Genomic DNA, 1024556 nt, shown 5'->3' with positions numbered 1-1024556 from the left:
TAATTAAATCACAAATCCGAATCGTGCCTCTAGGCTTATATTCTCTTATTTTACGTCCGTGCTACAGCTTCTCTGCTTTGATCTGCCTTCTTCTTTTAGCCGAGCCGAGCGCACAGATCTCATTGTGAAAAAATCATGTACGTTTGCATGTTCTTTCTCTCTTCCACAAAGTCAGGTACAAGGACAAGGAGCGAGCAAGAGTCACTTTGGATCAGCAAACTCGGCCAATCAATCTCTCTTTCCCAGACCTGTCTTTCGCTCTTCCAACTTACGAGGCAGCTTTATTTCAAGCTTGTGCCAGTGGAAATCAAGAAAACAGTAAATTTTATCATGACTTTAATAATTAATTACCAATCCTATAAAAGGTTAATTAACTCTTAACTTTTGAAGCTGTAAAAAAATGTTTTATGTATGTTATTAACAGGTAAATTATGTTTTTAACTTGTATTTATTATGTTAATTTTTAATTATTTTAAAAATTATTATATTTTTATTTTTTGCACAATTTATGTTTTAATCTAAATTTTAAATTTAAGATATTTGTTTTCAAACTTATTTATTAACCATTTAAATGAATAAATTTCAAAATTCGTGTTTTTTTTTTTAAATTTTAGTCTTATTGTTAATATAAAACGATTTCAGTAAGGAAATTTACATGGAATGTAGTTCATAAATTCATAATTGCTTCTGCTCCCGGTGACTGTTTAAAGATAAATTAAATAACACTAGGGAAATAAATATTTACAAATTAACTTAGTTCTCCTAACTAAATTGTTTTTTATTGCAAAGTTTTTTTTATATCTTCTATTTAAAAAAATTTACATTATTTTATCATTACTTTAAATATAGATCCATCTATTATAAAAAGATTGGTTGAAAAACGATGCTTTTGGAAAATAATTAAACAAATAAGTTTTCTTAACAACGCGCAATTAGAGTAAAATAATCGACTGGCGTCTGCAAGACGCGCCAATAAATCGAGCCGGATGACAAAGTGCCTGTCTCTGGTATGCATGCACATAGTAGGCAAGAGAGAAAAACGCGGAAATATGCAAATGAACGTCATTCAATCTGCCGGCACAATGGCGACGTTGCGAAGAAGAGCGTGTGTTGTTTTCGATTGTTATCAAAATGCATCTCTTGGCCAAGGGTGAGAGCGTTTTAATTGCAGCTTTTAATTACACGTAGATGCAGGACTTGGCATCAAAGGGAATAGTCGAGCGCAATTAAACTATTAGCCGTCGACAAGGCTGAGAGACTTCGCGCTGCTCATTTGAATATAAATATATATCGCACGCACCAGCTGATTTATCTGTCGCTTTGATTTGCGACTCGCGCGCTAGGAATGCCACTTGCGAGTACATTTTGTATTGAATCGGTGCCAATTGAACGAACTCGCTGTTTCCAGAAAAGTCGGCCTTTGCTTTTAATTACCTGTGCTGAAAGCAAAGTATAGGAAAATTCCTGCTTGTTTTTAGCTCGTTGTTGTTATTAATTGCGTTTTTCCGCGGTATTGAATTTCAATCGCGCTACACGCATTGTAATTAAAAAGCGACCGGCCGCTGCTTCTCTCGCGTGCTTGACAGGCGTATCGTGTGTGTATGTAAAACTGCTGCTGGCACATGCACATATTAGCTTCATACACGAGTAAATACACACAACATTATTTTCACTCTCTCTGCAATAAGCAGTGAGTCTCTTCTGCTAATACTCATTAAGAGCGAATCGTCGACGCGGCGAATGCGCGAGCAAAAAGCAACAGCGCGCTTACGCAAAGGAGATCAGCTCGCGGCGCGGCGGCTCGCAGTAATGTGCGCTTTCTCATTACCGGCTGTGCTGACTGGCTAATTGACGATTGTACACTTTGTGTGCATTACCTGTTGCTTTTTGCTTCCTCCTTAAATACGACGAGCACTCCCATGTCAAACTTAAATTTGTAAAATCAAAAATAAATTATTAAAAAAAATCTGCACCATATTTTGTAATTTGAATTAGTGGAATTTTCTTTAATATTTTATGTAAAATACTTTGATTTTGAATCTTATTTTAATAAATTTATTTGGCTAGAGATTACCTGTTGATATTTTGCATTTAAAAGTAAAATCACCATCATCGCTTAAAAAAAAAAAAATAATATTATTTAATAATATTGAGATTGCGGTCATGAATTTTGTATTAAAGCTTTTAATATTTGGAGAATTAATAGAATATAATTGGACTGAAAAATTAAAATAATCATCTTTTCTTAATTTTCTTTTATGCACCTAGCTCATGTTTTCCTAAACAAAAATCTTTGGGGAATCAATGCTCAAATACATAAATTTTAGTTATTCAAAAGGACAAAGAATAAACAAAAACTATAAAGAGAGCAAAACTAAATAAAAAATGACAATAACATAATATAAAATTTGTATACAGCTATATTTATAACATTGAAATTTTTTGGAAGTTAATAATTTATTTCAATCTGTTTTGTGGAGTTTTTCCAATGTCCTCTCATATAACCGTTCAAAAAAAAAAAAAAAAAAAAAATTGGAAACTTCTGTCATTTTATTTATTTATTTTTAAATTGCCCTGTGGTAAGGGTCATGAGCTGAAAATGGGAAATTATGGTGCCGATTTGCCGAACGTTAAAGCATCGAGAGAAGTGTGGATGTGTTCAACTCATTACTAGACAAGCAAACGACTTTTGCGTAAATGTCGCGCACACTTCCTCCATCCAATTAAATGGCAAAGCCTGATCTCGCTGCAGCTTGATTAAAATGAATTAGCAACGCAATTAATCAGACGAGAAGTGGTGCTCCTCTTCAGCAATCCCCGACGGCTTTTCGCCGCGCGTGACGAAATAGCAGACGCGCATAATTGCGAAACAGAACACGCGCACAGACTGATTAAATTCAATCGCAATTGCTCCTATTGTACCGCACAGATTGAATTATGTTTCCTTAATTAGAAAAAAGGAATGTACCGTGTCTCGTTTCTCACACACGCTCTATTGAGTTCGGACGAATAATAATAAAAAAATGATTTATTTGGGAACCATTTGTGTCTGGCGGTGAAAAATATTTGCAATTATTTGCATGGTCACCGACCCACATGTAACTGTACAGAGACGAGTAAAAAATGTGCATTTTGACAATGCGAATCGCCAGTCACTATAGGAATATGGAGGTGCTGCCCCTGCCTCACCTCTTCCTGCTCTCTTACTCATTTTCCCATCGAATATTTTCGGCCTGAGACTCTCTGTGTTATATTGTTGCTGGGCGATGAATAGACCTCGACTCATTCCGCACTTATTTACCGCCGCCGCGCATTATTCAGCGCCGTGATTCATGCCGCGCGAGCTGCATAAATGTAATTACACAGGTACCGTCTCTCGCGGGATTGATATGCACCTGAAATGTGATGTGCAACAGCAATCCTAACACAAAACGCATTCTTATTTTTCTACACAAGCTGGTTATTTTCCGCGTGTGCATAAAACTGATTTGATGCTGTTAACTGAGAGGCGTGAATATGGCGAGTGGTGCTCATCATCAATTTCCATTCGACCGAAAGCAATTTTCATTCCGCAGAATCATCTGAGCTCAACACGTTCGATTTGCTAAGCCTTTTGATTTTTGAAAGGAAGCTTATTTATTGGCAATCTTATATTTCATAATATGATTTAATAATTTATAATAGGCTGAATTAAATAAAAGTCAAAGAACACACGCTTATTTTAATATAAATATTTATAAATAATAATATTAATGTGATGAAATATGGAGTTAAAGATTAAATTCTCATTTAGTCCGCCTATTTAATTTTACATTTCAATGGTGTTACTCGTTCCCATCACAATTTAACTTTTGAACTTTAAAGTGTTTCAAGAGCACTTTGTCACTTTTTATTCAATGTCTAAATTATTTTATAGCCATGTTAGCTGCCATATTATTGCTAAGGTCAATAACGACTAACGACAAAGAATCAAAATCATTTGAGAATCAATTGGTTAATCCGTATCTCCAACGTATTTAAATCTTTAAATGATAATATAAAATATGTTTAAATCCAATTGGAAAAATAGGTGAAAATAAAATTAAATATTAGTAATATAAATTATGTAAAATAAATAATATTTTTATTTAAATTTAAACATTGAATTTCAATACATTTAATAAAAGTAAAAATTAATAAGTAATAAGTGCAAAATATATAATATGCATTTATTTAAGTTAATGTTCCTTGGTGTTTGAAATTCTTGTGTGTGGGAACTTTTAAGTGAACTTAATTCTTGCCTTTAGTCAAACTACCTTAAAATTGGTTTTAACTGCTATAATATATGCCTGTATGTTGAGTATACAAAATTATTGAGAAAGCTACGAAGCGAGACGATTTCGGAATACAGCAAAAGCCAATCTGTCAAGATTCACTTTCCTGCCAAATTACGGTGCAAAATTGTTTGCAAGCATGATTGGCCTCGCGGTAAAAGCGCTCATTACACATTACGGACACGTCCGCTTCTGCAAAAATATGACGATGAACATTATTTGCAAAAATTGGCAACTTGGCCAATCATACTTCGCCTCTTTCACTCTCATTTGATGGGAAGACGAATTTGTCAGCTGCGCTCATGAGGCTGTTGCACTTTTCTGATATTTCATTACTTGCACTTGCAAAAGCGAGAATTCCACGTTCAGTCAAGTCATCAATTTGGAAAGCGAATTCCACTGTTGTTAATCCTATAGCGGTTGATTTAAGTTTTTCACTTGCACTACGATGAAAATCAAAAGAGGGAAGTAATAAAATTTAAGCCGTATTCGCCTCCAAGGACCCGCACCGTGAATTTAATGATAATTTTTATGCCCATGCGTAAAAGTCCTCACACCCGTACGTACTGTGCGAAAAAAAAACAAGGAAATTAATCCCATCTTGCGATTCAAAATTGACATTGAGTTTTTTTTAAATTTACAGACAAAATTTTTCTTGGGAAATATCTTGAAATTGCTTTTTAAATTTTTATTTTCAAATATTTTTGCCTGCGGTTTTATTGCACTGCTGTAAAAGTGGCATTTTAATGTGGATTTTGATTGCGTGTTCAAAACGCGCCGTGCTGTTGGACTGATGTTTAATTTCCACGCCATGAATTATAAGAAATGATGCAAAACAGGATGTGTTTAAAAGTGAGAATATGTATGTTTTATCTATACTGATATTTTGAGAATAAAAATAATGATTTCCAAAATACAATGAAAACTTATATTGTAGATTTAATTATTCATACTTATACCATTTTTTTCTTTATAAATTTACTAAAATTAAAAAAGCGGTGACGGTGATTATAAATTTACCATATTAATGGAAATAAATCAAGTTTATAGCAAAAATTGAATTTTCTTCTACAAACACCAAAAGCACACCAAGCTTTTAAAATGCAAAATTCAGTAATTTCAATTTATTTTGCAGCTTCAATAATTCTTTTTCACATTCTAATACAACATGTGAAATGAAAATTTAATTTTAAATGCACATTTCATACTATTTATTCGTTCGATTGTGTTCAATTCCACGCAAGTCCATTTCCATTTCGTGAAATCGAGAGTCGTCTGTTTCGATTTCAGACAAGTCAGCGCAGCTTTCAAGCCAAGGAACAAAAGCGTAGATTCGGGGTCCGGGTGGAGTCGCCGGGCAGAATTTCATCGCGGAGACGCTGTGAGCTGCATGCTGATGCGTTCCATCGTCTGCTGCCGTGTCGCGGCTTTTTCTCGGCGGCCCCACAGGCTTTTAGGTCGTTGGCCGCGCCTCGGATTATTTTATTTTGCAGTGACGAGAGGAACAATGGACGCCCTGTCAGTCCATTTCTCCGCTCTCGTCATGGGTGTCCCATCGGACCGGCGGCACCTGCGCGCGCGACAATTAAAACAAATACACGCTCGCGCGCTTTCGCGGCTTCGCGCCCAACAATCCATGCAGCGGGCGCATTGTTGGGCTCGAAGAATCGCGCGCGAGCCTCGAGACTTTTCATGTCCAGTGACTGGAACAAAATCCAAAATCATTTAATGCAATGGAGAAAAATTAAATTATTATCAATTTCTTTCTTATACAATAGCCAATTATTTAAATTATCTAAATTTTTTTAGTCTGATGTTCAAAAATTATTAAAATAAACATGGCTTATACGATTTTACAAATTTTTCTCTTTTTTATATTGACTAAAAGAGTTACAATTGCGCATACGCATTTTTATAAAACCAGTTTACAGTAAATTGAGAGTCAAAAATAAAAAAAATTACGATTTAAAAAAACGCATAATTAGAGATTTTATTAATAAATTTTAATTTTTTTTTAAAGAAGATTTTGGAAAAGAATTGATTTGTTTTGAAAATAAAGTAAAAAAAATCAACAAACAGTCACAATAATGTGCTAAACTCTGTCGTACTATGCATTACACTTTACTGAATAAGAAGTAAAAAAAAACCATTTGACAATAAAAACAATAACATTTTGCTGAAAAAAATAAAACGACTCTTCCTCCTTCAGATAATAAGCACGAAAATCAAATTGAATTTATGATCATCTATATCAAATAAAATGTAATTCTATCAAATAAATATATAATTCTCTAACTTTTCTTGGGAAAATATTTTGTCATTTAACTCAACTAAAAATCACATTAATTAAAAAAAATTCAACATCATTTATGTTGCAATTTTCATTTTATGTCCATTAACCCAATCATTTTCCGCCTTTTTCACCAACATTCTCTAATTTCACTCTCAAGTAATAACACCTCTCTTGCGAAACCAAAAGTACATTTTCGCACAAAATTCCGCACTTTTGAGAGCCCTCAGTCAGCTGGATCGAGTTTCACGCCGAACTTATCTCTTTCTTTGTCGTTCTGCTCACCGTGAAAACGCGACACAAACAAAACGCGCTCTTCATGCCTGTCCGTTCTCCAGGCCGACTCCTTTGTTTGCTCTCTCGCGAGTTTGGTGCTCGCTCGCGTTGTCTGTCTCTTTTATTGTTATTTCGGGCGACGCTGCTCTTCCAGTGGCTTGGATTACTAAACAGGTTTTTGTCTCTCGCTAACAGTGACATTAAGCACGTGAATTGCGCTCGCTGGCCGCGGCGAGTGCATCTCTCCTTGATGCTCATATAATTTCATTTTTTCAGCCGGTGTTATGATCACCGCGTTGGGTCAGAGACCGAAAGTGAAACCGGAGAACTCCGCACGGGTTTCTCAGCAATGCGCTTTGTTTTTACAAGAGTGTGGCGTTGAAACTTGACTTTGTGTTTTAAAATTTCTGGCATTATTTTAGCTCTACTCAATGTTAAATTAGATTTTCATTTCATTTACTCGTGATCATATCGCAGGCGTCGATGAATTATTTTGATGTTATCCAAACAATTAATAATGGATAGTTTAAAATTCAGTTTTAATTTTAAGGATCTATCCTATATACATTTCTTTATGAAATTATAAACTTTTGAATAATTTGATTCCTATATTTAACCCAATATTTAATACTTGATCACCTTCCATAGAGAATTAGTATTAATCTATGATACACTCATAATTCAGAGTGTAATACTCAATATTTTATTGCTGACGTCAGTTGCATCTAATTTTACATTAGTTTGAAAGTGTTTTAAAAATTTGCTATAACATTTTTCATTTTTATTCTTTTTATTTTGTCAGATTGATGATGGTTGTGGACCGTGTTGCATGATCGACATTCTGTCCAAGCTTGATCACGATTCGGAATGACAAAAAAGTGGCGTCACCGGCTCGGCAGCAGTTATGCGGAATGATCTTGAACGGGTGTGAAGAAAAATCAGCTCGCGGCCGTTACGTCAGCGCATTGTTAAAATATAACACTCTCGCTGGTGGTGGTGCTGCTGGCCGGTACTCTCGCGGTGGTAATGATGCTGCGAGTTGTTTTCATTTTATTATAATGTGCAACCTGTTATTCGTCGGCAACTCTAACTGTATTGCAACGGACAAAAGAGATTGAGGCCCCGAAATGTCTGAGTCACTTTTGCTTCGAGAGTTCGCTTCTTATTTTCGATCGAGCGAGCCGCGTGGTGCGCCCGATAATGAACTCATTATGCCAATCACCTCTGACTTTCAATTATTTGCACCAACACACACACCGCGCCGCGTCCGCATGACTCACGATTTCGTTTCGACGGATGCAAAGATCCTCTCAAAGCGCACGTTGGCGGCTGCAGTAATTAATCTCCGGGCCTTTATCCCTTTTTATCATCTCTTGATTGAATGGGCGGCTAGTATTTTGTTCTGGCAAGGGAAACAGCAAAGGAGTAGAAAAATAGCTGCATGAAATTACTCAATAAAGCGTAAAATTGATTTGAAATCATTTATATATCATTTTATAATAAAGATTTTCTTAACACATTTTAATTGCAAAATTTAATTTTTGCAGACTGATCATAACGAAGTTCAATCCAGTTTTTTTTTGCAGCAAATATAATGGTACTCAAATATTTGCACATAATAATTATTTGTCACTTATTTACCAATCATAAATTTACCAACAACGACAACTGAAAACATTTGTGATATTATGAAGCACATGGATAATCCGAGATTCAACTTCAATTTTCTGCATTACCATTTTTAAAATTTTATTTATTTTTATTACATTTTATACTCTTTTTAAATTTTCATTTGTTTAGGAATGTGGCATTATATCTTCTGATAGGTTTGTTTATTTACGTTATTACATCTGAACAACATTGTATTTTGCCGTTGAAAGTTCAAAGAGAACTGATAAAGCTAATTAATTTTCCAGAGCACAATGCAATCGCACGCTTCACCAACCGAAAAATTGTGTACAACCATGCATCGAGCGAGTACACACATTTAGCAAACGCGGCCTGCGAGGCATAAAATATTAAAACAACGGCGCGCCGCAAAGGGCTGGGTCTTCAGCTGCACTTGCACGGTCTTTCTTTCTTTCTTGCGTACGGACCAACTATAATAAAAGCGAAAAATCCGTGTACATATTTCAGACGTGTACTCCTTTAATATGTGAGCTCATTCTAATTGAACGCCGCGGCGAAATAACACGATATTGCTCTTCCCTCATGACTTGTTAGTCGTGACCTTTGCGGCGACCCTTCCACCTGATCGAGCCGAAGCGTCACTTTTTCGCTTTTATTTTCGCCACACACGAACGAACCGAGGGGCAAAAACTTTATTAGCATTTTCGCGCTTCAAACACACATTTTAAAAACGCGGCACGCACTTTTTGCAGGCGCAAAAATTGCTCCAACCTTGCAGAAGCGTCTTCCTCGGATGTACCAACTTTGAGATTGCGCGTTGTGCGGGACGGGGTGCTCGCGACGACCTTTGCCCGCGTCACGTTTTCGCAATATTCTCTCTTATGGGCTTCGTGTTTTTCCACAGGAATTTGCATTTTCTGCCTTTAATTGCTGCTCGATTAGCATAATGAGAGACGAGGTATATTATTATGGGAATCCGATTTGCTGCTGCCTTCCCAACGGACGGACAAACATAAAATACAAAACACCGACGATTAAATTTAATTTTAAACTCTTTATTTTGACCACGATTCTAGAAATAAGTGGGTTGTTTCTCTATATATTTTCAAAAAGGGCGAGAATATTAAATTTTTATTGCTAATGGTTGAAAAAAGGTCTTGCAAACAGATCGTTATTCTCAAATTAAAATTTCTACTGCACAAATCCCTCTACTCATGAGACGCTTTCCTCTCAGAATAGTCATGCAAAAAATCACAAATATTATCAGGGTTATACTAATTCCAAGGGTTCAAATTTGTTGTATTAATATAACACAAATTAATAAATAATAGCTGCTGCATGTTCAAAAAATTTAAGACGTTAATATCTGACATAAGGCATAAATTTGAAAAAAAAAAAATTATATCGTTATTATTATTTTGTTTCATTTAAATCTATAATCCGCTATATTCTTCATCTTATGTAAATTTGAATTTATTTCACTGATTTAAATTATCAATTCAGATTTGTAGAGAGAACCCGCAATAAAATGTGTTGTTGATGCAACTTTTGGATCATTATTTATTGCAAAGAGCGAAAACTGCGCGCAGTGAGTTTGAAAATTCCACTGAAAAGAAATATCGGCACGAGAGCGCTGCTCCAGCCGGTGCATTTATGCAAATCAATTATCGTCCGTAATGATCTACAGCACTGAAAGCGCCGCTCAACTACAAGCAAATATTTTATGCATAATAAAGAACCTCACCGAGATAAAATAATTCATCTTATAAGCATTCAGTGGCGTGACCAGGAAACACGACGAACACGTCGGAGAGCGATTTGCGTTGTGCAACATTTCAAAATAGGAGCGCGAGAAGGTTGAAATCTGCATCAAGAATTAGGAAACGACCTCCACAATTTTACTTTGCTAAAAATAAAAATCCGTACTTGAGAGAAACCTAAAAATTTAATCTCGATCGCCACTGTTTCATCTAATCTCTAGTCTGTGTGCTCTTGCATGATCAATACATTGTGTACGGCGACAAGACAGAGTATTTAATCGTGAATAAATAACGATCAAAAGAAAAGTTTGTGCACCGGTTGTGCTTGAAATTTCACTCTGCCGATAGGTCTCCCTTTGAAAACGCCGCGTGCTTCATTTTTAATGTTTTTCTCTATGACGAGTGAGCTTGCTGAATATGACCATTTACGTGTGTGCGCCAGTCTGGCGGCAAGGCTAACGCGTCGGTTAACTCTAATGGGTGATAAAATCTTTGTAACAATTCCACGGAAGCTGCGTATTCTGTGTAAATACTGCGTTAGAAGAAACGGACCACTGTTGGAATTTTGACAAAGTTGTTATATTCTCTTTTTGTACATCTGAAGTGACGGATATGGTTAAGATGATTATGAAATAATAATTTAAAATAAAACATAATCCAATTTCTGTAAAAATTCACTAAAATATAAATCTTTATGGAAGAAAATTTTAGGAGCGAATCAAGATGAAATATAAACTGGACTTGTTTTCGCTGAATTTTTTATTATATAAAAGTAAACAGCACAACTAGTTTCGGCCACCCATTTTAAGCCTCAAATCTGGAGTGAAAATAAAATCTACATTTAATTATGACTAACTAAATATTTTGACAGTTAAACCGTGTTCTTTTTTAAATTTGAGAAAATTTCAAAATTTCAAACATAAAATTTCAATTATGGTAAAAGCTCTGTTATTCGCTAAAAAAAAAAACTCTAATTTCAGAAGAATAAATTGTGGAACTATTGCAAAAATTAGTCAGCTGTTCCATTATAACATAACATAATAAAGTGTTTGTTTTTTGCGGTATTTAAACGTCAAAGATTTAAGATTACCAATAAGGTCAGTAATAATTCTTTCCAGAGTAGGCAGTTGTGTCCCTGGACCTGTAAAAGCAGCGACAATAAATAATGCATCTGATCAGGAGATTAACCAAATCAATTAATAGCCCACGTGGTTATTTATGTGTTATAGTGAGTTAAAGCGGCGTGTCCATGCCAAAATATTTTGTAAACCGACCTAGCTGGAGCGCCACCGGCCGTCATTTCAAATGGAAATATTTCACAATCGAACGCTTTTCTCGGAATCTGCTCTGCTCTGGTCAACCACTGGAGTCATATTTTTTGTTTGATGTGTTTAGCCCCGAGACTGCTATTTTCTTCTCATCAGGGCCGCCGCTTTTGATCATTAGAAACTCGCGATATTCTTATAATGGTCATTCTGTTCTAAGCGCGTTAATTGCATCATCACAGAAGTGCATTAATTGGCAGTTAAAAGGCGCGCTTCGAAACGGACCTTCTGATAGATGGCCTCAACAGATGTATTGATTCAAATCGAAGGAATTTCACCACACACCTTTTATTTTTATGTTTATGCGTCCGACTTCTCTAATTTAATTGTGAAACCGTTTAACGCATTAGGCATTTGGTGCTAATGAGTCAAATTACCTTGGGCATCGGTGGCCTAATGACTTTTGTTGTGATTAATCAAAATTTATTTCATGCACAGCATTTGAAGAACTTTTTGTCTTTAGAGAAATGCCAGTAAATGTTTTGGTCACTAAATAAATGAAAACGACAAGAATTTAAACTCTAACAATTCCAAACATTAAAATCTCAAGTGAAGAAAACAAAATTAATTATTTTATACAAAATAAAGAGGAATTTTATTCACAAAAAGGAAAATGTAGTATTTTTGGATAACTTTTATATCATTTTTGTTTGTTAAATAATAAGAAGCGAAGTGGTTTTAATATACTTGCAGAAAAATGAATATAATATATACGAATTATTACCAACCATATTTTTCTTTAAAATAAATAAATAAATTCTTTCAGGGATGACAAAAATCTTTTCCAACATCCTGCAAGTCCATAAAAGTAACCAAAGACTGTGATGCATAAAACCCCTCACTTCTTTCACGCACTGCCCATTTTCTCCCCATAATTTAGTGACTATTTAGAAGGCTTCTCACAAATTCAGCCGCTTAGCAAAGCAATTCTCTTTAACAAGCTTATAAATTTCACAAACAAGATTAAGGGATTTTCCCTTCGACCGAGCAGCAGTCAGAAATAATCAAGAACAAATAAGCTCCTTAAAAAAAACAGCACAAATCAAGTTGATTCGATCTTGTGTAATATTAAATAATCTCTCGCATCTACATAATTTCGCAGCTTATAGGCCAAGAGGATTCCCGTTTTTTTCTTTTGGAATGAAGATTTACACCATTTACGAGAGTGCAGAAGTTTATTCGATCAGCCGTTTTTTTTATTTTTTTTTTTTATTTTGGAAACGAATTTCATTTCAGAGGTCGGCTTTGACATTTTAACTGTATCAATGCTGCAGACGTAAATTTTTTTTTTGCGGTGGGCAAAAAGTTGTTTTGGCAGCGATAACGGTGCCAAATAGACGAGTTGTGCGCATATTTCTCATTTTTTACAGCCGCCGCTGCGTGGTGTCGCAAATTAGATTTAATGATAATTGACACCGGCAGCCAAGTGCCCGCTCGACCAGAAGATTCGTTATCGCTCTTGTGTCGTTCCGAACAGAAAGCGATGCACAAAGTAGTAAAAACTTTAATGCGTGCCCTGGAAGAGTTGTCGTTTCCTGAAAATCAACTTTTCGGTCGGCAATTTAACAACCTGTGTGCTTGTCTCGTGGAAATTACGTAATTCTGCAATATGTTCCCACGGAACGTTTCGGGCAGTAAAACCTTAAATTTATTTACTCTCAAAAAATTACCAAATGAAATTTGGCATAATTTTCGATGTTGAGTAATGACCCTTTCCAATTGCCTCGCACTGTGATTTGCAGGATATTTTTCTTCGAGAGAGAGCATTGTTGTCCTCATATATATATAATTGTGCGGGAAAATAAACAAACCTGTGGTGCGGACAATGGCCAATTGATTGGCGTTGAAATTCAAGCGGCATCCTCTTTGTCGCTGCGATTCCTTACATGGGCCGCGTGTATCACTCTTGATTTGGCTCTCGCTGATTTGTTTTCAGTGCGTCGGAATCAAGGATGGAATGACCGGAGGTGGATTCATTCACGTTCACTCTCGCCGAACATTATATAAAAATGAGCTTGCAGATTTGCCCAAATCTAATAAAGTAATTTATCATATTGCCTTGGAAGTGAGTGAATGAACAGGCCAGGTGCATATATGGTTTTGAAAGAGAATTTATGCTTGATTGGCACACATTTTGGATTAGTCAGGGCCTAGTAATAATTATAATTCTCATAAGGTGGGGTTTCTGCTAATAAAACGGACCCATCAATTTTTATGATAATTTATCTCTATACATTACCATTATTTAATTTATATTTGTAACTTTTAAGATGAAAATAATAAAAATTTAGATCAATGGGAGAACTGATTTTGTTGTTTGAATTAACTTTTATCATGGGATTTGTAGAATAATTTATTTTTAAAATTGGGCCCGATTAAAATGGATCAAAATTTTTTACCACCCCATATTTCTTATCACCCCAATTAAGTTCCAGTAGTTAAAACCATAGGTAGGCTGACATCTACATTCATTTTTATTGGAAATTTCAGTAAATTTATTTTCAGTTAAGATCCCCGAACTCCATTTGTTATGAAAGGTACAATTTATTTTCATTTTTAAGTAAATATAATTTCACGATTGAGGGTTGATTCATGGTGATTTGAATTTAAAGTCAGCTTTTCCTCGATGGGTTTTGTGAGTTTTTTCTTAAACAATAAACAACTTACAAAACCCATCGAGGAAAAGCTGACCTTAAATTCAAATCATACAAAAAAAAATCATATTCATCAATATTCACAAGAGATAAAATAAATCTTTGATATTCAATATAAATGGACATTTCTGAGAAATAAACTGCAGATTCACAGTTATCTTCTTGTCCACTGCCAAAGAATCAGTGAGAGATGATTTTGCTCATTAGGAAAGCATTTTCCAGCACAATTCCAGAATACCCCCCATTGATCACAACACGGCCACGGAGAATTCGCAGCATCCTCGTTTGCATGTCGTTTCGCCTGTGTACAAAAATATACATAAATGTACCGAGCGTGTGTAGAATTTGTTTGACGCTGCGTGCGATGACAGGGATATTGTCGCGATGCTAAAAGGATGTTTAATTTGTTCCACGCGTGATTAACTACACGTCCGAACAGACGCCTCTCACCAGGACACATACGGCTGCTGCCAATGCCTTCACTACACTCGCACTTTTCGCGGAAATCGCGAAGAATTATCTATGTGGAATGCTAATTTGAATTCCAAAATTAAATTTTACATATTGCGAGAAATTTAAATGGTATATTATTTTACTGGCAACCTGCTGGCAACTTTCATTTTTTTTCGCCTTTATACAGGTTTAAATATTGCGCTGCAACAATTTATTCCTCAGTGAATTAATAATTAATATTTTCACAAAAAAACCAACTGTGAGGCAGAGAATTCCGAAATTTAACTTTATTTACTTTTTACTTTTATACACCACACAACATTACGTTGGCTAAGCTAGTGAATGTTACTGTAATTTAAGATTTGTTTCGCTTGCACCACTACTGATTTGTATAGAAAAACAAATTATTGCTAATTAAACTTGTGATTTGTTGTTATTCGCATGTGTGAGTTACGATGATTGCGCCTTGTGTGCGTTCATAAGTTTGTGTCTCCTTGAGGCTCCGAAGTCCCTGACGCGCACTCACTCAGACGCTTGTCAGCAAAATAATTATTCGCTGCCACATGCAGTTTGAAGAATGTGCCGACTCACACTCGCCCCATTGTTTCTGAAATATGTGTGTGGCGCTTTTAATTATTCGCCCCTGCAGCTAGCTGGAGAGCTTATTTTGCAATCAGAGTATGAAAAAACATAAATAACCCAGCACGTGCCTGCAAAATGGTTGAAAAATCCTCAGCACAAGATGAAAAGTAAGCAAAAATTTTACAGTGACATGCTCCATTTTGCACCAAAACGTTTCTATGCTGTTTGGTCGTGGACAAAAGCAAAAATCCGCTTAATTAAAAACGCTACTTGGAGAGACTGTTTCTTTCTGTCCAATGGCATAATCAAATGAATATAAACACACGCCGACTGACTGAACAAACATAATATAAATAACAAGAGAGCCAATCTATAACAAGTATATGAAAAGACGCGCTCTGCGGCGAAATAAATAAGTAAACATCATTATGAAAGTGAGTTAGTGCATTAAATCGAGCGCACCCGCCAGCGAAATGTTTAATAGAGATTGTTCATTGGTCGCAATGTGCCGTACGTTTATTTATTCCTATGAACGTCTCTGCATAAAACACACGATGAGAGCTGGAAGTGACCGCGGATTGACGACTTTAAACCTCTTTAATTAAAAGCGTTAAATATATAAAAAAAATAATTTATAAAACTCAATTTCTAATTTTACTAATAACTCATCTCATTTTTAAATTTTTTCATTGTTCATTGTAAATTTTATCCCATTTTTTCTAGGCTACTAGGTATTGGGGCCAATGTTTTAGACCTTTACACATTTTACAGATTAAAATGTTTTGTTTATTATTTTAATTGTTGTGAAATGCCAATTTGCTTTTCACTATTCATCGCTCAACGTCATTGGTTTTTCTTCAGAATTTATAATTTACTAAAAATTGATGATAATAAATAAATAGATAATTATCATTAGAGAAATAATAAAAAGATCTTAAAATTTCGACAGTATTTCCTAACAGAAGTTTTTATAATAAATAATAAGATACACAAAAAAGAAAATAATTCCCAAAGAACTACTTTGCACTTTCAGGGGTTGAATGCAATACAGCACGTCAGACCACAAAGGGGAGTACTTTTTTCCTTTCTTGGATTAAAATGAATAAGATACACATTTATATCATGTAATTTGTGTTAAAATTGAAGAATTAAGTGATGTGAAAAATTTTGAGTTTTAAAATATGAAAATTTTTATACAAAGCTATTTAAAAACTTAAACAGTTTGGAAAAAAAATATGGTCGACTTGTTCTTATACAGGTCGCACAAAATCCACAAACCAGGGAATATTTTCCGACGAGAGGTCTCTCGACGGCGGATTATAAATGGTGTGCATTTATTTATTCCGGTGCTCGTAAAGTACACACACCCTCTTCGTGTTGTCGGCGCGGCAGTGCAGCGTGAATGCGCTTCTCGATCGCACAAATATTAATTCAATCAAATTACAAGCATGTAAAGCGAGCGACCGGAGCAGAAAAGTCTCTGCTCTCTCGCGGCGGTGGTGGCGGCGGCGGCCACATCGCAAGTCATTGACCAGCCACGCAGGCTCGCGTATACATTTTTAATTTAATTTATTAACTCGGCGTCGCGCGTCCGTTTAATTTTTTACAACTTCTTCGTAAACACACTCTGTGTCGAGCCGAAAAAGGAGCAAAAACGATGCACCTCGGCTGGAATGGGACGCTGAGAAAGAGAGAAATATATTTCTTTGTCCCTGGCGCTGCAAATAGCTGCTGGCGTGTAAACAAAAGGTCGCTTCGTGGAAAGGAAAATCTGTGGTCAGAAAGTTGCTGACAGCTTGAAAACGAGAGTATAAGAAATGCCAAGCAGGACAAATTAAATTTATTTCACGGTGTTTTTTCTGTAAAATACCTTTTAACAGAAAAATAACAAATAAAATTAAAAAACAGACAGTTTCCTGTAAAAAAATGTGCAAATATTTAAAATAATTTTAAGCTCCTTGTCTTAGCAAAATTTTCTTATTGTTAGAGGTGCTGCCGTTTCTTTAAATATTGTATCTTTTCTTTTTTCATTTTTCAATTTGATTTACGAAGAATAAAAATAATAAAATACTATTTTGAGTATATTGCAATCTCGGTTTAACCAACTTTTTACATTTTTGGGGTTTATATCATGTTTGTCGATTTGGTCACCAGGCTATCGTTGTAACAACTAAAATTTAAAAAAAAAATTGTATTATCTCTGATAATGTGATAATTATTGTTTTGTAAACAAATTAAAAATATTAAAAGGAATTAAAGTTTCTACAAGAATTTTATACAATGTTCTCATATTTAATAATTCTTGGAGCTTATTTGCATATTAATAAATTTAATGTTTCTCCCAACAAACCTACGAGAACGTCCTGCTTTACAAAGGAAATGTTTTAGAAACGCCCGCGACGGACGAGGTATAAGGATAGCTCATTAAACCGCAGATCGATCATAAAACAAACGATCGGTTTAAAAATCAATTACAACCGCCAATTAAGTCATAAAAAGATCAGCTCGGCGATTTATGTAAGAAAACAGCGAAACTGCAATTTATGCGCAGAAACGATCACGACGCAAGAGATGTTTTAATAATGCAAATAAACAAAGCGCGCGATATTCATCCTTGACTATATTATTATATCGAGAGTCTGACAAAGGGAGGAGAGTGGATGCAAATAAATAAATTTTGATGAATGCAACGACTGCGTCTCGCGCTTGTCGTGAGCTGTTATACAAGTGAATTGCATCGGCCGCAAGCGGAATCAAATTAAATTATTATAACAGAGGCCAGGCCTAAACGCTTGTCAATAATATTCATAATATCTTATTTCTAAAAGAATGAAGGAAATTGAATTATTATTCTAATAATTCAGATACAGATTAAAAAAAGCAAGTTTTTGAACAATTCTTCAGACAAAATTTAAATTCGCGTGCATAAAAATATTGGCCAATAATTCAAACTGAAGCATAATCAATAACCAAAATCGCATCGTAAATCTTCAAGTTTTGCCAGACTCTATTTTTATTGAGTATTCCTGACGGGCATTCTGCCCGTTTTGATTTCTTTTGTTCACCAAAGAAGATGCGCCAACGCTACATTCTTGGGATATTTATTGCCGCTGCGTGCGTGATTTACGGTCAGGCGTGTTGACAAAAATAAATCAAAATTATCGCCGGTCAAGAAGCCTCTTCCACGCACTCGGCGTGTCTATCCAATTCATCTTCAGGTAATTATCCAGAATTTGATTCATGGCTAGCTAGAGCTGGCCGAGAAAATATCATGCGAAACCAAACGCACAATCGTTACAGTCTTGGTGCACCTCTACAGTGGTATTTATGATCACGAGCTATAGGAAGTTGAGAGATTGTTTTACTTTTTGGCAAGAATTAAAAAAAAAAATAATACAAAAGGTAAAAATAAACAATTAATTTTGAAAATTTTAAATATACTGAAATAAATAAAACTGCATTACATGTTTGAACTAGTTTGCTAAATTGTTAATTTTCAAAATGTCAATAAGCAAATATTAAAGATAAATAAATAAAATAAATTAATGAAACAGATATTTGAAGTTTGAAATTTTATCCCTAAGAGCATTAATTATCAAGCAGATCAATAATTATTACATACTGCTAAATGTAGTGAAGGGACACATTCTATATAATATATGTCGGCAAAAGTAAGTTTTGGAAGGTGATTTTGAATTGATAATGCTTGTTACTTTAAATAATTAATAAATAATATAGATTGCAAATGAAATGAGAAATTACTAAAATTAAACTTTTTTGTGGCCACCATTTTATGTAAAGTCTATTACTTATATTAACTTATGGCGGTGGTTTTATTTATTTATATTTTGTTTAAAAAATGTACTTTTCTAGACGTGCAATTTCATATTATTTATTACATAGAATTGCAAATTAAATAATAATAATAAATCGCTCTTAAATATTTTAAATGATAAAGTTTTAAATTAATTTAATAAGTATGATAAATTGAAAGTTATATTTACAGTAAAGCTAATTAAGAAATTATTGAAATTTTTCAAGGTTAGTATTTTTGGATGTTTTTGTTTAAAGATTGTACAAGATCATCTGAGCATAGTGACAAGGCGACCTTCGCAAAAATGCTGCAATTCATTTTCGCAAACATCTAGTTCGGCGGCAGCAAAGCCCACACGACATTTCCTCTTTTGTCTTTCGCCTTGCAGAGGTGACAGAAAAATGTCACACACATACCTCGCTAACAACAACTTGTTTGACAATAAAAAAGCAACAATCGTTCGTGGTATATATGGCATGCGCAATTTGCATAACCGCGAAGTTGAATTCGCGACCTTAATTCCGCCCCCAATCAATCTTTTGCACGCAGTAATGAGCAGATCGGCCGAGAATACGTGCAAATACGTGGAGTGCGCTGAGCCCACGTAGCAAATCGCCTTTGTTTGTGCTTGTGCACTTGCAGAACAGAAAAAAATAATAATAAAAAACAATATCACAATAATTACATGTAAAATAAATAAATCTCTAAAGAGCCGGCCGCGTAATAAATAAGAGCCGACTTCTTTTATTTATAATCCGCACAATGTAATTATGTATCTCGCTTCCAGTGCACGTTATGAGTAATGTACACTTTCTATTCTCTCGCCCAGCTCGTTGCTGCATTTGCGGAAAAATATGGATTATAATACTCGTTGGTGTATAAAATATAAAGGTCGTAATTTATCGTCACTTCTGCATCATAATGGTATTTTGTCGAGGCGCGTATTTAAGTGGATACGTGTACGTTTGCGCAGCTTAATAAATAAATAAATCTGCACGTCGAGTGCGCAAATTAATGCCACCTCAATGGGGCGATAAATTATGCGCGCAAATGAGTGCTCGATTTTCCCCTGCCGTCGTGGCCGATTTTGAAACGTGCTGATTGTCTAGGTCTTGTAGTAGAACAAGTGCTAGCGACGAGGATAGGCGTCACTTAATACTCCATAAATTTCAATTATTATGCGGGGTGACGGCGCGAGAGCCTCGGGTTTGATCGGACGCACCTTTTCAACCGGCAACAGATTATTTGCATAATCTTTGCGAGCACATCTGAATATTATCGTTTTAATAATTCTCGACCGTGTTATTGTAATGATATAGGTACGTACATGTGAAATCGCATGTTGTGCGTACGCACTGTTATTACTGTTATTAGGAAACGCGGCGTTTGTTTGCAGATGCATTATGAGTAAATAAATTGCGTTGATTGAGATGTAGATAAGCAACACAATTGCCCGGACAGAATGTCCCACTCGTGCTGGATTGCGACAATTGAAAGCGCACATTAAATGACAGAAAAGAGTTGAAAGAGTTCCATAAATGGAGATATAATGAAGGTTGAAGCACTTTTAATCAAGATATGCGCATAGTATTAAAATAATTATTATTTTGCATTGGGTTTGATTGGGAGAGACTGTAAATTTAAATCAGTAAATAAAAGAGCAGCTACGGTTTTCCAAATTACTGCTGTTGTACATAAATGCTTCACCAATTCAGCTTTGAAATTTTAAAATCTTCCATTCCACACCATGAAAATATATTTCATTCTCTCACAATCAAATGAAGACTGAAAAGATTATCAAAGATATAAATACGCTACTATGCGAGAAACACGAAAAATTTAAACAATGAAGGTTTTAGAACACAAATAATTTATCATTTATCATGAAAAAAAAATGAAAAATTGTGTAAAATTTTCATGAATTTCCGGTGAAAATTAATCTAAAATTTACATTGAGCACATAGTAAATTTCTCCTGAACTAAAAACCAGCATTTTTTATGAAAACTATAATATCTGCTTTAAATTAATAACTAAAAAATAAACACTTTTCCCATGAAATGACTAATTTATTCTCATCAAGAGCAAAATGCACTGCGAGTTTCAAAAGTACATGATTATCATATTCACGTATTTTAATTTTAATAACTTGCTAAGAGCACATTTTAAAGCTATTTTCCTCTTCCTGGCTCGACGTTGCTATGACTGAAAGCAGGCTCGGAGCGACGAGCGCGAGAGATGATCCCCGTTTGCCAAAAGATGGTATCGATTTGCCCACAGTAATAATAATAATCACAGCACAGTCTGGCAGGCATAAAATAATGCGCGTCGCATGCAAAGCAGCCGTGTTGTTGCTCGTCGTTTCCCTCTCGCTCCTTATTATAAATTTTTCTCTCGGCCGAGCAGCAGCACAAAAGAGCAACTCGGGAAGAAATACGTGTGTGTGCATCGCGAGACGAGCAAAAAATTTTGAGAAATGTTAAACATGCTCATGTAGAGTATAAATAACTGCAGCTCCTTTAATTATTGCACGCTGCTTTTTGCGGTGCAATCAAGTGGAATAAATCAACGCACGCACTCCGCAGCTGCTCAACCTTTTTATTCGCCCTTTGATTTTGAGTTGCGATGCTGCTGGAATCAGACCTGCTACTTTTTGTCTTTATTAAATTGTGCTAAATTGGAATCGGTATATCATTCCAAGCGAAGGCTGTGGCTGGACTACGACAGTAAGTGGTGCAGAAAAAAATTCATCACTTCTGCAGTGAAATTCACAACTTTTCTTGAATTAATTTTTTTTGTGAATGAAAATTCCTGGAATCTATAAAAATAAAATTAAATTAATTAAAAAGCCTTTTCTTCATATTCTTTAACTTAAAAGTATTGAAATCAATTTCATGTGGATTTGCCTGTTAAACAGAAATTGTAAAGGTTGCCATCTGTAATTTAATTTTTATTTCTGCATTGAGTTACAGACAATTTATGTTGTTTTCTTCTAACCGAGGAGTGAGAAAACGACCGCACATGCACACCACATTATTTGATGCATTTTCTCCTTATAAGCCACATGAATTCACGCACAAGTGCAACTAACATCAGGTATCGCATTCGAGGATACGAAACTATCGCGGCGAGCACAAAACGCACGAGCGCAATCATAATTCAAAATGACGTCAGGGTCATTTAATAATATAATTCACAATCACTCACAGCATCTCTCAGCAAGAAGGGGCAGCAGGTAAGATTTATCTTCTTGCATTTATCAAAAATTTATCGCGAGCCCGCGATTTATTCAAATGAATTAAACTGCTCTTGATGATTTTTATTTTTCGGAGAGTGCAATCTCATTTTTTGCGCCGCGGGCGGTCGCGCCTTCCTCCACTCGCTTGTGCACTTTATCCTATCCTATATACACGCGCAGACACGCCTTTTAAAAGTTTTGCCCGATTTTTACTCCTCACGCAAAAACCATTAATATCGTCCGGCTCCATCAAAGACCACCTCGAAAAGGAACCTTCTTGCTTCCTAATTCAAGTCGGTTTTGATTCGTGATATTCAAATCCATGAATCGTCTTATCTGTGTATTAAATTAAATTGATTTGAATACCAGTTGAGTACTTTATATTAATTTGTTAAATTGTTAAATAATTATTGCCAAATAAAAAATAATTAATGAAACTACAATTTTTTTAATAAACAATTAATTGTTTTTTTGTATTAATATGCTTTTAACATTTTTTAATTACATTAAGTTTTTGAACTATAAAATTAATAAATTGTTGCCTAAACCATACATTATTTGCAGAATTATATTTTTAATTTTTTTTTTTATACTTTAAGTGCGCAATAAAGGAATTTAAAAATTGAATAAATCTGTGTCTTGAGTCAACGTTCATTAACTTTGTTCCAAATTAATTACATCATTAAAGCATGTTAATACTATAATTTTAAAACTGAAATCCTCAAAGCAATTTTTGGCCATAACGAATTAAGTGCTTTAAGAGGAATTACTTGTCCGTGTACTCAGGGCTTTAATTTACGCCACGGCAGACCTTTCACCCAATTAATTCCCTCCACGTTCATCCACATAAATTAACACTAAACCCATCTTTTTTTTGCTCAAGAGCACTTGAACGCTCTCGTCCAGCTGCCTGCGGTTTGTAGCCTCGTTCATTATATTATACTTTTGGCGTGAAAAGCGCGTGATCTGGTTTGGGTGAACGCGATGTGCTGCTGCGATATTTTAGCCACCTTTAATAGGAACGTACGACTCCTCCAAGCGTATTCACGCACATTTTATTCATATTCATAAATGGTCAGCCCTGGAGGACTGTTGTGTCACATAATTACCACGGACCGGCTGTAAAAAGTTGTATTTCATTATGCACGGTTAGAGCTGACTGGACGAAACACCAACTCATAACACAAAGCAGCTGGGTGGTCTAGAAATGTGAGCCCACCAAGCCGAAAATCATCGTCCACACTAAATCAGTGAAATTCGGACAAAAGTGGTGAACAAAAGCAAAAATTTAGAATGGAAAAAAAATGCTAACATGTTATATAATAAAGGCATAGACTCCAGAAGTTGGCTCATTGTCGGTGCAGCCGTAGGGCGTTCATGCGAAAATAGCAGTAGCCGCACCCTATGCTAGAAGTTACCTGATGATGGGCTAAAAGGTTGTCCGCGTGCGTGCAAATTATCCCACCTGTGGTACCAGAGATTGATTCATTTCTCAGATAAACCGGCAAGCCGACTGTAAAAATGTTTGAGTGACTTTTATTGTGTCTAACTTCTAAAGAGTGCTGCCTCGCTGCGTGATACTATGTTCTCACTGGTGTTCCATCGTTGTTAATAGTTGTTATTTAGCCCATCGATCGATATTATACAGATTATAAAAGGATTTATAATTCAAAAGGTTCAATACAATATTTTTTTTATAGATGTACTTTTAGAAAAGAAAAGAAAAATTCAATAAAATTTTACATTTCTCTTCTTTTTGTGAATGAATATTTTTTATTTTTTAATACAATAATAATCAGAAAATTTACAAATTATAATTAAATTATACTTGTCGCCCTCACAGCTTCTACTTTAAAGTCGTCTTTGGCGCTGGTGGGTAGTGGATCGTGCTTGTATGTTAATTCTCCGCTGCAGCCTTGGATGTAGAGAGGATAAAAGAATAGACAATTTTCAATAATGTGGCACTGTCAGTTTGAGTGTGTCACAATGTTGAAGAATAAAACAATCGACGTGTATGCGTCACTTGGTGATGTAAAGATCGAAGGGAGAAAAAAAACGATCAAATCACGCTTAGTTAGACAATGAGGGAGAAAATTGAATCTGTTTTACATTGAAAATAGACGTAGCTTTCCACATCTAGTTTTCAATGCACGAATCACATTGCTTGAAGAGAGTTAAACTTTGCTTTGTATATGAAAAAAAAAACAAGCTTTATGTAATCGAGCATTGTACTTTAATATTTTGTGACCTACATTTCATCGAAAATCTTTTAAATTGGCTTTTATGTTGACACTGTAATAATGGTATTGTTTTCTATCTTCAAATTGTTTTACTTCCTTGTATGTGCACATAACATGGTGACAAACAAACATGTCATTTGAAAGTTTATAAAAATTTAACTTCATCCAAGAGCAAGAGGTTTATAAATTTAAACTGAAATTATAGCTCGATGATTTTAGTTTTAAAAGATAAATTTGAATCATTTTCATTCTCTCCAAATAATTTTCCTGTTTCAATTTAGTATATTCATTAAAATTGAAAGAAAAGCTAAAATTGAAAAATTTTAAAGTCACGACACTTTTCTTTATTTCTTTTGAACTCTTTTCAGAAGCTTGTTTATTTTCAAAGCTCCTCCAAATTACACAAACTTATCACGCAATAAACCTAAATTAAGACTGAGCATTAATGAAAACAGAAATATCCTGTGCGCTTCCTCTTCCTTCGTACACTTTAAATGAGCCGGGGTCCAGCAGCTGCATCTTTGCTGCTTTCACTCCCTGGAAAGGGAAGAGGCGGCGATTTTATTTTTTGTTGTGTCTGCTGCAGCATCTGCGCAGCCCTCGCGAGCGAAAGGGCGGCTGCTATGGGAAGAAGGAAATGCAAGAATAGACGACGCTCTATCATCTCATCGCCATGCACAAATCCGGCTTCCGTCCCTGCTCCATTCAGCAAACTGGATGTGCAAGAAACAAAAAAAAGCAGCAGAAGCAGTTGCATATGCTCTATAAGAGGTGTTCGTGCCTAATCGAGGTCTGTCTCGCGGGAGAAATGGGTTTTGTAAAGCGCGGGGCGTGTCGCTGACGCGATGCAGATCTCCGACAGTCACAGCTTGTCACCGAAAGGACACGCGGATAATGCGAGTTGCGAGGGCGAGATTTATTCACACGCGTGGAGAACCAAGTTTCATAAAAGGCTGCTCAATAACTGGCCCGCCGGTCACTTGTAACAAGATTAATATCGATTCTTGAGGTTTTTATTTATTGATGCTTGTCTTAAAATTTGCACAATTTGGGAGATTTTTAATGGTTCCTTGTATTTATAAAAAGGTAGCTAAAATCTCCCAAATTTTATATTTTATCAGTTATGTAATGTCAGTTTTATTTTTCATTTTGATGTTTTGATTAAATTGATTTGATGTAATAATTGGTAAATTTTTTTATTTTAATTTATCTGAATGGAGACTAAACAAATAATTATAAATATTTGAAACAATTAAAATATAATTTTTACATTGAATTTCAAATTTTATAAGAGCTGTTAATTATTTTAGGCACAATAAATGCAAACATTTGCACTCAAGAAAAAAACAGACTGTTTTTTTTTTATTAATATGGTTTTTGAAATTTTTCATTTATTTTGATTTCAGGCTCAAACGAATATGTGCCCAGCAATGTCCAGATCCAGATCAAAACCTCTGACTGAGAGCAGACCTCACAAATAAAAGAATACATGCTCACAAGCACTCACACAATAATCAAAGGTGTGGCGGTTGCTTTTCAGACTACATTCGTACCTATAAGCGGTTTGGAATCAGTCAGGGCGGTGTCAAAACACCAGTATCGCCAGCACATTTAGAATGCGAGCTCGCGTTGTCTAATTCCTCGCTCTCTGCGTTTAAAAACGACGCGATGTGCGCGTTTATCTGGATCGATCTGATGGGAAAAAAGGAAAACCTGAATTGCCGCGGCCGCCGGCGCGCTTTGAGCAACGCGAGGGTTCTTTCGGCCGACAAAGACTTTGCAGAACCGAAAGGAAACATCTGCCTGCGTGTCACACAGATAATTATGTACATATTCACTTGTGGGGCGCGTGCTGTTTGAGACGACTTGGATTAAGTATTGAATCGGTACATATGGAAATGGCTTGTCTTTTCCTTAAAGGGGCCGTGAAAGAATCAAACTATATTTTTTTCAATAAATTATTATACTTTTTATAATCACAAACTTAATTTATGTTAGAATGTATCAGTTAAAATAAAAAACTAAATAACTGCTTTATTTTTATTAATTATATTATTTAAGGTATTTAAGCTTTTTGTTATAATTAAATTATATACAATTATTTAAAAAATTTGTTTTTCAGTCAAAGTTTTTTTAATAATAAATAAATTAAGCTTATTTTGCTTCAATTTTTTAATTAAAATAATTGCATGCGTGGTACTTATTTTTCATAATTTTCCTACTGGATGTTAAGATTTATACGTTGAGCTGCTGTTGATCTTAAATTACTTGCTTACTGATTGATTAGAATTTAGAATGGCACTTATTAATTTATCACTGCCCCTATAATGTTATACATTTTTAAATCTGCTGCGTTACAAACGAGAAATCGAAAGTGGTCCATCCCAAAAGGCAGGGAGACCACCGTCTGAAAGAAACAGGTCTATATAGACGCTGCTTTTTTTCTGTCCCACATTATTTACGAAACAACGCAGCACCAAACGCAATCATAGGGGGCATCGCTAGCCAACATTAGTTACAATGGGGCTCCGAATTAAATTAACAATGGACTCCAAAAGTGGACCTGCTAGTCGCATAATATGCATAAACGTTAATCCACACATGCACCCTCCCTTTGTGTCTTTCTATACCTGCGAGCGCTGTGAATTCTGGTTCAAATATTAATGCACCTCTCAAGAAGTCAAAGCCGGTGTGGGAAATAGAAGGGTTGAGCTGAAAGGGGTTGCTCTTTCAATTCCAATCCAACCTGATTTACAAAATTTTGCTATTTGTAAGCGGTGGGACAAATAATGTGTGATTTGATTTCCAATTGGCGCTCAAAGACCGTACAAGCCGCAGATGCTATTGATGTTATCTCGTCAACTTGCATTCATAAAGCTCGCCGTAGATTATAAAAATAGTTTTGAATATTTTTTTTGCGTTACACAACAATAAAGTGTCTAACGGTTTATTTGCTGGCGTGTGTCATGTTTTCGCTCAAAAATTAAAATAGTTAACATAAAAAATATCCAAAGAAAATATTTTTACTATTATTTTTTTTCTAATTTATCTATATTAAAAACACAGAGGGTTAACAGATTTTTGGAAGACTTAAAAAAGCTTTGAAAAATTAATTAATGTTAAGCTTCATGTTATATTTAATGAAGTGAAATAAATTAATATTTAAAACATTCAATTTTTTTTGTTTAAATGTAAACTCATTCAATTTGTTAGAAGATCTAAAAATTAATAATATTGTTTAAATTTTTGTGTTTTGTGTTTTTTATAAATTAAACTGAACACATCATTTCCATGTTTTCACGGTTATTTCTAGTGCATGTTGGTGAAAGAAAAAAATCACGTTTCATAACTTTCTGCTTTGTTGAAGCGACGCAAAAACATACATCACTATCTATCATCTCCAGCCGATAAGAAGAGGAACATCCGGATGCGGGTACCGCTTTATTATCAACCCTTTTAGCAACCCCGCAGCTGCACGTCCAGCATGAAAGGTAAATCGAAAATATAAAGTCGACCGGCCGCCTGTTGGTTTCAAATTGTTATGCCAGCGAATTTCTCGAGTGCAGCTGCTGCTCCGCGACGATGTTGCGGGTGGCTTACTGATATGGCATTTCGCTTTTCGCTCTGCAGTGGAGGAACGGTACACGGTACTGTGTTAATGTGTTTTTACACGCGCTACTCGGTTACAGAGGGGGTGGAAATAAGGGGCTGCTGATTACGGCACGCGACTGCTGTTGTTATTCGCAGGGCGAGCACCCACACGTCGCTCCCAGCTCACGCACCTGGTGTGCGCTTCAGAAAAGGTTCACAACGATCTGCGTAAATAAAGTGCATCTGCCTATAATTCAATTTACAGATATTTGTTCGTGCCGTGCAGATTCGTTATACAAAATACAATATATGAATGAAGAAAAATAATAGTGCTCAATATTTATATAATTTAAAATAGTAATTACATGTATTTATTTATTGGAGTTATAAAAATTTAAAAATGACCTTAATAAATCGAAAGTCAAAATTTTTTTTACAAAATTTCAAGTTACATTATTTAATTTTTACACGTTTCTTTTATAATAATATATTTTTATACATATAGCTATTTTATTTATAATAATTTTAAATGATTTAAAAAAAATAAACCTTGTCCTGGCCAAATTGCAATTCAACTTCTCTGCCTATTTGGAAATATTTTGTAGTTTGTAGTTATTCATATGCTTTCTTATTATATTGCAGATTCCAAGCAATTAAGGATCATTAATTATATTTACGTTTTTTCAGCTAATTAAAAAATTGAACACAAACATTGATAAAAAAAAAGTATTTAAATGATATTTGTTTAGGTCAAAACAAGCATTTGAGCTCTGATGCATTTTATATAAAGCTCTTTCAATGACAAACGGTCAATACTGGCTGTCGTATACATAACTTGATCATGATCAAAAACCATGCCTCTTTCTTGCAGCTCAAGAGCGTCAGCTGCTCACACTCCCTGCATGCATTATTTATGTACAAAAACCACGATTTGTGATTTATCCCGATTATATATTATTCCCATTCTCTTCTCTCGCCGCGCCAGAAAATGCATTAAACATTTCTCACACGCTGCAGAGAGTTGCATTGAAACCCGCCGGGTGATTATTGTGGCCTCTTTGAATAAAACGGCCAGAATTCCAGCACTCGACGTGTTTTACAATTCTCTGTACATGTGCTATATTAAATAACTGCAACCGAGCTTTTTCCTGCGGTCGCGGGCACCACATCTAATTCACCGCCAACGCAACCGTAGCTCTTTTTCCGCTGCTCCCAGCAACGAATAGCGGCGCAAAGGGCCATTTATATTATGGAGGCCGACCTTTGGCCCTTGAATGCTCGCTTCCCGGCAAATGAGCCGCACAAAATGACAATAAATTACAGCTAAAGGCGGCAAATTTGGGCTTGATTTATTCACACTATTTGTCAATTGTCCCAGTGGAGCAAACCGCACTTCGTGGATCGTGACTCAATTTTGGAGTATATCAAATTTCTTTTGATTGAATGGACTTAAAGATATCCTATGTATCAGTTTTTGCGATCTAGGAATCTATTTTGCAACTCCCCTTCAGCGAAAAGAAACAATAAAATATTAAAAAAATTAAATATTTTATTTTTTATAGCGTCATTTTCTAATTATGATGATATTTATGATGAGTAAATTTCTGAAACACTATCGCAGGTAAAAAATGTTTTTGAAAGGTATTTTGTGTTTAGAAATATTTTAATTATTATACCCACTTAAAATATTTATCTGGCAATTTATTTCCTTACAAAAGAATAAAGTTGTATAATTATGAGTTTAGTACGGAGGTTTTATTATCCTCATTGGCATTATACTAAATGTTCTTGAATATTTAATTTCTCATATTCAATTCATTGAGAGATCGAATGCTTTGATAAATCATTTGCGCTAGTCAGTGTTGATTGTAATCGATCGCTGTTTATTATTGAATTACGACCGTGAGCATTTCTGTAATAGATCATGTAATTAATTTAATGGCTCCACTTGTGAAGCAAGAAAATCTCAATGGGCAGTGCTGAAACCAGAGCCGCTTTAGTTTCCAATTGTGTAGGCCATTATCTTGACAGTTTTAATGCAAATAGAAAAAATAATCAGCTCCATTTCTCAGACGTGTCGAATGAAGAACGTTTTTAACCTATTTAAAATTTCTATCAAATAATAAACAATAAAAAAAAATGGTGTAAATTTTTAGAAATCGTGGAGCTGTGCAAATGTTTTCCTCGAGTGTTTGCCAAAGAAGTCCTGAAGAGGATGTGCAAACACCTGATGCTGTTGGCGATTTTGGCTCGAGTCCTTTTGCAGCTGCTTTATTTGACGGGCGGAATCCCACTGCACTCGCATTGAATTGAATTGAATTGAGCTATTTAACAAAATGCTGAGCACCAGCGATGTTTGCATTAAAATTCTCGTCACCGGGCAAAAGCCAATATTATTTCTAATTTGCAAGCGAAACACGCACACACGATGTTCCTCCACCATGCACCTCTTTGAGATTAAAAGGAAAGGAATTCCTCTCTCCGCGTGCATTTTTCCTCGCTTCGTTTCATGTGTGCTGACCCTTAATTTATGTATTATCTGCGAGTATGTGTGTTCGTTCCTCGCCAATTAACTTTCATCCTTTGGAACGAAAGCGAAAATCGCCTTTGTGCCGTGATCTCAGCATCTCTTTGCGGGCAAAATTGTAATTAAAAAAGCAACTCTCTTGATCGTTTGTTAAATTTATCGCCCCGACTAATTACTTTCGGCAGCAAACATAACACCGTTTGATTAATCTGTCAGCCTTTCGCTTTCTTTAATTATTTCAATCTCGTCTCAACACAAAGGCGGATGTGCATAAGAGCCGTGTGTGTGAGTTGGTCCTTGAAACATTCAATATTGAAAGCTTTTTAATCTTTTTATTCATCGCATACAATAATAAAAACCATATTTAATCAATATTAAAAAAAAATCACATGAAACCTAAAGAATACTAATTGTAAGTTAGCAAGCTTTGTAATATCCCTTCATCACCCGAGGGAAATTATTAATTTCGATGAAAAAAAAATATTATTTCAAAATTAATAGGCTGAAATTTGCTGCATAAACGCAGATTTCATCTTCAGAGCTTCAGAGAATTTGTGGAATATTAAATAATTAAGGGCAAAATAACCGAGCACAACGCTTTCAAATTTATAAATTTCAGGTCTTGTAATTCCAGAATTTGCATTTTTTTTCCTTTACTAGACCACATAGTTGTAAACTGATCAAAGTAGGTTTTTCATGAAAACTAAATTTTCGTCAAAATTCGGCTCATTAATTTTGCAGCAGCCTGAAATGTAGCGCTCTATTATAAACTTGTAAAATTTTTATGATTTTAAATAACAGTTTCGAAAAATTTTGTGATATTTTTTCTTTCAAAAGCTTTATTTTGTTAAAATTGTTGAATTAACTAAAAAAAAGAATAATTGAAACTTAATTACAAAATCAAAATAAATTTTTTTTGAGAAATGTTTTACTGAAATAAAGTAAGTAAATTTGTACATTTAATTAAAATAAAACGTGTCTTTAAAGAACGCGGCGGGGTTAAAAGAAAAATGATTATAAACTTATAATTTTTTTTATGTAATGTGAAGCTTCAATAAGTAAGAAGCGAGAAAATGACATAATACTAAACCGTAAATTGGGCACGGATTAATTTATCCGCCTGTTGCACACAGCTGTTCCTGTAATTCTATTAATAAAGAACTTGCACAAAAAGTCTGGCGGTACCATTTGATGCACTAATAATCGGTGACAAAACCAACGTTTCACATTCGACCGGGCTCACGAATGGTCCGAAAAAGGCGACTTTGCACAAAAGCTGACCGGCACAATATCGATTACTCGATGAGCGGTAATTGAACCATTATCAGAGGTGTCTTCTCGTCGCTCCCGTGCATAAAATAATGATCAGCTAAAAAGTCTCTGTTACTTTTTATTGCCGCTCTCCGTTGTGTGCGTGTCGTGGCGCGCCATTGAGAAGAAAGAAAAGGTAACTGGATTAGCAAACTGCTCCATTAGCAGACACAAAGGACCGTAGTAAACAATGAGATGCTTTTTCAATCCTGCAGGTCCGGTGTCGTCCAGCAGCGACGACAAGGCGGTTGCAGGTCGATGACCAAACCCAAAGTACCGCCTTAATTTTGATGAATAACCGTGTGCTAATTAAAACTCGGCCTCGTCGGATTAATTGGGTTCGTTTGTTAACCTCCCGACTGAAGGATCAGTCTTGAAACAAAAGTCGTAGACACGGCGGCGAGCTTTGTTATGGTGAATAATTATGCACCTGTGTATAAGGAGGTGAAGCTCGAAATTCAAAACCAACCCTGATTGATGAAGCGGAAACATGCGTGGGTTCATTAATCGCTTGTGCACTGCAATCATTATCTTCCTTGCTCACAACACATTATTGTAAGTTTAAAAAATGTGCAATTGCTCAACATAAAAAAGCAAAATTTAGTTTTCTAATTTGTACTGAAAAAAATATTAACGAGGATGAACTCAGTTTTTTAAACGGAAATTCACATCTAAGAACTTTGTACTTTTTATAAAAATTTTAAAACACGTCATTTTCTATATAAACGTAATCTAATCTGCAGCCCACCGCGCCAATAATAAATTTTATATTTTATGAAAGTGATTTTCGTAATATTCTATGTACGACCTGTAACGTATTAGGTCAACTTAAATAAGAAGTTAAATTAATGAAATTGAAGAGAAATTTTGTGTTGAGCAGCGGCTATACAATTAAAAAAATAAAACAATTAAAGTTATAATGATTGAAAGGCTGAATGAAAATGATTTTTTTAGCTCATTGAAGCAAATTACTTGATTCTTGCTGTCATCGCTTCAATCAAGCGGTTGAACGAGATAAATATTCAATTTGCATGCAGCAAGTGATCGTGATCCGTCCGCAGCCAATGATCCCAAACAGAGGATAAATTACCAATCAGCAGCCTGCCTCTTACACCACGACAGATAAATACTTCACCGAGAAGTAATTGAAAAAGCTCGGTGCACTAATAGTCGAGCAAAGTTATGGGCTTGAGAGAGCTTGATGCGTGTGCAATCGAGAAAAACGACGCAAGATAAAAGTTGGCATAAAGCGCTAATTTATTCGAGTAGCCTTGCCGAGGGACTAATTAAAAAGCGAATAAGAGTGGCTTCATATTTTTACTACCCGCCGTGATTGTTTCTTACGAGCGGTTTTATCGCGGTGCTAATTAAAGAGGAAAGTGATTTTCCGCGATTTTATTGAGGCCGTGCGTAATCTCCAATGATGGGTTAAGGCCGATCGCTGCTGTTTGCAGAAAATAGAGTTTTTTATAGACTTTGTGCCATTGTGTTGCTCTTGAGTGCGTAGGAGCTGAATGGCTTCTTAGGTAAATGGCCACCATCATTCTTGAGATTTGCAAAAGATGCGAAATATGTGTCATCCGCGAAATGACTTTGCTAAAAGCGCATTAAACTCATTCGTCATTACATTATAAGCCGTAAAAGTTTAAACACATAATATTTTCATTCAAATAAATTTAAAGACCGCTGGTGACGTCACTGAATTAACAAAGAGACGTTTCAAGTTGTTAAGCCTCTTCTCTTAAATTACAAAATTAGCTAGCAATTATTTTTAAAAACAAACACATACAATAAAATTATTGAAGTTTCTGAAAGAAGATAAGTATTTTACAAGGATACTTCTTAAAAGATTTTAATTTTAAATAAATAAAATAGAATTAATTTATTCTTGGGAACATCAGCTTTGATAAATTTCTCTTCACTCAGAGAGTTTCAAAGGGCGTCCACATAATCAAATCAAGGAAGTAATAAGTGCAAGTCTCAGGTTACATTTTTCTCTCACAGCACTGTAGGTGTCAAGTCTTGAAGGGGCAGAGAACCATATACGAATGCAATTTGCAAGCGCAGATTATACTCGCCGGGATCTCTTTATTTCTGTTTCTTTTCATTCATCGAGGGAGCGCAGATTGTGTTTCCCTGGCGAGTGCCGTTAACAGGGCACCATAATATTCACCATTGAAAAAGCGGCAGCGGTTTTTGCTAACTTACGTGTTGCCCCGTTCTGTAGGTAATTACTTGCTGATGTCAAACTACATACACACTGTAGTGTATGGGGAAAATACCTTATAGTCTATGTCAATGCGAATTGAATAGATTATAGAAGTGGCGGACTGCTTACATTTTCTAGCTCTTATTCTAAATAGAAATCTGAAATGTAAATACACTAAAATTGGAATTCATGATTGTATTTATGCAATATTTATTTGATATTTCGATATATTAAGTTCTCATTGATATGAAAAGATAAATTATTTGATTCTAACATTACAGCACAAATAATTTTTTGTTTGACTTGAAAAGAATATTTTTTGAATAAAACTAATTAATTAATTGCAAAAATGAAAAATTTGTAATATGTTGAAAAAGTTTTTAAATTTATATCAATTTACACAATTAATTTACAAAAATATATACTGAATAAAACGAAAAGCTACTTTTGCAAAATGGGAAAATATTTTAATTTATTTGTGGTTTACGGTACTGCATAATTATGTGTTCAAGAAATTTAAGATTTCTTGACTTTGAGAGTATAATTACACGTTCGGTGACATTCTTGAAATAATAAATAATGAGAATTGGGACAGCAAAAAGTAAACTTTGGTAAAAAAAAAATGGTACTGGTTCCGCCACTGCTGCAAAGACTAGCAAATTTTTGCCGCTGCGGTGGTGCTGGCAAAACCAGGGATAATCTTGCAAAACGTTTCATTCTTCTCGGAAAGCTTTTGTATTTCCCTGACTCACCACACGACATCAGATAATTACATCTCCGCAATGTGGACCTTTAGCGTGTCAGCATGAGGCGGCTTTGGCCCGCTATAAAATATGGTTTATATCAAGGCAGATCATCAACAATAAACACTAAACAACCTATATTTTCGTACTAAGAGCATTAATTTAAATGGAATTTTCAAAATTCAATTTACATTAATGTTATACAAACGTTATCCATGAAAAGATTTGAGGGCCAAATAAAAATTATATTATGTGCGCAAATAATAATCAAATTTAGCCAAGCTGATAATATAATTTTTGTGTCGAAAGTCAGAAATGGAAAAAAAAGTGTTGAAGTGAATTTGGATTCTATAATACAGCAACAAAGTTTTAGATTATAATTATGTAATGAATAAATATGCAAGCTGACAAGAATTAGGCCCAATAATCATTATTTCATGGTAAATGAGACCAGTTTCCTTCTCCTTCTCCACTCCTTTCTCCTCCTACCCTCACCCCCAATGCCTCACCCCCTTTCCCCGCCACTCGCCAGTTCCAATGTTTTTGTTTGCAAGTGCCAACATAAACCACGTGTTTTCCCGTTGTTTTTAAACTTTTTACCGTGAAAATCGACTTAAAAGTGCCTGAAGTGGGATATTTACTTAGTTAAAGTGCTTTTGAACAATAACTTGTGTGTTTCCAGGTGGAAATTAAATGCGGAGGGACCGAATTCGAGGGAAACTGCAGGCCTGGCCGTGGCCGCGACTGTGATCAACATGTAAGGTAGGTGATTTTATTAGATTTTTCCGATCGTTGCGTACAGACAGTTAGTCTTTTTATATCAGACAACATTAGACACCCTGCTGGAAAGATTGCGTAGTCCCCTAGCTAAATTACAGTTATAGAGAAATGACAAAAAGAGCCGCGCGCGAGGCCAAGACAAAAACACCCACACTGTCAACATCATTATCTGGCATGAGGCGCGTCGTGTTTGTGTCATTCATTCACACACCGAGACGAATATTACTGAGAAAAAGAGTCTTTTGATAGTCACCGAATTCCTGGCGCATCATCACGCAAATGAGGCGTGCGTAATTGGGCGAATCTCGCGAGAGCAGTCAGTGGGCCAAAGACACGAATTGACCTTTACGACACCTCACTTATTTTCTCCACACACGTATTTTTATGAACGAAAATTGAGAAAAATTTGCTATGTTGCAATTTCTCTTGGCAAATTATTAGTTTGATTAGTTCAAAGTTTTTTTTTTAAACTCTGAAGTTAAAAAAAAAAAAATTAATTTTACTTTTCTCGTTATTTCAGTAATATTAATTTCTAATTCATTCTATTATTTAAATCCTGCGCGTTTCTTAAAAATTTAATTTTGATGTCTGATATTGAAAATCTACTTTTGAATTTTATATTTCACCAAAATAGAATTAAAAAAATTAATAACTCTATGGATTGCTATAGTTAAATTTTACCAGTTAATTTGGTTTATTTTAAATTCTGGAAATTGTGGTATTTAAATATTATTGATGTATACAGAGGTAAAATTTATGATAAAGTGAACTGAATGTGGTGAAACCAGAAGTTAATTAAATCAATTTTTCTAAGGATTGAAGTTTTTCTGCTCAAGAAAAATTATTGTGCTTTATTTGAGCTTCGTCTCGATGGCAATATCCAACAAATTGCAAGCACCCAAATTCCCAGCATCTATTTCCTATTGTTCGAGAGAGGCACCAGAACAAATGGCAGTCCATTAATAACACGATCAGATGAGAAATGAAATAAATAGTAACGCCTCCACTTCCGCGTTATCCATCAGCGATCAGGCGGTTTAAAGAGGCGCGTCAAAAATTTCCTACGGATTCCCGCAGTCAGGGTGGGCCTGGCACGCTATAATAGAGTGACACGGAGAAAAGTCTGATATTATATGATGGACGCCGGTTGATACGATAGGCCAAGGACTGCGACACAATAAGTCACCACCTTCGCACTCCGGCGTAATGATGTCCTTTGTTCCAATTGTTGTCCTCTCCTGACATCAAGCCTTAACTACGTGACTTTGCTGGGTTGCGGAAATTAATCTTCCGAGCTCTACTTTCTTTCTTAAAATTTTGTGAACAAATTTGCACAGTGTTTAAAAATAGCTTTAAAATTTTTTTTGCTTCTGATTTTCTTTTATTAATTTCATATTGTTTTAATTATAATTATTATTATAGAATTGAAAAGTTAAAAAATTCATGGAAAGTTAAAAGATTTGAAATAATTAAGCCTTCTTTATACTTACCTAAATTCATGATTGAGGTGTTTGCTTTTAAATTTGGTATGATCATATTTTTTTTTAGCTTATTTAAATCCATTAAGGAAAAGCCAAATTTTAGTTCCGACACCAAAACAAAAATTTTGTTTCAAGGGATTTCCAGAAAATTTAAACTATTCAAGTTATAAGTCTAATTTAAAATTCAAATTAATAATAATGAGATTTAAATTTATGTTAAGACTATAATTAACCTTAAAATTATTCAAGTTTTTTTTTTACTTAAAAACTAATTTACACAACCCGTTAAAAATGAGGCATACAGTGGATTTAGTGCGAGTTTTGCCCTTTGGTCTATTTTTTGCCCAGCTCTTGGCGCGGAACGCGGACACGCCCCTCAGGAATTATCATTCCGGGTGTAACTGGGTAGCGGCGCGATTTGCATGTCACTAAAACGCCGGCCGCGTTATTTTTTCCTCCAGATCCTCTCTACTGTCCATCCAGTCGGCGCGTGACGGGTTATTTATGAATGCATTGCGCTCTCAACAAAATGTTTTATGGCTCTATTTGTGCTCCCGCGCAAACTACAATTATGCTCTGGCACTTTGCAACTTGTCATAAGTCCCAGCCCACCATATGTATTGTACGATAAAGAAAGACTTATCTAACAATAAGTTTTAATTGTTCTCATAACATTAATTATTCAAGCAAAAGATTTAAATGAAGCAAAACAAATTAATTAATCTCATTGTGCAATGAGCTAATTAAATAAAATAAATTTTATAAAAAAATACAGCAGAGTCGATATTAGGAGTATACATTAGAAATATCAAATTTAATTTGAGTTAAAGTATTTCATTTAAAATAATTAGATTTTTATTTATCTCGGCCAGATAAAATGAAAGCTTTAGGAAGAATTGAAGAATCAATGAAAAGAGAACAGGAAACAATTATTTTTCACCTGAACATAATCAAGATATCTCTCCAAATTGATAATTGCCGAAATCCACGTTTCTATCTCTCTCGTTGGCAAACGTAGAATTATTAAAATGATCAAATCTTGGCTTCTCTTGCCTTTTTAATTCCTCCGCTGATTTTGTTTCCCTTTTCATTTGATGCTGTGCGGTTGTAAAATTTTAGAAAACGCGTGCAACACGCATCTCTCTTAGCAGGAACTAATTTAATTATCGCCAAGCCAAGGCCTTTCTCTTTTCGGTGGAATCAATCAAAGAAAGAAAAGGCAATGAATGGAATAGCGATTTTTATCTCTCTCGCTGATCCACAAACACGAAGTTTGGAGAGCGAAAATGCGCTAATTATAGCGGCTAATGGCGCAGAAATTGGATAATTTTGGTCGAAGAAAGCTGACATGTTTCGCGTGATGTTTTCCGCTCAAACGCACCTCGATATTTTTTGCTCCATTGATAACTAATTATTAACCTCATTTAAGTGAGAAATAGATTAGATAGAAATCTAAAAAAAAAACCGTCGAAGATTCTACAAAAGTTAAAAACCACTTAGCATAATATTTCTATTATCAAGCTATACATATTTTTACTAAGGAAATAAAAAATTAAGAATTTTATTGTTTGTTGATTTCAGTTAATTTCACAACTTAAACAAACATTGCAGAGAATAGAGAATATTCATGCTCAGATAATTTTAACAATTTGAATTATAATATTGTGTTATTTATATTGTATTTATTTCGTAATTTTATTTCTTTTTATTTATTTATTTCTTAAAATTACTTGCAACGCCTGCGGGCATTGCTGAAAAAATTATGAAAAATTAATGAAAATGAAAAAGTAATCAGATGTTTTTTATGATTAGCTTATGTCATGAAAGTAGTTGATTTGTTCCAAAGAAGTGTATTTTAGTAAATTGTGCATAAATAATTATAGTGCCACATCAAGGTCTTACCCTCTTATTTTGATTAATTATGATATTTTTTTAAAATTTCATAGTCATCATCCAATAAAGCAAACTTGAATTTAATAATAGGAGCATAATTTTCGCATTATTTACGAAAATATGGTAAATAATTATAACACAAGCTTCCATTAAACCATTATCGAAAATTTGAAAAGAGAAAAAAGTGAAACCCGCCATGCAACCGCATTATAGATTTCAATGTGGTAAGTCTGGACCTGCGTCATAATCCATTTACAACCGAAAACCATAGACGGCCAAAATAATAACGCCTCTCTCTCCACACTATAATGTTACATCATCAATGAGGAAGTTAATAATCTCTCGTTATTAACCAGATCAGCAATCAGTCCGCAGTCATTTTCATAAGAAAAGCCTGGCACAACAATGCAATTAATTATGGTAATGCCGGCAGAGAGAGAAGCCTATTGTTGCGGTGCCGTTTGAAAAAGGCCGCGCCTTCTTTCTCAAAGCAAATTTTGAACCCGAGCCAAGCGGCGGCAGTTTCACAGTCCTTCAATGAAAACGATCGCATTATAATCCGTCCGGGAATTTTCCTTTATTTATTATTGTTGCCGTACGCGATCGTTTCAAAGTTACAAAATAAAATAATCATTCAGCAGCGCCGCCCGACTCAGAGAATGCCTCTCCGATATATTTATTTATGCATTTTCGTATTGGGAAACAGGTTGTCGTCGGCGGCGTGTTGTTGTGTGTGTGCAAGTTGCTGGCAGGCGCGTGTTATAACAATCTAATTACACGTTCGAGGCGCGCATCTCGAAAAAGGAAAGGAGCACCCGAATCGTGACCCCGCACGCAGCTGAGATGCTGCGCTGATCTAGTTTTGGTGATCAAGCACTCTCATAGTTTCGGTGGCCCCCAATTATTTTTTCTCTTTTCTCTTTGCCACATTTTTGTTTAGTCTTGGAACTTACCCGTCGGCGGCTCAGAGATTTTTTAACAATTAACACCAATAACTCCTGGAAAAAAATGAAAGCACGAAAAAGAAGAAACAACGTCTAGAAAGAATTATAACTTTAGTTGTTAGATATTCAAACTAATACATTAAAACCCAAGATGATTTTGATTAAAATTTTAAAATTTCAAATATATATTAAAATTCCTGGCAACGTTCACATAATGTTAATAAACTGTAATTAATAGAAATAAAAAATAAAATCAAGTTTTCATAATGGCAAAACGGATCATAATTTTTTATTAAAGGTTGTTTAAGCAGTTTATAATTTATAATTTTATATTACCTTGATAGGATTTTAAGTTTTACCTTTAACCTCTCACACATATAAAATTAATTATGGAAAATAAAAATTTAACTATGGTGACATGTATGAATTTAACAAAAACCTAATTATTCAATTATATTTAATTAGAAGGAAGTAAGCAGCATTTTCAATTATTAAAGCAATTTTATTTAAACATATCAAAAGTAAACTAGTTTTATCAAGATAATTATTACGAATTTTTTTTCCAAACAAATCGCAAACTTTTTTAATTTGAAAGTAAGTTAACATTATTTAAAGCAAACATGAGCTCATCACATCAAACATAAAAACAGTGAGCGGAGTGAGAGCTATTAACAAACAAAAACAGACACTCCAATGCTTTGAGAGAGAGAGAGAGTTTCGATTAGTTTAATTCTCGCAGATGCGCTTGCACGAAAGGTTCGGAGAGAAAAAAGCAAGGATGAGCAGCACCGATTAAATAATTACGCAAAGCGAAAACAAGGGCATCGCCGTCTCTCCTGTTCGCGTCGAGAGATGCGAGTTGTTTTGACTGATTGGGGATTTGCGTTTTGAACGAGCAGCGTGAATTTTCCAACACGTCTGCGGCTGTCGTTCTCGATTTCTCAGTCAGTGAAAGAGAAGAAAGAGGGATAATTAATTCACGAGAGAAGGCTAAAAAGAAAACGCGTGCATTCCGAAAGATGTTGAAAATCAAATGTGAGCAAGAGAGATTATTTATTGCCGTCGGAGCAAAAGTGCATAAAAGAGGTCGGGCATCATTTAAATTCAAGACAGGTCGGACAGGTGTAAGCAGCCTTAAGCAGCGATTTAACTTCAGGACAAAATTGAAGATTCTGAATAAAATTAAACAAAAAAAAATTATTTTTTGCATTGTATTATCTTAACCAAATCAAATGAAATTGTATCTAACAATGAAAAATATATAATATAAATATTATTTCTTACTTACGAGCAAGATTTATGATTATGACAAAGCTTTTCATTAATTTGTATAAATTATTATAAAAGGTTCATTTAGGATATTATTATTTATATTTAAACGTCAAATTTCTGACATAATTAAAAAATAATAATAATTAATCTAACTTTCATTTTATTTTGATTGAAGTTCGTTGGAATCATGAATAAAATTCAATAAAAGTTTACAACTCACAATCAGTTGATTTTCATAAACAGCAGAAGCCTTATTTGGCAGATCAATATAAGCCTCCTCTTTCCTTGGAATTATTAATTGATTTTAAATAAATTCCTCCGTCTTTTCTCTTGGCAATATTAATTAGGCATCTGTTCGAGATAACAATCTAACGCATTACAAACCCTGCTCCAGTTGCAAGTAAAGTGCAACATTTGAGCAAGTCGCCGATCAGAGTGACCAGCAATAAATCATCGCGTATTTATGCAAGCGAGTAATTAAAATTAATGCAAGCCATCTGCGAAAACAAGTTGTTGATTGCTCGTAAAACGTCAGCCTCGCAGCAAAAATTATTAATAAAGTGCGACGTCCACCCAGGCTGAAACAATAATAAATTTATAATGCCTGCCGCGGCGCGAGAAGAAAAAGTGTGACACAAACTGTTTCTGCGCTCGCTCATAACAAAGTCGTAAAATCGCGTAAAATGTATCTCAATATTAGAGCGGCTCAAGTGGCAATAAAACTGGTGCTCATGTACTTATGTGTAATCTTCCCACTGCACATCGCAATTATGCACTCGAATATAATATGCAATGTTTGCGTGCGCCAGAGGAAAACTAATCACCTGCAAGCGCTTGGTGCTAATAAAGGAACGGCCATTTTTTAAACTTATTTTTAGCTCCGTAAACTAATATGGATTATTGCAATGAATGTACCAAAGGCAACGATTCAACCTGTGGTTGTGTCGCAAATGAGAGGAATCAAGTCAAACTGAAACAAACAATAATCTGGGATTTAAAAATTTCAGGTATGAATTGTCTTATGAGCATTACAATCGAATGGAATTACCAAATTAACTTATGTTTTTAAATTAAATTTATAGAGATCTTTGTTGAATTTTTAGTAAAAATAATTATTTCATTGTGCAATATTAAATTAAGTTGTTTAATTTTTTTATATAAAATTTGCTCACTAAAAATTACTTTGCTTATATTTTGTTTTGCAAATTTTTAAATACAGACTGCAGTATGAGCTGCTTTTTTAAATCCTAAAAACATAAATATTTTTAACAGTTAAGAAATACAGTAAATGAATACTGCTCTTACAAAAAATATAAATATTATTTAATTCACGAATAGTAACCACTAGTGTAAATATCAAATCTTATAATATAGGCCATTATTCCACTTTTTTTTTTTAACTGACCACAATTTTCTTTCTCACACTACAAGGGACCGGTATTCTTTATTTGCACCGTTCTTTATTCCCACTTTCCCTCTACCTGTCACTAGTTTTGTGGGAATGCGATTTAAAGAGTGTCACATTATTTTTCTGGCACCTCTCTTTCTTCTTTCGAGTTTTATTATTGTGTGCTGCTCCCCTTCAATTGGCGCATGCACAACTCAATACACACATTCATTGGCAATAATTTCCCTCCATCATCATTTGTCTCGCGGTTACTTGAAGAACGTAACCCAACACTAGCCGTCGCGAGTTGCAACGCATTTGATCCGCTAATTAGCATATATGCGGACCTTGGCGTAGGAGTCGCCAGTTTGATCAATTAATTTGCAATGTTTACTCTTGAACTTTTACTGGAAATGGAACATCCTAACACGATCAAAGGAATATCCCAATTAGAGAGCTGCCGATTAGTGTCTAAAGATAGAACGAAAGTGCAACTCCTTCAGACTTTCATCAACTAACTTAACAGACAAGAGATGAGTCTCAAGATATTTTTGGAGAACAGCCGCATCGTCACGTTCTAGACTGATTGTCGAACTGATTAAACGGGCTCAACGATTACTTTTTAGAGACAGGAAAGAAAGAAATAAAGTTCAGAATATGATTAGAAATCAGTTTTAATTAAGAAAATATTTTACAGAGACTTAAAAATAAATGAGTTCGTTTGTGTTAGCAAGAAAAAAAATGAAATTTCGAGCAAGAAATATCAAATTTTTGTTAGTTCAATTGAAGAGGAAAATTAAAATTAACATTACATAAAAATTGTATCATTGATTTTGCATTGTTTCTTTATATATAAGAAATTTGGCAGCATTAAAATTTATGAGCAGCCTCAATATGACCTCATATTGTGCTGACAAATGTCCGTCCCTGGACCGTATGCGCCACTCAACACTCCTTTCAAACGTCTCTATAGAATTAATTTGCAGCGTTGGTCATTCGATCCGATCGGCGTTTTCCTCCGCCAAAACAGTGCGGCCGCTTTTTCTGTCGCAACTCTATGACCGCGTGCGGTGACAAATTTCTCTACACGCAACGACCCTTCTGTTTCTCGCTGATCGCCTGTCGCTGCGAATCACCTTCTTAACACAAGCTCAAGATCTTTCTCACAATCCGAGAGATTAGTTGTAATTTAATCCAGAAGAGCATTTCGAAGACGACCTTTTGGCCTAGAAACGTTCACGAACAGGACGGAGAGCTCCTGTCTTGCCATGGAATGCAAATTTTTTAGCTTACTGGTGCGTGAAAAGCAAAGCAGATATTTCAAAAGCTTCGAATAGTTTTGCTAACAAGTCCAGTGGTTCTGTCAAATAACGGCCCTGATCTGATAAACGATCTGATAAAGTTAATAAATTCCTCTTGACGCATCATTTATTTCGAAACGAATGAAAGTCCGATAAATTTAAACTAAAATAATAATTATTGTTCAAAATGCATTTAAAAAAAGGAATAAGCACCTTTTTTTTACAAACAATTCAAATTATTTTTTGCGTTTATTAATTCCAATGACGAAATATATTCATTATTTAAAAAAAAAATTAACAAAATTTCAAGCTTCCGAGTTTCTAAATATTTTTATACAGTATTTTTGTATTGAACTTTAAGTAAGATTTCTGAAAAGCGATTGCTCTCGAGACAGAGACTGTAAACATTTCGTTGAACTGCACACGTTCCGGTGAAAACCAGATCAAAATAATAAAATCCAAACTCTGTGGGAAACCGCCCACGCCAATTAAGCTCTGTGTGCCGCGCATTTCGATCACTCTCAATTGCGAAAGTTGTTTTTTCCAGTTGCAGGTCAGTGCCTTTGCAAGAACAGCAGAACTTTGGATTTTTATATATATATATATACTTGTCATTTTTCCCTGCATTTTTAGTGCACGTGTGATTATGACTTGCATTATTAATCGGAGCGCATGTTGTCGTGGCGCCAATTGACCCATTACATTTGAATACTCGCGAGAAATGTCCCACTCGTAGCTTATTTGCATGTGCTTATGTGTGAATCGAGAACTTACACGGCGTGTACTGCGCAGCACTCGCCGCCGCTCAATATGCAATTATTTAAAGTTGCTTTTTTGCGCCGCGACTCGCTTGTTGCGACACTTTTTATGCTCGCGTTGGGTGAGTTACGCGCCCAAGCGGATTGGGTTTCGAATCGCAAACAGAGATGAGCTCTTTCCAACTGCGTATAAACATTTGCCCATAAAATAAACAATGCCCACCAGAGCAGAGTTACTCAAATAAGTATCTTATTATTAAAACAAAAAAATAGCTATTATTTTTTTCATAGTAAAAACCGTCTTATGAAAAAATTAATTTTTGCAAAAAGAGAAATTGATTGAAAAAGATTGTTCATTTTTTAATTATTTTTGTTATGTGAAAATGTCAATGATGATTGTTGATGGAAAAGGGAAAAAATGTAGAAATGTATGTGAAAATAGGTATGATTTAAGGGCAATCTACGAACCCAACTTTTCGTTGCGATTTCATTTTGTCTTTTTCTGGCTAAAGGTTTTCTTCACATGATCACTATTAATTATGTTATCCCTTTGTAAAATTCATTTATTAGTAACCAATATTTCAAGTTTTATCAATCCCATCCAGCACCTCTTCTTACTTGCACTGGTTTTTTTTTATCCTTTTCGTCTGTTAGAGTTAACTAATTAAAAGTTTAACCTAAAATCGATCATAAAATTAAGTGTATATGGTATTGAAAACTTGAATTAGATAAAAAAAAAAATAACTTCACAAACTTTGTTTTCAATAAAATTAAAAATCAACTAAATAATTTTGAAAAATGCAGAACTTAAAATAAGAGTAAAATTTATTTTTTGAATCATGAAATAAATTTAACAAATATGCGCATGGTAAAGACATTTTTTTTGTCCGATCTCAATTGATCATCTATTATCCCAAAGTGTTACTAATTGTAAAAGGCGTCTGCAGCATTATCAACCTTCACACGCGCACTCTCAAACTTATAAAGCATCCAAAGGAAAGGCGCGACTTTTCCATTCCAATTAAAATCACATGCATTTAGGTCAGCACGAGAGGCTGCTTTTGATTTCCCAACCCGCTCAAAGATATACACGTCGTTTTTTTTTCTCAAGAAACAACATCGAAAGTGTGTAACGCGCGTCATCGTTTAATTTCGATTTTTATTGAGCGGCGAGGTGTCCGTGTGTGCCTCGCTCTGCTCGACCTCCGACCTCGACGCTGCTTCCATTGCAAATTACAACAAGCGTTCATGAGAGAATCGCGGCCGACTACATTAATTCTGGCCGCGCCGCTCGTTCCTCTCTGGTTTCCAATAATTTACTGCCTAAGTCTCCAACCATTGTTAATTCTGTTGTACTTTTTGCCTTCCATTAAGAAGCCTAGAGATTGTAAATCGTCAGAGGCAAAAAATAAAACTATATATAATAAAAAAGGTTATAATGTAAGAGGGACAATTTTATTTAAAAACAATAAATTTATTAATTAATAAAACTTAACACTGGAGGTAGATTATTCATGAGATGATTATTTTAATATAATATAGCCTAGTCCACCTTTGATTTTGTCCTCCAATTTTATCTCAAAATTAAATGATTCCGCTATAAAATGTTAAAATTCTCGATTAAAACAAAGTGTACCAGACACTCTTAATATTATAGCGGAGCGCTATATTTCAGGTTCCGAAAAAGAAGAGCTGAATTTTTCAAATTCATTTTCCATTAGACGTGGTTTTTTTTAAACCTACACTTTTAGGATCAAAAAATCTATGACTGTGCAATGATGTTGCAAAATTTAGGATTAACGCCTAGTGACGCAAATTATGAAATATTATTGCCTAGTCCACCTTTGATTTTGTCCTCAAATTTTATCTAAAAATTAATTGATTCCGCTACAAAATGTTAAAATTCTCGATTAAAACAAAGTGTACCAGACACTCTTAATATTATAGCGGAGCGCTATATTTCAGGTTCCGAAAAAGAAGAGCTGAATTTTGCAAGTGCATTTTCCATTAGACGTGGTTTTTTTTACACCTACACTTTTAGGATCAAAAAATCTATGACTGTGCAATGATGTTGCAAAATTTAGGATTAACGCCTAGTGACGCAAATTATGAAATATTATTGCCTAGTCCACCTTTGATTTTGTCCTCAAATTTTATCTAAAAATTAATTGATTCCGCTATAAAATGTTAAAATTCTCGATTAAAACAAAGTGCACCAGACACTCTTAATATTATAGCGGAGCGCTATATTTCAGGTTCCGAAAAAGAAGAGCTGAATTTTGCAAGTGCATTTTCCATTAGACGTGGTTTTTTTTACACCTACACTTTTAGGATCAAAAAATCTACGACTGTGCAATGATGTTGCAAAATTTAGGATTAACGCCTAGTGACGCGAATTATGAAATATTATAGCCTAGTCCACCTTTGATTTTGTCCTCCAATTTTATCTCAAAATTAAATGATTCCGCTATAAAATGTTAAAATTCTCGATTAAAACAAAGTGTACCAGACACCCATGATATTAAAGCGGAGCAGCTACATTTCAGGTTCCGAAAAAGAAGATCTGAATTTTTGAAATTCATTTTCCATTCGTTTTTTTCCCATACCACATCTTTAATATGTTTCAAAAGAAACTTTTACATGGATTCATAAACTGATAGAGAAAAACCAATGCTTGGAAATCGAATTAAAATGTCCAATGTATTGACTTTGCTTTGAATTTTTAAAATTCATGTTTCAAAGTAAGTATAAAAGAAAATCCCATGTAATAACTAACGGTTATGGAATGTGATTTTTTCTTAGAAATTGTTGAAATTGTTAGATATAAAAAGTTTTTTAAGAAAAATTGGTGTTCATAATTCTGTAAACTCTCTCGAAATAAAAATTTACGTACAGGATCAGGTGCCAATATGCGGGCTGAGGGGCTCTGATCAATGTTTGTGACTCCCAGAAAAATCTGAAACTAGAAAGTTCTCCCAAGAGGCAGTTGAGCGTCCAATACTGTACACTTGCAGAGCCCCTTTTTTCAAATATATCTCCTTGTTTGCGCAACACCACCAGCAGTTTATAAATTTATATGAAAACCTTTTCATTAGACTCAAAAAATAAAATAAAAAATTGCTGATTTTTATCAGCCTATTTTTCTTGCTTCATTTCCGAGTTTCCGCGAGCTATCAAAGCCAGGCATTCTGTATTAAAAGTCACATTTATTCTCCGGTACGGAGAACACAAGTAATAGAACGCTAGCTAATAATTCTCCTTCATTTCTCTACACTTACGCATCGTCAAAATAACGACAGAGCAAGTGTAGACTGAATCAGAACGCTCGACAACTATAAAAATTTGCTCAGTATTGTCTATTGTTGTAATGCGCAGACCTTGATACAAAATAAAATTTAATATCTAATTGTAAGCAACACAATTTTATTGAACGGTACAACTTAAAATTTGTAACCTAATAGATAAGAAATTCTGAAGCAAAATAAAAAATCCTAAAACAAATTAATTAAATATTTTTGTGAACTACAAATTTTCAAAATGAAATAAAATAGAACTTAAATCATTAAACCTGAATAAATTCTCTTACTAATAAATTATGTTGTAACTAGTTTTTGCTGCCTTGTTTTCTTCTTTCCATTTTCATAATTTTTATTAATTTAAATCTAGCATAATTAAATGTCATTTAATAATTTATGAATATTTTATTATAATATTCCTGTTGTTATCAAGACTTCAATTCGGCTCAAAATTTCCATCAAAATTGCCATAATTATCAAAATTTTGAAGATACGCCTGTGCAGCCAGATGCAGTGCTTCATATTGTTTCTGTAAAAATTAAAAAAAAAACTCATAAATTTCAATTTACTTTACATGAATTCTTACCAGCGAAGCTATAAACTTTGGTCTGGATTTTCTTAGAATACGCACGGCCAATGCAACGTCCACTTCATGCTCCATTTTTATCTTTTCAACAACAAATCCTGCGCTGATGAAGAGTCCACAAGCAGTAATTCCATCACTTTTATTATAAATAACAATTTATTTACTAGATTGTTGTATTGAAAAAATCCACTACTCACTTGCAAACTACAATACTGATAGAGTTTCGACGTGCCAACTCAGTTTCTTCCCAAAGTTCAATCAATTCGCTAGGTTTTGGTCCTTGAATTTGAGTCGGGGCCCATTTATTGAAACACAGGACATTCACCATGAACGAATTTTGAGCCCCCTAGTTGTAAAATTTTTAATTTGGTCGGACTCTTTACATTTATGCTATATGTAAAATACCGATTCAATTGTATATTTTTTTATCGCGCAATTCTGTAGCTTAAATTGAGTGTTGAAGACCACTGAGAAACCTTCAAATTTTTGGCGTGAATGGGTTAGGAAAGATTCCTGCAAACAAATTAATAGTTAGCATGCAACCTGCTTTACTTTGGTGCTTGCCGCGGTGCCTATCCTCAATTTTAATTTATCTGTCAGTACCTGTTCCTTCAGCAAATTATTCAAAATAAATATCTGCTCAGATTTGTGTTGTTGCACCATTTTCCAGAAAATTTCTACATCCTCGGCTTTGGGCATTTTCGTCGCGATAAACTGCTTGTTTTTCTTGAATCCATCAACGTATACTGCACTAGTGACCGTCGCTCGTGTGTTCATTTCTTGTTGATAAATTTGCACTAATTGAGCAGGCGCTGATGAGGAAAATTAGAAGACAGATTAAACATGAAAAATATTTATATAAATTTTTTTTATAAATTTACTGCTGACTACATCCTGGTAATCGTTCATGTCATTTTCCAAGCCAATCCGCTTCGACCTCTTCCATTCTCTTTCGCAGATTTCGTTAAGTGTGTTGTACTGTTTTGACAGGCGTGTGTAATTCTGGCTCTGTTTACAATCAAACCAAATTAAAACAATGAGTTAAATTAAAATTAGTTGATAATTAACATACAAACAAGTCCTTGAGTTCCGTCTGAAAATTTTCACAGGCAATAGAAAAGTGTGGCATTACTAGGGCTTCCAAGAGGACCAGATGCGCAAATTCGTATTGACACTAAACATAAGAAATTATTATTATTTATTTTTTTTTAAAAGGTCTCCAAAAAAAGTTTCCAACTCTGGAAAAAATATATGATATATAATATTGATGCTTTGTACCTGTTTGTCTAAAAAATTCACTCTTTGGCTTCGCATTTCACCAAAGGTCTTCGCAATATCCAAAGAACCTTCCGCTCTTGCCATTCGAATACACACATCAACCAAAACAATTACGCCGGTTCTACTAATTCCAGAACTGAAAAGTCATAATTAAGTATCTCAATGAGTAGAATAGAGCAAATGATGCAGTTTTACTTGATTGATACTCTATAATTACACCAAAATACTTTTAATTAACACAGATTTAGTGACTAATGCAATAACAATACAATACCAGCAATGAACTACAATTGGCAGGCCATTTGTGATGTTTGCGATTTTTGCTGCAAAAGTTGCTACAGATTGCGGATAGAATGGTACACCTTCTTCGGGCCACCCTGTGTAATGCATCTGCACAACCTTTAATTTGGGCGAAAATGTGATTTTTCGTTTCACTAACAATGATTATTACACGAACCGTTCTTGAGGCGGAACCTTGGGATACGTTGAGAGTACGAACGATGAAATCGCTGAAAATCTCTTCAATGTCGTTTTGAATTTCCAGTGAGCCATGGATAATACTTTTTTGCAAATCTGGCCAATACTTTTCACATTTCACCTAAATTTACAATCGCATCATAATTATTATTATTGATCTGAAACACATCAATAATTTTTGTTGCTGTTGATTTTTTTCAATATTACCTTGTTGCTTTCAATGAGATTCGTTAGCATGACAATTACGGGCACGTTTTCCTGCCAAATCATCTGCCAAAAGTCCACAACGGTCTGCTTTTTTGGGGCTTGAGTTGCGATGTATGCGCGTGGCTTCTTGTACCCCTGAACGAAGCTTTAAGAATTTTTTCTAGGTTCAAAATTTTCATACGTCAATGTAACTGGCGTTTATGTAGTCTGAAGATCCACCTTGAAATTGCTCCAACACAACCCTTGTTGCGTCATATGCCATCAGATTGTTATATCTGTTCTTTTTCTTGTTTGTTGGGTCATTTCCGACCAACCAGGGCAACGTTTGGCCACGTGGAGCGAGCTTTTATGTAATTAAACAGATTTAATGTCTACGCCCCATAATATTTTAATAATTATTTTGAAACCTCGTGTTGCCTTTTCAGTAAATCTGTTTTTGTTGCTTTTTCCACATATTCCTCGAAGTCGGATACTTTGATGATTTTGCTTAAGGCGACGGGCTCATTTATTTCCACTTTAGGACTTTGCGTCACTACCAGAGTAAAAACTAAATATATTCTCAGGAAATTCAATTTCAATAAGTCGCAACAATTTTATCCGATCGGATTTCCCAGCAAAATTTTTTTGATTATTTAATATCAGGAAAAACAACCGCTATAGTTGAGCATAATTGGGACTTTCCTGTTTTCCCATTTAATCTGTTGCCGCATTTTAATTGGAATTTTCTAAAAGTAGCCCACAGTTATCTTTCCTCATGTATGACTAATACTGTTTCAAACAACAGAATTTCATGTATTGAATGTCGTCCTTTTTATAAATAATTTTATTCTTTTAGAGTTCAAATTAACTCAAAACAAGATTAAATTACAACCATTACCTAATATCCCGCAATTTTTAATTATCATGTAAAACATATTATAAATGAATAAATAAATAATTAGTAATAACGACAAAAAAGGAAATAAAATTATAATATACTCACTCTCAAGAAGGTTGTTGGCAGTACCTTCATTACGATTCTTGTATTTTTTGAAGGCAAAAAATGACAGAGCCAAAACGCAAAATACACATAGAGCGCCACTCGCATTGATGAAGTACGTAATGAATATATGAGAAGTATCAGAACCTAATTATAAAAATTCAAATAATTACTAAAATACCTTATTTTTAAAGACTTACTTATTTTGAAAGACTGTAATTTTGTGACAGTTTGTCCTTCAGAATCGACAACTGAGATGATGTAGCTCATATCGGCTTCAAATTTAAAATCCTCACTTATTACCTTTTTACCATCAAGACTTATCACGTGCTTTGTGCCGTTAGGAAATTGTATTTCTAAAGCATCCAGGTGACACAATTCTGAGTCTTCTGATGCTGTCACATTTATGGTTGACCAACTCACCCATATGTTCACATTTGAACCGTCTGAAAAAATTTCAAATGATTGAGGCTTTTGATAGGCAATTGTAATGAGAGTACTTATGGATTTGCATTTTTGCGTAATGAAACTGCCAAAGCCCAGCAGGCTGTTGAATCTTTTATACAGAATTCTATCTTTGTGTATTTTCATTTCATAGACATATTCTGCTTTTGGCTCCAATTTGTCTATTTCAATTACAGGCCTTGCTCTTGATAAATTAACGCTTATCCAGTTAGCATAGTCATACATCTTAAATCATGTGAAATAAATTAGTTGAACACTGAAAAGTCGTGGCAAAAGTTCACCTTTCCATATTTAACGATGAGATCTATTCCCCCAAATGCGTCATTACATCTTGATGAGAAGTTTAGTTGAGCGCTGTGTGCTTTGGAAACTACTTTGATAAGATCTTGGCATTGACAATAATATCCTCTGCAATCTGAGAAAGGGTCATAGTAATTTAATTATCATTATTCTATCAAATAATGTTTTTGAATCCCGATTAATATTATTTCTTTAATTTAAAAAATGATAATAACTGTGTAGAACTAAGAAATTTTTGATTGATTTTACTTACTGCTCTTGCAAATATCAGAATTTTGTTGTATTAACCCAAACATGCAAATACAACCCTTGGAGTCGCAAATGTCAACATTTTGGCAGACTTCTTCACCAACATTACTGCATAAACTTAATAACTCTGACGCTAAACATTTTTAATTGAATTAGAGGAAGGTATAAAAATTTAAGTAGATAGACGGATAAATCACCTCCAAGTTGATCGGGAAATTTCATAATATTTGAATTATTTTTTGCTGTTGAAATATTAGAAAGACTTAGATCTTGACATATTTCTGATTTTCCTTTTGATGATATTACAGGGCCTGTAAAATTGTAATATTTGCATAATTGAATTTCAACAAGATTGTTTAAAAATGTGAACAAATGATTAAAACAATGATTTTTTTAAATTATAATATTCTTCTGAAACAAAATACCTTCGTCACAAAAGAAAACTCCTCCAATATATGTACTAGCAGTCGTCGTCTCTATAATAATCGTCAAATTGCCTGTCCAATCAATTTGGTAGCTCATCCTGTGTGTTGACCATTTTTTTCTGCCTTCGCTACTTGGTATTGTGAAGTTCTTGAGATTGACTTTCTCTTTCACCAACCTCACACTGATTACTTCGTTTGAGATGTAAATCACATCAAAGCATAACATCTCTTGCAATTTTGAAACCTGGAGGGAAACAGACATGCTCCCTTTATCGCGAATCGGTTGCAAATATTTGTCTGTAAAATTTGTGCTCTTTTATCGTATTTCACCTGAAATAAAAAATCATTTTCTGCTTACATTCATGTATTCTAAAGAGGCCTCTTATGCTGTCGAATGATGTCACAGCAACATTCCAATGACCACTTTTAATTGGTACTCTGGAGTTTGTGCTATTGAAACACATTTAAATAGTTATAAAATTAACTTGGTTTTGATCAAATTGAGTAAGAAACCTTGGTGAAGTAAGTAATGTATTGCTGCTGGGTAAAGAAACATAGATTTTGGCAGAGTCCCTTGCCATTGTGTATTTTAGTTTTATCAGGACCCACTGCCTTCCTCTATCCAAAATCGGTTGAGACTAATAATTGGAATGTAGAAATATTTCAGAAATTTATTTTTTTATTAAATAATGATAGAAGACATCTTACAATACTCTTATAGTGAACGATAGTTTCACAATTTGGAGTTTCAGATGATAAAATTTCATTGCAATACGCAATCCTGGACTCTAAACTATTGTTCCATCCATCAAAAGAGATTCTGTACCCACTTTTCAAAGAATCATCTTGAGTAATCAGTATCGACGCGCTAGAGTTTGCAAGGATCGATAATTGGAATATTCCATTATTTCCAGGTAATCTGCTTAGCCTTGTAAAGTCAAATTGTCCGTGTGTAAGAGCCACAGGTAAATCTAAATTGGTAGTTAATAAAATTTAAAATAAATATTTAGTTGTTTTTTTTTTGCGATTTAAAACAGGTCATTTTGAAAAAAAAAAATTATGACTTCATGAGGATATTATAATTTTCTATTAAAAAATTTTATGTATTGATAATGAGTTGACCAATTTGGCAACAAATAATTTTTAAAGAGATAGCAAAGTTTATTGTTGCCAATCACCTTTTCCCCTATAAAATATCAGCATTTTCCTTTAATCTCTAGAATTTTCAATTTTGAGAGCAAAATTTGTCATTTAAAATTTGAAAAATCAATTTTTCAATTGTTGGGATATCATGTCTCTTTTTGGTATACAAAAATTGAATTTAAAAAATAGCAAGGAATAATTAAAAATTATAATTATTTTTAATACCCTTCCACCTGATGTCTGTTATTGGTTCAAATTGATCTTGGCCATTTTTCAAATTGCTAACAACTTCAAAATCATTATTGTAACTCCAAGTTTTACAAATGGGGCTCTTCGACAAATCACAATTGAAATCCTTCAGTAGCTGAGACGTTTGTCTGATACTTTTCCAATCTGGTTTTGCATGCTCCTCTTGCAAATCTGCTTAAAATAGTACATAACTACCTTCAATTGATTGCTTCATACAAATCAAACCGTTCAAAGATGGCACCAAAACGACAGCAGATTCACTATTGTTTGTGTAACAAACACTTTCCTTGCTCAGTCTATTCGAGACTCGATACAAAAAAGCATCTGTACAGAATTAAGGAAAATACTTCGGACGAATTTCCTGAGTGTTTCCACTTACCCGTTTGCTGAGCCCATATTACCACACATGCCATGAGATGAAAGCAAGTCCATTTCATCTTACAATTCAAAAATTTAAGACTTAGGCAGCCCATATTGCCTAGTAAGTTGTTAGAAGTGAACAAGAGGAGTTTATTCTCCTTGGTAAACTTCCTCCTCTACACCACAACAACTTGATAGTACATAAAAAAAATATGATTATTATTTATAGATTGGCTTTCTAACTATTTTACTTCCTGATTTGTAGTTTTAGTTTGTGTATAAACGCTACCTCTCCTAAAACGATAAAATAAGGATTTAAATTATCATGTAAACCCTGGCTCATATTTCCTCTTACTATTTTGTTTAGAAAAAATTAAAGGAGAAGTTTCAATTATTTAAAACAACAAATTTCATTATTTTTACACTTTTATTGAAAGCATAAAGTTTTGCTGTGATTACAAATTTAATATATGATTAATTATAAAATGCATAATTATTTAATTAAACCTACACTGAAGCAAAACGATAACAATATAAGCATGATTATAAATAACTTATATTCCAATTCACGTTAAAAAAAAACATACGTACACATTTTTGTGCATTAAACAATTGTAAGATACTTGGTAATTTTTCATTTCACTTGTCCAGAGGATTTATCATTGGAAGTTTCCGTAAGTCTCAAATGACTGCAAATAGGTTATTGCAGATTTAAAAAGAAACTGGTACTGCTCCTATTGAATTTAAAACTTAGAACCAATTTATAATATCTTTTTTGTTGAATACCACAGTTGAAATGAAATTTGGCCTGGAATGCCGCAGCGTCCGCAGAGCCAGTGCAACGTCCACCTGTTGCTCCAGTTTGATTTTTTCCAAAACAAATCCTACGCCAAGGAAAAGTCCAGATGAAGTGACTCCGTCACTAAAATTTAAATAATACCTTCATAATATTTTATTATGTAATTTTATCAATAACATCACCAATAGAAATTTCATTTCGAGTTTCGACACTCAAAATGGCGTTTGATACTATTGAAATAAAAAAAAAAACTAAAGAAGGTTAAAATAGTGTAAAATGTCTTACTGGCAAACTACGACGCTCACACCGCTACCCCTTGACCGCTCTGTTTCTTCCCACAATTCAACCAAACTGCTCGCACCAATGCCACACAGTTGTCCCACAGCCCAATTGCGGGTGCATAGAACGTTTGTAATCACGGGACTTTTACCATTCTAAGTGCCATTAAATATTACATGTAAAATTGCGGGCAACTATAAAAATTAACTTGACTTGCCTCTGAAATTACAATTGTTTTCGATAAACCATATTTTAGCTCAATTTCATTTTGCAGAGAAATATTGAGATCATCACCCAAGTTCAACGCCTCGTCACCTTCTGGCAAATATTGACCCTGTTGAAATATTGAAAATTTTATTTAATGAAGTTTGAAAAATTTATAATATTCTCTCCATTGATATTTTCATTTTAATTTCATGATTTTATAAAAAAAAAAAGCGTTACGATGATTTAATAATATTTTAAAACTTTTCATTAAAATCTCTAATGAATTCTGAAAAATTGTCTGTTGAAATATCAACATTTTAGTGTACTTATTTTCAAAGGCGGATCACATTTTATCAACAAAGGCCAGATTAAATTGTAAATTCAAACTTTTTTTTATAAAATACCTCCATTGGTCCGAACTCATTTAAAACAATTATTTGCCCCACTTTGTGCTGCTGCACCGTACGCCAGAAGTGCTCAACGGTGTTCGAAAGAGGCACCTGAGTAGCAATGAATGGTCTCTTTTTCCGAAAACCGTCCACATAGACTCCGTTGAGGAAAGTTGTCTGAGTCACAGAGCCATATGGAAAAATTTTAACCAGTTGATTGGATGCTGAAAATTTTTAAAATTAAAAAAAGTTATCAAGTTAAAATTATTTTTTTTTTACACGCCACAATATCTGGATATCTGCATATTTTTGCTGGTATATCTGCTTTTTTATTGGCCCGGTTCCACTCTTTGTCGCAAATACTATTAATTTTCTTAAACTGCTTTATAATTTTTGAACCTTTAAACGCCTTCAAAAAAAAAAGGATCATGGTATTGAATGTGGTGTGGCAATAAAAAATCTTAATTGAAATAATTACTGTGAGGGATTCATATTCTGAATGGAAATCTTTGCAGGGAACAGCAAACTGCGGCACAACAAGTGCCTCCAACAGTACCAAGTGCACAAACTCGTATTGTTGCTGACAATGATTTTGAAATTAAACTTTTTGCGAATTAATGCAGCTTTTAACTTTCTCACATGATTATCGACCATATTCGCTCTCTGGCTTCTCATTTTTGTCAAAAGGGCGAGGACGTCGACAATTCCCTCGGCCAAAGCCATGCGGAGACTGGCGTCAATCAAAATTATGGTTCCGGTGCGACCAACGCCAGAACTGATGAATACATTAATTTTTAATTTTATGCCACCAGTTAAATTTTCCAAATAATTATTTGCCTGCAATGGACGACAATTGGAGTCTCTGTTTTCATTTTGATCAGTTTGTGCGCAAATTGAGCGACTGATTGAGTATAAATTGGAACGCCATGGTCAGGCCAGGTGGTGTAATGCATTTGAGTGATCTAGTAATAATTTAATTAATCCTTATTCGATAAATTTTATTTTCTATTTTTACTGTTCGATTAGCATTTTCAGACGAAATAATGAAAGTGCGCACGACGAAATCGGAAAATACTTCTTCCTGGGTGTTATTTATATCAACATTTCCGTGTTTCGTTGTTTGTTTCACATCCGGCCAGTATTTTACGCATTTGGACTAATTAAAAATTTAATTAAGCAGCATTTGAAAAAAATATGGGGAAAAACCTTTTCATTTTCAACAAGATTTGCAACCATTACGATAACGCTCACGTTTTCCTGCCAGACCATCCGCCAGAAATCGTTCACGGTTTGCGGTTTCGATCCTTGCGTTGCAATGTACGCATGAGGTCGCTTGTAACCCTTTTTTATATAAGCCAAAGTTTTATTAAAATAATTATTCAGGAATATTTCAAAAATTTACGTCAATATAGTTTGCATTTATGTAGTCTGAATGGTCATCTCCTGGCAGAAAAGAGAGTTGAACACGGGTAGCATCGTAGGCGGCCAAATTTGCGTACCGATTCTTTTTCTTGTTGGCAGGATCAACGCCAACTGACCATGTCTGTGTTTGACCCTGTGGGAATTGCTAAAAAAGAAAATCAGTGAAATAAAAATTTAAATAATAACAAATATCTCCGACTTCATGCTGTTTTTTCAGCAGATCCGTTGTTATGGCATTTTCAATGTATTTTTCAAGTTCGGCAACTCCCACAATTTTACTGAAAGGGTCATTCTGGCGTGCGAAATATGACTTTCGAGTTGCTGACCTTTCAGGCATAGGCAACAAGTCGAGCTCAACAGCTTTTCCTGTATGGAAAAAATTATATTTAAATGCATTAATTTTAAATTATTTTAATTGTGCGGTGGGAAAATGACGTAAGATTTAATTGTAAAATGCATTTTTCAATATTGCCATTTTTATTAGTTTGTTTCACCAATTTAAATATCTGAAAATGCTGCTAGGCTCTTGATAAGATAATTTTTCGCTGAGAAAATTTACACAAACTTTACCTTCTGGTGGTGAGTTCTGGTTTATAAGCACTTGATTTGTATTTTTTGCATGTTTACGTCGTCTCCAGAAAAACACCGTTGCAAGCACAGCAATTAAAACCACAGACGCACTTACTGCGCCAATCACAAAGTGACCTCCAGCTTCTAATCATCAAAAATTATTGTCAAATGCACTTAACAATTTAATTCACTCACGTTCCAAAGGCCCAGGATTGCTAAATTCAATCAAAAAGACACTGTCGTCTTCTCCAGATAACTTAATTGCGTAGCTTGTTTTTATTTTGAATTCAAAAGATTGAAAGTGGGTATGCATCAAGTCCAAACCGATGCTTTCTTCTAATAATTTTGTCTCGCCAGTAGAAATAATTAAGCTCTGCACGCGGCACACATTTTCCTGGTTCGGTCCAATTTTCTTCCAACTGATCACTGAATCATTCACTGTAATGCTGAGACTCTGATTGCCTAATAAATTACACCGTTTGATCATAATTTTTGAAATAAATTTGAATATTACTCAAAGGAATACAACTCTTGGTGGTGAAATTTGTAAAATAGGTGTTCGGCAAATATTGACCATCTTGTTCAATGATTTCCACTGTATAAGTATAAATTGAACTTGGATCTAGACCTTTTATCCACACCTCAGCTGGATTATTTTTAGAGATGTTCAGTGTAAGGAATTCCTCGGGAGCATTGGCCTGAAACGAAAAGCTTTTTTAGAGTTACTAAGTAAACTTTGTACATATACCTTCTTATATTTGATCTTGGCATAGCCAAATTCATCTCCTAGTAAGTTAAAGCTCTCTTCAAAATTCAGTGCAACTTTGAACGCCTCGATTTGCATTGGTGTAGGGAATTTTTTCAACGTTAGTAGTTCTAAAATAAAATTGCGTTATGAATTATTATTTTGAAGCAGGAAATGAAAGAAATCCACATGCAAAAGTTACAATTTTATTCAGTTTTTAAAAATTCATGCTTTTAAATTTGCAGATTATAACACCTCTCTACCTTTCTCTGATTCACACTGAATGATAATAATTTTTACCTGATTTATATGCAAGTGCTATGTGGATTTATTTAAAAAAAATTTAGTACACATTAAATAAAGAAATTATCAAACTTTTTAAGCAAAATGGTCTTTTATATCCCGACTTGCAGCCTTCTGGACATTCTGCCGAATGCACACTGTAACTGCCGTTTTTGCATTTTCCTTCATTATACAAATTGCAATCAGATCCGTAGTACTTTCGCATGCACCCTAAATTGAATTGGGTCACTAAATATCTTAATAATTTTTTAGAAATTTACTTGACTCGCATTTTGTACCATTATGACCAGATGTGCAAAAGCACCCAATGCTGTCGCAGGTCTTTATTCCAGAGCATTCACTACTTCCTACAACTCTGCACAAGTCCAATGTTGCTGGGATTTCAGGATTATAAAAACGTAAAAAATTATAAAAATATTGATTAATTTGAAAAAAAAAAGTACTCTTTGAATCATAAGTGAGTGGGCCAGGAGATTTAATCTTATCATTTATGACACTAACAGTTTTAGATTCAGTTTTCAGCATCATACACGAGACTGAAGATTTACTGTTAGATTTCCAGAGCACAGGGCCTGGAAAATAAATGTTGATTGAGGTTAAAATCTATTTTGATTTTTCTTTACCTGGTGTGCAAAAATAGATACCTCCAATCAAAGACAACTGATCGCCGGATTTAATTTCTATTAGGTGTTCTCCAATATCCAAAATTTTAGTTTGGATTCGATAAGTCTTCCAGATGACGTTGCTAATTAACTCGTACTTTGTGTCATTTACTCTCACCGTAAGAGGGATGTTGCCTGTTTTGTATATTACATCAAAGCAGATCGATTGACTTTGATTGAGATGAACAATTTTTGACATGATCGCTGTTTGATGTTGCATTTTTTGCTTTAAATAAGAATCTGAAATTTAAAATTATATCTTTTTCTTTTTAAAATAAATAATTCATCCCTACACTCATGCAGCTTGTAAATCCCGCGGTCTGCGTATGTACGCGCTGCTATATATGAAACGCTTTGACTTAGTCGTCTTTTTAGATTATATCATGTAATGAAATTTTAAAAATCATAAAAAAAACGCAATGAATGAAATAATACCCATTGCTATTCCATTTCATGATAACATCGCTAAGTGACTTGACTTCAATTGCATGTGCTGAATCGTTTTCCAAGTTGTAGTCTATTGTAATGTGTAACCACTGTTCGCCTTTCCTTGTGAAGTCATAGTTTAGACCGATGTCAGTTAAAATTTCACATTCTGAAGGATTTTTCTTTGGTATTTTTGAGCAGTATCGCAAACGTGATTGGTAAGGATTCCAACCGTCCAGCACAATACTGTATCCAGTTTCTAAATTTTCATTTCCAGAGATCAACAACTGGGCGGTATGTAATGCTAAAATTGATAAGTTGATCTTGCCGGAGGACTTAATTTTGTTTGGGAAACGTCTATGGGTAAAAGAGCCATCTGTGAAAACTGCTGGCAAACCTGTAAACAGTTAATTTTTTTTTTTAAATCTGCCTCAGAGAACTAATTTGTTTTAAATATTCCCCACTGACCTATTGTGAATTTTCAACATTCTGTTTAATTTTTCAATGCTTCTTTTTATTTAAAAATAACAGAGGTGCTTTGATAAGGGATTCTCAAACGAAATGGTATTTTAATGTTAAAGAGTTCTTTTGTTTGCATAATCAGTAAAAAGTCCTTCTTTTAAAACGAGCTATTATACAAAATATGCAAAATATAAAACATTTTTTCATAGTAGCTTTAAGAATCAATGTAGATCTGCTACGTTAATTTTATAAATTTAAAACTCACGGTTCCATCTTAAATCGGATATTGCCTCAAAGGTATCTGTCGAGTCGATGTTGTTCAGTAACTGAAATTCCTCTTTACTCCACGTATTGCATCCTTCAGTAATGACAAGGTCACAGTCATATTGTTGCAAATTTGAATGCTGACCTAGAGAGTCAAGCCTTTCCACATTGAGGTTAAGTTCCTCTAATTTGATTATATTATTAGATCAAAAAAACTGTAAACCATTTTGGATTTATTTATTACCATTTTTGCTTATTTTTTTAAGTTCCTGAATGAAAGCTACTGTGCTATTCGTGTCATTTGTATAGCATGCACTAGTACCACTTTTATGATTCTTGATAAAATACAAATCAGCTGGTAGGGAAAATAATTTTATAATTATTATGAGGTACATGGTTAGAAAATACCTTGTGCTCCAGCTTCCAATATGAAAAAGAGCAAAACTAAGCAGCATCCAAGCATGCTAGTCAGCTTCATATTTCTCCTGCTTCTCAAAGTACATGAATAAATGTGGCGAATGGAATTATACTGACCAATAATAATACTCTCGTCTGTGCTAGCAGGAACTTATTTAACCGCAATCAACTTTGATATCAACGAAAAAACAGTAGGAAAATGGACATAACAAATTTTCAATTTTTTTTATGCATAATTTAATTATTCATTTAATTTTTACAATAATTCATGTAAAATTATTATCAATCAATTTTTAATTGTGGAAATAAGTTGGAAAATGAGCAAAATAATAAAATATTCAAGGTGGAACTTAACAAACTCATACATATTGTTTATGCCACGTACATGGAAAACAAATAACAATAAATTATACTTCCTATTTCAGAGCTTTAAATTGCAGGTTTTAAACGTTCTTGAATTTATTTTTTTTTATGAAATAAGTGATTAATCAATCAATTTGCACACTTTTGCCACCGTAAAAGATAGGGGTTGTCAAATTTGTTGGTTTTATTTTTTTATTGATATTTACAATATATTTACACACTGTTCCTCTAACAATAAGATAAACGGCAGAATAAAATGGTGTTGGTGGTTTATGATTCACAATGATTCATTGGAAATTCCCATATGTATCGAACGCCTGCAGATAGGTTATCGCCGCTTTCAAAAGTAGCTCGTACTGCTCCTGAAAAAATCATTACATTAACTTTTTATTTAAAATACGCAAACGTTATGGTATACAAGCGTTGCTATAAATTTTGGCCGCGACTGCCGCAGAGTACGCAGGGCCAAGGCAGCATCCACGTGTTGTTCCAGTTTAATTTTTTCCAAAACAAAACCCAGTCCAAGGAAAAGACCGCTCGAAGAAACCCCGTCACTAAAGCATAAATTTAATTAAAATTTTTTATTTATCTTACAATATATTAGTAATAATAATAATGAGAAATTATAATATTAATATAAATTAAAATTCACTCACTGGCAAACGACTACATTCACACCAAAGCCTCTGCGACGCTCGGTTTCCTCCCATAACTCCACAAGTCCAGTCACACCAAGGCCGCAAAGTTGACCTACAGCCCAGTTACTGCAGCATATGGCGTGTGTAATTGTTGGTGAGCCTCCACACTGATTTAAATTTTGATTGTTTAAGCCATATTTTTCGCTACTTCGTCTTCATACCACAGACAAGGCTATTTTCTTGACCCAGCAGTCCTTTAGCTCATATTGCGATTGCAGATAAATTGTGAGGTCACCAAAAGCCAATGTCTCGCCAGTTTCAGGAAGATAGTGTCCCTTTTTCAGTGGTAAAAATTTTATGAATATCTTATGTCAAAATAGTTTACATAATTTTAAAACGTTTTTTGAATGAACTTTTGTTGAAATGATTAAATAAAAATCGCGAATTTCGTGTCAATGAAATAAAAAATGATTCAAAAGGGAAGAAAAATTAATTTAAAACCATCCATGATACCTCGATTGGTCCTAGTTCGTTGAGAACGATTATTTGCTCCGCTTTGTGCTGCTGCACCGTCCGCCAGAAGTGCTCAACAGTGCCCGGAAGAGGCACTTGGGTTGCAATGAATTGTCTCTTTTTCCGAAAACCGTCCACATAGACTCCGTTTAAGAAAGTGGTCTTAGTCACGGAACCGTACGGGAAAATTTTAACCAGTTGATTGGAAGCTAACAAACGTTTGACAGAAATTAAAATTTAAAAAAAAAAATTTAATTACATGCTACAATGTCTGGGTATCTGCACACGTCTTCCTCTATTTCGGCATTCTTGTTCGCCCGGTTCCATTCTTTTTCGCATATTTCATTCAGCTTCTCAAACTCTCTTGCAATTTGCTTGCTGATGAGCGCCTATGGGATCAATTTTTCAAAACTTTGAATAAAAATAAAATTTTAATTATTTTATATACATTTTGAGATTGGAAGATTTTGCACGGAATAGAAAACTGCGGCACAATGAGGGTCTCCAAAAGCACCAAGTGCACAAACTCATATTGTTGCTGAAAATATTATTAAAAATTCACATTTTTTATAATGGCACGCGAATTTGTCGTCTTACTTGGTTGTCGACCATATTGGCTCGCTGGTTTCTCATTTTGGTCAAAAGGGCGAGCACGTCGACAATTCCCTCGGCCGCTGCCATGCGGAGACTGGCGTCAATCAAAATTATAGTCCCAGTGCGACCAACGCCAGCACTTCATCCAAAAAAATTGAAATCAACAAACAATAAAAGCATAAACTGGAAATAATTTTACCTGCAGTGAACTGTAATCGGCGATTCGGTTTTTATTTCTAACAGTTTTCTAGCATATGCGGCGACCGATTGGGGATAAAGAGGGACGCCGTGGTCAGGCCAGGTCGTGTAGTGCATCTGAGTGACCTGTAATTTATTCAAAGTAAAATTTCAAAAATCTGCATAAGAAATTCCACTAATTATCTATTTACAATTCGGCTGGTGTCATCGGACGATATTGCCAAGGTACGAATAACAAAGTCGGCAAACATCTCTTCATGAGTGTTATTAATCAAAATATTCCCATACTTCGAAGACTGCTTAATATCAGGCCAATACTTTTCACATTTTGACTAAAAAAGATGTTCTTTTTTAATGAAAAAAAAAAAAAAAACATTTAATGATTGAGGCAATACCTTTCCGTTTTCGATGAGATTAGCGACCATTATGATAACACTGGTCTTTTCCTTCCAAACCATCCGCCAGAAATCGGCCACAGTTTGAGGTTTTGGTCCTTGTGTTGCAATGTACGCTCGCGGTCGTTTGTAGCCCTGAATAACATATTTTTTCTTAACTTTGAAAGAAGAATTTTTTTAAATTTTTACATCAATGTAGTTTGCATTGATATAATCTGAATGCTCATCTCCCGGTAGCAAAGGCAGTTGAACTCTGGTCGAATCGTAGGCGGCCAAATTTGCGTACCGATTCTTTTTCTTGTTGGCAGGATCAACGCCAACTGTCCACGGCTGCGTTTGGCCTCGTGGAAAGAGCTACCAATAATTTGAGGATAGAAAAATAATATATTATTAAAGTCATTCTGACCTCATGTTGCTTCTTTAGTAGATCCAATTTTTTTGCATTTTCAATGTAGTCCTCGAGCTCTGTAACTCGCACAACTCTACTAAAAGGATCATCTGTGCTTGCGAAAAACGATTTTCGCGCAGAAGATCTCTCAGGTGCGGGCAATAAGTCCAATTCGACGGCAGTGTTCGCTGCGAAATAATTGAATATAATTTACTATTTTTATCATTTTTTTTTTAATGCTATCGGAGGTTATGAATTTGATTTCATCTTTACTTTCAGGTTGTAAGCACTCTTCAACCAGTCTTTGGTTGGCACTGTTGACCCTCCTCTTGCCCCGTCTCCACATTAATAGAAGGGCGATCAAAATAATCAAAAGAATCATAACCACTAGAGCGCTGATTGCAATTACCATAAAGTCAGTGTCCTCAACCTCTGCTTAAAAATAGGAAATAAATCAAATTATGAAATTTGACTTTCCTGCATTCGCTCACGCTCTTGTGGAGAAGGGTCGAAATATTCAAACTGAAATGAGCTACCGTCGTACCCTTCCAGCTGAATGAAATAATTTTTGTCTTTATCAAACGCAAACGTGACTTGGTTCATGGCAGAATCAAGATTTCGACCGCCAACGAGTTCAGTCAACAAATTTTCGTGGCCAGAAGAAATTTTCAGTAATTTTAAGTGACACAAATCATCTTTTCGTGAGTCGATTATTTTCCAGGTAACTGTTGAACTCTTAACATCAATAAGAAAGCTATCATTACCTGTAAGAATAAGTTTGAACATTTTTCATAATCTCATTGGGGCATATTATTTACCCAAAGGAACGCATTTTTCTGTTTTGAAAGTCCCTTTTTGAACTTCAGGATTGAACTGTCCATCTTTTTCCATGACGATAACTTCGTAAATATATTCCGTGTTATCTTGCAAGTTCTCTATCCACACCTCTTGTGGAACTTCTTTGGTCACATTCACTTTGATAAAAATGTTTGCAGAATCAGCCTAGAGTAAGAGTCAAAGCTAAATAAATGTTGCGGATATCATTTCGTATCACTTTTCTATAGTTGAGCTCGGCGTGGCCAAAGAAATCATTTTTCATGGTCAAAATGCTGTCTTCAAAATCCAGCAAAACTTTATATGTTTTTACTTCTTTTGGGCTTGGAAGGTTGTGCAAAGACAGGAGCACTGGAAAGAGTAAAGATGGAAATTCAATTTCAAAATTGACAAAATTGTATTTTATTAATTCTGTCTTAAATAGTTCCAGGCAAAACTGATATGTAATAATTATTTGTTCATGCACAGCGTATTTTTCTTTTAAATTTAAAAGTTATAAAAAAATATAAATAATTATTCTCATATTTAAAGTTGCTGATGCATAGTTGTAAATTTTGTTATTTGAACTCTGAAACACACCATCGGTGCAATATGGAGCTCTATACTTGCTCTCGCAGCCCTGTAGACAGCCTGGAGAATGTGTGTTGTAATCTTCATTTTTGCAATGCCTTACAGTATAGTAGAAGCAATTTGGGCCATAGAAGTTTGTTGAGCACTCTATATAATTCATTCATGATTATTAGCCTAATAAAAGGTAAATATACTTACTCTTTGTGCATGTTTCCTTATCACCCAATTCAGTTTTGTAGCCAGACAAGCAAAAACATGTTTTTGAATTGCAAGCCCCAGTTTTGTAACAATCAAGATCACCAAAAGCATTACACAAAACCCGAGGATCTATTTGAGTGATTTAAAATTTGAAACGATTGGAAAATAGATATTACCTTGGTAAATAGCACTCAAAGCTCTCGACTCTGTACTCGCCGACCCATAGTATGAGCCAGAGTCACTGCCACTCTTGGTTTTCAAATCACTTCCTACTACCTGGCAAGCCCTAGAAATGCCACCATTTAATTTCCAAAGCGTGGGTCCTGGAAAAATCCATTATTTTCCCTAAATATCTCAATAATGTGCATTACCTGGATTGCAAAAATAAACGCCGCCGATTAAATTATCTTGACCTCCGACCTGTATTACAATTTTGTGCGTTCCTACGTCAAGATGTTGTGTTTCTATCCGCCAGGACAGCCATGTTTTTCCGTCTATGGAATTTTCAAATGATTTGTATTCAGCATCATCTACCTTTACTATTAATGGCTGAAGAGTAGCGATGTAAATAATGTCAAAACAAATGGTTTGAGCCTCATGAATTTGAAAACTGCTCTCCATTGTGGCTGCATTATGATTTGGCTGTAAATATTGGTCTGAAAAAGGGCGATGCATCGATTTAAAATGAATTGCCTCTTGGAGGTGAATTAAGTTGATAATTACAGGAGTGGATCTTATAGATTGCATTCATGTCATTGTGTGATCGCAATGCTAAATATCCATTATTAATTATTGGAGTTGAATATGATGCGCTGAAATGCAAACATAAAAATGATTTGTTTAAGCGACACAAAACGATTAAAAATACCTTGTATCTTCCCATTGTAAAATCACTCTATCTTCATGCATGACACGAATATACTTGGATCTAAGACTTAAATTGTATTCAATTGTCACTAATGCCCACTGCTGCCCTTCTTTTGTGACATTCAAGTAATCGGCAGTTTTTGACAAATTTCTACAAGTTGGGTACGTATTTTCGAAGACTTGGGGGCAGTAGCGAATACATGCTCTCCTAACTGGTAGCCATCCATCTAGCACAATATTGTATCCTTTCTTCAAGTCTTTGTCATCAGAAATCAACAACTGGATATTATCTGTGGCCAAAACTGCTAGATGAAACTTGGAACTTTGACCCATTATGTACTCCAATAGTTGATAGGTGTAACTATAACCATTTGTGATGATGCTCTGCAAACCTTAAAGTATTTTTTTCTTTAGTGAATATTTAAAATACCTATTGTTAACATTATTTTATGGTCTTCAATGAAAATAAAATTTCATAAAAATTAGAAAAGTCAATTTAAATTGAAGCAAGAATTTAATCGCACCGCGTGGCCTAAATAATGATAATAATTAGTAATCCGTTTTAATTTTTAATTGCTGCTTAATTTTGATAGCGCAGTTTACTGAAGAATGAAGAGAGTCTAATAATTAACTGTTTCGGAAATAATATACCCAAAAAAGAAGGAACAAAATTGTAGCTTACGGTTCCATCTGATGTCTGTTATTGGCTTAAAGTCATCTCTTGGTAGATTATATTTTTTAAATAACCAGTTTAATTTCCACTTATTGCACTTATCATTTACTAGGTCGCAGTCATTATTAATCTGCTTGATTGGGTTTCCTTGCATGTCCAAACTTTCCAGTCGTTGGTTTTTTAGCCAATTGTAGGCTAGAACGGCATCATATGGATCAACTTTAAGTTTGGTGCTTTTAAAAATGAAATTTAAATTTTACTCATGTTTCCGTTTAGTTGTTGAACAAAAGCGACTGCTTCGTTTGTAGTATTTGTCAAGCATGATGCTTGTTTAGGATGTTGGTAATTCTTGACAAAATATAAGTAACCTATAATTAAGTAATAAAAAGGTTGAAAAACATTAATGTTTTTAAACGTACCTCTTGCTTGTGCGCTCAGTAGAACCAGAGTTGTTAAGAAACACCCAAGCGACTTCATTTCTTAACCACCTCACACACTATGACAATAATTAGAGCTCTGACCAAGAGATTCAAAGCCGCAATTTTTACCACACATCATCTGCGGATGCCACAACGTGCGTCCTGTGACCTAATCATATCATAATAATTGAGCCGCCACTTTTTAACATAAATTAAGTCATTACTTAAAACTTTTCTGGAACCTTTGAATTCGTATTTATTTTATTATATACTATTTTTACTTTAAAATATATAAGAAATAAGACTTTTGATATAAACATAAGTTGAGTAAATTTTAATTATTTTTTATTTATAATAGAAGATGCGTATAATATTATTATAATAAAGATATAATTATATTTTACCATCTTTATTTGTATTACAATATTATAATAATTTACATTTTATTAAATACTGCAGAGAATTGGTTCAAAATTAATAACCATAATTACAATTCGTGTCTATTACATTTCTTTGATAGTTTTTTAAATATTGGTAATACATACACAGCAGGATAGCAAAATTTATCTTGATAACTAAATAATAGTTCCTTAGTTACACTGTTTTAAAATAAAAATGCACATTTGGGCAGATTTAACTGAAAACAAAAGAGCATTTTTTTTTTTCATTTAAAGTTAATAAGAAAATTAAAAAACTAGCACTAATCCTGTTTGAATTATCATTATTAAGACAATTTAAAATTCCCATATGTGTCAAAAGATAAAAGGTACATGTAGGCCGCGTTGTAGAGAGCTTCAAACTGGAGCTGAAATATTAGAGAAAATTGTGACAAATTTTAGTGACTCCTTGTTTTTATTTTCGGAAATTCTCTCCCAATGTGACTTTTGCGGGTTTTTTTTGTATGACTTAATTGTTGCGAGAGAATAAATTAATTTAATTGAATTACTAATTGAATTAAAGAAAGTTACAAAGATATGTAGATTGAAAATATTGTATCGAATCGGTTCAAAATAATTTTACATTCGAAAGAGGGGGAATTTGAAAGCATTTTTCGTCTCATTGATGTGTGGCATGAAATAAATTAATAGCAATTTACTTGGTTCAATATGAACAGTGGCCTGGACTTTCTCAGTGTTCTCACTGCCAAGGCAACATCCACTTGTTGTTCCAGTTTGATTTTCTCAATGACAAAGCCGATTCCAAGAAATAATCCACACGCCGTCACGCCATCACTGCAAAAGAGGCAGTTAATTACCAAAAACAAATTTAAGCGTTGCCAATATTTGAACTTCAAAATCATTCAAAATATTCAAATTAACCAAAATTGACACATTATTTTACGTTTTTCGTGAGCAAAGGTGTTAAAAAAAATAGGGGCGTAGATACTGAAAATGCTTTAAAGAATAATATATTCTGAAGAAAATTACTTACCTGCAAACTACTGCAGTCAATTCACCACGTTTAGAAGTTTTCAATTCAGCCCAAAGATTTATCAGTAAATTGACCTTTGGCGCAACACACTCTTGAGCGTCCCAACCAAACAAGCTAATCACAGAGACGACTTTGCTGCTCCCGTGAGCCTACATAGATAATTACTTTTAATTTTTATTTACTGAGCAGACTGATTTCTTTTACCCCGAATGTTTTTATTGTGTTTATTTGGAAATTATCATCTTCCTGAGTGCGATCGAAGACAACCTCGAGGTCACCAAACACAAATTTTCGGTCAACAGTTGGTAGAAAAACTCCCTGCAATATTGTTAATTTAAAAATTAATAATATATTATTATAATTTTGATCAAAATGAGATAGTAAAAGAAATTAAGTGTTTGAATGTTCTAGCTTGTAAATTTGGTAAATTTATATTTTTTATCACTTCTTGTTCTTACGTCCGAGATATGTGGCTCGTTCAAAATGATGATTTGCTCCACGTTGTACTGATGGATCATTCGCCAAAAATGGGCCACCGTGTTCTCCATTGGCACCTGCGTGGCGATGAACTGCTTTTTTTGTTGGTAACCGTCTACGAAAACGGCGTTCACAAAACTCATTTCTGTAACGTGTCCGTACGGAAAGAGACGGACTAGGTATGCTGACGCTGAATCATTTTTATTTATTAAAATATAAACTTTTTTTGAAAGAAAAAAAATGCAGTACAGCTAATTATGTCAGGGTATCTACACTTTTCGGCTTGAATTTCCGCCTGCTTTTCAGCTCTCATCCAATCTCTCTGACAAACTGCGCCTAACCGTTCGTAATACTCTTGCAGCTTGTCAAAATCCTGCTTGTAAAAAAAGAATACTCTAGAATTAAAATTTTTTTAATTAATGAGAAAAGTACCATCAAAAATGAATATTCTGTGGCGAATTGAGAGCAAGGGATGGTGAGTTTTGGAATTGCAATTGCTTCCAACAAAACCAGATGGACGAACTCGTATTGGTTCTGCAAATTTAATGAAACTCTTTTTATTTAATTTTTAATTCATATTTCAATTACGAGATTGTCCACCAAGTTGGCCCTTTGAGATCGCATTTTTGCAAAAATTTTGACCACATCAACGAAACCCTCCTGCAAGGCCATTCGCAAACACGCGTCAATCAAAATGACTGCGCCTGTGCGCCCAACTCCAGCACTGCAATGGACCGTGACGGGCCCCTTAGATTTGTGCTGCATCATTTTTTCAACAAAAATTAGCATCGATTGCGGATACAGAGGTACGTCGTGGTCAGGCCAATTTGTAAAATGCAAATGCTGGATCTGGAATTTAAAAACATATTATTTTAATTTTATTTCTCTTCAAGCTGCACTGTGCGATAAGAGTTTCTGTTTTAAAACTCGCGGTTTCTTACCAATCTGTTTTCTTGACCGCTGGAAATAGATAAAGTTCGAACAACAAACTCGGCATGTATTTCCTCCTCGGCGTTGTTCACCACAACACCAGCAAATTGCTTGCTTTGGAACACGTCCGGCCAGTACTTCTCGCATTTTATCTAAACCGCAAAGCTCGATTGTTAATTTTTAATTAAAAAATAATTTTTAAATAAAATTTTCAAATTTCTATATGTAATGAGAATATTAGATAAGAATTAAAATTAAAAAAAAAAATACTTTTCCGTCTTCCTCTAAATTGGTGACCATGACGATTTGCGTCACTTTCTCTTGCCAGATCATTCGCCAAAAATCGTTAACCGTCTGCGCCTTTGGACCTTGCGTGGCAATGTAGGCTTTGGGCCGGCGGTGGTCCTGATATAAAATTTTATTCCACTACCTTATTAAATTTACATGTTATTTTACGTCAATGAAGTTTGCGTTAATATAATCCGAGTATTCATCGCCAGGCAGCAGTGAAAGAACAACGCGTGAGGTGTCATAGGCTGCTAAATTTCCATAACGGTTCTTCTTCCTATTTTGAGCACTTGTTCCAATGGTCCAAGCTTGTGTTTGACCTCTTGGGAAACGCTTTAAAAGATGGAATAAATTTTTTATAGGGAGATTGCTGTCAGTCATTAAACTACTATTAAATAAAATTAATGTGTGAATAATTTATTTAATGAATTAATAAGAGTTTATTTAAAATGTAAGTTATTTTTACCTCAAACTGACTTTTCAAAAGACCAGATGACAAAGCAGATTCAAAATAAAAATCAAATTCAGTAACAGCAACTGCAGAATTGTCTTGATGATCTAATTGTCTTTCAACTGAAACATTTCGACTTGAAATTATCGATCGGTGTTGTTCAGAGACTTCGTCAAGTTGATGCTCATCAAGTGCTTCCATTGCAAATGCTAAATCTTTTCCAAGAAAGAAAAACGGTCAGAATATTCTAAAAAAGTCGCCTCCATAGCAACACCAACCCTGGTCGCTAGTTTGAGTTTCGATTTCCTCTTTGGTCATCCTACGACGTCTTAATTTAGCGTAAGCGAAGAAAACGACAATTCCAAGAAGTATAATGAGTGTAATAGGCATCATATATGAAAACACGCTGTAATCTGTGAAATGAACACCTTCACTATAATATATTGCCTGTATATTGGTCACAGAAATTTCATTACTATTGATGCATTCTGGTTCTTTGTATCCATCCATGCAGCCATTAATACATTTCCCATAGGTTTTGTCAACTTCGTCATCCTTGCAAAATCTTTCAACGACATTTTCGCAATTGAGTCCATATTTCTTTTTGACGCATTCTGAATGAAATATTAATATTATTTTAAGGGGTTATTACGTGGTTTTACTGAAACTGTGTGAGCAAAACTTGGCTTCATAATGAATGGAATACATACCAAAATTTGGACTTTTAATTGAGATATTATTTTTCAATGATGCAATAATTTATCTTTTTGTGTCTCAAAAAATCAAAAACATTATTAAAACCCGGAAATTAGGGCAAACAGAGCAACATAATTGGTCTGGATCGCTATTTCGCCCAATAAGATGAAATTTTGACTCATTGAAAATTAACTTCCTAATTAACAGTAAAAATTTTGGTATGTATTCCATCTTTTAAAGCCAAGTTTTTGCAGTGCCAATAAAACCATATAAAAACCTTTAAAAAAATGAACCCTGAAACTGCCATACGTTTTACAACACAAAAACAAAGACACTACTCTAAAATAATTAGAATAGAAAAACTCACGCACACTATCAAAAATTTGCAAAATATTGATAGTTTAAAATAAAACTATTATACTGTAGTATTTATAAAAACAATAATAACTTTCATTACATATTTATAAATGACTCAAACCTTTGCACTCTGGCTCCATGAAACCAACCTTACAGCCTTCCAAACACGTTCCATCTGTTCTATTTATTTTATTGTCTTTGCAAAAGCTCATTGTCACAAAGGAGCAGTTTTCTCCATAATATTTTCCAGTACATTCTGAAAAACAAATTTTGTTTCAGCTGCGGTAGAAATGTTTTTGAAATCATAACATTTTAAAATAACCTGAATAATTAAATTTCCATAATCAGATTGTTTGTTTCTGTAAATGCACATTTTGAGTCTCTCGCAATCCCTTTAGCCTGAATCTTTGTCTTTCTTATTTCAAGTTAAATGTGTGTAATGTATTTTATACATTTCTGGTTTTAATTATAGTAGTTTATTTGAAATTATTCAGTCCGTTGTGTTTCCAAAATTAGTTTAGCAAGCAAATGTTTCAATTCGTAGCTCACCGTGAGTGCAATCAGGTGGCAAGTACCCAATGTCACAGCCGTCTGAGCAATAGCCATTTGCTCCATTCACGTTATTTTCCTTGCAAAATCGGTTTGACTCTGATGTGCAATTTGGTCCATAAGATTTGCCGCTGCATACTAAAAATAAAGAAAATTGTATCAATAAAGTGAACAGAAATTGCCTGCAAACTTTCGCATCTGAATATTTTGGCTCAGGTCGAGTGTCTCATTTAAGAACGGAACATGTTCCAGGGAGGTGCATAATATAAAAATTTCAAAGACCCATAAAAATTTATTCCTTTTTGTACTGATTTTGTTGGATTTGCAAAATATCAAATTGAATAATAATGAATTTTAAATAAGTAGTTTAGTCACAATTTTACTAGTATAAATGAAGATCTTATGTTGTTTGAACGTTTGTAAATACTAACCCTGATTGCAGTCAGTGCCACTGTACCCTGGCAAGCATGACCAACTGCTGTCAGAAAAAGCTTTCAGTCCAGAACAGCTTTTATTGATCAAATTCGTGCAAAACGATTCACTCAATTTTGCTAATTCTGGAACAAATAATAATAGTGAAACACAATTGTATCGTAATAGCATTTTCTATTATGAAATAAAAAGTTATACATACTTTTCTCTAGAAAATAATGGGCTTGATTGAAATTTCCATTATTGTACGTGGAGAGCGATAACTGTTGACAAAAAGTGAATTTTGTGCTATTTGGTTTGACAACCAAATCACCTGGAAAGAAAATTTATTTCACAATTTGAATTTAAAGTTAAATTTATTCCAAACTTCTCACCAGTTGAGCAAAACCTGATTCCCCCAATTACTAGGCCCTTTTTGAGCGCAGTGATTGTCAAGTTGTATGTCCCTGGCAGCGTGTTGTTCCACATAAATTTTCCAACTTTCCATTCGCTCATTAAGGCACTTTTAATCGTTTGGTTGAAGAAAATTGCAGTTTGTTTGCTAATTTCAAGTTTAAAAATTTCATTCGTCTCATCATGATCAAGATCTTTTATAAAGTAGACAACATCAACACAAAGATCTTCTGTGGCATTTATTAACCTCCTTAATTGAGAGCCTTGATTGCTTTGAAGTGTTTGATCTGTAAAGATGAAAAGTTTTTTTTGCTATTAATTTTTACCTGTGAAGATTGGACAAAATTACATTTTTGTAGCCGAAATACGCCATTTACTTGTGTTGTTTTTACTCCAAAATACCAACCATTGGTATTGCTATAAATTCCCAAAATGTTTTTTTATTATTATTTAATGATACAGTTTCCGTTTCCATACCCATCATTTATTCCATTAGCTTTCATCAAAACAGATTTGTTACTTTCAACCGAAATATTAATTATTTTACTGAATGAAAGGAAGTGCACTGCAAATAAAGCCCAATTCTTGCCCTTGAACAAAAAGCTTTTGTCCTGTTTAAACAGAGATCAAAATCTTACTTTGAGCAACCAGAAATTTATATGACTTTTACCGTAACTTTTTTATATTGTACATTGCAAGTGGAATGATCTTCGTTATCCTTTGGTGACAAATGGGAGCAATATCTTATTGAACTTTTTTTTCCTTTCCACCCATCTATAACAATGCTGTAACCTTCATCAAATGTCGGTGTTTTTGAAAATCCAAATTGTACACTTTCGCTGGCTAAAATTGAGAAATGGGCTGAGAAATTACTAGATTTTCCAAAACTCTTGATTTCAGAAAAACTTTTATTTTTGGTGTAGATTGGCTGAAAATCTGCAATCATATTGAATCAGCAAAAATTAGGAGTAGTGTGGAATAGTGTTTTAATAAAAACAAAGGGTACCATGCCAGCGGTAGTCAATAACAGGAGGGAGCTCGTCTTGACCATTTTGTAGGTTACTCTTATTTTCGAATGTTCCAATATCCCAATTTTTGCATCCATTGCTTTTTACCAAATTGCAGTCATATAATTTCATATCAGGTTGCTTTCCACGTGAATCCAAAAATTCAACATTTGGTTCAAAGTCTGAAAATTCGAACACGAATTTTTTCACATATTATAATTTATTTTCATCAAAATCGTCGTTAATTAATCAACATGTTATTTATTATAATATATAAAGCTTGAATGTTGAAGAACACAACCAAATACCTGCTGGATTGGATGCAACAAACGCAACCGTTTCGTCCGTTCTGTCTGTTATGCAGGCGAGAATTCTTTCATTAGACTTCAGAGTAATTACCAGAGCATCTGCAAAAAAATATAAACGGATGCCTTTTTTAGATTGGTACTCACTACCTTGCATCGACGAGAGGTAAAGTAAAATGAAGAGGGTTTTAAACATTGTGTATCTTGCGAGATGTATCAATTTCAGAATTCAACTTGTATGCCTGCTGGAGAACGTTGATATTTCAAATGCCATTTTTCCTGGTTTAGCGATAGGTCTTATCGGTGAAAAAAGTAACTTTAGAAGTGATTCGTCATTACCATAAAAAACACTTTGCTCAACAATTTGTAAGCCAAGTAAAATGGATAAAATATCTCTATTTGATATTTGATCCCAAATTTATTTTCATAGTTTTATTTTATATATAAAAAAATATTAAAAATGTGGTTCTCTTTTTAAAACTTTGACGATTTTTTTCCTTTTTTTTTTATTTCAAAGTGGGAAACACAACATTGAAAATATTCTCTAGACAACTAATCTAATTAGATAATGCGTGATTCTGTAAATCCTTAGATAATTAATGTTTGCCACCCGCTGCACCTCACTGTATTGCACGTTGCATAATGTTTCTTAAAAGGCAGACAGTGTTACTGACAACGAGAATCAAAATTCAGTGCTTCAAAATTTTACTTTATTGTTTTTTATTCCTGATTACAAAGCTAAAACATAACGGAGACATTTTCCCTTGCTTTGATTTCGTCTGAAATCGAATTGGGGAATAAAACAATTAATATTTGAATGTTTATAAAGTTCGTCTAAAATTTTGAAATTTTACCTATTTGTATAGTAAAAACATCAAAATTTAAATTCAGAAAAATATGCAATATTGAAAACTCAATTGTGTAGAACTTTCAACTTACATCTTACAATTAAAAGGTTAATTAAAATCAAGATTCACAAGTTATAAAAATATTATTTCGCTTAGTATAGTGGTATTTAATAATGCTATATACAATTCTTTAAGCTATAACAAGAGTGATAATTTTAAGCGTTATTATTATTTTGTTTTTAAAATTATCTTTCCTTTACCAAATAATGTGAATCTGCATTTGCACTCAAATTGAACATTATTACTAGAACACTATGATAGCAAAGCTCGAAAGTGTATAATTCAGAGTCTTAATTACTAGTTAAAATTCCCGTATGTGTCAAATGTTTGAAGGTAGGCTCGCGCAGCTTCAAAAAGCATCTCATACTGAACCTAAAAAAAGTTAAATTGTATTTGAAAATAAATTTTAAAAAAGCGAAATTATTGTTACAATATTTGATATAAACGCGGGTCTTGATTTTCGCAGCGTACGTAGAGCAAGTGCAGCATCTACTTGGTGCTCCAGTTTCATCTTCTCCAGCAAAAATCCAATGCCAAGATAGATTCCGCACGCAGTCGCGCCATCACTTTAAATTTAAAATTAGAAGTAATTTGTTCCAAATTTCAACTCACTGGCACATGATGAGCGTCATGCTTGTGGTGGCTCTGCTCATTTCTTCCCACAACTCAACAAGTGTCTCCGTACTTGGGCATTTCAAAGCGCCTACATTCCAATCTTTGCAAAAATGCATGTATACCATTTTTTCCTCCTGTTGACCCTGGAGATATCATTTTTGTATATCCCGTGATTTTTATCTTATTATGTTTACCGCATGAATTTTAATAGACTGCAGGCATCCATTATTTCTTTCTTCTGCCGCTACTGATATTATTTTCAGCTCATCAAAAGTTAAACTTGTTTGTTCTGTTGGTATGTATGATCCCTGAAATACAAATTATTTTAGCTACTCAAAATTTTAACATAAATATTGCATTCTTAAAACACTGTAATAAGGCTTTAACTGGAATAATGAAGTTTACATTAATTCTAATAATGCTCAATTTAAATGTTCTTTTTCCAAGATTTTGTTTTGCTTTTTCCTTTATGATTTATTAATTTTTTATATTGACATTAATCGTGAGATTCAGAAAATTCAGAGCTTTAAGATGAAATTACTGAATTTGATACAAGCGGCAAAAACTACAATTTAAGCGATTATTGAAGGTTGCTATTTTAATGAATTCATACGTCCGTGGCGTGTGACTCGTTGAGCACGACTATCTGCTGAACGTTGAATTGATGCACCATGCGCCAAAAATCCGCCACCGTGTCCTGCATGGGCACCTGCGTGGCAATGAACTGCTTTTCTTTCTGATAGCCGTCCACAAACACGGCATTCACAAAACTCATTTTGGTAACGCTTCCGTAGGGAAAGAGACGCACATACCTTGATGGAGCTGCTTGCAAAATAAAAGCCACAATATATTTAAAGATACAAATAAAATTAACACTACAGCCTAATATTTGTGGTTGACGACATTTTTCCATTTCAACTGCGGCGACCTGTTTCTCCGCTCGTTTCCAATCATTGTTACAAATTTCGTTCAGTTTTGTAAAACTTTCAGTGAGCTTCTGTTTGTTGGATTTCTTAAGATAGGATTTTTTTATTTATGTAATTTATTTTGGCTATTTGAAAATTTACCATGAGAACGGCGAATTCAGCTTCAAATTCGGAGCATGGAAAATCCAACTTAGGAAAAGCGATCGCTTCCAAAAGAACCAAATGCGCAAATTCATATTGCTTCTGTGTTAGTGAAATGAGAATTTAAAAAAAAATTTCTTTGAATAAAATCATTTTCTACCAAATTATCAACTAAATTAGCACGCTGTGAGCGCATTTGGCCAAAAATTTTGAAGACGTCAACGAAACCATGTTTGCGAGCCATTAGAAGAGAAGCATGGATCAAAATCACTGTGCCCGTTCGACCAACACCGGCACTGCAGTGAACTGCGATCGGACCTTGCGATTGGTGTTGTATCATTTTCTCAACAAAAATTGCCATGGTTTGCGGATAGAGAGGCACGTCGTGATCAGGCCAGGTTGTGAAATGCAATTGTTGCACCTTGCGAATGATTCATTTATTTTTATTTATAAAATTTTATTTTATTTGGGTTTTACCAGTTTGTTTTTATCGCTGTAAGAAACAGAAAGCGTTCGAACCACAAAGTGCGCGTGAATTTTTTCCTCCAGATTGTTAACGCTAAATCCGGCGAATTTTTTGCTTTTTCCGGGGTCTGGCCAGTATTTCTCGCACTTTATCTAACCACAGATTTCCGTCGATTCGTTAGTGTGATTATTATTATTGTAAATACTTTTCCGCTCTCCTCAATATTCGTCACCATTACGATCTGAGTAACTTTTTCTTGCCAAATCATGCACCAAAAGTCATTAACAGTTTGAGTTTTTGGCCCCTGCGTAGCTATGTAAGCATTGGGTCGCTGAAAACCCTAAAAAAATACATAAGTTTGAGAGAAAAAGTAGTCAATGCAGTTACAAAATTTGGATATTTCAAATTAAATATTACATCAACGTAATTAGCATTTATATAATCTGCATTTTCGTCATGAGGATCGTGTTTAAGAATGATTCTGGTGGAGTCGTATGCGGCCAAATTTGCGTATCGGTTCTTTTTCTTATTAGCCGGTTTTGTACCAACAACCCAGGACTGCGTTTGACCTCGAGGATGATGCTATCAAACCATTTTTTTTTTTAATAACTAGATAAATATAAATTTAAGATTTACCTCAAATTGTTGCTTCAGAGTTCCAGAATCAATAGTGGACTCCAAATACTGCTCAAACTCTGTAATTTTTATCGCGGAGGAATTGAATGGTGTCGTTTCATTACATTTTGGCCCCTCTTGAGGGCAGTTTTCAATTAAATCGGGATTGGTTTGTGATTCGTGAGTTGAAGCTGTAAAAATAATTAATATAGTGAAAAATCTAGTTACTGTATTATTGAATTGAAATCTTACAAACGCTTGGAATGACATTCGATCTTTTCATTTTATTCCTCACTGCACAGAGAGCAAGTAAAGTTCCCGTTAATACTAAAACTCCGATTGTGATTGGCCACCAGATTTCACTGGCTTTTGATAACCGCAAGTCAAGAGCTGTCAAAAGTTGTAGTTTGACTATCAAAATTAAATATTCAAAATGAAATTGGGTTTCTTGCCTGTATTTGGGATATAAGTATAATTTATTACGCTTGAATCTTCTGCAAAAATTGATATTTGGTATTCAGCATTTGCTGTTAAATTCTTAATATCTCTTTTAAGCTCATAGTTAGTGATAATTTCTGTCCACGCTACTTCTGAATTATTTCTGGTGATCTTCAGGTGAGTCAATTTACACGGATCAGCCAAAGTCTGATTATCAGCTTTGAATCTAACGTGGACAGTGAACGGTTCGGCAACTTTAATTTCCACGCTTCTGTTATCTAGAAATATTAATGATAGTTTAACATTTTATTTCCTTCTCTCAATTGAACCAATTGGCTGGCAGAGCTTGGTGGTAAACTGAATGTCTTTCAAATTTTTGTCATTAAACTGTTCATCCATTTCGTAGAGCACAAGTCTTAAATTGTATACGGTATTTTTCTCCAAGCCATCAATATAGACTAACTGAACCAAGGGATTTTTGTAGTCAACAGAAGTGTGCCAAGATTCCGACTGAGGGTTTTAATAACATGAATTAAAAAAAATTGAAATTGGATGGAATAAATTGTCTTGCTTTGTTTCTCTTAATTTGTATTGCAATTCTGCTGAAGGAAGAGTCATTTTTTGTAAGTTTCCACATATCAAGACTAATTTTAGTAGGTCCAATATCAATGGCAGATAGCTCTGGATTTATTTGACGAATTCCTACAATACAAAAATTTATATGCAGGATTATGAAATAATTAATGAAACTCACTGTCAAGGCAATGCAGCCTTCTGTACCCAGGCAAACAACCTCTGCTGCACGATCCATTATAATTGATTTCATCTCCCTCGCAGGACTTATTTGATTTAAATGAACAATTCCAACCGTACTTTTTGGCTGCACAACCTAAAATTATTCTTTAGTTCCTTTAAAAAAATAAACAATTAGCGACCAACCATTTTTACAAAAATGACCGCTGAATGAGGGGAAACATGCGCATTCTTCGTTGCCGTCGCACGCCTTGAGACCAACGCAAGATGCAAAACCAATATATTGGCAAATCTTATTATTCGATGTTACTGAATGGGAAATTTTTAGTAAAAATTGCAAAAAGCTAGACCACATTATTTAAGTAGAAGATTTGTTCTTGATTTACCTTCCACCAGTTTTTTGTGACTTCCTTCCCTGCTTTTGGAGGTTCCCATGGGAGAGAAAATGTCACAGGACTGAATATCATGCTTAGGCTTGATATTAAGATCACCTTTTAAGAATAATGTTGGTTAAATGCAACGCGAATGAATAATAAATTATACCCTTTGTATCTTTCGCACAAAATCTGATCCCGCCAATCGTCAGTTTAGTGTCGAGAAATGTTAATTCAATGACGTCCCCACTCTGAATACGATTTTCAGATGTGAATCTTACTTTTTTCCATTCATTCTTTTTGCCGTTGAACTTTCCGTTTCCTATAAATATTGGAGAGTTTTGGCGCGATACTGTCATTGAAAACACTTCTTTGTTGCGTATGAATTTTTCATCACTGGACAACCAGAAAATAACGTCCACGCAAATGGGCAAAGTGCCTCTGATATTTTTTACTGATGTTCTAATTTTTGAAAACTTTTTACTCGGCATTAGAACTTTATCTATTTAAAAATATAATTTAATTTGGCGTGAATTAAATTTTGAATTAATATTACATTGGTGAAACTTAAGTTTTCCATTTCCTTGAAAAATCCCAGCTGCTAAGTTCAAAGTCACGGCATATTCGTAGTTCTTAGCTTCGACATTTAGATAGCTGAAAAAATATTCATTAACAAATATGTTTATAAATATTAGTGCCAAAGTATTTAAAAAGATACATAATTGCACAAAGCATCCGTCGAATTACTTTTAATTCCTGATAAATACTCAGTAAAAGTGAACATACTCTTTTTGCGTTATTTTTGCTTGGAAAAAACTTGTCAGGTTGCCTACGTTCACCGAGACCATTTGTTGTGTCTTCCGATATTCCAATGTGACAGGAATCCACACATTTCCATTTTTCAATAAAGGCATATTGTCAATGTTTGTTAATTCTTCACATTGTCCACTTCCGGTGACTGGAAACGGTTTGCAATATCGAATTGACGATCTGTGTCGGTCGCCCCATCCATCCAACACGATGATGTATCCCTCTTCGTGTTTTTCGCTGTTCGACATTAGAAATTGGGCACTAGACGATGCCAAAACGGAAAAACGAAGTCGTGCGTCCTCTGAACTTTTAAATGAGGCGGCCCTTATGAGTTCATCTTTATTGTTAGTAATGATAGGAATATCTACCAATTGGAAAATATTTTTAAATTATTGATAAAATTAATTCTTATTTGTATATTCATTGATTTTTACCGATTAGGCGGAAATCATCAACTGGTGGGTATAAATCATATCCATTCTGTATATTTGGGGTCAAGTACGTCCCTTCGATATTCCAAGATTCGCAGCCGTTTTCGACAACCAGATTACAATCGTGCCCTGCTAGTATAAGGGGATATCCATTGGAATCCAAAAGATCTTTATCAGAGCCTGTCCAGTGAAAATTAAATAATATTTAATCTTTAAACTTCGCAAAGAAGGCGATAGTGGACAAGACCTTTACCGTTAATTTCATCAGTAAGACAAACTTCTACATATTGGCCGTTTTTTATTGCAATCAAATATCCCTGAGCGCCTATTAGTTGGGTAAAATGAAAAGCCGTCATCAAAATTTGCAAAAGTGAAAATTTCATACCATTTTTCGAACCACACGTGAAGAAAACCAACAAGAAAATTATCTTCCCCAATTTCATCATGTTCACTACTTAAATATTTGTGTCGGAATGCTCAATTTATAATACTTGCTGGAAATTTGTTACTTTTGATAGCGCTTATCTGCTTACGTTCAACTCATTTCCTTTCTTAGCTGCTTTAATACATTTATTCAAATGCTTTTTACCATATGATAAAAAATTATTTTAACTAACAAGATAAATAGTCCGATAGTAAATGTTTTTGGCAGAATACTATAATTCAAACTGCAAACTATTGCCAAGTTATTTTTTACAGACTCAAAATCTAGTCCATAACAATTTACTGAAATACAATAAAAAAATTATCTTAAGATAATTTTTTAAGTCAAGTAACTGTTTGTTTATTGTACATTATACAATATCCTTCAGCAACAATTACAATTGCACATTTTTTCGTACAACAGTTTAAACAAAAATTTTTAATATGCAAAAATATGGAATCCTTGCTCCATAATTGTAAATATGGCATAAAAATTAAAATTAAATTACTTACAAAATTCTACCCATAATTCACAGCATTCATGTTAGAAGTCTTGCTTTTAAATTTGCAATCAATAAATTTATTATAAAAAATGTAGTTTCATCTCACTTTATTTTTACAACCTCTAGTTGTTTTTACTTTCTAACAACAGAAAAATGTATAGCGATTGAAGATATTTATGAGGATAAAAAATTTATTACAGTTCATACTACACTCGAACCATAATAAAATATTTGAAATTGTGCAAAAAGCATGTTAAAAAAATTTATTTTTTTCCTCCGAAGTGCGGCGAGTAGTCGGGAATCGCCTGCGCTCTTGTTAAATAATCGGCTATGAGCTTCAGTCAGTTATTCACTAGCATATGTGTGCCTACTTTTCTACTAACCAATTTTTTACAAGTGATTGTTCTTACTTGATCGGAGGAAAATAAATTAATTGAAATTTAAATAAAGTTTTAAATAGAAATAATGTTCATTTATGATGAAAAAAAATGTTGATTTACTTATTCAAATATAAAACTTCAAGCATAATATCATTATTCTTTAAAAAATGTAATTATATTGGGTAAAAAACAATCAAGTCACTGTAATGTTACTAAGTCATGTTATACCATGTCCCTAGGAAGTATTCTATTTAATATTGTAAGTAGTAAATCTATTAAATTTCAATCGTTGAAATTTTTATATGTGTCAAACAACTGCAAGTACACCTTGGCAGCTTCAAAAAGCATTTCAAACTGGTCCTGAAAGTAAATTTTAAGAAAATTGCCCTCAAAGAAATGCAAAATTTCTTACAAATAGAGCCAGAAATGCAGGTCTGGATTTCCGCAAACAGCGCATTGCAAATGCGACATCCACCTGTTGCTCCAACTTCATTTTCTCCACTAAAATACCAATGCCAAGGAAAAGACCACTTTCAGTCACGCCGTCCCTAGATTAAATTTGGAAAAATGAGTTGGCAAATTTCATTTTAATTTTCAAAATATTTTTATCAAACGCGATTCTCTAACAGTGTTTCTCATTAGAAGTGAAAAAAAACATTCAGTTAATGAGTCCAATAAAAATAATTATATTATTTTCATTTTGCAGCACACATCATCAAAAAGTTTCTTCAAAAATATTAAAATACAATTAGTTCTTTCTGTTAACACGTTTTCAATAAATATTTTATCACGTTTTGAAGGGGTTTTCTATGCAAATTATGATGAAATTATTATAAATTGCAACAAATGTTCACATGTAAAAAAGCAGTAGACGTAGCTTGTCAATACTTATTTATATCCTCTTTTTAATTTTGTACTCACTGGCAAACAACTGCAGTCGTCCTCATGATCGCATTGCTCATTTTTTGCTCCCACAACTTGAGGAGAGCTTCAGCGCCTGGTCCAGTCACATTTCCTTTTTTCCAACCATGCAGAATTGTCATTTTCAAAAGTCTTTTCACTTTGTCTTCCTGAAAATCGGGTTTAAATGTAAGGAAACTAAAAATTGGATTGAAAATTTTGACCACAAGTATCCTAAACGAATGCTCGTTTCCAAATTCTGTTTCTTGTTCCATAACAGACATAATTTGTAGATTGTCATAAACAAACTTTCTTTTCAGAGATGGAAAGAAAACCACCTGAAATTATTAAATAAAAAATTTAAGAGGTGATGTTCTCATTTTTTGTTATACATTTCTTTTCGTCATATGAGAAGAACTAATCAAATTTTATAAAAGTGCTATCCGCGCATAGCTGTGCGCATGATATTAATTATTAGTCCAGAAGTGAACATAAATTTAAATTTTATTCGGTTAAAATAAATATCATTCATAATTTATAATAATGCTGCTTGAGACAATTTTTGTGCATTTTTTTACACTAAAAATTCTTAGAAGAACAAAAAATAAGTTACAGTTCTTTGTAATATCCATACCTGCGTTACTTTAACAGCGGGTAGGAAGAAGGAAAGAAGTATTAAAAATAATAAATGGGTTATAATTATGTAGAACTTAATTTTTAGGCCGCTCCAAAACCAGAAATCAAATTAACTCTTTTTCTTATGCAATGAATGAGCAGTCAAATTGATTTGAAAGTTCCAAAAAATTTTACTATCCTTTTCTATTTCTAAAGCATATTTCAACATTTTTTTGTTTTTAAATTGAATACTCAGCCGTACGTTTGAGGATTTTGACTCCGTCAGAACAATGATTTGATCCACGTTGTGCTGTATTATCATTTGCCAAAAATCCGCCAACGTATTTTCCACCGGCAATTGAGTAGAGATGAACTGATTTTTACGCTTGTAACCGTCAACAAACACCGCGTCCATTTCAGAAAATCGTCCGAGAGGAAATAGAGGAACAATGCTAGAAGATGCTTAAATAAAAAAAAAAAATACATCATGTTGTATTGAAAACATAAAAATATTCTTATTTTACATGCAATGGGATTCTTGCTTTTGTCATTGTACTTTGCAGATTCCTTCTCTGCTCTCTGCCAATCTTTGTCGCAAATTTTGGACAATCTGTCAAATACCAAAGTCATTTTCCTTTTATTTTGGTCCTGAAAAGGAAAACCACACAGTTATTCAATAATTTTAGTATCCTTAAGAAATACCAAAAGATTTTCGTGTTCAAGAGCAAACGCAGAACAAGGGATCTGGAATTTGGGAATCGTGATCGCCTCAAGCAGCACGAAATGAACAAATTCGTACTGTTCCTGGATATATTAAAAATCGATTTACTTTAGAAAAAGTAGAAAAACCTTAATAATAACTTGCAAAAATTACCAAGCTTTCCACTAGATAGGCTCTTTGTGATCGCATTTGTCTAAACAATTTAAAGACGTCAATAAATCCATACTTGCATGCCATTCTAAGGCACGAATGGATCAGAATGATTGTGCCAGTTCGACCGTCTCCAGCACCACAGTGCACAGTGATTGGCCCTCGAGATTTGAACTGCTTTATTTTTTCAACAAACGCAGAGACTGTTTGCGGGTAGCTTGGAACGTCATTTAATGGCCAACTTGTGAATTGCAAATGTTGAACCTATATTCATTCACATAAATTGGGATTTTCCACTTCTTGTATTATAAAATCAAACCAATTTGCTTTCTTGGGAAACGGAAATATACATCGAGCGAACAATATAGTCGGCGTGTATTTCCTCGTCCAGATTTCTAACGCAAACAATTCCACAATTAACTTCTTGGCCTGCATCCGGCCAATACTTCGAACACATTATCTAACCGCAAATTTCCCCAGTTGAATAAATAAAAATAGAAGTAAAAACTTAAAACCTTTCCGTCTTCCTCCAGATTTGTTACCATAACGATTTGAGTAACTTTTTCCTGCCAAATCATGCGCCAAAAATCGTCCACGGTGTGCTCCAATGGCCCTTGAGTAGCAATGTACGCCTTAGAATGCTGATAGCCCTGTACTCGGAATAAATTTATTAGGAGACAAAGAAGCAAAAATTAGAAAATACGTCAATGAAATTAGCGTTAATATAATCGGAGTTTTGTTCGCCTGGCAGCTCTTTCAGAATGACTCTTGTAAGATCGTATGCGGCCACATTTAATTTTCTATTCTTTTTTTCGTTTGCTGGATCAGCCCCAACACTCCATGACTGCGTTTGGCCATTAAGTTGATGCTGGTTAAGACAAATAAAGATAATTTGAAAAAAATATACCTAATGTTTTAATTTTACCTGAAACTGCTGCTTCAAAAGCCCAGAAGAAATTGCAGTTTCAATGTATTTTTCAAGCTCCATTACTTTCACCGCAGAGTCTGGTATAGTTTCAGTTTCGTCATTTGGGGTTTGTAATTCTGGCTGAATTTCCAAATATTCTTGCGTTTCCCTGAGAAGCTCCTGCATTGTTACAGGAGCGCTCGCTGAATAAGTTTCATTTCATTTTGCATTAAAGATTGGGCAAAAAATTAATTTTCTTACAGAACTTTTTCACGCGATTTTTGCAAAAAAGTTTTGTCCCGGCTGCAGCAAGCAGAACTCCAATTGTTGGAATAAAAATGGCCAAAATAATTGTTAACCAAGGTCTGCATAATAATCCACCGATACCTAGAATAATTAATAAATTGGACCGCTCAAACTTGTTTAACCTGAAATATTGTTAGGCTTTACTTCTCTGAGAGCAAGGTTGAAACTGAAAACCAACACTACTCATATCCTCGCCATAAACAATGATGCTGTACTTTGTGTGACAGGAATATTCATTAAAATTCCTGATTAGAGGGGTGTCAATAATGTCTTCTTCAAAAACCAATTGATTTTCAGAGTCTAAAATGTCAAGTCGTGCCAATTTACAAAAATCCTGTAATGTCTCATTGTCAGCTACATATCTAATGAGGATAGAAAACGGTTGGTCAACTTTAACTTCCACGCTTCTATTATCTAGAAATATTTATGATATTTTAACAGTTTATTTCCATCTCTCAATTGAACCAATTGGCTGGCAGAGCTTGGTGGTAAACTGAATGTCTTTCAAATTTTTGTCATTAAACTGTCCATCCATGTCGTAGAGCACAAGTCGTAAATTATATGCGGTATTTTTCTTCAAGCCATCAATAGAGACAAACTGAGCCAAGGGATTTTTGTAGTCAACAGAAGTGTGCCAAGATTCCGACTGAAGGTTTTAATAACATGAATTAAAAAAAAAATTGAAATTGGATGGAATAAATTGTCTTGCTTTGTTTCTCTTAATTTGTATTGCAATTCTGCTGAAGGAAGAGTCATTTTTTGTAAGTTTCCACATATCAAGACTAATTTTAGTAGGTCCAATATCAATGGCAGATAGCTCTGGATTTATTTGACGAATTCCTACAATACAAAAATTTATATGCAGGATTATGAAATAATTAATGAAACTCACTGTCAAGGCAATCCAGCCTTCTGTACCCAGGCAAACAACCTCTGCTGCACGATCCATTATAATTGATTTCATCTCCCTCGCAGGACTTATCGGATTTTAAAGTACAATTCCAACCGTACGTTTTGGCTGCACAACCTAAAATTATTCTTTAGTTCCTTTAAAAAAATAAGCAATTAGCGACCAACCATTTTCACAAAAATGACCGCTGAATGAGGGGAAACATGCGCATTCTTCGTTGCTGTCACATGCCTTGAGACCAACGCAAGATACAAGACCAATATTTTGGCAAATCTTATTATTCGATGTTACTGAATGGGAAATTTTTAGTAAAAATTGCAAAAAGCTAGACCACATTATTTAAGTAGAAGATTTGTTCTTGATTTACCTTCCACCAGTTTTTTGTGACTTCCTTCCCTGCTTTTGGGGGTTCCCATGTGAGAGTAAATGTCACAGGACTGAATCCTTTGCTTAGGCTTGATAATAAGATCACCTTTTAAGAATAATGTTGGTTAAATGCAACGCGAATGAATAATAAATTATACCCTTTGTATCTTTCGCACAAAATCTAATCCCACCGATCGTCAGTTCAGTGTCGAGAAATGTTAATTCAATGACGTCCCCGTTCTGAATACGATTTTCAGAGGTGAATCTTTCTTTTTTCCATTCATTCTTTTTGCCGTTGAACTTCCCGTTTCCTATAAAAATTGAAGACTTTTGGCGCGATACTGTCATTGAAAACACTTCTTTGTTGCGTATTAATTTTTCATCACTGAACAACCAGAAAATAACGTCCACGCAAATGGGCAAATTGCCTCTGATATTTTTTACTGAAGTCCTAATTTTTGAAAACTTTTGCCTCGGCATTAGAACTTCATCTATTTAAAGATAATAATTTAATTTGGAGTGAATTAAATTTTTAAGTTATATTACATTGGTGAAACTTAAGTTTTCCTTTTCCTCGATAAATCCCAGCTGCTATGTTCAAGGTCACGGCATATTCGTTGTTCTTAGCTTTTACAATTAGATAGCTGAAAAAATATTCATTAACAAATATGTTTATAAATATTAGTGTCAAAGTATTTAAAAAGATACGTAATTGCATCCGTCGAATTACTTTTAATTCCTGATAAATACTCAGTAAAAGTGAACATACTCTTTTTGCGTTATTTCTGCTTGTAAAAAACTTGTCAGGTTGCCTACGTTCACCGAGACCATTTTTTGTGTCTTCTGATATTCCAATGTGACAGGAATCCACTCATTGCCATTTTTCAATATAGGATTGTTATCAATTGATTTTTTTTCTTCACACGAGTATCTGGTTAGTGGAAACGGTTTGCAATATCGAATTGACGATCTGTGTAGGTCGCCCCATCCATCCAACACGATGATGTATCCCTCGTCGTGTTTTTCGCTTTTCGATACTAGAAATTGTGCACTAGACGATGCCAAAACGGAAAAAAGGAGTCGTACGTCTTCCGAACTATTAAATGAGGCAGCCCTTTTCAGCTTTCCTTGATTGTTAGTAAAGTTGGGAATATCTACCAATTGGAAAATATTTTTAAATTATTGATAAAATTTATTCTGATTTGTATATTCATTGATTTTTACCGATTAGGCGGAAATCATCAACTGGTGGGTATAAATCATATCCATTCTGTATATTTGGGGTCAAGTACGTCCCTTCGATATTCCAAGATTCGCAGCCGTTTTCGACAACCAGATTACAATCGTGCCCTGCTAGTATTAGTGGATTTCCGTTGAAATCCAAAAGATCTTTATCAGAGCCTGTCCAGTGAAAATTAAATAATATTAAATTTTTAAACTTCCATGAGAAGGCGACAGTGGAGAAGACCCTTACCGACAAATTCATCAGTAAGACAAGCTTCAACATAGTAACCTTTTTTTACTGCAATCAAATATCCCTGTGCGCCTATTAGTTGGGGAAAATGAAAGCCGTCAACAAAATTTGCAAAAATTTAAAATTTCCTACCATTTTTCATACCACACGTGAAGAAAACCAACAAGAAAATTATCTTCCCCAATTTCATCATGTTCACTACATAAATATTTGTGTCGGAATGCTCAATTTATAATACTTGCTGGAAATTTGTTACTTTTGATAGCGCTTATCTGCTTATGTTCAACTCATTTCCTTTCTTAGCTGCTTTAATGCATTTATTCAAATGCTTTTTACCGTCTGATAAAAATTATTTTAACTAACAAGATAAATATTCTGACATTAAATTTTATTTTGGAAAAATACTATAATTCAAACTGCTATTTCAAAGCTATCTTTTTACAAACTCAAAAGTCCAGTTTATTACAATTAAAAGTGAATTAGAATAATATTTTATTTTTGAATGTTTTTAAGTGTTTGTTTATTATTATATTGACTATACAATTTATTTTTTCCCTACAGCAACTATTCGTTCATTTTTATGTTTAACAATATTTTAAAGCAAAATGTTAAAAGGGCAAAAAATGTAATTTTTGCCCCATAATTTGTAGTTGTATTTATTTTCTATAGAGGTTTTGTAGTTGTTGTTGTGGAACCTATTCTGTATTATGCAGAAACAACAAAGTTGCTCATCTTCACAGAGCACACCGAGGAAGCTGGATATAATCAGATTTAATGTTATTTTTTTTAGCATTCCTCTCTAGTTAAGTTATTCAAAAATATTAGATAGTAACAAATAAAATTGAAGCAAATTATTTATTAAAAAATAATTAGCTTTAGCTAGCCTGCTGAACAGCAATTAAAGATTTTCCTTGAGCAAGTCAGGAATTTTCATTAACCTTTTTAAAAATTTTCCGAGGCAACAACCGAATTGAATGAAAAATGCTGTGGGCACAAGTCCAAATTTTTTTTTTTTATATATATATATTTTAGGTTTCAAATTATTTTTTTAGTTCCTTTTATTTAGAAAATAGAATCCCAATTTCAAAGCTTAAAACTTAATTAACCTCCGCTTGAATCATAGATAGATAGACAGTATCAGGACAGTTTGACTTTCCAGTCTGCGTTGGTGAGCCTGTGGAGCCTGTGAGCTGTGATAATCCGCTTTCATTGCTATTTTGCACCGCGCTGCCCGCTGAAAAATTAATTGTGGCTTTGCCCGTCGTCGCTAGAGGCAGCACTGCTCTCGCTCTCACGACACGAGAATACGTACTACGAAAGTCAAATGTACTAACACACGTTATTAAAAATTTTGATTTTTGATTAAATGAAAAATTTGCAATTAATTTTTCGACTCAAATATTTAAGATTCAGAAAGGAAGAATAAAATCATTTATTTGATTTGTGTAAATAATTTGAAATAATATTTTTACTCTTTATTGACCAGAGTAGTGTTTCCTCTACACGCGGCCATTCAGCAAAGATGAACGCAAAGGTACAACACCTCGCTAGTTTGTTTTAATTTCACTCCACGATTTGTCTGAAATAGAAATCTTTACTCATTTTAAAATTTACAATTTGCAGAAGGAGCCCATCCAAGCCGTGCAGGTCTTCGGCCGCAAGGTGAGTCGAAATTCGGCATTTCTAAGTTGTTGTTTACGTACCGGGGCCATGTGGACCCAACTCCGTCTGTCATGCCGACACCCTATTTTCTTGAATTTTACTCGATCCTTGTAGCGTAAATCAATTTTTAAGTTTACTTATTATTATTTAGTCTGATCCTACAAACTGCTGCAGTGTTTTTCTAACCTGAATGAACTTAAATTCAAAAGAAAAGAGATCAAAGAAAAAACCTGGCTTGTTTGAGCAAAAGAAATTTGCAGTGATGAGAAAATAAAATATATTTTTGGTTTTGCTTTCCTCATCTTCAATTGGGCGTAGTTATGTTGCCACATTTTGGATCAATTAAGTTCTAAAATATAATTTAAATATGAAATATATTAAAATATATGTATCCAATAAAAAATAAAAAAATTCCGCAAGGTTTTTTTTAAAAAATGTCATTCATTCGCTAATTTTACTAATTGTCTTTCAATTTCAGAAAAGTGCTACCGCCGTGGCCTATTGCAAGCTCGGCCAAGGTGTGCTGAAGGTGAACGGACGGCCACTGGAGCTTGTGGAGCCCAAAATCCTCCAATACAAACTCCAGGAACCAATCCTTCTCCTAGGAAAAGCAAGTTCTAAATTTGGTTTAAAGAGACAATTTTATTTATTTTCTTTTATTCAACAGGAAAGATTCGCGAATGTTGACATCCGAGTTCGTGTGAATGGTGGTGGTCATGTAGCTCAGGTCTACGCCATCCGTCAGGCTATTTCCAAGGCCCTCGTAGCTTACTATCAAAAGTGTAAGTAAAATAATATTATCCTATTGTTGCACCAGGCCTCCGGAAATCAACAACCTGCTTTTTACTAGGAGCAGTTTTAACCAGTTAAAGATTTCTAAATTAACTTAGGAAATTGAAATAACCAAGTGGTAAAAACTTCCCAGTTAAAATAAATAATTTGTTCTATAAAATTATAAATTATCAACCTTTCGGTGAAATAAATTTTTCCTTAAAAACTGAAGATTATAAGTTCATTTTAAAAATGCTGGTTTTCCTGAACAAAGTTTTGCACGGAAACTTAATTGAGGAATTGATTTTTATTCTTGCAGTATTTTATAAACTGATACACTTATCATGTCTATTGATTTTATATTAAGATATTTAAATTTTTTTATACCGTTGTTAGATGATCTACCTTAGGGATAAATTTCAAATTTTTGCTGTTATTGAGTTATAATTGTTGAATAAATGTTATCTTACCTAGAATTTTTGTAAATAATTGCAGATGTTGATGAGGCATCTAAGAAGGAAATCAAGGACATTCTGATTCAGTACGACCGTACTCTGCTTGTTGCCGACCCTCGTCGGTGCGAGCCCAAGAAGTTTGGAGGTCCTGGCGCTCGTGCGAGATACCAGAAATCTTATCGTTAATTTCTTTCTTTATATTCCAATAATAAAAATGTGAAATTGATTTGAAGTTAGTTTGTATTCTATAATAATATCATCTTATTCTGGGACTGATGCATTTTAAAGACAAAAATTATTTTCTTATTTTGTTATATTGAAAATTTACTTATGGAATTCACTGATATACCTATTTTATTTGAAAATATTTAAAAAATTGATCATTGAATTTGCCCTTTAGAAGAGCAACTTAGAGAGGCGCCTATTTAGACTTTACAAACTAAACAAGGGCTTGAGCAGAGTGATAGAACATCATTTTTATGATGGCTTTAATCGAAAGTACTTTCAAGTAGTGAAGGTTGAAACATTGACAGCCAGGGGGCGCGCGAATGAGTGGTCAGCGCAAAAGCGAGCGGCCGATAGCTTGGCCAGCGTCCAACACGTTAGCGGTGGCCGTCGGAGGGAAGCGGCCCTCGTGCTAAATGCGTCTGCGTGAGCAACGTGACTGCGAGTTTTGGTCCTTCGGGAGAAGATCACTGCCAGTCACTCGCTAGTCTCAGTTGCAAATAAACTGCGATTGTGTCGCGTGGCCTGCGAAAATTAGGCGCCCGGCACCATCACCGCCTTCGAGACCTCAACACAGCCGGGGGCTGTTTCAAACTACTATTTTAACTTTGTTAGGTAAATACTTTAATTTGATATTATGTGCTTCTAAAAATTAAAAAAAAATATAATGCAGCTTTTTTCATTGTAATTTTTATGTTTGAAAAAAATACAAAGATTGAACAGTTTTATATTATTTATAATGGTATGGTTTGGAATTAAATTTTTTTGCAAAATAGAGATTGGGCATGGGTTGATTGTTTGTAATGAGAATCAAATGACACGTGGGAAGTTATTAATTTTTAATAAATCGAATTTTAAAATTAGCCATCAAATAAGTTAAATCAAGTCCGACTAATGGTCAACCAACAACCCGGTTTTTACTCTTCTTGGCACGAGAACCCCTTCAAAATATCAACTTCCTTTGTCAGCGCCTTAAAACTAATAATTTTATTGTCACGCAGAACAGAATAATTTTTAACAAATCTTGACAGTTCTGAAATATCACATTACAACTCTTTACTTTTTACATAGTCAATAATAAGTAAAATAATAATTTTCATTAAAGTTGTAGATGAGAAAAATGTTAAATATTTTAATCAATTAATTTCCTTACTTTCTTATTTATCCACTTTAATATAATTGCTGAAATGAACGATAAAAGAAATCTAAATTACATTGTTTCCTAAGATTATATCGATTATATGAAATGATATTTAATATGGAAAATAAAGGATATTTATTTATTTATTTATTTATGTGTTAATTGCTTTCAAAATATATTATAATAATATTAATCGTATAATAATTAACAAACTTAATCAAAGTAGTTTCTTAATGAAAATAATTATATGATTTTAATATGTAGTGTGCTTTTTATTACAAATGCTACGCAATACAAATTCTATGAGAAAGAATAATGTGAAGAAAAGCGTAATGATTGTTTATTTTAAGTTAGTGCTACATCCTTGGAAATAATTTGCTTGTGGACGTTTTGAAGGAACAATATTTTTGGCTCCGAGAGCAGGGCCATTGAGGCGAATGACCACTCCACAAAAATACTGAGATTTTTGGCACATTGTTTGGTTTTTGGCAAACTCTTGATTTCGCATCACGCGCCAACAACAATACAATAATAATACGTCTGTTGGTAAAAATATATTTGACATCCAGTGAATTATTATACAGAAAAACTCATGTCCCCGAGATTGAATTTATTTTATAATTTTTACATCAGCCAAAACCACCTAGGTGTCAACTTCATTGACGAAGTGCTGCTATTTTTCAGCACCAAATTTCAGACAAGTCTGTCACTGGACTTAAAAGTTTCGCCGCTGCTTTGATGATATTTTGACTTCAGCTCTCTAAATTTTTGTCCCACGCCGCTTGTTGTTTACACAGCATTTTTTTGCGCTCCAGTCGGCGCGCGGACGTCAAAATCTGCGTCACTCGGTGCACATTTGAATATGGTGCCGTGAGCGAAATTCCATCATATATTTATTTAAAACGCGTTCGTCTGCTGCGCGGGGGTGTGTCGAATGCTGCTTTTACGCTTTTTCATTCAGGATGTGGAATGGAATTATTGCTGAGAAAACATAACCCAGTGTCGAGCTCTAAATTTAGCATTGTGTGCGCTGTTGGATGGTGCGGTGACTAAACTTTAAAAGCTTTTTTATTTGGTCCGGCAATAAAACGAGAGGTTTGAAATGGAGTTTTGTAGAATTATTAACTCGCGGTTCAGCTGCTTCTAAATTTATTTCTAGAGAAAGTCGTAATATCGCATAGTTTACAATTTATGAGACATGAGAATGCGAAAGGAATTTGGTTTAAAAAAATATTGCCAATTTCTAAAATAATTGATTGAATATTGATACGCAGTGAGGACTTTTCAGAATATTTCTTAAAATTTGTTCATTTAATTAATTTATTTCTCGCATGTTAATAGTTTCAAATAAAAATCTATAGTACTTATTTTAGTACTAAACTTTTTTGAAAAAATAATATGTAAAAAAATTTGTTCCTAAAGCGATGGGTCAAATATTTTTATTATAAAAATTAAACCATTTTTATCTTAATTTTAGCATTTTTTTTTTAATTCAGGACAATTTTTTTAGAAAAATTTTTTGTTCATCAATCAATGTGCTGGAGAGTCATTTAACTCGAACTAGATTTGAAATGTCAACCGTTCACAAATGATTTATTTGATTTCAGTTGCTGGTCGGCGGCTGTAGGATGATCAAAGTGGACGAGACTGACCCAGTAGGAGGTAAATAATTAAAAGTCTATTACACTCGCATTGGCATGCTGCGAGAAACAACGCTCTCGGCTGTATTTCCAACGGAGATAGAGGCCTAGGTGTCTCTGCACTTTGCTTTTCCACACACGCGGCATAAATATGCGAACATATTATCGCGCGTTGTAGTATTTACTAATGGCAGTGGCGGAATAATGAATGTAACCGCGCCGCAAAAGGGATTGCCTCACTGCGCGCTGTTGTCTTGGCCCGCGGCCAGCCCAGCTGAATTCCTCCTGCTCTCGGGCAAAATCACTCTAAATCTCGCGCCTTTGTTTACGCTCGCTGAATTCGCTTTTTACGCGTTTCATATGCATTTGACCCGCGACAAAATCACTGAATCTTTTATTTTTTGCGCGACCCTCTTCGAGAGTGGTCGCGTGTTTGCATTTTCTATAAATATTTGCGCCAATTGGCACTGCTATCTGGATGTTGGCTGCTCTGATTAAAAAACATCTCATCGCCACCTCGGTCGGGGCAGACAGAGGCGGCGGGTAAACTGAGAAAAGCGCGGCGTGAAAAATAAATTCACACTTCGGCACGACCTGCTTTTTCATTCAGGCGATAATATGAGAAGGCGAGCGAGCGAGTGGCGCACCATATTATTTTCCGCTGTTTTTATTGCGCCGACAGCTGCACCGTGTATTAGAAAATGCCGAGAGAGATAAATTCAAACGTGAGAGGCTAAACAGTCGTAGGTTTGTCTGTCTGCATTAGTGCCTCTGGAGCTAGATCGCGATAACTTTTCACTTCAACCTGTTCATACTTCAAAGTTGCGCTCTGCATTCAGTAGGAAACGAACGGTAGCAAAATAAGTAAACGTTTGAAACAAGAAACTTGGAAATTTTTTATGTTCAGGAAATTAAATGTTGAGATGCGAATTTTATTACACTTGGTTAAATGGTTTTCCAGAAATAATTTAAAATTCATAAAATTCCAGATAAAAATTTAAAAAAAAAAAACGAAGATTATGTCAACCTTCAATTTTAAAAACAGATTTTGCTGGTTTTTTAACTACAATTCAAATAATTATATTTAGTGAGAATTTTTGAAAAAAAATCCTCCTAAATCAAAAGAACAATTTCCGTTCATAAATTTCAATTTTTGGGTGGTCTTCCCGTTTATAATAACATTTGCTCAGATTTGCAAACAGGATGTAATTTTGACTGGAGGAATCGCGATTCTCAAGAGCAATTATTAGCTTTGCGCAAAAACCCAGTGTTGATCTCACTCCTCCCACTCTCGTTTTAGCCCCAAATGAATTAGCTTGAGTGGCTAATGCTCGCCTCATTAGTATATTATGCTCTCGGGTACACAACATTAATCAGTGACGAATTTATTTTGGCGAGCCTGGCGTGAGTCACCATCGCGGCTGCTAAAATGACACGAGTCTCCTCGTCGCACCTCTAGCGCATACACGTGACCGCATTCCGCATTGACGAGCTCCCAAAACTGCACTGTACCTCATCATTACCCATGGTCACACGATTATAATCAATTAAAAAACCGTTTAAGCTTTAAGAAACTTTCAGAGTAAAGTAAGCTACATATTACGTAAAAAAAAAACAAGACAAAGGAAAATTTTTAAGGAAAATCAATTTAGCAGCAAATAGTAAAAAAAAAAAAAAATTAATAAAATAATTTTTTTAAATCCTAAATAACATTTCACATGGTATAATTTCGCTTTGAAAATTAGGAAATAAATATTTAAAATTATGCTTAACGAATGACGTTCAATATTGATTACAATTTTGAAAATCTTTTACAAACATTGACAATCTAATTTCATTATTATTATATAAACATATGATTTTTCTTCTTATCATTGATGTTTCTCAGGTCATTGCAAATCGAGTGTAGCAAAATTCAAATTTGAAACTGACCTTTGTTTAGTTGCGACACAAATATAACTAGAAATAGACTGACTTTGGAAAAATCAGCTACACAAATTGATTCGCAATTAGTTCTGATCACTTTCCCGTGTTGTTGCAGAGTTGGAGCCAAGCTTCCCCTACCGAGAGGTCATCTGCAGGCGGAATGTCGACATGAAGGAGTTCTACGATCTCGAGACTGAAGTTGGCAGGTACGATTTTGATTGGGTGGCCAAGGTCTCCAATGTCAATCGTCGACGAACATTAATTGAGAAAAGATGCTCTGGCGCCGGCCGATTTGGTTATTTATCAATCCTTGGCTCGCGATCGACGCTCTCTTTAATTGGCAAACGACTTAAGCACGGGCGAATGTAGGACGCGGATTTAATGAGGCGTGACCAAAAACAAAAGCGCCAGAAGGAACGCGATAAATAATTTCGATGCACGAAGAGGACCAGTGAAGTAATCTCGATCTAATTGGCTCCGGTGACACAAAATTTCGCAAAAATTCTGATTTGATGAGTCACAAAAAGTTTTTCGGAAATAAATTTCAGTTGCGAAACGAAAACTTGAAACTTTTGCTTTGAAAGTGATCCGCGTTGGACTCTCATTCTGCGATGTTTTTATTTCACAATCAAAAGCGGGTGACGGCGAAAGTTATTAATTATGTTCGTTACTCAGTTTTAAAGAAGAAGAAGTGTTTTGAAGTCCTTGGGTTTGATACGCGGCTCGTGGCAGGAGCATAACATTATATTATGATGAGGGAAAAGCCAGACGGGAGCAAAGGCACGGGGCCGGCGCCAAACTTTTTCACGCTTTTGAGTAACACAATTTGGCGATTATTCAAGCCGTTTGCGTGCGAAATAAAAAGAACAACGCAGATGTTCCGACCAACACGGCCGCGATTGTCTCATCTCCCTGATCTTGAGCCTCGCACAATGATTCTTTCCCTCCTACCGCTCGCGCCCGCCATCAAGGCTTTTATTTACGACCGCTTTTTTTGACCAGCGCCAGTTTTTCGGTTGCAAAACTTAATTGCATGAGAAGAACCACGACGTGCGCGTATATTATAATCTCTCTTTGTGGACAATTAGTCATTGTACAGCCCTTTCCGTTCGTCATAAAAGCACCAAAATAGTCCTTCGTGTCAACCTGAGTTGCATAATGGAGGTCAATCTAAATGAAAAACAAGGTGATTTGTTCAATCATAATTCATAATTAATTTAAATTATTATTACTCAATGCTGCTCAATAACGTTGCTTCAATAAAATATCAGAAATGATGTGATAAAAAATAATTAACTATAATCTGAGTTAATATTTTATATTAAATAAAATAATAAAACTTTATATTCTATTAAAATTAGTTTCAAAATTATGAGTAGGTAGAAAATAAAAAATTGATTTTTAAATTTAGGAATTGAAATTTTGTATAAGTTTTATATAATTTTCTAACAAAATCCCACTAAAACAAAATTATTTAAATAATAATTTTATGTACAAATATATGAAAATGTTACTTTAGAAAATTATGATTTTCAATTTTCAAATTTTCTGCATTTTTTTCGAAGAGCTCATAGATAAATCAATTGATTATTATTTCTAGAAATTTTTTGGCAATAAAGCTGCAATAAACACATATGCCTCTATAGAAAATATCAGAAGAGGAAGCGGTTTGCAAACGCGATCGGCGGCGCCGCGCTTCAGCGTGCTCAGCCGCGCCTGGGCTGAAGCCGAAAATAGCGCATCGAACGGCAGACATTCCGCTTGCTCAAAGTCATTCATGGACCTTTGCGCGTTCGAAAAACACCACTCGCAGATGATTAATCGGACTGGGGCGACCCCTGAACCCTCACCCGCAAATTGGTCAGATGCATCGCGCGCGCTCGCGACCAGATTGAGACATCTGGCCGCGCTCGAGTGTCAAATGAAAACAGTTTTATCATCAGAGAGAAATAACGCACTGCAATGAGGCGCAATTGGTTATTATTAATCTTTTGCAACATTGTTGGTTTCTGTTTCGCATCACACTCATGGAAGGTCAATTGCCTAGACTTTGAGAGAAATAAAAATTAATAAAAATGGTCATGTTTATACTAATTATGATGCGAGACACAATGAATCAAGTCTAGCACATGATGATTAAAATAAATTATTTCCATTTGATGACAATAACAAAAATAACAATGGTCGCTTATTTAAAACTAGAGTAACAACTGCTGGAGATGATTAAATGAAACAGCAAAAGATTTCTGAAGTCAAAATTATGATTTTTGATTAATCTTTAGCTGGATTTTTTCCATTGCTAGCCACTTTTGGCAAATATATTGAAACTCCAGCGCCTTCTGAAGGTCGCGAGGCAACCCGTTGCTCCTCGCCATGGCGCGGGATGCCTACATTTGAAAGTCGCAGGCGACTGGTCTAAAATTTTGAGGTCGTCCTCCCGGCCTTTATTGTTTTAAATGAGCTCATTAAAGCGTTCATTAAACTTAACCATCCGCGATGGACAACAACAAAGTCAAGTTGGCATTTTGTTGAAAGCCTTCAAAGCAAACTCTTTGACTTTCGGCAATCGAAGCGCGATTCGCCTTGGCATTTCGCGCATTGCCGCGTCCGTTTGACAGTTCGCGAGATTGAGAAAAATGAGTGTCAGAAGGTCACCGATGATTTTTATTTCCGTCGCAAAATCAATCCGTCTTCGTTTGCAGCGGTGCTTAATCAACGTCGATTTGTTTGTTTTGCAGAGGGAAATTCGGCACCGTGTACAAGTGCAAAGAAAAGGCCACTGGACTCGGCCTGGCTGCGAAATTCGTGCTGACCCCGCGCAAGGAAGACAGGCGAAATGTGGAGAGGGAGGTGGATATCATGAAGGTCCTCCAGCATCCCAGACTGATTCAGCTCTACGACGCCTTTGATAATGGAAAAACTATGTGTCTCGTTTTAGAGCTGTAAGTACTCATTTTTTAACCTGCTTAAAAATTATAAAGTACTTTAAGTAAAAATTAATTTTACATGAATTTTTTCAAAGAGTTATATAAAATTATTAAGAAGCTAAAAAAATTTGGTTATGTATCGATTTCCCAAATTTAATTCAAAATTTTAAATTCATTTGTAATTTTTTTTCTTTTCTAAAGAATAATTTGAAGTCAGCTCTCTACTCTCGAGCTGGCCAGAAACAATCAATCAGTTCCACTAAGTGAAACATAATCGTAGCAATTCGGTCGGACAAATTCTTGAAGTGAATCCAAATTTTCAAAAAAGCGGTGGCCGTTGAACCCGACCGGAATCGGCTGCAAATAATGGTCGAACAGGATTTAAGCAGGCACGCAATAAAGTGACGTCACTTTGTATGTACGAAGATGGGTTTATTTTTGGTCGGTCCAGCCAGCGCGGCTTCACTCAGCGGTCAGCAAATATTCGGCAGTCCATTTTCTGCCAGCGTTGTTCATAGCCGGAGAGAAAAAACAAAGACCACTGTCGTTTCCGCTGGCTGCTTGTTTGTTGTCCTGCCGTCGCGGGTTGGAAAATAATCCGCGATGGAATGCACATGGTGATTCGCTCCGCTGGAAAGTTGCCAGTGCTTTGGTCTGAACCGAAAACCGCCGCTTTTTCTCAACAGGTTTCCTTTGCACTGGAATTCCGGCCTTTTTTAAGCGTATTATTTTGAGCCTGCAGCCAAAAGGAATTCCTTTCGTCCAGTTTCGCTTCATTTATCAAACTTTGAACTTTTTAATAAGGAAAAAAATAAACTGCAAATATTAAAAGTGCATTCTAAAAATATGTCTTGTGTTTCTTTGCCTGTGGTGAAAAATGTTGATGAAGAGCAAGAGAAAAGAAATTACTGAGAAGCACTTGGCTGACGCAGAATAAGTGGTTTACAACTTGAAAATTAATTGGACATTCAAAGCGACTCTCTGTGAAAAGTGGGTCTTTGCGCCGCAAATTCTGTCACTCTCGTAAGCGACGACTAATTCGTCCCACTTGTCCAGCGGCCGACGAGCGTGTTTTTATTTAGCGCCGGAGATGCGGCGCCGCTTGGCTGAGAAACGCATTTTTTCCCAAAATACTTTCCATTTGTCAAATTTGATAGATTTTGCGACATTTCAAAGGAATTCAAGTAAATTTATGTTTTTCTATTTCGGTTGAATGTTTTCAAATATAAGCCCTGATAAATTATTTCTATTGAACTAGCTATATAGGTCACTATTTTTTTTTATCCATCATGTTTGTCAATATTGTTTTCACGATTTTTGTAAATAATTTAGGTATAAAAGTCATAATTTAAATTAATAAAACACCTGAGTGAGAGCATTAAATAGGCACTCGAGCGCATCGTCAAGAAAATAGCCAAGCGTACTACAAAGTATGCAATGCATGGCAGATAAAACAAATAAAGACGCTCATTGTTCAACAAGCGTTTCAATTTCACTCAACCGGTACATATTCGCGTAAGCATCTCGCTTTTGCTGCTTGGACATTGAAGTTTGAACAGCGCCGATGAAGAGAATGGGACGCGAGAGGCGAGGCAAAGTGAAGGCCGACGGCCAAAATCACTCGCGAGAGAACACAGGGGTGTTTATTTTGGGGCCGAGTAGCCAAAGTCAGAGTCAGATGGCGATGCGCTTGGTCAAACGTGCGCACCACTCGGCTGTTTATCTCGCCCGTTTTGCAATCGACGCATTTTATTTTCGCCTCGAATCATCTGTAGAGAGAGAGACAAAGCCAGTGCGAACAAGGCAAACAAGTGCGACGTTCTTGCACTTTGTTTTGAAAGTCTATTCTCTACTATTTTAAAATGCTGAATAATTATATCAAAAATTCTTTCTTATTGTTAGTTCAATGGTTAGAGGTATTTTAAATTTGATCAATTTTTGTTTGCTCAATTACATTCAGTCTCTCTCCAATATTTTTTGAAATTATTTAGATTTAATTGAAGAGAATAATAGTAATAAAATGAACGTAAATAATGAAAAAATATTATTTTACTATTCTTTCACCTGGATGATAAAGATTGATTTTTTATTTAATTATTAGCGTAATTGTTTATAATTTATCAATTATTTTGGAACATGGAAGAACCTGGGAGATGAATAAATTGTAATTTATTATTTGTTTAGAATGTTTTGAATGGCGATTGTTTGAAAAACTATTATTTCGATCATTGTTTTAAAATTTGGTTGAACAAAGAACTGGTAGTGTGAAAGTTTCTAGGATCTAAAACAAAACTATTAGCGGCTAATTCTGTCCTCGAGGGCCAATTACGAGAGCCTCAGGCCATCTGCTGTCAAGGTCCTGCGGCCGAATTTTCACATTTATTAGAATCGCAGGCCTCTGTTATAAGTGTATAGTGGGTGGCGACGACAGCGCAGGGGAGAAAGGCGGCGGGCCGGCGGCAGTTTACTTACTCATCTTGGCATTGGCCTTGTTGTTTATTTAAAATCCGGGCGAAAGAGTTATTTTTCGCGACTTGAACGACTTTGCTCCAGAGCGAGAAATATGTTCTGTTTTTGCGCGTGAAGAGCAATTTGCGCGTACGTCTGCGAGAGCGAAATAATGTTTGGCCAGCAAAATGAAACGGGTCGACGTGTGTGATTTAATGATTTCGGGGGTAATTTTGGTCAGACGAGCAGAAATGTGTAATATTTCTTACGAAATGAGACGACTGGCGAAATTAAACCGCGCGTGCCTGGCAATTGCAATAATATGCGCCCACTAATGGCCTGCATTAATGGACCAATGTGCTAATTATTTCACACTCTCTGCATTATTTCTTCTGGCCTTTCAACCCACGCCGGGGAAACGGAAAGTTGCACATGTTGAAACTCGACAAGGCGCAGTTGTTGTTTACAAGAATTAAATAATGGCAATTGTCAGCACTTTGAGCAGACCGAGAGCATGTTTATTTCATTTCACTTTCATGACACTTGGAAATTTCCAACAAAATTGACAGAACTGTCACGACTGAAGCATAAACAAGTGGCGGAAATGACAGCAATAAAAAGTGGAATGAAAATTCACCACTATTATATTGTGTGACATTTCTTTAATTAAACACGATGTGAACAACATGAACTTAATTGTTTGCGTTGCCAGTGTAAAAAAATTCTTCAGAAATGTACTAATTTAAAATTTGAAATAATTTAAAACTTCTTTAAACAAACATAATATTTTTTATACAACTATTTTACTTTGGCTTTTTTGTTTCAGAATCACTGGTGGCGAATTGTTTGAGCGAGTCATCGACGACGACTTTGTACTGACGGAAAAAGCGTGTGCGGTGTTCATGAGACAAATATGCGAGGGCGTCGAATTCGTCCACAAACAAAACATTCTACACCTCGACATGAAGGTTAGCACTGCTAAATTCGCACTCTCGCCAAATTAACTCGCGATCTAGTCGAATAATCTCTCGTCGCATGCTTGGAGCCAAATGCTCGGCAAACCATTAACCTCATTACGTGCATGTATTGCTTTCAGCCGGAGAACATTTTGTGTCTGACGAGGACGGGGAACAGAATCAAAATCATCGACTTCGGTCTGGCGCGGAAGTTCGACCCGGAAAAAAAGCTGCAGGTTTTGTTTGGCACGCCCGAATTCGTCGCCCCCGAAGTAGTGAATTTCGACAAAATTGGCTTCGGCACGGACATGTGGTCTGTGGGAGTCATTTGCTATGTGCTGTAAGTACATTTTTTGCACTTGTTCGTTAATTTTATATTATTATCTTGAATTAATATAATTATGGTTGTTTGAGCAACAAGCTGTCCAGAGTTATTAGCAATAAATTTATAACTTGCTCTGTGTCTAGCCACAATTATTGCAATATTTCGTGGTGCCAAAAATTTTGCAATTTGCTCTGCTATTTTTGGTTGAATTGTTTTAATGATTAACATTATTAATAGTTGAGCTTACATTTTTGTTTTTAAATAAAACACTCACTAATTGTAAATGTAAGCAAAAAAGGAAATCAAGTTATGAGATGCAACTTTTAATTGTATATGTGTTAATAAATTATAAAATTTAATTTGTTTGAACGAACTATTTTTGCACCTAGAAGATTCTGGTCTGATAGATAAATTTGGCAAATTGATTCGTTTGCCAATTAACAGTAGGATCCGTAAATAATTGTTCCGTTTCAGCCTATCCTAATGATTTATCTTAAGCAAGTGGCATTTTAATTAAAGTGCCTTAAGTTTTCGCAGTAATGAAGATCATTTATCAATCTATTCCCATGCGCAGGCTGTCTGGACTGTCGCCATTCATGGGCGAGACTGATATCGAAACCATGGCCAACGTTACCATTGCCAACTACGACTTCGACGACGAGGCGTTCAACGAGATTTCCTCTGAGGCCAAAGACTTCATTCAGAAACTCCTTGTCAAGGACCAAAGGTATGCGAATATATTTGGTATACACTATTAAAAAAAAAAAAAAAATTAAGACGTCCGCATGGATGAGGCACTACTTCTTTATATAGATGCAATCTCTGAGCTGGAAGGCTTTTAATTAGACAGCAGTAAAAATGAATCCGTATCTTCTTCTATTTTTGAAGTCGGATTTTTAGTGATTTTGTCGTAGACAGAAGATGGACAAAAGCCCACGCATGATTTTGCTGATGCTTTTTAACCCTCTCTGCCAATTTTGAAAACTATACGCAGAGAGCACTTTTTGTTACACTGGTTTTGTTTTGTCCATTTACTTTATAAATTTTTGAAAAAAAAAAAAAAATTAACTCGCATAATAAATTTGAAAAAAAAAATTAAGGTAACAAAATAAATCTCACGCAAGAAATTTAAATTCAATGCTAATAAACAATAATGAATTTGCATTTGCACATTATTGAAAACAAGATAGATAGATCGATTGATTTTTTTTATAAATTTTACTACTAACAGCTTAGCACATTAATGGCAAATGCTTCATGTAGAGATAGAGACGTCTACATAGAATATTGCCTCATCCATTCATGGATCATTATTAACTCTGAAATGTTGATACACAAAATCTTTACTCAAATATAGCTCTCATTAAATAATTCTATTTTGTAACTTTTCTAAAATTGAATATATTGGGGGAACAATATAAATTTAAGGTTTAAGAACACGATATTTTAATTAATTCTAAAAATAAATGATTTTCTTTCATTTGAAATTAAATAGAAAATAATAAAAATAATCTTTTTGAGAATAAAAATTTACAAATAAAAAAAATATGACAATTTGACAGTTACTGAACCTGATAAAAGTATTTTCAATCAGGTTTTCTGAAGTTATTTGAAGAGAGAGCATTATTTGAGTTCTCAGAACACACAGCATGTACAAATCGCTTCTCATTTTTCTTGTCTCTAACCTGGGCTGTTTGTCTGTCCGGTGAGCAGCGCCCGTTTGACAGCGTCTGAGTGTCTGAAGCATCCGTGGTTGCGGAGGCGGTCGCCACCGGCCAATAACGCCGCCACCACCATCAAAATCCCCCCGCCCGTGGTGGTGGAGGAGCCACCCTCACCACCCCCTCTCGAGGTCACCAAGGACAACCTCCGCGGCTTCGTTGAGCGGTGGGGCGAACACCCCAACAGCCCCTACGTGTTTGACCCCACGTGTCACTCCATCTCGTTGTCCAACTGCGCCGGCATGGTCGGACAGTCCGCCCACTCAATGCGTGCGGGTTCGCCGTCGCCACATAGCTCACTTCCCAGCTCGCCAGACTCCGTGCTCGAGTTCGGTGAAGAATTCACGCACTACAGTTTCCAGGACGCACCCACCGTCGTCCACAGCCGCTTCCTGGACAAGATCATTTCGGAAAGACGCGCATCTGACAGTTGCTGTCTGGCGTCCCGGTTGTCCAGACAGCCAACCACAAATCTCGCCGATGAAATAAAACGCCTGTCTGACAGGCTATGTCGGTTGATAGCTCACGATTTGGCCAACAATAACAATAGTGCCAGTGGGCCCAAATTCCGTTTGTCGGAAATTAGTCGGGACGTTCCGAGAGCCAAACCGGACAGTCCGTTGCGTTCTCTTAGCTCTTCGTCGAGTCAGTCGGCGCCATCGTCACCAACCAGACTGTCGCCCGAACCGCAGGGGGTTGAAAACAGAAAGAGCATGCGATGGGGCCAGATTGAGATCAACATCGACAACCACAGCATCCGCAACATTCGGACAATTTTCGAGTCTTCCAGCTCAGAGTGCAAGAGTAGCAAAAAAGTTTTAGCCACAAATCAAAAGCAGTCGGTGCCTCTTAAGTCCCTCTGATTTTCGCGTTTCAATTTTCCAGTGCGCGCATGACCGCGGCCGAGTCACTGGAGCACACGTTCCTCCGCCACCCGGTTGCTGACGGGGCACTCCAGCTCAGCAAGCGCAAGCTGAAGCGCTACGTGATCAAGAAGCGATGGGCCAAAGCGGTCAACATGATAGTCGCCTTGCAACGCATGGGCGCAAAACTCGACCTGTGACCTCCTCTCGAGTGCTCTTGACTGTGCCAAAAGACAGGACTTCTTCCTTCTTATCATTGATGTAAATAAAAGTAACTCTTGATTTTGGAATTTCACTTCTAAGTAAGTCCCTGCTGACAAATAGTTATTTGTTTCTTTTCTATAAATAAATTTGCCTTCGCAGCATTTTTGCTTATTCCATATTGGACTATTTTCAGGCAAAGCGCAAAATAAGAAATACCTAATTGAAATTTTGAAACCCTTTGGTGATACTGTAAATTTTTTAAATGATTAAATTTTATGTGTAAAAATGTAAATTGTCAATAAATAATAGTATTTAAAAACATTATGTTTTTATTCTCAAAATTTGTCACCTTTTTAAACACATAGGCATTTATAACTTGTCCACAGATTTACAAAGTCTCCGCAAGTATGCAGTGTGTGCATAACATTTAGTAGTTCATACAAAATGCAACTGATATAGAAAAATGTCGAATAAATCTAGCTGTCCTTTGGACAACTGATAGAAAATTAAAATTCAAATATTACGTGCCAGAAGAACTTTTTACCTAAAAGAAGTGCTGGTCGCCTTTGAAGCCCTTGGGAATGGAGTGACCCTGAGCCTTCAACTTTGCCTGCAGTTTCTTTGACTTGTTGACTGGAGAATTTTAAAGCTTACTAATTAGAACTTGATTGCAACAGATATTTATAATTTACCATCAATTTTAGTATTCTTGCCAATGCTAAACTGCTGTTTCCATTTTCTTGCTTCCTTGGCACTGACGAATCCTCTCATTGAGGACTCATCGAGAGGCACCAGACCAAAGTTGGTGGGACCTTCTACTTCCAGAGGGATGAAATCCTCAGAAAACTTAGTTTCTGAAAATAATTTGAATTATTTGCATTACATAAATTTTTGGAAAGTTTTATGAACAATAAATTATGATTCAAATACATCAATAAGGTCATCTTACTTTTAGGCTTCACTTGCTCCTCTTCATGTACTTTGTATTTGTTCTTTTTCTTCTTTTTGGTTTTCTTCTTGCTTTCTCCCAACTTGTCTAAAGTTTCCAGCTCCTCCAAAATACTGTCAGGAATTTTCTTTTGTGCAGCCCACTCTGCATGCAAGTATAACATTTAAGATTTTTTCTCGAACAATTGAACAACATACCTGTCTCATTTTCTTCTACTTTCTTCTCCTCCTCTTTTTTCTGCAACTCGTCTTGTATCTTTCCCTCCCTTGCCAATTTGTCTCTCTTCTTCTTCTTCTTTGCCTTAAGGACAATTTCTTCTTCACCTAGCTCTCCTGCTTTGGCAGCCTTTGATTCTAGTTTCCTTTTTTCCTTTCTCTTCTTATTCTTTTCTTTTTTGGCCAATTTAATAAGCTGAATAGCTTCAATTTCTTTCTGAATCAATTGCTCAACAGATATCTTAGACGTCTGGACGCTGACCTCTTCAGGTGCGTCTTCTGAATCATCACTTTCATGTCCTTTTGACTCCTGCACTTTGATAGGTTTTTCATTTTCCTTAACATCCATCAGCATCACATTATCTTCATCTTTTTCTACTTCTTTCTTACTTTTAGCTTTCCTTTTCTTAGGACTTCCACATTCATCTACTTCTTGTGGTTTAGTATCTGCAGCTACATCAACCTCCATGATGGAATCAGACCTCTCCTCCTCTTCACCTTCCATTAGTTCAGCATCACCAACAATGCTCTTCTTTTCTTTGCGCCTTTTCTTCGGAGATTTGCTTGGAGAGGTAAATTTCTCTGCTTCAATGCGTTTTTCAGGAGATTTTACAGGTACTCCTTTGCCAAAAACCTCATCACTCTTTTGACCCTTCTTAAGAGACTTGCTTGGCGAGGAAGGTTCTTGAATTTTGGTTTCAGCATTTTTCCTAGGAGAGTCTACTTCAATGTCTTCCACTTTCTGTTTTATTCTCTTCAACTTGGTTGGAGAGGAAGGGTTTTCTCTTTCTTCCAAAGTTGACTCGTCGGGCAACTTTACAGGCGATTCCCTTCCATGTTTCTTTTCTTTCTGCACTGACGTCTTCACTTTGCCCAACTTGGATTCATCAAAGCTTTCCGACTCATCAGTATCTGTTACACTCCAGTTAAACATGGCTTTCTGCTGCTTTTGTTTCCTTTCAGTGCTCGACAGTAGCTTCTTCTCAGAAATAGGTGATGCTTTGGTGAGGCTAAGTCTCATTGGGCTCGCAACAGCTCCACCTCTTTTAATCTTGATATTGGCCACCCTCTGGTCTTCTGTTCCAACGACAGCATTGATTTCCATAGATATTATCTTCAGACTGTTGTCCATCAAGTTTTTCAAATAATTTTTCTTGGCTGCAGAACTGGGAGTCAAAGATTTGCTTCTTCTTTTTTTGAGCTGCCTTGGTGTATTCTGTCTTGTTTCGCAACTAGAGGAACTTTCTGGTATCTGTAATCAGACAATTAAAAAAATTAACTGTGTTTACAAAAGTATTTATTACAATAAATACTTTTAGAATAGATAAAAAAGGTAACCTAAAGCCTGATTTGTATGTCAATGGTATTTGAAAATTAAATTAATAAATTAACCTAAAGCCAGCCCATTCAATAAAAATAATGTGTAAGTGGTTTAAAGAACATCATACCTTAATTTTCTCTAACATTACCCTTGGGCATGATGAGCTGAGCTTTTCATCATCTTTCATGTCTTCAACATATTGATCGAAACTTTGATCACTTCCCTCCTTGAAAAAAAAACAGATCCAGATTGAACAAAATATGATTCAAATTTTAAGAAGTCCCATGTGCAATTAAAAGTGACTTGAACATCAAGCAAAATAGGAAAACAGTTGCAAATTAAGAGCATATCCCTCACAATGCTAGATGGCAACTGAATTCTCATGCATTTTATTACACGCTTTATACTCTCAACTTCAAGCTCGTTTAATGCACTGATGCACTTTTTTGTAAATATGAAAGAAATTTGATATCATTAAACTATTTTAAGTTTGAGAGGATTAAATATGCTTGACATTGGATAAAAAATTGCTTACCTCATCAGCACTTTCAGGGACAAGTGTTTTATTTTGAGACCCTCCAGCATTGTCCTGTTGATTTAAAAATAATAAATTATATAACTTGATTTTTATTTTTAACTTACATCGGAACAATAGTAGTCTGCTCCACCATCATTTAAATCCCAATCCTTCTCTACTGTGCATTCATCAGAAGCTGTGTCATCAGCTCCTTTCTCTTGGTGCTTTTCCTGGCTTAATACAGCAAGACCACTGCTAAGGAGGTCATCTTCTTCTTCTTCCTGACTTTCCTCATTTTCCACATTTGTGTTGATGTCTTCTGTTGTTAAACTACCAAGATAACCTTTTTCATTCAGAGTCCTAGCATTTTCTTCAGCAGGATCATCTGCAGAGCCTTTTTCCAATTCTATGTCATCATTAACCTGCTTCATATGCGAAAAAATATTGATGAAAATGCAATGAATTCAAATTTAACTAACCATTAAATTGGGGACATCCTTATCCTCTCCATCTGTTGGTTTAGAACTCTCGTCCTTGGGCTCATCAGCATTTTCTGTGCTTATCAATTCTTTACACAATATTAAAGCATTATTTGGTGACATCATTAGCATTGGCTCTTGGCTCGATGGCAGAGGCTCGGCCAACTACTCAGGATTTTTTCTACTTGTAAAAATATGCCATTTTTATTTTAAATTATTTACCAAAGATTGCTGGGACATGACATCCTGCTTCTGAGCATCCTCTTCTTCATCATCTTCAGTTTCAATGTCTGTATCCTAAAAAAATGTACGAAGGTTACTTTTTCAAACATTCTTCTTTTCCACTTGAAAGACTAAGGCACCTTGGAATTTGTTTGCTTAGATGGTTTCTTGGTACTGGTCTTAAACTTTTTCTTAGCGCTTAACAACTGATCAGTAAGCTTTAAAACACTTTCATCAATTTTGACCCTTGATCTGGTAGCAAAGGCTGGGCTCTGCGGGGCTGGTGATGCTGCAATGGTCTTCAGCGGAGTCTGCACTACGTGTATTGTGACGTTTGCTGGAAAAAATGAAGCACAAGATAAATAATTAAAAAATGTGTCCCATTATGTGATCATATCAGGCTATTGGAAAAAAATCAACAGAAAACTCACGCTTAAAGTCAAGATCAAGATTGCGGTTGGATTTCCTAGAAGCTCGAGATCTTGTCGGTGTTTCACTCATTTTGAAACTTTGAAAGCCACTTAAATTCAATTTATTTTATATCTTCATTTAGCTCTTTGATGCTATGCTTAAAATTATTGTAAGCACGGCGAAACTTAAGGAATATACTGAAAAATGTGAAATTAATATTCACAAAAACAAACAACCCGCAAGCCGACGGCGGAGCACATGGTTGAAATCAAAAAGGCGGTAGATTTGCGATTAATCGTAATTTAGAAACTAACCGGTTGTTCTTTCCTCAAAAAGCTCAGGTTTTTCTCCGGTTCTTTGAAAAATCTACATATTACCGGTTATTTTTTGCCGGTATTGAGTAAACCACGTGGGACGAACGAGAAGGAAACAAAAACAAAAAGGACCTGAGAAGGCTTGTTACCGCATCCATACAATTTTCATTAAATTTTTCCGTTTTGAAAGCTTTCCGGAGTGAAATTTCTGAGCTCCAAAAATGGTTCGTAAAAAGATTGACAACAGAATTCGACTTCTGATTGAAAATGGAGTCAAACTTGGGCACAGAACAATGTTCGCCATCGTCGGCGACAAGGGCCGTGACCAGGTATGTATTATCATCTCATCGCATCACCCATTCACCCAATTTTTTTTAATTATCTGACTTAAAAAATAAATCTTCAGGTCGTTATTCTCCATCACATGCTGTCCAAAGCAGCGATCAAAGCGAGGCCGAGTGTTTTGTGGTGCTACAAAAAAGAGTTGGGATTCAGCAGGTTGGTTGGAAAATTTTAAAGCAAATGTTTTCGTTATTATTAAAATACATAAATGACATACATACAATAAATTTTATTCTATTGCAGCAACCGAAAGAAAAGAATGAAGCAGCTCCAAAAGAAAATCAAAACTGGAAAACTGAATGTTAACGAGGACGACCCTTTTGAGCTTTTTATATCATCAACAGACATCAGATATTGTTATTACTCTGAAACGCACAAAATCTTAGGCCAGACTTATGGAATGTGCATTTTACAAGTAATATTTATTTTTCTATTTCAAATAAGAAATTAAAATAAAAAATATTCAAGGACTTCGAAGCACTTACGCCAAATCTGCTGGCACGAACGGTAGAGACGGTTGAAGGTGGTGGCCTGGTCATTCTACTTTTGAAAAGTGTCGAATCATTGCGACAGCTTTACACTATGTCCATGGACGTTCACGAGCGATTCCGTACAGAGGCTCACCAAGATGTGGTTTGCCGATTTAACGAAAGGTTTGATTATTTTCAAATTATAACGGATATTTGACTGTAACATTTTAGATTTTTGCTCTCTCTTTCTTCAAATAAGAGGTGCTTAGTTGTTGATGACCAACTCTCAGTTCTGCCACTGTCCTCACACGTCCTGAATCTAGAACCTGTGGGAGAAGTTCCCATTCCCGAAAGCGAGAATGAATTGCTGACCCTGAAAGAAAGTCTACAAGACACTCAACCTGTAGGAGCGCTGGCCAACATTTGCCAAACCCTAGACCAAGCCAGTGCTCTTTTAAAATTCATCGAAGCAATTTCGGAAAAGTCGCTCAGGTCAACTGTGTCCTTGACCGCAGCAAGAGGTCGGGGAAAGTCCGCAGCCCTCGGGCTTGCAATCGCTGGCGCTGTTGGTTTTGGCTATTCTAACATTTTTGTGACAAGTCCCAGCCCTGAAAACTTGAAGACACTCTTTGAATTTGTTTTCAAAGGTAATTTTGGAATATTTGAATTATTATAATTTTTTAACTTATTTTTTTTGCAGGACTGGATGCTTTAGAGTATCAGGAGCACTTGGATTATGATTTGGTCCAGTCTTCAAACCCCGAGTTTAACAAAGCTGTAGTGCGAGTCAATATTTTCCGAGACCACAGACAAACCATCCAATACATTCATCCCACGGATGCCCAAAAACTCGGCCAAGCTGAGCTTTTGGTCATTGACGAAGCAGCTGCAATTCCACTGCCCTATGTCAAAAGCTTGTTAGGGCCATACCTAGTATTCCTTTCGTCTACCATCAATGGGTTTGTTTTTCAAAACTCCTTAAATTTAAATGCCTTATAATTTTTTTTCTCAAATTTTAGGTATGAAGGGACTGGACGGTCATTGTCTCTGAAACTTATAAAACAGCTTCGAGTGCAGGCAGCACCGATCGGAGAAAACATGAACAAGCAAAAATCCACTAGTGCTGCTACAGGAAGAGTTCTTCAGGAGGTGGTCTTGAACGAATCAATTCGCTACAAGCCAGGAGATGAAGTGGAAAAGTGGCTCACAGAAGTTCTCTGCCTTGATGTGACATCCATTGCTCCGGTGATGTCAGGTTGCCCACCACCTGAGAATTGCGAACTTTACTATATCAACAGGTATTGTGTAGAATGATTTTATGGTTTTGTTTTTATTAAATTTCTGCCCAAATAGGGACACCCTCTTCTGCTACCACAAAGCATCTGAAGCTTTCCTGCACAGGATCATGGCACTCTACGTTGCCTCTCATTACAAGGTAAATTTTTGTTAATAATGAAATCCAAATAATCACAATTATTCCGCAGAATACACCAAATGACCTCCAAATGTTGTCTGATGCGCCTGCTCATCACTTGTTCTGTTTGCTTGGACCAGTCGACCCTAACCAAAAGAAGCTACCTGAAGTTCTGGTCGTGGTTCAGGTTTGCCTCGAAGGTGTCATTTCCAAAGAGACAATTGCTAGTGGTCTCCAGAGAGGGAAAAAGGCGGCTGGTGACTTGATCCCTTGGACTGTTGCCCAGCAATACCAAGATAAGGAATTCCCTAATTTGAGTGGCGCTCGTATTGTGCGAATCGCCACTAATCCAGACTACCAGGGAATGGGCTACGGGACTCGAGCTCTTGAAATTTTGAAGCAGTACTACAATATGAAGATTCCAAGTATTGATGAAGAGAGCAGACCTATTTGCGCAATTGAAGCCGTTGAATCCGAAAGTGTGGGACTCCTTGATGAAGTTATTGGTATTTTCTATTTTTATTAAAAAAATTTATGTTCCGTTAATTTTAATTTCGAATAAATATTAGAACCACGTAAAAGTCTTCCCCCGCTTCTGCTGAAACTGAGTGAAAGGCCTCCTGAGCGTCTTGACTACATTGGTGTGTCATTTGGCTTGACTGAGGAGCTTTTGAAGTTTTGGAAAAAGAGCCAGTTTGTGCCTGTGTATCTCAGGTAGTCACTCCAAGCAAATGTTGGAACCATTATTAATTATTTCAACAGGCAAACTCCAAATGAGCTTACTGGAGAACATTCTTGCATTATGCTTCATGTGATGGAGGAAGAAAATAGCCAGGGGTTGTCCTGGCTAAAAGAATTCTGGACAGATTTCCGGCGCCGTTTCATTTCCCTTTTGGGATATCAATTCCGAACATTCACCCCTTCCTTTGCTCTTAGCGTCCTCCAAAATAAGTTGTGGAAAGATGACCACAGAAGTAAGTAATTCAAACTTTTATCTGGCCTTAACTAACAATTAAAAATAGATCTTTCCTCTTCCGAGATGGACGTCCACTTGACACAGTACGACATGAAAAGGCTGGAGATGTATTGTAATAACATGGTAGATTATCACCTCATTATGGACTTGATGCCAACATTGTCCCGACTTTACTTTCAAAAATGGCTTGGAGATACACACCTCTCTGCTGTTCAAGCTGTAAAATTTATTTGCCTTTCCTATAAAGATTGTTTTTATACGGTTCATGTTTAGGCAATTTTACTTGGAGTTGGCCTTCAGCATAGAACAGTTGACGACATTTCCGGTGAACTTGATGTGCCATCTTCCCAGCTGCTTGGTCTCTTCAATCGAACCATTAGGAAGTTATTGACATACCTCAGGGGTATTGTCGAACAGTCTGCCGAGGCTCAGTTGATGCCTGTTCCAGTCAGAAGTGATGAAAAATCAATGAGACCAGTAGAAAAGACGCTTGAAAATGAATTGGACGAAGTGGCTAAGGTGATTAAATATTTTACTTATTAAATTCTTAAAATTAAATTGGACTTTTGTTTAAAGGATCTCAAAGCTAAGCAGATGAAGCAGCTTGAGGCTCTGAAGAAAGAAAATCTTGCCCAATACGCCATTAAAGGCTCTGAACAGGAGTGGGATAAAGCCCTGACAGGATCAGTCACCAAGAGCATGATCACAGTCAAAAGGTGAGATAAAGAAAAATTCTGGTTTTGCTGTAATTTTTCATTGATTGATGCATTTTTAGTGGACAAAAACGGATCAACGATGAATCTGGATCCATCCTTGAAAAGGCAGTAGAACTTTCATACAAGAAGAAGAAGAAGAAATTTGTCAAAAAATAAGGCCCCCATCAAAATAGATGAGTACAATATTTGTCTTTAAATAAAAACTTCATTTTCTGGTTAATTTAATATCGAAGTATAATTTGAAATCAACATTAGTCACTTCTTCTATTTTTACCCATGAACTGGGCAGGGTTCCATTAATACAATTTCATTAACCTTAAAATTATTCATTATAAAAATGTGGTTTGAATTTAAATTGGCAGATATTTGCATTTCATATTATATATTATACAAAGTTAGTACAAGAAATTTGAGAATTTCCCATAAGATAACATAAACAGCATGTCAATTTCCTCCAGTATTTATTAGGTCGGACTTTTAATTACTTTGAATCTTTTGCATTAAAAGAATTTAATGAATCATTCCAATTATTTAATTTAATTCATTTCTTAGTTTACGATCAGTAAACGGCGAGACTAGTGTAGACTTTATTTTAACAATCGCATGCTTTTTATCATGCATAACGCATAACTGATAAAATGCTGGCCATATACAGGATATATGGCTTTATCAAAGTTGCTACCGAAAGAGTGTAAAGCATTTCCCCTAAGGAGCAGTTTGCAGGAGATTTTTTTTTAAGAAATATGCTACAATTTGATAACTAAAGAAAATCTCGCTCAGATCTTTCCTAGTAAATTTCAAATATACTTGGTTTCAGAGTTTTTTTACTGACTTTATTATCTCGTTAAACTTAATTTTAAACACAGTAAAAGGAAATTTTTGAAACAGATTTTTAATATTTAATTGGAGATAACTTAGAATATTAAAAAAATATTAATATCCCTTCATATTTTTTTAATTATTCTTTGAAATGTTTAAGAATATAATATTAAAAAAAAAAAATCATAAAACTAAACTTTTTCTTATTTGATCCTGAACGTCTTCGAGAGTACCCATTTCTTCAATTGAGTTTTATTTCAATCAATTATATGGTAACTATTTTGTGCAATAGAAGAACCAACATGCAACTATAGAAAAGTATCAAAATTAAAAAAAAATGATAAAATAATTTATTTACTCTTAAACCAAAAGAAACTATTTTTTAGAGGCAGGTGGCTGTTCTTCTGTTTATTTCCAAGACGATCCTGTGCTTTTCCTTTAGTTTGCACATGGTTAACTTCCGTGAGAGTAAAATCTGCAAGCTGCAGTTTAAGCTTTTCGTTGCAGCAGCCGCGTGTGCCGCGAAAACAAAACAATCGGCAATCTCAACACCTTTTGTTTTTGTCTGCGCGATTTCCTCGAATTGTGCGGTTTGGCGGGCACCTGTTGCAGCGCCCCTTGCCAGGTTTTTGCACCCGAAAAATTAGCATGGCACCTTTGCGGCGGCCCCTTGCGAGAACAATGCCGCACACCTTGCAATAATTAGGGGACAGCAGGTGGCGGGGCGGCAACGGAGCGTGACCAGATTCTGAGACGATCGTCTCCGTATTATCTCTCGCGCGCAGGTGAGAGAAAGAGCTGCGGTTCATCTCGAACAACAATGACGCAATGAATGACGTGTTCGCGGCATGACTCACCGCTGCTTTTTTCTGGCGGGCCATAAACGTTCTCTGACGCCAAGTGACGTCACTGGTGCCCACCCAGCCCAATTTCTCTCTGCCGGTCGCGCGATGCATATTATTTTATTTTCGGGTCAAGGCGCGCCGAAATATTATGCAGCTTGGATGCATTTCGGATTTTGGAAATGTCGCGGTCACGGGTTTTGCAAGGGTCCTTTGGGCTCTTGTTATTTTCAAGTGCAACCGATCCGAATAAACAAGAGTCAAAATACCGTGCGGCTGGCCTTGAAAGCGAACTTGCTCCTGGCACGTAGATGCAACCTCCGAATTGATAGGCGCACCTTTTTTTCGCTGGCCTTATAGTTTCAAACGTACCTAATTATTTAAAATGCCTATTGAATTAAAGCACATCAAATCTTTCGTATAAAAATATAAATTAATGAAGTTCAATCACTGTAAAGGAAGATATTTTCTTCAGTTTTCTGCTGGCTATGAAATTTATATTAAAATTTAAAATATGATTGGAAAATAATAATTTCTTAATATTAATTTCAATCAAACGTCAAATGATCAAAGTATCAAAACCTGTGGTTAACCATATAAGTGGTTTCCGGGAAACACTTATCAATTCTGGAATAAAGAGTTGATTTTTTTTTGTCCAAAAATGTATTATCAGACAATCAATGCGCATTGTGAGTAACAGTGTAAATTGGTGCTCTGGATTTTCCATGTTTTCTGTTTAAAGCGATAAATAAAAGAAACAATATTCAATATCTTACAGTAAATTTAAATAAAAAATTTATGTTTACAACAATTCGCGGTGACTGTTGAGTTATGATAATTATGGGTCTCTGGTTTCAGTTCTGGCTCTCTGAGTACAGGACCGGAACTGAAAGCATGCGTTTTATTAAATTCAAAGAAAGCTAGGATTTGAATTAAAAATTTTCATAGATTTTGCTATAACGGAAAATTAAAAATATTTTATCAGAACATCACTCAACCTCTTTAAATTTTAGGTGCGGACCAATATAATTTCAGCGGCTCAAATTTGAAAGTTGAAATCGACCATAATAATTAATAAATAAGTTTAATTTCTATCAAAAGGTAAAAATTGTTCTGCTCCTATTTACTTTTAACTTTACAAAATTGGCATCCTCTGCACTTAAAGCTACAAGTAAAGCAGCTACCTTACCACAAGGGGACAAGGTCAGCAGTCCGCGGCTTTCTCATTTTATCGCACTTTTTGGTTTGGCGCAATCAAAACTTTTCTGCGGTTTCAATTTAAAATTCATTGTACTGAGTAATTTACTATCAATCTTATATAATCTACTTGTAATAAGGCCAACCATTTACCCTACTAAATGCGACACAAGTTTTGCCATGTAAATCATTTAATTTTTCACACTATAGTGTTAATAATCAAGACGCTGCTCAGTTTTGCTACTCTTTTGAAGATTACGTTCGTTTTGAACATATTTCCACCATGGGGTGGGAAGCCTTCATGAAAAACAGGGTGGGCACGTGTATATGTCATTGAGGGTGGTCTGCGCGATTAGCCTGTAGAACGTCTTAACGCAGCCACTTTTCTCACACTATGCCAGAGGGCAATAAATAATCCGCTTATCGCAGACACGAATTGGCTACACATGGTCATTTGAATAGTGCGTTTGGCGTGGTGTGTTTTTGCTGATTGAGATAAACACACTTGGAACGCAGATTGCAGCTTTTGTAGTTGGACGGGGGGAAACCATGGGACTTTTCAAGTCATGCTTGAACTCGCGACAAAACAGCCCCCGTATCACTAAACTTCCGCGCGTAGAGATTAAAGAAATGTTCCACGTGCCTGCGGAAAACTATAAATCACAACAGATGTTGAGAGTTTTATATATATACTGAACAATCTAACACTTACATTGTTGCCGTTTGATTGCTAAATGTTTGCTTAGTTTGCTAACAAAATACCATTAATCTCTTTCAATTAGGCGCACAAACCTTGCTTCTCAATTAACTATACAGACAAGCATGGCAAGTTGGGGAGTTGGAACTATGAATGCTTAGAAAAAAAAATACCGTTACTCATCTCCTCTTCTTAAAAGGGAGAAAAATAAGAGAAAAAATCGATCCTTATATAAATAACATAATACTCATGCCGGATTTTTTTTTATCAAGTTACAAGTTGCCTTTCAAAACAAGCCGCATTGTGTATTTTTATTTTGTCTGGAATTTCGTAGGGAATGCAATATTTATAATAATATTATATTAGTATCGCACAACCACAAGATAATAAATATTTTATCAAAACATGATATTAAATAAAACAAGATAAATTAAATTCATTATTCAACTGGGGCCGCACTGGGGGAAAAAATTTTTATTTTATGAAGTTTTGACGGAGTGCGTTTCCACAGGGTTTTAAATGAAGCACCTAGAAAATAATTTCCCTCTTAATAATATACTTCTCCAACTTCAATTTTTTTATTTAATTTAGCGAAATGCATTATGTTTGGGTATTAGATAGAGTATTTATTGAACACAACTAGGTGTACAACGGGTGTCTAAAGCTAATTTGTCTTCCTAAAATTAATTTTACAATTAAGCTTGTTTCGATAATTATTACAAAGTACAAAATTAGTTAATTTTGATTTTTGCAGCCTCTCTTAGGCTTAGTTTTCGTTCATTACATTCAAGAATATGATATTGTGAACATTTCTTACCGCAGTGCTTGCATTCACAATCTATTGTCGCTTGAGAATGAAAATTTTTATTCTTACAAAATAAATAGTGGTACCCGTGACAGGCAAATCTCGTAAACACTTGGCGATCACTGAACATTGCACATTGCCAATTTTTATTCTTCATAGTTTCTGTCTCGTAGAACTCATCACATATCTCAAGTTTGTTTAAATATTTAGACACACAAAATTTCTGGAATGCTTCAGTTTCAGTTAGAGAATATTTTACCTGTAAGTCCGATACAAAGAGATCAGTGTCAACTAATTCATACACAAATCTAGATCTAATATACTTGGACAGTCCTAAAACTCTTTTTAAATATCTTGTTTTGACTTTTTCAAGATTTTCAAAATCAGTCTTTGTTAGGAAAGGCCATATTTCTTCAATGCCGTAGGACGCAATTGGGGAAATTTTTAGATCAAATAGCTTGTGTGCTGTTTCAATGGATAATTGTTTTAGTTCTCGTATATTATAAGTGGCCAGCAATGCAGCTCTTGTTCTTTTTTCAATGTGCTTTCCAAAAGAGATTCCTGATGGTTGAAAAGTAACTCCTAAATATGTAAACTCAGCAACTCTCTCTATTTCAATTCCACCTAAATCTAGGCGGTCACTTAATGCATATTTTCCTAGACCCTTATTTCTAAATTTCATGAATTTGCACTTTTCCAAGTTAAGTTTCAAACTGCGTTTTAACAAAAATTCTTTCATTCTGGCTAAAGCAATTTTCAAGTCACTTAATTTTTCTGAGGTTAAAACAATATCATCTGCATAATAAATGGCTTTCACGTTTGGCAAATCTCGTAGAATATTATTTATATCAGCTAAAGAGTAATTGAACAGAAATGGGGACGTGCATCCCCCCTGTCTTACCCCATTTGATTGTGTAATAAGTTTTGATACTGTTACTCCATCTACTATTCTCAAGAAATTTAAGTCTAAGTTGTGAGCTAAATAATTTAACTCCGTGAACGTTAGCTTCTTGCTTTCTATTAACTTCTTAAAAATAAACGCCCTATCTATTGAGTCAAAAGCTTTACTTACATCCAAAAATAAGGCATATAAGGGTGATTTCTTCTTATAAACTGTCTCTTGAATGTTATTAACTAAGGACTTAATTGCCTGTAAAGTGGATTTTCCTTTCACAAAACCATATTGATTGCCTGGAATCTCGTGAATCAAAGATGAGTAGATACGTGCATGCAGTACACGATCTAACAGATTGTAAAAAGCCGAACTAATACATATTCCTCTATATGAATTTGTATTTTCCGCGTCCCCTTTTCCCTTATACAAGAGTTTTAGATTTGACTGCCTCCATTCCTCTGGACATGTTCCTAGCTCCAAGCATTTGGTGAAAAATTGCGTTATTTCGGGGAGTAAGGATTCAACAAGTAGTTTAATATTTTCATTCTTCACTTTGTCAGGTCCAGGGGATTTCCCGTTTTTCATTTTCTTTAATGCTAACAAAACTTCTTCTTCCATAATAGGTGAAAAATTTATATCATTTCTGTAATCTACTATCATCTCTTTCAGATTTAAAGATTCATTTTCACTCAATTTTTTCTCGTTGAAAATTTTTTCAAAATTGCACTCCCATTCATCCATCATTATATTGTTTGTATTGTAAAAACTTTTGCTCAACTTGAGAATTTTATAGCACTTATTCTGCTCCGCCTCTTTTAAAATGTCCAACTCCTTCATTTGCACAAAAGCGTTCTTCTTCATTTCACACACATTTTTGTAATTTCTTTTTATTGCGGTATAGTGCGGTAATAGAATCTTGATTATACTAGTTACATTTAAACTTTCAGCCACTTCCAAGCACTCTCTCCATTCGTTCAATTTCTGTTTTAATTCGTAGCATTCAGAATCAAACCACGGTTGACTAATCCGTTCAGTTTGCCTACGAGGAATGTCGGCCTCTTTCATAATATTTATCATATTTTTATAAAACTCTTCAACGTCCCCCTTTTCCAGATTTGTTCTTAGAATATTTTTATATTTAGTCTCAATAAGCTCTTTAAGTATGTTTTCATCTAATTTAAAATTTTTCTTATTCAAAGACATGTCCCCATTTCTGTTCTTTTGTTTTGTGAAATTAAATTCTATTGAAATAAAATTATGTTTTCTTATGGTTGGGCAAATTTTAAAATTTTCGGTGTAAATTTTTGGCCCTTTGAAGATTAAATCAACCACACTATGACCATTACTACAGTCGTAGGTACTTTTATATGGATATTCATTTACTATTGTCAGACTGTTTTCCTCAGCAAAATCAAGCAGCGAGTCAATTTTTCTGTTTTTAGTATCCAGTCGGCAATTAAAGTCTCCAGCCAAAATGAAATTTTCAAAATTTTCAACATATTTAAGGATTGAGAGAAGTTCATTAGTCACTGTTGTAGAACGTATCTTCGGATTTAAATAGCATGTTACTACTGTAATGTCATCAAAATTTAGAATTATGAAGTTTTCCAAATATTTCACATTTAGTAAATTTCCTAACCTAGAATTAAAATACACGGAAATTCCCCTCATCGGTCGCCCTGCCTCCTTTTGTGAAGCTAAAACTTGCCTTGAATAAAAATGTTATGTTTGGGTATTGCAAAATATTTACCGCAAAATAAACCAATAATAATTATTCGAAGTAGAGTTAAAAAAATAGAGCATTGATTGTTATAATTATTTTTTTTTCTACGGCTAAAAATTAATTGATATAATGTATTTAACAATAATTTGTGATAATATTATAGCCAATAGTATGTGCTTGTATAGCGAATTTTAAAATTTTCATTAAAAATTCACTTGAAATGAAATTGCTATGCCATGTGTTATTGCAAGTTGCATACTAACTTCCATCAAGTTGGAATCTATCATCTCAAAAATGTAGATTGGAAGATTTATTTTACTTGAAAGTAAATTATTATTTATCAAGTAATCAGCAACAATTATCAATTATCTTAATCTTATTATCTTCTAAATTTTTTTCTTACAAGTTTTGGGACAAATTATTAAATAATCACAATTTTTTTTATTATGAGAAATTTTCTTTAGGAAATCTGAAAAGTAAATATTATAACGCCAAATTTGTATACGGCGCAAAATACTGTCAACAATTTCTGGAACCCACTTCCGAATTCACGGAAGCTGATCCAAAAAAGCGCCGTATCAAAAATTCAACTCGTCGGAGGAGGAGGAGATAATTGAGTGAATCACCACCTGTAACCGGCTCGGCTCTCACCTATGAAAAAACGACATAAGCACGCGAGCCGCGTGTTTTCATTGCGTTGTAAACATTCTCTCTCTTCCAAGAACCGGCTCGGCGATAACGCGGCTATTGGCTATCAGAACCACTGACGTCAGTGGCGGCAGCCAGTGGGAGCAGGCGCGACTCGGGAAGGCCCCGGCAGCGCCAAACACAGCACCGCTGCACTCCACATGGCCCGCGAGCTCGCCAGCTATAATCAGTACACAGCGCGCGATAGAACACATTTGACTCATGCCGCCCGTAGAGTGCACGTCTTTGGTCAACGGTGCCCAGGCACCCCAACTCCAAGCCCTCTCACCCCTCGTGGATGAGTTCAACTACAACCCCTTTTTCATGGATCATCAGCAACAGGTTTTCCTGTCCAGTGCAGCCCTGCCAGAGCACTACCTCCACCATGTAAGTACAAATTTACAAAATTTATTTATTTATTTGTTTTCATTTTAAGGGTTCAATTATTTAGGAAAAATTTTAGTGTCAAAATTATCTCTATATGAATTAAGAGCTTTAAATTTAAGTTTGAGATTTTAGATTAGGTTTTTTTTTCATTTTCCTTGTTTCGGTTGCTATTTTTATTCAAAAACTCTTGGTGGTCATGAGAGGTCAAGTTTTTCAGTTAACCATTTTCCTTTGCCACATTAGAGTTTTGTTATCTCGCTCGCGACAGACGGTCTCGTGTGCTTTATTTTCGTTTTCCTTGTCTTTCGCTGCCCTCTTCCCTTGTCGTCATTAAGTTTTAATCAGCACGTCGCCCAATTTTATTTTTTTTTTTATCGCGGTAGCGACGTGGTCATTCATGAACTCAATTATTATTTGCCACGGCGGTGGGCTCCATGCTGCGGTACAAGGAAAATGCGCGTTTATCTCGGCACGGCGGCGCCTTTTCCAAGCTTCAGGCTGTGTGGGGGCGCTGGATCGGTCGGACGCGCGGTCAGCTATTGCGGCCTTTCAATGCCAAGCTCGGGTTCCGGTCTTTAAAATTCCGCAGCAGGTACACAAATCTGGACCAAACCGAAAATGCTCAGATACTTCTCACGGACTTTTCAGGTAATCTTATCTAATGAATTGGCGAATTTAAGTTACTTGGTACTAAAAAAAAATTGTTATTTCCAACCCTCGTCGAAAGGGGGTAGTTGATTGTTATTATTATTATTTAAATTTATTATATTATATTTTTTCGCTATTTTATTCAATTTTATTACAATCGCAAATTTCTCGCTGCGAGGTCATTGGCTAATTGCGCGTCATTGGCGTTTATTTGAATAATTAGTATGTGCGATCAGATTCTGCCGTTCACCTTTTCTCGCTCCGGGTAAGTGTTCGGTTCGAGGCGGCAGCCTCGTCTTAAAGGTCCTACGTCACCAGTTCGGGGAAACGCGGTGGCGCGACGGCCAATCAGCGGCGCGCTTTATTTGCAACACTTTCCTCGTTGAGCACCATCGTGAGTCAGTGAGGTAGTAGGGCAGTATAGATTTTATACGTAGCGCCGCGTTGCCATGGCGACGCTCGCGAACGGCGCCGCTGATTGGCCGCGCCGCTCGCTGGAAAGTCCCGGCAGATATGAAATTTAGAGCCCGACTTTCCTCCTCCGATGATGGATGAGTGGGATACTACCTAATGTTATATCCCCGCACATTTTTACCTGATTCACCGGGACAAATGATTGGCACCATGCAGGCAGGTAGGAACGTCCCGGCCCGGCGCCCCAAGAGCCGCCAATTCGGTCTCGACACCGATCGCATTTAGTTCTTTTTATTTTTTTAACACGCCGCGGTTATACATATTATTTCGCAATCTGCATGTGTGAAGCACGCTGCGTTGAAAAACTTTCTTGGACGCTACCTGTTTTCTTTTATTCTTTGGCTCTATGGAGGTAATTTTGACACGTTTTTACTGCGCATTTCGACTTTTGTGGGGTTATTTTATTTATTTAATTTGTTTTTTGTGATATATACAAATTTAACCATCTTTCGTTAATCATGATGTGTTTAAAAAACGTTATAACTAGCCACGTGAATTTAATTTTTCATTAGAAATATCGACTATTATTCTATTTTTCTTAATTTCATTATTATATTTGTTTAAAATGCAATAAAAATGTTCTATTACTTTTGCTAAAGTTTATTGCAGCAACAATTAACTTGGCTTTTTATTATTAATGTGTAAGATTTTAGCCATTTTCCTGACACGTTTGGCTATATTTTTGCCCTCAACTTTCGGCCAATTATTATAATTGTACACTCGTATGGTGATAACAGTCCCCCCTGCAAAATTTCAAGTCTGATGTTTTTAAGAAATTAAAATTTATCGCCATTTTTTATGCACGAAGTAAGTGAAATTCAGTTGCACTGCACACGCCAGCAGCGGCGACGGTCTTTTCTTCTTGTGTCGCGCAACGTTGGCCAATTGTGCACTTTATAATACTCGCTCAAATTATTTAACCGCGCGCAATTTGACTAACGCATTTCGCCTGCTTTTGTTGCAGAATTTGAATATGAATTTCAACTCTGCTGATTCGTACGACTTCAGTTTTGATCAAAACTACCCAACTTCCAACGACAACTTTCACCCAAATGTAAGTATAATATAAAATTCCTGGAAGCACTCTTTTATTGCCCCCCTTGCACTCGCCGCCGCCAGTTCACTTGCGGCCGTGCATATTTTATAAAGCGCCGCCATGCACAAGGAAAGAGCGCGCGCCTTCTTATTATTCTCTAATTGAAATCAGCCCCCCGCTAAAAAAAAGAAAAGATTTCGGAGAAGTGAAATGTGTTTCTCAAATTGTTACAGAGTTTCGAAACAGAAACTTCTAGCATTTTCAAGAGTTCATGTGACGTGCTTGAGGGAAAGGACACCAGCAGCATGTCGATGCCATCCACCGCCAACTGCAAAGAAATTCCACTCTCGTCACTAGGTAAAGCCTCATTTACATTTTTTTAATTTACCTTGAAATAGGCTATAAAACTAAATAAATAATTAATTAATAAACTTTTCTTGTTTGTTTTTTAATTCATTTTATTAAAGAAATTGCAAAACCAATTTTGTATATTTGCTTTAAAAAAGTAAAAAATTAACATAATTTTACTTCTTTTATTCATATTAAAATATATCTTGTTTTGTCCGCAGAAATCGACACGTCAGAATATGATAAGAAACCAGACACGAACAACCTGTGGAACAAAAAGGCTGTCGTCGACTGGTTCGTCCAGTATGGTGCGGACACCGCAAGGTTGCAGGAGCTGCAGTTCTCCAATGTGTCCGACCTGTACCGAATGCTCACCAACGACATTGAAATGTTTGCCGAGAAACTCGGCATCTCGGCGCCAACCCTTCAAAAGGCCTGCGACGAGCTCTACTCGTACAACCCTCACTCGTCCGGTTACATTCCAGACGGACACGTTTTCAATAATGGTGAGTTTGGTTTTCCTCATTCGCTCCTATTGGCTCTTGCCACGTCTGTTGGGAGGCTTTTTACGAGAAGTTAGTCAGCAAACGGCTATGAGGAAACTCGAATTTGTTTGCTTAAAGTGATACTACCCAGATAGCTTTCAAATGAATCATCCTCGCTCATTCATAAAGCCGATTATTACTCTCTGATGAATGAAATTTTCACCATTGGTGTTTTGGTTTATCAACAGGTAACCACGAGATGTTGCACGAAGTCAAGCAGGAAAGCAGTTCACAAATGGACTACCCGTGGGCACAACAGGGCTACAGCTACAAGGATGATGAATACACATCAGAAGACGATGCTGAAGATTTTGAGCAGGAAAAACCAGCAGTGCAAGTGCCCCGTCGCACCGGCAAGAGAGGAAGGCCGCCCAGCATTATGAGCAAGGCAAAACGCAGAGGTGTGTAATTATATTGTCGGTGAATCGGTTCTCGGAACTAATTTTTTTTTGCTTGATCCACAGAAAAGAGCCACGGAAAACTTTGGGAATTCATCCGCGATCTCCTGAAGGAACCCAAGTACTGCCCTAGTCTCATCTGCTGGGAGAACCACGAAGAGGGTGTCTTCCGATTCGTCAGCAGCGAAAAAGTTGCCAAGCTGTGGGGTGACAAGAGGAAAAACTCCAACATGACTTACGAGAAGCTGAGCCGAGCCATGAGGTGAGATTTGAGAGCAATAATTTAAACTAAAAATCATGCAAATCCAAAAATTAACACCTGAACCTGATCCTCAATAACCTGCTTGTTATCCAGGACCTACTACATCCGACAAATCCTTGTACCCGTTCCTAAAACCGGTAGATATCCCAAGAAGTTAGTCTACAAATTTGGTCCCAATGCACATGGCTGGAAAAGCCAAGACTATTCGACTTCGTACACATATTATTGATCTCATACGTAAGGTTACAGATGCTTTGAGTTTGGCTTCTGTATCTTGCTTTTCTGAGAGAAATTTCTTCTTTTTTGCTGTGTAAATAATGACAGCTGACTGACTTTACTTTTTAAAAAGATTTTGTGGCAAGAAAACTAATTTAAATTTCTTATTGTTTCAGGTATTACTACAAGAGCAAAATTCTCCAACCAGTAACTCACAGAAGGTTAGTCTACAAATTTGGGCCCAACGCCGTCAACTGGAGGTGTGAAAACCCAAATTTCGCACGGCTGTCTTGAACACCAAAATCAGCGGAGTTCTCCGACCCCACTCAATTGATCTCTAAGCGAGATGCGACTGATCTAAAAACAAGAATGCTCATTTAGAATATCAAACCATTGGCCCAGCCAAATGGAATCCCAAAGTATGTTGTTTCAACACAAGAAGCAACGCCACCCGTCAAAAACGACAGCCGTTGCTCTTCCTGCGGAGTTGCTGTTTGGATGTATTTGTTGCTCTCTTACATAATGCGAGATGTCTCTTCCATCAACTTTGATATAATTAATTTATAAATCACTTGTGTAATTTGTAAATGTTTCTCAATAGTGTTTCCTTCATCCTCATTGTCATGAATTTATGTTCCTGAGTATATGTTCTTAAAAGACACAAGAATCGTTGAATGTATTATAATATTAAATTATATTGTCCGATCCTCCTTCTAAGTGTTTAAGTTGTGTGAGCAGCAATGCTGCCGATTTCATCGAACTACATTCCATGAGTTGGAATATTATATCGTACTGTCTTCTACTCTACAACGTTTTCTGTCAAACTTATTATTTAATGCTGAAGGAATCAAAGTTTGACAAAGAGCTTGGAATTTTTGCAAGTACTTATTAAATATAAGAGGATTCACAGCGTGTTGCGTGGCCTCAATGCCAAAGGCCAACATATTCCAATTGAAGCAAGAGTTTCTTGTATTTTTGATTATTCATGTAATAAAATGTTGCTAATTTGACCATAATAATTCTGTATTTTTCAATAACACAATACAATTTTCTCAAATCCGTAATGCAAGAAAAAAAGTTTTAAATAAAAGTGTAAATTAGTGCTTGGAGCAGAGTACGATTTATAAAAAAAAAAATTTAAGCAGCAGCAAACTGTTGATGTTAAGTAGCATAAAAAAAATGGATGCTGTCTGTGAGGAAATATTAAAAAGAAGTTGCAAAATGAAAAAAGTGGGTTCAAACCTTGTTGTGCAATAAAACTAGATTAAGCTTAAAATTCAATTTTCAATATTAAAATTTAATTTGTAATAATATAAACATTCTAGCTTCTAACTTACACAATTTTTTAACATATTGATTTGGAAAATAACTCTTCGGTTATTCTAAAAGCGGTCAAAGTGAATGTGGCTTTTCCCAGGCATGAATAACCGCACAAAAATAAATTATAATGAAATAAACCATTTTAGAATGGAATACCAATTAATGTATGACCAGAGAAGCAATTTACTCCCGGCGCAGATTGTCCAGCCTTGCCTGCAAGTCTGCGTCAGCATCTGAAACTGGACCAGCTGCAGCAGGAACAGCAGTTTTTCCTTTCGGGGCCACCAGCGAACCAGACGCCTCAGGTAGTCCAGAAAGTTGGTCACCAAGTTGGAGACCAAGTTCGTCTAGCACTTGAGAGACGACAGCATCACTGTAATTAATTCATAGTAAAAACCACGCAAGGAGTGACAATTAAAAATTTACCTCTCCTCCTCGTCCCCTTCATCTTCCATTGCGTCATCAATAGCTTCATTCATCATCTCCTCTTTCATGTCCATAATTTCCGACTGCTTTTCAAATTCTTGCAGGATTTTTTGGATCTGAGGCAAATTCAGCTGTCTGTTCATGTTCTGCATCGCCTTGGTAACTCCCTTCATGGCCTCGGCCATCGCGTTTTGTGACCGGAGGGTCTGCACTTTGAGAGACACGGCCTGGATGTTTGCCTTCATCAGCATGAACTTCTTCACATAGCGCCTGGTCCTGACCAAATCTTTGGCCATAATTTTCACAGATTCCTATGAATTCCATCTTATAAGCAAAATGTTTTCTTTTTAAATTTTAATCACAAACCATTTGACCTTCTTTAGCCATCTTCTTGATGTCCATGATTATCTTTTTTTCTTGTTGTTCCATCCTAACCTTTTCTCTGTCTAGGTCTCTCATGGCTTTGTTTAAGGCTCTCTGATTTTTCCTCAGCATCTCTTCAGGAGACATTCGCCGTCCGAATAACCACTCCATCGTTGAATTCTGGAAACGATTTGAATTTTTAAACATGTTGATAGACAAGACAATTTATGAACCAAAGCAAAAGCGTTGTTTACAACCCAATAACAACACGGAAAATTATTTTGATTTTCGCACGAAATAATAAATGTACGCACTTTTAACGGTTGGTTGTTGATGGAGAGTATCAAAAATGAAAGTTTTGAGCGTTTAATAAGCTTAAAAGACTATTTTTAAGTGTAGGAATCCAATTTTATGACACTTTGTGACACTTGTGAATCATATCCCTATCTTAACTTTCGCTGTCAGAAGGTAAATAAATCGACTGCGGCGCCATCTACCAACAATGAAACGGATTAATTACAGTAAATCAAAAATTGGCCGAATTGGCGGGATGCTCACTTTTCTGGCATGCTTTTAATTTTAAATTTTTCTCTTTGCTTAATTAATATTTAGGGATAATAAATAATAATATTAAGTGCAATTAGGTGAATAATGGAGAATATAAATTTTTTGTAAATTATTATCAAAGATTTAAGATTCTGTTTAAAATAAAAGGATTTTGTATTAAACGCTTTTGCGTACAACTAGGGTGCAATGCAAACACCCTTCTCAACACGAAATCCTGGGGCCCCCGGCCGACTTTCAACCCTTTACTCGCAGTCCCAGCATGAGAAATCACTCAGGTTCCCCCGAGGAAAATCCGCCTGGAGTGGGAATCGAACCCACAATCTCCGGGATGGAGGGCAAGAGCATACTCCACTTAGCCACTAATAACGATATAGCTAAATTTATAAGCTTTGCTCTAACAAATTGGGTTGCAAAATAAATTTAAGCAGTGTACTTCGTTTAATATCAATTTATTCTCAAAGCTATTTGTTGACAGAGGAAATAATTTCTCCAAAGTTTCCTTTAGTTGTATTTTACATGGTACGTCATTCAAATTTTGATGTGACTTCAATATAGACAATAAGTAGTGCAAGCAGTAAAAGGAGAGTGAGTTTATTTTTAATTTTCAACAGCTGATTAAATTCCAAACAACTCTTCCATCAACAAGAGGTCAAAAGAGACACACCTGGCCACTAAAAATTCAAAGATAATACATTAAATGTGCTCATCATCATAATATCAATGCTGCTATCAAAGTGGTATGATCAAATATTGATAACGGACAATGGGTCAAAGAGGTAATAATTAGTGTATGTGTAAAAGGACTATAAGGGTTAACATAGCAACAAGAAGTATCTCTCTTGATCTTGCCAGCACTTCAACCTTAAACCAGCTAATTTTCTACAAGCCAACAAATTCTACTACAGGCAATTTGAGTTTCAATTTTAAGAACAATAAAAAAAATTAAAAACTTCCAAAAAGTGAAGCATAAAAATAGAAAAAAAATTAAGTAGAATGATTTCCACGATGAATAGGAATGTCAGGTTCATCACGAGACGATCACAATTTTGCACGAGCTTTGCAGGCCACAGGCATGAGACCAATCTTAGCCAAGAATGCTGCTACTTCAGCGATGTACTCCTCTGGGTACTTTCTGAAGTGGCCCACATGGTGTGAGTCATTCCAAACTTTGAAGCGAACCTGAAGAAATAACCAAATCAAATCAAGGTTCTAAAATAAAATTTAAAAAAAAACTTACATCAATGCCCAACGCTTCCCAGTTTTCAGCCACCTTCAGGTTGCTCTCTGGTTTCCCAATAGGATCTCTCTTGGATACCAAGAATAAGGCAGGGGTTCGAACCATCGAACTGTGATACATTTGACTAGAACGGATGTAATGACATGTAGCTCCGTCATAGAAAGTTCTCATGTGGTATCTGGAAAGTAAATTATAATAATTTCAATTTTTAAAAAAAAAATGCAATTACACACTTGACATATTTTCGAAATGCGTTTTGCAGCATCATATTTCTAGGAAACACTGCAGCAGGCAGACCATCGGGAATATCCTGCATATCAGCCGCGCTGTCCCAAATGTGACCCACGATGTTGTTCATGACTGGCTTGAATCTAGCCTCATCGGCCTGGGCTATAGAGAGCACCTCACCCCAAAGATAGCCTCCCACCGAGAAGCCGTGAATCAGAATTGGACGATCCCGCGTGTTGACGTCCAGAAAATGAAGCAAATCATTTGCTACGACCTGTAACATAATTTTTGAAGAATTTTATTTTTTTTTATCGATTTAATTTTTTCCATACCTGGCTGCCTTTAGCAGGCCATAGAAGCTGCCAGGGTGTAAGGCGACAGGTGAGGACTTCAAAACCAATCTTCAGGTAGAAGTTGGCGTACTTTGCAATGTGCTTGTTTTGACTCATGAGCCACGGCAACATGACGACCAACGGCTGCTGAGAATTGTCACCCTCCTTTAGTTTAAGGGATTTCGAAGTTCCTGCCTCTGCCGGAGTCGATCCACCGTTCTCCAATGATCGTTTGGAACTTGAAGCCGTGAACTAACAATCAAACAAATCATAACTAACTATTTAAAATAATAAAATCTTATAAAATTATGGATTGTATATTTTAATGAAAATATTGTGTGCAAATACTTAAAATTTGCAAGAAAATTTCAAAATAATTAAAATAGAAATTTATAATAATTCCTCCTCAAGATAAAAAAAATGAGATAGAAATTTGGACGCACAATTTTGTAACTAGAAAAAAATTATTTAATAAAAAGAACCAATTAAATTTAATTTTCATAAAATAAATAAAAAATTTCATAATACTTTTTATTCAAAGTCGTACGCTTTCATAATTTGAGAGAATAAAAAAATAATAATAATAATTTCAAGGTCATTTTCTTATTTTGATGCAAAAACGTCAAATTAAGCTTACCAGATCGAGATTTTTGGTGAGCTTGTTGATGTGAAGGTCCCTGATGCGGTCGCCCTGCTTGCCGCTGGCATACCTGATTCCGATGTTTCTGTTCATCAGCATGCTCGAGGCAGGCATCGGCTGAAAAATGAAACAAACAACTTTTGATCAGCCCATTCCGCAGCTACGCTAGGAGAAGTGCAATTTGATTTGACCTTGGTGGCGCCGAATCAAAAATATAATTTTTTTCCACTTCCTACCTTGAGGCTGATGGGCTGTCGCACGACGGCTGGTCTAACTACGCCCAGAGTAGTCAATGACTTTGAAAAATTGAACAGTGCCATTTTTTTGCAACCGGCTATCTCAGAAGCTGGGACAGAGTGACAAGCAAAAGGGAGTCTGAAACACAAAAGAGATACAAATTTGATTGGAAAAATTCATGATCAGAGAATCGCAATACACTAAAATTTAATAAAGAAATACGTTTTGGAAAATTGGAAGTAAATTTGGTGTTGCAGGCGTTGATTTTTAACATACCAAGCTTGTGAAATATGCCAGTTATGTTAATTCGGCAAAATATATCAATTTCTAAGACTCAATTAAAAATAAAAAATTATAAGTACAATTTTAATGAATTAGTTGTACAAGGCAAATTTTATTGTACTTTTTTTTAGTCATTTTTTTCCAATTAGTGATTCAGATATTACAATTTATTTTGAAATAGTTTCAAATGCTATTCAATGCTTTTTAAATTTTCATTTTGTATAAAAATATAAATACATATTATATTTCATTTTCCTAAGTTTCTTAGGGCTTAACAATAGACAACTCTTAAACTTAATGATTATTTATAATTAATTTCTAAAATAAAAAATATTTTGTACCATCCATATGATGTTCAGTAAAAAATATCCAAGCGTTTTTTAAAATAATATCATAAGAAAATAACGGAAAACTATCAAAATTGAACTTTGAATGGTCTGACCCTGTCAATCTTGTTCCCTCTAATCACCCAACATTCTATAAGTTGAGCAATAATTTCACCCAATTATCAAAATTGATAATTTTTAAGTGTGAAATCATTCTGCATGACTGAACGTGTCAACAATGGTTGGTGAAATGGCGAGACAATTATTTGAATGAACAATAAACAATCGCAGGTTTATTGAAGTGGCAGGAGATTGGAGACTGATGATGGTGGACCCCAGCATGTTCTGCACATGATGTGATAAGTAATAGTGGGTCATTAACATGCTACCGCCGACTACACAACTTGCTGCTTCAGTGCATGAGCAGAATAGTGAACAAGCGTAACAGCAAAAAATGCATTTCAGTTGAAGAATCAGAGACGGGTCTCACCAAATGAAAAGTCTGAAACTTTATCTATTACAGCTTCAAATTAAAAAAAAATTTCTTTATTTTGCTATAAAAGAGTAAAATTTATATTTATTTTGAAAGGAAGAAATTAAGAAATAAAATATAATATTTATTAAATATTTCAATGAATAATTTCTCTATTTAATTTATAAAAATATTTGTCCATAGTTGTTTAAGTTTAGAATAATTTTTTTATTAATATATTGCAACATATACACTACTGAAATTCAAATGAAGAAAAAAATCACATTAAAAATAAATTGTTGCTCAAATTTGGAGAAACAATGCATTAAAAAACAAGCTTTCATTTTTTTAAAATAAAAGTGGGAAGATTAATTTCTAAGTAATTAATTAATTGTAATTAACACGATAAAATTATTATAAATAATATGAATTATTAAAACAATATTTTAATAAAGATGATTTGACCAAAGTTTCAATTGCAATCACCAGCAGAGCACGTATTTCAAGATTAAACTTGTAAAATAGGATTAACATATTTTTGAAGCAAACTTACTTTAGTACCTTCAGCTAAGTGGCAGTACCGAAACAAGACTGACCAAGATCAAAATAAAGAGCTGCTGCTTGTGCGCCAAAAAAACGTGTGCCGGCCCACCAACAACGACATTAACCACAATTGTTTGGCAACGGAGAAAGCAACACGATCAATATATTATAAAAAAGCTGAATCGAAAGTGCAGTGGTTGAATAATAAGGTAATTGCATAAAAGTTGGCCACACCAAAAACATTCGAGCATTTTTTAATACTTATTTCGCAGCGGAGGAAAGCAACGATCGATAGAGAAGCACTACAAATCAGCCAAGTTCATATATATGCAAATTAGTGCAATATTATCGAGCATGTGCGAGTTTTATTCTCACCTGCAAATTTTTATTCTCCGTGTCCAGTTCAGAGCGGCCCAAAGACTGAAGACCACGGTCGTGTCGTGAGTATCAAAAAGATAATTCTTCGCAAATCTCGAGACTCGGACTGGGCTTATCAGAATCTTGGTCGATCAATCACAAATAGGCTGATGTGAGTGAGCACAGCTCATCACAGAGTCGAAGCCGCCCGCACTCGCTGCACTGCAAAGAGACCGCAGACGTCACGCCAGCGAGCATAGCAAGCAGGACGGACAGACAGGACAGGGGAATCGACAAACTGAAGTGCAAAAAAGTGGTGTGACTCTTGGAGGGGGCGTGGTCGCCGGTTTGCAGAAAATTCGCAACACGGTGAACCGGTTCCTCTAACACTTCAAAAGCACCGCAAAGATGGCAGCACTGTTACTGATTTCTTCAATTTTATGAGTACGTGTTCTGCGAGTTGCATACCACTCATGGCTGCAGGCGCTTCATATTTTTTAATATAATTTTTCTATTTTCAGATCAGAACTTCTCTTATTTCTTTTCCTTTTGCTTTTTATTCATAAGAGAATTTATTTTGTGGTGAAAATTAATTTCAAAAATTGTGATAACAATTTGCTAAATTAAACACATTTAATTTTCTCAAAAAGTTTGTACAATTTTTATTTAATGACAAAAATTACAAATTATTCGAGCATGACATAACAATGAATCTTCTCGCATTCAGAAGTGTCGGCGTGTGTGGCTGCAAGAAGAAGAAAACAACATTTTTCTTTCTTTTTTCGTGAATTTCCAGTGTTTCTGTTCAGTTTCAACATTATTCTGTTACAGATAATACGACTATCAGATAACATTTTTTTTGTATTAATTAAATATTTATTTGTATGATCACTATTGTTCAATATGAAGGAGGTCATTATAATTTACTCTGAGTAAACAGAGCTGCTGCAACCAAAAAGGTGGATCACTATGGTTCAGATATGGATTTCATACATTTGATATTTCTCGATTTATAATTCTTATACGAAAATACAGCGAGAGGAGCAATCAGTCAGACTATTGCTGGACGCGTGAGGTATAGAAAACATTGGCAAGCGCGCTTAGCGAATCTGCATAGTAAGTTTTAGAAAATCCAAACACGCGCTTGCCAAGTTTTTAAAAATACATTTACACGTGAGGAATAACAATTATTTTGTTTTGACGACACATTTATTTCGATAGAAAACACGATTTTTTTTGTTTCATTCACTCATTCTTGCTTTTCACAGCATATCCCACGATAAAAATATTTACTTTGCTCTAGTGGTGCTTAAAAAATGTGTGTTACTTGTGGTTAATTTATTCTATGTCTATTTTCTCGACTTGGTTAAGATTTGACCCTGTTTTCGAGATTTGTGTGGTTATTGACTATTTTCGCGTCAAAAGGCTTTTGATCTGTTGTACTTTCGACAAATACAATGTGACTTAGAATTATTGGACTCTATTTGCGGGGAAATTGTTTGAGGAATTCGCTTGCAGATTGAATTTTTTATAGGATAAAAATATTCCAGTTTGTCTGCAACTGAAGGAATGCTATGTTTTATATAAGAGAGGTAGTGAAAGGCACGTCTTTTGACATGTATCGAGTCAGTGTGATTTGCAGATTGTGGAAAAACATCCTGATTATAACCTTTTGGAATATGCAGAGGTGATTATTATTGAATTTTTATTGAAACTCAATTCAGAGTAATTACTATTTCATTTGGAAAATAGTTTTTTTTTCTCTTTTATACAGGTTTTGTGTCAATTAAACGGTGTGAAAAAATCGATTGCACCTTTTTACAAGAAGTGAGTGGTGGTGTGGCAATTCAATTATATATTAGGAACCAATGAATCAATCCATCCTTTTTATATATTATGCGACAAATGATCATTTTACGGATTAGGAACCTTGCTGTGCTTCTTCTTCGTCTTCAGTTAAATTGTATTTCCGCTAATTAGCTAATTTACATACACCCAGTTACTCTGTTTTCATCTACAAAAATAATCAAATGTTTACAAACACTTCTGAAAATGACTTTTTATGAAAGAGGATTTTGAAATCTGTAAGGACAAAAGACCGCACGCGAATATTTACAAAACAGTCAGTTTATATATTATACAAAATTGAAATCAAGTTGCGCATATCAATTAAGAAACTCAACAAAATCACGTCTTATAAATTATTCAATTATCTAAGTATTTTGATTATTTTATGCACATCTTTGAAAATTGGTGCTGCGCATTACAACTAAATATCAGTTAATCAGCGCAGTTTATCACCAAATTATTCAATAGTAAACATCCCGTGGTTTCATTAATTATTTTAAATAATATTCTATCCGTGCTCAAAACCAAACCTGACTTAAACTAAATCCTCATTTTCAGTTCTTCTGATATGTAGAAACACTTAATAATTTTTTACACTATTTTATAATTTCCACGATCACGAAACTAATGCTGAATTTCAAAAAATTAAAGTTCATTTTCTCTCCAGACAATCAGCACGACAACATCAAAGTTCGTTTTTCAAGCAACCAAAAAACGAATATGTAAACCTAGCAACAACTAGCGTCATCGATTAATTGTTATTTTCAACACCGTCTCAGCACATTTCGCTCAATTAATTCAATAATAAATATATTTAATTTTAATACTTATAGCGAGTACCTCTAATAGGAATCAAATATGTATTTTTCGAATGACGCATGGAACTTCTTACCATTAATTTCAGTTGCACGCAATTTCCGTTCATTGCGTGTTGTTGCAATTCCACACACAGTTAAATACACAAAGAATTGAATTCCTCTCCTTGATTTTTTTTTACCATAGCACAATATTACCAAAAAATTGCAACAGCAGTACACAAAAATATTATTATTATATGTCTCTCATATATATTTCTTCTCGTCACGTCGATGATATTAAAAAATAATCTGATATTTGAGAGAAAAAGTCGTTCGTTCTTCAACTGGATGGGCGTGAATGCAAAAACGGATGGAAACGTTGGGAATCGAGAAAGAACTTCATGAGCTCGAGGGGTTTCGAATTTATTTAAATATGCGCCGAGAAAGAAAAATCAAGAGAAGCTACACAAAAAAAGTCGAGTTTCCGGGGAAAAGTAGTGTAACGTCTCTTTCGCCCGCCGCTCTTGTTAATAATGATCAGCGCAGCCGCTTGATTTCCATGCATACATGATTGACATTATGCATTCAGTGGAGCGCGCACGAGGGTGAAAATATTTTGATGAAGTCAGCCACTCTGCATTTTTATTTGACTAACAATGGATTTTCTTTCCAATTTATGCACTCGCCAGGATAAAATTATTTGTGACAATAATCGAGAGCAATGAAAACGCGCCCGGTGCGAAAAATGTTAAGAATTATATAGAACTTGTGTATACAATTCAAATGCGCGCCGGTCTCTCATTGTGAAGAGTTGATTTGTCTCGAGAGTCGTTACGGAGAATTCGCCGAAAATTGACAAGTCGCAAAGCTGTGACAGAGTATAACGATTTTTCTCCGACAAAAATATATAAATTTATCCAAGGGGTAATTCCTGGAGTTGATTGCGCCGTAGCCCTTTTAACGACCCTCTCTTTTTCTTTTTTCATTTATAAATTTCCAAAAAAAAGGAGGAAGCGCTCATGGGAAGTTTTAACTGATTTTTAAGCCACAAAATGACGCGCAGCACGCCGAATCGCCCGCAGCATATTATATACATTGTTTAAATTAATGAAGGACTGACAAAATGGGCGCCTACGGGGGATGCAGCAGCAGCAGTTAAACACACCTGCCCCACCCTCGATTAAATACGGGGGATGCTGCTTCGCTATATCGCTTCGTTTTTTTTAATGCATCCAGGACTGGGTATATTTTTAAGCACGCGCCCGTTGCGGAAAGTTTTTGAAGGAAAAAAGCGGCGAATTTGGAAGCGGCTCTGATTTGACACGCCACGGTTTCGATTTACATCATATCGCTTGGTATATAGCAAGTTTTTTTTTTACTAAAATGCGATGTGAGGAATGAACAGCTGGAACTGATTTTAATATATTGCATTTTGGGGAGTGCAGAAATAGAGTTTAATTTGATTGAAAGAATGAGTAGAAACATTTATTTCTTGCATTAATTTTATAATATTCAAATATTAATTTATAAGCACCTTGTAAATGAAGGAAATTTAGTAGTATTCATCTCAAATATGTTTTGTTCAAAGTACTTGAGATAAACACAATTTAAGTTAACTTTATTTTTTTTCGATATGATTTGAGGTGTGAGAAAAAATTTAAATAAATATAGTTCAAATTTATAAATTAAAACAATGATAAAAACAAAATTAAAGTGATTTAAAAAAACTTTTAAAGACAAATAATTAATAATTTATTTAATAACTAAGAAAAAATGTAAATTATAAAGTAGCATATCAAAAATTATCTGATATTTACAAACTACGATACTTTTCAGAAGAGATTTAATACTGTATGCGTGGCCGTTTTTCTCCAAATGCAATATTTACTCTCCAGCGAGTTCAAAGTATTAAATTTTGCACATCCATCATGCACCAAAGCCACCCCCGCGCGCGCAATGGACTGCTGCCGGAGAGTGGCCACCCCTCGCAGAAAACCGGCCCTTCCTCCTCTCCTGCCCGGCCAAAGACGCGCGCTAAGGGAAGAAAAAGTTTGCTCGCAATCTTTCTCTCTCGCTTGATGATGATAGGGGAAGGAATAAAAGTTGAAACACAAGCGAGAGGGTGAAGGAAGGCAGATAGAGGAAACTTTTTGAGTGGCAAATTCTGCGCTCGTCGTTGCACCGGCGCATGATATTCCCTCTCTCGAAGACCCGGCCGAGGGGCAACGGGGCGCGGGTTTGATTGGTCTCGAGGAGGCAGGCAGTCCATGAAATCCATTAAAAAGTTATTCTCTTTCGGGCCATAGACTCGCAGGAGTTGTGTGAGTTGGGTTCGATTTGTTCTTGATTGCGATGTGAGAGTGGCGCAGATCGATTTGGGAATGACTAATGACCATGAAAATTTATTTGAGGTCAAAAATCCGTCAAAAAGTAATAATCTGATTTGGCAATGTCCACAACACGCTTTCGCTAAACACAGAAAATTAATTTTATTCACAACTAGTACTAGTTTTGATTTTCCTTTTATACATCTCGAAGGACTACATTCAGGCCAAAATTAAAACCATTCCAAATTTAAAAAAAAAATATATATAATCGGCGTCGGCGCCAACTTATCAACGGTTAGATTATGCAACCTGCGAAACACAAATTGTTCACCAAGGAAGTACCGAACCGATCTTTTAATTTCTTGTAAAACATACTCTAAATGCAAACCCTGAAGGTGTATAAGAAAATCAGAAATCCAAATATTGCGTATCTATTGGATTTTCTGTGTTCACTATGGAGGCTGCTTATTAAATTTAGTTGATTGACAGAAAGAGTGTGTATTTATTTTGAATATTCATTTACTAATAATTCTGTTTTAATAATTAAACTAAAGAGAAAATAATAAGCCACACAGTTTGAAAATAATTTAAATTCAATCATTATATTTAAAATGTTTTAGAAAAAAAATTATAAGTAACAAATTATAAACAGGCAAATTGAAACTTCATTGTTTTCACCAATGGGGAGATAATAACATAATCTTCCTTGTAAACAAATTTAATATTTAAAATAGCCTTTTGTAATTTTATTCAAAAAGAGATATTTTTTTCGAACTGCCCGAATTGCTATAATCAAAGAAAAAAGGAATTTAACTTTAAGATGGACCCATAATCATATAGTTTTCAACCGATCCCCAAAAGACAAAAACATTTTTTTCATCTTGACGCGACTCGAGACGTCGGGTGGCTCAACGTATATATAAATTTGATTCAAATCGGCGGTAGCATTTTTCCCTTTTTCGGTTACATATGCATCATGCGATCTTGGCCGCCGATACATTTTGGCTCCCCCCGCTGGACGTGCGCTCTTTTTTGATGCTGCGACGGAATATACATCCATTTCCTATTTATCAAGCGTGCGCCGACACATAAAACATCCGAGTGCAAATCCCTGTAGATAAAAAGTGCATCTCGGATGGAGAGAAAAAAAAAAGGAGAGCGTTTTTTTGGCCTGGGGAAGAGTTAGAAGCGATTTCGTCGGCGGCTAGTTTGCGTGGGAGTGCAATGGAAGATGTGAGTCATACTGCACTCGGGGCGACCACTCCCTCAAGTGCAGAGTATGCAGCCAGCGCAATTTGTTCCTGCGCTGCCTGGTGTTGATATTTTCGCCCTCGGAAAAATTGCTTCTTTAACTGCGTCTTGATCGCCCCATCTTGGCAGCAGTCATTTGGGATGGGCGCCTCTCTCAACTCGATTGAACATTTGGGAAATTTTTATAATAAAAAAGGCACGAAAAAAAAAAACGCCGGCGCCGTCCCTGCTAAGGGGATTTTGTGCACTAAACATGGCTGCGGGGTGAGATATTCTAAATGATGATTTTCGCCAGAGGGACGCACTTTGCACTGCCCTTGATATTAAAAAATCGTGTATGCGGAAAGAAACCCTTGGAGAAATGTGACAAGAAAAGCTGCGGAAGTTTTAAAGTAAAAAACATTTGAAATATTTTTAACTGCTCTTCATTATTTCAACTTCTGATAAATTAAATTTCCAAACAAAAGAGAGTTTAAAAAGCACCCTCTTAAAACTTTAACTTTTGTCTCTTTTTACGGAAGCGAAAATTAATTTGCTTTGGCGCAGGAAAAGTGTGCGCGCCATTAAAAGCGTCATTTTTTTCAAGAGATGGTTTTCATTAAAATCTCCTCGGCAGTGGCGGAAAAAAGTGAGAGAGCCTCTTTCGTCTCATTTTCTAATCTCAGTAATAACTCCTTTGTTTGGCTGTGCAAAGTGTCCTCCGCTATCCAACTCTCTCCGCCCTCTCTCGTTTCATTACATCGGGCACGTTAATTTATTTGAAAAATCCACTCTGCATAACAAAGGCGACTGGCTGAGCAAAGTATAGTAGAAAGAAAATCTCATCCCTTTTTTTCACTCGGCGGATAATAAATTACTTTTTTATCTTTCATTAGACCGGGACATTGCACAAATTTATTCCATTAATTTCCCAGAGCAGCAGCGCTGGCGCTTTTTTTAATGCGTTTTTTTCTCTCGCTCAGCCCGGGTGGAAATTAATGGCGAGCATAAAAAAGCGCGGGCTCAATTGTCTTTATCTTCGCTACACACACAAAAAGAGTTTTTTCATAATAACCCCACGCGTTAGCCACCCCACGCGCGCGGGAGGGTGGATGATGATATAAAAAAGTTTTACAAGAGGAGCCGGCGGGGTGGCGCGGCGCAGGGGACGACGGAAAAAATAACCACATGAATAATAAGACCGCGCGCCGGTGCTGCAAGAAGGCAATTTTTCATTGACTTTCCTTTCGCACTTTGAGAGAGCAGCTCGCGATGCCAACGGTTAGATTTTTCCTCTCTTTTGGAAGGACCAAATTAATTTATACAGCCAAAATATTTTTAAAAGGAGCCGACGTTCCCGGGGGACCCGAGGCTCTTCCTGCTTTTTGCCTTCTTTTGCGCTCGTAATTAAGCCTCGTAATGGAAACTGCTGCGGAGAAATTTCGGGCCTCCGTCGTTACCATGGTGATCGCGAAGAGAGAAAGGGCTCGCAGCAGCACCCTTTTTTTATTTTAGCCGGAGCTGCTGCCTGCTTAAAAAAATGAAGGGGGTGACTACACGGTATGAAAAAAAAATCGTGCAGTGCGTGGGGTGGATGGAAAAAAATATATACGCGGCGTGCGTCTCCCCAGCAATAGCCACCCCAAGGCATTAGACTTGCAGCGCACAAAGAGAAAGAGCGACTCATTTTTTGTGCAGCCGGTTGAGGGTGGAAAAAAGAAAGAAAGAAAGTAAAGAGAGTGGAAACCTCCCCAAAGGATTGCGAGCGGAGAGCGAAAAGACGGCGCGGCGCCGGTGCAATTTATTATTTCGCCGAAACAGCAACCGGGACGCGACATGCAACCGATTTAATTAGAAATGTAGACGCGGAGAAAATTATGAATTCGTAATTAAGTTGTGCGTCGACGAGATTAAACTTTGAAAATTCAAGTGGTGATTAAGTAATTAATTTTCGGTGGCGTTCTGCTCTGCGGGTGCCTCTTTTTTTTATACAACACCCTCGTACGTATTTGCATTTTTGGCGAATTTGCATTGGAAATTTCAATCAATTCGAAACTTGAGAGTTCTTTCTCGATTGGAACGCGCAGAAACGGGGATGATGCTAATTTTCCGTTCAGTCTCTGCGGGAGGAAAGTGAAGTGGTGTGGGTTGAAAATCAAGCTCTTTGAGTTATGTCTCTCCTTCTAACTAATCAGTCTTCACTGGCGAATATATAATCCACGTGTGTAAATATACATTGAATGTGTGCACACAGTGTATGCTAATAATCGCTACTTTGCATGAATAATTTGCTTCAATTTTTTCTTATTCAGGGCGGATTGATTTCGCGAGGTGTTTCGCTTTGCTATATAATATTTTCCCTTGCGTCTCTATAAAAGAAAAAAGAAAGTAAAAATAAATCAAACAAAAGAAATTATAAACTGAAAATGGTTTTTATTTTCGCTCGGAAATAAAGAAGAATGAACATAACTAACGTCTTCATGCTTATAGACTAAAAACTAACACATAAAAAAATCATATTTCATAATAAGCGAGATGCACCTTGAGGTTTTGGCACAAAAACAAAAATAGTAATCCTCTCGGAAGGGCGGAAGATCACTGCACGCATTATCGGAACTCAATAATAGTGGAGGGAGCATCACAGGGTCAGGGTGAGCGACCTTTTGATTGTTTCGTTGGTTGCATAACAGGGCTAACAAAACACTTTGAGAGCTAAAGCGTGAGAACCCAGGGTTGTTTACCCCGGCCGACCGGACCTCTCGCTAGGCAAATGAAACGAGATCCTTTCTCGGGCCGATCATCACAACAAAATATAATTGCGGCGGCAGAAATATTTTTTTAAATCCACCAGGGGAGAGTGAGAGAGAAGACGCAACAAGGAAAGGAAGGTCGACGAACTTGTACCTTCGCCGTCCCCCCTCTAGTGTTGCAGCATCTTTCTCACCCCCACCCTGCTGCAAAAGGCTGTTGCTCTCGCACATACTTTCTGCCTGCCGCGGTAAACAACCCTCGGCTTTGTGCGTCAGGGGATGAAAATTTTGCCTGAGCTCATCATCGGCCGGCTCGATCTTTTATATTCGATTGAAAAATGCGCGCCCACTTGAGAGGCGCGAAATTATTTTTTATACAAAGATATTCTACCTGGGGTGGTTCAACGACCTACGGAAGGTTTTTTCTTTTTGATAAAAAGTAGCTCTCAAACGTTTTGTGTCGATTATATAATCCGCGCGGATAAAAATGTATGTGTTAATAATGCGTGCACTTTTCTCGCCCCCGAGAGCGCGTCTCTTTTTTCTCTCTGAGGTAACCAACACAGGAAGTAGTGCAAGATATAATAGTAATACAATCAATCATCATATAAGCGCGAGTCCGAGCCGGCCAAGCGTCACGCTTGCCGACGTTTTCCAAAATTGTTCAAAAACCTAGGGAAAAAAAACTATATATGCGTCGCATGAGGAACGAAAAACACAATCATTGAGAATTGAATCGAATCAATCAACCAACGCGAGGAACTTTGAGTGAACAAACAATTATACACATCATATAATATATATATCGTATGCGATATAAAAAACGTTAAGCTGGGACTATATCATCATAGTTATACACGTGTTAATCATATATCCATCTGAGAGAGTGTGAGTTTTGAGCACGTTCGTGGTCAAAATCCCTGTATAAAGTCTCCTGAGTTTTGTTTTTATATATAATTAGCTATGGTCTCTCTTTTGAATATTTTTCTTCAGATATTAATTTATCTCGATAAATTTCTTGGTAGTCTCTGAGCGGTCTTTTGTATAATTTCTTGCTTACAATAAGCTACTTACAATCTACATAGCAACCTCTGCGGATGTTACGAAATGGGCGAAATGGGCGCGTCCGATAGTTGCTGGTGGCGGAATTTGGGGTGTCCCATGAAGGCGGCCGGCGGCGACGACGGCGACAACAGCTTACCGTGGATGGCGTCGTCGTCGTCCGACGAGCTGAACAAGCTGCTGACGCTGACACTGGACGCGATGCGCCGCGCCGCGACGTGGATTGTGTTGTTGTTGGTGCTGAGCAACGTGCTCATGGACAGGTCCTCAGGCTCCGTCTGTTCGGGAATCTGGCAGTTTCCAGTCTCAGTCGGCACCTGAAGCACAAAAGGGAAACAATGGAAAATTAGTTTTTAATTCAAATTGCTTTTCAGCAAGTTGGAAAAAAGACCTCAATAATGTAGTTCTAATTTTACTAAAAACTATTTGTAATAATGTATATATTAATTTTAAATATTACACAAATATTTTTAAATTTAAACTTGAAACTATTTTTCTTAATAAATGAAATATTTTTTACATATTTTTGTTTACAATGTATATTTAAAATTTAAAAAGCAATACAGCAAGTAAAGAAGAGACAATATTATTTAATAAACATAAAAGATCATATAATAAAACAAATATATCTTTTGCTGAACACCTATAAATTATTTCTTTGATTATACAATATTTGAATTGTCAATTACATCGTCACCTCAAATTTAAATTATTAGTTAATTAATGTCGCAATAAAATTATCTACAAAAATTACTTAATCAGCTTGCTTTTTAGGTTAATTTTAACTTGTGTATCCTAAAATAATAAGTTAGTGCTTTGAATAGGCTAGCGTCAAAGGAACTGTATATCTGCTAGACAATTTGCATCATTGTAAATTTTTAAATCATAACACAAGCTGTATGGGTAAAACAAATCTGAAATTACTTTAAAATAAATTCTTCATGTATGTGATAAGGGTTTTATATTTCATTAGGATTAATTCAATTTAAATAAATTATCAGCTTCTGCATAATTATTTAAAATTTTTGGAATGAAAAGTGTAATTTGTACTGACCTCAGTGGTGGCAGCGACGCGCACCAGGCGCTGCTTGGGGAAGAGGGGTTCGTCGAACTCCATGCTGTTGCCCGAGTCGTCCTCGTCCATGGGCGGCGAGGAGCCGGCCGTGCTGGAGGCGACGGCGTCGGGACACTTGTGGTGCATGAGGTGGTGGCGGCGGCGGAAGCGGCCGCCGCACCGGCTGCACCCGAAGGGCTTCTCGCCCTTGTGGATGAGCATGTGCGCCTTGAGCTGGTTCGAGTCGGAGAAGCGCGACGTGCACAGTTGACACGCGTACGGCCGCTCGCCGGTGTGCACCCTGAGGTGGCGCCGCAGGTTGGCCACCTGCACGAACTGCCGCTCGCAGTGCGTGCAGTGGTAGGGCTTCTCGCCGGTGTGCAGCCGCATGTGCGTCTTCAGGTGGTGGTCCCTGGTGAAGCGTTTGTTGCACTCGGGACACGCGAACGGTTTCTCGCCGGTGTGGGTGCGTTCGTGGTTCTGCAGCACGTGTTTGTAGCCGAAGCAGCGGTGACACACGCGGCACTCGAACACCTTGTCGCGGCCGCCGGCGCCGCCCTCGGTGCCGCCGCTGCTGCTGCCGCCCGAGCTAAGCGCCTTTGGCGCCTCGGGCGGCGTCGCTGGGGAGGACATCAGCGAGGGCTCCGTCCGACTGACCTCGGGACTCGGTTCTTTAGCGTTTCGCGCCTTCCGCTTCTTGGGCGCCTTGGCCGCCGGTGCCGGCGAACTCGAGGTCGGCGCCAGTTTTGACCAGTTGAAGAGGGCGCCGTTTTGGAAGAGGCCGGGGCTGGAGGCGAGGGTGGCGTGCAGGTGCACGGGCATGCCCGCGGAAGCGCCGCCGGCCGCCAGGCTGGCCGGCAGGAGGCCCATCAGGGCGGCCGTTTGAGAGGCGGCCGCTGAGGCTCGCAGGAGGGCGGCCGCGTGTGCGGGCGAGCTGAGCAGGGGGTGTGCGAGGCCGGAGAAGGCGGCCGCCGCGGCGGCCATCGCGGCCGCGTGCGAGTCGGGCGACGGTGAGTCCATCAGCGGCGGCGAGATGGTCGAGTCGGGGATGGTTCCGCCCTCAGTCTTCATTTCGCCACGGCGTCTCGTGGCTGGACCTGGAACAAAGCAAAAAAATTGTATTGTCCTTGTGTCATTAAAAGATTAGTTAAAAATGATATTGTTTAATATGTAAGATTATCAAAAGAAAAATATTGATTTAAAAGAAGAGTCTCGAATAAGAAATTTAATGATGATGATAATGTTCTTTTACTTGGATATACGCAATAGTTTTAAATACCAAATCTGCGTTAGTAAGAAATTATATATAATATTTTATAAAACAATTTTTTTTCTATTTTATTCTTATAGAATTGCTTTTTTTAACATATAAACAAGATTATTTTAATTATTTTTGAATGTATCATGAGATTTAATTAATAACGAACTTAAAAATATTATCATCTGATTATATTAATAGAAGTATGAAGTATTACATGTTTTCATGTAAAATATTAATAATTTGTAGGTAATCATCACTTTACCATTGCAAATTAAAAAGTTGATTTTTTTCAGAGATTGTGTGATTCTTATTATCAATGTCTTAAATAAAACTAGAACCAGTCGCAAATAACGTTATTGAGTTACCACAAACCAATATCTGCCCAATTGGAGGTGCAGCAGACACAAAATCAGAAATTTATAACAAAAAAAAGTGAGAGGGATAAAGCACAGACATATAATTAAATTAAGAACAAAATATTTTAAAGCTCCGAGTATACAGATTTTATTGGCTTATAGAAATTCAGACAGGAAATTAATCTTAGTTTTTGAAAATTTATTGTTCATTAAGCGTAAAGTTTGAGAAGTGGATGAGATAAATTTTATAATGATAATTAGTATTCAAACTGAATTAAAAATTTTATTCCTGCTCCACTTGTTCCAGTGTACCACAAAAGTGAATGTAAAAAGTATTTCCTATTTGAAGGTCTGCGTGCATTTTTTATTTTTTAACAAAAACTCTATACTTTTATTATAATAAAGATTCTTATTTCAGTTCACTATTTTTAATGAGAAAAAAATACGTAAATAAGCCTAACAATAAAAGGACATTTTTATTGAACTTGCGTATTGATAGTAAAATCACCGCCTCATTTAAAAATATTTTTTTTTTCATGTGGAAATTTAAAAAATTTATTTATTTTGACGATATCCTAATAGCATTGATAATGAAGTGAGTGTCAAATGAAATTTAAATATAGCGGTATAAACCTAAAAACATTCATTTAAGGAAATTGACTAAATAAATTATCATCAAACTTGAAGTTTGAACAAGAGCACCATACATAATAATCTGATGTCAATATAAAAATAAGGGCAGTGATTGCCTCTGTCATATATCAATAAATATTAATTGCAACTAAAAATGAAAGTATACCCAACAAAATTGTGAAGTATTTTAAAAACAAAAACGGAGCTGCGCAGTTAATCGGAAAGCGAGCCTTTTCCAGAACGCCGAGTCTCCGTCATCAACACCCGCGACGGCGGCAATAATTTGTTCCGTCAAAAATCGCAAGGCAGAAGCCTCCGTAATTGAAATAAAATGCAGCAGCGAGACTGCGAGTGAAGCCTACCTCGAAGGAGTTGAGTCGAGAAAGAGTTGATCTAGGCAACCCTTTAGAGCAGGCGTACCCAACCGGTTGCATACACCATAGGCACTGAGCGGCGAGCGAGCGCTGCTCTCGAGGCGCACAGGAGGAGATCGTGTCGAGCACTGACTGAGAGAGTCGAGCGAGCGGGCGAGAGAGCGCGGCGAGCGGACGACGGGCGAGGGAGAGAGAAGAGAGAGAGAGAGAGTGATATCATCTGAGAGTATGGCACGGCGCCAAAGGGAGACCCAAGACGAGCTAGCGCGAGCAGAGGTAGTTCCCCCTACGTCACGGACTGACCTACCCCAAAGGAGCCTATGATGTGGCTCCAGAGTGAACGAGTAGGAGGTGCTTCTGCAACATCCCTTTGGCCTTGCCAGAGGCCCTTGAACCCGAGGAATTTTCCTCCCAACCACGACGCAACGTTGGTTTTAATTAGAAGCGAAATTGTGAGGCTGCTGGCGGAAATCGGGACGCGGCTTAATTGGGGTCTCTGTCATAGGGATGCGACAAGGAGATGCTGAGGATGTGCACGAAATATGAAGAGGAAAGAGTTGCTTAGGCTGGCATGACAAAATTTTAAAGACAGATTGTGTCTTTAAAGGGAGAAATATTTGCTCGCATGCGCTTAAATTAAATGCAACTAAATTTTGGTTGGTAATTAATTATAAAAATATGTAATTCGGTTTTTTGAGGTAAATGAAAATAATAAAAACTGCATAAAATTTCTGAAAATTGAAAATCATACCTCTTTTAATCGCTGCTGTAAGAAAATATTTGGGTTGCACTTAAAATTTAACAAAAAGTTTCTTTGAATAAAAAATGATAATTGAACATGGAATTCTTAGTAACGTAAATATACTAAAATATAAAACTTTTAATTTATTACATGTGTTCATTTTAAGTTTCTCCTCTCTGTATTCCAGCTGCGAATCACTCGCCAAGTTGAGCCTGGCCGCATCTTCAAAGTGCCAATTTCCATGCAAATTTTCCATTTCATTCTCGAGCAGTTCCCCTGCGGCTCAAAGCGCCCAAAAACAGAGCCGCGAGTCGCAACATAATCGGCTCCACACACACAAGGTATATTTTCCAAGTGTGAGAATGGCGCCATATGTGCGTTGAGCGCGCGGCCTGCTGCTGGATGCTGCGTTGCCGAGAAAGAGAAGAAAGAAAATTGTATGTAAGAAGAGGGTGGGTGTGGGAGGAGGGTGGTTTTCAGAATTTAATGATGAAGACGCAGGCCTAGGCGAGGCACATGGTCCATCGGCCGACCGACCTACCCCCCATCTCCACCCTAAGAAACGCTCCCCCTCTCTTCCTCCGAGTTCAAAGACCCCAAGCTGAGGCTAAAAGACGCTTCACGAAATGAACAGAGACAAGAAACAGTCCTTCGCGCACTTTTGAAAGAAGAAAAAATAAGCACGAGGTCGAGTGCAGGGGAAATGAACCCAAATACATATATAAGGGCTGAATAAATGGCACGGGTGTTAAGAAGGGCTGTTTTATGGCCGTGTAGCTGAGTGCTGAGTGAGGAAGGTTCGGGCCACTTTTTTCACAAGTGTTTTTTCTCGCCAATATCCAACTGCAGGGTATAAAAGGCATATCAGAACATGACCTGAGACAATAAAGAAGTATTGTCAGCAGCAGAGGCTTTTTTACGAATTTTAGGGGTGAAGAACCGCGGCACAAAGGCGCCGAAAATTGTATATTTCGGGCAGATTTATAATGGCAAAAAGTGGTTGAGAAAAGGAATAGAGATGTGAAAGGATGAGGGAGATGTGCGCATTTGACCGAAAATTATTTTTGAACGCGTTTGTTCCCATATAAAAAATTAATTCCTAAAAACCCCAAAAAAAATTTTTGAAACTCAACCTTTAAATCAGTGTACACGAGAATCTGAAGAAGGGAAATTTTTTATTCTTACACAGAATTTTAAAATAAATTCTAATTGAAGAAAATAAAATTATTTGAAATAAATGATTGAATAATTTTAATAATGAATCAAAAATTCCATTTGAGATTAAAAAAGTTGTTGAAATTACAAATTGTTGGGAACAAAATATTTTCACACAATATTTAATTAATAATTAAGCAAAAAATAAATTAAATTTTTTATCAATATAGGCATAGAAATAAATTTTTAAACATATTTTTGTGATTTTAATCTCAAGAGGTGACATGTGGCCTGACGCAATTTGGACAATTTTACACCTCTCAAGCATCTTGACGTGCAACTGCATCAGCCTCTTGTAACGCGATTCACTGCATTCACAAATCTATTCAACCATTTTTATTTCCATCATAAAAGATATGGGGTGGGTGCGTCTGGCCGATCAATCGGCGGCAATAAGAAAAATCTGCAGCTTTCGGGGAAAAGGTGCACGCGGCCACGTGCATGTTTACGCCAAAAGATATTTTATTGTAATCAGCGCGCAGAGGCAAGATTGCTAAGAAAAGTTCCTCTTTCAGGGGAAAAGCAGTGATGCGTGCGTCGTGCAAGGTGACAGATTCTCCAAGACGTGCTGCGCTCGGGGACAGCACACGAACCCACACACAATGCCGACAAAACACTCGGCAAACAACTTTTCTATTGATAGTGTTGCAGCAGCACAACACACACATAAGCATCTCCTTTTTTTCTGAATAATGCTCCGAAATAAAGATTCGACGAGCTTCACTAATAAATATCGCCGACGACGAGCAAAATAACAATTTCGGACCGTGAAATAGCCGGCCGGCGATTCAATTATATCTCCAGCAGCATCTAAGATCGTGATTCTCGGGTTCTTTAAAGGAGTTTTGGGATAAAGAAGAGCGATACTAAAATGTTTCTATGCAATCTGAAATGTGGCCATCTATAAAGACCACAACTTATTGTTAAATTTGGACGTCTACTTTTATTTTAAAAAGTAAAATAAAACTTGTGGGCAGGGAGGTTGGGTTAGTAAATATTTTAAATTATTGTATTAGTTTAACTATTTTAATTAAATTAGGTGGTGCTTTTTTCAACTTATAAAGGGTTGACAAAAATAAATTATCTTGACCTGACCCAAAATTGATTATAACAAATTATTATGATTTAATGAATTTTTTATTTATTTATTTATTTTATTTTCTGTGGAAAATAAATAGCCACAAATTATTGAATTTTCCGAATTTTCGTTATAATTTTTCACAATACCTTTATATTTAAATTTGAAAATTTCTTCATTTACTAGAAATTATTGTCAGCCTTCATTTTTAACACCTGATGCTTGAAATTTCCTTGCAACCCCCAATGGCGTCTCATGGTTCCTTAAACTCTAACTAGGCCACGCATGTCCAATCAGCCAGCGAAACTCGTTTTTAACATCCCCGTTCTATTATTTCCAAACCGCACCGCAGCAGCAGCGAATTTTTCCCTTTTATGTTGAGAAAATGAACCCTAACTGCGCATCCTTTCACCCTGTTTTTTGTGGCCTGAAAATCGGAGGAATCCAGGACAACCTTTCGCATCTCTCTCTCCTTACCCGCTCTCTCCTCTCTATAATATACGCGATTTTCATAGAGCAGCAGACTAACGGGAATGTGTATTCCGAAAAATAGGTAACCCCCTCTTGAACAAAGAAAGAGAGGGCGGAAAAAGCAGCCTTTTACCTGAATTACTAAAAAATAACACACCCTTCGCTGGCTCTCTCTTTCGCCAATAATAGCACCTCCTTCGCAGATGCTTTTTCCTTCCAATTTCGAGTGCAGCTGCTTTTTTCCTTCTTTTTATTCGAGATATCACCTCTTTTCTCCTCGTTATGCCGTCACAAGTTCGATTGATTTTAGAATTTTCAGAAACGCGCGCCTCGTTATCGAGCTTATCGGACAGGCGCGTTTTGTACTTGATTTTATCAGGACCTGCAATTAAGTGTTAAAATCATGTGTGTGGCTGCTGCGTGGATTAGATAATTACTATAATAACTTCATTAGTGCGTAATGAGTTTATAACCCTCATTCGTCGTTTGAAAATGAAAAAAATTACTCGTTGGAACCTCAGAAGAAAGAGAAGTCATGGTTATGCTTTATTTTCTCAAAATTTTCAGATAGTTATTATTTCAAAAGAGTATTCATTGTCATAGTAAAAGGGCTGGGTTGAAAAAGAGATTAAATTTTTATTTTTGTATAATATACATTTAGTATTTAATTGAGCTAAAGCATCCTAAGCATAACTCTGCCAAAGAAGATTATTTTCATATATTCATTGCAGTTTGGGACCTGTTTGTCTTTATAAAACGGATAAAATAAAAAAAGTTTATAGTTTATAGTTTTTTTTAAACTAATTATGATTCAAAATTAATTCCAACTATCACAAATAATCTTTTTAATGTAATTAAAAAAATAAAAAGTAAAATAACTTGTTATCTTTTTTAAGTTAAAAAATTGCATTTAAAAAAAATAATAAAGTTATTAAATATATATAAAATATAGTTATTTATTAAGTAAATTTAAATAAGAAGCTTCTGTTGTCTTTGTTTTAATTACAACCTCGTAAAAAAGATTTTGATGAATTTACCATACAATAAATATGGCGTGCGCGTGCATTCAAAAGGTATTGAAAGACAATAGCATGCATGCACGACGATCGGTAAAAAATAAAAATTGCTAACTTTACCTCTTTGCTTTCTGCCCTTCCTCAGTTCCACAGTGTCAAGCATACTGGCCAAGCGGTGATTTGCACCACATCGGCAAATTAGCAAATTTGATGTATAAGACCTTCTCTTACAATTAGATTTGAAAAAGCAATTATGTCGGTCTCGAATACCAAGGAAAAGCGATACACAAACAGAATGGGAGCCGCGAAAGTGCAGAATCGCAACGTGTGTGTTATCTCGAGGCACGCGCTGCGATCACTGACTGAGTTGTGCTTCGACTCGCGTGCCGTTGATGATTACAGACCTTGGCAAAAACTGACAAACCCCGATGGCTGCTGCACCACTTTTTTCCTCTATTTCGACCCCTGAACGAAAACTAAAAATACGGATATAGAGAGAGAGAGACACACACAACACACCCTCCACACACACATCAGATTTTTCCGTGGCAATTCCCCTCTTTCCGAGCCAAAAAACCGGGTCCCACCTGCCCTTGGCTCGCCGAATAAATGATGCACACACGCCAGCCAACGAGAGTAAAAAAGCTGCCGGCGCAGCATCACTTTTCTCTATGCTCGTGCGTCATGGATAAAAAACGCACTTCTCATTATTCAAACAAGACACCTCCCGGAAGTGCAGAGAATCTCGACCGTCTCAAGTGCACCTTTGTGACACTCAAATTCCAAAATAAGCAAAAACGTTCACATAAAAATAATATTTAAATCTTCAAAGAAAACTATAAAACTTTTGAAATTTTAAAATCTTGATATAATTAAATGATAAACAGATCCATCAATAACAAACTTTAAAAATAAAAAAATTATACCTTTTTTAATAGTTTTGCTTGGTCTGGACGACGTTTTTAATTATTTACCTAATGAAAATGAAAATAAGCTTTGAATCTTATTTACCAGCAGTTTTAGGTATTTATTTTTACATTTTTGTTTATCATAAGATAATTTCAATTCATTTTTAATGCAGCAATCATCACTAATTAAATTTAAGTTTTTTTCATCCTACAAAGCTGCTATAAATTGTTTAAAACGACCTTCGTCCATATCAAATCGCCTTCTGTCGCCTCCTCTCTTTTTTATTTTATACTTTTTTTTCAATTTTCCAAGAACCGTCTCTCTCGCATCAAAAGCGCCGGCTCGCCGCCCGCCCGTTTCTCACAAATTATCGCCCGGCCGCTATCAGGCCCCGCGAATAGTTTAATTTGAAGGAAGGTCCACCTCTCGCACGAGCCATGCTTTCTAACAGAGCGACCATCTGATATGGCCTAGCATTGTCTACTTGTATATAAAATAATAATAACGATCGCATCTGGCGCTGACCTGGCCACTGACCCATCTAAGCGCAATAAAAATAGCCGACCGTCTGCCTCCGTATTGGGAAAAAATTGGCGTCACGTGTTTTTTATGCGAGAGAGCTTCGTTTTTTCTCTCTCAGCCGACCCTTTAGATATAAAAAGCGGCCGAAATAACAACAAAAATAATTGTGTTCCTTTTCCACAAATGCGCCAGAGATGCATGTGGACTGATAAGACTTGTATTATTTATTTCCGAGCAATTTGTGCAGCTTTGTAGCAATGTTTTATTTACGTATTATATACCTGCATTTTTTTCCCGCTGTGGAGAGCGAGTGCTTGAATTGTATGTCATTCGAATAAAGACTAACCCAGCGTGCAACCCCTTCATGGTTTCCAGCTTTTCGTGCAATCGAAATGATAGGGGTAAAAGTTTGATGGAGCGGGAAATAATGATCGATTCGATTGCAATCATCTGCTGCTTTGGAAGCGTGCCCAGCAAATAAGCACTTATCAATTTATAAATTTAAATTCGTTTTAGAACATTGAATAATAACTTTTTTTTCAATTTTTAAGATGAAATCACACAAGTTTTATCATCATGACTTTGTCGATTTAATTTCCGTTAATCTCTTAAAATTATTATCAATTATTTATGTATATCAAAATTTATGGCGGTTAATTATATCTGTTTTTTATCTAAAATCAACACGTATTTCATGTTCCCTGCGGCAATGTTTAAAGATATTTTACACAATATATTATAAATTATATAAAAGCGCAATGTCACAACGTCAAGAGGAAAATGATGGACTCGCATCATATGTAAATAATGAAATTTCAGTAAAGCTACGTGTATACTAAAAATGATATAAACAATGTAAAGTGCGTTAAAACAAGGAATTATTTGTTGATTATACAGTTGTTAATATATCTATTAAAAAAAATCTAAAAATGAATTAAATAACACTAAAAAAATACTGTAAAATGTAACATTAAATTATAATATTAAATTTAAACTTTAATTTATTTTAAAGTAGGCTTACTTTTTTTCAATGACAATGAATGGACCTAATTAGAGGTTTTTGCCGTTGCTGTTGTGGAACCTTTTGACACACGAGCTGCTCATTTTTTGATGAATTTCTGATTTTCTGTATATCATGCAGAAACAATAAGGTTTTGCTCATCTTCAGCGAGTAAGATGGATTTTATTTCAACAAAAAACAATGAAAGGGTAGGCTCAAGCTATAAACTGGAGTTGAAACGAAAAAAGCACATGAAGACTTAAAAATGAATAAATATTTAAGATTAGATTGATCTCCGAGTGACCAAACCCCTAGACATCATGTGCTGCCTCAATTCTCCAAATTCACCCCTTGGCAGACCAGCACAAACTTTGTATTATCTCGGTCGTCTAATCAGCAACGCAAAGGCGGCCAGACAGAGCCGTCGAATAATAATACATTATTTTCACTCGGAAAAGAAAGTAATAAAGGAGGGCTGCGTATAGAGTCGGACAGCAAAGCGCATTTAATAGTCGACCACTGCAACACGCTATGCACACACCATGGAGGCAGTTAGGTGTGTTTACATGAGTGATCGCGGAGGTATAAAATTGCATGAGTAAGCGCGCCCTTGGAGAGAAGAGCGGCCGAGCAGGGACGGGTACGGTTTTTAATAAAAGGGATAGAGAGAGAGGAGTGGCCAGCAACTGTGTGTGTGCATGTCCATCAGTCAATATCGCCATCATGGAAAACGCGCCCGGTCCGCAAGGGGTGCAAGCAGGACAGGCAGGGGTTGGCTTCAACCCTCCCTTTCACCTTCGGCCGATCGACGCGCAGCTGCCATTATTGTTATTATTGGCCGGCCGTTACCCATTCTAATATGCAAAACTTATTTTCCTTTCATGCATCTCGGCGCATGGGAACAAAAAAGCTAAATGGATACAATTTTGTCCGCGCGGCGAGGATCGGATTTCCAGCTGTAAATTATTAAGTGCGTAAATGTTGTTACGGGGATTATGCATGATTGGATATATATTCGCGATTCAGTTGCTCATTATCGGCGCTGCCTCTCGACACTGGACCGTTTTTCAGCGAGTGGACAATGGGCGACGTAACAGATGCAATCGTAATTCTCTGCGGGCTGTTCAATCAAAAGCGGTTTTGTTCGACAAAGTTCCCGACAAAGGGCGAATTCTTTATTATTTTTGGTCTGATGCTCATGTGATTGGGGGCAGTTTGGATTATTTTACTAAATTTGGCTAACAAGCATTTCTCTTGAATTATTATTAAATTCAATCAGACAAATTTATGCATGGCAATTAAGTTAGATAAAGTTAAATAATTATGATGCCTTATTTTTTGCAAAAAAATTATAAATATTTTTCAATTTTAACACAGAGTTTCTTAATTTAAAATAAAAATATTGCTTGGTTCTCAGATAGAATAATAATTCATTAAATATGTATTCAAAAATTTTGCTTTCTTATAAAATTTCTTGAATGATTTTGTGTATTTTTAAAACTTCACATCCATATAAATAGAGCCAATAACGTTGCACAATATTGAAATGATTGCCCGCTTGTATAGGGATGATTTCAATGTCCAAAGCATGATTCATTGATAGCATCATCTTGAAAATCGCATCCACCCTGCAGCGAAAATCGCCTAAAATATATATTAGGGGTGCACTGAGATTTTTCGAGCGGAATTGGAGATACGGGAAGAAAGTGGTGCTGGACGTGAGGGAAATTCATGCAGATGTGAAAGTGTATATTTATTAGGGAGGAAGCGAGAAAAGAAATCGAATTTGCGTCCCCAGCAGCAGCGATGCATTTCTTTCACCCCTAACGCAGAGCACAGACGCGTCCAGTGCAGATGAGCTGGTCAGTGAAATGCACCCCATGCAACCCCTAACAACTCGGCACCCCTTGCGACCAACTCCTTGTTCGGCTGGCGTTGAGAATCGATCGCAATTTAAAATTGCGTAGTCCGTCGCTGGCTGTCACTCAAATGCATGATAAAAAAAGGGTCTTTTTTCTCTCACACACACACAAAACAGCCATGCCGAGCGTTCGGGTCATCCATCGATTGTGAATTTTGGAGCAGAAAATGCGTCAAAATAACGTCGGCTTTGTACTCGCGTTCCCCGAAAGTCCGGCGCACCTGGTTGATATAAAGGGAGTGACCATTGTCGCCCGTGTTCCTTGTGAATTGCTTCAGATTAACGCGCGCCCCAGCTCCTCAAGACCTTTTGCTCTTCGCAGCAGCAGATGAAACAAATTTTTTGAGAGAGAGAAAATAAGCAGCAGGCCGCCTTACATATTGAAAGGAATTATGTTCGCAACACAAGTTTTCGGCCCAAACCGCAATTTACATTTTTTATATCGCTCGCATGCACAAGAGTGGTTTGATGAGAGGGTCAAATCGAACGTTTTTTCCTCGCTGCCCGTTGTTAACCGAAAATATTGAAATTCGTTTTTATTATTTGTATGCAGCACTCTGATTTTCGTATTCAGCTCGATGGTTGTTTTGTATAAACCTGGCCACCCATCGTCGCAGAGGGTTTTTTCATACGAGCGACAATTAATTGAAAAGGAGAGCTGCGTCATCATTTCGGCCGGCGACGTTTCTGCCTTTTGATTTGTACAAACGTCGAATTGCATCTCGAGCTGAATTGCATCGGTCTTCTTGTGTGGATTGATGAATCGAGCTGCTGATTCTCAGGAACTGCAACGAGGAGCAGTTGCAGTTAATGAGCTTCGGCGTGGGATTTTCTTTCAGGCCGGGAAATTACGAAAATGAGTGTCCGCACAAACGGCCATTGCGCTCAGAGGCGTTAAGAACAAATGATGGTTTGAGATCATTAGGTGCAATTTAGCAGAGTTTGTCATTCCTTAGATGAGGAGAAACAAAGTTGATTACTGATCAGGGAAAAATTCCCAGCAACTTCCAATTTCAAAGCGCAAAATTGACGGATTATTTTTAAAGAGGCTTTTTTCTTGAGCATTTTTGGTGATAACACTAAAAACCTGCTGCTATTAGCTCAAGTTGGAGAGGAAGATTTATTTGTAAAAAGTTGCTTGCATCTCTCGGCCGTGGTGCAGCCAGTTATTATTATTATTACCTTTTGTGTGCATCAGGCTGCCTATTCATTGGAAACGCTTTTTCAATATTTTCGGCCTGCATGATTGGAGCCCCCGCTCTCTCATCCATCCATTATTGCGTCTTTGTATAACGCACAGGCACATATTTTCTCGAGACGCAACTCGATTCCAGGAACCGCCACCGCCGGACGCCATTATTGTAAATGAGAATTTTTGTGAAGAAGGGAGAGAAGGGCGAAAAATGCATCTCAGAGAGGGCTGCGCGCTCTCGCAGGTCGTTGAACCTTTTTTCTCTCGGACGACCGGCGCCATGGAAAAGAAACCTGACCCTCACAATGCGATAAGGAATGAGCTGCAGCCATAAGAAATATATATTTTTCCTTTGCTTTGAGCGGCGAAGAACACAAATCGAGTTGAGTAAACATAATGCGGCGGGTTTGGGCGGATGAGCAATGCGACGTCTTTTGCCGATAATTATATCTATTGGCGCGGCCTTTTCAGACGACACTTTTCTTGGCGTTTTTTACGACTTTGAAACCACACAGGGCAGCTGGCCGAGATGCCAAATGGAGACGTATGAAAAGAAAGAGAAATCTCAGCTTAGCGGGGGTTCCACTTGGAGCAAGGCGTCTTGTGCACTTGCATTATTATTTTATGGTGCAACATGTTCCTCGCGCAGTCTGCGTCTTTTCAATTTCCCAAAAGTCAAACGTGCGAGAGAGGAATTTAAGACAACCAATGTCCTGTTTTCCAAAGCCCACTTCCTCTCTGAAGCAAAGAGAATAGAGACCCCACAGTTAAGGTTATTGACCTATATACATATTTACTGGGATAGCAATTAAAACCGAATCAAAATTATATGGGTTTAATTTATACATATTGAAAGTTAAAATTTATAATTATTATTTAATAACATTTATTGAAGGAACTCAAGGAACATCTAAATTGTATTAGGAGCTTATGTCGTTAAAGCTCGCATAAAGATATAGTAATATATTTATTTTTAATTCCGAATTATTCACTGCTACAATTTATATTTACGTTTAAAAAAAAATTAATTCTAGTTGATATTCAATTTTTGACACTTCAATTTTATGTCATGCAGAAGAATTAAATTATAGATACAAAAATAGTGAAATAAAACAATGGAAAGTTTCTAGTCATTCTTTTAAACTTAATGATTATAAAACATTATAGCAAACTTTAAATCTGATTAAATTAAAAAAATGTTCAAAAATTTTAAATCTAATTTAACACAATAAACAATTGGGGATTTTAAATATATAAAGTTAATTTAAAACTTTATAAATTGTAAAACTTAATTAAAACAAAATAAATGTTTGATTCCATCTTCAGATCTCTCCTCTTCAAAATTTAAGCCGGCGTATATTCTTCAATCAAAAATGTTCAACTCGCCCTCATGGATAAAAAAAAAAATGTCGCAGGTGCTACCCTGCAGTTTTCGATTCATCAGCCAGCTCTTCTTTTCTTTTTCATTTGTAAGGCGCTTAACCACCTACTTAATATTAAATCTCCTTAGAGGGCCGGCCGCACGTATTGAGCACAAAACATCACTCTCGATGCAACTCATATTATGAAGAATTTATATTCCAAAAGCGGGCTGCAACCCCTATAATATGCAACATATTCCATCACCAGATGATGGCTATTTTTCTCCTCTGATAGAAAAATAAAAAAATAAATCGAGAAGGGAGAGCCGTTTTTTACATACTTTTTGCCGGCTGACCAACCGTCCGTCGGATGCCCTTGTTCCTTTTCGACGCGCAGGCAGGCGGAATTTATTTTTTATTGGCAAGCGTGCTCAGCGGCGGTGAAAAAAACTCGCAGCTTGAATGGCACGCGCTTTTTATCATCAACAGGATATAAATTTTTTTGTGGCTATTTTTTAACTAACAAGTAGCCGAAAATTGCGCGCATACGCGGATGCTGTTCAGAAAATTATACAAAAGGGGGCTTTTGAATATGCAGTTTTTTTTTGTCGGCGGACGCTGCAGCATTTGTGCACTCAGAAAAATGTTTAGTTGATACAACTAATATTTAGTTTTAGTGAATAAATGTTTTAGTCCATTTTGGTATAACTCAACTCGTTCTTCCTTATGACTAAATTATTTAGTTGAATTTTAACTCATACATTTAGTTGCCTTAACTAAACCTTTTAGTCGCTTTTAGTTGTTATAACTAAACATTTTTGTATCTTTTAGTTGGATTTAATATTATATTTAGTTATTTTTAATAATCCTCATTACTTCATTTAAGTGATTCTTTTATTTGGAATATGGAGCAAGGGTTCGATTTTTCTAGAAAAACACCAATTGCTGAGTAAAAAAGAACAACTTTATTTCAGAAAAGATCAACTATCAGATATAATAGGGAAAAATGTTTTTGACTCACAGCTTTTAATATGTCCTTCCAGATATGGCGCAAGGTTGGCTTATTCAATTTTATATGAACGCAGTGAAAAAAAAACAGTCACAAAACCAATGTCTTCTTCACTTAACACATTCTCACAGATCTTCCGAGTTGAGCTTGTACTCCCAAAATCATAGTTTAGCTGGCGAATTTCCATACTGAAAAAAAATATCAGATTATTTTTAGGTAAAATATAAAGGCAAAAAAATTAAAAATTACCATTTGATTAAATTTTTACTCCATTTCCAATTGCTTTTGAAATTCGTCCCCTGCATTATGTATATCCCCTGCAGTCTGCACCCAGTACTCTGGTCATCAAAATCCCTTTTTCGCTTTTCATGATCCATCCAAGCGGTCAGTCGTCTGAAAATAATTTTAAGCCATTTTTATTAAGCCTTCACTTCTTCCCAAAATTTAGCAAAAATGATGAAGCTTCCCCAGCCAATAAAAAAATGGCAAAATTTGAGAATAATTACACTCACCTTCAAAATTGAATGCGCTCTACGGACACGTCCATACTTTAAGGAGGTCTCGGACAGTGATTCTTATGCTGATGGCTTGATTATAAGGCGATAATTCTTGATAAATCCAGGAGCCTATCGTTTCACCAACAAGTACCATAAACGTGGACTGGAAGCTTGACCGATGCTTCCGACAGGAGGCGTTATGATCTCTTTTACTTATATGAACTAAAAGATAAGTCACTAGAACAAAACTTTTTAGTTGCTGGTGGTTGATTCTTGAAACGGTCAAAATACCCTAGTTTTAGTTCCATCGACTAAAACATTAGTCATATGAAATAATGTTTTATTCAATATTAATAAACCGACGAGTTTCAGCAACTAAATAATTTATTTCTATGAAGTCACAGGATTTCTTGGCTTTAGTTGCATCAAGTGTTAAGTTTATTTCATATAACTAAAAATCAACTAAAACGCATTAGTTGAAGCTCTAATAAATTTTTTAGTTAACAGTCAACTAAACATTTCTCTGAGTGTGTATAAAAATATAAAGGTAAGAAGTGCTCTGGTGGCCAACACGGGCCGATATGCAATCAGAGAGCCCTCGCAGGGTGATATACATTTTTTTCCAACACATCATCACTGAATGGATATTGGAGAAAAATAGGCTCGCTTGTTGAGGAAAACTGTCACGAACACTTGGAAAATGTCACTCAAATCAGCAGCCGTCTTATTAAGTTGTGATGTGTGTGCAGCGAGAGCGAAACGGTCATCGAGCAGGAAAACTGTTGGACATGCGGCACAAATAACGAGCCGATTTTTGCATCTTGACTTTGACATGACCATTGAAAAATATTTATAGTGTAACAAAAACAAGCATTTCATATGCGAAAATATATGCGCAGAATCAAAAAGGAATCATAAAAATTTGTGCGGCTGGATTCAGAAAAAAATTTAGGGTCCACGATTTTGACATGAGGTTTCCGTTAAATTTAATTAACTTATTTACTGGATTCAAATCTCAGCTCAAAGGTTAAATTAAGATTTATTAAAAAATTAAAAAATTTCCTTCTCTATGTAACCATAATTTAAACTATTGGGAACATTTCAGCTCTGCTCTCCAAATTTTGTTAAGCAAATTTAATAATATCAAATGTCTAATTAAAAAGTAATGGCGTATCCAACAAGCAAAGTTTGCCGAGCTGATTAAAATTTGCTCAAGATCGCCTCGAAGAAAAACTCGAGACTTTTCCGAGCGTTGATTGGACGGGCGCCTTTTCTATAAAGTTTGGAGTGCGCCGCTGCTGATTGCACTCATTACGCCGTCGGCACAGTTAAAGGGGTTAGCGAAGGAGAAGCAAAGGGGTTCGTGATTAACGCGCACGCAGGCGCTCGTCGCCCCGCCCCGCTCAACCCGTTGCTCACCAGAGCAGCTCGTTGCCGACCAACCAGCAGCAACCCTTTCACTAAAAAAGGGGAGAGGTACACACCGGTATGCTGTGCATGTGGAGGCAACTCTTTTTTCCCTCGACCATAGCGGCGGATTACGAAAAACTCCCGTGGGTTTTGATTGCGAGAAAGCTTTTCGCGTGCTGTCTTCCAATCTTTCTTTTTTATGTATTTTCTCCCAGCAGTGTTGGCAGACAGGAAATTAACACTGCGAGCTATATATGCAAAAACTCGCGGGAATCAATGTTACTTTTCCCAATAATTCTCGCCCTCTCTGTATATAAATAGAGGGCGTTAAATAATGTAATTTGACGGCTGTCACGCATTTCTTGAAAGGCAGTTTGTTCGCGGTTTGTTTCCGCGCGTGTTGTGCATTAAAGAGCTGTCCGTCGTCATAGAGCAAATTAGCTCAACTCTTGCAAAGCCACTTCCTTCTCTTTCTCGACAAATTGTTATTCCTATGCGCTTGTTTATCGCCGACTCCTTGGCAACGGGCGCGATTCACCAACCATTTATCGGCCGATTATGTTTATTTTTGCAGCGCCGCTTTTTTGTATGGCTGCTATTGTAACTTTTGTGCGAAAGTAGGCACAGCTCTTTTATTCCCGCCGCGTGTAAGCTCCTTATGTGCGTTATATATTTCTACAAAAAAAGTTTATTTTTTATGGAAGAGATTTTCGTGTGCCAAAAGGCAAGAAATTTCTGCACGAGTTCATGTTTTGTTGCCATGTCGTGCAAATAACCATTACTTTCACTTATTGGCAACAAATTTAAGCCAAAAGAGGGAAAATTTGCATTTCCATGTTCATTTTTAAGTAAAAAGCCAAGTTCTATCAAATATGAACAATATTTTTTGTATACCTCTTAAATTATTCTTTTTTCCATCAAACTTCAGTTTCTATTTTTAAACAATTTTTATTAGAAAGCACAAATATTTGAATCTGAATGCATTTGACAATTGATGATTTTTATTGCAATGTTGTTTTTTAAGAATAAACGTGTTTACAATTGTATAATTGTGCGAATCAAAATGTAAAAAATATTTCTGCAATTTATTTTGACATTTTCCCTTTATAAATTTTTCTTATCAAAAACTCTCTCTGCTGACGAACCTTAATTCCACGGCGGCTTTGCCAGCACACAAACCCGACAAATCATACATCAAAAGCAAAAAGTTTCTCACAACTTTTGTACCTGTTTTGATGTTATTTCCCTTTTCACTCGCAAAAACCCCTACTTAGACCGCTGTGAGTTTTTCACAGGAATCGGAAGTTATGCCTCTCGCTTATGGAACAGCTAAGGAGCGGCGCAGCATCCACTGGTCATAATCAATCATGCGAGAGGCCGAGGGCCGAAAATAAGAAAAAGAAACCCTCCTTCTCTTTCGTCGGGGAGAGAGATGGTGCAAAACGCAATATAAGTGCAGAGACAGCCCTTGCTGTCGGTTCGGAAAACTCTCTCTCACACACACACGGCAGAAATGCTATATAAGGGAAGCGCCTCGTCATAATGAAAAAGGAAAAGGGGGAAAAGCTTTTGCTGGCTGCTGGGAAATAACCCTAGCAGAAATGCATGCAGGCGCGTATTTTATTGATTGGTCCCTTTTGCAACTGGCCGCGTTCATCCTCTCATTGGTCAGCAGAGGCAAAGCAACCCTCGCGGCTGTACATGGATGCAACCCCTGCGTATGAGAAACAGCATCCTTTCGACCCCCGTGTGAAAAGTAATAACATTGCTGGACGAGAGCTTTTGCTCCTTCTCTCTATATCGGAGATGAGGAGCGAGAATTCTGGGAAAGCCAGAAAACGAAATACGCGCTTTGCAAAATAATGTGCCTTTGTGTCTTTATTAAAGGCGCGAGCATTGCGTCTTTCATTTGCACAACAGGGGAACAAAACGGTCTGAGTTTTTCCTGCTAAGATCACTTGCCGCTGGCATCGGCAGGCGAAGAACCTTTCTCTTCTTTTTTTAAGCAGAGAGAGCAGAACGTGAACTATGTCTTTGCGAGCTCCCACATGGGTTAGGTCAAGAGTATTGAGAGAGAAAAGAGGAGCAAAAAATCTAGAAAAATATATAACTGTCTTGTATATACTTTACTTGTCTCAAAAGGTTCTTTCATTGTAATCTCAAGGTTTGGAACTTCATTCCAGCAGCAGCATGAGTTTTAAAGTTAAATGGACTATAAATTTAACATTTTTTTTTTTATAATAGAAAAATGATTTTGCTGTGGATGCTGCGGAAAAATTAAAATTATTCTTTAGTGGAGATAACAAATGAATACTGATATTTATGAATCTCATTTTCAGTTTTATTTTTTTTTTTTAAATTATTTAGAATAAATTAAATAATATTTAATTAATCTGATGTAAAAGATGTTCATTGAAGAATAAATTATACCATGTATTTTTATGTGTTTTTTTTTTAATATCGCCATAATAGGAGACTAATTATTTTATTTTGCGTTCTATAAAGTTTATAATGAAACAATTTTCTCTTGAAAGGAGAAACTTTTAGCAGATGGTACAAATTTTCTTGAATAAATAATGGTTGGCGAGTGAAAGAGACGCCCCTGGAATAGGCAATATGCTCTCGCACATGGAAATCCTCAACCGATCAAGCAAATTCATGACCCGCACTTTTGTGTGCGTCTCAAGAGAGGGTGGAAAATATGAAAAATACACAAACCACCAGCAAAAAGGAGCTGCACAGATTGCTGCTGCGGTATTGCATGTACGCGCCGTTTTATGCGTGCCGGCATCATGATTGATAGTTAGATTCATCACCCGCGAGAATGGATGGCGCGTCCATTGATGCAACTCGCCTGGAATACCTCCCACTAGAGAGTTATTCACGGTACATTATGAAATGTGCTGATATAATTCCCGCAGCAGTTGCTGCAGGAAAAGCGAGAGAGACGCAAATAATAATCAGCAAATAAAAATATAAGAGATCGCGGGCGAAGGAAAAATAGAGAAGATGCAACAATGAATGCAGAGCGGCGGCGGCGGGTTCGAGGAGAATAAGAAGAAGGAGCGCTCTGGAATAATAAAAGGAACCTTTTTACTTTATTAGAGTGCAGCTGAATTGCGTCTTAGGCGGCACGTGAGATGCTATTTGCTGGGGAAATGTCAAACTCATCAGCCTCGATTCTGTATTAAAAAGGCGCAGGCGGCCGAATAAATAAATGCGGATCAAATAATAAAGAAGCGAACGGCGAGTTTTGTATTGATGGTCTATCGACAAAAGGGGAAGCTGTTTTTCATCAGATTCCTGACATTTGGCCAAAAAATTCATGCAGTAGTTGTAAAACATGGGCATATATCACCTATGGCTAACAATATGTATAAGTTATTGATATGGAAATAAATATCAATTATAATTATACAAGATAAATTATTTTCCACAGGCCGACAAGACTTTGTCTGGCCTGACCCTAAAAAAAAACATATTTTCTATTTACATAACTACAGCTCATACATGAAAGTGTGAAAATTTAATTTATGAAAGCTTTTTAAGTATACAACTGCTGTTGATGATTTTAGTTATATTATTTTATAAAACATGGCACGTTAGTCTTTTCAAATGAGATCAAAAGAGAGTTAATCCACAATAAAAAAATAAAAAGCTTGTAAATTAAGAATAACATAAAAAAGATTATACTAAAATAAATAATAAATAAATAAAATGAGAAAACATCAATTTACTTAATTAAAAATAATAAAATATATACAATTTTTTTTATTGTGATTTGTTTTTGTTTAATTACATTTTCTTATACCCAGGAGGCCCTGCGTTGATAAATTAGAAGACATAATTGGCTACATTTTAAGTGAGTGTGCCCCTTCCACCTTTCGGTCCCTCCGCTTAATTGATTAACATGCCAAACCGCTACCTGCGCGAGAAACAAAGAGAGCACGTGCTGTCGAAAACCCTTCCACGCGTGTAGCGGCGCCAATAAGACAAAATCATTCCGAGAAGGCCCCATTGTGAAGAGAGGGACCTCCCCGAGGCAGAAAATTACACACACACACAAAATAAACGGCAGCGTCGAAATATATAAAAGGGTCGGGCGAGATAAAAACCCTTTTTTATAAAAGGAAAAAAGCAAGATGCTCCCCGTCGATGAGCAGGTAAACACACATCTCGCTTTTTTATGTAGTTTGATTATGACGCCGGCACGCGCGCTCGTCCGGGCCCAAATAATAATCAACCGGCACTCCATAAAGAAGGAAAAAAAATAAGAAGCGCTCACCCTTTATCAGATTTCCGCGTTCCGTCGCGAGCAGGGAGAAAAAAAAGATAAATAAAAGCAGCAACCCTTCTCACAAAATTCAATATTAAAAATTTTTATACCTGCCGCTGCGAGGACGCAAAAAATAAAACTACCCCTTTGCACAGAGCGACACGTGGCGTAACCCTTACACAAGTTCGCACCCTATCCGCGGCCAAATCTACCCCTTGCGTTTTTTATGTTTCTTTTTTATTTCAACCCCTTCAATAAACGGGGTCCTGTGTAAAAAAAAAGAAATTCGCAGGTGAATTCCTGCAGCGTTCGGTGGTGCACTTGCCGCGCGCCCAGAGAGAAAAAACAACCCCTTTCCCGACCCCCGGCGCGAGTGTGATTCCAACCCTTTCTAATGGGATAAATTATTGCTGCCCGTCGATATATATTGACACTTTTTACGAGCGTCGCACAAAAGGCCGGAGACCCTAATTTTACCCCTTTTGTGGAAATACACGAAAAATACAATTAACTCTTTGTGGAAACCCATTATCCGCCGTTACGCACGTATCGGTTTTTTATGCATTTGTCTGATAAGTGGTTGGAATGGGTTAACTAGCTGCATTATGTATTTATTAAGGCGCTACCTTGACGTGTTTATCAGCGCTACTCTCTTTCTATCCACCGGTCCGAAAAGGGGTTGACTCTCTGCGAGCACATCAGGTGCCGCGGCTTAATGGAACGAAATGCATCAGACAGGTGCGTATATAAAAGAAAGTTGTAAACTCTGCTCTGCTGCTGTGCATTAAGGATGAGTTTTTCGTTATTAAAATAATAAGCTCCGGTTAAGTGAATTTATAATCATTGTATTATATTTTGGCGAGAGCGGTCTGGTAAATTATAATCAGGCTCCAGATGCTGTCCGGGCTGCTGCTTTGTTCCGGCTAATAATGTAATATATGCGCATATGCGCGCTGCTAATAAATCATCGGCGGCAACGAGCTCGCGAGCAGGGGGAGGAACGGCAATTAAAATGATTTAGATTTTTGTTCGATCGCGTGGGTTCCCATGGCGATTGATTTAAATAAATTTTCGTAATTGTTATCAGTTAATTAATGTAAAAACATAATAAAATGGTTAGAAAATATTTTTTACGGAAATAATAATATTTGTGAATCATATTTTTACTAATTGGTCATTTCTGTAATTTTGTAAAATAATTTTAAATAGAAAAAATATAAAATTCGTTTTCATTTATTAATCCCTTGACAATCAGATTTTAAAACTTGATCAAGAACCCCAATGGCCAATACGCGCCGGCGACTTTGAATTCACCGGCTATTGTTGGAATTATTATTTTAATTAACATATTTGTTTTAAGTACGGAAGATACAAAATTTCTTGAAAATTTTACGAATTTTTCAGCATGCATAGCTTTAGATGTTAAAAATTTTAGTTGCTTTATCTATTTATTTTTTATAAATTTCTTTTAATATTTATTACTTTTAAATTAATTAATTGAAATGTCGCAAATAAACTCTTTAATCAATTTCAAAGCTTGCAAGTTTATTGATATAAAATATTATTAACAATATATGTTTACATTATATTGTTTTATTTATTTTTAGGTCTTTGCTTTTGGAAACTAATGCAAGACATGATCAGAATCATGAGCTGGGCTACTATATAGACTTGGTGGTCCCAATTAAGACCCGCAGCTGCATCACCCTAGCTCAACGCTCTTGTCGGTCTTTGATTGACTCGGCGACCAGTAACGAGGCAGCTTCACTTGAATGCGTTTATTATTATTATATGAATCAAGAATGAACCTCCATGCTGGAGGGACCTGCCAAAATGGGAGACGTTTGATATAAAAAAAATTAATGCTTTTCCAATGCATAACTATAATTCAAAGTAACTGAATTACATCAGATTTCTGCTGCGCTATAGAAGTCTGATTCAAATATACATAACAGACCTTTCGATTTTGTGGGAACGGTCAGATATTGTTATACTATAAGTTGTCGACGCAAATTATATTATGTTTCTGTTCTGACAGTATTATCTGATAGATTATTAAGCCACATAAATTTAACAAGTTTATTTAATTTTCAAAATATATTTTGTTTCTGATTGTTATCAAAATAATCCAACCGATTATTAATGATTTTTGCTTGAAATTAATTTTTCTAAAAAATAATATTAAAAAATAAACAATAAATTCATCAACAAGTTCATCAATTTACTTTTGATTTGTAAGTTTTTTAAATAAAATTAATTTTACAAATGAACAAATATTAGAAATTTTAATATTCGTTTTGGGTTTTGAGTTAATAATTTTATGACAAGCAATGAGCAATCAATTGGTTACGATTTTTATGCTTGGAGAGACCTGAATTTTGATTTTATACTCACAAAGCAGTGGCAGAAACGTCATCTTACAGGTTTCAAACCCTTTGGGTCCTCTCGATCGGGGCTTGGCCAGAATATCGCAGCGAGTAATAGATTTTGAGATGCTTTCCGCCTGGCCGCCGAGCGCAAACTAAACGAGCACAGCGGCAGAGATGCTCCAGTTGTTGGGCTCGATAAATAAGCCTTTCCTATTATGTTCCGCATGTGTTCGGGGGAAAAAGGTTTCACCCTTTGGGTCGCAAAGCGCAGCAGGTAAACAACCGCGATCGCTGAACTCGCGCAGAAAAGAGTTGTAGAATGAGAGGAGCATTGTGTTGTTTGTTCGTTTCAAAACTGCATCTGGAGAAAAACACGGGTTTGAAAGCGTTGACCTCGTGACCGACCGTTGCATCACGGCAGTCTCTTGATAAAAAGGGCTGTTTTCGGGGGTTAATGACACTGGGTTTGGAAACGCTCGGGTAAAATATCAACAGGCGAAACGATTCGGATTGAGAAACAATTGTTGAAACATAAAAACACGGGTGCCTTTTGATATGTGAAAAAGGTGTTGTACCGTTAAAAAAAAAAAACGATTTCAAAGGCTTGCTCTAACTGTGGAGAAAACACGTTTATAGTTTTTCCCAAATAAATGTTGCATCGGAAACTTTGATACGTCATTCAAAAATGCAGTAAACAAAAAAAAATTCAATTTAAAAAATTCAAAATTTTCACATAATTTCTTTTCACATGGAAAAATTTGATCCGAAATAATGAGAAAAAGCTATTCATCATGAATTATTTCACCGAACTGACCTCACTTTCCGAGCTGAAATATTTTCGTGGAACAGGGCCCGGTTGTCTAATTTGGGGTTTTCCTGTACCTCTGCCATCGCTGTGTGTGCGTAACACAAACTGCTCCGATCAATCTACCGCATCCATTATTATTTCCACTTCCTGGGCGGATTTGACAGAAGCGACGGCAGCAGTTACGCTATTGGGCTCGTGCTGCTTTTTTATTTTCATCTGCGCGCCGACAATGAGTTTGCTTTAGCGACCGGTTATTTAATGAACGGGTAGACACACCGCGCAGAAAGAAAATTCGATCCCAAACCATTGTTTTGCTGACGAAAGGATTGTTCGATCCGCTGAGCAAACCCTTCAAACTTGCCATTTTAATTGCAACCCTTCATTTTTATAGGAAGATCATCAGACTTTTTTACACGATCAATCGCTTGATGTAAAATACTTATTACTGAGACAACAAATTTTGAAATTTTATATTATGAAATAATTCTTTAATACTTAATAACTGCAAAACAAAAAATAGCAGCGGATATTCATGGAGAGTTATAACAATTTAAAAATTAAAAAGAACTATAACAGAAGTTATTAAAATTTATTAATTTAAATTATTAACTCAAAATTTTTATTATTTTTCCGTAGAATAATATAAGTTATTATCTCATAAAACATATAAATCATAATAATTATTTTAATTAAAATTACTTGAATAAAAAAAATGATCAAATTGTAAAAAAAAATATTTTATTAACTTTATTATAGCCTTTATTTTTATAAAAAAATTTAAAGCAAGAATTATATAATTCAATTAATGGTTTTGTTAATGATATTTTTTTTTAAATGGTTTTCAGTTGTGGCGGTTATGAAATTTTGCGAAGCTCAGCGCTTTTTTATAATACCAAAAAGGTATTATTGCCTCTTCTATTGTGCCCTTGTTCAACAAACTGCATGCTTAATTCATATGGGCGAATATGCTTTTTTCCTCAGCAAGACTTGCGTTATCATAACGTGCGTACACACTTTCCCATTGTGCTCGCCAGGCAAAAAAGAATATAAGAAGACATCTAATATTCATACGCGCGGAGTCATAGGGGATGGATGCGCCGCGATGATGATGATACCTCGTCCGCTCTATTATTGCGCGCGCTGTGCACATGAAAGAGAATGAAGGCGCATTAGGCCTTTCATATAATATTTATGAGGGCGTGCAAAATTTATTATGATTTACGAAAAGTTCTCGCTTCAGGGAAGGAGGACAGAAGATTCGCTGCCCATATTAATTTTTCATAAGGTTGGAAACTTTTTCCGTTAGACCATATAATAGAGACAGGAAATTTTATTAATTTATTTTTTGTGGCAAAAGACTTGATTGAATTTAAAAATTAAAAAAAAAAAATACTTGCATATTAGGAGAAAATTAAATTTTTAAATAATTGAAACAGACTATTTATCTTATGCATTTAGTTTTCAAAATGCCGTTGGATTGTTTTTACTTGCATATATGTAAGGGTTATAAAGATTTTTATGCCAGCAAAATCACGTTTTCCACTCTTCCCTCACAAAAACTTTTGTATACTCTCAAAAAAGGGGAAATTTGAACAGACGTCCAGCAGTGGAAGCTTCAAAAGCAGAGCGTCAATTTTCAAATCAATAAATTTGTTTCGAGTGCATCTCTCTCGCCTGCAGCGCGAAATAATTCACTACTTTTTTTACTCGCAGATTCCGCCAAAGTATTTTTTCTCGCACCCCTTGTAAAACATATTATATTCGGACGTGCGAGCGCGCGCGCGGTTAGATGTGACGACTCCTCTCATATCTCTCTATTGTTGAGCTAACAGATTGGTAAAAAAGCGCGTGCCCCTTTTTTCAATGAAGGTGATTATGATTTGCAGAAGAGTGCACGCTCAGATATAGATTCGCGTGCTGCCGCTTTTCTCCCTATTTTTGTAAAGGACGTAAAAAACGGCGTGTGCTCTGCGCTTAAAAAAATGCATGCGCTCCTGTGCATTTCGGGGGTTTTGAGCTGCAGCGTATAACGTTTTCAAGTAAGGGGGTCGGCGGTGGTTTACCTCCGTCGCGAGCGACGCATAAAAGCTTTTTTAGCCATTTATTAGACGCGTAAATAAAAAATCACCGCGCCGTGCACATTGCATTTATGCCAGCAGAGAGGATATAACAAACTGACGGCGCGTTATTCTTTTCTTTTTGTCTCGTGCCTGCGTGGCTGTGTAACGAAAACATTCATCACAGAAAACCTCAAGATGCTATTTATAAAATACAGCCTATGGCACGCGTAAATCGTTATTGATATAAGGGGGATGAATTGACCAAAAAGATTATTTAAATTAATATTTATTATCAAGTGAAACAATTGATTATTAATTCATAGTTCTAAGACTTCTTAAATGGTAAATTGATTTTTAAAAGTTTAACAAAACCACTAATTTTATTGTGATGGAGCTCAATTTAAGTATTTTAAAATCAAATTACACATAAAAATACATTTAATTATTATCTTTTTAATTTATGTATTCTTTTCTTCTTTTTTTTTTAATTTCCAAAACAATATGAATATTATCATGAATAAATATTGTGTGACGCTAAAAATTATTAAATATCTCAAATCTGCTATCGTGGTTAAGCGTTCATTGTGCATATCTATAACTAAAGAGCAACTATAGAGCTTATTATTTATTTATTTATTTTATTAGTACAAAAACTTAGTATTTTTCGAAAAAGTAAAAATAAATTAAAAAATTCATCTATGCAATATTCTGAGTTCTCCAACTGCACATCCTGTTCTGCAGAACATCAAGGGAAATGACAAATTATTAAGAAATCGCATCAAATCATACAGAGCATTTATGATCAAAAGCGTGGTGACCAATGGGATTAGTGAAAATGACCATGAAAGAGATGTAGACGCGAGAGTGAGTAATCGCCACACCCTCTCTTCTTCTATATATATTTTCGTTCAGAGTAGGGAACATTAGTTTTGATTGTAATTATCCCTGATCGTCGCATCGTATGGAAGAGAGGAAGAGACTTTGCTGCAGAGCCCCAATCTATAATAATAATAACAGCACGCCCATCATATTGTCGGCGGCCGTATATATGAAAAGCGTCGTGGAGGAAGTGGTGGAAATTTATTTTCATTAGCACTTGATGTTTTATCAATAAAAAAGCAGGAGGAGAAAGCTTCGGCCGATGGGCAATTTGGGGGCCGATTTGACACCCACGCTATTGTAATGCACATTCCCGCCCTATGGTGAATTATTTATCTTGTGTGTGCCATGGAGAGTTGAGTCGCGCAATCGACTGGCAAAAATGGCCTCGTTGTGTCGTCGGCAATCGATGATTTGTTATTCGCTTATCTCGATTTCGCCGAAGAGGGGATATATAATTTTGTCAGAAAAGTTTCCGAAACGCCGGCATATAAAAAAGTTTATTTTTTCCAATTTTATTACACTCTTATTTTCTTCAAGTGTATGGGACAGAAATTATGCAAATGGTGTTTACAAGTAGCGTGATAGTAAAACATCAGTTTTCACTACAGCAAGTGCTGTTCCCTTTGCCTTTGGCGGCACCGACGCTTTTTTATTTCAGACCTCTTGTGTGACGCCGCGCGAGAGGAGAATAAAAGTTAATTTACATTTTCGAACGATATTTCAAAACTCTTTCCGACCACCCTTTCAGCCAAAAGTGTGTATTGTATGAATAATGCGAAACGTCGACTTTTCTTTTACGTTCCAATTCGAATTTATAATTCATGCAGCAATTAAAGTGTGCGCCAAATGTTGTTCGGTTTTGTTAGGCACCACAGCGGGAGTCCCTGCGGCCGAAACACACATGTCCGCGTGTCTCGAGCCCATCGTTTTTATTGTTATTTTGATTTGTTTGCATTATTACGCGCCGGCGATGGGACCAAATAATATTTATTAGCGTCCAAAAGTGGAAATAGCACGCAACAAACTTGCGCGAGATCTCGGTCGGCCGATAGGAGCGCAGTTCGCGTGGGAAAAATTCAAATTAAATTTTCGCTAATTGCTTATTTATTTTAACAACCATATTATTTGTTATTATTTTTCCGCATTTCTTTGGGGCGCAACGGATTCTCGTGTTGTGGTGTAAGTTGATACCGGTGGAAACCCTTCAAATAATCAGGCACATGCACTCGCTATAAACAATGCGCGCGGTGATATTAATGGGGGGATGGTTGGACGGACGGATCTATAAATGCATCGAGAGGGCTTTCTATGCTTTTCTTTTGTTCTCTCGTGGGCGAAAACAAAAAATATCATACCTTTCGGATATAATATCGACTAGGAAAAAATGTGAGCTGCCGAGTATTATTTGTTTGTGGGACTTCCTCTTTCTATTTCCTATAACATGCATCACGCGGATATGCCATAAGTCGGCTCAAAAAACTTAACTAATTCGTTCTAAAAATATAAACTGCCTGGGACAGGACATGATATGCGTGCATGCTAAAAAATGCAAATATTTATTTCAAACTATAAAAAAATTGATTAAAAAAGTTTTACCAAAACCCATGCTGTTGCCAATAAAGACTTTAATAGAAATAATATTATAGCACTGAATTGAAGTGAATTTTTATTTGATTATTTTACTTTTGTTTACTTTTAAATAAGCTCTATGAATGGTCAATTATAAAAAGTGCTGCAAAAAAAAATTAGTTTTATAACAATCAATTGAATTTCTTATTTATAGTAGATATGCGATTATGAGATAAATCGGTAACTTATTCAACAATTTTTCATATATTTTAAATAACAGTTTGCACTAAAAATGCTCATGGAATGAAAATTTCACATAAAAGAGAAAAAAAAGACTTTTTTGAACCCCTGATTTTAATTTCATATTATATTAAGAAAAATGGTATAGAACCTGAAGATATTTTAATTGATTTTAATTTAAAACTTTAAATTTAATGTCCGACAAGTTGTTATAAATTTAATTCAGTGTTTATTATGGATTTTAATCCAAATTTTGAAATATCATCTCAATAACACCCGCTTGCCTGAATATTTATGTACAGAAAGCAATTTTGGCCCGGATGCTAATCTTCGCCAGCCCATTTACCAAACGTAAAATGCAAAAACTTTTCTAAATTGAAGCGCAGGCAAAAATTAATTTAGGAAGCGACGGCGTCGGAGAGGCGAAATTGCAATTTATGGTTTGGAATAAAGTTAAGTGTATGCATTAAGGCGGGAGGACGGTTTTATTCATCCCAGGAGATGAGACTAATGACAAACGCTGCTTGCAAGAGAAAAATTTCCAAAGTGCAACGAGAAAGAGAGACGCGCACCCTCAAGCAACTCGCTCGCGCGCCAAACTCATTTCTCTCTTTCTTTCGTTTGCACCCCACGCGGAAAATCCACCCCACGCGACATAAAAAAAACTCGTTGCTTGCATAATAGACAGCGAGAGAGTAAAAGTGCAGTTGCAGTCGGTGCAGCGCGCTGCCTTCATCAATGCTAAATTAAAGCCGGCGGAAAAAAAGGGTAGCACATAGAAGGGGTCCGGGGGAATATGCAATTTACTTTTTTTACTCTCTCTCGAGGGGTGAGGCGCGCGGGGTAAGAGCGGAGGAAAAAATGAGACTGACTGAAAAGCGGCGCAGCAGGCAAGGGAGGAAGGGGTGCATATCAGAGAGAGATGTGCGTACAGAATAAAGATTCTCGATTTTTTTTATACCCATCCCTTGAGCAGCCACTTTTGCAAAAAGCAAAGACACACGAGAGAGGGAAAGAGGGTGGAAAAGACACTCAGCTTGCAATTTTCTAAAATATTTTCTTAGTTTATACAAAGCGAGTTGCCCTCCCCACTCTGCACTTTGCTCTCGAGTGGAATACGATTTTCTTCTGCTCGCTGGACAGAGAATGAAAAAAATGCCAAACAAACCAGATAAAAAAAAAAAAAAACGCGTGGAGAGAAAGAAAATATATGCGGCTCTCTGTACCGACTCTGTATGTGTGCGCGTGGGGTAGGGAAAGCTAAGCTCTGAAAAAATCTTTCTCCGGGGTCCCTTGTGAGTGAAGGGGTGACGCGTGGGACGATTTTTTTTAAAACGAAGGGGTGGCTGCCCCAAGCCGAAGGTATTGATCAAGAGTTTGAAGATGATGATGACTCACGGTCGAGGGTGGCCGCTCGTGTTTTTTTTATACAACTTTCCGATCTCGGAGGGAAAAATAAAACTAACTGAAATTGTTCTGATGATATTTGAAAATAAATTAATCAAAACAACTCTTAATACTTCAACTTTGGTACTTATTTGAGCTTAATGCATATGAAGCAAGAATATATTGAAATATAAAAATTTTATAATTATTATACTGAAACTATTTTTTTAAATTCAGTAGAAATGGCAGAAGTTCCTTATTTGACTTTTTATTAATTCTGTTTTTAACGAAAAATTTTATAAAATGTAATAATTTTCTATTTTTGTATACGGGCCACTTAAATAAAATACACTTTTAATTGCACTTGATATTTGTTTTTCAAACGTGCTGGCGTTAAAATTTCTATATACTGCACTTTAACGTACTCACCTCTTAAGAAAGGGTTGGTCGAGTTGAGCAAAAAGAGAAGCGGTTGTCAGCACAAAAGGGTTGTCGCCTTTGGCATGGGCCGTTTCTGCTTTCTGCGAATCAAAGAGCGAAAACAACTTTTAACGCAAGAGTTAAGTAGTGTTGATGAAAGATGAAAAGCCCGCGAGAATTAATTTATTCAGCACCCGACTTTTCAGCGTGTGCAAATTCGTTAATGAATCAATTAGCGCTAATTGCGGCTGCCTCGAGCCGAGTGAGAGAAAAACGTCGCTGGGAAAGAGAGAGATGAAAGCGGCACTTCATGTTAATGAATACGCACGCGACGAGGGGAGAATTCTCTTTTTAATAATAATTGTGTTTGCTGTGTGATTAACTTTGGCTTAAAAATGTAAAGTGTGTCGCCAAAAGCGTTGTCGCCACCACACAGCGCGCGCATTTTGCAGGGGAGAAAATAGCACTTGTCAGAAGCAGTCAAAATTTTTGGATATAATAAAATGAATTTATCATTCATTTTATGAATTATAAATATTTTTTATAAGACGCCTGGAAATTAAAATTTTTAAATTGAAAACAGTTATATGATCGGATATTCCTCAAAAGTAGCTTAATTTTTTCCGAAGAATTTTTTAAGTCAAAATTCAATTTTTTTTTTAAGTCTGGCTCTTAAAAAACTGTGCTGTCAAACCAATTTTTCATCGACCAATTTTTTAATTTCACACACCCTGAAGATGATGAAAACAGTTAAAAGATTGGATGTACCTTATAGAAATAGCTTAATATTTTTTTCTGAAGCAACATTTTTTGCAAAAATCAATTATTTAATTCTGGCTCTTAAAACTGAAAAGGAAAAACATTATTATGTTGAATGTCTGATAAAAATAATTTTAATAGTTTCTTCTTTTTTTTTTAATTACGTAATGATACCGCTCCAGCAGAGCAGCTTAATAATGCAAACAGAATGAAATTAATTTTTTATTTTTTATTTTTTTTTTTTTTACAATTCAGTATGTCAATGGTATAGAATTTTCAAACTTACGGTATGGACGCAACTCTTTTATACTCTCGGAGGTCGCATTTCGCGTATAATGTGCGGAAGAATTAAGCGACTAGAAATGCACCCTCTCAATTGTCGCCAAAGTCCCCATTTGGCACGTGATGCGGCCGAAACGATCACATAAAATGACGTCATAGCGTCCAGTCGGGGTGAGTTTTATGGCGTGCACCACGCCTTTCCAGATTACAGGGGGTCGCCGGCCATCGCTTTATGGCCGGTTTGCAATGCATTCTGCGGCGTCTAGACCAAGGGCAGACCCTTTTGCTTCGCGTGATGCATGCCCGGAGTGTGTACACGTCGCTTATTGGAGAGAGAGAAAGGGAAGAAAAGGCAAGGGTGCGAAATATATATTAGCTTTTCCCTTGCTGTATAAATTATGCGCGCAGAGCTCTTGAATGTGCCGCTGGACGCTTGGTGTTTGTGATCTGTCTCGGGGTTATAGATCATTTTGAGCTTGGTGTGTGAGAAAATCTTGCAAAGGGGGACTTTTATAGCATAAAATCAAGAAACAGTTTTTCAAAAAGATGCTGTAAACTGATGTGGGCATAAAATGAACCATTCCTGAATATTTTTGATAAACTTTGTAAGGAATTTAACAAAAATGAACTTTGAATTTCATATATTTTTTTTTAATACTTTAAAAATAACCATAACAATTTTGTAATGAAGCGTTTATCGAAATTACAGATTTATTATAATAGAGAAATATATTAATGGAAATTCACATCCCCCCATAAAAATGCACGGTAACACCAAATTTCATGTGACTAATAATTTGTAAGCCTCGCAACGTAATTTCTACTTCTCAGGCAAGAAACCTACCCTCGTCAGAAAACAAACAGAGTAATTATGTTTGCTCGCGTTTAATGCTGTGTCCCGTGAGTGCATCTGCGCTAATACGATGAGATTAATAATGCAAGCGGCGGCGGTGGCGGCAGAACAAAAACATGACCTACCCCCATTAAGTTTATACGCCTGCTTTACATTATCTACATCCATCTCCTCACTATCCAGCTGTCCATCTAATCACGTTTGCCGAGGTAATAAATTTATATATACCCTGGCCGGCTCATGCAATAATAATCAAACGAAATCAGCTTGCATTATTTTTTCCTGGATATATAATCGAACGGGGTATCACAAAAAGTTACCCTTTTCGCCTGTCAGGAGCGCGTGTGCGATATTTTTTCCTCTCTCCTTACTTGGTAAAACCGACCTACAGCAACCTTCGTCGGTCCGTTTAATAATAATAAATTATGTTTTTCTGATGCGCACAGCAGATGAATGGGTTATGCTGGCTCATCCCGCGAGCCGCCCACGATGAGTTATTCCATTATGCTTTGATCGCAACATGCCAATAACAGCAGCTTACCAAAATTTAACGCCGACCGCTTTCAAAACATCTCGTCGGCAGCAATAAATTAAAAAAAGTGTGGAATCAGCGTCTGACCGTAAATATTAAAATTTCCTACAGAGAGGCAGATGAAAAAGTGAAGAGTTCTTATAATACGCAATTTTTTAATTCAGAATGCTTTTAAATATAAAAAGTAAAGGCGGGAATGGAAAATAAATAAATTTTACTCAGTAAAAAATAAACGAATATAGAAATAAGAAAAAAGGCTATAACATTTGTTCAACCTTCGTAACTTTCGGCACGGCAGCTTTGAAGTTTCCAAGGCTTTTGCAATTTCTTATTGCTGCAATATAATGTGGACTGTGAAATCTGACCAATGTACCAAAGAGCACGAATTGTTTACTGATGGCCCCTTTTATTTGCGGCTCCTTTTTGTGTTGGAGTTTCACGCATTTTAAAACAAGATCCTCAACCCCTTCCAAGACCTTGCAGCGTGCTATTTTTATACTTCTGCGTGTTGCAGGTATGGGTGAACAAAGAGCGAAAACATGCGCCCGATTCACGTTTTCAATAATAAAAGGGGACGAAAATAAGAATTTCTACTTTATTTTGGGTGCAGCAATAAAATTTATCCGCAGCACACGAAAAACAGAATTATTGCATCAATACATTTTCAAGGCAAGAGATATTCCTTCATTGGAAGTGTAATAAAAATTGACGCTAGTTTAGAAATGTGTCTGGCTCTTGAAATTGTCATTATTGAAAAGGCAGATGAAAAACAATTTGGTAAAATTTTAATTTTTAGCCATCAAAATTTAAACTGAATCATTTTAACTCTGTGGGTGGTTGCTTATGAAAAATCTAACCCCCTGAACAAGCGTGACAATAGGATTCAATTTGCGCTCAAAGCAAATAACCAAAATCATTCCGAAATATGTGCAGGCAAAAAAAGGAACGAGCAACAAATCGCAATAATACGCTTTGGAAAGGGCCGGGGGATGATAAACCGCACCGAGTATAATAAATGATGCTGGCTGACTGATCAAAAGGCGAACCCCTTCACTCTCTCGCGCACTCAGCAGGTATATAACGAGAGAGAAGAACGAGTTATATTATTATATTGAAAGCGAGAGTGAGCGAAGGGGTTCGCGGCGAGGGCACAAAAAAGCAGCAGGGGAAATAATAAGTGAGCGAAGGCTTACAAGCACAACAACAACTCTTTTCAGCGGCAGGTAACAGGTTCACATTACTCATGTGGGCCTGACCTAGCGCAATACGAGCCGAGCAGTGCACGTGCGTACATTCGCGCTGATGGACAAACAAAACGGACGGGGTAATTGCCTCGGACGCCCTGCAAAGCTTTTTGGTCCAGCGCCAAAAGGATGAAAAACATCTTTTGCTTGCGACGGTGACACTGAAAACGGTCGAAAATAAATTATGGCCTGTAATGCGTTTCTAATGCGCCCTTTAGAAACAGGGAAGAATTCGGTTTGTTGACAAAAGCAGGATGCACGTGTTCCTTGGAAAATCATTTAAAAATTGCATTTTGGAAAGAAAAAATTAATCTATTAGTTTTTTTTTTTATTTTAATTAAAATAAATATTGTTTAAAATTATGTTTGTACTTGGAACACCGCGAGAATTTCAAGTCAATAAATGAAATGGAATGATATCTTATATTTTATAAAATTCCAATGTTTTAAAACAAAAATATCAAATAAAATCTGGCATTTTTCTTGGGAATAAAAACACCTCAATCGTTCATCTAAAGTAAGGTCAGTCCAAACAAGAATTTGTGTCCCACAAGTTTATCTACCACGATGATCTCCCTTTATCTGTTTTTGGCCGCTTCAAAGGGCTCTCCGAGGCAAAATAAAATCCAACGTTCCTTCTCGACGAATACAGGCCGGACTATTCCAAGTCTCGCTAGCTCTACTTGCTTGTTGTGTGTTTACTCTGTCGTGTCCACTCGCTATTATGTCCACCTTTACAAAAAGGGGTGGATCGAAGGGTTGCTGCAGCCGAATCCCCATTTGTGCATTATTTTCTGTTTACGTTTGTCCCCGTGTGCAAGCAAGCGTGAATCGCGTTGCATGTAATGATGGGATTAAAATCGGCATCTTTTCTTGACAGAGGTATGCCTAAATCCGGGTTCGGGGCAAACAAAGGTCGGGTCACTAACCTGGCAAACACGCGGGTCAAAGTCCTCGGCGCCCTGACAAACAAGTGCCTGGGATATATATTATTTTCGGCCGATGCTTTTCAATAACAAATATTTTCAGACCCACGTCAATGACATACAAGATTTTCCTTTCCTCGACGCAATTTCACACAGCTCTTGACCTGCCACAATGTCGACGATGATCCAACCCAGCGCACCAGCACAATAACTCTTTTTCAACCAACAAAACACCGGCGGTGCAGGGGATAATGGGAAAAATAAAATTTCGCCGCGCAAGAAAAACAGACTGACCGTGGGAATCTTTCGATGTGTTCACTTTTCGACGCGGATATAGGCCGGCGCGAACACATACGCAATCGTGAGTGCGTAACAAACAAAATTCAATACCGGCGCGCCCGCCCGCCCTCGCCGAAAAGGGATGGATGTACCTTTGTTATTCGCGTGTGCAGAGGAAATGATGAGAAAATTTCTGCTCTTTTGCCCCGACAGGTCGTCAACCTCGTCACGTATCCGCCCCAAAATATGGCAAAGCGGAACATAGGAAAATAAGGCAAATGCTTTTTACTCTTGAACAAGTCTTGTTACGTGAGACCCCAAAAAAGCATTTCACATAGGGCAATGAACCGATGTAATGATGGACGTGTGGGAAATAAAATAAAATATTGGATTATAATACCATCAGAAGATTATAAATTTATTGAATTAAGAAATTGTATATAAGCAAAATAATTTCCAGTAAATGGTTAAGCCAAGATGTGATCAAAATTGTTAGTAAAACAGCACCTTCTCTAAACAATGTTTTTGAATTTGTAATTAATTAAATTTTTATTAAGGCAACCAAGTTCTAATTACCAATGACCAAGCATAGCATTATAAATCATTTTTTATATTTTATTTTTCTCATTTCTTTAATAAAAAAATACAGATCTAATACGGTTTATTGACTATTTTAATTTAATTAAAAACTAATATTTAATTAAACTAAGTAAATAAATAAAATATGTTAAATTTTTTTCTAAATAAATAAACTATAAATATACAATAAAAATAAAATAAGTTTTATAAATTATTATTAGTTTATACTTTTTTACCCAGTTTTACAAACTTTATAGAAAAGCTAATTTTAAATAATTTTCTGCAAACATTATTTCTTTACTGTCAGTCAAAAGCCCTATGTTGAGCGAATGTTTCTGATTCAATTTGTCACCGGCACCTCGTCTGCGCGCGGACCCCGAACGACGGTGAGAGACGAACCGATTGAGACGCGGTTGCGAGGCAAAAAACAAATTGCGGCCGCCGCGTGCCAAAAAAGAGGTCGCATATTGGAAATGTTTTAATCGGCGGTGTTGTATAAGAGACAATTAGTTGGGGCATTTACATTTTGATCGAGTAACAAGGCCCAGGCCGCGCCGGCGGCGAGAGTGAGTCGCTGGCAAACGTCCTAATGGCATCGCCGGCTCTAATAATATTGATTAGGGTCCGCATTATAAGAAAAGGTTTTCGTCGTGCTCCTCTATTCTTGTGTTACAAATATATAGATTTAAATATGCGTGTGCTGGCGAAAAACGCGAACCGGTGGACCAACTACATAATCTCGAGAGAAAGAGACGGCGGACGAATGTTTCAAAATTCCTGCCGTCGACCTCGTTGCCGAGCATCTCACAAAAGAAGCGGCGCTCGCATATATATGCGACCGGGAAAGAGGTTGAAATAAAAAACACGGCGTGACAATACGCGATAAAATAAAAAGCGGCGCCCGATGATGATCATCAAAGCGCTATATTGGATTGGCAAGGGTTAAAAATAAAGCGTGCCACTCGAGCTGCTGCCACCGTCGGCCCGAATTTCTTTTGCTCTGGCTCAGCATCCGTTAAAACTGCGCCGTTCCCAAAGGGTCTGGTTCTTTGTTCACAATGGAAATTGGAAATAGATTCCAACATTGAGCTTATAAGTTTTTGTTATATTTAGTTACTGGTATATTGTGTGCATTGTCGGATTTAAATAATCACAGCGGCGTCATTCTTTATTTTCATTTTGCAGAATATATAATAAACTCCGCTGATAAGTTCTTCTCATATAAACTTTTTTATTTTAAATATTTTTTATTTGGCTCAAGCAAATGTGTACGCTTCTGAAGAATGATTTGGATGCTGGATAATGTTCCAAAACATTTCATAATTTCATATTCTAAAATTTATAAAAAAAAAAATAGCACCATCTGCGACGATGCAAGATTCAGATTAGTCAATGTAACTTCTTAAAAATGTACCCATGTACCAGCATATATATTTAATTTTTAAATTGAACACATTTAATTCTGGCGATAAAAAGAGCACAAATCCTGATAAAACTTGGGATAAATTTTTTAAATACAAAAATAAAATAATGAAAACAAAAATAAAATCAATAATTAAACACAATTTTCAAATAAATTATACATGAGAATGCGTTTCAATTATAGTTTTACAAATTATACAGTCTTTCCCTCAAAATAACAGAGAGTGAATTAAGAGAATTTCTGCTAGTTTTTATAGCTAACATGCTTTTTTTATTTAAAATTAAACAACCGCAGCTCTGATATATATTTTCCAACGCACAAATTGAGTCATCACCATAAAAAAGCGAGCGTGTTGATTAGATATGCACTCGCGATTAACATTTTCACCGACGCGCACCCGTTCTCCCTCTCTTCATAAGCGCACCCTATCATCACCTTTATTACTACATGCGACGCCTTCCGAGAAAAATTTATGAATTTTTCATGAAAAAAAGCATCTAATGAAGATTGCCCATCACACGCTCTCACTTTTACGCACGGCACGCGGGAGGAAAGTTTTATAAATAAAAATATGGCAGACTGCATGCGCGATGTCAAAATTTTTTAAGAGAGGGATTATTTTTTCCTCCGAAGGTGGTGGTTAATATCGAGGGTGGTTTTCCAGGCAAGTTGATTTATACTTCTTGAAATACCAGGCGCCACCTGGCGTGGAATTAACTTTGAGCAAAAGGGAGAGTTTTCGGCTAGTCAGTCAGGGGTGCACAAAAAGGTATTGCTAATCTCCATCCAATAAACGCCGCGCGCCGATGATGATGCTGGCGCGCGGTGCAGCTGATAGATTTTTTATTATTTGACTTTTTTCCATCACCTGCGCGTGCTTTTGTGATATCCTAGGTCAGGACAACACACGCGCGGCGCATCGTAAAAAACGAAGCACTTTCAACGGCGCGCAGAGAGCAGCAGCCGCCGCCGCCTTGCGGGATCAAAAAAGCTGCAGCCCAACAAACAGAAAAAGTGTGCGCGATCGAGATCGACAAGAGCCGCCCCCGAGGATAAACCCTGCGTAAATTTACGACGTGTGACGATGCATAAAATTTTTTGCTGGTTAATTTAAATGCGATTTCTCAATTAAAAGAGGGTGAGATTTTTTTATTTTAATGAAAATTTATTTTTTAAATCTTCAATTTTTTTTACTGATATTGTAGACTGCATTATTTTCCCTTTTATATTTTTAACTTTTTACTGCAACATGATAATTATCCTGGTGTGGAAGTAATTAATTATTCCTGGCAAACAATTTCTGCATCTCCCAAATGAGCAGCACGAGCCACGTTTTTAATTACAATGATTTTTTGTTCGTCTCTAAAATAACACACAGCTGAGCGTGAACAATATTATCATCAGAGTGGGGCGCATTTTCTAAAAATATTCTAAAAAACAAGGAAGTGCTTTGCATCAGCCTGAAAATTCTATCCGCGAGGGAGTAAAATGCTACTCTGCATGTGTGTCGTTTTGGGACTATATTTGTATTATTTTATTTTTTATTTCGTCTGCGCCTGGTGCAGCCTGCAGTCTCCTCAATATGATGCTGGGTCAGTAATATTAGAAAATAAAAGGGGGAAACGGGTAAAAAAAGAAACTGCAGCCCTTTAAGCAACACCCGTTTCTGCTCTCGCGCGGCGCCGAAATTACTAACGAGGGTGGAATTCCGAGAGCAGCCGCGCGATATTTTTTCCTGCTTTTCGTGCTGCTGGGGTTTACTATTTTTGGGATTCCGCGCCGCACTTACAATTACACACATATGTTGAGGTCATATCCGAGTGCCAGCCAGATAATGATGTTTTAGCTGCCTGGCTTTTTGAAACGCGGAAGCTGCGAAATCTTAAAATTTATATTTACCCGCGCACTCCTTTACCGCCAGGCGACACTTTTTCTCCATTTCTGGAACGGAAGAAAAAACTCGCAGCTGCCAAAGAACACTCTAATTAAAATCATCAGGTTAATGTGAAAGAATAGGGAAAAATTAAATGTTGATAATAATTTAGATATTAAATTAAACCTTCAACTCTCTGAAAAGAAATGTTCACAGCAGAATTTATATATGGAATTTGTCCAATTTTGGCCTGGAAATATTATTAAAAAAGTAAATTTTTAGCTGCTGAATTGCTAAAAAAAAATAACTACACAAGAAAATGAGCTTCATAATTAAATCTTCATTAATTAATTTTTAAAATCTCGTGTTTAATAAATTTCTTCCTTTCGTTGTTAAATAAAATTTCATTTTTTTTCTTTTTAATGTATACCAAAATTGTCCTTGCAGTTGCAGCCGTTTCATGTTTACCCCTTTTTGTTGGGATGATTTTCAAAAATTTAGGACCTCACGCATCATGATGCGTTAAATATTTTTATAAAAACCATTTCCAATTTCTCAAGGGAATAATTTTTGTCAAAGCCATCCTGTTTACTAAAATTCAGCATAGAAGTCCATTTAGCTTGAGATCTCTGCGAGTGCAAAATAAATTCAATTATAATGCTGCATGACTGTTCGAAAAACCTTTTCTCCGCACATCCCTTTTGTCACCACGAGCAGAAGGAGTTTCTTTTGCAATTGAATCTGGAGGAGCCAAAGCTAATAAAATGTCACGGGCGATGGAATTCCGGATGATAAATGGCCACATGATCATTTTTGTAAGTGCGCAACATTGATCGTGGACGCAACGTAATCGGCGTTTATATTTATTCAAGACGATTGTGTTTGGCAAAAGGACGAGAGGAAAAAGGGAAAAGCGAGTTTCGGTCGCCGCGCGTTTTCTCCCCTTTTCAATGTGAAAACTCCTAAATTTTAACCAACGACAGATGGGACTCAAAGGATGCGGATGGGGATGCAAGATCGCGTGCTAGGAAATAGTAGCGCGATAAGCTATGACGTGCGACGCCGTTGCATAAAAGCGACACCCTCAAAGCCCGTTGCTGGAAATGCATCAAGAGCGAGATATTTATGTGCACGCGGGCGGGCTGCTGATTAGCAGCTCTTTTTTATTTATGTCTCAACAGCCCAGCACGCTCACCAGTTTCCGACTTGCCTCTGGAATTTTGTCCTAGGTCAGTGTTCGAAAATAAAAATAAAAATGTTAGGCTCTGTGGGTTCAAGATGAAAGTTGCCAGAAAAAAGTTAAAAATGTAAAATAAAATAAAATTAAAAATTATATAATATTTAGCAAATCAATTTTCCATAACAAATAAAAAAATTTCATCTGGACAAACCGAGGCCAAATAAAAATTCCTTAAAAAAAATGGATGCTAAAAACTCAAATTGATATAAATTAAGAAGCAATTATATATATAATGAAAATAAAAATTTGAATTTTTTTCTCGCCTTAAAAAAGCCTCTGCCAAATTTTAAAATTTGCAAAGTTCCTTCTTTCGATATGATGCAAAAATATTGTGTTGTGCTTCACATAACTTTACCAACTATAAAGCCGTACATAAAGACATGTGGAGTTGCCGATCGAGATGCACCCTTTCCCTCTATAAAGACACATCCCCGTCGTTTCCACCCGATTAAATTTCCTTTTCCAACTTTGTGCACCGGAGAATAAGATTTCCTCTCTTTTTCTCTCTCGTGCACATGCTGCAGTGACACGTCTTTTAAGTGAGTGCGCGCGTGCATTTCAAGTTACGCAAGATTGCCCTTGAATTCAATCAGCCCAGCGTGCATACGCGGGGGTTGCACATTAGCGCTCTTTACCCGTCGCGCATATAGATAAAAAAAAAACGCGTCGAGATATTCGCGCGATCTTTGTGCCGGTGTCACAACATTCGCCCCTTTTATCAAAACACCTTCCTTTCAGCCTCCTCTAATTTTTATAACCGGCGCAATGAAAGGAGGCGGCATTGTGTATGAGCTAAACTTTTTACCCGCCGCGTCACAAAGAATGGCTGATTGTGCGCGGGCGAAAACGCAGCCAGCAGCACATCAGGGTTCAAACGGTTGAGCAGCAAATCTTTTGATCGACGAGATTAAGTTTTTTATGATTCACAGCTCGGTGAATTAATCATAAAAGATGCAACATATTATGCAAAAATTTAACATGTCTCAGATCAGAAATGCATTTTTTTTTTTATTTGTGCATTTATATATTATATTTGATTTTTAAATTTTTTCGTTATTTCATTTAAATTCGTTTTCAAGTAAAGTATTTTTATGTGAGCCAATTTATAGAAGCTGATTTTCTCCAGTAAAATTTAAGAAAAAAAATTATAATAATAAATGGTTAGTTTAAAACTTTTAATTTAACAATTTTAAAAATAATTTTAATCAATATTTGTGAAAATATCAATCTAAATTATTCCCTAAATAGCGTCTTCACCACGATGAAAAAGTTAATAAAAAGCAAAATATAGTTCAGTCTGGCCTGAGTCTGGCAGAGATAATTAATAATTTTTAAATTTAAATTTCATTCTTAAAGCCCAAATACATTATTCAAGAAGTAAATGAAATATCTTCAATACCTAAAAAAAAATACATCATTGATATTATTATTATTTTTAAATTGGGAACAACTTTTTTCCACGTGTATATAATGTCAGTGTAAAATCAAACAACCTCCGCAACCTAATGCTAAACTTAATTCCACTCTGTCAAGATTAACGGTTTGGCCCGCGTGCCAAGGGCAGCTGATTTTATTTGAGGCAACAGAATAAAAGGCTTAAATCAACTCATTCGACTGTGCTGCGAATGCGCCCATAACTCTCTCGCTCACGCAACAAATGAAACGAAATGAAATGCACAATAAAAGTTGAACAAATCCGGCTGCGGCTGCAGTGAAAAGCCAAAAAGCAGCAGAGGGATGTGCGTGCAGCTTTCGTTTTCAGCATAAGAGATGACCTTTTAACCCAGGCGCATCTGTTAATTCTCTCTCTGAAATGTGCAGTGCGCGAAGATGCGAGAGGAAAAGAGTTGCCTTGGGGCTCTTTTGGAGACGCGCGGCGAGATTTATGACCACGGCTGGTCCGCTCTCATGCCCAGGCGGCGTCGCACAAAAGGCATCAGGGATGCAACCCCCAGTAATGATGAATAAATGAAAGCAAGAGTTTTCCTTGTCGGACCCCCTGCCGACGCACCAAGCGACTCACTAATCACTGTCCTTCCGGTCAATGAGCACGGCTTCTGCCTAACCCATTGTCTAAAATAATCCACATAATTTCCAAAGGACCATGTGCAGGCCACCGCTGGAAAACGAGCCGATTGAATAGGGCGATAAATTACGCCTGTAGGTGGTCAAGCTCTGAACAGGGTTATGTAAGAGAAGCGGCACAAAAGTTTGAGGGTTTCGTATTTAATGAGTGTGACACCGGCTGCCTTTTTTACTTTTTTAGGACACATATACAAAAGATGAGCGCGGCGTGAGATAATGTGCGAGCGCTCAGTGACATAAAATCGGGTCGGAATTTTTTTTCCGAAGAAAAGGCGGCCGGCGATTTTCCTTTGGTGCGGCTATTACGAGGACGGATGCAATATTTCACGGGCCGAATTGCGCTCTGTGCGACTTCAAAAGGAGTAATAACGAGCTGCCTTTGCTCTTTAACGCGTTTCAAGTCGTTAAAACTCTCGGGCTTTGTCGATTGAATTTATTGCAGATGGAAAATGTCGAGGACATTTCGACACAGATAAACAGCTTCAACTATTTCTTTGAACAAACTACTGACCCACTGAAAATTATCAGCACAGAAACGTTGAAGAGATTTATTTTTATTTGAAGAAATTGCAGAAAAACAAAATATTAAATACAATTATTTAAAAAATACTAATTATGGCGTTACAAAAGACTATAAAAAATATTAAAACCGTCATTCGGGAGAATTAATAATTTTCGGAAACATTTTCTCAAAATAAATTTAAGAGTTTTCCCATTATAATTAATCTATTCATATCTTTCCTGATTTAAATTAAATTTTACTTTCCTCAAACAAAGTTTTAACATCATTGTTTTCCAAGTCTCGCTCTATACAGTAATACTTTGAGTATTTTCCTCGTTCGCCACAGGTACAACAGGTTGATGACCTACCCCAATGGAAAAACAGGCGAGACCTTTCAATAAAAATTCTTCTCTGCACGAGCGGACAAACAGGCGTGAATTTGAGAGGCAGACGGAGAGCAATTAAGCCTCTCTTGAAAAATATAATTTTCATCCCTAATACTCTGCCATGCCTATTGTGAGTTGAAATTGGAAGCATCCATCTTGATAATGCGGCTGTCACTGGACACTCAGGCCCCGCATATTATATAGACTGGGCCTGCCAAAGGAGGGAAAATAATAAAAAGCTCGCGATCATCATCTTTCGACTGCGGCGCAACAGCAGGTAGCAGGTCAAAAATGCACGCATCACTTCTTCTTCTTCTTCTCAGGGCTCAGCCGGGGAGTTCAACAACCCCCGAAACACCCCCATACAGCCAATGTGCATTCGTAGTTTGGAACCCTCTTCCTGTTCTGCTATATATGCTGCAAAAGGTTGGTTTTCATTTCTGCTGAAAAGACGCCGCTCACTACTCAAATGAAAAAAAGAGCGTCTCTCATTCTCGCGCACACGTGAAAGGCAGATTTTCGTCTCAAAAAGATGCTCAGCAGAGAGGAGCAAAGTTTCCGTCCGCTTGACATCTTCGCAGAGCCTTATTCGTTAATGTAACGCTGCGTGTGCACGCAGAAGTTATGACACATTCTGACAGCCAGAGAAAGGGGTGTTTTTACGTTTGAACTCTGTTCGCCTGTTTTCAACATGACTTGTTTCTTTTGTTGCCCAATGTGATGTTCCACAATCGTTGATGTCAAAATACTCGCATTCCGTTGCAAATCATAAGCCTTTCTCAAAGGATGAGGTTGTTTAAATCATTAAAAAAAAAAATAAAAAAAAAATTAAAGAAACTATGTTGATTATATCAATTAGAAAAATAATAAAGAAACAAATAATGGATGCATAGGAATTACATCTATAACATTACTTAAACAAAACTGAACTTTTTACTTAAATATAAAAAATTTTTTAATACTGTGCTATAATATGTCAGTCAATTAAATATTTTCATATGGTTCCAAATTTGAAAAATTTAAGCTAATATATAAATCATAGTAAAACTAAATCCGTTACATTTTATTTCCTTTTTTCCTCCTCAAAATGAATGAATCATAAAATTGTACATTTTTTATGATTCTGGAAAGCAGGCAGAAATTCTTTCAAGTCCAGCTTGTATCTCTTCCTTTCAAATTGAAAGGGGCCATAAATAATATATTGAGTTTGGACACATTTCGTCTGCGATGCGAAACAATGTATAGGCCAGGCGGAAACACAATTATTCCATTTTTAGCCTGCCAGGACAGCAACACATGTGCGCTCACAGAGGCAAAAAGCATTGAACCCGAAATGATCAAACGAAACGCGCCCCAGGTCAACGACTGGCCCAAATCCCTTCGCTGAATGCAAAACATTGTAAATTTCTTTCTTCCCTTTCTTGTTCTGCTGCTAACTGACCCAAAAGGGGATTGGGTCGGTCGGGCATGACTTATGTGTTATGCACAGCTTTTTTATATTTGCCTTCTGAATCAACCGCGAGCGAGACGATTTCTAACCCGGCGGCAAGTGCAGCGCGTACACAATCAGAGAAAAGAGGAATTCGCGGCATGAAAAAGGAATCATTTCGGGGGTGGGTTTTTTCCTTTCTTGTTCGTTTCAAAAAGGAGTCAACGAACCCTGCCTGCTCAGTCCAAGATATACAGTGGAGAGAGAGAAAAAACGGACGCACAATACCGTCGAGCCAAGGTTATGCCGAATGGTATCTAATATTTCTCTGGGTAAATGACAACAACAAGAAAGGAATTAAGGAGCGAGAAAGAAGAAACCTACCCCCTGAGCAAGAAGAGTTTCTTCACCCCGCCGGTCGGATAAATGGACGCTCGGCCCTTTTCAACATACGAGACAAAGAATTGCCCAAGTCAGAGATGAACGCGCTGAGGAGAAAATGTCTACAAGCCCCCACGGAGCACAATAGGGAAGCGGAGTTGAAAAATTCGTTCAAATTTTTTACTGTCACCAATCGCACGCAGGTGAAAAAGTGACCGCCACCAGATGCCCAATTGTTTTTCAAGGGGGTTGCATGTGAACTTTCTAAATTGAGGCATCCAAAAGGAAGTCCACAACTTTCCATGCAGCTGCGCACTTAAGTTTATGATATAAATCAGAGATATGCAAATGTAAATAAAATTAAGATTTTCTACAAATTTCATAAATTATATTTAAAGAAACTATTTTAAAATTAATTTTGATTAGTATTTCTTTTATTCTACTCCGATTTTTGTTTAAAAAAAAAGGTCAAATTGAAAGGGGGAAAAGGCAATACTTATTGCTTCCAATTTTTTCTTTTCGCATAAGTTATGAGCAGAAGTGATTAAAATAATTAGAGATTTAAAAAATGAGTCATTGATTAATATTTTGCATTAACTAGACCGCAAGAAATCAGCTTTAGTTAATGGATGCAAAAGCGACGCCACAATTACGGCGCACGAAAAAAATCATCCCTCTCAACGACGAAATACATCATCTCTCATCACAGCGCATATTAAAGTGGCATCAGCGCGCCACCGCCCGAAAGAAATTCCCATTCCATCTGATACTTTTTTTAAGGTGCTCTGATCGCTCTCGAATTTTTTTCCACCCTAAATTAATCCGCGTAAAAGTAGACTCGGCGCGTGCAAGGTGATGGGGTGGGTTTTTCCGCTGAGAAGGCAGGGGGCCGAGAAAAAATCTATTTCGCCAGTCCAATTTCCAACCCTTCTTTTTTACAATCAATACCCGCTGCTGCTCTTCGCCATAATATGAGAGCGCATCAGTGCCGCCGATAATCATGCACCCTTTTCAGACGATTTTTTCCTCCTTCGCCCCTCTTGATGTCTATATGCTATATAAATCAGCGGCGCAAAATTATTATGAGATGCTGAGTGTCGTGTTGCCATCAAAAATTTATACACATCGCTCCTTTGCGCAGAAATTTTTAATTGGAACATCAAGAGTTTGGAGCGGCTAAAAAGAGCGAGCTTTTTCTTTTCTTATTTTGGAACGTTTTGTTATCTCCGATTTTACGCACAGCTGCACCCAGAGATTTTTAAAGAGATAAATCAGCAGGGATTTTAAATACCTGGTATATCTCAATGTGATAATTATATTAATAAAAATTGTATTCAAATTAAATATTATTGATGACTTTAACGCAAATTATTCATTAATGGAGAATTAGAAAATTACAGTTTATTTAAGCTTTTGAAATTTACTGTGGGTTATAAATTTTTATATATTAAGTATAATTGCGCATATGAAAAGAATTAAATAACTTACAGTAATTAATAATAGAAAATCGTGATAAATTCTTTCATTAAATAGTTCACGGCGCAAATGGTGTTAAATGAGATAATTATATTGTTCACGTCGCACAATAATGTCAATTAAAAGCGGTCAGACCCCTATTCTTTTGTATATTTAAATAGATTAAGGGACGATGGAAATTAGTCGTTACCGACAATTTTTGTTCCTGCAGACGGGAGACCTTGAAAAGCCCATGACAAAAATGGCAAAACCTTGTAAAGCTTTTGTGTATATTAAAAATAAAATGAGCTGCGGATAAAATTAAACGAATGGTCTTTTGCAGACCAAAAATTCAATAAGTAATTCCTTTAAAAATTTGATATGTAAAAGGTTTTTTCATAGCAAAGGAAATGAATCGTATTTTAACAAAAAATTGTTTGTTTTCGCAGCAGACTAGAGACATTTATTTTACTGAAATTTATAGGAATGACCACGAAGAATAACGACGATATTAATGATGTTCAAGAAAAACAAAAGTTTGCCATGCGATCCTCTGCAAGTACAGATTTTGCTTTAAAGTTCCAAAATCATTGGCTTGATATATAGAGAAGGACGAAAAAGATTCCTTCAGTAGCAGATTTCGCGTTTCTCACGCGTGTGCTGCTGGGGACGTGAAGCGAACTGCCAGCACACTGGTCAAAAATACACAAACGTCCGTGGCACTTGTCCACTTTCATTTGTACACGCTTTCCTTATTTGCCGAATAACAAACAGCTGCCCCCGGGGGTGGCATCGCCGGCCGTCCGCCCCCGCAAAGGTCTCTGGCGGGTTTCTATAGAAACACCCTTTTCTGTCGTGTCAACATTTGACGATGATTCGTGCTGGACCAACGGAGAGACCGAACTTTCGCACCAGCGAACTCTTTTTGGGCTAGCGAAAAACACCAACGCGTTTTTCAACCCAGCATGCTTTTATTACTCAGCTCTTGCCGAAAAGCAAAGAGAGGGATGTTTTTATCCTCAAGAGGTGTGATACTCCGTTCCCCCGAAACGTCGAGTGCTACGAAAACACGCAGAATTACATCAATCGAAAATTAACTGCGTTAAATAATGACGGGACAATTTGGCTCCGCGAACAAGATGTCTCTAAAACACGCGATGACGGTTTTCCCTTTGGCCGCGCATTTAAACGAGCCGCGCGTGAGGATTTTCTTTATACATGAGAGAGAAACGGCTCATGATAAAAGGTCATTAAATTATACTAAGAAGAAAATGATAGATCTTTATTGGAGAGGGCCTTGTGTGTATTCTAATAGCTGCGTTTTGAGGTTCGCCGACGGGATTTTTTATTCACCTTAATGGAGTCGTTTATATTCACTTTCGCTCTTTTATTTGATTGTTTTACAAATTACTTTCCTTTTTCTTGCGACTTAACTCTTCCCCGCCCTTAACCCTCTGCAATCACGCCAAGAATATAATACGGACGTTCCAATTATTTGTAATTTTTCTTCTGATTGTGCGCGCACCAAGTACTTCCGCAAACGTCTTGATAAAGAGCGAGTCGTTCCGAGAAAAAGTGTCGACCATAGTCACTGCAGAGTCACTGCATCAAGACCAGATGCATTGACAAATTTATCGCCAAGAGCCGGAAATCCAACACTTTTCGCTCGTTTCACTTCACGCCACGTTAGAACCGAATTCGCTGGTCCTATTGTCCGAACAGGAGAGAAAATATATCCTCAATGAAAAAGGCGTTGTGAAAAGCAGAGGAAAAATGTTTTTAAACGTAATATTATGACGATATAACGTTCTTAAAAAAGTTAATTTGTTTCGTTTGTCCGCGACATAAATTTAATATGAAAGGTTTCCACTTCTTCTTCTTCTTTTTCCTCAGCTTTTCTCGTCTTCTCGCATTTTTATCTCAAAGGAAAAGGGGAAAGCAAGCAAGTCGCCTTGATGTGCCAGAAGAGAGAGATGAATTCGCCGGGCCTTTTTCATCCCCCTGTTGCCCTAGCAACCGGCAACACGCGCCTGTATCCGAAATACGTGTGGATACAGGAAAAAAAGAGTCGCCGCGATGATGCAATGGTTACTTCTGCCGGACACAAATATAAAAGAAGGGGATGGAGTTTATAAGGAAAAGGGTGCCGGCTTTCGAGGGAGCGGCCAGATGAATAAAATGATACAAAACAGCAGCCTGAGGTATACACGGGGAGCGGAAAAAGAATAAAATTCACCACGCTGGACGGTGAAAATGATTACGTTTTTATCGGAAACGGCCGGAAAGGGATGAAATAAAAGTTTTGAGGAAATGCAAGTTGGCGCAGAACGAATTTCGATTTTAGCTCTCTCGTCACGCTGGATTTTCGCCGGCAACTGTCCAGCTGAAATTTATATTAATAAAATGCAGAAAAAATTCAAACGTATATAAATAATCTGTAAATGTGATTGGAGCACACGAACGTTTTTAATAAAATGCTGAAACGGACGGCGCGTTTTGCGCGCGTGGAAAGAGCGCTTTGGCGTTACTAATTGCGGCGAGAGCACATTAATCCTGATGCAGTGCAGATGAAACTGCCAAGCTTTGTATAAAACAAATTCTAAAGCGTGCATACACTAAATAAACGTAGAACAGTCAAGCATTATAGTTTAAGATTAAAAGGAAGAATTAATTAAATAGATGTAAAAATATATGGAAACTTTTTTTTTAAATAATAAATATTTATAAATATTTCAAGATTTAATTGTTACAGAATTAAAAGATATTCTTTCATGAGTCGTTTTTTGGATCACAGTTTAGGCTGGTTTAGGCAGAAATGTTTAAAATAAATAATATTTTAATTAATATAATTATATAATTTTTGTTGTTCAAAACTATTTTTGAATATCTTATTCAAACTATATATTTTACACTTACAATTGAGAAAAATATACCATTATTTCTGATTATTTCACTAAATTAATTCAATCCTGAACCTAATGCAATTCAATGACGAAAAGTGCTAAATATTTTATTTGTATTAATATTTATATCTGATCTATATTACATCTGTTTCAACAGACTAAAAGCCCTTAAGCGAAATTTCTCCCTCTAAGCTGATATAACTTTTGGGGGTTGTTGCATGTGTGCCACGGATCAACCCTTATCAGCAAACCTGCAGGAATTATTTTATCACCTTGGTGTAGTCGTGGCCAATTCCCTCCGCATTTTCTAACCCAAGCACGAGAGCAAGGGCCTAATTCAATATTTGCGGCCGCATGTTGGAGGAGCGAATCGCAATTTCCAGACTAATCAGCGCCATAAATCACGCGCCCGGCGAAAGGTGTGTTTGCCCAAAAAGGAAAAGAGGAGCGCACGATATCAAAAATCGGTTCACGCCGAATAGCGTCGCAAGGCAAATAGCGTTACCCTAGGTCATATTTGAATAAGGCTCTCTTAGGAAAATGCCGCCGCCGGCAGCGAGATCAGAGATGCGAGGCGGCAGCCTACGCGACAGTGAGAATACTGTGAATGAGAGATAAATTTAGAGAGTTATCACGGGATATGCGCGCCTAAACTCACAAAAACGGCACAAACACCCCCATGCGACAGAACAGCCTACAAAGTGTTATTATCCTGTGTGAGAGAGAGCCGTGTGTGTGTGTGTGTGTGTGTGTGTGTGTGTGTGTGTGTGTGTGTGTGTGTGTGTGTGTGTGTGTGTGTGTGTGTGTGTGTGTGTGTGTGTGTGTGTGTGTGTGTGTGTGTGTGTGTGTGTGTGTGTGTGTGTGTGTGTGTGTGTGTGTGTGTGTGTGTGTGTGTGTGTGTGTGTGTGTGTGTGTGTGTGTGTGTGTGTGTGTGTGTAAACGACTTGGCACTCGCGTTTATCAACTTCCACACATTTGTTTGAGGGCTTTGTGCCGAGGCGGCAAATTGAACCGCTTCTAATTTATCAAGCTGCTGCTCTCGGTTTCGCCTGCTTGAACTCAAAAATCCTTTTAAACTTCTTGTTGTCAGCAACTTTGAACGCAGTAAAAGAATTTCAATTTAACTCAACAGCTGATATCAATGAGTTGTTCTTCGGAGGTATATAATTTTAACTTTTGTCATTGCACATACTTTTTGATGTCTTAAATCACTGAAAAATTGCCCTTCTCCTTAAAAGTGATTTCTAAGAAAGACATAAAACATCATAATAAGAAAAAAACTCCAATAAAATTATCAAAATTTAAAAAAACTCTGGAATTTGGATTTTTTAGGAAATTAATTAATATATATTAAACATTTTATATTTATATTAAATTCTGTAATTAAAAAATAAATTTCAGCTTATTTACAATTAAATACGTTTTTCTTTATAAACAAAAGGTAAATTAATTTTTGTTAATTTCTATCTTCAATGATTTCCTCTCACTCAATCTTTTTGAACTTATTCTGGACGTAATTCAAAAATTTAAATTACCTCTTCACTTTTATTTCAATCCCAGACCGATTGGAATTTGCAACACCTGCATAACAAAATAGATACGCTCTGCAAAACCCTTCAAAACAACATTCTAAAACCAAGTCCTTCAAAAAATAACACTCGAGGGAATTTAGTTTTGCGGGTGAGATGAAGTTTTATAACATCCGCAGGAATTTGCAGATTCGCCCCCGAAACCGAACGGTGCGCGTGCCAAATCACCGCGAGCACTCTCCGCTCTTTCTTTCAACTGGCAATAATTCGCGCGCGGCCGTCAAGGCGACCGACAAGACGGGCATTTAGCACGGCGTGGTGAACCCTTGCTGCCAGAACTCTTTTTCGACGGCCGCGCAATTAACTCAGTAATGAAACTGCCGGCGCGCGAATTGCCCTGTTTTCTTTTGTGTGAGCCGCGCGCGAAACGGGGCGAGGGCATACTTGAAATCGGCTAATCGGTGGCGGCGTCACTTTTTATCCCTTTGTCAATGACGGAACTAAAAACAAAGTTGAGAAAGAATCCGCCGCGGGCGAAGAAACAAACCGACCTCGGAGAGCACGGGTTTAATCAAATTAATCGTGCCGCGGTTAGAGATCGGACAGCATTGCTAATTCTGAACCGATTTAAATGTCTCTTGGATCGAGCCGAGAACAAAAGGCAAAAGAAGACAAAAGTTTGAGCAGTTGATCTGTGAGATAAGTTACACGCATGTTACACTGATAGGGGCGGGTATATTCAGGGATGGAGACTGGATACAGGTTTAAACTTAAAAGTAGGCAACCTGCGTCACTTTCAAGCACTCGCGGTTGCCTCTGCAGGCGTTAATTAAAATTTTTTTTCTGAAAATGGCAAAAGTACTGCAGATCATTTAAGCTTTGATTGAAAAAATAAAAAATTTAATAAATATTGACTATTTAAATTGTGGCACTGAAAGATTGATTTGAATGATTGTTAGAATTATATATTTTTGTTAAATATTTTTTTTTCGGGAGTTCAATTTAATATAAAAAATGTATTATTCGGGTATACATTAATAAGACTCTGCATCTCCTCAGGAATGAATAATAAGAAATGACGAATCTATTTTTCACCTTTGAAACTTCTCGGCGCTCCTGCAAGTCGATTTTGTAACGCACTTTGGAGTTATTTTGTCACGACGGTGTTCTCACTCGAATTATAACCAACCGAACGGGCGCATTCCGGCGGGTTCACAACCCGACGACGGCAGACAAATGAAGACGACGACCTTTCAACTTTGGGTGACCACTTGATGCGTTTTGAACAATAACCGGCGGAGCACATAACGTGTCGTAATAATTGATTTGTTGGCTGATTAGTGGCGAGTCGCGCACTCATTCCGTACATGCGCTCGCAATGTGATGTGTGGTGAAGTAAAAGGTTGTTTGTCTTTAATGGAGACGTTTATTTTTTCAATCATGTTTTTCCACACATTGTTTGAGCACGCTTTGCGCAACTAGTCTGGATTTTGTGTGTGATCGACTTTTGATATCTATTGATTACGTTATTATGTAATAATACAAATTATTTTTTTTAACCGTGAAATTTTTAATAAAAAAGTTGAAGCAAATTTTTCTCCTTTTTATTTTGAATGTTTTAACAATGAACTTGTCAATTAATTTGGGAATATAGAGAAAATAATGTGATCCCAATTTGATTTATTCGGGCTATCAGCAGTTCATCGTCGGAATGGCTGCCAAAACGAATTCGGCGCGGCCAAATGAGGCAGGAAGGAAGAGCTGTCGTTCAGCATTTTTCATCGAAAGCATGGCGGCGAGAAAATAAGCGAAAGGTACGGACGGAATTCATTCGCTGCTATTGCTATACATAAATAAAAAGGTTGCGAACGCACATGGCGCTGCCCGTCCGCCTGTCAGGAACGAGGTGCATCCCCTTTGTTTCACACGTGACCATAAATTTCGGGCCAATACACAATAATTCATATTTCCCCGCACATGACAGGTAAATGCATGTGAAGAATCTCCTGCTGATGATTACTCACTCACTCGGTGGCGGCAAAACTTTTCCCCCTAACATACACGCACACACGTTTTTCGCATTTTCCGAGACGCGCAGACTTTTCCCTTTTGCTTTTCCCGTTATTGTGATGTGCAGAGAGAAAGAAACAAAAGGAGCGAGGAAGGGCTTCAGTGGACCTCATAAATATAATCCATCTTATATGTTGCCCTCTCTGCTGCTGGATATTTTTGCCCTCTCGTTGCTATGACAACCCTCCCGGCAAATTTTCAGAAACTACTTTTCTCGCACTTTTATATACACTCACTCTCGCATTGCGACGGTCTATCTTAAGTCTGATGTCTGATCCTCTCAGCACATTTATTTGGCAATAAAAAGAATGACGAAGTGGAAAGAAATAAACAATGCATCATCTCACCACCCACAGTGGCAACTCTATGCAGTTGCGTGTGCCTTTTCAAAAAAAAAAAACTAAAAATCTCATATTTCATATTGAATTGTGTAAATATTGAAATGAAAAATTTCAAATTAATTATGTCGTCTTTGAATTCAGATCATATTTTGTTTGGCACCAGTAATAAATTACAGACATAAAAAATTAGACAGGTTTTAATCAATAAATTAATATACTTGATAGCGCAGGGAAGAGCTAAAGAAATCCAGCAAACCAGTCATACAATTAATTTAGTATCAAAAAATAATGATACCATTTCAAGACTCCTGTAAAAAAGGAAAATTTATTTCTTAAAAACTTTTGGTTGTCTGTTTTATAATTCATAGCCTTCATTAATATTTATCAATACTAACCATCAACACGCCAATTTTTTTCCTAATTTTGGCAGCTGGTATTTTTACCAATGATTCTAACAATAAGATTTTAATTTTTAGTTTATTTTCATTATCGCTGTTATTATTTTCAGCTTTTTCAGTCCTTTTCATGTTTATTTTTTGCCATGTATATTTTCATGGTTGTATCAAATGGAGAATAAAAAATAGATAGACTTAATTCTATAATCTAATATAAATAACTTGTGTGGACGTGATCTGGTAGGACGCAAAAAATGGCGAATTCCTGGTAATTGGCTAAATAAAGTGCGCGCAACTCGATCACAGATAAGATTACTTGAAAAAAAAGGGTTCAGCCAAACTCCGTCACTCACACATGAAATTGTTTTGCACGTCTGCTCACAAATAGATAAAGATTGAGCAGCCATAATGTCACTTGCACCAAAAAAATAATATATTCGAAGCAACAGACAGATTAGTTAAAATCAAGAATTTTATTTAATTGCAAATTATTAAATAATAAGTTTTGGTCACGTGTCAAACGCGAGACCACGGAAGCTGAGACTGAAAGAACAAAAGTGGCAAAGGTCGTTCAAGGCTGCCTTTTCACACCCTCTCAGCACTTTTGTTTAGGCGCGCGACGACGCAACATCCCGCTTTTCACCCTACGGGCCCAATCCACCCACCAGATCCGACCAGACGCTGCTGTTTTATGGACTCGCGCAAGCAGCCTCTTTGTTTGTTTTATAACTGCTGAACGGACCTAAACTCTTTTTCTCTCTATAAAAAACACACAACACGCGACCAACTCTTTTGTAAACAATATTTCGCGGTCGCTAAAAGGGTCGTAAAAGGGATGCGTGCGGCCCCATAAGCATGTGACAAGTGACAATAACGAAGCGGCCGGCCGCAAATTATTTAACAAAAAACCTAACAAAAGATTGTGTGCGTTTTTTTTTAATACAATTTTGAAAAAGAAAATCGCAGAAATAATGGCCAAACAAAATTAATCACCCTAATAGTTTAAATGAGCAATACTACCCTTCGAAAAAATTCGAAAGGGTTGTAAGAAAAGCTCTTACCTCTCGTGCCAAGTTGACTCCGAGCCGGGTGAAAGTGCCGAGAAGTGCGGTTGCAGGCTTTTTTAATGCCAAATGTTTTAGCCAAAGAAGGTCGCGGGCCACCCTTGTGACACGCGGTGGCTCCTCCCAATTTCAACCCCTCCTTTCCAACAATGAGAAATGTAACAGGGAATCGCTCGCGGCAGCCGGCGCTCGATCAAAAATAGCGTGACTCCATCTCTGTTCTCGCCTTTAAACTGGCCGCACATAGACTTTTTGCAGATAACTATGTATAATATTTTAGAAGGAGCAGTGACGTGAAATTTTCTCAATGATATCAGGTGTCACATTGAATTAAGGACTGCTAATCGCGAGCCGCCGGAGATGCCCCTTTGAATTCAGACTTTCTACGAAAGCGGCTTTTAAGAGCAATAGATGTTGTATAAGTGATGTCATTATTACTAGTTTTTCTTGTGATAACAATAATTATGGCTAATTTTTTTATGCTATATACAATATAAATTATGAAATATTTGCCGTAGCACTAGGATAATAAAGTATTTAAAGTATTCTTTAGATATTAAAATTATTAATTATACTAATTTGTTTACGAAATAAAAAAATATCTAAACGTCACGTTTTTTTGTTGCAAAACGTATATATAAAAAACATGCTTATTTCAACGTAATAAAAATCTTTTAAAGTCTTAAAACAATTCAAACCAAACAATTAAGAGGATTTATTTATGATTTTAATTATTTTGTCATTTAGCAATTTTATCTTTAAATCTTTTCTTAGCATATTAACTCGACATGAAATTTATATAATTTTCAATTGCTGTCAGTAAAAATAATTAATTAATAATATTCAGAGTGGTTGCAGTGTGGAAAGTTTGCAACGGAAACATTACGCGCGTGTTTCTTGCTTTTTTAACGCTGTTGTGAAGCTTTAATACTTAATTCATAGACATTGAGGAAAATAAGTAATTTAATTTGGTATCATAAATTGATTGTAATTAAAAATTAGTGTTATCAAAACCCATTATTTCTGTGGCATGTTTAATGAATAAGCTTTAATAATTATATAATTTATACTATTTAAGTTAAAAGTCATAATCATGAACTTTTTTTTTTAAATTCGATAAAATTTAAGTACACAATATTAGAATTCAGAATTCATGTACATACCTGCGCTTCAGCAATTTATATGCAGCCTCATGACAGTCAGGTGGAATCAGTGAACAAACTCATTTTCCCAGCATCAAAACAAACTGCAGATCGCTGTAGAATCACTTCCAGTCCAACTTTCCTTGCGATTATATGTCCACGAAGTCTTACACGCAAATACTGCATTTAAAGCACTCGAACGACGAATCGGTCAATCGGGCGAATGAGGAAAGATGGAAAGAGTTGAGTGCAGAGTGGTGCGCTGGACTCGCTGGAGAGCGCGAGAAAGGTGAGGGAAGGGTGATAAAAAAAATTATACTATGGATGTGTTTATGGAGGAGTTGCTGGAAAAACCCCCTCCGCTTTTAGCCCCTTCTTTCTGTTCGTTGCGAGGCAGGCAGGAGGAATTTTGTTTTGAGGAATGTCTAAATTACTTTTGGACTTTTGGTCTTACAATGAAACATTTCAATAACGAAATCGGTCGGTATATTGCAGAGTGCATGTGAGGCGCGTTTACTAGGAAGCTGGAGATGGTGTTTGAACAAGTCAGAACAAGAGTGAAAAGTGATAGACCTCATGCGGTGCGAGAGGAAGTGACCGGCAATCAGCCAGGGTTGGAATTTATTCAGCTCTCTGCGCACACACGTGGAAATTGGATACTGGTCGCAGAAAAGTGTTAAAATGGAGTTGGGCACCTTCTTTTATTTTTGTGCAGTGTTGTTAAAAGAAATGCAGCGTGTATTCGTGAGATGTTTGTTATGAAGAAGAAAAGAACGAAAAAAAACATAATGTGACTGTGCCTAGTGGCCTCAGGCTTTTTGGATTATACATTATTTCGCCTCAGGAAAGTTGCCTGTGGGAAAGCGTTCATTTTACCTTCAGAAATTATGTGAGTACATTTTTTAAATTTTCATTTCAGATTCTGAGAAATTTTCCGAATGAAATATCATACAATTAACCGTAATAATGTAATAATATAATATAAAAGAAATTCAAAAGCACACGCATACACAGATTACCAAAAATAGCGTATTGCAGATTATGAATTTGAATTTGTAATGAGATAATTTAACATCCATTTAAGTTCCCTCTTTTACAATTCTTTTTTCTTTTTACCTTCAACCATTAGCCACCATGGTTAAAACCGGTTAAAGCAATAAGAAATAAAAATATACATTATAATTAACTCGGAAACCTCATTTCTCCATCTTCCACAATGCATGCACATAATAATAATAATATAATGATGAAATTACTTAAAGAAAAAAAAGCATCATTATCTAGCTATTTTAAAAAGAACACATGTCCATATTATATTTTTCTTGACTCATAAGTTTAATTTGTCCTTCATTACAGTATTTATCAACAGCATGCTTAAAAATTTCTTACATTTTAAAATATCAAATGTGTCACAACATGGCCTCAGAATTTCATTTGAAGTAATAATAATATAATTATACTCTCACTTTATAATCATTATAATTAATTTGGACACTGTTAGTATTAGTAATGTAATGTTTTACAGCAAGTGCAATTATGTTTTGATTGGTGTAGAGTAAATCCATTGATTTATTAGTAAATCTAATAATTCCACATTGAAAAAGCTCATTCTTAGCTGTAGTTTTTGGTTGAGTTTTAAATGTAGAAAGCCAGCTTTAATTTACTTGGAAATTTCATACAAATACATTTAGAAAGGACCTGCAAATATTTTTCGAAATTCAAAATTGGAAATATATGAACATTATTTGAGAATACAACGGTTTGAATATATCCTTAAACGGATGTTTAGAGAGTGAAAAGGGCTGCTTACAGATTACATATTACTGATTCTTAAAAATGCTTCGCCTTGTGGGATTTTAAATTTTCACCTTTACAGAGAAATTTCAAATAACAAGATTTGAAAGATAACAATTAGCAACTCCCAGAATAATTAAAAATCGAGATAGACTTTTAAAACAGACAATTTAACAAACTTCCTGACCACATTCAACCCAGCTTAAAACTTAATTTAACTATAATTTGGAATTATTTAAAATTAAGTTCAATTGTGCCTCTCACAAAAAAAAAAAATCATTAAGGCTGGATCTCTAAATAATATGCTCCTAGTAAATGCTGTGGCGAAATGAATTATCAGATCGTACTCGTCCAGATCCAGTTTTAAGTACTAGGAATGCTAAAAATGACAAGAACTTATTCTCAATGCATGCGTTAACAAAATAAAATGACTCGAGGGCTGCAAAAGAGTACAATAATTTCATGGGTGACTAACATATAACATGAAAAGGTTCTGCTTAGACAAAACAAAGTCACAAAGTGACTCATATTGGCCCCAGTATGCTCACTTCATGGCGAGAAATTGGTCCTTTCTCTTGAAATATTCATTGAGCCGATCGGATGCGTACCTAGAATAATTAGATTTATAAATAAATTTTTTTATTAATCTACTTCGAATTTGAAACTGACTTTAGATAATCAAAGTCAATGGTTGAGTGTTCTGCTTGTACGAAGGCCCATGTTGCCCAAAGAAAATGAGACGTCAGGGCAAATTTGTTGACCAGAATGTAAAGCTCTTGAATTTCTTCCTCCTTCACCTCCGCTGATGAGTTGAACTCGCTCAGGTACACTTTGATCCAGGCCCGCTGGAAGTCTTCGTCAGGGTATAGGTTGTAGTCAACATTGCTCAGTCCTGAAAAGGCAAAATTTTACTAACAAAAATTAATCACTCATATCAAAATTTTTATATTTGCCTGCAAACTCGTTAAAATGGTTGCCGATATCAAAAGCCTGGTGGTTGTAAGCTGCGTACTCGTAGTCAATGAAAGTAACTGCCTTTTTCCCGTCATTGTAAATCATGTTTCCAAGCAACAAATCATTGTGGCAAAAGACAACAGGACTTTTGAGCTGTTTCAGATTTTCCTCCAGGCTTGAAAATTCCTTGAACAATTCAGCTTTGCTTGGCAACTTCAATTGGATGAACCTGAGAAGTGATTTTAATATTAAGAAACCTAATTGAATCAATTTAAAAATTATTAAATTTTAATATATAGCTACACAGACATTTTATTATTAAAAAAAATCTAAAATTGTGTGTTTTAAAAAATTAGCAACATTATTATTTTTTTCTTCAGATAGGGGGAGGATAGTGACAATTATTATTCCACATGGGCTTATAGTAAGAATTTCACAATTGAGGACATATTCATTGGGTTTGAATTATTCGGCTTTTCCTCTATGGTTATTGACATGTAGAGGAAGAAATGGTTTTATTCCTACAATATCATAGAGGAATATGTAGAGGACTAAAAAAACCATCAGGGTAAGTGGAATATAAATTCAAACACAATTGAAAGATCTTGTTTGATTTGAAAAAGTCTTTTTGATTTTTACCTCCTCTGTTTGGCTGCATCCATGAAAACGTCGGGCGCCAGTTGTATGAACTGTCGGCACTTGGTCCACACCATGGCCTCCTTTGGCATTTCACCACACTCCAGTCTGTGCATTCTGGCCAACATGGACGCAACCAGCGGGTAGATGGACAGGGATCTGCAGGTGTCCGTGTTGAGGGTCACACCGGGAACATACTCGTAGGCTAAACCATTCTCAAAAGTGGCATAAAGCCGAGGAGCGTAGCCGGCGTTGTGCATGACCTGCGGAATTAAAAGTTATAAATACAAAATCATATTTTGAGTAAACGCCGGCTTATTCCTGATTTAGGTTGCCTTGTTTAGAAATTCGTTAACCGTTACAGTAATTACTTTGAGATTCCTTGTCTCAGCTTGTCTGTCGATAAGCAGGTCAGTTTTGGCACCGTAAACTCTAACCAGAACCACGTCGTCTGTGTTTTGCAGGTCGTCTCCATTCTTGTAACTGCAGGCAACTAACTTGTTTGTAATTCCGTCCGTAAACATCTGAAGCAAAAAAACAAACAAATGTTTTAAATTATTCAATTTTTGTCCAAATAATTTTGCTTATTTTTATTTTTACTTTCAACTAAATCAAAATCTAATTCATCTTAAAATAGAAACTCAACCTAACTTCTCACAACCCCTTGTTGAATAAAAGTACTTTTCCTTCATTTATTTTTATTTTTTTCAACATGGTTTAGACCAGATTCAATTTTTATGATTATTCACTTTAAGTTCAAATTTTCAATTTAACTATTTCACAGTTAATATTTTATTGGCAGTGAATGTTTAACAAAATTAAAAAAGAAATCGTTTCTTTAAGGAACTGAAATCAAGGGACTTCTGACTGATTAATTATAATTAAGTGAAGCCTTTGTTTGATTGTTAAATTCTGGGGTCAAATCTTCTCCTTTAACACGGAATTGATCGGTCCATTTTTTCTGCATAAAAAATTCATTGCATCAAATCGATTAATTTTGTATAGTTTCTGGGTCCATTTTTAATCTGCTCTTGTTTCTTTTTTAACTTAACCTTGTTTGACCTATAAGATTAATTTGTGAATACAAGTGTAGCAAAGGGATGAGTAAGGTCATGAGGTCGAACGAAGTCCATTTCATCTGACTCCGCTTTTTCTAATTCATCCGGCAAAGCGCCGAGATTTCGCAAGGCTCTGGGAGCTCGTGAGTGGTCGTGCTAAGTGATCCAAATTCCCGCGCTCTGACTGACTAATTAGTGTGGTTGTCCAGCACTTGCAAACACTCGATTAGCAGATTCGCTTCCACTTGCAATACGCCGCGCTAAAATGCGTGCGTCACGTGGTGATGTTTGATGCTGCGCAGACACGGTTTTGCATTTTTATCAGCAAATTCCGTGATGTGTGCAAATATCTTCAATTTGCATCACTAGAGTGGTGTGAGTAATATGGGTTCATATATACAAGTATTATTAATCTTGTTTTGTGCTTCCCAGCCGGTATCGATTGAATTTGTCAATGATTGCGAATCACCAGACAATTTGGTGATAAAATCTATCCACATGTGTAAACCACAGCTGAATCTTTCTCATTTTATAATTTTATTTTATTTTCTTTTTTTTCACAAAACCTTGAACTAAAAAAAGCTTAAGTAATACAAAGCGTTAAATATTCTTGTAATTAATTTGATATGAAAAAATAAATGAAAAAACAATTAATTGTATCAGGATAGCTCAAAAGAGCTTAAAGCTTCTTCTAATCGAAACGCCTTCCTTATCTGCGTCATAAAAAAAGGAAGAGCTTAACATTTTTATTGCCATCTCTGCTAGAGCTTATTTTTGCACCTCAGAGGTCAAATCGACTCAAACTACTCGACCAGCCAAGGCTCAAAAAATGTTTTTCCCAGAGCTAGGTGGCGACCTTGCACGCTGGAGGTCGGGCAGCTAACGCAGTGCACTCTCGCAAATGCACGCAAAACACTCTTGCTGAATGAATGCACGAAGTTGCAGCAAAAAATATATACAAACTAATTAAGCTTGCTGCGATAATTATTTTTAAAATAAAACACTCAATGAGTCATTTGCGTGATATTACAATTATTATTATTACTTTGTAGTTTTATAGTTTAATGAGAGTTGCAATATTAGAAAAAATATTTTTTCAATAATTAGCAACTTTGGCAAATTTTTGAGACTGAAAATATTTATTAACTTTGAGTAAATTAATCGTTTAAAAAAAATATCATACCTTATAATTAATTTGATCCTTTTCCCATTTTGGTCGGATGAACTTGAGCACCTCGGCAGCTCCATTTTTGATTTCATTTTCTTCAATGGTCACTGGACAGTGGGGCAATTCTTGGACACCTCGCATTATTCGCGGATCCTGGTTGTTACTTCCGTACGATTGTGCGCTACAACGCAGGTTCGAGAAGCGACTGACGATCCTCACTGCTCGCTCATGGTCACTTGGTCCGACTCTTCTGCGCTGCTTTGGTAGTCTGCAACGTGCACCACTTGCGGGTCGGGCCAGTTGTCTATGTTGCAGGCAAATTCTTCGATCGATTTCTGGCGGCTGGATTTCAAAGCAATCCTTTCATGCGACGGCGCCACGCTTTTGATTTTGCCAGCTGGCGAATAAATTTAATTTAGAAGAATTAGCAAATAAATGTTTAGGGTTTCTTTGAAGACGAACCTGTCTTGTTGTTTGTGTGGGTGGATATGGAAAATGTCAAGTGGAGAACACGGCGATTGGCAGATGTGGAGATTTTCGAGAATTTTCTCTGGAGATATCTTACAAGGGTCACTTATTACGGAATTAGAGGTTTTGGACTTTGGACTAGTTTAAATCACAGTCTCTTAATTAGGGAATAAATTGCAAATTTTGGAGAAAACACGATCAACGTGATTTTTCCGTGGTTGTTTTTATTCGGCACTACTGCAGCGCTGACTGCAACGTCTTTTTTTGGAACTTATAACTTCACGCCCCATAACTAGATGTCACTGTAATTGCCCTACAATAAATTATTTTAATTTTTGTGCTACAATTTTCATTTCTTTTTAAATTAATGAATGTAATTTTAAAAAAATTTAAATTTTTCGCTCTTGTTTGAATATTTTTGTATAACTCGATACAGAAAACATAATTTAAGAGGACGAAAGAGAATTTAAACCGGTTGTTTCAATCTCGCGCCGAGCACCGAAATCCAAACCGTCCGCCTTGTTGACGAATGACAAAAGGGTCATCTGTCTGTCAGGGTCGGCTGCGATGGCCGCTGCATTAACAGGCCGTCTTGGCCGTCAGGTCACAAACAAGTTGATTCCGACACTTTTGCAGCCGAAAATCAGGTTTAGGATCAAACTCGAGCATGGTTTCCGCCACTCCCCTGCCCTGTTTGGTAAGTTTCATAATTCCTTTGGTTTAAAATTATGTTTTGTTCAATGCCCTTCTGCACTTTAGCAGAGGGCAACTGATATGATTGACCAGAAACTTACTCTTATGCATAATTTTTGCAGTGGTTGGCGCTGAAATCAAGATGCCCTCTCTGTCACCGACCATGGCCGAGGGTACAATTGTCAAATGGATGAAAAAGGAGGGCGACCCGATTGCAGCCGGCGACGTTTTGTGTGACATCCAGACAGACAAGGCAATTGTTTCTTTTGAAACTGAGGAAGAAGGAATTCTGGCCAAAATTTTGGTATGATGTGTTTGTTTTTTTTTTTAAGTTGGCTTGATTTTTATAAGCGATTGTTTTATTAGATTGGTGATGATGCTAAAGACATCAAAGTAGGAACTTTGATTGCTTTGATGGTGGCTGAAGGTGAAAACTGGAAGGACGTTGAAATGCCAGCTGCAGATGCTGCACCTTCTTCATCTTCAGAAACACAACCAGCTGCTAGTCAAAGTTCTCAGACTGCCAGTTCAGCCACAAAACACTCTGTCGGTCATGCTGGGTAAAAATAATATAATATAATTAAAAAGAAATATTAATCAATTTAACCCTCTTTAAAACAGTATTCAAGGCCCAGCTGTCCATCGACTTCTTCAGCAATTTGGGCTTGATGCATCGGACGTCCCTGCCACAGGACCAAAAGGCAATCTTTTGAAAGGAGACATTTTAAATTTAGTTAACCAGAAAGGCCTGAAACCTAAGCCACCTCAAACAGGTTTAAAATAATCAAAAATCCTAAACTAAAGTTATTGACCAATATATTGACTTGAAAAATTAGTTTCTTTGCCTGCTGCTGCCAAACCGACAGCAGCTGCTGTGTCCGTGGCTCCTGCTTCAAAAGCCAGACAACCTGCTAAGAGCGGAAGCAAATTTGTTGATGTAGAATTGACCAGCATGCGAAAAACTATTGCTAAGAGATTATCACAATCAAAGGTAATCACACATCTAATATTATTATAAACAATTTCATACCTTGTATTGATGGTTTTGTAGTCGACAATTCCACACTCATACGGAAGCATTGACTGTGACATCTCCGAGGTGCTCAGATTGCGAAAGGTTTTAAAATCTGAGGGCATCGCCACATCTGTCAATGATTTTATCATCAAAGGCGTCGCTACTGCACTCAGACAATATCCTAACATTAATTGCATTTGGAACGGAGAGCAGGTAATAATTAAATAAATTGAATATTCATGAATTATTTAATTTAATTCATGTGATAAATTTGTATCCCAGGCTGTTCCGGTACCCGACGTTGATGTCTCGATTGCGGTTGCCACTGACACAGGCCTCATAACACCCATAGTAAAAAAAGCCAGTGATAAAGGCGTGCAGGAAATCTCAGCCGTTGTCCGAGATTTAGCAGCAAGAGCAAAGCAAGGAAAACTCCAGCTTAACGAATTCCAGGGCGGCAGTTTTACGTAAAGCAATACATGTGAATTTAATTATTTTAATTAATAAAATTATCTACAGCATTTCTAACCTGGGAATGTTTGGAATAAATTTCTTCAGTGCCATCATAAACCCTCCTCAGTGCAGCATTTTGGCAGTCGGCGCTGGTCGTCTGATATTAGGTATTCCTAAATTTTGTTCTATTAATGTTTACTTATATAATATCTTGAATGTAAAAGGTTCTGATGGAAAACCAGTGCAAAGCATGTGTGTGACTTTGAGCTACGACAGAAGGGCGATTGACGAAGAACAAGCAGCAGAGTTCCTTGCTGGCCTAAGAGATATCTTAGAAGACCCATCTCGCATGATATTAGGAGGAGTTCCATCTTCAATAAAAGCTAGAGTTGGCATTTGAGACTTCCTTAGGAAGTCATCACAACCCTCTAGTTAGTCAATCAAGCCATTCAAATGAAATTTAATTTGGCTAGTTGATAAATATTGGATGTATATCAATGCCAGCGGACAAATAATGGTTGTAGATGAAAAAAGCACAATTTTGATTAGTGGGCCATTCTTTTGAAACTTCTCTTGCCTATCTTCATGAGGTGCCCTTTGTTTCATTTAAATCCGTAACTTGCCCTTTGTAGCATGCTTTGCAACATCCGATGGTTTTGTTGAATGTTATTTATTTGGTCAAATGTGCTGATAACCAATAAACTCCCGTTACTCGTTAATCAAGTTTCTTATTTAATTAAATATTCAAAACATCATTTTATCATGGTTTTCAAATTCAAATTGCTCCAAGTATTAAATATTTTGTTTATTTAGATAATATTATGTTGTACACGAAATACAAAGTTAATAAATATTGGTACACTCAACGTGAAATCAACAGAGAACGGAGCACTGGTTAAAAACAAATAACGATATTTAGATCATGTATGTGAAAAATTTGTTAATACCAACAATTATCAATATTAATATATTTGTGGGGAAGCTTTGGAATGACTTGATGGACACCATCTTAGCTGTACCTTGGCGTCCTCGGAGGGGGTGTCCTACCCTCCCTGACCACTCTGAGCACCTGCAGTATTGCAATAGTATCTAATTCCTTCTGATTTGGCTTCTCATTGTCTAGACAAATGTCAGCAGCCCTATTTCCAAACCGCTCCAAAACACGCGTCCTGTAGTCTACAGTCGTAGACACAGGATTTCCAGTCAGGGTTAAGTACTCAAGATTTGGAAGGGCGCTTAGGTGGCGTGCTTCCGACACGTCCGAAACCGCATTGCTGGCGAGTTCAAGTCTCTCCAACGAGTATAGCTTCGAAAATCCTCCCAAGGTACTTATGTGGTTCTCCGACAAGTCGAGGTGAACCACGTTGCCCAAAGAGGTGTGCAGGTCTTTGATCGAGTAGAAGGCGTTCGCAGAAAGGTTCAGTTCTGAGAGCTGGGGCAAGTGGGTCAGACCTGTGACTTGGTTGAGCTTGTTGTGGCTGAGCTTCAGCTTCTTAATATGGGGCATTATACGAAACGACTCGTCGATTTCTTCTAGATAATTAAAACTCAGGTCCAACTCTGTCAATCTGTAAAAAAATTCAAACACTCTTTAATAAATTTTATTATTATTTACAAATTCTTTACTAAAATCCATTGCTAAGCTTTCATTTAATTTGAGTTTAAGTTAAAAGTAATTAATTAAGAACTTTTATCTTAATTCATAACTTTTGACTTTTAACTTAAATAAAAATATATTTAAAAAAAAAATGCTTTTAAATAAAAGCTGAACTAACCTATGCCAAATATAATTCTCTCCGGCCGAGCAGATATCTTTGTGAAGGGCGTCGCACATTGCTATTGTGGCCACGGATCTCAATTGCGAGTGGTGCACAGCAAGGGAGTGGACGTGCGCCCTGATGTTCTGCGCTTCTTTGATCTGCGTGACGTCCACCTCGCCCATGACAAGGTGACGCACACTCTTGAAGGCGCTCAGGTTGAAGGGCAGTTTATTTGGTATGAGACTGCTGTTGTTCAGTGGATAATTGCTGCCCTCAACTTCAACCATAGTGAGCTGGCAGCAAAAATCCAGAACATGGCTGAAGTCAAGTCTTTTGTCCGGAACGTCCACTGGCGGACAAGGTTGGCGCAGTCTTTCACTGATAGCGTGTAACTAAAAAAATTTAAATGACGATTTAATTAATCCAAATTTTAAATGGTTAATCTTGTACCTGAAGTGGTGTAAATTTAAAAGAGGTGCTGTTTTGCAAGAGAAGGTCGCCCTCGTTGAAGAACTGGAGGGCCAAGCTCTGCAGCAAATAGAGCACCTCGTACTGGTGGAAGTGCAGAAAGTATGCCAACTCCTGAGGCATTGCGATTTTCAAGAAGTTGGTCACGGACTGCAGATAGGTTTCGAGGGCTGCTCGTCTCTTCTCGATGAAAACAGGGTCCTGGTTCCCGATCACCTTTTTTGGTGGAAGGAGTTCTTTGGACACGCCATGGTCCGCAACAAGGATGTCATGGAGGGCTGCGAAAGCACTATATCTGTGCTTTACCTAAAAGTAGGATACATTTTTTTAAAGTTATTTTCATTGAGAGAAAATTAAATACATTGATATAAAAAATATAATTTTAAACTATTTAAAAAATGAATTTAAAATTTTTTTATTCTAATTACTAAGGAGGCCTTATATTGCTTTATATGAGATTTAATGGTCAAACTAATCTTTGTTTTAATGTGATGTCTTTTTTTTTAATATATCACTTCTAGCTATGCGATACGCCTTTTTTTATTCTTTGACTTTTTAAATATTCCGAAGTTGCATGCAATTTTAATTTCATTTAATTGTATCGTTCATTACTCCACGTCTATTTAGAATGATGAAATTTTATGACGTGTGAACAAGAGTTGCTAATTGCAATAGCTTAATAGCAGCTTAACGTTTCCAACAGGTTTAAATCCAAAGTTTGAGCTTGGGCCATTGCCCTTTCAAAGTCACCAACCTGCCATCTGACTGGTCCCATAGTTACGTGGATCACGTAAATGGTCACTTTGTTGTCTCTCTCGACGTACGGGATCTGCAGCCCGATTTCATTTCGGTGCTGCAGAAAATTGGCCATGGCACGACGTGCTAATCTCAAATCACATCATGTGAACCAACAACTCAATGCAGATTTTGTTGACACCCAGCTCAACTCTGCTTATGTCTGCAAAAGGGTAAACATTGCGCAGTTCCCTAGGTGAGCAGACGTGCAATAGATGGCGCACAGTAAGCTATTTTCTCATTAGGATATTCAACTCATCAACTCTACCAGTGAGGAAAATTTTTTATTATTTCTTACATTAGAGATTTGGAATATTATTAATGTTTATAATTTTTTATGATTATTATTTTCTAGGGTTAGAAAAAATAACATATTAAGTAGCAATAAGATCATTAAGTTCATTTCACGGCTAAAAACACTTTATAAAATTGAAATAAATGTGTAACCAAAACAGGCAACAATATTTTTAAATTATAAATAACTGAAAATTGAAGATATATTTTTAAATTTTAATCTACTAAAGCAAATCAATGAAAAAAAAATATGTTTTAAAGGAAAATTTTACGTATACAAACAAATATACGTTATTCTTTTTTACTTATCTCTAAAAAATAAAAAGGCTTATTTTTATGCTATTGGTCATAATGTACGCTACTTTTTTACATTCAATTATATAATCACAATTTTTCTTATTATTTGAAGACATAATAACAAATTTGAATTCTTTGTGAACATTTAATTTTTAATTTTTATTTCATATTATAAATCCTAAAAACTAAAAATTTCACACATTTATCAAAGGGTTGATCCGTCTCTTTCTGAAATAAAATACTTTTAAGACCAAACGTCTGACGTGAGCTGCGGGGAGAATAAACAAGTCTGTGAGAAAAAGATGATGAATGGCGATATTGATTTACCAAAATATTCCCCCGCCCCTACAGACAGGTGTAATTTCAAAGAGGCCGATCTTTCCATTTCCGATTCCCATGACCCTCAATAATGAATCACCAGAATCATCCAGGAAGGTATAGGAAAAAGGGCCACATCATAAAAATCTGTGTAAATTCAAGATCACAAGCAGGCTAGCTGGACCAAGGGGGCAACAGGGGAGTCGTCGAGAGAAGACAGAGCGCGATGTCACTTGGGCAGTGCAAAAGTGTTTATTGCTTCTGCTAAATTGAAAATTATTAGTATGCTTCTTCCTAAGTTAATTTGGGATTTATATTATTTTAAACTGAATTTAAATAGTAAGAGCAATAAAAATTAACACTCAGGCATTAAAGCTGGAACGTGAAGAAGTTCAAATTTTAAAGCGAAAAAACTTAAAGAGAGTGTGTTCTTTTATTAAAGTTTTCCACGTTTTTATATTTTTAATTAAAATTAAAAATAAACGCAATTGAATATTTAATAGGGACTGTGATAAGCCTCAATTTTTGAATTACAAGACTAAGCTTCTATTGAATACAAATATGTTAGAGCAAGATAGAATAATAACTTTTAAATTTTATATTATATAATAATATGAAGAAATTAATTGAACAATGTGTTTAAAAATTTAGGAAATTTTGCTACAAAAATGTTTACCTTTTAAGATGTAACAAGTTTAAAACTCTCTTAATTTACTGCAATAATAAAATTTTCCATAATTTTTGCTTCAGGTTCTTCGTCTGGCACAGCACCTGACGCACTGCCCTGAGAGAGCAGCAATAAAAAGGATAATGGGCGGCCGAGAGGCCGCGCGGCTGGCTGGCGTGGTGGTGGGAAGGAATCTCTCGTGAGAAGATAATGGCCCGGGGCGACGGGGAGGCGGCGCACTCACTGGAACAGACTCTCAGGTCTCAGGTACTCACTCACAGGTGGACGCCAGGCAGTCAGTTTTCCAGCCTGCGTCCCCTCGCAACCAGCTCCGTTTGCTCCGCGTGTGTTTTTGTGCTTGTCCCTTTCGCGGCTCACCCGGCCCAACGGCCACTATGTGAGCGGCCCCGAAGAACGGCCCCGACCTCGGATAATCGGCCGAAATGCGTCCGGCGTTGAAATCTCCAGCGGAGGAGCGGCGTCGGCAGCAGCAGCCCGGATCCTCGGCCACAGGTACGCGCGCCAAGGAGCATTGCTGTTTATCATTACTGTACACGCCGAGCGCGGGTTAGAGACCAGAGACGCGGCTCGCCACTTGAAAAGCTCAAACTCTTAAATAATCTTGCAGTGGATAATAGTTTCAACGGTTTCAACAATCAGATTTGAAAAAAATCCGTTTTGAAATACTAATTTTTTGTATCATTCACAGGCGATTCTTAGGTTATTTTTCAACGAATTTCAAAAGTATTTGAGATAAGATTTTCATGCAGTAACTGAAATTGTGTGAGAAATGGAATTTAAATATCGAAATTTTAAAATTAAGCTATCAATTCAATTATCAAGATAATGTTAATTGTGTTTGTTACAAGTTACAAGGCAACTATGCTTCATATAAGAGCTCATACTAAATGCAATGAAAGAAAAAAAATTAAAATCAGATGGAGAAGAAAAACATAATTATTGCTAGAATAATTTCAGCTTTGCTTTAAAAGCATTAATATTTTCATTTTAAGACACAAATTCACTCAATTTTACTCAAATGGTGTAAGCACTACCACAAATTAACTAAATTTAAATTAAAATAAAAATTGAATAAGACAATTGTGTAAATTATCTAATAGTTCTGATGAATTACTACTTATAATTATTATAGTAAACCTTTCAATAGAAAGGCTGCTTGACTCATGTCGTTTAATCTCTTCCAATGATCAGTCTCGGTTGATATGAAAATGAGTGAAGTATGGCTTTTGAATCAAGTTGTTGAACAGCTGACAGGACATGATGTAGATACGATAAATAGCGTAAATATCTAAAATCTGCTCCATTTCTTTTGAATTTTGACTCCCTGATTTGGCATCACTTTCACCACAAATTATTGTGTTCGCACCAGATGGGCTGCACCTGATCCGACTAACTCAATCAATCGCTCCTAATGGTGTCGGGTTACATAAAGAACCACCTTTCGTCACGCGACACGACTTTTGCTCAATTTCGGCTGCACTGATTTGCGAGAAAGTGAAAAAAAATGCTTAAAACCTGGCGCATTAAAGAGCCTATAATTAATGCCGTAAGAATTAAAATGCTCACCTGTTGCGATTTAATTGTTTTTTATTTTTTTAGTGGGGTAATTTTCAATGAGCGAGAAAGTTAAGTGCACCAAAACAAAACAGAGTTTAATAACTGCATGACGACAAAAAGTTTTTATATCAAAAGCTGCAGATGCGAGATGCACCAATTAAGAAAATGTCGAGATTTCGTTTTGAGCGCGCGGTGCGTTGAAAAAATCTTATTACCGAGCATGACCAAATTCGTTGACACCACAGATTCCAGTGAGAAATTTTTGATGCGGGAAGACAAGATAATTAAGCAATAATTGCATCCCAAGCAACTACGCGGCACGATGATGATTAGGCTCTTTCTGTCGCATCCATTCAGAAAGTGAAAACGCACATTAAAAGACAATTGAATAATAGCGCGGCTTCCTTTGACTCCACAGAATGTGTGAAAAAGACCAAAATGCCTCAAAATAGAGTAGCTCCGTTTTAATCATACACCGGATTATTAATTGGAAAGTTAGATCTTGACAAATTATTGGTTTTAATAAATACATAGGCGAAAAACGCACCTTATCAAAAGATTGAATGCTGAATTAAATTAAATTTAAACAAAACAATCTGCTTGTTATGGAAATAAGAAAAACTGTAGAGTTAATGTAGAAAATCAAATTTTTTAACTTCATTTTTTTTTTCAAAAATTTGGAAACATGCAAATTAATTTTATTTAATAAGAAATTGACAGTCACAAGGAAACAATCATGGAGGTGAAGAAAACGGTCTCTGATATTGTTGGAAAAAATTCTTTATTTATTTTTTAATTATCTTATTTTTTACTCTTTCTTCCTAATGAATTATAGGGTGACCAAAACTAGTAGAGCCATTTTTTTAATAAAAAGCAATTTTTTTCAGCGAGTTTTAAGCTCGTTTTCACTTCCATGCATATGAATTTACAATGCAGTTAAAGTTTTTTTGTAATGCATTGCATATGAATTTACAATACAGTAAAAGTTTTTTGTATGTAAAAAGGTTCCATAAATCGCCTTAAACACAAATTAAGAATTTTAGTCCGTTATAGAAATACGCATTAATTTTCCGACCAAGCTAATAAAATATAAAATAAATTCAGAACTGTGGAAATGAATAAGTCCTCGTTGCAGAAATTGTTTTTTATTCCAAAACAAAGTAATAAACAATTTTTGCAACGAGCAACAGCCCGACTTCTTCATTTCCATGATCATCTTCTTAAGTGTCAACTTCTTCAAATAAATTCAGAACATTTTCATTTGCAGTTATTATTATTGTTGTTTATTTTTTTTTTAATAAAATTTTTACTTCAATTGATGAAAACAATTTATTTGAAAAGAAAAAGATTTGTTGGTCAAAACGGCATCGTCTCTAGCAAGAATTTTGCTAAAACTTCAATCAAAAAGAACTCATCCGTCGCAGTGAACCTCGCGGTCGACTTGATTTTTGTTCTTATCAGCTATGTAGTTTGTAGACAAAGGTTTTTAAATAATGGTTGAACTGCAAAAATCTTTAAAGACAAGGGCATAAGTTACGCCACTTTCTGCTTGACTGCCAGGAATGGCTCAGTGCGCGGCTGTCATTCGATACGCGAGTGTCACGGAGCGGGTTTTCTCGAGAGTGACCAACGACGTCGGAGCTCTTGAGGTTTTGCATCTCTCGGTGTGTGGGAGGCGCCGCGCGCACAAGACCGAATTTACTGTTATGTCAAATATCAACTCGTTTCATGTGCTCGTCGGCACTTTTTGCTCATTTCCCGCTGCCTCCTTTTTTGTTTCGCACCTGGCTGGACGCGGTGACAAAGCTGCACATTTCCACTATATACATGGAAGGGCAAAAAATGCACAATAAACGGCAAAGGCAACCTTTGGGAAGGTGTAAAACGAATTCTCGCGTGATGACTCATTCGCTTGGCAACTTTTATTTTATTAACGCTCACATTTATATCGTGGAGCCGCTTTTTATCCGCAGCCAAATAATATACGGCTGAGCGAACGAACACTCCTCTTACATAAGTATTGTCTCTGTCGAACACGCAGCAGATGTCCAAACACACGGCCCGTTGCTCACTCTAATGGCATTTCGACCTATAAGAAGTGGCCGCGAGAGGTCAAGTTGAAAAGAACACATTTTTATTGAACACTTTTGAACTATAGGGGTCAGTGATGTAAAAAGTGCATCGAATTAAATAAACACACCAAGAGAACAGAAATGAAATTAATCAAGAACATTAAAGATTTAATTATGCAATTATTTTTGTTATTTGTGACACGTTGAATTACATTATAAATTGCACTAAGAAAATTCAAAAAGTAATAATTTCTTATTTCTAATCAGCGGTTATTAAATTCAAAGTAATATTTTTTAACTTTGTACAAAATATACAAATTTCTGCTTGTATCGCTCATGAATGAATTGTGAATGGATTTCCTGTCGCTAGAGTTTCTCAGTTTTGAAAGTAGCAATCCATTCTGGCCGCCGAAGTCGAAAGTTCCCTTCAGAAAATCGATTCTTCTCGGAACATGATACACAATGCATTCCTCAGCCGAGGGGAAAGAAGAACCCCATCCGTGTATAGCAGGTCTTAAGAGCGAGGACGCATGACCACAAAAAGCTCCAGTTTTGAATACACCTACCTATATATAAGTGAATAGATTTGACGAGGAGCCCCTCTCCTGCCCGACCTCCCAAAATGCCCCTCGCGTTATTGTTACAAATAATCGTACCAGCTGCAACATCCACTTGTTCCCAACGAGCATCTCTCGATTTTTATTGCTGTCTCGGGCAAAGTGCGGCACCGTGACGATCTGTACCAAACCCCAGGCACATGTTTAGCCCTGCCGAGACTAAGGGGTGGGTGGAAATGACTGCACCTGAGCCTGAACCCACAGCATCGCTTTGAATCAAAGTGACGGAGAAATAAATTGCTGCTTGATAACGGAATTTTTGTCACAACTCACTTGACAATCACGGTGCAGAACAGGGAAGTTGATAACATCGTTCTGCATTGGAAACTTTTCCAACAGACCGAACGATTCTTTGTACTGTTCAAAGAAAATTTCCAAAAAGGACTTTTTTTAAATTTACATTATTTGAAAATAATTTAATTTAATTTTGACGGTAGCAAAGAGGTTCTCGACTTACTGTTTTCTGAATTAACTTAATTGATGCATGACTTTACTCATCTAATACTTGGAAGGCCACATTATACCACTTTTTGTGCATGCACAATCCGAGCAACCACCGAGAAATCCAAGAATTTTCTGGACCGAAACCAAACTTAATGCTGACGAGCAGCCTCCCAAGAAGCAGAAAAAACCGAGATAATATCTTTCGTATGTACGATGGCAGCCGCAAGTGGCCGAAAAATCGAAATGAAAAGGTGGAAGTGTGTAATTGTGTGTACAAAAATATCACGAGCGCTGGTGCAGAGGGACTGTAAGCGACTCACTCTCGAAAAGCTGATCTCCAACACGGTATCCATAGTCACGGGCTCGTAATAATAAAAGATACATAGTATTATACCTTCCAAGGTCGCGTCCATTATAACTCACACACTCACTCTCGAGAGAGATGAAAAATTTTTGATGGGTGCGGCCGCGATGTGTGTAGTTTTGTATAATACAACAAAGCGGTTTGAAATTCAGCTCTTGGTGCGTGGCGCTTTGGCAATAAAATTTTATTATTTTTGCGATATGTTTGTTCGAATCGGTTTCTAAGAAGGCGGCGAATCAGCAGAATAATCTGTGCCAAAAATATAATTATCACGTGGGGAGGTTGTTTATCATCGAATTTTTCTAGAATATTTTCAGTAGATAACCAAACTTTATAGGTCGTCAAACTCCTCTTTTCATTGAGAGAAATTTTTCTACCAGGAAACAGCCTCAATTTATACAATATCAGTAAAAGGTTCTTTTTATTTAAACTCAATTTCTTCAATTCAATCAATTCAAATCTTCCAAATCTAAATGGCTTTTACTCAATTTAGCGGAGATTGCATTTCCTTGAGTTGTAACAAGAAATCGCCATTAACTTTCCCTTTTCTTTATTTTGTAAATAATAAAATTGCGATGACACGAACCCCGCAACTGATTATGCAGCGTCTCTACCGCAAAATTACATAATTTGGCTCCTAGACCATATACATTTGAGGAAATTAACGAGGCGGCAGCAATAAAAGCAGCACTAATGCGGTGTGTAAATTTTCCCACAGGTTGAGCCGGCGTCAGCGAAACAAGAAATCCGCGCACTAATTGCCTCAGCAGTGCCATTTGCGGCCGGCGAATCGAAGGTAAGTGCCACCCAGCGAAATAATTATTTTGGGGGATTTAATATATAACGATTGCGGATCGCAAGCGTCGTCACTTTCGGTTTCCGTCCCGAGAAGCGCTCTCTCGAGTGTGCAAAAGCGTAACACCGTGCAATATAAATGGGCGCTCTGAACCCACCAGACTGTTTCTCACAGTGACCGAAGATATTTTGCGGCCGCTGCAGACCCGCGTGCTTGGCCTTGACTCGTCGCTTTGCGGCTTTCCGAGAGATGAGTCAAAAATATGACGCGGTTCCTATACACGTTTCCTCCAAACTTTTTAAACAATTGTCTGTTTTGAAATATAGTTTTCGCAGGTTGACACAACCTTGGCTTCACCAGGTTATACCATTTCTGTACGAGTGTCAAAAAATAATGTACTCATCAATCGCTTTGTCTACAGTCAATGCAAAATCTATAATAAATATGCAGCCTTGATATGGCAGGATGTTAGCAATTAAAATTAATTTTTTCCTTCAAAATATTTAAAACAGAAGTTATAAAGCATAGAAAATATATAAATACTTTATTTCTACTAGTTTATTAGTGTCCATCAACACAAATTTAAAAAGTTTGGGAGAGAAAACGCTTTGAAAAAGCTTTAAAATAAACATGAAATGAAATTTTAAAATTCTTAGTGGATGTCTGGGACGTCAAAAATAATTTGCAAAACTCAAATTATTTTCAGCTTTAAGCAAGGGAAGGAATACGGCGATGACTTAAATTGATTTAATTGCTATTTAAATTAGCTTGAATTTACAATTTAATGCGTATTAAAAATGCATTCTGATATTTCTTGTAACAAAAATTCACCTTTTCATTCTTAAAAAAAATCAGTTTATTGACGAGAGATGAATAAATGAAATATTTTACTCCTCGCATAAAATAGCTTTTCGGATTCAAAGTCGCACATCTCATAGTTTTAGTTGAATTGAAAATTGCGTCGTCGCAGATTTTTGCCCAAACCGCACGCCTCTTTCCTTTTGCTTCTCTTCACAATCGCTGACAAAGCATCGCATCTCGCGGATTTAATATCATTCCCATTCCACCCCAATTCGTCGGAAAAGATATTTGCGCGCATTTCAATATATATTAATTCGGCTGCGGCGGCGGATGTGCTCACACGTGCGATAATGCGCATATTTATGTGTGTGTGCGAGAGAAGCTTAGCAGATTAGAAGCTGCACACGTGGAGACATTCATTAGAACCGCCGTCGGTGATTATTCGAGCTGAGAGAGCAGTTCCTGCTGCTGCTGCTGCTGATCACCCCATTCTCCATCGTTCGAAATCAACCCCTTTGCCGCCATTTACATTAATTGCTGCCTTAATTGCAGCTCTCACTTCGACAAACCTTTTATTTTCCCAAAGTGTGCGCCCGACGAAAGCAATTTGATACTTTGTTTGAATGCCTAACCGTGAAAAAGTTTATAGGTGCTGAGAAATTTACGGTGCCAAATTTTTTTCCTAATGAAGCTCTGCGCTCGTTTTTGGAGCGACACCAAAAATTGCCTCATAAAAACACGGATGAATCGCGGTTCGCCGCCAGATTTATGTATAAATCTCATTGTGAAACGACTCTTTCAAACCGAGATAATACTGGAGAGCGCTGAAAGCTGAAAACGAGTGGGCAACGAAATGTGGAGAAATGGAAAAGAAAACTATGTTGGCAAAGCCACCCGAGACAACTTTTCTCCTTTTATAGAGCGATGGAATTATCATTATTATGCATACGCGCGAAGAACGTTGACGTCGAGGAGAGTCCCAGTTTTGTTCTTAAGCAGTTAATCAACTTAGTAATCGCTTTTGTGTGCAGCGCCAGCCTCAGGGCTTGTTGCGTCACTCTCATCTAACTTTCCTCGACAGAACATAATGGTTGGTTGTTGCCGAAGAGCAACTTGAGAGCTGAAAATCCAGAGGCTCTGTTTCGATTAACATTCAATAATCAAGAGCTTCTGGCGCTGTTTTGATCACAAAGTTGCCAAATTTTGCGTAGCAATTTCAATATACAAATGGGATTTTTTTTCTTGCCAATGTAATAAAAATTAAGTTTTATTGTATTTTTAATTAATTCATTTTGAAGTGGCTAACCTTTAGAGGTAGAAGAAATTTCATAATTCATAATAACAAAAGAACAATGGAGCCATTCACAAATCTATATAAACATTCAACATTTTTGTCAGCAGTTGAACTCACAGAAATTATTTGGGACCCGTTCGAGCATTGAATTCATAAAAATAGATAAATATCAAGTTGAGTATATTCCCTTGAGCTATATTTTTATATTCAATCACGAAAAGAAATTCCAATTTTTTTTTCTGAATAGAGAACCATAAAATCTCTGAAATAAATACATCAAAAATAAAAAATTTCTTTCGTTACAACTTACAACGCCTTTTGTGAGAGGAATCGTTTTGACCGAGAATTGCCGAGCTCCAGACGCGATAAGCCTGGCTGCAATAAAATATTAATTGCGCGACACATATACAATGGAATTAACTTTCGTAGCGCATGCAAGGTGGCCATAAAGGCGCCGGGGCAAGTTAACTGCGGGCCGCAGCGGCGGAAGATAAAACCGGGTCGTTATTCCGATCTGAGAATTATGTATCATTGGCATGGAAAGAGTAGTGCGGTTAGAATATCCCGCCCTCGCTTTTCCTTCTGGATTCAGGCCCTATAATCGTCTGCCAGGCTAAAAATTCGAGAAAGCTTTTAACGCCTGGAATGCTGCGTCGGAAACAATACAAAAAGTCGCCTCGTGGTAAATTGACGGTGTGTGTGTGGGTTGGAAAAGATGTGTCAATGAATGTGTCTCGTTTGGTGCCGAGTGATCCAAATTACACGGCCGCTTGCCGCTAGAAGGCTTTCCATGTTGAAAATAGATATGCATCTAATGGTGCTTGATGACTTCTTGTTCTCCACCCTATGCACGTCTCTCCTTCCCGAGTGCACCTGTTATGAGAAAGTGACATGCCAACGGGTTGGTTTGCTCGGCGACTTTTTAAAAATTCATTTGAGACATTTTTCTCCAGTATACCTGCGTGGCCGAGGCTATTTTCAGACTTTTTGGAGTGAGAGTATAACGGGGAGGGCAGACGAACATTTAGTTTTATTTGAAAAGTTTTACGTGGGACCAAATTGTTTTGAATAATACAAAAGGTGTTGTGTTACAATGAATTGTTGCGTCCTCTGAAAAATGCAAAATATTTCATCACAGAAAATTCAAGAACTATTTGAATATAAATTATAATCCAAAGATTTATGTAACAAGTTTGTTCTTGAGAGTTTCAACGTTATTTTCATCAAATTCACTGTCAAAAATTAATTATCTTGACAAACTTTATTGAGTTTAGAAAAAAAGAATGGTTCATGACTTTTTATTTTACTTTTTTATTGCCATCATAAATTTTGTCAAGTTCATGTATATGAGAACTTGCCTTTATTTTAGTTATGCTCGTTTGCCAAACCAGACAAGATTATCCCTCTAGTGTGGCAATTGACTTAAATATCGGGTTACTTTTGCAGCCCAGGCGGTCCCATAAACATTCAGCGCACTAATTTGTGCGAAAACAGAGCGATCCTTTGTGCACGTGTGGCCACGCAAAGAGCAACGCCGTGCGAACGAACGGAGGCTAATTAAAAAAGTGCAGCACAAGGCGCCAGACTAATTACAAATCCTTTCTGCAAACGCGACGGCACCAAAGGAGTCTTGTTCGCGAGCACCAAGGTGGAAAAGAACAAGCTGCGCACATTATCGCACATGCAGAATCTTGGCAGTAATCGAAAAACGAATATAAGCGCATAAAGTATTCGCTCACATGATTTTATACATTTAAAAAAGTTGTAACTCTTTTTATCCGACGTGTTCTGAGCCGCATGGATTTTTTGCAGTTGCAAGTCGTAAATTTTAATTCGCTTTATGGCGCAGGAAGGCATTACATCCATAATGTTTGATTTCGAGCTGCAGTAATCCGAACGGCCGCTCTTTATATATTATTGCTCAACCCGTTCTTTTTTTCTTCGTCTGCTCCAGCTATTTTTATACGCAAAACAAATGTTTATGTGCGTGTGTAGTTAGTGAGAGGTCGACTTTTTGTCTTTGATATGCGCCACGGCTATTTTTCTCTGTTTCTCGGTGGAAATGTTTTGCCTGCGCAAATAATACATCAACTCGCGCGCTGTGTTTCGTGGACCGCGCGCGGCAAAATAAAAGATAGAGCTCTCTCGCGCCTTCTGTATATAAATTTTATGGCGTTCGTAATCAAATGAAAGAGTGCTTGTGCTTATTTTTATACGGCTGCAGACACCCCCGCGAATTTTGCAGTGGCAAACAGCACACGCATGCACAAAGTTTATCGTTCACTGGAATTTATAGCTCATGCGTCCTGGAAATGGAGAAACTATTTTGATTCCTGCATGTCTGGAGCAGAAAAATTAAAAAATTAACTGCAAGTCTTTTTTGCTTATATAATTTATGAAGAAGTGGTGTCTATTATACATTTGCAGCTCACCTTGTCAAGTCGGAAAAAATAATATTGCCGTTAATATTAAAATTTAATTCTTGAAAATTTATTTTGCCCATTCACTCTTTAATATTGTTGGCGCGTTAATATAATTTGAAACTTTATAAAACTCTAACGGTATGAATCTGTTAAGTCTAAATTACCATACGACGAGTCTTCTCTCAGCCGCAGCACTCAAATGAAGATTTTCTCTCTCCCCGTAATCCAATTAACGCGTGCTTTATTTATAAAATAGAATGCAAAAAAAAAAACGTCACATATAAACCAAACTCTTGCAGGGCACAGGTTGTAGAGTCTTGTTGACCCCATTGCTGGCTGCTGTTTCAATAACCTTTGCATTCGCAAGGAAAAACTCTACGTTTCGCTAATTGGAACGGAGCTTATAATGCATGCAGAAGTTCTCAAGTGCGCACCATTTCCACAATTAAGTGCACTGTAAAGGTAAATTACGAATTTTTCCATTGCTTTATAAACTTATTTATATCAAGAGAAATTAAATTTGCACGTGCCCCTTATCCAGAGCAGAATTTTATATATACTTCTGCAATCTAAATAGAGATAAGGCGCAGCGATGATGATCATATCATGCGCGCACACACACAAGTAGCTTCTTTGAAGTACTTTTTTAGTGCCCGTACTTTGCTCTTTAAAGTTTCACACTTTCACGAAGGGCTGATTTCAGTGTGCAAAAAGCGTGCATAAAAAAGCACGCAGGAAATCCTCTGGAATTGTCTGATGCGAGGTGCGTCTTTGAAGCGGAGGGACGTTATCACAGGCAATAATAAGGCTCAACCCTTCAGCAGCGGCGAGAGCAAATATTAATTTACGAGATAAATCGGCTTCGACGACGCTGTGCCGCTTATCGTGCGCGCACGCCTGCCTCCTGCGAGTGCAGAGCCACAGGGCGGCGGGCGAAATCCCCTCGTGGGCCGCTCCATGCACAGCCACTCCAACCACCAGTGATCCTGCATCCGCTGCTCGCAGTCAGTCATGCTCGCGATGCGCTGGGGTTCGAACAAGAGACGCTCCTCTCGCAGGAGTTCCTCGCTCGAGTTGAGGGACTCGTTGCTGCAGGCGCCGCCGGCCAGAAGGGACGAGTGTCCCAGTTGGAACTGCCTCAAGTGCGCGTCCAGCGCCGACAGGGCGTCCGAAAGGATCTACACGCCACTCTGGGAACTGTCCAGCACGCCTAGGGACAAGAGGCGTCTTGGCTACGATGTCATCAGACCGGCCACCACGCAGAAAATCCCTAAGTACTAAAAATTAATTTTTATTAAAGTAAATAAATATTATTATTTATTATTTACTAGTTTTAAGTAAACATTAATTTATTATTTATTATTATAATCTTTTTAGTATATTAATTTTTTCCTAAATTTTCCACGAACTTTTTAGCAATTAATCTACCATACTTTAGCCGATTTTTCAGTTTTTTTTATTTGATTTTATATTTATTTGTTGTGATTTCAACATATAATGAAAATTGATTACATCTGTGTAAACCCTAATGTCTGGTTAGCTTTTCTGTGATTAGTATCAAAGTTAATTATTGCAATGTTATTCACACTTAACTTGAAATTTTGTGCTTCATTTGTCTTGTTGACAAGTTGAAGTTTAGATTACTATTTAATCTTTAATCATTATATAATTATTTATATATAAAATTATAACACTCATGCAACAAATAGCTCCACTCCTCATTTCAATTTATATTTTTGTGATCATGAAGCCATTTAAAAACGTCTTCCCAGTCTCTGCATATCACCAGTCTCTCTTAGAGCATTTTAGAATCTCAAATGAATGCTGCTTGAATATAGAGTTGATGGAAAGCATCTCATTCAAATGGCCGGCAATTGAATTTAATTGAGTCGTTAACATGCGGTCCAATAACTACATTTCAAGCTAAATCGGCTACTATGGCTTTATATTTGGCCTGAATGTGCTCCAGAGATAAAATCGTTTTCTTGTTTACTTTTGCTGCATGCATATCTATTTGTTTCCAAATATTTGCTAAGGAAGATTTCCCATTGATTTACAGAACCTTTTCCAAATAATGTAAAATTCAAAAGGCAGTTATATATAAGCCTATAAATTCGGAAGGGGTGATTGAAAGTCTTTTCTAACGGAAACGTCATAAAAAGATTTAATTAAAAATAATCAATCTTTTTTAGTGGAAATTTTTACATAAAAGGGATGAGTGATGGAAAGACTTCGCAGGGTCTTATGAATAATTAATACGCTGTGAACAAAAGTCCCATAAATCTTGCAGAGAGCCAGGAAATTAGGAGACCCGCGCCGTGGTGGTGCTCTAAAGCGCGAGACTCAATTAGAATATTAAAAGATAGTTAACTCGAGTCTGCACCGTCGGCGCATGGGTGACTAATATTTCAATTATTGCCCGTCGTCAGAAGAGGATGCCAATTTCCTCGTGGCATCAAGGAAAGGGTTCGCTGATGGCAATCGGCCCTTTCTCTCTGCATGAGAAAAGCAAACCCCCCTGCTCGTCATTATTTTATTCATGGTTGTAAGTCTGTTTGACGTCATGGTACAGTCTGAAGGAGCAGCAAATCGCTTCGGCAAACTTGAGTGCAAATCTTCGGAATCAATTACTATTCCGTCGCAATTGAACGGGCCAGACTCATTTGCGGGCGCAATCACACAGAAAATGAGAGCAACAACAACTCTGCGGAAAATTCACTTTTGCTCCGCCGATGTAAATTATTATTATTTATTTTTTGCTTTCTGCCTCGTTGCGATTCGTTTTCAATGCTAATTGCACAGCGATTTGTGTGCTTCGTGAGGTCTTCACTCTTCAGAGTACATGCGATGCAATATAACTTTTTGTGAGGTTTGTATTATAAAGACGGTGCTTATTGAAATGCTCCCCCGCCGAGCAAGCAATACAAACTTTCAACCCGTTGGAAAAAAATTGAGCCGGATGGAAATAGGTTGTCTGAAAGAAAATATTTATACGTTCGAGCGTGGTTGAACTTTCAGGGAAGTGGAAGTTCAAATCGCGCGGCGCACCCAAAACATTTTTAAAAGGAATGAATGCTGGAGATACGAAAGAAATCAAACAGCCCGCGTCTGCTGCCGTGAAAGAAAAGTATTCACGTCCGATTTGAGTGAGTTAAGCCAAAACATAAGGCGTCAAAACAGCCACAGAAACGCTGAATGTTCATTTAAAAAATTCCACACCCGCCGCGTGAGAACTGATTAAATGTGCGTGGATATGGGTGCAGTCAAAGGAAAGGGTTGTGGATTGTAGGTACAATCTTTTTCAGCATCAAATATTTCATAATGTATTCCAATTAATTATAAATTTTAATCCTTAAATATAAAAATAAATTAATTTTTTAAATTTATTTAAAAACTCCCTTAAATTTTATCAATTTATTTCCTATTTTTTATGAATTAAATAAAATTAAAATTACAATAGTAAGAATTCAACATTTATCACATTTTTTTTTCACATGCAATTTCAATGACAAATTTTAATTACAACAGGCTCATGTTTCATAATAATGAAGGTAATGTGAGTAATTAAATTGTCCTTATTCTATCGTTTTCCTATATTGGTTTATAATTTTTTTTAAATTTTAATAAAAACATTATTCAAAACTATCTCTTCAATGGTTGTCTAAAATCTACACCCAAACCGTGGCCACGGCAACAGTTCACGGACAACAAGCGGCGTCTTTTTCCATCTCCACCCTCATAAACGAAGCACCGGGAGACCCACCGAAGACAAGGGGGTGTAAAAAACACAGCCGGCGTGCACATGGCGTGACGTCACGGGCGCCGGAAATAGGGGCGAATCGCGCTTTTCGGGAGTTATTGTCCGTGCGCCCTCATTAAGGTGTGTGCATGTGTTTTGCCTACCTAATGAGCAACAAACTGCACAGAGAGCGAACTGTTGATTTATTCGCTCGACGGACAGACTCTTTTCATTTGCATGCTCCGCCCGCAATTGAACTTCGCGGATTGTTAATATGCTGCTGCTGGAGGATTGTGAAAGCAAATCGGCGTTTGATCGCGTCAGCGTGGGCGACCAGAGGTAAAATGTCAATTCTTTTTTATCCTATAATATTCCCACCGTGTGTATTATAGTTTTGACGGGTGGATTAATTCACTCGATCAAACACACAACTCGTGGGCCGAACGGAGATGGCTTTTAATTTTTTTGCTCAGTGTTTGTCTCTCTTGACGGCAGAGAGAAATTTTTCCAACTCGGTATATTATATCGATTTTTCTGCGGCCGCAAGCACCTGGCCTTGAGGCCGACAGGATGGATTTCTGTCTGCAGAGACTGCATTTTGCAGCTGCACTTTCATTTGGCGTCAACTTTGTTTTAAAAAGCACTGCAGATGGAAAATGCCAAGATTATTCCCTCAGGATCGCGATGCTCAAGTGGCCTTAATTTTGAGAAAATTGATAGCATGCAATCTGCCTAGCAAAGTGCCATTAAGGAGCTCTGCCTCTGCAAAAAGTTGTTTCAACGGCGCGCTTTAATATAGAAGTTGTAAAAGTGGCCTTTTTGCGAGGCTCCATCCTAAGTTAGATTAGACTAAAATTAAGCGAGAGATGAGAGCAAAAAATTAAGGTAATTCGAATTTCTCAGCAAAGAGAAATTATATTTGTTTATGGGTTTTCGTATGGCAAGGTCTGGAGCAATTTAGAGAGATTAAATTATTTAAAAAAAAGCATGATGTTTTCCATTAATCACAAAAATTTTATAGCAAAGGTAATCATTGTAATAGGGATTTTCAAATATTTTTTTCATTCAAAGTAGTTAAGTTTCATATTGCATTTTAATAAGGTTTTAAGTTTCCTGCTTGTTTGTTGTTGTATTTAGTCTACCTCCTATAATTTATTAGTAAGTCCTGAGTTCGCCAAACAAGTTCTCCTTTGTCTCTCTCAAAAGTTAATTTCCTCTCCCAAATGCGAATGAAAACTGACTCCAATTAGTCTCTCGTATTTTCCTTTCGTTTTTTTGAATAATCCTTTGAGGTTGCGCTCGGCTTTCCTCGATAAAGCGGCATTCACTCCGCGAGCTAAAATTAAAGCCGCGCTCAGCAACAGAGCTGCAGATGAGCACGAAGTACACGCACACGTTCCCTCTCCCTCCCGGACGAAGCAGCGAAATAAAAAAACGCACAACTTCACGTCGCTGAGAGGGATATTGGCATAATGCGAGTAAACGCAAGCAGCCTCATCGCTCATGTGTGCTAGGCAGACAGACGCGATCTTGTAATTATTGCAGGCGTATTACTCGAGCGCGAAAGTGCTCCGGCAGACTGGCTGCCGCTCGCTCAATATTTTTATTTTTTATTTAGTCGTGCTTAATGAGAGAGCGAATTTTATTTTTATTCCGGCCCGTGTTTCATCGGAGTAATTAATATTCAGTCGGAGCCGCCACCGCAAATGAATTAATATGTATATGAATGTGTGTTCTGGGAGTTGGAATGCATTTTTTTTTTAATTCGTCCATTCAATCCGCCCTTCTCGACGGGCATGCAAGCGTGCGGGATTATTGGTTTTTACGAGCAAGAGTGTGTTGTGTGTGTGTTTATTTTTGCCACGCTGAGCCATCGCTGATGAATTAGTCTGGAAATTTTTGTTGCACGGTGCGGTCGTGTATTACAAAATACCCCAACGTGAAATTCGATACAGCCACGTGGATGAATTTAAATATTGAAGGGCCCTTTGCTGCTCAACAATTCGCTTGTTATGATGATGATTAGCCGATTTCGCAATCATGGGTTAATCTTGAAAAGCAATGAATTGTTATTATTTTTTTATTTATCGTATTTTGTTAATTAAATGGGACTTGTATTCAATGTATTCATGTCCAGCATAAAGATTTGTTCAAGATTCCTTACAAAAAGATTGAGAGGGTAAATGCGTACAGTTTAATTAATTATTATAAAAATAAATATAACGTTTTAAGAGAAATAGAATTTTTTAGTTTATAGGAAATTTAGTTTTAATTCAATCTTCTCAATTTTCTAATTTCTAACCTATTTAATTGCTTATTTTTTTGTTTCACTTTTAAATTTTTTTAATTTGTTCACGAGTTTTATTATTGCGAAGCAGGAAATTGAAAGACGTTGAAAACCAACCGTCGTATGTATGCATCTTGAGAAAGCTGGTAATGCGACAAAAAGTGCAACGCGTATCAAAACTCGAGACTAGGTGTGTGATTATCGAGGTTATCCTGTGCAGCTCTCCGAATGCATCAAGAAAAGTTTCTCGAGGTGCATATTTCGCGCAAGGCAAGGGAGTTCATTGTAGAGAACTAGTTTGAAGTTTGTTGATCGCTGCAGAACCAAGTTTGAAACCTTAGCCGGGGTATATCCTTTCAAAATCTCGTATGCACTGCATTCACAGCCACGGGCTCTCAGATGCTGCACACACAGCACTACTTCATTGTGCTTACAAAATAATCATCATCTTTTTTGTGCGGCGTGCACCTCCGGGGTTCCCATGGTGAAATCAGACGCGTCCCCGCCGCTTTTGTTTTGTTTCCTGCTCGCAATTTTCGCCGCACCGGCGTCTTCTCCAAAGAGGGATTAAAAAGACGTTCGTTTTGTATGGGCAGCTGCGAAAGGCACATTCATCTCTTTAGGAGGAAAATCATTTCGGGTGCACGCGATCTTCGTCATGCGAGCCCCCAGGGTGGTGCTGCACTTTTTTCCTCAATCTTGCGGTGGATTTAGAGAACTATTTCGAATATTAGTTTCCGTGCCGCGACCACTTGTTGAGTCCGGCCGGACAGTGGCGGCTCCACGCACCCTAACCGCATCTCCTGCTACTGTTTCACCCCGGCGGTTTGAAATTGATCGGCTCGGCTATGGAGCGCGTGCACAACATCTACTTGATCACGAAATGTGGAGTGCACCGACCATTATTCATTCTTGTAACGTGAAAGTGAAAAATGATGAGGCACAGAAAGCACGCCAACGAAAATAGGACTGTTTATTTTAGGGGCGAATCGAGATAGGGTTGAATGGCGTAAACTTTTGAGCATGAGAGATGCGAACTGAATTTTAGTTTAAAAGAAAGTTTGTTTAGTTCATGAATCAAGGGAGCCACAATATGCCTCTTCAAGAACATTATGCAAAAATATACAACAAAAAAGTAGGGTAGTTTTATATAAATTTTATTTTATTTCCACCTACACTTTTCTTTTTATATTACAAGTATAAAAATAACAAATAATCAAGTTTTATCGTCTATACTCCTTAACAATTATTTCTGTCCCTATTTTTATGTCGCAAAATTTTCACCGTGGGCATTTGAATGACATTTTGCCAGTTCAAATTTTCATTAGGGCGATTTCTTCTAGGGGCGCAAATATTTTCAAATGTTTCGGAATCTGAAATCAAAATTAAATAGCGTAAAAGAGAGTAACAAGATTTATCGTCTACTCGCTAAAAATTATTTCTGGCCCTATTTTTATGTCGCAAAATTTTCACCGTGGGCATTTGAATGACATTTTGCCAGTTCAAATTTTCATTAAGGCGATTTCGTCTAGGGGCGCAAATATTATCAAATGTTTCGGAATCTGAAATCAAAATTAAATAGCGTAAAAGAGAGTAACAAGATTTATCGTCTACTAGCTAAAAATTATTTCTGGCCCTATTTTTATGTCGCAAAATTTTCACCGTGGGCATTTGAATGACATTTTGCCAGTTCAAATTTTCATTAAGGCGATTTCGTCTAGGGGCGCAAATATTATCAAATGTTTCGGAATCTGAAATCAAAATTAAATAGCGTAAAAGAGAGTAACAAGATTTATCGTCTACTCGCTAAAAATTATTTCTGGCCCTATTTTTATGTCGCAAAATTTTCACCGTGGGCATTTGAATGACATTTTGCCAGTTCAAATTTTCATTAAGGCGATTTCGTCTAGGGGCGCAAATATTTTCAAATGTTTCGGAATCTGAAATCAAAATTAAATAGCGTAAAAGAGAGTAACAAGATTTATCGTCTACTAGCTAAAAATTATTTCTGGCCCTATTTTTATGTCGCAAAATTTTCACCGTGGGCATTTGAATGACATTTTGCCAGTTCAAATTTTTATTAAGGCGATTTCGTCTAGGGGCGCAAATATTATCAAATGTTTCGGAATCTGAAATCAAAATTAAATAGCGTAAAAGAGAGTAACAAGATTTATCGTCTACTCGCTAAAAATTATTTCTGGCCCTATTTTTATGTCGCAAAATTTTCACCGTGGGCATTTGAATGACATTTTGCCAGTTCAAATTTTCATTAAGGCGATTTCGTCTAGGGGCGCAAATATTATCAAATGTTTCGGAATCTGAAATCAAAATTAAATAGCGTAAAAGAGAGTAACAAGATTTATCGTCTACTAGCTAAAAATTATTTCTGGCCCTATTTTTATGTCGCAAAATTTTCACCGTGGGCATTTGAATGACATTTTGCCAGTTCAAATTTTCATTAAGGCGATTTCGTCTAGGGGCGCAAATATTATCAAATGTTTCGGAATCTGAAATCAAAATTAAATAGCGTAAAAGAGAGTAACAAGATTTATCGTCTACTCGCTAAAAATTATTTCTGGCCCTATTTTTATGTCGCAAAATTTTCACCGTGGGCATTTGAATGACATTTTGCCAGTTCAAATTTTCATTAAGGCGATTTCGTCTAGGGGCGCAAATATTTTCAAATGTTTCGGAATCTGAAATCAAAATTAAATAGCGTAAAAGAGAGTAACAAGATTTATCGTCTACTAGCTAAAAATTATTTCTGGCCCTATTTTTATGTCGCAAAATTTTCACCGTGGGCATTTGAATGACATTTTGCCAGTTCAAATTTTTATTAAGGCGATTTCGTCTAGGGGCGCAAATATTATCAAATGTTTCGGAATCTGAAATCAAAATTAAATAGCGTAAAAGAGAGTAACAAGATTTATCGTCTACTCGCTAAAAATTATTTCTGGCCCTATTTTTATGTCGCAAAATTTTCACCGTGGGCATTTGAATGACATTTTGCCAGTTCAAATTTTCACTAAGGCGATTTCGTCGAGGGGCGCAAATATTTTCAAATGTTTCGGAATCTGAAAAAAAAAATAGCGTAAAAGAGAAAAACAAGATTTATCGTCTAATTTCTAATCCTGTGACACCAGATCCATAATATGATGTCTGTTGAAAAAAAAATTGTAATTTGTTACTTTTATTTTTCATTATTATTATATTATTTTTTATTCCAGGCTTTATATAAAAATAGTCAGTGAACAATTTCTATTTTACAAGACACAAAGAAAATATAAAAAATATTATCGGAATAAAGGAATGATGATGAATTGTGAAAATTGATGAGCATGAAGAGCTTTGCATCACGAAAATCCGTGCGACAATGTAGTAACGTCATCACTTTGAGGTTGGAGCCGCTCGGCGGCATCCCACTACTTAAAAGCCATAAATTTCAATGGAATTCAAACGTGGCTCGTAAAACGAAGATCAATACTCTGCATGCAAACTGCTAGATAAAGTGTGCATATAATACACCTTAACACCGCACTGGTGCTGCATAATTCATACACATAATACACAGGCCTCTAAAACAAACAAAAGGCTTTTGTTGAGCAGAAAATGACGCTCGAGCAGCGCAAACTCTTTTATTTCCAATGTGTTTTACGTCCACGAGCCTCCGAAACAATGATGCTGCCTGGCTTATGTTTTTGATGGCGTTTGCACATGCATACGCACGCCGTGACATTTCGCGAATCTGATCACGAGACGGCTTTCCCAAACGACGAGAGGGGTGTACGCGTGTAAATAATGACGGCGAAAATTACATTTTCCGCGCCGAGTGCTCCGAATGGGCGCGCACGCATAATTATTTTAAGTGCTCTGGCAGCGCCGAATTGCAAAATCGACCCGAACGCTCTCGCCGATTAATTCATTCGCCAATTGAATCGACCGTACATGCTGGACAATGGTATGGTGCGCGGAGAACAAAAGTAATGCACGCCATCTGCGTCGGGCCACTATTGTGATGATGTCTTTCTTTCTTTCAGCACTGCAAAAGGCTCTCAAATGAAAGGGAAACTACCACTAGAAGCTCTTTAAAGGGCCTTTAAGCAGCGCCGATGAAAGTGAATGAAAAGTCAAGCGTGCATGTGGCCTATTTGCGCAAGGCTTTTTGTTCATTCCGACTCGCACGATTTTTATATTATACACAATCGGCTCAAACAAAAAAGTCAAAACATTCCACTACGCCCTGCCTTGTGTATTGAAAATGTAAACAAAAGTTTTAATTGAAAGGATTCGAATTCCCATAGAGACGCCATGTGTGTTGCAGAGTGACTCATTACTGCGTTCACTAATGTTTGTTATTATTATGCAACGAACACGTGGGACCCCACTAGCACTTTATCACACGCAAAGTATGTACTTGCTTCTTGTGCTAAGCCGCACAAGAGTTGTTTGAAGATGGAACAACGGCCGGAAGTGGAACACAATCGGTGTGCGTTATGATGAGAAATTAATAAACACGTATTATAAGTTTGGATCGAACTCATCTGATAATAATGATGATGTTTCATGAGTGGTGTCTATTGTGCGGAGAGAGTCAATTAGCGAATTCTCACACTTGCGTGTAATGGTTTAATGTATGCATGTTTGCTTTGTCGAATGTTAATTAGATGCGGATGTGCATGCAAATTGCGCCGAGCCGCCGCCACCGCGTCTGGTTAGTTTCTTCATTTTGGCTTGTGTGGGAAAGTTTCAGTTTTGAACTTATAAATTAAGCTTGTTGCTCCGAACTCATCTGCTTGAGCTAAGTGAAAATTAGTATGTTCTGGTAGGCTGTGCAGGATGTAACACCGTTTTGTTGCTATTAATTATACAATTTAAGGAAAGAGGAAAGATAATAAGTGAAGAGTATGTATTAATAATGTTATCATGAATATAAGAGAATGATTTTCATTATTTGTATTATTTCATGAACACTTGCATGAAAATACGTACATTACTGAAGATTACAAATCATTTGCCAATTAACTTTTCCATCGACTTTTATTGGAAGAATAAATAATGAAAATAAATAAATAATGGTATTCATATAAAATATATAAAACATATAATATGAAAAAAAAATGGCTTAATATTACTTAATAAATAATAGTTTTGTCTTAAAAGTTAATGTAAAGTTATAATTTGATTTGTTATTTTTGCTTTATGCTCCTTCAAGAGTAATTTTAAGACCCTTCAGCAATTCAGCAAGCACCGCTTTGAACATAAAATTATAACGAAAGCGAAAGTCTGCCTGCCCTTTGAAAAATTATTTGCACTCGTCGGCTTCAAAGGACACGAAATTTAATATCGCCATCGCGACGACGCCTAAACTACATTCCGGTCTCGGCTGCTTTTGACAAACAAAGTTCGGCTAAGCGCAGTTTCTCGCAGGCATTGGAAACTAATTTGCGCCGCAAACCCGTTCTCCAAAATGGCACTCGGCGTCAAATTTTGCGATGAAAGGTGCCCCTGTGGATAGTCGAGTGCATGCAGATCAAACATTCAGAGCAGGTTTCGCATATACATATAAATGTATTGTGCTGCTAGTCGTGCACACGAAAAGGAGCCAAGGCGCCTCGAGCAGGCGAAGGCAAAAGTGGCCACCGCGATATTCCTCTCTCACCTCAAAGCAGCCCTTTTCCACGTAATATTTATTTTGGCTCGCATTTGCATAACCGACCATTCCTCTGCCACTCGTAGATGACAGAGCATAAATATAAATTTCGCCTAGGCTCCTAGGCCCATTCAATCTGAATGCTTTTAAAATTCAAATTTTACTGCCTCCATCTAATGGCTGGAGTATAATTAATGGAACTTCTGAAAAAACCTATATAAAATGAAAACCTTTGCAATATGTTAGCTAATTGAAGCTTAAATTGCTTTTTTTTTAGTAAAATTTTAATTTACAAAACCGTGAATTAAAATATTCTGCTTTATTCTTTTTTTGTAGCGATATTATCGATTTTTTTTTTTTTGTAGACAGTTTGTGTAGACTTATGAATAAATGAGAATCTGTCGATTTGCCAATAAATTAAATATTGATTTCGTCAGTTTGAAAGTGTGACTTGGTTGTAGATATATCCGGTTGATTATAGACCTGAATCACCTCTGCATTGCCTAAACACCCGAGTTTGGAAAAGCCACTCCGGTGGGCGTTTGCCCAAATTGAAATGAGGCGCGCTACTTTCACTTGATTCACAATTTTCGGCGCGTGTACGCCAAGGTTTGCTCCCAAAATTGATCCACGCGGGCCTGCGGCTCAAAAATAATTCATATGCAAATCGAGGCAGCGACGCTTCGAGCGCGGCTCGCAATAACACCACGTTTTCCGCCGTTGATTTTCTTATTATACGCGCATGCAAAGCATTTCGAGTGCTGCAACAACATTTGCGTCTTTTTTCCAAGGTCTCGCTGTATATTAAGATGCTCACAATGAGAACACGTTTCAGCAGCAACTTCGGAATCAAATGTGTATAATGCATTTTTAATGTTTCATTGGCAGGAAGAGGCGGAGAGAGATTTGATTTTTACCTTTGCTCAATTTGCCCGCGATGGTCTGCTGCTTTTGAAGAATCGAACTCATTGCTTTGAATTATGGATTAAAACACACCTACCGTCTCGGAACACACGGAGCCGGTTCATTTTCTTTTGTACCAAAGAAAGAAAGAAAGAAAGAAAGACCTTTGGCTACCTGAACTCGAGAGATCGTAAAACAAAATCTTTATCTACTGTTGATTCGTTATTTCTCCTCCGCACGGTCAAAGAACTCGAGGCCGGAACTTTTCATTGTCATTCATGGCAGCGTAATCAACTTAATTATCACATATTAACTCATTTTATTATAATTTTTCAAGGGAAAATAAAATACAAGGAGAAATGGAAAAAATGATCATTTTTACTCATGGATGAAAAATTGAAAGAAATAAAATATCTCATTTCAATTTTGTATTAAAATAATCTCTCAAGCGCTTAGCATCTTTTAATTAACAAATTTAACTTCCCACGGTCCAAATTACAACAAGATGCACCACTATGATAAAGAAGACGTAATTTGCGCGCACAACAATTTTCGCCCTGTTGAATATGCAAGCAGTTTGTGCAAATCGCGCGGAATTTGAATTCTGCCGGCCGACCGGTCGCGCGAGTGTGTGCGTCTAGCATAATTAAGGATGGAAATTCTTCTTCGTGAAAGGTGGAGGGACTGAGGAGAGGGGCCTCTCACTCTCTCAGCTACCCAGGGGTCAAGGCAGGCCAACGCTCTGATGCTGCGGCTTAGCGGCGTCTTTTAGCACCACTCGCGTTCTCCGCTTGCCAAACGCTCACTTTATTATACAAATCGCGCGCGCGTTCACCGGTAAAATCCAAGAGGGCGTAATTAATTTTATGAAGACATTCGCCTTGAAAAAAAATCAGAAGTATTCTGGCAAAAATTTCGTCCGTCGGAGAAAATAATTTGCCCGTCATTTTCTCATAATATGAAATTTATAGAAAATTGTTTTGGTCGCTAATTAAAATGCGAGCCGGCGCCTCAGTCCAATAAAACTGCGGAGCGACACACCGGCGTCTCTCGCTTGATATTAATTTTGTCATAATTGACGCCGGCCATAAAAACGTTAAATAATAGCCAGCAATTATTTTCTTTCATCTGACGCTGTTCTCCGAAAACCTGTGAGTGGAAATCTAAATATTTCAATAGACGCTAAGCTTTTTTGCATTATTTTTTTTTTTATCTAAATTTATCAATTTATATTTGTCCAGGGCCAATTTCGAGGCGGATGTTGATTTTTTTTTCTTGCCAAGCAGGGTAAACTGGAGACGCTGGCTAATTTTGGTCCAGTATTTTTCGTTTTATGGGCTCCTGTTGGTGCCATTAAGTGATAAAAAAACGCAGATCCTCTATAGATGCGCAGCCCGTCGAGCAGGCGAATGGTACGACCGTGAAATGTATGCAGCAGCGTCGCGGTCGGTCACGTTCCGAAAGGGAAGGGAATTATTTATTTGCGATTGAATTGGAATTCCGTTAATTCACATGTGTAAGCCGGCGAGCGATGCAGTAATTTTTGCTGCCTATCCTGTGCCAGCAGCTGTTGCATCTTGGAATTTTGCTTTTTATCAAGTCTCGCCAGAAGGGAAATGCATCTCGCTGGACCTCTTGAATACAAATGTAATAATTTAGAGAGTTGCTGATGCATAATTTATCCATTTGACTCTTAGAGTTGCCCAAGCTTCACAATTCGGTGTCAGTAATAATAATAACAACAGTGAATATAAATTTTTCTTTGACATTTTGAGACTTTATATTTTAGTGTTGCTCAAAAACCTCTAATTTTTTCACTCTGAAAAAAACGTACAAAGTTCATAAATAAAACTGATAAAATACTAAAAATAAAAAATTTAATGATAATATGAATTATAAATTTAAAAAAAATAACATTAAATTGGAAATATTAATTTTACATCAACTTCTATACCTTTTCCTTTCATTAAACCAAATGAATTCTTTAAGGGTTTTCCTTTAGTTAAAGTGTTTTTATTTACGCTACAACTTTATACAGCACCATTACACAATGAATTAATGGTAAATAGAATTTTGGTCCTTTATATAGTTCATACGTTGCATCCATAAACTTCCTCCTTGCGCAAAAAGCAATTTCACGTTAGCTTATTGTCCAAATTTATAGCGAACTATCGGCGTGCACAAAATTAATCTGCAGGCGTGTAAAACAGCGTTATTTAAACATTCTATCATATCTACGGAACGCAAATTTGAACGTTCAGGCTCGTAAATCGGCATTTGTGGCCGCAGGCGAAAGCAAAATGGGCTTTGAACATATTATATGAATTTTGTGGCAAGCAAATATTTAAGCTGCTGATTTGCGATTTACGGGCCTGGAAGAAAGGTAAACACCAGCCGACATCAATTAGCGGCCACATGTTCACTTGGCTTTGATTCCGCTCGCAGAGCACCAGATTGCATAAGCGATAGGGGCCACTTCTGGCGGATAGACGGACGGGCTTACTCGCAGAGTGAGCGCAGGGCTCCAGTATTGATCCCTCAATTAGCCTCTCAAAGTTTGCGAAATTGCGCCACCGAGCAATTTGTTCCGCCCTCAGCACTCGGCAGGTGCGTGAAAAATCCGAGACGTGCTCATCCTTTTAATGACCTGCGAGGGATTAGGTATAATGATATGCCTGAACACCTTGTTGGATAGATTTTTTTTTTTAAATCCATAAATTAGATGAGCTTTAATAATTTCATACATTTCTGGTAACAAATAATTTTTTTTAAATATTTACACGTATTTTATTTTTCTTTCGTGCGGTTCATGAGAATTAATATCATATTATTCTGGTCATAAAATGAGAAGCTTTTAAAGGCTCACACCCGACAGGGCAGATAAAATGATTAAAAGCCACAAAAACGCCACAGCAGCTCCGGCGTAAAATCACGATTCCCAATCTGCGATAAAGCTCGCAATTAAATCGTCAAACACCGGCTAGTTGAGCGTGAAAACGCTGCTCCAACAAAAAGTCGATTCGATTTCAAAGAGCACTTTCATCGTTGCTCTGATAATTCGGCTCAATCGTCATTCCGCTGCACCGGTGCCCTCCTCCAACGTGCACAAATAATTTTTATGTTGCTAATTGTACTTTGAAAGTGCTTTTCCGGTTGAGAATATATTTCCACGAGGGCCTAAATACGCCGAGGCAAACAATCAAGTACTCTCATAATAACAAAACGCTGCATTTATTACCACAAGGACCGGATGGGAGTGTGGGAATTGCTGGTCAGCGTTTTGCTCTTTACATTAACATTGAGTCATGAATGCAAGCTCCTGGTGTGCACTCAATTATAATGTGAATTATTTATTTGATTGCAACTCAGATGACGATTTTTACAATTTAATTTTACTCTGTTTTTATATCAAGGGCAATTTTGTCGCTGCAATTTAGTAATGTAATATATAATTTGTCCATATATTGTATGTTAAGAATCTAATCAAAAATGATGGTATTTTAAAAATTTTACAAATAATTTTTTTCAATGACAAAGCAGTTGATTTATTTAATTTTTTTAAATTATCATAAAATGACAAATATTAATGGATCTCAATTAAGTTTTCCAAAATTTAATAGCTATAGTTGTAATTTAATTGTCTTTTCTCAAAACAAAAGAATCAAAATATAAACAAAAATTATCTAGAATGAAATTTTTGCAACTTTATGTATTATAAGACTATAGAAAACCCTCAAATAATACTAAGCGGCTTTTGCTGCTGGATGAGAACTGAGATTTCCGGCTGACGTTGCCGACTGATCCGCGGCGGCTTTCTGCTCGAAAGAGTTGAAAAATGCCCGGCTAGATGTTCCTGATCGTCGGCACGTCGTTTTTGCACCGCGTCCACGTCGCCGCTTTTTGCCGCCGCCGTTCTGCGGAGTCGCTCTGCGGCTGGCATAAATATTGTTACGCTCCACGAATTCCGCCGGCAATAAAAATATCATTATGGATAGGTAGGAGCGAAAGAGAGGCGGTTTGGATAAGAAATTGGAAATGTTTTTCGGCTCGATGCGAGCCAAAGCCGATCTGAATGAATAAATCGGCGTGATGAATGCGTGGGAAGATTGGTTCATTTGCGCGTGTGCCTATGACTTGCCAAAATTTTCAGTTCAAAGAGTCATTACCTTCTTGGTTTAAACCCTTTTTTCATACAGTGTGGAAAAAGGAAAATGGATCTCTCTGAAGCAAAAAGTAAACCTGATTCTCAAAGTGGATTTACGAGAGAGAAAAAATGTAATCTCGTTCTGCAGTCATCAATCATGCTCCACAATATAATATTATGAAGAGGGATACAAAAAAAAAAACAGGCATAAATTATAGCTTTCAAAAATCAACTCCCCCTCCAGTTAGTAATTTGAAAACAAACTGCAATTACAGTGGCATTTGGAAAATGATTAGCGCAGCTTTTAATTATGCTGTAATTGCTGCCCTTTCAGAGTCAATTTTTTTGCACATGTTCAGTGGCGTCTCCTCTCACTCATCTGCGAAGGTGGAGAGGTATCATGCTCGGATGCAGGAATGTGGCCTTGCCCGCGGTGCTGGTGAAAAAGAAGCACCTGCCTGCCTGCCTGCCAGTCACTCGCTTCAATTGTAGAGAAGCATCTCTCGCTCTATGGAAAGCTCATCTTTTGCGCTGCCCCCACACTTTTATGGCTCTTTGATGATGACTCAAATTGCCTCATTTCTTGCGAGCCGCACACAACGACCATGATTTATTAGGCGGATCCGGGAAAGAAGACTAAATTATCTTTCAAATCATGGCGCTCCTATATTGCTACCAGCATCCATGAACAACAGAGATGTGATGCATTAATGCCTATAATGAGCGCGAAGGGTTTTTTCAAATTTGTTGACATTAATATTTATTTTATCTTTTAATTAAACTAAATTATGGATAATACAAATACATCAATAAATAACTGACTTATTTCAATAATTTCATAAAAATTATTATATTTATATGAGTTGCGGAATTTTATTTCATTTTTTTTTTTTTTTAAGTAAGAATGTATAAAAAATGTCTCTTTTGATCACAAATTTAAAGGAAGAATTTATAATAAATTTCTTTTTACTAGAGAGAGTTCAAATAAAATAATAAAAAAACTGTTTTGTTTGAACTCGAAATTAATTTAATTTTATTAAAGCACATCTCATTTATGTTTGAACTTTATAAAATTTATTAAGAATTTACAAAAAAAAGTTCTTCCAATTTTGTAAGCTGCATTATTTTTTTTGTTCTACCTCAAGTTCAATGGCCCCTGGATTCCCTCTCTACACTTACGCACGGGTGCTGTGCCGTGCTGCATAACTTGTCAGGCGCCTCGCTCCGGAGCGCCGCAATAACACTTTGCGTCCGCTTTTTGCTTGCATTTTCGCGGTTTTGTGTTAAAACTTGACGTTGCAAAAGCAGCCCTTGAAACTCTCGTTGCTAGGCCAAAGTTGCTCTTAAACCTGCCGAATTAGTATAATTCAAATTGCAACGGCGAAATAAACCATACGTTTTACAGCTTGTTTCCGAGACGAGTGCAACCGGTCCCTGGACGCGAATTTCCTCAAAGTGCATAAAACGCGTGGGCTGCATGAAAAGCCACCCTTTGCAGCCGTTTTTACGTCGCGCCATTTTATTGCTCAGTGCCTGGAACTTTTCAATTACATATTCTGCCGCCGCGAACCTACTCTCTCATGTGAAATATACTTTGCGAACGCGCAACATGGCAAAGGTAATGCGAATTTTTGCCAGACGTATTTTCGCCGAGAGTACGTGTGCGGTACTCCACCCACTCTCCAGAGTGATGCATTTAATATGCTGATGGGCTGCGCGAATACGACCGGCATTTTGAGCGAGTGTCACACACGCCATTACACACATTGCAAACCGAACGCTGCGGATAAAATTTTTGAATTCAAACCGACGAATTTACGACGCGGATGGGTTATTGCGCAATTGGCCAGCGAAACAATAGATTTCGCGCAGCTGTTCCTGCTCGCAACGTTTTGATGAAATATGCTGTTGCACTGCAGTGTGTGGTTCGTGGCCTCTCCACACGGTAGCCAACAACAAGCTGCTTGCTTTTTTATTTTTACATAGAAATTTGTTAAAATAATTATACGAATTTCAAAACAAATATTCAAAAATTTGTTTAATAAAAATTAAATTCAATATGAAACAATATTCTCAAGCATTACTTTTCTTAAAGCTAGAAAAACTTGAGGATTTCATTTGTATTTTTTTTTTTTTTTTTTTTTTTAATAAAACAAATTGTGCTTTGATATTTTTATATCGAACAACTGGAATAACTTTTCCCCGGCCCTAGTGGACAATTTTGCATTAAAAAGCTCTGAACAAAAGAGGCACCCAACCCCATTTATCACAGATTCAATATGGGTCGGCGCGCCGTGTATTGAAATTCCTGACGCCCAGAGCGGAGCAAAAGAGAGGCGGAAAACCAATAAAATTTTAAGACCGTCGTTCTGTATAGAAAAGGCTCATTTCAGAGGCAGTTGGGAAAAAACCGAAACAAAACGGGCGGCACTATATAATTCCGCCAGCACTTGGAAGATCACGTTTCGGACCGGCAGGAGGTGTTCGGGGAAAGTGGCGCGCATCATTTCAGTGTCACATTCAGTGACTTTGGCTGTTGTCCTAGGTCGCGGCGCGCACAAATCGATCTCATCTCGCTCAGCCTCCCCCGCCGGCACGCTCGCCGGGATAGATTAAATGTGCTGAACCAACGGTCTTACATTTAATTTATTTCCTGATTGCTTCGCATATACTCGCACATGTCCCGGTTGAAAATTAATTTTGCGACCTCACTCGGTGGAATATAAAGCCGAAAGTACATCGTTAGTTCCAAACTTGCCATGGCCAGCTTTCCCGTTTTGAGTTTTGTGATATGAGCATCTTCACAAATGAATTATTTATAATGTATCATTTGATTTTGCGTCAGTTTATACCAGTTGAATGTTGGATTTCATGTATAAAACGATGTTATCTTTAAATTCAAAATTTTATTTCATGAAATTAATTATTACCTATTAAAATGACGCGGCAACGAGAGAAACTTATTGAGCAATGTAATTTTACTTTTGTTATGAATGATCTATTCTCAAATTGTGCTGTTATTAAAAATAGGAAAAGTGAGAAAGAAAACTTAACATTTTAATTTTAAATCATCAATTAATTAAAAATAAACGGCAAATCTAATGTAAATTTAAATATAGAATTTATTTAAAATAATAAAAATTGTTTATTTAAAATTATGTAAAAATTATTTTTAATGAAATACTTATTAATAATTTTAAACTTTATTTAAAGTATGTGAATATAAATTTTTTTTACACTAGTAAAAAACGTTTGGTCACCTTTAAATTATCTAATAGTTGAAGCACCATTTGTTATCTATTGGGTCTCCGAGGAATGCGTCGGGCCTGCAGTGGGACCCATTTCGACAGCGGCGGAGGGCAGAGCGGGCGCACTCGGCTGCGTGCGCCCCCCACTAGCGCACCTACCTCTCTGCTCACTCGCTCGTTCGTCTCTGCGGCCGCGAGAAAAGGCTCAGTCGGTCGGTGGAATGGTGCTCGAGTGCCGCGACCAGGACAGTCTCAACAACAACACCAGCAGCGCGACCGGGCCGCACTTGTCGGTGTCACTATGCTGCATTTGGGAGCAGCCGGCCCCCGCCGTCCTTGCGCCGCCCCCTCCGCCTCCGGTCATGGTGCGGCCGCCCGGACGTCCCAAACGCTGTCTCGCCGACCGGGCCTCGTGGGCCGGCTTCTCGGCCCGCGGACGCAGTCACGTGCTCATGGGCACTCAAGTGCTGCCCCACCACCTCAAGTAGGTGTCATCTCCGAGTGTCTTTCAGTTTTGGTGCCGCCTCCACAGCCGGTCGATTAGCAATTCGCAGTGCTCAATTTGATCTGGAATTTGAAAGTTGTCAATTTCAAAAGTTGGCTGGTTTGATTTAAAAATTTTTATTATAAAGGGAAAGTTTATTTTCTTAAAAATTTGTGGAATGTTAAGGATGAAAGAGCTACAGAGGAATTCTTAAAATTTTTATTCCTTAAATAATAACTGTTTTCGTCGGACTTGTCTTTCATATTGTCAACTTTAATTAAAGCTCATGAGCCATACTCGGACACGCGTCAGAATTCCTTGACAATGAGTGGCATCCCATTCAATTACAAAACTCAAAATCAGGCGCGTCCTTCTCATTTCGAGCAACTTTGTTTGATTAAATCGAAAAAAGCTGCGGCCTAAAAAGTTCCCAGAAGTGTTTAATTGCAGCTTCCAAGAGCTCGGAGCAATTTCCACTGCATTCGAAATTCGCGTTCTCAGATAGGCTCTTTTTCTTCATTCACTCTTCGCTCGCGGTGTCATTAAGCGTAATTATTTGGATTGGTCTGACGGTGCGGCCTCCGAGGATGCTCTTTAATTGCCGGCTCTACTTTTCGGGTCATTATAACACTATCTCCTATTTCGAGTCGTTCTCTCGTCTGTTTATTTGTTTGCCCGTCGCTTTTGTTTGCTTTTCCGCTTCGAACGCGCGCTTTCTGCGGAGTTTATACCTCCTGCCCGAATTCAATCTCTTTCAAGATGAAAGCTGTGAAATTGCAGCTTTTGTCTCCCTCAGGTACCTCTCGGAGAACGATTCTCTCTCGCAGACGAATCTTGACACGTTTTTATCGCGCCTTTGCACGCGGGACTTTGTTTATTTTTGGGCTTGTTTTCGTCATTCCGTTTAACTGTTAACTGATTATGGTTTTGTTCGCTGATAACTGTCGAAAAGCATTTTTTATGTCTTTATCTTTAGTGCCTGTTTTACTAAATATTAAATTGATTTTTCTACACGAAATGAGCGGTAAAGGTTTAAAAAAAATCGTACGTATATATTTTCCACCTCTGGCATTTATAAAAGTTTGACAGCTTTGTATTATTAATAATTTATCTCTGCATTAACTCAATTCGTGCATTTATGAAATCACCCCCGAGCAAATCCGGTTTCATTGATACAAAAATGAGGTTTGCTTCCAATTTTGTGGTCGAAAAACGCGAGACCGCATTCGCATTGTCCATCCATTCCGACTGATTAATTTGACACGTTTTTGGCGGGCTCGCGGGAGTGGAGAAAAGAGGCTGCGTAAATTGTCTTTCTCGAAGACAATTTCTATCACAATAAAATGCAATAAACGATCGCGCCCGCGGGGATCGTCAACAATGGTTTGGATGCGTGCGTGTGATCAGGGAAACGTGTTAAAACTGCTAAAAATCGATGCGGATATGTTTGTGTGAACTCTATTTTTGCTGGCACAGAAATAAAGGAGGCGTGCAGCCGTGGCAAATAATCATTTCCCACCTCAAATATTTGCCTTTTGACAGATTTAGAGTTGAGCGAGGCAGGCATCTGTGCGGATGAAAAACGAGGGATTTCCTCTCGGCCAAAATAATCCAGAGGATGTTGATCGAATAGAAAAATGCACCAGGCGATTTTGAATTTTATGGTGGATCGAAATAGGCTCCGCCACTTTTACTTTGATTGTGTTGTAAAAATGAGATGCAGGTTAATTTGACGCTCACGGTTCTTCCATCAACAAGAGAGAGAAAGAAAATAAATTTTTATATACCTCAGTCCTAATTTAACAAATAAAAACTACAGTGAAGAAACTGCAGAAAAATTTGAAAGTTGGTTAAAAACAACCATTTTTGCGCTCGTAAGCAAATTTTTATTGTCAAACAGGGAAATTTGCGCAAGGTGTACCCACGCATTTTTGTATAGAGCAATTTAAACTGAGCTTCCACAAACATAACTCACGCTCGAAGCTGTTTTTGTTGTCCGCAGAGCACATTATTAATATAGTGGAGCGTTTTTTCGCACAAAAAAACAAAAGCACTCTCAATCTAATTTTTATTTTTAATTCTGGTCTGTATTTTTTTTTTTTTTTGCGCAATTTCAAGTTACTATCAAGGCCCATCGCTCTCGACGGTGGTGCGGCCGCCGCAAATAAATTAATGCACCTCGTGCCGCTTTTAATTATAAAATTTGCTCGGTTTCGCACCCTCTCGACGTCTGCCCTTCGTTGTTGCTGGTTTTGCTCGAGTGATTTAAAGGGCAGCCGCCGCGGCCGTAAATAATAAATACACGAGAGAGCTGCTCCGACGCAAGCCGAGTTCAAGTGTAATGGTGCTCTTGTGATGGTGCACAGAATGTGGATCCGTCGAAGAGCGGGCGGAGGATCGATCTTCGTAGTTCGCACTCGATTGAAAATTTAATGCACGCGATCTCGCTAATTGGTTGTAAAGTCTGCTGCTCCGTCTGAACTTGTTGCTCTCTGTAATGAACGATCACTGTGAGTAACTAGCGTCTACAGAAACGTGCAATTTTTTTCATTAATTTTCTTTAGTATCAAAGTTTTATTTTCAACAGTTTGGGGTAGAATAAAGTTTTCTTTTATCAAAAAAGTCAAGAAACTTTTCAACAGAAGCGAAATTTGAATACGCACGATAAAAAGAAACTGCTTTTCCTTTTGTTCAAAACAAACCTAATTTGCATACTTTTCCTTCACCAAATCAAACTAAACCGGAAAAGTTGCTGCTGGAAAAGTCCCAAAACCCATCAAATATCTAAATAATTATCCTCCAGCCTAAAAAAACCACCCCGCCTTTTTATTTGCGGCCTCTTGCATATAAAAAAGCAGCGCCCCGGATTTACGATCGTCCTCTCTCGGTTTCCTTTGATGCAGAGATGGCTGTGCAAATAAAAATCATAAAAAAGCGCCACCTTGCGAGCTTCACCCTTTTCAGGCGACCTGGCGTCCCCCGGCGTTGGCATAAAAAGAGAGGCGCAGTCAATCAATGCTGCTGCGGCCGCTTTCAAATGATAAACCCTTACGGATTTGCCTCCCAAACGATGAGCAGCGTCCGTTCGCCGTCATGTGATGGGCATGAACAATGACCCGAGCTGAATTCGCCTTCATTTGCATTCATTTGAGTGGAGCAAAGACAGAGACAAAGCCATATAGTGCTATTCGGCCAGCAACTGTAAAATTCAATTGTAATTCGCAATTCGCGGAACTCGTCCTCTTGGCCAGCGTTGTTGGATTATGGTGCATAATTTATTATAGGCTTGTTTTGCCAGCTGCACCTCAGCGACGCTTTTGTGTCAAACACCAGCACCGCTCTACCATTCATCGTTTATGGAAATTATAATGCTATGCTACAGCTAGGGTTTCCGTAACTTGTGAATAGTCAAATTGAACGGAAATTTATCAAAGTTAATGAGAATTTTTGGTGCGTGCAGCAGCCTTATTACATGATCTGTATGACTTAAATTGCAAAAAGAATTTATTCACACAAATGGAAAATAGAATAACTTATAAAAATTATTTTAATAAAAAAATTTCTTTCAAAGGTCTATCATAAATATTCAATAAATTGCATGAAAAGTGATGAAGATTAGACATATTTTGAGGCATAATTTAACTTTTCCTCTTTATTTTTATAGTGTGAATTTTATTTGATTCTGATCTCGCAATATAAATCAACCCACAATAAGATTTTTTAAATAAAATCTTGCATTTATTACTATATTTAAAACTATATTATTATTGTTGTTTATTTGTACACATTTTTATATCAGTTTATTATAAATGTTTGTTATTATAAATATTACTTAATTATTATTTTTTGCTTAAATTTATATAATTTTAGCCTATTCTTCATATTGTTCATTTTAATGTTTGATGTTATCTAATTTTAGTTACAAAATTATTTGATTCACACTAACTACTTAAATTTTTTATTTATATTTCGGTGAGATTGTAAGAGGATTAATAGGAAAAATTTTAATTATTTAATATAAGTCTCCGCTTAAGAGGACTGGCCGTGTGGTATTATTATATGTGAATTTAAAAATAGCTTAACTCAAATTAATTTATTTATTGCATAGTGCAAGCATAATCTATCTTCAAATTCTCATAAATTAAATTTTAATTTTAGCAACCAAATTCAGTATACTTAAGCACACTTTAGCAGAAACGCCTTTTTCTACAACAATGAATGACGTAAATCTTCTTGCTCTCAGCCCTTAAAATCGGCCTCGGCGCCTAAACGACTCATTTTCCACAACATTACCCCCCGAACAAAGACCATTAATGCTCTCGCGCCCGAAAAGTAAGCTGCTGTTCATTTCTCCGTCTCTTTAAAGAGGTCTGAATCGCCTTGAACAAATAACGCACGTATTTGCCCGCAGCCCAAATCGGGTCCGCGAGAAATGTGGAGAACGTGCCCAAATGTGGCCGAGCCAGTGAGCAGACTGGGCGCGCAAAAAGCGGCATTACATAATGGGTCTGGCCACCGAAAAAAAACCAGTTGCTCGACGACGTATCACAATCTGGCCAAAGCATAGCGCCCATAACAAAGCGGCACACTTGCTTTTTGTTGCGACAACATATAAGAGTGCGGCGAGTTTATCTTTTTGAAGGATGCGAGTGACATTATAACAACTCTCTCTGCAGATATCACTCCCCCTTTAAGCAGATTTCTTGCATGTGCAGGAAATGACCGCACACATTTTTCAGCCGCAGAGATGCATCTTTCCCACGCACCTGATGCCTTCGCCGCCGAAATTGGCTCTCGGCCGGGAAAATTATGGCCCGAGTGCATTTTACTTTTCATTACGACGGCAGTTTCGCTCTCTCGAATTCCTCTGCAGCGAAGGAGCCGCTTTATCGTCAGCATGTGGCTCGAAATTGGCCTTTAAAGAAAATGGTACCCGTTTTGGAGCTCGTTTTCCAGCTTGATTTAACTGCATGCTAATGTACTGTACATGCCTGAAAATGGAAAGAGCGAAAATAATGTATCGATTTTGTATTGAAAAAAAAATCGTATGCACGCCGTCGAGGGTCGCTTTTCAATTATCTGTGAAAGGCTGATTGAGATTCAATGTCGTGCGTGCGCCGTCGCTTTTGCTATTTTCGGCCATTATCGCAGTGAAACAAGGCAAAGCTCTTTTGCCTTATTTAAAATGTCAAGCCGTATTCGGCAGATGAGTTGCGGTGATTGGAATGGAATGGAAGGCTGAAGCATATAGACCGATCTTTGTGACATCAATGGAATAGCGCTGGGCTCAAAATTTGCATAACAGCTATTATAACATTTGACAAAAATTACAAACTAAAAGAAATTTTTAAAACTGTATCTATTATTGCTTATTAATTGTTAAAATGTTATTTTAATAATATAATTATTAGCTTTTTACTATATAAATTTACCGAATTTTAATTTATTCAAATTATATCGTTATTTTAATATTTTTGTTGCTTTTAATTTCAGGTGCTTACATACTTATTATATTTTTTTCTTTTACTTATTTATAACCATCCATCAAAATGAACAATTTTTTAGAACAATCTCTCATAGGTTTATTTTGATATGATCTTTTTACTTATACTTGCAGATTAATAAACATTAATGTCACTTTGCAAATATTGAGTTTACCCGCTCATAATTACAAACTTTAACACACTTTTGAAAGATCTACTTCCAAAATATATTTATAATAATATTGATTTTCAGCGCATTATTTTCCTCCTAAAAACTCTAATAGTAATTGGAAATTAAATTTTATTTGTATTAAGTGATTTCAGTGTTGATTCAGGTGGAAAGCAAAATGCAAAAGCTCAACTCATTATTCCGTCACTCGCTTCTCTTTTACAAAACGCTTCTCTTCACTCTCAGGCTACTGTAATTTTTGCACAAAGCCCAAATTCGCAGCCACACGCACACTCGCTTAATTAAACTTTCCTTCAGGTATAAGCTAGAGAGAGAGAAAGAGAGACGCGCGCGTCTAAACAAACGCTTTAAATAAAACGTGTGTTCGAGAGCAGGAAAATAATTATTCCTTCCGACTCGGCTTCTCTTTCTCTGGAGAGAAAAATTGTTAATTCAGCAGCTTTTCACGGGAGCAAAACGGAATCGATTTTCGCAACGCCCGCCAGATAAAAAGCAGGATTAATAAAGAAAAAAGAAAAAACGCGGGCGGGAAATTTTCAAGGACCTCTCTTGACTTGCTGAGCGCAAAGGCCGTGCGATTTTTCATTTTTATTTTATCTCGAGCGAGCGAAGGATGCTGCGCCGGGTCGAGCATTCGGCCGGATAATGGACTCTCGAAAATGTGATTGTGCTGAGTGCAGAGACGAGAATCTGTGAATCGAAATCGGGGCCACTGCGTTGTGCGTGCACTTGCTCGAAACCTGTCGTGATTTACCAGAGAAGCACTTTTTTCTCCGAGCGCGTGCTGAATGCACTTACGCCCAAAGTGGGCCACATCTGGTTCTGTATACGCTCTTGATTAAAAGAGAGGCGTGCGGAATGAAGATATCTCGGCGAGGATATTTGCATAATTTTATCTTGGGTGATGATACTTTGAGTGGGTCGGCTCATTTCAATTGAATGGAATGATGGGAAGTTAGGAGTCTTTTGTTTGGATTTTATATCTGCATCGAATTTGCAATGCATGGTTAGAAACAATATAGCGTCCCGTATGCAGGCAAAATATAATCTTATTTAGTTCACTTCAATTTTTTAATTTGTAATCACTATATTTCATGCACAATGATCATTACTCCAAATATCTAATAAAAATTAACCCCAATTAACCCAGACAGAAGAAATGTCAATTTTTTTTCACTTGTAATAACTAATAAAATGTCAGATGTCAAAGATATTTAATATCTAAAATAATAAAAATTTCAAAATCAAAGTTATCTCGACACGAAAATATATTTTAAATAAATTAAATTTTATTTTATTAATAAAATAAAATAATAAAATCATTATCAAATTAATATAATAAAATTTATAACATTGAAAAGATTTTTACAAAGGTTATAAAATATTTATAATAAAATTTTATTTTGATATTATACAAAAGATAAATGTATAATTAATTGTTAGTGTCACTTGAGCCATGAATGGGGCGTGTGCTGGTTTTAACTGTTGTCATCGAGCGAGCACGAGAGCGAATGTGTCGCTTGTGCGAGCTGGCAAGACACACACGCCGAGTAGGAAAAGTAGACGTTTAACCCCTTGACAGCATCTTTCTTCTCGCTTGCAAAACAAATAGGATCGTGTGTGCGTTTTGCGTTTCGTGAGACCTAAGCCGTAAAAAGGAAACGTTGGCTGCTTTTATTTTTAACCAGGTTCAGGCACGAGGTCGTCGCGGCGGCGAAACCATAATAACTCTTTAAATGCTGAATGAACGACTTGGTATGTTTAAGAAAAGAGAAACAGGCACACTTTGTTTTGTGGTGTTTTGTGCAATGCGTGAAATTTTGCCTTGATTTTTCTCGTTCATTAAGCTTTTTCCTGTTTGTCAAAAATGTTGCTGAGCAAGCTGTGTGTTGACACAGAAAAAGTCTTTGAACTTTTATGAAATTAAAAATATTTAAGGAAAAAACTTATTTGTAAGAAACTAAATTTATTTTCCATCCCTTTTCTTACACAATTTTTAATACCTTTTTCCTGCTATTATTTGACGAAGAGGAAAGTTTGAAAAATATTTCATTTTTAATAAAGTTGCTTATTTTTTTTCATGCGAAAAGTTTTCCTGCAAACTCCTTATAAGGGAAACCTTTTTCAGGCGCTCTCCAAATAAAATTACGAGCGGCCCAGTTTGCTAATGAAAAACAAGTGGCAATTTAATTTTTTCTGGCGGGTGTACGCGGTCAGTATGTCTGCTCCTTTCCTTCTTTGTGCCCAGCTCTCACTGCATTCAAGGCGACAGGCACTGCCGCGACCAGCGAACGTGACCTGAACAAAAACACGCGCTGGATTTGCTAAAAACAGAGTCGCTCTCGCATCAATGAAACGCGCGGCAGCTGTTTTTTTTTCACCGCAATTCGGTTGCCCCGTCACACTCGCACACAAATTTCCGTAGAACGGGGGCGCAATTCCAAACATAAATGCGTGCGACGTCACGAGCATGAAATTGAAATTAGTCATCGGCCGGCAGGAGCTGAAAAATGGGCCTGAAAATCGTCATTATTCAGACGTGCTCTTTTGCATTCTCTTGCGCTTTACTCTTTCTCCGCTTTTTTTCCCCAAACTAAATTATATGCTCTTCCTCTGCTGCTCTGAGAATCGCGTTTCTCCTTTTCTTTTTTTAAATGCTTCGTTAGGAAACTATGCATAGAGATTATGATTATATGCATGCAGGCTGGAAAGTTTCGTCATTATAAAATCGCAGACTTGTATAATTGCATTTTCGTTTGAGCCACATTAATTTTATAATCAAACTTGGAGGCGGAAAAGTTCACTCGTGGCTGCCGGGAGTTTCAAATAAATTGTTATTTGCATGTCATGTTGGAGTTGGCGAGTAACGAGCAAAAGCGCGGTTCTCGTCGCGGCGCAATTTCACAAAATACACAAGGAGAGTTAGCGTGCTTTGCTGTTCTTGCAACTTTTGACGTGGATAGGAATTTCTCACAGAGAGGATAAGTCAAACCATGCAAGCTTTAGAGGTTATCTTATTGGAATTCATCATAAGTTTTGACAGACCTTTTCAAATTAATTTATTACTTCTGGCACCCTCAAAAATAGCCCTACGATATTATAATAATTCCAAATTATTTTAAATTTAATATTTTAATGAGGAGTACAAAAATATTTGATATAGAAAATATAAAAATGGTAGAAATTTTAATTAAATACGGAAATAAAAACTTTTTGGCATAAATGTTGATGAATGTGCCAAAGTAACACTTTTATTATCTTTGTAAATAAGCTCGTCTCGATTTATAAGAGCTTTCAAAAACTTTCTGTTTTGCTCCTTTCAACTCTTTACAATACACATCAAAGTGGACTTTGAGAATTATTGTATACCATTCACTTGTATGCCTCTCTACCCAAAGAACGGCAACTTCTTTTTCGGCCGAGGGAACACAAATTTCGCAAACGCACAAAAATTCGCACCATCTCATTTGAATTTCCGAGCGAGGATCAAAGAGACCCGGGGCGTGCGCTCGGTACTCTTTTCATGTGTACGCACGGATGTAACTTTGGAGGAGCGTGCGAGACTTTTTAAGAGGCAATTAAGCCGAAAATCCGCAAGCATTGGGCAAAGCAAAAATCAATAGCTGGGCGAGCCGCAGCCAGCAAAAGTTCGCGGAAACGCCGGCCGCGACAGGTGTGCATGTGCGGCAGGTACTTGACAAACATTCTTCCGTACTTTGAGAGCGCACTTGTGTCCGCCCCGTTATCAAGAAGTCGAGCTATGGCGATAACAGCGGCATGGGTAGGCAGTGTTTCCGTGATAACGACGGCGAGCGTGTCACTTTGCCTGTCCTCGGCCTTTGCTGCACAACTCGGAGCGCTTTTTGCACCTGCGGAAGAAAGTGTGAGACTTTTGTGGATGGTTTGCTATTTAGATTAGCACGTTTGCGATTTCATGGAAAGGTATGCCTAAAAAATTTGAAAGGGAATGTGAAATCGTCAGAACAATAACTTGAAAAATATTTTTTCCCAAACATGAAATTAATTTGCAATTCATTTACTTTTAAATTAACTAAATAATTGTTTGCAGATTGTTCTGAATATTTCTGCTATTTTAAGGTGTGCCTCACTTCTAAAATATTTAATTTCTCAGTATTTTAAGATAAGCTCGACATACGATTAGGAGATTAGGATGACATTTTACTCATTGTCAATACACGTCACAAATTGTATGAAAGATGAAAGTCACCGCCGGTGTATGTAATGCAAACGTTGCAAAATGACGTCCCACTTGCAGCAATTTATAGTTTTGTGATTCACCGGCCCTTTTTGACATTTCTCTTTTCAAGCATCAGAATTGATCGTTTCGCATGACCGGTTGCATCACCATATATTTCTTTTCTCATTCGTTCTCCTCTAACAATTTCTCATTTTTGTGTTGCAGTGCCCGCGAGTTTTTGCCGGCTGGAGTGGCCACCTCGACTCCTCTGCGGCCCAAATCATTCGCGGCTCCGACAGATAGCGAGGATTGGTGAGTTCATCTTTCATTTTTTCACTCGCCACCACATGACGTGTGAAATGATAATTTTCCACGGTTCCGCTGTGTAAATATTTCATGTTTGTTGATCTGCTGCTCTCTGAAAAGAGCGGCAAGGAAATTGCGATTCCGTCCGCCGCGAGAAACAGCATGGAAAGCTGATTAATTTTGAGCTTCTGAAACCGTTAGGCGCGTTTGTGGGTACGAAAATAGGCACCGGCGCGGTTTTGAGGGAAATTGAAAACGGTGTGTTTACATCATGCTCCGTATTCATTTTAAAAGTCAAATGACTCGAAATTTAAGGCGATTTTTTTATCCATATTCTTTTCTCATATTACTATAACAATTTGTAATTCAATAAGTAAAAAATATGCCCAATCATGGTTAACAATCAACATCGTATTACTGTAAAAAGAATATCAAATTAAAGTCTACTTATAGAAAAAATCCGAGTGATATGAAAAAAAAATGCCAATACCAATAATATAATTAAGTTATGTACTGAACTGTTCATGTAATCCTTCACTTCATTCAATTGGAATCGCTTTTAACCATTTTTTTAACGAAAGTTCAGCAAATTTAAAAAAAATTGATGAAATAAAACTAAATTTCTAACTAATATTCAAGTTCAGTAAACATTATTTTAACCAATTTTGGCTATTGTAGCGAGCTTGTAGTTTCAGTAAACTTTTTTAGATGAATAAAAAATATTCAATTCCACATTTTCTTCAGAAAAAAGTCAAATCAGACGAATTCTTCCATCAAATTTACATTAGGATATCAACAAGCGAAAATTTAATTTCGCCCTATAGCAAAAAACCAGCTCTCGAAAGTCCAATATTGGATTTTCCGTCGTTCTCTCTCCGTGCAAACAAGAGTCCCGCGCGCCGAGCAAGCAAAAAAGAGTCGGAATTTATTGACAGACGGATCTGTTATGCGCCTCATGTTGTACAGCACGGATTTCTGATTGTCAAATCGTACTACGCACAAAAGAACTCGATATCAAAACCGGCAGCCGGGAGATTAAAACGTATGTGATTCAATATTCAAATAACATGTTATACGCCCACGGTCGCAGCAGGTGAGTCCGGCTTGTTATCTCAAGAGCAAACAGCGGAGGGGCTCAGACGGTCGACGCAGAGGTCAGTGGGCACCGCGGGTCAAATATTTGCTCCGTGGGTGCACCTCTCAAGAGGAAAATCTCTACTTCCGCCGTCGTGAGCTCAGCCAGAAATTGTTGTTTGAAGCAAGCTACGGAGTGGGTAATTAAAAAGAGATAACTTTGGAGGAAATAAACAGCTGCGAGGGATTGTTATATTTTTTAGTTCTCTTATTCTTTAGAGATTGAATTTTTGTTAAAATGATCAAACAAACGGGATGAAAATTTTTTATTAAGAACGTTAAGAGATTCTGGACTATTTTCATGATTGCAGGAACAAAAAAAAAGGTGATTTTTTATGTCTCAATTTTCTCGTAGATTAAGCTGCAACACAGTGATCATCGTCAAAGAAACAATAACATTGTCCACTTTAATTTTTTTTCTGCAAAAACATCCAATGCCGCTGTGGGAACCTGATGGTTTTGGTCCACGATCACCAGCAGCATCTCTGGAATTAATTTTTATCTCTTTGTCAAAAACTCGTGCCTCCTCGTAAAAAGTGAAAAAGGTCGTCGTCGAGTCTCTCACGCATTCCTTCCGCTCGGAATGCACCTTTTTCGACTCTTTTCTCTTTCCTTTTGCCGTCGACTAATTAATTTGGAATTTCACGTGGAATCCGCGAGTGAGCGAGCAAGATATTCTCGTGACGCAACAGACCGTTCGCTCCGCACTTTTGTGTTGTATTAATTTAAAAAGCGAATTTATTATCCGGCTGCTGGCGCACAAGCCTACCGTGCGTATTTCGCAACCGTGGCGTGCCCCTGCTAGTTATGCATTCTGGTGTACAGATGGCGGCTGACCCGAGTTTTGCCACTGGAGCGATTTTCCGCAGAAAATTTTTATGTAGTATTTTTTCTGTAGAGTGTTGCAAAGTTTATTGATTTAATGTTGTTTTTTAAATAAACATGAATCAAACTTATTTTTATAATTTATTTTGAAAAAAATCACTTAAAATAAATAGGAATTTTTAATAACATCATTAAAACTTATATTTTTTTGTTATTTATTATAATTTCAATAATAATGGTTTTGAAATAATTTCGAATATAAACTTTTTATGTGATATATTTTAAGTTTAAGAATGGAATAATTATTCATAGGTTTTGCAATTTTATAATATCTGATTTATTTAATAATTATTTGGTCGATCAGCGAATCTATTTTAACGACAGCTTTGATCCAAAGTATTCATCACTATCTAAGCTCTTTGTGTTGATGCGTGATTTGCAAATGATGAAAATGATTCATATTATTCATATTATGAAAAAACATTTTAATTTTGTTATTCAACAACTGAATGAAATTTCAAAAATTAATTAATCTAAATACTTTTTTTACTTAATTTTCTTATTTTGGTTTTTATTGTATCACAATTATCAATGTTACTTCTGGTTTATTTGTCACAATTCAAGAATTGAAGTTAAGAGAAAGAGAAGCTATAATTAATAAAACAGAATGAAATATGTAAAGAGATTAATAAATATCAACCATGCATAAATGTCGCCAAAGAGGCGTATTATACATGAGAGTAATGCTAATGAGGCAAAGCAAAACGCAAACGCGCATTCTTTCTTCCGCATGGCGCTTAAACGCTGCTTAATTAAATTTACGGCATTTGAAACAATAACCGTCACTTGAAGTGTGTTTTATGACGACGTTTGAAGAGGCCGCATTTGAGTGCCTATAGATAAGCAGACGGAAAGGTGTTCATGCGACGCGTAACCGGCGCTGCACCCACAGTGAAAGTGCAAAATTGCCATAATAGTGGGATGGATCTTCAAGGAAAGGCCGATCGCGAGGCACGCTCAAGTCACTGACCTGGCTCAACCGGCGTCTTTCAATAAATCTGTCACTAGACGCGCCGCAAGTAACTGTAGTTCATTAAGTAATGGGCAGACAAAATGGGTTGGCGCAATTGCCGAGATGGCATTTTAGCATAATCGTGCACAAATAACGTGATTAAGTGGAATTTATTGGACAGCAATTTCAAATTAAATGTTAAAACATGGATGTGGTTAATGAAGTAAAATTACTTGTTAAACCTTATTTTTTATTTAGAAAAAAAATTTAAATATCAATGTGAAATATTTATTATCGAGTTTCAAAATAAAATGATAATACTTCAGAAAAATTTAATGAAAATAAAAGAATGCTTCGAAAAATAATTTATTCCATAATATTTTAAAGCGAATATTTTGAGCCTGAAATTTTTATTTGTTTTTGTCATATGTTGGTATTATTATTAATTATTGTTGTTTAATTGTACAAATTGTTACATTCAATTGTTGAAAACAATTTATTTGAAAAGAAAAGGAATTGTTGGTCAAAACGAACCACCAATAGCAAGTATAATAATTTCTATAAGATAAATTCGGTTTTTATTTTATAAATTATTAACGTCAAATCGATCGTTTTCGCAAAAAAATTAATTCCCTAAGTGAAGCACGTCTGGCGCGGCATAAAACATAGACGTGGCCGAGGGGGTTGATTCGATCGGCGGGGTGGTTGGCCCTCTCCGTGGACCGCACATTCAACACGAGAGAGATCCGCAATGATAATTTTGGCGAAGGAAGTCGAGGCTTTTTGCGAAGTTGTCCGATAGTCGGAGCAAAACACGGCTGGGTGTGCGAGCGCCGCCAGTCGGTGCTCCAGACTTGCTCCAGCAGCCGCGCTCCGTGCACGTGATCCCGGCAACCGGCGAGATGTTCACCTGTCTCTGGCACTGCTGGTCGTGGTACAAACTTTTTTCCACCCTTTATTCGACTTTAAATTAAATTCCAAACAATTCTTGATTTCATAATTTTTTTTATTTAAAATATTTTTCCATTTCTTTTTATACCTTTTTGTAATTTTTAAGTCTTTAACACGCTGGCAGACCGTTCTAGAGTGTTGTTATTCCGGGTGGTTGTGATTCAGAAAGTGAAATTAGCACAACAGCACAGTACTCGGTGCCAAATTCCGCACGGTCGATAGGTATAAAGCTGTGTTGTGTTTCTTGCCTCTGTTTTTGTGCGATTAGCGCGAATTTCGAAGCCACTTTGCGCATCGCAATTCATCCTCGGGGGATGAGCTGATAAGACCCACCACCTTAATGGTCACTCGAGGGGCTTCTTCCTCGAACCCTGCGAGGCTTCCCTTGGCCGTTGCGCGTTCAGTGTTGTTTCAAAGCGGCCGCCGAGCGAGCGATGAGTCTCCCGGAGCACTGCAGTATTTGGGAACGCACGCTGCCGCCGCCGCCGCCGCCGACTGATGCACGGTCCTTGCCAATCAATCGCCCTCTCTTTTCTTCTTGCGTGTGCAGTGACGATGACAAAAATAGGTCACTTGGGGACAAAATCCGTTCGAAATTTTACTTTCATCTGTAAATTTTGTGGAAAATATTTGATCATTTGCAAGTAGATTTTTAATTTAAAAATTTGTTAATGGTAGTATTTTTTTTATGAATTTTCAGATTGATTTAGAACACAATAAGAACTTAACAAAAAAATTTATGAGTTTTGTTAAAAATTAGCTTAGAATTTGTTAATTCTTAAAATTCTGCAGTTTTATTAATGTTAGAAGTATCAAAAGAAAAATAACAAGATAGTAAATAATTTGATGTATAGAAAGTTAATTAAGCAAATTAGAATTATAAATATCCAATTTTCCTTCATAATAAAAAAAAATTAGAGTAAATCAAGTTTTATGTGTCCGCACACACCTAACACGATGAAGGCAGTTAAATACTCCTTACAATTAGAAATAATGTAATTTAAAATTGAAAGTTAATTTTATATAAGCAAAAATTGAAAGGATTAGGAAGAAACAAATTCTGGGGAAAGTTTTGTTTTTAATGGTTTAAATTAACAATATTTATATTATTGCGCTAAGTAAGAAAATTTAAAAGATTGTTAAAAACATAAAATAACTTCCACCCAATCATCTCATGCAAGTTCTATTTAAGTAATTTAATCATTGCTTGTTTCTTTTTCTTTTTAAAGGAAGTGACAATTAATGTTTGTTTGTTTGTTTGTTTTGTTTCAGGCTCGACCCTCCTGTGGGCCAAACACCTCATCACACAGCGTTCGCCATGGACGTCATGAAGGTAATTAACCTCATTGCTTGGCACTTATTTATCTCCATTAGTGCTAAAAGCAATTAAACGCGTTTTCAGTCCCACGTATTTTGCATGAAACGATCTCTAAAGTTTGCGAAATCGAAGACAAATTGCTCTTTGCTAGAAAATTATTTATTACCGACTTGATTGAAAAGGGTAAACTTCTTTGGCAAGCGATCCGTCAAGTGTCAAAGCGCAATTGCGGCACCGAGAGTGGGAAACGCATTTGTTGGAAAAGGAAAACTTTTTAAATTTCGCTCTTTCTGAGAAATCTCGCGCAGCATTTTATTGATTTGGCGCACGAGACAAAAGCAGAAATTCTCTACAATGTGTCTCGTTTAAGACGCCTTTTGCTTGAGAGCCAGATCGATGTTCATTCAATTGCCGGCGCAAAGAGCGAGCGGCCGCCGCACCATGTGCAAAAAGCCGACGCTGCGGAGAGAGAAGAAGAAGAAGACGGACTCTGCAAGCCATCTTCTCATCTCCGGCACGTTTTCCATAACGCTGGAAATTACGCGTACCTGCGTCGGAATTTATTATCAGACAAGCGAAAGACGCGCGCACGGCAGAGAGGAGCCTGCACGGAATATTTTCGCACTATGCGCAAAATTCTGCCGGCATCGTCTCATTTTTCAAAGAGGGCGTGCGTTCGCTTTGCCGAAAACAAGTTTGCCGCGGCACCTTTTTGTTATTGAGATGACAAGCACTTTCAGCTCACTTATATTCCGGGGCTAATGTACTCGCATTTTATTGCTCTTGGGGAGGATTGTGTTCTGTTTGCTCATTCAGAGTGTCTGAGATTGAATCCGGCTGAAAATGAGATCTTTTAAATTCGAAGTTGAAGCACAGTGAATTTGAAACCTTTCACAATAAAACGAATAATAATGTAAATTATTAGAATTTCAAATTTTTTACAAATAAAGTTGAATTAATTTCAATCACTGTAAAACTTAGTGAAAGCCAAAATAGAAAAAGCTATTTTATTTGTTTCGTCTGTATTTTTCTTTTGCTCGTTGTTGCTGATGCATGAATTACAAAGCAAATATAAAAAAAAAAAAAAAAAAAAAAATTATCTCTGTTCAATTCAACTGGGCGAATAATTTTGTTGGAAGTAAGAATATGAAAAAGTGCCAAACTTAGATTTTTAAAAGCCTTTTGATACTTCATCATATTTCATTAATTAAACTGAGTTTTACAGTTTCAGAGTTTTAGTTAGTAACACATTTTAAACATTAAGGAAAAAATATAAGTTTGCTGAAATTAATATAGATAATTATTTTACATTTAAAACAAAAGACACAGAAACAATTGTAATAACCTCTAACACTAAAAAAATAAATTTTAAATAAAACGTTCAATATTGCTTTTTTTATCAACACTCTGTATTTTTATTTTAATAAATTATTCAATTTTCAATTTTATAAAGAATGTCTAGTATTTTCAATTGAATTTTGTTGTCAAAATTTCATTTTCCTCTTGTTTTTCGCGTTGACGTGCTGCCTTCGTCACTTTTATCTGCGCACGGTTGGTCGGTTGGCTTTTTCAGCCAATGCAAAATTAAGTAGCGAGCCAAAGTGGCGAGTGCAGAGTGTGTGCGTTTGTCACCCAAGCGGCGGCGGCAATCGATTCGCCGCCGCCACCTCTCTTGACTCTCTGTGCCGGGTGCACTTTCGCAAAAACAAACGCGCCGCCTAATTGACACACAGCCGGCGTACAAGTGGGCAGCGTGAATTTTTCAACAACTCTTACGTACACACAGAAGCAGTTGATTTATTTTCCAACTTCAAGAGCTCGAATCTTGCTCTATAAATATAAGTGCTTTGCGAAATTTATCGATGACTCGGTGCGCGTTTTATTGGATTCATAAAACTCCGTAATGGCTCTGCAACCTGTTGGAAAAACTTTATTTTACACAAGACGATTAGTTACAAAGTCAATTAGCCGTGTATAGATTTTTCATTATGCACCCGAAGCCCCGATTCTCTTGATGATGTGAGCAAAGCTTTAAAAGTGCTCCGGTTGCATAACTCGCTATCAGGATTTCTGCTTCATTTCTTCAAGCTGCGGCGGCGCCGTCTTTGATTCTGCAACAGATTCATTAAAAACACGTCCTTGGTCTCTGTCATAGTCAGCTATGGGGCGACGAAACAGCTTTTCAAAGGATAGAATGAAAAAAAAAATATAAGAGAGATAAAAAAAAATACAGCAGACACAACATGGAACGAAAGTGCATTTCAATTATCTTGCAGACAGCCGGCGTTATTTGCAACCCAGCGCACATTGCACACATTCTCAGTCAGTCAGTCGGGCTCTGGCTTTAAAGCAGGTTCGCCGGGGGGATCGATAGTTTGCAACTATAAACACAAAACCTGGGTCACACCTCTCGGGATTGGTGTATGTAAAATGTGCCCGGGTTCATAGAACTCTCTATGCATAAATTAGATTTTCAACGTCAGTCAAAAATTTGTCCGAAGCAGCGTTATATGTATGATTAATCAAAAAGTTGGTCTTGAATTATTCACCTGCCGTCCCTACAGACACGGTGCATGTTTGAATTTTTCATTTAAAAAAAGGTCGCATGCATGGTCGAGCTCAAATATTTATGCCCGCAGCTGAATGGAGCAATCAAAGCCAGACTCACAATGAGCCGAATTCGGCGAGTTTTTAATGCCATTGTCGGAGCCGAAATCAGCCAATTCTCTTTCTTTCCGCGCGGACAAACTCCCGGCCAGCCCAATGCGATGAATGATAACAATGGAAGCCTCTTTCACCGCGAGCCAATTTGTATTTCAACGAGCACTCAGTCTCGCTCGCCCGCGGACCGGACGGGTGGAGAGGACGAGAGAGGTCGTGATTCATTTAGGGGTGCCGCGCCGTGGGCCTTGCTTTTCACTTGCACCGGTGTTCATGGCGAGAGGGTGTTTAATTAGCTGCCGTTGTCGGGCCGCGCTGAAAGACGAGCCACGCTAATTCGTGTTTGCCAACTGTGCTAAATCCTCAGCGGATCCTTTTGTGGAGCACTGAATAAAAGCCCGTGCTAAAAGTGTATAGACAAACTGGATTCCATTGCAAACTCATCTTGCCAAGTGGGTCGAAATTCCAACAAAATTATTTAATACAAAAATGCTTTCAATTGAAATATGATTTCATTTCAAAATGAAATATTATTAAGTGTCTTTAAATTAAATTAACCATAAAAATTGAATAATAACACTTTAAAAATAATGAACAGATTTTAAGAGTTTCAATAATATTATTTGAAAAATGTATCCAGTAATATTGTATAATAATTAAAATTTCATCCAACATTTTAAGCGAGGGAATAATTTAATCACAAAAGTGTTTTTACAATTGAAAATTTGTACTCTTTCATTTAATTAAAAATTGATGAAAATCCTCTTTCCTCTGCGGACAAATTGTTTAAAAAAAATCCAGACCATTTGGCTACAGAACTCAGCGGCTTTTTTTGCCTTTTCTATCTCTCTGTAGCGAGATCAAAAAGAGTTGGTAATAAGCGGCAATCAGTGGAGAGTACCCATACATATGTAGAAAAAAAAACAATTTATTCGTACAAACGGAAGAGCAAAAGGCGAAAAAAGAGAGTGCCGCAGTATGCTAATGTGCTGAAATGCAAATACATACCGCATGTCTGTGTTTGTACCTGTGATTTTAAAACTCTTTCTCTGTTTGCAGCACGGGAGGAGACGGAGCAGAGACAGCAGTGGAGGTCGTCAGACCCAATTGCGTTCTCCAATGGTCCAGAGACCGTCCGCGGCCAAGGTCACCCTGCAGGGGTGGCTCTACAAACAGGGCAGTGAGGGTCTGATGCTGTGGAAACGCCGCTGGTTCGTGCTTTCCGAGTACTGCCTTTTCTACTACAAAGGTTTGCAACCTCTAATATTAAATTAATTATTTTATAACTCATTTTTCCATTTGCAGGACCTGAGGAAGAAAAACTTTTAGGCTCAATTCTGCTGCCGTCGTACAAAATTAGCCCCTGTGCTCCGGACGACAGGGTCTTCCGCAAGTTCTCATTTAAAGCTGAGCACCACAACATGCGCACATATTTTTTTGCTGCTGATTCACGGGAAATGATGGTGCGATGGATGAATGCCATGAGCCTAGCATCAATTTTGCAAACAGCGGTGCCTTCGTAAGTTTATTTAACTTTATATCTGATAATTTTGATCAGATAAATGAAATATTATTATTTTTTATTTTAAATATTGCTTTTTTTAAATAAACTTTTTTTTTACTTTTAACTATACATTTTTTTAATCTTGTTTAAATTCAAAGTTGGCTTTTCCTCGTTGGGTTTTGCGAGTTGTTCATTGTTTAAGAAAAAAGTGAAAAACCAATTGTTTATATTTATAAAATTTTAATTATTATAAAATATCAATTTTTCTTTTTGTTCCATTCCATTTCTGAATTAAAATATTTATTCATTTTTAAAATTATCCAATATTTAATATTATTAGACAAAAAATGCTCTATCAAAATTTTATGTGAGATTATCTAAAATCCTTACTGTTTTAAGCTTTTTAAATCGTTGAAGTTTTTAAGTAATATTTTTATTCTGTGACTGAAAACTGTAATTAAATTAATTTCAAATTTTTTTTATATAGATGGGAAGAACCTGCGTCATCCAGTAGACCAAGCGTGTCGTCCGTCTCGCAAAGCGCTGATGACAGTGATTCCGGATTCCACGGTTACCGCTCACCTCGAGGAAACACCACCCCCAGACAGGGTGGTGACGGCGCCAGTGCTAAGGAAGGCGTTGAAACCAATGGCTGGGGCCCTCCCAACATGCAACCCCTCTACGCCAACGCACCCCCGAAACCCAAACGCCTACCTCAGGGTGACTCGCCGGAGCCGAGTCCAGAACGGCCCCCGCATCCCCAACAACTCACCCCTCGAGGAGGAATTTACGGCGTTTCTCCAAGGTCTCACACTGAGGGGCGCACACCTGACCCTTACGGCCGGCCTCTTGACTACGAGGACGTTTACGGGCGCAAAGGTGCGTGGCCGCCGCCACCGCCGCAGGCGTACATGAATGAGCCAAAACTGGACAACCACAAATCATCCCCTCATGATAATAATAACTACGCAAAGCCGCCTCCTGATGTTACAAAAACTTACGTCAAACCTGTTGGACCTCAGCGACCTCTGGAGCCACCCACAAAACAGCCCCCGCCAGCCACCCTGCCAAAACAGGCCTTCAGGATGACCAGTCCTGCACCCCCAGTCAAACCCCGGCCCAAACCTCCAGCCGGCCATCCACCTCGGCCGCACAGTGCAGACTTTTTAGAAACTGACATTAGGGATGTGCCACCGAGTGTTGTTCCTCGGAGAGAAAAGAACTCGCGCCCGGTTGAGCGCCCAAAGTCCAGTATCGAAGTTCACAACGACGATTACTGGTCGGAGGAGAGTTACGCGCGAAAAATGAGACAGTCGCTCTACATGCACGCCCAAGCCCATTCAGGAAGAACAACTCCTATGCAGAAACACCCCGGAGAAACCAAGGTTAAGCCACCGACCCACGCAAGACCTGGAGTGGCTCAACCTGACGGACGAGTGGCCGAGGAACAGCAGATCGTTGGCCCCTCCAGGAGGTACAGTGAGCAAATGGACAGACATGGTAATCAATTTATGAGAAGTGCCAGTGCCAGATTGCCGAGACATAAGTCAAGGCATGAACAACATGAACAAACGGAAGCTCCAGGAAGTGAAAAGAAAATCCAACAGGTAAAGTGAAAAATTAAATTAATAATTTGCTTATTTATATAAATATTTTTAAAACTTATATTTCCAAATTGGAACAAGTTTTAATCAAATTTTTTCTAATAAATTCTCTTTTTAGACATGAAAACTGATAATCTTGAAGAATAAAATAATCTAAGATTTTAAAATTATTTTTAAATGTCTTATCTAATTTTTTATTCAAATGATTCGAACCATCTAAGGCTAATGGTTTATATTTTTAAAATGGCGAGGAAAATAATTTAATGACAAGAAGCTTTATAAAAAATGTAAACTCGGAATCTTATTAAATCACACTTGATTAGATTTACAAAAGATTTTCATTTCTTAAACTTGTATTGCGAATACTGTTTTTAATTTTTACTGCACATATATCAATTTCATTTTCACTTTCATTGCAGAGAGAGGAATCAATGCAACGTCTGTTGGAGTGGAAGCAGCGAATGCTTCAGTCCCCTTTGACAAGAAAATCCTCTCCACGACCCCATGACAACTCGATCGCCCATTCGCCCTTGTCGCACCTTCTGCTGAGGACCCCTGACGCTCCTGCCACCCCTGGCAGCGATGCCGGTTCAGTGACCTTCAGACCAAGGCGGCAGCCCACCAGAGGTCCAAATTCGTCGACCTCCAGTCGGAGTCGAAGTCAGGACCCTGGTAGACGGTCTGCGCCTCCCATCCAAAGAAGAAACTCGTACTCTTCGGACGATGAGGGTGAGTAAACCTTTCTATCAACCCTTCCTTTTGCTCGTGGTTTAGGCGGATCCAAAACTGTGGTACTAAAAGGCATTACATTTTCTATTCAAACATATATACAATATCTGCTGGCATGAACTAGACAAATCTCGCTGGTGCGCATGTAATGGCTGCATAACTCTTGGTAAGTCTGTTGTCGGCTGCCTCCTGTGGAATACACTTTAAATCAAATTAAAAAATAACAAAACTCGCCCGGAAGGTGTGAAATCTGTCTGCTTGCTGGCATCTAAATCAAACATTTTCAACTAACTTCAGGGCAGTAAAATGAATCTACTGCGCGGCCTCCTAAAATTTCTATAAATTTCATGACAAAGAGAGAAAAAATTAAAAAAAAATTACTCCTTTAAATTCTGTAGCTAGAACTGATTACAATAAACGTCTTAAGCATGGGCATCGGGCACTTTAAACACTTATATAAAATAAAATTAAACCAAAACATCTCTTCCTTTCTCAAATAAAATTGCATGCTCTAACAAAAATTTAAAATTTCTGCCGGAGAAACGCTTTCATCTTGCTGCAATAATATTCTCCGTTGATGCATTTTTCTAAGCGTTTAGAGTGCCCATTATTGTTTATCTAGATGTCCAGCGGGAGGCCCGCAGTAATCGACGCCCGAGAAAGTCGGCAACTTCCAGCCAGCAAGCAGGCAGAGTCGACACTGTGGACGAAAGACGAAGGGTGCACACCCCGTCAGGTAGTGCCGTGCTTCCCTTCACCCCTGATTATGTGAACATAAACGCTTTCGGCGAGAAAAAGCAGCACCGAATCCCACCCGACGTCCACTACTCGCACGATGCGTACGGCGTCAAGAAAAGCAGCGACACCCTGACTAGGTACGCGCCTCAACAAACCTCCCCAAGCAAGTCTGAGCAGCCAACCCCCATCCCCACTCATCTGCACCCGGCGATTGGTAAAACGACACCCACGACTGCGTCCATCCAGCGTCTCATTCCGATGGAGGACAGAAATGGCAAACATTCCGACAGTGGTTACGACTCTCTGAGAGTGCAAGGCGCTGGCGCCGAAATCAAGAGAACCGTCCCGCCAAAGTCGAGCATTTTGAGCCAGCCGACAGACGAATCGCAGTTGATTAAAGAGTTTTCCTATCAGTACATTCACAGTAGCATATTTGAAGCCTCTCCGCCGAAAGTAAAAAACAGTCCTGAAGGCGGACAAGAAAGGTCTCCCAGCAGAGTGAAATTTCAAATGCAGGAGTCTCCTTCAAATTACCAAAATATAGAGCCACTTTCATCCCCTGGCAGCAAATCAACCATCGAAACCAAAGAGGAGGAGGAAATTGCGAGTTTGAGAAAATCACGGCAAATCAACTTACGCAGTTTTGCCCTTGGTGAGCCGGGCGAGACTGAGAGCGCCCAGCGAGTATCAAAGTCGCCTCCGAAAAGTGGCTCCAGCAACAATAATAAATCTGTGCGAGATCTGCTGGCCGATTTTGAGAGAAAGTCGGCTGCTTTGGCCAGGGAACAGGAAATTATTTCCGCCAAAGAGGCGAAAAGATGCGTTTTTAGCGACACGGAGACTTTGCTTTACGACACTTCAAGCGATGCGGAAATTAACTACGTGGACGAGAGCAAGCTGAGGAAGAACGTGAGCGAGATGAAGCAGCAGCGGAGGTGCGTTTCACGCGCCGGCGAACGCAGTGAGGACGACGACGAGGAAATCGCAGCCGCCCTCGGCATCAAAGATGGTTTTGTCAGCTCTGGCAGAGAACTTCACGCGAAAAGAAAGGAGTTGCAAAATAGAAAGAGAAAGCAGCCTTCAAAGAAGCTGCAGATGGAAGACTTGCCGGCGCCGGGCTATACGAGGCTGAGTTTAGCCGAATCAATGGTGGCGCACGAAGACAGTGCGTCATCCAGGAGTTCGCCAAGTCCGAATCCGCCAGTTTCGGAGAGAATAAAAACGCCGGAAATTTCCGTTGCTGCTGCCGAGGAACACTACCTGCCAATGACTCCATCCAAAAAGTCAATACTGGAGCAAAACGGACCCGTTTTACAGTTGGAGGAGTGCTCGTATGTTGAAATGGGTGAGGATGGTGTTAAAACGCTTAATTCAGTTTTTGAGAGAAACGATAGCGCAATTTGCCAGGAGATGAAATACTTTGAAATCGATACCAGCAAAAAATCAGAAGAGGAAGATTCGCACTATGAGTTCCTTTATAAGGCGACTACAAAATACGAACCTGTCTACATGGAGGTGCCACCGATCGATCCCTTGAAGCCTTTGAGTCTTTCCCTGCCAAAGATGGACAGTTTGCACATCGAGCACAGCAAAACTTCCAGCACTTCGTCCAGCAGCAGAACAGTCGTCTACAATGAAGGCGCCAGCGATACTCTGCGCGCCCTGCCGGACATTTTGAACTCCACTTCAAGTCAGAAGGACAAGTCGGACAGTGATGACGCCGATGATGAGGCTTCTAAAGACTTGGAAAACCTGGACACGCCTCACCACCCGCGTTTCAGCCTCTCGGACACCTTCCGTCCAGCTTCCTATTATTTAGGCGTTGGTAGTCGCAACAATGACCCCCACGACTCGTCGGACAGTGATTTGGTGTCTCCACCTCCGATACCATCCACTTTGCCGCCGCTGGATGACGAAGACGAAGATTTTTCCCTCGACCTGAGCAGACATTCTCACGGTTCTCAAGATGTTCAAAAGTGGCCAGAAAATAATTCTTTCAGCAGCCTCCGTTCAGCTCCTGGAAGGTCCTCGATGGACGGCAGTGAAGCAGACAGACTGAAACGCAGACCAGTATCTGAGGAGCTGTTGGACAGTTTTGAAGAGAGCAGTTTTCTGACTGATTATACCAAATATGGAATTTCCGAAAGTGCTTACCACAAAGATATAATTGCGCAGGACGAGAATATGTACGCCACAAACAAACCTCTGCCCAAAGACCTGAAGTCAGACCTTCTATTCAGGGAGATATTTCCACCCAGTGTTAGTCAGCCAGTGACGTCTGTTGTGGTCGAGGACGAAAATCAAAATGGAGCTCGGAGCAGAAGTCGGGCTGAAACTTCGCCAGGTAAAAATGAGGCTGCCGGTGGGGCGCCCTATTATTACTCTGACCTGCTAAAAGTAATGGACGAGGAGACTAACTCGATGTACGACAGGTACCAACAGCACGCTGTTAATCAGTTGCGCCCAAGCTCGAGGCTGAACAACCAAAGGAACGACGGCCTCGAAGGAAAACGCAGCGACGTCGGCCGTCACGTCAACCCCATTCCTTTGCTAAACGGAATTTTAGATCTGAACGACCCCAATTTAATAGCTGAAGAAATCAGAAATACAACTGCAGGGCTCGTCTCTAAAAGCGTTCCGGTTGACGAGCGAAATATTTACGAGGCGGACACGCTGAGAAAAATGGCTCAAAAGCGGCACCTGCAGAGGCGCAGGTCAAAAACACCTGACCCTGATATTGCAACGAGAAACCTCTACCCTGCAGGCCTGCGAGATAAATTTGAGTCTTCGTTTGAGGCGCGCCGCCGCAGCCGCTCGTTGGAAGGACTTGTTGATGTTGAAGAAGGTCTTCAGCAGCCCTTGGAATTGGAGCCAACCAACGAAGGCGCCGACCCGTGGGAAGAAGACACCCTTTGGAGGGAGTCCCTGAGACGAGTTAGTATTAGGCACACCCGATCTCTGGATGACCTCGATGAAAACGAATCGCCACCGGCGCCGGCACCAGGCCCTTCAGGTCGCAGAAGCGTTGACCACCTTGCCGGTGCTCAGAGGCCGGCTAAAGTGACCCGGGACGTGACCTACGTGAACGACGTGGCTGTCAGACCACGGATGATTCGTTCCAAAGAATTGTACGAGAGCGACTACAGGGAGGGACGCAGGAGCGCGTCCAGGCAAAATCAAGTGCCGCCACCGCCGCCACCTGAGGAGGACTCGGGCCTCTACGAACGGCTGCTGCCGACGGAAAGCATGGAGCGAAACCGCCGCGGCCAGACCTACGTGGACAGATACGAGTTCGACGTGGACAACGAGATGTTCCGGCCACCAGCGGCACAAAACGGCAGCCAACAGCCGCATTTTTTAGAGGAAAGCCTTCCTCCCTCTTTCGAGATCGACCGCGAGAAACTGCGCCAGTGGGACCTTCTGTCGAGCGCCCCTCTGGAGGACGGCGCCACCCCAGCAGCAGCAGCAGCTCAACCGCGAGTCCATCCAACCGAGGGGGGCCCCGTGGGCCTCAGCAATGGCCCTCAGAGTCCGCAAACCAACAGACAGGGGGGAGGGAGGCAACCTACGGTAACTACCAAACAGCCAATTACCAAAAGCAAAGTCCAGAGCGACCAGCAGTCATTAGGAGGTAAAATATCATTTTTGCTTTCCAATTAAAAAAAAAAGAGTTCAAGCATGCCATTTCAACTTTTTTGTTAGTGTTTATTTTTGGAGTTTTGCATGGGTGTCGGTCGCTATTTTTTTTTTTGTTCTTCAGCAGTGCCTTTTGTCAGTCGGTACACACGAGGGTTGAGAATTGTTTCCAAACGAAAAGAGCCGTATCATTTATCATTTAAATGCAGGCGATGCGGCCTCTGCGTGTGCCAGCCGTATTTTTTTGCCATCAAATCGCAATTAAGTGCGCGCTCCAGTCTGCTCGAAACAAAAAGGGCCTCTCGTCATAAATAAGAATCAATCTGGTACGAAAAGGGCACACGTGCCTCCACATTGCGCGCCCTCCCGCTCTATATCGATTCGACTATTAAAAAAGCGAGCCGATTTATGCTGACAGAAAATGATCAACCGGCTGCATGCTCATTTTTTTACCGTCTTCCTATTCACCCCGCCCCGGAATGACAAGATTAATCCGGTTAAGCACGGCCGCAGTCTATTTATTGTTTTATGCAAACAAGCAGGAAGCGCTGCTCCGTGCGGGCCAATAAATGTCTCCACACACACTCTCACATTCTTGTATGTATCATCGATTTTGCTCAACCACCGCGCGCGTACCGCTTGCTCTCAACTACCGACCGGCCGACCAACCCCCGTCATCTCTTTCATCCCCCAGCAGTAGTACACACTCGGTTCCCCTATCCTATCAGCGAGTGCGCGGCTAAGCGCCGCGATAACTCTCTCGCATCTCGGCCGCCCGGCCCGTAGTAGTAGCTCTAGTGAGTCGGTTCAGTCAGTGGCAGCTCAATCTGCGGACGGACGAGGTCGCGATCGCCGGGCACCCACCATGGGCGGCCAGGTTGCTCTCATTTGCGCCAGCTGCTGGCCAGGTACGCATCAATCGCTCAAATTAGCTTGTTGGGGCTGCCGATGGGGGTGCGTTTTGACGAGTTTGTGTCAGAAATTTCTCGGAAATCCGCTCTTCCGAACGTAGCAAGCGTATAATCGATTAGAACGCCAGCAGCTTGCCCTACTTTGAATTTAATAGATTTGAATAATTTATTATCAAAATTAAATATGGGGTTGAAATGAAATTTGCATTTGAAAAAAAGTAATATTGATCGAATTCTTCGCCCATTTGAATTACGGGAGAGGAAAATTATGTAGTCATTCCTCCGGCGAGTGCCTCTGTCTTCCTGGAAGTGCAGTTGTAATAATTGCTGTACGCACACGAAGCTATAATTCGCTTAATGTATTCAATAATTTTTTTGTCGTGCAGAAAAACGAGTGAATCGTGTCGAAGAAGCCCGGCGCGATTGTTCGCTCTCCTTCTCACACACCGTTCGTTGCTCGGCGGCCAAATCGCCGCGCCATAAATATTTGATGCTTTGCCTCTATCGCGCGGCGTCAACCTGCCGGTCCCGAGGAAATTCTCGGAAATGCAGATAGTCATAAAGTGGGTTAGCGGAGTACTCTCTTCGACCGCATTCGAGTCGTTATTTTATAGAAAATGCAGCTAACTGATTTTCGCCGCTTCCTGGCACAGTACTTATCTGCTTGGAATGTCGCCACCCGATAAACTAGTTCTCTTGCTGATGCAGATGTCTTGTAGCGCGTTTTACCTGCAAAGCAGGTTTGGCCGTCCACGATGTTTCTTTCACACGGTGCCTATTGATTTTCGGCTCTGTGTATTGTCATACACAGAGTACGTGTGTGCCAAGCATGCATAAATATTTTGGCCGGCTGATTGTTGTCTCCGCGTCTGTCCCCATATTACACTTGACTCTCTCTCTTTGGAGAAAAAGCAGCGCCCACCCCATCATTTGGAACCCCCTCGCGCAAGGACCCGTTGCTTCCTTCTTTGCCGGCCTCTGTTTTCTCTGGCATCATTTTCCTCTTCCTCTTTTCCTTCCACCCTTGAAAGGGGGAGCGCATCATTTTTGGATGCATCAGCTAACTACACATGCGGCGAATTCAGAAGTCACCCTTGCTTGTTCTTGCTCCCTTGCGCCAAAAATGCCTTCTTTACACTCGAGTGCAGAGTAAATGAAACTTAAGATTTACGTCTCTTGAGCGGCTCGATCGTTCTCTTGAAAAAGGATGTTTAGCTGAAACTCGATATGCTCCGTCCTGGCGCCGAATATTGAATTGTTTTGACAGCGACCGGCACTTTGACGCCGCGCTGCTTATTTTAATTTATTCAGGCAAAGACACCTTTTGATTAAACAATAGATCAAGTTACCACATCATCACTTCTATTTTCATCTTCCAAAAGGCATACTAGCATTTTTTTGTTTACAAATTTTTTTCTGACCTTTTCGTGCCCAGAATAAAATCGCCTAATTTTCATGCAAATCGGAGCGCGGCAGACGGGTCGAAAATGAGCCTCTCCGCTCGGCTGATTAGAGAAAAAATATGAAGCACCTCCGAAAGGCCAAGTTGTCCGCATGATAATAATGTGGACACTCGAAAATCTCATCATAATTCACCAGTGTCGCCGCTTATTAAATCATTCTGCCCCGCATGTACAAATGAGGGGTGTTTTGGGGCCGACTTTTACAACTTCCCTCGTGATAACACGGACTGTCGCATTTTGGCGTCGTGCCATCGGATCGTGCTCCACACAACCCTCACGAGTGAAATAAAAATTCAAACATCACGACGTGTGTGTGTTGGTGCACTTCTGCCCGGTGAACTTTTTCCGTTTGCTCTCCGGCAGGGCAGGCAGGAAATCAAAAGTTTTAATGGAGTCGAAAGAAGGAGGAAATAATAGACTGCCTAAACGACCGCGCGCGTTATTGATGGTCACGCAACTATTTGTCGGCTCGCCCTTATTAGAATTTATCGCGGCGAAGATTGGCCTCCTGCATTCCGCGCGCTTGTGTGTTGTAATTCGACACCGGTGCTACCCACCTTTAATTATGCCTTGGCGTGTAATTGTGGCATTTTCGCCGTGGTGTCAACCACCGTGTACCGAGAGCAATTAAAACATGTGCCTATGTACTTGAAATCACGCTCGAACGTGCCTTTAATTCCAAATGCGCCGCCAAGCGGGGTGATTTTTATTGTTCTCCGTCTGCCAGCGGAACTAATAAGTCGGGGCTAATAATTAAAGAAGTCGCTCGATGGAAATGCGTGATAAGAATTTCTCTGGATTTATTCGGGGGGGGGGGGGGCTTGTTCTGCTGCTTTGTTATTCACATTTATCTTGATGGACTAGAAATAGAGTTGGAGAACGTGACTTTACAAGGCAGTGTGTTTTCACGAGGGTGTTTTCTTCATTGAAAAGGGTGTGGGCCAAGCTTTTGATTGTTTATCATTGTCAACGGAACTTCCAACTCTTTGAAAGAATAATATTTATTTCAGATTTTGTATGCATAGTTTTAAACAGTCCAAATGTTTAAAAAAAAACCAACTTTGTAATTTTATTATTTTTCACCAAATGATTTTGAACGATATTTCTGCCAAGTGCCAGGATCCAACGACCACAATTTATGCGACAAACTACCCAACCAACCAAAGTCATTTTATATCCAAAGCATTAATCACGTTAAGCTGAAGCTAGCAAGCTTTAAGCTGGACTTAATGGTCATACGCTTTCCTTGCACTGAGTGCGCCGTGGTTGAGAAAAATATTCTGCCTTTATATGTTCACAAGAAAAGTGCTTTCATAAAGGGCCTTAGATTAATCTGGCAATATTTTGGCCGTTTCTCCACGGGAAATGACATTGATGGATTTTTCAAAAGAGCACGCTTCGTTTTTGTAAAGGCCGATAAAAGTGCGTTCAAATGGAAATAACTTGCATGAATATTGAATGGGCAGACTGTGCGCGAAATGTTTCTCGAAGGAGTAACAATGAAGGCGGCTGTAGATTTGCAAAATAAATATAATACCAAATGCCCACTTGCCGTTTTTTAGGGCGCGCGCCTTGGCGTGCGCGTCTGGCGCCGATTTGGGCCCAAAAGCCGTCTCGTCTGGCGCCTTTTTACTCTTATTTGATGGAATAAAACAAGTGCTCAGTGGCTGGGCCAAAAGGGCGCTGGAAAAGCAGTCGTTTTATTCAACTATCCGCCTTTGTGATATATTCACAAATTTCCTCTTGCTGCCTTTCGCCCGAGTTTACGAGTTTACTCGTACTTTTGTCTAATAAATTCTTTTTGCTGTTTCCAGGCTCAGGTTCGGGGTCGATTCAGGACAGCATTCCAGCTGTGCGGAGCCACCGCCAGCAGCAGCGGCCGTCACCAACGACCGTGCAGCCAGTAGCAGCCGCACCGACCCAGGAGGATATGGGCGGCGGAGGTCACGCCGTGTTTAAGCATGGGGCAGGTCTCGGCAGCCGGGGAGCCTCGCCCAAACTAAATCCGGCTGCTGGACTTTCACCCTTGCCGCCAGGACTTTACGGTCCTGAAGATGGCCACAACACCTCCGACTCGGAACTGGCACGCAGGCCGGTCAGTTTCTTTTCCTTTCACTTTTCTCTTCTAAATTGATTTTTTTTTAATTTAAAATTTATTATTTCACATTTTTAGAATTTATTGAATTGGATAGAATTAATTAATAGTTTGCATTTTTTATTTGAGTGAAAATCTATTTTGAAAACGATTTTGGATTTTTTGGCATTTTCTCTGTAGTTTGCAAAAGCCGGAATTTCGCCGCTGAACAAAGTGTCTGCTGGCGCCCTTCTTGGTAGAACGCACGAGGAATTGGTTTTACTACTGATCCAACTTAGAAGAGAAAGTTCTTCGTTGAGTCGGGCGGCAGAGTTGTGTCGAACAGAGATCCTTAGCCAGGTGCTGATATTAGCGGAGATGTTGGCTAACTTTAACTTTTGGTTGAATGGGCTGTTTGTAACATTACTACTACATAACCAGAGCAAAAAATGCTGTAATTTGTGAAAGATTATGCATTAGAGCTCAAGTTAATATGATTTTATTTATGAATGAGTGCCTCAGCTGGCGTTTGATTGCGCGGTTTTGCCAAGTCTGAGGCTTTTTCTAACTGCAAGAACGTTGGTGCGATGCGGTTTCTGCTGGCGGGGCTATTTCTACTCCTATTTAACTCGTAACCAAAACAGCTAATCCGTCGTTTGCTTGCGAAAATAAAAAATCTCTGGTTAATTGCTTAACTAATTTTGTCCAGCCCAATTAAGAAACGACTATCTAATCCTTTCTCGATCATCAGGCACGTTTGGCTGAGCTTGACGCAGCAAGGAGGGCTGAGCACTTGAGGCGCCTTGAGGATCTCAAGAGGCACTTGCAGGAGATTGAGAAACAAGTACGGCGCTCACTTCACTTTTTCTCTCCATCGCAGATGCTTAACGCCTTAATTTTGCAGTATGAAAAGGGGAAGCCGTTGGTGAACTTGGTGGACAACATGGTCAAACTGGGCTCCATGTACAGAGGCTCTTCAATCAATTCACTGCCAAGAAATTCTGCAATTACGCCACCACCCATGCAGCGGTACGATTTCAACCTTCATGATCAAAGGTTGATGGCCGACGATAGGAGAGACTGGAACAGACTCAGCCCACCTGAACACGCAGAACTCCAGGTAAATTATTTTTTTATTAAGTTATAACATTCCGACTGATATGATAAAATTTTTTAGGCCAAAATGCAACAATTCTACCACATGGAGCGGCAACTGCAAGAGCAAACGCTCATTCTCCAAAACCTTCAGCAGGACAAGACCCTTCTGCAAAGGGCGTTGGGAGGGTTGAGGCACAAATTGGCCACAAGCACCGGTGCTGAGGCTGACAGGTTCATCCATCAGCAAAGGTTGCTGGAAAGAGAGTTTAGCAGAGTCAGACATCTTTTAGCCATGCACTCGAAGGTATAGGTTTAAAACAACAACAAATAATTTTATAAATTTATTTTTCCTGTCTTAGAAAATGGAGGACATTGTGGTGGATAATGCCAGGATAGAGCATGACATAATGATGCTGCGCCAGAAGCAGATGCAAGCGTCCAGAATGATGGAGCGCTCAGCCACACCAACTATGATGGTGCAGGGCACGTCAGCTGCAGCATTGGAGTTGGAGCTCAGGAGGGTCCAGACTCTGGTTGGTGACCTGCAGAGGCAAAGACACGACCTCAGTGCCCAGGTTTGTATTTTGTTTCTATGAACCCGAGGGAAAAATAATTATTGCAACTCATCAGGTGAAGCAGTTGACGGAAAAGAGACACAGCTTAACGCAAACACCAGAGCTCAGGGGCAAAATCCGTTCATCAACTTCTCCCAATAATTCTCCAGCCTCGTTGCCATCCACCCCTAGACTACGGAGGCCATCTTCCTCTTGGCTGGAGACTGACCTTGACTCGATGCACACCGAGGACCTGGGAATCAACACCGACTCTCCGCTTTCACCTCTTACGGATCCGAGAGCACCTTTATACGTCAACACAGAAATTATGGACTATTCTCCAAATGGCAAAGATCCAATCACCCCTGACGATTTGTCCCCGCCACCCCCTCCAGCCCCAGAAGATCCCTCTCTATACAATGGATCTGCAACCACTTATTACGAGCCCCAGGACATCAGTGAGGCTGACGACAGAATGAAGAGATTCTATGGTTCGAGTGTCTTTTAACAATGATTTAACAAAATTTATTAATTCAACCTTTTATTAGGCATAATTCCGAAAACTGAAAAGGCTGAAATAAAAACAGTGAGAATCGTGAAGCGCGAGTCTGAGCGCCGCAACAGGGTAAAGCAACGTCCCAGTATGGAAATGGACCTCAGTCGAGTGACTGAGGAAGACCATCCCCCTCCTCCCTCCGAGTTGGAATTATCCCTGCTGATGGAACTGCAGGCCCAACAAGACCAGCAGGCCATTGACCCTCATGTCTTCCAACGTTCTCTTTCACTGCCACGGGGCTTTGGAAAACAACCGCCACCACCACCTTCGAGGACAATGTCACCGAGAAGTGACAACATTAATTTACGAGCAAGCAGGACAATGGTAAGTCAAGATTATTATTTTTGTTTCATTCGTGTAAAATTATCATCCTGTGAATTCTGATTGAATGTTATGTGTTTATTCATTCATTCATTTTTCAATCAGTCATTTGTATTTTTTTAAGCACACACATTTTTCTAAATGTTCACCCCTAACCTATAAAAAACAGAGCCCTCAAGGCGAGCGCCCGTTGTCCGCGCACGCCCAGCTCTTCGGCAGCACAGACGAAGAGAGCCCTCGCCTTGTTGACGAAGGGGTGTTCGTCGAAGGTAGCTCCAGTTCCGGCCCCGTTTCCCCAGTGTACCAAAGTGAAGCGGCCAGAGCCATTGTGCAGGAGATGACGAGGAGGCGGGCGGTGCCGAAAACCAAAAGGCGGCACCACACTGTGACCGGCGGTGGCCAGCAGCAGGACAAAGCAGAGGCCAACATGGTAGCCCTCTCACCACTCAACACTATGCACCCTCTGCATGACTAATCACACTAATATGCAAATATCTTTCTCTTATTAATGTTTGTTGCATCATGTTGGGGACTTTACCTGTATCTTCAGGGTGATGGAGAGAATTTAATCTCTTGTGTTGTTTTAATTAAAAAAATGAGATGACAAGAAAAAAACGGCTTAAGCACTAAACCCTCGGTTTCTTACAAAAGTTTTGTAAAAAAAAAAGGGAACACATTTAACGTATCTTTTAATGTGCTTTTTTGTATTGCAAAGCAAACAGCAAACTGAAAAAAAATGTTACATTTCACTAATATTGCAGTAATAGGTGTATCTGTTGAACTTCTTTTCTCGCAGCCTTCGTAAATTTGTGATTGTCTTGAACTTTTACTTTCTCAAAGGCTTTTGATTGAAAACCCTTTCCGCAGTGCATTGAGCGTCTCTAAAATCCTAAATTTTCATTCACAGGGCTCAGGTGCTAGGGCAAGAGATGACTTGGACATGGAACGCGCCCTGAGGAGGAGGGTGGCTGGAGCTCCTGATGTGGTGCGCTCAACTCTCAGCCAGAGAGAGCTCAAGTACAATGAAACCACCATTGACAATCTTCTAGGCACTCCTAATAAAATTGTGATCCCAGAGAGATATGTACCAGAAAAGGTGAATTATTGTCTTAATTATTATATCATTTGAAATATTTGAATTTCTTGCTTTTGTTCAGGAGCCAGAATTGTCTGCCGAAGAACAGCTCCAGAGGCTACGCAAAGCAGAATCCATTAGAAAAATGCTCTCAGAAACTACCCCACATACCTCAGAAAGCCAAGGTAAATGAATTTTGCTTTTCACAATTCATGTTTTATCGAAATATAATATATTTCTTTTAGCACAATCTCCTAACAATGATGGGAGCGGAGAAGAAGTCAATTCCACCATGAAGCTCAAACTGGCGGCCGAGAAGAAGCAGCGCGAGCACCTTTTGCAGCTGAACCAGATTTTGGCCCAGCAAGTTATGGAAAAGAGCAAAATGGTTGCAGGTAAATATAAATAACGTTTTAGGCCCCCGTCATTCAAATGCATGCACTTTTTTGTTACCGTGTGTTGGTTTTCAATTTTTCTCTAGCCTAGCACGTTTTTGCATGCACTTTTTTTACTTTCCCATATTTTGGCCAGATCTCCCTAGCTTTTATTTGACTTGATCAATATTTGATTCAAAATCCAAATTGCGATTGGCCAATTTTGAGACCTGAAAGTCGCCTGTAGCCCTGCTTGCTGACAGTATTATGTGCGTGTGTTTTGTGTAGGCTCGTCTCAGGGAAACGGCAGAATGTGAGCTGGAGACGCCGATGACCTTCCCTTTATAGGTATGTATACCCTTACACGCTAGTTTGTTTGGTTGAGCCCTTGCATGTCCCTAGCAAAATTTTTACTCCACCCCCTGAATCTTGCAGTTGCACTTTTTAAGTTCACCAATGCTGCACTGCTGGAAAAATAATGAAGCATTACCAAAAATTGTAATTTCATATAATTCTTCCTTTCTTTTTCATTTTATAAATGTAAAAATGTTAGTTAGGTTGAGTGATTTTATAGTTATTTTTTTTAGACTTAAATGTAGTTTAAAAAAATTGATAATGAAGTTTTTTAAAGGTCATTTTTAATTAATTATACTGCTCACTCCCAATTGAATTTTACGCTTTACTGTGGCACCACATTTTCTAAATTGCACTGAATTCGCAAATTTTAAAAATTTATTTTTGCAAGATATAAAAATTTTAAATGAATACTTTATTAAGTAGCACAATTTGTTTATAAAGTCTTATTTTCAGCTCGAGCACTAGAAATTACTCCAAACAAGGAGACAAGCACAGAGGAGGACGATTCGTCGCCTATATCTGAACTGCCGTTTGTCCAGCACAGGGACAATTTTTTCTCCTGAGTTCACCAGTTCCAAACAGAACAAAATGTGCACTGAATAGATCATCAATTGTTATACACCATCTCCAACTCACAGGCTACTAAAATGATTTGTTCATCAAGTGCCTACATGTGCCATTTCATCAGTTAAATTCAATGAATTAGGAAACTACTTAAATTACTCAATCATCGACACAGTAGTTGCTCACTTTTGAACGCACAACAAAAGACGTCAATTAAAACTAGATTATTATCATTATTATTATTGTTACTCTCTGCGTTTAGCTCATGTACACGAGGAAAAATCAGGCATTTATGTTGAAGCAGCGTTGTTTTGAGCAAGCTATGATGTGTATAATATTATATATAGGCCATAAATTATTGATTGCGATAAAAAAATTCCCATTCAATCTGATAGAGTCTACAGGTTTTATTGTATTTTAATTTTAACTTGCGTATAAAACTGTTGTTAAACAAAGAAATTGATGTATGAATTAATATAACAAAATCTACCTAAGGGAAATTTATTGTTCTACCGTTAATGTGAGACGTGATCATTAAGTGAAAAAATATACGGGGAGGTTGTAAATTGCGGTAAACTGTATAATTCAATGTTTGGGGCAATAAAAGATCAATAAAAAAATGTGAACGAAATAACCAAAATAATTAATTAGCTGCTTTTCATTTCTAATTTCTAATACAATTATAATTTAATTTAATCCACCAAAATAAAAAGAAGTTTTTTTTTATAATAACTATACTTGTTTTAAATTTATTTTTATACATAACGCAAAGAATTTAATAAAATACAAATGTGCAGGAAAAAATCGTTACTGCACGTCATGCACGTGGCACTTAATGGACTTTTTAAAATTTCGAGTATAGTATGTAAGCTCCTTTCTTTCACCCCACTAAACGTGACGTCACTTTTGCCGCGCATTCTGGCAAATTGACGTCAGTCACGACTGTTCCTGTTGTCCTTTTTAATTTTCACTCGATTTTTACAATTTTTTTCCGCTCGCTGACGCTTTTTAGCGGTCTTAGTAGACATGAGGACTACCGGAAAATTTTCAATCCTACCCGACACCACCGTAGCCTCAGCAACTCAGGTAAACTTCATCTTTTCTTCGCCAAAACAAAGCAGGCTCTGCAATGCCGGCGTGGAATATGAGACGCGCATTTTTTTATCCCCGTTTTTATCTTCTCCAAACACTGATGAGATAGCCATATTCTAAAACCCACGTTCTTCTACATGTGGCTGCACAATTCCTCACTGAATCGAAAATTTGCCCTGTATTTTTGCAGACTGAAGTTGCGTTTTCTCCAAGGAAACCGTTGCAAAATGTGGAAATCAACCTGCACCGAGAAGTGACCACCCTATCAACTCCAAAAGAGGCTTTGTAAGTCTAAAATATTTTACAATCCTCAGTGTATTTAATTTTTTTTTCAAAATATACACACAGGCTCAATAGAAAAATGGCCAAACCGCGCAAGAGAACGCAAGAAACTTCAACCCAAACGGACGTAGAGGTTGAGAGATGTGATAATGTTATCACTGCCGACGATTTGACCAAAGGTATGTAATTAACAAATCACAAAATGCATTGGCCTGTTTTTATTATCATGTGTTTGCTCAGATGCTCCCAGTGAGAGCTACTGGAAAAAGCTGGCTGAGACAAGAGGGACCGCGTTGAACAATGCTTTAGAACTCAATGGTCTGCTCAAAGAGAAAATCAAGGAACTCGAGGAGCAACTTAAAATAAAAGAAGAAATGTTGCAAGAGGCCAGAGCGATGGCCGACGTTATCAGGGTATTATTCTTTCTTAAAAATAATTTTTTATTTTTCCTAATTTTTCATATTTGTTTTTAGGAACTTGTCGGCGAGGACAACTGATATGTTATAATGAGACTGTTATTGTACACTGACTGAGAATTGATGGGTGGTTCTACCCTTTTGTAATTCGTTGAAGGATGAAATTATTAATCATTCTAACCAGTTTTAGAAATTAATATAACCAAGCTGTAACTCCCAGCATCTTTTGTGTTTAATGTAAACCGTAGTGTGTACACAACGATCAAATCGATCAGCTATAATTTGCGATAAATGACAAGGGAATGTGAGATTGCCATTAATTTAAATATTTTAATAAATAGTGTGCTGTCAATTGCAGTGTTTTCAATACTATGAATTCCAGTAATATTGGTTAATTTTTTACCAATTTTTATTTTTGCTATTTAATTGATAAACATTATTATTCTAATGATGAAGATTTGACACACAAATACTTAGGTGTTCATTATGCTATATTAAAATATCAATTTGATTACCATACATTACCATATTTAAATGATGGACAAAAATATTATTTTGGCAACATCAATATTTATTCATTCTCCATAAAAAAATCGTACCGTTGGTCTAGAAATCTTGTCTTGTTTATGAAGCAAGAAACTCAACATAGAGCTAATAAGCCTTTACCAACAAATTCTTGCATATACAGACAAGCCTTCTAAAACTTCTCTACCATCTTTCAAACCAATCATTGAAATTTAAATTCGATTACAAAAATTACTTTCAAAAATTAATCACTCTTTTCCTCTTCCCTGTGATTGTTTCCATTTCGCTTAAACCTGTATCGTAACTTGGATCGCTCTTGTAGTTTTTGAGGAATCACCATGGATGTGGTAACCAAATTTCCCATGAAGAGCATGAAGAATAGGGCACTTAGCATTGGAACCTTTCAAATAAATAGTCGGTGACTTTGCACACCCTTTAAAAAATTTAATCATACCTGCCAGGTGGCGTCCTCTTGGTAGCTGAGGAAGAAGAGAACGTAGGCATTGTAGAACTGGAAGGCGTAGCCTATGTAAAGGAAAGGCAGGAGGAAACTGAGTCCCTTCCACATCCAGGAGTGGAACCCCTCAATGGTAATGTCCATGTTGTGCCTCTCACCAAGAGTGCGCAGTCTGTAGAGAACACCTTGCTGGTAACGAAACTGGAGGTACTGCACAACACCTAAAAATGATTTTCATGCACCTAATTCAATTTAAAAAAAAAAAAAATGTATTAACTGATGTAAAGGTTAAACCACATAAATTGGGTGCGGAATTGGAACCAGGTAGACGTGTTGGGCCAAATGAGCAAGACGCCGGCAGCAACTGTCGAAATGAAGTGGTGTATCCGCCACCAGCCTTTAATTCGAGAGCCGTTCACCTTCAGAATGCTCTCTCGAATGGTCAGGGTGCAGTAGTACCAGACCAAGAGAAAAATAAATGCCAGCTCCAGAGCTCTATAAAGAATCAAGGTTCATAATTTTGGTTTTCAACATGAATATCTCACAACATACCTTGCATTAACCAGAAGATTGAAAACAGAAAAAACAAACCCAATGACACTTAGAACTAATTTAAACTTCTCGTATTCCTCCTTATATTTATACCTGGAAATAGTTCAGACATTATTAAACGGATTAACTCGGGATCATTTTCTTCTACTTGTTTTCTTTGTTCAAAATAGAGACATTGACATTTCCAAGGATTATCTTCAAGTACAGGCTATTTGACTTTGGAAGTGATTCTTCCATATCATAAAGTTGAGCCTTTCTGATCATAATATTTTTCTCCAGTTGCTCGACAGCTGCCTTATTGCTTGGATCATCATCCAATCTGTTGGAATGAAATCAATATTTAGTAAAATATTAGCTTAAAAGAATTGGAAAATTTTATACTTTTTCAGGGTATTTTTCATGACACCGATGCGGTATCGTTGGTGACTGATCTCCTTCATGCATTTTCCCTGCAGTTCTCCGACTTCCTCGAGTTTGGCAACGTATTGCTTATTCAGCGTCTGAGGGCAAAATTAAATCACTGTCGGCAGAGTTCAAAGTGGGAGGCTAGGGTTCAAGTTGAAAGGTCATGACAACAAAAAGAGCCGGATCAGCTGAGTGCCGTCGGACGGCCGCTCACCTCAAGGTTTTTGTATTCGGCGAAAAGGTCATCCCAGTCCTTAATACACGAATCAACGTCGGTCAGTTCCATGGTGTCGATTGCGTCGGCGAATCGAGCATTCGGCTAAGTGGGCCGCCGCGCTACTTGTTGCTGCTCGTCGCAACGATGACAGGCCAGATTTCCATCGACCTCCTTCGATTAGGCGACGAAATTGAGTTGGTCAGGTCGTCAGCCGACTCATGGGGTGCCGAAAAAGTTCAGTTGTGCCGGCACAAGGTCATCCGGCGGCACCGTAAGGACGTGTCGACCAACACACACCGCTTAGAAAATAAACGAAACGCAAACTTGTGATGCTTGCTTGATCTTTTATTTCTTTTGCCAGGTGTTCATGATTTTGAAAACCGGTTACCGGTATTTTGAAAACAATCGCAATTAAATTTAATTTAAATCATAAACAAATAGAAAATATAAGATACTTTTATGTTGAAAAAATTAAAAAATTATAGAATTTAATGAAGAATCACTGATTTAAGCGTTTTTAATTCACAAGAAATTCTTAATTATACCGGTTAGACACTCTAAAAACCGGTATAATTACGATGCTCGTTACGTCACTTGAGCCGCGGTGTGATTGGCCAACACGGCTCACCTCATTCTGCTCGCCCGGGTTTTATGCTGAGCTTGGACCGATAATCGGCATTAAATTGTTATCAAAATTCAAAATTAATACAATTATCTTAAGTATGATTAAGTAACAAAAATTATTCATCAGTTATATAAAATCAGCTCTCTGGTTTTTTTATCGTGGTACTCAGTGATAAAAAATGATAACGGCATCTCAATTCATCAAAAATAAGCAAAGTCCTCTTTGATCAGAAATGAACTTGATATGAGTTGCATAACATTTTAAATTAATTATTAGAGAAATTTAATAAAAATAAAATCGATTGATTAGGTTTGCGATATCTTACACAGTGAAAAATATCTCAGATAATATTCAAATTAATTAAAAATAATTTATTTTTATTTTCAACCTCCCCCTTGCTATATATTTGGTTGCCATGGTATCTTATTTATTTCAAGTTGTTTTTTAATAAACTCAGGTATCACTAGAGTCTAACCATTTTGTTGGCACTCTAGCTATTCTATTTCAAAGGAAAAAAATATTAATTTACTTAAAAAATGGCACCAAAAAAGAAAGGGAAGCAAAATAAGCTGGCGAAAATGAGCGATGAAGAGCGGCTGCGATATTTGCAGCATAAGGCAACCCAAGAAGAGGAGGCGAGGAGAAGAAAACAGCAATTAGTGGCCAACTTTGTTAAGGTTCGCTTTATTTTTAATTTAAAATGCGAGAAAAGTACTACTTTTAAAAATTGACTTTTTTGTACAGATTAAATTGAATCGAGAGGACGCGTTTACAAGAATAAATCAGGCAAAGCTCCACGAGCACTGGAGACACGTTTTGCGAAAGGCAAAGTGCAAAGAGATCAAACAAGAATTAGAGGTGCGTTAATTGTTTTATGGAGAAAAATATTTAATTTAATTCAATTTCAAAATAAAAAATGAAGCGCTCAAAACAAATTTTTGGGTACATGTTGGAGAGGAAGGAGAGAAAAATCAACTCGCTGATGAAAGAATTAGAGGAAACAGAAAAGCAGCACCTCATTGTAATTCAGGCGCACATCGAGGATGTCGATAAAAAGATTTGTGAATATATTTTTCAGAATTCTTAATATACTGTATATATTTTTTTTTTTAATTTCATTGTGAATTATATTATGCATTATTTCAGTATTTGGAGCAAAAAGAGTGGCTGACAAATTCAAGCACTATGAAGAGCAGAGAGAAATTTTGCTCCAAATTTCAAAAACAGATGCAGAAGAGGAAAAGAGGCGAAGCGATAAAGCTCTAGAATTTTTAAACGCGGTTCTCTTCGCGACAGAGCAGAACGCGGAGAAAATCAAACAGGGAATCGTCAATAAGGCCAGCAATAGAAGAACGGACACAATTCACTCTGTAAGCCACAGATAGCACAAAATTATCAATTCTAGTTTTAAAATCCACTCAATAAGTTAAGCATATTGTAAAAATTGTTCATAACTACGCCCACCCTTTAAAATATAATATAAGAACGATTAAAAACCAGAACAAACGAAACAAAATATTTATAAAAATTTAATTAAAAATTCAATTCAGCAAAATATAAAAAATTTACTACAATTATTTTATACTTATTAGGCAACCTGCGCTACTTGCATGCGGAGCAGGTTGCATACGTTTTTTGCCTAGTTTTTTCTGTCAAATGACTTAATGATCTAAATTTTGAATATTGATATAGAGTGATTTTAGTTTTATTAAACTGACATAATTGTTTGGTTTGCACAGTACATGGAGGAGATTCAATCGTTGCAACTACACTTGCAAAACCACCACGATACAATGAAAGAGCAGCTACAAAGCGTTTTTGCAGTCTACAATGCTGCCACTCTAGACCAAAGACGAATGTACGAGGAAATGAAAGAAAGGGATGCCGAGAACCTCAGGGTCATTGGCGCTCAGTCAAGTGTCATCAGCAGTCTTCAAGTTGGTCTACACCTTTATATATTTAATTTTAATTAAAGGAGATATTTTTTTTCTTTAAAATTTTATCTGAAGTCGGAAATTGAAAAACTGCAAAAGGCACTGGCGAACACCGAGTTAACACCGCGAACACAGAAACTGCAAAACCAGGAAAAGGATTTTGCGGTGGAGTGTTGGAGGCACCGGAAAAGACAACAGAACGCGACGAAAATAGACGAGATGGCAATGAGAAGCGTTACTGTGACGGGCCAAAAAGTTGTAGAGGTAAAACAAACAGATATATTTCCGGAGCAAAAAAACAAAATGAAATTCCGGCAGCATTTAGAAAAAATTGCGCAAAAAGGTGAAAATATAATAAAATTGGCAAGTATGTGCTACAAGTTTGAAACTGACGAAGAAAAGACAATTGTGGGCCTGAAACCAAACGTGCTCTCCAACGGGCAAGAGATGGAAACACTTGAGCATGAAACTGAAAGAAATTTGGTAAAATAATTTTCAATTATACCTTTAAAAATTAAAACCAAAATTATCTAGCTCAGTGATATGAACCCTGCAATGGAACATTTTTGGCGGCGACACTGCCAGGCGCTGTTGAGCAGGGTGGCTTTGAGAATGCACCAAGACGCCCTGCTTGCAGAGAATAATAAAATGAGAAATTCACTGAAACATTACTTGACAGGAGCTTCACTTGCTTCGTCAAGTAATCTTTCCTCCAGTCAGCTCATGCTGTCTAAGCAAATAAGGGGACGCAGAATATCAGTGCTGCCTCAATAGATAAAAAAGATTACAAAAAGGTTTGTTTTTGTTCCGTCATTTATTTGGATGAGTTCATGTATGGGGCTTATATAGTTGCCCTCAATTTGAATCTAATAAACATTATTTTAAACTAAAAGGAATAAAAGGCAATAAAAAATAAAAAAAGTACAATAATTTGAAATTACTGTAAATAGCACTCTCATAGCTATAGCCGCACGAGTTAAGCAAGCCGCACGAGTAAAGTGAGCCGTATGAGTTGCGTGGACAGAAAATTTTTCACAGCTTTCCCATTGGTTGGTTGTTTCTCACTACGTTTCCCATAGATGGCGTTGAGGATGAGGAGCAGGAGGAGGCAAGGAGGAGGGCTGCTGTGACATGTGAATGTCAACGTCATTTTACTCAACAAAACAAAAACAACAAGACGCAAAGTGGTCTACGGCCTCTGGCCTATATTCAATCATCAATTAAATCTGTCTCATTCATATATTTTGGTTAAAAGTGAATAATTATGGACATTCCTCTCTCAAAACTTCCCAATGTGCCATTTGGAAAAATTTTGGTCAATGAGACGTGGAGCAAAACGGAACTCGGCGTTGAACTCTCTAGTAATTATATTTAAATTTTATTTGCCAAGTTAATACATTTTAGTTATTGTTTCCATATATGCTATTACACGTTCATAGTAAATTTTGATATGTAATTTATATATTTTATTGAAATAAACCAATAAATTAATAGTTTATAAAATTATTTGTAAATTAATTTCAGGACATCACGGTGGACTTCAATTCTCTCTTGCAGGAGCCTTTGTAGATTTTGTCCCAGCCCAAAATTTGCCTGTAATTTTATTTTACACTGGAAACTATCCATCAAATGATGCCGACATTATTGCAAAATTAAAAAATTTCAAGAAGGTAAAAATTTTAGTTTTATATATATTTTGTTCAGAAGTTAATTAAAATTCTATTCTCACAGTGTTGGAAAGGTGCCGGGGTGATAATGGCTGAGAGAAATTCATCTACCTGTCAGCTGTACAATTCTGTCCAGAGTTTAGCAACCCTAAAGCTGGCTAAGAATGTTGTGCCAGTTTCGAACCTACAGGAAGTGCCTGACCTTCTGAAAGACTTGGCTCAAGCTGCCAAAAACAAGAATAATAATCCATTCCTAGTGAAAATTCCGTTGCAAGTCGATCTCGCCTCTAAACAAATTAGTTTGCTCACAAAAATTCCCAACGTAGGACGAAACAAAGCGCAAATTTTGGTGGAACATTTTTTTACAATCAGAAGAATCTCTTATGCTACTGAGGATGAACTTTCAGTGCACATAGGGAAGTCATCCGCTGAAAGTGTATACAAGTTTTTTCACTAATAACACCTTTTTTTTAGAAGCATAAACGATTTTGTGTTTGTGAAAATTAACCAAGTGGAAACTAACTATTTCTTTTTTTTCAATACACAATGATTAATTAAATATAAAACTACTATAAAATATATAATTTTTTAATTTATTTTGCTTGCATAATTTTAGACAATAGCTCATATCAGTACAATTATTTTATGACAAATTTTAGTGGAAAAATAATTTCATCTCTAACCTGAATTGATGAGTAATACTTTTTCATTGTAATTTGAGAATTCAAGTTTCACAATCTAAAAAGGCACAACTGGCACAAGACTTTTCCGTTACAAAAGCACAGACTGGTTCAGGGTTCTGTTAGGAGACTGGCTGAAGCTTTCTAGAAGTTGTTCTTTCATAGACCCAAAAACTATTTCTGCCTCTTCTCGCAAGGACTCGGCCTTCTCCATGAGCAGCATCTGCAATTTTAACTATAATTAAATTTTCGAAATGTCACCTGATGACAACCTTAGCAGATGAGACAAGTTGATTGGCAACCTTCCCTGGCAAATGCTCAATCTTGCTGGCCATTTCTTTAGGATTTGCAGATGCCACTTCGAGAAGCGTTTTGTATCCAGCTTTGTAAAGCTGCTGAGCTCGGCCCTGAGGAATTAAAGTTTAAAAGTTAATAATATTATTATCAAGCAGAGTTTAGAAAATAAAGACCGTAAAGAATATATTTTTAAATTGTAAAACTTTGGCAATTAATACCGAGACCACAGGACTAACTGGGTTTATAAAAGAGCCAAAATTTATTGCTGTAGGTGCTAACTTAATCACAATGGAGAAACTTTGCATAATCATTGTGCTCTGATTTAGCACCGAATGTAATGATTAAAATAATTATTTTAATTTGATATTTTATAATGTCAAGAAAGGGATCAGACCTTTTTCACAGCCGGCAGATCCATCAACTCCATAATCTCGGCAGAGCCACAATGAGAGAGCCTATCACAAATCTTGGACAGTAAGGAATGGAAGCACCACAGAGAGCCTTCATATTCCTACAGAAATTATGTCCATTAGAAGTTCAGAATTCAGAATAATTAAAATATAATTATACTTGGCAAAATAGTTTGACGTTAGAGGCTTGACTAGCAGAGGCAACCATCAGTGACTGAATATCTCCCCTAGGTAGTTCAAACTTATCGGAAACATCCCAAATCATTTGGCCATCCCACATGGCACTCAGAAGAAGAGCAAGGTAAAAACGAATCAGGCTTGTTTCTGGAACAGACTAACAATTCCAGTTTAAGTTTTCTTCCTTAAATTAAAATAAAGAATAATTACTTTTGGTTTGCAGCCCCTCAAAAGTGTGGCAATGACACCCTCATTGATTCCAATAAGATCTGCAGTCTTCTTGTCATTGGCAGATACTTTGCTGAACTAAATATTAAATGTTAGAATTTAGAGTTTTACCCTTGTCGGATGTGAGATTCATCAAGACCGGCCGAAACCTAACTGATACCAATGGTCTCGATGGTTCTCACATCCGACAAGGGTAACAAGTATTTTTACAACTTACGACATTAGCAAAAACCGAAGGCATAAATCTTGTGCAAGCAGCTCTTTCAGGAGAGACAACTAGATAAAGAAGATGGAGCGGGGACAAGAGGTTAAGGGCACCTTGGGCCTGGCTCAGATCTTCAAGGATATTTTTTGCATTCTCCATAGTCAGATTAGCTATTTACAAATAATGTTAAAAATAATGAAATTTGTGATGGTTTATAAGAGACTAACATTTCATAGCTGCCCTTCCAAGTGGGCTAACTTTCAGCTCGCTGTCCTCTTCAAGCAGAGGTAGGTCGACTTTCAAGGTAAGGACTTGGTTTTTGTACAAACCAGAAATGACGCTCTCCACCAGCTTTCGAACTTGCGATTTGTTGTTGGTCTGTTTTCCAAAGAGGGTGAACTCTTCCATGAAGTGGCAAAGCTGCTCGCAAGAGGTTGCAAGTCCCAGTCCAATGAGACTTAGGACAAGACCCTCAACTATGTTGGGATTTTCCTTCAGTTGACTGTAGCACAACGTCATGCCTGATCCCAAAAAATTGCGCACCTAAAACAACCATTAATTTCTGCAATACATGTCAAAGTTTTATTAGAAATACAGTTTCAAGCTCTGATTCCTGGCAAATCATGATACTCTCTCCACAATCGTCCATTCCTGCACGTCCGGCTCGCCCAACCATTTGCTTGTAACGGCTCAAATTCAAGAACTCTGTTCCTATCTTAGGGGTTCTCAGGATGACCTATTAATAATTATGATAATTATCATAAAATTTGAACAAAGAAAAATTAAATATTTTACTCTTTTAGCAGGAAGGTTCACTCCAGCAGCCAAAGTTGAAGTGCAGCAGAGACAGCAAATAACACCAGCTCGAAAACCCTCTTCCAAAAGGTTTCGTTCGTTCATGGTTAGCCCTAAATAATATTTAAAACCAAATTTTATAAAAAAAATCTATTTAAATTTTGTTTCCTTGCCTGAATGGTGGTAAGCAACCCCATAGGGGAGGGTCCTCTTTAAAACGTCGCAAACGACACCATTGCCTTCTTCCTTCAAAGCATTATAGAGCTCAAGTTTTTCTTTTCCCTTGAAATTCTTCAAACTTCTAATTATTTTTAACTATGATTAAGGACATTTTCATTTGAAATAAATAAATTTACTTATCCATTCCTCTGGCCAGGAGCAGAGCGACATTTTCACAATTCTTCTTCGTAGCACAAAAAATCAGGCACGACTTTTCAGGTGCTACTTCCATCAACAACTGTTTCAAGCAATCAGGATCATTTTTCTTGTCCTAAAGAAACATAATCAATTATACAGAAATATGAAATTATTCCTTTACAAGCATAACTTACATCACTTTCAAGAACTCTTTTAGGGCAGAACAAATTATCAGACTTATCATTGATTTGAAGCAGCCTATCGTTGATCTTGATGAACTCTTTCAGGACCACAGGTCTAAACTCCTTCGAGTAAGTGTCAGCTCTTAGGAAAGAGGCCAATTCAGGCAAATTTCCAACTGTGGCACTCATTCCAACGATCTGAGTCTCGGCTATAAAATTAATTAAAAACGGTTTATTTTATAGACGCACTTAAAAAATACAACATACGTGACGCATACATAAACTTGGCTATAAGAGTTTCCAAAGTAGCACCTCTTCCAGGCTCTCCGACCATATGAATCTCATCAACAACTACCAGTCCAATTTCATGTAGCCGCTTTTCCTCAGCCAAGCAATTGAATAAGCTAAGCGCTTTCTCGATGGTGGCCACAAACACCACATTCTTCCACAACCTTTTCTTCGGAGGCAAAACTCCTCTTCCAGCAGCATACTCTTCAACCAGAAAGTTTAGATCCAGAGCAAAGGGAGACAAAGACCTGACCTGCAGACAGTAAATGTTGAGAGTTAAATTTTATTGAATATTTTGTAATGTACACACTATGGCCATATCTGCAGTTTACCTTTTCTTGCACAATAGAGACGTACGGAAGCACCAGGATTGCATTCTTCTTCCTACACAGAAGCTCGCGAAACAGCAGAATCTCTGCAACGAGAGTTTTACCACCACTTGTTGAGATGGAGTAAATCAGATTTCTTCTCTCTTGAACAGCTTTCAAGGCAAGACACTCCGTCTGCCAGTCTATAAATATTTAGACCATTAATGCTTGCAAATATTATAAATTATAATTTTTTTCTTTAAACCTACCATATAACTTCTCAACTCCTTTGTGCTCCTTGAGCAGCTCTGGCACTCTTTGTGGAAGCCCATAGAATGGTCCTAAAAATTCAAAGCCCAATGTGCATTCTTGAGTGGCCAAGGAAGGTACTATCCCTAATAAACTGCCTCGCTTGGGAGTCTCAAATATGGATTTGTTTGCATTGGATATCAATATTTGCTGCAAATCTTGACCGAAGGCAAACACGCTTAGCTGGCTTTGAGAGATTTCCTCCTGGGATGTCTTGCCACTGTTTGACGAGCTTCCCGACTGGCTGTTCAACTCAGTCAGGGGCTTTTTGCACTTGGCAGATGAACGGACAGGTGTTTCTGGAGTCCTAATTGGCGAGTTGCTTTTCCTCTTTAGGGAATTTGAGGCCTGATGGACATGACAAGTGGTATCCTCGACAGGCGGTGACAAATTGATCGCGGCCTCTAGTTTCTCTTTCTGGCTCTTTAATATGATGCGGTCAATTTCGAGAAATTCACCCTCGTCAAAAATGATCGAGTCGTTGTCAGTTTGGCTTTGGCTCATTTTATTAAAGCGGTTTGTTTATAGGCTCTGTAGATTAGGATTATTCAAGGTGATCCAACTTATTCCAGGCGTTTTACATCAACCCCTAAAAATGTATGCAGTTAGAACTTCTGAATAAAATCATTTTTATGAAACAAAGCGAAGGGAGATAAATGTAATTATTTTCAGATGGTATAATATTAATGGATTATAAATTTGTGCTAAACTTGCAACCAAAACTAAGCAACTTACATTTCACCGTTTGAAGCAAATTTCCGGGCGACTTGTCTCTCAGGCAGGATTCCACCACTTGCGAAAATTAATGGACGACAACATTCAACCAAAATTCGCAAAAGCTACGGCAACAAAGTTCAGAATTTTTAGCTTTCAGCCGGTCCAGCGCGCAATGCGAAAATATTGCCAGCCACTCCCATTTGCGCGCCAATCCCGAGGAGCCCATGATTGGTGCGGCCCGACTGTTTTATTATGCGGTATTATGTATGTATGTACTAAATTTATTCAAAGAACTCTTTTTTTCATACTTATGTATTATTATTTATCTTATGTTGTAAAAAAAATGTACCACGGGAGAGAACGTCAAAAAAAGGAAGCATTTTAATTAAACGTTTGCATATTATCAGTATAATTATTATATTAGGTAAAAAAGTTGGATTAAAATAATTTGTGTATTTTTGATATAATTATGTACATATCTGTGCAAAAATAAAAACAAGTAAATTTGCTCATATCCAGCAAAATTAAATTATTGTAGTTTTTAATTCATCAAATTGCTACAATAAATAAAATTATGATAAATTTTACTAAATTTATATTTCAAGATTATTTCCTACGTTTGGCATGTTCTAACAATAAGCTATTTTGTTTTGCCATTCAGAAAATATGTTTTCTCAAAAACCTATAATAAATATTTGAAGCCCATTTTAAATAGCATTGTTTCACTTTTCCTTCTATTATTATATAATGCAGGTTGAAATCACAGAGAGTATTTTATTTTTTGTATGTCTAATTTAATTAAATTAATATTCTAAAAATTGTTTTAAATCTTTTTCTTCTCATTTCCAATCAGTATTAATGGTGTTATAAGAATGTCATTTTCTAAAACACACTTAATTAATAAAATTGTTTAAATTAACAGCCACTTTTTATAAACAATAAATTTTTTAACATTTTTTCATTTGCTTGTTATTCCAATCCATCTGGCCGCCTTTCTGCACTTAAAAATGACCTCTTCCTGGACAAGTGAAAAGGCAGTTGCGATGAGAACCAAGCCCATCAGTAAATACGCGCAGCAAACCACTAACTGCATCTGGCCCCCTTGCGGATCAGCCGCCCTTTGAAACGACTTGCCAGGCACCAAGTCCCCAAATCCGATTGTAGAGAGGGTGATGAAGCAAAAATAAGCGCCGTCCAAAAGCGACCAGTCCTCCCAGGCTGCGAAAACTGTCGCGCCTAAACAGATATAGCCACTGAGGATGACAAGAACCAAAGTGACTGGCACTCTCGTCTTTCCAACATTTCCATCCAAAGACCTATTTGAGGTTGTGGAACAAGGAGAAGGTGGTGCAAGGTCCAACGAGCAGGACGGGTGGTGTTGCAAACTGGACATGGTTGTCGATGGAAGTGAAAGTGGTGGAGAGCATTGAATAAGGGGCTGCTTCGATGGAGTGTTCAGCTGCGGCTCAAATGAGCTAAAATTAAAGTTCAATAAAAAAAATTAAATATCAAATTTTTAAAATACTTATGGTATCTAGGGGCAGGGTCCAAGTCTTCCTCTTCTGTGCCAAGATCCTGAGTCTCCGGCTGCTGAAGGTCTCGTAAGAACTTTTGCGCGCCTGGCTCGCCACTTTGTGCAACTGAGTACTCGGCGCATTCCATTAGCAGTTGGCGTACGTCGTGCGCCATAATCTTTGGCTTCAAAGGGGTCAGCCGTGGTGGCGGAGGGGGTGGCTTTTTCTTAAATTGCTCTGGTGGAGGAATAGTTGTGGTCAGGGATATTCCAGGTAAGTGTGTGCATATTTGAGAGCCATCGAACTGGTGGTGCAGTGGTGAAGTTGGGAGCTGATGCTTGGTTTGCCGACGAGAGTTTCTATTTTGTTGCTTTTTTGACGAGCGGCTTTTGCGTCGGTTGCAGCAGACGTGGGAGTAAGCAAATTGGATTGTGTTGGCTAATAATTGCCCAAGATTTGAAAGGCAGAGAAGCATCAAAGGCACGCCAAACACCGCATAAATCATAGTGAGAATTTTTCCAGCTGGAGTTTTTGGTGCCAAGTTACCGTAACCTATGGTGTAAAATTAATTATTTATTATTCGTTTCTTAACCAAATGATTACTAAAACACATGTACCTATAGTAGTAATTACTGTCACCGAGTATAAAAGAGCACCACTGAATGACCACTGTCTTTCTGAATCCAAAAGGTCTTTTCCGTCATAACCCTCCAGTTTTGCTGCCGCCACAACATTGGTTTCAAATCTGCGTAGTTGCTCGTGCACAAGTTGCGTCCAATTTTTCTCATAGAGGACGTTGAGCCTCTCTGTGGACATTCAGAATACTTACAATCCGTTCTTGTTCTGATTTATAAATATTTATTTAGAAAAAGAAATAATAAAAACACAATAAAAATTGCAAATATTCATCTCAAATTAGGAAAATGTTTCAGAAAAGATTTAGACAACCTGCGCTACGCCCATGGCGAGCAAGTTGCCTAGACAATAAAATGCTCCGAAGCAATTTTTTTGTTTTAATTTTCTACTCGACACACAAATATAAATCCTGTGCCGCATAAAATCATGGTGGTAGAATATTAAATAATGGAGATTAAAAATAGTAAATTGTTTAAAGTGTCTCTAGCCTCTGCGTCTCATCCTATAATTTTCCTGCTTCCAGAATATTTCTCAGAATTCTTATTCATTTATCTAGAGCTTGACGCAAATAGAATATTACATCAAGAAAATGCGTACCCGCCTGTGGAACCCAGGAGCGAAGGAAAAAAGCCCGCCGTCTGCTCGTTCGCAGTGACACGTGAAAATAAACAATCGTTTTGGCAATGAATATATACTATACATATAGTGAAAATAAAATAACAACTTGGCATATGCAAAGTTATATTAGATTGTCATTCTAAAACTGGATACTTTTATACGATTTCTTGGCTTATCTTTCAATTTCGAATACAAATTTAACCCTCATTTTAAATATCACTAAATGATATATTATTGTTATTGTGAATATAATTATTGCGCCGCGTCCTCAAAAATAAAAATCATTTTGTATTCAACCGTTTATTTTTAGCAAAGAAATTGGCTGTGAAAGAACCAGTTCTTTGAAATACAAGCAGTAAAATTTGCTTACGTTTTATTATTATTTTGGAGCTACCAAAATTAACACAAATATTGATGAACGGAGGGGCTAAAAAGTGGGTCTGATCGGTCGTATACACCTCCGCGGCGCCAATTGCATCGGAAGTTGAGTTTGTTGCGTTCTGCATTCTGGCGGTCGGCGTCCAGCAAATGCACTCTGGTGCATTTCCTGCGGCCAAGTGACCAGCTAAACGACGCTGCTCGCGGCTATTAAGGCAGACACATTCATTCACACTCTCGCAGCACGTGTGAGTTTAAGGCAAAGGCGGTTGCGTCAGCAAATTCAAGCACACCACCAGACCATATACTCTCAGTTATACAAACCAACATTCGGACATCTGAAAGTTATATTTCTGACACTTTTCGGTTTTATTTTTGACACCTCTCATCGACGTGAATTTAATGTCTGCCGTGACGTCCATAGCCCCGATGTTTTAGGGATTTTAAACGCAATTTTAGTTTACAACTTGTATTAAATTAGGTAGTCATTTTTTTTTTTTTAATTTAAATTTCTTTTAAGAATAAGTAGATTGATAATTTTATTTAGATTTTTATATATAATATTATATTTCAAAATCTATAAAGTTTTCAGTTCTTTGAATTAAAATTTCAACTGCCTTTTGCTAAAGAAAGCTACACAAATTTTGCGCGCGGCACCATATTAATGAATCTCCCTTTCCCATGGTGAAGTTTCCGCACTGAAACAGACCCCTAAAGACGTAAAATATACAGGCAGCGAGAACGCTACCAACCGACTACATTATATTCTTTACATGCTTAATTAAGTACGCAAAGTTGGGCCTGGTTTGACAGCAAGGGCGGCGGAATTGATGCTATATAACTGCAATCAGCGCCGAGCCAAGGGCCTCTTTGGGAATTAATAAGGCGCACGGATTTTAAATTACGCCGGCCCAGAAGACGACCGTGCCAAGCTCTTGATTAGCGCCGGAGTAATGCCGTCTAGCGTGTCAGATGAAAACTCGACTTTAACATGGGCCTAACTTGCTCGAGAGAATTCCTCCAGTACGCTTGGTAAACATGCAGCCAGGTTGACGTTTATTTTATTCTCGCTTCGCAAATGAAACTCTGACATTTAAGAGTGGCTGGCTGTTGCAGAGTTGCTTCCCTTCTCTTGGCACTCGTTAGGAAAGGGTTGAAAATAAATTAAATAAAATATAAGGAAAAAAAATTTATAAAAGCATATTCATATTTGCAAATTTAAATATTTGCAACCCTCCTCAAATAAAATTAGAAGCTTGCAGGGTTTTAATATAATATAATGCCTGGGATAGTTTTTGTGCGCGTGCAGAAAAGGTGGGCGCGCGCGGGTTTTCTCATAAAGCAGAGTGCAGAGTAAACGTCAGGCCTCGCTGGCCACGCTCAGGGGACAAATCAAGCAGATTGATTGCAACGTAATTCAAGGGGTGTAAAAACCACTAATCTCTTTTATGCGCGCATAAAGGTTCGACTTTACGGTCTTCGCATTCCTGCTTGACGATGTATGGACGAAAAACGACACCGTGGCGAGCAAACACAAGTGGATAAAGGGATGTCAGTATATTAGCATGCAAAATTTTAAAAATATTTTCATTTCATTTGGACTATTGTAAAATAATAAAAGATGATTGTTAGTTATAAAATAAAAAACATATTTAATACCTGTTATTTGCCAAAGTTCTTTTAAGCAGTCGTCCCTGTATCTCTTGATGTTACCCCTCTGCTCCAACTCGTACTCAGCCTCCAAATGCTCAAACATGAGTGCGCCCAAAAGTACGTAGCCCACAACAATAGCAAACAATCCAAGGTTGGAAAAAAGGTGACCAAAAAACACCCTAATGCACCTGCAGGCCCTTGATGCATTGCATCCCGTCGTCTTTTTGCTGTGCCTCTGGCACGAGTGCTGGCTGCTCGAAGAGGCCATCAATAGCAACTGACCGGTGGGTACCTTGCTGGAGCCAACGCGAGAGCTACGGTGCACGCGCAAATTCAACGCGCCTGTGCGAAAAACACTGCTTATTTATTACACTTGCAATTAAAAATATAATAAGTATAAATTATAACTTGTAATTAAAATACCGTCGTAAATGTATTATAAATTTTTCAAGATCAAATAAAAAATAATTTGAGCTTCACCTTATTCAACCTTATGAAAATGCAATATTCTATATTTAAATTTTGATTGATTTTTAAAATTGGTGCAATTTTTGCACGTCCGTGGTATTTTTGTAAAAATAACATTCAAAATCTTATCCTTTCATAGGAACATAATTTTACATATTTATTATTTTTCAAAATAAAAAGTGTTTGTGCATAAACACAGGAATTACAAATAAAAGCCCTTTCATCAATTTTACTCACATTTTCAACATCAGCTTTTCACAGCACTACAGTTAAATATTGTTGAGCACCTAAGTGGAATAGTGCTAGTGATTAGTATCTACTCATCCTCATAACTTTTCATTGCTTTGATGGACTGATTGCTCAGGTACAGGTCACGTCTTTGCAACTCACCTTGCCGAGCCTCCCGCACGCTGAACGCCTGCAGCCTGGTGCGAGCCATCGAACGGCCAACAACTCGTACCACTTGACCACAGGACAGGTCAGGGAGTTGCTGTTGGTCCATCTTGTAGAAAAGTGTTTGCAGCAGAGGTCCTGACCGGTCTCTCAGGAGCAACTCAAAGTAGGTTTCGTGCTCCCTAACACGCTGCAGAATAGCTAAAATAAAAATAAACTAAAATAGTCAGAAATTTGTCAATAACATTCAAATTTTAATTTACCATAAATTTCAAAAAGAACTAAGTACTTTTTGAATTTGCTGATCTGGCTAAACCACTCGACGCAGCATTTCACATTTGCTGTCAGAATTACTGTTTCTGAAGGGCCTGAATTCTGAGTTATCTTTGGCACTTCCTTAAAAAAAGTAACACACTGAAAAATAGGGTTTGTTTACTTAATCAAATCACCTTTTTTTCTGGAGCCTCATTAACTTCTGCTTCTTTGAAAATAAGTTGCTGTCTTGATTCTCCAGCCAAAGACTTGAGTTTATTTTCAAAAGATTTCAAAGGTGCATTTACAGCAGCAGTTGGTGTGTCACTGTGCATTCGACCTTTTCTTGGGGTGAACTCTCGGTGGTTCATCTCTGTGACCTTTGATGTACTTGGCGTATAGTAATGCCTCCTGTCATAGGCAGCGTCTATTTCTATTTTAAATAATATATTATATTTATTTTTAGCACCAAGAATATTCGTTTAATTTTTCATACCCATTGGAGTCTCAGTTTGATACAGCACTGATGAGTCTGCCAGAGGATTTTCAAATACAACACAGGATTGCCTTGGATAAACGTATCCATACTGGAAATTCTATAGAAAAAAGGTGAAAACCTTTTTTATAATTAAAATAATTTGCTTGTATTACTTGATTCAATCTTGGACGCTTTTCCTCGTCCATCACAGGGACACAAGCACGTTCAGAGGGCAATTTTTGGTAGCTTGATGATCGCTGTCGAACGTTTGAATGGCTCGAGTCACGTGGAAGTGAGGGATATAGAACTTGAGGGTTCTGTCTGTAAATGTCAGTGCCGTCGTCATCACCCATGTACTGTATGAAATTGTTCGCTGGAAAATAGAATTGCTTTTAATCCAAGCGTGTGCGAAACAAAATCCAAATAATTACCTCTGTAATTAGAATTTCTTGGCGGAAGGCTCTGGCGTGGATCTTGATTGTGCATATTTGGGTCGAAGAGAGCCACATGACTTTTGAAACCAACATTTTGCCGACGCTCCATCATTTATAGTCTAAAAATGAATTCAATAAAATTTATAAATAAACTTGTGAAAAAATCATATTTTGGAAAGATTATAATTTACAATATTTCCCAATAAAAAATTGAAGTTACCAGATATACATAAATACTAATCAAATTCAATGATTTGAATAATTTTGTTATTATTTATGAGAGGAAACATTTTTATGTATGTAATATGCAAAACTAACCAACACAATTTAAAATTATGGATACGTAAATTTTCGATTTTAAATTCATCCCGTATTCGACGTTCGACGCAATTCTTATGTAATTTGATGATTGATTTAAATTCTGACAAATTTTAATACATTATAAGTGTACAAAAAAAAAATACTGAGGAATGCTTGGCGCTTATTGTACCTTCAAGATGTGCTGCTGCTGCCAATGTTAAAAGAGACAATGACGACGCTAAAATGCAAAAGAAATGTTTGTGAGCAATCTTTCAAAATTATCCTTGTTGCCTTTACTGGTCTGCAGGGTCTGTCCACCCTTGGTAACGCTTCACAATTCAATTCGCATTAGCAAAAGGTTGTCCGGTCGTCTCACTGCGCGCCAAACCCAAAATGTAAACATGGCCGTTCGGAGCCACTGCTGCCACCTGTGGTCAGAAGCTTGAAGTAAAAACTAGCGAAATAAACAAACCCACGTGTTGAAACAACTTTTTGTTGAAGTTTTTGCGAATTTCAATTTCTACACCTCAAACGAAATGGTTACCGTCAAAGTATTAGAAGATGATCAAGATCTTGAATCTGAGTCCGAATCTGAGATGAGCCTAGGGGAAGAGGAAGAAGAAGACTCTGAGACGGAAAGCGACGAGGAAATGTTGAACTTAGATTCCGACTCTGAAGTAAGTCTTGGCACGTTTTCAGAAGATTCCGTCCATTTTAAAACAAAATTCCCTTTATCATGTATTATACTGTATTATTTACCTTTGCAATTCGAAGTCTTGTAATACTTCTTGTATATTTTCAGCTTCAAGAAGCTTTTGAAAAGGGAGTTTTGAAGCCTGGAACTGTTTTGAAGGACCCCAAGTTGGCTAAACCACCGAAAGTCAACACAAATAATGTGGTGTGTTTGATAAAATGCAAAAAAATTATTTTAGCCGTTTTTAAGTGATTCAAAAAATTAATTAAAATTGTTTCATAGCAAGGGCTCAAGAGGAAGCTGGATGAATTCAAACTAAAAGAGAAATGGATAGAGCGACTTGACATAGTCTCAGGCCAAGCGCCTTTGGCTCCTGAGCTTGCTGAAAAACTTGAAAACCAGCAGCTCATTACTGACAAAAATGAATTGGCTACCAGTGACTTTCAGCGTGAGCTTTATTTCTACCGTCAGGCACAGGCCACAGTTCTTGAAGCGATACCTCGTCTCAAGTCTATGAACATTCCGACTAGGAGGCCGGAAGATTATTTTGCAGAAATGGCCAAAACTGATGAGCACATGCAAAAGGTATGCATTTTTCTGATGATTAAAAACGTTTTAATAACAATGATTTTAGGTCAGAGCTAATTTGACAAAGAAAAAGACGGAAGAAGAGCGTAGAGAAAAAGTCCGCAATTTTAGGCAGCAAAAGAAATTTGGTAAAAAGGTCGAGGCTGAGGCTAGAGTGGCAAAGCAAATGCAGAAGAAGGCAATGCTTGATGAGGTATGGTTATTTGGCATTTTGTTTGAGATTAGAAATTTATTTTACTTGTTTACTTGCCATAGGTCCGAAAGTTTAGAAAAGGTCAAAGAAAAGATCTTGATTTCCTTGATGATGACAAACCTACGAAAAAGAAAAATGAGAACACTCCCAATGAAAAAGGCCAGGGAAAATCTAAAATTAAAAGGTGAGCTTATTATTTATAAATGATAGTGAATAAATATTTTAACAAATCTTTTTGCTTTTTTACAGATCTCAGTTCAGAAGAGAAGCCAAGGATAAAAAGTATGGGTTCGGTGGCCGCAAACGAGGAAAAAAGACCAACACTAGAGATAGTGCATCTGATGTCTTCAACACTGGGAAGCCATCTGGCAGACCTGGTGGCTTCAAGTCTAAGGGAAAGAATCAACAACAGAGGCCTGGAAAGAACCGGAGGCAGAAAATGAAGGGCGGTAGAAAGTGAAAATTTTTAAGTGGGTATCTTTTGATTCTTTGGTGGAAAAAATAAATATGCATAAATTGGACTATTTGACTATTTCTACTAAAAAAAAAAAAAAAAAAACAAATAAATAATGTTCATTCCTTTTCAATTTTTGAAATTTGAAAACATAGAAGTTTGAAAAGTTCATAAACCAATGGAGGCATCTATAACAGTGAGGTTATTAAATCTCTTTGGTAAACAAAATCTTAAGGCACAAAACCTTTCAGGAAAACTGATAAGCCTGAATCAAGATTTCCTACCCTTCATTTAAGTTTTATCAAAAAGAAAGCACTGCTCATTTATTACCTTAGTGTAAAATATCAAAATTTTAAGACCGGTTAAGTATTGCCATAATTGAATATCTTCATTAAATTCTCAGAAATTTCTTGTGCTACTATGCATCTCTGAAATCCGATACTTTTGAATAGATTTATATAAAAATATATAAATAGCTGGAAAAATTTTTTTGCACAGCAAAACATTTAAAAAAATATATATAATTTCCATAGTAGATAATATTCTGAATTTTGCTCACTCAAGATTAGTGCCGTTAGGAAAACCTAGAAATTAATTTTTGTCTAAAAACAGCCTTCCTCTTTGATCAGGATTTTTTTTATCAGATTTTCATTGATCATAAGTCCTTTTATTTTTATTCTTACTTTTGTAAAAATATTTTTAGTTGTCAGTTTTCTGCTCAACGAGGAATTCCCGCTAAACGGTCATTAGTAATTTTAATTTAGATGCATTTTCAATATTGAATTTTAATTTTCTTTGAAATTCCTATAATAGTATAAGCTTAATAATTATTCTGCGTTATTTTCAATTTTTGTAATAATTATCCGATCCTTAATAATCAGTTCAAGTGTATATCCCAGCTTTGCAACTATTTTTGGGTAATTATTTAGAGGTCCAGGAGTGTCAAAGAATATCCTTATCTTTGCCAAAAATTGGGTCATCAATCAAACCTTTCAACACAAAATGTATAATAAGTTGGAAAGTGAGAGTAAAATGGACCTGCAAATGATAAACGCCTAAAAGATTCATAAAAAAATGACATTGAACTGTCATATGGAACGCTCGGTACTCATCTCGCTCCAATTTTTGTTACAATTATTGCCGATTTTTAACACATAAAATTTTAAGTCCCTAAAAGCTTCCATTTTAACTGATAATAGTTTGTTCATAAACCTTCGCAATTGCAGGGCCATGCCGTGCTTGCTCGCAATATATAAAGCGGCAAATTCGGGTGTGCGCCATACATTTATCACCCTCCTTGGAAGCAACAAGTGTGTACAGAATAAGGTGAGCAGAATTTATTTATTTCATAAAATAGATTTATTTCTCAAATGCCTTATTTGAAATGGCACAATACTTTGTAGTAGAGTTTTGCAATCAATGGTTGATTTATGATGAGTTGAAGTTGACTTTTCCTTGATGGGGTTTCTTGAATCTTGAATAGTTGTTTTATAGACTTCTCTCAATTAATTTACAACAGTTGAAACAGTTGGATATCGTTTTTCTGAAACAATAAACGGCTAAACAAACCCAAAGCCAACTTAAAATTCAACCCACCAGTCACATAATATTTTTATTTCTTTATTATTTACATTTAAGAAGTATTAGTTTTTAATTTATATATATCTATGATTTTTAAAGGAAACTAATTTTAATTATCTATTATATCTAATTTTTTAGGCCTAAATGATGTGCCTGCTGATTTTTGCGTTGTTGCTCCTTTTGACGGCAGATGTAAAAGGTGGCACCCAGAACGCTCTACTTCAAGAGCCCATAAGCTTTTTCCCAAACAACATCCCTCACATGGTTGCTGGCTTTAGACCTCCGAACATTCCTGGTATACATAAATTGCCATTCCATACACCAGTTCTGCCGCCCCTTCCTCCATTGCTCCCCGCAATGCCAATCGATACTCGTATTTACCTACTGAGTTTGCCATTGTGTAAGTTGTATTTTATTAGACTAAAACTATATTGTATTGATCCTTTCATATTTAAATTTTTTAGCAAAAAACTCCACATATTTCTTGGATCTCAGTTCAAAATGCAACATTTCTCAAACTGTGACTGCTGTCAAGGGATGTTCCTCGGTGCTTGTCTGTTTAACATTCAAGGGAAACAGTCTTGCTCTACACGTTGATTGCCTGCCTGGCCAATCTTTTGATTTTGTTCGCAAATCTTGCGGGCTTTATGATTTGGATAGTAGTTGCTTCCCTAGGCAACCTGTTTCTCAACAATGTCCTAGCGGAGAGGGTCTATATCCATCAAAAACAAGCTGTTCAGAATTCTACAAATGTGTAGATTCTGAATTTAATGGCATCTATACAACGTGAGTTTTCTATTATATATTAATATTTATTTATTACTCTTTCCATAAATCAAACAATTTTTTTCCTACACTTACATATATTTTCTTTTAACTGACAGGTACCAATTCGAGTGTGCAAGTGGAATGTACTTTGACCAAAAGAAGAAAACCTGTCTGCCAGATGTTGCTACCCTCTGCAATAAAACCATAAATGCTAGCCCTTTAACAACGACAACTCCTTCTCCACTTTTAGTTCCACTGCCTTCTAACTGCTCACTGGCACCACCAAATCCGCAAGCTGTGAACTGCACCAGTCAGGGTCTGTTCTCTGACCCATCAGATTGCTCTGCGTTTTACAGATGCCAGTCCTGGCAAGCTTCAACAACAGCCACTTCCTTGGCGTTTATTGTATACTTTTTCCGCTGTCCTGTGGGGAATATTTTTCATCCCGTGGCCAAAGTTTGCGTACTGCCTGAGCTTATCAAACCAGCACCACCCTGTTTGAGTGGGGTAAACCTAACTACGACAACTATGAAGCCCTCTATTATGACAACTTCAACAATGAGTCCATCCATAACCACCACTCCATCCTCAGGTTTGACAACATCCTCTACCAAGGCTCCGATTACAACAATGAGTCCATCCGTAACCACCACTCCATCCTCTACGAAGGCTCCGGCCTCAACAATGAGTCCATCCGCAACCACTACTCCATCCTCAAGCTCATCCTCTACCAAGGCTCCGTCCTCAACAATGATTCCATCCATAACCACCATTCCATCCGTAACCACCACTCTATCCTCTACGAAGGCTCCGATTACAACAGTGAGCCCATCCGTAACCACCACTCCATCCTCTACAAAGGCTCCGGCCTCAACAATGAGTCCATCCGCAACCACTACTCCATCCTCAAGCTCATCCTCTACCAAGGCTCCGATTACAACAATGAGTCCATCCGTAACCACCACTCCATCCTCTACGAAGGCTCCGGCCTCAACAATGAGTCCATCCGCAACCACTACTCCATCCTCAAGCTCATCCTCTACCAAGGCTCCGTCCTCAACAATGAGTCCATCCATAACCACCATTCCATCCGTAACCACCACTCCATCATCTACGAAGGCTCCGATTACAACAATGAGTCCATCCGTAACCACCACTCCATCCTCTACGAAGGCTCCGGCCTCAACAATGAGTCCATCCGCAACCACTACTCCATCCTCAAGCTCATCCTCTACCAAGGCTCCGTCCTCAACAATGAGTCCATCCATAACCACCATTCCATCCGTAACCACCACTCCATCATCTACGAAGGCTCCGATTACAACAATGAGTCCATCCGTAACCACCACTCTATCCTCTACGAAGGCTCCGATTACAACAGTGAGTCCATCCGTAACCACTACTCCATCCTCAAGCTCATCCTCTACCAAGGCTCCGTCCTCAACAATGAGTCCATCCATAACCACCATTCCATCCGTAACCACCACTCCATCCTCTACGAAAGCTCCATCCTCAACAATGAGTCCATCCGTAACCACCACTCCATCCTCAGGCTTGACAACATCCTCAACCACGGCTTCTGCAACTACAGCATCCTCCTTCACAACCAAAGTGCCTCCGACTGTGGCTCTCCCCTCGACCACTGCACCTGTGACTCCAGCCTCTGTGAATGTCTGCGCTGCACTTTCTTCGGGACAGCACCTGTTTGCCTGCCCATCTGGATTTAGGAGGCACCCTAAGTACTGTGATCGCTTCTACCAATGCACCGAGAACTCTAATGGACAACTTCAAGTCCTTGTTCTTCGCTGTGTTCAGGGCTTTGTCTTTGATGGTGCCCACCAAGCCTGTCGATCAAGAGGTATTACTTACGCTTGCATTCATTTCTTAAATTAACTAAAAAAAATTATTTCACTAGGTCCCTTGGATAATAATTGCACCTATTCTAACCCAGCAAATCAATCATTTTATGTCAACAGGCAGCTACCCGAAAAGCAACATCCTGTAAGTTTTGCTACTTTTGCGTACATCTAACCATAAAATTGTTTTATTAAAATAAATTCTGTCATAGGAGGTGGAAGGCGGCAAGAAACTTTGCACGGCTGAAGGCACATTTGCTTTTCCTTCAGATTGCCTACACTTTGTTAAATGCACCTATGACGACTTTGGGGTTCTTAGAGGTAACAACTTTTGCCAAAAAATATTTTACATTATATCTTAAGTTTCTTTTGAAATTATGCTTTTTCAAGTTAAATCAATAATAATAAACATGTATTTTTTTTTCAGGAACGTTGAAGCGCTGCCCAGATGGCTTCATCTTTTGGACAGTCTCTCGTCGCTGTGAACTGGAATTGAAGGTGGAGCAGCGTTGTCATGATAAGGATCCTGCCCTCGAAGCTGCAGCCATCAGCGTTGATTACAGTAACATTGGACAGCGCAGCTACAAAATGATGCTCTCTTTTGTCTAAACAGTCTAAACTTTAAGTACTCGCTAAGCTATGCTTTACAAAAGTAGTTTAACAGGTGCATTTACATTTTTTTTTTAATTTCACATAAAAACATATATGGTGACTGGTGTGGGATGTAATAAATAATTCATATTGATATTGATTTCTAAAAGGGATTGCTAAAATTAGTAGAGCTAGATTTTTTTTTAGTTAATTAGTGCAGCATGATACGGAAATATTTTTTAGAATACTTCAGGTATACTTGGATAATATGTTTCTCAAAATTTGTAATTGGCATTACTTAAAAATCTTCATTACTAATTAACTTGTGAGCATAACTTTCCCTAATTGTATCATTTAAAGAATTCAATAAAAATATCAATTATTTTGTAACAGCATTTTTGTGCAATATTTTATTCAATAATTACACCGCAAAAATAGAATTGCGATTATTTTTTTCTCCAAATGTGTATGGTACAGTAGCTCTGAGCACTTTTCGGAATGTGCATTTCATTTCTACCTCATTTTAATTGCGTAAACAAGCAAGACTGATATATTATTTATTTAGTGCTATGAAATATGCAATATATTTCACAATCAGACTTTTTAACAAAAGTTTTAAGAGCTTTATCGTTTACGTTTGCTGATATTCTTGCTAAATTTTATAAGATAGCAATTTTCTATTTTATTAAGATGAGGCTGTTTGATTGAATTATAATAAAACTAAATTATGTTTAGTGTGTGCCAGGTGTGTGCATGATTTTTTTTTTTATTGTGTTGGAATTTGTGGGGTAGGTATCTCATGTTTGTTTTTGTGCTAAAAATTATTTAAAGTAGCACTGCTTGTTATAATTCTAGTTTAGGGTTCATATTTTAAGAACGATTTATATGTAATTTTTTATTAGTGAAACTGCGCAAGAGACACAAAGAAAACGTTCAATTTTCGTGATCAGACTTTTAATGCCAAATTATTTTTTAAAAATTAATTAAAAATCATTTCTCTGATGCCAGCAGATTTTTCCCCTATTCCCAGATTTCCACTTCCAGAAAGTCGTAACTTTAATTAAAACCTCGCAATTAATGTAAAACCGCATCACATAATTCAATATATTTTTTGCAAAATTTTGAAAGCTTTTGCTAGAGAAATCGCTCTTCAGTGTTTTGCTTTCTGGGAGTTTTAATTAAATTCAATGTTCTTATAGTAAGCAGATAGTAAGGAAAAAGATTCTGCTGGCAGAGATTTTTTTAGTTGAAAAGTCCAAATTTTGACATTATTGTGATCACAAAAATTGTCATTATTTTCGCACGGTTTTTTGTGGCCGTTGGCCGTAGCCCATAATCAATGTACAAATCGTTCTTGTAGCATAAGAAATGAGCCGCTGGCACGCACTTGATGAATTATTATGATCAGTGCGCACATTGGTGATACTAGTTAATTTTTATGTAAAGAGGCCAATAATATTTTCCCCCTTAAAAAAAAAAAAAAATGAGAATTTTGCTTTATTATAAAATTTTCATTAAATATTGTAGAATTTATAATAAGAACTTTTTTGCTTACTTAATTCATTTAAATATTTTTCTTACCAAACAATTTTTATTTAAAATTAAAATTTAATTTGATAATAATAATGAGCACACGGCTAGGGCACAACAAACAGAAATGATAAATTTTAGTTGAACTTGACCATGAACTTCCCTCCTATTGCGAAACATAAAAATCCGCTTTTTATTTTATAATATTCTTCTCCCAAAATTATTGAGGAGTGTGTACATGCGGTAATGCAGATTAAAATAATAGCAAAAATTAATCTTCAAAAATTTACTCATCAATCATTAGAGTTGCCGAAAAGGCCGGTTGACGGTGACAGCATTCACAGCACTTAGGTATTCATTCAGAATGGACCTAAGCGATAAGCGTTAAAAGCCCTACCATTATAGTGACATATTCGGCTGACAGGCTCCATACGTTGGTCCTCTTGTTTTTAATTTTTGACACTATTGCAAATTTTTTACCTTATCATGATATTGCAAGTAATTTTAAGTAGTTGAGCGTACTCGCGTGTATAAAGGGTCTTCACCCCGAAAGCTTTCAACTTGACAGATTAGGGTGGTCAAGCACCTTTGAAACCTGTAGGGCCATGCCTATTTTGCTCGCAATATATAACGCCATGACTTCAAGTGCGCGTCGTCATACATTCTTCATCTCCGCAGCAAGCAGCACGACAAGTGCAAAGAAGTAAGCAGAGCATTATTTTTGTTTTCACTATTATTTTATTTTATTAAGCTGATATTCTCTTGATGTGAACAATTTTAATTTTGATTCTCTTGTTATACATTTTAATTTTAGTGTTGAAAAATTTAATCAAAATTATTTTATTACTATTCATTCTTCTCAGTCTATACAAAAATTTAAAATTAGAGAAAGAGAAGAAAAGGTTTACGACCATAGCAGATGGCTGCTAAATTGCCTATAAATTCAACCTACCTTTCATAACTAATGTCTTGATTATTTTTAACGATTAAAATATAATTTTTTTTAATTTAGATCTGCAAAATGCGCCCTTGGGCTTTTACTTGGTTGCTTGTCTTTTTGACATCAATTGGGGCCATAGTCGACGCTCAGGAAAACTTGCCAATCATCACGGAGGAAATTCAAGAATACTTAAAGGCTTTTAACTTTAGTGAGTTAATTATTATTTCATTTTAAAATTTTCCACGTATTGATTTTCATTTTAATTCCACAGCAAGCAACTCCCATTACGTCCGGTATCCCGATCACAAATGTAACAACTTCCAGTCTGTGACTGCCGTCAAAGGATGTTCTTCTGTGCTTCTCTGTTTAACTTTCAGAAAAAAGCCCCTGGCTCTACAAGTCACTTGCCGAGATGGCCATTCTTTTGATTTTAATAGCCAAACCTGCGTCCCATCATATAAGTTGAACGACTCTTGCCTTCCTCGCAAGTCTCGTTTTACATTGTCTCGGAAATGTCCTAATGGAGAGGGTCTATATCCATCACATGCAAGCTGCTCAAAGTTCTACAGATGCATCGATACTGGGTTCAACAATGGCAGTTTTACCATGTAAGCATGCTTATTAATTTAGCTTCATGAATTTAAATATATATTCTTAAAAATTGATTATTTCAAGTCTCACAAATAATTATGGTTATTTTTAACTGTTGCAGATACGAGTTTGACTGCGCTGATGGCACCTACTTTGATTCAGAGCTTCAAAGTTGCCAACAAGATATTTCCGCCCGCTGTACAAGGCCTAGTCTAATAATAAGAACCACTCCTACTCCCATGGAAGTATTACCACTTCCATCAAACTGCTCGCTGGCACCACCAAATCCGCAAGCTGTGAACTGCACCAGTCAGGGTCTCTACCCTGACTCATCAGACTGCGCGGCTTTTTACAGGTGCCAATCCTGGCAAGCTTCGACACCAGTCACTTATACTTTAGCGTTCATTGTCTACTTCTTCCGTTGTCCTGCAGGGACTATTTTTTACCCCCAGGCCTTAGGTTGCGTCCAACCTGATCTTATCACAACTGGACTGTCCTGCTCAAACTCGTCAGCCTCGTTGGTAACCCAGATTCCTCCAGCGCCTCCAACTAAGGTGCCAGAGACTGATGGGACTCCTACTCCAAATGCACCTCCCTCAGTGCCGACCGGAACAGCGACCCCCTCAGTGCCGACCGGAACAGCGACCCCCTCAGTGCCGACCGGAACAGCGACCCCCTCAATGCCGACTGGAACAGCGACCCCGTCTCCCTCAGTGCCGACCGGAACAGCAACCCCGTCTCCTGCAGCGCCTGATCCAACTGGAATGACTCCCTCGGGACCCCCGAGGCCTCCGACTGAAGCGACCCCGTCTCCTACAGCGCCTCCAACAAAGGTACCAGAGACTGATGGAATCCCAACAAAGGTGCCCCCAACTGGAAAACCAGATACACCGGCGACTCCGACTCCAGCAACCCCGACTGTGCCAGCCAATACTCAGGCGCCTCCAGGTCCAGGTACCGATGTTGTTTGCACCCAAATTTCTTCGGGACAGCACCTGTTTGTTTGCCCATCTGGATTTAGGAGGCACCCTGAGTTCTGTGATCGCTTCTACCAATGCGCAGAGAACTCGATTGAGCAAATTGAACTTCTTGTTCTTAGCTGCGCTCAGCAGGGCTTTGTCTTTGATGATGCCGGCCAACGCTGTCGTATAAGAAGTATGGTCTTGCTTTTTGGCGACAATTTTATAATTTTACTTTTTCTATAGCAGGCCCCTATGATCAACACTGTGCTTTTTCCAAACCAGCAAATCGATCATCGCCTCATCATGATTACATCACTAGACAGCAGTATACAAAGACACATCCGGTTAGTTTTGTATTATTTTTAAACATATTATTATATTAATGAATTTATTGTTTTACTATTTCTGTTTTAGGAGGTAGATGGTGGCAAGGCCCTTTGCATGGCGGAAGGTACATTCTCCTTCCCGTCAGACTGCCAACACTTTGTCAAGTGCACTTTCGACGAATTCGGAATTCTCAGAGGTGAGGAAGTTTATTAAAATTAAAAATTAATTATCTTATATATTATATTCATTATTTTTTATAGCTATAATACGAGTAAATATGAACAATATTTATCTATAATTATGTGTCTCTCATTTTCCAGGAACTCTTAAGCGCTGCCCAGAGGGCTTCATCTTCTGGGCAGTCTCCCGTCGCTGCGAGTTGGAACTGAAGGTGGCGCAGCGTTGTCCTGCTAAGGATCCTGCCCTCGAAGCTGCAAACGTCAGCGTTGATTACAGTAACATTGGACAGCGTAGCCACAGGATGATGCTCTCTATGGCCTGAATTTTGTGATGAATTGTCATGAAAATCTTTTTGGGGAATGGGAAATAAGGTAAAAAAAACCTTGCAAAATCTCTATAATTTTGCAGGTGTTTTATGGTTGGTGAGAGGGAAACAGTTTATATCAATTTTTTATTTGTTTGTTGTTATACAATGAATAAAATCTATGCATTATTAAATTTTAAAAATCTGTTTTTTCTTTTACACTGTTCCACAAATAAATCAATAGAGTTATTCTAAATAATATAAATTATAATAATTAACTCCCATTTTAATTTGAGAAGTAAATCAAATAGTTGAGTAAATCCACGAATCTGATAGAAATTATATCATAAATTATACTCGTCATGTTGAAGATCTCCTTATATGACTTGCCATCCATATATGTATTTGATATTGGATAATTAAAATGAGATTATCATTATCAAAAAGTAAATTAATTTAAATTTATACATTAATCTAGCTGAAAAAATAATAATTATTTTTCGAATGCTTTTGCGGATAACAAAATACATTATATTTTTACTAATGTAATTTTAATAATTCTTTAATCGCGTTTGCGTACAACATGCACTGCTTGGAGCAGCAATTACATTGAACGCGCTGATCCAAGATTTGCGCCGTTTAGTATCAAAATGTATTTCCATGGATTATGATTGAGGGCGTTGCGGTCTTCCAGACACGCCCCCATCTGTTGTTTTTTGTTAGCGATAACATAATCAAAACATAATGTTGTACTGCAAATGATGGTATTCTCTCACAGATTGCTGGCATTTCTCTCTGAAATTTACGGATATTGATACGTGTTGTTTAAAGCACTTTTAAAAAAAAAATTATAAGTGATAAAATTTTGTCAAAATGGGGAAGAGACAGCATCAAAAGGATAAAATGTAAAGACAAATTTTTTTTTTCAAATTGTAATTTTGATTATTGACGGCACATCACCTAGAAATTTATTTTCTGATTGTTTCTAATATCACTTCTGTTTTAGCCATTGTTAATAAATTCCACTCGTATTTTTAAAGGTACTTAACGTACACAGAGTGGTCAACTCTGTATGGAGGGAAGCGTCCTGGGCGTCCAACAAGCGAGAAGGCTAATTTTCGACGTTTGCCATTTGATCACTGCTGCATCACTTTGCAACCTTTTGAACACCCCTATTGTGATTTGAAAGGAAATATTTACGAGCTCCAGGCAATCATTGACTTCATCAAGAAATTCCGCAAGAATCCTTGCACTGGGGAGGTGAAGTTGCAGATTAAGTTTTTAACTTTCCGGAGTATACTTAAAAATTATTTATCTTTTAGCCCATCGACGCCAAATCCCTTATCAAGCTGAACTTCCACAAAAATGCAGAGGGAAAGTATCATTGTCCTGTTCTGTACAAAACGTTCACAAACAATTCCCACGTTGTTGTTGTTAAGAACACAGGAAACGTCTTTTCTTTTGAGGTTTGTCAATTTTCAATTAATTTAACTCCTAAAAAATGTAATTCATACCCCAGGCTATTGAACAACTAAACATTAAGACAAAAAGCTTCAAGGATTTGCTGACGGATGAACCATACCAGCGTAAAGATCTCATTACCCTTCAGGACCCGTCGAACGTTGACAAATTTAACCTCTCAACCTTCTACCATCTGAAGCATGATTTGAAACTGGTGGATGACGGTAATATAAATATTTAATTCTGTTTCTAAATATATAATTTTAATTTATTACTGTAGAACCCGAGGAAGACCCTAATGCCAGGCTTAAGTCTGTCAATGTTGAAACTAGAGAGACCTTGGCCCAACTGGAGCGAGACTATAAGCCTTCAACCTCGGAAGTACCAAAAGCTAGCAAAAAGGCAGACAAATTTAATGCTGTGGGTTTTTCAGATTTTTATAGAGACTTGATTTTTAAAATAATTTATCTTCAGGCTCACTATTCCACTGGAATGGTTGCTGCTGGGTTTACATCCACAGTAATGGCCCCAGTCTTGGAGCACGAAGATGCTATTATCGACGAAGACCTTGTGCGATATGAACGAGTGAAGAAGAAGGGCTATGTACGGCTCATGACCAACAAGGGACCTCTAAATTTAGAGCTGTACTGTGACGTACTGCCCAAAACCTGTGAAAATTTTATGAAGCTCAGCGCCAGTGGCTATTACAATGGCACAAAGTTTCATAGATCGATTAGGAATTTTATGGTTGGAGCATAAATAGATTTCTTATATATCTGGTAATGTTACTTTTGCAAATAGATCCAAGGTGGAGATCCAACTGGGACAGGTTTTGGTGGAAAATCAATCTGGGGAAAACCATTCGAAGATGAATTCAAACCTAATCTGACTCATACTGGCAGGGGAGTCCTGTCCATGGCAAACAGCGGACCAAATACAAATAAATCCCAGTTGTATGATGGCATCAGTTCAATGCTTTATAATACTTCACTGAAATTATCAAATTTCTTTCAGCTTCATCACATACCGCTCATGTCGTCAGCTCGACAACAAGCATACAGTGTTTGGAAAAGTTGTTGGTGGTTTGGACACGATGAACAAAATGGAAATGATTGAGGTTGACAACAAAGACAGGCCGATCGAAGACATTGTTATTATATCCGCACAAGTTTTTGTTGATCCCTTCCAAGAAGCCGAAGAGCAAGTATGTTTTTGGAAACAAAAATTATATTAAGGTGATGTTGATTTTAAATTATTTTAGCTTGCTGCTGAGCGTGAGGCGGAGGAAAAGAGGAAGGCTGATGAAAAAGCAGCTGAAAAGAACAAGGCAGCCATTGCAAAAGCCAACGCACCTTTAACTGTTTATAGGAGTGGCGTTGGAAAATACTTGAGCTTGCCAAGCACCTCTCAGTAAGTTACGATTTTTAAAACTTTTAATTAATTACATATGAAAAAAAAAACAGAATGTTGAAAGGGGATGACGCAACTACTTCGGAGCCTGCGCCCAAGAAAAAGAAGGAACTGCCTGGTTATAAATTTGGTGCTTTTAATAATTGGTAAAAATTGTGGAAATAGTAATCTTGTGTGCATCATTATTTTTACTGTATTATATTATAAACAATTAGCAATAACTACAAAATAAAATAAAAATAACTTTCTTAATATTTTCCCATCTTTTTTTAACTTGTTAAAAAAATTTAAAATTAAAAAAATAAAGGAGTTTGAAGTCTCTCCAGATAAAGTGGTGCTAAAAGAATTTGCGGATTGTTAAAGTGCAAAAGTTTTAAACTATTTCCCTTTTCCCGCCGCTAATGACGTCACAGGTGTGAAAAACGCAGCCATACTAGGAAATTTTGTGCTGCACCAACACCTTTTGCAAATATCTGTCCGTTCAGGGTTGACGTCGGACGGAAATTGGATTGGAGTCAGCGCGACAGGGTCAATAGACTCTTGGCCCAGGCAGCTACACCTTCGAACGGCAGCTCAAAGGCAGCCGGGAGCAATGGACGAGCTCGGTGAGTGAAGCGATTTGACACTGTCTGATTTGTTTACATTCTTTCGCGAGATAAGCGATCTGGTGCGGCGTTTTGTTGGGCTTTCCATAGGCTACGGTACTATTTAAGAACGCCAATTTTGCTCAAAAGACCGACTTACAACAGAAATTATCATTGCTTAACTTATTTTTGCTGTGGTAAAATATTATAAAATCGAAATCAATGCAATTTTAGCTGTGTTTGCAAATTTACATAACATTTTGTTCAGATGATTCACGATTATCTTGAGCCTCTCATTCAATTACGAACGGGAATTTCCACTCTGAAATTATTGAAGAGGCTGCAGAATATTTTTCCTTGTGCTACATGATTATTATTTAAATTTAATTGGCTGAAATGTTATAATAGAGTTTAAATTAAAATGATAATATTCAGATCGACTTAAATGTTAAAAGAAATTAAAAAAAAAATGAATTATCATGTGTAAGGAGTGTCGATGCAACCAAAATAATTAACTCGCCAACCAATAGACTCGAAGTACGTGATTGATTGTCATTTAACTTTCACTTGGAGGGTCGCGACCTTCCACACAGGTAGCTAATTAAGTGTGTGACTATCATCAGGGTGATGACCCGCATGGCAAACTGCTTCATTATGCGTCGAAAAAAAATCCCTTTCTAATGAAAAGTAGCTAACTAAGCACTGCTTTGAAATTCAGTTCCAATAGAGTCTGAATTGTCTGGTCATGTCTCACCTTCAAAGGTGACAAATCACAAATGATCCAGCACCTTATTCAGGCAAACTGAGTGACGTGTGTTGTTCAGAAATGGCAAATGGCTCGTTAAAAATGAGATATTTTTTTTATGGAATAATTTCGTAACAATTTAAATAATTAATAAACATGTTAACATACAAGAATAAAAATGGAAAGTATTATAAAAGAAGTTGTAAAATAATTATATCATCCAAAGTGGCACAAATTATGTGATTATATTTAGTGCATCAAGTAATAAACGATTAAATGATTTGATATTTTAATTTTATTCTTTTTGATTATTGTTTAAACAAATATTGTTAATTTATGAATTTATTTTTATCTTTTGGTTATAACTATAAAAAAGACGAAAAAAGTATTTACTTGACTCTGTCAGAGTCCACCTGGAGCATTCAAATGGACGTGTATGACTTTTCCTGACCAAAATCAAAAAGCAAATTTGAAAATCTCGTGCTGGCCATGTGTCTCGGAGCAGAAGCCATCATCTCTGGGTGTTTTTGTGCGAGGAAAGCTGGCGAACAAGGCCGTCCCGAATTATCTCTCGCTCAGCTGCTGTTGGTCGGTCCGTGTAACCCTTCACCACCGTCGAACACTCCTCGCACTGGAAGGAAGGGCCGCGCGCGCTCGGTGAATTAATGCACGCGTCTGGCGTAAACGCCCCACCGCTCTCGGCACAACAACGCCGAAGAACCCTCGCTAGGCCAGTCGATCATCGCAACTCGAGGGATTGTGCCGCCTGCTGGATGGTGGTGATTTTTCGCCATGGACCGAACCATGTACGGCAAGATTGAGCCGGGCACCCTGCACCCCTTCCGCTGCGCCAAAAAGGGACTTGAACCGCCAGGATGTGAGTTTTTTTTTATAGCTGTATAATTTTTTTTTAATAATATTTAAATTAAAAAACATATTGGTTGTGGCAACCAATTTTTTTTGCTATTATATTTTGTATAGATAATGAAAGGAGAACAAAAAGGAATTTTTTTATTCCTTTAAATGTTTGGAATATTTTAAATCAACTTGATTTTAGGCGTACAAAAAGTGTTTAGTAGAGATCGGTGTTGACAGAAGTTACAAACTCGACTTGAATGTCAGCCGGGAGTGACAAACGCTGCAATTACTTTCAATTAGTACTCCGTGTGGCACTACGCATGTACTTGGTGGCAAATTGTCAAAACATCAGATTTAAGTTCTTCACGCTGCATTTAAAAATAAATTCTCGGCGCAAACCAGCTCAGGCCGGCGATTGTCAAAACTTTAAACGGCGCTCAAGAGGCTTCTGTAGCGACCACTCGAGTGTGCTTTCAAGGCACAGACCAAACATAATACTTGTTCATAAAGGGGTGTTTTCAAATTTAGAATAGCGCCGCTGTTGTGTGTATTTATTGCTTCCTTTGGAGCCTCCGCGGGGCTGCCGAAAGTATTTTTAGTTCATGAATCAAACGGAGAATCCGTCGGCGCCAAATAACAAACATTTCATATTTTCATCACTTGTCAGGAAGCAGTTGCAATGTTTCAAAAAGTGTTGTTTTTTCGGTTTTTTTGTCCAAAGGAACGGAGATCTTACAATTGTGATCGCGTTTTTTTTTATTTAAGGAAAGCTTTTTGCTCAATAAAATAGCTCTTGAATTTTTTTGAATGGAAATTTTTCTTTGCATTAGCATTCGGTTTTAGATGTCAATTCAAAGGAGAAATAATAAGACAAATTGAATTCGTGGGGGAGTTGATTTTTTTTATTTAAAATTGGTTCTTAGGGGAATTTTCCTAAATGTTTTTTCCCAAAAATTGGCCCAACCAAAATTGATAAAAAAAAAATCACCAAATTACGTTCATATCAACCCAATCAAGTTTGAAAAATAAAATCAGAAGGTAGTTCGACATTAAATAAGTAAATTAATTTTCATTTAACTTTGAATATTTAACCAAGTGAAAATGTCAACCTCATCACTATAGCCGGGCAAAATATTTCACCACATTTTTCCGGTCAAATGAATGAATTGATAGCGCCTCTTGTGGTTTTATGAGATGGCAAATAATTATCTCACGTCTATTTTTAACCGGTCAGCTCAATGACCATTAAAATGCACTATTTGTCGGTGTTGGCGCAGCGGCCGCTGGAAATAACTCCGAGGCCTGCTCTGTTATTCCCATCCGAAACCGGCCAAACCAATAAAACGCCCGATTGAGTGCATTAGACAAGAATGTTTCTTCCCTCGTTTTCTCCTCTTGCGGTTAATTTGCGTCTGGCATATCGCTGCAGGAATAACAAGTTTTTGCTGGCCCGCAAGTGACCACAGAGGCGTCCCATTTCAGGGTAATGGGGCCGTATAATGAGCTCGAATAATGACATCACTCCCACGAGCGGCCACAACTCGAGCCCTTGTTCTTCTTCGCATTCCCGCGGCCATTTGATGCCTGCACCGTCGTGTGCGTTTTTATTTTTATTCCCGACGGGAATGCCGTCATGGACACGCCTCACTTTCATTTTCGTTTAGTTTTTTCTTTGATCAATTGGCACCGATGACCAATCAGGGCCAGTTGGGGTTTGTTTGCCGCCGATAAGTTTGGTGGTTTATTGCACTTTTATTGGTACATGTTTGTGTGTGCTGTGGGTTCCACCTAAGGCGTTGTGCAACAGGCGGTTTTATTATTTGACTCTTGATCTCAATTGAAATAAATAATTAGAAGTCAGCTATGTTTTTTAATCATGACAGAGATTTAAATTTGATTAATATTATACAGCTGATATTAAAATGGGCCAAAATAATCGAAAGCAACGAAAAATTCATTTTTAAAATTTGAGCAAATTATATAACATTATACGATTTTTTATATTAATTCTATAAGCAAATGCCATCAGCGTACAACACTTCATGCTAGATGTACAAAAACTTTAAATGCACCTCATTATTTATATCATAATGTTTTAATAACTCTTGTGCACTTTCAATTTCTATCATATCTATGATAAATAACTTATAAAAACCGATTTTTCTTTTAATTGCTGATTTTTTTATGGCGGTCAATAAATTCATTATTTTTATCTTTTAAAACCACGTTCCTTATATTTAAAAATTATTAAAATTTTGTGAGCAGATTGCATAATATTGAATTTAATTAGGATTCATTATTTTGATGAATTTATTTAGGGAAAATTTTAGGCAATTTTAATTAAATATTTTTCAACATTTTATCCCATAATTTTATGTATTAATTTTTGGCATATAATGCAGAAATCTCTCCGATATATATTTCGCTTGTTTCCATTCAAATCTATTGCGGCAGATGTAGAAAACAATTTTACTATAATCCGCACTAATGCGAGAGAAACCAAGTTTGGGACAGAGTGAGGGCGACGTCATTATGCGATCGAAACAGCTGGTGCGATGATCTCAGCCTGCGAGCGAGGTTTTCCTTGCGCCTTCCTTATAAGGCATCAAATCACCGTGAAATATGCCCAGCACATGCCGGCCTTGACCGATAAAATCGAGCGTTAGTTTACTTTTGCTTTCGATCAGCCCAGAGGCGCCCTTTGTCTTGACACGTTTGATGGCTGCGTATGATCAACACCGACAGCTAATTTGCTCGCGGGCGATATTGTCTCGGAAGAGATGTATAGTCGGATTTCATGCGTCGGCCGAAAATATCTCGAGACTCCCTCGCGCGCGGGAGGAAACACGCATTTTTTAACGCTTTTTACATTTATTTATAATGCGCTCAAAAGCAGCTTCGTCGTCTGAAGATGTCATCTGCGGCGTCCTTTCAGTCATCGCCAGACTTGTGCGTCTCACTTGTTTTATTTAGCGCCCAACTCATCAGTTCTAACTTAAAGTTGTATCTAGCTAATATAATTTTTTAAATTAGAGCTTCATTGAAATTAAATTGAAAAACACAACGAAAAAAAGTAATAAATCCAATAAATCGTGGTGCAAAAATAATTTTTATACAATAATATATTACACAAAATTATTATTTTTGGAATCTTTGATGATTTAAAATATTTTTTTTAACTTTTCTTTCCGTTTCTTTTTGTTAAAAATAAAAATAAAATTTCTTCCTTGTTATTTTTAATATTTTTCTCAAAGTGAACCAACAATAAAATAAAAATCTCTCTAAGGAAAAAAGCCCTCTTTTTAACATTTTTTTTTACTTCCCCCCACTGGGCCCTCTGTTTGATCAAGATTTTGTTCTATAATTTTCATTGACATAATTCACAAATAACCACAACTTGAACCAACAGTAAAATTTGTTTCCTTGGTTGGGACGCTCTCAGCGTGTTATGAAAATGAAATGCAAATCGAGGCAGAATGAGATCAAAAGCAGCGGTGACGGGTTTGGCCAAACAAGTTGTGAGCAATCTCCACAATTACGCAGCAATTGAGCAGCTGGCCAGAAAATTGCTCGAATTGCGGTTTGATTGGGTCAATTAATTTTAATTAAAGCCGCTCCAACTGCTCTGCGTATGGGAGTGGACAAATTTCAGGGTTGACAAAAGAGTTTCGTCCCAACACAATTTATTTCGAAATCTAACAATGGAGCCGCTCATTTGAAAGCGCCAAGAGATGTTATTTGTGCGCACAAAGCCTCAGGGTATGATTGCGGCACCTGTCAAATTCCAGATGGTCGCGGTGATTTGCAAATTTTGCACCTGAAACAGAGAACAATTTTTGAAGATCTATATTATTTACTGGCAGGGCGGGAAGAATTTTTTTTTCTACTTTTTCTTGCTGGCGCAATTTTAAAACTGGTGAAAAGTGATGTGCACATGTTTTTTCGCAGCACAATCGGGCGTGAAATCTGCAAGGATTCCGCGCCGCAAGGCACTCAAATATTTACTGCTTGGGCTGCACACTTGCCAAGCTAATGCGAATGATTTGTCAGTTGGGTTGGGTGTTGGCAGAGAGTGAGCGACGACGTCACACTCACTCTGCAGCTCCCATTAGAGCTGAATGAGTGCCGCAATGCGAAACAAGTAAAGTGCTTTTGCGATTAAAGAATAAATATTTGGGCACTTAAAAAGAGGCGGATAAGACAAAAGTAAAGAGAAGATGCTTCTGGAAGTTGTAGTTCTATGGTTGATAATTTGAAAATTTGATAATTGGAAACAAACCTTATAATGTTATAGCTTAACACACTTGGCTTAATGAACAATGAACAATACTTGTAGCCAAATTTATTTTTGCTAATCATTATTATTTTGCTGACAAAAAGTTTTTTTGGCATTTCTTGTATGGGATAAATTGTTTCCAGCAAATATTCTGCTAAATATATTAGGTGCATAATATAAGTTAGATGGTGGTTTTGTTAACTTATATTCCATTGGGTAGAAAAAAAGGGACTTAAAAATCATCAAAAATCATCAGAAAAAGTTGCTTTTGTGGACATGTCTCGCCATTTAAAAAATTAAATTTTATTATATCAGCATGGTGTAAACTACTATAAAAATTATTGTTTGTACTTTCTGTGGTAATATTTTATTGTCTTGTTTATTTAGTATCAATACATGCAGAGTCACAGAAAAATGTACTGTCTTTAGTAATTTTGTCATTTCAGTAGAAAATAATCACCAGAAAATAAAATTTGATTTTTTAATGATTAGTGTATCCAAATTACAACATATTATATTTCTCGGTTCCCTTAATATTTGTTGTTGTTGATGATTCTTAAAACTACAATTCTCACACATGTGTATTAATTTGATTTATTTGTTTACCAAGCCTTTCTCTGGCTCCGGTAGATACCACTAGCAGCAGTGCGCAAGAATTAAATAATTCTTTTAAGTCGCAAGCTCATTTTTTTTCTCTTTTACTACTTGTTGTACGAAACGACCTTCACTGGAAAGCGCACATAATTATTTGTTTTCTTTGAAGAGATAAAACAGCGCGCCCGCTCTTTCCTTTGTGCTAGCGCAAGTATTTTAATGCGCGTATTTCAGCCAAATAAGGATCACACGCCCGGGATTTATAGCTCAACTTTTTTATGCCAAGCTAAAGAAAGAAGCGGCCACTGTGTACGCCATAATGGCACTTCCTTGTCGCAAAACCAGAATTACCTAAAAGCTACACACACCTCGAATCTCTAAAAGGTCCACATTTTGTCATTTGTCCGAAGGGCCTGAATTTAATCCCAACTTGGATTAAAACGAAACGGTGGACTAAAATGAAAGGCAGTTGAAAAAGAGCAAGCCTTGCGAGTGGACACAGTTTCAAAGTATTAAGTTGAGATTCGAATTTATAACTAAAAAATAATGACAATTTTCCAAGACAAATTCAACTATTAGAAGACGATGGAGGAAAACGGAGGTAATTTAATCTATAATTTTTTTTATTTCATCTTTAAAAAGCTTTGAATTTAAAATTTAAATTTACAAATTTATTCAAAAGCACTAAAGTTAATAGGTGGAAAGAACGATCATGAAATTTTACATGAAAATTATTCTGATCGCGCAAATTACATGTTAAACTGTCGCTGCAAGTGCCATTATTCTGACAGGTGGGAGTTGCAAACAACACGTTTCTGAATTGAGGCGCCAATTTGTGACCCCGTAGTGCCCTGCATCTTTTTATGACCGCGGCCGTAAATGTGTCCAATTATGGCGAGAACCACAATTCATGCTTGTCTCTTCGGCTCGTTGGCCCGATGACGCTGCGCCCACGCGGCGCTTGAGACGCGTGGGTTCGCACTTGTATTTATTAGCAACTTCACGAATGCACATGTCGGTGTTTTAAATTGCTCCTTCATTGGCATGCAGAGTGAGATAAATGTCTGCTTTAGACTGTTAAACTGCGAAAGGAAGGGAACGGCCGGCGACGAGTTTAATTCTTTCGTGCCGAATGAATTAACTCTCGACTTCAGCGTGAGATGTGTTGAGAGTTAGTCTCTCAACCTGTCCGTCTTCAATTTTCTCTTCTTCGGTCAGCAGAGTCTCTATTCTGTGAATGATTGCTTATCCAAGATGAGAAGACAGATTTTTATAATTAATTTGAAGAAAAATTTTTTTTTTATTATTTGACACAATATCTAATCTAAAATCAAGAAAATAAATTTGAATTTTTAGTGATTTGATACATTTTTCTATTGATTAAAATGGTAGAAATCCCCAATTAATTTCAATCTAATTATTACTTATTTGCAAGTAGAAATAAAATTTCAATTTTAAAATTATATAGAGATATGAAAATTTCAAATAATTTTGATTTGCCATAAATTTATAAATAAAAAGTTTGTCATTTTTATTTAAGAACATTGTTTATGAAAATTACAAATATGGGCGCCGAAGGCATTTCTTTAAAACAATATATAACTAATAAGGACTTCAAAGTCAGTTCAAAGCAATCAATTTTGCAAATTGTTTTGAATAACAAAAAAAAATATTGTTCACAATTTTCAATAATTCAAATACAAATAAATTAAAACATTTTGCTTGTAAACTTCTCCCGCAATTATTACAAGATTTCTTCCTCTTGGTTTCTTTTGAACTGCTCCTCCCTGAGTCTATTTGCAAGTCTCTCCTAAGCAAATCCAATTTCCTTTGAATTTCCTCAAAAAATTCCAAACCGCCCACGTACTGCTCTCCGTCTCTCAGGTCTCGAAAGCAGCTGTTGGTTTCGCCACGATTTTCGTCATCAAATCGCACAACATTCGAAGCAAGGTCGTGGGCGTCAGGGCCTGCGTGGGCCCGGCCAGGAGGTCCGCCCTTGCTCGTCGGCCCACGCTCGGCAACCTGCAGGCGACCAGCGAGAATTCCTTTTCATTCGCACTCCGCGATCCTACAGGTGCGTGCGTCCGACATTGGCCGTCCCGGCCCGCCGCCCGTGCCGGAGTAGGGGAGTTATTTCTGTGTGTGGACAGTGCGCGCCGCTGCGGCTCTTCGTCGTCGGCGTGGTACGTCGGTTTGTTAGTAGTTGACCGTTGGCAGCGTGAGCAGCAGCAACTTTGTTAAGTGCAACGATGAGCAGTTCCGTGGTGCAGAGGCGGCCCTTCGTGGCCAACGGCGGGCCCTCGCCGCCGCCCCGCAGCCACCGCCACCACAGCTGGGACAACCACCTTGGTGAGAAACGCACCACCGTGTACAAACGGGTCACCCGCGACGGGGTCATCACCACGCACACCACCTACGACGACGCCAAGCACTTCACCAAGAGCAAGTATCGGGGGGTTCGGGGGCCTCGGAGCACCTGGAGCGGCTTTCTGACCTGCGGTGGTGGTTGCTGGTGATGGTTCGACATCGGAACGGGGTCTTTGCATGAGTTTAACTTGAAACTGGAAGAATCATATTTATTTTATTAACTGAATTTAATATTTTTTTTAAATAATTTTACTCTTAATCGTTGATATCGGATAGAGATAGAAAGTGTGTATTTTTTGTTTTTTAATATGCAGCGTTTTTCTTAATCAATTAGTAATGGAAGAATTTTCTTCAAACTAGATTTGGGATAAAAAATTATAAAATTATTCATTAATAATCACATTGAATTTCACAAAAATAGAGACAGCAAATATAACGTTTTTTGCATTTTTCAATGTAAATTGCAGAAAATTATTTATGAACTCTAGAGTTTATCACTAAATATAAATTTATAATTATATAAATGTATCTAATTATTGAACCTGTCAGTACAGCAATTATTAATATGAATTCAATCCAATCAGAAAAACGTGGTAAGAATTAAGAAATCTACGTGCGCATAGATGGGCTTTATTTTGAAATTTATTTTTAGATTTTGATAAAAGGAATTCTTGAAGTCACGCAGCTCAAAAGCAGTGCATGTTAGCACACCGTTACCAACTGACATTGAAGCCCAAAACTATAGCTTCATTAGAGCGTGACGTTGGTATGATCCCATAAACTAGGCGATTATTCCAAATTTGGACATCTTGCGTCAAAACACAGCCATTAAAGAGTCGCAAACATAAGCAAAAAATAAGCAAGTCGTGAAATTCCCATGATACACAAAGATACAAAAATGTTTCTAATTGCTTGCCTTGTGTAATGTAATGAAACAACTGTTCGTTTGATTAATTGGAATCTGTAATTAACCGATTTTTTTTTATTGAAAGCACTTTCGACCTTTTTGGTGTTAAAATCCTTGGGTCGCATTCAAAAGCGATAAAATCTCTCGCGCTTCTTGTCGAATTGAAACCTTGGCCATTGATTTTGTATATTTTTAACTCGTGCAAATCAGGTCGTCAAAAGTGACCCTTTCTGCGTCTGACTATAAGTGCTAATTAGCTGGCCCCGCGAGTTGCGCGTCTTTTTAATGTGCACACATAATACCGCTCCACTGGCACGCTCGAAAATAGATCCTCTCATCGTGTTGCGGAATTCGTCCTTGTGTCCGGAGTGTATCTATTCGCCGCTTTTTCAAGGATAAATTCGTTGAGGTAGTCTCGACCCAAATATTTTCTTTTCAATTTCATGTATCAACTGCTTATCATGCCAAACTTCCGAACATCTTCATTTCATTCAAACGAAGAAACTAATATGGAAATGACGTAGATTTTCGCAAAGATACATAGAAAGCCCCCGTATAATTCAAGTATAACAGAACTTCTCAGCTCCCACACACTTTTCTCGTGGAAAACCGAACGCCCATCTACTAATATGGCCTTTGCAGCTGGAGGAGAGTTGCGCGATTAAGAAACGCGATATTTACACACGCCGCGCTGCAAAACCCACGCTCAAGACAATTCCTATTATTGTAGAAGGAACTCGCGCCAACTTGATTGTCAGTGAACTGTACGTTTACATGTGGGTGCCCAAGACAAGTTTATTGCCGCTGTAAAGTGTTTCAAAAATTTAATCAAGAGAACCTGTATTTTTGGCCAAGTTTCAAAAGTTGCTATCTTTAGGCTCTTTCAATTCATCGGGTCTTCGTTTAAAAGGGCTAAATTTAAATAAGTTTTTAATAATTTATAGATCTCTGAAATAATTTTCAAATGAAATAAACTTCTTTGTTAGTATAAAAAATATGTCAGCTTTTAAGTGCTGAGCAAGTGAGAAATTTTTGAAATGCCTCTTTACCAGACTGTTTTATTGTCCCCCTGGTGCGCTGCCTCATTTGTCATTTGTGCGAGGAGCAACACTTTTTATAAATAGCTCGTAGGCTTCCGACATTCTCTTGTCTGATTGTTCTCGAAACTCGTTCCGCGCCCCAATTATCGAATCATCCTTCAGTCTGCTACGCAATGCACTCTCGCACTTGAAAATAAAAAGCGGCGGGAACGAAACGTCCAATTGAGTCGTCTCGATGAAAGAAGATTTGGCATGATGACAATTTCTGCGGATTAATTAAAATCCATGCGAACAATCGGCTGCTTGTCTCTATGTAAAAAGTTCCCAATCGTTTGGTAGTGAGGGTGGACGGCAATTTGGCCTTTTCTCATAATTCACCTGTTTGACGTTTCGGGCCCGCGACGTCAAAAGAGGCACAATGGTCGGCGCCGCGGTCTGACTCATTCGCTCGTTGCAAAGCCGAAGGATAAACACGGCCGCTATTTTCGGCTGCCCCCGCCACTGTAATATGCAAAACAGCCGCCCTCTACAACGAGACTTTCGGCCGGTTTCACTCGGATTTAGAAAGAGGCAGTAATTATTGGAAATCGACGCAATGGGCGATAGAAAGGGCGCCAGAGAGAAAATAAATAAACGCGAGTCACGGTGTTAGAAAAAGAGGCTGTGGTGCCAATGTAAATACGATCATCTGCTCCTCAGGAATCTCTTCCTTCACGGGTGTTTTGTTTGAGAGTTGGAAAGTGGTGCAAAGGCGAAAACCGGTATTTGCCCGCGTCAAACAAATATACAACTGCTTGAAGTAACTGTTTAATTGTGGTTTGTATAAATTGTTTTCATAAAGGATTCCTTCTTGCTGGAATTTCATTTGTCAGGGATTTAACATTTTTTTGCCACTCTTTATTATTTCAATTGAAATTTTACGCAGTGAATATGATATTTTTTCTTGATTTTCTGATCCTGTTTTTACGATTGTGCAATAACGTGAATATTGCAAAACCTTTCAAACAAATCAGACCGAGCGAGTTTCTTATCTTAAAACTCCGCTAGGGTACACGCATAGTGTGTCGCTGTAAAATTTACGCAACCAAATCTGCCACCTGTCTTAGAAATTCTGGTTGATTGTTTGATTGATCGCGAAGGAAAAGTAGCTGGTCATTTGAATGGACATGTGCCGCACGCCTGATTTTTTGCTCCGTCGGTGGCCTGCCTGAAATGGCAATTGTTTTGATCCGCCAAGGCTGTTTACTGCTTTCCATTTTCCCTGACGAATCTCATTGAGAGCTAATCCCGGCAAAGTTCAACCACCTGACAGAATGGATTTAATAAATGGGCTGACATCCTTGTCAATCTCTCGCTGGGAATGAGAGTTATTGCCTTTTGTGAACTATGCTCAATTGATTTCTCCGAGAAGCACTCATAAATTTCGCCGTTGGTTGCCGAGGTTTCATAAACAATTTACTGAGGATAAATTTAAAAACTCTATTGATGGGAAAAAATTTCTGAATGGATTAGTAGATTACACGAGAAAACTTTTCTAAAGTGGTGATTATTATGAAAAGCAAAATGTTTCTACGATTTCATATTTTTGTTTTGTAACAGAAATTTAGTGTTTAAAATCGTGCCTCGCGGCAAACAAAATTTGCAGCAAAACAAACACACAGGGCCATCTTTCAAGCGCCGGAAACTCGATCTAGAGCTTGTTTGTATATTTACTTAATTTGAAAATAAATCAAGTCACTCCTGTCGCCCTCTGGGAAAGAGGTGTAAGAATTTGTTATTTCGGGTGCGTGTCTAGTTCGAGTTCAGGTTGCTAATTCGATTTCGGCTGCCAAAACCGAGTATTTCTGTATCCGCCGCGCACCCAAGGGACGCTTCAAACACCCCCCGACCGCCGCATTAATGATGCGCGAAAAATATTTCAGGGCATGGGAAGGTCATTTGGCGTGACGTATTCGCACTCGGAAGGCTCGCAGAGTGCAAATGAGCCGCGACTCTTGGCTTTTGCGGCGCCACCTAATTGGTAGAGTTGCGAATTTGTCTTGGCCACCCACGAATTGATACCCCTGAAAAAGTTATATTTAAAATTTGATATCAAAATTGAATATTTTTAATTTTATTTTTATTATAATTTTTAAATATAAACGAGAATTTTATTTCTTTCATAGTATTTCCGTATTCCAGTAAGAATTATTTAAAATGTTCAGTAAGTGGGTTACTAAAGTGGCTGCTAACGCCGTGTGTACAAACACGCCGCGTGCACGTCGTCCAAAAATGTGGCGCGTGCACGTGTGTTTCGGGCCAAAAGCGCGCGTCGGCAAGATGCAGTCGGTCCCAGTCGGTCGGGTGGATTTTGATCTTGTCTGCCGCGGGTGTTGCACCATCGGTCCGCTGGCTCCGGTCCAGCAGACTTCTCGAAAAACTCCCACTGGCAATCGAGGTCTGATCTGAGACCTCGAGCACATGCCAAGTGTCACGCGGATTTACCTCCGACTTCAACAATCGCAACGTCGGCTCACTTTCGTTTTATGAAGGATTTTTTTCTCAAAATGCTTTGAAGGAATCAAAGGCCGCGGATTGATTGCTGATCATCTTCACGTAGCTTTCATTGCTGACATTAGTCTGAAATTGCTGCTCTTGAAGGTTGATGAAAGTGGGCTTTAAAAAAATCTACTTAACTCAAAACAGAACATAAATTTCATTTTAATACAATATTATAATTTTTTCTTTGTGTTTTTAATTTCTATATTTACTATTATTTTTTTCGTGAATTAATATATAATACTTTTAACTCATGAAATAATAATTATAATGAAAAATAATGACAGCAATATTAATTTATTTTTAAGAAGTTTAAAAAGCTAAGTTGTAATCTATTAACATGCGTAACTTAATAATGATTATTATGATAATCTCTGGATAAGCTGATTTTCTTTCTTGTTCCATTATCAGATAATTTAAACAAGAAAAATTTATATGAAAGAGGATTTCTTTGCCTCAGCCGGCTTAACAGTCACGTCAAGCCGGTTGCATACTTTCAACTTACAGCAGGCGCCAATAAGAAAAGCTAAGAAAAGCGTCTTAATTTTTTTTGTCATATCGGCCTGTTTATTTTAATTTAATATTTATTTTAACGCCATACAAAAAATTAAAAATACAATTCGGCGCACCAGATCAATAAAATAGGTTGTAATTGAAGAAAATTAACAACGAGTTTAGATTTTCTCAATTCATCTTTAAAAGTTATATTTTTTATCTTGCATCTTGAATTTAAAAAACAAAATTGAAATGAATTTAACATTTCAGCTGAAAGCTCCGTCTAATCGCAATTTTCACGTATTTCAGATGCTCTGCTGGCTGATCTGCAGAATACCGTGAATCCTGGCAACGCAGGCAGTGGCTACGGATCTCTCAACGTCAATGGAGTTAGCAAGACGCTGTATGACCGTCATGGCCACTCGGTAAGACCCATTCAATTTTTACAACCAGTGCCAAAAATTTCATTCATGGAAAAAAATGTTATTCACTCTAACATCAAATTAATTTTTCTACCATTTTATTTAAAATAAAAATATTCAAGTATAAAAGTTTTCAAACTCTTTTGTGTGGAACTCAAGCATATACTTATTCATTATTTTATTTTTGAAGCGACGAAAATATTAACTCGAACGTAATATAAGATGACATCATTCATCACAGTTGTCATCCCGAAATTACCAAAGTCATAAATTTTGTTTTGACTCACTGATTGTCTCCGGGTTAAAAAGAAGCTTCATTTGTTGACAAGAGACGCTTTCGGCTGTCGTTTTCGCGTGAATCAGCCGCTCCCATGCCGCGTCTATAATTAAGTCGTGATGTAACAAAGGTGACGTAATTGGCGCACAATGCGAGTGCCGGCGAGATCCGCGAGATCGAGACACCACAGGGATAATTCTGCTGGTCGATCCCTCGACGCCGAGTCGCTAGATGGCTTGTCGAGTCCAAGCGCCGAGCCACACTAACTCTTTCGCTCGCTCCTCCCTTGGCCTGTCCGCGTTTCAAAAATACGGCATGACATCAAACACGCCGAGAAAGATAAACTCAGAGCTCCAATTCTGCTGTGCGAGCTGAAAAAATAAATAATCAAGTATAAGAAAATTTTTAAATTTTCCCAAAAAAACTTCTTTATTTTATATTTTTGGAATAGGAGCAAATGAAATTTGATTGATTTTTATTATTCCCATTTGAATGACCTTAAATCTTTTCACTGGGTCGTGCCAGTCGCGAACTTCGTCTATTTTATGGAGCACGAACAGCTGGAAGCGTTTGAAAAGTCGTTTCGTGGAGCGATGCGGGGAGCTCATTACCGACGGGAAGCCGAAAAATTAGCACGCGATGAGAGCGGCAGGGTGGCGAAAATAGCCCAAAAAGCACACAGCTTGTCAGAGGTCACGCTCGCCAATGGGGCTGGCGGCGCCCTCAAAAGCCGATATGCAATTCCGCCCACGTCGCCATAAATTGCTACTCGGTCTTTTTTCCGTCTGACCCATATTTATTTAAGCGGCACGCAACATTAGCACGACACCCCAAACAATATTTTGTGCTGTCGGGTGGCTTTCGCGCCGGAATTAATGACGTGTCGCGCCGCTTTTCGGCGTTTTTGACATCAATGGTGGAGCAGAGATCCAGAAATAGATCCGCCGAGAGTGTTGAGATGCATCACTGGCTGGTTGAATGATTGCTGTCGAATGGGTCATTGAGGATGAGAGGGAAATCGTTCAACGGGATAATATCTAAAAAAATCTATGCATTTGACAGCGGAAAATGTTCAGTTAAAGAATATATCGCTTCTTTTTCACGACTGTTTACAAGATCCGGTATGGTCTAGTGGCTAGGATACCTGGCTCTCACCCAGGAGGCTCGGGTTCGATTCCCGGTACCGGAAGCTTTTTGCGTTCATTTCTATCCGTCTTAGGTTTAATTAATAATAGAAAACTTGTTTGCGTTAAACTTTTGATTAATTTTTTTGTATTAATTATTTTTCTTCAATTTTTTTATATAAAACTTAATTTTTGGATTCCGATATTTTTAATTTTTTTTTTTTTTTTCAATAATTTTGCTACTAAATTGTAATGGTTTTTCTTTTTGGTAGAATAATAATTACAAAATTTTAATTAACTGTGTTACATCAATTAAAATGTGTTCAGTAGGGACATTTAATACCCCTTTAAGTATCTTATTTAGGTTTTTTTTGGCATTATTGTTTTCGTCACATTTTTTCTCTCTTTAATTTTTGACTTGATTCGTGAAGAATGTAAAAATGTGCAATTAGTACCAACAATAGTAAATGTTTAATAAATTTAGTAAAATATTTATTAAAATTTATAAATTAATATTATTAAAAATAGTAAATTAAATTTAAATATCCCTTTACTGTCCTGATCAATTTCAGTTTCTAATTTCTTTTGTTGCATAATCTGTTTTTAGACGCTTCCATCGCAGCAGAGGATCATCAAAGAGACGCTCACGACGTCGCAGGCAGCGAAAAACAACAACAACCTCTCAGAATTAGACACCCTGCTGCAGGACCTGAGCAACGCCCACTACGCAGGTGAGCGCGCCAATTTGGCACTCCGAGGTGTCACGTCACACCATTAATTATGACACCGCGTGTGATCTCCGGCATCCCTCACGCGTTAATGGTGATCACCCGTTTAAGATTTATTTTTTATTTGCGGATTTTCACCTTTGCCCAGCAGTTTCAGTCACCGAGAACGCTTCATATTTCTGTCGCCAAAAGGCATAAATTTTTCTAACTGTCAAGACACCTCCACTATTTTTTAATGAGGGGTTAAAAACTGTAAATTTTGAGACATTTTACATATTTAGGTTTTAGCATAGCCCAAAACAAAAATAAAAATTTTAATTTCTATGCAAGTTTGTTATAAGAAAATTATTGAAATATAATATTATATCTTTTTCTCCAAACCTGCAATTGAATAAAACGAAATAGGAAAGTCTAAAAATATCAAGTTTGGTGGTTGGTTATATTATTTTTTGATAGTTTCGATGAACATCCGTTTCCTGATTGATAAAAACGCTTTGAATTTCAGAAGGAGTGAATGGAGGCCAACGACCGCCTTCGACAGACTCGCTGAACCGGCCGACGATGGACAGTCTGCTGGACGAATTGAGTGCCGTGCCCAATGGGTGAGTTCTTTTAAATTCCTCTTGAAAAGCCCCAAGGGGTTTTCACAAGACACAAAATTTTCCACGCAGCCAAGAATATTGTTTTGGCCGCTCGAAAAAGGCCGCGCGCGTTGCCAACCAAAACATGAGTCTCGCAAGAATAGACTTTCACGGGACAGAATTAAAAGGACGCCTCATTTTCGCCGGATATTTGTTTTTTATTTATTTTGGGCCAAGTGATTGTTGCCGACGTTATCAGCGATTTTATAGCGCAATTTTATGGCGGGCAACGTGAGTCAGTCCGCGCTGATGTCACGTCGGCGGGGCCTCTTTTTTTATTTGGTGCTCAAATTGCGGGAGGGGCCGATGGAGCTAAACGAATTTCTCCCCTATTGTTTGGAACGTCACTTTTTATGCTCCGTGATTTTTCTGATTATTTTTACGCCTGCCGCTATGATAAAGGTAGTGTGATTCGCCCAGGATGTATAAAAGTTAGCACATAAACATGACCTAAATTAGTTTTAAAATATTAATTATTTTATTGAATTTCTTTATATTATAAGCACCAATTGTTTTTACAATTCAATAATAAATAAACCAATTTGAATTTGGAAATAATTCCATTGTCAATAGTCAATAGTTGATCTTCGGCAATAGAATTAACAATGTTTGCAAGACTTTTCATCACCAAAAGAGTGATGTCACTTGTTAACACGCGAATCCATCTTTCGCAATCGTTTCTGATTCCTTTTTGTTTCGCGAAATATTAGACTCATAGAATTTCATATTTAAAACCACCAAACTTTATCTGTGGTTTGGATTTTCCGTCTTGCACTGACCATGCGGATTTCCTTTCCTGTTTTTGATACATAAATAAAACCACTCCTTATTTGCGGTCAACCAGGCAGTCCACCTCAGAATTTCAAAGTGCCACTTTCAATAACATATTTTTTTACTTAAACCTTCCCTTGCTGCAGCCAAAAATCCACCCCTCGCCATTTGACCACCACAATCACCATCCAAGAGACGCGAACGCGTGAGGGTGGTCCTGTTGCCTCTACTGCAACCAGGGAACTGGACGATTTGATGGCATCTCTATCCGACTTCAAGGTAGGAACCGTTTCCATTTATTACACACATAATTATAATTATGAACGTGAACATACATATATTGTATAAAAACTTATCCTTTTGAAATTTTGGTAAAGTTTTATTAACCAGCGAGCGTTTGAACAAGGGTTGGCAACACAGATCAAACTAAAATTATGGAGGAGAAGAACTAATTTTAGATCAAACACTGACACTGTTCCAAAACTATTAAAATTTTTGCTCTCGCACGGACAAACGACTCACTATGTTAATCTTGTTGCACGTATCACACACAACACGATTCGCGAAGCACCAAAATTAATGCAGCGGTTAATACGTAAACACGGGGAACATAATAATTTAGGACGCGGTTGGCAGGACAGCGTAAAACAAAATTAAAATTTGGCATGCAAGCCGTGCAGCGTGCGGCCAGGCCGGTGTTGATAATTTGGAGTATTTTTGGAATGTGTGTTTGGTGGAGAGTTTCTCGAGGTGGCAGCTTTTCAACCTCAGAAATATGGCCCAAAATTAATAAATAATGTTGAAACAAAATTGTATTTTTTTGTGATAACTAATTCAATGTTTTTCTTTTTGTCCCTAAAAAGAAAATAATTTCCCCCTCGAGAAAGCTCAATTTCGTATTTTTATTAATCAAACCTGATGAGTGACGTGCGTGTGCAATTAACTTGCGGTCATTACAAACGTCCAGCAGACTTTCTTCGAACAAGCTACTCACTCAATTAGCATGTGAGTGACGAATGCACATGTTGAGCTGGCAGGAAGCCCAGGTCATTGGCAATTTGAAAAATGGTCCCTTTGTCGTGTGCAAAATTTTAATACGTCGTTGCGGCTCGCGAGTGTTTTGTGTGCGGCGAATTCGTCTCGGGCGGCCGCTCAAATCCGACACGGAAAAGGTGGACTTTTAAGATGTCAAGCTTTAATTAGGCGCCGTTTACTATTTCGGCTCGGACGTGTTTCGAACGCACAAAGAGCGCTTTCGAAATTATTAAGTGTCCGCTATAAATAACTCGGGTGGACAAAAATTAGCTTAAAACTTATTTGTGGACCAAAATAAATTAATCGCAGCAAATTGGGTGGGATTTTTTTCCAATCTGCAATAAAATATCGTGCCAGGATTGCAGCTGCTTCTCGATTGCATGGCCAAAGTCAATAAATTGCCGTCGACAAATTGAAGCATCAAGAGATAATGTGCACGATTTTCGCCAACGTGGATCTCGGAGCTGCTAGACTTAATTAAAGTTAATGCCGCCGAGCAGAGTTTGTGCGGCGTTGGGCGTTTGTTGCTCTTCCTTTGACTGGCGCAAAAATAAGTGGCTCAAGCCGCGCTCGGAAATCATTTGTTTTTGTCGCTCGGCCCGCTCGTAAAGTGTTGAACAAGATTTAAGATGAGTTTAAAAGCTGTGAGGAAACTCGCCGTTTTCACGTGCCCCGCGAAAATGGGTCACTTTTTCATTCAGTACTAAATTAAATTCTCCTAATTTTTGTCCAGTAGCGTGTCGGATACGTGACACTTGGTGACTCATTCATTTCGAGCATTTTTATACATACCATTCCATTTAAGTGGCTCTTTCGTAAACGGTCAGACGGAAAGTGCCGCATGTTATTATTATTCCTAATGGTTCCATGCATGCAAACAATGCGTCGCATGACTCAATATTCTGTGTGATTGTTATCATCCGACGGGCATAAGTGCAGCAACGAATTAAAAGCCGTCGCGATCGACGTGCCTCGCCATAAAAAGACAAACAAGCGGCCTTTGAGCTAGGCCTTCCTGCGCGCACTTTGCTCATCTCTTTCGTCGTGCCGATGCGAAAATTCCGCGTTTAATCGGCTGTAAAAAGGCGATAATTGCAACTCGAAACATCCGTCCCACTTCAATGAACAAACAAATGAATAAAACTTTTATTTTCGATTTCATATTTTGATATAAGCTAAACGTTTTTTTTACTACAAATTTTGCCATTCTGATTTTTAGGATAAAATGAAATTTGCGTGAAGCAATAATTTTCAGCCCAAGAGAAACAATCCGAGGGCGTGTTTATACAAATGTAGTCTCGCGGCCCGCCAAAACATCGGCGAATCCGAAAAATGATAAATCGAAATTTTGCCCCGGTGCCAAAGCCCTTTCAACGCGTCGCGCCGACGAAATCCAAATAAGTGAAAATCTGCGCGGGGCCGAAAAGTGACCCAATTGGCGGTTTTCGAGTACGGCGGCCCTCTCCTCTCTTCTTATTTGGGTCTGGAGAGAGCGCGGGGTGCAAAACGTGCGCGGCCGCAAGATTAGTTTCTGGGAATAGATGCCACCTCCGGAGCTCTGGAGGGAGGTAGGGCGCACCGCCGCAGACGACACCCGAGGCAGCGCCGAGCCGCCGCTCACAAGCCGTCCGACCCTCCCGGCGAACGCACCGACCTCACCGCCTGTACAATTTTAACTCTTTTTTTTTTAATCCGATTTCGTAGTTCATAGTCCCTTCTTTGAACGCTCGTTTGGTCCCTTTGCTAATTTCGGCAAAAATATTTATTCTTCCTAACTTAATCTTGTAGTCTTGAGTTTGCAGTATATTTTGTGGTATTTTGATTGTGTGGAGACTAATCGAGGACACCCGTCTAATCGACAGATTAACGCAAGCACTCATCAACACCAAACAGTAACCGACTCACCTTACGCTAAACCAAACAAAGCGTCCGCTAAAAACCAATTGGACTCGATGCTTGGTAATTTGCAGGCCGACATGAGCAGGCAAGGAGTGAACACCACCCAGAAGGGATGCTGCAACGCGTGCGAGAAGCCGATCGTGGGCCAGGTATACGATTGGGGAGAATAATTTTTTCTTGAATTCTAATTCGGAGAGAATCGAATTTATTGAAAATTATTGACAGGTCATCACCGCCCTGGGCAAGACCTGGCACCCTGAGCACTTCACATGCAAACACTGCAACCAGGAGTTGGGCACGCGCAACTTCTTCGAGCGCGACGGCGCCCCGTACTGCGAGCCCGACTACCACAACCTCTTCTCGCCGAGATGCGCCTACTGCAACGGCCCCATTCTTGATGTACTAATTTATTTTTTTTCCCATGAAAAAACCCCTTCAGCAAGCCTCTTTTTTAGAAATGCGTGACGGCGCTGGACAAAACCTGGCACACCGAGCACTTTTTCTGCGCCCAGTGTGGCAAGCAGTTCGGCGACGACGGATTCCATGAGAAGGACGGCAAGGCGTACTGCAAGGACGACTACTTTGACATGTTCGCGCCCAAGTGCGGAGGCTGCAGCCGCGCCATCATGGAGAATTACATTTCGGCGCTCAACACCCAGTGGCACCCAGACTGCTTCGTCTGCAGGGTAAGTTTCTTCCGGCGCAGGTTGGTCTCTCTGTTTCTGTTGTTTGTCTTCCCTTCCCCTTTCCACTTTGCAGCTCTTGCGAATTTTTTTTACCTTTTCGCATTAAAGGACTGCAAGAAGGCGGTTTCGGGCAAGTCTTTCTACGCCATGGAAGGCAAGCCTGTGTGCCCAAAATGCGCCGGCGTCGAGGACGACGAGTGAATGGAAATGACGAGCCCCCCAAACTAAAATGATGCCCCCGACCCCCCCAGACGAATAAAGAGTTCGACCCCCTGAATCAGCACCTTGAGAAAAATAAATATTTATGCTCTTCGAAGGCGAAATTTATTCACGACGTTGTTGATATAATTTTAAGATTTTGTTGAACGTCAGCAGAGGTTATGGATTTTTTTGATAAATACACTTTTTGGTGGCGGAACTTTTTTTGCCGTGCAGTTGGCAGTGTGCGAGGCTATATGTGTCATGTTATGTAAATCAATAAAGAATAAAAAAAAGGAAAAAGAAAAAAAAACAAAACAAAAATACTAAAGCAAAAATCAGCCAGGCGTACTAGGAGACACGTGCGCACGTTGCGTGTCTCGCTGTCAGACGCCTAGGCCTGCTGACAAATTTATGAATTTATGGGCTTAAAAATGATACATTTTGCTATTAAATTCCAAATAAATATAATTTTATGAATTATTTACATTTTTTTAAATTATCCACACTTAAAAATCATTCTAATTATTTAATGGAAATATTAAAAAAAAAGTTAAATAACATGACACAATGTAAAACTTTCCAAATAATTTTCATGAAGAATTTTAAAATTTACTCTGTATAATTTTGTAGTATCTTTCTTTCGAGCCTCATCCAACTGCAAGCAATCAAGCATTAGTCAGGACAAAGTTATGAAAGAAACTGGATCTGTTGTTCCCATTAGCGCGCTTTCAGCGCCTCGCCTTTCCAAAAGGGAGAGTGTTATCTCACTTTCGAGCCAGCTGCACCGCGTGCAATAATTTTGCATGTTAATTTTCCGCCCCAAAAGTTGAGCGGACGCCAACTAGGCACAAATATCATGCGTTCATTGCGGCCCGATAATATACACAGAGCGGCTGACGGACTGAGAGCAAGTGTGGTCGGTTGCATCATAGCCAAAACACATGCCAGCAGGCTGGGGCCGCGCTTTTTTCACACTTTATGGCCGATATTTTGAAACCGTATCAACAAGATGAGTCAGTCGTGTGGCCAAAGACGTTCACTAAAATGATTTGCAGATAATTCCCTTCTGGAGAGAAGGAATGGTCGTAAAGTTTTTACGGCTGCAAATTAGTTTTGGAAGAAGGTGAAGCAATGAGGCCACTCGAAAATGAATATCATTTCTATTTTTTATCTTCATCCATGTGAAAAATGAGCATAACATTTTACTCTTGAGGTGCATCGAACTTTACTTTTGACCCCTTTCTGATGTATTTGGCATTACAATTTTAAAGCCGAGTTTTCTAGATTGACAAATTATGTGTTTATCTTACAGGACTGTCGGCAACCGTTCCACGGAGGATCATTCTTTGACCATGAAGGTCAACCTTACTGCGAAACACATTACCACGCAAAGAGGGGATCACTATGTGCTGGATGTCATAAACCCATTACAGGTGAAAAGCCTTTTAATTTATTTTTTTTTTTTAATGACGCGTTTTTAAATTTTCAGGACGTTGCATTACTGCAATGTTCCGAAAGTTCCACCCTGAGCATTTTGTGTGCGCCTTCTGCCTGAAGCAGCTCAACAAGGGAACTTTCAAGGAGCAAAATGACAAACCGTACTGCCACTGCTGTTTTGAAAAATTATTTGGGTAGGCCTTAACAATGAGAAAAGCAACGATTACGCAAATTTTTATCTTATTTGAGGATTTTTCTCTCTTGCATAGCCAGTCCTGTCAAAACGCACCTTTTGTTTTCATGTTCGTTCTTTAACTCTCTTTTTTTCCAAATTGCCTCGCAGGGGTTTTGCAATCCTGATCACGCCCGAACAACAAAAATATGTCTAAATTCCCACGGCAGATTGATGAAAAGTGTAAGTCTGGATGCACTTTTTTTTCCATTTTGGCTAACAGTTTGGATCAACACACCCATAAATTAATTCATTAAATTTTTAATGCACCCACGATTAGAATAAACAGGCTTTTGAATGACTAGTTCTCTTGGACAACCTTTTATAGCGAGTAACTCCTGACACTTCATTACATATTTTATAAATTGTGTGATCATCGCAAGATACAAATTGACATCTTTAGTATAATGCTTTTTAATCAAATAATATTTTTATAGTTGCATAGTTAATATTTCTAATTCTGTTCACAAATATTTAAGATGCCACTTTGTATCTTGCAGTGTAAATACCTCATACAGCAATGTGCACAAACCAATATCGTCCGTCTTCCTTATTGTATCGTCCTGTTTTTTCTTGGTTTTGTTTTTGCCTCCTTATTTTTGGGAGGCAGCAAAATTAATCTCAAACTGAAACCGACTAAAACCAGATTAATTTTGCTGACTCTATAACGGTTGTGGATATTGTAAAAAGTCTGCTAGTCTGGATGAGTTTGTCTCACTTGCAGGTCTCCTAGAAATGTTGTACTTTTTTAATTTGAAAGCACAAACAACGCCTACTGTGTGTCGTACTTTGGTGAAAGTGGCAAAACTGATACAAATATATAATACACATTTTGTAATCCTTGATTTCTGGGTAATGGCCTCTTAACTTTCTAATTGTGTTATGAATTTGAAGAAAAAATTAATGTTGCGTTGCTTGTATAAAAATCTGGTCTGTACAAAGTATAAATCTATTCGGATGAAGTGACCGAAAGAATGGTAAATCAAGTGGAATGCATCGGTTTGTTCTGATTTTACAGCCGCCAATGCAGCCCTCTGCAAGCAGGCAACCAACCAGGCTCGACTTAAGCTGACAGATCAAAAGATAGAAGCGCTGTTATAATGTTTATCAGTTCTTTATGCCATACATACATTTTATTTTCCTGTTATAAATATTTTAACGCCGACCAACTAGCAGCGTATACCTTTTTCAATAATATATTATTTTAATGGTTTAACAATTTAATTCAAGTCGCACACGATTTTGATGAAACTTGGATTTATGAAAGAACTGTGCACAATAATGACCCTGGCTGTTCAGCCGCTATAAGCTCGAATTTTGTTGCCAGTGCCATGAGAAATTTGAAAGTCAAAGAAAGGGCAGATTATAATATGTTTATGTCAATTTTAATTTTATTTTGTTTATCAACTCAAAACATATTAATTATGCTGTTGTATCAAGATGAGAGCAGATGGTGCAAAGAAAGTGCAAATTGGCGCGAGAGTAAAACTTAAATTAAAATAAGAAATTTTACGAAGGTGAAAATGCTATCCTGTTTAAGGGTTATTTTTAGATCACTAATAAAATCATCAAAGTAGCTCGCGTTTGATTAGCGACCCCCCTCTGCACTTTTTGAATGAATGGACGAGAGAGTACACAATTTTGATTAGAACTGCAAAACTTTTAAGAAGAGCAAGAAAATTTATGTCTGTAGTCAATCAGAGGTAACAATAAAACTGGATGTACATTTTGAAGTATATATTTTAAGATAATATTGAATGGGACTAAAGAAATATTTACATTTTGTCCTCTCTTCCTTGATGTCCACTCCGCTGCGAAACTTTTCAAAGTTTTGAATTAAATATTATAGCTGCTGAGAGCGATGTAAAAACTATATACCTGTCTTCAATTGCAAAATTTTCAGTGCCATTGTTATGAGCCTAGTTAAATTTTTTCTTGATAAATTTTGCTTATGTAAAGTTTGGTCGATTCTGAATGACTCTTCATGAACTAATTATGGATTAAGATTATAATGATTGAAAAATAAATTTTTATCGTTTAACAGTTAAAGTTAGTAATTTTATTTCTATGTGAATACCTAATTGGATCCATTGGGTAAAAGAAAAGTACATATTTTAATTGAAATAATTATTATTTTATTCACAGAAAAGGCAATTTATCATTAATCGTGTGTTTTTACAATATTTTTCAATTTTAGAGAGCAAATTGTATTCATTTCAATAGACCATGAACCCAAAAAGCGGAAGGACACTGTTTACCAATTCGTCCAAAAGATGCAAAATTGCCATTTTCAATGCGCACATCGATATATAATCACGAGAAACATTTCCATTTTCTTTTTAATTATTACTTCGTACACCTTTGATCTAAAAAATAAAAATCTTAAACCATTCAACACTTTTTCTCATGAAAATCATTAGCTCGTGTGAGTGTTGATTTAACTCGGTAAAAGGTGCCTATATTTGGATATTGAAAGACTGGGCCGGCGCACAACTTACATACGCGCGGCCGCTTTCGCGAAAGGTAAATGGTCTATTTGAATAAATTTCGCTACCACCCAAGTGTGAATCGTGTGATTTCGAAGGGATATATAATTTTTTTTTTCATGTCGGTAAGATGCATTTCCAAGCGCAAAACAACAACAACAATTAACAACAACTCTCTGCTGATCGTCGGAACACACTTTTGTACCACTTGCATAGCAAATGCAACCAATGCGAAAGGTCGACGGACCGATCAGTGGCGTGCCTGGAACATTATAATACGCAACCGACAACTTCTATATAGGGCAGGCACACCACCGTGTCTCTTCAAGGAAAATCGAGGTTATGTAGCAAGGTGCAGGAACCGAGTTCGGAACAAAGCTGGCTGACCCTGCTCTCGACTGCTGGAAAAATTTGTTTCCACTTCGCAGAGCAGCCGAGGAAGGTCATTTCCAAAAATAAAGAGAAACAGAGTAGAAAAATCTTTGGACTCTTTTTGCAGTGTCGTTTTTTTGTTTTAAATATGTGAGGTTTTTGCTGTACTGCATGCAATTTTTGCGACCTACTGCCTGTACATACTTGAGACGCTAATTATCCGATTACAATTGTGTTTTGCTGCCTTAAGAGTAGTTTTACACATTCAAACTGATTATTTGCTCTATTTTCTGCTGGGGGATGAGACAAAATTTCCCTTACACTTTCTTGCCGTTCTTCCACTTTTCTCTCTTCTCGAAATAAGAGAAGAATCTTGCTGCTTATTTGCAAATTACAAATTTATTCTCTGCTCGTTTTCTTTGATTAATTTTCTCTCTTCCTCTCTCGTTAACTGCGGAGGATGCACTTGCTATTTTTGGACAAGTAACGATTTATTCGCGTGGGTGATTAATTCTCACTTAGTTAGCTCGTCTGTTTATGAGACAGATATTCAGGGGACCAATGAGATTAAGCTCTGTAAAATGAAAAAGAAAGAATAACAGCCAGGGCACGTTAACAATTACGTTTGTTAGTCGAGAGGCACATTTATATTATTTGAACAAATATACATTGCTATATAATTAAAGAGGTGGGAGCAGATTTGGCTGATGCGTTTGGCAAACTTTGGGAGATTACGCGTACAAATGGTTATTTTAAGTTTGACATTTAAGTATTGTCATGCAGTGTTAAATTGCCAAGGCAATCACAAATCAGTCAAATCTCCACCACTTTTGAAAGGAATAGTTTTTGGCAAGAAATCGACTTTTGCAGAGCTGCACGTCAAAGCTGCTCATTAATTTTTGCCAAAAGTTCTGCTGACTGAAATAAAACAGTTTTAGTTTCAGCCAAAAGAAAACGTTAGCATTTTAAAAATATCACGCCTATTCTAACCTCAGGTTAAAGGAGATTCTATCGAACTTAATTGTAACTAATAATTATTTATTGGCATTGTAAAATAATAAAAGTCTTGACTTGCCCTGGTTCAAAATAAAAACGCGTTTTTAAGTAATTAAAATTAATAAAAAATCAGATCAAGAGCACACGACAAAGCCTGTTGAAGAGATGAGCAGACTTGTTTAAAGAGAGAGTATGCAATGCTCGGGCGGGATTTACACTCATACAGTGTGTGTCAGTTTTGTGATTATAGTTTTTAGCTGCTGCCGGGACGCGCTACACGGAATAACGAGACACTCGGCTCTCGTCGCACACAAGAGCACCGAGACGAGCGTTCATCAATAATGGACCCACAAATATGCTACCACTAGAACTTTGATTCTTCCCCGTTTTCATTTGCGAAAAGCTGCTGACTCTGGCGTCTCGCACTGACAAGCAGCTCTTTCCATTCTCAATTTTACGAGTTGCTTCTTTTTATATTATTAAATAGGTTTGGTGTGCTGGCCTCGTGCTTGCTCAATCCAGTTTGTACACAATATACATGATTTTTGTTACATAGTGTGGCCGCCGGGTTTCGAAATTGCTGGCCGGCGCATCGTCGGCTGCCGTCGCGCCTCAAAATGCAAAATAAAAAATGCACAATAAGAGCGGTTGAAAATGAGTTTTTGAGTAAAAAATGGGAAGAAATGCAAATCAAAAACTTGTTTGAGATCCAAAGGTTGAGGAAAATAAATGGAGCTGAGAACGGAGGCGCGCGGTGATCGAGTCGGGCCAAAGAAAAAAACCGGGCGGCCGAATCTGCGTTAAATGTGGTGAAACTCTCCTTTCTATATCCACACTAGTACAAAGCTGTTTAGCGGTTATTCAACTTGAGAGAGATGAAGCGCACTCGGCAATGACCACACATGGCACAGTCTAATCGTCTGTCCTTCACTTCTTCATTCTAATACCAGGATTCTTTGCGCTGAGGGGTTGGCGCTGAGGTGTCGATTTCCTCCTCATTTTCCTCGTCCTCGGACTCACTGTTGGCGGCCTCGTCGGCGGCGCCGCTGAACATTTCACACGTCATTGGCGACTGCAAGTGTCTGTGTGGGATTACCTCGCGCTCTACAGGCGGACTCCAAGAGCCGTCCTAAAATAACAAAGACAATTTTATAATTTAATTTGAATGAAAAGATAATTCAAGTCGATTCTTATTAAGAAAAAATTAAAATCCAATTTTAAAATAATTTAGAAAAGTTTTATTTCAATAAAAGGCTCCTCACCTGTAAAGCCGAGGCCTCATCTCAGGATTCTAACGAGCCACCTTTGCCTTTACGTCCCGTGAGCGAGCCGACCAAAGACTTGAGGGTGGCGCCGAGACCCTTTCCCGTCGTGTTGGCGGCTTCGGCCAAACCCTGACCCAGTCCGCTGGGGTGTGCATCAAGACACTTTTGATACCTCAACTGAAAGTGTCACACAAATTAAAATCTTGACACCTTTGAGCAGTATTTTTTCTTGTATACTTTGCATGCAGCCTCTATTGTTTTGCACAGAGCGCCAGACGACGGCTCACAGTGGAACACGTGAGCAATGAATAAGTCTTGTGCTGTGTGCATTATGAAGGCACACTGCTTCACATCTTTGCCGATGCCCAGGAAAGACAAGTAGCGCACGCGGCACTCGGTGACAATCTGCTCATCGTCCTGAATAATTTTTTTTGCCTTAGTTTTTAAGATCAAAGGGTGAAGTATTTTTTTACCCCAGGCATGGAGATGGAGATCATCGAGGGGGCGACGGCGACGTTGACGCTTTTCCACTGCTCCTTTGGGTTGGTGGTCACCATTTTTTCAATGGCGTCGTTCAGGATTTCCATTCCTGTGGACTTGGTGACCTGCAACGCGCCCAGGTAAAACGCCTTCAGCACCTTTTTCGGCTCTTCCATCGGCGTGGGAAAAGATTGAGCTAGATTTTTTGTTCAATTAAAATATCATTCAAAATTTACAAGGCGAGTGAAACTTACTGACGATATTCTGACCATTCCTCGGGTGGAAGCGCCGGTGCTCAGTGGGCAGGTTGGTCGGTCTGACTGCGAGACCAGCTCGTCCAGGCCCAACTGCGCTGATATCGATGGGTTTGGCCAGATTCTGCTGAAGGGAACGTTCGATCATGATCTTCTTGCAGATGTCCCGCAGCGTGTTGGCGATCGTCCGCGCGGGGATGTCGCAACGGAAAACATGGCACATGTGCTTCCGTGTGCCTCTGTCGCGGGCCACGTACGCAAAATCCCTGAAAATATCCAAATTTAGAAATATTCCACAAATATATAGAAATAAAAACAAAAATTCCATGCGGATTATATTATTGTAAAATAATTCAAATATCATTGATAATACAAAGCAAAATCTTTTACTTCTTTCAACAAAGGTGCTGCACCCTATTCTAATTTGAGAGGGTGGTGCTTGAACCTTGGTTAACAAAAAGCACTGCTGGTGCCAAGAATTAATTAAAGTGTTCGTCCAAGGTTAATAACACACATCTGCATTCGCGTGCAATCGGAATTTGCAAAGTCATATATCTAGTTCCGCTGCAAATCCACGCGGCACGCGAGTCGGATCACGAAATGCAAAATCTTCATTTGCATGATGAATAGCCATAACAATAGGCGGCCACTAATAGCAACGCACTAAAGGTTAACGAGAAGGTGGTCAACGTCAGCGTGGTTGGATTTTGCTTGGTGCACACTAACTACACAATCTCGCGATTCCGTGCAGAAAAGCGGAAAGTCAACGAACTGGTGCGCATGCAAATTGAGAGAAAAATGCAAGATATGCACGATCCAATTTTCTTTTACCTTTCTCTGTAGATCCAAACGGTACCAGAGATAAGAGGACACGAAAGCAATTGCATTAGATATAAAGATAAAGTCATTGTAAACGTTTTTCTTAAAAATTTCAATTGCAAAAATATGGCAAGGATTTAATAAAAATGAAATATTCCTACCTTCCATTGTCCCGTCCAACGCCCCACACCCTGATTGTGTGAATGGGCTGTGTGTTGAGGACAGTCAGGTTCTCAGGGTCAATCAGCTTCAGGGCTCCTTCGTCGAGGTCCATGAACAAATCTTTGCCCTGATAAAAAAAAATTGATATTAAAAATTGATCCTGATTAAAAATAAAAATATTCTTACATCTCCCCATCGTCCCACAACGTCCAGCAGGTCATTCCTGCCGAGGGACAAGTCGACGATGCACTTGTTGACTGCCCGGCTGCTCCTTTCAGGGGTGAGATCTTCCTCGGCAATTTCCACCCAACCCAGGGAGCGAACTGCGAATCTGATTGACCTCTCTTTGGTCTCTGGCTCAATTCGGGCAGGGTAGCTACGACGTCTGAAAGAAAATTGCATTCAATTTTACGTAACTCTCAATTCTTTTGCAGATTTAAATTTTTTAATTATAAATAAATGAATGCACTCACTTGTATGCCATTTCTTCTCTTCTGTCCTCTTTCCTTTTTCCGCCGTCCTGCAGATCCTCCAGGGCGGAGCTGGTGCTGCTGCGAGTCACCCCGGTGGGAAATGGCATCATCTGAGGAGGGTAATTTTAATTAAATTCGCGGCGTGTGCGACATGAAAGCAATCTCACGTTCTCGGAGTCGCGCAGAGTGACTTTCTTGCCGTCCACCTTCTTGTCGCTCTGAGGAGGTTCTCTCTGAATTGTGCCGCTTTTGATATGCCAGAAGTACGGACCGTCATTATCTGAAAAGCGACGAGTGTTTGCAATGAAGCCTCTTTTCGCTCTGAGAGCGTGTTAAATAAATACATTCAAATATTTACTTGGTTTTATCATTCTAAACGACCTGGATAAAATTTAACTCGAGTAAAAAAAATTAAGAGAAAAATTTAAAAAATAATGTCATCCTTTTCTTGAAATGAATTTAAAATAGTTTTATTTATAGCAATAATTTTGCTCTTTTGGATTTTTGTTTGTTAATTGCTAATTAGTTTCATTTTTAAATGTAAAAATGCTGACCTTCGTGTTTTTCCCAGCCAGAAGGAAGGGTCTCTTCAGTCTCGTCTTCGTCCTCGGCGTTCAGCAAGGGCCTCTGCTCGGCGGGCTCCTCGTTCTTCCAGTTGCGCTCGCGCCTCTTCACCGGCACGGCGTACAGCTCGTCGGCGTTGATCTGTCCGGGCATGTGCGGAATCTCGCCCTGCTCCTCCGGCGAGCTGAGGTCCATCGACTTCTCCGAGATGCTGTCGCACGCCCGCTGCGAATCGAGCACGTTCTCGATGAGGTCGGGCCGCGGACTCGAGCGCCGCTTCTCCTCGGCCCCGGGGTACTGCTGCGGCCGGCGGCCCATGTTGTCCAGTCCGGCCTCGCTATTTGTCCTGGGAACAAAGCGCAACAGGCGTGTGTAATAAAAACAGTTATCGAATTTTGACAAAAGACAATGCGACCGGCTGGGAATGGGAGAAGGGGAAATTTATTATTGTTCTGACCGCGGATTATTGTCGTAAAACTGTTTTCAGTTGCCTGGGAAATTTTGAAATTTGCATATTTATTTGATCATAATTGCAGTCATTTTTATGTGCAAGGAATTTATTTCATCTACGTCATGTGTGAAACAAAGAGGGAAACCTCATACAGAAATCATAAACTTTTCAATCCCATAAACAAACTTGCAATCTACCAATATAAATATCAATATTTTGAAAGCAAAACCGATTTAAACAGGAACTTTTAACCAAAAGAAAACATAGTGATATTTTATATTAAAAATAAATATAAAAATAAAATAATAAATTTAAAGAATATCAATTAATATGGCTGCAAGTTAAATAACTTGAATTTTTATCATAAATTTAAAAGCATGCGTGTGTTTTTAAATTTGTTATGTGAATTACAATTTAGCAGTGTGAATAAGTTAGTGAATCAAAAAGTTAGCCGCTTAATGAACGAGTCTGACGCAGCTAACACTGCATCAAGCGGAATCCACACACCTCTGAGAGAGTTACACAAAAGAGCGGATGAACGAATATTCATTTCATTTCGTTATCCATCAGGTAAGCAAATCTCGGTCGGATTTCCAGCGGCAAAAGGGCGAGAAAAACTATAGCCGAGGTGAGCTCGAGGAAAAGCCTTGGCAAAATGATGATTTTCATTTCCTTTTTACACCACCGGCACCACCGCAACGCATTAAACGCGTTAATTAAAAATGAGCAACGAGCGACGCATCCATTTGATGCGCGACAACGTTAAAACTATACATTAACGCGCTAAATGGGATCAGGCTGCAGCTTTTTTGTGTGCGCCGCGAGGACGCTTTTGTGTATGTTTAATGCACAATGCTATACGTACACTTGTATTACCGCAAAGTGACCTCCTATGGCTTTTGTGCCGAACCGTACGCAAACAGCCGTTTGTTTCATTTAATTCCCAGACTTGCTCGGCGGCTTTTGAATTCTCGCTCATTTATCGTCGTCCGGCACACGCGACGGGCGGCGTTTTTGTAATTAATATTTTGACACCGACCCGCAACAACAACTCTATTAAACCAGGACGGATATGTTTCATTTATTTAAATTATTTTAACAACTTCTTTTGCTTTCCATTATTCTATTTGAAAGTAAATAAGTATTCGCACTTGGTGACGAAATTCATCAGAGCATGTAAAAATTCAATAAATATTTTATTTATATTTAGGCGCAACGGAGAGAGCACATTTGAATATTTCTGAAGGCTTTTGTCTAGAGTCCACATGACAAGTTTTGCATATTAACACGCGACTTTTACACATACTTGGCCCCAAATACAGCTTGAGATATCTTTATGATGGTCTGTGTCCTCACGAAAGTAGGTTAAGTTGCAATAGAGCACATCATTGAAAATTATAGGAATCTATTTAGCAGTGTCTAGCTCAAAAAAGTGTCAATGATGGCTCTGCTAATGGTGGTTAATAAATCTTGTATAATTATATTCATCTGTAAGGATTAAGGATCTACTAAAAAAGGGGTTTAGCTAAATTTTAGCAATAGAGAGGTTTTCGCTATTCCGACAGGATTTTTTTCAAAAAAATTTACAGATGAACAAATATAAATTGCTCTAATTTGAACCCAAATACAAAATAATTTATACTCCGCATAATTATACTTTTAAATTAAAATTGCTTAAAAAAAAAAATAAAATAAAACAATAGCAATTTTATTTTTAAATAAACTAAAAAACATATTCAACATTTTTGTTTTAACCACAGAAGCAGTGTCAGAAGTCAGAATTAACTCATCTGCACCCTCTTTCCCTAGACCATAATCGAGTTGGCAGGAGAGAGGACAAAAGTTAGATGCAATCCGCCGGGACCGAAAAGTTTCTCGGTTGCATCAACTCTTTTTTTTTTCTTTCATTCCAGACCTCACTCTTCTGGCCCACTTTTCATCTCGACGCGTCTTCATTTTGCTGAGCTCTGAAGGGAACAAAGTGCTTCGATTTTAAAAAGCAGCTTACACACACTGATGCGTGCAAAAAGCGTATGTGTTCAACATCCTGTCTCTGCCGGCAGAAAAAGCTGCATTTAGGGAGGTGTCCTTTTGAAAAATAACACCCAATCTGCGCGCGAAACGAGCTACAAACGCACGATTTTCGCAGACTTGTATCAATTTTGGCTGGCAGAGAAGCGAAAGGTCGAAAACGACGGTGCGAAATTGCGACGCGACGTAATAGAGCGGGCGGTCTGTAGAGCAGCGTGTGCCATTCAACCTTTCCGTATTGATCGCCTGGTCTAAATGCACACACACGAGGGCGGCCATTGCCGGCTGCGAAAAGAGCGTTTGCTGCCCACGGACGTACGCCCTGTTCGAATATATAAATCTCACTGCCGTCGGCATTCGGCGGCCGAGTGCGGTTTGCCTTTTGGCGAAATAGGTACGGAGCTCGCCGAGAATGTGTTTGTGCTCTCGGGCGAGCGTTGGAGCGCGGTGGTTTTATTGATTCGTTGCCGCGGCACATTTTATTGACCCTTCCAGACGGCCGAGTTTTGCTTTTACAACCGACAGACAACACAGGCAAGGCTAGTTTTCGCGAAATTTGCCACCGTTGAGCGCTGACGTACGCAACTGGAAATAATAAAAAAAAAGAGCAAAACAATTTTCCCAGCTGTGCATAGTGTTCCCAGTTCCATGAATATAAAGTAGCTGCTCTTTCTCGACACCCTTCCAATGCACGCATCTTATTATCTCATTTTTTTATACACCTCAACGTATATAAATTGAATTCTAATGCGTTCTAATGTTTGAGAATTTTACCCATAAAAAATAACTTACATTTAGAAATTTATTATAAAATTTTATGCAACGAATATCCGGATTTGTCATTGCCACACAGATCAGATGTCATGTGGCCCCTGTTAGAATGGGACATATTTACATGCAAACAAAAACAAACCCTTTACCAGAAGCATCGCCAAAATTGGCGCACCATTATTATTAAAAAAACAGCAGTGGAAACGAAATCGAGCAGAACACCGCAGAATTTACATGCACGAGAGACGCCCCTTAGGAGAATTGAGCTAAGGAACGCCCGAATCAAATATTAAAACCGCCAGTGGCGTCAAAGAGCGGAGGTCAAAGGTCGTCAATGTTGCGCCACAATTGCAAATTCCGCCAATCCACCGATCGATAATTTGCACAAATTTATTATTTAAGAAAGAAAATAAAACTCACGAGAGTCATCTGGATTTTCCTTTTCGGTCCTTTTTCCCGCTGGATTTTTCGTCGGCCCTCATCAGGGCGTCCCTGTGGCCGAAAGCGACCCGCAGGTTCCTCTCACAGGACCGAATCAAAATTGGCCATCTCGTGGCAGATTGCGGAAGTTTGAAAAACGAAAAGTATCCCCGGTGGCCTTCTCAAGGACTTCAGGGTTGGTTTTTTGAGGTGAACGTTCGAGGCGCGAGCGGCGAACGAAGGTGATCGCGAGATCCTCGGGCGGAGACTGGGCCTCATCCGAGGAAGAAAGAACGAGCGCTGCGTCCGTCGGGCCTGCTCGGAACACTCCGCCGCCGCCGCCGCGTTACAAGAGAGACTCGGCGGAGAACGGCGGGGACGGAAATATTATTCAATTCTCGCCCACTCGCCACATTCCGCCGCACTTTTTGTTCTGCCCGACCTTTGTTAATTCCCACCTTGGGTGAATTAATTAGACATCTGCTGTGTGTCGTGTGCGGGTGGGGTCGAGACGCTTTTTATGGCGTTCTCTCTGCAGCCGTAAAAGGCAAGGCCCGACAGGGATAAATAATAATAGCACCGGCCTATGCACGAGTTTGTTTCATATTTGATGCTTTGTGGGTGGAATTGGTCGGCGTGTAAATCAAATCAGATCGATATGGGTCTTTTTGTCTGGCAAATAGCAAAATGGGAGAGAGTGAATTATGAAAATACAAGATTATTCAGATTGATTTCTTCTGAGGAATGTGTTGGAGCGAAGAGATGTGGAAACCGCGTTGAATTGATTGTTATTGTGATATTGTGCGCGCGTTTTAATATTATACCGAGAGAGGCGGGGAGCATTTGTGCAGTGCCGCGAGAGAGATAAAAACCGACTCTATGTATGAAGTTATTTAACCATGAAAAGTGAAGGGCATTTGGGAGTTCCTCCTAATCAGTTTTGCATTGTGGACCTCACCGGGACACGGTACATACAAAATTATTTATTTGTATCCTGTCTGCGTGTGAGTGCGAAACTGGACTGACAAAGCCTTTCAAAGTCAGCGTTTTAAGGCGCGCAATTAGTTGCTGTTTTGTTTATTATCCAATGCAAAATCCCGCAATTAGAGTGAATTAAGGCGTACTCCTTTCTTGAAGGACGAGGCATAGAATTCGTGCAAAAAGCACAATGCCCACGTGGGTGGCCTTTACAATTTTGGTTTTTCTATTTAAAACAAATATTTAAAATTATACGCGTACAATTGTAACTAAAAAGTTTCAATACATTTAAGATTTGAAAGATATATTATTTTTTTTAAATAAATTTAATTATAAGATTTTTAGATTAAAAAATATTATGAAAATATTAAATTATTTTGAAGCCTAATATTTTGTTATAAATAATTACTAATTTTACTGTATAAATGCGTAAAAATAAATTTAATAGTGGCAAATGCTCTCCATAAAATGTATCAAATTATGATTGGGTTACTCCTTACTCCAGAAAACGTATGAAGAGTTGTATTGGATGTATTAATTTATATATTAATAATTATATGATTCAATAAATAAAACATTTATTGCATGAGATCTCTTGAGGTTCTGAATACATTTTAATTGAAGGCATTTTAAAAAGTAACAGATGTTTCTAAGTAAATATAATGAAAAAACAATTTCAATAAATTATTTTAATTAATTAGGTATTTAAATATTTGTTATTAATTTATTATTTATTAATCAAAAACTAGTTAACAAGACATGTAAGAGAAATATTAATATGATTTTTTAACGGAGAAACTATAAAAATGAAAATTTTTCATGAGAAGCAAATCAAATTGGCGCAACACGATACGCGGAAAAAATTTTGCTTAAGCCGTGCAATGGAAGGTGCGTAACTCACCGTGCTCTTCTTGTGATTGAATAATAATTCGAGCGAGGAAACAATATCAGTTTCATATAACACGCGCCGGGAGCCTTGACTTTGCACCAGTTTGAGAGAGCTACATTATTATACACGGCTGAATATTTAGCGAGGGCGTGTTCGCATCTTTGACGCCCGCCGAGAATGAGGCAATAATTCTCGGGCACAATACGGCTCACGGTGTAACTAATACACAAGGCACCGAGAATAACAAATTCGCCTGCTTGGCAAGGCGGCGGCGTCGGAGAGAGCTGCTCTCGTTATCGATTGCTCTGAATGCAGCAGCAGCACCGTCGTAGAGCAGTCGTCGTCGGCACTTCTTGTTCGTCAGCCCCGAGAGCTAATTTAATTTGCGCCGCTTGCAGATAAACAGCAGAAGCGGCTTCTTCTTCTTCTTCGTCTTATGTTTGCTGGCAATTAGCACTGCGAATAAATGCATTCTCTAAGAGCTTCTGGCAAACACGCTTGCCCCGAAATCGCTCCCATGAAAGTTGGTGTTTACGACCCGCGGCCAGACGGTTTGATTAGCGTCAACGCCAGTTTAATTATTGCACCCGCGGAAACGCAGAGAGTTTTGATAGGCGCCGCTTTTTAATAAACTTTAGGAAATAATCAGCAGCAATTGGGGCGGACTGCTCTGTTGTTCCAAATTGGAGTTGCTCAGAAGTTTTTAGAGATTATTGTTTAGAAAACTTTTAATACTCTAAACTCACGGTACTGCACGGTAAATGATATTAAAGTGCTTCCCGTTGTTGAAAATTCTGTCTCACAAACTTTTTAATTTTGTTAGCTTCAATTTCAAATTCTGTAAATCTCCCTGACTGTCCATTTTTTGTTTTTAGATAACTCTTATAAAAAAGTTGAATGTCGCTTAAAAAAGAAAAATATAATGCAAAACTAAATTTATAAAAATAAATAAATTTATATTCCTGAAATATTGAAGTAAAAAGAATGAAAATATTTTTGAAGTTTAAATAATTGGCCGAGTCTGCAGAATTAAATAGAGTCAGGATTCTGCAAATATTACTAAGAATGTAGCAATAAAGCTGTTTTGATCACTTTTAATTAAGGAAATTGAATATAAAATTTCAAATTATAAACGATTTTATCTTGAAACTTTATCCATATTTTGTTTCTATTCAGAACACCGTTGCGTGGAACCTAATTCCAGTAATTAAAATGGTGATAACAATACTTCAGCTTCAGTAGCCGCATGGTGTCGAGTTGCCCTTTTGTTTTATTTTTATATTTTGAGCGTCGCTGCAGAGGCAAACTTTATCGGTTTTCAGCGCATGGCTAACGAGAGAGTGCCGGGTGGATTTTTCATCCCCGAGCCGCGAGGGCCGACGCAAATAAAGCAAGTAGAGGCGCGCACGGCCAAGTATCAGCTAGCGTAAGTATGCAAGAGTCGTCGAGGGGTTGTTTATCAACCTACATAGCGTACGTACACACGTATGTATTTACATAAGACAAAATATACGCGAGAAAAGTAAGGTTTCCTTTCTTGGCTGAGTGTCAGCGCCGCCGGCAGCCTTTTCCTCGGGCAAAAATGTCTAGGGCGGCAGCTGGAGAGTGGATTTGCATAACGCGTTGTTTTGCAGCTTTTTGCAAACGAAGAAAAGGTCCGAAAATTGGCACGACTGATTTTTTTCCGGGCGTGAAACTTGGGGCTCGTTACGCTAACGAGGTCGGGAGGAGTTTCTGGGTTAATTTCCTTTTAAAAATCTCAGAGAGAATTAATTTTCCCAGGGTTATTTTGCAGTTTCCGTGCACAAGTGCATACTAAGAGCTTTTTTATGCCGTCAGGAGTTTCGAGTTTCTTTTCTCTGCAGTCAGGATTGAGTTTATGCTGATTGTGCTGCGCCTTTTCTCTTTTTTCTTGCGGACCTACTCTGCTCGACGTGCTCCTCTCCTACCAATATTAATAAAAAACTTTTCATGCATGCCGGATGGGACGGCGGGTGCGGAAAATATTGTTGCAAAAGGAAAAATGGCCCGTGCGAGTGGGCGAACTTTGCTCTAGGGGATCGTTCGACTCTGTCAAAAGTTTGGAATTTTGCTTGGTGACGGATAAAATTTTGGATCCACAAAAGTTTGAATATTTTTAATTCAGCCGTGTCGGCTATTTTTCCCAAAACAAGAAAGAAAAACTCCTACTCGCTGCAATAGAGATAGCACTATGGTGCATTCATGATAAATTAACTCTGATGATGCATTGAACTGGTAGAATTTATTTTTATTTATAAACTTTCTAAATATAGAATTAAATGATTGATAACAATTCAATTAATTTAAGTACAAAAAAAACATTGAAAATGAATTTTAATTGTTAATCAAAATATTTAAAAATGTATTTAAATAAAGAAATTATGTTGTATAAGTTATACAATTTGAATAAATGTTTAAAAATTTTTGTTTGTAAAAAAACTGTTCAATTTTAAAACAAACTTTATTTTGTTTCATCTTCAGGGTACACATTAAATGCCAGCAATCGATTTTCCATTGCAGAACAACTTTACTGCCATTTCTCATCTCGACCGCGAGCAAGAGGCCGCACAAACAAACGCGCGCGGTGAATTTTTCTTTTTTTCAAGATGCAAAGATTCAACGTCAGAGAACGTTGGAGAATCCGGTGCACGTGTCGCGCGGCACGTTTCCCATCGGCCGCAATATGAGCACAATGTATAATACGGCCATATTTTTCCACACAATCGAGTCAGCTGCAGTCCTAAAGTGGGAATAATAACGACAGAGTATAATATAAAATATTGTCTCAAGCCGCCGAAGAATTTCATGATTTTTCTCACCGACACTTTTTAAACTGTATAATCTCTGATGAAAGCGAATACTCTCATTTGAACGCGCAGCGGAAACGTCTAAATAATGCACGCATTATGTGCCTGCGAGAGAGATGAATAACCCATTCAGATCCACCCGGTGAGAATCGCCGGCGTTTCCTATCAAAGCGGCGCCACTTGAATAATTCAATGAGTTCGTTTCCAGGCCGTCCAATAAAATTCCATGCAGGCGAAAAATGACGCCCATTTCATCAGTGATTGATCGGCCGCGATTTCACTGAAAGGGTTAACGCAATTTGAAGCGATTGCATCTTTTGAATGGAATCCATACCGCGCCACCTTTTTAAAAGAGATTTGGCGAAAGTGTTTCCGCCCCGCTGGGAAAATCCATCCTTGCAAAGAAAGTCGAGATTAGATTTTTCCTCGCGACTGCTCTTTTGCAATGTTAATTCGATTTATTTCCGTCGCACATTGATCGATTTCGGACTCTGCATGCATAAAGCTCACACGTGCGTGACGTGAGCAAATGATAAAAAAAAATTGTCTCCAATATTGACTTGTAAATAAACAACAATCTCTTACAAAATAATTTCTTTGCATGCAAATTTACACCCCTTGACCTAAATAAAGAACGAAATCGGAAATTCCTCTAGACAAAATTAGAAAAATCTCTGACTGTGAGCGGTGGAATGAAGGAGAATGTTTGAAGCCCCAAATCCATAATAATACATAATTTTTCGCACTAGCACGGCTTCCTCGTCACTGCTCGACCAAACTCGGTCTGAACTCTCTCGCTGTGTGGAAAAGTTCAGCATTCCCCTGTTGAATTATTATATCATTCTTATAAGGTAAAATTGCGGAGGATAACTTTTCCTCTTTGTGCTCCGCAACTTTTCTCGTTAGCCCCGCTTAAATATTTCTACGGGAAATTCGCGACCGAGCGCTTTGTGCTTGAAATTTTACGACGAGCCGAGCAATTTCAAATGGAAAATAAACAGCAACATTCCGCTCATGCACGCTATGCGCTCGCGGAATAAAAGCGTTTCCTCTTTCAACTTTTCTGCCTCGTATATCAAAGTGACTCGCGAAATTGGGTTAACAGTCGACTTTCCGAACAAGCCGCGATTGCAGCATGAATGGTGGTAAACACTGCCTTCCAAGATTGTAGAGATGCAAGTTTGCTTCCACCAGCCATTCTCAGTTAAATGATAATTTAAAAGTTAAAAAGTCACTTACATATTAAATAATAACAGAGTGCAAAACTTTCCGATTTTCAATTAAATTAAATTGCTACGTCCATTATTTATACAAAAGTTTATTAACTCAAATTTACTTGAGACTAGGTTTGTAAGAAATTCAAAAATTAAAAATTCATGATGTATAAAAAGAAATAAAGAATTGTAGAATTTTAAAATATGAAAAAAAATTTCCTTGTTATTTCAATTAAAAAAAACCAATTATTTAATTTATTAAAATATGTAAGTTCAAAACTTAAATAAGTTTATCAATAGTATTAATTTAAATCTAAACTTTATTTTAATCCATTTTTCACCAATAAAGTTACAATCTTCAGAATCCGCTGGCAGCAATTAATCTTTTTTAATTAAAAAATTTCTTTGTGAGTGGATATTTAAACAATATCAGAATTTAACTTTACATTCTCCCATTCTTTTTGATAATTTGCATTACAGTTGAAGATAAAACAATAATGAACTGACCTGTTATTTTCACTGTCCGGCGACTGTTCAGCGCCAAGCAAGACGCACTTTAGGGTGGGCCCAGCGCTGACGTCGACGCCCATGGCGCCGATGTCAAGGGCGGCGTAGTGGCGCCGCGCTCCGGCGCTGCCACTGCCGCCGCGGCTCTTCAGGTTGCAAACCGCGTCTAACTCGTGGTAGAGTTCCTTGTAAAGGGCGGCCGCCGCCTCGGGGTCGTTCGAGTTGAGCGCGTCGTCCAGACGCGCTGGGTCCAGGTGGTAGTTGGGGTTTTCATAGCTCAGCAGACCGTTTTCTGCAAAATAGATCAACTACTTTAGTGTATCGTAAATCAGGACGAATGTGCTAAAAAATAATTAGTTGAGGTCCGTTCTGCTCCGGTGAATTTTAAAAGGCGGTGCATTTGTGCGCTCCGGCGGATTTCTCGTCTAATTTGGAGATTATGTAGAAACGCGTTGTTAATTATAACTGTGGAATTTATGAATAGTAAAAATAGCAACGAGTTTCCGCACTTTTATGATGATGAAAAGACCTAAAGTTAACCATTTCGGCTCATTAATTATATCTATTTGGAATTTTTAATTACAGGGTAAATTCCAAACATTCTATCAAAAATTCTTCAAAGAAGAACGTTGATTGATATAAATTTACAACAATTAAAAAGCGGGCTTAAAATACAAGATCTACTTGATTAAATAATTTTGCATAGCTTGGAGATTGACTTTGGTAATACAACTTTCACTTTAAGTAAACTCTCTAGCTTTTTAATTTGTTAATTACTGCGAAAAATATTATTTTGCAACGTTAAAAAATATAAAAACGCTTTCTGTATAATTAATAGCACTGCATGAAATTTGAGACTCGCAATCTGTGGTGCTTTACCTGAACCATCTGCCACCCCGAAAGGGAGATCAAGTGAGGGGTCAGATAGCAAGCGATTCAAGTTGGATTCTCGCCCCCGTCGAAGCACGAGAGAGTGTTTAGCAGTTTTATGCCGGGGATAATATAAACTAATACTTGGCCGAGGGTTGGGAAATTACTGAGGTAGCAGCGGCGGCGGCGCGAGCGCTGCATTATGGCTCTCAACGTGCGTGTCTTAGAAGCCTAAAAACCAGCCGCGGATCAATGAAACGGGCGCCGGATAGTCTGCACAGATAAAACCTGACGCCAAACACCACCACTTCCAGTCTGGCTCGATTTATTTATCGCCGCTCCGTCGTTTCCACTTTTCCGACGAATGACGAGAGTGCCTGAGAAAAACTCGCCCATTTTCCCGCAACTTTTTTTTCGTCGGACGTTCAACGTTATTAAATTTCAAGCAAACTTTTCGTTTTCACCTCGGCGTGCAGATGCGAATATGGTTTTTCCGCGTGCGGCCGAGCGATCGATTCTCGCGGAAAGTACCTTGCACGGACGAACGAACGAACGCTTTTATTTCACCCTATGTTTGCACCGTAATATGACTGCAAACTATACAAGTTCATTACGCCTCGCTGCAATAAACATTGGCTGGGCAATCCCAGGCGGAAATTGAATCACTCGGGGGCGGCTTTTCCACCCGTGAAAATTGAATTGGCGAATTCAAGTGGCTTCCTGCGAGAGCCTCTTATTCAGAATATTTATTTATATTTTCAAGGTAGATTTTTATTCATGATTTTTGATAAAATGTCGTTTGAATGCTTTTTTGAAAAGCTTTAAATGTCACAGACCAATGGAAGAATAGCATCTTTATGAGCGATGAAAAAAATCCAAAGATTTCAGAGCAAGATTAATTTAAATTGTGTAAACATTATAAACTAAGTTGTCAATTAATAAGTTCAGAGTTAAAATTACTTTAGCTGTATTTTTCTTGTGCTATAGACATAATCTCAAATTTTAAGAACAATTTTCCTAGTTTCAAGATGATTCAACTTTTGTTTCGATTGAAATATTTTTTATTAAGTTGACTATAACTTCTTACAGATTAAAATGAAATGAAATAGATTATTAGATTATGAAATCACAATAATGATCCATTAAAGTAAGCATTCTATTTAACTTTTTGTTAATTTGTCAATAATTTGTTTCTATAGTTTCACATAATAAAATTATTTAATATTAAATAAATACGTTCAGCCAAATTCAAACGATAAATATTTAAATAATATAATTGATGAAAATATTAAATAATATATAATTTTATAATATCAATTATGGATAATATAAAATTGTACATAATAATAATTAAAATAATATTTTTATAATAAATTAAAGACCAATTTAAATAACACATGAAACAAATATGTATTAAAATGCTGACAAAACAGCAATTTTGATCACTTAAGTTTGTTTTGCACATACTTGACGATTTTATTCTGCTGTACAATTGGGTGATTTTCTCACTAGCTTAGAATGCGGTGTACTTTCACGTGCACATAAACTCTTCTTGGCAATTAATCTCAAGCATGATCCGCGTTTCAAAATGCAGCAAACATTGGCGTCTGTGCAAGAGAGAATTATGGGTGACCTGTGCCAAGAGCCACCTTTCCCATGCAGCTCTGTTGAATGGCGCCGAAGTTGCGAAACGCGGATGATAACCGAGTATCAAATGGGCAGCGTCCCAAAAACAAAACGGGCCGCTGAATCAAACATGAAACCGGAATGGACGTCTGCCAACGTGTCTGAATTACTGCGAGACACGTTTTAATTTGGACTGTTTATTCCGCAACAACACAATTTCTCGCGAAAAAAAAATTAAAAAATGCGCGTTAAAAACTTTTATTTGCCGACAAGAGCTTTTAAACGAAACGCGCAGTTGGAGAGAAAAAACCAACAGCAGAGAGCAGCAAGGCAGATATTATCTGCTGAAAAATTCATTTTAACGCCGCTTGCATAATGGAGTTGTGCAGACATTTGTCTTTTTGCGCCGCCGGAATAAATTGAAAACGAGCACGGCGCGAAAAAAATGAGAGGAGCAGCGCACTTTTCTTTCTTTCTCTCTCTCGTCGTCGTTTTGTATGACAAATTCCGGCGCCGAGTAGCGCGGATGCGTCAGGTAATCGATTTCCAATAGCGACGTGACACGATTTAAAAGCTGCCGCCGCTTTTATTGCGGGGAAAATTCGAAAACGCGTCGAGATAGAAAAGGCGGCCGAGCGGAAATTTGATCTTCATTCAAATTTCGAGGCAGAACAAAAGAGCAGGAGATTGGCACCGCAATAATCATACACGGGACGTGCGTTCACAGGCTCCGTCCGCGATAAGCGCCTGCTTTTTTATTCGGCCGTATGTGCAGCGTCGCCCTTTGTGCAATTCGCACCACATTTTTCATCGCGAAACTTTCCCAGTGACTGGAAATCGCCCCAGGCAAAATATACGTTTCTTTTTTTAGGGAAAAAAACGCTCGGCCAGATATCGTGAAATTTTTAAGCTTCAACAATGCACCCTTAAAAAGTAACTGACGCACCGCTCTTTACAGTCTGTTGATGGGGTCATTTTGAAAGACGAGAATTACTTTATCAAAAATAATATGATATTTATTTAGAACAAAATCTGATGTAATATTCTATAATTTATTTTTAAAATTTACGTTTGGGAAGTAAAAATATACAACTTTTAACTTTTGAGAATCCTTTGAATTAGAACTGCTATCAATTTTTTTTGGTTCTTCTGAATTTTATAAAAATCCGCGAATGTTTTTATTCTTGAATTTTTCTTACAAAGGTTAACCAAGTTTAAAAAGAAATTTATGTGCGACATGATTTAACTTTTTTTGCAAATTAATCAATTATCTAGATATTCATTCCAGATACATTTCTTGCATAATCAATTAATATAATTAAGAGAGCCAAAGTGGCTGGTACAAATGTCTATTATCTGTAATGAATTTGCTATCTGATAATTGAAGAGCACGTCATTTTAAATAGCATTTTAAACATTTTCATTTGAGCCATGTTTGTAACTAAAGGTTTTGTAATTATTAGCTGAAAATAATTAATAACAAAATTGTAACTATCAATTTAATATAAATTGCCACAAATATCCATATATTTTTGACTAAAATAAAGTTAAGAAAAACAGTTTTTAAATATTTAAAATGCTAATACAAATTAAATATTTAACATTAATTTTAAATTATCAACCTAAATTCCTCTGATTAGCGGATCAAGCGTTAACGTATGACCTGCAAAAGTCCTAAAATTCACTACGTTTTTTTCTCGGGATAGCCACGTCTATATAGTCCTGGCGGAATGACGCACAAAGGCGCGCCACCCTCTTGCGAAATACGTTTTGAAAAGACGCGCACGTTTGTCTCGGGGTGCTCGCTCGGTCTCGTCGCGGGGCGTCGAGAAGAAAATAAAGAGGGCAAGAGAGGACTTCATAATATAAAAAATGTACATAATCGTAGTCGTAAAAGTGAAGAGGAGCAGCGTGGGCCGATGTGTGTTTTTGTATGTGTGTGCGAACGAACGAACGAAGAAAAGGGGTGTGCATGCTTCTGGTTGTAAAAACGTAGAAGGTATGAAAAAAAAAAGAAGTCGGGGGTGCTCTTACCGAGAAAGACCTCCTCATTGTCTGGCTGTGCCGGAGGGTTTGCCATGCCCAGGGACAAAAGGGAGCAGAAAGGGTTCTGCGTTTCACTGATGCCCAGGCGCAGGCTGAGGGGCGACCTTAAGCCACTGCCTTGCAGCATCTAAGCGACACCGGCCGCCGACCAGCTGCCGAACGACCCTCGCGATGACGCACCCTCCGCTCACCACCACCGTCCTACAGAGCAAACCAGCACCTGCTTTAGCCTACAACGAGCCGCGTGCACAAAATGTTAGGGGGATTAGGGGGCACAAGTTCTAAATTAGAAAGAAAATTGCATAAAAAAATAATCACATTTTTAATTCCAGTGTGCAATAATTTCCATCATTTTGAGTGGAACTCAAATTCAACCATAATTTGGATTGTAAGACCGAAAGTTATTAAGATAAGGTCTTTGTTATTTCTACTTGAGTTTCACTGTAATGATAACACAGTGCTGAGGTAATGCAATTCATTCTTACAAAGATAAGAAGGGAGCTCGGAAGGCATTTGTGCTACATGGACTGCAATAATTATTGTAAAGCATGCAAGGCGGTGCAAAATAAAACACACTGAAAAGTATTTTAATGAATAAAATAAGAGAAATATTTTTAAAAAGGCTGATGTTTTTAACGTGCAAAAATGAGCGAGTATAATTATAGCAACTTATGTTTTTTTTTTTTAAATTACATAACTGAGAATGACAAAAAAAGCTGTAACGTGGTCATCTTTAAATTTCCCACAGTTTTAAGCAGTTTATTTGCCATCCTAAATTTAATAATGTCTTCATTGATTTTAACATCCTATTTTTAATAATTACCCGATCCTTACTTATTATTGCCGAATTTGAATTTTTACAAGCAAAAAAACGTTTGATCCATGAAATTTTAATTAAAAGTAATTTTAAGTTGCATAATAAGATATTTTATTTAATTCTTAATTCCAAATTTAAATTTACTTCTTCCAATAAGCGTTGAGTAGCATCTTTGTCATTGCATTTAGAACAAGTTTTTATCCATTTCTCTAATCAATTCCCCAATCATGACCTTCATTTCGCGGCTGAACAATTCGTCCTCCCTAAAGGCCTTGATCGACCTCGCACGCTTTTCCGCCACGTTTTCCTCGCTACCCAGCAGCTTGAGCACGTGTTCCTCGGAAAGTTCGCCGTCGTCGGGTGGCGCCGTGTCCTCAACGAACGCCACCGCGATGGGACACATGGCCATCCCGACCAGCAGGCCGGACATTCTAGTTTCGTCGTATCCGGTCATAAACTGCTCAAAATTGGTCGCGTCGGGAGTGACATTGTTGAACGTGTTGAAAGCGTCGAAATACGTTCGCAAAAGAGACTCTTCGTGGACGCTGCGGAAGTGGCCTTTGGTGCTGATGTAGAAAAGGAGTTGCAGGTCAAAGTACACGGGGGCGTAGCGCATTACTTGGAAGTCGAGGAGTCGCAGGTCGAGGGGGGCTTGCGTTTTGGGGTCTGAGCGAAGCATGAAGTTGTTCGCCCAAAAATCGCCATGACACACTGCATTGATGTATCTAGTGCAAAGTATTATTATAGGTGAAAAGCTTTTTATTCTAAATCTTTAAAATTGTTTTTGAAAACAGTTTATGATATAGGTTATGCAACACATTTTATCTTTTATCTAACCATCTTTTTTTATCAAAGAATTAATTCAGTCAATGAACAATTTTTTTATCTCTTCAATTGAAGCACTTCAAATATTTAAAGTTTTAATTTTTACCTGGGATTTGCTTTATAAAATTTAACCAAAAACGGCCACACGTTTCCCTCGAGATCATTCAGCCAATCAGTATATTTTTTTATGCACTTCGGGTCATTCTTGTACATGCACTCCATTATAGGGACAATGCTATTCAGCAAACTGCCGCCGACCATATTCTGGTAAGCGGTGGTCCCCTCGATTTCCAGACGAATGTCCTTTAAAAAACATTCCGGCGCCACCTTGAGCCAATCAAAACCCTGCGAAGAAGCGTGGAATTTGGCCAGCTCACGCATCACCATCTTTGCTTGCGCCAGGGTCATGACCTTTTTTATATATTTTTATTTTAAATCGGATGTAATTAAAAAAAAAAATGCTTCTTACTTGCTCTCTGTACTCGGAGAGATTTTTCGTAAGGTTTTCGAAACCTTGCAGAGCCAAGTCTTCCATCACTATTGTCCCACTTTCGTGTGCAAAGAAGCAGTTGACGACCTTCACATCAGGAAATCTGCGTTTCATGAGGGGTAGGCATTTGCGATAAAAAGCCACCTCCTGGTCGAAAATCTTCATATTTTCAACGATTTTCTTCTGGATGTCCAACAGAGGCAATTTTTTCACTACGAAATTGGCCTCCTTTTCTTCACCATCGACTTCGCACGTGGCCCGTACCCTGAGGACGCACGAAAGGAAGCCCTGGACGGCTTCAGTACCTTTGACAATGTCAAAGTCAATCATGTTGGCTTTGGGGCCGTGGATCGACTTCAGGGCGGCAATAACGTCACCAGGGTAGAGTTGGTCGCGCAGAGACATTTTGCAGTGGAAAGAATTGTCGCAAGTAGAGAAAGAGAACGAGTGGTGCTAAAAAGTATGTAATCTTTTATGCCCCCATCGTATCTTATCAGTGGGGTTTTCGATCGCGCCAGACACTCTTAAATTGGTCTGGTAGGTCTAGACTGGGACTGGGGTCAAGTTTGATGATTGTGTAATTTTGTTTATATTTTTATTTAGACAATGACTTGCTTAGAAACAATATTTAGAAAACTGAACAAATAAAACTTTTCTTTTTTTTAGAATTTATAGCCACAAATTTAGAGCAGATTTAAATTTATTATGTGATGGAGATAAGAAATTGCGCGAGTGATCGCATTATTTTGAGTGGTAAAATTTTATTTGCGATAAAAGTAATTATTTATCGCTCTAGATGATGTTGTTATTAAAAAAATCAATTGATCTGAAGGATTTTCAAATCCACCTTTCAAGAAAACAATTCCAAAAACCATTATCTCGTGGCTCCCAGCGGCTTGTATAATTTAATTCGCTCTCATCCCCAAATGCAGTTAAGGCCAATTCCCACTCTCCCCGAGCAGCCTTGAAAAATAAAAGCCTGCCTTATCAGGCCAACACTAAATTCGAGCAGCCACTTTCTCCCTTTGATCTAGGAATTTTCAAAGACCTAATTTCCAGCTCACACTCTCGGCGTTGGCGCCGCTGGATATCATCATTAATTATTCATGGGTATGCAACTAGCGGGGCCGGCGCGATGGGCAGGTTGCATACCCGGAGATGTACCCTTGCAAGTACACGAGAAAGTGCGGTTGCGGCGAAGACGAACAACTGGGTCGGGCGGACGGGAACAAATCGCTCTGTTGGTGCAATAAAAAATTGCTGGGCATTTCGGCGCAGTAATTGTAAAAGTTTCAAGAAGGAAAGAGCACGAAGAGTATTGATCCGGCATCTGGTGACGGCGGAAATACCAAATGCTGGCGAGAAAAGAAAGATAGCAGAGAGAATGGAGTGGAGCGTCTCATTGTAAAACTTGGCGCATTCGGGTCTGAGGAATTTAAATATTTAAATAATGGAAAGATCTCAACCTGTATTAGTAGTTTCAATCTAACAAAGGGCATCAACAAAATTTAATTTCTTATCACTATTGTGTACATGAAGGCCCAGAACTATATAAAATAATATGTTTACTTATTTATAAACCCTTTCTAATTTGTAAAAATATTTCTTAAATATTAAATATCAAAGAAAATTATTATTTTTTAAAGATAATTAATATTTATCATAACTATATAATAATACCTTATATAATTCTAACGATAAAGAATACAAACTTTTTTAAAATTAAATTTAAAATAATAATGTTATTGCTTTTAAAATCAATGTTGATGATTGAAACTTAAGTAGCGTGATTGCATAAAAATAAGGTAAAGAAAGAATTTGTATTGCCAGATTCCTTTTAACGCAGTCTTGAGGAGCAATCGCTTTAGGTCCAACAATCAAATAAATCCTGATTTTTTTTTTTAAATAGAACAAAAATTATTCCCATGTGAATAAGACTGAATAAATTCAACTTGAATTGAATGCGTCACTTTCCTCGCTTTCCCACAGATCAATCTGTGCGGAAAAATCACTGGGGCAGTCACCAGATCGGTGAGGTTAAAGCCGGCCGAAGTGGAGCAAACAGCAATCCATCAGGATCCTGTCAAAGCGTGGGTTGTTCTCCAGTCACGAAACCCTTTTTCAGCTTTCCATTTTATCGTGTAAATTTTGGAATCGAGGCGATTACAAAGTAAAATGCAGCGTTATTATTCGCTGCTGTCGCGGGGTTGACGTGCGCCGCGGGGGCTGCCGTTTTCCGTCCCTTGGAGTGGTCGGGGCTGGTATCGACAGGGCGGCCGTCGGCCTTGGCCACCAGCCGACGTCACAGCAGCGATGGCGCACATGCTTGAACTTTTCCAGTCGCAACACCGGGGAAATAAATGGATCCAACCGACCCGGGTGAGACGCCGACCCGGCCGGCTGTTCGCTCGCTTGCCAATTGAAACAACCGCTTGACCTGTTTGCCAGCATTTTTTGTTTCATCATTTTTCTAGCAATAACTTTTAAATTGACAAAAGTTTGTTGATTCTCTGATGAAGGTGCACTAACAATTACTGAGTGTCAACAGAATTTCAATCATTTCTTTTCTTTATAATTTTTTCATTTTAAGCCACTTTTGCATAAATGAGACAAAATTAAACACGAATGTGTTATTTTTTTTTTAATTTTCAAAAAATTATCAATTTGAAACAATTATTTCTATTTCCTATAATTATTATTATTGCAATTTGATGTAAAAATTAAAAATTTCATGAAAGATAAAATAGCTTAATATATTATTTTCTTATAACAAAATTGTATTCTCTAATTAATCCGCTTTTAAACGAGTTTATTAATTCCCGAGTAAATTAATGGCTAGTTCAAGTAAGCTATGTAGACAAAAGATTTTACGGTACAACCAAGATTTAATCGCAGTTTAAGCCGAGCTGCATTAAGCAGCCGATTACTCAAGAGGCAAACGATGCAGTAACGAGCGCCGTAAAATATCTCGCGGAATGCGCGCACCTGACTAAACACCGCGGGCTCAAATTTATGCAACGACACGAGCAAGAAATGAATTTGCCACGCGCGCGCGTTATTTCTGGATCTAATTATTTTAATAGAACTGTCATCTGCATATTAATGGGCTCGTTTCAGAGATATTTCGGTCATTTGCATAATTTATTGCTATATCTGGCGCAGGCACACGGTCTGCGAAAGGCAAACTTTTGCACGACGCCTTTGATAAATTGCAGTTAAAAAGAGTCGTAAGTTTTTCAAACCGTTGTTTTTCCAACGACTGCGAGCAATCGGCGATTCTTTGTGAAATGCTTTGATTAATTGGGCACAATTTTGCCAGAATAATACATATCTTCTTCAGGCGTAACTTTACAAAACTTATGTACTAAATTTACCTAAATGTTACTCTTCTGATATTGAGGTCAATATTAATCAGCTTGCTTTCTTTATTGGCCATGATATTATTTTTTTTGTGCTTATGTAAGAAAATTTTAATATAATTTCATTTTATCAATGGACATATTAAAAAAAATAATATAATTTGTACATTTTATAATTTTTAATTTTTTTTAAATTTTATATAATTTTTAATAAAAAATTTTTAAAGTTAGTCAGATTAACTTGAAAATCTGACTACGTTTGAAATATATTTTCAATATTATTGAGAAAAATAAAAATATAATAAGTAAACAAAGAATCAGATACATTATAATCACTTTTAAGGCTTGCACCAGTTCATCTAAGTCCATCTTCATTTTATATATTATTCAATTTTAGCTCAATGTTTATTCTACTCAAGTTAACACAAAAAATTTGAAAGGAAATAAATTAACAGAAATGGTAACACAACTACATAGCAGATGTCTGCTAAAACGCCCGACATCAAAAGAGACACAGTGGCCGCGGTGAACCCACTTTGAATTGTTATTGAAATTAATAATGAATTAACTATTAAATATGTAATAATAAAAGTAACAAATAATAGGGCTTTTTCATTTTCATCATACGAAGCTTCTAATAGCAATTGTTGGTCATTTCGCACCAATCAAGTGAATAGGGCAGGCGATCAAATCTCAATCAGGTGGTGGAAAACCAAATGTTTGGGTTGTCCCAATTTCAGCCTGCCAGCCTTCCTTCCATGCAGCCTAATGAGACGGCGCGCAAACACACATCGCAGGCGGCCGTTTTCTTTTACGACTCATTTTTGTCACCCTTTTATGAACCCGAGACTGCCCATCACTGCGCCCCGGCCGCCCTTGCACACAGCGCCGAGGGGATGAGCTCGATTATTTAGAAGGTCTCCTCTCCGTTTATCGGGTTACGCAAGCGAGCAAGACTAGTCAGTCGTGGGGCCTGTATCCGTGCAACGCGGGTTGCATACACTTGCTGTTGTGTGCATCGACCCGTGCGATTTGTGTCGCACAACGACACACTGCCATTACTTGGCGGTGTTCGTTCGTACAGCTTTGCCCCCGGCTGCTTGGTTGGATTTTTTTTTTGTTTTTTTTGTTTTTTTTTTTTTTGCTTGAGTGACTTTTTCCTCCGGCAATATCAATTTTGTAACATTTCATGTTTGGCTAAAATAAGTTATGAATTTACAAAATTTAAAATCAGGCTTTATATAAATATTTGACGAAAATAACATGTCAAACTAAAAATTTTAATATTTTTCAGGTAAAAAAAAAAAAATAATTTTGCATTAAATGATAAATAGTTGCACGCATTTAGCTTTTAATTAAAAAAACCTCTCTAATTCTAAAGTTTTTTTTTTATTAATTTCATGGTTTAATTCTAGTTTAATTAATATATTTCATGAAAATGATTTAAAAATTTAAAAATTATAAATCCCAGAGCAGATGATTAAAAAAAGAGGAGAGATAAAAAATGACGCTACGATGACAAATTGAATTCGTCCCATTGAACGCAAAATAACAAAACTCTGCTCCAACCATTTTTCATTAATCTGCTGATCGACGCAAAAAAAGGCAGAGTGGATGAGCGCACCCCACGTACTTTTTTTCACTTTTTCGCTGCCATCGTTGGCAAAAACTGCGCCACAAATTTCCACCCTCCGTTCTAATTTGTCAGAGGCGCGCTTCAGTGAAATAAATCCGGCCTGGGAAATTTGGAAAGGTGCCACGCCGAGGACAAATAGCCCTTAAGTGATAAACCGGCCGCTTTTCCGTGGGCCGATTTGGAAATGCATTCGGATCAATCTTCTATTCAGGGCGATCTAATTGGCGGATAATGAGGCTGGCGACCGCATGGAAATCTGCTTTTCAAATGAGCTGGAGTCGTCGCGGCGCCGAGCCAACCTGGCGCCCGATTAGCGCTCGATATTCTTGCAGCGCGCACGAGAGAACAAAGTGCTTTTCTTTCTTTCTCGCTTCCTCGTTCCAAATTGAGCCGCATGAATTCGTTTTCCCGGCCGAGCAGGAAAATGAAATTCTGTCACGAGACGTCTCTCTTTACTTTTGCATTTGTGCTCGGGTGAATCACCGTCATCAAAAGAAGAGAGGAAAGTCAGCCGGCGAGCGACGTCACCGAACGAACGGGGTTGGTTGTTATTACTTCAAGGACCGCGCTGCATGCTCTTTTCAAGGGAAGTTGCTTCATTAAGTCTGGTGCACGCGCGTTCGTCAAAATCGAGTGTATGCTTGAAGGGGTGGAAAATTAACCCTTCGGTGGTTGACGTGGTGGAATTTATTCAGCGAATAATACAAGGGAAAATGTCTAATTTTTAATTGTTCCCCTTTTTTACTTCATTAAAAACTTAATTTTGTCCGCTTCGATTTCCTGGATTAAAAGGAGCATATTTTTTTGGTTTTTTAAAATTTAAAAAATATTTATTATGAACTTTTTTAAATAATTTCCTTTTTGCTTCTTTCACGTCTAATACTTAAAAATTTTTATATATTTTTTGGATTCAAAAGGGGCATTTCCAAGCCTGAAAATGGCAAGAAGATAATCTAATTTGGGAATTAAATACATGTTTAATCAATTTTTTTGTGTAATTAGTTTCTCTAAGAGCTGCACTTGCTCTGCTATTTCTTTTCCTTACATATTTGACAATTTTTTTTTAGATTTTATTAATTTAATTTGTCCACATAAACTATTACTTCAATAATCCTTTGCAAAATTGGCGAATTTGAGTAATTTTAACATATTTGCTTTTTTATTCAAAAATAAATAATATTCCAGGTCAAAAGGATTAGCAGAAATGATTTACAATCCCCTGGAGTATTCAAAAAGCTTGTTTGCACAACGGCAAAATCTCTGCGTGAAGAAGCAACAAAAGCCTTAAAACGCCTCCTCGTTAACTCCGCAAATGATACTTTCGTCCAATTAGCACAAGAGACACATAAATTCAAGAGGGGGGGTTGCATAAGAGGAAGCGAAATCGCGCTCACGAAAGACGAAAAGCGGCGCACGACGAGTAAACACATAATAGTCACAATAAAAATAAAAATTGCTAAGAGCCGAAATGATTGACGATCTTGGTCAAAAATGAGGCGAAAATATATCTAATAATAAATCATAGCTAAAAAATAAAAGTGCGTTCGGATGCGGGTGGAATATTTCGCGTCGGTGATTTGTATGAAAAGCGCACACACGTGGGGGTGTAAATCAAACGGCAACACGCAAAAAGGTCCATTAATCTCTTTGTTTGGCACCGAGAGAGGTGGAAAATATAATAAATTAATTTGTGCAAACTCACTCAGTTCAGCTGCGAGTTGCTGTGTTTTGGCGAGACGCTCTGCACTGCTGCTGCTGCTTTCCCACTCCATCACTTGGTAAATCCAACATGAACGTTCTGCAAAATCAAGAGAGAAAAAAACGCAAAATTAGCGCAAGGCAAAAAGTTTTGCCGAACAGTCACACGCATTCAACAGTTTGCCGCAGTTTGGCTCGACGCGTCGTAAAATTTGGTGTCGCCCGAGCGAATCCTCCCCGCCTGCGGCCCGCGGGGTTTCGAGTTCATTTTCGTGATTAAGGACAGTTCATCACGTTTTTGCTCAAAAGTGCGATTTTATTTTATTTTCTCGTGTGACAACTCTGCTTTTTTTGGTTTTTTGCTGGGGGCACTTATAGTTTTTGCTTATAACTGTTGCAGACGCTTCTGTCTCTATAAAGAGCAAATTTTTATTCAACAAATAAAAATTATATTCTGCTGTTTAAATAAACTCAAAACTCAAAGTCATTTAAATTTTAACTTTATTTTTTAAATTATATTTTTATTGTAGTATTTTAGAAATATTAATACTTATTATAATTTTACTTTTATTTTTTACAATATACTATTTTAAAATTCTCACTCATTGGAATAATTGCTTATATATTAAATTTATTAATGTGATAATAAATTGCATAAATTATATATAATTTTATCTCATCGTCAAGAGATGAAGAAGTAATTAAAGAAATTATAGTGTCGATTGTGCCACGATTTGCACTAAAATTGCACATTTATTATAGATATGTTGTTATGATAATTTATTTAATATTTTAAAATTTATGTTTAACTGTACAATCAGGTAACGAATATGATATATCTAAATTAGAATTAGGAATTACGTTACACATAGGATTTCTTGAAATTTAATAGTCATAAGATTTATGGCCAAACGGTGGCAATAAACAACAAAAATATTAATACAAACTACGTCCTTTTAAATCAATGCATAATTTTTCACCCAACTCTACAGCGCACAATTTCAAGAATCCAATTTTCCACTTGTACAAAGGTGCAGCAATAAATTCAATTTCCAGCACGGCCTTCTCCTTCTCGTCTCTCTCTTTCTCGGTATCAATGCATAATCTTGTAAATATTTTATCAGTCGACGTTGGTTGCGAGCACAAAATGGTGCTGGAACACGATCTCTCTCTCTCGCGCGCGCACAACCAGAGAGCGGCGCACGTAAATCATTCGGGCGCGAGGAGTGCGTTTGATGCGATTCTGTTAACTTTTTCAATTTACTCTCCGCGCCGCCATATTTCACTTCGAGAGGGCATTTTTATGTCCTTCTGCTTTTATTGACGAACTAGTCGTTCGGGACGAGAGCGCTAATAACGTGGCGAACATGCAAATAGGAGCAAACCAAAAGTGGGACAATCGAAACGGTCCAAGAGATAAATAAATCAATAGTGCGCACACAATGTGGCGGGATAGATAATTCGCGAGTGAAAGGCTTTTGTGTATCACGCCGCCGATGTTTATGACACACCGTCGTCAAATTTATTGTTATTGTGCAGCTCAGGTATATAATCGATTGCTATTGTCTCCCTCCCTCGATCAGGGCAAACACACCGAGTAATGAGCGGCGTAATTGTTTCAGACTCGGTTTTGCCGCAGGCCCTGATTGATAGGGTGGATCAACCTACATTGTGTATTGACAGTGTTCACGACGAGAACTGTAAAAACTTGTCACAAACTTATCAAAATGATTATAACTTTAGGAAAGGAACTTTTAAAAAATTCAAAGATTAATTTTAATTATTATTGATTAGTGACAATTAAAATATTGCAATAATTTTTTTCTAATTTACTGAAAGGGGCCGAAAAACAGGCGGGATATTTTCAAGTGCACGTCATTTTAAGACCCTCAGTAGGTTAAGGAGGTGAAAAATATTATTCCTTTTTTTATTAAAAAATTTAAACCGGGCTTACCCTCATTGAAAATGATAAAACTTGTAGAAAAAACTATTGCTGGAAAATTTGCAGAATGAAAGATGTTGCTCAACTTTCAATTGATAAAAGATTTTCTGAAATTTATGTTTAAATATTCCTAAAGTAAAAAAAAAAATTAAGTTATTTTTTTAATTTTTTCAACAAGGTTTCAATTGTTTATGAAATCCACCACAGGAGTTTAATTTCTATTATTTGCCTTTTTCTTGTTACTAACCTATAGACTGCGGTATAAATTTTCAACAATATTTTACCGTATGTTCATTGCACCGCAAACTCAGATCACGTTCAACCATTCAACTTTTCTTCTAAATTTAAAAAAAAATCTCTATTTAAACTAATGCGGAAAAATTTTATGCCTATATTTGCACGCTACGGGCGAAACAGGGTTGTTTAAAATACGTCAATTGTTCGATAATCAGATGAGTGAAATGAAAACACAGAAGCAATCACCAATAGACATTATCTATGACACAAATAAAAAGCAATCGTTCAATTACAGAAGTGCAATTCTAATTTAATCTATTTAGGTTATTTCTCGACGGGCGTGTTATCGTGCACGATCAGTGATCAGGAGCAGACCTTGGGCGAAGGTGTGCGATTTGCGCTTTATTGTTGCCGTGAACTGCAGTGTACCATTGTGTTTTACTGTTGCTGGCCGGGTGACAGGAGTCGCGTCTGGATTGCTCCTCGAGGAGTGATTTTTATTGATTGATAGGCGTTGCCGCAAAAACAATTTTCCGTGCACCGCAGCATAGTTTGCGTCCATTTATATGGTTCGGTCCATTGTTGCGGAACGGTTCTGTGACAAAACTCGATGATTTGCGGCTGACGCCGAGCTTTCCTAGCCCTGGAGGTCACGTTTCGTCGTAGGCCAATTACGCGCAGCGACCTTGTTTCTAGCGACGGGGCCTGGACGGTGGGTGATGCGGCAAAATCCTCTGGCGCATCAAACGAATTTGGGGGGAAATCCAAACCCCACAAATGCGGTAAAACTAGGATCAAGTTAGAATTGAAAAATATAAATTTTGAATTAATTTTGGACATTAATTAGAGTTTAATTAGAACTTTCTACTTCATGAGTTTATAACCTTAAATTCTTAATATGATTTTGTGAAATAAACGTTACCAAAAATTGATATTCTTTGATTTGCAGTAGATTTTTTTCCACCCAATCAGTAAATATCTTTGAATAATCTAAATGACGTGTTGGGGCAGTGATTGCCTAATTATTAGACAGTAAACTAATGTTTGAAAGTTTAAATAAAAATCAGATATGTAGCATCAAAAATCCAATTGCGATTATATAATTTTTAAATTCTTAATGGAATATAAAGCCAATTTCAGGTTAAATTTGAATTCCAAGGCATAAAATACTAATAATTCAGAGAGCACTGTGGATATTTCAATATTAACCAGGCGGATTAAAAAGCAAAGAAAATCCTCTTGTTGGCAGCACAAAAATTGCATCGAGTTTTCACAAACAACCTTTCAATATCTATGGAATGCAATTAATGAGAAAAACTAAGCCAATGAAGCATAATATTGAGAATTTTAACAAAACCAACTATTCCGTCTTTGGTGATTTTTGCTAAATACTCGTTGCAACTGGAAAGGATTTGTATCCTACAAAGTTTTTACCCAGGGAATCGATTCTGGGGGTTAATTTTCACTTTAAAATGGCTTTTTTCAACACAATTTATAATTTTTGTTTGAATTTAAAATTTTGAAAAAAATTACCAGACAAAATCCGAAATATCCCGAAATTATTGGATTTTCGCATATTTTGCTGCTATATGCAGAGGTTTTTGGTAGGAAATCGATACGTCGTATCATAGGGAGAAAGTAAAAGTTCCTGTAGAGTGTCGGAATTAATCCAATTAAGCGAGTGCCGCAGTCGGATGCTATTGTGAAGGGGGCGCGTGTGAAAAATGCAGCGCGTGGCGGCGGCGACGATTTGGCGCGGCAATTACGTGGCGCAACAATTTGCAAATAAAATATGCATATTCATATACGCGGCGGCCATTTACGCGAAATCCACAGGCCGCAAAAATATCGGCAGCACTTTTTCGCCGCGTGGCAAAACCGAAAACGCGCCCCCAGAGTCGTTTTTGGTCGTGCTGTACTGCAGAAATGCCTCTGCATATCCACAGATAGTCGGGCACGCTCGAGGGGGGCTCCGAATCCGAGCCACTTCGCAGCCTGAAATCGCGCCTCCGCGACGCCCAGAGTCGAAAATTCCTCGCGTGCGGTTTTCCGCAAGGGTTATTACCTGAATCGAGGGCGAAACGACGATCTGGATTCGGCCTGCAGCAACTTTTCAGCACAAATTAAGTGAGAGTAAGTCCAAGAAGGGCTGGCTAACTCCTCTCGGCGATGCACTGGCTGCGAAGGGGTGCTTTTTCAGCCACCACCACGGATGCCACCCCTGCGCACGCGCCCCTCGCGCGACCCCACCCCGGAAAAATCAGCATTGCCAATTCCACGACAATTAACTCCACTGCAATTGGGCCGCGAATCGTGAAAATCGCACAAAACATTTTTTTTCGTTAAAATTGATTTCTCAAAATTGATTGCTGCAGATGTTTTATTTCTTTTAAACGCTTTGTTCCCCTTGCGTGCGGCAAGCAATTAAAAGTTATATTATTTTGCGCCGCTAGATAATGGTGCAAGTACGAAAAAATCAACTGACAAGTGCCAAGTTGAAGCGGTGCCCGCTTGTTTTTGGCTGGACCGTTTTTTGCACGCCTCATTTGCATACGGGCTTTGCTCTTTTGACGAAACGCGTCGGATTTAATATTGTGCCTGTCGTACATATGCACAGTTTCATGCTCTGCACACATGCACACGACTAAGGGATTACCTACGTTGTAGATGGGAATCGGCTTAAGAATTTTAGGCTGACGTAAGTGCTATTTCATTATCCATCTTGGAAAATGCAAAAAACAGAGGGTTTCTAAGATAATTCTTTTTTTAATGATGATATTTTTAAATTATGATTTTATTCAAATGGATGAACACACAGCAATGGTAGTTGGTTGATAATAAAAAAAATTAAGAAGTTGTTCACGGAAAATAATTTTGTTGAATTTTGGTAAAGAGTTTTAAGCAATAGAAATTTTAAAAAAATATTGTCTTTGTGTACCATTTCTTTTTTAAATATTCACCCAATTAATTAAGAAAAAAACACTTAAGTATATAAATTTTAAAGAAACAACACATTTTGAAAGCAAAAAATTACATACACCTAAACCTATCATTTTATTTTTTGCTGTAATTACAAACTGTTTGTTTAATAATAATTGAAATTCAAAAACACTTTTTACAGACATTAAAATTACTTCAATTCAAAATATTTTCCTGGAGGTGAAATTTATTTTTCATCATTTTTTCATAAAATAAGTCATTTCATCACAAATTGAATGGGGGAGTGAAAAGGTAGATTTATTTCAGGTGTGGAAATACGGATTTTCAGCTCGTTTGCAGGGATTCCATGATCCGACGTGCACACACGATTTTCCACTGCACTGAAAATCACGTGATTGGCCTATTTCCCAGCTGACGTCACTAATCCCGCATTTGCCGCACAATGCACTCGCAAATGCGAAATCGTCTCTTTTTTGCCGGAAAGAGCAGAGAAAGAAAAAGCTCTCGCAGATTTCCACTCCACCTTTTGCAGCCACCGACTGCACCCCCACAAAGAGCTAATCGAGTTTGCAATTCAGACTCTCGTCGTCAAATTAATGCGGAGTTGAAATAAATTCCATCGAATTAGCGTCAGCGGCGGCAACTCATCTGATTGCGGGTGGTGAAAAGCAGTCGCACGCTTTCGCGCGCGCCCGCCCGACTGGCTCTGGTCGGCTGAGTGAGTGAGCGAGCGGGTGAGATACGCAATTATAAGCAGCCGGCGAGGCTTTCGGCGAATGAGCGGATTAATTAATTTGCATATGAGTTTCAGACAAGCACATCTGCGTCTCGTTCATTGACAGAGCCTATGGTGCAGTGGCAAGTTGCTAATATGTTACTATTAAAGTTAAAAACAATTAAAGATTATATTAATACATTAATATACATTTTACGTAATGATAAATATATTTTTTTTAAATAAATTTTTCATTTTACTTTATATAATTTATTTGTTAATAAGTGTTTTAAATTTTCTTATTAAATTTTTCTTTAATTTTTTGGAAACGTTTTTTTCAGAGGTTCAATATTAATTTATAAATTTTCAAGCGATTGACCTTACATCATAATGATTCATCAACATACATGTGTGTCAATATTAGTTAGAGTTCAACGAGTAATACAAAAAAAAATATAATTTTTCCAATCATTTTATAATAATAACACAGATAATTTGCATTAAAATTGAAGGTTGATAAACTATTTATATAAATAAATAAATGAAATAGATAATTCATTTACTTAATATTATTTTGAAATTTCTTCAGTTTAACATAAATCAAATTAACTAAGTACTAAAAAAAACTTCGACTATGATTAATAATTGGTGACGTTTGCACTAACTTCCTTATCACATTATAGACTTAAAAATGACATTATTTTTACTTTTTCTTCCTTAACAGAATTTTATTTTAAATCAACCGTTGAATTAAGGACAAAATACCCTTCAATTTCGTTTGCCACTGCACTGATTTTGGATTTCAAACTACGAAATTTGAAGTAAAAAATATTGCATGGTTAATTAAGTTGGCTGCTACAAGTCATCTGTAAATTAAATTAATTAAATAAGTTTTGACTAGAATAATTGAAAATTGAAATGCATGTATTGAGTGGGTTGCGTATGTATTTATTTTTATGTTGTGCAAGTCGCACTCTCTCATTGCGCGAGCTCGGAGCCTCCTAAATTAAGTATTGATTTTCTTGACCCACACTTGCTTCAATTCAAGAGTTGGTTCAAGAGGCGGGCGTGCAGTTCGCAGTCGAAAAGGCCCCCAGTCGAGTACATAGAGTTTTTCCCTCAAGGATTTTCCGACACTGGCAATTAAGCCTGCATTGGAGACACATGAAGGAGTCGTCGGCGTTTTCCGGCTGGCTCCGCGCAGTCGGACACGACACGGAGCTCTAATGAGGCCAGTAAAGTGAGCCCCTGCGCGAGGGATTTGTTGCGGCGGATTTTTACGGCCTTTTGATGAGCCCGCCGATGGCCGGAAAATTGCCCTCGTTCGGCACCGCTTCGACCGCACTTTGCATTTTCGCCGCGCGGCCTGTCGGGTTAAATGATTTTTGGTTCGGGGCTTAAAAAAGTTTCGAGCCGAGCGGCTGAATGGGCGCTAATGGCCAAAGTTCAAAGGAGCAACTCGTCGGAAATTTGCTAAAGAAAAATGTGCCACTCGAGCCGGCGACAAAGATTTATGATTAACTTGGCGGGAAATTCGCTCCCAGCATAATCTAGTTGAGCTATTGGTGGTACTTTATGTCCCTCGTGCCTTTAGAAATTGCCTGGAAAGAGCAGTTGCTAAAATTTATAAGTTTGCCAGAGTTTCATTTTTCCCTCTTCATTACATAGTTCAAGATGAAAAAAATCTTATAAATAAGAAGATAAAAACTGTCTAAAATATCTCCATAAATATTTGAAATAGCTTTTTATTAAAAATTTAAATTACCTGCACCCCGCACAACAAGACTAAAACGTTTATATATGCATGACTGATAATTGCATAATATTTTTTATATTTTGATTAAGAATTTTTTGCCTACTTCCACTTGTCTATCAAATGTTTCTATTTTTAAGAATACCAGCATGACGATGTTTTATTTTTAATAATTATTCCATTCTTCAATACAAACATTTGGTTCTATTATTATAAATCTTTCTTCGCTTATCTAAGCAACTTGAATTTGGTTTACTGTTTGATAAATAATGAATAAATGTATCAAGTTTCATTTCTGATTTCAAAAAACTAAAAGCAATTTGAAAAACATTGTAATTTTATTTTTCGGGCTGCGTTTATTTATTTATCTGTGCAAAAAACCCAATTTCAAATTCATTTTTATTCTCAGGGCGTGTTCCATGCATACGAAAAAAGACCAAATTTGATTTTGTTAGACCAAACCACCTTAGTGCGAAACCTTTTATTCCGATTGCAAGAGCAGGTAGCACCGATGTGCATCCCTCCCCAGAGATAAACAATGTTGTAAAAGGAAAAATTCCAAACAAAATGAAACCGTTTACTCCCGGATGCATCTTCCCTTTTTTTTCTCTCTCGCCACTTTCCCCAATACACTCACACTGCCCCATAAAACTTTATTCCCCGAAATAAAAGCTTGACAGCGGACAAGTTGTTTTCCGTTTGGGAGCGGCTTGAAAAATGCCGGGCAATTTGGCCAGCTTCACCCGAGCCACCCGGAGAAGGACGGCTGGGGTTTAATTTGGATCACCCCAATAATGGGTCGTCTGGTGGTGGTCGGCCGTGGGATCGCATTGACCAGGCTGCCCAACAGTTGGTCCAGGGCGCTGAAAACGCTCGACGTTTGTTGCCGCGGCAGCAGACCCACGATCTGGTCAACCTAGACATTTTATTTAAAAATGAATGAATCGATATGGCCACAATCTATCCGAGCGCGGCTGCCGCTGCGACCCAAAACGGCCGACGTGCCATTTGCATAATTCTCAAATATCCTGCCACGGCCCTTTTTAGATTGGCTCATTGATATTCGTCCTCTGGCAAAATGTCTTTGCCTTGTGAAATTTGGCTTTTTTTTCAAATTGAACCGAGGAAAGTGATTGTGTAGCTTTAAAGTTGTCTCAAACGTTTTAATTCCACCGCAGTTTAAGCATGTAGGCTTTTTTGTAAGTAGCGAAAAGTAGATTACACTGTTTTCCCAAGAGATTAATTTCGCAATCCATTGGCAACGGAAACACTCTGCGCAGTAATAATGCGGCGGTTTTTAAGCCATAAAGTTCTTGAGACTAGATAGACTCCTCTTTCTTTATTTAGAAGTAAAATGCGCAATTAAAAATTTAATTCCAGTCTCCTCAGATCAGGACGAAATTTTTACCAACCAAAAGGGCACTCCAACTTAATTAATATACGAGCATTTGAACTGTCTCACTTTTAAGTGTTCTAAAAAATCTTGGAGAAATTAAATCAGTCATAGGAATATCAGAGCTACCAAAAGCTAAATTGGTTATAAATATAAGTAGTGAAATATTTACATGGAACTGTGAATAATTATATTACAAATAATCCTACTTTGACAAGAGGCGGTGAAGCATAATTAAACATTTTCGTTTTGTTCATTTTAAATTACAGGATCCTCCGTGCAAAAAAAAATTTTGTCTCACAAGTTTTCACTTATTTGATTTGAACTTTGAAATAATTTCGAAAATTATGGTCTAAAATTTTATTGGTATATTAAATGAAAAAGTTACTTTTATAATTATTTCAGTGCATACATGCAAAAATTAAGCACCCGAGCAGTAGGCCAGGCAAAACACGCGTTCTCAGGGGATAATCGGTCGTTATGCAAATGAGGCGCGAGAGAAACGCGTGTACTCAGTCCGTCATTAAGCAATTAGGCTGCCGGGCTTTTGTGCTTTTCGCGAAATTCATCCCAGAAAAGCCGGGTAGGGCCTATTGTAGACGACGGCCACGATGGGCTTTCGGGTGGTGCTCGGCCGGGGGATCGCGTGAATCAAGTCGGCCAGCAGTTTGTCCAGGGCGCTCACGAGGCCGACCGACTGCTGCCGCGGCAAAGTCAAAACCAACAAGTCCACCTAGAATAATTTTTTTCCAAATAAAACTTCTTTTGGTGTTTCGGTTGCATTGAAAAGCGAGATTATTTAGTTCAAAAATCCGCAAATTTATTCCTAATTAAGATGGCGCGGTACAAACATTGGTCGCAGCTGATAAAACAAGGAGCTCCTCGAAATTTTCCGCCCGTCGGTATGCAAATGAGCGCGAGCGTAATTAGCGAGATTCTATACTGAAGAGAGAGAGAACGAAATTAGATGGGTGAAAACGTAATTCCTCCGCACACAAGCGCCGTTTTAAAGCAGGGCGGAGGGTTTCGCAGTAGTGGTGGTGGTGGTGGTGGTGCTCGTCGGCCGAGGAATTGCGTTTATCAGACTGGCCAACAAGTTGTCCAGCGACGACAAAAAATTGGACGCCTGCTGCTTGGGCAAATTTCTTATCAGATCGACCTAGAAACGCGAGGAGCAAAAACTGGGCATGAGCTGCTGGCGGCACACAAGTGGATTTTTGATTGCATTTCAAGTTTTGTTTTTATTCAGATACTTTGATTTCAGGCCAATGTTTGTACGACGGAGTTTGGTAAAAAATATTATTACAAAAGCGGAATGGCAACTGTACTCTTTTTCAGAACGAAACCTGGAAAATTGCCAAAGGCTTTTTTATATAAATTTTAGCCAGGCTTAAAAACTGCATTCCGAAAAAATTATTTTCGTCTAGTTTTTAAATCTTAATAAACATTCCTCGGCTCATTTGTAAAAAAAAAATCAAAAATTGACTTCAGCTTGTTTTGTATTCCAAAATATTTTAAATAACTCATAGTTATTTATAAATTTAACAATCCAAGACAATTTGGCATTTCCAGTTCCAAAAAACTTTTTTGATTGATGCTTTGAAATCTTTATAGGCATAGAATGTTTTAACCAATAACTTAATTTGGAAATAAAATGATAAACTAAATATCGGCCTTTGATTGAAATTTTTTCGGATAAATCAATTAAATCAAAATAGATTTTAGAAATTCTATTTACCTGGCTTTTGATGTTTTCTACCCTTTTGTGCAAAACCAAGTCCTCCTCCTCGGTGTTCGCCAACACTGCTCAAACCAATTTGAAAATCAGCCAATGGAAACGCAATTCAACGAGTGCTACTCATACCCAGGGCGAGCGAAACGCAAGCCAAGATCAGCAGCCGCAGCATCGTCGTCGCCATTGTATTCGGTTGCCTTTGCTTTGCTCTCGGTCGCCGCCTTTGAAAAAGTGCAACCGCCAATTTTTCCCGGGCAACATTTATAGTCTGACAACCGAGATAAAATCTCAATTACAGTTTTCAAATCCTGCAGGTTTGTTTTTGTGCGGTTTTGGCGCTCCCAAATGTACTCAGCCCTTATTGCAAAGCCACTCGTCATATTGATTTCTCTTGCGGTGACAAAAAGTCAGATTCAAAAATGCAGGTGCCATCAGAAAATATGTCGATTGATTTTAAACGGGACGATCGAGATAGCACGTGATGATTATTTTGGTAGAAATTCGTTTCTAGAAGTACTTGGAATTTTTTATTGCCATATAGCCAAGCAATCATTACTGCTGCAATATTTCAGTATCTATCTTTTCAATCGAAAGAAAAAGAAATTTTATATATATAGGAGTATAAATTTATAAGTTGAGGCTTTTCCGGCTAAAATCAAATCAATTTTCAAAAGCAGCCTAGAAACCAGAGGCAAATTTCATCCCACACTTTTTAGATGTTTCGCTTTACGTCTGGATGGAAAATCCGATTTCTCTGCCAGAGCACGACAGGCCAATTTTTTTCACGCGTAATTCAATTTTTTCCTCTTTTTCCGCTTCTGGAGCAGCGCTTGCTTTGGCCGCTCTGCCACCGAGTTGCGAGAAGCGAGTTGCGGAGGCAATTATGTTATGTACCGGCGAAAATTCGCGGCTAACCAGGCAGCAAAGTAACGACCAGCGTTGGTCCGTCTATCGCCGATTGACGTGAATAGCCGCAATTTATCGACGCAAACTAAACGTGCGAGCAGAAAACACAACTTGCTCTTGTTAGCGCGGATCGTGATGCAATTTCCATCAAGTTCAACCGCGAATAGGATTTTACTTTTTTGCTGAGTCGAAAATTAACATCTCGGCGATGTTAATAATTAATTTCCAGTAAACCATGTGAATTATTCGATCACTGTCACTTCGAAATAATAAGCAATCAGCAGAAAGTTTTTTTTTATAAATCTACTAAATAGATCATTAACTCTATGAATTTTATGATAACATCAAACATAGACATAAATTTTGTTGTATTACATTTGAACTAAAATTAATTATATCTATAAATGATACAAAGATAAATATAATAGAATTAAACAAAAAAATATGATTATATTTTTTAAGTAACAAAAAATAATAAAAATATTGGAATATTGTTATTTTTTCCGTGTCTTTCATTGCCTTTGCCAATATGCAGCGATTAATTAGTCACATTTAAAAAAAAAACAAATATAAGTTACCAACGCTAACACGAGGTATTGAATGTTCTGAAAAACCAGATATAACAGTTTATTGTGATTTCAATTATATATAAAATAATGTTTTTTATTGTAATTTTAGCATGAAAAGAATTTTGAACATTATTCGAGATTTATAAATAGACAATTATTTAAAATGACACAATTTAATATATAACAAAATTTTTAAAAATAAATTATGTAGTAAAATTACTAAATATTAAGAAATATCTTTAAATCTTTTAATAACAACAATAATTTTATTTAAAATATAATTAAAAGAATTGTATTTGTTTTTTTCATTTCCTTTTTTATGTACAGCGTTTAACGTGGCATATTTAAAACAAATTACAAAGAAACGAAATGAAACATTTAAAAAGAAATAAAATAATAAGTATATTTATCTCTTCCTCTTATTGCATTAGTTTATATCAAGCAGTTTGCTTAAGCAAAATTCATAACCATTAAATGATAATTGCTAAGAATTTGGTGCAGAAATAAAACGAAAGCGTTTTGCGCCGAAGGGGTGGTGGGAACGTTTGGCCGTGAAATCAAAGCGACGAGTGTTTTTCGCCCTGCTCTCTTTCGCGCTCATCATTCATTTCCGGGCACGCCGTTTTTCTCTTTCTCGCAACTTTGATTGGGTTGTGGTGCCGTCGGCCGAAATTCTGCAGCTTCTTCTCCGGTGGCGGGGCGAGTTGTGAACAGCACACTAATATCGCCGCGGCGCAGTCTGGAGAGAGCGTTCGTTTTTCCGTACGTGGAGAGCCCTCGAAAAGAGCTGGCTGGAAAGTGTAGTGGGACGGGCGCGCGCACCAGATCAATAGATTCGCGGCGCCTTCAAAGGGAAGCAACGCCAACAACCGCACGGCGGCCGAACCAGAAGAATAGCCTTAGCACGCCTCAATCAGTTCACGGCGCTATCGCGAGAATCAGCAAACTGGCAATCTGCATATTCTGACACGTCATCACCTTTTAATAAAGCTGCTTATTAGGCCAGTCGCCCTGTTTTTTTCTAGTCAATAAGAAGAAGAAGAAGAAGATATCGGAGGAATAACCCAATATGCGCTCCGACCGACGAGCACGGTCTGCCGCAGAGATCGTTAACCTGAATTTATTCGATACCGCTGGCAATGACATCGTGTTTTTGTTAAGAGCTGTTTTTTAATGGAAAAGTTCAAGACGAAAATTTACTGGCAATTTACAAGATAGAAGCACAAAAAACTGGAGGGTGAAATATTTTCTACCTTAATTAAATTTCAGTCCGTGTTTTGAAAATATCTTTCATATTTTAATTTTTATATTGAAGCAGATTATGGAGCCTATGGAGGTGATCAGAAGAGCGGATGCTGTTTAAAAATGAATTATTCTACAAAAAAAAATTTTGTTTTTTATTAAGCGAGCCTAGAAATGATTAAATTTGCAACAAATTTAAATCACTACGGTCTATGTTTTTTACCCTGCCAGATGCAATGGTGGTAATTTTAAGTATGAATACAGAAAAAAACACACGCACACTTAACAATTATCTGAGAAGCTAAACTTTGAATTTATTTAATTTAATTTTTAATTTAAATAGCGTAAACGTTCGGCAATATTCCTATATTTCAATGTTGATCAGGTTACCTTATTATGTACTATCCGGTAATTTAGTAATAAAAATCTTAATAACTGCCCAAACACATCATTCAAATTTACAATAAACAATAAAGAAAAACAGTGTATGATCAAATTATTACATTTTTTAACATCATTTCTGATTAATCTGATCTATTTTATTTATTTCACAGTGGGAAAGGAAATTATTATTCAATTTTTCAATCTTGCTAGTTTTATAATGAATAAAACATAAGTAAATGCTTAGCGTTTTATGTTTAATTATTCTAAAAAAATTAAACACGCTCAAATTTCGCTTTGCATTCCAAAACAACTCGTTTTGCAGCTGAACAAGAGCGCACCTTTAAGGCTAGGCCGACGGCACGCACGCACGCATTAAGAAATTAAAATTTTTAAGACGACCCCGTAAAAAAGGAAATTTGCTCTGCGCCTGGAGGAAAATAAAAAAGACGAGACGGGCGCAAACAAGGGCCTAAAGGGGCGCGCCTGTGCATGCTGCGAATGCTGTGAAAATCCCACGACATGACATTATTATTTCTGGGCCGGCGCAGCACAAAAGCCAAGAAAATGCTTATTTATGTAATTTGCAGCATAATGCGCGCCGGCCGCTAAATAAAAGCGGCCTGGCTGCGGCGTTTAACGTCCCGGCCACTTTATGGGCACGGGTCGGAGGGAGGGAGGCCCATGAAAAATTCAGCCATTACGGCGGCCGAATACGGAACGGCCGAATTATTTGGCCCGGCTAAATTTGTACACTCGGAATTAAGTGCTCTCGCACCCCGGGTGGCCGGCAAACGGCCAATTGCAAATTGCGCCCGGGAGCGTATTCATTAGCCGGACAGAAGCACTTTGCTCAACTTCTATGTAAACTGCGACGCCAGGGAGTTTCTAGCCGGAATTGAAATTTTAGTGCTGGCCTGCAATTACGCTCCGAATTATTTGCAAATCCAACATAATTTGCATTTTCCATTTTAAGAAGTGTGGTGCATTCCAGAAAAGTTACTAAATATTTCAGCGGCAGTTTTTCAATGTTAGTATCAAATATTGCCATTTAAAAAGTTTATTTTTAAATTTGTTATTGTTTATGAGCGGTGTTGACATGCGCTAATTTTAATTTAAAAAATGCTTTAATAATAAACAGTAGATTTATAAAATTATTTACTTGTATATAAATATCTGAAACTCCATTCATTTCTGCTAATATAAAATTAAAATTAAAAAATTACACAATAGGTACGAGAAAAAATTGTAATTATTATTTAATACAGTAATAACATATCCTTAAATAATTTAAATCTTCCATGCTTAATTTTTAACAGCCATGCTCATTTGTTATTAATAACGTCATAAAATTAAAATTTTTAATTATTTTATTGCTTTATTATAGAAGATTTAACAATTTAGATATTTTATAAATTTATTTCAATTTTTTTAATTTAATAATTTACTTTTCATAATTTATTTTCACTTATTTATTAACTCAAATTAACATAATTTTAATTAACATTTTTTCCCATTGATTTTAACATGAACAGTGTCCCATGTCCCATGTATGGAAATAATTAACTAATGCAAATTAAAACAGTTTAAAGTATCAATAAATCTGGCCAAGAATTTGTAATTTTGAGGTCTATGTTTTCAAAAAGTAGCGTGGCCAATGTCAGAAGCGACAAAAAGTCGCAAATCGTAAGAAATTTGCTCAAAAATGATCAAAGTTTGATGAATGGCCTCAAGGTCTTTTGTGACTCACCCTTTTGTCCTCGAAGACGCCTCTCTCGAGCTCTCGACGCCTTGACGCAGCCTCTCGATCTCGATCTGAATTGCACTCGATCGTTTTCAGTGTCTCTCAAAAATCACGTCACAATCGGCAAATCGAAATCGGCAAGTCTGCAAACTTCGAAATTAGCCGGGTTTTAAGCGATTCGCGGAAAAGGAAGCGGCTCCGCAGATACACCCACTTGTGAACCAAACAAACATGTGTTTTTAGGTTTTTCGTTTTTCTCACCGGTGTTTGCACTGAACGATAGTCAGTTTTTAATATTGAGAACCGGTTCTTATAAAATCCAAGTGCACTGCCTTATGGGCTGAGCTGAAGTTGAAAATTAATAATTTTTACTCTTAAACTTTTTTGCTCAAAATCAATAGAAAAAAATAAAAATATATAAATATGAGATCGAAATTCAGTATTATTGTCTCTTGAACTAGACAAAATTTGTTGCTAGCATAAATTAGCAAACTTAATTAATTTACATAGTCAATTTCAAAATTTTGTGCTTATTGATTATTCAATTTATATTATTTACATTTAATTTTCAATAACTTTCTGCCTAACACTTCAATTGCTGATTTTTAAATTATGGTTTTATTTTTCTAATTTTTTCAATTTTTATTTAAATTGTTTGAAGAAGATTATCTTATTATATCAAGCATTATTTATATAGTGCCTCTTCTTTCTTTATAAACGTAGTAATGTTTTAGTCAATTAAAATGCGATTAATTTCAATTTCTCTTACGTCTTATTTTCATCTTTATTACAGAGAGAAGTGTACGTAGCAAATTATACATTATTATACAGCATTACATTTTGTGTTGAATAAAGAAATTTTCCTCTGCTCATCTTGCATGGAGAGAAAATCAAAATATTGGTTAAAAATTACAATACAAAAAATTGAAATAACAAAAAGGTTTTGCTTTGCAATTTAATTATTCATGCACGCTCCTTTAGAAATTGAAATACTTAACCCTCCACATCAGACGCAAATTGAGTACACGATTTTAAAACAAAAAATGCAACTTTGACACAATTCAGGCATCATATTTAAAATAGGCAACTGACTAGAGACCTAAAACACAATTTTTTTTGCTTAGTTTCCTTTCTACCCAGCGGATACTGTTAATAATTTTTACATTATTAAAACTCACATTAAAATCGTTTGAAAAAATTGGTTACCATTATTTGTTTCAGCTTTTTTGCGGGTTACAGATAACTTAACCCTAAGATACAAAAGAACCAGTAGAGCAATTTTAAGGCCAGCAATCTAATTGCGGCATGCACAAAACTTTGGATTCATTTATATCACTCCCGGTCATGATCCCGATTCAACAAGAATAATTTCCTAGCAAAAAATATATAATTCACGGTATTAATTTGTTAGATATGTTATGTTTTTCTCCAATAAATTTTGAAAAATCCACAAGCCAGCTATCGATGCATTTAGGTTTTCTACAACTGGGTCAACCAATTTTTTTTTCTCTCATGGTCCTCTGAGTGATTATCAATTTTAAGGGCCTGCAATAAAGCTCTCCAAAAAACAATCTCGTGCCAACAAACAGCTTCAGTGATTTTTCTGCTAACAAAGATCACATCTTGACACAATCTGCCCTTAGGAATGCTTATGTTATTTTGAGAGTAACATGCGTCATATAATATATTATGTACCTTTGCTCAGTTTCAAATTGGTTACAATTTTCTCTACTATTTACAAATCAAGCCGATCACTCATCATCAAAAAGAGGAGGAAAAGTAAGGCATGTAAGTATTCACATTCAACTACACAGTGCTATTTCCACATGAGTTGACTCAATAAATTGTACAAATATTATCTTGTCTCCTCTTTTGGAATCTAAAAATTGAATAAAAAATATTATCAGGCAATGCAGACTTGCTATGTGAGGGTTGATATATAATACGCAACTTGGAACTTGCAATTTTAGTGACACAATTTTTTGCTCTTCTAGTATGTGGGTTTTATATAATACTCTTGACAATGTTCTCAATACTGTTTTGGATGTGAACCCGATTATATTTTTGCTTGCGTCTCCAATGTTCATTATTGTTATCATTAAAAATCACAGGAAATTACATTTTTGTGTAAAGTGGTGTGTCCAAGCTTTTGCATTCCAACAATAAATTGTTATTCGCTTTCTTATTCTTATAACTCGCTATATACTTTAGTACAAAAATCATTAATGGGTAGCTGTGTGATATCCCTCAATAATAAAATCTGATTAATCCGTAACTGCGGCCACCAGTGCCAATAAATCCAGCTTGACTTTGCTCAACATAAATACTTTGACGAAAGCAGCTCTTGTCAGTTTTGACGAGAGCTATCTGTGGGTGCAAACAACGTCTATGCTCTCAGCGCCACGAAACCATCTTCAAACTGCGTGATTTGCCTGAAAATGAGACCAATTTTTAAAATTTGTTTGAAACGTTTGTTTATCTGAAAATGCTGAAAATATTTGTTAAGTATATTATTTACTACATATTATGGAGAAAATTTATCTTAACCATTGCCCCTCAATTGTAAAGATTTGATTATATTTTGAGCACCTCAAACACGTGAAGCGCAGTTGGTGGCTCATTGAATTTCATTATCTTTTGACTGCATGTGCTCCTGATAAGATATTGGTTAATTCTCAGCTATTAACAGCTCTTGATAATATTCTTCATATAATTTTAAAAAAACGTTTAAGCAATCAATCAAAGTCAAAAGCCTTTAAAATGATCTTGCATGCTAGATTTTTGCGCAAAAAGCTAAGAGAGAAACATCAAATTCCTTACCACTCAAGGGCACTAGTCGGTTTTTCCGCCTTGCTGCGCCCATCGCTCCCATTGGTTCAACTTCTTCTTGACTGTCGGGGTCATGGTCTTGATGGTTGCCTTTTCCAGCGAGACGTTTGGTGGCAGTGAAGCCATTCCGGAGTTGGAGTTGCTGCCATTGACCAGCTCGATTTCCTTGTCCTTTATGCCCCACGAAAAACTCTTCGGTCTAGGGGCCTTATTATCTTGCACTGGTCTCTCCAGCCTGTGCTCCGGACTTTTGCTGATGAAGGTCTGCGGTCGTCGGTTGAGGCTGTTGTTGTTGTTGGCCATGCTGGTTGGGACAGTGTTGTTATTTATCGAGTTGAGAGTTTTCTCCATGGTCGTGGGTTTGGCCTCTTCGTCATTCTCTTTGTCACTGTCCCTCGACTTCTGCGCGCCAAGGGTCTCCCAGTTGTTGTCCGAGTCCTTTGTGACCTTCAGCGACCGACGGGCAAACACTTTGAAGAGCTCGCACTCATCGGACTTTGCTTCTACCGCTGATGGTTTCCTCCTGAGCACCACCTCTTGTATGCTTCCGTTCTGATTCGGTTTACTTTGCGGAGCCTCTTCGAATGCCTTTGTTTTATTCTGGTGTCCGTTCTGAACTTTCGGCTCCTCTACAAGTTTAAGCTTGCTGGGCAGAATTTGCAATGGCGGCGCTTCCTCCTGTGGCTTCACTCTCTGGTTGACAATTTGAGGTTTGGCCACTTCGATATCAATTGACTTGGATTTGAACATCGATCCTCTCTCTTCTGTGCTCTTTCCATTGACAGCCAAACTCTTGACAACCTTCGGCGCCTCGAATAGTTTGACTTCGGGGCTCTTGGGCAAAACTTCAACTGCCTTGGTTTCGGCTGCTTTCTTTTCCACAGCTTTGACTTCCACCGCAGTAGGGTTGGTGAAAAGTCGAAGCCGTTGAGGGGAAGAGTTTTGCTTCAGCAACTTCGGTTTGTCCAACTCTTCGACAGAGCTGCTGCTGCTTCTCCTACTCGGCTCCACTTTAGCCACGGGCGTTTCCTGCTTGCTCTCCACAGGGTTCAGCTGCAAACGGAGGAACTCGGGGGTGCTCGGCTTGGCTGATTTTTCCACCCTAACCGGCCACTCGTTGTCTTTGAGTCGCTTTCTGATCTCGCTTGGCCGCAAATTGACTTCCTCAGTGCTGCTGATACTGTCATTTGAGGAGGTTTTTCTGTGAGAGCCACTCGAATTATTGTTGTCACTGAGCATGCTGTCCACTGAGGAAGACTTCCTGATGAAATTATCCGGCGGAGCGATTGACACCGGAGGGTCCGAATGTCTGCTCTTGACAACGCGCAATTTTACAGGCCGCACTTCGATTTTATCTTCAGAGGAGTCACTTGTCGGTAGCCAGGATTGCCTGAATCGAGGTGTGGGCCGCACGTCGTCACTCGTGCTGGAGAGTTCGGTACCGGAACTCAGGGAGTCGGAGGAAATCTTGAGATTGCGCTCCAGACTGTCCATCTGCGACTGACTCGGACTTCGAATTCTGCGGAAATCTTCGAGACTGTCCAATGAGCTGGGCGACTGGGCGCTGAACTCGGAGCCCCTGTGGGTGTCCAGGGAATCGTCTGTGTAAGAAACAAGAACAAAATTTGAAGGAGAAACCGGCGTTACAGGTGACACAGGTGAAGGCGGCGGGATTTCTGCCTTTTGGTGCACCAGCACAGGTTCAACTCTCTGCCGAGAGCTTGCGGAGGAAATTCGCCTTGGCTCTGGCTTAGGAGCCAAAATTGGAGGCGATCGGGCATCTTTCCTGGTCGGTGACTCTGCCTTTTCTTCCTTTTTCAAAATCGACTTAATTTCCTTGACAGGAGAGGTTGCTTCCTCCACCTTCTTGATAGGAGACACCCTTGGTAGAGGTACGGGTCTGTCTGGTTTGATGTCCAGTTTATCTGGTTTGACGATTTCCCTCTTTTCCGGTCTGGGCGCCTCAATTTTCTCGGGCTTGACGTCAATTTCCAACTTTTCGGGTTTTTCGTCTTCCGTGGATTCTCCAAACATGGCACTGAATTTTGAGGCTGCGGCGCTGGCTAGGGCGGCCTGCTCGATGCGCACGGCCGACACTGCCCTGCGGTAGGCCGGCTTGACAAGCGCAGGGTTGGGCTGCTCCGTGCTTGAGTGGCTGCGGGAAAGCTTGACCTCGGTGGCGGGCGCGTTGGAGGCGGCGGCTAGAGCAAGGCCAGGCGGCAGTGAGGCTGATTTTAGTTGGCGCTCAAGCATGGCTTCGAAAGAAAGAGGCGCGTGCCCTGTTGGCGAAGAGACAGTGATTTCAGCTGGCTGCGGGGTAATTTCAGGGCTGGGAGAACAGGGAGGCAAGCAGACGTCATCTGAAAGGGCACAGTAAGCTCAGATTTAGAAAGCACAAGCAAGAAGAGAAAATATATATTTATAAAATATTTGAGACAATGATATCATTTCAGCGTTGGGAAGACAAAAAGATTGCAAAAAGTATAGGCGACGGCACAACATATGCATAATTTTACAAGTATGATAAAAAAAGAAGCAGAGATAATATTCAAAACAACTAGACCACTTTGCAAAGATTTTTTATCAGGTTAGACGTTTTAAAGGGCAAAAAGGCAATGTTTATCAACTTGCTGAAGAGTAGAAGACTTTTTAAAGTGGAAAGAAAGTTCAATGGCAATTGCACTGAATATATTCTATAACATTGTAATTATTTAAAGCCTCTCTCTAATTCATACAATAATAGTAAATATAAAAAGCAGTTTTTGTCATTGCAAAAAATCATTTTGGCAAAGGATCATAATAGTTCAAACAATCTAACAAATTATACATTGTACACCCCAAGCACAAAATTGGTATAAACTGTAACATTAATATGAAAATGTTATGCAAAAATTGTAATTTTTTATTTTCTATAGAGTTAATTTTTGCAGACGTTTTTGCATTATTCTGATATAATTTTCAATTTATCTCATTAAAATAATGATTTGTTTAAGGAGTGTTTTTTTTTTTTCAAATAATCAAAAATTAATTTTAATAATGCATTTTTAATACCAAAAGCGTCAAATGTGCAATGGAATATAAATTATTATACAATTTTTGACATAAAAAGTGCATCAATGTTGCAGTTATGGCTTAAAACTGCGGTTCATTCTAGGATAGATCGGTCCACAGCTGGGGTCGCGCCACCGAGAAATCTCTGCTGGCTTTGGACCAAGGGGCGCAGTTTGAGCAACTCCAAATTCAAACTGTTCCAGTCTCGAAATGAATAATTTTCTAGAAAAAACTGGTCCAAGATTGGGGTCATTTTGCTTAGAATTCTCCACTGGTTTTGGGCCAGGAGCTGAGATTTGGCCAACCCTGAATTCTGACTTTGACCGTTCCAATCTAGGAATGGTAACTTTCCTAGAATAGACCGATCCAAGACTGGGGTCCCTCAGCCTAGAAATCTCCGCTGGTTTTGAACCAGTCGTTGAGATACGGCCGACCCCGAATTCAGACTTTGGCCGCTCCAATTTAGGAATGAACACATTTCTAGAAATGACTGGTCCACGGTTGGGGTCATTTTGCCTAGAAATCTCCGCCAGTTTTGGATCAGGAGTTGAGATTGGGCCAATCCTGAATTCCGACTTGGACCGTTCCAATCTAGGTATAAACACATTTTTAGAATAGACTGGTCCACGGCTGGGGTCACTTCGCCTTGCAATCTCCGTTGGTTTCAGACCAGAGGCTGCGCTTTGGCCAACCCCGTATACTGACTTAGACCGTTCCAATCTAGGAATGAACACGTTTTTGCCTGGGGGCGGCGCAATAGCGTTAACCGACACACTCCTGATACCTTTTTTGAAGTCCACAGGAAGAGCGCCGGTTTCCTCGGCCGCCTCTGGGGTAGATGGCAACACAGAAGGGGTCTGAAAAAATAAGGAAAGCAATAAATTCAAAACTATCAGACAAAATCTCAGCAGCGCATACGGTTTGAAGCCGTCTGAGCCGTGGAGGGCCGTGCGTCCTCTTCGGTCTAACTGCTATCTTGTGCTTTGCTGCAATGTGGCTTAGCGGGGGGATTTTGTCCCCATTTTCCGACTCCATGTCTCTCACGCCTGAAAACAACGAGATTTACTCGCAAAGTCGTAATTTGAGGCCAAAGCCCTACCGTCGGAATGGGACCTGTCGGCAGCAAACAACTGAACTGAGCCTCCCGAGATTTGGAAGTCCTGAAAGCAGAAGGCGTTGTTACTCTGTGCAAGTTGCTACTCATCTGCCCAAAATTGGTCTGATTAGCTAGAGACAATAATATGCCCTATCTTTGCATCATATTATCTTTTTACACTCGGCCTCGCACACACTGAACTTTATCTGCATGATAAGTGCGCCAACAGAGGACCAAATGTGTGTTTGCGGAGTGCAAATTCTGGGCGCGTGGGTGCGGTAATTTTTTTTTCAAATAACCTTTGAACTCACCTCGTCCATCTCGGTGCTGCCCATGCTGAGGAGAGACCCGTCACTGCAAGTACTGTGAGCTCCCTGCAACATAAAAGAAAGGAAATTTAGGTTGATTTACAATTAATGTTAATTAAATTATGTATCAACGTTAAAAGAAAATAAAAATTACATGCAACTTAATCAAGGCGACACGCTACACAATGTAATCGTAGAACGGATTGTCCAGCCGCTTTGAAAATTTGATTGCCGAAGATAAATAACGTCAATCAAACTTAATTTTTGTTTGATATTCGCCTTGACTCTGAATTAGACGTTTATCTGCTCAGAAATCTCCATGGCAGGAGTGTAGTGAGACAGAAAGGTGCGCGCAACTAGATTTGCAATCTTTCGTACAAAAGCACTTGGCTCAATCGCCGCTGCCGAATGAGCTAAAAGAGATTTTTATCGACTACTGGCCGGTGATTTCAGACTTTTTATTAATGCAGCCACGTGAATTTCAAGTTGATTGCAAGATAACTAGCTTTACAATGGTGTCTGGATTGGGATACCAAAAAGGGGATGTGAAAATTTTCTTGTTTGACTCGCTTGCCCCAGGATAAGACGGTCTAAACTAATTATTTCAAAATGTTAACGAATTCTATTTTATTTTTGAACAAAGAAGTAATAAAATTTAACTATTCAAACCCTTTGCAAAAATATTGTGTCGTTCTTAGATTTTAATAAAACTTCTGAATTAGAAAAAAAAATACTTTTAAAAGAAAATTTTTTGCAATGAACCCATGCAAAAGGTTTAAAATTCTAATCTTTTATTTTTAATTTTCTGGTATAAAATTTTCTTTCGACGAGATCAGTTTCTATTGTTTCTATGCCTATAATACAATATTATAAAAGCAGCGAAAGCTTTGCATTTTTTTCCAAAGCAGATAATCAGAGCTTTGAATTAAAAGCATTTTTCTTTTAATAACTCTTGGATCAAAGGCCGTGAAATTCCCAGCATTGCTTTTATCTGATTCACTGAAGCCGTAAAGCAGCTTACGCGCTGCAATCTCGATGAAATGTTCCTACTGCAGTTTCGCAGCAGGGCGAGAGCAATTAAAATTCTCCCACCTCTCGGCAATAAAATAATTCTGATAGCTTTCTGATACAGCCGATTAGAAATTACGGCATTTGGCAAAGTTCAACTTGAGGTGATGGGCAGCAGCATCGCGTAACATTATCGCGCGCAATCGCTACTTTCCCTTCCTTCATTGAAAAAACGGCAGTCAGGAAGAGAAATCACGTAATGCGCGCTTTTGTCCTCGCAATCCAGTTATTCAACAATTCACGCCGGTGAGCCTTTTATCTGCCGCCGCTTGTCTCTTAAACCAAAGTTTATGGTCGCAGTTTGTTCAGTGAATTTTGCGTTCCCCGACAACAGGTTTCCCTCGTCCAGCTAGGTTCGCTCTCAAATAATGCATATGCGAATCTCGAGCACCGTCCATCAACGTCATCCGCCTCTCCAACTGCGTAATGAGAGACGGACGGCATTTATCTTATTTCAATTAAGGAGGCTACGTACTCTCGCCGATTCGCATGCGAGATGATGTCTATTTTACTTAACCAGGCATATATAAAGAATAATGACGCTTCTTTCAACTCTCGTCAATGCATTAGGCCTGTCGATTTTTATCTGCCTTAAATGAAGCTTCACGACGAGAAAAATTAGTGCCTTAAATTAGTTAAATTTGTTCTTGTGGTTTATTTTTTAAAAGCGTTCAAACAGTAAGATTTTATCTTGACATTCTTCGATTTAATTTTGCTGCTTGATGATTAATAAAAACTTTTTAAGAGTATAATTTCCCATTGATAGATTTCCATATAAGGAAAAGATTGATAATATGTTTACACAATCAAATAGAATCAAAGTCTCAAGTCAGTAGAGCATGATTTTTTTTGCATTTAAGATGATAATTCTTCTTTAAAATGTCGGAAATTCATTTAATTCACACACATAAACCCAACAAGCAGAAATGTTGAAAGTTTATTTTTAAATGTTTTTTGTTAATAATTTCAATATGTGAAGTCCTAAGCTATATTGAAATCTTCGTATAATGTTTCCAGATGATGTTCAAAACGTTTCGGCCCAAAAACGACCCACAGAAAACCAATAATACACGACAAAATTGATTTTATTGCAATTTAAATTAATTAATAAATTCAAATTATTTTAAGGCGAATAAACTTTAAACGAAAAAATATGTTTATAATAAATGATTAATGAATATAAAAATAATCATTGCCGTAAAATAAAACTATTTATCACACTCAATAAAAAAAAACTCTTTAATTATAAATCTCATTGTAAGTGGCTTCTTTATTGTACCAGAAGAATAATTAAAAAGCATCCGTTTACGTCTTTAACTAATTGTAGGGTTTGCTCGTCGGAGTTCAATCCCGATAATCGCTGGTGCGTAGAGCGGTGTGGACCAAATAAACGCCGTGGCCTCGCGCGAACGGTATAAATAAAAATGTGCTCCTCATGACAATTGCCCGGCGCGTCCCGCCGTCCCGTTACTTTTATCTTCATGTGTGTGCGTTTACATTTGAAAAACACGCCGGCCAGCTCATGCACGCAGCCAATAAAGAGCAGGTTTTTCGTGTTTTTCACTTGCCGAAACTTCATTTCAAGTTGTCCAGGCCACTTTTTTGCCCAAACCGCGTCCCGCAAGTGGATGCTGGTCGGGTACTGAACGGGTTAGTGACAGGGCTTGCAGATCTCATTATTTCCAAGCCGAAGCAGCCTATCAATTAATTTTAACTGGCGAAATTGCGACTGCAATTATATTTAACGACCTTTTAAAAATTTGCAAAACGGTCTGCGGAAATTGGCCAATCCGCGAGGTCGTATTAAACAAATTTTCCAGCTAATTTTTGCACTGCGTTTCGCTTCTCGGAATATTGAACCCGAGAGCAGAGACGTTTCCTGTTCAACAACGCGGGTGCAGACTATCGCATTGTTTTTCCCTCTGTGGTGCATTTCAATAGCGTGATTGTTTGATCCAGTGCACTTTGAGCCGCGATTTGCATGATTTGCATCTTCATGCGAGTCGCGTTTCCGCTTTTGTCCACACCAACCATCACCTTTCAACCGTTCCTTTGTTGATTTAGCGTTTCGCATGCTAAGCTTTTTTAAATTGAAAAAAAAAACGACAAAACTGGACACCAAAATTAATATCTTATAATTATTCTTTTGGCATAAATTGTATTTTTCACCATGGGTAGAAGAAAATTTTGGCAATACTTTACAATTGCTTAATTTTTGAAAATTTAAATTTCAGTCGTAAATAAAAATTACACTACAATGTTATATTCATGGCATTGGATAGTGAAATTAAGTTTCAGATTTTTTGTCAGGTATTTATCTAAATACGCAATTGTTTGGTATTGTCGGTACGACTGTTTTTATTTAATATGCATGTTCATGCACACATGCATTTTGCTACTCATCAAATAAAATTATAATGCTGCACAGCATAATTATTTGTATTCAAATCCAGCAAGTAAAAATAGAAAAGAAAAATAATATAAAAATGCATAATTGCAAGATTATTAGAAACTTGCCATTTCAAACAATATTCAGGAATTGAAAATCAGGCGCTCACATATTATAAAATGATGTCAAAACGCCCCACAAAGCTTATTTGTCAAAATAAATTTAAAATTAAAGATTTTAAATCATATGAAATTTGCTTTAAAAAAAAATGATCATAGTATTTGAAATGTTAGTTGAAATTTTTACACACCATATTTTTTATAATATTCGCAGCCAAAATCCCACAGGGGATAATTTCTCTCTCCCGAAAAGAGCCATATTTGTTCTGTAAAAAACGTCATTTAAAAAATCTTTTATCTTTCTTATAAAAAAATCCTTCCCAATTACCAATCTTATGTGCCCTTGATTAGTCGTATAAATTGGAAATGCTGATTCAACTAAATTATAAACCATCTAGAGATGTGTCTGATTATAAAATTAACCGCTTAATTTATTTTTTAGTGTTATAAGCTCATAAACTCAAGGTTGAAGTATGTATGAGTTTACAACAAGTCCGAATCAGCTCAAGGTGCGTTGTGCTCGAGTTGAATTTCACGCCTTTATATAATGCGGAATAAAATTGTTTTCTGAGAACTGAAGAGGACCCACACAAACTGACTGAACAGCAAAACCTTGACTGTTCCAGCCGAGCACACCTAACAATGCAAGGCAACAGCCGGACGGTGCTGGGCATCCGAAAGAAAATTAAAACAACGGATTTGTGCAACGCACATTTAGGTCCTCGCGTTGGCTCATAATGCTAATTGGCGAACCACGGACACTGATTGTGTGCGCTGCCGTCTGTGCTCACTCTGCAGTGCACACGCATTTGCTCCACATTCCCGCGAGGGGACCGAATTTCTCACGCGCAGAACAATCGCAATGCAAAATAATAAAAAAAGACACAATGCGGCGTGAGTGTGTGGATACCTCAAACAGAGACCTAATGATGGAGATGAAAACGAAATAATAACACGCTCGTAAGTGGAACTAACACTTTTGTAGTTAATGGCACGTCGGCGTGAATAGGGGTCAGAAATTATGTATGATGGATCGGAGAGATCGCTTCGAAAGACAATTGATGGGAACATTTTTATTCGCGGACTGTTTTTCTGCAGCTATAAAGCCAAGGAAGAGATGATACTACAGATCAAACAAATGTTTCTGAAGATATGAATTATACCATTCCTGACCAAAAACAATAAAAAATGTTTTGAATGATAAATAAAGAGGTATATTTTAATGAGCTGCACAATTTATTTGTTGATTAAAAGCTTTATTTTTCTATTTAAATCTAAGCCATGTGCAAACATAAAGAAAAAAATTAAACATTTTGTGACTGAAAAGAATAAAAAAAATGATAAAATTATGGTTAAAATAAATATCAAAATATATGAAAAAATTGTGATAATCATAAATATAATGAACTGAAAAAAATTATTTATTATTTTTTGCTGTAGTATTATAAACAATAGCCCTTAAATTTATAAAATTATATAAATTTTTATAATTTCCAGAATTTATGGTTTTGTACTTTTTTTAAACTGCGGCGAATGGGGTCTTTTTAGTATTGAAAGTTTTAGCAAAATTCTTGCTAATGGTGGTCCCGTTTTTACCAACAATTTCTTTATTTAAATGAATTTTTTTCAACAATTGCATGTAAAAATGTACTGCAGCAACGAGTAAAAATAAACAACAATAATAATAACAACTAACGACGCAGTGGGTGTTAAAAAGGAAAAAGCTTCTTTTGCTTCCAAGAATCAATGGAATCAAAAAGGTCAAATAAGACTTGCTCACTTTTGCGATGATGTGTCAGCGGCATCGCTCTCTCGTCGAACGGCGGAACACACTAGCTTGGCTCCAACATGGCCGGAGAGCACCCAGGATGAGTGAATGACTAGCGAGCTCGGTGCCCACGTTAACGACTAACAAAGCTGTGTGTGACCGTGATGCAGCCGCGCACGCCGTAATGCATTCGCCCGCTCTGCCGCTAATTAAAGCCGCGGTCTGCCAACGCCATTCGGCGATTTTATCAAGCCTCATTTACCCATGAATAGTGGACAGAGCGCAGCCGAATGTTGTTCGTTTTTTGCGAAGTTCAAACTCTTATCAATGTTTGCCAAACGTGCCGGTGATAACGAACCCATTCTCTGTTGGGATAGTCTAGATACTAGGATAATTGTTACATAAATAGAAAAGGAAAAGCTGTTTGCATTTGGTTTTATTGCGAGTTATTCAGGTTTATATTGTTTTCCACGCTCAGATTGTGTGTTTTGATTTCTACGCCGGCGAAGCAGGAAAGCAGCGATTACAATGATAAAATTTTAAAATTCACAACGGCGAGAAAGTGAATTGAATTACTTTATGGACGCAATGGCACACGCTATCAGCAAAACTAAAATTCACTTTCTAAAATTATATATTTTCGGCCGAGTTTACGATATTATACTCGCACACAAAACACACAGCTCGAGTAATTAGGAAACGCTTTTTATGTGTAGTCTTACGACACACAAATACACCGCACGATGCCTTTGTTTGCAAATGCGCGCCTCTTTTAATTCGTACAAACAACCGACGAGAAGTATAAAATGTACTTTTAAGGAGTGCGAATGAAAATGTCACCTCCGCACGGCTCTTTACCGGCAACAAGGAAACTTTCCTGAGCGCACAGTAAGTTGTTCATACACTTGCTACTCCAAAACATAATTAGGCTTCCTGTCTGCTTGCGCTCGCCGGCAAAGGGCCAGTTTCATTATAGGTATCCCGTTTCCTTTTACTTGTGGAGATTCAACTAACTAAGTTTCAGGAAGCACCTGTCTCGATTCTTTAATTAATAACTTAAAAGGAATGCACGTATTTGAGAAAAGAACAGATTGGAAGCCAAACAAACTTCTTTACACAGACCTGATTTAAAGTTTGAACCAAACTTCCTTCCTATTTTATAACACATACACTGCATCAGAATTATTTTTCAAATTTGATTATGAAATATTTGTTGTTTAATATTTAAAATTGGAACGTTTTGATTGACTGGTCATTGAATATTTCATTTCATTATTTTTGTTTTCAATTCAAAATACAAAATATAATTTTTAATTTTTATTCCTGACTCTTATATTAAGTTTGGACGCGAGAAATCCTAGGTTTTCTAACAAAGTACCAGCAGACCTAGCATAAAAAAATATTTAAGCGATTTTCAGCTGTAACATTATTTATGTGCATGTTGACAGAAAAAGATACAATAATTTTATTGCGCATGGCCATAATTGGGACGTCACTATATATGTTTTTCGGTTTTGTTTGGTGTTCCAACGCAAAAAACAAAATTGAACAATCGAGATGAGTCACCGCCGCGCTCATCGTTTGTTCATTTCACGTGGGCTCCATCGCGGAGGATGCAAAAGTGAAACGCGCTGCCTATGCTTGATGCGCGAAACACAATACAAAATAATAGCAGATGATAAAATATAATCCTCTTTGAGAATGGAGGTTACGGAAATGGAGATGCTCTTTTGCACTCTCCAATGCAAGCGGATGGAAAAAAAGAAAAACGCGCGGTTCAATCGGTGTCACGTGGGTGGACGAAAGTCACGCAACCCGCGTGACCATATAACACACAATGGGACTGACTGACTGTGTCAAGAGACGCATTGTGATGCAGACCAACAGTCACTAATTTGGGCCCCCCAGTCGCCCGCTTCCTCCGCCACCTCTGAGGAACTGTTATTCTCATTCTTTTTCAAACCTACTTGTTTTAGTTTGAGAGAGAAAAAAATACAGCGACGAGCTTTCGTTTTTTTTTTTCTGAGCTGTAAATCGTTTTCCTACTCCAGGCGTTACATTATTATGAGTGTTCTGAGTAACGAAAAATCGGCTTTCATTAGCCAAAATTATCATTTTCACTCGGACGTGCTTTCTAATGATTAATTAGCCGCTTGTTGTTGTTTTTCACGTTATTTGCGGCTCCTGCCTATAATTAGAGGATAATCAAAATTTAATCGCAAGCTCTTCGATGCAAATAGTTTTTAATTGAGACCAAACGTTGTAAAAAAACTCAACTCTGGCTTGTTTTGGGCGTTCGTTCTAGAATATAGAATTTTAACGAGACACACCAACTCCGATGACTGTGTCGATAAATTTCACGAGCGTGCAGGTTTCAACATCGCCTAAGTGCTTCACATTTTAGATGGTAATTTTCGACTCTGATGAGTTCAATTTTACGGAGGAGCATAGTAGCGGTACTTTTGGGCGAAATGGAAACCGGCCGTGTGGACCAAACGGAGCCAACACGTCATCTGTGCGAGAGGGATAAAGTTTTCTCCAGAATTTGGCAATTTTGCAATTCAAACCATCGATCATTCAACTTGCAATCCATAACTGTTTCCTGTCGCGAATTATCGCTTAACGTTGATAGCACCATTGAGGAGAGGTCCATCGCCCGCAGCATCAACAACACACGCATCTCCGAAAGAAGCCTCTCAGGCCATAGGCCCCGGACATGTGCGTGGAAGAAATTAATTCATAAAAAGGGGCCATAAAAGACGCTGGGTCGGAATGCTTGTATCCGATTTCACGTTATAAAACGCGCTTCGTTTCGTGATAAAACGGAATAATATCTAAATAAGCCAAAACTTTTTATCACACGCTCAAACGTTTTCCTGAAACTAATAATTAAAGTTTAAAGCTTTTTTAAACTGAATTATTTCAATTTATATATGAGAATCTTTTGGAACAAATTTAATTTAAATTTTAAATTTTTTCATAAACAATTAGCTAGAATAAAATCTTAGTTTATTAAAAATATCATATATAGATTTCACTAAATTATTCCTCATCTCGATCAGATTTTGGATAAAAATATATCATTCTGATCACCTAAATTCTCAGATATCTTGAATAACTTTTGCATAAAAACGAAAATGCTGAACATTAACAAAAAGTTTGATGTTTGGCTTGAAATGAATTAAAAAAAAAAAAACATTCAAATAATCCTTGATTAGGTAGTCGCCTATTGCGTAAATGACATTCACCAAGTCCAAATAAGCAAATCGAGGTCAGTTTGCAAAAAAGGTGTCACTTACTTCGGGGCTCACCTCCTCCTCAGGCATGTTGACAACGGACAAAAACAAAACACAGAGAGAACGAAGGAACACGTCACGTATGCAACAATGTAAAATGCTTATCGCGAGCGGCACTGCACAACACGGGCCATGGTTTCGGCAGGACTGACTGCAAAGCTCGAAGCAAGCCTGGCTGCCCGCAGGTAGGAACACAGAAAACTCGCACGCCAGACCAAGAAGACGCGCGGCGCGAGATAACGGTAGCACTACGCTATAGCTTATTAAAAGAGAAACCAATGGCTGTCAGTCACAATCTGTTGCAGGTACGGTGGAGGAGGCGAATTTCGCGATCTATCTCGCCCATCTGTCAGCAAGCTGATTCAAATTGCGTAGCTAATTATGATGCACAGACTTGGCGATTTTCGTAATAATATATTTATCAAAAGTGAAACTGCGCGCTTGGTTAATTATTAAATTTATTGCGCTTTATCGTTGGTTGTGAAGTGTTTTGTAATTCGCGCGAGCTTCGGCAATCCGATATTGTTGCGCTGCAATTTTATATCGATGGATAGGCAAGGAGGGCAATGCCAAAAGAAAGAAATCTCGAGGCATCGTTTAATTGATTGGAGAATTGTTTGTATATTTTTCTACAATTTTCCAGCAGTTGTATTGATCGCTTCAAATAAAGCTTTCAAAAATCGAAGATTTAATTTACAAATTCCCTGTATTTTTGTAAATATTACAAATGAATTTTAAATATAAAAAAGTCAAAGCATCTTAACTCTAATGAAAACAATTTAAATTATTTTTTATTTAAAAAAACAAACATGTTTGTATAATTACTTTTTAATTTTAAATATATCTTTTCAAGACATTTTTTTTTCATCTTATTAAATAATTTGATTTAAGTTTCTATTGTTTTCTTCAACCAAAATGCATTATTTACATTTTAAGAGTTTCGCTGCAAACTTTAATACGATCGAAATGAAAACTGGCTCACTGGCTGTTAGAATCGCGATCGGTTTTCACTGCGCGTTAGGCAAGTTCTAAGCACCAGCGTTGCGAGGGAAGTCTAACCTGCTGCAATTTTATTATACGGTTTATTTGCACAGCAAAATAAGGGAAGCTCGTAAAAATATCTACTGTTCCAATTTTACTGGGTTAAAATTAATAAATAAATTCCAAATGAATGCTTCTAGCAAAATATGAAATTTCTGAGGATAAAACATGGGCGAATATTGTAAACTGCCTTTTATTTCACTCACGAGATTTTTTTTCTTCTTTATCTTTCTTTATCACGACTTCCGTTTTTATTACGTGTACACACTATCGATTGTGTGGCCAATTTAGGACTTTGTGGAAACAGCCGGTTGGTGCACACGACACATGTGATTGATCTCACACGCTAATTTTCCTACCAGTGCACATAGGCAAATTGCACCAATTTATCTAGAGCACCGGTGGAATGATAAAATAAGTAAACAGACAGAGAAAAATTGCACTCACCGTGTTGTTGTGCTCATCAGCAGTGGTCGGCGAAACGCCATATGGGGAGCTCGGCAAACCCAAATCCTCCTCCTCGTCCTCGCTTCGGCTGCGGCCCCGTCGGCGGCGCACCGCTTCGAACAGCTCGGCCTGCAGCAAAATTCGCCAGTTGCTTTTGAAAAATTCACAACACACATATCCATGCCAACTGGAGGCAAGCAATACATACGGGCAAAATCAATACCCTTCGGTGCTCGAGTTGTGTAAAAGATATCGAGGTGAGCACGCGGCGTTATTTATTTTGTATGTAAGTTTTGTTCACACTCTTATTTTATCTGAAACGGTGCCAACTGTTGTGTGGCGTGTGCATATTATTCCGTGTGTATTGCCCACACTTGCATGTTGGCATAATTCGGTTTTATTGTGTTTAGAAAGGAACGACTTGCACTTTCCAATTCATTGCCTGCATTTTAAGTTTTAAAAAGTTTGGTGCTCTCTTGGGCAATCACACACGGAAGGATCGTTAATATTTTGGCTATTGTTCTCCCGCGTGATTTAAATAGCACAGGTTAATCAAAACTACCCACCAGACAATCTCTACTAACAGTTTTATAATTTATTAAAAAAAACGTATTAAAATATGGTATAGCAGTTAATAAATCAAAGATAATTGTGCCATTAACATTGGCAGAAGTAGCTTCGTGCATTCTAGGCAAATAAACTTCATGATTATGCAAATTGAAATCAGTTCTTCATTCCCAGCGCCATTAATCTTTCCGTCAAGAACATCAAGCATATTTTTTTTTCTTTTTAACGCGACAAACATCATTATTTTCCTTTAAAAACTAATGAACTTCATAAAACTATCCAAGAAAAAATATGAATCTGGCATGACGAATGCCCATAATTATTGCACACGAGAACTCTCTCTCCGGGGCCCAGATTCCCTATAAGGCTCATTTACCCATATTTTGCAAAAAGTCACGTAAATGGCGACGGCCGGCTTGGAGATGATTGACCCCCAAGAAGCGCCGGAGCGTCGTTCATCCACTTCGGCCTCCTTGCTGCTAGCACGGGGGTTGATTGTGTATTTGACTTTCTCCGGGTTCTTCTCCAAGGGCATCATCATTGTGGCTCAAGTGTTATTTACGGACGCCGCCGTTTCTAAGCCAATTTTCTCAAATGCCCTCTTGACCACACACGCACGCTGATGACACTGTCCCAGAAACGCTAACACCGTGTGGGTGTCGCGCATTAACCAAAATTACAAATTTGTTCAAATATTTTCCAGTCCGCTTTTGTCGAGCACTTCAAGCCTTTGACTGGCTCTTTATGAGGAAATGAGCATCGGAGAGGAAGTGGCTTGTGGCTTATCGCTGGGTGTTTAGCTTTTTAAAAAGCAGAAATGTTTCATAGTATTGTGTGTGCCCTCAGCTTATCAAACAGAGAAAATTGAGGTCTGATACCCGAGGAAAAAATGCGGTGATTCACTTGTACTTTCGGTGTACTTAAAGAGTATGAATTATCGCCCTGCATACAAAATCCACTCCTTTTATGAGCACCTTTGAACGAGAAATTCAACTCGGCACAATGCAAACACACCGAGAATTAAATAATACCACGGTGCCCGGCCAGAACCAGTCAGGTAAGTATTATGCTTGATTTCAAGTGTGCAGCAAGTGGCTACAGGAGAATTGGCGATTATCAAACTGGAGCCTGAAGGCCAACAAGCCAAATGGGGAATTTGCAGCATATAAATGCTCAATTTAGTGCCAGCAATTCAAAGGGAAGCGAGTCGCGGCAGAAACCCAGCCCAGTCATTACAAATACAACAACCAAGGCAATTTAAATCACATTAGTTGTTGTACACCGCGTTGCCAACCAAGAAGAGCCTTTTGCAGCTTCTATATTGTAAACATTTTATTTTAATTTTAATCTCTATCTAAATTGAAGTATTGTTTTCTCTGCAGGTCCAATGTTAGTTGATGTTTTCTCTAGCTAAAAAAAAAAAAACGCTGCTCACCCGAACTCCTGCATGTGAAGCAATCGGCCCGTTTGGATGCACACCAATGAGTGGAGAAACTGCTCCATTCAGTTTATGGTGGAGGCTGAATGACTCGGGAATATCCATGGCACTGCCTCCTCTGGGTGAAGAAGAACCAGCTCTTGACTCAGAGGTAAAAATCGAGTCGTGGGACAGGCTGAGCCCTCCTGACAAGACCCCAGCGCTGCCTCCATGACTACTGCCAGACAGACCACCAGCACTTCTGAAATTAATAAAATCTTATTAAATAATATAAAAAAGAAAAGCAATAAACAAAAAATTCACACTTGAAGTACAATTGGGAATTTAACAAATTATTACATAAAACACTTTTAAATACTTAATGCAATTAGTTCATCTAGGAAACACTAAAAATAAAATATTTCTCTGGTATAAATTGAAGAAAAATTAAATTGGCTTGGAGTTTAAAGCGCAGATTGCACAGGTTGGTCAGGTGACAGTCAAATTATTTGAGATAACATCATGTGATGTAAGGTGCAAATAAGACTTGCAAAATTCAACAATGATTTCACCCCATGCCCATACATGATTCATCTAGAACGTTATCTCTCCGAGATTTCAGATCAAACAAAAACAAGATCAAAAGAAGCCCATAAAAATACATTGTTATATTTTTAGCAGCACATCATTCTTTTTGCTGCCGTTTTTCCTGGTCTTGTTATCTGCATAAACGTCAAAGGCTAAAAATAGCTGGTGGGCTGAATTGGCAGGCAAACTATTACATCCACTTGGCTATTGATTGATTGGTTTTGCCTACGGTGGAGTGAGTGACGGTTAATTTGATTAAAGTCACCTTTTCCGCAGTTCCTGCGTGCTGTCCATCAGCTCGCTGGCCGACCGTGATCGCAAATGCACTTCTGGTACCATCAGGTGATCGCCGCCATTGGGGTTGCAAGACTCGCCCATCTGCTCAGGTAGGTCTTGAGGCGCCTCGGGCACCCTGGGGGCGCGCCGGAACATTCTCTTGAGGCCGCGCAGTGGGTGAAATCGGCGCTTCTTGGGCTCTGGCTGATGGGTTGTTGACCCTGCAATTAAAATGCAAACATCAGCACCTGATTCAAGTGTGCGGTCGCCTACTGAATAATGGAAAAGTGCAAAAAGTTGGCGAAAAAAAGTCGCTTCATTTGCACGTTGTTTAAAAGGGGGCTGTCTATTTTTCTTGAATGTGAAAAGAGAGGAGTCTGGATCAATAAAAGAATCACTTTGCATTGAAAAATGGCAAAGGTTTATTTGACCTCAATAAAAAGCAGGAAAAAAACTAGCAAATGACAAAGAGTGAGATTTTTTATCCTGAATAAACAGTTTGATTTGTAATTATTGCTCGTTAATCTGCATGAAAAATGCAGGCAGATCGGCGTGGAAAATGGGGGCAAACCAAAGGTGCGTGCAAACAAGAGAAAATGTGTGTGCACAAGGAATTACTTGATCGGGAAACCAATCGATGCCGTAATTAGCCGCCCGACTCGACGAGTGAGAAAACAATTTCATAGACCAATTACGTGCCTGCACGTCGGGGTCTTGGAACCTCTGCAGTGCAGAATGATGAATTTTTGTCCACGCTCCACCGGTTCCAGAAGAGAAACAATTCAAAACAACGCAGCAGCAGAAATCGGAAATAGCACGCGGTGCGCACTGCCTAGCGTGCAACTGAGCACTAAATGCAAATAAGTTGTGGCGTGGAGGCATGAAAGCCCGCAAGTTTTTTAGTTAAAGTCCTTGTCAATATTATCGATCCTAGTCGTGCTCTTCTTTCCTTTTCTTACGGCAGAGAGACTAATTGGATTTGCAGCTGTTTGGAAACTCCGAGTTATACAAGTTAATCAGCTTGCAATTGCTCAATTGACCAAAATGTGCGTGTGCTAAATTCAAAAGTTTAAACGCAAGCACTTGCTGTGCAGAGTAAACCACGGGGTCTGAAGGACTTGAATTGGGTGCTGGCGAAGCCTTAATAAGGTTTTATTCGTCTGTCGGAGCAAGCGTGGCTGGAAAACCCGATTTATGGGGGCAGAAAGGCCAAATCTGGAAGACAGAAACCATCCATTGAGATATGCGGCGCCTTGATTAATGTCCCTCTGCTTCGGCTGAATAAATAACTCGTGACTTGCAACGAGACGCAGATGGCATTAATCAATTTGTGGAGTTAATTTTCCATAGGGATCACTTTTTGTCATTCTCACGCCCGCCCGAGTTATAAATAGAGAGAGTGCTCTCTGTGCGCCGCGCACGTTTCAAGACTTCCTCTCCACTCAGTTTGGACTAAAGTGTCGTTATTATTCTTTCCAGTGATTCAAGGTCTAGAGCGCAGCATCTGACAAAGGGCATTTTTTGCTCCTGCTGACTCGCAAAAGCCAAAAAGTCCATTATGTTATTTCGGGAGAAAATTAGTCGCATTTCCAGTCGGAATTTCCCACACCGCATGTGAGGGGCAAGGCCCCTATTGTAAAATGGAGTCGGACGTAATTACGGCAGAAAATTTATTTATCTCACGTCGTACGCTTTAACAGCGAGTGCTAGTGGCATAGTAGTATTACCATTTTTGACGGAGTCACCAGCAGCAGGAGCCTCGTCGCCGGGGTCAGATGGAGGTGATGATTCCCGCACACAGGCTAATAGGCTCGATGAATGCCGAGAGGTCGGAGCTCCGGCTGGAGCGCCCCTGCTCGCTGCCTGCACGCTCATTGTTCTGAAAAAGCGAATCATCTCAGTAAAGAGGAGTAACGATCCAGATGAAAATCTACAGAATAATACCAATTTCACTTATAAAACTGTTTAAAAGTCACAAGAACTACTATTAACTATTGTTGAACGCTTTTGCTAATGTAGTTGTGCAATTGAAAGTTTACGTTCCTGTTTAACCTCACTCAGCCCTAAAATATTTATTAATCTGCTTTATAATATTAGTGTATTGAAATAAAATATTAACACAGTAAGTCTTAGTAAATTTGAATTTAAGAATAATTGTCTTATTCTTAAATTCATGTAGTTTTGCTAATAATTAATCAGTATTTTGTTTTTTTAATATGAAATTTTTTGTTTTTACATTTTCATTTGTTTTAACGTCGGCATTGACTGGAAAAGTCAACAAAGGATAAAACTAAAATAAATAAATATGTGGCTGTTCTATTAATTTCATTAGCAAAAAAATTGTATTGACATCACACCAGCATTGGCATTTTGTCAATGAAGAAGAAATGTTCCCACACGACTTTCGCTTTTTAATGCAAATTTGATTACCCTCATTAAAGCAAACTAGCGCACCCAGCAAACTGCGTCGAAATTATATCTTCCTGAACGTAAAAAGTAATGATCACCTCATTTGCGGGAAAATTTTCTAGTGCAATGCGGCGGTGATTGCGCGGACTTTCAATTTCACTTAACTCCATGCATGTGCGCATGTAAACGAAAATTTCTAAATTAAAAATAATACATACATATACAAACCACGCGCACGACACCAAATAGAAATCAATAATTACGCCGGTGGCGCTGGCGTATTAAAAGACGACGTTCTTTCTTTCTCGTGTCGGCGATAAAACAGCAAATAAAAGTGCGCGCCATAAGTGATCTCGAGGGCGATTAAATTAAAAAAAGAGCACAATGTGGGGGTGACGGTTGCCGAGAGATAAATTATTATACAGGCCACCTCTCTCTGCATTTGGAGAGAAATGCAAAGCCGGCGAAAACAATCCACCCAGCCACTCGGTGCCCCAGATATGTACCCTCGAAAAGTGCACGGCTCTCTTGAGCGTGCACACTCACAGGCAAAACCTGTTTGGGTGAAGGAAAAAAGTGTTGAGGGCGACGCCCAAGAGACGAACGGCGTAGTGAAGCGCACCAAAGAGAAACTAACTAAGTAAGAAGTTGGTTGGTTGGTGCTCTGCTCTCGACTTTATTTCGGTCCTTACCCGACTTGGATGTAATTGCCTATTTCCAATCACACTGCAGCATCGTCCACGTTAGTCCAATTAGACATCATTACTGGCAGTTTCTTATCCAAGCGGCGCCTCTCGATCGATCTGGAACACATGCACAAACATCGATTAGCTTTTTTTTTTAAGTTGTTGCTGCTTCTGGCGATTCGCCATCTCATTGTCGGAAAGTAATGAATGTGAGAGAGACAATGTGATCGTGTGGTTTCGAGTCTCATGGCGAGCGCAGATATCGCGAAAATCTGTATCATTAAGGACGTGCCCCTGATAAAATCGGGACATATAAGCGGCCCTGCTGAATCGCAAATTATGTGCTCCGGTCCAATGCCCGACGTTGTTTTGCAAAATGAAAAACTGTTCAGTTTCTAAAAGATGATTAGATTTTTTAGGTTAAAAAAGTCTAATAATACTTAATGAATTACCGCTCTCATGAAGGAAATGAAATGAAAAGAAGTTGAATTTGTATTAAATTGCTAGCTGTTGCGGTTTTTTCCTTGCATTAGCTTTTAAGGGAATTGGTGTCAGCCATCGGTAGTGTATCTCACAAAGAGCAGAAGTATGCACTTCCAGCGGGTATTGTGCTTTGGGTGAGCACGGCGGACAAAGGTTAATTATTCGATGTTAGAGGTCAGCGTTTCGAGCCATCAACTTCACGCTCGAGGAGATACAAATGCAAATCTTTATGGTTGATCGCCCTCATTTGAGATCACGGACAAAGGGGGCAATGAGAGGTAAAAAAATCACGTCATGAAAGTGATGCGTCACATTTTGAACCGCAGTCACTTTCAAAGCTTGAGTTATAAATCAGAGTCTTGTTCACTATTACAAAAATTTAAAGACAAAATATTTAAAATATAATTAAATTTAAAAAATAATTACACCAAAAACAGTTTTTTACCAGCGAACTTGCTCCGTTTGGCGGTGTCTTGTGACAAGAAAAGTGGCGGCAAACAATTTCAGCCCTTGCCTGACGCCTCACTCACGTGATGCAAATTTAGGGCACACCCCTCTCATTCTCATTTTCCCTATACTCGCCAACTCTCCAATTAACCGCGTTCGAGCACCTGCTCCCTTCTTTCCTAAAAGCACCGCGCTCAGCACCAATAAATTAGGACATTACATTAATTCGATCGATTTCCCGGCTCGCAAAGGCAACTCATTTCGGCGCCAACACACACATTTCCTACTGATCGCACTCCTTGATCCGCAATTTATTGGTTTCCATTGAGAGCACCGCTGAGGAAGAGCAGGATTGCAAACAAATTCCGTCTGAAAAGTCGGTGCTTGGCACGGACGGCGCCTCGGGCGGCGCGAAAAGCACATTGGCAGAGAGCGAGGGCGAAAAGCAGGTCGATATTGCAGCCTAGGCTTGAGTGTCGGTTTATCCGCCCTTCTCCGCAGCATCTATGCAGCCCGCCGTTGCCGAGCGGCAGAGCAACAAGTCCAGTGACCCTGACCTTGCCCTTGCAATTTGCATCCCCGTTGCTTTTCTCCGCGGCCCAGCCAACTCTCAGCTGGCGAGAGCAATGATAATTGCTGGCAAGCAAAGATGAACATATAATGTATAATGACCTCGTCTCCTTGTGCATTTTTCATCGGCAGCTCCTTTTTGCGCGGCGCAGATGATTGTAATTTATGTGGGAAAAGCGGCGAGCAACTTCTTCAAGTGCAAGATTAATTAGGAAATTGTTGCGGCGCCGCTTATGGCTCGGCAGCCGATGGATTGGTCAATAAAAATAGATGAGTGAGCGGCTCTTCAAGTTGCAATTCTCGAGTGTGTGAAGAGAAATGAGTGCGCAAGTGCCCACTTGAGCAGTGCCTCGTAAATACTTTCAAGGAAAAAATTGTGTTACTGTATCACTTGTCGCTAAAAGTTATACAGTCATATTATTGTATTATTGGAAATCGTTATTGATTAATGTTTCAAGGGAGGTGCAAAAGTTTATCCACACATATTTTTTTTTTAAGATATTTATTGATTCTAATAGCACTAGTCCAGCCAAGCCAGAAGACTTATCGGCTGGTGCTATAGGTATTGACGTATAATGCTGATTTCATATCTCGTTTTTATGAATTATTAATAATAATTTTAAACTGTTGTTAATAGCAACAACGAAATATATTTTAATTTTATATATCTGACTGGTCTATTCTGGATGTCATCTACAATTTATACCATTATTTGACAAAAATTTTAATATAGAATCTATTCATAACAAATTAAATTGAAATTAGTCAAATAATATTAGGATAGGATAAAAGCAAAAAATTTATTTAAGTGAAATAATTAAATAATATAAGAATTAAAAAATTAAAAGTGGTAAACACATTTGAACGTTTAAAATTAAAATTTAATTTTGAATAGAAGCATGCTTTTTTAGTTATGATATTATTTATTCTCCTGCTAAGTTGAACACTTGATGTATTTAATAAAATTTTCCATCTAATATTTTTTGAAATTTACCAGATTATAAATAATTCGCATTAATTTAAATTCTCTAAAGAAGCGCCTACAGTTTATGAGCATTTGGATATTATAATGCTTAACAATGATTTTATTTTCAATGTATTTATCCAATTTATTTTATTAACTTGATCCATCTTTGGTCTAAGTAATAAACCATCTGCGTTTCATAAGCAATTTAACATTAAATGAAATTTGTGTCTTTCCAATGTTAAATCTGTAGGCGGCTAATCCGCCAGCGTCTACGAACAAAAGCGTCATTACTGTGCAAACGCAGAGACAAAACGTCGCGATTCTTATCAAGAGCTTGAACAAAGAAAGTTTTTTTATTTCACTTCCAACAAAACGCAACTGTCCGAGGAAAATAGATCAAACAACTCGAGATGCGTAGAAAAGAAATCTCGAACGCAGCTTTTCCCCAAAAACAATGGCACATTACGGCCATGCCGACAATTTGAATATAAAAACCAATCTCGCCCGCTGCGTGACGCCTTCGCAAACAGAACCATCTGTCAAAGGGCGCACGAGACGCGAAAGATCAAAAGAGGTTGCGATATTAGAAATTTCTCATTAGCCAGATAACCTATTTGCATCGTGATTTTTTTTCTGTAAATAAACGCTTGGTTGACAGCGCGGAATAGAGATATGCGGGGATGGATCTCCACCTTGTGCGCGCGTCTCTCGGTTGCGCAAATGCACACAGACGGAGTCAGCGCCTTTGTGTTCCGTGAGACAAATTAAATCACCAAAAGGTTCACCATTTCATTTCAGGCGTGAAAAGCAAGCTAGCTGCTAGTTGGTTGGCCGGTCGAAAAGTCTTTCAAAAAATACCACGATTTTCTCGCCGAGGAAACGGATCGGACAAACAGAGAGGAAATGAAGTTAGAACGAAAAAATAAATACTCTGAAGCTCACTGCTTGTACACGGCTAATTGAGTTTAATTAGGTAATTGCACTTTTCCTCCAAGAATTTCTTTGAAATGAGCGACGCTAAGAATTAAACCAATTTAAATTCACAATAAAATTAGAGCAATAGTATATTTTATCTAATAAATATCGCGCTCTGAAATTGATTTGAGTATAAAAACCGAGGCCAAACCACATGCCTCTTTCCCCCAAGGATCATTTTTCATCAAATCAATTTGTGAGTTTCGTTTATGGACCATTATGAAAGCTTTCTTTCAATTTCCTCAATAAATTTAATCAAATGAAATTTTCATGCTAATTTAGTGAAACCCATCAGCTATTATTTTTTGCCCATTAAAAAGCGAATGGGCACGATGCAAAAAATTAGTATGACTCACTCTCTGCCCCGCATGCTGGATAGCTCGCAGGCCAATCTGTGGGCAACTAAAATCGACTACTGGAAAGGGCCGTGAATCACAGGCGCGCTCACACCGCACCGAGGCAAATACAACAAACGCAGCAGCACACATTTTCATCGTTTCGCAAGTCGACAGGGGATTGCAGCTATGCGTTCACGTGACAATTAAAAAGTAAACGTTCCGTTGCTAAATGCCTTGTAAAGAAACCTTTGCGTGGTCGAGTTTAATATTATAATTCACGCCGGAGAATGTGATATAGCGGGTGGAGTCTCACTGTTCTTTTTCTCTGTGCGGATTATTAAAAGTAGATCTTGGTCAGAAGTGTTGAATAAGGATTTCCCTAGTTTGCTACACTTTCTGTGCAGCTAGTCAAGGTCGGTGGGAACAGGTTGCAATTAACTGCGTGCATCTTAATCAACAAAAGAAAAAGTTTTATTTGCAAAAAAAAAAATCGTTTTTAATAAACTCTTGTCTGTCATTTTCTAAATTTAAAAATAGAGTTGTATTAATTAAAAAAAAGTTAAAGATTTCAAGGAAGTCGCGGATTTGAAATAAAAATTTTTTAAAAGAATATTAAGAAATAAGAATAAAAATTATAAGAAATAGGCAAATAAATTGTATGAGTGCAGGATTTAAAAATGATTTAGAACAATAAGTGATTACCCTATCAAACACTGAGATCCTTGATGTGTGGGTGAATAATTTTAAAAATTAAAATTCAATGATGGTGGATATTAATGAAGACAAAACAAAGAACAGGAAGTCGGACCAGTATCAGTTAAATAATAAACTCTACAGGCCGTTAATGTTCTCCATTTAATAGAATAAATTTAAATAATTTAAGAACTTAAAAATCAGCAAATTAAGACATTTAAAAATTCTAAAAAATTGATTAATTCTGTCCATCATAAATTTAGCCATACCACATAATAAATATAATCTGCTCTGACCTCCATTCTCAAATTATTATGGCCACGTCCAAACAAAAACCGCGCTTTGCCAGAGTCACTCAAAGTAATCGTAATTAGCCAACTGCTATTTGTGCCGAGCAGCAAATATTACAATAATCATCTGCAGGACGTGCTCGCAGTGTAAAATACACACGCTTTCCTGCTTGCCACGCGCACGCTGACGTACGGATCCTATACACATGTTTATTTTCTTTGTTCCGGTTCGCGTCTAAAAGTTCTCATGGGTCTCTGGCTAAGTCTGCCGCGGCAAAGGCATCTGCAGCCGTTTCTGCACTACAAATTGGCGCGATACACATATTCGGCGCCGGCGATGCACTTCTTTTCGTATTTTTAGTCTGGAGCGATGCAGATAGTCTGCACACGTGTCGCCCAACCAAAATACATTTTACACATTAGCAAGCCGACTTTCGTATGTGTTTACACATTCCGAGATGGAGAAAAAAAAACATTCGGAGATATTTCATGAAATTTGCGTTTCACTAGGGAAAATAAACGCAACGCCTCATATCGTCTGAAAATTGTAAACAATCTCTCCGTTTGAATATTATATAAATTTTCCATTTTCTCGCATTACGAAAAAGTTTCCATATCACCGCGCATTATTAGGCCAAGGTGCCATTCATTTCCATCCGTTTCATATCGAGAATCATTGCGATACCGCGTGAAATTGGTGCTGTGCTCAAGACACCCAGCTGTCTGTGTCGGTCATGCCTTTCAAAGTGTGTAATACAGCGCGAGTTGATCGGTTGCAGCAGAGAGAAATTCAAAACCATAGGTTGCGTTTTTCGCGGAAGTGCAACATCATCGACTCTGCAGATTTGACGTGGCGAAAAACCGGCGAAACGATGCAGGTTTTCGTCATCTTTGTGCCGCTAACCCATCTGATGGCACTGCACATGGCTGACTTGTTGGTCTTTAGCATGCACACCGAAGAAGAAAGTCGACTGACTCGCAGACCATGCAGGCGGATGGTGGATTTGAACGAGGGCCAATTTTGCGCTGAACTCGGGAGTTCTTTGATGGGCGCATTTGGAGACGCGCTGCGAAAGCATGTATAAACGTCTGCGGCTGCTAAAAGCTACAGAAAAAGGACGGAAATAGCACCAAAGTCCATTCTGTGTCACCACGCTTATTATCTCTATATATCGAAGGGGGACACATCAAAGGCCTGTGTTTTCAATTTAGAACGGAAATGTAAATGTTTCCATCAACTGGAGCTATTTTTTACATTTGAATATATACAAAAACTAAATTAAATTTATATACTCTCACAAATTAAAACAAATGCTTTAGATTTTTTTAACCAATAGAGACAACACAACGAAAGCAATAAAATATTTTCAATAACATGCATATAATTCTCTACATAGGTTCTTGTAGTTGTTGTTGTGGAACCTTTTGGCACTGGAGGTGTGTTCATTTGTAAAAAAATTGTTTTTAAATAAAATCCAGCTTCCTCGGTGAAGATGAGAAACTGTTTCTGCATGATTCAGAAAATCCCTAATCTACTATATTCTGTAATTTATAAGTGAAATATTGTAATTTAATTTTAATTTTTGTATAATTTGCAAGCTAATTTTTCAAAATGTACTAAAAATTGTTTAAATGTCAGCTTATTCCTTTTCAACAGCTCATAAATTAGGGTTGCAACCCGCAACTGAAACTAGTAGAGCAGGGATTTTCTGTGTCATGCAGAAACAATAAAGTTGCTCATCTTCACTGAAGAAGCCGCATTTTATTTCATAAAAAAACATGAATATTTTTTGTCTTAATAACATTTAAAGGTATTATTATAATTAAGATCGATCTAAATTTTATTATCATGTTTTTTATATTATTCCAGTTATTTCTTTTCTTTTGAAGGAAATTTAATTTAAATTACTTAAAGAAAAACAATGAGCTAACTTATTTGTTTATGATTACAATACAGATTTGTACGCATTTTTATTCCTCTTTCTGTTAATGCTTGCAAAAGGGATTCAAATTTATCTAGTTTCCTTACAAAAGTAAATTGACAAAAATTCCACTTCCGAAAATAGAACCATTTTCGCCACTCCCCTTGATAAAATAACAACACCGAGAATCGCACCATTATTCAGCGGATTACATTGTGCCCAGGACGGAACGATTCGATCGGTCGAAAAGCGGCTTTGTGTGTGCAAATTCAAAGCCGGTGTGCTTTGCACGTTTGCAGCACTGGCGGTCGAAAACCAACAATAAAATGCGCAGCATCACACATCCAGACACGCGAAATCGGCCGCAAATGAAAAAAAAAGGATGAAGCGTCCCTGCCCCGAGAACAATGAATACGTAATTTGCAGCGTCTCTTTTAAGCCGACGGAGAGCAAACAAAGCAGAAAAGTCGGCCGCGAATGCAAAGTCTGCGCCATATTCATTTTCCGACAGAAAAGCTGGTAATTAAAAGCGTGCGCTGGCGAAGAAGACTGCGCTAATATCTAATGCAGCTCATCTCAGGCAAGACCTTGATCTCTGGGCGAAGAACTCTTTCTTTGTTTGTGTTTATTTTGCGGTGCAGACGACACTTTTGAGAGGGCACTCGGCTTTTCAGGTGCGCGCCGACTGCTTGGTGCACGTACTACGCTCTCGGCCTTGCCTCCTCTTTGTTCGCCGTAAATTAAGTACATACGCCTTTCACGAGCAATCACGCCGCACAATGGACCACAATAGTAGTGCTGGCAACAGTGTGTGTGTGTGTATGCCCTGGCTGGCTGGCTGGATCCTATCCATCCATCTCATCCTGCTGCTTCGTGTTTTTTTCCTCCTCCAACAACCGCTGGCTTGCTTACTTGCTCGGCTCGGTACGCAGCTCGGATCCTCAGGCCGAGGTGCGCTCAGAGTTCAGCCGAGAGGTGGCTTTTTGGCCACAGACGCAGCGGTTTCGCTCAAAAGAAAAGAAGCGAGGCCGCATTTCAAAGCTGCGGGCTTTTGATCTGATTTTGATCTCAAGAGCTGGAGTTTTAAATGTCAATGAATTACTGAAGGGGTACTTTATCCTTTCATTTGAGCCAAATGTTTGCTTTGTTCTGAAAATTTTAACAAACTTAAAAAATTTGAAATAATTGAAATATAAAAACTAATGTTGGTTAGCGAATTTTTAACTTCTCATAATGTCGCAAAATTATTGGTGTTGTCCTAATTAAAAACTGTAATATTTTTATTTTATCATTAAGACTTTATTAATTTTATTGGAAGAAATTTAGTGAAAATTTATATACTGAGAAAAAATTCTTAGATACGAATTGAAATGCCACAATTTAAAGCTTTAAACATGCCTTTTTAATTTTTTTAAATTAAAAACAATAAATTTGTTTCATATTGGTATATAATTCAAATATTATAAGAGCAAACGGCAGCTAGCGAAGGTGACAAGGTAATTTTACTTAAATATGTATATATCAAATGAATACTATATTATTCCTAAAATGAACTGTTCTTTTAGTAGTTAGAAACCTTATTCATTTAACAATTCATCACTTTTGAAAAGTTGAAATGACTGTACATTACCTCAACGCTTTCCAGACTTTTCTCGACATCGGTAACCGCTCTGGGAAAGTTTGAAAATCGCCTGGATCTTGTCAATAGAGCCTCGCGGGCACCTTTTTACCACCATCGTGGTGGAAACTTTTAACTGCCAAAAAGTAGTAGCGAACTCTCGTGACGCGACGAAAAGCCGGCAGCTTTTCTCTCGTCGCAAAAGATCTCGGCACCTTCCTCGCAACCACACCAGAGCGTACGAATTGCGGCGTGAAAATGCAGAATAATGATATCACGTCCACGGCGAGAGGAGGAAAAATTGCCGCTTCACCCTTGAATGATGGAGCAGCAGGCTGATGATGATGGCGTGCTGTTGTACTTTAATAATTGACTCCTGTTGTTTCGTCTCCCGAGCTTTGCTGCCGGCGTAAACAGCCAACTAAGCGCCCGTTTAAGTTTCCCAGAACGCGGAGCACCGAGGCGCTTTTTATGGTTTGTGTGTCTGCTTTTGCATTAATTTGCATTCCATAACACCATTTGTTTGCTGCCACCAGACGAATATATTTGGCTCGATTCTTGAACTTTTTTGCTTTTGTCGTCTAGCGTGGGTAGACGAAGGCGCTTTTCCATTATTTTCCTATTTTCCGCGCCATCCACGTCGGCTTCGGCAGCAAATTGTTTGGATCCATAAAAGGTCTGCTCTTGGCACAAGAGAGAAGTGGGCTGAGTAAAATTCGCTATTTTGTCTGTGTCTTGTATTTCTAAAAATAACTTGTTACTTCTCAGAAAAAATTAACAACGTCACAGTCGGCGAACGACTTCTTTTTTGTGTTTGCACTCATCTTTCCATGAAATTAAAAAAAAAAATGGAATAAAATGTCATTGAAATTTAACTGGAAAAAATGAAAGTATATTTAGTGCTTTATTAATATTTTGAATTAAAACGAGAAAACCGTTTCCGTTTCACGGATGACCTCTTAAATTATTCTTAAGGCTTCGTCATATTTGCTTTTTTGAAACACTAATAGCATCATTAATAACGACCTTCATTGTTTCGTCCTCCTATAATTAGATTAATTTTGATGATACCCAAACCACAAGGCGAAACAATGAGGAAAACCGGCCCAGGATTTAGCTTTTTTATAATCCCGTACAAGGAAAATCGGGCAATTAACTAAATGGATTAAATCATATGAAAAATGCCATCAGCACGAATCACGACTAGAATATGGGGAGCACTTTGGTAGCAGCAGCAAAAATGACAGACCAATTTTTATCAATCCAAAGTGGACAATTGGAAGAAAAAGCAGCACGCTCGTGGAGACTTTTGCGTGGATTCGCAACACAGAGAAGTCGCTTGGGATGAAAGTGCCGGCGGAGGGATTGACAAGTTATTCGTCGTGTCAATCACGAATCCAATTTTACGGATCTGATGAAAATTGATGGCCTTCCCGCCAAAACTTGCCTCCAATTTGTACGGCTTGGACGTCAAGGCCGCAATGAAAGGAAAGGAAAAAGGCTACGTATAGAATCTATTTTACTTTATATCAAATCGCTGCTTTCATCCAAGCTTTTTTCCAGTCAATAAACCTCCGTCTCTGCTCACCAATTATATATGAAAAAGAGTGACAAAAGAACTAAAAGCCGCTGCTTTTCTTCTATCATCCGCCCGACCAAGTGCAAAATAATGCCATAAATTGCTGACTGCCGTTGTCGTTGGAAAATTTATACAGCCTGCACAGGAGCAACTTTTTACTCCATGGCAGACGTCAAAAAGTCGTTGTTGTTTCTTCCGAGGCGTGTGAGCAAAACTAACGCGATTCGCCACTTTTTCTCTCTCTATCTCAATCACTGACGCGCTCATCTCGGCAGGTTTTACTCTATTTTGTCTCGCAATTAGCTACCAACGCAGAACTACAATGGACGTATTCATTTTGCCCGTAATGCGAGGAGAAAGATGGTGACAGTCGGTGATTATGCGGTGCGACGTTTGAATTGCGAATCCGTTTGTTAGTCTCGACGTCTCTAGACGTGGATGATGGATTGCGGCGAATTAAAAGTTAATAAAGTTCATATTTTCTGCTAATTTTTACGACAACGAGACGGATTAATAGAATAATAACTACTTAAAAGATTGTCATCTTTCAACTATGTTTCGTTTAGAAACTTTGTCTTAATTACCCGTTATCAGAGAATTAATTGTGTATTAATCGCATTACTAAAGATTCTTTTATATATTCCCTGATAAGTTTAGAAAATTATTTTTAACGGTTTTTACCTAGAGTCTACCTTGGAGCGATAAAATGCTAGAAATTAAATACAAAATAAAGCATTGAAAATCAAAATTATTAAAATTTTCTGTATTTAAAAACTAATACAAAGAATAATTTTTTAATGCTTATTTTTATTGAATGTAAACAAACACTCTTGATGTCTCGTCATATCAATTTTTATTCACAGTATCAACAAGCAAAGTGAAAACAAACAAAAGGCAGGCAAGCGTGCGTTTTTTGAGTCCAAAATCGTTATCTAGAGGGCCATCCATTTAAATCTCACGCCCAATTAAGCGGCCCTCCCAGAATTAGCATGAATTATTGCTGCACTTCGCGTGGCCGACAACGCGAAAAGGAACCCCGCCTTCCTGCCTCTTTGCAACATTCGTTTTACTCTTTCATGCACGATTTTGCGCTGGTGGCTGATAAACAGGGTTAGTGTGTATGTAATATCAGCACGAGAGTCATGCTTTCAGAAAAGGTGGCGAAACAGCTCGTGAAAGTGATTTAATTAAAAGCGCTTATGTACGCGACGACGAACCGTCCGACCGACGCTCAAACCGCAACCAACAGCAGCCCGAGTATAATATTTTATAAATGTTGTTATCTTGCTCAGCGAGCAGTGCAACCAGCAAACGTCTGTAGAGTGAAAGAGAGAGAGACGAATGTAAATGCACTTCATCAGTGGGAGGCTGCGAAATGAATGTCCGCGTGCGAAATCGCTGCATCATGTCCGTACCTATACATACACGACGTGTGCGCATTTCACGATTCAGCCTGCCTACGGGGCGATTTTTGCCAAAAAGGGCGCTTCCTCAACGTCAGCTGCACCGTCTTTTTGAGTGGGTGTTCGAAAGCACTAACGATCCAATTATTCAGATCTCGCTGCGTTGGTGGCATCGCAAAAGGTTGAAGATTTATGTCGCAGGATTCCACTGGTGCAAATTTGCTAGCGGTACTTTAATGGCCTCTGAATAGGGTTTGAATCGCGTGTTTAACAACAGAAATCACGAGTTTTGAAGTTTCGAAATGTAAGAAAATCTTTTCTATAGTTTTTGTTAGACAAATTGCTACGTCTATAAATTTTCGCAGTCCACGGAAATATATTTTTACGACTGATTAAAAATACCCAACTTTGTAAACCTTTAAAAAAAAATAATTACTTTAAAATTATTTGCTCTAATTCAAAATAAAATATTTGCACACATTTGTAGCAACAATAATTATTAACATATAATTGACAATTATAATTGCATTTAAAATTCCTCTGCAGAAATTCTTACAGCATATTTAATTATTTATATCTCCACAAAACTCTTTACTGATGGGCAAAGTTGAACCACCGCAGAAGTTTGTTAATTGCTGGTCGTTACATCCGATTTGCCAAACGAGCCAGAAACAAACTCAAATTTCATCCCACGATATTCCGCTTCAATGGCTGCATCCTCGACTTATCTCGCTGGTAATTGATTACCAAATGCAGGCAGCGGATGAAAGTGTTAATTTTACGAAATTCTGCGGTCATTAACGTCATATGCGCACGAAACAAAAAAACCTGATGCCTTTTAAGGAAAAACCAACTTTTTTATTTTTCCTCTTTGTGCATTTTTTTATTACAAACTAGGTGTTTTGACCTCTTAATTGAACGTGGTCGTCGTCAACTGCTGAGCACGAACACATCCAAATTCTAGTTTGGCACACGCATAGATTATACATATTAACGCCCATAAAGGAAAAATTTGCCGCAGCAACTTTTCGAAAGCCGGTTTCGAGCGGCGAACACTCGCGTGCAGATTAAGCGCACTTGAAGTACTAAAATCATGCATGTGAAATATGGCCGGGCTTTTTATGGCGCGCCGAGAATTAGCACCGAGAATGATGATGCTTGAGAGTGACATACGCCAAAAACAAGCGAAATCTGTTTACTGAAGTTTTTTATTGGGAATCAAACAAACACAGAAAAGTGCTACTGCTGCTGTTTATTATCCCACTTTTAGTTTGTTTAACAATAATAAAAGAAAAATACTTACAATACAAAAATAGTGCTCAAGAATTTCTCGGCCAAATCACGGAGGTTATTTCCAGCATGAGCAATGCGTCACTGACTAGCGAGCCGTGTTCGCATATAATATATGCTTTCCGAGTGAAATTTTTCAATTATTGTACGGCTTCGGGAAACGTCACACAAAATTACGAAACAAACGAAAAAATGGCAGAGGCATTCGGTTGGCATTAAACATCCATCAAAGTGCTCGTAAAAAGCGGCTCTACTTCCAGCAAGGCGAGCGAGCAGCCAGCGATCCGCGCCGTGCCTCAGCCGAAAAAGCTGCTGCATCACAGAACGGCGGGCACAATTTTTTTTATTACTATTTCAGCCCGATCTGCGGTTTTCCACGCGATGAATTCGCAGCGAGAGCCACGTTTGGTTAAAAAATAATATCGGTCCAAAATGAACCGGGTAAATATTTAAACGACTCACGTAGACCAACACAAATTATCGCCAACACTTTTCATGCTGGGTAGTGGAATCTTAATTTTTGGACCTTCTATGATATGCTATGATGTTTATTACATATTTATTAATTAATTCAGGAAATCCATGTATGAAAACAATTTAACTTAAGAAACAATTCTGCGAGCACAAAGTATTTATAGAAATACAATTTTAACACGTAATTTTCTTCTCCTTGAGGTCAAACCAAATAATTTAAAATTTTCAGAAATTTAATGCTATAATACTTACAATTAATAAATTCATGTTTCTTACATAAAACCCATTTATAAATAAAAAATAAAAATTTTGATTTATGAAAATGAGACAAAATTTTTTAAAATTTTTTTATTGAATTAAACATTAATATATTTATGAAATAATGGAAATAATATTTGATAAAAACACAGTTAAAATGAATTTTTATATAAAGTGAACATTTTATCACAAAAGCATAAAATCATACACATTGTTTTTTTTAATTTATTTAAAAATAATTATAACCCCCAAATAAATTTTGAATTAGACGTAACAATAATTTGTATTTTTGCCTTGCCAAAGGCGTTGTAATTGGCAAGCTGGCAACAGTTTCCCGTTTTTATTGCTCTGCTCAGCATGTCTCCTCTAAAAAGAGCAAAGATCCATTCCCAGGGCCGAGCCGGTGCACGAAACAAGCGTGCCAACAACAAAGCAGCAAGAGGAGCCAGAAAATATAATGAAAAAGGGCAAAACATTATCGCGCAATCGCATGGGAGCAGCGATTACAAGACTCTTGTGTGTCTGTCTGCGCGTTTTATTTTATTGTCGGCCGCGGTACACAGATCATTCGTGCGTGCGAAGTCACGAGAAAAGAGCGACTTTGTGAGTTAGTGACCTAGCCAGGCAGCGAGCGAGCGAACCAGACCGAAAGCCTATGCCGATCATCCGTGGCGCCGATGGGTGACACTCCAGCCCATCCGACCGACCTGATTTCCCAAAACAAGAGCAGCGGAAAAAAATAAATGCAAATGCAGTGCGGAGGCGCCGGATTTTACGCTTGGCTATTAAAAATTTACGGCTCCGCGACTGGCTTCTGTGTGCGCTCTTTGTTTTCGGTGCTCTCGTTTGCTCTGCCGCCGGAGAAATGCATAAAAATCGGCCTGTTTTATTGTGTTTGAGGTATTTTACGGGCGGATCTGTAAAAACAGTTTTTACTACGAGGAGGATAAATTCCTCAAAAGCTTCATTTTAATATAATTCGCATCATTGCACTTTCAATCATTAAAATGTTCTCCAAGCAAATTATATATTTCTCAAAAGAAACTTTTTTAATTTCATTTTAGATGGGGACATTGTTACTTGAAGAGGAAACTTCTTTAAATAAATTCAAAATTTTATATTAATTGTTTTCGTCGAATCTTATATGAAAATTTTGAACACAAACATAATGCATGATAATTATATTTCGATCTCCAAATGATGTGTTACAGTTCAAAGTAAAAGCAAGTGAAATGGTTGAATACGTTGGTCAGCAAAGAGACTAGAAGTTAGCATAGATACCAAAACCTTGAACGCTCGAGCAAATCTCAAGGTTGTGCAAAAAAAAAATATTGGAAGGAGTCCATTAATTGTGTTACCGTATTAATTAAAATTGTCCGTGACGGTTTTCTTCCAGCATAGATAATTGAATGAAAGCCCTAATTTAAACTGCGAGTCGTTCATTAAAGTCGCTATGAATCTATGAACTGATTTCAAGTGCAAATATCACAGATTGGATTCTAAAAAAGTAAGTTTGATAATTTTGGGCATGATTAGAGAATTTTATTAATACTTTTTATCTCAATCCATGTTTAAAATATATGTAAAATTATTTTGTTTTTGCTATAAACCTTGAAAAAAATAGAACTTCTATAAATATTTATACGTATAGGATAAGAATATTTATATTTCAATCAATAATTATTTAAATTTAAACATTTGAACTAAAATCGAAAAAAAATATTTTTATGAAATAAAAAGCAATATAATAATAACAAACTAAATTGCCGTCATTCTTAATGTCAGCTCGTTTGTTTGAAACCAGCAATTTCAAGTTCGAAAAATTACTCAGCTAGTTAGAAGTGCACTAGTCAGCAGAATGGCTGAGTGCATGATTGTATCTTTGCTGAAGGCAACAAACGCTTCGAAAGGTGGGTTGCTGCACGACCCAGGGCTTGACCTTTTACTTTTAACGAGCGGCAACTTTTGTTATTTGTGCAACCAAACTCTGCTCATTTCCAACATTCGCTACGTTTTGCAATTTTATTTCAATATAATATACGACACGAAATATACATTTTAGCAAGTTAGCGACGGTCGGCTAAAAAATAAGCGCAGGTGAAAATTGAAGTCACGTCTCGCGGGAGGAATAAAAACGTTGGCCGTGCATCTGCTAATTTATCACAATTTGCAAACTCAAGTAGACTGAAGCTGAATTTCGCAAACAATTCTGCAGCTGCACGCTCGAGAGCAAATTAAAACTCCGAGGGCCATTCCGACGAGAGTTTTGTCTATTTTTTTCTTCCTCTCCGCGCCCGACAGCTAAATATAAAAAGCAACAAAAAATTGCCCGCCAGGTACTTACAGATCAAGTTTCCCGAAGCTCTTATTCTTGTCGCGAGTAAATGACTTGATTCGTCCTTGACGGATAATCCACTGGTTTGTCCCTCGTCACCACCTGAATACGGAGTCGCCCCTGTTTAAAAACAGGGTGTCTACAACCGCTTACTGAACTTGGGATCCGTCGGGCGCGGATTCATAAACGAAACCTGTGCCTGCACTCGAGGCGGCGTCAAAACAACAAACTGTGCATTCAATAAGCGAGGCATGCGGCTGCTACAGAGGGAGGGAGACGATTTTCCAGCATCCCAACCGGTTTAACCGGTTTGACGGATTCGTCACCAAAGGGTTAATCATTTGATTTCGGCTTTCCGGGGACAATAACAGGAATACGGGATCCAAACCATACGGAAAGCAAACAATTCTCAACGATATGCAAATTTTCATAACCGTAATTATCACAAACGCTGTTGGAATGTAGAAAATTCAATTTATTTGAATTTCGGTAAATATACTAAAATACCGGTCTTGTTTTCATAACAAACCGAGTAAAAAAACCTTTCGTTAAATTATTTTTTGAATCCTGCTTTGCCAGAAGCAGCGCCATCTGCGAGTCAAGACTCGATTTTCTTCAACATCCTTTTCTGTTTCTGTTTTCATAACATCATGCCGTGACTTAAGCACTCATTCGATCGACTTTTTCCAACGGGTTTAGAGGAGAAATTTCCCTCTGAATGGACACCAGCTCACCCTAGCCCGCATTGGTAAGAAAGCTCAATAATTTTTAACAGTTTTTCCGCAGACCCATCGTCTCTTTGGGACTGGCAAACCCGAAAATACCAAGGACCGGTTTTGCATAATTTTTGGGGGTCCAAGGCCATGATGTGTGTTTTGCAACTAAAAAGTGTCGAAATTTCATGGTTGGCAAGTTTTTCAAGGCTGTCTGTGGTAAGGTGGTTGGTTTTTTTCATTCGTCAATTAAATAGCAGGAAAAGTACATGACTGAAATCTATGCAATTTCCTAATAGAAAATTACGCACAGACACCAACTTCACTTGCACCGAGCTTTCTCTCCGGAAGATGGCATTGAAAGTGGACACAATTTTATTGCGATTGGATTAGGTTAAAATTTTAATTTCCGAAGGCTTTTATTAGGCTATTAAATGGTTAATAGAGAGTTTAAGATTATTTTCACCAATTTGAGATTTTTAGATATTAATTAATAATTCTACGAATTAAAACAAGCGATTATAAATAATTTTTGCAAAATTTTGATTTGTCTGGCAGTCGTGGCCGAGTGGTTAAGGCGTCTGACTAGAAATCAGATTCCCTCTGGGAGCGTAGGTTCGAATCCTACCGACTGCGAACATTTTGCCTGATTTGAAAAATTAATCAATATTTGAACACGCAATTTGAATTTTGAGCAAATTCCTTTGTCTTGAACTAATTTCAACAATTTCAATGTGATTCGATGTCCATTATGAATTTATAAAAAGACATTTTTCATGTTTTAACTGGAAAGAAAAATTTGATATAACATTTTATTTAGTTTTTTTTTCTTTTCAACAGTAATAATATTCAATAGTATAAAACAAAAGTGGCTGCGGGTTTTTTTAAGAAGGAATAATTTTATATTCCGTTCCACCAAGATGAGTAATCTGCATTTTCGGACTCCGGTGCTAGCTGGTATAGATCCACTGGCATAAACTTTTGGTACACCTTCATGTTCCAGTCAAAGGCGATGGGGTAGTTGTACAGACGGTAATAAGTGTAGTATTTGTCACCACCCTCCCTGGTGGGGTCAACGACCACGGCGTGGGCCGAGGTTGTTTGGGCTGGAAGTGCATTGGCCGGCACAATAACGGTCATCGCGTACTTGTCAGAGCCCACAGAGAGGCCCACAATGTCTACCGTCACGTCGTCCCTGAGCATTTTATAGGGGCGCGCCCATAAGCGTCCCAAATACTGCTGGAACCTAAAAAAGTCAATTTTTTATTTCAAATAAATCTTTTCGTTTATTTGAATTTAAGTATAATATTATTTGATTTAACATTAAATATTATTTTAAAAGATATTTAAATTAAATTATAAATTAAAATATAGTAGTTTCAACTGATTGAAACATTTCATCTTCACTTGTTTATCAATTCAATACCTGTTGAAACGAACTTCCAAAATTCTCCCATCAGCATTGGCAAAATAAACTTGGATGTCTGCAAAATAATGATAATTAGTATAATATTAACAATGGAAGTGATATTATTTTGAATTCTAAAAAATTGGTAATTTAATTTAATTGAATAATTAGTGGAATGTTGCTTTAAATCATTATGTAATAATTGACAATCAGTAAATAATAGGGAAATAAATTTAATTCAAGCAATTACTTTCAATTTCATCATTGTCGGGAATGCGGGTTTGGCCCTCCTGAGGCGGTACAGCTGTTGGCACAAAAATAGGAATGTCGGTGACCGTAATGTTGACATAGTAATTCTGGTTGCTTGTGTCCTGCCATCCTTGCAATTTAACTTTAAAGCCCGGACCCGGAAAATAAGGGGGAACTCCTTCTGTGTTGACTGTCATTCTAGGGTTTACATTAGCCACACCTCTAAGAGTATATTTTTAAGGATACATATTTTATTAATTTAGTACAATTTTACCCAAATTCTGCCAACAAATTAGGATCATCATGTGCTTTAGGTTCCGTAGGTAGACAGGTGGCAAGGGCGCAGAGCCCAAGAAAAACTAGCAGCTTATCACTTGCCCTGAAATATATTTAAATAATTCAACGTGAATGGAAAATTTCAGGCAGATATACTCACATCTTGGTGCAAATGTAACCTGCACAGGCAGTGGTATGATAATTGTTTTTGTCAGGGATATGCACTCAGCACTACTTATCTTATCCTTGTGCTGTCTCTGATAATGCTAAGTTGATCTGATTGATTATTTTTTAGGGACAAGAGTAACGCATGACACGTCGAGAAAAAGGTTATTAGGAACATTTAAATTGTTAATGCTGGAGATTAATTTTAATTCGGCAAAAAACGTAGGCTCAAATTTCAATCATGATTAATTTTGAGTTCAGATATCTTGTGAAATAACTTATGCAAATATATTGGTTTAAATATTAAATTTGCTTGTTTTCAAAATCTGAAAATAAAATTTTTTAAATAGCTATTGATATTCTTGACGTTCTAGAATTTACAATAAAAAATAAAAAAAAATGTACTGGTTTTATTTTCAAATTTTAATTTTCAATGAATAAAATTGATAGAAACTAATTTTTGTTTTGTGCAATTTTTTCATTTGTACCGGTCACAAGTCAGTCATTCGGAACATGATCGCCCCTTTTTATCAATTCGTAAGCACCACATCTACTTTTTTATCTTTGCAGGTGTTTGCTTGTCTCTGCCAATAGATGCAATTCTCTGTTCATATAAAATAATCGCCATTCCATCACTATTTCTTTTTGCAGTGCTTCAATCTTTTGAGAACCATCGGAGGTCAAAGTCTTCAAGATGGGCCAGAGCGACCAGTTGCTGGAGCACATTTTGATCAACTACCGCTGGTTTTTTGTGTGCTTTTTCCTGCTCCCGGCCTCCTTCTTTTATGAAGTCTGGAATTACTTCAGAAACAGCATCGTATTTAAGCTGAGCAGTGCGCCTGGCAAACATGCTGCCAAAGTGCAAAAAGTTCAAAAACAGGTATCAAGAACTTATTTTAATTTATTTAATCATACGATTATGATCTTTTATAGAAACATAAATAAAGAAAAAATACTTTTTTTGCAGGTTCGAGAGTGGAACAGAAATGGTCAGAAAGGCCATATGTGTACGGCTCGACCAGGCTGGCAGACCATGAGCTTTCGACAAGGAGTTTATAAAAAAAGCTTTCATCAAGTTGAAGTCAACCTGGTTGATGTTTTAGAAGTTGATACAAAAAACAAGGTTGTTTTTATCAGTCGGTTTTGATTTTGCTGGTTTTAACTTGAATTTTTTAAGACTGTCCGAGTAGAACCTTTGGTTTCAATGGGTCAGTTAAGTGCTGCATTGTCGCCCTTGGGCTGGACTATTCCTATTGTTCCTGAAATTGATGATTTGACTGTTGGTAAATTAATAGATTTTTATGTTTGCTTGGCTTATTAAATTAGAAGCACAGGCGGTCTAATCATGGGCACTGGAATAGAGTCTTCGTCACACAAGTATGGTCTTTTTCAACACATCTGTGTTGAATATGAACTTGTCTTAGCTGATGGCAGCCTTGTTACTGTGACTAAGGTACAAATTTAATTAAAAATTTTAAATAACATTAACATAAGTATTAGGAATCAGACCCTGACTTGTTTTATGCTGTTCCATGGTCTTACGGTACTCTTGGTTTTCTCACAGCTGCCAAAATCAAGATCGTGCCATGTACCAAGTAAGAATTGCAATACATTTATATTACCTTTTTTTTTGTAAATTGCAACACTATTTTTCTCAATCAGGTATATCAAATTGAACTACAAGCCAGTGTATTCACTAGATGATGCTGTGAAAGAGTTTTCCGATGCCTCAATGAGCAACAATCAATTTGTCGAGGGTATTATGTTCACCTTAAATAAAGGTGTTGTCATGACAGGAAACATGGTTGAAGCACCGCAGCACAGCGACAAGGTCAATAATCAACCCATGAAATCTAATTCTTTATTTTTTTAAAAGCAAAATTTGTTTGGATAGGTCAACAAAATTGGGAAGTGGTACAAACCTTGGTTTTTTAAGCACGTGGAGAGCTACCTGGTCACAGGAAAAACTGGGAGCGAGGTCATTCCTTTGAGAGACTATTACCATCGACACACAAGATCTATTTTTTGGGAACTGCAGGTTACATAAATTGATAATTTTTGTTTTTCTTGTATCATCATTTTATGCTTAAATCTAATTTGAAAATTGACAAGATTGTAAATAATTTTATTGCCAGGATATTGTTCCATTTGGAAACAATAGGCTGTTTCGTTTACTGCTTGGCTGGATCATGCCACCAAAAATCTCGTTCCTTAAACTAACACAGACAGATGCTGTGAAAAGGCTGTATGAAAATAACCACATTATTCAAGATATGCTTGTACCTGTAACCAACCTCAAGGAATCGCTGCAAGTTTTTAATAAAGAAGTGAAGGTACAGTAAAATATAGTTTACTATTGTTGGATATTTATCAAATTTTTACTAGGTGTATCCTGTTTGGCTTTGCCCTTTCAAACTCTGTGCTGATCCAGGAATGCTGAAAACACCAAAAGAAAGGATGTTTGTGGACATTGGAGTTTATGGCGTACCTGATCCCAATACAGACTTTCAGCCTCGAGAGACTACAAGGAGGATAGAAAACTTTGTTAAAAAATGCCAAGGGTGTGTGGTAAAATGTTTTCATAGTAAAATATTCATTTCATCAATTTTTAAGCTTTCAAATGCTTTATGCTGACACTTACACCACCAAAGAAGAATTCCGACAAATGTTTGATCATACTCTCTATGACCGAGTCAGGAGACGACTTAACTGTGGCAAAGCATTCCCGGAGGTATATGATAAGGTCAGCAAAGCAGCCAGATATTAATTGGCCTCTACAATGTGATACATTTTTTACTTTGATTTTTTTTTATTGTTTATAATTACCAATTCCTATTTCTTTGATGTATTATTGACCTTTTATAATGCACACACATACTGCCTCCAGGTATATTCAAAAATAAAATTCTTTTTTTCAATTTGATACTATATTCATGCTCCATTTATTATATACAACACAAATTTCAACACGTGCAGAATATTCAGTTTTAGAACATTTAGATACGACCAAGCAAAATTTTACAGTATAAGTCGTTCCAAATTGCAATTTTTCATTTATTGAAGAACAGACCACTTTCTTGAACGTTGCTTCAGTCTGTCAACATTGATCCGAAAGGACTCGACAAGGAATATTGGTATTAAAATAGGTGAAGGACATGGTAAAATTTTGAAATGAATCAGTCTTCGCAAGATGACTTTCTGAATAAGCTTGGTGAATGGGTCCCTTTAAAAACTAAAATGTAAAATTTGAGGTTTTGAGCAAACTTATGAATCAAGAGTATATAAGGAGCAGGCTTTGTTTGATAAGTATCAAATGCAAATAAACTAATCAAATAGTCTTTGCTCAACTAAAATTATACACGACTCAACATTCAAATAATAAACTGCTTTCAAGTTCCAAAATGAAACCAACATTATAGGAACCTAGTAGCTTGCTAATTTTGCTGCTAGCAATGATGTGATGATAAATAATGCATTATTATGTACACAAAAGACGATACATATAGGCACCTGCATGAAATTGAAAACAACCGTAATTGAATTGAACAGCCTTACGAAACAGCACATCTGTGCTTCCACCTCATTCGGGCACAGCAACTTTTAACAGAGAACAACAGTCTTTGCAAGTACTGCTTCAACTGTGTAATGAACAGCTGCCGAGCACAAACTATGTAAGATCAAAATCAGTCAAAACTACACAGCCCTGTTCCTAGCTGAGGTTGTTTATTCTCTGTTGTGTTGTTTCTGCTTCGTCAGCATAAATGTTAGTTATTCCTTGCTCAGTTCTTTCGACTGAAAAAGAATAGAAATAATTAGCTAATTGTTAAGCATAAAAAAATCATATGTTTGTGGGAAGGTTGTGGATAAGGCATGTTATTTTTCTTTTGTTAGAATTTTTAAAAGTTGATTGATGCTATTAATGTTATTTAAATCTTACACAGCCACTCAGATGATATCCAATATGAGCCTTTGATGTTTATCTGATATAATATCATTCAAAAATTAATTAATTGGTCATGTTTAACCAACTCAGTTTATCATTATTCACGATTGTATAAAAAATTGCAATAATATAATTCAAACGGCCAATTAAATAAAAACTTCAGAATCCGAAAATTCATAATAGGATTAAGGAAATAAGAAAATGTTTACATCAAAGGATGTGGGCGCGTGAGATGGACTTGCCTGTCGCTGCAACATCTGCTTTCCGTTTGTCGGCTACAATGTAGAGAGCCGTCAGAACAAAGAAGAGCCCACCAATGATCTCCACAAAATTAGTCGTAAAAAGGGCATATTGTAGACTGTGGAACTTTACTTCAGGGCTGACTTCGTCAATTAAACCAGCAGCCGCAGTGACGTTTGCGGCTATAATGCCAGAGTCTACTGTGTTAGGTAGAACTGTCTTTAGGTACTCAGACAGCTGCAAACAGTTTTAAGTCAAGATTCCTTCCTTAATAGCAATTTAAGTAAATACTCACAAGACCAACAAGATATGGACTGCCTGCGTCACCCAGTGCATGAGAAAGCAGGATCTGGAATGCTTCGGCGGTTGATCTTCTAGTTGGCACGACAACATACTGAACAAAATTATTTTAGCAACTGGCTGATTTTAGACAGGTCTGATAACTTACCAATAAAATATCGGCCACGATGGACCAGTTTAAGTTGAGCGCAACCTCTCCAAGGAAGATGAGAATGTAGCAAAGGACAGCGTTTTTAGTGACAGTGATGGAAGCAAAGAAGAGGAGAGGAGCGCTGATCAGCAGACCAGCTGCGCAGATCAATGGGTCTGCTCTAGGATAGTTGACTCGAAGTTTCTGGGCCAGTGTTGCACCTAAGGGTACTCCCACGATACCCGACACCATGGTTATTATACCAAACTTGAGGGAAACACTGAAATGAGAAACATCAATCATTAAGTAAAAGTTCATTATCTGAGAAAAACTTTCTTTATAATTAAATGAAACATGAGGCTCCTATTGTTCCTAAGTGGAAGAGAATCCATTAAATTTTTTAAATCATATTAAAAGCGATTAAGAGCTCTGAAAAAACATTCACTTTCCCATCTACGTCCATGGTCAATGAAACATTAGCTGTATACTTGTACTTAATTAACAAGGAAAGCCAATCTGGGATTCACTCTATTTGTCATGAGAATGAAAGCCAATTGAGGCATTACCTTGCATTCCACTGATTTTGTAGTGGAAAGGCAAAAAGTGATCAGAGGGCTTTGCCCTGAGCTGCAATACTTACTCTGCCAACTTTAAGTTCTCCATTCCAGGCTGGAGTTGCAATCCGTTGAGGATGAAAATTGGTCCCCACCATGAAAGAGCGCCGGCCACAAATGCAACACAGGTGAAACCAAGAGTGGACCACATAAAACTGCGACTGAAATGGCAAAAAAAATATTTGTGGTTTAAAAAAATGTGCCCCTGTCGTCATTGGTTAGGATAATAAGTTTAGGTATGAAAAGTTTTAACTTGTCAATCAATGGACTTTGAAAGTTGGTTCTTGTATATTGTGAAGAAATATCACATGATTCTGATAGTGATAATTATTATAAATATGGAGTCAAAATAGTAAATCATAAAACACCAAGTTACTCACTTGCTCAAGAGATCTTTGACATCGGTTGCGTAGTCGGTGTGTTGGAGCTGAGTGTGACCTTCAGCCTCACCTCGTTCAGGGTCGTGCATTACAAAGAGAATGAGAAGAACTGCAATTATTCCCAGCACAGGGGTCACTCGAAGGCCCCAGTGCCAGCTTCCACCAAAACGGGCAGTCTCCGATCCAATGATGTAGCCCAGCCCGCTAAAAGAATAAAATTAAATATCAGCCCATATTATTCACCAACCATGCTCTAGAAAAGTTCCAAAGTCGCCAGACAATCAAAACCGTCTATATTAACTTTTGATGGTCTTTTTGCCTTTGAGATCAACCAAGGCAGCCGAGCCTTGGCGACATGCCAACAGGTTTTGTTTTCTTTTTTATTGTCTTGACTTCTCTTACCTGCCTACAGGGATGGCAAAGTAGAAAAGAGCGAGCATTTTCGACCGCATGTCATTGACGAAGAGGTCACTGATGATGGTGGGTGCAATGGTCGAGTAGCTGGCCTCGCCTATGCCCACTAAACCTCGCATCAGCAGGAACCAATGATAGTCCTGAAAATATAAGGCAATTGACCGTAAATACCCTTTTCCCTTAAGAAAACTTATCAGACAGGGATTAGAGCAAATTTAATAAGCATGAAAAAAAATCCTTCCGCTCTCATCAGAAGCCAGTCAAGTGGTTTTTATATACATATATGTATATTATAAGTGGTACACACCTGCATGAACGAACCCAAAAGCGTGGTGAGGCCCCACAAGAAGACCCCAAATGCCATGATGGCTCGGCGGCTGTAGCGGTCACCATAGTAGCCGAAGAGAGGCGCGAACACCATGTAGCTGATGACAAAGACTGTCTGCAGTAGGCCTCCTTTGTCGTCACCGATGCCAAAGTCTTTTTGGATGTCCTCCAGCACACCTGCGAAAAAAACGGCCGTTTGAACTTTAAATATTTGGCTCATGCCACAAAACGACAAGACAAAATAAACAAAAAATGGTAGAGCTTGGAAATTTGGCAAGGGATAGAATTTTAATATCCAAGTGGCGTGATCACCAAAATACAACTTGAGGCTAAATTTGAATTGGGTTAAAAATTCATCCGGAGTCAACTTGAGATTAACCCCAATTGTTTTTCACCAATCATATTTAATGATAAATAATAGACAATTAAATTTTATATATAATTTTGATTTGCTTTTTGCAAGTGGAAATATATAATTTCAAAATAATTGTGGACTTCTCAAGGTTTTGGTTCTTGTGAGGCGTATCACGCAATTTTACGGAAGTTCATTTCGGGTTGCCATATTCATGCAGGGCCTGTTGGCAACAATTATGTCGTGATAAACTGAGGCGGATATTGCAGCCGTCTAGCTCTGAACGCCAACTCCGCAGTTTGCCTTCCAAGGAATTAGCAGTTAAAACCACGGGATTCACGACTGCCTAATGGCAAAGCTTTTTAATTCATGTGACTTTTCTCAAAGAACATAATCTGGCCGCCAAATGCAATTAACTCCGTGTACTACTTTTTTATTTTTAAAATTAAATTGCAATTTATAAACCGGCTAACATTAGGCGATTGTTTTAATTTTTACAGCGCAACTTTTCTATCAGATCTATTGCGGGAAAAGTTCATCTCATGATTTTCCTTTCTTACGATTGGAAAGGAATTCCACCTGCTACGTGTGCTTATAATAAAACTAAACACGTAACCTCTCTGTATAAGGACTTGCGAACCGGTTTCTTCAGTCGTCAGCCACGGGCCGTTTATCGTTCGCACCGCGAAATATTTTCATCCTATACGCCGGGATAAAAAAACCCATAAAACAGTTTCTTGTTAAGCAAAGCGCGTCGGTAATTTGGGATTATTCACGCTTGACCAAAAAGTGATTTCTTCAGATATTCTTTTCAGCCATTTCAGTAAAAAGAGGTGGCTGCAAGTAAAATTTCAAATTAAGTGAAGAGAAAAATAGCAGCAAAAAATAATTGTGGTGCAAGACTTTCTCTTATTTTACTGGAAGCTATGCCATTATATAATTTCTCAATCGGGTGATCGACGAAAGAACGCTACTTTCGCAAACCTGCGGCATCATCAAGACAGCTCAAGAGGAGAGCTGGTGTTTACTGAGGGGCCTTTAAGGAATAGGTTAATGCATTGACGGGAAACTTTGCGATGATTGAAAGAGGAAATTGAAAAGATAAAGCGGTGACATTTTGCGGCTGACGATGCTATTAATAATTAAATGAATTATTCATACATGATGACAATGGTTTACAAGCTTGTGATTGAAAGTTTTGATTTGATTAATTTTTAGCTACAAAAGGGAGCATTCATTAAGGTTTGAATTATTTTCTAATTACATTTTTATAATTGTTTATCCCCTTGGGAACGGCACCAGCGGTAGCAGTCGAGCCTGCTAATCTCAAAAAGAGTTACATTGTCATTAGAATTAAACACAGCTTGCATCGCATTTATTTAAAATCATAATCTTGAATAATATTTATTTGTATCTGCTCATCCATCAAGTAATTTGAGTGAGCTGGCCTTGTCTTGTTTGAAAACAAAGTGCGCAGTAAACTATAATTTCATTGTCACTTAAAGTTTGCCTTATCAAGGTAAGGATTTTGAAATGAAGTTGACGGCAAAATGTAAAACAGCGGAACTATTTAAGATTACTGTAACTGATAAAAAAAGTTTGAAGTGCAATTTCTAAAACATTTTTAACTCCAATGAACTTGAATTTACACCCAAGTAAATAAAAATTGAAAACTAAAACTTGGATATTAACAATATCAATGTTTGGGTTGAAAAATAAAATTTTGAATATTAGCCAATAAAAGCAACTGGTTTCGTCTCTTGCATCATTCAAATTCATCATTTCTTTGCGCGTAATAAAAATGTGAGTAACATAAAAAAGATAAAGATTTTTATCTAAGAAAATCGGCCCACTAGCGCACGCAATCAATAACCACGCCAGACATCACACCACTTTTTTTTTTATCTATTTCTCATTTTCCTGGTATACGCAAGGGAAAATACGTGGCGTGCGACCGACTGCGTAGGGTGTGTCCCGCCGTTTCTTTTCCACAACGAGCATGAATGGAGGAAAGATCGAGTCGGAAATGCATAAACACGTTTATTAGGCGCTCTCGACTATTTTTATCCCTCTCATATGAATATCACGCCATGCCCGAGGACTAAAAATAAGAAAATCATTCTCAGGGTCAGCGACGAGTCAAACGTAATTGATGATAACAATAATTTATTATACATAGACCGGCGCCACCCCGATGTGCAATAAAGCACGTGTTCCTTGGATGCATCATTCGATGTATGTATAAAAAATAAAATATGCAGCCAAGCAGTGCATTGGCTATGTAGGCCGGGCCCACGGTCGGCCGAGCGGCCTCTCATTGGCTGAAACGCATCGTACGAGGCATGTGAGCAGCAGCGCCAGAATAAACCGTCGCACGTCACGATTCGCGCGTCAGACAACGGCATGATGCACCACGTAACTCCAGGAAAATAAATAAATATTAGCAATACCAGGCCCAAAGCAAATTTTGCCGATTCGAATGACGCAAACTGCGTCGTAGACGAATTTCTCAAAAAATCCTAGTAGAACCTTCGCGAAATAATGCGGTCGGACAGAAAAAGCTCCAAGGCCGAGTGAAATGTAATTTCGCCAATTAGGCCGCCGCAAAATGCTATTTTCGCCAATTGCTGATGTAAAACTGGACTGACCGGCGCCCTCGATCCACCTGTTTGCCCACTTTAACCCTTTCGTGAGGCACGTAGTGGAAATTTGGGTCAATGGGTGCTGCTTTTCCGGGAAAATCTGAGACTAACAAGAAGCAAAAATCAATCTTTCTGCAATAGTTACGCAATAAAATCAATGAAATAAACGCCTCAAAAGTGAAATTTTCTAATAAAAAAATTCAGGAAAATTGAGCGAGGAAAATAGCAAGAGGGTGACCGCACCCCTCACCCTCCTCTGACCCCTGGCATGCAACCGGTCTTCTAGAATCACGTGCACATTTCAAATCACCTGCCACGGTGAATCTGTCCATGTAATTGATGAGGTTGACGAAGCACAGGATGGCCACGGTGACCCATTCTGTCCGGGAAACTCTGATTTGCAGACGGGGCGAAGGGCTGCTGTCGCTCGGGTAACCGTCGCTCTCGTCGCCGCTGACGAGTTGCTGGTTCGAACTGTTCGATGGGATCCCTTTGGGCTCCATTTGGAGAATCTGCAATGAGTGCTTAGTGTCCAAGGGGTTCCTCTGCGTGGGCATTGCAGCTGTGAGACGAAACACCGACTGGCGAGCCGGATAAGACAAACATTTTCAAGTGTGAAACCCGTCGGCTGGGACGGCTGGTGAGACGGCGAAAGGAGAAGGAGATTTTACGTGTTCGGACGTGGAAACACACCCACCGCTGGCACAGCTACCGCTCTACTTCAGATCAGCAGCGGCTCGTTAAAAAAACAGTTGCAGACCCCGCCCCACAGTTAGTTGCAATAGTACGGTTTGGCGGCAGCACCGCGCTGTTTATGAATTAACCATCAACCCACACACCCCATCTTCAATCTTCATTCTGTCTTGCCACTGTTTCCTGTTCAATTTTCATTGAGTCAGGTGCTAATTTTGAATCAATAATAACTCGATCAGACTCGCGTATGTACCTGCGACTAGCAAATCAAAGATTTTCTCGTCTATTCAAGCATTGAAAAAGCGCTGGTTTTTTGCTTTCGATTGACTGCACGCCCGAAAAAATTCAGAAGAGCAGCGTGCTAGATTGCTCGACAATGTCGGGTGATCACAAAACAGTCATCAAAGGCAACCCTTCGCAGTATGTGAAGCTCAACATAGGCGGATCACTGCATTACACCACGATTGGCACCCTCACCAAACATGATACTATGTTGAGAGCGATGTTCAGCGGCCGGATGGAAGTTCTCACGGATTCGGAAGGTTGAAAATTGATCATTTTTGTCAGATTTTTTTTTTATTTTTTTTTTTTTAATTTCAGGCTGGATTTTGATTGATCGATGTGGAAAACACTTTGGCACAATCCTCAATTATCTGAGAGATGGCAGCGTCCCACTCCCAGACAACTGCAAAGAAGTTGCCGAGCTTTTGGCGGAGGTCAAGTACTACTGCATCGCTGATCTCATCGAGTCATGCGAACTCGCCCTAATGAAACGAGAGCGCGAGGCTGAGCCCATTTGCAGGGTGCCGCTGATTACCTCTCAAAAAGAGGAGCAGTTGCTGATCAACTCAACTGCTAAAGTATGATTTGAATCACACTTCTTGATTAACAGTGCTCATGCGATCATAAACATTTTCCAGCCTATTGTGAAACTCTTGATAAACCGCCACAACAACAAGTACTCCTACACAAGCACATCTGATGACAACCTGTTGAAAAACATTGAGCTCTTTGACAAGCTGTCTTTGAGATTCAGTGGCCGAGTTCTGTTCATCAAAGATGTCATCGGTTCAACTGAAATTTGCTGCTGGGGGTTTTACGGACATGGCAAGAAAGTTGCTGAAGTTTGCTGCACCTCCATAGTGTATGCCACGGACCGAAAACACACAAAAGTAAATTACACAACAAAAAAATTATGCAGACTTAAATACGTCTATAAACTTTCAGGTTGAATTCCCGGAGGCAAGGATATACGAGGAGACTTTGAATATTTTACTGTACGAGAATCGCACAGGACCTGATCAGGAGTTAATGCAAGCAACCTCGTCCAGGGGAGCGGTTGCTGCAGGCATGACTTCGTACACAAGTGATGAAGAAGAGGAGCGCTCAGGCTTGGCCCGGTTGCGTTCGAACAAGCAGAATAACCCCTAGCGCAATTGCCTCCCCCCTCAATCGGGGAGGCCAATGCAGAGCTTATTTCGCTTGTGAGAAACTCACTAATTTCAAAACCTCGACGGTTTTTGCTGCATTGTATTGAATGTTGCCTCCCATACAGATAAATTCCCCACACCACCTTGGGTATGTTTTGTAAATTGCACGTTATGCAAGTTCCTAATTTGTATTTACTAGTGATTGTTGTTGATTCTTTTGGATTTTTATTGCTTCTGCACATCTTAAATTATTCTATCACTCCACCCCCCAAAAACTAGGCCCTGAATGAATGAAAATGGGAACAATTGTTTTTGCCCTAAAATTAATCAATGGATAATCACAATAATAGCTCTTTTGAGGATCGAATTTGAGGCAAATCGGTATTGTGCTTGCTATATTGTGATCTGTATTATCAAGCAGACTGTAATCAAGGATAGTAGTATAACACAGTAAAACAATTACATTATTGATGTGTATTTATTAAGAGCCAAAAAAAATCTGAGACTGCTTGAAACGAATAGCATCTGAAACATCAAGGCTTGTCTTAAAGCTGAAACGACTTAATTGAATTTGCATCAAAAATGCACAGGGCTTCAATGTGATAATGAGTGGAATGATTTAGGGTTTCCAGATGGCATGGAATCATAATCAAGTACTTCACAAAGATCACTAACTAAGTAACCTAAAACTAAAACAAGCTGCACTCGGCCAAAAAAATTATTCGATGTTCAAACTGTTTTCATATTAAAATTTAATCATTCAATGGATTCAGCGCAATTAAGTGCCAAAGAGAAATTTTAAGGCATAATCAGGTGTAATGGCATTAAATTAAAAGTATTTATATTCATATTTTATAATTATATATTAGTTGTGAACAGTATGCTTCTCAGCAACATTGTTCAGAAGTTAGTAACAAGTAACAAAATGTTGAAACATTCCTCTTTTCTGCCGAGAGATAGAATAAGTTTTTGAAAAATTGAAATTAATTTTCATGGTTTGTAAGGAATACAAAATTTTATTATTACTTGAATCCTAATCTGTTCAATTGCAAACACCAAGTAAAATTATGACAATTATGTTATTAAGATCAAGATCTAAGAAAGATCTAAGATAGAGAACATAAAAAAGTGATTAGCTGTGGTATTGTTGCTGTGGCTATTCATACCAGCAGCAGCCAGCAACCATATTTAAATGGATTGTTACTACATAGACAGATCAAACTGTATAATTATCATGATATGATGTAAGAGATTCATATTGAAAATGTTTTAGATTGTCTTAACTTTACAATGTTGGGAACTTCACTCATTATAAAAATTAATAAATATAATACCTGAAACAATGATGATTTTTATTGAAACTTTTAGCATATTCTTTGTTATTAGATTATCAAAAGAAAAATCAAACTAATTACCATAAGAAAATTAAAGTACTATAACTTTATTGTTATTAAAAAATCATGTCACTTTTCAGCCTCTTTGAGGTAATCATTGTATTTCTTTTCTTGTGCTTGGTAGGCTTTAAGCAATTTCTTCTGCTGACCCTTGGTTATCTCATTCCCATCTTTGTCGTGGGTAGGCAAGCCCTAACACAATATTTTTATATTATATGGTTGTGGAAAAGGGGCAAACTACCTTTTCGTCAAACTTCGAGTATTTTTCCGTTTCTTTCAAGAACATTTCTGATGGCTTGATCTTTCTCTGTGCCAGCAAAGCTGCCTGTTCAGCTTTCTTTCGCTCTTTTTCCAACTGCTTGGCTTCCTCCTGTTTCTTTTTAAGTTCTCGCTCTCTCAAAAGCTCTTCTCTTCCAACCAATTTGATCCCAGCAGGATGGCCAGCTGTTAAGAACTCAAATGTACTGAACGAAGACAATTTCAAACAAGCAAACCTTCTTTGTCCTCTAATCTAACTCCAACATTGGGCAAAGCATCGTCTCGCAGACTGTCACACTCTTTTAAAATTGAACGAGCATTCAAAGTTCTGGCCTCTGCTCTCACATTTTCTCTGAAGTTGGCAAGGATTTGAAGATAAGGCATTACCAGTTCTTCCATCTTTAAAAAAAAACATTATTTTAACAAAATATTACAGATTTTGTGATAAGTCAAAATGTACATTAGCTGTTCCAGAGCTCGAGATGGGAAAGCCAATACTTGTGTCACTAGTGATAACGCCAAACACCTTCATGATGCGAGTGATGTATTCTGCAACATTTTTAAGCAGCAATTTGTTTGGAGCCTCCTGGCTAATCTTCTTCGATTGAAGGTAGTTATTGCAAGTGTTGACCATCTCTCGAATTTCATCCAAAACTCTTCTTGTATCAATGTTATCTAATCAAGCAGTTGGTTAATATTAGGATTTAATTAAGACCAGTTGGGACCCACTGATACCAATGATCTCAACAAGTCCCGAGTACGGTCTCGATAGGTCTTACGTCCGACAAAGGATATAAATGCTTACCACACAAAGCAGCGTGGATGGCTGACTTCGCATCACGGAATTTGGAGTCAAGCTTGAGTTCTGTCTCACCCCACTTATCAAAAGAATCCAGAGTTGTTCCTCCAGAACAGCGAGTCAAATCTTTTACATTGAGAAAGAATTCCTGAAGAAGAAATGTAAAGAATTGAAATTTATTTATTAAAATAAGTATCTTACACTCAAATATTTCTCAAATGACGTGGCTAACTCCATAGTGCTTGCGCTGTAGTCTAAAGTGTCTTTCCAAGAGTGAAGTAAAAACGCAATCCTCAATTGCCGTGCAGTGTTTATGCTCAGAGCATCACGGATGGTGATGAAATTCTTCAGGCTCTTGGACATTTTGCAGCCTGCAATGGTTAAATGTCCGGAGTGCAAAAAGTAACGCACCCAGTGATCATTGTCGAAGTAGGCCTATTTAATAAATTAATTTTAAATTTTCTATCACCACAGCAATAAATTGCAAACCTCAGCCTGGGCCAACTCATTGTCATGGTGAGGAAATTTAAGGTCAACACCTCCAGTGTGGATATCCAGCGACTCTCCACAAATTGCAGAGGCCATTACGGAGCACTCGATATGCCAACCAGGCCGCCCTAGACCCCAAGGCGAATCCCAAGATGGCTCACCAGGCTTTGAGTTTTTCCACAGAGCAAAATCAACTGGAGACCTTTTTTCTTGCAGCTTTTCCTTAGAAACACTCAAATCACCTAACAAAAAACGTTTGAAATATATTATTAAGGGAGCATATTATTATCTTTAATTATTTACCTTCTCCCTCCTGCAAACTCTTCTCATCTCCATAGGCTTCAGGGACAAGTTTGGCATAATGATGGCCATTTTTCTTGTCGAAGGCCAAAACATCAAAATATACAGAACCATTTGACTCGTAAGCAAAGCCATTGTCCATCACTTTCTTAGTGTACTCGATGATCTCTGGAACATATTCGCTGACTCGAGTCAGAACATGGGGAGGTTGCACCTGTAGCAAAAGATTATTTTTAAATTAAATAAGGAAATGCAAAAAAAACTTACATTTAAAGCATCCATGTCTTTGTGGAATTCTGCCTCCCAATACCTAGGCAGCTCAGCAAAAATTGAGTTGTCTTTCACAGATGCCCCAAACTGCTTGTCCAGCCAGTTAGACAAAGGATCTTTAGCTTCAGTTAGGAAGGCCTATGAAAATTCCAATACTTGCAATGTCAGAATTTTTAATTTACTATGTTACGGATTGGTTCTCCTTTAATGAATTTTCGTCCTTGCTGACATATGCTGCTTCCAAATTTTTCAGGGCAGCACTGACCCTCTCTAGCATGCCCTCCAACATAGTCCTCTTGTCCTGATCATCAGTCTCTTTGATATTGTCTTTCAAAGCCTTTTTGATAGATATTATTATTTACAAAAATAATTTTCATAAATTATTTATAAATAACTTACGTCCAACACTTCGCTGGCATCGTCCAGGATTTTCTGCAGCGAATGTCCTCGCTGAATGTACTGGTCATACAAGTAATTTTGTCTGGCTCGTTTGATGATTTTGTCGTCAATATCCGTTATGTTCATAACATACATCACATCATAATTGAAGTAGTCCGACAGCACTCTTCTCATTATGTCAAACGAGATGTATGACCTGGCGTGTCCCATGTGCGAGGCGTCGTACACTGTTGGGCCACAGCTGTACCACAAAACCCTTCTGCCATTTTGAGGAACAAAGACTTCTTTTTGTCTAGTAAGACTGTTGAACAGTTTCAGTTGAGGCTCGTCTGAACTGCTTTTTGGTGGGAGCCAATTGGGCTGGGTTCTCTTTGCCATCTTCGAACTGTGTGCTCTCACGATCTTAAATAATTTGTAAATAATATTATAAAAATAATCTAATATAAGACAAGAAGGTATGCATTTGGTTGGAAAATCACAGCATATAATTTAATACATAATTACCAATGAAAAATTTGTAAGTGTCTCTTTTGGCTTGATGGTGACTAAAATTCTACTTCTCGCTACAAGCTTGTAGAGCATTAAGTTAAGAACCGAAATTCCACAGAAAGCGTCCTAATCAGCGTATTTTCCTGTTGATAATGCACACTAAAGTCAGCAACAATGTTTCATCATCTGAAAAAAGTTGTGCATTTTTATACGGTGATTGTATAATACAACATAAAATGCATGAAAAAAAATTCGTTTATTTCTCAAAATCAACACAACAGGCTAGATTCATTAGCATGTTTAAACGTTTAAATTGATTGAATCTGATCCAAATTCGAATAAAACTTACGTTCATTCACACGTCGCCGCAAGCCGGAGATAAACACAAAATTTCCACATGTACAATGGCCCCGGCCACTCCCACTCCCCTCTTTCCTATTGGTATTTTTATCATTTTTTGTTAGAAGAAAACGTATTAAGGCTTTCAATAAACGGTTAATGGGGCTATTTTTTAGAAACTTGTTGTCGCTGGAAATTTTTCCCAATTTTTTTATTCACACAATTGAAGTAAAAAAATTGAGGAGGCTATTATCACAATATTTTTTTACTTTTATTGACATTTTAAATTTACCGCCGCATGATCACCTTCAAATAGTTGATCTTTTTAACGAAGGCGGCGTTTTCCAGCGCTGCGATTGGTCAAAATGCGGTGCGCGACGTAATGTTTACAAATATTGCCTGCACAGTGGCGACATCACACGTGATATCCATGTTGACTTACATGTGCTTCCGTGGGACGCCATCGCGTTGTTTTCGCGCCTATTTTTCATGATTATCGCCGGTTTTGGCCAAATTTAGCTCAGATTTTAGGTTTTCGTCTTGCGAAAGGACCAAATTTCGATCAGGGGAATTTCCAACTAGCCTGGAAAACTGCAACTTTACGTCCTTGAACGTGATCACCTGATCCCGAGGGGAACGAAGCCAACGCCGCTTGCAAATTCATTTCTGACGCTCAGTCGAAAGTTGCCGCGATAATGGGTGAAGTCTGGAAAGTTGGTGATTTGGTGTGGTAAGTGTCGATTTGCAGACAACCTGAGGCCCTAAGCCAGCGACAGGGCAAACCAAGAGCTCGTCCTTATTGTTATTCTCCTTGTTTCAGGGCTAAGATGAAGGGTTTCGCACCATGGCCTGCAAAGGTGAGTCGACTCGAAGAGGCCGCCAAACTTGTTTTGCATCTGCCTAAACAAGAATTTCACACATCTTCCTCTAAGGGCGGCATGCCGATCCGAATATCATACCTTGTCTATTACCCATGAGTACCGTACACGAAATTGTCAAAATTTGTCAAATTTTTAACTTCTTATTCACTAAATAAGTGGTAGAACTTTTGTATCAAGCTCAAAATTGCATTTTTAAATGACAAATTTTGGTTTAAAATCACTTATAGCGTAACTTTATATTCTGTCAATGATTTTAGTCATTTTACATGGATTAAGAATCCAATTAATCATATTTCAAATCTTGCATCTAATTCTCTTCATTTGTGTGTCTTTTCTCGATTGGCCTAAATAACTTGAGTAACTTTTTGCAGATTGCTGAGCACGACCCTGAACAGCAGAAAAGGCCTGCAGCTAAGAAGGGGGGGAACCAATGGATATTCTTCTTTGGCTCCAATAATTAGTGAGTTTTGCTAAAGTAAAAATGATTAAAAAAATACCCCATCTTATTTGCATCTTCCAGTGCATGGATCGAAGAATCAAATCTGAAGCCATACTTCCAGTTCAAGGACACCTTGTCGAAGACGAGCAAGGCTGCTCCTTTCAGGGAGGCTGTCGAAGCCATCGAAGAATACGTGGAGAACCAGCGAAAAGGTGGTGGAAATGTAAGTATATTTTATATTTATTATAGCCACTGATTGTTAGTAGTTGTGCTTGGTGGAATTCTTGCTGCCCTAGGTTTTTTTTTTTTTTTTTGAGGTTGTATTAATGATGGTAAATGATTACCGAGATCTCGGCTTGAATATATCTCAAAAGTAAGGGAAATTGATATTTTGCCAATTGATACTTAATTTATATTAAATGTCACGGAATACTAGAAGTCATTTTATTTTAATTAAAAAAGATGAAAATAAAAATGTTGACCTTCTGCTTGATTTGAAATGTAAATTGTTTACATTTTAATTTTTAAATTATACACCAAATTGGTCAATTAGACACATTATGTTCACATTTTAAGTACAATTATAATTGAATAATTATAATATCCATAAAATATAAGCAAGTGTTTGTAATTCTTTTTACTGGTATTACATTAAAATTTATTCAGATAAATAAAGTAAAATATAACATTAATTTTATTTGTTTGGAGAAGTTGACACTGGAGGAGAAGATCATGGAAATGAAGAGATCAGGATTTTTCCTCATTGCAGATTTTTTTTTTTTAAACAGATGGCTCCATTTGTTTTTGAATAAAATCATTTTCTGCAACGAGGAATAGGCCCGATCTCTTCATTTCCACTATTTTTATTCTTTGATATTCGGTTTTTACTTTTTATTGTAGACTAAAGGGATGTGTAGATATTTAATTTAAAAATTTCTCAAAATAAAAAGCAATTTTGCTTTCTTTGCTTCGAAGTCCAAAATTTCCAAATAATGCTGTCTGCTAAGAACACAGGAAGGTTAATAGGCCATTTACTTTGAGGATTATAATTTATCTTTCTCTCTGCACTTTCTATTTATAATTTCAATGCCATTTTCTCATGAGGGTTCAATGTTCTAAATTAGGTTGTTATGAATAATTGAATATGTATCCTAAAATTTTAATAGAAATAGAGAAAGGTGTTCTCAATGAGATTTTACTATCACGCCACATTGAACATTTTTAAAACTCGCAGAGAATTATCAAAGTTTCTCGACAATCAAATATTGAATCCCTCATAGGAAGATTTTTTTTTAAATCTTTATCCACAAACAGCCCAGAGTCCCAGACTAAAGATTTTATTGTTGGCATAAAAAGACATAGCGCTTCTTTGGTTATCCCAGATATTTATTTCAGGATGCATATTTCAAAGAGGCAGAAAATTAACTAGAAAGTTTCAATGTGGGTTAAAATATTTGAAGGATTCTTAGATGGTTAAGAACTTTGACCATGATGTTTGTTGTCTTATTTTTAATATACTTGTTGCAGATCGGTGAAAGTGCTTCTGATGCAGAATTCAATCGCCTGCGTGAGTCGTTTTTGGACGACGACAAAGGTCGCACACCTGCCAAGGGCGAAGGACCAGCCGTGACGCCAAAGCAAAAAATCAAGAAGGTATGTTGATTTTTTGTAATATTTTTATATCATCCAAATTTTATGCCAATATATTTTTTAATATCTGTTTTAAACGTCGGATTAACTTGTATAATTATTGTGTTAATAGAAAGTCAGATTATCTTTACGTTGTTAGTAAAAATCTTTGATTTTTTTGTTCGATGAATTTTTTTTTTTCATTTTGACTTTAATTCTTAATTCCTAGTAGTAAAACGTGCTCCAGATATATCTCTGGTGTGTACTTATGCTCGTGTTAGTAAAGCTAATAATATGGCAGCTTGCAGTTCACATAGTTTTCTATGGCACTGACACCCCTTTTTAACCAAACTGAGCTTTTGCACTCTGAAAAACCAATTGATTTTTTTTTTAATATTTACATTAAATCATTATTCTAATAAGCTTTATTTATGATATACTAATGTTTTTCTAGGATATAAAGAAAAGTCGTCTATCGGAGTCTGCAAGTAATGGTTCGTCTGCCAAGAGACCTCGCAAAGGCTCACAAGGACCCGAGGAAGACGCTGATCTCGACTCAACTGGTTCTGTGAACCATGCGTACCGCAAGCCTGCAGCAACAACCAGTCTGCTTGATCGACCTTCTAATGTTGTTAGACCTGTGAGTTTTCAGTGGCAAAATTTAAAACTATAGATTTGAATTTAGTTTTTATTTTTATTTTATTTTTATGATTTCTAAATCACTACTTTCTACCTTAATTTCAGGACACTCCTCCACTTGACATAGAGGGTGTGACCCAGACGTTGAAAGAGAAAAACATAATGCCTTCGATGCTAAAGTTTGGTTTTCTTGGACTGGGCATAATGGGATCCGGCATAGTCAAGAACCTCTTGAACTCGGGTCACTCTGTCATCGTTTGGAATCGTACACCAGATAAGGTAAGTCAAGCTGGCGACTTTTCTTTTGGGGAATTTTCATATAATGAAAACTGTGCTGATTTTGCTGTAAGTTGAGGTCAGTTTATTTTGTATAGCTACAATCAGTGAATAGGGCAGGTTGATCCTCTCACTAGCAGCGAGTGACAAAATATAAACCCTGGCAAAAGCTTTGATACAATTAGAATATTTTTGGTACCTATGCCGTTTTTCACTGCGTCAATTTTTCCGCAATTTATTAAACTAAGTTGTAAAAATTCGTAGATCGTGAGAAAACCAAGATGCGTTTCAGAATTCAGCCTTTTTAGTCCTTATCTTTTATTTTTTTTCTGACAAGTTTTTCAGACATTCAAATATAACAGATAGCAGGAACATATATTTTTCCTATTCAACAAAATATATAATCCTTACTGTAGTTGGTTAGTAACCTAAAATGCTTCAAATGGGTCCTACTGTAAATTGTCTTAACATTAAATTGAAAAAAATGCTCAAATCGACATAAGTAACCTAATCCATCAGCGTATATTATGTTAACAACTCTTAGCGTACATGAGCAGTTACTGATATATAAAAACATCAGATTAATCAGATTAGACATAAAACAAAAGTGACTTTAAGAAGGTTTTCAATTAATGGGAAATTCAATGATATTTTACCACCAAATATCAACACATCAGTGCCATCAGTTGCACATTTAAACTTTTTTACAATTTAATTTTTATAATTATCTGATATATATTCATTTGGAAAAAATATTATTTTTTTCTTCACTATTGACCATGACATTTAGTCTTTTCACTCTGGATATTCCTGCATGGAAATTTATTAATCTGTATAGACAATCATGTTATGTAAATGTATGTTATAGGTCGGAACTATTTAAATGTTGTATAATTATACGGCCTGTAAAAATTCTTAAAACTGGTGCTCATTTATGTGTTCTCTGACACCTTTTAAATCGGCACGCGCAGGGTCTCAAAATCTTTGTGTAGATGGCTCAGGTAACATATTTTGTCACCTGAAAGGGTAGCCTTTTTTCAGAATATGGTTTCAAAGCTTTATAGACAACTTGCAAAAACAACAGCAAAATTATTTTGAGACTAATTATTATTAATGCAGAATAATATAATACTTGGACATGATCTACGATATTATAAGGAGTGAAAACATGAATATCAACAACACGAGTAAATCGAAGGACAGAGGAAATATGCACGACGTTGCTCACTACAGTGTAAACCGTGATCGAAATGATACGTAGAAAAAAAATATATACCGGTCTTGCGAAATGTCACTGTTGCTTTCGTACGCGGCTCTTTCCAATACCGCCCAGCGGCGCACGCGTGATAATTTTAACTACTCAATTTAATGAATTAATTGCTCCGCGCACCCACGTGTCACGATATCACAGAAATCAAATGTTAATTTTCGCTCGCCGGACTCACAGAGGCGTCTCGTCTCTGCGTCGAGAGCCGCTCCGTTCACGAACCACAACGCCTTTGTCTTGCGGGTCCACTTGGATGGTTGTGTCTTCTAGGGATGCCAACCTGAGCAGGTTGGTCACCTCCTCGGCGCTTGCTTGCTCCTGCCGGGAGTGTCCAGCCACGGCAGATGAAAAATATGGCGAGTTTTGTGGCTCAGCCGTTTCTTCGTCGTCGTCGTCGTCTGATTGCTCGTCCGTGAGTTTTTGCAGACAAGCCTGCAGCCGGAGAGCCAACTCGGCATTGTCCATTGGCGGGACGTAGTGGCGCGGCCTCGGAGGCACGCAAGGGCTCAAAAGTTCGGTAGGGGTGTAGTAGACGGACTGGCGGCTGTGGCACCACAGGTGGTCTTCGGTGCCGATGGCCACATGTCGGAACTCCTCGTCCTCGCAGAACATGGACGAGTCAAAATTGATGGAGTCGGTGCGGCCGCACGCGCCCGACCGGCAGTTCTCCAGGTACAAACTTGGCAGGTTCTCAAGCAGCTTATTGAGCGTCTGCTGCTGGTACTTGTAGGTCTCGCGCAATCGGAATGCCTGATGAGCACTGAATTTCTTGATTCGGTTTCGTTGGAAGACGTAGTTCTCGCGCACCCAGTTGAGCTGATTTGTTGAATAGTCGCGGACGCGCTTCACCTGAAACAAACGTAGATGACACCCGTGTTACATAAGCACAGAAAATCAATAAATTTTCAATTGTTTTCACCGAGCTATATTTTAAATATAGATACTTTTTAATATTTTTGTTTCTATTCAATTTTCAAAAGATAGCATTTGGTCAAAAAAATTGTTTTTAGAAAAAAAGCATATTTTTTTTGCAAACAGAATTAAATTAAATTTTAAATTAATTTGTATTTATAGCTTTATTTGAAACTTCTCGGTCTTTTTAACCATCAGTTTTTCGCACGTAATTCCCTTCACATCTTAACCAACTACGCAATAATCTGTTCGGTCGACAACCCTAAGCTCGGCAAAATTCCTTGTAATTAAATTCAGACCGCGCGTGCACGATAGTGGCCGACCGCCTAATGTAGAGTACAAAAATACACGATCAAAGAATGGCCTACCTGCTCGTAGTATTGACCTCTAATGGAGGTGATGTGCGTCGTGCCAAAGTCTCTGAAGTCTTTTAGATGCTTGATTTGCCCCGTATAGCTCTCGCGTATCCAATCCACCTGCTGAGTGCAGTTTTCCTTGATGCGGTGCACCTGTCGACAAAAACACTAGTCTCAAAACCTCTCCCTCTTGCGGCACGTGCGTTCCCCGCTCAATTTTTTTTTTTTATTTTTCTCACCTGCTGTGTGTAGTTGTCGCGAAGCCTTTCCAGTTGCTGCTTCTTGTACTGCTCGATGGTCTCGAGCACTTGATTGACCTGCCTTGAGCGTGGCGACCGCGGGCTATCCTCTTCGTCACAACAAGGACAGCAGTTTGTACCACAAAACCTGCAAAATAATTGAATTGTTCATTAGGAGACTGACGAAAAAGAGGCGATTATACACGTGATTCATGATTTTTATCGAGCCGGCTTATTTTGGAACCGTGCATTATGTAACACTTTCTCGCGCACCCCAGCGCACCCAAAAGCTCATGGGTGCCAGAAGCAAAAAAAATTTAATAAAATTAAATACATATAAGTAAACACTTTGAATGCGCATGCTAGCTGAAAACCGACTTAATATTTATCTAGTTTAAAATGCTACTTTCTGCGGAAAATATCCACGCTTATTTTAGAAAAGGAAAACATGTTTATGCCGTTTTTATTTCGCTAAGACCACTCGCCAAGCGCAGTGCCAGTTGAACGAGTGCAGTGGCCGTTTCACAAGTAAATGTCTAATTGGCACGCTCTACTTAACCAGCTGCCTTATACAAATCGGGCCCCGACAAGAGAACAAATTACAATAATACAATGCATGCAATTATTTCAATAATCATGGTATTATAAGACATTGCAATTTTCCTTTCTAAGCTTCTGAACTTTGTTTTAATTGTTTGTCCCTCTTTAAGTTTTGCAAGAAATTTATTTCAAAATTAGCTTACCTTTTTACAAGCTTCCGAATTCCTTGCACGATCAGGGTGACTATGAAGAATGCAAGAGCGCAAAGACCACCAAATGCAAGGCTGATATATTGAATCTGGTGCATCGTGATCGGATCCAGCCTCATTATCACAGTCATACTAGCGTTGGCCAGGGCGTTCGAGGCAAAGCATGTATACCTTCCAGCGTCTTCTCTCAATACCCTTGCGATGAGCAGCTCGCCCGCCGGCGAAACTAGAACTCTGCCATTGTCCAGGGGTGTCAGTCCTGCACTGTGCGAGTTTGGGTGGTCGCGGAACAGTGGCGGGCCCTCTCGAGGGTCTTCAGGTGGCGACCAGTGATATGTTTTTCGTTCTGGGGTGAGCCACGTGATCGAAGGGGTCGGATGGCCTGAGAACTTGCATTTGAGTTTGGCCGTGCCACCAAAGCGGAATTGGACGACGGAAGTTTCTTCGATCGGTTCGGGCTGCGTGGCAGTGCAGTTCAAGGCAAGCACCTCGGTCACGAAATCGTTCTCTGCTTTTGGCGAGCACTGCAATTGTTGTAATCCAGGTTGCATTCGAATATTGGAACCAAGGTCTTGCATCCATGAAATAAACCACAAAGATCGACAACCGCAAGCCCACGGGTTGTCTGCAACCATCAGTTCTCGCAGGTCTTTAAGTGACCCGAGTGAGAAGGGGAGCTGCGTAAGATTGTTCCTCCTCAGGTCGAGGTAACGCATTCGAGCCGTGTGCACCAGGGCGTAGTCTTCTATTTCTTGAAGCAATGGGTTGTTTGATAATTGGAGGTGCTTTAAGCTCCTCAAATTTTTAAAGTCTGTGTCTTTCAGCCTGGTAAGACGCGTGTTGGTCAAGTACAGCGACTTTAAGAGGGCGCAGGGTGCAAGGACATCTTTGCTCAACGTAATCAATGGGTTGAAGCTAAGGTTAAGTTGCAGCAACCTCTCCATGTCTTTGAAGATACGCGGCGGCAAGAGTTCTAGATTATTATTTCCCAAGTCGAGGTATGTCAGATCATGAAGCCCATGGAAAAGGGTCGTCGAGACATTTTGTAACTTGTTGTTGGAAAGGTCAAGAGTCTGCAAGTCTTGCAGACTGCTGAAGGACTCCGGTTTTATTTCTTCTATTCTGTTGTCGCTGACCAAAAGGTTGATTAGTTTATTTTGAGGAGGGAGGAAAACGTCCACTAACATCATCAGCAGGTTACCATTGAGGTCGAGTGTTTGCAGCTCTTTCAGGGGCTCGAACGCTCTATATGGTAGCGTGGTGAACTTGTTGTGGGCGAGACTGAGAGTTTCAAGATTTTCTAAACCTTGAAATACCAACTGAGGTAAAATTGAAAGTTCATTTGACGTCAGGTTTAGCAGGCGGAGTGCTTCTTGACGTTCAAACATACGATCGGCCAGTTCGCTCAGGGAGTTTTCGCTGAGATCCAAGTAGACTAGCCCTGTCAGGTTAGCGAACGCATCGCTCGAGACCCTCTGGAGGCCGCCGTCTCGCCAGGATAGAAACGCTAGAGGCATTTTATCAAGCGTACCTTTGACGATTTTGTCCGCTTTGACCCCCTCGAGGGTGAGTCTTTGCGTGGATGGAGGGAGCCGGAGATCTTGCATAAGCCCACCGTGGCACATGGTCTGGTCGGCCGTGCAGTAGTAGCATTGCTTGGAACATGACGCCGGGGGTGCATTTCGGGGCGAGAAGGCATGAACGGATTGCTGGTAAGGCAAGAAGTGTTTGGGCACCTGGGCATCCCCAGACGCAAGCGAGGGAAGCAGCAACACTACGGCCAAAAGCAACCCTGCCGCCACCCCCGCGTCGCTGCGCTTTCGCCTTCGGTTGCGCATATTTTTCTCGATGATTCGTTAGCTGGAATGAGAAAAATGAATTAATATGGTATCGTAATAGAATTTCACAATCGAGAGTTGGTTCATAGTGATTTTAATTAAAGTCAGCTTTTCCTCGATGGGTTTTGTGAGCTCTACACATGTTTCAGCTGCAGCCATAATTTAATAATTCATGAGCTGCGAAATTATTTAGACAAAAATTATTACAAATTAATTTTAATAAAATATTTTCATCAATAAATCAATTTGTTAGAAAAATCCTTTTTAGCTACAATATTTTCACCAGTTATATTAATAATATTTTATTTTAATTTGAAAATTATTCTGGGACATATTTTTACAAACTTAATTTTTATATTAATTGAGGTCAGAATAGAGAAACATGTGGTTTATGAAATATTGGCATTATGGCTGCAGCCCGCAGCCGACACATGTGGAGCAGGATATTGTTTTCGTTAAACAATAAACAACTCGCAAAACCAATCGAGGAAAAGCTGACTTTAGATTAAAATCACCATAATATGGTTTCGATCGTAAGCCGAGCAACTGCGAAACACGCGCTAAATTATATTACTGACTTCATGCGATTAAAATTTCCGGCGACAAATTTCGATTGGTTTTCTATTCCCCGGTCGCTAACCTCAACACAGACAGTGATCGCTGCAAGTGATACAATAATCACAGAGGCTCGCGAACATATTGGATAATGCATTATTGATATTTACCGCTCGGTATTTACGTGGTACGTGTCCTCTGACTGCATTCGGAGATGGTTGGTCGCGAATCGGCACCTTGCTATAACCCGAGAAGCTGTGCACATGGCTCTATTTTCTTTCTAATTGACAAATATTTGTGACCGAACGAAAAGGCAGAAAAGCGCAATGCCATGACCCCTTTAAGCTGACTACCTCAAGCACGTCAACACAATTTACTGAGGCTCGTTTTTTGAATCTAACATGGCCGTCTACGCAATCGCCGTGCTTGAATCGCGGTCGATTCCATTCGAGCTCTGAGGGGTGTTAGCTCGGCAAGGCTGCTCAGCTCACTCGCGCACTCTGCTCTCGGCTCGGCTGCTGCTGCTTTCTTGCTTCAAATGCGCCACGAACGCAGCGACTCATTTTTTAGAGCGGAGGGCGGTGGGAGGGGAACAGAGCCACCACCTAGAGTTGCGCTCGCCGCCGCTACCATGAAATATTGACCGAAGATCCTATATTTACTGATCGTATTGTCGATGCAAGAAACGTCCCTAATCATTGTCGGTCGACAACACAACGATTTTTACTAAATAATGAAATTTTTCATGCGCGAGAAAATAAATTTATAATTCTAATTTTTTTGCTGGGTACCGGCTTTTTTGATCCAGCTGTTAGTATGAAGAGCCAATGCGCAGATGTCTTAAATTGGATTAATTGAATGACGCACATAATAACTTTGCTAACCAATGGCAAAGTTCATGGCTTGGGGCAATGAGAAAAACATTATTGAGGTTGCATGTTTCAGCAATTAAATAAATAAAATTCAACTGCATAATTGCGCTTCAAAGGACTAGAAAGTTTTGATTATGTAATACAATTTTACTTGGATTTATTCGATTGTGACTACTGTGAAAAAGGCTGTCTAATCTATTTTTTTCTTGCTTTCATTTCCTTGATAAAAAGTAGATAATTAAATGGTTAATTTAAATTATATTTGAAAATCCGTGGGACTGAGAAACATTCTCGGCTATTTCAAAGGCTTTTTTTGTTATAATTGCGAGCGTAAAAAGCAAGCACAGAACATTCTAGAAAAAGAGAATGTATTCAAAAGCAAATATTAAAGACACTTAATTTCCTAGCTTCAATGCAGCCAATTTCAATTCTAATGTGAAGCTGTAATGTAAAATTTCCCTTCGATTTTTTTATTATTTACAAAATTTAAAATAAAATAACAAAATTAAAAAAAAAAACATTTTAATATATTCATTTGAATTTTAAATCCTCCAAACTTAATTTTGCATACTCTTGTTTCAGTGCAAAGATTTTGTGAAAGCAGGAGCTGAAGAGTGCTTGACTCCCTCAGATGTTGTCGCCGCAGCAGATATCATCTTCTCCTGTGTTGCCGACCCGAAAGCAGCAAAAGAGGTAAAAACACGCAGTCTCATGATTATTCAGATGGCGCGAGTGATTATAAAATATGAATTTTAATCAAGCGTGTACACTAATCCAATGAGGCTGCAATTAGCATTTGATAATTGCCTTTATTCTTGTGTGGCTGAGTGGATTGAGAAATTGCTGAATCTATTTCTGACTTGCCTTACCCCACCTTTTTGAATGTATCATAATGTCCAAGGTTTTGCAAAAATTAACCATTACAGATGCGCCCAAGAATTCGTTGCCAAATCTTGATATTAACCACCCCTATAAATATATCACTAGAGCCAGGCTGTTTAAAATTTATCTTCCGCTTAGCAAACTTGAAATTTTTACAATTACCCTTGCAGATGGTGTTCGGAAATTGCGGAGTCCTGCTCGAAATCACCCCCAACAAGGGCTACGTTGAGATGACCGGCGTCGATGCTGACACATCACACGACATTGCCGAGGTAATGATTGTATCATTCTAATAAAAGTGACGCTTCTAATGTTGATCTCTTTTGCTTCAGGCGGTTCAAGCCAAGGGAGGTCGGTTCCTCGAGGCTCAGATCCAAGGCAGCAAAAACCAGGCTGAGGAGGGAAGTTTAGTAATCCTGGCCGCTGGTGACAGGTCCTTGTTTGACGAGTGCCAAACGTGCTTCCAAGCTATGGGGCGCAATTCATTTTATTTTGGTAAATATCAGAATTATGTAATTTATTAACTAACCACTTTTTTATGCTGATAAGATACCTGAACAGTTGCACTGGTGGGTGGAAAATTTGCAAAGTCAGGTTTGCACCCTGGCTCTCAATTTGACAAAAATTCATAGCATGGGGAACTACAAAAACAAAAGCGCTCGCAGGCTTTGTAATGTTCACTATGTTGTAAACAGTGATAACAAAGAGGCGCTATCAACTATATTTTTATCTGCATTGCTAAACAGCTTAGCGCACTGTTTAATCTTCCAACAAGAGTGATAGCGCTCCTGTTGGTTGATTTTTTGTCTGTGAAGAGTTTCTTCTAAATAAAATTTTGATCTGTATAATGATGCAAAATAAAATAATGAACCAACTTTAAATATAATTTAATACTTTCAGGCGATGTTGGCAATGCGTCCAAGATGAACCTTGTGCTTCAGCTTATGGCTGGAGTGACCATGGCAGGTCTGGCCGAAGGCATGGCTCTTGCTGACAGGGCTGGACTTCAGCAGAAGGATGTGCTCGAAGTCTTAGAGCTCACCTCCTTAGCGTGCCCCATGATGATAGAGAAGAGCAAAGGTCAGGATCTTAGAAGATATAATTTTTTTAACAATTTAAACTTGGATCGAAATTTGAATTTTTTTTTATTCCAGCAATCATTGACGGAGGCTTCCAGACAAACCTCCCACTGCAGCACTTGCAGAAGGACATGAAGCTCTCCCTGATGATGGGAGACTCTTTGGAGCAGCCACTGCCCCTAACAGCCACAGCCAACGAGGTCTTCAAACACGCCAAGCGACTCGGCTATGGTGACCACGACGCCTCAGCTGTTTACATTAGAGCACGGTTCTGAAGAGGATCTCACTGCACTGCCGCAATTTTCTGTTAAGAGAAACAACCAATCTTGCAAATAACACAAACAGACTCGGCAACATGGCACTGTTTTAAATGTGTCCCAATGACTCTAAAAAAAATACCGAAAGGAGCGACCTCTTCTGTCAATTTCTTTTTTTTTTACTAAGCATTTGTTATATATTGGGATCTATGAATTTTGAAAGCCCTGAGTTTTGTTTTTGAGGTGGGGCCGATCTGCTGAAATGTCACTTTCTAGACTGATGTGTTTTTGAAAAGACCTGCATCCAAAGGTGTGGAACCACAAACAATTTTCAGCTGATTGGCCTTACGCAATTATTTGCATATTTAACTAGGAGATCGATTACGACTTAATCAAGAATTTTGTGTATGATTTATAAATTAAGCTTTAATCGATGTATGTTAGCATTGTACACAAAATGCCAGTTACATTTTTGTTTGATCCCCAATTAATATTATAAATGAAGTCGCGTTTTCAGACCATGTAAATTAACAAATTTTAAATAATTATCTCAAAACTCACAATGACATCAGATTGAGTTTGTTGGTGGACATTAGGAAGAATTTTGTTGAAAGTCTAATTCAAATGTTGAATTTCAGACTAAACGAACATAATTTCTTTTTTGAAAGTGCCGCTCGCTAACTATGAGTAACATTTTGGAGGATTTGATTATTTTTGTACTAGTGGCAGGAACTTGCTGGTGTGTAATTTTAACCCTTTTATGTTGAGCAGTACTACAATACGAAGCTGCTGTTATTTTAAATGTATTTTGTAGCGTATCTTTGTACACAGGAGGTGTGTTTTTAAACACTCATTTATTTTAACTAAAGAAATATTTAGATACATCTGTATGCTCCTGTTTACAACCAACAAAAATTTTGGTTAGAACTATTAATTCTTAAACATCTCGGGTTGGAGATTTAGTAACTTTCATTTGCAATTAAAAATTTGAGGCAACAAAATATTAATTGAAATAATTATATAATATATCTTTGAAATCATGCACTGTTCGTTTAAAATATTAAATGTAAAGTACAAGAATCTAGTAGCTTTTATTCTTCATTTCCCACAAGCAGACTTTGGAATAGTGTTTTAAATCAAATCCCTAATTTTTCACTCGTCTGTTTTATATTTTGCATGCAAGATTAGGAAGCAGCGAGTTATCATGCATAATACACTATGACCTAACACAAAACTTCAGATTATCTGGAGTGAGCGTTGCAAGTGATAAAGCTTTTCAGAAGCTTTTTGCCAAAACAAGGAGACCAGACAAATTAAACAACTAAATCAAAATGCTAAATATAAAGGGACATGGTAAATTACATTCATTTTCAAAGAACTTCGCAGTCAACAATTCAAATCAATTCACAATTTCACACCAATTAAAATTGGTATTATGTCGTTACAGTTAAAAGCACTTGGTAGGTAATATATTATATTCGAAAGGGGAAAAAATCTGCGTTTTTTTTTTTTTAAATATAATGATACCGCTTTTTTCGGAATTAATACAATCCTCAAATGTTCAAAATTTCAGTGTAATCTTCTGATTAATTACGGTGTGAGCAGAGTATAAGAAAGTGTCGAAAGTGTTACGACAAAAAAAAAAGACAGAAAAACATTTTTTTTGCATGGTGAAGGAAACGAATGTGAATGTCACTTAAATAGTGAGTCAGCAATGATTATGAAAGAGCAAAGAATTAAAAGAGCGGTATGTAATCTGAAAAATTGAGAAGCGATGATGGAAATTTTGTGCTGCAAAGCAGCAGAAGTCGCGCCAAAACAAATGACTGACAACTAGCGCCGCCCGTCAGTAAACTACATAGGCATAGGCACTTGACTGAGGCGACTGAGCTGTGACGTTCGTTCGTCCTAAATTCGGCTCGCGTTGAACAAGTGCGTTTCGCCAGCTTGTCTCGGATTTTTCGGCCAACTTTGCCAGGCCAGGTGTCCACGACGAGCCTAGTGATGTTGCTGCCCACCCATCGGCTGACCAGCCTCTGATTCCAGGCCAATCAAGCCGAGCTTTGGTGGCCGAACCGCAGGCCGAGAGCATCGGGAGCAGCGAGTGCGTCCTTTGTGTCACCGTCTAAGCATCCATCCTACAGCCCCAAAGACACTCGTGTGCCCGCAGAATGTGCCCCGCGTCGTGCCGCAGGTTGGTATCAAGACAAAGGTCGCCGTCTGGGCGGACGAGACCTTCTCACAACGTTTTTTGACGCGCCTGACCCTGAAATCCACCCCACTCGGGTGACCCTGGAGGCTGTTTGTTTTGCCGTCGCGGCCTCCGTAGGTCGATTTTACCCTTAACAAAGGCCTCTTGGGCTCCAGCTGGGTAGTTTGAACCCCTGCTGGGGTCTTGGGTTGTCGCTTGAAGACCCCAAGCTTTGATCATTTGAGTGACCTTTGTTTTAATTGCATTTGTGCAATTGTTGCATGCGCGCTGAGAGCCAGGTTGCTGCTCAGGGTTACGTTAGTACGTGCAGGTCGAGGAAAACCAACAATAAGAGCGATCGCCAATTTCGCAACTAATTTTTCTCGAATATCGTTCTTAATTTTCGGGAATATGCGCCTGAGTTTTGGCTCGCGGCCGCCTTCGAGTGCTGAGTGCACCTGTCAGAGCGGCATTTAAACATGGCCCGTGGGGCGGAAATTCGCTTGTTTTGCAAAAAACGACGCTTTTCGGGCACGCTTCACGCAATCAAATCGGAAATTCGTTAATTTGATGAGGCCACTCTGGAATTTCACGCGATTTTTATCTATTTTTACTTCAGTATTTTCCTAAATTTCCAACTGTAGATGTAACAAATTAATTTTAAGCGATCGGAGATTTACTGTTTTGTATTAATTTTTATTGTCAGGATTGATATCCAGTGTTTACAGATTTAAAAAGCTTATTCCATAAATTTGACGTCGGCCTACGTGACCATGCAAATTATGCACCTGTCGGAGTGCACCGGTCACTTTGAAATTTGCTAATGGATTATGATTTCAGTTTTCATTCCCCCCCCCCCTAAGGATTCATAATTGCCATAAATAAATAAAGCCTCTACAACAATAGACGAATATTTTTTTTTTTAATTTTGAAGGAAAGCGGAAACTTTGACTTGATTTATTTTACTTTGCCAACAAGAAGTTCTTTATTGCCAATTTTAAATCAAATTTTTCTCTCAACAATATAAACTAGATTTGGGAAATTGAAATTCATTGTTGAGCAGAAAATAAGAGATCGCCAAGTTCATTTGTCTTTATCAATTTGGCTCTTCAGACGCAACACATCTTCTGAAAAACAAATCTGTAAGAATTACTATTAATTTAATTTTTCAAACAAATTTTGATACAAAGCACAAATTCATAATAAAATGTTCAACTAAATGCCTACGTTGCAAGTAATGTGACGAAATGCAAACAAAAACACTAATAACAATTGTCAGGACAAGCGATCTGACTTGGAGCGACAAGTTTTCCCGTGAGCGCTTTTCGTCATGAAAATTAAATATCAATTTTCGCCTGTTTTTCAAACCGGACGCTGAGCAATTATAAAGGAATTTTATCGTTACGTTCTTACACGCGAATTACAAAATTATCAGTGGAACCGATAATACTGATTTTAGCAACCCCGATCGTTAATGAATTCGCTGTTAACGCAATTATCAACTTCTTTGCAAACAACACTTTAACCCCTCTTGTGCGACGATCGTTTCGGACTTTGGGGGGAAATAAAAACAGTCCCAACTTTCTTTGGGTTTTATCATCAGAGAGGCGTCGGCGCTCAACACACTTTTTATTATTTTATCTCAACAACGCGGCTAGTGGCGATTTTACGAGTCGAAAGGGCAGCGACACCGAATAAAATGGAAACGTGCATGCGCGAAAACGAGAAAAATAGATTCTTCTCTCGTATGAGAAAAGAAGGTCGGACAGCGAGCGAGCAACCATTGCGGTGCTGCAGTGGAAACCTGCGAGAGAGCAAACAAAAGAGAGGGTTAATGTTGTTCGCCGACCGATTTAATTAAGCGGATGAATGAAATTTAAAAATAAACCGCCGCGGGGGAAAGTTGGTCGCCTTTTAAGATCGGAGCAAATTTTTGACGCTGAAATTTGGCTTTTCACCAAAAATGCTAACTGGTTGTGGTTCTCTTTTGTTAAAAAATTCATATATCAAAGTGACAAGTCACGAAAATTAAATGACAGTTTGTCAGTATTGATTTTTCAGATGGAATGCGAAAACGATTGGTCTAATTTTTGTTTTTGTTTTAATATGTAGAAACAATTTTATTGCAAAATTTCTTTTTTTGCTAACTGAAGGGATTCACGGAAATTGATTGTGATTTGATAATTAAAATTTTAGGGGTTCAAGTAAATAACAAATAATCCATCAATCAAAATTTTGCATGGAAAATCAGGATAAAATCAAAACTTTTTTTTACGAATTAAATTTTATAAACTCTTTTTCTCTAAATAAGGCAAATAATTAAAATACTGTTCATTTTATCCACACAAAAGTTAATTAAAATTTAATTTGGTAATATAGAAAAAAAATAAACAAGATTGTTTTGAGTAGTTTTATATTTAATACTTAATTAAATTTTAAGTAAAAATTTTACTATTTGTGCCATCACCTAATTGTTTAACTTATAAATTTTGCATGCAAATAGCATTAACAAGAAGCGAAAGGGCAAAGAAATCCGCCCTCTGTTTGCACAGCCTTTTTCACGGCAGAATAACGCACACGATATTTATGCAATTAAAATCACGCCGGTGCCACGACCAAGTGGTTTTCTTTGCACGCTCATACATTTCTAAAAATATTTCCTGACATGCAAAGTGCGCTGATTCACGCCAGTCGGGCGTCGTGATCGTTTTCGGACCTTCCGAACGGCTGGCGATTTTTCCCAGAAATCCCGGAAATCGCGGCGTCGAATTTTCAGCTGGCGGCAAAAAAAAAACGAAAGAAGTAAAATAGGGGAGACGCGTGCGTCGGGGATGGCGGCGGCGATCGCGTCGCCGCCGTTGGTTTATTTGTCAAAGCGGCGGCGACGTCGGTGTTGACTCTTCCTTTGTTCACTCGCTGTGAAATATTCGGTTTCTTTTGCATTGCAGCGCCGATTTAAATATAACCCGGCTGCACGTTACTTACTCAAATTTGTGCCGTGTATACATACGCAGATGTGGATGCGATAAACGACGCGTAGGAGAGTGCAGGTTTCCGCTCTGCATATTTTTACAAATGCGACCACGCCGATGTGTGTCGCCGTGATTTCCGTCATCGACTCGTTTTCCGCGATTTCGCCTCGACACTGGAGAAAAAGGGCAGAGTGGAGGCGGAAGGATTCGCGGAAATATGACGATGAATTCACAGAAGGGAGGAAAGGCTTTTTACAATGTCAAACAATGAATGGTCAAAATTACTCTCAAATTCATTACATCCTATCAAATTATTTTATAGCTTACTTTTTACTTACCTCAGTATTGATAAATGTTAAGTTTGCTAAAATTCATTTCTCGTTTTTAATAATATTTTTGCTGAAAAATTACTGAAGATTGATTAATTTTTTTTTTATATAATTATTTAACAATTTTTTCATAAGTTGTTTTTAATGATTCAAATATTTTCAACCTTTAATTATTGGAAGTAAACAAAAGGTTTCAAATTAAAGCTGGGCTTAACGTTATTGAAGAAAAAGAATATGAAAAAAAAAATGAAAATTGACCCTAAAAGGTGACCTGCGGTCTGCTGATACTTAGAAAACCTAGGGTTTCTTGTGTCCTTGCTAAGTACTTTTAATGGAATTCTTAAAAAATAAACGATACTAAGAAAACTAAAATTAGTTATAAAATTATAAATATATTTTTTATGCTTTAGAAAATTACACAAAATATTTATTTAACGCTCAGGAAACAACTCAGCCAAATAATAAGCATTCATGTGTTCAAGAAATTAACTAGGCTAGGACACTCATTTTCAATCTTTTCGCACAAACATTGCGTCACTGCCAAGACAAACACAATTTTCCCAGTGAGTCATGATTTCAATCGCGTCGCGATTATCAATCAGGCCATTCCATACAAAGGTTTACTCCTTCGCCAGGAAATCGCTGCATTGCTGGAAAATCACTGAGCAATATAATTATTAGCCATTGCGCGGTGGAGGGTGACTCACGGTCCAAACATTTAGAAGAAGAAGAAGCACCGCGCAGATTTTACATGCCGTATAATATAATGAAGCCTCGCATAAACGAACTGCTTGTGTTTTGAGTGAGAAATATTTTCGCTTCTCCCGTTTCCCTCGACTGGTTCGACTTGCACGCCGCGACCCGCGAACTTAATACACCGAGGCGTTGGTGACTCTCGCGGTGTCCAATTCAAGTTTCATGCCTCAAATTGATATTTTCTTCAAAATGTTATGAATTGTTGTGGCTAGCCGTTCATAAATACAAAATATATTATCGTGGAAGAAAATTATTTTTGTTACTTCATTTTTATAATTCAAATAAGTTTATTTATCTAATCCTTTTAAGTTTCATTGCCAATTGTTATTATTTTTATCAGCGTCAAAAATTCTGGGTAATTTTTTTTTAACCAACGATAAATTTGCTTTAGAACACAAAAAGTTTGATTAGATTTTATCTTATTTTCACTCTGTTTTCATTATCTTCTGATATTAGGCAAACCGCAATTTTGACCAAATTTGGATGTGCAAATTCGCACGTTGACCGCGACGCGTGTCGCTAATTGCCGTCCACCCATTTAAGCCACTGAGTCGGAGTCCGAAAATAGCGTAGCCCATCTGCATATGTAAATAAAAAGAAAGGAAGCCCGCGGTGTCGCCGAACGATAGAATGCACATTCTGACGTCGCGGTTGCCTATCAAAATTTTAGATAGTGAGTCTCTTTCTCGCTCTTTACCCATTCCAAGTCGCTGTTTTCACAAGCCGATTTGTCGCTCCGGCAGAGGTGCCAACGAAAAAAAATTGTGTCGCGCGAATCGAAACAAAGAGTGAGCTGCTGGGAAAATGAGCCCAAATCGCGCGATCACGCTCCAGATATCAAGCGCTCTCCTTCTCTGTAAACGCCTAAAATTTTTCGCCGGTGAACACGAAAATTCGTTTTCTTGAAAAGCAATGCAGCAGCCACTCTGGACGGAAATGTTTTTGTAGGTCATCAAAACACAGACATGTTTCTCTCCAATACAACCGAGCTGCTCTTGCTGAATAAAGAAATTAATTTTAAAATTGAAAGGTCACTGGAATGGTTGAGCTTTCAAAATTTTTCTTGCCATAAGTACATAGTGTTTAAATTAGCTTATCTCAATTTTTTATAAATAAGGAAAAAGTATAATCATTTAGCTGCTATTTAGCTGTAAGTTTTTTTTTTTGTTAGGTTCGAAAAAGTTTTTTGTGCACTCAAGGCAAATCAACTTCGCCACTAATTCTCCCCATCAGGTCAATTTAACTCACTCTCTTCTTATCAAACTTAGGCCGCTTGAGCTGCGATCGCGTGCAACAATAGCCGCAATCAATGAAACAAGTTACGAAAACAAGAAGAAGCGAGTGAGCGCGCACCAGTCATTTGTATAAAATGCGCGTCTGCCCCGATGTGCATCTCCATTTAAGCTGCGGGATGCACATGTTCTTTACCTGCCTTCGCAGTGCACATTTACAACATGGATTGGGCTCGAGAGAGCGCAGAGTGGATAGAAAAAGAAAGAAAAAATAAATCGACCGACAAACGAACGAGCTGCCATTGTCCTTAATATTGACCTGGTGATTTTGTTGATTGTTTTCAGTTGGCAAGCGGTGATATTGCTCGCATATTAATTGATCGGCACGATCATGGACGCCGCTGGATTTGTAAGCCGCAGGCAACACCAATCCGGTGGACAGTAAGTGGACTCTTCCTCTCCTCTTTTCTGCGTAATTTCCATTCAGCTCGCTCACTGCGCGCTCTGCGTTCGCGTTGTTGTTATGATTGATTGACGTCCAGATTCCGAATTGATGCATGGGACGCAACGTGCCTGTGGTGGAAGTTATGCGAGCGAGTGACTTGACGTCCTGTGTCTGTTTGTACAGCACCCGGATTTGAATTGTTTCAAAGATCAACACCGAGTTTTTACTGTATTTTACCATGGAAATCATACAACTTAAAGTAGTACAAGTAGTGGTAAGAAAATAATTTTTTTCAGAAAAAATGGGGAATTTTTTTTAAATAATTTGTCTATTCAGTAATATTTGTGAGAGCCTTTTTGAAATTTCTTTTGAATATTGTTTTTGCGCTAACTGGCGGTAATAAATTTTAATATTTGTCTCAAAGTAACATAAAATAAAATAAAAACAATTTGATTAAAATAAATTGATAATTCTAGAATCCAAGTGGCAAAATAGAGCCAGAAAATGGCAAGAGTAAGCGCTTCATTGAGAATAGATAAACCAGGAGTAAAATTATGATGACAAGCATTATTAGAGCAAGCACAAAGAAAAATAATGATTGAATTTTCAACTTTCATGGAAGTATAATTACCTTCGTAAGTGTAACTGAATTTAATTACCTCTCAGTTCTTGCACTGAAAAATAATTAAACCAATTACTGCTGGAATCAAATTAAATTAAGATATACAAATAATTGTAAAAATTTATTTAACTCTTTGGAAGCTGTAATTAGTTAGTTTTAATTCCATCACCGCAATTTAATTAGCAACTTTTGTTCAGCCAGAGCTTCAGTTTTTTTTTTAGTTTTTTTGTCTGTTTTCGGTCGAACCGCAATCAACCGTTGGTAAAACCAGCGTATTCCGACAAATGCCTCCTTTTCCACCTCTCTCTATTGAGGCCACGCCGTTGTCGGAGCGATTTAAATAAAAACGTCACTATTATTATTTAAATGGCAGCGACAAAAACAAAGCCCAGCAGCATAGCACGTCGTAATAAAAAATGATCCGTCGGCGCGCACTTTGTCAGAGGATGAACTCGTGGCCCATTTTTTATGTACACACTCTTTACACGCTCGTGTCCGTCTGGGGAAAAAATAAAAGCGGCAATTTTTTGGATTGATGGCGCCGCCGATTTTGAAAAAAAGGCGCTTCAATATTTTTAAGAGAGCGGCGAACAAGACCGATTGTTGAGCAGCAGCGGCGCGGCGTGTGTGTTATTCCCCTAATTTTCCTGGCCGTGTATATTGTGTCCCCCTCCTGCTCCCCTGCCAACCAAGTGAGCACCGTCGCTCAAGAAAGTTCCGTTACCAAACTACAGAGGAGAGTGCTGCGCGCCTCACTTATGGTGCTTTCTGTTGCAATCGCTGCAATCCGAGCGAGTATGCAGCGGGCCGATTTTCGCTGAGGCCGCCGACTGGCGACGTGAGGCCGCCGACGCCGACGTCACCGCGTCCCAGTGATTCGCAGTGCGTGCGCCGACAGATGTGGTGCGATCAACATATGGTTGATATCACTTGAGTTTTGTTTTTTCTCCGAGTGAAGATGTCACTGTCGTATGGCCGATTATTTTTAAAGCGATCGGCAATTAGCAGCACGGTGTGCGCGTGAACGCAGCAGAATGATCATGATTGGAGGCTATCATGACAGTCCCAATCCTTTGCTCAAGGGAACCTTGACGAGGTATGTTGTGTGTATATTTTCTCGAGAGCTTGCCGCCGCCGAGCGCTTGAATGTCGAATTTGAAAGTAATGCAAGAGAAAGTAACTCACGAATGGGAAACAAATCGCGAGGTGCGTCAGCAAGTGGAGCTGAATGAGGATTCGCCGATAATTGGGACGTCACGTTTTGCCTCAAAATATTAAATTCAAATTCGGTGGCAAATTTCGAAATTTTTGAGCAGGTCACTTCTTTTCCGATCGGTGAATTCAAACGGAACAAATCAAGGATGCATGCAAGCAGTTTGCACTAATGTATGTGCATATTTATCTCTGTGTCTCTTTTAAATGTGCCTGCTTGCTTATTACTTTTATTCAGCTGAGCAGTAGCAGCTTGTTGTGCGCGGTACGCGATTCGTCTCTTTTGCAACCTGATTAACCCGTGGGAATCCGTCCGTCGCTTTCCTCTGCCGCCGCAGCCTCGATTCGGACCGAAAACGATTTTATTTCACTCCTTTGCCCGCCGCCTGCTTTCATTAAAAATGCGTGCGATTTTTTTGTCATTGCCCGCTTGCGTCACACCGCACTAAACTTGCCAAAGTTCAAAACGCGGCTCGCGCTTTCGAACGGGATTTTTCCCTTAATTCGCGCCGTTCTCGCCCGCGCCGCCGTAGCCGTATTCCTTGATGCGTTTTTGGTTTGTTTTGGTTTGCTGGCACTTGGCTGGAAATTTGCTGTTAATTAGACAAGCGACGAGCGCGGCTTTGTTTCATTTCGCGTGCCGATAAGTTTATTTGCATCAGCAGCAAGATTCTCTTAACGATGTCCTTGACCTGGTCTGCGCTGCCACAATTTTAATTACATGAATAAATTTCTAACGGACGCTTAGCGCTGTTCGCGAAATTTATTTGCAAAAGGTGCTCAGCACGTGAAAAATATTTAGCACTTAATGGTTTTATATTGTTAATTAAAAACTTTACTCTGGCCACCAAAATGGCACACTATCAAATCACTGGTTTTGATTATAATCTCTTTCTCTCTCTAGGCTTGAGATAATACAGTTTGAGACACATAAAAAAAAGAATTATGCAATAGTGTGTATGTTCTGAAATCAAATAATTTGGTTTAATCATAAGTAAATGGTAAAGGAAAATTAAAATAGTATCGAAACAAAGTCTTGGAACTAAAAGTCTTATTCATAATTATTCCAGATTTACAGCTCCAACCACCGACTACTAGTGTAGTCATTGGGTCCAATAGAAAAACTGTTGAAAATTTAAAGATCCACTTATATCCTCTTATAACATTTAACTCATTTAAATCTCCCTGCAAAAAATGGTTTTTCTAAATTTTAAAAGCAAATGGGCGTCAACATTCTCATTCATTGAAGTGACTAAATGCGGAAATGGGGTGACGTGAGTTGTTCAAAATGGAAATCACGCGTTTTTTTCTTCTTCTGTTTCTCCAAATGTTATCAGCAAAATTAACTCTTTTCTTCTTTTTCCAGCGTTGAGCGCGAGAAGCTGCGCGAAAAGGAGCGTTTGGTGAGGCTGCAGATCAGCTCGCAAGCCGTGGAACGAGATGACTCCCTGCCGTCTGCTCCCGTCAGTGGTGCTCCTCTCTTCTCACTCCCTGTCCGGGTAAGCCTGAATTATGTACACATACAGATCACTCGGTCGCGAAACACCAGCGTGCGTCTGGGAAAGATAAATTTGACCCGAAACCTCCGGTGCATTGTGTGCGTGGAGCGTTTCCCTGGCAGTGACGAAATTTGATTTTTATTGCACCCATGAGCCCAAAATTTAATTGACACGATCAAGTTAACATTTGAAAAGAGTTGTAAATCCATTAATTTAGAAAACGACTTGTGGAATTTTTCCATCAAAACAATGATAAAAAAGCTTCTGATCGTTGATTTTACCCACGTAATTCCTCCTTTTTTCTGCATCAAACGAGACCACACTGCAGCGTTCGCATATAAAACTTTCTCCTCGGTACGTGGCAGTGACAATCGCGTTTGCTGCTATTTACCCACATAACACCAGACGTTAGACACATACTAACGCATATTTCTATATATATATTTTTTCACAACTCGACTAACAGCTCTTTCAATTCATTCACAGCCTAAGTCGACCGACAGGGTCACCCAGCAGATCCAGAGCAAGCTCGGCAACTTCAGCAACGTGCGTGAGCTGCTCGAAGAGCCAAAACGGCTGATTGGCCTCGATGCCGCAATGAGCGCCCCTTCGCCGGCACCTCTGGACGTCAAGAAGCAGAGTCTGATGTCAGGGGTGCCGCACCATCACTCGAGTTCACGCTACTCTTCAAGCAGCGTCAAGGCCGAGCCACCCTCAGCCAGTGGCCACTCCGTGCCATCCAGGCACTCGGCGGGCAGCCTCATGCCCCCAGCCCCTGTGGCCCACCAGCAGTCACCCGGTTCCAGCGCCAAACTCAACGGCAGTTTGGCACCCAAATCTTCCTTCAACTCTTTTAGTCGACCAGCTTCCAAGAACCTTCCGAAACTGGAAGGTTTAGGGGTGAGTGATTTTTCATAAAATTTGTTAAACTCCGCCAGTCAGATTATAGTTCATATGCATTTTAATCATTTTTATAACTTATACTTAAAAGCACCGGTCAACAAAAAATTAATTTATCAATTTTTGAATTAATTTTTTTTTATTTTCAAAATTCATCTTTTATTTGAAAAAATCAATTATCGTTAATTTTGTATATTTTGTACAATTTCTGCTTTTTACACGTTAATATATTGTTAATGACAGTTTTCACCATATTATATTTATTCCTCTCCTTTTCTGCACAGAAGATCATTTTTATAGAATTCCCATGTTTTGCAGGACAAAAATCTTTGAGCTTAACAGTTTTATAACATTTTCATAATTTTTTTTGGATACTTGTTTCAGAAAAATCAGGAGCTGGATGTGATTTTTAAGGTTAGAAATTTGCAAATTTTATTCATGACTTTTTTCTTGTATTAATTTTTAACTGTGTTCTCAGGAGATGACTGATCTCCCCTCCATGATGGAAGGCATCCAGACGCCACGAAAGGAGCCCTCCGAATCCAGATTCAGTTTTGATCACCATCACCGACCACCAGCCAAGGTATGTGCTCACAACGAGTGTGTCAATGAATGCGCCACCTTATGAGGCTTCTTTATTGTAACTAATCATGAAATCAATTCATGAAAAATATAAGTCTCCACAGTGTAATCCCATATATCGCTTTGAAGCATGATATTTGTACACTGATGCAACTGCATTTCCATGGCAAACGTGGAGAAAATAATAATGTGGCACACATTTTTATTTAGTGCACACACTTGCCATACGTCAATCTCGAAACAAAGAGACTGTCGCATGGCAAAGTGTTGTGAGTGTTGCTGATTATTTAGGATGCAACTCATGATCTGAACTATTTTTACAGGTGAAAGAACCTCTCTCCTTGCCGCCGCCTGGTCCTTTAACTGCACTTGTAACGCCTGAACCCAAACCCCCTCAACAGGGTTTGTCAACCAACACTAGAGGTGAGTCTCTGATCTTTCAACATTGATTACGTTACTTGCATATATTATACTGTGGGCTTTATTTTAATTAATAGACATGTAGGCGGTCCAGTTTGAAGTAATCAATTAAAATGCACTGAATTCTATTTTCATTTTCATACGCTTCAGTTGTGATTTTTTTTATGTTTATTTATCAGGCATCTGAATTGTAATGCTTGACAAAAGGGTAGGCTTTTAACGCGGATGCAGATAGGCATCTACATGCGCGCACATCAGATTAAAGTAGTGAGAAAATGAAAAAAAAAAATGATCTCCCCCAACAGAGTAATTTACAAAGCTATAAAAATCAAGCGAGCAGAATTCGAAGCGTATTAATACTGGCTAGGGCATTTTTTTATTTTTTTATATTCCTCATTCGATTCGCGAGCAAACTAAGCAAGTGGTCGGCGAGGAACGCGAAATGATTTCATGGTCTGTTCATTTTGTTGATGCGGCGGCCGCGTTTTGAGCCGTCGACTCTGTGAGGTGTGATTTTCGTCTTCGTTATTGCCTCATAACGTAGCTTCGAGCGAGCGAGCGAGCGAGAAGAGAGAGAGACATCCTTCATGTATAATATTGTGAATTACGGGCTGTTGTCGGTGCATCGTGGAAGCCACACACACGAAAGGGAACTCGGCCGACCGACGTTTCGCTAGAGACTCGTCGGTGTAGCAGCTGCTGCCACCACGCTCTAGCCGAGCACTTCTTCCCTCTCATCAATTGCTCGCTCGCTTGCTCGCTGCTTTTTTATACACACACTCACGTACACAGTCATTTCTCGCGGCGTTCAGCTGTGTGCGCGGCGGCATTACGGACACACAGCCCGCTCGCGTACGCCCGATCAAAACACGCAGCGGCGCGGCGAGAACAGTGACGCTTGATTGAGTTGGGCTCTCGTGAGGCATTTTAACGCCGTTGCCAATGTATGGACTTGCGCTCGGAATAGTGGTCAACTCGTTTTGTGTGCTCTGCATGGCCGACTGTGCCGAAAAGTGGCCGAATCACTCCACTTCCGGAGGTACTCGTTGCAGCATCTTTTATACAACTCCTCTTTCTTCCTTTCTATCTCCGCCTTCGCCGATTTTGCGCGCGCCCGTACACGCTTTCGCTCCCAACTTTGCGCTCTCGGCGCTCGTAGGAAATCTGCCTTTTCGTCGCGTATTGGAAAATCGATCCGTGATTTTTCCTTCCACGGCGCAAAAACAAAAGTTTGTGTGCGAATTTTCGGCTTTTTCGCAGCACTCGCATGCGTACACTCTCATGCATCCGAAATTTACAACCGCCGCCGTCGCCGTTTTTATTAATAAAACGCTCCACTTTTGACATTGCGAATAAGACGCGGCCTTGCGAATTCCTCTCTCGCAAACAAGTGGGAAGCAAGAAGCAGCGATCTCCGTGGAAGATGCGCTCGTTCATTTCGCATTACGTAAAGCGTGCACTCGCAATTCCATCGACTCATGCACCTATTTGCGTGTAAGTGAATTCCCTTGAATTAACTCTCTTGTTTTTTACAACTCTCGCAAAAAATTATCTCTAGAAACTTTTTTTGTCTTTTATTTTTGCTACAAACTGTTACGCCGACGATAGTGAATAATATTTGAGTGTTTTGTTGAATTGCAACATCCGAACAAGATCTGTCGAATTTCCGCCGCCGGCACGAATTTCATATCGAATGACCTAGAGGAAGGAACACGCCGACGACGTTACCGCCCCCACCTCGGCAATTATATTACACTCCTTTTATTTTTTGCCTCGCCGACAGAGTGCCATGTGCACACTCTTTTCTCTTACAACACAAATCGAGCAGAAACACGGCCGCCGCAGCCGGATGATGCGATGTTCGCTCGCCCCCGATCGATAATTACGTTCGCGGTTATATTAGTTTAATTGAAAGCATTAAACGCCCCGAGCGACGTCACCGCGCGTCGGCTGGCGTCGCGGTGTGTTGTCTTTGCTGAAAAGTTGATCGCGTGTTCGCCGCCACCGCCGAATGCTCTCCTCTCCAATAATCATTAGCCAGCGGCCGGCTGCTTTTGAAACCCGAGTCGTCGAGCGACTCACCCTCTCTCGTGGCCCATTAAGAGGGTAAATCAGTTTGGGCGGAAAATGGATCTTGCTTTAATGACCGCAGGACACTCGTCGGTAATGAGATAGCACTGCATGCGCGAAAGCTGCTCCATTGTTATATTCCCGATCGATTTTTTTCCTCTGATGACAACTGACTGAACTTTCGTCTCTGCAAGTCTTTGTATAAAAGCAACTCTTGAACGTCGCAATATTAAATTAACGTTTCGCTCCTTTGAATTCAAATGTTTGAGGCCAATTCTTTGCTTTAATTAATAAACGCGCGAGAGTTTATTTTAGCCTACTTTAACTGCCCAAAATCGTGCATATCTGTATAGCAGCGGCTTAACCGCCTTTTCTCCAAGTATTGTATGTTAGCTCGGACGCCTTAATTTTGTGTGGAACATGCAAACTGCCAGCTTTTGTTACAAATCATGCTAATAAGAAAACCTTAATACCAACGTTGAGCGGTCGGTATGGAAATGAGAGACAAAGGTCATCTTTATGCATAATTTTTTTATTATTGCCGCTGATCAAGACGCAGAAGGAAAAGAAAAGTCCTCACTATATAATCAGCTACACCTCAGCACGTTTGTTTTTTTCGTTCCTCGCGACAGCAGGCGCTTTAATTAAAACTGTCAAGGCTGCTGGCGAAATGTTTCAAGTTGTGTGTCTCTTCCTTCAGGGCAAAGTATTCTCCAAAGAAAGAAAGAAAGAATGCCCTCAGCTGCATAAAGATATGAACGTTACAAAAATCGGCCTTAAAAATCTCTGCAAATGCCAGCAAAATCGCAGCCCAACTATAAAATTGGTAGAAAAACAATCGACCCACATGAAACAGAAATTGGTGGCGCGCATCTCAAACTCTCCCAAAGCTCTTGAAGCACAGCTCAATTTTCGACCGTGCCAAGAAGAAAATCGTGACTCGTGCTTTTCATTTTGTTTTATTACAAGAGACGAAATTCTCACGGATGAATCAGCGAGTGCGGTCCTTATTTGTGTACTCGCGTCCGTCAAGTGGGCAATCGGGTGCGCACCGACTGCTTCTTTTTTTTCGCGTGAAAGTGGCAGAATTATTTTCGGCGTCTGTTTATTAATAGCGTTCCGCCGCGCCCAATCGGATTTGACAAAACATTTCAGGGTGAATAATATAAAATATATATATTTTTCGACTCACGTGGATGAGCCGCATAAATATACTATCGATTGATCGCGCACGAAATTAGCCGCCGTTGAAATTCGCACACTGACTTTGGTTGGGTTGGTCGACCCATACGGCAGGCAAACGGACGTATTGATATTGACGGTCGCCTTGGCACACAAGAGAGCGCCGAGAGCGAGCGAGAGAACGAGTGCTCAGTGAGTGACGTCGGCTGGTGCCACCAGCAACAAATGACCTTGGTTTTTGCAACGGCTCGAGGTGCTATTGCCATAATCATCTGAGATGCTGGAAAGTGATTTGCTCACTTGCTAACCGCGTGCTAATTCGCATAAAAAAATTCTGCAGTTCTGCACCCTCGCGTGTTATCTGCAGAAGGAAACAAAACGTTGAATTCATAACCACGGAAACCGTTCTGATTGGTGTTAAGGAGTTAAGAGCCGGTGTTTATTGACCGACCGAGGCAGCCGCGATTTAGAAAGTCGATTTGACTCCTCGGCTACTTTAATTTCCACAAATGAAGAGCGGCTGGCCGCTCGCTGCGCCGGACGCCTTCGATTTTCACGCTTTGAATTGAGATGGACGAGGAAAATTCTTTCATTCCTCCGCATGACTGTGTTAAAAGCTGCATGATGAGCATGTAGCTGATTGAGATAAAAATAATATTCTGTGCATCTGCAGCAGCCTCTTAAGTTGTTTGGCTTAAAATGAATTTTTGATGAACGCAGGAAGTGCAATGTTTTGTTTATAAACTTTAAACAGGAAATTCTTTATCGATTCATTGAGAAAGCTTTAAAAGTTTTAATTTAGTTTTAGGAAAATGGCAAAAGCGGACAAAAGTTTGAACATTTTTATGGGCTTATTGACACAGACAAGTATCAAAATCAATATAATATCATGTTGACAGAAAGGCTTGAATCGGCCGTAAGGCTTAAAATAGAGCGGCCAGTTAGTCCCATGTTAAGTGGCACTACTTGTGCCTCCTTGTGGCGCTATTTTTTTTACGAGGTAATAACTGGAGAGCATCTGGTTGGTGCAATAGTAGCACCTTTGCTATGGATGGCGCGCGCTGCCTCGCAGGGAAAGCACCTGCCCAAAGGGCAGCTGCCTCAGTTAATTTGTAAAAAGTAAGAAAACTTATGCTCAATGCACAGATGGACGGGGTGCCGCGCCACACCAAGCTCTTGACTTTTGCGTAACGCGATTGTAGTAAACATTCCGGCAAAAGTTCTGAACTGAAGTGAAATGGTAGTTTGCTCGCGTAAACAGCGTGACAGTGCTTTGTTTATTGACGGAATACACGATAAAAATTTATTTTCAGATTCTCTAAAGGTTATATAATTTCTTCTGTTTCAGAGCATAAAACGTCGCATGCGGGGAGCTTAACGAGTCCGTCGGAGTCTTGCACGTAAGTGGCCCCCACTTTTTATCTTCCACTGAAAAAAGCTTCTTAAAATTCAGTTTGTTTAGTTTTGGTTCTTCTTTTTTCCTTTATCATTTTCCCTCGCTCGTATCCCTCCAACATCCTTTCGTTTTCAACACTGATAACATTTTGACGATTGCCGGAAGTGAATTGCGATAACGCACGCGCTTGAGACACAAGCCTCTTAAATTAGCAAATTCGTGTGTACCAAATTTAATATGTGTTACTTTTCATCAATCGCGACAAGTATTTCCAGTAAAAAAGAATCTAATTGATTATTAACTTCCATTTCAGTGAATTAGAAAAAGACTTGGACATTTCTGAGGATTCGTCTGAATCTGACTCTGATGTCCGCAACAAGTACTCAAAAGCGCATGTAAGAAGCATAAATCTTGCAACGACTGAAAAATTGCACAATTAATTTTACCACTCTTTCAGGTGAAAGGAACGAGCAGTAACTCTAATTCGTAAGTGTCTATCACACTAATAAAATCGCGATTCTGCGCAAGCCAACACTTAAACATTCAATTCTGCCCCCGCAATTGAATATGAACCAATTGAATACCATTTCATAAATATTTTGATAAAATTGGAATGTTAATTTGCAGGCTTTCATTTACTTGACCGAATCCTAAAATTTTATTTGTTTTTATCAATTTATTTATTACTTTTTGAATCATTTTATTTATCCAAAAGAAGCATTTTAAAATTTGGAATCTTAAGAAAATCCATTATTTTTTTTGTTCTCCAAATTAATGTCAATAATTTTCTCCAGCACTCGAGGCGCGCCATTGGCAATCACAACTCCGAGACCTTCGGTGCCTCCACCGCTGCTGAGTCCTTTACCTTCGACCAGCGTCCGTATGGAGGACGCCTCACCTATTGCACCAATGCCTATCAATGCGTCTGAAAGTGGTGGCACCTCGTCAGAAGAATCTTCTTCTACTTCTGGCTCAGAGTCGAGCACTGAGGAAGAGGAGTCAGCAGCGCAGGAAAAGGTGCCGCCTGCCTCCAGACCTTCTCCTCCAAGACCGCCGTCACCAAAGGTCAGTATTTTGATAAATTTTTATTTAAAAAAATTAAATTTCTATTTTAAATCTCAGACCAACGAAGCTCCAGAATTGGAGAGAAGCTGGAAACTTGCATCTTTCATTGATGCAGAGCGAGCCAAGGAAGAGGATTCCAATAAGAAGTCACAGGTAATGACCATCTTGTTATAATTTTTTAAATTGCTAATTTTTCTTTTTTTAGGGTTTGTCCCCAAAGAGAGGTTCTTTGCAGGACGACTGCAGCGATGATGATCGCATTCCCCTTTCAGAGCCAGTTCCTCCGACTCCTTTGCAGCCTATGCTCTCTGATTCAGAAGAACTGGACACAAGAAAATCTAGTGAGGCAGTCAAGAGGAAGCAACCTAAGAAGAAGCGGTCATCGACAAGAAGTATTGAGGAAAAGAAAAAGGACTCCGACTCTGATGAGGACACTGAGCCCAGCAAGGCTATTCGACTGCCTAGGAAGAGCAAGGTGAAAGGCGAAGAGTCGCGCAGGAGTAGTACTGTGATACCCGTGAAGAAGCAGCGACGAACTGTTTCTCGGGATGAAACTCCAGCGCCTAAGCCAAAGAAGGTGCCACGTCCCTATGTGGTAACAAAGGCGCCTGTCACCTCTGGCGGCAAAGGAAAGCAACGTAGCAATTTAAAGATGAAAAGTGTTGAAGAATGTCCAACAGACAGCAGCAGCAACAGTGGTAGCGACTCTGACACAAAAACCACCAAGAAGCCAACAAGTGCCCCTTTACAAAGTCTCCATCCACCTTCAAGCCTAGTCAAAACACCGTGGAGCGCAAGCACTGCAATTCCAAAGCCGTCAGCCACAGTTGCGCCAAGGAAGAGGGTCAGCGGCAAAGGGGTAGCCAGGAGGCACCACAGTTCAGACAGCAGCTCTGACTCTGATAATGATGTTGCAGACACAAGACAAAAGAGTGGAGCTGGCCTGGGGAAGAAGGATGAAAGTCCTCCAAAGCTAGAGGTGGACGAAAAAATCATTCAGGACAAAAAGAAGAATGATACTTTGAGGAGACTGTTTTCTAAATCTGGCCAGGGCGATGGTGGGAAGGGTGGTAAGGGAGTGAAGGCCAGGTCAGGCCGATCTGAAAGGACTGAGGAAGAGATTCCCGCGAGCCCAGCTGTTGCGCTGAGAAGCCCATTTGTGGCTACACGGGAGTCTTCGCCACCACCAAGAGTGATGTTGCGCCTTGTGTGCCGCATACCACTCAATAGACTGTCTGACGGTCAAGTTAGGAGGTTGACTGATGTGAAACCCAAGGTGGCTGAGGTCATTACCGAAGACTTGGAAGTGCCTAAAGCACAGGTCCTTTCGAGACTTTTTGACTCTAGTAAGACTGGCTCACAATCCCCAAGCCAGCCAATCTTGGGTGAAAGTTCGTCCGACAGCAAGTCTGACAAGAAGAAAAAGAGTTCCAGCAAGGGAGAAAGTAAGAGCCACGGAAAGAAGACTAAACCTGATCGCGAGAGACGCATGAGTAGTAGTTCTGTGTCATCGATCTCAACGGTCAGCAGTAGGATCTCAGCCACTAGCGTGCCTCAGGAGCACAAAAGACCCAGCAAAAGGAGTCGCAAGCACAGCCTGGAGGACGAAGAAGTGGCCGAAAAGAAGCGTCGGAAAGATGAAATACGAAACAGCATCATGAAGTCAGTGCCTAGTCAGGTGAGTTCTTTCTATTGAAAAACTCTTTTGAATTTCTAAAAAGATTATTTATTCACTTGCAATCAGAAATTATAGATTCTAATAAACAAATTACATTAATTTTTATTACATCTTAGAGGGTTGAATTATTATTATTATTTAATCTTCTTGTCGGTTCAAATTTTGTTTATTGTAAATTTTGGTAAGGGACTTGTTTTTCACTTGTATATTGTATTGTAGAATGAGGAGTCTCTGTGGGTTTCCCCCTCTTCTCCCACCAACCACGACAGGGTACCTTCACAGGGTCCAGGCCCATCCTTTGATGACCCGGACACACACCTTGTGAACCCTAGCAAGGCACTGTCACCCTTAAGCTCACCACCAGCAATTTACTCTCCCACTGTGGCCAACCAGGGAAATTCATCCGGCAGCAGCAGCTGGAGAGGCGCCGATTGGGCAAGTCAGCAACCTGGATCCTCAAGCAGTAAGATGTACTACTCTTACCTGGAGCACCCAGACGATGACATCATGGAGGAGGACAAGTACGAGAAATTTTTGATTAAATAATATTCCTTATCACGTCGAGCTTTATTTTTATGGTTCAAATTCAAATAAATTCTTTCAATGACTTGTATTTGTAAAATTTTAAGTTACGGAAAAATCAACTTTTTAGGTTGTATTGGTGTAGAGATCAAACCCGTTACCTGATGGAAGCAAAGCGACTGAAGCATACGGCAGACAAGGAAAAAGATCACACCGCTCAGGCCATGCTGTACCTGGAAGCTGCTCTTTATTTCATACTTACCGGGAAGGCAATGGAGACAGATAATTACGATTCAGAAATGGCAGCCTTTACCATGTATGATGACACCCTTAAGTTAATCAAGTGAGTCTTGGCAAAGGTGGTTGATTCGCATCATATTAAAAAAAAAATTGTGAATGACGTAGGTACATATCATCGAAGTATCGCAATCAGCAACAGTATAACTCAGCGCCTGGCAGCATCGACAACAAACTAGCAGTTTTAAGGTAATTACACCACCTCTTAACCCCTTGTTATGGTTTGATCAACTTGTACTTTTTGCTTCTTTATAGTTTACGTTGCCAGTCATTGATTTACCTCAAGCTGTTCAAAATGCGAAGACACGAAGCTCGAGAACTGCAAAAAGTTCTCACCTCCTATTTTACAAAGGTATATTATTTACCATCTAAAAGTTGTAACTGGAGACTTATTATTTATTACATTTGCAGTTCCATCAAACTCCTCCAATTCTGGTGAACAGTGAAGCGTGGAGTGTTGCTCGAACGTCGGAGACGCCGTCTCCACAGTCACCTGGGTCAGTCGGCTCGGTGAACAGCCAAAGTTCGGGCTACAGCAGTGGCGAATTGCGGCCCAAAGCCCCTGGTAGTGCCAACCCCTCCTCCACTTTGACTGCTGGTCAGCAAACACCCCTCAACCAGTGCATCGCCATTCCCTTACCAGCTCACCAGGCTTTCCAGAAGCAGAACAAACAGTACATCTACCTGTCCACGTGCCATGACTTGTGGGATCAGGCGGACACGCTCATCACTAAGGGTAGATCTAAAGGTACGTATTCAATCGACCGTGGTACAGCAACAACTGAGGATATTGATGTTTCAGATTTCTTTATCCAAATGGACAGAAATGTTGGCCCTCTGACACTGCACAGTTCGTTGAGCCACTTAGTGAGATATATCAGATACGGGATTAAAGTACTGAAGGAGTCGCATTGATGTTTGTGAATAATGTTGTAATTGCGATGCATTTTCCCTACAAATTTGCTAACCAAACAAGCAACCCACAAGTTGCCTACGAGTGAAAAATTTGCCCCTTTTTTCGGCAAAGTTCAACCAGCCAAGGCTTACTTACGAAAGTAAGGATTTTATTTTTAGCTATTTTATTATTATTTATTTTTTGAAGACAATCTGAAAATATTTATTTTTCTTTCGAATCTTTACTGACATACATTTTTTCCATACTTTCTGCCAGTCAAAGAGTTGGCTGCAATCAGCAATTTGAGGCTGTCCATGTAATCAGTCTTTATTGTGTAGTTTTCAATAACTCTTTCTGCTTTGAGCTCTCTGAATCAATTATTAGGTGTTTGAAGGAATTCATAATGTTCCTAGAGAGCTTTAAAATGAATATGGGATTGTCAATTTCTCTTCATCACAATGGAAGTGCTTTTTGTCTGAGGAAAATTCAAATCAACAAGTTTTTTTGTTTTCTCTGTGCATTTTGCAATTTACATGCGTTTTATTACCTTTAAATTAAGAAAAATTTTCAAAATCCTAAATTATTTGTCATTGTTTTATTGCAAGCTTGTGAAGTTATAAAAATTGATACCTGCAAAGAGCCTTGAAATTTCTTGAAAACAAAAAAGCATTTTTGTGTGTTGTCATATTATTGTTTGTTACCATTTTAATAGCAGAGAGCTGAAATGTAAAGAAAAGAGATATGTTACTTTCTTCTACGGTTGCACTACATGTTGCTGCATTGTAGCCTGGAAAACAAAATATTCTATATTTTGAACACGGAAAGAAAAAACCTCAATCCACAGATGTAATTTTTTATTGACAAGACTTGCTACTTGATCAAGATGCAGATGAAATGCCCGATATGATATATTTTTACATACAATACGATCAGAGACCATGAAAACAAAATGGCACCAGAAACAAAACAAAAACTATGTCTAACTGATTAAAAGCCTTTTTATTGCGCAAAAATGTGGAAATTAGCAATGAAATTTATTGATGCGTAGATAAAATTAACTGATTAAATGTGTGTTTTTCAAAATGACCTCTTGTCAAGCTAAAAGGGCAACAATTATATGCATATAAAGTAATAATTATAAATAAACTTCTATACCATACAGCAGTGACAATTACCTAACGAATGAAGTGTCTGTTGCCTGATTTTGCTGATTATAAGTTACATGCGAGCAGTATTTTTTTTTCGAGTAGCTTATCTCTCTTCTGTTTTGTGAGTCTTCTCCAAGTTGTCGCCAACAATCAGAATTTGTTGAGTGCTGGAGAGGCGCTTTTTCATCAAGAAGTGCCCTTTGTGTCGATGCAGTACTTTGCTAACAAATGAAGATATTCTCTATTGATAATAAATCCTTTCTGTTAAGTTTTAGTAAATTAATAGCATGTGTAAGGAGATCTAAAAATTTACCAAACTGTAGAAATCCTTGAAAAGGAGCCAAAAAGTTATTTTAAAATTACCTTTTAATCATAAATTATATATTAAATAAATTGATTAAGATACAAAACGAAAAAATTTATTTTTTGTTACTCTACAAACACCATTTTATATTTTATATTATTTAAAATGCGTTAAAATTGAAATTTCCTCAAAAGAATTAACTTTTTTGTTACATTGAAAAAAATGAGAGTGACAGATAATAATAAAAATACGATACGAAAAAAAATCATCTATAGAGACTTCTGGAGCAATTTCTAAAGTTGCACTCCGAACCAAGGCTCCGAACCCTCTACCACGTGACCCAGATGCGCAGCAAATCAGAACATCAGAAGGACCAAGGCTTGACGCCATTGGTCTTGGTCTGTCAACCAAAACAATCTTGTTTATGAAAATAAAATTCAAAACGTCTGCACCAAAATGCCTTCAAATTCGTATTTAGGCTCAGATTTGAAAGAATTTTTGAGCTCTGTTGGCTCACAGGTAAACGCCAGTAACAGAGATAAGTTGAATTTATTATTGGACGAGTTGGGTAGCACGAATTTCAAGAAAATTTCAGCAGAATCATGTCAGGTGAGACCGGCAAATTGAACACCTGTTATCAAATTTTAATGTTATTTTTGTTTGCCATAATTTTAGGACTTTTTAAAAATCTTGGCAACTGCAATGAAGGTTGTCGCTCCAAGGGATGTGACCATCGCGGCTAAATTGTGCCACATTCTGTCCAATGCAGCGCAACCTCACTCGGCAAAAATTTTCACATCCGACGCGCGGCTGACCGGTTTGGCTGAGGATTGGTGTCTCAGGGTCTTCCAGTTGGGCAGCGAAATGTCACTGCTTCAGGCCATGTCAGCTTTGGAGGTGGTTCTAAGAGGTCGAGCAGTCACAGTAGACCCTAAAGTATGTAAACTGCACAATACAATTTTGTTTTTAAATTTTTAATTAAAAAAAAAATAATACATAATTATAATTATGAAATTGACTACATTTGTGAAATTCAACTCAGATCTTGACTGCACTTTTGGCTGAGAACGAATTGACCTCACTTCCTAACTGGCTGAAGAAAGGACAACTGGATAAGCTTAAAGTTTTGCCTGCAGAAGAAGTTAAGCTGGCAGCTTTGAGGGTGATAAAAGCAATTGCTAGTCCTACGGAAGTAGGTGTCATCATTAGTGGGAATTCTTGTCCACCTGCCCGAGTGCGCAAACTGGAAGCCTGTGCCTCAATCTTCATAGAACAGTTATCCAGCAACCAGCCATCAAAAGAAATTCATTATTTAAAGGTTGCCGTTAGATTTAAAATAAATGTATTTTTTTTTTATTTACATACTTTCCCAGACTGCATCAACCTGCTTGAGAGGACTTCAAGCAATTCTCCTCCAAAGACCATCAGCTTTAAACTTTGTTGACGGGTTTGGTTATGTCCGAGCTTTTTGGCTTTTAGGACTCCCGGAGCATGACACTTCTAGTTTCCCTCCCGTTCCCGCAGAACCTGGCCCTCCTCCACCAACAGCTCATTCTGCACCCAAGGTAAAAAATTCAACTTTTTGGATATTTGAAATATTAATTTATTTTTTATTTTTAGCAGGGACAAAAGCGGGGGCCAATCCGGTCTAATAACGCAAAGCAAGTTCGACGTCTGCGGACTGCCCTTGTGAAAGAGACTGAAGACGACAGTGGAGCCGGAGCTCCGAGGCAAAGACATCATCAAGGATTTCCAGAGGAAAATGCAGCTCTGTGGGCCAACACCAGTGATTCGGAGGATTTTTCTGACTCGGGCGTCGGAAGTGGAAAGGGAAGTCGAGAGACGGCCACTGCTTTTGCGTCCATTCGATTTGCAGCAATCAGACTTTTGCTTCTCTTGATCAAAGTAAGTTATTTTAAGTGAGAGCGGATTGATTGATTGAATAAAAAACCTAAGAATGGAGAACCCCAAACGTTGATGTCATTTTGGGATCAGCTTGTGCCGTATTTTCCGCCCGGAGCTCCTCCGCCAGCAAAACCAAGTCTACCCTGTTGCCTTTTACGAGATCCTAACACGGGAAGCAAAATTGCTGCTGCCCAGTGTTTCGGGGACATTCTCAACAGATGCCAGATGTACTTTGCTATGGCCGAGGCAAGGTAAGATTTATGTAAATTTTTTATTATCTTATTTGTAAATATTTGTCATAAAATTCCTGCAGACCTAAATTTAAGTTAAACTACAAAAATGTCAGTTTGTGATTTATTTTGTAATTCTAGCTCTGGCCAGTTGGCATTTACGCCGTGGTCGCACACAATGGCTCAGTCTCTTGAATCCTGCCAGCGTTACCTGATGTTGTCCCTCAGCTCAGACAGAGTTGTTCAGTGCCTTGCAGCGACCTTAAACGCACTGAACTTGCTGGTTTCTGTTACGCCTTACCACCGCCTTCCTTCGGGATTAATGACTCGACTTTCGCGCTCTGTGCGACCGTTCCTGATAAACAAAAGTGAGAAAACTGCACTAAGAATATTCTTTTAGTTTTTTTCTTTACTGAAATTTTTTAGATGTTGACGTTAAATCCGCCGCACTCTCTGTATTCACTGCTTTGGTGTCCTCGTCAGCTGCCAGTCACCAAATGGCAGAACTTAGCACCATTTTGCAAAAACCAGAGCCTGCCTCTTTCTTTGCCTCTGTGGATAACTCGTCTGCCAACTTGGTAATCTTGATTAAATAAATTAAATTTGAAATTGTCTAAATGTTCAATATTTGATTAAGACTAGTGAAGATGAACGACTTGAAATTTGTGGTTTGGATAACAGTGACGAGCTTGTAGATTTTATTGAGGATGACTATTCAGATATTGGCAAGACTTGGCTCACAGAATATTGTCTCAGTCATTTCCAGGTCAGCGGCGCTACTTTCAATTAATATCAAATTGTTAGTAAATGGCTTTTATAGAGATCTGATGCTGGTTTAAAATTGAAATTGGAGGTCTGTCGCACACTTGCTGCTATCTCAAGATGTTACTTTTCTCTTCTGCTCTCTGACAATGGAAATACCTTGATCATCACCAGCAGCCTATTTGTAAACACAATGGTTGATGGAGAAAATGACATAAAGTTACTCCTTGCTGCTGGGAGAGGCATAGTTGATTTGGGTGCTGCTTTGGCTAAGCACTTGGAAGAACCTGGTATATATTTTTTTAAATAATATTTTATTGTTTCCGATTTTTATTAACTTTTTTAGACCACAGCCACAATTTGAAAGACGGGCTAAACATGTGGAATAATATTATACAGAGCTCTATTAGAACCCTTTCAACAGATGCCAATCCAGTGGTTCGATCTCTTGTTTGTGATATCATTTCATCTATTGGGCCTTTGATTTATGAAAATATTGATGTATGTAAAATTTATCAATTTTATTCTCTATTATTATAAGCATTTGAATTGCAGAGGTCATCGAGGCTTTTGATAGCATTTACTTTATTTGCCCTGTGCAGAGACCAGTCGGTGAGTGTCAAAGTTCAGGCTGTCAGAGCACTAGGAATGTGCGCAAATTGGCCGATTGAGATGGAGGTAATTTATATAATTTTTTACTTGATAATGGAATAATTAATTTGTTCTATTCACTAGGATGGTCAATTTTTACTTGATGCAGCTGAGTATGTTTCAAGTGCCATTTCCAACGAGGAAGACGAAGGCCTGAAAATTAAAGTCACTTGGGCTTTGGGGAACATTTCCGATGAACTTGTTGCCAAGAAGTAATGCCAGAAATGTGTGTCTTGCGGAATATGATTAATTTAATGATTTTAGGGAAAAAGGATTTCCCGAGACTTTGCCAGATCTGCTTCTTATCAAGCTTATTCAAGATTCAAGGAGATCCTGCCAAGAGGAGAAGGTACTTGCAAAAATTGTTTATAAAGTGGTGAAATAAATAAAATTTCCAATCTAGCTTAAAATGAATGCTGTAAGATCATTGGGAAATTTGATTCGATTGCTTTCCTCGGAGCAACTTCGACTTCCAGCAAATCGAGAGTTGGTTTTTCAGTCTATATCTGCAATAATAAATTGCGCCACTTCATCTGTCACAACCTTGATGAAGGTAAAAATATTTCACGAATTAATCATTTTTTAATCAAATTGGTATTTATTTTATAGGTTAAATGGAACGCTTGCTATGCATTGGCTTGCCTTCTCCGTGGAACAGAATTGCATGATGATGTACCAAATTGGCAGGCAAGGCACTTTGATTTTTACGCTGGTTTTTTTTTTACAATTTTGAATGAAACATTTGAATTTTAGGCTAACATTTTCCCTGCCCTCTGCGAAATTGTTGTCAATTCTCCAAATTTCAAAGTGAGAATCAGCGCCGCCGTTGCACTGGCTGCTCCCAAGACCAGGGTGCACTATCAGAGTTTTTACCTCCCTGCCTGGAATGCATTGTTGGAAGCTCTTTCCTCTGCCGACAATGTGCAGGACTTCAAAGAATTCCAACATAGAGATAACCTCGTTGATCAGGTAAATTAAAAAATATTCTCATTGAATGGAGCAATTACTTAAATTTCATACATTAACAGATCTGCCTATCAATTTGCCACCTTGTGTCCTGTCTCACCCCTGATGATCTCTCAGGGGGTCTGAATGGCTCACTTATTCAGATGGTCATGGCCTACGAAGAACAGCTAATTACTCAATTGCAAAGAGTGCGCCTAAGAATTGTCCCCGAAAAAGCTCAACCTTTCAGCGAAGCAGTTGATCATGTTAAGAAATTGGTGGAGATAAATTCTGGGATGAAGGCAGTTTGTGAACACCTAACAGGTATTTTCAATGCGGGCCAAGTCTCATTTGATGAAGTTTGTTAATTGAAATAAAAGTTTAACCACTAATTTTTCTAATGTTAAAAACATTAATTCTCATTTGCAATGCAGAACTCCCATTATTGCTTTCATATGATAGGAATTTTTATTTTTTAAAATCATGTTAACGATTTTTTAATCAAGAACACTGATTTGTACTGATTAATCAGATTTTTCTCTCTGTACATCCTCTTGTCCTTTCTCAGCTTTCTCACTCCCTTCTTCACTTTCACTTTTTTCTTCGTCATCGTTTGTGTCTGATTCACTGTCATCATCCTTTTTCTGCTCTGCTGTCTTGGGTTTTTTATTTTTCTGCTTGCCTTTCTTCTTCAACCTCTTTGCTCTTTTCTTGGCAGTCTTTTCATCTGCTTTCATTTTATTATCATCCAATTTCTTCTGATAGTTGTCATCAAGTTGCTCCTATTTTTATTTTATTGAACGAGATTAAATAACGTGAACCCAGTTGACAATAATATATCTTGTTTTTACCCTCTTTGCTTTTTCTTGAATTGCTCTTTGCCTGGCGTACTCCTTTCTTCTCAAATGCCTGTACACGTGAAACTCTCCACTGCCAGCACCAGCACTGGAGCCCATCACGTTTCTGACAAAATCCGGAGCGTCTGGCGCTTGTCGTTCCTTTGGCCTTTCAGGAATTATAATTGGCTTGTCCTGAAATTTTAAGGTTAAAAAATATTATGTTGGAATAAATGACAGCATAAGTATTTTAATTTAAACAAATCCATAGTGCTTAAAAATTAAACGTTTTCTAGAAAACTCACCGGGTTTTGCATTAACCTCTCCAGTCGAATCCTCTGCACGTCGTACATGGTTTTGGCAAAAACCAATTTCTTCTTTTCCTCATTTTCCTCCTTTTTATCGTCCATTTTGCCTTTCAAGTTATTTAATACGTTTTTCAAGCTATTCAAAAATTTCAAAACTAAATTAAAATTTTACAGAGTTTGTATTGTAAACAAGACGGACGAGCTTCATTTGTTCGTCTGGCCACGCCCCCTCGCATAATTTGCATTGCGCTGGCGCGCTGTACTTTTCCGTGGGGTCGCACGTTCGGCGCGTTGTGTAGCGAGGGGGAGCTCATGCTTTTCGTGCAGCAGCAGACGCCCCGAAAATCGATCGAGTACTACAGGGGGTGCATTGTTTGTGTCGGCAAACGTACACACACACGTAAATCGCAACCGCGTCCTAGCTGTGCCAGAAGTTCACGCCGAAAATGTCATCCGCACCATAAAAAAGCAACGGCAGCCGAGGAGTAATTTGGTCGGATAAATCGTCGTGTTGCCAGTGACATTTTTACAAATCGGCCGTCTCTGCGCTCATCAGCTTTTGTAATCAGCGCGCAAATGTCAACGCCAGGTTTGTTTTTTCTCTCACGCCGGCCGATATCGGCTAACCTTTGCTTTCAGTCGAGCGAGCCGGTTTGCCCGAGGAAATGATAATGGTCTTTTTCCTGTTGGGTGCTTTTTCTGTTTACGGAAGTGGCGGTTTTCATTCAGCATTTTGCTAATTTTGCTATCTGCAATGATTAAAGATTAAGTGCGTTGATTAAAGTTTTCATACTTCAGACGGCTCAATTCTATACCTCTGTTTTGCTTATAATGAGTTTTCTTGTTCTGGGCTCAAACATGTCAAGATTCTAAATTTAAAAATCAAAATACTCCATATAATTGAATTATCCACTTGATTGTGAAATAATATAAATTTAATCCGTTTATATGTTACTATCTAAAAAGAAAAATTTACACACTTGAGACTGCTTGAGAGAAATTTCAACACAACTATGTTAAATGTTCGTCCCTTTAAGTAACGATCCTAATATATCTCTATTAAACACTAATACGTCTAAAAAAAGCTGAATTTAATTTTATAAATTGTAATAAAAATTATAATTGCTACATGTTGCATGGCAATCTGAACAGTTAATTATTAGCTCGGAAAATTTATTATTGTCTTCTAGCTAAAAAAAAATATAATATATACGGTTAGTACCATAATAATTAATTTGAATAGAAATTTATTGAATTTATTTATAAATTGTTTACTCTTTTTAAAAATCGTTTTCATTCACACCTGTACTAATTAGAGCAGTGCACTCAACAATTCTTGCACCAGGTCTGTGACAGTAAATCTATTCATGCAGAGAGTCTGCTGCTCACAACCAATTCCATTTTTTTCCCACAACATGAGATATTCAACAGGAGAGTCTGTTTATAAAATTATACGATTTCCCTTCTCCGCGCCCAACACGTTTTCATCCGAGCCGACTCTTCCTCTCTTGCATGTTTTATAACAACTCATGCATTTTCCCTCCGCTTTTAAATAACAAACACAAAAATTTGGTGCGTAGGTCTAGAAATAAAACCCGGTGCACGTTCGTTTCACGACCCACTCGCGGGCCGACCCTGCCCTTTTGCCGGGAGAATGCGTGTTTTCTAATATGGGCAGCAGATCCATCGTGCGTAACAATGGGCCAGAGTTGGTTCTGTTTGATGCCGCCCAGATACAGTATCAAATTAAGATGGGCCCTATTATTTCTGATTTGATTCCTTGCGTTCGGTTCCCCTTTATGGCATTTGGTTTCATTTCGAACAGATTTCAAAGGCATTAATTGTCTGTGTCCAATCTCAATGCGCGGGCAGTAATTGTAAATGTTTGCTCGTTTTCCTCCGGTAATATGTCAGCTTATTGGAAAAAAATTATTTTTTAAATTATAGAGTTCACGGCATATTTTGGTATATTTGACTGATTGTGAGACGAGCCTTTTGGTTGTGATTAAGCTAGAAGTTTAAGCATAAATTATAAAAAAGTTATATAATTAAAAAGCAAAACGTGTTGAAATAATTTAAAAAAATTCATTAAACCAAGAAATAATTTTAAATTTAGTTTTTCAATAAATTAACATGATTTATGCTTATAGTAGTGATAAAAATTTAAATATCATTTTATCTAAAAAGTGCTAAAAAATTGATTTAATTAGATTAATTTTTATTAATTTTAAAATAAATAATTTTCACTGAAATTAATTAGTAGAAGTATTAAAATTCATAACTTCTATCCAATATTATATTAATGTGTGCAAGAGTTTTTTTTTATATATATATATAATCAAGAATGGTTCCACGTTCAAGAATTTCATATGTATTTCGTTGCCAAAAATTAAATTTAAACGCACCATATTCATCCAATACATAAAAAGTAGTGCAAAAAATGGTGGAGCGAATCAAATTTTTTTGGCACTTTGTCCCGTTTGAGACCAAGACGAGAGCCAAATATTTGCACCCCGCGTGATATTTTGCCGTTTAAAAGGTCATCCTCGACCAATGCTGAGCGCAGCCTCGCGCACCCTAGCGTGGAAAAACGAGGGTGAAGAATTTTCTCAGACCCTGTCAGTTTGCCTCAGACCGGCGATTGCGTCGCATTAAAAATGGAAGCGTGAAAAAACTTGTCTAGTTTTGGCTGTTCTGCGAGGTGTGAAATCCGAAAAGCGTGAAAATGAGGCGCTCGCCCAGTCCTACCGGTGACCAAGGCAGGGTTCCCATTCCTCCCCCAAGGAGCCCAGTCGGCTCTTACGGCCAGTACAAAGCTATCCAGCCCAGACTGGGGCCATTGTCGTCTACTTATTTGCCTGCAGCGACTCTGGTAAATTCGTTTTAAATTATTAACTTTAAAAATTTTCTTACTTTTCAAACTCAATAATATGGACTAATTTTTTTTGTCTTTGAAGACAAAATTCTCATTCTTCAGTTAAATTTAAAGTCAAATGTAAAATTCCAAAGATTTTTCAATAATAAATTTATATAAATATAATATGAATTAATAATTTATAGAATTTATAGATGAAATAAAATCCAGCTTTCTTGGTGAAGATAATCAAATTTATTGTTTGTAAAATGCATTATTTAGAAAATCCCTGCTCTTTTTGATTTTATTATCATTTGGAATTCTTTCAATTCTAAAATAAATAATTTTGAAATTGGCTATTTGTCAAGCTAATTTAATATCGCAGCAGCTCCAAGAATTAGGGAAGCAACCTGCATCCAAAACTATAAGTATAGGAGCAGGGATTTTCTGTATCCGGATTTTATTTCATCTAAAAAAAAGTGAACATCTCGAGTGCCAAAAGGGTCAACTCTTTTCAAAATTAATAATTTATCGTTTTTGAAAATGCCAAAAATGTAGTTGAAACTTTTTCATCACATATGAATTATTGTTGATCTATAAAGATTATATAAATCAGAATTGGAAAAAAATATTGAAAGTTAAAAAATGCTGAATGAAATGCCACTTGAAGCCGAGGCAGACGTACTCGACTGCCCTTTCGGCGCCCTTCCAGCCGTTGGGCCGCCCCATCCAATACAGCAAGCCGCCTCGCTCGACCCCCCTGCCGGCGTTGGATGGGCCCTTGCGGCCCACCAGCCTGCAGCCGCCACAGGAGGCGCCCGAAAACCGCGTTCTCACGCCTGGCCATCGCGCCCTTTCTCCTTCTTTCATGGACCTCAACTACTGCCTCTGCTGTCCGCCGAACGACATGCGTTTCTCGGACGCGCTGCTCGCCAAACCGCGCTTGCCTCTGCGGCGGCCCTTCGTCGTAGGAGGAGACGTGAGTGGTTTTTTAAATCTCATCTTTTCAATTTTACTTTGGAGCGCGTGAGTGTGTGTGATGGAATGTTGGATGCGTGCGGTGCCTTTATTTTGTCGCTCGGAGTGCGAATGCGTGGGAATCTTTCGGGAACGTGCCGTTTTGTTGGCAATATATTAAATCCCTATTTGGTTTTCTCAATCACAGTTTTATGGCCACCGACGGTGCTTTTATTATGTTTTTATACTATTGGGGAATTTTTTGGCCTACTTGTAAGCCCTTATTGTTGAATATAATTATGCGAGTCAAATTTATGAAAAAAATTAAATAAAGAATTTAAATCAAAAGCTCCCATTTTATTAATTTTGTAGCATGGAATATATAAAAAAAAAACATTTTTGTTATGTCAAAAGAATTTTAACGTGGATTCAGAAACTGAGCGAGAAAAAAACCAATGCTCGGAAAAAACCTCCTTGACCCATCTGAGATCTCGCTTGCTTCTCATTTGAGAGGTAAGTGCAGGTCGAGGAACACGTTGGAAAAGGCTAGCTGATGAGCTTTCAATAAGCGAAATCATGATCCTAGTCATGTTCAGGGTGTTGCCGCTTGTCTTAATTTTTGAGTTTTAAGTGGAAATATTAATTATTTTTAAAACAGAAATTTAAATCTGTTTTAAAAATAATTAAATTTCCAATTAAAAGTTAAAATTTGGACATTTTAATTCGTTTTCCGAGCATTGGTTTTTTCTCGCTCAGTTTCTGAATCCACGTTAAAATTCTTTTGAAATTTAAAACAGAAACTGGAATACACTTAACAACGCAAACACGACACAACTCTACACTAAAATTTACAAAAAACACACACTCACACTAACAAATTAACAACATTTTTGTTATGTATTGGATGTATTGATCCTTTAATTTTACATTCTATTATACTCAAATATCAAATAACTAATTGAAATTAATTATTATGAAAAATTGAAACTCAATATTAGATTTCGCTATTTGTGTTTGATATCGATTTTAACATGATTTACTATTACGTGAGCAAGAACAGTTAAGAACCTTATATAATTATTAATATCAATTCTTGTTTAATTTTAGTGCAAAAGCTCTGCAAATATTTTGTAATTGAGCTATTTGTGCAATAACTATAATTTTGAAGGATATAGTTTTTGAATAAAAGTAGCACCACTTGATAATAAACCGCTGCTTTAATCTGCCGTTTAATTTTAAGTCTGCTAAAAATATATTTTTCAACAACACAGAAGTTAAAGCGGTCTTTTTTACGACAGGATATTTAATTTAGCGATAATATGGCTTTATCGATTCTCCGTTTATTCAACACAAAGAGGTGGCGCAAAACGTTTCTTTGGGCTGCTTTCAAAGCCCACACCGCCTGTATAATACACAAAGGTGCCGTTAAGAATTCCGTCTGAAGAGGGAGAACACCAATCAACACCCATTTCCGACCACTCTTTTCTCTTAATTAAGTCGATTCTCTTTTGAAAGGCGCGAACTCGTCATATACATTATTAACAATGAGATAATCGCGTGTCTTGTTCTATCCCGCAAGCAAGCATTTGGCTGCGTGGCAATTTGAATATAAAACAGTCGCTACCAATGTTGGATGGTGATAACAGTGCAATAAAACGGACCACCCCATAGCAAGCAGAGAGCGAAAACCGATCTTGCGCCGACGAGAGTGAGAAGGGCCCTCGGTTAAATTGTGCAGCGGTCGATTATTCCAAATTGTTATATTGGCGGTGACGTCACGACTTTTAACAATAATAACACACACACACTGCTCTGGCCTGAATCCAAATAATTTGACGGTGCGTGTGAGCGAGAGGAGCTTCTTCTCATTTAATATGCGGCTCATTTGCCGACAACTCGCAGTTGTCGGTCGACGTTCCCCGTGAAAGGTCCGATCTTTCTCTGCTCTCGCGATGGATACGACCGCTTTCAGCAGGATGGGCAGCAGGAGGAGCGACCGCCGCATCGCCTCGATCAGGAAGAAAAAGGGCAGGCTGGTGGTGAGATTGATTGAGATAAATAAATACTGGATAATCCTTTGAAGAAAAGCCGCGCATAAAAATATTTTTCGTTTCTCTCAAGGCGCCGCGCGGCTCCTTTTTTTCAAGGAGTCCAATGGATGCTTGACTTATTATTAATTCAGAGATTAGAATACGGACGAGTTGCTCCCTCATCCGTACAACCGTATAAGGAAGTAATTATACACTATCGCGTTTCGCCTATAATACTCGTGAGGATAATTAATTTTTGGAGCTTTTCATTTTGATAATCACAACGTTTCAAAAATAACAGAACTTGTCTGATTTACGGATTTTTTCTCTAACCTTAAGGAATAGGAAACTTAATTATGATTATTATTAATTGTGATTGAACATATAAGTCAAATGCAACAAAGTGTATTTTTTTTTAAGCCTGTGTGATTGGTTTTATTTTTTATTGCTCCATTATAATTTGTAGTTTTTTATTATGATTATTTTTTAGTGTTTTTTGAGATTTCTAAATAATTTTTTTTAATATAATCATTATTTTGCTGCAATTCGTTTTAATTCTTAAATATTAAAATTTGTTGGAACAGAGTGATCGAGACTACATCGGCTTTGCAACGCTGCCAGAGCAAGTACATCGCAAATCTGTGAAGCGCGGCTTCGAATTCACGCTGATGGTAGTTGGCGAATCGGGTCTGGGAAAGTCGACCCTGGTCAACAGCCTCTTCCTCAGTGACCTCTACAATGACCGGGTCATTCCTGACGTCAGCGGTGCGTGTTTTGCAAATATTAGAATAAACCCAAAAGACCATTTTTAAAAATTCAGAGCTCGTCTCACGCACAACCGCGATTTCGAAGCAGACCATGGACATCGAAGAGCGAGGTGTCCGTCTGCGGTTGAGCGTCGTGGACACGCCTGGTTTTGGCGACGCCCTGGATGGCGAAGACAGCTGGAGGGCCGTTTGCACATACGTTGAGCAGCAGTTCAGCCAGTATTTCCAGGTAAACGTCCTCATTTAAAAATGCCGGTTTTGTCTTCGGCGCTGCCGCGCGCGTTTGTGTGTGCGAGGAGTAATAAATAACAATTTTGTTGTCTGCCCTCAGGACGAAAGCGGACTGCACAGAAAGAACATTCAAGATAACCGCATCCATTGCTGTCTCTACTTTGTTCCGCCCTACGGCCATGGGTAATTGCACCGAAACTGCCATAAAAGCGCCTCATCAGCCACCGGCTTTTACATTTTCAACAACGTGGCTGCGGAAATTTCTATTATTGACGGCTAATTTAAATTCCTGCTTGAATATCTCCAAATATGAACAAAACCGCGCAAAAAGATAATTGTGAAATAAAAGAGTCCCTTTATTTATTTTTATTTTTTTACCAATGCAAGTTAATAATTCTAGAAAACATCAATAATATAACTTCATTTTTTTCCCATGGATGAGTTAAAATAATTTTTCAATCTGCTTCCATTCTCAATTGGTCCAGCATTCAGCAACAAACTTGTAAATTAATTAAGATTTTATTTTCTCCACAGCTTACGGCAGCTTGACGTGGAATTCATGAAGCGGCTTCAGAACAAAGTTAATCTGGTCCCAGTGATAGCCAAAGCCGACACACTAACCCACGCAGAACTGAAGAAGCTTAAAGATCGTGTTTTGGCTGATTTGGAGGAAAATAATGTCCAGGTATTTGTTTATTTAAAATTTTCAAATTAATGCACATAATCATAACAAACTTTCTTGTAGATTTACCAATTCCCTGACTGCGACTCCGATGAAGATGATGAGTTTAAAAAACAGGACGAAGAGCTGAAAAAATGTGTTCCATTTGCAGTTATTGCCAGTAATACAACCCTAGAAGTTAATGGCAAGAAAGTACGAGGCCGTCAGTACCCCTGGGGAGTAGTTGAAGGTAAATATTTAAAATTACTCATTATAATTTATCTAAGCTGATAAATAAATTTCATTGATTTTTTTTTTTTTTTTTTTTTGAAAAATCGAGATTAAATATTAAATTTTAAATTGGTTTTTAGTGGACAACCCTCAGCATAGTGACTTTGCTCGCCTGCGTAGCTTCCTTGTTTCCACTCACATGCAAGACTTAAAGGACGTCACGCACGACCTGCACTACGAAGCTTTCCGCGCACATTGCATCGCGCAAATATCACAGCAAGCAATGAAAGATAGAGGGTATAACAGAAAACAATTATAAAAATTATATTTCTACAATTGAATTTTACTATCGTAGAAAGAGCAAGAGAGACTCAACTGGACCGCACCTTGACATTGGCACAGAGACAGATCGATTGTTATTGCAAAAAGACGAAGAGGTATAATTGTAGAAACTGTAATACACCATTATCTGAAAACAAAATTTCAAACTCTTACAGATTCGTCGAATGCAAGATATGCTGGTTCAAATGCAACAGAAGCTGCACAAGCAAAGCTCTACAGGCTCACAAGGCAACTTGCTCGATGAGCTCACTGTTCCTGCCAATCCGAATCAACGGGACAGCGTCGTAGACGTGTAACGTTTTGTGTGCAGAGCTCGAAACCTGAGGTTTTTATTTCTGCATTGCCAGCCCTTAATTGTTATTATTTAATTTTGCACAATTTAAATATTTATTGGAATTTAATATCCACTAATCTAAGGATTTTTAACTATGAATTATTACAAAGTTTAATTCAAAATAATTTGCGAAAACTCCCATGGTGAGGTTCTTTTCTAAATCATCGAATGATCATGACACTTTGCAAGAGAAAAAATTCAATGCAAGTGTTTTAAAAATATTTTGCATGATCTCAACTGAGTGTGACTAATCAGATGATGAAACAACCATAACCCCAGACATACATTAGATAAATGTCAGCTATCTAGTCATGAAATGTTTGTATTAATAATATTGCATGTAATTTCTTCAAATGATTATTCTTGAATTTAGGTAATTTATTGAGAAAAAAGTATAGTATGTGAAAAAGTAAGCAAATATAAGTAATTTTACTTATGTATATTGGAATAAAATGGAGATAAATCAATAAAATATGGAAATGGATACATGCACAAAGGTGATATCCTTTCACAAGAATTGTAATGTGGTTAAATTCTAGATGGAATTTTATTTGAGGCCTAAGCGCTAAAAATTTAACAAGCCTATACTAGTCAGTTCGTTGGGGGTCTCAGGTGTCTAGTCGTTCATCAAACCCCCCAAGTGCTTGGCATCCTATTCTTTTTTCGCACAATTTGAAGGTCATTCACCATGATACATAAGAAAATCCATTTAAAAAAAATAATTAAATAATTTATTTAACACAATTAGTCAATTAAGTATAAAAAATGCGCATTGATTAAATTGTGATGGGATCAAATAATTTTGAAATGGTAATTTAACAAAAAAAAAAACTTTTGTTTAAGCTTTAGAAATTTACGAATAAATAATTATAGTTTATAATAATATGCACATAAATATAGATTGCGTTTACTAAAGACTGCCGAGAGTGCAAACCGTAGAGTATTTTAATGCTTTGGATTAGGCAACCTGCTTGGCTAGCTTGAACAGCGGGTTGCATACTTTGTAAGTTCATTCTTAAAACTTCCCATAAAACTAATTTTCGAATGAATAAATTTATGGCCGTATTTGGTTGAAACAAACATATAACGCCATTAAATGGGGAAATCCGAAATAAATTGATTTTTTTTATAAAAGCTATGATGAGAATAACTTGGATGTGCTAATTTGCATTATTCTAATGGGGGTCTGCTAATTGAGTCTTCCTTCCATTCTCTCAGCTGCGCACGACGTCGCCTCGGCAGCGAATTGGTCGCTTGATATTCAAGTGACAGCTCCTATTTGTATTCAGCGCAAGGCGGACAATAAAAATTTGAGATTGCCTTATCCTTGATTTTGATCGTCACGTGTCTCCTGCTGGAGCAAACAAGATGAGCATGCAGACCACTCGGAATAACAAACAGACAGCAAGCAGCATGGAATATAATAAATGATGCTGTCCTCATCAATCACATATGAATCACTCATTTCACAGGCTTCCTTTGGGCTTTGCATTCGCACGCTCAAATATGCCACTTTGTGTTTGACACGCTAAACAATTGCTTACAGTACAATAAATGTAACAAAAATGATAAAGCATCTTTAATAAATCTTTTCAGGTTTTAATTGGTGGAAACGTTTCGAATAATTTTTAAATAAATTCTCAAGTTAATTTACGAAGCATGAACATTTTAGCATAAAATGTGCATTTTATTGATTTTTAATTTTTTTAAAACATAAAAACGTGGTATAGAAAATAGTTTTTTTTAATTAAAATAAATAAATATAGATTCAAAGCAGATAGCATAGTAGGTTGATTGCATTCATAGGATTATCCTCATCTCCTGAAATGTTAATGGCTCTGAAGCCGGACAAAAGTTTTTAAAATAAAACTCTATGGATTTTTAAACGTTAGATTAATAAAGGAGAATTGTTCAATTTTATTAAATATAAATTAAAGATAAATATCTTATCAAACAAAAATATTAACACTGCTATGCCAGTGGCGGTCGTGGTGGGAATTCGTCATGCAGGACAATAAAAAAACAAACAGCCCAAGTGACAAGCAACTTGACACGAGGATAGTGGTAAATTTATCTGATACGTGATAGTTTTGGCGACGAGGAGCGAAAAGCGACGGACAAGTATTTTCCACTCCTCTCACACTTGTTTTTGCTGTGTGGGTAATTTGATAGCATTTCTTACGCACCCTTGGTGTGATATACAATGCTTTTATAATACATATGAAAATTTGAGCCCTTCATGTTCACAATTATTATTATAGTTTAGATTATCTTAAATATTATTTATTCCATTCTTCATTTTTTTTTTTAAATTTCATTTGTAAGTTGTGTGCAATTGAATTTTAAGCTGGCTTTTTGTAAGTTATTATTAACGACCTTTTGATATAGTTATAATTTCAACACACAATATATATGCATATTTCATTCTAAAAGCCAAGAACAAGAAGACCAAAAACTCTTATTAAGAAATTCAATTAGCCTAATTACAATAGTTGATTCCATGACTTCCATGATTCTTTGTGCCTTGTGGTGCACTTAATTTATTTTCCAAAAATTATTAAAATTATCTTAGAGTTAAAATTTGCACTCTATTAAATAAAGTTTATGAAAAAATGTATTCAGCACAAAAGATCATAAAATTACATATTTATTTTTATAATTATCCGGAAATTTTATTTGATGAAAATCATGAAAATATTGAAAGACTTAAATAATTATTGAACATAAAATTTAAATTATCATTAAAATACAAAATATTTACAATGTTTTTTATCTTAAAAATTTGACTGCTTTAAAAATAGTCTTACCTTGGAGTTTTTTTCCTAAGCAAGGCGCGTGTGTAAGTGATACTTTGATTCTCACTTGCTGGCTTTTTTGGTGTGCACGTTGTAATAAACAAGTCGCGCACGTACAAAAAAAGAAACAAGACACTTTTTTTTCAAAGATATTCACTCCGCGGGGAGTGATATATTTAGAAAAAGAAAATGATATGACAGGGAATTGTTGCAGTGGTATCGATTATCAAAGGCTTATTTTTTTATATAAGTTGCTCTTCGGTGCCAGCACTATATGTTTTAACAAAATGACACCAAAATAAATAAAATACAAGGCCAAAAAATTGCATAAATATGATTTATAAAATTAATTTAATGCTTTCTTTAGCATATTTATTTAATCAACCTCCTTAAAAAAAATAAATGAAATCTCCACCTTGAGAAATAAATTAATAATTTTAATTTAGAAACTAAATATCGCTCCTGTCATTCATATTTTCAAAATGGCTTAAAAAATGACGTATGTGTCAATTCATTGTAATAATAGATGGTTAAAGTAGCCCATCGTTGAAAAAGGCACAATAGGCATACTCACATAATTCTTTGCCGTTTTTCAAGAGGTTTTCTTTTTATACATGCATAGGCCACAAACGAGACACCTTCAAACACACATAGATATCCCCTTATAACACATTCTAATTCACACTTCGGGGGCTAGGATTTCACAAGACAGAAGCTGCTCGTTGTTTCAAATTCCTCTCGCGTGGTGCATTGAAATGACGAGTCAACCAGTGAAATAATAATATAATGTGTCTCTGGCATGGATCAAGTTGAGCTGAAGAAAAACTCCCCTTCTTACCAGCTCTTCCGTTTGCCATTAAAACTATGTAGTATTTCTGGGAGGAATTAAATCCGAAACTCACCCATGCACCCTCTGCACCCCTCCTGTATCGTCTACGAAAACACATTTTCGCCTCTTTACCAAAAACCGCCGGCTCATAAGGATGCCTAATTTTACAACCCCTTGGGAATGCCAGTTGGCAAGGATTATGGAGCAGGAAATTCCCACAAAATTCGGCATGCAAGGAGCTCACAAAATATATTTGAATAAAAATCTATTTATATTCTTTTTGTCACTTCCATTTAGATTTTACTAACTTCCATTATTGAATTATTCTACATGCAAAATTAAACTAAGCTATCATAGAACACAGCAAAAAACTGCAATAGCGCATCGTACTGAAAAAGCTGAAAAATACAAATGCATTTTAATAAACTATTATATTTTTTAATGCAAAATTAAATAAATTATAAGAAATTAACAATTAATTACCTAAACGTTGAAGGAGAGTTTTTGAGCATTTAATAATTATGCACTACAGGAGAAAAAGTTAAATTTACCAAACACACTTTTTGAGAGCCATATTTTCCCACCTCAACACAAGGAATTAAAATGACTCGCACTTCAATTTATTATTATCCAAATTACCGCGCGATATTTACCAAGCCTAATTGTACAAACAACCATTATGCATATACAGGGGAATATGCGAGCTGAGAGATAATCATTTTCCACTTGACATAAAATAATGTTCTTCTTGCTTGGCATCTGCCCACACGCCCGCAAAACATGAATCCACAGCATGCAGTTGAACATTGCCATTTTGCAAAAAAATGTGTGGATGATGTGGAACACACTCTGCTGCTTCTAATCAAATTCTAGTTTGAAAATTTCTCAGAAATCCAATTCGCATCTAGAGATTGCGAGTATAATAAAAACGGTATGTAATTTGTATTACATGCGGCTATCGCTTTTCTTTATCTTAACATTGTTTCGGTCTTTTGTCTTCCAGCCTGGAACGCAAATTGGTGACGATGCAAATTTTGAAGGGTCAATTTATTTCTCTCCAAGGTTGATAAATGACAGGGACTGAATTTATTTTAGAAAATGAAAGATTTTTGCTGGAATTATTTAGAATAACCAAATAATAACAATCGATTTTTTCAATAGAAAATCTAATAACTATAGTTTATTATTGTTTATAAATTTGAAAATAAAAATAGAGCTTGATTTTTATTTGAATCCACTGCTTGTTTCCGTTGTAGCCACGACACATTAGACATTCGCCATACTTTTACCGAGCGGAAATTATAAGTTTCGATGAGAGTCCCACTACTATCAGAACAAAAGCAGGAGACAGACGTCAATCTGTTGTGAAATATGGCGTTATAGTTCTAAACACAACCCAGCAGTGCCTCATTGTGTCGACAAGGTATTCTCAGAACATTAAAAATCAATAAAACGCAGCAATTATAATTAATTTATTGATAAAATTTCGTTTTGAGTTTGACCAATGTATTTGAACATTGCTTTTCTCAATTGAAGGAAAGTAAAATTTTCAATACCTACTTAATTTCATTAGACACGTGTAAAAATTCAAAATTTAGCAGAATTTTCAAAAAAGTGGAGCAAGGCAATAAATCATCATGAACATGTCAGATTTTCCAACTGGGCCAGTTCTTATTTTGAAAGCAGTGTAAAATATTCCAAACGATAGAAAAATAATATAAAATTTTCAGCAGATTTTCAGGCATGGCTGCAGGAAAACATTTTCAATTCCGGTTTTGCTTCATTCTGAATGATTGTGGGACCCCATATTTCTATATAAAATAAAAACACATGAACACACGTATGCAGGAAATGAATCGTATGAAACATTACAAAATCTCAATGTTTTAGCATAAAAAACTTCATTTCATCATGATGAGAGGCCTCGCTATATGTGTGCTATCATCGCAGGTATAATAAATTGTTACATTACATTTCTTATATTTAATTTTTGAAAACAATTTTATGTTTGAGAAAAAGGTATAACACACCACTGGGGTTCAATAAATATACGTTTTGAATATAATAAATTATTTTTCTTGAAAATTTTAAGCTGATAATGCTGCTTCATGGTGTTGCTGCATCTGCCAAAAATACTGCAAATAACGAGTGGTGGGCATATAAAACTATTGTGCCCGGTGCGAGGAATGCCAGGAGACCTATTCACTGTAAATAAAATATATAATATAACGAAACTTTAACATTTTTTATTAATTAAAATTAGCAAATGCCAAGAGCCTGTTGAATCCGCAAATCATTGGTGGCTCCGTTGCTACCCTTGGTCAGTTCCCATGGCACGGCTGGCTCGACGTTTCTGATGCGACCGGGGCTGGTTTCCTATGTGGCTGCTCCCTGATAGCAGACAAATGGGCTATGTCTGCTGGTCACTGCATAGAGTGAGATTTTGATCGTACTCGATAAAGAATGGTGGATTTCAATAAATAATGAAATAATGCAAATTTCAGGTTAGGTACTAAATATACGCATACTGTTTTTCTCGGCACGATTGCGCGAAGTTCGCCTTCCTCTGGCTACGTTTCAAAAATTTCTACTGCGATTCGGCACGAAAAATACGACAGCGCTGCGGGTTTTAATGACATTTCACTTCTGAAATTTCAAACAGCCGTCACTTTTACTGGTTACAATAAGATTTAATATTTTCCAGGACAATAAGCTAACGATTTTCTTGCGATAAAATGCAGATAACATTAAGCCGATCGCACTTCCGTCAGCTTCGCTAGTCGTCAGTACAGGCACCGTTGGCACCGTCAGTGGATTTGGCCGTATTTCAGATTCAAGTGAAAATGCGTTTATTAGCAAATCTAAATAATATGTAAGCTAATTGTAAAAAATAGACCAAGACGTAAGCGATGACTTAAAATACGCTGATCTTCAGATTGTTGCTGCCCAAACTTGCATCAATGAATACAAAGCTTGGTTTGAAACCGCAAATATGATTTGTGCAAGAGCAGCTAATAAAGATCAAGCTGATTGCCAGGTAAATTTTTACGTAATTTTTTCCATTTTTGATGAAATAAACATGCAGTTAGTGTATATAATTATATTTCTTTTTGTATTGATTTATAAAAAAAAATATTTATACTAAAAAAAAAAAACAGTAATAAACAATGTTTTAATGCATGTAAATAATATTTACTAAATGCTACCCTTTCTTCTCCCTTTTTTCCAATTCAAATTTTTTTTGTAATAACCGAGGAGAATAAATAATCATAGTTCATGAAACAGTATAAATTTTCATAATTAGTAAAAATCAATGAAGGAAATAATATTTTATTGTTCTTTATGTCATTTTTGATCTTGAAAAATTAATTCAGGGTACCAACTACTTTAAACTGAATATAAATGTGATAAATTCCGTGCAATGACTAATTACGTTATTTTTGCAATTTAACTTTGCTAAATCAAAGGGAGACAGCGGCGGCCCATTTGTTATAAATGCTGCAGCAGCAGATGTGACTCAGGTTGGCATTGTTTCTTTTGGAGGAGAAAGCTGCCTTGGAACTCCCTCTGTTTATACCAAAGTTAGTGCTTACGTGGGCTGGATTGCGACTAAGATGGCAGGTACATCAATGGACATCAAGATTCAAATTTAATGAGAAATTTCTAATTGGTCAAAATATCTTGATGAATTTTGTGCAGGAGATACATCAACTACAAAATCTACAACAACCAAAAAACCAACTACATCAAAGACCACCAAAAGACCAACCACTCCCAAACCCGCGAATTGTCTTTCAGGAAATTACAAAGTAAATTTACACCTGGATCAATTTTTTCTTTCAAAATACCAAACCTTTATGTTTAAGAATATGAAAACTTGTTGCTCACCTGCATCAAATGACCTGGTTGCACCAATCAAAGGATATAAAACATGCAAGAATAGTGCCGGATTTGTAGCATTCAATGTTTTTGGTCTGAACAAGGTGCAAAATGTAAAAATCAACAACAATGTTGACTTCACCAACACCGAAGCTCTATTGAAAGCAGTTTGGAAAGAGGGCGTATATTTTTTTTTTCAATTTCAATTATAGCTTAATAGTTATTAAGAAAATTTTCAGAGTTTTGTTGATTGTTATCTAAATGAAAAAGAAGTGGTAAATTTAAAAAAAGTTAATATAAATTATAAATTTATATTGATTTTTTTTTCATTAATTTATGTGTTGTCTTGTTTAAAATTTATTACCTTTAGATTGTCAATGGAGAAATAGATACTGATGCTTTAACATCTCTTCTAACACAAAATCAAGATACAAGTGGTCCCTGGGTTGAAATAATCACAGAGGCAGTGACAAGCTGCAGTGATTTCATTTCTGGTATAAATTTAATATGGCATTCACTCTGCTTAAAATAAGTGCCAATCATTTTAGCTTACAATATTCCAACCGAAATCACCTACAACAAGGTTACTTTTGATATTCGAGGCTACTTAACAGTGCAATGTGTGGTCTTTACAACAATTGAAGTAATTAAACTTATCTTATTTTAAAATAATGTAACGCAACGACATTAATTTCTCTTCCATCACAGGCATGCCCAACGCGAGGTAATGAATTTTATTAAATGCATTGCGGCATAATTATTTCATTTATTTAAATTTTTTAAATTTATAGTTGCGTCAAAAAATCCATGCTTGAAAGACTATAATTTATTCGACAGTTGCAAAAGTTGGTTCATTGACCAGTTTGCAGGGGCAGCTAGTAGCAAAAAACGCATGGTCGGATCAAAGACCAACCATAACAATGGCAAGCGACACTAACAATAAGCCTGACCCACAGATTATGTTTTAGTCTGTGACCATATAGTTCAATGTAACATAATATGGATTTGTATATTGGGATTTTATTTGAAATAAAAATTTGACGATTATCACATTAAATATTGATCATTGTGTCTTGTTAAAAATCCTTCAAATTTTATATTGTACTTAAATGTCTTAAATATTGATTTATTAAACAAAGTTGTGCGCAAACTTCATGTCAGCAAAAGATAAGTGTATGGTCTAGTTGATATACATTTTTTTTCTTTTTGAATCTCAAAAATAAAATTTAAAATATTAATTATTATATAATTCACTTAAAATATTGTTATATGTGACAAAAATTTTTCTCCATATGCGTCCATATACCTCATAACGTTTTGTTTGAATCACGTCAAAACTAATAAATCAACTTTGGCCAAAAACTTGACAGATATTATAGCCTTTAATTATACACCGAATCGCATAATTTAAAATTTCCATCGAAAGAGGTGCGTCAGAAAGTAGAAATATATGGGCGGTAAAAATATGATTTTTGTATTTTTCCCAATTCCTGTTTTACAGTTGAGAATAACAGGAAACTGAAAAACCTTGGCTGATCAATATAAAAGGGCCCAACGTTTTGATATCAGCACCATTCTATAAGTTCCACGTCAGTCTGATCAACGGAACTTCACTGATGAAGGGCCTAACATTATTTTTGCTATCAGCGCAGGTAAAATTGTTTGATGAATTTTGCATTTTCTGTTGTTTTTTTAAAAAAAAATTTGATCAAATGAGACACTCGAAAATATTTTAAAGAAGTTCTCTCAATCCAACATAAAATCTTTGTATTGTATGAAAAATGATATGCACCAGCAGATAGCAGGTCGTCTTTTTGGGTCAATTGTCTTTCTATTCATTCCCTCTAAGGGCAGTTTTCAATTTTTCATGCAATCCACTTTCAGCGTTAATTTTCAATTTATCATATTACGATAATACTTATTACTTGTTGAAAAATCCAAAAAATTTATTTCATGGAGAATATTTGCATCCGAATCTCAGAATATACGTGTTAAATTGCAACTAAAAACTCTTTGATGCGGTAAAATGTTCAATATGCATTATTGATAAACGTTAAGATTCTATGGTATTTTATATAAAAATATAGGTATATATAAAAATATAAAATCACTATTTTCGCAACCCTTTAATAATGATATTTGTAAATTTAAGTTATTTGAAAATTTGACTTCAATTCTCATAATTTTCCTTGACAATTTGAAGCTGGTGATGATTGCTTTTGCTGCGTCTGTAAAGAATCAGCAAGTCGCAAATACCGAATGGTGGGCTGAAAAGGTTAATGTCCGCGGCGAAAGTAAAGCCAGGAGAACTATCCATTGTAAAGAATAACATCATATAAAATAATTATTCTAAAAATTTAACCGAAATTAATTATGTGTTAGCTCTCGCTATAAAGCAGACTGCACTGAATCCTCAAATTATTGGAGGCTCCGTTGCCACCCTTGGGCAGTTTCCATGGCACGGCTGGCTGAAAATTTACGATGCAACCGGGTCTGGTTTTTTGTGTGGCTGCTCGCTGATTGCAGATAGATGGGCATTGACTGCAGGTCACTGCATTGCGTTAGTTTTTTTCCTTAAAACTTAATAATTCAACCCTACATATTTTTTCTTTTTAAATCATCAGGCTTGATACTGCAACTAAAAAATATACCCACGATGTCGTTCTTGGCACAATAGCACGGTCTTCGCCATCCACTGGCTTTGTCACGAAGACCTCAACTCCATATCGGCACGAGCAATACGAGACAACTAATTTTAATGACATTGCACTACTGTATTTAGCATCAGCTGTAACATTTACTGGTTAGTAAAATATTTTTTAACTCTCTCAATGACAATTAATAACTCCCATGGCAGACAACATCAAGGCGATTGCACTTCCGACAGCCTCAGTGGTTACTGATGCTGGCACTATTGGAATTGTCAGTGGTTTCGGTCGCACTTCCGATTCCAGTAAATAAAAATTTATTCAAAACACTCCAACCAATTTTATAAAATACTGTGGAATAGCCCAAACTACAAGCAACGTCCTAAAGTATGCTGAGCTTCCAATTGTTTCTAATGACGTTTGCACCACTGCATATACTTCTTCTTATGAGCCCGAAAACATGATTTGTGCTAGAGCAACACAACAGGATCAAGCGGATTGCCAGGTTAATTTTTTTAAAGAAATAAGAAAGGGGTGTAGCGTGCACTTCTATTATTTAAGTTCTCCAGTTTCCCAAAACTATCAAAAACTTTGAAATTATTGATTTAATCTGGTTCCAAAAATTATTATCAACGTTAAAATATATTTTTTAATAATATACAATTACAAACGCTGCATCGTAAATAGTTCTTGTTTGTATCGACAATGGAAAATTCAATAAGGTGTTAAAAACAAGTATTTTATATTTTTTGAAGAATATTATAACCTTTTATGAGAGATGGAATAATTTTTTAAATTATCTGAAAAAAAGTTCTTTTTTACGTAATGGATGTAATGCTAATAATCGAATATAATTTTGATTGTTTGGAAAATATATCATTTATATTTTAGAGCGTTTTTTTAAAAACCATCTTGAAAAATTCAAATTTATTGTAAAATGTTTTTTAAAGGGAGACAGTGGTGGCCCTTATGTTTTGAATGCTGCAGCTGCAGATGCGACTCAGGTTGGAATTGTTTCTTTTGGAGGAGAAAGCTGCCTTGGAACTCCCTCTGTTTATACTAGAGTCAGTGCATACCTTAACTGGATTTCAACCAAGAAAACGGAAGGTAGAGCAAAATATTATCAATCTTTAAAGTAATACTTAATAACGGAATTGATCACAATAATTATGCGGATGAGCAGTTGAGTCAGCAACAACAACTACATCTACATCAACTACAAAAGGCACAACCACAAAAAGTACAACAACCAAAAAACCCACCACAACAAAGACTACGACCACCAAAAAACCAACCACTCCAAAACCTGCAAATTGTTTATCAGCAAATTACAAAGTAAACGCATTATCTATACCATAGCTTTACAGCACCAATTATAAATGTTTAATTCGGTAGGATATGAAAACTTGTTGCTCTCCTGCAGGAGCCGATCTGGTTGCACCCATCAAAGGATATAAATCATGCACAAACAGCGCCGGATTTGTTGCATTCAATACCTTTGGTTTGAACAAGTTGCAGAACACAAAATCGAACAACAGTATCAGCTTGAGTAGCATAAATGAAACTATTTTGAAAATAGTTTGGAAAGAAAGCGTACATGATGTTCTTTGTTTCATCTGATCATGCTGTTAAGGAATTTTATTTTTCAGAGTTTTGTTTCTTGCTTCCTTAACGAAAGTGGAGTGGTAAACTTTTTGGGACTTAGATCATTTAAAATTTTTTTGAAAATCATTTATAACATTAGTTTGTTGATGGAGAAATAGACACTGATGCTCTGACAACACTTCTGACAAAGAATCAAGATACGAGTGGTCCTTGGGTTGACATAATCACAGAGGCAGTTACAACCTGCAGCGATATCATTTCTGGTAAACCATTCAATAAATGGCATCATATCTCGTTTAAATTGACTATTATTTTAGCATATGATATTCCGACTTCAATAACATACAACAAGGTTACTTTTGATATTAGAGGCTACCTAATGGTGCAGTGTGTGCTCTTAGGAACAATTGAAGTAATTATTACTATTTTTTTTTTTTACTATAACAAAATTCATTTCACTTCCTCCAAAGGGATGCCCAACGCGAGGTGAAAAAATTTTATCTTTAAATAATACAATTTAAATTATTCCATTTTTTACTCAATATCCAGTTACGTCTAAAACTCCGTGCGTGAACAACTACAAACTCTTTGACCAATGCAAAGGTTGGTTCTTTGCCCAGTCTACTGAGATAACTAGTAGCGCAAAACGCAAGGCCGCACCTAAGCCCCGGCGTTTCAAGACCAAGGGAAACTAAAAGTTTCACAAAATGGGCCAGAGAGGCCAAAAATGGGATAATCAGTCAGATTATTACAATGATTTTCCTTTCAAATAAAAAGTTTTGGTGATGGCAGCATGCAAATGTGCCTTTTATTCTACTCTTTAATACCCTGCAGTGCGTTACACATTGATTTTTTTAGCTGCACGATCAAAACCAGAAGGCACCGAACTATGTTTGAAATGCACCGCAGACAAGACAACGAATGCGGTCGTGGATTAAAAGTGTCATAGCGCAACGCCATCAGCTCGTCAGCACACAATATTTCAGTCGGCCAAAGCAAAATAAACCGAGCGCTAATGTTTGTGTGCCCGCAATAAATACATCAGGCGCATTATTTTGAGTATGACCAGCAGCAGCCGCGTTTTCCATTTAGCCCCAGCAGCATGTGCTCTTCTTCTGCTGCAGCTCACAAATTGTGCCGTGCTGGATTTCCACGTGTAGCAAGCAGTCTGAATAGTCTGATGCGTTGCTACACGCACCAAAGTTTATTTGTATTTTCAGTCAATGTTTGTTTGAATTTGCAGCGGCCCCTGCGCCTTTCCGAGGCAGTGGCGCGCTTGTGCTAGGGCTAGGGGTTTGGGCGAGAAGAGAAAAAAATTTAGTTATTTCTTTTTGTATTTAAAGAAAAAAAAAAGAAATAATATGAAGCAGTTATGAAGAATAAAAATAATTATAATGGCAATAAAAACGTTAGTGATTTTGCAATTTTTTTTTTTTAATTTTCAGGTGTTTAAAAGTGAATGTATAAAATTTATTAAAAGAGTAATAGGTGCACAATTTTCATAATTACATTTTATATCTAAAGAAATATTACAAATAAAAATGAAATAACCTGTAATTAGAAAATAAAATTGTCCGAGTTAACTTTTATTGTTGCTTGTTCCTAAATTAAATTTAAATAATAAATTGAATCTTAAACATAGGAATTGCAATAAGTTAATAGAATTTTAAAAATCAATTTATTTATATTAATAAAAAAATAACGTTTTTATACTTAGAAGTATCAAGAACTTTATAAAAATTTCAGTACCTTAATCCGCCCCTACTAAACGGCAAACAAGCGAGGCACAGATCGAACCATGTCCGTAAACACAAGTCTGTTGGTTGCACAGTTTATGTAGCCGGTTTGAAATTTAAGTGCGAAAGGTGGTCGTAATGAATCTCACGCAGAGCCAGCGTGCCCGGACAGAGTTACACAAATTTATGAACACCAGAAACACACTCGCAAACACGAGCGAATAAAAATTGTATCAAATGACACGCTGGCTGCATAATCAGCATCTCGCTCTGGGGCTGCGCGCCGATGGGATTTATTGTGCTCACAGCGTCCCTTGTTACTGCTTGAATAAGAAGAGGCAGTGCCGGTTGATATTGGTCTTCAAGTCTTTTATTTTATGTCCGCTTGATGACGAGAACATAAAATGAGCGTTAAAAATCGTCCTTTTCACTTTACTGCCGCCATTATCTTTTTTAATGAGCACCACAGTTTTGACTCCGAAGCAACACCACGATATTTAATTTCATGACTCGCTGTGCTAATAATGCTAATCGTTTTGACGAGACAGGGCTTCGTTTTATAGGCCATACATTATGTCTTGTTTTCTAGTTATTTTAAGATATGATGCAATCTCAGTTTTAATCCATTTTAAAATAAATTCTGAGGGATCAAGAATGAAATTAAGAATTTTAAAATTAAATTTTCGTTTAAAAAAAAATTAATATGGGGGATTTGAAGTAAATTAATTTTGAGGGCTAAATTAACTTTATTATTTGTTTTTATTTTGACGGATTTATATTTATGATAATCGACGATATTATCTTAATCGACGTCTATAGGTTTATTCCCTCTGCAAAAATTTGGAAACAATGCTTTCATTTGACTTGTCTTGTAGCAAATCACGAGGTTGCAGACATTATAAATTACCCGGTAATTATGGCAATTTCGTTTGAAAACAAAGAGTTAGGAGAGCGGCTTTATTCGGAACAAAATAAATAATAGGAAGAGATGATCTGTGCGCAGAAAAAAAGAGCAACGCCAATAAGAGGAGACGGCCGTTCTCAAGTCTCACGAAATTATATGTAATTTTTGTTTGTTTAAAAATTATATCAGGCCAATTCAACCCAGACAGTTCGGGGGAGGGCACCTTATTTCTTCTTTATTTATTCTCGTTCACATGGACTGGTGTGTAATTTTCATTTCGGAGCCTTGCTTCATTGGATCAGCATTGAGCTTTTTGGTTCCAAAGTAATTGGTTAAATTTACAAAACACTATCAGGCAAAGTTTTTTTTATAACACACTTTACTTTTATCACTCTACAGAAAATTAACACGTTTTCATTGAAGATTTCTTTTGTTAAAAAAAACCTTTTATTATATTTCTGGCTTTCGTTTGAATTACAACCAAGCAACTTCTAGTTGTTCATTGCAATACATTTTGTATGATGAGTAAAAAATAAAAGTGTTTGTTTTCCAGGATCCTTTAAGCACACAAAAAATTCCACACGTAATTAGATTTTCAGAACGCTGACTCACATGGCATTCACATAAGTGTTTTCCTGCAGTACTTCAGCCGGCCAAATGGCGAACGAAATGCTGCAAAAAGCGAGATGTGCTGCTGGTTTGTGCATTTGATCTTGATGGTCTTGCGGCCGAGAGTAATTTTGCACTCGTCAGCGTGCGGTTGAGTGAAGGAGACGAGAGAGGTTGCGAGTTGATTGACCCTCAATTGTTTTATTTGATCAGCCCGGTGGCGAACATACACAGACTGAAATTAACAAAATTGCCCGCAAATAGCGATTTTATCGACAAATAATAAACCGCACATGCAGACTCCAACCTCAATAAAAAGAGCATGATCTGGTACTTAAAAATGTATTGCTATAGTTGAAGCTTATAAAACTTACAAAAAGAAATTATATTTTTGCGGACTGAATTTTGTTTTTAATACCTTGGGATGAAAGGTGAAATAAAAATTTTTATTTATTCCCTTCCAGTAAAATATTTTGCGTATGAGGCTGAGGCTATTTTTGCTAACAATGAGATATAATTATATTTGTTAAAATATAAGTTATAATTGATTTATAGATAATACATTAAACAAAATTTTTTTTTAATATTTAAAGGGAAATTGACTTAAATTATTGTGATTTTTGGTTTTTAAACTAAAAAAAAATGTAAAATTCAACTTACTTTTATTGTGCTTATTAGAAATTTTTCTTTTTAGATTGTATAGTCATTTTGGACATCGATTTGACATGTAACTATATAGAAAGAAACATATTCCTATACAAACGCTTCATCAACTAAAATCACCATTTTTAAAGCAATTTTGTAAAAATTATTTTCAAAATGAAAAACTACATTTATGAAAAAAAACCTTTCTCACCATCTAGATTTTTATCAATGAGAATTCTGCATAAAAATGACATTTCTTATGCCTATAATATAATTATATGAAATTATATATTTGCAAATCTTAACCCACCCACAATACGTACGGAATAGGAAGTCTTATTGTTAAATGAGTGTGAAGGTAAGGCAAAATCACTGACTGAGACGCTATTGTTGCCTATACATTTAATAAATTAATGTTGGAATAGAATATAAACTACAATCCAGTGATTGTGAGACAAATCGCTATCCAATTTACTTCTCAAATTGGATACCACATAACATTTAAAAAAAACTACAGCCAGTATAGCCAAAATTAAAATTATTTAAAACTCCTTTTTCAACGCCCCCCCCCCCACGATTCTAAGAAATTTGTTTTTCACGAGAGAAGCACCAAATTTTAAATTAAGAAATTATGCAAATCAGGCGCCACTATAGCTGGCCAAAACCACGTCGTTTTGAGCAAAAGTGGTGTGTCAGGCGCGGGCTCATTGGGAGCGCACGATGCCTATAACAAGACACGGCCCAAGGCTTTAACGTTAATGCTAGCATATTTAAGAAGGCCCAAGATGGGAAGAGGCTGGAAAAAATAGTAACGAGGATTGTGGAGAGAAGAACGCGCGCGATCTGCGCGAGATATACAAGCCGTGCATGAACACCTCACTCTGCTGGCCGCGGCCATGCAAGCCAGGTAAACTCGTTTACAGCACATCATAAAATCTTATTTCTTATATATTATTTGCTTTGGTCACGACAAGAGAGCCAGCCAGCCCGACCAGACGTTTTATTGCTCTCTGCATGCTGTGCAGCCATTATTTGCATAAATTGTTAATTTTTCTCCTGCGCCCCCACCCCTGCTGCGCATGTATGTGCTTAAGGTTTTTTTCTCGGCAGTCGTGGCCAGGCTAGTTAGCGCATGGTTAAGGTAAATAAAGATTTCTTCGACGCAAACAAGACCTGGCGCAATAAAAAGTTTATTTTTATATGGTCCTGGGCAGCCTGTCAAAATACGCCACATAAATTGCTCATTGTGGATCAAGATTCGCTGGTTGTGCGCGCGCAAATTAATTTCGCATGAAATCGCGGCGCTGCGTGAAGCTGGAATCTCCTTCGCTCCTGCGGGTTATTTTGTCTTTCTTTATTTTTAATTTAGCTGCTCGGAGTTGTCTGGTGTTTTGTGCCTGACGTTATTTATTTTCGCGTCTGTTTGCGTTGTGGCAGGACGATTTTTGCGCGTGATTAATCGCGGACGCTTAGCGATTTTAACTCCAGTGTTTTATGTGCTGTCAAGTTGAATCAATTGCCACCTGTTTGAGGTAAAATATGGAATGGGATAAAAAGGCGGAGTTCTTAAAGTTTCGACACCGAAAATTTGTTGCGCTATAAAAGATGCTGAAACGGGGGTTGATTTAAAAATTATATTTTATAATATATTATAATTATAAATACAAGTTTGAGAACAAACGATGTATTTTTGTTAATAAAAACTTTCATGACGTTGAAATTAAGTTTTTTTTATATTGTTAATTTTTTTATTCGCTGCTTGAACTGTCTAAATTTTCAAGATATTATATTTTATTCTTCAATAGAAATATATACCAATTTAGCTTTTATAACAACTCAAAAAAACCATTATTATATATTCTAGCATTCCGATATGTTAATGAAGTTCCATTATATATATATATTCAAAATAAACATCCCAGAAAAATACTAAATTGTTTATTTTTACCGACTTTTAAAACATTTAATGTTTTTAATATAAGGGTCGAAGTAAAATAATCAATTGTTTGACGTAATGATTATCTCATTTTCCAATAGTATTGCCATTGACATTTATAATTCAATAATTCGCAAGAATAATATGTAATAATACTTTGCCATTCATTGAGCATTGTGTGCCACTCAAACTATAAATAATTTTTTGTTTTAAATGAATAGGAACAAATTAATAATATTTGTGAAAGAAAATTTGGCTAATTTTGTTATAAGTAGCAAAATTATATAGAATAATATATACACACAAATATAAATATAAGTAATAAAATAAAACAAAAAAACTTTTAACTTACAATATCGTTTGATTCTGTTAATACACAAGTTTTATGTAATATATTTTTTTATCTCTTATCAAAACTGAATTTTTAAGCTATAGTTTTCCAAAACTGTCTGTTAGTTGCAAATGAAGTTTGTTGACTACGAAATTAATACAAAAATCGGTATATATCGTCCAAATCTTCAAAAATAAAAAATTAAAACTACAGAAATTTGCGAGATACAACGCGCATAACGATCTGAAAACATTTTCCGAAAAATTTTTATTTACATTAATATCTTATACATATTGTGAAAATTTTAATATCAAAATTTAATTACTTTTACTATAATGTGTCATGACGTACAAAGTGAAAGGATTAAGTTAATTAAATAAGTATACGTAGTTAATAGAAGAAAATAAGTGGTGCATTAAATACATGCATATGTAGTTTGAAAAACAAAAACTAAAATCAACATTAATTCACAAAATTATTTTAAATGCATAAAAAAATTTAACTTTTATTTCCTCAAACACGTTGCACCTGAAATGTTCGTTGTGAACGGTGCACCGCCGAAAATATCCTGTGTGACGTCTCCGCGTGGCAGCGGCGATTATCAATTAAACGGCAGAAACAAAAACAACAAACGGACCGAAAATAGCAACGCACCACCTCGTTAAAGGGCCCAATCTCCACTCGCTTGCTATAAAGCGATTATCGCCCCGGCCAGCAGCGAGAGAGGCAAACAAGCAGCATCCAACAATAATCATCGCCGTCTCTCTCAATCCTTTCGTATAATAATATATATTTCTTTGCCAAGCAGGCAGGCAGGCAGGCAGGCGAGTCGAGGTAGGAGAACGAGAGTACCACGAACTGGATGCTGGTTAACAACTGCGTGCCTCTCCTCCTTCTAATCAGCATGCCATCATCGGTCGGTCGTCGCTCGGCCGTTCGCGCCGCCTCGGAGCCTTTTTCCACCGCCACCGCGACCGGCTGGCGTGCTGCTCCGCGGTCTCACCGCGCTCCGCACTCCGCAGAGAGATCAGTCGTGTGTTGAGCGTCGAGAGAGCAACCCGCACTACACTCGCGCTCGCCTCTGACCGCGTTAGCGCGTGTGACATTCGGTCACACCGTCCCTCGAGCGTCCTCAGGGTCTCCCAGCGACCGCTCCGTCCGCCGAGCAACCCGCAGGAGCCCTTCGGAGTCTCGTCCGCCGCCAAATTCCGACCTACCTGCCCGTGTGTACCTGCCAGGTACACACACCTGAGCCGGCTCACCTGCCGCCACTACATCCTTCGTGGAATTCGGACCGAATTCAGTTCTTCACACTCCAAATCTGAGTTCTTCGAGTTGCCACAAAAGTTTCCACCTGTCAGATGTCCAGGTGACCAGACACGATGTGGAAGCACGTGATCGTGGTACTGACCGCGTACAGCCTGATGGGCTGTCACGGCAACCTCAACATTTACATCAGCAGGCAGGAGACCATGCGACTTTTAGGTGAGTTCAAAAATTGATTTTATTCCAAATTAATTAATTAATTAAGTGCTTTGCAATTTATGTCTTTCTTATGTGAATGTAAATGAGCGCGAGAGGTGTGCGGAATTTTTCGCGTAGGAGAGAAAAGTATAATGGAGGCGCTGGTTGTTTTGCAACAAAACGATCGCATGAAATACTCGCGGCTCGTTAACGAGTTGGACTTGTTGATGTTCAATCACGGGGTACTGACAATAGCAATTACCGGCGAGCCTCTCTTGTTTTGGCCTTGCGCCCGCCGCCCGAATGATTGAGGAGGAAAATTGCATGCTTGATTTATTTTATTGCCGCGCCGATTGGAAACGGTCCAGCCTGTTGGACTTCTGTGCAAGCGCCGGCCGAAAACAAAGCGTTCCGAGTTAACAAACTGTGAACCTACTTATCCGGTGGTTAAAATTAAAAAGGCATAATTTCCGCGTGTTATATTTATTGCTGGCTTGTAAGTGTGTTTCTGACCGTAATCGTCGTGAGAATCCCGAAAGTAATAAATTCCGGCGTGATTCCGTCATAAATCAGACCAAATTAAGACATGAGAGCTTATTAACATTTTTAATAAATTAATCTTGCTTTACAATCACGAACTTAAAATTTGGCCAAATTTAATAAGAAATTAAAAATCTTCTGTGAAGTTAGAAAATAAAAATACAATTAATTTTTTGATCTTGAATTTGATAAATTTAATTAATTTAACCTGAGGCTTTTGTGCTTTTCTCCACCCAGCGATTATCCTCGCGCACAAAGAGGCTTGTTGCAGCTGCGAAATTTCGAGCCACCATGCATCTCTCTCGCGCACATGAATGTATGTGTGAGCAAGCGAGCGAGCATGCAGCGATGTTAAGTTATTCAACCAGTTTTTTAGCAGCATATTGAATATCACGATGACAGCCTCCATTCATGCCACCTCGCTAGTTAAATATTTTTACTTGCTCCATCACTCAAGCAGCTCGCAAAAGTGCGTGCCTTGCGCTGCTGCTGATTGTTCTTCTTTTCCAGCATCCTTTTTTTTTTTGCTCGCCAGCATTCCCTCTCGTCTCTTTTTTCGCGCGCGCGTTTGTTCTCTTGGGCGATTACAGCGGCGACAGTGAGAAATTCCTGCTTTTTGACAAGCTCTTTCGCATTGAGCCATCAAAGTCAATCACACACAAACGCACTGCCACTTGCGTCCCGCTGAAATGTTGTCCACTTGTGTGGTGGAGTTGGTCGCGCAAAAAGCAGCCAGCGAGACGTTTCTGTGATCGAGAGCGTGTGCCAAAAGCGAGACAGTTTATGCTATAAAAAGTAAAATTCTTTGCACTGACAAATCCTTTGAAAAGAAGTAAACCTCAAGAATTTAAAATTTATTCTATAAAAAATCTCAAATTTTTTTTGTATCGACTAAGAAGAATAAGTAATGATAATAAAAAGCGAGAGGAAATATATATGTTAATAATTTATAAATTAGATTTTTTTTTATAATTTGGAATTTTTCTTTTATTTATTTATTAAACCCATTTGGGTTTAATCTTGATACATTTATACAGATATAAATTTAATGTAATCAATTTTTCTTTCAGTAAATATTAATTACTACAGAGCAAAAATGTAATTTAAATTTCATTTTATTCCTGTTCCATTTTTGTTTAATTAAAAAAAAATTGAAAAAACCCAATGAAATTGAAAAATTATAGAAAATTTTCCTAAATGTAATAAATTTTGTTTGACAATGCTTCCTTATTCAGTCGAATAAGTTAATTTTAAAATTTGTGCAGCAGATTGAGTCAACTAATGAAACTGTTCCTGTTTTCCTGCACGTCCAAATTCCTTCTTCCTCTTCCACTTGGCGGTGAAATGTGTCAAGCGCGAGATCCTTTATCTTGAAAAATCCCTTTGGGTAGGTCTGAAATGTCACACTAGTCCGCAGACGTTCATCATTCCAATAACTAAGCCTCGTTGGGAAGCCTATCTTTGCTGCAGGGGGGTGGAAACCCTCTTAAGAACTGGCAGCACCTGAAGATAAATAATCTCCCCAGCCATCTCGGGCACAGAAATCGCCTTTTGAACGCCTCGTGTTGTTTTTTGCCCCGACACAAGTCCGCTTTGAAATTTATTTGCCCAGCTAGAGAGAGAATCGTGACTGCTGCCTTTTGCGATTGGATAAGAAAGACAGTTATTTTACAGCGAGAGACTCACCTACGGGTCTCTCGAGGAGTCAGCAACGCGAGGGTGTTCGGATGCAAACTGCTTGCACGCGGGTAAATTTATACTGGCAGCCCGAGAGACAGGGACAGAAAAAGCTGAATTAATGCTGCGACCGACCAGTTAGCCAGTTATGGAGATGAGGCCAGCACGGAGCGAATTGTCCTTCCTGCTGCACAATATACAAATAAATTATGTCTGCCGAGTGGAAAGAAAGAAAGACGCGGCGGCGGCACCCATATTGCTTGCGCGACCGGCCTCTGCGATCGCGCTGCACTGATACTTTTTGTACAATTTACAAAACTGGCTGTCGGCAGCTGGCTGCCGACGATTTGGCTTTTCCTCGCGCAATCTGCGGTGCTTTATCAGATTTGGTGCGGTCCGAGGAGGAGGATGTGCAGCACAAAGGTGGAGGAGGAGAGTCAAAAATCAAGATTCTGTCAGAGGAACATTTTATTTGTGCACGCGGGAATGGCTAGGGACTTAAATCCTGACGCTGCTGGCATTTTTCTCAGACGTTATCAAAGGAAAGAAAAAGGCAAAACAATTTATCTTTACATATTTAAAAAAATAAGTCTTCATAAAATTAAAAATCATGATTTGAAAAAAGAAATAATATAAAATAGAGAATACTTCTGAGGTTGCACCGCTTTTTGTGTAATTAATGGACTCAAAATCTTGCAATTATATTTTTAATTTTTTCCCATTTTGTTTACTAAATGAAATAATTTTTGTGATAAATTATTCAATTTATTTTTCTTCACAAAAGAATCAAAGTATTTATTGTTGGTTTCAACTCATAATTTTTGTTGTTGTCAAATTTCGTCATTTCCGCACACATCCCTCGGTTCAGGTGACAAACGAGAAAGAAACCTACCTACACACTTTCCTTTTGAACAAGCAGAGCCCCATTCTATATTTGCCCAGCAATAATTGCCGATGCATTAGTCCGGAGCTCAAATTACTCCTAGACCAACTGTGCGCGCGCTCCTTGGCGGCCCCTCGAGCTGCAGGGTGGCAAATCTCGCACCATAATATTTTCACAAATGCATCCGCCTCTGTCAACAATGAAATTCATATTGTGAAAATAGCGAGCGTGTCGCCGACGCCTGGCGGGAGACAAAAAACAATCTAGGGGCTGCCGTCTTGTGTGTTTACTTTTGTCATAATTTATCTTTCGCACTAGATAATAATGCAAGATGGCCTACTGTGTGTGTGTGTTTTTCTCAGCAAGGGTGCATCAGAATTTCGTCCGTCATCGTTTGGGCGAGCATGAGAACAACTCGATGGAGAGAGAGAGAGCGCGGGGGTGGCAAAAAACCGAATGTGTCCCAAGCCAAGCTCCCTAGAGGCCTTTGGGAAAACGGCTGCTAATCTTTTTGTGCTGCTCTCTCGACCGTGTAGGGGAGAGAATTTCATAAGGATGACTCTGGTGGTGGTTGTTTCTTATTTTCGTGCCCCCTGCCTGCACGCTTGTTAGGAGAATTCTCCATGCGTGTGCACTGTCCCATTGTGCAACCCAAAAAGGTGCCTTTCTATTTACCTAGAAGTGTCAGTCAAAAATTTCTCTGACCATAGCAGCGTGGCCTTTCTGTAAACTTTAGTTTTCCTCACAAAAGCTGCTATGCCAGGAACCTGTTGAATAGATTAAATTGGACAATGCACTTCTTCTTCTTCATCTTTGCCTTGTAAAGCAAATGAGGAGGAATTCACGCAGACGAAATTTGGCGAGAATTCCCTGAAGAAGCAAAACTAACTGATTTAATCAGCTCGTTTTCAGTCGCGATTTACAACTGGTTTTTATTTATTTATGCTCTCTGGCGCGGTTTTTAGTGATAATAAAAGTCGAGATAAAAAGGCTCAAATTGCCCGGAGCGTCACTCGCGGGCCGTGTATTTTTGGTGGAAAAAACTGGCCGCACTGCTTGTTAAAATATTTACATGTAATCCGACATTATAAAGCAATCATGTTTTATAATCAGGAATTAAAATAGAGGAGGTGCATGTCTGCTTATTAAACGTTGGTGGTCCCTCCTTTTTTAATGTAATCAGCAGTTGTTGACCGAGCCACCGCCGTATAATTTACAATTCCAACTGACTGGCCAGAGTGCTGCTGAGAAATTCAGTCTCGAGCACAAGAGAGAGCAGAGAAACGTTTCATCCTACATCAAAACAAACACAAAAAGCGGAGAATTATTATACTAAAGGATGAAAAGTGAGCGAGTCAGTCGAAGAAAGAACGGCCGCCGCTGCGGCAGCATTCCTTTCCTTTCTTCTCTTAATCCTGCAGCAGACAATTAATCAGTTTCCTTAAGTCTCGAGGACCCGAGGCGACTCTCGGATGATTTCAATTCTGCTTCTCTCGACTTCTGCAGTTGGTCTATTTTCAAAGCTCGTCTCGTTAATTAAAACTTCATCCCTCTTTTATCTAGAATAAATTTTTTTCTTTCAAATAATTTTCTAACAGTCACGCCGAGTTCAATGTTTTACATGTACTCAAATTTCTGTATAATTGGCCTGTTTGTCAAAAAGCGAGCAAGCTGACGTGGGTATCAATTAGCCTGTCTTCGGCAAATCGTTGCCGCTCGGACAATTATCAGTCTGAAAATTCGACCTGATCACGTGTGTGCATGTAAAAAGTCGGCAGGGCCATAAAATTCTCCGCACACAATCGCATAGCAGTCACTCATCAGCATCATCAAATAATCTATTTGCTCGCTATTGCTGGTGTAATTAGGCCCCTTTATGTGTACAACAGATGCAAAACAAATTTTCCCACACACGCGCTCGCAGGAGCTGCTTTTTCGTCCGGCGTAAATAAAATATTCAAAATACGGCCGGGGACCTAACGAGAATAATTATCTCTGGCTTTTATTACGGCGAGTTATTTTTAAGGAAAGAAGTTCTGCTCGTTGTTGTTTAATAAGCACCTTGTAAAATTATACCCCGATCCATCAGCAGCAAACGAGCTGGAGAGAGAGACTCTGTTTGTTTAAGCTTTTAATTTTTTCTCTCTCGCCGGTGCGGAGTGAGGGAAGTGTATATAAATTGGGTGTGTGTTTATTCTGCGGCGAAAAGCAATTTAAATTTGAATTAAAAACAATTAAGATTTCAATAAAGATTTTCCTCCTCTCGGTGAGTTAGCAAAGGTATAATGAAATTACACTGCGGTGCGCACTCTCTGCTCTCTCGTCTCGATAATTCCAGCCTGCCTTGTGCGTGCAATACATCAGCACGGCTACAAATTATAATTTTAATCCTCAGCGTCTCTCTCACAATCGACTCCGCCCCTTGCGCCTCTCAGGCCTTTTCGTCGGACGTAATTTCGCAATTTATGCAGTAAACCATCGCAAGCAGATATCAACAAGTCTTGTTAATCATTAGTCAAGAAGGAATTTGGCCCGCGGAGGACCCGCTTTATTTCTTTGACATCCGAACGAGTTAATCTCATTTTTGGCAGGTCGGCCAGGGGCGTATGCACTAATCCCGGTGGGGCCAAGAGAAATCGGACGGCAAATAATAATAATCAGAGAGCGACCGGGATTAGGGCAGCGAGCAAAATTACTCTCCTAATCCCACTTGACGCACGAAATTGACCAGAAAATCCACAGAGCTTGGCACAAACTTCTTTGCTCGCCATTAATTTGTTTTGCAAATGAGCAAATTCGCAGCACAATTTCGCTCTCTGCGTCCATTGTTCGAAAGTCAAGGCCGGTGCGCGCAACGATTAAGCTTTCAGCAGGAAATTTTGCGGGACTGCACGCAAAAGGCCAAATTAAATTGAAGTGGCCTCTCTCATCGCTGGAATGGTAACCCGACCGAAATCTCACTCAAATCTTTCAAGAGGCCGTTTATCCAAATAAAAAAATAATAACAAACTTCGGCACTGAGCGCGATGAGATGCTGAATAAACACCGAAATTATTATTTATCTTGATCAATGTCCAAACACAAAATACACTTAAGTCAAAAAGCGCCTTACACGCACGGCCGCGCGCTCTTCTTATTAATAAATTTTATTTTCAATGGCCGCCGTTCGGAATTCAGCGTTTGGAACTCTCCTCAATAAATAAATTACATACGAGTGGACACGATAATTACTTTTGACATGCTTAATCGCCCCCGACCGGAGAGCTCTCGGATCAAAATTTATTGTATGGAATCATAAAATATACGCAGCACTACCGGGCTTGGGTTGCAGGTGGGCCTGTTTCGTCTGACGCGCCGGAGCAAAAAGGACTAATCACTTATCGTGCCCTGAGTCCAGCCTGCAACAGTTTGGTTCTTTTTTACTCGCCTGTTTTTGTGTTTGCTCGCGAGCTTTTTATGTGCGTTTGACGGGTTATTAAATGGGCGGGAGGGAAAATATTACTCTCGGCAGGCAACGAGAGAATGCCCTCGCATTTTGGATTTGTTTTTTATCACCTCGCGTCCATCATCAAAAGTAAACAAACCTTATTTGTGTTCAGAGAGGTAACACATCACTTCTTGTAATTATTTATTACAACACAGAAAATAAATAAATAAAAAAAAGTTAAAGTAATTTTTAAATTATTAATAAAACAATAATATTTTATTTATTTAATTTTTTCTATTAGTAACAGTTTTTTTTTGTTTTGCATTTTTTTCCCAATCAAATTATTTGATTATTTATTTTGAATAATATAACTGTTTGCTTAAATATCTAATAACGTAATTTAAATTATTACAATATTTATTATATTGATGAAATAAATAGTATTGAGCACCACAGAGATATTAATTATGTATTAAAAGAAACTTACTAACGGTGTAGATGTCATCTTGTATAACAATTTTTGTTTAATCTATTATAAAGAGAAAAGTAAAATTAGGAAACTTATTTGCATTATTATATAAATGCAAATATTGATATTATTAAAGCAAAACAAGTATGCGTTGCGAATCGAGCATGAAATTCGAGCAGCAATTTGCCCATGATTGATATGATCCGTCGAATATGTAGTGGACAGCGATAATTGCAGAGACGAGATGGTGCTCAGGCAAATCGTGCAGTGCAGGCCTTCAATTTCGGACCAGGGTGTAATTGGCGCGCAATCATGCCCCTCTCGGGTCCCATTTTCCAACTTGCTTGGTATATAAACACGTCCTGCTCAAAATACATACAACGCAAACGAGTCTGCTCGTAATGGCCCTTTCGTCTCGCCCGAGGTTTTGATGAATCTCCGGTCCGCAAGTTGTGGAAATTGCCAATTGTTTCCCACTCGGATTTATGCAAAACGAGACGCCTTGTAATTACACCAGCGGAGCCGCGCGTGATTGTTTATTTATGCGGCAAATGTGCCCTCGGGATATTTGATCAAAATTAAAATATACAACCAAAGTAAAAAAAAAAAATGCCTCTTTCCTCGGGTCAGACGAGATATGCGGGAAAATTTCTCGGTGGACCTCCCTGGTCGCCGAGCTCTTTCATTGTTTATTTATCGGCGACGAGGCGAACCTGTAATTATGGCCGACGGATCAATGGGCTGGGGTGAGTTGAAAAATCATCCGCGCTGCTTCCAATGAAATTTATGGCCGTCTGTTTGTTTAATGGAAATTGTGGAGTTTGTGACACGATGATTAATTTGATTGCTGAAAACCACCTGTGCGAACTTGTTGACCTTAAAATTGCGCATGGAGATAATTACTGTGTCAGAAAAGTAATTTTATTGAAGGATTCAAAATTATTTAAGTCAGTTAACCGGAAAAAATCATTAAATTAGTATGGATTTTACTAACTATATTTTGGTACTTTTTATTAAATTATAATAAATTATATAGTATTTTAAATTAATATTTTTATTAAATAATTTTTTTTTCTCAAATATTTATTTATTTATTATCTTAAATATTTAGCTGCATTATTTATAAATTAAATAATAAACAATAACAAAGAATTTTTTTTTTAATGTACCAAAAGGCTATCAATTTGAGGTTTGAGCATAATTCAATTTGAATAATATTCCCAACTTGTGTCAGAATATCTAGCTTTATCTTGAAATTAATGGCGAAAAATTATAAAAATTACATAGTGAGATTATTTTAAATGAAATAATAGAAATAAATAATTTTGAAAGTGCTGGAATTAAAATAATTAAAATTTAACTATGAAAGACTAATAATATGTATATATGAAAGAACTTACTATAATTATGAAAGATGCAATCAGTAAATCGTGTAACACTTAAAACAGCACCAGTCGTCCCCCTAATTAAAAAGTTGGTCGAGCAGGTGAATAATTTACAGCACCCGCAGCATATACGCGCAATAATAATCTCCGGGATAATAAATTTTTATTTTAGTAGCAGTCATGTTAATGACAATTTATTACATGATAACGCTCCGCCGCGATTAGCTCTAGTGTGTGCCTGGTAGTACAGCAGTGAAAACACAGGTCCCTTTTTATCAAACCACCACACAGCAGGGGTGCCATCTTTTAAGACAATACACCTCGGATATGCAACACCATAACTATCTCTTCTCAGGAGACAAACTCGCCTCATTTAGTGCGCGCACGTGATAAAAACTGAGTAAAAATCTCTTCCTGCACGCGAGAAGTTTGTTTTAGACGCTGACAGCGAAGATCCTGCTGAAAATAGAAGGGTCGTAAATTTATTTTGGAAACGGCAGCACACTCGCTTTATCAGAGAGCGGCCGTTTCCTCCCTTATCAGAGACGCACCGATAATCACGCACACAAGTAGGTCCCTCGCGTCTGTGCAGCGAAAAAATTCGCACTTTTATCTGCGGCTGGAAATTCGCACGTGCACTGCTCGACCGGTCGATAATCATTTCTCGCTTGTTTGAACTCGCTGATGATGGAAGGGTGCGAGAAGTTTTCGCCTGCTGCTGACGGGAGCACCCACGAATAATTAGCACACATTGCAATCTCTCTCCGCTCGCGCGTCTTATCTTTCTATCGACACTTGTTGATAATTATTTAAGTCAATACGCTTCTGACAGCGACACAGAGATAAGCAACTAACTAGTTTTCACTTCAAAAATATATATAAAAACTATTTTTGGCATGAAATTATTTCAAATATTTTAGCAAATATAATCCATCAAATTTGTAACAAACAATAATGAATTCGTCAAATTGACAAACCGGAAAAAAATTCGATTTTTGTGTGTGTGTAAAATGATTGAAGGACAAAGGAATGTCGACTCGGTCAGATTCCATCTGCGGATCGAATTCGGCCATCAATCAAGATCGATCATTCGTGCGTCGCTTTCAATCCCCATCGGACGATTCCCGACCCTCTGTCTCTCTCTTCGGAATTTAGAAAAAAATCATGATGATCATTATGAACGTATCGGATTTTCTTTCTCCTGGCATAATTTGGTGTTCAAACAATGCATCGTGTGAACTGTGAGATGGATTTTTATTGGGACGGTATTATATAAAATATGAGGAGAGACTAGATGATCTGTTGGTCGGATTTTTTACGGCCTGCCACACTCGCTTTGTACGATTGTCGGGCCATAACTCGTATTATTGGTGCTGTACAGGTGGCAACAAAAATAATCACCGCGGCCCAGCAGCAGCAACAAGGTATCTTTACGCGGCAGCAGCAACAAGTGTGCGCCGAGTTTTCGAGCCTGATAAACTTTATAAAAGGTGATCTCGCTTCAGCGAATCCAATAATCAGCAGGCACGTCACGGACAAAACGGAAATCGGAGCAAAAATCACGCCAAGGAGTTAAAATTGAGTGAGAAAAAGTCATTGTTACTTTTTAATTTGACTACAAATTAAACATATTTAGCTTATATATAAATACAAAAATTATTTTAAACATATTATTTTGAGCTTATTTTATTTTATTTATTTAAAATTAATTACATATTTAAATATGAATATTAAAATTTTAAAAACGAATTAGTTAACATTATATTTTGAATTTTTTATCAACTCTTTATAACTTCTGTTACAATTAAAAAAAAAATTAAACAAAAATAATTTATTTAGATACATTTCCATTCATCTACATAAATTAAAAATCTTGAATTATAAAATTGTTCTACGTTGTTCTCCCGAAAGAGACTGTTATTTTGTTATAATAAATTCTTGCAAGATTTACTGAAACTATCATATCACATTTTATGTACAATTTTAAGATTTGAGCTTTGTTAGTTTGTTGCTCATTCTTGTGTTGTGGGAAATTCCTGCAAAAGCGCAAATTCAATTTACTTTGCCCTTTAAGGTTGCCATCCCACTCTCTCGTTAAAATAATTGAATCTGCAATTTGAGGAGTCACGCACGCCACTCTTTGAGTGACAGCCAATCAAGCGGCGACAGAGCGAAAAATCCTTCGGCCCAACGTCTGCGCGAATTATAAAAAGGCCACCAACCAATTTGCGCGGTGAATCAGACCGTCCTGGCTGGCGTTGTTTTGCCCATTACCGAGCGTTTTGAATGGCATAGCCGAAATAATAACAATTATCCTCGCAGCAGAAAAGAGCGTCCCGGGTATGATTGTGCGTTTTCCTATGCTGCAGCCTAAAGAAAGAAAGAAAGCTTTTAGTCTGAGCAGGCTGGCGGCGCCGCGAGACACGCTGATGGAAACGATGTTTATTTAATGCCAAATATAACCAGAGGCGGTAAACCCTCCATTAAATTATTTATAAACAGCGCGCATTTAATGCCGGCTGCGGCTGCCGTACCTGCTGATAAATAAACAAAGCAGATTGGAAAATAAATTGACTGAATAAATTATCCCTCGCGCGCAAGGCGGATACATCACGAAAAAAATGGTCCCTTTACGAATCTCGGACTGGCCAACAGAAAAATCAACTCGGCGAACCGGAACATGGGTTTAAATTGTTTTCCAAAATAGGACCAGCGTTGAAAGGGTTCATTCATTAATGGCAGCAGGTGCGTCTGTAACACGTCGATGATTTATTATTATTGGATTTTTTAAATTTGATTTGGGAGTAAGAAACCTTGTTATGTTTTACCCAATGCCAAAGTCAAAATATTATCGTATTTGAGAAACAAAACGCGGTGTGAAAATAAATTTGAAAAAAAAAAATCAAACTTTAAGAGCATGACAGGCCCCCCATGTGGAAAGTATGATCGATCGCGGCACTCCTCTCCGAAAAAATCGCCATTCCGCCATATGTGTCGGAAATTGCGATTAAATTTTCACACAGCGCAAAATCATCACGGCACTTTTTGCGCCTTTGTGATTTTTCTCACGAAACGCTGTCAGAGATTATTGATGGGACGCGTCAGATGAAGGATCAGGTTTTTGTCCAGAGGAGACTCGGCTGAAGGCTGGTGTCGCCCGGCGTGCATGGGCAGAGGCGTCCGCGTCACTATTTTACCCGCGCGCACCACACCTGCCCCAGCAGGACTCCGCAGAACGACATGGAGAGGAACTGTTGCCTTGCAGCGGGGGGTCGCAGCCTGCATGAATTATTATCGTGCTTACCTGTGGCTGCCCAGGACCATCCGAATATCAAATATTTTTACCCGAGAAAAACCCAAGATTACAATTTTTTCCTACCCGCCGCCGGGATAAATATTGATGTCATTTTTGAGCGGAGAATTTTCATAATTTCTCAATTTGTTTGGCCGCCTGCGTCGAATTTGGAATTCCTCTGTCTTAACTCGTGGGTTTCTCTCTCTCTTTGTTTTTCTCGGGATGATTAATTGATCCTCTGGAAAAAAATACCGTTTACCCTGCGGAATGAGATGATAAGTCACAAGCAAGGTCACATAATTTATATAATAAAATGAAAAAACCGTTTTTAAAAAGAGCTTTGTTGAAATGAAATATTAAACAATGCTCGTTTTTTACCCTCCACTTGTTTTTTTTTCTGATGGGTTCAGATAAAATACAAAGTCTGAACCTGTTTGTTCTTGCGGGGATGATTGATAAGTCAATTTGGCGTGACACGGCCACACCATCTTCTCCCGCAGAGCGCCGATTTATTTTTTACTGGCACGTCCCTTGCTTGGTCAAACAATTGACAGCGGAATCAAAATAAATATATAAAAAAAACGAACATGCAGCAATTCAAAGATGGAAGGAATTATTATGCTAATTTTTCAAATAACTCTCACGGGGCGTCCGGGCAGTTGTATTTTGTTTGTACACATTAAATCATGTAGCCGTTTATTAAAAACACACACACAGTCGGAAACGGTGAGATTTTCTCCATGATGACTCGTCATCCTTGAGAGGTGGAATTTAAGTGATTCTCTCTCTCACTCGAATCTGTCATATTTTACTCGTGATTTCCACGCCGAGATAAAGAAATCCGAGCGTGTAATAAATTGTCCAAACAGAGACGCAAACTCATAAAAAAGAAGCAAGGTGACTGTGCGCAGGCAGCCGATCGTAATTCATCCCAATGTGTGTCTCCTCAGCCGTTTTATATTTTATTTGTCCAGACCGGTATGGTGCCCTTTTCTGAATAAATTGGCCTCCACGCACACGCCTCGCCGCGCGCGTAAATTGTTATTGCGGACGATGTGTTTTGAGCGGCGAGCGAAAGATGTTTAAATTAAATTTAAATCAGGTGCCATTGTTTGAGCGAATGTCGGCCTGGTGTGGAGGATCGGGCGTCAAAAAGTTGGCAATCGCCCGAAAACGCCCATAGACAAATCTCAGATTAAACAAAAGAAGCTGTTTCTTTATTTCTTTCAATTATATAAGATACAGACAAAAATGTTGAGTTCCGAAAAGTCTGGGGGAAACTCTTCTTCCCACAGTTCATTCAGTCGTGCATTATTTGTTATTTTTTCTGGACGGTTTCCAATTTACTGTCCTGTTAGCTGTTATTCTTTCTTGGCATTTTCTCGAGACCATTGTCTGGTCAACATAGAAGAAAATTCCCTAAAGTGCGCACTGGTCGAGATAATGTCACTTTTCCGTCACTGGGGGGAGGCCTATTTATTTTGCTGCCACACATTTCCAGGTAAAGCGCTTTTCTTCCTCATCTCTCTCCATCCAGCCAAGGGTCACTCTCCTGCATAACTCATTAACAATGGGTTAGCCTTTAAGCAAAATTGACATCCACACACTAGCCAGGCGCACAATGGCCGGCGCAGACAATATAATACACCTTCTGCCTCACCCACGAATGGGAATAATGAGAAAAAAGCAAGCAGCAGGTTTCTTTTTTCCCTCCACCTTATATATATATATTCTGACCAGAATTCCAGTTTGCCATCAGGCGCGCAACAGGTAACGGCCGAGAGGCGAGAGAGTAGTTGAGCAAACAAAAGTGGGTTTATGGCCCCCGAAAGAAGCCCAAGCAAAGATTGGGGCGGCTGATTTTCATGCAAATTACACGCCCAGGGGGCAAAAAATTACTAAGCTTGTTATTGAAAACTGGACCGCGGAGGTGGCTACTTTTATTCACATCGGAATGCTGAACTAAATAAACTTTGAATAAATGTTTTGAAAATTCTCGCTGGAAATAAAATTTGATCTTTCCACCAGTTAATATAGACAGCTGTCTCTCAAATTCGCCGATCCTATCGCTCGTTTCCCCGATTTTTAATGTCCAAACAATAAATTTTTACGACAATCAACCGGCAGCATTCTATTTAGTAAACGGACGGATTTTACGATTCTGGATCGGCGCAGTTGTACCAAACTGATTTTTAATAACCCCGCACCGGTACATATATAAAATGTTTATTGCACACGTCGTATTTTCCTGATAAAACAACACTCTCGCTGCACGACGGTCAAAGCAAAAAAATCCATCTCTCTCTAACTAAATGTGTATAAAATTTAACAAGGTACAAAAGTACGTGTGTGCATGCGAGAGGAGTCGTAAAACGCCGACTTAATTGTCTCGTAAAGTTAAGAAAATTCTCATTTTCGGCCCTGGCCATTATTCTCGCAATTTTATTTTGCATTCCTGCGTGTCGAAAAATGACCAACAAAGGCCTCGTTTCGGCCAAGCCGAGATCAAGATCTCGTCCGGGATTTTATTTCACGCGCTTGTTTTTTTTTTGTGAGTGTCCTGCTGGCCATCTGCAAAGCGTCATCCTAGAAGAAATCCTAGCCACAGAACGAGACGCTGCCGAGTAACAGGAGCTTTTTGTTGCAGGCCGTGCTCACTGAATCTCAAATTTCATATCTCCTCCATTCGCTTTGTGGCGTGCGTTAGACGAAAATATGACAATCTCGATTAAATCAATTCGCCCCGACCGGGCACGAGCAGGGCCTCTTTTTTGCACTCGAATTTATATAATACAAAACGGCCCCGGCAGTTTAATTAAGAGTGCTATTCCGACATCGTAAATTCGAGCCCGGCGAAACGAGTTTTCACACTGATTAAACTATAAAATTGCGAGTAAATTATTATACGCGCGCTGCCGGTCTGCTTTCACTCTAATTTTTCCCTTTAATATATGATAACGAGGTTTGATTTACACCTCTTCGCATTGCGTGCGCGAAACCTGACTCCTCAAATGGCGTATACGCTGATTTTGCTCTCGGCAAAAATTTTCAAGTTGTAAAATGTTTTTTTTTTATTGCACGCACCTGATTTGAAAACGAAATGACGGATCTTCAACTTAAAGGAGGATACAAACTTCCTCTTTAAAACCTGGCCTCGAACTTAATTTAATTAAAATCAAATTTTGTTTTTCAATGTTGATTTTCGTTTCTCCTGTGCCTGAAACTGGTCACTGCAAAACACACTACCAATCGAGGCTTATTGAAATCCCCGGGCATTTTAGGCCCTCTTATTTGATTTTCGTTCTCAGCCGTCCATGTTGGTCCAGCAGCTTATAGCATCGGGCAATTTATATCTGTCAGGCGGCATTGTATACACTGAGAAATCCAAACAAGTTCGCCAGCTTCGATACACCATCAGCAGGACTCCACCGCGTAGCTTTTGCTGCCAGCAGAGTTATTTTCATTATTCACCCAAAATAAACAGCAATTTGGAGAGAAAGAACCTAAAAGCGGCTGCTGAGGATTCCAGTGACCCCCTCGCCAAGATTATTTCCAAACACAAACGCACACACACTCTTTGTTACAAAATTGAAAGGTCAAGTGACACAAGACGATTGTGCATGAATATTGTCCCCGAGAAAACTCTCCGCTGTGAGCTCATCGTTCAGTTTTGGCATTTTTATGACCGTGGCCATTATTTTGACCCCCGACGTACTTCTTGGAGAAAGAGAGGTGTGAGGTATAATGGTTAAATAAAACGCAGTGGTTGGGGTGGTGTAAAATAATCTGGTTATGAGCACACGGAAAGCCCCATGAAGTAAAAATTTCAAAAATACGAAACATTACGGTTAATACTAAAATGTTTTAAATGATTAAAACTAAAATTTTGATTGTTTAAAAATAGAAAAGTAAATTGTATTAATTTTATAGTATTTACCATCAAACGCCTGACATAATTTTTTCTTCAACCTGCTACTTTTTTAGATTTTTTTTATTAATTACATACACATAAATTTAACAGAAACAAGTTACTTTTGAAATTAATTTGCTTTTTAATTTAGGAATGGGAAAATTATTTATTGCTGAAGCCATTTTTCTCTGATAAGATTCAAGTTTGCAACCCCAGGCGATCCCCCAGTCTTGCGTGAAAGAAAAGTCCCCCAGCAGCTCTCCTATTATTACAACTCTCCCATTGTTCACTTGGAGGTTCTTGGCGAGGGTTTTGTCACCTCCCGTGCAAGGCCCCAGCACCATTTAATTTTTATACACATCCCTGCAGAGCCGTGGCTCACTCAGGAACAGGAAAAAGACCCTTGTTATTAGTTGGGAGCTGCTGCCGTTCAGAGGGATTATTCTATATGTGTGCATTTTATTGTCAGCACGCACACAGCCTCCAATTATTATTTAATAAGAATCTTATACAGAGCTTTAATTTCCCCGTTATTATCGCCGGATTCCAGGGGCTGTCGCACACATTGTGCTGTAATAGTTACAATGGAGGCTGAATTTGATCGCGTGAAAGACGAGTCGCCGCTTTATTCAATTTGATATATAAAAATGCAAACTTGATTTGCAGGGAATTTCCTCCGAGAGGGGTGGTCTCGCGTTTTCTTTTATTCGAGACGTGTGACTGAAATTTGAATTCACGCTGCGTGGCCCTCGAGACCAGTTTCCAAGAGAGGAATTCCGCTGACGGAATGCCATACAGAGCATATTATTAATATACAAAAGTTGTCGGCACATAATTTCCAGGTTGAGTTATGCGGCCCATTAAAATTTTGATGCTCGCCTCAGAAAATTAACTCGTTCTGATTTCCTCACTGCGGCGATAAAAATCTTCAAAATTTGGAAATCTCTGGGGCCGATATCAGCTGACACCTTGTTAACACATTTCAGCTTGTTTAATATGTAAACAAACGGCACGCATTCACTTATAAAACGGCTGCAGATAAAAAAGAAAGAAAGAGTTGTCCACGAATTTCCTCCTCATCAAGTATTTGTTTTTGTTTAATCGCCGCTTCGGAATTTAATCGGAGACGAGACCATTTTGGTCGTCAGGAGCGACTCTCCATCTCGTTAGTTTCTTTCCTGCCTTTGACGAGATGCACTTTGCCTTTTCTAGCGGCTGTAAAACATCAATATCGAGTCGCCCGATCTCTCAAAGGCTGGCCGGACGGACGGACAGGAGATTGGAAAACAAGCGCTGCGCTCAAAAGCGAGGCGATAAATAATTTGACCTGTGCTGACGCCGCGCTCTTGTGTATTTCCAGTTCTTCTCTGCGCGCTCGCTAACTAGCGCCGGCTTTAATAAGCGGAGATACAAACAAGTCAAATAACGGCTTCTCATTTGTCTTGAACAAGCCGAATGGGAAAAACAAAACGAGGTGCCGAGATGATTAGACGCGTTATATATGTGATGGAAAGACCCTTTTCCCAGCCCCTTTCATCTCCGTGCAAAACTCCCGCACCGCTTTTGTCGGCAGCAGACTTTGCTTTGCTGAATTATTACTCTCAGGCTGCACTGACTTGGGGTAATTAAAAATCACAGAGGAAGGGCCTTTGCACATGTCAACGTTGAGAGCATTCAATTCAAAACCTTTCAAAACTGATCTGCCATATAGTGAAGAAATTGTAAAATATAATAATATATTGTAGCAATATATAATTTTAAATATTGCAATTATAAAGTTAATTTTATACTATTTTAATTTTAATACTAAATGTGATTATTTTTTTCAATATATTATGATTTTAATAATTAATGTTTAAAGCTAATTTTGCTTTATTATCTTTATCATTAATTTTTAGCAAATTGAATAATTGCAAAATATTATTAACTAAATTTTAAGAAAATAATTATTTATAAATTGTGTCAACAACAAGGTTTAACATCTTTAACAATTGATATAAATTATCTGTGATAGAGTTTGCCTCAGTCGTCTTCTTGTGACTGTTAATTGATAATTATTCTATCATTATTGAATTGTTTAATGCATACATTCATGCATATAATTAGATTAAAGATAATAATTTTGAATTTGTTAATAAATACACGATTAGATTTGTGTATAACACTTCCGTCATTTTTTGTTAAATGCTGAAATTAAACAGTTTGAAATCACGATAGGAAAAATTTTCTTAACATTTAAACTTAACATAATTAAATTTATTCGCCACATTGGCCACAGCAAGAGTGTCATCTGGTCAGCGGGATGAGCAACCCGGCGAAAAAAATAAAAAGCGAAATGAGGCGCTGCTGTCAATTTATTCTGCCCATTCGATGACATTGAACGATATAAATTGAAATAAGGCCGGCCGATTCGCATCTTTTGCTCATTAGCGCGCTCGTCGTCGTCGTGGCTCGGCGGCAAGGAAAAAGAAAGAATATTTTGCTCCTCACCGGCTTGTTAACTAACTTTGAGCAAAAGCAAGCAGCGTCGCCAGGACCGGATTGAACAAAATGTATTATATCGCCTCGGTAAATATAAATTGACATGGAAATTTATTCCCGCTCTGCACGGACGGCCGTGTGTGAAATTTAATTTGATACTATCAACGCCGTGTGTGCTGTTGAAATCAAGCTTACACTGGTAGTTAGTTTGGCTATATAGTTTACGACGAGACGCTCTGCCCCGTGTGCATAATTTACAAGGGCAGACAGCAATGGGATCACGATTTTATAGAATAGGGCCGGGAAATTGTCACGAAACGGCGAGCACAGGAAGAAAGGTGGCAAGGGCGAGGGACGCGGAGGAGTTGTTAATTGGACAAAAGCGGGCTTGTTAATTCCGAGATTCCAATCTCCAGGGCAGTAAAATGAGAAAAAAGTTCACTCCCTGCTTGACTTTTGGATCAACTCAGGTTCACTTCATTGACTTTTTTAAAAGAGACAAAATTGTCCTTTCTAATTCAGCATTTATAAAATATATTTTTTTTTTAAGTATTTTATTTCGGACAATTTAAATAAATTTTTCAAAGCTCTTCCATTCATGTCAGTTTTTTACAGGAAACTCTGTCTCTGTTCTGAAAACTCTTTTCATGCAATAAAAAAAAACGACCGTCGCTTGTCACTTCTCAAACGTCCCTTTGCCCGCATGAAATGATATCATATTGAATATCAAGAAACTCCTTGGCACTGCTCTCTTTTCACATTTCAATTTCAATTTGCGATCGCAAATCACGCGAGCGAGACCAACTCACAAAACAACAACAACTTGATCAAATAAAGCATCAATCAAGAGAGGTGAAATGAAAAATGCTGCCAGCTGTGCGATAATTTTTCATCTGCCCACCGTGAGCGAACTTTCGAGTTTTTTTCCTCCTCAGTCTTGCAAGCAAATAAAAGCAAGCAGCAGCAGCCTGATTAAGATTCCAGTCGATATTTTCACACCTCTCTCGATTCTTTTCAGCTCGCGAATTCTCTCTCGCAACGCGTTTTGTTTTGTTAATTGTGCATAGTGTTTGGAGAATTATTTGAGATATTCGCTCGTTCGCTCTCACGACTCAAAACACAGCATGCGGCATCTCACCTCGGCTCCATTGTCGATTCCACCCCTTTTCCTATTATTTTCCGCTCTGCTCTCTTTTCATCCGAGAATGGCACAAAAGCGTTCGCCAGTGACATATCAAACGGCGGTGCGGCTCCGAGCTTCAAAGGGATTCAAAAGAAGTGTAAAAAATGCAGAATTCACGCGGATGCTGCAGCAGCCGTAGCAAACTTCAAATTGTTGTTTTTTTCCCTTTAATTGAGTATGACTGATACGCCGTTGAGACACAGGAATTCACAATTCACTGCATAATTTTCTAATCGTAAAATTGAGATTATGAAGTTGCTAATTTTTATTTTAGACATTAATTGACAAACTGAATTCCTCAAATTCTCTACATCATTATTATAATTTTCTTTTAATAAATTATCAGGATATACACATAATAAGAGAAAAAAACAATTTCTAAACTTCAATAAGTTTAATAAAATTATTAAAAAATAATAATTTAAGAAATAATAAAAAAAATTTAAATTTTAAACAGTTTTATATTTTTTTTTAATTATATCTAAAAACTTAATAAATTTTAATTGATTGAAATGTTAAAAAATGCCTGGTCGTTTTCCTTTCCAACTTTCGACCCTTCAATAAATTGCTGCTCGCTTTGATCAATTTCAATTTATGGTGCACAAATCACATGGGCGTCTGAGGTTTCATTATCAGAGAGGAGCTCCTGTGCAACTTGCTCCGTTCTCTCGATACTAACCTTTCAAGATTTATTCTGGTCAACTTGCCAGCCGACTGCATCTCGGGAGCCAGTCAGGAATGCAAATCGGCATTAGCATAAGGCTAAACAAGAAGTATCTCTTGCGCGCGCATGAAAAAAAAGAGAGCGACCCTGAGCGGGCAGATTAGATTATTTATTTTACAAAAAGTAAATAAGGAAAAAAATCATAACCAGTCTTATTAATAATTTAATCTGCTTAACGCAAGCTGCATTCCTTTTTATTACTAAGGTGCTCTCGTTTTCGTCTTGAAAGTCGAATATTATTCTGTTCACTGGAGGTGCGTAGGCTCTCCTTACACTATACCACATGCGTTTATAATATTCTAGATATTCTACATACGGCTCTCGCCGAACGTACGCGGTCTCTTTGATTTCGCCGCCCGGCACTGGATTTATTCTGAATACACAAAGAGATGCTGTGCCTTGTATGAAATAATGATATTCAAAATAAATGTATGCCAGTGGAGTACCTACAAGGGGCTTGCTCGATGTGTATAATAATTCATACACACATATTTATTCCTCTGTGTGAGGAGGAGGAGGAGGAGGATCTTTTGAGAGTCTCCGAAAAAAGAGATCGTGATTGATGGCGCCGATGAAAGGGAAGACGCGAGATGCACTCGGAGAGAGAAAGAAAATGGGCTTCGTGCACTTCTGACAGCAGCACTTGAAACAGCTGGGCTATATTAAAGGGATTATTGGAATTTGTTAAGAAAAAATTGAACTAATAATTCAATGGAATTCTTGAAGGATGAATAGAGAATTAGAAAAAAATAATTTGAGCTGTCAAGTTGGTGATTGCGGCTAAACGGTTTTGTTTTCCTTTCTAAACTTTTAATTTAACGGTGGCTCCTCGTCGGCATCTCAAAATACTTTCCTTATCACTTTGGCGCTGTTTAAGTAGCCGGAGCATTTAATTAAGCGGCGGCGCGCCAGATCCACAATAAAAATCTAAGTTGGGAGTGTGACAAAGGAGGCGAAAAATAAACAGCCATAAATCACGGAATTAACGATGCAGGTTTGTTGTGAGTGTGTGTTGTGAAAAAGCAGCGCACATATAAATTTATCCTCTAACTCTCGAGCGTAGTACCTGTATATGTATTTATGGCCGCGACTCGCCGTTTTATATTCCCGCCTGCAATAATTTACTCCCTTGGCCTTTTTTATTCTCTCCTGCTTGTCTTGCGGGCCGATCTTTCTCTGCTCTCGCCAGAGAGGAGAAGACGAAAACATACCTGAGAAACATCCTTTCCTTGTAACGAGAAGAAGTCCAGTTTAACGAGCCTCGCTTTTCTAATCTCGACTCCCTCATCATCCACATTTTATTCCGTCCGTTCTTGGGGAACCTTTATCGCGAAAAGCATCTCTGCTCTATCCGCTTTGGTCTTGTGTGTTTTGGTTTTTCGGATATTTCTAATATTATTTTTATCGCGAAATCTTCTATTTGGAATTCCAATTTGTTAATTTGCGTTCAACCGGTTTCCTCGGTTTTTCTCTTTTCAAATTCGGAAGCAATTGGCGCGTTGAAGCGACTCTAGATTTGCGTGGATCCAGCTGCCGATACGTGTGCATATGCTAAACAGTTTAGGCGCACAAAAAGCACTCGCCCATTATGCGTAATCTTCGGGCGCTTTTTATAGCCCAATAAAATCACATGTGTAAAAAATATCATCTCTGTCTCTAGTTAGAAGAAGTCGCGGCCGGATGAAATATTATCCATGGCTGGGCTAAATTGGGTGATAAAAATTCACATGGCCCATATATTTTATTAAATAAGCACAGCAGTAGCGTTTATTTAATTTTTTTTGTGCGGCCCGACGTAATTACCGCTATGGAGGAAAAAAATGAAAGGAGCGTCCCTTTTTGTGCTCCAGCAACTGCCCCTGGTGGTGGAAATTTAATTTATAACACATGTGTGATTTATATCATCAAATGCACGACGTTATTATTATCATTTTCATTCGCATGTGTCTGTGTTCCCAGCCGGCGGGAAACGGTTTTAATTCAACTCGTCGACACTGCAATTATCCTCCAATTAAAAAACGCACGCTTCCAATTAACGCCGAGTTTCCTCGAAGGAAATAATTGTCTTGCCAGTGGAGGAAACTGTGTTGACAAAAATCGCTCTATTTAAATCGACAGCACGGGCTGTTTTAATCACCGACGTGTCGCGGTGGCTCCATTATAAATCAAAACAAACATCAAAAGAATTACGGGGAGACAAATTTTTTGTCGCCGACGCGGACGGAGTGATCTTGCGAGTCAAATATTTTAATCATATCTGATGGGTAACATCTGTTTTGGGGAAGGGCGATGAGAAATTGAAGTGAGCTGCGCGGTCCTTGGCAGAAGCGAGAGGAGATCATTCTGTTCAGAAATGTGGTCAAAAATAGACGAGACCAAGAATGAGGAAAATTGAGAGCTTAAAAATTAAACGCAGATCAGAAAAAAGTTGAAATAAAATTAAGAAATGGGTCATGATAATTGTACCAAATTGAAATTTGTTATAATAATATAATAAGAAATCATTTTGAAATCAGAAGAAATTTCTGTTGAGTTTGAAGTGTTATAGTGATAAAATAAATAATCATAAAATACTTCTGCGATTTGAAGGTGTGCAAATTGGCTCATACTTCTTACCACTTATCACTGTGCCAAGCCAAATTGAAATCTAATCTGCGCCGATGGAATGCTTCAGATAGAATTATGTGGACCAGTGTAAATTTAAATATATAGAGAGAAGTTTAAGGTGTTGGGCGCTGCCGACCGTGGGCTCGTCTCAAATAAAATAATCCGAAAACGAATGCGAGCAGACAGTCGTAAACGAATCGGCGGGCGTCAAGTCAAAACAGCACCTCTCTCTGTGATATGGTGCGAGGTGGCCGCGCTTCAAACAATTTTATATCTCATTCAATTGGAGGGAATAAAATGTGCGAGCCGAGTGACAGCGACAAGTCTGTCGGCCGCGTGACAGATCGCTCGACTTCTGCTTGTGCCGGCTGGCGGTCCTGCTGATTGATCACCGGTCGCAGCCTCATGCCCAGCGTGGTGCCCGCTGCATACCTGTTGTGCTGGAATGAATTTTAAGTACATGCGCGGACGATGGATTTATATTATATCGGAGGCGAGCATCTCGTTTTTTTAAGCCCGGCAAGGTTATATGCGCTTGTTTCTTCATCCCGGCGAGGGTTGCTCTTTATTTATTTCTCGCGCGCGCGTGGATTTATTTTTATTTGTCGAGATGGAGCAGATTAATGAGAAAGACTGCAGGGTGTGACCGAACGGGTGGAATTTTTTGTTTTACACACGGGAAAAGTGAATATAAATATAGTCGTTCTGCTGCATCAATCCTCTCTTGTAGAACCTGAGAGACACTAACCAACTAAGAGGATTGGAAGATGCTGATTTTTATCCTCCTGCTTGTACAAACATTTGGTTTTTGTTCACACAAATGCATCAGGTTGTAGAAAAGGAAATTGTTTATTTGAAGAAAAATATCCTACAAGTTAATTAATCAGTTATAACAAAATCTATCAATAAAATAATTCTTTAGCAATTTTGTAGATTATTACTGTCAAAATTTTATATTTAAAAAAAAACCATATATATTTTATTTAAAATTAAAATTAAAAATATCTAGTATTTTTATACATTTATAACTTTTTTTGTATTTTTCTTATTAAAGCTAGAGTTAAGTGAAGTTTTAATTTAAAATAAACTAACAAACAAATTTTTGTGGGATAAAAACAAATATTATTTGCACACTTTCAGTGTTCAATTGTCTACATTATTAATAAATCTGTACTTGGCCTTGGATTTTCATGCTTCATTGTAATTATATTATATCAAACATAATTGATATTCCTAATATTGATCACTAGACCTTTGAACACTCTAACGCAGTCATAAAATTCATTCAATAAATCTGCAAAATTTTACTTACATAAATGAAACAAAACGCAGTTTGAAAAGGAAGTTTTAGTCAATGTCATATAATATGTCATTATAACAAAGAATCTTATAAAACATGATCGATTATAATACATACTGAACTAGAAATAATCTAATATTCTAGTAAAAAAAATTAATTTTACAATATTTATTTGTCTTTTTCTAGGTCTGCAAGCCGAGCTGTACTACATTCGAGACGGTGTCCTGAACCAGTACGCGTTGAAATTCAACGTGCCCATCCCGGCCAACATCTCCGAGCTGAACTTCACGTGGCGCAGCTTGGCGCCGAGACCGGTGAGTTTCGTTTGTCGTCGTCCCTGCCGCACGGCAGCTCCTCAGTCTTATCTCGAAATTTATTCATTAAACCTCCCCCGTTTGCGGGCTCGTCATCTCGCTTATCACACAATGCGCAGCTATTTTTCAAGCGTGGAGATAACGACAGGCAATACATACATAACCACGCGCGTCTCTTTTGTTACACTGTGATGGCTGAAATTTATATATCACGGCGCCGAGGGTGGAACAAAGAGCAGAGGAATTTCGTCCGTTATTGTATATGAAACGCGTTTTATCGAAGTTTTTGGTTTTGAATTTTACACTGCGTCTTCGGGGAGTGACTTGAGATTTTAAATGACAAAAGACGGTGCATTCCCCTCTCTATAGAACGGAAAAGGAAGGAGAAACTCTCACAGGAATTTTACTCCCTTGGGAAAAATTGCACTTTTCCTGTGTGATATAGCGGATGCAAATCCGCTCGATAGACTTCTGCGGGGAGAAAATTAAAAAATGGAGTTTTTTTTTAAATCTACTCTCGCAGGAAATCAAAATTGGAGAGGCCTGTCTCTCATATCTGCATATATGCAAAGCTCCACTGGTGTTAAATTTGAGCGCCCCGTCGACGTTTTAATTAATGAAAGTGACACCACCCTCGCTCTCGCAACTGACTCTCTCATTAAAACTGATGATTCTCAAAATCCAGCTGCCCGGCGTTCAATTCATCCCACATTGTCTCCGAGCGATTCCGGAATTAATCTCAGCGCCGATGACATCACCGACGCTCGTTAGCCGCCCCGAATCCGAGAGGAAAAAAACCACCCCCATCAAATAGATGGTTGCAACAAACGAGCCGATTCTTCTGCGTTCTGTTTGATCGCGCGTCGGGGCGGAGTAAATGATGCTGGTTTATTGGAAAGTGTGTACTTTTGCACCCCTGAGGCGGGGGTGCATTCTAATTGCACGGAAAGTGCTTTTCGAGTGTATAAGAAACGCCTCTGGCTGGAAAAGATACCAAACTCCCTTTCACTTTCTGCGTCTTTGTGCCGGAAAATTTGTTGCCAAATGCTGCGTTTCGAGAAAAGCTGTAGGAATTTCCATCCGAGCGCGCCTGTTTTTGCGAGACAAAGTTCGAGGAATAAATTGCACAGTGTCGACTCCCCTGCGTGCGCCTTTTAACTTCTAACAAGGTGCTGCGGGAGAGTCACCTTATCGCGTCAAATTCTGAATTGAATTAGTTCCGCTCGAGTTGCGCGCCTCGCGGCTCAAGCCGGTGGAAAAAGTTGATGCATCGAAGAGCAATATTTGATGCTCCGCGGCCGTGAGTCGCTTTTTGCCGCGGTAATTGCTTTGGTGGAAGCCGCCTGTGAAAATTGGACCCCATTCAATAGCGCTCTTCATACCAAAGAATAAGAGAGCTCAATACGTGCGTTGCGAGCCGTGCGGGTTTCCACTTCTTGTGGGAAAACTACAAAAGTGCACAGTGAGTCACTTTTTTTAATTTGCTTCGTTAGCAGAAATTTAATTCGCGAGGAGGGTGACAATTAATTAATTCCTGTTGTTTTGACCAATAATAAAATCGTGCTGATGGAAATAATAGCTTTTTATTAAATTATGAGCCGCACATTAATTTCTTTAATTTATTTTTTCCAATTAAATTCACAGTCGAACTCACTAATTACAATTTTTAATTACTTCTTGCCTGTTTAAGAATTTTCAAAGTGGAAGTAATTTGCCATTGTTGACCTCCGTTGTAATATGTGCATAAAAATTTTAACGTGGGGGAATTTGATTTATTTCTTACAGGAACTTTTTAATTAACGATCAGAGTTCTCGAAAATCAATTTTTAAAATATCTGAAACGCTTGAAGCAATAACCAAATTGGTCACACAGCGCTGCAAAATTGCGCAACGACACCCCGAAGACACTTCGCTGAACAACAAATCCATTAATCCAACATCAGTCCTCTTGAGAATCAACAGCTACTCCAAATGACGCTCGCAAGCAGTTCATTTTCCCAAAAGTTCGCCTCTTTGCAGCCGGGGGGTGGAAATTTCTATAATGGCCGCGATTTCCCAAGGGGTGCACCCAAATTTTGAGGGGTGGCAGCGGGCGGTGCGGATAATCAACACATACATACATGCTTGATCCCCGGCCGGCACCTTCTTTCCACATTTATCACCAAGTCTATTGTCGCAGAGAAAAATATTAACAATGCGCGACGCGAAATCCCCCGGCAGCAATAACGACGATTATTTTCCGGGATGAAGCCGTAAAAAGTTGCGCTCATAAAACCACCACCAAAGCTGCTGGACGTGTAAGAATAAATTATACATATATTCGGTACCCTTGTCGATTGTCAGTCCGTCAAAACATATTCATGACTTCACACGAACGAACAAGCCAAGTGATTTTCGTTTTTTGCTCCTCTCGCGCACAGGATGAATCATTTTTCTAATTTATTTTTACGCCCATGCGAGCCGCCGCGTGGAGGCAAAAAACATATTGAATTATTATTATTATGAGTGCCATTATCGGCGCTCGTATCTCGGCCGCGGTATGAAAATGAAAAACGGGCCAGAGCTGCGTACAGAGGCTTTATTTTGACTTGTGCCGCTGCCGAGCTAGATAATTTTATTCATTAAAATCTGGTGTATGAACGTGTTGATGTTTGACAGCTTTCCATCATCCGCTCTTTGTTGCCGCGTCAGTGTTGTTGTCCATTTTGGGAATGGCAAAAAATTTATAATAAAATTCATGATTTATCTTTCATTTCATTGGCCTTTTGCAGCTAAAAATTAACTTACATAAAAGTCGTAATATAGTTTAAAATTTAATAAATCTTGTTTTTTAATAATATAAATAAAATACTTTAAAATTATTATTGAACACATTCTGTTATTTTTTTCATTTAAGTTAGAATTCTGATATGTTTTAATAAAAAATTAATATTTTCCTTATCTCATCAAATTTATTTAAAGCGATTTAAGGAAAAATTAAAAAAATATATAATTAATTCTATCGCATTTACCCCTCAACATTGCATTTATCAACAATGATAATAAGTATTCGTCGCCTGGGAGTAAATTTATAGAATGTTAGTATTCGGTATCATTAAAAATCATAAATTTAGTCATATAATTATCCTTTATAATTACAAGAAAATGAATCAAGGATAAAGCGTGAATAACTATAACTTTCTGGCTTAATGAAATGTAAGGCATTCATTAGTAAAAGCGAACACTGTCCCATCAAGTGGCTGAATTACTTTCAATTTATTTTATGGAATAGCAATGGACTCAATTTTAAATAAATAAATAAAACAACTGCAAAGCCATTTTTCGCACACTGGCAAAATACTATGTAAGCGCCAATTTCCATAAACAAGCTGATAAAACGGTGTCGAGCAGCGGAATGTGTTGGGCCTCCTCGGCTGGCCGCATAATAACTTGATTGTCGGTCTGCTCCAGGATAGCGAAATACGAAATACCGCGCGGCTCGTTTCTTTCTCTCACAATGGCCGGCGCGAATTAAAGCCGGCGATCGGCTCTATCGGAGCGGCGTCTTTTCGCAAATAACGCGCAGACCCCCAACGGCGAGAGCAAACGTGTTGCCGCCGCCGCCACTCGCATTGTATCAATCATCGTCGCGTCCGCAAAGATGCTACTGCAGTTGCCAATTATTTCCATTGCGCTGTCACTTGTGATTAGCGCCAGCTTCGCCCTTTCAATTAACGCGAACGCGATAAGAGAGGCGCGAGATTTCGCTCGGCGAGCCGGATGGCGCAAAAAATTATCGCCTTTTCACCGAGTGCTGCTGGAATCTGGTTTCGCTCAGCGTATATATTCAAATCTGCTGGCCGAGCGGAGGTAATGAGTTTTATATTTATTTTTCAGCCTCATTAGCAACGTAATAAATTGCGCGCGCCTCATCCTCCTGCTACCTCTTTAGCGAGAATGGAATTCGCGAAATGTACTTTTGCGGCGTGTTTTATAAACTCGTCATATACCGACCAACTCATCGCCTTTGATGGTGGAGCTCGTGGGGCGCGAGCTTGTGATTTAATTAGTTTCAGCGAGTGCTCCGTTCTTTTTTGTAAAGAGGAGAGAGCGGAATTCATTTTTCGCACTTTTATGGATGTTGTTGCGAGTGTGGCATGTTGGGGAGTCAAGTGGAGGCAATCAACCTTGAAGTGGAAAAATTTAATGGAAATTTACTCATCAGAGACTTTTAATTTCATCAAAGGAGTTTTATGCAAATAAATATAATTATCAAATAAATTAAAAAAGAGCAAACATATACCTAATTTAATTTTTATTTAATTATTGGTACACATGGATAATATCTGAAATTTTCAAATCGCATTTTTGTCTCTTGGAAAAAATTGGGAATCTCGTTATCAGCTGAAGAATAAGAAAGGCTCGTGACTCATGTTGCCAAACAAAACCGGAGATCAGATCTGCCACATTTCTACACGATTTTCCTTCCAAATTGCATGCACCCCGCACATCAACCAAAGAATACTTCCGTGTCAGCACAAACGTGTACTTTTGGCCACGCTGCGATCGCAATCACCGCTCTTTCGTCGGCCGGTCGAAAAGTTGTGTCGGTCGCACATCAATCAAGCCGCAATCTAACACCACCCCTCGACACACCCCTCCTCCCGCGAGAGAGCCACCCCTGAACCGTATTAAAAATGTAGAGGCCAAATGAAAGCTCGCAGGGGATGCTGCGTATACAATAATCATAATAATTGCAGCAGCGCGCTACTTTCTATACTTCATCCTTTCGCCCCGACACCCTGGCAAATAGAAGTAAATTTCATTCGCCTCATCTTTTGTGTGCGAGGCATTTTCCTTCCAATTGAATGGAGTGAATTGAGAGCAGCCAGCCAACTCATTACGCTCGGCTGGGGGATAAACAATCCAGCTTGTATTTAACAGGCATCCCTGCCCTTGTGTGCCACGGCTGCCTCCCCGTGTTATATTATTCGGATTTCTTTTTTTTTATTTGCATTCGCCGTGTTTGCTGAAGTGCGTATATGTGTGCACACTACACGCACTGCAGCTCAGGCAGGCTTTTTAACACCTTTTGTGCCAACCGGTCGCGCAACGACTTCATCAGCTAATGCAAATAGGGGGTGCCGAAGGGGTGGTTTTTCGCACGGCCCTTTCTTTTTGTTAGCACCGGCGATTTGCATGCGAGTGAGTCGAGATGGGCGTGAAAACCGCGAGTGTCGACAGGAAGTTGGTGCTTTTTGACTGCTGCTTACATTCGTCCTGGTTGCATGAATTGCAAACGTGCCAGACGATTTTATTATTCAGCGGGGAGCAGTTAAAAATGGTAACTTTTACATTCACTGGCGCTTATAGAAGTGCTGAAATTGCTGGCGTTGAAATTTTTATACATTGTCCTTTTGTATATGCATCATTTCCATGGTGTAAAAAAATTGAATATATCATAAATTTTAAATTTATTTAGGATTTTACTAGCAATTTGATTTTCTATCACAAATTCCTATATCTATACAGACTGTGATTTGCAATCAACGAGAAAAATGAAGTTCATATATAATTTATTCGTTATTTAGTGAAGAAAGAAAAATGTTAAGAATTATCTAGGCTTACTATCTATTTGAATTTATTCATAAAAATGTTATACCAATTTGAATACTGTGCTGGCAAAACAAAACAAAAAAGCAATGAATTTTTCCCCAGCTTTAATTTATTAAAACGACGAAGGGGTGCTTAAGCCATAAATAAGTCTCACCACTCATCCTTCCTTCTCGACTCACTCGCGCAAAAGATGCAGCCGACAATGGGCGCGTCACACGATTTCCTGTAATTGAAAGATTTATTTGCCTAATCTTACCGGTGGCCATATAATTCGGAGGCACGGATGCGTGACACCCTCTATTCGGTGCCATTAAGCAGCGCCGCTTTTAAATAACACGCTCGCAGCCCTTTTATTTTGAATTAGTTCGGTGCTGCAGGCCTCGTTTCACCCTCCTCTTGGGGCACCGAGCACAATGCGCGCACGTAGCACATATTGAAAGTACGCGTGTCCATTGCACTCTGCAAATATATATGTACGTGCGTGAGTGTAGAGAAGATGGCAATTTTGAAATGCTAAGGGAGCACCCATGCATGTGCACTGCCCCAATATTAAGCTTCGTTGTCGACTACAAAACTCAGAGGCCCTACGCAGGGGCGAAATCAGACACGTGTAAAATTATTGCATAATTAAAATTTATAATTTTTTACTTCCAACATTTTTACACTAAAATATTAAAATTCATGTTTTTCAAAAGCTTGATTAAAATTTGAAAACTTTTTTTGATATTAAAATTCATCTAGCGAGCTTTTATTTTCTATTTCATTTTATTAAAAAAATTGAAGATATTAAAAGAGGGTGCGGGTCCCTCATCCATGGATTCCAAATTTAATCCAATCAGCTCAAAATTAAGCACCCTTATTCAAAAGCAGCAGTTTTATGAGTTTCGTATGCAATCAATCCTCACACTCAGCAAAGATATGGTAGCAAGTCAACTTTGTTGACTTAATGAAAAATGAATACACAATCCCCATGCAGAAGTTGATGGATTTTTCGCATAACATTGGCACCCCAGCTCTCATTCCCCGCTGGGCGCTTGTCAAAATACGCCACTGACTCAGCCGGCTGAAGGAAAATAATAACGCATGCATGCGGAGCAGGGCAGTTTAATACGCGCTTCCAAGAGACGCGACGCGTGTCTTTGTTTGCTTAAAGTGCTGTTTGCCAAACACACACCATTTGTGAGAAGTGCGCGCCGCCCAGAGTAATCCGCAGCGAACTGTTACTCCGCACCGAGAGAAGCTGCACGTCTTCATAATATTCACGCGAGAAATGTTTGTGCAGAGTCTGCGGTATTATTATTATCGTCATCTTCATTCCAAACTGTTTTGAGTGCACAAGCCAGGGATTATTATTGTTGCAGCAGAGAGCAAACTAACTAACTGGATGGGAGGAAATGCCACTGCGGAGTTTAGGGTGCAGATGTAATTAAATTTTGATTATTTCGTTACAGTAAGAGAAGCTCTCGAGCTTTATTGCTTTGCTAATAATGTTGAAAATTTAACCAAGTTTTAATAATCTTATCAAGAGTTTGGTAAAATTTGTTTCCAAATATGTTTTTGGCACCTATTTATTTTAAATAATTTGAAAACAAATCGGTTATGATCTTAATTATCTTTTAATTTTTTTTATTCCTAGTCTACCTGAAAATTAACAAACGACCGCAATTTAACGAATTCTAAAAAATTGTTCTAAATTTAAAAATATTTTACAATTTTTTTGTTATGAAAACAATTTTTACAATTTATTTACAAAGTTGGTTAGGATTTTGTAATTTAATTAAATTAATCTAAATTATTCATTTCTTGTTGGAAATTAAAAAAAAAACAAGTGTTAAATTTCTGTTAGACAAGTTTTAGAACGATAAACATTTATTACTACGTCCACCTATTTTTAAACTACGGCGTGGCAAGGCCCTGCATTAGCTTCAAAATGAATCGTCTACCGAAACGCAATAATTTTGGACATACATACAAAAGAGACAATTTACGTCGAAGGCACTGCTGGAGAAGTGACGTGAGCGTGCTTTGAGGTTAAAAAGCTTGAGGTGGAAAAAAGTTGTGACTCTCTCGCATTGCTGCTTTCACAAAAGCGGCAGTCTGGTATTCCGTTTAACGAGCCTCGCTCATTCCCTCTCTTTATTAGCCATAAATATCACCAACGAATTTTATAGGATTAATAAAAAAGCAGCAGACATGCAGCGCGCCGAGCTCTGCGTTTGCGGCTTGGAAAAACAGGTGCTCCTAACGACCGGCGCGCACCCCTCGCGCTTCACCCCGTCTGCGGCAAATGAATCATTCACTCGCCTATATAATTAATCCCTTCGCCGGACAATATTCCGCTGATTTCGGTCAGAATAGTAATGAGAGTGGCCATCACAACTTATAAGTCGGCGCACCCCCATGCACATTAAGTGGAAAGTAATAACATTTGCCGAGAGGCCGCATTCGCACTTCGTCCGAAGTAATTCCTTTCTGAGCCGGACATACCAAAATTCCTCTCAAAATCAAGCACGAATAGGGGAAGATCATGTGTTTGATGTCAGCAACCCGACGATTAACGGCAGACTCGAGGGTTGCATCCCTTAAAAATTCTGGAATTTGAGCTCGAAATTTACATTCAACTCGCAGCTGCCGGTTTTTTCCCGCCGCTTTAATTATAATTTAAAGCTCAATAACCCTGTGTGTGCAGTGAGGGGTGCGCCTTTTGATTCAATTACGCACACCTCGCGTGACGTTTTCAGGCCGAAGATTAAAATTTAATTGGCGAAAGCGGGGGTTGTTCCCCAAAAAAGAGGCTTTGTAGTCTGCCGCCGCACCGATCTGCAGGCGACGCGTGCAATATTTCAACTTATGTCTGCAATTTTCGAGTGTGTGCACGCCACGCACTCGAATAAATTGCACAAAAAGCCAAGCACACGCGGTTGGAAATGCACCCCTTTGTAGTTTCGTGTACCGCAGACGCACATATTCTATTACCCTCTCGCATTTAGCAAAAATATGAGCGAGATATGAATAAATAAAAGCATTAGGCGATAATAACTCATCCTGTTTTGCCGCGTGTGCCGGGTGACACAATAAAATAGCGTACAGATGAATTACTACGCCAGCTTTTATGTCTCGTGTCTGCCGGTATAGGGTGGTGCTGCAAAACGCGCGGTGAGAGATAAAATGCATTATTAGTGTTTGACAAAGAGAAATTTCCTGAGCCTGCTCACGTAGAAAAATACGTGAGCTTTTTGTAAGCAGCTGCAATTTTTTTTTTTTAAATTTAAAACAGAATAAAATTTTAATTGTAAATTAATGCGCAAAAAGTCAAAACTTGGCGGGGCGAAGTGATGAAGACACATCTCTGGCGAAAATCCAAACCCGCATGATGTGCCAAGCATGTATGAAAATCATAAAAACGTCGCCCAATTAATATTAATCAAACTTCTTCATGACGGCAGCTGCCGAATTTCAATAAGCACCACAGCTGCAATAAATTTCAATCGTCATAACTGTCTCCATATGTATGCGAATCTACATTTCAATTGCAAAACCAACAGAAAAAAATTACTGTCAAAAAAGGCCTTTTGATGGATGTGCCGGAATCGCCATAATTTATACAGCGCGTATCTACGAGTGTCCATCAGAGTGGGACAGGCAATTTTTTTCAGCGCTGCTGGCAGCCAACGTACTTGGCAAGTTCAATGACAACTTGATGTAGAGCTTTATTAAAAACAATGCGCCGCCTATTCTCCGAAAGGCCCACTGCTTGCCGGTCAACGTAAATTACCGTGAAAAAGGGCATGCCATGTGCGCTATTATAACGTGACAGATTGTTATTGATAGGTCGGAGTCAACTGGAATGAGCACCGGCATTATGCAGATGAAGTAATTACTCAATTAAAATGCACGCGATACTTAAAGTTGAAAGTTAAACGAAACGGAAAACTCGGGTGACACGCGTGCACCTCTGTCAAATTTACATTTTTTTTTATATATATACTGATACTTCCTGTTTGTTATTTCTGTTGATAAACATTTTGATATTCCCCTGTTTGAATTTAAATGAGTCAATTTTTCATTTTGTTTAATTTAAAGTTTGAAGCGAGACATTTGTTGTAAATTTTTATATTTATTTTTTTCCCGAAGGAGGCAAATCAATCTTGACGGCGTCTTGTATGTTGTTTTTCAAGTGTCGTGTTCTCGTTTGAATTTAAAAATGAGAGACGTCAGACTTACAAGCACGCGGCGTATTTCAAAACTGCCATATCAATAAACCCTTGCATCTTTTTCGAACAAGCTCGTTTCATTGTGTTCGGAAATGCAGAGTGCTTAAACACTTACATGGCGGACCAGCGGGGAGGATCATCAATGTCTGTCACACTTGAATTTGTCTATTTGTAAATGTTGTTTCTGCGGCGAAATAATGGACCGATCGTGCTGGCTTCATTATTGTCAAACGCCGGCTGCGCGAATTTCTCGCCCAGGGAAAAATTGCGCGACGTGAAAAGCGGGTTCTTTTCTTCGCTGCAGGAAGAGCTGAACAATAATGGCGCATAAAGGGTTGAGAAAGCGATCCTGATGGCCGAACAATGGCCGAGAGGCGTGAATACTTGACACGCAGCAGTCCTTCAGCCGGATAATTTACCCGCCAACATGAGGGTAGTCAAGTGAGAATTCCTGCACGCCAAAAATTTAAGATGAAGCTCTTTGAATGAATTCTGACAACATGCGGACAAAAGCAAATCTTTAACCACAATTTCTATGAAATTTCCACGCCATTTGTTGCTGTATTTATTTATTTTATTTTTATCCAAACAGAATTCTAGAATTTTCAAGAGAACTGCAAATTTATTCTTCTCTGACGCAAGCCCACGACGTTATTTTTTTATCTTTTTATTCATGGCACATCAAATGACGCGGGGTTTTTGTCCCCATTTGTCCGCATGATCAGCGTAAAAATGCAATTATTTTGCTTTTTCATCCATGCAGATGTTAGATAAACTCGTCTCGCCACTTATATGTTAAAATTTATTTACTTTTCTCACCATTTTTTGTGAGCTCAAGTCGCTCGGACGGCAGGCCAAGGGCTCTCGAGCAGGTGTCCGAGAGGAGCCTCGCCTGTCTGTCACCTCCAGAAAGTCTCACAATTTCCTCAAGTACTTTTCAGCACACGGCAAAAGGGAACAAGAGCTGCTTGTTTTCTCTCACGTATATTTTTCCTATTGCTGAGTCATGATAAAATATGAAATAGCAGCGCAGCAGACTCTTCAGGAGCTTCTCCTTTCCAAGAGGAGTGCGTGCGCGTTTTGATAATGAGAAAAATCTAACCAGCGTTTTTCCTCCGTTTATAATGGGGGTCGTGCTGATCCATAAAATAAATACAATATTCCACGCTCGATGATGCAATAACAACAACACGCCGGCAATCAACCTCTTCTCGCAAGAAGTGCACCACAAAAGCCGGCGATTCTTGGGCAGTGTAATCACCCAGAGCTGGGCCGCTTTTGTGAGCAAATATAAATAAATATGTGCGCGCAACGTCGGAAAATTATTTTCTGCTGCGTCAGTTCGCGGCTCGTGATCGCCGCCGTGATGGAGGCGATTTTGATGAAAATGCTAATTCCGGCGGTGTGAGAGAGAACGCCGTTCCACCAGGCTGCCTTGGCGATTGTCCGGTCGCTTCTCGGAACTGCGATTGTGCGAAAATGAGCCCAGCACACGGCTCTTGTTATCGTGGCGGCGTTAATTACCGCAGAGGATTGAGCGATGGCTCTATTTTGCTCAAACTGACACTTGCCTGCCAACTGCTATGGTGACACAATGGATGCGATAAGTGGGTGCCACTGAGGCTTGGCATTCAAAGAAAACAGAGAACATGACCGATATGAATGAGTTTGCTAATAATTTCTAGGAAACATTTAGGCGAAATTGTCTGATGAGTGACGCATTTTCTTTTTTTTAATACTCAAAAATTGATAAAATAAAATTATATTCTAATAAAAAAATAGATTTTCTGCTGATTTAAAGTAAAAAATTATTGATAATGATTACTGTACTAAAAAGTTAGAAATATTAATTCTGCTGAAGCATCTTTTGGATTTTTCTAAATAATTAAAAAAATTTTTAAAAAAAAATTAACTTTTGGAACTTCTTTCTCACGCTTGTAATTTGTTCTCAAAATTTGCATCGTTATCTTTAATTTCTTCAGCTTTCAAAATTATTATTATTTATCTTATCTTTTTCCCGTCTAAAAGAGAATCTCGAATCCCTGACGCCGCAATGATGAATATTCCATGCGCTTTTTATGCCTAGAAATAAAAAGTAACAGTTCTAGGGTATAGTTAAAGTGTTCCGAGAGGCAATAAAGAGCAAATTCCTTTTTGTTTAATGGCTCATTCAAAGCGAAGATGTATGCGCATTTAATTAGAAACACAAACCGCGCCGGCATTAATTCCGAATCAGCTCTTTTGTTTATGCTATTACGGTCTGTCAAACGACGCACGAGCCGCGTGATAATAAATAAAATTTTCCCATCGGTGCAGCAACCGACGCGTCCGAATAACACAAATGACTCCGCCGGGTAGTGAGCGGGGAGTGCATCACGACGAGAAGGAAATAAAATTCCACGCACGCTGTGCGGCCCGGCGTTTGTTGTTTATTAATTGTTGGGAACCGAAGGGTTGAGAAAAAAGAGCGTGCGGAATTCAAATAGAAAAACAGAAACCCAACACTTGACAGTTTTACGCAATGACGTTTATTAATTTTACAAGCAGAATTTCTCGGCGGCGGACATAAATTTCGCAGTAAAAAGATCAGAAACACTGATCTCTCGGCGGCTAACAAGAACCTCACCTGCGCATCTCGGGTTACTCGCCTGCGCGCCTTCAAGGTTGTGGCTCAACATTGGAGAAAAATATCGAATGTAAAAAAAACGAGTAATAATCTCAAGTAACATATACGCGTCTTTCTCTTTCCTCTCTCTCACTCGACCACAAATCAAAAAGTACAAAAAAAGGGCTGAGAAACAACAACAGCAATCGGTCTTTGTGGCTTTTCCGTCGAAAAAAGTCGGGTCCAGCTTTTCGCCTCAAAGTCTGGCTGACACAAAACATATACAAAAGCCACGAGAGACGTTTCAAATTCCAGACCGACCGCAGAGGAAAGAAAGTGGTAAAAATTTGGTTTAGGGATTGAGTGATACCCAGACCTGTCGAACGAACTTTGGGTTGAGTGCCTGAAATGGAGACATTTCGCGGTCGAAAGGGTGAAAGGAGATTTGAATTCGAGTCACATACGAAAAATTGTGCTTCTGCGAAGAGCACTTTTCTCCTGAGCACCCACCTTTTTTCAGAGATTCCGTGAGTAAAATACATTTATTTCTGGTGATTTACGGCCGTGCTTGGAATGGTAAAAAATGAAGTCATTCTTTTTTCCTCTCATATTTACACAGCGCTTGTGTCACAAAAGCACGATTACCATAATTTTCCACCGTCGCGCTACCCGGAATGAAAGGACCATGTTGAGAAAGAAGAGTCTCTCCTTTGAAAAATATTGAAAAAAGCAGCAGGTCGAGATGTTTGCCTTTAGGAAAATGCGATATTGAGTCGAGATATTTTTGGTTGTTTGCTCTGTGGAGGCAGCGAGAAACCCTCGACGTCTCTTCAGCGCTCCCACACCTAGCGTGTATCGATTGTTGCGCCCATTTATCTTGTCACTTCGAATTACGAGGGTCATCTCTTCGTCGTGAGGTGTTCCTCCTGAGAGTAAATACACACGAGGAGATTTCCCGTACATTTCATTGTCACGCTCCGGCTGCTGATGAAAATCGCCCACTTTTATTTCAAACTGCTTGACACCTCTACGAGATAAACCTGTTGCTTGCTGGAGAGGTGAAAGATGCCAATCATTATTATAAAACGCAAACAATTATTATTTAAAGTTTCAGTTTAACTATATTTCTTTTTTCATAATAAAAATTGTAATTTTGTATATACTTAATATAATATTTCTTTACAAACTTTACTTCATTTAAAAAAAAGTAATTATTTCTTTTATTTATTGCTGCCATGTTATCGCCTTAGCTATCTATATTAAACAACATTATTTGTATTTTAATGAAAGTCAAAGTATAAAATTGTTCACTTTAGATATATAGGAAGGTATTAACTTTTAATTTAAATATTATAAATATACAGTCGATTGTATTTTCCTCCATATTAATGCCAAGTTTTAGTAGAAATGCATCTGCACGAGCTCCTTCTAGTTTTTTTTATTTATTTATTAATTTTTTACAAATTTAATTTAGTCTGTAGAAAAATCAGTCTTTCCATCTACTGTTGAATTCTTTACTATCATATTTACTTTTCAAAATATTGATTGATTTGAAAAATTGATTAAATTTTGCTTGAATATTTTTTTTTTGTGGGATGAGAGAAACTGCTAAAACACATTTCATTTATACGATTGTGTTGCTTCACATTGAGTGTACGTATTACCACCCGACACCAGATGTGCTGAATAAAAGTATGCATCAAAACGAATAATACATTGTATTGGACCGAGAAAGGAATCTCATTACAATTTAACACACATACACGCGCGAAGGAATGCCTAGTCAGAGAGAGAGAAAGAAAGAAAGAAAAAGATAAAAGGCGTGCATAGTGTGGTCCAGAACTCCAGAGCAGCCAGCGCTATTCATCGAGCTGCGGTAGCCCAAGGAGGAAAAAATGTATCAAAATCTAATTTAAACTGAAATAAATTGTGTTCCATCGGAAAGAAAGGGGCCCAGGGGGAAAAAAGAGTTGTCTCACGACGAAAAGGATTCCGTGGTGCTGCAGCTTTTTAGTGCACGTTGTTAGCGACACAATGTGTGTGGATAAGAGACGTGCCGCTCTGTTGGGCCCGCGATAAGATGCACCGTCACTGTGCCGCCGCAGCACGGCCAGCCAGGCCCTTTTCCGATGATAATTAAACATGCTGCCGGTACTGCCAGAGGCTCAATCACCGCATGGCCGAAAAATCGCTCAGCGGAACTGACAGGGCGACACTGCCGCCTCGTCGTTCGATACAAATACATTGGCAAGGAAAATCCCGAATCAGTCGCGCGTGTCGACAAAAAAGTCAACTCGATGGCGACAAAAATTCAGGATATCCTTCAAGCAGGAAGATGAAAAAAAATGAATTACTTGTACTTGTTATAATCATTTAAATTAATTTTTTTTTTGCAAGCAAAAAAAACTATAATGATTTAAGAAAACATAATTTAAAAAAATTCAAATTAAACAATCCTTTTTTTTTTAAATATTACAGTATTTTTTACTCCAACTACTAATTTAAAGAACACGGAAATATGAATTTTTTAAATTCTGATTTACTTTTAAAATTCAAAGGAAATTTCTATAATTTAATTTATTTTAATTCCATTTTTTAAATAGTTATTTATCCTCTCCAGCACTCTCCAGCAGTACAAAGAAAAAAACTAATCTAATTACTTCACTTTTTGTTCGCCGTGGGAAGGAAAGGGTTGAGCCTCTGCCGTCGATCGACTTATTTTATCTGATGTGCAGGTGGATCTTGATGGTCTCTATGCTGCATCTTGAAATTGAGTTCCCATTCCAGCAGCACAAAATCACGCCTTTTTTCTTCTAATCCCAAGCCTTCGGGAAAAAAGTGCCCGATGGGAAACTCGCGAGTAAAAAGAAGTGATATGTTTGTCATTGCTGAAGATTTCCGAACATATAATTTGGTGTGGCAAAGGAGTAAAAAATAAATCACACCTGTGCGATCGAAGACAAGCATGATCCGTTTCGGATTTTTCGTTTTTACGCCGGGTGGCAAAAAAAAAGAGACGAGCCGTCAATGCACTATGCAAAGTAGCTGGAATGATAATGAGATCAACTAACAAGCAGGCAAAACAAATTTCAAAACCGGTCAGTCGATAATTCTCAGAAGAATGGAGAGTTGAGTGAAGAAAAAAAATCGTCTGCCTAATAATTCCAAAGTCAAACATCGAGCCAGCAAGGAGCGATAATGAAAATAAAGCTCAACATTTTGACACGTTTGACACCTCTCAAGAGTCTGCCGTGATAAAACGGCGCGTAATCTTTGCCAGACAAAAACGACGGACGTTTTCCTCCGATTTCTCAGCACCTTTGAGAAGTGATAAAAATCCGAAAAGCTTCCTGTATTAAAAATTGCTGCCTCGCACTTCTTTCATATAAAAAAGGGCTGTCATTTCTGATGTGTCAATATATAAATAAATTCTGAGCAACACAGCGACCAAACAAGAAGCTCCACGTTTGTGATAAGTGCTCCGAGATAAGCGCTGAGTTTTTTTAGAAACTGCTTTTTCGCCGGAGCTATGGAGTTGGTTAACGGGCAGGCCAACAGTCGGACGGTTGGTTGGGTTTTCTTCTCCTGAGTAAATATGTACATACACGAATATAAATTAATTCGACAAGCGCGCGGTGTGACAGGGCGGGTAGAAATTTCGTGTTTGACACTAGTTCTCGATAACCTACTTTAATGGATTCGTGCTCTGCTCAAGTGGAAAATTGCTGTTGAATATTTAAAAACACGTACCCCTTTATCTATGTACTGGACATAAAACCGCGCGTCTTAATTAATTTAAAATTTATATTCATTGTATATATTTACTTTTTTGTCCCTATCAACTAGCTATTTAATTAGCACCAGACGAGTCTTTAAGCTCAACCAGCGTCGTGTCTTTGATTTGGAAATTGATTATGTGCGTCGTTGGCCGAATGCGGAATAAATTTATAATAATTTAATCCGGCGTCGCTTGTGTGTGCTGTTGGGATTATAATTTAAGAGCAAGTGTCGTGTTTTGAGCAGGAAGGCCGACGAGAGGGCACCCAAGTACCATAAAGTATTCGCGTGGAATCGCATTCGCCTCGGCCGGGGCACTTGATTAGCATTCCGGGGAGGATTAAATAATTGAATATAAAAAAGCGTACACCCGGCGGATCTCCGTTGGGCTAATTGACAGCTGCGGCGAAAAAGTGGCTGTGCCATTTTGCATTATTTTTTTTTGGGGCAGTGAACAAAACTGGCCGCATGTAACTCGCGCGGCACAGAAATGATGGAATCGATAAGTTTTTAATTTATTTGGCTACAAGTCGAGTTAACACCCGGTGGTGTTCTCGTTAAAAAGCAGCAGCCGAGAGTAGGCGGTTTATCTCCAATCTTAGGACGGACATTCTCTCTGTCCCTGCGCGCCGAGACTTCTTTTTATGTAAAGAGAGGTGGTTGTGGTTACTTTTGTCACCCACCGGCTATACATCACCAAGCGTGTCAGATAGTGGGAGTCTGATAAGCATGCTTTTTTTACATGTGCGGTCAAGACCAAAAAAATGGAGGTTTAGATAAATTCTATATATATATTTTCTATAATCAACTTAAAATTGGCTTTTATGAATATCACCTATTTATTAAAATTAACATAATGTAATTAAAGCGATATTTCTTTTCTTATTTAAATTTTTAAAACACATTTTAGTAATATGAACAAGAAGTAAAACATGTGTTTCTTTTATAAATATAAAACTGCATAATGTTTTTTGAATTTGTCCAATTTTTATAATTATTAATTTATTATTTATTACCAAGGCTCATTGCAGTATTATTAATTAATGAGATTCACTTATTAGACTTAAGTAGACATTACTCATCATTAGTTATACATTTGTCATTGATGATAACTTTTCCTATGCAAAGTAAAGAAGCAATGAATTTTAACAATAGTAATACAAAATTTTAAAAACAATTATTGTACTGCAGTGACAACAATGAAGCATCGTTAATTCTGTAAAGTCAGTTACTTGTCTTTAAGAATTAAAAAATTAGATTTATTATAAATTGATATAGCTCCTTAAAATTGAAAAACTACTGTGCCAATCGTGACTCCATATTAACAAGAATGATCATTAATTTTTTATGTCATAATAATGCGGTAAAAATAATAATTTATGAAATTAAAAGCTTAATAAGTAAAATTTAATGCTCTTTTTCATAATTTTGTCTGCGTACATATATATGCAGTTCTCAAGACTCGTAAATTACTCTTGCTAATGACGACCAACTGAGTGATGGCCGCAGTTTTTTCTGCTGGCCCCGCACACGAAATTCAACCTGCCGCCGTTGTTGCAGTAATAATGGCTGGTGAATGATGAGTTATTAAACGACGCTTAATGTTTATTTTATGGTTCACGTGTATAGCTTATACGTATACGTGCACCTTGACAGATCGCTCAAATGAGTCGGGGGTTTTGTGCCGCCGCGCATTTCATCTCTCGCTCGCTTTGACTTTACTCCACGCCGTGCGCACACAAAGGGGCATTCATTACGTCTATTTGAGAATGGACCGAGAAAGGAAAAAAAATCATCATCTGTGCGACATCAGCGCAAATCTGCCGGCACACCACAATTGATAATGGCCCAGGGAGATGGTTAAAAAGCAGTTTGCGTCGAAGGAAAATTGATACTAATAAGCGAATTCTGTGAAATGTCCGCCACGAAATTATGACAGCACTTTTTCGCTAATTTTTTCCTCCAACAAAAAAAAATATAAATTCTGATGTTTAATTTGTTTCACATTTGACGAGGCAGTTTTTCAACTCAAAAACAACGAAATCTCATAAATCTCAAATACATGACGCATAATTGAATTTTTATTAATCAAACACATCAGATTTCCATTTTGACCTTTCCGCGCGATGAACCCCGGCGGAGATTCAATTTTTCCAAGCCGTCCCACGCATCTCGAATCAGAATAATATCACACAGTCGTGACCGTCAAGCACCTTTGCCTGCCTGCGTCCAAACAAACCGGCCCCTTGCGCTGAACAAACAGCCCACATAACATATTCAAATGAATATATGCAGCTCTCGGCGGGCCGCTGCGTGTGAATAAAGTGTGAGTGGACCGGCAGCATTTAAAATATACAGCAGCAGAACAGGGACTGTATTTTTATTCAGCAGTCACAAAATAAATGCGGCTGTCCAAACATCACACCCCACGAGGGTCTCCATCACACCTCCGCTTATTTTTTCAGATCGGCGCGCACCTGGATCTTTTCACGAACGAGAGCCCGCTTCTTGAAAATCCGAGCGAATTGAATTAAATCGTGACGTCACCCTCGCGATCCACAGTCATGCTGCACTTCGGAGAACTATTTTTTCTTTTTTCAATAATCGCTCGAGCTGAATGAGTAATTATATGCGCAAAGGCTCGAAGTGACGAGGCGTGAAATATAGACTCGAAAGCAATTGTGCTCGTTTTTCGAGGGCGGCGGGTGGTAATTGTGATTGATCGAGTGCACACTCACACTATATTATATTTGACGTCTCGATTCGTGATTTGCGCGTCTATGACGAGTCCCAGGGTGGTCCCCTTTTTGACATCTGCTTCCTTCTTTGAGAGTTCTCGCCAATTGAGCCGGGTCACAGAGTCAAATAGATGGCTCGAAGTTTATTCCCAAGTGCTCTGCCAAAACAAAGTGCTTAATTTAAGATGATTTATGCGGGCGAGTTTCTCTCATTATTCTCTCCATCGTCACATTAATTCCAACATAAATATTTTTTATTTTACAACCGACGAAGTAAAATTTATATTCAATGTATTTGTTTTACGATGTTTCAGCTGCCGTATGTGATTTCCGTTGATGTGTCCAACCAGTCGGCGCTGCTTCCTCCGCAGTCCAACATTTCAATGGTCGGCTTTGTGCCTACCCAGATTCAGACTTTCAAAATTGTGCTGCCCTGCAATGGACTCATGGACGCTGAAGTTGACGTCAACATTTCCATCAACGTCACTCTGGAGAGGAGAAATGTCACCGCTGTCACCCTCAAGAGGCGGAAAATTTGCCTGAAACGTAAGCCTAGACTTTTTTTTAATAAAAGCTCAGTGAACTTTTTAAGAAGGTTTCCTAAAAGAGAAAGCTTTAAATTATCCTTCTAAAAATAAACTTTTTAAAATTATTAAAAAATAATCATGCTAAATAAATTTATTGTAAATTCATTTTTTATGTTTTTGTGCAGGTCCATCGGCCGTCATTCCAGACAGCGACTCTTCAAAACGAACCCCTCAGGTCTTCTCTGTGCACCAGAGTGGTGTCATGGTGGACACCACGCCAGAGGTGTCCGAGTCTGAGAGCGACAGCGCCCTGTACGCCGCCGTTGGGTGTGCTTGTGCCCTGCTGGCCATTCTGGCGCTGCTTTCGTCCGCCTGCTGCGCCAGGAACAGACACAAGGCCAGACGACAGGATGTCATTCAGTAAGCACTGAAATGCTGAAACAACACTTAATTTACTGCGCGGTCCAATTCCATGCGCTTCCTGCCTTTTGCAGGAATTTTTATTCATTAAAGTCTGACGCGAATTTCCCGTCAAAAATCTAAATGAAAATAAATCACAAAACTTTGTGTTCAAAAATAAAAAAATTGAAAATGAAATTTGTAACTTATCTGATTATTTTCTTCTTAATTGTTGCAGTGATTCACGCATGGTTGCAAATTCCCAACTGACCGGCCCCCTGCTGCACCCCAACGCCTACATGCTGCCGCCCCCTGTGATGCCGACACCTACCCCCAACAACTTCCACCACGGCGCCCCTATCATCGCCCCAGCAGGATCCAGCTCTGCCAAGTCGGCCGCCAGCAGCTACGCTAGTTTTTCTTCCCGACGGCAACCTTCAAGGCACCACGAATCTGCACACTCTGTCCTTGGTGGCGCTGCCTCGGCCGCATCGGTCTGCCAGGCGCCATCCATCATTACGAGCAGGGATGACCGGACGCATGATTTGCATGAGAGAATCGTAGAACTCACAATCCAAAGGTAAATTGTATTGCATTAGAATAATTAATAAAAATAAATGCATAAAAATTTATATATTTTAGAAATATGATATATAATTTCTTAACTTTTTTTTAAATCAGCGATTTAAATATTAAATATTTGCAGGTGTCGAGTTCGACTGCAAAGTGTGGTGCAAGAAGGAACCTTTGGCCGGGTGTACCTGGGCTCTTATGCTGACTCTCATACCATGGAGGAGGAAGAGGTCATTGTAAAGACAGTGGCTGACCATGCGTCACAAGTTCAAGTGTCCTTGCTCCTGCAGGAGGGCATGTCAATGTACGCCCTGATGCACCCCAATCTCCTTGCAGTCAGAGGGGTGTCCATCGAGGACCACACAGCTCCCTTCCTCATATACCCTTACAAGGGTTACACAAATCTCAAGAGGTAAAATCAAAATTTAATTTTTTAAATTTGTCTAAAAAAAATTCTGTTTTTCAGGTTCCTACTTCAGTGTCGGCAGTGCAATGGCGAGGGCGGCATGTCCCACTCGCTGACCACTCAGCAGCTGGTAGACATGGCTCTCCAAATCAACGCTGGTCTGCACTATCTGCACAGAAAGCAGATCATCCACAAGGATATTGCCGCGCGAAACTGCGTGGTTGATAGCAGCCTAAGAATTCAAATAGCAGACAACGCTCTGGCCAGAGATCTCTTCCCCATGGATTACCACTGTTTGGGCGACAACGAGAACCGGCCCGTCAAGTGGATGGCCCCGGAGGCCTTGACTCATCATGAGTTCACAACCAAGTCTGATGTGGTAAGAATATAATTTTTTATAATAATGTCCAAAATGTATTTAAATAATTAATTTTTTTTGCGGATTTTTTTTTAATTAAACAGAATTAAATTAATTCAAAACTTTATCTTCAGTGGGCGTATGGAGTTTTGCTATGGGAACTTGCCACACTAGCGCAGCAACCCTATGCAGAGGTTGATCCCTTTGAGATGGCTGATTATCTGAGAAACGGCTACAGACTCATCCAACCGGTGAATTGTCCAGATGAACTGTAAGTTTGTCATTAAAATCTCGTTGAAGCAATAATGTAATTATTTTTTGCTCTTAAGGTTTGGAACAATGGCCTACTGCTGGTCAACTAGTCCGAAGGAAAGACCAACAGCTCCTCAGCTTGACTACTGCTTGCAGACCTTGTACAATCAACTCAACAGATTTGTGTAATCTTTGAACTCTTCTTTGACTTTGCAATTAGCAAAAAGCTGTCCTACACTGAAGTCATAGTTCTGTGAAATGTGTGCGCATCTCTGACGACTGCTCTTTTACATCACGGAAGAAGAAGAGACAAAGAGAAACCCTCAGCGCGCATTTATTGTAAGATAGTTCACACAAACAATTATGTTTAATCAAAAGTCGATATTATCAGAGTTATTTATTGTGTCAATAATGAGAGCTTGTGTACATATACCCTTGTAAAAAATGTATTTTCATGTTGGTATTCAGAGTGATGATGATTTTTGTACGGCTCTATACGAATCTACCAAGAGAGATAAAATAAACAAATGGATTTAAAGAAAACGAATAAAAAGGTCTTTGATTAAAAATTAAATGCACACAAAAAGTCGTAAATTATTTCACAACTAGTTTAATTTATTTGCCACGCCTACAATCACACTTATCAAAACCTCATTTAATAGAAGAAAAACAATGTGTATTTAGGCTTGTATTTGATTGCCACACACATTTTCCAAACATAACGCCATCAACTAAAAATCAAAAGTATACATTTAATGGACGCGATTATATTAGCCCTTGTTCATTTTGTTTTACTACGCAAAAATTATTTCCATGAACTGAAATTCATTTTTCCCAACATCTTCCATAACTTCAAATTATCAATAAGGGGCAAGCACATAGATTACAACATTATTTTTTACAATTTCAGAGATTGCTCTAAAGACAGCAAGCATAGAAAAGTTAGATGGAGAGGAAAAAGTATTTTATTTACAATAAGCGCACTGCAGACTGCCTCACTCAGTACATATCCTGAATGTACAAGAAATTAGACAACGTGCATCTTGACCAGGCAGCCCGAGAGCTTGAAATCTAGCTACGGTGAGTGCAATTTGGTGCGTCACAGCGAGTGGATTGAAAATGGTGCACAATCAAGAGAGAGTAACTGGAACCAAAGCAAGGGCCACCTCCGTCGGCCTCGCGGGTCGCGTCACTGAGGGGCTCTTCTACAAACTACGGATCAAGCAGATACCGAGTAGAGAAAGTCCAGTCTATCATACAACAACAGGCAGTCATGGCTGGTCACTGACCCGGCGCCGCTCATGGCTGTCGGCGCCAGGGATGTCACTCTCCTACTACAAGAGTTTTGGTTTAAAAGTATTTTAAATACGTTGCTACTGATTATATGCAAAAGTCTCTCTGGGCTTGATGACGTCTCAAAGATGAGCCAATGTTGAAAAAAGACGTTAATTTTGTATTGGCAGAATTTCTGCGAAACTGGTCAAACTCTCTTTTACAAAAATTCTTATGTAAACACTTCTTTGCTGGTCGCATAGTTACAATTACATTTATTTTGCTTGTTCTTAAAAGAGAGCTGAATTTGTAAATTAATTTGAAATTTGAATACACCCATGTTTTGCAAAAACAAATAGATTAAAGACTCAATTTTATATTTTATTTTTTTCAAGTCTATTCAATCATGCAGGGCAGCAATTTGCTGACCTTGCTGAAATTTTTGTTTTAAATCATTGCATATCAAATGATCATCATTAAAATCTAGTTGCACAAAAATATCCTTTTCACAGCTTTGCTTGGCAGTTTTCATTCCTCCCTTCCCTATCCTGTTTGGTATTATGATTGTTATGTGTTTTTTTTTATGGCGAGGTGCTTTAAAATACTTTTAAAAGTGGCTACTTTTTTAATCCGTCACCTCATTATTTTTCCATTTTTTTTTTTCAACAATTCATAAAATAATGGTTTTAAAAAGATGTCAATGTGAATTTTTGTTTTGCATATGCGCATGGCCAATTCAAGTCGTGTAGTGATTTGTGTTTTAAAAACAAAAAGCTTAAAAGTTTAAAATCAAGTTTATCCAGCAGTTTGCTAGGCAATGTCTGCTGCCTTCCCTTATCAAATTACTAAAGAGATATTTAATTGTTAGCTGAAAATCTGCAGACATTGGCGAAATTCGCAATATTTACAATTAAGCATTTGATTGCAAAAAAAACCTAAAATAATTGATTGCGGAGATAATATTTAAGCAATAGTTAATGAATAAATTCTTTGTGCTTGTCCCTTACAATCCAAAAATATCTATTCCAATACAAAAATGAATTTCAGTTCATTGGCGCTCACGAACATTAGACAAATTTATAGAACTTGTGGCATGGATACGATACATCAAAAGTATTTGAAACAACAAGTGAAAATGAAATAACTTATTTTGCTTATTTCTAATATTTAAGACTTTCTTATTATCATCTTAACCAACCACCATATTCTAAGAAATTTTCTATTTTGTAGTTAAGTTAATCATTTTTTTCTCACAATGCTACAAGTGCATATTATACTACTGTAAAAAATATTGATCGTGGAGAGGAAAACTTAAATGAGAGGAGGTAGAATTTGAGAAGGATTGCTTGGATTACATGAAGGTAACAGTGAGATAAATTTATCGACACGGTGAAGAGTTAGTTATTATACTTTTAAGAAGAGTGATTGTAACCTTACAAACCATTACAACTATTTCTTACCTCTAAATTTTGACAAGAAAGCATGGCACAAATCAATCAAGTACTCACAACACTGATTACGTGATGACGGTTGGTTTTGAGCGGCCCGTGAAGTGCTCAAGACGAGAAAGCTGCAACGCAATTTCAACTAGAGGACCCAGCATTACCTATAAATTTATATAAATTTGTGCCATTTTGAAAAGCTTCTTACTAAGAAAATTCCTACCTCAGCAGCCAATGAGTGTTTTGAGCTGTCCGACTCGTAACTGTCGATGTAAAGACGAACGGTGGCACCAGCACTGCCGGTTCCACTCAGGCGATAGATCACCCTTGAGCCATCTGAGAACAGCACTCGGATTCCCTAAAATATTTAATTAGTTTCATTTTCTATCTAAAGAATTTTTTATCTACCTGGCCCTTTGCAACGCTTTTGTCAATGGGGTCGGTATACTCGAAGTTGTCCCCTGTGGCCACAGTGTAGATTTTGCCGGAGGAAGGGGCTGTGAGTTGAGTTCCAATAAATGAGGCTTCTTTCACTTTTGCCTCCAACTCGGACATCATTTTATTGCAGGGGTCCGACTCACAACCTTCGTAGTCATATCTAAACGGAAGTTGCTTTATAATTAAAGTGATAATTCCTTTTGAGAAATTATTACCTGGTAAAGAAATTTCTGCCGAACTTGGCCCAGTGTTGATTTAAGAGTTGTTCGACACCAAGACTAGTGTGCGCCAAAACTGAGAGCCAAGCAAGCACAGCCCAAATACCGTCTTTTTCTCGGATGTGATCAGAACCGGTACTAAAAAAGCAAATTAAATTTTAATTTCAGAAATTTACAAATTAAGGTAAAAAAATATACCCAAAGCTTTCTTCTCCACAGAGGGACAACCTGCCAGCATCCATTAAATTACCAAAATACTTCCAGCCAGTTGGAACTTCGAAGAATTCTTTTCCAGTTTCCTTTGCAACCCTAAATTGATATTTAATAAGTTATGGATTAAATAAATTAGATTTGTCCAAATACCTGTCAACTGCTGCAGCTGTGGGCATACTTCTAGCATAGCCTCGGACTCCTGTCTTCTTGAAGTATGGAATGCATTCAAGGTTTGCTGCCAGGACTGCCAAAGAGTCAGATGGAGTGACAAAGAACGCCTTTTCTCCCAAGATCATGTTTCGATCCTGAAAATAATTTGCATTTAAAAAAACTATTTTTTTTTAAAAAAGTTTGCTTTTCTCACTCCGTCTCCATCAAATGCAGCACCTAAGTGATGGTTTCCTTCGGCCATTGCCTTTACCAAATCTGCAGCATAGGTCAAGTTGGGGTCAGGGTGATGACCCCCAAAATCTTCCAGCGGGGTGGTGTTGACGCAACAGTCGTCGCCAGCACCTAACTCGTCAACAAAGATGCGTCGAACATAGGGGCCAGTTACTGAAAAACGTTTACAAGTTTAATATCCGCAATATTCAGAATTTAAAATGTTTCAATTTTTTTTTACCTCCATGCATTGAATTCAGCAGCAGTTTAAAAGGTTTTCCTGAGGAGCCACTGAGCAAACTTTTTATTGAAGCAAAGTCAAAGATCTCTTTCATCAGCTGAAGGTAGTCGGCTACAGAGTCAATGACTTCGACTGTGAATTGCTTGCTGCTGTCGATGGTGAATGTGTTGGTCCCAATCTTGGACAAGTCAACAGCCACAGGTGTATCAGTGATGAGGAACTCGGTTATTTTTGTGGTTAGAGAGTAAATCTGATTGGTGACAGCATCAGGAGCAGGGCCTGGAAAATTAAAAAGGCTAAGTAAAGAAGAAAAAAAAGCATTTTGAAATCCTAAACCTCCATTGGAAGTGTTAAATTTAATGCCAAAGTCTGCGTCAGGGCCTCCAGGGTTGTGACTTGCAGTCAGGATTATACCCCCTGCTGTCTGGTGTTTGCGGATCAAACAAGAGGCAGCAGGGGTTGAAAGGATCCCATTTTGGCCGACCAAGAGTTTACCGACCTGTCGACAAAAAATAGAAATGTAAAATTAAATATTTTTCAGGAAAAAATTAAACAAAATTTCACAAAAATTTAGGATGGGGAAAAATGCAGGTGAGTACACATGACCGTACTCGTGGCAATAAAACAATTCCATTCTCTATAAGCTGTTGTTTTTAATAAAAATTTTGATTATTAGATATTTTCAAAAAATTAAATAAATAAAAATCAAAGCACACCCCATTCGCAGCACACATGTTGATGATGATCTTGACAGCATCTTTGCCAAAGAAACGACCGTCACCACCGACAACAAGAGTACAGCCGGCTAATTTGTCTCCGAGCACATTCAAAGTGCTCTGGACAAAATTTTCAGTGTAATTAGGCTGTTGGAAGACTTTGACCGCCTTTCGAAGGCCGCTGGTGCCGGGTTTCTGACCGTCGAAGACGGTAGTTGGCACTTTCTTGGACGAGTAAGCCATTACGAAGCGGGGTCACTTCACTCTGATACGGCGGACGCGACTGCGGGCGAAATTAGGTGACCCGAAAGTGTTCGCCAGTCCTTGCAGCCGGCTGCCGGTGCTGCCATATGACCTTCAAGGGCACTCGCATCGCGCCTCAAGGTGACTCGTGCGCCTTCATCATTGGGCCCGCTACTGAGGGCGTGGATGCGCCGACAGGGCTCCACTGTGCTACCGGAAGCGCTTTTCCGAGCCGGGCATCCACGGAAAAGCAGGCAATTCAAGATTATTTGCTTACTTTTCCACAAATTACAAGTTTAGCGCCATTGCCGGATTCCCTTTCGCAATTGTTTCTTGCAGAATTCGCCATCTCGCCTCTGATTGGTCAACACGACATCACGTGACCACGTGATGGCAACTTGATGCCTCCTCCCCCTTTATTTACGTAAAATAGCAATGGGGCAGCTGGGCGAAATGTGCAAAAATACATAAGCCATAAAAGCGATTTGCTCGCAAGCCGGTGGTCTTGCAGTTTGGTGACTGACTCTGGAGGGTTCCAAGCACCTGCCAGCCAACGAATTTTCGCCGTGGATTTCTTGTCGGTTGGTGCTGAATAACTAATCCGTCATTCACTTTTCCCTCGGCAGCTTTCTCACTTCAAAGGCGTCTCTCGCTGAGCCCTCTTTTATGCAAAAGCAGCTGCCAAACATTCTTCCTCAGGATTTAATTTTTTTTCAAATCGAATTTTAGAAAGTTGTGAGCCAAATAATCCTCGAGAACAATGTCGGAGCGACCGCGTTTGCCGCGAAGACATCCTTCGCGTTATCCACCCAACAATTTCGAAGACCAAACGACCGACTCTGGAGGAGAGTCCCAGCCACTTCTGTCATCAGACACCAGCAGGACCAGCAATAACAGCTACACGTGCGTTGATCTAACCCCTCAGATCTTTTGTTATTTTGATTTATACTATCTTGTTGATCTAACCTTTGCTCCTGATTTGTGATCAAATTCCTCGGCACTTCCTTTATTTTCTGTAGAACGTTGACCCTAATTCAGTTTGGTTTTGGCTTCTTGACAGTATGCCTGTGTGTATGTTTCCCGACTCGGAAACAAGTGACATGGAGTATGTCGCTAATTACCAAAGGACTAGAGAGCTCCTACGAAAAACCTATACTAACAAGTGAGCGACTAACAAAATTAAAAATTAAATAACAAAATAACCGAAAATAACATAAATTTTTCTCCTTGTATAGTTAAAAGATTTTTTGTTAAATAATTTTAATTTGGAATCTTCTTTTAAACAAGCATGTCTGTATTTACTTGCTAAAATAGAGTTAACTCAATTGTATGCAAACATAATTTTAGAAAAATTAAAATTATTCTTAAGATTAATTTTAATATCAATCTTCAAATTTCTTAATGACATGTATTTGGTATTAAATAGTCAGCAAAAATCCATCTTTCTACTTGCAGTCGCCGCCCGTTTCATTACCAAACCCAGAGGCGAATATCGGGGCAGATAGATGAATCGTCGTCAGCAACTTACAACAGGTTCCAGTACTACAATAAATTACGAAGCACAGTAACAGAAGAGGAACCCGCTTTGGTATGAAATATTATTCCTTTTCTGAACCATTTTTTTGCACCTGTCAAATGTTTACATTCTATGAGCAACGCCAAAGTCATAAACAGGTTATTATTTTCTTTTTCAAGGCCTTTTTTAGTCAGTCTCTGTGCCTCATGTGACTATTGATTATGCCAGTCGTGCTCTGCCGTGATATCCGTTGGCAGAGCCGAGAAAAATTTGTAATTTCTAATTTCACGTACGGCTGTAAAAAAATTGTGTGAAAAAAAATGCAAATGATCTTGTTTGTCATAATTACTTTTTAGGCCGCTTGTTTTATAACCAGTATGTAAATTCAGCAACAAGTGGCAATGGAAAACCAAGCCAATATCTGACATGCTCAACTGCTATTAAATTTTACTGCCCGAGCTGTCTTGTTAATTTAATTTCTATTTTCTTCTGTGCAGATAATCCCCGACCATGTTATTCCGCCGACGTTTTTTCTGCCGTACATTCCTGGCGCTGACCGGCCTTCTGGCAAGCAGAGCAGCATTGTCACAATGTGAGTTGAATTTTGATTGTATTAAGACTTTGAATTCAATAAGTATTAATAGAACTGATGTCATGTTCTTTGGGCGTAAATATATTTTTTCGCTGCAACATCGCAATGACATGATTAGGCGTCTCTTGACCTTGTGGTGGGGTTATCTCCGAGCAGACACTTGCGAGCGGTCGGCCATGGCTATTTTTGCAACCATTCAATTTGCCCATGATCTTTTTGCCTCGCGATTTTTCCGCACTTTCAGTTGCGCGACACATTGACCCATTTCTTATGAGAGCATATTGATTTGAAAATTATGTGAGTGCATACGGATGCGAGATTTTTATTAGTACGACAAACAATTGTCTTCATTGCTCATGTGTCACGCTTAGCACTTATGACTTGGTCTGCACGCTTTTATTGAATCATACTTGACCGGCGTGATAACCCTGACTTAATCTCCTCTATTTAACTGAATTTATGGCTCACTTTGTCAAAATTGTAATAATTTTTTTGTTGATTTATTATTTTAAATTTTTTTAATATCTGACCAAAGGTTTTTACACGTTTTTGTATTTTAATGGCAAAGTTTTATTTATACAAAAAAATGGAGGGATACGTTTAAGGACATACTTGTGAAATGAGAAAATGAGAACCAAGTTCAAAGTATTAGATAAATTAAAGAATATTCCGCAGGCAATGTTATGTTGGGACTTAGGGAGGTAAAGTATCGTTTAAAGATTGCAAAGATTGCATTGAAAATTTCAAAATAATTATAAATATTTTGAATCAATTATTTATCTAAAAAATTAAAAATCCAAGCTATATTTTCAGCAATCATCTTTCGATTTTCCTTGATTTTCTAAATTTAAATTTTTAGTTGCCAAAAATTTTTAAATTGATTGTAAAACATTGGTAATTAAAATGCGTCCGACTGCCTCACTCATTAAAGTAATTTGATATAAAAAATTGTGTCGACGCTAATCCAACACAAAAGGGGAACACACAAATTTGATACATATGTGACAAGCACGAGCCCGTATCAAGTTATCACGCGGGAACGAATGTATCAAATTGCGCAAAACGTCGTTTCTTTTTATCATTTGCAGTGGAGCGAATATAGGGTTTGCTCAGTCGGCAACAGCGAACGCCAAGTTTTGTTCTCCCACTCCGGCTGCCGGCGAGGGTTGAATGCCCCTCGTCGCAAGGGGCGCCGCGTAACGGCGGCACAATCATGGCAGCGGGGGTGGGTGGCCCCGCGGAGTGGAGATGATTCTGGTGTCTAGACCAAGTCGGTGCACTCGCACACACCAGACGCATGCAGCCCAGATCGATCAATTTGAGGTCGTCTGCAGGTCGCACTCGTCTCTGCGCTTTGCTAATAAATGCGGTTTTCTTTTGCAAGCTCACGTTGATTGATTTTTTGCACGAGAGAAAAAAATTATAGGTTCCTATGGCTTGCTTGCTTCAATTTAAAAACTAATTAATTTTATTAAGATTTTGTCATTATAACTTTATTTGGTAATTTTTCATTATCTGTGGAAGGACAGTTATTTTTATCTCAGCAGAAACTTTCAAATATTCAGACTTATTTTTCACCGATAATTTGCAAGGTTGCCTTTCACCTTTTAAATTATTGTCTGAATTTCAATTCCGAGCAATAAATGACTGCCAAAGTACATATCCTGCAAGCCACTGTCCTTGAACGCAGCTGCACTCTTTGCAATTTTTTATTTTCACTCTGCAGACTGTTATTTCAAAACGCACTTACCTTGAAAAAATAAAAGCAACAGGCAGCCCATATACTAATAAAAGAACAAAACATCACAAAAACTGGTTTGCATTCAGTTTAAATATGGAACGAAATTAACCCAGAAATTTTGCACGTATTTGAGTCTGAAAGAAAGTGTCTGGCAAATGAAAGTGTCTAAAAATAATCACCCCTTTTGGTGGATTAAAATTTAAAATAGATTGACGGCGCTCCAATTAAAACGACCTAATACTAGGTCTTGTGAAGGGAAATTGAAAACTTGATTGACAAGTAGGTTGGTAAAAAGTGTGATTCCGTACATGTGATTGCGTTCATGAGGAGTAATAATAATTGTAACTTACCTGGCCTGCCTGACTGCAGCAAGCGTCGGCCTAGGTCATGGTTTCGTGGACGACTGGAGCCTCCGCTCGGAAGTTGCAGGGCTCTGGTGGGTGTTTTCAGCATCAGTGCATGCGCGTACCTTGGCCACATTCAAAATTGCAATTGGCGTGCACCGTCTGTGCTTAGCGCGCAATAAATCTTGACCTTGGCTTGTGTAATTTGCACCTGAAACGAGAGGATAATGACAGGCTATTCTTCAAAATTACTTGAAGTCTTATTTCAATATCATGAAATGCCTGTTTCTGCTATTATAATATAATATACAATTTGGTTTGGATAAAATCAAATTTGAAATATTTGAGGTAATTAATGATAAAAAGTATATTCATTTTGCGGTTCTTCACCCCAGTCGTTTGAGGAAAATCGATCAAACTTAAAATAGCTGCGCACTTGAGGTCAGATCGTCGCCGTGCAATTTGTGCACAACTTTTTTGCCTTATGCACATTGGGTTCAGTGACCTATTTGGTTGCTATGACAACGAGACAGTCGCCAAGAGCAATGCATGCATCTCCCCGCCGTGATTATTTTTGCATGTCGCTAATATTTTATTCGAATATTGTTAACCAACCACATTGAAAATAGATTTAAGTTGACTTATTTTAATATGAATTTAATTTTCAGATTTGCGATATGGAATACTATTATGGGCTCCTCCCTGCTTTCCATGCCATGGGGTGTTTCCCAAGCGGGGCTCGGTGGAGGCCTCATACTGATGCTTTTCATGAGTACCATTTGTCTTTACACCACATGGCGCCTACTTAAAATCAACCAGTTGCATGGTAATAAAATTAGTAATCAACAGTTGAGCTTCAACAGTAATTATTTATTTGATTTTACAGGCGGTGAACATACTGAAGTACCAGACCTGTCGAAAAAATTGATTGGATGGCCGGCAGAAATAGCAGCTAAAATCTTTTCACTTGTGGTGCTTCTCGGGGCCACTATTGTGTACTGGGTTCTCATGTCAAATTTCTTGTACTACTCTGTAGATTATTTTTACAGTAAGAACTAAAAACTAATGATAATAAATTGCCATATTAAATGAATGATATTTTTAAATTTTAGCAAAGTTCACTGGAGAATTGAATGTCACTGCCAATAGCTCAACAAGTAAGGATCAAATTTTATTGTTTTCTTTACTTAAATTTTGATTTCATTTTCTAGTTTTGTGTCCAAAAGTTCCTCTGCCACCCAACAATGACAGCTCCAGCCTGTTTTCATTTCTGCAGGCCTCTCCGGAAGACTCGTACCACAAGTGGTGGAACATGTATACGACTGTGCCTTTGGTCCTGATTCCCTTCATTGGGCCTCTGATTTGTTGCAGAGATGCGACATTTTTCACCAAATTCAATTCAGTTGGTAATGCAAAACTGCATCTTTGTGGCAAAAAACATACTGATTAATTTTTGTTGTTGCAGGAACTCTTTCGGTGTTTTATCTGCTCATATTTATTGGGATCAAGGGATTCCAGTGGGGAATAAATGCTGACATCCATGACTCAAACAGCCCTTCTTTTACGCCGATATTTGAATCTTCATTCCCTGCATTATCTGGACTTCTTGCGCTCTCTTTTTTTATCCACAACATTGTAATCACAGTGATGAAAAACAACCAAAACCAAGAAAATAATGTGAGTGGATAATATTATTTGCAGTTCATATATAAAAATTAAATTTTCAGGGTCGAGATTTGTCGATTGCGTATGTGCTAGTCACCATGACCTACATTATCATTGGTTTCGTTTTCTATGTAACATTCCCGCTGGCCAAATCGTGCATTGAAGATGTAAGACAACATTAAATTTTTTTACAAATAATTTAATTTCTGATGCAATGAATTATTTAGAATATTTTAAATAATTTTCCTGGATGGGACCTGATGGCTGTAACTGCAAGAATATTTTTGCTTTTTCAACTGGTTACCGTTTTTCCTCTGGTTGCCTACATGATTCGAGTGCAGGTTTTTGCAGCACTGAAACTCCCAGCAACCTCTCTACAAGCCAGGGGGCCAATTTTTGCCCTGAACACCTTAATTATCTGCCTTTGTGTTGTATTTGCGATCTTTCTGCCTAAAATTGGCACTATTGCAAGGTATGTGTTTCATCGGAAGTAAGAGAACCCTTAACCTTATTTAATTTATCTTTTGTTATGTAGATTTACTGGAGCTATATCAGGAATGGTGTATGTTTTCACATTGCCATGTTTGCTGCACATGATTTCTCTCTACTGGGAAAACAGGCTCACTTGTTTTCAAGTCCTCATTCACACCATCATACCTCTCATTGGTGGAATTAATTTACTTGCGCAGTTCTTTGTATTGTAAAATATGAACTTTTACTTTTGGCCATAGTTTAATTGTCTTGATGTGATATATCTATATCTATAGGGAAATTTAAAACGCTGCCTTGTAACGACATCATTATTTAAGACTGAAAAATCATTTTCGATGAAGTTTAATCTGGATATTTATATTGTATTATTAAGATGAGGCTACCATACATGTTTAAACTGTAGAACTGAAATATTATAATAAATGGAAACTGGAAGCTTTTTTAATAAGATCGAAGACATTTTTTTACGGTATTACATTCATTATTCATTTGCATCAATCCAACCACACTTATAACATTTTAAATATGAACACTGGAATAAGAACATCACTTTGTGTCTTTTGTATCTTCTGGAATTGGCTCAAATCCATGCTCAACCATATTTTTCTTAAATACTTCAAATTTCCTTTTTCGCTCAAAATGCTTCACCTACAAGATAAATAAAATTAGGGATTGCTGATTAAGAAAATTTTTAACAAAACTCATTACCCATTGACTAGGACATTTTGATTCAAATATTTTTTGAAGTTCTTTACAAGCTTTTTCTGGTTCTAAATGCTTTTTTGCCTCGGCATCGCCTAGGCAGGCCCAATATTGGTCTCTTGCTGCCCAGCAATCAGCTCTTTCCTCTTTGTTCAATGGCATAATTATCTAAACTGAAATAGGAAAAATAACAAATAATACTAAACTTACAAAATTTACAGTAAATAATTTTGATGTTTTTTAAGACAAAAAAGGAATAAAAATTTGAAATCTGCCAATTATGTTACGTAATGCTGAAAAGATCATTTTAATGTGATAAGCTTATGAATATTTGGAATATTTTAAGCTCACTTACAACCTGTATTCAAATGAATGGCCAAAGATTCGATGATCGCCTCTTATTTGTCAAAATTATTGGAAAACTTGATTTTTCCAAAACTTGCTAAATGTTTTTCAAAGCAGCTGATCATGCTGGAAATTTTGAATTTCGCGCTTTGGCCGCCGCTGTCTCTGCTCGTTTGTCCGACCAATATGGTGGTCATCGCTGAAGTTCTGTAAGACTTCTGTTATTTTTCATGAGTCGCCCAAGCTTTTGGGGGCGAGCGATGACAAGAGCGTCCTGAAAATGAGCGCTCCGATGCCCTCGAGTGTCCAGCAGCGCCGCACGATTCAATTCTTCCACCGTTAGACCCGTCAAAGGCGCCGATGGACACGCAGAGGCCCGCTCAGCACGGGCCCTGTCCCGAGTCTTCGCATGGCTCAGGGCGCTGCCCTGGTGGCCCAGACACAGTTAAGGAACAGCAGATGGACAAAAGCATTTCTACACAACTCAAGGACAGACTGAGTCTGAAGGGTGCGGTTAACGGGGTGGTGATTAACGGGGTGGACAGCACACCACACTGCTGTCCGGACGTCCAGCCTTGCTCTAGTCAAAGTGCAGACTGTGTGAGTGAACCTGTCCCATGCCATAGTGAGGAGTCGAGTGGATACAGTTCAAGCCACGAGGAGAGTCGCCAAAAGTCTGCAAAGGAGGAAAACCCAGCATCAGACATACGTTATGTCTCTTATGAGTCCGAGCTGCAGATGCCGGACATCATGCGCCTCATACAGAAAGATCTGTCCGAGCCCTACTCTATATACACCTACCGATACTTCATTCATAACTGGCCGAAATTGTGCTTCTTGGTAAAAAAAAATTTCAAAAATTTTTATTTTTAGCATCATACATGCTTGGTGACTGGACAAAAAAAATCATCCCTCATTTATTGCTGACCCAAATTAATTTTCCATTCCTTTTGCAGGCAATGTGTGGCGAAGAGTGTGTTGGAGCCATTGTCTGCAAGTTAGATTTACATCGAAAAGTCTTGAAGAGGGGCTACATTGCCATGCTGGCCGTAGATGAGAAGCACAGAAAAAAGCGGATAGGTAAAAATATAAAATTAAAAAATAACTCAGTACTGTCACCATTATGTACAATTAAATTAAAATCACAATTCACAGTAAATTACTGCACTACATTTGGGCTGGCCTAAAGGATGTGCGTTCTAATGCAAATGTCTTCAGTTCTTTATATTAGCTCATCTGCTTTCTCTTAAATAATTAATAGCATACTTGATCTAAAATTGAGTTGTTTTGATTTATTTTTAGGCTCTAACCTAGTTCTGATGGCAATTCGGGCAATGATTGCAGATGACGCTGATGAGGTAAATTATTTCAATGTTTAATTATTTGAAGCATGCTAATTGTTAAATGCTATTAGGTGGTCCTTGAAACTGAAATCACCAACAAACCAGCACTTCGACTGTATGAAAACCTGGGGTTCGTTCGGGATAAACGCCTCTTTCGATACTACTTGAATGGCGTGGACGCTCTCAGGCTTAAACTGTGGCTACGCTGAAGAAACAAAAAAATATGAACTCTTGCTATTTATGTAGAGTAACCCTGTCTAACTGCAAATCAAATTAATTATTGAACGAGTGGATCGGAACGTGTTGGCCACGGTGTGTCGAAGAGCGGCCGAACAGACTGTCGGGTGTTGTTTCTGGTTCAGCTGTTGAATGTGAGATTTGCTGTCATCATTTATTTCTGTCGCCACATTATCTTCACTTCAGGCAACTAACCTGCTTTTTAAAGTGACAACGCCTTTTTGTATAGGACCAGGAGACAGATTAAGTGTTAATTAAGTTAACTTGCTGTTGAAAAAAATGACACTCGTCCTGGAAACCCTGCCCTCTTGTTTTGCGTTCTTCTGTGTTTGTTAAAACCAATGCAACCGTGACTAGAATATTATAATTTCATTTAATAAAAATTAGTAATCGAAATTGTTTGCAAACAAAGTTTTCTGATTTGGTAGCGCCATACAAAATTGAAAATAAATCAAAACCAAATTTTTATCTCTTAAAATTTTTTATTGCAAAATGTCTTGCTTGAAAATATATTCTGCTTTGTATGTGTCACCAGACGAGCAGCTATTCTTGCAAGTGAACACCGCCAAAGTGCCCCAATCAATACTCTTTCCAACTTGATCAAGGGAAAGGTAATTTAACATCTGAGGCAAAACCTGAGAAATAGTTTTTCAATGCACAAAAATAACTACATACAATTTAATTATTTACCTGGAATTCGAAAGTCCTCTCATTACCGCAATATTCACACGGAGGAATAGACGTTGGCTGGTTAATTCCACAAACCCACAGAGGCGTTCCATCCTTCTCATACCGCAAAATTTGCTTTGGCATTTCAGAAATTCTCTTTTTGAATTTCTTGAAAATTTGGTCTTCCTTTTCTCCGGCCATGGCATTCAGGTCAGCATCCACAGAAGTATCTATTGATATATTATCCTCACATTAAAAATTGGTTCATAATTTACTGAGTCAAATCTACCATGCAAAGTTCCGGCTTTTCCAGCATTTACAAGACTTTCATATTCCTTAAGCTTCTCTTCATCTGATCTCTCCACTTTCCCACCTCGTAGATCATCAATGTCGGGCTCGGGTTCCGTTTCAATTTCCCATTCAGGCAGCAACAGAGGCAGCGGTCTTTGAGGATTAACTTTAATAAATAAATTATGAATTGAACAAACTAGATAGATTTCTATCCAACCTTCATTAGCAGCACACTCCAGTTTATGTCCGGCTCTCCAGTCAGCAACTTGATGCTCACGGCTGCAGTAGTTTACATTGCGGCACTTGCCACAATGTGACGTTCCTTTCAAGTTACAAACCCTGCAGACCTTTGTCAGCTCTTCAACTCTCCTCTCTGGTAAGGTGTGCGGAGACTCCACTGGAGGGTTGACTGAGAAAAAATCATTCCGCCGACTGAGTTGGCATCGGAGAACTTTGAAATTGTCACTTTGGTTGGGTAGACAGCAATCCACGTTAGGACAGATGAAAATAAATATCGTCCTGTGGAAACACTCGTCCTGGCTCTCAATGGGAGCGTAGACCTGGCACAGGAAGATGCAGGGACCCTGGCAAACCCTACACTGGACGCGGTCAGCAGAGGGGATGTCCTGCAGGTTCAACCAGGCTGGTTTGCCGCCGATTTTGCTTGGGAAGAAGTGACTCTGAAGCTTCCAAGGTTCGCATTTTTCAGCAAATCCCAAATCAACCGTGCCTAATTCTAGCTCCTCTTCGATCATTTTCAGATTTTATTGTATTGTATTTATATAGCTGGAAAGGCAAAAATTAGGTAAAATTAATTGTTCTTCTAGAGCAAAAAAAAAGCATGGCAAAAATATGTTTACATACATAGTTATGTATGTATGCAAATTAATTAACAAAGAGTATGCGTTATCCACAAGTTATGTAAAAGGTAAAAAAGTAAAAACAACCCACCGACCAACAGATCCACACTTTTCAACAATTCCAAACCACATGGGGCATGGGCCATATGGGGCCTTGCATGGGGCTTTGTTTAGTTTGTTTTTGATTTTATTTTTATCTTTAGGGTTTTAATGCTATAGAGGACTCTCTTTCAGCAGCCATCTTGCATAAAATTGCCGCGAGATTTTGAAAACTGCAAGGCGGATGTGCTTGGCAGGCTGATTGTGAGACAGTCGCTTATACATACATACAATTCTATCATTTCTATCATTTTAAGATTTTTGTGTTGCAATTGCATTTATGTGTATGTATTGAATGGAAATAATAAAATATGCATAAATTCTAAATTTACAATGTTATCATTTTGAATTAGTTTTATTAATTTGCTAATTTTTATTATTTTTGTTTTTATCTCGAAATATTAATTTTGCAGCAAGCTTGAATAGAGAAATGATTCAAATGAGAGATCTGCATGAAATATTAAAAGATGCTGAAAGATACATTTCACAATATTTTTCATTTTAATATTATAAATCACAGCATAAAATAAAATATTTGTGAACATAACATAAACATTTGGATTTAAGTAAGCTCATAAATTAAATCAATTAATTAACAATAGGCTTCTGGGTCTTTTGTCCTGCCCTAGCTCGACGTTTTTCTCTTTCCAATTTTTTGGCAGAAAAAAAAAACAGTGAACTAACATAATATAGCCATATCTAAAAACATTTTTACATTATTAAATATCATTAAATATTAATTATTTTGCTATACAGTATGTAGTTATTTTCACGACAGTTTAATCTATTTTTGTAATTTTGGAGCTTCAAAAAATAAAAGATTTTCCAACTATTAAAATTCGTAAATTCTTAGATTAATCTTTCAAAGCTTGTAAATCAAAATTCACTTATTTTGCTTTGTTCTCAAATCTTGAATTTTTCAGGATTAAATTTTTTTCGGCTTTTTTTTAAATTAGGCTCAACGTGCAAATAGCGGATGAGTTACATAAAAAAAATTATCGTCATTTTTTTTCATTTCTTATAATTTTTGTTATTAACCCAATTATAACTTACTAAGGAAATAAATGTTTCCCCTCCTTTGCCTGCTAAATTTAGTTCAGTTTATCGCAAATTTCCTACTCTCCTCCCCTACCGCACCACCGTCTCCATCCGCGTGTTAGCAATATAACAAAACTGTTTAGCGATGCAGGCACGCGATTATATCGACTTCACATTCTTAAGGCTCTGGCCCAGCACCGTACGTGCAGGGCAGATCGAAGCCGTCCGCGCAGCAGCATGCACGTCGCACGACCACTTCCTTTGACTGCTGACTGAGTTTGTTTTGAAAACAATCTCTAGGTCGCGGGGACTCGCTATAGTTATAGTGGGCTTTTCTGCGACGGCCAGCAGGCCTCGCTCAGAGCTCGAAGGACTTTATGTGCCGCAGCGGACACCATGGGCTGCAACTCGAGCAAGGATGCTGTTATGCCCGTGCAGCCGAGCAACTTTGCAGATCCGCTCATGGTCAAGCCGTCGGCGCCCACGGAGGGCTTCAGGGACGCGATGGGCCACGAGGCCAACGCCATGCTCGCAAACGGCACCGGCGCTGCAATGCGGATGGCCGACCATGCCAGGATGCAGGCCATGGAGGAGGTCGAAGAAGTCGTGGGTGAGTAATGCAACAAAATCGAGATAAATTTCATTCCAACCCAGAAAGAACAAAACTCAAACGTTTCAATTTGTCATTAAAATTTTATACGTGCTTCACTAAACTTGCAAAACAAGGATCCTGAAAATTTTTAATAATTTTGTTTGCCATGGAATCAAGTTTGGTGTGAATGAATTCAAGGAAAATTTTAATTTATTAAATTGAGATGATCAATACAACACATAATTTATTGATTTTTTTTTTAATTCAAAGATAGTAAATTTTTTTGAGAGGAATGAATTTTTTAAATTGAAAACTTTTTAATTTTATGTTCCTTATTACGATTACTCTATCAGATTTATTATTATGTAAATTTGCCGTCGAATATTATTATTCCTTCTAACCCTATAGTGAGAGACATGAATGGCTGATAGTTTCAAATCAGTTCATTGACAAATGGAACCATTCAGAGATAGGATTTATTTATCATAAAAAAAGCAGCAGATTTTTTTAAAGAAGCACAAAACTAAAACTTTTAATAATATTAAAACCCTCCCTTTTGTTTTGTTGAATAAACAACGAGGAAAAAGCCCGATTTCTTCACTTCCATGATCATTTCTTTGAGTGTCAACTTCTTCATACAAACCTCCCTTTTCTATGATCATTATCATAAAAAGCCTTTTTTTATATTTTAAACGAGTCAGTTTTTTCTTAAAAGATGAATTTGAATGCGTATAAAATTCAATTCAATTTGTTTATTATCTCACACAACAGGTCAAACACGATGCATGATATTAAATAGTCTTGCTTGTCAAAATTTTTGTTGTGCTCTGTTACAGTCGGATTGAATATTTTCAAAGACTTGATGCGGTTTGTTTTGGGTGTTTTTGCTGCATTTTTCACCAAATTTATTTATATTTTAAAATTATTTTTGCGAGTTATATAATTTTTAAAATACAATTATAATAATCTGATGATATTTGAATTTTTACTTGTTAACATTGATCGTTCATATTTTATGCAATCGCGAAACCAACAGTTTTTTTTTTTTTTTTTAAATAAACTTCCGTCTTTTTGGAGTACCAAAATAATATATTAATTCACTTTTGGCGAGCCGGAAGCAATCCACTTTCACCATTTATTTGCTTATGTCACGGAAAGTGTTTGTATTGGCGCATCGCATCCATCACGGCCGCGGTGATGACCTGTACATTATTAATGCCGCAAAATTACACCGCCAAAGCAAAGTAAATTGCCAGTCGCAATACATATTGATTCCGCACCAGACGGGTCGCACCCTTGGAATAAATAATACGGAAAAAAAATAAAAACAACCGGCAAATAAGGCGGCAGGGTGAATAAACTTTGGCATTATTGATTGGTGATGTGGCAAATAACTTTCGCCAATCCACCGGCCCGCTGTTATCTGAATGGAGATTTCCGTTGTCGCTGAACCAAGTAATAATGATTGCTGTTGACTCTGCAATAACAAGTGAGCACTACAATGAATATAAAAAGAGAAGGAAACAAGCCACTCCGACACAACAAAACAACCCTGCGAATAATTTGTATTCCACTCGTGCCTGATTAAAGTTCTCTATATATTTTGGGTTCATATTTCTATGACAAAAGTAGGTCTGTCCGCTCTTGTAATGAGTCGTGACGAGAAAGAATGATAATAAAATTCGAGGGTCCGAGAGGGACTACGTGAAATATGGCATGCCCTAATGGCCCATACACTACCCTAGCGCACGGCTTTACTTTTTATATATATATCTCTTCTGCTGCTTTTTCCCCTTTTCTTTCCTCCCCACGGTCACCGCGAAGACGAAGAGTAAAAAAAAAACATTAATTCACTCGGGCAGACTGACCCGGTGCCCTAAGCATAATGATCGTGCAGGCGGCTTGCTCTATTTTTAACACTTAATTCGGGCGCCCCGCGTCAGAATGTTGGCGAAGGGGCCGCTCCGAATTACAAGGCTCGCTCTCTCGATAAAGGCGTCTCTTAAATTCAAATGAGTCCCCAGGGCTGCGCGCACGGAGCCTTTTTGTGGCGTGCGTGACACTTGGCTTTATATGTGCCGGGAGCGGGGCTCACGTGCTCTGATTTCCAGTCTGCCAACCGTTTTTCTCGCTGACGAGAGTAATAATAAAAAATAAGCCGCCGATTGCACCCTTTGATAAATCCGTGGGCGCTTTGTAATTACGACAAGTCTCAAGGCGCATTGTTTTTACCTCCCACCAGCATGTTCGCACGGATCTGTCGTGTTTCGTGTTTCAACTGTCGTGTGTTTTGCTTATGGAAATTCGGAGGAGTTAAACGTTTATGGTGTCTACATTATTTTTTGTACTTCTAAGAGACAAAATGATGTCACCAACGTTTGAATATGAAGATTCAAACAAACCGATATAATTGTAAAATGAACTGCCATTTTATCTGTTTTTGCATCTGTAAGAACATCACTTTTTTTAGTTTTCATTTCAAAAACTTCTTTGAAAATTTTTTTAAAAAGTATTAGAGGCATATTTCTAATTCTCTAAATTAATTTTTAAATTTAGCTTTTGCAATAAATGTTTATGCAGTTTTATGTAGCTTACGTCATGCATTAATAATGTTTTTAAATAGCTTTGAGTCTAAAATGTCCATTATCATTTGTATCTGTAGCAATTTTGCTTATTACGTCAACAAAAACGAAGTGAGCGAAACATAGCAAAATTCCAGAAATAATTATTCAAAGACCTAATAATGATATAATTTCAAGGAAGCTTTAAACAAAAACGTTTGTGCTTTTGTCAAAATTAAATTTCCTTAAAGCATAAATTAATGTCAAAGGAAAAAGCAAAATGCCTTTTGGCATGTATTTCCCTCTTGAGACTTAAATATGGATGCCTTCTGCTTTTCAGAAACTAATTTTTTTGAGATGGAGCCAAGAGAGACGTATAGAATGAAGCGGTGGGCTTTCATGAAAAATAAAAAGAAAATTCTTTGCGTGTAGCGCTCAAGATTCTTTAAAAAACAAAAAAATCACCGGGCTCTTCTCCGCCCAAAAATATTACGTAAGAGCGGCAGAGCTTCAAAAAAAGAGATATTATTTAAATTTAATGCTGTTCTGGTGAATATGTTCGCACATGCTGAAAATTGCTGCGCAAAATTAAACTTGGCCGAGTGAACATTAATGGCTACGAACAAAAAGGCTGATTAATTAACGAGATGTGAGAGGAAGCTATGGATTAATTAATATGCATACGAAGTTCGTTACTATGGCGCTGATTAGCCACGTAGAGAGGTGCATAATGCACGCGCTTGGAAATTGCCAAATCGATCGGTCGGCTGACCTGGCCGTGTGTTTGTTTCACAGCGTAAATATTGTTGCCGCGTACGCACGATAAATTGGCAGACGCCACATTAAATTGCACTCGGCTCATGCTCGCTATTATTAATGAAATCCATTCAATTGTGCAAAAGCAAACGCAAGCACTTTGCGAGCACAAACAGAATAAATTTGTTTTGTTTGCGTAAAGCTATTAAATTTCATTATAAAGAGCTTAATTTTCAATATTACACTGTGAACTACAACGCACCATTAATTCCAAATTTATGGCACAAGTCAATGCGCATCAAAACCGTGCTCTATTTGAATAATATTTGGGGTAATCAGAATCACTAGCCTGATCAAAATTATTCCGGTGCTCGAGTCTAAAGAAAAGGGTCATTTGCTTTAGCATAGCAACAGGCAGTCGCTTTTATTCGGGTCAATAAAAATAGTTTTTTCTCACTTGCAAAATGATACTAAAACTATTGAATTTTATCTGGAACCATCGGCCGCTTAAAAGTAATAAATAAAATTATTTTTATAAAACCAACAAACCTTGGATAATGGAAAGCAAAGAAATTTATCACAAATTTTTACCCACATGTGTCGTTTTAGATTTCTTGCCTTTGTTTAGCAAAGACTTTGTAGCACGCGAGACAGATAATGCAAGAACTCACTAAAGATTTATGCCTTGACCAAGCTAGTGTGATAATTAATTGGCTTGTGGATTTTTCTTTTGATAATATTTCTCGAAAAATATGCAATGAGCTTGCCGACTAAAATATGAAAATATAATGTAATATTTTTCCTATGCCTGTATGATAAGATTATTTACTTCTTGAAAATAATTTTTTCTTTTCAATTCCACAAAGGATCTCACCATTAACACGCAATTTTTCTTTGCCGGCCCACATTTTTGTATAAATTTGTGAACTTCTCCATACACATGCAAATGAAAACCTCTTTTCGTTGAAAGGAAAAGAAACGCTTTTGAAAAGGTCGGGAGCAAAATTGGACCGTTTCGTGGCAGAACGCACAGTAAAAAAGGGCATTCATTTCTCCCGCATCTGCTCCGGAAAACGTCTACTGGCAGCAGCAGAAACTGTTGAAGAGGAACGACCTCGTTAGCTCTGCTGGCGCAACGAAAACAGCCCATTCACCTGTGCAGCGCCAACAAACCATTTATTTTCATACTTCCTAATTTGAATTGCAAATCAAACACGTACGTCAAGACGGTTTAACCGCTAAGTGAAGTACTCGCTCCAGAAATAGTGACCGAGTGGACGCGATCGATTTTATTCTAATGTCTGGTGCGCCAGAAAAAAATTTAAAGTGTGCTCTATATTCAAATAAGAATTCAATTATATCCCACTTACATACAAATTTGAATAATTAGTATGTGGAAAACGGAAAATTATAAAGACAATAAAAACCTGATTGCACGTATTATTTTTACAAACGCAGCTAATCTTCATGAATAGTTTCCTAGCTTGTAATAACTTAGATATTTTCATTATATTTGAAAAATATACAGTTTTTAACAAAAGGTAATGAGAAAATAAAATTAACCAAAATATACATAAGCAGAGGAAGAAATTTGAACATATTTTTTTTAAACATTAATTGCTTTTTAATTTTTACTGCGAATATTTTTTGCGTGTATTCAGCAGCAGCCAGAACACCTGGAGCACTTTCCAGTGATCCGATTTTGCACTCGATGCACGTCGTTCATAAATCACAAGGTCCGTCCACTGGCTGGATAGTGATGCCGGCTGCGTGCGAAAAATGGTCCCCTGCACAACACTTTCACATCGAATACGTAATTAGGGCACGCGGCCAATCCATCACCGGTTCCTTTTCATATTTATGGCCGGCTCAGGAAAGTGTAGCACTCTCAAGTTTCGCGAACGACGTACAGGGATAAAAGCAGCACTCTTTGTTATTATAAATGGCCCTCGATCGGTTGCTGGAAATTGAGAGCTGTTTGGTATATAGGAATATAGGCAATTTGCTTGTCACTCGTGCCGGGATGTTTGCATACCTAAAAGCTTGCAGGCGCTATAACCACAAAACCGCGTGCTTTACATCCGCTGCGTATCTTCAAAAATATTGGTCCCTTTTATTTAAAACTAAACTTCGCCGTTCCTGTAAACTCTTGTTACGTGTAGTGTTGGTTAATCCATAAAGCAATTTAAAATTTTGTTTACTTTTTTTTATCAATTTCTGCTGTTGCATGTGTAACAAGAAATAATTTTAAATTATTAATATCACCAGATTCAGATTCTTGCGGCAAAACTTTTTCCATAAATGAAACTTCGCTCGGGTAAAAGTTTTAAACTGTGCTACGGAACTTGTTCTTCAGGGTATTGATCGATACATACCACAAGACATTGTCATGGTCCGTGGCTGACAAAAGTGGCGAAAAATGCTGGAGATATTCGCTGAGTAAGAGGAGCTGGGGAAAGTCGATAATTTGGCCCAATTCGCTACACTCGCTTTCCGCCTGAGCGCTTCTCCACTTGGCAATTTACAACCCCATCGGATGCAGATATGTGGAAACATCTTGCACAATGCGAAATTGCGAACAATGGTATCGCCTCACGCGATGATGCACCCGTTTCTAATCTCGTAATCACTTTATGGCACATCCAATGCGCTACTTGTGTTATTGCCCAGTTGAATCTTGTGCGTTTAATGCTAGATAATTAATTGCTTTGCGTGGTTAATCTTTGTTGATTTATGGCTGCACTTAAGAACTGCTTTCGTGTCTGCGATGCTTTATTGTGAATGTATAGGCTATTTAGTTATTGCTCACTATAGCCCTGCCAGCCCTGGTCTTAAAAAAAACGAGCGACCAGGTGCAAATATTGCGTACCCTTGTCCAAATAAATGGCTTAAGCGGCCCCGGCAAAACACTTGGTACCTCCCATGAATTTTAAAAAGTTGACAATTTTCTTCAAATTTTAAATAATTAACTTTGGGTCCATTTTCAGCTCTTATAACAAATGTTTACTTATTTATTTTTATTATATAAATTATTTCAAATTTTTAATTCACTCCATTATGTGTTTGTAAAAGTAATCTAGTCTGGCTTTTTCAACGACAGAGAATCTCATTAGAGTTTCAGTCTCGCGCTCTTACACACGCGCATGGATGTGTCCCCAAGGACTACCTGAAATTTGCATGATGGCAGCGAATATTGCCTTGACTTGTCATTGGAACTCTCGCGCGACTCATGCATCGTAATGATTATTATCTCAGTCAACCAGCCCTTAGAATGTCACGGACTGAATTTCTTTTGTTAAAGGAGGGCATCAGTAAATACAGATTAAACTTCCAGTCGTGCTTACTCCTGCGGAGGCAATTTTGAAGATGAATATTCATAATGTGAGGTAAATGTTAGTTCTAGAAGAACTTTGATAAGTATGAAATTTAATGTTCAAGTTCCAATTAAAGTTTTCCTAAAGTTATAAATAAAAAAAGGTTCTTCGCCAACTTTTATCCTTCAGTCATCAAAAATATACATCAAATATTTTTTTGCTATTTTTGGTCTTGTGCAAGTGTTAAAATACATTTTTGTTACCAACCTTTCCTGTAGATCGTTTGTATTTCCATGTTATCTTGATCTTTATGATTTCAATTGCACGTTGCTTTCAAGAAAAACAACATGGGCAATATACTCATTTAGATGGTCGGTTAGAGATAACCGCCGCTGTTGAAAAAGCAGTTGGGCACTCGGCGCGGAATACTAATTACTTGTAGACCTTGCTGGCTTATAAAAAAAATCTGTGTGTAAGCTTTTTGATAATGAAAACATATAAACACTTGCAACGTTTAGGGGCACGTAATTATTCTAAAGTATGCAAAAGAACACGGCTTCAGTAATTTCATTCATTTTATTTGTGCTTTTTTTGAGGAGCTTTAAAAAAGCAATTATGGAGTAAAAATTAGAATTTGAATTTTCAGTTTTAACCTTCAAAATAAACTTGCACAACAGAAACTAAATTTTCATTAAATTCGATACGGTGTTATTTATGGAAGGTGCAAAAGCCATTTTAGATGAGCTCCAATAGGGAGAGGATGACGAGAAACGATTTATTTTATCTGCAAAAGTATAAATTACAGTTATCAGCCATATTGCTGTTTTGTTTACTAACAGCAGATTAAAGGGAGAAACGCCGAGTGCATGGGGGGGATAAAGCTCGGCCATAGGTGATTAATATGCCCTGGCGCGCAGTTCACTACTCGGAAAAATCATCGATCTGTGACTCTATGACCAACGCGTGCTTTTCTGCCCTCTCACGACTATTCATTCAACTTTCATGACCTTTTAACTTGCACGAAGGTGCTATTGTTTGCCTGTTTGAACTTTGAGAGTTCCACAGGATTAAAATCAAGGAAAACAATGATTTGAAATGACGAGAACATTGAACTTTTGGACGAAAATTATTAATTTAAAACCTGACAAAAAAAAAACAGAACCGAAGAAATTGAATCAAACTGTAATTTTTCTATTTGAAATTAAGTAAATAGATGGTTTATTTTGATTTATGTAATATTTTTCAACTAAAAGGAAGAAAGTCAGTGTACTTGAAACAAATATTAAGCTACTTTATTAACAATATTCACACCATATCGGAAGCCAAACAAGTTTTATGGGCAAAAGGGTTCTGAAAGTGACCTTTGTACCGCTCGTAGATAAGTTGAAGAAAAAATCTCCGTCTCCAATTCAGCGGAAAAGGCATGGAACACGCAAAGTTATATCTCGCCCGCTGTCGAAAGCCGCGTTTCACAACACAACAATTGAATATTTATTGTTCTCCAACTTCACCAGAATGCCGTGGTTGAACATCATTCGCGTTTAGCGCACGAGCTGAGATACGATTCACTCGTAGGCGAACATGATGCGTGCTATCTATTCCACTATATGGCTGCTGCTCTAGTTTGTCTGGCTCACATCAACACGGGGCAGACGAGCAAAGCCACATCGTCAGCCTTTGTCAGATGCGGTTTCCATGCCGATTTCACCCCGACGTGTTACTTCTACTACTCGAGCCAACCACTGCCAAATCCTAAGCGAGTTCTGATGTTTTAGTACCCAGTTAGCAAAATCACAGTAACTAAACTGTTAGATTTTTTTTCATAATTAAGAGAAATAAAACAAAAGAAAATTAATAATTATATTTATGTAATAATTTTTTTTCCTTTAAGTTTTTAATTTTCTTTATGGTGTCAATCAAGGTCATAAAAATTAAGGAAGTAGGAAAAAAATATTTTTAAATTTATAATAAAAAAAATACTTAAATATTACGACATTTTTTGAGATTGCGATTATTTTGTTTTGATTATTACAAAATAATGAATGCCAGTTTTGATTTGGAAAATTTTACTTTTAACCCTGATTATAATTTATATTCAGATGGAAACGTTTTTGCTGACTTTTAACGTTGCACGCATTGCAAAAATCAATGAAGCCTGGGAAGCAAAAATAAATAAAGTTGTGCGGCACGGCGAAAATTCTTGGACCGTTCATAAGTCGGGCCGGATAGAGGATTTTTCAAGCGAAAACACGCCAAACGACAGCCTAGGCCGTGGAATTTGTTCCTCGCCCAAAGGAAAATAACTGCTTGTGTGCGTTTTAGCAAGCAAGGGACGAGATTTTTAGCAAGCACAGTCTCAGCGGAAACTTTATTGAATTATTTACGGATTACTTGATAATGTTTGGGAAGCGAACGCATATTATCACGCAGCAGTTTTGTACCCTATGAAAAATAAACGCGCCCCAGGGCCGCCTCTCGGCCAGAGAGACGCCGCCGGAATCACAAATATTTTCACCCACTAGTGCACCATTTTTCTTCTTATTTAATAAACCGCGTGTTGGCGACAGTTGCGAAAGATATTCGACGTGAGGTGATTTGAACTTGAGAGCAAACGCGACCGGCATCCGTTCTGCAGGTTGCGGAATTGATTTTATTCCTATTCAAATGTTGAGCTCAATATAAACGCCAGGCTTTTGAATAAACGGAAGCCGTTTATTCAATTCTCCTCTGCATCAAAAAAATTAGTTTTCAAGCTCATTTGTATTTCATTAATCTCGCTTTAATCCTGCTTCGCTTTGCACTTTTAAATAAATTAAATCTTTCTGATAATGTGAAGAAAACTTTCCTACTTGAATTTTAAATGCATAAATTAATTTGCGTCGTGCGCTGCGACTGTAACACTTCTTGCTAAATGGGTTGACTCGCTGGTGCGTGAATCACAGCAGCTCCTGAGAGCTCGTAGATAATGATATCAGCAGCCTAATTAGTAATTACCCAGCGAGTGTTGGTGAGAGCGTTGTTTGCAAATGATACTGCAGACAACTCGAGTGCAATAACCAGTCATCCGAGTGTAATAATGCATATTCCATCTTGTAAAGAATGCCAGATCAGCAGTTTGCATAATTAAAATTGGCTTTCAAAGAGAATGAGTTACGTTTTGATTAAGGCCAGTGTTTCAAATGCAGATGGAGATAATGATATATTTCCTGTTCTCCTTTTGTGTCAAGGGGTGTTTAAGTTTCGCCATTATTAGTGACCAAATGAGATAGGAATTCCATTAGTGTGTCGCGCTGAGGGTCAATTTCGCTGTGTGCACGACGAGGCGTTGAAAACTGCAAGAGGGCCTAAAACACGGCGAGAGATGTATGTATGTATCGATCTGGAGGAAAACCCGCGCTCCTCTGGTGCTCCTGCTTTCGGTTTGGGCTCTACCCTCATGGTATGGAGTGCGAGCGAGCGAGCTGCACCGACTCTGACCGACCGGTTGAGCGCGCAAGAGAGAGATAAAACCCGGGACACAATTGCTCTGCAGCCTCCTTTCTAGAAGCACCGCGCGTTCCTGGAAGAAGCACCTGCTGCTCCTATCGTGAGTAAATGGGGCTTCCGACACCCAATTTGCTTGATCCTTTCTCCTTTGTTTCTTTTAATCAAGCTTTTTTATTTGTGAAGAAAGAATTTATTTAAGTAAACATTCTTCTTCTTTAAGAATAAAATAATCCTGCTTATTTTAAGAATAGGCATGTATGGATAAGAAAATTTTCACGTAAAATACTGAAAATTTTATATCTTACGTCACGAATGCGTCAATTTTTTAGTAAATCGTTAAAGGTGATAAACTTTATTACAGGCGAATTAATAAATTGAATCCTTACACTCGAGGTGGATATCATGAAAAATTGAAAACGGGCAAACCTCGTTGCAAAGAAAAAAAAAATGAAAAAAAAAAATCAATTCTCCTCGTTTTATATATTTATTTAAGAAGTTCTCTTAAGAAGTATGATGTTGTGAAATAAATGGAAGATTCCAATATTGGTCCTATACGCCAACTGCCTGTTATCTTATATTTGCAAAACGCAAATAGAAGATAAAACGCTGAATGTTCAGACCTATATATTAATGCTCTTTCAAAAGTATCTCAGGTGGACAGAGTTCAGATGCTGCATCTTTGTACAAACTTTATTTCCTTGAAAATTGCTTTTCTTTTCCGAACAAACCAGCTTTTTTCTTACCACATACGGAACTCATCCTCTTATATTTGCCCTCCTCTAAAATTGGATGCAGCGTGTTTACTTTGTTAAATCCCTGGGTGGTGCGCGAAAGTTGCCCTAATCTAATAACAATAATTGCTTTTGGCAAGACGCGTACACTTGATAAGATTCCCTTTTTCTGAGAGACAAGCGTGGGTTTACTTCCATTACCTGCGACTTGAGCCTTTGAACCCTAACAAAGTCGTGACAAATCCTTGTTTAAATGTATCAAGGAAGCAGCCCAAAATACCTTTAATCGCATTTTATTTTGGCGGCAAATAAGTCCCTAGCTGGCAAGAGCAATCAAGGGTATTATGGAGCCACCACCTCCGTGCGACGTCTCCGAGACCAGCAGCGTGGTCATTTTTCTTATCGCTCTCAACGCTGAGGACGTTCTCCATCATTTTGCAGTCGGCAGAGCGGAGGGAGTCGATTGATTGATCATTGAAAGTAGCTTTCAAAAGGCGGCGCAAAGCAAAAGTCGTCGAACGAGTCCCATCGGCAAGCGATTGCAATCCGCCCTAAAACAGTGTCAACAAAAACTTTTTAGATTAAACACTGGCGGAGACGCGCACTAAAGTTGTATATCTGAGAGTGCCGCGAACAAGAAGAGTTTGGGGGACAAAACTTGCGACACGCATATCGACTTTTCCGCAGCCCCAAAACTTGTGTGTCAAACCATCCTAGCCAGTGGCAAAACGTAGAATGAAAGGGAGAGCCTCAAAGAAAACTTTTCACTTTTGCGTGCAGGATTTTTGTGGCATGTCTGTTAAGAAGAAAAATATGTTATAATTAATTATAGATTTAAATGTGTATACCCTGTGCTAACTTGTTAAGTAATTTAATCTTTAGTTTAAAATAGAGTTTATTCAAATTAATTTTTTCATGACCCTACTCAAATTATTATTAGATTATTCCAACTTCAGTTTTTTGTTTGGATTGAGTACCATATAAAAAAATCTTAATAATTTTCTCAAAGTTATTAATCCTAAAATATGGAGAGCATGATCAAGTAAAATTCAATTAACTATTTACTCTTTGGTTGATTTACTTAATTAAGCTCCTTATTTAAATTGGGCGTTCGGGAAATTTTGCGTGTTTTACTCTTGTGTGTTGAGTGTTTCAATGGCAGTTAAGATCCTCACTGCAAGTTTGTTTTTCAAAATTAAAGTTGTGAAAGTGATGAATTTCTCTGAAGAGCCTGAAGCCACATTTCATCCCGACGAGAGCCATCTAAGTCATGCCTTAAAAATGGATATTAATTGCTAAACTTTGCTAAGCAGACGCACTGCGCGTGTAAGGAATGCCAACCACTTCCAGAATACCCGCCCAAGGGGAATTGCAAGTCCGGAAACAGCTCCTGAAATATAGCGCTGGAAAAAATCAAACGTGCAGCAGTTTCTAGAAAGGGGACTTTGCTTTTGTGGCCCTAACCATGATTTACAGAGACGAGCTTTGCTTTTACCAGAGGCGCCTCTTCTTGGTTGAGATATCTCTTTGGGATTCATTTACACAAGCGAAGGAGCAGCAAGCGAGCTACGCAAATAAAGTTGAGGAGACCGAAAAAACGCTTGACACATTTGCGCAGCAGGGCAAAAAGTTTTTATATTAAAGTTGATGAGCAAACTTTACGGCTCCCAGTTGGGCATTCTTTGCAAGCGCGTGCATATGCACACTCGACCTACTAGGCAAAATATCAGTTAAGGGCGTCGCTTATCACAATTATTTTATTTCTTTTCTCTTATAAACTTACTTGAGCAAAGTTCTATAATATATTGATTCTACCTGACATTTTTTGGCTTATTTATCCCCGAAATATATGAAAAATGTGAATATTTTTATAAAAATTTGCACTTTAAATGAGATTCGGCTTCAGATGCAAACCATGAAATGTGCATTAAGTCGTTTCGTGTGTTGCCAACGAAAAACTTTGCAATTCAAAAAGCATAACCAGATAAATATTCAAGCGCCAAGGGCCGATAAAAAATGTTTCCAACCGTGCGGTGGAGGTGGCAGCACACAATAAAAAAGGCGAATATTTTATGAGCTTCGCAAGACGAAAAAGTTGCCACGAGTTTGTGCTTTTAGTTGGTTGTTAATTTTTTTCCAGGCGTGGAAAATCAATAGCACAGAGAGCGGCCAAAGACAAAAGAATGTTTCAGTTGAACTGCTCGGGGTTTTGTTTCTTAACAAAAAGAAGAGAAAAACGTTTCTCCCACAGCCCTTGCAATGCTTATATGTATCCATTATGCTACTGTTACCCTCGACCGCCAGCACAAAGGGCCAATTTCTCCTTGTGTTTCCTATTAACTGTTTGCTGAGGCCATGAACCTCAAAATATAAAATATTTGACTCTATAACTCGCCCACTGTTAAGAGTTCATTTTTCTTACAAACGTTTGTAAATAAGCATAGAAAAGTTGCTAAAATTTTGAGATTTTCTTCGTCCATTTTCAAAACTTGATGAATAGCGCGATTGGATTATTCTACTAGAATAACTAATTTCGAAGTCTAAAACGAGCGACGTGCTTTAAATATTCCGTATAATTTCCGAGCATGAACACACAAAAGCAGCTTTCGAACAAAGGCCCCTGGAAATAGATTTTCGTAATATTCCCCGACAAAAGCCAATCAGCTTTGCCTCTCAAAAGAGCTGTAATTGCATAATAGCGGGTCGTATCCGCCCGAATCCTCCTTTCAGTGCGCACGCTAAAGATTTGCGCATTTTGCGCACTATAAGGGCTTCTCTGCGTTTGATCTCATTAAATCAACGCACTGTAGATCAAAATAGCGCACCAGGGACTGCATATTGTTTTGCACAAAGAGAGGACACAATGCTGCACGGCCTCTTGTTTCCAAGCAGTGCTCAGGGAATATTCCGTAACTTGTTCTCTTGTATATGTGCTGAAATCCATTTTGACAAACAAGGTCGCGCTCGTCGTTGCTGCATATATTATGTTTACAGAAAACACTAATATAGTGTGTTACAAGACATGTTATACAGTCTGAAAAAAGCTGAAAAAATTTTTTATTTATTTTTATTCAATGCTATTGAAGAACTAAAAGTTCGCATGATTCATGTCAATTCAAAATATACACAATGCAAAATTTAATATCGTAAAACCAATTTAATGTATAAAAAAACTAATGTACATGTAGACTTTTTGTTTATTTTTTTGGTCTTGTCGGCCTGTGCCTATCATTGAAGGAGCTGTGTGATTTGTTTGTGATTAAAATTTAAGTTTAAATATTTTCACAAACCAAAAAAATGGTTAGGTTTTTAATATTTTGTTATTTCTTTCAATGAAAAAGGGATTTTAAAAGGGATTTTTTCACTTAAGTATTTATTTTATTTTCAGAGTAAAAAGGTAGTTCTTCAATAGTATAATTGAAAACAAATAAATAAAAATGCTATTTCGGTCTTTATAACATGTCTTGTAACAAACACCATATTAGTGTTTGACACAATTTGTTTTGATTGTTGAGAATAATTGATGGCCTGTTCATGTGCATAATCAAATACACTGGTTTATTTTTGGATTCTAAAAAGCCCATTCTTGAAGCAAGATTTTTTCGCTTTTTGTTATTCACCATGGTATTTCTGTCCGAGAGATGAAATATTTTTACTCCATAATAAAGTAGGGTTGTCGGAAACATGTAAACTAGCTATTTTTTTTAAACGCAATATTTAAAAAAAAAATGCGCGTATGTACTTGGCATTGAGTGAATGAGTGGTCCTGTTGTGTCACTATGTAGATGAGTCGGTAAGAAACATGCACTAATCAACCTAATGGTGCCGCAGATATCGACTTGGACGACCCGGAAGTTCAAGGGGCCGCCACCAAAATCCAGGCAGCGTTCAGGGGCCACAAGACTCGCAAGGAGACGAAGCAGCAGACCGCCGAGAGCAGCGCTCGTGACGCCGGCAACCCGCCAGCCGCTGCTCAACCGCCCCACTCGCAGCCCAGTGCGCCTCTGAGCCAAACGCACAACACACTGGCCGACGATCAGCTCGCAGAGTTAGAAAAGGAATTCAGTCCCGAGGATCCAGGTTGGTGCTTAAATTTTTTAATTTTTAATAATTCAAAAATTTTCTCCAAAAATAGTTATTTGTTCTCTTGTTAAGTTTTTGCTTTTAATTATTACAAATATTTTTAATATTTTATTGTAAATTTTGGAGTACCTGCTGGTTTGACTGGCAATTCATGTTGAATCCTTTCATGACTTTACTCATTTTCCCACCTTTTACGGATCTATTTTGAAACAATCATGTAAATTTGGTAAGGAACAGCATTCAACATAACCTCTCCAGTGAGAGTGCGGAACCGCAAAAGGCCAGAAAACCGCAGCATAAGTTGAATTTCCAGCCCTGTTAAGTGCTCATTTATATTAATGCTGAGAGTGGCGTTCTCGGGAGGTGGGTCTTGAATATGCCGCGGCCAAAACAGGTTACACGCTCAAAGAGACGACGAGGGTCGTATGCCGGTGAAATATTAATGCTGGGCCAGATTGTTGATGCACTCAAGTGAGGGTTGATACCGTTCGCATTTCTAAGCAGTCACATCTGACGTGGTCTCCGAACCCTTTTTACTCGCATGCCTTTCGATGACTTGCAGAAGAGTTCGGCCCTTAAAAAGAGAGAGGTCGACGCTTGGCTGCAAAGAAATCGGAAAATTTATGGAAAATATATTTGAATAGCAAATGATTTCTCTAGAAGGAAAAAGATAAAAGGGTTTCAGACCGACTTTTCTTCCAATGGTGCTTTTGAATTAAATTTCCTCCTGGAACTAAAACGAATCAGAATTATAGGGTTTTTAAATATTAAAATATTATTCATAAATTTAAGTATATTATGCAGAATAAAGCTTTTTTATGTCCGGGACGACTAATTAGCATTTCTTGATGGCAAACTTAACTCGGCCAACAAAAAACTCTTAATTAGCAAAACATTCAACCATTTGCATAAAATATAACGCAGAACCATCCTTGACGTGCGTTTTTTTTCAGTTCCTGACTAAGTCGATGGAAACGTTTCAAAGGGTAGAAGCCTTTTCAAGACTCCTCTTTTATAAATGAGATCGTGAATTTTATTCTTAATGAGGTGCAAGTTTCGTTCGCAAAGAGCTCAATCATTATTTTTTTCCTCTGCTCGCCCAAATTCAGCCGTTAAGCTGGCGGGCACAAACGAGGCACACGAACTGAAGATTACACTTTAATCCCCGATCACTGCAAGAGTCGGCTAGTTGAAGCCAATTTCCGACGGTGGCTGCTGCCCTGTGAGAATACTTGTTAAAATTTGATGCACACTGAGGCGAATTCAATTTAAACTTTTCCCATCACGTTAAAAAAATGCCACTCTGCTGGCTAATTAATTAACAGGCTCCGAGATGGATGGGCTTGTAATTGGAGCTTCGATTGGTTTGCTTTTTGCTGTTTTTTTCTAATCGGGACGGTCAGTGGTGGCGAGGCGCTGGTGGATGGGCGGAAAGAAAAACCCGCTGCGCCGCTGGAGTGGTTTTACGTGAGTTTCCAAGCGCGAACTTTTATGGGCTCCTTTTAAGGCGAGCACTCACTCTCCTCCGCTCGTCCCGACTGTCGGTGTCACATCCACACCACCGAGGATTATTATTTTTTCCTGCGTATCGCTGGCGGACACGTGTTAACTGCGGAAAAACGAATTGCGCAATGCAATAAAGTGTTGCCGTTTACATTAATGGTATGCCTCATTTGAATTCAATTGGATGGAAAATTAAAATTAGTCTTTGAACTGGAAAGAAACTTCTAAATAATTTTTTTACCCTTATAAAGAGATGCAAGATAAAAATAAACTCATTCATTATTTCCAAATGAAATAACAAATAACTGTTTTTAACTATAAATAAATGTTTTTATTTTAAGATTCTTTTACGTCCACAAGAGTTGGTGAAACTCTAAGCTACGTAACTATAACTTTGATTCATTAGTCCCAGTAGGACACAGATTCAACGAGCCGTGTATGAAAACAGTCCCAAAAGATTTACCTTGCAGGTGTTTCCCCGCGGTGCTTAAGTTTAGAACGTGATCTTGCTGGCCTTCATAGTAAATTAAGAGTTAGACAATATCTTTTCACGGAAGCCGCACAGGTTGCATAGCTTAACAAACAGGAGTGACCCTTCGCCATGGAGATTAACGGTTTCAACTTGGCGGTCTCTTATTTCAGAACACCACGTGGGAGTTTGAATAATGTTTTTTTTTTTCAATTAAATTAAAAAAAAAATAATTATTTCCAATTTCCATATCTGTAAAAAGAAAGAAGTGATGGCAGTGACAGATTTAGTGACAAAATAAGATCATTAAATTTATAAATACATTTGTGTGACAAATTATTTGATTCGTAGTAAAAATTTGTTCCATAAACAGACGAAATAAAAATTGATTTGCGTTATGTAGTTTTAAAAGTAAAAAATAAGCTCTTTTCTCGCATAGAAGGTATTTATGGATCACCTATTTTGACTAAAATCCAATTCTGCAAATCCAGAGTGGAGAGCATTATTTACAAATATTAAATATTTGCAGAGACAACGACGAAATTCTGTCGAAAGCTCTCATCCATTAGCCGCGTGGTCAGGGTGGGCGATTTTGTTTTTATCTCGTTCCACCAGCGTTTAGCAAGCCGTAAACACAAATTGTAGATTCAGCGTTTCGCCGGAATATTCAAATATCCTGGCACATTTGCACGATTACGCCGTCTGAAATAACTAAAACAAACGTTTGCTCACTGCCCGTTAGCTGAGCGGCACTACAATATTTTGCTTGGTAAGTGGTCAAAATTTTGCGCACCCGTCCGTAAACCCAGCGGCAGCCACATTTCGGCCGCATATTAAATTTCATGCACCATGTGGGAATAGAGAGGCCGACTTTGCCCGCAAACGGCGCGAAATGATAGACGCCAAAGCGGCACAATCCTATCACGAAGAGGGCGAATTCGCGAGTTTAGGCCTTTTGCCTTTCGGTCGACGCGTGTCAAAGGCAGTTTTAAACCGAGGGAGCCGTTTTTGCCTGCAATCCGCTCGCGTGGAATGCGAAGTTGGGAAATTCATGCTTGTCACGGCCAACTTTTCACAATAGATCGTTTCGGAAAAACACGACTGTTCTCGTGATAATGCAAAACGGGCGTGTTTTTTGCCGATTTCATCGTAGTCGCGCGGGGGGAGGCGAGGGCGTAATTGAATTGGATTCGTTCGTTTGATGTGCTTTGAGCAAACAACACTCCCGTTGTCCCAAAACTTTGCCTCCGGAGTTTGCGGCTCAAGTCTTTTCCACCAAACTTTGCTGCCCTGTTTCCTTTAATGAGATTTTTTGCACGGAGATAAAATTCCGGATTTTCCGACGGCTCTCTGAGTAAAAGTGAATCAGTTCTCGCAGTTCATACTTCTCGCTTTGCTCTTATTGCGTTGTAACACACATCCGACACAAACTTCCACCGAAACTTTGCGCTAAGCTCAGCTTTATTTACAAGCTAATAGTATTACTACTGCGAAGACAAATACAAGTCTGCCGCAGTTCTCAGGGGAAATTTTGTATGCGGCTTATCCGCTCCAGTTCCACCGCGCACACATTAATATTATGCAAATTTTCTGCAACTCTGCGAAGAATGACGTGCACTATTATTTCTCGAAGAATTTCCTTAATTGGAATTCCATGATTGTTTTCCTGGTTACAATTGCAGCCAGATAATGGATTCTCCCACTTTGATTTGGCGATTAACAATAAGTGGATTGGTAGGCACGCGAGAATCGAGGACGTGCTTGGCGCGGAATTCCATCGGAATGGAAAATTAGTGCGCCGTGTTGTACAAGGCGAGGGGAATATCGAGCCGAATCTGGTGTGAGAAATTTATTCGCTGCACAACAAATCGCTGCTTGAGACTGCTGCCGGAAAATTTGGAGACACGTGCACGGATAACTTCGGGGAAAAGCAATCAGGCTTGGGAAATTACTTTTTGTCTCAACCTATGAGAGCATTCTAGGATAAGAGAGATTACCGTTTGTTTTCAGAAGCAATTTTCCCCGTCGGAAGATTAATTTACTTCTGCTGGCGGCACCCACCTGTCTAATCAAATAATATGCCAAAATTAACCCAAAGACTTAATGAAAACGAAAACTAAATTTGAGTTTATTAATAATTAATTTTTTATCTATTATCTCCCAAGACATTAAAATTAAAAACTCGCATTATTAAGTAAAATTTTTAATATTTAAGAAAAAATATTATATTTTGAACTTCATGGATGTCTGTGATTTCCATATTTACGAGCTGAATTGGTTACGGACATAAAGCAGATTGAAAATAATGAGAATACCAGAGTTGATTAATAATTCAATTTGCCCAACGCAAACATGCGTAATCAATTTATGGGTGTGCTTGCTTTACCAGCGACCCAGATGGATCCGCAGGGCTGGGTCACGGGACGGCAGTGGGGTGACATGGGTGTAAATTTTATTTTTTCCAAACACACAAACACCCTGGGATAAAAGGCTCGCGTGAGAGCGCAATTGGGAATACTCGGCTGACAAAAAATAGCCATCAAAGCTCTCTCTCTTTCTCTCGCCCTCAGTCACACATACACACTCTCGTTGCCGTCGTTTTGTCTGATTCAGCCCGAGAATCAATACGAACGTAGAAACAAAAATGGATGTTGGTCGCCGGTTTGCTAGGTCGACCGAATTTATATTCACTCTCCTCATGGCCGGTCGGTCGGTGCTCTTCCTCCAACAGTAGTGACGTCACTCCCGTATTTGTGATTCCGATTATGGCCCGGAATCAATAGTGCGGCGGCATCAATTAAAAATTCAGTTTTTGTTCTGGATTTGCGCCAGAAGCGGATCGAACGTGGCGAACATTAATATTTATTCAGTGGCCCTGGCGCTGATATTTCGGCAGCTGGAAAAACAAGATAGCCATGCAGTGGAAGCTCCCAAACATTTCACGCTTGATACTTTATTGATGAAGAACTATAAAAATGCTCTTATCAAAAAATACTCACCGGAATGGACGTGCTATTTAATGGCTTTTTTGGCCAACATCAAACGTGAAGGGGTGAGTTTGCGTCTTCAGTGCTTTTGTTAATCCCGTTCTCTCTCTCTCTCTGCTCCAATATTTTCTGAAAATCGACCTAGCGTAGCTAAAGGGGAAAAACGCTCCACCGGACAAAATTAAGCAATTTCGCCTCCGCTCTGCTTGAAACCGCTTTTTTCGCACGCTGCCGTAATTTCAGAGCTCGCAAATTCGGCCGCTGAAAATTTAATATAGGCAGCCATGCGCACCAGAACAAAATTAAAATCAGGTTTTGTGCGCGCCTAAATGCGCGTGTGGCCCGGCCGTTTGTGTTCAGCTTTATGGAGGCTTGCCAAGTGCAAAATTCGGGCGCACATGCTGCCACACACATTCACCATACTGTCCCAAATTTATATTATAATAAATTACGGCAGCGAGGCGGCGCGGCACTCTCACACAATCAGAAAGTTATAATTAAGCCCGGCCGGCGAAATGGATCCGTCTCGTCAAACTTTGCCTCCGACAAATAAGTCAAGTTTGGATTATTCGAATCCGTTCAGCTTGGCGCATGAAAGCAAATCGGAAAATCGTTCCAGCCTCTTTGCGAACGGCAAGAACAGGTGCAGATGGAGAGAAAACCAAGTTTGAAATAAAAATTAATGGGAAATATCAAGTAAGAAGTAAGTGCTGAACTTTGTAATGCTCCTCAAAGTTTAATCCATTCCCTGCGCCAAATAAACTTCTTGGGTGATTTGTTTTTATTTATTTTGTTTAGAAAAGTTTGCTATAGGAAAATTCAATGTTTTGCGTCTAAAAATCTTAATAGAAAATAGCTATGGCTCCGCATGCAAATGAGGACGTAACGAGCAGATCTTTTGATCCCCAGTGACTTATCATGTTTTTTGTCGTATAATGCATGAAAAATTTGGGCCTTTGGCACTGTCTTTTACTCTCACATTATTTTTTTACAACGGTAATAATAAAAAGAAAGAAAAAACACACCCGTCATTAAATATATATACGAGTTTGTGTGCACGTAAAAAGCCAAGCGGAAAGACGTCATTCGCAGCAGGAAATCTGCAGACGAGTTCAAATAATAATGTAATACGTGCGCCCCAGGAGGACGGAAAAAACTACGACGTTATTTTCCGTCACCAACGCCTTTTTCGCCAACGTTATTATTATTATTATGCACACTCGCGCAGCCACAAACACCAGTTCGATCGGATGTAAATGGAACGATTCATGAGGCACCAATGATTTAATTAGCCAGTTGGCAATCAGCGTTACGTATGCAAATTGCGCACGCTCGGCAAATTTGCAACCAAGGCGGAATTATGCAGCCGCATTAACGTCAGCGCGGAAGCCGTACAGGCAAGTTTTTATACAAAAGAGCAGGCTTTCCTGTTTAATTTTTTTTTGTTCATTTCCATGATAATTATTTTTCCACCCTTTTCCGGTGAATTAACATTTAAAAGTCGCGGTGCTACGGGTGGAAGAGTTTGCTCTTTGCAGCGTTAAAGAGCAACTTTTACAAACATCAACAAAAACGCAAAATTTCAGTTGGAGCATCAACGCTTCAAACCCAGCGTGCTCACCGAGCCACTTGAGCAGACACACATCTTTTTTTCTTTCTTTCCATCCTCTGCTGCTTCGCAGAGGCACCACCGTTGGTTTCCCTTTCCTCTCCGCGAGGAAAAGCCAAAAGAGCTGGTTTTCTTTGAATAGGAAATCTGGTCATAAAATATACGCTCAGATGTTCCTCGCAGATTGTGCGAGCGCTTTCGAAATGCACGCGGTAAAACAGCGTCAAAGGGATTTTTGACGCATCTCGCTCGGCAAAAAGCTAATCAATTTGCGGGGGACTGTTCAAAAGTGTGCGTAGAATGCTTTGGAATTGAAAAGGAATCCTTTTTTTCGATTTCGCTCTCCTGCGGAGAAAGTGGATTGGATTAAATCGGACGCTTCTTTTCTCTGACGCATTCCGTTCGCGGTGATTGATCTGGCAAAAAAAAAAAAGAAAAAATTGAGCTTTTGTGTGAGGGAAGAGCAGAAACTCCTTTATTTTTCCTGCTTCTCTCAGGTGTCAGTTTTTTGGAATTTAATTAACTCGGGCTGAAAATTAGCTTACCTTGTGAAAATATGAGAACGATATTGAATTTCGAACCAGCCTCTGCGTGGTTGAGACGAAAATAGACCCTAAGAGCCATATAAAGCAAAGGCATCGCTGCCGGTGCTTCCCTAAATTTAATTAAAAATACAAACTGATATGGTTCTTTCTCTCCGTTTCTCACAAAGGGTTGCCGTTTCTCTGAATATAAAGTCGCTTTGTGAGAGAGCACAATGGTCGCCGGCAAATTGAATTTCTCAACTTTCTTTTCCTTACCTTCGGATGGAGGCAGGAGGAGACAGTCACCGTCAGCATGAACGGGTGAGACCATTTCGCTCAGCCGGCGCCGGAACATGCAAAATTGACGGTGCCTTTTTGCGGTCCGGCTCGGCACGGTCACACCCATCAGATAACTGATTCACAGAACCGCAGAATGAGCTGGCAATTCCTTTTGGCACTCAATTTCCTCTCGTGATTGCAGAAAAAAGATATTAAGTCTAAAATCTAAAGATGATTCCTAATTTAAGCTGAATTTTGAATGTCAAAGGGTTTCGTTGTAAAGCGGCATGAAGGGTCTCAACAGAAAATTTCGCTTATCTTTTAAAAGCCTGCTGATGCCGCTTTTATACCTTGGTCCTATCCGTGTGTGTGCTTGTATATTTTATAGCCGACGCATCTCTCGTAAAATATCCGCTGGAATAAAACGTTCTCTCTCTCACTCATCTCGAAATAGAGCACTTTGAGAGCATTGTTACTACTTGATTATGCCTCAGACATGATCAAAGTGTTTCCGACGGGAGGCTCGCTCTTTTTCGCGCGCCACACGTATTGATCTGAATGTGCGCCCGGCCCGCGGAGGCTTACAGGTGCAAAGTCGGAAATATACCAACGGGACCACTTTGCTGCGGGTTATGTATGAATAACACATCAAACGAATGCGAATTGCAAAATAACCAACCTGGCAAATGGCGTACTGTGCGGGGCGCGATCCGCGACTGCTCTGTGGGATGCTCGCATATCCACTTTGATAATTTTACATCTTGTGAAGGGAAATGGAAAAAATACAATAAAAACTACTCTTTGTCTTTGTTAGCATTGGAAAAACGATGCGCTTCGAAGATAGAGTTTTTCTTTTATTTTCTCCCGGGATTCGCTTTAATTGATCCTCGTGGAGCATTGCAATATTTAACTTTTCCACGGCGAACAAGTTGCTCGGGTGTTTTATCAGCTGCACACATTGCCGGCTGGGTGCATGAATAAAGTATTTATGCAAAGCAAGCCACACTTTTCCTCGGGCCAAATGTGCTATTCTCGTCGTCTCTCTTTCGCCGCTTGAAACCAACTGCATTACCTCCTTTTGTGTCTTCGCTCGGCTGCTTCTGACAATGAAGATGGTGACGACGCGATGCCGGAGGAAAACACGACTCGCCCTCTTGACACAGGTGAAATTGAATAACCCGCTCGACTGACTTTGAAAGATATTAATTTGCCACGCGAAATCTGGAGAAAAACAAGTCGGGATTTCCACAACATTCCCAGAGGCTTTTTCTGCCGCGTGGAGCTGAAAAGTTTTGAGAGTGATTGATGGTGCTTAAAATGCACTTTATATAAATACGTAAACCAATCTCGTTCTTGACAACTCGAGAAGTTGCTATTAGGTTTTTGATAAGAAACGTCTGATCGATTCAGCCATTATATTTTCATCATACTTGCCAAAAATGCGCTTGGCTGCTTCAATATTGTCCAATTTACGTCATCATCAGCCATTATGATGGAATGTGAGCGTTGAAAATTGCCGTAATTTGACCGATTTTGTTCCAAAAATTTTCTCTTAGCTCATTTGCCGTATAGATATAAATTTGTGCATTTAAATTTTTTATTATGGCTAAACATAACGGAATTCCAGAAATTCAATTACGATCGCACCTGGCGAAATTTATCGACCCTTTCCAACGACAAAAGTTAAGCTACCTTAATAAAGAAGAGAAAGTGGCAGCTACGAAATTACTTCCTTAGCTTCCAAGTCACTCTCTCCTGAGAAACGCTGGCACGCAATGTATTATTTATAAGAAAGCTAAAGACGGCGAGCAGCTAAGAAAAGTCGGCCGAGCGCACTTTGCTCATTTCGAAGCTCCCTGTGTTGGCGAACGCGCAATTTCACGGGCAATCCGTTGCTAAATGCTTGCTCACGACACATGCACTCGCTCTTTACTTTTGCATGCAACCTCTTGAAAGAAGAAAGAGCGAGGATGTGAAGTGCCTAGTGGTAAATTCAGGTCAAACGGTGCGGTCTGGAAACACTGGTCGCCTCATAACGAGAGGGAGAAGCTGGGCTCGCTGTGCTTCATCATTTATGAAACCTGACTCGGGCCGTCGGTGCTTTCTGTATTAAAGGCATTATGCGCTGCTCCGGTGGCAGCGAATAATTAATGCCATTTTGCAAAGCCTCTTTTAGCACAACGCCTGGCCCTTTGAACCCAGCGAATATAATTTTTGCTCACCTTTGTGTCGGACAATTTGCCACGAGGGCCCAACCAAAACATTTGGCCAACTCGTTTGTTGTTTTGGCCTCGAGTTCAACTCCACGTATCGCGTTCCTCAAACTAAAAGCACCACTGGCCTGTATAATATGCATAATATATAACTCACATTTCCGGCTTCGTTTGTTTTGGGATTTCCTCGTTTTAATGACATGCTCATGAAAACCGAACGTAGATTGTAGATTACAAAATAATTTGAGAATTTTATGAATTTATAATATATAACCATAAAAAGAATTTTGGAATTTAATATATCATTTTGCGATATAACTAAATTAAGCAAATGTTTTATTTAACTTTTGAAAAATTTGTTTTGCTTTTTGATTAATGAAAAAAAAATCCTGACGTTTCATTTTATTAATGACCACACAGGCGGAAAGCTACCCACAGAGTGCAAAAGAACGGATTCATTTTTATACAAACTTGTTAACTTTTATGATGCGTGAAACTCATGTCACAATTCACAAAGCAGCACCTGATGCTGGCTGGCGTCATGAGAATATCACGTTGCCTAAATTGCTGTCAAAATTGTTGATGCGAGATTTCAAGCCCGCTTTTCCTCATCGCGCTTCTCTTTTTTTTGTACGACATTTTAGCGCCACTGGGAAATTTTTCCGCATTTCAAAGCTGAAATCCATAACTTTTGAAAAGGCATCAGAACAAAAAAAGGATGCACGCGAGCCCTCCCGAAAATTATACATAACATTTTCCATCCATAAAAGGGATGTTATTAAAAGAAGGAGGGAAGCATTTTATGGGCGAGCCAGCGAATAACAATTTTGGAGCCGAATCGCTGCAGGAAACAGAAAATAATAATACATAAAAAGCGGGTCCCTGTCTGCATTTCGCTGCCATAAAAATGCTGAAAAAAGCGCATACTTGGCAGCATATCAAAAAATGAAATCAGCGTTGCGCTGTCACGGCTGCGGAATATATAAGGATGAATTGCCGCTGATGGCTGAACGTGTAGCTGGTTTGTTTACAAAACACCACGATAAATTACTCACTTTCAACGGTCCGCTCAAGAAAACCGAAATATGTATTCCGAGCTTCATTTTTCCTGCTGTTCAATTAATGACACTGTCTGCCCCACGCTCGAAAGGGCGTGCGATTGTCGAGATTAATGACTTTCGCAGGAAAATACAAAAACCCTGTTAAATAATGAAACCGCTCCGTCAGTGCACATAAACGAGACCGAATTCGGAATGACATTTTTCCGTCGGACAAAAAAGGAACTGTCACCACCGAATTTTGCCAGCAGGTTTCCCGCTTTTGACGTGTGCGGTGGGGCCCGTTTCGGAAACGCACAGCCCGCGCGGTGTCATTGTCAAGGAAGGTAGCTGCCGAGATCGATACGTGGAGGCAGCATGTGCCCCAGTGATGAGGTCACCTCCAACCTCCTTGCTGCTTTTTATTTTAGTTTTTTACTCGGCTCGGCTCATCTTTCCATCATTGCGCACCTAGAGGGGTGGCTGGCTGGCCCACCCTGCAAACAGTTGGATCCACACGCCAAATTGGCTATTCAATTTACGGCTCACGTCGCACGCGTTTTATGTGTTGAGCACCACTTTTATGGCCGCGGCCGAGCCCAACAATGTCGGATGATCAGCAACACCCAGTCGGCCAGTTGTATAATGTTGCAAACGATTATTTATTTTCAAACCATGAAAAGCCGGCTTTCATCGTGATACCAAAACTGCAAAAGGTATCAAGGAAAGTTAAAAAATTGATTTTTTTTACATATCAATGTAATCTGAAAGGACTATTTAAAAACTCAATTTAGTTTATTATTTTACAATAAGGAAATGGATTAAATAAAGCAAATGGGTGGGAGAAAGGTGTCCTTCAGGTTTTACAAACCTAGTGATTATTAAAAATGTAATAATCTGAATTTTCAATCTCTTGTAAACTCTACGAATGAGAAAAAAATTGGCATGCGGAATGCGAAATTCTTTTTAATTTCATAAAAATTGTCTGCAGTTTTCATTGCTTTTATATCTACAGATAAAAGCAAGTTAAAAAATAAAAAAATTAAACAGCGTAAATTTTATTTTATCTGATTCAAATAAAAACAATCCACATTCATAGTCACAGAGAGCTTTTCTTTTTTGCGCCTCATGTGAAGGTACAGAGAATTCTCTTTTTGAAATTACTTTCAGAGTCTAAAATTGTAAAGCGGAAAAAACAAAATTGAATTAATACGTTACTTTAATGCACTCTGTGGAAAGAGTAAAAAAGTTGTGCGGCACAAAAATAATTCTGAGTAATTCTCCACACAGTGGATTGTCAGCAGAAAGCTCTGGCGTGCACCGCGCAGTAACGAAGCCCCTAATGGAGCACGACATAAATCACTTTGGGCCAAACAATCAACTCAGTGGATTATAGAAATGTGTGTTTTACACACTTGCCTATCGCCCCGCGAGCCGACTTCCAGCATGCAAATGTCACTCATTCGGTTTCGCACACATGCGACCAGTGTGTGCGTTAACAGTCGGTGCATCTGGTCTCTGCTCGTCACGCGATAGTACCATTACGATAATTACTTTTCTCGGCCCGAGATATAACCAATACCTCGTCGCGAGGTCGCATTTTATAGGTCTCGGCAAAAGCACGACCGGCAACGTGAATCAATCATATAAATTTTCCCTTTGCGAACTTTTCCCGGCGGCTGCGCGCGCGATATCGCCCTGTCAGATTTGCATATTATTTTCCCTTACAGCTTTATCTCTTGGGAGAATTTTTGTGTTCGTGCAAAGATGGGCCGTAATCTTCAATTCACCCTATTAATCTTAGCATTAATTTCGTGTCTAGAAATAGAATCCCAAACCTATCATTTATGCATACTTTTTCTGATCCAAAAATAAAAAATGCTTTACAAAATTTTGATATAAAAAATCATTTCAAATTATTCAAAAGCTTTCTTTTGATTAATTGATCCATTATATTCTTTAATATATTTTATTTTACTTAACATTTGTCATAAAATATCTCCAATAGATTTTTTTAGGTAAACTAAAAACTGAAAATCGCATGCAAAAGGTCTTGTCTTTTGATTATTCAAAAGAATAATTTGATCAAAGTTAAACCGTCTCTTATTTCCATTTTCTTTATTCAAAAAAGCCAAGAAAGGCAAAAGGAATTTGAATAAAAGAAAACCCACAATCACGATCGAGAGCTTGGAACAAAAAGCCGAATTCCGTTTCCTAATGCTGACTCTTTGTGGTGCGGCATTGCAGATGACGAGCGTTTTATTAAAAATGTACTCATTAGCATAGTGAAGCCCCTGCGGATCTGCAATCTCAGCAGAGGAACAAGCGAGCAAAAATCCGCGCACATTTGCCGGTTTTGCGGCTCTTTTGTTACCGACGCGCTGCCGACTCGCAGTGGCATCATTTTTTGAAGCCAAAGGCGCCAGATTATTTCGTGGTGTATTTTACCAACGAACTCTTTGTTTGTGTTTCATTTCAGTTTCGGATTGTTTTATTCAAAATTATGGCAACAGCCGGCCTGAAGCAAATCCTTAGCCTCATTTGAGGCAGAGCTATTATTTTTCAAAGGAAAATTGAAATCGGCACGCTATTTTCAAGAAGTTTGATTTCCTATAGAATTCTAGCCCAAGCACTTCTTCTTGCTCTAGTGGGAGTTTCTTGTTAGCGAAGTTTCTATCCGCGCAGAAAAATAATGACGACTAACTTTTCGCGCAACCCTGGCAGCAGACAATGAATACGAACAACTGCTAAAAAGTAACCAACTCTTTCAAAAGTCAGTCGATATGGAATTGCGCTTTGCGTCGGCAATAAGCAATAAATTTCTTTGCCCACTTTCGTGTTCAGAGAAACGCGAAAGATTCATTTTATGAAACGGCGAGCGCGGTCTCTAGGGTCTGATTTAATTGGCCGCTTGAATAAATTATTAGTGCCCGTCACTGCTCGCAACTCCATCGTTACATTCAGTCGAGTATAGGATTATTGCTGCCGAGGGTACTCTTGCGCATGATTGCAACCATGTTTAATATTTTATGCTGAGGGCAGATACTCAAACGCTAACGAGATTTCCCAGCAAATGAAGCGTGCGAGCGATGAAGAGGTCAAGCTTCATAATGATAATAAAATGCACTGTTGAGGTTCGTTTAATTAAAATGTAAATGTGATGTATTAGTTTGATATTTAATTTCATATTTTATTAAACGATTTTTAATTTTTAATACATTAAATCATTAATTAAAACAAGGGGAGACAAATTGATATAATTTGATATATATGATTTATTTCTAAGATTTTGTTTATTTTCTGATTAACGTATTTTGATTAAAAAAAATTGCTGTTTTTTTTAAAATAGGAAAATATTTTAACTTACGTAGTTCAATTTTACAGTCTGTGGACATTGATTTATAACAAGAACAAATTTGAAAAAAAAATGTCCAGCAGAATCCATTGCTGATTGATTACTTGAATTTGTATTGTGAGGGGAAATTTAAATTTTAAAATAGCAAAATTATAGCTCACCATTTAATAAAGCGATAAATTTCCCTATGTTGCTGGTTTAACAATTAAGCTTCAAATTAGGCTCGCAATTTTGTCTGCCGCTCGCACCAAATCCATAAAGCTGCAGACAAATGTAGCTTGTTGTCATGCAAACACTTGACGGCAATTTCGAAAGCAGGTGCCAACAATGGTTTAGCGCTCGGAGGCGGCGGCGTTGGTGGCAAACGACCAAGGCAGTAAAGCACGGCGGCTGGGACAAAGACGCTTGGCTTCGGGCGGGGGTTTATTAAAGGAAAGGGAGCGCCTGCCGGCTGCCATTCGAACATATATGCAATGTTTTACTGCACAAACAAGCAATTAAACTGGCTGACAATGAGAGACCGAGTGACATTTAATAGCTCACCAGGCATCGTAATGACGTGCACACACATATTTGCACACGACAGAGTTCATTCAGCCTTTGAAGAGCACCAGCGGGCATTATGCCGATACCGACCATACTTCCTATCAAACGAACTGTCGACCGAGCAAATATCATAGGTGGGTCGGATTTGCAGCTCTGCAAGATATAGATCCGGATGTCAAGAGCTGTGCTTTGATCGTAGTCATGACCACGAAGCCATAATCTGTACGTTGCCCCGCAGGTTCATTAACCAGGCTTACGATTCTCTGTTCGCTCAGTACCCACTAATCATGATAACTTTCAAGTAGCGTATATATAAAAAAAATAAAGATAAACTCAAGCCTTGAGCTGAAATCGTTGTAAAATGAGCTGCGGGTTCGTTGTATTATTCATTTATGCCTCGCCCTGTTTAATGCCTGGGGAATTATTTTGCTCTCCTAGAACGCGTGCAGCGATAGTTGTTCCCCTTTCCGATGGAATTGCCCTTTCCTGGTTGAAATTCTGTCGGCGCCGAGTGCAGGAAGCAGAATCGAAGAGGCCTCTTGTATAGACAGTAATTTGACTGGAGATATTTGGCGGTGCACGGGACTGGATGTGTGTCAGGTGGGTGGTGAATTTCGAGGGCACGAGGATAGCGTGAATACCGTCGGGCATTTCCAACGCCCACAATTGATGGGTAAGATAAAACGGCGCAGGGGCTTTCAACTCTTTTGTTCACAAGGGGCAGACATACTGACTTGTACATTCTTTGTTTCTTTTGTTTTATTAATTTTAAAAAATTTATCGGTTAAATGTTAGTGAAAAAAATTTGAATATTTTTTATGTTATCAATAGAATCAAATTTATTTCTATTGATCAAATTTCAAATTGAAGTAATCTAATTTTGTGTGCCATTTATTGTAAAAGTAACGACATTGTTAAATGGAATTTATGTTTAAATAATTTAACATAAATCTCTATTTTTATAAATTCATTGTGGTTTGTGAGAGAATAAAAGTATGGAATTGATTTTAACTTCAATGCCAGATGCGCCCCTGCGAGCTCACCTTTCTCTGCATTTCGTGCCGAACGAGAGGTAAATTTGCCGGTAGCGAGCGAGACCCACCCACATCGCATGCCTCTTTCTCGGAGGTTCAGAAGTCTCGGCGGGGCTTTAACTCGCTTTTGCACGGCCGTATAATAATTGGGTCATCTTCTCCGCTACCACGGATTCGTCTTTGAAAGTGATGCATATAATGTTTCTTTAGAATGGACGCCCGTTTGACTTGCAGCTCCTCTCGACCGCGCCCTTTGATATCTCTCGCCACCGAGAGGCAAATTCATGCAGGATAACTCTCGCTCCACTTGTCGCGACCCATAATGGACAATTTGCTTGGCGTCTGCAATTAGTGCCGAGAACGGCCTTGAACTCAAAGCAAGACCTCAAACCTTTCCATTTCGCTCTAGAGCAGAGACGGGGGCTGGCGAAATTCGATTTGCCCAACGTCTTGCCAGCTTCAAAGAAATCTCGGCGGGGTTTTCCTTTGCAGGTTTCCATAATTAGCATAAGCCAATAAAAGGAGCCGACAAAAAGGTCTGCCGTAAAGACGCTTATTTTCAGTCAATTTAATCGAGATTAATTTTGAGCTCGTCCCATTTGAAAGTTAAACGTTACGAGCTTTTGTACGTAACCCTGGGCAAAAGTTAACTGCGCACGAGATAAGCTAAACGAAAAAGTAATTAAGTCTCCTTTTCACCAAATCGAGCTTCTGGAGATAAAATCAGCAGAGGCTAATCACGCGAGTCATTCATTCCTGAGCGGAATTGGCCATTCGCGGGAGAGATGAGAGCGTGGTCGAAACAATATTGGCCCCCGAAGCGAATTTCCAGCCTACAAGAGGCTTAATTAAAGCAATAAATTGGGGCCACTGCAACTATATACATTTGTATATAAAAAGATGTGTGTGTATCTGCAGGCGTGTTTTGTGATGCTGCGGTTTATTTCGCTTGGCGGACCCTCGGGCATTCCGGCGCTTCGATCTAAATTCTCTCGGGTACAGGCAAACGCCAAACAAACTCGACAAGACGAATCGATAAAATCCATTAAAAATTTAGCCAAAATCAGGGCTTTCTGATTTATTCGTAACGGCCCCCTGCATGTTTTTCATCTATTGGAGATGTGGAAATGCGTGTGGTGGCTGAATATTTTAATATTTTACGATGTTCCCACTGGTGAAAACACAGCGCAGAAGTTATTGGCTCGCTCGCATATTTCAACCCTATAGTAAATCAATAGCCTTGGCAGACATCCGCTATGCTGCCATGAATGATGCAAACCCAAAGTACGTCTTTTTTGTTCGTTTACACGACGCGGGGAATATTTCTTTTTGTACACGTCAGCCTTGTATCGCGTTCTGAAATTGATGAATATTTTATCGAACGAAAAAATATTATAACAATATTGATCAACACAAGAATGTTCGTTTGGATCAAATTTGACCCGGCAGTAAATTCCCAATAGCAATTCATAGATATTGCTAGCAATTCACGCTGGTTGAGCACATTCACGTGATATGAACGGATCAGTTTTGCAGAGTTGCTCTGCTCACTTGCAGCCGAATTTCCAACCTGGGGCGTAGTGCAAGCCAACCGAACTCGTTATTTCCCAAGTGAGGGCCACTGCGATGAAGCGAGTAGGCTATTTGCCGAGCACATGTGCTGTGCGGTGCTGTATACCTAACAGCTAGCGGCGGCTCTGCGTATTCATTGCAGCGGCGGTGGATGAGGAATATTTCCAAGTGAAATTTCCTCCAGACTCTTTTCCCACAAGACAGGCTCGTAATAAGCCCACTGTTCATATTTTCGTATTATCCAGCATCTGTTGCTTCTGCCGGGTCCTGGTTTTGTATGCGGGTCGTCGGCAGAGTTTCAGTGGTGAAAGAAGGAGAAGGGCAAATTGAGATTTAGGACTCGTGCCACACCATTGTTTGAACTTCGGCCTTAAAAGACGATTAAGAGTGTTTTTCTTTTCACTTTAAGTATTCTCTTTTCTCTTTTTTTCTTATTCAAAGCAAGTAAGGAGAATTTTTCAGTCATTAATTTCAAAGAAAAACACTTCCTTCCATAATAAAGATGGATGTTATAATATGACGTAGCAATCAAAAAGGAAAATAACATCTCCTCTCAATTTATGAGCCATCAAATGATCTGTGAAAATGCGCAGATTTTTTTATGGTCCATAAAGTAGAATTGTTAAAAACTGATATAATATACAGTATTAGTAACTTGTCATGAGATAAAATACATATTATTCAAAAATGAGCATATTGATATAATTCACACCCACTATATCAGCACTTTACTAAAGAACCAAAATATGAAAATAAAAATAAATATAAATAGATGCATTCACTTGAAAAAACGCAATTCACAGGAAAAAAATCGTTATTAATGAAATAGAACTTGCATTATTATTATAATTTATAATAGTATTATTTCAGTTATGTACTTTTTTCAATAACGTGCGTGACCCATGTTTATTAATTGAGTATGCAAAGAAATTGTATTTTGAGACTTGAGATTAGGCTGTAAAATCGTGCCCAATTTTTAGCGCGCATTGATATTTTGTTGTATCATTTCCTGTGCCATTTTTCCGCAATAGACTTTCACTCCAGAGCCCGAAATAGGCGCGGTGAAAAATAAACCCAGCCGCCTTTTATGACATTTTTTACCGAACGACATTTTTTACAATCCCGGTGGATATCACGTCCACGTGCTCTTCTGGAAGCAGTGAAACCCCATCAGGAGATAATGGAGTCGTAAGGGGTGCGCGCACTCGCATCCCTCTAACAAAAGGGTCGCCAGAGAGAGCTCGCGTCCGTGACAAATTGCAAGGTGCACAGGGGCAAAATTGATGACGAGACGCGAGCTGATTAATATCTGTGCTACATCAAGTAAGAGCCTAATTGAAGTCTTTCGTGTTGCAGAGTTGCAAGTCGCAGCCACACGCATCCAGGCAAACTTCCGAGGACACATGGCCCGCAAGCAGCAAGGAAAGTCAGATGACGAGCTCAGCAAGGAGCTGGAGAAGCTCGACGCCAAGGTAAACTACCCTCGGATAATTAACTGTTGGCCCGCAATTGAGTTTCGGTTGCCAAGCACGAATCTGTTTGCTTAGTTTGCTGTTGGCGAGTGGTTTTCTGTTCATTTCAAGCTGGCCTCCCTCCTGCAGCGTTGTGTGTTTGGCCGAAAATCAGATAGTTGGAGTTTGAATTTTCATTCCGCTTTTCCTCAGCGAGTTTTTAGAGTTGTTTATTGTTTTGGAGATAAACAGTGTCCTTCTCTACATGTTATGAAATAATGTATGGGCTGTAAATTATTAAAAAAAATTGCACATTAATTAATATTTAGACGTTTAAATACTAGCAATTTTTTTTGGACAAATGTTACTTATTTAAATTTTTTTGTCTCCTATAGATAATAAGCGACTAAAAACTTGCGAGGAAATGCCAAATTTTCATTCAAATCACAAGGTTTTGTATTGTATTTATTTATTTTCCATGGTAAATTTAGGTGACGTTATGATAATTAAAAAATTATATATCATAATGAATAAATTTGACCGTTAGAAAGCGTTTAAACTTCCTATGAACGTAGAATTTGATGAAATATATTACCGAGCTATAAAATATGCATTCCCTTTGTTGATGAAAAATTGCCAAATTTGTCCTTCTTGAAAAGGCTGTGTGAATTTTTCACGACACTCAAGCTGACTTTTTTGATCGCGTCAGCGCCAACTCATTTTTTTCCAGCGCCCGCTTTTTCCTTTTACAACCGAGCTTTTCCGGCCCAAAAACTAATAAATGGAGAATTTATTGCTTTGTCCAATAATAGAACGACATGAAAGAGAGGAAGAAGAGTTTCGCGCAGAGCCTCTAAAATTGATTTACCCCTCCCAGTTGCCAGCGTTAATCCGGCTGCATGTTGGCACATTTTTTATCATTATACCAGATGAAACTCTAGAAGATAGAAAAGAGGGCAAATTTTTTCCCCAAGACCAGCAGATTAAGAATAATAGCCGAGTTAAGATTGGGTTTCCTTACTGCGGTCGATATGAAATAGGCCCCTCTAATCCGCTGAAAATTGTGTCCCATTATCGTAAGGGGAAAGTCAAAACATGAAAATTGCCATCCACTGAAAGCAGGGAAAACTGTTCCGCTTACAAAGTGCTTCATTCATTGCTTTCCTACTCACATTGGACAATTACGCATAGAATGCATGAAAATTCGTGGCCTACTTCCAGGCTGATTCATTCCAAATATGTATTTATCCATCCCTATTACACGGCGATAATTTATCAGCCACTCGCGTTGACAGGCTAATAGATTATTCATAAAGGTCCGCGATGCATAGTTGAATATTTGTCCTTTGATTGATGTCCGCGCCAGCCCAATAAACAATCAACGGTTCAGATTGCATGCCATCCGATTTTCACGCGAATTCCCTATTGGAATTTCATCCGAAGAACTATTGTGGTGCATTTTATCCGAGAGTGCCAGCCACCAGCGTGAATCGGATTACCCTAATAAATCGCGCGCGCGGTGCTCATCAACCAAATGCAGTCTGCTCTCGGCCGCAATTCTAATTAATCAACAGAGTTGTCGTCTGACAGCCAGGGTAATGCAGAGCGAGCGTAGAATTTGTGGTGCTTATTTATTATAATGGATCGCGCTGATTCAGCATTATTTTGTCAACCGGGGGGTTCAGTGATCTCTGGGTCGATCGAATACTGAGGAAAATCGATGCGTCTGCTGGTCTGCTCCCCAGACTTTGAACCTTGATATAGTTAAAAACTTTAAAAGGAAAATCATTTTACAACTTCAATTAAATTTAAACATTTTTCGTCGGAGTGCTGATGAGAGCAACAATTTAAATTACGAACGAAATATTCAAGCGAAAGAGTTAATACAAATTTTCTTCTATTAATTTATCAATAATAATTTACGTATAAATTATGTTATAGAAATTTCTAAATATTTTAAAATTACATGGAAAAATATTAATTTACCCATTCTACCCAAATCCTACGGTGAAAGAGAGCAATCAGTGGAAGCAAACTATGTTTTTGAGATTGAAATCCCATCAAGTACATATTGCGAAGTTAAAAGTTAAATCTCCCATGTATCAGGAGTAGGTTTAAAATAAAATAGTGCTTATTTCTATCATGTTTAAACATGTCTCATTTCTGCGTAAAATTATATTATAGTATTCATTATTTTTTGCAAATTATATAAAAAATAACTAATCGGAAAATATTCAAATTAAAAAATATTCAATGTTATAATAATAAAGGATTAAAATATAAATATTTTCTTAATATCAAAATGAGTATGCTAAATGTGTAAATATAATTATATAATCTTGATATCGTGTTGAGCAGCATAATTTTTTTTTTAAATCTCTTTTTGCGTTTGGAATGTTATTCTTGAATTTTAATGCAACTTTAAAAACTCTATTAAAAAATTTAATGTTGGTTATGTTACTAATAATCGATTTCGTTTTTCAGGACGCCGAGGAAGAGTTGGACATTGACTTGACCGACCCTGACCTGCACAAGGCGGCGACCAAAATCCAAGCCTCCTTCCGAGGCCACAAAGTCCGCAAGGAGGAGGGAAAGCCAGAGGGCGATGAAAAGGAAGGCGGCGGCCAGTGAATAGCAGAGGTCGCGCACCCTTTCAAGCAACTTGGTCATAATCATTTACTCAACAATGTCCCTTGTTAGCTGAGCTGCCCTCTCACCTTCTTGCCCGTCCGGCAGCCTGCCTGTCCCCGCACCGATTGACGCCGGCGTTGTTCGACTTTCAAATTTCTAAGCGTGTCTCTCTGACTTGCCAGTCGTCAGCAGACATGTCTAAAAATTTACAGCGAAGCTCGATTTTTGCATTATAAAAAAAATCGAATCTGATTAAAAAGTCATCGGGTTGCGATTCGAGCTTACGTCGAGCAAATGGAGTGTCAAATAAGCGGATCAGGCAGGCTTTTGGCCGGAGCCACTTTGGTATCTTGCTTTTAATCGTGCGGAAATGTGACCTTTCCAAGTCGCGCAGGGCGCCTGGTTTTTATACTCAAATTTCAGGCGCTGCGCAGCACTGCAAGTAATATGTATATTCAAATAAACGAACCTCTTCTCTTTCTCTCTTGTAATACGAGACAGCTTTTAAAACTTCTATATTATTATAAATACAACATTAAAAGTTACTGTTAAATTATGAATAGCACTGATTATTACAACATTCCTTTAAAACTGAGAAAGGGTAACAACTTGCAGTTGGATCACACACGCAGTAATTGATATTATATAGGGAGAAAATTGTTTGATTTCAAAGAAATTAATTAATTACCTACGTGTTTAGAGATTACTCTCTTAAAGAGTTGGGCAGTAACATTATTAAAAGATGAGATTGAAATTTTGTCACATTCAAACTTCTCGCAGCAATAGAATTTACTTGGAAAAATAAGATTTCTGTATGTTGTTACAATGTTACTAAAAATAAATGAAAAAATGTGCTGTAGAAATTAACAATAATTAATTTCACATTTATTTCTGTATCAAATTCACCATCTTATTTGCTGTAAAGTTTTTCCAAGAAATAATTATTATTTTATTTGACAATACTGTACTATGAACGTTATTTTATATTTTCTTATGGATAATTCTAAATATCTCCAACTGTACAAGCCTTTGTTATTTACAGATCACAAGTAATAAAACTTTCTAATCCATCAAAAAAAAATTTGTTTGAAGAAGTTGACACTTGGGTTAATGAAGGAAGTGAAGTACTCGGCGGGCTATTTCCTTGTTGTAAAAATTGTTTTATTCAAAAACAGCAAAATACAGTTTTGGTCAGTTTCGCAGTTTTTATGGTTATACTCCAAATTTAAGAAAATTATATTAATTACAATAATCAAAATAAAAAGTAGCAAGAGCGGTATTTCTCAAAGATGCCAGAATGCATCATAAAAAAACACACACAAATAAATATTGATTATTACTATTGCTGTTGCTTATTCTTCACATACATAGTTTTATTTTTTGAAAAAAAATTTACAAAATATATTAAATAAAAATAAAATAAAATCATATGGCTAACTGCAAAAATGATTGTGATTAATGGAAAGAGGGGTCTTTCCTCTCATCAAATTAATTAAAACTCTTGATCAAACTCGATATTTCAATATCATTTTATTGTCCCAAACATTAAAAAAATAGCATTCTATATTAATGTGGTCTTTTGAGAGAGACATAATTTTAAACAAAATATTTTTGTCGACCATACCGCTTCTATGCAGGCGCACTTAATGTGCGTTTTTTTTTTTTAGAACACACACACTTGTGGAACGGCTCGCAAAAATTACCAAGAGCCGTATAATGAAATTAATAAATAAGCTTTCATGAAAATTACAATAATGCGACGAGCAAGAAATAAATTTCATATTTTTTCACCAACTTGGTAATAAAATATTTCTAGTAAATGTGTTGCAAATCATATAATATAATTATGGAGTAAGTACGTCGCACAACGAATATTAAAATATAATAATTTTTCCAATTTTTCTTTAAACTTTTAGTTCAGTTTATAATTGTAATTAGTTAAGATTAAATTTAGTTAAATAATGTTTACATTCAAATTAATTTTTTCATTACATTTTAAATTAAAAAAATATTTAAAAAAATTTCAATTTAGTATAACTAAATTATGTTGGTATTGATGGTTCAAGTTGGCAGCTTTGGTGGGCGTAAATCTCGTATCTTATCTCGTCAGCTTGTCGGGTGTCTTGACATCAGGAGGTGATTTTGTCTGCAAATTCCGTCGATTTCGGCGTTTTGTGGGCCGCTGCGTGGTGGTTGTGAGCGAAGGGTACGACTTCGAGAGGTCGAGATGCTTCAGGATGACAGTCCGGACGCCTCAGAGCAAAGCGCCGTTAATAAAAAGGTACTAAACACGTTGCAAACCGGCACCTCAATTATGCCAAAATCGGCTCTAGGCATTGGAACAATTATCGAAATTCCGTTCTCTTTCCAGTCAAACAAGTCTGAAACCGTGGATTTGACGGACAACTCATTGGTGGTCGATATTTCTGACGCGCTGAGCGAAAAGGACAAAGTCAAGTTCACCGTGCACACCAGGGTTTGTAATCATATCATGTTTTTTCCTTTCCTCAATTGTTTCTGTCCGAGCAAAATTATAGGCTTGGCTGCTGGAGAATTTATGCAATCAGATAAAATCGCTGTCATGTGCCTTGAATAGATTCCTTAAGAAATATAATGTATTCGTGTGGTGCTCTGCTCTCATTTTCTAGGCGCAATTAATGCATTATATATGCACATTTTACACCACTTTGCTTGTTTATTTGTTAATACATAACTCATTCTAACTGGATGGATTCGTTGAAGTTTAATCATATAAGTTCAAAGATCATATTCATGTAGTAAGGATTGTTTAAAGCTATATTATATTTACATACACAAAAGCATATTATTATTTCCTGTTTTAAGTACGTAAGTTTAAATCTTTTGATAAATTACAGTAAATTTTTAGTATAAAAAATAATTTTCAATATGAGCTTATATTGCGTATCTCTTTTGTTAACTTTTACTCTAAATCATTTTGGCTTTAAGGATGCGCATATTATAGAACTAATATTCATTCTTGTTCAATCTTATCTTCCAGACTTCACTTCCGGAGTTTGCCAAAACAGACTTTCTTGTTGTCCGACAGCATGAGGAATTCGTGTGGTTGCACGATCGATTTGAAGAAAACGAAGACTACGCTGGATACATTGTAAGAAGGTTTTTTTACCGTTTTCTTTATCTACATCCCACATAGTGAGAGCTTATCATTTTAACTTTGAAGTTGTCCTGGAAAAAAAACAAGTAATAACAAAACTGAAATCTATAGATTCCACCTGTTCCTCCAAGACCTGATTTTGATGCGTCGAGAGAAAAACTTCACAAGCTTGGCGAGGGAGAAGGAACGATGACCAAAGAAGAGTTTGCAAAAATGAAACAAGAGCTCGAGGCGTGAGTCATCATCACAACTATTAATTTTACTTGTGACACTCATAATTTGTTTACTTCTATAGCGAGTATTTGGCGACCTTTAAGAAGACTGTTGCCATGCATGAAGTGTTTCTTATCCGCCTTGCAAATCATCCCATCTTCCGAAATGACCATTTCTTCCGTGTCTTCCTTGAATATGACCAAGATGTAAGAAAAAATTATCTAATTTAAGCTCTTAATGTGCAGCATTGATAATTATAATTTTACAAACTAATGAAATTTAGAGTTGATTTTATTGATGTTTTTAGGCTAAGTTTTTTGTTTGATTTTTCCATTTTTGGAATGGATAAATAAATTAAGACACCCTTTTCTTTCTGAATATTGTAATATAATTATCATAATTATAATACATTGAGCACTAAAACCAATAGCATAGAATTTCTTATAAGTAATTCATCGATTAATTTATTATTACAACTTTTGCAGCTTTGTGTAAGAGGCAAAAACAAGAAGGAGTTGTTTGAAGGGCTTGTGAAGTCGTTTTCAAAATCGTCAGACGAGCTTCTTCTGTCGGCCACTCAGAAAGACAACGATGAATTTTTCGAAGCAGAGAAAGATTTTTTGCTCGAGTACCACTCACACTTGAAAGATGCAACGGCCAAATCTGATAAGCTGACCAGCAGACATCAAGGTAACAAATAATTTATTTCCACGGTGGCTAACTAAAATTTCTACATATTCAGATGTGGCAGACTCGTATATAAAAATTTCAACTGGTCTCAATCAGCTGGCCACCAGTGATCACTCCGATTTGGAAAAATTCTTCACTAAAGTGTCTGACACCTTCGAAAAAGCAAGAGTATGTCCACAAACTTGTGATCGATACAAATTTTAAAAATTCTGTTTACAGAAATTGGAAGGTCGAGTGGCGTCCGACGAGGATCTGAAACTTTCGGACACCCTGCGCTACTACATGAGAGACTCATTTGCTGCCAAACAGCTCCTATACCGGCGCCTAAGGTGCCTTGCCGATTATGAGCAGGCCAACAAAAACCTGGACAAGGCCAGGACTAAGAACAAAGACATTCATGCTGTGAGTATTATAAAAAATTGGCAAACGTTAAAACACGCTTCATGTTTTCCATTCGCACTCTTATCGCTATCAAGGCTCAGGAAGTAATTGATGTGAGTAATCAGAAGGTTCTAAAGAACATTTTGCCTTTGAAATGTGTAGAGACCCAATCTTGATTGTTCTGCACACTTGTCTGTTTGTCTCCCCTAAAGTAGATCAAAAGTATTAGTTGTAAGCAGTAGGACCTGAAAGGATCAGTTTCCGTAAAAATACTAGGCGTTTTTCTTATAGAGCCTAGATGTGTTAAAGTTGTTGAATTTTGGAATAATTGTTTTTCACACATTGTTTGACAATTAATTTTTTTAGGCTGAACTGGCTCAACAACAAGCCTGTGATAAATTTGAACAGATATCCATAAAGGCTAAAGAAGGTAGATCAAGTTGTTAAAATATTTTAAGGCAAGTGCATTCATTAAATATTCCTTTACAGAATTGGTCGAGTTCAAAAAGCGTAGAGTTGTAGCTTTCAGAAAGAATTTGGTGGAGATCGCCGAACTCGAAGTCAAGCATGCAAAGGTAACGAAATTACATTATTTTGATAATTATTGAACTTAAATAAAAGTTCTTTTATTCAACAAATTAAACAAATTGGAACAGATGTAAAAAATTTATGTTTAAATTCATTGCCTTGTTACAAATAACTTTTAGATTATAGTTTTTTAGTAATAAATTGTACTGATGAATATATTTTTTTACAGGCGCAGGTTCAGCTGCTCAAGAACTGCCTGGAGAGCTTGAAAGAGGAGATGGAATGATCACCGCTGATTGCCACAGCAAGGAGGGCGGAGCCTTTGAGCCTCAGTCCCCTTGCTGAAACTTGCACCAGTTACATTTGAGGCCTGCTGCTAAATTAGGACTTGCTATTCTCCATACAGGTGTGTCACGATAATCGATTTTTGCTATATTTCTAAAACCAGTGCTGCTGGTTGTTGTTGAGTCTCAAAATTGTTTCAAAACCAGCACGTCCAGCCTGGAAAACCAAAGCAACTCAATCATCAGACTGCTCTTTACTTTTAGAACCTAAATAAATGAAAAATTGCTTGGTTTTCCATAATTTCTGTGAGGTGGGTCAATTTTCTGTTTAAATCCACTATTTATGCCATTTTGAGTGAATTTCTCTTTGGCATGGCACTCTTTCTCATTGCCATAGGAGTCCAACTAATTTTCCGTGCTATAGAATGAAGTTGAGAATATTGTTGGTGCAATTTGAATCATATTTTAAACATTCCTTCATTCTGACAGTAATGTAGTGTAGCTTCCATTAATTGGCTTTCATGTCCATAACAAAGCCAGATCACTTTGTAACATTCTTTAAGCGCTATCGTGTCGCCTCTTCTCAAGTTTTAATGATCATCGTTTATAAAGTTTGGTCTGTCGATGTTATTATTTTAAGAAAAGTATATTTTTGAGCAGTTTATTTGGCATGTCTCAGATGTGTGAATGATGTGTCACCAAATGGTAAATCTAATGCCTAGTAAACGATTTATGACCGTATTTAAAGAGTGTTTCTTAATCAATTCTTTACATTTATATTTTGTTATTATTCTAAATTAAAAGTCTTATTCATCTATTCTTTATATTGGAAATTTCAGGAATTATGTGTTAAAAACTTGTATGGCTGATGAAAATCAGGTGATATTGAATTTAATAAAAATACAGATCATAATTTGAAAGGATTCGCTTCTTTTCCTGCAACCTTGGACGTTGCTGCACTTATTGTTAGTGCAATAATTTCCCAGCAAATTGCATGCAAATGACGCGCAAGTGACGAGAATTTTGAAGAGGATTATTGTAATTGACAGTCCTCCATTTGTGCCTGTGTGACGAGACAAAATTTAATATTGCTGCAAACAAAAGAATTGTGTGCAAGTTGAGGGGTACGTTATTTTGCCAGATTTTTTTTATCATTAGCATCTGAATGTTGTATCATGCGCGTTTTCATTTTTGTTAACTTCGACAGGGGGTATTGTTAATAAAAAAAGGGGCTACAACAATGGTCACTGATAAACTGTGAGGGGTGCTTTTAAGGAAGAAATATTATTTTGTGGACTGAATGAGTGTGTAACACACGATCTCATCAACTGCATTACACAAACTGACGATAATACATGCTCTGTGCATTTGATCAGATAAATTCGTGGCAAAATAAGCAAGGTATTGAATTTCAATGAGCGCTCTTTACAGCACAGCCAACTTTTAAATAATTTTGCCTTTCTATATTAATTTTTGTAAATAAAATTCGATTAGCAAAGCAAAATGTTTAATTCTAAATTTTTTTGGTTGCAAATTATAATATTTTACAGGTTTTTTCTTATTTCAAATGAAAAATATAAACGCAATTCAATACGAATATTGAAAACTTCTCAATTGCTGTTTTACAACCCCACACGTTTCACTGTTGAAAAATTCCATTCCCACGCACCTTTCATGCTTGGGTATACCAGTTGACCACTTGAGGATACTTTTGTGGGGCTGTTATTTGACAACCTAACATGGCAAGTCTTGTTCATACATATTTTTGTCTAGCATGAGCTTTCCATTCCTTTTAAAAATATGAAGCTGCGTCAGGAAGTTTTTTTTCTAAAATTATTTCCCAAAAGTGAGATTTTTTAATAATAATAATAATAATAATGGTACAAAAGTTCAATATTTTAAATTTTTTTGCAATTTTATCAACATATGCTTTCTTTTTAATATTGAAGCAAAAAATCATTCACTTCTTGTGTGGTTTGTACTGAGCTAAAATCTTAAACACTCAAGACTGTGGAGGATAGAGGCGATAAGCATTATAGTTACTGTTATAAAATTTAGTTTTGACGAGAGTTTTATTTCAGCTATATCGCTATGATAGCCGTTTCTAGTTAACCTCATTAGTATGCAATTGGCTGCCTCTCGAGTGGCTCATACACTTGAGATGACATCATCCCTTTTATTTCGTATTATTTGACCGGCAGATTGAAATTCAAAAGACGTGCCGCGCGCAACCCAAATCCGTCATCCAGCAAACGCTTTGTGTAAAGGAACGTGCAAAACGCGGATGAACAAGGAAACCGCGAATCAATATTCACTATCCATGTTTCACTATATCAGCAATCAATTTATTAATTTTATGACTTGTTTCTCTAGATATCAGGTTGTAAAATATTAAATTCTTGAACATCTTTTGCAATTAAACGTGTTTAGAACATTAAAGAAGTAAAACAAATTATATTTAGACAGAAATTTAATTATTTTATGAAACTATATTTTAATAATTTTTATTAAAGTATTTTTCAATCGATGGTTGATTCATAATAGTATTTGAATTAATATTAGGCTTTTCTTCAATGATTAGGCACATTACGGTTTTCTGTCAGAAATTGTTTTGAAAAATTTTAATTTAAAAAATCTGTTTAAAAAAATGTTTTTTATAAAATTTATTTATTTAAAAAGAAATTATTCAAAAGAAATTGGTCATGATCATGAATAAAGAATTAATACTATAATTATGCCACAAGAAACCCATGAGCCAGAGTTGTGGTTTTACTTCAAAATTAAACATCACAGGGTCTGTAATTAAAGATTACAGATGATTCATTACGACAATGAGCAATAAGCACGATGAAATTAAAACTTATATTGTGCTAAAACGTAATAATATGATGTCACATACCGGCATTTTTTTTACCCAGCAAAGTGCTGAAGTGAGTAACATGATTTTTGCGGTTGAACGTGAATTAATTTTAATTTATGCCTGAAATTGTTGTAGCTAAAAAGACTCGTTCATTTATTCAACATTCAATACATTGAAATACACAACATCTTGCATCAATTCAATACACAAAAATTAATAAAAAAAAAACTGAAAATACATGTGAAAAGAATTTTATTGGTCAGAGGGGTGAATAGAGGAATGACTCTTCATGAATATATCTGATCTTTTTTATTATTTTTTATGATTTTTATTGATTAGCAGAAAACATAAATATAAATTATATTATTAAAATAACAAATCACATAAAGTATATATTGATTTAAAGGTAAGGTACTGCAAATTAAGCTCGTGCCTCTTACATTTCAAAATTTTATATTGTACTGGATTCGATTTTGATTGCATACGCAATATTATTATTTAATTAATGAGAAGCTGCATTATTATCTGAGAGATAAAAGGCGGCGCACAAGCGAGATGGCGCACGAGAGTGGAGAACTTGGTGGAGAAGAGCAGCAGTGAACGAGCGTGACGTCACCGCCCCCCCTGCCGGCCGGCGTTGCGGCAGCTGCCGCAAAGCGCGGCGCGACCCTCAGCCTTTCTCAGTGCGCATAGTGCATCGAGAGTTGCCGGTTGAATCCTGATTTCTCTGAGTGTGCCTCAGCTGGAAACACAGGCCCCTGCACCCGGCACAGGATAATTTATCGAACATTTCGATCATGAATCGCGCTCTGTGGCTCCTGCTTCTCGTCGGCGTGCAAGCAGCCCTTCTTCCTGCAGGTAAGATCAAATTTATCAGGACTTTTGCAGGGGCAATCAAGTGATTGAACAAGTTAAGGGATGATATAGAGAGATTTGAAGAAAATTTTCCTGGAATTCGATGTACAGTTTATTTAATCAGGAAATTTTTGAAACAGAAATTTGTAATAACGAAGAAGGTGTCTCAATTACATGTAGCGAGGTTTAAGTAAAAATTAATTATAATCATTTTGCTTGAGAAAATATAATGTTTTGAACTGTTAATATTTTACTATAATAAGAAAAAAAAACAATAATTAAATAAATAAAAATTCTTTAGAAAGTGAGAGTGATTCAAATTTCCAATTTTAAATATTAAATCTTAAAATTACAAAATACAATTTTTCTTTTAAGTCTTTGACCCTTCATTTTTATTGTGGAGGCACAAAAAAATCAAGGTTGTTTCTATATTTCCACACGCTTTTAAATTTTAAACACACAAAAAGTTCCTCTCATTCGGCAATTTTTACGTCTTTTCACGCCAACATAAATGAAGAAATTAGCACCTAAACAGCAAACACAGTTTTAAAGCTTGAGATCTGCGAAAGAAAAGGCGGTTCGCTGGTAGAAAATCGAGCTGGCAGAAAAAACGAATCACACGTAAAACGACAAAGCCAGGTCGACTACTCGGAAGCAGCAACAAAAACGAGGATCGCGTGACCGGCCGGCATAATTTGCGGCCGCTCTTTTTAACTCGAGTGTATGCTTTGGGCTCCGAAAAAAGCGCCAACAGCGGCTCTGATCCGCACCTTCAATCGCGAAATTAAGTTAAAGTTTAGAGAGAGAGGCGCTCATCCCTATAGCCGCAGTTGCTAAGCAACAAGGCATGCAAAAGCGGCGTGCGAATTGAAAAAAAAATCGAAACTTGTATTGGGAGATGCGTCGGTGCGGCGGCATGAGAGCGAAAACATAATAGAAAAGGAAAAGCCGGCCGGCGCGGAATGGAACAACCCGTGCAGAAAATTGCATCGCTAACGTGCGTGCAGTGCGCGACTAATTTGGCGAGCGCAATGTTGTGATTAAAACACAAGTGCAGTGGAGATAAGGTGGATGACCTTGGCCAATGCTCGTTTTTATGATTCCATATAATTATTTTATATTCATTTAACTTCATTTTGTATCAGATAATTAATAAAAATCCTTTATATTCAAAATTATTATGAAACACGATGTTCACTGGTCAATGCAAACTATTATTTTTTCTTTAAATTTGTTTTTTATTTATTTAATTTATCATCATAACATAATTATCTGTTTGTTTAGATATTTAGTTTAAGTGAGTTTAAGAATGATTAGGACGTCCGATCTTCTTATGTATTATTATTACTAATATCAATTATTTGCGTAGTCAATGCATTGTCATGAAGAAATATTTTTAGTGCTATATAATTTTAAATTTAATAATATTATAATTTTGAAGATGATGTTTTAATTTCTCAACCAAAAAAATTATAGTAATAATGAATATTTATAACTGATATTTATAAAATTGGTACCTAATTTATTGTAATTAAAAAACTAACAATATGGCAAGTAAAAGTAACAGCAATAAACTATATTTTTTAATTAAACAATTAAAAACCAAATTATAGACGAAATCACTAATTTTAAGAGCAAAGGAATCCAGGCTCGTAGCAGAGAAAATGAATTTTGGCGCTATGATCATCGTTGGTGCGGCGGCGAGGGTGCGACATATAATTTAATTCACTTGCCCCCCACGAAGCATCATTACTCGCCCTGCATGTACCAGTAATCGAGATGGGGGTTGCCGGGAACACGTAGTTAGTCGTGTCGTCCCACTCGGCGGCTGCAGCTGCAGTTGATCACTTTAATTAAGTATTGAGTTCGGCTCGCGCGCCACTCGCGCAATTCATGCCACGCCATGTCCGCATTAGCCGGCCGTGATTTATTTTGATCGGCCCCAGCACCGCGAGCACGAAAATGCTAATTATCGCGGAGCACAGGGAGGGGCCGAGTTGATTAAATTAGCAGAGTCTCATCTCCAAACAAAATTTGAGTAAATTGGCCGTTGGTTTCAAAACAGTCAATAACATCTCTATTTGAAGAAAAACCTAATGATTTGGAAAATTATTTAGTACAGATCCCCAGGTGCGAACGTGTCACTTTAGCACTCGGTCGATTGCAGCTGAAATGCAACCGGATCCAAATAGGATTATAGGTAGACGACGATCATATCTGCCGAATTTTCAGACTCATTGTCGTCTCATCACTCGACACCTGAAATGTTTGATCAAAAGATTTTTCTCGCTGCTGCTCACTGCGGGGCTCTCTCGTTTTCCTCTGCACATATAAAAGTATAAAAAGGGGTGCAAAGCAAACATATCTTTGGCGCGCCAAGTTTCTTATTATATTTTGTTGTGCGGCACAACAATGTCTGCTCCAGCCGAGGAGAGCAAGTAAAAAGCAGTTGCGCGTGTTTTTGTGTCTTGTGCATGACAATGGGGAAGGGGGTTGACGTGAGTCACCCCGCCGCGAGTGAGCAACAACCCCCGTCGCATCACCCTCGAGCAGTCTCGAAAAAGCAGAGCAGCGACGCCCAAAATCCGTCCAACGAAAAATTTGCTTACCTGCTAAGTAACTATTTACCTTGCGTGGAATTCTCCGCGGTGTTTTCTTCGCGTCTTTTTGTCCACAATTTACGCCTGAAGAGAAAAGCATCAAGCGCAGAAAATGTACACAGCCTTTAGAATTGAAGTTTTTAGCGTCTTTTGTTACTTCAAAAATGTAAAGAGCACAAAGAACCACTTTTTAAAAGAATTCCAACTGAACCAAACTAGGAAAAATAAAATATTTTTAATTTATTGCGGTGAAAAAGCGGAGAAACCAATAAGAATTTCCACTATTCTTATGATTTTATTTTAACAATGTTTGTCTTTAAAAATTTTGAACAAATTTTTTTTCCCACCAATATCCTCTTGTTGTGAGAATTCTGGTAATTTTCAGCATCCAAGAAGCCTCTAAACGTCAAACTGTGGTGCCATTCTCGGCAGAAAATGATCGAGCACCTCGTTCAGCGCTGTTTAATTAAAGTTCGCACGCGTTCTTATCTGGGCAGTCATTCATCACGAACGCAGCGATAGAGGCGTTATGGAAACGACGCTCGGCGCTGACACTCTGTCCCGCCTTTATGCGCACTTGAATCTCTCATTGTCCACGCATCCCGTCGTGGCAAATGCGGTTTACAGCGTAAGACGCGTGGAAAATTCGCCGGCAATGGATCAAAAGCTGCACTGCGGCCCCTCTTGAACCCTCCGCGGAATTATGTCGTAAATCAGCGTTTGATGCTCCCCACCTTTATCATTATTATTAGTATTAAAGGGATGAAATTGGTCTTTCTCTGCGCGCTCCACAATAACCCTAACGTCCAAACGCTGCAGCAGCTATATTTTCCCTCCAGCTGTGTTGTCTTTGCGAAAATCCCCCTCCTGCTGGGGTGCGCCGTATATAGAAAGTATAAAAAATCTTCCGAAGCGGTAATAAAAGTCATATTTGTCATGCTGAATTTTTTATCGAGCGGAGACGCAAAGACGCGGAAATAAATTTTTCAGCACAACGCTCGCATGGTTCTTATTGCTGCTGCTTATCTGGCGAGACGCGTGCTGATTCCGAGAGAGATAAAATTAAAATTATATATATTATATAAAATGTGTTGTGGAGGCTGGTGAGCGAGGGTGTGTCTTTCAGAAGCGTAGGCCGATCTAAATAAATATTGGCAATCTCTAGATTTCTCCCACTTTAATCTTATTTCCAATCTCTGATTTATCGCAGAGCAAAAACTAACCGCACGTGCAGAAAGGGCCAAATTGCAGGCAAGTCGGCGGCTGTAAAAATTTAGAGCAGTAAAATAAATCAGGCCGCGCTCTCAAGATAAAGAATTGGCGGAAGATATTGCGGGTAAATTCGCGTCCCTGACTTGAAGAGGTCGGGGCGAGATCTTTTGGTTGGGTGGCGCGTCCCTATCGTGGTCAGAGTGTGGTAAATTCTTGGCATAATTCTATACACTCTTGGAAAGCATCTCCCTTTTGGCCACTCTCGTCGTCGCAGTGCTTTACAAACAACTCCGTCTAGGGACTCCTAAAGGGGCGCATCCCTTACCTTGGGGTGCGAGCAGGAGTTGCTCCAACACCTAGAGCGGTGGGAAAATCATCGATACCCCGCTGGAAATTTATGGTCGACGTAACCTTGACATTTGGTTGGCACTAGAAATTTCCTTTTTCGTTCCATGTGCGCGCTTGAAAATAAAGATTCTTTTATTCGATAAGGTGCCAACTAAAGGAGATAAAATATAATGAAAAATATCGACTCTATCAATAAGGAAAGATTTTTTTTTTTTTTTTAACAAAAGACGTTTATTTTTTCTCGAAGAATCCTATATTTTTAAAATTATATAACTTTCTTGTCTCTCCTATACAAGAAATAATCCCCGTATTTTTTTTTTTTTTTGCAACAAAGTCAATTGGATAAATTCAGAAGTGCCTTCAGCAGGGCGTTGAAAAGTTACGGCCCCGAGTAATGAAGTAATAAATCGAGTGAATGGATTTCACGAGCCAAGTGTGCCTCGCCCGAGTAAATCGCCCAATGGCGCCTGCAAAGTGCACCAACTTGGCGGCGCCACGGGGGTTGACACACTGCTCGCATCTCAAACAAAAGTATCGCATTTCCCTCGGAAACAGCCCCATCAGCCAACGGAGCGTTTTTCTGCAGCCGGTTTTGTGGCCACGCGGACAGAAGTTGTACTCATTTTTCAATGTGACTGCAAAGAGAACCACCCACGCGCACCTTGAGCAGACGACAATAAGAGGAACAACTTTGTGCGAGGCAATTTGCTCGGAAAGATTATTTGCAGACCTTAACCCGCTCTCATTCATGCAAAGCCGGTCATCCATTCAGAAAGCCGGCTTGTTACTGCAGCACTTGCAGAATCGAGTTGCGGTCATTAAGTCATTACCGCACATCCGCCCCGTCATCTTCGCGGGAAATGCATGCAGAAGCGAATTTTTGATGAATGGAAGCCGCAGACTATGAGTAATATTTATTTAAAAATTAACTGTCAGATTAAGAAGGTATAAATACTTTTTATAACAGAACATAACAGAAATAAATACATAATAAAAGCTAATAAAAATTTAAAAATGTTCAGTTTAGGTATGCAAAAAATTTGAATTTGAGATTTTTTTCTGTTCTCATAAATCCCCTCTTGTACCATAAAATCGGCTAGAAAATGAATCGTTATCTGCCAAACATATACAAACGTGGCAGCCGTGGCAAATATTACAGCAAAATGTGCATTGATCACTTAACAGCTGTCAAGCGATGCTCGCCTCACCTTAAACAAAGTTCAACTTGGGTGTCAGTCACGATTTTCCTACATAAATCATGTCCCATTTACCACTGTGGGGCATTGGGAAAAATTCCAACAAGACCGGCTGTCGGCTGATGAGATTTCTCTTAACGAAATTAAATTATTATTTTGGCTTCGATCGCGCCCGCGAGAGAGTCCGAAGTCGTGCCACGGAGGCGTTACTTTTACTTCAGTCCGTCGCCGGACATATATATGAACACATAAGGGGCCGCCTTATCTTCACTTATCAAAATAAAAGAGAAAAATACATTGCGCGCGCTATCTTTTGACTATGCGAGCGGGCCGAGCTGCGGGGATAATAAATAAGCAACACAATACACATTAAATTAGACGCACCGGGGAAATGGAGCCGAGAACTTTTGTGAATTTTGTGCATGCGTTTTTTTTTATTCTTATTCTCAGCATCGGCGCAGATGTTTTTAGTGTAAAAGGCCATAATTTTGGTATAAGGGATGGTCGCGCGCGCCAAGTAAAAAAAGCTGTTTGTGTGTCTGAGAGGCGCATTAAAATGCTCTTGACAGGTATAAAAATATCCGCGTTAGAGTGGATTAGTCATAGGTGTCAATATGGAGTGGCTTTTTATTCGATTTGGAGAGGCGGAATTTTTTTCTTTTGACGTTTGAGAGGAAATAATTCTCTCCGTTTAACGCTTTTCAATCGGCTTTTTTTACAAAGAAAATGTTAGAATCACGCGGCGGCAGCCAGTTCTTTTTATTGCTGTGCACACAGAAGAAAAGATAATGGTGGTCACTGTACAGTTGAAGGTTGTGGAGTTTAATTAGCATATCAGGCGGCCAAGGCTCGGAGCTTTTTAACGTGAATTGAGAAACTGCTGTGGGAGATTTAATTAAGCGTTGTAGTATCTTCCATCCGCGCACACAAAACGCTCGTTAATATTCCAGCCGATGTTGGGAAAACAAAGTGCCTTGGACAGCTACCAAAAATCTGGCTGGAAAAAAACATTTGTGAAAAATTGAGTCCGCGTCTGAACTTTTTAGCGCACGCACTGCCGCCGGAGCCAAAATTCCAACATTTTTCCAGTGCCAAAAACTCGACAGACAAGTTATATAAGCATTTCAAACTTTTTGACTATAATTGAAACCTGCGGCCCGGCAGAAATGTCAGGTTCAATTTTAAGTGGGCAAATAAAAATGAGAGTCTCGCGCAACGTTGGTGGTTGCCTGAGGGAGTGGTCGCGAGACTGATCTATTTGGACTCGAAGCTGGTTCTGGCTACATAGGCGCCCCCGCCGTACACACTGAACTAAAGATATAACATGCATTCCTATGGCCGGCTGCCAGCCCGGCGAGAAACGAAGAGGAAAAAGCAGGGTTGGTGCTGAGAGAGAACACCCGCAGTCGGAGAAGTTATTCTGTCCGGCATTGTGAGGTGCACGTAGGTCAGAAAAAGGCTAAAATTAAAGACTAGTTGTGATCATATTTAATAACAGGGGACGTTGTGGAGGAGGCGAGAGAACTCTCCAAGCGCCTTGTAATTGAGTTACTCTTATAAAATATAATTTTACTTATTATTTTTTGATATTTTAAAGTATTCATTTTTTTATCTTATTTAATTTTTTTCTATTTTAACTATTTTAAAATATAATATCCTTTTATATTGGAAGAATTACAAACAATAAATTATAATTGTTTTCAAATTTTGATGTTTAGGAGTTTTCTGCTATTATCTATTATTTATTTTTATATTAATATTGTAGCAGCTGTTCAGATCATTAGTTACTTTAAATTATACATTAAATTTGGAGGTACCATCTCTTTTCTGAAATTTCCCTCATAATTAAATAACAAGATTGCCTGCTCTTCAATTATTTTTCTTAAATATTTAGCCCTTTGCTTATAAATTAGGATGTAATGTTATATTATTTTTAATTAATAGAAAATACCAATCTGATTATCTGATCCTTTTATCTCTTAACCGCTCACAGATTTTTTTTATAAACTTATATATAATTAAAACGATCGGTACTAAACATTGAAAAGAAGTACTGTTTTTTTTCAATTATATTTTCTTCTTCTTATTTTTCATTTAATTTTTTGGTTTGTTGTGTTCCTTGTTATTTTTGGAGTCGATCAATTTTAAAGCCTAGAAAAAATGAATAGCCGATAATAAGCAGGCTAGAATGTAACCCTTTCATTATTTCAGCCTCAGTGTGAGGTCGTGACAGTAGGGGAGAGAAATGTGGGCCGAATTCAATAATGTAATGGTGGATTATAAATCAAATCGGATCATATCGCGATTGCGACACCATTGGAATCAAAAACTGACAAAAATCTCGTACAGAATTGCCCTTTGTTCCAACCCTCACTGCTCTCCGATTCCATGGCCTGAGGGCTGTTGGTATTATTTCCAACTAAACGAAAAAGTATATAATAATAAAGGCCGATTGTAAAGATAATTTACCCCTAATGGCCGCTTCTAAATTTAGTTGCCGCTGCCTGGGCTATCCTTTATACATCGCGTATAATATCGTTAAAATGCATCTCATGCTACATGAATTGCTCCATAAAATGATTTTACTGCATTCTGCTGATGGTTTTTTATTACGGTGAAAACGCGCGTGCAAGAACCCCATCACAATTTTATTCCACCCAGGTCTGGAGAATGTTAATGAAAAGGGGTGGAAATTTTCACCCCGACGAAGAAGTTGACTATTTTTGGGCTTGCACGCAGCATTGCAAAGCAGAAATTTGGAGAGCGAAAATCGTTTCCCAGAATGTGTTAATTGTCTTTTCACTCGATGTAGAATTTTATGTGACTGAAAAAGTTTTGGACTTGACAAGGTGAATCGAAATTATCACATTTCCACGTCGGGAGATAAGAATTTGTAGATGTCACAAAGTTTGATATATGACCGGGACCTTCTCAATAAATGAAAAGGACGCGCCGTTTTCCGACTAATCGTTTGAAAGAATCTCTCTCCAGAGCGGCAGGTTTTCAGTTTAATTAATTTATTACGGCTAATTAAACGCATCCCTCTTTCGTGCGTTTGTATAGTAATGGAACTATAGGAAGGCACGAAAAGGCTCCTCTGGAGATTTTCTCGGCGGCGCATGTTAGTTTAATGATCCTCCCTGCCTTTATTTGTATTATGTGGTGAGAAAATTATTCTACAAGCAAAGGGATGTTTCCCACCGCATTCTGACGATAAACAGCAGCGGGCCAACCCCCGTTCGTTTTAAAACTGCTGCGCTTCTTCAACACACACCAGTCTGGCTCTCTCTTCTCTTATGTGGCTCCTGATGCTTCTCTCGTGTGTGTGGTGCCGCGCGGCATTATTATACTCTATAGCGCGTTATACGACTGTTTAGCCAGACAAGAATGGGAGAGAGAACCCGAGTATTATTTTTTATTATTGTGCATGCATGCCTAATCAAACCGAGTCTGGATTATATTTGAACTTTGTTGCGCGCATCGCACTTGGGGCGAGTCCGACATGAAAATAGTTGAGAAACTAAAGGACTCGGAACCGCTGGGGTGGTCGCTTGGAATGCTCTGACAAGATTTCTTTGTGTTTCGATAAGAGAGCGGCGGAAAATTTTAACTTTGACTGTTGAAATAATAAAAGGTTTTATAAATATTAAAAAAAAATGTAACAAGTCTTTAATATTTTTGTTAAATTTTTTTGATGTAAGTAATTTATTTCTCTTAATTGTTTAATTAGTTAAGTTCTATCCAGTTTTATCTTTTGGTCCAGTCTTAATTTATCATTACAGTGATTGAGTAATTGAATGGAGTTTCTCATTACCTCCCCCTTATTTTCTTGAACCTTTTGAAAGAGACTGTTAATTATTCAGGAGATACTCATTGGAAGATTTTGAAGTGCCCTCTCTCAAAACCAGACTATTCCATCACAAACATCCAACCCTTCAAGAAGAAGTGTTGTTAAATAAGTAATTAAAATTCCTCCTCCTGGACCTTTCTGAAGAGCCCCAATTCCATAATAAACAATCATGACAGGACCGTCTCCGCTGCAGCTCTAATTTCCATTCAAATTTACGAGGTGCGAACCCTGCGGAACTCTTTTGAATAATTAATATTTCATCATCAGACACCTATATTCTCTGGCACCACTTTATGGGGCGATTAACCTTTTCTTTTAGGGACGGTATGCCCTCTCTTACATACATTACCGCGTTCTCTCTCTTGTCCAACAATTTCCAACGCAGTTAAGCTAAATGTTGTCTTAACGAAGCAGGCCGGACAAAAAACGCACGATGATGAAGATTACGTCAGCAATTAGAGGCGACGAGACCCGCTCTCCTTTTAATTTTTTCCTCTCGAGCGGCGAGTGTACTCAACATACACGGCTTTGCGCCGCCCCACATATATATTCAAAGTGAGACATACTCCATGCCTGCATCTCTTCCGAGCTCTCTCTCTGCTCACTTTTTACAGCCTAACTCTCGTGAGTGTTATTACTTGCGTATCATGCGTGTAGCGTCGTCGTTAATGCTTCTTTAACATTTTTTATATCTCGTCGTTGTGTAATTTTGGGGGGCGGCGTTGCCGCTTGATGAAAGTGCGGATTTTTTCGTTGTCGACGAAGTTTCGCTCCCCGCCGGTTTTTACCACTTGCATACATTAAACAGCGTCGTTAATTCATTCTGGCCGCGTTTGTTCAGGGAACAGACATCACGCGGGTGCTTTTCTCCGAATGTTTGTGCCGTGCCTTTTTAATTCTAAACGCTGGAAATGCAAGAAACCTTATTTGTCTGTAATTTCCTTGTTGCGTGACAAAATATCGTCTTCGGTGAAATGCTTTAGAGGTTTTAATGCACCTGGTTATTTCCCTATTCAACTCTTGTTTCATCATATTTAGAATACAAATTTAAAAATTTGCTCAAAACTTTTTATACAATTTAAAAACTTAGATTTGTAATTTTTGTTTTATTTATTTAATAGTAATAATTTATTGTTCTCGTCATTGGTTGCGGCCGCAAAACCAAAACTTCCTCCCGCGAGCAAATTAAAAAGCCATAAACTCGTAGGCGGAAACTACTTTGTGCAAACCGAACACAACAGCACCATGTAGTATATATCCCGTGCGTGGTGCGTTTTATGGCCTCCCGAAATGCCATTCAGCTCTCCGCTGGGCAAAAATCGTTGCCTCTCTCAGCGTCCAGCCCAGCAGATCCGTCACCAATGGAATTTACATGTCAAAAGACCTCTGTCGCTCACAATCAGTTATACTGGTTTAGCGGCGTGCGTCGGAGATTTATTCAGAAGACAATGGAGGTCACAATTTGTCAGTGAACTCCTCGCACCGGGTTTGTATGTATGGGAGTGAAGACAAGGCTGGATCTTCGGCGCTGACAAGTAAAAAATGGGCCCAGCCCAAAATATTATCCCATCTGAGGCACGTATTTGGAATTAAAATAAAATTATCAAGCTATCGCCGAATGTTGCACACAAATCAAGATGTTGTCATATATACGCGCAGTCGATACCGTTTTATATTTGAAATGGTATAATCCATACAACACGCCTTCGTATTTATCAAGCTGAACGCCCTCGTGAACCATCGAGCACGCCAAGAGTCGGCCGGAGATTTATATTTCCTTGCGCCGCCGCGTGTTCCGAGTGCATAATATTAGCGGGCCGCCGCCATATTAAGGCAGCAGTGCGTGAACTCATTTCCTTTGCGGGTGGACACATTCGGCCCTGGGTAATTCTGTGAAATGAGCGGCGCGCGGTTTTGATCCGTGAAACTCGTTGATTTTCTAATTCTCGACTTGCTATCAAAGCACTGCAAAGGGGCAAACTATTATAAGCACATGTCATTAGCCAAAAGTTAGAATTTTCAGTTTTTTTCCTACGAAAAAAATAAATTCACCAAAACCTATCCATTTTCTACTCTTAAAAATAAATCCATTTTATCTCTATGAGCTCTCCAAAAACCGGATTAAAATCAATATCTGGACACTCAAATCTGAAATTCACTCCTCTGCTAAGAGCACAATAAGAGGTTCATTGTTAAACGTCCCAGACACTCCAACCTTAATCTGTTTACCGCAGCACTCCAACTATAAAATTCAAGCATACACAAGGCGCATTTCATTCTTATCGTCGTGTGAGATATAGCCCATTCTTTTTGATATGAATAATATACCTGTTACCTTCATTTAATCTGTAGCTTTGCTCCAATGCCAAGGGCAATTCTCAAATTCCCCTTTTATTTATTCAGACAGTCTTTAATTTCCCATTCCAGAGTCAAAGAATTATAAGAAAGAGACGATTTCGGCTCCATTCAAGTTTGGTCTGCTTGTGTTTCTCTGCTGAGAAAATCGGCGCAGGGCAAACAAACTGCGGCTCCACTTTTTACCCCACGCCTAGAATTTTCAAAAAACACACTCAAGATATATACTAGAGACGAACACATGTGCGCGCTGGGTTATATTATATAGGCTGCTGTGCGAAATGTGTTCACGGCGGGCGGGAAAAACTGTTGGCTGCTGGAGATGATCTAAATGTGTGCCTCCTTATGACTAACGCCGCGTAATTTTATACATTTTATCTACCCCTGCGCAGGCTCTCGGGATCTTTTCTCTTTCGGGGAGAGTGCATGGGGGTTCGGTGTGTTTATTGTGTTTTGGGATAATCTGCTAGCAAGTGGTGACAAATGTGTAATGAATTCCGACGCGCCTCTTATTAACCTTCAGCAAGCTGCAAACAATAAATTTTGAGTTTTCTTACACGCGAAAAGGGGAGGCCGAAACGAAACTTAAAGAGGCTTGGAAGAGGAGGAAAATAAATTTCTCATGCATTCATTTGTTGGGATTTTATTTCTAAGATGCATTTAACTGCATTATACAATATTGAATATTTATTGTTGACACCCAATCAAAAAATGTAATTTTTTTTCTTTTAATTCAATATCAGTTATCACTCCAAAACGATTTAATTGAATTTTATTTTATTCAACAATATTGTGTAAAAAGTCCGAGATTTTATAAAAAAGATATATTGTGGATATTATTTAATGAACCTATTTTTGAAAAATAAAAAATGATATAATTTTTTTTTGTAATTTTATCTTTTTCACGAAATCATAAGATAATCATAATATAATAAAAATCGTCGTCTTAAAACTCATACCTCAATTACTTTATTTATTATAACTATAACTTAATTTACTTAAGATTCCACATGCATACGCAGCACACACTATTGTGCCCTTTTTTAATTTAAGGGCATGAGAAGTGCTCATTTAATGTCAACCTTTAACACGCGGTTAGTGCATTATTCATCATCATCAGTGCGGCTGCATAAACAAGATAATTACACGTCGGCCAATAATAGTCGCGAGCCTCATTGCTGATCTCACCGCCACGCCAGAGTGGGATGAATGAAAACGTTCTTTGCAGTGCATTTCAATTGCGCCATCAACCGCGCGCCGTGGTCGGGGATTTGCATTAATTATGCCATTCCGTTCGTCATGTTTTGCGTGATGATATTAAAATAATGTTCGGGAAAATTATGCCGTCATCGACCGGTAATTTCAGTGCTGCACCCTCTCTCATGATGACTAACAAAGTGCTGATTTTTACTGCGATTTAATATTGAGGTATGCTTTTAATTTTAAGTCGTGGGCTATTTTGCCAGGCTCACCTCACATCCTGCTCGCGTGGTGGGAGATGCAGATCCTTTTGTCTGTCCGGAGCCAAACCTATGTCAATACAAAAGTAAATTTGAAATTCAAATGGAGTGGAACAGGAATGTGCGCAGGTTTGTTTGCGGAACAGTTACTTCTTGCTAGATTTAAAATTCAAATTGAGGCCTTTTCTGGAGAAATCATGACCTTAACCTCACGCGTCAACCTCAAGACACTTGACGACTTCATTCAAAAAGTAAAACTCACGTCTATCTCGTTTCAAAAAAACCCACACGCTGCTCAAAATGTTGAGTGCGCTCTGGGATCGATTAGAAGCCCGCGCGCCGCTTTCAAGGCAACTCTTTGGCACATTATCAGACGAGACGGCTGCTCCCCAATGGTGCAGCTCTCACGCACAAAACAAAGCGTCGGCGTTGTGTATGTATATTTTGTTTTAGAGAGCTGTGCTTCCTCAAAACATCAGCCAAGCCGGCCGGCGTAATGACTGATGAATCTTGAGCACACGGCTAGAAAATGCGCTCTTCGCAGGATGATTAAAAAAGAGCTGGCCGGAGAGAAGAGCTCTAGTCGGGGCGTCAAGCAGTTAATTCATCTTGCCGAGATGGGTTATATTTCATTAAGCACGTATATAATGCGCAGCCCCTGATAATAAATATCCGACGGCGGTTTTTATGCCAGATCTTGTGTTAAGCCAAAACTTTTTTGTAAAGGCAACCCGGCGCCTTAATGGGCTTTAAATTTACAAAATATCCCATTGCTTCTCTCGACCACGCGCTCGCCGGTACAAAAGATGTTATCCTAGTTGAGTTATTGATTCTCTGGTTTTAGTAGCATGAGCATGGGTGGCTTAAACTTTTGATAAAATAAAATATTTAAAAAATTAATTTTTAAAAGAAATTAGCTTATCAATTTTAAACTATATAAACCAAAAATTAATGAAGTAATGTTTTCTTCTAATATAATTATTTTGTACAGTATATTAGAGCATTTTTTTTATTATTCCTATAATATTGCTATATTTTTATTATTTATGGAATAATATTAAATTTACCATTACCACCTAAAGCTTTATTTTTAAATAATATAAAACTCTACCAAAGTGTTGAATCTTTAAAAATATATTGATTATATCCTATCACAAGGAAGAATGTGAATATGTGATATTAAAATATTATCTTTTTCGGCATCTTTCCAGTCTGACACTTTATATGCATCATGAAGTATATTTTTCATTTCAAATAAAAAATAAATATAAAATTAAAAAATATGAAAAATATTTGGATCTGTTCAATTCATAAAACCCACATTTGTCACGGGTTGATGTGCGGTTTTGGCTTTGATACAACACGTTCGTCGCGGCAGCAGCGGTTCGCATCACCTCATTACTCCACGTTTACCTCACATTACTCAAAGTGCTGCTGACGAATAATGCACGCGACCCATATGTTCGTATATGTATGAATGGTAGAGCGTGCGGTTTATAAAGTGACAATGATTAATACTGCACGTCCACGAGCGAAACCCTCTTTCCTGCGATGCACCACTTCCTCCGCTCCGAAAAACCCGCTATTTCATTTCGGATTAAAAATACACACACATACTCACACCACCCTACATGTACATATTTGAATGTAGAGCTGCTTTTTTACAGCAATGAAAACGGCCTGCGGTTTTTCCCATTTCCATTTGTGCGCTTGAATTCTGGTCCGTGCCCGACCGTTTTTGTCCGGAGGTGCACCTGAAAAAAGTGCCAGCATCACCTGAAGGCAATTTATCAAAGTCAGAGCTGTGTTTCGAATTGAGCTTCGGAAAGAGAGAGTGAATCAAATGAAAACACGCCGGGCCAGAGGCAAAATTAATTAGCAGCCCGGACCTTTGTTCAATGGGACAGCTGAGCGGTGATAATGGAGATTGATAAAACGTGAATTTTAATGGATCCGTCTGTGCGTTGAAAAGCGACTTTTGTGCTCGAGATAAATAATGGGGCCGCCTTATGCTAAGCAGTTTTTTTTTCTGCCTCGGAGCAGCTCAAAAGGTTTGTTTGGATTTCGGAGAGTGCGAACTGTGAAAAAAGTTGTCTCTGATATACAAACCAATAAACTTGTCGTTTTAAAACGTTCGTTATTTTGTGTCCCACAGAGTAACTTCATCTGATTTACAGGTGGACAAGGAATTTGCGAATGGGTCACTGCAATCGGAGCCAATTAAAGTTGATTAAATTAGTCTCGAGTTTTGTCGTTCTGAATTGGCACCAAGCGAGTGGTACACCAAATAATAAGCGTCACACATCCTCCTTTCCTGTTGGCTCTTGGCACGAGCGCAACTGATCTCAAATAAATCACCTGAGCTCGGAGAATATTCCGGTTCTATTTTCTCTGGTCTGACTGCTTTTGAAAAGAAACTCTCCTCGTTCTTGCTTGAGTACGGAAGTATACTTTTTATGAAAATGTAAAAAGCTCAAAGCAGTTTGCCAAGAATTTTGAAAAATCTGCAAAACTTTCAACACTAAAAATTGTATTTCTTTCATCGCCCTCCTCAATTTGCACATGCCAACTTTTATCCTGCGGTTAAATTTATTTTTCATTTCAGACTTGCCCCATTAATTTGGCGCAGCGCTCAAATTTGAACAGACAAAAAGTGAATAAGGGTCATAGGTTCTTTATAGGCATGTGTCATGTGGTAGCTCTCCATTTCTCGCAAACAATGGGGCCGCCTGAAAATAATAACCAATTTTCTGGCACAGGCACCCAACAAGTCTGGAGCAGATATAAAAAGTGGCCTCTGTAAAAATGGACCTCGGCTGGGAACACAATAAAAAGGTCGTTCACCGTCTCCCTCTTTTAGTCGCCATTATTGGCAAATGTGCAATTAATATTTTGTCCTTATGTACTGCAAGGAGAACACACCCACCCTTTTGAATGCCGAAATTAATACGGAGAAGAAGCGAGATGATTTAGGAGTCAGAGGAAACGGGAGATTAAAATTCACTGCTCTCCGTCTGGCTGAAATAATAAGATTACACCGGCTGAATTCGTAATCGCCGATCATAAATAACTAATTTCACGATGACAATCAGCAGCGCGCGTTTCGCCGGCTCGTTTTCACGCCAGCAGATTGTACGGAAGCCGAAAATAAAATTTCGAGCGGTCACAGACGCGCTCAGCAGCATTTCAAAATTTATTTATACGTGCAGTAATCCCATGAATATTAATCAAGCTGCCAGAAAACATTGTGAGAAAGGGCTCGCCTCTATTTTGACACCTCGCCTGAATAAATATGGAATTGAATGTTTTATTTTGTATTTTTCATTTGTAGTCGCCCCAGTCGGTGCTGTAAATAATCAATCCCCTGCAGTGCACGATACATGGACGTTTCCTTTTATTTCGCAGCAGCGCAATTGAATTCAACATTCCATACGCGCGGACGAGACTAATGTTTCAATTTGTATGACCGTACTCTCATGACATCACCTTTTGTGGGTATGAATAAAAATATTTAAAAACTCAACCAAGCCTTCAAGGGAAAAATGAAACAAATTATTGGTTGGGAATTCCAAACGGAAACCTTGCATGAGAATAATTTTACATTTACATTTTTTGTGCAAAAATTACTTTTTAAATACTCCTTCATTTCAAATTATCGTTTCAAGTTGACGTTGATTGGCATATTACATTTCGTAAACCTGTTTTAACTTTAATAATCTTTTCAAAGAAGTGTATTAAATTTGTATAATTTTTTACTTCACCTTTTTGACGTTTTAGATGCCGCACATTCTGTGCCACTTTAGCTGAAAATTGAATATCTGCCCGTTGGATTTATCTCTCTCCGACTCTTACTTTCTAGCGACACATAAAATTTTTACCTGCAGCCACTTTAGAAGAAGAGCAAGTCTCTTTCGGGGTATGTCGGAAGATGGATCTAAAATTCCAGCAGTCGTAAACCTGTCCTTGCGGCAATATCAATCCCATTCGGGCCACACATTTCGTGCGTCCGGCGTCTCTCTTAAAAATCGCGCTCCTGCAGCGTCGGCAGCTATTTTGAGAAGTGAAAAGTGGCTTTTTTAATTTGTGTAATGGGTGTGTTTCAGAATTTTGAAAAGTTAATGTAGCGGAAAAAATTAATTTGCTGGATATTTTGAACAACGCGTAAAATTTAACGACGCTTTTTGTCCAGTGGATTTTTGGTGCGGGCGCAGATGTTCATTTCGTGAGTAACAAAAATGCTAGAGGAATTCGCCGTGCCCAATACAATCCTCGTCCCGCTTCCTCTCTCTTAATTGAAGTGATTGGAGACAAAACAAAGGAAAATTGGGCATCACCTGCGCAACACCTGCTGTCGCAACTTGTTTGCCCGACGCACTCGCCTCGCCTTGACCACTTTTTCGAGATGCTGCCGTGAGATGAAACTTTTAACAGGTCCATCTTCCTTTATAAATCTCGCAAACGCGCGAGAAGAAAATAAAAACGCGACTGGTCTTGCCGCCGGCCAGAAATATAAAAAGGAAAAATGAGCCTCTTCCGATGAACAGCAATAATTAGAATTTGCATTTGAATGCCGCCGGCTGCTGGCTCGCTTTCAAAATATTTGTATTTGCATGCGAATTTGATATAATTATCCTCGGCAGATTACACTCGGTCTTTTTTGGGCCTAAAGAGAAGAAGCCGCCGGTGCAGCTCAGTGAGTTGAAAGCAGTCAAAAATTGTTGTATCAAGTCAGGGAATCTGGGGATTTTGTCATAAAACACGCGCCAGACGATGATAAAATAGCGGCGGCCAGAAAAAGGACCGAGAGTGCTGTTATCCGTCATCGCCTCAGTGACATTTTCACTTTTGGGGGACACAGCATTTTAGATATGCGTGCTAGGGGACCTCGCGGGAATCCTCCGAAATAAACGACAAGAGATGCATATGCTCGCGCGAATGAGCAACTATGCGTGAGGGTTCGTTTTAAACGTGTATCAACGCATTGTGACGCAAAAGAAGAAGGGGGTGATCCAAATTTGGAACGCGGAAGAAATCCCCAAAGAATTGAACTTTTGTATGTCTGTTTGGCTTTTCAATTTGTGTTTAACAAGAATTTCATGCACAAAGCAGCGCAGTGTTCTGAACAAAAGTAAAGGGAGGGAAATTTCGTCAAAGGGAGAAGTCAGGGATGAAATTAATCTTAATTTAAATTTGCTTGTCCCACGTCTCTTGAACTTGATTGTTATCTTTTCATGTTCCAGGTGAGTCAAAGTTCCTTGCTGTGTGAATCCCAGAATCTTATTCAAAATTTTTGTGAGTAGAGAAATTTTATTATTTTTACATTTTTTCATCAGTGCAAATAATTGAACCATAATTTACCAGTGGTCCGGACACTGACATGTCAAGAACAAGGTCTTTCTTTCGAAAGAGATAACTTTTATCGCGGTGGTTTATATTCGCCGAGCAAAAGGAACACAATATCAGGGCGTGTCGTTCCTTCCTTTGCCATTATAGAAGCAACACCAAGGAGCTTAAATATTGACACGTGTATATCGCGGACAAATATTTTGATTTGCCGATGCGCTCATCATCCGTCCAGACCAGAAATATACACGGGCGCGAAAAGGTGCGCGATCGACTGATTCATTCGCTCGTGTGCAAATAGAGCTGACTGAGGCACACGTCATTCTTATTTTATTTGGCAGTAGTTGGCAAAAGTATTAGAGGAGTCGCATGCTGATGTCATCCCTTGGACGCTAAGAGCACGTATTTGATCCTAGCATTAAATAAGAAAGGCCTTAAGAAAACAAGCGTCGTGCGGGCAAAAAGGGAGCCGCGCCCATTTTCTAGCCATTTCTACATGCAGACCCGCCGAGCTCGTTTGCTGTGTGTCTCGTTTTGTGTATGGAAATTGCGCCATCCCACCTTCCATTTTTGGCGAGGCGGTAATGAATTTTGGCAATACTTCAAAAAGGTTAATCATGTCAAACGACAGACGTCAAATTAAAGGCACCATTTCACGTGTCACATTTTTTATTTGAGAATAAGCGCACCTTTGCGATAAGAGTGCATTTAATTATAAAATTGTTTACGAGCAAAAATATTAATGAGTTTTAAGTTTTAAGCCTCTTATCTTAAAAGCATTTCTTGGTTGATGGATGTCCTTAATTTTTGTAAAAAAGTAGAATCTTACTTATACATTAGACCTTAAATTTAAAGTCCAAATCATTTAACTGGTCTAAGGATCGATTTTGTGCTTTGTTTGGTACAACGCAGTACAACGGAAGTATAGTTTTATTTTTGGTGGCTTTTCAAAACATCGATTTATTTTCAGTCTCCCTTACCAAGGGTGTGTGGAGTATCAATCAAATGAAAGCACAACTTCTCAATGTGTCGGAAGCAATTTAAATAAAATATATTTTTCTTGTCTAGCTGCAAAGATTTTAAATGTTAATGTTTTGAATAAGAGGAATTTTTTAATAGCATGATTTTTAACTTTCAGCAATTTGCTTCCAAATATGGCAGACAGAGAAACTCAATTTGGCTCTCGTCAGTCTTTCCAAGCGTGTAGTTTGCAATTTTTTGGCCATGGAGACGGTTGTCTTGTCACTGGAGAGATTTTATTTTGCGTCAGGCAATCTTTCCATGGTGTATAGAGTTGTCTATGCTGGTGCCGCAATGAGCGGCGAGCAATAAGACCTCTCTCGCTCTCCATGGGTGTGCAACATATATACGCGCTCAGTAAAAACACTCTACTATGCTGGAAGTGGCGATTTTTTTTCTGCGTTGCTCCTTGCGCTGCCGAGAGAATATCAAACGAGCCTTTCACAGGATGCTGATGTGGGGAATGGGTGTGGAGCCAAGTTGAAAAATCTCCCAGAGATTTGCCAGCAACGTCGTTTTTTGCACCACACATTCCTATGCGCTTTGGTTGCTCGTAAATTTGAATTTTCAATAAACATCTGCAATTATCTCTCCAGTAAATCAATCAATTGCTCGGTAATAAGGCTAGTCTGATGTGACTAATTAAATTTAAATTATCGGCCCCTGGTTTGGTCGATTTTTTGCTTTGAAAGAAGCAAGGCCTGTTGGCAGATTACACGCCAATTTTCTTCCTTTCTTTTTTGCGTGCACAGAAGCGACAGACGCGCTGAGAACGCCGACTCACAACAAAAGAGCATTGCAGCACAAAAGGAACGTGCGCCGCTGTTTTGGAGGGCCATTAGCAAATGTATACTGTATACGCACTTAACTTTCGTGTTCCTCTCAATGTTAATATTTTGCTAAGGCGTAAGGACAAAATAATAACTGGATAAAATAATAACTTGGTAATCTGAGGAAAGATAGTTGTATTTAGTTGGCAAAAAGCCCATTTGATGAAAATTTTCAATAAAAAAAAATTAGGAAAATTTAATGTGATGGATAAAATGTTAATTAAATTAAATTAAAATTACAAAAATTCATGTTACAAAACTATTCATTGCACCCAATAATACAAAATAACATGAAATTATTATTATTTAAACATTCCAGTATTTTTAATACTATGTGCCAGAAAATAGATCATATTTATTAGATTAGTGCAAAAGTATATTAATAGTACAGCATAAAATCTAAAGCTGTCTCAGATTGGTCTGGAAAAAAATAAAATGAGAAAAACAAGCATATATAGTTTTGACACAATCAAGGAAAACAGCTCATAGAAAAATATGCTATAGCAATGAATTATCCATAAATTAAAGCTGCCACTGGAAACACGCGCAATTTAATTATTACTGTCAGCTTCGTATCGAATGTAATTGCGGCATGCTTGTGCACCAGACTGAAATTATTAATGCATTGCGCATTAACAAAGAGAGGAATCGATATTATACGCAAACATGTTAAACGCTGCTTGAGGTTGACGGACAAGCTACAAACACGCTCGACTGAAGCAAAATTATATAATTGCTGTAATAGTTCGTGAGCTCAGCTCTCGACGACAGCCACGATTTGCATAAGAACTTCACAAAAAAGGAATTGAGAGTTTGTTGAGAACAAAGTGAATTCCGCTCTCAACGTAATTGAGTTGGCCAAATCGGGAAAGTTTCTAATTGGGAGCAAACAATCCGAAAGAGTTCAGAAGAAGAAACAAAGACCTCTCTCTGCGCTTGTTCGTCGTCTCGTTTGATGGGCGCATTTTTGAGTTGGGAAAGAAATTTTAATGAGGCTTAATGGACGTGCATACGGGCGCACTGCGTTGCTGCCGAACAACAAACATGCACACAAGCAGCGCAAGAAACTTGATATATCTCTCCTTAAGACTCCTGTAAGTAGATTTCTCTTGCGGCTCTCCTCAGCATTTTCAAAATAATTAATTTGAAATATTGTTCTGACCCAGTCTTCGCCACAAACATTTTTCATCATTTAAATGCCACTTTGGTATTTTTATTAAAATCCTTCCTTATATGCGGAAGGCCTGCTGCTTATATCATTGGAAGACAAAATAATTGTATTTCTTTCCAAAAGGAAAAGTTATTTATTTTCACTGGAATAAAAATAACAGGAAAATTCCTTTTAGGGTCCCTTCTGACCGTTTCCCGCCATTTACAGTGTAAAATTATGCAAATAACTTCTCACCTGCGTTGGACATGGAGAGTCATTACATATTTTGAAATGCATCTGAATATAAAGGTGCAGTTGCCGCGTCACATTCGACTTAATGGAGCTGCTCCTTGTTTATATAACACACCGGCTGCTGCCTTTGAACTAATGAAAATTCATATAACGGGTTATTTTAATGAAACTGAGCATGTACTTGCCCCGTTCAGCATGTTGCATGGACCAGAGTGTGCTTTATGCATGAAGCCAAGAGCAGTTCATCTTGATTATTAAAATGAAGACTTGAACCAGCACGGTCTTGAATTTTGATGAATGAGCACTCGCCTGTACACTATTTAATCTTATTCAAACAGCAGGTATGATTTTCTTGTTAAATTAATTATTATTATTTTATTATTATATTTTCTATCAAATTTGAACTAAAAATTCTGCAAAAACATTTTAATTTTAAATAGCTTGAAAGTTGTTGAAAATTGCTTCCATTTGGAAAACACATAATGACTCTTTTCTTGTCCTGCACCAAGCTCATGGAGCTGAGGTTGGTCTCGGTTGAAGTGCTCTCTGTGCCCTTGCTATATATTTGCAGAGCACGAGCCGGTCAAACTGGCTGGACGACAACCGGCAATGTCATGCCGCGCGACACAATAAAACCTTACGTTTTATTACGAAGAACTCTTCCATTTTTCAAAATTCAACTTCCAGCTCGCGTCCTTATTTAGAGAAAGACTCTGGAGTGCCGCTGCGTGTGTTTGCACACAATGAGAGCAACTAGATCTCCGACTGTATAAAAAAGTATCAGATTCCAATTTTATAATCCCCGCTTATTCCTTTTCGTACACGTGTGCTGGCTGATGGCGTCGTAAACTACTATCTGTTTACTACTAATGAACGCCCCACGGTGGACGTTTGAATTAAAATAGTGGCTGTGGCGCTTATCAAATCTCACAGTGCATCGCCCTCTCAAGTTGCGCTGGAATTTGGAGCAGTCTGTTTTCGGTATAAATATAATACGGGCCTTTATGGCTTTCGTCTCGCACGCGGCCAACTCTGCGCGCATAGCATTTGATCTCACCAATTGAATAGATTGATTATGTGCTCGACTTTGTTCCTCGTTTTTCCCTATGGAACCGACTCTGCGCTTCCAGCGGTCCTTTGACTATTAACACATCGATGGCGTCATTTATGAGGGCCATTCCATATCTTCTCTGTGATGAAACGATCATGTCATAAGGGAATTCAAGACTAGCATACCAGGAGTAAAAAGATAGGTCTAAATTTAAACTGCATTGGCCTAGTTTGAAGCAGGTATAGAGCTGGAGGGTTGCAAATTAAATTTTAATTTATAATTATTATATTAATAAGTTTCATATTACCTTTTTTTAAGCTTTTCTAAAATATTTTTGACATATTTATGGGCCAGACATCGCTTTTGGCTCTCTGCGTCTGCATTCACTCACTCCGCGCCTTTTTCAATTAAAAGAGTTCACTGTTCGTACATTGCCGTTTTTACTTGGAAGGCACGTCCAAACAGCAGGCAAAGCATATTAATTTCGCTGAACAGAGAGTACCTCTTTATCCTCTCGGCTGCGCACATTTTGCTGATTGCAAGCGGTGATGTGGTGAGGCTGCTACTGCCAAAACACATTCCAGAGGCCTGCCATGGGAAATTTCACCTCCAGTATACCAATCATGAATTATTGAAGTGGAAATGTGCATTATTATATATTTATTAATTATGATTTTATAATGGAAGAAATAATTTACTGACTAATCTCAAATTTGAATTCAACTTTGTTGAATACCATATTTTCCTCTCTTTCTTCCGTAACTTCTATTTTCGTTGTATGAGAAAGCGCAGCATGATAAATTATGTAGCTCACGCGTCAGACTTTTAAGACTGAAGTTTTGTATGAGTCACTCCTTCAACCCTAAAGATGTAAATCTGCTGATTTTTTTTTTATCTGCAATTGCGCTATACCTTGCAACAAATTTCTTTTATTTTTAAAGCTTATAAAATGATTTAGACCTTACATTAAAGTCAATTGAAAAAAAATTGAAATTCGATGTGTGAGGCCAAGGAAATAATTAATATCATCGTTGAAGCCTGAGCTTCGTTTGGGCCCATGTGTTTGGGATAAGTGGCATAATTTTTCAGTGAGCTCCACGCCCGCTCTCTCTTTTTTACACTTTTTGTCACTCTCGAGAGCTCTCGTCTTTTCACCCTTTGATGTGTCTATATATGTTTACACTTGACAAGCATCCATAATGATGTCATGTCTGCGTGAGAGATAATGAATAAAAGCCAGAGTTTTATTGCACCCTCGAATTTTTTGGCACAACCATGAGCGTAAACAAATTAAAAAGGAGTTGTAAAGTTAACTAAATTTTGGATTCCATTCAAGTTTGGGCTCTAAAAATTTAACTTCTATCCCTCTTATGGCACTAGTCAAACACCTCTTGTATGTCGTAAAATTTTGTTGGCAGTTGTACTTTTACAGAAGGAATGAATGAATTCGAGAGATTCAAACGTAAAAATATCATATCACCTTCACAATATTAGATCAGTAAATAATTTTATCTTTTCCAATGTGTTTCAGGTGAGTTTTCGTCCCTCGTTTCATTCACATAAATCATGGCATCCCGCATATAAATGCGTAAGTCTAACAAATCACCAGAGCATTAAACATTTTAAAAGTCAGGTGGACACACTTTTTATCTCCCACCGAGTGTTTATTCAGAGCTACGGTGTCCGCCGATAGTAAAAATTAATTTACAACTCAGCCGGGAGAATATCAATTTAAAAATAAAAAAACAACTCATGACCGCCCGCCTAGCTTGCTCGCTGAGCATTCTAATGGATCGAAAAAATATATTGGGCAACAGCTGAGTGAACTCAAGTTAATTTAGCCCCGCTAATAAATTTCTCGGCCAACTTAATTGAATCATTTCCACTAGGCTTTGCGTCCGAAAATTTACAATCGACACGTTTAATTGCTTGACATGTGCCGGGAAAAGAAATGAGAAAAGGAAAAAGTATAAGAGAGCACTGGGGTCGAGTTTATGATGGGTGTATTTACACTTGATGGCAGGACAATTGAGCCGCGTACTTTTATTGCACGTCAATAAAATTGTAAAAACAGGCGCACATGACAGCCGGCCGGCTCTCGTTGGAATAACGAAAGTGTGTGTGTGTGCGCGTTGTATAATATGTAAATAAGAGAGGTGTCGGTTCTCTGTTTCCCGAGGTTTTATTTGTTGAGTAAACGAAAGACGACTTATGCAACTCACAATCAGTCAGCCGAGGTGGGCACAATGATAAAATTATGCATTCTTTCCACCCACTTCAATAAAAGTTGAATAAATACCTAGTGTAGAATAATACAAGGGGGCGATGCACGAAAAGTTCTAGAATTTTACTTAACTGTTTTTGACTTTGTAAGGAGAGAAATTGACGAAGGGGGCAATTTTTGTTTGAATAATGAATGATAATACACGGAGTAACTAAATTAATTATCTAAAATACAAATGTAGGTAATTTACAGGAAAATTGGATTATCTTTTAAATTTTATGTTAAATTTGGTTTAAATTTAAAAATAATAGAAGCATTATATAATTTAACCATTCATTTATAATTTAGGAAATCTATTAATCTATGTGGATAACCATAATAATTGCTGTTTTTTTAGTAAATGTGTCTAACGAATTATTGCAAACAAATTTTGCGCATAAAAAAGAAGTGGGAAAGAAAAACATTGAACTGTAGTGAATTGTAGGAAAAAAGGGTGGAACGAATTTGCTAAAACTTCCAAGATTAAAAAGACTTCATCCGCCGTTTGTGAGCCTCAGTCGACCTCAGATTGCCTGAAATTCCATTAATTACTCTTTTTAATTCAAAAACTTTGTTAATGAGTGAAAGAAAATTGTTTGTCATTAAGCTCATCCGCAGCTTATCAAGTTACTCAAGAGTCGCGTGCTGATTGCGATGATGTCATTTCCAAGCCGGACTGCAACCGCCGGCGCCTACGAGTCTGGCGAAGTCGTGCAGTAATGCAGCTTATGCACTTTTGCAGCGATGCAATTGCACGCTACACGGCATTGAGAGTTGGTAGGTCGCCGGCATTAAAAGTTTTGTGCTGTTGAAAGACCTCCAGCAGTGTAATTGCAGTTGAATATTTATCTCGTTTTCTGCGTATGTGTGCTTGAACTAGTATGCAAATCGAGCATAAGAAAATTGTAAAATTAATGCAGCGGATGAATTCTATTCCACTAGGTCAACGCGAAATATCGGCAATTTCAATAACTTGGCGTGCACTTTACACACAAGGGTGACGTGCTTCTGCGGAATCGTTAAATTTTACATATAGGACGACACGCGACACACACACGGCGCCAGCACCGCATTCCAGGCGTATCTCATGAATGCACAATTGTGCAATTTTATGGAAAACAATAAAAAGAAGGAACGCGAGCAAAGTGCAATAAAGACTTCCGACGACCCAGAATAATATTTATGTCGGAGGTTTTCGCTTTCGACACGGGTGCCAAAATTACTCTCAGGTCATTTTTTTGCATCGTGAATTGTATTATTGGCACATCACCAAGTATAATTGCCCCATCTGCTCGCAGGTATATTCTTCTCACTTTCGCAACGAATTGAAGACCTAAATTGGCGCGTGAGCCTAATATTGAGACAGTCAAGTTTTATGCCGGTTGAAAATAAGTAAGCAAGCAACCGTCTGGCTTATGTACGCTTCAAATTAGTCGAAACGAGCTGCTGCTGGTCAAGACCGATCCCCTTACGCTAGGCCCTCTAATTTGCCCGCGACTCTGAATGCACAAATACATCAGCCAGGGCCTAATTGTGGTGTGTCATAAACCATCTGCCGCGTCGCGTAATAACAGATACATGCTTGCGGACAGCATAGTCGACATGCGAGCTTTAGCAAGATGAAGAGGGCGTAATTAGCTAGTTTTCAAATATATAAGTACAATACTTTTATGGCATGTTTAAATTAATTGTTTATATTTTGCAGTATATTTTTTAATTTCAATTACTTTTTTATTTTTATTTATTATTATTGTTATTATACAGACGAATTATGTTTTTCTTCAATTATTTAAAAAAGAAAAAAAAAATATAATTTACTGTACAAATATAATTATAAATAAATGAACACTATCTATCATATAGTGTGTTTAATTGTAGACAGTTTTGAAGAAGTTTGAATTCGCCATAGTATTTTAATTAATTTAATTTGTATTTTATTAACCCAACACAACTTCTTCAAAATTGTGAGGTAAATGAAGTTTTTGGAGTGTAGAAATTTTTTTATCCAAATAATTTGATAGAAAATAAAGTCACTATAATTTTAGTTTAACGAGAACAATAAAAGAATATTGTAGCTGTTTGCTGTACTGTCTTAATTCACTGTTGAGGGAGTTAAAAATTTGTACAAGAATAATAATTTTTTTTATATTTATGAAACAATTGTTGATAATTGCAACTCTAAGATTAGGAACACAATTGAAATAAAATTAAAAGTAAAAAATTTGATGCCTGCTGACGCCACTGAACATCATTGCATACATACAGTGATGACGATAATCAGAATGGTCTTTAGCGTAGGGTGTGGAATTAGGGCTGGGGAGTGCACTCATTTATTTATTGCTGGCCGGTGGCGGACTTGAGCGCGCGTGGGCTTCTCTGGCGTCATCCTAAACCAACATTATGCGAACGTAATTGGCTCGAGTATGCGATTCATTACAAGCCTATTTACGCATGCAGGCAGATGGATATCGAGCTGATTGGTCCGCTCTTTGCGTCTGATCGTTGGTCGGGTGATGTTTGGTTTTGCAGTACCAAGCAAATTGTAGCTGAGCAAGCAATTATGCTTTTGCAAAGTGGTTTGCGCATTTATTGTGCCGGGGATTTGGCGGCAGGAAATAATGATTGCTTCGGCTTTGTTGGTTAGTTTGTTCCGTTTAATGGCACGGAAAGTTTTCCGAATTGGCGAATGCTCTATGGTTGTAAAAATTTTACTGGGTCGTCGGCTCTTTTGTTCATTGGCTTCGTGAGTAAAATGTGGTTTGTGAGCTTTGCAAAAAGATCATTGCCGATAAAATTTATAGAACCTGAAGTTTTGCTACGTTCAATTTGCATGAGCTGTATAATTATTCGTAATACAAGATTGTGAGATTTTATACTGAGATTATATATACAAATCAGAGGCTTCCAACGTCAAACGATTATTAAAGCAATATTTTTGGTCACGCATGTTCATGTGCCGCCTAAAATTTATTTCATTTTTGATACGAAAATTTCGCACGGAAATATGTATACTTTAAGTTATATTCTCATATCGTATAAATTCCGCAAAATAAATTCCCTTAAAAATTCAAGGCAAACTAGTCATTCTTCAATCTCGTCACGTATCTAGCAACCAAATTAGAATACGTAATTTAGTTTAATAATGGCAATAAAAATCAACAATTACATGAGAATAAGCGGCGTTTAAAACGAAACATTATCACATAACCTCTTTCGTGCAAACAAAAATTCCAGTCGTCGATTCCAAATTTGGAGAATAGCTGTTCAGCTGCGCCTCTTTCTCTCTTCCTCACATTAAATCTGCTGATCTCAACTCGCACCAATGAATGTAATCTTCGGCATTCGAAAGTGAAATTATTATAACCGGCGGCCGACGGTTTGAAAAACTGGTTTCTCTCCGAATGTGTGGATGTATCAATTAGACGGCGCCGAAATGAGTTTTGATTTGTTTGTCTTAAATATTTACACACTCGCCACGGGCGAAAATTGTATGGTTTGCAGAGGAACTCATAATTCATAATTTATGATTTCATTTCACACTTAATTCCTTATTAGAAAAAACAGCTCTGGGGCAGTGGGAGATTAGTAAAATGGTGGCAAATTAGAGGCGTATAATTATTTTCCTAGTTCGCATAATTTTAAATGTTAATTATATTATTCACCAGAGTAAACTACTAGCAACTTTCTTATGCATATTTAAATTAAAATTAACTCCTATAAAGATGACAAGTGGAAAGAGTTGGATGAATTAAACATTCCTCACTTCCCTCCTAGCAATGTTGTGAAAAAAGTGCGAGCTGCGAAGCAAATGGCCACAATAGTTTGTTCATGGAGGCTAATTTTTTTTTATATCTAGCGGTGAAAGCGCCGGACATTAAAAGTGTATAAGAAACTCGCCCTGAAGGAGTTGGAGAATCTCTGGACCACATGGTCGGTGTGAGATGCTCTCTCCAGAGAGCCGAGCGCTCAATTTCGCACGGCGCATATTTCCAATTCCTGCCCAGATGGCGTCTCGCAAAGAAGGTGTTTGCTCAGCATCCAAATTTAATGAGCGAGCGTGCCTCTCTTGTACTGCAGCAAAGGGTTAATTAGAGAGACCAGCCGCCGCTTCAAAATAAAGGTGCTTCTTTTCGGATGTAATTAATTATAAAACACGCGGTTGTGCACATTAATATCACATAAATTGCGACCGTGGCGTTTTTAACGCAAAAGTAGACACCTAATTAGTTTGGTGGAAAATTCCCGAGCAACCTCAACTATCAGGAAAACTTTACGGCAATATAAACGTAAAGCTTGCAAAAATACCATATTTCAAATTTTAAGTTTTGTTTTATTTAAAATTAGGAATTTGTTATTTTTTGCAGGAAAAACTGAATCAATTTTTCTTCTTTACTTCAATGTAAGAAGAAATTTTTTAGCAAGTTTCATGTTCTACATGCAATTTTTTTTTAAAGGGCAAAAGGAAAATTAACTTAACTTTCATAAAAAAGTTTACCAATGATAAAATTTTTATTGTGAATATTTGATTTGCTTCCTTTACAACGAACAAGGAAAGTTTTAGCCACCGGATTTGACATTTTCCTAGCGGAAACGAGACGATGATTTATCTCGCAGCATAGAGTGATCTTTTGAACCCCCAAAATACGCATGTATTAAAAAAGATGCCGGCCATAACTACAAAATAGGCCGTGGCGGCACTCGAGAAACAGGCTCTGCTTTTCCTCAACAGCTGTTACTCGCGAACGGAATAATATTTTGCAGGCGCTCTCTATGCACGCCGCCGTTCCGGCCGCCAGCAAAAGGCTGCCGCTTATTGATCCTCTCCAGGGGCAGTTGGGGGTTGTTGGTGCGCCCCTCACGCTGCCCCCGCCCCGCCGCTTATTTTGGGCGACCGGCATGTTGCGAGCGTGCTCACGCCATCGCCACCCCGTTCCCGCCACCCCCGACCTTTGACGAGACGCGGCGCCGGCGGCCCTTCCGAAATTCGCGTGGAAAAGTGGCGAAAAGCGCAATCGACAATTCTTATCTGCGGTGGGCCGCTCGGGGGTTGGTTTTAGGCGCACTTGCATTAAGTGGCGAAATAGTGCTATGGTGGCGAAAAGTTTTTGGTGATGGGGAAAACCTATGACGCTGCGGGCTGTTTTGCACAGTTTGAGCCTGATTGCGCAAGAGGGTGAAATATTTATATTTCCAAATGTCTATTGATACTAAAAGCAATTTTACAAAATTGTATTTAGATTTTTACTTTTAAGAGTAATTTATATGAAATTGTGTTTATTTTAATCATATACTTATAATTTTGTTTTTACTCTTTTTAAAAGTTATTTTTAAATTTTAGTCATTTAAATACGGATATAAAATATTAACCAATTTTTAGGATTTGCCTGTGCTTTTAGAATTTTTTCAACATTATCTCAAATATTTAAATTTGGCATGAAGACTCGTAATAAAAATAAGTAATGATTAATTGATCTCTGTAAATTCAGTAAATGCCGGGTCTTTATGTATTTTACAATAATGTGCTTTTCATTAATTTTCCTATTTTCATATTATTGAATTTAAAATTATTTACTCAGACCATTTTTATTTTATTCTGCCTCAGAAAGGCCACAAAGTAATTTACTGGAAACTTGCCAAATTTTATCTCCCAGAAAATCCACTATTCAGAAAAGTCTTTAGGCTTCCAAAAAAATTAAAAAGCAATTTATTTCCATGCAACACACGGAGCGTTAGTTTTTAATGTTTGTTTTGGACTCCTTCTGGTGGCTCTGATATAGAAAGATAATAGATTTGTCGAAAGGTGCCAACTGCCATTAAGCTTTTAACGACGGTGTCTTGCATCGATTCAACTGTTCTCTGGAGGAGCGAGCCAGAATTCTTAATGCCCCATGAAGATAGGTGACAAAATTATTGATGACATCATTAAGTTTTGTTGCCAAATTTGATAAAATCAGAGGCCGCCAAAATGACTTTTAATCATGCCTGTGCGAAAGAAAAATCAATATTTTTGCCAAACAGTGCTATTAAAAGCTTTTTAACTTTTTATTCTGCAGTGTAATATTTTTTTTGGCAAAACGCTAATAGCATGACAAGCACGATAAATTTCAAATCAAGTCGTGAAAAATAACGCGATTCGTGCACGTGTTTTGCTGTCTCATGGCATGTCTGCAAAAAACTTGCAATCAACGTAAAGCTGGTCAGCTCTTTGTTAAAGCAAAGGCGTGGCCGGTCATCTCCTGCAAAGAGGCAAAAAGCGGCGGCAAACTAACGAGCCGGCCGATTACACTGCGCATATCGTTCGTTACATTCGCGAATCAAACGCAGGGTGTCGGCAGCAGCAGCACAAAGATCGGGCTCGATGACCCAAAATGGAAAGACGACGTGTCATTTGCAGCTCGCGTCTCACGCTGGCCGAGCGCTATCAATGGGAGCCACCCACGATCGGGCTGCAGGTTTATCGCATAAATTCTTCTCTCATCGCACCGAGAGAGTGGCGATGGGATCGATACGCGCCTATATATGTGTAACACACACGCGGCGAATTACATATCTTTCTGCCTGCCGGGCAGCCCGTTTGCCATTTTGCTCTGGTGAAAATGCCGCCGGTTGCAAATTGTGACGTCAATTGGCGGGTGACATTAACTTTTGCACGCAGCACCTTTTTGCACGGAGACTTGCTGCGTGGGTGGATTTGGTGCAAAAACAGATACTTTTGTTGCCACTCGCTTTTAATTTCGCAGAGAATGAAAAACTCATTCATAAAAATTCCATCCTTTTTCAGGGAAATTCTTGAAATTTTCTGTACAAAGAAATAAGCATTTTTTTAATTATTAATTTTACAAAGGGAAATAGTTGAAAATTATAATTATGTGCTTATTCTTCAAATATAGCGTTTGTATTTTGTATTTATCTTCTACTAAAAATCATGAATTTAGAGCAGAAAATACACTCAAGTGATTTTTCATTTGAATTTTTGTAGAGTAAAATAATTTGAGATGGTTTTAAGTGAAAAAAAAGTAGCTGAATTGTATACTTTTTGGCTTTTTTTCTATCAAAATATTTTATAAAGGAGATAATCTCTGTTTGTCCAACTTATACTCATGAACTTTGATATTTAATTAATTAATTATAAATTTTTATACAAAATTGATATTAATTCTATTTGACATTTTCGTTGATCACGTCACCGGCAATAAACTGCCGCAGCTTTTCCTCCGAAGCAAATATCAACTTCAAAGAACAAGAGTCGTCTCGTCCTCTTGTCTGCCGAGCCGTATTTGCATTATGGCGCATCATAAAGAGTCCAAACAAAATCAGGAAGCCGCCCTGCTCATTTCCTCCCTTTTCATCTGGTTCGGCAGCAAATTAATTTGGGCAGCATCCACATATCGATCGCTGGCGGGCATCAAATAACCCTTTGTTATTTGTTCGCCGTGCCGGGCCACTGGAATAATGCAAGATTTATCGCCGCACTTGGCTCTCGGTAGAAATATTAATTCGCCACCCGCTGAATTTATGCATATTTGTGCGCGTACATTTCCTTCGCCGTAGAGAAATGGCACGGCCCACAACTCTCTTTTGTTGCCATTCGCTCGTAATTTATTCGTGCGAAATGCAAACTGCTGCTGGCTCCCCGAGAGTTACATATTTTATTAAATCCCGCTGTGCGGGAGATTTGCATAATTTGTGCATTTGCCCGACCCACTTTTGAGTGCCAGGATTTCAGACGTTTTTGGTTTACAAATTGCCAACCCGCACATGTGGTTCATTGCTCTTTTGCCCCTTTTTCACTCAATCACCCATAAATTCACTACGGAGAAAATGATTTATATAAAATCAGATAAAAAATTGTTAAATATGTACTTATTTATAATTATTAATATTAGACACAGGGGCTAGAAATATTACATTATTAAATTAAATGAAAATTTAATTAACCACTAAAAGGTGTTTGTTCTCAAAAGGAGACGAAGAAAAAAACAGGCTCTTGTATTTCAAAGGAACAAGATTGCCCACCGCTATTTAATTAGTCCTCTCCGTCCAGACACCACTTTTGTATTGTATACTTTGTTATAATAGTCTATTGTGCACCACTAGATATTGCTGGAAAATAGAAAAGTAGTCAACCGACAGACCTACCCGTGCAACAACGATGCTTAATTGACCGGCCAAGACGGTGCTGCGGCGCGAGGAAGGAAACCTTATAATATTTTTCGTTCTCCGAGGCTCCGACTGGGTGATGCCTCCGCCTCTTCTTTATTGCCCGCTCAAAATTACACGCCGCCTCGGCAGCCAGATTAATAATGGAAGCAGTCCAAAATATATTCAAGGTTGTCCACGGGTCATTTGCCTCGTGTATCGCTAGTCGTCGATCGCGCGAGAAACAATGAGTGAGAGTGTGAGCCGCGTTCGCAATTATTTTTTGCGCTCTCTCGCAAACGCACCGCCGTCGAGCCGGCTAAATTATTCAGTCTGGAATCTTGTTTTGGTTGCTCTGCGATCGCTCGGCATGTGATCTGCAAACATCCATTCCAGTCATGGCAGATCTTTTTGCTACTTCACTTCACTCCTATCTAATGTTCTAGCCGGCGCCGTGGGCGTAATGTTTTTGTTTTGATAGGCTGCTCTAAATAGCATTTATATACATATTTTTATATAAGTAGTTCCAATTAATATTCATTATAATTCTTTTTAAAACATTTATTGATTTAACGTCAATAAATAGGACAGATAAAATGTATTAAGTTGTAAATTTTAAAGTCTCGCACAAGCTCATTCCTTTTTCGTAATACATTATTTATTAAGATAAAAAAAAAATGGAAGAAATCAATTTCCCGCAGGACAACACATTTTTAATTTCACAAAAACAGTTCAGTTTGATTGATTTTAATTTAATTTTCTTAATTTTAAGAAAATTAATTAATCTGACAATAACTTCCGAAATAGACTTTTCTGTTAAACTGAGCCTGATGGTCTATTTCACCGTAGTAAATGGAATGCTCTCAGGCCGCACAGCTTGGATGCGTGTGTAGTCGTTTCATTTTTCCAGTGCAAATATTTATTCTGCAAACAGAGGCTGCAGCTAAGAGAGTCAGATGGCGAAAAAGCCACTGCATGCGCGCCCATAAACCGCGGGCTGATTATTTTGGTTGGCAGGAAACAGCCCCCGCGGCCTTTCATACACAAGCGCGCTGCTCATCACATATTTTAATAATACGCATCCACTACATTATGGGTGGACGCACAGAGAGCGGTCTTGTTCTCAAAATGTTATGATTCCCTTCTCGCATTTCATTAATGAACTTCGCGTCATGATTTGCGAGGCATAATTCCACTCCGTCCTTATAGCATCAGAGTCTTCTTTTCGGTGCACAAAAATCTATAAATCCACCCCCACGCAAGCGGCGAGTTTCGGATCAGGAAGTAAAACTTGGTTTTATTACCCTCGGCTGCTTTTTGGGAATTTATATTGTCTCGCAGTCAGATGGAAATCCAAGTATGAGAGCATTCGGTTTCTCTTTTTTTTCTCCAGTTTTTTGCCCTCTCCCTTTATACTTTTCATTGTTTCTTCACTTTTTCTTGGCCAAATGCGTTGGAAGAGAGGGAAAGTTAGCTTAAATTTGTGTATTTTTCTCATTCCGGTCTCCAATCCGTATAATGGCGCCGGGCAAAAAATGTCAGTCCGAGAGTAATTTGGACCCCTTTTTTCAGCTCCGTTTCTTTCATTGATGTTTTATTGTTTCCTCTTACAAGGAAACACTTTCACGAGATTGCCAAAAGGGAAGGAATTTCCCGAATATCCTTTCCTGGAAGGATTGAAAACGCAGAAACATAAAAAAAAGCAATGAAAGTCGATCCAAAACCCTAACCTGGAGCAATTGATTGCTTTACGCTAAATAAATTTTAAATAGTTAAAAAAAAAGATTAAAATTATTCCCGTCAGATTATTTTGAGTTTTCCTTTTTTTCACTCTCCACCAAAATCTTCCGTTTTGCAAACCATAGAAATAATTCAGGTCAAAAAATTTGTCCATGGTAACGTCAGCTCAAAGAGTATGTATAAATATACAAGTCTGTTGTTAACAATAGCTTCGGTTTTGCAGTCTGTTTAGTACTGGTTGAGAGGATGGATATTTAAAATAAAAATTTTGCACCGGATGCCCCGACCGGCAAGGAGTTGATGAAGCCTGAAGTTCAACGTTTCAAGATGTTGAACACCAGAGCGTTGCGCTCGGCCTTGGTGGTTCCGCGACTATTATATCGTGCAGATTGTCTATGGCGTAAAAAATGGTCTGATTGTCTGTGCAAGGACCCTCTGCAGATTAGACGCAGCCAGCCGGCGACGATTCTCGTGCATCGAGAGAGATATTATACAAAACTGCAGCTCGCATTCATCGCGTACAAAAAAGCACAGCAGCCGCCGCCGCCGTCGAGATGTGTCATTTTTTCCATCCGCCTGCCTGCTTCTTATGTCATTGTGGTATGCAGAGCCGAGATGAAACTTGAGCCTCGCCAGAAGCATCTTTCTGTGCGTCCCTCTGACTGACTGAGTTGGCGTTTCATGCAGCACAGAGTGAGCGACGGAGAACTTTTAATTATTCATAATGTCGCTTCGCATTTCCTCTGCAATCAGCAAAACAAAGTCAAGCAGCCGCCTTGTATTTGGTTGCATTATCACTAGAATCGCTCGGCTAAACGACTCCTGCATCCTCCACCTGCAATGAATGCAAGACCTTTGTTCTCCAGCAACTGCGAATTTTACACCTATATTCAAACCGTTTCAAAGTTAAATTAAGATTACAAATAAAAATCTTAAAATTTTAATTTTTCCAAATTAGATAGTAGTCAGCTTAAAAAAGATAAAGTATTAAAAGTAACCTCTTCTAATTTTAAATTGCCAGTTTAGCCATTCAGTTCATATTTTTAGCTGACTTATGTTGTAGGCGATAAAATTTTTAAACTGCAATGCAAACGGAGTCAAAGGTTAAAGTCTTGGTATGTGTATATATATATGATAAATGCAAATAGAGCTCATCAGGGGCACCGGCAAAAAGCTCAATTCAAAAGTAGCATCTGCTTGCGAATTTTATCAGCTCTGGATTATCTCGCGCAAATATAATTAGTTTTGAGTGCTCCGGTTGCAGACCGTGGGTCAAAAGCACCATTAATTTTTTGTCGGTTGAAATTTAAAATTCCAAAATTTCTTCTCGAGTTGAATGAACTCTGTGCTGCTAAATTTATTTCGTGCCGTTGGAATCGTTTTCTGAAGGCCGCCACCCGACGTTTACGGAGAGTAATTTATATTGAAAGTGACACTCGCTGCGCACACCTCGCCTTTGGATCTTTCGTGCATCCTAACGTGTATTAAATCTATTTTGTGAGCGCCGTAAACGCGTGCGAGAGCGCGCGGGCGACAAATTACCATAAAAAACAAACAGCTGAACCAAACTAACTCTCCCTTTTCCTGGCCCGACTCGTTGTGTGTTTTCTTCCTTGACGGAGACAGTAAAATAAAAAAAGGAGAAATTACCATCGCTACATCGGTATTAATCCTCGTAATCCTTCGTGTAAACACTTGGACCGAGATTTTTCATTTTGCCAGAGAGCTGAGTGGAGGTCCGTGTTAGAAGAGTTCGGGCGTTTAGTCTTTTCTACGGTGAAAATGATTGCCTGAGAATAAAAGAGAACCTGCTTTAAGTTAAAAGGAATTTATTTATATTATATAAAATTTCCATTGGTTTAAGTTAAAAGGCAAAGGTTTGTAGAACTAAATGAAATTAAATTTGTATTATATTGATTTTTTTAATTTTACTTTGTTTTACCTAAAAAAAATTAACCAGTTATTTATCTTTTCGTTTCATGAAATTTAATAATATGTTGTATTTTAATCGTGCATATAAATTCATATTTTTTTACAAGAAACAATATAATTATCAGCATTATTTCAAGTATTTTATTATTTGCAATATAAATTCATTTGGATTAAATAAAACTAATACGTTATCTGCGTAGAAATGTCAATAAGTTCACCAACTCACCTTCAAATATAAAGTAATTGTTTTTAGGTGTATCACAATAAATAATTTCTGCAATTCATCAATAAAAATATCGATTGTTAATTTTACACCTTTGGTTGCTTTCTTTTAAAACTTATATCTTGTGTTATAAATTTTTCTAATTTTTACGAGATTTTAAAAAAGTGAGTAGTTGTGAGAAATAACCTGAACCTTGACCATTCCTTTTTTCCACGAAAGTTTACTCCAGTCCATGTCATTCCAATTTTTTAAGGGTTCGCCACAAAAAGTCTCGTTTTCACAGAGCCGCGCCGGACAATTTATGATCTTGCGACAAAGACAAGAGCGGAAAACAGATCCTTTCATCCAATTTTTCAAGCTTGTCACACCATGAAAAGCATGTTACACAAAAACACTTTCCAGCCGCCAGACAAGCGGAGCGAAAACTCGAGAATTTGCTTTACCTGGCGCCAGGACTGGTCCGATAAAACCATTTCTGCGTCCCAATAAGGGGAGCTGGCGAAATTCGTCGCCAGATGAGCGTTTTTCTTCTAAATCTCCTCTGGCGCGATTTCTCTGAACAGATTATACCGCAAGGGCTGGATTTTAATTTTGTGCCCACTCTCTACGAGTGCGGCAGCTGCCGCCGAGTTCCCTTGTGGATCCACTTTTCGGCTACAATAATTAGTCAAAACGCATATTGACCGCATCCGCCCTGTTTTTCTCACCCTCGCTCCAAATTCGTGCCGCCCTTTTTGTTTCACGCGGAATGGTGGCGCGGGGGTGGAAAAACGATCGAGAGAAAATTTCACATTATTTAAAGCGGCAGACAGTTTTGAGGGCTGCTCGTTCGTAAATTAATTCATTCCACTGACTTCGGCTTGAAACAGGAAACATGCTTTAATAGCAACGGGAAAAATAAATTTGTCAACAAGGGAATTTATTATTTCGCCTGTCGAGCAAAATGTGCACGTTACACGCGCGTGCATGCGAATAAGAGCTCTCAAGCGGCAAAATCGATATTATGCAACCAACGGCGGGTAATGCACAATTAATTTGATTAATTGGCAAGCCGTCGTCGCTTCTGTTTGAGCAGCGAAATTGGAGTTTAATTGAAAATTGCATCCTCCATTGAACGCAAAACGTTAAATTGATAAATTGCAATTTTTAACACAAGTTCTGCGAAGTTGCTACAAATTATTATTAATTATAAAATTTCCAGAACCTATTTATTTAAATCAATCAAAAATTTTGGAATTGATTTTAATTTTATTCCTCTCATCGTAATTACATACTGGCCGAAGAGATAAGTATCGAATGATGTGCGCGTCCTCTAAATCAATTTACCTGGAAACCGCAAATTTTAGATCGGAGCGCAATTTAATCCCCGCGGAATGAGGTCGTTGGCTGCGGTGGTATTATCGGCTGCAGAGACGGACGCACTGCAGCACACATCAATTAATCCGCCGCCACCGCCGCTTAATAGTGCGCAGACACACACAGCAGGCTCGATATGTACTACGGAGCATTTTTCTTTGTCAGGCCACCGTATCGAAAATCAATAACAAGCATACGGCGGTCACATTAGACAGATTAAACGTCACGAATTTATCAAAATGCCCGCGTGAGAGTGATACATCGCCTTATTTTTCTGCCCTCCATTCTTTTCTATGCGTGAAATATGCACCTTATTTGTCGGCCGGTCTCGATTTTCCGCAGAGTAATTTTTCATAATCCATTAGCACACTGGACGCGTGAATAAAGGCGCAGCTCCATCTCTCTCGGGCATCTCGGCGCGTCGGGGATGAAGGTCGCGCCACCACTATTAGTGGGGGTCGATCACGTCCTAAGTGGCGCCATCAAGTGGCTTTTTCTCCAGGGGGTTGTCTGTCTTTAGACGTCTGCTGAGAAGTAAAAGAATTAAAAACTGTTCCTCCTCTTGCTCGTGGGCTGTGTTATTTTTTAAACAGACCTCACACTGTGTAACACCTCTGAACGTTCCATTAATATGCCCTCTTAAAAGGGGAATGCAGAATTTTCAACATTATTGTGAGCGCCTGTTAAAAATTAAAAAAAAAAAAAAAAAATTAATAAACCATAAAATACATTGAAAGAAAAATGAATTAAAATTAAATGAAAGTGAAACTAGGCAGTGCATTTTCTTTTTTAATTTTAATTCATTCGAAATTAACAGTGATTTGTATTTAAATTCAAGAAGAATTAAAAGACAGCTCTTATGTAAAAATAGCCTTTTCCTCACTTGAACCATCCGAATCTGTGTGGGTGGTCACACAACAACACCAACTCGCACGTTACACAAGAAAGAATGGCCTGCGCGCCTCTCCTAAGGCTCTACTCACCTCTCTCGCATACATACGCGCCCATTAACGCGCGCACAATGAATGCAATGGGTACCCAGCATGCGTGTGTGCATACCACGTGCACCAGCGTGGGAACCGAGAGAGTAAATGGCAGCACGGGATTAACAAACGTTTTGCTGCTGTGGCTGGGAATTTGACACCCGGGCGCTAGCGTGCTTCGGCCGAGTATGGGCTGCGTGTCGCTTTTAATTTTGATAAATAGGGTGTGTGGGCTGCAAACAGGTGGGGTAATTTATGAGTTATTGAGCACCAAACGGCAAGAGATTCAAGATTTTTTGCTAAACCGGAGAAGAATAAGAAATAATACAAATATAAATATTTTTATGTATCATTTTGACAAGAATTTTTATAATTTAATAAAATTGTTAAAAATTATGAATAAATTTTTCTCCTTTTATAGAAAAGCAATTTAAAAAAATTTCACCTACCATTAAGCAGTTTCTTTGTTACTTTCTGATACATTGAAATTAACTCCCCCGGTTCACACGTACTGCTAGCTCAAAATGAATGGTTCACTAATTTACACCGGCGACGAGAGAAAAAACTGTTGAGCCCATTATAAAAATATGGGCATAATGAGGGCCTAATGCACAGGAAACGGGTGTTGAGGTGAAATAGCGGGCTGATTACGTATTCCGGGGAGGGTGGCCGTCATCATTCTTATATCCTCACAATTTCGAGACGCGCGCTGACATTTTTAGACTCGAGGGAGTCTGGCGGGTCGTCTGGGACGCATCTTTTCGGCTGCCCCAACTCATGCATATTATATTTTTATACCAAGCGCAACAGAGGGCCCTTCTCTGATGGTGAACGCACCGTCACCCGATCCACGTTCTTTCTTTTGAATTTTCAATATGGGACGAGACGCGGCCGTCGAGAAATTCGATCGGCGGCATCAGCGGAACAACAAAGAACTCATTGGTGAGGCCGATGATCGAAGTGAAGGCGGCCCTCTGAGGCGACAAAGGGGTTAAAGGGGATCAAAAACAGGACTCCTCCACCCAAAAGCCGTTTTTAAGACTCTTTGGGGACCTCCCTCGAATAACGCGGAGAGGATTTCCTAATGAGGTCATTGGAAACGTTGCCCTAGGGTTCAATTTCGTTGGATTAGCTTTGCTGCTGATAAATCTCCCGTGCCTTATGTGGCAATAATTATTTTCATCTCGCCAATATCGTAGCTGGCAATCTTTGCCTGCAGAAAGAGGAGCCTATATTAGTGATTTAATGACCAAAGAGAATTCTCTGAATAATAATACCTTCAAAAATGTGGCTAATCCTCCATCATAAAAGGGTTTTCTATACACACTTCTCTTTTGGCAGATGATGGTCGTAAAAACTGATTGAACAGCGGTTTCCCCTGCAGCTCAAATCCGTTTTTCTACTTTTGATGAAGTCGTCGTTCTGCGTTGTAAAAGGCCAAACACACATTTTAAATATTATGAACCACGCAAAACACGTGTCCGCTTGCCATCAAAATATAATTTTTTCGATATCGCTCCATGCAATGTGCATTCAATGATTTGTCCGCGTGTTTGTAATAAAGATTGATGATGGTTGTCCCGCTTCTTTTCTTTGTGCTCGTGTTGCTTTTGTTCTGCTGATGCTAATTTATGGTTCTCTTTTGTTGCAGGTGAGTGTCGGAAAGAGTGATGTGCGAAATGGGCGTGACTCACGAGAGGAAAAGTGGGTATCTCGCGCTGCACGTAAGAAATACACACACGTATTATTCAACACCCGGCGAACGAGGCGCGGTGAGTTGAGGAAAAAGTTCACGAGCGACTTAAATTTACCTTCTTGTTGGATTCGCTGCCAAGTTTTTCTTTATTTCGTCTGCGCAAAAAGAGATAGTGGCAGGCAGCACCACGCTCGAAAACAACAAACGATTAACGTGTCCAACGAAAGGTCTCATGGGAACGACTCGATATAATTCAAAGGAGAAAAAAAAGCAAACTTTGCCAAGAAACTTTGATCAAAAGCAGAGAAGAAAAATTTTGATTTACGTTTTTTGAAAACGTCATAATGCTCGATTTAATGGCTCGTTGAATAAGAAATTTATAATATAAATCCTATCCCAACCTACAATCTCTTATAGAGATGCCCGGCAGCTCAATGAAAATTATTGTTCGATTGTTGTATAAAGCTGTATATTTTATTGTTTAATCCGATTCAAGCCGATGAAGCAACGACGTATGATAGATTATATTCAAGCTCTTGTTACTTTATAAAACAATGATGCCGTTATTACTTTATCTTATTTGTGGGCTCGGTACGGTTTCGTAAGTCACCATATGCGTTGGTGTGCGTGGAATGATGCGAGGGTCTTCGGATGAGCAAGAAAAATATATATACGCTGATGCGAGAGAGTAATAGAGAGGTCATGAAGCATCAAGGTCAAAATGCACGGCAAAGAAACGGACATGATGTCATGGGTCATAAGTCACATATTTATTTTAAACATTTCCTCCGCAGGCACAGCGCCCAATACTTAATAATATTTTTTTTCTCGTCAGGAGCTGATGTGTAAATATTTTTCATTCGCATACCAAGCGATTTATCTTAAGGTCTCTCTTTATTCTGCTAAAATTTATTTACAATTAAAAAGAAATCTGATTTTTTTTGTTATCTCTTTTAACTGATAGGAAATGCATTATTTATATTATAAATGAATGAGTCTCTTTGCCTATATTTTAACCCATTCATTCAAGGATATCTCCTTGTCATGGGTTATTGATTTTTATTGCCGATTGGCGTGAGGAGCGAATATTACCTCATCAAAACTCGTAATACGTGAGCAGGTACTCTCCTGTGTGTCATTAGGTTGTTGTTTTTAATGGAGGATTTGCATAAATTATTGGAGGAAAAGATTAGCATCATGATATCATGCGTCGTGGAAAAATCACTGCTGCGGAGAATTTTAATTATACACAAATATTTTTCTCGATAATAAGACGGTATATAAAATCTCTCTAAATTCCAATAAGCGCATTTTATTGGATAAATTAGCAATTCAAAATATGTGAATGTTCTGGGAAAAGATTAACCTTGTTTAAAATTGTAATTCTGCAAAGTAATTTGGTACTTCCCTTTTGCACAGGCAAAATTGAGTCCCGGAAACAATTTAATGCTTATGCGAATAACCTCTCAAATCGCACACCCAAGCTGAAAATGAAAAAAATTTCACAATGTGCTGGCTCTGCAAGTTGAAGGAAAATGGACTTTTAATCCTCGTGCATCGTCTGTCGCTTCTGGGAACTCCGTGTGCGTAATTACATCGCACGCATGCACAAAATTAGAGCGGGGGGTCTACGATTTTGACTTGGGTAAGAGCAAAAAACGCAGTCTGTCGGGTTAGAAGAAAAGGCAAGGGGTGCTCGCCGAGTGTGTTTGTTTTGAGCCACCTGGCGCGACTCGAAAGCTCAAAGAACGCTCTTGACTGAATATATACGGGTCTCAACAAAATACGCGCCAAACCCCGCCGCCGCCGCTTATTGATGCAAGGTCAAGGATTGTATCTGCGACGGGGCACCGATTTGCCGTTTTATTATCATTCCTGCGGCGACCGTTGAATAGACCCAGAGGCATGGGATAGGTCACAAGATTTGGTGACAGCCCCTCTATTAGCAGTTGACGAGCTTTGATTCCTATTAGGCTTATTGTGCTCATCTCGAAAATTTATGGTCAGCTTCGGCCTAAAAAGTTAATCCAACTGAAAAAATAAATTAAGGAGATGGAATGCAGAAAGTTGTAAATTGTGTCGACGACCTTGTTAAGAGTCATATAAATAATCAGAGGGATTTTTTTTGTGATAAAAATTTACAATCCTTAATTTCCGCTACCTTAAATCCTAAATTGTTTTATTGTCCCTCGTGAATAAAAGTGCAAGTGTATAAAATTAAATGCGTTGCGTGCCTTGGTTTGAGAGCACATTGGAAATCAAGCAGGGAGGGCGGGACGAACAATCAGGGTTCCGTGTACTTTGGCGCACACTTTCGCACTGATAAGAACCGACTTCCGCCGTTTTGAGCAAAAACGCTTTAGCAAAAAGCGTTTTGTGTGCTGTCAAAGGGTTTAGCAGAGCGCGGTGGTAAATTGAACAATGTACAGAGAGGTACGTACATGACAGGCTAATTGCCTCTGTCTGCGCTACTTGTGACATCGTAATAATAATTCGCCATTTAGCGTGTGCACACCTGGCCAGGATATTTACGAACAGAATAAGGCGCCTATGTTTATTTTAATCGTGCACATAAAGAGCGCCCTTGAGCTGACTGGAGGGCCGCCATGCATTTCCTAGTTCGTCAACAAGGTGCATTAAACGGGCGGAAGCAACAAAATGATTATTGAATAAAAAAAACGCGGCCGTGCGAGAAGGACGAAATGGGAAATTTTTATGTGCTTTCGGAAACGTGTTTGTCTCGTTTGGAAAGCCAAACGCGTGCTTCTGGTTATATTGTTTCGGGGTTGATGAGATCAGCAGGGCCGCGGGAAAGTGAATTTTACACAAAACGGAAGCTGGACATTTGGAAGGGTGTCAAATAAATATCAGCTGCGTTTAATTTTTATAATTTTTTGGAATCATTTTTAAAATCTTTTATGTATATAAGAAGAATAAATTATTATAATTATATATAAAAGCCTGACTCACGAACTTTTTATATTATATTTTTTACTCATTGAGAAATATAAGATTGACGTTTTGGCAGAAAAGTCGCATAGTTGAGATCCAACTGAGGACTAAATTGGGACAGTTCAGTCATTTTCTCTGATGACGCGCTTCCAATAAAAATGCCATTGGCTGTCGAGAAGTCAAAGGCGCATCACAAAGGACATTAAAACCGCAGAGCAGCACGAATCCCTTTGCGACGACGAGACTGTTTTCGGCAGCCCGGCGACAATGTTATGAGACTCTGGCATCATCAATTCGATTTATTTCAGCGCGCCCCTTATAAATCAGCAGCACGCAGCCAGTCAAGCGAACGGACCCTGCTTTGCTCCTCTGCAACAGAAACTAAAAATACAATATTTTATCCGCATGGCGTGCGTGGAAGGAAAGAGAGAAGGTACTTCGTCAGCTAATATAATTCTTTTGTGGATGCCTGAAATGTCATACATAAAGTGGTAAAACTTTATTCTATACAGAGCTGCTCGATTCACAATGAGCGTTTTGACTCTTTTGTCAACCTTCTTATAAATAAAAGAATAAATTTCGTTTTATTGACTTATTAGAAGACCTTTTAAGTGAGCAGTATAGTCAAACAAGAAACCAAATTTGAAATTTCCTCTAAATATAATTTTGCTTTTGGGTTGAGAAATATTCCAGGAAGTAAGCATAAATTATTTACCAATTAAATTCGTCGCATTTTCGAAACTCGGCCCAGCATGCGGCGCTGAAGAACCAAAGGCGCGGAGAAAACGAAAGTGACATAAATTTTCATTGCCGGCTACAGCCGTGAAGTTGAAAAAAATGCTGCAGCTCCCACGGACTTTTCTTGAAATGGTTCCCGCGCCACGAGCAGACAGACAACTTAAAACCCCATGCGTTTGATTTTTACATATTAATATTTCAAGCCGACGCGATCAGGAATCACTCAACCAGTCGTGTTTCATTTTCCGCCTCTCAAGCTCAAGCCTGCGGACAAGAATGTAATCCTACTGACCGGCTGTGATGAGAAATAAATTGTAAAATTCTCATTCCTTCATCTCCAAAATAAATTATTCTTTTTTTGATTTTTTTTTCATAGCGCTCCGCAAAATACACTGGGTTTATTTCTATTTGCTCTGCAAAAAGATTGATTTGCTTTATTGGAATTCTCTCTTTATTGCTTTTGTAACTGCATTTTTCTTGGGTGTTTCTCACATTCACCGTCGGACGGCACTCGGGGTCGCCGCAAATATTTGTGACGTGTTGTACATGGGGCGGGAGGAGAGGGTGGTTTTATGGCCGCTACTCGGCGCCTTTTCTCACCCCAGGTAGAATTGTAGGTGGAAAAATAACAAAACAAGCGGCCCTAGCGCCTCTCTGTTGTTCGTAGAAACATAATAAAGTACAAAGAAGGGTCAGAGCCAAAACTCCGCTGGGAATCAATTTATTTTCAAACTGGGTTGTGATGAGCATGGAGGAATGCATTAGTATGCCAGGCTGGAAGAAAGGGTGGTGCGAAAATCTGGGAATGTATTCTTTTTTCAAATTGAAAATCTGGGTCTAATTTCATGCCTTTTTGTGGGTGCTGCTCACCCCGAGGAGGAACGGCATTTTTTTCGCCACGGAAAAGATAAATGGTAGAGCCGCGTGTCCTACTTGGAGATAATCATTATTTACTCAGCAGCAGCGACGCCGGCGGAGGAAGAAGCTCGGAGCGAGAAGAATTTCAAAGTCAAACACGCCGAGTTCCGCGGGCGCAATGTCCCCTAGTCCACCATGAGCTACTAATTTTTACGCTGTCACAAATTGTTAAATTAAATATAAATCTCCAGCGAGAGAGCGGCTCCGAGAAAAAAGTAAAAATGCACCGGAAAATTTTGAGCGGTTTGTTTAACGTGTTTATCAAAAAGAGCAGATCGCGTGTGTTTAATTTTCCACAACCCTGTAATCATCATCACTGCTCAGTTTCCTGTCATATTGAAAAATTCCCTCAGTCTTTAGAAAGATATCAAAAGTTTTTTGAGCCATAATTCTTACCTGCCACGGGCATCAGGCCTAAATCATTAGCTGCGTCGGCCTATTTTGATAATCAAACCCTCGACCAGCAGATGGGTTGTGAGTTAATAAAATCTTATGCAAATGTTATAGACCCTAATTTTCGGTTAAATGCATCAGTTACGGCACGCAACCGAGTTTCTTCTTGTTCTCGAAATGCACGCCCGGAGTTTCTTTCTTTCTCCTGATTTATGCAGCTCGCACAGCACGGACGCTGGGACGCTGCGGAGACTGAAAAGGTGGCAGGGCACAAAGAAATCCTGGTCAATTGTTGAGATGGCACCTCAGGTCCGCTCCCACCCGCCGAGTAATTTCAAACGGTGAAAAAAAAAACAGTCAGATGCACCTGAATTTTTCCTGCCGCGGGAAGAATTTTCATTATGAGTCCGAATGACTCTGAGCTTTTTTCACAAATATAAAAATCTAATTATGGGCTGTGTGCATTGATGTATGCACTCTATAAATTTATAATTTAGATTTGTATCGCCAGCGGCTGGCAACTTTGAAAGGATAAAGCCTGCTGACTGTCTAAACACTTCATTAAGGGGTATATTCCTCGCAGGGTGAAAATTAGCTTGAATAATTCATGAAGAGGGTTGTTTGCTGTTGCATCAGGTGCTAAAGTAATGAGCAGTTGCTGCTGGAGCTCGAGGCCTGCAGATAATGAATTTTTATTTCCGCCTGTATGAGTGCATAAATTTCTATTTTAAATTAGTGTTCATGGATAAAATCTGTTGGGGAAAAAACTGCACTAATTTATTTTCAGTTTGTGATGCATCACTCTTTTGGATCGAAAGTGTTACAAAGCGCATTTTTGTATCGTGAATTCCTGGAAATCTAATTTTAGAAAAAGCAGAAGGCACGTTGCGTCATTCTCAATATCCATCCTTGAGACGGAAATAAACCGATACTCGGCTGGTGAAACCAAAGATTGCAACCCAAGTGCATAAAAATGTTGAAACCACGCGCCAAACTGAGGCGTCGGTTCTCGGAAGACCTCACAGCGCGAATGTAAATCGCGTCCGTCAAGGACAAATACAATTTCTAAAAAATATCCGCGGCGTGGCCACGATGTTAAAAATTTTCCGGCTCGCTTCGGAGGACAAAAGCAGTTGAGATCGTGATTCAATTTCAAGGCATTGTTGCTTGCGGTTTTCCCGGAGATCACGTCCCACCGTAAAATGAAAAGCTCCCGTGCCGCGGCACACAAAGTGAGGAGTCTGGAGATGCACACCCCTCTCTTTTTGTCTTTCGATGATACATATATTTTGAAAATCAGAGGAGCGCAAAGACGTGATATCGAAAGGGACGAGCAACATGCATTTCCAACTGCTGCCGGTGCAACGATTACAAAAAATCTTTGAGCAGCGACACAACTTCATGCTTTAACTTTTCTGCTGCTTGATCGAGCACTCGGAAAGAATCGAAAAGATTTTTGAGATGAGACGCCAGATATAGGGAGAGGTGATGCACCGGAGCATGTTGATGCTTTTAGAACAAAACCAGTCAAAGGTGTTCGGGCGTGTAATTTAAAATACTATTTAAATCAGCAGTCATGCAAATAAATCGTTCCTTTATTGCTTTTTATATAATACGCAATATTTTCCTTATACCATGTACGTTTGGATTATTTTCCATTTTTGTTGAATTTGAGACATTTCTAATAAAATATATAAATTAAATACGTTTCTACTAATCAACTCTTGAAAGAAACGCTAAAAGATAAATAATGAACCATAATAAATGTCAATATTTGTTTTGTTTAGTTACGTTGCTAAATTATAATTTAGTATTTAAATTAATTAAAAATATTTTTAACAAAATTACTTTGCAAAAATCAAATATTTTTTCTTATTGTCAAATAATTTTTAATTTGAGCCATTGTTAAATTTTTAATTTAATCATTATTTTAATAAAGTTTTTATTAATATTAATTTTTATATCTGTTATTACGTCGTTTTTCCAATAATTTTACAAGGGAAAATGTATTAAAAATACTCAAATTGTATTTATATTCTTTCATGGTAGATTTCTTTTATGAAAAATTAAGCAAAACTTGGACTTAGTGCCTGGATGTTTCCATTAAATAGATTTCAATTTTTAAATACTCTCTTTAATACCTGCACATATATTACTTATTTAAATATTTAAAAAAACCAAATCAAATAAATAATTAAAATCAAATTAATATCACTTACGTCACTGACAGTTTGCAATACAAATTAAAGAGATAAACTGCAATGAGTGCATTAGAATTAGAAATTATGGTATTAAATAACATTCAGTTTTTACCTATGTGCACAGGATAAAACTTAATTTGCAAATATTGAAATAATTAAGACACAGTTCTTTTTAAAACGTTATTCCCTCTGATTTAATTGCCTACTCTACTGAATCAAACACGCTTGGTTAGATTGATTTTATTCTTTCTCTGGAGCAATGAAAAAAGAAATGTGGAAAAAAATCTACTCGTCAGACAAGTCTGCGCCGCAAGCGCACGCTTCACGATCTCGCGCGTCTTTGATTCATGATTATGAGAAAAGTTGCGATGCTGCAGCAGCAGGACGTGCCGCTCCTGCAATCTGGAGCGCGCCGAGAGTCGTGTCAGTCATCGCGAAGACAAAAGAGCAAACTGCCGCTGGAGGCCATATGCGTTTTGAATGGTTATTTCGCTCGGCTCATTCATTATTCACTGACCGGCCGCCTGCGATCAATTACAAACACGCCTCGGATCACGCGCTTGCAGCGTCAGACGAACTGAATTACAAGGCGGAAAATCGATCTCGGGCTTTTTTCTCTTGTTCTCGGAAAGAGAAATGTGTGTGCGCTGGTATAATATTGGATATTAAAGTCAAAAGCTCTCAAACACGTCAATTTCTCTCCACTTGAAATAAATGCTTCCAAGGTGGATTTTTTTTGGTACAAATTGCTGCGTTTGCACTTGATTACATGATATTATCTGCTTTTAGGCTTGAAGGTTAAAAAAGTCAATTCAGAGAGTTTTGGATAATTGAATCATTTAGTCTTTTAAAAACGACTAGCAATCAATAATTCTGGTTTTTCAAATGCCACACGCAATGCCGTTTAAAAATGACTAGAAAATCTGAGCTCTTATTTAAAGCAGTTTTTCTGCAATTATTTCAAATTAGAGATTAACGTTAAGAGTCCAGCAAGAAACTTCCAAATGATAATTTGTGTCTTTTTCCTTTCCTGCCATTTGGACGCGCCTCACTCTGCGGCACAAAAAGCAGGCCCAGATTTCACCTTTTTGTTATATATGGAGCCGTGTATGCTTTTGCAGCGCGCCATATGCCCATCTTTTATTAATTTTGTGAATACACGCGCGCAAAGGGAGCGTTTTGGTGCGAGTTTTGAAAGTGTGTGCAGGTGTTGTTGCATTCGCGCCTTTGCAGCAGCAGCGGCTCTAGAGCAATAAAAGGCCATTGAGCAGTGGCGGCGGCGGCGGCGGCAGGTGCCGCCTCTCAAAAGCACTACTTTCCTGAAACACCGCGCCTCGCACCAACCAATTCACACACTGGCACAATGGAAACTTTTTGTTCGCTGACGGTACTTCCGAAAAGACCAAGTTTGGGCGCAACATGTAATTTTCCCAACGAATGTATTAAAATAAAACCCTTTTGCCTTTTGAAGGATTTTTTTTTAATATCTGTCATTGTTATTTTGAGACGATGTTTACAGCTTTTCTATATCTTTTAGCCAGGAAAATTAACGGTTTCCGCTTCGTAATAAACTATCAGGAATTTTTGGCAGATTTTTGCTTGGAACAGGTGTGCGGGATGAAATTTCCTATAAAACATACGATTTATGGCTTTTTAGGCACGTGTTCGCGTTTATTCAATCGGCCAACGATAATCTATAATTACCGCAACTTTTGCAGCGGAATTAACAAAGGCGCGGACTGCATCGCACGACGGACCCATCGAGGTCATTAACTCCAAACGCACGAGTAGATGCAGGCATATTATTTCATTCGGACTGATGATGCATTTTTATCGCGCGCAGTACGAGGCGTGGTCCGAGTTTATTATCTAATGTGATGTAGGACTCTCCGCTTTCGAATGGGTGTTTAAACGGCTGGGTTTGTCGGCGTGGTATTTGCATTTGGAGAGATTTTCCGGTGCCCGCCGCTGGTGCGAAATGCACTTGCAGAGCGTGTGAAAGAGGCGAGGACTTTGGCCCATTCATTACAAATTTTATTCCAACGCATAGTATTTGTTCTTTTAGTTTGCATGTAACATTTTGATGATAACTTTATATTTACTTTTGTATTTTATGTATTTTTACTTTAAATTAATTCAACTGCTTAATTGTTCAGATATAATCTAACTAACCCCTGGTCCAGTTATTATTAGATACTTAATTAAGGGATTAATGATGCACAAAATTATTTAATTGCTATGTTTTAGAGAAAATTTAATTTAAAAAAATTCATCATTACATTTTACATTATTATTTTCCATATTAAGAATTAACTAAAAAACAAAATATATTACACGTAAATAACAAAATATTGTGAAAAATTTCAAATGTGTCAATTAATATACTTTATTTTACAAATAAAAATTTTGTTAAATATTTTTATAAAACAAGGATATCTTGAGCCCCACTATTAGATTAAATTTTTTCTTTCTCTTATGATGTCTATAATAATAACAATCCCCGATCCAATATGGAAATGAACAAATAAATTTATGCACCACACATTTATGCACCACACCATCTACGGACGCATCAACAATAGGAAATCCAACTCATTTTTCCCGGACAAATAGTGCACCAAGCGAGTATATAAAAGGGCGTGTGCACGCGCGGTCGCGTCCAAAAATATTCCCATGAATGCTCTTGCACCAAGAATAAAAACACACAAAATGTACATACGACGCGTATAATGTCATGATACTCATGATGAGTGAGTGACACTCGTCCATGACGCCCTCGGAACTGCTGTCGGAACACCACCCTGCCTGCACAAGCCATTTTATTTTAATCACCGACTGCGCTGAAATTAACGCCTGGAATTGAACTCTGATTGATGAGGTGGGGAGGTTTCCTCTCTTCTTCGAAATGGCCCCGATGAAAAGAAACGTTGGGGCCGCACGGGAAAATATTTACAGTCCTATTCTGTGTATTTGCGTTGGTGCAACATGCAGAACGTGATTTAATGTTGCTTTAGCCTTGCCCCGCATGCATATACACCTGTGGAGATGCAATTCTGGAATTTAGGTCAGAAGCATACAAGAAAATAATCAAAAGAAGGAATTTCAGAAAATAATTTGTATAGGTCTATAGTAAAATATTATTTTGATATATTCAAAGTTAAAATTAATATCTTCTCTGGCGATCTCCCGCTTGTTAAAATTCCTGCCTTGAAGTTTCCTTTGAGGATTTGACGCTCTCGCAGGACATGAAAATTCCGCATGCTTTTCAAAATCCGATAAGGCACTAAACACGGTGTCCAATTATTCTCGCCAATTCATTGATTGATGCGATCTGCCGGTCTCTAGAAAGAACTTGCTTTTTTTTATGTGGTCACATCATGCAGTTTGGCGTGAATTTCTCCGATTAATCTGTAGCCGCGGGTAGCGTGAACAAAAAAGCCGCCTCTTTCATCGAGCCTTTCAAAACACTCGACGCAAACATGTCCGAGTGTCAATTAATGAGAGGGAATTGGCCGCGAAGCTCGCGTGAGGCTTCTTTAATTGAAAGATTTTTTCTCGTTTGGCCGCATAAAAACCTTAATAAGTGACGCAGACAATCTATGGGAAATCTCAACTTAACGCAAAGTCATTCCTCCTTTTTAATTCTTTCGTGGAAATTCTCTGAAAATGGAAACTGCAGGAGATTCATTTTATATTTTTAGATTTTCACCTCATTCCAGTAAAAAAAATTGGAGCAGTACAAATTTGATCACGTCTTGCTGCATCGCTCTGTGGCGTGTGGCTCAAATTTCAAAAGCTGAAAATATTCTTTCCAGCGAGATATAATAAGATATAAAACGTCTTCATGCGTGGTTATAAAATTTCGTGTATAATTACAACAACCCGCCAAACTCCGAGGAAAATTGATGTGGGAAAGCGTGATCAGTTGTGATTGTCAGAACCCGTATTTATTGCTGATGAGCATCATTGTCTCTGCCGTGAATATCGGCTGGACGTGTTTTATGGGGGAGATCGGGCTGTTCGTGAGAGATAAAAGTCATCTTTCAGCTCCTCTCTGGCTCTCGTGGGATGCTGGGGAACACAATTGCATTGACAGCTAGTTACAAATAGATTCATTGCTCCTCGTTTGGTTAGGAGAAAAATTGCCTGGCTTATGTATGGACGAGTGGGTGGGGCCTCGCAGGGGGTAGATGAGATATTCTCTCAACTAGAAAAATATGTAAAAGATCGTGCACGAGTTAATTATTCAGGCAACAGTTAATTTCCTAAGTGCTGGGTTCGTCTTGGTAATTGCCCCGTCCTTGATCCTTGGCGGGTATATAATATTTTTGCGAAATTATTTCCTCTCTCGGTCGGTTTATTAAACGCGAGGCTTTTATGGTCGGGACATGATAGAATGAGCCTAGCCACACACACGCATGAATATATTAGAAGACGACGACCGTGTGGAGCCTTTCCTCCTCGTCTAGATATGATAATTTTGGTCTCTCTGTCTTAATGGCACTTTTTACATACGGACTTTTGTGTCGGCGAGATCAGACTGTGGGTGAACAATTTAACACAATCTAAACCGCTTTAATTTCTTTATATACGCATGAGCCAGAGTGATATCAAATAAAAGCGAGAGCTCAAAAGTCGGACCATGTTTTGTTCACTTGATGAATTCCGCTCCAAAGAAGTTCATCTTCTATAATAATTCATGAGCCAGAGCAAAAGCGGTTTCTTTCTTTTTCCATTTATTATCCTTTCATCACTCTCGCCTGCTCACACCCGCTCTGTGTTGTAATAATCGATTGATCGAATTTCGTTGGCATTTATTCCGGCTGACTCGGCTGAGTTATTAATTACAGGCCATTCAATCAGACGCGATTCACCGTGAAAATAATCATTTTTCATGCGGTGCCAAAAATCCCCACTCCTCGGCAATGCTTGGCATTAATATTTTATTTTTTTATTTTTATAATACTTTATAATTCAAAATAAGATTTTTCTTTAATATTATATTTATATGTAAAAAAATGTAATACCACAAACCACATTTCATTCTAAATATACTGGACTGATGGGACCAAGATATTATTTATAAACCACATGCTTTCATTTTCGTTGCCCTTATTTGCTGTTTGCTAGGTCAGCATTCATTACACACAAATTTTGGAACAGCGTTGCTGGCCATGCTCTTTGCACCCGGCAGCCGAACTGATAAACGTTCTCCGGTGTTTGTTTGCAATGCGGGCTGCATTACACTGCCAGCTCTGCACGCGTCATTTAATGAAGCCCCTTCTAAACTTCGGCCGATATCAAACCCTTATCCTGCATCAGCGGGGAGGGGTTCGTAAAACTCCACCCTAGACTAACTTAAATTTGCTTTTCATCTCGCTGATTTGTGTACAAAAATATACATACGTTGATTGCCTAGTGATTTAGTCAAAATAAAAATAATTTTTAAAATTTTATAAAAATCTGGTTTCCTCTGTGTGATGAAATCCCTTCTCTTTGATCTCCCAATTGGCCCTTTTGAGTTGATTTCCTCTGGTTAAGCCGCAATTAACCCCAGCAGTGACCTCACACTGGTGGCAACAGAGCTGAAAGCCAAGAAGCAACTAACTTTTATACAAGTATATCGCAAGAAACACAATTTCATGCGGCGACATCAGTGAATAAATGTACAGCTTGGCGAGTCGGATGCTGCAGCACTCGCGCGGGCAGCGTGCCAAATCCAGCCAGTCTCTCTGCCTTTTTTCACCAGCACAAACTGCAGCTGTGTGCATCTCAGCCCTGAGTGGAAATCTCACTCGCGCTGGTGAATCGATCCGAAATAAACCCGCGACCGACTGAGATTATCCGGCTTGTTTCTGAGGTGTAAAAGCGGCTTTGCTTGTGGACACTCGATCTGCTTCTTGCATTCTCTGCTCTCTCTGCTGCAGTTGAATTTTACTGTTCCGCTGCAGTCAAAACACGCATTCTGGCAGACAATCGGGTCAAAATCGTAAAACTGGCAAACATCAACACGTCCCAGCTCGATATTCTGCTGAGGATTCTTTGAGTTTTTTCTTTCCATAAAGTTGATAGCATCGGATTAATTCCAACATGCACCAGCGATAATAGAAACAAATTAATCTTCTGTGGAAACCTATTTCTGTTTGTTGTTCCTCGAAGTCCTTGTATAGAAAAGCAATCCATTAGCAAATGGATCGGGGCAGCTGACCAAACGCAATTATTCGATATCAGAAGAGGATGAAAATATGATTCATGCGTCATAATCGCGTCGCTGCCTGGCGGTCTTGGCCAATTAGACGAGAGGGAAACCGACGATGGGGAGCGAAAACAAACATATTCAAATTTCACTCTCAGTAAATAAGCGGCGCGAAATGATTGATGGCGTAGCAGTGGCCAAAACAAAATGACCAGGCGCCCGCCTAGCCTTTCAAAGTATAGCAACCGTCGCTGCTTCAGTAGTGCAAAAACAGACACTTGAGCTGTTGAGAGGATAAATAAGAGTTTTCACAACTTGCTGTATTTAATTTTCTGTCTTGCATTCAGCAGGAATAATGCTAATTTGAAAATTATTACTCAGTAAAAAATAATTCTCCCTTTTATTTTGGTTGTGTATCATGAAATAAAGTGAATCAAAATTGTTTACTTTGTTCCATCATATTTATAAGTTTCAAGTTTTTATGCCTCGAAATTAAAAAAATTTGGATTGACTATAGCTTCGCTTGTTGCTCTGGACAAAATATTTGAATATTTTTTATAATATATGCATTATATGCGCTGCTATAAATAATTCTGCTGATTGAGGATTATTTAATATAATTAAGAATGTATAAAATAAAAGATAATAATTCACGCGCAGCCTTCATACTAAAATTGAAAACAAAATTAATTACCATGGTTTGCCTTTGGCTCATTTTATCAAAAATACACAATTAGAGTCACTTGATCTTGACATTCCAATGCAACTGCTCCATTTGCGTTCTCTATGCCATAAAGAAGTAACCTTTGCAATTATCAAAGAGAGTGTAGTCTTTTGAGCACGAACTTCCGGTCACTGAATTTAAAACAATAATATTTGGAAAAATTATTTTATAAAATTTTATAAAAATAATTTTATTTAAAGAATTCCTTACCTCGCTTTGGGCATGCCTGAGATGAAAGAGGATTTGAATTAGTTAATTCAAAAATATTTAATCACAGATTATACTTCAATAGTTGAGAACAGCACACATTGCACCATTAAGTAACCTCTAACGTCAAAAGTAACCTTATTGTAGGTGACTTGGGATGGAATACTGTACACTATAATCAATTTGCCAGAATACTGATTAAGATATACTGCGATTAAATTAAAATCGATTTACAAGAAATGATATCGGTGCAGTTTGATACTGCCCCTGCAATTATGTTAATCCAGGGACCATTTACATCTTGATTTTTTGTCAGTAGTGTTGTCAAAGCACCAGTATCTATTTCTCCTGCCACATACTTAGGTAAAACATTTAAAAAGAAACAAGATTTCAATAAAACGAAAAAAAGATGTGCTTTTGGCTTTACCACTCCATTTCCATTAAGGAAGCAAGAAACAAAACTCTGAAAAGCAAAACAATTTGTTATATATCAATAATTAAATTTTAAAAAGACAAAAAAAAAACATACACCCTCTTTTGAAACAACTTTTAAAAGTTTTTGAGCATTGCTGATGTCAATGATGTTGGTCTTCACGTCCTGAATATTGTTCAGATCAAAAATATTGAATGCTACAAATCCATTGCTGTTTGCACAAGTTTTATATCCTCTGATGGATGGAACCAGGTCCTTTGGTGCAGGCGAGCAACATGTCTTCATATACTAAATTTTTGAAATATTTTTTTGTGGAATTTTTAATATAATTTGCTGATTGTTACTTTATAATATCCTGTAGAGCATTTAGGAACGGATGGCCTTCTGGTAGGCGTGGTCTTTTTAGTAGTCGTCTTTTTAGTGATGATCTTTTTGGTGGTGGTGGTTTTAGCAGTTGTCGTGGTTCTATCGACTGTTTCAAGCATCCATCAAGATAATTATTTTGATGAAGTGTCAAAAGCTTGTTAAATATTCATTTTTATATATGCGAAGTTTCTACCTTGCGCCATTGTCTTTGAAATCCAGGTTGTGTATGAAGTGACTCTGGTATAGACGGATGAGGTCCCAATGCAAGTAACTCCTGCATAAGACACAATGCCAATTTGTGTTGCACTACTTGATGCAGCATTTAACACTAATGCGCCACCGCTGTCTCCCTTTAATAATGTATTGCAAGCTTGGTTTAAATATATTTATGCATAAAATAATATCAGATGGTTGTAAAAAATTCTGTATAAAAAGCAGTCTGATGATAAAAAAAATTATTTCATTGAGCGTTCTAAAAAGTGACTCTGAAATATATTTTTTATGTATGCACAAATTACATTTATTTAACAATATCTCATTACCGGCAGATCTTTTTAATTCAAAGGAATTTATTTTTCATCTTTTTTTGTTGGAGTTTCAAATAATTATTTTTTCAAGGAACCCTCTTGTTTAGACAGTATCATTTGATAAACTACAATTGGGAATTAATGTTTCTCCTTATTATGGACGTGAATTCAATTTATCAATATAATTAATCGAATTTGATATTTTTTAAATGAAAAATAAAATAAAAATATGCAGTGCTGAAGAATTTATTTAGGATAGGTCACAATGTGGCTAAACCCGGTCATTGGGGTGTCACTCTTAATTGCTCATTTAATCCCTTGTTTTTCAATCTTGAACCCAATTTCGTTTAATTTAAAAAAAGGTTGCGGCATCGGAATATTTGAAATATATATTTTTTAAGCCCATAAACAGTAGTTGATATCACCAAAATTACTTACCTCGCAATGGGCTTGATCATTAAGAGGTGCTCTGGCACAAATCATATTTGCTGGCTCAAATGGTTTATCTGCATTTTTGTACTCGGCGGTGCAGTTTTCGTTAGGAATAATTAGTATCGTAGCATACTTCAAGTCGTTACTTGTTAACTGAGCTATATTTTGAAATTTGAAAATTTATATTATAATTATTGGATTTGTGATGATTATTTTTATACTGATATCTGATACCCAACCAAAGCCACTGACAGTGACAGTTGTTCCAGGATCAGTAGATACCGATGCTGATGGAAGTGCAATCGCCTTGATATGGTCTGCCAATTTCAAAATACATTAGAGTTATTTATGGTGAAACATTCAATTTTAAATATTTTGCTGACCAGTAAAGGTGACAGCTGATTCCAATTTCAAAAGTGCTATGTCATTATAAGCAGAGGATGATACGAATTCCTCATGCCGGTAAGGAGTAACCGTCCTTGTAGCCGATCCAGTGGATGTCGGATAATGCACAATTGTTCCAAAATCAACAATAAGATCAAATTTCTTCGTTGCAATTTCCCAACTGGTGAAAGTTTAAATAGGTATTTAATTTATATAATGAGCAAGTTCCAAAGAATAAGCTCACGGAACGCAGTGACCAGCAGTCAATGCCCATGTGCTTGAAATCAGTGAGCTTCCACACATCCCCGCACTATCCCCAGTTACACCATCGTAAACACGGAGTAAACCGTACCATGGAAACTGCCCAAGGGTGGCCAAAGAGCCGCCAACAATTTGAGGAGCTATTTCAAAAAATTATTTAGTTTGATATTATTAAAAATTTTTTGATGAAATATCCATTTTCTTGAACAAAATCCATCATGCGTCAACGGTCACGGGCTAGTTTCATGTCTCGACCCAAATTAAATTGAGTTAATTTTCGATTTTTCAAAGCCAAACTTCATCTGGGTAGAATTGTTTAGAAAATTTTAAGCAGTGCACCAGGTTGCAAGAAAGAAGATTAGGTTTGGTCGGTGAAAATTTTAGATCATAAGTCCGTTGACGTGTATGGTGATTTTTTTTGTTACAGCTCAAAATCGAGGAGCTTTTGCAAGATATGTTGTATATTGTATTTACAAATGATAGTTCTCGTGTTTTTTACGTCGGGAAACATAGCCCCATCGTGGATATTTGCGGCTTGTTGACTTGTTACAGATGCAGTAACAGCTAGCATAGCCAGCTATAATAATATTTCGGGGGAAAAAACATTTTAAATTCAATTGAAAATAGAAAGATTTTTAAATTGTTGTATTTCTGTTAAAAACTCATTTTTGCCCCATAAAATTATATTACGATTTTATTGTACTTTTCTTTAATTTATATTTACACTAATGTCCGGTAAAATTGCAATTTTTCTTCAAAATACAACATTTAATTTTTCAGGGAAAATAAACAGTTTTTACCCACCAGCTCACGATTTTGAGCTTCTTTAAAAGATTTTGAGACTGAATTTTTCATGCATTACTGAAACCTTGCGAGAGACCAAGAAAAACATGTATTTGTGATCAGACGTTTATTGCCAAAATTTGAACTTTTAATTAAAAATCAATTCTCTGCCAGCAGAAAAATATTATTTTACTTGCAGAATATCAAAACTTTAATAATTGAAACTCCTTAATTAAGGCAAAATGGCGCTTAAGGTACAGTGTTTTTTTTAAATCCGTGTAAAAATTAAAATTCTTACCTGCGCTGAAAACACACATAATGTTAGGCTCTTCATCGCGGAATTCATGTTCATCAGATCGACGTTGAACTGATGGAATGAATGGCATGAAAATATAATTTTACTTTTATAGTGACGTACTTGTCAAGCTTTTTTCTATTGTATACGACTTTGAAAATTATGACTTTAGGAAATGGGGAATACCTCTGAGATTTAATCTCAGTTTTATAAATTTCAATGCAAAACTGCATGTGCTGACCTCTGAATTATTACGTCCGGCGGAATTGTGTCATGATGAGTTATTGAGGCTGCGAATAGTCTAGAACAATATTCAGTAGAACATTTGCCACGCCCCCCCCCCCAAAGAATATTATTTTTATAGAAGTTTCTCGCAATCGAGTGTTGATTCATGTTGGTCATGATGTCAATGATGTGATCAGGTTTTTTAAATGAACATAAAACAAGTAAGAATTGCATCAAGAAAAAGTCAAATTTTATTTCAAATTATCTACAATTAGTCTATGGAGATTTTTAATTTAAAATCGGCTTTCCCTCGTTAAATTGTATTACTCGATCATTCTAGTTGTATAAATAATTTAAATTTATGATTTTTGAGTTATGGGCCAACTTTTCAACATACCAATAAACAAAATAGACAAATAAAGCAATCACCATGAGAGAATTATTTAAATCTATTAAATAAACTAATAAATTTATAATTATTTTCATTATTATTACACAATATTCTCGACTGTTGAAGATTATCTTTAGATTTTCCTCTTTGGCCTTGATAACATTCCTGATTCAACTAACCATTATCTTGGAGAATCTGCACCAAAAAAAAAACGGATGCAAGAATAAATATGGGCTGCTGAGAGCCGGTATTGATTCGACCCATCGTTTAAAGCCGTGACTGTGCACATTCGTACGCGGCCGTGCTCATTGCGTGTGCGTTCACCTTTTCGGTTTCATGATTATCAAAAGCACATAGACCCTCTCTCTCTCGTTCTGCCACCAGCCACAGACCACGAGAATAGCGGCTGGAATATAATGTTTCGCGTCATTACTGCCGAACATCGCTGCGTGCAGATTCGCTAAATAGGGGTAGCATAGCTGGCAGTGGCGACCAAATGGTGTGTAATTGAGGAAGTGACAGAGTAACTCAGCTGCCGAATCCGGCCCGTTCATATATTTATTCCAATGCGCAGCACGAACGCGCGAATGCAATTACCCCCGTGCGGTTTGCGCAATGAATTATTTATTTTTTCGCTAGCTGCAAATTGCAGTTCGTATAGTCTTTTGGCGAGGGTGGTGCGCGAATTAAATCCGCCGGCTTGCATGCAAAACGCAAGATTTTATGGCAACGGAAGGAAATGTCCGAAAAAATATTTAAATGCTGGCTTTTAATCGATGTAATTATAATTTTCATTACTTTTTGTTTCAGGTAACTCCCTCTTAGACTCGAATGACGTCATTGCAGTGCCCTCTGAGTGACTCTTTTAAGGCGGCAGCTAAGTTCTCTGATATTAATTTTTAATCCTCAAGAGGATCAAAAAGATCTTAAAATTATTCTCTCTCTGTAATTGACACCATAAATTTGCAAAGCTGCCCACAGCTGTAATTGAGAGATTATTATTAACAACTATTATACAGCTTTCCAATCGGCTGCTTTATTGACTCTTGATTAGGGCCTGCCCTCTGCGATATGTTTATTGCCGGCCATTCCTCATACTCGCTTTGATTTACAGCCACGCGTAACTCTTTTTCGGTTCCGCCGGCGTACTTTTAATTATGACCAAATGAGCTCGCTCGCCAGAACGCCCTTCGTCATTTGCGGTGTTTTATGATCCATCAGTGCGACTGTTTGCAATAAATTTTTCCCTCCGCCTATTGTGTTGAGCGTGCTAATGGCAAAAAAGCTCTCCAAAGTGCAGAGAGTAGGCGCAGCCGAAAGAGTGATCGTCTATAATGGAAGGCGGCATTAATTACAACCCACCGACAAAGTGGTGCTGTGAAAATCACGCGGTGTCTCTGCAACTTGCAAATCAGCCAAAACCTGACTCATTTTCTTTAAATGCGTGCTCATGATGTATGTGCGATAATAATTAAGTACGCCGAGCTTAAATTTTTTTTATCTTGCATAGTGACTTTTTTATACATTTTTTTTTCTTGGCATCGTTTTCCGTCTTTTCGCATTATCTAATCTCAAAACCTATACCAACAGAGGAGGCTTCTGTTGCGCTAAAATAAAGTGCCGACGCGTCTCTCGCGCTCCATATCCGTTTTTCAAAAATAACCCTTCCGCGAAAACCACTTTAGAATATGAGCAGCGTATCTGCTGTCCCGACTTTGAAGCCGTAAAAAGGCTGTACTTTTCTGCACAACCCCTCGCAGGGCTGTTGCATAAGTAGCCGGGACTTCATACTTGTTGAGTTGGAGTGCTGTTCTTTGTGCCAACGGCCGAGAGCCGGTGCATGCAGTTGCATAACAGTCGTGCATTAAATCAGCAGCGAGTGCAACTTCATGCAGAGTGTTCTCAACTCCTCTGTCGTCCCCGGCGCGCTCGCCAAACTGCAGGCGTGACCCAAATTATAATACAAAACTGAGCCAGCAGACAACAAAGGGGAATCACTATCAAAGCAAGTGGAACCGGTCTTTGGATTCTAAATCGCACTACTTCTATTCAATTTATTAAAATGAATATTTTAAAAAGAAAATGAATTTTTAATTATTTCAACACTACATAACATTTATCTCAGGCAGTAATGAAGACATAACAATGATGATAAGTATTCATTTATGTTACATTGTATTAGCTTAAATCAAGTCCAAACATCGATATTAATATTTACTGCTGATAATATTTGAAATAAAATAAAATCATATTGCAAACTATAAACATAATTTAATTAAAAAAAAGAAAATATTACTTTTTAAGAATAATATATAAAAATTTAAAAGCAAAAAAAAAAACGATTTAAAAAAATCAATTATAATTTGCAACCACAACCAAATGTTTTTTTGCGACATATAGATTTTAATTTAAACGCAATATTCTTTTGTAAATTCGTTTTCGTTGCTTAAATTCCACCAACCCAGGTGATTGTAAGAACAGAACTAAGCTCTGAGCTACAAACCTTATAGTCATATAGTGCTCCACCGCGTGTCTTTCAACGCTTTCAGCTCAGGTGAATCTGTCTCAAGTTATGCAACCGGCGCAGCGCCGACGTAGCGCGGGCTATTTTTACATAAAATAACACGTCAGGCGCGATGTTAACATCAGAATAAACAAAGAGAAATAATGGACATTGGGGAATAATAAAACTTGGAGTGAGTGTGAATCTGTCGGTTGATCCACCTCCATTCCATTATTGCGTAATGAATTTGTTTGTTTGGTCGTGCTGCGGGATTTACAATGGACGAAGAATGAAAATGAAAAGACGTCAAAATGTTTAAAAGCGGCTGTCATGCGGCTTTTGATTCCGCTCTGTCTGAGGATGTTATTAATTAATTTGTCACGTTGGCGTGCGGTATGAAGCTTACATGACAGACTTCCAAACACAAATTTAATTTAAAATATAACTGCATCTGTTTTGCATTTTCCTACTTTTTACAACATGGATTTAAAAACTTTAGAGTCTGCTAGAAAATAAAAATTTATGGGCTCAAATTTCAAAAGCTCCGTGGCACTTTGATCCTTAATTAAAACACCCATGCAGTTGGACGTTTACAACCGACACTCAATCACTTTCCTTAATCCAAAGGCCGCTAGCAATTGATATCAGAGCGCTCAATAAAAAGTGCTCATAAACAATTTACCGCCATCAGATAAACTCGGTCGGCTTTTCTCAGGCGTAAGTAAGTGCGGCGACCTTTTGACCTGCGGCTTCGCATCAGCTGGACCACCCACTTTGACCCAAAAACAATGAGGTCCCTCACATCCGAGTAAGGTGATGCAAACAGCATCATAAGGAGCCAGAGAGGAGCGGCGCCTTTGAGCCTGTTTCCCGAGTGTTTGTTTTGTTTACCTAACCCTTTTAGCATAATCGCTGCATTCAGCTAACAATAAAAAGGCCATTCAACACTCCCTCCAATTAACAAGCAATTCACTGTTGAGAATTTTATGCAAATTATTGCTAATGACGTGCTAAATTAGGATTGTTTTTTTTCACTGATTGCAAAAGACCGTGGAAAGAATTAGCGTAGGATTTTAATTTTATGGCAGGAATGTAGTAAGAATCATTAAATATAAATTTGATTATAATTTCTGGCCGGACCCCTCGGCGAACAATAAAGCGTCAGAGACGGAGATGGCGTACTTGCATACAAATGATTCTGAGTTCCTGCTTTTATCATCAGTGTGTCTGTTTGGTAGACGAGAGAGGAAAGAAAGGGAGGGAAAGTACACAATGCAGGAATAATGATAATGCAAGAGGAAGAGCGCGGCTGCCAGGATTACTTTGTATCCAAAGAAATGGGCATGATTTATCAAAGCGCCGGGAGAACATACAAAACGTAACGGGGCGCTCGAGAGAGCAGCACAAGCGCCGTCACAAGATTTAATACGCGAGAGCGCAATGCACATTCATGACAACAATGTATACAATTCAGAGAGAGGAGAGTGCATTCAATAAAGGATACATTTTTCTTTCAGAATTGACGCGACGCTCAAAATATGATTATGTTAATTAATTTAAAGCCGTAAAACGTGATCTTTGAACTCTTCCGGCGCTGTTGGGGACTTTCGTTCGAAGCCACGCAATTAAATAAAATGATTTCTAGAAGGGGTACGCACCGATAATAATTTACTTTCGACAAAAGAGCGTGAAATGGGCAGGACTCGTCATATTTCCTCGCTGCGCCGGACCATTTGTCATTCGCGTAATGGTGGGAATTTTCTCCGCATGGCAGCGCACGCACTTCGTTTTCCAAAATCGAGTTCATTTTGCCACGGAAATCCTAACAGAAAATAAATCAGAGCTGCTTTCGTTGTTCATATAAATAATACGGCATTTTTTTCCCCATTTGTATCCCACCAACACGCCATACCATTATAAATCTGAAATTAAACACACAAAAAAAAGGAGAGAGAAAAGTCAGCCTGAGCACATAGGAAAATTAATGCCGGGGACAGCAAACGTTTTCCTTTGTAGTCTCTGCTGGATTTCAGACGATTATCGACGCAGCAGACCGTTAAGAATTTATTGTGATGTGGTGCGAGATGACGTGGCGATCGTCCCTATCATCCCTTTGCGCCCCCCAGGAGCCCCCTTGCATGCAGGCACTCAGCCGAACTGATTGGAAAAACATCCCTCAATATCGGGTTAGGGGGAATGTGGGCCACTCTCTGTGAGAAAAGTGAGACACGCTGGCTAGCCATGGGATCCGAGACAAAATATTGAGCGTGACAATCGACCCCTCGGGGCCTAAGGGATCAGCTGTGATTTTGTTGTCATTATGAGAGATCCGTCTGCGAAAGATGAGCAGTCTCAATCGCAGCCAGACTGATAAATTGGTGCGGGGTTAAAGCGGCCTAGTCATGCCTCCACTGTGGTTCGATTCAAAAGGACAAAGGACCCTGTATATGGTTGTAGATTTTTAATGAAATCAATTTTCTTTTTGTGCGAGGAGATGAATAAAAATGCAAAGTAATCTGAGAACTGCAGTTTCGATATGCCAAAATATTTTGCAGTTGAATTATAAAAATGACGAAGGGGATTTTTTTTTATAGAATTTCTCTTTCCCACAATCACAAATTGAACCAAAACAATTTTTGATATACATCCTGTTTATTTTTCCTAATTTTTTTTCGCTTAGTCCTATTGAAACGTGCCAAAAGAACATTCTTATGAAGTGAAATCACCGAACAGTAGCGAAATGAGCGCTGGAACACCACGAGAGATTAATAACAAAAAATTAACGGCCCGCCTGTTTGGTTAAGCAAGTCTACTTCTTATACATAATTTGCAAAACAACGGTCCATGTGTTTGCTCTTTACGAGTGCAAGAAGCGTTTCATGAAATAAGCCCCGCTAATTAACAACCAGGCTGACTCGCTGGAATTCCTCTCGCCGTATCAAGTTCAAGACAGCTGGTGCCAATTTTTAATTCCATACAAAATATCAAATTTCCTCTCGCAAACAACGTGACAGACCACAGTGCAAAAAAGCAGTTCTTCTCCGGAGGCAGACAAAAAGTATAAAGCAGCTCGACACTTGTTGTTTTGCTCGAATCACACACAACACATGCATGCAGCAAAAATATTTGCACATTCAGAGCTTGTGCTGCAATCTCTCCTCTACTATTTGCTCTTTTTCATTTAATCTTGAGCTCAACAATGCGCTGCTGCTGGATGGAAAATAAACATTAACGGTGCGCTCGCCGTACTGCAAAATGACACAATGAGAGTGTGCTGCGCAGAGGAAGAGGATAAATTTTTATACATTCACTCGTCGTCCTGCAAACGAGCACATCCTTTTCATAAAATGAGTTATGACTGCTGTGCCGCGAGAGTCTTTTGCAGCACTGGATAATTTCATCCATAAAATGTTGCTGCAGCAGCAAAACAGGTCACGGGAAACAACTCCATACTGCAGTATGAAAATTATTGCTTATGTTTTGTGTGACATCATATGGGAGAATTATGCAGTTGTGGTGCTATGCAAATTGGTGTGCGACTCTCTTTTCTATGAATATTTTGTTATCTTCTTGAGACTTAATAAATATCGCTAAAATGTTCATAAAATATTAAATAAATATTAATATTTATTTTTAATATATTAAATATGAGTTTCAGTATAGCTAATAACTGAGTTAAAACCAATTACGTTAAGAATTAAATTTTCATCAATTGGAATTTTTCATTCAACTCTTTTTGGTATTTGAAAAATTCAAGAATTTGATGGAGCAGTTTTTAGACACACTTAAATCCGCACCACGCGTTCCGAGCAACGGCGAAAGCACTTGAATTAATGTGCCATAAAGGAACTTTGGTACTGAGATTCTGACAATTAGCCGAGCACAAATAGAATCCGCCGAGAGAGAAAAGAGAGGGAGGTCTGCTTGCTATACGCTTTAATAAAACTGACTCACAGAGCTTCTTCTCTTCAGTGAGCGTTTTACAGAAAGAACCGCCGAAAATAGTTGCAGCTCGTCAAGTGGTACACGCGCATATGTGCATTTCAATAAGCACACACGAGCGACCGAAAGCCTCTCTGTGTGTAAATGCAACCATTAAACTGACTGTTTCACCGGGGTGCATGAACCCGGCTTTGAATCGTCTATTCTCGGATCACTCACTGCTCACAATCGGATAATTATAGGCGAGTTGTTCGTCGTCTGCGCGCTCTTTTCTAGCTTTGACTTTAAATTACGTCAGCACCCGCACCACATCACGCGCTCAATAGACACCTCCCCGTATGTATATATTTCTTGCAGTATAAGATACAAAATTTATAAAAATACTTATTAGGGAGCGCCAGAAAGTAAAAAAAAAATTAATTCAATTGCTATGAATTATAATAATAAGTTATTTTGTAACCTGATTTCAATAATCATTCACATATACAAAAACACACCACTATAAAAATAAATTTTTATGCTAAAAACTATAAATTAAAATTTATTTATAAAACTGATACAAAAAAAATTAATTTAAAAAAAAAATTTTGCACAAAGAAAAATTGTGTAAGCAAAAAATAAATAAAGTTCATTACATTTATTTTTAAAATACCTGCAATAAAATCTTAACAGTGAAAAAGATTTCTGATGGACGTTATTTTGAGTCACGAAAATTCTCCCCTTAAAAATACGCATTCCCATCAATAGACAAGTAGCCTCGGTCCCCTGTATAGAATTCTTATACGTGCTTTTTCTCTTCAAAGCACCCATCCGTCGACGTGATCAATTAAATCCTCGACTGTCCTTGCCCGATCCTTATAATTCTTTTAATTCCCCATCGAACGAGGGATACAGAGAAATTTACTAAATTCCAGCCGTGGAAAATTTACGAGGCGCTTCAAAAATAAAGCGGACATTTAAAAAGCCGTCTGACAAATTTAGACCCGAATCCGAAACTCGTTTTGTTTTCTCGCCGAAAACGCAGACGACGCCGGCTCGTCTGCCGCGTTCTTTTGCTCTCTTTCTGCAATCAGCATCGCCGTCTGGGCTCGAGTGTCTGCAGTTCGGAGAACATATAAGAGTGCCAGTTATTTTGGCTGATGATGTGCGCACCACCAATGTGAAGTAACATCGCGCGTGAGCCATTTTCAACACAGCTTCCATCAGCATCTAGAAAAAGTGTGTGACGCCCATTTGAGTCGAGTATAATTTATTTCAAAATTGTTTGTAAATAAAAAATTTAAGTTAAATCTTCAATGAATTGGACATTTATTATTCATACAAGAGGGAACTTGTGCAGAAACATTAAAATTCTTCACACTTTGTGTAAATTTCTATAGATTTACTAAACACAACGAGCTTATAAAAATGTTTTTAAAATTTTGTACCAGCACTGACAGAAATTTGGAAAAACCCATAACTGGCATTCATCTGCAACCATACCATGTTATTTGCAAATTAATGCCAGAAGATATAAATCATGTTTGTTTCACAAATTTCCAATAAGCAGAAATTTTTAACGGCCTGCCTAGTTATTGCCAAAGACCTATAAAACGCGAAAAAACAAGCACTGGCACTCAAGACCGTGCGCTTGCGTGGGTGACTAATGCTGAGTGGCGATTTGTTCTCGAACTCAATCCAGCAATAAATTTCTCAAACGTTGCGACGCGTTTTTCATAAATCCATGTAACACGCCGTTTTAATGACGACGCTCACATTTAGCTGGTCTAGTCACGTGGCCCGAATGCATAATAATAATTTTATGGCACATCCTCTCTCTGCCACGAATGTGCCATCACGCAGTGGAGAAAATGACGTAAGCCCCTTTCATGTTGAGCACAATTTTCCAGCGGCACTTGACACCGCAGAAAAGCGGGATGAAAGAGGGAGCTTGTATTTTTTTGAGATCGTTATCAAAGGGTTTTAATAAATGGGTCAGCAGTGGCCTTTCATCTGCGCGCAGAGCTGAAAATCTGGAGCACTCACAACACTTCAAGCTGAGAGAGTAATTTCAGCCGAAACACTCGGAAAGTGGAGTTTATTTTTTTGTCAAAACAAACATCTGCGGCTGGATTAATTAGGAAAAATAAACACTCCGAACGGGGACTCCATTTCGCAATGGTACGTACGGAAAAAAATTAACAAATCCCCAACGTTTATGGATGCGTCATTTTCCTATTTCTAGTCCATAAAAGTTTTCAGCTGATTGGTCTCCATGGGAGTTCTATATGCTCTAAAAGCCACTCAGTTAGCCGGTGGAGTTTTACGATAAAGTCGCGTGTCCATCCGTCTCTGTTTTTGCTTCATCGATCCGACGGCTAACTAACTAAGCAAATGCACCCCTGCCTAAATAAAAAGGCGGCACGTGCTGAATATTTATGTGCGAGATGAGGAAGCGAATGACCAAACGCGACGTTGGTTCTCTATTCCACGCGAGCCGCTCGCACAAAAAGCACATTTGCGCGGCTGCTAACGGGTAGTCATGCAACCAGCTCAACTTCAGTGCTGTCTATAATCAAAGAGTATTGAAAGGTGTTTTGTATTTTAAATCTGTATTATCCTTAATATCAAAATTTTCTTGCATCTTTCTCTTCACCAATGTAATTTTAACATCAGTTTTAAAATAAATTTAATATTATGATTCATTATAATATAAATCACTTTGGCCACTGATGTTCATGCATCATGTATAGGTATATACAATTCGTAATTATGTTTCAAATGGGTAAATTACTTGATTCATTTATGAGTATTTAAATTATCATTTAAAAAACCCAACTATGACTGAAAATGATTTAAGCGATGTTTAAATATAAAATAAATTATGTAAAATAAATATTAACTATGAACATTAAATTTTACGTAATTTAAAGAAATAATAAAAATAGTAAATAAAACAATAAAATATATATTTAAATTTTAATAATATTTATAAAGCAAAATGTATTCTTTGTAAACAAAAAAAACTTTTTACTAGTGCTACATGTGTAAATTCAAATGACCCTATTAAGAGAGATAACGATCCCTCAAGCTCTATACTCTTGTTGTGTTTTCCGTTTCTAAACATTCATAAAAATCGACAGCCCAAACATACAAACTCTTTACCAACGCCTTTGAACAAACGCGAGCTCACGCCTCTACCGTTGGGCGCAAAAATCAATTTTCGTCGCGCTGCGGTTAATAAAGCAATTTGGAGGCGCCGAGAGATTAGTTCTCCCCATTCGATTTCTGCAGCCGGGCAAACACTCGCCAAATTAATTAACTTAATCGCCATCAAGCTGAAATTTTCATTTTAGCGCCTTCCGCTCTGTGCCGCCAAGTAAAGCGAAAAGTAATTTCGACTGCTGAATCAATTAGTTTTGCTCTCGACTGATGAAAACTTTGCCTACCGTCTCGCCCACGGTGAATTATTTATTTGCAAAATGGCGAATTCCAGGTGGAATCATCAGACAAAAGCTTTCTCTTGGCAAAAAAGGCGACGTGCATTTAAAACGTAATTTTATTAGAGTCGTAAATTCCAGCGATAATTACAAGAGAGTCGTAAGAAAATTTCGAGTGGGCTGCTTTTGATTTAGAGCCGTGAGCACGAAAGTTCAAGTGCGTGCATTACTTCGTCATTAGCACTAAAACGCCACACGCTACACAAAATACTACACGAGTGACGATGGCGTTCATTTTTTCGTCGCCGTTTCCGATAAAAATATGGGTGCCGCACCCAAGGCGCGTGTAAAATATACATAAATGCATAACAGCAGCGTAATGAAATTGAAAGTATGTACAATACATGCGTAAATCGACAGAGGTTTATAGTAGTTGCAGGCAAATAAAATTATAATATCAATATAATAAATTTGTAACTAAAATAATCTGGTTGTAAAAAAACAATAGTTAAAACTATTTATACACAGCAAAGAAAATGCAATTTTTTAAATGCATAAAACAATATTTTACATAGAATGGAAAATCCGGGTTAATGGAAAAATTTTATTATAAAAAAAAAAAAATGAATTTTACAGTAAGAAAAATCGATATTGAAAGATGTAAGATAAATTTTATTATTTTTTGAGAAATGAATCCAAAGAAATCTTAATAAATTGAATCTGGAAACGCCCTGTGCAATCTATTACAGACATTTCTTGAACAATAACTTCAAGTCAAAGTCATAATGTAAAAAATTACATACTAACTAAGAGAACCACCATCAAATCAACAGCATGATAGGTGTTCTCAAGGTTATACCTTTATAATGTGACCATTAGGCACCATAAGTATAAATTAACTCGGAGGCGAGGTGCGGCAAAGCATTGGCGAGCTATCGTCCTGGCGATAAAAACAAGAGTAAAACTCTCTTGAGTAAATTGCAGCCCTGGAAATTGAGTTATTCCACTGCAGTGAGAACGCTAATTTGCGAGAGTGGCTGTCTGGCGCGGAAACTGCAGCGTTCGAAACCGCCACCCTAGCTTTTTGCCTGGGCTGGAAATAGCGTGCGCCGTGGAAGTGGCGCCAGTAGTTTTCGCCGCCGATTACATCAACGGCTGGCGAACACACCAGCTGTAATTGCTCCATCATCGATTTCAAGGCGTAAAAAAATCTGACTCATTTTAATTAGTGTGGAAGGACGGTAGCAAAAAGTGCATGTTAAATAGAAGAAATTTATGAGGCTTTCGACAAGCAAAAGGGTGGAAGCGTTATGGGAGCGACTGTACTTTTATTTTGAGGGCCCGTCGAGATTTATACCAATTTGGGTAGCACCCTTCCTGCTGAAGCACCGAAAAGGGCGCGGCGCCCCCACCCCACCTCGGAGCACACATAAACGATCAAATATTTGTGAGTGTAAATGCCGGCGGAATGTCCCAAAGTGCACCCCAGAGTTTTGTCATTATTAGAGAGCTGCAGAATTGAGTGTTTATTATTGTTATGGGGCGAAGAAGTGCAGTATGTGTGTGGGGCGCGGCGGTAATTTTCCTTTCTCTCTCGCTCGTCGGGCTGGAGAGGAGACTGCATTTGATTTATGGATTCATCGGCCGTAAAGAGGCCCCGAACTCGCTTAACGGCCCTTGTCGGATGGGAGCCAGTCTTTCCAATCATAAAAATTCATTTTTTACTGTCCATCATCGCCTGCATTTTATGGAGAATGTAATTCTGTGTTTTTTATAGCGAGTCAATATGCAGAATAAGGAATACAATATAGAAGGATTTAAAATTTTTCTTACAATTTGCAAAGATTTTTAATTCATATGTCTCAAGAAAAACGTTTCGTTTTTTTAACGTTTCCATCATACAAGAGTGAAAAATAATGTAAATTATATTGTTTTTCTTCTTTTGCAGATTAAATTTTTTAATAAATTAATCAAAATATTTGAATTTTATTCTTCTCTTGAAGAGGAGCATTGTTAAAAAAATTTCACTCTGTAGCAAAAAATTAATTATACAACTACTACATACAATTTTTGAAATTTTGAACGCTCTTCTCTATCTTGACACCATAAATCATTCATTCTTTTGTTTCAATATTAAAAATATTAAATTATAATTTTTTTTACGTAGGTTTTCACGAATATAATACAAATATTATTGAACCTCCATAACAGAAAATTAAAAACAAATGGCATAGCAACTCAATTCGTGCCATACTAAAACTTTTCAGCCGCAGTTAACTTTTAAATCGATAAAAATACGGCATTGTTCGCCCAATTGCAATTCAAAGTGCCCTTTTAACATGCCAAAAATACACATATTACATGTAGGCTGAGAGGCGGCAGACGTTGGCGTGCGGTTGGGCAGTTTTGAAACTTCACCGCACACACAACGCTGCTGTTTCCAGGTCGGTTCTAGGCCGTGGAAAAGCACCACCCAGACTTTTCTCTTTTTTTTCTATAGACCGACAGTCGTTGTCGGCCGTTGTCGGCAGACAGTCTAATTTAATGGCACGGTGGTTTTCCGCAGACATCCATCTCGCGGGGCTGAAATTCATTCCTCCCGTGGGAGAGCCGTTAGGCATATGAATTCAATTATCGGAGAATTACTTTGGAAACACTGTCGCCAATTGGCCGACCTAATGAGCACCATAAAATGCAGAGATAAACTCTAGTCATGAGAGATGTAGGTCGCGGACGAAAAGGCAATTACCCTTTGCCGGTCTTGGCGAGTGAAAAATTGGCGCTTCGAGAAAAATGTCACAGACAGAAACAACCTCGTCTCTCGTCTGCTGACATTTATCATACAAAAAGGGTTGCCCGTCGGGCTTTGTTAGTTTTTTTTCTCGTAATTTCCTCTCCGCACCGTCTGTCTGGCTTGATATTCAAATTATGTGTCCGCGTGAATACGTTTTAAAGGTGGTTTTGAGGTTTGCGAAGCCTGATAAAGTCTCGTCAGGGATTCGGTGTGTATCAAGTGACTAAATCCTGCGACAAAATGTGACGCCTGTTGACGATCTTTTGTCTATTCTGGATTAAATTTCATTTCCTTCCTTCAAAGTGTTGAAAGGCTTCACCTTTTAAGGACTAAATCTTGTTGTTTGTGTTGTAAACACGAATATACGCAGTTCATTTAGTATATTTGTTGTTATTTAAAATTACGATTTATTTTGTAATTGTTTGGTAGAATCATTACAATTATTCTTTTCTCTGATTTTTGTAATCATGGTTATAGATTGAATATGAAATATTATTTATATTTTCGTTATTATATTCAAATCATATCATTATATCTAGAGCTAAAACGCCCTCTTTTATGCTGGTTTTATGTATTAAAATTAAAAAAGATGCTGGTGAAATTGACATTAGTGAAGGCGAAGCAAATTTTTTGGACCACCTGGGCCTAAAGCATTGAATAAATTTTTTATGTGCGATTATGACATAAATAATATTTTACATGGAAGTTTTAGGAAAACATTTAAATAAAGTAGCCATTTGGAAATTTTCATTACAATAAAATGATTGAAATTCTTCGCAGCAAGTGTCAACTCTGAAAATAAAAGAGCCAGCCAGCCAGCAGCGTATTAGAGAAGCGAAGACCATGCAAAATAGGCGTGACAACTGTCACCATAAATTCCGGCCTAATATTCCATTGATTATGCGGGAAGTATAAATTCCGCCGGGCTGTCATGTGTTTTCGGCGAAACGCCGGACAGCCGGCGCGCTTTTTTTCGCTCCCTCGGCAGCCCCAGAGCGGCAGGATATTATATGATATCGGAGCTGTTGTTTGTTATTCCTGCTTTTAAAACTTGGCTCACGTTTTTATGAACTTTGCGAAGTTTGACAATTTCAAAGTTGTGGGAATAAGAGAGACACGATTTCAACTTTTCCTCGCAACTGCTGAGGGATAAAAATGAGACCCTTTTTGCTCTTACAAAATATTTAGTGCTTTGCATTTGTCGGCGCAACTTTGAAAGTCATACAACGCAACTTACGTGACCCACAATTAAATTAGAGAATTTCCATTTTTCATCAGAGACTTGCTCCCCTTTGTGTAATTTGGCATTCTGGCCCACGAGTCGGCCAAAAATAAACGTGTTGCTTCATTCCAATGAATTGCGCAAGTAAAGTTGTGACGGGCGAACGGGTCGTTAATCCGCGCGAAAATACTCTCGCCCTCGATTATGGTACCGAGAGGAATAAAACCTGCTGCAATTGCGCGTGTTGTCCAGATGTTGCGCCTCCTTTTAATCTGATCGCCGGCTGGTTCGCCCACTCGAGAGCTATTCTCAAATCAGATTCGATTTCGGTGTGCGTGCAAAAATCTCTCGTCCCCATTCAAACCCTTTCCCACTAGCTGAAAAAGTGCCAACGCAGAAATAGAATATACCACACGGGGGTGCAGTTTGGTTTTATTTTTCAATCCACTCGTTGTTCTAGCCTTAGCACATTGGAATTTATTTTTTTGCGGCGTGTTTGTGATGCGAATGGATAATGATGCGTCGCGAAATGGGATAAGCATAAATATATATAGGACTTGCCTTTTTTTTTCTTTCAAAGAGGATTTGCAACAAAGTGAAAATGCCGCCGTTAATCCTGTTTTCTCGGTCTTTGCAAATCTCTTTTTCCTCTTCAATGGGCTTAATTCGAAGAGCGCGTTCTTCAAAAAAGCCGCCGCTAAAAATCATGCATTCACCATACGGCGTTATTAGTAATTCTCATCCCCAGCAGGTAACCGAGAAGTGGTTAAGTGATAAAACAAACGAGACGCAGACGGCTGCTGAATATTCAAGAGCAAGACGGGTTGCAGTCGACTCTTATATGGACATGATCTTTGTTTAAGATTCCATCTTTCAATTATTTCCTGTGCGTCTGCGAGAGGTTAACGACTTTTAGGGGAGAACGCACCATCAACGAGGTGCATAGAAACACCGGCGTTTTATAAACGATGCTGAGCACTAGATTTATGGCCCATAAACTTTATAATTTAAATTTCTTGCTAAAAAAAAGCAGGTTAAAGTTTATTTAAAAATTGAATAATAATTCATTTAGCTGAATTTTCGTCATAAGACTATTGCAAATATTTATGAAATTGATAGATAAGGGGCAGCCATTAAATCTTTTGATCTCAGCACATCAAAATATGCAAAAGTGAAATGAAGCGAGGCGGCGTTGCAATTAATCAGCCGAAATCCTAAATCAGAGAGAGTTGTCACCTAATTGAGGCTGAACAGCCTCGAAACAATGGTTTCCGAGACTGCTCAGATGTTTATTTGTAAACATGAGGCGGCGAGCGCTCTGACATTCTTGAACCCTCGGACCGAATTCCCTCAACAGGCTCCGCGCTGTTTGTCTTGCCGCCTAGGCGCGTTTTATTTTGTGCCAGTTGAGAGATAAGTCGCATTGTCTCCGCACTCTCTCCATCCATTGTTTCCGCCAACAAAGGGGTTCGCCTCCTAGATTTATGCGTTATGCAGCCGGGCTGGAAGATGCAGGCAATTTGTCAGTCTGGCCATTGCGCGTTGATAATACCGAGTCTCGGCGGATTTGATATCTGCTGGAGGGTGAAAAATTGCGCTGCACACGCTCCAGCGGAAAGTGCAATATGTTGTATACGATCCTCTGAGAGGGAAATATCAAGCGATTGCATCTTTTGCTTCGTTTCATTTAATATATAGGAAAAAGAAAGCAGACCCATGAATTTATAGCTTTGCTGGCAGATTTCATTTGATTGATTGAAGCAATTTTAGGGAACGAGTCGCTCATGTCCGCACTAAACCCCTCACATTCTTGATAAGCTGCCAATTTATAATTAAATAAATTTGGTCACTTTAATTAAAATTGATTTAATTTTGTTGCAGTACTCGCCAGCTCAGAGCCAGACTACCTGGACGACAATAATGACTATGACGAGGAAGAAAACGAAGAAGAGGAAGGAGGTACCGGAGACATTCCAATCATTTCCAGCAAATCAAGAGATTTGCAGCCCTTGGAAAAGACCGACGTCGTGTTGCCCTGCGAAACTGAAGGAGGAGGTAAATTTAAATAATTTCCAAACTTGACAGAAAAAGTGCTTTGTTTCTCCACCCACTTCAAGCTTAAGTATTCTAATAAGAATCCGTTTTCTGTGTGGCCCAAATTTATAATAAGATGCCTAATTACACCTTTCTGGTGCTCGCGCCCCCTGAATTCGCCTCTGGCACAACAAAAAGGTTGTTCTCCAATTGTGGTTTCCAGCCCCTTGCTCCATTAGTGAGCCTGCGTTTGGGTGGGCTTTTTCTGACACACACACAGTTGTGAGTTGGCCTGTGCTTTTTTGAGATGCACACACTCTTCGACGAGAGCTACCAGCGTGTGTTTGATCAGCCAAGGATGGTATTCGGCTGGTATTTATAGCAGCGCCGGCACATAGCTCGGTCATAAATCAGACCCACACCTCCCAGAATTTGAATGGTGAAATAATAAAAAGCAACACTGATGTGTCAATAAACCAACCTTTCCCACAAAATAACAACTATGATTTGTTTAAAAAATAATCAAAAATTATTTAGACGTTATTTAATCAAAAAAATTAATGCTAAAATTTTTCATTTTTTAGAAAACGTCCAGCTGATCTGGATGAAGGACAAGACCATCCTGTTCACGGACAAGATCAGATCTGGCAAGGACAAGCGCTTTGAGAGGCTGGACAACGGCGCTCTCAAGATCAGCAAGGTGATGGCCGATGATTCTGGCAACTACACCTGCCAGATGGCGATCCAGTCCAAGCCTTCGATTACCCACCAGCTTAGAGTTCTTTGTAAGTTTTTTTTTCAAAAATATTTTTGAAGTGAAATATTAAACAATTTAATGAGCGTATTTTAATTTAAAAATTATTTTTAGTGGCTCCAAGAATCATCAACTGGGTGCACGGGCTTAAGAAGACCCTGAACAAGGGTGATTCTCTCACTCTGTCTTGCAGTGCCACTGGATACCCGCAGCCATCTATCTCTTGGTCTAGAAAGGTAAAAAACTAAAATTATAATTAATAATGACAATGATTTTAACTAAATAAAAATGTTATTATTAAACTTCTAATTGTAAGATATAATTTTATTGATATTTGTAAATTAAAACATTTATGATTAATTTTTTTATATCTACATATTTATATAAATTATTTGCTAGATAATAATATGATAATTTTTAAGCATTATGTTATGTGTCTAAACAAAGAACTTTTGGTATTTAAGTATATAAATAAAAATTTGCATGCAAATAATATCTAGATAGTAATGTTAAAACTTAATTGTAGGTTATCATCAATGTTCGTTAATAATTAATAATTATTTTACTTATAAATATATTTTCCTTTTAAGGGACGTCACATGCCCAATGGTGAAGACACAATTGACGGAGAGTCCATCACTTTTGAGAACGTGAACCGCAAGCACATTGGAATTTATGAGTGCATGGCCACCAACAATGTTGGCGACCCAGCCACCAGCAGCGTCGAGGTTGAGGTCAAATGTGAGTATCACACTGTTCAATTCTTCTGGTGCGTGAATCATACAAGCAGCAACAAAAACGCAGACAGGGAGTTACCTGCGTTAATATAATTAATCTGGAGGGGATGCACCATAAAAATTTGCTTCCAAATAGGAGGGGTCCCGCACCATGTAATTACCTATGATGGTGATTGAATAGTGCATTGATGCAATTGTTGCTCACCCCTCAAAAACTGCGGGCGCAACCAGCAATTATCCTCATTATAATTTTGTGGGGTCATTTTTTATGAAGAATAAAATGTAATTGAAATAAAATGGGGGGAACACTTTAGTGTAACATGTCATTACTCATTAATGAGAGTGCCTTTTCCACAGACGCACCTGAAATTGAGATCGAAAAGGCCATCGTCAACTCCGGAGAGGGCTCTGATGCTGAGCTGGTGTGTGAGGTGCACGCTGACCCCAGGCCCAAGGTGGGCTGGTTCAAGGACGGAGTGGCCATTCCCCTCAAGTCGGACAAGTACAAGATTTCCCACGCCGGCAGCAAGCATCTGCTCACCATCATCAACACCCAGAAGATGGACTTTGGCATGTACACCTGCCACGCCAACAACACCATGGGCAGAGTCGACAAGGTCGTCAAGCTTTCTGGTATAATTAAACTCAATTAAAATAAGTTGCAAAATTTATTATGTATTTTTTAATTAAAGGTGAGCCAAGCCCGGCCAGATATGTTTCCGGTGAGGAGTTGGAAAATGGACAGAAGCTCATGTGGATTGTCGAAAGCCACTCTCCTGTTTCCAAGTTCACTTTGAAGTACAGGAATAGAAAGGTATAATAATTATTCAAATTTTCTTAAATACAAATAATACAATCAATGAATAATTTTTATTAAAAATAAAAATATTAATAATTTTTTTTCAAATACAAATTCCAATTTTATTTGTAGGGAGGTGAGTGGATTGAAGTTCATCCTCCTGTCGAGAACCCTGAGGGCAATGTGTACTCTGTGGAGCACAACCTGGAGCTCACTCCTGGAGAGTATGAGGCTGTTCTCATGTCCGAGAACACTTACGGCTGGTCCGAGTCCAGCCTTCCACACTTGTTCAACTACAGTGAGTATTTTAAACGTTTTCTTGCACTATGGTTTGGTGTTTCATATTTTCCCTTTTGGAGTTTTGGTGTTTTTCAATTTAACGTTTTAAAACCCACACCCACACATCATGATCTCTTGATAATTCATCTTAACAAGATTTGCGAAATGCATTTAGCAGCATGAGAGTGAATTCCTTTAGTTTATCTTGTTGTCACTAGTCTAGGACAACCAAACTGTCAACAGACTAATCCTTTCAAACTGCATGGAATGATATGATTAATACATGCCTGTGTTCGGTAACTTTAGAGCCCAATCCTAAAGAGCGTGAAAAATTGAGGAAGAATATTAAGGTTGCCGGTGGTGGCGGAAGTTTGAAAATCAAAGGTATGAAATCCTGACTGACCAGTAAAACACATTATTGTAATATACTTTAAAATTTTGTTTTGTGTTACCAAGCACGATTCATTTTTAATTATTTTATTGTTTTTTTTTTTGCATACATCACTTTGCATGAAATGTTTAATTGATTGTTTTGGTGCACAGTATTTTTAGAGATTATTACCACTGAAAAGTATTAGTGTTTGCTAAGGCGACATACTGTAATTAATGACTTAAACAATTTCAGAACATGCTGAGGACACAAGTGGAGCGCCATCCATCAAGTCACAAGTCTTAGCCGTACTGACCATTGCCAGCCTGAGCACTTTTTTCTTGTAGTCAGTTTTGAGGTGAGCATTTGATACAATTTTTAAATAATGTGAAAATCTTTTCTAACTGCTCATATTTGTGCTTATTATTTTTTTCAATTAATTATTCACCTTTATTATTTATTTCACGCGCAATGTTTAAATTTTCTCTCTCAATACTAATACTCAGCTCTCTCGATTTACAGCATGCACCTTGGTTATAACATGACTGTGAAATCTTCTTGGTGAGTAACAAGAAAACCAATTTCATTATGTAATAATGAAAATAATTTATATTTGCAGATCACGCGTAAAATCATATTTTTCCCAAGAATAGAGAGCTGCGATGACTTTTATTGAAAACCGCTTCAAAACAGCATGAAGGAAAAAAAGAAGTCTGCCTTGGGAGCAGTACCTAGACTGAAGAGCATAAATGGCTTTTTCTACAAGCTACACTTCTATGTTATATGTCTTCACATTTTGCTCCCTTGTCACACACAATGAATGAGTGCGGATCCAACCGAGAAGAGAAAACGCAACTGAAAATAGTTTGAAACTTACTGGTGCCTTTGAAGATGAATCGAGACGCCCCAGAGCATCCGCAGATTGCTTGAGTGATTTCAATGCCAGAAATCCATCCGCCATTTCCAGTCTCTGTGGCAACATTTGTTAATTTCGCAAAGTGCTTCGGAGGTTGCAGAAACACAAGTTGAAATGAATTTTGTTACTTACGTATTGGCCCTTTTTTGCCTTTTATTTTTCATTTTTTGATCTGCAAATTTAGTGTTAAAAAGTTTCTGCTCTGCTTCGGCAACCTCCAGTTTAAAGCTGAGCACAATTCGGCTACCAGAGGACAATAATCGAGAATAAAATACAAAAGTAACAATGCCCTAGAGGTTGTTTTGCAAGAAATTCTGTAGGTATGGTTGCGAGTTGTAGTGAAGAAGCAGTGAATCAATCTAGCAAAACACAAGTTCATGTTGTAAAAAAGAATCTTGCGTGCTTTAAAAACCAACAGAAATCCACACCTGGAGCTGATCGAGTAAACTTAGTATGATATAAAGTTATTCAAGAAATCTCTGTCAAGTGTTATGAAAAATCTAGATGTTTCAGACGCATTATTCTATCTACCAAAACATTTTAATGTAAATTATGAAAATTGAAGTTGAAAGACACAGTCCTTCTAGTTAGATCCGTTTTGCGCCTAAAAATCCTCACCAATGTATACTATGCCCTTGTAGCTTGTAAATTTCTGAACAAATTATTGGCTACTCTTAGAATTTTAAAGGAATCAGTCTTTTTTTAAGATTGGCATAAAGTGCAGATTTGCAGAATTTCCTCCAAAATTGAAAACTGAACTTCTTTGCAAAATTGGATAGGATTAGACTTTAGAGAAATGAAAACTACACAACAATGCCATTTATGTGTTCTTACATGAACTATTCAGAGAGTATACAATTGATTTTAAAAGCATAATTTTTGGTTACCAAAGCACTAAAGTATAAAGATGCTACGGGTTGGTCAAATTAATTTGTTTTTAAAGCCCACTTCTATTTTTTGAAATTGCTCTATTAATCAACAGGTTTTACTTTTTAATTACCTCATTTAAACACAACAAGTTGTAAATATATATGGACGAGAAGCACACAGTCTCCGGGATGCTAACTTACAAGTAGAAGAAGAATTTTAACTCTTTACAAAATTATTGTTTTGTAAATTATTATACAGCTCGAACACATCGGTTTTTATTGCCGTCTATTTTTGTTCTCTGTTTCACTTTAATCTGGTGTGTATGAGTGTAAATTAATTTTGTCTGAGCGTTTTTATTTATATAAAAAAAAATGTATTTTTTTGATGCAAACAATTGAATTAGTTCTACTGTTCACAAACTTATCTAGCTTAGACAAAAACTCGAGCGTATTCAGCTGATTAAATATACCAAAAGAAAAAACACAAAACTGTGCGAAAATCAGGCCCTCGTCAAATCCTCACTGTATAGCTTGTTTATTTAGCGGCATTTAATTATTTTGAACAAAAGAAAATGGAAAGTGAGGAATTGACGGAGATTTGAAACCATTGATTAAATGTAATTGTTTCCGTGGTTGCATGGAAGGGTGCGTGAAAATGTGAAGCGCGAGTGATTTGCGATTGATCTAAATAATATGTATGCTAAATCGAACCTCCTCTTGTGACGAAGTTCTGTGCTCCGTGGTGGCTAATTAATTTGGAATAATAAACCCATCTCATCTAGAAATAAGATTCACGAGTTTCAAAAATTCAATGTTAGCTTTGTCTGTGCGCCAAAGCCACCAGTCTGCACTGCTTGTGATTTTGCATTGCAAATTTAAAATTGAAGCAGAGCAGCGTTGGGAATGCAAAAAATGAGATGTCAAGCACAAATATTACCATGGGAAAATGCTTGATTAAGATTTTGTGTCATTTGTTGATTGGCCACCAGCAGCAACATTGTATTATTTTAACAACAGAAATAAAAGTCTATATATACTGCAGATAATAAGAATAATTGTATGAATTGTTTTTATTTAGATCAAACCTTTAATATTCTGTGAGAGATTTTATTCTGATATTCCTTTTAATTATATCTTTCATCTTTCATAAAACTAAAGTAAAATATAGAAATGTAAGTATTTGAAAAAAATAATCATACAATTTTCTGGAAATGAATATTTTTTATATTTCATTGGTTGCCTTCGGCAGATGAAAATTTCTTTCCAAGATAAAAAAGAAGAAGCAGTGAATATGATTTTCAGCTGTAAAAAAGACGCGATATTTCATATTGCACTAGAGGGTCTACACTTTCACCATATATTTGAGTGGGAAGAGTACACTTTCGATGCCACTGGGAAAGTAATATTGAGAAGGCGCGGATTTAATAGAAGACGACATTTCTTATATTCCACTCCCGCCGCCTCAAGTTATCAAATTCGGCTCAAAAGAAATTGAACACACTTTGAGCCTTGAAGGGGAGAGATTATTACGTATATCACGGGAGACTTTAGACTTTAGCCTGGTGTATAGCTTTTGAAATACTTATGAAATGTTCCTATAATTCTGCGATAAATGATTTTATTTATATTAATTGTTTTTCTGTCAAATATAAGAAAAAATTCATTACTATTACTAACATAAATATACTATGTATAAAAGGAAATTTTGTGGGTAACCAGGAGGTCAACAGCAGTGTTGTGCATGATGCATAGTTGCTCTTATTTTGAAAAAGTTAAAAAATGTTTTAGACAAAATTTCAACTTATTAGTTAAGTCCATTTTTTCAACAAATTAAATGTCTAATAATTTTCAAAAAATTAATAGGATTTTCAAGGTGGATAATCTTTTAAGTAATTTTATACGACACCAGTTTCTTTTCATTACAGCTCGTTTATTACTCATGTCTCGTCTTAAAACCAGGTTGGCAATTTCTTTCAGCTGTATAAATTCCATTCATTGCGTCATTAAAGCAGAGTAGAAATAATCAGACGTAATCGGAAATCACACAAGTGCTGAGCTCTTCATCTACTATCAGTTTATAGAGACTCGGTCAAATGCTGTTTTATATAAGAGGGAGCTGATCAGATTACGTGACCATGCAAGAGTTGGAACACAAACAAAAGTCTCAATCATGATAAGAGAATTAATGACTGTTTCTTAACTGTCCTGTTAAAACTGCTATATTCATAAAGCGTCGCCGACAGACGAAATTATGATGTCGTCTCGGCATTATTTCATTTTGGCGAACCTTCTAATTGCGCTCCATGCTGAAAGTTCACTCGCTGTTGAGAGCGCAGATTGTCTTAATGACATCGATGAGTACAAATTGGGACTGCTAAATGGAGAACCGTGGGCCTTGAGAAGTAAGTCTCAGTATTCGTAAAAACCTGAATGTGTTTGAGTTTGAAATCAAACTTTGCGCAATCAGGGCCAAACGTGCCCATAGCAAAGGGCTAGGTGAAAGTTTTCGACAATCAATTTACAGTGTTCGACTCGGCGACGAAAATGCCGAGCGGAATTCTGGACGGAAACGTGCTCCAGATGGGCAACTACGACGAGTGTCTGGCCGTCGAGGGACCCACCAACGAGCCGCACTTCACCGGCTTTTACTGTCGCGTGAAAATTACAGAGTTGACTTTCTCGCAAGTGGCCGCGGTGGACACTTTGAAGGAACTCAATCGGACACACATATTGCAGTTGATGCATTTGCCACTACTTCACTCCTTTGAAAAGTCGCAGGTAGGTCTTGGAATTACGATAAGCAATATAAGCAATATTAAATAATTCCCTCCATTTCATATAAAAAAGTCATATTTTGTTTAATTTTAACTGTAATTAATGAAGCTGTTAAATTTCTTGGTATTGTATAACATTTTTTAATTTTTGTCTCAATAACTGTTATTTATAGATTTAGCAAATTCAGATTTTTAGAATTATAACACTTTTAATGAAGATTGCTGCTTTATAAATTGAGTTACGCAATTTAAGTAGCAAAAAATATAATTGTTTTATGAACCAAATGCTGATGCTTAATTTCAGGATTTTGACATTTAAACAATTTTATATTTAATTCTCAAAGAATATATCATGCAACATCCACATGACTTATAAAAGGATTTTTTTAAACGAATCAATCATACTTTTCAGGGTGGTAGTGTTGGTAATATTTTTCCGCAATGGGCCGCTTGCGCCCCGTCGACATGCGGCGCCGAAGGTTTGGAGACGGTGGCCAAGTACAACTTGGATACCCTGTTGTCCGAAATTGGTGGCTCCGTCCAGGTGGAGGCTGTGCAGAAATCTTGCTACGCGATTGGCGACGGCTCCGACGCATTCGACCCGGCCGCCTGGGGCCTTGTGTGAGAGAAGCCTCAATTTATGCGCTTAAAACCACCCGCTCGCTCTCTCGCAACTCATTTGCATCACAAAATGTGTGTCGTCGCTCGCTTTTCTTGCCGTCCTCAGCGTCCCTCTCACTCACTCAGGGTGGCCAAATCGTCAAGAAAATTTGACGTTATTACCCCGTTGCTGCCGTTTCAACACGGATTTGCCCTGCGGCTTGAATATTTGAATACTAACTTTGCATTTTTCCCCACTTGGGACTCGACGGCATTAGGCTCTGCTGATGCTAATTTCTTTTCTTCGTTTTTCCAGCCAAGTTGAGTTTGCACTAGATTAGAGAATTATTCCTGCCTTTTGGAATTGCAGATGGAGATTTTTCTCTCAAAATGGAATTAGTTCTCAATTTGCAAGATTTTTCATGCTGCTAAAAGTTTTGTGAGAGTAAAAATTATAGTAAAAAAGTTTACACGTCAGGGCAGAAATTTTGAAAATAACCAAGAAGTTTTTTATGAAATGAACAAAGATTAATTATTGTAGTAAAAGTTCACGATCGAGGGTTGATTCATGTTGATTTGAATTTATTAGTTAATTATTATATTTATTATTTATTAGATTCATTAGTTTAGAGGTTCTTTATTGCATATATAATCATCATCAGGCAATTAATGCCAAAATTCATCACTTATAGATTCAAAAATTTACAATTTTTAACATTCAGAGAGAAAAATAAAATTAGAAAATATTTAAAAATTTATTTTATTTTAGGGGTTTAGCCAGCTTCCTTTGTCTTCTTGTAGTGATCTCTTCGAGCTATCATTTCTACATTGAATATAAAGGTCTGTATTGAAATCAATTAAATTTGAGAAAAAATAATTTCATGGATATGATACCGATTTTCAACAGAAATTAAGCCAGCAAACAGAGCCCTCATTGCGTTTTCCGCGCAGAAAAATTTGGCTGAGCTTTTCCACATACCGGAAAACCTACCGCCAGGGTCTATTCCTTGTCTGAACGGACTAAGAGTTTTCAGTTTATGCTGGGTTTTGCTGGGTCACAGATATTCCGTTCAAACGAACAACGCGAATATTAATGCTCTTCAAATAGTTAATGTAAGATAATTTTGATTACATATTTTTTTTTAATAAAATTTAATTCAATTTTAAGGTGCTGTACAATCCTGCCAATATGATTCTTCTGAACGCGTACCTGTCTGTAGAAACATTTTTCTTCTTGAGTGGCCTTTTGGTGACCTACACAAACTGCGTCAGAGCCAACAAGGGCCATGCCTTCAATCTAATTCACTATTACGTTAACCGATACGTCCGGTACTTCTTTATTAGAGGCTTAAATTTATAAATCTGCATTGCAAATGAACAATTACTCTGAATTAGGCTGACCGTTCCGCTTTCGTTGTTGGTCTACTTTCTGGCCACCATGTCCGACAAAGTGGTGCGTGGGCCTCTGATGGACTTGTACGTCGATTGGGACGCATATACATGTCGCGAAAATTGGTGGACCACTCTGCTCTACGTCAATAACTACGTCAACAATCTGATCATTGTGAGTTTTAATTCAAACATTATAGACAAAATTTTATTATTAATATTAAATAAAAAACTAAATGTTAAAAAATAAAATTCAAATTAATTTTTTAAGTGCGGTGGTCAATCTTGGTACTTGACGGTCGATATGCAACTCGCCCTTCTAGCACCGCTCTTGATTTATCCATTGATAAGGTGGCCAAAGCCGACAATGTATGTAATCGGCTTTTTAACTTTGGCCTCGACGGCTGCCGTTTTCGCCACCACGTACATCAACAACCTCTTTTGGTCAAACCCCTCGAGACCAGAGTGAGAACCCAAAAATGAAATGCCCAAAACATAACGCTTTCTCAGGGCTATATTTTCCAACAGCGGTGTGGATTACTGGCTGTACTTCTACAGCAACACTCCAATGAGGGCAGGACCTTTCCTCGTTGGCATGGCTGTGGGATATGTTTTGAGCAACAGGGATTTCCTCAACAAGGTCAAGCTGACAAGCTGGCAGGTTTACTTGGGCTGGGCGCTAAACACGGCCATGTGCCTGGCTGTTGTTTTCACCCTGGCCATCGCGTACTCGAAGGAATACGTGGACGACAGGCTCCAGGCGGCTTTTTACGGCTCATTGCATAGACTGGGATGGTCCTTGGGACTTGCATGGATCGTCATTGCATGCTCAATTGGATGCGGAGGTAAATTAAAATTTTTATTATTATGTATTTAAAAAAAAAGGCGGCCAATAAGTGAAAACCTTCCTTTTGATAATTCAAAAAGTACAAAATCTATTATTTTATTTAAATTTATGCCCAAGATCTTAATTACGGCATTCCAAGTTAAAACTCATCATCCTGTTGACAAATTGGAAAATTCCTCTCCGCAGGTTGGGTGAACAAGATTCTTTCATGGCGCTACTTCGGGCCCTTTAGCAAGCTGAGTTACTGCTACTTTCTAACGCACTACGTCATCATGTTCTGGCACGGAGGAACTTGGCGGAATCCACACTACTTTTCGCATTTTGAGAGTGTGAGTAATTGTTATTAACGACCTCGTATACCCCGGTGCGCTCCCCAATATATGAGCAAAGTTTGCAAGCGACGCGCATAATTGATCACGTCGTCGGACGCGTTCTTTCAGGTGCACGCGTTTTTCGGTGACCTCTTTGTCGTCTTTGCGCCGTCTTTGCTGCTCTACCTTTCAGCCGAGGCCCCAACATCGGCACTTTTGAGACTAGCTTTCAAGAGGAATTGAGATGTAATTGATATTTCAATAAATAATTTTTTTTCATTGGCCCGAAAAAAATATAATTTACTGTTTACCCATAGTAAAAAAATGTTGTTTGATTCCTCCATTAAGGAATCTAATCGATCATCAATAAAAATGAGTAAAATTCTGAAGAAACATAAGAGTAATTAGAATTGAAAATTACATAGTTGAATGCAACTTCAGGCAAGGGGAGATATAATTTTTCTGGCGTATCTGATTTAATTCCCTTGTGATATCATATTTGCATTTAGCTCGACCACAGCTTAATTGAGCAGCCCTTGCTTTAGAAGAACTGTGTATTGTATGTTTAACAAATTTTCACGACGAAAAAATCCCAGCGCAGAAAAGTTAATCCGGCGGTGGACCGATCAAAGCAAAATGACGATAATTAGTAGACTTTCGCAAAAGCTGCGGCAAACAGAAGAAAGGTAAATCCTGCGGCAAAAACAGCACCATATCGCAATCCACACTGCAAACAAGCGGTATTGATGTTTGCATTTTGGCCTTGATTAAAATTTGCACAGCGCAATTCTCAAAGGGAAAGCAGCTTGTTGATGACTCGCAATCGGCACGATTCAAATTCGTCGCGGTCTCCGCGGGGAAAAGCCGACGGCGGGCCAGGTATTTGCCGGTTGGAATTTTTCCATTTTCACCATTCATTGTTTGCATTGCATTAGTGGTTTGGAATTCTGTGTTAATAAAACGACGAAAAACAGAATTTGCTTTGCAGCCATGCAATCTTTTTTATCGGTGGCACGGGTGGACTTTTTTTCTGCTCTTTTTTTGGCCCCAGTGCGATTTTATTTAAAATTAAATCAATTCAAACACAATAAGCCAACGGGATTGTAGAGTTTAAATGAGCCACTATTTACACATATTTTTTTTTAAAAAATAAAATGGATATGTATGAAATAACAGATAAATTAGAAGCAAAAAGAAAAACAAGAACTCTTGTCTCTAAAGCTAATTACTTTTTGATTTTAGAGAAAAATTTAAAAACAAAAGAATTATCACATCAGAGTGATAATTATTATGACCAACATTGAATGAAAAACATGAAAAAATTATATAATAATGTTAATTTTTTTTTTTTAAATTGAACGATAATTTTTAGTATCAAAAAATCTTAGTGTCATCTATTTTTTCATATTTTTTTTTTATTATTATTCAGGGTGATTCAGGGCATAAAAATAAATTGCAGTCAGTACCTTATCGATATATAGTATGTATATGAGGGAGGGCTGCTTTGTGTCTGCGTCAACGTCAAACTCGGCTATTAAACGCGCAAAAGCTGCTTTTTCTGATAGAGGAGTGCACCATAGCAAGGGTTGGTTTTGACTCATGAAAATAATTCCGCACTTCAAAAGGCGGAAATGTGTCTGACAATTTTACGTGCACCATTTCACAAAATACAGGCGAGCACCGCACTCGCACGCCGACGACCGACCAAACGCCCATTCAAGCGACTATAATTTCCTCTTGCAAACCATTATACACTGGAATTAAAATGCACTCGTGAGGGGTGAGGTGGAGTAAAAAAGGAAGCGCGATGGAAAATGACTACAACGGCGGCAAAATTGATCTCGACTGCACCTGTATCTGCTCGAGCGCACACGGCACAAATGGAGCAGGCAAATCCCAGCAGGCATTGAAAATAACCATAAGAGATGCACTTTAAAGACCTTCACTCATCTGATCACCGATTTTATTACAAGAAAATATTAAATTATATTATTTTTTTAAGTAAAAATTATGCTATTATTGAAAATAAGCATACCTACAATAGAATATTTTAAAGTTAAATTTTTTATGAGGTTTTTATCAGACATTTTTAATTAAAAAAAAAAGTTGCCGTTTTTACTCCTGTTGCACTTGACACTCATATATCTGTATTTTATGACGAAGGAATTTAACCCTGATAGACGATGAAAGTCAATTTTCATTTTATTATTTGTTCAGATGAAAAGAACTTTTTCTTATCCCCTCCCTCAAACAACTTACAAAAAAGACTGCTTAAAGCTTGCCAGCCGTAGATAAATTCGCCGCGAAAAAGCGCAAAGTTATTTTTGCGTGGGATTTTTTGAGTGACAGGTGTACTTGAGAAGACACCCTTATTTACCATCAATCACCCTCCCAACGCAAGTCTCTGGTCGTCTTCTCTCTATAAATACGTCACATCCACACAAAACGACTTTGACAAACAATTTGTGTAACAGAAAAGTTTCTCCCTCTTTATAATGCCGCCGATCTTTTTACGCAGCGAATAAATAAACCATTTCCAATATTGCTTGAATATTGATTCGCGCGCCGACTGTTTGTGCTCTCGGCCGCGCGCAATCATTTTTCTACTCGTTGCTGCGGCGAATCCGCTGGTGAGCATTATGTGTGTCATGTGAGTGTCACCAGAAGGGCTCTTTACTTGCTACTGAGAAATATTAATAATAGATTTACTATACGTGATTTTTGGGTTTTGAAATTGAGGTAATAGCTACAAAATTAATATTTAGCTGACAAATTATAATAATTTAAATCTAAATCATTTTTTTTTTTACATAAATCCAGTTATATGATATTTTATGTAATAATATAATATGTTGTTGAATATTAGTATAATTAATTATTTTCATTAGAGTGAGATGCAACGAAATATATATTGTTGCCCAAGTTTGAGCGTTTGATAAAAATAATTGTTTGACAAGTATAATTTAATTTTAGTTACTTGGAGAGGAAATTTGTTTGCTATTTCCTTGATACTTTAGAAAATTTTAAATTTTGGCTTGCAGCATAATATAATTAAGGGTTTGCAAATGTTTATTAAGAGTTTTTTTTAAGAAAAACAGTCAAATGAGATAATTTGAAGAAAATAAAATAAACAGTTTTTGTTTCGTAATTGTAAAATTTGCCATACAAAATTTTCTTGCCATTTTAATTATTATTATTGTTATTTATTCTTCACAAATTAAGTCAAATGAGAAAAGAAAGCAAAATGTGATGAAACGGCAACACCTCTGGCAAACAAGTTGCTAAAACGTGGGACTTCAAGAGAGGTCCGCGCCGAGATGGGCCGCAAAAAGTCTCCCAGTACCGGGAATCGAACCCGAGCCTCCTGGATGAGAGCCAGGTATCCTAGCCACTAGACCATACCGGATTATGATAAAGTAAGGAAATTATATAAAAATTTAATTTCAAAAACAAGAAATTTTTCAGCATAGCCATTTGTTTAAGAGTGCTATTTTCGCTATTTTCATTACGTACTGAAGTTTGAGAGGAAAATTTCAAGCTGTTAAAAAGTTATGCTGTCGGATGTCGGAACAAAAATATTGCATATTTTCTGAGAATCGTTAAAATATGCAGTAAAGAAATATTAATTTATGAACCGCTTTTATTATTTCATCAAAAATTGACACTTTACGGCACGCTGAATCGAAAGGTTATGCCAAAAAATTCCTATTCCAAAATGTGATAATAATTTATAAACTTTTAGCCTTTCTTCAAAGGCAATTGGGAAGCGCCACCTGCAGCAAAACAGTGCACTATGCACTCGCGCCCTTTTGTGGAGGGAAATTAGGTGGGGTGGGCGGGGTCAGTTATTGTTTACCATGTGCCAAGTTGCATTGTGTGTCGTCTTTCTGTTCTAAATTCGGTCGAAATGAGGGTTTTTCGGGCGAAAACAAGGGAGAATCCGGTCCAGCCTGGTCCAGCCTGGCAACACGCATCGACTGAGTTCAGGTTAAGCTTTCTTCCCAGCGAAAGCAGCAGGTTAGTTTCAATTTAAACTCGATTTTTTACACTCGCCAGAAGTATCAAATTTTTATATTTCTATTTCTTCCTGTCCTAAGCAAAATGCAATCGTTGTTAGCGGTTTTTAACATACATAAAACTGATTTTAACCAAAAAATACACCACAAGCGTCCTTAGCGTACAATCGTTGAAACCCTGCGTCAAGAGTGACCTGAATATCGTACAGCAATAATTTCTCTACATTTAATTGATTCATTTCAAATAGTGATCGATAAATAATGTAATCTAGAAGCATCAATCTTATCTGGGAAAGCAAAAGAGACTCTTCGCTTTTCTGAAGAGACTTTTCAAGTTAAGAACGATCAAATATCAAATGGCGCGTTTTGAATAATTTAAGCCTGCGGAATGGAGCAACAAAAATAATTTTTCCGCTATGCTCGGGCAGGGTGCTCGACGTTGAGAGGGCGCGCTTCTTTGATCATCCGAGGGGATTCCCTGTTGTGCACTTTCGGGCCGCTCATCCAGATCATCAACATGCAAGATCCAATTACTCTCAGAGAACGTGTCTATTGTACCGACGAGTCTTCAAAAGTTTCGCTGTTCCCCGCGACTCTCGAGTTTGTTTCGTCGGTGGCGCCGAGAGGATCTTATCCTGCCCACGTCTATTTCGAGGAAGGAAATTAATGAATTGCGGAGAGATCGAGCGAGGCACATGTCGGGGGGTGAATGCGCCTTCGCAGCTGAATAGACTTCTGTGTGTGCGGCCGAAACTTTTCGTCAGCAGAATTTTGATTAAATCTCGACGGTTTTTTATTCGTAAATAAATTAAACTTTTATATGAACGAAAGATTTTCATGTCGACGTTTTATTTTGGGAGCGCAAAGGTGGATTATAATAAGCGCCGTGAAACATGCTTTCTCATTGCTGAAGTTATTTGCCGGCGAATATTGCGGCTTTCGAGAATGCTGCAGGGAGGAAAGGGTTCCTTATGGTGGGAAATTCAGGCTATAACGTCAAAGTTATTTTCATTGCTGGCCCGAAAAGTCAGGAGGGCAAAAATATTTGGCCAATATGTTGCTTTATAAATGACGGCACAACTGCTGGTGAGAAGTAAGCCGCGCAGAAATCAATAATTCCGCCAACTTTTTTAATCACCAGATGCTACCGAGCGCGCCTCTCCGAGTATTTTTCTTTCTTAAGGACCTGTCAAGCAATACTGCCGAGTTTGCCGTGTCCGTTGCTACTTTGATTAGCCAAAGGTGTTGCTGGGAAAGCAAAACGTCGGCAATAAAACTTATTTCCGGTGCTTTGCCACGAGACAAATTTACTTCGCGCGAGCATAAACATGAGAGAGCGCCGGGAATTTTTTAGAGCATAAAAAGTTGTTACTTTTTATTGGGTTTATCTAGAGAGTTGTTGTTGTTCTTTTTATTTGCCAATAAAAGCAGGAAGAGATTGGAACGAGTAAAACGTCCAGGCATATAAAGCCGCTTTTATTCTCCATTATTTTAGTGTCGCGAGAGCGTCTGTTGGCTGCTGCACTGCCATGCTTTGCGTTCCGATAATCTTTTCTATTACTTCTTTGAGCAGTATGCTTATTAGATACATCTGTCGGAGATAAATGTCTATTCCCGGGATAGCCATTTTGGAATCAATTACAGTCCTTGTCTCACCAGTTGCTCTCTTGTCAGCTGCTCATAATTCCTTGGCAATCTCTCAATTTATTTTTTCGAAATTTCAAAATTTATTCTTTTCTCTCTGTAAGGTTATTTTGAATTTTAACTTGTATCATCATACAAACGATTAGCAAAATGAACAGAATCAAATTAAGGTATGAACGAGTTTTTTTGTTGAAAGTATAAACTGATTTCAAAATATGTTTCGTCCAATTTGAGACAACCAAAAGAAATGAGATCATGTTTTCCTTCATCCGTGCTTTCTTGTAGACCAACTCTGCACTATTTTAGAGGTTCCGGGAGTCTAAAGTAATCCAAAGAAATCCGCGCTACGTGGCAAAAATGGTGCTCGTCGTTCTTCTTTAAGATAGCGCAGAGCACGTCAATAAATTCCAGGCAAAGTACCTCTACGTGTTAATTGTGGACTTGCAGAAGCGTGAGGGTCTTAAAATTTATGGCAGAATTGAGGCGGTAAACAATTTTGAGCGGAGCAGGCAAATTTGCTCTCGCGTGTGCTTAACAACGATTTAATGACGTCTGCGCGATGCCCTTGGCTGCTGCTGAGGCGAAACAAACCCCCGGCAGTCTCGACATAATCAGCCCCTAATATCAGAAACAAACTCACGACCAACAACACGCTGACCGACAGGACCTTATTGAATATTATTATGTGGTGTGGAGCGACCCGAGATAATGCGACAACGCCGAATTTGGACACACGCAACGTGACCAGCCCTACAAAGCAGTGGCATTCTTAGGCTAAAAATTTGAATTAAAAATTAAATGAATTAAAAATGTAGCAAAACAATGACTAAATTTTAAATAAATTTAAAAAAAAATCGGCAGGGAATATTTTCTCACGAGGAAAAAATCACATATTCTGAAAAATTTCAGTAATAATTTTTTAAATCTTGAAATCATTAAAATATTTTAAAAGATTTTAATGCAATCTTCTTATATTTACTGATTTTGTAATTTTGTAAAGCCATAGAATTTTCTCTAGCAAGAAGTTACGCCACTGACATGAGTTGCAGCTTGTAGGCAAGCCAAGTCCCTTGCTTCGCCTTTCGGGAAAATAATAATCATATTTGATGTGAATTACGAGAGGGACGTGGCGACATTATCGTTTATGGGCAGCATTAAAAAAAGTTAGCAGCGTTCGGAAAGCGGCGCTAAACTCGGTTACACGCACCATGGAGTTACTTACGCCGGTACTTGTTGGCAAGTCGGCGAATTTATGCAGTCGTTAGTTGCGACACACGCGGAATTAAATTAAAGGGGGGACAATGGCTGGCGTAATGACGACGCGGCCAATGGACCATCTCTTTAATTCTCGTTCCCTTTTCCTTTCGGCCAATTGAGAACAGGAAAAGGATGCGCAGAGTGGAGGAAGAGAAGAATGCCGAGAGGCCCGCTGGTCACCGAGAAAACGGCCAACTAGGGTCGCTTGTTCTTTCTTTTCTGTTCCGCTCCTCTTGTCTGCCTGGCGAAATATAATATGACCACTCTAGGGCAGTTTCCTCGGAGAATGCCGCCGACTTTTTCCCAGATATTAATTTCGGATTCAACGTTTTTTTTCTCAATTACGCTGCGTGACCGTTTCCTGCCTTGTGAATGGCCGCATTGCGCTTCCTGGTATAAAATATTTATTAATCAAAAAGCTCGAGTGCAAACCGAATACATTTTTTTTTACTTTTGAACTAGATAAAATAAAATTTAAAATCTGCTGAACTAAAAAATTTCACACAATATTAAATTCTCTAACGAGTAAAAATTGTAAAAAAAATTATTATTCCAATTTCTAAAAAAGAAAAAATATCTCATTTTACATTTAATAAATGTTTCATAAGTTGAATGTATTAAGAGAAAAATATGAAATGTCCAGATCCAAAATTTTTTTCTGCAACCCACGATATTCTGGCCATCTTTTAAAATTCCCACAATTCAGAAATGTTTTAAAAATGAAAAATAACTTTCAGAGATTTTTTGTTTCCAAATGGAAATGATTTAAAGCGAAATGTAATGATCAATCTATTTTCGCCAGAAACACCATTAAAGTGTGACGGGAAAAAAACAGTTGTGATTGCAAACCGTTCCAGGCAATAAACTTTTCAGCGCTGGTGAAATATGCTGAACAGCCAATTGACCTAGTTGCGGCGAATTTTTCCCTCTCTCATCTCCGTTTTATTCAATAATAATTCCCATCGAAGGAAAAATTGCTCGCAGCATCTCTGCACTGCTGCGCTGTTATTATTATTATTAAGGCGGTGGCAAAACCACTCGATATCTCTTAAGTTTCTTTTTCTCTATAGCCGCGACTCTTCCAAGTCGAATAATGCATTTATAAAATGCACACCATGTCGGCTTGGCAGGGCGGAATTACCGTGGCTTATACCCGAGCGTGGCTGTGGCTCTCATTTCATTTAGTTTTCCATCAGCGGCATGATTGATTTATTAATATGGCTGCTGCAAAAATATCAAGCCAATGTACACATACATCCACCGTCGTAAAACAAAAAATTATGAAACACCGCGTGCTGCAGCTATTGCGCGTATAAATCATTTTAGCAGTCAGCTGACTAATATGAATTGCACCCCCGGCCTTGTGCGCGCACTTCATATGCGGCGTGCATTTTGACGTCCTTGATGGAGCTTGCACGGGGTGGATATCTCTCTGCGATGGGAAATGAATCATTGCAGAATGAATTGCAAACAAGGTTTAAATCGAGGGTAGGTGCTCTGGTTGCATTTTAAGCGGCGCCAGCCCGCAAGAGCTAACATATTGACTTGATGGATTTATGGCGGAGGGAGAATAGTGTGGTTCATTAACTATATGCACTGATGAAAATTGTTTGAAGTTAGTCTAGCTAATTTTAATTTTCTCTGCTGTCTCTAGAGTTTGTGGTTCGTTAAGAGTAATTTATTACACGAATACTGTTTAAAATGCAGATTTTTTTATAACTTTTAACGATGATAATAACAATAAACGGTGATAATTAAACATATTTTATTTATTTCTGGTGTATGTATAAATGCAAAAAATGCAGATGCAAAATCGGCCAGCGTTAATATTTTTTTAATGAAGTAAAAATGATATTAGTCTGTTAGAAGTCACTCAAAAAAATAAGAACACTAATTTTTGTGTTTTTGTATTATTTTATATGTTTTACACACATTTTCAATATATATTATATTGATTATTATCAATCTTTTAAAAAAATATTATTATTTTTATTGTTTTTAATGATTGCATTTCAGAGCAAATTCATAATGTCATACAAAAAATTAAAATTTAAAAGGTTTAAATGTTACATTTTTTGAAAAAGAATTGTAAAAGCCTTTTCCAAGAAATAAAGTGCCATTGTTATTATAGCATTAAATTAGTTTGAAAAAAATGTAGCGTTTAGTTTCAATCAGTTGAAATGATTTCAATCTTGCAAGCAACAATTGTCAAATGTGCATAGCAAAACACTTTAGATCCAGAAACTCAAACTAGACAATGAAACTTTGTATTTACATTGAGGAACGTGCTTAAACAAACAAAGGCTTCGCTAATTTTGCATTATAGAGCTCAAATGTGATGCCACAGTTCAAACAAAAGACCATCAAATAATGCAAATAATGCAGTGCGCGACAAACGACATTTGATTAATAATTTCGCCTTGGAGCGAAATCAAAATAATTCATTTATATCAACAAGCTTCTGCAAATAGACCTTAATCAACTATGCACGGAGGCGCATTTATGAATTATGAAAATGCACAAAGTGAGTGGATTTCGCCGCGTGCTGCGCATACACAAGTGCAGTTCACACAATGTAATGCAATTGCCAAGCTGGCGCAGCTCATATTATTTCGCAATTTGCGACATCAAAGCAAGGAGATGCTTTTGCGATGTCAACAGAGAACAAATGATTCGCGCTGACGCTAGAAAGCTTCCTAAGGCAAGCATTATGAGAGAAGCCTTTTTCCTAGGAAACCTGTTTATTTTTATTGATATTGGTTTTCCATTACTACTTTCAAAGTTTGTTTTCTATTTCATCAGGAGAAAATACAAAAAATATTAAATTTCTCATGGAGTTTCATTTTCCACATAATGGACTGAAAGTGGGGACGTCACGGATCAATGCATTATTTTTTTCTAAGAGAGCTCAAAATTTTTTCGACCCTCAAATTGTCCATTTCACTTCTCCGCTGAAATAGCTTCATATCACGCATAATTTAACAGTTCTTTCGGTTCATCTCGGTTCCATCCCTCTTGAGAAAAAGAACAATCAATAAAGCACTCACACTTTATATATCGGCGGGGCGAAACAAATCGCACGCACGCGAAACTCCACTTTGCGAAAAACAAAACGCCCTGCCGCTTTCACCAGAGCGGCGAAGAGTGTCGTTTTTTTTGCGTCAGATATCTCTCGCGGTTATTTTTGCACAAAGGATGTGTGTGACGAACGAACAAGTCGGAATGACCACCATCAGCCGACCGACCAGTCATTCACAAAGCATTGGCCGGGTGAACGCCATTTAATGAAGCGTGCTAAGCGTCGCAGGCGCCGCAATAAATATCGTTCTCTTTTTCTGCCGGACGGCGGCGGGCGGTCTCTCTGCATGCACGCGTTTTGTGTCGCACACTCACTCTCGGCCGGGCAATATCGCAAACCGCATGACACGTTCTTATTACCTGATCGTATCGCCGGCCTAATTAATTACGCCCCCCGCTCGCTGCCCCAACGAGAGTGCAAGAGTGCAACGGGACATTTACATATTTATTGCCGCCGGTAGCAGCTAATTTTAATGGTCACACCGAACGACCGCTTCTCGTGTTCCAACTGATTAATTGTCACTCCACTCGCTACTGCAACGAGGGATTGGAGAGAAATGAACTGCTTTTTTGGCAAAGAAATTTTTAATTTTCATAACTTAAACTTTCATAACTTAAGCTAAATCGTGTTTCTTAAAACTCTCCATAACATTAATGCAATTGTAATTATTGTTAAAAAGAATGATTAAGTGTGGTAGTGTTTTTATTTTTATTTATTCATTTTTTTTTAAATAAATAAACTTTTCAACTAAACCATTAAGCAAGCAATGAAAATCATGGAAATGAAAAGATCGGGCTTTTTCCTCATTGCAGAAATTTTTTTATTAAAAAAATAGCTCTACCAGTTTCGGTCTCGGTCTGCGACTCAGCGAGCAGCGCGTTTGCTGACTAGATAAAGTATGAGCTCAAGTGGAAATGTAGAGGTTCAAATTTGGGCAGTCATTGTTGGCGTTACTTAGGCGTCAATCTGCTGTCTGAAATAAGAGAAAATGTTTTTTGAAATAATTTTTTGAAATTATTTAAATTTAAACTTTTTCTATATTTATTTTTGAAATTATTTGTCGATTCAATTTCAAGCTTGATCTCATCAAAAAGAATATCCTACCTTTAAGCTTAGGAGTATCAATAGAAATGAACATCACGCCAGTCAGTTCAGTACGGGCACATGTTGGGACGTATGGCTCAGTAAACGTAGTCGGGCATCCATCACAAGCCTTGACCACTGCTACAGCTTTGACAAAAAAATAATGCAGTTTTCAGAACAACTTATTAATTATTTAATTGAAACTTACGAATGGCAAACCGACTGTATTTCTCTCCTCCGATTTCAATCTGCTTTGGGAATGCAGTCAGGAGGTCGCCAAAATTACCTTCTTTGTCTTCAAAACCCAAGTCAATGTACACGCAAGGTCTGTTCAAGATGAATTTGGTCGCGGCGCTGATTTTTTTGCACTATATGCACAGAAAAATTCAGAATTAATTATGAAGATAAATTATTTCATCAAATGACCCTACTTTGTTGCAAGACTGCAGCTTCCAGTTCATTTTACTTGACACAATATCAAAGTCGGCGCGATCGAGGTTTGGTTGATACAGTGTTGACTCGATCCAGCCGCATTCATAGCACTCGAGGTATTTCGCAACCATGGTCCAACATTTCACACATTCATCCCCCCAAGATTTGAAGGGATCCCCATCTTCCGCCAAGGCTTGCTCCTTGTACTTCTTTTTGCTGTATAGGTTTAAAAAAATTAATCCAAACTTTGCTCTGCAAGTTAAAATAAAAAAATGTCACTCACAGCTCCACAACTTCTCTGGTCTTGTGTGTCTCACAGAGCACGCTGTTTTTTTCCGCTTGTCTTCCGCAGAGCCTGTGCCATCTCGTATAAGCTGCTTCCTTCATTGAGGTTTGTGACAATGGAATCAAAAGCCAGATAGTGCTGTAAATTAATTCATTTGACTTAACTTTTCTATTGAAAAATGTCTGCAACTATAAAAGCTTTTACGGTAAAATTTTTTTTAATTATGGAAAAGAAACAAACCCCTTCCATGAGAAGCAACTGCAGAAGAAAAACCCAGGTATTAGGAACACAATACCTGTATCGAATGTACTTGGGCACTTTGGGGGTCACGCCAAAGGTCAAATAGTTGGCAGCTTTTTCAAACAATCGGCCTCTTATCTTAACAGCTGTAATTATTTCATGATTTTCATGTTCAAAAAACCCAAAAATGTGTTTATTTTACGTTCAAGTTTTTCCACTATTAAGGAGCACTTCTTCAGCTGTGGCAGAAACTCCACGCTCACTACAAAAACAATCAATGTTAGTTAAACGATTGCTGGTAAATGCGAAATTTGGAAATGTTCACCCTCTTTCCTATCTCCAATCTTGACCAAGGATTTACTGAACGTCCGTCTTTGTGCTTCCTCAGTTCTGCCCACAAGGTGGCATCCACCTCCCAAATTGCTTTTCCTTCCTTTATCAAGCTCTTGGCTAAATTGATTTTTGTTGTTGTTAAAATTAATTTTCTTGGTTCATTCGTATTTTATTGCAGTAATTTAAAAAAAAAAAATACATTTATTCAAAAGAAGAACACACACATGAAAAAATGCAGAGATTTTTAGCATAAATGGAAATAAAACTCAAATAACTAATTAGTGCTATTGAAAAATGATTTTCAAAATTTCTGAAATTCATTGTTAACTTGCCTGTAGTGGCGTGTTTGTTCCAAATCTGGCTTCTCCCTATGTCGAGCGCAAGTTTTCTTGACAGATCGGCTTCTTCTTTGGCAAATTTTCGCCTAACATTTGAGACGCTCTGGGGATTTTGGACCCATTTGGCAAGGGAAGTTGTGGAGGTTGCGTATTGCCTTAAAATCATGACCTTACATTATTACCCAGTCGTAAAAAAATACTAGTAATATATTCAATGTTCAGAATTCACATCAGTCAAGGAAAAGGATAATTATTATATTAAGGATGTAAATCTATGAATAATGTAAGAGTAAAGGAGGTTTCTTAAATAAACAATACAATTATTATTTTGCTTCTTGAGTGAGGAGCCACATACAAAAAAAATCTCGCTTGGTGCGATTTCCACGACTTGCATCGTCTGCACCTACAAAAAAGCCGAGAACGGGCGGAACCGGCGCGCTCTCGCCCTCTCTCAAGCTTATTTTCGTAAAAGATGACAACCTGAACAGCGCTTTACCAAAATTCTGCGTTTTTTTCCGTTCAGCTTTTATTCCTTTCAATCGGTTAAATTAATAAAAACATTTATTATTTTTAACTTGACAAAAATTATATGCAAAATGATCAGCTCAAAGAGATGAGTCCCCGAGCCAGTTGAGCTTATTTTAAAGTCACAGGAAGCGGGAAAAGAAATAATTCTTGGAAACATACACTATATTTCCTAATTAATTTCAAATCAATTATTTGAGCAAAATACATACGAGCACACAATAATGTATGCAAAGGCGGAAATGCAAATTTCAGAATAATGTACGCCAACTTTTTTTTCTTGTTTATCCGTCTTGGGAAAGACACCAGCGGTAGCAGACGGGCCTGCTAAATCACAAGGGCCGATAACTCTGATCCTCCCCTTTCGGGGCCGATAACACGGTGACCTTGGGACTCACTGGGCCAGGGAAAAAGGCGTGAAGGATGGGGTTTGGTTGTTGGGAATTTCAAGGATGAGGAAGGTGAGCGGCTGCGGCCTATGAATGGGAACTATCCCGGCATTTGCCTGGAATGCCTGATGGAAACCGCAGAAAACACGACAGCATAGCCGAAATTGCAGAATTTAGGAGGAAATGCCTGCAATTCCTCCTAAATCTGCCGGTCGCAGTGATCAATACACCTCCTATGATTTCCTGAAGTCTTGAGAACTAACCAGCCAGAAAAAGAATTTAAGCCCTGGCCCCAGCCAGGATAGAACCCAATGACTCAAATTATCAGCCAAGCGCACTAACCACTGTGCCACACAGTCAGCAATAACTTTTATTGCTAATTGTAATTACGCGTTTTATGGGTGCGCGATCTTGGCTTACGCAGCCACCCAAAAGCTGCCCACGGGGGCCGCGGCCCAGCAGGCTGTTGCCCCGTGCGCCTGAGCCCTTGAACTCAAAGTGCAAACATCTAGAAAATCTAAATCAAAAAACTTCTTTACGTTACCGGTGCTTTTGCCTTCAAGCGACGACTTTCCTTGTTCCCCATTGGCCATTGCAAATTCTCAGTTTTCAAAATATTCAAAACGCGTAAACGCCGTTAAAAATTTGGGCAACAAAGAACATCAATTCAAATTTTGTCATTGTTGCAAATCTGACTTTTGAAGAGTAAACACACAAAAAAATGTTTCATTTATTATTCTTGATTGTTGGGTCATGCAATGAAGAACAACAAGGAAATATAATATGTATATTTTTATATCACTTGCAGAGGGTGCAGATTTGAAGTGGATAATGAATGACAAAATATTATTCGAAAAAAATTCTTTTCGAATGACGAAGGCGGAATAAATTAAATTTTAACAACTTAATATCCCAATTGAATATGTTATGGTAAAATTGTACATAATTTGTTGAAAAGAAGAGCTGGTGAGATTGAAATAACATTTAAAGAGTCTGTTTAGATTAAAGTATATTTTCAAAGAAATAATATATGGATCTAAAAATTATGAATATCCCGATTTTGAAGAAATACTCGGTTATCTCTGTTGTTAGAGCGTAAATCAAAGTGTTAGAAAAATGATTGCATTTGACGCTGCTAAAATTTTATTGCACAAATAAATAAGAGTTAAGTTACAATTTAGTAATAAAAATTAATTATATAAAATAAAATAATTTTGGTCAAGGTCGTTTAATAAGTATTCAGAACTTAATTGTTCTCATCTACACCCTCTTTATAAAATTTGTGTTTATTAAAAATTTGATTCTTCCCATTTAATTCTTTATGAATTCCTCCCACTTAGTTTTAGTTCGGACACGACAAACCCCTAGGTTTTTAAAGTACCGCTGGTCGCCTTTTGGGGCTCAGTTGTCCTTTATCTTTTCTTTTTTTCTTTGCAACGAAGTTCACCCGGTTTAAATTTTTCATGACTAATAACATTATAAATGTTAAAAATTTTTGCTTATTGCGCTGTAGAACATAATTAATTTCAATATCGGTGGCCGGTGCCTGTGCAGTTAATGCCTTCGTCTGGAATCCAAAATATTTGTCAAGCCCCGAAAATTTCCACCAAAATGAGTGCACCATGGAGAGTAGAGGGTTATTAATTTTGCTTGCGAATGGAATGATCGGAAGAAAAAGTCTTAACTTTCTTCAATTTATTCATGCGAATGGAATTTCAGCTCTAGACGAGAGTGGTGTGTGCGCGAGCGCCGATTCCCCATCAAAGTTTTGAGAGCAAACAAGAAAATCTATTTTGGCGGGGCGTCTATACTTCACGACCGATTAAATCGTGGCCGCTTCTCTTTTCCTTCAAAAGAGCGAGCAAGGGAAAATAAATTTCGAGGGAATTATTCCGGCGGAGTGCGGCACAAAAACAGGATCATCTTCTCTCTCATGCGCCGACAATCGTGTGCGTTCATTTGAATACTCTCTCGTTGACGCGAGCGAGAGACGAACATCACACACACGAGATTTCCTATCACGGAATAATGAGGGTGGTGCGTGCCTGCAATTTATGAGGCCGCTGGAAATGATCATCTCGTCGAGAACGACGTCGTTTGTGGAATCGTCTCGCTGAAAAGTTGCTCCAATCTGCAGCCGCCGAAGATGAGGCTAAAAGGTTGTCTTCCTCTCTGCCGAATAAATCAAACTCCTCCCCTGCTCGCTCGGCCACCCTCCTTCGGTAATGGCCCATTATTGATTTTAACAATCAAACCCATCCATGCGCCAAAATCATGTTTTGACCGCCGCCTTTGACCTTTCGCAGTTGGGAATGCGGAGAATTCGTGCGAGTGGTATGCATCCCGCGTAGTCTACCGGACGACCAGGTTGCATACCCGCTGACCCCGTTGCCGCTCTGCCGCGATCGGATGAACCAGATGCAAATTTAGATGCCGTGGTTTTAGCGGACGGCACGATGAATATTGCGGACATGCACGGCTGCTTGTTTGTTCTGCCCAGAATACCAAACTATTTGAATTTAAAGCTCCGATGTTTGGGTTCATCAAAATGATTTCATTTCCACTGGAAGCGCTCAATAATCAAAATCACTCTGCTTGAATTTCTCGAATGAGAGAAATAAAAAATTCAGGATAAATCAAACTTCAAACAGCAATTAAGTTTGGCTTGTTAATAAATAGCTTTTTTGAACAAAACAGGTGACTAATATTAATATCTGAAATTAATATAATTAAATCTTAATAATAAATTATAATGATCATATTATCGATATTATTTTTTGACCTAATAACTAATTTATATTGAAATTTCTCGTCCCAATTCTCCTTGGCTCTTTGCAAAGACTTTGTAGGAGGCGGCATATGAATTAAATTAGCCAGTGTGCATCTCTGTCCTGGCCGTCTCCGCAAAGTTGGACTCAATTTGCGCGCCAATTTCGCCGTCCCAGTCATGGGGATGCAATTTACTCGGAGCGCAGAGAGACGAGACAGGCAGCTCGCAAAAATTGAGTTATATAGTTAGTTAGCGTCAACGCCCTCGCAAGGCACATCCATCAGGGATCGATGCATTGGTATTTCGCTCGTCCATCCCGCACGTCAACCACCGGCCTAATTGAGGCGTGCTGATGTGTATTAAATGAGTGCGAGGGCGTGCGATATGATGCCGGCAATAACACACACACAGTTTGCCACTCAAAAGGGCCACTTGAGTGAGTGCGTTTAATTTCTGACACCACCAACCCCTTCGGCGACCGTTCCGTCTTAATTATCTAGGCGAAACAAGCGGATTGCTATGGCAATAATTACTGATTCTGGCAAACTCGTATTTTTAAAAGGACGATACTGATGCTGGATCAAATATTTCATAATATTTATAGCAAAAATATGATAATTGAAATTTATACTGCTTTTTACTTCATATTTGGTAAGAAATTATGCTTACATCAAATAACTAATTAAAGTATTGGCATATTTATTATTTATATTTAAAATTTAGATAAAATTACAAGATTCCTTTTAGTTTCAATAAGCACCGTTGATTATTCAGCACAAATTGCCTGCTCTGTGACTATGTGGAATGCAAATAATTTCTTTGAATACATATAAATCGCATCTTGATTGGAACCACCCTAAATCTTCATGGAAGAAGTCACTGGGGTGACTAGCTTCGGTGGTATTTAAGCCAGCTGGTCTCTGCGGGGCCGAAATATAATGGAGATATAGATGGACTCTCAATATGAACGGCACACGCTCCAATGAGTTATAATCTGGCGCTAATTCTGCGCAATCACACGGTTCCATTATTAACGGCTGCTGCTGGAGAACGTGCGGTAATAAAATTAAAACTCTCAACCCCAGGGAGCTCGCGGCGGCCGATATGGAGGCACGACGGCGAACGGGGGCTGATTAAGTCTGAAAAAGTGCTCTCATAATTCAGCTCGCGTATAATTATTGCTGGGCCGGAACAAAAGAGGCTGCCCGTCTTTCTCCCTCCATATTGTGATATTAAAAAAGAGGGTCTCATTATTGAATTACATCGTATTTTAATGAAAGTTTAATTAAAATCTTTGTTATTCTTTAATTAGCTTTTGGACAAAAACAGCACGAGAGCGGCGGATGACATTTCGACGGGCACGTTTTCGCCGGCAGGAAAAGCGAGCAAGACGACGTGCATGTGCCCCTCTGCCCTGTGAGCGAGCATCGACGTGGCTTTTCTGGCTTTCCCGCCTCTCTTCTTTTTCTCTCGCTCTGGAAATATCCATTAAGAAAAACGTCGTACGCCGCCACTCAAAATCAGCAGACGGCTCCGGCATTCTCTGTGAAACACAATGTTTGCCTTTCATAAACTGAATTGGGAGTCTGGATCAAAAATGGTTTGTGTGTACCACGAGGGGGATGCGCTCTCGTCGTATTTTTTTCTATTTTCTCCGCTCCATTATCAGAAAACGAGGATATCATTTCCAGCAATTTGATTAAGGCCCGCCGAAAAGGGATGGGAGAGCAAAGTGATGCGTTCACTTCGCTAATTAAAATCTTTCCGCCTCTTTCGACCAACCGAAAATTTTTGCAGACCAGGTTTTAGAGAGGGTCTCTCAAAATCAAAGGACGTTGAGAAAAAGTGAATTATATCAGTGACCACTGGGTCAGTGTTCGAGCAATTGGGTTTTCTTTCACCTTTCTGATGGCGTTAAAAGTTTGTCAAAGGGGTTGCAAAATCTAATTCAAACTTTCGTTACGAGGCGATGGCAGTCAATTTGCCGGCAGGTTTGCCCTTCGACGCCCGAGTAAGCAAAGTTCGCTTCATTTAGTCTTCCCGTCGGCTTGGAAAGATGAACAGCCAAACTCAATTGTGGCAAAGAGGTTCTTGAATGTGAATTGCGTGTCACACAAAAACAGACGCCGTTCGAAAATTTGATGCTCTTTTATAAACCTATAATTTTGAAAGTTTTCCTCACTGAGTTGACTGATTATTGAATATTTCCGTGTTTTATTTTGGTGTTGAAATTTAAAAAAAAAATATGATCTTAATTTAATCAAATGCAATTTTCAACATTAAAAATAATTAATAATGCATTTTTATTTGAAATTTATTTGATTCTGTTTGAAAAAAGCGTGTATTTATCACATTTTGCAAATGCTGATGGGGGTGGAAACTTCAAGCAACTAAAAAAGAACAAAAGACAGGAAGCTTTCATAGACATTAAGCAACCGTCAGTCTATGTGCTTACGCTGCGTTTGAAACGGCACAAAATCCGCTCCGTCTCGGAAAAAGAGAAAAGCGGATTTCGTGCCACATGTCGCATAAAAATAATAATTGCTTCGGTGTGCACGCCAATAAAATTGCATGATCTTCGATTTTTCTCTCTGTGACAAGCAGAACTAGACTTTTCGCAATGGAGCCGCTGAGAGTTTTCTGTGCCACGTTCTGTACACACAACAAGTTTCAAGAATGACGCGTAGAAGGGGACAAATCAATTAGCTTTGAACTTTTACCCGGTCATGTTGCGAAAGTTGACAAAGTTTGAAATATACACAAGATGATAAATAACGAGGCTTCCAACACAAGGATAGGGGTGACACTGTATTCCTTACATTAGATTTTTAAATTAAAAGATAATCGTGCCATTCTATTATGAACTCCCAAAAGATAAGTAAAAAAACCCTGAAAATTACTGAAGATCAAAAATTTTAATCAGCTTATTTGCTATATTTAATTTCTAAAAAAAAATTACATTTCCATTGTGATATTTTTTCCATTAATGCATCAATAGTTTAGAAAAAATCTTGAGGCGAGATGTTTTTGAGAAAAGCAGGTAATATATAGATTTTTGAGATCCAATCACGCACAGCTCAGCCTGCGTTTTTCCCCATACGTATTATGGTAGCTGCAAAAAGGAATTGTAGGTTTTGTGAGCAATCGTCTCCTTTTCATCTGGAGCAAGTTGTGTGCAATATTGCTGCGATAAATGGATGAGAACATCGCGTATGTTGTTGTCAAGGACTATCACTTTGCTCGGTGCCGTGTGTATTTGCAGCGAGAGTTGATCATTTCTCCAACTCTCGCCGCACAAAAAAATGTTCCAATCATCCCTTCGAGAGCGCCAATTGGCAGACGTAAAAGCCGAAACTTCTTAAGTAACCGCAGGCTTCAAATGTTGGGAAAAGAATAAGTTGTGTATTCTATAATACAAATAATGTAGATTTTGATTTATCTTATTTAATTTAAAAAAAAAAAAATATTTATTTTACTTATTATAAATTAAAAAAAAAAATATTTGAATAAATTTCCACGTGTTTTTCGTAAACAAGCGCGGTCTTTTTTACCACAAGGAAAAATATTTTTTTGTCGCCCGCTATTTCAAATTTGGAGAAAGTTGCGTTCGTCGCATTTGCAGCTCGAGGGAGGAAACTAATTTCATTTTTATTCAGCGCTGGGGCAAAATTAATCCTTTTGTGCAGAAATGTGTCTGCATAATACAAGCTCAAGTGGCAGCGAGGGCGCGTTATTATTTTTGCCTGAGTAGCAAGCGCCAGTTCATTATTGTGTGCGTGTTGCTTTTTTCGCAGCATACTCAGCAGCTAAAGTCCTTCCCTCTCACTGGAGGAGGCTAATTAAAAATTCAGCGACAAGATCAGAGGATGCGATAAGACCCCATTGCGCCGACGCTGCCTGCTGGGGCTTAATGACGAATGCACATACAGCCCAAGTAATAAGCATGTGCACACACTCTTTGTGTTGAGCTGCAAATTACACACTCGCCAATTACACTGTGCACCATAAGCCGCCAGCTAATTACTCAAATGCGCGAATTGCTCCGCGTGCTATTTTTCTTTTAATGTTTTCGCTCGCTGCTCATCTTGGCTCCAAAAGAAAGGCAAGGTTGTGAGTTGTCTCTCTTTTTCCAGCTGCCGCACGTCAGTCGTCGCGCGTTTTATTACACATAATGTCTCTTTTCAGCTCGAGATGTTTCACTTTGCTCGTGTTAAAGCAAATTCGTCTGCGTGCTGGCACTCAAAGAGAAGTTTCGCAAATTTTGTTTCTCCAAAAAGAATGGCAGACGGTGATAAAATTTTATGTTGCCATTCAAAGAGTTTCTATTTTTGGTTAACTTAACTTCGACCTTTTGTATTTTTTAAAATCACTCTAGAGAAAATTTATTATTTTCTTTATAATTTTTTACTTATTTGGTTTGGAAAGGGAAGATACTGATTTAATTTGACAATATTTTACCGCTAAAGCAATTCATCGGATTTATCAATATTTTTCTGTAATTTCCATGTGAATCTGAAACTAAAACTACCACTAAGGAATTACAGAGAATTTTAAGAAATGTCAAGTCATTTTCTCAAGTCATGTCTCTTCTCTATTCTTTTTATAAATTTTAACGTAATTTTTTTAATATGCTCGGTTTCTTGCTTAATGAATAATGATGCTAGTCTTTGAAGTTAAAAAATTATACAAAATAATTTGTAAAATCACTTATATCTATTACAGATTTTGACACTTTGCCGTAGTTAGATGAGACAATTTAATATGAATATATTGACGAATAATAATTTTGTAGCTGTTAAATAAAATATTTTTATTTGATCATTTTTATAATCACAATCTCGTATTTCACGATTTATTTACAAATCGAGTCGGAAAGCATAATAGAATAACAAGACAAACAGCGGATACACAAAAATCAATTTTGCTGAGAGGCTCCAGGTGCTTTTTATTGTGCCAATAGCAAATACATGTAAAACAAAAGCGACGTCAGAGCAAAAGCTCCTGAACCAAGTTGCGCAAGGAAAACACTCGGCAACTTTTTACACTTATTTACAAACAACGCTAAATAACTCGTAGCTCAGTTATGCAAATCATTTGTGCGCCGTGGAGCAGAGATAAACTGCGAGAGAGCAGAAAACCAATTATCCTCATCTCGCAAGTCGGCGGAATATTTGGCCCACGGCCCAGGAATTTAATTAACAGGCCACGCAAGAGATCAGCCGGCGGTGGGAGATGTGGCGCAGTGTAATTGATGCCTGCTCGTTAAAAGATTACAAAAAAGCCAACGGTTAGATTTATTCGCAAGACATGTATATTGATATACCATTTGGCAATCACTGCGTAAACACATTGCAAATTATACGCGTTATTCATCACAAACACTGCGATTGAAAACCGCCAAATTAATTGGTCGTCAAACAAATAAACTTGATTGTGCCAATAGAAGATGTTAATTAAATATTTTCTAATCGTACCCAATTAGCCCTTTATTTCTAACCAAAATAATATTCCACATCAAAATGAAACTAATTGAATGCAAACTTGACCACCAAGCGCCATCAACTAGTTTTTTGTAATTATGCTCAATTTATCACAGGTAACAAATATTTTATTTCGACCCATGCATCACGTTTTGCCTCAAATGCAATTTGCTCCACTATGTGTTGACTCGTTGTTGATGATAAGCTCGCATCATAATGGCGTTTGACGCAGAAAATGAAAACTGAAGCGATTGACTCTATATGAGCCAACGTCCAGTTTGTTTGACAAGCGAAAGTGTTTTGCTGCCACGAAATTATTACACGGCTTGTTTGCGTCGATGAAATTTCTCATCAAGTCATCCGTCAATTCGGCGGTCCAAAATTACGTTAAGCTTTCTATTTTGAACAAATTTTGTACTCGAATTATATTTTCATACAAAATAAATCAACAATTGATCACAATTATGTTAATCGCTCTGCAATGTTAATCTGCAAGAGGTGGCTTTAATTTATAGATGTAGCGACGCGAGTTTTATCAAAAGGAAAAGCGGCAGACAGGTATATAATTTCCTGTCGAGTCTCATGTTAGTGAAGGCTTTCAATCAAATAGTGCACTCCACGGGTGCAATTTCATGAGTACTGCTCTGTGCATTGTTATCCTGCCTGGTGCATCTATACAATTTTGCCTACGAAGGGAACCAGATTGGGATTCATACTGGCCTTAATAATAAATTAAATTTGTTAAATTCTTTTGAAAATATACATAATTTAAAAACACTTTTTTTATATTTATAATAAATTGATTGATATCATTTCATAAATTTTGCAGGGAAGAAAACTTTTCATTGAGCTATCAATTATTGTTAATATAAATTGGCAAATGTATTCAAATTTCAAATTGTGCACTTTCAACAACTTTATTTCACTTTTTCTTCTAAAAAAAACTATGAAACCTAAATCTACAGTTGCAAAGTAATATAAAATATCAATAAAATCTATGAAAATTTAAAGAATTATCTATAAACTATTTTTGAGAATGTAAAAGAGAGGTCACTTTCATCCGTCCGACTCCCTGGCTTTAGGGCAATTCACCTGCTATTACAATTCTGCTTATGCGGTTGGCTTAAATCACTCCCGTGTATTACGTTGAGCTGCTTGACTACCAAGATTAGTGCTTGCATACAATTCACTGTGTAGGATCCGTGCAGAGAGGTTAACGTGACCGCGATTATCCTCGAACAGATTCACCCGAGTGCATCCTGCATCGCAAGATCTATACGTTCGGAACAAGAAGTGCGCATAATATTAGGAACATAAATCATATCGGACAACTTGGCGCTTTTTCATAATATTGCCTTCGGTGATAGCTTTCCAACTGGTGGTGCTTTGGAAAATCGATATGGCCCCGTGCGAGAGGTTGAAAAACGAGCGAATCTTTGGAAAGTAAAAAAGAGCGAATTTCACCGCCACCGCGAACAGGCGCTCGTTGAGGATCTCCTGGGGCCCTTTCCATGCTGATTAGCACTGGTTTTATTGGTTCAATTATTAAATTTTATCCCGTTGGTTGCGTCGTGCATCCCCGAGGGTGGATTTGAAATACAGAGGCAGCTTAAATGCATTACGGTTCCCCATTCATACATGGTGGGCGGCACCAGTGCGCCCCTCGAGGATCGGTAAAAGATTCATGCAACACGCCGAGCCCTTGCCGCTGAAATATAAATTCTGATTTTGGCCACGCATGCAAACGCGATTGTGTGTGGGAATGCCCCATTGCAATTTATTTATGTGGAAGGGAAATATTTAGAAATCGAGAACAATGCGATGAATCCACAATGTTTGAGAGTAATAATTTGGAAAAAACCTGCCACAAAAATATTGTTCAGAATATTTTTTGGAAAAATCATTCACAATTGAAAGGATTAATTAAATATTGCTTTCATCGTATGTTTTAATTGGCGAGGGGGATCAAATTTTAGATGTAGAATCTATTGCAATATATCTGGATAGAGAATAGGGAGGCTAAAAAAAGATCCAATATTTTGATATTGATAAAAATATGGCTGGAAAAGATTTAAAATTATGTTTGCTTTTAATTATGTCCAGTTTGCGTGTTGTTATTTTTAAAAATTTTATTTTATTCAGGGTTTATTAAAAAAGGGTTATTATAATAACTCGTCATGAAATAGCGAAACATTATTTTTTCATTAAATATCTAACAAAACAAGCAGAGTTGTTAAAAAAAGTGTAAGACTGCCAGTTTCAACTTCGAAACATATTTCCAACTTGAAATAACTTTTGCATCTCTGTTAATTACAAAGCTTAGATGGAATAATTATCAAATAAATATACTGACTGAATCTCGTGCTTCATGCACAGGAAGATCTTGGGGAGCAAATAAATGATGTCCCATTTATCCTGGTAGCAACGGCTTCCTGGAGGCTATTCAAAATATGAATATATTTATTTGCTTTATTGTTAGAGAACTTAGAGACTAATGCACACTGCAGCAGCAGGAGTTTCGCGTGCGCTGTTTGTTTATATGTTTGTTTGCTGACTCGCCACGCAAAGTGGAGGCTGCTGTTCTGTGTGAATGTTTGTGCTTGCTATGCATTGTGCATTGTTCTGCTCAAGAACTCCTCTCGGAATTATCAGAACAAATAGTGGCAGGGTACATCAGATCGAATTAGTGGAGCTATGATGGTGCCCTTTAACGGTCATAATAGAGAGAATATGTCATTTTTAGAAAAATTTATATGTTACACAGTTTTTCATGATACAAAGATTTATTTTTATTAAAAATGCTGCACGACAAAAAAAAAGAAGTTTTGTAGAATAACAACTTGATGGTGTTTCCTGTTCCCTTCATTGACTGCATAATTTGTGAAAATATTGAGACGTGTGGGAAGCTTTATTTTAAATAAAAAAAGTTATTTCCTTGATTTAGATGCAGAACATAAAAATGATTTCCTTTTAAAAATTCAGCAAGGAGGAAAGTGTTATAGAGTTTCAATTTATTTATTAGTCTATCGTAAAACTTTTTATTTCATTTTTCAAAAAACCAAAATTTCCTACAACTTTTCCCGACAAGTACAAAAATAGAAGCGTAAAAGGTTTGGCATACCAATTTTAGGCACATATTTTTAGTGAATGGTTAATTGAAACCTTCCAAATATTGTCGAAAAGCAAATAAATGATTCAATATTTAAGTAAGCAGTAAAAATGTAACTATTTAAAAAGTTGGCATAAAGGATTTTCAAAAATTTTCCTTATAAGTTTGATTTAATATATTTCCTTATCTCTATATTTGTTTTCAAATTTCAATTCAAGTTGCCGTGAAAGTAATCTTCATATTTCGTTTGATCCAAAAAGCAAATTTGGTTCCTTAAGAAAGATGAATAAAGATTAAATCCCCCTTGGAAACCGAATTGCATCCCCTTTCCCAGAATGCCTAATCTTTTCCGCCAACCTGCGTACTAGAGGGATCCAGAAGAAATGAGTAGTCCGCCCAGCTAGCCTTCCGCTGGACCGACCACACTTTCATCCCCGGAGCACATGCAGAAAAATAGCCGGGACTCATAAATGATGTATTGCCGGCGAGAGACTGACCGACATAAATCTTGGCCGGCTTCTTTTATTCAGCTGTTGTGTATGACAAAGAGAGGAAGCCCAAGGTGATATCAGCCGATTATTGCATCTCGCACAGATATCGTTTGTCTTTCTCCCTTGTATGAGAGGTGACTTTCAAGTGGCGCGCAAAACGCGCCCCTCGTCAGATCGCCGCTTTTTCATTTTATTTCTCAACTCGCCCGCTGTTCCCTATTGTATTCTCAGTTTTTTGCGCTGGCCGTTCTCCAAGCAGCGAGAGAAAAAGAAGGAAAAGGGAAAGGTGGACTGGTCGCCGGTGATTTATGGCCAAATTATCGACGGTGATGGCCGGAATTTAAGTTGCCTTGGTGAAATATGGCTGATCCCTTGTCAAAGGAATGCATGCTGGAGAAAAATTCTGAATGGATTCTAAAAAGCAAATCTCTGCAATTTCAATAAAACCGCTTAATTAAGCATCGGCTTTTTTCTATTACTTTATTTGGAAAAAAGTGAGTTGTTTTGGCAGGAATCTTTTTCATTTGACAGCTCACGCCCTATTTTTTCCGCGGATAATTTATCAAACTTTTTCAATTTGTCACACGGAGATCGCGAGCGCAGTGTGTCGCAGTAGCACATGCCACGAGCTTAGTACGGCAGAAGCAAGTGAAATTGCAGCAGAAATGCCCTGCGCGTGAAAAGAGAGTATAAATGCTGAGTTTGACAAACAAGGCCGGCGTTCTACATGACACTTTCAATATTATTGGCCAATCCAGCAGATATTCTGTCAGCGTGTCGCTCGCACCGAAAAAGCGCAGGCCGGGAAAGCGGAAATCGATCCAATTTATTTCGCACACTCCGGCCAGGTTCACCACGCGTTCTCCCAGAAAAACGAACGAAAGAAAAAGGCGTCATCATTGCGCCGAGTCCTTTCTGCATGAGCGAAAGTGTGTGCTCTTCTACTCCTCCGTTTCGGCCACATTCTCTTGTAAAAGATCACACGCGCCAACACACGTCTTGTCCTAAATTCATATTTTTTTTCTGCAACCACGATATTCTTTTTTTTTTAGAGTATGGTACTTTAGTCATCCCTGTTACAAGAAACTGCAAGATATCACTAAGAAAGTAAGGGAATTATAAGTTTTTAGAATTGCCACAAACTTTAAGTTACATTTGGTTTATTCACTCATTTTTTACTAATCTATAACATATTATTCAAATATGCAATAAAAGTGAATAATACTTACCCAGGCCTACAGATATATTTATGTTTTTAAAAACATGTTACAATGGCATTAAGTTAATAATCTAATTAATGTACTGGAAAGTTTTATATTTATGTAATAAAATTTAGCTGCATCAAGTTTCTCTCTAATAATTTTTTTTTATATAAAAGTTGATTTATAATTTTTTTTTGTTAACATTAAAAAATTTAAGAATTAATTAATATCAGCGTGATTTCAATTTAATTTTTTTTAAATATATCCAAGACGTGTAAATAACAATTAATATACGTAACACAGATCTAAAGCATATTTTAATAACTGAAGTGTAGTCATTTACAGAAAAGAACATTGATGTCTCATTCTCAGTATTGTTATAGTAATTAAATTATTTAAATTATGCATTCATAGAAAAATCTTCAATATTGCATCAATCCTTCCATTTTATTTGATATGATTTTGTATAAATGGACTTAAATTTGTCACGAATACAGGAATGGTGTCCAGATTTGGAGGAGCAAATTTTTTCGGGAAATGCGCGCGCTGTAGTCGGCTGTCTAAAGTAATCCACTCTAAATCATATTTTTTGAAGCGCGGAAAAAGGAGCTCGGAGAGAGGAAGAAGAAAGGGAAACTGCGGGGCCCTAATATTTTATGTATGCGGCAGGATTAGACTGAATAAATCCATCTATAGATCCATCTCCAGTGTGAAAATAATCCTTGATCTGTAATATATGCATGGCGCATTGATATCTCTATTTTGTGTGGACGACGACGGCGGCGGAATTTCCTTCCTGCTCTCGTTTGGTCATCAAGCGTGGCAATATCGCTCCCCAAAATCGATTCTCTACTTTTGCCTGGAAATGCTTTTAGCCGAGTTATTTTTTATTCAAATTCGACTCGTCTGTCGTGGAGTCGCCGTCTCTCAGTAACAAATAAGAATGGGTCATGCTAGATTTCATATAAAATTTAAATTAGCTCTCTCGCCGTCGTGGCAGCGCAAGAAGTGCTCCTGCCTTTTTATTCTTTCCAACACACACAACGTTTCTCGCCCGAGCATTTCTTTACGACGCTAATAATTTGTAGCCTTGGAACTACCATTTCCTCGCCCTGTCTGTTCTACTCCAATTTGGAGGGAAATGTTTTATTCGCGGTGCTTCGACAATTTATTTATTTGACTACTTTTTCCTCTTCCCTTTCATAAACTCAGCTTGATCGTAAAGTTCGAAATGGACGTCCTGCTTGTATTATTTTTTCTATCAGCCCAGCTAAGTGGAAATGCAAAAGAAATTGAATAATATATTGACTTGACAACTCAGGTCTTTGAATATTTACGGTTCCACAAGGACGAAGTAAATATTTAATTTCTTATTCCGTTTGAAACTTTGCCACAGGGAGAAGTTGTAAAAAATAATTTCAACGGAGTAAAGACAAGAAAAGATCTAAAATATTTAAAATTTAGTTAAATTTGCTGCGAATTTGATAACATATAGTTTTTTCATTAATTAACTTCATTGATTTCAAAAATTTTTCCCGAAGAAATAGGCATAGGGCATAGTTATAGTAATGCCAAAACATTATTAATAATTTATTATGCACCAAAACAAATGTGCTCACGAAGTCACATAACTTTTTTAATCAATCAGTTAGTTATCTTCATACAAAACACCATAACAAAAAACAGCAGGCCAACTCATTTTATTCGGATGATGGAGCACCTTTATCGCCATAATTCATCGACGGCCTGCTCCATCGCATCGCCATAAATATGTGCGCAATAAATAACCCCAATGTACGCCGGGCTTTCGCTTGCGCACACACATTCGGAATTATTCCGACTTTTACAATATGCAGCGAAGAGTTGGACAAAAGCGGAGACTACATTATTCAGCGCGACGAAATTCTATTGCGAATCGGCGAGATTACAATTGCAAATTATGCACGTTTGCCGGGCGTTTTAATTCAATTAGGTCTGCGGTCGAGATGAATTGGCATTAATACATCTGAGCGAGAATTCATTGTGCAGGCACCTGGGCATCAAAGTTTGCACTCGGATCCAATTAAACCGGCACTGATTAGCTACTCGGCTCTTACTTCATGAATCATGCACTCACTACTCGCTGCCGTGTGCATCAATTCCATCCGTACCACACACATCTATCATGTCTGCGGGGTTATCGAGAACTGCGCTCTGCATATTATTAATTGTAGAGTTCCAAAGGCGGCCGAGACAATAATGTTGGTTATTGTACTACTTTGGTGTTTGTGCTGTGTTTGAAAGCCACACCGCGAGACTCAAAGCGAAAGCAATTAACTTAGTTTGGATATGCTTTGGAATAGTTTGCAATGATGATATCTTAGAATGCAATTCACATTTTAAGAAGTAAAAAAATAATTAGCTAGATGACCAAATTAATATATTATTGTGGTTTATTCTACACAAATCAAATGAAAATGAAAGAGCATAAAATATTTTTTATAAATTTATTTTAATTTCTTCTAAAACATGAAAATATAAAATATTTGAAATCAAATATTGTTTCTTCTAAAATAAAAAATAATATGCAAAAAATGGATTTTTTTTTAAAAATATTTTTCTTATTAAAAGTATTTTTAAGTAATACACAATTTGGTCAATTTGAATTACACAGGGTACTAATAGGGATCAATGCTAGAGATTCAACATTCAAAGTAATTTTTAATTGCTTGTTAGCAATTAAAATCAAAAATAAATAAACACATTAAAACATTGTTTTAATTTAATTGGGTTTTTTGTAATTAAAAATCAAATTTTTGTAATTATTGTTCCGTTTGGTACCGCATTGATGAAATTATGGTGTGCTGTTGTTATTAAATCTCTGCCTATGAAATTAAAGCATGAAACAACAAACGCAAAGGCTCTTTATTATATTATTTATCCTTTTATCGGCTCGCGGGCAGCATTAAAGAGGCGAGAAAAAGGTCGCGAATTAGCTCGCAAACTCAGCGGTGCATTTCACGAAGCAATTATTACCCTTGAGTGGAGCAAAAACTTTAAAAGAAAAGCCGCTCAGACTGACCTGCGAGTTCTTGATTGCGAGACTAAATTCGCGTGGCTTCTGCTGTTAAAGTACAAGACCGACGATTTTAACGTACAGTAGAGCCGTCGGGCGTGTTTATACGTTTTTGTTTTTCAATTCCCTTTCTAGCTCGGTCCGAGTACAAATTTAATGCGATATTTAGCGTAATCTCGTAATCCCTTAATCCGTAGTGAAAAGCGGCTCCACTACAAGCGCTCAAAACTCCCTTTTGCCAAAATCGCGCGGGGCGAGAAAGGGTTTCCTTTGCTGCCTGTATGGGTGCGTGTTTATTTTAATTAAAGTAATAGGCACGCTGGCGGCCTATCACTTTTGAGATCGGCACCGATAATTAAAAATAGCCACGGGTGTGTAACTAAACGCAGTGTAGCAACAGCCACCTCAGAACTCGAGGGTTGTAAATTGAAAAAAAAAAATAACTAACATTTCGTTTCAATCACAAACATGCAAGCCTGATTTTTGCCCTGCATGCAACTTTACACACCGAATGATAACAACAATAAACATGCCATATATTGTACACACTATGTAATAATGCAGGGAAAAACTAACTATTACTTATGTTTTGAATCAACCTGCTATATACACTGTGAGATTGTTAACTATTTAATTTCTGTTGCTCTCACATGAGACAGAAATGTGATGAAAAAAGCTGACATTAAAAGAGTATAAAAATAAAATATGACATATATGAATGACTGCGACTTTGAAAAGGTCTCTTGCTTTTTCATTCACTTTTTGTGTGGATCTCATTATCATATTATTATAGCTTTGTTTGTAACCATCGCATGCATGGATCGTAATTTAAAGTAAATGCAAAAAACTTTTTTTTTAATAATTTTGAACTTTAAATAAAAATAAAATAAACAAAACAAAGATGAAGGGCAGAGAATTTGTCTTGCCCTGAGCCTAAAGAAAAAAACATATAATCCAACAATAGAACAAAAATACAAATTTATATGGGGTCAGAAATTGAAATTGTGGTCCTGGCATATTAGCAACGCAGAAATAATTCGGCGGACCTTGCGTGAAAAATCAGCTCAAAAATTCATTTAGGCGAATTCAGGGGTCAGGAAATGCAGGTTATGAAGCAATAAAGAATTAGCTGCCCAAAAACTGACGTGACACGAAAGGGCCATTATGCAAAAGTATCACACACACACGTCAGCACTCACTAGCGAGTGATGCATTTAATCTCGGCAGCTCCACTTGTGCACTAATTATCCGCTTGATTAATGACCCGCGTTAATTTATGAATCGGTGCAATTAATAACGATCAAACACACAACAGGCACTCGTCGAAGCTGGTGCGGCGCGAAAATCGGCGGCTCTGTGTGCATTGCTCAATAACTCGTCCGTCCAGCGTGAAATAAATACAACACACTCTTGCTTTCCGTTGGGCTGGAGCGCCTTTGGGGCCGACGTTTGTGGCTCGCACGCATTACTTAAGTAAAAGTAATTTCAATTGGAGAGCATCTTTCGACCGTTCGCCGGCGAGCGATGTGGCCGCGTGGAAATAAAAACGTGAGAGGGGTTAATAATTTGACCCATCAAGCTCTCACTCACTCGCCAAAGATTGGGCTCGACCAACTAAAAGCCGCTCTGATGAAAATTACTTCTTCTTCTTCTTCTCTGCTTCTATTTCTCTCCCCGGCCGTCCATCCTGGCTTTTCTTCCTTAACGTTGTGCATTATATATAGGATGTGGCACCTGCTTTAGGTGGTTTGCTTAAGGATCGTTGCCCCAAGCACATTATGTTCTCCAGCGTAAAATATGTAATTTGTATAGGTACGGACTGCTCCGAACAGAATTAATGAAAAAATTAATTCTGCAAAATAATGTTATCTTTGAAATATATACAACGAAAATTAAAAGCGAAATGTAACTTAAGGATTTATTAAAACCGTAGAATTGCTGTTTTGATGATTTAAATTATTGAATTTATGGATTATGTATTTGGGCAGACGATGCCCGGTGATTTATTAATTTTTAAAACTAAAATGCATTAATTAAAGTTTATTTTTTTGTTAATTAGGTCAATTTTATTTAATATTGTTTTTATTTTTCAAACTCTCAGACCGTTAAGCTTTTGCAATTTTTTTTACCTGTTCAATTATTGTTACATTAACATTGTTTATGTTGCATTATTGAAAAAATTGAAACAAATTTGAACAACACGTCATCCACCACTACCAGCATTATCCGCTGCACTGCTCCTTATTTGAAATTTAATAAATATTTTAGCTTCATATAATAATAATACTGTATATTACTTAATATGGCTTCCACTTATAAATCTTCCTTTATTCTACATCGAATTTGAACTATCCGGCCCTAAACGAGCCAAAATCAGGACTTCGAGGCTCCATCGACAGAATTAATTGATGATGCATCGCGCTGGAGAGATCATTAATTAAAAACCACCGCCGCGCCGCTTTCAGCCAGCTCAGCGTGTGTGTGCCATTAAAAAGGCTAAATGAGTCGAGCGTGTAAGACACGCCGCGCGGAGCCTTCCTCTTTTACACCCTGAAAAGTTGTCCGACTACTAATGTTTGGCCTGTGGCTTATTACGCTCGCACACGCATTTATATTTTTAAACACTCGACCGCTCAAAATGAATCAGGGTTCATTTTTTATTAGCCCCCCTCGCTGTGTTGAAAAGAGAAGAATCTTAATTGCTGCTCGGCAAATGAAGCGAACGCTAATTACGATCTGTTCCAACCACATTTCAGAGCTATAGGTGCTTCTCTGCGGGTTGTAATTTAGAGCTCCTGCTGAAATCTCGCGCCTCCAAGTCATTTGTCTCGAAATAGGGCAAACGTGCTATCAATTTCAATCTGACAAATAAAAACAATTTATTTAGATTCCATGTGTCTAATGATGCTTGGATAAGTTTAAGTTCATATTCTTAAGAATAAAACTTTTAATTAAATGGGAGGAGAATCTTTTTAAAATAAAAAGCGGCTTTATCAACACAAGCTTGAGATATTTATTTTTTGCTTCTTTAAAAGTTTCAACTCGTGGAGTCAAGGAAAATGGTTTGCTTGCTTAAATTGACCTTCCCAGAGTGGTGGGAAGTCAGTTGCTTCTGAAACCCTCTCGTCAGAAATAGTTCATCTGTCTCTGGCAATAATTGAATCAAAATACATAATATACTTATATACACCCTCTGGTAGATTGAGATTAAATGATTAAAATTTAATTAAACGCACGTTGGAGAGAAGAATGGAAATGCGGCGACGGCTGGTGGTTTCGCTCTCCGTATTATTTTCGTGCTGAACAAAACGGGCTAATATTTATATACGCGTCACGCGAGCTTACTTAAAATAAATTTCGCACTCCGCTGAACCCTTTTCGCAGTGGCGCTATTGCAAACAAATAAAACAGTTGAACTTTATACGCGGCGCGTAATCGCCCGCAGTTCATCTCGCGCACCACACACACGTTCTGTTGGCAACCAGTCTACTTTTTAACGCCCCCTGATAACCCTTTCACCCCTCCAGCGAGTTGATTATTGGGTTACAAAACACATTTTTTTGCTTATGTTCAGTTAGATTCATAAATGTTGCAGAGCAAATTACAGATTTAACATTTTATTTCGACATTCAGTTAAAGAAAATCTATTTTTATCATTATTTGCTATAAACAAAATAGGTATTGTTAGGCTTTTTGAACAATGAATGCTGCTGTTAATTATTCAATCAACTATATATCTATTTTTTTTTATTAATAAAATTAAAATACAAAAATTTATAAAATTTAAGTAATTAACTTGAAATTTGTACCTCCCGCGACTAGTTACCTTTAATGCCCGAGCCAGGCCCGAGCTCAAGCGTTACTGCCATTTAACTTTGAAACAAATTTACATGTTAGAGATAATAAAATACAGTTTTATAACATATTAATGCAAATAATGTCTTTGTGATTAAAATTATTTTTTCTGTATTTTCTTAGAACTATAAAAAAATAAAAATAAATAATTCAATATCATTCAACAGCAAGTATTTTTGAAAATAAACTAAAAATCATATATAAAATAAAAAATGTCCGTAATTAAATTTATTGTACTTTAGAAGTATTTGTGACAACAGTTATTTATAAATTCTACAGAAGTTACTGCAACGTTTTCAAATAGACTAGATCTAGATAAATAGTTCTAGATTTATTCTATATGCACGATCAGCGTCCCGCGTGTGCATTAATCTGCGATAAATTTCAGTGCACGACAACTTGGTATTTCGGCTTTACCGTTGAGCAAACACCCAATAATTAACATAAAAGAGCCATTTAATTGCACAGACAGATGCGGCGGGTCGGCTCTCTCACTTTTTCTCGACGCGCTCGTTCCATTATGTGTGATTGTTGGCGCAAAAAGCGTCGCATCACCTCGTTTAATAGAGATACATTAATGCTGGGGGATCAGCACGGCCGATCTACTGCGTACAACCGAAAAACACATGCCTCAGACGCGTAATTAAATGGCCGAATGTGGAAGAAGCGCTAATGGATTGCCGCTGATTCACACTTTGCGCCGCGCCGACTCATTGTTCTCTTTTCTCTCCTCCTTCCCTAAGCCGATTTTCGGAGCGCGCGCGTTCTGTTTGATTTGTTGCTTTTTTACAACTGCCGTACTTTGTGTTGCCAAATGGATTTGGACCCTACACAGTGCACTTTACTCAATTTCTATTGATCAAATTAAAAAGGGATTGGGATGGAAAAACTGTAGGATCAGAGTGAGTGCGACTTGAGTACTGTTGTAGTCATTGATTCTCAATCACTTGGCACAGAAATATAAGATAAGAAGAAAGTATAAAATAGCAGTAAATCTGGTGGTTTTGGAAACTCCTCAACTTAAGATGATTGTGTGAACTGACTTAATTTTCTTTTAAATTATAACAAATTTGGAAATAATAAAATATTGGTTCATTTATTTTAAAATAAAAGTGATCGTTTTTAATAGTTTTCTATCACAATTATATAAAATATTTTTGTACAATTTTAAAACTTTTTGCCACTGCTTCAGTTTTTTTAAATTATTAGGAATTATCAATGGTAAAAAATATGACTTCTGCAAATAATGCCAGATGATCGCAGGTTACCTCTCGCTCGGTTACTCGCCCCATCTGCTCTAATTGCAAAATAAGTCCACTTCTGCGCCGATGATTAGCATCCCCAGCTGCACGCCAACTTTTCGCCGCAGAGCGTTATGTATATTTATTTTCAATTTGAATTTCGGCTGTGCGCATCAATAGAAAGTTGAGAGCGGGGCATGTGCATGAAATTCATTCAACTCTCATTAGGGCGGCTAAAAACAACTCCCCAGCCCTTAATACGGACGAATGTTTTCTCTTTCAACATTTGCATGCGTACGTATATATAAAAATGAATGGTCCCTTTAGAGGAGGGGCGGCCTTCAAATAAGCTGGGGCCCGTTTAAATCAATTCAGGGGTCCTTTCGGAGAGCGAGGGAAAATGTAAAGAGAAGAGTGCCGAGTGTACTTTTCCTTCCAGGGACGGTTTGTTTAAAAGTTAATGGTGCGTGGTTACTCTGCTTGTGCCTCATTGAAAGTGAATGGCGATGCGAAAACTTCCTGCGCCGCCCGCGTAAAATGCACTCGTCATCGTGATTTTTCGAATCAGAAAATGCAAATTAGCCACCCGGCCGGCTTGCTTGGATTATGCCGGCGAGTTGTTTTCTTTAGATTTCGCTTTTATGTGTGCACATCCGAGTGTTATTTTTATATGAATTTTCTTTGGGGGGGGGGGGGGCTTTGGATTTTTGCTTAGTTAAGATTGTTTATAGTTAAATGAAAAAATAATTCTTTGTTTTAATAAAAATTATATTTTCAGGCCATTAATTATTGACATGATAGTCATTCAAGAAATTATAAAATTTAAACAATTTTTAAGAAATAGTACGCGTTATTAAGGTTACAATACTATCAAAAAAAGAAGAATAAAAAAATTAACCATATGCCAAAGCAGGAGAGATGAGTGTTAATATTTTAAATTGATTTATTTGAAAATTTAAAGTAAAAGTAACTTAATTTATCACCCATTATATTTATGATAATTCCAAATTTACCAATCTCAAAAGAGACGCTAGAGAAAAATAACATTTTCAAAAAATCCTTGGTTTGGTGCTGGACATGGGTACAAATTTTTGTTTTTAAGAATTTTAAAATATGAACAACACATCATAAACTTAAATTTTTATGATAAAATATTATCCATTTATTTTTAACAAGATGGGAATATTCTTTAAAAATTGCAATACATAATTATTTAATATATGGGTGATGCTGTATCTGAGCGGATAATATTTAATTTAATACATTAGATAATTTTAAAATTTATAATAAAAATTGTTATTTTAAATAAATTAAAAATATCCTTTTTTAAACCTTTCCATACATTTATTTAGTATTTACTTTATTGCTCATATTTTTTAGAATTTTTTTTTTAGATTTATTTCTCAAACGTATTTTTCCAAAGGCAAAATGATAATGATAAATTTAAATTTATTTTGAAAATTTGTTAACTGCAGTTGTTTATAAAAAACATTCATAGTGCTAATACATTATTTGAAGAAATACTAATATTTTACTGAATGTTAAGTAGGAATTGATTAGAATAAATATTCATTTTACAATACCCAAAGGATATAATGATAGAATCTGCTCTCCCTATTATTCAAGACTATACATAAAATTTAGTAATATGATGACGAACAACAAGAAACTACTACATCATTTTTCATGCACAGTTTTATTGAAACTAATCTCACTTCCCAATTCAGAGTTCGGCTGCGGGAAGAGCATCTCTCGCGGTGGTGGTGGTGCGAGAGCGCGAAGCATCGATTTTCGGGCGCAGATTAGCTGCAAGCTGTAATTATCAAATTGATTAGCGAGACTTGCCAAGCACACCGCATTCATCTATGGCGAGAGAGATATATTCCGGCTCCGAGCAGCGGCGCACTCACACATCATCCTGATCGAAAACGACCGGGAGAATCTCGTTATAAGCGAGAGAGCGAGCCCTGAAAAATATGGCCAAGGAGATTATAACAGGCACTATTTGAAGCAGATTAAGGAAGACTTAAAAAATATCGCATCGCGGCTTATAATCGCGGCCCATTACAGAGAGAAAATAGAACGGTGGGGCTAAAGAGAAGTTTATTAGCAGCTGCGAGGCCACCCTTTTTATATTGCCAAATTAAATTTTTATCCTCGGTACTTTCCGCCACGGTATTAAAAAGTGAGAGATGGCTGGATTGATTAATTACTTTCCAGGTAGTGAATTTGAGTTACTAAACGCTAAAAAATTGCCCAAAGACTCGTTCATAGAGAGCGATATGAAATGGGAAAAATCCAATTAAAATTTATTTTATTTAATAAACAAAAGTATATTTCAGAACACAAATTTGAACCAAAGAATGAATGTTTTCAATGTTCATATGTTCATGAAGCATTAAAAAAAAAAAAAGAATGTTTGTCATGCCTTTTGAACACAAAGAATAAAATATCAAAAAAGGGTTGCATCAAATTAATGAGATATATTTTTGCTTTTACATCTATTTTTTCTGTACAGCGCACACAACACCCAAGGTTTTTCTTGCATGACCTTTTTTAGGTCAAAATAGAGCACGTTAAAAGTTAATTATTTTTTTTTTAGTACTCGAGCTGTAGTCTTTCAAGTTTCGCCTTTTGTGAGAAGTGCATAAAAATTTTACAACCAGCAGCTAGCAAGTCAGCGAGTGGAAGACCCAGTTTTTCTTTTTCACAAAGTTGCTCATAAATCTTAACCCATGGCAATAGCAAAGCAGTCACTTTCAAATGCAAATGTACTCGCCCGCGTTCGTTTTGAAATAAAACACACTAGCGCCGAAAAAGTGCCAATAAGTTGGCCATTTATTACTCCGCACGGTGAATGATCCATTATTACCGTTTTTATAAAAGCACCCGCGCCCAGAGGAATAATTGCGGCAGCTGCCTCCCAATTTGCGCAATTTAGCGCACGCACGCAAATGAATGGGCAGATGATGTTCCTCTTTTTATTGCTCTGCAAATAACAACATCGCATACATATTTTCGGGTGCCAGCTTTTGAACTGCTGAGGCGTTGGATCTTCGTACAAAATAACGAATTTTGTTGCGAGGCCATAAATCGAATCGACTCTGTTAGTGGCGGGACCCATTAGATTTATTTTTATACTTAGAGTCAGCCAAGGTGCTTCATAAAGCGGCAACCTTTTTGTATAAAATTTGTATAGAATTTTATTATCGCATCTACATAAAAAGCGGCCATAACATGCCGTACGTCGTTTGGATAAGTTAATTCTAAACTGAAATATGACATTTAGATCTGATTGAACCTGAATCAGATGAAAAAATAAATAAATATTTATTATGCTTGCTTACATAAGAATTAGAAGAGTTGATATAGAAAATTATCAAAATAGACCTATTAAATCAATACAAATGGTTATAAAATTATATAGATCAATAAATTTTTAGCTTTTTCGAATCATTTTCACTGCTTACTTATAAAATGCGACAACCATAGGTTTATGTGTAAATTAGTGTTAAACTTCTTAAATAGTCAGACGTCCCAGAAGGACCAGTTAACATTTTACAATTTAATTTATGTTAAAATCAATTTAAATTAAAGGTGTTGTGTAAAGTAGGTAAAATTTACGCACAGAGGGCCCTCTTGTTGTTTATATATTTCAGACATTACGTGTTTTGGTACAAACTTTAGCATGTCCTGTGAGAGTGGGCAAATTATTATAAGCCATTACTGAAGCCTCCATTCAGTGCATATCAAACTTTTATCAAATCGTAAACAAAAAATGTCCTTAAATTAAAAGTTTCAAATGCATCAATATAATGAATATAATAAATAATTCACTTTAAAATAATACTTCAATCAGCCTATCTGCTGCAAAATTGTTGAAATAAAAATATATATGTGGATCAATGGATTTTACAATTTTTTTTTCTAAATTAATTTGATAGAAGTGATATTTTTTTTTAAAAGGTAGTGTTGCAGCCAATAATAAAAGTTATTGCATTAAATTAAATTTGGGTGTCGACAGGTCGCACCATGGGAGCCATGAACGGCGAGTTAGTCGGATGCTGTGTGCATCAGGCAAGCAAGGTAGATGGCGGTTCCGTGGGTCGTCGCCGGCGCAGGGCCCGCGCGAGCGGCGCTCTTCACTCCCGTCGTCAGTCGGTCGCTCTTCGCCGAGGCAGCAACACGCTCAGCAGGATTACTCGCGCCAGCAAGTGCGGTGAACTCGCGTGCTCTCCCTGCATTAGAAAAACACTTCAACGCAGTTCGACACTCTCGGTGACCGATTCAGTGAGCGCGAAATTGACAGAAACTTGAACCGGAAACTTTGGTCTGGTGTCCTTTGACTGTAGACGATTGGCGATTCTGCACACGGACATGGCTCGACTTGGGCAAAACCTTTTCTTCGGACTGCTCAGCCTCCTCTTCATCGTTGCCGGCGTCGTTAAAGGTCAGTTTAATCTCATTTTGGAGTCGTCAAATAACATATTGGAGCATTAAGAACATTATTTTGACATGTCCTCTACTAAAATTTAATCAAATAAATGGTAAATATTAATTATTAATAAATATTTTTTGAAAAAAAAAATCTGATTTAAAATAAGAAAGTTTGGAGCTGATCAATTATGATAAAAACAACAAAAATAATGAAGCAAAGATGTTGCGCTTTGCCCTTCTAATTTGATTATAAAATTTAAAAGAAAAATCAGAAATACAACTTCAGTAAAAATAGAGTACATAATTACTAAAAATATTATTATCTTGAGACTTGCTTCTGGCCACTAATAATTGACTATTGTATATAATAATTTAATTAAAATGATTGAAATTAAATACATAATTTCAATTAGAATATTATAATTAAATTATCATAGTATTTACTTCGCATTAACATGCTGGACTGAAAACAATGATCGACGCTATTTTTACACACTCACAAAAGTCGTTGTCTATGTCGAGTAAAAGTTTTATGTATTATAATACTGCAAATTTTTTATTATAATCTAATAAAAAATCAAAGAATAAAAATAATATAATGTGTTGAAATAAATAAATAGTAATAACAATTAGACGCTAAAATAATTTCGTGCCAAAATTTTATTTCTGGCGGTAAAAAATCTTAAAACGTCTATAAAATCATATATATAAAAAAATATAATATATTTTTCATTATCAAAAAACTGATTGTGAGGCTGTTGTGAGGGCATAAAAATCATTTTTATAAATTTTTTAGCACCCTCGTCGAGACCAATCAATTCTGTGCGGTAGCAGTAAATTCACAAATTTATATGAGTGTATGTGCGTTCGTATTCGATGAAAAATGGGCATTGGAGCCACGGTGTAAGCCACACGACTCCATTATGGGTAGCAGTCCCATAAATTTGGGCTTCGCTCGAAGAGTGCGTTCGTTCGTTCGTTTCTCCAACAGTTTCACCTCCTCTGCATGCGCCCAATAAATCCGGCCAATTTTATCGTCAATTCCGCAAAAAGCGCATTAACCCTTGTATACGCATCTCTGATGTCTTTTCCTTCCCCTTTCAATTCTCGCTCGAACCCTCTTCTGAGGTTTGTTCACCGAATCCGCTGAAAGGGATTCTGTATTTTGCGCCACAATCTCTATAGAGCAAAACAATCTTCTCTTCTTTAATAGGTCAACAATGAGAGGGACAAAAAGTAAATTTATCATTTCAAGTGTACTTGCTCAAAACTTAAGATTGTTTCTGTTTTTGTGTGTGCGAATATTATAGTTTGCACAGCCCGGTATATGAAAGTGAGCGCGTTGTTTATGGAGTTCTCAAAGATTTATACTCTGACATTATCTTTGTTTCTCTCGCTCTGCGCGTATATACACGCGGCACAAACAATATAATGCTATGTGCTGAATTAAACACAACGGCAGAAAGCAAAAGTGAGCCAAAAGCTAGTTTTTGGCTGAGAAGCGCGCTTTTCTTGCGTTAACCCTTTCAGAGCTCGCATACAAGTTCTCGTTGCGCGCAAAGGAGAATGAAAATCGTGGGCCAAGAACCATTACTTCGAATTAAAAACAACCAAACTTCGCAATTACTTGAGGCAGTTCCACCAACGAAAGTAAAGAGTCGGTAGTTTGTTTTATTTACAAAAAAAAAAATTCAACTTTTTCGGCAACTTTGCCTCATCTAAAAAAGTTTTTGCACAAGTCCTTTTGCCTTTTTTTTGCAGAAAACTAGCAGAATTACAAAATGTCTTGTGCACGAAAAATCATGCATCGCACCTAAAAAAGTAAGTATAGCGGAGCCGCGCGGAACAAAAGGCAGAAGCGATTTTGCGAACAAAGTAAAGTGTGTTCTACTAGCAAAGCAGAATCCGGCAGCAGCAGGCGAAAATTGGATTATTCCTCGCGTATATAGCCAGGCCTATAGCTGGGCTGAATGCAGTGCACGTGAGAGATACAAAACAGCAAAGCACAGCATAATGGAGCCGGGCTGAAATAATTTACTGCCACTCACCCGCTCCGAAATGAGAGAAGAGTGAGAGACGAAAGAGTACATAGTGAGCGCTCTGAAAAATCAATCACATTTTGCGCCAATATAACTCAGGCGCGTTCGATTGACTGGCCCGCTTTGTTGTGTTTTTTCATATCGCGCGGAGCTTCATGAAAAATAGCTCATTTTCCGTGTAAGCGTGATTGTTTACATAAATGGAAATTGAAATATTCCAATTCATTCCCATAAGCAGAATTAATCAACATTTTTACCGATGAAAAAGTTATTAAATTGGTTTTCCATAACTTTTCGTGGAATTTGATGATGAATTATGTTTGGGAATGTATCAGCTAAAAATAAATAAAGCCTTTGATCCCAGTTTTCAATCAAAAATTACTCTCGAATTTTTTAAACGTTTTTAACTTGCCTTGGAGAGTCCTTGTGCCAAAAGGTTTTCCCACGGCTTTTTTGTCACACGTGCGTGGAGCCCCGCGGCTACGAAAAGCAGTCTCGATTGTTGCAATTATTATGAAAAAATGGCAGCTCTCGAAATTCTTCATCCTCAACGACGGATATTTCGAGAGAGCTTCACAAACTGGTTCATTCAATTTGCATATTTGACAAACGATTCGGGCCGTGCGCATTTATAATATTTCCGAGCCAACAGAAAAATAACACTGTAGTGCCTGCTCACATCATATAGCAAAGATGATTAAAAACACAAATTCTTCAGCACTTTCCAATTTTGATCGAGCGGTGCGATAATGAGCCAGTTGGTGGCAGCCGCGAGATTATAAATGAAAATAATTCATCCTTTTAAGGAGGTGCCACGATCGTAGGAAAACAATAAATTAATCCTTGCCGCGGCGTCGTGGAAACGAGTTTCGTCCCGCCGAGATATAAATGAATCGGACACAACAGAAAAACTATTATGGCCCGCTCCAGAGGTAATTTCCCGATGAAATTTATATTTCAACACCGTTAACCTCGCGAACTGATACCAACTTTCGTGCAAATTCCAGCCACGAATCCGAGCTTTCAACCATTTTCAAAAGACTTCTTGGAAATAAAACTAATTTAATCAGAGTGGTCCTGGAAATCCTAACTTTTGCATTGAGAATTCTGACCAAGGACCGGCGCCTTTTTGAGACCAAGAATTAGTATTCAAAGTGGCTGCGACTCGTGGGCGAGAGTGTCACAATTCTAGCCCTCTCTCGTAAAACCCAGTGGCACGGAAATTATTTTTGAATCCTTCCCTCGGCGCTTGTAGTGAATGTACGCTCGGGCGGCACCTTGAAACGCCGGCGCTCCATGTTCTATAGATCTCGCCAAACAAGCACGCTTCGTGCCGGCAGTACGCGTGTATTTAATTGTAATTATTTGCATAAACATGACCGAAAGGAAAGTTGGTGCGCTCCGGCTCGCCGCCCTCGACGCCTCCAATTTGCCTCACTGCCAAAGTAGATGCGCATGCAAAATTAACCCTGGGGGCCTGATTGCCTCTGGTTAATTGTTGGCACTAATGGGCCCGCCAGTCGAGTTTGTGCGTTTCATTCAGTCTTGATTTTTTGCCGTTTACTCTCAAATGGGCCGGAGAGCAACGAGATGGAGACATTTCTTTCAGCGAATTTCATTTCTGCTTCTTTGTTTTTTTTGTTGATATACCCAAAGAAGCGTTTAAAAATAATAGCCTGCATGGCGTTAAATGCGTTTATTTAAGAGACTGCAGAAATTTATTTAATTGCCCAATTTGAACCAATTGTTAAGGAAATGATAAAAGCCATCCTAAGTTGCTGGGTAAAAAAATTGAAGATTAAAAATAATGTGAATGGCAGCTTGAAATGAATTGTATTTCATTAAAATTTACGCTTTTTATTAGACATACAAATTTTAACTTCATAACGTAATTGCTCTATAAAATGTTTATTTCTTAATTTTAAAAGATTTATAAATTTAATATTATTTTAATTTGATAATTTAATTAAGAAACATATTTTATATTTATTTATTTTTCAATTTTTTGTGCGTTTAATAATTTAAAATGAGGTATTGTTCAATGAGCTTCAAATTAAGTAGTTTTCAATCTCTTTTATAAATAGTGGGTCCTCTGTAGAAGATGGTAGTTAAAAATTTCTTTTACAAAGCTTCATTACGCTGTTTGAAAACCTTTTACTTACATTTAATTAAATGTAACACCTTAACCATATAATAATACATACTGAAATCACAATCATTGATTGTTACATAAACTTCCTTTATATCATCAAATTTCACCAAAAATTTTCTATCTCATATCTCATCGGGTTTTAAGAATAAATCTGATTTATATAAAAATTGAGTTAAAATGTTGCAGAAAAAATCTACAATAATAAATAGTCCTCCCACAAATAGAAAATTAAAGGGGTTCAACTGACTTGAATGCTTCGGCTTTTTCATTTATGCTTCCACGATTGGGTCGAACTTTCCCTTGCGTTATGGAATTTTTATTCCATAACTGCGCCCATGGAAAAAATCCCTTTTAAAACGAGATTTCGCTCAACTTGCAAATTAAGTTGAGCAGCGTTAGATGGCAATCTACTTGAAATTCATCTCAAGCACCCACCATAAAAGGGTCGTCACAGCCGGCGCGTAGAGGCCGAATCGAGATTTGCACGCTGCATCCCTGGCTGGATAAATAATTAAATCCGAGGCAATTAAAATTCAAGTCTTGAGCCACCTGATAAATTCGGGAGCAGAGCACATTCGTGCGGGCCCTTTGTGTATGTAAATACAGAGAGCGAAGTTGGAAAGGTAGGAGAGAGAGAGAGAGAGGCAGGCGTGTTTCTTGCGGCGCGATAAAAGGAGCCAGGTCCGTGGAGCTGGGGCGCCACCGCCTTCTGTTTTGTGTAACGCTCGGCGTGGTTATCGCGCCCATAAGGTATCCGTTTTATGTCATAATATCCAAAGGGTGCGAGAATACATGATGTAAGATAATACGCGGCGCCGATTCAATGCATGCCCATTCAAACTCCCCTCGGACGGAGAGGAACTTATGAATTTCCCCAGCAGAGCTTTTTATCAAACCGCCGGTGTGCAACTTTTGACGCGAAAATCTTCTTTCAAATTCATTTTGAGTCAAGTCAAGGGTTCGGTGAACAAAAAGGTTTTGATAAAAGTCCTGTTTTTTTGTGATATACCAGAACAAAAATATCGCAACTCAAAATTTATAGACGCCATAAAAGAAAGATTTTTACCTCGCCCCAGACGCAATAAAATTTTTTAAAAATGTGAAAAATGTAGCGTGCAGCTATCCAAGAAAATTTAATCAAAACCCGCAAAGTTCTTTGTGTGTTTCAACCTGTGGCAAGAATGCATGAAAAGGAGCTTGCACGGTTTTCTTTGTCTCCAGTGAAATTAATTTTCCGATTCGACCCCTGCTCATAAAACATTGCACAAAACTGCTGCAGAACAATGCACGCTCCATCGGCGGTGCTGCTGGAAAAGCCCAACGAGCGCGCATTGCTACCGTATTTACGGCTCCCCGAAGTACAATGAAAGTTTGACTAACGCGCCCATCCCCCAGCAGAGTGCACGCTGGCACTAGATGTTTCTTGGCCGTGAAATTTGGCAATTTGCATGCAAGAGTGGCAATTTTTATTGCGACCGCAAACTCTCTGCGAGCAGGGCCGATTTAATTTTTGGGCAAAAAAGCGGCGTAATTAAAACGACGAGGAAATTGCTCGCGGGAGTGCTGCTCGGGATTTTATATGCATACGAATACATTCCGAGTTTTTACTGGGGATTATTTCTTTGCTCTTGGCAGAGAGCTGAGTAATTCGTTAAATTGTAAAATTGTCGGAGTACTTTTCACTTAATTACGCAGCTCTTCCTGTGCTCGTCTTTTTATCACCACCACAATCAAATGCACGGCACTTTGCATTGTGTGAGAAAAAGTGCTTCAGCACGGATAAATAGAAGGGCTTATAAACTTCCTACTTGTCATGTTGGTTTATTATCAAAATAAAAAAATTGTCTCCGCAGAAGTTGTGGATTTTAACATTTTTGTTTAAGCGTCAATTTTAGCACGGCATACCTGAGAAAATTTACAATGGCTTGATTGTTATGAAGAAAATGTCACAATTTTCTCAAGTCAAAAACCTTGAGGTATTTTAATTTGAGAGTGTCCTTGCAAATTATATGATGCTGAATATAAACCTTCGTACTTGGTAATAATTAGATGGAAATTAATCATATCGCCTCGTTGACTTTTCTGATTCTTCTCAGTGATCTGTGAAGTGAGAACACTTGAGTGAACTCCTCCAGCATAATTTTCAATTTGCATTGCAATTAGGCTGCCTTCACGAGCAGCAGGCGTGCACAATTCTCATCGACTATAGAGCAAGGGTGTGTGCTGGCTCTTCCGCCAACACTCTAATTCCCATTCTCTACCTGCACCGCTCATTTTTATGTGCCTAGCTGCGTGTTGCTCTGTAATTGAGTCACGGGCAAAACTAGTTATGCTCGGCGCCGGTAAATGCCCGAAAGCAGATGGACCTTTTTAGAACTCCATTTTGTTTTAATTTGGCGCAGAAAATTCACTGCTAAATGTTGCACAGTGAATTTAAACGGAATGTTTTATTTTATTTCTGGGCGAGAGTGCAAATGGAAAGCGTGCGGTTTTTATTAATTTGTGGATATGTACTTGTGCATGGGCATGAGTGCGTTTCCAGCGGCGGCCTCTGGTCCGAAAACATTTTAATATTCCGGAGCAAAGGCCGCTTTTTATTAGTTCTTTAGAAGCTTTTTATGAAAAGGGCGCCACTACTAATTTCATAATCTCCAACAGGCTTTTATGTATAGAGGGCAGTTAATTAGCAGCTTTCATTCGGGAGTCCACCCGCGGCCACAATTAACCCCTGCGAGTCCTTTTGAGGGCGGAAAGCATGCACTTTCGCACGTTTGTGTAAAAAGTTGCCGGGCTGTGTGTACGCGCACGTGTACGTATATTTTGAGCGACGAAAGTTTTCACCTTAACGCCGTAAAACGCCGTCTGATGAGAATTTCGCCCGAACGACGACAACACACAGCAGCCACTCATTTACGTCGGGCGACCTTTGCGCCGTATAAACGCGAAACTGCCGCGCACGGGTGGCTTAATTTTTGCAGAAATATTGCTCCATTATGACCCTCGACGGCGCCCAAGTCATTTCCAGCTTTCGAGTTATAAATTTCGCAGGCACAATAATTTGGGTCATACATGCTGGTGCACACTTTATGTGGCGCTCCTCACCGCTGGAAAATAAGCAGCTCTTGTTTCGGTGTCGCCGCAGCCAGAGAGTGCCGGGGTTTTACATACATGGGAGACGAGATTAATTGCCCTTACCGCGAGCCAGAAAAATGGCAATTTCGTGTGTGTTGCGCTATAAACAGGAAATTTTTCTGCCAGTGCCGCTTCCTCCGAATTTCAGATTAAGCACCACGGTGTTGCAAGCAAACAATGCTGAAGTTAAACGTATGCTGACATGGTCTTAAAAGTGAAAGCATGACTTATATTGAGGAAGTGAAATTATTGAAAAGTTAAATAATATAATATATACTATAGCATCATGCCCGATTTAATTATCCGCATCATTATTTCTCTTTAAAACAAAAAATTATATTTCAATATTTTAATAAAATAAATTATTAACTTAAGCTATAAACCACATAGAAGAAGGCCCTTCAAACAAAGTATCTCTTTATTTGCAAATAAAAAATTCAAGGTTGAATCTCATTGTCAGTTACTTTTAATAAGATGAGAACTCGTGACTGTCTTTTTTTAGTTTGTTTATTTTTGCTGAAAGTCTCCCTAATTATGTGCTTATATGGATTTTAACTTCTTATTTGTAAATACGCGCATCACATAAATTCCTTGGTAAATCTTAATCTCACGGGAAATTATTTTCGATGACTATTTTCTCCGCGCTGACTGCTAGCTGATTCAATGCAACAATAAACATTTAGCACACGCAGTAAAAACTCTATAAATTGGCTCTCTTCATCTTAATAAATAACATAAGTAGTTATCTTCTTTTTCGTTAATAATTTATCTGCTCATATAAAAGTTGACGCTGCTGTGTAAACAAGCTATGACATAGAATCCGATTTGCTGCTTTTGAAGCAGGCTAATAATTTAAGAGGCGGGCAAGTGCAGAGAAAAATATTGATAGTCCGACGACCGAGCTAAAATATTTACCATGGGCGGCACACACACAGCAGTATTGTTCCCTCGCGCTCTCTGGAAGAGAGGAAAATAATAGAAGAGTGTGTTGCTCAAAGGGAAACGAACGACAGAATTATGATATCATCGAGTGAGCCGCCTGCGCGGCTACAACAATGCAATGAAAAATCAATTTGACATATGAATCGAAGAGGCAGCGCCGAGCGAAGTCGTATTGCACCGACTTCATCAATAATAGACGACGAGCAACATCAAAAGACAGGCCTGTGTGTTCTTTTTGTTTACACGCGCCGTATCTTTGTATTTTGACTATGGTGCCGAAGAAAAATGATGAATTCAATCCGTTACATCACTCGCCTCGCCTGATGGATCTTTCTCCTTTCTATTTCGTATGTCTCTCTCACGGCACATCACTCGCAGCAGCCTCGAGATAAAGTCAAAATGCGGGTGGATTCATCACGGCTCGAAATGCCTGATGTGCACGGGCGCTATCTCAAATTTGGAATCGCACTTCTTGGCTCCGCCGCCGCCGCGCGAGTCTTGTGAAAAGATGATGAGTAAAAGTGATAAGTCAAAGAGTTTGCCGTGCGGTATGCATGCCAAGGAGCAAATTGAAAAATGAGTCTGCAGAAAAAAAGAACGCCCGCGTCTCTCAAAGGTCAAGTTGCCTGTATCGGTTACTTTTATATATTTAGAAAAGAAAAAGCTCCTGTCAGCAACTGCCCAAGGTAAAAAAGTTCTTTTTGCTATTTCTCTGAAGTGCCTGCTCACAACAATCGTTGAATTCCTAGGATTTCTAATCAACGGATCAGTTTATACAGAGCTCTTCAAATCATTTTATGTGACATACGAGCTTTGGATTCATTTTTCAAGTCAGCGTAATTCAAACCGGATTTGTGATTCACCGTCTTTTATTGAAAAAGTTTCAATCAGTCAGCTATAGAGGCAGTGCAAAGTAATTGAAAAATTCAATAAACCCTGGCACTAAACGGGGCCAATCGGCGTGGGAGTGCAATGAAGACGGCAAGACTGGCCTCTCTTAAATCAAAGGCTTGGCGGAAATAAAGGACGAGCAAGAAAGAGAGCTCACCAGAGCAGCAGGGAAAAAGTGTTCCCAACTTTTCTCTCTCTCCGTGAGCTGCCACAATGGTGTGGATTGGTCGCAAACACCAGCCCATAAATCAGCCGGGCGAAAAAAGCTCACACACTCGCCGCTCGCTGTGGCGACTCGGCTGGGCCAAATGTCATTATTCAAATGTCCCGGCCTAATTGATTGGTGCTGTCATCGCCTTGTGGCTCCGCGAAAGCTGCTTTATTCTTACTCCAGATGAGAAGGAAAAATTGCCTTGTTTGGATTAATTCGCCGCTTTTTGTCCTCAGCGGCGGAGAGGAAGAGGAAGTTTGTGGCGCCGTCGCCGTTTTTCATCCAGAAAAAAGCATCTGGCAAAAATTAGATTTGTTGTCTCCTGAAGAATCAAAAACTGAAAAAAAATAATTCCGGACAATACCACCCCATTCCGGGTCTATTTTTGACACAAGTTAGTCGATGCCATTTGTCTCTTTCCCCCTTGCATTGTGTGTCTGTCTTCTCAAAGTCAATAAAACTGCATTTAAGATGAAAGAACGGAGAAAGAGAAGGCCTAACCAGGTCGCATACAAGAAGTTGGGTGACTCGATCGCCAAACTGGCAGAGAGAAAGAGGAATGCATTAGCACAAATTGCGCGGAACCAAAAGAAGAAGCACGAGAAAGTCGGCAGTCAAAAGAGCAGAGAGCAAAGTCGGGCAAAGAAAGAAAGTGTATGCAACCCTTTTCGCTTCTTTGACTTTTGGTGAGTGAATTTAATGTTAGGCAGTAAAAGATCCATCGGCCATGAAAGAAACAATCGGGTGAAAAGTTCTGCTGACTCCCAATTACGGAGGGGCGTTTGTCTTCGAAAACTTTTTCCGATTTTCCCGCTTAATTTTTTGCCCCCTATCTGTTTTTTTTTGTTGACTGCTCGAGGTCGAGATTTAGTAGTTGAGTATTGACCCGGCGAGTTTATGGGGCAAATCTTCAGGGGTAAATTCACACAGCAGTAAATTCTGCCATCTTTTATTGAATGGCGCAAAAGTCGATCGGGCCGTCGCATATTGAGAAAAGTCACAATGGCGCTCTCCATCAATGTCCATTTTATTAATGCACTCGTGTCCGCTCGGACTGTTTGCTCGTGAATATTTCATGGACGAGAGTCTCGGGGGCAATTTGCGTGTCACACAATCAAAACGCCGACGCTGCTTAACTCTCTTTTGCGACCAAGATTAATCAAAACAAAGTGGCTCGGTGTTTCCCCGCTCTGACAATACACACACAAACCCGTGTTCCATTCTTGCAGCGTCGCCGGGTAATTGCAGAGAAAACAAACTTGCACCAGCCCCAGAGCGAGTAAGCTCGGTGTTTCCATTATGCTAATACAAAACGCCTCTTGTCCTTCTCGTCGTCCCCGGTGAATCAATAAATTCATGTTTGGCAACGGCAATTTCAATCAGGCGCGCGCGCGCGTTCAAAGTGTGTGCGCGTGCATTGTTTTGCTTCGGAGTAAATTATGTTGGTCTTTCGTCACAAACTGTTCTCGGATAAATTGCTGTATATGGAGTGACATATTGCTTGCGGGATCCTTGTGTTCTTTAGCCATTGTTGGAACTTGGAGGGTACATCGATTAATGAGATGAGATTAATTGTTTCCCATATGCAATTAACTTGTCTTCATTTAATATAATATATAGTACAAAAGAGTTTAGTGGGTAAATGTATTTTTTTTAACTAATTGCAGGTGCCTTATTTACAAGAATTTTTCACCATTAGTTAATAACACAAATCTGAATTGAGAAGTACTACAAAGAATAAAATAAAAAATATCCTTTTTGAAATTAATTATTTTTTTAAAAGAAAAAATAAAAAAGAAAGAAGTAAAGAATTTTAAATTTTTCTTTATTAGAATATAAGTAATTTTTTTTCCAGGGCATGTGCGTTGAAACATATTAGCATCTTTATAGATATATAGTCATTTTTATTTGTTACAAATTTGCAAAGAAATTGTATTTAGTAATGATATTGAAGAATAAAAATATATTAGTATTTAGAGTATTTTGACCATTTTTTGTGTAGTAAAAAAAACAATCACAATTTTGGAATGGAAAAATGAGATATATCTGTAATTATAGCAAATCACCCATTTAAACACTTCCATAGGTGGAAAATTAATACGATGAAGAGATCGTCAGCGGTACCAATTAAAATTTTACTGCCCACATGCATAAACAACAGAGTTAATCGATGAAAAATGGCAGGTTTTGTTTTGAAGCCGAGCAAATATTTTTTATCTGCCTGCGCTGAATAATATGAATAAAAAATGTAAGCGCTGGACAGAATTTGATCCGATTAAACTGTTAGCACACACACAGTCCAACCATCCCGCATTGTGTACGTACGTATGTGCGCGCTAATTTTATATATCGCGCGCGCGGCGGACCGGGGCGGACGTTTTTAATGTATAACAATGCTGGCGGCGAGCATCAGGTATTATTAATATTGTTTATTCTCGCAGGTATTTATACGGTGGTCGGTGGTGCTGATGAAAGTATGTACGTGTGCAAATTGTGGCCGGGCGCAACATTATATCCGCGGAACAGACCGGCTATTCAAACACGATTCGCCTGGCCGGGGCTTGATAATATGCAGCGGCCGGATTTACGCTGCACTCGCCGTGTGTGGGCCAATATTTATTTTACAGCCCGACAGCCCCGCTATCACTGCCGCGCCAACTTGGACCAATAAAGCGATTCATCAATAATAACAGGGCATCGTCGGCTCAGGTCAGATGGCGAAGGCAGAGTAGATTGTGTTCTCCAGAAAAGAGAGCAGTTTATGGCTCTGTGTTGTATGCGCAGACTTGACAACTTGATTGCTTGCTGCAATTAATAGGTGGAAACAAATCAGGAAAAATAATATGGATCGAAATTTACACTTTAATTGTTGAAACACTTTTAAACATTACACAATGCTTTACACGTTTTTAATGATTATAATTTCATACATAAAATAATAACCAAAATATTTTCATTGAATAAAATAAAATAATTCATATAATTTTTATTATAATGATTAATTAATATTATTTTCAATAATTAAATTATTTTTTAAAACAATTTTAATAACTCTATACTTTATTCAATACAAAATTTGATGAATAAATTTTTTACATTTAATTCTATAATGTATTGCTGCCAATAGAATAATTTCATTGAATTTGAAACACTTAATAAAGTTAAAATTTTTTCCACCTTTTACACCTCTGTATCAATCGACATAGTAATTATTGGCATAATATTAAATAACTTTCTGGCGAATATATAATTATTTTATTAGTGAATCTATAAATATATGATATTTAAAAATAAAATCTTGCTAAAAATCTCCCAAATTGCGTCGTAGGGTATTGAACTAATGTGGCTTTGTTTGATAATCAGGATAAGGTGAACCTGAGGAGAACTAGGTTTGCTTGCCAGGGCTATGACTATTTATATTGTTGCAACAAAACCAACAAAAGTTTTCATTATGAAGCATGTGAGGATTAAAGTTGTTTCAATCAAATTGCTCATAATATCGTATTCTAACTTTGCATTAGAAAAATTAAGCTTGTGTGAAGCAGATGAAGCATCTAAAAAAAATTTTTTTATACAATTGAAAGCTATTAGATCGTTGTTATTTGACTTGTACACTTGGTGTTTTCAATAAATTTCTATTATCTCATCTTTAAATATAATTAATATGTTTAATATCACTGCTACACAAGAACAAGGAAACCAAAAAACATTGGCTATATGATTAAATATTTTACTATTTTATAGCAAACAAAATTGATTAAAAATTAGAGCAAAAGATGCAAAAGCGGTGATCAGACTGTGATTGGTGATTAATTTCAATTATTTGAAAGTTTCAAATGTAACTGCATTTTGCGAATTTTCCAAATAATCATTTAAAATACTAATTAGTTGATGTAAAAAACTTATTTTTGTTTCTGAATAATACTAAGAGTAATATATTTATTGTTGATCAATTTATGATTTTTTTTTTTTTAATTTTAAAACGGAAAGTGATAATTAATTGGGTATTTTAGAATATTTTAGAAAATATTGGCCTAACGAATATCAACAATTTTTGCTTCATTTATTATAAAATCTTTGTCGTCGGTTTTAGGTATGTGAAAATCCGGCCTTAACGTCAGTCCGTATGTTACCTAAAGTCCATGTGAAATGGAGTTGGCAGAATCCAGATAAGTACAGACCAAACCAGTCTCATTTTTCAGCGGACAAAAACTCCGTTGGGCACCCATTTCTCAACGCACAGTGAAACCCCAGCAGGCATCGAGAATCGATTATTCGAAAAAAGCTCTTGATAAATAGTTGATTTCGGGTGCCAGTCGACGGTGCAGTAACAGATTTATCCGCGAGAAAGAACGGGCCCCATATCAGGACAAGCACACATATTGCTGTCGCCGTGCAGTTGAGAAAGAAAGTGCGGAAAATTGAATAAGCTTCGTCCGGGCGCAGATCACAGGGGACGAGATAAATTTAACGCACATACACGACCTGTTCAACTCACTCACTTTACGAGCGGGCGTACGCCGTGTGTGTGTGTTTACCGAATAAAAATTCCGCTCACACGTCTTGAGGGCGCGCGCTACTTTTTAGAGGTGACAGTTTTAGTTGATTATATTTTAACAACAACTATAAAAAGCCGCCGGCGAGCAAAAAGCACCGGGCAAAGGACGCGGGAAATTTTTATTCCGACTCGCACAGAACGCACACGTTCTAAGTAGGTAATCATGGCGCAGCAGGGCTTTTTGGCTTTCATTTTGCCACAACCGTGTTTCTTTGCCGCCCTCTGGAAACACGACCACCAACGCGCGCCTCGGACGTGTACGTGTTGCCCCTATTTCATTTCGACACGTCATATTTCAATGGAAACAAGCGAATTTTGTAAACGTCGATGTGTTTTTGCTCTCCCTGTCTCTCTCACTCTGTTTCTGTTCCCCAAATGTTTCTACGGAACGTTGCATTTCTCTCTATAGAGTTTGGAAATGCAAGCGAGATATTTGATATACAGGAAAAAAAATCATTGATAGTTTTTTTATGAATAGTGTTTAATTCATTTTATATCCTTGCATAAAATTTAATCCAACTCCTTTTAAATAATGAAAAAAATTTATATAATTTTTTCATGGGAACTATAAAAACTTGTGCTGAATCATATTTTATGTATGGTTTATATATATTTTCTTTCATACACGAGGTGGACATAAATTCAATTAAGTCCAACATCAAAACACCCCTTATATGCAATTTCATTAGCTAGAGTGCAATTGACACACTAACAGAATATTACAACATAAGTTTCGTTTTAATTCATGTCTCTGCAATATCACGTTTTCAATTTGATTCGGTTCTGTATATTGTATTATATTATTTCCCCTCTCCTGGCAATAAAACGAGGTATACCGCCGTAGAAAAAAGACAGTCTAGAAGCAAATAAAATTTTTCATAAATCTCAGCCGGCACCCCTCTCGCTTTTCTATTATTCGCAACATTCTCCTTTTGCCGGAATGAATTTTTTCCCTCTTGCTCTGCGTTTATTACCCACTTTTGCCGAGCGTTCTTTCATATCCTCGGGTCGATGAAACAACACTACTCTACTTTCGCTCTCCGCAGAATTTTATTGCTCCGGACCAGTAGTTCACTTGTTCAGGTACGCATAAATAACCGTGTGTGCATACGCGCGCGCCAGGCAGTGTGTTATTGTTATCACATTTTTATGCAAATTCGCGCGCAACTTTGCCCGAGCGCATTACACAGTATATGTGCGTATTTTCTTTACGTCGCGCAGCCCTTTTTTATCACGGCCGGAGAGGGCTCACAGAATCGAGGCAACAGTGGTGGAAGCGCGCAAAAAATAATAATAAACTTTTGGGCCGAAATAATGTTTAGTGGGCATTAATAATTCAAAACTTTTTGCACCGTGTGCCTCTTCTCTTGGTCGGTTTGCCTGCTACTGTTGTGGCCATAATGTGATACTGCTGGTTGGGCGGGTGCTGTGCCGGTTGCCTACATGTGTGTATTAGATTATTTCTTGCGTCCCTGATGCGTGGCCAGCATTTTGTTTGCTTGTTTGTGGCCTGTCTCTTGCACAAACAGAGGAAATATGGGTCCAGCCCCTGTTCGATATCAATTCGGCAGTACATCGTTTAGCTGTTTGGATGAATTGCTGTTTTTGTTTTTATACTTTATTGGAAAAACATATATAAAACAAAATCCAACGTATCTTTCTTCGCGAAAGAGGACGGAATAAATTTATATCCTTGAAAGAGAAAATATAGGACGGGGAATGCATCAATGGATAAAACCGAAAACTTCCCTTTTTGCTGTGGATCAGAAAGTTTGCAATTTCTTCCCCTTTTCTTTCTAAAACTTAGTTGGTGGTGTGTATTCGACCCGATTCTTCCGGCTCCAAAAACAATTTATGCCGAGCTAGAGGGACTGCGAATTACGATATAAATAAAGCAAAAGCCAGACTTTTGATAACTTTCTGAGCGACTCCACTCATTCGAAAAGCCGCTGAATAACTTGGCCCTTGTGACCGAGCGGCTCTTTTGCATCGATTTGACATCAAAAGCGAACCGAGCGTGGCGAAACTTAATTTACTGGTCAATAAAAATGCCAGCAAAGCGTCTATTAGCAGAACAAGGAGCAAAAAGGGGTTGGCTGGTCGGTCGACTGACGGCGGGTGGTTTAGATGCTTTGATTGAGCAGGCCCTGAAAACAAACAGCAACAACCCTGCTCGCTCTTGTCGCCCGCAGTCGGTGATTGCCCGGGGCTTTCTGTCTCTATTTATTTGCCAAAGGCGGACACTCGGCGTCATTTTAATCTGTCTAATTGCGTGTGCACCGGCGATGGCGAACTTTTGATCGTCCGCGTAGAACGTACAGCCCTCATCAATGTGCCAGCCTGGCTGCGAGTATCGGCCTGCACTGTTGACACGGAGCGTTGATTGCGACTCGCCCTCACCACGCTGTGATTGCTCCGGTTAACTACACCATACACCACACCACACGTGAGCGCTGTTTAGGGCTGCTGTGCACGGCATATCAATACACATGTGACGTGATCGCCATCTGCTTTGCCGATCTCGCAGCAGGTCACCGCCAATTAGACATCCCAGCCACCGGGTCATCCAACGGAACCCGCAGAATTATTGCCCCGCCCGTCGCGCGCCACTGAAAAGTGAGAGCGACAGAGATCGTGATTCGAAACGGAAAAATTGCGGCCGGCGTGGTTTGATTTGGCGTGGAATTCAATTAGCGAACCTCTTGTATTTTGAAAAAAGGGAATTGCGAATTGATATGGCTTGGCCAGCGAGCAATAAGTAAAAATTTATTTAATTGATGAATTATAAATTTTTAATTTGTTTTAATCATATTGATACTTTTTTTAAATTCTTTTGCTTTGCAACATTATATCAATTTTTCATACAATTTAATATCCTTGCTGAAACATCCAAAAGAAATTAAATTAATTACTTATTTGCATTCTTCATAACCAATTATATTTTGCTTCCAATTATTTATGATATTTTAATGATATGGTATCTAATTATTTGTCTATGTAACTGAAACCTATTTTCAAGAAGTAATCAAATAAATTAAACAATCTCTAAAATATAAAAAATTTAATTATTTGAAATATTACTTAAATTACTAAATTTAAAATGAATTCTATACATATTTTGTGTAACCACTTTATTATTATTTAAATTAAAATAATATAACCAAATCATTTCTACTAATTATGTAAGCAAATTTTCTTATTGAGTTTTCTATCACAATGGATAATAATTTTAATACATAGCCACAATTAATCACGTTTTATTCTAAACGCCAGCAGTTCAGTTGATTTCAGGTTGATTCAATTCTTCCCTAGCCACTCACACTTCGTCATTGTAAAATGAGCTCATTTTCAAGCTTTCATGCAACGATTGGTGATGAGAACGCCAAATTTAGCGTGACTCCCCATTACCCAGCCAAAATTGCATTATTCAAGGAGGATTTCGCTACGTAAATTTTTTATTTCAGAGGGGTGCGAGATAATTAATTACAGTTCATTGACAGGTCCTTCAATTGCCTAAACTTCTTTTTTTTGTGAGAGAAGATCCAGACAAAACATTTCCCTCCCCATGCGTCGGAAAGAAAGTAATTCAACGCCAGTAGCCGTCCGTTTTGTGATGATGAACAAATGCACACACAATTTAGTTCCCGAGCGCGGAATGACTTTCAAAATTCTCCCCTTAATGGGAAAATAGTTATCAAACGCATGCACCGTCGTCCTCCGCGAAAGAGGATAATTTAGTAGCGGAGAGAGAAGCTCCTTCAATATTCATTCTCCGTCGTCTAGATTAACGTAGATTTATTACTGTATCATCATCATTTAGACGGCGAAATGGGAAGAAAATGAAATCTCGTATTCTTCTCGTTGAGCCGCTCCTTTCATACACGGAGTTGGGCGTTAAAACCATCCCGCTATATTCAAATGGAAAAACGGGCTTGTAGTTTTTTCCAGCTGCAAAAGGTAACAAATCGCGCCCTGTGGGAAAGTAAATACATTTGCGTGGAAACACACACGAGAGTGCAGACGAAAAAACGGATTACGAAAAAGTCGAATAAGAGCGCACCCGCTATTCGCTGGGGCCTCATTTATATTGCATAAACAGCGGGCGGCGCTGAATTTCCAATTTTATCGATTTCGGATATGAATTCTTCTTGGAAGCGGCATTGTTGCTCAAGGCGGCAATAAAGGGTTGGAGAATAATACTCGGAGGACTGATAAGGCCACGTGCATTTGCTTGGCCTCGCTATTTTCGAGCCGGGCCAATTATTCTCCAAGGAAATGCCGAAATTCAGTTTGATGTAATTTACTGCCTCGTATAACGGCCCATGCAAATTTGGGAATACGTCATAAAAATTTATGGCGCGTTTAGAGTAAAAGTTTAATTCAAACGCGCTTCAAATCTCCAGCGAAAATCGCCTGACACAGTATAGTGCTCGCGTTCAAGACCGTGTGTAAAGATAACCACGCTCGTGGCTCAATGTTTGTCAAACTACAAATCTATTTTAATCGTACGTGTGTGTTGGCGTTGCTGACATGTAAATAATACGAAAACAAACAAATTAACACTCCATTATACGCAACAATTATTTTGCTGGTTCGTTTAATTTTCAGGAGGAATTAAAAAGTCGCCCGCGCTTGCAAGCACGCTTTCCATTAGTACATTTTTAATGGGGAAAAACGCCATTCTGCTGTTGAATGTGACTGAAGGTAATTACAAATTAGCAAACACGCCGGGGATAAAGAAACCGGAAAATTCGCAGAGGCCGGGGCTCAACAATAAATCCAAATTTTAAAAGCATGAGAGCGGAGCAAACGCGCGGTGGCGTTTTTGCCGAATATATAAATGTCGGCAAAAAGAGATTCCGCGCACACGGAATTATTCATAACGGCGTGCAGAGCAGAAGGTTTTATAATCCCATAGTAAGTAAGCCTGCGCTGCGTGTGCACATATCGACCATAGAGTTTCGCGTCCGAGATGAAGAAGAAGCTTTTCTCAGAGAGAATTTAATATTCTCTTTCGAGCCTGCGGCTGATAATGATTGCGCCATTTAAAAGTGGCGGCATTCACGCGTCAGGGTGCGACGAGGATCAAGCCTCAATGAGAAGTTCAGAGGTTTGCCCAGCGGCCTAAGCCCCGCAGAAACGGTGAAAAGAGAGGCGAAATCTCCGGCGTGTTTGAGAGCATGTGTGGTGCTGCACACAGCCAGGCTAGTATTACTCGAGCTTCTGTTTACAGAGCGACGACGTGATGCTGTTGAAGCAACCCTTCTGCTTCTCAAAGAGCTCGCTTTCTTCTCTATGAGAAGAAGTGATGGCATGTATGAACTTTTTCTAAAACTAAAAGAACGGTCTTGTCCTCGCGTGCAGTGATTTATTTAACAAGCTGAGAACAGTGGATCACTTTTCAATGCGTTTTATTTCACCTTCGAGGAGCGAATGTAAATTCCAACAGTCGTCTCGAGAGCGAGAATTTGACACCTCCGCTCCGTGCAGGCGATAATGAGAGACATTAATAGCTGTGAATGGGGGATGCCTGTTTTGGAGTTTGTTGGCTTCCACGAGTGTTCTAAAACGCAAACACTGCGTAAAATAAAGCCCACGCACCAGGCATAGTATTTTCCTAAATATTTCGGTTCAAAACGGTAATATAGGCAGGCGTGCACCTTTATATTGAATGCATGGAATTCAAGGAGCTAGATTACAATTACAAAATTCATAATGAAAAAAAAATGGAATTATTAATCAATAAATTTCACAAAATTTTTTTCGTTTATCATGAAAAATGAAAGATGTATTTAATAACAACTTAAAAGTTGTACTTTCGCGGTAATTATTACAACAAATTTAACTTTACTTCCTTTTTATATATTTAAATATTTAAAATTAAATTATGAAGATAAATATATGCTTTCAAACAATAAAAAAAAGGTTCCACAACAACAACTTCAAGAACTTATACAGAAAAAAAACATTAAATATTTGTACAACTCTAATATAGTAAAAAATTTATGAATAATGTATTTTTTATTTTTGTTTAAATATTTTTTTTTAACTTTTACATTTAAAATTATTATTTTGTTTTGATATATTTTGGTTTCCACTGCTTTCAGAGAGATATGGCGGCCAATGCAAGATTTATATTATAAATATTGACAGTTTCCTTCTATGAACATCTGTGAAAATATTAATTAAAAATTACATTTGTATGCCCATATCTTCATGCATACATGCACTTATGTACAATCATTCAAATATTTATCTAAAAGAAGAATAATTACTGTATATATTTAAATATTTCTCAAAGAATATTAAGAATACCACAATACATATTAAGGAAAGCAAAGTATAAATACACAAGGATAAGAGAAATTATATAAAATCAAAGTCAATAATGACTATTAAAAATAATTATTTAGTTCTTTACACCGTGGATAAAGGATTTATAACAATGGATAATTTCCTCATTCTGAAATTCGCAATTTTAGTAATTAAATGTTTTCCCACTCTATTTGACTAATTTTTTTTTATCGTAATGCCAAATCATTTTGAAAAATGAGCAAATTCAATCTACAGAAGATAATAAAAACAAGTTGAATTTTCAATATTCACATCACGCACATTTTGAACACAAAGCGCTCGCTGATTTTTTCCCTTTAATCTCTACTGGCTTTTGATAATAATTTCCCCCAATAATAACAAAGCATTTTTATTTCGCCAACTACCATTTACCATTTTAATAATTCCCTTTCCGCACCAGCCAACTACAAATTTTGCTGACCGGCAACCGCCACAAAAGTCAGGACAGGAAAATATGTGGGTTGAACAAACAAACATTGAAAAACAAAAATCGAAACAAACGTTGAGATTTTTGACCTGCTGGTAAGCCGAAAATCCTGCTGTATGATGTGATTGGCCTGATGCGCCCATACGTTTGCGAGAGTGGTCAGCGGCCAAAAGCTTGGATTTGGGCCAACTAGCATCAGAGAGAGACGTACGCGCAAACAAACAACAAAACGCCAGCCTAACTATCGCAAATACCACCAAGTGAACAGGGTAGATTTATACTTACAAAAGCACAATATATACATACAGGGAACCGAAAACACATACATTCATGTGTGCGAGCGGATCTCACACGCGCGCTGCTCGTCGGCACTTTGGTGTGTAATGTTTTAATATTCTCGCTAGAGTGGCTGCTAACAAAAGCGGCGGCGGCAGCAAAAAAGGATCGTGTATAGGCAACACGCACAGCAGCAGCGCGAACTGGAACATTCAAACAAACTAACTAACTAGCCGGCTAAAGGGAATTGCAAGAGTCGTGTTAATGCTCGTGTTTTGTGCAAATGTATGGGGCCGTGGGTGTGCAGGACAGAAAATTATCTCCCTGCGCCCGGTTCAGTTTAACTCGGTCGCTTATGCGCGATGCTCTCTCTGCATAAATTTGTAATCAGTTTGCGCTGCTCCTGGCTGGCCCGGCTAACAAGAGGCACGCGGTGTGGCATGTTACCTTTGTGTTTGCGCCGATGACTATTCGCTCTCGTTGTTCTGTTGTTGTTCTCCGCCCATTTGCGTGCTCGCCGAGCTTCGCAAAACGATTCCAATCAAGTGTTTTTGACAAAAGCTTTTTGAGAGTGCCACTCTCTTTGATTTTGAATCGGAACCATTTTCAAGCGTTTTTTTGAGTAAGAAATTAAATGAATTTTTTGTATCTGACATTAATGATTAGTTTTATATTGAAACCTGGCCTCTCCTAGAATTTTTGAGAGGCTTATTATTTTCTATAGAATTGTATTGTATATTTTTATTTTTTATTTTCTAAATTAATATTTTAGCGGAAGATGGCAAAACTTCATAAATTTTTAACAGATATTTTCAATAAATATCACCAGTTCTTCTCAAATTCAAAATTAATTTCCCTGTGGCAATTGAGTTATACAAATCACAATGATTTTTTCACTCAAATTAATTTAACTAGAATCTTATTCATAAAAAAAAATTACAAGAATTAAAATAAAATTATTTTGTGAGATTTGAACTTTTTAATGGTGAGGGGAAGCTGCATTATTTTTATGAAAGTCCAGCTTGAGCTTTGCAACCCAGGGCCAATAATCTTCTTAGCCACAAAAGTAGCTTGAATCAGAAACCACTGACTAACATTGGGGGGAGTATTTTTACAGCTTAAAAGGTTTTGAATTCACTCGACAACAACATGCAAAAGATTTAGCCCAGAGCGAGCTTTATTATAAAAATGGCCTGAAATTCTCCATGCATATTTTAATTGCATTCCAGCGCCGTATTTTTTCCAGGCAACTTCCTCATTAGTAGCCGGAAAAGCACCTCTTTGGCGCGAGAAAATCCGCCGGGATGAAAATGGGCGGGTAATTTATTTGCGAAACCCGCAGCCCATTAGTGCTGGAAATAATTTGCAAGGCCACTCAGCGGCCGGAAATAAATTGGCGCTCTTTTTTTCTGCATTTCGGCGTTGCACTCGGCATCAGGCGCTAGATTGTAATCTGGCGCGCGAGAGAGGAAAATTCGCTTTCCCCAGCAGATTAAATTGCCGTTGCTGCAGCAGATTAATTAAAATGCTCTCTCACTAGCCCGGCCGGCCGAGCGGGCGGGTGAGAAGCAAAGCACACCAAATCCCTTGCTGCGTTTCGCCGCCCCATTTATATCGTGCTGCCCACTTTGGTCCGGCAGGACAAAAAAAAGCAGCAGTCGGAGTGCTGCGCTGTTAATTAGGCCTGCGAACACGAAACACCACCTGCACAAGCGCGATTTTAATTATTTGGCAGGTGCGCCCGCGGCCTCAAATTGCACTCGGACGGCGACACGATTGTTTGTGGCTGCCTAGGTGGCCAGAGTGCCTTTTGCGAGCAATTGTGGCCGTATTAATGTTTTGACTGGGGACCTGTAAATTTTGGCTTATACTCTCAGAACGCAAATTTTCGTATCCACAGAAACGGCTCTTAACTCTTCCACACTAAAACAGCGCTTCATCAAATTCTGACAGTTTAATGTAGCGCGTATTAATTTCACCTGTCCGTTGTGTCCATTTTTCTTCCAATATAAATACGCCAGTCCCTTCATCGCCTCGAGAAACACAATAGGTATAAAAAACAATTTTAATTTTCTCCAAACGCATATAAAACCCATCCTATTTGGAAAGTCGAATAAGTAAGTCATAAATCACGCTGGCATATATGCAACCGGTCGGTCATCCAGAGAGTTCATAAAATTATCGGCATTCGTTTTTTTTTTCTTCTTCTTCTTCTTCTTCTTCTTCTGACAACGCACATAAATAAATCAAAAATTTATTGCCCAGTCGAGGCAGAGAAAACAATTTCACCTTGGTCGGTGCACGGCAATTACGGTGCCAATTGGCTGATGCTCGTCGAGTTTTGTGGCTGACCATTTTGGGCGATCATTCCGAAAATGAGCACGAGTGAGGTTTGCTCTGAAGTGGCGGCTCAGGTCGTTTCACTTTCGTGTCTGTGTAACACCTTTCTTGTGGAGGAGATCGTTTTGTTTTATTGCACTTGTTGCCAGCGCAATGTAACTGTCACATTTTTTGTTAAGAAAATGTTGTCGTTGATAAAGCTGAAATTTAAGCCTGTACATCAAAGATTTTTTATTAAAAAAAAATTAAAATAAATGAAAAAGTTAAATATTTATTGGAAAACAAAGTTAACAGTGGCAAATTTTGAATTTTTTTGTATTAATGTAAATTTCATCTGGAGTGATTAATATTGATTTTTTTTTTTACTTTCTCTACATTGCTTGTGAATATTTACAATTAAATGGAATTTTAAAATCATTTTACTGAAATTGTGATTGCCAAAAGACATTTGGCGTTTGAGGTATCGACAAAGAAGATGTTTTCCTGCTATCGTGAGGGGCACACAAAAATCAATGACCTTCATCAAACGCTAATTTACAGAAAGTGAGATGAAGATTATTATTAAGGATAAAAATGGAAAACATCTATCGGTCGCTCCCTATCTCTCGCGGACGCACGTATAATTGAAAACACTTATGCCAGATTTAATAGGCTTGATTACAGGTTTTCGACTTTGAGGCGCTGCGTGCTTTTTTCTTTTTTTCCGCCGTCGAGTGTTTTTGTTTCGAGAGGCACGCAAATCGGCTTTAACTCTCTCGGGCCTGCGTGCCTTACCGCGCCACGAACGCCATTAAAATAATAATCGCCGTCTCCGCGGCTGAATTCCTGATGACAAATTGAATTTTTCGTTGGGAACGACACCGCGGGTGCCGCAGATTAAATTGGTAATAACTGGATCACGTGTGCGCGCCGAGGACTGCTTATTTCGCCGCGGCACGACCGTCCGGCGGCGCCGCCCTCGCGCGATTTCCATCTCGTTCTCGCAATTGCACCCTAATTACGATAATCTCCCCGTTCTGCCGAATTGTTTTACAATATACACGCGCACTGATTTAAACCGCCCCTGTAAAAAGGAACACCCGGCAATTTACATCTGGCAAAGATAAGAGCTTGTCATGTTTTCAGATTGGAAAACTGCGGCCGTTTAATAAAAGCAGAATAAGAAAAAGGGGACACTTTAATAAATTTTAAAATCTGAATATTTTTAAAAATCATTTTTCATTATATTTATTTTTATTTTTTTTAATATTTTTTGTATGAAAAGGCTCTTCAGTAATGTATGGAGTCAAAAACTTTTAAGGTGTGCGCAAGGTTGTATGAAGGCTCGCAAGATTTATGGTCGGCATGGATGGCTAATGATCTCTAATTCATTTTTCCCATAAATAGAGAGCATTTTTGGCAAAGTTCGCCGCGCACGTATTAAAGGCCATTAAAGGCGAAAAGCCCTCGCACCGCCGGCTCATTAATGGGCCTATACAAGTCATTAATTACACGATTTTTCTCACACAAGAGGGCCGATTGTGTTGTTAGGTGTCTGCGCGCACTAATTGACCGGTATTAAAGTGCGATTTGTTAATCGCGCGCCGATTTTGCGTCCTTAGAGCATGCATGCATGTGAAATCGCCGGGCGTGTTCAATGGGGGCGGGCAAGGCCTTTGTGAGAAATTTGACTTTCTGGCCTCACGCGTATTAATCATCGCACCTTTCAGATCACCGTCTGTTATTTATACGTTTTAAATGAGTTTTTGTAAATTCTACTTTATCTTTAAAGACATCTGACGAACCCTGATGTTATGCGAAACATCATTAAAATGAAGAACATTTTTTCCCTGAAGGTGCTTGTCCAACACAAAAATAATTTTTTTTTCTTTTAATTTTTGAATGGTTCCATGATAACAGGTGTCCAATTATTTATAAAAATAAAGAGGTTGAATTTTGGAGGGATAAGAAAATGCAACCTGCTTGACATCAATACAAAATTTATATTTTAATATCATTTACTATCTTTCTAACAGAATCAGGCGATTTTTTAATTTATAATCGAGCAGGATCTTAAAAATTTTACTGCAGGCTCAACAAGACAAATACATATATGTACTCTAATAGTTAAAAACAATAAACAGAAGATGATGAGATTAAATTTGTTTATTAATGATTTTAAAAAGAAAGTAATATTTTGCTTTAAATTGATTTTCCACAGAATGTTCTGATTTCTAAAAATTTGACATTTTATTTTGATGAAATAAATATATTTTATCGATAATAAAATAACAAAATTACATAATATTTGAAAGAAGAAAAAAACTTTTTAATTATAAATCTATTTTTATGATCGTACTTTAAAAAAGAAAATTATATAATTTATGTTTGGTCTCGTGTAGCATTAACATTAAGCGGAAAAAACATGTGTCACCGGCAATAGCGCTCATCAGCACTAATTACGCGGAGGAGTTTTGAGCGTGGAGTGAGTGCTGCTGGCGGCACGGATGAAACGCGAATGTTGGCGGCTAAATGTGAGCGCGGCGTAATCTGCTCAAATCACCTTTGATTGGCACTCTCTCCGAATGCGCCACGCCGACCAATCTATCGCGAGCGCGTTGTAAATTATTCCGAACACTTTGCCGCACACGCAGGATTAAATATCCGCCCGCGTTACGAATTCGCATCAGCCCTCGCTCTCTGAAAATGACAGTTGCTGGCGTCGCTTTTTTAATCCGATGCGTTCGTCAAACCGAAAATCAGACGACGTGTAAAAACAGAACAATTCTACCTCAACACCCATTTGCTACGTTGGCGAAGCACGCGGTTTTAGAGGCTTGTTTTAGCGCTCAATTAATGTTTCATTCACTCTGCGCTTGATTTACGTGGAATCAATTTCCGCATATGGACTGAAATAAAAAAATTCATTGAGAAATACAAAAATAAATTTACACAGAAATTTCAAATTTATATGCAAATAAGGTTATTTTGTTGGTTTCATAATAAGCTCTTTGTTACTTTTTTTTTAGTTTGTAGTTTAAAAACTTGAAAATTTGAATTGGGATTTAGTTTAAAGTAGAGAAAAACAATATTTGTTCTTTCAATTTGTGTGTACCTCACAAGAATTTTGCTAACATACAACACTAATTTTTTTCCTATTTGATAAATTGTGTTTGTCTGCAAGTTTAATTTAGTAGACGAGCTGAAGGAAAGAAAATCCAGTCACGCAGTAGTCAGCAAATGTTTCATTTTATCCAAACACTCTCTTCTGCGGAACGTTGAGTAGAGGGTGTGTGACATTGCAGAAAAAATGTACATACTTCTTGGTACCGTGTTTACACGGCTAATAATCAATCTATTTCACAGAGAGTGCCATGTTATTTTTCCTTTCACGAGAGTGCAAACACACAACGCCGCCGGCTTGGAGCGGTGTATTTAAAAATGCCTCGCCCCACGCTTTACACCAAGACACCTTACATAATGTACACGCACGGCTGAAACAAAAAATTCATCAACCGCGAGGACATGATAGATTGTGTTTGCGCGCGTTGAGAGGGAAAAAATTCATACATGGCGTCCGATTTGTTCAGCGCTCGCTCGCGGGGATACTTTCTTTATTCCCTTCCGGTGCTTTACATTCGCTATAACGCACCACACCGTGCTTTGCAAGTATAAAATTATGCATGCGTGCATTTGTGCGAGTCGAGAAATTTATACATGCTGGGTGTTCTGCGGGGCACAAGAGCGGGAAAAGGAATAAAATAAAGAAAGAAAGAACGAAAGCGTCGAGACAAACATAAATCTAAACGGGAGTTTTCTTCTTTCCCTTTTGGAGGATTGAACGCGGCAGCTTTTTGCGGACTGTAGCCGTCCGGCGAGCGGCGTTTCCTTGGAGGTGTGCCCAGCAGTTGTCGAGAACGATTTTGCTCAATGGAGCCCAAGATGGAATTTCTCGTCTTGTCTGCAGGCGGAGATCATTGTTTGGAGAGGAGGTATTGTGCCAGGTCGACACTGCTACGTCCAAAATCTTGAAATGATCGGTCTTCGCAAAACCGATACAACTAACCTAGACGGACAAAAAATATAATATCAGAAACATTTCAGGAATTTCATTTATTTGAATTTATGGCAAAAATTAATGCTTGCAAATTTTTCGACTCTAATTTTTAAGCCGTTTTAAACAATTGCTTTTTTTTTAATTTTATATTAAGTTGACCAATATAATTTTAATTTTACTTTTTTAATATAAAAGTATCCTATTATTTCTTTACTTTTATTTCATCCTTTAAAACTTAAATTTTTAATATTTTTGTATCGAGTGAAATTGAGATGAATAAATAATTAGTAATAAAGCTCTCAACATGTTATGTTCTTGTTCTCTGGTGTGCTCTAATTTCAAAACATAATTGTACAATTGATTTTTGTAACTTAAAACAACATAAGCTATAAATTTGTGCTGCAATTGCAACTCCCCATTTCCCCAAACAACATCAACAACCTATCTGCCTGTGTTTAGCAGCACAATTAACAGAAGTGTCAAACAGCAGCGTCGAAACTTCCGATACGGAATAATGCATGTGGAATTAACAGAGGCGCGAATGTAGCAGCAATTATAGCCAAGTAGTGCTGCGTGCTGCAGCTCTCCATGGAAGCGTGCATCATGCATCAAAAGCTATTATCGTGTAAACAGCTACAAAAGCAAAATCTCCGATTCACGTCAGGCTGGATGGGAAACAATTATGCTTGACATGCGATTGCTTTTCCAGTTGTGCATAATACATAATATATTACTAATGCATTTTGTGAAAATCCATTTGAGAGAAAATCGGCGAGAGGCTTAATTTGCGAGGTGCGACGCGAAGTGGTTTGCGTGCGGTCGGGCAAAGTCAACATGCATTGTGGTGGCCAAACCCCTCGCTGGTATGTGATTCATATAGAATTGAACCACCGGTGGGCAAATTCGCTAACTAATTCTGTGAAGTTTGCCAGCCGTCGGCCTGATCCAACTATATCTCTGTTGTTCAACTTGGCCGGGCGACGCAATCAAATCAGTCGGATTGGAAATTTGATTAATTATTTCTTGGCTGCGCGTGTGCTCGGTGGTTGCCAGCAATTTCGTTTGATTAGCTATTCTGTTTGCATGGCATGATTTGATTTTTACGGCCAGGTTTTGAACAAATGGAGAAATGGGCCTCCTGGCGGATTTTGGATTTTTTGTGTCGTTCAATTAGTTATTTTCATGAGCGAAAGTGAGCAACTCACTGAAATTCATATTTATAGATTTGACAATCCAGGCGATACTACTTATAACTTAGATATTATAAGCCTGAACCCTTAAAATCTCAATCTTGCGGATTCCTGGAATTTTTTTTTTATTGCAAATGTTGAACAAAACGATGGTCAAAATCTCGGAGAGCGGTTTTATTATTTTAACAATTAAAATTGTAGAAATTATTAATTTTAATGAGAAAAATTTGCATTTCAAATTCTTTTCCTTTCACACGCACAGGCTCCATTCAGAATATTCATTTCGGTACTTTAGCCCTTTTCATACTCTCCCTCTCTTTGGGCCTCAATAAAAAGATTCCTCCTTTTGAGTATTCCATATTATTATTATTATTATTCGTAAGTGAATCTTCTTTCTCCCTTTCAAAAAATTCAAAAGTAGAGGAAAGAAATGGTTGCAAGTTTGGAATGCTGGGAGGAACTTATAAAGGAAAATGTTTGTGCCACCGAACCCATAGAAATAATATGCCTGGGGCCGTCATTGATGGATCATAATTGAGTAATTTGTTCTCATATAAAAATTACACGCGCCCTCGCTCCTAATGAAATAAAAATCCAATTTCATCCCTTAACAACCCAAATTTTCATTTAAGCAGAATAACAGGTGAAGAGGTAGGAAAGAACGGCCCGCGGGTTCAATACCAAATAGAAAAAAAGATGAGCCTCTCTCCTTACTCGCCTTAATGATGTTTCCAGCGTGCCTTATTTAATAATGAGAAGCGAGGGCACTTTTTGTCGTTACCAAGTAAAAACACCTTTTCCCATCTCCGGCATATTCGCCTCTCGGTCACATTGTGCATTGGCCATGCCGAGCCACGTTCGTCGAATCACCGCACAGCGGCCTAACTTAATTAGGTGTGTAAATTTTAATGCGGGAGCATGATATTGGAAAATTTCACAAATCATCGTGCTGAAAGGACGCGGGGATATATAAAATATCAAACCGCCGACGCGCGGCTTTTTTCGGCCTCATGTAACGCAATGTTCGTGCATTATTATATGCCTCTGTACGTCGCACACTCATTAAATCTGGCACAAAGGCGAGGGCTACTCAATCGTGAAAGGGAATTTTTGAAAATATATTGCGTGCAATGACGAAGGCAAATTGCCGGAATAACACAGATGACTTTTTTCGCCTGCAAAAAGAATGCGGGCAGAGAGTGGATGAGATCGTTGATGAAATATTTTTGAACGCATTTCGCTAAAAAAAACTAATTAATTCTACAAAATGTATGAAAGCACAGAGAGTATGGAACAGGAATTTCAATTACATTCAATATAACGAATCACTATTTAGAACGACCAAGATTTATAGAGAGAATAATGTTATTTTTATTGATTTGATTCACCTTTTAATAAAGCCCAGCGGATGTGCTGTAAATGGGACAATTTTGTACCTTCAATATTTCATATTTATCGACGGTTCAAGTTACCACTTTAAAACGCAGCCGTGCTCTCTATAAATCTATAATTTCGACCAGGGGTGCCTGGCAAACAAATTGCATCAGACAGATAATTCTTCACCCCGCACGCCCCGTCCAATATTTCCCACAATATTTTCCAAAATGGCTGCACGGGAGCCAAAAACGATATCGCTCACACACACATAACATCGAAAAGCTCGAATTTCGCACCCCCGATCGAAAGTGCAGCTCTTACTCAGATTACGCCCGACAGACAGGGGTGGTGGTTTTTTCAGGGGGTGGTGTCCGCCACCGCTATAGCAGGAGAAAAAGCGGTGGCGCGATAATAAATGTGGCCTGAGCAAGCTTTTATTTGCAGTAAATTGCATTGTTGACACAACAATAGTGTCTTTTTAGCGAGTCATCTTGGCAGCAACAATATTCCAGGGAGACACATGCATGTGCACACACACACGCCACCCTCCCACACGGGAAAAAATTTATACACAACAGGACGCTGCACGCGAGGGAAAGTGGAAAATATATTGGATAGCACAAGAAAGAATATAAAAAACGAGCGAGGGGCATTTGCTGCATCAGTGAAGCAATTTTCTTAAAATACGCGCGCAAAAGTGCATGTGCGTTTTAGCTTTGCTTTGCTTGCTGCTCGTTCCCGGTCTGCTGCTCTGGCTATTTTTATTTTCCTCCAATTTCCTCTTTCATGCACTCCATTTGATCCGACGGCATCACTGGTCGGCCGTTTGTTTTTGTGCCTTTTTCTCGGCAGTGAGGTGCGTGGGCCAGTCCGCTAACATTTTCAACGAAATAGAGGCAGTGAAAAATAGACTCGTTCATTCGGATAATATGTATGAAATTGCAAACGAAAGGAATAAAAAATTTAAAACTTTAACAAGGAAAATGATATCAAAGAGGCACGTTCAAATTTTTACCATCATACATAGTAAAAAAGTTTAACAAAACTCTTCTTTCCAAATTTAGTTTCATTAAAAATTAACATTGGATTGACTTTTGATTTATTTCAATTCACTAAACAAACTTTCATTATGAACCGTGATATATTATACTATGTTCAGCAAGATGCCTTTATAAAAAATTCAAATAGAAATAAATAAAAATACAATTTTTCCTGATTTTTTAAAGATTATTAATTAAAACAATATTAGTAATTAATTTTAATTGATTGGTTTATTCATTTTAAAATCCATGTATTTACAACAAATGGTTGTTTCAGAAATAAAAAAGAAAAATAATTCAGCAAAAAAAAAAAATACCTTTGCCTTGATTCTGAATTTTTTTTGCTATATTTTTTGTTTGATATATTAGGGGCCCTGACCCTGTTTGCCTTTGTCACTGCCCCAGCAAGCAATCTCGGTGAACGCAATGAGGGCTGAAAAGCGGCGGCCGGCCAGCCAAAACAAACGGGGTTTGAAAAATGGCCCGTTGGACGGGAACAAAGACGCGCGGAATGAGACGCGATGATGAAACACACACTCCCCAAAAAGCTTATCGCCACTCATTTTCATCTCCACATTTATCAGAGTCGGCGATTCTATAAATTTTCCCTTCTCTGACGCTGCATAGTTTGATACAAAAGTCGCGGGATATCACCAGAGTTAATTGGTCGGAATGGGATGTGTGCATAAAGAAATTGATGCCATCCGCGTCCCTATTCACACACAAATGGATTTTTTAAAAAGCAAAAGGGATCCGAGCGAGATAATAGCCTGGCGTATAGTCATAGAAATGGGAACAAAACTAACCGAGATTCGTATGCCGTTGGAATTAAAACGCAGCCTCTCCTGTTCCTCCTTGTATTTATTTTTTTCCGCCTTTCCACTCTGACAAAAAAGAGTGAAATTTTACTACTCCGCCCTATCTTGCGCCAGCAGGCCATTATTATTACTGCTGTCGGGGAGGAGCGGCCGGTTTTATTTTACAGCTCCTAATAATATTTTGACACCGTGATGTAACCCAGGAGCACTCTCAGTGGAAAAAAGCACAGCTCGGAATGAGAGTACCGTCCGGAGATTTGTATCACTAGAGCGGCTCCTTGTCTTCTTCTAATTTATTCACCTCAAGTGCATTTCTTTAATTTTTTTTTAACTGTTCATCATCTAAATGGGCCTCTTTGTAAGACTCATTTTTAAAGTGTGAAAAATGCTGTAAAAATTAACAGCTGTCCAAGAAGTATGAAGAGTTGTATTAAAAAAAAATCGTACAAGTCCAAAGCTTAAAAGTGATTAAATTCGCGGCCGGATGGAATTACTTGTCCCGGGGCGATAGATTTTTCTCATTTCCTTTCAATTTGATAAAGTGGCTTCCTCAAAACAAAAGTGACAAAGGAGGAATTTTCCAATTTGGTCCAGCTCGCCCGACTTGCATATACACGTGCGTCGGCAAAAAGGTGAAAAATTCACCTCTTTGAAATTCAGCGCACCGCACACAAGAAATTTGCCCGCGGCGGTTGCCTTTATTTGCTCAGCAAGGTGTATACGCAATTTCGCAAGTCGACTCTCACCGACATTCACGCACACAAAACGAGACAACGCTTTGTATTTTTCGTGGAAGCGTTGGAAAATTTTACGATCCCGGGCGAAAAGTGGTGCACATAATTTCAAATTAAAAAATCACATCAGCCGTGGCGTGATGGCATAACGGGCGCGCGCTCTGCCGGTGCGTTATTTTTTGCCCTGCTTTCATTATTCAGCATTTGATATCCGCGCGCCAGGAAAAGCTCATAACTGCAGCCTGGTTTGTTGGTGCGAACAGTCCCATTAGAGCGAAATTAATAAAAAAAAAAACATGCTTTGAGTTTTGAATGCGTGCGTCGTGTGTAAATTAAATTTGATGAGATGAACCTGCTGCAGGGCCTTTTCTGATGTTATTTTTTTTTTGTGCCAAACAGAAGCTGTGGAGCGAGAAGAGAAATATGTATGCTTATTGTGTTTCATTGATAGTGTGCGGAATTATTGTATATAATTTTCTTTCTATAGAAGAATTCGGGCCGACCAACAAAGCTCGCGGTGTGGTGAAGAATGGCCCCTTCCGCACACAAGCAACACACGAGAGAGGCGTAATCATTTTTATACACACAGACAATCCCGCGCCATTTATTCTGTTCTTCTTTTATATGAATACACAATGGAAAATAATTCTTCTCGTTTAATGTAAAACGCTAAATTTAATGCATCGTCGCGGAAGAAACCATGACTTTGTGGCTCTTGCATATTATGCACGCGGAGTGAATTTGCACATCGCTTGGAAAATTTTAAAAGAGCAGCGCAGTAGAAGACACAATGTCGCTTAAATAAATACACATTGCCATCATATTTCGCAATCATTCATTGTTGCACTCTATTTTGCTAACATATAAACTAACTCACATAATTTTCACACCTCTTATATAAAAACGGCATTAATTGAAAACCAAATATTCTAGCATATTTCACATTTCATAATTATTAAATTATTTTTTTAAATAAAATCGTTTTTATTTTTCTTTTTTTATAAATAATAATTTTTTTAATTAAAAAGAGAAATTAAATGAAAAATGGTGAAAACATCACCAATAAAAGGGCGAATGCCTCCTTTAAACTCATCAATATTTTGAATTTAGAATCATTCAGAATTTCATTTATATTTAAAATCAAAGATAAGAAGATAAACGATCTGGACAAAAGTAAAACTTTATCCTGTGATAATTTAATTTAATATTAATTGTAAAATATCGGCCCTAAATCAGACCAAGTTAAAGGGATCAATCAATTGTCTCCTAAACTGAACTTTTGTAATTTTTTAATTTAAAATATTGAATTAGATAAAATTTAAAATTTGTTTTAGATTAATTAAAAGCTAATTAAAAATAAATTATTCAACCATCACTGAAGCTGTTTCTGCGAAAGGCGACGCCCTTTGTTAATTGTTAAAAGGTGCTAAAGTTTCTAGATACAGCAGTCGTTTTCCCTGCAGCCAAGCTCTGCATCCGCCACTGACGCCCTAATGAATATTAAAACACCCCGACTGCAGTTGTAAAGCGCAGCAAACTGTATACCCGCGAGTGCAAATTACTGAAAAGTGCAGTAGCGCGCAGCAATTTGCACCAATAACAACACCGGCGGAATTAAATATCGCGGCGCGTTGCTGTCACAACACACGCGAGAGTCTTGATTAATTTTTCACGAGTGTGTGTGTTAATGCGCTGTAAAAAGAAACAGCCGGCAATTTGCTGCTTGAAAATTATCCCAGCGGCACATTCAGAAATATAAACACAAAAGAGTTTGCATTTTCAATTTGCTGAGCCGCGCAAATTGATTTCCCTGCGCATATTAAAAGCAGAGAGTCGAGCTCTGGTGAAATATTCATGGCGTTCGTCAAATATGAAAAGAGACAAATGCAACAATCGACATTATGTCCATGCTCGGCGAGCTAGAGCGGGGGAGTGCAACTGCTAAACAAATGGCTCTATGGTGATTCGGTGAAAACACGCCAAACGCGTATTACAGCTTTCCTTTGGGGTGGCCGTGCGGAAAGACGAAACAAATAAGAAACATATTCGGTGCTGCTCGTCTCTCAGCCACTTTTCTATGCATTTGGAGAAGCGGCGACGCTCTTCATATTAATATACTGAGAGGGCAAACTTTGCTTCTCGCTTGATGTCTTTTTGCTGCGCCTTCGATGAAAAACGCGATGCCTATAAGTGAGCAATTTGGATGGGAAAAACGACAACATTCACCAACAGAAGCATTTAGATATTGATGGGCCGCGCGCCGGATGGGAAATAAAAAAAGGAAAGAAGAATAATGTACATCTGCCTGCACCGTTGCCGGGGACACGGAATGAACGAAACCAGTCGACTCGAACGCAACCACACAAACACACGAGAGCCGCTGGGAAAAAAGCCGGAGCGAAAGTGTATCTTATCGATTTTAACATCAAACTGCTTGACACTTTTTATATTTATAAGGCGCGACCTCGTATGTACGTTTGTGTGTGTCAAGTTGACGCGCATTTTCTCGCCACCAAACTCCCTGATGACATCACAAAAAGAGCAGCAACCTAACTGAAGAAGCTTTAACCTTTCGAGTTAATTAATACAGTTGTTGTGCTTATTTTACAATATTATTATGTTTAATTGAAAATAATTCATTCCCTTTTTATTATAACAATACATTTTCATCTCAGAGAAGTTGCAGAGTAAAAATTGAAATTTTCTCATTAATATTCAATTTTTTTTTTTTACCAAACATTTATATCTGATTTCGTTTTTGGAACTTAAAAAAAGAGACACGATGGTTTCAATTTAAAGTGCGCTTTTCCTTGACGGGTTTTATGTGAAACGTTTATTAATTGCTTAAGAATCTTTCCGATTCAATTTTTTAGCAGCTTCATAAAATCATCCTAATTTCCTGTCTATTTAAAAAGGCAAATATAGCAGGAGTAAACAACGTGTTAATAAACTAATTTAAGATTTACATTGAATTATTATGTCCATTAGTTTTTGTGGTGGCATTTTGTGGAGGCTGAACTAGATTGAGGCTTTTTATTGAGCGCGCGAAGAAATTGGTCGTTTGAAAGGTTGACAGTGGCACCGATTTTCGTTGGAAAGACGCAAGTCACTTTTCATTTGCAGACAAACTTTTAAAGCGGAAGACTCGTACGTCAAATTTGGGCACAATTTCTATACCGTGAAAGGAGGCGCGAACGAATTCGAAAGAAAGGCATTTCAAGCCAAGCACACTAGCAGGCTATTTAGACCTTTTGAAACCGAGTAAAGGAGAACTCGGTGCCGGGTGCCGCTGGGAAAAAAACTCCGGCTATTGAGTTCTGCACTTTTTACATCGGTCGTTCACGTGCACATTTATATCGAACTCTTTCTGTTTGATTGACGTGTGCATTTGTAAAAATTTACGTTTCATAGAACTTCCTTTGTTTTTATTATCTATTCGGGTAGGTTTGTCGATGCAGCTATTTTATGAGGTATAAAGTTGGCAGCCTCGAAATGAATGACGAAGCTTCATAGTTGCCTTCAATTTATCAAACTGGCGCACCCTGCATATTATTATTCGTAGCAAACACAAGCGAAATAAAAATGCCATCTCCATGATTGAAAAGATAAATCTGTCATCACTCCGGTGCATGCAAATAAATTCAAACAACTAGAGTTATTCTCTAGCAGGAAAAATAACTCTGCAGCTTATGCAAAAGTAGGGCGCGCAATTTGCAGCTCCCAAAGGTGATTTGCTCTGGATTTTTTTCTAAAAAAAAAAAAAAATGCACTAAGCTCTTTAAAGCTGTTTCATTATTAACGGTTGGAGGAAATGGAAATTATTCCCATCAGGTTGTTTGCCTATTTGTTTCGCCCGACGCTTCTATTAACATATAAATTAAAATTCAATTTTTCACACTAGACCTCGCCTGCAGCTCTGGTCTGCTCGTCGGAGCAACACCATTTTGCAGCCGCTTTTAAACACGTTTGCCAGCTCATGTGGTCAATCTAATTACAAATTCATACGGGGTCGAAATGGAAAGAAAATGAGGTTGGCCGCCACATAGGCAGAATGGCCGTCGGGAGTGCTGCATAATTCAATCATGCTCACAGGAATTCGGTGCACGCGGCCCACAATCAATATTTGACTCTCGCGCTCGACGGGTGGCTGCTGCTCAGGGGCGCCTCGCAGCTCACCAAATTCCCTTTAAGTGTATCTGATCATGCATGGGGTGAGTGGTGATCAGTCACTCTTGAGTAGGCATTAGAGTCCTGCAGTGCTAAGGATCGTCCCCGAAATGGCCTGTTGGCAGAAAATATTTATTAATATTTTTATTATATGGATTTTAATTCAAAAATTTACAATTTGTGGAATAGAGAACAAAGTCACAACTAGCATATTTTGCTTGCTAACATCCAGGAGGTATAAAATTAATTTTTTGATAATATTGCGCTAAAAAAAGTGACAAGTGAATTGTGCAAATTTACATTCAAGTAAAAATCAATTAATGGATGTTAAATTAATTAATTTTTATTTGCTATTAATCAATTTTCCATTGACCTAGCGTTAATTCTTGCTAACTAATTGTCGTTAATGATTTCTTTAAAATCTAAAAAGCTAAAAATGAAAAAATGTTTTAATAAAGAAATGAAATTTTAGCAATAAGCATAGATGCTTATTTAATATAGATCTATATTAAATTAATATTGTTGTAATTTATTCCTCTCCGGTTTCGGTACTTTTGCAGGCCTCTATTCCAACGGCTCGTTGGATAAGGTTGACACTTCAGCGCAAGAGGGATGAAGACGAGCTGGTTGCATATATCCGCGTTCGTCAACACACGCTTTCGCGCGGTTTAAACCCACTCTCCCGTGGGGAGGAAGCTCTGGAAAAAGAGGCGTCAATCAGCAGCGGCAAACACGCGTCCGAATCACATCCGTCCCTCATTCATTTTTCGCTCCCCGAACGCCACGATCTTTGCAAACCTCAATATTTAGCGAACTGGCAAAAGTATCAAATTTCGAAAGGACGAATCCTTTCCAAATACGATTTGAACGCTGACGTTTTCTCAGCGGGATTATTCACTTAAAACCAAAAGTGACAGATACGCAGTGGCCGGAGAGTTGGAGGATGAATGAATGTACAGTACGACTGCAACCCTTTCTCATTTGCATGCCGCTCCATTATACGAGTTGGGATCAAACTCGGTCGTGTGTGTCACAAAGGGTTGGCCTCACACACTTTGATTTCGCGTGATTAGCTCTTGCATTCCATCAGCAGCGGCTTCAAATTTTAATGAATGCTTTTAGTTTTATACGTGTATGCGAGCTGCCCTCTCTGTCCAGCCTGATATTTATACCGGTCCGGCTGCTTTATGTCTGTACGCCGCCGATGTCATCTAATGCGAGTTGATCCGTTTTGCGTAGGGCTTGTCCTGATGCTCTGACGCACGTGTTTTGCGGCAATCAGTGCACACCCATAAATCACAGAATCGCATGATTGATGTTTGGTTTCGCTCGCGCGCGGATCAAATTCGTCGGTATCCAAATGTGTCTGGCCAAAGGCCGGCTAAGGACCCCGGCAGGCATATTTTAATGAGGAGGAAAAATAATGTTGCTCTGTGGGATGCTGGTTCTGAAAACAGTGACCGCCTCAATGAGTAGAATTTTGTTCCGAAATCAACAAAAGGGTCTTCTCAAATCATGACTTATAAAATTGTTCTTCAACGGACTTCAAGCAGTTGTATTTTTTCAACAATTAATTTAAAATAATAATAATGATAATAATACGTATTAAATTATTTCTTTTCTAAATGTAAATTTCTGTTTGTTTCAGGTTGGTGTTTGTAATATTGCTGATTTTTTATTCTAACCCTACGTTGTCATCAAGTTTGTGAGTATATAAAATTAATTTTAACTGAAATTACCTCCGTACATCTTGACGCATAAATAACTTACACATCTACAGAGAATTTCAAACCAAGTACAATAGTAATAGCTGACGCGTTTTATAGCATTTTATGCACTAAATTAAACTCTGCTACGTCTAAAATGGAGAGAAGTTCTATATCCTCAGTGAAGTTGTATTCATATCACTTCATCTTCTTTCACACGTATTTATCCACAACCCAGCAGTCGCTGAAAATTTATCCGGCCGATAATAACTCTTGCTAGTTTAACTTCACAAACACAGCATTCTCTTCTCCAAGAAAAGAAAATGTAAGAAGACATTCCCTCATTGCCGCAGAGACTGATACCGACAACACTCCTAGAATAGTCATTAAAACGAAATGGAAACTTGGTAGCGCACAAGTTGTTTTTGATTACAAAAGTCGTCTCTCTCTTGTGAGAAAGCATCGGAAAAGTAATTGCAAAGTAAATACTTTTGTCGCACATTTCTTTGAATTGTGTGCATGCATCCATTTGCATAAAAGTTAAATGTTACCCAATGATAAAACATACAATGTGAAAAACGTTTTCTTACACTCAAGCTCTCACCGAGAAAACAGAAAATTCAGCACAAATTATTTCCGCGTGAAGCATGAAGATGGATTTTTTGCAAGGGAATGAAAAAGTAGGAATAACGAGAGCGGTTGCGGCAAGTACATAGCTCGGTCGCTACGAAAAGTGCTGCTCACATGAAGATGATGATGATGATGATGGCAGAAGATTTTTTTTTTAACTCAACATTTTGCATATAATAACCGCACGACGGTGTACTTGATGTAGTACACACTTTGCAAAAGAGTGTATTTTCTACTTGCACACCGCAATTTGTAGACGAAAAGGAAACCGCGTTGGTGCAATTATATTTCATTTAAAGCGAATCGTCTCTTGCAGCGAAGCTTGCAATTTTTACGATTCGCGACGCAAAGCGAAAGAGTTATAAACTCTACAAATTGCAGTTTTAAACTCGCCTTCCTGTTATTCAAATGCAGGGTTTTAATTAACCGTGAATAACGAATTAATAGAGCTTTATATTATTAAAACGTTTCTCGTGCTCATTTCAAATAATGGCTTTCGATTGATCGAGACATAAATGTTCCCGGACGACATTAACAGTTTGTTATTCAGCCAATAACAATATTGCCCTTTGCAATGCTCAGCCACTCGTCGCTTTCCTCCCTCTAATGGCAGGAGATAATAATTATAAATTGGGGCCACTTGATATTTAAATGTTGAAGGTGGGTGAATACAAAATTTATGGTTCCGCTGCTCTAGATGATCCCCGGTAGGAATAATACACACAAAGTTAGTGTAGCATTTAGTATATGAATAAAAGCACCACTTAAAATACGCCCCTCTTGTGGAAGTAATAATATCGAGGCCTTCTCTTATCTGTAATGAGATTCAGCTCTCTACTTTTTACCCACGAAAGCAGCCCGGCGATTGTATAATTTAATAGGAAAAAGGTGTAAAAATATCGGCTATGCTAATTCCATTCATGTCGGCACTAAATTCAAAGCGCCCAAAATAAATTACTCCCGTCCGCCGCACATTTTCGGCCTCGTTTTAATCCCGTCGAGTGTGTATATTAATTCGTGAGGTTATATTTTATTCCTCGCGCGCAAAATATCGAATTACCAGCGAATTTCTTGAGTGCTCTGCTCTTCTCGCGCGCGCACACGTAATTAGATTTCGCAGCATAAATTATGAGAGATAAGAAACTTGTCCGAATTTATTATTGAACTTCACGATTTTATCGTGAGGCATTAAAGCTGTCAGGGCTGGGCGAACGTAAAACGAAGGAGACGAAGGAAGGCGTTACGAACGAACGTATTCTCAAATTTCTTCGCCAGAAAAAGGGATGTGCGCGCTGAATCGACGAGAATTTCGATATCCTTTGAGATAAAATGGCCTGGGCAACTCGAGCTGCTCCTCCACCATTGAGGGCCGTTGTTTTTATTATCGTTTAATCCTTTATGCTGCTCTTTCTAACACTCGGCTCTACAGGCGCAAACAAACAATATGGTGGTGTGTGCTCGGCACATAATAACAAAACACTCACCTCCGCCGCCAAGCGTTCTCCGCCTCCGATCCATTGCCTTTTTCGAACTCGCGAAAGATGCGATAGGCCCTCCAAGCACCTGCAGTAAACAAGCTTGTGAAGTAAAGTTCGCTGAAATGCCTATAAATTGGTCAAAATTATAGCCGTGTTCTCTTTACAAAGTCGTAGATTTTTGTCTCACGTTTTTTTTCTTCCTCAAAAATCTTCAAAAAGGCGCAGGGTTCGTGGTGTTTGTTGATGACATTTGACACTTTATAAAGCTGAAACAAGGATGAAAAATCACTGAATTAATGAGTAATTATAATAATTTGTATGTGAATCTAACGGTGGGTCGAAATTCATACTTCATAAATAATATTCTTTAATTAAATTTTGCATTTTTCGACTCCTGATTATGATAATCACCCACTCCAAAAACAATGCAATCAATTATTACTTGTGAGACTTTTCCTCGCCGTCGAAAATTGTATATTATGAATTCGGCAGGTGGAATGCATACAAAAGTTTGGTTTGCAAGACAATAGTAGTTGGCCACCGAGCGCCCGCCTCTAATATATGCCCTGTTTTATATTCCAATTAAAATTCCTCTCTCATGTTAACAGAAATATTTTCGACTGAGCGGCGTTCTAATTAAACTCCGAGCACCACATTTCCTTGATTCTATTATTTCAGCGACTTGAATGCGAGTGTGTGACCAGCTACTCATATATGAAAGGGCGTGGGTCTATTCACAAACCAGCTGAAAAAATTATGTTTTTTCTTTGGAGCGCGAGTTCACCAGCAGGTAGCGAATATTTCATTAATGCGGGGACTTATTTATTTGTTTTGTGCGCGTCTGCGTCTGTGCGAGACAAACTCAAGTGAAATCTTTAGGCTGGTCGAGAATCATTTTATCAAGCATCACTGCAATTCGAATTATAGTGGAGAGAGAAATTAAATAGGAGCCGGAGAAGAGAGAAGGATGCCTCTGGCCATTATGATTTAATCACTCACATCCACAACCCCTTGAATTTGGTAACGCACTTGAGGTTTCTAATTAAAGATGGGCGAGTCGAGCGCTGAGAATTTTCAACTCTCCTGGGGAAATATGATTGATATTTTTATTCTTATTAGGTTTATTTTATAAGAAATTATGATTTTTTTTTAAATTATAAAAAGGAAGGTTTTCATATTTATATTTTACCCTATATAATTATACTTTTTGTGTTTCAACGCATAAAATAATTTTACTTCTGCGAATACGTTAAATTTTTTTTATAAAATTTGGAATGTTTTCAAACTTTTATTATTTCCTGGATATTTTTCTTTCCGAAAAACTGAGCTTCCTCCGAATATTCATGAAGTATTCAGGGCAAGAAAAACTTTGTAGCTTTTTTCAGTCTCGTATAATTTTTTGATAGGAGGAAAAGCCTTTGCTGTTTGTAACTATTAATAATGCAAAATCGGGCAGAACAGCCGCACACAAGCGGGAGATGATAATCTTCCGTTCATTTTTCCCCGGCGAAAAAATTCTGTCAGACATTGAAACTCTGGGATGCGCGCACGAGGAAATTAATTAGCATCCCCAGCAGCGAAATACGCCATTAGCAACCCTTTCATGCCACCCCACCTATATATACAGCTCACCCTCTCTCTCCCGCGATGAGAGATGATGATGATGATCACGATCCCGCAACACACGCATGCATCTGGCAGATTCATTTTTCGCAGGCTCAACTTTTAAAAATGAAATTGCCGCACGTGCGTCTGAAAATCAATTAGCAAGAGAGACCGTTTCAATTTGATCCGTCCGAAGTTACCTCCGGCAGTCGGAGGCAGCCTCTGTTTGCGTAGGGAGGGTTTTTGGGGTGGCGTTTTTTGCCTTCCACCGGGTCCAAGGCATCAAACCGAACCGCCTCTTGCATGGTGTAATATTATTGCAGGCACAACAAAAACCACCGGAGCTTTGCTGTTTACCAAATGGCTAAGGCCGTTGGAGTTGATGATGGTCACTGCAGAACACCACGACCCCCGCATGCTCATTAGGCTGACAAGACCCACTAGCTTGGCCCAGCTCTTGTCCTGGGTAATAATTTTCACGCAATTTCTGCGAATTATTCAAAATAGGCGGCCATGTGAGTTAATATTAATGGAGCTTACGCTCTGTTTTGGGCTAATTGAATTGGATGGGCTGCAATTAGCTCAAATTGAAGCCACTTCGGCATAATTGATCGGGATGAGCTCGAGCGCGTTGGACGTATAGAGAGTAATAATATGTCACGCAGAGTAATATGCTTTTAGAGTTTGTATGGGATTTAGATTTGTTTTAGCTCTAACAATGAGAAAAATATAATTTAAATGATAAACACTGCAGAGATATCACAGCATTTTCATTTCGTTACATGTATGTCAATTGGTAATAATTTATTTGAATGCCAAACAGCTATTGTCGCTATTTCTAAAACGATATTTTATATTCAATTTAATTGAAATTTAGCTTAATTAAATTATATTAATCCTGCACCCAACTGTAAATTAAATAAGTTAGGACGAAAATATTGAAATTAAAAATTTAAAACTAAAATTTTTCTCAATAATACTAATTTTTTGCATTCATTCACATAGGTAAATTACTTGGCGCGTGGGATCATTGTGAACTTTGTGAGAAAATAATCTCACACACGAAGGTATATTGGAATAATTTACTCTATCCCGAGACGTTGTATTCAGAAAACCGAGACAGGTACAGATCTAACTGTTGTCATTGTATCAGAAGAGAGTTAGAGCGAACGCAATATCCGACTCAATCGAGCAAGGCAAGCTACTCCTTCTCTGCAGAAGGGGTACACAATATTGCTTTACCCCTTTGACTCGCCGGTGTAAATTTCTTCTTGACTGCCAATGCTGGAATGAAAGAGGCTTTGCCCGCCTCGAGAAGTTAATAAATAGGGCGTACACCTCCACTGTTGCCTTATTTCTTTATGTGTATCTCTTTCTTTGATTTGACGCTTTACAGTGGCGGCGGTGCATAAATGCTTCAATGTGCGAAACCCTCTTTTATGTCTGAACAAACGTATATCTCCATTTGCACGTAAGCAGATCAAATGGAAAGCGGGAGTTGCCCCTGCTTGGAATATTTGTTCAAGCAGCAAAATATCACCTTTTCTGTCCGAGGAGAAAAAAGTTGATCCCAGGAAAGAGTTGCAAAAGGCTCACGTTTTCGTCTCAACTTTCTCAGTCTTGTGCGAAAACATTTTCCACTTCTATAGATTTCTTTTGCACCTTACTTAAGATATGAAAAATTGCTCTCCGGTGAGGAAACCTAAAAGTTGCCAGACTGCAAAAAATAAATTTGTAGAAAAAAACAAATGTTCTAAAAATATCACTCTATTGTTTACTCTTTTGAAATTAATAGCGTGTTGGATGCTATGTGTGATCAAAACAAGATATAAAAAAAAGTGTGTGTGTTGCTGACATTCCGAGGAACGCAAGATTCCTCTCGAGAGAAACAAATGCTGCGAGACGGTAAAAAGATTCTCTCCACCAATAAAATTCCTTCGCAGCTTCCTCTTTAACGACGTAAATATTTAACGAGCCGAGCGCCAAGATTGGACAAACGACACCGTCTGAGGGGTCATAGTTCATGGGATGTGTCACTGTGTTTGCTCAACGCGCACGGCTGAAACAATGGGCAGGTGAACCGGCTCGGTGTTGCTCGTATCTCTCCCACGAAATCTCGCACGTCGACATGAGACAGTGGAAAAAAATGGCTGCGACGATAATAAATCGTCCGGCGATTACGTGTAATTGTTTCGCGCATGATGACAATTACGGCAATTATTCCGATTCGGAGCATTTTAGAGCTGCAATTAGTGCAAATCGGTCTGGTGCCGCCGCGTGAATGATTATCACGCCAGATTTCTCATGCAGAAATGCTGCTGACGAATAATTGGTGTAGATGAGCAGTCCGATTGGCGCTTTTATGGAATTGGAACGCTGATTGGCGCCTAAATGACGCACCATGCGTTGCTGACGGAGAGTTTTTCCGGTTTCAAAACAATGCAGCACAGCGCTGACGTAAACTTGCTCAAATTACGTGTACTGCTGTTGGATCCAGCTTCTGTTAAAAAAAAACGAGCTTATGTAAACAGTTGCTCATTTGGGAATTTAAAAAAAGTATTTTTATTTAATTGTTGCTTTTTGTACCTGATGAAAAAAAAACAAGTGTCCAGTTTCATTATTTTTCCTTTTAAATCAACAGAGTAAGCAAAAAGAATACACACTGTGCATGAAACATTTTAAATGAATAAAATGCTGGTTTTAATTATTTTATCACTGGAATTCATTCCTAAAATTTGGAGATGAGAAGTAAAAAGAGAAAAATGAAATTTCATTTCAATTTTAAGTAAAAAAAAATTCTTGATAATATCTCAGGCGATTGAAACTTTTCACAAGCAAACACTTTTTACAATTTTCGTTCTCCGTACAGATCACAAAAAGTCTGATCTGTAAAATTGATATTTATTAATATAGCAAAATATTTCCATTACTTTTATAATATAACAATCATCTGGCTCATTTTATTTCTAAAATTTCTATTTGCGATTGATGGAAAATGAAAAAAAAAATTTAACTATCAAGGGAACGTTTTTCAACTTATTCATTGTACTAAAATCGCTCTATGCCTTTCAAAAACATTTTAAATACCTGATGGAATACAAACAACAAAAACCAAAGCCCAGCAAACATTTACACGAAATCAATTAGTTTTCACTGCGCACAAAACACACACGAAGTAAAAGAGAGCGTTGTGCTTTCAGCCTTCGCAGAATAAATCTTTTACAAAAGGCCCAATCAATTCCGAGGCCCGTTGTTGCGCGCGTACGTATTATAATATAAAAGGGAGGGTGTGTGTTACGCGGAGCGCGTCAATTTTTAATGGACAAGCGATTCACTTTGAGGGCGGCCATCCATAGTAAATGGGCGGCATAGCCTTTCAGCAAGCACTATTTTTTAATCAACCAACTGTAAGAAACTGTTGGAAAGAAAACAACTTGGCGCACAGTTGAAAGGCCGCGCGAGTCTCGGATGCGCTTTTGATGCGAACACAAAGTGACACCGGCGAGCACGGCGGATTAGCAGAGCGAGCGGGCGCGCATTCCAGCCGACGGCGCTCGGCCGTGTGCAAATACGCGCTGATGAACGGGCTGCTGTGTATGTCTCTTCTTTACCTACCAACATGTGTAAACTGTGAATGATGAGCAAAATTAATTAGCATAGCAGTTTGCGTGCTGTTTGTTGATGATGTGCGAGTTCTGACTTGCGCTGCCTGTTTTGCATAGCGCCGTAATTACCATCAAACAAGCCGTCGGGATGTGTATATGTGTTAAATTCATCCCACTGCGGAATGCGCCCCATGATGTGCATGCAAGTGGCGTTTCGCGAAATTCGCACTCGGCTTGGCTGAAACTTGATCGCAGTAACGCTCCGTGCTGGATCTTCTCATCCACCTTTGATTTGCGCTGCCTGCCTGCCAAATTATCAGCAGGAGAGTGGCTGCAATTACATTTGCACTCGTGATGTTTCCAGGAATGTAACGCTTTGATGATATAATAAATGTTCTTCTGTGTATAGTGCTATACTTGGACACTGCTGGAAGCTTTGATCAAATACTTTGTTTGCGCAACACGTTTGCTTCTCTGACAGTGATTCTGCCTTTTGATGTGCAAACAAAAAAGTTAAATATAAACAAAAATTAACGTTGAAATTAAAATGAACTCTGTTTAAAGTTCAACTTTCACGGAACAAACACGTCTGCAGTCTTGAAATAAATATTTAAGGGTTTAAGTCCTTATTTCAGGATTTATTATTAAATAAAATAATCAATAAAAACACTTTGCAACTAAAATAAGCATAATTAATTGATCTTTGAACGTAAAAATTGTTTAATTCTATTTCTGGCCTAGAATTGCAATTAGGTAGTTAGGTATTTTTTGTGAATCTCCAAATTTCCTACCTACTTAGGAACATGATACTCGTTTTCTCGTCTTATGAGAAATTAAAAATTATTCACTAACAATAAGTGTACTTTATTGAAATTCAGAGCCAGAAATAAAATTAAACTAATATTACATTTTAATAAATATATTTACCGTAATTTATTTAAGTATAATTTATGACATAAGTACTTAAACCTGTAAATATTTAATTCGAAACTGCAGACAGTTTATAACAATATAAGTATAATATAAATAATTTTAAATATTATTATCGTTGTTTTTTGTCGACATAGTTACAAATTCATAGTTTAAATTTAATTGTTGAAATCAATTCATTTAAAAAAATGGAATTGTTGGACAAAATGGCACTACCACTAGCAACAATTTTGATTAAACTTCCCGGAGATATGTTTAAAAATAAACATAAAAATAAATAACATTCATGTTCCCATCCTCAATCATTATGTTCTAATTTTTCAAAACTTGTTGAAGGAAAAAACTATAATATTATTTATTATTTGCATGAAAATAGTTTAATTTCCAATTAATTTACTTCAAAATATTAGAGATGCATGCTATAAATTTTGTAAGATTGATCAATTTCTTGCATAATAGTGCTGATTTTAGATTTTTAACTTTCATGCAAAAAAAGTTTTATTGAATTTAGTTTTCAAGTTATACTAATTTGAATTATCTTAACAATGGTGAAAAATCAATGATATATTATTGGTGTTGTTATTGTAGCTGTTGTTGTTAATTTTTCAAATTTTACAAATAATTTGAATTCAAAATAATAAAAAATCAAAGGACATTGAATATACAGAGCACCAATAAAATACAAAGAACACGTTTGAAATTCTTTAAGCTTGCCAAAACGGGCACAATGGCAATGGTCATAATAGAATTTGGCGGCCACCCACGCCCCATCCAATAAAATTATCGCGGTCCAGTAGTTGTTAATAGCATTAATTAGCCCGGGCACCACCAATTGATAACAATTAATTTTGTCTCATTGAGCAGCACGGCAATAAAAGCAGCGCGCGGTCCCAGCGCTGCGGAACAGCAATAATTGGCTAAGCGCTTTCGGACGGTTGTTTTGTCTTTGGTCCAATATTGATGTCACGGGCGGGAAAATAGTGCGCTGCAGTGAGCCGGAAAATCATCGGGCAGGCCACAATAATATCACATGCACACATACAGAGAGAGCCGACCGGCTCGGCTTGGTGCTTGCTCAAGTGACACATTCATTTTGCCGCTTTGACCTGGCCAGGTAACCGCGTTAACGCCAACCAGCTAGAAAAATGAAACCGGCGGCCCGAGAGCAACGAGAGCAGAGAGGGACTTTTGAGCAAAGCAAACACACACCAGCACGCGCTCGCTTTGGCCAGATAAAGTCACATGAAAGAGGGTTAATTAGATTTGGCGGCGCGCAGCGAATGTACGATTTACAAGTTCCGAGTGCTGCTCCTGCCATCAAGTTTACACCATTGGATCTCATTATGAATTGAAAATTCAAAAATTTGGTAGGTGAAAAGTTGTGCTGAAATATTACGTAACAATTATATATACTTGATAGTTTAATAACTGTAATAATTGTAATTAAATACTATTCAATATTTTTATAATACTTCCATTCAATTATTTTAATTATGATAAATGAAATCAATATTCAATTAATCTGATAGACTAAAAACCCGGTGATGTGCAAAAACAATTTGCTTTTATACTAATTTTATTTACTGTGACTGGTGCTATTAGCCAAATATTAATTTAAAAATTTTAATACAAAACCTGCAAGTATAGCAATTTGGCTAAAAACATGCAGTATTCACATGATAATAATGATAAAAAATGCGAAACTACCACATAAAATTTTTCAACTGAAGTTAAACTGTAATCGTAAAATAATTTTTTGTGTTAAAAATGTAATTCAAATAATTATAATGAGCTGAAATTTAAAAACATTTAACTTTATTTAAATTCGGCAACGTAGTTTCTTAAACAAAATTATAATCATTTATTATTAAACTAGCAGTTTACTGCTGCACAAAATGTCTTGATGATAGAAAATAAAATACTTATGTTGTTCCGGCGCTGCCACTTGAAATGTGCAAGCGATGCGGCAAGGAAGGAGGATGAGGCGCGAGAGAAAATGAGCGTGACATTACAAGACAAAGATGCGCGCCCGCGGAATTAATGCAACTCCTTGCTGTGCACCCGATACCAGTCGCGGATGTGCAAATTCTCACGAGGTATATCATTAATTCTGATCTCTCTCCGACAACAGTCGCGGAAAAAGCACACACTATATATATATATGCAAACACGTATATATAAATTACTGAGCTGCATCTGCTCAGCAAGTGCAATCTTCTTGCTCGCCGTGTTCTTTACCAAAGCCGTTTGTTACCTTCAGCTCAGTGCAGCAGCAGCAGCCAGAAGCAATATAATCAGAACATGGCTGCGCTCCGAACTGCAATATCTTCTCTCTTGCGCGTGTTGCTTGGCGCGCCGGGCGAAAAGTTTAATAAATGATTCTCTATGAATCACGGTTAAGGTGTCACTCGACGGAAGAAACACGACTTTTTGACGACTTCATGCAGGAATAATAAAGAGCTGGCGTATATAGAAAGAGAGAAAAACAGAGTGTCTGCAAATTCAGGAGCAAGCCTCTCATGCATCACAAACTTTTCCATCTCGGCTTTAACTTCTCCTCCAACTATTAAGTTATATTTCTCTTTGGGCCAAAACTGTTCTTTTTACAATTAGCGCGCAGAGTTGTAATTAGGTAAAATAAAAATTTAAAAATTTCAATTTCTTCCCTTTTCTTACTATATTAAGAGATTTATATGGTAACCAGATTTGCAAGGAAAGAAAATTAATCAGACTCTGCTCATAAATCTGCGTTTGCCAAGAGCAAAAATCGCGAATCGAGAAAAGACGTTATTTATTTTTGGCCACCCCCTCTCGAAACTTGTGATTTGTTTTCGCAAGGAGATCAATAATATTGGAGAGGCGCACACGCTGCGAGAAGTTATCACGGAGAGTAATGAATGTTTGTTTCATCTTTTCTCCTCCGCCTCTCTTCGTATCTTTTTTTTTTTTGACGCAGCGAGCAGCGCAACAGAGATAGCTGGAAACAATATCACGCGGAGATACAGAAAAAGAGTGGAGAAAGACGAAAACTTATCAAAAAGTTGATGAAAATGAATGTATTTTTAATTTGCCGCGCGAGTGCAGATAGGCTGAAAAGAGCGCTGAGCGAGTTTTATGTCCCGACCATAAAATGTGCGCTGCGCCCGGCCCAATTGAAAACACGGCCGGAGAAAAACGCGAGAGATATGCACAACACGCGGGCAAATTGAAAGTTGTAAACTCCTTCGCGAAACATAAATCAACAGTTTGTGCCGAGCACACGGCGAAGAGTCTCGCAAATATGATGACACGGTGCTCCATCACAGAAAGAACCTTTTTCATATTATTAAAATAAGTTTTTTCCCCAAAAAAATTATGTGTCATTGCAACCACAGTTAATTAAATAATATTGTAATTTTATTAATATTTTTTTTTCTTACTCATATCTTACAATTGAGTAAAAAAAATTGTATGAATACATAAATTATACAAAATGCTATTCGTTTTGCCAAAAATCCCATAAATTTGTATCTATCATTTTTTCTCACTAAACAAGATCAATTTGATCCGATTTGCGGCCTTTCACTGACACATCAACGTCAAATTTATATTTATTCGCCGGGAGCAATACAGAATCGCAGTTTGTACATATTTTTTTCCACAATATATAATATATGGTGCGATTTCCTTATCGGCGTCAGTTTTCAATTCGCCGTCTGCCAGCAAACCGACATGCCATATCGAATATTGGATAGATGAGGAACACCGACGTTGCGTTTGTGTATGGGTAGGACGAGACGGACGATTTAATGATGTTTCGCCAAAGGGTAGATGCGATGGCCCTTGCTTAGCTATTTATGGGTTCGGCGCGCTCACGGATCAGAAAGACGAGAGATGCTGAGCCAGCACCGCATCGGCGAGATCATCATCAAAAACTATACACGCCACGCATATCACGTGTATTATGGCACCGAGTGCTATACACATATATAATAATTCATCCAAACTGCGCTCCGCCTTTATTAAACATATTACGTTCCCGCGTGGCAACCGCATTGGTGGCCAATTATTTGGCTAACGAGCCTGTCGTTTTCAGATATTTTCCTCCGAGCTCTCTTCTTTTTGTTTGTTTGCCTCTTCCATTTCCGCGGCACTGATGACGATAATAATGCTCCTTAAGCACTACTTTTATTGTTTATTTACGGCTGTGCGTTTTCAGCTTTTATTGGCCCCGTTTTGCATACGCGCGCCGTCGCGGGCAAATGATCGACTCGCCTTAACTAACAATTGGCTGAAGGCAGAGCTAGGCAGCAGATGGCCTTTATCCCTCGCTAAGTCGCATCATTATCTTTTATTCGCCGCGATATTGTTGCTATATACGCGATAGTAAGGAGTCCTCCTAATAAGCGGAGCAGTTTTAGCAATTTGCTAACATTTTCCCAGCATCTGAATATTCACGAGGAGGAAAAATCTGCGCTTTGATGATAAGACTCAAAATTTACTGCCGCAGGCAACTTTTTTTGTTTGATGTTTGATGCCATGCTTTGTTGTGATAAAATTGTTTTCTTTCCAGAAAATTTAAATTTGCTTATAAAAGCATGTTTTTTTTTATTTGGCTGATAATAAAAGAAAAATATGATGATTAAATTATTTTACATCGTTAACTAATTGATTTTATAAGGATAAAAAACCTGAGCCAGTTTTCTGGTCGTGGAGGCATGTAAAATTAATGAAAGATAAATCTCTTTTCAAAAAATAATTATGAGAAAGTATAACGATATAATGAGGAAAAGCCTGTTAAATTTTTTTTCAGTTTGTATTTTATTTATTTTCGTCTCAACATTCTGAATTTAATATCCATATTATTATTTTTCATATCCATTTTATTGAAAACATCGTCCTTCATATTGAATATTTAATAAAAATTATCAACCCAGTCAAAAATGCCATGGTGGCCCAGTACTGGGCCGGTACTGGCAGTGAGGGCGCGCTGCTGGCTGCTGGCTAAAGTGCTGGCAATTCGAGAGCGGCCAGCATGCAGCCACCGCGGTGGCTCTCAGAAGGAGAGAAAAAATGATTCCTGCCATATTCTAAGTCCGAACGCTGGCTAGCCGTGATTGAGCATTAATGGCATTGTCAATGGGTGCCAATATTGTTGACCGTTACTTTTTAATATACCATAATATTATATAAATTATCATTAAATTTTATAAAATAAAATAAACTAGTCATTTAGTAGAGATGTTTACCTTCATTATTTTTTTTATTTTTATTTTTTTTTTGAAATTTCTAAAATATCTTTTTATTAGTTTAATTTAATATAAATTATTTGTTTAACTCAGTTTAACTTTATAATTTATTTACACCCTTTACAAAATATATTTTAAATTTGGACTGCCTCTATAATTTCTATTTTTTTTTCTAATTATAATTTTTTAAATATAAGTAATTCACGCACGCAAGTCAGGTCACTTCAGTATTCTCGTATTTATGTTAGGGAATTTTCAAAATCTAATTTCATGTAACAAGTTTGTGTTGCGTGAAATATAAACGCGTTTAAAATCGGTTGGCAGGAAAAAGTTATACCACCCTGGCTGCGCGGTGGCTGCGTTGCGGCCAGCCATATACACTGCGTGCGTGACTTTCTAGCATGCGCATATGCGCAGAAGAGAGATTTCAGGCAATGCGCCGCTTCTCCCACAGCGGCGACAGCAGCGTCAGGGCAAAAACAACAAACATGTCGGACGAGAGACCTGACCACGTTTAACAGCTCCGCATTTTTTCATAATTTAAGCCCTCAAATTGCAACACTTCTGGAAAATTTTTGTTCACCGATGGTGGGATCAAGTTCGGTCACCGATTTACAAAAATGGTAAGTTTAAAAATGATTTAATTCTGGCATAACTTAGCGTGGCATCATTTTGACGCCAACAACAAACAGCTCTCACATATACAAACCATGCTTGGAGGGCGTTTCTTTGCATAAACTACGCCTAAATTAATTTAATATTCATTCAATCTGCGTTTTTCCGATTTTTTAATTAATTTAATAATTCGCATTTCAGAAAAAATCCTAGGAGTCAAATTTTGCCGAGGAGACCCAGCAACGCGGAATACATAACCACTGCTCATCCCCTGTTGGTTAAAATAAAAAAAGGTAACAAATCAATTTTGTTTTTCAAAATATTAAAAAAAAAAATCTTACACAATAAATAAGTTTACGTCATGGAAAAATTTAATTCCACTTTTAAATTATTTTGGTGTATTAATGAATGATTTTATTAATTAATATAACAATCGAGATTTTTTGCTATTTAATCCACAATTTTAATTATAAAATTTTACTGTTTCAGAACCTTTTGAAGAACACCTCAGACATCAGCGGTATCGACATCAGCCCATCTTAGTAGATAATGTGCTTCATCAATTAGGTAGAATGCGATTTTATTAAGAAAATAATTTTTAGATCGATCTATAAATTTATATTATAAATTATTATATAAGATATTCTAATAAATTTTTCAAATTAAATTCATTTATATACTTAATTTATATAAAATTTTGTGGAATGAGTTTTTTTTAAACAATATGAAATATAGTAAATAAGTTGGTTCTATTAAGTAAGCTTTAATTAATAATAAGTAAAATTCAATGCTTTTGTGTTTGGTTTGAAATTTGAATTATTATTGTAAAATTTTAAAATAATCAATGCTCAACATAAACAATTATTCTTGACCTCTAACTGATATTATTGTGTAATTTATGTTTGAATAATAAAAACATGTTATTTTTCCTGAAGAAATATGTCATTTGATTTATCTTTTTTAAATGTTACCCGAATTATGAAATTAAAAAAAAATTAAAATTATGAACGTAATTAAAAAGCAAAAAGTGTGTATGGCTATTCAATTTTGAGCCATGTCGGTTGCATTATGGCTAGCCAGCGTGGTGCCATGGCTGGAGCCGGCGTCGGCCCAGTGCTGGGTCGGCCTGCAAAGTTCGGTGCGTACCATTGCTGGCTGGCCCGCGCTGGCGTGTCATGGCAGGCCGGCGCTGGCCCCCCATCCAGCCAGCATGGCATTTTTGGCTGGGAAGACATTTCAAATCAGAAAATGGTTCATAGTATTTGATTCTCAAACGAAATATATACCGATGAAAACTCCAAAACGGCAGACTGGCAAAAAACCATTCACTTTGCGCACAGTCTGCATTCAATTAGAGGCGAAGAAACACAGGAGGTGGAAAAGGAAGAGCAGAGGAGCGCCCTCCAAGAAAAGCAGCGATCTCTGTTCGCTATTGATTTTGGCCGCAGAGGAAATTTATAGCCACCTCACAGCTGACAGAAATAGTTTTTTTGCAAATTAGCCCAGGGATTTATGCCTTTTACGCCAAGCTCCATTGTCTGCCTCGGGGATTCGATCTTTTTCTCCGCCGTTTATTCTTGTAATGCAAGAGATAGAACTCGTTCGTGGTATATACGTGTGTGCGCCCAAACGGACACGAAAAACTTGTTACCTGATCTCTTGTGCGAGAACGGCAATTATAATAAACGCCGTTGAAAAGCGGAGAATGATAGATAAAACACCCGACTTTATTATTACACAGCAGTGCAGCAACACCAAGAGATGATTCCTAATGATAGTGCACACGACGCGGCGCAACACGGCCGGCAACACTCTCCTTTTCTTTTATACAAGGCGTCCTCCCTCGTCGGCGTATATATCAATAAAACATGCCTATAAAGTACGCAGGCATGTCTTGTAAATCACTTAAGCCTTCCTCTCCGAAGCGGGCCTGCTGGCTTATGCAGTGTTGGACCACCATTGAGTTTTAACACCCGGGATCGATTTCTCCTTAACTGGCGAACACACAACAGAGTCGCGAGCACCAGACGCGCTGCGGGATGTGTATCACAAGGAGCAGTCGAGAGAGGAGGCCTTAGAGTGTAAAAATGTATTATGTTTCCTCGCGGCCCCGAACTTAAAACTTTATATATCACACGGATTTACGAGCCCTTGAAAGAATTCTATATAGCACTTAAATATTCATGCAGTCTCGACAGCCACAGAAAGTAAACGTGTCTCACTTGAGCCAAATCTAGTTTTTTTTTTCTATCTTGGGAGAAGGTTTTTGTTTTAACTTTTTGCTATGAACTTTGGAAGAGGCTGCGACAAACGCGTTTTCTATGAGCAAAAAACTAATAAGTTTTGAGCAAAAGTTTGAATTGCTCCTTTTCGCGCTCCAGCACATAGCCAGAGGATATTATAGTTTTCAAACTTGGATACAGTTGTCTGAACTTATAGCAAAAGTAATAAATTTATTAAATTTTTATATAAAGGATAAAACTTTTACAACGTTCAAGATGTAAATCCGGCACCTGAGTGTCACTTTGGAGACAAATTACCAGGCAAGAAAATGAAAATCGATAGGATTTTCGGATTAATTATTCTAAAGCCGTTGTCGGACAGACCCTTGTATTTTGGGAAACATCAAAAAGCAGCTCAAAAGTGACGCTGCCAAACAAGCTCGGCGCGCTCTAATCCTCAGAATGACCTTTTTTCATCAATAATTCCGACATTAATTATTTCCCTTTCATCCTCTCTCCGCGGGAGAGGCTTCGTGCATAATATGAAATTTGTCGGACAACTCTTTGTGGGAGGCGGGCTGGCTGCCGTTGGAAAAATCCAGACTCATCGTCGCGGACGTTAAAAAATATAAAATTGTAGCGAGGTTGTCACTGAAAAGTGACGTGAGTGTGACTGGGGCGGCGGACGGCGTGGCTTTAATCCCTCAGATTAATCCGTTAAGAGCATGCCATCGGAAATTCAATACAAATGTGTGCCCGCGCTGGCACACACATAGAAATCCCGACGTTGCAGTCAGGTGGGTCCCCTAGCTCGGTCAGAGATATTAAGCCCTTCTTAAGTTACAAATGACAAAATCCTTGACTTCGCCTACATTACATGCGCGCACAGAGGTGCTGGGTAAATGCGTGGAAAAGCATAGAGGGAGGGACACGAGAAAGGAGAGAAGAGTGGAGCGCTCTATTATCGAACCCGCGCCTCCCTTTATTATTGATACGACTTGCTGTTTTATAATTCAAAGTGTATTATTGGACTCTCAGCCGGTGCGAGTGGAAGAAACGCAGAGAGAGCGGAAATAAAGAGAAAAAAGATAAGGGGATTAACTCCATTTAAAGATTATTTGTTTATTGATTTTTTGTTGTTGCTAAATAAAAGAAAATCATATTTAATTTCATGATCGTGGCTATATATTAATTAATTGATTTTAATGAACTGTACCCAAGGTGTTAATTTTTTTACATACAAAATTTGTTTTTTATTTCTAATCAATGCCAATCGTTCCTTCGTTTTTTACTATCTGCTAATTTTCAATTAGAAGTTGATAATTTTTTTTCCTTTTTTATAGGTGAACTAGAGGAATTAAACATTTTAATTTTTTGGTTTTAATATAACATTTTCATTTTCTTGAAAGTCAAATCTTAGTTTTTTTGTCTAATGGTGGTTGCTATACGCCTGGCGTCAGAGTTTCTCAGAATGTTCTCGGAAAACATCTGATATTGCACTGCCCGCTGGGAGGCGTAGAGCAGTGGAAAGGCGGAAAAGTAATCTCGAAAGAGCCCCCGACTCTATCACATAATATACATACGCAAGAGAACGCGCGATCTTATCGAAAAAACTGGCCGAGGCAGAAAAAGTGAGTGTGTCTTGTATAATGCGGGAGACGTTCGGGGCTACACGGCATTTTTAACATAGCTCGGCGCGATATCTCCTCCAGATAAATGCAAACGAAGAAAACATGTGCCGGCCAACGCTCTGTATTGTGATGACTGCTCGCCGGCCCGTTTTTATATTGTTTTGTCAAGTGAGAGAGAAAATAACACTCGTCGTCGTATGCGCTGCAAATTTCAATTTGAATCTGGATGAAAAAAAGGAGCGCGGTGTGTTTTTCATGCAAAACAGCGTCCTGCTTGTACGAACACATACGCACCGATGTAAAGAGTGGTATGTGTCTGCGGCCTATTGAGTGCTGGCTGAATGAACAACGTCGAGAGCTCAAAAAGCGGCACCTCGTTTTATTCAATGGCAGCTAGTTTGCAAATTCAGAGCCAATTTTGTTATTCAACTCGCGAAATCGGCCGGTGGAAAAAAAAGCAAACGTCCTGCGCTCTTTGTGTTGGATTAGTCCTAAAGAGGTGGATTAGTGAAGCGCGAATGAAAATATTTAGATTGAATTTTGATTCGCTCTGAAAGCCGATTTTCCAACGACGCATGTAAAAATTAAAAAATCAAACCGGGACTTGTATTATGATTTTCAATATGCGCGCGGCTGCTGAATAAATTATCTGCGTCCCAATTGATTTCACCAATGGACCATTGATTAGCAGCACAAGTTTGTATAATGCCCGGTATGTGTGAACAAAAATACAACACGATTAATGACAAAGGCGCGACCGAATTCGAGTGAAAAAGTTTGTATGCATGAATAGTCGTTATGGAACTGTCATTCCGGAGAGCATCATCAATCTTGCACCAGTCAAATCTGCTCTCTCTGAATACTATGTAGCAGCTCGTAATACAAAAAAAAGCCAGAGGTTTGAATATACATAAATTGTGTGCACCAGCAGTTTTAATGATTTTTTATACTCGGTCGAGTATGAAATAGGAAATGCCTCAATACATGAGCCTCGGTGATTTTAGATCTCTTGGCATCACGGCTTTATATTCTCCTGCACTCTCGGCGTGCTGATATTTTCGTCTAATCATCAATTTCGTGACTGATTATTAATAACTTTTACGCCTGCACCACTGATGGTAATAATCATAATAGCGCACCGCTGACTGGTTCGCTCCGTTATTATTATTACTTGATTGGAGATGCGCTCCGTGGTTGGAAAAAGTAGTCGACGTCATCACGTTGCTGCCACTCTTTTTATTTCGAATAATGGAGCTGCCAATGCTGCGCGAGAATATTCGTTTTGCTTCTTTTCTCATCTAAAAATACAGTTAGTATCGTGGCTGATGGAGAAATAAAAACGCGAGCACTCTCCATCGATGATAATGGAGCCGCGCTGACGAAAATTACACTGTGTGCTCTGCTCTCTGTGCCATTTTTTTCGCCCTGGATTGGGCTTTTCACTGACTTTATTCCAAAATGATGTTACTTGCTATTCATAATTATTGAGGTTTGTTGAACTTTTTCAATGAGAGTGCCTTTGGCAGCTTATATTTTGCCCTGCTATAATAAAAATGATAAAATCAGGATAAAAGTTTGCATGATATACTATAATATATTCACACAAAAATTAATTTGGCAAATATTAAGACAATTTTTTTTCACGATTGCGACTGATACAAATTATAGTAATGTTGAGGGCTGAATTTTTTTTACATAAATTTAGAAACTTTAATTCTTGAAAGAAGAAAAACAATATATTATACATTGATATTATAAGCAAATATAAGTAATTGAAATATAAATTAATTAATTACCTTAAGAACAGTGTAACTGCCAAATATGTAATTACCAAAAAAAAATGGATATCAACTTTCCAGGTAAGTTTTTACCACTAACGGAAAGAATCCTGGATTTATAATTAAACTTTATCCTCCTTAAATAATTAATTAGTCCTTCAATCCATAGCAAAAGAAAGAAAAAAATCCTCACGAATTTCTCGCGATTGAAGCGTGAAATTCAATCTAAATTCCCCAAATTAAATCATCGACCAGTTGGTGGGAACGATATTGGGTACCGCGTTCGATTATTGCTGAGCTCACTCATCAGAAATGGCAGTTCACGATCGAAGGGGCTTTGAGTTTAATGCCGCTGGAATTACACAATGACCATTGTTGTGGCATGCATAAAGCATAGAGCAAGCATTGTTAGCATCTGAGGGACTTATCGACATCGAGGACGAACCACAACCAGCTCTGCAGCCGTGGAGAGATGGACAGCACAATGGTCTCGAACAGAGAAGCTCCGCTAATAAATTTCGGCTCCTCTCCTGACACATCCCTTTCTGAATTCCGTTCAAAAACTTCTCACCGACCCAGAGGCAGTTTGCTCTCTAAAATCATGCTCCGTGCCAGCCACGTTATGGAAATAATGAAATTCATTTTTCACGGGGGATGATTCAATTCATTTTTCGGAGGGAGCAGGGGTTTATTATATTTGCTATTGATGAAGAGATATAAAAATTGGAAAAGCTTGAGGGAGTTCTCCTCAATATATTGAACGGCAGACTTTTTCAATTTGTATTTTTCTTTTATATATAGTACTTGTTTGTCTCCACTCTGCAGATATATGATTCCTCTTTTGTGTGCCGAAATTTTCAATGTTTGCTGAAAATGTTTGGCGTACATGAATATTAAAGCGGAACGCAAATATTGGAACACTCTTTCTTATAGGAAACATGTTGGCAAATGAGGCTTTGTGAAAAAGTTATTGAACTTTTAACTTTCTCGGAAAATACATAGAGACATATTCACTGCAAGGCACGATCAATTACAAATAAACATAGCATGTCTTTATATATAACTTTTGTTCCTGTTACCTGCGTCTCAATCTCAATTCGTTATTATTAAATATTTATATAAATATGAAATTTTATTAAACAAAATATAATTGCAGGATTGTTGTTTATAATATTTTACTTATAGCGACATTAATTATGCGCAATTATTCTTGCAGACCATGCAAAGATTAATCTAGAAGGCAATAAATAACCGCTCTGAATTTGTATGCGCGCGTAAACAACAATGGCCCGTGAAGATTTGCGCCCGTCACAAGGGCACCGGGCTCGCAGGCAAGAAATTTACTGGCTCTCCCCGCCTGACCCATTCAAATTAGTCAAATCGGTTATCCAATCTACAATTCCAGGAAATTCAAATGAGCTTTTCCCACTCGGCGTAGAGAAACTACCGAGTGTACACAATGCCGTCGGAATCAAAGTTTGCGCCGAAACGGAAAGCGAATACAATTCTGACAAAACACAAACCGAGTTCCGCCTGCGTCTTTCCCTCTCTCTCCTTGCAACACAGCAATTTCCCTCTCATTCTCATTTTAATTAAATTGTATTATCCACATAAATTAAATCTGTTTACCAGTACAAGGCCAAAGCATAAATAAGCTAATTAAGGCAGTCGGATCGGCGGCATTGTTGTGCTTGCATATTACGTACCGAATTTATTTATTGTCTGGTCTGCGCTCGGCACTACTTTTCGGAGAGCACAGAGCAGGCCCTTGAATTACAATAGATAGATATCTCCGCGGCGGCAGCCGTGCGAGAGTCGTTGACTATTATTCCGAAGGTGCTGTTGCGTCGCATTAGCATTCCGTTTCGATTAAAATCCAATAAGCTGCGGTAATTGGATCGCCACTCCAGCCGTATGATCCTCGATCTTATCCGCGCGCAGCAGTTTTCCACAGCACTTCTCGCGGCCGGCAGATTAATAATAACGCGCACACACACCTGTGCACATACACTCCGGGATAAATCGCCTCGCTGGCTGGACCTCTGGCTGCTCACCAATTTGATAAATTTAACAGACTGCCCTCAGGTTAATTTGTTTTCAAGCGTGAAACGCGTCCAACGCCGAGCAATCAATCTGATCCTCTGACTTTTTAAATGGATGGATATTAAAAGTTCTGTGTGCTATTATTTCCTTAAAAAAAGAAAAGAAGTGCTCTCTCGGCATTCCTTGTTAGTGTAAACTCTAATTGTAAGTTATAGTTTTGGTAAATATTAAAAAAAAAAAATTAGTGGAATCTAGATGTACTTAAATATTTCTCTAGTGCTCCCCAAGTATCACTTTTATGAATATATTTTATAGTTTGAATGGAATCTTGTGAGTCAAGTGGGGTCTAGTTATCTGCTTGTAACAATTGATAATTATGGATTAACGTTTAATTTACAAGAAGGTACATTGAAAATTTTGACAAGGAAATACTAGTGTGAAGATATTTAATTTTAATAAGAATTTTAATTCAAAATAATCTTTGATACAGATATTATAATTTTTTTTTTTTTTAATTATATTAAATTCTTCATAAGATTTTGTCATTGTAAGAATTGTCAAATATTTAAATAAAAAAAAGATAAAATATGAAATTTATATGATAATATTGAAAAAATAAAAAAATTAATTAAGCACAGTACAAATTAATAAATACATTGTTTGTATGATATATTATTTAATAACGTTTTTTATAAATTACTCGTTAAAAATTTTTGTTGAAAAATTTAATGAATTCTATTTATACAGCAACACAACACAGTTCATCTGTTTCGTGACCAGACAATATGGTTCAGGAATATAATTTCCCGTGCAGCTGCATTTAATTTACTTGATATAATTAACTTTCCGTCTCTGTAGATCGCTCTAGGTCATGATCGTCTGGCCCATTAAAATGCGGCGCGGCACTGAACACGGAACGGAAAACGATAGGAATGCTCCATAAAACCATCATATTGTTCGAATACCGGCGCGCGCGACGACCCTCCAGTTGAAACTGCATGCCAACGCTGAGTAATTTATATGAATTAGAGAAGGATCGAGTCGGGAAAAAAACCCACAGTTCAATTTATCCGTCTCTGAAAAAGCAACACCGGTTGGACGGGCATAAATAAAAAAGTTAATAGTCTTAATTTGAAAAATTAACCCGGGGCGCTCATTATTATGATGATTTTTATTTGGAGTCGATTTCTTGCAGGCAGTGTGAAAGAGCACACAAATAACTCCCTGTTGCCGAAGGCGCGGTCCTTCCTTCTTCTTTTTCTCCTCGGCCTTTATGTATGTGTTTTTTTTTATTCCGGCCGTCAAACACCAGGGCAGCATGCACTCGATCCCTATGGCCGATAATTTTAATTGGACTCTGCGTCGTATCGTGCGCCGCGTGGAAAGGGCCGGGAGACCCACGCACAATTTGAAACGGCAATATCAGATTGTGCCTCACTGTAGGCCGAACCTTTGTGTTCCGCTCGATAAAAACTTTTATATATAATACGCAGGCCGGCGAAAAAGATTTCTGTACCCTCGCCGATTTTGCTCCAAATGACTACTTTTGTAATTAATTCAAAGAATTTCACCCCAAAAGTTATCATTATAAATAAAAGTGCTTTTATAATATTTTGATGATAGTCATTCAAGTGGAGGTATTTACTACATTTTTTACAAGGAGTAAAATTTTTTAATCTTACAACAAAAGGTATGTATAATTTAAAAAAGGCTGTTTTTTTTGCAAATTTCCAGAATATTATGAGGCTTTTGGAAATTTTTATTGGATTTATTTAAACTGCAGAAGGCTGGGAGAAGGAAATTGTTTTCTTACTTTTTGAATCTAATTTAATCTCAAGAATTCTTTCTCAGGAAGATTCGTTTCGTTATAAATGGATTACATCTTAAAATCAGAAGACGGTAGACTTTTTCCCCAAGTCCAATCTGCTTATTTAAACTTTGTTCTAATTTATTCAAACGTGACTTTGCCCAAATTTAATGAGCACCATCGAGCCCAAACAAATTGCATCAAAACAAAAACACAATTCACTAGGAGCGGTTGATTTTTTTTGTTCATCACACATCTAGAAAGCTTCTGTAAACCAGACTCCTTGATAAATTGCCTCATTTGACCGAAAGTTAGCATCAAATTAGTGCAGCTGGCCCCGAAAAAAGGTGTCTTTTAAAGTGTCAGAGGGAAGCAAAGGAGAGAATAAAAAATAGCATCCGTCCGTGAGCGAGAGAGAAAGAGGCGGTCCCTCTAATTGAAGATCTCATTAGTCTGCAGCGCGCCGAGGTGAGCGAGCGAGAAAGCGTTTGCAAGAGAGGAAATAAAAAGACGCTCGCGTTTTTATTATCACTCAGTCCCAATCATCGGCAGGCGAATTTTACACGTTTCTAATTGAGATATTCCAAAGGAGAATTGAAGTGCTTCTGCTTTTATTTCCTGCCGGGTAGATTTTTATTGAGATGGCTCGTGTTATGCAAAGTGACTCGCGCTCTTAATTGGGGCTGGTCAACTTTTATTTCTTCATTTGCCAATTAAGTGTTCTGTTTTTTTCTCCGAAGCTAACCGGTCCAGCTCCTTTTAAAGTCACATTGGCATTTTAATGAGACAAATTATTTTACACGAAAAAAAATCTTGGCCATTCAAACCGTTAAATTTTCGCACCGACACGCGATATTTCAAAAATGGAAAGCAATTTTCGCCCAAAAATAATTAATAATCAAGGTGTTGTAAATGGAAATCGCGTCGCCGTAAAATTTTACGACTTAATCCACGCATAGCACCGGTCTTATTAAAAATTAAAATCAGGTCGTAGATTTCGGAGAGGCGCCCAACGCACCCGTCTCAATCAGCCTGAAAAAATTAAAGCAGACAAACACACACAATCTCACTCGTCACTCATGCACCACCCAATCGAAAATCACGCCGCAGACAGCTCGAGATAAACACATTGCGCTCTCACAATGCGTCCGAGAGGCGTTTCTGGTGAGCATTTGAAATGAAGATTCAGCATCTCCGGCCGGCAATAAATTGAATAGGCGTTGGGCCACTCGACGTATTTCCGAGAGAGCTTCATCTGTTGTACACAAGAAAAATAACAGTATCATCTCATCAGCAGAATGGGAAAAGTCGAGTCCTCGCAGATAAGAATCATTGCGCCCGTGTTAGTGTATGGAGCGTATGGAAAAATATGTATTCAAATATAAAACATCATCAGTTTTACTAACGAGCTCGGCAGCCCGCCCGACACTTCACTCACACTGGTAGCAAAACTCGCCGCATTATACATGCAGCCGTCTCTGTGTTGCGCGCCGCTTTTGAAAAAATCTCTCACCATCAGCAGCAGACGAGCCTTTTGTTTTGGAATATAAAAAAGCTGTGAATGAGATTTTCTCTCACACCAAATGAGAATCGCATACGTTCGGAATTCTATATTCTGCCGAGTGCATAATAATACACAGCGCACCGAATAATACAAAATAGACTGATCCGAAGCGCAGATCGCTGGAGGTTTCCTCCAACTCTCATTAATTGAGCTGAAAAAATATAACCTTCATCACTGGTGTTGCTCATCTCACTCAATAAATCCATCACTCTTACCAAGCAAAACCTAAACAAAATTCATTAATTTTTTTAATTTTTTTGTTGTTTTTATTTGTGAAATTAAATAATTGTAGCGTAAATTTTTAATTGTTCAGTAATTACAATAATTTGTGTTTACAAGTAGGAAAATGCGAATGATGAAGCAAGAGCAAATATTGCAGCACAAAAAGCTATTTTCGTTCTAATTAGAGAGGCGTTGATGTTGAAAGCTTTAATTATGGCACGTTTTTAGAATGTACTGAAAAACCTTTAATTTGCACACGGTTTTCAGACACTTCAGTCTGCTGTTAAAATAATCCCACACTACTTTATGATCCTGACAGCAGCATATAGGCGAAGAAAAACTTTTACAAGCGGCAAAAAGCATTGTGATTTTTATCTTTCCGGACTAGCGTTTTCCTCTCTCACTTTAATTTTTTCTCCCCAATAAAGCCCTCGAGATAAGTCGAAATTAACATCGTCCAGCTGGCAGCCACAAATCTAACAATATACAAAAGGACCGCAGCTTTGTAGAGGGTTTTCCACCGCTGATGCTTTTCTGGAAAGAAAGGAAGAAAGAAAGAGAAGCGTTAAGGTTGATAAATTGGAGGAAAAAAGGGTGGGTTTGTCGGCCCATATGTCAGTGGCAAAATAAAACGTCTCATGTGTTTGTGCCGCGCGGCATGCATCTCTATTTTTTTCAGCATCGAACGGCCCGGCCGATCTAATGGATGCAGGCAATGCTTCATTGCGTGACGCCAAGTGCGATATTGTTATTTCAGACAGCGGTATGCTCGCGGGCAATGGATTTCGAGAGATGTTATCTGCGTGTGTGCGAGACACACAAATCGAGCAGGGCACGAAATTCCACACAAAATATACAACACGATTCAAAAGGCTATGTTTAAATTAATTGCCTCGCATAGCATATACGCAATCCTGAAATATTTTGGTGCTGAATTTCTCAAATTTAATTTCATTTTGCACGCAAAAACGAGGAATTAGTATCAAAATGCTAAATTTAGCTTCTAAATTGACCTGAGCTGAAAACTTCTGGGCTACAGCAAGGACCAAGTAGTTGATTTTTGAAAGTTGGCTACAATTGCCCGTGGTACATTCAACAGCAAAGAGACTCCAAGTTATTTCGCTAAGAAAACTTTGCTCAAGAGACGGCCCGAATGACGCAAGTTGAAGTAAGAGCGTGGAAATTAATTTTCCGGCCCGAGCAGCGGACGTTCTTTGAAGACCGGGTGACTTATTTAGCAGTTAATGACTGGCCGTGGCGCGGCTGCACCCTCGTGTCGAGACAAAAAAACTGCCCTATTTTCCTGCACATACACACATCCCTGCTCCCTTTGCGATCCTCTTTTTCTGCAGTTCAAAGGCGGCAGCGTTTAAATTTTTAGCCTCTTCACACACGACTGATTAAAACTAACGAGGCCAGCTCTGTGCGGAAAAGCTGCGCAGAAGAGGGTCCTAGGAATTAGAGTTAATAAAGTTGTATAATAAAATTTTAATTAATTCACAAGGCGAGAAAAAGAAAGATCTATCTTTCCGGAGGGCGGCGCTTCCGCCACCGACTGCTTTATTAAGGAAAAGGGAACGCGCGCGCCCAATTCGATAACTCACCCTCTCACCCGCCGGCCGAAAAGGGGGTAAGCGGCAGATAGCGTGTCCTGTCGCCGTTTATTGCCCGCACGCCGACACCTCTGGCTGTTTTCGCCGACGCTTTCGCGAGTGCCGCACTTTTCTTTTTATCGCGCTTTGTTATCGGAGCCACTCGAGCTCTCTTTAGCTTTGTTTCACTTAATCGCGCCTCAAGTAACACCCGGGGCACGTCAAAATTATTAGCTCAAGGTGCTGCCGCTTTGTTTTGACGCGTTGGTGTGCTTGTATACGGCACACATTTTGTTCATGGTAAAAAGTACGAAGATGGAGCGCTCAGCGAAAACTTCAAAAGAACGGGAGATAATTCGCTTTTTGTTCCGCTTGCCTCGCTCGCGGCTCAACAGGAGGAAATTTAATTTGCACCGGCTTCATAATTAAATTGGGATCAAGTTGAATTAACATAATCATATCCCATTTCTCAGATCTGAATTACAAAGTAATGAAATTTCTTCTTCTCTCGTTTCATATAATTGGTAAAGGAGGGTATGATTTTTTGACAACCTCACAATAAAATCTCTTATGTACCATTGGGAATCGGTTGTCTTGATAATTTTACCAAAATTATTTGTAATAAGAACTTACACTTTCACATAAAAATATAAATATGTAATTGAAATTAATTCGAAAGAAATTTTTAAGTTTTGATCTTACAACAAGCACAATTAGCAACAGATACATAGAAAAAATATTAAGTGCGTGATTTTTATTTACAGAAAATTTTAAATGTCTTATTACAATAAATAAAAAATTAAATTTTTTTCTGATTTACTTAATGATTTTATTAATTATTTTTAAATATCGTGTGAATATACATTATTATACCTTTAAATTACCAAAATTATATCCCAAATATTCCAGATTAGTAGATTACAAATAGGCATATCAAATAATTTTCCTTGGATATAAAAATGTAAATAAATTAAATTTAGAATAAATAAATAAATAAACTGATACTTACCAAAAAATTAATAATTAAACGATTTATACATATTTATGGAATAACTTAACTTGCATGAGAGGCAGATTTGCTTTATTGAATTAAATCATGTTTAAATGAAAAATGATAAAGATGGCATAGTAAAAAAGTATTATTATTTTCCTATGATGTTATATATCAATCAATTATGCATAAAGGCAAATCTTTGGCATAGACTTGGCTAAAAATAACAAAACAGGGATAAACAATATGAAATAAAGACCTATTCACCAAAGAAAAAAAAGAGGGAAGTAAAAAGGATGTATCCAATCATATAAATGGAAACGTTGAGAAACGCTATACTGGGCCATTCACTCTCTGTTGTGTCAGTCGGGTCCATATGCTTATTGCAAAGAGCCGACCTTTCATACGTATATCATCACCGTATAGAGTCTATGCCGTTGAAATGACACACGACATTTATGTCTGTCACGCAATTTGATCGCGGCCATAAAACCATGCAGTGCAGTGTTTCCCTATAATAGGGCAGTGTTGGGGGCGAAAAGGAAAAAAACGAGGCGCCCTCTTCGACCATCAGCACTCGCGGTGCAGAGAAATTGATGGCGTTTATTTTATCAAAGTCGTTTTACGATCGTTCTCCCGCGATCCATGAGGAAATTTGTGAGCGGTAGCTTTAACTCACCCCGGGTAATGAGATGATGACATTTTATTCCGGCAATTAAAATTTAATGTCCCGCTGCGAGAAAGACGGGGCTGATGGTTTAATAGTAATAATAATAATCGCAACCTCGCAGCCGCGCAACGAACATTTTACAGGGCAATTTCCAGGTGAAGATTAACTAAATTAGCTCCGCTTATTTCGGATATTGCTCTTGCAAGATGCACGCTTAAGTGCGGATCTCTCACACGCTCCATTTTATAAACGCCTTAATAAAGCCGACTGCACAATGGGCTGGGGAGAACTTCGTTTTCATCTCTCCACCTGCTGAGAGCAAAACTTAATATTCAATTACCATGCAATTACTCCGCACCAACTTTTGAGTCGCCCAAATTGTAGAATAAATATTTCACTTTGCGGTGGCGGCGACGGGGGGAATTGCAGAAGCGTGTTTTGATTCCTCTGGGAAATAAAAATTAGCATGCAAGATGTTATGGAAATTCTGTGCGTCCCCCTGAAAAAGCCATCCTATCATTTCACCCTCCAAGAAAATTAATAAAACTGGGAAATTAGTTTTTGAAGCTTTCAGAGGCAAAAAAATTTGAAACTCTTTCCCCATTCGCTGACTCTGGGAATGATGAAATTTTCAAATGTTTATCAGTCTCGAGTGGAATAATTAACAAATCCATGAATTAATAAACTTCAATTTTAAACTTTTTGAAAGGTTTTTGGAGATTCTAAAAGTCTGTCTGTCTGTCGAAGAAAAACGGCATTAAACAGAAATGAAACTTTTTCATGCCATAGGAATAACATCTTTTTTTATTCTCAGCCAGCACTTTTCCGCTGCGGAGTTTTTCCAATAAGTGTTTCTATATGACATGAACCCGAGCACACCTACAAAATTCAATTAATGAAAATTTACTTCCACTTCTTGATTTAGGAGAAGAGAAAGAATCTTATTTTTATAATTCTGTCTTTGGAGCAATTGTCTTTTAATAAAAATGGGCCATTTATATTTCACAGCAAGGAGTTGCAAAATTCAAAACTCATTTCATTGAATGGAATCTTCTATTTCCCAGACATAACAAATTTTAACGAACATATTTCGCTAATGAAAGAAGGCTCAATTTTCTTGTAATAGAAATCAACGCCCACAAGAAAATTTACCACTTTCATTTGACGCCGCACGTTCGCCGCCCAATTTTTTTTCCAAACTCGCGAGCAAACACTGACAGCGACAAGAAGGCTTGATGAGATAAAATGCTGGCTCGGCGGAAATTAATTTCAGGGACCCACCTCCCTGGCAAGGCGTAATGCTTTTAGAAGCCCATAAATTAAATTACCATGTAAAACACAACAACAGCACACGACCGGTGAACACACATATATACCACCATTATCTCTGCGTTTCTCTCTCTCCACCCACATTAACCGGCGTTGTCAATGTTTTAATTAATTTGTTATTGTTCAGAGAGTCAGTCAGTCCCCGCAAAACCATTCGACCGTGTTTTCGGAACAGGTGCCCACGTCGTCGAATGGGCCGAACCGCGGTCCGGGAATAATTTGTTGCTTCTTATCGCAATAAATCATCCCCTCAGAGCAGGGTTGCTCCATGTGAAGTGAGTTCGTTCAGCCGAGAGTTGTTTGTGCGCGTATCCAAAAGCAGTAATAATGCTGTTGCTGCAGAAATCGCACGGTGGCAAGTAAATTAACTGCGGCCGCCTTTGGTTTTTTAAAATTTAAGTTATTTTTATTTTAGTTCAATTAAAATAATGTTTTTATCTTATTTTAGTTTTCAAGGAATATAATTATTAACGCTATTTTATTGTATTAGATTGTTTAATTTTTTATTAAAATTAAAAAGAAAGGAACTAAAAAAGTTATCATCTTTTGCTCACATGAATATGTCATACTTTTCAATTAATTACCGATTGTGAGAGTTGTATATCAAAATAAGTATTAAAAAACGCAAAAAGGTTGTGAATAGAAGATGCCATTTTAATAATTTACACTTACTCATTCGAATTAAGCTTTTTCTCACATAAAACAATTAATTATGTCATTAATCAGAAATTTTATGAAGCACCCATTTGAATATATATTCAGTTTATTTTAATCGTTATATAACGATTAAAATAAACTGCAAGTGTTGAAGAACAAAGTTGCTACATTATTTATGTGGATCAGTAAATCGACGAAACTCAGCTGGACTCTGATAGGTTTTGTGAAATGAAGTATTTAAATATTTTGCTACTATTTTTAATTATTCATTACTAAAAGTGGAATTTTTTGAAGTGAAAATTTATGAGCCAATGCGCTGAGTGAGTTTAATCTTGGGAAATTATCCACCTTCAGTCTTAAAATAATTTATGTTTATTTTTGTGAGAGCATTGAAATAATAATGCCACGCATGAAATATGTACGCACTGCTCTTCGATCGCTCCAGCCATAGAGCGTAACATTCTACTCGACGGATTTTCCATTTGCAAAATTGAAAAGTATGTGTTTTGCTTGAAAGAGTACATTATCGCAACACGGCACCGAAATGGAAAAACGCAGTCATGCTAGAACGATCCCGAGGCGCTGACGAATTTGGGGTCACGTGTGTGCGTGCCAGGCTCTTTTTTTATATTTTCTAAACGGGGCGGTCAAAAAGCCGACGGTTTGTTAGTCCGCTGAGACAAAGCGGCGAATTTTTTTCAACCCACTCCATTACGGGACTTGGAGTTTCCTCGAGCGCCTCGTAAAGAAAGCTCTCCATCTCGGCGAGGAGGTGACGTGCACGTGATATATGTCTTTTTGAATACAATTCATTATCGCGGCGAGTTGAAATACATACTCGGCGGAGCAGAGAAAAATCCGTGCCTTGCGAGCAACCATGTAAGGGGATAAGCCACTCTCATAAATTACCCGAAAGGTGCGCACGCCGGCGTATGATGCTTGTTTTATAAATGAAGATGCATAGACTCGGTCGGCGAGCGGAAAATACATTACTTTTTGGCACACTCGCCCTGCTCGAGAGCCCAAACGATGGAGCGCGCGTATTAAAAGTGCTCAGACTTTTAATAAATTGGGCTTGAGGCAGTCAAAACAAAGAGGATTAATTAACGCACCACACGGCCGTCACTCTCTGCTGGACGGAAATTTTTGCTCATTTCCTACATGCGCATGTTTTTGCTTGTGTGCGTTTAGCGAATTTTTTATTTGAATGAGTCGTTACGTGCAAAGCCTCAACTACTGTTTATAATTAGGGTGCTTAGCCGAGAGGAAAATAGGCTCAGAGGAAAAAACAATTACGTCCATTTTCTGTAAAATTTTAGGTGTAATAGATTTTCTGGTTTTCGTTTCTCCTCTTTCCATAAGCAGATTAAGAAGTGAAGGTAATTAATTTCCTGCAAGATTAACTGGTTAATGAGCTTTAATATAATTAGCAGAACGGACGCAAAACTTTTAAACGGGGGGAAATGCGTTGACTTATAGGTACGGGATTTACTTTTTAAAATAGTTGAAAAAATCAAGAAGCGACAATTATTTTACTATATAAAAACCATGAGTTCTGTTACATATTTATCGGTGAAATTGATATAATTTTATAAATTATAAAATTCAAACATTATAATATTCTTTTTGGCAAAGAACACGATTTATATTTTGCAATATGTTTGTTTACATTTCAGCATTTGTATGTTTCTTTAAACTTTCAAGAAGTAAAATTTTTACACATATTTTTTAAACAACAATTAAATTGTTGGAAATCTTAGGGGAAAGAAATCGAAACATGTAAAGATATTAAAATATAGAATAAATGAATGAAATTCTAAAATTTTTATTATTTTTCTTATTGTTGCTTATTGTTCCTTATAATTTATACATTTTTTACATTCACTTGTTGAAAACAAATTGTATAGAAAAGGAATTGTTGGACAAAACAGCACCACCACTAGCAAGAATTTTGCTAAAACTTTCAAGATCAAAAATACCTCATCTGCTGCAGTATGCCTCGGTTGACAAAGTTTTTCTTCTTATCTTATTTTTAGTTTAAATTATATTTTTAGCTCTTATCTTTGAAGGTGGTATATTTTGTTGATCACCATCTTAACCTGTCCCCAAATATTGTGCAAAACGTTCATTTCTATAAAGTCGAAACATGTCTCGTTTTTCGATTCCCGCATAAAATCCTTTCCCGGCTCGGCAGGAAAATCTGAAGAGCCTAGCGAGATAATGAAGACCCAGCTATAGGCGTTCTAATCTCGATGTCACGCCGTTTTCGGTCGGTCGATAATGTTAAATGGTGCGGTTTGGCGGGTGACATTGTGCTGTGAAAGCAGCAAAAGTAGCATCTTGGCGTGGTCGCTAAAAGGCGTGTGACGCGTGTTGCAGGTTCGCCCCAGCGCAGAGAGCTGCTTCAACCCTCTTCATCGCGGGATCACATGGCACCCAAGTTCCTCTCCAGAGGTCAAACCTTCCGGGAGGTGATTGGCAATAATGTCATACTGCCGTGCGAGGTGCTAGACTTGGGTAAGTGGAAAATCATGCACTTTAACTCTGCGCGCGGCCTTGAGTGCACTCGTCCCACTGACGAGTGGCACACAACACCGCACGCTGCGTTTTTCGCCCAAACTCCTGATGCATGCAAAATCAGGATATTGCGGTTTCAATTGAAAATGGGACATTTTCAATTTCCTCCAGAATAGCAATCAATGGCAAAAATATAAAATTTTTAAGTGCTGCAAAGCATCTTTTTGTAGTCTAAAAAAAAAAATTTATTTCAAATATTAATTTATTAAAATTTTTTTGTTTGAAGAAGTTGACACTCGAGGAGATGATCATGGAAATGAAGATTCGGGCTTTTCCTCGTTGCAAAAAATTGTTTTTTATTCAAAAACAAACGGCTCTACCAGTTTCGGTCACGGTCTGCGACCCTATTTCATGAGCAAACGCGCTGCTCGCTGACTAATACAAGAAATTCTTGTATTAGTCAGCGAGCAGCGCGTTTGCTCATGAAATAGGGTCGCAGACCGTGACCGAAACTGGTAGAGCCGTTTGTTTTTGAATAAAAAACAATTTTTTGCAACGAGGAAAAGCCCGAATCTTCATTTCCATTAAAATTTTTATATTTATTTAATTTATTTAATTAAATAATGTCATAATAGCGTGAAAAAATTTACATGTAAAAAAGTTAAGATGAATTGAATTATGACTTAATTCATATAATGTGACTCATACTTCCTCATTTTTTTTTGTTCCATCAAATCGTCCCTTTATGACATAATTGTCATGAATCAGCACTCTATAAATCTTGCTGCCAATAAGTTCAGATCACCAGAGCTTTTTAAATAAAATGTAGAAAGAGGCAGAGAAAGAATTTGATTAGAATAAAAATGCTTTTGATCTTATTAGGCTGCTATGTTTATTAAGCAACAGCCACAGTGACTTTCCTTTTCCTTCATATCTTTTTCATAAATTGCCTGCAGGAATTGTTATTAAAAATATTCCGTCATCACAAAAAGCACCGCGGGAAAATCAGATGAAAAAGAAAACGACTAATTAGTCTGCAAGATAAAAAAAAGACGGAATTTAGTTGTCACGGTCACCGGATTGGAATACGCCGGAAAATCAAAGTAGCACATTTTGACTCAAACTCTTAAACAAAGCAAACTTAATTAGGCTCTGGCTTTATCAAAGGTGAAAATCGAAATCCATTAGTCTTTATATTCAATGTAACAACTTCCAAACATCCTCAAGGGAACTTTTTTTCTGTGTATAGGAATTCTATTTTCTTCAAAAAAAATCTGCAAAATTTGGAGAACGTGGGAGGTGCAAGAAAAGGATTGAAAATACTATAGTCTCGGCAAACCGCACATTTTTAATCCCCTTTGATAAATTTGACACGGGTGGTGCACGCTAGACCCCTTTCGCACAAGCGCAATCCATCAGAAATGCACGTAATGTGTACACACCTTGTGTACACAGAGGTCTGAAACTCACTCGTGTGTCTGCTCAAACCCCTCGCGCGCGCCTCACGTAATATAAAGAGATAACACGGCCCACGACCATCCGCCCGCTCATTTATTTCCATCGCTCAGCTGCGGCTTAAAACCTGCCGCTCGGATTAAATTTTATCACGAGAATGTGCACGCATACTTACATTTTACGTGCGCACGCTGCTGTGTGGGAAGAACTTTACTTTCGCTGTCATTTGACTTCCACTCAAAATGAAGGGCTGATGTTTTAATGCAACTTAATTGTGCTAATTGAAAATTTAACAACATACCTAAAGCTCAATTACCAAAAATTACTGCTTTGTTATAACAAAGGAAGTTTGCTTGAAAATATTTGTTTTTGCGCGGGGAAATTTTTTGTTTACCGAAAACTCTTCTTTGTTTTGGGATCAAAAAAGGGCCTTGGGCCAAAGCACAGATGAAATCCACCCACTCGGCAAGAACAGAAGCCGGTAGGAAGAAAAATCGCTTGTTATAGTTTCGCGCCCGACACCCCATATCATAATGTGTGTACGAACGCTCTTCTCTCTGCACGGCGGAGCAGGTAAACAAAGCGCCTGCGAAGATCGCGATATAGGCAACCTGCACGAGTCGGCACTCGCGTCTTGCCAAACTCTCGAACAGTGCCTACGGTCGGATGTTATCCCTTTTCCGACTACAACTAGATCCTTTGGATACGGCGAGACAGCAAGAACGAGCGAGCGTGCCCGTCGGAAGGGGTGAAATTTCTTGTGCTGCGTATCAAATATTCACATACATTCAGCCCAGCGAGAGCCACATGAGTGGCTGCCAGAGTTCAGAATACGTGCGTCTTCATGCGAATTCCGAGCTGTTTGTGTGCCACGGCCTCCGAAATGAACTTTCATGGGAAACCATCTTGAAGGAAATTTTAAAGCTCCTTTATCGAGATTCATAACTAATTACATAAACGTAACTAGATGTTTGTACTGTTTTTTTCTGTTTTAAAAATTTAAATAATTCTTGTAAGTGGAAATCATTACTTATTAATGAAAAGCTCATTTGCAAGTTTAATAAGCTCAAGCTTATTCACGGAAAGGAAGATCATAATGTTAAAGGTATTAAGGAGGCACAAAATGCATAGTTTATGTGGGCACGTGCGTGTCTATAATGTAGTACGCAGCATTTCAGACCTGCCTTAGGGTGAAGCATTAATATTTTAAAGCATAAGCACTGCATCTCTGCTTTGCGAATTTTCCGCCATGCTAGATGTGAAGAGAGGATGTGTACGGGCAAGCGTAATGCACGAGTCTGGTTTGCACTGAAAAAGACGGCAAGGGTGAAAAGACTCTTGAAACTCTATTACACGCTTCATGCAGGTGCTGAGCCAACGATTATCTTATAAACTTTCGATATTCAAGCGAAAAATTTGTGCTTAAATAGAGAATTTATATAAAGAATATTTTAACTACCAATCAATCTTTATTATTTTGATACGATTAAAAAATTAATTGTTTAGTTACTAGATTTTATGAATAAAATTGGGCAGTTACTTAAAATTTTATTATATAGTATGAAATTTAATTCAATTGCAATTGCTTTGTCTGTAAATTTAAAATATAATTGTATTGCAGAAATTTGTGTAAAAAATATTACTATTTTGTATTTTTGTAAAAACAAAATTCAAAAAGAATGTCAATTTTAACATAAAAATAAATATTATTTTTAATTTTAGAGTATTTTAATTTGTACATTAATCTGTTTATTTTTGGAAATTTTATTATACATACTTTTACCTTTATAAAACTAATTTTAAAGATGTTAGAGTGATTAAATATATATATATTTTTTTAATTTTATATATTACTTGAATAGTTATATAATTCTATAATACATCTCAACACTTAATTACAATCAAATAATCACCAAATATCATGTGATATTTAAGATATTTATTGGGAGGGGGGGGGGATTGATCGCTGTCAGCAACAAGTTAGCAAACAATCTGGTTTGCATGTACGGCCGCAGAGTTCGGCATGAAATTGACGCTCAGCACCAACTAGGAAAATTACCAAGACGCATTTGCCCCTCAGACAACTCGAATCAGTCTCTCATATGCTCCATGCAAATAGGCGCATGGAGGAAGGGTTTCCTACTGAATTGACACTCGCGTGTGTATGTAACACACATTTGCTCGAATAAATGAGCGGCACACAAATATGCCATGATGGGCTCGTAAATCGGATGGAGCGATACTGATGCCTGATGTGGCGCATGATGTGTATGCTCGAGGCCAAAAACTCGAAGAGGAAATTGGGGTTGAGTGATGAGGGTTGGCGTTGCTCATAAATTGTGTGATTTTATAGACGCCGTGCGTAATCATGAATAAAATATTGTTCGTTATTCATATACAGATATGGTGCAGTATGCGAAAAACACCCAAGGCTTGAATCAATATGATTTTTTTTCATATCCTTTTGCCATCCGGCAGCTGCCTTTTGTGCGGCGGTGGAGAAAATTTTAAATATAATTGCTTTTCGGTCTGTTTCTCCGGACGAGGCCTTGGGGCCGAACTTTTTTTATACTCGAAACTTTTCCAGAGCAGCAAGCTCGCCGGAGGAAAAAAGCATAGCAGACTTTGCCGTCGAAAGGGACTCCGATCGGTCGAAATACTCTTATATATAAACAACTATATCAACTTTGAACACTGATTAGCCTTCGATCCACCTGTTTCTGCTTACTTTGTGCTCGCAGGCAGATTGGCTCCAAAAAGTTTTGCTTGACAATCTGCTTGACATTTCGGAAATAAGTTTGTAGTTAATTAAAGGATGGCACAAGATAAATTTGTTGTTATTAGTTATCAAAGGCTTTTGGCAACCAAAATTTTGTTTCACGGAAAATGAATGTAATTTCACTAATTAGAGTAATTTTTGTTTGGGTTGAGTTACAAAGAAAATAATTTTCCTTTTCATCGCACTCTTATAAAAAAATTAAAATTTTGACTTAAAAAGTACCAAGTTCTTTTCATTGTTCATAAAAAGCGTTAAGCTAAAGTTTGCTACATCATATAGAGGGACTTTCCCTCCATCTACCTCCAAAGCACTTGAAAATAATTGGTCGAAACCACGCAGTGCTCTTCTCTATTTTTTTCTTGCCTGACAAACCACTCGAAACCGACCGTTTGGTCAGGAACACAACCGCTTTTATATTGTGACAAATTAATTGAAATTCTGAAATACAAAAGACTTCTGCCAAACGTTTGCTCCTCTCAAGCGTCAATCTGCAGGGTGCCCGGGAAAATAAAACACAGTCAGCCAGTCCTAGTTAATTGTGTCTCATTGTGCAGAGCAGTCTGACCTGGCCCCTTGACCTGCTTGCGTTCGGGAGAGAAAATAATAATGCTCGGCATATGGGCCAGAGTCATCGCAATCACTTTTGAAGGGTTTTTATTGTCACGTAAAGCGGCGGGCGCGATCAATGTGATGAGATGGAACGCATCGTAAAGGCCAAGAGTCTCGGCTTTTCGGGGCTCTCCCTCTCGACGCGAATGAATTTCATCAGCAGCGTTCTTTCATCGACTAAAAGCGGCCCAAGAAGAAAACGCAGAAATACGGGTGAAAGCTTCGACTGCAAAGTGCTTTGTAAATGTTTATCATAGCCATTCTCTCCGTTCCACTTTAATTGAAATTAAAATCCTTAAATTGAATTCACGAAAAACCTTTAAGTGAGCCTTTAAGAAAAGGGCCAATTCCTTTTATTGATATTTCCCCGTTGAATTAAAAATGACGTTTGATTACAAAGCCAGCCTACGATAAAATCTCGCGTAGTGTTTATGAATTATTTTCATTTTGTTTTTTAGAAAACGTCTTTCTTGTAGCTGTGCATCAATTCCTGTTAGAAGGAATTACTTGCTTACTAAAAACTAACCATTATTATTTCATAAAAAAAAACAGTGGTTGATATTAAGAATATAATATTGAAGAAAAGTAGCCTAAATGTTTTATTCGAAAAATTTTTGAGTTTCTTTTCCTTTCTTTTGACGGAAGTTCATTAAAACATTTGCCCACTTTATAAGGGGAACACTCGATTTGCATTTTCCTCCTAACTTTTCCTGATGATATAAAAAATATATTTAGCACAAGAAGCGTGGCGGTGGCATATTAAAAAAGGACGCTTGGATGGTCTCGCGGGCTGTGTAAGTGTGTTTTTCTCTCTGTATATAATTTCTGCTCCCGGTTTATCTCTCCTCTGCAACAACAGCATGATTTAGACTTGATTCAACGCCAAAACGAGGAAAAAGCAGCAGAGCTCTCGCGACGACGACGAGGGTTTTCTTTACAAATGAAAAGGCTACGGCTATTTATCTTGCTCTCATTTCTGCTTCGCCGTTCTTTTTTCCAGGCGCGCACTTTGTTTTTCGGAGCGCCTACGCGCCGCTGTTTCTTTTTTCGCTCTCTTGGTGACAAAATTAAGCAAATATTGGGGTAGGGAAAGATGCTTGAGGGCGCCTCAACGCGCTAAAACGATTTTGCTTTCTGCGTGGAAAAGTCTTATTTCTAATTTGTGTGCTCAAGAGGGAGTTAAATTTCAAATAAAACATTAAAATAAAACAGAAATCATGTGAAATAATTTTTTTTCTACTTTCATATTATAATTTAAATTATATTTTTTTGATTCAGAATTGTTAATTCTATTTAAAAACCGGCCTTTTTCTGTAGTTTTTCTCTCTTTATTTAACCATCCCAAAACACCAACTCCCTAAACCTCTTTATTTATACCAAATAATTAAGGGAAATGTTAATCAAACGAATGAAATTTACTTTTCATTGAATATCGAAAAGAGTAACTTTGACTAAATCTGTTTGCAAAGCGATTTGAAAGTAAACCTTTGAGTTTCCTCGTGAAAAAGGAACGTGCACAATTTCCCTTTGCGCGGAAGTCGAGCGTGAAAGCGAGACTCGCGCTTAAAATTTTAACAATATGCAAATTTGGAAAACCATCCGCTGATAAAAGGCTTTTCCAATTTCGCCCGACACCCACGGCAAAAAGGTGCGCGCAGCAGGTACGCCGACGGAATCAAAGACAAGCTGGCGAAAAAGGGGATTCACTGCTGCTGCTGCCAGGTTTAATTTCACTTTTCTGAACGTCAAACGCGATGTTTTCTTTTATGAATTTCGTAGCAGGCTTAATCGCACGCACAACTCACGGAACGCAGGCACACATTATATATATTTTTTTGATGGAATCGTACGGAAAAAGAAGAGCGAGAGAGCGCGCCAGATATAAATCTGGGATGAGGAGCAAACGGCTGCTCTCATCTGCTTGTGATGTTTCCCTCTTCTCTGCGTTATTGCTCCGGCGCAAAATTCATTCCAGCTCCCGAGCAACTTTCCGTGCAGCTGAAATAAAGGCACCGGCGGATTCCAGACGTGGATAAATCGAGTTTGTTGTGCTCGCCAGCGAGATTTTTTTAATCTCCTTTCCGTCCTGGGTATTATAGTTGTGACGCCGAGAAATTGCGTTATTTCGTCAAAACACACCCGGCCAGGGGTGGCCCCTTTAGATTGAATTAATTAACATTTCGCGGAGAGAGTGCGTGCCCTATAGAGTCGGCGTAATGACGTTAAATGGGTATTTTGATTGCACCCGGCGTCCTTTCTCTCTCTCCCGTTGCGTAGCTTTTCGCAATGCATTATTGAAGAATCCATTATTCGGCTGAGAGCAATTACATTAAAGACAGTCGTCGGCGCATTTCTTGCCCTTCTGTCGAGGTCTGCACAGCCCCGAGTAGTCCATGTGGCGGAAACAGAGAGGGTGAGTTTATAATTCATAAAAGCGGAATGGAAAAGCTGGCTGGAGAAAGGGCTTGGAAGTCTAGAGATTTTCACATGAGATCATGATGGGGACGGACGCAGGCTAATAAAAATTTTACGCGACTGCAGTTAAATTAAGAAAAGTCGGAGGGGAAAAATCGTGGGAATGCTAATAAAACTTTGTTTATGATGACCTCCCGCATTCGGAAAATACTCATTGTCAGTCATTATTTGTGTTTATGAAAAAAAATTGGCAGCAAAACGTCAATGTAAAATTTAATCACATTTTAAAGAGCGTTGGTTTATTGTCTAAAGCAACAATGATGTCATAAAAACTTTTTTGTTTTTATTTAAAGGGCTCACTAATTTTTTGATTTTGGATAAAATAAGACCTGCTGACTTGATAAATCTCAATTAAAGTTACCTCAAACTCATCCTCAACTGATTAAATATGCCATGTTGAATCTAAAATTATCTATCCTATTTTTTCTGATCATATAAATAAACTAAAAATTAGATTCATTTCTATTAATATAGAAACTAATTTTTTAGCTACATGAATAAGCTAACCACAAAGTGATTATTGTACCAACAATGGAGTTCTATTCTATGCATTAATATATTAAGACTAATGATCATCCTTTTCTAATTTATAATCATTATTTTATTATTTAATAATAGCCTAATATATTTAATCTTTCGACCGTTGACCATCTACAAATCTGCCAGTAATTGGAATAATTTCCTGCTCTTACTGGCCACAGCTCGAAACAAAGTCCCGTTTCCTCTGCATTATTTCCGCGCCGCTTTTTAGACAAACGAGCTCAAAACGCACGCGTTGGTATAAGCCTAATGAAGACGTTGTTCGTGCTCGCTCGCTAAGCCCCCATTAGCTCGCTGCAGTCCTCTAACTAAATTCGGCACCCCACACGGACTGTCTCGCGCCCCTTCTAGAGGAGTGATAACTTTATTGCAGCGGCAATCAGCATGCACTTAAAGTTGCTCGGTGAATTTTAGCGAATCCACTTCTCCCCCGTTTCCAAGACAGATATCGCGCCATCATTCACCGAGCGAAGCGAATAATGCACACGTCGTATATGCGATTGTGTTACCGCGAAGCATATTCCTCGATTCCCACGCATATCCGTCGAGCTCGCCGTTACGATATCACTGGGAATTGTGCTATTCATGATGCTATCATTGCATGCCGAGTGCATCCACGCGAGCGCCGAGCACGAAATTATCTCGACTTGTGAACGCTCTTGTTTTCTTGTTCTCGACTCGTCTCCTTAACAGACTCTTTCATCGCATGGAAATTACATTAGCTGTCCGAGGCTCGCGAGTCGCTCGTGATTTGAATGAGTAATCGGGTTTTGTCTATCGGAAATCGAAGCAAAGTGGGCTGAACTCACAAGAAGTTTATACTTTTTTTTTTTTTCAAGAAATGGAATTTATTTGAGAGCTTATAAATAATATGGTTATCAAAATTACCATTATTAAAATTAGCATTTTAACTCAATACATTTGAAATAATTCTAACTCATAACTTAAGGGTATCCAAATTTATTTAAATCAAGTGAATTTAATTAAATTTTTTAAGTTAAAGTTGATATATACTTGAATTTATTTTTATACTCGGTCAGGCCTAAACAGGCCTGTGTTTTTTCTGAGTTTGCAGAAGTCAAGCCCCAAACTAAATCATAATTTATAATCAATATCTTTCGTTTATTAGCATCATTAATGAAGCAATTTTTCTGTTGAAGCTCATGTGTAGTCTAAAGTTGGTTATATCAAGTCTAAAAACCTCCCTCGCCCTCTTTAAAATTTAAATGAAACCAAAAACTAATTTTGTCAATCCCTGCGCCTATGTAAATTTGCCCAAAAACAAAGTTTGCACGCTTATGTCACGAGGGGAGCGGAAGCAAATTCAGCATGTGATGCGCCGCAACATTTGTGCTCTCGAATCCTCTCTTGCTTTTCATAAGCTCGTCTGCCTCTCGCAAAATTGAAAAGCCCCTGCGTTGTTCGCTTTTTTCACCCGTGGAATTTTCAAGTATTAAAATCCGGTGCATAGAAAAGACCGCGGGCGTTATCTGTGCGTGTACGTCGGATGCTTATTGAGTTTCGAGTCGAAACGAAAATCCATAGAGAGACCGTGTTAGGGTCGGGGAGAACAAACGGGAGAGCAACATGCACGCAGCGGGCTCTCGACGGCCGCGAGCCAAAATGCATCATATAATAATATAAACTCGAGGACCCTTCAGAAAAACACGGACGCTTCGAGAGGGAGTTAAAAATTATTATTAGATCGCCAGGGGAGGAGTGCGGGGGAGATGCAAGAGAGAGAAAGTATGTGTACTCCGAATGCAGCTGTAAACTTTCGAGATGCATTATCTTATCTTGAGGACCACGTGGAACAGACAGGCGAGTCGAACGGCTAGATTTACACTTTTATCGCGTGTGCGTGTAACTCGGCAGAAAGACGAAATGGAGAGATAGTAGGAGTGAACAACCCTGCCGGCAGCACTGCGGAGTATGGAGGGTGCACTTTCCCGAAAGTTGAGTCACACGCCCCCTTCTCAGACAGAGCAGATTGCGAGGTGAAAAATGGAGTTGGAAATGTCAATAATGAACGCGTTAAGAAGTTTTTAGCACTCTTGCCTTCCTAGACAGAAAGAGAGTCGAGATTCGCAACTCTCAAGTCTTCTGCCAGGCGGTGCGATTCAGTGGATTATCCCGCAGAGTTTTGAAGAAAGTCCTTTAAATTTTTTTTGGAGATGGAATTAAAAATTAAACCTCTTATACTCCAATCCTCTGGTGGGAACATAAAAAAAAGAAATCTAGGGCAATTCGTTCCCAGCTCAAGGCACACTAATTAAAAGCAGCCACCCTCTCCAAACCGACCTCTCGGATCTGCGGTCGTGATAAAATAGCTTAATTGCGTCAATATATTATTAGCGAGGCCAAATTTAATAGTTTTCCTGCCCTCTGGCCGGGCCGTGTTTGATCTTAACCCGGCAAACTCTCTACACTCTTTCTTTGCAGTAAAGCACGCATGAAACTAATTTTCTAACTAACTGATTTACTCATAATTTGAAGTGATAGCAATCGGCCGGGGGTGCTGCTGCGTGCAGACTCAAAAGGTGCCCCCAAAGAATTTTGAGAAATTGTATTTGTACAAGGGAGCGCGCAGGGTTTAATTATTTTGGACGAGAGAGCAAATGTTGGTTCGTCTCTCGTCCTGTGTGTACGTCTGCCTTGATCTGTATGATTATATTTGTAAATATTTAGCTTGCGCCGTCTTAATTAACTTCCTGCGCCGAGCACCCGAGAAGAAGGCACGGGATCAAGCAAAGCGAATATTTGCATGGAAAAATAATATTTAAAGTTGAATGAACGTCTTCAAGAAAATTTTAACACTGCATTATGCTAAAAAATTTGGAAATTAGAGTGGATTTTAAGGAAAAAAAACATCTCCTTTTAAAATCTGCTTTAAGAATAAAAAGGGTTTTAAGAAATTGCATACAACTGTAATAAAATTACAAATCTATATCATGATGACATGATAATTTAATTCCTTATTAATTACCTTGCACGGAAGTATGGCATCTGCCAGGTCTCTCAGAGTGTTCCAAATCGTTATACTTATGCCACTCACTGGTTGATTTGATTTGGTGTTGAATTGACATCAGCACCGTGCAAACCTGGTATATTAACCGAAAACGAGCTGAAATAAGCGTCGCGGACCTGGTCGGATTTAGCGCAAAAAGCTGCTGACTGACAGCAAGAGAGCACAATTTCTCACATTGACTGCGTGCAATATGCTCCCCTGTGGCTTCTGAGCTTGGCTATACCAAATGTATTGATATCATAAAAGCAGTGAAGCGAAACTGACTAAAATAAAAGTGTTAAAAATTTCTGTATCATTGAAAAAGTAACAAACTTTTTATGAAAAGCAAAAAATATTTTGTTTAGTAATTGTTTAATTTATTTTTAATCAGCAAATATTTTTTAATATCACTTCGAAACATGTCCCATTTTCCTTTTTTTTTAGCATAATACAAATTAATTTTTAGAGAAATAATTTTCTTAGATTGATACTGAGATGAAAGTTATTATCTATACTTATTTTTTGTATTAATAAATAACAACATTGAAAGACCTCTAATTGTAAAAGTAAATTTTGATATAAGCAAATAAAAGGGAATTATTCATTAAAATAGAGCAGCCTGTATTGGTTGAATGTCCCATCAAATTTTACTTATGCTTAGAAGCATAACATTTTAAATTAAACTAGTTACTCACTTTATTTTAATTATTAAATATCTTCAAATTGCAAAAATGATTTCTTTTCACGGCTGACAGTGAAGCTCCGATAAAAATAATTTAGCTTATTTAAAACAAAAAAAAAATGGCCACTCTGTAGAAAAATAAACACTTTGTAAAGCAGAGGGTGTTTTGTTTCTATTGCAGAAAATGGAGAATGGCTTTTACGATATAAAACGCCGTTGTAATACGCAGCCCATAAAGATCTGCTATGCACCATAAAGTACATTTTCTGCGTGCATTCGCCACTCCAATTCAATTTACATAAAGTAAAAAGTTTTCTCGCGGGACTGCTGGTGCATCTCAGGCTTAATAGAGTGGTGCGTGGCAGCAGCTTTTACGCCACCACGGCAGCTCTAGAGGGGAGTCGGAAAAGCAAAGCATGGGGCTGCTTCTCGCGTATAGTGGAGGATTTCACAGAATGATTAATAGGAATTGAAAGAGAGCGAATTCGTCGGGCCGTTTCGCGTGGGGTGCTAAATTCCCTTGATGTTTTCAAAGTGGTTTCTTTAATTTCTTTCCAAACCGTACTGGCGCGTCTTTAAATTATTCACTCTCTATGCCACGTTTAAATAAGCAATCATGGAAGGAACAACGTGTGGGGTAGCTTATTAACATAAGTGAATTGCGAAGCAATTTTATTCAAATCCGGGACCGTATTTCAAAAATAATTTCAAGCAGATACAGACTTGGCGCAACAATGTACGTTTGTTATAATATCTTTTATTGTTTGGAGCCTGGAGAATTTTTTTGTTATTTATGCTTTTCAACACAAAACAGAGAATCTGCCATATTGGAATATTGATTCATCTGGTCTTTTGTATTAATTTTTTGAAAAAGATTTATTCCCCGAGGCAAAAAAAGACAGAAAAGCGCCTTCGTATATTCCCAAAAGCTCCTCAGCGCGTATATTTTCCATCTCGCTCGATTAAACCCCCTATTGAAAGAGACGGGTAAAAATCGCCGACCGCAATATTTTTGAAAAGTAAACACAATGCAGCTCTCATCGTCGTTCGCTCTCTCAAAAACGTCCAATCATAAAATCATAACCGTAATAAGCCGGGCAGCTCGGGTGTTTATTCTGTTGGCGCAACCACTCGAAAAAAATTGCATCAACCGGGGTCGCTGTTGCTGCGATACACACTCTTTATAAAACATTTTCCTCTCATTGATCCTCCACCGCCTGTCCGTCTATATTATCCGTTTGTTGTGGCTACGACCGGTGGCGGTGGCGGCCGTGGCGGGTGTCGGACGTATTCACCCTTCGGATTGAGTTCGGGGCGTCATTTAACCGACGTGTCCCTCTGATGGATGGGCCCTTAGGATATTGCGGGAGGAATTTTTAATTGAATTTCCACGTTGTTTGTCAGTCTCGGTTTATCTGAAATTGATTAATTGAATATTCCGAATATTCGGGTGCATTTTTTTCTAATATTGAAAGCTTTTTTCTGTTTACTTAAGTGATAAATTAAAATTTGGATATACAATGCAAAAACATTATCAGGTTCGTGTGGATTCATAAGAAATATGATTATTTTGTACCAGTTCACTGTCAGACTATTTACTTTGTAGATGTATTTTGTTTCATTATTCTAGAAATTTTAATTAATTTCATTTTAAGCATATCTAGCTTTCTTTTAATTAAAAATTAGTGTAAAAAAAGTACAATTCAAAAATGAACATGAAATTTAATTTTAAAAACATTTTGATGTTATTATAATGATAAATATTATGGATTAAAATAATATTTATTAACCTAAAATAAGATTTTATAATTAAGAAAATAAATTATAAACAAAAATAATTTAATGTTCATTATCCTTTTCTACAAATATAAAATGTTTGCAACCATTGACTTTAAAAAATCTCTTGAGCTTGCATTCCGACGTTCGCGACTTGAGATTACATGAAAATAAAACATAAAGAACCGGCGAGTGAAAAGTTTGGCGCGGGAAGAATGGCAGCGAGAGAGCGCGCGCGGCGATGAGCTGTTGAGGGTTACGGAAGTGCACCCGCCGTGAAATAACCTGAGAAAGAAATCACCCGCTGCTCTGCTGCCACTCTTGCATCTAAAAAGGTCTTCTGGGTATACGGAAGACTTTTACTCCGCCGTGCGAAAAACCACCCAAGTAGACGCGCACGTCGGTTTTTTCTCAGTCGCCGAGAGGCACAAAAATCGATGCGGGAATTTTTCGTGCCGAGTGGCGGATTTCGTCGCGGAAAATATTTCTCCAACTCGTGTTGTCCTTCGGGAAAATGAGGAGCGAGCGCGCCGCAGGGAAATTTTTAACCAAACAAGCGGAAATGGTGTGCAGCCGACGAAATTTTATTCGAGCTGAAAAAGCGGCCGCGCTGTCGAGCGCCTTTTTAACACCCTGATGGTCGAAATAAAGTCTGGCATAAATATTTTTCATTTTTCATGCACCTTGAGGTGAAAAAATGTTTTTAAAACTCTCTGGATTGTTTTTCCCCCTAAAATATCTGTTTTATAGCTTCTTCTTTTTTTTAAATGTTAATATATATTTTTTTTTACAAAAGAGGGTGAGAGGACGATGATTTTTAATTTTCTTTTATCAATTTTATGTGCGTATAGGTTCCACAGACGTTCCACTTTATTGGCTTTGTCCTTTGGCGAGATATTAAAAAGCAATACGTTCGGAGTTATGAAACCCTTTCGTGATTTTCCCTTTGTTGGCAGCTCCCTTTGATGATGCTGCGAGCGAAATAAAAAATTCCATTTCCAATTCCGCAAGCCGAGAGCTGCAGCTTTTCCCAACAAGTATAATATTCTTTAATATCCTCTCTGCTGATAGGTTCTGTTGCTTTTCGCTCCTCTTTCTATTTCTGCTCCTCGGAAGAAGACGAATCTCTCTTCCGTTCATGCCACTCATATCTATAAAAGTATAGAAATCAGCGTTGTGCATTTACTGCCGCTCTCGCCTTTTTTGCAGCACAAAGTGCCTTTCAGTTGTTCTAAAAGACCTCGATATATTTTGACTGACAGAATCGCTCCATCCTATTGGCATGTAAGCCTATTTTGAATGTGCTCAAGAAAGGAAGAAAAATCTTCCGTCCAGCAGTGGGTCTGTTTTTTGCCACGTTTCAAATAATACCTCTTGGGCCGCTCCACAACGGATACCGATATGGAAGAAAAGCTGGTGCAGCGTACAGGTTTAAAATGGGTGGCACACAGGGGGATCTGTTGGAATATTCCAAACTGCAGGTTGACTACATTAATCAACACGCATATTATAAAAATTTTATTTAAGATGATTTTATCAAACAAATTATTTATAAAACATTATTTGAAAATTTATCAATAGTAGTAATAATTAATTTTTTATATTTAAAAATAAATATTTAGATCTTGGAAAGAACTAGAAAGAGAGAGTTAATTGAACCTTTATCAACACATAACATTTACCCTATTTAATTAACTACATTTTTTAATAATTATTTTAATTATTTTTGTTACTCCTATCTTCATAATTCATTAATATGTTTTATGGCTACCCCCACTTTTCGAGATCAAACTTCATGTGCAATAATTTTTTAATGACTATATGAGAATTAAATTTATTGAAAAGTTTACGGCACAAGAGAAAATTAGGAATTTTATTCATTTTGGGCACCAAATTGTTAAGTATCATAAATTAAATATGACACTTATAAATAAGAACTTGCTTTTTGTAATTATTTTGGGCTTGCATTCATTATTTTTACTAATTTCCTGCAATCTTGGACGAAAAAAAGCTGTATATAGCAATGTAACATAATATGAAATTTAACATTTATATTCCACAACCCGATTCATAGTATTCCGAAGCAGCTTTTCTGCCAAGGACGACGAGAAATCCGTTCCTGTACCACGCGCCAGGCACAAAATCTCTGATGGACTGTTTCAATTCATCTTGTGTCCTGCAAAGAATGACCCAGCCAACCTTTTCCGCAGATTTTTCAATGGTGCCTCTCCTTTTTGCACCCCGCAGGTTGGAGCATGATCAATATATAAAACCTGATTGTGCGGCTGGCTAAAAGTGTAAGTCGAGATAAAATTTATTGTTAGCTCGCAGGCTGCGCGCTAAGCGGAAAAACGTCGCCAAAGGAATCGAGATCACCGCTAGGTGTGCAGTTTTATGGCTTTTTGCAAATAATGCGCTCACTTGGCACACGGTGCTTTTCTTATTGATTCTGCAACTGCCGTTTTCTTCCTTTAAGCAGATTGAGTTTTTCATGACGGGATTATCTGCGAAACCCTCGCTGGGAAGTTTTACAAGTCGGGGAGTTTTAATTACAACCCCTGACAAAATGTACTCCGCACAATAGTTACACTCCCCGCGGGAACTTTTTGTTGCTTTTTTATGTATTTTTTTTCCGCGAACGTAAGCACCTTTTTTATAGAAAAATAAATTTATTACCTTATTACACGGTGAAAGTGCGGTGGCAGCAAGGGGTCGACGAAAGACGAGAGACCGGTGATTTTTCAACTGAATTTATATACGGCAGGCAACTCTCGTGATTTCACAATGCCGGTCCCCCCGTGCTTTTATTTCCGGGAAAGAATTTCTCTCTAGTTTGCGTGCGGAATTTTCTCTCTTTGTTAGTCCCACCTCGACTCTAAACTATGTGCGATGCGCCCTTAATAAGATCATCCAAACATACAAAAACAAGAAGTCGCCCGACACCGGTGAATGTGATCAAGAGGCGAAAGTTATGAGGACAACTTTCGGCTGCTCTTTCTTTTTCGCTTTGAACTCTGTGCGTGTTTACTCCACCCTTTGTGCGGCCTTTGTCTTTGAATCGCCTTTGAATTCCACAATAAAAGCCAAAAGCAGACGAGCATGCAATAATTTCGCTGGCAAAATAATTGTATAGTAAATTTCCTTGCTCATCTTGCGTTGGGTCAACAATGTTTTGGTCGATCATCATTGGCCGAGCCGTCAATGGGGCACTAAATGAGACGGCAGCACGAGGCGATCGTATAACGTCCGAATTTCATAGCTGTCAAATCGACATGCGCTCATCCATAAAATGATCTGATAAAGAGGGGTTAACTCGTGCACTGTCGTTATTATTATTACTATACGACGAGCTTCTCGTTTTACGGTCAACCGGCCATTATTTAATAACAATAAATTCGTCTTTACGACCCTTATTAGTTAAAAACAGAGAGAGATGATGGCGTCAGGAATAAAAAGTGAAATATAATAAATTGGAGCCGACGTTCCGTGTTTCTGTATTAAATTTATGGTTTTGATTTTATTAGACACATAAAAAGTGCAATTTGCGCCGCCCGGGCCCAAAAAGGAAAAAGTTCGGGCATAAAATTTCATTGGCCTGCCTTTCTTTCGCGAACGCACTTTTCCACTCTTTGTACTTGGGCAACTTTTTGGATGCTTTTCGTACTTTATTTCGGCAGGTATGAGACACCGCATGTATTATGTACCACGTCATTCGGCGCACACCCTCGCGGCATGCAACCCTCATTACAAGGGCTGTAATTCACCGGCGTGCGGTCTCTTTTGCGCTGGAAAAAAGTGTAATTTTTCTTACTTGAGAACGCCTTTTTCACACACGCAAAGTGGGCGTGAAACATGCTCTCCACCGCCGGCGTCGTAAATTTATTTGGCGAATTCTGAAAAGACCCCGGTTTAATGTGCGCCGGAATGAGGGCAATTCATCATTCTCGTGATTCTCAGCTCGCTCAGATTAAATTATATCAAATTATGCACGGCAAGTTCAGTCAAGCTGTGATAAAAAGAACCGTCTCGTCGACTTTCCGTCTAGCAAAAGAGAGGAAGGAAGGAAAATGTTGCATATAAAAATGGTAAAACAAGTGCAATTTAACAAAGAAAGTTTGTCTTCCAACGGCAGCTGGGTGCATTTTCTGCTCTCATTAAAGAGCAATCTAAATAATTTAAATGCAAGGAGCGGGTCGAGGCTGCTTTAAAAGTCAGATACATAGACAAACTCTGTTTCTCTGGGGACGATCCTCTTGCTTTTATGAAGGCTTTTGTGTCGGTTAGCCATCTTAGTCGCCTATCTCCCAGGGGCAGGCGGCTTACTGTGTGTGTGTGTTTCGCTCAGACGCCAGCCACACTCTATCTGACGGTCATCGCTTGGGGAGCCGCTTGCTTTCTGCTTTATATGCCTGCCTGCCTAAAAATGCGCGCCCGAGTCATGTCAAGAGAAACAGAGTCGATCGAGATTGAGCCAATTTATCCCGATGCGGCGTCAGCAGGCGAAAAGCACGGCGACAGCCAAACGCCGCAACCTTCCGACCTTTTTATTACCTTGATTTTTCCTCGAGGCCCGTATACTGATACTATGCTCGGTGCTTATGCAGCCCGCCCATCAGCGAAGATGAGCAAGTTGTATACATACGCTCGCATGACAATCCGATCACAGGGGGGACATTTGAGTGTCAAAAGAGCACGTTTTTGCTGATTGTGCGCAAATGGAACAAACATACGAATCTACTTTTAAACTTTAAAATTACCCCCATTTATTTTTGTAAGATCATCATTTTTTAATAAAGGAATATAATGTTAATATCTTATTTTATGTAATTAAAATTATTGTGTAAAAATAATTTATTGAACTAGTGCATTAATTTTACTTCCTATATATAGCTAATTACAAACTGCAGTTGATTGCGAATTTTATTTCTACTGCCCTCTCATTGTCGGCAAATGAATTAAAGAAAGGAATAAATTAGATTGGCTAATTAATTCGTACGAATAGCAATGCACAAAGAAAACTCTGCTTCCACCCACAGGTTTCATTAAGACGCAATAAAACGCCCACTGCTGCTTCTTCCTCTCGAGGCACAGAATGAAAAATTGTCACTGCGGCGTAGAGAAAGAGAGCCATAATTAAAGGAGTAATTTGCAATTTCAAATCAGCGCGCAGAAAAGCTTTGCGGGGTGGTTTAATCAAGGATGATTCTGTTCACGGGAGCATGGGAATTGACCTCATTCTGGTTGCTGGAAATTGCCGTGCCAACTCACGTATGGCGAAGCAAAAGCCACCGTCGCCGCTGAGCCTGGCTAAAAACAATATGTGATATCTGCCGGCTGGTTGCTTGGCTCGGCCGCCAAGTAGTGCTTCTCGTACTTGTTGAAAATTCCGTCTTTTTGCCCCCGCGATGGGGATATATAATAAAACACCGACGTGCTCTGCATGAACAACGGTTTCCCTGCGCCTGAAATTACTCGCGAAACAAAAATCGCGCCAAAAAATATTTCATCACAGCATGAGAGCGAGCGAGCGAGACTTCGAGAGTTTTTCACTTTGCCAGGTGAAATAGAAAACTGTGTGTTTTTTTTGCAGAGAACGTACACCGTGAATAATGCACAGTAAATGGACTGCCTCTGCTCTCGCAGGATATGAGCACCTCTTGTCTGCGCCATTTTCCGCCGCTTGCTCTCGTTGCATGTTTTTTTTTCGGGAGCGCCGGTTCATAGTGTTGCTCTCAGCTCGGATTTCCTGTTTAATACTTGCAAAACATTTCCAGCTTGTGTCAGAACCATTGCTAGTATACAACGTCTTTTTCTTTTGCTGTCGTGGCAAAAGTTGAATGCGCCGGCAGTAACTGCTAATGAACTCATTACAAAAAGCAGCCTGATTTTATTCACCACGGACGAAGCAGAATTTTCCTTTTCTGCTTCAATTAGCTCTGGGCATGTTTTCTGCGCGCTATTTTCCGGCTCAGTGAAATATCAGGAATTAATTTGGATTGTAAAGAATCTCCCGCGGCACAAAAGGTTTGTTTGAAAATGTATACATATGTGAGTTTTTCGAAAGCTCTTATTCGCCGTGTGTGCAAAGCCCGGGATGAAACAAAAATCCCCGCTCATATAATCCCACAGGAGAGGCGGACAAATCCGCACGTGGCTAATCCACCTGCAAAAGGCTGCAACTTCTCTCGTTCGGAAACAATCAGCTCGGCGGCGCGCGTTCGCCTCTAATTGGCGTTTTCCTCGTCATTGGGCACGCGAATTTGCCTCCGGGGTGCGCGATAAGCGCTCTACTTGAGCGCTAACCGACTGGAGATAGATGTATTGCTGCTACACTTGAATGTCTAATCTGCTACTTGCACGTATTTGCTCTTTTACTCGCACGTATGCTGGAAAAGGACCACCTCGTATGCGCAGAGGGGATGCACACTTGGCCGCCGGAGGTCTGCGGCGAGTTTGGATTAAAATCCCACCAGGGCCTGGGGAAAACAAGGAAATGTGTGTATAGCATTTATGCACTTTCGCGCCTTCAGTATCTGTACTATACAGTTTTCCGACTACTCTTAAGACGAGAGGTTTGACCCAGATTTAGTTGTTCCGAGAAATTTACTCTCAGATCTATTTCAGAGAGTAATGGGCGAAGAAGAGTTTTAAGCAATGTTCCTTTGTTCTTTGATGGTTTTTTAATGCTTAAAAACTGCTTGGTTTAAACAAATTACTGCTGATTTTTGTCTTTTCATTAATAAATTTATCAGTTTTATAGTTAATTAAAATAGCATAAATTTATTTTTTAGAACATTTAACGATTGATAATAAATTCACAATTCACGAAATTAAAGTCGGCTTTTCCTTGATGAGTTTTTGAGTCGTTAAATGTTGCACACAAAAACTGATTTTCCGGCAGATGTAAAAGATGAATTTTATCATAATAATTTTGTTAAAATAATAATAAACAATGAACGACTCAAAAGCACACTGAAAAAAAAAAATTAAAAAATTAACTTAGTTTTGTGCTAAAGTTAAATTTTTCTATAAGAAAAAGTTTAAAATTTCTTATTTTTATTAAATTAAAATAGTCATTACGTCAGTAAATTTTTGTGTGCCATTAATAAAATACATGTGAAATTAAGAAAATACTTTAAGCTTGGTTGCATTTTTTGCTTCTGGTGCGCACTACATTCTCATTATGTTGACTCCGCGCTTAAACTGACGCTGAATTTCCACAAGCCTAATGCGCTTTTTAATTCCATTCGCCAGCATTTTTAATAAACAAATGTGTCACCAGAGAGAAAAAACAGCGCAAATCTACGTCATGTGCCGACTTAATTGTTCCGCAATAACTCACTGCTCCCGCCTACCATAGCAGGGAGCGTTGACGCCGCTCTTGAATTATTTAATGCTTGGCCGCTTAAACGTTTTGCGAAATCCAACCACGGATGAGCGCAACAGCTGTGAAATGCAAGTTGAAATAAATTCTCTCTGTGTTATGGTTTTTTATTTTGCGGAAAAATCATAGCTTACGCGAGTGGCGCCTGCTGCTGGCCGCTGAACTTCCCACGTGCGACCGCAGCAACATTACACCAACTATGCGAGTCCTTTTTACTCCCTCTCATTATTATATCCTTTCTGATGTACATGCACGCATTTTTGACATGGCCAAGCGGCTTTTGCCCGGATCATCAAATATTCACATTCAACCGTCTGGACCGACGATGAATTAAAGAACAGCTGGCCCACGCTTGTGTTGGGCCGTTAATAATTTAGCGACTAGTGCGGGTGGACCATAGTTGCATTTAAAACATAACAAAAGAAGACTTACCCTACTTTACTGGGATACAAAATAGTTCAGCCACCTGGCCGCTGTTGGCATTAATTTTTTTTTAGATAAAAATTTTCAAGTTCAAAACAGCAGCTCTATATTTCTATTTTAGTTAAATATAAGATTGGCATTATAAAAAATATTTATATATTTATTTAGCAAATTAGTTATTTGAAAAAAGGAGCCACTGTTTTGGGCTTAAAAGAATAGCATCGTTTTGAAAATGACTGAAAACGAGGCCAAGGCTTCTTTCTCATACATAAGCTTAATTCTGCACACATGTGTATGCAAATGAACAGAGCAGGGCCTTGAAGCATTAAATTTTCGCAAACTTCGTCGGCGAGACGATTTACAAGCGCTGCTTCCGCGACGAGACACGGAGAGCGCGGAATTACTTGCAGTGCGCTGAGGGGGCTTCGTCCATGAATCAAGTAAGTGCGGCCCCAGCAACAGCAACTTTGGCTAAAGCAAAAGCGTTCTATAGCACACGTGATAAACGCTCAAGTTGTCCGCCGCGCGTGTGATGTTCCGAGTTATAAATCGCGACGACGCAGCCATTAGCGGGGCATTTAGTGCCTGGTCGTATATCTCGCGGCTGATTTGTATAACGCCTTTCCGCGTGCCTCTTATAAATTTCTATTTGCACCCTGCAAACTCGGCACCCGCGCCACCGAATTTATTATCACCCCGCGGCTAATGCTAATTAATCGCGGGCTAATTTGCAAATGAGAATTCCGCCCTCGTTTGTTTCTGTTTTTGTTAATTGTGAGTGGCCATTATGCGCGCTCTGCGGTCCTGAAATTGGAGATGGGGTCGGTGAAAATAAACAGACGACATTGTCAACTACTGTATTTCATTAATATAAGTTGCAGCGTCCAGGGCACGCTTGAAGTTCAGGAAAGGTGAAAACCAATTAAGCCCCACTAAGTGATCCCAGTTATCATATTTATAGTTGCTTACTGTTTTATTCTATTAAAAATTTAACAGAAAAATGAATAACAACTGATTCTTGTTAAGCAATTTTTTATATAAATTTTATTTTGGAGATTTCTTTCACATTTTTTTTCTTTTTATATATCTTTATGATCGTATGAGATAATTATTTAAATTTTAAAATCATGTTAAAAAAGACATAGAAAATGTAAATATACTGTGTACATAATTGCACATATTTTAATTGCTCATAACAATTAAATAATATCGAAGGAAATTCAAATTTTGATCAATATTATTTAAATTATCAATTAATTGAGTCTTATTTTTGGTAATAGTAAATATCAAACATTAAAATACGTTAATATGCAAAGCGCGTAAGATTGAAGCACCATTCTTGTCTGCATCACCATCCACTGTCTTTTGCCTTTTTTATATTTTTAATTCAACTACCGTAAAGCACACGACGCATTAATTTGCTCATTCACGTGCTAGGCGAATCCGTCATCTGTGAATTTCACTGCGGTAAGCTGCGAAAAAAGTGTTGGATCACCCAAAACAAGCTCATGAAGGTGGGCTCATTTCGCCAGTTTTTACGGCGGATAATATCCGCCCGGTTGCGATGCCGGTGTGTTTTTATGACAGTGACTGATTAAAACATATTTCACGCGCATTTAATATTCTGGCTGAAACGGAAGCAAGATCGGCCAGGATGAATTACCCAGGCAGAAACCAGCTCGGTCTGCGCACTGGAGCACGTGCGTGTTAATAATGTTAACAGATGGAGCTGTCTTGGGCCAAAATATAATTATTTCGCAGCACTTTATGCCACAATTAATGGTCGTCACCACAGCATTTTTCACTTAGATCGCTATTTTGCGCTATAATAATATTTTTGTTCTTGAATTTTAATGAAACTCATTTCACGTTGCAAAATCATGGTTATTTTTATCATGAAATTAATTTTTAATGCTCAATAAAATGCATTTGTAAAAATATAACTATATTATTGTCTCTAAAATAACAATTTTTTTTTAATTTAATGCCTGAAAGTTATTTTTTAATAATTCTGAAAGTAATTATATTAATAAATATTTTATCGAAGGGTTACTAGTGCCATAAAATTGAGAACAAAATTAGCTGTTATAATTAATGTATTATAGATTATTTACATAATTTAAATTTTTACACGCAATTTCAAAAATATATTTAAATACAACCTGCTATTCACGTTGAAACAGGAAGTTTCTTGCCCCAAAATTTGGTGTGGCATTTATCCTCCGAGACAAAAGCCTCTCTGAGAATCCCAATCTCATTTTCCCAGACATCCCCGAAGGACTAACCAACTGACCGTTTTGCTTTTAATTGCAGGCTCGTATGTAGTTCTGTGGCGGCGAGGTGCTGTGGTCCTGACCGCCGGCAACCTGATGATCACCCGCGACAACAGGTTCAGCCTGATCGACGGCCACAATTTGGAAATCCGCAACGTGCGACCTCAGGACGCCGGCGACTACGTCTGCTCCATTGGCTCGGCTGAGAACAAGGAACAGACGCACACCCTCGAGATCCTCGGTGAGTGAAAAGTCTCATTAGCTTACATTGAACCCTTCCCCTGACTTGATTTTCCGCCCTCCGTGGGGGGTCACACACTGTGTTTCCAAATCACTCTGGGAAAAGCCGCAAATAAGCAGCTTTCGAAATTTCCTCCAAACCCTCTCGGTTTTGCTGATTTTTCGCTTGTTTGAAAACAACAAACAAACTTCGACTGAGGAGGAAAATCGCGAGTCATTAATTTTGAATCAACAAGAGCACACAAAGGAGGTAATTGTTTGGAGCGCTGCGTGGAACCATGTTTTGAACTTGAGCAAATGGCAAGGAGCCATTTTGATTGAACTTTGCAAATAATGCTTCAAGGCAACTCTTTGCTTTCGGAGAGTAAATTAATTACAAAAGAGACAATAATGCCAATTAAATTTTCATTCCACAGAATCTGAGCTATTGATAACTGGAGGAAAAATTTTGGAAGTTGTGAAACGTATATGAACATGATAATAATTTGGGTTTTATTCATCAATCAAAATATTCCTCATTTTTTATTACAAAGTTTCCTTATTGATATATCACGAGGAAATTACTTCTAAAATAATATATAATTTAAAAACTCTAAAATTTTATATTATTAAAAACCTTTTGGGAATGAAGTGACAACCACTTATTGAATACAAAAATGTCACTTCCTTGCATAAAAAATGTCTGCAATTTTTTAAATATGATAAAAAATCAATCGGGCAGATTTAGAAATTTTATTTCAGTACAAATTATACAAGCATGACAGACCGTCACCAAAACTGGTACCGTTGTAAGTAAAATATTTCCTTGTTTTGATTTCAAGTAAAGGAAATTTCTTGCGCTACATTTAGTATTTTTACTATATATTTTCCATATTTTCATGACATTTTTCCCATTTATCAAAGAACCCTTATTTGTTGATTGAAGCCTTGTAGCAAAGTGTTGAAATCAATTGTGATGTGATAAAATTGAAAAAGAAAATCATGTGCAAACTCTGCAATTTATTACAATCGAAGCACCAACAAACTTCACAATATGTGCCGCGTTGATTAATTCACATGCATTGCTGAAGCAAAAATGTTCTTTTTTCTTCTTTTTATTATATGTATGTAGCGCCAATTTATTAAATACTAATTCGGACAGAATTCCGCTCTCTGCTCTCCTTTGCTATTATTACGTGACGTTTGCAGCTCGGCGGCGGGAATTCTAGTGAAAATTTTCCGACTCATTAATTGCAACACAGAATGTCAATAAAATTCTGCTGGTTAACTGCATGTGGCGTGAAACTAACCCGACCATTGGTGAACAGACGCACACTTTTAACTCAACCAGGAATTACGACGCGAATAATAATTATTTTACTGCCGCTTCAATTTGTGCTTTAATTCGAGTCGTAGTGCAGCGAAAAATAAATATCGATTTCAGGCAGGTCCACTGAATGAGAAAATAGGAGCTTTTATTTCAATATCTATGCGCGACGCGGGATGCATTAAAGTAATTACCCGTGCCACGATTAAGCCGTGCACTCGCGGTGTGGACCGTAAACATTTTATCGATCGCACATGCTGAATTTTGCTTAATTCACTGGTTCATTTTGTTGTACCAAGTTTATCGTGTTTTGCAGAGCAATGTGATAAATTAATGAAAACATAAGTGAAGCCCAGGCTTGTGATGTTTATTTGGTCGCTCTCAATTATTACACTGAATGTTTTTCATTCAAAATTTGCAATTAGCTAAAATAACAAAATGATGGTTCCAATCAGTCCCAATTTTAAACGGTCAATGAATGATTCTCCAATGAAAATGTGTTTGTTTTCATTGTTTCATAATAGTTTTAAATATACACAGAAAATTTATAATATAATTTTTCAAAACATACTTTAATGGGCTCTACAAAACAGATGTCCTGTCTGTACTTAATTGAATAACAAACAAAACAAGCCTGCTGGGGAAAATTGTTTTATTTCCTCGTTCATACATTTAATTCATGGCCCAAAAATAGGCAGTGAATTTATTAGTTTTATTTTATTTAACTAAAGACATCCATGTGGGAATTAATGAAACATGAAAACAACAACCATGAAAATTAATTAACAAAAAACTTTTCAAAATTGATATTAGCTATGTTATTCTTCAATTTAGTTTATTTGGTTGGTTAAAATTATTTTATAAATATATTTTCGTTAGAAGAAAAGACAAAATAATTTAATAAAATTAATTTACTATATATCAAGAAGGCAGTTTTGCATTTCTCCTGATCCACAATGCTTTCAGTTTTTAGAAATTGTACTTATAAAACAATATGACAGCATATCTGTCTTTATTAAATTTAATATGGTAGGGCTATGTTAATTTTATATCTTTCCCACGCAATGAAAACTACAATAAAAATCATCGATAATTTATTTTGAATGAAAATATAGTCCTAAGTTTGTGCGACTCGTATTTAGTTTCGAAAGAAATTAATTGTACTCGTCAAAAAATAACGGACGTATTGTCTTAGAGACGAAGCGAGCTGTCAAAACTTAAGACCACAATAAACTCTCTGGGCAGCAACAATGCACAAACTCATCCCACCCATTGTCTGATTGCGGCGACAGCTGCGGTGCATCATTTTAATCTGGGGCAATTGGAAACGAAAATAAACGGACGGCTGGACGTTCGACATGTGAAATAAAAAGGCATCAACACCACCCGCAGCCAATTAATTTCATTTTGTCGGCTGTCATCGTCACGATCATTATTATATTATATCGGTCGGCAGCATTTAAAAAAGATGATTAATGCACACAGCACCGTCGAGAGGCGGCGAGATTGCAGCGCATTTACATACGACTAGTACCTTCATTCTGCTGACTAACGCCGGAATGAAAACGCGATGATTCATCTCTCTTTCGAGCCTCCGCCTACTTTTTCTCATCCGAGAGATGAATTGGGCCCGAAATGAGTTTGGCTAACGAGACCGCGCCGCGCCGACCGATGTTTTAATTCCTATTGCGAGAGATATTAATTAAGATAGTGCTCGCGTAAACCTGTGTTTTTACAGCCGTTTTTATTGCGCGCGTGTGAGACCACTTACCGACGGGAATTCGCACAATGGTGCCCGCCTGAGCAGCTCCAACTTCTGTGTGTGCGGAGCGCGTTTTCCGAGCCGCGAGTTTCGCAAAACGCACTCATGCATCGTTTTATTTGCAGATTTACTCAACTTTTAATTACTCTACATATATGGACGAGCATGAGCTAGTGAATGGCTGCATCGACACTACCTCTGGTGTTTAATGAGTCTATTTTTGTTATATTTGATTTTGAAAACTTTTTGAGAAATATATTGGTAAAAGTGCTTACTCTGACAAAAATCTAAACTACTAAAAATTAAGAAAAAAAAAATTGCAAGAGTTTCTCATTTTGGAAACTTTATTACTTAAAATTAAAATCCTTTATTCATTATTTATGTACTTGATTGTACCTACTAAATTAATGTCTAGCTTAATGAGCATGAAAATGTTTTTAAATTGTATATAAATAATTAATTATAATTTTGTTGATAATTTTGTCTTGAAAAAGAAAATTCTCTAGGATGTTGTGTTATTTATAAAAATTGTGAAATACTCTTAACACAAATCTCTGAATGGATAAAAGGGATAAAAGATTAAACAAAATCAACACAATACATTCCAGAATAATTTAGAAAACTTCAAAACGACTTTCAAAAGGAAAATAACCGAATATTCATATTAAAAAAACTGCCCACTATACAAACCCTTTGCCATTGCCTCCATTAATTACTAAAACTTTTATCTCACCTTGTTGGTCTAGCAGCAGGGAATAGCAATTTGCAAAAATAAAATCAGCAGAAGCATTGGAATTCGTTATTTAATATTAGAGTTGCAAATAGCACATGCATTTTACCGATGTCGAATGAAAAGCGAGCTGTACTTTAATCCGGCGCTGCATTTGCAAACAAGCTTATTAGCGACGAACTCGCGTTGAATTTGTTTAAAACGTAAATTGCAACTCGTCGGAGCGGTGAGAGCATCACATGAGAGTTGATTTGCATGCAATAGCGTGTGTGTTGCTATTTATTTATTCATGGAACGGAATATTGCCTGCGAGTTTGCAAATGGAAAGTTGCCGATCGCGGCGGCGGCGCCGTCGATTTTTCGCGCTGATGCTGCAGAAAGAGGCGAAATATAAATCTCAAAGAACGGAGAGAGTTATTAAATCTGTGTGAAAGGAAATGCTGCGCATAAATTTTGTGCGGCCGCGCTCCGTTGGCTGCCTATGCGCGTATTTATGTGAGGGAGCGAGCGGGTAAACAGCCAAATTTGCAAAGTCGATTTTATTGGAGAGATATAAAATATTATTTATTGCGACGGGTCGCTGTCCGCATCTTAAAATTTGTGCCTCGCCGAATTTCACGGTGCGTAGCGAGGGTGCCTCGCTCGCTCGCGCCGATAAACATGCATTATGAACGGGGGCATCAGGTATAAAATGGAGTTACATATTCTCGCAGGCAATCCCGAATAACGTCCCCCGGCTCTCTCGCGGCTACTTTATGGTGCGGCACCCGAAATGACCAGCGAATGTGCGAGGACCATTGTGGAGATATAAAATATTCCGCTGATGCCAGAGCGCTTGGTCGCCCTTTTGTAAAACTAGAGGCCAGCAAGGAACACTTTTGCTTCTCTGTTTGTTTAAGTCAAAGTATTTTATTTTCTGGACTCCAAAGTTCAGCGATTAGAATGAAAAAAGAAAAGTGAACAACTAATAAATTTTTTTTTCATTTATGAGAAATAATTTAGGTTCAATAAATTTGGAATTTAGAATTTGATAATATTGGACTTACAATGAATTTATTTAGGGCTGCTTAAGATTAAGTTTAATTAAATTCAATTTATTTTTCTCCGAACAAGTCAAACAGTCAATTGTGAAAAATTGGTGGGGAGAAAAATAGGCACACAGTGCTAGTGAACAACTCACTGAAATTCGGATGACCGAGTATTTAATTCTTTTTAATGACGCGATTTTATGTTTAAGATTAGATTTAAAACGGGTTTGTCAGTGATATGATATTATACCAAAGTACTCTTAAAAAGGGATATTTTTTATGGTAATAATTACGAGTTTATAATGTAATCATTTAATTATTCAAAACTTGTCAGCACTAAGCAGTTTGATTGAGTTGATATTTAGTTTCTAAATAAATGTGCCTCTTTGAAAGGGAAATTAGTGTAAGTTTAAATCTATCTTGGGAATTGCAGACATTTTCTTGTTTATGTATGTAGTTTATTGACTTATATCGGGTTTACCTATCTGCAATTTGCATTGGAAGTCGGTTCAGACTTTCGCACTAAATCTACTTTGAAAGTAAACACGCGGGTTTGGCAATTTCCAACGATGCAGAATTGCCTCTATCGTGAATTTGACTCAACAGAAGATCCACCTTATCGCGTTAGCTCATGAAATATTGCTGTTTGATTGGCGTGGTCGACAAGCAGAGAAGAAGCCGCACAAATCTGTTGGTCTGGCGCTGAGGCGCCGGCCGCTGATCAAATTAGCCCGGTGCAAATCAAATAAGACGGCGCACGCACGCACCACCGACGGCAAAATAGCTCGAGCCGCTCTCTCTAGAGAGTTGGTCGGACGGAGACATCGCTGGTCCGTATTCTCGGGTTTAACGCCTCAAAAGAGGCACTAAAATCGGTACAGCTGGCTCAGTTGTTGATTACGTTTGTTGAAGCAGCCATCAATCTCGGATGGGATTTGCAGCAGCTCGAATGTAAAACGCCCCCGCCTGTTTGCTCTTTTTTTGTAATCAGCTAGATGATCCTGGCCATTATTGCGCCCGGCCGCCGAAACACATAAAAACATGGAAAATGCAATTTGCCGCCTTTTTTGTCCTCCACTTTCTATCTCGATGACTCCTCGGGAAGGTCCGCCGTCGTATCCGCGTCGCTGACTGATTGGGCCGTAAATTATCTTGTTTGCCGCCCGAGCGAGGATTTTGTGCTTTTACTATCATAATAAATTCCACTTGGTGAATCAATGAGTCTGTGAATCTGCTCGTAAAATCAGGCACTATAAAATTGCACGTAGGAGATTATTATAAAAAAAAAATTATAATAAAAATTCAAATAATGCTTGTTGCTGAAATTTGATAATGTTGTTTTCCCCTTCATGTATTTCTATTTAGCTCGAGCGCATTAAAAGCACCCTTCTTTTGCAACTCGCAGAGCATCAAACAGATTAAATCCAAAGAGATTTCCAATTATAAGATTATGGTCTCACTGTCAGTGCAGCAAACTTTAAGAGCTTCGATTGAACGCTCGGCACCACATTGTGCAAAGTTCCTCTGGGAAAAGCATCTTTGAGGAAAGAGAGACACACTCAACAACAAGATGGCTTATGTGTTTGTAAACTCGGTTGGTAATAGCAGACGTACTATGCAGCCGAGCTCATTTCAAAGGATTAATAATCTACTGCGAACGAGTTGAAACAAAAGCGGACAAAAATAGACGGGAAAATAGGATTTGACGAAAGCTTGATGCGTTTTCAGAGGGAAATAACCACTCGGGTGGGTTTCAACAAAATCGACGAGCACTTATTTGAAATTTGGTATTTTGTTTTTGATGATCAAAGCAATTTTATGTATTTCCGTAGCGCCATCAACGATTCTGTGCATTCCGATTAAAATTGAATTTGAGAAATGTCTAAATTTATATACCTGTGCATTTATATCTCGTGCAAATTCGTTCGAGGAGAAAGCCGCCATTATTAAATTTCGCCCGCTGTTGGTAGCTCAAAAAGCAACTCCCAGACCGCCGAGCGAGCGAGCGAGCGAAGCAGCACTTGATTCGATTTCGAGATGCTCACATTAATAATTTCATCAACGGCGGTGGCGGCGGCGGTGGCTGGAAGACGAGAGGGAGGCAGATGATGGAAATTATGCTCGATTTTATTGCTGAGTGATTTTCGAATCTGGGACGCGCACGCCTCTGGTTTTGCCTGCGTAGATCGACTCATCCTTGCATTATTAATTACAGGCAAAGCGTGTAGCATAAATAATTGATGCCTGCTGCGATTCTGATCAAGTATTCTTGTCTGTCGGTTTGGCTCAGTGCAAACTGGCTGGGGAATTTGCCCGATATTAGACAAGAACTGGTTAATTATACGCAATCTTTTGGCGGGGGTGATTTTTCAGCGAATAAAATTTTCCGCTTGAATTGTTCCGCCTCGTTATTTGTCATTGTTCGCATTTCCCAACATTAATTAACAACGAGCCTCAAGCGGCTTCCTGTTGAGCAGCCACCTCGTAAATTTGATTTATTAGTTTTGTATTTTGCGTGTTTATTACAGCGCCCGACAATTCTTCTCTAATTAAAACGTAATAAAGACCTCCAACCGAGTGTTATTGTTCCATCATTAAACACTTCACGGCGCTAAAATATCGCACAGAGTGAGGATGTGTTTTGAAGGGATCCAACCCTTTTGTGCAGTGCCAAGCGGAGCATCCCTTTTTAAACACCTTTGCCAAAAAGAGAGTCGGTCTTCTCTCGCTTTGTGTTTTCAAACAGCGCGCAGCTGCCTTTATTCATTTTGATTGTGCACACAAAGAGAGAGCGCGCGTGTGTACAACCTTGTTCACAAAGAACAAGATAATCCGAGCGAAGATTATCCGCAGAAATCTTGCCCTGCCCTTCAGAAAGCAGGCATTTTTGGGACTTCAAAGAGAATTCGGACAGAGGGATACGATTTTCAAGTAACTCAAACGCGGCGCATGAATAACTGACGGTATGAAAATTTCAACGAGTACGCAAGAAACGGGTTGCAGAACTTTGAATGACCTTTTAGAAGGAAAACCCATTTTTTTACACAATTTTAGTTTTTTTTTAAATAAAATAAAATAAATTTATTTTTGCTTACAAAACAGATAAAAAATAATACCATACCTCAGTTCAAAACGTGAAATAAGGGGAATGAGGTATAAATGTTATTTATGAATTGAGTTTAAAATTTAGGGCTGTGCATTTGTAATTACCCAGTCAGCGAAATAAAAATTCATATTGCTATATTGCACAAAAAAATTCAAATGAATTAATTATTGTTATGTTTTTTTTTTGTTCTGGCGTATCATTTAATTTTCACTGATTGAATAATATTTGGTTCCATGCTTCGCTTTGCCTTTAATAATTAACTTCAGTTGAAGCGGAAATGTCGTAAAATCCCTTATTTCTAAAGTGAGACTTGACTTTCACACAAGGTGACCCCGCGACGCTTTTAGGCAATCTGCTGGACGAGCCTGTCGACCCGGTTGCATACCTGAGTCACTCCAGCTAGCTCTCGGCCTGCTATAAATATCACACTGTACAATGCATGCATTAAGCGCCTACTCACTCGACGTGTTCGTCGAGCGACAGCGGCTGTGTGAAATAATTAATGTGTCCCACTCACCCTCGATTTAATTGCGCGCCAGATAATAATTGAGTGCCATTGTTTTGGCAATTAATTGCGACTTTGGAATGGCCTTGCTAATTGAGTCGTCTCTATGTTCGCAGTGCCACCGGTGATTCGAGGACAGCCAGCCGGCGGGTCGGTGACCGCAAGGAAGGGAGGATCTGTCACCCTGGAATGCAAGGCGTCGGGCAACCCCGTGCCAACTATCACCTGGACCAAAAAGGTATGTGGCTGGCTAATGTTACCAACGTAAGAGCAGCCGTTGCTCACATAGACTTAAGTTCAATTAATATATTATATTACTAAGTTGCCGTTTTTTTTAAATGGTTCATATCCGATTTAAAAAAGCTAAGTTACAGAAACAAGCATTTGAATTTTTATAATTTATTTTTTATTTTATTATTTTATAATTTAATAATTTTCAACTGTAAATAATATTCTTTTTAATAGCAAGAATTCATTATGAATTAAAATTTTTATTTATAAACTAATTACAAAATAAATTTCATTAATTATTTAATTTTATTTTATTCTTTTAGTGATCATTTTTGCATCTTTATTATTTGTTATGCTTTATCCGTATTATTTTACTAAATCTTATATTTATTAAACCTTTTTTCTGTGGCTTGAGATAATAGAATCACTATTAAATCATTTTTTGGGCTTTCAGGGTCCCTCTGGCATCACTCGAGAAAATATTGTTGAGGGCTTTTCCTTGACTTTGGAGCAGGTTGATCGGCATCAAGCAGGAATTTACCAATGCTCAGCAAACAACGGAGTCGGTACCCCAGCCACTTTTGACATCAACCTTAACATCTTATGTAAGTAACAATATTTTTTTATGCATTAAAACTTTTTTCATCCCTGATTTACATTCACCTGATTTCATAAATTTTCCCCCGATGATAGTGTATGGTGTCGCCTAGACCTATGGTGAAGCAATAATTCAGAAATATTCATGCAATAACCGTTTGCGCGTGCAATAATGCGCTTCAAACAGAGCTCTGAATTTATAAATTTATGCAAACCTATCTGCCATCAGCGGCAAAGCTGCAATGAATTTGGCGGATTATTTAATTAAATCTGTTGCGGCTCGTGTTATAATTAATCCCACGGTGGTGTTATCACGCACCGCGAGCTTTGCAAAATGCATGGACGCGAAATTAAATGCCGCGAAAGGAATCACATTTGCTCACGCGTGTTATTTTGTAACTGCAAAACATGCCACGATTTGATTAGGATTGTTAGCTTGGTTTTGCAATGCATTTGAATAATCCTTCCGTTGTTCATATTGAATAAAAAAGAAAAAAAAATGAAATAAAAGATAAATCTTGTCTATAAATTTCAAATTTAACTGTTTCTCAATGCTTAGAAAAATTGAACTCTTTAGATAACTATACAAAAAGAACTAGTGACGTTTCACATTGTGTGAATCATTTCCTCATACTGATAACTAAATAAAATTGTTTTTATAATAGTATAATATAGAGATATTTGCAAGCAACTAATAATTTTCATTGTTTATAAATATTTTAAATGCTTAATAGATGTGTTACTTGAACACTTCTATGATCTTACAAATTGAAAATTATGAACGACGCAGAAAAGCAAGACCAGTAATTTAGCATTAAGTAGAGGATACAAGAATTATGTACAAATTGTACAAAAGCAACGATTAAAATATAGAATAGAAATTAAATTAATTTTCATTATTTTTGCAGAATATAGACAAAATTGTCTGCAAGTTTTGCTTAGAATTTTTGACAAAATATTTTTAACAAGATATATTTATACTTTTTTTTAATAAATGAATTTTATATATATCAGCAATTTCTTTAATTAAATATTTCTATTAAATAAATAAAACCACACTATGCGCCTTCAAGAGAATGCGCGTTTTGGTTGATATCCCAATAAGCTTAAGGTGCATTCTATGTTTGTGTTTGTACGTAAATACCAATGAAAATTCCATAAGCGTGCCACGTTACAAAAGCTAATGCTAGCGATTAATCCGAGTGATGCGCGCCGCGTGAAATAATCCAATATGCACACGCACGCGGGGTGGCAGCCTCCGACCGACTATTATTATTCATTTAGTTCAAATTACGCGTAATGCGCCGTGGGTGGATCCGCGGAGACAAATAACACGCGCCGCAATTGGCGCCGCGCGTGCAAAGCAAGAATTTATGCGTTGGCAATCTGCGACGGCGAATGTGTTCATAACTTCCTGTTAGACGAGTGCCAAGTGCGAGCAGGCGGCGGCCAAAGGGCCCGCGACTGTGGCGTGTTACACACATTGTGGCAGCAGTAATGTTGCTATTTGTCATTCTGGAAGTACTACACACGATATAATAATATTCATAATGCATGAGACACTTTCAAGTGGGTAGGAAAAAAAGAAAGAGACACGGTGGAAATGTGAGATGTGCACGTTCTGGATGAGAATTATATGCAGGCGGGGCTGTAAGTATCAGACGTGCTGAGGGTGCAGTAACGCTCCGCTTTTACAAAGTATCCATTTCTCAAAAGACATGCTTCAATTCATATTATTTTTTCCCAAACAAGTAAAAAAATATCAATAATGAAAAAATTGGCTGCGAGAAAAATAGGCACACAGCGCTAGTAACTAATTGAAACTTGTAGCCATTAATTACAAAGAGGTAATGAAAACCCGACTACTCACCGCACTGTAGCATAAATTAACATACTATTTTTTTTATAATGTTTCTTTTATATAAAATTTACTATAACCTAATTTAATAATTTCATCACTTTTATAATAAGAATAATAAGTACAGAATAAATTTTGAAAAAAGTGTAGTCCCACGATTCACTTAATAATCACCTAGATTTTGAAAAAAGTGTAAACCCACGATTCACTTAATAATAACCTAGATTTTGAAAAAAGTGTAGACCCACGATTCACTTGATAATCACCTAGATTTTGAAAAAAGTGTAGACCCACGATTCACTTGATAATCACCTAGATTTTGAAAAAAGTGTAGACCCACGATTCACTTGATAATCACCAAGATTTTGAAAAAAGTGTAGACCCACGATTCACTTGATAATCACCTAGATTTTGAAAAAAGTGTAGACCCACGATTCACTTGATAATCACCTAGATTTTGAAAAAAGTGTAGACCCACGATTCACTTGATAATCACCTAGATTTTGAAAAAAGTGCAGACCCACGATTCACTTGATAATCACCTAGATTTTGAAAAAAGTGTAGACCCACGATTCACTTGATAATCACCTAGATTTTGAAAAAAGTGTAGACCCACGATTCACTTGATAATCACCTAGATTTTGAAAAAAGTGTAAACCCACGATTCACTTAATAATAACCTAGATTTTGAAAAAAGTGTAGACCCACGATTCACTTGATAATCACCTAGATTTTGAAAAAAGTGTAGACCCACGATTCACTTGATAATCACCTAGATTTTGAAAAAAGTGTAGACCCACGATTCACTTAATAATCACCTAGATTTTGAAAAAAGTGTAAACCCACGATTCACTTAATAATAACCTAGATTTTGAAAAAAGTGTAGACCCACGATTCACTTGATAATCACCTAGATTTTGAAAAAAGTGTAGACCCACGATTCACTTAATAATCACCCAGATTTTGAAAAAAGTGTAGACCCACGATTCACTTGATAATCACCTAGATTTTGAAAAAAGTGTAGACCCACGATTCACTTGATAATCACCTAGATTTTGAAAAAAGTGTAGACCCACGATTCACTTGATAATAACCTAGATTTTGAAAAAAGTGTAGACCCACGATTCACTTGATAATAACCTAGATTTTGAAAAAAGTGTAGACCCACGATTCACTTGATAATAACCTAGATTTTGAAAAAAGTGTAGACCCACGATTCACTTGATAATAACCTAGATTTTGAAAAAAGTGTAGACCCACGATTCACTTGATAATCACCTAGATTTTGAAAAAAGTGTAGACCCACGATTCACTTAATAATCACCCAGATTTTGAAAAAAGTGTAGACCCACGATTCACTTGATAATCACCTAGATTTTGAAAAAAGTGTAGACCCACGATTCACTTGATAATCACCTAGATTTTGAAAAAAGTGTAGACCCACGATTCACTTGATAATAACCTAGATTTTGAAAAAAGTGTAGACCCACGATTCACTTGATAATCACCTAGATTTTGAAAAAAGTGTAGACCCACGATTCACTTGATAATCACCTAGATTTTGAAAAAAGTGTAGACCCACGATTCACTTGATAATAACCTAGATTTTGAAAAAAGTGTAGACCCACGATTCACTTGATAATAACCTAGATTTTGAAAAAAGTGTAGACCCACGATTCACTTGATAATAACCTAGATTTTGAAAAAAGTGTAGACCCACGATTCACTTGATAATCACCTAGATTTTGAAAAAAGTGCAGACCCACGATTCACTTGATAATCACCTAGATTTTGAAAAAAGTGTAGACCCACGATTCACTTGATAATCACCTAGATTTTGAAAAAAATGCAGACCCACGATTCACTTAATAATCACCTAGATTTTGAAAAAAGTGCAGACCCACGATTCACTTGATAATCACCTAGATTTTGAAAAACGTGTAGACCCACGATTCACTTGATAATAACCTAGATTTTGAAAAAAGTGCAGACCCACGATTCACTTAATAATCACCCAGATTTTGAAAAAAGTGCAGACCCACGATTCACTTAATAATCACCTAGATTTTGAAAAAAGTGCAGACCCACGATTCACTTAATAATCACCTAGATTTTGAAAAAAGTGCAGACCCACGATTCACTTAGTAATAACCTAAATTTTAAAATTGTAGTCTCACCAATCATTTATTTAAATAATTAAATATTACAATATGCACACATCGAATTTGATATTTCAAATAGTGTGTTACAAAATATTTTAAAATAATAATTACATTTATTTATTTGAATACAACAAACAACGTAGAAAAGTTATGTTTCAGAAATTTTACTATATATATTATTTTATTCAGACTTCCGACTTGTCAAAATTTAGGGTTGAAATTTTTTAAATAATTTTTTTTTATGTCAGGCCAAACACGGTTAGTTTGTGGCCGTTCCTTTTCCAGAAGTCAACACTCAATTTATTTTTGGATTCAAATTTAAAAGGGGATTTTCCCTGAAAAATTCATGCTACGGTAATGACAAGAATTTAATGATAAAAGTTTGATACAAGCAATTTAGATAATTAATATTTCATGTCCATATCTTTCTTGATGGACATTTTTATGTTCAGTTAGTTGAAAGCATTTTTGCTTGTAATATATAAAGGACAAATGCATGAGAAGTGCTAGTGATGAAGATGTGGACATTTTCTACAAGTTCCTCTTGCGGAACAAGGGAGCCTCCTTGATGGGAAAACTGCAAAGAAAAATGGGAGGAAAGCGTCATAAGCTGTGCTCTCTCCCGCACATCTTTTCACCCTGACGCTAATATATCGAAGGGACGGAAAGGTGCGCGACCCCCATAAAAGATGCTATTGGTTATTGGTTTTCAATTATCTGCGACTGCTCCGACGACGCACCACGCTTTTTTGCGACGACTTCTTCTTCCGCGCGGCACACTTTTTCTCCGGCTTATTGATACGTTTTTGCGGCGATGTGTATTTGTCTGACAACAAACTTTCTCTCCTCTTTTATGCCAGAGAAGCACTAAACTTGCTATACAAACTGAATTTATGAACGGCATAAGTCACCTTGATTCAATCTACGCAGCCTGAGCTGTAGCGCGAGACCAAAGAGCGCGCGTGCAGATTGCGGATATGAATTCCTTGTACCAAACTTTGCCTCGATTTGATCACCGCCCGAAGCCCTTTCCAATCGCCTCACTTTCCTCTATTACAGGGAAATGTGTTACTGAAAACGAGCAATTCGAGTCGCGCCGAAAAAGTTTTTTTCCTAGTATTGAGTGCGAATTTTTGTTAAACCTGAAAATTCGATAGCTTCCTTTTGCGAATAGAGTTTATTTCATATGAGTTTTGCCGCCGGTGTTGTTTTCCACCCACAAAATTTGTGCCGGAAAAGTTTTCGTTCGTCTCTGAAATTCTATTCCCCCAGGCTGTTTTTCACGAATAGCGGAAAAGGGGCTTTTAACAGTTCTCAAATTCAATTTCATAAGTTTTCCCCAAACACACACGTAAGAAGCGCTGGACTCACCCTAGCGACGAGGAGGAAATTCCAGCTGTCCCCAAAAAGGCCTTTTAATAAAATTCTGCGTGCCACCGCACCACGGCTGGCACTTGTTGGCAAGTAACGTGTATATTATAAGGAGAGTTTACGCAGGGTCGGCTCAAGTGTTCGTCAAACAGTTGTTGATGTAGCCCCGCCGCTTCACCAGGAGTAAATAACCTGGCTCAAACCCCGCCGAGTGCCGGAGCATCTTTGACAAGAAAAAATGAAATGTTTGTGCCGAGAGTCTCGATACGGTTGCGAATTCTAGGGCCTTTGAAGTCTCCGGCCAAATTACTTGAGAACGTTCACGTGCCTCTACCTTTCAGGAAAGTTTGTTTCCTATTGAAAAGGGTCTTTTGATTTTTTTCCCAAATGAATGCCTGGTTTTTTTCTGCGAAAAATTGGGCAATGATATTTTCATAAAGAATTCTTGTCATGAAAAAAAAATATTGAAAAATTTTGCCAAACATTTTTATACCTTGCGAGAGAAATTCGTTTCACAATCGTTTTATTTCTTATTTTGTTTATTGGAATGGTGTGCCAAAGAAAGAGATCGACCTACAAACTGTTTAGTTTCGGAATAAAAACACACATCAAGCACACGCGCCTGAAATATATCTATTCAAACAAGCACTTTGTGGGCAGCCAAAACTGGGTGCCTATACGTTGAGCCAAAATGTGTTTTCCACCAAGAAAAATCGTTGGTGTATTCTGCACATTTTTTTGCCAGCACTATATCTGCTCAAGAGAAAAAAAGATACATTTTTGGCGCGTATGACACAAACACGTGCCGTCCCCCTGAGCATGACTTTGGCAGTTAACGTTATTTGTGCAAATCGTAGAGGTAATAATTTATAAAATTGCCACTAGTTCACTCATAAGCATTTTTTTTTTAATGTTGTTTCGAATATTTCCTTCAATCTAAATATTTAGTTTTGCAATATATTTCATTCATTATATAACAATAACAAAATGTTTTGTTGTAATATTATGATATGATATTTATAATTTATGAAATCAAAAGCGTGCACACATTGTTGAAATTTGGGAATTTGGATTTCGCTATCAAATTGTGAAATAGGAATTTAACTGGACCACAGTATAAATATGAATATAAGTGAAAACCTCCAAAATGTTCAAAATATTGGTGAAAGTTTTGTTAACTAAAACTGCGTTCTTCATTTTTCATTTTGAATAATGCTATCTCGACCAAATATCCCACATCACGTGCTAGTCCTATCGAACCAAATCCAAAATTGACACACACATCTGACATGAGAGAACCTGCAAAATCCCTCTTTTCCCATTTATCACGCCGACTGATATCGACCAAAAAGCTCAACTACGCTTTAAAGCTCGTCCCCACTCGCTGCCACTTTTTCTCTGCAAATCAAGCGATTTGTGATTACTTTTTTGTGTGGCCATGCGGAATGCTTTAATGGTTATTTAAGGTCAATCGCGCATCGAGGAATTACTTTCGGCGACTACGTACAGCAAATCGCGAAAGGACACCCTTCTTCCTGCGACTCAGCCGGCACAAATGAGTCAAAATTTAATTGCCTCTTTTAAGGGCGGCAGAGGATTTCCTCTCCGTCTCTCTTTCACCCTGTTCTTGTCTGCTTCCTTGAGAGTGCGGCAATGTTACGTTGTGAAAACACGTTGTTGCGAGAGGGAAAGCAGCAGCACCAACAGGGGAGCCGTGCAAAACTCGCAGAGCAAAATTAAACAGAGGGAAAGTACTTGTTAAAATGACAAAAAAACGAAATTTTGAACTTCTTTGTTAGAGCCTAGAATGGAGTAAACCGCAATAAAATTGTAGTAATCCATTCTTATTTTGTTGCACAGCTCAATAAATTAATACATTTTCAAATTTTTAAAATTTAAACAAAAATTATCAAAACTGTTTCAAATAAAATTAATTAAAAAATGGTGCACAAACAGAGTTTTGCATTCATAATCAATTTTGTCAGTTTTTTTTTAAGAAAAATTCTTCTATCTAAAATTCGTTGTTTTCACGGAATTTAATCTGCCTGTCATTTTTTTTTTATTTCTATTTCTTTTTTTCTATCTAGCTTTAGCGCGATGTGCACAAAAATCAAAAGGGTGAACAAAAGCCATTTCATTCGTAGGCGTCGTCGTGCGGGCGACATAAATTTCGCACCCGTCGCACCAACGCTCTGGTTAACAATTAGCTGGTCTGGTGAATTCCTCACCATCCAACGAGCACACGTATTCATACATACGTGAACTTAATTTTATGCAAAAATTATTCAGCTCGGCGCCGTATCGAAAACTTTTATGCGACGCGCTTGCTGGCTCGTTGGCATTCTGTCGTAAATTTAATTTATTTAGATGAGGTTATATTAAATAATAAATCAGACCAACTCGCATCGTGGGGGATGGAAAAACAGCCAGAGTAAAAAAGTTAGCCAGGCACGAGATTTTTACGACAAGGTATGCACCCTTCCCAAAGTGGCGCGGAATGTTCCAACTTTTTCTTTATGTGATGACTTTGTGTTTGATTTGTTGCATCAGCTTGACAGCACATCCTGATTTCAAAACTTATTTTGCCAGAAAATGTAGGTTCAACTGAATTTTTGAAAATTATGTTTTAGATAAATTTGTGAAATTGCTCAATGTATTTTAAAAGTTATGAATTTTAGATACAAAGAAGAAGAAAAGTTGAAGATATTTGCGCAACTACTCATAAGAAAGTAATTAATTCCATTTATTATTTGATATAACTTAATATCAAAATAATCAAGACAAAAACATTATGCATGTTACAAAAATCTTACAATAAATTGAACGATTATTTTTATGTTTGTAAGGAAATGTTGTGTTGATCGCTTATAATGAAATATATTTTTAAAAATTACCAAAATATTCATTGAATAAGCTCCAAAAAATATTTCTTTCTCTCTCTTTCTATTATTAGAAAATCAGTTCAAAGTTCATTCATATAATCTTGTCAACCAGTTCCTAGTTATTTTGAATTTGAAAATCTAGTCTTTTGGCATGAGTGTCTAGATCACAATAAACGATTCGGTTCGCAGAGCAAATAGCAAGTATAGACATGGGGCTAGATACAAGCACGATCTCGTAACAGGCGCCCCTGCCAGCAGAGATCTGCACAAGTACTCGAGGCAAAGCAATTACGCCTCGGCGTGCGTATCTTGTTTCCAGAGCAAACATTCGCAAGCAAACTGATCTGCCTACCTGGTCGGGCAGGTTATTGCACGTCAGTTGAAAACACAATGCTAGGAGGCAAAACAATGAGTAGGACCAACAATGTATGACTAGTCATAGAGTAGACCCTGCGGTCTGTTTGTCCGTCGGTCAAAATAATCAAATTAATTTGCCGGCGCGCTAATGCATAATTCGACGGAGAAGAAGCAGTTTCTCTCGGAGCGGTGGTCGAGCTGCGGCTCTGTTTTGAGAAGGGCTCATTAATTACCGCCTGAAAGCTGATGCCACGCTGGTTGCCTACCCTGAACGCCAACCGTCTTTCTGCCGGCGTAAGGCTGCCTGCCTGCCTCTCTCGCATATTATTATACTCTTACACACACACACGTCATAACGCAGCCTCTCCTGCAATGCACCATTCCCGGCAGAACATTTTGCAATATGCTTTCTGGGCTTTATTATCTGGGAATTAGGCTTGGCCACATTAGCGTATGAATGTATAGTAAACAGGCGGCCGGTGGCTTTTTATGCCGCCCACTAATGATTTATAACATTAGCGGATGCCCGATTTTCCGCCCCAGCATTATATAGTAAGTCTCTCGCGCTGTTGAAAGCCCAGCCGGCGGGCGGACGGGCGAGAATTATTGCCGCTGCCTCGCACTTTCTTTTTTGGCTCTTTTTCGCCTTTAAGTAGCTGGGTGGGACTCGAAATTAGGCTATCAAGTTGTAAAATATGTGCGACTTTAAAAGCCGACGCTAAAATACTGTGGATTTTGTGCAAATGTCTTGAAACAAAGGAAAGCTTTGGTGAAGTGGGCTTTCTTTGGTGCTGTAAAACTGTTTTCGTCTTCCTGCTTTAACTCCTTTAAGCCGCCTATTGACATCCGTTTCTGTTCATTTCCTTTAAATAATTTATGTTATATTCAAATGAAATTAATCGCAGAATTAAAATGTTGAATTGTTTTAATTATATAGTATTTTTTATTTATGTTTATTGAGCTAAAATTTCAAATATTTTTCTTGTTGAACAGAATTTTTATGATGGCCGTGTATTCAGTAAATATTGTAAATCAATCCTTTCAACCAAGAAACGGAGAAGAAACTTGAGCCTTATTAAAACTAATAAATAATATAATTAATTTTTTTTTAACTCCCCAATTGTTACAAATACATTGTTTACTTTAAATTGTTGAATTATGACTCGGAATAATTATTTTGTGATTTTATTTGTTTCAGACCCGCCGGAAATCGAAATGGAGCGCAGCTGGGTTCACTCGGGTGTTGGCTACGAGGCACAGTTGGTGTGCATCGTCCACGCTGAGCCGCCTGCTGACGTAAGTTCTATTGGAATATTTTTCTCGTGCTCTCCAGACCGAGAGTGAACAATGGTGACCTCTTGAGGCGTGATTTCGGAGAACCGGTCACGCCGGCCGAAGGAGGCTTTTCAACTGAGCAGCCGTGAAATCGATAATTAATGAGCAGCACTTGCTCGGATTATCTGAAGGACCTGGTGGCTCCACAGAGTGCGCCCTTAATTAGATTGCGCCAAGATAAAAAAGCAATTTTCTCAAACTTGTTACTGCGAGACAAGTGTTGATATCTCTGGTTAACAATCAGGATGCGCCTCGGACATTTAATTGAATATGCTGCAGCGTGCAGGATTTTCGTCGGGGGAGGAGGAGAGATCGTGTTTGTGAATGGCTTTTTCATGGAAATCGGGTTGGGATTCAAAAAGATTATGCTGCAAAATCCGGCGCCAGATATATTTCTGCACTCGAAGCACAATTTTTTTGTTCGTACAATAATTATATAAATTACAACCCGTTCGTTCTCCTTTAGCACTCTCTTGAAAAAATTACGAAATCACACTCTTTGAAATTTACAGACCTCTTATTCTCAGAATGGGATTACCCCCTTTTTTATCGCGATCATTTGCTCCAGGGATGACTGCGGAAAGTTTAAGTGGCAATTCTGTTGATGTACAGAGACTTTTAAATTAAGCACGAAGCAACGAGTTAAGTTCGACGACTTTATGAAAGAGCTCGCGCCAACTCATTACATGCATTAATCAGTTTTATGGTCCGCCGATATTGCAAGAAGGGAAATAAAGCATTTGCAAAGTATTACATGGCAATGCAAACTTCTCTTCACGTAATGCCGTTAGCAAGCCGAGAGCGAGTTTCAAAGTTTATATTATCTCAGCCGCTAACGACGTTTGACCCCCAGACTATGCACAAGACACTTTGTGCCCTAATTAACCTCTTAGCCGGGTCGGACACAATCAATAACAAGACCAATTTTGCCCAACCTCGGCTAAACGTGTTACAAAGGCTGCGGCACCAACTTAATGAGTCTGATGTGATTTCACTAGCGCCGGCAAAATGAATTTTCCTATCGCTCGCATTGATTTTTCCCCAAAGCAGTTTCATTGTTTAACAAGTGAAAACTGGGTGGCTGAAACAATTTGAGCAATTGAATTTGTATCAAATTACAAGAAAAATGAAAAAAAAAATATATAAAGGAAGTTTAAAAAAAAAATACATATTTTGGCCGTTACAAACATGAAATATTTTTTTTCATCATGCGTTTGTTAATCAATTTCTCTTCAAAAAGTTTAGAAGATGCAGAATTATTTACAGATTAACGCATACCAAATATTCCTGAAATCATTAAGTGCGTAGAAAAGGGTGGCTTTATTTCGCACTTGCTCATTTAAATTTCAATTTAGCTTGCATTTAAATCGCTTCATCTGCATATCTGACAGGTACCTCTATCGTCTAATAGTTTTCCAAGCGAGGGGAGCCGTACTTTGTCACATATAATACCGACGCCGCGGCGCATTTCTTTGAAAGGTTCCGCTCGTTTTGCGGGATTAAGTTTACTGATTAATGGAATCCGGAGGGTGCAGCGGCGGCTCAGAAATATAAATTTTACAGGAATATATATATTTCCCTCTGCGTTCGTTCACCCGCTCGCTCAGCAATCGCGGGGTGATATGGATATCAGGAGACGATGAGAATTTTTGCACTCGAGATACTGAGCAAGAATGGAATGGATTTTTCTTGTAGATTTTTATGGCGGGTGAAAGGGGCGAAGGGAGTGCAGATGCAGGAGATTTTTATTTAGAAAAAGCAGGGCGCGGTCGTTACGCCACAGCCACCCTCATTAAATTAAAATTGGAAAAAGCATCTTCGCTTATTGATTTTCAACCAAGTGAGAGGCAGAGAGGAAAGCCGATTCTGATTGTTATGATCGGAATAACAGCTTTCTCGATTGCATCGTTTTTTTTAAACTTGGCACGATAGCGGTTTGTATTGAATCCTTAAAAAAGCTACAATATGTGGAATATATCAATTAAATATATATATTTATATTTTTACTAATTACAGTAGAAATAGAAACTGTTTGGAATTTACATTAACTAATTTTAAAAATACATAATATTTAAATGGAATAACAAAGTTCAATGAAATATTATTTTTTGCGATTAAATTAAGAGGCTTATTCGGTCACAAGTAATGAAATAATGGATAATTCAGCAGGAAAAATAGTTTTAGTCGAGTCGGAAAATTTCTATTGTATTTGCACAGCTCTTGAAGTCGTCCTACTTTTAAGACACTCTTTTTATGGGTCACCTTTTCCTCCGTGTTTGGATATTAGTCTCACGCGAGCACCATCACTCTGACGGAAAATATCCCGGTTTTTGCACCATTACGACCGCGCGCGCGGCATTTTTGCCCTCAAGGTGTTTCGCCGCAAATGGCACTACATAATACATTGCGACTGCCGCCGCCGGGTCTCGTGAGTGGGAAATTGCAGTGCAGAGTGCAAACACCTTGCATTAAATATGCGGCGCACGTTGAGACGGAAACACTCCACGTCTATTGAATATCGCCGCCGCAATGTCAACCAAGCCTTGCGCGCTCGAAAGCAGCCCTCTCTGTTTTCACGGATGCGGCACAAATCTGGTATTCCCTTTACGGGCTCCTACTGTCAGGGCTGAATTGGATTAATAAAATAATAATGGTGCACACACGCGACACTCCAGAGTACATTGCATTCATTCAGTCAAAACAGACACGAAAATATCTAATGAAAAATGCACTGTTTACAGTCATTTTTGCTGCTGGAGACAATTCATTTCAGAAATTTATATTTAAATTGCAGACGTCTTAATTATTTATATTGAAGTTTGCAATGCACAACGATTAAGGATTATTAGCTGTTTAAGTTTGTTACTTTTTATCCATTTTGACAGAACATGCGTTAATTTGAATCTTGGCTAATCATAATTAAGGACAAACTTATCAAAGAAAACCTCAAAATCACAACTTTCAAACTAATATATTAATTACTTAATCATACAAATAATTCATTGTTTAACAATTTATAATGTAAACAAATTATGAAAAATAGATTAGGTTCCATTAATTTGCTTTGATGGAAGATCTAAAACTATATTATTTATCTTCTGTTTGACAAACAGGTGCGTTGGTACAAGGAAGCCATTCAGCAGGATCCAAACGAACAGTTTTCCATCAACAATATGGGCTCGAAGCACTTCCTCTCGATTCGCGGAGTGCGCCAGGACAACTTCGGCAACTACAGCTGCGTGGCTGAGAACTCATTAGGCAGAGCCAAGAAATACATGGTCCTTTCAGGTAAGTTTGCGTACCATCTCATGGGTCTTTAAAAATTTAAAGCATGCTGCCTCTGCTCTCACTGGTAATAGGATTTCTCGCTCTTTTAATTACCCTCTGCTGTGCCCGGTGAAGGAACTAAAATTTTTGCTGCTCACGCGTGTGTTGCTGGAAATGCGCTTTCCCACCAAGCTTTGAATAAAATAATATTACTACAAGAAAAAAATGAATAAATAAAATAAAACCGCTTTTCTGTTCCTTCTTTCTTCTCCTTGATTTCGCTCAAAGCATAAATAAAAAAATCCCTTCGTCCGACTTTGACATGAAAATTTCGCTACTGGCCCAACACAAAAAAAAAGCAAGCGCGCGTGCTCGAGTTTCTTCTTCTTGTTGTCGGCGGCGGCGGCTGCAGCAACTCCCGCTTCCACTCTCTTTAGTCCTGCCTTGAATAAAGTGTGTACATAAGGGGAAAATGATATGAATAAAAATACATTCAAGGTTTGCAAAAACGAGGAGGTTCTTTCAAACATTTTGCTGCAAAGTAGTCGCATGCGTGTGTACTATACCATGTACGTAAGTTGGGTCTGTGTGTGTGAGTGTGTAAAAATGTGTGGTGGTAGCTCGGCTCGGTGGGATAACTCATTTTTTTCTCTTTTCCCTCCTTTCGCGGCGTGCAAAGTGTCGGCTCCATCACATAGATGCAAAAATAAGCGGGTGTCTGGGCCAACTCTTTCCTTTTTCCACCCACTCGCTCTCCCGCCCGCCAGTCCGCGACTTTGCTCAGATGAAACCCGCCACTTTCATCTTTTCGCTCCTGCCCCGCAGAGCCCAATGAGATAAAATGAATGAAGTCACTCATCATCAAAGTCCCTCTTTCATCTGAAAACCACCCGCCCGCTGCTCCTTGATAAATAACAATTTTCTTTTCACTGCATGAACACGCACCCCTAACAACCCTCATCACGTCAACATTTGCTTTCAACCTTGGTTCATAATTTTGGGCTCAAAGCACAATTTTTTGTCCTCGGAATTCTTAGAGATGTACACAAGATGAACAGACCTAACCGTGAAGATTATCAACTTTAAAAATCTCATTTTTTTTCTCAAAGCTATTAAAGATGTCGCTTCTGCGTCTGGGAAATTTTTCCCATCGTGGAGGAAACTTTTCCTTCAATTCTGATTAAACTGTTGAGCCTGTCTGGCGGTTTCGGTGCTTTTGCTTTTGCTTTCACCCTCCTTTGTCTCTTTGGTATCGATTTTAAAACTTTGGTTTCCGCAATAAAGACAATGTAAAGTTCCTTTTTAGTTTTCCAATCTCACCGCACACCAAAGAAAAAAGACTCTTTCACGTCGAACCAGTCTGCATCTCAAAGATTGTGTTCCGTTACTTTATGATCCTTTTCACTTGGCCCTTTGCAAATCTAAATAAAAGAGTCGTTTGATATCAAAGAACCGCCAACGCGCCTGCGATCCAATATATACACTCGCAAAAGAAAAGGATTGACTTTTAAACTCGAATCCGCAAACATAAATTTATTTTCCATTCTCAGAATCGCTGCATGCAAGGAAGGCAAAAACACTCTCTCGCTTTTACACCCAGACACAAATAAAAATATCATTTGCTGAAACACGCACATTTTCCATTTCCTGGTTTTAATTCTTGCATATTTTGCATGTGTGACGCAGGCAAACCAAGCCCGGCGCTGTTTTTGTCGGAAGCGTTTAGCAGGGGCCGCGACTTCTACAACCTGAGCTGGGAAGTGACCAGCTGGCCGCCGCTGCTCGAGGTCAAACTCATGTGGAGACGCGTGCAGATGAACGACTCGCTGCCGGTGCAGGGCAAGTGGCACGACGTGATTCTGGCGCCCAACCCCATCACCGCTTCCATCGGCCACGTGGGCAAGGGTGGCCGCCACCAGGGCGCATACGTGATCCGGCCCCTGCAACCGGGCTGCGCCTACGAAGCCGTCGTGCAGGCCAAGAACAAGTACGGCTGGAACGATGTGTCCGAAATCCACAAGTTCTACACCAGAAGTAACAGTGGTTAGTATTTTTGCATAAAATTTCCCCTCGTTTTCTTGCGCATGCATCTCATTAGATTAGAACTGAGAAGCACAATCATTTCCCGAGCCTGAATGAAATTTCCTCCCTTTGATTTTGCGTTTTTTGTTGCTTGGGCGCGAGAGTGAGTGGATGGGATTGTTCCTCTCCGACAACGGACGGACGACGAGTGATGGATGTGGGTCGCACGCTTTTTGCAGCCGGCAATCCGCTCGACTCGTGTGTCGAACAGGTTGCATACTTTGTAATTTGCAGTTAAGCGGAATTGGCGTGAGCGAATGTGGGTCGCGAACGAGCAGAGTCGTTTGCTGACGTAGAAATTACACACAGAGGCGCGCCTCTTGCGAAATTGCTACATCACGGTGAATCAAAATCACATTTATTTCGTTTACGATGGAGGAAAAAATTGAATCGTTGTACAAAAAACAAGAAGTTTTTATTTTTTCCAACTGCCATAATCAGCTGGGGCGCATTCGTTTTCTCTCGCCAGAGTCCCCACTCGCCCGTAAATATTTTTACAGCAGAGAAAAGTGCGTTATTTTCCAAAATCGGTCTCGAGGGGCTGCAGCACCAATTTCGGTGTCCCGTTGCAATTTATATGCAAAAGATGCAGCAGCAGAAAACAAGGTGTTCTCCATCCCTCTCACCTGTTCAGTTCATTTCCCCCAGGGGGTGCCGGAAAACGCTGAGCCTCTTTTACGCCCGCGGACGCCAAATCACGACCGCCAAATTCGGTCTCTTTTATTTGGCCGCGCCACTTCTTTTATCTGCGAGAGCACCGAGGGGTTTTATTATGTGAGACATAACATTTAAGCGGCACACACACACGCGGGTCACACCCCTGCAGGTCCGTCCCGTAAATAGCGCGTATGGTCGTGACTGGAAATCGCAAAAGTGCGATTTTTCGGTGCTGCCACTTTCTTTATTCGCCAAGTTTGAGCCTGACGATAATGACTTTTGCTTATCGCCGCTCTTTGACTTTGCAGAGTCGTTACTCGACGAGGCCAACGACGTGATGGACGAGGCAGGGCCGCACGCCAGCACCAAGGGAATGTCCGCCGCCACCCACAACCTGCCACATAGGACTGCCAACCTGGCGGTGCTTCTGCCGCTGCTCGCTCTGCTCATAGCAAGCTGCAACTTTGCTTAGAAATAATTATTTGTGAGTATCTAAAAACTTCTACCACAATATAAATTTGTATTTTATAAATACAATCAATTTTTATAAAATTATTTAGCATAAGTCATCATCATGTCTTGAGACAAGGTAAACTGAAGCTTTCAAAATTAATTAATAAATATCAACATCTTCTGTTGAATAATTTTTTTCTATTGATTGTATTAAAATATATAAGATGCTTAATATTTTATATTGTTTCTTCTTGATTGAATTACTTTTTTTTAATTTAATTTTTTATTTTTAATGTCGTTTCTGGACCCTAATTGTGGTATTTTCAATCTTGAAACCCTCATTAAATTTAATCTAAAATGACTACAAAAAACCATCTCTCATGTTGCGTCGCCCAATGTGTGTTGCAGGAGCTGCTGCTTTTTCTCGTCAGCTGCGAATTTCTACATGGCGAAAATTTAGCAATTTTTCTTTGTATACCGTGTAATTATCTGGCGTGATGTGGGTTCCTCTGTGTGTGCACGCTTGTGAGAGATAGAGAGGGGGGAAAAGAGAATTTTTCTGCTTGTGTATAAGGTAAGCGGGTTGCGTCGGCGAGCCATCAATTACCATCAAGACGACACCTTCTGATGCGTCATGCAGCTCTGGTGGACACAAAGAAAACAAAAAATCGCATACCTGCTTGCTGAACATTTTCATGTGGTGTAAACAAGTGAGGGCGCGCGTGTGAAAATAAAAACGCACGCGACGGAGACTTGGTCATTTAGCGAACAATCGATTTTTATGACTTAAAATTAAGGGCGAGCCGCGACCTTGGGACGAGTGCGAGTTTTTCAACACTTAAGCAAAATGGACGCTTATTTTTATAAAACTGTGCGGCGAAGTTAAATTCCTTGCAGATATACAGGCTGGTCGGTCATTTGTAGGGAAAGAAGAAGTGTGTTTGGAGAAAAGTGTATGACGTTGTGCGCGACTCGCTGATTTACTCATGATAATATAGTGACTAAAATTATGACTAGGCCACCCTCTCTGACCGATAATGTTAAATTATTAATTGCTAAGTGTAGGAGGAGCAAGTGTACGACGTTATTTATGTTTTATGTGTGTATCTAATCATTCGTTTCCGCTCGCACTCACACGCCGAGCGTGGATTTTTGTATAATGACAGCAAATTTTGTTGTACTTTTCGTCTTTTGCGCAAAATGGACAGAGAATCAATTATTCCGTCTGCATTCAAGTAAAAGGTTCACGTGCAAATTATGTAATATTAAAAAGCTTATCAATGCATCGTCATTCGCGTTTGTTCACTCACTCATACACCGAAAGATTTTCCAGTGTCATTATTGAATGGAAAAAGATAATGTGGAAAAATAATTTTAAACTCACGATTAATATACACATTAAATGATTAAATATTATTAAAAGATTGAACTGTTGCTGTTTAGTTGTAAAAATTATGGAATCAATAAATGTCAACAGATGTACAGCTACTTGGATAATAACTAGTATTTTATTTATAACATCAAATACCTCTTTAATATTCTGTGGTAAAATTAATCAACAACATCGGAAGTATTTTTTTTTAAGATTGCCAATAATTTTAATTATTATTTAAAAAAAAACATAACATGAAGATGAAAGTTTAATAAAATTTTCGCCGTTCAATTATTTCTGTTTTCACATTCCCCGCCCTATGTTAAGTCTATGTTGATGGAGGGTTTTCCATATTTTTAATATCATTTCCAGTCCTTGTTTTTGAAACACAAAAAATTGATGTGAGGAACGAAAAATTATCCACTTTATGCAAGAAAGTAAAGAGAACAGCCGCATTATATTCGTTTGCAAAGAAATTTTCAACAATAAAAAAGCGGATTTAATAATTTCTCAATTTTATTTTTTTTAATAAATTACACTGGAAAATAAGGTCTGCTACGATTATATTGTAGGACTACGCGGAAATTATCACAACGTCTCACGCAATAATTCATGATATTTTTTAGCTTCCAAGCGTTTCAATGTTTTTCGCTAGGTTAAGTTTAATTCACAAGCTCTCGTAAAAAAAGCAGAATGGATTTATAGGCTTGAAAACTTTAAGAGAGAATATTGAAACTGAATTTCTTGATTAGTCCTTGCCTTTTGTAAATCAAAATATGATTATACTTTCCGATTTTTATTGCTGTTAACTAAACTATCATTTTTTTCCCTGGAGGACAATTTTTCTCACATTGACAACATTTCACGTTGAGCCCACACTTTGAATATCAGATTTTTTTAAAAGAGAACAGGTTGAGTACAAATATTCACATATTAAGGTTTTGTGCCGCAATGAGATTAACTTGCAAGTTTCCTCTCTGGTTAACACACTTAAATATGGTCTATTGGTCTGCAATGTCGGCGTACGCGCACTTTCATAAAACGATGGTGATGGGAAGAGGCGGAAGAGCAAAGAGAAAAACCAGAATCCACGTAGCAGCGGTTGAACCGGCCAACTTCAGACGAGTTTCCCAAAAAGAGAAGACCACTTAATTACGCGCCCCGAAAAAGAGGCCATTATTTTTGGCTGGCTTTTAAACCATCACGCCCAACTGCAAGCAGGCGAACGAGAAAAGGTAGTTAAAAGAAAAATAAACTGTTTTTATCTTTATTGCCGCAACGGTGCCGTACGGGAAAGAACGCGTAATTATTTATTACGAGGACTGGCTGCAGTGCTGGTTGCCTACCTATTTGCATTTATGTAAACTCTGAACTGAATTTCACCGAGAGCGATAAAGAAAAGAGCTACAACATTTCGATCTCGCAGACTACACTATTCAAAAAGCAGTGTGGTCTGTGTATGTGTGTTTTAGTACATTTTGCTCTCTCAGTGTGGTCGGTGGTCCCGTACAATCGCGGCGGCACTAAATTTATAATTATTGCTGCCACGACCGAGGTTTGGCAGGCGGAAAATTCACCCATTTTGTGTATATGAAAGGAAAAATTTCCACTCAAAGCGAAACGAGCTGAACCAAATAAAACGTGCACGCTTTGTAAAAAAATATTTTCCAAAAACTGCGTGAACCGGAGTCCAGCGAGCAGATTTTCCAGTTTTGAACGTTTTGAGTAAAATATGCCGCCGTTCTAAGCATCGTAGAGTTTGAAGATCTCAGATTTATAGTTTATTCCTGGAATTTTGAAATCATAAATAATTTATAATTTGAGTGTCTGGTTTTAATTTCAAATTGAATAAATTATCTATTTAAAGTTTATATAAATAAGCAAAATTTAAATATTTTATGTATTGGCTTACTTAAATCAATAAGCAATTCCTATGTTGTACTTTCATTAAAATCATTGAAAAATAAAGTCACTATCAAAGTTAATGTTATAAAGAGAAATCAGATTGAAATCATGGTGAACTTTGCCTTTTGAGTTGTGCGTGTTTGCTTTATTTTTATTATTCAAATAAATACGTTTTTCTATAGTATATTGAGATTGAGCTAATTAATTATTGTCATGTTTTTTCTCAAATTATTTCGTTGCTAGAATACTTCTATAAGCGCCAGTACGGGTTGAAATTTTTTTTATTGCTTCGGGCTGAAACCACATATTGCTTTATTCGAAATTCCAACTCGCCATGTATTATAAATTTGCACTGTGGTCAAGTATAATTGAGCTGATTGTTTTCGTGCCATCCAATATTATTTTAGCATTCCAGTTCTACTGCTGGTGAATTATATGAAGCTGTTCTGTGTTGTGTTTATCTGCCCCCTAATTAATTCAGCTCGATTTCATTCAGGGCCGCTATTGTTGTCTTGCAGGTTCTCATCGGAATTACATTAGTTTGCAAACGAAGCGTGAAAAGATGTTTTGTTCTTTACAAGATCGTTATCCATTTGTACACAATGCATTTTAAGTTAAAACCCTCTAGTTGGCAGCAATGTGGAACTTTTCTATACTTATTCTTTGCTTTTCTCCAAGACTGCTCGTCATGGGCTTTGTTTCATGGTGGCTTATTTACAAGTCAAAGCAAAGCCGAGGGCATTTTATTTGCTCCCTGGCTTCTTATCTCTGCTACCCTGCTTTTCTGGATGTGCTGGGCCACGCTTTGTACCACAAACTTTGAGCTGCTTCAAGTCAGATGTCGGCAGAGTGAGAAGAGAGAGGCCTAAAATTTGGATTTGAGGGATTTGTTGAGCTGAGTAGAACGTATTCCATCTCGTGGCAAAGTTTATATACTTTCGTGTGATAACAAAATAATAATCTGCAGGAATGATATAAATATTTATTTAAAACTATTTTAAAATCAATATCATTTGCAAAAAAAATCAATAATAAAATTGAGTTCGCTGCATTTGACACCCACTGTATCCAATTCCAAAATACACAGCCTATAATTAAATATACAAAAAAACATGTAAAGCTCCAAGCTTTATTCATTGCATTATTAATTTTCAATTAAAATTTTAAAGAATTATGAATGCAGTAAAATTCACATAAATGTTGTTAGGGATTTATGTTTTGTAGGCGTGCGTGTGAAATTTTGTGAAAATTTTTCTATTCAAATTACAATTAGTATCATTTCAGATTATATTAAGTTCTGGGCCTGAGAAATAATAGTTAAATAAACTATTGACGAAAACTTTCCATATTGCTTCGGAAGGTTCACCCACACATGAAATAAACAAAAGCAATCCCATTTGTCTCTCCCTACTAATAACGAATAACCTGATTTGAGCCGCTAATAGACTTGTCAGACGCGAGGTTATAAATTTTCAGTCCAATTAAGATGGAATAACTCGATACAGCCATTAATTACAGCAACACGGGCGATAAGTGGCGAGTGCAGAAAATAACAGACCCTCTTCTCTACTTTACATGCGCCTGAATCTTCCTTCCCCACGCCGCAATAAATACTTACCTTGCACACGCTCCTTCCTTCATACGGCCGCATTCTTCTGAAATTATTTATGGTCGTCTAATTCCGAATGTATGGCTAATATTTATTGCGGGATCACGTGGCCGTGTCACATTAGAATTAATATTTATGGCGTTTGCGTGCGGCACCTTTGCCATTCGAGTTGTTGGCCGCATCTTCATCACTTCATCTATTGTGTGCGACGTCTGGAGCTCACACGAGGGGTGAAAAAAGCGCTAATTGGATAATGCGATAAAAAAAGTAAATTAAATTCCTGACAGGTATTATGTCCAATGATTTATCTGAAAGTTGCTGATTTATGCTGATTTTGATCCACAAGAAATATGCAACCTGCGTAGCAAACATGCTTTACAAGTTGCTTACATTAAGGTAAAAAAATTGAAATTAATAATTCGCTATTCAAAAATTAAATCGGTAAATAAAGTGAGATGCTTATGATGAAGTTCAAAAGTATTCAATCAGTTCAAATTTTTCAACACTTTGTTTACAAATTTTATAAACTTGGTTTGGAAAAGGTGTTTTAATAATTTCAAGTCTCTCGATAATTTATGGCGACATAAATATTATAAAAGAATATAATAAATTTCAATCTAGGAATTTTTTCAGTGTCACTCCATATACTGAATTAATTGCATTTGGATGGAGAGCAGCTGATAAAATATAGGGATGCATAATGCAATTAAAACTCCGGGTTCAATTGCAACGTAGAAAAACACCAATTGGTGATGTTCCCATCATTATGTTAGCAACTTCATATCCGCAGGCCTTTTCATCGCGAAATAAATAAAGGCCGCACCCCACTTGCTCTCTCTATAGCTCATGGGTGCAGCAAAATGCTCACTTTTCCACCCATGTCTGTATTGCATGCTGCATAAATCACAGTACGCTCTCTCCTCTGCTCTCTGCAATTTTGCGCTCTCGTTACTCGCATTTGACATGACTCACATCTCGTTCAGCCAATTTTTTGCTCCTCTCTGCTTGCTGGCTTTTTTCAACAAATTATGCTGATAAAAGCAAAAAGCAATTGCAGCGAAATCACATCATCAGCTTCCGTAGCCAAAAGGGCCGCGTTGCAGCTTTGCCGCAGAAATAAAAACAGCGACGCGAGGTAAAGCACATTGTAACTGTTAACTGCTGATGCACGATGTAATTGCTGGTGCACAATTTGTAGAAACTAGGCAACAATAGAATAGTGTCAATATAGTAAATTTATTATTCCAATAATGGCCACGACAAAGTTAAAAATGGTTTTAACTTGCTTCACTATTCAATAGAAGCATATTTCATTGTATTGGTGTGGTGACTTATTCTTGATAATTGGATAACTGTGTAATGTGTATTAATAAGAATATAAAGTGAGTTGAGATTTCAATAGAATTTAAAAAAATTTATTTCATAGTAAATTGTATGAAATTGTACTGTAAAAATATTTTATTTTGATGTAGTATGTATATTTATATTAAATTGAATCATCATCATCATCATAAAATTGGGTACTAGAGTAGGTATATATTTAAGTAAATACAAAAAATAGGTGTATTTCCTATTATAAAATAAATCTAAAATGCAACTTAACATATACTTGATATTATAGAACAGTTAATGTCCCGTTTGAAGTTTTGAAGTTCTTGGTCTTCAAATTGATAAATATGACCATCAATTAAAAAAAGAACAAATCTGTTGGAATTCTGTCATATTTATTTTACCACTAATTTTCACGTTCAGTGCGTGTAAATTTGAAAATGCAAAAGGGAACCAAATTTGGAGCACAAAGACCGAATCAAAAATTTGCCCCAGGGAATTCTCTCATCCGGCCCACGATGCGAAATTGCAAGTTCAAAAAGAGGCGCGCAGCCAAATGCGAAAGCGGGCGCGCAAATTATGTGGCTCAGCCCGGCACTCACTCTCGCTTTCTCGTCACTGAATAAAGAAAAGAAACTTTCTGCTCGAGTGTGCGAGGGCAAAAAAGGAAAAGTGCGGAAATGCAGAATGCCGAGGCAGCAGAACGGCGAGACAAAGAGCGCGCTGCTCTTGTGCGTGTTCAGGCGAAAGGGACGACGCCGTAATTAGCGTCACCCCGCACTTAAGTTATTGCCGGCGCCCCCTTCCACGTGAGAAAGCCCCTCGCCTCTTATGCACCCCGCTTTCACTTCAAGTGGTACTCCAGCCTCTGAAAAGCGATTTCTTTCAATTAACACAATTAATGGAAAACAATTTGTTTTTCATGTCGATACACAGGTGGTTCAACCTTTAAAAATTGCAATTTTTAAATATGAAGAAGAGATAAAATATTTTTAATGACTTTAATGAGCCTCTCATTTCTGCTTAAATTTTAGCAAACTCTACAAATTCCATTGCAAACAAACAAGGTAAAATTCTAGAAATTCGTTTGTTTAAATTTTTTCAACTTTCCTTATTAAAAATGCTTTACAACCTTCCATTATAGTAATTAGGGAGTTATTATGGTGTACTCTTTCTCTTTCTTGAGAAAAATTTTTATGAAAAATGGAGAGAAGCCGAGATAAGAAAAAATAAATTGTGTTTTCTCTTGTTTATGACCAAATAAGTAAGAGGATGATTTATCTTGCAGTTGTGAGATCATTTATTCATTTTTAACGTATACTTGCCGATAAATATTTAAATGCAACTAAAATCGTTTGCTGAGCGTTAGGTAAGTCATAATTAAAAAGATTTTGCATTGTAATTTAATCCTGTTTTCTGTATTGAACATAATAATTTTTGTCACTATAAATTATCTAAGCTTTTGTTCGTTAGGTAGGCATTTTTACCATAATTTCCACTTACCCCATTTTTTGTACCAATCAGCAGGCCTGCGTGGGTGAACGCACAAAAAGCTGTGTAATTTGCCATCAGATGCTGATTACGGTTTAAAAGCTCTTCGTCATTTGAATTATCACAGCGCGTATCAGCTTTAAAAGCCTCCCGAAAAACACAATTACGCGGCGGGTCATAAAAAATAATTACGCGCCACAAAATACCTGCTTGCGCAACACAACGACGGTGGTGGCGCGTTGTTCTAAATGAGATGAAAACATAATTAAAATCGTAATTTCACATTAGGCGGCGGCGGTTTCCCTGCGAGGCTGGTGCGCATCAAAGTAGGCTCCTCATTTTGCCGGAAACCAATTAAAAAATGCACGCAGACACAACCGCGGCCGCGCTTTTGGTTGTTGCTATTCAATTTGTTTGTTACAACCTGCTCGTGACATTTGTTTTGTCGGTTGTTTCTGCGTTTTTATTCCAAGTGGTGCCGCCAGCGCTTGCATTCTCTGTTCTTCCATCCACGAGAGTCCTTTGTGTAGAGGAAAAGTAGGCTGAGTGCTGCGCGACTGTTCATAATGTGACCGACGAAAAAAATTCACAGACTTCTGGCTAAATTAGGTGTTGTGTTCTCCACTGCCTTGAACGTTAAATGTTTGTTGTTGTTTTTTTTTTCTTGAAGTAACTTCAAATAAAAACACGCCCGAATAAAATTAATTCGAAAGTACATTTCGATTCTCGCAACGGATCCAGTCGCGTTCAGACGAAAAAAGCTTTCAGCGGCTGACCATGAATAAATTTTGCTGCGAAAACCCACCGAGGAAACACATTATCACAAATGATCGCTCTAGCCACACGGAACATTATTTGCCGAGTCTTGCTTCTCCGAGGCGGCGCTGGGAACGCAAACATCTGCGTAAACAGGAGCCGCTCAATGGCTTCAGGACCACAATGCATTTTGTTACCCAGAATGCTCTACTTTCCTAAGGCGCGTCACTGCAACTCCGGTAAACTTTGAAAGTTTTAAGAAGAAACTATAGGGAGATGAGATGCCTCTATATGAAATTGCAACTTGCACATGGGCCATAATAAGATCACGTTCAGACCTGTTTGTATAATTCTGCTGTTAAAGCTCTTCACGCTGCAGCTGCACTCAAAGTTTCAAACAAAAATTGATTGATCATTGATCGAGATGTTTTGATTCAACAAATTAATGCTATTTAACCTAAAAACAATATTCTCAAATAAAAAATATAATGAAAAGAAATCCTCTACCCTGTATTGTATTTTTCCAAACCAAAAATGAGAAGTGAAAAAATATAATATTAAAAATAAAAAATAAATTAAAAGGTAAAGCAAAAAAGATATTAAATATAATAATAATTGCATTAAAAAAGGGAATTATTATAATTATAATTTTAAAATGTAGAGGTGATAACATTTTAAATTTTATTTTATAAAAAATTTATTTTTTTCAAATAATATGATTATTAAATAATTAATTTTTTTTAAATTTAATATATTAAAAATATGAAATAAATCAGTGGCATAAACCTTTGAAAAGCTTATAGCAGATTATAGTAATCTTCACACTGAGGTCCGTCTGTTCGATAATATATTTCAATATTGACCGTACTTAACAAATTAAAATAATATTATAATGAAGCAGACAAATAAACCGCGGTATAGAAATAACTCTGTGGCTATAATTGTGTAAATAAATAATTTCTAAATGCATATATTATTCATATGCATATATCGTTATTGAACTGCTTCTTTATGAATATGAAGCTTAGATCTTCATTCCTCATTTCCCACCAGAAAAAATTAATATGTGCTTATAAACATGATATACTTTATAGAATGCGGCCAAGCTTATAAACCTGGTGCATTATGATGATTGTTTGCAGAGTTCATCTTGGTTGTTTGCTCTCTCAGTGTATTTGTGCGTGATGCGGTCGGCCAACGTCTCTATCGAATATATGAGCGCGGCGCCTTAAATTATCTCTCATTGAATGCCCTTGAAATTAAATGGTACATAATATATAAGTGTGGAGTGCCGCGCCTTCTGGCACTCTCAGCTGTTATCAGTCCGAAGAAGAGTTTCAGCCGCTTAAGTTCAGCCCACTCGTAACGAAAAACGAGGAGCAAGAAGAAGTAGTAGTGCTGCCGGCTGTAAAAAGAGCTAAAACTCGCGGAAATGCCCATTGTCGAGGATTCATTTGGCACGTTTCTCGATGAGGAGACGAAAACATCAGTGCCGGTGAGAAGATTTACGCTGAAAAATAGTAAAAATGTGTCCGTGCAAATCATTAACTATGGAGCCACCATCACCACAATCAATATTCCCGACAAAAACGGAACCATCGCCGATATCAACCTCGGATTTGATGATATGAAAGGTATGAAATATTTTGCACACTTTTATTAAAAATTTATATAAAACCGCTTCTCCAAAAAAGGCTACACTCTAAGTGGAAACCCATATTTCGGAGCCGTGGTGGGTCGAGTGGCCAACAGGATTAAAAATGCGGAGTTTTCCATCAAAGGTCAAACGTACAAAGTGACCGCGAATCGCGGCCAGAACCACCTGCACGGTGGCCTCAAAGGATTTGACAAAGTAACGGATTTCTATATTTAAGGGCCAAATTATTAATTTTTTGCACGATTCTCGGCAAACAGAAAATCTGGTCGGCTAATGTTGATGGCCCAAAAGTAACTTTTTCGTACGTGAGCAAAGACGGCGAAGAAGGTTATCCCGGCGATTTGCTGGTGAACGCAACATACTCGCTCAACGAGGACAACGAACTCTCGCTCGAGATGACCGCTACATGCACAAAACCTACTCCTGTCAACCTCACCAATCACGCGTACTTCAATTTAGCCGGGCACGTAAGTTTCATTTTTTGCTGGTGGTGCAATTAAATTTTTTTGTACGAAAATAAGGACCAAGGTGCAAGTGAATTTTACAACCACGAGATAAAATTGAATGCTGATTATTACACGCCGGCCGTAGAAACAATTCCAACAGGTCAGTGACATTGAGTGAAACCTAAAATGAAAGAAGCACTCATAATAAATTTCAGGCGAAATAGCTGCCGTCAAGGGCACGGCTTTTGACTTGCAGTCTCCGAAAGTCATTAAGGACGTGTTTCCTCTAACGCCTGAAAACGGTTACGACAACAATTTTTGCGTCATCCAGACTAAAGCAAAGAATAATCTTTTCTTCGTTGGAAGGTTCTCTTTAAAATATAATATATTTTTACGACATTTTTATTTTAAATTTTTATTCTGGTAATAGGGCAGCACATTCAAAGAGCGGAAGGGTTATGGAGGTATTTACAGACCAGCCGGGCGTTCAGTTTTACACCGCTAATTTCATACCCGAGGACAACTCGCTGCCAGGAAAGGGAGGCTGCTTTTATAAGAAGCATGGAGGATTTTGCTTAGAGACGCAGAATTATCCAAACGCCGTAAACACAGTAAGAATAAATTATTAAATAAAATATCAGATGGTGTTTGAGACAGCCGAGAACTCTCTTTGCAGGAAAACTTTCCAGACTCGGTTCTTCTGCCTGGGCAAATTTATAAACACACCGCGCTTTACAAGTTTTCAGTTGATAAATGATTTATTATATTTTGCCATATCATGTAAAACTTGTGGTTAATATATTTTTATTTTCGTACAGTAATAAACGTATGCAATTTTGCGTTTAATTTTAAATTAATTAGCAATTTTTAATTTTATATGTGAATTTTACACAAACTAAAAATCTTTCTTTTTTATCACAATCAGGATGGTTGAAACCTGATCAATAGTAAATGAATTTTGTACACTTATGTGGTTCACTTGAGTGGTAAAGAAAGGAAAAGAGAATTTTTAACGAGCTTGCTTGAAAGTAGGCACGATGATGAGCTTTTCCTCTTTGACCACGGGAAAAAGAACGAAGGAGAAAAGAGAGGAGTCTGCTTAATATTTATGCGAAAATTTTATTGAATTTTTTGTGTCTCTCTCCGGCAATATTGGATCGCAATAAATTGATATTTATGACGGTCCGTCCATAGGCCATATTTCAGGCCGACCGAAAAAACTGTATAATGCTCTCGAGCACATTCAAAGAAGAGAGAAGGACTCTCTGGAATCATTATTGCCGGAAAGGGACCCGCGGCAAATTTATTATCAGAACATGAAGTGCAGTTATGACCAATCATATAAGTAGTCCGAGTGTGCGATATGAGAGAGCTTTAGATGGACGAGGGTGGGCGCGTCGGAATGAATGGCTTTTCGCCCTGGCTGCAATTTTATTTTTGTGCGTCTGGATGGGGAGGCAGCCACGGCACTTGCGTGCCAATTGCCCCTGAAATTTTTACCGGTACGTACTCGTTGCCTTTCTCCAAAGAGAGACACGAAGGGTAGGTACTGCATGCACTTGACCGTATCATTTATTATTTACCTCTATCTAGTGTATGTAAAAATTTCGAAGAGGGTAAATTTTGCTGCCTGCAATTGAAATTGTACTTTAAAAATATATGTAAAAAATCGTGATATTCTTGAGAATTAAATTTCATGGAGAATTTTATAAACTTAATGAATACATATTGAAATCAACACCTAATAAACTGAAATAATTAAAAAGATTAAGAAAATTTGCCATAAAAAAAACTTATCAGTGCCATTAATTTGTATTTTTTTTTTTTAAGTAGCGTAAATTTTTTGCTTTTATTTTCAAAATTTTATGAAAGTTTTTTTAATATTGAGATTTGATTGGAAACAAAACATCATAAATGCAGTTAAAACTTAAAGGTTCAAAGATTTTTCCATGCGCTTGCTCTTAAAAACTTTTTTGTTTTCCTTTCAAATAACAGTAAAAATTAACAAGAGCATGTTCGTTTGCTCTGGCGCTCAATAAAGTACGCTCAAAAGACGTCGAATGAAAATTACTTCTTAATAAGACGCACCCTTTGTCATTTAAAGGGCTAGAATTACAGTCATTAAATTCCCCTTTCTTGCAGCTCCACTGCATTTTTCGTATTAAAACTTAATAATTCAGTCACGCCGCGCCCACCGAGACAAAATGCACTTTCTCCCCCACCGTGTTTTCACTAATTCGGCTGAAAATTAAAAATTGACGCACTGGCGAGAGCGTCTGCGATGAGGAATTTTACGAGCATAGCTCACCTTCCGCGCAACTCGGCAAGTGGATAAAAGTCTTCGTGTCTATGAATATAAATTATGCACAAGCAGAGAGAGCGCGGCGTGTGTTTTCATTACAATTTTTGACACTCTGCGCGCCAAAATAAAGAACGTCTTGAGACTCGCGCGACGCGGCCCCTCAGCCTATTTTCACCCGGATAAATATATATCGTGCTCGGCGTGTAATCAGATTTTTCTCTTCTCACAAAAGATGAGATGGAGCGTGGAAGGGAAAAAGTAGCATAAGCTGCTCCTTTGTATGCTCGTGGCATGAGCAATTCACTCTGTGCAGAGGAAACATGGATGTGCGCCGAACTCGTTGGCAAAAACATTTTGCCTGCGGAATCTGGTTTAACTTCATATCAGTGCGCCAGTAAAATAAACAACGTCTGACCTGTTTCCTCTTTGTCGCAAAAAAAGAAGAAACAGAATTTGGTTTATGGACAACTTAGATTTCTAATTAAAAATTTTAAACTTTATTCAGAGTAATCATTTAGATTTCCATTATAAATATCAAAATATCGATATTTAACAAAGCAACTGACCTAAATGATCCTCAGGCTTCAAAAAATTTTTCACATTCCCTTTTTGAATACAAAAAAAAAATTACTTATTAAAATCACCAACCTATGGAGTAATGTGATTTTAATAGTTTCAATTATAAATAAATAATATAAAACAATAATTTATTTAATTAAATATTCAACAGTAAAAAAGAATAAATTATATTAAATGATGCAGGATCAATTTCAGGCCAACACATTTATTTTTGTATGCATTGATTTAGTAAATTTGCATTATATGTTAGTGTTGATTTAATTTTACAATATATAATTTAGCAGTTTAAAATAATTATCAATTTTTTCAAAACTTTTTCTGGCAAATAATTGTTTTTTAGAATGGCAAGATAAATTTTAGGAGCAAATTTTACAATTACACTAAAAAGTTCATTTTATCTTCTTTAAAATTAAATTATCTCATTTGACAATAAAAATTTCTTTAAAAAAAAGTTAATCATCTGCAAACCCTTAATGATATGACGCTGCAAGCAAATTTTCAAGAGCATCAAACAACAAACAAATATCCTTTCCTAGTAACAAAAATTATAAATGATATTTATCAAAACAAATATTTTTCTCCCACGTTTAAACTAATTATTGATACCTGTCAAATAATTGGCACTCCCTATACAGGTAAATTATAGGTTAGCGAAATATGAACTGTAGGATAACCTACGAAGCGTAAATCTTATCAACCAGAGAGGTAACCATTTGTTTTTAATTTTAAAAATCTTCTCTTGTTGAAAATAAAAGGATTTATAACGAGAGAGTATCAAAGGAAGCAATCAGACAAAATCAATTGAAACGATGCACATTTTGCGAACACAATCGACCTTCCCAATTGCACGTACGCACTCGGCCGTCTGCTGGTCTGCGCCCGACGCGGCTCCTGCAGCAAAGGGCAATTTCATCTGGGCTGACGTCTCCCTGGTCACCCATTCCGGCCCAACTATACGGCCTCCGCTTTTTTCCCGTGGAGCAATAATACACCCGTTCCAAGAAGCGTGGCGTACTCGCAGGAGTGCGACCACGTGGCCCGGAAAATATTTAAACTTCACCCTAAGGCGTTGTTCGGAGCAGACTGCCGCTTGATAACCGACTCAGGTGCTCACAATCAGATTTTAAACGGCCTGGCGCTCGCAAAAACTGCCAACGACCGGCGTAATGCCCACCAAACGGGAAAAGGAAAAAAACGTTGTGGCCAAAGTGAGTTACAAGAAATGCAATTTGGACACACTTTTTCTCCGGGTTTCGTGTGCCTTAATTTAAAATTACATCTATATATTGCGTTTCGCGTAAATTTCTTTTCTCACAATCAGAGGTGGCCTTGGACTGTTTTGTGGTGCAATTATTTTTGTAATTGCCCACAGAGATTTAGGTGAGGCTGCAAAATAAAAAAATTGCTGATAATATTATGCACTATATTTTTCTTATATTTCATATTTGTCTTTCAAAATATTTGATTGATCATTTTTTTTTTATGTTGCAGACATATTTAAATGCACTTGCGAAATTTTTTAAAGCTTTGATTGTGCTTGTCCATGTACATTTCACTTTCTCTTGGTGGCATTTTAAATTCTATGCATGATGTGCATTAATTTCAACTTACAATAGCACCCGTAGCATTATAAAGCTCTTTTGAATTATTGTATATCAAGTGCGCTCAGCTTTGTTATACAATTGAACTAATTGTGATATAATATGACCATTGTTCATTGCTCAAGAGCTTGCAGTTAGTAACTTATAGAGTGTTCAGACCTGTCTGGAATATAAGGGACTGATTTGTTAGTTATAAAAGAGTAAATCAGTAAATTGAACTTTTTAAATAAAAAAATAAATAAAAGTACATAAATTGCTCTAGAGAAGAAAAACGATTCATATACATATTATATAATATCAAAAGAGGGAAAAAAATTGTAAACGATTGAAGTATCAATATTTAAGAACAATTTTATGATGAAAAATTTCTTACAAATATTTTTTTTTTTACATTTTACAAAAAAAAATATATAATAATAATAAATTGCTTGCTTAAAATTGACTTCCAGTTTTTTCACTGAATTCATTTTTTATGTAAGATTGGGTTTCAATTAAATTAATTATTGCTTGGTGTTGAGAATCCTTGCTCATTTGATATCATTTAATATTATGTGACCAATGAAAATAAATTTTAATTCTCAAGGCCCTCTAAATAGAAGGCTCTGGAAGTGCAAAACACAGCGACTAATTACCCAACAATTACTGCACTGAGTAAGAGCCTAATAATCCCCCTCGGCAAATGAATAACTTAATGCAATGTTTCATAATGCTATCATGCTTCTAATCACTTCCTAGTGCCGTCTCGTTGCACGGCACGTGAGTTGTGCAAGAGCTCCCCGCTCAGGATTCCCGTCACACGCCAGCAGCGAGACACAAAATATTAAATGGATTGGTCATCGGTGTGCACTTTCAAATCACAACACAACTAGTTCTCCATGGATACACGGAAATCATATAATTTATTTACCAACTATCTCAGAGTATACATTGGATTTCGATGTTATAAGCAGAGAGAGCAAAAAGCGAGCCATGGTCGATTTTTGCAGTTCTGCTTTCTTGTCATGCTTTGCTGGTCGCAGTGAGAAAGTACCAAAAAAAGTGCAACCTTGAGGCGTTGTGTGCGTTTTTACCTCACAATTAAAAATTGCGCTTCTATCAAATCATTATATTACATATAAAACTATTATATAGGCATGAAAATGCATTAGGAGGTTTTTTGGAGCGTGGCGTCATTCACAAATTTCGTAAGTCAAATTATTCCTCCGGAGGTGGAGCGGGAGCCTGGGCCTTGGCATTGTTGGTCAGAAGGCGCTGGACGGCTTGCAACACCGAAATCGGGATCTAGAATTATCAAATTTTAATTATCTAGAATGTTGATATTACATAAAAAGTCATAATTTAAAGGAAAAAAGAAAGTTTTAACTTTAAAAAAAGTTAAATTACATTGAAAATGTCTTCAAAAAGAGTCGACTTTCCAGCGGCTGGTGCGCCACCACCCTCTTCCTAAAACAAATTAGCAAAAAATTGAGTTTCGCCGAGGGTTCCGAGTTGGAAGATACACGAGATGGGGGAAAACAATTAAAATTACCTCGTCCTGGGGCCTGGCGAGCGCCAAGGCGCACAAAACTGCCACCATCAGCAGAGCCAGCGACACTTTGCTCAGAGCCATTTTTGTTCTGCAACAAATTCAAGAAAAAGAGGCCAAGTTAGAAGATTTATCGATCAACACAACACCGCGGTGCTTTTCATTTTTCACAGCAATTTGCAGTAAATTTCGCGACACGACGATATTAACCCGATGGTTCGCTCTTTGGTGCACATGAGTTTGTAATGCACTCTCAGGGGCAGTGATAAAACATGCATGCTTTTTAAACATCAAAAGAAAAAAATTGTTCAATTTAAAATATCAAGAAAAGATTAAAAATAAAAAAATTATTTTCCTAAACAGATTGTGCTAGTAACTTATTTAATCAGGCTAGATTTGCTACTGACAATGAATTGATTCTTAATGTTTTTCATGTAAATAAAATGTAATTTAATCTAAGATTTCCTGGTTGGAAGGGATCCAACGGGAAATGCGGAAATTTCCACGACGAACAGTTTTTCTACCTCGATCTTTTTCACTGTCCTCTAAACGACATTCCCTCCACCTCACATCCCTATGAAGCGCGCAATTATTTTTTCCCAACCGCCAACATCAAATAAGAGCAAGGAGAGAATTGAAATGCACAAGAATAGAATAATTAATGGGTAGATGCTTCCTGATGTTATGGCGCTTTGCGTCATTGCCGATGGTTTTTCCGCTAGAAGAATCCGCCGGTATAAAAAATAGAATGCACCAGCATTCATTATGGATGCACGAATGGTTCGTATATTGCTTGGCGGAGATCACGGGTGTTTACATTGCTATTGTGCAGTTAGTTGGCGAGATGACTGAATAAATCGCATCTGCATTGCAAAATAAATCAGTGTGGCCTTAAGGTTGAATTGATAAAAAGTGTTTTCGCATGAGAGAATCATCAGAATAATCATGAAGTCTACAATATTTCCAGAATTAATATTTGTTGTGTCAAGAAGAAATAATAAAAATAGGAATTGCAGAGATTTTTTAATTATTTTCATATTTTTCCAGATATAGATTTATTTCTTCACCTGCATTTGACCATCATTTTTTTCAATAACCCTAATTTAATAATTATTTCAGCAACACTGTAACTGACTAACTGTTACCATTAAACCCTATTAAAATGTGACATAGCCATACAACAAGAACAAGTCAAAAGAGATGTAATTAAATTAATTTCAATTATATATTATGCACTAATAAGCAATTTTAACAGAATTTATATACATAAAAACATCATATTATTTAAATAAAAATCAATTTAAAAGTTAAATCAGCACAAAAAAACTCTAGAGATAGATATATTAATAAATTTAAATGAAAAAATAAAATAAATTTTATAAATAAATATTGTTTTTTGAAACTTATTTGAATAAATTATAATTTATAATAAATTAAAGTATAAATATATTATTTTATGTTTAACTTATGTAAACAAAAATTAAACTTACCAGTAGTTAGAGCGATGCGTATCGATTGAGAGGCAGAGCTGGAATAACCTGAATGAGCGGTGCGTCGCCTTTCTCAGGTGAAACAATCGCACCTGTGTCGGCTACAGCAGGCGGTGGGGATTCCACAGAGCTCGCCGTGATCAAGGCCGTCGGCGTCGCACGCTAATTTACCGTGGCTTCAGGAAAACGCGGCGTGTCGCAAAAACCTGAAAAGCGCGGCTCAAACAATTAAGTGAATCAGCTCAGCCCGGTCGTACGCAGAATCCGCACTTCTTGACAAAGGGAGACGAAGTAGTTAGCGTGAAGGTCCCAACCCGAAATTAACTTACTATTAAGAGAGGCATTGTCCTCGTTGCTTGCCGAAATTTTTCGCTCGTGTTGCTGGAATGCTTGCCATCAGATTGCGTTCTGTCTCATCTCCGTGGCAATTAAGTGAGTGCGAGAAACCACGGACCCGCGAATGTTGGCTGCCGAGAAACGCCTTAATGACGTGAGCTTGCCAACAGACACCACTATTGACGTCAAAATTTTCACACTTAAAGATCCTGATAATTTTTTATGCTAATCTTTACACAAAAATCCAATTAAATTCCACATTAACGATGTATTGGGAATTCCCAAAAGGAAGTTTTATATAATCTACATCGATTTAATTGATCGTAAATCGCAATAGCCACAAAATTTAAATTAAAAATAAGCTCATGAATCAAATTCAACAAAAATGCCCTAAGCTCTGGGATGGAAATTTATTGCAGCGAATTCCTCGAATGAGGCTGCAATAAAGCAAACAGCAATTAATTTTACTACCGCAGCAAAACGCTCTATCTTCTTATAGAAACCAACTTGCCATAAACCAGTGAGTAATTCACAAAAACAAGCTATTTTCTATTTAGAGCACTTTGATTATAAAAAAAACTATTTGATTATACTAAAATATCCAAGTTTTTTTTTAAAGAAATTAATAAATAATAATTGGAAAATGTTATTTAGAATTTGTCCTCATTTGATCGAAGGAATATGATTTTATTTCCATAATGATACTCATTATCAAAACTTTCAACTTTCTTTCAATTTTTTTTTTTTTTTTTTTTATTTTTTTATTCGTTTTAAAGCTATATAGAAAAATATTTCAAACCATTTAAATATATTGTAACGATGAAGTGAGAAAAATACACTATCTTGTTTGTTTTATACAAACGAATGTAATGCAAATAAGATTTTCAATTTGAAGAGAACCACGGACAAAAGCCTGACAAGTCTCTTCTTTTACGGCTTTACCCTAGTGCGCTGCATTTAATCCAGGGCCGGATTTGCGCGAGTTTTTCACTCTTCATTCCAAGGACCCGCTTATGTTGTTGTTGTCGTCGTGTGACGAGTGTGCGTTTTAAATGAGATTTGCCCGCGGAGGGTGCCTTGAAGAGGACCGAGCAGCGCATTCTGCTGATAAAGAGCTCTCAAGCCGCGGCAACTGGGGCCCGTAAAGTGAAACCAAAACGCGTTCCTTGACTTTGAATGTGACGCGACGCATTAAAACGCCGAGCACCAGCTAATTCCGATTTATATGCACGGTTGTCACAAAACATTAAGAGCAACTCACGGAAAGGCCGGCCCTGGTTTTTGCCGCCTCGCTGCCGCATTTTCTTAAGGATCTTAAATTTAATGCTTTCCACCAAGAAATTCGGAGTATATGCCACTTTATTTTCGCATCCTGAATTAGACTCCCTTCCAAATAATAAATTTGTCAGACTTTTTAAACGGAAAATGTTCTTCACCTTTTTTTTTCTCGCAAAAGTTGGTTCATTTCATCCGCGGCATAATTTGTTTTAATTTTAATCTTATAATATTTAGATTTTTTAATTCACTAGAATAAGAAATTCCATTTATTTTATTACACAACAAGTTTCATTTTGAAAAAAAAATACAAGTACGCAATACAAAATTAAAATTTAGTGGTTCTAGTTTGCATTTGCATATTCACATTAAAATTGATTCTCAATGACTGATCGATAAAAAAAATGTTAGAATCAAGATACTTTAAATTGCATATATTTAAATGGTAATTAACTTTTACGAAAAATATTGGAATATTTATGAAATTCAAACTAAGTATTATTGAGAATTTTAATTGCTTCTCTAAAATTTTCATCATGCTAATCAAAAAGCAAAATGCACAGAAAATTTTGTTTTTATGCAAAAAAAAGAGAAGTAAAAAAAACCAGCATGCAAAAATTTTCAGCTATATCATTAACCTGCGTAATTAAATTTGCTTTCGAAATTCATCAAAGGAAAAATGAGACTGTTAAGCAGCTCTTTCGAAATTTACATAATGTCTTTGTTTGCATCGTCCTTGAGCAGGATTGAATGAAGTCTGCGCGTATTTTTATTACAACGTCTGAGGAAAAACATTTGCTATTATTGCTGCAAAGAATTGCTCATTTCGTGCAGACAGACTCATGCCTAATTAATCAGAGGAGCCAATAAAAACTTCCGTCTCGTCATTAGGAGAAACAGCATAAAAATAAAGCCCGCTCATAAAAGCGATCAAAATAAAAGTCACCGAAGCGAGCGCGAGCTCGTTCGTTCATTCGCCAGCCATCCATCGAAATAAAAAAATGAGCGCGAGCGATCGTCGCCCGCATCAGCTGTAAGAGAAGTAAAGCGACTTTCGCCAGGTCTTCCTTTGGGGACACGCATCACGTCAACGTGTTAGCCAATTTTAGAGCCATCGAGCAGCACGTGAGTCTTAAATCAATTATTCGTCGAGTCCGCACGCGACACCAGATCGCAAGGTGTGTTGAAGGCTGCCCCCCTGAGGGTTGTCCAAGATCCGTAAGTCTCTTCCACCCGCTGCCTGTCTTGCATTCAAAGGCGCCGAACACAATAAAATTGCAGTTCAGGCTACTTTTATTGTTGACACTAAAATATCCAATATCGCATAGTACCATACGCTGGTCACTAAATGTTTGAGTGCGACCGGGAATAAAAAAACAAATGCAAGAGTGAAAGTCAAGGCAAGATGTTGAGTCTGACGCCTGCCTGACTTGCTGTAACTGACGTCTTCCTCTACAGATTATCAGGGAACCTTGAATACTCTTAATAATGTTGTACAACAACTAAAAAAATAGTATATTTCTGCTTAAAAACATATTTTTATTTTTATTTATTAAATTAAATCACTTATTTGTGTCATTGAGTATTATCTAAAATAATTAATTTAATTTTTGTAATATGATTTTTTTAATGCTAATGCTATTTTTTTTATTTTATATTGCGGAAATATAAGTTTTCATTAAAAACAAGTTTATTTCACAAAAATTAAAAAAAAAAGATATTTATAAATATAGCACAATGAAGGACGTTGTACATTGTTTTTAGTAGTTTAAATAAACAGTAAACTTTCATACCGCCCTTAGAGGATATGATAATTCTTGATTATTGCAATATGTGCTATTCACAAGTTTGCTAAGTGTTGGTATATGCATACATGAAATTTTATTAAAAGATAAACATGATAACACATAATACTAATCATGAAATTATTTTTGTGTTTTTTTTTTTATGTAGAAAAATTTTGACCCGACTTAAGTAAGTAATTTAATATAAGTTTAAAATATTCATCTCCTTAAACTTTCAGAACATTAATCCAGAAATAGCTGATTTAGCTCTTATGGAATTAAAATTTTGCAATTTATTTTTTATTTTTCGATGGTTTCATTATATTTTACGCAAATATGTATCAGAATTTTGTTTTACATAGTGAATCAGCGAGAATTAGTATTTTTATTTTTACTGTAGCATATGATCAAAATTAAAATCGTCCTCTTTGCAAGTTAAAGAAAAAAACTATCCGATTCTGAGGCACACTCTTTACCTCCTAAAAGGTAAATGGCACTAACTCTCTCCGGCTCGTGAGCCATGTGTGTGCAAAAAGCAAACGTCGTCGTTTAAAAGGAGCAAAGAAGGAATTCGTGCGCACCCCGGCTCGAATCAAATTTATTCTTGTGTGTACTTAGCCGGCGCTTCTCTCTCACTCAACTCATTCTTGCTCGCTCACATTCTCGCATGCAGAAGAGGTGCGTGCAATTTAATTAAATTTGCGAATCTGCGGCCCCACACATTGTGAAGCCAAGAACGCTTCTTCTACCACGCTTTGATAAACGCACAAAACCTCGAGCGAAAGGTGGATCTTGTGTCAACAGATGTAAATTGAGCTCTATATCCAACACCCAATTATCACTCTATTGCGCTGCTGCTTCGATAACTAGAATTAAATTTACAGTTTAAAGGAATTTTATATTTTTCTGCACTGTAATTGCTCAACAAAATGCAGCAACTAGAAAAAGGGCAATGTGCTGCAATGTGTTCCCTCTTGCGTTTCTTTGACTCGGCTTCAAAGGAGATTCTCCTCGATGTTATGCAACCGGAGCAACACAGATGTCGTGCAAGGTGCATAGCAATAAGATATTGCTTCAAAAAATTTGAAAAAAAAAACTATTGCACAGAAAGCTTTAAACATTAGTACCCTAAAAATGATTTTTTACGCATCCTTTTTAGTGCCACATGAATATGTTAAATGTAAAGCTTAAAAATTTTAAATAAGCATTTTCAGTCTACACATTTTACAACCGTTTTGGAAGGTTTGCAAATAATTTTGTTATACACCTTGATTATGGCAGAAATTGCTTTTAAATTAAATTTAGCAAAAATTATTGATGGATTGCAAATATTATTTTGGTTCGCAGAACTTGTTAATCGGTTTACTACTCATAATTAGTGTTTCTGGTTTAATGAGGTTTAAATATTGATTTTGAACGATAAACTTCACAGTCTCAAACAAAACTGATATAAAATAAAAATAATATTCAGTGAAACTAAATGTCAAACCATTCGGAAACTTCAATACAATTTAAATTATATTTTATTGATAATTAATAGAAAATACCATTTCAAAGTGATATGAAAATTCTGGCAATAAGTTTTACAGACAAAAATGTGGCACCGAAACAACAATCCTTTTCACGGTGCAAACCAACTCCTGCGCGAATTTATGCAAATGATTGACATGTTTTGCAGAGTGAACGGTGCGGCAGTGGCTTTGGCGGCGCCATTTATAACAATTACGCCACGCTTAACTTATTTTCATTCGTCTCGGCGGAGGTTCGCGGGGGCCGCTTTCCCGCCACCATCATCATTCATCATGCAGGGCAAAATAGTTCCCGACTCTCAGGCAGTCGTATTATATTGGCCGCATAATCAATATTGATTCGGCGCCCGCAAAAACGAAAGTCAACATGTGTGTGTTTGTGAAAATACAACAAAGTATGGTCGGGGCCCACACCACACCGTCGCCGACCAAAGCCATCAAGAGAGAGTGAGTGAATAACAGCACGGCAAACATTTGGTGTGGGCGAGTGGGCCGGTACGTGATCTATTAATATTCATGAAACTTCAAATCACCAAAATAAGTTTAATTTCGCTTCTTCAAATTAGGCAATATGAAGTATGTTCGTGCTCAATTATAATTTTTAGCACGTTTATTAAAATCTTTGACCTTTTTGAACAAGAAAACGTTGACAAGTGATGTGTTGTCTGTTACTTCATAATTTAATAAAACAATTGATGATTTGATTTTGCCTAGAGGCAGAACGATATTAAATTAAAATAAAGTTTGATAAACTTTGAAATAAAATTTGTATGCTCGGCCACGCCATAGCCATGCCATGGCCACGGAATAGCCTCGGGCGGCCGCGATCGACCTCGGGCGGCCGCGATCGACCTCGGGCGGCCGCGATCGACCTCGGGCGGCCGCGATCGACCTCGGGCGGCCGCGATCGACCTCGGGCGGCCGATATCGACCTCGTCATAGCCATGCCATGGCCACGACATAGCCATGCCATGGCCACGCCATAGCCATGCCATGGCCACGGAATAGCCTCGGGCGGCCGCGATCGACCTCGGGCGGCCGCGATCGACCTCGGGCGGCCGCGATCGACCTCGGGCGGCCGCGATCGACCTCGGGCGGCCGCGATCGACCTCGGGCGGCCGCGATCGACCTCGGGCGGCCGCGATCGACCTCGGGCGGCCGCGATCGACCTCGGGCGGCCGATATCGACCTCGTCATAGCCATGCCATGGCCACGACATAGCCATGCCATGGCCACGCCATAGCCATGCAATGGCCACGGAATAGCCTCGGGCGGCCGCGATCGACCTCGGGCGGCCGCGATCGACCTCGGGCGGCCGCGATCGACCTCGGGCGGCCGCGATCGACCTCGGGCGGCCGCGATCGACCTCGGGCGGCCGCGATCGACCTCGGGCGGCCGATATCGACCTCGTCATAGCCATGCCATGGCCACGACATAGCCATGCCATGGCCACGCCATAGCCATGCAATGGCCACGGAATAGCCTCGGGCGGCCGCGATCGACCTCGGGCGGCCGCGATCGACCTCGGGCGGCCGCGATCGACCTCGGGCGGCCGCGATCGACCTCGGGCGGCCGCGATCGACCTCGGGCGGCCGCGATCGACCTCGGGCGGCCGCGATCGACCTCGGGCGGCCGCGATCGACCTCGGGCGGCCGCGATCGACCTCGGGCGGCCGCGATCGACCTCGGGCGGCCGCGATCGACCTCGGGCGGCCGATATCGACCTCGTCATAGCCATGCCATTGCCACGACATAGCCATGCCATGGCCACGCCATAGCCATGCCATGGCCACGGAATAGCCTCGGGCGGCCGCGATCGACCTCGGGCGGCCGCGATCGACCTCGGGCGGCCGCGATCGACCACGCCATAGCTACGCCATGGCCACGCCATGGCCATGCCATAGCCATGCCATGGCCTTCTGACTGGGTTTTACACACATCAAAATTTAAGAGATTTAAATTTTACAAAAAAATTTATATTATGCGCCAGAACAATAAAATTTGAAAAAAAAAATATACCGGTTAGTTGGAATAATTAAATTCGTGAACTACACTAAGAATCCAACTTTTAACGTGTATAATGCTGTCAAGTTTGAAATTTAATTTTTTCCACAGGACAATTAAATGACATTGCATAATTTACAGGCGCTAGGAAATATTAATAAACTGTTCTTTCTCAGTACTTTTCGACTTAACAAAGTAAATCTATACCATACTTACAAAATTTTGACAATTAGCTGCTACATTTTGCAGCAGCTAAAGCATCCAAAACATTTTGAGATCCGCAAAAGCAGCACCTGTGCTTCCTGTTTCACATTCACACAAACTTTGCTGCTCAACTCGCAGCGGCCCTCTCGCCTGCTGATGATATAATCATGCACATGAGTGTGTTCACTTGGTTGTTTGTGCAGATATAACTGGTGAACAAACACAAACACACTCGCTCATCCCGAACACACACATATATGCAGCCATCAAGACATGAGCTTTTGCATAACCTTCGGGGGACAGCCTCCATCCGCAGCGAGAAATTGTTTTAATAATAATTATGCGCCTGCTGGAAGTTTCAGCTACTCTGACATTTCAAACAGAGAGCAGGGGTGGCGAACGCTCAGAGAATTACTGGGGCAGCCTGTGAAATTTTTGAGCGCCTTAGTGACAACTGCCTACGCTGTGCTCATTTAATTATGATAATTTAATTGGAACTCCCTTTTTCAGAAGAATCAGTCGTCGCTTCCTCAGAGATTTAAAACAGAAAGAAGGGACAAAGCACGAAGTATTTTATAGTTTTTATTAGTAAAAAGTTAATTAAAATCAAGTTTTTATAGAGATTATAGAGAATTTTATTAATGTTTTCCACTTATTATATCAATTAATTTTTAAACTGCTTTTTTTCATCATACATTGAATTTATTAATGTTTTTATCAGAGTGCAAGTGCCACTCTAATTAAAAATGAGGATTATTGTACAATTAATTAATTTTAGTGTATACTAGGGAGAACAATACAGATTAAATTAAAAATTATATCATATAACAACAATAAAAAATTACCAACAGATAATACAAGTTTTGAAGGTGCATGCACAGATGTTAAAGAACAAGAGCAAATTTGTACTAATGGAAATCAATTCTTAGCTATAAGCGAGATTCAGTTACAAAACAGTGCTCAGGCACACATGTGCTGAAGGGTTGCGCAAAGGGTTAGAATTCGCACACTTAGAGAGCGCTAAGAACCCGGTCGAAGCGGCATTAGCCGGTGCAAAAGTGTGTTTGGAACGAGAGTGTCGGGCGTCAGAAACTCGGCCCGAAGAAGATTAAAGTGTAATCAGCGTGTTTTCAACAGCAATAGCCAAGTGCATAACGTTTCCTCTCGGCAACTTTTAATACCCCCCGCCCTCTCTCTCTCATCAGACTTTGCGACCGGCTTAAGTCTCGCCCTCCGAGGAAATGATCGAAAATATCTCCAAAGTTTCTCGCATTCGGCGGCAGATTGGATAAATTATGCACGAGATCAAAAACACGCGCGCCATATTAGTAATTTAGCAGCACTGATCAAAGCAAAACCAGAGGGAAATGAAAATAATGCTCCAAATTGCACCTCGACGGTGTTAAATTACCAATGTGCGTGCACTTGAGGCATTTAAAAGGATAATTAATTCTCTCGCACCCCGCGGTGGCGTCAAAAAGCAAAACGCGCACGTGGCTCTGCGTTTTATTTTCCGCGTGTTGTTTGTGTTTGTGCGCGGCAGACTTTTAATGCTTTTCTCTGTTTGCTGCTGTCCATTTTTTCCGCTGGCCACTCCGTTGGTCATTAAATTAATACAACACGAAGTGTCAAAAATGGAATTATTACATGTTTTCAGAGCAAACGCACGGGAGCACAGAGTGATTTATGCTCAACATCTGCAACGGGAAAGGCATTTTGATTTTATTTCAAATTTATACTACCTGAACATATTTGCCGTGCACGATGCATACGCGATAAGACTAATTACGTAACTCTTTTCACCAAAATTCTGCGAAACAGGGAGATAAGCCTTAAATTACCAATGGAGTGTATGCAACCTGTGGTACAGCACCGTCGAGTGTGAGGCCTATATTAATGTTATTTAGCAATTATTATACATATATTATATTATATTATTATATTTCATTTTAGCTATATTTCATTGGGTTGAAATTTTAAATCCTAGTCATCAACGAAACTGTAAAAATCATAATGATGTATTATACATTATTATATAGACGATACGATAATGCTTTTGTCGTTCCTCAATTTACTCAATCCATTTTTTTTAGCGATCATGGACTAAAAAGACCACCACACTAACTTTAGTTTTGAAAAATTTAATAAACCTAAATATGAAAGAGCATGCTTTTGTCGTTCCTAAATTTAGCTATTCCATTTTTTAGAGGAAGCAGATCTAAAAAATTTAATTTTATCTAATAAAAATAAGCTTTTAATTTTTAAAACATTTGTATTTTTGAAACTAAAATAATCATTGCAAACAAAATCCTGTACTAAAAGAAAAAATTTGTACTCACACAGACGAGAGGTGCTTCAGTCCTTTCTACTGGCAACGTTTGGTGGCGACAGCAGACGGTATACGAGGAGAGATGCATTAGCGATTCCAGCGAACGTACACGTTGATATAGACCTGCACTCTTCTAACTAAGTTAGATATATATTATTTATGACATGCATAGAATATGATCACAAAACGTTTTGGTTTTAAATATAAAAAATTGACTGTTTGTGGCTACAGAAAGTGATTAACATTTAATTGTTTTTCATTTGCGTTGAAAAATTGATTTACAAAAATTACATAAAAAGAAACGCTTGCAAGTAAAAAATAACCATGATGATACAGATTACTGTGGTCTTTTATTAGACACTCTCTCTCCGCGTTTATTTAGTTCCAATATAGTCGCACAATAGTCTTGACGCGATGGCGCATAGTGAGAGAAAAAATAACTCGACTTTTGCCTTCGCACCTATCAATTAAAAATATCTTCTCGTCTCGTGAATGCCACTAGACTCTCGCGGCGAATTTCACGAGAGGCGCCTTTCAGCGGCAGCCAACACACTTACGACATACCTACCTGATACTTTGTATTATTTAACTTTGGGAATGCTCCTCCACAGCAATTTAATAGCATGACACGGACACTTTTGCCTTCTTCAAGATACCTATACCCTCAAAGCCTCTTATCAAGTGGGCATTTCTTTGAAATCGCCTTGTATCACTTCCATTCACTCACTTTATTTACCTCCAAAATCTGAGCCATGACTCGATGTTCTTGAGATGGCGCGAAAATAAAAGTGCTCTCTTTACTCTTTGATTAAAAAAAGAAATTAGCTCTATCTTCTTTAGCTGGATTTTGAGAGCGCGGTCGGGAAATAATTCACTGGCGGTCAACAGCAGGTGTTCAATTTGGATGTAAATTCACAAGGGCTTTGTTCTCGTACGATTTCTCGTTCGGCGAGCGGTTGAAAATTAATTCCACCCAGGATTTATCTGGCACACATCAAGAGGCGACGGTGGTTGGAATAAATCTCGAATCAAATCTGCGCCCCAGGTTGTATGTTTGCGTGCGCTCGCCACATTTATGCACACGGCGAGGATTTGAATGAATGGGATTCTGTGGAAAGTTTCCTCTTTCAACAATGTTAACATGATCTCTGCAATATAGGAAACAATGAAATCACTAATCTGCTGACATGCTTAAATAATTAAATGCTGTTTTTCCTTCTTTCTCTGGGAAATATAAATTTAAAAAAAAGGGGAGATTGTTTTTACATTAATATACATTCAAATTTGCGGCACAAGTTTTGTCTTGAAATATATACAATATTTTTTTCTCACTTATTAACTTATCCATTTTTATTAGTTATATTTAAATATAATAAATAACCTTTTTTTATTTAATTTAATCAATTAAAATGACGATATACAGGAATTTCTAAATGGAAGAATTTAAGGATCTGAATTATATCTGTTTCAAATCAGGTTTACTATTCATCAGGCATTCTCTGCCCAAATACATCATCCATTAATTCAATATTATAAATTACATTGGTTACAAGAGAGAGAGAAATTTCATAAAAAAATGCAAAGACAGAACATACAAAACAAACCCTATTATAACTTAATTGCAGGCAAAGGAGGAAAAAAATGTTTCCGCCTATTAAATGTTCATCAAATGGATTTGAGATAACAGCAGAAAAGCTCTCAATTCAGTAGCAGTTAGGTTTTTTCCCACAATGGAAGGAATTTTGGCACCTGCGTTCAGATCAAAGGAAAGGCCCGCGCGCGTGTTTAGGCCAAAAAACATTCAGGCGGGTCGAGCACTCGCCGAAAAAACGATTAAGAACAATAGAGGCGTAGGAATCAAAGAGACGCACGAGAAATCTCCAGCAGAGGAAACGCAATTACTTGCAATGCTCGGTCGCCAGATTAATGATATTAATTAGTTAATTAAAAGTCCCCCGGGATTCTGGGGCGAGGAAAAGTGCGTGGCGTCCCGCTGGGGCTCCGGCCAAGGTTGGGCACCCCGTCGCGAGGGTTATGATTGGAACAATCACACTCGCACACCAAATAACTCTTCGTCTCCGCTGCTCTCTTGCGGCCGCTCGGATTTCGGCATTTCTTTTCGCTGCTGCCCTTGCTGCGAAATTAGCATAAATATCACATCCATCGCAATTATGCTAATTTTTGCCACTTCAGAAGAAAATGAGGCTTCCTCATTCTTTATTATATACCACCAGCATGCCACCGTGATTTATTCAATTTTTGCTGAGATTTCGCTAAAGGGGATTCTACATATAAAAATGATACAAAAAATCAACGCAAAATATCTAACATAATTTTGTATCAAATATTTAGCTGTAAACTTCTGAATGAATCTTTTTAATTTTCAGATTATTCCAAAATATAGTATATCTCACATTGTTCCAATCCATTAGAAAGGAAAAAGCCGAATTCGTTTGTAGAAACACAATGAAAGCTCCATTCGAGCGAGTCGAATCAAGTCCCAGGAATGGTCGTTTCCATCACGGGCCTCCACGAAACAAGGCCGAAAAGAATCGTCGGCCTATAGAGCCCAACGTCAGAGTGCGTTTGTGCGCGAGCCAACACGCTGCGACCATTAGCTATTGAGAGAAAGACGAGATCAAAAATATTTCGTCCAAAAAGGAATGACATCCACTCACTCAGCTGTGAGTAGTCGATTTTTTCTCCGGCATCTCTTTTCTTCTTTCTCCTGGTGCCGAGTTTAATTAAGTCGAGAACAAAGGGGCGCATCTTTGGCAATGCGGGACCCTCTGGTTTGCTTCAGCATTGGATGTTCCCAGCGTTGACGATGAGAGCAGAGAAATCATAAAGAAAAACTTCGCCTTCACCTTTCTTCGGCGCGGATTATATATTTCACGTATTAAGTGAAATGAAAAGCGCCGCTGGAGTTCACAGAGTAAAGATTGCCAAAAAAGTTTTGTGCCGAGAATTATTTAACGTCAGATAAGGAAGAGCAAGTGAGTGTTGGGAACGAAATTTGCTCGCCTGAGATGGGACAAAAGCGCGCGAGACGAGAAAGACAACTCGGCGACCTATTAAATTTCGTGCTCCATATAAAGAGAATTATCATCTTTATGACTTTTGCAAACTCGAGTAAATTTGCAAATTACTTTCTGGTCTTGTCACGAAGCGCTGAATAGAAATTTAGGAACACCAAACAAGCACTTTTCTTCCATGAAGAGTAGAAAGTGATTTTCTAGGAATTGTACATTATAATTTTGATTTCAGAATATTATTGAGAAAGAAGAATTAAATTAAAATAGTGAAATATGTTTCTTAAAGATCGCAGAAATAGATTCAATATGTTGAAAATGCGTAATGAACATATTTTTTTTTTACACATAATATTTCATAAATTCAATCAATAATCAATTTTTAAAAATACTTTTATATTTTTCATAATCTAAAAAAAAATTACAATTATAAAACTGAGAAATTAATTTGAAAAAATTACAAGTTAAGCATAAGAAAATATGTCTTGTATTTTTTCAACCAGTTTTCCCAAACGTGCTGCTATTTTATAGCATTATACCTTCAAAAAGATACAGAGGTGCCTGAAACATGGAACGAAAAGAGCAAGCATAAGAATTAATTCGTGACAACGCACAAAGACCCGGGGAAAAAGAAAACACATCTCCAATAAATTCTATGAGAGGAAAAAGTAATTAGGAGTGTTTGGATTGAAATGCATAGCGTCCAGCGTGGCGCTGAATAGAAAATAATTCAACACACGCCGCGCGCGGTCGCCGGTGCCGGCTGGTGAGACTTGAAAAGTCACTGCATCGCGAGCACCATAGGTGGAAAGAAATAAGAAGGTTGTTATTTTATTGTGCTGTCAATCACAGAGCAGCGGATGAAAGGAAAAGATGCCTTTGCCTGGCTGGGGCTCTCGAGTCCGATTCACAAGTGGTGCCATTATTGCTTGGCACAGAGGAAAAAACAGAGCCGCCTCGCATGCACCAATGATATTTATTATTTTTTCATCGCTGGCCGTTTTGTTGTGTACTAAATTTTACTCTTCATATTCCGCGTGCGGCGCATTTGAGGCCAGAAAATTGTTGGCAGTGACTCGGCATGATTGGTTTGTGACTATTACTATCATTATTGGGTCTGGGTTATTCTACACTTATTGGTACACAAGTAATGATTTAGATTTTAGAGAAAGAAAACGAGCGTGTACAAGTCAAGGTTCGTTATTAAATTTATTTAGCTTTTGAAACATATTGATCATCAACACTGAGCCCCGTACATGTTTTGTGAGATAAAACGACATCCAAATGAATGGCACATGAATATACAGATCCTTTTGAACAATCAAGAGTTCAATTTCGGGGACTTAGTGGTGATCCACACATCTTTACGCTCTCCAGAATCCGAATTCGGAGCTCTAGCCATAAGAATAATGACTACAATTACAATTTTGCGTTATTTGAGAAAACTTCACTTGGGCATGGTACAGAATCTCTTGTGGTATTTGTGTTTTGAGTGAATTATTATTTACATATTTTTGCACAAAAATAAATAATTATAAAAAAAAAATCGAAAATCAGCACACAACATGCAATTTGATCCGGAAACCATTCAGTAGCAATAATTCTTTTGACGAAACACTAAATTATTATGTATGTGAGTTGTGAGAATTGAACAGCTTTGAGTTCTGAAACACCAAACGTAATTGTTAGCTCTTATTTGATACTTCAATCTCTCATCAGATTCTTACATCAAAATATTTACATGCATGACATGGACAAAAATTAGTAGCTGTTGATCAGAGAAAATTACAAAGTTCAGAAAAACTATCGGAGAAAACAAAACGGCAGGAATTGAATTGCTGGGTGCGCAGAATCAACAGCATACATTGCCACTTATCTCATTTTAAACGTTAAATTCACAGACAAGAATGGTACACAATGTATATTATGCATTTTAAATTAACTATAATTATAGTCGTCACCGAGTCCATTTCTCAGCACTTTCGAAAGAACCTAGCGCAAGTTACGCAGCGGCAGTTTGTGCGATTTTCAAAAAATCGGCGAAAAATGACTTTGCAATTAAAATTTACAAATCAACGTGTTTTGCTTGCTCTGATATGAGGTCAAAACCAAAAGTCAGAAAAGAAGGAGTTTGGTCAAAAACTGCCGCTAGGAAAGGGTCTGTCCGCGAACAAAAAGTCCACACTGCAGGATGAAGAGAAACAGGTGCATTCAAATTTCGCCTCACGAAACAGCACTCACTCCTTTTGAATCCCTTCGTAATTACACTTCTCGGTTTGTGGCGGGGCAAATGATGAGGATCGCGCTGCGGGAAGTACGACCGGAATATTGTGAGTTGGATGATGATTGCAGCTCGGATAGCCAGCGTCATGCGGCGTGATGATTTGATGAGAAGAGATAATGATGTCGTTTTTGCTTGAGTTAAAATTCTTTCCGTCGGCTGACTGGTTGCGGTGGGTGATTATGTTTGCCGGGCTGCGTGTGTGAGTGATTGGAAAAGAGCAGAGAAAGAGTGAGACTGGCTGCTTGCAAACGCTCGATCGGTGCGCCAAGGTGTTGCTGCGAAAACCGCCGGGCCCCATCTGCACCTGTAATTAGGAAAAAAACATTAGTTTTACAAGATCAAAAACAAAACATAGATAAAATAATATGCACTGAATTATTATCCAAATTTTTGCGCTTTCTGTTTTTTAATCCCAAAAAAACATTTAAAAAAAATTTAATGAATAGTTCTATTTGAAATTGTTTTATAGTTAAATATGAACCTCAAAATAAAAATCTTTTTTCCAAAATACTGACAAAAACTGATTGCTCCTTTTATATTCAACTTTATATGACTGTATAGTTATATTTTGTATACAAATGTATGAAAATAAATGTAACAATATAAGAAAGAACGGTATTAAATTTATTCCCTCTCACGTTTCATTTCTTATTTCCGTGTTTTTGCCTGACTTTGTGAGAATCTTTTTCAACATTTCCGCCGCAAAAAGAAACATTCCGTGGCACGCCATTTACTTTTATTTTCCTTCGTGCGATCCCGCGACTGTTGCGCGAAAGTGGCGAATAATATTTCCCGAAAAAGACGCTATGACAGGCCCGAGCGTGACCAAGAAGAAAAACATCTGGTGCTCGAGATCAAGCGTGAAATCTGCCAGGAAAAAATTGGCACGCTGAAATTCTTCTCGGAATGGAGCAAATCCCAAGGCCAGAAAAACAAACCGAGATGTGGCGACTTCTTGCAATTGTCACTTCGAGATCTTATCCAAATAAAAGAGCGGAGTCGAATGTATTATTTTGGCCACTCCGGGCGAGAGAAAGAGAGTGTGGAGGATGTGAATTTAAAAATTTTGATGTGTACAAGAATATTTATAGCGCGCGGCCATTAATCATGCAAATGACGTCTTCATATGTGTGGCTGCGGCGGCCGCATATTGGTTTACATCATTAAAAAAGGGCGTTGCGCGCGTTGTTTCCATCTTCTCTCTTTCCGAATGTATCGTTTTCGACGCGTAAAATGAAACCTCCCGGATGAGAGAGACGTAATAATAATGAAAATAATATTCTCCAAAATACACGCAGGACACAACACGCGAATATTTATATGAAAGAATATTTTAATAGAGACGTCTGCGCGCCGCGAAGAGAGAATAATTTATGATTAATATCGCACCTTCGTGGTGTGGAGGTCAGTCTACACAAAGTTGCAGGCGGCGATGAGAATCACCAGGATGGGCAGCAACAGCGCCGGGGTCACAGTCCTGTGGGGGCGGGATGGGGTGGAGGCCGAAGCCATTCCTTTGGTGCTCGCGTGAGGACCCGCTTCGCCCATGATGTCATTCATCGCGTCGTCCAGTAGACTCTCTGCAAGTCCAAAATATTTTTAGAATATAATCCTAAAAATCAATCTAAATAAATACATTATCAAGCATTTCAACATTTTTTATCTCTCTTGCATAAAAATAATTTGCGAAGTAACATAAAATTTTCTTTTTTTATAATAATAAGCATGCAAGCTGTGGTAGGACAAAGACATTGAAAGGCGAGAGCAAGGTGCGCAAATAATTCTTCCCAGTTTTAATAATAATTCGTATTTTCCTTTGTTCATCTGATGCGACCCTCGTCTCACAAGCACGTATATCACATTCTTATAAGCATATAATAAACTTACTCTTGTTTTTATTAAATTTCTAAAGTATATTTTAAGAACGACACGTATATGAAGAAAAAAAAACAAGCAGGGGTGGGTTTTGTATGCGGTGTGCATTACATAGATTCCGGACAAGAGGGTTTTTGGGGACGAACGTGACAAAGAGTGTGCATTTTGGTACTGACCGCTGGAGCCCCTGGTGTAGAACTTGTAGAGGTCGGACACCTCGTTCCAGCCGTACTTGTTCTTGGCCTGCACGACGGCCTCGTACGCGCCGCCGGGCTGCAGCGGCCGGATCACGTACGACGCTCTGTGCAGGTTGCCCTCGCCCACGTGGCCGATGGCCGCCGTCTTGGGGTTGGGCGCCAGAATCACGTCGTGCCACTTTCCGGCCATCGGGTGCGTCTCGTTCATGTGCACGCGTCTCCACACAAGTTTGACCTCGAGCAGCGGCGGCCAGCTGGTCACTTCCCAGCTCAGGTTGTAGTAGTCGCGACCTCGGCTGTACGCCTCGGACAAGAAGGTCACGGGACTTGGCCGCCCTGGTGGACACCACAGGGGTGCGTTAATTGGCGTTTGCGTCATTGTTTACATTGGAGGATACAGGGTGGAAAATATAGTGTTAGTGAAAGTTGAAGAAAGGAGGAAAGAAATAAAATAACAGCATTTTCAAAGCCAGAGTAGAAATTGTGCAAGCGTTAGATTGTTTACATTCACTTAATATGTACTCAACGTATACAAAATTTAAATGTTTGCAACAACATAAAAAAATTAGCATCATTTTTCATTGAATGACAGTTTTTGAAAATAAAGAACTATTTTCCAACAAATTTAATTTAATAATTGTTAACAAAGAGGCAAAGAGCGTCAATGATAAGATATTTCAGATTTCAGAATTAATCAAAAAGTAAACTTAGATCACTATTAATTAAAGTACTTTAAAATTATGTTTAAATGAGCACTACCATACATCTATATTTTTTGAGTAGTTAGAACCAGAATTAAATATCTAAATATTAAGTTTGATATTAATAAAAAAGATAACCCGTTACAATTATATTATTAATTATTTAAAAGTAAAAATTATAATAAAAAGTAAAAAAAAATAGCAAAACTGTAGTTTTTAAATCATGCTTTATAAGTATTTAAAATTATTATAATTTTAAAGAACCGCCTTAATAACACCACCAACAAAATGCTATAAAATTTCTAACTTTGACCATGCACTCTACAAAAAGTTCAGTCTGCACTTGTCGTCTAAATGTACATTAAAAAATCTAACACGAAATTTTTAGAGAATACACAGCGCACCAGTGTAATAAAAAGGTAGAACAACACGGCACCGCAGGAAACGACGTGCATTGTGCGCAAGTGTTTGCTTTATCTCATCGGCTATTTTCGTCGCTGCTCCCATAAAATCTCGTCCGCCGACAAATAATTGAATAATGCACGAAGCAAAAAAGCCAAAACACACACACCGTACACAGAGTTTGGAGTTTGAAGGTCGCATCGTTAATAAGTAAGAGCACCGCGGCTTTAACTATTGAATTATCCACCAAGCACCTGCATTAGGCCATTTTTGGCCAGTCCCACGACTCATCAATAAGCAAGAGAGAGAACCAAAAAACCAGGGGGTGAAAGAAGCTCTATTAAAAATGCATGCAAATAACCACCATAGCTCGTCGTGAACCAATCCGGAAAACGATTTTTACACACGAAAATTCTAATTCCTGCATTGCAAACCCATTCAATAATCAAAGTGGTAAAATTTTTAGAAAAATTAACTTTTGAAAAGAATAAAGAGATTTAATTAAAATTATGCCAGTATTGAACGAACTTGATTTAATTATGCTTTGGGTTTACAAGCAGGAAATAATAATTTTTTGCAAAAATTGCAAATTTTTACCTGAGAGTTCCATGTACTTCTTTGCCCTTCCGAGGCTGTTGTCGGCCACGCAGCTGTAGTTTCCGAAGTCGCTCTGCTGAACTTGGCGGATCGAGAGGGTGTGTTTGATGCCGTGGGTCTCCATGTGGCGGCGGTCATTTTCCTGCAGGGAGAACGACTCGTGGTGCCAGTTCACCTGCAACACGCAGTCAATCGCACGTTTAATTACAGTTACTCGGCGCACTCTAGTAGTAAAAAATAACATCTAATGGTCTTGTTTACCCACGCTGAAGAAGAATTTGTGGCACAAAGATGCCAACTGCGGGTGCGTGTTCTCCGAGAGAGAACGCACAGGGGTCTTTATTGTGTTGCCTTGGCACGCTACTTCCTCTGCGGGCATTCGGTTTTCATTGTTTTGCTCGGTTTATTGCGCAAATGAGCCCGATAAATTAGATACCCTCGGTGGCGAGGATCATCGTGATAAGCGGCGGGACATGAATGGAGCTTGTTTTGGTGGTTCGCGCGCGGCAGCTTTTGTGTGCATCTTCGAGTTAACTCCAATTGCACGAAAGAGCAAATGGACCGTTTTATCTATTTCGGAATGCGAAAGTAGCATTTATTCCTCTAGGTTTATACGAACTTGTCAGAAGATGGGAAATTACCGCTGAGAGGTGAAATAAATTCTCGTGATTAAAACTTTGTCTAGTCTGCAAGAATAATTCTCAGAGGGTAATGAATGTGGCACATCTCCTTTTCACCATCTCACCGCAACGGGGCGGCGCAATGCTGCATAAGAATAGCTGCATTGAGCAAATAGCAAGTTTTAATTCCATAACGTGTAACGCTCGCTTATCACATTTCCCGGTAAAGTAAGGTACAAAAAAGCAGAGCACCTGTTCAGCGCAGTGTGTGTTTAGTTTCGTTTTAAGTGCTCATTACCAGGTTGATTTATTCTTTGCCCGCGGTGCAATTAAAGTCTCTGAATGAATGGCTAGGTGATGCCGTATGTGAGTCGTGATTTGCCATAATGTGTTAAAATTTATGAACGTTAATAACATTTAAGTTGCGTAACTATAATTATCTTTGATAAATGTACGCTAAAAAATTATACGCAGAGAGAGAAAATGAAATAAAAATCTATTTTTTTCCTATATTAGATTATGTTTATAAATAAAAAATTCTTTATTAAAATAAAAATTAATCATAATGAGAATTAAAAATTAGAACTAATCAAAAGTTGACGATGAAATTTAAAATTAGTTTTGATTCCAAAAATATGACAATTATAAATTATCAAGCCAATCACAAAACAAAGATAAATAAATAAGACCGATCTTTTAACCAAATTTATGCAGAGCCTGGTCGTCTGAAGTGGAAATTCGCTGTCTGCTCGGCAATATTGAGCGGCCATCAGCGAGTGGCGTGAATTATTGCTCAGTTCGATACGCGCAATAAATCCCGCGAGTGAACGGTTCAGATTTACAGCGGCGCACATTTGCGATGCATCACCTTTGCCAATAAAAGTCTGGGAGCCCCGCGGCTCTCACTAATGTACAGGTACACGCGGTGGTAAAATCACATCTGCCTGCGTACCAGGGGTTGTTTCTCTATTACAACGTGTCGCTCGCTTGCTTATGTTCATGTTTCGTGTGTGCGCGCGCTGTATGTACAGTACCTCCTGGCCTCCCTCAGGGCTGCACAACTTGATGCTCATGAATTATCACCCAAGCGTTAATAACTATGATGTTCTACGTCGCTCTTGGCAGCCGATGAATGGTATCGCTTGCTGATTAAATTTTCATTACCAAATTAAATTGCCAAAATGTATATTAAAATTATTCTAAACCATCACAAAATTGTTTGATAAATCATTTAAATTTTTTTCTTTTCAAAATATTAGTGGGAAGAAACATGTTTTTTTTTTTTTTTTTTTTTTTTTTTTTTTTTTTTATAATAGAAAAAGGTTTATGTAAAATAATTTTCCACGGGATTTATCTGCATTAAATCAAGCTAATTAAGGGCTTCGGTGCCAAAGATCCCATTAACTCTGAGCGCCCCTAATTACTCGCCAGAAATTTAGCACTCTAAATTGCTGAAAATAAATTTTAACTTAATAATATAAGAAGGGGTGTCGTGCTGGAACTGACTTGTATTAATTCTTCAAGGGCCAAATACTTCTGGAACGACGCCCCTCTTTTCTGAAAAATAATAATTTCTCAAATCCTGATTTGCAACAGGAGGAAAACATCTGCGGCACTTTCCACTTTTCTCTCTGCAAATTGCCTCCTCGCGTGAGCCCCCTTTTGTCGTCGCGTTGCAACATACTATGCTCTTTCAGAATTACTTATGGCGAAGGCTTAACAAATAACTCGCCGGCCACTCCCTTTCTTCGCAACCCTCTTTCCTCTCTTGCAAGAAACTTTTCTTATATAGTTTTCCTCTTGTTAGAGACGTTCAAATTACATGAATATGCAACCCTCAGCACGTGCAACTCGACACTTTCTGCTGTTCCATTGCATTCGCACATAAATTTCAAGCAAAACTTTTGAATGATCATTCTGGCATTAAGAAATTTGGAAATTCAAAATTATTTGTAATAGCTCGAAACTTTCCTGGCGCTGTTCCGCTCACTTTAAATCCATTTCACTCTTTCTTTTCTCCTAATTGCAAATCGATTTAGATTCCGAGGACCTGCGGAGGCGAAAATAAATTATTTTGAAAACCCCCTCTCGGCAGATTTATCAGCTCGGTGTAATTGATGCGACCGTTCGGCCCTTTTTTCGACTCCCAGGATGAAAAACATCCATTAAACGTAATTACTTGTAATTCGCAGACAATGCGCCATAAATTCCCCTTTCCCGTCTGTGCTGTGTGAGAATTCGTACGAGGCGCCACCAAGCTCCCCGGGTCAGAAGCCTCCCACTTTTCCCGGCAGGGGCAGCCGTGTGCAGGGGTGTCGATTTTCCACCCCTCGACCGGCGCCTGCACAACAGCGACAACCGAAATCGCGGAACTTTGGATTCGGCAAAGGGGAAAGGCGCGCCGCACAAAGTGAAATAAAAAGAAAAGGCTTCGCCAGACATTTTTATGGCTGAGAGGGAGAGAGAAATGCGGAGGCGGCGGGTTGCATACTCGTAGGTGGTTGTCTAATTAATCGCTCAGGAAGGAAGAAAAACGTGTAGCGAGGGCGCAAAAAGGCGGACGAAACGTACAACCCTCTTTTCTCCTCGGGCCCGCAAAGTACATCTCCAGAGATTCATAATAATAAAAACAGAGCCTGTAAAAAAGCTTTACGGCTCCGAGAAAATCCTTTTGCGGCTGCACTTTTTGATACTGGACCACGGCTGCTGCTTTTTAAGCCAGCTAATGGTGTGCGATAAATCAGCGAGGATTAACGTGCGATTATTGTTTCATCCACCCAAAAGCGCTCCTTTTTGGCGCGTGACCTGAAGAGGGTAATTATTCTGCCACTCGACAGAGAGGAAGAGCGACTTGAGAAAATTATGCCCCAGTTTGTACATTTGTGTTCCGCAGGTTGCAAAACCTGTTTTGAAGTGCAAGGGATTTTCACAAGACAAATTTTTATATTTTTACATCCAACAAAAACTTTTTTGTGTTTTGAATGTTTTAAAATTTTAAGACGATTTTTTATATGAAAATTGAAAGCTGCTCTTTGCAATGAGAGAATATTCTATTGAATATCAAGAGTTTAATTGAAACAAAGAAATTAAAAGATTTCCAAACAAAAAACCTACAGTCGGCGAATTCCTTTTGAATGAATTCTTTTTATATTCGCTTTTCCTTGTCATTAGTGGATTGAGAGTATTTTTATCTTCAAAAGAATATCCAGAATTCCTTAGTGCACAGCAGCTTTTGAGCGACAAAAGCATAGGGATTTGGCCATTCGCAACCAGCCAAGTGCTCGTTCATTGATTCGATAATAATAATCCGGTGCTTTTTAATTCCCTTCGTCTAGAGTTCCAGCACAGTCACGGCTGCCGACCACCATTTCATTTCACTCCACCGTAGCCACAATCGGTGGTTGCTGAACGTCAAAGGCTCATGCAATTTTTTCATTAGCGCAAAAGACACAAAGGGCGAGCCGAAGTGTTCATTTTTTCAATCGCCAATATTATAATCCGACGGGCGGCGAATTCATTTCCATTTTCAGCTCTTTATTGATTTCATCGGTCTGACTGAATATGAAATTTGCAAGTCAAGCCTGGGGAGAAGACTTACCACTGCAGGAGGATCAGAGTGGACGATGCAGACCAATTGGGCTTCGAATCCTTCTCCGGAATGGACCCAGCTGCGTTCTACCTGGATCTCTGGCGGATCTGAAACGGAAAATTGAATTTCTTCAGAAAATGGAGAACAAGTATATGATTTTTTTTTAAACACACGCATATAAGAAGATTGCGATTCTAATTTCAGGAAATGAACCAACCACGCCTTTTGGAAATAGAGAGACGAAAAGAGCATGAAAAGCATTCCCCTTGGGTTGGCTTTTTAGCGGCATTCCGCCTAAAATTGTGCGTCCTCTTGGAACGCAAAGGAGCGAGAGTGAATGAAAAAGGCCTGGCGGTGCGCATCGCCGGAAATAGGTATGTTTGCTTTGTAAATGGATGCTCGGCGGCGCACTCTTATTTTGTATTTGCATGCAACCCTTTTCATTCCTTAATACGCAAAAAGTCTGCCGGCGCGCCCACTTTGAAAGCAGCTACTCAGAAGCTGCCAGAGAAAAGTCATTGTCGGCATTTTGTCAAAAAGGATGAAAAAAATTCACATCAAATAGGATGGAATTTTATGAAAACAACCAGAAAAAATGGCAATATTTAGGTTGATTTGTCTGCATAATTTCAAATCAGCTGGCTGGCAATTTTGCAGCTAAGCAGCGGAATAATTCAATAAATTTGTGCAAACCAAGCGCGTCGAATTGAATTTTTCGGAGACGAGAGAGAGAGAGCTCGGCTTAATTCACCCCCGCGTGGCACGGAAATTTAGCACGATAAATTCGCACCGGCGCGCTGCGAAATTGGCTACGGTGTAACAATTAAGTTTCATGCCAAGTCATATTTTAGTACAAAAGGTGTGCGCGTTGCGCGCTCGCACACAATAATAGGATGGGTAGGCCGTGTGCGTATGTGCCGCTTCGGTCGTTTCGTATAATGATACAGCTGAATAATATTTTGCGGAGTGCGGTTTGCGCCTCAGACGGGTCTAATTTTCAACACCGAGCCTGTCTAAAAATGGACGCCGCTTGCATGCTCACCTTACCGCTGACAATATTGCTCCTCGCTGTTCGGGGCAGTGTTAGAATTATAATTTTAGTCGCTTGAAAATTTTTACATGTTTGGAAAATATTATTAAAAAATTTGTTTATTTTTTATTCAAAATGACAAGAATCGATTCCCCGCCCCCTGGAGCTCAAGGTGAAATTTAATCCATCCTCGGCTTCCAGACAACTCAAAAGGTCGATTTTCTGAATTTTTATGACTCTTTTATAAGCATATTAGCTTCTGTAGAAATTTAGCAACTAATTTGCAAAAGCAATAGGTTTTATGTATTTTATTCAACAAGATAAATTTTTCATCCACTCCTCCAAATTAAATTTAGTGCTTAATTTTCTCAAAAATATGAATCCCGACATATTTTTTTAGCTTATTTACAATTTAAAATATTAAATAAATGGGAGACGATAAATGTTCTATTTTATTTATTTTAAAAGACACATTTTCTTTAACACTGTCCTGGTGCCCTTAAGAACAAGAGGCGTTCAAGCTGGCACGCTGCAGTGTGTGTCTGTGTGCATAGCGCACAATGGGAGACGAATATATGCAGGAATAAAGGACGGGATAATTACGCAGCACACACGCAGTAATAACCTTTTATTATTATTGCCCGAATGCCGAGTCATCTAATATTATATCAGCCGCGTTGGTCCAATTAAAATTTTATGTCTCAGGTGCTGCCGCTGCTTCTCTCCTTCAATTTGCTACTTTACGATTTGAGAGAGAAGCGCCGAGGGGCCGCCGCTGGGGATCAAAAAAGCAAATAACAGACACTCGAAAGATTTCGCCTCGCGATGATTTTGATTTTCTCTTTCACGGATCAATAGGGGTGCATTGGGAGAGCGCCTGATTGACGCCCCTCGAGGCGGTTTTTTCAAGTGCTCAGTCTTTTCAAAAACACTTCTTTCATGCCGACCGTGTTTGATGGTCTGTAGGCTGAAAACCGTCCGTGCGAGAGTGCGTGAGAAGATCTACCTGCATTCGATTCGCCACGCTTCCATTTTCAAAACAGTGACATTGGTAAAGCCCGGAGAGACAATTGCTCGTTAATTAAAGAAAATGAAAAGGGACAAATTAATCGCAGCAGCAGTTTCTTTTCACGCAGTGTGGCCTTGGAAATGGTAGCAATAAAAAAATTCTAGGTACGTTTTAATGAATTTTAATGCCTTTAAAGCCAAAAGATAAGGCCTTTTGTGGAGCTCAAAGTACTTTTTTATTCATCTTCTGAGGAAGTCACTCTCTTTGTGAAACGAAAAAGACACTTTTCCATATAAAATAATACTCCAACAATGCAATTTCGAAGACAAATTGCACATTTTGCAGGCATCGCATTTGCCTCCGTTCAAAATTGCACTTTGTGCATAGCGAAGGATACAAGAGAAGTGTGCAACTTAATTTGCATACATTGACCTGAATAACCGATGAGGAAATGAAGCGCAGCTGTATGGCACACACCGGCTAGAAAATTTCGCAAAGTGGATGAAAAGACCCGCCCTTGTATTTTTGCTGCCGCCGCCGCCTTTTTACTGCCTTAATTCGCCTTATGCATGTTTCACCTCGGCGTGCTTTCCATCATGCTAGTCAATTATGTATGCAGCCATTTCATCCACTTTTGCCCGTCATAAATTTTTAAACCAACCCTGGCAGATGCAAAAAATGAACATGTGGGCACGCAGCTTCCGTGCATGGGCACTTTCGTATTGACGTATTTTGAAAGGTTCCAAAAAATAAAAATAAAATAGAAATAAATAAAAAGTGTAGATAATTTCATATAAAACATGCCTAAACGTTGGTAAATTGCCTTGTGAAATAATAATAAAAATTTAAATTGTTAATAAGAATTTTTTTCAGGGCCGCAGATATTTAATTTTGTATGTATTTGAATTAATCTTGCTGCAATAATATGAGAAATCTTAATTAGGCAAGTGTATCCACTTGAGGGTTTGACAATGGGGTCGCGGTGTCGGAATTCCATGGCAAAAACTATCCTGGGACGCGGGGTCAGAAAGCAACAAAGACCTGGGATGAGATGAATACATTTGCGGGGACAGCCACGTGCATTGTGCGAAACGTTCTCTGTTTGTTTTCTGTCCGATGAGAGAAAGGCACTCTAGGGCCCAGCATATTTAATAACGCGTGTGCACGCGAGTGAGTTCAGACTCTATTCGGCTCCTTTTGTCTAATGGCGGCGAGACAAAGCGAGTGGAATTACCGCCGCCATTATCATTATTATTGTTGCCAAGAGCACACCGGCTAAGTTACCCCTTTCGGCTCGGGCGGAAAGGTGTTTATTTGCACAATTGCCGGGTGGGCAGGCGGACCGACGTTTTAAATTATCGCATTAACTGTCAAGGAAATACGCGCGGCGTCTAATCTAATTGGCCGGTGGAGCTGCAGTGCAAAATGTCATCTGAATAAGCAGTTTGCCAACAGAGACCAGCCAGCCTTGTTCGCTTCTCTCTCTCTATCTCGGCCTAATCCGATTTCGGACTTAAAACGCCGGTCGCGGGGAAATTCCCGGACCGCTTGTTTGCCAGCTCAGCTGCTCGTTTATTTTTTTCAAATGCGCGACGCGTTTCGTCCCTCTGATTGTGACAAAAAAAACTCCAATTAGCACGGAATTGCAGCAGTTTTTGCTCCGCCCTCTTGCGGCTGGGATTTTTTTTAATGCAAAAAGGGAGATAAATGGGAGAGCTAATTTTTGGTTTGCATGACACATCCATAACGTTAAAAGGCCTGACATAATTATTTTTATGCAAATATGGTGCCATATCTTTAAAGAATGTTTTAAAAATTAAAATTTACATTATTTTCTTTCATTTTTTTTTTTTTGTAATTATTTTGTCCACTTATTTTAAAATTATTTAAATAACAAATAAATAAATAAATAGACAATTTCACAAATTTGCTCATTTTAATCTGCATTATTTAGCAGCAATCAAAAACGCCATTAAATTTTTTCCCACTCATGATTCCCAGCCGATCATACAACGGATACTTAAATACTTGCGAATAATTTTTTTTTTATTATTTCAATAAATATTAGTTTTTTTTTTTAAATTTTGATTTTTCCACAGGCAACCACAGGCGAGGCGAAAATTTTGGTCGTTTTCTTATGAAAAAATGTCAAAATTTATGTGGTCATGAAACTCTTCTCAAACAAATGCCTCTAGGCGAAAAAAGCAAACACTGCGTTTTGCGTTGAATTTTTTACTGCAACAGAGTGCCCTTTGGCATCGGCGTCGGCGCTGATGGCGTTCCGAGTGTCACCATAAAAGTTGCGGCCTCGGTGCTGCGCCGCCCTGCTTGTTTTGCATGTCAAACAAATGACTGTGTTAATTACGCCAACTAAACCGAGCCAAATGGAGCAATAATAAATAAAAGCTGCGAGCGGCCGGGTGGTCGCCGAAGCCACCACCGACGCGGGGCAAACGTAAGCTCCAACTGATGACCCTGCTAATCCATTCATTTGGCCCGCCCTGGGGGTTAAGCGCTTAGTTTTTTACCGGAGGAACGCCAGCCTAAGCGGCAATGAATGTGCGGTCACAATCCAAACAAAGAACTTTTTGTTGGTTTGTACCGTGAAGAGGGAAATAACCCTGTATTATTTGTTTTTTCAATCAATTGACATTACAAATTACGGCGTGCTGACGAAATGTACAAATCAAATTATATAAATTATTAAGTGTCGTTTGTGTTTATTTTAAAAAGGATTCTTAAAAAAATAAAAAATAAAATCTTCATTGATCAAAAAGTTGAAAATAATTATAATTTTTACAATAATGAAGTTTGTGTTTTTATTCTTATAAAAATATCTATTAATAAATTGTAACTATGCTGAATGTTTTTCTGAGTGAAGAATTTTGCCACGACACGTCTTTTCTGTCAAATGTGGTATGTACGTACGAGTGTGTGCTCACTCAGCAAGAAATGGCACCGTATTTGTCACAGCGTTGCCTCCATTGTTCACCACTTTTGTTATTAGACTCTCTTTCTTAATTGCAATGCACCTGAGGTGCCGAGTAATTATGAAAAGTGCTGCGCGCAACGTTGGAAAAACCTTTTCTGTTATTTTGCCCTCAGACGGCAGTTTCCTTGCAACATCAACGTATGCTCCACTGGGTTTTAATTGTCCTTAAAAAAATATAGTTGAAAAGGTTAAAAGAATTTTGCCTTGTCACACCAACGGTTTTCCACGGTGAGTGAAATAGAGAATTAATTGTTTCACGCCCAAGTCACAAAAAGAAATAGTAGAATAAAACTTTAATTAGATGTGCAGTTTTATTCATGACGGCAAAATGTTTTGGTTGTAATGCAAAATTTTCCAAACGATACAACACCAGTAAAAATATCAAAACTAGAAATTAAAGATGAATAGATTGAAAAGTCTTTTAAAAATCCTCACCAGTTTATAAAAGGATTAAATTTTGAAAATAATTTATAAAAAATTCAACTTACAGAGAATGGTCAGGTTGATGTCAATGGTAGCCGGAGGCCCAACGCCGTTGTTTGCCGAGCACTGGTAGACGCCAGCTTGGTGTCTGTCCACTTGGTCCAGGGTCAAGGAAAATCCTTCAACCGTCTTTTCGCCTCCGAAAAGAGTGCCGCCCTGAAAGCAAACCAATTCCGACATGTTAATTAAAGCCACTACTTAAAGCTGCTTTTAAACGCACATTTGCTGTCAATAGCGTAATAGCTATTTCCAGACAAAAGCTGTTCTTGCTATTCTGAATTTCAACTGTGAATTCGCGTATGTGAAATTTGTCCAGACAGTCAACAAGTAAATATATTATTTGCCGTGCATATGCTGGTATCCTCACGGGCTCTCAGATAAGGCGCGCCCCCATGTGTATGCCGACTCGGCTATAGAGATGCACCACATAATAAACAGAGCCCAGCAGAGCAATGTGCAGCAAGAACTGTAATAATCATCAAAGCGATGGGGCTGAGCGCTATCCAGATGAAATATTGGAGCCGCCACTGCGGTGCTGACTTAAGGTCTGCACCCGGTGCTCAGTGCAACTGGTGTGGATCCGCGCAAGCTGAATAGTGCTAGGCAATGATGTTTTAGGAAAGTGTTACAATTTTTATTAGGACCTTGAGGATTATTTTAAAATAGCTCTGCCAGCTCTAAATAATTGCTTATGGGAGGGGGGGGGTGGAAGTTTTATTGTATATTGGTAAGAAATAATTAATATTATTTCAATACAAATGATTATTTTTAGTTAGGGGTTAATAATGGCATAACTAATATAGTGAATAAAATTATTTTTCTGTTGATCAAAGTTCAATTTTATAATGTAATTAGTTAATTTAAATTTTAATCACGCTGTTAATTAAGATTTTCAAAGGACTCTGAGCTTCAATTTATTCTAGTTAAATCCCTTTGCAATGATTGTAAATATAATTTCAACAATGTATTAATTAAAAAAAATTGAATACTGGAAAATAAATTATTTAATTTCAAATATTCTCATTTTTAAAATAAAACAAAATTTAAATGAAATTTTAAATAAAACAAAATTTAATTATATATTAATTTTAAAATAAAAATAAAACATTATTACTTGCTCATTTAATATTAATTTAGTTAAAATATGTTACATGCAATTAAATAAAATTTTTTTTAAATAAAAAATTCAAATACTGGAAGAATTTTAAGCGAATCCATTTTGTCTATTCAACACAACGTGAGCACCAGAAAGTGTGCACACACAGCGAGCGGTTCTCTTTCCCTCTGTGTTGAGTATGGATTCAAATGGTGAGCGGTGCATTAGGAGCGACGTAATGAAGACCGCCACTAATGCCCGTGCTGGCGTTTGTTTTATTTTGCCTGCAGAGCCATTGGATATATTATTTTGAATTTACACTGGAGCAATGCAAACACGTGCAGCAAAGTAGCCGGCAAATATAACTCTCTGCATGCAAACGAATAAATTCTGTCTGCTCTCTAGAACCCATTTCCGGAATTTCTATCTTTTCTGCCGACAGAGCGAGCCAATTATTATTCCAGCAACTTCGTTTTCCCAAAAACGGCGGCGCTCCAAATTTCCTGCCCTTGTATATTAATTCACCCGTGACGGCGCAAATAACGCAGTAACGATATCATCATTACTTCACAGTACTGCAAGCCGCGAGGACTATTGTTTGTTATATTTTTCCTTTGCATGGGAACCAGACATAAAGTGGGAAAAAGCCACATTTGCATAAGAGGAAATTTCAATAATAAAGACGTTAAGTGGAATTGTGTTTTAGTTAAAATATGCCAATGTGCCGCCCTTTTTACGGTGGCGGGTCTCTCTGGTGGTTTTGGAAGTGCTTCGCCCGAGTGTGTCACTCTCGACGCCCCGGCAAAACCATATTTCTGTCACTGCAGTGACATTGACTGGCACTTGGACATTTCCTACCTTTTTCGTCCAGGTGATTGTTGGTACGGGGTTGCCGGACGCCTTGCACTCTAGGGTCACCGAGCCGCCCTTGCGAACTGTCATGGATCCTGCTGAGGGTTGGCCGCGAATTGTGGGTGGGACTGAAACATATGAACACACAAATTTGTTAATTTCACAAGAATTTAACAACAGGAAGAAAAACGGAAGTGACATGCCCTTGAGCAACTTTATAAAAAATTAAATTTGGAAATTCACCCACAACTTCAAATAATAAACATGTAATGAAGCCCCTTATTTTGTGTTTGACATTGTGTTTTCCAGGGTTTAGCAAAAACAAGTTTGGAAACTCTTAATTAGAAGTGCCAATTAAGAAAACATAAATGGCGCTTCGCATTGTGTCTTAACTTTTTGCAAGTGAAAAAATGCAACGTAGTGTTCTTCGCAGAAAAGTTACTTAATTGTATTTGTGTGGAGACATTTAAAAATAGAGCAAAGCAAGTACTCCATCGATTTTGTTTTTTATCGCGGAAAAGAAGTTGTGAACGCACCAGAAGTTGCGCTGCCGTTGCCTTAGTGCAAGCAATTAAAGAAGCTGGAAGAGAGAGAACAGCAGGCAGAATAATGGCGAGAGGTTGTTACAATTTGAGATGTGAACGCAGCGCATACGTACACAATATAACTTTACTTTTCAAGTGCGCTCAAACAGTTTAAGAGTCCGTGAGTGACTGCACATTTTAACATCCGTGAATGAATGAATTTTTAAATTATTTTCAACAAACAATACTTCTTCCTCTCAAGAACTAGAATTTAAAATTCTTGCATTTTTCTTGAACAAAACAATTGATTATTACTTAATTGAAATATATTAATTGGATCGACAATTATTTTGGCATACATAATATTGTAGAGTAAAAACAGTAACAATAATTAATTATTTATTGTATTAAATTATTAAATAAAAATATAGTTGATTTTGGGCTTTTAAAAAGACCTCTGCAAGTTGCGAAAACTTTGCCGGTCATTTTTTTTCAAATATAATATTTTTAGTCATCATGGTGAGGTAAAGTAAAGAAATAAATATTAAATAATAATTCATTTAATAATTAAAATATGATTAAGAGATAAATGCTAAAGGCAAATTGTCATTTTTTTTAATTAACAGAATATTTGTTCGTTCAATAAAGTTGATTGCTGGGTGAAAGTTTGAAGTGACGGAATTTAACGCAAAATATCCAGCAGCAAACCCGAAATTTAATTAACGCCCCCTCTGCTATCAGGGCTGGTGCGCAAAGAGCAGCAGCAAAGCTTTTAAAATGTGCGCACGGCATGGTGGGCTGATCAATTGGTTTTCGCTTCATTACCCGCGGATTATTAATAATCCGCATAATTCGCCGCAGCGCTAATTTAAATAATTGCACGTCCTGCGGCTGAAATATTAACAAACGTGATTAGCCGTCGCGCATTATTGCTTCATTATTAATGGCGTGCCTCTTTCTCTTCGTCCTCAAGATTCCTTGCACCCTCGCGGGGGAACCCACGGAACATCTAACGAGATTTTAACTCGACTAGACCAAAAGCTTAAATATTAAGGCTGATAAAACAAAGTCTCATCTGCATTAAAGGATACGCGCGCCAAGAGCCCACTGCTCCGCTAGACTCACAAACGCACTTCTACATAGAATGCTCTCTTGCGAGCTTAGGCCTCTCTTCTACATACTTAAGCATTATTAGGGGTTGGAGGCGTCACATTCAAAAGTATAACACCCGGTGGAGCTCCTTTGTTTCCCTCACGCGAGAACAAGTGGCGTTGTTTAATTAGACCACACGCTAATGCAAAATTAAATTCATTCATCCGCCTAAGAATTCCAGGCAATCAAATGCTCAACATTTTGATTGTTCATATTAATTCGTATAATTAAGCTAAATGGTTAAAAATAAAAGCAATCAATTCGCAGGGACAGTTTTGAAGCCATAAAAAAGTTTGATTTTTGATTAATAATAGGAGTATCCATGTTAAAAGTGTCCCAAGCTACAGATTTACTTTGCACTAGGAACTAATTAATAAAATTACCAGTTCTTCCATTAGCAGTTGGTCAAAAATAAATTAAATATATTCAAATATTTTTTAGAAAATTCTTTTTCTTCTCATTTTTTGAGAACTTAAAATAGATTCAGAAAGAATTTGAAGCATAGGAAAAACTATTTTCCTCGTTTTATGAAATTAGATCAATCTGAAGAAAAAAAAAGGATTAGATGCATTATGTATTACATTTTTACTCTTAAATTTTAAATTGTACATACTTTCGAAGTGCAAACAGAAAATTTTGGGCAAAGAGCTCAAATAATCTCAAAGAGAAACACGCGTGCCAGAAATTTCTAGGCTCAAACAAAAGCAAAGTTTGCTCTCGTGTCCTGCTTTGCGAAGCACTGTGGGCTAATGACAGAAGACTGCGCGAGTCCCACCAGACGAGAAGCAACGCTGCGCGCCTTGTTGTAATAATCTTGGAAATTTTATAAGCTCGTGCTGCGCGGCAAGGCACAGATTACGCATGCAAAATAGAGTCTAGTCGACGGCAAAAGCGGGCAGACCGTGCCAACCCTGGAGGACCCGCCGCCGGCGCTTTTTGCGCCCAACTGCCGCCGAACAAAACCATCATTTTAAAATTTTAGTGCCGGGTCGTCAAGTTCCGTACGTTGGGGAGGAAAAATTATTGTTTAATTGGACGGCAAAAATAAAAGTTAAAAAGAGGAACAAGGAAAATTTGCAGCAGTGAACTTTTCATAGTGCTTGTCCCTTATATATCAATATCAATAATAATCATAAAATTAAAATTTTCCTTTGAATTATATTTTCAGTACTCATAAATCATGATTTATTTGATATTTTAACAATTGAGCTTTATGTAATTTATTTTTCAATAAATGCCGAAACTCTTTGAATGCTATTCGAATTATAGTAAAAGGAGGCAGAGAAAATTAGAAGTTATAATTGCAAATTATTAATTTCTCTCATTAAAAAAATAAAGTTCCCCTATATTATCAAAATTATAGTATTTTAAATTTTTATTAAGCACAACGATAATAATAATGTGCATACAAATTTTTGAGCTCCGAAATCTTTTTTATAATATTATCCCATTTTTTTCGTTTCTGTAACTTTGCACTGGATCAAATGAACTTTAAAATAGCCTAGTGACTAGTTAAATATGGCGTGTTTTTTTTTAATAATAGGGATTTCGTAATTTTAAAATTAAAAAACACTAGTTATTAACGCATAAAATTTTTTATGTGTTTTTTTTTATATAAATTAATAAAATTTGTCCACCCATTAATATGTTAGATTAATGTTAGAAGTTCGCATCTTTAAATAAAAAAGCTACAATTTTTCTTACATAATGATAAGTCCACTTTTAAGTGGATTAAGAAATGAAAACTTGAACGAGGTTCAAATTTCTTTTGCATTCAAGTGTGAGTTGATTTTCTGACAAAGATATAATAATTCTCCCCCTCAAGGGTCATGTTTTTAATAAGTGGCTCTCTCATGTGTAATAAAATATATAATAATAGCATAGATATGATCTGCTCAGCCTTCTTATAGTTTTATTCTATTACGCGAATGAGATTTTCTTTCACGGAGCTGCTTTTCATTCGAGTGAACGATCGTATATCACGCACCTACAAAAAGGGCGCTAGAAAAATAAAACCCGCCGCTTTCTGCATATATAGATCACGTGTTATAATAGCCGACGACGACGACGGAACTCTAAGCCTTATTAAACCCCGCGTCCGCCGCATAAATTATTTCAGCCAAAGACAAAAAGCACGATGGCATATCATAATACCGCGTGTGCGCCGCTCCATACCTGCTGCAGAGGACCGCGAAAGGTTTCAAATTAATTCCCGAATCTCGCCCTCCGATCAATTAGATTCTGCCGGAAAATTCATTAACGGTGTGTGCGCGCATTTATTTTGGGGCGCACGCCAGCCGCGGCACGCGCCCGCCGCAACTTGCTCACTTAAAATTGCTACTCGGTGGGAATTAATTATTGCGGGGGGTTGGAGATTATTTGTGAGGCACGCAATGCCAACCAGAGTCCACTGGGCATACACAAACCAACGCTTATCTCGCCTCAAGAAAATGTTGCCCATTGAATATAGTGGTGAAAGCACAAGCAAAATTTTTAAATATTTTAATATTGAAATTTAACATTTTTTCTTAGAGAAAAAAAATTAAGTTAAAATTTTCAAGATCAAAATTGCAAAATATTTCAAAAAATTTCTTATATAAATATTTTAAAAGTTAATTTTCTACAAACCACAAATAAATTTAAACCATGTTCAATGTACTGAGTATTGGTATTTGAAAGTTTCACGAATATTTTTCAGGAAAAAAAAGAGGAGTAAAAATATAAATTTCATTATGGAACGCAGAGAAATTATAAAGGCTCCACCAACAAAAATAATATTGGTACAGGACCACGGAGGCATGTTACATTTTGAGGAAAAGCAATTCACCCGTATATGTGCCCCAGAAATTCTTGCTTTTATGCAATTTCAAAAGTCCTTTGGCGGTGCGCGCTCGATTCACACACACAGAGGAGGACGCAGTGTGAAATTAAGTCAGCGCTTAATTAGAATTTATCGCCGAGTAAATCCTCATTTGCAATTCCTTGTTTGCTTTTCAGAACTGCCGTGCCGCAGATTCTTTCAAATAAAACTTGCTCTCTCGCACTTTCAAAAGGGTGCGAGGACAAAGTGGAGCGAAAAAATTTTGCGGTGTCAAGCGGGTGCGCTATATAAAAGTCGTCGGGCAAAACGCTCACAAACAGCACGACGCACGCACAAAACTGCCTCGTTTGTCTCAATTTATGCAAATGTAGCGGGAGGAAAATTTGCAATGCAATTAAAACAGGAAACCAAACGAAAGAGGCAACGTATTAAAAAAAATTATCACGTTGGTTAGGAATTTACGAGTTTAAAAAAACAATCATTCGCGTTTCACATTTCAACTTTGTTAGAAATTCAATCACATCAATATTACAATTTGTAAGAACAATGCAAATAATTTAACATAATAACCAGATTTCCACAAGAAAATTAAATTTTCACATTCCAGTGACCTGTATGATCTGCACCATACATAAATATGCTGTTAGTATTCAAAAATTGTCTTATTCCTAGCGACTATGTCAACAGCAATTAAAAAGTTTAAATAGAAAAAGTTTATATTATATTAAATTTAAAAATTTTTAAATTTTAAAAATATATTAGGGCAATAACAAATTTAAGATAAACGTTATTGTTTTATTACATATTTTTTTTGCTGTACTTAAAATAAATCAATTGCAAAAATTAATTTATGCATAATATAGCAATCATCAATAACAAGAGACCAAGGAAATAAAATTACAAATCCGATTGAGTAAATAGAATAGCTGCCAAACCGAAGTTTGATTGATGATCGTTGAGGGAGGAGTGCGCGGGGGTGAGTTTGTCGATTGCGGTTGTTTGTGTGAATTTTTCACTCGGCTGGCAGCAGCAGACGCACAAAAGGCATTAGCGTTAAATCTCTTAAGATATAAGCGGCGGGCCTTGCGTACATACCAGCAGCAGGAGCAGTTACTTAAATTATGCAAAGTGCCGCGCAATTCCCGGCGTTAGAGAGGTATTACAAAATAATAAATTCAACTCTCCCCCCGCAGACGGGGCGCGCGGCAACGCGTGATAAATATGCATTAGGTGGTGGAGCTGCAAAAATAAGATATCTCGGACCTCACTTTTTACGTTTCTCCCCCGCTAGGCCATATGTTTGCCGAGAGTAAGGTGCACGCGCGAAGATAAATTTGATTTTTCCGAGGGGCGCTTCACTTGTTTCGTGAGATATGTGTGTATTTCCTTGAGAGCAGAGCGTGTGTTTTCAAAGTCTTATATGGATCCTTTCACCCTCTAATGAAACGGGCTTGTTCATTACGAAATTTGAAATTCTAATTTTCAGAGCGGTTGATTAATTATCTCTTGTATAGTAAAAAACGAGAGCCACCCGGCACGTGGAAAATTTTAACTTATTTTTAATTAGAGTACTTGATATTGATTTTTTTTATCTTATGAAACACGTCAAGGTTCTTTTTGGTAGAATTTGAAGGTTGAAAAAATTATCTTGCAATTCATGCAAAGCCGTATTGCTGCAGATTTATCAAGCACTCGAATTTAGGAAAGTAAATCACAGTAAGTGTGTTCAAAACTCTTGGGATTTATTTGTTATTAGCATTAATTCAGCGTTGCAAATAAAGACACATGGCTTGGCAGAAATGATTTATGGCCTCAAAACGAACGGCGGCGAAGAGAATAAAAATAGATATAGAACTGCGAGTGCCATTAATTATGAAACGAACAGAAATGTCGTTCGGAAAGGAGAGAGAGAGAGAGAGAGCGGGCGCTTTTTGGAATTTTCAACACATTATGCCACGAGCAAAAATTTAGCGAGCGTGTCGCGTAAAAGTTTGAAAATAAATTTTATAGTAACGCAACGTATCGCAGTTAGGATATTTATTTTAGAGAGCAAGAGAGACCGCCGGCGCGAGATAGAAAATCTCCAGCGCGCGCCTGTTTTGTGATTGATGATGTGTAACGACGGTTGACATTCAGTCAACTCGGCTACTTCATACATATCGACCACGGTGAAGAGCAAAACCGCCGCGACGTAACAAAACAAACACTGCGTGCATTCCATATCGGAATTATGCTCGGCTTCTACCACGTCTCCATGCTGCGAATTTCTAATTTGGATAAAACGTTATAGACTCGCCGACCAAAGTGATTAGATTTTTTTTCCTTCATTTCAATAGTTCAAATCCATTATGAATTACTGATCAAATGGATCGATTCATGAGATTGAACGCACGTGCGCAACAAAGTTTTCAATTAAATAAATTTGACGTTTGGTTCATTTTTTTAAACTTTGAATCTCTGCAAACACAATTTATATATAATTATATTTTTTATTTTTACTTAGAGAACATTTATGTTCACAATTACAAACTTAAACCTCTACACTATTGAACTTGAGACTATGCGCAAGATGAAATACAAATAAATTAATTAAATTTAATAGAATATTTATAAATATCACATTTTATTTCTAATTAATATACATTTAATAAAACTACAAGTTTCAGAAAAGCGGTGGCAGTAAATAAAAATTTGGTCAATTTTTATTTTTTGTTTTATCATTGCAAGATCATAGTGAATAAAAACATGTCACCTTTTTTATATTAAATTAATAAATAATATTTCCAAGGATTTTACTTCACATAAGTCTAATTAGGGGAGCTTTCCTTTTCCACAATTTTATATTAATTAATTGTCAAATATGAAAATTGTGCAAAAAAGCAATTATGAATATTCACTCTTACGCTTACTTGTAAAATGTATAGGAGATACGGATGGACATTATGGTCTGAAAAGGAAACTTTCAACTCTCCCTATCTACCCACACAAAACACTACTTTTTCCATTTATATAATACAACAGAGATGTTAATACAAAATCTGCTGGTGGTGGGAAAAAAGCAAGTACTCTCGGCTTGTCCATCAAAAGCCTAGGTACGCATTATTCATTAAACCTCTTATACATTACGAGGTGGGCATTAAATATTTCCCCTTGTCTGACTGCATAAAGGCAATCTGGCCAAAAAGCTAAGCCGGCGAGTGGCTTTTCTTTTTCATCCAAGCCCCGTGGGCTTTGCCAAAACCGAGAGCGAGATGGTCGCCCACCATATTGCCTCGAAACGCTCCGTGAGCAGATTGTTTCTCGAACCGCAGCCGAAATGGCAGTTAATCCTAATTGCTGCCAGTGAAATCTCGTCTCCGATGCCGGGCGCAGTCCTAATGACAATACCCGCAATATAGGTACACCCTCGACGCAATTATGAAATTGTACTCGCCACAATAAGGGGATTAAGTTCCGCATGTATTGTTTCGCCCAAAGCTGCTTTGGTGCTGGATTCGAATTTCACGCGTTGACTCCAAGAAGGAGGGATGAAGTGGTCAAATTATTTGCATTCCATGTTCGCCAAGAGAAAGAGGTTTTCTAGCATCGCAAATTATAGACCCTGGTGCTGAAGGGCTAAATGGGTAGGGGGAACTAATAATTCCAAATAATTTCATTTTAATGGGATCAGTTATATCCGGATTTAATTATAGTTGGAATTAGTTCTGGGAAGTAAATTCAAATATACTGGGTCCATCTCAACAATCTTGATATTTTTGTCAATTATTATAAATAATTCTTTTTAATTATTAGGCATGAAGCTTAGGGGAAAAATTATTCTATTTTTTAACCTAAAATATTAATTTTTATTTCTACATGATATCATATGAAATTAATTTTTTTTTATCAACTCATAAAGTCATAAAGATTTCTCAGTACCACCTCCTTAAATGTACAAAAAGAATCAAATCCCTAACTGAATATGCTAAAATGGATAAAGATAAAACCTAGTATAGATTATATTTAACCTTAAGTCGACACTTTAATTCTTAACTATTATAATGTCTTGCTGAAGTTGTACACAATTGTGTTAAATAAATGGAAATAATAATAATAAAGTCATAATTACGAGATGGAAAGTTATTTGTATCCAATGAATTTATTTTATTTTGCTCTCAGTTTGCCCTATTACGCTTGTACTCTTACTTCAAGCACCTGTTTCCAATTAAGCAACTAAATGTTTCACGCAAATAATTATCACAACCCTCATCGCCAGGTTTATTCCAGCAATCTAGCTCAGATTGTTTTGCGCCAACTTATGCTGTAAGCAAAACACGTGCAGATTATACTTAACGACCTACATTCTGCGCGCAAAGTTGCCGCCGCCACTTGGCGTGCGCTTTATAAATTTTTCCTCATTTCGAGCTCGTTTGTGGGAAGGCGCAAATTTAAAAGCCCAGAACAAACAAGCGCCATTCTTCAGCACAACCGCATACGCGCGTGCATAATTTCAAACTCCCATGAACGCAGCCTGCACTCTGTTTTACAAGCTCGCGAAAAGTTGCATAAATAATTTCCCCTCGGAGATTCGCCGATTCTGCAGCGGAAAACACGCCATCCCACTTTAGCCGGAACACACATATTTTCATTTCAAAACTTTTAATGCAAATGCATGCGTGCGCTGGAAAAGTAGTCCACTTAAAGATAACTCCCCCATGAATAAAATGACGTGCGGCATGTACAGAATGCATTTTAAGAGAGGACGCGTGTGTGAGCAATGTACCACCTATGCCGCTTGTAATCTCAGCAAAAGGGCAATAAATAACAGACGCAATCAGATGACATGCTGCTTAGGCGGTTGTGAAATGTGAGAAGCGCGTTCTGGACTCAGGCATAAATTTTATTTTCCCAGCAGCGCCAGGAAAGCCGCAAGGTCGGAAAGTTTGAAGAAGTGCCGAGGAGTTTAGCATGAGTGTGGAGAACGGAATATAAACGAACTTAATTTATATGTATTATTTATTTTAAATTTACATAAAATAAAATTTATTGTAAATAAATTGTATTTATTTTGTATTCATTAAAATCCGTTGAAATGATTTTTTTTTTCATATCTAGATCCGTGCCAGATGTTAATTTCTTTAATAATATTTATTCCTTTGTTTAATTTTTATTAATGCCAAAATCTGATTTTTACATTTTTAGGCAGTTTTTAGGAATCTTCAAGCTGGAGTTAAACTAACTTAGCAAATTCATTAATAATTAGCAATTTTCTTCACCCGAATATAATATTATTTCATTTCAAGTCAAAAACCCAATTGTAACAAAGTGTTATTTTATTGTGGAAATTTAAACATAAAATTGAATGGTACTCAATATGGCCAAATCATTATAGTAATATTTATATAATAACCGACAATCATTATATTAAAGTAAATCATAATTTTATTTAATTATTATCATTTATAAGATCAATATAAATAATTAATAAATAACTTAAAAGTATAAATATATCAAAAATAATAATGATAATTAAATTAAAAAAATCCCAAATAATAATTCATAAACTTAATTTTATTTTGCTTAAATAAAGCTGTCTTAGATCAAGATTTTTGTTAAAATTTGAAGTTTTAAAACTTATGTTTCAAATTCAGTACCCGCTCTGAGAACTCCAAAAGTTGGAGCATTTACGCGTTGGCGAGCATTTGATGGGTTTCGAGTTGTGCATCCAAATCACGATGGCCATTTGTATGATATGCGCACATGGGATTTACGGTGGCGGTAACACTCTTGCGGGGCTCTCTCCCAGAATTTATCGATGCCCCGCCGTCAGAGAGATGGCGAAAATCCGATTTCGTCTCCTGCAGCCCCGGAGCGGAAAATTCAAGCGCTGGCAATTTAATAAAAAGGCGCGCCTCCGAGTCAAAATATTTGTGTTTCCACGCATACGCCTTCGACACAATTTTTTTACTTAATCTGCCTTTGAAGTCAAAACTGAAGCTAAATTATTTTGAGACTCTAAAAGAAAACGAGTTTTTTTTTAGCACTCACCTAGAATTTCGACAGTGTGAACGAGGTCCTTGTTGTCCTTGGCGGAAATCTGGCACACGTAGTCGCCGGCGTCCTGCGGCATCACGTTCCTGATCTCCAGATTGTAGCCTTCGACGAGTCGGAATCTCTGGTCACGGGTCACCATGATCTCACGTGCTGTCAAAACGGAACTTCCTCTCCGCCACAATACCACAAAATTGCCTGCAACAATGAAAAACGGTCTCGTTAATTGAGGCACAAACACATGCCACAGCTGGTCTAATGGCTTATGAAATTTCATCCTAATAAGGGTCATATCTTTTGTCACTCGCGAGTGCTTTTTGTCAACCGACCGCGATTCGCCGTTAGCCACTTTTGGGCGAGCGCTCGCGACCATTGTTTTGATCAACTCGCTCTTCTGACACATTTACCCATTTTCACAACGACTCTCTACAAATTGGCGAAAGCTTTGGATTTAATCATCCTATAATAATATTTCCTCCTCCCTTGTCTAATATTTCAGCAAAATCAGTGCACAAATGTCAAAGGTTATGCCCACGCTTTAGCGAAAAGGTTAGAGCAAGTATTTGCAAGTTTGTGGTAAACTTTGGTTTGCTTTTATTTTTAAAGTTATTCAGCCAAATCAAAAGTGCTTTTGTTGCGTTCAACCGGAACATGCATTGGCCACTATGTATCGAAATATTGGATTTCAAAGCCATAAATCCCGGTACGGCCAAATTGCACATTCTATTCAACTCGCCGCAAATAACGTTCATTCCTATTGATTTCTGCGTTTGGCCGGAGGCAGTTTGATTTAAATCATACGCTAGCTGATATTGACAAACAAAGTCAACGGAAAAGCTGATTTGGAATCAAATGAATATTATTCAAGTGAATTTTAACCGCGGCTGAACTTCCAGCAGGAAAAGGAAAGCCAGTATATTGCATGCTGCTCATTATGATTTTGCATCAAGTGAATGTGAATAGGGTGCTCGTTCTCGTTGGGTATAACAAACGCACAACAATCGAGCATCCGCGAGGGCACAAAACAGCATCCGTGTGAAAGGAACGCATTGTGATACGCGCGAGTTTCATCAGTAGCGAACCCCGATTGCGGGGAACACGTACGTGCAATGGTATATATAGGAACACCCTGCCTGCTTGTATCGCATAAAGGGTTATTGTTTCAGGTATGAAAGCACGACTGCAGGCAATATCCAATTTCCTGATGTAATAATTATCGTGCGTTCTCGGAAAAAGTGTGTGCCTTTTCATGAGGGAGCGCCGCTATTATTTTATCTCCGGCGCGCAGGCACCCCCGTGTCACAATTCCACCCCCTGCGCTATCAGAGAAAGGAAAAATGTCCTTTATCTCGGTTGGTTTCGAACGAGTTCATTTTTTTTTAACATTGTAGAAATTTAATATCGGGCGCGTGCTCTACGAGAGATCAGATTTTTTGCACTCATCGGTGGGAGGGGTGGGTTTATTTATTGGAACTGCAAAAGCAAATATATACACACGTGTGTGGGTCCGATGACGAAAGAAGGGGTGCATTTCATTTAGTGCCGGCGGAACGAAAGAGTTGAATGAGAGAGCACGATCCAATTTCACCCTGGGGAAATTAGTCATTTCTTAAAGAGAGTGCAACGTTAATTTCACCCTCTTGACTGTTCGGATTTTATTTAAGAGTTCTCTGGCAAACACGTTAAGGGTAAACAGAAGGGTTTAAAGAGATTTATTGACATTGTTATTTGAATGAAAGGAACGAGGAATTTCTTTTGGAAAATACAAAATTGCTTGATGTTAAATTGAAGGCAAAGTGGGAAATAAAACGAATAGGAAGAAATTTCTTTTCCATGGCAAAAGCGTAAACATCAAAGGCCTTTTTTTACCGATTCTTACTGTCACCTTTTATAAAAACGGTTTGGAAAAGAAGATTTCGCAGCACAGAAACCATTTAAGCAGAATTACATTCCTCCTCGCACACAGGCACCAGCACTCGTGGGTGAAAAGAGATGCTTTTTCGGGCCCAGAGAGAATTCGCCAGGCGATATAAATTCTCGCGGCAAATGATTTTCTGCACGGCAGCTCATTGACTGGAGTTTATTTTCCAGCGGGGCTCGCACACGCCTCATTAGATTTATTAATGGCTCTGAATTTTACTTTCTGCTCCGCTTTGCGTAAAAAGAGAGAAAATGGGAGAGAGAAAGAGGGCAATCGCGTCTTTCAAGAAAGCTTTGCAAAAATGAACGTCCTGTTTATCTTTCAAATAGAAGGAACGCATTGCCCCTTTTCGGAGATTATTGACGAAGAAAATAATAAACAAGCACATGAGAAACGAGGTGAATAAATTGGCCCATCGCTTCAGTAGACAGAATAAATGAGTGTTAAAAGAAACGGCCGGGGAAAACATTTCCAGAAATAAGAAAATTGTAAACAGTCTCACAAAAATAAGGCGCACAAAAAATAATAAAGCATACATTCTGTGATTTAAAATAAAAGCCAAATTTTCCACGTTAGTCCGACGTTAATTATTATTGGTTTTGTGTATTAATAATTTCTTGCGAAAGGCAGATAAAAATAAATCAGTTAATAAAATCTGATCATCAGAGGGCGTGCTGATGTTTTTGAAACTTTTTGATTGGCATATAAGCTGCAATTTGTTTATTCATTAGGGGGCGAACACTACAACTTCTTGCACAATGCACAGCTAATACGCTGACGAAACAAGCCGAGCAGAATTTCCCTTTTTCGAGCAGCAACTCATCGTCCGTAATTGCCGAGGCGAGTGAGATGGACACAAAAAACCACCTGCGGCTGTTCGCGTCAGACACATATAAATAATTAAAAAATATTCGCGTTGCGCAGGCTGCCTATGGTTCAGGCGTTCACCAGGTATAAAAATCGTGCTACTACAATGAGCAAGAGAAACTCGGGTGTGTAGCTGCAGCGCACAAAGGAGGTGGAACGCGCAGACCATTCAGAGTAAGGCCGCCGCTGTTGGTAGCAGCCGCGTTAAGTAAACGAGAATTTATGATGAGTTGCTGGTTGGGCTTTTGTTACATTAATAAATATATGTGTGCATGTGGACTCGGTGCGTGTGTATTATGGATCATAATGGACTCGGTTCTGGCTGCTGTGTATTTTATTGCATGAATCATGACTGGAGTCGTTTAAAAAACGCTTATTCTCGGGAATAAATTCGTATAATAATATTCTTTTTTTGGGACCACGACAAACCAACATAAATTTATATCATTTTCCGAGAATGTGTTTTGTGCATAGGAGTTATTATTTGGTTTTCAAAATGAAATTTCCGGGAATATACAAGGGAATTTTCACTCACAAAAACTTTCATTACATTTTGACTCCGATGACATAAAAAAAAGAATAATAAATGCTATTCTCGTCAAATTGAATTTTATTCACCGACTTTACTTAAACATACATATCAAAAAATTCACTTCAATTTTGATGATCCCCCGCAGAAAAAAAATGAAACAAAGGCTGAGCTGTGCCAGATGAATCACTCGTCGCCCGAGGAGTTTAAACGAACGCGCGACAAATTAATTTGATATTCGCCTCATTTTTCACGTGAAAAAAAACCGGAGATTGCTCCACATCTCTCGCGTTCCAGAGTGCACTGAACAAGAGGCGTTTTATTAAAAAGGGCATCACTCAAGTTGCCGTGGCAAATCCTCTTCACCACGCGAAGTTGAGAGCGAGGCGTGCGAAGAGGCGCCTTTGAAAATTTCCTCTCTCGCTCTTTGTCTTCGGATGCAGTCCGGTCGGTGAATTAAAAAGTAATTTTTTTTTCGCACAGCTTCCATTCCCATAAATTTGCATTAGCTCAGAATTTTAATATAAAATTACACGGCGTCGCGGTAAATAATCAAGCGGCGTCGCCACCAAAAAGGGTTGATTTATGACGCCCGAGCGAGAAAAAAGCCACATGTTCACCTGTGTGTATGCTGCGGAGAGAATGAGTTGAAAAATAAACTACGTGAAGTGAGTGGACTTGTTGTAAAAGCAAAGAAAGATTTAGCATCCGAGTGTGAATGGGCGGAACCTATATTAGTTGTTTATTGTTACAAGACTCGTATATTTTAGTCGGCGGCGTTGCTGCTGCGTGTTTGCCGTGAAGGCGTGGCGGCGCCCGGAAAAATAACTGCGTCGAGTGCCTTGCCCGCTTTTATCTTCTTCCAGAAGCCAACTTTCGGCCGCAGAATCATTTAACATCGGACTGACTAACTGTCTTGAGAAGTGAGAGCAAAATTAGAGCGAGAGGTGAACTGCGGTAAAAAGGGGGTGAGCTGCTGAATGCTTAAAACGGGCGTGTTTTGCCATTTTGCCGCAGCACACGTCAATTACAAAATTATGCAGAGAAAGATCAGCGAAAATTGGCATCTGCTGGCAGACGACTGAATAACAAATGCAAAGTTATTCAATTCAATTTTTTTTTTCTTCCAAATTAATACAAATTTACGCAACAAAATTCTATATATTTATATATAACAAGCATTAAATCCCTCATTGTAGACAAAACAATAATAATTATTGTTTTTGATATTTTTGTTTAGTAAAATTTGATATTTGACACGTCCTTTAAAATAGAGCAGACTGGATAAGTCTTAAGTATTGTAATAAATAATTAATAATTTTAAATTAACAAAGTATTTTACAATTTTTTTATTCATGTAAATTAATTTCTATAATATCCTGTTTCCATATTTTAGATCTAATTATTCAATTATTGCAATTATATATAATATTTCATTTTAAGGAATTCAAATTTTGCACACATTCAAGCACAATATTTTATTGTTATATTATTTTTTCAATGACACTTTTAAATCAGGAGAAAAATATTTTTATTTAAATTGTTAAGGAATTTTGAACTAATTAACTTTTTTAGTAAAAATAAAATACAATGTTAAATTTGCCTGATGTTTCTTGCTTTTGAAATGAGATATTCTTTGTTTCTGCATTTGTTTTGCCACACAAATGCTCAACTAACTATATTTGCTGCAGTCAGTTTCCATCGGGTCATCAGGCGTCAACAAAGAAAAAAATCTAGAATTTAATTTGCATCAGTTCATGTTCATACATTATAATATAAAATACATGTGGTTTTTTATAATATAAAATTAACTTAATTGGCAAAAGTTATCAATAATTTTATAATTAAAAAAGAAAAAGTAAAAAAATTTCCAAATATTGGTTTCGCTTTACCTTTGTTTACCTTTTTCTTTTTTAATTATAAAATTATTGATAAATTTTTGCCAATTAAGTAAATTATAAATTGTTTAAGGACCACTTTTTAATTAAGGAAGGACTATCTATCTTATTTTCTCGTTTGAATTAATCTTTGAAATTGCAAGTTTGAAACGAAACCAAAAAGGTTGTTTTCTTGCACAAACATATTTTCTTTGGCTCGCAGGGGGGCGTATCAATAAGAAATGACTTCCGTGGGTCTTGTTGACTGTTCACAAATTGAGAGAGCAAAGAGCGAATATAAGAGAACTACGCTGGGTGCAATTGTCAATTCGTAGGAAGGAAACAACCGGTGTATAAATTGAATAATAAAACAAGACGCCGGCCGGAATCAATAAAGGAAAAAGAAAGCGAAATGGGGCGGCATCATCTCTCGGCAAAGGAAGATGATTCTGATAAAGGGATTCAATAACGCGCGTGCCACCATGAAGACATCTTCAGCACTCGACCCCTTTATCTCATTTCGCGTGTCTCTCCTATGTTGGGCAGGAAAAAAAATTGCCGCTCCCTTGCAAAACAAACGTGGTCGAAAATAGCCAGCTGACCGGGCGGTGCGCGATGTGATCTGTGAGCAACGACGCAATCAAGCAGAGGATTTATCGGGTGCACTCGGTTGCTGCCTCTTGAAGGCGGAAAGAAAGGAGGGCCATATAGGGTTAACAAGCGCTGGATCGCCGCGAGCTATACGGTGGCGGAGCGGAAAAGAAAAGTCTCCGAGTAAACAGAACGGATGTAATGCGGGGATCGGGCAGCATTGGCCGCAATCAGCACCACGCGCCGCGAGTTTCGTTCGGCTCTTTGCTGCAAAAAAATACGCACTGGGCGCAAAGCAAGGCAGTTTATTTCGATAGAGGAGAGTTACTAAATCTTTGGCCCAATTTATTGGAGGAAAAAATTGTGGACAGTCGAATGGAAAGATCAAGATTTATTTGCTGCTGGAATTTAGGTTACAGAAATTGATCAAAAGGTATAAAATTGATTCCTTCACAATAAGAATTAATTTTTAAAGAAATGAAGAACAATTTTAAAATATAAAAGTTACTAAAAATCAACAAAAGTTTTAAAATCATAAATAATTTTCTGATGCATTTTAATTTAAAATAAATAAAACGTTTAATTAATATACAATTTTTTTAATTTACATTTTTATTTACGAAATAAACTCATTTAAATAGAATAGGTACAACACAAAGAAATGTATGTTAATTAAATGTATTTAAAAACAATTGCTGTAGATAAGCATTACACCTTCATTAGAATCAAAATATTTTCGACATCTTGGATAAAGAGAGGTATTGATGTGAGCGTTTAAATGCAATTTTTTTTTAATCAAATTAAACTGTGAAAAAGCAATAACAATATTAATTTTTTTTCCTTCTGATAAATCAGATAAATGATAATAAGTAAGATTAAAATTATATATATTTTTATTTTTCCTTTAGCTGTGTGTTTCGCTACAATTTCAACTTATAGTCTGCGAATTCTCAAAGGTTTTGCAATTGCCTGTCAATTGCCATGTTGAATATTTCCAAACGTAATGAATGGCCTCCTTTTTGATCTATTGAAATATTAAAATGATGTAATTTTCTATCTGCAGTCTCAACCGCTCACCAAACATAATATCTCTTGGTATTATTCACTTGCACGATCGCCGACAAAACAAATTTCAAGCTTGGCTGAACAAATAGGAATAATACAATGATTTATTACTCGACCGGGACCGGACTTAATTAAATATTTGCGAATACGTATATCCGCGAGCACAATGCACAAGCAAGGCACACACAACAATTCAAGCCGCTCCACGCCGTATTTCATATTACGATGAATAAGTGCCCCTCTTTATACATTCCGCCGACTAGCCGGTGCATGAGCGGTCATCTGTAAAATTAAGCTCGTTTGCTTTTTTTTATGTTGACTTTGGCGATACGTGGTCCAGATTGCGGGTCATTGTTATTAATGTGCACGCGTAAATAGATGTGGAGTAATCCTGCCAATTACGAGACGATTGAGCATGTTCGCATCCGAGGCTGTCAAAAGTGAAAAATTGATGACTGATTGGAAATCATCAATCAAAAAAGAACCGGCGAGCAAGGCACACTCTATGTGTTCGATCTCGTCCCCCCTCTCGGCCAGATAAGCTCCAGTTTGATCAGCTTTTGCTATTATTCCCTGACAAACAGGTACGTATGAATAATTTATCCTTGGATGGCTGCTGCTGACAAGGAAACTTTTGAAAGGGTCTAGTAGCTTTTCGTCTCTTCGGATATATTTTTACAAATTCTCCCAGCAAATGCATCGATTTAATGTTTTTTTTTTCAGATCCAGTGCGATAATTTTTGGAACGGGTTAGAAACTAGTCAGTGATTAATATTTCAGATTTCCCATCCTCAGCTTATTCAGTCGGCTCAAAAATCAATTAGTTTTTTGTGTCGGGGGCCGATCCCGGCGCGAGTGAGCGTGTTTGTTGTTATTTGTTTATCGCGGACGTTAATAATGAGCTGCGAGGGCCCTCTCGAGATAAATCGGTCCGAGCGACCATGATAGATTGGATGCGGACAACGCACTAAATATGGCCTGATGGGGTAGTCGATATTTTTAAGGTGGTTTTTTAATCAGCCTGACCGGCTCTCATCAGTAATTAATTATCAGTCTCTGCCTTTTGTGCTTGGCTCGGCCAACAGGTAATTTGTCCGATTTTTAACGAGCCTGGCCGCGGTTTATCAGAAAACACGGGCCCCGATCGTTAGCACGAAAAATTGCCATTATGGTGCAGTTTTCGTAATCTATACTCTCTCTCAAACATGGTATGGGAAAAGCGTTGGATTTTGGGGCTCTTATGTGCACGGGTAAATATGCGCCGGTTTCAATCATTTATGCGTCATTAGCCTTTAAAAAGACGTTGATTGATTCGAGCCGTTTGATTGGATGATCCTCCGCTGGTTTGTGGTAATCAGTTCTGTCAGGAAGTTATGACAGACGTGGGCTTTCTCATAATGTGCTCGATTTTACAAATTATCCGAGTTAATGGATGACTTTAAAAGTGGAGGTAAAAAAAACTGAATGTTGAAGAGGATTTTTTGCTGCACTCAAATATATTCTTATTTTTTGTTGTGTATAAATTTAAATCATTTAGAAAAGCTTAATTCTGAATAAGAGGAAGATTTTTTAAGCACAAAACGGTGTCTCCGATTAGTGTATGAAATTTCACTTTGCTTAAACGAGTGCAATTTTTATGTGTTAAAACGTTAGTATTTTTTTTAAATAGCAATTATATTTTTTAAACAAAACATCAGTTAAATTTTTTTCTATTTTAAATTTTATAATTCATGAAATGTTTTTCCTAATCAGTCGAGAAAGAAGAGGTTAACAGATTTATTTATTTTGCTGTTTTTTTTTTATGTTTAATTTTGAACAATATCATAATATATTGCCAGATATTTCCTAAATCTGTTATTAATTCACATTCCTTTACCCTAATTGAAGGAAGCGTTTTTGATTACACTGAAACGGCGTCACACGAAGCGTCTGATATTTAAATTCACTAACAGCAGGTGATGCCAACCAGCTCGGCTAATTTTTCTCACACCGCGGGCCGACATAAAAATGCAAATGATGCCGCCCCACCGTGTTTTATTTTTTTCTTCCAGATGTACATTATATTCAAAAGACACCAGTAGCCATTAAGCGCGTCGTTTGAATTTCGCATCAAGCCCAGCAGGGGCACACGCTATCAAGCAAGAAAGAAGCGTCGCAAATTGATAAAGGGCAGCGCAACATTCGACTTGGGCAATTTTTTCTGACGCGAAACATAAATTCTAGGTGAGCCAGCAGCTGCCATCCATCTACCTCATTGCGAATATTACATTTTGGCGCGCGCATAAGTTATGGTCTCGCGCCTGAATATATACGTCGGAATAAAAAGGACTCGGAGCAGGAATGTTCCAATTTCGCTCCTGTGGAGATGCGGTGTGTGCGACAGCAGCTCGTTATTAAAAGGCGCGTATACGCGCAGCGCGATTGTCTCTCGGAGCGCCGCAACAAGATTTATGCGCCGCACGCTGTTTGTCCTCGGCGTGTATGTACACTTTCTTATTCCGCCGCCTCCATCACACAGAGAGAGAGCGCCCTGCTTCTGTGAATAATACCACCCTGCCACCGAAAACGACTGTTTTTGATGTCGTCAGCCTGGCTAAGACGCTGCAACCATCAAATTTCCATGAGACGCGCGCTCCAAAGTTTCTTCTCGTGCAAAGATGAGAGCTCTGAAATTGAGTGTTTCGCTGCGAAGTCACGAAGTGAAACAGCACACATGCACAAAGTCCTCCTTTTGTTCTTTCATCCCTCTGTGGAATCTGGCTTTAACAATTTGCAAAATGGAAATTTTTTTGAGCTCTTATGGCATTTTCTGGCTTTTGCCTCCAACATGTAAAATATCATAACGTGAAGCTCAAAAAAAGAATTAAATGAAAATTCATGCATCAGCAAAGAAAAATATAGCATCAGTTTATAACAGCAATCCAAGAATAAAAAATTTTGTTTTGCTTAATTTTATTTATGTTTGACAAAATTCATAATTTATTTTGATGCTTTTAGTCATTTTATGCAAGCATAAAAAATAATAATTTAAATTTAATTTATGATAAATAAATAAAAAAAAGTTTAAGTACCAAATTCATGATATTATATTCGATTATTTGCCAACATTTTTCTAACCGAGCATAATGGTTTTTATGTGATTATAGGTTTTTATTAATTAAGTTTCAGCCCAATGTTGACTTAACGTATAACGTTTGCTGAGATTCTCTTACTTAAACAAATTATGCAGGAAATTCCTTTCGCTTCCGTTTTGTGGCTGGCCGCCGTATCTCCCTCAAAATTTATCCGGCAGCATTTGCGAATTCAACATATTCGCATACATTAGAAGGGGCGGCGCTGTTTCCTATTCCATCTGCTCTGGGGCCGAGACCGCAAACGCTAAATTGGAATAGATTACGGGCATTGGGAACTGAAAGAAGAAAATGACTTTGGCACACCATGGCGTTTAGAGTGTGTGTGCTGCAGCGAAATCGCGCTAGCGACGGGGAGGAGGCTGCGCGCGCGCGAGAGGGTGAACAGCTCATAATTCGCAATAATGAAGAGAGATTGCGGGCTGGATAATTAGGCTCGAGTGCGAGTGTGCCGCGGAGCGATTTTAATTTGCGCTCGCGTTGCCTCTGTGTTTTATGGTGTCATTGAGCGATGTGCAGTGTTTGACTAAGCACGCCCAAGAGCTCCATTCTGCAGACGCTCTCTCTAATTCCGCCGTCTGGCGTCAGGAATTAAAATTCTGCAGCACACCCGCGTGCTTTTTGCGATCCCTCTTGAAGGATTTCGCGAGAGATTTAGAAGCGGAAGGAAGCGGGACAAAAAATGTTTCCTCGCTGCGGAATAAGGCTGAGAAAAGATTCGGCAAACGTGCTCTTTAACGCTTGGACTTGCTTTCCTCGTAATTTGGTTCTTGAGTAATTTTCCTCGTGATGTTTGGAGACGCGAGTGTAGAAATTAGGAATTCCGCAGAAGTAGTCGTTTATTTTTCGAGAGATTTGTTGGCCCCTTTTGAGATTTATTTATAGTCTCCTCCAATGCATTTTTCCTCAATTCCATTTAATTCGAGTAAAAAATTTGGAGCTCCATCAATCTCGTGCTCATTCTCATTCAATTACAAACAAAAACCGTCCTTTTAAAAATACACACATTTGCTTTTAATTCTCGCACGTCACATCAAAGCGGCTAATGACTCGCAGCGCATTATTTTTCTCCACTCGGTAAAAACGTACATTTGCTGAATCACCGCGAATCTAATTTCATGCCCGTGATCAAGTATAATGTGTCCCCGACATTAAGAGAGGAAGAAAAAAAAAGGAGAATCCTATAGCTGCCGGCGTGATTGCCGTCTGGATCATTTTAGTTGGAGAGCTTCTTCTCAGGGATGCCCCTCACGTATTAACTTCTATTAGGGGCGCGGACATAATGTTTTATACACTCTCGTCGCCCCTGTGAGTATATAATGCAGCATATGGGATGGAGCGGGCTATCTGCTTTGCACTTTTCTCTCTCTTTTTGTATGCTTGGAGGAAAGACTGGTGGAAACGCGGCAGCTAATACGGAAGGAAAGTCAGTGAATTCTAAAGGTTATTGCCAAATCAGAGCCGATGCTCGGGGTGCTGTTGGCGCTGCTTGTTTTTCTTATCCCGGCAACTTGTTGTTTGCCTTTGCATACGTATATGAGCATAGACGGGCGCTGAAAAAACGTAAGGAAAATTGCAAGCAAACTCAGCGATTTTCTTTTGAACTTTCTCGTCCGTTTGATCAGTTGGAAGTGGAAAGGAAAAGCAGGTTGTTTCTTTATGTATAATTCATAGGTGGCCTTTTGACATTAGTAATAAAAGAGGAAAAGTAAGAAACACGCGGTGTTTATCTTTTTCTCGTCTTGTATTATGTATTTGTTTTGCCCAGCACTACATCAAAAATGTATGTGACACGCCGGTGGGCAACTTTCCGCCTAGCTTTTTTTTTGCAAGTATGAGAAAAGTATGAAAGCAGGTATTGATAAACAAGATAGACGAAATTATTGGTACCTTAAAAAGAGAAATTCTCCCAAAAAACTATTTCTCTTCGGCTGCCAAACGAGACGAGTTGCTTCACTCTTTTTCCGGCTGCTCTTCTATCAAGCTAATCTTGCCACTGTCTTCCACGGGAACATATTGTGTACTTAGCTGGCGCAAAGAGGAGAGATAGTTGGATTTTGTTCCATCAAAAAACTTGCTATTTTTATGCACGAGCTCCGTCAAAAAGCAGCTCTAGGTAGACGGCGCTGTTAAGTTCTAATCAAACTTTTCCATAAAGAAGAGATCTCATCAATCAAAAAGTTGAGAGCGAGCGAGTGGCAAAATAAGTTCTCTCCCGCCTTCAACTCTAGAGCGTAAAATACTCCCATCCGATACTCCTCGGATGAGATGGTTTGGTGCGAAGGAAAAAAAACACGATTGAGAGTGCCTTCAAATGGAAAAAGAAGTAAGACACAAGAATCCTCCCAATGAAAAAACGGCAAATAAAAAATTGATTCTTTTTATTATTTCTTTTGTTTGGAATATGACTGAGTAAATAAATATTTAATTTAATAATAAAAAAAATGTATTTTACAATTAGTGTAAAAAATATTTGGTTTTCATTTATATATATTTTTTTATACTTTTTCTCTGATTGACCTCGCAGCACATCAAGGCCTGTTGATATCCAAGTGACTTGTTTTGTGCAACTTCTTTGATGAAGTCTTTTGACCCACTCAACTAAACCAAGTTCTTTATAGGTCACCGACCAAAGGATATCAAAAGCGGACCAGAGACAAACTCAAAAGCCTTCTCTCTGGGTCCGCTTTTCCAGCCAGCCGAACCGGAATTGAATTTTGTTTAATAAGCGAATTTTCATGTGCGGCTGAGTAATTTTTTCTATCGCTCCCGGATTGTGGGAGGGCTGATTGACGTGCGTGCGCCCAAATTACGCACTCGTTTCCACCAGGATAAATCGGATACACTCAGGGTTATTTGATTACACAGCAGATAAAAATGGCCGATTTTTCGTGTCCATTTGTCAAAGCGCGGGCGGCTTATCGAGTGAGCACCTCTCTTTCTCTCTGTCGAGTGTGCGGGCAACGAGATGGAAAGAACTCACTCACTCGGTCCCTGCACCGCTACTCGACAAGAGTTGCTCGGCCACCACTTCTTTTCCCACCCTTGTGCCCACGTCCGGCCGGCGTTTGGGGTCAATTTTGAATAAAATTGAATAAAAGTTGCCTCGTCGAGTGCTCAAGTGAAACTCGCCGGCCCGCGAAAGCAGGAAGTTGTAAGTCAGGGAAGGAAAGGACTCTGCGCCAAGAAATGCCGTGCGCCGCATTCGGACGGATAATTTCCTTTTTTATATACGAGCAAAAACTTTGGTAATTCGCTTCCCGTTTCCTTTCATGGAAAATTTAATTTCAGCAAACTTTGTTTGCGGAGGAAATAGAATGGAAACGTCTGCAGTGGCGAGATTCTTTTGCGTTTTAATTGTTTCCGAAACGACTTAAGGGTTGAGACAGGGTGGCTTCCAACTGAACGTGCACGCTGAGCGGGTTGCATAACTCCTGACAGACAACGTGTTACTTGAAAAAATTTAATTCTTAAAAGAACTGGAATAAAATGAACCAAATTACTTGCTCGATTTTAGTTGAAATTTAAACTCCAAACCCTCCAAACAGTTAATAAATTGGACTTGTCATTAGTTAAATATGAACTCTTAACAGTGTAAATTATTAATACACACAATTTAAATTCTCACAGTCTGATTCCATTTTCAAAACTGCAATAACGTGCAAAGTGTCATTAGCGTGCTTAAACCGAACATAAACGAAATTTCAATTCCCAGGTTTCGTGCGTCCGTGTCCGTTAATTAATCAGCGTCCACATTTTTCAATTAACGTTGCATGCACGGCCAAACAAAATACATACAAACATGCAAGTAACTAAAATTTAATCACCCACTCGTTTCGTTCGGCGGCGCAAATGAATTAGTTATGATTTTATTGCCGCACTGCACTGCCATACATACTGCGATAATGCTCGGACCAGCCTGCATAATTCAGTATCCAAACACTCGGGGTATTGATTTAGCCTTGTCTCTGTTTTTGCAGGCAACGAATCAATGAGCCGTTACCACACGTCCATGCAAGAGCCGCCCCACTTTGCATTATGCAGACACCTAAAGCCAAGTTTTTTCCCTTGCAGCAGCGAGCGGGTGGAAATGTTATCAGCAAAAGGGCGAGAGTGAGAGAAAAAAAAGTGGAGGCGCGCAAAGGGCTATTATGATATTACGTTCGGGCGCAGCAGTCTCTCTGGAGGAATAACCGTTCGGGCAAATTGCGTGTACCTAATACTTTTATGTGTATTTTTCTCCCGGGCTGCGGATATTGTTGACACAACGACAAACATTTCAGATAATCTACTTCCCATGTAGTAAATAGCTAGAGCAGAGAAATAAGATTTGTTAGATCCAATTTATGAAAATTATGCACTTCAAACATTGAGTAGATTAATTTATGATAACATAATTAACATATAATTCAGTTAAAAAGAGTATTTAAATAAAATTTATTTTCAATCTACTTTTTTCTTATTAATTATAAAACTTTTGCATTAATATATAATAATAATTATTTTGAATTGGAGTTTTTGAATGAATCATGCTAGCTTTGATGATGCGTTTTTTTATTTTAATTTTAGGATTGATTTAATAATAAAAAAACATTGGCATAAATAAAGTGTCTGCCAGTGGGCATTACCATAATAACAATGATTCCAGTCAATCGCGAACCTAAATTAAATAAATAATACTGTTTGTAATAAAAATAATTGAATAAAAGTTTCATCACATTGATTTTACTTAAAATTTTATAAGCAAATGAACTAGATTGACTAGTTAATTTTAAAGCAATTTAATGATGTCGAAAAATTTTTTTCGTAATTTAAAATCAATGAGAGAGGACTAAGGCAAATATCACGAGCATTCATTAAGAAGCCTGTGGCATAAAAACGTACCAAGAAAATTTTATGCAAACACCGATTCAAGAGGGGATTTGCATGGTAATAAAATCTGTTTCAGCAGCTTCGCACGCGGCCTTTCGTGAAGCCGATCCGGTGCGATTCATAATTCATGGAGGCGTTAAATCGGCGCGAGCAAAAAGGCTCACGGTAAGAAAAGAGCAAACACGCCGCGTGTGTATTTTCACGCAGCGAGAGAGCCGGTTTTGTTTTCGACAGCGCACACACATTGGCCGCGCGCGCCGGGCCCTGAATCGATAATGCGGCAGATAAAGTGATTGAAAAATTGCATCATTATCCCGAGAGCGAGAGAGGAGCTGCTGCGTCACCGCTCATTGAATCGCACTGCCGATGGGCTTAATTCCCGCATAGTCTTATCGGGTTGCAATTTGAGCAGCGAAAGATGAGACGGAGAGTGCATATTATTAATGATTGCGATCGTAGGCACCTTTTCTCTTGTATAAATTTTACGCTTGGGAGGTTGCATATTTAGCAGGGGATTGGTGATTGCGATAACGAGACTCTGCAGCACACAAATGCAGAACGCGCATGCAGGTGGAAATGACGCTCGTTTGCATCCAGTCACGTAAATGTCGAGGCAAATGAGCGAAATGTACTTTTTCTCCGGTTGCCCATTTCTCGCGTGAATTGCTCGCCGAGCTGCTGAAACGGCGATCAACTCGTGAATACAGAAACGAGACGTGGGAAGGGAATTTTCCAGGTGGTTTAGACGTTGAAAAGTGCACGATTTGCACGATGATTGCCTTCTCAGGGGTATGAATATTTCATCAGTTTTTAAATCTCAAATCGATTCAATACAATTTATGGATGGGGGGGGGGGATCTATTAAATATTTGCACGATTTTTTTTTTTGAACAAATCTATAGTTTATGGATTGTATAATACTTTAAAAATATATTAATTATTAATTGCTTGAAAATAAAAAATTAAAAAAGAGCTATCTAATTTTTATCAAATTTTATCAAATTTTTTTTTTTTATCAAATTTAGCTAAATTAACTTACATTCTCTTCTGATATATTTTTTTTAATAATTTTGCCTTTAAGTATACTTATCTGGTAAAAAAGCTTTTTTTTCAAACTGTGTAAAATGAAAAATTTTACTTTTAGATTTTTATTTCAAAATAAATCAATAATATTTTTACTAATTCAAAATTAAAAAAATAAATATATTATCATATTTATAAACTATTTATATTTCCTTTAAGCAAAAATATGCTTAAGTAACGGCCTAATTTGTCCTCAAAATCTCATACTTTTTAAAGCGTACGTAATCGTAATACAATCATGTTTCTTGTACACGTACAGTTCTGTTGATTCTGATAGTTTACGACGATTTTCTAATAAAACGTTTTTGAATCGAGAGAGAGTTTGATTTGCTACTGCAGGACGATAAAGCTGCAAAACATATAACTTGATGCACCTCTTCTCTCCCCTTCGCGATTATTGACTATGCATTCGGATCGCCGAGCAAATTTATCGGTTCAATATTGGCCTCGGGGCGAATTTATGCACCAATATGCCTGATAGAAGATTATTGCAAAGTGGGGAACCAAGAAGAGCGCGCGAGGTGGAGAGGGAAATTGGAAAAGAATTCCCATCAAGATTGGAAAGTGACGTAAAATAAGAGAGTGCACGCAGCTGAAGAATACATGAAAAACATATCCCAAAAATTTTGACATTGTACATGAGAAACGAATAAAATTTAATTTACGAGTGACAAAAGCCGCCACATCTTCTTTGAGACGGAATCCATTTAAAGTTACGTCAAAAGAGGAAAGGAATTGCTCTCGAACGCGTTGATGTATATTTTCGGAGTTTATGCCTTGTTGCTGATTTCGAGTGACAAATTGGAATTGATTTTGTCGCCGTTAATTTATTCGCGCGCCTCGGGGATGTCGCAATATACCCGGCTATAAAGCTCGCAGAGATCTTGTTTCGCTGCCGGCGGTGCTGTGCATCGTCGAGTTCCGCTCGGCAAAGGCAAAAGCTATCGAACACACACTCGTAATAATGAATCACTCGCAGTTCAAAGGGTGTTTAAGGCTGAGACTTAATTACGCGCCGTGACTGCGTGCGAAACCTAATAAGCTCACCGCATATGTACGTCTCTGATAATATTATAGCGGAGCAGCAGCCACGCTTCCTCTGCCGCGGTTAATGAGCTCTTTTGCAATATCACAGCCTGCGAGCGGTGCACTCGTGTAATAAGCAAAATCAAAGTGACATCACTGAAAATCACGAAATGGCTTCAAACGACTGCTAACTTATATTACATCATAGCTGGTGAAGTGTAATTATCAAGAAATTGCAATTTTTATAAAGAAATTTCTATATATCAATGAAAAAATGGTTTATTTTAGGCAGCCCTGATTTACTTTTAGCAAAACAATTTCACAAATTTTCTAAATTGTTTATTCAAACATCAATTTCCTGTTATTTTCTGACTACTTGACCTCGTTTTTCTCCAATTTCCATTACATTCTTATTTCTCTAAAGCAAATAAAAAAAAATAACAAAACAAAAGTTCTCCAATTGCGAATAAATTGGCTTTGAAAATAAAAGTAAAAGAAAAGTCGAGCTCAATCTAAAATAATAAGTCTCGCTATCCCACGAGACACACTCCTCGCCGAACTCGTCTTTCTTTCTCTCTCGTGATGGAAAATCAATAAAACAGTTTCGAAAGGAATTGTGTCTTCATTATTCTGCTCAGCGCGCTGCGAGCGATTTGATCTATTCCCACCTGTTTCCCGCCGCGTAAAACTTTGAAAGAGACTATGCAGGTACCAAGTAATAAAATGTGAGTAAAACCGAACGCAGCTCACACATGAAAAGAGAGAAACACTCACTCGCGCTTCCACACCCACCCAAGAGGCTGGGTCACCGCATCGTGTTGGAAAAACAACTACACACGCACGTCTTTATGGGACAATAATCTTGCCCAGCTCATCTCCACTATACACACAGACCAGACCTGCTCGCGATGTTTTTTTTGTTTTGTTTGAAGGCCAAAAAGTTCATAAAAAGGATCGCCCAATAATTCCATCAATGAAATAGAAATAAAAATGACTCTATAGACAAAACAATCTATGACTAAAATGACCAAGTAAACAGTTTTGCTCAATTTAAATTTTCTTTTTTCTTTTTCCTTCTTCTATTTTTAACCTCTTTCACGTTTTTCTCAATCCTTGCAAATAAGTCTATGCGGAATTTCAGCACCTCAAGCGTCGCAAGTTCCATTTTTTCCTTTCTTTGTGCACGGGCTAGAGCTGACCGGGTCAAGAGGTTGGGTCAACTCATCAGGTTGGACACACACACTCGAAATGATTGCCCCTCGGCCTCGGCTGATTTGAAAAGGGTGCGCCGTCCGTTGGCTGACACGCGCGCAGGGAGTGAAAAATGTCGCACGCTTGACGTCTCAATGGGTGGACAAAAAGTGCACGTGAAAAATGTTGGACCGAATTCGCCTGGGCCAAATTTATGTGGAAAAATCGGATCCTTTCAATGCTTTTCATTGGGTTCCTTTTTCACATTTTCCTACTTTTTCCTTTCTGAGCTCAACAATTCTTAAATGGTAAAAAGTAAATTAAAAATAATTCCAACTGCGAAGAAAGGAAAAATCAAATTTTTTTTATATATTAGATTTCCTCCTAAACAGATTGCGAAGTAGAAAAAACGTAGAACAAATAATTAATTCTGCTGCTACTATGTTGTGTTGGCAATTTTTTTTAGCACATTAACAACCAGTTTGTCTGTCATGAGCTCGTTTTATTCACTAAAAAATTGTTGTTACCTCCAGAGCAAAACTAATTATATGTCTGCGCCTTGCTTTACGGTTGCAAAAAAGTTGCTTTTAATGGGAACACATGGAGCACGCACGGTGGTGTGTAACCTGCTCGTTACCAGTAAATTTTTGCCAGTTATATTACACCGCGCTACACGCAGTTTCGTCCAATGTGAGATGTTTTGCATGTGTGCGGTGCTGGGTTGCATAACATCCTCCTACTCATGTTCTCTTATTTCAAATAAGGGTGTTTTAGACGTGTTCCAACCAGCCACAGTGGTATAGCCCTGAGGTAGGATCTAAAATTTTAGTTGGGACAATTTTATCCTACAAAATTTTAAATATGGTTAAAAAAAAAAACAATGGTATATTATGTCATTGAAAAATATTTTTAATATATTAATCTTTGATCTTACATAGTACATACTGGCGCACAAAATGTTCAGTTTGAATTGCATTGCTAGCTCATATAAAAATTCAATAGCATGAATTTTATATTTTTACGATATTCAAAAGTCCATAAAATAACCTTATAAGTTCAACACAATTTTATAATAATTTATTAAATTTTAAAGATTTCAAAAGTCAAAATTTAAGTGTAGTGATGAACACTAATATCGCTTTCATAAAGAGTATTCTTTGTTTGAATTTTACTTTCCAATTAATTATTTTTTTGGCCCACTTGAGGAAGACGAACCAGAAGAAGAGGAACTGCCTTGGCCACTACTAGATCCACTGCTGGAACTTGCTTGCCCCCACGGTCTAGAACCACCATTGCCTTGTCCATTTGCAAACATCTTTGCGAAATTGAAGAAATTTCACGGAATGCTAAATGAAGGGGAAACGCGTCAGCCAAAGCCAAAATAGAATAAAAAGTAATAACTCACAGAAATCGATCAATAATTAGCAGATTCTATTTGAAGAGTAGCCAGAGTAATAACCATGCACTTAAGCACTAAGAACAAACTGATACCCGAATGATGCGTTCATCTGCTTAAATCGAAGATTGCGTCTAAGACGGCTTAACCGACAAGTGGGTTCTTTACCTAAGTCATACAGATTTTGAGCGCCCCTTCCAAAAAAATTCAATATCAAAATTTCAAATCTAAAACCCTCAATCGAGTTATAGCTTATGTGCAAACTTGCAATTATTTTGAAAAAATAAGTTAAATGAGATAACTTTAACAAAAAAAAAAAAAAAAAATCTTTTTGTTGAGGACTTGAAAATTGATGATAAAAAAAAGAGAGGAAGATAGTGTACACTCGGTGTTATTAATCAGTGAGTTTAGTCTTAACTTATTTTGGTCTAAATTTTTATATGTATCGTAGGCCTAATCATTCATCAATATTGTCTATGGAATACGTTTATATAGCTAGTGCTTCAGAGTAGATAAGCTTTTGAATTGTCATTTGAATCTCAATAGTAGTGATAGTTTAGGTGAAATGATAAGATTCCCTCGCGTAAGTTCTTATTTTAATAGCTTTTCAGTGTAAGAAAAAATCTAACTATTTAAAGATCCTTGAATTTGATTATTTTCTCATTTTTATCTTACACAAATAAAAATATGTTATGATTTTAGATTGAATGTGGTTTATGAACATTTTTTTAATCTATCAAATTGATAGTAATTTTATTGAAAGTGATATTTTTTTTCTTTTTTAATAAATGATTTACGATTTACATACATCAGATACATTAAAAAATGTAATTAAATTTGTTATCAAATCCTTTATGAAATTACTAGAATAGAAAATTTTACAAAATGTGTATATCATTTATTTATCGGTTCAGAATACAAAAGATTGCCTATATTTATAAATCAAACGAGCACCTTTGAACCAAATTTAAAGCAATTGTCTTAAATACGACAATTTCTATTTTCATTCCACTTTTTTCTAATTCAAAATTGTGATTTAATATTGTATGTTTGTTTTTCTTTTTTTAACAAATATTAAATTTAATGGAGAGTGTCTTCACCGGCCTCTTCTAGCTTGGATTTTTTAAATGTGTTTTTACTTTTTAGTTAAAAAACTTTAGTATCATCATAATTATTATAAATCAATAATTATTTGGCGTCCACAATGACAACGACGCGAGATTTATCCGTTGAAAAAACGTTGCAGGCGCGCTCTTACAAGGAGGTGTTGATGATGTGCTTATTTTTATTGTGGGAGTTTCATAGAAAGAAGCGAATGAAGGATAAAATTTCGAGATAAAAAATTGATTTAAAATTAATTTTACTTGGCCACTCAGGTATTTCAAATTTCTTAAATCAGTGACTCACTCAGAGATTTTCCACAGTCAACTCGTAGACCAGTCTCGACTTTAAAATTAATACTTCAAGTAGATTACAATAAAGTTGAATAGAGCGTGAACTTCCCATAATGTTTGAAAACATCTAATTTTTCTTCCAGTAAAAATTCAATTAAGATGCCTCGCAACTAAAATTTCAACTAGAAATTCAAGTCTTTAAAGTTATAAATTTTACAGGCATATTTTCCTTTGGATATTATTGCACTGCGTCTATTGCCTCATTTGCGCTTGATTGATTTCGCTTGATATTTAAAAACTTTCTCTAGCATTAATTCAGCTTTGAAATAATTGATAATAGAAAACTATCATTGCAATCTTTTGTGATACACTATAGCTTGTAGCGCTTGTAGCCTGTTTTGAGTATAGTCCAATCTTCTTTTTTTTCTAATTTTCTATTCTTAGAGGTTTGTTTTAAATAAATTAAAAAATCAGAACTTTTTTTATCAATGCGTCGGAATATTTAGTTTATTCCAGGGCGATGGCCTGTTATGGGACCATCTAAAAAGCATGCTTTTTAGCATATGCGTTGGAAGGATCAGCTCTTCCACCTGCAGCTCCTGGATTGCCCCTAGGCTGGCCACCATTGCCACCCTGACCATTGTTGCCTGATTGACCAGTAGGGTAGGGAGTGGCTCCCTTGTGTGGGTTCCCAGTGGCTTGGCATTTTGGCTTGCCTTTTCCGTCCATGGCTGGTTATCATGAAATGAAATGATCAAAAAGTAATAAAAATTTCCTAGGCTTGAATATAATATTAAATTGCCCTTAGCAAGGATTTTTCATTATTTTATATAAGATAAATATTTCTTCAAGTGAAAAACTATTAAAAAATTTAATATTAAATAATCGTAAAAGTCAAAACTAACAAACTTAAACAATGCATGTGTGATAATTTTCTTAAGTATCAGTAAAGCGAAAGATTAAAAAATTTAATTGCTGCCTCTAACCTGGTTTCCAGATTTGAAGTGCTGGATGCAAATGTGATAAGCAGAGCTGCGAAGGAACAAGTGCGACTGATGAATCGGAACTGTGCGTAGAAAGATCCCACACTTTATTTTATACACGGAGAAAAAATGCCCATCGACGCACTTTTTATAAACAGTCCAAGTCAAGTCTTAGATTTACATAAGCAGAGCAAGAGGCGTGGCTTCATCACAACAAGGAAAACTTTGCAAGAAATTCGCAAGCAGTCTTATGTATGCGAGCGAGTAGGACCGTGGCTATTTATATTTGGAGCGTGTGACTCACTTTAGCGAGGACTGCTTATAAATTAGGCACTTTAGGCAGATGGGGACCAGTTTCGCAAATGCGACTTTTAGCGTTAGAATTCAAATTGAGGCTAACGGTTGGATATTATCCTATTTTCTCTATAGCAAATATCCAAATTCACATAATAAATATATCAATTAAGAACTTTCAGAGCAATAACTTTCACTCAAAAAGTTTAGAAACATATCACGTCATAACTGCCTTGAATTTTATCCCCTTGAAATGAATGCAAAATAATTTTAGAGGAGAACTGGTTTTAATTAAACTTGAATAATCGGACTTCAAAATTTTCAAGGGGCGTCTTATTTAAATAACAGCTTTTTAAATGGTTCATTTCTTTAAATACAAAGTAAGCAATTTTGCATGGCCAATCTGTTATTCATTACCTAGAAATTAAATTGTAAGGACACAAACAGTTTACGGAAATTCTTCTTGTTCCTGTAACATAATTCACTGAAGACATATTTTTTTTTACTAAATGGCATTGGAGACTGATTTTAAAATAATTAATTTTATTTAATTTTTTTGCAAAATTAAATAACATTGTGAATAGACGCTTTATTATTATTGTTTAAACCATAAGGTTGAATAAATAAATAAATTTTGCAAAAAATTATTTTAAACTTTATTTGCTACTTTAAAGCATTATTTCTTCTTTATATTTATTCAAGTTTAGGCGCTTTTTTTCAGTGGTTTGTCTTCTTAAAATTTTATGGTTTTTTTTATTTTCTCATAATAAAAGGAAAAGTTCATAGTCATAGGTTCCAAATTTGAAAATCAATAATAAAATTACCGCTATTTGAGATACTCAAAAGGGAGGGATCTGAATGATTCAGATGCAGCTAACGATCTGCGAGTTAGATTGCAAATTTGTGTAATTCATCTGAAATACATCAATTAAGCCGGGTCATGCGTATGTTTGTACGAGTCGGCGCGTAATGGGCTAATCACCAGGACAATTATTCACCCCGAGCGATCCCATTCACCGCGTCAGGGATAATTAACGACGTGCGACAAATTCAGCCAGAAGCTGCTCTCTGCAGAGCACGCCGAGGCCCCTATTTTCCGAACCCCTCACCTCAACCCCTTAATGCCGCTGCTTATCCTGCGGCTGCGAAATTTATCATACGGGATGAGCACACCGAGTAAGCCTGCAGGAAGCATCACTCACGACATTCCTCCCTGACCGCAGATCTGCTGCGTGTGCACCAAGCCCAAAACATTTCTCCGAGAGGACGACGACAAAAATGCGCGAGGCCGCGTCGCATTGTAATTTACGGCCGCTCGTCGATCATGAGCGTCTTTGGCCACGGAAAAACAGCCGGCCGATGGATTTACAGACGGCCCAAATTAATTTTCCGTCTGTTTGGACAGATGAAAAAGTTCCAATATGGTTGATTACTCGGATGTGTTCTTTGGCGGACGGAAAAAAATTGCACGCCGCAGAGATGACAGCTGCCCGGCTCACTCGGAGGGAGGCCACCAACGCTTGAGTACAAATAGAGAGCATAAGGAATAAAAGGAGAAGAAGAGAACATCACGGAAAATGACTTTTGGGATAACCTCTTCTTTTCCAACTTGCTGAAAATTGACATTGTTCATTTTTCTCATTGCGGTTTTTTTGTCAGCCAGAATAATGTAATTTGGAAGAGAATAACTTGCGGGATCACTTTTTTCTTACAAATTTAATATTTTAAATTTTTTCCCCCAGCTTTAATTAAATCCTTCAAAGATTGAAGTTCTTCTTCCTGGAAACTTTTATGAAAAATCTTGTAAAAAGCAATTTAAAGTCTCTCTTCGCTGCTCCCTGTTCGTTTCGCACAATTTTGGAACAGGACCTTTTAATATAGCACGCAGTGGCGCGTCTTTTTTCCACAACATACAAAAAAATAGGGTCCGGCACGAAAGTCAGGTTTCACAGGAGTAAAATGCATTTAGAGAGAGGGCACAGAGATAAGTCAATTTCGCTCTCCCGCCGTTGTCTTTTGAGTCAAAACGTCACAGGGGGATGCTTTTCTTCCTCTCATTTCGTTCCAGCAGGTACACACGCGCAAATCATTCGCCAAACCGAGCTCCTTTCTTTTTAAAAGGTATATGTATTTGAAATGAAAGACGACGCGAAAAAAGAGAGACCAAGAGGGCTCGATATAATTAAATGTATCGCAACGAAGTCTCAAGAGTCTTTCTTTTTTCTCTGAATGAAATTGCGGCTGATTGGATTGTCTGCTCATTGTCCGACATGAATAATGCATGACGCGGCCCGGGTGGAATTTTCTTTTTTGAGAGAGGTGAAGAGGAAAAATGGAAATTTGTACTCACCAACGTTCTGGATTTCGCACGGCAGGACCAGCGTGTCGCCGAGCACAGCCCGGTATGTTTGACCTCTGGAAATGAACCTGGGAGCTGGGCCCAGGTCCTCCAAGTCCATGTAACCCTGCGGGTGACCTGCAAGCACAGAGAGAAGAATTCATAAGCCTTTTGATCTATTATATTGTACGAAGGAAAAAATTCAATTCATCAAGCAAACCGAAAATTTTATTATCAAATTTCCAACAGAAGCATGGAATTTATGGACGGTGAGATTATAGCCCGTGTCGATAATAATTACAGGGTTGGCGCAAATTAAAAGTTTCATCTTTAGAGGCAAACGCCGCGCTGCCGACGAGAGAGATGAAGAGTTTAATTTTCGGCCGGAGCCCAGTGAAAAGCAGCAGCGTTACGTCATATTAACAGCAATAGGAGGAGTCTCCAAAATTTATGTGAAATACCTGCGAGGCCAATTTTAAATTAAATAGCGCTCAGTCAGGCAGATGGCTGCGTTAATGGCTTGAATGCCACTTCAAAGTGACATAAATGATTTTTTACTATGTATGGACATTTTTCAGATTTTCAACGTGTCAGAAGTTGCTTTCAAAAAGTTTAATTAATGCGATCTTTGAAAGAAGCTGATTTAAGAGGCGAAATTAATGTTCGTTTTCGTTTTAATTAATAATACCTTTCCTTGGCGGTCGTTAGTTTATTGCTTATTTACATCAAATTTGATGTCTCATTTATTTCACAGCTCTAAGTCCCATTCAAAATTAATTAAAACGTAAAGCTCGCCCACGGTCATTTACCATGAAGTCTAGAGGAAAACATAAGAATTTCCCAAAAACTCCAGCTGCTCAAACCCAATTTACGGGGACAGCGACTTTAAATTAAGCGACGTATCAAACCGAGACTCGTTCTCCAAAATCCCCGGCATGCATATTTATTTGTTTATAAGACGACGGATATTAAAATGCCTGCATCATTCCTCGCGGTGGTATAAGCTGTAATCTCCTTCCCGATCTGCTGGGATCAACAACTTTTGTTCCAAAATCCTGAGGCTTTTCGAAGGAAAACTCTGCAGACGACGAAATATTATTACAAAAAGAGGAGGGAAAACTAATTTTCTCTCAGCAGGCGCAAAAGCCACCTTGACTTTATCATATTCCATTTCGCTCTTTTGCCTCTTTTAATTTACCTTTTAGTCAGGCCCAACCGCCCCCTTATCCACCCTCCATCCAACCTTTCGTCAGAAGCTACCTGCCGTTTCTGCGAGAATTCCTGCTCCCTGGCGAGGACCGCCCCTTTTTGGATGCGAGCAATTCCATCCGCTGATTTGATTAACATAAATTAATAGCCTGCGCGAGCGGGAAACGAGCTGTAATGATTAGAAAATAAATTAAAAATAAGCGCCTGGAAAAAAAATAAAACACCGCAGCAGCAGCAGCGTGGAAATAATAATAAGAATGAATTTTTATAAATCATGTTCAGGATAAGAGGGGCAGGAAAGATAATTAAAATTTCTTAATGTCTTATATGAGAACGATGTGGAAGGAAAAATAATTAAAAATATAAACGCTGGTGTGCGCACAAAACCCTTTTCCTCAGTCTCTTTCACTTTTTAGTACATCTGCAGAGAGGAAAAGCGCAGAGAGAGAATGAAGAGCGAGCGGTCCCTGCATATAATAGAGATAAAAATCAACTCCGACCTCATAAAAATAAAAAAAGAAGACGCACATAATACACTGCTGTACACTCTGGGAATCGTAAAGTTTTACTGCACTATTCCGATACGCACACAATAGAAATTCGGTTTAATGTGATTTTACAGACTCGCTAGCTCAAGAATGAAGAAGCAGGTTCACATATATAAAATGCCAATTTTAATGAGCACCCATGAAAATTGAAACATTAATTTTTATAGAATTATCATATTGCTTTAATTTAATTGAATGACTTTGTTAACAAATATAACCCAATTACATTCAATTAAAAGAGTGCAAAGTTTCTTCAAGTTTCTTATCTTTGTGGCACTTTGCTGAGGCATTTTTAATCTGATTCAATATAAATAATTAATTTTTTTAAATTAGAATAGGCTATAAAATAAGTAATTGGCACATATTTAATATATATTAAATAAATTTAACAATTATTTAAATCCGCGCGCCTTCTTAAAAAAATAAATTTTTATACTGATCACCAATTAAAATTAAATAATATATGGCTTAAAATAAACACATCTGTTATTTGTTTTTTTTTTTTTTTGCTTTTTCTTCGTGTATATCCTGTGCTTCAGAAGCATTTCGATGACTATTTTGATACCCTTACACATAATTATGTGGAAGCGCAGGAGTGGCATTCCCTGTTCGTCAGCAGTTGTTGATGGCCAAGCCGCAGAGCGGAGACCAAGTGACCAATTAACCGTCCAAAACATAATCCAGCTGTGTAATAGTATGTGCGCCTATATAGGTGCACGCCGAGGCATTCGAAGCATTTTAACAAAGGCACCCGAGCCGGGGTCATTTATTAAAAAAGCAACCGCGCGCATTTCCTATTCAAGAATTTTATCGTCCGGCGACGCAGAGGCGGTTATTTATTATTTTATATATAAAATAAGGCTTGATTCTGCCAAAGTCTTTTTGTGTGGACCTCGGGCGCGACAATGGTTAATTTACAAACTCGGAGAGGAGTTGTTTCAAAGCGGCCTTTTCAGCGAGTTTTTGCCAGTCAGGAAACATACCAATTAGCCGCCGCCGCTTTGATAATGGGTCGCAGATATATAAAAGCAAAAACCGCTCTCGGTGGCAGATTTCGGTAATGAATGCGCGGATATAAAGTTCGCTGCCGGCCGCATATTTATCATTCATTGGTCGCCGTACGAGTTTCATTGTGGGAGAGTGAAGTGGGCCTGCCGGGGGATTTTTCCAAGAGTGTTTTCCTTGTCATTCACGACGATTGACATATTCTAGACCGCCCCTAAATAAATAATACGCGCGCTGCAAATTGAATATCAACCATGATGCAGCAGGGGACGCACGCCGGACAAAATAATCAAAAGTTTTTCTATGGAACATTTAACAAAGACGAGCTATAGAGGAGACCTTCGTGCAGAAGTGGATTTGGCTTAAGCATCAGTTCTTGGAAAATTTATTGGACCCTTGACTACTTTTCTTCGAATTTCGTTATAAAAATATAAAACATTATACAAGAAAAATTAAAAGTAATGAATTTTTAAAATATGGAAGTTGTTAAAAGTTGAAATTCATTAGATATTTTCATTTTAATAATTTTTGCAAAAATTTTAGGGGGAAATTTAAAAAAAAAAATCAATCAACAAATTGAAGTAACCTTACTAAATTTAACTATTTATAACGACAAAAATAATGCACCATAAATATTTTTTTCCTAAAAAAAACTTTACCTGGGGGATAGTGTAATTAATTAGTCTAGCCTGTTAATTTCATACTTTATATACTTTACATCTACAACAGCTTAGTCAATTTTAAGTCTCTTAAATTAACAATAGCAGTTTCAAAATCAAATGTACATTCTTGCACTTAAGCAATTAAAAATTAAAAAATTCTTAAAAAATGACTAAATTTTTCAGTGTCTTACTTACAATAAGAGTAAAATTGACAGTTTTCTTTTAAGAACTTTGTATTCTTCAAGGTTATATTGTGCTCAAACCCCTGTGAAAAAATCAAATTTTTTCCAAATTAAACGCATAACTAAACCTTGAGCATGAGCTTTTATTGTTCTACCAATAAATTTCAAAGATTTTATTGACCATTAGAGAGCCAATTTTGCGACTCGTTTTATTACTTTCGTGTGCGCACACGGCGGTCCCCCTCAATTTGTGGGTGTTCAAATGAGTCATTCTATTGCTCCAGCTGGTCCAGAATGGACTCTCACAAAACCCAAGCCATTTTCATTCACGGGCGACAGAATGAACTGCTCCTTACTTCGAGTGCGACCACAGCTGACAAAACTTTTGCAGCTCAGATCAAAAGGCTTGAAATTCGGCTGGGCGAGAGTTCTGCCAGCAGTTGGGGTTTGACAGACGGAAAGGGAAGCGATCCAAATAATTTTTTCTTCGTCTCCTCCTTCACTTATAATACTTTGAAGCGTGAATGAAAAAGCAGTCGGAGGCTGGTTAGGACGTTTCGTAATCGAGTCGTCGTTGGTGCGCGCAGGCTGAAATAATAAAACCGACGGAGTGAGCAGAGCAAAGCACTGTCGGATTAACATTTCTTGCTTTCATATTTCTGCTGGGGCAAGAGCGGGCAGGCACTGCTTCTCTTTTATTTCTTTTTTATGAACTCGTAAAGGATGCGAGGATCCTAATTTGTAGTGTCGTCGCCCCTAACTTGTCTTCTCTGCACACCGAAATCCTCCCTTGAGCCAGAGACGAGCGGCAGACTGCGAGAAACTTTTTGAAAACAGATGTGAAAAAGCGCAAGAGCTTCTCGTTCGCCGTCAAATTTCATACTGCCAATAATATGGCCCAGATTTAAATCCAGCTCAGCCGTTATTTTTTTAATATTTAACTTCAAGAAAAAATTTATTTAAAGATAATAATTTTGAATTTAAAATAAAATAAATGTTAAATGATTTTCATTGCTTCAAATTTATTTAAAAAAAAAAAATATTTATTTTCATTAGTGGCATGTAAAGAAACATGAGTTTATCATTAATTAATTGATCCCTATGAAATAGAAAAGCAAAAAGTACCTTGATTTCAATTCTGAATTTCTTGTCCGCAAAAAAATTTGATTTATTCTAAAAATTCTACTCTAGGAAAAATGTGAATTTACAGTTTCTAAGTGGTCAAATGTCAGGCATGTGGTCGCGGTGTTCAAGGTTTTAATTTATCTGTCCAAGTGATAAATGCAGATCTTTTTTCCATCGAGAGCAGCGCCGTCGCTAAAGCAATGCTGACGTATTTATTTTTATTTTAACAAGCGCGCCGCGCTCCAACCAGCAGATTAAGCGGCAAAGATTGATATTCCACACATCGAACGAGCCCAGCGGCGTTTAAAAAAAGTGGACCGTGCAGAAGAAGAACAATTTATATTTTGGTTGCGCGCGCCATTAACGTGATTAATTATTCTGGGCAGACCCGAAACGATTCAATCAGATAAGTATGGATTCGAATTGACATTTATTCCAAAAGTAAAACATCATTTTTTGAAAAGCTTTTTTTAAATAAGTGTGAGACATCGTTGACTTTTTTAGTTATTTTATTATATACAAGAAAAATCGTCTGAACTTGAAAAGAACCTCAATTGACTCATGATTATTCTTTGCTTACAATTCTCAAGAACTTTTTAAATTTTTTGCACATAATAATCATTGCAAATTATACCACTTATCTCAAATATGTATTCTGTGATGACTAATAGCAAATATATAGGTCCAATGTTCCAAAATAAAATTCACATTAAAAAAGATAAAGTTATTGTGGAGTAGACTAGAGGAGCCCATTCATTATCTTATCTATCCTCAAACAGCAGCACTCGACTTATTGTAAGGCAGCGCTCATATACTGGTTGTCATGAATAAAAAAAAAGATAATTTGAAGAAAACAAACTAGTTTTTTATTTTAAGTTGCTGGCCTTTTTTATTCACTATCTGTTCATTAGCATAGTTAAAAATGAGCATGATAATTTTCCCACGTTTCGCCTGCAAAAATCATCACTCTACTTCTCTTCCTCCTCCTTTCGGCGAAGCTGCGAAATCTGCGGCGCACGATTTCTTCTGCGCTCGTTTCGTTATTATTTTTCTTTCTAAATGGCCATTCATTTCATTTGTTTCGGCGCACGCTTTGTTCGCTGAAAAAAAAATTATTTCTAACTCGCGCGCCGTTTTCATTTGCCTGGCCAAATTGTTTTCCGGCGCGCTCTGGGTAATCACCTTGTGCAACAGCGGCAGCGCCAAGTCGCCGCCGCCTTTTGTGAGTTGAGAGTGGCTAACGAGAATAATACACGTCTGCTGGCGAGAGGCGCAATAACTGAAATTGCGCTCGTGACGGCGAATTATGCATTGTGCGTGACCACCAGCCTGAAAGGAGAATACGCGCCTATTTTGCGAACTCTCTTACAAAGCTGACACGTCGGTGACCAGAACAATAATTGAAAGAGCGCGATGGCTGTCCACGATGTGATTAGGCGGCTCCGTTTGTCCTTTCAATATGCAGATATTTTGCTGGCGAAATTTGTTTTTGATTGGGCTTTCGCGTGCATTATTCAATCACCAAACCGCAAGCAATACATATAGTTCTTAAGTGATTTTCAGTGTAGGCCCATCTGATGATCATGACTTTAAATTATGCAGAATGTATGCAGAAATTTATAAATAATAATCTTTGCTGGTTGTGAGTTACATTACCAAAATTAAAATTGTTATTAAAAAAGTGTGCAAGAATTAATTACGTGATTCAATAAATGTTAGTAATTCAATAAATTAATTTTGATATAGCATTAATTATTTGAATTTAAAAAAAAAGAAGAGGAGCACACAAGATGAAGTTTCCGTTGAAAAACTGTTCTATTTAAAGTAGAATGCTAGTTAAATGGTTTATAGATTTATTTTTGGCTGATTAACAAGTCAATTTAACAAAAAAATTGTTTATAATATTATCCAACTTCAGAGTGATATAAAATTCAAAATTATAGAACATAAAATAAATTATTAAAATTTAAATAATATATTATAATATTGATTTGTTATTTTTGAAATTATTATAAATTATAAAGTTAATCAACTTTTAACATATTTTTAAAAATGCATTAAAATTTTTAATAAGAATGTTTTTAAATTTCACATTGCGGTAGCTTTACGCTTTACAACAGCTTTACTAAATATTTTTCCTGTCATTCCATTATTATTTTATATTAATTCAAAATTGTGACCAATGCCTATTAAGCTTATAACTATAAAAAAAGTAGCCATGATGCATAAAAGTAGTATGAACTTTTCACTTAATATATTTTCAAGAGGGAAATAAAAGCCATTAATTATTTCTAGTGGAAAGCAATGATTCTTTGAATTCTGCACAAAGCTCTTGTCACACTTGTTTCATTGTCATAGCCAATTTTCAATTCGTACAACGTCGCCATGCATTCAAGAGGCGGAGAATGCGGAGGAATCCATAAAAAAGGCGTTATTTTTATGATTGGCACTCCACCAAAAACATAAAGTGGCACCAGCCCGGAGCGGAGAGATACATAATAATCCCGCTTTGGAATAAATGAAAATCGTCATCGGTTTTACGAGCGCTGCTCGTTGACCAGAAATAAAAGAAGACAAAAGGACAAGGCTGATACACAAAACGAAATCGATCCTTTTTCTGAGAGCAGCATCATATACACACACAGAGGGAGCGACATAAATATAAGCTTGCTTTGTACGTATTAATTCAAGCATTTTACGACCGTTGGAATAAAATAAATAAAAAAGTCACGAGAAGCAAGGCCAGTGACAGTCAGTCCAAATCAGATTTTTCTTTAGCTCCAATTTCACTTTCTTCGAAAAACACCAGAGCAGTGGGTTTCGTTGTGTCGTTGGAGAGTTTATAGGTTCGGTGGAGTTAGAATGACATTATATTCAGAGAGCAGCCACAGCAGGCCCAATTAAAATAATCTCGCGTCTGATCAAACAAGCAGCATGTGCTTCGGCGAGGGCGGCTCATAATAGTACCAACTTTGTGTTGTTTAATATTATAAAAGGTAAAACGTTATTTATTTCAGCGCGACTGCTTGTTAACGAGTACGAAATCCAAGCATTCCAACCGAGGAATGTTTATATGTATTTTGCGTGCTCTCGCTTTTTGTGAAGAGAGAGAGAGAGATGCAGAGTTTAATATCGAGAGAGGCGGCCCATTATTTAGGCCGCCTTTAATAATGCCCCGGCAATTCTGCGAATTAGCAGCCCTTGAAGTGGTCTCGGTATCACGGACTGACGTGTATATTATTTTATTTTTTCATATACACATCTCGTGGTCGTTCTCACAGAGAGGAAAAGCGATCTCTCTGTCATGTGTGTTTATTTCTCTGCGAGGCAACAAATTGCGGCAATGAATCTCGCGCTGCCTTTTATATGAATTGTATCGATTCAATTGACAAATCGGGTGCCACATTCGAAAGCACGGCGAGTTTTGACGGCGCCAAATTGGCTCCTAAATTGGAACGCGTCGGCTCGTTTAATTTTCTGCTTGATGAGTTCGGCGGGCGCAATATTGAAACGCTCGAAATGCCGGACAGTTGAGGAATTTATGTGCGCGGAAAAGCATCTTTGGAAGCAAATAAATCACAACTATTTCAATCAATAAATGCTGAGTCAAAAAATGAAAAGTGGAAATGGAAATGCTTGAGTTGACACGTTAGGAAAAGTTTCAATTACAACGTTCATTTTAATTAATCCATTATTTCCCCCTTCCCTCTCTCCCCTTCGCAATTCTCTTAATGAAGTCCGGTGCGGTTTGAAAAAACAACATGCAATGTTGAGAGAGTGTTTTATTATTTGCAGTAGTGCGCTCGAGTGGCTCTCGAATTCATAATGTTTCTGCGTGCGTAATTTCATAAAAGAGCGGAATGATTGTCGGTTGATTCACCGCACGAGAGAGCAATATTTCGCAGAGTATATATACTCGGAGAGTGCACTTTTTTGATTAACATTTCAATGAGAGAGTAAATACAAATTGAGTGCCCGCGTGTGTATTTGCCTGTTTTGCTCTGGGCGCCGCGACCACCCTCTTTCCATCTGCTGTGATCTCTCTTGGTCTATTTGCATCTTCTTCCGACTCAAATAAGTACAGAAAGTTGCATACTATTTGTCCAGTAGCCGAGGGCGGTTCGCAACTTCCGATCAGCCGCTCGGGGCCACTTTTCCGTCGAAGAGTGTTTATATTAAAAACCGAGACGCGCACTTGAAAATAATGAAATTCTGCATGCCGACCAAGGGTATGCGAATCGGCCGACGCGCGCGTGCACGCAACGAGACCCGAGCTTTGATGTGTGCCTGCTTGTTTGCATACCTCCCAGGAGGGCCTGCTGGCGAAACCAACATAATTTTGCAGCGTATGATGACGCGAAAAATATATGTGTGCAAACGCTTGAATATTTGCACACGGCTTTTGCATAATGATGTGGTATTTCTTTAACGCAGCTAGAGGGTGGCTTGGAAAACCCAGCAGTGTGTCAGCGAGCAGAAGGATTTGTGATTTCCTGAGCTTGGAAAAATAATTGCAAAAAAGCAGATTTTGTTTTTTCCTTCACATCTGAAACACAATCTACGCGGCCCTAAGCAATAACTTTTATATACACAAGTTTAAAGTATAAAATAAAAAAATTATTATTGCAATAATCTTATTCACTACTACATTTTTTTTTTAGTTTTTATCCATCAATACTGAAAATTTAAGAATTTGATTTTAATTAATTTATTCTGTATTTTGGATTAATTACTACACAAGTTGTTACTAAAATTTTATCATTTGAGCAATGTGAATCAAAACTAACTAAATAATTCTTTAAAAAAACAAATTGATAATTAAGAAAAAAATATGGTTTTCTTTTTTACAGATCATTCATTAAAATGTTGTGTACAGTTGAATCTTTGGTAAAGGTCGGCAAAATTGATTTTATTAGACCGCACCCTTTGCCATTTATTGTTCTCCTGTTAATGAGCCCGCGTCAACGCCCATATTCACCGCTCAAATCGCATTGCATTTGTGAATGTTTGTGGTACATCCAAATAACTAAACAGTGTTAGCCCAAAAATAACAATTCCGCCGTTCTATTTGGCGCTGCAAAAAATACCCGCAACCGTAATGTAATTACAAAATCATTGATTAAAGCACCCGCACACTGATCAAAACTCATTGCGCAAACATTTGATGAATACCTTTTCAACACAAACAAGTAGTGCACAACAACAAATTAATGAGGGTCCTATTTTTAAAATGATGCCACCGGTGTTTGATGTTTAATAGGAAACTTAATGAATTAGGCTTTTTAACCGACATAAAATAAACACACAAATCATTCAACAACAAATTATTAAAATATTAATCTCTGCAAATACCGATGCTCGCCGACGAGATCCGATTTTGGCAAAATGCCAATTAAATTTTGCACACTGGACGTCCCTCTCAGCGACACGCATACAATATGAATTTTGTGTGGGAGTCCAGATTATAACATATGTGCAAATTGCCAATTAGTTTTCATTTGGTTGATAGATATTTACCTCCCTGCTTTCCATTTCAAAGGGATCTGTGGATTTCCGTCTCTTTGTTTGATCCAGGCACACACAGACCGCCGTAACGCGACCGCACACACTGCAGCAGGTATTATGCTAATCGCGGCAGATAATTGAATTAAAATCTCAACTCGGCGGGTTGCACACCCCCTCTCAAATTACAGATTATCGGCGCGAGCACTTGAGAACGAATTTACGTTAAATTATTCAGCTCTCGGCGGATAATACCGCACACGTGCACGCGCGCAAGTTTTCCAGCTGTTTATGCTAATTAGCTGGAATTAAATTTGGAAATTTCCATGCGCCAATGATATGTAATTTTGATATATAAATTTCAATAACCCGCGAGGGTGCTGAGAGGCTGCCGAATTAATTCAAATTCGCGATCGATATTTCATATATATTTACGCCCAGGGATTAATGATGATAATTCGCACAATTTGCATCCATCGGGCGAATTTCCGTTTCTACCTGGCTGGTTATGGGATTGGGAGTTTTCTAACGATTTCCCGCTTCGTTTGGCGAATTAAAACTGCAGAGAGGGCGTAATTGGATTTTATTCGCCCTCTGTCGTTGCGCGAGAGGAAAAAAGTGAATGTGCAATTTCACACGCTCCGCTTGTCCCGCTGATACCACTGGACAAATTGGATTAAAGGCCGCTTTGCGATAAAATTCATGGCTGTGCGAATTTATAAGTTATTGGACGAGAGGGCTCGAATGTGAGCAAATGCATCCAACACGGGATATTGTTTGCACTTCACTGCTTTTTTCCATCGAAGGCACAGAGTTGATTGTCACTTTTAATAGCTTTGTGGCGAACGAACCTAAAGAGCACTTCACATTGATGCTGCACTGTATCTGACCTCACTAAACCCTCCACATAAAAAGAGTGATTTTTATTTATAATTTTTATTTTTATAGGAGCATTTTATTGAATCAGGAAAATTTACGTGCAACAAATCTGTCAGTTGGACTAAAATTTAATCTTCTTTGCATTGTGCGACTGTTGGATTGAGGTATCAAAAATCAATTTTGCCAAGTTGGTTTTCCCATTTGCTATTTCAAAGGCGAACAAAAAAGAAAGGGGCCGCCACGCCACACACAAGACTGTTTTCTCAACCCCATCCATCATTTGGGCCGCGTTGACAAAGTGTTTGCGCACAATCGGCTGAGATTTCCTGGCCTGACACTGATCTTTTCAGCGCGCGGAGGGTTTCTCCAGCATCCCTGTGGCATAATGAGCCCGTCACATAATGGGAGACCCTAGTTCCATTATTCGGCGGCCGCAACCCACAATAATAGCTTTGTTGCATTCTGATTGTGCAGCCGCAGCAGCAGCACGACATCGCAGAGCTCAGTGAAATTCAAGAAACTCACCTGGCCAACTAAACAGGATAAAAATATGAGGCAGGAAACCTGAGACGATAAATATACAAGTAGGCGATATTTCTCTTTATTTGTCACACGGCTGTACAAATAGGAGGATGTTTTATCTGGCCATTGTGCCATATTAGATTTTGTGCATGGGTTGGTGGGCTCTGTAGTACCGCGCGCCGGGTTTATTAGACGGTTTCACATTTCACTGCGTTTTCTCAGTGAGCCCTCGAGAATCCAGTGCTCTTTCCTGCCTCGGTTTGATTTGCCCGTAGTGCTGGGATTTCATTTTTTTTTTGCGCGTTTAATTGAAATCGGGCATTACAATGGTTCAAGATTGTTGACTAATGGCCAAGTTAGCACAACGAGGATGCTTGTCAAAGACAAACTTTGCCTGGTCTCGGGATTATTCCCTTGCAACGCGGCGGCCTCTTTGTGCTCCTCTTGTTCAGTTCGTTCTCTTGACGACGATGAAAACTTGATGAGGTCCATAATTGTGCGAGCAGACAACGCGCGCGCGAACATAATGCGCTTTCCGATATATCTTCCCTCGAGCCGTGTGCCCGATTTTGCACTCAATTTGTCGCCATTCAGACAGCGTATGGTCGTTTCTCTTTGACTCGGCACCTGCCTTGGAAATTAATTAGGAAACTTGTGATGGGTGCTGCGGGTGCTACACAGAGAGCACTTTGCACTGAGGACAAATTGGTGCGGCATTGCATATTCGCGCTGTCCTAGCAGCCTTGAGAGGTGTTTGCCGCATCAGCATCAAAGGGAAAATTGAAAATTTAGTTTAATTTGATTATTGAAAAACCAATAATTATGGACGTTAAAGTGATTATTGCAAATTATAGAAATCACATTTTACAGAATTGCAAAATAATAAGCCCTAAAATTATTTTCATTATAGATTTTCAACATCTAAAGCAGATATTTTTTCTAATTATTGTACTTCGTGTGAAATCACAATGCATGCACACGTAAATATTTGAATGAGAAATACCTTGGATGTAAAATTATTTTTGATCACTTTCATATTTTCAATTTTTTTTATTTTTTTTTTTAAATCTATATTGATAATGTTAACTTATTTTTGTAATGTTTAGGACAATTTAAATGCAGATCAAAGAACCGGATTTCTGAAAATCAATAAATTACTACCGTATGTTCCTGACAACGTAAAAGGTCGTTTGTCTCCGTAAATTTTATCCCCCATCCACACTCGGCACTTGCATGCGAATCAAATTTTCCAGTTCATTTGCAGCCAAAGTTCTTGGCAAAGGCGGGGTGTGTATTTTTCTCAGCCCTTTTAAAGCAGCTTCGCAGGATGTACTTTCCCTTAGCTCCAATCGAAAAGTTTCACTCAATGGCTAAGCGCACTCTGCCCGAACGGCGCATAAAGCATCGCTAAGCAGATCGAAGTGAGAGCGCGCCGGTTGTTTGCCGCGCGGCAAGAAACGAGGAGAAAAGTGCCAAATGCCCTGGCAGACTTTGAAAAATTACACTGCGGAAAAGTTGTCCTGATGGAATGTCAACGCTTCGGGAGACCATTACTTGTTATGCAGCCCGGCACGGCTTAAAAGCCAAGCTCGCACTATCTCGTCGCGCACACGCTTGCAGTGTTCTTTGTTTTGCAGTCCCAATTCCGGCGAGGATCCCCCATTTAGATTTGCCAGCACTCGCCGTCAGCCCCGCCAAATCCCCAAAGTCCGGCGTTGCTGGCGAAATTTTCCGAAAAGAAAAACACAGTATATTGATCGCTCGGCCAAAGTGTTTGCATAACGACAACGATCTAAACAACTTAAGCCATTGCTTATTCAGCCGGCATTAAATGTCTCATTAGGCAGAGGCAGCTCAAATTGATTCGGCGATCCCCTTTTAGTAAAAATACTTTGGCTTTTCTGCTCATTTCCTTTTGGCCGACAAAAACTTTTCACCGCAAAAAGCGCTTTTGGAGAGTGGTGGCTGCAGGTAAAAGGTTTTTTTTATCTCTCTCAACTCAATGTATCCGCCGCTCGCCTGCTCTTTTAGGCTCATTTTTTTTCGCCGGGCGCTCCTGTTTATTATTCATGCCGCGTGTCTTATTAAAAAGAGCTAGAGCTACAGCACATCTAAATTTTTATCCTAATAGGCTGATGCTGCAGTGAAGGATGTGTTGGTTATAAGACCAAAGAGATTGAGTTCCCGCGGCATTTTGTGCGTATATCATAACTGCCGGCTGGGCTAAACTCTAATTGAATTACAACACGCCGTAAACACGAAAATAGACGGCGCGCAGTAGCGGCGGGAAAAAGTAATTCAACGAGCGAGCGGCCTTTCTTTTTGCCGACTCGAAAATTAATGAGCAGCGCGCGCTTTTGCGGAGAACGTGCGCTGCTGCGGGGAAAAAAATTGGCCGCTGAAATTGGATTTTTTAATTGGGCAAGAATGAAACTATACTTGGCCCTCGTTTGCCTTAAGGAGAAATTTTACTTTCAAATAAGCAAATAACTTTTGAATAAAATATAATTACCAGAATCTCAAAAACATCATAATTTTACTTAACTCAAGATGATTGAAAGGAAATTTAATTAAAATTCATGTTAACATAAAAATTTTATATCATCATCCAATCTGATCAACAAAATCCGATGTTCCTAATACTTCTACAAGTACCACATGAGCTAATAATTTTGGTTGATGAGAAATTTTATAATTATTTAAACGTGTGAATATATAACATAAAACATGAAAATATTAAATTATAAACTGTAAAAATATATTACGATATTACAGTAAATCATTCATAATTTGTTTCAAAACAAAATTTTAATTATAATCTTTATCAAAGAAAAGAAATAATATAATTTATAATTTAAAAAAATCGTATTTTTTATTTTACTTGTTATTCTGCTTTTTATTTAACTTACGAGCAAATCCAATCGTTTGACCTTTTACTTTTAGGCACGTTCTAAGGAATTATCAAGAGTAGATCATTAATGAAATATTCATGGAGGAAAGCGAGCTTCTCACATGTTGCATGTGGGAAACGCCTCCGCCAAGAAAACGTTGTAGCTGCCACGGATAAATGATTCCAAAATCAATCAGAGAGAGAGAGAGAGAGGAAATGATTGAAAAGCGCTGCTGCGGCGAGTTTTCGCCCCTGGGGCCGCGCGACTACATAATCGGGTCCATTACAGCATCTGATCCAGTGGTCGGGAATCAATCAAAACAGCTCGCGCGTCGAGAAAAGCCCACGAATATATACTCTGCATGCGCTGACGCCCGCAGAGTGAGTGTGATTGAACATTGATGGGCGCGATAGAAAGGGTGGATCGGGGCGCCTGTCTGTCTCTCGCCACCTCTTTTGCACCCCCGCGAGAAATGTTGATGTAGCGAGCGAGCGAGAGGAGCACTTTAGTTTGATATTCGGCCTCGCCAGCTGTTGCATCCCTTTCCTGGTACGGCGCTGGTATGAAAATTGCTGTTGATCCCTCTCGCAGCAGGGTTCGGTGCGGGCGGGTGGCTGGGTGGAATTGAATGCGGCAGTACCTTCTATTTCCAGCATTGTTTTCGTTCACGCTGACTCGGCTTGATTCGAGACGCGCTGTGGAGATCGTAAAATTTTGTGGTTGGGAAATTGCGCTGCCGAGCATTTGAATCTACGCCTTTTATTTCGTGTTTTATTGTGCCAGAATTATCTAAATTACAAAGCCCAGACAGAGAAGAGGAGGTGAATATTACGATGGTTCTTTTTATAGAAAATAATTTGATTCGTTTAGGGACAAATTTTTGTATCCTTATATTAAGGTTACAATTTCACTACAAAATTTTTGTAAAATATACTCGATCCCTTAAATTCAAATTTAATAATAAAAAAATTCTTCCTGGTGGATAATATTTAAAAAAAATATAATTTTTTTTCATTTCAAAATATTTTTTTTAATTGAAGCGTTGAAATAAAAAGAGGCTAAAATCTCTTTTATAAAATTATATTTAGAGAACAATTTTATTCACCATTTCAAGCCCAATTTTTAGAACAATTTGATAATTTAACGGTTTGATGTTCACTCTGCAATGTTTGCTTCAGCAAATATTTTCATTGGGCTCTCACGAATTGTAACAGAGGAGAGATGAAATCGTAACAAACGGCGATTGCCGCGTGGAAATATAATACGTTTAGAAGAGGCCATAGAGAAAGACAAAGAGGGCCATTATCTTCAAATCCTGTGCGCGCACTGAAGTCTCGCTCGCAAGCCAGCCAGAGGGGTACGTTTTATATTTTTTATTCGCGCAGGAGAATTTCTCATTTATACTACATCCGCAGAAACATGATAGGTCATAAAGTTGCTGTTGATCCTTATTATTTTTCTTTTATGGCGCGCGGCACCGTTCTCCATATCTCTCTCTTTCGGCGTGCGTTTTCGCGCACCGGCAACTGTCACTATCACACACATGCAGCAGCAGGCTCAGGGATACACGTGGGCCATATTTCCATCTCGGGGGATTATATTGTAGAAAGCAGGCAGGCAGCCGGGTTTGAGGCTCACACACCTCAACAAGAGGATCAGCGCGCCAGAGCAAAAGGGAAACGCGTATTGCGAGCTGCCTGCCACTTTTCCCTGCTTCCAAGTGGTCCAATCTCGGGTTCTTTCGCGCCTAGCCTCGCAAAAATAATCCACTCTCTGTCGCATTTTCGCTCCTCTGTGTGTGCGGAGAAAAAGACGTGAAAAGCATTTGGTTTCTCGGGTAGGGAAGCCAGTCCCTTTGCCACAAAAATGCAAGTTTTCCAGTGAAAAAACAAACAAACTTTTTAACAATTCAAATTAACATGAAAATTGCTACATTTTATGGATTTAAAATTAAAATTATGATAAATATTTTCAAATTCTATAGAAGAATCAACTAATTCTTTTTTACTAAATGAAAAATAAAATTATTATATATTTTTAAATATTAAAATTTCTCAAATATTATTGAAAATGTATATAACTTATCTAATTGCACAGCAAACTTTGCTTACCCATTTATCTAATAACCGAGAGAGAATTTTAATTAATTTGGGTGCGCCCCTATCAAGTTAGAAACAGCAAAAGCTCTACACTCTTCACTGCACAGCTGCAATTCAATGTCGGTCAGCACGCAGCGTGAGTTTTCAACTCCGAAATTTGCATCTCACGCTTTTGTTTTTTGAACTCTGCATGCAGGCTCACCGCAGTCGAGTCAATTTCACTTTCAAAAGACCGACCGCGCGCGCGTTTTCGAGAGCAGCGTTCTTACAAAAGCGCGCGAGGGCCACTTTGCATAAGAGCCGGAGCGACGAGGAACGCACAATCACTGGAGCTGCTCTCCTCCGCCCAAATTCTCCACTCAATTCCCATTTAATTGTTCGCTGCCTGTGGTGGTCTTGTCAGTTATTCTCTGGTCGCAGAGCAGCGTGTTTTTGAAACGCCCGCGCCACACACGCTCTCTCGCACCATTAAAATGCGAAACGAGAGCCAATTTGGAGACGCTTTAAAACGCCTAATTAAGTGGCTGCCACTCTAGAGAGTAAGAAGAACTTTTCGAGCAGACTCAGTAACAAGATATGTGTGTATTTATTGCCCAAGTGCGACAAAAGGTCTGCAGGACTAATTTATTAGCTGGCTCCCCGAAGTTCAGCTGTTTTTGGTGCTGGCTCTTTTTTTACGCCCTTGTTTGCCAGTTTGTCGACGACCGAAGTCTTGACAGCCGGCTGTGTGTTTCACGACGATGTAAGAGCCGCACTTAATTGAAGAGAAGTCTCTCACATAAATGACAATGCTGCCGGGTTTTGGGGTCTTCCGGGGAAACAAGGGCAGCAGTAGCATAAATGACTCGCCGGAATTGTGAGGCCGCGCCAGAAAACATGAGTGGCTCTTTTAGCGGCGGAAAATTGCACGACCAAGAGTTACGAGTGCTTGGTTTGTGTTGCCTCCATGTCGGTCAAATTTGCGCCCTCGTTTTGAGGAGAGAGACATTATGTTGTGGATGGCACAATCATACTTCAGCAGCGAACAACATTTTTTTAAGAAACTCAATTTAAAGAAAGACTTTGTAAACCAGCCTTATAAAAAATAAGGGGGCCTAAATATGAAAATAAAAAATTAAATAAAGATTTTTAAAACTGTGTACCACGTGTTGTTGATTAATTTTGATTGGATCGTTTAGATATTTTGGGAACTTCTTTTGAAATGGATAAGCAGCCCAAATCTTCTAGAATAAATAAATCTTGTGCCAAAGCAGGCATAGAGAAAAGAGCAGCAGCTGCAGCTCTTTGCCAGTATATTTAATTTTTTTATCAATGGGCCACACACCATTTATTTCAAATAAAAAATAAAAAGAGATCTAGATTTAGAAAAAAGAGCTCCAAAGAACTCCCAAAAGCCCAAAGCTTTTACTCATTCCCACTCCATAATTCAATCAGCTCCGTCAAAATTTCCAAAACAGAGCTGCACCGAGATGCTATCTCATTAAGGATGTTTTCATTCAAAAGAGATCACTCAGCGGAGAGCATCAGTCTTTAAATAAATAACCGCTTTTGACAGGAAACCGCTCGTTTCGGAGCGGCGCAAAAAAGGACGGGGGCGTTCAAAATAGTTTAACGGCTAATTTTTTCAACTCTTAAACAGAGAGACTTGAAGAGTCGCGTGTCATTGCTGCATGCAAAGAGGCTTAACTGTGCACATGTGTGCGCCACATTTCACCCTCTCCGGTGTATGTGCACTAGACCGCCCCGAGCTGTGAAAATGAATCCAGTGCACACCCCCGCAGCTCGTGTTAGTACCCAGGGCTAATTCTGCCAGCAGCTACGCCGGGTAATCTTGTCAGAAATAATGACGACGAATGCGATCATTGCGCAGCTGTTTCTTCCGTCTTGAGCGAAATTCTCTCTGGCGTGCTGAAGAGGGAGGCGAGAGAAGTTAGTTTCTACCATAGTTTTCCAGTTTTAGTGCGTGCTGTGCATCGATGTTTACATCCTCGCTGACAAGTGTTGATGGTGCAGCCTACACGCTTTTCACCCCTGTAGGTCGTTAATTATAATCTAGCCGGCGCACAACGGCTAATTTGGTTATTCCGACCGTGCCGCTCACAGACTTGATTAAAAATAATTTTGGCTCGCGTTACCGCATCAAGCATGTGGAGATATGCGTCGTCTCGCTTGTGTTGGGCACATGATTTATGGGCTTGAGGCTCAGATTGAAACAGGGAAAATTGATCCGCATGTGTGCTTAAGATTGATCTGAATCTAATGCAATTTGATATAATCACGCCAGCTAAAAGAAAAGGCAAGAAATTGAATAAAATATTGATTATTCATCAGGGTTGGAATTTCCGTTTGATCAACTTTATGTTTGGTGCTCCAAATAAATCTGGAAGAAATTTAAAAATCGAAATTTTATGTATATCGACCCCAATATTTTAATTACTTTCTATATTATATTAAATGTATCAACGATTTCTAAATTGAAAAAAAAAATTAAAATAATGGTTTTGTCTTGATTACTATCATTTTAAAGAACATGGTAGGCGCACTTTTGCTTGCAATTTGATATTAAAGAACTGCAGAGAGATTTATTTAAATGTGTTAAAATTGCCTAGATAAATTAATTACGATTAAATAAACTAAATTTAAAAAGGAAATAATTTACTTTTATTTCTGAAAAATTAATAACATATAATTAAAATGAATTAATCACAAATTAATAATCATTTGTGCTGATCTAAAAAGTATTTAAGGAATTCCAAATATCTTTTAAAATATGATTTTTTTATTTTTAGTTGAAGGTCATGAAAATTTGAAACATAAAAATACTACAACGAGAAAACTCATCCTCTTTTTAAGCACGTCCACTATTATATGTGCATAATTCATGCGCAAAATTTAACAGGCAGTTTTAAGTTCAGACGTCCACCTAGCATCCGCAGTGTTTGCATTTATTCTGCAAGGAGCATCTCACGTGCCGCGAGATGATACTACAGAAGCAGAAAAGCTGCCCGTGCATGCTGCTTATACTCTCGCTCCAGCCTGCGAGGACACTCGAAATAAAAACTGGCTCGCGTTTAAGAGTTATCTTACGAGACACGAAATGTGTCTTTTTACGTTATTGCTGTGCGCAAAAAGTTCGTTTCAAACGAGACGACAAAAGCAGAGCCAGGAACAAACAAAACTACGGCGTTTTGCGTTTTTCGTTTTTTTCCCATCCAATACCGCCGCTGGGCCTTTCATTGCCCATCTTCGGAATTATCTCTGGCTCTCATTTGCAGATGTTGTCAATTTTTCCCTCTTTTACACGCTACATTTTTTCTTTCGCCATTCATTACAAATATAACTAATGCTAAAAAAAAAGGATGGAAAGGCAAAGCGAAAAACGGCGTAATGAAATTAACACCCGAGAGTCGCCCAGAGCGCAAAAGTTTTTCCGGCCCGCTGCTGCAATGAATTAAACAAGATTTAAGCGACTTTCCGTGTGTTTATGCTGCTGAGAGAGAACGTCGCCGCCGTCTTTTTCTCTTTCTCTTGGCGGCCTGGGAGAGTCTCTGTATGTGTGCAAATAATAGAGGGCATTCGGAGAGATAAAAACTTTTGCGCGCTAGTAGTGCAGATATAAAACACTGCATGCAGCACCAGCCTCCTCCCGTGATAAATTTTCCGCGCTTTTATGAATCCGCCGGCTGCTGCTGCTGTTGGATTTCGTTCTTTATAAATTTTCTATACACACTGCGCGCGAGAGCTATGGCACGTTGGACCAAAATTGTCGTCGTAATTGATGACTCGGAAAACTAATTGCGGAGTGGCTCCTTTTCAGCCGTCGACTCAATACAGCGAAAACAATGCGAGAAGAAGAATGGTCCCTGGCTTCAGTTTGAGTTTATCTTTCTTCGGATGGCACATAAAACTTTATAGAACGGAGTGTGCCGCGGTTTAAGTGGGATAAATTATTAAGTGCCTTTCTGCAGCTCGTTGGATGAGTGCAAAAACAAAACGCTGAGCTATTCTGGTGTGCAGCAGAAAGCTATAGAGGAGGCGTGCGAGAGTATTCTTTATGACTGGGGAAGCATATTTTTCTTGCGGCGGGAATCTCGTACAGTTGGCTCGGCTGATGTGCAGAAAATCTCTTTCCTTATAAATATATAGTGACTGCGGTATTAAAAGGATAGCAGTTTATAATTTTTATTAATTAATAGTAGAAATAATTTTCAGCAAAAAAATTTAAAAAACTTTCCAGAAAAAATAAAAAATTTGTAATTTAAAATTATTTAGTCTTGCTAATTTTAAGGTGATGAGCTTTCAATGAGCAAAAACATGCAGTTTTTTTATTTTTTAAGTTTTATTGAAAAAATAATGTTTTTGATGCATTAAACTTTTTTTAATAAAATTGAGATTTCCAATTAAAAGTTGAAATTTGAATATTTGAATTCATTTCCAAAGCATTGGTTTTTACTCGCTACTTTTCTGAATGCGTATTTTTTTTTTTTGTTAAATTTATAAATTTGCTCTTTATTTTGCCGTATAGATTTGATCTTAAATATTGCCACGCTAACTCCATTGAATTTATTTGAAGTTGCTTGGTTCTGAGGGCGAGTTGTGTAAAGCTCTTGGTTTGTCATAATGAACTACGAAGTTTGAGCAGCTGACAAATTTCTTCTTCAGAGCAACTCTGCAATTTCATGCGTGCCTGCGCCGCCTTCGCATGCATAAAGAGCAAAGAGCGAGCCACGCAGCAGCCGGCACAAGAAAAACAAAACTTTCCTGCTCGCTCATTTCGGCCGAGCAATTTGCATTTAAAAATGCCGTTCGCCCTTCTTACACCCCGACGCGCAGGCAAATTTCCTACAAAGCGCAGAATTAATTCACACCTCATTTGGCCCAATTAGGGCGCTCGCAAGAACAACATCAAAAAGTTGCTAAATAAACACGGGAGCTCCAAACGAGCGTAGCAAAAATAATTTCCTCTGTAATTGACAAAACGCGACTTTTCCGGTGAGCCTTGCATTATAAAAATTTCTGTGGAAAAGCGTGCAGGGTGAAGTGGATTGAAATAATTGGGCGACGTTTGTGCGCGTAATAAATGAGCCGACTGCGATCAATCGGTCGGAATCGCTCGCCGTTCGTCGATGGCGTTGATGATAAAAAATTGCTTTTATTCCGCACGAGACACCTCGCGCGTTTTTATCCGACTGGCCTCTCGTTCATATGCACTCACTCGAGCGGAGAATGGCAATTAATTTATCCGCCCTGTTGGCCGATCCGAGAGGCTATTTTCGCACCGAGAGTTTTTCACGTCCCGTGTATGTTTTCGTTTCAGACTTTTTGCGAAACACCCAGCGCAGTTTGCGGCACCACTCTTCATAAATCTCATTAAAATCGGACAATGCGCACCCCTTGTGTTTTCGCGCGGCGCAGACGTATATAATAATTTCATCTTGCCCTGAACGAGAGAGCAAGCCGCGTCTAATTTATTTGCCGCCGCTGCGTGTGTATGAATGCAAGTTGGTGCTGCGTGTTTTTTGCATAATGTTACGTCTGCGCCCACGAACAAAAGCCTGGCACTGATGAAAGGACTTTATATACACACGGGGAAACACGCGTACGACCCTGTGTGTTGGGCGAAAAAAAACACATATATGTATACGCGTCCGTTTCTTTGCAATTATTCCGGCGTAATGAACTTTATAATGAGCTTCTCTCGTATTTCCCTAAAACAATGAACCGACGCAATTTTTTTCCAAAAAGGAAAATTTGCAAAAGGTTTTTTCATAATTTTTTTAACGTTGTATATAAATTTGAAGAGGATATTTAGCTCACTCCCTCCGCATCTGCGCCGGGCCGTCAGAAAATTTATGAGATCCTCAACAGCAACTCACCTGTGAACAAAATACAAAGAGATGAGTTAAAAGCTCAAAAATCAACCCTAGAATTAAGTATTGGATTACATTTCTCATTTTGAATTTGATCCAGAATTTTCTGTTCAGTTCGTGGAAAATTAATTAGCAATCTCAAAGTGAACAAAGACCCGATAAACAAAAAACAAGGACAGATTTCCCAGAAAACAATGTAATAAATGGTAAACCCTGTTTCTAAGAAAAAGTTTGGCGGAGAAAATTAGATTGGTGCCAAATTGGGACCGTGAGTATCAAGTTATTTGCTTGTAGTTTTTAAACACACACATGCACAACGCCTCTGCCTTGTCAGTTGAAAATTTCCGAATCATTCTGTTGCTTGTGCTACAATGCAGAGAGTGAGTTAAATTATTCAGGAGTTGATCGACTTGACGACGAAACGCAGCGGGAGGAAAGACAAAAACAAACACAAGACAGGGAGAGAAAGAGACCTTGCCTCGTCGATCAAAACCAAATATCAGCGTTTGTTTCCTCGTTTCTCGCTCACTAAGAGTTTTGTAAGGCTGCGAACGAGGGAGAGGTGAAAATAACTCATTCACACAGGTACACGTAGATTTATTTATTTTGAGCCGAGCAGCTTTAGTCTAATTACTTATTCATGCGTATTCACGGCCCGATATGATTCTCATAAACAGCTTATGTTATATGGAGAGAGGTCTGATGCTCTGTTGAAAAAGGGCTTACACATTTTGTTCGCCCAAAATGATGTTGAGAGGAGGAACAAAAGCGAGGAGCAAAAAAAATAAATAGTTTTTAATTATGAAGATATTATACCAAAGACCTGATAAAGTCTGGTAAACTTTCACTTACTTTTCTTTTAAAAGCTTAAAAAAGCACTAGAATTGTATAGCATGATTTAAAGTTTTGCTGCAATTAAAAAGTGGATATTTGGATCTAGATATAGCGAGAATAACTACGCAATGAGAAATTAATTGTTTATCGATCTGATGAACAAAGTAATTCAAATTTTTTGTCATTTATATTTCTACAGAGCTATATGGTCTCCCTACGATTTTATATCAGCTGTGTGTATGAATTTCATAACTCAACTTTGTAAGAAACCCATAAGAAGATCACTCGACGTATGAGGGCGGTTCATTTTCAAACAAGCAAGACATTTTGTCTTCATAAAAAACAATAACGAGATCGCATGTATCTCTCTGACTGAGACTAAAATATATCTTTCAAAGGCTGAGCCCATCCAGCAGTGTGCTGCTTTTAGGAAGTGCTTATAACATTTAAGCCGCTTACCCGCACGACACAAAGTGTGTTCACGTACTTCTATAAATAAATACAAAATCCTTACACCAGCAGAGCAAAATGAAATATCGGCGTTCGCATCTCTGGCCCTTGAGCGAGTGCGCGCCCTGCTGCTCGCGCAAAACATTCGCACAAAATGTGCCTCACATTTTTACAAGCTCGCTTGGATTTATGTTGCAAAATAAATCTATCGCACCGCGCTCGCTGATGAATTATGGAAAAATGTTTTTACCAAAAATCTAAATGGCGGAAAAACGCGTCGCTTTGCCACATTTACCAAACCGGCTGCTCTCTCCACATAAAAGCACGTCGGTGCTCATTTTAAATGAAGTTTGGAAAATGTATGTTTGCATAAACATTTATGGAAATGCGGCAACGCGAGATGCAAATTCGTATATGCATGCACACTCACTGCTGCGAGTGCGTTACGTTTTCGTCTGGCACCCGACGAGATAAGAGGTAAAAATGCTTTCGTCTGCGTGGGTGTTTTGGGCCATTTGTTGGTCCACTCTGGGCTGGTGTTTATTGACCTGCTGCACCATCATTTATTCATTTAATTTATCTAGACAGGTGCTTTTTTCTTTGGCATGGCTCAAATAATTAATCGGGGGCAGAGGAGGCCAGTGGGGATAACCGAAAGTTGGAAGAGTTGATGCTCTGGCTGATTGCGTTAGTCAATGAGGGTTGGGTGAAAAAGATCCAAATAATTAAATACAAATTGACTCTGAAGGACATATTATACAAGAAAATTGCTATTTATACCCAAAAAATAAAGCGTATGAATTCAATATTTATTTATTATACCCATTCATTCCATAGTTATTTAAAGATATAGAAAATAACGAAGAAACTGCTTAATTAATTCTATTTCTTCTAAGACCTTAAAATTTTTCATATTATAATATATTGTGCAGTGAAAAAAAAATTGAAAAAATAATGAAAAAAAATAAAACGTAAGAAAATGCTCCCAAATTTAAATACAATAACGATTCTCAAAGATTTAACTCCCAATTTAGCTGATGTTAAACCCCCTAATTAGTGTAATTGCCTGGTAATTCTCATTAGTCCCAATTGCTCAATAAAACCAAGTATCTTATATATTCTGCGTGAATAATTCCCTTAATGCGTTTCTGGCCTGCTATGAAAACGCATGCCTCCATTTAATTAATTAATTAATTTCGCATTTGGCATGACGGCATGACAAACATCATTCTGTGCAAAATGTTGGCCGACAGATACCTAAACCCTCGCAACCGGTGACGCCCTTATTCGTCTCTCTCATCATAATAATTTCCCCATCAGCTCAGGTCAGGTGTGTTTATCGTTAATTAGCCGCCAGTGCGTATATATATTTTTCGACAGGGACACGCCTCTGCAGCACTGTGGGGTGTAATAAAAGTTGATTGCCACAAAAAGCAGTAGTGCGGTGATTGCCTCGGCAGAGCAGCCTCTTGATTGATATAAAATTAGATTTTTATCTTCCAATATACACTCCTCACTTTTTTTATGGGCACGTCCTTTCGTTGCATGCATTCGGAGAGGAACTCTTTTTTCGGAGAGAGAAGGCAGAATTTTAATCCCTGCGCCGTTCGCTCTCCCTGCTCCGAAAAGTTAATTAGAATTGCTATACGAAGACACGGCGGCCCAGTCCGAACATTAAGGTATACACTCGGGCTGCAGATTGCATTCTTTTTGTGTGTACAATCGAGCCAGCAGGTTTTCTTTTCAAATAACGTTCTCCCATCCTCGTTGGGAGAAGGAAAATAAAAGAGAGACCTGTATTTTAATTCTGCTCAGCAGTGTTTGACCCAGAAAATTAGTATTTCCCTCACTGCCGGCGGCGATATGAAAAATAGCCAGAGAGTGCTTTCCGTTTTAATTAATCCGTTCGAAGTTCTTTGTTTTCAGAAACTGCTGTGTTTAATGTAGCTTTTCATCTGCAGTTATTATAGGAGCAAAAAAGTCGATATGTGCATTAGGTTGTCATGGTTTTTATATATAAAAAAAAATAGAAGGAAAGCAGCAGATGAAAAGGAAAATCCGTTTCCGTGCGGAAGATGTGTTGTTTTGACGGCGACTACACACAGTGCTCTTTTCGTTCCGCTTATTATTGAATCAATATTGATTCTCAGAGGCTTTTCTCGGACAAAGAAAAAGCAGGTTATTGGAGATCACAGGGAATAACAGATTGGGCGTGGGTGCCTTTAGTTGGGAGCGGCTTTGTGTGCATCTGAATAATGGAGTGCGGCGATGTATCGGAAGTTAACATGTGCACTCGGGAATGAGGTCAGAAAATATGTTTATGTTCTTTGAAAATGTTGTCATGTTGGCAAGTCAAGGGTGGCCAAATCGGATTCCGCGAAGCTCACCAGCCGCAGCCTAAAAAGGAAATTGAAAGGAAATGTTTGAAAGAAAGAAGAAAACCTCAGATGCTTTTGCAACTTTTGCATTAATGCATGATGATATGTTAAAATTCTAATGTTTTTGCAGGATGAAAAGCTTTCATTAATTCATCTTTAATTTTGCTTTCTTACTAATTCTATTTAAATTTTTCCAATTTTTTGTTACAACAATTCGCAAACAATTGTGAGGAAAAAGTTTTTGAAGGGTACAAATTTAGGAATAATGCAAATACAACTAAACGCAATAGTTTCAAAAATCTGCGGTTTAAGCACGAAATTCTTTAAAAAAAATCTAGTTCTTTTGGAATTAATTTTGTGCTTCAAGTTTTTTTCAGACCTATTTTTTTTCTTTTTTTTTGTACATCTCTTCCGACTAAAGCAAGAATATGTAAAGGAAATTGAGATATTAATACATTATCCACAGCTGGATTCTCATCTCACGCGCGCAGCAGCAACACCTTTTTGCATGGCTCGCGATCATCTTATTGAATAGGTGCAAATTAAGATGATCATGCGATTCGCGCGCTGCGCGATGAATACAAAGTGTTGCGCCCGCTTTTTGCACCTCGCCGCGACAACAATGGCCGAGTGAGCTTTTGTTGTGTAACAACTATAAAATTCACACACTTCTTTCTGTGTCCGGCAGCAGAGTCGGCTAGTCCGGGATGAGAGAAAGAAAGCAGGCACAGCGAGGCTTTTGGAACGCTCATGTGTGGCTAATTTTTGTTAGTCTTTTTTGCCGCACTAGTCTTTTGCGGTGCCGGCGCAGCGTGCTTTATTTACTTTTCCACGCTACCGCATTGGGATTAGACAGAACTTATTTAGTTTATATTAATTTATGAGTGCACGAATTAAAAAAAAATAATATAACTAAATAACCTTGCAATGATAATATTTTTGATACTTTTCTTTGTTATCTTTGTGAAATTAATTTATTTAATTTTTTAAATGTATTTATCAATGAAGATTGTAATAATTCATAATGTCAATAGTAACCAAATATACCTTATCATAAATAATAAGAAGAAAAAAAATCATTTAAAATGAAAATAATTTATTCAGTAATTTTATTTGCAATAAATGAAATAAATAAAAAAAAATTATATAACTAAACAATTTGCGTTTAAAAATTATAACATTTCGATTTAATATGCGTTGCAAATTGTATCATGATTAAATTATGTATTTAATGTATCCTTCAATTTTCTTTAACAGTAAATACAATGAAGCTAAAATTTGAATTTTTTTTATGAAGTATATTTATTGGAAAGAAAATGCTTAGTAAGGTAGCTGAAAAAATTTTTTTCTTATAAAAAGAAAATTCAATATTAACGCAGAAAATACCAACAGATTTATTGCCAAATGTAAAAAAAAAACATTTTGGTCGACGGTTGAATTTTGGGTTGAATAAAAAATTGTATTTGCATTCCACACACGCACATAAATTTGCTGGGAAAATTTGGCCGCTGCTGAATGATGGGTTTTGGTTCGGTTTGTGCGCTATTTCGCGTCTCAATCGAAATATTTTGCATCAAGCCTGCGGCAAAAAGCAGCGGCGAAATTCGCGTTTGTCCAAAAGCGTGAAAGCGGCGCCGTCACTGATGCTTTTTGCCAGTGGTGTGCAAGCGTTTCACTCTCGTTCTGCATTATTGTTTTGTTGGTGGTGAAAGAGCGGCGGGTGGTGTGGAGAGAGAGAGTGTATGATTCAGTGCGTAATGTGTATAGCGAAATGTTTGCACGCGGAAAATGGAATGTTGCGGATTATGATCCCAACTAAAAGTACAATACAGAGCGAGAAGCGCCGAGCTGTCGGTTATTGTTTTACGCCGCGTTCTGTTTGCGATTCGGTGTCGACCGACTTGTTTTTCTAACAGAGAGGGTGCAAGTGGCGAATCAAATTGACGCGTCCGCACTTTCACCATAACTCTCCAAATATGGACGAATGTTTTGTCAATATTTGCCTATCGGTCGCATGGCTATAGTTCACGTTGAAAAGGTCAAATATTTCAGCAGGATCAAAACCAACAAAAATCGAACCGATTTTTATTTTTTTCGAAAAGCAAACAACGTTTCCCTCTTTGCGGAATACAAAGCCTGTTGGAAAAATACGCGTGGTGCATTTGGGTTGAATTTTGTGGCATGTGCCGTTGATTAGTTTGAACCGCAGGCGCGCTAATTAAACAGCACTGGGGCACGCTTCAATGGCTTTTCAATTATGATTTTTTTGGCTGGCATCGCCGACATCAGCAGGTCCGGTCAGTGGAGGTGTAGTTTGTTGTGATCGGAGCCTTTGTTTGAGAGCGTTCGGCTCGTTATCTCCAGGCTCTTGTTGCGTCAGCCCGCCAAGCATAAATTAAACTGCTCTCTGTGCCGGTGTGTGTGTGATGCAAACTCACGTATATATATAATCACATTTCGCTCACCCCCCGTTTTCAATCAGCCAACTGTCAACTGCCTTTCTAATTAGTCTGATGCTTCGTTTGCGGTGTGCCAGGGTAGGCAACCGGCCTGTCCGACCACTCGACGATTCAGCGCGTTTCTCTGCAGATTGTGATACTGAAAGCATGGATCAACGGCCGGCCTAATCAAATTTGAATCTGTGTGTGTGCGTGGCTCTGTTGCGAAATGACGGATTAAATCTGATGTAATGCGTGCAGCCGAACTAGCTACTAATTTGCTTTCCACGAATTAAGTCAATAATTTCAGCCCATCAGAATTACCAAAGTCAAAAGCAGGTTAAACAATACCTTTAACAGACCTTTAAAAAATATTTAAAGTTATCCCTTAAAAATATGTCCTTACTGCGATATAGTTTTAAATTTCAATGAATGATATTATTATTATTATTATTTTTATTTCTTACAATTAGTACAGAAATGAAGCAGGATTATGTGGGAGAATGTCTGAAACGAAAATCTGCGCAAATTGAAAATCAGGCATTTAATTTTCATTTGATAAACATGAATTTTCAGATGTTCCTTTCAATATGTAGACATATGGTCTGTTTGGTAAAAGCAAACAAAATCAGCAAAAAATTCTGACAACCTTCTCTCTTTGAAAACTGGTTGTGTTAATAAATAATCGTGTGAAAATCATTACTGCGTTAATAAATAACCGCGGAAATCAATACAGAGCTCTCTTTTTGGTAGACCAAAATTTTTCTCCCGTCCATTTACACGTCGTGAATTATCCAGGCATGCAGCCCGTGCCTCGCGTTATGTATATCAAACGCTCGCTCTGAAAAATTGCTATTCCGCCACAAGTTTCCTTTCATCAGCGCTCGCACTTAATACATCATCCGACAACGACTATTTATTTCACGAATCGCGCACATGCGGCGTCGTGTGCCGATGAGAAAAAGACATGAAAAGGAAAATCAAAGGGCGGCCTCGCTGAAAAAGCCGCCGCTGCGCCCTGCGCTTATATACGCACAATAAAAAAGAAAAGAAACGGTTGGAAAGCGGTGGCGGCGGGAGAAAGAGCGAAAGGGAAATGTTTTTTCACTTCGCTCCGCTTTATACCTTCTTGAAATCATTTTCTTTATGCGCTGCACCTGCTGTTCCGTGTTTGATTTTCTCACAGGGCGTCCCGCTTTGAAAAAACATCTCTGGCCGCAAGTTTAAAATATTATAACGTATAGGCGCGGGCGTAGGTGCGACTCTTGATGGTATGCAGCAGCATGAGAGGAATAAAATGAGGACCATAGGGTGCTTTTTATGGTTCGTTTATTCATCAAACTTCAGTTTCATGCATTAAGAATGCATATCATGCCCATAAAAACGTATTCACGCGTTTTTCTTCAGACGTAAATTATCTAAAACGAAAATGATTGAGTTCAACATTTTTAAATAGGTGTATTAAAATATTGTACAATTTAGTATAAATATGTAAAAATAATATTGTAAATAAAGGGATATAATACAAAATTTAATGAAAATCGTAACTTATTGTTAAATAACTAAATTCAAATAGCTTAAGAAGCGCGTACGCATTATAAAAGTGACAAAAATATAGCTTTAAGCGTTGAGATGGATGCTCAAGAGCAAAATCATGCACTCGTGCTTTTCGCTTTCTTCGTCTTATTCGTCTCCACCTCCGCTTGGAGCATTGCTCACATACAGACTCGCGTGTGCCTATGTATTTTGCATTATGTTCGAGTCGCGAAATGTCAGTCGAGAGCCCTTGAGGGAATTTTCCTGCTTCTCTCTCGCACTGTTGTCGGCGTGTGTTGCTTTTCTGCAGCCAAAATCGTCTTGGAGCGCTTTAAATTTTGCCTCTTTTGTCGAGATGCCGATTATTAATGTAAGCACGCAGCAGGACTACAACAACGCATGAGAGGCAGCAAAATCTCTTTTGTTGACTTGCGATGCGGATTTGAAATGCGGGCTTTCACTCTTGGGGCGCCAAACGTTTGCGGGGGAAACTGGAGCATTGAGAATGGGGGGCTTCTCGGAAAGCAAAACGTCAAAAGATTTGAGAGACGAAGCCAAAGTAATTTCAAAGTAAGTTGAACTTCTGAAATTATTTAAGAGAAAGTTAAAAATTTAGCCCATTTTGGGGAGTTGAATGTTTTATTGACATCGGAGCGTTTTGTTTACTTTGGAAAATGTTCCCGTTTTTCCTCAGTCTTCTTATACTGCTGACTTTGATGGGCATGGAGGAAGAAAACGGCAATAACTAGGGAAACCACTAGTGCTGTCACTCAACCGCGAAACATCTCTGCGCAAAAAGCAGTGGAGAGAGAAAGAATAAGAGTGCATCAAATGGATGAAATTTCAGTCAGGAGTCAAAGTGTCGCTCCCGCACTTTCGATTATTACAAGCGCTCAGAGCGATCTCTTTTCTCGCGGAAAACCTGCACGTTGAAAATCGGCGTGCAATGCGGGGGCGCCATGCTTTGATATGATAAGTGCACGGGCAGCACAAAATCTGCTGTGCACACAAACAAGCCAGCAAAAAGCTGCTGATGATGCAGCAAATTTGTATTAATCTACTCGCCGACTCCCCCCTCTCGGCAACTTTTATTTACAGAATGAAGGCAAACATCAAACACTCGCTCTCTTTCATATTTATTTATATTTTCCGCCTCGCTTTGTGAGCTTTTGTGTGTATACGTAATGTTCTCTCTTTTCTAGCTCGACGTTATAAATTCAAGTCCCGCTTATTTTTTGCTGCAATTACCTTCCGCGTTTGAACAGCTAGTGTGGCGAATCATTTCTCAAGAAAGAAATTTTCTTGTGACAGGATAATGATTTTCTTTTTGAATCATAAATGTTCTAAAAATTATGGATGATAACAATTTTCTATTAAATCGGCTCGGGAAAATATACTTTTTCTTGAAATCTAACATTTCTGCTAGAGTTACTCGGCAAATGTAATTTGCTTTTACTCTGCTCCTCTTTTCTTTCTCGTACTTGTTGTGCTTATGAAGCTCAGAAATAAAGAACGCTTGTGCTGCTGCTCTTGGTGCGGAATTGTGCAGAGTTCAAGAGAGCGAAAAGCGAGCGGGGCATGCACAAGGAAGGCATCCTTATATCTTAGCGCTCACATACTACCCCATCTTTTTATGCCCCATATCAAATATAAATACAGTAAAACTCACAAAGTAGGTTCATCCCTTTGATATACATACACACGCTATGGCTGCTCCTCGCGCTCATCTCTTCGCGTTTGCAAAAGCACACAAAAATAGCTGCTGCTTCTCTGCCGTTCATTTTTTTCTCTCATCACGTCTTTATTTTCATACACTTTACATGAAAGAGAAGCGCCGGAGAATTTCCCATACACAAAGATAATTAGAAACGTTTTGAAAACTTGTCCTCTGCTCCTTTTCTTATGCAGCAACGTCACTGAATGCGCTCATGAGAGAGAGCATCTTTTCGCCCAAGAGAAGAGCGTGTTTTATCATCTTCATTCGCCTTCCGCCCTTTCTCGTTTCAAAAATTTTTCATTATGCTCGGTCTCCGCGAATCGTTATAATGTGCTCTGGAATTGCAGGAATATAAAAATGTTAAAAAGGCGAAGAATGAGCTACGTAACGCGAGTGAATTATATCATGGAGCCTGTTTAGTTCGCATCTTCAAATTAGCGGCGCGATAAGGAATCTTCCTTGTTGGGCAAATAATTTATTGCCTTCCATAAATTAATATCTCAAACGAAAACAAAAGCATCGTGTTGCTCGCTGTGCAATAGAGATCCAACGAAACAAAGGATCCGCTCCACCGAGTGCGAGCTTGTTTTCACATTGTCGATCTGCGCTGCCTCGAAGGTATTCACTCAAATTTATCAAATAGCTACATCGTAAGGATAATATATAAAGTAAAATTATATAGACTTCATATACTGGAAGTTTAAATTGTTGTTTAAATACATTCAAAATAGTGTATAAAAAATAAAATAAATATTATATACTCAGGAGACTTATTTATTCTGGTTTCATAATACTTGATTATTTCCGATTTTCTTTACTTTCATTCATTATCCTTACTCTCCAATATATTAATGGTGTAATGAAAATTTTAATTAAAGTTTTTAAGTAAAAGATAGGGCATTTTCCTTGAAGTAAATAATTGTTTTTATTCAAAAACAAGACCAGTTTAGAAAGACAAGGAAGATAGGCATTATAACCAATTTTGTTAGGCTGACGTGGGTTTATAAATTATTAATTGATTTAAATTAACAAACTTCAAATTTTACAAGCTCAAAAAATTAGGTACAGGCTAGAAAGTATTATACAAAATACTTATTATTGAGTAATTTTAATGTTCAAAGAAACTTTGTAAAAATTATTAGTAATTCTATTAAAAATCTTTGAAATTTATCTTTTTAAAAACGTATTTATTAAACTATTGTTATAAAAACATTTATATTTAATTCTAGATTTATAGATGTGGGCTATTTGAACTATGATTGAGCGTCGATCTCAAATTCCCAAAATTCGAGCATAATCCCGGCAGCTCGTGGACAGGAGCAAGTTATACCGAACGAAATGTGCATCAATTCGAGCCATATTAGCCCAAATGATCAACCTTGATGGCCAGCCACAGCCGTAATCGTCTCTCTCACACATACAGCACAACATAACACTGTTGCCCAACCGACAATAATGACGATAATCTACGGCCGTTTATCTGGCCATTATCGGGCCTGAATTTGCCGATCGCGCGCGCGAGAAGTGTCTGTCTGTCCGTCTGTGAATAAAAAAGGTGGCGGCGATCACGCTCTGGAGGTGCTATCAAGTGGGCGTTGCACGACGTGCCGAGCCCCTAGGCACGATTATCATTGTGATGGGTCGTGAACAAGGAGTGCTACGGCTCGTTTCTTGGCCGGCCAACCGATTCCGGCGCAGAGATATACCTTCAAAATTTACATGCTCTCCTCGGCCTTATCGGGCACAGGTGCGCGCAGATTCGAACGCGATTAGCGTCGCTTTCGCAACCCAAAGGCTGATCGGTGCACGTTTTGCGGACGAGTTGCGGACACTTGCTGCGGAGGAGAGGAGGGACGCGCTAACTGGGAATAAGTTGCTGTCCACGCCGCCGGGAAAGCCACCTTTGACACGCATTGTATTCAAATTCCGACTAACAGGCTTGCGGCTTCGTTTTCAGCAAGAGCTTTTTGCAATACACGCGATTTTATTCACCACTTTTATTGAAGCTTCTTCAGGAATTCTCTATAATTTTATAGCTCAAAAGAATATGTTGTAATTATGTAACTTGGTCAACCAAAGCTTACTGCGGTGGATGGGGCGAGTCTTTTTGATCTCAGATGTTTTAGTTGCAAAATTCTTGCTAGCGGTGCCGTTTTGCTTAACAAATTCCACTTTTTTTAATAAATTGTTTCCAACAATTTAATGTTAACAATGTTCTTGTAACAAATGTAGAAAAATAGAGAACGATAATAATTTCACTTTTTATACTTTGTCCTGGGATAATTTTTTTTTTTTTTAATTCACAAATTCTTTTACAAAGCATTATATGTACCGGAATGAATATAAATATTTTTATAAAGATTACAAAATAAAACAACAGTGAAATTCATTTATCTAATTTACGATTCTAAAAGCACATGACGATATACATTCATCAATGATTTTTTAAATATATTATTGTATGTACAAGTATTCTCTTATTATAAAACATAGAGGTTAAAAAAAAAATAAATAATGGTGCAATATGAAAAACGAAATATAAAATAATTTTAAATAATTAAATTTAAAAATAGGGAAATAATTTTAATGATAATATAACTCATTTTAATTTATTAATATTAAAGTAATTATTATTATTATTGTTGTTTATTTTACTCAAGTCATACATATTATTATTATTTTCTATAATTAATATTTTTTCTAAATAAATGAATTTATATTAGTATCTTTTCTTAAGTATGTAAAGTAATGACGTGTCTTGCTTACAGATGTATGAAGTATCAGTTTAGCCACGAAGAAGCTGCTCACCACCATTAAGGGGTTATAACTTGTGCCATTTCGAGCAAACGGGAAAGAGAAGAGGAAAAAACGACGCGCACTAAAACGCACACCGCAAGCCAAAAACACAATTTCCTTCCGAGATTGCGCTCATTTTTCGCGTCTTTTTTGCTGGTGCGCGCCGTCGCCCGCCAAAAACATTTGCCACAAGCCTGGGAAAACGCGCGAGACGCTGCTTGCTAGATGATTTTTCATTCGTCTTCTCACAAGAGCGCAGCCAGCGGAGACGAGACGAGAGAGCGCCGCCGCGTATTTTATTTATACGCACAAACTTCAGAGAAAGATCTTCAATTATTTACACCGCGAGGAAGAAAGAAGAAAAAGTGAATCTAATTCTACGTGTTTGTGTGTTACTCGGCCAGACAGACAAAATAATGCTGAACACAAAAACTGGGATGCGCACAAATACAGCTGCAGCGGATTAGGTCGTGTGTGTTGCATATACGCCCGCTCTGAATGGGAAAAAACTGCGCAGAGAGAAAGAGAGGATTTTGCGCGCCGCAGGGTCGGGATTAAAAAACCTTCAGATGTGGTTTATTTGATGGGACACGCATTATTTCGCTCGGCAAACGGCCGCTTCTTGCTACATCGAGCGTGAATTGGCCAATAAAAAATAAGCGTCGGTGCACTTGACGGTCTCATGGAATGCACGTTTCTTCCACAAAATCTGACCTGAATTAAAGTTTAAGAGCGAGCACAAGGTAAATAAGCTGCGTCGGAGCGTCCCTCCGGGAGTTTCCATAAAAGCAGGAAAAGACGCAGAGACACAAAAACATTTTGGTCTATTTCTGTCGTTTAGGTGAATGTGGAAAAGTAGAAAGACAGAGAATGCCTCTAGGATAAAGTTTGAAATGCCATTCAAAAATAAATGTGCTTCTAACATAAGCAAACAAAATGTTATTAATTTTTTTATAGCATTCAGAAAGATACTGCTTAAAACTAGTGGATATTGCCAAATTAAAAAATCTATCTTACAAAATGTTAAAATTTTTGCATTTAATAAAAGTTAAATGAGCACGAAATTTTATTTTGATAAATATTATGAGAAAGTTTATTTTTGATTTTTTCTCTTTTTAATTAATACTTTAAAGTATAGCTAATCACCCATATTCAGTATAAATATAAATATTTTTTTTTTTTAGATTCTTATATTAGAACAATCGACATTTTCACCTCCTCCTCATTGCTTATCTTTTATCCCGCTCACCACACAAATTTTCAGAGGCTCTCGGCTTACCTGCGAACAAAGAGAGAAAAAAGATTTAAGATCAATATCACCATATGAATAGAAACAACATAAATTCCAGAAAGAAAGAGGCGGTGCAAAAAGAAAAGCGCGAGAAAAAGCCATTTTCTCCACGTTGAAATTATCTCCAGGTCTCGCATAATGCGAGTCTGACATTCAAAAAAAATTGCTGGGTATAACGAGATGTTTTCTCATATTTGCACTTTCAAGGCTTCGCCATAGCTTGGAAAATAAAGTTCTGCGCGGAATGGACCGCCGGAGCAAGACCTTTTATGATAATAAGGTCAGGATTTATGACGTCTGCTTCTAGTATGTGCATTTGTGTGCGAACTCTGACTGAGTATAAATGTGTTTCGCACAAAAGGAGCATAAGCATATGAGCGCCGGTCGCGCGCACAAAGGAAGTAAACTCGCAGTTACATGCGCTGGCAAGAGTCAATACCTCTCAATAAAAAGCCGGCCGCTGAAAGTCGGTCCTTTGGGGCCGCACTATAATGGGCCCGGCTCTTTTGGCGCACATAAATTGCGAATTGACGGAAGTCTGCGACAACACCATAAAAAGCTGCCGGCTGCACGCGCGGGGCCGAAATAATATGCTTGTCGGACGTAAAATTACAGCCGAGAGGACACATTTTTACAAGAGCCGCTGGCTTTCGGGGCGTGTCGCGCACCAAGATGCACCCATTGTGTGCGAATATAGATTGTATTGTGCGTGGCCAGTGAATGGACAGACTCTTATACGTCGGCTTTATTTAATATCGGCGGCGGCCGTCGAGTGGCTTCGCGTACTTTGGCGGATGGACTTTTCGTACATACTGTGTTTGATGGCGCAGGGTAAAAACGGAAGAAAGGGAGCGGGAAATTGATCGAATCGATTGCAAAGTTTGCTGGGCTCGAAAGCTAAAAAGTTTTAAGTACATACTGGACGAAAGTTGGAGTGTAACTTAAAAGATGTCGATTTACTTGTGAAGGTTTTTGTTCTGTCCTAACACTTGACGCTCTTTTCTAAAACGCCATAGCAATAATAAAAAGGAAAAATTTAAAGTCAGTAAAGTTTTTAAAATTAATTATATATTTTTTCTCTTATTCGTGAAAGTGGTGAAAGTATTAATGGGAAATGGAAAGGTTTTTTTTTGCAAAATACGTCTCTGCGCCACGCAATAAATAATTCCAATCGGAACACGTGGATTTTCTCATCACATTTTTCTCACGAGACATTTCCCAGCAGCACCGGTAATCGTTATTGAAATCAATTTCGGAAATTGCGCGGAACCACACAAACATGTGAACGCGGGCAAACTTGCTCCGGTTAGAACGTCCTGCAGTGTAGAATCCGCAATTTTACTTTGCACGTCGTCCTGCCAAAGAGGACGCAAGAGATCGTGATAAGCGAACGAGAGCTTTTGCGGCCGATATAGAAAAATTATTTGCACGAGGGCAGCGAGCAGCACACAATGCAGCACGACCGTGTAAGTGGATGGATGGCCAGGCTTTCAAGATTATTGCGCGACGATGCAATCATGACTCACGATCGGCGCTTTTATTTATTCCAATCCCATCACTCGGCCAAGCCGAATTTATTGACCGGCGGCGGAAAAGAAAAATACATAGATAGAAGACCAGAGTGCTGCTGAGTGATATTTTCTTTTTTGCACACGGAGGGTGAAACTAATTCTTAACCAAATAGCTATTATCCATGCTGAATTAGTTTTCCCTCTCTCGGTGCATATCTATCTTGCACGGGGCATTGAACATCGACGAAAAGGATTGGATACGAGTATTATGCTTTTCTTTTCTGAAAGAGACTCTCTCTCTCCCCCTGGCCATAAAAATCGGCGGCGTTTTATGCTTTTTATCAGGGCCATTGCTGGGGAGGCAGATTGCTTGATGAAAATTGAACGTTGCGGCGGTTGGAAAATTTTTATGCGAAAATCGATTTTGTGGTGCAGAAAATTAGCAAGTTTATTGAAAGACTTTTTCAGATTGTGCTGGAATTAGGGATGGGCAAAATAAAAAAGGTGATAAATCTTGAGAGGAAAAAGGTTTGAAATTGTATTCAACTGTACTGAAATCATTTAAAAAATAGAATATAAAAAATAAATTAAAATTTTATAATATTTACTTATATATCTTGGGTAAAATCATTTCTGTGTAATGCGTTTTAGGAAATTGGAGCATTATTTTGCCAAAATAAAGCATGCTCAGTTGCTCTCATATATATTTAAATTAGGATCTAAACTAACTCAAGGCCACTTTTTATGAATTAAATAAAGCATCCTGCTGATTAATCAATACGTCTCTGGTTGCTTTGATCTAATCATAATTCATAGCGATATGAAAAGCGGCCAGAAACACACGGAATAAAAAATGAGGCACATAAAACGCGCGGCGGGGGTAACACTATAAAGGGTAATTTTATTGAATTAAATGCTCTCGGCTGATCACAATCTCACCGAACCGTTTCAAAACACATACATGAACATAGAAATTTTTCCCCGCTCGAGCAGCGAAATCAAACTTCCGCCGCCCCGCCCCTAAATATCGCATTATTAAAAAAGCGGCGCGGGTGAACGCAGGCAGAAAATTATCTTGAATGCTCATCAGCAAACGAAAGGGCGAGTGCTGCTGAATGCACCAGATAAGTGCACGCGGTCATTAAAGTGGTGCGGCGTCATTTTTATCAGAGAGAAATTTAATGTAACAACGCTCTAATAATTTATGCGACACCGCCGTGGCAATAACCAAAAAGCCGGTGCATGAAAAATGCACGTGCGGGAGAAAAATCATTAGCGGCGATGTATATTTTTGACGTTTTTCCCCCGTTCCGTGTTTACCTGTCATAAATCTACGGCTCGTGTGTCGCGAGCAAAAGGAAAAAAAATGCCTTGGTCTAACGCCGCGGCAAAACGCGAGCGACCCTCGGATCAAAACAATGAAAATAATATAATGATGATGTGATTGTCACGTCACCCAGGAACAACCCGATGATGAAAAATTGCACCCAAGTTAAGCGAATAAATCAAAGAATTTATCGACCGCGAGATGAAAAATTGAAAAGTCACAGCAGCATGAAAAACCAATCGCAGCAGGGTGTGAGAAGTGAAGGGTAAATTGGAATTTGACACATTTTCCATTACGGCTTGTTGCTTTTTATCACAAAACGTTTGCAATTTCCGAGAACCGCTAAACTCATTAAAGCAAAATGTTAAATTTCAGCCGCAGAGAAATTTTCGGCACAAGTTCTCGTCGATATCCCGTCTAGGGGCAATTCAAACTTCGCGAGAGATGTTCCATACTATAGAGCGGCACATTATCGAAAATGTGCCCGACCACAGTAAGAACAATAAGGAAGGGACACATAAATGCCCCGAATATTATCCATGGAGGTCCGTCGGCCGCCAGAGGCCACTTATTAAAGGTTTCCGATATTGAAGCACCCACTAGGGAACCTCCTCACGTGGATTGCGTGTCTGCGTAGAACCCCAGCCAGTTATTCCAGACATTCGAATGTACATAATCATAGGCTTGCTACTCTCGACGCAGGCAGGATGCTAAGCTTTTTCAATTATCGCCGAGAGTATGTGCGCGCGAGGCTTATTGTAGCCAAACACGCCTAGATAATTTCAGGACCACGTCATCATCAAAACTCATCAAGTGTCTCTGCTGCGTCGGAGCGTGTCCAAAGGAAAGAATTCGATTTTGGATGGCGGCGGTGTATAAAAGGGGGCGATTATTTGGCCACTTCTGATGTGACTCACAACAACAGCAACTCAAGGGCCTGCTGGTGTCGAGGGTGTAATCAGTGAGATTGGGAAATGTCTGTCAGCTCATCTCTTATCTCTTCTGGACGTTATATTTGAATATTATTACTATTATTTTTTCTTCTATAGTGATACAAAAGAAAAATTGATAAATTGGAAATATGAGCAGAAAGGGTATCACAACCAGCAGGGGTGTAATAAAATAATTATTAGCAAGATATAAAAGCAATGCTGCTTTTATTTTCATGACATATCCTTACGAATCAAGTGTCCTTGTAATTGGCCTTACAGCATTGATTCATGAGTGCTCAATTATTTAATTTTAAATTCACGTCATTCAAATCACTGAATGAAAATTAATACCTTTGCGAATTTCATTACAAAGAAAATATAAAGTAACTTCCGTGAGAATAAAGTCTAATTTTTTAAATGTTTCAAAAGTCTACAGTCTTGTAAAACGTTAAATATACTTCATTTTTAGATACATACTAATAACGGATAATTTTTGCTGCTGATAGAATGAATAATAGTAATTAATTTTGGATTTTATTTGAAAAAAAAATATTCAAAGCTGATTTAAATAATTATTTAAATTTGAAATCATCTAAAAATTTGAAAAATTACCTTATTTTTAAGGAACAAATTTTCTTGTTTATAAATTTATTAATTACCTATTCATGTATTAAAAGATTTATTTTAAAAAATTGTAAGACTAAAGAGCCAGAGTGTAAAATCAAAGTAATCAAATCTATAAGGAAAAGTACAAAAAGTCATAAAAAAGTAGCTCCCATTTTTTCGCAAGCTCAGCCTTGTGTGGGATGTTACGAAACTTTTGAAAAATCGGTGTCTCTTATGTTCTCGTTCTCCGTCTCCAGCTCGCATTCAGGGGAGGTGCAGCGAGAAATATGATTTGCAGTTTTCTTCTCTGCCAGCAGCCAAGAACGGAGGAAAGTTCGTGCTGACAAATAGAGCCAATTTTGCATTTCACAAAGAATTTCCGCACGCTGCCTTTCTTTTCGTGCAGAAACTTTGTCTGACAGCATTTTTACTTCCCGACTTGTGGCCAGACATGAGCTTTTCCATACCCTGCAGAAACTCATACACGACTTTCCAGCAGCTCGGTTTCGCTTATTCCCTTTAAAACAGCTCGCGTGGGCCGCAAAGTCTCAAGGAGAGCATTTGGGGTAAATTTCAATTTGGCCGGCTAATTTGCAGCGTGATGAATGAGCAGAGGCGCCGGCCTGATTACACGCCGTGCAACTTTATTCCCAAGTTCTGACTGCAAAATTTATGCGAATAAACAGGAATAATTAAGTAGCGGTATGGTATAGGAGGAGACGTAGAATGCACCACAAGGGACGGAGAGAGGCGCAAAATGAAGATTTACGCGTGGTTGTCTATCAAAAAATGCCCCCCCGCGTTTAATATTAAAACTATGTCTAATTAAACGCATTTCTCGACGGCAGCGAGACGAGCTAACGAGCCCCTTCTGCTCAACCCTTCACCTGCGCGCGTGTGCAAGCTCGAGTGGATTTTTCAGCAACTTCGCGCTCTGTTGGGATTAATTGCGAGTTAACCCTTAATTGTTTTGGGAGCGCCCGTTGCGCGGTGGCTTTTGCTCCGTCGCCTATTTTTACACACCCGTGCACCTGTTTTCCCTAATCTGGTGTGATTTTATTGCCCTTTTCAGCAAAAAGAGAAAAACGTGGCGATCCAAAACGTTGCGGAATTTTTGATAAAGCTTTAATTACATTCCGGAAATTAATAGGACATATTTTTAAAGCTGTTAAAAAAATTACTTCAAATTATTCATTTAGTCAGATTTCTGGTAAATTTGAATTTTTGTAGACATTTTTTTGACTTTTTGTTTAAATTTGCAATTAAAAATTGTCGGAAAAATAGTATTGAAAATTTCATGTTATATACAAAAAAAAATTAGAGCTAAATTCACAGTTTATTTTGTATGCCTGCTGATTAAACTGGATTAAAGCGAGCACCGTTGCCAATTTAAATAAAGTATAGTGGGTGGGCAAGGTTTTTTTATTTTATTTTTGTTTTTTGCACCTTTTTAGCTCTAATCAAGTGAATCCAGTTGATGCTCATGCTTCTTTTGTGTCTGTTTAATGAACGCATGATTGCCGAGTAAATTAGCCATGGTAAGTGGGACGGACAAAAAGAGTCGCGACTCGTCTTTTTCCTGCTGGACGAGTTTGAGAGGCGGGCAGCGAATGTGTGGTCAAATAAATTAAGGCACAACCGTGCACTGTTTGCTGCACAGACCAACGCAAACCAACAAAGGACGATCCGCGGCGAGCCAGAGAAAAAGCAACGCGAAGAGAGAAAAAAAGGCCGCGCGCAGCCATTAATTCTTCTTTATTTTCTCACACTTCGTGGAACCCTTGCTTGGATGTAAATAAAAGGAGCGCGCGGCACGTAATGTTTATTTTGCTGGGCCATCGCAATGAGTATTTCACACTTGTTAATAAAACCCACACCCCGCGAGCCGAGGAAAAAACATTAAAACTCCGGCGAGCATCAAAAAGTGTGCAATAAAACGCCACTTTTTGTGTGTGCGAGAGGAAATAACACGTACAACAGGCTGGAATTATTATTATCGTTTTATGTGCGCGATGCACAAGAGGCGTGAAATGCAGTCCACCGCATCAGCACCGCAGCCTTTATTTTACACACTTTTTTACTCCCGTCGACTGAATGGTGCTAACTAATTCAGCTATGCACTGCCGCGGGCCTTATTTCGCCGTGCACGGCCAGTTTAGGCTAATTTCCTCTTTCTCTCTCGCTGCTGCCTGCTGAAATAAAAAAAGTTCAGAGAGTTCACCGCAGTGTTATGAGAGGTCAAATCTCATTAACCCCGTTCGCGAGGCGTTGTGAAATTTCGTGATGGACGCTGCAAAGGTGCGAATTAGAACTGAATTTTTGATAGTCAAGAAAATGACAAGAGTAAATTAATATTTAAAAACACAAGATACAAGAGATTTTTACAAAGTTTTTAGTATTTGAATTGGATGCATAGTTTGTAAATTAATATGTTTAGATATCACAAAAACAAATTAACAATAACGTATTCATGGTATTTGCCAATATATTTTATATAAATGCTCAATATAATACTAAAACAATTTTCAATCTATTATGTAAAATTATGAACAAAGAAATTATATAATATGTTTAAAATAGACTATCAAGAAAGTATCTGTGAAATTTGAGGAAAAAATCAATTTTAAATTAGAAAACATGAAATACTTTTTAATTACGTGAAAATACTAAAAGTGAGAACTTAAAAAAAGTTATTCATGCGGTATAAACAATTCACAATTTAATCTTCATGAATCATAATAATACCTGGATTATTTCAATAAAATAGTGGTATCGTGACCAAGTCACATTTGATTCTGTGTGTAATGTGCATAGAGGGTGTGTGATCAATTACGATTGGTCACAGCAGTAGTGCATGTGTCGCGAGTACCAAACTGCAAAGGTCAGAAGCTATAATAATCCAAAATAGGAAAAAACGAGTACAAAACATGTACAACAAGCCAACCAATTATCTAGTTAATAACCGTAATAAAGAAGCCATATGCCGTGTAGAACAGTGGTGTAATTGCATTATTACATACGCCGTGCGCCGCCGAGAGCCACAAATTATACATTTTGATAATTCCCTTCCGTATCGGCTCTACTCGTTGTGGAGGAAATTGGAGAAAAAGCTGCTACGCGGGAGGGCGAAAACAGTTGTGTGCTGTGTGCGTTTAGAAAAACAATAAAGTCCAAGCCCTACTTCATGTAATATTAATTTAATTGACGAGCTCACGTGAATTTCATTAAACGCCCCGGAATTGGCGTGCAATTAAATATATACGCTTGCTTATCGTGGCAAATTACGGCTGCCACTTGGTGCGTTATTGGCCGCCACGAGTCTGCAATTATAATCAAGTTTAACTCCCATTAAAAAACGCATTACGACCGGTCGAATAATGGGGCGCGCGGCCCATCAATTTGCAGCTTTTCCGTCCCTCTTGTTTAGCCACAACCGGCGGCCAATTATCGTGCGCGAATATATTTCTTTATTTTCGCAGTCGCCACAAATTGCTCTCCCAAATGAAGGCCCGCCGGAATTTAAGTGACCCCCAAACACATGGGAAATAAAATTATATACGCTTCGAAAATTCATGTTAGTCGCTCGAATAAACAAGTATATTTTTTTGCGCCCGGACAGGAAACAGGTTAACTAGGTGCAGTCACAAAAGGGTTTCCTTGTCATTTGCGAGAAAACAGAGACAATTAATGACAAGGCCCTCATCATCAGAGCTCGTGAAAAAAGTTTGGCAAAGTTTGCTTCTTTGTTTCAGCAAGAAAATTAAATAAGGCGCTCTTTTTTTGGCGCGTTAAATTTGATCCAGAGAAAACTTTCGGAGCTTCATTTTCCTCGCGAAATATATGCTCTTGCGAGTATGGCAGATTTATTTCAATTCCAACCTAATTTCGGGAGTGCCAGAGCCTCTCATGTTGAAGTGATAAAAGTGACGCAGGGCTCATCTCTTTTCGGATGTTCATAATTCTGTTCGGGGAGGAAGAGCGATGCGTTTGGACTACTTCCGCTTATCTGTTTGACCCCTCTTCTTTCTCTCTCCACTGCAATCTCACCGGATTTCTCGCGAGAAGATTTTGTCTCTGCGCTGCACATCCTCCGCATTTCCACCCCTCGAAAATAACAACATGTGACGTGTAATCTCTGAAGGCAGCGAGGGCAAGAGTGTGCGGCCTTTTCGTTCCGATTTCATTTTGGCGCGTGAAAATAGAGAGCAAAAAATAGAAACATAATCACGCCAACTGTACTGAAGCACGACCTCGATAATTGAATTTCCAGTTTAATATTTTTATCGAGCGAGTTCTCCGCCAACGCCGAGTTGGGCAAATTAAATTTGAGCGTTGAGATTGTCTCTGTGTATGTGGTAATTTTTTTCTCGCTTTTCGCCGGAGCGCAGATTTGCTCGTGTGTATGAAAATTATTTAGCTCCGAGAAACTTTTCCGCCCCGGCGTGTTAACTTTGCCTCCTGGCTTTCGGCTACTTATTTTTTACTCGCTGCTTTTTTTCCGTAGAAAAACATACATGCGAAGTTGCGAGTGTGCGATATTCTCATGGTGGAGGGAATAACATTAGCATAAGATAAAAAAAGCAGCAGTCGGAGGAAGTGCAGGAAGCAGACGCCGAGTGAAAAAATCAACTTTTGACTCGACAGGAAAGTCGCCAACTGTATAGAGAGTGAAAGTGTCTCGTCTCGTCACTATTCTTATGGTTAGGCACTTCCAGATTTAAAATAATGCAGCACTCACCGAGATACAAATGTGTGTGCACAGGTTGGTACTAAAATATTCATCGTTTCCTGTGCGGATAATAAAATGATAAACATTTAGAATGGAAATCTTTTCCATTTTCAAATTGAATAACTTTGTTTTGTTTTTGTTTTTCTTTTTTTCAATTTATACCCAGAAAGGAGGAGGGATTAGGTCTTTCAAAAAGTTGGTATTAAGTTAACGCTGCAAGTTAAAAATTTATCTAGTAAATCCATATATTGCTTTTCTTATTAATTCAGGGCTATATTGCATATTCTTATAATTAATAATTAAATAGAAAACGTAAAAAAATTCAAAACAATCTGAACCTTTTTCTATAAAATTGATTAATTTATTATCACTCTCACCCCCTCCCCCATAGCTGCAAAATTAATATAAAATAAAATAAAGTTCAAACATTTCAGTTAAAAATAGCAGCTATCAACATTTTTTGTCTTCCTCGTTAACATTTGACCGTTACTTGCCAAATTCGATCGCTCCCTAAGCACTTTGGCGTGACGTTTCTTGCGCGTGTAACACGTCTGCAATGTTCATTTCATCCACAGGCGCTAACAATGAGCCAGTTTTATCAGATCGGGTGCCAACAAAACTTTCAATATCAAGGGCCGGCAGCCTTGATCGCACAGCAACTTCAAAAGCGTCTTGATCGTCGTCCCACTCTCCGCTGTTGCTCTAATTGCGATTCAATAATGTATTCCTGGCACCGTGGATGTACTGCAAAGCCGATCCAACGATAAGAATTTTGCTCGACGTCGTGCACAAAGTTACCAAGATACATTGTATGTGGCGTTGGCGTGCCTGGCATTTTTCCCTGAATTAATTCACAAAGCACAGAGTAAGCCACAAGCTCGGCTATCGCGTTTAATCCGCGGTAACGCCGCGCAGCATCACGGCCGCGCGCGCGTTAATTCCGGCGAATATACTTTATAATAACGAATATGCAGGCCGAGCAGGACTTGGGGGCATTAAATATTGCACTGCACCAGTCTGCAAACTTAGGCAGTCCCTCTGTATGTGCGAGGATCTACGTGAGCTGGTGAGAGAAAAACAGCTTTAAATTCTTGTTAATCCTCTTTTTGCCGAGCGGACGTTGTTATTACCATTACCATATATACCCATCACAGTATCATCCCTCTCTCCCTGCATGCTATTTTTCATATGTTTCAACCCTCATCTGCATGGCCACTATGTATGCCAGCAGAGAGAACCTCATTAAAAAAAAAATCAATTTTTTTTAAACAATACGTGGAAAAATATACATATTTTGTTTATAGATAATTTTATATAAAAAAAATATTAAAAACAAAAGGTGCTCGACGGTGCTGGATGAATAAGGGTTTTTTTTAGTGAGAGCCGCGCACAAAACACACTCTTGACATCCATCCATGTAGCGGATCATGCCGTCCACGCACGTACAATGCCGAGCGATATAATCCTCGAAATTGAAAAGGATTTGTTTAGAGAAGCGCACCCTCCCCGAAAATTCGGACGCCTCCACTCTCTCCCCGTGCCAATAAATTATTTTCTCCAATCGACCGTATGGGGGATGTATGAAATCATTGTGCTTGGACTGACGAATCAATCGCCATATTCTTTTTGTAATGCAAATACACATTCGGTGTTAATCAATAACAATAACTGACTCGCAGCGTGCGTTAATAATTTTGCACGCTCGAGTGACATTAATACGAACATGAAGGATCAATCGGGCGTGGAAATCGGCAAATGAATACATCGCCGGAAAACATATTTTCGCCCACACACAATATCACCCCCTATTCTTATACATTTAATAACGCGACATGTGTTTCTCACATTCCTCGATTCCCATCGTTTGCTGCAAGTAGGATTATTAATTCGAGCGTAAAAAGTGATTAAGTGAGAGTTATTAATAATAATTTCCAACCAAAGGAGAGAAAAAACATGTAAAATGCAAGATTTATGGATGCGGAAGAATGGGAACTCGTGGATATAAAAATTGTCGATATTTTTCATCTCCGACGTTTCTGTTTTTATTCTCAGCTCTCTCGGAATACACATAAAAAAGAAAAGCGGTGATAGTGTGCCTTGCATTTCACATGCGATGCCATTTTTCCTGCTCAGATGTATGGAAAGTCCTTTTAGTGACCTGGAAGAACGCGGCCAGAGACGCGAATGCGCCAATAATTTCAAATAAAAACCTTGCACACAATATTGACTGCGAAAAGGCACTGCCTGTTTATAGTGTGCACTGTGTAAAAAAGTGAAATATAAAATATATACAACGCTCTCCCGGTTGATGATGAAAAATCTGTGCGCGAAATCATGCCGGCGTAATACGCGAAAGAGGAGGCATTTATTTGAAATGCAAAACGATGTTTGTAGCCGAAGCAGCATCCGCGGGTAAATAATAAAAATGTAGTGCCTGATATCAGAAGAAAGCATCTGCTTTCTTTTTCTCTCTCGAGGCACAAAAAAAAGAAGAAAACATCGGGCAATGTAAATGCCGGAGAATATATATCTATCTCGAGCTCAATGATAATGTTGTGCTGTGTGTAGCATTTTTCCAAAGTATTGCGTTCTCCCTCCTCTCTCTGCACCAATATTCTCGCTCGCTTCTGGCTCCAACCCAACAGCCAAATAAGGTACTAGCCTACATATATGAAGTCTCATCCCTCTTTATCGAGAAGCAGCCAAACTGCCTTGGCGAAGAATTTATGAAGCGTCCTCCGTTCACCCACCCGCAGCGGACCGGAGTGTTTTTTCATTCAATTTGGGACTTGTCTCTTTATTATTATTAATTCGCATCGCCGGCAGCACTGCTGGATTTCGTCCTATGTGCGCGTGATCGACGCAAGTGCTTGGCGCATTTCAATAAATAAAAGATTGCCGTCGGCGTAATGAACGCATATTTTTTGCAGGTCATTTGTCGTGTGCCAACGCTTCGATTTTTTATCCTCGGAAATGTGTGTCGTGCCGTTTTTTGTTCCGCACACTGTTGGGGAAGGAATAATTTATTAACCATTAGGGAGTTCGTGCGTTTGGTTGTATGTTTGGACTGTATTTTGCGCGAGATTGCAAAGATTTATACATTTTGGAGAATTGTTTATTTCGCTCGAGTACAAAAAGTGTTTTTCAAAAGAGAGGGAGCGACAGCAAAGCACTTTTTTGTTGCACTGTGAACACGTTAATTTATTAATTTCCTCAGCGAGAAGCGGAATTTGTTTGAAGTTTGCAAATGCCTGCGACAAACGGCAGAACTACTCTGTTCTTGCAAAGCGTTCCCAAAAGGGTTTCCCTTGACTTGAATTTATTGAGGCATGCATATTTTGCCCTTTGAGGAAATCTTGGATGAAATCGAGCGTAATTTGAAAAGGGATGGGTCTGCAAGTATGAAACAGAGTTGCATATTTATTTAAACAAATCAAAACTTTCTTGATTAAAGGGATGATTAAAAAAGCGCAAAAAAAATATTGTTATATACCAACAACAATAAATATTCAATAATTCAATGAAAAAAATTTGGACAGATAAACATCAATAATAAAATATACAATATAAAGTAAATTTTGAAGCTTTGAACTGTTGTTACATTTATGTTAGCATAATGGCAAATATTTAAAATATTTAATTTAATTGGAATTAATTATTTGCAATTTCATTTTTATGGCAAATATGCTATGTTCAAATGAGCAATTATTCTTTTCAAAACTTTACAACTTAAAAATAATGCAAATTTGAATTTTCTTGAAAGAACTAATTATTGTAATTTGAATGTAAATATTATTAGGCAACCTACATGCACGAAAGCTCGACAGGTTGCATAACTTCAAAACAAGAGTGAGCCGTAGGCGACGTCTTTCTTTCCCCGCGCCAACAGTCACGTTTTCACGAAGCTTTCTTCACAGAATGGCAAGAAAAAACTGTTAATTAAAAAGTGAGTGTAATTCAATTAAGCTGCGAGATGTGCTAACGAACGCAACAACGCCGCTCTCTTATTACCACTCAGGCCAGTTCCCAGGCTCCAACCAAAATATAGCATCATCCGCCACTTCAGCCTTAGCGTCATTATGTATATTTATGCTCCGTGGCACCAAAGGACTAAATAAAACGGCGAACTACTTTTCGCCTTCATTGGATGAGTAGATGTGGATTTACTGCAACAGAAAATGTTTCTAATCTAGTCTGCACCGCCTTGGCAATAAACATGGCGAAAGTAGCTGATGTTTGCGGAGCAAATTGCGGCTTTTTGTTTCTTCGGTCGGTCAGCGGCCAGCTGGACCTGCGAATGCGAAAGTGGAGCTGGAGGAAAGAGACTTGCCTCTTGGGCTGTTTGCAAGGGATGGATATTTCTCTCTGCTTTTTGTGCGTGTCTGCTATAGCTCGCTTTTACGGCAAAAGGACTTTGTGAACTGGACAGCAAAACCAACCGCCCCTTTAAGCAGTCTAGCGGGATATTGTTTGTCGTCGGTCGCTGAGCAAAAAGTTCGAAAGCTGCTCTTTTATTATTTCTCAGCGCTGATGGTTTCCAATTTGCGCGAATTGCGAAATGCATTTTCTCCTTTTGTACATACGAGAGCAGGAAAATCCTTGAGTGCAGCTTATAACATGGTTAGTTTTTGCTTGCCTCCGGCTATGAACGCTTTTACAAAGCGTTAATGCAAACTCAAAGTAGCAGCTGTAGATGGAAATGGCAAATTTAAATAGTTTCATTAGAACAAATTACCCCTCGAGCTTTACTTTCTATAGGAAACTGACAAAGATAAAGTACTTTTTACATTTTATCGATTATTGGGTTAAAATTTATGTCCTTGACAAGTAACAATTTAAATTAATTTTATAAAATTATTACTTAATGTATTATTTCCGTAAATTTCAAACTTCATTAAAATTTTGTCACGACTAATTTAAACAAATAGTTTATTCTGATAGGAATTTTCAACTTTCTTAATTTCTATATATTCTTTACTGCTGGGAAATATTGAACAATATAATACAACTTTGAAAGTCAACAGAGAGAAAGAAACTTTGTCCTTACAGCAGATTCAATATTACAGCTCCGAAAGTTCTGTGAGTCGGTTCGGCGCACAGTCTAATTAACGCGCAGCAAAAAACAATACCGGCCCGGCGGTAAAACTCTCCTCTGTCTCATGGTGGTGGGCAGGCCAATTAGGTGGTTTTATTTGCTCAAGAAGTGGCATCGACGTGCGGCGGCGTCATTACGTGGCTGATGACAGGCCGACCGGGTGGATTTCAAATATTTGCCATGCGGCGGACGCTCGTGCGCCGCAACCAGGCATGCATTAGCCGCAGAGATTACACGGGCGGCCGCAACTCGGGGGCGCGCACCTTCTGAGGCTTATCTGGTCATTGAAACTCTCCGCGGCGGGACTTAATTAGCAAGTTTGACCGTTGTATTAAAGATGAGAGTCGGGGTCAGGCTTTGCTTGGGCGAAACCCAAAGAGCTTCTTGTCCAACTTTCGCGCCGGTATTTGCGAATGTGCCGAGCAAGGGGTGTAACGAGAGCCTTATGATAATAATCGTGACCATTAAAGTTCCGGAGTGGAATATTCATGGTGGCCTCCCTTTCACAAAAGAATTAAGCTCTTGGCCCGCTCACTCCCACGAGTTTCACGGAACTTAATTTTGAACGAAATTTCCATCTTCAATTTTATGCTGAAGTTTCAACAATACATGCATTTCAATTTGCCCAAGTAAAAAATATTTTACCCAAAATTTTAACGAAATAAATTTATTATTGGTGATTTATTAAAAAATGCTTCTAATATTATAATTTAATTTAACTGTTTTTAAATTTTAATGTAATAGTTTTAGGTTAAAAATTTTTATTTACCTAGATTAAATAATATCTAGTAAATAATAGACAATTATTTTTCACTCATTAAAAAAATTTATTTATTCATTTATTTGTAAAATAAGTTAATTTATGAAAAAATTAATATGTTTTAATTTCAAACAAACAATTATATAATTGTCTTGGGCTTATATGAGATTATCTAAATTTAAGTGAAATTAAATTTCTTGGCAATTGTTGATTTTTCACATTAATGGAAAAATTTGCAAATTAGTAGTACATCATAATGATTTATAAAATTATTCTCATAAAGACTAATGATATTGATTGGAAAATATGAACATGTGCTACGCTATAGTATGACAAATAATAAACAATAATAAAAATTGCATAAAAAATTAATTATTCTAGCTGATATAGACAAAGTCGCAAACAATCTTTGCGAAATAAATTTTGAACTGTACGAAGTCACATTTTCCCTATTTTTTCATAACAGTTTGAAAGTATTATAAGTTTCACCTGAAATGATTATAGCATATCCGCCCATGCCTGCCGCGCACATGAGCTCCACTCTGCCGGCTAACTTTTTTAAATAGTTTAATTTTGTGCACATGCATGCTTGCTGCTGGTGTAACCCGTTTGGCACAGCACACGCATATAATAAATTCCTTGGCTGCGCGCGACGTGCTTTATCAAATGCATATTATAATACGTCTCTATATCACACGACGCGAGAGCACACATGCAAGAGAGAGAGAGCAGAGCAGCCGGGAAAGAGAAGTGTGTTATGATTTAATTTCCCAACTTGCAGCGCCAGCTCGAAAAAATAAATTCAGTCACTTTTTATCCAAACGCGCTGCAAAACGGCCTCTGCCCCTCTTTTTATCAGAGGCTGCCTTTTTTTATTTGGGCTCGAGAAAGCAACGGCGTTTATTTATTTCCATTAAAACGCCGGAAAAAGTAAATGTTTGGCTTTATTTGCCTTTGAGCAGAAAAGTTGAGCAGAAAAGAACGAGCCTGCAGAGAGTCTTGTTGCTGCCGCGGAGCAAAACAAACTTTGGCTGCCCGAGAGTTGCACGCCAGAATTCTAAGCAATCAAAAGTGTCAAAAGTTTTCTTTCTGTGTAGGAGAGACAAGAATTACACGCGACACTTTCCAGAAGGTCAAGCTTGCCTGAAACAAAATGCTGCGGCATATCAAAAAAATGAATTTTCGTCCTAAATTTGTTCCGCTGCCAGAGCAGTCGTGCAGGCAACAATAAAATTCCCAAATAGAACAGGAAAAGGGCCATTGAAAAGTTGGAGGCATTCAAATACGCGCCATTTCCAATCAGAAAATGCGCCCCGAAATTAAGAGGCACGGCGCACACAAATGCAGCCATTCAAAAGTTGCGCAGACAAAAGTACGATAGTCTCGTCTTGCTACATTAAAACTTTTGGACATTATATTGGAAGGCAATCTTTTAATATTGGCGCTCGCAGATAGGGCCATTCCGTTTTACGTACTCGGCACATAAGAAGGGTTGCGGCCCTGCTGGCTCTTCTCGGCACAAAAGATGAGAGAGAAAGAGGAAAAAGCGACAGCGCCCGTGGAGAGAGATTTCATAACAATGGACTCTATACTTGTTCCTGATGAAAGTTAATGCTCTTAGAAATCGGATTTGGATGTATAATGCGATTAGAGTCTATCACTAAAATAAGAAGGCTATCTATTCTGGAAGGGTTCTTTCCGCAAGTAGAGAGAAAAGTAGCGATTCCGAGACGAACACTCAGACGACGGGAGTTAATAAATTCAAAATATAAAGCGCGCGGCGGACCGAGTCATTTCCATAAATTAGCGGCGTCGGTGCTGCCGTGCGGAGCGAAAAGATCCATTTCCAGCAGGGTGTCTCTGCGCGCCTTAATCCAATAACTCTCGACGGATTTGGCTTCTTGAGCACTTTTCACATTTTCTGGGAAAATTTTCAAGCCCTTTCTACGACCTACGTGAAGTTTATGGCCTGCCCAGATACTTTGCCATTCAAATCAACGACCTCCTCTTACGACCTTAATTTGTGACTTTCCTACTTAAAAAATGGAACAAATCCCTATGCCGAACTTTTAGTTTAGTTGGCATCATTGTGCACATTTTGGCATCAGGAGGCGTTGAAATCAATTTTGGATTCTACTTTAATGTTGAGGTAACGTAAACAACGAAATTTTGAGTAAATATCTAAGTATGAACCAACTTAAGATAATCGTGCTCAGCATATTGCATTTTAAAATAATCAAAAAAGAATAAATAAAATTAATATTAAATAAAACTAATTTTTATAATACTCTGCTTTTTTAGATTTATTTATAAATAAATGGGAATTATTATTCCACAAATGAAGACTGTGAATACTTAAATGCAACTCCGACTTATAAATAAATAAAATCTATAGTATAGATTCATCAGAGTTACAAACACGAATTCAAAGATGGAAAATCCTCTCTGATAAATTAACCTTTTCCGGTGACCCAATGAATTCAAGGAACTCCCATCGCGGTGAATAATTTATGCCCTTTTGAGCCTTAATTAAAAGAGAGGGAGAAAGGTGAGCGAGCGAGAGTTTGCACTATTTCGACTCCTAATTGGATTGGGGTGGCTGCACCTCAGCATAATTAAAATCAATTTGTTACTCGCCCGCTGCCACGGCTGCTTTGAAGGGCGATAAAATACACATACCGATTTTCAACACGTTTGCTTCTCTCTGTATATATTGCTGTGCGGCGCGTGCATTTTTTTAATAAAAAGCCATAAATCTGGTATAGAGGTGACGTCGCGCAGAGGCAGCCTGCAGACGAAATTAATCTGCGGGGGTAAAGCGCCGCATTTTTCTTTTGTGCGCCAACAGCCAGTGACGACGAGGGTTGAGCCACGCATTTCATTTTTTTTTTCATACATCCCCATCAGTCTCAGCTGCGCCCTCTGATAGTCAATTTGCGTTTTATTATTACAACATTATTAACCATGGAATGCGCATCGTGCGTAAAAAATTGCCAGCGCCGATTTTCAACATTGCATTATTAAGATTCTTCACGTCGGGGGTGAATACCAATCGAATCGGATATACATTGAAATTGAAAAAAAAAATACTAAGCGTTTGCGTTTTATTATTATGATTACGTGATGAAGATCGATGGGGGAGGGTATTTTTCGATTAGAGAGAATTTTCCGCTAGCATGATGGATCCCGCGAGTGAATTTTGACGCAGGCTCTGATTGAAGAATGAAGGAAGGAGACTTAAAATTTAATAACATTCGTGCTGCTGGGGTACAAAATGAGATGGGCTTGTAAACAGCACCACTCATACCATCTCTTTTTGTGTTTTTTCCAGAGAAATTAGGAAAGGTTTGTATATAAATAAAAATTAATAAAGCTAGAGTTTTTGCAGGAACCACTTTTATATTATTCACTTTTTAATATAATTATATCCAGATAAAGAAAGTCTTTTTGAAGCTTTCAAATTGTGTGCTTTTGTCATTGAGTCGATCCATGTGCGCAATAAAAATTCCATTATAAGAAAGAAAAACATTTATTTGCATTGCACATGCCTCATTTCCACGCCCCAATCACCCTATGATATCGAGACTTTTTTTGTGTTCAGAGTCGGGAGTGCATAATAAAAAGACGAGGCAGCAACAAAGTGATATTTCGAGCCTCCCTCTTGCGGTGATTTATCGGAGGCTTTGTCTGCGCCAGACCCTTCTCTCATATACAAGCCGATGCTGAAATGACGCTTGCATGTGTTTGTTCTCTTATCAATTGAACGAAAGTGTAAAAAGAGAAGTAACAATCGCGTGCACTTGCTCGCAAGAGAATATCGCAGTCATTTTTCACCAAGAGCAAGACAACGAGATGAGATAACAAAACAACAGCATCCTTGTTTTAGCCACCCCCTTTTTGTATTAATATCGGGAAGGAATCGAATGAAGCCCCATCAGCAGTTTAAAGAGGCGTGAACAGCCTCACTATATTATGTCGTGTAGCACACACAGAGATGCTTATCTGCTGAATAAAAACCCCTATGATGGATACAATTCATACAAAAGGACGAGTTTCTCCGCGTGGATAATTCAATTATTCATTTGCGGGCGGAGGTGGAAGGCTCGCAGCAATTTCCATACTGCTGGAGGAGAGAAGCGAGACCTTGAGCTGATCTCATTAACAGAGGAATCGAGTATACGGGCCTATCTATTCAGTTGCATTATTCATCTTTTTGTCACGTCTACTCAAATTACGCAATTAAACTTTTTCCGAGGGGATGATTTTGAACAATAAAACTGAGGATTTATGAGGGAGATTGTCTTGGTCAAATTTTTTTGTCTCGTAATTCTCCATCAATGGGGCTACTTATGATTGTGGTGATGACGACACAATTAAGTAAATGCGTCATATTAAACCAATTTATTTCTTCAACAAGAAACAATTTTTAAATATTTTCCATTTTCTAGAAAGCTCTTTGCCCTTTTCTGTGGCTTGTCCAACGATTAAAGCCGACTAGAGAGTTTATGATTAAATTTCTATGGAAGCGGAGCAAAACTATTTGCCGGCCCAAATTTCCCTCTCTGCTGTGTTGCAAGAGATGAGCGTTCACTCTGATATAATACTTGTTATTACTGATATAATGCTCTCCGGCTGCTGGTCTACTTCTCCATTAACAATGTAAAGAGCTGGTCGACCGCGCGAGCCGAGAGCTCTTAATTGAAAATAATGAATATGGACGCAAAGACAAAACCATATATTTCTCCAGCTGCCGCCTGCACTCGCGCGCGCAATATTAGCAAACGCGAACGGCTCTCGGTGCGCCCACGCGATAAATGGCCCACATTTGAACAGCTTTCCGGACTCCCATGCCAAAATGGACTCCGACGGCAAAACGGCTGAAGCAAGTTTTTGATGGACCTGTTCAACTTATACAAGTTGTTTTTAGTGTAAACATTTTCCGCTAAATTATATAATTGCATCTCATCCAGTCATTAAAATTCACCAAAAATAAACCAAACTTTTGCTGGCGAAATTTGAATAATTTCTAATTCTCTATTCCAGAAGTTGGAGGCTCTTGAGAAAGAATTAAGCAAATGTAAAGAAACACAAATTCTGCTGGAATTAAGGCGAATGCAATTTATGCTTGAGCTTTTTCTCACGATCAAGAAACCTGTGCATAAACCCACGAGAAGAGGTGAGTTCCAATTTCCTCTTTCCCACTTGGGCGTTAAAACATTTAAATATTCATTTTCAAGGAGGAAAAGCGTGCGCGGTGGCTTTTGCGTCAGTGGCTCGTAATATTATAAACTTCCATTTTCCGTTCTAATTTCATTCCATTTTCGACTCGAGTTTATTTAACGCCCGCACGTTGTTATATCAGATATATTTTAAAAGCATTTATACCAGACCTCTGCGGCTGAAAGTTTGGAAATATTTGTATGGAAACGGAAAGTGAGAGACGTGGTGCGGCAACGCGTCCCAAAATCTCGTTCACCCTTGTAATGATAATGAATGTGATTTACATTGGAGTAGAGAGAAAACAGCAGCAGTGCTGACTTTTCTCTTTTCACTCTCGGTGCCGTGTAAAATTGAGAGGTAGAAAAGGAAATAATAATGCACAGAGAGCGAAACATACGCGTGCGGAACAAACGGAAAGTCAAATCTGGCGACGCGCGCGAGCTGCTTTAATATTGAAAAGGCTTTGAGTTTCACAGGGGGAAAGACGTGGAGCAATTTTGAGCAGAAGCATAAATTTGATACAGAAATACAATAGGAACAAAATTTTCTTTATATTTACCTTCTGCATTCCTTGTCTTATATGCAAGTTAAAATGAAAAAAAGTTCTAAAAATAAAAAAAATGAGAAATTTATTAAACTTCTGTGTGTTTATTATTTATACAAAAAATTAATGACTGCAAGCTTTAAAAAACAGAAGGCATTATATCTCGTGAGAAACGAAATATGTTTGTTTTTTGAGAAAATTATCGGCCTTATAAGAAGGCGGCGGAAGTTAAGAAAAATGAATGTTCGTCGTCACAGAAGACACAGTGCGCTCATTAAAAATCACTTAGATATGCACCGTTTTTTTTATAAAGGCCAAAAATGCCATCGTCGTCTCGCCTATCTGCATGAGAATGACCTCTCAACTTTATATATTCTCGGTCGGTCGGCCGGTTGGGAGCAACAAAAATCCAATTGCAGCGCGGTTAACCCCAACTCGCGCAAAAAATTAATTTGCCTCGCAGCGCTCCGAGTTTTGGATTTTTTCGCTCTGAATGGCAGTTTGGGAAATTGCCCCTGGGAGTCTAGCGGTGCGTCCATCATTTTTCAACGGCTCGCCCGCGCACATTTTGCTGGGTTATCACTTGTGACTGGGACACGACGGTTTTAAAGGGCGAAAGGGTTATTTACTGGCCCCGATGTTCATGTTTGTGCTGTGGACGGCAAAAATGAAGCCACGAATGTATTTTGCAACGTGAGGAAACTTAATTTTCCCTCTATGTGACCGCATTATGTTTGTTTTCGTTAATAATAATTTTTATAAAAAAAACCTTTTTCAAGTTATCTATGTTTATCTTGCATTCTTCAGCCAGAAGGTTATTGAAGCGAATTTGATAGTCGTTAAAATTTATCAAGATTATCAAAAGGTTGAAAAGGAAACTATGATGAAAAATAAAACATTGAAAAGAATGATTTAATTGATTTCAAATTTTTTTCAGGAAATAAATTTTAAGCACGTAATTATTTTTCAATAATATTACATATTAAAATCCGCTACTTGATTACCAGATTTCAAGTTGCTTATTTTTTCAAACTATGGAGATCAAAGCTTGATATCTTTTTCTAAAAAAATCTTAAGCTCAGTGTTGCAGAAATGTTACATAATTTACATTAAAGCTTAAAAATCAATCAACTTTTGATTATTCTTTTCTTGAAGTTTGTAAATTATTTTGGAATCGCATCTGATTTAAGAGCTACAATGCAGTTGACAATTAATTGCTTTTTTTTTAATTTTACGTGGAAGATAAAAATCAGATAATTTAAAAATTTGACAATAATAACTATTAAATGATTAAATTGGTACAAAATTTTTTAAAATTTATCAATTAAATAACTTGCAAATTAAATTTAAAAAATTTCTGGATGGACATACCATGAATGAAGAGCGGGCATGCGATGAGCACAAGCAGGCCCACCAAATTTCGGCCGTCCATGGCGATTTTTCTTACACGCCCTTTACTCAAAAGGTAAAAAAACTGGATTTTTGCACAATAAAAATCGAGTCCGACACTGTTTAGCGATCGCTGCAGCTTCCAAGGGTCGAGCGGCGACGTGAGTGCCTCGGAGGCGAAGGAGCGACTGGCGCTGGATCTAGGGAAGTTCCGGTATATGACGGTAACTTTTTAACCGGTATATTTATCACGGTTACCGGTAACTTACCGGATTTTTACCGGTTACGGTATATCGGATATACCGGTATATTTTTCAGATACCGTAAAACGGTTTTTAAAAATTTTTCGGCGAGCGAAGCGAGCCGCAAAATTTTCGGTACTTATAAATGGGCGAGCGAAGCGAGCCGCAAAACTTTTCGGTATTTATAAATCGGCGAGCGAAGCGAGCCGCAAAATTTTTCGGTATTTATAAATCGGCGAGCGAAGCGAGCCGCAAAATTTTTCGGTATTTATAAATCGGCGAGCGAAGCGAGCCGCAAAATTTTTCGGTATTTATTAATCGGCGAGCGAAGCGAGCCGCAAAATTTTTCGGTATTTATAAATCGGCGAGCGAAGCGAGCCGCAAAATTTTTGTCAGATCGATATAATTATATCGGCGAGCAAAGCGAGCCGAAAATTTTTGCTATATATAGTCTGTGCAGTACTCACTGCGCTCTTATAATTGATATATATGCATATATTATATATCAATTATACCATCAACATTTCACGTATATACTGATGTATACATAAAATTGATTTGACACAAGCAGAGTGCATATACAGGGTGGGTGTGATTTTTTAATACGCATATTTGAGCGATGTTTTGAGAATAAATAAAATTAAAGAGAAAAACTTGCCTTTGTTATATAATTATGTTTTTTTTTTGTTTTTTTTTTGTTTGTTTTTTTTTATAAAGATACTATTTTATTTTATCACATCAATGTAATAATAAACGTGTGTAAGTAACCAGAATCGGGCATATTCAAAAGCGATGGCCAATATGGGTATTCACACGCGATATTTCGCTCCTCCGGCTTTTAGAAACATAAGTTTATTTGTATTTTAAAGATGAAAATTTAATATATTATACTGTTGTGAAAAAACAATGAAACGAATAACCAAAAGGATAATAATCAAATCAAAAGATAATCCAAATTTTCTCCCTTTTGTATGAAATCATGATTTCAATATTATGGTGAGTTTGAAATTATTTAAAATAATAAAAAAGAGAATATTCAGTATTATTGTATATTGACAGGGTGTGAGGTTTGTAAGATAAACGAATTCTCTTTTCTTTTTGCAAATATGTTCATGCTCTGTTCTAGAGAATTACTCAGGATTTTTTTTTAAAATTATTTAATTCAACATGGGATATTGAGATCTAGCTCTATTAATAAATTCATCTCAATATCCCATTGAAATCAAAAAAGAAACTTTGTTTGTAATACATATTATCTTTCATGCATTTGATATTATTTATTGCGACTATTTAAGGTGAAAATAAAATTGTTTCATGGGTTCCAGCTTAAATAAATTTTGCCCCACATATTGAGCTCACAACTTAACAATTAAATGATAAAATATAATGACGAGACGCCGGCATTGCAGTAGTCTAATTTGTGACTCATGGTTTCTTTTGTAACGTAACTATTTGAGGAGGAAACAGATATAAAGGAATTAAAAAATTTTGCTGTCTAGTCTCGTTTAGAGTAAAAGGAATTGCGTGTGTCATTAGCAGCAACCGGCTGGTACGGCTTTCTCAAGTAGGCAAGATTAAAATATAAGTATTTAACATATAATACAAGTTAACTTTATATAATTTAATGATAATTTCAATTATTTCGATGAATGAAAAAAATTAGAATTAGAATTAAGACTCAATTTTAAGGTATGGACAATTGGACATGCAGATTTCATTGTAAGATAAAAAATCTATCCCTCGATTGCTCTCGATATTCACTTTTTTTGGTTTAGCTCCTGCAATCGAGTTACAAATTATTTTAAAAATAAGGAGGAAATAATACTTTATTAAGTTTTTATATAATTTAAAAAATCCAAAACAATTTCTTTTAATGCAAAAAATATTTTCGTTTCTTTCTGGCACAGAAAACAATTTTTCTTTACCGTTTGCTCCATCAAGAACAAAAAACTATACATTTTCAATAATTGAATATAAATAATTTACTTCAAAAAACCTTTCTTCGCCTTAAAAGAAACAATTTATGTTAAAATTTACGTGAAATCAAATGAAAAACTCATAGTTTCAAAACGTCTTGCAGATAATGCAGATATGATACACCCAAGGCCAACAGAACCAACCTTGACCTTTGACTTACTATTTTTTTTATCAGTGGCAAAGTTGGAGAACTCGACAAAGCGAGTTCAACTATATACCCATATTTTTCTACGACCAACAGTAACTTGTAACCTGATGAGTAACCAAGGAGAATTGTAATTTTATGTTTTGTTTTTTCAAAACGTCCCGTAAAATCCACAATTCTGAATTATTTGATGAAAATTTAGTTACGTTCCCTTATAGAAGAAATAAATATTATATAATTTGAAATTATCAGATCTGTATTATAAATTTTGAGCGCGGTGTGTGATTTCGATAAAATCTAAAAGAAAATCTCCAATAAAGGCAATAAAGCCCCTGTAAAGTAGGCAATTTTGAGAAATTCATGTTATCCTTAGGTAATTTATCTCTAGAAATCAGCCTGCTAATTTGTATCTACATCGGATGGCCTGTGCCCTACTTACGTAGGAAGAAAAATAAATGCGTAGCGAAAAATTTTTATTTTTTGGAAACGGTAACTTACGGTAACCGTCGGAAAAAATCGGTATCGGTAAGTTACCGGTAACTTACCGTACCGAAAAAAATCAAAGAAACCGATAATCAATACCGGTATATTCCTAAATACCGCGGTATACGGTTACCGGTATGTTTTGGTCGGTGGAACACTCCTAGCTGGATCACGCTGGCTCGGCCGAGAGCGGCGCAAAACGCGCAGGCGACCCCTCCTGAGCGAGATGCCGAACCAAAGCCTCTCCTTGGATGCTCGCCGTGAGGATCTGTGCGCCAGGTGAGCTCGTGATAAATGGCCGAAGAATTCATGAAAGGCGATGCCGGTTATTTATAATTTGGCCGGATTAATCTTTTTTGCTCACTTTGTCTTTCGCGCACGGCTGGATACTTAATTTTTCTTCGGTGGACAGATTTTTATTGGGATTATATACTGGCTAGGCGTGGAAAGGAGCCTGCGTCACTGTATTTGTCCGATGTGATGAGTTCGTCATATTTATTTTTTCATTGTGTGCAGCGCTGACGTGGGGACTAATGTGTTCTCAGGAAGGTTGAAATTTGGAAATATTTGCAGGTTTCCTTATGCGCAAGTGGGTAAATTATAAAAATTAATTTTACTTCAACGATATTTATACTCATTAATATTTCGATTTCTTTACCTATTTAAATATAATTGAAAATTGAAATTTTTACATTGTTAACAATTCTATATTTTGATGAACATATTTTTTCAAGTGAATGATGGAAATAGAGCTTGGATAAAAAACAATATAAAAAAAATACATCATTCTCTGTTTAATAAAATAGTAACATAATACTAAGAAAAAAATTTATTATTTGAATAAATAATTACATAGTTATTCATTAATAAATGTATATTAAATTTTCAAATCATTAAAAAAACTAACATCAGACTTTGAAATTATAATATATTTACAAAAACCTTGTATACCTTGTCCTGTTTGTTTGTGTTCCTAAAATGCACATAAATGAATATTATAACTAACCCAGCTTGTGTACCATGCTAATTTTCGATTTACTTCGATGAAATTTTTTTAACAATGTAATTGGATTATTTCAATTTATTGCAGAAAAAGAAAATAAATGTCATTTTATTTAATACGTACTGTATAATGAATCACGCTTCAAAATTTTGATTTTATTTGAAAGTAAAGACTGAAAAATTATGTGTTTATATTTAAAATATTTTAATTAAAGCAAAGGCGACTATGAATTAAAAATTATGGTTCTGCGTGAGTCACGTCGAATATCTTTGTCGGTGAGTTAAACACAGACTAAATTTCAATTCTAATAAAACGAATTACAGCTGCGCGTGCATTCGCCTCCTTTTCATTCTAATCTACGATCGTTTAATTTTCCTGCAGTCCCCTGTTTAGCATGTAGATTGAAAATACAACATGAAAAAGCAGCAAGAGCCAGACGGTGCTGATTTTATTCCGTCGGTCGAAGGTACCGAGGGTCAGTCGGTAATTGGATTGGAAATTAGAAAACGATCGCCAAGGCACCCTTCGCCTGAGGGCGGTGCATTTATGTCTCTCCTTAGGTGGAATTTCTCACCTGGGAAGACTCACGCAGGTTGCATCTCTTCTCTGCGGTCACTTTTGTGATTTATCTCCGGTTTGAGCGGCAATTTTCGATTCTGACCGCTCGGCTGGTGATTTATTGCTGGGGTGACCGGTGATTTTATGATAATTGCTGAGCGTGGCCGATATGAGCGCATTATACTTTCGGCCAAACTCAGCGGTCTGCACCATTTATTGCCCTCCTCGGGCCAACCGCCGGTGTAATTGTCCCTTGGCCGTGCTTTGTTGTTTTGCCTGTCCAGTGGCCATTATGCGCGCAGCTTCATTTTTCCCTTCCAGAAGGGAAATTTAATGCTGATTATTAATTCCAGAGATTATTTTCATAAACGCTTGTCGCGTCATTTGGTGGAGGCAGTTTGATTTATTTTTGACAAGGAGGAAAACTTGGAGTTGATTAAATTTGCTCGTGAGCAGGAAAAACTCCGACAAAATTATTATTCAAAGTCACAATGTGAACAATGCGGAATGCTATTTCGGTAGAAATTTTAATATCCAAATATCCTAAGTTGATTCTATATATAAAAAAAGTAATAAAGAAAATTAATTTTCAATTTAATATCGCAATTTTTACATAAAAATGTAAAATGTATTAATGGTGGCACCAGTTGGTAGAGATTGACGTACACACGATGCAAATAATAAATGGAAACTCAACCTGCGCTACTCAAATGGATAGTTTCTTTTGTTATTTATAATAGCCAGTTATATGAAGGGTTGCGATAAAATAGTAATTTTTTTATTATTATTTTCTTTCTTAGAATCAGTGTAATGAAAAGGAATTGTTTCTTAATTTAACTTCATTCTTCAAAGAATTTCTTTAACTTCTGAATCATTTATTTAAGGTGTGTAAATATGTATTTTGATGAAGGGTAAGAACATGCACAAAAACGCTTTGAAAAATGTAATAATCAATAGATTTAATGTCTATTTATAGAAGTGTTATTTTTTATTTTTTTATTCAGAATTAATACCTCAAATAAATTTCTGGCTCCAACTCAAAATATTACTTGTCAATTGAAAATCTTACTAATTTAAAAACAGCTTAAGATTGATCTGATTGGTGTCAAACAAATAAAATTCCTTGCGAACAAAAGTGTGATTGATGCAATCCAATTAGGCATTTTAGCATTAAAAGCCTCGCGTGCCACGCAATTTCAGCACAATCAGCTTTGTGTGCGTCTATACATGTCCATTCTAGAGGGAGAAAAATCGCAGGAGCGACGGAGTGCCATCCATTTATTTGCTCTCGGGCTGGTGGGGAGAGCGGCAGTCGATGGCCGAAATTAGTTATTGTCGTGCCGGACAGAAAGGGTTGAGATTGATTGGCGGTGTCGCCGTCGAGCGAAGCCCACCTGAGGCTTTTTGCGCGCGCCATTCAATTACAAATGTTTGCAGAACAGATCGTCCTCCATCATCGCCAACCGTCCCACTAAAAACTGGCTGTTACTCACCCCCTTAAAACTCTCAGCACACATGCATATAACCGCCCCCATCTGCAAATATATTCGCACTTTTTTCGCACGGGCTGTTGAAATAAAATGGCAACGAGCTTCTGCTGGAGGAATTTAATCCCATCAATCATTCTTGCTCGTTTTAAATATTTCTTTCTTACGTCTACGGTGATTATGAATTAATTTAATGAAAACATTCTCGCTCATTCTCGTGCCACGCGTAATTAAATTCGAATTTAAGATTTCGGCCACGATTCGTTAACGATTGCGATGGTAGAACCGAATCTACCACCCCGGTACCTTGCAGCACAAAACACCAAAAACACATTAGGAGCTTTGGCTGCGTCAACTTTTTTCCCGGGGGCTGACATCAAAAGTGTTTGTCACCCCGGGTTTAGTCCATATATGCGATCGTGCGAACAGACAAGGTTCAATTGAAAATTCAATTGCAGGCTGGCACGGCATAACGCAATTACACCTGGCAAACATCAAAGATTTCCCTGCAGGGCCTATGCTTAAGAATACGCAGCAGTAAAATGACCTGCCACAGAGTGAATTGAATTTGCAAAACTATGAATGACAATGTGGATATAGATTTTAATGATGTATTATTCATGTTACTGTAGATGTTTTTTATACTTTAATTGTTTATTAATTTATTATGTTCTGTATACACATATACGATACCTGTTTGCATATTTTTTTGATGTTCAAACGTCTGGCAATATTTGCATGTCTCTTAATTTTTTGAGATTCTTTAGAGCTCAAAATCCACTTTTCTAGTTTCTTATCAACAATTTTACAACGGGATAAAAAGACACAATTGTCACGACTAGCGAGTTTCCAAGGCATTAAATTTAAATTACGCATCAAACGTCAAATAATATAGAATCATTCTGAACGTTCAAAAATATAATAGAAAATATAAAATAAGAAGAAATTCATAAAACTTTTCTTGAAAATTCATATATTTGATAATTAAACGTTTAAATTTATCTTAAAATCATATCATATTTACATAATTTATACATACAAATAAAAGTTTTTCACTCAAAATTTACTCAATTAATAATTTAGCAAACTTGCCTAATTTACAGATGGGCAACCATCTCAATAATTATAGTTTTGCCCAGTTTTGCCTTTACTTTGAGCTATATCAGTTCAAAGCCAAAGCCTTCTGTGCAAACTGGATGCACCGCCAAGTGGGAAGATTTGCTTCCGTTTTCACGGAGAATATTCTAACCCCAGAGCAATTTGTCCTCCTTGATGTGGCGGAGCGGCCGGCGCAAGAATAAATCCCGGGGCCAAGTAAGTCATTCCGATTTTCTGCCCTGATGGTCATCTGGGCGTAAGTTGATTAAGGGCGGATTACCTTGGTCAATTTCAGCCCTGAGTAATCAAAGCGCGTGGCCTCTCGACCGCCCCGAGTCCAGTGGCTCAAAAGGCATATTAAACACACACGTTTTGCCGCCGCACCCTCTCTCTCCAGCCAGTCGCCTCCGTAATAGCGCAAAACTTAATTTGATGTTATCATTAATTTCGGCCCGGCAAAAATCCACGAGAGCGGCCCTTTTTCTCCGTCTCCTCTCATTGAGTTTTGTAAATGAACCCATTTCTCTCTTCTCTCTGTTGGCAAAGGAGGAAAAAGTACCACTGCTGCCTGCCGCCTTGTAAATTGGAAATTATATCAACAACTATCTCGCTGCTTTTTCTCCGCCCGCCCGCCCTCTTTTTCCTTTCTGGCTTCTCCGTCTCAAAACTGACGACTTTTCCATCCGGAAACATTTTTAATAAAAAGTGGCGGCGACGAAAAAAAAATCCAGGCCAAACTCACACGCTTGCCTTTTCCACTCTGCTTGTTTTGCTAAATTAGAAAAAGATTATCTGCAGTGATTAAGGGTTATAAATTTTGTCTTTTCATTGCCTTGCTGACCCAAAAAGGAATTAAATTGCATCTAAAAACTTTCTGTCGTTTTAATACTGCGGCAGGAGGTTTGAAGTCTCCTTGCGTGCATCGCGCACACACTTTATGCGGTAGAAATTTCCTAATAAGTGACCTGTCGTCACTCATAAATATTCAGGGGCAAAAATTGGACGGTGCGTGAGTGTGTCTCTTCTGTTTATCTTCTCACTTCGATCTTCCGTTTGCGCAAAGGGTCGTCGACGCGACACGGCAGCCGAATTTCCTCTTTCGAGAGAAGACGACGCGCTAGTTCGAGTGGAAGCGGCCCCCGGAGTTAAATATTACTGATTTCATTATGTCAACAAAATAAATTATCCGCGTCTAGATCTCTCTCTTTTTCTATTTTGAACTGTTTGGGCATTAATAATGCAGCCGTTGAAGTCGGCTCACGTTTCAATTTTCTCCAAACGCCAGAAGCAGCGTGTTAAAACTTCTTCTCATAGCGGATCGATGTGGAAAAAAATGCTTGGTGTTAAAACGAGAAGCGGCTCCTGCTTAACAAGCAGCCGAGTGACAAATAAATAATGACAGCTGCGTTTCTTGGGATTATATAGACAACCTTAAATTATATTCATAACTCTCGGTGTTTGAAAAATGTGCCGGCAAAAAAATTGTGATCTTAATCCTGAGCTGAGAATTTTTCCTTTCCCCCATTTTTTTCAGAGAGGGAGAAGTATTGACTAGCAAAAAGATATTATGTCAATTAATGCAAATGAATAATAACAATAGAATCAACTGTAATCAATGAATAATGTTGTTTTTCACTAAAAATTCAATGAACGCCTAAAAAAACCATCATAAGGAAATTTGTAATTTAAGTTCAAATATCATGTATTATAATCCTTGACCACGAAATTCTTATGCAAAACAATAGGTAAAATTTCGTTCGTCACAATTGAATTTTGAAATGCATGAATCATATCTTGGGTATAATTTTAGAATTAAAAATCAATGCAAAACAATTTGAACACAGAACTATATGGTCTTCTCTTCTTCTAACGATAAGATATTTAACTCAATTTTTATATCTCTAAAGACTGAAAAAACGCTACAACTGACTATAGTTAAGTTTGTCCAAGACAGCAAAAGAAACAAAATCACACTAACTTCAAATATACATGTACGCACCTGTCGTCGGCTACGAGTCAAATCGTGGCCTAACTGACCAGCCGTCGGTGACCTCTTTCACGGTGGTCGTCGCTTCAGCACTTTCGGCGATGATTTTCGGCCAAAATCATCTACGCATGATGCAAACTCTGGCTGATATTGAGAACATGGTCTTGATTTGGAACTTGTGTCACTGTTCATTAGAAAGGCGGCAACAAGAGATTTAAGGGATGTTTTGCTGCAGTATAACAGCATGTCCGTTTATATTCTTGTACACGAACTGAAAGACAAAATTACATACAATCAATATTATGTCAAATTTAGAAATACATATGCAGAAAATTCTAGCATTCCAATTCAGTCATTTTGTGAATCGAGTTTTTGACATAAAATTCTTTTTAAATATGGACAATTCATACACTATTTTGAAGAGTATGTAGCTCATCAGGAAAATTAGAATTATAATGTGAGTGAATGGACTTACCCCTAATTTAGGGGTTTGAGGATGGGGTGAGCCGTGAACAGTCCGGTCAGCGGACTGAAAAACATCGGAAAGTGTATAATGTTATGTTAAATTTTGGTAAATATACAGCTGCCAGCTGCCGTCAAGAAGGTCTTCTTGGCTGCCGTCCGGCAAGTAGTGGCAACCTAAGAAATTTAACCACAAAAGGCGCCAAAAAGTACAGAACACCTTACCATTGCCCCAACTCCCAACTGACAAAAAGGACTGCAGCCTCAATAAAAAGAAGCTGCACACAAGTACAAAAAATAATTCCTCACCCCTTTAAAAATGCTCAAGACAAGGCCGACCGCCGACTAGTACAGAAATGAATTGGAGCGGCTGAAGAGCGAGCTGCAGATGTCTGAAGAGAGAACAGACTTCGGCTAGAGTCTGAAGTTACTCAAGTCAAGGACATGATGAAAAGGGAGGTTCAACATATATACAAATGAAAGGGAGAGGAACGAGGCCATCATAGCAGAGTACAAAAGCAGATTTGCTCGCAACTGAGCCGACGGCTTGAGGAGCAAGTCCAAGCTGGGAAAGACAGAGAACATCAAGTGCATATCAAGATTTCAATAATTTTGTTTTTCACAGGGCCAGCTCTACCCCAAGTTCAAGGGAGATTCTGTTGGCACCTGGGTGGACCCCCTGAGTGTAGATACTGATCCTCGTCTTGCGGTTGCTATTCAACGAATGAGAGAGCTGGAGCTTGAATTGGCCCAGGCCAAATTAGAACATGTAGAGGCAGCGTGTCAAAATCAGGTAGATCTTTCAACCAACTTTAAATTTTTTCTCAGGATCTGATTGTGAGACATCTAGCCAGCTCCAAGCTAAAGATATTATGTTTCCCTCCGTGTTTACTTGCTAGTTAATGACCAATGACTGAGGGCTATTCAATCACAAATAATATATTCCATTATAACTTTTATTAATAGTGCCATGATAGTTAATTAATAAAAGCAAATAGATTTGCTTCTTTATTAAAATGAATGTTATTTTATTCATAAAAAGCACACTTGCATAATTATCAAATTCCGTATTGGTGCTTTTAGTCAAAAATCTTACTTTTTCAGATGATAGATTTTCTACCAGCAGCCATACCCATAGCCTCCGTAATTTCCAAATCCAAATCTGTGAGGGTCAATATCCTGTAAAGATATAGTTTATTTTTCTGCAAGCCAAAATTAAAAAAAAAATCATTACATAGAGCCATTGGGCAGACATATCAAACTCTTGTAGCAAACGTTTCAAATTCTTTCCCTTTCCAACGTGATCTAGAAACTCAATTCCAACAACAGGGGTGAGGTGCTCCTCGATGTAGTAAAATCGCCTCTTATTGTTTGCTTGAAGCTTCTTGATGCTGTCTAAATAAATAACATTTGAATTATAATAAATTCATTTAATGGAAAAAATATTAACTTACCTTCATTTGTGACCACAGCTTTAGTTTTCCTGTCAAAGAAAGTAACAACTCTTCCGCCAAGCTGCAGAATTTTCTCCTTTGCCTCAGGAACACCAATGACAGCAAACTCCATGCCACTCAATGGGCCCTTCTTGACCACAGGCTTGGGTCTGAGATATTATCGTTAATATAATTATTGATATTTCCAGTTGGCTTTTCATTCATACCTTGGTACAAATTCTGGAGCATCAGCATTAAGAGAGAATGAGCAGGTGGCAGTAGCCTGGTCTGGTTGCTTTTTCTCAGCAATGTCAAAGTTGTAATTTTTCCTAGTTTAATTGTAATTTATCTATAGTAAATCAACTTATTGGATAAACACTTCTTACAAAATTTCAAATTCCTCTTTCAATTTCTCTGGGATTTTGAGCCCTGTACGAGGTGGGTCAGAGCTCTTGTAACCACAAACGATCTCATCTTTCATGTTTTGGCATTCAAACACATCAGATCCATCTCTAAAAATAAATAAAATATTTCAATCACAATATAATTAAATGAGAAAATTTCATACTGCTGGATTAGTCCATCCGAGTTGCACTTTGGGCATTTGTCTGGCACACCATTTTTGGCAGCATTGTTTACCAAATCAAGAAGCTATAGTTATTAAATTAATCATATTTAAACAAACTGAAGCTCTTGAAAATTTATACGTGGTTCCTCCTGGCCTGTTTAGGAACATCTTGGTTGTTATGCTTGAGGATGCTTTCATAGTCCTTCATGTTGAGAGCAGCTAATTGCTCAGTCATCTTTTTAAAGCAAAAAGCTTCTATCTTCTTTATCTTCCAACTTCCAGCACCCTTGGCTCTGTCACTTAAAATGAATATGAACAATTTTATTGTTAATGTACGTTATAATAACAATTAATCACTAATTACTTACAGAGTCATTTCAGGCAAAGAGTTCAACAGCTCTTTTTGGTCTTTAGATTTTAGAGCAAAGAATCCAGGGAGGCCCTCGGCACTGTCCCAAAATTCAAAGAAGTCTCTGTTGTTTGCAAAACACTTTACATGGTACCAGCGAGGAATTCCATTCAAAGCTTTGCCTTTGTTGGATGTGTAATCCATCTTAGCAACTCTCACCACACTCTACAAATATTTGTTTTCTTTTAAATGCACTAAAAAATAAGGATATTCCACCTTCTCAATTTTCTCGTGACAGGAGCAGCAAGTGGACCGATTTGATAGGGAGTAGTCAACCATGAACTTTGATCTTTGCCCAACTTTAACTTTCAATCGTCTTGCCCCTTTTTTGGCTTTTATTGGCTTTTTCTTCGGGCTTTCTTCTTCAGCACTGTCCAAGTCTTCATAATTGTCATCTTCGTCATCTGAGACATCTAGCACTTTATTACAAAAAAAATTATAATAAATAGTGTATTACTTTAAAATATTTCTTTTACCCTCACTTGCGGTCTGCTCAGAAATTTCTGGATCTCCCTGTTGAGCTCCAATATTGGCTCGAATATAGGCCTTGTCGTCAGCTTTCAATGATGAGAATTTGGCGATGTCTGCTGTTTTTCCTGGTTTGTGCCTCTTGAAAAAGCAATCCTTGTGGAACCAGTAGGAAAGCTGAACAAAATGATAAATAAATTAATCAAATTTTTTTTTTCAATATTGTGATATTTATGACATTAAAAAATAAAAATAGCAAAAGAGTGAATGCGGCAAAAAATTCTCTAATGGCATTCTTGTAAAATTACCAAAATTACAACACTACTGGTTGGTATGTATGTAAAATATGTATGTGTTAACCTGGGTGCTAATGCTGAATCTCAACAATCCATGTTCAATGCATTCGCCGCAGCCTCTACACTTCGATCTTCCACTTTTCGCATACTCTGCGGAATAAGGGTGGTCCATTGCGCTATCTCGCCTATCTCCTCTGATAACGCAGAAATATACCCTATAGAGACCTTGCAGAACGTTTGGTGGATTTGGGTTTCAAAAGTCTTTAAGGACGGCTCGGCGTGGTCGCTGGACACACGGAAAAACAAACTAAAGCATCAAAGCAAGTGGCGCTGACTGCTGGTTCCGTATTGCCGTCTGCCGAGAATGCGAGAATGCCGAGTGCGAGTGCAATGTGCATTAGTGCCAGTCTTTGAATTTCAAGTTCAAGTCGCGATCGCGCACGGGCGACGGGCGCATGAGGCTGCAAATTTTATCGCCAAAGTGGTGAAAGTGGTCGCCTTCTTCGACCTTCGACTCGATCACGGATCACGACCAAGACAAGGCAGATGAGCCCCCGCCCCGCGAGCGAGCGAAAGGAGGGGGGGGGGGAGTTCTTTGTTTTTTGTCTCCCTCCTCAGCAGTTCCTTCATCGTTTTCGACTGTTCATGGAATATGTAACGTTTTTAATGTTTGCGTTAATTTAGAGCGTAGAAAATTGAAAATTTCAGATTCGGTAGATAATTAATATTGAATAACACGTCAAAAAATTATTTTAAATTGAAAAAAAAATTGCAGCCAAGTTATTTACATTTGTTGTATTTCTCATA

The 1024556-nt window shown here is 37.9% G+C and overlaps 59 protein-coding genes, 1 long non-coding RNA gene and 3 other non-coding genes across 112 annotated transcripts; 33 read left to right on the top strand and 30 right to left on the bottom strand.

The window, feature by feature from the left end:
• Positions 1 to 48292: 48292 nt before the first annotated feature.
• LOC132201128 (receptor-type tyrosine-protein phosphatase alpha-like) lies at positions 48293 to 54936 on the bottom strand. Its single transcript, XM_059627058.1, has 26 exons — positions 54803 to 54936; positions 54649 to 54747; positions 54400 to 54594; positions 53740 to 54002; positions 53545 to 53669; positions 53390 to 53481; positions 53032 to 53328; positions 52804 to 52917; positions 52611 to 52739; positions 52339 to 52472; positions 52093 to 52282; positions 51793 to 52038; positions 51596 to 51739; positions 51021 to 51145; positions 50795 to 50956; positions 50614 to 50748; positions 50387 to 50527; positions 50204 to 50328; positions 49930 to 50065; positions 49724 to 49825; positions 49533 to 49659; positions 49255 to 49463; positions 49057 to 49164; positions 48849 to 48997; positions 48652 to 48787; positions 48293 to 48594 (listed from the first exon to the last, which is right to left on the bottom strand). The coding sequence occupies exons 1-26, from the start codon at positions 54894 to 54896 to the stop codon at positions 48502 to 48504; spliced, it is 3870 nt and encodes a 1289-aa protein (XP_059483041.1). The 5' UTR covers positions 54897 to 54936; the 3' UTR covers positions 48293 to 48501.
• A 268-nt stretch (positions 54937 to 55204) lies between these two features.
• Positions 55205 to 61848, bottom strand: LOC132201127 (receptor-type tyrosine-protein phosphatase C-like). 2 transcript variants are annotated; one of them, XM_059627056.1, is made up of 26 exons: positions 61720 to 61848; positions 61556 to 61666; positions 61313 to 61495; positions 60595 to 60982; positions 60453 to 60526; positions 60121 to 60399; positions 59941 to 60069; positions 59758 to 59871; positions 59570 to 59707; positions 59198 to 59325; positions 58964 to 59147; positions 58645 to 58911; positions 58450 to 58593; positions 58079 to 58245; positions 57860 to 58024; positions 57664 to 57798; positions 57473 to 57613; positions 57295 to 57419; positions 57097 to 57232; positions 56936 to 57037; positions 56737 to 56866; positions 56473 to 56681; positions 56079 to 56195; positions 55868 to 56016; positions 55570 to 55705; positions 55205 to 55517 (listed from the first exon to the last, which is right to left on the bottom strand). In XM_059627056.1, exons 1-26 carry the CDS (start codon positions 61787 to 61789, stop codon positions 55443 to 55445), a joined length of 3996 nt encoding a protein of 1331 aa, XP_059483039.1. In that variant the 5' UTR covers positions 61790 to 61848; the 3' UTR covers positions 55205 to 55442. The 2 variants fall into 2 exon arrangements, with proteins under 2 accessions (XP_059483039.1, XP_059483040.1); XM_059627057.1 differs by having other exon boundaries at positions 60142 to 60399.
• Positions 61849 to 61967: 119 nt separating this feature from the next.
• Positions 61968 to 68462, bottom strand: LOC132199641 (uncharacterized). Its single transcript, XM_059624521.1, has 26 exons — positions 68379 to 68462; positions 68220 to 68327; positions 67969 to 68154; positions 67288 to 67678; positions 67143 to 67231; positions 66791 to 67075; positions 66596 to 66742; positions 66420 to 66548; positions 66231 to 66368; positions 65872 to 66002; positions 65636 to 65819; positions 65309 to 65581; positions 65091 to 65249; positions 64836 to 65005; positions 64619 to 64783; positions 64430 to 64564; positions 64226 to 64366; positions 64036 to 64160; positions 63840 to 63975; positions 63691 to 63780; positions 63502 to 63631; positions 63243 to 63451; positions 62951 to 63064; positions 62748 to 62896; positions 62510 to 62645; positions 61968 to 62453 (listed from the first exon to the last, which is right to left on the bottom strand). Exons 1-26 carry the CDS (start codon positions 68434 to 68436, stop codon positions 62379 to 62381), a joined length of 4053 nt encoding a protein of 1350 aa, XP_059480504.1. The 5' UTR covers positions 68437 to 68462; the 3' UTR covers positions 61968 to 62378.
• Positions 68463 to 68777: 315 nt separating this feature from the next.
• On the bottom strand, positions 68778 to 75974 carry LOC132200097 (receptor-type tyrosine-protein phosphatase kappa-like). Of its 3 annotated transcripts, none has more exons than XM_059625296.1 (25): positions 75845 to 75974; positions 75698 to 75796; positions 75389 to 75571; positions 75053 to 75318; positions 74860 to 74993; positions 74732 to 74799; positions 74364 to 74669; positions 74192 to 74302; positions 73989 to 74114; positions 73558 to 73695; positions 73130 to 73264; positions 72432 to 72569; positions 72234 to 72383; positions 71971 to 72170; positions 71673 to 71837; positions 71487 to 71621; positions 71228 to 71368; positions 70875 to 71135; positions 70719 to 70820; positions 70536 to 70662; positions 70268 to 70476; positions 70014 to 70127; positions 69810 to 69958; positions 69475 to 69610; positions 68778 to 69183 (listed from the first exon to the last, which is right to left on the bottom strand). In XM_059625296.1, the coding sequence occupies exons 1-25, from the start codon at positions 75888 to 75890 to the stop codon at positions 69103 to 69105; spliced, it is 3720 nt and encodes a 1239-aa protein (XP_059481279.1). In that variant the 5' UTR covers positions 75891 to 75974; the 3' UTR covers positions 68778 to 69102. The 3 variants fall into 3 exon arrangements, with proteins under 3 accessions (XP_059481279.1, XP_059481280.1, XP_059481281.1); XM_059625297.1 differs by having other exon boundaries at positions 70536 to 70659; XM_059625298.1 differs by having other exon boundaries at positions 72234 to 72368.
• Positions 75975 to 76397: 423 nt separating this feature from the next.
• LOC132199929 (receptor-type tyrosine-protein phosphatase C-like) lies at positions 76398 to 82639 on the bottom strand. 2 transcript variants are annotated; one of them, XM_059625038.1, is made up of 25 exons: positions 82557 to 82639; positions 82419 to 82496; positions 82175 to 82351; positions 81717 to 82104; positions 81487 to 81584; positions 81100 to 81432; positions 80943 to 81047; positions 80743 to 80865; positions 80558 to 80692; positions 80375 to 80505; positions 80133 to 80313; positions 79818 to 80081; positions 79618 to 79755; positions 79387 to 79556; positions 79168 to 79332; positions 78956 to 79090; positions 78762 to 78902; positions 78445 to 78705; positions 78285 to 78386; positions 78097 to 78229; positions 77831 to 78039; positions 77412 to 77525; positions 77215 to 77360; positions 77033 to 77168; positions 76398 to 76974 (listed from the first exon to the last, which is right to left on the bottom strand). In XM_059625038.1, exons 1-25 carry the CDS (start codon positions 82615 to 82617, stop codon positions 76900 to 76902), a joined length of 3999 nt encoding a protein of 1332 aa, XP_059481021.1. In that variant the 5' UTR covers positions 82618 to 82639; the 3' UTR covers positions 76398 to 76899. The 2 variants fall into 2 exon arrangements, with proteins under 2 accessions (XP_059481021.1, XP_059481022.1); XM_059625039.1 differs by having other exon boundaries at positions 82425 to 82496.
• A 303-nt stretch (positions 82640 to 82942) lies between these two features.
• LOC132199667 (receptor-type tyrosine-protein phosphatase C-like) lies at positions 82943 to 90035 on the bottom strand. 5 transcript variants are annotated; one of them, XM_059624563.1, is made up of 25 exons: positions 89959 to 90035; positions 89827 to 89898; positions 89577 to 89753; positions 89122 to 89506; positions 88899 to 88996; positions 88511 to 88843; positions 88354 to 88458; positions 88154 to 88276; positions 87969 to 88103; positions 87786 to 87916; positions 87542 to 87722; positions 87221 to 87490; positions 87032 to 87157; positions 86789 to 86973; positions 86567 to 86731; positions 86379 to 86513; positions 86183 to 86323; positions 85867 to 86127; positions 85695 to 85796; positions 85517 to 85640; positions 85255 to 85454; positions 84602 to 84715; positions 84399 to 84547; positions 83890 to 84025; positions 82943 to 83837 (listed from the first exon to the last, which is right to left on the bottom strand). In XM_059624563.1, exons 1-25 carry the CDS (start codon positions 90017 to 90019, stop codon positions 83760 to 83762), a joined length of 3987 nt encoding a protein of 1328 aa, XP_059480546.1. In that variant the 5' UTR covers positions 90020 to 90035; the 3' UTR covers positions 82943 to 83759. The 5 variants fall into 5 exon arrangements, 4 of the variants coding, with proteins under 4 accessions (XP_059480546.1, XP_059480548.1, XP_059480545.1 ...); XM_059624565.1 differs by having other exon boundaries at positions 84605 to 84715; XM_059624562.1 differs by having other exon boundaries at positions 84399 to 84715.
• Positions 90036 to 91312: 1277 nt separating this feature from the next.
• Positions 91313 to 92940, top strand: LOC132200871 (small ribosomal subunit protein uS9). Its single transcript, XM_059626638.1, has 5 exons — positions 91313 to 91360; positions 91450 to 91488; positions 91967 to 92098; positions 92156 to 92270; positions 92755 to 92940. The coding sequence occupies exons 1-5, from the start codon at positions 91349 to 91351 to the stop codon at positions 92898 to 92900; spliced, it is 444 nt and encodes a 147-aa protein (XP_059482621.1). The 5' UTR covers positions 91313 to 91348; the 3' UTR covers positions 92901 to 92940.
• Positions 92941 to 93392: 452 nt separating this feature from the next.
• On the top strand, positions 93393 to 107410 carry LOC132199348 (myosin light chain kinase, smooth muscle). 2 transcript variants are annotated; one of them, XM_059623991.1, is made up of 8 exons: positions 93393 to 93554; positions 95688 to 95742; positions 97762 to 97852; positions 100385 to 100588; positions 103848 to 103989; positions 104118 to 104317; positions 104877 to 105029; positions 106909 to 107410. In XM_059623991.1, exons 2-8 carry the CDS (start codon positions 95709 to 95711, stop codon positions 107084 to 107086), a joined length of 1002 nt encoding a protein of 333 aa, XP_059479974.1. In that variant the 5' UTR covers positions 93393 to 93554; positions 95688 to 95708; the 3' UTR covers positions 107087 to 107410. The 2 variants fall into 2 exon arrangements, with proteins under 2 accessions (XP_059479974.1, XP_059479973.1); XM_059623990.1 differs by having other exon boundaries at positions 106016 to 107052.
• On the bottom strand, positions 107399 to 111483 carry LOC132199345 (nucleolar and coiled-body phosphoprotein 1-like). Of its 3 annotated transcripts, none has more exons than XM_059623988.1 (11): positions 111225 to 111483; positions 110934 to 111130; positions 110794 to 110868; positions 110572 to 110736; positions 110218 to 110514; positions 110111 to 110164; positions 109703 to 109801; positions 108237 to 109506; positions 108040 to 108183; positions 107783 to 107944; positions 107399 to 107723 (listed from the first exon to the last, which is right to left on the bottom strand). In XM_059623988.1, exons 1-11 carry the CDS (start codon positions 111292 to 111294, stop codon positions 107635 to 107637), a joined length of 2622 nt encoding a protein of 873 aa, XP_059479971.1. In that variant the 5' UTR covers positions 111295 to 111483; the 3' UTR covers positions 107399 to 107634. The 3 variants fall into 3 exon arrangements, with proteins under 3 accessions (XP_059479971.1, XP_059479972.1, XP_059479970.1); XM_059623987.1 differs by having other exon boundaries at positions 107400 to 107723; positions 110218 to 110517; XM_059623989.1 differs by lacking the exon at positions 109703 to 109801 and having other exon boundaries at positions 110218 to 110517.
• Positions 111484 to 111604: 121 nt separating this feature from the next.
• LOC132199344 (RNA cytidine acetyltransferase) lies at positions 111605 to 115655 on the top strand. The gene is made up of 15 exons (XM_059623986.1): positions 111605 to 111847; positions 111925 to 112016; positions 112104 to 112275; positions 112329 to 112513; positions 112562 to 112977; positions 113031 to 113289; positions 113350 to 113628; positions 113684 to 113765; positions 113815 to 114250; positions 114314 to 114458; positions 114507 to 114718; positions 114767 to 114939; positions 114994 to 115239; positions 115297 to 115436; positions 115496 to 115655. Exons 1-15 carry the CDS (start codon positions 111740 to 111742, stop codon positions 115590 to 115592), a joined length of 3042 nt encoding a protein of 1013 aa, XP_059479969.1. The 5' UTR covers positions 111605 to 111739; the 3' UTR covers positions 115593 to 115655.
• A 7591-nt stretch (positions 115656 to 123246) lies between these two features.
• On the top strand, positions 123247 to 128451 carry LOC132200231 (ETS-related transcription factor Elf-3-like). Of its 5 annotated transcripts, none has more exons than XM_059625545.1 (8): positions 123247 to 123488; positions 125575 to 125664; positions 125880 to 126003; positions 126216 to 126500; positions 126728 to 126940; positions 127004 to 127199; positions 127293 to 127436; positions 127592 to 128451. In XM_059625545.1, the coding sequence occupies exons 1-7, from the start codon at positions 123324 to 123326 to the stop codon at positions 127426 to 127428; spliced, it is 1209 nt and encodes a 402-aa protein (XP_059481528.1). In that variant the 5' UTR covers positions 123247 to 123323; the 3' UTR covers positions 127429 to 127436; positions 127592 to 128451. The 5 variants fall into 5 exon arrangements, with proteins under 5 accessions (XP_059481528.1, XP_059481529.1, XP_059481530.1 ...); XM_059625547.1 differs by lacking the exon at positions 123247 to 123488 and adding an exon at positions 123944 to 124136; XM_059625550.1 differs by lacking the exon at positions 123247 to 123488 and adding an exon at positions 124617 to 124770.
• A 234-nt stretch (positions 128452 to 128685) lies between these two features.
• On the bottom strand, positions 128686 to 130001 carry LOC132200233 (charged multivesicular body protein 2a). The gene is made up of 4 exons (XM_059625552.1): positions 129839 to 130001; positions 129528 to 129704; positions 129162 to 129472; positions 128686 to 129108 (listed from the first exon to the last, which is right to left on the bottom strand). Exons 2-4 carry the CDS (start codon positions 129693 to 129695, stop codon positions 128919 to 128921), a joined length of 669 nt encoding a protein of 222 aa, XP_059481535.1. The 5' UTR covers positions 129696 to 129704; positions 129839 to 130001; the 3' UTR covers positions 128686 to 128918.
• Positions 130002 to 130518: 517 nt separating this feature from the next.
• On the bottom strand, positions 130519 to 135076 carry LOC132200232 (transmembrane protein 53). The gene is made up of 7 exons (XM_059625551.1): positions 134764 to 135076; positions 132765 to 132903; positions 132526 to 132645; positions 131889 to 132140; positions 131562 to 131830; positions 131329 to 131506; positions 130519 to 131270 (listed from the first exon to the last, which is right to left on the bottom strand). The coding sequence occupies exons 2-7, from the start codon at positions 132846 to 132848 to the stop codon at positions 131130 to 131132; spliced, it is 1044 nt and encodes a 347-aa protein (XP_059481534.1). The 5' UTR covers positions 132849 to 132903; positions 134764 to 135076; the 3' UTR covers positions 130519 to 131129.
• Positions 135077 to 143366: 8290 nt separating this feature from the next.
• Positions 143367 to 153281, bottom strand: LOC132201049 (protein krueppel-like). Its single transcript, XM_059626923.1, has 3 exons — positions 153080 to 153281; positions 145814 to 146910; positions 143367 to 145076 (listed from the first exon to the last, which is right to left on the bottom strand). The coding sequence occupies exons 1-3, from the start codon at positions 153120 to 153122 to the stop codon at positions 144798 to 144800; spliced, it is 1419 nt and encodes a 472-aa protein (XP_059482906.1). The 5' UTR covers positions 153123 to 153281; the 3' UTR covers positions 143367 to 144797.
• A 50345-nt stretch (positions 153282 to 203626) lies between these two features.
• Positions 203627 to 208789, bottom strand: LOC132201050 (ethanolamine kinase). Its single transcript, XM_059626924.1, has 7 exons — positions 208534 to 208789; positions 208087 to 208468; positions 206217 to 206369; positions 205849 to 206108; positions 205209 to 205438; positions 204925 to 205147; positions 203627 to 204863 (listed from the first exon to the last, which is right to left on the bottom strand). The coding sequence occupies exons 2-7, from the start codon at positions 208210 to 208212 to the stop codon at positions 204800 to 204802; spliced, it is 1056 nt and encodes a 351-aa protein (XP_059482907.1). The 5' UTR covers positions 208213 to 208468; positions 208534 to 208789; the 3' UTR covers positions 203627 to 204799.
• A 247-nt stretch (positions 208790 to 209036) lies between these two features.
• LOC132201048 (pyruvate dehydrogenase protein X component, mitochondrial-like) lies at positions 209037 to 211419 on the top strand. Its single transcript, XM_059626921.1, has 9 exons — positions 209037 to 209236; positions 209355 to 209536; positions 209599 to 209792; positions 209854 to 210005; positions 210069 to 210223; positions 210284 to 210460; positions 210530 to 210714; positions 210767 to 210867; positions 210925 to 211419. The coding sequence occupies exons 1-9, from the start codon at positions 209107 to 209109 to the stop codon at positions 211098 to 211100; spliced, it is 1452 nt and encodes a 483-aa protein (XP_059482904.1). The 5' UTR covers positions 209037 to 209106; the 3' UTR covers positions 211101 to 211419.
• Positions 211420 to 211490: 71 nt separating this feature from the next.
• LOC132200033 (nischarin) lies at positions 211491 to 213904 on the bottom strand. The gene is made up of 4 exons (XM_059625198.1): positions 213683 to 213904; positions 212911 to 213234; positions 212476 to 212852; positions 211491 to 212268 (listed from the first exon to the last, which is right to left on the bottom strand). Exons 1-4 carry the CDS (start codon positions 213797 to 213799, stop codon positions 211710 to 211712), a joined length of 1377 nt encoding a protein of 458 aa, XP_059481181.1. The 5' UTR covers positions 213800 to 213904; the 3' UTR covers positions 211491 to 211709.
• A 1633-nt stretch (positions 213905 to 215537) lies between these two features.
• On the top strand, positions 215538 to 282426 carry LOC132201047 (uncharacterized). Of its 8 annotated transcripts, none has more exons than XM_059626920.1 (22): positions 215538 to 215812; positions 221093 to 221170; positions 256240 to 256326; positions 261515 to 261575; positions 265281 to 265470; positions 265527 to 265740; positions 266213 to 267332; positions 267749 to 268058; positions 268681 to 272427; positions 276621 to 276901; positions 277082 to 277240; positions 277632 to 277724; positions 277785 to 278000; positions 278058 to 278282; positions 278338 to 278553; positions 278609 to 279023; positions 279081 to 279412; positions 279579 to 279839; positions 280317 to 280505; positions 280567 to 280669; positions 280730 to 280879; positions 281669 to 282426. In XM_059626920.1, exons 4-22 carry the CDS (start codon positions 261561 to 261563, stop codon positions 281776 to 281778), a joined length of 8346 nt encoding a protein of 2781 aa, XP_059482903.1. In that variant the 5' UTR covers positions 215538 to 215812; positions 221093 to 221170; positions 256240 to 256326; positions 261515 to 261560; the 3' UTR covers positions 281779 to 282426. The 8 variants fall into 8 exon arrangements, with proteins under 8 accessions (XP_059482903.1, XP_059482897.1, XP_059482900.1 ...); XM_059626916.1 differs by lacking the exons at positions 215538 to 215812; positions 221093 to 221170 and adding exons at positions 245852 to 246143; positions 281147 to 281206; XM_059626914.1 differs by lacking the exons at positions 215538 to 215812; positions 221093 to 221170 and adding an exon at positions 226495 to 226962.
• A 269-nt stretch (positions 282427 to 282695) lies between these two features.
• Positions 282696 to 283921, top strand: LOC132201035 (uncharacterized). Its single transcript, XM_059626899.1, has 5 exons — positions 282696 to 282865; positions 283062 to 283156; positions 283220 to 283332; positions 283394 to 283566; positions 283627 to 283921. Exons 1-5 carry the CDS (start codon positions 282806 to 282808, stop codon positions 283648 to 283650), a joined length of 465 nt encoding a protein of 154 aa, XP_059482882.1. The 5' UTR covers positions 282696 to 282805; the 3' UTR covers positions 283651 to 283921.
• A 174-nt stretch (positions 283922 to 284095) lies between these two features.
• Positions 284096 to 286092, bottom strand: LOC132201034 (transmembrane protein 120 homolog). Its single transcript, XM_059626898.1, has 7 exons — positions 285723 to 286092; positions 285485 to 285603; positions 285252 to 285422; positions 285104 to 285196; positions 284829 to 285046; positions 284549 to 284772; positions 284096 to 284494 (listed from the first exon to the last, which is right to left on the bottom strand). The coding sequence occupies exons 1-7, from the start codon at positions 285792 to 285794 to the stop codon at positions 284339 to 284341; spliced, it is 1053 nt and encodes a 350-aa protein (XP_059482881.1). The 5' UTR covers positions 285795 to 286092; the 3' UTR covers positions 284096 to 284338.
• Positions 286093 to 286789: 697 nt separating this feature from the next.
• Positions 286790 to 289058, top strand: LOC132201726 (dynein regulatory complex subunit 2). Its single transcript, XM_059628147.1, has 8 exons — positions 286790 to 287027; positions 287095 to 287208; positions 287273 to 287411; positions 287497 to 287720; positions 288090 to 288287; positions 288360 to 288548; positions 288603 to 288767; positions 288819 to 289058. The coding sequence occupies exons 1-8, from the start codon at positions 286887 to 286889 to the stop codon at positions 289056 to 289058; spliced, it is 1410 nt and encodes a 469-aa protein (XP_059484130.1). The 5' UTR covers positions 286790 to 286886.
• A 358-nt stretch (positions 289059 to 289416) lies between these two features.
• Positions 289417 to 290535, top strand: LOC132199698 (Fanconi anemia core complex-associated protein 24-like). The gene is made up of 3 exons (XM_059624622.1): positions 289417 to 289645; positions 289809 to 289954; positions 290016 to 290535. Exons 1-3 carry the CDS (start codon positions 289549 to 289551, stop codon positions 290406 to 290408), a joined length of 636 nt encoding a protein of 211 aa, XP_059480605.1. The 5' UTR covers positions 289417 to 289548; the 3' UTR covers positions 290409 to 290535.
• A 3-nt stretch (positions 290536 to 290538) lies between these two features.
• Positions 290539 to 295078, bottom strand: LOC132199697 (helicase POLQ-like). The gene is made up of 16 exons (XM_059624621.1): positions 294923 to 295078; positions 294148 to 294776; positions 293903 to 294081; positions 293550 to 293823; positions 293295 to 293491; positions 293100 to 293233; positions 292917 to 293044; positions 292744 to 292856; positions 292544 to 292684; positions 292176 to 292491; positions 291961 to 292118; positions 291726 to 291821; positions 291499 to 291672; positions 291323 to 291439; positions 290904 to 291038; positions 290539 to 290854 (listed from the first exon to the last, which is right to left on the bottom strand). The coding sequence occupies exons 2-16, from the start codon at positions 294689 to 294691 to the stop codon at positions 290723 to 290725; spliced, it is 2838 nt and encodes a 945-aa protein (XP_059480604.1). The 5' UTR covers positions 294692 to 294776; positions 294923 to 295078; the 3' UTR covers positions 290539 to 290722.
• Positions 295079 to 295587: 509 nt separating this feature from the next.
• Positions 295588 to 299971, bottom strand: LOC132201723 (potassium channel subfamily K member 18-like). The gene is made up of 4 exons (XM_059628142.1): positions 299710 to 299971; positions 297036 to 297224; positions 296430 to 296970; positions 295588 to 296379 (listed from the first exon to the last, which is right to left on the bottom strand). The coding sequence occupies exons 1-4, from the start codon at positions 299969 to 299971 to the stop codon at positions 295863 to 295865; spliced, it is 1509 nt and encodes a 502-aa protein (XP_059484125.1). The 3' UTR covers positions 295588 to 295862.
• A 516-nt stretch (positions 299972 to 300487) lies between these two features.
• Positions 300488 to 302454, bottom strand: LOC132201722 (uncharacterized). The gene is made up of 8 exons (XM_059628141.1): positions 302326 to 302454; positions 302219 to 302266; positions 301726 to 301847; positions 301468 to 301667; positions 301313 to 301412; positions 301014 to 301249; positions 300828 to 300960; positions 300488 to 300765 (listed from the first exon to the last, which is right to left on the bottom strand). Exons 3-8 carry the CDS (start codon positions 301838 to 301840, stop codon positions 300488 to 300490), a joined length of 1062 nt encoding a protein of 353 aa, XP_059484124.1. The 5' UTR covers positions 301841 to 301847; positions 302219 to 302266; positions 302326 to 302454.
• Positions 302455 to 302474: 20 nt separating this feature from the next.
• On the top strand, positions 302475 to 304024 carry LOC132199696 (probable rRNA-processing protein EBP2 homolog). The gene is made up of 6 exons (XM_059624620.1): positions 302475 to 302705; positions 302831 to 302926; positions 303005 to 303307; positions 303357 to 303503; positions 303566 to 303687; positions 303753 to 304024. Exons 1-6 carry the CDS (start codon positions 302565 to 302567, stop codon positions 303961 to 303963), a joined length of 1020 nt encoding a protein of 339 aa, XP_059480603.1. The 5' UTR covers positions 302475 to 302564; the 3' UTR covers positions 303964 to 304024.
• A 6897-nt stretch (positions 304025 to 310921) lies between these two features.
• On the top strand, positions 310922 to 313790 carry LOC132200268 (uncharacterized). The gene is made up of 7 exons (XM_059625609.1): positions 310922 to 310986; positions 311296 to 311431; positions 311495 to 311831; positions 311936 to 312969; positions 313020 to 313120; positions 313191 to 313299; positions 313424 to 313790. Exons 2-7 carry the CDS (start codon positions 311305 to 311307, stop codon positions 313603 to 313605), a joined length of 1890 nt encoding a protein of 629 aa, XP_059481592.1. The 5' UTR covers positions 310922 to 310986; positions 311296 to 311304; the 3' UTR covers positions 313606 to 313790.
• Positions 313791 to 314296: 506 nt separating this feature from the next.
• LOC132200084 (RING-type E3 ubiquitin-protein ligase PPIL2) lies at positions 314297 to 316700 on the top strand. The gene is made up of 10 exons (XM_059625277.1): positions 314297 to 314492; positions 314628 to 314847; positions 314910 to 315053; positions 315107 to 315272; positions 315329 to 315468; positions 315523 to 315795; positions 315850 to 316001; positions 316063 to 316252; positions 316310 to 316458; positions 316512 to 316700. Exons 1-10 carry the CDS (start codon positions 314461 to 314463, stop codon positions 316606 to 316608), a joined length of 1563 nt encoding a protein of 520 aa, XP_059481260.1. The 5' UTR covers positions 314297 to 314460; the 3' UTR covers positions 316609 to 316700.
• A 172-nt stretch (positions 316701 to 316872) lies between these two features.
• Positions 316873 to 342364, top strand: LOC132201550 (paxillin). 10 transcript variants are annotated; one of them, XM_059627774.1, is made up of 12 exons: positions 325571 to 325957; positions 331172 to 331287; positions 333293 to 333416; positions 333919 to 334015; positions 334972 to 335104; positions 337723 to 337908; positions 337985 to 338158; positions 338215 to 338445; positions 339959 to 340079; positions 340136 to 340277; positions 340427 to 340498; positions 341334 to 342364. In XM_059627774.1, the coding sequence occupies exons 1-11, from the start codon at positions 325765 to 325767 to the stop codon at positions 340470 to 340472; spliced, it is 1563 nt and encodes a 520-aa protein (XP_059483757.1). In that variant the 5' UTR covers positions 325571 to 325764; the 3' UTR covers positions 340473 to 340498; positions 341334 to 342364. The 10 variants fall into 10 exon arrangements, with proteins under 10 accessions (XP_059483763.1, XP_059483760.1, XP_059483766.1 ...); XM_059627780.1 differs by lacking the exons at positions 325571 to 325957; positions 340427 to 340498 and adding an exon at positions 316873 to 317063; XM_059627777.1 differs by lacking the exons at positions 325571 to 325957; positions 340427 to 340498 and adding an exon at positions 318509 to 318664.
• On the top strand, positions 332679 to 332750 carry Trnae-cuc (transfer RNA glutamic acid (anticodon CUC)). Its single transcript has one exon. It is a non-coding gene; the product is annotated as a tRNA-Glu (tRNA).
• A 492-nt stretch (positions 342365 to 342856) lies between the features above and the next one.
• Positions 342857 to 387442, bottom strand: LOC132201549 (protein Fe65 homolog). The gene is made up of 14 exons (XM_059627772.1): positions 387206 to 387442; positions 371647 to 371742; positions 362806 to 363018; positions 358276 to 358567; positions 348177 to 348532; positions 347790 to 347902; positions 347623 to 347732; positions 347336 to 347534; positions 347149 to 347276; positions 346169 to 346434; positions 345908 to 346110; positions 345672 to 345851; positions 345432 to 345611; positions 342857 to 345298 (listed from the first exon to the last, which is right to left on the bottom strand). Exons 3-13 carry the CDS (start codon positions 362942 to 362944, stop codon positions 345453 to 345455), a joined length of 2145 nt encoding a protein of 714 aa, XP_059483755.1. The 5' UTR covers positions 362945 to 363018; positions 371647 to 371742; positions 387206 to 387442; the 3' UTR covers positions 342857 to 345298; positions 345432 to 345452.
• LOC132200497 (uncharacterized) lies at positions 363712 to 365399 on the bottom strand. Its single transcript, XM_059625993.1, has 3 exons — positions 364929 to 365399; positions 364566 to 364870; positions 363712 to 364359 (listed from the first exon to the last, which is right to left on the bottom strand). Exons 1-3 carry the CDS (start codon positions 365352 to 365354, stop codon positions 363819 to 363821), a joined length of 1272 nt encoding a protein of 423 aa, XP_059481976.1. The 5' UTR covers positions 365355 to 365399; the 3' UTR covers positions 363712 to 363818.
• Positions 387443 to 387952: 510 nt separating the features above from the next.
• Positions 387953 to 426438, bottom strand: LOC132199370 (neurofilament heavy polypeptide). Of its 4 annotated transcripts, none has more exons than XM_059624022.1 (12): positions 426206 to 426438; positions 410561 to 410671; positions 409187 to 409338; positions 407449 to 407680; positions 406614 to 406857; positions 404612 to 404740; positions 394487 to 394549; positions 394179 to 394239; positions 393998 to 394125; positions 393864 to 393936; positions 390020 to 392388; positions 387953 to 389631 (listed from the first exon to the last, which is right to left on the bottom strand). In XM_059624022.1, the coding sequence occupies exons 3-11, from the start codon at positions 409332 to 409334 to the stop codon at positions 390032 to 390034; spliced, it is 3435 nt and encodes a 1144-aa protein (XP_059480005.1). In that variant the 5' UTR covers positions 409335 to 409338; positions 410561 to 410671; positions 426206 to 426438; the 3' UTR covers positions 387953 to 389631; positions 390020 to 390031. The 4 variants fall into 4 exon arrangements, with proteins under 4 accessions (XP_059480005.1, XP_059480006.1, XP_059480007.1 ...); XM_059624023.1 differs by having other exon boundaries at positions 390020 to 392307; XM_059624024.1 differs by lacking the exons at positions 406614 to 406857; positions 407449 to 407680; positions 409187 to 409338; positions 410561 to 410671; positions 426206 to 426438 and adding an exon at positions 405555 to 405910.
• On the top strand, positions 404451 to 407851 carry LOC132199372 (uncharacterized). Of its 2 annotated transcripts, none has more exons than XR_009442101.1 (3): positions 404451 to 406501; positions 406561 to 406767; positions 407460 to 407851. It is a non-coding gene; the product is annotated as an uncharacterized LOC132199372 (long non-coding RNA). The 2 variants fall into 2 exon arrangements; XR_009442102.1 differs by lacking the exon at positions 407460 to 407851 and having other exon boundaries at positions 404451 to 404868; positions 405882 to 406501; positions 406561 to 406913.
• A 365-nt stretch (positions 426439 to 426803) lies between the features above and the next one.
• LOC132199935 (delta(24)-sterol reductase-like) lies at positions 426804 to 431937 on the top strand. Its single transcript, XM_059625048.1, has 11 exons — positions 426804 to 426944; positions 429659 to 429887; positions 429975 to 430130; positions 430185 to 430290; positions 430342 to 430460; positions 430508 to 430602; positions 430670 to 430838; positions 430902 to 431045; positions 431143 to 431340; positions 431393 to 431568; positions 431621 to 431937. The coding sequence occupies exons 2-11, from the start codon at positions 429702 to 429704 to the stop codon at positions 431772 to 431774; spliced, it is 1503 nt and encodes a 500-aa protein (XP_059481031.1). The 5' UTR covers positions 426804 to 426944; positions 429659 to 429701; the 3' UTR covers positions 431775 to 431937.
• Positions 427464 to 427545, top strand: Trnas-aga (transfer RNA serine (anticodon AGA)). The gene has a single exon. It is a non-coding gene; the product is annotated as a tRNA-Ser (tRNA).
• LOC132199936 (uncharacterized) lies at positions 427673 to 429151 on the bottom strand. The gene is made up of 5 exons (XM_059625049.1): positions 429003 to 429151; positions 428841 to 428945; positions 428568 to 428788; positions 428336 to 428393; positions 427673 to 428155 (listed from the first exon to the last, which is right to left on the bottom strand). Coding segments are annotated over exons 1-5 (732 nt in total). The 5' UTR covers positions 429005 to 429151; the 3' UTR covers positions 427673 to 427809.
• Positions 431910 to 439077, bottom strand: LOC132199933 (protein spinster). 2 transcript variants are annotated; one of them, XM_059625046.1, is made up of 9 exons: positions 438660 to 439077; positions 435336 to 435532; positions 435017 to 435168; positions 434615 to 434818; positions 434261 to 434395; positions 433639 to 433900; positions 433486 to 433584; positions 433160 to 433427; positions 431910 to 432799 (listed from the first exon to the last, which is right to left on the bottom strand). In XM_059625046.1, the coding sequence occupies exons 1-8, from the start codon at positions 438904 to 438906 to the stop codon at positions 433161 to 433163; spliced, it is 1563 nt and encodes a 520-aa protein (XP_059481029.1). In that variant the 5' UTR covers positions 438907 to 439077; the 3' UTR covers positions 431910 to 432799; position 433160. The 2 variants fall into 2 exon arrangements, with proteins under 2 accessions (XP_059481029.1, XP_059481028.1); XM_059625045.1 differs by having other exon boundaries at positions 431911 to 432799; positions 433193 to 433427.
• A 268-nt stretch (positions 439078 to 439345) lies between these two features.
• On the top strand, positions 439346 to 441825 carry LOC132199937 (BTB/POZ domain-containing adapter for CUL3-mediated RhoA degradation protein 3). Its single transcript, XM_059625051.1, has 4 exons — positions 439346 to 439584; positions 439643 to 439902; positions 439963 to 440214; positions 440270 to 441825. Exons 1-4 carry the CDS (start codon positions 439419 to 439421, stop codon positions 440471 to 440473), a joined length of 882 nt encoding a protein of 293 aa, XP_059481034.1. The 5' UTR covers positions 439346 to 439418; the 3' UTR covers positions 440474 to 441825.
• Positions 441826 to 441883: 58 nt separating this feature from the next.
• LOC132199932 (cysteine--tRNA ligase, cytoplasmic) lies at positions 441884 to 445322 on the bottom strand. The gene is made up of 13 exons (XM_059625044.1): positions 445220 to 445322; positions 444886 to 445056; positions 444382 to 444783; positions 444173 to 444319; positions 443980 to 444120; positions 443716 to 443926; positions 443413 to 443654; positions 443125 to 443358; positions 442930 to 443071; positions 442585 to 442799; positions 442361 to 442523; positions 442108 to 442310; positions 441884 to 442058 (listed from the first exon to the last, which is right to left on the bottom strand). The coding sequence occupies exons 2-13, from the start codon at positions 444961 to 444963 to the stop codon at positions 441936 to 441938; spliced, it is 2301 nt and encodes a 766-aa protein (XP_059481027.1). The 5' UTR covers positions 444964 to 445056; positions 445220 to 445322; the 3' UTR covers positions 441884 to 441935.
• Positions 445323 to 445626: 304 nt separating this feature from the next.
• LOC132199934 (cytokine-like nuclear factor N-PAC) lies at positions 445627 to 458261 on the top strand. Its single transcript, XM_059625047.1, has 12 exons — positions 445627 to 445939; positions 446030 to 446066; positions 446462 to 446550; positions 446611 to 446752; positions 448057 to 448182; positions 448613 to 448798; positions 448903 to 449076; positions 456444 to 456554; positions 456914 to 457015; positions 457076 to 457238; positions 457644 to 457823; positions 457898 to 458261. Exons 1-12 carry the CDS (start codon positions 445905 to 445907, stop codon positions 458095 to 458097), a joined length of 1545 nt encoding a protein of 514 aa, XP_059481030.1. The 5' UTR covers positions 445627 to 445904; the 3' UTR covers positions 458098 to 458261.
• LOC132199931 (leucine-rich repeat and immunoglobulin-like domain-containing nogo receptor-interacting protein 3) lies at positions 449136 to 457497 on the bottom strand. Of its 2 annotated transcripts, XM_059625043.1 has the most exons (6): positions 457273 to 457497; positions 456906 to 457211; positions 452591 to 454456; positions 451848 to 451995; positions 451621 to 451761; positions 449136 to 451189 (listed from the first exon to the last, which is right to left on the bottom strand). In XM_059625043.1, exons 3-6 carry the CDS (start codon positions 454432 to 454434, stop codon positions 450515 to 450517), a joined length of 2808 nt encoding a protein of 935 aa, XP_059481026.1. In that variant the 5' UTR covers positions 454435 to 454456; positions 456906 to 457211; positions 457273 to 457497; the 3' UTR covers positions 449136 to 450514. The 2 variants fall into 2 exon arrangements, with proteins under 2 accessions (XP_059481026.1, XP_059481024.1); XM_059625041.1 differs by lacking the exons at positions 456906 to 457211; positions 457273 to 457497 and adding an exon at positions 455160 to 455539.
• A 1675-nt stretch (positions 458262 to 459936) lies between the features above and the next one.
• Positions 459937 to 481587, top strand: LOC132199848 (AF4/FMR2 family member lilli). 5 transcript variants are annotated; one of them, XM_059624893.1, is made up of 19 exons: positions 459937 to 460273; positions 465905 to 466000; positions 469205 to 469337; positions 469824 to 470237; positions 470622 to 470651; positions 470716 to 470820; positions 471143 to 471242; positions 475840 to 475891; positions 476201 to 476282; positions 476345 to 476373; positions 476682 to 476952; positions 477010 to 477105; positions 477158 to 478630; positions 478850 to 479151; positions 479283 to 479495; positions 479558 to 479638; positions 479705 to 479801; positions 479861 to 480197; positions 480252 to 481587. In XM_059624893.1, exons 2-19 carry the CDS (start codon positions 465951 to 465953, stop codon positions 480362 to 480364), a joined length of 3978 nt encoding a protein of 1325 aa, XP_059480876.1. In that variant the 5' UTR covers positions 459937 to 460273; positions 465905 to 465950; the 3' UTR covers positions 480365 to 481587. The 5 variants fall into 5 exon arrangements, with proteins under 5 accessions (XP_059480876.1, XP_059480878.1, XP_059480877.1 ...); XM_059624895.1 differs by lacking the exons at positions 459937 to 460273; positions 465905 to 466000 and adding an exon at positions 466260 to 466278; XM_059624894.1 differs by lacking the exons at positions 459937 to 460273; positions 465905 to 466000 and adding an exon at positions 467353 to 467722 and having other exon boundaries at positions 479298 to 479495.
• Positions 481588 to 482189: 602 nt separating this feature from the next.
• LOC132200078 (HEAT repeat-containing protein 6) lies at positions 482190 to 486746 on the top strand. 2 transcript variants are annotated; one of them, XM_059625270.1, is made up of 18 exons: positions 482190 to 482405; positions 482472 to 482732; positions 482839 to 483114; positions 483170 to 483361; positions 483420 to 483701; positions 483753 to 483952; positions 484073 to 484299; positions 484358 to 484509; positions 484569 to 484697; positions 484752 to 484983; positions 485040 to 485194; positions 485249 to 485371; positions 485429 to 485556; positions 485609 to 485693; positions 485748 to 485897; positions 485954 to 486031; positions 486098 to 486313; positions 486373 to 486746. In XM_059625270.1, exons 1-18 carry the CDS (start codon positions 482253 to 482255, stop codon positions 486655 to 486657), a joined length of 3324 nt encoding a protein of 1107 aa, XP_059481253.1. In that variant the 5' UTR covers positions 482190 to 482252; the 3' UTR covers positions 486658 to 486746. The 2 variants fall into 2 exon arrangements, with proteins under 2 accessions (XP_059481253.1, XP_059481252.1); XM_059625269.1 differs by having other exon boundaries at positions 483417 to 483701.
• On the bottom strand, positions 486719 to 487662 carry LOC132200080 (PRKR-interacting protein 1 homolog). The gene is made up of 3 exons (XM_059625273.1): positions 487431 to 487662; positions 487141 to 487320; positions 486719 to 487071 (listed from the first exon to the last, which is right to left on the bottom strand). The coding sequence occupies exons 1-3, from the start codon at positions 487533 to 487535 to the stop codon at positions 486814 to 486816; spliced, it is 543 nt and encodes a 180-aa protein (XP_059481256.1). The 5' UTR covers positions 487536 to 487662; the 3' UTR covers positions 486719 to 486813.
• A 2075-nt stretch (positions 487663 to 489737) lies between these two features.
• On the top strand, positions 489738 to 496358 carry LOC132200079 (septin-5). Of its 2 annotated transcripts, XM_059625271.1 has the most exons (10): positions 489738 to 490305; positions 490958 to 491266; positions 493859 to 494039; positions 494095 to 494270; positions 494373 to 494455; positions 494807 to 494957; positions 495018 to 495183; positions 495305 to 495461; positions 495520 to 495601; positions 495662 to 496358. In XM_059625271.1, exons 1-10 carry the CDS (start codon positions 490159 to 490161, stop codon positions 495800 to 495802), a joined length of 1593 nt encoding a protein of 530 aa, XP_059481254.1. In that variant the 5' UTR covers positions 489738 to 490158; the 3' UTR covers positions 495803 to 496358. The 2 variants fall into 2 exon arrangements, with proteins under 2 accessions (XP_059481254.1, XP_059481255.1); XM_059625272.1 differs by lacking the exons at positions 489738 to 490305; positions 490958 to 491266 and adding an exon at positions 492446 to 493283 and having other exon boundaries at positions 495662 to 496356.
• Positions 496359 to 501385: 5027 nt separating this feature from the next.
• LOC132200809 (transmembrane protease serine 9-like) lies at positions 501386 to 504331 on the top strand. Its single transcript, XM_059626544.1, has 14 exons — positions 501386 to 501414; positions 501557 to 501671; positions 501728 to 501899; positions 501969 to 502141; positions 502206 to 502301; positions 502359 to 502501; positions 502932 to 503085; positions 503164 to 503273; positions 503331 to 503525; positions 503583 to 503618; positions 503714 to 503837; positions 503892 to 503986; positions 504052 to 504067; positions 504135 to 504331. The coding sequence occupies exons 2-14, from the start codon at positions 501563 to 501565 to the stop codon at positions 504278 to 504280; spliced, it is 1569 nt and encodes a 522-aa protein (XP_059482527.1). The 5' UTR covers positions 501386 to 501414; positions 501557 to 501562; the 3' UTR covers positions 504281 to 504331.
• Positions 504332 to 504927: 596 nt separating this feature from the next.
• LOC132200622 (transmembrane protease serine 9-like) lies at positions 504928 to 508383 on the top strand. Its single transcript, XM_059626238.1, has 14 exons — positions 504928 to 504995; positions 505547 to 505661; positions 505726 to 505903; positions 505968 to 506146; positions 506201 to 506296; positions 506354 to 506496; positions 506942 to 507098; positions 507175 to 507326; positions 507387 to 507584; positions 507641 to 507676; positions 507736 to 507859; positions 507914 to 508008; positions 508067 to 508082; positions 508146 to 508383. Exons 1-14 carry the CDS (start codon positions 504960 to 504962, stop codon positions 508289 to 508291), a joined length of 1671 nt encoding a protein of 556 aa, XP_059482221.1. The 5' UTR covers positions 504928 to 504959; the 3' UTR covers positions 508292 to 508383.
• Positions 508384 to 514708: 6325 nt separating this feature from the next.
• Positions 514709 to 561408, top strand: LOC132201368 (tyrosine-protein kinase Dnt). The gene is made up of 9 exons (XM_059627492.1): positions 514709 to 515242; positions 539289 to 539416; positions 558660 to 558891; positions 559058 to 559292; positions 559510 to 559851; positions 559978 to 560256; positions 560311 to 560629; positions 560743 to 560879; positions 560938 to 561408. Exons 1-9 carry the CDS (start codon positions 515140 to 515142, stop codon positions 561047 to 561049), a joined length of 1887 nt encoding a protein of 628 aa, XP_059483475.1. The 5' UTR covers positions 514709 to 515139; the 3' UTR covers positions 561050 to 561408.
• A 39-nt stretch (positions 561409 to 561447) lies between these two features.
• Positions 561448 to 566335, bottom strand: LOC132201370 (phosphoglucomutase). Its single transcript, XM_059627495.1, has 10 exons — positions 565782 to 566335; positions 565402 to 565564; positions 565066 to 565344; positions 564808 to 564998; positions 564594 to 564748; positions 564429 to 564539; positions 564228 to 564368; positions 563983 to 564172; positions 563798 to 563932; positions 561448 to 563738 (listed from the first exon to the last, which is right to left on the bottom strand). Exons 1-10 carry the CDS (start codon positions 566022 to 566024, stop codon positions 563649 to 563651), a joined length of 1698 nt encoding a protein of 565 aa, XP_059483478.1. The 5' UTR covers positions 566025 to 566335; the 3' UTR covers positions 561448 to 563648.
• Positions 566214 to 572824, top strand: LOC132201369 (neutral amino acid transporter 9-like). Of its 2 annotated transcripts, XM_059627493.1 has the most exons (13): positions 566214 to 566605; positions 566754 to 566927; positions 567085 to 567186; positions 567480 to 567612; positions 568038 to 568132; positions 570886 to 571043; positions 571104 to 571265; positions 571330 to 571374; positions 571429 to 571623; positions 571683 to 571894; positions 571945 to 572049; positions 572110 to 572354; positions 572418 to 572824. In XM_059627493.1, exons 2-13 carry the CDS (start codon positions 566785 to 566787, stop codon positions 572584 to 572586), a joined length of 1764 nt encoding a protein of 587 aa, XP_059483476.1. In that variant the 5' UTR covers positions 566214 to 566605; positions 566754 to 566784; the 3' UTR covers positions 572587 to 572824. The 2 variants fall into 2 exon arrangements, with proteins under 2 accessions (XP_059483476.1, XP_059483477.1); XM_059627494.1 differs by lacking the exon at positions 567085 to 567186 and having other exon boundaries at positions 566234 to 566605.
• Positions 572825 to 573583: 759 nt separating this feature from the next.
• Positions 573584 to 575412, top strand: LOC132201371 (N-alpha-acetyltransferase 30-like). Its single transcript, XM_059627496.1, has 4 exons — positions 573584 to 574261; positions 574378 to 574501; positions 574724 to 574779; positions 574836 to 575412. Exons 1-4 carry the CDS (start codon positions 573782 to 573784, stop codon positions 574971 to 574973), a joined length of 798 nt encoding a protein of 265 aa, XP_059483479.1. The 5' UTR covers positions 573584 to 573781; the 3' UTR covers positions 574974 to 575412.
• A 65-nt stretch (positions 575413 to 575477) lies between these two features.
• LOC132201367 (programmed cell death protein 2) lies at positions 575478 to 577033 on the bottom strand. Its single transcript, XM_059627491.1, has 5 exons — positions 576913 to 577033; positions 576179 to 576747; positions 575960 to 576127; positions 575692 to 575900; positions 575478 to 575636 (listed from the first exon to the last, which is right to left on the bottom strand). The coding sequence occupies exons 2-5, from the start codon at positions 576714 to 576716 to the stop codon at positions 575484 to 575486; spliced, it is 1068 nt and encodes a 355-aa protein (XP_059483474.1). The 5' UTR covers positions 576717 to 576747; positions 576913 to 577033; the 3' UTR covers positions 575478 to 575483.
• Positions 577034 to 578200: 1167 nt separating this feature from the next.
• LOC132201090 (neuromodulin) lies at positions 578201 to 616026 on the top strand. The gene is made up of 4 exons (XM_059626994.1): positions 578201 to 578568; positions 593230 to 593478; positions 611966 to 612081; positions 614545 to 616026. Exons 1-4 carry the CDS (start codon positions 578355 to 578357, stop codon positions 614689 to 614691), a joined length of 726 nt encoding a protein of 241 aa, XP_059482977.1. The 5' UTR covers positions 578201 to 578354; the 3' UTR covers positions 614692 to 616026.
• A 754-nt stretch (positions 616027 to 616780) lies between these two features.
• Positions 616781 to 620815, top strand: LOC132199534 (sorting nexin-6). Of its 2 annotated transcripts, XM_059624331.1 has the most exons (11): positions 616781 to 616972; positions 617063 to 617167; positions 617711 to 617821; positions 617939 to 618060; positions 618123 to 618246; positions 618526 to 618730; positions 618783 to 618898; positions 618950 to 619132; positions 619478 to 619541; positions 619601 to 619686; positions 619869 to 620815. In XM_059624331.1, exons 1-11 carry the CDS (start codon positions 616919 to 616921, stop codon positions 619923 to 619925), a joined length of 1227 nt encoding a protein of 408 aa, XP_059480314.1. In that variant the 5' UTR covers positions 616781 to 616918; the 3' UTR covers positions 619926 to 620815. The 2 variants fall into 2 exon arrangements, with proteins under 2 accessions (XP_059480314.1, XP_059480315.1); XM_059624332.1 differs by lacking the exons at positions 619478 to 619541; positions 619601 to 619686; positions 619869 to 620815 and adding an exon at positions 619207 to 619302.
• A 2645-nt stretch (positions 620816 to 623460) lies between these two features.
• Positions 623461 to 704756, top strand: LOC132200671 (protein amalgam-like). Of its 2 annotated transcripts, XM_059626321.1 has the most exons (12): positions 623461 to 623641; positions 698825 to 698998; positions 699562 to 699762; positions 699846 to 699967; positions 700322 to 700472; positions 700826 to 701101; positions 701161 to 701282; positions 701400 to 701565; positions 701853 to 701930; positions 702172 to 702274; positions 702439 to 702477; positions 702536 to 704756. In XM_059626321.1, exons 1-10 carry the CDS (start codon positions 623581 to 623583, stop codon positions 702261 to 702263), a joined length of 1443 nt encoding a protein of 480 aa, XP_059482304.1. In that variant the 5' UTR covers positions 623461 to 623580; the 3' UTR covers positions 702264 to 702274; positions 702439 to 702477; positions 702536 to 704756. The 2 variants fall into 2 exon arrangements, with proteins under 2 accessions (XP_059482304.1, XP_059482305.1); XM_059626322.1 differs by lacking the exon at positions 701853 to 701930.
• Positions 678736 to 682508, bottom strand: LOC132201409 (testisin-like). The gene is made up of 13 exons (XM_059627566.1): positions 682451 to 682508; positions 681353 to 681509; positions 681108 to 681289; positions 680946 to 681041; positions 680731 to 680882; positions 679959 to 680115; positions 679744 to 679871; positions 679496 to 679687; positions 679394 to 679429; positions 679201 to 679324; positions 679044 to 679138; positions 678970 to 678985; positions 678736 to 678890 (listed from the first exon to the last, which is right to left on the bottom strand). The coding sequence occupies exons 1-13, from the start codon at positions 682467 to 682469 to the stop codon at positions 678820 to 678822; spliced, it is 1425 nt and encodes a 474-aa protein (XP_059483549.1). The 5' UTR covers positions 682470 to 682508; the 3' UTR covers positions 678736 to 678819.
• A 1072-nt stretch (positions 704757 to 705828) lies between the features above and the next one.
• Positions 705829 to 709905, top strand: LOC132200006 (O-acyltransferase like protein-like). Its single transcript, XM_059625156.1, has 11 exons — positions 705829 to 706103; positions 706226 to 706479; positions 706888 to 707096; positions 707845 to 707915; positions 707983 to 708188; positions 708244 to 708404; positions 708471 to 708639; positions 708736 to 708929; positions 708975 to 709309; positions 709498 to 709640; positions 709752 to 709905. The coding sequence occupies exons 1-11, from the start codon at positions 705953 to 705955 to the stop codon at positions 709863 to 709865; spliced, it is 2007 nt and encodes a 668-aa protein (XP_059481139.1). The 5' UTR covers positions 705829 to 705952; the 3' UTR covers positions 709866 to 709905.
• Positions 709906 to 712956: 3051 nt separating this feature from the next.
• Positions 712957 to 713028, bottom strand: Trnae-cuc (transfer RNA glutamic acid (anticodon CUC)). The gene has a single exon. It is a non-coding gene; the product is annotated as a tRNA-Glu (tRNA).
• Positions 713029 to 713507: 479 nt separating this feature from the next.
• Positions 713508 to 871207, top strand: LOC132199674 (limbic system-associated membrane protein-like). Of its 2 annotated transcripts, XM_059624580.1 has the most exons (11): positions 713508 to 713639; positions 748472 to 748897; positions 820251 to 820388; positions 843832 to 844032; positions 852585 to 852706; positions 853154 to 853304; positions 863125 to 863222; positions 866375 to 866549; positions 868215 to 868571; positions 869576 to 869751; positions 870129 to 871207. In XM_059624580.1, the coding sequence occupies exons 2-10, from the start codon at positions 748825 to 748827 to the stop codon at positions 869737 to 869739; spliced, it is 1479 nt and encodes a 492-aa protein (XP_059480563.1). In that variant the 5' UTR covers positions 713508 to 713639; positions 748472 to 748824; the 3' UTR covers positions 869740 to 869751; positions 870129 to 871207. The 2 variants fall into 2 exon arrangements, with proteins under 2 accessions (XP_059480563.1, XP_059480564.1); XM_059624581.1 differs by lacking the exon at positions 748472 to 748897.
• Positions 871208 to 879490: 8283 nt separating this feature from the next.
• On the top strand, positions 879491 to 881138 carry LOC132200311 (galactose mutarotase). Its single transcript, XM_059625694.1, has 7 exons — positions 879491 to 879816; positions 879877 to 880034; positions 880097 to 880306; positions 880361 to 880445; positions 880501 to 880651; positions 880716 to 880896; positions 880962 to 881138. The coding sequence occupies exons 1-7, from the start codon at positions 879615 to 879617 to the stop codon at positions 881040 to 881042; spliced, it is 1068 nt and encodes a 355-aa protein (XP_059481677.1). The 5' UTR covers positions 879491 to 879614; the 3' UTR covers positions 881043 to 881138.
• Positions 881139 to 901458: 20320 nt separating this feature from the next.
• Positions 901459 to 1020724, bottom strand: LOC132201041 (protein amalgam). Of its 2 annotated transcripts, XM_059626907.1 has the most exons (11): positions 1020589 to 1020724; positions 1020126 to 1020384; positions 953099 to 953224; positions 928526 to 928726; positions 918008 to 918129; positions 916059 to 916209; positions 910549 to 910646; positions 906331 to 906505; positions 904610 to 904966; positions 903948 to 904138; positions 901459 to 902862 (listed from the first exon to the last, which is right to left on the bottom strand). In XM_059626907.1, exons 3-10 carry the CDS (start codon positions 953205 to 953207, stop codon positions 903969 to 903971), a joined length of 1383 nt encoding a protein of 460 aa, XP_059482890.1. In that variant the 5' UTR covers positions 953208 to 953224; positions 1020126 to 1020384; positions 1020589 to 1020724; the 3' UTR covers positions 901459 to 902862; positions 903948 to 903968. The 2 variants fall into 2 exon arrangements, with proteins under 2 accessions (XP_059482890.1, XP_059482889.1); XM_059626906.1 differs by lacking the exons at positions 1020126 to 1020384; positions 1020589 to 1020724 and adding an exon at positions 1011116 to 1011309.
• An 850-nt stretch (positions 1020725 to 1021574) lies between these two features.
• Positions 1021575 to 1024166, bottom strand: LOC132200285 (poly [ADP-ribose] polymerase-like). 2 transcript variants are annotated; one of them, XM_059625640.1, is made up of 11 exons: positions 1023814 to 1024166; positions 1023468 to 1023630; positions 1023202 to 1023404; positions 1022945 to 1023150; positions 1022716 to 1022875; positions 1022577 to 1022659; positions 1022395 to 1022520; positions 1022236 to 1022337; positions 1022030 to 1022178; positions 1021810 to 1021970; positions 1021575 to 1021754 (listed from the first exon to the last, which is right to left on the bottom strand). In XM_059625640.1, the coding sequence occupies exons 1-11, from the start codon at positions 1023919 to 1023921 to the stop codon at positions 1021692 to 1021694; spliced, it is 1524 nt and encodes a 507-aa protein (XP_059481623.1). In that variant the 5' UTR covers positions 1023922 to 1024166; the 3' UTR covers positions 1021575 to 1021691. The 2 variants fall into 2 exon arrangements, with proteins under 2 accessions (XP_059481623.1, XP_059481622.1); XM_059625639.1 differs by having other exon boundaries at positions 1023462 to 1023630; positions 1023814 to 1024157.
• Between the last annotated feature and the right edge of the window lie 390 nt (positions 1024167 to 1024556).

This window comes from Neocloeon triangulifer, unplaced genomic scaffold (genome assembly GCF_031216515.1).
Source record: "Neocloeon triangulifer isolate White Clay Creek 2 clone unplaced genomic scaffold, ASM3121651v1 ptg000014l, whole genome shotgun sequence".
Taxonomy (NCBI): domain Eukaryota; kingdom Metazoa; phylum Arthropoda; class Insecta; order Ephemeroptera; family Baetidae; genus Neocloeon; species Neocloeon triangulifer.
Note: the sequence above shows the minus strand (reverse complement) of the source record. Positions and strands in the feature narration are given on the sequence as shown.

What these genes read in the sequence shown, in the direction of transcription:
- LOC132201128 (XM_059627058.1), bottom strand. Translation starts at nt 54,896, where the DNA reads ATGGGCTGCCTAAGTCTTAAATTTTTGAATTGTAAGATGAAATGGACT. An exon ending in TCGTTCACTATAAGAGTATT is followed by an intron (nt 53,670 to 53,739) that starts GTAAGATGTCTT and finishes TCCAATTATTAG; the next exon opens with TCTCAACCGATTTTGGATAG. An exon ending in ATCTCATTGAAAGCAACAAG is followed by an intron (nt 50,528 to 50,613) that starts GTAATATTGAAA and finishes TTGTAAATTTAG; the next exon opens with GTGAAATGTGAAAAGTATTG.
- LOC132201127 (XM_059627056.1), bottom strand. Translation starts at nt 61,789, where the DNA reads ATGAAGCTGACTAGCATGCTTGGATGCTGCTTAGTTTTGCTCTTTTTC. An exon ending in ATATCCAGATATTGTGGCGT is followed by an intron (nt 56,682 to 56,736) that starts GTAAAAAAAAAA and finishes AAAAATTTTCAG; the next exon opens with CATCCAATCAACTGGTTAAA. An exon ending in AAACAATTGTAATTTCAGAG is followed by an intron (nt 56,017 to 56,078) that starts GCAAGTCAAGTT and finishes AATGGCACTTAG; the next exon opens with AATGGTAAAAGTCCCGTGAT.
- LOC132199641 (XM_059624521.1), bottom strand. Translation starts at nt 68,436, where the DNA reads ATGAAGTCGCTTGGGTGTTTCTTAACAACTCTGGTTCTACTGAGCGCA. An exon ending in CCAATATGGTCGACAACCAA is followed by an intron (nt 63,781 to 63,839) that starts GTAAGACGACAA and finishes TAATATTTTCAG; the next exon opens with CAACAATATGAGTTTGTGCA. An exon ending in GTGAATGTAGTCGTTTGCCA is followed by an intron (nt 62,646 to 62,747) that starts GTGAGTGAATTT and finishes TTTATGCTTTAG; the next exon opens with TGACGGGGTTTCTTCGAGCG.
- LOC132200097 (XM_059625296.1), bottom strand. Translation starts at nt 75,890, where the DNA reads ATGTTTAAAACCCTCTTCATTTTACTTTACCTCTCGTCGATGCAAG. An exon ending in TATTGACTACCGCTGGCATG is followed by an intron (nt 75,319 to 75,388) that starts GTACCCTTTGTT and finishes ATATGATTGCAG; the next exon opens with ATTTTCAGCCAATCTACACC. An exon ending in CACTGTTCATATTGAACCAA is followed by an intron (nt 69,184 to 69,474) that starts GTAAATTGCTAT and finishes CTAATATTTCAG; the next exon opens with CTCCAGTTTGAAGCTCTCTA.
- LOC132199929 (XM_059625038.1), bottom strand. Translation starts at nt 82,617, where the DNA reads ATGATGAAATTGGGGAAGATAATTTTCTTGTTGGTTTTCTTCACGTGT. An exon ending in CGGTCATTTTTGTAAAAATG is followed by an intron (nt 80,693 to 80,742) that starts GTTGGTCGCTAA and finishes GAATAATTTTAG; the next exon opens with GTTGTGCAGCCAAAAAGTAC. An exon ending in TAAATGCTAATTACGTTGAT is followed by an intron (nt 79,091 to 79,167) that starts GTAATATTTAAT and finishes GTATTTTTTTAG; the next exon opens with GGTTTTCAGCGACCCAATGC.
- LOC132199667 (XM_059624562.1), bottom strand. Translation starts at nt 90,019, where the DNA reads ATGATGAAATTGGGGAAGATAATTTTCTTGTTGGTTTTCTTCACGTGT. An exon ending in CAAGCTCTGCCAGCCAATTG is followed by an intron (nt 87,491 to 87,541) that starts GTTCAATTGAGA and finishes AAATATTTCTAG; the next exon opens with ATAATAGAAGCGTGGAAGTT. An exon ending in AAGCAAGAATCCCATTGCAT is followed by an intron (nt 85,455 to 85,516) that starts GTAAAATAAGAA and finishes TTTTTATTTAAG; the next exon opens with CATCTTCTAGCATTGTTCCT.
- LOC132200871 (XM_059626638.1), top strand. An exon ending in TGCAGGTCTTCGGCCGCAAG is followed by an intron (nt 91,489 to 91,966) that starts GTGAGTCGAAAT and finishes TTTCAATTTCAG; the next exon opens with AAAAGTGCTACCGCCGTGGC. An exon ending in CAATCCTTCTCCTAGGAAAA is followed by an intron (nt 92,099 to 92,155) that starts GCAAGTTCTAAA and finishes TTTATTCAACAG; the next exon opens with GAAAGATTCGCGAATGTTGA.
- LOC132199348 (XM_059623990.1), top strand. Translation starts at nt 95,709, where the DNA reads ATGATCAAAGTGGACGAGACTGACCCAGTAGGAG. An exon ending in CGAGACTGACCCAGTAGGAG is followed by an intron (nt 95,743 to 97,761) that starts GTAAATAATTAA and finishes GTGTTGTTGCAG; the next exon opens with AGTTGGAGCCAAGCTTCCCC. An exon ending in GGAGTCATTTGCTATGTGCT is followed by an intron (nt 104,318 to 104,876) that starts GTAAGTACATTT and finishes TCCCATGCGCAG; the next exon opens with GCTGTCTGGACTGTCGCCAT.
- LOC132199345 (XM_059623987.1), bottom strand. Translation starts at nt 111,294, where the DNA reads ATGAGTGAAACACCGACAAGATCTCGAGCTTCTAGGAAATCCAACCGC. An exon ending in AGTAGAAGAAAATGAGACAG is followed by an intron (nt 108,184 to 108,236) that starts GTATGTTGTTCA and finishes ACTTGCATGCAG; the next exon opens with AGTGGGCTGCACAAAAGAAA. An exon ending in GGAGCAAGTGAAGCCTAAAA is followed by an intron (nt 107,945 to 108,039) that starts GTAAGATGACCT and finishes AATTATTTTCAG; the next exon opens with AAACTAAGTTTTCTGAGGAT.
- LOC132199344 (XM_059623986.1), top strand. Translation starts at nt 111,740, where the DNA reads ATGGTTCGTAAAAAGATTGACAACAGAATTCGACTTCTGATTGAAAAT. An exon ending in GTTTGCCGATTTAACGAAAG is followed by an intron (nt 112,514 to 112,561) that starts GTTTGATTATTT and finishes GTAACATTTTAG; the next exon opens with ATTTTTGCTCTCTCTTTCTT. An exon ending in TTTGTGCCTGTGTATCTCAG is followed by an intron (nt 114,459 to 114,506) that starts GTAGTCACTCCA and finishes TTATTTCAACAG; the next exon opens with GCAAACTCCAAATGAGCTTA.
- LOC132200231 (XM_059625545.1), top strand. Translation starts at nt 123,324, where the DNA reads ATGCCGCCCGTAGAGTGCACGTCTTTGGTCAACGGTGCCCAGGCACCC. An exon ending in CAGAGCACTACCTCCACCAT is followed by an intron (nt 123,489 to 125,574) that starts GTAAGTACAAAT and finishes CTTTTGTTGCAG; the next exon opens with AATTTGAATATGAATTTCAA. An exon ending in GAGCAAGGCAAAACGCAGAG is followed by an intron (nt 126,941 to 127,003) that starts GTGTGTAATTAT and finishes CTTGATCCACAG; the next exon opens with AAAAGAGCCACGGAAAACTT.
- LOC132200233 (XM_059625552.1), bottom strand. Translation starts at nt 129,695, where the DNA reads ATGGAGTGGTTATTCGGACGGCGAATGTCTCCTGAAGAGATGCTGAGG. An exon ending in TGGCTAAAGAAGGTCAAATG is followed by an intron (nt 129,473 to 129,527) that starts GTTTGTGATTAA and finishes TGGAATTCATAG; the next exon opens with GAATCTGTGAAAATTATGGC. An exon ending in GAAGGGGACGAGGAGGAGAG is followed by an intron (nt 129,109 to 129,161) that starts GTAAATTTTTAA and finishes AATTAATTACAG; the next exon opens with TGATGCTGTCGTCTCTCAAG.
- LOC132200232 (XM_059625551.1), bottom strand. Translation starts at nt 132,848, where the DNA reads ATGGCACTGTTCAATTTTTCAAAGTCATTGACTACTCTGGGCGTAGTT. An exon ending in GGCCTGCTAAAGGCAGCCAG is followed by an intron (nt 131,831 to 131,888) that starts GTATGGAAAAAA and finishes ATTATGTTACAG; the next exon opens with GTCGTAGCAAATGATTTGCT. An exon ending in GGGAAGCGTTGGGCATTGAT is followed by an intron (nt 131,271 to 131,328) that starts GTAAGTTTTTTT and finishes TTATTTCTTCAG; the next exon opens with GTTCGCTTCAAAGTTTGGAA.
- LOC132201049 (XM_059626923.1), bottom strand. Translation starts at nt 153,122, where the DNA reads ATGCTTGACACTGTGGAACTGAGGAAGGGCAGAAAGCAAAGAG. An exon ending in GAAGGGCAGAAAGCAAAGAG is followed by an intron (nt 146,911 to 153,079) that starts GTAAAGTTAGCA and finishes GCTTTGTTCCAG; the next exon opens with GTCCAGCCACGAGACGCCGT. An exon ending in GCGTCGCTGCCACCACTGAG is followed by an intron (nt 145,077 to 145,813) that starts GTCAGTACAAAT and finishes TTTGTGCTTCAG; the next exon opens with GTGCCGACTGAGACTGGAAA.
- LOC132201050 (XM_059626924.1), bottom strand. Translation starts at nt 208,212, where the DNA reads ATGCGAGGTGTCCAAGAATTGCCCCACTGTCCAGTGACCATTGAAGAA. An exon ending in AGGATCAAATTAATTATAAG is followed by an intron (nt 206,370 to 208,086) that starts GTATGATATTTT and finishes TTTTTGCTTCAG; the next exon opens with ATGTTTACGGACGGAATTAC. An exon ending in CCATTTTAACGAGTTTGCAG is followed by an intron (nt 205,148 to 205,208) that starts GCAAATATAAAA and finishes TTGCCTTTTCAG; the next exon opens with GACTGAGCAATGTTGACTAC.
- LOC132201048 (XM_059626921.1), top strand. Translation starts at nt 209,107, where the DNA reads ATGGCCGCTGCATTAACAGGCCGTCTTGGCCGTCAGGTCACAAACAAG. An exon ending in GAATTCTGGCCAAAATTTTG is followed by an intron (nt 209,537 to 209,598) that starts GTATGATGTGTT and finishes TTGTTTTATTAG; the next exon opens with ATTGGTGATGATGCTAAAGA. An exon ending in CACTCTGTCGGTCATGCTGG is followed by an intron (nt 209,793 to 209,853) that starts GTAAAAATAATA and finishes TCTTTAAAACAG; the next exon opens with TATTCAAGGCCCAGCTGTCC.
- LOC132200033 (XM_059625198.1), bottom strand. Translation starts at nt 213,799, where the DNA reads ATGGCCAATTTTCTGCAGCACCGAAATGAAATCGGGCTGCAGATCCCG. An exon ending in TGGGACCAGTCAGATGGCAG is followed by an intron (nt 213,235 to 213,682) that starts GTTGGTGACTTT and finishes TCCTACTTTTAG; the next exon opens with GTAAAGCACAGATATAGTGC. An exon ending in GAGAATTATATTTGGCATAG is followed by an intron (nt 212,269 to 212,475) that starts GTTAGTTCAGCT and finishes ATTTTTTTACAG; the next exon opens with ATTGACAGAGTTGGACCTGA.
- LOC132201047 (XM_059626914.1), top strand. Translation starts at nt 226,700, where the DNA reads ATGCTCGCGATGCGCTGGGGTTCGAACAAGAGACGCTCCTCTCGCAGG. An exon ending in CGGAACTGGCACGCAGGCCG is followed by an intron (nt 276,902 to 277,081) that starts GTCAGTTTCTTT and finishes TTTTCTCTGTAG; the next exon opens with TTTGCAAAAGCCGGAATTTC. An exon ending in TGCAGGAGATTGAGAAACAA is followed by an intron (nt 277,725 to 277,784) that starts GTACGGCGCTCA and finishes TTAATTTTGCAG; the next exon opens with TATGAAAAGGGGAAGCCGTT.
- LOC132201035 (XM_059626899.1), top strand. Translation starts at nt 282,806, where the DNA reads ATGAGGACTACCGGAAAATTTTCAATCCTACCCGACACCACCGTAGCC. An exon ending in CCGTAGCCTCAGCAACTCAG is followed by an intron (nt 282,866 to 283,061) that starts GTAAACTTCATC and finishes GTATTTTTGCAG; the next exon opens with ACTGAAGTTGCGTTTTCTCC. An exon ending in TCAACTCCAAAAGAGGCTTT is followed by an intron (nt 283,157 to 283,219) that starts GTAAGTCTAAAA and finishes ATATACACACAG; the next exon opens with GCTCAATAGAAAAATGGCCA.
- LOC132201034 (XM_059626898.1), bottom strand. Translation starts at nt 285,794, where the DNA reads ATGGAACTGACCGACGTTGATTCGTGTATTAAGGACTGGGATGACCTT. An exon ending in ATTTTGAACAAAGAAAACAA is followed by an intron (nt 285,197 to 285,251) that starts GTAGAAGAAAAT and finishes AACTATTTCCAG; the next exon opens with GTATAAATATAAGGAGGAAT. An exon ending in AATCTTCTGGTTAATGCAAG is followed by an intron (nt 285,047 to 285,103) that starts GTATGTTGTGAG and finishes GATTCTTTATAG; the next exon opens with AGCTCTGGAGCTGGCATTTA.
- LOC132201726 (XM_059628147.1), top strand. Translation starts at nt 286,887, where the DNA reads ATGGCACCAAAAAAGAAAGGGAAGCAAAATAAGCTGGCGAAAATGAGC. An exon ending in GGATGTCGATAAAAAGATTT is followed by an intron (nt 287,412 to 287,496) that starts GTGAATATATTT and finishes GCATTATTTCAG; the next exon opens with TATTTGGAGCAAAAAGAGTG. An exon ending in CGGGCCAAAAAGTTGTAGAG is followed by an intron (nt 288,549 to 288,602) that starts GTAAAACAAACA and finishes AAATTCCGGCAG; the next exon opens with CATTTAGAAAAAATTGCGCA.
- LOC132199698 (XM_059624622.1), top strand. Translation starts at nt 289,549, where the DNA reads ATGGACATTCCTCTCTCAAAACTTCCCAATGTGCCATTTGGAAAAATT. An exon ending in ACTCGGCGTTGAACTCTCTA is followed by an intron (nt 289,646 to 289,808) that starts GTAATTATATTT and finishes AATTAATTTCAG; the next exon opens with GACATCACGGTGGACTTCAA. An exon ending in AATTAAAAAATTTCAAGAAG is followed by an intron (nt 289,955 to 290,015) that starts GTAAAAATTTTA and finishes CTATTCTCACAG; the next exon opens with TGTTGGAAAGGTGCCGGGGT.
- LOC132199697 (XM_059624621.1), bottom strand. Translation starts at nt 294,691, where the DNA reads ATGAGCCAAAGCCAAACTGACAACGACTCGATCATTTTTGACGAGGGT. An exon ending in GGTTGCTTACCACCATTCAG is followed by an intron (nt 292,857 to 292,916) that starts GCAAGGAAACAA and finishes AATATTATTTAG; the next exon opens with GGCTAACCATGAACGAACGA. An exon ending in ATCTGCCGGCTGTGAAAAAG is followed by an intron (nt 291,039 to 291,322) that starts GTCTGATCCCTT and finishes TTAATTCCTCAG; the next exon opens with GGCCGAGCTCAGCAGCTTTA.
- LOC132201723 (XM_059628142.1), bottom strand. Translation starts at nt 299,971, where the DNA reads ATGGCCTCTTCGAGCAGCCAGCACTCGTGCCAGAGGCACAGCAAAAAG. An exon ending in AGAACTTTGGCAAATAACAG is followed by an intron (nt 297,225 to 299,709) that starts GTATTAAATATG and finishes GAATGTCCACAG; the next exon opens with AGAGGCTCAACGTCCTCTAT. An exon ending in GACAGTAATTACTACTATAG is followed by an intron (nt 296,971 to 297,035) that starts GTACATGTGTTT and finishes TTTACACCATAG; the next exon opens with GTTACGGTAACTTGGCACCA.
- LOC132201722 (XM_059628141.1), bottom strand. Translation starts at nt 301,840, where the DNA reads ATGATGGAGCGTCGGCAAAATGTTGGTTTCAAAAGTCATGTGGCTCTC. An exon ending in TCAAACTGAGACTCCAATGG is followed by an intron (nt 301,250 to 301,312) that starts GTATGAAAAATT and finishes TATTTAAAATAG; the next exon opens with AAATAGACGCTGCCTATGAC. An exon ending in AGTTCTTTTTGAAATTTATG is followed by an intron (nt 300,766 to 300,827) that starts GTAAATTAAAAT and finishes TTTTTATTTTAG; the next exon opens with CTATTCTGCAGCGTGTTAGG.
- LOC132199696 (XM_059624620.1), top strand. Translation starts at nt 302,565, where the DNA reads ATGGTTACCGTCAAAGTATTAGAAGATGATCAAGATCTTGAATCTGAG. An exon ending in ACTTAGATTCCGACTCTGAA is followed by an intron (nt 302,706 to 302,830) that starts GTAAGTCTTGGC and finishes GTATATTTTCAG; the next exon opens with CTTCAAGAAGCTTTTGAAAA. An exon ending in AAGTCAACACAAATAATGTG is followed by an intron (nt 302,927 to 303,004) that starts GTGTGTTTGATA and finishes ATTGTTTCATAG; the next exon opens with CAAGGGCTCAAGAGGAAGCT.
- LOC132200268 (XM_059625609.1), top strand. Translation starts at nt 311,305, where the DNA reads ATGCGCCCTTGGGCTTTTACTTGGTTGCTTGTCTTTTTGACATCAATT. An exon ending in AGTATACAAAGACACATCCG is followed by an intron (nt 313,121 to 313,190) that starts GTTAGTTTTGTA and finishes TTTCTGTTTTAG; the next exon opens with GAGGTAGATGGTGGCAAGGC. An exon ending in CGAATTCGGAATTCTCAGAG is followed by an intron (nt 313,300 to 313,423) that starts GTGAGGAAGTTT and finishes CTCATTTTCCAG; the next exon opens with GAACTCTTAAGCGCTGCCCA.
- LOC132200084 (XM_059625277.1), top strand. Translation starts at nt 314,461, where the DNA reads ATGGGGAAGAGACAGCATCAAAAGGATAAAAT. An exon ending in CAGCATCAAAAGGATAAAAT is followed by an intron (nt 314,493 to 314,627) that starts GTAAAGACAAAT and finishes GTATTTTTAAAG; the next exon opens with GTACTTAACGTACACAGAGT. An exon ending in AATACAAATAAATCCCAGTT is followed by an intron (nt 316,002 to 316,062) that starts GTATGATGGCAT and finishes AATTTCTTTCAG; the next exon opens with CTTCATCACATACCGCTCAT.
- LOC132201550 (XM_059627773.1), top strand. Translation starts at nt 325,765, where the DNA reads ATGAGCAGTTCCGTGGTGCAGAGGCGGCCCTTCGTGGCCAACGGCGGG. An exon ending in ATGACCGTCATGGCCACTCG is followed by an intron (nt 331,288 to 333,292) that starts GTAAGACCCATT and finishes ATCTGTTTTTAG; the next exon opens with ACGCTTCCATCGCAGCAGAG. An exon ending in TTGAGTGCCGTGCCCAATGG is followed by an intron (nt 334,016 to 334,971) that starts GTGAGTTCTTTT and finishes CCCTTGCTGCAG; the next exon opens with CCAAAAATCCACCCCTCGCC.
- LOC132201549 (XM_059627772.1), bottom strand. Translation starts at nt 362,944, where the DNA reads ATGCTGCAAGGCAGTGGCTTAAGGTCGCCCCTCAGCCTGCGCCTGGGC. An exon ending in TTGTGGGACGATGGGGAGAT is followed by an intron (nt 347,277 to 347,335) that starts GTAAGAATATTT and finishes TTTTTTTATCAG; the next exon opens with GGCAAAGATTTGTTCATGGA. An exon ending in GTTGGACGGGACAATGGAAG is followed by an intron (nt 346,435 to 347,148) that starts GTAGGAATATTT and finishes GGATATTTTCAG; the next exon opens with GGATTTTGCGTACGTGGCCC.
- LOC132200497 (XM_059625993.1), bottom strand. Translation starts at nt 365,354, where the DNA reads ATGTCTCTGCGCGACCAACTCTACCCTGGTGACGTTATTGCCGCCCTG. An exon ending in TCTCCGAGTACAGAGAGCAA is followed by an intron (nt 364,871 to 364,928) that starts GTAAGAAGCATT and finishes TATATAAAAAAG; the next exon opens with GTCATGACCCTGGCGCAAGC. An exon ending in TTTTATAAAGCAAATCCCAG is followed by an intron (nt 364,360 to 364,565) that starts GTAAAAATTAAA and finishes ACTTTGCACTAG; the next exon opens with ATACATCAATGCAGTGTGTC.
- LOC132199370 (XM_059624022.1), bottom strand. Translation starts at nt 409,334, where the DNA reads ATGAGCGTGCAGGCAGCGAGCAGGGGCGCTCCAGCCGGAGCTCCGACC. An exon ending in TGGTGACTCCGTCAAAAATG is followed by an intron (nt 407,681 to 409,186) that starts GTAATACTACTA and finishes TTTTAATTGCAG; the next exon opens with GGTCAACAACCCATCAGCCA. An exon ending in CGACAGGTCCCATTCCGACG is followed by an intron (nt 394,126 to 394,178) that starts GTAGGGCTTTGG and finishes CGTTGTTTTCAG; the next exon opens with GCGTGAGAGACATGGAGTCG.
- LOC132199936 (XM_059625049.1), bottom strand. An exon ending in AATTTGTTGGCAGAATTTGG is followed by an intron (nt 428,789 to 428,840) that starts GTAAAATTGTAC and finishes ATATACTCTTAG; the next exon opens with AGGTGTGGCTAATGTAAACC. An exon ending in CGACAATGATGAAATTGAAA is followed by an intron (nt 428,394 to 428,567) that starts GTAATTGCTTGA and finishes ATTATTTTGCAG; the next exon opens with ACATCCAAGTTTATTTTGCC.
- LOC132199935 (XM_059625048.1), top strand. Translation starts at nt 429,702, where the DNA reads ATGGGCCAGAGCGACCAGTTGCTGGAGCACATTTTGATCAACTACCGC. An exon ending in AAGTTGATACAAAAAACAAG is followed by an intron (nt 430,131 to 430,184) that starts GTTGTTTTTATC and finishes GAATTTTTTAAG; the next exon opens with ACTGTCCGAGTAGAACCTTT. An exon ending in CACCGCAGCACAGCGACAAG is followed by an intron (nt 430,839 to 430,901) that starts GTCAATAATCAA and finishes TTGTTTGGATAG; the next exon opens with GTCAACAAAATTGGGAAGTG.
- LOC132199933 (XM_059625045.1), bottom strand. Translation starts at nt 438,906, where the DNA reads ATGCCCACGCAGAGGAACCCCTTGGACACTAAGCACTCATTGCAGATT. An exon ending in GAGAACTTAAAGTTGGCAGA is followed by an intron (nt 433,901 to 434,260) that starts GTAAGTATTGCA and finishes TTCTCATTTCAG; the next exon opens with TGTTTCCCTCAAGTTTGGTA. An exon ending in AGCAGATGTTGCAGCGACAG is followed by an intron (nt 432,800 to 433,192) that starts GCAAGTCCATCT and finishes ATTCTTTTTCAG; the next exon opens with TCGAAAGAACTGAGCAAGGA.
- LOC132199937 (XM_059625051.1), top strand. Translation starts at nt 439,419, where the DNA reads ATGTCGGGTGATCACAAAACAGTCATCAAAGGCAACCCTTCGCAGTAT. An exon ending in AGTTCTCACGGATTCGGAAG is followed by an intron (nt 439,585 to 439,642) that starts GTTGAAAATTGA and finishes TTTTAATTTCAG; the next exon opens with GCTGGATTTTGATTGATCGA. An exon ending in CGGACCGAAAACACACAAAA is followed by an intron (nt 440,215 to 440,269) that starts GTAAATTACACA and finishes ATAAACTTTCAG; the next exon opens with GTTGAATTCCCGGAGGCAAG.
- LOC132199932 (XM_059625044.1), bottom strand. Translation starts at nt 444,963, where the DNA reads ATGCTCTACAAGCTTGTAGCGAGAAGTAGAATTTTAGTCACCATCAAG. An exon ending in ATGAGTTGGCCCAGGCTGAG is followed by an intron (nt 443,359 to 443,412) that starts GTTTGCAATTTA and finishes TTTATTAAATAG; the next exon opens with GCCTACTTCGACAATGATCA. An exon ending in CGAGCTCTGGAACAGCTAAT is followed by an intron (nt 442,524 to 442,584) that starts GTACATTTTGAC and finishes TTTTTTTTAAAG; the next exon opens with ATGGAAGAACTGGTAATGCC.
- LOC132199934 (XM_059625047.1), top strand. Translation starts at nt 445,905, where the DNA reads ATGGGTGAAGTCTGGAAAGTTGGTGATTTGGTGTG. An exon ending in CTTCTAATGTTGTTAGACCT is followed by an intron (nt 448,799 to 448,902) that starts GTGAGTTTTCAG and finishes CCTTAATTTCAG; the next exon opens with GACACTCCTCCACTTGACAT. An exon ending in GCGCAATTCATTTTATTTTG is followed by an intron (nt 457,239 to 457,643) that starts GTAAATATCAGA and finishes TAATACTTTCAG; the next exon opens with GCGATGTTGGCAATGCGTCC.
- LOC132199931 (XM_059625043.1), bottom strand. Translation starts at nt 454,434, where the DNA reads ATGCGCAACCGAAGGCGAAAGCGCAGCGACGCGGGGGTGGCGGCAGGG. An exon ending in ATTCGGAAGCTTGTAAAAAG is followed by an intron (nt 451,996 to 452,590) that starts GTAAGCTAATTT and finishes ATTATTTTGCAG; the next exon opens with GTTTTGTGGTACAAACTGCT. An exon ending in GCGACAACTACACACAGCAG is followed by an intron (nt 451,762 to 451,847) that starts GTGAGAAAAATA and finishes TTTTGTCGACAG; the next exon opens with GTGCACCGCATCAAGGAAAA.
- LOC132199848 (XM_059624891.1), top strand. Translation starts at nt 467,661, where the DNA reads ATGATCATGATTGGAGGCTATCATGACAGTCCCAATCCTTTGCTCAAG. An exon ending in ATCACCGACCACCAGCCAAG is followed by an intron (nt 470,821 to 471,142) that starts GTATGTGCTCAC and finishes CTATTTTTACAG; the next exon opens with GTGAAAGAACCTCTCTCCTT. An exon ending in ACAAGTACTCAAAAGCGCAT is followed by an intron (nt 476,283 to 476,344) that starts GTAAGAAGCATA and finishes CCACTCTTTCAG; the next exon opens with GTGAAAGGAACGAGCAGTAA.
- LOC132200078 (XM_059625269.1), top strand. Translation starts at nt 482,253, where the DNA reads ATGCCTTCAAATTCGTATTTAGGCTCAGATTTGAAAGAATTTTTGAGC. An exon ending in TTTCAGCAGAATCATGTCAG is followed by an intron (nt 482,406 to 482,471) that starts GTGAGACCGGCA and finishes CCATAATTTTAG; the next exon opens with GACTTTTTAAAAATCTTGGC. An exon ending in TGATTTATGAAAATATTGAT is followed by an intron (nt 485,195 to 485,248) that starts GTATGTAAAATT and finishes TTTGAATTGCAG; the next exon opens with AGGTCATCGAGGCTTTTGAT.
- LOC132200080 (XM_059625273.1), bottom strand. Translation starts at nt 487,535, where the DNA reads ATGGACGATAAAAAGGAGGAAAATGAGGAAAAGAAGAAATTGGTTTTT. An exon ending in AGAGGTTAATGCAAAACCCG is followed by an intron (nt 487,321 to 487,430) that starts GTGAGTTTTCTA and finishes TTAAAATTTCAG; the next exon opens with GACAAGCCAATTATAATTCC. An exon ending in TTCAAGAAAAAGCAAAGAGG is followed by an intron (nt 487,072 to 487,140) that starts GTAAAAACAAGA and finishes AAATAAAAATAG; the next exon opens with GAGCAACTTGATGACAACTA.
- LOC132200079 (XM_059625271.1), top strand. Translation starts at nt 490,159, where the DNA reads ATGAGGCGCTCGCCCAGTCCTACCGGTGACCAAGGCAGGGTTCCCATT. An exon ending in ATTTGCCTGCAGCGACTCTG is followed by an intron (nt 490,306 to 490,957) that starts GTAAATTCGTTT and finishes TGCCACTTGAAG; the next exon opens with CCGAGGCAGACGTACTCGAC. An exon ending in TGGAGGAAAATAATGTCCAG is followed by an intron (nt 494,958 to 495,017) that starts GTATTTGTTTAT and finishes ACTTTCTTGTAG; the next exon opens with ATTTACCAATTCCCTGACTG.
- LOC132200809 (XM_059626544.1), top strand. Translation starts at nt 501,563, where the DNA reads ATGCTGCTTCATGGTGTTGCTGCATCTGCCAAAAATACTGCAAATAAC. An exon ending in TCTGCTGGTCACTGCATAGA is followed by an intron (nt 501,900 to 501,968) that starts GTGAGATTTTGA and finishes TGCAAATTTCAG; the next exon opens with GTTAGGTACTAAATATACGC. An exon ending in GTCTTTCAGGAAATTACAAA is followed by an intron (nt 503,274 to 503,330) that starts GTAAATTTACAC and finishes TTTATGTTTAAG; the next exon opens with AATATGAAAACTTGTTGCTC.
- LOC132200622 (XM_059626238.1), top strand. Translation starts at nt 504,960, where the DNA reads ATGAAGGGCCTAACATTATTTTTGCTATCAGCGCAG. An exon ending in ACTGCAGGTCACTGCATTGC is followed by an intron (nt 505,904 to 505,967) that starts GTTAGTTTTTTT and finishes TTAAATCATCAG; the next exon opens with GCTTGATACTGCAACTAAAA. An exon ending in TTCAACCAAGAAAACGGAAG is followed by an intron (nt 507,099 to 507,174) that starts GTAGAGCAAAAT and finishes GCGGATGAGCAG; the next exon opens with TTGAGTCAGCAACAACAACT.
- LOC132201368 (XM_059627492.1), top strand. Translation starts at nt 515,140, where the DNA reads ATGTGGAAGCACGTGATCGTGGTACTGACCGCGTACAGCCTGATGGGC. An exon ending in AGACGACAGGATGTCATTCA is followed by an intron (nt 559,293 to 559,509) that starts GTAAGCACTGAA and finishes TAATTGTTGCAG; the next exon opens with TGATTCACGCATGGTTGCAA. An exon ending in TCACAACCAAGTCTGATGTG is followed by an intron (nt 560,630 to 560,742) that starts GTAAGAATATAA and finishes CTTTATCTTCAG; the next exon opens with TGGGCGTATGGAGTTTTGCT.
- LOC132201370 (XM_059627495.1), bottom strand. Translation starts at nt 566,024, where the DNA reads ATGGCTTACTCGTCCAAGAAAGTGCCAACTACCGTCTTCGACGGTCAG. An exon ending in ACAGCTGCAGCAGTTGACAG is followed by an intron (nt 564,540 to 564,593) that starts GTATTTGGACAA and finishes ATATCAATTTAG; the next exon opens with GGTTGCAAAGGAAACTGGAA. An exon ending in AAAGCGTTGCAAAGGGCCAG is followed by an intron (nt 563,933 to 563,982) that starts GTAGATAAAAAA and finishes TAAATATTTTAG; the next exon opens with GGAATCCGAGTGCTGTTCTC.
- LOC132201369 (XM_059627493.1), top strand. Translation starts at nt 566,785, where the DNA reads ATGTCGGAGCGACCGCGTTTGCCGCGAAGACATCCTTCGCGTTATCCA. An exon ending in CGAAAAACCTATACTAACAA is followed by an intron (nt 567,187 to 567,479) that starts GTGAGCGACTAA and finishes TTCTACTTGCAG; the next exon opens with TCGCCGCCCGTTTCATTACC. An exon ending in TAAAATCAACCAGTTGCATG is followed by an intron (nt 571,044 to 571,103) that starts GTAATAAAATTA and finishes TTGATTTTACAG; the next exon opens with GCGGTGAACATACTGAAGTA.
- LOC132201371 (XM_059627496.1), top strand. Translation starts at nt 573,782, where the DNA reads ATGGACACGCAGAGGCCCGCTCAGCACGGGCCCTGTCCCGAGTCTTCG. An exon ending in GCACAGAAAAAAGCGGATAG is followed by an intron (nt 574,502 to 574,723) that starts GTAAAAATATAA and finishes ATTTATTTTTAG; the next exon opens with GCTCTAACCTAGTTCTGATG. An exon ending in TTGCAGATGACGCTGATGAG is followed by an intron (nt 574,780 to 574,835) that starts GTAAATTATTTC and finishes AAATGCTATTAG; the next exon opens with GTGGTCCTTGAAACTGAAAT.
- LOC132201367 (XM_059627491.1), bottom strand. Translation starts at nt 576,716, where the DNA reads ATGATCGAAGAGGAGCTAGAATTAGGCACGGTTGATTTGGGATTTGCT. An exon ending in AAAAGCCGGAACTTTGCATG is followed by an intron (nt 575,901 to 575,959) that starts GTAGATTTGACT and finishes ATATATCAATAG; the next exon opens with ATACTTCTGTGGATGCTGAC. An exon ending in AGAGGACTTTCGAATTCCAG is followed by an intron (nt 575,637 to 575,691) that starts GTAAATAATTAA and finishes ACTATTTCTCAG; the next exon opens with GTTTTGCCTCAGATGTTAAA.
- LOC132201090 (XM_059626994.1), top strand. Translation starts at nt 578,355, where the DNA reads ATGGGCTGCAACTCGAGCAAGGATGCTGTTATGCCCGTGCAGCCGAGC. An exon ending in GGAGGTCGAAGAAGTCGTGG is followed by an intron (nt 578,569 to 593,229) that starts GTGAGTAATGCA and finishes ATGGTGCCGCAG; the next exon opens with ATATCGACTTGGACGACCCG. An exon ending in TGGAGAAGCTCGACGCCAAG is followed by an intron (nt 612,082 to 614,544) that starts GTAAACTACCCT and finishes TTCGTTTTTCAG; the next exon opens with GACGCCGAGGAAGAGTTGGA.
- LOC132199534 (XM_059624331.1), top strand. Translation starts at nt 616,919, where the DNA reads ATGCTTCAGGATGACAGTCCGGACGCCTCAGAGCAAAGCGCCGTTAAT. An exon ending in ATGAAACAAGAGCTCGAGGC is followed by an intron (nt 618,061 to 618,122) that starts GTGAGTCATCAT and finishes TTACTTCTATAG; the next exon opens with CGAGTATTTGGCGACCTTTA. An exon ending in TCGAAGTCAAGCATGCAAAG is followed by an intron (nt 619,687 to 619,868) that starts GTAACGAAATTA and finishes ATTTTTTTACAG; the next exon opens with GCGCAGGTTCAGCTGCTCAA.
- LOC132200671 (XM_059626321.1), top strand. Translation starts at nt 623,581, where the DNA reads ATGAATCGCGCTCTGTGGCTCCTGCTTCTCGTCGGCGTGCAAGCAGCC. An exon ending in CTATCTCTTGGTCTAGAAAG is followed by an intron (nt 699,968 to 700,321) that starts GTAAAAAACTAA and finishes TTTCCTTTTAAG; the next exon opens with GGACGTCACATGCCCAATGG. An exon ending in TCCACACTTGTTCAACTACA is followed by an intron (nt 701,566 to 701,852) that starts GTGAGTATTTTA and finishes CGGTAACTTTAG; the next exon opens with AGCCCAATCCTAAAGAGCGT.
- LOC132201409 (XM_059627566.1), bottom strand. An exon ending in ATCAGCTGTCACCTTTACTG is followed by an intron (nt 681,042 to 681,107) that starts GTCAGCAAAATA and finishes TGAAATTGGCAG; the next exon opens with ACCATATCAAGGCGATTGCA. An exon ending in TTCAAAGACAATGGCGCAAG is followed by an intron (nt 679,872 to 679,958) that starts GTAGAAACTTCG and finishes TGCTTGAAACAG; the next exon opens with TCGATAGAACCACGACAACT.
- LOC132200006 (XM_059625156.1), top strand. Translation starts at nt 705,953, where the DNA reads ATGATGTCGTCTCGGCATTATTTCATTTTGGCGAACCTTCTAATTGCG. An exon ending in TACGTTAACCGATACGTCCG is followed by an intron (nt 708,405 to 708,470) that starts GTACTTCTTTAT and finishes ACTCTGAATTAG; the next exon opens with GCTGACCGTTCCGCTTTCGT. An exon ending in TCAAACCCCTCGAGACCAGA is followed by an intron (nt 708,930 to 708,974) that starts GTGAGAACCCAA and finishes ACGCTTTCTCAG; the next exon opens with GGCTATATTTTCCAACAGCG.
- LOC132199674 (XM_059624580.1), top strand. Translation starts at nt 748,825, where the DNA reads ATGGCTCGACTTGGGCAAAACCTTTTCTTCGGACTGCTCAGCCTCCTC. An exon ending in GAAATACATGGTCCTTTCAG is followed by an intron (nt 866,550 to 868,214) that starts GTAAGTTTGCGT and finishes TGTGTGACGCAG; the next exon opens with GCAAACCAAGCCCGGCGCTG. An exon ending in CTACACCAGAAGTAACAGTG is followed by an intron (nt 868,572 to 869,575) that starts GTTAGTATTTTT and finishes TTGACTTTGCAG; the next exon opens with AGTCGTTACTCGACGAGGCC.
- LOC132200311 (XM_059625694.1), top strand. Translation starts at nt 879,615, where the DNA reads ATGCCCATTGTCGAGGATTCATTTGGCACGTTTCTCGATGAGGAGACG. An exon ending in AATCTTTTCTTCGTTGGAAG is followed by an intron (nt 880,652 to 880,715) that starts GTTCTCTTTAAA and finishes TTCTGGTAATAG; the next exon opens with GGCAGCACATTCAAAGAGCG. An exon ending in ATCCAAACGCCGTAAACACA is followed by an intron (nt 880,897 to 880,961) that starts GTAAGAATAAAT and finishes CTCTCTTTGCAG; the next exon opens with GAAAACTTTCCAGACTCGGT.
- LOC132201041 (XM_059626906.1), bottom strand. Translation starts at nt 1,011,176, where the DNA reads ATGGACGGCCGAAATTTGGTGGGCCTGCTTGTGCTCATCGCATGCCCG. An exon ending in GTGCGAAATCCAGAACGTTG is followed by an intron (nt 928,727 to 953,098) that starts GTGAGTACAAAT and finishes TCATTGTTGCAG; the next exon opens with GCAATTTTGTGGTATTGTGG. An exon ending in GAAGTACATGGAACTCTCAG is followed by an intron (nt 904,967 to 906,330) that starts GTAAAAATTTGC and finishes GGTGTCCACCAG; the next exon opens with GGCGGCCAAGTCCCGTGACC.
- LOC132200285 (XM_059625639.1), bottom strand. Translation starts at nt 1,023,921, where the DNA reads ATGGACCACCCTTATTCCGCAGAGTATGCGAAAAGTGGAAGATCGAAG. An exon ending in AGCTGTGGTCACAAATGAAG is followed by an intron (nt 1,021,971 to 1,022,029) that starts GTAAGTTAATAT and finishes TTATTTATTTAG; the next exon opens with ACAGCATCAAGAAGCTTCAA. An exon ending in TGTCTGCCCAATGGCTCTAT is followed by an intron (nt 1,021,755 to 1,021,809) that starts GTAATGATTTTT and finishes ATATCTTTACAG; the next exon opens with GATATTGACCCTCACAGATT.